This window comes from Panthera onca, chromosome C2 (genome assembly GCF_046562875.1).
Source record: "Panthera onca isolate mPanOnc1 chromosome C2, mPanOnc1 haplotype 2, whole genome shotgun sequence".
Lineage (NCBI taxonomy): Eukaryota > Metazoa > Chordata > Mammalia > Carnivora > Felidae > Panthera > Panthera onca.
In genome coordinates this window covers 44,900,206-46,053,638 of record NC_138347.1, presented here as the reverse complement: position 1 = coordinate 46,053,638, position 1,153,433 = coordinate 44,900,206, and the positions used below count along the sequence as shown (strand labels likewise).

Here is a 1,153,433-nt window from a genome sequence, read left to right as displayed (position 1 = left end):
CGCAGACAAGTCTATTTCAGGGTTTCTGTATAAGGATGGAATTCTCTGCTCTTTCCTATCATCTTGGCATCTTGTTCCCAGGCTCCACGGGAGGATCACTAGTCTATTGATTCAGATATCTGGGGGCTTCTTCAGGCCCTTCTGGGTAGGTCTGGGTCACTGAGCCATCTATGACTCAGCTATCTATGACATTGTTTTTATGAGAAAATAGATTACAGAAAGAAAATAACTGACTTTTTAATGAGTCTGGAATAGATAAGTTGGAGACTGCATAGTGGCCTGCTTCTTGTCCTCTGGAACAACTTTAAACTCAATGGACTAAAAGCAAAAGATGAAAAAACAAAGTACTCAAACAGTATGTTAGGAATGCCATAGATTCTGGAAGCTCTTCTCTCACATCCCTCCCCCCCCCCCCCCACCCCTTTTCCTCACTTCTCTCCCTCCTCCTTTTCTTTGTAGACACGCCAGCCATTGTGTTTAGGTCTGAAGACTGAATGAACATAACCTTTTTTTTTTTTTTTCTTTTCTTTTCTTTTTTTTTGCTTGCTATGCTAACAAATCTGAATTATAATGACAGTATCAGAGAGAACACATTGAAAGACTAATTTTGCATCAGGGGAACTCCTATACAAGATGTATGATTTTCCCTAGCAGAGCTGACTTCAATATGTACTTTTGTTCTGTCAGGCACCCTAGTGACGATTCTCTGTCTAGGAGATGGTTTTATTTGTGTTGACATTGAAACTTTTCTTTATACAAACACAAAGTGGTGCTTTTCCATATAATGGACATGGGTAAGAATTTACCGTTTTCTGAATCCTTGTAACATCAATACTGTTCTACATTATCTTGATAGATGTTTTGTAGTCAAAATAAAGAGCAAAGTACATTACCAATATAATGTCAAGTGGACTAGATTTTTTTTTATAGTCTCTGCCGAAAGACAGATCTGAGAAAGTCTTTCCCGAAAGACTTAGCTCTTCCAAATCTAAATGTGACTTTGTGCAAGTTAACTTCTCCAGACCCAGTCTTCTCAACTGTAAAATGGAGGTAAGCACAAGATTGTGGTGAGGATGGAGTGAGGAGTCCCCGAAACAATTAGCATGGTGCCTTACAGCAAGAACTCAATTCAGGTGTTGCTATTATTGTTAGTTTCAGACGAGTGTTAGACAAGGCTGTACTTTGTTCCCATTTGCTCACGTGTCCACATCGATATCAGAAGCTAGTCATTGGTCTCAATCATCCTGACAGAATGAAATAATTTCCTTTAAGTCCTCTTTGGCTGTCTACAGAGCAAAGAAGGACACAGGCCAAAGCAGAGCTGTGCCATTGATCCCCGTGCTCAGTTGGTCCAGCCTCCCCACCCAAACGTTTCCAATCAGTTTGTCTGTCTAAAGGACAGAGCCTTGGGCCAAAATTAAATAATTGCTTTTGTTCTTCTCTTCTATAGCTACCGTCACAAAGAATTTCCAGTATCCTTTTAAGCCAGGATTAATTCTGACTCTGGGAGCAACGGGATATAAATTACAGTTGACAGTACAAAGCAGCACAGCTTAGCATGGAGAGCCCAAAAGAAAGCGATGGGAAAATCTGGACCTCCGACTCCCTAAACTTGGAAAGCTCTCGTCTCCTCTCTGCATCTGGGTTTCTCCATTCATAAAAAGAATAGGATTGTACTATAGAACAGTTGCCCCAAATCCAGAGACTCATCCCGCCCCTAACTCAAAAAAAAAAACAACAACCAAGAACCATGCATTTCTTTTAACATCAAAGGGAAAAACGTGATGGCGCGAAGACCCAACACCTGCGGGTACTGAGCGCCAGAAGCACCTACTACCCGCGGCCTGGCGCGGGGTGGAGCCGGAGCGGGAGCGGGAGCTCAGGCAGGAGCCGGAGCGGGCCGCCCCCAGCGTGCGCACGCTGCCCTGCCCCGCCCCGCCCCGCCCCGCCCCCAGCCGCTGCCCCGCCCGCTCGCGGCCGCGCGCAACAGGCCGAGCAGGGTGAGTGGAGCGGTGTTCGCCGGCTACCCCGCGCCGCCGGGGGCGGGGTCGTGCACGTCCTGTTGGGCCTCCGAGCGCTGGTGCGGGTAGGGCCTGGCGGGTGGCCTGAGAGCCCAGTCCCCGGGACCCTCAGAGCGGCCGGGGCGGCCTGGGGGCGCTGGTGCTTTTGGGACCGGGGACGCGCGCCGACGCGGTCCATGATCCCGGGGACCGGGGCAGGGAGGACACGCCGGGTCTGCTGCTGCCCGGATGCGGGAGTAGGGTCACGAATGGCTTGAGCACCCTGAGTGGCCCACGTGGGCCGCCGGTGGTCTGGAGACTGGGACGAGCGCGCGGAAAGTTTGGAGGCTCCGCCGGGAGGGTGACGCCCGCCGGGGAGCGCGGCCTCCACGTGGGTTGTGCCTCTGGCGTCAGGTCGGGCCTAAGAGACAGGCTTTACTGCTGGGAGCCCTGCAGCCCGGGCTACGGGGCGGGGGCGTCGCGGCTGTCTGGTCCCAGCCTGACTTTAAAATTACAGACCCCTCTGCCAGTTCACTCAGCAAGTGTTACTAGTTCGGCAGCCCGACAGTGGGTTGTCCAACAGGTTCGTGAGGCCGGCTTGCTCACTGCGTGTTCAGGAAGCAGGGGCCTGGGAGTCCACTGATGAGCTGTAAATTCGGCGCCAGGCCATTGATTTCCCTCTGGACTCACGTTTAAATGGAGGAGCCTGACTTATCCAGCCTCTGCCACCATCGCTTGGATAGTTTTTGCCTCTCTGGCCTCATCCTTCGTAACATCGTGCTTACCACAAGACACGGAGGTGTTGTAATCTATTTTCTTTTTAAAATAGGACTAAAAGGGTAACTGCCAATCACAGCATTAGGTCAACAGGAGAACGAGTTTTCCCTCCGGATGAACATTTCTGTTAGGCAGAAAAGGAATATTTTAGGTCAGGGTGGGCTGGGTTGCTCAGTGGGTTAAGCATCTGACTCTTGGTTTTGGCCCAGTTTATGATCCCAGGGTTAGTGGGTTCAAGCCCCCCATTTGGCTCCATGCTGACAGTGTGGAGCCTGCTTGCGATTCTCTCTCTCCCTCTCTCCCTCTCTCCCTCAATAAACAAATAAACCTAAAAAAAATATTTTAGGTCAGCCGAGGCAACCTCCTTACAGGTAATATTTCTGTCAGGTGTGTGTGTTTAATTGAGCAGAATTTGACTAATGTTAATGGATCTAAAATTCCAATGGAATATTTCCTGTGTTAATGTAGATTTTTAGGACCCAGCACAAGAAGTGCTTAATCTAGTAGGCTTGATAGGGAGCCCAGAAATGTGCAGGTGAACAAGTATTTCTGGTGACTACACAGTAAAAAGCACTGCTCTGAAGACTGTAGAGACATACCTCCCTCTGGTTGGTAGTAACCACTGCAGGCTAATTTGCCTTTCAGCTCTGACAGTGCGGTTGAATACCCAAGCTACAGCTGCCATCAGAATTATCCCCTTTGAATAAACTTTTCCTCCCAACTCTGTTTTGTGTAAGGCTTTTGAGGATTTTTCTCTAATATATATAGACGATGAAAAAGGAGGATAATTCATTCAGCAAACATTTCTTGGGGACCTATGTGCCCCGTTCTGTGCTAGGCTCTGGGACCGTGCAGATGGCTGTTCCCCAGACGAAGCTGTGTTGACTTTTTGTCGGTGAATATTACTACAGAAAAGAAGGTTAGGACACTTAAGGATATAAAGGCTCGGTTTATATTTATTGGCTGTAGAATGGATATCAGTGGATTTTATTGTAGAGTTTTAATCCTTCAAAGTTCAGATCAGTTGGTGTTTTTTTTTTAATCTGTGGGCAGCTAGTAAAATATGAACCGTGACTCTTTTTACACTAATGCTTATAGTCAACTCAGATTGGAAACATTTGTTTTTTTAAAAATTGGAATAATAGATATATAACAGTTTCAGGTGTATACCATGATTTGATATTTGTATAAATTGTTAAATGATACCAATTGCTTTTTTTTTTTTAAAGTTAATGTTTGTTTATTTTTGAAAGAGAGAGACAGAGTGTGAGTGGGTGAGGGGCAGAGAGAGAGAGAGAGAGAGAGAGACAGAATCAGAAGCAGGCTCCAGGCTCTGAGCTGTCAGCACAGAACCCGACATAGGGCTCGAACTCACGCAAGTGAGATCATACCTGAGCTGAAGTGGAACACTGAACTACCCAGGCCAGTTGCTTTTTTTAAAAGCCACTAATTGCTTTTTTAAAGGCTGCTTTTTTTCCTGTAGCTTTATAAAAATATTTACTCTAAACTTCTGTTTGGGTGGTCTGTGAGGTTTCTGGGCTGGACGGTATTGGCTTTACTTTTCTAGACAAAGCTTTTCCTTGTCTCATTACTATATTTCTTAGATACTTTAGAAAACAATTTTTTTAATGTTTATTTATATTTGTGTGTGTGAGAGAGTGAGCAAGCGAACGGGAGAGGGTCAGAGAGAGAGGGAGACACAGGATCTGAAGCAGCCTCCAGGCTCTGAGCTATCAGCACAGAGCTCTACGTGGGGCTTGAAGTCACGAGCTGTGTGAGATCATGACCTGAGCTGAAGTCAGATACTCAACTGCTGAGCCACCCGGGTGTCCCTAAATTTCTTAGATTCTAAGATATGCTTTTTTACTTTTTCTGAAATTGTGATGCATACTAAGATTTTTACATGTTTAATGTGATAGGGTATGTCATCTGTTCTCCACTCCCCAAAGCTATTAAAAAGAATGGTTGTCTTACAATATGGGTAGTGTGAGAATCAGAGAAATAGTTTATTTGCCCAGTAATCTCTAAGCCAGGTTCCAATTAACTGAACCTTAAATCATTTCAATATGAAGGCAGACAAGAAATGATGCAACTTTTGGCAGTATAAATAGTGAAATATAGATTCTAACAAAAACATTTGTTATGCAGTGCTGGGTTTATTATGTTAGTGATCGTAGATAGGAAAAATGCTTTAAGTGATTTTTTTTGGCTTAGGTAGGCTTAAAGAAAGGCCTTTCAGCGGCATCTTCCTGCTGTCCACATCCCTTAAATAAATTTTAAACTGACCAATTGTGAGAGATAAGAGATGTGTGGCTGAATATGAAATTATGTTTTCATTATAGGGTACCTTAATGGTAACAAACCTTCTGAACCAATTTAACACTTTTTTTTTTTTTAATGTTTACTTATTTTTGAGAGAGAGAGAGTGAGTGCAAGCAGGGGAGGGGTAGAGTGGGGGGAAAGAGGATCCTAAGTGGGCTCCATGCTGACAGCACAGAGCTGGATGCTGGGTTCGAACTCATTAGCAGATCATGACCTGAGCTGAAGTCAGATGCTTAACCAACTGAGCCACCCAGGTGCCCCCAATTTAACACTTTAAAAATAGTGAGCAATGTGTTGGGGGGATCTCTAAGACCATCCCTCTGTTCAGTGATCTACTAGGACTTGCTGATTTATTATAGCAAAAGACCAGGTGCTTAATTGGCCCAGCAACTAGTTGTGACAACTCGTGTGAAATGTTGCCAGCCAGAGAAGCTCATCAGACACTCAGAACTCAGGGTTTTTATTGGGGACTGACCACATAGGCACCCTCTGCCTGGCACCTACCAAAATTCCAGACTCTGAGAAGGAAAACAGGTGTTCATTATAAACCACATTGTGCAAACAATTAAGGCAGAGTGAGTCACTCTTATCAGTTAAAGGTGGTGGAATGCTCCTGAAATCTGAGTTCTCAGACCTTAGCTATAGTTGGGCCTTTCAAAGGATGGCTGGTAACTCTTCTGCACGAGCTGTGCTTTTTACTGTGTCTTCATGTCTCCGAGCTGTGCTTTTTACTGTGTCTTCATGTCTCCTTGCATTTCTGCATCACATCTGTGTTCCAAGTATTAGCAATACTTTTGTTCATGGAAGGCTTGATTCTTTAATTGAAAAATCACACTGGCTGGGAAGCTTAAAAGGTGTGCAGAACATTTTCAGAAAATGTCTCATTGGTGACATAGCCAACACCAAAGTTTGTTTTTTTCTTAGCTTAAGCCTTCAGTCCTCCAGTGCAAGCTTTTAGGGTCAGTTTGTACTTGTTTTCCACCTCCGTCCATCAGTTTGTACTTGTTTTCCACCTCTGTCCATCCATTTGTACTTGTTTTCCACTTCTGTCCTATGTGACCTACCAAAGGCACTTGATCTGAGCTGTACAAAAGTTTAGCAGCTAAAATGAGGGCACTAGAGTTGTATATTTTGATGTTTCCACTTCCTGAATTGTTCAGTTTATATTTGGGTTGCATTCCAAAGGTTCATTTGTAAATTGTTGCAATGTGTAACACAGTGTTCCAGGTGCTTACTTGCCAGGCCAGACCACTAATTCTACTTAGTCCACAGTGTAGCTGAAATACAGCTTAGTTATAATAACAAAAGGGCAGAAAACAGTGTTCTTAAAATTTTGCTAGCAGTACAAAATAGAAAACTGTGATATCTATAAATAAGTTATTGGTCTCTGGGAAGAATCGTTCTTTGTAAGTGCAGTGGTTCTTAGCCCTTCTTTAAGAATCAGGTGAGCACAATGTGCCCGCACCCAAATATATATTTATGTAGAGAGATGTAGACACACAGTTTGAAATAGGATCTTACAGTTTCTGAAAATTCATGTAATTTGAAATACCATTCTTGAACCCCAAGTGAAGAACACCTGCATTATTATAAGTGTGACAGTAGTTGTGGTTTGGGGACAGTTCTGAGAGAGGCTTGACAGGGCTTGGGATTGTCACTCCTCAGATGTGTCCCATGGACCAGCAAAAGCATTGTTACCCGGGAGCTTGTTAGAAATGCAGAAGGCAGTTCTAGAAGGCGATGTCTAGGTGATGTTGGTATTGTGTCTTAGTTTAAAAGTTAAAGCTTTTTAAAAATGGGGCATAACTGTCTTTAGCCTTTACTTTGTAGTCTCGAACTCGTTTGGTTTTTTTAATGGGGGCGGGTTTTCTCATAAAGTAGCAGTTTTCAGGAAAAAGCTGGGAATCAAAAGTGCGGAGGTTCATGTGGTGAGGAAGACTTGGGAGCAGCAGGTTCTTGTTCCAGCCACCAGGTGACACTGGCCCAGGGCACCTGGGCTGCCTTCCTAACAGTTGGGGGTGGTGCTGTGGTAAGGAGCACCTGGCGGTGAGCCCCTGTTGGTAGTTCTCGAGGCGAGTGCCTGTAACTCAAGAGTGCGTCTAATTAGATTTGGGACCTGGTGCTGATTGAAGCCAAAGTCAAGATTTTAGACTGCTGTGTCAACGGCCACAGGCTAAAACTGTGACTAGGAACTGCTTAGGTGGCTGAACCATTTAATTTGGGATCATTATAGCTCCTAACAAACAAATGGTGACTTTAACGATTTAGTGCCTATGTCCGAGAAAAAAAAAATGCTTTCCTTTAGATGAATATGTAATCTGAGTGGTGTTTGAGGCTGAATCCTCTCTTGGATGATGTGGTGTTGGATTAAGGCTGTATCCCATCCTGGAGGAAAGGGCTTTGACTTACAAGTGCTCATGAAGGTGGCATGGTCACACGAGTTGTGTGTGTGCCATCTGCCACTGCTAGAACTTCTGGTGAACCTAACCACGTGTGCTTTGTTCTCTGGTAGGTGCACCTCGTCACTGCTTTGTCTTGAAGACAGAACGATGCCGAAGAAAGCAAAGCCCACAGGGAATGGGAAGGAAGAGGGGTCTGTTCCCTGCAAGCAGGTGAAGATAGAGGCAGCTGGTGGACCCTCCTCTATTTTAAATTTTGAAAGCCCCAGTGATCTGTTTGAAAGTTTAATCTCGCCCATCAAGACAGAGACTTTTTTCAGGGAATTCTGGGAGAAGAAGCCCCTTTTTATTCAGAGAGATGACCCTGCAGTGGCTACATATTACCGGTCCCTGTTCAGGCTGTCAGATCTGAAGAGTCTATGCAGCCGGGGTATGTACTATGGAAGAGACATAAATGTCTGCCGGTGTGTCAATGGGAAGAAGAAGGTTTTAAATAAAGATGGCAAAGTGCACTTTCTTCAACTGAGAAAAGATTTTGATCAGAAAAGGGCAACAATTCAGTTTCACCAACCTCAGAGATTTAAGGTAACAGGTTCTCCCTATTATGGAATCGTTAAATGTATTAAAGTGCTAACATTTGGCCACAGGTCAGCTCAGGGGTGAACCTGTGATGAACCTGCCAGTCTGAGAAGAGATACCTCCTGTTTGCTCTTTAAATGCATTCCAAATTAGGAGACCCTGTGTTATCTTTTGGCTAAACCATTGGAATCTCCCAACAGCTCAGGTGGACATGATTAGATGTCATCACACTGCAAAAACTCTATTGCAAGTTTATAAATTATTACCCCTTCAGGAGCGTGTTCTTTGGGCTGTTTTATGTTTTGGTATATGGTAGACCTTTCTATTTGGTCATTATAAATTAAATTATAATTAAATGTCATTATAATATAAGGCGTGATAGTGTCAAGGTGATCATTTTCTTCTTGAAGTTACTTCCCTTTACTGCTGACATTCTAGCTAAGTAGAGGCTTTACAGCTGTGACCGGATCAAGGACCGGATGCATGTTCAAGAAAGAGACTTCACCCTTATTAACAGCTGCTTAGGTGGCATTGAGGAGCTGGGTCTTAGAACTGTTCCTGGGGAGACAGTCATAGATGGAGGGTAGCTGTGATTTGCAAGTCTGGGAGACTGGCTAACTTTTTATTCTGTATCAGTGGTTAACATTTGAGAAATACTTGGCCTCCTTTCTCCTCAGTTTCTGCTTTATAAAATGCAGTCATAGCTTATCTGCTTCTGTAGAGGTTTGAAATCTTTACATGACAGGTGGCCCAGAAGGATTCAGGGTGTATTCTGAGTTCAGAAATTCCCTTTTGTGATCCATGGCTGAACCAAAATGGCAGCATGGGAGGAGAAGGAGAGTGGTTCCTAAGGCTCCATGTTGAGGATTCTGGCTGTGTGATGGCTCCTGGGACTTTGTCATCAGTTACCAGTAATGTTTCCTATGATTGAACTCAGTTGCTTTGTTAGAGCCCATTGGCCAAATCTAGTGAATGTATTTTGCTGTCTACATAAAGGATCTTGAACCTGTTTCTGCTCTGGAGAAAGGGTAAGTACTCTTAGATGTTTCAGTACAAGTCCTAATTTCAGATATTCCATCTCAGGCAGTCATAAGAAGTTGAAATGTCCCTAGGTTGCCAACCTTTTGGCCCAAACACCCAAAAAGAACTTATAAATCACTTGCCAGACCAAGTCATGATTTGTGTTCAGGAAATGTGGACACCACAGTGCTTCTCTCTTAGCTAGTCCTTGACTCTTCTCTTGGTTAGAAGCAACACTTCTTAAAATGTGTGTTTTACCACACTCAGATATCACCTCACGCCAGAGTGGCCAAAATGAACAAATCAGGAGACTATAGATGCTGGAGAGGATGTGGAGAAATGGGAACCCTCTTGCACTGTTGGTGGGAATGCAAACTGGTGCAGCCACTCTGGAGAACAGTGTGGAGGTTCCTCAAAAAATTAAAAATAGACGTACTCTATGACCCAGCAGTAGCACTGCTAGGAATTTACCCAAGGGATACAGGAGTACTGATGCATAGGGGCACTTGTATCCCAATGTTTATAGCAGCACTCTCAACAATAGCCAAATTATTTTTTTTTTTATTTTTTTTAACGTTTATTTATTTTTGACACAGAGAGAGACAGAGCATGAGTGGGGGAGGGGCAGAGAGAGAGGGAGACACAGAATCTGAAACAGGCTCCAGGCTCTGAGCTGTCAGCACAGAGCCCGACGCGGGGCTCGAACTCACGGACTGCGAGATCATGACCTGAGCCGAAGTCAGCCGCTTAACCGACTGAGCCATCCAGGCGCCCCAACAATAGCCAAATTATGGAAAGAGCCTAAATGTCCATCAACTGATGAATGGATAAAGACATTGTGGTTTATATACACAATGGAGTACTACGTGGCAATGAGAAAGAATGAAATATGGCCCTTTGTAGCAGCGTGGATGGAACTGGAGAGTGTGATGCTAAGTGAAATAAGCCATACTGAGAAAGACAGATACCATATGTTTTTACTCTTATGTGGATCCTGAGAAACTTAATAGAAACCCATGGGGGAGGGGAAGGAAAAAAAAAACAGGTTAGAGTGGGAGAGAGCCAAAGCATAAGAGACTCTTAAAACCTGAGAACAAACTGAGGGTTGATGGGGGGTGGGAGGGCGAGGAGGGTGGGTGATGGGTATTGAGGAGGGCACCTTTTTTTTTTTTTTTTTTTCAATATATGAAGTTTATTGTCAAATTGGTTTCCATAAAACACTCAGTGCTCATCCCAAAAGGTGGAGGAGGGCACCTTTTGAGATGAGCACTGGGTGTTGTATGGAAACCAATTTGACAATAAATTTCATATATTGAAAAAAAATAAAAACTTTAAAAAATGTGTTTTAGACATCTAATAACTATGAACATAAAAGGTCAGTGAAGTTGATTGTATGTGATTGGGTCACAAACCAGTACAAAGTTATTATTTGGCATATGTATGGTGTCCTTAGTGGCTGTCATATCTGTACATTAGAATTATTTTTGGCTTTTCTCTGCTCATCTCTTAAGTCCTGTACATTTCTCCTCTCTGATTCCAGGTGGGCCAAACACTTGTACTTGCTTTGCCCCATTGACTCTGTTCTTTGGCCAGGTTTATGAAAGTGGGAAGGATGAGCTTTCTCAGTCTAAACTCAGCTCCCAGGATAGACTGGGTTGCACCCTGCCTTTTCTCTTTCCACCAGTAGAGAGACCTATAGGAGCTGTGGGAGCTCATCCTCTTACAGTAGAATCTGGGTTCTAAATATTTTCTGAGAAGGACTAGTGTTGTATATTTAGGAATGTGCATGTTAATATCAGGATTGAAAAAGTCTAGAGACGGTTTGTCAGTAGCTAGGTTGGGAGACTGTTTAGTGGACAGTTAGTGCCTTGTTTTTTGGGGTCTCAGTATGTGCACAACTTATTATTCTAGTTGGTCTGGAGGTGAATAAGGAGGAATCAGAAAGCCATAAGTTGTTTCCACTCCTGCTTTGGGTAATCCATATGTCAAAGGTCTGGGTGAGTTTACCAAATACACGTGTTCACTTGAACCTTCTAACAGACATTTAAAATAGAGCAGTCATTGTGGTCTGCATCTTACATGTGAAAAAAAAAACAGGTTCAGAGATGTGACTTTTTCGTAATTGCTAAGTAAGCACTTCCGACTCCAAATTTGAGGCAGTTTCATACCATACTTTTAAAGATGTTATTTGAAATGTAGTAGGGCTTTGGTGTGTGTGTTTTTGCTTTTCTCTAGGTGTACCCGTGAGCTTCTCTGGTCTTAGCAGTTGCATTCAGTTTCGATTTTGTGAGTAGGTCAGTGGAGAGAGGAGGTTGTCCCCAGCAAGGGGAGAGGCTGCCACCTTCCCTTTTCGCTGCTCTGGGGCCCTCCTGGGCAGCTCCAGGCATAGTTGCGAGTCCTGAATTAAAGAAGACTGGTTTCAAAAGAGCCTTGTTTGTGCCTGAGTCAGTGTTGGTGAGGCAATGTAAATAAGTTTGCAGGTAAGTTGTTTTATGCTGTTCCCCCAACAACCTTGGTGGAAGGAGGTGGAGTCCTCGTTTTACAAATAAAGAAGCGAAAGTCATTTAGTTTGTAACTGCATCTTGGATTGAGGTGCTTTGTCCTGATCTCTTTCTACTAGGCTATACTTGGCAGATTCAGAAGCTAAAGGTTCAGGAGAAATAGGAAAATTGTGCAATTTCTAGGATTTTTGTAACCTTTAACAAGAAAGGAGACATATACGTATCAATTATAGACCCAGATGCTTGGGCTGGGAACCATAAAGTCACCTACATGGTCCTGAGATACCTCTCAAGCCATTAGAAAGAGAAGCTTTGGTTTTCTAATGGTTTCAGTCACCGTATAAATGTAATTACAGAACCAGGTCCTGCTGGCCCCTCCCTGGTATAAATTAGGCTTCTTGGGAGCTCTCTTAACTCTTTGGAGCTATTCAGAAGCCATTAAATTATTCTTCCTGTGTTAAGTAGAACCCTTGAGATCTATAAATAGAGTAGCCCAGTAGTCTTTATAAAGATGTCTCCCAAAGCTTTTTTTATACTGACCTAATTCTTTTCCACTTGAAACTTTTAATACTGTAGGTCCTTTTTCAGTCAAATGGTAGGATTGATTCCTAAGCTGTGGTTATTGGTTTATTCACCAAATTTTTAAAAATGCATTTTAGCGGGGCACCAGAGTGGCTCAATTGGCTAAGTGTCCAACTCTTGGTTTCAGCTTAGGTCATGATCTCATGGTTTGTGAGTTCGAGTCCCACATGGGGCTGCCGCTGCCAGAGTGGAGCCAGCTTGGGATTGTCCCTCTGCCCTTCCCCTGATTGTGGGCACACTCATGCTCATGCATTCTTTCTCTCAAAAATAGACAAATAAATAAATTTAAAAAAAAAAACATTTTAGTGTATGTTGTGTGTCAGGCACTGTACGTTCATACACTTGAGACTTGGGGTCTTGAATGTCCATTAGAGTCCTTGTAGGTGACCTGTGTTTTCCTTAAGATAATTCCAAAAGAGGCAATATGGAGCCATGGTTAAAGTGCTCAAGCCAGGCTGCCTGGATTTAAATCCTGGCCACGTCATCTAGTAGCTGTGTGTTCTCATGCTTCAGTTTCCTCATCTGTAAACCAGGAAGGATGATAGTGCTCACCTTATGAGAGAGACAGGGTTGTTGGGGACATATATAACCAGTATATGTAAAAGCCCTAAGAAACAGGGCTTGGAATAGAGAAAGTGCTAATAACCATGTGGCTTCCCTTCTCATCTGCTTGGGAAAATCAGGATTCATATTCTCTCTCTCTCTGTGTCTGTCTCTCTCTGGAACCAATGTATAACTCTGCCTGCACACATCTCCCCTTTCACCCCTGCAAAAAAACTTGTTCTCTAATAAGTCTTTACTATTTCAATAAGTGGAACCAGGCACTAATTGCCCATCCAAAGCCAGGAGGGTTTGAATAGTCTTCCCCTTCTACCAGCCCACTGTACTTGGTGCCTCCCAGGCCCTGCCAGTGCTGCTTCCAGGGTGCATCTGCCCCTCTCTGCTTCTCCCCCACCACCCTGGTCATCTCTGGCCTGGGCGACTGCCTTAGTAGCTTCCAGACCCATCTCTCTTGCTTTTCTCCAGGCCATTCTCCACATACCAGACAGAGTGAGCTTTTAAAAATGTAAAGTAGGGGGCACCTGAGTGGCTCAGTTGGTAAGCGTCCGACTTCGGCTCAGGTCATGATTTCATGGTTCGTGGGTTCAAGCCCCACGTCGGGCTCTGTGCTGACATCTCAGAGCCTGGAGCCTGCTTGAGATTCTGTGTCTCCCCTCTCTCTGTGCCCTTCCTCCACTCAGGCTCTGTCTCTCAAAAGTGAATAAAGATTAAAAAAAAATTTTTTTTAACATAAATTAGATCATGTCATTGTCCTGCTTAAAATCCTGCATGACTCTTGATTGCCTGCTTTGCCAGTTTCTCGTTTGTCTGTGCTGGTCTGCACCAGGATGGAAGATTCTCCAGGGCACAGGCGTTGGCTCTTTCACTGCTGAATTCTTGGGTATGTGGAACATAATAGCTGCAGCATAAAGACTTGCTAAGTGAGTAAGAATGTGTCTTTCCTCTTATTTCTAATATACTTTTCACCTCTTCTCCTATCCTCCTTTCTTTTTTAGGATGAGCTTTGGAGGATCCAGGAGAAGCTAGAATGCTACTTTGGCTCCTTGGTTGGCTCGAATGTATACATAACCCCTGCAGGATCCCAGGGCCTCCCACCCCATTATGATGATGTCGAGGTAAGAGGAAGAAAATTGTTCTCTTGGGGCCTGGGTTAGCTGTCAGGGTTCAGTTTAGCTCTCTGCCCTTCTTGCTGTGTGGTCTTAGAGATCCTGACCTCACCTAGATGTTGGGCCAAATTAATCCCACCAAACTGGCTTCCTGCTCATTCTCAAACAGGAGAGATGGTTTCCAGCCTTATTAATATAAAGAGCTACATATCCCTACAAAACAGGTATTTATTGAATCTGTCCACAGAAAAGCATGAGTGGCTTTTTCTGTAATTTCACAGCATAAGGGTTTTAATAAAGTGAGGTCACAAGTAATCTTTACATCTGCTTTCATTTTGTCCTTTTTCTGGAGCTGCCAAAAATGGATAATTTTTTCCATTTGTGAAAATCTTGGGGCAGCTTGAATGAAGGTCATGGTCTCACTTAAACACTGGCACCTTGACAAGTGTTGCTTCACTCTCATGTGGCTGCCAAAAAAGGTAACTCTTTGGCTTGGGCATTTTGTACTTTTATTTTTATACTAATACAGTTATTAGTAAAAAGTCTCCTTTTTCCCCCCTCTGAAGGCAATTTGATAGCAATACATTTCCCAAAAGTTTTTGATTTTGTTTTTAATATTTTAAACAGAGCTTTAAGATATCTTTGGCTGAATGAAGAATAAAAAACTTGATGTTTTCCTATCTGCCAAGGATGATATTCAGGATTTTAGGCACCATGAGTAATTTCTAAAACTTGGCTTTTCCCTCAGAGATTATGGGCTTTGTTGTCTGATAGAAGACTTGAAGGAAGGAGATAGTGGGATATAAAGAGCCCAGTGAGGCTTTATTACACTGAAAAGAATGAATATCCTTCCAGTATCAAGGTTCACGATGACCTGTTTTTTTAAAAGTGAAAAGCAGTGGTGGTAACTTTTATTCAAGTGTAGAGTGAAATGCAACACTAATCTCTCATTTTTATTTTCCATCTGGAATGTGTAATTCATCGAAGCCCTTGGTGGGGCTAATACCCTAGCACCGCTTTGCCTCATGAGTTGTCCGGAAGCTGACATTCCCAGGTCCTGTGGCTCTCTGTAGGTTTTCATCCTGCAGCTGGAGGGAGAGAAACACTGGTGCCTTTACCACCCCACTGTGCCCCTGGCACGAGAGTACAGCGTGGAGGCCGAGGACAGGATTGGGAGGCCGACACATGAGTTCACGTTGAAGGTACGGGACCTCTATCACGGGAGCTGCTCGTGAGACAAGTTCAGGTGTGGGGTTTAGTGTTTGTGTGATGGTCCTCAGAATACGCGCAAGAACGTGGGAGGGGGGAGGGTGGCTCTCACTCGAGCACGTGCAGCTTGTAAAGGAGACTTGGTGTTTGCGTGTGTAGAACTGAGCTGAGGAAATGTTACATTCATTTTCCAAACAACCTGTCTTCAAATATAATCCAAGTTCCACAGGAATGGATTTTGAGCTCAGTGACTACTGGCTTAGAAGTGGAAGGTTTGGCCTGGGGCAGCTTCACCAAATCTAAGAGAGCAGTCAGGACTGGGCTGTAGCTTGCTCAGGCAGAGCACAGCCAGGAGCTTCTTAGTTTTTTTGTTGGTAGAATGCTAGCATGACCCACTCTCCTCCTGATTGTATAGTAGACCCTCTCTGCACTCCCCCTCCCTCCCCCTGCATGTGTAGCCACCAGAAGAATAGTAATAATGAAAGGTCTTAAGGAATCTTACTCCAGGAAGCCAGGTGGCTTGATCATGGCGGCAGGCTCGCCAGCATCTTGCTACAGAAAGAGTCTGTCTTTGAGCAGTTAGCCTGGGTGGACTCATAGCCAATCCCTAGCAGGTGAGATTGCTGAGAAAAAAATCTTAGAGGGATGAGAATAGGTCCTTAATTCAACTTTACATATTGAATTAAGATACCATAGTTAGCTCAAACCATTCCAGAGATTCTACCAACTTGATGTATACAGTTACTGTTTTTGCATTTCTTGTGTCTTGAATTTATCACTAGTTATAATTACTCAATGCCTTATGGACCTTTCTTGATTTTAAAAAGTCTTCCTGCCTGCCTGTACCTAGGAGAAGCAATCTCCTTTTTTGATGTGTGCTTATATTACAGGAGATTTGAATAGACACAATAAAGGTATCATTTTCTTAAGTTCTTGGTCAGCAGACCATGGCACATGGGCCAGAAATAATGGCCTGCTGCCTGTTTTTATAAAGTTTACCGGCACACAACCATATGTATTCCTTACTTATTGTCTAGGGCTCCATTCACATTGCACCCATAGAGTTGGCTGGTTGCCACAGAGACCACATGGCCCATGAACCAATGTTTACCATGGAGCCCTTTACAAAAAGAGTTCACCAACCCTTGCTCTCCATGAAGCATGTTTAATAGGCTCTTGGTTGATTATTTTTAGGGAAAGATTAAGCTATCCATGGTCTCTGAGGCCCAGGCTGAGTTCCTTAGCTTGATGACAGCCAACTGGTCCTGCCCAAGAAAGTTAGTCTTTATAGTGGTCTTCAGGTATAGATGATGTGGGTTCTGTGAGGCAGTGCTGGGAGGCCGGGATGTCATGGAGGGATGCCCATTGGTCACACTCATGAGGATCTCCATTCATTAAGAGCAGCCCTGAGTCTCCTAGGAGGAAAAAGGCAAGCATCAGGTACCGTAGGGTTTTTTCTCAATTGCACATTTATATACATGTGAATTTTAAACCACCGAAGATCCTCAAATGAAATCTTGGCATAAATGCTTAGTATATGAAACAGAAAAGCTGAGTCATTCTGGGTGGGGTGGGCATGAAGGCCACGACGAAAGTCATCACACCTGGGGTCTTGGGATGAAGACCACCCCTGTGATGGAAGCACCACTCTGTGGTTTTGGGGCCTGACACGCCTGGTTTTGAATGTAGCTGTGGTCGCTTAAGAGCTATGTGTTCTTGGGCAAGTTGTTTATGTCAGTCTCAGTTTCTCCTTTATTGAAAATGAGAGCATAATATTTACCTTGTAAGTTGCAAGAACTGAAGTTTTTTGTTTTTTGTTTTTTTTAATATTTGTTTATTTTTGAGAGAGAGTGTGAGCGGGGAGGGGCAGAGAGAGAGGGAGACACAGAATCTGAAGCAGGCTCCAGTCTCTGAGCTGTCAGCGCAGAGCCTGATGTGGGGGTTAAACTCAAGAACTGTGAGAACATGACCTGAGCCAAAGTCGGATGCTTAACCAACTGAGCCATCCAGGTGCCCTGGAAGGATAGGTTTTGATGCCTCCTTTACAATGAAACTCCTTGGAAGAGACGGCTGTATGTCAGTACATTTATTACTGCTTATCAAATTACCACAAATTCCCACAAATTCAGTGGCTTAAAACAACACACATTTAGTTCTGCGGTTCATCAGTCCAGAAGGGATTTGGTTTTCCTTGGCTGAAATCAGGTATTGGCAAGACTGTTCCTTCCAGAGACTCTAGGGGAGAATCCATTTCCATGCTTTTTCTAGCTTTTAGAGACCTCCTGCATTCCTTGGCTCACAGCCCTTCCTCCATCTGCAAAGCCAGGAACATAGAGCCCAGTCTTTCTCATGCTGACATCTCTTTGGTTCTCTCCTCCTGTACCATCTTCTACTTTTAGGGATCCTTGTGATTACGTCGTACCTGCCTGGATAATCCAGGATAATTTCCCTCTCAGCAACTTTAATTCCATTCACAGCCTATTCATATCATCTATATTCATAGATGCCGGGGATTAGGCCACGGACATCTTAAGGGACCCTGCCCAGTCTTCTCTCCTGCTCCTGGGAACACCTCCCAGGAGGCTCCCGCCCCCGACCCCAGACTTGCTCCAGGACCAGTCTCCCCAAGGTTACCAGGGGCCACCACGTTGTCAAGTACAGTGCTTGCCTCCGAGTTCCCATCATTCCTTTTTTTAAAGTTGTATTTATTCTGAGCTAGAGATAGCATGATCAGGGGAGGGGCAGAGAGAGAGGGAGAGAATCCCAAGGAGGCTTCGCATTGTTAGTGTAGAGCCTGATGGGGCTCGAACCCACAAACCATGAGATCGTGACCTGAGCCGAAGTTGGACGCTTAACCGACTGAACCACCCAGGTGCCCCCCTCTGAGTCCCCATCTTAACAGCCTCCTGTCAGCCTCATTGGACACAGTGGTTCACTCCCACCTTCCTCACTGGGGTTCTAGGATGCCAGCCTCTTTTGCTTCTCTTTCCTGCTTACTGGCTGTTCCTCTTCATTCTCTTTGGCTGTTTTTTCTTCAGTCTTTGCACCTCTGAAAGTTAGGGTGCCAGGGTTTATTTCCTGGACCTCTTTCCTCAATCCATACCCACTCCCATGGTTTTAAATTCCCTCTAGAGGGGCTGAGACTTCAGGTCAGGTCATGACCTCACAGTTTGTGGGTTCAAACCCCGCATCTGGCTCTCTGCTGTCAGTGAGGAGCCTGCTTTGGATCCTCTGTCCCCTCCCTCTCTGCAACTCCCCACTTGCTCTCTCTCAAAAATAAAACATTTAAAAATAAATAAATTGGGGCCCCTGGGTGGCTCACTCGGTAAGCGTCCGACTTCGGCTCAGGTCATGATCTCACAGTTCGTGAGTTCGAGCCCCGCATCGGGCTCTGCGCTGACAGCTCAGAGCCTGGAGCCTACTTCAGATTCTGTGTCTCCCTGTCTCTCTGCCCCTCCCCCACTCACACTGTCTCTCTCTCTCTCTCTCTCACAAATAAACATTAAAAAAAAATTTAAAAATAAATTCCCTTTAGACTGATGTATTTGCAATGCTATGTCCTGTCTTTAGCCCACATCTCTAAACTCCTATCCAACTGCCTACTTAATGTCTCTACTGGAAAGATAAAAGGTGCCACAAACTTAGTATTCTGCAAAGCAAACTCCCATTTCCTGCTGTCCCCAGCCTTCTTTCCTGTAAATGTGACACATTTTCCTGCTTGTTCAGGATAAAACCCTTGGATGTGGATTTATACAAAAGCCTCATATCTGGTATCCCCTTTGCAGGCTTTTCTGACATGACCATAATGATCTTTTGAGATCCATTGTACCCTTTGCCCAGATCTACAGTAGCTTTCTATTAAATTCAGAATAAAAGTCAAAGTCTTTAAAACAGGCCAGAAGGTCCTGTAATCCAGCCCCTCTGCTGCCTTCTCACTTCACTTCCCATCATTTCCACCCTCACTGCTCTCCTGCCACATGGACCCAAGCACATTTTTAACCTCAGGACCTTTGCCCTTGCTCTTCCCCCTGCCTGGAATCCTTTTGGCCCAGGTAGTCACTTGGCTAGCTTGCTCATTCTCTAAAGTCTCAATTGAAATGTCAGTCTAGCAGAGTGAGGTTTTAGCGCCCATCCTGGATAACAGTGGCATCTCTTACCCCAGGCACACCCTGCCCACCACCTCCATATGCATCATTCATGTCTGTCTTCTGCTTCTTTGTCTTCATTGCACTTACCACTGCTTGACATTATTTACTGCTTTATTTTCTGCCTCGCCCCACTCGAGTGTTTTTCTTGTATTCATTGTCTCTTCTCTCTTCTTAAATGTTTGCTCTCATCTCAAATGAACTACAAAGGGACAGGTCTTTGTTTAATGCTCTAACCCCGGTGCCTCGCATCTTGCCTGGTGTGGGAGGAGGATGGAGAGGGGTTAACCAAATGTTTGTGGGATGAATAAATAAATGAATGAATGAATGAATGAATGAATGAAGGTCTCATTTGGAGGGTGGTGCAGAGACACTGAGCAAATGATAGCTGTAATTGTGAGTCAAGCATTTGCTTCAAGTGGTAATTTCCCTGTCAGTTTGGTGTCGTTCAGGGTGAATGAGCCCCTAAGAGAGCCCTTATGAATATATTTAATTGTATACTGTTTCTTTCAAAGGAAAATCTTAGCGTTAAGGAAAGGGTTTTTGGTTCATTTGTCTTTTTATCTGCTGTCTCTTGAACCACACCTCCTGGGCTCTTAACCAGAGTCAGACTGCTTCCCGTGTTGCAGATGGGAGGCAAGCGGCTATCAGGATTGCCTCTCCTCCTTAGGCAACTGCTATATGGAATGTTTCTCGTCTGGGTGGGATTGGGGAGGAAGTAGCTTCAGGAGTGATTTAGGAAGGATATTTCTATCCCCTGGCTTGGGCGAGTCCTAGGACAGGATGGAGGCGGCTCACCCGCCCAAGAGGGGGACTGATCTTCAGTTCCATCTAGTTTTTAGGTTCAAGGGAAGGGTTACATGCTTTTTCATCTAGTCATCCAAACATTCATTGAGCCTCTATTATACGACTGATGCTTTGGGAGTTCAGGTTTTGGAGGACACACGATGGACCTCGACCCTCCCTGGAAGAGCTCACAAACTTCCTGATGGTTGATGGGGAAGTGGCAGGTAAAATAGTACTTACGGTACAACCATCTGCCTATCACTGTTCCAAGAGCTCTGGATATGGCATCTCCTTTAATCCTGAAAATAAGTCTGAATTTTGGGCCATTGCCTCCATTTTACAGGTGAAGGAACTGAGACTTTGGTGGGTTAAATAATTTTCTGAGGTTCCTCGCCAGTAAATGGCAACGTCTGTATGACTCTAAAGCTTCTACTCTTGACTGCTGGACCCTTCAGAGGGTGGAGAGGAAGGGTGCAGGCTTCCCAGACACAGGAGGTCACCTGCTTGATCCCTGGATTGGGATGGGGCAGTTTCAAGTGTAACTGGTCTCGGCTGTGAATAAAGAAGGGGACTTCGGGTACTGAAAGCCTCTCGGGACTGGGGTTCACAGTGACAGACTCACAGGCACAGTGAAGCTAGACTAATGGGACCCCAGGAGCCCAGCATACAGACCACCCCATGAATCAGTAAGTAGAAGGTTTCTAGAAGGGAGAACTGAAACTCAGAGCCTATTTTTGTTTCTTCAAGACAAAGGATTGAGAAGACCTCCTCCTTATTAACTCCCTCCTCCCTTTTCTTTTTCTTCCTTTAGCCGGGTGATTTCCTGTACTTCCCCAGAGGGACTATTCATCAAGCGGACACTCCTCCAGGTCTGGCCCACTCTACTCATGTGACCATCAGCACCTACCAGAACAAGTATGACCCTCTTCTCAGCCTCGTGTCCCAGGGCAGCTCAAGTTGTGGCCCGGGGCAACACACACAGAAGGGAATGAGGGAGTTGGCCACTACTGTCCTCCTTATCCAATCTCAGGGGTTTCATTCAGGCTTCCTTGCTAACTCCATACTCCTTTAGAGTCTTCTCCCTGCCATCGCCCCGTCGGGGATTCCTTCTGGGAACGCCATGAACATTGGGATTTACCCAACGAAGACTCGAAAATTTGGGATGAAAGAACCATAGTTGTGGGTGTGGCAGTGTTAAAGATGCCAGGCTGGACTGGTAGTCTGTCTCTTTTTAAAAATCTTTTATTGCAGTAAAATATTTACAACGTAGTATATGCCACTGTAACCATTTTTAAGTGTACAATTTGGTGACAGTAATTACATTCACACTGTTGTGTAAGCATCACCACTATCTGTTTCCAAAACATTTCATCACCCCAAACAGAAACCCTCGTGTCCACTGAAACCTCTGGATCTCTTTTAAGGTTTCTGTCTTTTATAAAAGTTCATGAAGTTATGTAGGAGAGGAAGTCTGGAACAGTAAGACCTAAACTCACATGTGCTGAAAACAGTTCTAATTAAAACTGTGTTCCATTTCGGTGAGTGCCTCCTCACAGGACCCGGGCAGAAGCGCCCTCCCTGTGAGTGATTTCTGAACAGCAGCAACCTTGCTAGTAGTCCAGACCTCCTTGAAAGTCATTACTGTATCGCAGCCTGCAGGCACCAGCCGCTGTGCTAGTTGCTGGGAATGCAGGCCTGTTACTGAAGGGTCTTTGAGAGAACTTGCAGTCTGGAAGTCGGGGCAGATTCCATCATGGGTCTGCAGGGGGAACTCTTGCAGCATAGAGGAATGCATTTTGCCAAGCTGGGGCATCTAGGAAGGCTTCAGAAATGACTTGACACCCAAGCTGAGTGAGTCTCAAAGGATGAGTAAGTAGAGGTGGGTCAGAAGGTCAAAGTAGGAGAGGCATTCTAGTCCTGACGGACAGCCAAGTCCCCTCCTACCTTAAAGCCATAACTTGCAAAACAAGTTAGTAAGGTACTTCTACTTCCTCATCTGGGTTTTCTGGGTGAAATTAACCCCTGCGTTTGAGAGGCTGCTCAGAGGAATTTGCTGGAGCCTGGCCTAAAGTTAGTGCAGTCCTTGCCCACAAATAGAAGGCCAAAGCTTAGGAAAAATGCCTTTGTCACTGTGGCTAGGCAGATTCTTGGGCATGGCCGGGAACAGAAAGTCACCAAGGCCAGCTTAAGAAGAGCGGGGACAATTGAGGGAGTGAGATTGTAGGAAGTGGAAAGAGCCAGCCACAGGGAGGCCAGAACCTGAAGTTCAGTGTGGGTACAAAGTACCTCTGGGCCTTGACAGCCAGTTTGGCACCATGAATGTCCATGTAGCTTCTGGTGTCCCGCCATTAATGTTACTCAGCTCATCCCCCTTTCTGTGATTCTCTGTCTTTTGCATTTCACTTACTGGCCCCGACTGGTTTCCTAGTAATTGGTTTTTCACGTACTTTGTTGTCTTTCCTCATCTTCTGTTCACTCATAACATTGACTCACCATAAGCCATTATTAGGTTTCTTGTCTGACCTCCCTGTATCTCAGTGGACTTAATAGCTTTTACTTTTGCTAAACTGTTTCCTAGTTCCAAGAGTGAAGAGCTAGTGGGCTCTTCCCTGGGTCCCACCCATGTCTTTGGTCAGCTGGGGATGTGGATGGACACCATGACTGACGTGTGTAGGTCAGACTCTGACCTGAGCCTTTATCGGTGGTGCTGGGGCTAGAATGGGACAAATTTAACTCAAGAACCATTGCTCCCCAGAGATGTCCCTGTGCTTTGGTCCTAGTACTCTTGAAGGCACTGTGGCAGGGTGAGGATTTCGGGGCCTTTTCCTAACACCTCTTAAGGGTAGCTTTTTTGGGAAGTTTTGGGACCTCTGTGGGACAGCAGCAGGTTGGTTTGGCTATTTTACCAAAGTGAACCCCTCAAGAGTTATAAACCTCAAATTCTGGAAAGGCCCAACATCCATTCTGACTCTGAAAAGAGCACAGAGCTCTGGTTAGCTGCAGTTAATCTCTTCATGAGCTACTGCCACATGATTTCACCTATGGCCTTGCAAAAGGAGCTTATTTTTGTGCTGGTGAAAAATCTCCTGGAGGAGGTTCACGCAGTCAGATCTGTGAGGTTGGGTGTAACGTGAAGTTATAAAGTGGTGAAGATGCCAAAGGGTGGACATCTTAGGGAAAGTGTCTCTGATGTGGCTTTTGTCTTCGTTTGCCACTTTTCCGGAAGGGAAGCATAAAAGTGTTAATTTTGCTTAGTGGGTGAGAAGCAAAAGTCATACTGTGAATTTCCATTTTGCACGTAGCCAGCAATTTGAAATCTGGTGACACTGAGGAAAATTTTAAACAGCTAAGAAATGTTTAAAGAGAGCAACCCCACAGAGCATTTCTTACAGTGGCACACATTTGGGAGTGAGCCAGTGGTAGATGCCCCAGAGAAAACACAGGTAATTGAACACCGATGCTCATCCCTAAATGTTATTTTTGGCCATTGGATTCTACCCTTCTATCCCAGTAAACCACTGCTAGAGTTTCAACAAGTTGCAAGTTGACTATTTTAAAATTATTGATGTTGGATATTTTACTGGGGAAGAGTGCCCCTCTATTACAAGGGAAAAAGGAAAATGTAGCGTCTAACAGTTCAGATGATTACACAGTCTAGGGATCTTACGGTTACCCTAAATGTATTTCTTTTGTAGTTTTTGAACATAAACATTTTTTATGTCCTATAATTGTTAAAATCTCCTACAAAGCTCCTCTCATAGACACTTGTGTTATAGTTGAAGACATTATAAAATATTGGTCCCTTGAACTTCCCACTTAGACTGTATATGATTGTGTGGTATCTTTAGGAAAAATTGTGAATAAAGTCTAGCTTCCCACTTTTAACTTTCCACGTGAGTGTTTGGGAAAGGCGGGGGAGAGAAGATGTGTGATTGATGAAGGTCTTTTAAAGTTTTTTGTGCTGAGTAATGTCAAATTAATTAAACTCACGATGCCTGGAGAAGGGAAGGAAGTTGGAATGCCCTTTGTAGCTTTGGGATTTACTCTCGAAATCAGTGTTTTTTGTAAATTCTGTGTGTGGTCTGTTTTCTTTTTTGGTGCATGTTGCAGTTCATGGGGAGATTTCCTTTTGGACACCATGTCGGGGCTTGTGTTTGACACCGCAAAGGAAGATCTGGAGTTCCGGGCTGGCATACCCCGGCAGCTGCTCCTGGTGAGGAGTGAAGGCGGGTGGGGGGAGTGGCAGCCCAGGCCGGCGGAAGCCGTTGTCCCCCTCGGAGGGACCCCAGGATCCTTCCTCCCACAGGAGTCAAGCTTGTCTCCTGGGCTGACGGCAGAGCTGGGAGGTTTGCAGAGGAGGGTCGTGCCGCACGGGACGTGGGACCCAAAGAGCCTAGGGTGTTGTGCAGACAGCCCTCTTTCCATATGTCACGGTGGCAGTAGCAGGCGCTGTGAGGACGCTGGCTGAATAAGTGGTTGAATAAGTAAGACATGTGGCTAGGAGAGCCATAGATTGATTGCACATGATTAGTTAGGAGAGACCCACAGGAGATCCTTGGGGTACTTGGGTATTCCTGGCTTTCCTCTGCATCCTTGTTTTATGTTTGAAACAGCAGCACTGTTAGGCTAGTTTTCAGGTGACTGAATTAGTGCTAAGTTGAGCAAAGGTTACTTTCACTGTCTGAAGCAGTCACCTCAGGATGATGAGTTGGCTTTCCTAAAGGCAGAGCTGAGACTGCACCATATTTCTAGGGATCCCTCTTTCTAGGCAAAATCCTGACAATTGATCTTGTTTTGGCTAACAAAAGGCAGCTTATGATGAATAGTGGTTACAAGGAAATAATGGGGTATTCTTAAACACACTGGTTGTCCCCTGCCCCATACCCCCAGAAGTGTCATGGATCTTCGTCTGTACTGGGTGATTATGCTCAGTGTACTACTTTGGAGACCAGGACCTGGGCAGTAAGTCTTGTTGGAGTTTGGGCCAGCACTCACTTCTCTTTCCAGCAGGTGGAAGCCACAGCGGTTGCAACAAGATTAAGTGGCTTTCTGAGGACCCTTGCAGACCGCCTGGAGGGCACCAAAGAGCTGCTTTCAGCAGACATGAAGAAGGATTTTGTTATGAACAGACTCCCCCCTTACCATATGGGAGACGGATCAGAGTTTTCAACGCCAGGTGGAGCTTTTGCTTTTCTTCTAGGTGGTTGGGCTGATGTGGGATATTTTGAGGCTTTCCTGGGTGGGCTCCTCTTTGGGAAGATGGAAAGTAAGAAGCATCTTAAAGTTTATTTGAGAGAGAGGGAGAGAGAAAATCCCAGGCAGGCTCCATGCTGTCAGTGCAGAGCCCAATGTAGGGCTCCATCTCACAAAGCGTGAGATCATGACCTGAGCCAAAATCGAAAGTCCATCACTTAACCAATGAGCCACCCAGGTGCCCCAAGAAGCTGGTAAGGTGGATCTGGATCTGTCTTTGGCGTGTTATGTTTGGATAGGACATGCTGTACCTTTAGGCATCCTGCCTCCGAGCATGTTGGGGAGAAAGAGCCCTGTGATTGTGGGTGAAAAATAGGTGTATTTATGGGTCCTCTGGTACTCATCATCTTCAGGAAGTTTTAATAACTTGAACACTGAACTAATTCCAACAAGATGAACTCAGGGATGGGTAAAATGTTGCCACCAGCAGGTGAAATTTAAGAATGCCCAAGGTGGTCACCAACTTTCCCTAAGTCCCATGTGACTACTTTGGGACAGGTTTAGGCTGCAAATGACCTAACACTTGTGGATAGATGGTGATAGCGTATCATCAGTATGGCACTCCTGCAGGGGGACAAATGGGTTTAGGTTGCAACTGGGAAGACCACACACTGTTGAGGGTTGTGGGGCATCTCAGTAAAAGAGTGTTGGAAGGCTTTATAGGATTTGGGCTCTGGTTAGGTGATTTTTTAGGAGGGTTAAGAGAGTGGGGCTTTGCTCTGAGTTGGATGCTGTCAGAAAATAGGGAGTCTAATTGGGTCTTCTATAGGCAGGAGGAGTGAAAGGAAGCTGAAGTTGGAATTAGTAAAATGGGATCTGCTTCCCAGATTAGCAGGATGGGGACCTGTGGTCCTTTTGGAGGTTTGGACAAAGTTCTTGCTTTTGCCTGAGTTCTGACATGATTGTGGAGCGGTCCTGTTTTAGTCTGGCTCTCTCACAGAGGAGGGGCCTTGCTTACTGTTGGTGTTCAGGGGGACTGTGTTCAGCAGAGCACCGACACGTGGCTGTGAGCTCCAGGCCCAATCTCGGGCTGCTTGGTGCTTTCTCCATGGAGTAAGAGTCTCATTTTTACTAATTTTTATTAAAACCTTATTTATCATAGTTGAGAACCACTGAAATAGTCTATAAGGTTGCCTCTAACATTGATTCAATTTATATTTTTAGTACAGTCTTTAGGGGAAGTTTAGAATTAGTTTGGTCCTATTCAAAACAGATTTTTTTCAGCATGTATTTCATCTTTATAGAACCATTTTCTGAGTATCAGCTTATGGCACGGAATATCTTCTCTAAGGTTTTCCTTGTCTTAGCCATTATCGTCCATAAGGCTCTGTTCTTTCGAGACTCTTTAACCAGATGACCCTGTAAGATTAGTCTGTTTTTAGTGGCTACTTTTTCACTAAGTTAAATCTAACTTGGGAAAGGACTATTTTTTTATTTCTGTGAATTTTATTAGCTGGTTTTTATGATCTTATGCTTGACCTACATGGATAGAATAATTTGCTATGATTATACAACTAGTTGGTGAGATGGTGCGGTTTGAACGCAGTCCTTTCAGGGTCCACGTGTAGAGCAAGAGGCAGAGGACAGAAACTGGGGAAGGGAGTGTTGTGTGCAGAAGGCACGGTGGCCCTATTGTGACAGTTGTCATGCTTCCATGGTATTGTATACATCTATTTAATATGCTTAACCATCTATCGTTACTGATCTGTTAAACATCTGCACTGGAAGAATGAGCTCCATAAGGATGTAAACTATATTTCAGTATCATTATAGATATAGGGTAAGCCAATACTTGAGTTGGAGGGTACCCCACACTTAGATTTTACCCACAGACAAGATTCAGCCTGGGTTTCCTCTTGTGAAGGTTGTCTTTCTCCCTGTGGGTCTTCTAGGTGGACAGTTACCAAGGTTGGACAGCACAGTGAGACTGCAGTTTAAAGACCACACCATCCTCACAGTAGGGCTGCATCAGGATCAGTCTGTGAGTATACAGAGGGGAGGAGGTTTCCTGTTTTCTCAGAACCTTTCTGTCACGGGCCTCAGGTTATCAAATTAACAAACGGCCCCTGCCTTTACCCCTCATGCATCTGTCCTCATAACTTTGTGCCCTGGCTTTACATCAATCAGATGGTGCTTACATCTCACTGGGCCAGAGAGGCCTGCCTGTTGGACGTTTGGGGCTTGCCCTCATCCCCACAGATTCTCCTTTATTCCCCTCATGTGGGGATTATTGCCTGGTCTCAGGCCATACTGCTCTTGCTCAGATAACTGCAGACCCTTGTTCATGCACCTCCCTCAGTCCCTCTCCCCTCCTGAATGTTGTCCAAATCTATCATTACATATGGCTTTGTGAAGGTTTCTTTTCAAAAAATCTCTATCTTGTAGATCATGGAGAAGAAAGTTGACATTCCGTAACCTTGTCACCTAATCCTATGGTTGCCAAAACCGGCTAACTGATCCTTGACTCTATTGGAATTTTTTTTTTTTTTTTTGGAGAGTGAGTGCCAGTGGGGGAGGGGCAAAGAGAGAGGAGGAGAATCTTAACCAGGCTCCATGCTGGGCATGCTGATTCAGGGCTTGATCTCACTGTTGTGAGATCATGAGCTGAGCTGAAATCAAGAGTCGGAGGCACAACCAACTGGAAAAGTTTTAGAAGTTTTAAATTCCTGGGCTTCATCTGCTCTGGGTTGGAGCTTCTGTATTTATTAGTAAAGCTCCCTGGACACCATCCCCTGCCCTATGACTTCCCCCTCTTCCTTTTAATTCGCTATCTTGATAGGTACTCCATAAATGATTGGAGGGGGATGAGAGTGTGGGGCAGCTAGGTGTGTCTATAACCAGACTGTCAGCCATCATGGCCAGACCTGGAGAGGACTGATTTATAAAACACACAGGAAAAAAAACCTCAGAAGTATACACTCTTGTATTCCTATTTTAAAAAAAAAAAAAAATCCTAGTTATTCTGATAATCAGTTTGAGACATTCTGTATCAGGCCAAGGTCTTTGTCCCTGATGTAAGAGGTGACCAGGAATGAGTGAGGGTTCTGATTAGGATGATAAACCCCCGTGTAGGATGGATAGGAAGGGAAGTTGGGACTATTTGGAAGGCTACTGTATTTGGAAGTTTTTATAGCTCCTGTGGCTGGTAATATTTGCTCCATGGTGTTCATAAATTGTCAGCTTATCTATAACTGGGAATGTCAAATTCTGACATAAAACTGTGCTGTTAGGATCAAAGGAACAAACGTGTTTCATTGATAAGTTGATATGTAAACATTTGTTTTTTAATTAAACCCCATTTCTGATGATGTTCTACCAGCTACACTCTTTAAAAAGTGCCTATTTGTTATATACAAATAGTAATCTAATTATAATATATACCTTGTATATAATCATTTTGTGTCAAAAAGATTCTTTACAGTATTCTGGGTGTTGAATTTCATTATTGGAAAACACTCCTAGTAGTCACCTGCTATTTTTTTTTTTTTTTTTCAACTTTTTTTTTAATTTATTTTTGGTACAGAGAGAGACAGAGCATGAACGGGGGAGGGGCAGAGAGAGGGAGACACAGAATCGGAAACAGGCTCCAGGCTCCGAGCCGTCAGCCCAGAGCCTGACGCGGGGCTCGAACTCACAGACCGGGAGATCGTGACCTGGCTGAAGTCGGATGCTTAACCGACTGCGCCACCCAGGCGCCCCTAGTCACCTCCTATTTTATTGTTGATAACTTAACCCACCCCCTCCCCTTTTTTCTTTTAAAGGACGAAACTCAGGAAAAGATGATTTACATCTATCATTCCTTAAAGAACAGGAGAGAGACACACATGATGGGAAATGAGGAAACAGAGGTCCGTTCCAACCTAAAATGTCTTTCCTGTGATTTGGTGGTGGCTGGGAAGAACGTGTTACCTTTGATTTATGGGTGATGTGCTTTTTTATGATCACAGCATGGACTTAACGTTTCACACAATTGACAAAGCCCTTGCATGGGGATGATGAAGCCAGACAGTTCTGTGATGTACATATACCAGCTTTAAAAGATACTAGCTGGGACTTGCAGCCTTGAAGGAAATGTGTAATGTAATAAATATGAAGCAGTGCAAAAGACTATTATATAAACTAGGATGCCTTTCATAAAGTCTAAATTTTTATATGGGAATTGGCCAGTTCTGTAGGTTACCTAATTTTAAGGTTATCAAAAATGATGTACTGATAACTATAGAAGTTTTTTTTAATGAAAGTACATTTTTTACCTAAATGGTTTGTCCTTTTTCAGTCTCATGGACTTCGCTTTCCTTTATCACATATGGATGCACTGAAGCAAATTTGGGGCCATCCAGCTGTTTCTGTCAAGAACCTGAGACTTCCTACAGATGAGGAAAAGGAAAATCTGGTGTTATCCCTCTGGACAGAATGCTTGATCCAGGTAGTCTAGTGCCTTTCCAGAATTGAGAATGGACCATCTGTTACATACGTATGAGAAGAGGAGGAGCAAACATTTATGTGCTAGGCAGCTTCTGTTGCTTTCAGTCAGCAGCCTGGGAATGGTTCTACAGCAGCTGTCTTTACAACTGTCCCTACCTAACGATGTGAGACCTCCCTGTTTCAGGAAGTTGGTTGGCCATGTGTATTACAGAGGCACATGGAGGAAAGAATGGCAGATGAAGTAGATGTCTCAGAAAGTAACAAAACCGTACTTTTGACAAACTTCTTTAATCCAGTGTGGTAGAAAAGGTACAACTCCAATAAATGTATCATTGAAATTTGAATGTCATTTACCTGGCTTTGTTCTTTGGAAGAAACAACTTCTTTAAAGAGCCTCACTGGCTCTATAAAAATCTTTTCAACAATTAAATTTTAAATTGGTTTTTCACAATGAAAATATACATACCTTTGCGTATACATAACCCCACCCCCCCCCCATTAAAATAAAGTTACCCCTATAAGTTTCATTAAATACTGCCAAACTAATGAGAGGCACTCACATCTATGGGCTTAAGGGAGTTTTACAACGCTGCTTCAAAGATGACAAAAAGCCTGAGAGTGAAGGAAAAAAAACTCAATTATTTACAGGGAAAGACCAAGTCTCTATAAAAAAAAAAAAAAAAAATGCTCAAAATAGCGGGTCTTTGTGTTTAAACAATTCACTGTTATTTTATATTCTAAAGTGCTTATAGGGGGATATTTAAAAATATTGCTAGCAGATTGAATCTATATAAAAATAGGTGGTTTTTTGCTTTCTGGTAAAAGTTGGGGATGAGGGGGAACAGCTGTCTCAATTTGTTTAAAACCAACTCAGGAGGAAAGAATACTAAGAACTAATTTTTAAAGGTGGTAACCATTACTTGATATCCAACCTGATTTTGCTTATAAATGGAAAGCTGAGTTTTCAGTCATTTTATTAAATAAAATGGTAGAGTCAAGGCTCAAATACTATTTGGGTTTTCATTTGAACATCTGAAATTTACTTCAGCAAAGAAAACTGTGACTAAACACTCCTTGAGGGCAGATCAGGCAGATTCTAGGACGAGGCCTCAGCACCAGGACAGGTGACCACTGGTTACAGTCTTGCCACCCTGAAGGGTGCCTGTTATTACTACAGAGGAAAAGGATGGCCACAGGTTATTTGTGCCTTTTTTTTTTTTTTTTTAGTTTGGCCACAGAAAATATGCCAGTACTTGAGCCTTTTTCCTAACAAAGCTGAGGTCCTCCCTGGGGTCAGTTACAAGTATGAATACTTAAGGTGCTTCTGTTATAAAAGCTTCAATAGAGAAGAACCTTTAAGGCTTACCTAAATACAGCAACTTAATAGGAAGGCTTATTAAATATGTTTTCAGGTATTGCTAAAAAAGTTATCTTCTAGGAAAAGTACAACTTGACCTAAAGGAATCTGTTTTCCTCTGCTTAGCACTCACACCCATCTACTAGGAGGATCTTAGGAGAGAAAACACACACTTGATGGAGATCAAGCAGGAATAGAACCTTTCACAGAAATCAGAACATGTGTTCTTCATAGGAACACTGAATAGCTGGCAAGAACACTTTGAGCTTTTCCACGGTTAACAATGGTTTGGAACCTGGGAGAAAACCTTCTGCTCAGTGATGGAGAAGTCTGAGGACAAGGAGCTTCGTCTCTATGGGATGTGAAGTTCCTTCTTCCTTTGCTCTTTCTCGAGATGTTGCCAATTCTCTTACAATATTTCAATGTCCCATTTCTGTGTTTCTTCTCCCTCCAGGGGTTGATTTACAATTACATGAGTCTTGTCATAATAATTTCCTCCTACAATAGAAATTCCAAAAGAAAAGATTATTTGTTCACACAGGTGCTTAAGCATGTTCACAAGCTTTTGTTCAGCCCATTGAGTGGTAGACTAATATTTGATTTACAGAGCAGCCTGAGATGGAAAACTGAGTTTAAATAAGCTTAGCTGTTATTAACCTCAAACCGGACCTTATCATGGCTCAAACTGAAAAACTAAGGGGTGTAAATTGTTGTTCAGAATCGCTTTGTTGGGGCACACCGCTTTTGCAGTCAAAGCGCTGGGTCGGAGGCAGCTCTGGCTGAATGTCAGGGGTTGTGATTTTGCTTCCACACGGACAGTGGCTATGACTAAGCCAGTTAAAGGAACAGCCCGGACCTTGCTAATAAACAAGCTTGAACAATACCCACCGTCAGTTTTAACTGAGGGTTTTTAAGGAGTACAGCAGTTCACAGCAAAAAGCGGTTTTTTTCTAAGAAACAGGACATCTTATAGTTGATAAAGCTTCACATTTACAAATGTTCTCAAAGATCACGTAGCAAATGAGAATTTTACAACTGTACTAATGTACAAAAACCTTCTAAGGTTTGTCCTTAGGCTTTTCCTACTTGATCCAAGTAGCTAATTGTTTTGTTCATTAAAACAGCGGTATCTCTTTTCAAGAATAATTAGAAATAACTTAGTATTTCTTTTACCCAGGAAGAGAAGGAGGTTTGGAATTTAAATTACATCCAGGGACACACAACGTTTGTCCTGTGGGTTTGTCCAAAGGCCCACCTTTAACATCAAGGACAAGCTGATCACTGAGATAGGAGCTGATGGTTCCATTTCTGTTCAGCCTCCACTTCTGCCGGAACTGTCCGTGTTCGGTCCATAGAGCCACTTTGGCTCCAGGTGTGTCCCGGCCACCAATCACATCCAGGCATGTATCACTGGCCTAAAAGGATTAGGAAGAAAATTGGCAGCACTGTGTTATCTCGAATCAAGTGAACGGGGTCCCTTTTCTTTACACAACTCTCATCTAAAAAAGAAGACTGTATAGCATAGTTACAATTCCACTAACTTTTTAAGTCTTCTTTATGGCTGAGAGAAGGAGATGGTACAGAAATAGATCTACTGAAATAGAGGTGCTCATTTTTTAAAAGGATACCTGCATCTGACAACAGATGGTCAATGAAGGTTTGCTGCATTACAATTAAATGTTTATTAGCATAAACGTATCGGATCACTGGAGCTTGGTTTTCCTATAAAAGCATCCGTGATGTGCTAGATAGCCATATGATAATTACTCTTAAGTGCTTTTCATTTTTGTTGATGAGAAAAAGGTAGGCAATCCATTGGTGACATAATAAAACTGGTGTTCTGTTCCCCAGAGCATCAAATGTAATGGAGCATCACAAATGTAAACTTGGTTTTTCTAAGCTTTCTCCAGTAACAACTTCTTGTACTACTGCTTCCTTGTGTATTTTCAAAGTGAAAGGTTCAACATGTTTAAATCACAGACACCTGATTTTACCTGGGCCACAGTAAGGAATGTGTCACAAAAGCACAATGTCCAGTTGAATCCAGTGAGTTGTCACTGGTTTTAAAAATCATTTAGGCATATCCAGTGTGTGATAACCTTAGTTTTTCACTTCAAATAGAGAATTTTCCCATCTAGAAAATTCAGTTTCTAAATCGATTTCACTGAAAAGCCTTAGTAATATACATCACAGTATCTGAATAATCATGCAACTGTTTCTAGGAAGGTGCATTATTTTAAATATTTTTTTAAATGTTTATACACTTTTTGAGAGACCGAGTGCGAGAGCAGGGCAGGGGCAGAGAGAAAGGGAGACAAAGAATCCGAAGCAGGCTCCAGGCTCCGAGCTGTCAGCACAGAGCCCGACGCGGGGCTCGAACCCACGGACCGCGAGATCCTGACCTGAGCCACAGTCGCTCAACCGACTGAGACACCCAGGTGCCCCGACCTTTGCATTATTTTATACTCCCATCTGATCGGGCAAGATTCTGGTTTCCAAAAGAAAAAGCCAAAAGGCAGGGCGAGGTATCAGTGGGTGGTTACCTTGGACTTGAAGAGTCCTCGGCAGTAGTGCCAAACCTGAGTGGTCTTGCCGCTATAGGGAGAAACGCACACAGATGTTGCCCTTGTGTCAGCGACATTGCCGGTGACGGTCAGGTACTCGTCCTGGGCCCGGTTCCTTATTCTGATGTACACTGCAGGCTAGCACAGGGGAGAGACCGCCAATTAGGAAAAAACATTATGAACCTGGCAATCAAGCCTTCCACAGGACAGCAGCTTAGAAGGCAGGCGGTGACGGAATTCGGCTTGCTATGCACTTGCGCCCTTCCTCCCTTGAGTCAGTATGTTTAAGTTACTATTTTTCTATTGAGAGACCTCAGGTCACTGAACACTTTTCTCAACAGGGCCCTTTTGGAAAAGTGAAAGGTAATAGTTTCATTCATTAAAATGCCACATGGCAAGGGGCGGTGAAGCATGCCGGACTTGCTCAGTTTCATTCAGGAACCAGGGTGTCCCATCTGTGCTGGGAGAGCAAGGGGAAGAGGAGGAGGGCGAGATACTGGCCACCTACAAGGCTCTAACAACAACTTAGCGAACACTGCAATAATGAGACCCACTGTTTGAGCTACTGTTAAGTGCCAAACGCCTGCTGTGAAAGTCTTGAAAAACCCAGGTAGCTGAGGGCCTGAGCAGCTGTGGTAGTATGTTTAATTTATACGTTGTGGACCTTCACACTTCAAGAGAAGAGACTATGTATGTTTAATCACTATGTGGGTATTCAAGAACTTCATCCCCTGGGCCTGGAATACATATACAAAGTTTTCAAATACAATATTAAATCTAGGACTTGCCTCTAAGGATAATAGTTAACATTTATTGAGAGCTTAGTATATGTCAACCAGTGTGCTAAAATAAATGCTTTCTGGGCTATTGTATTATCTGTCCAAGTCAATAACCAGAAGAACCCTTTAAGAAAGTACAATTATGAGCCAAATTTACAAAGTTAACACAGATGTGCAGAAGCCAGGTTGGCCTTCACCAAAACTGTCCCTCTTAACCATGATGCTCTAAGGTTTGCTTATGTGTACTAATTACCCTCAGACACAGAGAACAAGAGAAGGTGGTGGTGTGAATTAAGTCAGAGAAGGAAGGGACACAGCATAGGATGGAAACTCCCCAGAAACCATTTTTTTAGCCATAGGCCTCCTGTCTTAATGAAATAAAATACAAGACACTCCACATCCCCACCTTGGGTCATATGCTGGCACCCTAATCAGAATTCTGCTAGATAATAACAAACCATCTATTTAATAAGGAAGCACTTCCACTCTGAGAAACCCAACTGCTAGGTAAATGCAATAATGTATCATGGTAAGCCCGCCATATTCTACCCTTTTGAAACTCAGATCAACTGAAAGCCAGCTGAATTTTGGTATATTGCTGCCACGTTCGGCCTTTCTAAGGAAATAAACATTCTGTGTACTTAGGCAAATAGAAGGACACATTTGTATCTGGCCATTTAAAGCCGGTAAAAAAGACCTCTACTAGCAAAATGTTTTCAATGCTTCAGAGCACCACTTCCACATTCATACTGACACAGTAATGAATGTGCTTAAATATCTGTGATTGATAATAAGTTTATAGGAGGGATATAATTCCGTAAGTCTCCCACTGCCAATTTTTAATTCTTGAGGCTTCAGTACAGCTTTATTAGTTTCTTTACTTTTTGCACACAGAAAACAGGCGTGAGGTGTGACCTTCACAGAGGACACAATTCCAATTATGTTAGGACCAAACATTACAGTTTTAATCAATTAACTCAAAGTACTAATTACCCTTATTACACACTTGTAGTCTGACTCTTCTGTAATTACACTTTAAAATAGTGATGTGCATTATAAGTGCCTTAGTGACTTCCTAATTCCCAAACTCAAAGAGGATCACATTTTAATTATTCCTGAATTTCCATACAAGAAGATGAATTACAGCAGTACCGAGAGCCTTACCAAAACGGAAATGACCCATAATAATACTGTTTTAGAAACCCAGAATTCCTTTGCTGGGTTCTAAAGCTGTGGCCTAAATAAACAAAGACAAAATAATCTATAAAAATATTCTTAAAATTGATTATTAAACCAGAATGGGAATCAGGTCCTAAAGCACAACACAATAACAACACAGTGTTAACTGTCAAAAAACTTTTATGTGAAATTAGAGGCTGTTGTTCTAGCTATCCTTGATCTCGGGACCCTGAACAATCACAGAGACCTTCTCCAGTAAGGAGCTACGTTTCACAAGTGAGAGGATAGTCTTAGCGTCTAGGTTGGCCTCTAAAGTTCCTAACAACATAGGATTAAGCATTATTATATAGTTGGGAAAAGCTAAACTGAATTCCCACTTCTGCCTTGCTTTTTCCTATGGTTTTCAGTAGGATTACCCACCATCTCATGTGACCGGAGTGAGGAATAAGCGAGATGTGAAGGTCACGAAATCCTGTACCACCAACTCTTTGCCAGGAAAAGCCTGCTCACGTTTAGTGTCACTCAGAAGAGCATCTCTGATTCTCTCAAGGGACACTGATGAAGGAACTTTCAAAATAAATGTGTTCCCACAGTAATGTAAGCCAGATGTCTTGTCAGGCTCTTCACATACATGTTCTTATTTAATCCTCACAACAATACTGAGAGGTGAGCAAGGGGATCACTGTTTCATGAGAGGAATCTGAGGTGCCAGGAAGTGAAGTGACTCACCCAAAGTCACACTGCTTACAAGTGGCAGAGCCAGGATTTGAACCAACAGAACCAGAGAGTGGTAGGAATGGGCACAGTGTGGATGTGTGTGTGGCAGGAGGCGGGGGCAGCAAGACCACTTACTGGCTGCCATATGTCCAATCTGAACATCAGAGCCTCAGCACTTCTATCCACTATGCCACCCTCAGCTCAGTGCCTGGAATGTATGGTGCCACTCTGTAATTGCTGATCTTATTTTGGACGAAGTTAAGCATATGGCTGCTCAACACAAATTTTAGAAAATAAATCTGTGTTCAAATCCTGGTTCTGACAGTTGGAGGACTTTTGCTAATTTGCTTTACCTCTCTGACCTTTATTTTCCCATCTGGAAAATGGGAATAACAACTCCTACCTTAAAGGGCTGTTGTTGGAATCAAGTGAGAAGTCTTTCAAATTAGAAGTCAAATGGCATATCCACTGACGATCACACCTGATCGCCTGGCTTGGCTTTCCCACCTTCTGTGAAACCTCCCATGGCTCCACACATGCTGATATTTCCTTTCTGTGACCCAGAAGCTTTTGAACGGAAGATCGACAAGCAGTAGGTGTGTAAGATCCATCCTGAGTTTTATTAAGTAGGGGAAAACATCCAAGTTCTTAGAAAGTAAAACTAGGGCAGTCTCTGACTTCATTGTTTCGTTTGCTTTCCACAGACCTCATGATATTTATTTTTTCCATGAAAGGTCAACAAGGTCAGTAAGATTGTGGACTCAAACCTAAAACCCAACATTGACTTTAGATACAATTTAATGAATTGGTTAACATCTACAAGATTTCTCATCCTAATGTGATCCCCTTGTAACATAAATGTCAAACTAAATGGTCAATATTTCAGATGCTGTGGTTCATGACATTTGTACTAGAAAAATCAAGCTATTTTGGATCTTATGGGTTTTTTCTCTCCTCCTTACCTGCTTCATAGGACGGAGGGAACCAATTGTTTTCCATCCACTGAATGCTGTCCAATTTGGGATCTCATTAGGCTCGAGTAGGATTTGTCTTCCTAAGAAATTGGATCCTTCATAAGCTATCCACCTATATAAAAGCAGGAAAAAGAATACTTAAAAACAAAAAGCAATCTCTTATCAAAAACACCTTCTTGTATACAAGGTTCATTCTTTAAGACTTCTGGGTTTGTAGATTTTCAAAGAAAAAATGTATAACTGTTTTTTAACAGAAAGGATAGGAGGGACCGGGAGAAAGCCCACTGCACTGGGGCTCAGAAGATTTGCATTTCAGTTAGGATTCTGGTTTCCTTACTTCTAAAACAAGGTTCCCTCCGGGTCTAAAATTCTGTGTTTCTTTGATAATGCTGTCTTTTTTTTTTTTTTTTTTGTAACAGTTTAACATTCAAAGACAGACCACAGCCTTTCCCTGTTACCAGTTACAAAATACTAGGTTTACTCTCCCATCGTAGGCTCATCGCCGGGTGTCCTTCAGAGTCTCTCTAGGTGGTTCCAGGGAACTCCCAGGCACACCTCCTTCTATAACTTCTCCAAGGTCACCAAGGACAACTGAAAATTATCTACAGAAATCCACTCTCTTGCTTTAAGGCCCAGCTCTGTTGCAAAGCCTGCTCACTGCCCTTGAGGCCTCCAACTGGGGCCAAGTTAAAGCATGTAGAAGCGTTCAGGGCCTTGAGGGGAGTCTCAAGACTTAAGTGGCCACATTCATTCTTTTACTGACTGGCATGTGAATAGTTGTGACTGAGATAGAATGGCCAACAAACTGAAATCATCATCTGGTCCTTTACGGAAAAAGTTTGCTGAGCCCTGATTTAGCTCAACAGCTAAGGTTTATAATAAACTTGGAGTGCCAAGAAGATCTGAAATTCTCAGGACTCAACGTCACCACAAACAGTGCTTTCAGAAAGTATGTGTGGAAGATGAGGTGGCTACCTTGCCTGGTTCAGACCAAAGCACTCTGCTTGCTTCCCACAATCAAGATCAGGCTTGGCCTGATTTTTCATGGAGAGATGAATAGGATATTTGGCCTTCCCTCTGCCCCTTCTTACATACACGAATCTAAACTATGGAGAGGCTCATCTACCTCTCCAGCTGTGCAGACTTTTTAAATAGGCAGGGAAGTTTCCGTTATAAGGCAAGACTTTAATAAACTACACTGCACCATACATTAATCTTAATGGATTCCACAGCTAAAAAGCGTTAAAACTTGACAAATTGGAGATATGGGATAATACGGGGATTAAACAAAACAAAATGTGTCAAAAGGGCAGCTGGCTGTGCATTAAGTCCTATTCTGAGCCATCTGCAGCCTAGGAAAACCTTCAGACAGCATTCTCTATTCCTTACTCTGATACTGATTTTCTCTTAGAGAATCCAGAACAGGCAGAGTAGGTGGATAATAAGCTAAAGAGAAGAAATAATGTCAAGGTAAAATAGTACCAGTTTTCTACAAAAGAGTGAAATAAGAAATGGTAAGAAATTACAACAGGTGAGTCAATAATTATCAGTTCCACTTAGGAAAGTAAAGTGTAAAAATGCTGTGAAAGTCGTATTATCACCAGGATGTAGAATTCAAAAGACTTAGTTAAGTGGTAAATAATATACTAGTATCTAGTATGGGAATTATTATGCTTAGAGAGAGTAAGTCAATTTATGGTTAAGAAACACCAATGTCAAATGCTCTGAAGAAGAAAAATTAAATTGCTATACAGGTGACTATTCAAACTTCATTTATTATAATAGTTGACTTAATTTTCAAATCAATTTATATTCTTGGCTTTCTCTTCTGTTATCCCCAGACACTTAAATAAGCAGAGTTGATTATCACACAATTTAAAAGTCATAAGAAATAAAAACAATCATCTTTATATTAATCATCAAGAGCTATGTGCGGTCTTTTAGTTCACTTTTGATACCAAAACAGCAACAGTGCAGGAGGCAGGGCAGGCTCTTGTGCCACTCTCCAGATAGGTCCTGAGAAACAGATCTCCCAGGAAGTCTTAGGGCCTCAACCTCTGGAACTCTCACTGCCAGGCCTCTTACCATTTTTGTTCTAAATAAATATGCAAGTTCATACCTAATTTATGTATCTGTCATTTTTCATTCCTTTTCTTAAAGCAGTCTCCCGGATTGTATAAGTGCAGGCCCCACACAACCTGGATCCACCCTGACAACCTGAATGGACAGCAACACTGGTGGGTGGGCTAGATTCACCTGAACCCTCAGCATGAAAAGAAGTACCCTGGAGCAAAAGGCTCTAGAACAAACAGGACGTCAAATCAAAATACAACAACACACTTCCAGTGTGAGAAATAGTCGGTTATCTTAGGCAGGCAGTGGTCTCAACCAGTCAAGGTCACCTGGTCCACCTACTCTAAGACACATGCTATCAACACAGGGCAGCCCATCTCTCCCAAAGGGCTCTTCTCCCAGACTGCCGCATGTTACTATATATTGGACCTAATCCACGGCCTAATCTTATGTAAACAGATACTACTCTTGTTACGTTGAGAAAGAAAAGGAATAATAGCATCTCCAGACCAGACAACAATAGCAGTGGAGAGATAAAAAGCAATGTGCTTGGGTGGCCGCATGGCTCAGCTGGTTGAGCATCTGACTCTCCTTGATTTCAGCTCAGGTCAGGATCTCACAGTCGTGAGTTCAAGCCCCACATCAGGCTCTGCACTGACAGTATGAAACCTGCTTGGAATTCTCCTTCCCCTCCCCGTTCCGCTCCCCCCCCCCCCCCCCCCCGTCTGTCCCCTGCTGGCACTTGCTCGCTCTCAAATGGAAAAAAAAAAAAAAAAAAAAAAAGCAACTGTGCAGCTCTCTCCTAAAACAGTAAATGAACCAGGCCATACCTTTGTCCCATACTTACAGTCCACTTTTTACCCATACAGACTGGGTGTAAAAGTGCAGGTCCTTGTTCAGAACAGAGTTCACAGCCTCTTCTAGATGTAACTCTCTTCCCTCACAGTGTTCCAGAGCAAAAAGGCTAATGGAGGGTTCTTCAAAAACCTAACAGCAAAAAAGAGAAAGCATCACCATACAGGGTGGCCATTCTCCAGTGACCTCCCAGTCACAACACAGGGTACCCAGGATCCACCGTATTCTCGAATGCATACAGTTTACTGCTCTACCCTCTAATGATGTTATAGTCAAAACTGCACAGGTGAGACTAAATTCTACTCATAATTTTTGTTCGGAGGTTTAGAACAGCAATCTCAGTCTCATAATGGAAATGGACACTTGGTTCCAATTAAGGTCTGGCTGTGCTATAATGCGGACATTTTGGTCTTGCCAGCACTTTCAGCTGGTAACAGGATGAACATGGAATGGAACGGCACCATTTCCCCAGAAAGCCACAGGAGCAGTCACTGAGAATCCAACACATGATGGCTCCAGGCTCTTAAACTCATTCCTAGGAGGAAGAAAAAGGCATTCTTTTTCTTTTTTTGAGAGAGAAAGAGAAGGAGGAGAGGGGCAGAGGGAGAGAGAATCTCAAGCAGGTTCCATGCTTAGCATGGAGCCCAACATGGGGCTCTCAATCCCATGACTGTAAGATCATGACCTGACCTAAAATCAAGAGTCAGATGCTCAAGCAACTGGGCCACCCAGGCACCCCAGAAAAAGGCATTTTTAATTTAACAACCAAAAGCCAAAATGCACAGGGGCAGGAGTGATACCTACATTCAAAGTAAGTATTCCCCAACTCCTTGTGTCAGAGAAGAACAGAACCAACTTTGCTCTTTTTCACTCATTGGTATATGCAAGACACCATGCTAGAAGACTTTTCAGGGATGAGAAGACAAAGCAAGGCACCATCCTTGTGTCTGGGTCATTACTAACTAGTAACTAAAATTGGAGAATTGCACAGGTATTGAAATGTAATCCAGGGTGGAAAAGGATATGCTCTGTGAAAGTTCTCAGAATACAGAAGACTTGATGCTTTTTTTTAGCAGAAAGGAGTAAGGATCAAGGAAGCTTCACAAAGGTGGATGTCGTGGTATGTGAGCTCAGTCTTCAAGGATGCCATGATTTGGACAGGCCCAGAGAGAATGGAGGGAAGGCACTCTATACGAAGGAAGGGAGACAGAAATGCATGGAACATGTTAAGGGAATAGCAAATAGATCCATATAACTAGAATAGAGTCCAAAAGGAAACAGTGTCAAGTACCCCCACTGTTTGCTAGGAGGTATTGAATTGTCTGCTTCTCCTTGTCACTAACAGGGCAGAGACAGATTTACTGCCAATGGGGAGTCCTTGAAGGCTTCTGGACAGGGGCCTAGGAAAGTATCTGTAATTGGTACATGAGAAACAGAGCACTAGCAGCAGGGAATGTGGATGTTCAAAGAACAGTAAATAAACAACTGACTTTGCGTAAGAGCAAGATGAATTATGAAAGCATTATTCTTTGCAGCAGTGTTTGGAATAACAAAGGATACAGATGACTTAAATATCCATCAAAAGGAGACTGGCTAAATAAGTTATGGTACATTCATAGAGAAATACAGCTGTAAAAAAGAATAAGGAGATCTTTATGAAAGATCTCTAAGATATATTCCTTAGAGGTAAATACAGTGAACAGTAGTGTGGAATAGCATATTTCTTCTGCTTCCACTTGTGCATTAAAGGGAAAACTTATGCACATGCCCACAAATAATGTGCACGTGTACACATGAACAATTTTCTTGAAAGAAAGAAAGAAAGAAAGAAAGAAAAGAAAAGAAAAGAAAAGAAACGAAACGAAACTACTCCATGACTATCTATCAGAATAGGATCTGAAAGATGAAAGTGGGAGCTGAGGTTTTGACTACATGCCTTTCGTACTTTTTGATTTTTGAAGCTTAGAAATGTATTATTTATTCAAAAATTTAACTTTTTAAAATGTTTATTTATTTTTGAGAGAGACAGAGTGTGAGTGGGGAAGGGGGGGAGGGAGAGAGAGAGAGAGAGAGAGAGAGAGAGAGAGAGAGACAGACAGACAGACACAGAATCTGAATCAGGCTCTAGGCTCTGAGCCGTCAGCACAGAGCCCAATGCGGGGCTTGAACTCGTGAACCATAAGATCACAACCTGAGCTGAAGTCAGACACTTAACCGAGACACCCAGGTGCCCCTCAAGAATTTAAATCGGTGATTATTATGCACATTTTGCATATATGTGTATTTTTTTTTTCTTTTTTTAAACTTATTTGAGGCAGGGCACACAAGCAGGGGAGGGGCAGAGAGAGGGGGAGAGGCAGACAGAGAGAATCCCAAGGAGGCTCTGCACTATCAGCTCAGAGCCTGATGTGGGGCTCAAAGTCACAAACCATGAGATCATGACTTGAGCCAAAACTGAGATGCTTAACTGAGACACCCAGGTAGCCCTGTGTTTTTCTTTAAATGGACTTTGGGAAATATATCAGACAACATGAGTGAAGAAAACAGAAATGGAAAGTAGATGGGAAAAATACTCCAGTCCCAAGAAAGAGCCAGACCCTAAAGTGTGTGTGTGTGTGTTGGGGGCGAAGCAGGGCGGGGGGGGGGGGGGTGATGGTGGAAGGTTAGGACTGGTCAACAAGGGATGGCCAGAAAATCTATCACAGTGCTAAAACAGACACAGGGCTAACAAATGGAATGAGTAAATACAGAAGACAACATGCAAAGATGTGGCTGGGGGCACCATGGTATAACTTATCATACAAGGAAATTTGGAGGGAAATGTAAGCTAAGAACTTCTAATAAATGAAGCTAAGAACTTCTATTTAGAACTGGGTGTTTTTAATGTTCAGACAGACAGGACAGACAGGGTAATCTTAACAGAAATGTCCACCGAAGACTGGACTTTTGGATCTGTGCTTCAGGGAAACAAATCCCATGCAGGCAAGAAGAGCGTGGGAGCTCCCAGGATCTGGGTGACAACCACAGATGGGTAGGGGTGAGGAAAGGGAAAAGAGGGCAGAACTGGGCAGACACGCAAAGGAGGCTGTGGAGGCGGTGGAGTAAATGTACTATGAAAGCACAGCTAAAAAGAGAACACCAAGGAAATAAAGGGGAAAGGAAAGGCGAAGGAAGAGTCATCGATAGTACCAAATACATTTGCAATGTGGAGGAAGAGGGTGGCTGTGGCAATGCTGCTGGGGTCTGGGCGATCAGGAGGCAGCTAGAAACCTGTAAGAGAACTCTGAGCGGTGTGCAAGACACGAGGGGTGGAATCTAGGTCATAGGGACTGAGGAATGAGTGGTGAGAAATTGTAGACAGGGTGCATGGGATTGTACATTTTAGAGAATGTTGGTGAAGAGAAGGAGGGAAATGGGCTGGTGGCCCATAAGAATGTTTGTGGGCACAGTGGCGTAGGATAGAAAAAGCTCAACAATGTAAGATGAGAGGGATGGTTCTAAGGAAGAAGCGAGATGTCCAGTCCATTGTTTCCCATCAGTACAGAACCTCTGACTAGGAATCAGTCCATGAAGGGAAATATCACTTTGAAAAGATGAACTATACTTCCTCGGAAATACAAGGAAAGATAGAAAAAGAATGCCAAAGAGATTTCCAGGTAAATGTGTGAGTTAGTTTCTCTTTACATTATGTGGCAAAGGTTACCTGACGAAGGAAGAAGGTATGAAGTACTATCCAACAGCACTTTCTGCAGTGATAGAAATGCTGCTTATCTGTACTTATCAGCCACATGTGGTCACTGATCATTTGAAATTTGGCTTGTGTAACCAAGGGACTGAATTAGTTTTATTTTAATTAAGTAAATATTAAATATAAATATGATGTTATAAATCTAATGTGAATAAATAAGAAATAATGACGTGGCTAGTGTATGGTAATGGAGAGTACAGATTTAGGGATTAGAGGATACTGTAAAAGAATGTCACAATCACTGTGTGCAGTGAGACAGTAAGGTAAGCCTTAAAGGGCTGTCCAGGAGCACTGATTTTCCTTCAGTAAACACCACAAACTGGGTCAGGAATAGGGCTTCATCTCTAGTCACTGAGTGACCACAGGTAAGATTCGGCACCTCTTCTGCTATCTGCAAAATAAAAACTGGAAGCATCCCAACAGCTTATGGAAGAAATGTCCTTACAGGAGTCCAGAGCAGCAGGTAAAAACAGCAGATTCTAAATTACCCACTAAAACTGGTGACTGAAGATGGATAATCAAAATCCACAGATAAGCCCCTGCCTTTACTGTTGGACTTTCTCCAACATCTTCACCCTTAAGCTTTTAAAAAAGCATTTCAGCTTACCTCTTCATACATCTTCTGGTTGAGTTACTAACTAGTAAGGAAGGGCAGCCAGGCAAGGAGCCCAGACAGGGCTCACAGTCAATTGTTAGCAACATTCTCCCCAGTTAAGAGCCTGCTGGGGTAGAATGGCAGATGCCTCTATTAAAGGCATTTAAGGCTGACATAATGTAACTGTTTTAAACCCAAGAGGGAAAAAAATTAAAAGCTTACTAGGAGAATGCAATTTAAATGCTAAGCATTATTCTAAGAAAAATAGGACCTGTGTACATTTTTCTTCCTCTTTTGCAAAACGCAAAGACATTTTTAAAAAGATGGCCATTATCCCTCAAACTGAATCAAATTCACTCCCGAATAGCAATTCTGAATCTAGAAATTTGTCTTTGGGAAACAATGTAAAATGCGGTGCAGGGGATCACAAAAGATGGTTTTAAAATGATGATGCAGGAAGACAGAGAACAAAATTGTAAAGAATGATAGAGACAGTATTTTTTTTTTTTAATGTTTGTTTATTTTTGAGAGAGGGAGAAACAGAGTGTGAGCAGGGGAAGGGCAGAGAGCGAGGGAGACACAGAATCTGAACCAGGCTCCAGGCTCTGAGCTGTCACACAAAGCCCGACGTGGGGCTTGAACTCATGAGCTGTGAGATCATGACCTGAGCCAAAGTCAGCCGCCCAATTGACTGAGCCACTCAGGCACCGAGACAGTATGTTTTATGAGTTTACATAAATCAGTAAAAACAACCTGCTGCTCCACTAACAGTAATGGGCTATCACCAAGTGGTCCCATTGACTAGACTTCTCATTTGAGAACATCTATTATCTCTACACTTACGGTTATCCACCCTCTAGAGGTCTGATCTATATTTAAACTTGATTTTTCTCTAAGTTGTTTAAATTTAAATGGTTTTAATTTTTAAATGTATTTAAATTTATAGATGCATTTGATTTATACATGTACTTAAAGGTTAGGAACATCAACATAAGTGCTAATGGAAAGAACAGTGGAAGCTGGTAGATAGGTAATCATTCAGAAAAAAGAATGAAGAACTACTTTAAAATCCTATTTTTCTGATACATTTTCCAGACATGAAAATAGGAATATAAACTATTAATAGTCTTCAAAACTGCAGATGACAGAATAATCTGAACTTTCCAAGGACAACAGAAAACACCAGAATTTAACTACAATTTGAGCTCTACAAATGTCTTGGCCTCAGTCCATGTTAACTTAGAAGACAGCCAACCATTTTGGGCCAAAGGCTCTTCTTAGGGGTCAATAGTAATGGGACATTCCTGCTGGGTTAAGTCTAAGGCAAAAATCAGACAGTTTCTAAAAGGAGAACATAGTTAAGAAAGAAAAAGAATACTTGAACAAATTGTATGAAAGAACTTTTAAGAAGAAAAAAACCCTCCACCTCATCCCATCAACTAAACCACATTTTAAGTGACAAGACTAGTAATAATTAATATATACAGCACTTTCATATGCACCAGACATTATATGTAAATATATCCATCCACAACTCCTTATCCATCGTTCAGCACACAAAAACCTTAGTCTAAGTCCCCCACCCCCCCTTTTTTTTTCTTAACTCAATTGGCAGCAAAATCTGACCTGAATAGAGGGCTACTTATAGTATTTCTCCAATATGTGTGTAGCCATAAATATATTTGCTACAGTAATAGGAATGTGTTTAGTTATGGGGTGCTACTTAGAACACTTTTGCAGTGTTTCCTTAAGTGCTATGTATAAACCATATCACTGTTTAAAATGGGGAAAATATCCCAAATCCCAAAATATATTCAGATTAGTGGATTGTGAATTTATTTACTTATTTAACCCACACAACTTCCCTTTGATGTGGGGGCTATTTTTAACCCCACTTTACAGATGAAGAATCAAGGCACAGGTCACACGCAGTAAGTGTAAGAGCTGGCATTTGAGTTTACAAAGTATGACCCCAGAGGCTATGTTCTTAACCCCTACACTGTGGCTCTAACATATTCTAAATGCCAGTAGTTTTAATGGCGAATACTTCTACTGGCATGTGTGCTAATGTCTGGAGCACTTGACGCCCAACTTGGTCAGTTGGGCAACGTATAAGATTCCTATTCTTACCTCTCTCTCTGGCTTCAAAAGTGTTGTCTGCCACCTGAATTTGAAGTTCTGAGATCCTAGTGAGAGTATTCTGCTAGAGGGACTACATTTATATAAACATATCTTCAATATAATGGATAAAATTTTTAAATCTAAGTAATTTTTGACTTAGAAAAAAAACTACAGACCTTTACTTTAGCAACTGTAGAGTTCTTTGAGTTTCAAATCACCATGTATATGGAAGAGGTGTTGACAATACCTCAGGGTTATATTAATTGGTTAGACTCTAAATATAACGTATACTTTTCAAAATATTCAGCAATCAGCCATGAGAACAGCCATATCCATATAGCCTGACAACATCAATTCATCTCAATCTTTGCCAAATGAACAATGCCTAGCTAAAACAGGAAATACAAGTAAGATGAATTAAAGGAAAGTAACCATAATGCATACCTCTAAAACCATTCCATTCCAGAGCAATACCAGTGTGTTGGCAAAAAGTTATGTAAAATGATACAAATTTAAATAAGGCTCATAAATGTCTAATATGACTCTAATCTGGAATCTTTTAAGTTTGGCATATTAAAAACAAAAATATACAAATACCTTCAACCTACCACGCTAATGGTAGTCTTCATGTTGCTTAGTGAATATTAATTATGGTCTATGAGCTCAATTAGTGAGTGCTTATGAGCTAAGGGCTGTACATGCAGTAGCTTGTTTAAACCTCACACTTTATTAGATGAGAAAGTTGAGGCTTAGGGTAGTCAGAAACATGTCCAGGGCCACTCAGGTCTGTCGGGCTCCCAGACTTCACCAGTGAACTATAATCCTCCTCAGAAAACTGCTTTCATTTGGTTTAGAAAATCAGTTTCATTCTAGATCTACCTTTCTAATTGGTTTCCCCTTTCCACTTTTTAAGAAAATTATCTGCCCCTATTTAAAAGAAGCTAAACATTAAAAAATAATATATAGATGGGTTATGTACCCATCATCCAAAAGTAATAAATTTTTTTATATTTGTACTGAATTTTATAAATACATTAACAGGTACAGCTGAATTTGAACCTCTTCTCTCTAAAGGTAATCACTATGCTGAAGATGTGAGTCCTTCCAGCTCATATTTTTATACTTTACTAACGGTTATGCGTCCTTTGTTTTTATTTTTTATTTTTTTAATGTTTATTTATTTTGAGAGAGAGAAAGGCAGAGTGTGTGCACACAAGTGGGGGAGGGGCAGAGAGAGAGAGGGAGAGCGAGAATCCCAATCTTGACAGTGCAGAGCCTAATGTTGGGCTTGAACTCACGGACATGGAGATCACAACTTGAGCAGAAACCAAGAGTCAGACATTCAACTTACTGAGCCACCCAGGTACCCCTGCATCTTTTGTTTTTAAATTTCACTTACAGTATCTTACCATAATACCCTTTAGTAATACATGGAACTCACTTTCATTTATTGTAGCCACTGTCTTACATTTCCTCACATGGATGTGCTGTGGCTCCTTTTCATCCATCAATAAACTGCAACAAACATCCTTATTCCACTGCCCTGCCTACAGCACCACCTCATGTAACTGACACTGTTTCCAAAAACTGTGTATGAATAATCCCACTTCTCTGCCACCAAACCATTCAAATGTTTCTATTTAAAGTAAGGCAATATTACCTAATTATTACTTTATTTTGCATTTACTTGATCACTAGTGAAGTTTAATATTTTTTGCATATCCTTTAGCCATTTTTCTCTCTTCTATGAACTATTCACATCCTCCTGCTAAGTTTTGAAATACGTTTTTCTTTTTTTCTCAATTGATTTGAGAGTTCTTTTTATATTCTGTACACTAAACCTTTGCAGGTTTTATAAGGGCTGCAAATATACCCTCCTAAGTCTGTGGCTTGTTGCGGTAGGCTGAATAATGTTCCCCCACCTCCACACCTCTCACCCCCACCCAACCCCCAAAATGTCCCCATCCTAATCCCTAAAACCTGTGAATATGTTACCTGATATGGTAAACGGGACTTTGTAGATGTGACTAACAGTTAAAAAACTTGAGGCGGGGATATTAGTCTGGATTATCCACAGAGGCCTAATATAGTCACAAGGGTCCTTATCAGAGGGAGGCAGGAGGGTCAGAGATACAGGACAGAGAGAAGTTGGGGTGATGCACTTTGAAGACAGACAACGGCCATGAGTCAAGGAATGCTGAGGAGGTTGAGAAGCTGGAAAAGGTAAGGAAACCGATTCTCCCCTTAGCATCTTCCAGAAGGAATGCAGTCTTGCCAGCACCATATTTTTATCAGGCTAAGACCATTTTAGACCTTCTGACCTCTAGAACTGTAATATGGTTTGTTGTTTTAAGTCACTAAGTTTGTGGTAATTTGTTATAGCAGCAATAGGAAATGAATACACTTGCCTTTTCCCTTTCTCTTACTGACATGTACATTTTGTTTTAAATCCATTCTACTCCAATACTATTAGGCTAGTTTCCATATTTTCTTGTAAGTTTTGAAGTTTGTTTTTCACATTTAGGTTGCCACAATCCATCTGGAACTTATTTCTGCGTTTGGAGTAAAGCAAGATTCTAACTCTTTTTCCATGTAAAGAGCCAATTGTCCCAACACCAATTTATTTAATAGTTCATAATAGCCCCATTGTAACCTATTTCAGTCACCTTCCAATTCCATTATTTATGTAGGTCAGTTTCTATGCTATCCTATTCCCCAGTTCTGTGTTCTTCCCTTGCACCAATACCCACTGTCTTTATTACTATTGCTGTATAACGCAATATATATTTGGCAGGACAAGTGACCCTGTCTGTTGTTCTTAGTAAGAAAATTATCTTGGCTATTTTGGATCCCTATCTTTTCCAAATTTAGGATAAGCTTGTCATGTTTTACCATCTCACCCTAAAAAGGCACTATCCTAGAAAGTCAAAAGATTCTGTAAGCATCTTGCCTGAAGTTGTAATAATTTGGAGAGGACCACAACTTCACAATATCGAGTCATTTCAATCTATAAAAGATTATTATCTCTTCATCTTTTATGCCCTTCGATAAAGTTTTTATTATTTTCTCCATAAATGAATTACTTGCCTTGTGGTTTGACTTATTCTTAAGTATCCTATAGTTTCATTGGCATTTACCTTGTATCCAGAAACTTCTTAAAACTTCATATTAACTCTAATAATTTGACAACTTTCTTTCTTTAAACATTTTTTGGATTTTATCTTATTCAAGTGTTTGGGGATCCAGAATCACGAATAGAAATGGTGATAGTTGATACCTTTGTCTTCTGCCTAACTTTAAGGGGAAATGCTTCAAATGTCTTACTAGGAAGTGTGATGTTTAGTCTGCAGGGTTTTGCTGGCCTTCATTTTAAAATTGTATGCAATAGTTTAAACTATTAACTAAATATGGATTCAGCTGAAAAGTTTAATAGTAACCAAACTCTCAGACACTTTATAAACTCATTGCTTCCTTTCATTCTGTGGCTGGATTTACAGTCTTCGACTATTTATGGCTGTGTTCCTTATTTAGCATGCTTGCACAGAATCAATCACTGCCTTGCCAATTCTTACTCTACCTCTTAATATCATTATGTCATCACAGTTATAATTTCATTTGAAGTTTTTCTACAGCCTCTTGTTACAATGTTTCTTTTGCTTTGCCTGTTTATAGCTGCCAGGATTGGATTATTACTTCAAAGGAGGCCAACTTCCATGCCAGGCCACCATGGAGACACTAAAGAAGTAATGAGCAGAATGCTGCTCCCATGGAAACGCAATAAAAGGTTACCTCACACACTACTGGGCCAATGCTTAAAGCATTTATATAGGTTCCCCACTCACCTTCAGCCCCTAACCAACTGTTCTGGGGACTGTTATATGGCATAACTTTATTGGAAGCTAATCTACTATGTTATTCCCTCACACCGCATGAGTCCTAATGCTGGATATATTGTTTTGCATGCCCAATTAGAAATATACCCAAGATGCTTATTTGCAACAGAACTAAAGGCTGACAAAGATTTGAAAATACCTAACAGTTTCTTTACATGTGAGTTAAGTGAGGTACAAATAAATTAAGTGATTTTCCCAATATCACCTTAGTGAAAGGAGAACTATAAAATATACTCCTAAGGTCCTTTCACTATAAAATGACTGCAAATTATCCATGGGCTTCTAGAATGTAACAAATGTCTAGACAAACAGAAATCAGCAAACTGTCATCTGCCAAACATACTCATCTTGTACGAAGAGAAAGTCTTAAAACTCCTCAACATTATTCCATTATGACACTTTAACAGTAATTCACAGCATGTCTGGGAATGCTAACTACAGGCAACACCCTCAGAATTCTGCAGTTGTAACTAATTAAAGCAAAATCAAGAAGTTAGTCCATATTCATGTCAACTCAACTGGACAGAAACATTTTCCAGAATCCCACTGGACTGTGGCTTACACAGTGACATTAATAAATCTGGAGGAAAACGTGGGGGCAGTGGGGATGCAGACTGAAGCAGAGAAGCAGGATAGGTAGAGGGTGTCTAGCATTTTCCAGGATTTGGAGAATGTAAACACCTGGGACCCTCAGGAGTCTCTTCTGTGGGGAAGGTTAGCTGAGTAAACTAATCTCAAGATACCTACTTCATTTTACCTAGGTCTTATGCTCAACAAATAACCTTCTGAGGACTATTTCAGTTTTATATGTTCTAGAGAGGGGAAAAAAATGCTCAGGACAGAATTCTCAAGCATTCTAGCCATGAGAATCCACCTTCTACAGATTACTGTATTGACCTGGTTCATTTATCAATCTCCTAGGTTGGATCAACTCAGAGTGTCAGGGCCACCAGCGTGAAGCACGGTGGAATTCACCAAAGAAATGTTACCTGTTAAAGCCTCTTCATGGTCATCTGGGGGGTCTTTCTTGGGATGCCCAACCTTACCTCACATTCCTTCCATTTCACAACCAAACCTACTGCCTAAATATATCTTCAACAAAGACTTTTCAAAGATTTAAAAACATACCGTGTAAAAGCATTAAGACAATGAATGTGATGTCCTTACATAAACTGGATATATTCTTTAATCAGTTCTTAGAGAGAAAAGGCTATAGCTCCCAGGTCCTTCCTAAGATGCACCTTCATCTATACTGCTTGGCTTTCACAGAACCAAAATAGTGACACACAAGTGCACGGTAAAACTTAAAAACATTTCTTCTATTTTCATTCCTTATTTTAATTATTCACTTTTGACTTCATGAGTGTAAACTCTTCAAAGAAAAACAGTAATACTCATTAATTTTGATTGATTCTAAAACTCCCTCCCTAAAAATTTAGTTGGTTTAGCTCACTGAAATAGAAGTCCTGCAAAATCCTTTCAAGATGATACTTTCATATTTAGAACTACATATACAAAATAAGTATCTGTCTGCTGGCTTGACCACTAAAATTGCTAAGAAAATTCCTTTCCCAGTAAATGTGGACTACTTTCCAATGTCTTTTTCAACCTTATCAATACTTGGGAGAGACTGAACAGACCACATTCTTTTTTCCCCCTTTCTGTTTTTTGTCCAACAGACAGGAAGTATCAATCAATAGCCACTTAAGTCTTTACCAGTTGGTGTCTAAGATGCAACTGAGAGAGACCGAGGACTGTTTCTATTTTTGTTCCTCAACCAAGACTCTATTCTTAGCCTGATACCAAGAATACTCTATCCAGGAAGGTCCTGAAATAAGGCTACATTGCTTAGGCTGGAATCAAAGTTTCTGAGTATGATCATCATTTCTGGAGTCAGCTCTGGTTGAAAGGTCTCAGTCATTCATACCATTATGCAGGGCTTCAAATTATCTCATCTCTGTGTAAACCTCAGCTTTGACCAAATGCTCCAAGGGAATGATCACAATCAGACATCTTGAAAATATCCCAGATCCTCATTACTTCCTCTGCCCAGACCTACAAACATGGAGCACAGAACTGATGCTGCAGAGTAGTGATCCTGTTTTGCTCACAACAAAATTCTGAGTAAATAGGACAGAAAGGAAAAACCACTTACTCTACAGATGTGGGTCTCCAAGGTGACCCAGGTAATTCTGCACACAGCAGGCAGGAAATCCCTAGTTCCCTCAAACAAAGGTGTGAAATCAGTACCAGTGGCCATATCAGGACCCAGGCCTTAAAGTAACATTGTGTGACTTATCAAGTAGGATAATAAAATTATCAGGTTATTATCTTTATTAAGCAGCTGCAACAATTACAACTAACAGTTATAGCTAATTAACAGCTAATGTTTAATGACTGTTCACCATGTGCTGGGCATTTTATAAGCATCATTTCACTCAATATCCCAGGAGACTTATAAAGTACTATTATTTTTCATAGACAAGGAAACTGCGTAACTTTACTAATGTCATCCAAAATGGTTGAAATATCAAACTGAGATTTAAGCCTAGGTCTATACATATTACTATAGGTCCTGAGTTTTGAACCCTTGCTTTAAAAAATATATATGATGCATATATATATGTATGATATATATATATTTTATATGTATCATATATATGTATATCATATGTGTAAAATATAAAATATATATATATATGATACATATATCAGTCTTACGTTTTGGATTTCATGAGTGAATCTCAATTTTACAGTCCATGAATAAATATTCATACTGTTATATTTACCCGTGTATCACTTCTTCCAACATCACATCATTTATGGCAATTAAACAGGACAAGAAAAAAGTCTTATAATTATGCACCCAAGCAAAGTACTTACATAGTCAATGGGCTTGAGGGATTTAACTCTAGATGTTGGGCAGCCACAGGAAGTAAGGTCAGCATAGAGGCCTTCTTCTAATACACACTGATTATTAGAAATGTCCTCTTGGTAATATAGGAGCCAGCTTAAAAACAAGCAATAAGACATTCGGACAAATTACATCAGTTGACATCTCAGGCTCATCATCATGCTGTGGGGAACCAGGGAAGGAGTAGGACATCAAAGTCATGGTGCTGACCAGCAGCAAAGACCCAGCTTCAGTTTAAAGAAACAACTACCACTATCATTTACTGACTGCTTACCATGTGCTAGACATGTGCTAGGTACTTTACCTATATTATCACACTGTGTCCTCAATTCTATGAAGTAGAAACACATCCTTATTTTTATAGGCAACAAAACTAAGTATTAGAAAGGTTAGGTAATTTGTGCAAGGTCTCCTCAACTGTTAAATGACAGCGTTGCAATTTGAAACAAGACATCTGCTTTACGCTAAAGACATTAGCTTCATTTGGTACCTCCAAGTACACAACCTTGGGATCAGATTATGGTGATTATTAAGTACTTGAACAGATTAGAAAAATACTGCTTGTGTTTCTTTTAGGAAAAACAATTAATTTGTATCCTTATTTAATGATGAGCCTGATGTCAGTGTAGGGGAGTAAAGAAACGAGACTCCTAACATCACATGACAGTAAATAAAATCTATCACCTGTATATCTGATAGCTAATGGAGATTTTTTTTTTTTAACATTTATTTATTTTTGAGACAGAGAGAGACAGAGCATGAACAGGGGAGGGGCAGAGAGACAGGGAGACACAGAATCAGAAGCAGGCTCCAGGCTCTGAGCCATCAGCCCAGAGCCCGACGCGGGGCTCGAACTCATGGACCGCGAGACCGTGACCTGAGCTGAAGTCGGACGCTTAACCGACTGAGCCACCCAGGCGCCCCGCTAATGGAGATTTTTAAAAAGAAGTAAGCCCATTAAGAATCTTTGGCAGTCAATTATCTTCAATACACCATTCATCAAAAACTTGGTTAAGACCTATGCCCTTTTGAAAAGAAGGAGCCCAAGGGAGAAATGAACTGGCTGTTACTACTTCACTTCTGGTGTGTTTGAGTTTTAACCTTATACTTTAAGACCAAAAGAACTGTACTCTCGCTAGACCAGGTTAACTTAGGATAACCACAGATATGCTCTGTAACATTGTAATTAGTCTCATATCTTCTATGTAATTGGGCATTTTATCAAAGGTTTTCAACGTGTTAGGCATGGAGTTAGCCCTTCCTGTGCATCATTTATTTGGCCCTTATAAGAATCCTTTGAGGTAGGTACTGTTATTATCCCTCCTTTACAGACGAGAAAAATGATTCAGGCAGATGATCCAATTTGTTGAAGGTTATATATCTAGGAAGTGGTGGAACTGGTCTTTAATCCAGGTCTCCCAGGTACTCAAGCAACCGCCAGGGTTCCTGTATTCTTTTATAAGACTGCAGTTTAATAAACTACACACAACACAATTTTAAATTACACACACACAGAGAGAGAGAGAGAGAGAGAGAGAGAGAGAGAGAGAGAGAGAGAATATTCCTTACATAAAGCAAACACAGGACTAATTTGTTCCAGATTTCAGTGTCAGGAAAAACACTTTCCTCCAGAAAACCTTCAATACTTCCCTTTATTAGATAATGAAAATATATGTCACTAAGTAATTTTTTATCTTAGTGGAGAAGAAACCCAGAGCCAAATACTAGTAACAAAATTATTTTAGACAATAAGAGTTGCAGATAATCTACTTAACTTATAGTACCCTATTTTATGTGTTTTAAGATTGTAAAACCCTCGTATCCTTTTTTGTAAGTATAAAAATAATAACATACACAGAGAAGTTCAAACTAGTTAGAGCTATAGAAAATCTGAGAGGGAAAGACTGGTGGAGTTAGGGTTAATCAAGAAGGTTGACAGAATCAGTATGGACTGGGTGGACTGATCCTTAAAGATATACTCAGTTTAATATCAAATGGAGGCTACAAACATATATACCAATAGGAGGCCAAGCAGGTAATATACATGAGTAGCATACCAGGTTAAAAAAAAAAAAAGCTGGAAATATATCCTATGGTACACTGGGACCACATATCCCATTTACTTAACACTAGCTAATAATTGCCAAAGATGAATGCTTCTTAAGGTTATCAAATCTTTTGATTTTTTAAAGAGAAGGTGAAAAACACCCTAAACCAAAATACTGATACATTTTTGTTTAACATACTGTGTAGGCCAAACAAATAACATTGCTGGCTAGTTAGCTTTACCTGAAACCTACAGCGTTTCCTATAGAGCAGGGATTAGCCAACTATAGCCTGTGGTTGTAAAATCTGTCCCACTGCCAGCTTTAATACAAACCACAAGCTAAGACTGCTTTTCACATGCTTCAGTTTTTTTTTTTATGTTTATTTATTTTTGAGAGAGAGAGAGAGAGAGAGAGAGAGAGAGAGAGAGAACGCACACACACACACAGACAAGCAGAGGAAGGGCAGAGAGAGAGGGAGACACAGAATGCAAAACATGTTCCAGGCTCTGAGCTGTCAGCGCAGAGCCTGACGTGGGGCTTGAAACCACAAACCATGAGATCATGATCTGAGCTGAAGCTGGATGCTTAACCAACTGAGCCACTCATGCTTCAGTGGTTTTAAAAAATTAAAAGAATAGCTTGTAATACGTAAATATACTGTACAATTCAAATTTCACTGACTAGCATTTTATTGAAACACAGTCATGCCCATTTATCTATCTTCTGTGGCTGATTTAGTGCTTACAATGGCAGTGCTGAGTAGCTGGGACACAGCCTGTGTGGCTCACAAAGCTAAAAATACTTACTACCTGACCCTTATAGAAAAGGTTTGCTAACTGACCCCTGGTATCAGTAAGGAAAAAAAAAAATACTCAACTGAGTAAATGTTGGAAGAGGGGAAGACAGGGAGACAGTGTAAGGATAGAATGGGAATGGATGGGAAAAATGAGACTGACTGATGGTAAGCCCTGGAAAAGGAGGCATTTAACCATATATTTGTGGGTTCAATTCTGGAGTCTCTATTCTATTCCATTGGTCTATGTGTCTGTTTTTGTGCCAATACCATGCTGTCTTCGTGATTATAGCTTTGTAGTAGAGGCTGAAGTCTGGGATTGTGATGCCTCCCGCTTTGGCCTTCTTCTTCAATATTACTTTGGCTATTCAGGGTCTTTTGTGGTTCCATACAAATTTTAGGATTGCTTATTCTAGCTTCGAGAAGAATGCTGGTGCAATTTTGATTGGGATTGCATTGAATGTGTAGATAGCTTTGGGTAGTATTGACATTTTAACAATATTGATTCTTCCAATACATGAGCACAGAATGTTTTTCCATTTCTTTATGTCTTACTCAGTTTCCTTCATAAGCTTTCTATAGTTTTCAGCATATAGATCTTTGACATCTTTGGTTAGGTTTATTCCTAAGTATTTTACGCTTCTTGGTGCAATTGTGAATGTGATCAGTTTCTTTGTCTTTTTGTTGCTTCATTATTAGTGTACAAGAATGCAACTGATTTCTGTACATTGATTTTGTATCCCGCGACTTTGCTGAATTCATTTATCAGTTCTAGTAGAATTCTAGGTGAATTCATGTATCAGTTGTAGACTCTTTGGTGGGGTCTGTCAGGTTTTCCATGTATAATATCACATCATGTGCAAAAAGAGAAAGCTTGACTTCATCTTTGCCAATTTTGATGCCTTTGATTTCTTTTTGTTGTCTGATTGCTGATGCTAGAACTTCCAACACTATGTTAAACAACAGTGGTGAGAGTGGACATCCTTATCGTGTTCCTGACCTCAGGGGGAAAGCTCTGTTTTTGCCCACTGAGGATGATATTAGCTGTGGGCTTTTCATAAATGGCTTTTATGATGTTTCCGTATGATCCTTCTATCTCGACTCTCTCCAGGGTCTTTATTAAGAAAGGATGCTGTATTTTGTCAAATGCTTTTTCTGCATCAATTGACAGGATCATATGGTTCTTATCTTTTCTTTTATTAATGTGATGCATCACATTGATTGATTTGCCAATGTTGAACCAGCCCTGCAGCCCAGGAATGAATCCCACTTGATCATGGTAAATAATTCTTTCTATATGCTGTTGAATTCGATTTGCTAGTCTCTTATTGAGCATTTTTGCATCCATATTCATCAGGGATATTGGCCTGTAGTGCTCTTTTTTTGTTGGGTCTCTGTCTGGTTTAGGAATCAAAGTAATGCTGGCTTCATAGAATGAGTCTGAAAGTTTTCCTTCCCTTTCTATTTTTTGGAAAAGCTTGAGAAGGCTAGGTATTATCTCTGCTTTAAATATCTGGTAGTATTCCCCAGGGAAGCCATCTAGTCCTGGACTCTTATTTGTTGGGAGATTTTTGATAACTGATTCAATTTCTCGCTGGTTATGGATGTGTTCAAGTTTTCTATTTCTTCCTGTTTGAGTTTTGGAAGTGTGTGGGTGTTTAGGAATTTGTCCATTTCTTTCAGGTTGTCCAGTCTGTTGGCATATAATTTTTCATAGTATTCCCTGACAAATGTTTGTATTTCTGATGGATTGGTTGTAATAATTCCATTTTCATTCATGATTTTATCTATTTGAGTCATCTCCCTTTTCTTTTTGAGAAGCCTGGCTACAGGTTTATCAATTTTACTTATTTTTTCAAAAAAACCAACTCTTGGGTCTCCAGCACTGCCGCCGCCAGAGTCAGAGCTGGAGCCCATGCAGGCTGAGCTGCTGAGGCAAGATGGTGGACTATAGTGTGTGGGACCACATCGAGGTGTCTGACGATGAGGACAAGACGCACCCCAAAATCGACACGGCCAGTCTCTTCCACTGGCGGCACCAGGCCCGGGTGGAGCGCATGGAGCAGTTCCACAAGGAGAAGGAGGAGCTGGAGAGGGGCTGCTGCCAGTGCAGGCGCAAGGTGGCCGAGTGCCAGCAGAGGCTGAAGAAGCTGGAGGCGGCGGAGGGCGAGAGCAACAAGGTGGAGCTAGAGCGGCTGCAGGCTAAGGCTCAGCAGCTGCGCAAGGAGGAGCCCAGCTGGGAGCAGAAGCTGGAGGAGATGCGCAAGAAGGAGAAGAGCATGCCCTGGAACGTGGACACACTCAGCAAGGACGGCTTCAGCAAGAGCATGGTCAATACCAAGCCAAAGCAGACAGAGGAGTCGTCGGAGGAAGTGAGGGAGCAGAAACACAAAACGTTCGTGGAGAAGTACGAGAAACTGATCAAGCACTCTGGCATGCTCCGTCGCTGGGACGACAGCCAGAAGTACCTGTCAGACAATGTCCATCTGGTGTGCGAGGAGACCGCCAACTACCTTGTCATCTGATGCATTGACCTAGAGGTGGAGGAGAAGGAGCAGGTGGCCCACCAGACCATCGTCATGCAGTTCATCCTGGAGCTGGCTAAGAGCCTGAAGGTGGATCCCCGCGCCTGCTTCCGGCAGTTCTTCACCAAGATCAAGACAGCTGACCGCCAGTACATGCAGGGCTTCAACGACGAACTGGAGGCCTTCAAGGAGCGCATGCGGGGCCGCGCCAAGCTGCGCATGGAGAAGGCCATGAAGAAATACAAGGAGGAGCAGTGCCGGAAGCGGCTAGGCCCTGGCGGTTTGAACCCCGTGGAGGTCTACGAGTCTCTCTCTGAGGAACTACAGAAATGCTTTGAGTGAAAGATGTGCAGATGCTTCAAGACGCCATCAGCAAGATGGACCACACCGATGCTAAGTACCACATGCAGCGCTGCATCGACTCTGACCTCTGAGTCCCCAACCCCAAGTCCAGCGAGGCCAAGGATGGGGAGGAGACAGGCCCCGGGGACCCCTTGCTGGAAGCCGGCCCCAAGCCAGGTGACAAGAAGGATGTCAGCGAGTGACTCGCTCCGGCTGCCGCCTGCCGCCTGCCTGCCCGCAGGCCCCCGTGTGCCCCTTTTCAGAAAACAAAAATAGATACCTCTCCCCAGCTCCTGGCTTCCTCCACTTTCGCTGCTCCCGCCCAGCCCGGGTCAGGGAGAGAACTGCCCCCATCCCACTGCCCCCACCTCAGTGCTCATCCAAGTCTCTGCTTTGAGTCAAGGGGCTTCACTGCCTGCAGGCCACCCATCAGAGCATTATGCCAAAGGCCTGAGGGTCCAGGGAGGGGTGGAGGTCGCTAGGCTGGTCCGTGGGGTGTGGGGAGGGTCGCCAGCCCAGAGGCCTGCTCCAGTCACTATGGGCTCTGTTTTCACTGTTCATCTGCTCTCGAGTCTTCTAATATGGTAAACAGCAATGATCTACCAATAAAGGATTTCAGATGCTCAAAAACAAACAAACAAACAAAAAACCAACTCTTGGTTTCATTGTTCAGCTCTACAGTTTTTTTAGATTCTATATTATTTATTTCTGCTCTGATCTTTATTATTTCTCTTCTTCTGCTGGGTTTGGGGTGTCTTTGCTGCCCTGCTTCTAGTTCCTTTAGGTGTGCTGTTAGATTTTGTATTTGGGATTTTTCTTGTTTCTTGAGATAGGCCTGGATTGCAATGTATTTTCCTCTCAGGACTGCCTTTTCTGCATCCCAAAGCATTTGGATTGTTGTATTTTCATTTTCATTTGTTTCCATATATTTTTAATTTCTTCTCTAATTGCCTGGTTGACCCATTCATTCTTTAGTAGGGTGTTTTAACCTCCATGCTTTTGGAGATTTTCCAGACTTTTTCCTGTGGTTGATTTCAAGTTGTGGTCTGAAGGTGTGCATGGTATGATCTCAATTCTTGTATACTGATGAAGGGCTGTTTTGTGACCCAGTATGTGATCTATCTTGGAGAATGATGGCCAACTAATCTTTGACAAAGCAGGAAAGAATATCCAATGGAAAAAGGACAGTCTCTTTAACAAATGGTGCTGGGAAAACTGGACAGCAACATGCAGAAGAATGAAACTAGACCACCTTCTTACACCATACACAAAAGTAAACTCAAAATGGATGAAGGACCTGAATGTGAGACAGGAAACCATCAAAACCCTAAAGGAGAAAGAAGAAAAAAACCTCTCTGACCTCAGCCACAGCGATTTCTTACTCGACACATATCCAAAGGCAAGGGAATTAAAAGCAAAAATGAACCACTGGGTTCTCGTGAAGATAAAAAGCCTCTGCACTGCAAAGGAAACAATCAACAAAACTAAAAGGCAACCTACAGAATGGGAAAAGATATTTGCAAATGACATATTGGACAAAGGGCTAGTATCCAAAATCTATAAAGAGCTCACCAAACTCCACATCCAAAAAGCAAATAATCCAGTGAAGAAATAGGCAGAAGACATGAATAGACAGGTCTCTAAGGAAGACATCCAGATGGCCAACAGGCACATGAAAAGATGCCCAATATCACTCCTCATGAGGGAAATACAAGTCAAAACCACACTCAGATACCACCTCACACCAGTCAGAGTGGCTAAGATGAACAAATCAGGAGACTATAGATGCTGGAGAGGATGTGGAGAAACAGGAACCTTCTTGCATTGTTGGTGGGAATGTAAACTGGTGCAACCACTCTGGAAAACAGTGTGGAGGTTCCTCAAAAAATTAAAAATAGAAATACCCTATGACCCAGCAATAGCACTGCTAGGAATTTGCCCAAGGGGATACAGGAGTGCTGATGCATAGGGGCACTTCCACCCCAATGTTTATAGCAGCACTTTCAACAACAGCTGAATTATGGAAAGAGACTAAATCTCCATCAACTGATGAATGGATAAAGAATATGTGGTTTATATATACAATGGAATACTACTTGGCAGTGAGAAAGAATGTAATCTGGACATTTGTAACAACATGGATGGAACTGGAGAGTGTTATGCTAAGTGAAATAAGTCATACAGAGAAAGACAGATACCATATGTTTTCACTCATATGTGGATCCTGAGAAACTTAACAGAAGACCATGGGGGAGGGGAAGGAAAAAAAAAGTTAGAGAGGGAGAGCGCCAAACCATAAGAGAGTCTTGAATACTGAGAACAAACTGAGGGTTGATGGGGAGTGAGAGGGAGGGGAGGGTGGGTGATGGTCATTGTGGAAAGCTCCTGTTGGGAGGAGCACTGGGGGTTGTATGGAAACCAATTGGACAATAAATTTCATATTAAAGAAAAAATATATATATATAAAGGAGGCATTTGAACTTGGCCTGACTAGTATTAGAGGGATGACTGTGGGATTTAAGGAAAAGTAGTAAAAATATGAAACTGGATTTGGGGACATACAATTGGGCTATAACTGGTTTCTGGTCAACAATGGAAAAGTAAGATGTTACTGGAATGGTGCTACTTAGGAGACAGAATTCCTTCAAATGGAAGAACTGGCTCAAGGGAAAAGGAGAATTGATGAATCCAAGATATCTTAAAGAATGAACAAAGAGATTCTGAGGAGTTATTAGGTAAATACTTGAAACAGATCTACCACTGAACTGCACACTTTAAAATGGCTACAGAGGTAACGTGTATTTTATGAATATTTTATAATTAAAAAATGGAGGAATTATGTTTTAGTCTTGAGAATCACATATAGTTCATTTATATCTGACAAAAATCTAGTATATTGCTGTAGCTCAAAGAACACAAGTTTTATTATTATTTTTTAAAGTTTCTTTATTTGAGAGAGTGGGAGAGGGGCAGAGAGAGAGAATCCCAAGCAGGCTCCTCACTGTCAGTGGGGAGCCTGATGTGGGGCTTGAACTCATGAACTGTGAGAATAGGACCTAAGCCAAAATCAAGAGTCAGATGCTTAACTGACTGAACCACCCAAGTGCCCCTAGATTTAATTTAAATTTATTAAAATTGAGTTAATTTAAAAAATCAAAAAGAATTGACTCTCTGCCACTCCCTGCTCACTTGCTCTCTCTCTCTCTCTCAAAATAAATTTTAAAAAAGGGAGGAGAGGGTACATGTGTAGCTCAGGTGGTTAAGCATCCAACTGTTGACTTTGGCTCAGGTCATGATCTCATGATTGGGTTTGTGAGTTTGAACCCTACATGGGGCTCTGTGCTGACTGTGCAGGGCCTGATTGGGATTCTCTCTCTTCCTCTCTTTCTGCCCCTCCCCTGCTCACTTGCGCGCGCACTCTCTCTCTCTCTCAAAAAGAAAAAAAAAGAAAGAAAGAAAGAAAAAGAAAAAACAAAAGAAAAGACTAAAGCAATCCTGGGTCTAATATTAGGTGTGGGATCTTTGGAACACTAACTCTGAAATCAGGAGTACTCATCTGTGAAACAAGGTTGATTTGATAAAGAATTTCAACAAAATATATATATTTTTTAAATTTAGGAGTACTATATCTAATCTGGACAGAAACAGAAGTTTTTTAAATAGCGTTCTATTATACTATCCAATAAACATACAAACATTCAAAATATTTAGGAAATAGTCTAAGTTATCAGTGAGAAAATAAAATGACCACAATGCTCCCAAAAATTGGCTCACTAGCATTTTGTTTCTCTGTATTACACAATGGTTCATAATATAAGCTAGTAAAAATTACTATAGGCTAATTAGCAGTTGACCAATGACTAAAAGAATGTTTTTAATTCACTGTGAATACAAAATAAACAAGTCAAATCCCTGTGAATTTAAAGCAAATTTAGTTATTGAACAACAGTAGAAAGCACTCAACAAGCATACTTACCAACCCCGAAGAACTTTAAAAGAACATGGCCTGAATGAAGTCAAATCAGAGATTTCTTCTGTAAAATCTACACATTCACCCTGGAACCCTGGTTTACTGAATGCTTTGAGCTAGGAGAACAATAACACAACAATTTAATAGGAAACAACTGTTTGACATTATCACAAAAGCAAATGAAAACCTTTTCCTATATTTATTTAAAAAATTCAGCAAAATATGAGACAGAATTTTATCTATTACCAATGAATCGAGGTTAAGGGTGATCTGCTCTTTAAACTCCCATTGTTTGTTTCCTTACCCATTTCCAGCAATGTCACCATTTATTTACTATTTTCATCCATCTTTTGCATCAGATTCTGGGCACAGGGTCCCAGAAAAAAATGCTACCTGTAAGATTAAATCAGAATCCTTCCTCCACTAAAATGTGGTCCCTATCTATTGTGTCAAACAATCATTATCCCTTGTGGTGAGATGACATGCATAAAATAAGAAGCGATGTAGTGTTAAATACGAAGGCAGTTTCAGCTAGTATGAGGGGTGGTTAGTATTAAGTCTTTTCTCTTCCCAAGTCTTGCTGATCCAGTTAATAAAAGGTTGAAGCATGAAGGCATGCCCCTACGTGGGCCTGAGAACACAGGAGCAGATGGCAGAGAAAATAATGACAACAAGATTTCTGGAAGATTTATGGTGAACAAAGAAAGACATCCATTTTAGCTAAGAGACTTCTGCTTACTGTTAAGAATATCTTAAATGTACAGTTTACTGTTTAATATATAAACACATTTCTACTTCAGTCCTTTTTGTCAAGAAAAATCCATGAAATCTCAAAGTTATTCCCTTCAGTCCAGAAATACAATAATCTGCAACTCTAGTGGCCTTGAATCTATATAATAGGAAAGAAAAAGTTAATGAGCCCTATAAATATTTCAAAATACATGGGAGCCTTGAAATAACACAGCCCACAGGTTCACCCTGCACTGACAGGCCTGCATTGTAGCTAAAAAGGCATCATAATGAGGGCTGGGCAGCATTGTCCTTTTTCCTGCTCACGCTGTATCAAGAACAAGGCTTCTTTGAGCAGTTGATGTTTGCCTCCTTCATCTTCCCAAGAGCCCTCTTAGAGGCTGATGGCCTCTGAGTTCTGTGCAACTGTGTCTTGACTGTCTTCTTCTGCTCTGACATCAAAGACTAGCGAAAACCAGGGAGGTGGGGGAACGGATTCCCCTGGACCATCCGTGGCTTGCACAACATAACTTCCTATCATGAAACCAGTCTGCATTTGGAGCATTAAAACACCAGCTACTCCCTGCCTTAAGGAAGTTTCTATCATGATCCTTCTAGTGGATACAGAGGGTAGTAAGAAAAATGAAGTCCAGAACGAGACAGACCTGTGCAACAATTTCTCATGTAAGCACAATTTTATGTGTCCGGGGAAACTGCCGGTAATTTCCTTGGTAAGAACACACATTTTGGTTAGTTTATACACTACATGTTTTAACTTAAAGGCTTATAAAAACATTAGATTGAGAAGTATACCACAATTTAACTTCCAAAAATGTATAGTAATTTTTTCTATATGCAAGTATTATCTTAATTCATGATAAGAGTTGGAAAAGCCACATGCAAACAGAGGTCACGGCTGTCTTGTTCACTGTGCAAATACCCGGTTTTTATACTGCTGAGCTTAAGATTTATACTTCAGTTTATCACCATGAAGCCATGAAATCCCAGACAAGTGACAGTGCAAGCTAAACATATTTCAGATGGTCTATGTTGTAGCCAACTCTAGTGTTTAATCTGTCTTCATAAGCAGAAGCATTAATTAAAATACACATAGACACACACACTTGCCATCAAGTACCTTTTTGATTCGATGGGTTAGAATGTTCTTTGCCCAAACAAAAAGCAGGCTTAATGCCAATCTGAGCTTATTTTATTTTTACTCTCAAAATAAGATGTCATATGGTTCACCCAAAATTTGTCCAGCCCCAGAAAAGTAATGCCTCACTCTGATGACCTTATGAATGTCTCAACAGAACATTCTCATGATAATGTTCTGAGATTGGTCCATACAGAAACCAATTCTGTGATTATTAATTATAATTAAATTGTGGTTTCTACTCTTAGTGAAATTAAATAACAGGACCTTGGTAAAATTAAGTCCTGGGAAAAGCCAGGTGGATAAATCACTATTTTGGTTTCCTTTCCAGATAAATGGAGAATGTACAAAGTAACTCAGATAGGATGCTTACAATCAAGGCAAAAATATAAACAAGAGATGAGTTTATTTCAAACTAAACCTATGCCATTTAGGTATGGCTCAATCCCTACCAGCCTCCCAAATGGAACTGTATGGATGCAAAAAAAAAAAAAAAAAAAAAAAAAAAAGACCGCATACCACAGTTTTGCAGTGCAAACTGCCTTTTCACACACATTATTATACCTCTTTAGAACTACTCTATCAGACAGAAACTATCACTACTTTATGATGAACTTTTTGCAGAAATATTTTTTATTATGTACTTTTCATTTGTGATATATGTGAATAAACGTAATAGTTCTTTAATATGACAAACTAAGAACTCAAAATTTTAATTATTGACCAAACACATAAGTTGTGCTCAATTTATTTCACACTATCAGAATAATTTTTTCATTGTAACTTCATTTATTCCAATGCTAAAACAATTTTTATGAGAAACTTTCTATCCTACCTAAATAAGACCTTGTGCAGCCTTTTGGACCTCCTTTACACAAACATGCTCATTATTAAACAAAGAACAGTCTTGTTTCTATTTGTTTCTATTCTACTATTACATCACACTGTCTCCTACTGTCCTGTTTTGTACTCCTCACATCAAATGTTTACTACACAATTTTATTTCCCTGATTACTCGTAAAGGGTTTTCTTTACTTAGATAATTAGCTCTTCCTGAGTATTTCTGGTCTTTGGATTCTGTAAAAATTATCTGGTTGTAGCACCATGAAGAAGTGTTTTCCTCTGGTACCCTTGAATCTTACTAGCCTAAAGCTGTTACTTTCCTGTCCCCCATACAGGATAACAGTAACCCCAACTGTTAAAGATGCTGTGATCACTCTAAAATTCAATGTGGCCAAACTATCCAATACAAGAAAATATCTAGAGTTGCTTTTTCTCAGATAGAATCATATATAAAATGGAACAGAGGCTCAAAATTTAAAGAAATCAAAACTTCTACTAATAATATTTGCAAATGCACTTGAAAAAGATTCTAGGAAGAAAAAAAGGTCCTCAGTTGTATCAAAGGGAATAACTGTTTATAATTTCTAGAGAATGGTGCCTGACTATACCTCTTTGAAAGCTAAACTCACTTTTATAAGATTTAATCTAGTGAGATGTCTGATGTTCTGCTAAGATAAAGAGGTGATGAAATTATGAACATAATTCATATTCTGTTTTTATTTGGGGAAAAAAATGAAAAAATTAAATGCCAGCTGGTATTAAGAAGAACTATATAATGATGCTGTATATTTTGAGTTGGCAATTAGACTTAGTGATTGATCTTCAGCCATAGGTAAAATAATAATCTTCTGCATTAAAGGAGGTGTTCTGGGTCTCAAATAAAACAGATCTCATAATAATATGGTAACACATCAGAACTAATATATTTATTAGAGGAACATTCATGATGTGTATTTATCTCTGTATACATACATATTCTGGCTTTTCTCTTCTTAGGTTGCTTGAGGTTCCCTTTAAAATCACCAGCACAAACAAAGAAAAAAAAAATTCTTCGACTTCAACTCTGAGATGTCATTTCCTTATTCCTCAGCGAAAATAACATCTGAAATAGTCAATATGACTATCACAGCTATTTGTGAAGGAGAAAATACTTTCTAGTTACTGAATGGAACCAGAGTGTCAGCCAAGATCCTTTCCCCTAAGTAAAAACAAGCAAAACATTCTGAAAATGTGGTCCAATAGAAATAATAAGAGCTTTGATACTGGGTAAACTAAGGAGGCTTTGTCTTCTTCACATTACTAAATACTCAGCTATCATATACCTGTCAGAAACACTTATTTCACAAGTCTATGGCTGAGCCATATCCAGAAATATGAAGTGGGGCTCATTTCACTGGGCGTTTTCTGCTGCTTCCTTTCTCTTCAAGTTGGACTGGAAATACTATAAAGAAAATCCTCGGAGCAATCTGCTCCAAACAAGGAAGTCCATAAAAAAGAACAGGAATGTAGGAGGGAAAAACAGCACTTAAAAGAATGTGACTTTTATCTGCACTTAAAAACTTAGAAAATGTGCAGTTTGGAATTATCTCTGTTTAACTCTTTAACTACTCAGGTTGATTCCTGTACAAGTGCTTTAAAAGTCTGCTGTTGGAGTTTTCAAAGATTCAAAATACAAATCTGGCAGGAAGTGTCTCTGAATCAACAACTCAATTATATTCAAAAAGGAAATGTTCCCAATAGGACTTGAACTAATCAGAAAATAAGAAAACCTGAAAACATACTGTTAACAGAAACATGGTTACAACGAAGTTGACTTGAAACACATAAACACTGGCAAGAACATGAAAAACATACACACTCAGAGAAAAAGATTTAGCTTCATCTAAAGCCAGCAAATGTCCAGTATTTAAGCTTAATCACTCAATTGGCTTCTTTTCCCAAATCTGTTATTTAAAGTGAGACAGAGGAAGGAAGCAATGTCTCTTATCCCCTCTCCCTTCTATGGATGTACTGATTATACCACAGGTCTTACTCTGATGTAAAATCCTGAAAATGTGGTTTAAGTGGAGTCAGATACTAAAAAATGCCTATTTTGTTATTTCTAGCTGTGTGAAATGACACTTAAATTCCAAATCTTGGCTTTCTCATCAATAACTGGGATTAATTTTGACCTTACAGAGTTATCACAAGCACAAATTAAGCATAATTTGTAGATCATAAACAAACGTTAGGCTCCAGAGTATTGTTAAATCCTTCAATCCATGAACACACTAGAAATAAACAAGCAGGGCTGCAACTTTGCTAGCACTTTTAGGAAATATGTGATTTAGGTATTAGAAATACATTTAAATAATAAGCATGCCAAGACAGCCATTTTTCCACATTAAGTTTGCTCCTCCCAACACAGGATAACATACTGTGCTGAATAAGAATGTGACACTGAATGGGGGCACCTAGGTGGTTCAGTTGGTTAAAGCATCAGACTCTAGATTTCGGGTCAGGTCATGATCTCATGGTTTGTGAGATTCAACCCTGTGTCAGGCCCTGTGCTTGCAGTGCCAGGGCCTGCTTGGGATTTCTCTCTCCCTCAATCTCTGCCCTTCCCTCATTTGACCATGTGTACATGCACACTCTCTCAAAATAAATATATAAACTTAAAGAAAAAAATATATGACATTGAAAAATGAACGGGCAATAGGAAAAGAGTGGCAGAGATTCAAAATGACCCCAAAGAGGTCAGAGTTAAAGCTCTATGAGGAGAAACCAAAAGGAAATATGGTAAGTCCAGGCCAATGCAACCAGTAACGAAGAGGGACACTCTTCTGCCTGTGGGTACCAAGTACGATATAAACTTTCCTGTCATATAGACATAAGAAATTTATCTGAGGGAAACAAAGAATTGAGATATTGAGACAAAGGGCACAAATGTTTTTAGTAAATAAAAAAATTTTCAAACATACCAAATGGGGAGGCTCATTTATTCCAAGTGGTTCCTGAAACATATATTAAAACATTTTAAAAATTATAATCGTATAATCTTACTTATCTTTTCGAAAGTTTGAAAATACCATTTGAAAAATGAAAAAAAAAGTAATTTACTAGATTTCTTGAACTAGTTATGACCTTCAAATAACTGAATTATCTTGATTTTAGTACTCATTACTAATTCCTTTTGAGTAATGTAGCTGGGAAAAAATATGTGCCTCAATGTCCATCAAACAGAGTCTGAGCTTCCTGTCATTACCTTTCCCACCACTATTTCATGGGCACCCTTCTTGTTCTGTGTTGTTACACACAGAACACTCTTTCCTAACCACACTCTTTCCTAACTTCATGATTTTGTACATGAGATTATTCCCTCTTTGAGGACTGCTTTTTCTGCCCCACGTCATCGTGTGACTAAACTGCTTTTAACCCTAAAGATATCACTCAACACAACCTCTTCTTGAGAAGAGGCCTGCTGCCCAACTCCCAGGCTCTGAGTGCTCCTTCACAGGTTCCCCTGCACTGCCTACACACCTCACCTCCTCACTCATCACACTATAATCAGTCATCTATATATCAATCTCCTCAATGAGACTGAGAGCCATCAGGGCGATCCTATTCATCTTTTATCTCCAGTGATCAGTAGTATCTGGCATATGAAGCACCAAATAAATACTGTTAAATTAATGAAGTGATCAAATTACAGGCATCTCATTGATGTGTTGATACCACCTACTATCAGCTCCCTAAAGAATCTAAAGCAATTAATATGCTATTTCGTTTTCTCTGTATATTCACATAACATAATCCAGCAGTTTCACGTTTAAAAAGCCTGTTCTACATGTTCAGCTGTACACTGTTACATGCTCTAGAATTGGTTATGGTCATAGCTGACTCACCAGTTGGATAGGTCGTATGGACATGATTATATTATTTGATCCTCCCCAGTCAAAAAAGCATTTGTATTTTCCTTTCTCTAAAATGTACTGTTCTCCACAAAAGAACTTCTGCTGGTAGGCAACCCATCTAGCAGGAAAAAAAAGAAAAAGAACAGAGATGATACAGAATCGAGCAAACAAACCAACAATTTTAAAACCAAAGAACCTCTCAAAGTTCTCAGAATGGGAGAAAACTTACACGCCACTTTTAACGTGAATGGATCTGGTTTCACTGCCAAAGCCGATTTCTTCCAAGTCAGAAATTTCCTGATTTGTAATGTCAATAAACTTCCCACTTTCTAGGTCAGATTCAAATAGCGTGATAGAGGATTCTATAAAATTCTAAAAAGAGGAAGAAGAAAGTTAAAGAGAGCATAAGGATTTTGTTCTATAAATTGTTGTACCTTTGCACAATTTTCATACCTGGGATTTCACACACATAACTCCAGGAGGAATTTTAAACGTGACTGGAAACAATTTTGATAGTTATTACTTTTAAAGCTTAAAGAAAAAAATAAATACCAATTTACTTTAATCAGGAAATCAACATTGTTATAGAAGTGGAAATTAATCAAGAGTTGGTAAATGGCTGGGACTTACAGGCTATTATATGTTACACCACTTATAAAGGAAACGAAAGTTTCACTTGTGCCTCAAAAGTGAAGCCACAACATGGAGCCAAGAGCAAATACAAAATGTACAGTGTGCATTTTGTGGGAGAGGATTTTATAAGCTTAAATGTAAAAGAAAAAATGAAATTTCCTTGACCAAAGATTAAAAAAGTTAAAATGAGAGGAAAATTTTGAAGTTTTTATAGATAATATATTTACAACAAAAATATCAGAAAAATTTTAAGATCCAAGTTGATAAATCCATGAAGGACACAGACAATTCACAAAAAAGATTGGCATTAAAAACAAATATGCAAAAGTCCAATTTCACCAGTAAAAAATAAGAAATTCAAATTAAAATCCTTAGATACAATTTTCATTTTTTAAAATAAGGAGGTTGTAAAAATCCAGTTTTATCTAGAAACATTCCTGGTAAAAAAATAAATTGGATGGGGGCACCTGGGTGGCTCACTTGGTTACACATCTGACTTTGGCCCTGGTCATAATCTTGTTGTTCTTGAGGTCAAGCCCCACGTTGGGCTCTGTGCTGACAACTCAGAGCCTGGAGCCTGCTTCTGATTCTGTGTCTCCCTCTCTCTGCCCCTTACCTGCTTGTGCTCTCTGTTTCTCAAAAAATGAATAAATGTAAAAAATATATATACATATAAATTGGATAGCAATTTTAGAAAATATTTATTTATTTATTTATTTATTTATTTGTTTGTTTATTTATTTATTTATGGAGCCTCTGGCACTTAATACTAAAAGAAACTATTTTCTGTAATATTTTTATTAATTTATATATATAATTTATTGTCAAATTGGTTTCAATACAACACCCAGTGCTCATCCCAACAGGTGCCCTACTCAATGCCCATCACCCACTTTCCCGTCTCCCCCAACCCCCCGTCAACCCTCAGTTTGCTCTCAGTATTCAAGTGTCTCTTATCATTTGCCTCCTTCCCTCTGTAACTTCTTTTTTTTCCCCTCTTCCCTTCCCCCCCCGCCCTCTATTAAGTTTCTCAGGATCTACATAAGAGTGAAACAAATGGTATTTGTCTTTCTCTGCCTGACTTATTTCACTTAGCATAATACTCTCCACTTCCATCTACATTGCTACAAAAAGCCAGATTTCATTCTTTCTCATTGCCAAGTAGTATTCCATTGTATATATAAACCACATCTTCTTTATCCATTCATCAATTGATGGACATTTAGTCTCTTTCCATAATTTGGCTATTGTTGAAAGTGCTGCTATAAACATTGGGGTGCAAGTGCCCCTATGCATCAGCACTCCTGTATCCCTTGGGTAAATTCCTAGCAGTGCTATTGCTGGGTCATAGGGTATTTCTATTTTTAATTTTTTGAGGAACCTCCACACCGTTTTCCAGAGTAGCTGCACCAGTTTACATTCCCACCAACAGTGCAAGAGGGTTCCCATTTCTCCATGTCCTCACCAGCATCTATAGTCTCCTGATTTGTTCATTTTAGCCACTCTGACTGGCGTGAGGTGGTATCTGAGTGTGGTTTTGATTTATATTTCCCTCATGAGGAGTGATGTTGGGCTTCTTTTCAATGTGCCTGTTGGCCATCTGGATGTCTTCTTTAGAGAAGTGTCTATTCATGTTTTCTGCCCATTTCTTTACTGGATTATTTGTTTTTCGGGTGTGGAGTTTGGTAAGCTCTTTATAGATTTTGGATACTAGCCCTTTGTCCGATATGTCATTTGCAAATATCTTTTCCCATTCTGTTGGTTGCCTTTTAGTTTTGTTGATTGTTTCCTTTGCTGTGCAGAAGCTTTTTATCTTGATGAGGTCCCAAGAGTTCATCTTTGCTTTTAATTCCCTTGCCTTTGGAGATGTGTCGAGTAAGAAATCGCTGCAGCTGAGGTCAGAGAGGTTTTTTCCTGCTTTCTCCTCTAGGGTTTTGATGGTTTCCTGTCTCACATTCAGGTCCTTTATCCATTTTGAGTTTATTTTTGCGAATGGTGTGAGAAAGTGGTCTAGATTCAACCTTTTGCATGTTGCTGTCCAGTTCTCCCAGCAACATTTGTTGAAGAGACTGTCTTTTTTCCATTGGATATTCTTTCCTGCTTTGTCAAAGATTAGTTGGCCATACGTTTGTGGGTCTAGTTCTGGGGTTTCTATTCTATTCCATTGGTCTATGTGTCTGTTTTTGTGCCAATACCATGCTGTCTTGATTATTACAGCTTTCTAGTAGAAGCTAAAGTGTGGGGTTGTGATGCCTCCCGCTTTGGTCTTCTTCTTCAATATTACTTTGGCTATTCGAGGTCTTTTGTGGTTCCATATAAATTTTAGGATTGCTTGTTCTAGCTTCGAGAAGAAAGCTGGTGCAATTTTGATTGGGATTGCATTAAATGTGTAGATTGCTTTGGGAAGTATTAACATTTTAACAATACTTATCCTTCCAATCCATGAGCACAGAATGTTTTTCCATTTCTTTGTATCTTCTTCAATTTCCTTCATAAGCTTTCTATAGTTTTTAGCATACAGATCTTTTACATCTTTGGTTAGGTTTATTCCGAGATCTTTTATGATCCTTGGTGCAATTGTGAATGGGATCAGTTCCTTTATTTGTCTTTCTGTTGCTTCATTATTAGTTTATAAGAATGCAACTGATTTCTGTACATTAATTTTGTATCCTGCGATTTTATTGAATTCATGTATCAGCTCTAGCAGACTTTTAGGGGAGTCTGTCGGGTTTTCCATGTATAGTATCATGTCATCTGCAAAAAGGGAAAGCTTGACTTCATCTTTGCCAATTTTGATGCCTTTGATTTCTTTTTGTTGTCTGATTGCTGAAGTTAGAACTTCCAACACTATGTTAAACAATAGCGGTGAGAGTGGACATCCCTGTCATGTTCCTGACCTCAGGGGGAAAGCTCTCAGTTTTTGCCCACTGAGGATGATATTAGCTGTGGGCTTTTCATAAATGGCTTTTATGATGTTTCAGTATATTCCTTCTATCTTGACTCTCTCGAGGGTCTTTATTAAGAAAGGATGCTGTATTTTGTCAAATGCTTTCTGCATCAATTGACAGGATCATATGGTTCTTATCTTTTATTAATGTGATGTATCACATTGATTGATTTGCCAATGTTGAACCAGCCCTGCAGCCCAGGAATGAATCCCACTTGATCATGGTAAATAATTCTTTTTATATCCTATTGAATTCAATATGCTAGTATCTTACTGAAAATTTTTGCATCCACATTCATCAGGGATATTGGCCTGTAGTGCTCTTTTATTGCTGGGTCTCTGTCTGGTTTGGGAATCAAAGTAATGGTAGCTTCATAGAATGAGTCTGGAAGTTTTCCTTCCCTTTCTATGTTTTGGAACAGCTTGAGAAGGATAGGCATTATCTCTGCTTTAAATGTCTGGTAGTATTCCCCAGGGAAGCCATCTAGTCCTGGACTCTTATTTGTTAGGAGATTTTTGATAACTGATTCAATTTCTCGCTGGTTATGGGTATGTTCAAGTTTTCTATTTCTTCCTGTTTGAGTTTTGGAAGTGTGTGGGTGTTTAGGAATTTGTCCATCTCTTTCAGGTTGTCCAGTCTGTTGGCATATAATTTTTCATAGTATTCCCTGATAATTGCTTGTATTTCTGATGGATTGGTTGTAATAATTCCATTTTCATTCATGATTTTATCTACTTGGGTCCTCTCCCTTTTGAGAAGCCTGGCTAGAGGTTTATCAATTTTATTTTTTCAAGAATCCAACCGTTGATTTCACTTATCTGCTCTGTTTTTTTAGATTCTATATTATTTCTGCTGTGATCTTTATTATTTCTCTTCTTCTGGTGGGTTTGGGGTGTCTTTGCTGTTCCGCTTCTAGTTCCTTTAGGTGTGCTGTTAGATTTTGTATTCGGGATTTTTCTTGTTTCTTGAGATAGGCCTGGATTGCAGTGTATTTTCCTCTCAGAACTGCCTTCTCTGCATCCCAAAGCATTTGGACTTTTGTATTTTCATTCAAGTCCATCTGATCCAATGTATCATTTGGGGCCCTTGTTTCTTTATTGATTCTCTGTCTAGATGATCTATCCATTGCTGTAAGTGGAGTATTAAAGTCCCCTGCAATTGCCACATTCTTATCAATAAGGTTGCTTATGTTTGTGATTGTTTTATATATTTGGTGGTACCGAATTCGGTGCATAGACATTTATAACTGTTAGCTTTTCCTGATGGATAGACCCCATAATTTTTATATAATGCCCTTCTTCATCTCTTGTTACAGCCTTTAAATTAATGTCTAGCTTGTCTGATATAAGTATGGTTACTCCAGCTTTCTTTTAACTTCTAGTAGCATGATAGATAGTTCTCCACCCCCTCACTTTCGATCTGAAGGTGTCCTCAGGTCTAAAATGAGTCTCTTGTAGACAGAAAATAGATGGGTCTTGTTTTTTATACATTCTGATACCCTATGTCTTTTGGTTGGAGCATTTAGTCCATTTACATTCAGTGTTATTATTGAAAGATATGGGTTTAGAGTCATTGTGATTAGGTTTCATGCTTGTAGTGGTGTCTCTGGTACTTTGTGGTCCTTGCAACATTTCACTCACAGAATCTCCCTTAGGATGTCTTGTAGGGCTAGTCTAGTGGTGATGAATTCCTTCAGTTTTTGTTTGTTTGGGAAAACCTTTATCTGTCCTTCTATTCTGTCCTTCTATTCTGAATGACAGACTTGCTGGGTAAAGGATTCATGACTACCGTCATGTGTCTACCTTTGTATGTTAAGGCCCTTTTATCCCTAGCTGCTTTCAGAATTCTCTCTTTATCCTTGCATTTTGCCAGTTTCACTATGATATATCGTGCAGAAGATCGATTCAAGTTACGTCTGAAGGGAGTTCTTTGTACCTCTTGGATTTCAATGCCTGTTTCCTTTCCCAGATCAGTGAAGTTCTCAGCTATGATTTGTTCAAGTATACCTTCAGCCCCCTTATCTCTTTCTACTTCTGGAATTCCTATGATACGGATATTGTTCCATTTGATTGCATCACTTAGTTCTCTCGAATTCTAATTCTCCCCTCATACTCCTGGATTTTTTAATCTTTTTCTCAGCTTCCTCTTTTTCCATATTTTTATCTTTTACTTCACCTATTCTCCCCTCTGCCTCTTCAATCCATGCTGTGGCCGCTTCCATTTTATTTTCCATCTCATTTATAACATTTTTTAATTCATCATGACTATTTTTTAGTCCCTTGATCTCTGTAGCAATAGATTCTCTGCTGTCTGTATGCTTTTTTCAACACAGCAATTAATTTTATGACTATTATTCTAAATTCTTGTTCAGTTATATTGGTTAAATAGGTTTTGATCAATTCGTTAGCTGTTGCTACTTCTTGGGATTTGTTTTGAGGAGAATTCTTGCGTTTCATCATTTTGGCTAGTTTTCTGTCCCTTATGCATTTTAAAAGCTTGTTGTGGTCTTTGCACCTGTGAGCACTGCTATATTAAAAGAGGGTCATACACTGTCCAGGGCCTGTCCCTTCAGGAGTTGTTTTTTCGGAGATTGTTACTTGCTCTCTGTTGTTGTGTTTGGTTATTTTATTACCCTATTCGTAGTGATATTTTCGATCCTCCACTAGGTGTGCTTTGATTTGTTCGTTGGAGTAGCCCTATCTTCTTTCAAGCTTCCCCATTTTCTTCCTACTAGATTCAGACTCTTTTCCTCCCAGGCTCTGGTGTTCATAGTCTTTTAGCTTCTGCACTTCTTTGTTGGCAAGTCACGGGAAGTACGGATCCTCCTACTTCTCTGCCATGTTGGCCGAGACCCTAAAAACCTTGGTGAAGTAAACCACGATGTAATGATGGCGTGACCAGAAGTTGAAAATAATTTACAAATACATTTTAAAGGGTGATATTGTTTAACTCTCTCATATTTTTGGTAAAATTCTTTTTTTTAGCTAGAAAAAGTTTCTTAAAACTAAATGATGGGGAATTTATATTCAAAGATGAAATTTTTTTTGTAATACCAAAAAGTTGTAAATAGTGCAAATACCCAAACGATGCATAAGCATAAATCTTTATACATCTACCTACCACCTGATGGAATATACTTACTACTGGCCAAGAGCTTTATGTGTTTTATTTCCAAAAGAGCTACCACATGAGATTATATTACCATCATTCTCATTTTCCAGCTAAGGAAGGGGAGTAATTTGCTTGAAGTAACACAGCTACTGAGGGGCAGACTGAATTTAAGTCAAAATCTATTTATCTACTTACCTTAATCACTGTCAGGATGAAAGAATATGACAAAACCTCTCCCTTATAAAACTGGTAAGACGATAAGCATGCAAACCCCCCCCCCCCAACTTTTCATAAAAAAACACTAGTAGGAAAAAAACTCAAGAGTGGTTGGGTCCAGAGAAACTGGATAATTTTAACCTACCTTTTTTACAAAACTTTGTAACAGATATACTTTTTAATTGGAAAATACAGAATACATTATTTTTAAATTTTTTTAATGTTTATTATTTTTGGGAAAGAGGGAGACAGTGTGCGCAGGGAAGTGCAGAGAGAGAGGAAGACACAGAATCTGAAGCAGGCTCCAGGCTCTGAGCTGTCAGTACAGAGCCTGACACAGGGCTCGAACTCACAAACCATGAGATCATGACCTGAGCCGAAGTCAGACGCTTAACTGACTGAGCCACCCAAGAACCCCAGAATACGTTATTTTTAAAAAGAACTGTGGTAGGGTCCCCTTCCAAAGAAAGAAGAAAAAAAAAAAACACCTCAAGGGAACCTTGTTATTTGTATACTTGACAACCTCCATCCCCACCCTGTAACATAAGACCACTTAATCAAAGTTTGTGTGTTACCATATATGGGAGACAAAGAAATAAAAAATATATAAGAACCTGTGCCATATGGCATTTGGGGCTCAGTTCTTTGGGTACAAACCCAACTGAGCAGTGCCAGCAGGAATAAAGTTGCTTCCTGAAAAGAAAAGCCTCGGTTTCATGACTCTCTGTGCAAGAATCCTGCTACATCACTTGGGGGCTCGTCCAGGATTCAGAGTCAGTGAGTTGCCACCTCCTTTGCCACTGGGAATGCGAACCATCGGGGCACCAGGAGAGGCTGGCGCCAGCAGAGGAAGGAGACTAGCCCTCCTGGCGTGCTGGGGAGAGGACCCTGTGTGCGCTAATGGAACCCATGAGGCTCAGGAACCAGCTAAGGGAGCACCCGTCAGACTGGTAAAAACCCGGGTTCATTTTGGTAGACTTGCAAGAGGCAGAAGGGGAGCCTGATCACCTCCCAGAGTCGCACTAGTAATTCCACAAGGGACAAGGAACAAAGCTGCAACTCTAAGGCACTGGGCGCTGGGTGGCAGGTTGGAGTCGCCATGTGACTGTGTTTGGGGACTTTTCTCTACTTCCTGGATCAATGACTATGATAATTAGAGCCAAGTGTCTCTGGTTATTCTATATCAGAACAGGGACTTTAAGGAATATTCCCAAGCAGCTGCCAAAACTCCTTTTGTTTCAGGGAAATTCCTTGCCTTCTCTGGACTGACATTTACTGCCTAAGTCCACTGGTGGAAAACAAAACAAAAGAAACTGGTGCCTGCTCCTTTGTCCAAGCTGACAAAATTTAAAACTGCGAATTCTCTTTCTCTGCCTTCCGCTGACACCTTGTCTCTTCTGCGTTTCCTCCACCCCCCCCCCCCACCCCTCCTGTTTCTACACTACTTGGGGGGTGGCCTGCATAACTGGCTCCTCAATGCCTTTGGCACCATCAGCTCCTCCTCCCACCCAAATGTCCAGGATCAAAGAATTCCACGTCAGATTTCCCCACCAATGTTCCAGGTAAAGATTAACCATGGGGAAGGGAACAAATTGCGTTTCACGAACCCAAGTAAAACGTATTCAGTGTTTAAGCTAATTTAAGTTTGTTAGTTTAAGACAGTGTTTATCAACATTAAACGCGCACACACACACACACACACAGAAGCAAACTTTTATTCAACCTAGATTTGCTGAAGGTCAAATAGGTTCATGTTATCTCTGTTCTAATTTGCTAACAAAAGGATGACTTAAAGTGATGGTTAATTTTGTCTGTCTCAAAGTTTTCATGGGTAATCCTTAAGATAGCTTTCAAAGTCTTTGGTAACCTAAAATGTTAAAGTTTTGCTCGCATGATAAATTGAGATTTAATTCATTAGATATCTAACAAGAGATTAAAGCCCTATTTATTAGATGTAGGTTTGTGCTTCTCACTTGTTGCAAAAAACTAAGGGTATTTGGAATTGTTAAAAAAAAAAACATGCTTTGTGCTTAATGTATTCATAAGTTTGCCATCTAAAAAAAATTCTGATGTAACAGAGTTCGTAATTGGTTACTACTTAGTTTTCACTGGAGACTAAGGTTTCTAAGAGTTAAAATTCTGCTACATGTAGTTAAAACTGATAAAAATTAGAAAAGCAACTCTGTATCTAGATAAGTAGGAAATATAAAAAAATATATAAGAAATGGAAATATATATTTTTTTGAAGGTAAAAGAATGTAATTTTGTCCTAAACGAGACTGGTTATTTGGAGAGAAATGGCTTGGGACAAAATCTAAATGCAAAGAAAAGTTGTAGAAGGTTTGTGAAGAAAAATCTTTAAAAAGACATTTAATGTGTGGTCAGGAAGGACCAAGGTTAAAATAATTGGATTTTAAAAGTACACGGGGTTAAGATTAAAATTCCTCCTCGTTTGATCCAAAGGCTGGGAAAATGATGGCAATACTCTGGTGCCAGCCTCCAAATCCTCCACATTTGTGTTATTCCTGTTCAGCAGAGGAATGGACGCCTTTGCCATGTGAGGGATGGATGATAAATGAAGGGCTTTTACTAAGATACATGGGAGCCATTTTACTAAACTTAGCCCGTTGTATGCCAAAAATGGATATCCACATGGCTGAGACATTTATGTGGGCATTGTTGAGAAAGGCAGGGAAATAGACCTTGACTTTGGCTCTTTAACCCCCTCCCTCAATGGCCAATGATTGATATGTAAGTTACTGCTGGGCCAAAATAAAATTAGTGCATCCTACAACAACCAAGAAAATATTGCTTGGTCACAGTCCATACCTCCAACATACCCCCAAGGTCCTACAGGCAGGAAATGGAGGGGTCAAAACAACAAAACAAAACAAAACAAAAAACAGGAAAGACCAGGCCAGCTCTCAGAGGTAGAGTCAAGCCTGGTTAAGAATGACTACTCCCAGCAACTCAGAGACTGACAGGGCTTTTGGCTGCCAATCGCATAGCCAGCCGAAACAAGGGGCCAGGAGGTGAGGTTTCTCCAGGCAGGCTATAGGAAATTGAGATAAGGGACAACTTTCTTCCTTTTTCCTATAAATGGGTAATTCCCCATCCAAGGCCATTACTCCATTGGAATGCATTATGATTCATTTCTTTGCATAAAGGCTTGGCTCCCATACAAATTGGAAGAGGGAACCTGGCCCCCAGAGGAACATATCAATAACAATACTACCCTACAAAAGGAGGTGTTTTGCAAATGTGAAGGAAATGGGGAGAATACCCCTATGTTCATTGTTTTTGGGCCTTAAAAAAATTAAGATATAATAATTTTGTTAAGTCAGACTCTTAATGAGACACATGTTTAAAAAAAAATTAAGGAAATATAAGATTTAACCCTTAAATTAAGCTAAATTAGCCACTATCTTACAAACACAAAATGAGAGCTCAACGGCCTTCCTGGAGAGGTTGAGGGAGGCTCTCATTAAATATACGGCTATCTCCCCTGACACCCCTAAGGCTGAGATAATTTTAAAGAACAAATTTGTCACTCAGTCAGCCCTAGATATTCAGAGAAAAATGCAAAAATTGGCTGTTGGCCTTGAAGGGACTCTGGAGGAGCTCTTATAAGCTGCCAATTGGGTATTACAAACAAAACAGAAAAGGAAGCTTAAAAAAAAAAAATCTGAGGCCTTAATTGTGGCCTTGCGTACTATGTCAGACCAGACTTCCTGAGGTCCTGGCACCAAGTGCCATTTATATGGCCATTCAGAGCACGAAAAGGAGAACGTCCTCAGAGGGGACAACCAAAATGAACACCCCATTAGCCATGCCCTATGTGGAGACAATCACTGGAGATCTGAACACCCCTCAGGGACCTCTATCTGTGAGGGTTCAGATAACCAACGTCCCTGGAAGGGACTAACCGGGGCCTGGGGCTCTTCACGGTGGCTCCCCTAAACCAACTGTTTATCAGAAACCCAGAACCTCAGGTAACTCTAAATATGGAAGAAAAACTGATTTTCTGCTTAACACCAGAGCTACCCTTTCTGTCCTCCTTTCCACTCCAGGCCAACTATCCAAACACAGCACGAGAGACATCTTTGAAAAACTAAATTTTTCTCTCAGACCCTGGGATGTATATGAGGAAACCTACTTTTTTCTCATTCTTTACGGCTAATGCCAGAGAGCCTTACTCCTTTGCTAGAAAGGAACATTGTAACTAAATTAGACACTATGGTGCTACTAACTCCAGGACAGATAAACAATTATGTGTTTTTGGAAATTACTAGATATTATATGTGTTTTGGAAATTATATGTGTTTTGGAAATTACTGGATATTAAAGGGTTCAGGAAAATAGTTTGCTGCTAAATCAATTATTAAAGGAGACTCAATCACACCTACTCTCTACAAAAAATAAATAAATAAACTGGGGTCTGACTCCTAAACACTGTCTCTAGCCCTTGGAATGGTTACAAACAAGCAGGGCAATTACTATTACCAAGCTCACAGAGCTAAAAGATGATTAAAACACAGCATCAGGACTTCTATTTAGGGAGGGACAAAACTTATCAAATGGCCCAAAGATGTTTACTAGAAAAAATTTGTCAAGGACAGTTCTCCAAGTAGTATCAGGCTGTGAAGTGCGTCTTAGAAACAATCCTTTCAACCACAAACTTGCTTTCCCAGACAGTCAAGGAACTGGAGACTATCCAGGAAAGATTAACAATTAGGTCTCACTCAGATGCCAAGGTCAAAAAAAAAAAAATCCACCGTCTGTTTGAATGGGTTAATACTTTTAATTGGGTAGAGGCCTTCTCCTACAAGACAAAAAAGGCACAAAAAGTAATAAAAATTCTGCTTCATAAAATAATACCCAGGTTTGGCTTATCTAAATATTTACAAATTAATAATGGTAAATGGCTGCCTTGACTCTTTCTCTAATAGAACCCCTGGCTCTTAAAAAAGTTTTACACATCAAAATAAAGCAGACTGTCTGCTTATACTCAGCAAAACTCTAACACCTCACAAGGATTACATGCCAAACTCTTAAAAATAGAGCCACCATTGATTACTTACTGCTCCTGCTTCTCCATCACTTGGGTTATGAGAGATTCCCTGACATATGTTGTTTACAAAGTCAGGGTCTCTCCTAGATTATTTGACAGGTTTGGAAACTATAGACATTATCTTAAGATGCCATCTTATTGGTCAATATAATCTTTACTTTGTGTTTTTCTCTTTATGTCTACTAACGTTTATGCCACCTCATACCTGCCAGCCTTCCTGTAAAACCATACTGTGGGCCATTCGACCAACCCTTAGGTAGACTAACTGCTGTACCCCTATGCCGTCCCTTAGCTTGAAGAAGCCAGAATGGTCATCGTCCCTGTTCCCTAACAGTAGTTACAGGCCCTATGCCAGGGGAGAAATAAATAGGGAAAGGGTTAACATTAGGCAGGGAGAGATAAGGGACCTTCAGGGAAAGACTGAAGCTGCAAGTGGGAGGCTAAAAAAGCAGATGGGGTTCTCCCCTTATAAAATCCTTTATGGGCACCCTGTCCCCATTATCAAGGGCACAAGCAGGGGATCTAAATGAGATAGACAATCTAATCCTAAAACAACAGATACGGGCCCTTGGCTTTACCCTTACCACCTTTCACCACTGGGTCAGGGAACGATTACCTGTGAATCTGCCTACAGATGCTCACCCCTTTAAACCAGGAAATGCAATATGGATAAAGTAGTAAAATGTCCAACCCCTAAAGCCCCTCTGGAGGGGACCATTCACTGTCATTTTGTCCACCCCTACTACAGTAAAGGTAGCCGAAGTGGGTACCTGGATTCATCACAGCAGAGCGAAGCTGGCATCTTGAAACTGGGAATGCGTTCCTGATCTATCAATGCTGTGCAAGCTGACCATATGGAAGAAGCAATATGCAACTCCAGAGGCTCCAAGAAACTGCAGCCCTGTTTTAGTCACTCCAGAAGCTGACTAATCCATGCATGGCAGAAGCTTGAGGAATCGATGTCCTTAAGTCCAAAAGACTGTCCTTATTTTCTATGTTTCCTTACTGTGATACACTATCACGCCTTGTTTCCCACTACCATTGTGGTTCCTGCTCTACTCTTTTCCATAGGTTGGCAGAGGCTGCCTCGGCTGGCTAAAAATGTGATGAGAGGTTTTTGTTAACACTCACCTTCCTTTTGGGAATAGAACACTTCGCTGGTACCTACATGGGGAAACAATGGCCTTAAGAGACTAAAAATTAGGTCCCCACAAACCTTATAGTAAAACAAAATACCCCAGTCCTACTATTGGGGTTTGGCTTCTTAAAAGCTCAGTTACTGGAAAAAAAACTGTCTTGCCTAGTGGAGAAAAGTTCATTGTCATCTGTTAAAAATTTAGCACGCCTATGCCAAAGATTTTATAACTCAACTGTCCGAAAAACCCAATGGTGAGGGACCTCAGGTCACCTTGAGCCAGACCCCCACCCCTTGTCTAACTTCTCCCATCTCTGAGAGGCCTGAGACAATGTCAACACAGGCATCAAAGGCGAGTCCCAGGTGGACTATGCTAGATATGTGCAAAGACAGCCTATGTACTACTTCCCTCAATCTGGTCAGGGTCATATGTGCTGGAAACTACTCATCCATCTTTCTTCCTGCTCCCACTTGCTAGAGAGAAGTATTTGGGATTCCAAGTATATGGGGACAGGGAGACTCAAAGAAAGCAGTGTGCCTTACAAATTAATACTCAAAAAGATAATAAATGGCCTCTGGAGCATATAATCCAATATCATGGCCCTGCCATCTGGGCAGAGGATGGGTATTGCGGCTACTACACTCCCATTTACATGCTAAACCGCATAATTAGACTGCAAGCAGTTGTAAAAATTGTAACAATGAAACTGCCAGAGCTCTTAACTTACTAGCCAAGCAACAAACCAAAATGTGCAATGCCATCTATCAAAATTGCTTGGCCTTAGATTACATGCTTGCTTCTGAGGGAGGTGTTTATGGAAAATTTAACTTGAGCAACTGCTGCCTACAGATAGGTAATGAGAGGAAAGTCCAAGAAGAGATCACGGATCAAATGAAAAAGGTTTCTCGTGTCCCAGTCCAGACCTAGAACGACTGAAACCCTGGGGAGTTATTTGGAGGATGATTTTCAACTCTCAGGGGATTCAAAATCCTCATGGGAATTATCCTCCTAATTTTAGGAGGCTGCTTAATCTAACCTTGCTTAGCTCCCCTGGATGTAGTCTGCCTCCAATCTCATTGAGGCCATAATTTAAAAAAAAAAAAAAAAAAAAAAAAAAAGCCACTCATGTAATGATGTTATAAAAATTTAAACCTCTAAACCAAGATGATGCTCTTTGACCCTAAATAGAGGGGTCTGAGCATCAGAGGGGGTAATGTGGTAGGGTCCCCTCCCTAAGAATAAAAAAAAAAAAAAAAAAAACCTCAAGGAAATCTTGCTATTAGTGCACTTGACAACATCCCTCGCGACCTTGTAACATGAGACCACTTAATCAGACTACATGTTTGTGTGTTACCATATATGGGAGACAAACAAGTAAAAAATACATTAAAAACTATGCCACGTGGCATTTGGGGCTCAGTTCTTTGAGGACAAGCCCAACTGAGGGGTGCCGGCAGGAATAAAGTTGCTTCCTGGAAAGAGAAGTCTCAGTATCACGACTCTCTGTGTGCGACATTACTGCTAGAGAACCAAACTCTCTTCCTCTGTCCCTACTATTTCGTTGTTTGTAGATTAGTCTTAGACCTATGGAAAATGTTAGCAACTTCTGTAAGTCTAAACAATATCCATTTTCTCCTGCTTTTAATACGTTATAAATCTAATCTAAGAATAGATTTCGAGGATAAACATTCACCTTACATGAACAAGCAAAACAGTGTCAAAAACAACCAAAGCATCTAATCAGAAGAAAATACATTAAAAAAACCTCTCATTTACTACTTACTTCTCAAATTCCAAGGAATTAAAAACTTCATATCAATGGATCAAATTTCATTTGAGACTTCAGGATAAAAGAGAAAGGCTTTTTACCTGAAATGTTTATTATAATTCATAACCCATAATTGTGTTTTTAATTCCTCCTTGACAGTAAACCTTTGGAACCTGACAATATGTGTTACTTTCATTACCTTCACAAGGTTCTTAAATAAAAATGAGAGTTGGGTGAATTTATTTCACATCACTGTCACCATCCCTTCTTTTTAAAATTTTTCTTTTTTCATGTTTATTTATTTTGAGAGAGAGAGACAGAGCGCGAGCAGGGGAGGGACAGAGAGAGAGAGGGAGACACAGAATCCAAAGCAGGCTCCAGGCTCTGAGCTGTCAGCACAGAGCCCGATGCGGGGCTCAAACCCATGAACTGTGAGATCATGACCTGAGCTGAAGTCAGAACTTAACCGACTGAGTCACCCAGGCTCCCCACCATCCCTTCTTTTATTAATATAACACTTTATCCTTAAAATACCTGTACTTGTTATCATTGAGCTCCCCTAAATCCTAATTTTATATATATACATGTAATATACATGCATATACATGCGTACACATGTCTATCTTGAGAAAGATCCACCATTTTCCAGATACAAATATAAAAGTATAAAAATATATTAAAATATATATATATATATATATATATATATATATACACACACACACACACACACACATACATAAATATATAAAATCAAGCCTTTAAATGTTCCATAAGTGATTTGCCGTAAAGTCCCCAGGACAAGCCTTTCAACTGAAATATGCACAACTGGTGGCACACCAGCAATCCTGGTTATACTGACAACACAAATTTTCATCACCCGAAGAAGCTGAACATGCCTGTTTCTTGTAACCTGTAAGTATAAAACAAGCTCCAAGTGGCTGTGAGGATACAATATGAGGATTAGCTGAAAGGAGCCCCATCTGGGTCCTGGTCAAGGAACTGGTACTAACACTAACTAACCAAGCAGGCCCAAGAGCTCCAGGAGAGTCTGTAGCAGTTCTTAATTACATGGCCCTCTCCTCCCTTACTCTGGTAACTCTGGAATGCTCCATCTCTGCTTTTACTTCTTCTGCCCCTACAACTGTTCTCTACTCCCTGTTAGGGTTGCAGGAATAGGGGAACAAGGATAAGCTGAAACGCCATGGTTCACATTATATTGGAGTAAAATGAGACAAAGACATAAAAAGACAAATACAGATATGTGTACATGTGCTGTGTTTGTGACCTTTCATTAAGAAATAACTATGTTATGATGTTATGTACTTTACTTGAGCAATGATTTGCACAAATCCTACTGTGTGGGCTGTGCAAGAGTGAACTGGGAAGCAGGCAACAACAATGCAGCCTGGAAGCTGAGCAGAGGAGGGACCCACTGTCACAGGACCCAGTGTCAAGTATAAGAGCTGACTGCTGCCATATGCTTGTGGATTCACAAACAAATTTCCTCATATGGATTGAGTTTGTGTCCTTCCTACTCTGTCTGCTATTCTCAGAGACCCGGCCAAGGGCCACAGGAGCCTCTTAAGTGGCATCACTCTCCTCTTTCCATCTTCTGCTTTTGTTTACTCAAGGCTTTTCTTGCCTTACAGCTTTTGCCTTCTATCTTTTTCTAAGTACCTTTCTGAGCCACTTTCCTTTTTTCACTCTCTGCATTCTTCACTCAAATCTACCAAATATACATTATCTGATCTAGTTGACAGTTACCATCAATATGGTGTCCCTACTAGGCAGAGCTCGAACTAGCCCAAATTCAATCACCTGGGCTAAATCTCCTGGGGATACATGTATGAAGTGTGATATAAAGCACACAAAAAACTAAAAAAACCCAAACCCACAACTTCTAACTGCCTCGTTCAAGAGGAGATTGCAATAGGCACTTAAGAGTCATGTCCAGAGTAAGCATCATGAGATTTCTATGTTACTAGCATCCCTGCTTTGCCAGGTGCAATTATATAATTTTGAAAGTCACACAGATTAAAGTGGAGCTCTGTTGCTTGAGAAGAATGAATAATGATGGAATGATCTAAAATTTGTATTCCATTTTATATTTTTAAAGCACTTATATCCAAGGGAAAATCTGGATAGCTTACTCTGGTAAGCTATCTCTGGTCCAGAGCTCCCCATTGTCAGAAAAAATGAGCAGATGCTTTGGGACCAAAGATAAGTCTTTAAGGATTAGTAAATTGGGTGTTTTTAAATTCCATACAATCCCATAGCTGATCTGCCCTGGAGCTCTTGTGCTAAAACCCCTGGTGGTCAAAGTATTATGAGACACCAGTGAAGAATTGGTATATACATTTATTTAGGAGAAATAATGGTCTCCCCATTGCATACCACCTGGTTTCAGAGACCTGAAAAGAGGCCCCAGGTCTGAAAATCCTAACAAAAGCAAATCCAAAAGTTAAGCTAGTATAAAACTGAGGGGAAAATACCGAGGAAGCCAAGGAATAAAAATTCATTGTTTAATCTCTGGAGTCTAAATACTCCTATATTCTTCTGGACCTCTCCTTTAAAAAAAAAGAAAAAAAAAAAAGAAATTAACTCAAAGTCAGTATATCTGACTGCCTCATTTGGAATTAGAAACATATTTCCTGTTGTCTTCTCCAAGCACTCCAAGACACAGATCACATTATCCCTAAGGAACATGTCCAGAATTTGACCTTAGTAGATTCACAGTGTTCTACATTCTGAAGCCAGGACATTAGAAAACTGTATTGCATTATGCAACTTTTCTATCTTCCTCTTTATTTTGTTTTATATTACTTTAATTTAGGTCTTACATGTAGTGCATCATTCTTTCCCAGGTTAGGGACACCTGAAAATCTATATGGGGAAAAAGATGTCTCATGTCAAATCTACCTGCTAACCTATATAGGTTATGACAACCATGAGAGCTTTAAATCTTACGTCTAACAATACTGTGTCTTAAATTTAAAATTTTTCAGAGAGAGTAGATCTTATGTCTTATCACAAGAAAAAAAAAAAATAATAATAAAGGAGCAGGAAGAAACTTTGGGAGAAGACGGGTATGTCTGGTCTTGATGGTGGTAATGGTTTCCCCAGTGTACACATGTCTGCAAACTCATCGAGTTGTAGATGTTAAATATGTACAGCTCTTTATATGTCAACAGTGTCTCAATAAAGTAGTAAAAAAACCCAAAACTCTTCCAACTCTCTGCTATGTCTGAAGAATGCAAAATATTTCATCTGAAAATATTTTAGTGAACATAAATTTAAATTATAAATGAACTGTCTGAAAGTCATGTAAATATTTATTATACATGTGTACTGGTCTGCAATGTTAGCATATATTTCTAGCTACAAATGAAATGCTAATAAGCTTTTGGTTGAATGAAATCCAGTTTTCCAAAGTTAAGGTACTTTTTTAGGGTAATCACTCTGTAACAAAAATTAAAAAAAAAAAAAAAGGAAAATATGACATGGGCTCTACAGTAACACAGACTTGGTCTCAAATAACAATTCTACACTTGGTATGACTCTTACCTGAGACCCTTAGTTTCCATTCCTATAAGATGAAAATGGTAACAGTGTCTATCTTGTGGTCTTTGTGAAGATTCAGTACAAGTATGCATGTAAGGCCATTAATAAGCACTTGACAAATGTCAAGATTATAATAATATCTTTATAAGCTAACAAGTAGTCTTTTAATTGTTAAAAAAAATCTTAACAGAAGATTTTATGTCAAGGGAATTTATTTACATAAAAGCTGTCGTTATTTTCGTAAACACCCCAAACTTTTGTATACAGCAGTAATCAACACGCCAATTCCTACCAGTTTTTTCCAATGTATATTATCATACTTTCTATACCAAATACCTATTATTTGGCTATATATAGTATTTTTATCTTTTCACATTTTCTATTATTGGGAGATTTCAATGAGTGATTTGGGGTTTTATTCTGTTTGCTTGTTTTAGTCAAAGTCATCATGAGAAGATGCCACATTCATTGTTGAACATTTCTAGGAACAGCAAGGCTTCCATTCAGCTATCTTTTTAAATAAGGAGGAAAAATATTAAAAATTATTCAACATTAGAGCGGAAGATTCTTGGACTCATGACCCATAGTTCCCTGAATGCATATGGTTGTGAAGAACTAAAATACAAGGATGAAGGTTCTATCTTGTCTCATCTTGCTTGCCTTTTTAGAGGTCAAGAAAGGAATGGCTAAGTAGAGAAAATGCATGGACCTTGCATAATAGAATTGTGGACTAAGTACCTCATAGTTATCTATCCACTGCTCAAGGAAACTCAGTGCCCAATTATCTTCAGTGGCCTGTCTTATAGGTCTTTTAGGTAGAACTGGTTTCCAACTCGTGGTCTTACTAACAAGGATCATTCATGGAGAAACATAAAAAAAGCTCCCTTGCTCCTGTGCAGCTTTCCCCATTCTTGGCTCCTCCTGCCTGACCAGATGAATAGCCCAGACAGACAAAAACCTAAAAGGCCAGAGCATGCAACTCTTTGTGCCCATTCAAAGTTCATGTGGACACCCTTCACTTCATTATCAATTCCTTCAAAGAGGGCTTTAGAGGTCATTGCAGACAGTTAGTATTTATATGGGTAAAGATTACTTTGGGAAGAGACTGCAGAACTCCTGAATTGCAAGAAAGCATGCTCCTCTGAACATGCTTAAAAATCTCCAGAGCTGGTCAGAAAAATAAGCAACATTTGATAAACCCTGATCCCTACAGAACTCTCTAACATGTATCTCCTCTTCTCTGTGACCTTGACTTCTACCTGGAGTTCTGTAATGTCCAGACTTATCTCCTCCATCCCAAGCCATTTCTGGATAGAGTCACCACAAACATCTTTCTAAATTTCTAATCTAATCTTGCTCACTGGGCATAAGATCCATCAGAGGCTCAAGGTCAAATAAAGAAAAAAATAATAATCTGGACTCAACATGTGTATAAGGCCCTTCATTATCTGGCTTTTGCCCTCATTTCTCCCAAAGTTCTGCCTAATATCCTGACTTAATTGTATTTCCCAAACACCCCAGTTTCACTTATAAGAGGATTTCTCAACCTCTGCACTATTAACATTTTAGACCAGATGACTCTTTGTTTTGAGAGGGCTGTCCTGTGACTTATGGAGGTTTGGCAGTATCCCCGGCATCCATGGAGTAGCTATCAGTATCAGCCCCCATCTAGGCCTCCACAAATCACAATCCAAAATGTCTCCGGACACTGTCAAATGCTCCCTAGGGGTAAAATCACCTCCAGCTGAGAACCAGTGGCTCGCATCCTTGCCTTTTAATGTTAATCTCTTGCTAAAATAGCACCTACCTTTCTGATTCACTCTGTCCTGGAACCTCTCCACTTGGCTAACTCTTGAATCAGACATTTTACTCAACTGTTATCTTTTCCTCTCTATTTCCAAGTGGGAGTAACTGACCTTTTTCTGGGTACCCTGAGTACTTTGTGCTTAATCCAATCATAGCCAAATAATATCAAACACTTATATAAATGCTATTTTCTCTAGTAGACTGCCTGCTCTGCGAAAGCAAGGACTGAGTGTCTGGCCACTGTATCTCCAGTATCTGATACAATACAGCTCACAAAACAGGTGCTCAAAAAGTACTTATGGGATTGATGGATGAAAAGTAAACATTAAGTATTCTATAATAATCATAAAGTTAAGAAAAGCAGGCAAGCCACATTAGTGATTCAGTGTAATGCTCTCAGGTATTAGAAACATTTTATAACCTCATGTTTTATCACAACTCATGACTGGTTTTCATGGATAGAAAACAGAAAATTACGAATAACAAAGCTAACTCACAGCTTGTAAGAAGCGGAAAGACAAGATGGGGCCACTTAATGCTCCACAGGCATTACTGTCTTCAAAATTTCCTTCTTCAAGCAAGAATTGCTGGCCTTTAAAATGTTCTTTTTCATAGGCAACCCACCTAGAAATACAAAGGATATCCAATTAAGCCATGAATAAAAAAAAGAAAAAAGAAAAAAAAAAAGAAAATATCCCGATAAAGCACTTAGTTGTATTATCACCATATTTTAAAAAAACAACACATGGTTTTGTTACCATTTATAAAGACAGATAAATGCTGTATGCTTCATGGATCAATAGCTTTTATAGTTTGCCGGCTTTTCCCAACAAAGGTTAACTATTGTAGAATTACAACAGGGCAAAGCTTGCTAATTGTGGCATGACATGATACTGTATCTCAATATGGTGGTGGTGGGGGGGGAACAGCCAATTAATGGAAAGTACAAATAGCCAATGACAAAAGTTACAAACCTATGCTGAGATTCAAAGAGCCATTCTTATTTTATTGACAAAGCCCTTCTGTAATCACAGAGAATGATTACTATATTAAACATTTTTCTAGGGTTTAAATCAAAAGAACCTCTCAGTAGGCTTCAGATCTAAAACACATTACCGGTGGTTTTAACAAAGAGGAAATGCAACTGGGCTGGCATTAGCGCTGATGGCCCACACATATATGAAGGCTTCTGTAAAAATTTAGGGGTGGGCAATTTTGTTCCCACCATTTAATCAGTGGTGATAATGGGAACAGGAAGGACGGTGACACAGTATGCTCCAGGGACACAGGTTTCTTGACTTCTCATCTAAAACTGTCAGTAAAGAACACTGATAAACATCATTGGTCATTAAGCTCCTCCACAAAACTTACCTTTTTATGGAATAATTCACAGTAGCTAACGAATGTAATGTGGGCATGGATGATTCATAACACACAATGGCCTGCTTAAATCTGCCTTGAGGGGCACTGTGGTGTTACAATGGGAGCCCCTCCAATGGAGAAGATTCCAGAATGACTATTTTGGGCTCGTGGGTTGGGAACTTCTGTATTCTGGGGCTTGACAAATGAAGCTGGGTACGGCTGACTACTATTGTTTTCAAAAAATTAAAAAACTACTCCAAAAAATTGTTTCCAAAGGGCATAAAATAATAGCAGTCGCTCAGCAATCATGTACACCTCCTCATTTTCTGCATGTAGGTGTGTGTATGGCAAGGGAAGAAGGGGTCCACATGAATGGGGATAAACATATTTTATATATCTTAGTGAATTTGTAATATGTACAAGAACATTATTTTATTCTTAAACTATTATGCGAAGATAAACTGCACAAGAAAGCTTTCAAAATTTTTTTTGAGTTTATTTTTGAGACACAGAGAGTGAGTGAGTGAGCTGAGGTGTGTGCACGTGGGGTTGGGGAGGGACAGAAAGAGGGAGAGAATCCCAGGGAGTCTGCACTGTCAGCACAAAGCTTGATGCAGGGGTCGATCTAATGAACCGTGAGATCATGACCTGAGGCAAAATCAAGAGTCAGACACTTAACCTACTGAGCCACCCAGGAGTCCCCAAAACTTTCAAATTCTAAATGTGGCTTTCATTTATATAAATGTGGCTACTCAAAACATGCTTTTAATAAACCTGAATGGGAAAAAGAATAAAAGATATAGAAGACCTAAATATTAAAGACAGATTAATAAATTATTACATGATGACAGTTCAAAAATCTTCTCAGCTTTTTTACAATAAAGTTTTGTCTAAGATTCAATTTATATATCCATCTGGGATATTTAAAAACAGATGTTATCTGAGAAAAATGAAAAAACATCAACCTCACTTTCTCTAGATTCCTCAAGATGGGACAGAGATGAGTTCTTACTACCTGCAGATAAACAGTTAACAAAAGTGAAAAGTGGTAGTAACACTGAAAAACAGTGAAATCAACTGTTCACTTTTAAATGGGGATATGACATTTTACTCCTACAGTTGTCATATGAAAAATGAAACTTGTGTATATTGTATCACAAGCCACAATGTTTTCTTGAGAGTTTTTATAGAACAATTACAAAAAAAACTCAGGAAACAATGAAAATCACAATCTAGTTAATGGGAAAAACACTCAGATTCCAAAGGGAAGAAAAGGCAATAATATTTAGCAGGGTTAACAAGAAGCATATGTGTTCACAGATTAGAGAAGACTGCAAATAAATATGACACAATAAAAATTTGTTTATCCAAAACATGTTTGTTTTTCAAGGGCCTAATAATTTTTTAATTGAAGGATAAAGAATTAAATGATTACCAATGTCAGACTAATTATGGATATGTCCTACATATCTAATATATGGCATAGTCTCTTATGTTTCCATTTTGGCTAGTGTGGCCATCACTTGATTTACAGCCAGAAACTGCAAAGTCTAAGTCTCTAAATGTAGACCCTTGAGAGATCTAAGACCCATCATTTAACTTCTATGAATAAATATTTTAGTAGAATCTTTTGCTAGAATAGCATGAAGAAGTTTTATGATGTTACTGCAAATAATGAGACATGGATACTTAAAATGAACCAACATTCCAAATAAACTATCATATCAACAGAGAGACCAACAATGTTCATGGAGGAATTCTAGTACTAAGTTGACAATGGCAAATAAGCTCTGATTTTATCTGCCAGGATACAAATACAAACCCATATCCCACCAGTTCAGTCATGGATTTTCTGGGGTCCCTGCCCCATAAACCGATGACTGAGATTAGGTTACACTTAGATTTATACTTAGAGGTTCTTGGGGGGGCTTCCTCAAAAACAGTATAATGTCAGAGGGTAACCAATGTAAAAAATACTTGACTTGGGAAACCTACAACACAGGCTACTTCTTTAATGAAGGACTCACTGGCAAGATCCTCAGCACAGAAAGTTAACTAAGATCCACAGAATAGAGAATCAAAATTGGGGCTTCCATTCATATTCAAAATTTGTAAAACAAAATATATCAATTTCTTTTATCTGAGAGAGAGAGAGAGCGAGCGCACAAGCAAGTGCGCAAACATGGCGAAGAGAGAGATAGAATCCCAAAATGTGGGGCTCAATCCCACAACCCTGGGTTCATGATGAGTCCAAATCAAGAATCAGACACTGGAACAGATTGAGCCCCTGAGGCATCCCCCCCAACCCAAAATAATTTCATTTTGCAATTTTTATCTTCTATATTGTGTTTAGCAATACCAAGTGTTTAAGTTTTAGAAACTATTTTCTATATTCAATCTATCTCAAAATCTCTAATACAATCAAGAGTTCACAGGAAAGCCATTAGTAACTATTTTTTTATTTTATAGTACCTTACAGAAAAGATGCATATTTTTAGATTAAGGCACATTCTTTTTGCTCTGCTTAGCACATTTTCTGTGATCTTCAAAGAACAGACTATTAATTGCAATATTGAAAACATAACACTCACACTCCACCGATGACACGAATTGATCCAATTCCATGAAAATCCCCGTTATTTTTTAAGAACTTAGGGACAGAATCTATGTGTTCACTAAACTCTCTGGCCTGTCCACAGAAGTGAGGTTTTTCATAAATAATAACCTGGAAGATATGAAAGAAAATTACTTAACATGCTCATATTTTAGAATAGGTACAAAACTCATTTACTTAAGTGACACTAAAAATCCCAACATGAACAGGGACACCATCCATTTTTGCACTAATATTTATTTACAACGTAGCACACTGACTGATATTGACAAGGATTTATGTGGGTTATTACCATGAAGATACCTTAATAATATGTTTCTGTCACGATTACGCTGTTCTGGTTACCCCAATCCTAGGACCATCTGACAGGGTAAATTGTCTTATAATTGGCTCTTAAATTACCTAATTTTAGCTCTCTGCCTGGAATTTAACACAGGCCCACCTTGTATTTATTGACTTTCCCCTATTAGACATAAATAAAAACACTCTTGAGGTTCTAGGACATAATAATAAATTATCTACTGAATTGAGAAACAACAGCTGCTTCTTATAACATGGTGGCTGCCAGTCACTAGTAAGAAAGAGATATGCAAATTCCTGAATTTAAATATAAAACCTCCTAATAAGAAGAAATGATTGAAAAAATTATGGTGTTTTCTTTTTGTTAGTTTTTTTTTTTTTTATATTTGATTCATATGGGTGGGGAGGTAAGTATAGTAGAAAACCCATTTCTAGCATTTCATTTATTTTAAATTTGGATTGGTCCAAGTAGGTCTCTTCCACCATTTTGGTGCTTTTTACTTCCCAAGTATGACCTGTCTGCCTTTAGTATGTGGAAATGATAATGGTGATAATGGCACTAATCTATCTACGTTCTATCACCAGGTCCTACTTGTGGCTAATGGCATACGTTGCATACAACTGGCAAAATAAGGCCCCATGCTAAAACATACTGACCAAGTTCTATCTAACTTGTTTTCAAAAATTTATAAGATTATACAAACTGAAAAAAAAACATGTAGTACAGCTCCTGTGTTCCACATATTTAATTTTCACAGGGTGATGTACTTGAAGAGATGAAGTTTTATTTGGTTTAATACTTTCTACATCTGAACACATTCAAACTAAGAAGCAGTAATTCTTTGATGAGCAAGTCGTCAACTAACACATAACACCTTGAAAATGTGACCATGTGTGATAGCTATTTAATTCATATGCCTCTACAACCTGTCAAACTGCAAATGTCCAGCCTGTCACACCTGAATAAACTGAGACAGGAGTCACTCAACTGTCACAGCTAATTTTGTATCTTTCAGGTCACTGGTTCGAAACCTCAGCTGCATGTTATCACAATCACCTGTAGAATTTGAAAACTTCTGACTACACCCCAGAGGAAAACGATATTCTGTGAGTGGAATACAATCATAAGTATTTTTTTTTTAAACTTGGATATGCATGACTCCAACACAGAGCTAAGGTATACTATGCTCAGATACTAACTTTTAAAAGATTCCACCTATGTGATTAAGAGAATGGTGGTCAATTCCATAAGTTAGAAAGGTGAGAAATGGGAGGGTTGGAGGAGCTGTGTCTTGTTTTGCAGGGCAGGAGATAGATAGATGAATCTTTGTTTCCATGCCTGCCTGTGGAAGTGCTATTCGCTAGTTAAGCAGAGGTCTGGCTGAATCTTTGATCACTGCACTGGTTTTTTTCCCCGCTCTCCTTTCACACACATTTTATAATTTCATTTCCTTTCCCCAAATGGGCTTAATGCTGGTGTCTCTACTGTTCCCTTCAGGTACTTATTTATTCTTACCAACTGATATCTGACAGGAGCTACCTACTGCTTCTTCTGATCACCCCTGATCTCCTTTCTGAGCATCACTCCCAAAAGACTGCTCAATATCTCTGCTTGAATGTCACGCTGCCACGTCCCTAGCCCCTCCCCACCAAATCAAAAATCAAACCTATCACCTTTCCACCCTGTAGTAGCTGCTCATTGGGTCTGACTAGGTTGTCAGCAAGACCTCCATCCTTGCATACTGACCTCACTCTCCATCACAGCATGGGTCCTCAGTGACTGTTCTGTGCAGTCATTTCCCACCACTCCCAACATCCACCAAGTATTATTAGAATATACCAGTCATCATTTTTTTACTTTAATAGTTCAAAATATGTGAAGATTAATACTGAAACTATAAAAGTCTGTTTTAAGACTCACCTTTAGGTTCATAGGCATTTCCACTTTTAGTCCACCCTTAAGATAAGAAATTTTAATATTAAAGACTTAGAATATCTGGAAGTAACTAAGTGACATATGTAGGTTATATAAACATCTGATTAGTGAAGATTACATACCAGTCAGCTTTAAGTTGTGGTAAATTTTAAAATTTAAGTACAGAACTCTATAGCAGTCAAAACAGACTCAGACTGCTCATCGATGTAGATGGGACAAGAAATCTTCAAAATATACATTCCAGATTACAACCAGTATAAGGAAGGAAACTGAGCTTTTTAGTCCTTAAGCACATGCAACTGATTAAAGATTTAATCCCACTGCAGAGAGTACCAAGAAATAGAGTGGAATTGCTAGATTTAAAAAATCTCCTTTGGCAGAATAGATTTCCAAACCACTGACACTACATTTCCTCATGACAACTGCTCGGGCTTTCTAAATTAGAGTGCTTCCCCTTCCAAGTTCTATAAACACTTTTTATCATACTTACAGTCTTTGTGACATCAAGGTTGCAGAGCATAAAAGGTTAACCCCTTCACAAAAACTAATTCTAGAATTTCCTGTTTTTAATGCTACTCCACATTGTGGTATTTCTTAAAATTTTGTAGGTTTTCTTGGTTTTTATTTTTTAAAAAGTACAGAGCAACCAAGAATGGTTTATCACTCACCTCACATTTAATTGAAGAGTCTGCCCTCAAATAAAAATGTTTGCAACAAAAATAAATACTGCATGCACTTATTATCTTTAAGAGAGCAACCACTGACAGATCTATTTATTATTAATGCTGTGCTCATCATTCATTACTGCAATGGAAAAGCATAATTTACTGTAAGTGGTTTTCTAATAAGCATCAAAAAAAATTCAGAACTTTATTCAAAATTTTTGTACAATGGTACTTATAAGGAAATGGCATGCACTGTAATAAACTTAACACAAAGTAAATTCAGACATTTGTCTTCTAGAAAGCATTAAAATGTTTTCACACAGATATTCTCTATAATATAAAGAAACAGAAAAATAACATATAGGTTGTTGATTCAGTAGTATACATACTCATTTCTCAAGATAGAGATGCATGAGCAATCACCATAGCTATTTAACTTTGGGCTCATGGGCATTTTGGAAAAATGCTTCTTTTTAATTTGCTTACCATCTGAAGTGGATGCAATGATTTAATTTCTGTTGCAGAAATCTCAAAGAGTCCATGGTCTTCCTCCAAAACTGTAGCTTGTCCCTTAAAATTAATATCTGGGTAGGCAAGCCAACTAAATAAGAAATGAATGGTTAAAGTATAATAGGGATACTATTGTCTTGTAAGAATTAAAAGTAAAAAGGCCTATCAAAAAAAAAAAAAAAAAAAAAAAAAAAAAAAGGCAAAAACCCAAAACAAAAAAACCTTTGTGGCAAAATTACAACTAGTAAAACATATTCGAAATGAGTTCACTAGAGAGCATATAACAAGAATTAATGTGTTATTAAGTACTCAACATTCAAACACTGTCTTATAAGTCTATTTATTATATGTTTTCCAAGCAGTAAGCATTACTTTTCTTAGAATTTTCCAATATTTAAAAGGTGTGACACCTTTGATTCAAGCAGAATTGGAAAAAAAAAAAAAAAAAAATTCTACTGTTTTCTTTTTTTAAAGTGGGGCAACCTGGGGCGCCTGGGTGGCGCAGTCGGTTAAGCGTCCGACTTCAGCCAGGTCACGATCTCGCGGTCCGTGAGTTCGAGCCCCGCGTCAGGCTCTGGGCTGATGGCTCGGAGCCTGGAGCCTGTTTCCGATTCTGTGTCTCCCTCTCTCTCTGCCCCTCCCCCGTTCATGCTCTGTCTCTCTCTGTCCCAAAAATAAAAATAAAAAATGTAAAAAAAAAAAAAAAATAAAATAAAGTGGGGCAACCAGAGGTGGGATTCTACAAGGCATTTTACATTTTTTTTTTTCATTTAAGGCATTTTACACCTTTGACCCACATTTTTAGAATCAATAATCAGTTCATTTGGCTGCCTCAGGAACAGCATTTGACATGAGATTCCCAAAAGACCCACTACCATCTGCCTAAACTTGATAGGTACAGACATCTCATGGACAGGCTCAATTACTGGGTCTGCCCAAGAGTTTTAATCTACGGTTGGGAGAGATGAAGAAAGATGTCCTACAGTGAGCCCCAACTTGTACATCAACCATCATCAGAGCAGATGAAAAGAGTGAAAGACAGAAAAGGAACCTGTGTTGAATTGGTATCACAGAATTGTCATTCGAACTCATCTGGAAACTAAACTCAGGGTTTGGTGTGCCTGGGTGGCTCAGCCAATTACGCATCCAACTTCGGTTCAGGTCACGGTTTGTGGGTTCAAGCCCCACATCAGGCTCTGTGCTGACAGCCTCAGAGTCTAGAGCCTGCTTCAGATTATGTGTCTCCCTCTCTCTCTGCCCCTACCCCACTCTCACTCTGTCTCTCTCTCAAAATAAATAAAAACACTAAAAAAATTTAAAAACAAATAAATAAATTCAGGCTCAAAGTAGCACCGACAGTCTGAAAGATACCTTCAGAATCAGAAAGGTTTGGCATCAGACCCATGTCCACCAGCTGGTAGCCTGAGACAAATAATATAATTTCCTCATTTATAAAATGAGTATCTCCACCTGCCTTGTAGGAATAGTAATAAACAAAAAAGCACCATGGGTCCAGCCCTGTGGAGGCACTCAATAACTACTGGCACTGAGACACTCTTGAAATAGTTCAAACTCCAGATTTTTAGGTCAGGGACATGTTTTTATTTCTCAATCTCAAAATTTGGTGGGTGAAAAGATGATGGATGAATCTATCAAGAACTATGTCTGAGAATCTCCATCTGTTCCTAGGAGTTCTACATCAAAGACTTAACTGGATCCAAAGGAAAACAAAATCTGTTCAAATCCCCACAATAGTCTTTCTTGAGTATCCAGGAGCATAAACTAAAACTTCACAGAAATGTATGTCACCTACTAAAACATGAAATAAAAAGTTAACTTTGGTGGCCATCAATCACTGTAATAAAAAGAAACTGATACATACACTCCTGACTTCACAGTGAAGGACACAGATTTAGGGATATTCAGCTCTTCCAAATTGGGGACGGCTCGCTGTATATGGATAGGACAATACTCTGGGTCAGACTGTGGGCAAAGTTCTATCTCTGGAATGCTGCAATCCTGAAAAAAAAAAAAAAAGGCTTTGAAATCATCTGGAGACACACACAATCCAGCATTCTCAATACCCTGGACATGCAATTACAATTATTCTCATTGTTCAGTTGAATTTCTTCTCAAAAACAGCACAAAGGAAATACTGTTTCATTTTACCAGTTTTAAATATGAATTATTCTAAGAAGTTACATTAATGACATGAAAATTATAAAAATTAATTGAGAAAGTATTACTTTTTTTTTTTGGCTTGGTTTTTATTTTTTTTTCATAGTTTTTAAGTTTATTTACTTATTTTGAGAGAGACAGAAAGCAAACAAGGAAGGGGCAGGGAGAAAGGGAGAGAGAGAATCCCAAGCAGACTCCATATTGTCAGCATGAAGCCCAATGTGGGGCTCGAACTCACGAACCATGGGATATTGACCAGAGCCAAAACCAAGAGTCGGACGCCCTATGTAGTTTTTAAAAGTCTTGTTCTATTAAGCAATCAATGTTTAGTTACCAAACTATGTGAGTGCCAGAAGTCTTTAAGCCTTCCTTCTCAGAAGCATAACAAAACCATGAGGAGGAAGGGAGTTAAGTAAAAGCTGATCTCATGGGGGATATAAAAAATAAATAACAGAGAGGCACAGTACTCTCTCAGTGTGTTATCTAATTTACATTGACAAAAGTAGGAATTAGAAGTGAGGGTAAAGGAAGTCTGTTTTCCTACTTGTGGGATTCTATTTATTTTCTTTAGTACAAGTTGGTTTGAAGAAGAAAGGCATTATAAAATTTGACCCTACACTCCATCACATACTCACTGCCACCATCTCCTGTCAAACCTTCCTTTAAAATTTCCCTTACGTATATCTCTTATCTATTCCCACTGTCAAGGACTTTTATCAAGGCCAAGACATCAATTATGGGCCTATTCCACCAGTCAGGTATGAACCACATTATATACAGCTAGGCTTGTTAGAACACCGCTTTCCTCATGACACTCCTTGGCTCAAGACCCAAGCACATCAAATTTACATGTATTTGCCTTCCTACAACACAGCACCAACCCAGTGACCCAAAGGAACTCCATACAACTCTTCAGTCATACTGGTATCCATGCTAATCCCACTCTCTTTTTCATATGGTCTAAGTTTTATAAATGTTTTCCCCAAGGCAACTAAACAGGAAATTTTCTGTATTCTTACTTATGAACATCATCTAATCGTCAGGTTGTAAGTCAAAAAAGACCTCATCTTTTCTTTGGGAATGAAAACTACAATTATTTTTCCCTCCTCTGAAATTAAAGATGTGCTTCTGTCTGAACACACTAACTCAGTAATCATGAGTGCTTAATTATACAATTCAAAATTTCAGTAGCAAAATTCTCACCTAGGACATTGTGAAATTCAAGTGATTATGCTTTAATGAAACAGGTAAATGAGTAACAGGGGTGATATTTATCAGGCTGAATAATTCTATTTTTTATTATAATTAGTTTTGCAATTTTTAACTCCAATTTTCTGATTTTTTAACCTTTCTGCAAACTGAGTTTTATTATTAATCGTTCTTATCAATATGCACAAGTACATTAACACATCTTATTTTCAGAAAGCTAGTTCTGAAATGCAATAAAGAAGCATAACCTAAAATATCCTTTGAAGTATAAAAGTATTATTTGAAATTTCATTTTACTTTTTTTTTTTTTTTTTTTTTGAGAGGGAGAGAGTGAGCAGGGGAAAGGGGCAGAAGGGAAGCAGGGGAGAGGGAGAGTGCCAAAAGTCTTTAAGCCTTCCTTCTCAGAAGCATAACAAAGCCATGAGGAGGCCTTCACTCAGTGTGGAGCCCAATGCAGGGCTTGATTCCATGGCCCTGGGATCATGACCTGGGGTGAAATCAAGAATTGGATACTCAACTGACTGAGCCACCCAGGCACACCTCAAATTTCATTTCAAAAAATGGCCAGAAATGTCCACAACAGTCACCTGTCAATCTTCAAAGTTTTTGTTTGCTATTAATAATAGAGTTCTATTAACATTATTTGAAATGCTGCCCTATTAATGTTCCCCTAGGGACAGAAGGTACAGTAACAGAATACATAACTAAGTGTCTCACACAAATAAGTTTCCTCTGCATTGTGTTATACAAACAATGCTTGGGTGGTGTACTTTAAAAGGGAAAAAGCTACAAGGCACTTGAGTCCACCACAACAAAGAAGGAAACAGCATAATGGAAAAAGTGTGATGATGACTAAAAAATGGAAAATAAACAAAAAGAACGCTTACGTTCTCAACTCTCTTTGCCAGAGGACCAGGTTTTTCTCTAGTTAAATGAAAAAGATTTCAATAGTTAAGTTTCACCTTCTTTATGGGGGCTATTCTCACAGAAATAATGTCTCTTGCAAGACTTGCATAATTCTTGATGGATGGAGGCAGTAACACTAACAACTGAAGGGTACTTTCTAGTAATCTAGTGACAATGAACAGTTTACTCTTAGTAAAATTTGTATGGCTTCCCCCCCGCCCCAACTTTTCTACTCATGATATACTTTTGATGAAATTTGCAAGCTTAGACTATTAAATCATTCTGTAGGAATGGAGACAAAACTATAGGAGAGAAATAGGGTAGGAATGGATTACAGTTAACAAAAACAATAAGAAAATCTAACTGACTCCACCTCACATAAAATACCATCAGTACCTGACCTAACATCCGATCTCTCTCTTCTCAGTAAATTAGTGAGGACAAAACCAAAGTAACTTCTGACCAAGAAAAATGTTATTCCTTTAAAAAAATATTAAATGCACAGTAAATAGTAATTTGCAATATTAATTTCTAATATTTGCAATGCTACCTCACTCCTAATTATTTCTGGGAGCAAAGATGACTTTGAGCAGAACCTACACCTGTTGATAACTGACGGTGTCCTTTGCATCTATTCATAGCGAAGTGAAGACATCATGAAGTATTATCCTTAAAGAACACAAGTTTTGACTACTCAGATTAGAGCAAATAAAAGAGAACGAAATAAGATAAAGTTAGTACTAGGCTTAAGCCTAGGTTAATCTGGAATGGTAACAATCACCATGACAATGAAGCTATCAATAGGCAAAATTTTGACAAGGTTGGAGAAAGGAAGCAGTTTGATGCCTGATTCTTATTTTGTAAAATATTTAGAACAATGCTAATGCCTTTTCCATTCGATGCTCAATAGTTTTATTTTCCTTCCTCATTGAAAGGTGCTAGTCTGTTCAAGACATGAGTGCACTAACACTGCAATTTAAAACATGACTCCAGGGGCTCCTGGGTGTCTTGGTCAGTTGAGCGTCTGACTTTGGCTCAGGTCATGGTCTCGAGGTTCGTGGGTTCACGTCCCTTGTCGGGCTCTGTGCTGACAGCTCGAAACCTAGAGTCTGCTTCAGATTCTGTGTCTCCCTCTCTCTCTGCCCCTCTTCTGCTTGCACTCTGTCTCTCTCTCTCAAAAATCAATAAACATTAAAAATAAAATTTAAAAAATAAATTTTTATTAATTTTATTAAATTTTATTTAAAAATAAACATTAAAAATAAAATTTAAAAAAAAGGCTCCAAGCACTCCAAGCACTGGAAGAAGGAAGAAATGCAAGCATCACTTACTCTTTCTCTTAATATAATCTAAGCAAATGGTGGATGTGCAAATACACATTTATATATCCATATTCAACAGAACTGAGTTTTTTGATTTTATTGTGGTTTTGTGGTGAGAAGGCTGCTGTTTTCAACAACTTACCTTTTTTTCTCCACTAGGCTTGGCACGATGCCTGACATTCTCTCTCTCTCTCTCTCTCTCTCTCTCTCTCACACACACACACACACCTGAAGGTATTTAAATCTTAGAAGATTATACCTACACACTATTCATTTCAATCAATTTCTAGTGAGTTAGCTAATTAAATGAGCACTCAGATGCCACTTGCTGAGCTGACCTGCTTGCAGTTAAGGTTTTCAATGCAAACAAACACCCTCGATGCTGCAGCCGTCAATCTCCTTGTGGTACCAACATTCACATCCTTATTTAACACAAGTGGCTCTGCCAAGAACTTCCTCACATCTCCACCCGCCCACTGCTTATACTCTCTCAGGATTCCAATCAGGTGCCACCTCCTCCAGGGGAGTACCTCTTCTTTGTGCATCCTGAGGGCCCTGCAGAGCGTTCTCAATTCATATGCTTACGTGACTCAGATGTCCCTCCCCTAGACTTCCAGCAATCTCAAGCATGCGATCATATTTCACTTGTATTTCCATTTCCCGTGTTCATCACAGTATCGGATCCAAAAGCAAAACACGTATTTGTGAAGATACAGGCTTGTTTGCAGTTTTCCAGGAAGTATTAATTCACAAAATTTTTGCAGATACCCCTTTCATGGAGACTTTTTCCTGGAAGCTATGTTTCCTTCCTCTGTATGCTATTTGCAGCTATCAAGAGTTTAATAACATTGACCCAAATCACTATTATAGGATCCACCTGAATTTACATTTTTAAGCATATAAACAAAATCTCCGTAACTTGAAAAAATACATATATATATATTCATGACTGTCATATGATTGTAATAAATCATGCACTATTTTAATGCTGAAGGAACTCTTAAGAATGCCCTGGAGAAATAAATCTGTCCTTATCTGAGATCTGTCCTAACCACTAATTCGCCTCTCCTCTACACCAACACAAAATGTTTTATTATACTGGGAGACCTTCCTCATGTGAGTATTAAATAGTATTTTCTAAACAGAAAATAAAAGAGGAACACACCTTACCTTCCTTTCTCCACCCTTCCTTCTCTGATTTCCTAAACACTCATATGCACACACTCACACACACACTCCTACACTCAAGGGTAGAGATCTATACTAAAAAAAAAAGATATTTGGAAATTTCGGCTCTTTTGCTAAAGATGCCTGGATGATGTATTCCTACTACTATTAAAAATATATGTATGGGGGCACCTGGGTTGCCCAGTCGGTTAAGCGTCCAACTTCAGTTCAGGTCATTATCTCATGGCTCTTGAATTTGAGCTCTGCATCGGGCTCTGTACTGACAGTTCACAGCCTAGAACCTGCTTTGGATTCTGTGTGTCTCTCTCTCTCTCTCTTCCCCTCCCTAGCTCGTGCTCTCTCGCTTGCTCTCTCTCTCTCTCTCCCTGTCTCTCAAAAATAAACATTAAAAAGAAAAAAATATATATATATGTATGCACATATACATACACACATACATATATGTATCATGCACCAATTCATTTTATGGGCCAGATTACAGGCAACATTTTCAATTATCACTCACTGTAACACTTTATATGCATAAATTCAAAAGATTATCATCAATATAATGAAGACTGGTAAAATTAGCACGGATATTAGCAACCGCTTTTAAACATCGCTAGACCAACGTACAGCTTTACTACTTGACAAAAGAAAATAAAAAAACAGGAAAAACAAAACAAAACAAAAAGTTGTGTCACCTTTAAGACACGTTTGATAGAACCCAATACAAAGTCTCTTGGTGGATGTTTTCTGTTCTGAAGGATCCAGTCACGATTTAACACCTTTTCTCCTTCTTCCAACACACATTTCTGACCCTGGAAATGTGGCTTCTCATATAAAATCCAGCTGAACAAATATAAAAGCATGATTGGTTATAATTAATTTTCTAAGAAATGAGGCATAAAACACATGATACTTATTAGTAAGTCCACAGACTATTGTACCTACTTAACTTTCAAAACCTGAGCTATTTTCCACAATTGGTATATAAACCTATTTTTGAAACAATAACATACGCTAATTTAAGTATAGACATAGGCATAAGAATAAAAGTGCACACAACTTGGAAATATTCCCAAACATAATCTACGCCTATATTTATGTATGCATAAATGCACGTATACTTTCTAGATGGTATATAAACAAAGCTATATATTTCTATCAAAAACAATAGCTTAACAATTCCAATTATTGAATAAAATGGGAGCACAGGTGTCCCATTTTATTGCATGAAGACAACACTATACCATACCACTTACTTCATGAGTACTGACCAGTGGGTAACTAAGACTGGACAAAGAAATTTTGGCTGCAGCATATGCAAGGGAAATGGTCCATAACAAACGAGGTTTCCCCTCATTTTTACACCACACAAAGAATCCTTCACTTCTTGACCATGTCAGCTAGACAAATGACTTTAAGTATGTGGCCTTCACATTCCTTAGCATCCCACAACTTGTGAACTCGCTTTCAAAGCTATGCTTCATTTAGCTGATGCCTTCAACTCAACTTGCCAAATCCATCCTGCTACTAATGTAGTTTCAGAATGGTATTAATTGCATATAATATATATATTAGGTCTTGCTACTTATGGCCCATTGGCTTTAAGCACTAAAAACAGCCAGTATTTTCTGGCACAGTACATAAAAAGAACTATTAAATTATAAGACACTAATTATGTTTCAAAATATTCTGTCAAAAACCAGAGGAAAGGGAATGTGACTTTAATAAAAAATACAAAAAGCATAAAGAGTAAGAAAACACACTTAGTTGGGGGGAAAATGCTACCAAATTTTAAGAGATTTCTTACCAGCCCCTTACAACTTTTATCAGTATCCCATTCGGAAAGGACCATGATGTAGCATCGGGAATATTACAGTAGATCTCCTGCTTGTATTTACTTCCATGGAGATCATAGATAACCATCTGCAATATACAGAAAGCAGGCACAAAAACTAATTGTTAAGAATGCATTTAAAATTCCAAAATGTCCTAGAATGTAGAAAATATCCTAAACATATAAAAGATGATTACTATAGATGCTAAATCTTTGAGTAAAATAATCCCCTTTAAAGTCAGTGAAAAGTATTTACTTTAAACTCCCCAAATCTGAAAGTAACCTTTTTTTTGTTTTTAAAGTAAGCTCTGTGCCCAATGTGAGGCTTGAACTCATGACCCTGAGTCGCATGCCCAACCGACTGAGCCAGCCAGGCATCCCTAACGTAACTTTACTTTTCATATTTTACCTTAGTTAATAAGAAACTTATGCTTACCTTCCCAGGTCTCGGGTTACACCTCAGAATTTGTTTGTCAACATTCTGAAAGAGTAAATGTGGAAGAAGTAAACCTTAAGAAACATCAACAGAAAGATCTATAACTCACTTTCTTAGCAGTCACAAATCCAATTCATCACATATTTACTTAGGGACCATTATATGCAAAGTGTACCTCTAGGTACTACAAGAGATACAAGGGCAAATATAAGGGTAAATAATGTGTTGTTTGTGCCCTCAAGGAGCTTATACCTGGAAGGAAGGAACAGATGATCACACTCATGTGACTGTTCTGTGAAGGACTAGGTTAAACTCATGGGTAAAATACAAAGAAAATGCCAACTTATGGGCATCTAGGGGAATGACACCAGCATAGAGGTGAGGTGATGGCACGGGGAGGCCCCCAAAAGGCTTGTTGGAGGAAGTGATATGGAGAAGACCTTGAAAACACAGGATTTTAATAAGGGAAAAAATGTGGCAGGTTGGGGTCAGGGAGTTGATAAAAGAATTCCATGGAGAACATATTTTCCGAGGCAAGGTGGTAGGAAACACTGGGTGTATAACCAGAGCACGTGGAGATAAGGTTGGACAAACAGGACTTGGGTGTGCTGTAATATAGTGAAGATGTTTCACTTGACTTGGTAGGTGATGGGGGATCATTAAAGAAACATTTCTTCAAATCTTATCCTTTCTTTTAAAAAGACTTTGCCTTGCAAGCTACTGGTTGGTATTCTAATATAACTATTTGCTACTGTGGCTATTCATGGTGAAGACATGGGTCTTGGGAATCGTAGAGAAAGTTCCATGATCTTGGGAATGCCAGAAAGGAAGTCCCATGTTAAATGAATATTCTACATTAAATGTTTAAATATTTCTAAGGCAAAAAAACCCATAAAACTGAATTTCAAGACCATTAACAGCTATAATGTTTTCAGCTTTTTTTCTTTCAATTAGGCTGTTTGTGGCCCTGCTTTGTATGAACAATATGAGCAAGTACTGACAGGATACTGCCAAGTGATTACTGAAAATATTTTAGAATATTATGAAATATTTTACTGAGACACATAAGCTCAATGGAATGTAACAATTTCCCCATATATAGTACCTTGAGAAATTCAGAATGCTGTCACTTAATTTCACTTGAAAACTAAATATTAGCAAAGAAGGGGGAAATAACTTGCTTCTCTTATGCCTTTTAAATTCTGCCTAAGCACTTTCATTTTCTCACTTTAACAGTCCGGCTAAAATACAGGGATTATGATACACTTCAAATAAAGAATAAAGTAACTTCTGATATATTTTTAAAACCATCTTTACACAACCTCAAATCACTGATTTTCTTCATAAGTTTTTAGGTCATTTCATGACCCAAAGCACTACTTCATTTGTTAATAATCAAAATAACTTACCTCTGTGAATGGGCTTAATCTGCCTGAGATGTCCTGAGCACGGAAATATTTTGACACTGGTTCCTGAAAAAGTCCACCAAATCTGGCTCCTTTGTCTGAGGAGTGAGTTTTGGAAGTATGCAAATACTGATGATAAGCACTCTTTAAAGAAGAATGTAGTTTAGAAGTAAGGTCAGATTTTTGTAGAAATGAAGCCTTTTCTGGCCACAGACCAACTTGCAGATCAGAGGTAGTAGGTTCATTTGACATTACGTATGAATTCTTAGAGATTCCAGTCCTTTCCTGGTCATCATCAGGATAAAACGTGATGGAAGGGTCTGGCAGCTTCAAAGTAATGGTTTCCTTCCTCCTAGGTCTCAGGCTTCCTTTATGTAATGGTTCCTCCCCCTCCTTCTCCTCCTCCTCCTCCTCCTCTGCCTCTATCCCCTGTCTGTCTTCATCAAAATTCATCTTTAAACGCTCTGATACCGACTGGAGAAGGGATAAAACAGAAGAGGGCTGGTTTGCATTCTCTCTTGATTTTGTGGAGCCATGGTGACCAGGTGAGACCTCGCTGGACAGAATGTCCTCCTGAGAGCTGTCATCCTCATAAATGGGAGACAAAGCTAAGGGATAAATTTTGTACCTTTTGGCCTCCACTGATAAGAATGATTCTGAACTATCACTATCAAATGTCTCACCTAATTTAGTGTCCTTTTCAAAATGATGGACAAGGTCAGTTCTGCTCTCAGACCTCTCGCATGTGACTACAGGCATGCTGTCAGTAGATGTATCAGGAAACAGCAGAGTGTGTGTTCTTACTTCTGGGGTAGCACACCTGTCCTCATCTTGAAGGGGTTCGTCATATAATATAGTAAAGGAAGAATTTTCTTGTTCATCCTGAGACATGAAGGCTAAATTAGATTCTTCTTTCTCATCACTATAATTATCATCTCTTATTTGGTTATCTACTGCAGTAACAGATGTTCTTTTGTCTAGCTTTCCCATAGTATCCTTGGGTCGAAAATCCGGCACTGCTAAAGCTGGGTAGCCTTCATAATCCTTGCTTAATGTAGGTGATTCATATCCCCTGAAATATGAGGCAAGTCTGTTGTCACACGCTATCAAGCCTTCCTTTCTCTCAGGGGGTCCTTTCTCTATTTCTCCAACACTCTCTCCACCAGGCTCTTGGGATGTTTTTTCGGCTTCAAATATGGGAGGCACAGCCTCTGCTTGTGTAATAGGCAATTCCAGACTTGCTCCATAGGTTTTCTTAACATTTACCACTGTAGATAATACTTTGTGTTTCCTGAGAGCCTCATCAGAATCTTCTGGAGACAGTCTTTCCATTTCTCTTGGAGAGGGCATAGACACACTCATTCCAACTGCCTCTGTATCCTCTGTCTTACATGCCCTTTCCACTTCTAAGAAGGCAGGGACTGCCTTCTTGTGTGCTTCTTTCACTTCTAACACTAAAGGTACCATTTCAGTTTTCCTAATACCCTCTCCAGCATCCTTCTGGTAAGATATTTCCAACAAAGGTCTTCCAGTCTTTTCAGTGATGCCCTCAGCATCTTTTTCGTAGACATTTACCACTTCTAACATAATGGGCATAACCTCAGTTTTGTCCAGATCAGCATCACTTAGGTAAATATTTTCCATTTCTAATGTAACAGGTATCACCTCAGTCTCTGTGATATCCTCTTCACCATTCTCTGGGTAAATATCTTCCATTTCTAACGTGGCAGGGATCACTTCAGCCTTTTTGGTAACCCCCTCAAAGTCTTTTTGGTAGGCATTTTCCATTTCTGACATAACTGAGGTCATCCCGGTCTTGCCAACATCACCTTCAGCATGCTTTTGGTAAATATTTTGTAATTCTAATGCAACAGGTATCACCTCGGTCTTTGCAATATCCCCTTCAGCATCCTTTTGGTAAATATTTTCCATTTCTAATGTGGCAGGCATCACTTCAGTCTTTCCAGTAATTACCTCAGCATCTTTTTGGTAGGTATTTTTCACTTCTGAAATAATAGGCATCATGTCAGTTTTGCCAAGATTTCCTTCGATATCCCTCATTTTATAAGCTTTTTTCATTCCTAAAATGGCAGGTAATCCCTCAGTTTTTTCAATATACCTCTCAGCATCCACTTGGTGTACTTCTCCCACTTTAAAAATGTCAGCTGTTGGCTCAGTTTTTATCACATTTAATTTGGCATCCTTTTTATGTGCTCTTCCCATTTCTAACATAGGAGGGGCTGCCTCATATTTCGTAATATTCAATTCAGCATCCTTTTTCTTTGTTTTTTCCAATTCTAACATGGGAGATCTAAGCTCCATTTTTCTTATATTTACTTCCATATCTTTCTTGTGTACTTTCCCTACTTCTGACATTGTAAAGAGTGTGTTTTTATTACTCTGTCCTGGCAAGCCTTTTTCAGATATACACACAAGACTATCAGAAAAACTGTTCTTGGATGTCCCAGGTACATGGATGTCATCATTTGCAAATGGAGGCCATTTGAAATTTAATACAAGAGTTCTTGTATCCTCTGTCCCTGTTTTGTGATTATCCATACACGCTATTTCCATTTTATCTTTAGAGTCCTCTTTGAAAAATAAATGTGTTTTTACCTTATCATCTAACCCTTTATGGGGTGTATCTTCAGCTAGTAAAACAGCATCTGATTCCCACAAATTTATCCTATCAGCCTGTCCAGCTCTACTTCCAGAAAGTGGGGATTCTTGGTAGAGAACAATTTCTCTTCCTTTAATTGACTCTGCGTCCTTAACTAAGTTACTTACAGAGAAGAACCTACCTAATATTTTATTTTCATTAATTTCACATGTGCTTTGATTTACTGCCTGTTCAGACACCAAGAAATCCCTTAATGTATCATGTGGCTTAACACTATCACTGCTGAGAATTTGTGAAGTATTAGCCTGAAGTTCAGAATCCCAGGTATCTTCAGTATCTTCAAAAGCATCATTTGCCAAATTTTCTTGGGCTGAATAAACAATCTCATTGACTAATTCCCTAGCTTGATCTTCTAACAAACAAGATAAATTCATTCTATCAGAATCAAAAAGGAGACTCTTCTCACCAGCTGTAAGTGAAACACAGACCTTTTCTTCCTCTGGGACATCCGACCTGTTTTCCATGCCCTGCTCTTCCAAATGCTCTGTTAGCTGGATCCCTGCCAGTGTCACTTCTGAGGAGTTTTTCTCAGGAACATCTTCTTTCAGAGTACCTGAATTCATTATGCCATCTATGGCTATATGCTCTTGGCAGGTATCAACTATGTGTGTGGATTTTAATTCTTCCCTGACAGAAACAAAAATTTCACCAATCAATGTATCAGCCTTTTTAACTAAACCACTTTTGAGGTCCAAAAGTTGGTCATGGACTCTTCTCCTTGCTTCCGTGTGCTCAGCAGAGGCTTCAGAACACTGCTGGCTTGAGCTGTTAACTGACGTCGGAGCCCCAGCAACTGCTCCAGTCTCTGCTTCCATGGGATTGTCAAATTGGGCAGCAGTTGGGAAATCGAGAGACACCTTCCCAGTAGGAGTCCCAAAATGTTCTTGAAAAGGGGTCACTTCTGCCCCTGTTGGGACAGATGTTTCAAATTCCAAATAAGGGCTATTAGGGAGCAGCAGGTTAGTTAAAGAGGCACCTTCATGTGTGGCATCTATGGTAACTTTTACAGAACTGGAATTATTTTGGTGACTATGTGAACTTAAAACCATGCTAACTTCTTCAGAGCTACCAGAGGAAGACACACTATCAATACTACCACTTAGGGAATGAGTATTCTCTTTTTTTCTGTGAGATAAGGCTTTCTTTTCTGATTTCAGCACAGGAATATTGTGAAAGTGTGAGTTCTCAGATACAAAAGCATTTTTCCCCAAACTTTTATCAGATTCCAGAAAAGGTGAATTTACTTGTGTGCTGTCAGCTTCTTGGAATTGTGGGGAAGCACTAGTTGAGTTGAATTTTGCCATTTCTGAGAAACCAGAAATCTTTCTAGTCCCAAAAATATGTGAAGGTTGATGAATCACATAGGTATTGGCCTCATAATTCTGTGCCATTTGCCTAGTAGCTTTTTCGTCATGAACAGGAGGTAAAATCTCAGATATATTACCTTTGGGAAAAGCAGGAGGATAAACTAAAGCTTTTGCCTCTGTTTCCGGAAAACCTTGATATTTGGAGGCAGGAAGAGATACCTCAGTCTGACAATTCTCTTTAATCTCCTCACGATCCATTGATTGAAAACTTTTGTCCTGTTCAGCCTCTAGGGAAGTTAATTCTGATAAAATAAGCTTTCCTGGCACATCTGTAACTTCAAATGGAGAAGAAATCTTATCCTGAGAAATATCTCTAGGCTCTGTTTGGGAAACAGTGATCTTGGAGATGGCTACAGTTTCTTCTCTTACAGAATGCAACTCAACAGGAACACCGTTCTGACCATCAACTTCCACCTTTGATAAAATTTTTGCAATGTCAGGTTTGGTTTCCAAGGAAAGAGAACCAGACTTCTCTGTAGTGCTCTTACTTGCTCTGGCATTTGAACACATCAATTCTGCTTTAGCAGGGCCTTGAGGTGAAATGGAACTGTTGTCCTCAGAGAGGCTTTCACACTCCAATCTCGAGTCAACTCCAACCTGGCATTTTTCACCTTTCGGAAGAACTTCCTTGGATTCAAGAGTTGCAGATCCACGCTCCAGATGAAGACAAGCAAGAGTACCCTTCCCCTTTACTGCCTCAACACGATTTGCCACATTTTCTTCTTGACATTTACCAGGCGGACTGGAAATACCAACAATGCTGACATCCCCAGTTTCAGTGAGCACAGAACACTCATCCTTTGTAACAGGAGTATCTAACTTGCTCAGCATACCAACCCTGGAAACAAACGTAGGAGATGAAATACTGAAATCTGACTTTGTACTGTCAAGGATAAGAGGTGTTCTGACATCAGGTGATACTTTGGTTTGTTGAAGACTCTCAGAGTCAAGATGAGATTCTGAAATGTGATTTCTGTTAGGTTCAAAATTCAGCTTAGGGGATACTCTGTTTTCTAAGCACGCTACAACTGCTGATTGGCTGATGTGTTCTCCGGAGTCAGGGTTGTTTTGATTTATTCTAACCACATGAGGCATTTTGCCATGTGACCTAAAACTGGACCTTTTGGATTCCGTTACAAACAGCTGGTCAATATCTTTGGGTAGTGGCTCAATTCTACCTTCTGGAGCTTTTACGTGACTTGAAGTTGGGGGTTCACTAACCAAGGTGCTTTCTGTTTCTTGTCTGATTTTTGTAGCAGCCAAATTTTTTTGTGAGTCTTGGGAAGACAGTCTATTTCCTTCATTTACAGGTTCTGTGTCTGTCACAGCATGTCTCTGAAGAGCCGTGGTGCTGATATGACTGGCAGCCTGCTTGGCTGAGTTATCAACAGCTTGCTTGTCAGAACACTTACTCTCTGGCAACTGCAGATCTTCATGCATAATTGACTTATTTGGACTCAGCAAATCTGCACTGCCCTGTTTGGTAGTGTCACTCCCATCAGGTTTACTAGAAGAGCAGTCAGAAACAGCAGGGCTCTCATGCCCAACACGTGCTTCTCTTTGCACCCATGTCCCATCACTCATCACTGAGCTGTCTTCCTTTATTGTAGTTTCCGCTGTAGTTATTCCCTGAAAATCTGGACTGCAAGGAACTCTGCTACTGTTACTTCCTGTAAACAATGCTGAGCATACCAAATTTCTGTCAGTCTGAGAAACTGGTGCACAACTTAAATGGTGTCGTGAGTCAGATTCACTGGCAGTGGAGCTGGAGTTAGTCACAGAAGAAGGGGATGACCTACTTCTCACAGGTCCCCCAGGATCATTTTTATTTAAAACATTCGTAGAAGCAGCAGTATTGGGCAATTCTAAATGGTTTGTCAGATGGCTTTCTGTGTTAACATTTATTTTGCTACAATCAGAGTCTTCTAACAGGCCTTCGAGCAAATGTCCTTTCACAGATATGTCTGTACTAGCTGATGACAACGACGACACCATCCTAGCCTCAATGTCACTTCCAGGGCCAATATGGATGCTTGTACTAGAGTCAGAACTTTCATTTTCTCTGTCCAAGGGATTCACAGTTTCCAATGCGTTCTGGTGCTTCAAATATTTCCTAATTTGTCTGGGGCCTCGATATGTTGCATATGTTACGGAAGGCCTCTCTGGATTACTATCCAGTTGTCTGTAAAAAGAAAGAGCCCAATAGTATCATGAAATATAGTTAGTAACACTTAACAGTAATCCTAGAAGTTATGATAAAGTATATCTTTGAAATACTCCTACTCCTAGTAAGTATTCAACTGGAGAAGGAAATCCTAAAATGTTTTAGGTAAACCTGTCTTTACTAAAAATAATGAAGATTTGACAAGGAACACATGAACATCAAGGCACATGAATGTTTGAGCTCCTTACAACCATTCCTTTTTAAAGATTTTTTTTCCAACATTTCTATTCATTTTTGAAAGACAGAGACAGAGTGTGAGCCGGGGAAAAGCACAGAGAGAAGGAGACACAGAATTGGAAGCAGGCTCCAGGCTCTGAGCTGTCAGCACAGAGCTCAAACTCACGAACCGTGAGGTCATGACCTGAGCCGAAGTCAGACGCTTAACGGACTGAGAAAGCCAGGTGCTCCAAAACCATTCCCTCTTACCTGATTACCTACATCTCTCTCACAGTAGGTACCAGACAGAAAGTGGGCTGACAAGTCCAAGGCTTGGGTTTTAGTTACAATCTCAAAGAGTGTTTGACTGGAAGGAACCACACTGCCTTATGTGCCTCATACTGGCACAAGTTCATGGATATGTCACTGATTTGTCCACCATATTAGAGCACCACAGTAAGCTTCTCTTCCCTTACTCTTGGATGTAAATTTGAACGGCAACTTCAAGCACATAGGGGGAGAACTTTTAAAGGAAAACAACTGGTAAGATGTCTAACTCACATCAAGCACTCAGCATGTATTTGTTAACTCAATGACAGAATTGCCTTAAAAATGCTCTTATGTTAAGTTCTTCAAATATTCAATTTCTGTAGCATAAAACTGCTTGGGTAAATGTAATCAAAAGAGACTTCTAGTAAAAGTTCTCTACTTCTTCTCAGCCCCAGCATAAAGTTCCAGAGACTCTCAGCATCCAACTTCCTTTGAAGAATCTTTCGCTGGGAGTTCTCATGCTATCTGATACTGCTTAATAGCCCTGGACACATACCATTCTCTTCCCTTAAATCCCAGCCCCAGAGAGAAACTCCAATGTCTTCTGAGACTAAGTTCACAAGTCATCTCCAGAACAAACAGATCCCAGCGCCCCTTTCCTGCTGACATGGGCAGTTAGCCTCTGATCTGTGGGTGCAAAGAACCTTGAGCGCAGCATTTGCCATATCAGATTATAAAGATCTAGGCACTTAATGCATTTTACCCACTTGCCTTGTGGCTATTTGAAGGAAGGCACTGTGTCTTAACCATTTTTACATTTTTAAATGCCCCCCACAAAATTTGGCAAATGATATATATTTACAACCTTTGGGCAATGAATGACTAAAATAAAGCAATGATAGTAAGTGCTTAGTGTGTGATTTATTCCAGACTGCCTTCACTATTATCAATTATATAAAAGTGTTTTAAATTCTGAACTCTAGGCTCATTTTAGGATCCTAACACTAAAAATGTATGGCAGAAATATTTGATGTTCTATTTTTTTTTCAGATTAAACATATAATTAACAAAACATTGTAGAACCCACATGAATAAGAAATCCAGCCACCAGTATTCCAATATCTAAATAATGCTTTTTCTCCCCTGCTTTAAAGCAGTAACATTAAGAACACTAGACTCATTTACGTGATAAAACAGATGGTAAACCTCTTCGGACAGGTCAAATTTTTATGAACTGTGCCCCTCACATATTTCTTGAATTTTAGCTGAAATAATGTATTTCAATCTATATAATTGCTGGTCTCTGAAATCCAATCCACCACTATTGTGAAAACTTGTATTGGTTACATGCATGTTTTTACTGTCCATTACAAAGCAGCTAAACAAGATGACTAGGGAAAAAGCTTTGCCTTATGAAAGTAGTTTTAGCTCCAGAATGAGTGTCAGGCCAGATCAAAGACTTATTATGAAACAAACTCAAAAACGAATAAGGTAATTGCCTGTGAAAACATACAAGAAGAGAAAAATACATGGTACTTTACCATACAGGTAAAGTAACGTTATTGGTGAAATCGGATATCAAAATACATTAATTAATCAGAAAACACAAGAGCCTTCAGAGCAACATGTGAAGATCAAGAAGCCCGAATAAATGACAAGAAATTTTTGGTCAGTTTTTCTTTTGAAGCTTTAATGTTTTATATTTAAAATCTACTCTCAACAGGTTGCAATATTTTTTCCTTCAAAAGATCAATAAAATAATTCTGAAGACATGGATACACAAATGTACATGATTCCAAAGAAATATGAAATGATACAGGAATCAGAATTCAATTTAAGTAAACTGACATTCTCTTCCTACCAACTCCCTCCTAAAAAGACCTCAAGACATTTTATCCTGCATCAATCCTAATGCACCTTTTGATCTAAAAGGTCTTCTATAAACCACATACAAAAAATCCATTAAATGTCAACTCACTGTAATAATGCCTTTTGGTAGTTTTGGAGTCCTTTCAGGGGTGAGGAGAATCATTTTCTCCATTTTTTAGGATTTTCTGGGTACTTTCAACTAAAATGATTACACTGATTTATATGAACTAGTTTAAATTTGTAACCAGATAATCTCCTGTAGCACCTGGTGGAAATGTTATATGCTTGAAACTAAAACATACATTGCTTATACTAAACAACTATATAATCATGTTTAAAGCACTGAACATCAAAGTTTCAAGCCTAACTTCGTGTACTATAATTAGTTGTGTCAGGTACTGATGAGCTACACTCCCTCTTTTTAAAAGATTAGTCATGTCACCAATGTAGTCTATTTTCTACAGCATTCTTTCTCAGGTTGCAGTTGAGTCTCCATAATTGAATAGTATAAGAATATAAAACTGTCCTTTAATTGTTAAGTTTTTGCCTGGTAAATAAAATAGAAAATGGAAATATCAAAAACACGTAACTTTAAAAATAAAATCTGAAGATGGAAAATTAAAATTTTATAAGCTGCACAGAGAAAATGGAGTATTAATTACACATATTATATAAATTGTCCATGGGATCTACAGCTTATCCTACACAACCAAAGTTAAATGATCCTAACAATAGTAAGAACCAAATAAGACAGGCTCTCTGCTCCTCTCCATTTGACAGACAGCCACATTTTCTTGTACAGTGCCAGCTGCATCCCTGAGACTTGATGGTGAAGGTTGGAGTAAATGGATTTGGCTGTACTGGTGTCTGATCACAAGGGCTGCTTTTTAAGTCTGGCAAAGTTGATACTGTTGCCACCAATTTGTTGACCTCAATTACATGGTCTACATATTCTGGTATGACTCCACCCATGTCAAACTCAATGGTACAGTCAAGGCTGAGAATGGGAAATTTGTCAGCAAAGTCCATCTCCACCTTCCAGGAGTGAGATCCTGCCAACAGCAAACTGAGTGATGCTAGTGCTGAACATGTTGTGGAGTCTACTAGTGTCTTTACCACCATGGAGAAGGCTGGGGTTCACTCAAAGGATGAAGCCAAGAGGGTCATTGTCTCTGCCCCTTCTGTTGATGCCCTCATGTTTGTGAGGAGTGTGAACCATCAGAAGCAGGACAAATCCCTCAAGATGGTCAGCAATGCCTTCTACCCCACCAGCTTCTTGGCCCCTCTGGCCCAGGTCATCCATGGCAACTTTGGCATAGTGGAGGGACTCGTGACCACAGCTGATGCCATCAGTGCCAGCTGGCAGACTGACAGCCCCTTTGTGAAGCTGTGGTGTGATGGCCAAGGGGCTGCCCAGAACATCATCCCTGCTTCTATTGGCACTGTCAAAGTGGTGCGCAAGGCCATCCCTGAGGCCAAGTGGAAAGCTCATTGGAATGTCGTTATGTGTCCTTATCCCTAATAGGTCAGTTACGGATATGACTTGACACCTGGAAAAAGCTGCCAAATACAAGGATATCAAGAAGACAGTGAAGCAGATACTGCAAGATTATCTCCTGCAAATTTAACAGTAATCCCCACCCTTCCATCTTTGATGCTGGGATTGGCATTGACCTCAATGACTACTTTATCAAGCTCATTTCCTGGTACAACAATGAATTTAGCTACAGAAACCAATGGTGGATCTTATGGTCCACATGGCCTCCAATTCAAGGAGTAAGAGCCCTCTGAACCACAAGCTCTATTAAGAGCACAAGAGGAGAAGCCCTCAGCTGCTAGGGAGTCCTTGCCCCAGCTCAGCCCCAACTTACAGAGACTGTCATGACCTTGGCGTCAATGTTTCCATCCCAGGCCCCCGAACTTTGTCATATACCACCAATAAAATACACTGTGCCCAAACCAAAAAAAAAAAAAAAAAAAAAAAAAAAAAAGGAGAGCAAGAACAAAGTAACATACCTAGACATTTCAAATATTTAAAGAAGTAGACATATGTACATATTGGAAATGTGAAAAGGTTTTATGCATTTTAGCCCAAGATATACCTACCTATCATGTAAAGATTTATTAAGCCTCCAGGTACCAAACACAGCTATATTCTTTTCTGTATATATTTGATATTCCTGATATTTCAAAGGTCAACCAAAGACATTTGTCATTCTTCAAAGGAAATCCTAAATAATAGCCTAAAAATAACAGCCTTAGAGCAAAGTATCTAACTCACTTTAAGAAAGTATGATTAAGCTATCTTCTCAGCATTAAGATAGATTTCCTTTCAAATTACAGTTAAGAATATCTTCTCTCATAATAGGAAAGGCTTTTAACTTTTCCGTATAAAGACAGGCTGTGAATCCAGCAATTTTTTTTTTAAATCACAATAAAGCTTTGACAGAAAATTTTTTCATGATGGATATGAATCTGTTGAAAACATAAAAATCATAGAACTTAAACTTTTTAAAGATTTCAACCCAACAGTGAAGTAGTTTCCTAATAAACTGCAATGAAGGCCTAAGTTAATGTATGGAAAACAATCTAAAAGTTGTCACCAAACAGGTTTAATGAAAGGCTTTATGGATATTAAAAATTAAATTGGCATAGTCAACATAAAAACAATTACAAAGCTGTTTATTATTTTTAATTAAGCAAAATGAAATAATTTATAACTTTTGAGCAGGATTTTTTTCTGAACACACTTCAAATTATAGTTAATAACTTACCTAAATTTTGAAAACTGTAATTAATAGTGACTTAAAAAGTATGCTTGATATTATAGTAATGGACAGCATTATACAGCACAGATTATTTTATAAACTTGTGTAAATTAAGCTATTAGCCCTTTTTAGTACACTCTGATTATAAAAGACCTACAGAGAAAAAAAAGTAGGGGCATTTTTACATGAGAAAGATGATGCAAAACCTTTAGTTAATTAAAAAATCGAAGTTATAAAAACTGAAATTTTGTGTGACACTGAAATCTCCTACCGATTTCAGAAGTGTAGACTCTCATGAGAGAAAACACTCTCCAAAGGCCTGAGCTAGAAGGAGAGCCATTCTAGATGTCTAAGTCAGCCTGACTGTACACTAACTTTGTTTAAACCAAAAGCCTGATTTATGGCTCACCAAACATACACTGTATACTGATTTTATAAATGAGTTGCCTAACAGAAAACCATCTGTCCTTGCAATATTGATCAATGCTCCTATTCCCTGCATTCCTTGACCTTAAAACTTGTGATTCCTGCTTATACGCTAGTCTATAATCTTTTGAGCTTTCATAACATGTAAAAACATATATAACCCTGTAAAAACTGTTTATCACCCAGAGCACTTTCTTCCCTGTGAAGAGTGTGCTTCCCAGGCAGCTGTTCTAACTTGGGTTTCAATAACACTCTCTTTCTTACCTTCAGAGATTCTTATATACAAGGTTTATTAATTATGCATCAGCAACTCTTAATTTTAAATAACATTTTATATTTGGAATATTCTCATGATCGCAATGAAAAATTAAATATATCCTTGCTTTTAGTAAATTCATTTCACAAAACTAAAACAACTTTAATACTTATAATGCAGTCTCAAAATTATTAGTAAATTTTTCCATATATATTATTTAAATATCTAAAATTAGTTATAAGTAGTCCTTAATCATATTGTCAAAATAAACTATTAACAAAAATGGTATGTCAATTCTTTTTTTTTTAATTTTTTTTAACGTTTATTTATTTTTGAGACAGAGAGAGACAGAGCATGAACGGGGGAGGGTCTGAGAGAGAGGGAGGCACAGAATCCGAAACAGGCTCCAGGCTCTGAGCTGTCAGCACAGAGCCTGACGCGGGGCTCGAACTCACGGACCGCGAGATCATGACCCGAGCCGAAGTCGGAGGCTTAACCGACTGAGACACCCAGGTGCCCCTGTCAATTCTTAAATTAACATGTGACAGTAGGAAGTCACTAAACTGCAATTCTATACCTGATAATTTGTAGGACTTCTGGAGCTGGGCCAGAGGAGGCTTGTATCTCAGCCAAGACAAAAGCTTTGCAGAGGTGGTTCTGGTAACTGCCTTAAGCAATTCTTTTTTTTTTTTTTTTTTTTTAAGGTTATTTTTGGGAGAGAGAGAATACATGTACATGTGAGCAGGGGAGGGGCAGAGAGAGAGAGAGAGAGAGAGAGAGAGAGAGAGAGAGAGGAAGAGAGAGAGATTCACCAGCAGGCTCTGCACTGTCAGCATGGAGCCTAGCCTGACATGGGGCTTGATCTCACTAACCATAACATCATGACCCGAACTAAAATCAAGAGTCGGATGCTTAACTGACTGAGCCACCCAGGTGCCCGGGCTTTAAGCAATTATTCTATTAATAAGGAGGGTTTTACTAACAAGAAATAAGAGGCAAGGTAACCTCTTCCATTTTCTACTGTCCAGTACCAAAGAAATAAACTCGATTAATCAAAACCAAAGGGGGGATTAAGAAGAAAAAAAGAAAAAACACAAACTTTCCATTCCACATAATTTCCACATAATAGCCTCAAAATCCTTACCACTTTAAGTTACTTTGGTACAAAAAGTCATCTGGAGAGGTTGTTAGAAGACTGCTGGGCACCACTCCCAGAAATTCTGATTTAGTGGGTCTGAATCAAATAATTTGCATTTCTAATGATTCCCAGGTGATGTTGATGCTGCTAGTCCAACCACATTTTAGACAGAACTCCTTTAGACAATCCTTTATTACCGAGGTACCCCAATTTAACCATTTTTCTGCTGTTGGACATTTATTTCCAATGATATGTTCCTGTAAATAATATTTCAGTAAACACCTCCTTATATAATTAGAAATAACCTATAAGCTTTCTAAGCTTGATACATATTGCTCTAAAATATGGCCTCCACTCCTATCACTGTATATGGAGCATCAGCTCTATCAACTTTGAGTAATACAGAGTATATCATTTATTATTTTAGTAAAATTTTATAAAAGTTATTCCATTTTAGTTGGCATTTCCTTGATTGCTGGTGAGAATAAACCTTTTTCCACTTATGTATTAGCAGTTTGTATTTCTTTTGTTTATATTGTTTCACTTTTTCTTTTCCCTATTGAGTTAGTGTCTAAAATGCTGATCAGCTCTGGGGCGCCTGAGTAGCTCAGTTGGTTAAGCTTCCAACTTGGGCTCAGGTCATGATCTCAAGGTTCATGGGTTTGAGCCCCCGCATCAGTGGGCTCTGTGCTGATGGCTCAGAGTCTGGAGCCTTTCTAGATTCTCTCTCCCTCTCTCTCTGCCCCTGACCTGCTCACACTGTTTCTCTCTCAAAAATAAATATATACAAAAAAAATTTTTTTAATAAAATGCTTATCAGTTAAAGGATTCTCTGACATCTTTTTGTATCGAATTTTCTCACTTGCCAATACAATGTATCACTGTTTATTTTGTTTGACATAGGGAGTTTGAAAATTAAAAGTAATCCAGGGGCACTTGGCTGGCTCAGTCAGTTAAGTGGCCGACTCTTGATTTTAGCTCAGGTCATGACCTCTCAGTTCATGAGTTTGATCTAGCCCAGAGCCTGCTTGGGATTTTTGCTTTTCTTCTCTCTCAGAGCCCCTCCTCCCCATGTTTGTGTGTGTGGAGGGGGGGCGGGGGGATGTGCACATGCTCTTCTTGCTCTCAAAATAAACGTTAAAAAAAAAAGTAATCTTGGGGTGCCTGGGTGGCTCAGTTGGTTGAACGTCCGACTTCAGCTCAGGTCATGATCTCATGGTTCATGGGTTCGAGCCCCACATCGGGCTCTGTACTCACAGCTCGGAGCCTGAAGTCTGCTTTGGATTCTGTGTCTCCCTCTCTGCCCCTCCTCTGCTTGTGGTCTCTCTCTCTCAAAAATAAATAAACATTAAAAAAATTTTTTTAAAGTAATGCAGTTTACTGGTCTTTCCTGATACTTTCCATTGCTATCATGCTTAGAAAGTGGTTTCTCATCAAAACAGAATAAGTCATATTTAGCTAGTTTAGTTTTGTACTTTTTAAAATCATTTGTTACTGAATTTTAATTATTTTATTGTAACAATGAGATAAGTATCTAGCTTTTTGTTCCCTCCAAATTGTTAACCAATTTCCCCAAGTGTTCCTTTCTATAATATGGAAAACAATAAAAAAAAAAAAAGAATATGTAAAAATGCCATCACATTCAAGGGTTAAAATCACATATATATAAGGGTCTACTTCTGGATGATCTATTTTGTTTCACTTAAATGTTTAGTAAGTATTACATTAGTATGACACTGTTTCAAATTATGTGGCTTTATCAGTACACTGACATTTGGTAGGGCAAGCCCTACCACATCAATCTTGATGGGCAAACTCAAGTCTATCAGGGTCTCAGTTCTCACAACTGTAAGTTGGGTCTATGCCTACCTTTGGAGCTTGCCTATGAGGAATTAACTCAAAGTACGTATATGAAGACTCTGAAACTATAAAGAACTAAAAAGCTCTAAGTTATCATCTATTTCTGACTATATTATTATAGATGACCTCTTAAAATGATACAAATAATTCACAAGTAGAAGCTAAAATCAATACAACAGGGGTACCTGGGTTGGCTAAGCATCTGACTCTTGATTTTGGCTCAGGTCATGATCTCATGGTTCCTGAGTTTGAGCCCTACATTGATTGGGCTCTCCACTGACAGTGTAAAGCCTGCGTGGGGTTCTCTCCCTCCCTCTCTCTCTGCCCCTCCCCAGTTCATGCTCTCTCTCACTCTCAAAATAAATAAAAACATCTTTAAATAAAAATCAATGCAACAGATACTTATTAGTTATGAATGAATACTACTAAGTTACACAAAATGACTAATGGACCAAACATTGTTATATACATTTTCTAAGTAAAAAATATTCCTTCCAAGTTCATTTGAGCAAAAGAAAAACAAGTTGGCACCTGTTAATCAAAGACAGAAAAAAAGGGATGATGAAATAATCCTTATATCTACACAAGATTTCAGTTTCTCAGAGCTGTGGAAAAGCATCACAAGGCTAGTTTTACAAGTAGAGTCAATTTAATTTCTTTTCTTAACCCCTTTATTGTCATTCCACAAAGGAAAGATATGAATAGAATGTGCATACAAACCTTAGCACCAAGCTAAGGGTACAAGCAAGGAAGGGACAGAGACAGGGAGACACAGAATCTGATGCAGGCTCCAGGCTCTGAGCTGTCAGCACAGAGACTGATGCGGGCCTTGAACTCACGAACTGTGAGACATGACCTGACCAACTGGGCCACCCAAGCACCCCTCCTTAGCACCAACTGAGCCACCCAGGCACCCCTCCTTAGCACCATTTCTGTTCCCAAAATGCAGACACTGGTCTTACTGCCTGTCCTAATACAGGAAGAATTTGGACAACAGAAAACACTCTCATTCAAGGAAGTCTTAAATTAGAAATAAATATCGTACTGACAAAGTTAGCACCTAAAAGGTATTGGTACTGCCCCCTAAAATAGCACGAAAGGTCCTAGGTTATATGTATGGTACACAAAATCACACAATTTTTTTTTTTTTTTTGTTTTGTTTACCTAGTAGCGAAGACATTACACAATACTTTTTCCAATTCCCTTAATTAATCAGGGTTAGAAGTAAGGCTTAAGAGCTAGGTCCATAAGTTTAACTTTCCGGCTAAGTAAATTGTAAACTTACTTTAGTAAATCACTGGTTTCCTGTTCACTGTCTTGTGTTGTATCCAAAGGAAAGGAATCTGAGGGCTCTGCTGAGTTGGACTCCGGTTCTTCGGCTGGAAGTGCCTGGGTTCCCAGGGAGCCACCGAAAATCTCCCTTTCTCTTTTGACCCCTTCCTCAGGACGGTCACTGGGATTTTGTAAATCTTTCTCAGTTTTGTCATGGTCATCCTTGAAAGAAGACTGCTTGGCATCACCAAGAGATGATTTTCCTGAGATATTGAATAAGTTACCAAGAAACTGAAAAAAGCTTTCCTTCGGCTGCCTATCACTTTCTCCTATTTTGGTATCTGAAGTGGAGCGGGAGAGGTCATTTGGCTTTTTGGAATCTTCCTGCATTGGAAGAGCGATTAGCTTCTCAGCATGGTTCCTTTTGTGCTCACTTTGGGGAATCTTTGAAAACAAGATAGAGAATTATAAACATCATCATTTAAAAAATAACACAGATTGACCAATAACCTATTATATGACACACTGTGTGCCAGAGGCCAGGGATACATTTGTAAGACTGATGGCTTCTGATTCCTCGGGCCCTTTACAGTCTAATGAAGGGCATGGTCAGCACACATTAAAGCTGTATAGTAAACGTCACACAGAGAGAGAAGTACAGCATGAGTGGGAAGCCAGAACAGGAGTAAGCAGTCCAGGTTTGGTAGCAGTGACAGCAGAGGAGGTTAACTCAGAGGATGATTCCTAGAAGTGCCCTTTGAAGGAGACCTAATATGTGACTCTGTGATGCTTATGCATCTCCCTCCATCCCCATCTCTCATCTCGTCCTCCTCCCCTCCCCCCAACTCTATTTAGTGATGTGTCAGTTTCTAAAGAGTTAAAGATGAACGGAGTTTGGGTACAAAATGAGAAGAGTGAAAGATGTATATGGAGAGGTAAGTAAAGGGACAGACCATGGCATATGTTATGTATATTTAAATGCGGCTTTCATTACTCTGAGCTAATGGACAGTACTTTCAAGCACTCTGGACCATCAGACAATACCTAAATAGACCTCATTTCGGCACTGTGCTAACCCACGAAGCCGTCACATTGTGTAAAACTGTTCCTCAATAAGATGAGGAAAGACAGCAACATGGTCTATCAATTCAGAGGAAAAGTCCACTATCCTTAATAGTAAAACACAAAACCCTGAGATGTGCATTAATGCAAAGCCTGGGCAGTACTGGGAAGTCCTGCAGATGTTAAACAGTTCTGCAGGTGTGTTTCACCTGCTCATAGTTAAGTTACTAGGAAAGCAAAGCATATTCATGTGCACTCTCTGTGAGGAAAGACTGAGCTGCTGTAGCGACATTCCATGTCACACTCTTTCCTGAAGCTTCAAGAGCTTTATGCCCATGTGCCAACTCAGCCTGTGCCTGCTCACCTACTTGTAAAAGGAATGTCTGTCTGACAGTATCTGTCAGATGTCGAGCTCACTAGTCCTCATGAAAGGAAAGCTCAAGTGCGAGTCAGAGAAAGGTCGGTACACCAAGGTAAAACCACCTTAGGGCACTGTACGTTCACACGATAAAGTTTTATTAAGAGGCTGATCCTCAAGCAGGCAAGAGCATCATAATTATAATGTTATTTAACTTGTCCCATATTTTAATCCAAATTCAAAACAGTTTAAAGAAGTGTTCCACTAACTGCTAATAAAATTTAGCATATTCAAGCTTGAGAAAATGTTTAGGACCTATAAGCCCTGGAAATTAATTTCAAGCAAAAAGTATTTTAAGTTTGTTCCCACCTTGGGAGTCAGAGGGTATTTTTGAGGAAATACACAGATAGCATTCTTTTTCTATGAGTCAGGAGCTTAATAAAACTTGTGAGTCTCTACATTTAGAATATCATCAACCTTCCAGAGTCACTCAAAGTCTCACCTTTTACTGGTTTCAACTGCAATTTGATCCCACACGTCGCCACCTCATCCCTCCAAGTTTCTGCTCATCATGGGAGTCTGTGTTATAAATCAGTTGTGCCCTCTCTTCCCAAAAACAGCATAAAGAGCCTCTTAGTTTGGCAAGAGAAATGCTAGCTGACATTTTGAAAATGCTTCTGTGTATGAAGATATACATTTTTTTGTTCTTTATGCCATTTAATTTGTTGTAATTATCAGCCACAACATTTCTTCCTGTCAAAAGGAACTAAGACTGTAACATGAACAGAACGGTGATTTTTTTTTTCTATAGTTAGTATGAATGACTGCTCTTCCTGGGTAGCTATTTGAAGGAAGTAAACTATAGGGCATTCATTAGAATATTGTAAATATTCTTAAAATGCTTTAAAGATTCACAAGAGTCTTATAAAATTGGGCAATGGATTTTTTTTTAAAAAAAGGAAAATTAAGAGAATATGGAGATTACATTTTTTGACATCAATAAAATCCCAAGAATAATTTCTGTCCAAAATATTATATAGGCATCTGACTCTTGATACCGGCTGAGGTCATGATCTCAGGGTCGTGGGATTGAGCCCTGTGTTGGGCTCCGCACTTACCATAGAGCCTGCCTGGGATGCTCTCGCTCTCCCCCCTGCCCCTCTCCCCTGCTTACATGTGTGCACACACTAAGGAAAAAAAGAACTATTTCACTGCCTCAACTATCATTTTTTACTTGACCTTTCAAAATACTGTAGACTGCTTTCTAAACAAAAAAAAAAAATATGTTTGCTAAGTGAAAGCATTTACACTTAACCTTTTTAGAGTTATACATAATTTTTTAAAACAATTGTTTGTTTTTCCTTCCCAATTTTCAGTATTTAAATATATATATTTTTAATTTTAATGTTTATTTATTTTTACAGAGAGAAAGAGAGAGAGCAGGCCAGGGATGGGCAAAGGGAGAGGGGGAGAGAGAGAATCCCAAGCAGGCTCTGTGCTATCAGTGCAAAGCCAGACCCGGGGCTCGAACTCATGAACTGTGAGATCATGACCTGAGCTGAAACCAAGAGTAGGACACTTAACTGAGTCACCCAGATGCCCCCCAATTTTCAACTTCTTTGCTATTCTAGAATCTCTGTATCTTCAGTTTACTGAAGAGCATTTTTTTTTGTCCTTAGATGTCTCCATTGCTTAATTTCTCCCTAAATCTCACGAGAAATTTGTTTATAACAAGAAAAAAAAGTATCTAAATCTAGAAACAAAAACTAGCAGAAAAGTGTACTGCTATTCAAAGTAACACAATAAATTCTATATTTATATAATTAAAATTTTAAGTCTGATCTGAAACAGCTGCTCTTTCCCCTCAGCCTAAACAACAATAAAATTCAGCCTGCCACAAGCTAGGGCCAGTGCTGCCTGCCAGCAGGACTGTCTGCCAATGTTCCAAGGAGTAGAATGAAAGCAGTCAGGATCCAAGCAAACAAAACATCAATTCCAGTTGTTCTCAAAGATGTTGGTATTCTGAACATAACATACAAAGGCTACTGACGAAGGCATATGTTATCTGGGGAACTGGGACATTTTTTTTCCTTCATACACAATTTGTTGCAATGCAGTGCCCTTAGGTCAATTTCATCCATCTCTCTACTCTCTTTGCTATGTCCCCAATATATGGAAGCATAGGAAAGCATTAGGGACACTGATTAGTGAAATGTAGCTTTGGCCTCAACGTGCTTATAGTTTAGGCAAGATGGTTATCACTGTGCCACTGTGTGGGGCTTAGAAGAGGTATGCACACAATGGAGGATACAATGAACTTGACTAGGGATGGGGAGAATCCACTGCAAGGAGGAGGGAACATCTGAGCTTGCTCCTAAAGGCTGAGAAGAGCATCCTAGACACACAGTATAGTATGTTCAAAAACAGAAGTATGAACTATGTTTGTCATGGCAGTGGTGAGGCTGAAGAAGACTGGGGTAAAGAGAATAGAGAATGAGGTTGATAAGATGACTCACAGAAGCAGAGGGAGAGGGACAACAAAGTCAGTTTTCTAAATTGGGCAACTATTTGAGTAAAGCCAAAAAATGGATATGGGAAATAGGAGAGGTGAGATTAGGGCCTTTGTGGGGTTGGGAGGAAATAAGGCAACAAATTACTTAGATGGCAAATACATTGAATTTTTGGTCCCCTGGTGATGTACAAGTTGAGATGTCTGGAAAATACTCAGAAGCATAGTTTAAGAATGCAATTTGGCAAAACACAGTGTGTGCAGGATAAAGGGGGGGACCAACAAAAGAGCCCTCAGGAAAAAAAGATTTTAAAAAGGTGCAAATAGAGAAGAAATGACTGAGCGATGGAAAAGGCAAAAACGAGACCAGCTCATCCCTCCAGAATACTGGTTGCAAAGGACGACGAGGATTTCTAAAAGCAAATGGGGACTAAATGACAAATGCCAATGTGAGGGCAAGAAAGGTGACTATCGTCTCCCACTGTTCTTCAAAAACATTAGGTACACTCATACCTCAGGAATTGTACATCTACTCTTTCTGCTTAGAATGTTCTTCCCCCACATAGCTGTATGACTCACTCCCGTTCAGACCTTTATTGGAAAGTCATCTCTTCATTGAAACCTTCCCCAGTCATGCTAAAATAGTAAATTCCTCCACTATGAAAGTGCCAGTATCCTCTGATTTTTCTCCTTTGTACTTGCCAATATCAAATACACACACACATACACTTATATTATTTAATATCTGTTTCTTCCTATAGAAAGTAAAAACTGCAAGTGCAGGGATTTTTGTCTATTTTATACAGTGTAGTGTCTCTAGCACTTGAAATGTTCCTGACAATGAGAGGTGCTCTCCAATAGTTGTTGAGTTAGTAAATGAGGAACTAGGACTATAGAGAAGCCCGAAGAATGCAGAAGAAATAGTTGCAACAACTCAGGAACTTGCGAGTACAGCCTCCAACTCGAGGTGTTAAGCCAGGAGTAGTAGTTAAACAAGGGAATAGGAACAGTCCATAAATAGAAGGGAGCACTCTGAGAAGTTTTTTTACTTAAAAAAAAAAAAAAAAAAAAAAAAAAGGAAAGACAGAATATGAGAGTTTAAGGTCCAAGATAGAATAGATGTATTTTTTTAAAAATTTTTCTTTAATCTTTATTTATTTTTGAGAGAGAGAGAGAGAGAGAGAGAGAGAGAGAGAGACAGAGTGCGAGTGGGGGAAGAACAGAGACAGAGGGAGACACAGAATCTGAAGCAGGCTCCAGGCAGCTGAGCTGTCAGCACAGAGCCTGATGTAGGGCTCAAAGTCACAAACCGTGAGATCATGACCTGAGCCAAAGTCAGACACCCAACGGACTGAGCCACCCAGGCACCCCTAGATGGCTTTTTGATCCTGTTCTGTGGATCGGCTCTGCACCTACTGGAAAGGGAGTAACTGCTATACAAGAGAGAAGGATGGCAGGTTCCAGAATAAAAAGCACAATGTAAGATAGAGACCAGTATAGTCTCTAATACTTCTAATAATAATAAAGGGCAAGTATTATCCTTAGAGAAGAGTAGAGACATTTCCCCCTTCCAGGTAAAGAGGTAAGGAAGTGGCTAAGACCTGAGCAATGCTGTGAGGGGAGAAGCCAAAGATCAAGGTCCAACAAGTGGCTGTGACCTCAGTAAAGTGAGAGGAGAGATAACAAGCCAAAGGAGGGACACATAGGTGGAGCTGGGATTTGGGTTCCCCAAATAGAGAACACCTGGAAGATTGTTTTGGGGGAATGTAGTAGTAATTGGCTGAAATGGGTATACCAAGTAGCAGTTAGGGTCAAGGCAAACTTGAAAGCATTCACTCATTCAGTAAATAATGAACAAAAGGATACCATTCCAGGTGTTTAGATGCAACAGTAAAAACAACAAAACAAAAAACCACCAAGAGCACTGCTTTCATGGAACCCACATTCTAGTGATGTAAGAATTTGTTTGCAGGTCTAACTGGTATTGGAGTGTATCACCTTCTATGAGCAGTCTATAGCAGGGAACAGGTGGCAGGTGCTGTCCCAACATTGTGATTAGCACAGGACATAAGGTCAAAAAGGTCAGGGGTAGAGTGTGTCACCATAGAGACTGTTGAGTGGAAAACAGTGAAGAGCCAGGTGACTCTTCCTTTACTGTGTCAAGCATCTGACTTCATCATCCTTTCTACCTCAGACTGTGCCTTTACTGCACATAGCAAGGGTAATACTTCAGACACCCTGACTCACAGATCCTGAGCGCCCTCAACTCCAGTGACTTCCACTGCCACTTTTCTTGCCTCTTTGGTTAACTCTGACCCTAGTGGTTACCCATGACTGTGTCACCTCTGAAACTCCATCTCAAGCATTCCCCAGTGTCCCCACCTTCTCATCTTTCCGGCTGTCTTACCACACTGTCCCCTGCCTCATCACAGCTTCTGTCCTCTCTTACACTGTCCCTTTCAGTTCCCACAAAATTTCCTGTATTTTCTGTCTGGCTCTCAAATGAAGAATAACCTCAAAGTCTCTTTGTTTTATTCCTTGGCCATCCCCACCCAGAAAATTTCCAGTTTTATCTTTTCTGCCTAAGCGAATGAGTCTTGCTTTAAAAAGCCCCAAGTATATGCACGCTATGCAGATACAGGCAGCCAATAATTCACAATTTACAGCCTCTGCTGGAAATCTGTCTGTACTCTTTCCTCATTTTCCACAGCAGCTACTTCCCACCTCTCCTACTCCCTTCACTATCCCACAGACTTGCTCAGCAGAGCCCCCTACCCTCTCTTTCATGCAGATGATCCCTCACAGCTCTGACTCTAGCAGGATCTGCGCGGCTTCCTTCACTGATGCTCTTCATGAAGGAAGGACTCCTCACCCAAGGCGAACTTCTCCACCACGGCACAAGTTGAGTCCTTGTTGCCTCCTTGGGAATTAAAGTTCCTCATCTGCCCCTTCTGTTAGCCCACCGTTCATAAGTAAATGTCCAAGGAAAGCCCTCTCCACTCTTTACTAACAACCTCCTCAAAAAAGGATTCCTAACTCTCACCATCTTCTTTCCCCTTTCCTCCCAAATCACTCCTTAAGTGCTTGCATAATCTAGCTTCCTCCCCAGTTGTGCTGACCACAATCTCTAAAATACACTGTCCTACTTGCTAAGATACTTTCCCCCCGCCTCGTCCGTGTCTGCAGAATGTGAGATTTAATCCCTTCCTGATAACCAATCTTCCTTTGGCTTCTATGACATTACTCTGAGATTTACCTTCTTCTCTAAACTTTTTCCATCTCCTTCCAGTTCACATCATTCTAGCCATCCCTTATGTAACATGCTGCTTCAATTTCCAGCCTAGGACTGCTTTATCTTCATGATCATCTTATCAGGTTTCATTTCCCACAGATTAATCAGAGGATTCCCAGATTTTTATTTGTAGCTCAGACAGTATATCTGATATATTAGTTATAACTATCAATTCACCATCCATATCCACCTGGATACTTCATTGGAACCTCTAGCTAAACACATCCAAAATTGACCTGACTATGCTTTGTTTCCACTCTTCCTTTTTCTGCAAACCTTAACATTCCCATTTGTTAAAAAGTCAGACAAAATCATCAGGATACCATGACCTCTCCCCTAGAATACTGCCAGCAGTGACTTAATCTGTTTCCTTGCTTGCACTGTCCCCAGTCTACTCTCCAGATAAAAACTAGAGCAGTCTTTTAGAATTCAAATCTGATCATCCTTAAAAACCTTTAAAGGCTATGCATTGCTGTCAGGATAAAATCCAAACTCTCAAGTATGGCACTCAAGGTACTGGTGGGTGGAGGCCCCTGTGTCTTTCTCCAATTTCATCTCTTGCTACTCACAATGCTTGCAATGTCTAATGTCATCATATCCATCCTCATTCAGTCCTTCTCCATCTCCTCTCTCCCCTCTCTCTTCTTACTACAGAACATCCTTGCAATAATGCTATTCCCACTGCTGAGACCACTTATTCCTTGTCCTCTTTGCCTGGGAAATTTCTAATGCAACTCAGGTTTTTCAGAATGAAAATCACCTATGCACATGTTCTTCCAATAAACATCCCTACCATCCTGTTTTCCCTGCCACCACAAGGTAAAGGCAAACAATTTTATATGCTTTCACCAAAAGGAAGACTATCACCTAAATTATTAACAGGTACTAAAATCTGACACTCATAAACTAAAAAAAACAGCTGCTTACTAGAGAATTCTAGTTGGTTTGCTAAGACATCTGGCTGTTAACACATTACCTGACAAATTTGCCAAATTTTGAAATTCTACCACCAGTAGTTACTATTTCTTCAGTTTTGAGGGAGATATTTATTATCAGATTTTTACTGATATCCTGAGTTAGCTATAGTTTAAGTAGTGCTAAAATTTTTAATCAAAATCACTATTTACTTTCATCATAATGGATTTAATTTGTGGGATGTTGTTTAATTGACTATAAACTATTGAGACATATTTACATGAATACTTTTTTCCAATAAATGGGTTCCACAACTAATGGTAAGGTGCAAAGGTGAGCTATTTTTACCCTTATTGTTAAAGGAATTTTTGTTTGAAAGGTAGTATTACATTTTTATCACAGAATTATTTTTCCACTAAAAAATTAGAACAGGCCAGCCGGTTGGACATCAACTATTTCACCCTGACTAATCTGGTTATTGTTTAACATAATAAGTTATCTGCAACTTTTAGTCATGATATATCTGTGCTGTGATGAGTTTTGAGATGTCACAAATAATTTATTACTAAAATTAGTTAAAAAGCTGAAGTTTGGGGCACTTGGGTGGCTCAGTCAGTTAAGCGTTTGATTTCGGCTCAGGTCATGATCTCATGGTCTGTGAGTTGAACCCCACATTGGGCTCTGTGCTCACAGCTCAGAGCCTGGAGCTGCTTCGGATTCTGTGTCTCCCTCTCTGCCCCTCCCCTGCTCACACTCTGTCTCTAAAAAATTACATTTTTAAAAAGCTGAAATTTCACTTACAAATAGTATTCTAGAATGGGGGGTGCCTGGGTGGTTTAGTCAGTTAAGCATCTGACTCTTGACTTAGGCTTAGGTCATGATTTCACAGTTTCATGAATTCAAGGGCCACATAAGGCTCTGCACTGACCCTGCAGAGCCTGCTTGCGATTCTCTCTCTTTCTCCCCCTCCCCTGCTTGTGCTCTCTCTCAAAATAAATAAATAAATTTAAATGCTCTAGCATGAAATCAAGTTTTATCTGTGATGATACTTTCAGTTTTTCATTTCCATGTAATTTCTGACAAAGGGATTTAGTTATATATAGTGTACCAAACAAGTGCCCATAACCACAGGTGACCCAAGACAGTCATCTATCATCTGTGTCAGAGGAAAAAAAAACATGAGAGTAAAAAACTGCCAGTCTAAAATATGAAAAGTCTCAGCTATAGAGTAGCAATGGGTATGGACAGGAAGAAAGGGCTGTTGATGGTCCCTGGCACAATGAAGAGACAAAATGACAGAGTCATTTCCAGATGTCAAGATAGGGTAATTGGCGGCACCTTGAAGCAAGATAGGGAATACAGAAGAGAAGGAAATTAGGATAAAATAGACTGAGTTCAACTTTGAGACCGTCAAATCTTATACCCAGTGACACTGACAGGAAAGGTGCAAAGAATTGGCTCTCTTACCCTAAAGCTCAGGAGAACACATTGGGCTGAAAGGACAGATGTGAGCCTTGTCAAGGGTTAAGATGTAGGTAGAAATTCAATCAACCAGGGCAGGTGTGTAACGAAAGAAGAAAGAGGAACCAAATGACATAAGATAGGAGAAAGGCCACTCCTTTCTGTTATGGTATCAAGATTTCTCTGATGAAAACACTGGGCCAGAAGAATAAATGTTTTTAATTCTATGAGAGCTTTCTGGAACCCCCTTCTAATGTTCTCAAATCAGTATGTGGCACCCATGGAGGAAAATATACTCACAGAAATCTGGAGTATGTAGATAACCTTTCATAGACAGCTTCCATTTGATAAGGTACTCCATCATACCACAAAATAGGACCACTACTGGTCTCTGACAGAATGGAGCTGCCACAAATCAAACCAGATACCTTATACTACATTCAACACCCGGATCAAGGTCAAGGATCAAGGCCCCAGACCAGCACCAGCCACACTGACAGGCTCTGGCCCTGGCAGTTCCTTTGGTCATCTGGACTACACAGTGATACACAGTGCAATCTCCACTTCGGGCACCTGACAGCCTCAGTCTTTATAGAAGGAATTAAGGGCTGAGAATTTTTTACTTCTGGCTAAATTTCAATGTGTGTACCTCCATGTGTGCCTTCTATTCAAATGTGATAGAGTTAATGTTTCTAGTAACTACTTCTATACTATTCACCCAGAAAAAGTCAGCATCATTCTCAAAGAGTTATTTCTAAGTTTCAGCTAGACTTTATATGGCAAGAAGGCAGCTCTTTTCCTGAGTACCTATTTTGTGTCCAGCATCAGGTAGTGCTGTATGTGTTATCTTGGTTAATTCCAAAGCACTTCTATGAAACGGGATTTGAACAACCTTCCACACACTCCCACTGCAGATCAGCAAACCAAAGTTCAAAGAAGTTGAGTAAATTTTCCAAGATTACAAAACTACCACATGGAAAGCTGGGATTTAAGCCCAGATCTGTCTGATTCCAAAGACTGTTCTTTCCATCACTGCACATGTAATTTTAAAACTTTTCCAAGGAGGCCCATGGTTGGCAGAGGCAGATAGGTAGTGGCTCACTATGAGACAACTCATTCCATCATCAACATTCCTATCAACTAAAGCTTTAATCTATTTATAAATGGGTTCCAAAAGTGATTACAATTGAATTTTTTTTTTTTTAAAGAGTTCTTGTATTTGAAAAAAAAATTTGGGGGCGCCTGGGCAGCTCAGTCGGTTAAGCGTCCGACTTCAGCTCAGGTCATATGTCACAATTCGTGAGTTTGAGCCCCCATCGGGCTCTGTGCTGACAGCTCAGTGCCTGGAGCCTGCTTTGGATTCTGTGTCTCCCTCTCTCTCTGCCCCTTCCCTGCTCATGCTCTGTCCCTCTCTCCTTCAAAAATAAGTAAGTACATTAAAAAAAAAAAAAAATTTGAAAAAGAAAAATTTGAAAATCTCTACATAAAACTGACGTTTTACTGCCGCTATTATCTGTATTGCTGAGAAAAAAAGATAGCAAGCATTTAAGGCCATAATTTATTTAAAAAATTAGTCCAGTAAGCAACTTCCCCCTAGCCTAACCAAGAAAACATTTAACATATTTAAATTTGGCTATCATTTCACTTTCGGCCAAGAAAAAGTTGAAAGAGACCAATAAGGAAGGAAGAGTTACGCATATCAAAATATGAACAGATGTATATATTGAGTATGTCCATCTTACTAAACAACACTGTACACTCAATAGATTAGTAGAAGGAACAGTTAGTGACTATTTCTCTTCAATAAGAACTTCTTGAGCTACAATTTTCCCATCTTTACCTGGCAATAGTTAAAAAATAAAAATAAAAAGTGTGTGGAGGGGGTCTGGGTGGCTCAGTTAAGTGGTCAACTCTTGATTTCAGCTCAGGTCATGACCTCGTGGTTCATGGGTTCTAGCCCCATGGCAGGCTTCGCACTGACAGCACAGAGCCTGCTTGGGATTCTCTCTCTCCCTCTCTCTGCCCCTCCCCAGCTTATGTTCTTTCCCTCTCTCAAAATAAATAAATAAACATTAAAAAAAAAAAAAAAAAGTATGAGTCTTTGTTAAGTGACTTATTCACAGGATTAAAAATAGATGTTATAAATCATAGTAATATGCACTAGACTGATACTCCTTGATTATTCATAGGTACATCATAGGTATCTATAAACCGCCTGTTAAAAACCACTCTAGAAACTTCACGAAAGTTTTATGATTAGTTATAAGCAGCAGTTCTAAAATGGGAAAAAAGTTAAATTTTATATAAAGCAGATTTCAAGCTATTGAGAACAAGCCTAATAACCATCAATTTATTTAGGGCTGGGTTGGAGAATCTATAACCTATGGTCCAAATTCAATTCACTTTACTTAGCTAATGACTCATTTCTGAAAATAGAATCTAATTTTTTAATAAGATTTCTTTTTGGTAAATCTAGTTTATGAATATATCTTATAAATTAAGTTCACAAATGCGGAACATTATACAGAACTGTATCTGAATTCTCGTCTCCTCGCACTAACAGTGTAGGTTTGTTAAGTGACAATCTTTGAGATTCACTTTCTTCAATTATAAAAAGATAAAAATTCTAATTAGCACTGTTGATGAAGCACACATACTGTTTCTCTTGTACAAAACATTACAAAATGATAGTAAAGGAAATGTTTAAGTTATAAATACAAAGAGAGGAAGAGAATAGATATTAGCGGATAAGAAATTTCAAAAAATGTTTAGAAGGCAAAGGCAGCTGGAGGCAGGGTAACTGACCACAGGAAGCTTCTAACCAACTGCTCCAACCCAACTTCTACCCAACTGCTCCAACCCAAGGGGGAGCTCTGATCATGAAGGAAACAATCTAGTCCATGGACAACCTGAAAAAGGTCAGGTTTTAAAGACACTAGGTACCACTTAGGACAGTGTGAGACACAGGATAAAAAGTAAAGAGTTTGGTTGAAAATATTCGGACAGAATACGTGAGCCCAGGGCTCTTCCCCTTTCCTAAGCAGTTGAAGGATCCTCCCTACCTCCCATCACCTTCACCTCCCAACCAAATACATATAGAGAACATCTCTGAAGATAGCAAGACTTTTGGCCAGACTGAATTTGAGGTATCAAAGGCCTTCCATGCAGAAATGTCTGGAACACTGATGCTCAAGTCTGGAGTTAAAAAGCAATGTCAAATAGAGATGTGAGAGCCAAAAAAATAAAATAATAAGACTGAAAGATAATTACTTCGGAAGACTGACATTGAGGAAGACCTAGGACTTTGAGAAACATCTATATGAAAAGTCATTTAGCCAGAAAATCAGAAGGAAACAGAAGGTATTCACCAGAGGCAGGAAATGAAACAAAGTATGATATTATGGAAGCAAAGATAAAAAAATAAATCTCTGTAAAGAAGACAAGACCTGGAAAATTAAGTGCCTCAATAGGTTAAATAAACTAAGAATTAAGAAAAGACTACTGACTGTGGTTAGCAAGATGTCACTGGTTTCATGGGATGACTTTTACTCATTTAACCACTTACTGAGTATTTATAACATGTGTACCAGGCACAGTACTAAGCTTCCCATGTCTGAGGAAACTAGAAAAGAGATAGGAATCAAATTGAAAGGATCAAGAATTTAACAATGATTGAAACAGACTTTCATAAGAAACTTTTGGGTAGAAACAGGGAGTGAAGTGAAATGATAGACTGAAAAGAAACCAGACCCACAAAAAGAAATAAAACAAAACAAGAAGAGAAACAGAAGCCAGCGAAGATGGAGGGATGGACAGTCAAGGCAAGGTCCAAGAGAAGGCAGGAAATAAGAGACCAAACCACTAGAAAGGGGCCCAAGGAAGTTTATTCTTGGAAGGCAACAAGGGATGAAAACTCCTCTGAAGTTGGTAGCTGGAAGCAGAGAATGAGAACATGTCTCCCACTCTTTTAAATAACAGTAGGCGTGAATGCACCAAGACCAGGTGTCTAAGGCTACAAGACCGAAGACTGTAGACCCCATAGAAAAATAAAGGTAGAATATGGACTAAGTATCTACAAGTTTTGCCAGCCATAGAAACCTAATTCATATAAAAGAAATAAATTTATCAGTGGAAAGACAAATCCAAGTGTTAGAAATAGCTACTGATGTTCGCAAAACAGCAAAACTTATATGGCATGTAAGTGACAGCTAAGAATATAATGATGTCCAGACATGGTATCAAGCTTCTATAGTCTTTAGTTGTTTGAAAAATACAATTAAATTTTGTAGCTTAAACTTACAACTAAACAATCTTCAACATCTTGATTTGGCATCTCAAAATCAAATACAAAAGGAAACAGATAACATTTATTATTCATAAATCTGTTACATTTCAGACTCAACAGGAAAAATGCTGCATATTTTTCCTCATCACAGAAGGCATTATCATAAAATTCAGATTAATAAGATGGAAGCATGGTAACAAATGTCACATTACAGTAGAGTGCTGTGTTTCAGAAAACTACTTATTAGAAAGAAAACAAATATGCATGTTTTATTCCACTTGCTCCTGAAAAGACTTAAATTGAGACTATTTACAATAACAAGATCATAAATATTGTTGCTGACCCATTTTTTCCCTGAAGGAATGGTGTTGACTATTGGTATTATCAAAATACATATTTTTTATGCATGGCAGAAATAGGTATCTAAACCACTGGATCTGTGTGGCTAGGTTGAAGAAATCTTACTAACAGTTTCCAAAGGACCAAAATGCTCAGGCCACTCCAGTGGGAGTGTCGTGATGCCCTTCCAATATGAGTTCAGTGGACTGCCCGTGTGTAAGTAATCCAATAAGCCTTAAATCATAAGAGAAACAATCTTGGGACTGTGGACCATATTTACTTGGGAACACAGATCCCAAACTGAAATTATCTTGGGTATTCAAACCAAGATATTAAGAATGGATAGAAAGACTGTAATAATAGAGGTCCAGCTGCTATATTTGTCCCACATATATATTTACCATATCTACAAAGGTGTGCCTTTGTCTGCAAGTAGAAAGAAAGACTATAGGGAAGACCAAGTTTGAAGAGTGAAGGTTTTTTTTTAGTGAGATTATAGCTGAAGTAGTACAGTATCAGTTACAGGCCATGTGGGAAAACAAGTAGAGACCAAGACAAGGGAGGCACAGCAAGGAGAGCAGGAATGTTTGGTGAAGGTTAAGGAACAGGTACAATGAGGCAATGAGGGATTAGAAGATGGAATGACAGTAGCTGGTAGCCAAAGAAACCTTGAAGTTTGCGATCTCAAAAGAAAATATTTCCTGTAAAACAACATAAGAGCAAGGCTGCATGTACACCAAGAGAAGTAAAAATCTTGAAGTAAGGAAACTCAAGACCATGCAAAAACTGAAGAAGAAGAAGAAAGCTACAAAGCCCATGCAGTGGTCAACCATCAGGCTGGCTAACAACTGGTTGAGGAGGTAGGAGAGGAGTAGGCAGAAATGTTACAAAACCTTAAAGCAGGATCTAATAGTCAAACTCACAAAGAAATGAAGAAAGATAAAGAAAGCAAAGTAATCCTGATTTTTTTCTTTCAATAAAGTTAAAAAAAAATCAGATCCTGATATTTTCTTTCAAAAAAATTTAGGGGGGCCTGGGTAGCTCAGTTGGTTGAGTGTCTGGCTCTTGATTTCAGCTCAGGTTATGATCCCAGGATCCGAGGATCAAACCCCATTTTGTCTCCGCATTGAGCATGAGACCTGCTTAAGAATATCTTCCTCCCTCCCTCTCCCTTTCCCCCTCCCTCCCTCTCTTTTCCTCCCCACCTCCAGGCACCTGGGTGGCGAAATCATGGCTCAGGTCATGACCTCATGGCTCTTGGGTTTGAGCCCCACATCAGGCTCTGTGCTGACAGCTCAGAGCCTGAAGCCTACTTAATTCTGTGTCTCCCTCTCTCTTTGCCCCTCCCGTCCCCCCACTCACACTGTTCCTCTCTCTTTCAAAAATTATATTTCAAAAAATTAAAAAAAAAAAGAATCAAGGGGCACCTGGGTGGCTCAGTCAGTTAAGCGGCCGACTTCAGCTCAGGTCATGATCTCGCGGTCCATGAGTTCGAGCCCCACGTCGGGCTCTGTGCTGACCGCTCAGAGCCTGGAGCCTGTTTCAGATTCTGTGTCTCCCTCTCTCTGACCCTCCCCCGTTCATACTGTCTCTCTCTGTCTCAAAAATAAATAAAACGTTAAAAAAAAAAAGTTTAAAAAAAAATCTCTCCCCCACTTGAGAATTCTTTCTAAAATAAAATTTTAAAAATAATTAAAAAAATAAATTTATATTGTTGACTATGATGGGGAAGAATGAAAACAACTTTATCTCAACCATATCTAATGCCTTTTGAATTATATAATGTTTAAAAGTCCCCCTGTGAGGGAGAGGAGAAAGTGGGTGATGGGCATTGAGGAGGGCACCTGTTGGGATGAGCACTGGGTGTTGTATGGAAACCAATTTGACAATAAATTATCTATATATCTAAAAAAAAAAAAAAAGTCCCCCTATCAGGCAGCGCCTGGGTGGCTCAGTCATTTAAGCGCCTGAGTCTTGATTTCAGCTCAGGTCATGATCTCAGGGTGAGTTCGAGCTCTGCATCAGGCTCTGTGCTGACAGCGCAGAGCCTGCTTGAGATCCTCTCTTCTCTCTCTGCTTCTCCCCCACTCCCATTCTCATTCTCTCTCTCTCCCTCTCTCAAATACACAAACAGCAACAAAAAGTCCCCCTATCAATAATGAAGAATTCACTGGACTTTGTGGTCCTCCCACTGACCAAGCTAACTTACTCTGGAATGCATGGGAAGTACAAGCATTCTCCTGTATAGACTGTCACAAATCATGTAAGAAGAAAGTAACTGAGAACAGACTCCATGACTGTGGTACAGCTATGAAAACTTGGTCACCTATCTGGCATCGTATCACCTGACAAAACAAATGTACAATTTCTAGTAAACCACTTATGAGTTAAAAAAAAAAAAAAAAGTCACAAGGTTTCGTGATTCTCAAGGATTTTTTTTTTTAATTTTTTTTTAACGTTTATTTATTTTTCAGACAGAGAGAGACACAGCATGAACGGGGGGAGGGGCAGAGAGAGAGGGAGACACAGAATCGGAAGCAGGCTCCAGGCTCTGAGCCATCAGCCCAGAGCCCGACGCGGGGCTCGAACCCGTGGACCGCGAGATGGTGACCTGAGCCGAAGTCGGACGCTTAACCGACTGAGCCACCCAGGCGCCCCGATTCTCAAGGATTTTTAACCGCACTTATCGGTAACTATCTAGGGAGGTGTGTAGCTTACACACTTTTCATGCTAGTCCTGTAGAAGAAAAAAAAAAAAAAAAAGCCAGTTCATATGTGAGCTGATCAAAAATATCCATCACATACTAGGAGCATGCAAGAACATGTTGTTAACTACTGCCCGCCTAAAGTACTATTAGATGTCAGCAGCATTTGGGAAAACACAACATAAATCAAAGAATGTCCTAGGGAAAAGAAACTCTGGAGATCAGGTGATCCATTTCACAGATTTAGAACTAAAACTAAGGCTCTGAGATGTTAAGTGCCTGAGCTGAAGGCCTCACAGAAGGTTAGTGGCAGAGCTGGGATGAGCACACCATTCTCTGACTCTCTCAGTGCCCACTCCCCCCACCCTGCCCCACATACTATGTCCAACAGAGGTGGGCTGGATTTACACATCAATAATACAGTGCTCTTTTTCAAATGTCAAATGAGACGCAGAATCTAAAAGGAGCAGAAACTAAGAAAAATATTTGCTTAATATAATATTAATTTGAAACTATACCTTTACTGCTTCTGATGAAAGCACATTTTCCTTTTTCTGACTTGTGCTCATGGGCTCATTTTCAACACTGAAAAATAAAAACCACAGTTTCTTTGAAATTAAAAGAGAATTACGAAAATACAGTTTCTTTATTTAAAGTAAAAACTGAAAGGTCCTTCACTTGCAATGCTCAAAGGATTCACACACAATATGTAAAAGAATATGTTCATTTGAATCTCTACACTTGAAAACACATTCAAATATACTCATCTGAGCCTCAGAAATTCTTGTGAATCTATCACGCGCTACATTCTTATGTTGATAATCATCATTACAAAGAACAGCGTACAACTATCTTGGAAATGATTAACACTCTACAATTTTATTTATATTAGGGTTTTCCACAGCCTGATATATATTTTTTAATGCCTATACTGAATGCTACATGGAATACAATATATTTCTATTCAGCAAGTCTTTATAAACATATAGGATCATCTAGTGAACTTTGGGAATACTCAAAAATAGATGCAGGCTTATCTAGCCCCAAATGTGTCCCAGATGGCACCTTAAGAACCTGATTTTCCAGACAGTCACCTCCCAATTGTCTGGTCTAGAATACCTTCACAGATGCCTTATGTCATAATGAACTATGCTTCCTATTAGGCACATATACATTTCAGATATAAACTTTTATGTTTGTTTTATACACGATCTTATTTTCATACTTTCATAATGCTAGACAAATTGAACAGCTCCCCACTAAAGATCATCATGACTGTCTGCCATGCGCCAGGGATTATGCTTGGCCTTGAGGATGTAAGAACAAGTAGGTCAAGGTCTTTATAAAACTCAGTCTTGTAGGGGAGACTGATATACAAACAAACTAAAACTACAGTTTGGCAGAAGTTACAACTGCTCAAAGAACAAAATACTATGGAGCACAGAAGAAGCAAAGAACAGCAATTCTGCCTGCTAAGTGCTCTCAGAGAAGGCACAGAGGAGGGGTAATAGAGAATATGGCATTTTCAGGAAACCATGTTTTGTTTGTTTGTTTTTAATATAAGACTGGAGCACAACAACTTGTGTCAGGCAGAGGTAACCCTGCTAGAGAGGAGAATGATACCAGAAGTAGTGGCTGCCAGACCATGCAGAACCTGTCTGACACGTTTCAGAACTTGATCTTTGTCCTACTAGCACTGGGAAGCCTTTAGCCAGGGGACAAGCATAAAGCAGGAGGGATGATGGAGAATGGGGAAAACACAGGGCATCATAGTGACTGGTGGTAGAGGGGATGAAAAGGAGGTGGTCTCAGTAACTCAGATTAGACACAACAGAAAGAGAAGACATGATTTAGGCTAGTTAGATTTTCTATCCATAATGTCCAGTGCAATTATGTAGACAGGGAACAAATGGTAACAATAAAAAGACAGAAAGGTAGAAAGATCATGAAGGTGTGGAAAATACAATGGATTTAAATTTCATTGAGTCTCAGACTCTACGCAGAATACTCTAATAAGAAATAGTCATACTCATAAGCCTTTGAAGTGCCAGCAGGAAAAGCAACTGTATAAAGGAGATAAATATGTGCTTAACACATGAAAATTCCATATGAAAAACCAAGGACAGAAAGAAAAATACTGTACAATTCAGAATTGTGATCAAAAACATTTAATATACACACAAACACACACAAAAGGTCTCAAACATTGCTGCTTTAAAAGTGATTGGTTTCTTATCTCCATTTTCTATTTATTTTCTATTTTAGCTTTATTTTTTGTCACAAGGTTGTTAACAATTCTTTTTTTTTTTTTTTTTTTGAGAGAGAGAGAAAGAGAAAGCGAGTAAGAGAGAGAGAGAGAGAAGGAGAGAGAGAGAATTCCAAGCAGGCTCCATGCTGTCAGTGCAGAGCTCAACGTAGGGCTCAATCTCATAAATGTGAGATCATGACCTGAGCTGAAATCAAGAGTCAAATGTTTAACTGACTGAACCACCTAGGCGCCCCAACAATTCTCTTTTTAAATTAAATGTCAATACTGGTTTATTTTATAGCTCAATGCAAAAAGAGAGAGTAGCAAAATACATGTAAAAAGAGCACATTATAAGGATTTGTCATATAATCACGAATAATACTGACCTTAATGGTTTTATAAGTGTATTCTCTAACTACAGTCTATTTTGAATGATTCACCTAAAAAGTAAACATACAAGTACCTTAGTCTCCTAGTTCTTCCCTTTAAGACTCCTGAAATTCTCGAGTGTTGGGGCGTCTGGGTGGCTGAGTTGGTTAAGCGTCTGACTTGGCCACAGGTCATGATCTCACAGTTTTTGAGTTGGAGCCCTGCGTCAGGCTCTGTGCTGACAGCTTAGAGCCTGGAGCCTGCTTCGGATTCTGTGTCTCCTTCTCTCTCTGCCCCTCCCCCATGCATGCTCTGTCTCTCTCAAAAATGAATAAATGTTAAAAAAAAAATGAAACTCTAGAGTGTTTACAGCAATCTCTGTAAACTTACTGCCTATGAAAATGGCAAAAGTTTCTTTTCCAATACAAAAGGTCTGTAGAAAATGTAGCTCCAGGTTCATGAGAGCAATACAGAAATCAGTATTTTCAAGTAGTTATAATTACATACATTCTACACATACACACACACACACACACACACAATGCCATAAAAATATAGTTGTAGGTCAGCATATAAGTATTTTGTATTGAGTAAACAACTGAAGAATTAAAAGCTGGGAAAAAAAAAAAAAGAAATACCTTCACAAACTTTCTAAACCTTATATGGTATGTTTAAGACTCATGAATCTTACTGCTAAACCAAAATTTAAAACTGTGTTGAGTTCTAAAGTAAACAACGTATTTTAGAATTCTGGTTTAGCTATAAAAATCACTGTTTCAGTTAAAGTTTTCCCCCTCTTTTCTAGTTTACTGACGAAGAGTCCTTCTTAATTGATCTCAGGCCTCTTCAAGACTGCTACGTTTCAATCCTTTATTCTTGTCAAAATGACTGTTAACCTGATCATCACACTTTCCAGTTTAAAAATTCCTTCAGCAAATCTCTACGAGGTGATGAATAAAATGAAGAGTCCTTAGGATACAGAAAGTTACTCACGTGGCCCCAGATACGCCCATCACATAGAACCACTTTACATTCTCAGAATATGCTGGCAAACCACTCTCTTCTCCTATATGTAATATCCTCAACACTTTGCCCTGCTCTTAATCCTTTACAATTTAGTCCGAGCTTAATCTTTATTTTTTTGGGGGTTCTCATTGAACCCAGTGATACCACACATACATTTATACTATATACTATAATGTTTAGCTATCTAATTAGAATTTTAACTCATTAAATTCAGAATTGTATCATTCATGTCTATGTCCCAGAGCCTAGCATTGTATCTGCCATTCAAATATTGTTAAAAAAAAAAAAAAAAAGATACCAAACAGGTTCTTTATTTGTGCCTGCTTAATCAAAAAAAATGGGAACAATGTAATCATATTTTTTTCTTAATGAAGTAGTATGTAAGTCTCTTGAAAGAATATACACCTTTTGTTGAAAGGTATAAAGAAGAGAGTGGGGTTGGTAGGAGAAAATACTCAACAGAAATAAGATTATTCTGAGATGATTTAAAGGCAAAACACACACAAAAATAAAACAGAGTAGATGAAATACTGAAAACATTGACTTACCAGTCGGATTAGTTAAAAAAAATGAACAGAAAAGACTCAAAAGGCTTGGAATAGTATTCTCAGACTCTTAAATATATGAAGAAAAGAGAAACATGTTCAAATTCAGATGATCTAAAACCTTATGAAAGACGACAATCCGTTTCTATTGTTCTCTCACAATTTAACCCCCTTTGGGACCCAGGAATATTTCAATAGCAGTATTTTTAGAAAGCACACATTTTGCTCATGGCAGGGGGTGAGGGGCAGGAATCATAATCACACGTAGGCACAAATAAGACCCTGCATTTCCAAATAGCCTCATCTTACTTATTAGCTATGGGAATTCTGGAAATTAATCTTTCAAAACAGCCCAGGTAAATATCAAGGTCTAAGTAACACAGAAGCTTCTCATTTTTGAAGCTACCTAATTTACACCATACTTGAAAACCAGGAATCCCACATGCAGTCATTTACCATCTACTTTCCAGACACAAATTAAAACAAAACTCTGGGCCAAGAAAAAACAAAGCATATTCTAGAGTTCAAATAATTTACACAGAGGAAAGTCTCTATCCTGGCACTTAATATGTATCTTATACTTCTATTTTTATTAAATCATAACAAGATTCCATAACCCATAGCAAATAAGCAGAAGAAGACTGGGCACATCAACTCACTCAGTCAGCAGATAAGTACTGGCCCCTTCCTTTCAAATCCCTTTTAAGTGCCAGGCACTGTTGTTGGTGCTAGGGGTTGAGCAGTGAACACACCAGACGAAATCTTTGCCCTCACTCCTTCAGAATCTCTACCTAGATGCACCACCATCACCTGGGCAATCGTATTTTTAAAGCAAATTTATGGGCCTACCTGTCAATGATTCCAGTTAGGAGTGGGGCCCAGGAGTCCACATTTTCAATAACCAACTCCCCCTACCCAGGATTGTTCTGAAGCAGGTGGCCCTCTGACCACACTCTTGATAAACAATGGTTTGAGAGCCTCTATTCTTCAGCAGAAGCCAACAAATGAGAGTTGTACAGGGAGGAGAATGATCCAGTCTGAGGGAGCTCCACTTAATATTATTTAAATGTGTTCAGTGTTGATAGTTAAAGGGTAGGTATCAACTACTTAGAAAACTCAAGTCATGTAAAACACTACTCATTTTCCAACAGCCATGCCCTGCAGAGCTCCTGGCCCCAACCAAGAGCTGTTGCCCGAATGGGTACACTGACCATCGCAAGTGCAAAGTGGGACCAACAAGAAAATATACCCTTCGTGGGGCAGCTGGGTGGCTCAGTCAGTTAAACGTCCACTCTTGATCTCGGCTCAGGTCATGATCTCACAGTTTGTGAGTTCGAGCCCCGCACTGGGCTCTGCAGGGATGTCTCAGAGCCTGCTTGGGAGTCTGTCTCTCCTCCTCTCTGCCTCTCCCCCCACCTCTGCATGCATGCTCTCAAAATAAATAAACTTAAAAAAAAAAATAAGAAAAGAAAATACACCCTTCTTTTAGGTATATACCACAGACTGAAGAATAAGGGATGCTCCTGGGCCTCTTCCAGGCTCAGTTCCTCATGTGGTAGGAATGCAATTTCCTAGATGGTCAAGGGATAGACATGCGGGGACAGCACACAGACTCGGAGGACTGGGTGGAGGCACAGTGAGGGAGAGTAAGGCTCTTCACGCCTCCCCCTCCTAGAGCACAGCTGCTGTGTATTGCCTCTTACTCTGCCTTTTCTCTCACAGATCATTCCTGTGGCTGTATCAGAAAAACCTGGAAATGTCAAAGAACTGAATACAACTTCCATAACAGTCTTTTGGAGGCTTGCCCACTTTTCTACGGATGCAGAAGTCTATGATTTCTTGCCATTTTCAGAAAGGAGGTAACATTTCTCGCTCAAGACATCACTGGCGGTAATTCTGAGCATATCCCTAAACACAAAGCCACTTAATAAAACGTAGTCCCCAATTTGGGAATGCCCTATACATCTAAACAGCCTCTCCCCAGCCCCACCCCCGCCTGGATCCACTGTCCACAGGAACTTCTCACCATCCCTAGGGAAATGAAGGATTTTTTTTTTTTTTTTTTTTTCTCCCTTCTCTTTCTCTCCATCCCACTCAGCCTGATGCCGCCTGAAATTATCTTCTGATTTTCACTTCCGCTTATGGTGTAATGGTCTGCAGTAGAGGAACCAGCAAGGTTAAGGACACAGAAAGACAGTCAAGGCAAATCTATTGTTTTCTCCTCCTCCACTAACATAAAACTCTCCTGATCCACTAAACAGCATCCCCCTCTCCACCACAGCTCCATCAGGCCTCCCTGTCTGGCATGTTATTTATTATTCCTCACCTCAGAGCCCACTTGACATAAGTACTGTGATGAAACTCCAGAAGTGGCCAGAATCTGGCCTTCCTTTGAAATGTGATCAAATCATACTCAGTCTTCCGGGCATGACTTTACCTTGGAGAAGTATATGAAAAAATAGTACAGAACAAGAAAGGGTCTTTTACCTATCCATACCCTTTTCCTGTGGTCATTGGTAGCAAAATGCTTTGCAAAAACTCAAAATGGACAGATGTCTGTTTCAGGGATAGCACTTTAGGGACAAAAGGCACTTCAGTCAAAATGTACCTTCCTGGACTGGATTTTTCAAAGACATAAAATGAAAGAGTCAGACCAGCTCTCTGCCAGATCTAAAATCCCATATGAATCTCCACTGGCAGCGAGAATGGAAAAAGAAACAGGTAGGCTAACCTTGAAGTTTCTGTGGTGAAGGAAGAGACAGACTCTAACTAAGAAACCAACTCGGTGACAAAATTAATACCAGGACATTGTAACAAAGAGGCAGAAACTTCTACAGTCCTTATTTCAAATCTACTGAAACCACCTAGCAGCCTGTCCTGTATTCCCTTGGGCTCCACCCTCTCAGCCCTCACTTGGGGTCCTTAAATACAGTATAGGCTTTTATTCCCACAAACTCTCAAAGGGTCTGCTGCTGCCCTGGGAGCATCTACACCCCTTGGAAGTTTTTTCTTACAGACACAGCTTCACACCAGAAGCGTGGAGTTCTCTTTTTTCAATATTATACCGCAGGCATATTATGGATTAAACCAACTTGTATGCCTTGGCCTGGAGCCGCATCCAACATTTCCAACCTAGCTTCTATGGGGATAAAGACAGAGCTCCACATGGACAATTTACAAACAACCATCTGGAAAACCATCCATTCATAAACAGTGTCTGCCAGCAGTAGAGTAGTACTTGTATTTTTTTAATGACCATTAACAGAATATAAAACAGGTGGTTATGGCACTATTTCTGGGCTTCAAATTAAAAGGTAACTAAAAGCTGCCATTTTAAGGCAGTCGAACAGCATGTATTTTAGTTCAAACATCTGGCATTTGAATTTCGGAACTCTTTGGAGAAAAACCGGGAAAGGGAGGAAAGGTAAGACATGATTATGAAGCTCTGTCGCTTTACCATCTTAGACTCTTATGACAGTCTTTTCCCTATCATATCAGCCTTCTCCTATTGTTTATGTAACTACCTGGAAGCTGCTTTACGTCCGGTCTCCCTGCTCATGCCCCCCGAAACAAGACCCTTTAGTTTAATCACAGGCTACAGAGAACGTTGGTATGTTTGATGTGTACCTGAGCTGTCTATATGTGACTATATTAGTAACTGTTCTACTATCCCAAAGTCCTTGACCTCATATCCTTCAGATTCTGAACATTTGTGATCTACCTCACATGAATCAACACCCTCCATCTTTTGCTGTGACATGAACTCAAAACAGGGTTCTAGCTGCCCTCTAAAACAGGCATCCGTTCATGTAGTATTCATCAAACTGTCCTAAGGAAGGGGCACTGGAGGTTCAAGGCCAGGCGAGACTGTGCCTTCCCAGAGCCTGACCTCACCTCCAACTCAAATTCTTTCTCACTGCAAATTCTTCCAGACATCAATAAACCAACAACCTTTGTGAGAATATATAAACACATGCACACATATAAACCTATACCAAAATGATACTTTCTAAAAGTAAACATCATCTCAACTCCCTACCTTGGCCTATCTCCTCTGGCCCTGACTCCTTTCCCCATGTCATTGACAGCTGCTCTCTCTTCCGTTCTGTTGTCTCTGCTCACTCTAGCATCTGCGCCAACATGATACTACCCCCAGGCCTCTGGAACTGGCTGTTCCCTCTGCTTGGAAAGTTCTTTCCTTAGATTTGTTTCCCACTCCCAAGTAGCATCAAGGTCCTTTGCTTAAGTGTTACCCAAGAGAGAGGACTTTCATGACCATCCTATCTACACCTCACTCCAGACCCACTACCTCCATCATGTTCCATACCCTCACCCTGACCATTATACATTACAGAATCTGTTAATTTTCTGTCTTCTCCCATTACAGTGCAAACCCCACATAGGCAGAGAGGCACATTTAGATATTCAAACTGAATTCTGAAAAGTGATGATAACACTCAGATTTTTGAAAGGACTAAATTTAAAATTATTTTTGTAATTTATATAAATAATATACTATTGTAGAAAATGTTAAAGCATTATGGTTGAGTGGAAAAAAATAAATTTCAAAATCCTGAAGAGAACTTCCACTTTTTGTAAAAATATGTATATATGTGTAAATGCACATTGAAAATGATCTGACAGGATAGTATGTGTATGTTTGTCGGTAGGGTTATGAGTTGTTTCTTCTTTTTGATTTTCTTGTAATTCATCATACCTGTTTTAAAAAAGTATATATTACTATTAAAAAGGAAAAAAAACGTAAAGTATTATAGTGATTGTGAAAAGCAAACAAATGGAAGTTAGTGAAAATGAATTCAGAATAGACAACAAAATGCTAATACTACAAATATTACATAATGATAACTTATTTGTATCATAATATATAGGAGATCCTTATTCGCCTTCCTAAAACAATGAAATAATCAAAATTATCACAAGACACATTTCCAGCTTTGACTAATAGAGTGCAATGCCACCCCTCCAGCGAGGGTACACTCCTTGGTGATCTGACAAGACAAGGAAGTCTGAGAATCTGTATCTCACCTAACCGGTCTCCACTTAATAGAATGGAAAATTGAGAGTATATCATTTCTTGTCATAAGAAGCATGGTAATTATAAAAAAAAAATATGATCTGCCACTAAGGTAGTATCTACATTATATATAAATCTTAATACAAAGAATTAAGCACAAACTTCTAACATATATCTTTAGAAATTATATGAAACTACTATTTGTGAGGGTACTCAAATGCCATTTTCACAATTTCTGGTACTGCCATTTGTGCTACTTGTCATAAGGAAGATATAAAAGCCAGTGTGTTGTATTATGAAACCAAAATTGTATTTCATAAAAATCTAAATATTGGCTTTTGATTTTATTCCAAAATCAACAATTATATTGGCTGAATGAGTAAAGGAAGTAGGAAGAGGTATAAAATAGCTAAGTCCTCATCTACCATAACCAGAAGTCAATATAAGTTATCTAAAGTTTAGAACTCAAGAAAGAACTGTAAGGCATTGTTCAGACACATGTCCAAAAATACCAAAAGAAACAGCTTAAACAAGATTAGAAGTTTCCTCTAAAAAGTGTGCCAAGAAAGGGCCCACACTTGTTAAATGCTCCTATAGCCCTGAGTGGCACCTTGGTGCTCATCCTTTTTTTTTTTTTTTTTTTTTTCTTTTCTTTAAAGGAACATATTTTTTTAATGTTACTTTTGAGAGACAGAGAGACAGACAGACAGGATGAGCAGGGGAGGGGCAGAAAGACAGGGGGACAGAGGATCCAAAGAGGCCTCTGCTCTGACAGCAGAGAGCCCAATGTGGGGCTAGAACTCACTAACTGTGAGATCATGACCTGAGCTGAAGTCCAACGCTTAACCCACTGAGCCACCCAGCAGCAACACCCCCTCCATACTCTGCCCTGGGTACTTAATTTAAGGGAAGAAAGATTTGTGCTATGTCTGCCTTCCCCACAAAACTGCATGTGTACTCTGAACCAAAGACCATGTTGTAGCATGTTCAGTTCTGGATTCCCAGAACCTAGCACAGTGCCTGGTATGAGGGGTAAATGAATTCTTGGTAAACACTGGTGAAAACACATTTTCATACATGACCTTTCCAGTAAAACAAAAAGTCGTCCTAATATACAGGCATCCTCATTTTGTACACTTATTATTCTGTGGAGTTTGGGCTCATATGCTAAATCTGGAGATTTAAACCTCATATGCTAAACCTTAGAGATGAGGGCCTGCCTCAATTTTTAACAAAAGACTGAAAGTGTGAATGAAATGCTAGGGTCATACTGTTACTCTAAGTATATGACAGGTGATCTCACGAAAATGAGTTGGTATTTTTGAGGCTCTGTTAATTCCACCCAGTTTCACATTATTGATTCATAATATACAAACCTCATTCATAAAAAGTGTCAGGATATCAAAGCTCTCTGTATTATAAATATTACTTCTATATATTTATAGCCTTAATTATAACTTCTCTCATTTGAATAAGTTAATGTAGTTCATGCATTTTTTGGAAAATCTCTGCCAAGTCAGGATCCTAAATTTTCTTGATTTTTTTCCCCCTCTTTTATACCCAGATATCCACCAGGTCTTAAACTAACCTTACTTCCCCTGAAATAGGTAATTTGCATAACTTTTTTATGTATAAAAAGATATAAAATGAAGATTCCTTCCTGTTCCTCATTCCCTGAGTCACTTTTCCATCTCCCCTAGTTAACACAACCCCAGTAACAGACTTATTTCACACTCCCCCATTTTTGATACAGGAATGGGAGCATACCACACACAGTGATTTCCAGCTTTTTTTTTTTTTCCTTAAAATCTTGGAGATATTCCCTTATCAGTACATAAAATGCTTTGTCATTCTTTTTGGCAGCTGTGTAATATTCTATTACGTTGTTGTACCCAATGTAACAATTTTATTTTTTTCCTTTTGCTATAAGCAACACTGCAATGGCTAACTTTGTAAAGACAACATTGGGTCTGTTTGCAAACTATACATGTCTAAGGGAATTCCTACAGGGAAGTGCTGGGTCACAGTATGTGAATCCAGAATACTGAGAGAACCTTCCAGTTTATCCTCCCACCAGTCACTACTTCCAGTTTCCCCACATCCAACTCGTTTGCTTATCAATTAGGGAGAATACGGTATCTTGCTACTACACATTCAGTTTCTATGTCTTTTGAAGAAGATGGGCCCTTTTCAAGTGTTTAAATATATATTTATAATTTGTATAAATATATACATTTGTTTTCCTTTTCTCAACTGTCAGGACCATAAACTCTTTATTGTACAGAGCACTAACCCAAGCCATCTGGGCAGACGTCCAGCTGCATGCCATTGTCTTTTATTTCCATTCAAAACCATTTTCTAAGGCCAGCTTTCTTTTATAGGTCTTCCTAAGTTAAGCAGAGGAAGCAATCACATAATGCAGCAGGCTCTGAATTCAGGAAGAGAATTTGACTCTGACTCCACCACAGATGCTGTGAGACTTCTGATTAACTGCTGGACCTCTCCAAACCTTAAATTATAGATCTGTAAGACAGAGTAAAAATACCTCCTCTCTCAAAGGTTGCTAAGGATTAAATGAATGTATGTATTTAAAGCCCCAAGCACAGGCCTTGGGTCTGATTATGGCCTTAATAAAGGGTGGTTTAGTTTTGTCATCACTAATCTGTCGAGCAAAAAAAACCCACTTGACTAAACAGTTGTTTCACTGCTTTGGGATACCTGCAATTAAATACCCCCAGGGATGACACATTGAGGGATAGTCCTGATGGAGTTGTACCACTGGCCATTCACAACTGCCACCTAAATATTATGAATGAGTTATTTCTGGGGTGCCTGGATGGCTCAGTTGGTCAAGCATCCGACTCTAGATTTCGGCTCAGGTCATGCTTTCACAGTACATGAGATCGAGTCCTGCATTGGGCTCCTCACTGACAGTGCAGAGCCTGCTTGGGATTCTCTCTCTCCAACTTTCTCTGCCCCCCCTCTGTTCTCTCTTGTGCACCCTCTCTCTCTCAAATAAACTTAAAAAAAAAACTTTATAAAAAAAAAAAAGAATGAGTTATTTCTGGCAGCAAAACTTCAACTTCTTTCTCTATCGACACTAAGTAAGGATCTCCAGTCACATGAAATGTTAATGCCCGAGAGGATGTACTTTTCTGCCTCCATTTGGAACTTAACCAAACCTGTGAAGTCTAGGAAGAGCAAGAGCAACAGGGGAAAAGCATTCATCCTGCTGGTACAGTTACTGTCACATCTCCCCAGTATTGTTTGGCAAAGGATGCTAAACAAACCATGCTCAGAAAAGTTAATTAATGTGGGAAGATATCTTGAAAGCCCAAGTAAAGCTCTCATACAATATATGACAGTCATGAAACAGCAAGTGTATTCTGAACCAAACAGGTCACATGCACATATGTCAAAAACATTTTTAGCTTATAATGAGCTCATCTTGAGAACAGAGATGTCCGTGTTTATCTCCTCTGTTAATTTATGCACTCTTTGAGGGTAGTTTTGTTCATCTTTATCCCCACTGCTTAATAGCATTATCTCACACATAGCAGCCCTTCAAATTTATGGAATGAACAGACTCCAAATAAATGATATTTTAAACTTTTATTCCATGCTGATCTTCTCTTTTCAGGAGAAAGCCCAGATTATTTTCCTGAATTTAAATTTACACCAACCTAAGTTTTCTTGCTACCATAACTGTATTAGCATTTCTGGCATATCTAGGCTGCAGTGTATTTCATTAGTACCCTAGTTGGGAAAGGAAATATTTTATCTTGAAGGGAATATTATTTTCCTCTTTGCAAAATTTGTTTTTATCTCTTTATATATTGTCCTCTGAGATGAAAATGCTATCAGTTTTCAATACAGTTAGAAGTTCTGATGACGTAAATTTATTGCTGGACAATGTGAAGTACTTGCAACTCTTAACACTGAGAGTGTACAACTAAGTTAGCTTACAAGGAATGCCCTCACCAAGAAACAGAATCCCCAAATTAGGCATCTGGCAGACACCCTATTAAACCCCAAAGAGAGAAATTTCACTTGAAAGATGATACAGTTTCAACACCCTAACAGTCTGTGTTTCTACTCTGTCAAAAGCACCTTCTATGCTTTCACTCAACTTGGGAGTTCAACATTCTTAGAAAATACCGCTGAGGACTTCTGGAATTTTCCTGCCATCTTTACTACAATGGGTATGAACTACTGATGTGGTCCTTCAAGACCACACAGGTATCTCCTTATTCAACTAAACGAGTTACCAATTATTTTCTATAGTGCTTGCAAATCAGTGAAAATATAATCACCATGAAAATTCAGAGAACAAAGCTCCCTTTTCTCACCTACTTGATGCTGTGGTCAACACTGGTTCCTTAACAGCCAAAAGCTCTCATGCGTCAGGGGCACTACTGACATGTTTGTTTTTTATGACAATATCTCCTGTACAAGTCATTAGCATCCTTGCTCCACCCATTTAACAACCTCAGCCATGGTGACGAGCAAAAATTCTCTAAACTTTAAATAGAGAGCCAAACACTGTATAGAAATCTTTCAAGATGCCCCATGTGTCTAAATGCTCACTTCAGAGCTGCGGGAACACTGTACTACCTCTAGCTGAAAACCACTAGTAAGTGCTTCAATGTTCCATCCAGAAATAGCAATTCACTCCTCACCTAAGCTGGGTAAACGGGACACCAAGATGAGTAAGACACAGCCCCTGTCCTTGGTTCTAGTGATTCTCTTACTTTCTATCAGTAACGATATACTGGAACACTGAAAGGAACAGCCAAAAAGAATCTATCTGAAATGGGCCACACTAACGCTCATTCTGGAACAAAGTATGAAAAATTCCCATTGACTTACGTATGCAAATATGTTTTGAATGAGCATAGTTTAGAAGAAGAGTGGGCAAGATGGTGTGGGGGAAAAAAAACAACAACAGCTTTTAGAGTCGGAGAAACCTAGGTTCAAATCTCAACCTTGAAACTTATTTCTTCCATGATTTGGGCTAAATCATTCTTCACCGGGAGTGGTATCACTCTACCTCCTCCCATGCACCTGGGTGGAGGTGTTTGGATTATCCCAATGACTGGAGAATGCTACTGGCAATTAGTGGGCGGGGTCACGGATGCTAAATGTCCTGCAAAGGACAGCAGAGTCCAGTTCACCAAAGAATCGTTCCACCCAAGATGCCACCAGTGTTCACTAATAAGAACTCTCCACCCTCAGTTTTCTCAACTGTCAGAATAGTGATCAGTATACTAACCTTCAAAGTTGAGGGTGAGGTTTAAATGAGATGCTGCAAGTAAAAGTACCCAACCCAGCAATATGTGTACAGTCTGCCTTGATAAATGTTGTTCTCACCTTACTGCCCCCCCTCCAGAGTTAAAATGTCACACAGCATTGCTTTTAAATAGGTCCATCATGTGTGATACAGCAAAGAAAGGGAGCAATCATTTCCCCCCAAATGAAGAATATTAATAGGCAGGTATCCTCCAAATTTGACATTCTCACAGTATCTGTTTAACAGGCTTTCACATAAGTAGTCTAACCTTTAAATCAAGAGCCAAAATCTGACCTAGCTCCAATCCTTACTGCCTCTTTCATTCTGTCCCACTAATGTATATTAAATTATATAGTCCCCAACAGATCATAACCTCCTATAGGCTCTTGCTCAACCTAGAATACCTGTTCCCTATTTCTATCTTACTGGCTAAGTTCTCTTATTAAAACACTACTAATGTCTCCAAGAACCAAGTAACAATCCCTCAACCGTTAAGCCCTCCCTGCTATCCCCTATCACTTTTTAATTATTTTCATTGTTTATTCATTTTTTGAGAGACAGAGTGCAAGTGGGAGAGGGGCAGAGAGAGGGGGAGACACAGAATCTGAAGCAAGCTACAGGCTCTGAGCTGTCAGCACAGAGCCCAAAGTGGGGCTTGAACTCATGAACTGTGAGATCATAACCTGAGCCTAAGTCGGCCACTTAACCGACGGAGACACCCAGGCATTCCCCCCCGCCCATCACTTCTAAGGAATTCTTTCCTTATGTGCTCATAAATTGGTTTAAATATTATAGCAGTGGTTTGAAATAACTGGGATACACAAAGCTCAGAGTTTTCAAGTTTCCTATGAAAACTTCAGTTACCTTTTCCTATCTATATAATCTAAAATAAATATAAGCACCTCCTGGATCTGGTCACCCAAGAAGAGTACTAACAAGCAATTCAAGTGTCCACACCTGAATTTGCATATATAACAGCGTTGATGTTTCCTGACCTTCTTTAATTGCCTAAGGTTAATGAGAACAAAACAGCAGCAAACTCAATAAATAAATGATGTGTTCACACCAAATGAAACCCAAATAATTTAGAGCACACCATAAAAGCAAAGGCTTTCCTATGGTTCAAAAAAGGAAATATTAGCAAACCTGAATCACGGCATAATCACAACAACCCCCAAGGACCCTGTGTTTGTCCCAGTTGGTACCATCTGCATTTTGTGAGGAGCCAAAAAAGTGTTTTCAGGATAATGCTTAAAATTTGACTCTTATTGGTCTTATGTTTAATTTTCATTCTGTTCTTAAGGAATTTATGTCCCATTTTATATTTGTACATGCCTACATTATGTAAATAAAATTCATATAAACATCACTGGTAGTGAAGAAAAGGAAACTATACAAGTTTCAAGTTTGACAGAATGCATTTCATTTCGAGTACACTGAAAAATCAGAATGCAGATATTAACCCTTAATGTATGTTAAGGGGACTCAGAGTCGCAGGCACAGCGTTGGACTTAATACTTGTTCATTGAACGAAAAGTAGTTATGAACTTGGGGCAAGTTTCCTTAGCTCTGTTTTCTATAATAAAATGAGGACGCTAATCGCAAAGGTGTGTCCAACCTCAAGTGTAATATTTTCTAAGTACTTTTACAAATTGTTAAATGCTAAATACATGGTAGGTGCTAATATTATTGTTTACAAGTGGTCTTTTCAGCTTCTTGCAGTTCCTTGAGAGAAGGAGCCTTTTGCCAGTCATCTTTACGTCCTTACGACGCCAAGCACTTACATGTCTGCTGTTGGGATTCCTCGCCACCCAAAATCACCCGTATAAAAGGTAAACTGGGCTCCCATTAAAACTACAATTTTTTTGCTGCTTTTAAGAGCCAAAATGCCCCTTCATTTTGAAATAAGAGCACAGTGACAAACTGCAAATCTGTTTCCAAACTTGTAAACATCAGGGTGTTGTGTTACTAGGACACTGGGTACTACTAAGAGTTTCCATTTGTTTCATTAAACTTTCAATAAAGGCTTTGTATGTGTTTATATTCTTGAAAAGAAAGATTTAAGCTCATTTAAAACATAAAACACCCACAGAAAGGATTATCTGCTATCCCCTTAACATTGGGAAAGTTCTACAAAGATGAAGACAAAATTAGTGTTCACATAAGCACTATTAAAATCCTCAGTGTCAAAAGGCCAGTGTGTGCCTATCTGGAGATAATGAGAATGGAGAAGCGCTAAGCAGACAAGAGGCCAGCTGCTAGAGTGGTTAGCTCCAGAGGGAGGAAATTAGATCTGAGAAGTGCCTAAAAAGCCAAAACAGGGCAGGAAGGCAGGCAAAGTTGCAGCACAATTCTGTTCTGAACCTGAAGTTGGCCAGCCTATTCCCTTCTAACACTGACTCAAGTTTCCAACTTTTGCTAAGACTACTTGGGATTTCTTTCAAACACTGCTTCCGTATTATCCAACATTATTAGTGTCGTTGCAGTGATGGCAGGCACCTCAGGCTGTCTGCCCCCACCAGATCTGACACTCTGGTTGAGCCCCGTCAGACTTCAAAACTTATTTTTAACTACTGTGTAACTATGAATTTTAAGTTCCCCCTTAACAGGGCAACAATAGCTGAAGCTTCCCAGGAAAATTTACCCATTACAGGAGCTGTCTTGGAAAGATGTGGCATTAACAGACATTCGTAATGGACACGTTTCAAAAGGAGGGAAACCGAGGTACACATAAGCGACTAGAACCAAATCACGAGACCTGAATACTAATGAAACCAGCTCGGTCACAGTTCTGCTTCCTATCCATTTTGCTCTGAAGTCCTCCACGAAGTCTTTAAAATCTGAAGTAAATACAGCTTTCTAGAGAGCGTCCTTCCAATCAAAAGGGATTACACTCTTCCGGTGCAGTTTGGGAGAGGAGAGACTGTAAGCTTGTCTTCTCACCAAAAGCTTAAAACAGCGAGATGTATTTGACCCCTCTTCCCTCTGAGCCGAAAAAAGAGGCTCAGGAACGGGCATTTTACGGAGACCCGTCTAAAAAAAATAATCGATTTTACAGCAGGTGGAGGAACGAGGAAAGACTGCAGAGAAGGGGCACGTTATCCTTGCTGAAACCAAGACAGAGGAGTCCTGGTTTCTGGAATCTGTTGGGGAACTTGAGGCACATGTTCCCAAAGAGACATGAGAAAGGGCGGCATCATTTAAATGTCCAGGCAAAATGGTAAATAAAACTAGCGAGGTTTTGTATTTTGACGAAGTCTTGGGAACTCGGTATCACATTTAAAAAAAAAAAAAAAATCATTCTGAGGAAATTGAAATAGGATGGCAAAACACCATCTGAGAGGGTGGCGCTCCAACGCTTTACCTTTCCCCCACGAGTGGTTTCGGATGGCGCCCTCTCCGCCCCGGCTGGTGGCTCGGCTCGCTCACAACTGTTTCCCATTACTGCCGGCAGGACGCCGGGGGACTCGCTTTTGCCACAGAACTTGGAGCGCAGACGCCAGTGTGGAACGGGAACAGAATCACGTTCCGGGAGGGGGAGTGGGAAGGAAGAGCGCCGCGCAGGCTGGGCCGGGTGGGAACGCGCTCCTCTGCGGGTCACGAACTTCATCCGGATTTACCCAAGGAAAGGGGAGTGAGGCGGCAAGGAGACCGGGCGAAGAGGAGGAAACTTTAGCAATGGAGAAAGGAGAACAGAAAGTGGCGAACGGAGCGCAGCCTGGCCCCAGAGCAGCTGGCTGCAGGCGGCCGGTCGGGCCAGGGGCCCCCGTCCGGCGAGTTCGCGCAGGACCCCCAGACGTCCCCCGCGGCTCCCACCTGGCGGCGCCCTGGCCTGGAGCGGGCGGCTGGCTCGTCCCCGACCTCTCCTCCTCGTCCTCTTCCTTGTCCCGGGAAGGGCTTCGGGGAGCGAAGAACCGGGAGAAGGTGTGCCAGGGGGCGCCGCCCCTCCTCCGGCCTCCAGACATGTCCCCTGCGCGGCTGCCGGTCCGGGGCGGTCCGCGGCGAACGGGTTTGGCGGTGTCTTACGCCGGGAGCCCGGCGTGGCAGGACCGGCGAAGGCAGGACAGACTGGGCGCGGGCAACCGGCGCGGCTCAGTCCATCTCGGGCGGGAGAGGCGCGGGCGCGATGCGCACCCCGCGCGGCTGTTGCTAGCGCTGCACGCCGGCTCCTCCTCCCGCCCCCGACTAGCCCGCCCCCTGGGAGGAGCCAGAAGCCTCGGCACCGCCCCGAGTCTGGGCCCGGCGGGAGTCTGCGGGGCCGACGGGGTCCCAGCTGGAGGCGGGAGCCTGAGATCCTGGGTGGGGTGAACGCGCAGCCTGGGACGCTGGGCTCCGGGTTTCCCGCCCAAAACAGTTAGGCTGTAGTCCTTTGGACTTTGCGCTCAGTTTTTACTCTGTATTACTGACTTCTTTTCTATCCCTCAGGCAGTGAACGAAAACTGTCCTCAGACTTTTAAAAGAACTTGAACTCAAGTTTGTGACAGCACCTTGTAAACTGCGGTATCAGAGAGCCTTGGGCTTTTAGCTAGCAAACAGCTACTTCAAAAACACTTTCCACCAGGGCTGCAATAGAGATTACCCCATGGCGGGGCCCCAGAAGTGAAGGTGGGGCATAGGTGTCTGTGTAGGTCTGTCAACTCTTTTCTTGTTCAGTTACCTTATGTGTGGAATAACTTTTCCTAACCCGGATGCGCCTTAAATTTCTCACACTCCATGTTATATACGACTCTGAGAACCGTCTTGCAAAAACGACACTGATAAAAACGTGACTTAAATTTCTAAGTGTTTGTGGGGCGCCTGGGTGGCGCAGTCGGTTAAGCGTCCGACTTCAGCCAGGTCACGATCTCGCGGTCCGTGAGTTCGAGCCCCGCGTCAGGCTCTGGGCTGATGGCTTGGAGCCTGGAGCCTGTTTCCGATTCTGTGTCTCCCTCTCTCTCTGCCCCTCCCCCGTTCATGCTCTGTCTCTCTCTGTCCCAAAAATAAATAAAAAACATTGAAAAAAAATTAAAAAAAAAAATTTCTAAGTGTTTGTTGTTGAAATATATTCTACGGTCGTTACACAGATGTCACTGAAATCTGGAAACCAGTCTTTAAGATGGCTTAAAAACAAAAACAGTCTAAATACAGTAGTATGGAATTTATTAGTTTTTTTTATGTTTTACATACAGAAAGCCCTACATAATTAATGCATACATCTTGATGAGTTTGGAGATAAACGCACTCCTGAAACCATCATCACAATCTATGCCATAAACCACCAGAAGTTTCCTCTTGCCTTCTTACTATTTGATAACTTTAACATACAACACAACACAAAAACTTCTTAGGAATTTTTTTAAGTGTACAATACAGTATTGTTAACTACAGGCACGATGCTGTACAGTAGAACTCTAGGAAGTACTCATTTTTCATAACTGAAACTTTGTACCCTTGAAGAGCTCTGTTTCCTCCTCCTTGCGGCCCCAGGGGACCACCATTCCCCTTTACTTCTATTAATTTGGCTATTTTAGATTCATCATATAAGTGTTATCCTGTAATATTCGTTCTTATGTGTCTGACTTATTAATACAGTAGATAGATATTCTTTTATTTTTATATCCTAGTGGCTAGCAGACTGGCTAACATTGAGGCTCATTCACCGCAGGTATTTTGGTTTTGTTTGCTCGTTTCTAAACTAAATTGCTCCTGAGATGGTGTAGAAATATTTACAGACATATTTACAAAGAATCAGACCTTTACTTGTATAAAAATTATATACCAGTAAATGAAATGTCCCAGGCAATTTTGGCTTGGGGAGGGGAAGGAAGGTACCTTGGGGGTTATCCCTCCTCTAGCTTTGGGGTGCTGAAGAAGAGAAGATTGTTTATGAGTAAGTTGGACATCTATAAGCCCTGGTCATTTCTGCATCAGCTGGTGGCTGTTGAGCCTCTCTGCCTTCCCCCAGCGGTCTCCTAGAAGCACTCTAACCCCTCCTAACTGCAGCAGAGCCCAAAGAACTCACCCTAATTTGTTCTAGCTTTGATTTAACCCACCAAAGTTAAATCAGCCCAGTTTCCTTCAGCTGGATTCAGACTGACCAGTGCTTTCTCATTGGAAATATTTCCTTCTTCTCTGTGAGTCTGAGAAAATAGGGAAAAGCTGGAATAATACATAGGCCAAGGAAAGTTCCCAATTCTAACTTATCATTTTAGCAGAGAATCTCCATTAAATGCCAATTTACCAGAAAGCCCAGATGACATGAGAACAAAGAGAGTATGAAGCAAACTGTGCCCTCCAGCTAGAAGGCCCAGAGAATGATTTATCTCCCCAAAGGAATGTTAAGTGAGTACCAGATGTGTCCCCAACTTGTACTGTGAAAAGCAGGCCCTATACCCTAATGTCCACGCAGTGGGTAGATTGTTTGGGAAGTCCTTCTGGGGATAGAAGTGGGTGGGATCCAGCAAGATTTAGTACTGAATTATGGTTTTAACTAACAATAGCTTTCCAAGAATAAGAATTTCTCTGAAAAATAGCTGTCAAGGAAAATACAGTGACAGTCCTATTTCTGCAGTAGCCACTATCCTCGGTAAGTGAGACGGCATCAGAATTGTAATGTGTAAACTCCTTCATAAAAATTTTCTACAGTGTTGGTGATGATAGGATAAGTAGTGGAAATAATGCTAATGTTCATCCAAATAGAATCCCTTGTATTAATGAACAGCTTGTAAATGTATAAGATAGTATAGATGTTATTAGAGGCCCCTAAAGTGAACATTTGGGCCAATATAGATCTATGATACTTTTTTTTTTTCTCAAAAGCAACTCCTTCATGAAGGAAACAATATCTAATGATACTCTAATCTACATTCTATGGAGGAACAAAGCAGCACTTTGAATGAATTGTAAATATAAATGGTGCCTGGCTCCATTAAGGCAAGCTTTGTCAATGCAAGATTAGTTTAAAGCCATAAAAAAAGACCCTAAATTTTCACTGACTTTTCTAATATTTATCAGTTCTTAGATATCCTACATCCTGATATTCTGACTCATATTAACAAATTTCTGAGTACTAAGTTCTAACATTATATTAGGAAGTATGTACAAATGAATTTTAGAGTTGCAAGGATGTTAGAGATGAAAATTTAGCACAGTTCATTCACTCATTCAGTTGTTCCATTTAGTGAAGGCCCACTGCAGAAGCATATTCGTTGTGAAGCTGATGAAGCTGAAGCCTCGAGGCTCCTCACTGGCACAGTCTCTTCCAATGTGAACTCAGGAATGGGATCACATGGTCATGTGTTTTTTTGTGAAATTTATACAAGTAAATATTTTAACTGCAATTGATTAAGACACATAATCTTTCCACTTGGGATTCCCACACCCCTACCCCCATCATCACACTTCTCCTAAAATCAGTTGATGTTGGATTTATTGGGAACATTTTGGCATCTTCTAGGGAATTTGAGTTGGATATACATTCAGTTTGGATTTAGTGATGTATATTTATCTGATTGTCAGTGTGTCCAAAATTTAACTAAATTACAGCTTAAATTCCAGTTTGTCCATTGTGCAACTCACCAAGCATTATAGCCAACATGCAGGAACAGAGGTCTTATCAAGATATAAACATCAAGTCCCTGATGTTGAAAATGTGTGGGTAGTAGAGGTGAAACAAGATTTGAAATGTACAATAGGAAAAAGGGAATGTGGAAAATTATTCCAGGCATCAGAAGACAAAATACAAGAAGAATCACTTCCAATTGATGTGATTTCTGTCATAGCAGTAATGTGTTCAATACTGCAGTGTATATAATTTTTATAACTGTTAATATATCAAACTTTTTTTTGAGGGAGAGAGCATGAGTGAGGGAAAAGGGCAGAGGGAGAGAGAGAGAGAACCTTAAGCAGGTTCCATACTCAGCACAGATTCCAATGTGGGGCTTGATCGCACGACCCTGGGATCATGACCTGAGCCAAAATCAAGAATCGGATGCTCAACCAACTGAGTCACCCAGATGCCTGCATCAAACTTTTTAAATGAAAATTATGTAACATAAAATTTATCAGAATTCTTCTTTGTAGGGCACAAACCTGTCACAGCACTACAGTGAGTGTGTGAGAGTGTTCACGTTTACATACCCCTCCAATCAATAATACACTCAACCAGATGTATAGAAAGTAATATTAGAAAAACAATGTTAGTAGAGCATGTGACTCTTGATCTGTCTTAGTTGATAGAGCATGTGACTTTTAATTTTGGGGTCATGAGTTTGAGCCCCATGGTGGGTGTAGACATTACTTTGAAAGTTTTTTAAAAAAGAAAGTCATTGTCATATGAAAGACTATCAAAGGGTATACTATTGGGGTGCCTGGGTGGCTCAGTTGGTTGAGCATCCAGCTTCGGCTCAGGTCGTGATCTCACGGTTTGGGAGTTCGAGCCCCGCCTCGGGCTCTGTGCCGACAGCTCAGAGCCTGGAGCCTGTTTCGGATTCTGTGTCTCCCTCTCTCTCTGCTCCTCCCCTGCTCATGCTCTGTCTCTCTCTCTCAAAAACAAACATTAAAAAAAAATTCAAAGGGTATACTATTAAAAATAAAAGAAAAAAAAGTATTATAGAGGTATGCCAAGCAATGGAAAAATATATTGGTTTTCTAGACTTTGTGATTTTGTATTGTTAGTTGACTTTTTAAAATTGGTAATTTGCATGATTTATTTTTTCATCCATTTCTATATCTAATTTTCATTCTTAATTTTAAATCATTTTTCTTTAAAAGGACCAATCAAGTTGTAAAAATCTTCAGATACCTCAGAACCTCTGTCCCTAAGTGCCAAACTATGTGTCAGATGCATGCTTATTCTTAGAGATACTAAGATGAGTAAGATACTTTCCTTCAAGAGGCAAGTTTGATAGGAAAAACAGATGAGCAAAGAGGGTATAATAGGGAAATCTTTCTGTGAGCATACATATAGGATGGACCTCCATTATAGTCTATAAGTTTCCAGCATGGTTCATAGAGGAAATAACTCTCAGCATGCTCTCTTACCTCCTGCGACCACCATGACTCCCACAAAAAGAATGCACTTCAGTAGCTTATTTGATACAGGAGAAAACCTCAAGCTCTTCACATGGTGATTCCCAAAGCATAAGCACTAAACTCAAAAGTATGAGAATAGACTAAAAGTGCTGATCCCTGAAGCATTTAAATAAGGATGCAAGTGTAGTTTAGAAATGCTAAGCTTTTTGTTCTGAAAAGTCCACCAGAGGGATAAGCTTCGGTATATATCTTAGAGCACAGTATTTACTATGTGGCAGGTGGCCCAGGAATATTAAGACAGCTGTCAACATCAAGGAAAGCACCAGCCCATGAAAAGCAAGCAGATGGATTGGGGCACTTCGCTAGCTGTCTCCTAGAATAATAGCTGTGCATGGCCAAATGAGGCAATGTCATGCTGCCCAGGGCAGCAAAAAGCTATTACTGGATATAAGCACTCAATTAGGAGATGGGGCGGGGGAATATCCTCCCATTTCCTTTGTTTGCATAGCTCAAGTTTTCATTAAGAACCACAACAGCAAATAAGAAAGTGTGTGGGGGGGGGGGGTGGGGGAGAGTGATGGGCGGGGAGAATAACGCTAGCATTTTGCATTCTGTTATATTCTGATTATCATGGTTTGTAACATGGGAAAATGCCTCAGTCTTACTGCTTCAATGGGAGCAGATGGTGAAATTTTTAAGTAATTGGTTATTCAGACTTCTAGGGGAGGCATGAAGTTTTATTGTATTGTTTGTCTGGTTTTTATTTCTAGAACATGTGGAGATTGAGATCTTTCAAACACATATCTTTCAAGTTTAAAGTGAGATATGTTAGTCTGACCTAAATTACATTTACTCTTTTCTTCTCTTGATAACAATTGCAAAGAGAAATGAATTCTTTATAAAAATATAACATTAACAATTCAATATTTATTTCTCAAGCAGTGCCAAATTTGGTAATACTAAACCATTATATTCTAAAAAAGTATAAAAATAGAGGAATTTCTTTAGCAAACACAGATTGAGATGTATGTCAAAATAGCTATTCATATCAACTCAGTTTAATGTGTCTTTTGAGTTAAATGCTGTCTAAAATATAAAGTCATATGTAGAATATTAACTTTTATTAATGCAGCTTCAAAAGCATGGCACACATAATGGCTCAGAATAAGAATTTACTTGTATATGAAAACCCCATTTCCGAATATTGTTTTCCCTCATTATTTCATCTGAGTATATAAGTACTATATTGTGAATATCTGATATACAATTTTAAATGAACCTATTCTTTAAAAAATAATTATTTACAAATTTCTGGACTGCACTTATTAGTGTTGATTGCAAATTTTATTAGGGCTTCATGAAACAAAGCTTTAGAGTAAAATGATAATCGGCTTGTGAAATGGATTTCACTTTTTATTTGCAACATACATGTCCTAGAGTTTTCTTACTATGGACATGTTGTTCCCAGTTTGACTTGTTGCAAATGGTTTGAAAACAAGACATAGAGGCAGCTGTTACTGTGAGCAAATGCTTTGATTAGAGAGAGAAAGCAGCTGGAAGTGATATATGCTGTCATATAAGATGAACCAGTTTTCACGTCAGGACTTTACCTAACCAAAATTGAGATTAGCATTACTTCATTTTCATGAATTTTCTTTGTATAGAATGGAATAGAAGTGTATCCACTTTGCGTATAACCTGGAGTGATGAAGTACTGAATATATCACTGAATATAAGTTGACATACTTATCTATGAAAATCTTACATGATCCATTCTGAAATAATATCATTGACAAACTTTCAAAAAATTATTTAAAAATACTGCTTAATGTAGTAACAAAAAAATCTGTATGAAGCTTATAAAACTAAGTGTTACTGTAGTGGATAAAATTTTGATTTTTTAGAAATGTAGCAAGTACGAGGGTACCTGGCTGGCTCAGCCTGTGAAGCATGTGACTCTAGATCACATTGAGTTCAAGCGCTATGTGGGGTACAGAGATTACTTAAAAATAAAATCTTAAAAAAAAATTAATGTAGCAAGTACATTTCTCAATAACTCCACTTGTATTTTAAAAGATTTGTATAAACTCATCAAACTATAACTTAACTGGTTTTGCAAATAATTAACAAAAGCATTCAACATCAAATATTTCATTCCGTCTATCCTCGCAATTGAATTCCTTCCTCACCTCTTCCAGTCAACTTTTTACTGGTAAAGAGAAAAAGGAGTAACCTATGACAAAAGGTAAAACTGAATTCAAAAAGTTACAATAGGAATATTTTGACTCAAATATGGAAGTAAAATAATTGTCATAATTTCATATTAATAACCATCTCAAAATTGACTCATGCCTGTATTCTATCTTCTACTTTTTGTTTCAGCTCTTCAAATAAGCACTTCTAGGTAGTCAGTTTCCATTATAAATCATTTGGCTTACTTCTCATACAGGTAAATGTACTGACATACTTTGAATGACCAAGTCTGGAAGACACTTAAATGAATGTTTTTTGAACCTCACAGTTGGTATTAAACTCCACTTCAAATGATCTATCATGTATATTATCAAATGAAGTAGCTGACCGCACCACAGTAAAGAATTTGCCTCTATAAAATTATCAACCACCTGCAACCTGAGGGAAGGGAAATTAACTTACTTATTTAAAATTCTGCCATATTCATTCCAGTTCTTCCTACCACTTAAGTATATTCTATAGGTATATTTGGTCTGGATAGCTTAAATAAAACACAATCTAGCTTAGAAAAAAAATATCTTTAAAGAAAATGTAACAAGTAGCTATTTGTTGGCAAAACTCCTTAGTTGGTCAGGAAGGTAATCAGAGAACTTAAAAAAAAAAAGGACATATTTACTGAAAAGTCTATTAATCAGTCTACATTTCAGAAACACAAAACAAAACCAAAAAAATAGAAAATTCTGAAATACATAAATAGAATCTAAAGATTATTGACCTAGTATTCATGACTCTAGTATTAGCTGCTTCAAATTTCCTTAGGAGAGTTGGTAGGAGAAATATACATTTAAAAAATAAAATAAAATATTTCATTTACAAAGTTATTTTATAGTCTTCTGCCCATTCACTAACCTCTTAATAAATACTTCTAGGCCCTATGTTTGGTGACTGGAATCAACCATCAACAAGCTCAGTCTCTGAGATGGAAATAGAACTAAGCAAAAGTTACAAATTACAAGACAATGTGATAATAGAAACATGTACATGGGAAAAGGGACAAGAAAGTGCCTAACTGTATCACTTGGGCAGGCTGTACTTGGGGTCAAGGATAGATTTCACAAATCTCAGCTCCAGAAGTATAGATCATAAAGTCCCACAACTACAACCAGTTTCATACACCTGTTGTTATATATTTATATTATAAATCTATGTTAGATAAAACTAGATAAATTTATAATCAATTAAATTTACAATTAGATAAAATCTATATTAGATAAAAAGCAATATTAAAGTCTGATAGGAGTGTACACAATACTAGCCCAACAATGGACACATAATTAATATTTACTGTCTGATTTAGTGAGAAAACATTGCAGTAAATGAGTGCTACTACATTGTGAATCATCAAATACTATGTGTAACACAAGGATATTCAAAAGCTTTGGTATGTTAATATGAAACTACCTTTAAGTGAACTCTTTGCTACATTCTTTAAAATAATTGCATAATTGGAGTGGCTGGTGGCTCAGTCAGTTGAGCATCCAACTCTTGATTTCAGCTCAGGTCATGATACCAGGGTCATAGCATCAAGACCTGCGTTGGGCTCCATGCTGAACATGTAGCTTAAGATTCTCTCTCTCTTTCTTTCTCTCTCTCTCTCTCTCTCCCCCTCTGCCCCTCTCTCCCCTTGCACTCTCTCTCTCTCTCTAGAATAAAAACAAAAAGAAAAATTCATAAAAAAAAATAATTACATAATTAAAAGTAAATGACAATGATAAGGTATGAGAAATATGCAGGTAGAGAAACTGCTACACAGATTCTAATACGACCTACATAATTTGAGTTTACAGCTGCCAATTACTAACAAAGGCAGGTTAGACCAGTAAATCAGGCAGGAAAGATCTTACTACTAACCAACTATCTAATTTAGGACCCAAATCAAGTATATGCAAGAATTAGTTTGACATGTGTGACATTCTTGTATCAATTATCTTTCTCATAGCTATTACCTTGGATTCACTCTAAAAGTTGTCAAATTGATGTTATTAATATTGTAAAATCCAGAAAGTCATGTGATCCATCTTTATGATTAGTGGTTATTTTTCCCCCTAAAAAATTGGCAGTAGTACTGTATTTTCTAATATATCTTTAAATTTCAAGAATTCTGTAATTCATAGAAGTATATTCACATTACCAAGCTAGTTGCAATTATCAACATATTCAGGTAGTCAATTTTTATATGAGTGATGCAACTTCAGACCTTTTTTGAAAATAAATTAATCATCTACTGTATTCTGTTCTGGTTCTTCTCATGGAGAATGCCATTTGCTCTATATTGCTATTTCATATAAAATTATTTTTATCTACAGATAATTTTTATTTTGAAATTATTTAATACCTACTGAGAAATTACATGAATAGTACAGAGATCCTTTTATTTAATGAACCATTTGAAAATATGTTGTCAAAATGATGTCCTAACACCCCTCAATAGTTTGATGATACTTAACATGGCCATTGTCCTAAAATCCTAAGTAACCAAAATATAACCCTCAAAATTGAGAAATTAATGTTAATACTACCATCCTAGCCTCAGACACAATTCATGTTTTGCCAATTGTCTCATCAATGTCTTTCATGGCAAAGTGATCCAATCCAGAATCACATATTACATTTAGTTGTCATGTCTCCATAGTCTCCTTTATTCTGGAAAAGTTCCTTGGTCTTTTTTTGACTTTCATGGTTGTGAAACTTTTGAATACTAAAGGCCAGTTTTTTGTTTGTTTTGTTTTGTTTTGTTGGTTGGGGGTAATGGGGACATCTCTTCATTTGGTATGCCTGGTGTTTCCTTATGGCTAAATTCAGCCTATGAGTTCTTGGCAAAAATACACCGAAAGTAATGTTATATTCTTCTTGTGGCTGGTAGTACATGATTTTAATTTGTCCTATCATGGATGATGTTTGCTTGGGTCAGTGGAGTTCTATTTTAATTTATTGGCATTTTAACATACGTTTTACATTTTTTAAATAGTTGCTATAAGGATTATAATATACATCCTTAATTTTCACTACTAGAATTAATATTCTATCACTTCATGTACAACATAGTTTTACAACTGTTTAGATCCTTTATGATTCACCTTATCAGTTATACTGCAGCTGCCATATCTCATTTGTATTACATCTACATATATTATAAACCCCACAATATGGTATACTTTTTGCTTCAGACATTCACATGTACTTTAACGACATTAAAGCAAAAAAAAACCCAAACATTTTATATTGACCCAAATATTTACCATTTCATTGGTTTTCATTGTTTCCTGAAAATTAGTTTCTCTTTAGTATCATTTCCTTTTAGCCTGAAGAATTTTCTTATTGGTAGTGCAAAGCTGCTGGTGAATTTTTTTTCTTAATTTTCAATCTTATTATTCTGGATCAACTTTTTTTTTCAACACTTTAAAGATATTGTACTACTGTCTCCTAGCTTAGATCATTTCTGGTAAGAAATCCACAGTAGTTTATATCACTCAGTATATAAGGTGGATTCCCTCCACTTGACCCTGGATATTTCTGAAATTTTCTTTGGTTTTCAACCATTTGCTATGATGTACCTAGGGGTTTTGTTTGTTTTGTTTTGTATTAACTCTGTTGGGCATTTGCTGAGCTTTTTGAATCTATAAATTATGTGTTTAATTCAGTTTGGGAAATTTTTAGCCCTTATTTCTTTAAAAATTTATTTTGTCCCATTCTTTCTTTCCTTTCCCTGTGGGACTCCCAACTACACATATACACACATATAACTTTTCATATGATGCCACGGAATCCTGAGGTTCTGTTTTGTTTTGTTTTTTCCATATTTCTCTGTCTTCTCCACATGGGAAAATTTCTTTTGATCTATATCTTCAAGTTTGCTGATTATTTATTCTGTCATTTTCATTCTACTGTTAGTCTATGCAGTGGTTTCTTAGTGTCCGATATATTTTTTAGTTCTAGAATTTCTTTTAGTTTTCTTTTATATTTTCTATTTTTCTGTTGTAAATTTCCATTTACTTTAAGAATTTTTTTCTTTTATCTCACTGAGATAAATTACTAAGCTGCCTTAAAGTCCTTACCTGATCATTTAAGTCATCTGTGTTGACCTCTATTAGCTTTTCCTTTGAAAATGAGTCATTATGTCGAGTAAATTTGGATTGTCTCTTAGATTTTGAATGCTATGCTGTAGACTGTGGATTCTATCATGTAATTCGAGAGAGCGTTGTCATTTTTATTTTATAGGGACATTAAATTGTTTAAATTGAAACTGCAAACTTGCCCTTGCTGATTGTGGACAGCAAATCAAATCTTATTTCATTGTTTTAGTTGTAGCTGTAAGCTGCTTTGAGTCTGCCCGCTGTTTGTTCCTGGTTTGGGACTCAGCCAGAGACTTGGGAATGTTTATACTTAGAATTTTAGGCCCCTATTCTCTGGATCTATCCTTTACTAAATGTTCCTCCGTTTACTTTGCAGTGGCTTTGGTTGTCCCATGATCTTTGTCCTCTTTTCTTCAGGGCAAAATATAGTAGATTTTCTATCATAGGTTTAGCAGCCCAGAATTTTAGCTGTGACTGTGACCTGTTCTCAGAATTGAAGCCTCAAAATGGAGTCGCCTGGATGGCTCATTTGGTAAAATATGAAACTCTTGATCTCGGGGTTGTCAGATCAAGCCCCACTGTGGGCATAGAGCTTACTTAAAAACAAAAAAACAAAAAACAAAAACAAAACAAAACAAAAAAACACCTCAAAACTCACCCCAGTGCAGTGCTGCCTTCTAAGTTTTAGCTCCCTTCCAAAATATGCCAGCTTCTGTTCATTCTCAAGAACCTTCAGGTAGTTGGATTTTTTTGTTGCTGCCCAGCATTTATAGTTTTCTGTAGGAGGGTTGGTCTATCAGCAACCTATTTCTTTATACCAGAATCAGCATTCAGTCTAAGCTTATTTTTAAAACAATGAAAAAGATCATATACTACTATCCCAGTACCTCATGGTTAGAAGCTTAAGAATATCGTTAGGAATAGAAATTAACATATAAAAAATAGTTAATCACAGAATAATTTAATATTTTGTTTAAGTTAACACAGCATTAACCTTCACTAACATTCCAATTTTATTTCCTTATTATGCTCCCAAAATCTGTGAACCAGGGCAAAAATCACATGTATTGGCTTACATATTAATTAATTCAACAAATATGGGCCTAAAATGTACGGTGCAGTATCCTACGCACTTGGAATGCAGTATGTAACAAATTTTCTGCACTCATGGGGTTTATATTCTAGTGTGAAAGACCAACAATGAATATACGTAAGTATATATAATAATACCAAGTCATGATACAGTGCAATAAGAAAAAATAAGGCAGAATGAAATAGGGGAAAGGGATGGATTTGCTCGTTTGAATATAATAGTCAGAGATGACAACTCTGAGGAAGTGACTTGAGTGAAATGAGGCAGTGAGGTATGCAAGGATCTAAGGAAAGGCATTCCAGCTAGAAGAAAGAATATAACGGTGTTGAGATTAGAAAGAGTGGCTCATTTGATAAATAGTAAGCTGGAGTGCAGTAAGTGAGGGCAACCAGTTATTAGGAAAGAGGCTAAAGATATAGCTAGAACATGTTAGATAGGAACCCTTGTAGACTCTGGCAATATTTTGGGGTTTATGTGATGAAAGCTATTGAAAGGTTAAGGATAGAGTGGTATGTTTTATTTTTAGAAACAAAAATGACACTGCTTGCTGTGTAGGAGAACAATTGTTGTTGAGGTTAGAAGGGAGCAGAGGGTCTAACTAGGGAGTGAGTTTAGGGGTCTAGACAGGAGTTTATGGTAGTTTGGACCAGAGAAATACTAATGGAGGAGGTGTGAGGTCAGATTCTAGACTTTTAAAATACAGAATTTGCTGATGGATTGCAAGAGGGACATGAGAGGAGAAATTATACCTCTTCTTCATGTTTTGTTATGGATTATTTCTTTATTTTGAGAGAGAGAGAGAGAGAGAGAGAGAGAGAGCATAAGTGGAGTAGGGGCAGAGAGAGAGAGGGAGGGAGAATTCCAAGCAGGCTGTATGCCATCAGTGCAGAGCCTGATGGGGCTTGGGCTCATGAACTGTGAGATCATGACCTGAGCTGAGACCAAGAATAAGACTCTTAACTGACTGACCCACCCATGTACCCCTGATGACTGATTTTTGGCATAATGGGTAATTTGCATTATCATTTTATTATTTTACTTTGCTATCAATGAACCCAGTTTTAGTCACTGATACCTTATTTTAGTTGGCTAAATGAACTAGTGCAAGTCAGTACATATAGGATATTCTTCCTACATTCATTCACAAATTGAATGGAATATTGATTATAATGGATAAGTTCTTGTGATTTTGGCATGCTTATATAACTTAATACTGTGATTACTCACTTCTCCCACTTTTCTTTATATACCCTACTGTAAATTTTAGAATTGTATACAACATGATGCCATTTTGCCTTTACTTAACAGCAGGAAATGAAATTATCAGTACTGTTGAAATACAGCCATCTCAGATTTACAAAACATGCAAATGTGAAATTAAAAGCACAGAATTTTAAAAATTTTGGAAACCTCATTAACAGTTTTAAATATATTATCTTGGTATTTTCAGATGATGAATGTTCTATGAAACTTTAGGATATCACTTGTATTAACTTATAATTTCTACTTTTAAATTAATTTTGTAAAAGATCACCTTTTCTTTCAGTGTCCTACATCTGTCTTGATTCAAACATATATACATGCATGTGTGTTTAGATAGGTATCTTCACACACCCACATTGTTGAAAACAGAAGGAGAAAAAAAGAAATAATACAATATTGTGGTTTACTACCTGTTTTCATTTCTTAGGTATAATTTCTAAATAGTTCATTTTACCATGGCTGGTCAAAGCCCTAGAAAAGTACCCCCAGCCTCCTGAATACTGACTGGTTGCCGCAAAAAAGCTGGTTTTACAATATAGAGTGTCTTGTATTCTAGTAGTGAGAATTACCTAATAATTCGATCAAGATCAGGAGATGATCTCTCATCTCCTGATATGTAGATCAACACAAGGTCCACCCAAGGCCTAGAACCCATTTCACAGCTATGGCAGTTATGTTTTGTTTTCAAAGAGCCAGCTTTTGGTTTTATTTATTTTCTCTATTGTGTTTTTAGTATCATTGGTTTCTACTCTAATCTGTATTATTTCTTTCAATCTGCTTGCTTTAGGTTTGCTCCTCTTTTTCTATTTCTTAACATAGAAACATAATATTGACCTCAAATCTTTCCTTGTTTTTTCTAATTTAATCCTGTATATTTAATTCTATATATTTCCTTAATATATATGCTGTTAACTACAGCTTCCAAATTTTGATGTGGTGCATTTTAATTTTTGTTTAGTTACAAATATTTTTTTTAGTTTCCCTTGAATCATCCTCTTTGACCTATGGATTGTTTAGAAGTGTGTAATTTCTAAGTAGTGATTTTTTTAATGTTTATTGATTTCTAATCTAATTCTTTCATGGTCAGAGAATGCACTTTGAATGGTTTCAACTGTTTTGAATCTATTATGGCTTGTTTTATGACTTGGTGAATATTCCATATACACTTGAAAAAAAGTGCTACTCATATGTTGGATTGGGTGTCCTATGAATGTCATTTAGACCTAGCAGGTTGATGATACTTTCAGTTCTTATATCCTTGATGATATCTGTCTACAGGGCCTATCCATTATTGAGAGAGAAGTATGGAAGTACCCAACTATAGTCATGGATAGATTTCTTATAGTTCTGTCAATTTTTCTTCATGTATTCTGAAGAAGTGTTTAGGTAAGTGCACATTTAAAATTGTTATCTTCTTGGTGACTTGACCCTTTATTACTAAGTAATGGCCATCTTTATTCCTGGTGATTTTCCTTTCTCTGAAATCTACTTGGTCTGATATTAATATTGCTACTCCAGCTTTCCTTTGAATAGTGTAGTGTTTGTACAGTAAGTCTTTTCTTATCTTTTTACTTACTTATATCACTATACTTGCAGTGAATTACTTATAGAGAGCATATAGTTCAGTAATGTTTTTATCCATTCTTTTAATTGGTGTGTTTACACCATTTACATGTGAAATGTATTTTTTATTTTAGAGAGAGAGAGTGAGTGGTGGAGAGGGACAGAGGGAGAGAGAATCTCAAGAAGGCTCCACACTCAGTGCAGAGCCTGACATGACGCTTGATTCCACAACCCTGGGATCATGACCTGAGCTGAAATCAAGAGTTGGATGCTCAACCAACTAAGCCACCCAGGTGCCTCTGCACCATTTACATTTATTATTGATAAATTATTGATATGTTATTATTGAAGTATTGATATGTTTGGATTTAGGTTAGGTCTCCCATTCTGTTTTCTGTTTGTTACCTCCACATTTTGTTTACTCTGCTTCTTCTTCTATGCCTTCTTTTGGATAATTTGAACACATATCAGTGTTCCATTTTAACTTATTTATTACACTGTTGACTATATTTCTTTGTATAGTTTTTTTTAGTGCCTTCTTTAGATACTACAACAACCAGGAGCACCTGAATTGGCTCAATCGATAGAGTGTGGCTCTTGATCTCAGGGTGAGTTTGAGCCCCATATTGGGAGATTACTTAAAAATTTCTGTAAAAGATATTACAACAACCATACTTTTCACAGTCTACTTAGAAAAAAATGCCACTTCAAGAATTATGTGGAAAGAGCCATATTTGACTCTATATTCTCCCCCTTTATTTTGTAGTTGTATTGCACATTACATCTATATAAATTAAAACCCCCATAACACATTTTTTAAAATTTATTTTTTATTTTTTTAATGCTTATTTATTTTGAGAGAGAGAGTGAGTGGGAGAGGGGCAGAGAGACAGAATCCCATGTGGGGCTCAAAAACATAAACTGTAAGACTATGACTTGGGCCAAAATTAACAGTAGTATGCTTAACTGACTGAGCTACCTGGGTACTCCATAACACACTTAAAATTTTTTTTTTTAATTTTATTTATTTTGAGAGAGAGCATGTGAGCACGCTGCCAGCATGAAGCCCAATATGGGGCTTGATCCCATGAACCATGAGATGATGACCAGAGCCTCAATCAAGAAACAGACACTGTTAAGTGACTGACTGAGCCACCCAGGCGCAACCCCCCATAACATATTTTTAACTGTCAAATATGTTTTAAAGAACACAGGATGTTAAGTTTCCTTCTGGTATCATTTCCCTTCTGTTTAGAGAATTTCCTTTAGCAATTCTTCTAGAGCAGATTTGGTGGCAATAAATGCTCTTGCTTTTTGTAATTCTTAGAGTGTCTTTATTACATCTTTATTCTTGAAGGATATTTTTGCTGGACATTATTCCATGTTTATACTTTTTTTTTTTAAAAGCACTTAAAAAATAGCGTACCATTTCCTTATGGCCTCAATGATTTCTGATGAGAAATCAGCAGTCGTTTGAATTGGTATTTCCCTATAAATTATGTCATTTTCTCTAGATGTTTTCAAGCCCTGATTCTGAAATCTGTATGCTATGCCCTTAATCAAATTTGGGAAGTTTTTCATCATTATTACTTAAAATACTTCTTATGCTCCTTACTCTCTTCTCCTTCTGGGATACTGCTTATATGAAAATGGACTTTTTGATGTTATCCTACAGTTCCATAAGGCTCTATTTTTTAAATTCAATCTTCCTTTCTATTATTCAAATTGGATGATTTCTATTAATCTACCTTCATGTTCATGGGCACACATGGAACATTCTCCCAAATAGGTCACATATTAGCCCACAAAAACAGCCTCAACAAATTCATGAAGATCAAAGTCACCTTTTCTGACCACATACTATAAAACTAGAAGTCAACCACAAGAGAAAAATCTAGAAAGACCACAAATACATGGAGGCTAAACAGCATGCTACCAAATGATAAATCGGTCAACCAGGGAAAAACAAGAGAGAGAGAGAGAGAAGAAGAAATAAAAAAAAAATACATGGAAACAAATGAAAATGAAAACACAATGGTCCAAAACCTCTGGGATGTAGCAAAAGTGGTTCTAAGAGGGAAATTTATAGCAATACAGGCCTATCTCAAGAAATAAGAAAAATCTCAAGTAAACAACCTAACCTTACACCTAAAGTTGCTCGAGAAAGAACAAACAAAACCTAAAATGATCAGAAGGAAGGAAATAATAGAGTAGAGCAGACATAAATGATATAAAAACTAAAAAACAATAGAACAGATCAATGAAATCAGGAACTGGTTCTTTGGAAAAGTCAATAAAATTGATAAACCTCTAGCCAGACTTCTCAAGAAAAAAAAGAGAAAGGACTCAAAATCACAAATGAGAGAGGAGAAATAAAAACCAACATCACAGATATACAAACAACTATAAGAGGGTATTATGAAAAACTATATGCTAACAAATTGGACAACCTAGAACAAATGGATAAATTCCTGGAAACCTATAAACCAAAACTGAAACACAAAGAAATGGAAAATTTGAACAGACTAATAAGCAGTAAAGAAATTGAATCAGCAATCAAAAACTCTCAACAAACAAAAGTCCAGGGCCAGTTGATGAATTCTACTAAACATTTAAAGAAGAATTTATACCTATTCTTTTCAAACTATTCCAAAAAACTGAAAAAGGAAAACTTCCAAATTCATTCTATGAGGCTAGCATTTTCCTGATACCAAAACTGGATAAAGAGACCACTAAAAAAGAGAACTACAGGCCCATATCCCTGATGAACATAGATGCAAAAATCCTCAGAATAGTAGCAAACTGAATTCAACAATACATTAAACAAAAATTCACCATGATCAAGTGGGACTTATTCCTGGGCTGCAAGGGTGGTTCAATGTTCATACATCAATGAACATGATATATCACATCAATAAGATGAAGGATTCAAGAAGCATATGATCATTTCAATAGACGCAGAAAAAGCATTTGACAAAAAACAACATCCATTCATGACATAAACCTTGAACAAGTGGGTTTAGAGGGAACATTCCTCAACATAATAAAGGCCATATATGAAAACCCCACAGCTAATATCATCCTCAATGGGCAAAAACTAAGAGCTTTTCCCCTAAGATCACGAACAAGACAAGATGTCCACTCTTACATTTCTCTTCAACATAGTACTGGAAACCCTAGTCACTGCTGTCAGACAACAAAAAGAAATAAATGCCATTTTCATTCTTTAATTGGACCTATTCAGTCAGTTTTTATTCCAGCTATTGCACACTTCAGTTTTAAAATGTTCATTCCTCTTTGTTGTTATATCTTCTAGTTCTATGCTGAGACTACCCATTTGTTTCAAGAATGTTCATCTCTACTTTGGGCATTTTTATAATAACTTTTAAATTTTTTTTAATGTTTATTTACTTTTGACAGAGAGAGACACAGCATGAATTGGGGAGGGGCAGAGAGAGAGGGAGACACAGAATCTGAAGCAGGCTCCAGTCTCCAAGCTGTCAGCACAGAGCCCAACGTGGGGCTCAAACTCACAGACCACGAAATCATGACCAGCACCGAAGTCAGACGCTTAACCGACTGAGCCACCCAGGAGCCCCAAAATCTGGTTTAAAGTTAGATAAATATGTTAGGTATCTCCAACATCTGTGTTCCATTGGCATTGGCATCACCTGCTTTTTCTTTTCCCCTGTGAATGTTCCCTGGCTTTTGTATAGTAATTTTGCATTGTATGCTGGGCATTTCGAATATTATGAGACACTGTTAATTAAATTCTATGGAGATTGCTGATAATTTTGTTTTAGTAGGTGTTCAACCTGGTTGAGTTCAAGGCAAAAGTTCCAACTAGCTTCATAGGAATTATAGTTTCAATGTTATTTGTTTCCAAAAACCTCTAGTCCATGTGTGTGCCACCCAGTGGCCAATCTTGAATTTGGGTCATAGTCTATCCTATAGTTTGGTTCTTAAAGTCTACACATTATTTATACTCAGACCCACACTGAGGTTAAGGCTGAGAGTCTGTAAACAACTCTATGGTGTTGTTTTGCCGATCTCCTCCCTCTCCCAATCTTCCGTATACTGTCCAGTTCCTGGGGCTCCCTTTTTTGATCCTCCAGCTAGAAAGCTGGTGCTTTATGCACCCTACTCTGCCATACTCTTGGAGTGTGCCCTTGTATGGCACCAAGCAGTGGGAAAAGAGAACAAAGGGAATGAGCATTTGCTGCAACTTCTTGGGACCATAAGGACTATAGAGGAGGGTTCATCTTCTTCAGAATTTTAGCTGTGAGTTCCCCAGTGCTGCTGTTGCTATTGTTGCTGCTGTTGAATAAATACCTGAGATTGTTTGGGGGCTGATGCACAACACAGTGTAGAAAAGAATGCAATATTTCCTTAACTTTTGCTGATCATTAAAAACTTCTTTTCTACTCTTTGTGCTAGAATTTCTGCTGGAGCTCTGCACAGAATCACAATTCTGGGTTTGATGCAGCCTTAAACCCAGGAAGTGAGGATACCACAGGAAAAATGGGCATAGTTACTGATGACTGGTGGCACATTAAATTCTGGTTTTCTTCAGTCTTCCTGCCATTATTTATTTCTCAGTCCTCAAGGTCCATGCATTCAAATAGGTGGTCTATGCAGGCTATACAGTTATATTCAGAGGGGAGACAGGGTGGAGTGTGCTTTCTCCAACTTACCCAGAATCAGAACTTCCAAGGTACTTTTTGATCAACTGATTATCACTATGATTACTTATGGGTGGCTTTTATGTTCTTCACAATCCTAGGTCTTGTGATGTAGATAGTGGGGGAGGCTATGTGGAGGTCAGAGTAGAAATATGTGAGAAATCTCTGATTTTTCTACTCAGTTTGCTGTGAACTTAAATCTTCTCTAAAAATAAAGTCTATGTTAAAAGTGAAAAAAAAAATATTAGTGGAGTGCTTCTCAGACTTCAGTGCATGTGTTTTACCAAAGGTGACTTTGATCAGAATTTGAGAACAGTATTGGATACAGCCTGGGTTCTTCAGAAAGCATTGCTGAGTCAGAGGAACACTGTGCTATCACTTTATGAGGGAATAAAGTTATGGAAAAAGGATGATGAAACAGGTCGAGAAGCAATCTGAGGTGTTACTGAGCTAGATACTAAGTGTGACTAATTGTTAGATTCAGAGGAATCATTCCAAAAGCTATATAATAGTGTCCCAAGACTGTCCATGATCAATGGGAAACATAGAAAGAGGGAAGAATTTATTCACTGGCTCCTGTCTCCCACTGGCCATTGGTTCCCCTGCTGGGTTATGTATGTTCTGCAATGATAGTGGTGAGGCCATGGGAGCAAAAATAGGGAGCTCTAAAACAGGAAATGAGGGATGTGGGGCACTGTCAAGTTGTACCTACATATTATGGCTGGAGCCTACAAGCAGTGGCAGGAACAAGAGATAGTGAGCCTGAGAGAATCTGAAATGGCTTATAAAACACGTCTGAAATAATACAAAAGGTAAGAAATTTGTTAGGTTACTTGCTGAGTTTGAGGCATGGAACTACAAAGTGTTGTGGTCATATGGTCATATTTTTCAACACGTGTCCTTTCTGGGCTAGGCCAGATTCTGGCTGCCTAATTATTCCCAGTGAATTTCTTTGGCCCTTACTGAAGAAATAAGCCATTCAGAAGTATCCAGATGATCTCAACTGAACCACATGAAAGCACTGTCATTCAGCTGCTTTGGGCCTACAAAATGACAATGTCATATGGTTCAATTTAACAGAATATGTTAAGACTTTCCATAGGGAACCCTAGGAACTGAAATACCTATAGATAAAACACTGAAGATAGAAATCAGCAGAGAACAGTATCTTGGATGGTGAGTGGATATTCAAAATAAGAGTGGCTCAGATGTGCAAAAAAGATGAAATGCATCAGCTTCCTCAATAAAGGATTATAGTGAAAGGCTCAAATATTCAAAACACATCTGTTGCCCTTCCAAACCAAGCTCATGCACACCTCCCTAAAATAAATAGAGCCAAAGTCTAGAATAATTTTGAGGAAAACAAAACCGTTTTTCTAAATATAACATAGGCTGGGAAGAGCTTTACATTACTATGCAGAGTCTATCAATCACTAATGTGTTTACTTTCTGGTTTCCAGGCTGTGCCCCAGGCTTACTGAAACAAGCAACTGTACTATTAGCCATCTACTCATTGATGGCTACACAGATTTGGAAGCAATATGAAATCATGATTTTTCTGAAAGTTGGCCTGGATTAGAGTTTTATCCAGGGCACCACTGCCCCCTCCCACTCTATAGCATTCTCTGTAAGAAGGAAGAGAAGGATTTGGGTTCTTTCTTTATAATTAGAGTTTATACTTGTAGTTATACTATTAAATTTTTCTGCTTGCAGCTGATTAGAGGATTATCTCAGTAAATGTAAGTATACTGATATTAATTTTGGCCTTTCAAAAAACAATTTGAGGTAGGTCTAAAGAAAAAGATGAAAAAATAAAAAAAATTAATTGAATAATCTCAAGGTTTCCTTAGAATAAGACATTCTAGTGTTCTGGTTTTTCATTTTGTTATAAGGTGACCTTAGGATGTAGCTACTCTTTCTCAGTTTGCTTCTGGGAGGCAAAATATATTATACTGATACTGAAATAAATCTAATAAAAATAAGGATGTAATTAAGTTAAACACAGAGTATTGTATAATCTTTAAACTTAAACAAGGTCTTCTTTGAGGTGCTAGTAATTCTGCTGAGACATTAAAAGTAAATATAATTAGGGTTCTTAAACATAGTTGTTGTTTGAGTGCTATTTTACTGTAGGGCCCTATTCATAGAAAGACTAAGAAAATGCCCACTTAGTATGGAGTGGAAGCTTCAGGCTTGTCCTAATCTCTTTTAAGAAAGAACCATAGTCTATTTCTTAAGTTTATACTCATTTCCCATATAGACAAGTTATGTGTTGAGTACTGGGTATCTTTGCTTGTTATATGTGAAGATCTAATGAGCAGAAAAATATTGCCTCTTGCCTTTATAGAGACCAACATCCCATTTTAATCAGAAAATATGTCATTAACATTTAAAAAGTAGTTCTAGGGGAGGCTTGGTGGCTCAGTCGTCAGTTAAGCGTCTGACTTTGGCTCAGGTCATGATCTTGTGGTTTGTGAGTTCAAGCCCGGCTTTGGGCTCTGTGCTGATAGCTCAGAGCCTGGAGACTACTTTGGATTCTGTCTCCCTCTCTCTATGCCCCTCCCTTGCTCACATTTTATCTTTCTGAAAAATAAACATTAAAAAATAAAAAAAAAAATAAAAACTAGTTCTGTATTAGATATAGTATTTCATAATAGAAAACTAATTTTTAACAGTAATAAGAGCCCATGTTGATATAGGGTCTTGGAAATCTTATTTGTTCTTTCCAAGGTTTTATTTAAATTCAAGTTAGTTAACATATAGTGTAGTATTTATTTGTTCTGAAAAAATGTTGTTTTGCTATGCATAAATGAAATAAAACCATAGTATAGGGGTTTTAAAACATGAAAAAGGACAATAAGTTCTATTCTGTGATTTGATAAATTAAACTCACCAAATTAGTAGACAGTATTTAAGACATTAATAACCCACATCTAAAAATGCATTAAATCTCTATCAAATAAACAATAAGGTTTCTAGAAATGGTAAGTGCTGATATATCACATTTAAGAGTTATAAAAACAACAAAATAAAAAAAAAACCTAAAACATGATAAAAATAACATGTTTGCAAGATTCATCTATAAATTTGCCTAAGAAAGCCCAAGGAGAAAAGCTAATGATCACCAGTGAGTGAAGCGTAACTTCCTATGACCTTAGGATGGTGTGTGCACACACACACACACACAGTACACTAAGCCTAAGATAGAGCTTGAATGTGAAATTAGCTTTAACTGCCAACGTTAATGATTACATTTAATTGGAAGAAGCATAAACCTATCTCAGAAATAGTTTACTACAGTAAGGTATTTCATAAAATACTTGAAAGAATTTATAACCTTTTCCAAGAGAAAATAAAAGAGAATGAGAGAGGAAGAGAAAGAGACACTAATTTCGGGGCCTTATCCTTTATGGATATATGCTGTATCACCAGTCACGTGGCAAAAATTTTGAACATGGGGGCATAACTAATTAATATTTTTCGCTTTCATTATTACTTGTGGTCACTTAAAATGCACATCCACAAATTGAATTATAAATGTTTCCACATTTTACCATATATATTTCAAGACTATCAACACTAGTTATCATTTACATCAAAATATTGATGAATGTCACTGGGAGGTCTGGAAGTCCAAGCCAAATTCTTGGGGATAATCTGTGAGTGTGGTTATCCTTTAAAATATTAACAAGTCTGATGTTTCAGAATCTGCACAACCTGTTGCCACTCATTTATTTATTTGTTTAGAGAGTGTGTGAGTGAATGGCGGAAGAGTAGAGGGAGAGGAAGAGAGAATCTTAAGCAGACTCCATGCCCAGAGAGGAGCCTGATGTAGGGCTTGGTCTCAAGACCATGAGATCATGACCTGAGCTGAAATCAAGAGTTGGACACTTAATGACTGAGCCACCCAGGTGCCGCTGTTGCCACTCATTTAAAGAAAAGGAAGGAAAAAAACTTTAGGTCAGGACATCTATCTTACTGGGGGGAGGGGGAGGCAGCAGAGATTCCAAAGAGCATTACTTTTTAGGCATCTGAATCTAATTTTTCATCTTTAATATAATTATTTAGGAAAAAATTTGTAATTGTTTTATTCCATTTTAGAATAATATTTAGCTTTTTGACAAATCTCACAGAGGTTAAGAATGTAGATTTTGAAACCAGATTGTCTAGACTCAAAATTTAGGGTCCTCTGTTTATTTGCACTACAACAGGAACTGACAGTTTTTATGTAAAGCCCCAGACAGTAAATAATTTTATGCATTGTGGGCCACATTACAGTATCTGTTGTTCCTTTTTCTTCCCTTAATTAATCCTTTAAAAATATAAAATTATTAGCTCAAGGGCCATACAAAACCAGACTGGTAGTTTGCTGACACCTGATCTATGTAACAGAGAAAATAACATTTACTTCACAGCATTGTCATGAGGATTAAATGAATTAATATATGTAAAGTGTTTAGGAAGTTCTATATATCTAAGATATATAGGAAGTACTATATATTTAACCAAATTTTGTTTGCAAAATACCCATTTTTTTTTTTTATGACTTGTATAGCATTAGTTAGTGATTTCAAATTTGGAGAAGGATTTAATTTGCCCCTCTTGGTTTATTCTAAATCACCAGAAAAAGTTTAACATTGCATGTTAATAAAATGTCCAAGAGTGGCATTAAAATTGAGTAACCAGAAGGGAGAGTAAGTAATGGTCCTGAGGCAGTTCTTTGCAAGCCCCATCAGGAACATCCTTAATGAGAAAGATTCACTATGAAAATATAATAACTAAGTTACATGAAACATTCAATTAAACATAATAAACAATTTTCTATTATTATAGTATTTCTCCACACAGAAATGGACAAACCTATTTTAAAGCCATTTAAATGAACATTTAATGTTTTATTTATGCTTTTTTAAAAAAAATTATTTATTTTGAGGGAGGGAGAGAGCACACAGGAGGGGCAGAGAGAGGGAAAGAGAGAAAATCCCAAGCAGACTCCACACTGTCAGCACAGAGCCAGATGTGGGGCTCAAACCCACAAACTGTGAGATCATGACCTGATCCAACACCAAGAATTGGCTGCTTAACCTGACTGAGCCACCCAGGTGCCCCTATGTTTTTAAATAAGAAGAGAATAATCAGAAAGCAGAAAATAAGCATAGTTAAAATGCTAGAACATTCACACAGGAAGTATTTGCCTTAAGTACTGTTAAGAGTAATTGAATATATTTATGGAAATCACAATGTACTATGCCAAAAATTCCAAAGAAAAAAATAACTTATCAAGAAATAATTCACAATTTTTAGCAGACAACCCATAAATGAAAAACAAATCTATAAAACTCAGCTCTTGTGATTTACAAGGCACAGGTTGAATAGAGCCAGATATATTTATTTCCTTTTTTTAATGTTGATTTATTTCTGGGGGAGAGAGAGACAGAGTGTGAGCAGGGGAGGGGCAGAGAGAGAGGGAGACATAGGCTCCAGGCTTTGAGCTGTCATCACAGAGCCTGATGAGGGGCTCGAACTCACGAACCATGAGATCATGACCTGAGCTGAAGTCGGACACTTAACCGACTGAGCCACCCAGGCGCCAAGAGCCACACATATTTAAATACAAAACATACAACAGGGTAAGTTTTGAACATTTTATGAAATGTTTATATTGAAATGTAGAGCTTAATGAATTAAGCTTTGTAACAAAGTGATGTTAAACATGAAAAAAAAACACTTGCTTGAGCTTTAATGCAATAAAATTTAATTGTACACTATGTTAGAACACAAATGCAATAAACTCAGCTTCCACACATTTCCATGACATCCTGTAACTACTACAGCCCAATGTGCTTCTACATAGTCTTCACATGAAAATGTAGAGTAGAATAGATGTTTATAGAGTATAAACTAGATTTGGAGATCATGGGTTAAGAAAAAGGCAGTACTTCTAAATATTTACACAGGTGTGAGTTACTGTAGTTTGTGGAATACTAATTAGTATCAACATAGTTTTAAAAATTATTTTCATCAATCATTTAGGCCCAGAGTTTAAAATCTGAAATGTTTACAGACTTAAAACTGTAAAAATTAAAAAACAAAACATAACAGTAATCGCTATTCTCTGACCTCCCCACCCCACCCTGGTCTCCCACCCCAATGAGAATCTTTTCAATCCTTTTAGCTATCATGGCAGATACCTCTATATTTCTAATATCTGTAATACTCCTTTAAAAATTTTTTAATGTTTATTTATTTTTGAGAGACAGAGAGAGAGAGAGAGCGAGCAGGGGAGGGGCAGACAGAGAGGGAGACACAGAACTCAAAGCAGACTCCGCACTGTCAGCACAGAGCCCAACGCGGGGCTCAAACTCATGAACTGTGAGATCATGATGCGAGCCGAAGTCAGATGCTTAACTGACTGAGCCACCCAGGCGCCTCATTATCTCTCAAATTCATCTGTCTTAAACAGACGGTTTGGTCCTAAATCCTAGCACCATCAGTTACCAGTGACATTTAGCAAGTAATTTTTTTAGGTCTCAGTTTCCTTGTCTATAAAACAAATGATAAAACCTACCATACGAGGTTATTGTTGAGAATTAAATACTTTAAGATCCAGTATGTGTAATAATATCTAGCTTAAAATAAAGCATTCATAGAGTGATAGCTATTATTATTGCTATTATTATGTTATGGTGAATGAGGATTTGAATTCTAACATACCCCTTCTCCATTCTCCTATTCTCCTAAACACAGCATGTAGTAAGTATTTTGTTAAACTACATTCGGTGTTTTCATCATCTTCTTTTTACATTTCAGGCAACTCTACATTACTCAGAATCTCACTTTGTATCCTCATCAAAACAATTTATGAGAGGCTGGCAAGCTAAAATGATGGAGTATTAGAATATTTTGGATAACTTTCAATTTTCCAAATCCAAACCACTAGTATTTCTGGGCTAAAAGAAACTGGATTACAGAATGTTTACTGTGGCTTTAAAATTACTTTATTCAAATTTCTATGAAACATACCACAATCATAGTTACTATAACACACCTGTATTTACTTACCTTTTGCCTCCTATTTTTATCATTTTTACACCTAAGGATGTTTAAGATGTTACACGTTATATACTGCAGTTTTTCTTTATATGCAGTATTTTTCAGGATTGATATCATTGCTCTATATACTATTTTCTAGTGGTTAATTTAAAATGAAAGCTTCTATTTAGAGTTCACAATTATAAGTGGTCTTTAAGTTTTGAGAACTAACAAAATTTGCATAGAGTAGATGCCTGGCATGTGTCTAAAATTCTAAACATTTTTAGCAGCTTATGCTCAGGAAAAACATTGTTTGGTGAGTCACAATCTACTTTAACAAAGTGCTCTGGCAACTGGAGGCATTTTAAAGAAAGAAACAAGAAGTCCACTAAAATAATTATTGAAGAATTGCACTAATTCATTTTTATACCTCTTAATATTAAAATGCAATATATTCATTTAGCCAATGAAATAAAGTTAGATACTATGTATGAAAAGGTCCTCAAATTCTCCCTCATTAAATTTTAAGTTCTCTAAAGATAAAGAATATATCTTATTTACCTTGTATCACCTTTGCCTAGGACAATGACAAACTAGAGTAGGTGCAGAGAGGTTCAATACATATTCACTGGATGGATAAATTCAGCTTCACTTGGTCTCAGATAATTTACAAATGCTTGACATTAAAACACTAAATATTAAGTTAACACAACATTAATCTTTTCAGCATAAACAAAGCACACTAGTTGGTATATTGCATATAATGTTTTATTGACAGTGACATATAGTAAAAATGTTATGTATATATATATTACCCATGGTCCCTTATAAATAAAGTTCTTCCAAGCACAATCGTACTACAAAGTCATATCGTAAACTAAATTTTTAGAAGACAATTTAAAAAATAAAATGCATTAAAGATATTATAAATCATGATGAGATATTGAGATGGCTTATAACTCTGACTTTAAACATTCTAATTACAATCAAATGTAGACCTTTACCAAGAAGTTGGTAATTCTGTGGAAAGAGCCCTTCTGGGGAAAGATTCAATTTTAATATAATTAATGGTCAGAATAGCATACCTGCAGTCCTATGTTCTTAAAAAGCTCATTCAGAGTCCATAAATGCAAGCGGAAGATTATAAAGTATTCTTAGATGCACAAACATCTTTTAAAAATTTGAAGTATTCAGTTTGCCTTAAGATACATTCCTTGAATTGAAAATTGTTGAAGTTTCCAAATACTATCTTTTCAGGTCTTCACAGCCTGGATCTGATCTGATAATAAAAACCAAATAAAAAATTATCAGTCTCCACAGGCAAGATCCATTTTCTAAAGTAATCCAAAATAAATCTATAAAAACACTGTAGAAACGTATGCACACACCAGTTTTTTTAAAAGCACAAACATACTGTAGTTTTTGTTTTTGTCATTGCACAATCACATGGTTAAGAGTCAACTAGTTCTCTAAGGCTTGTATGAAAACTAGGAGTCCCTTGCCTCATCTCTTCTTTCTCTCTTCACAAGTAACTGCTTCTAACTCCCTGTTAGGAGATTTAGCTCTGTATCTCTAAATATACTTTTATTCTTCTTCTTAAAATATCAGTTCCTTCAATGTAATATGAGGCTTCAGTTCTCACATACTTCTCTACCCTGCTCCTCTGCAACCCTCATTATACTTCCATTACTCCCATTTTTCTACCATATTAATATAGTCATCAGTATGACTAGGTAAACGCTATTAACAACTGAGACAGGTTGTACCCCCTTCCCTGTTACTCTTTCTTTCTTTTACATTTTGTTTTCTCCATTTTAATAATTGTTCCTCATTCTCCAACCCTGCCTATCTGCTTAATTTTTTAAAGTACTTAACATAAATTCAATCCCACTACTCCCACACTGTTTAAGTGTGGAGTAATGAAACACCATTACATAGCCTATGAATTTCATTCGTATTATGAAATTATTTTGAATTACATAGCCTATGAATTTCACTTTCTTGAAGAAATCTTAGAGTCTTCCAAAACTCTAATCTGGACAAGTTGTTCTCTGTGCTTGCCCAGTTATCTTGATATGAGATCTTTCATTATCATTCTAGGATTTCATTATCTTTCATTATCATCCTGAGGATCCATCCCACATACTCTTATTCCTGTTTCGTGGTCTCTTATTTTCTCATCTTGGTTTATTCCCTTGTTTTTTAAGAGTATATCTCTCAATGGCCGCCTCAGTAAGAAGTACAGAGGTACATTCTTGAGACTGTGCATGGCTGAATATGTCTTAATGCTACAATCACAATACAATGATACTGCCTGAGCATACAGTTCTCTTATTTTCCCCTTGGACTTTTCCAGGCATTGCCCAATATTTCACAGCTTCCAAATACTGATGTTTACAAGTCTGATGCTATTTCTGCTTCCTTATCCTTTACATGAAACTTCTTATTTTCTTCCCAGGAAGCTGGTAGGATCTTCCATTGTCTTCAGTGTCGAAATTAAGTAATGATGAGCCTTGGTGTGGGAATATTTTCATCCACTGCATTGGGCTCTCAAGAGGCCTTTGAACTAAAAACTCATCATTTAGTTCTAGAAAACACTGTTTGGTGATTTATTTGATGATTTTTCTCCCTCTTTCTTCTCCCTTTGTTCATTCTAAAACTCCTATTATTTGGATATGGAGCCTTTTTTTTTCTTTCCGATATTTTTTATCTTTTTGCTCCACTTTCTGAGAGAACGCTTCTATTTTATCTTCTTTTTATTGACTTTTCAATTTCTTCTAATATTTTCCAAAAACTTGTTTTTTTTTTTCCTTTGGTCCTTTTCAAGTAGTATCCTGGTCATAGTCATGAAAGTAATACCTTTCCTTATCCCTTTGAGGATACTCTAATACATTTTTTGAAATGTTTTCCCTAAATAAAAAGTAATACCTTTTCTTATCCCTTTAAGGATAGTCTAATAGTTTTTTGAAATGTTCTCCTGGGGCACCTGGGTGGCTCAGTTGGTTAGGTGTCTGACTTCGGCTCAGGTCATGATCTCTCAGTCCGTGAGTTCTAGCCTGACGTAGGGCTCTGTGCTCACAGCTCAGAGTCTGGAGACTGCTTTGGATTCTGTGTCTCCCTCTCTCTCTGCCCTTACCCTACTTGTGCTCTGCTCTCTCTCTCTCTTATTTGTTTTCTCTCAAAAACAAATAAATCTTTAAAAAAAATTAAATTCTACTTCCACCGATCTGTTTTTTGTTTGTTAATGTTCCATAACTTATAATGTTTAGGTCCTCAAATGCCTGGTGATCCTTTGTCACCTTCTCATAAGTATGAGTGAACACTATAAAGCTGACTGAAGTTTCAATATGTGTGTGAGGCTTGTCAAATGTGGTCTTTATTCTAGTGTAGCTAGCTAAGCCATTTTCTTGGAAATCTTTGATGTTAATACTTGTAGGTCTTTCTCTGGCTGGTCTTACTCCACAAAGATGACTTTTTATATCCTGCCTACTGCCGGTGTCTTCTGGGAGAAGTAGGAGAAGGAAGACGAGGATTACAATATTTATCACTCCTCATTTTCAGATCAGCTCTGCCACACAGAGTTGTGCTTGGTGTTCCCCAGTCAAGATATTGTTTGACTCTCTGCAAGAATGAACCTTCAGTCTTTTGTGGGGGCAAGAAAATATAACTGTTTTCTCTTTTCAGCCTCACCTCATCCTTAGTTCCACTTTCCATCAATAAGCCTTTGAGGGGATCTGAAATGTAAATTGGGATGCTTTCCAGCTGTCCTCAGTGCTGGTTCAGAATTCACCTTTCTCAGGTCTGTTAAGTCATTCAACATGCATCAGGCATCCAGCTTTCAAAATTTGGTTGACATCTTTGTCACTTCCAGTTTTTTGCCCTTGTGGGTTAATGTCTTTAAACAAAAGTCCCCTTTCTGTTAGTGAGATTTGAGAAGGGGAAGAAACTAAGTATGTGTTCATTCCTCCATCTTTCATGGGAATACCCATATGCATAGTTTATAAAAGTCTTATATTAAAAGTTTGGAAGCATTAACTTTTCAATACAGATAAAGTGATAAAATAAGTACATTTCATTAGTCATGCGGAAAAATTTCTTTTTATAAATATCTCATTTGAAAGTTTCAGAGCTAGAAAACAACTGATACCTCTGCAATGGTTTCTATATATTCTTTGATGGTTTTAAAAAATACTTCATAGTCTACTCAGGAGTTCTTGTCTTTGGGCTGTAATACATATATAATTATTGAGAATCCTTCCAAAAGAGAATGGAATCATGGCACAAAATATGTCATTTAATATTTTACTCAAAATTTTTCAACCTTAAAATAATAAGATTAAATTGTTCATTAAAATGAACCAGAGGCTTTCTTGTTTATCATGCTAGGAAATTTCAGAATTCTGGAAGCAAAATGAAGAGATATAAATGCAGAATATCTATCCTTCACAGTTAAATTTACATAAAAATAAGTTTGGCTAATAAATTAACAGCTATAGGCACAGACTAGTCTCCAATATTAACTGCTACCTAATTTGCAAAATAGGTTTTTACCTCTTTTTAAATCCAGAGAGATAGTAGGAGAATCAAAAGGTAATAAGCTATTTACTATCATCAGGAAAGATGAAAAAAAGGATCTCCTATTCATAACCAAGCTGATTACAATTTTTTTTTAAATTTTTTAATGTTTTTATTTAATTTTGAGACAGAGAGAGACAGGGCATGAGCAGGGGAGGGGCAGAGAGAGAGGGAGACACAGAATCTGAAGCAGGCTCCAGGCTCTGAGCTGTCAGCACAGAGCCTGACACGGGACTTGAACTCATGGATTGTGAGATCACGACCTGAGCTGAAGTCGGACGTTCAACCAACTGAGCCACCCAGGAGCCCCATACAATTTTTAATCTAGGCATTAAGTTTCTTCCTCTCATAAATAGAGAGTAGTTAGGTGAAAGGGTAAATTTAACATTCATTGGTTTTTTTCTTATGCTAGGCACTTTAACAGAGTGTTTCATTTAACCCATACAATTTTTGACTTTTACTTTTTAATTGTATAGATGACAAAATTATATTCACAAGAAAATAATATATGATTGTTAATAATTAGTTAATAAGTAGTAGAATAAATCTGCTAGACTCAAAAGCCCAAATGCTTTTCATTACTATTCATGGTCCCTACATACAATAGGGAAACTGCTCACAGAAAACTGCTATAAATGTTACATAAAATAATACGGTAACACAAAGACATAATGCTATTTCCAATAGTGTATTCTCCGTACAAAAAGGGAGGTAAGATGCGGAGATTATGAGTCAGAAAAATCAAAGACACAAAAATTAGGTAATTAGACCAGAGTTGGCAAGTGGCACTGCGATGTTGGATCGTTACTGACACCTAGTGGCATCATTATTGCAGACAATATAAACCGGAAAAAAAAAAAAAAAAAAGAGAGAGAGAGAACTATAATTTATCAACCTGTTTTCAATACTATGATTTTATGAGCAATAGTAGGGTTTCTCTCTGTGCTATAACTTCACTGTGAGCAATAAACACTTGTAAAGTAAGAAATCAAGGCTGAAAACATGCTTCTGGTGTCTTCTGTAGAATGTTGCTCTGTAATCTGTTTTACGTGGGAATCAGTCCCATTAAATCATCAGAAGTGTAAACCACTTCTTTATCGCAATCTAAGAAACTAAGTTGGTGTGTTCACAGAAAAATTCCAGTTATTCTGCGAACCATGAGAGGTTCTCAATTATGTTTTACTTAATTGTAAAATATGACTATAATATTCTTTGTAGTTTAATGGTAAATGTCATGATGTCTACACAAATACAAGACAGAAAAAAAGACAGTCTGTGCACTTTACTTAATACCATACTTTACTAATAACACATAAAAATATTTATCAGATGTACATTTAGTACTCTGAACCAGAGAAAGGTCTCTTTCTGTATGGGCAAGCAGCCTATTCTTAGATTCATGAGGACATGAATAAGAGAAAACAAAATCACACATAACTGGTATTAAAGGGTTAGTGTAGAAGAAATTAAATTTATAGCCACAAGACTACAACTAGAATTAAGAATATTTTGTCATTCACCCTTGCTCAGGGCAGGGAGATTCCTGATAGGAATGATCCTCAGCTCTACTCACAAATGGACAATTTTTGGCCTGACTCTCAGGGTCCCGTAATAAAAAAGACCTACAAAACTTGGTTTTATTCACACCCATTGCTCTGCGTGGGTCACTTCTTTAAGCCATTCCTGTGGTTAGTAAACAGTGTAATCTTAGAGGAAATGCTAGATGTTAATTTATTCCTTCATACAGTAAGCCTGTACCAACCTATGACAGCTATTTTGATGAATAACAAAATTGCAATATATAAAACATCAATACAATACCAGTATTTATAACACTAAATGAGTATTAAAAATTGTGTAAGGGTGCCTGGGCGGTTAAGTGTCTGACTCCTGATTTCAGCTCAGGTCATGATCTCACAGGTTCGTGAGTTCAAGCCCCATGTCAGGCTCTGCGCTGACACTGCAGAGCCTGCTTGGGATTCTCTTGTCTCTCTCTCTCTGCCCTCCCCACCTCAAAAAAAAAAAAAAAAAGAGTTGTATAAACATGCTATGTATAAATGGAGCTATACATAGAATTCAGCATGATTCTTAAAAGATATATGCCATGCAAACTTACTTTTTAAATATTGACAGTAAGGCCTAAAATTTGTCCCAAATTTCAAGTGTGCTTCTATTACTAGATATGATAGAAATTTGTTGCCATAAATTATAATTATTTTCTAGAGTTATCATATATATTGAATTGTAAAGATGCAAATACTTTATTTAAATAAACCCTTTAGAAAAATGTAATAGAAGTAAATGTAGCAAGGTACTGGATACTTACTGTATTGTTTTTTCTGACAGCAGAAATAAATGGAAACAAGAGGGAGAAAGGCTATGATATAACAAAAATGAAATGTAAAAGGAGGAAAAAAATGTGAATGGAATGGAAATAAAGGCTGAAAATGCACAGTGTTTTGTGATGTACCTTGAAGCCAGTCTACACCTTCTTGCAATCCTTCTCCTTTTATGGCGTCACTAGCACTGAAATAAAATCCATAAGAAACATATCCATTTCACTACATCATAGAACATAAGAATAAATAATTATAATTTTGCTATATGGCAAATTATTATATTCTAGTAACATATCTGAGCAAAGCTGATTAAGCACTGAAACTGAATATACATAGGAAATAAAAGTCTAAGTGCTCAGGAAGAAGACATGATAAAATTATTCATAATTTACATAGACATTTGAAAAAGTATATCACTAAAAAATTATTATTCTACTTTGCCCAGTCCTAGTGACTCAAGAGCATTTATTTATTAGAAATGTTTGACTTCGGTTACAATTTAGCCACATGATGGAATGGCTTTATTTGAAATGGAATTTGGTATCTGTACGGTATAAACCTATGATTATAACTTTGGTGAAGTGGCAGAATAAAAAAATCTCAGATTTCAATCATACTCTTATACCTACTGGCTTCAGGAACCTGGATTGATTACTTAACTCTCTGTCTCAGTTTTAGCATCTATAAAATGATGGTAAATTGACTAACATAATAAAAGGCAGAGGATTTTTATAGTATCAGATCACCTTTTTCAAAGACATGGACTGACAGCATTTAGTATAAACAATTAGATTTCCTGAATGATTAGGGTTCCTTTTAACTGTGCTGAAGCAAGATTTAAAAATGTACCTAACTATCTAAAATAATTAGATGCTAATAAAATCAGAAATTACTTCCAAGGCATTACTTATTAGATTACAAATATGACTTATCATAGAATTATTTTTTAAATAGAAAGAAACCAACAGCATTGATACACAATTATTCAAAGCAAATTATAAATTATCCGTATCAATAGCAAAACATCAGTAACTAAAATGCTTAAATCAAGAAAGATCAGTGTATTGATTTTTATCACACATCTATAGTCCCAAACAAGACTATAGTCCCAACCAAACAAATAATACAATGGAAAAACTTTCCCCCTTTACTGGAGATGTTAACACTGTACTAAAAACCTTGCATCTTTTCCTAATAATTCCCAAATGTATGAACTCTACCTCTCCTTTTGAACACGTCATCAGGTCTATAACTAGAAAAAAAGCCAAAGTTTTTACCATGTCTTACAAGGCCCAATGGGGTATGGTCCCTGGCTATTTCTCAATGGCCCCATCTCCTATAATTTCCCCCTAGATTTCTGTCCCAGCCAGCCTGGACTTCTTGCTATTCCTGGAACACACCAGGCACATTCTCACCTAAGAGACTTTTCACTTGGCTGGTCTCTCTGTCTGGAAAGCTATTCCTCCAAGCCTTCGCATGAATTGCACCCTGACTTCAGTTAGATCTCGCAGAGAGAGCACTTCTCATTATTCTCTCTCTTATTATCCTACTTTACTTTTCTTCATCCTTCCAGCTGACATTTTATATACTTATTTATCTGTTTCATTATCTGTTGCCCTCAAAAGAGAGTAAATAAGCAAATACATATTGTACCAGGGACTTAGTCAAAGAACACACAAGAAGAATATTAACAAAATCAAACCCTGAAAATCAGAGTTGACTACCTGTTTAGTACAACGATGAAAACCAATGATTAAACCACAGAAATTTTCCTATAATTTTCCAGGCTATGTTTCCCTATAATCTCTTGTTTATTGCCCAGTAAATTTATTTGTACCTAAGGCAAGAGAGATACCATATTTTATCTCCGTATTATTGAGTGTTACCTTTATCTGTAAAACGGGAAAAGAAAAATAACTGTATTTTCAATTTTTTTACATGCTTTAAAGAAAATAGCAAAAAATAAAAAAAAACTTAACAAATGAAACACTAATTAGAACTTAGTGAGATATTTTTCGAATTAAGAAGTCAATATTATAGATAAATTTCTTCTGTAAGTTATATAGAAAATATAGAACCAGGCAATATAATACTCCACATCATTACAATGTCAGGATGTTACTTTTTCTCTCAGTGAGAAATATTTAGGTGTCACAACTGAATGAATAAATCTATTAAAATTCAATCGCTGATTGTTTTAAGTAGAAAGATTTTTTCCATTTGCAAAGTAAATTTCTATTCCAAAATTAAAAGTAGGACTATATCTTTTACTAATTTAGACACAGATTTCTTAATGTACTTCCTATCAAAACAGTCCCAACACTTAATACAATGCAAAAATTAAAAATTATTTTACTTTAGATATTATCAATTTAGGTATGATTTAAAGAAATACAATGTTTCTAGCTTAAGATATTTCTTTACCTAAAATCCCTCCTTTCTTTACCAACCAAATACCACAGAACCTCAAATCCAACTCAAAAGACATTTAGTAAAATTGACTCTCCCTCTGATTTCAAAGTAAGGAGGGTTTTACTCAAGATATGCAGTGTTTTGCTCCTGGGTAGAGATGCTGTTGGCCCTGAGTACTGAGGCATTTTAAGGGCTTTTTCAAGCTCTCTTTTATACTACTCCTTTTTCAGAACGAAGGTTAGTTCTAAAAATTCTTTTCTGAGCTCTACTATCTCCTTGTTCATACTCTGTTTCTCCTTCTAGAGGCAGTAGATTTCTCTGCCTCTGTTAGGCCTTTCTCCATAAAAACCTTCTTTAAAAAAAGGGAAACTGGAAAGAGAAGGACATCTTGCAGCAGGAGAAGGTAGGTGGGTGGACAGAAGGAAGCTTACATTAATGTAAGGCCGGCACTAAAACACTAATATATCACTTCTGGTAATCCTTATTGGAATATTTTGGAGGAAAGACACACTGGAGTTAAATGTATCAATAAGACACCGCTTTCCAAATAAACGCTGAATAATAATGTCAGATACTAATTATTGCAGAGTTCAATTTTATTAGTATGTCCAAATGAAATTATTATTCCCATTTCTATATACTCATATAAACCAAACTTTGTTGTGTACATACTAAGTGCCTGGCACTATTATTATTCTAGGGGTTACAGAGTGAATAAAACTGATAAAATCCAAGCTCTCATGGTGCTAATGCACTAGTATGAGAAGACGGACGATAAAAGAAGCAATACCCAGATAAGACATTGCAACAGAAATATAAAGCAAAGTGTGAAAAAACAAGGTACAGAGGTAAGAGATAGTAATATTCTGGAGGGTTATCAGGAGGGGTCTCTCTCCTGAAGGAGGTATAATAGCAAGTCAGGAAAATTATTTTGGATAAAAGGAGTAACACGTGCAAATGTTCTTATGGGATTGTAGATGGCTGATACAATGTGCAGAAGGAAATCAGTGTGGTTGAAATGGGGTGAGTAAGTGGGCTAAATTATTCTTTTAAAGAGTGGTTTATATTTTTCTATCCCTAAAAAGATTTTAAAAGTTTTTTTTTTTTTTTTCCTAAGACTTACTTAAATAATCTCTACACCCAAAGTGGGACTCAAACTCACAACCCCAAGATGAAGAATCACATGCTCCACCAACTGAGCTAGCCGGGTGCCCCAAGATTTGAAAATATTTTAACAATAATATATTCATGAGCACTTGCACTGACACAATTCTATACAACAAAATCCCTAGCTTATATCCTATCATGTTACGTCACTTACACGATAAGCTTGGCAAAGAAAAATTGAAGCTCAGAGATTTTTTTCAGAATGATAAAATGAAAAGTAAATATAAAACTTTACCAAATGTGCCATGGTTTATCTTTGATGTTCTCTAAACACAGCAGTTGAGACACTTTCACAGATGTTACTGAATCTCTAAGATCCATTTTGTTTGCAAAGAATAAGATTGGTATTCGGCGGTGCTTAATATCTAAAAGAGAAAATAAGACGATCATCACACCTCCAGCTTTTTGGTCCTTCTCCCCAAATTCTTAAAACTAAAATTCACTAAAACTGTTTTCCAACCTCTTCTTTCTATATCGAACATACACAAACATTTGAAGACATGTACTGTCAGGCATGTATTTGAATGATAGGAGAATTAAAAACAAACAAACAAACAAAAAACCTTTCTTCTTAAGACTATCTGCCCTCTGGTTGGAGCTTTAAAACAAAGATGAGTTTCTCAGGATCCACATAAGAGTGAAACCATATGGTATCTGTCTTTCTCTGTATGGCTTATTTCACTTAGCATCACACTCTCCAGTTCCATCCATGTTGCTACAAAAGGCCATATTTCATTTTTTCTCATTGCCACGTAGTATTCCATTGTGTATATAAACCACAATTTCTTTATCCATTCATCAGTTGATGGACAGAAACCCATGGGGGAGGGGAAGGGAAAAAAAAAAAAAAAAAGAGGTTAGAGTGGGAGAGAGCCAAAGCATTAGAGACTGTTAAAAACTGAGAACAAACTGAGGGTTGATGGGGGGTGGGAGGGAGGGCAGGGTGGGTGATGGGTATTGAGGAGGGCACCTTTTGGGATGAGCACTGGGTGTTGTATGGAAACCAATTTGACAGTAAATTTCATATATTAAAAAATAAAAAAAATAAAAAAAAAAATAAAACAAAGATGAGTGAGGTGGGAGTTGGGGCTCGTTAAGCAGCTACTGAGCAGCACTTGCAAAGGGATTAAATATTTTGTTTTTATTGTCAGTAGAAAGGAGGCAAACTTCAATGAAGTAGAAGATAAACTACATCTTGATTTTAGATTTTAGTCACAGTTTTCAGGTAACAAGCTGGATATTTTAACAAGATATTTTTTTACCTTGTTACAATTTTGGAAATATTTTCAGTTTTGAATAGATAACACCTTTAAATAGTTCAAAATTCAGAAGACACAACATGGTATACAGCAAAAGAATCTCCCTCCCACCTGTCCCAGGCTATCCACTTGTCCTCTCTAGAAGAGTTAACCCATATTACCTATTTCTTGGCATCTTTTTAGAAATATTTGCAAAGAATTATTATACATTATTCTTTATACAGATAGTAGCAGACTATTCAGTTTTATATATTTTGATTTTCACTTAATTTCATATCTTGAAGACCATCCCATATCAGTACATAATGAGCAGTTTCTTCACTATTTTAACAGTTGCAGAATACTGTCTGTTAGTACTATGTGCCATAATTTGTATAATCTGTTCCCAGTGAGATATATGTGTTGTTGCCAATTTTTAAAACTATAAACAATGCTGAAATGAATAAAAGTGTACACAGCAAATTTTGCACATGAGCCAGCATGTTTATAGGTTAAATATGAGAAGTAGAGTTGCTGGTGAAAGGATATGTAAATTGTTATTTTGACAGTGATTACTGAAAGGCTTTCCCTTAAAAATTGTATCAATGTATACTTCAACAACAATGGATAAGAATTAATGTTTCCAGTGCCCTTGCCACAAGAGTGTTATCAAACTTGTTGATCTTTTCTATATGACAGGGGATAGGTAAAAAGTACTACCAGAATATGTTTACTTTGTTTTGAGAAAGGTCAAGAATTTTTCTATATATTCAAAGGATATTTCTATTTCGTCTTTTATGAACTATCTTACCCTATCCTTTCCCCATTTTTCTAGTAAGTTTTTATTTTCTTATTGATTTGTAGGAACACAACAAGTAGTAAGAGAAAAAGTCCTCTAGGTATGATATAAACTGCAAATATTTCCCCTTGCTTGACATTTGCCTTTGACTTCTCATGGTTTCTTCTAAGTCAAAACTTTTTAAATAGTAAAATTCATCAATCTTTTCTTTTAGGATTCTGGGTTCTGTGTTATAGTTAGAAAGGTCTCCTCTTGCCCTGTAATTTTATTTTATTTTATTTTATTTTATTTTATTTTATTTTATTTTATTTTATTTTATTTATTTATTTTTTTTGCCCTGTAATTATTTTAAACTTCTCCCATACTTCTCCCATAGTTTATTCTACTGCTGTAATGTTGTGATTTTTACATTTAAATATTTAGTCCAGCTAGAATTTACCCTGGAACAGAGAATGTCAGAATGGATAAAAAGAAGTTAGACATATCTATATGATGTTTACAAGAAACACACTTGGAACATAAGGACACAAACAAGCTGGGAGGAAAAGGATAGAAAAACATTATGCACACATGTAAATGTAAGAAAACGCACATGGCTACCCTACTATCAGAAAAAGTAGTGTTCGGGGCACCTGGGTGGCTCAGTCGGTTAAGCGGCCGACTTTGGTCATGATCTCGGGGTCTGTGAGTTCAAGCCCCACGTTGGGCTCTGTGCTGACAGCTCAGAGCCTGGAGCCTGTTTCAGATTCTGTGTCTCCCTCTCTCTGACCCTCCCCCGTTCATGCTCTGTCTCTCTCTGTCTCAAAAATAAATAAATGTTAAAAAAAAAGATTAAAAAAAAAAAAAAGAAAAAGTAGTGTTCAAGATGAAGGGTATTAAAGAAAAAGACCGCATTTTTTGGTTATTGTTGTTCTCTGTGCAGTTTGCTTTATGTCAGTGTTTTTTAAGTTTTTGTTTAAGTTTGTTAATTAATATACAGTGAAATATCAGTTTCAGGTGTACAATACAGTGATACCACACTTCATACATCACCTGGTTCTCATCACAAGTACACTCCTTAATCCTTATCACTTATTTAACCCATCCCCCCTACCTCCCTTCTGGTAACTATCAGTTCTTTATAGTTAAGAGTCTGTTTCTTAGTTTGCCCCTCTCTCTCTGAAAAATGCAGGCATTTAAAAATTATAAAAGTGTTGATCGTTTACTCAAGAGGACAAAACAATATTAAATGCATATGTATCTAATAAATAAGCTTCCAAATATGTAATGCAAACTTTGACAGTATTAAAGGGAAATATAAAGAAATCCACAATCATAGGTGGATACTTCAAGGCCCCTCTCTCAGAAATTGATAGAATAGACAAAAAAGATCACTAAGAATGTATAAGATGTGAACACTATCTATCAACTGACATTTACAGACCCTTCACCCAACAACAGCAAAATACATATTTTACTTAATTGCAGATGGAAGAGTCACCAAGCTAGACCATATACGTTGGGCCATATATTCCTAAGGATGAAATCATACAGAATATGTTATTCCATCAAATGGAATTAAGTTAGAAATCAATAACAAAAAGAAACCTCGAAAATTCTCAAATATTTGGGAAATTAAATATAATTTATATTTATATATTTATATATTTTATATTTATATTATATATTATAAATATATACCATATATTATTATATATGTAATGGTAATATATATATTATACATGTAATGTTAATATATATATTATATATTATATTATTATAATATATATTATATTATATTATTATATTTATATATTTTAATATATATTTATATATTAAATATAATTTATATTTATATTATATTAAATATAATTTATATTTATATATTTATATTATATTAAATATAATAATCTAAGGGTCAAAAAAGAATTCACAAGGTAAATTAGAAAATACTTTAAATAATAAAACAAACATATCAAAATTTGTGACATGTAGGGATGCCTGGCTGGCTCAGTCTATTGAGCATCCAACTCTTGGTTTTGGCTCAGGTCATGATCTCACAGTTTGTGGGTTCGAGCCCTGAATCAGGCTCTGGGCAGACCTGACTCAGCTTTAGATTCTCTCTCTCTCTCTCTCTGTCCCTCACCTGCTTTCTCTTTCTTTCAAAATAAATAAATAAACTTAAAAAAATTGTTTCCAACTGAAAAAGGTAATAAACACTGAAATACAATGTAAGTATAGAATTTTCATAATAAAACAAAGAACAAAAATTAACAAAAATTTTAAAAAGACAAACCATCAGAGGAAATTAACAAAGCCAGAGTTCTTAAAAAGTTAATATAATCAATACACTGTTTAAAAGATTGAGCAAGAAAAAACTGAGGAAACATAAATTATCAATATCAGAAATGAAGGAAGATACATAGATCTTATAGACATTAAAAGGATAGTGAGAGGATATTATAAACAGTTTTATGCCAGTAAACCTGACAATGGAGATAAATTTAAAAATATGGTCATAAATTACCAAAAGTGACCCAAGGAGAAATACAAAACTTTAACAGACTTATATCATTTTAGGAAATTTAACTCATAATTCATAGTCTCCCTACTCCCTGACACTCCTTGCACACACACAAAATCCCAACCCAGATGACTTCATTGGTATATTCTATCTAACACTTAGGGAAGAAATAATACCAACTCTATCCAACCCAAAAAATAAAATAAAAAGAGAAAGAGTAAATACTTTCTAACCCATTTTATGAGGCCTCTATAACCTTGATGACTAGAGCATTTTAAGAAAGGTATAAACCAAAAAACCTCATGAGCACAAAAACAAAACTCTTTAGCAAAGTGTCAGCAAATCCAATTCAATGATATATAAAGAGGTTAATAATCAATAGTCAAATGAGGTTTAATCCAGAAACGTAAGTTTGGTTTAATATATGTGAATCATACTATCATTGCAATAGATGTAGAAAAAGCATTTGGTAAACTATGACATGAGTTTACGATGGAACCTTTTGGAAAATTAGGAATAACAGAAAATTTCCTTGACCTAATAAGGAAAGATATAAGCAAACCCTACTGAGCAGCATACTTAATGATAAAATGTTGGATGCAAAGAATGGGAGTAAGACACAGAAACAACATAAGTGTCTATCAATGGATGAATGACAAAGTTAGTGAATAACATGAGCTTGAACTATGCAGGTCCACTTATACATGCCTTTTTTTTTTTCAATAAATATATTGAAAATTTTTTGGAGATTCACCAACAATTTGCAAAAATCTGTAAACAAATCATGTAGCCCAGAAACATAGAAGAAAAATTAAGAAAAGGTTAGGTATCTCATGAATGCATAAGATACATATAGATACAAGATGAATTTATCATTTAATATCATAAAAGATATACAAATCTATTATAAAAAGTTAAAATTCATCAAAATTTACATGTACATAGACCAAACATGGCAGCATTCAGTTAAGAGATATGCAAACAAATGTAAAGATGCAGTATTAATTCATAACTGCATAAAATTAACTGCAACACATACTGTACCACTGAGATAATTTCAAAGTCATCTCCTGCACCTGTTGCAGTGAGCTTAAGTGTTGAAAGTATCTGTTTAAAATGCTATTTGACCCTAATCATCTCTATGTGAATTCTTCTCTCCAGTAAATCGTGTATCACAGTAAAAGTTATCTCTTACAGTTCTCACATATTTTTTCACCTTAGTTTGTGCAATACTGTAAACCTTGAATTATATGGCACCCATACAAAGTCCCACCAGTCATCCTGGAAATGAAAGAAGCAAAGAAAAGTTATGACATTACAAGAAAAAGTTGAATTGCTTGATATGTACCATAGATTGAGGTCTGAATCTGTGGATGCCTGACATTTCAAGGTAAATGATTCCACTATAAGGACCAACATAAAAAAAAAGAAAAGGAAATTCATGAAGCCATTGCTGCAGTTATGCCAGCAGACATGAAAACCTTGCACATTTCATGAAATACCTTTTCATCTTGTATTGAAAATGTAGCTTTTATGTGAGTGTAGGATTGCTATAAGAAAGGCATCCCTATAGACTCTAACATGATTCAAGAAAAAGTGAAGTTATTATGTGAACATAAAGCAAAAGGAAAGTGGAGGATTTAGTGCTAATAAAAGATAGTCTGATGGGGCTCCTGGGTGGCTCAGTTGGTTGAGTGTCTGACTTCGGCTGAGGTCATGATCTCGCAGTCCATGAGTTCAAGCCCTGCATCAGGCTCTGTGCTGACAGCTCGGAGCCTGGAGCCTGCTTCAAATTCTGTGTCTCCCTCTCTCTCTGCCCCTCCCCCACTCATGCTTGCTCTCTCTCTCGCTCTCTCTCTTCCTATCTCTCTCTGTCAAAAATAAATAAAAACATTAAAAATTCTTTTTAAAGTAAAAGATGGCCTGATAATTTTAGAAAGAGATTTGGCTTAAAAAGTATCAAGATAACAGGAGAAGTAGCTTCTGCCAACCAAAAGGTAGCAGACAGTCTCCAGATGCCATTAAGGAAATCATTGAGGAGAAAGGATATCCACCTGACCAGGTTTTTAATGCAGGTGAAAGTGCCCTATTTGGGGGGGGGGGGGTAGTCACAAAGGGCATTTATTAGTAAGGAAGAGTGGCAAACACCAGGATTTAGGGCAGGAAGAAAGTAGGAAAAAGACTTAACCATTTTTTTTTAAATTTTTTTTTTAATGTTTTATTTATTTTTGAGACACAGAGAGACAGAACATGAGCAGGGGAGGAGCAGAGAGAGAGCAAGACACAGAATCTTGCACAGCGCTGTGCTGACAGCTCTGAGATGTCAGCACAGAGCCTGACGCGGGGCTGAACTCATGAACCACGAGATCATGACCTGAGCTGAAGTCGGATGCTCAACTAACTGAGCCACCCAGGCGCCCCAAGACTTAACCATTTCTATTCAACATTGTACTGAAGGTCCTAGCCAGTGCAATAAGACAAGAAAAAGAATAAAAGGCATAAAGACTAAAAAGGAAGAAGAATTTTTGTTGTTAACTTCATACATAGAAAATTCTAAGAAATCTAGAGAAAAATTACTAGAATAAGTATATTTAACAACCTCCCATAATATAAATCAATATTTTCACATACTAGCAATGAACCATTAGAATATGAAATAAAATAAACTATTTACAATAGCTTTGAAAAAAAAAAAAAAACTTATGGATAAGTTGAATGAATGATGTGTAAGACCTACATAGAAAACTATAAAAGATAGAGAAATTGAGAAAAGGATAAATACATGAAGTGACATACCATGTCCATGAGTTGGAACATTCAATGTTAAGTCTAATGTTAAGATCTCAACTATCTCCAAATATGATCAAAATAAAATCCCAGCACAGTTTTACAAAATTAATAAGCTGATTTTAAACATCATTTAAAAATATAGAACACCTAAAACTACTAAAATCATCTTGAAGAAGTAGACCAGGATTAGAGGATTTATCCTGACTTCAAGATTTATTATACATCTATGGTAATAAAGACAATGCAAAAGCACATAAAAGGGATCAGGGGAACAGAATACAGAGTCCAGAAACAGACACACACGTACACACAAATTATATTCAATAAGCATGAAAGTCAAATGATTTTGACAAGTAATTCAGCGAAAAAAATTTTTCCCCAACAAATGTATTTTGGGGTAATTGGATATCTGTAAAAAAAAATGCAAAAATTAATTCAAGATGGGTCTCAGGCCTAAACATAAAAACAGAAACTATGAAGCTACTAGAAGAAAGCATAGGAGAACATGTTAGTAATCTTAAGTCAGTAGGCACAGATTTCTTAGAGAGGACATAAAAAGCTTGTATTAAAAGGAAAAAATGAAGGTTGATGGAGGGAGGTGAGTGGGAGATAGGCTAGATGGGTGATGGGTATTAAGGAAGGCACTTGTGATGAGCACTGGGTGTTGAATATAAGTGATGAATCACTGAATTCTACTCCTGAAACCAATATTGTACTGTATGTTAACTAAAACTGAAATTAAAAATAAAAATTGAAAAAATTGATAAATTAGACTTCACCAAGATTAGATAAATATGTTTATTAAAAGATACTGTGAAAATGGGACACCTGGGTGGCTTAGTTGGTTGAGTGCCCAACTCTTGATTGATTTTGGCTCAGGTCCTGATCTCACAGTGTGAAACTGGCCCTGCATTGGGCTCTGTGCTGGCAGTGTAGAGCTTGCTCAGGATTCTCTCTCTCTTCCTCTCTCTCTGCCCCCCACCTCTAGATAAACTTAAAAAAAAAAATAATGTGAAAAAAATAAACAGGTGAGCCACAGACTGGTAAGAAATCTTCAAAACACATATATTTGACAAAGGTATTCTATTTAGAATTTATAAAGAAATGTTAAAATTCAATACTAAGACAAACAACCAAATTAAACACATGGGCAAAAGATTTAAAAAGATCATTTTACAAGAGAGGGGTGCCTGGGTGACTCAGTCAGTTAAGCATCAGGCTCTTGATTTCAGCTCAGGTCATGATCTCATGGTTCGTAAGATCAAGCCCCACACTGGGCTCTGTGCTGACAGTGTGGAGCCTGCTTGGGATTCTCTCTCCCTCTCTCTCTGCCCCTCCCCCACTTGCACACACTCTCTATCAAAATAAATAAATATTTTTAAAAAGAAATTTTACAAGAGAATGTACAAGAATGGTTAATAAAATATGCAAAAGTGATCAACATTTTTAATCATCAGTAAAATAGAAATTAAAAGCAAATGAGATCCTATTACACACCTTGTTGAAAGGCTAAAGTGAAAAAAATATATTATAACATCAATCATTGGAGAGGATGTAAAGAAACTGGAACTCTCATATATGTTGTTAAGAATGTAAAATAGTATGACCACTTTGAAAAATCAAAGGGCAGTTACTTTAAATATGATCCATATGTCTATCCTATGACTCAGCAGTATCATTCCTAGGAATTTTTCAAAGAGAAATGAAAGCATGTCTACAAAAAAGTCTTTTATAAGAATGTTCATATTGGATTTATTCATAATAGCCCTAACCTAGAAACAGTCTAGATGTCAATCAACAGGATACTGGATAAACAAACTGTTGGATATTTACACAACAGAATGTTACATAGCAATAAAAAGGAATAAACAAGTGATATATAAAACGATATAGATGATTTTCCACAACATTATGCCAAATAAAAAAACTTATGCACAAAAATGTATGTGTTCCCCCTCCCCCATTTACATGAAACTGTAGAATAGACAAAATTAATCTGGCGACAGAAATCAGATTAGAAGTTCTCTGGTATGAGGTGAGGAGTATTGACTGGGAAGGAGTGTGAAAGAACTTACTGGGGTGATGAAAATGTTTCTTGATAGGCAGTGTAGTTACATGAGTGTATGCATTAGTCAAAATTAGTGAACTATATAATCAAGATCTAAGCATTTGACTATACACAACTTATACATCAATTTTAAAAAGTTCATATACAGAGTGACTGAATGGATAAAAAAAAAACAAGACCCATCTATACACTGCCTACAAGAGATTACTTCAGAATCTAAAGACACATACAAACCGAAAATGAGGGTATGGAAAAAGATTTCCCATGCAAATAGAAGCAAAAGAAAGCTGGGGTAGCAGCGCTTATGTCAGACAAAATAAATATTATTTTATTTATTTTTATTTTTCATTTTTTAAATATTTTTTATCTTTAAGTAATCTCTATACCCAACGTGGGTGTACAGTCTGAACTTATAACCATTAGATCAAGAGTCGCATACTTTACTCACAGAGGCAGCCAGGTGGCCCCAGATAAAATAGACATTAAACCAAAGATTATAACAAAATACATAGAAAAGCAATAAATAAGATAAGGAAATCAATCCAATAAGAGGATATAACAAGTGTAAATATCTATGCACCCAACACAGAAGCATCTAAATATACAAAGTAAATATTAATAAATATAAAGGGGAGAAATTGACAGTAATATAATAACAGTAGGGGACTTTAAGATCCCATTTACATCAATGGAAAGATCATTTAGACAGAAAGCCAATAAGGAACTTTGTTCAGTGGCACTGAACAAATATATAGATGGGTTTAACAGATGGATTTAACAGATATATACAGAATATTCCATCCTCAAACAGCAGAATACACATTCTTTTCAAGTAGACCTGGAATATTCTCCAAAACAGAACATGTTAGGTCACAAAATAAGTCTCAATAAATTTAAGAATACTCATATTATATCTTTTATGACCACATTGGTATGAAACGAGAAATCAACTACAAAAAAAAAGGACAGAAAAAAACACAAATACATGGAGGCTAAACAACCAATGAATGGGTCAATGAAGAAATAAAAAAGGAAATAATAAAAAATACCTACAGACAAAAATGAAAACACAATGCTTCAAAATCTTAGGGAAACAGCAAAAGCAATTTTTTTTAATGTTTATCTATTTTGAGAGAGAAAGAGCAGGGAAGGGGCAGAGAGAGAGGGAAAGAGAGAATTGCAAGCAGGTTCCACACTGTCAGCACACAGCCTGATTCGAGGCTCAATCCCATTAACCGTGAAATCATGACCTAAACTGAGATCAAGAGTCAGATGCTTAACCAACTAAACCACCCAGGAGCCCAAGCCAGCAAAAGGAGTTCTGAGGTAAGTTTATAGCAATACAGGCCTACATCAAGAAACAAACAAACAAAAAATCTCAAACAATCTGAGCCTTTATCTAAAAGAAAGAGAAAAAGAACAACAAACAAAGCCCCAAGTTACTAAAAGGAGGAAATAAAGTTCTGGGTAGAAATAAATGAAATAGAGACTAAAAAACCAACACAAAAGATCATGAAATCAAGATAAACAAAACTGATAAATCTTTAGCCAAACTCATCAAGAAACAAAAAGACAGAAAGGACCCAAATAAGTACAATCAGAAATTAGAGAAGAACAGACACCACAAAAATGTCAAGGATTATGAGACTGCTATGAAAAATTATATGCCAACAAATTAGACAACCTGGAATAAATGGATTAATTTCCTATAAACATATAATCTTTCCAGACTGAATCAGGAAGAAATAGAAAATCTGAACAGACTGATTGCTTGTAACAAAACTGAATAAAAAAAAAAAATCAAAAGACTACCAATAAACAAAAGTCCGAGACCAATGGGCTTCACAGGTGAATTCTATCAACATTTAAAGAAGAGTTAATATCTATCCTTCTCAAACTATTCCAAATAGTAGAAGAGGAAGGAAACCTTCCAAGTTCATGCTATAAGGCCAGCATTATTCTAATACCCAAACCAGAGAAAGACACTCTAAAAAAAAAATTACAGGCCACTATCTTTGATGAACACAGAGGCAAAAATCCTCAAGAAAATGTAGACAATCAAACTCAACAAAGGATAATACACCATAATCCAGTTGGGTTTATTCCAAGGACATAAGGATGTTTCAATATTAGCAAATAAATCAGTGTGATATACCCCATTAACAAAATGAAGGATACAAACCATATGATCGTCTTAATAGATGGAGAAAAGCATTTGATAAAATACAACATCCATTTATGATAAAAACCCTCAACAAAGTGGGTTTAGAGGGAGAACACCTAAACATACTAAGGTCACATGAAAAACCTACAGCTAATATCATATTCAATGATGAAAAACTGAACATCTTTCCTTTAAAATTAAAAACAAGACAATGATGTCTACTCTTGCCACTTTGATTCAGCATAGTATTGTGAGTCCTAGCCACAGCAATTAGACAACAAAAAGAAATAAAAGGTATCCAAACTGGCAGGGAAAAGTTAAACTGTCACTAACTATTTGCAAATGACATACTATATATGGTAAACCCAAAAGCTCCATCAAAAACTGTTGGAAACCAATAAATGAATTCAGTAAAGTTGCAGGAGGCAAAATTAATATACAAAATTTTGCTATATATTTGTTATATATATACACAAAAATCTGTAACACATATTGCATTTTAATATACAAAATCCTTAACCAAGGAGGTGAAACTTACACTCTGAAATCTGTAAGACTCTGATGAAAGAAATTGAAGACAACACAAACAAATGGAAAGATATACTATGATCATGGATAGAATTAATATTGTTAAAATGTCCACTCTACTCAAAGCAATCTACAGATTTAATGCAATCCCCATCAAAATACCAATAGTATTATTCACTGAAATAGAACAAATAATCCTAAAATTTGTATGGAACCACAAAAGGCCCCAAATAGCCAAGGCAATCTTGAGAAAGAAGAACTAATCTGGAAGTATCACAATCCCAGATTTGAAGCTATATTACAAAGCTACAGTAATCAAAACAGTATCATACTGGTAAAAGAAAAATAGATACATAGATCAATGAAATAGAATAGAGTCCAGAAATAAATCCATGCTTATATAGTCAATTCATCTACAACAAAGGAGGCAAGAATATACAATGGAGAAAAGCAGATAACCCTGATAAAAGATTGCTAAGTTTTTAAAAGTGAAAAAGTCACATAAAAAGTACGAGCTAGATAATTATTACCCCAAATATTTGAATAAGCTTAGGTTGTCTGATAAAAATACCAGTGATTGTTGTTGAGCAGGAAGAATTATTAGAAAGCCCCACACTCTTCCCATTCTATTCCTAATAAATCTACACTTCTTTTAAACCACCACCTCTTCCTAAAAGTCATAGCACAAAGACCACTTAAAATCTTTTTGCAGGAGTAAAGCTATTAATGCAGAGTTCCACAATACTTACTGGAGAATTGTACTGTGGAGAAAAAGAAAGAATATCCATCAATTGGTAAATGATAGAATAAATGTGGTACACTCATAGTATGGCATATTAGGCACCGTTAAAAAGACTAATTACATATATGCAATTTGACTTGAAAGGATTTCCATCATTCAGTGTTATCTGAGAATAGACAGATCAGAAGAGTATAGAGAATATGATCTGATTTTAATAAATAACAATGAGAAAAAAAATACCAAATTGTTAATACTGGTATCTTAAAAGGGGATAGAGGCTGGCATTTAGAGTTTAAAAACGTAAAAGATCTATTTCAAAATATTTCTCAGAAAAAATATATATGAAATGCTGTGATTGCACATACCTATATATACATACATGTATGAAAAAATGGCAACCAAAATAATTTTTATTGTTTATTTTATTATTTTTAATGTTTATTTTTGAGAGAGAGAGAGAGAGAGAGAGAGAGAGAGAGAGAGAAAGGGCGAGCATGTGCTTGCAAGTGGGGGAACGACAAAGAGAGGGAGACAGATCCGAAGCAGGCTCCTCACTGTAAGTGCAGATCTCCACGTGGGGCTTGAACTCCCAAACCGTGAGATCATGACCTGACCCGAAATCGAGTTGGCCATTAACCGATTGAGCCACCTAGGCACCCCATAACCAAAATAATTTTAAATACATGGTGAAATACATGGAATTTTACTTCCTCCTTTCTTCTTTATCAATCTATATTTTTGGCTACTGACACCTATTCTTTTTATGCAACCAAAAAAAAGGGTATTTTTATTTTGGGGCAACCTGGAAAACACTGCAAAACCTTTGAAATTTCATTCTTCACAGAGCTAGAACAAACAATTCTAAAATTTGTATGGAACCAGAAAAGACCCTGAATAGCCATGGCAATTCTGAAAAAGAAAACCAAAGCTGGAAGCATCACAATTCTGGACTTCAAGCTGTATTACAAAGCTGTAATCAAGACAGTATGGTACTGGCACAAAAGTAGACATATAGATTCATGGAACAGAACAGAGAAACCAGAAATGGACCCATAAACATATGGCCAACTCATCTTCAACAAAGCAGGAAAGAATATCCAATGGAATAAAGGCAGCAAATGGTGTTGGGAAAACTGGACAGCGATGTGCAGAAGAATGAACCTAGACTACTTTCTTATACACAAAAATAACCTCAAAATGGGTAAAAGACCTAAATGTAAGACAAGAAACCATCAAAATACTAGAGAACAACACAGACAGCAACCTCTTTGACCTTGATCTCAGCAGCTTCTTACTAGACATGTCTCTGGAGGCAAGGGAAACAAAAGCAAACATGAACATCAAGATAAAAAGCTTCTGCACAGCAAAGGAAAAAATCAACAAAACTAGAAGGCAACCAGGGAGAAGATATTTGCAAATGACATATCAGATAAAGGGTTAGTATCCAAAATCTACAAAGAACTTATCAAACTCAACACCCAAAAAACAAATAATCCAGTGAAGAAATGAATAAAAGACATGAACAGACACTTTCCCAAAGAAGACATCCAGATAGCTAACAAACACATGAAAAGATGCTCAACATCACTCATCATAAGAGAAATACAAATCAAAACAACAATGAGATACAACTTCAAACCTATCAGAAAGGGTAAAGCTAACAACTGAGGAAACAACAGATGTTGGTGAGGATGTGGAGAAAGAGGAACCCTTTTGCACCGCTGGTAGGAATGCAAACTGGTGCAGCCACTCTGGAAAACAGTACGGAGATTCCTCAAAAAATTGAAAATAGAACTACCCTATGACCCAGCAATTGCACTTCTAGGTATTTATCCATAGGATACAAAAATGCTGATTCAAATTGGCACATGCACCCCAATGTTTATAGCAGCGCTATCAACAATAGCCCAATTATGGAAAGATCCCAAATGTCCACTGACTGACAAATGATAAAGAAGATGTGGTATGTATGTATATATATATATATATATATATATACATATATATATATATATATATGTATATATATATATATGTGTATATATATATATATGTGTATATATGTATATACACATATACACACATACACACACAATGGAGTATTACTCAGCAATCAAAAAGAATGAAATCTTGTCATTTCCAACGACATGTAAGTAGAATGTATTATGCTAAGTGAAATAAGTCAGAGAAAGGTAAATACCATATAATTTTACCCATATGTGGAATTTAAGGAACAAAACAGATGAACATAGGGGAAAAGGAAAAATACGATAAAAAACAGACAAGCAGGCAAGCCAGAAGAGACTGTTAAATAAAGAACAAGCTGAGGGTTGCTGGAGGGGCTTTGGGTGGGAGATGGGCCAAACAGTGATGGGCATTAAGAAAGGCACTTGTTGGGTGAGCATTGGGTGTTATATGTAAGTGATGAAACACGAAATTCTACTCCTGAAACCATTATCACATTATATGTTAACTGACTTGGATTTAAATAAAAATTTTAAAAAGTACATGCAAAAGCAAAACACGTGAAAATTTAAAAAAATAAAATAAAAAACATATATAATGTGCTACAGGTAAAGATATAAGTTCTGCATAATTACTATATTTTAAAATTGAAAATAAAGGGGAGTAATATACTCATTACTGTTAGAATTGTTGAATCATTGTATTGTACACCTGAAACTAATATAAAACTGTATTGATTATATTTCAAAAAAAATTCAAAAATTTTAAAATAGAGATAATTACATAACACCAGTAACACTTTCTGCCAACACTAAAGAACAAAACATCTCATGTAAACAGACCCTCAAGCACAGATGCCACAAACACACAAACATACCTGGATGATTCAGAAGAGTATCAAGTTCTTCTTTGGCCACAACCATTCTTAATCTATCACTACTATCAATGACAAAAATAATGGCTTGTCCTTCTCTGTGTAACATAAAAAATGAGAAAAATTAACGATAAACTCATACATTTTTCCATATTTAGTATTCATCTGCATTTCCTAACCTGTGTATTATCTCTTTATTTATTAGTTTATATGAGTGATTAATATATTATCATTAGTCATATTTTATGTAAAGTAATTTGTTCTCGGTTGATAATATGGTAAATTTAATGACTTGTTATTTCATAATTTTAAAAAATCACAAGTAAAATCATAATTCTATTACACAGATACAATCATTATTAATACTTTGGTGTAAATCATTTTTGACATTTTCTTTGTGTATACTCACATATGAATATCTACATTTGTATTTAAATGGAATCTTGCTGTTTTACATCCTGACTTTCTGATATATAAACATTTCCGTGATCTTTTTCTGCAGTATGGTTTGAGCTTTTTTAATTTTGAGAGAGAGAGAAAGAGCATGAACAGGGGAGGCACAGAATGAGAGGGAGAGAATCCCAAACACGCTCCACACATCAGTGCAGAGTCTGATGCGGGGCTCAAACTCACAAACCATGAGATCATGACCTGAGCCAAAATCAAGAGTTGGACACTTATCTGACTGAGCCACCCAGGCGCCTCTTGTTTGAGCTACCTTTGTATGAAACATGAAACACTATACCAGTATTTTTTACCTTAACCATAGTGATAAATACATTTTACATTAAGAGGACACATAAGTATACATAACTATATTTGAAATAAGTTTTTGGAAATAATTACAAATAGCTTTTATTTTATTCAATTTGATTTTTTTTTTTAAACTGATAACCATCTACTGATAACCAGCTACTGAACTGGCTTAAGGGTTCACCTATAGATCTCACTGGCCCTTAAAAAAAAGTCACTGATTCCCTCTGACCCATTCATTGCATGGTGTCATCAAATACTGTGCCAAACTTCTATTGTTGGACTTAGAGATTATTCTTAATTTTCATGATTATGAAAAAGTTTGGAATAAACATCCTCCTAAATACAATTTTTAAATTTTTTGATACTTTAAGATTTGTTCTTAGGACTAAAATTTCTAGGAATATATACAAAATTAAAAGTTTTAGATAAACACTGACAAATTGTATTCCAGACATGCTTTATCAACATCATACTTATACTAATATCAGTACTTTTCCCACCCCTTTCCTGTATGGCTTCTTAACAGTTTTCCATTTTTGCCATTTTAAAAGCATATTTACATTGTATTTCATTAATTGCTAGTGAAGTTCAATATCTTTTCATATATTTACTGGACATTTATACTTTTGTTGTGAATCACTTATTCTAGTAGTAAGTTATTATCTTAAAGTTCAATGTCATTAGTAATCACACGAATATAAAAATAAAACAACTTTCTAGTTCTATTTCTTCTACCATTAAAAAAAATGAATACAGATTATCACCAGTCATTTATTAGTAGTAGCCATAGAAATTGATATGACTGGAAAGATCTACCAAGAGCTTTAAAAATGTTCACTTTGAACCAGTAATTTTATTTCTGAAATTTATTCTGAGGAAACATGGACTATGACAAAGATTTATGCAGAAAGATGTGTTAACTGAAGGGCTGTTTATAATCTTCAAAAACTGAGGAAAGCCTTTATGTCCAAAAATAGAAAAATGACCAAAAAAATAGACATAGGCATATGAAAAAATAACAGGTAGCCATGCATTAGTTATATTCTTTGTATGTTTTTCCTGATTTATTCTTATCATGAATGTTAACTGAAAAAGCAGGATAAAAAACTATATATGGCAATTTATAATGTTCCTTTCTCAATTATGTAAAGTGTGTATTTTATATTTTAAAAAAGAAGAAATATACAAAAAAGATTAACAATAGCAAATTTATTAGTAGTGAGATTTATGGAAAACTTTTGTATATTCTCTTCTATATTTTTCAAATATTAAAAAAAGTGCACTCCTTATATTTTATATTTTATTACTTTTTCATATTATAAGGATAAGATGCAAAAATTATATAATAATTAATATTATAGAATCATATAAATGACAAAGTAAACTTCCCTTATAATCTTGTTGTTCCCAAAACAAATGCTATTAATGGTTAGGTGTACATTCCACCTATTTTTTTTCTTCTCTATATATACTAAGCACATATTTTTATTAAGAATACTATTTTTCTTTTTATAATTGAGATATGTCATTATAAACAGGGTTCAACACACAATTTTCAGTGTATATCTTTGCCCACCAGTGTTAGTCATAGGATACTTTTCAAGCAGCAAAATGATGGCTGGAGGGCATGAACATTTTTCATTTTAACAGATACTGGTAAATCTCCCTGAAAAAGATGTTACATTCCCACCATAAGAATGACTTGTTTTGCCAACAGTACACTTAATCTTTTTAACCTCTTTCAGTCTAACAGATTAAAATGAATTTGTTCTTTCATAATTAGAAAAATATAGAGATACAAGATATAAATTTACTATTATTATAAACTTCTCCATAGTAACCATATTCACTTTTCAACCTACAATTTATCTATAGTGTTCATAATTAACTTCTTCCAAAAAGATTTTGAAGAAAAAGGAATTAAAATAAGAAACATTTCCTTTTGGAGTGTCTGGGGGGTTCAGTAAGTTAAGCATCCGACATTTGGTTTTGGGCTCAGGTCATGATCACCCGGTTCATGAGTTCAAGCCCCACATCAAGCTCTGTGCTGACAGTGCAGAGCCTGCTTGGGATTTTCTCTCTCCCTCTCTCTGCCCCTACCCCACTCATACTGTCTCTGTCTCTCAAAATAAATTGATAAACTTAAAAAAAAAAAAAAAAAGAGAAACATTTCCTTTTTTTAAAGTACTATTTTCTATGTATTTTTTTATTGCACATTTGCAGGAAAGAATTAATCAAAAAAAATTAAAATCAGATCTGGCAGTCATGTCATAACCATTGAAAACAAGAGTTCATAATGACAAAAGGGCATTTAGTCAAACGATACTGATTATAATTTCAGACTCCAAAAGTAATTTACATTGCTTATATATGAAGGAGTCCTAGCAATAATAGAAGTTAATGAATTCATTTTAATACCACATGCAAATCTTGAGAGGATATAATACATTTGGATCCTAGTAACTTGATAATCTGCAGTGATTAGTGAGCACTTGATGTGCATATGCTGAAAAATATCTTGTTTAGAATTGGTTATAGAAAAATGGATCAACTGTTAGGACTATTATTTTAACTAAATTTATTCAATAAATATGTACTGATGTATATGTCCAGCATCATACTTGGCCTTGAAGAAAAAACCTTAATAAGAAATAATCCCTGCTCTTGAGGAATTCATACTCTCACTATGGAGGCAGGTATGGTACAGGACTTTAAGACCTAAGAATTATGATTACAGAGGTGTGAATGGGCAAAGTACTATGTGAATGCTGGGGACAGAATACCTGGGCAACATGGTGAAATTTCACAGAGGAGGTGACTTTTGAGTTAGCCTTAAAGCATGACTATATTAACTTTAAACAAAATAAAAGAGGGCATTAAAAACAGAGAGAACAGCATATGCAAAGAACCAAAGTCATGAAGGGCCTGAAGCCTTTGAAAAATAATATAAAGTATGATCATGTATCTTTTTAAATTAGAAAATGTGCTTAAATTATATGAAAAATAAACATTGCAACCTAGCCCATGTAATCTTTTGGATTTATCTGTTAATCGTTATTTGTTATTAAAATATAATCATCTAGTTAACTAACATTCATAAACATACTTACTTATAATAGTGCTCCCAGAGATTTCTGTATCTTCCTTGACCTGACATGTCAAACACTGTAAAAGACAAACTACAGAAAAAGACAATAAAAACAAAACAAAATCAAACACCAAACAAAACAATGACTACCTTATAAATTACTAACTTAAGGTGTCACTTCTATTTAAAATTTTAAATTTTTTCAAAGAAGCCACCTTTGGATATACAATATGCAATTTGAATCAATTTTCAAGTACAAGTCCCATAAGATAAATTTTTGAATATAAATATTTTTCAATGAGTAACATATAAAAAATGTTTTCCTTGCTAGAGAGATTATCAGAATTTGTCTGAACTCTAAATTCTGAAAAATAATCCACAGGTAGTGGTACAAATATTTTAATACTTATGGATTTCTGAAACAACAAATTAATTTTTCTAAAAGTAGAAGGAATGATGAGGTAGATCTAATATCACTTTTCCACCCAAAACTTCTTAGTCACAAGCATAATAAAGTGAATTACCTGGACGATTTGAATTTCTCTATGCTGAATCCTATGGTTGGAACTATATCTTGAGATTGAGCCTTTAAGAGAAAAGACAAATTTAGAAATTTGCAATTACCAAAGATGAATTATTCCTCAGGTTAAAAAAAATATCCAATATCCAATTCCAAAATTTTTCACTAAGGAGATGACAGAATTAAACAAAATTATAATTTTTACAGTGGGATCACAGTGTGTGAATGCTTTACAGAAGTTTAAGGTTTACTAATATGAATCTGTATAATGTGTATGTCTTAATTCATATTTTGTGGCTTGCTGCAAGTTACCACAGCCTTAAAGCGGTTTGATGAGTCATTCCGAGTTCACATACAGGACTTTGTAATCTTTCACCACATACTTAATGAGTTTCTATATACTATAGGGGACTGTTCTCATATCTAGATGGTGAATATACATGGCCCCTGCTCTCACTGAGCTTATTATCTAAAGAAGGTAAACAGCAATAATCAAGTAAACTACAAATGAACACGATTTCAGGCAGTGATAAGTACAATGAAAGGTGATTTGGGGATGGGAGGCAATGGGGGAGGAGGTTGGTATGGGGCATGGAAGAGCCTCTCTGAGGAGGTGACATCTGACCCAAGAGTAAATATCAAAAAGGAGAAAAGCTATGACGAGATCTTGGCAAAGAATATTCCAGTCAAAGGAATTAGCCAGTGCAATGACCCCAATGCAGGAAGGAACTTGTCACTGAGGTAAAGTATAAGACCTGTATATCTAAAATGTACTGAGTAAGGCAGAGAGCTGTATGTAATAAAGAGAGGTAGAGCCTCGAAGGTCATGGTGGGGAATTCTGTGTGAAGAGATACAAGGGGGCAAAAGTACAGCAGGAGACATGTTAGAAAGTCAATTAAGTGACTTAAACTGGCAATTAAAGTGCCTTAAACTGGGGTGCCTGGGTGGCTCAGTTGGTTGAGTATCTGACTCCTGATTTTGGTTCAAGTCATGATCTCACAATTCATGAAATTGAGCCCCATGTCAGGCTCTGTCAGGCTCACTTCTTGCTTTGCTTTATTACAAAAAACTTGTAATTACTCTTAATTGTTAATATGCTATCTTAGACAAGTTACTTAACTTCTCCAAACCTTAGTTTTCTCAAATGTGAAATCTGTTATTATCTGTAACTTGTAAAGTTATCATGAGAATTAAATTAGTTAATGAATGCAAAATACTCAATACGGTGTCAGGCCCATAGTAAATACTCAACAAATATAATTATAGTCACTGATTTCAGTCTCTTTCCAACTTTCTCCATGCAATCAATCACAGTGTAACTTAAAAAAGATCACCCTTTAGTTCATCATGTTGCTTTTGTGTGAAAACAGCAGGAGTAGAAAGAAAACTGTTGCCTCACACCATTACATTTAATTTGGTAGTCTGCTTCTGGAAATTTAAAATTCAAATGCAAAGACAGAAGCTGAAAAGTCACTGGAGCTTAGTCACCTTAGTAGCAATGTGCTAGTGAAAAGGCCTCCCTAGAGATGCCCGGTTTTGCTTTTCTGAAGTTTGTTTATTCAGCTTTTCTTTCTTATGAGCTGCCTATATTCTTCCAAAAATATCTTTCTGTTTATGTTAGAATTCATTTCCTGCGATTCAGAGTCCTGCCTCAGATCTTAGGGTTTCTTCACTGCAAAACAAACTTTGGATTAAACAGTTTCCTAATTTTTGTTGTCCCTAAATAACCCACTGTTTTGGTTTTTGATTTTGATCACAATCATAATAAAATCATCAGCTATTATTATCAGGAAAAATATAACAGTAATAAAAAAGCAAGGAAGTTAAATGTTTAAAGAAATCTCAGGGGCGCCTGAGCAGCTCAGTCAGTTAAGTGTCCGACTTCGGCTCAGGTCATGATCTCATGGTTTGTGGGTTCGAGCTCCATGTCAGGCTCTGTGCTGACAGCTGAGAGCCTGGAGCCTGCTTTGGACTCTATGTCTCCTCTCTCTCCACCCTTCCCCTGCTCGTGCTCTGTCTCTCTCCCAAAAATAAATAAGCATTAAAAAAAATTTTTTTTAAAAAGAAATCTCAGAAGATACACCTCAAAAGAATAGCCCTATCCTCACTGAACTGTAGTTAGAACATTTGCCTAGTCTCTTCACAATCACCCAGCTTCTGCACAAACTCTTTGTTTCCAGATCTTCTCTTTTAACTTGCTGTTTTAATTAACAGGGATAAAATTAATCAACTTTCTTTTCTTCCCATCATTTCTAAAGTTGCAATGTAAGATAATTAGAAAGAAGAAATTCCACAAATTAATTAGGATAAAACAAGGTATGTGAGCTGGTGCTTCCAGATTCAAGCAGGATTCATTTTCTTCTAGAGAATGATCTCCAACATTAATCGTCCTCTGCTCTATATAGGAACAAATACATTTGGTCATTCTCTAACTTGCTCAGGGAATGGTACAAAGCAAGCAAAGAGTATAGGAATTATCACCTCAGTGGAATAGTCTATCTGACACAGCCCAAGGATAGACTAATGTTAACAAGAATAGAACAGGATTTCTGAGAGAGGATTCTATTTGGTTGGTCTACTAAACATGATAACCTTGGTGCCATCAATCATCATTCCCTGCCCAAAAATGAAAATAGAAAAATAACCCATCAGTCCATTCACCCAAAATACACTTATATACCTTGCAATATTATTTGGGATTTAGTGTTGATTAATATGAGATATATGCTCTTAAGGAATTTAAATTTATGAGGAAACATTTAATAAACAAGCTACCAATCAAACATGCAAGATATTTCAGATTGTTTTAAATCATACAAATCAGGATGATGTGGTAGTATAATGGCATTTATGCTGGGAAAGGGGGGGTGGTTGGGAATTGGAAAAGAAAGATATTTATAGAGTGCATCTCTAAGAAAATACAGCTAAGACCAGATTCTCCAGTGATCAGGTTAAAATGCCTCCCCACCCCCATTCATCAGTTTAGAAAACACCAGCAACCTCAATACATTGACAATAAATAAGCATTAAGATAGCTTAAAGCCATTTTGGGGCCGGGAAGTATCTAGTTACCTAGAAACTGCTTCTATCCACAGACAAAAAAAAAGAGACGTTACTATAAAATAAGATTTGCAAATTCTTTTGCAAGAAGTTTCTTGATAGAGCATTGTAGATTTCTATAATTCACTTAATTCATTAAAAATAATCTTTCTAGAGGTACCTGGGAGGCTCAGTCGGTTAAGTGTCTGACTACTGATTTCAGCTCAGTTCATGTTCTTGTGGTTTGTGGGATTGAGCCCTGTGTCAGGTTCTGCTCTGACAGCCCAGAGCCTGCTTGGATATTCTCTATCTCCCTCTCTCTTTCTGCCCCTCCCCAACTTGTGTGGGCATGCTCTCTCTCTTTCTCTCTCAAAATAAATAAATAAACTTTTAAAAATGTTTCTAATAGTGGATGTAAGCTCACAAGAGATTTCTTCAGTACAGAGACACTGAGGAAACAAGGGTTATTATCTATACCCTTGACAGAGATTGGGGGCCTTTTTCAAGTGGTCTTTTGGCTATTAGCACCAAATTAAAAAAAAAAAAAAAAAGCAAAGCAACTTACTGTGTTCTTAGGATCTAGAGGTCAGTTATTCAAGGAGACAGGGTAGTTGCCTAAAGATTAAATCTCAGGAAGTGGTGTTAGAAAGTAGGTGATCATCCCCTTAAAATAGCTGTATAGCAAGTCTAGGCTAGTTTTGTAGTTCACCAGAGGTAACAGAGAGACAGGGATGTTGGAAAACAATGGAAGATTAATTAAAAAACCTTAGTTACTGGTTGTGAACCCAGGTTTTCCGAAGGGCTCTTCCTGACTAATGTGGTGTGTTAGGCAGGGTTAACAGGTTACAAAACCAGTCTGAAATGGGGGTATTATAAGATCACAGGGGTGTCTGGGTGTCTTAGATGGCTGAGCATCCGACTCTTGATTTCAGCTCAGGTCATGATCCCAGGATTGTGTGATTGAGCCCTGCATCAGGCTCCATGCTGAGCGTGGAGCTTGCTTGATTCTCTCTCTTGCTCTTTTTCTTTCTCTCGCTCTCCCTCTGCCCCCTGCCCTGCTCATGTGCTCTCTTTTTAAAAAAAAAAAAAAAAAAAGATTATTTTAAGATCCAGACTGAGCATGCTGTCTCCTTCCCTTTTTGACCCAAATCCCTAGAAATGACAAAAGAAACTATGAAAACAAATCCATAGCTAATTTAAAAACTAAGAGCCATTGTCTTCAAAAGAATATCCTTGTTCAGGTAAGAAAGCTGTTTGCATCCATACCAAGGAAGATTCTTCCTATGGTAATAACCATATTTTGGAACATAAGATTACTATACTGTTGGGGAGGATGGAAAAAGAAACTGTAATTTCTATTCTGTTTTTTTAATGTTATTTCTCCCAATGTGAGTACAGTAGACATTGGGGGACTGGTCCATTTTGTGGTTATTAATGGTGGCTCTGGTTTCAATAATTTTGTACTTATTTGAGACCAGTTTTACCAAAACAAAAAAATTTACCTTTGAGGCTATTCGCTGATGTGGAGAAAAGTGTAAACACCTCTGACAGAATAGGCCTTTGCTTAAAAAATTTCCTTATAATCTTGTTCGCTTATTGCTGACAGCTTTACCCACAGAAATGCAGGTCACCAGTCACTGAGTTTAAGCATTTGCCCATACGGATCTTCTGATAGCTGATCCACAGTACTGATTATGGGCCCAGGCACAGTTGGGTATGGCTCTACTTTTAACATATACTCACTGTTCTTTAAATTCAATTCTGGACCCGATCCAACTGGGTAGGTTGCTTTATCTTCCTCTGAAGGACTGATAAAGAAATTTCGTATAATCACAAAGTCAAGAGATAGACTCCAACGTATGTGGGCTTTTTGACCTGATCTTTGCCTTATTGGGGAAGAATCTCTTTTTTCCTGTCTTCATATAGAGAAAACTTCATTAAATGATACTCCTTATTTCTCAATCTCCCCTCCACCAATTTATTCCTCTCCATGGGAAAAGAATTACTCCTTTGCCCAGTTTGTGAAGTGAACTGAGCATTCTTCATTCTTCCTCTCTTTCCTCATGCTTATCACAAGCCACATGCTTATCACAAGCATGCACTCTCATCTGATCTTAGCCATTCAATAAACCTAGAAGAGTAGGATTTTTTCCTGAGGAGGAAAACTTGAAATTTTGGGAGGCCAATCTCAATACAATAGAGTGTTAGCAACTCCTCTGAACAGACCTAACCTCACCCTCCAAAATCAACCTTTTAAATAAAGCTGGTATTTTTTTTAAGTTTATTTATTTATTTTGAGAGAGAGAGAGTGCATGCAAGCAGGGGAAAGGCAGAGAAAGAGGGAGAGAGAGAATCCCAACAGGCTCTTCACTGAAAGCACAGAGACTGATGTGGGGCTCGAACTCATGAACCGTGAGATCATGACCTGAGCTGAAGTTGGACACTTAATGGACTGAGCCACCCAGGCACCCCAAAGGTGGTATTTTTGATCTCTGCCTGACTTCAGCATGTATGCCTGAGCTGACTCCCAACTCAGTGGCGAACTCCTTAAATTAACTAAATTGCCTTCCAAATCCATCTTAGACTTCTTATCCTGGCTGCCTCAAACTATCTCCAACCTGAAGATACACCAGCAGTTAGTTGTTTTTCTGTGGCAAACTCATCCGTGTAGAAGGGAATAATGACCAGAAAAAAAGAAATAATGGTGTTTTTGTAATTCCAAAGCAATCTCCAACTAAACAGAAGTAAAACTAAAGCTGTTGCAAAAGAAAATGGAGTAGTAGTAAGGCTGTCTATTCTGCCCAACCTGAAGCATTATTTGAAGACAATAAAATTCATCTTCAACTACTATATTTAGGAGCAATATTTCCCATTCTCTAGCCATTTAGTCATTAAAAGTACGAGCTTGTTTTTTGTCCCATCTGTATGCAGTCTATTTTTTCACTCTACATTTTTCACTAATGGCTTTTACCTAAATAAGTGTATTTACAACTGTAAATGTTAGTTGTCTATTCAATATCCATTCTCTCCTTCTTTCTATACTTACAGGATCCTTATTATTCCTGGAAGCAGCAGTATGCCTTGCTTTAAAAAAAAAATCCAGCTTAGGGGCACCTGGGTTGCTCAGTCGGTTAAGTGGCCGACTCTTGATTTTGGCTCAGGGCATGACCTCACTGTTTGGGGGATGGAGCCCCACAACAGGCTCTGCGCTGACAGTGAGGAGTCTAATACTCTCTCTCCCTCTCCCCCCATTCTCTCTCGCTCTCTCTATCAGAATAAATCAATAAACTTTAAAAAATCCAGCTTTATTTATAGTTAGGGGTAGCCAATGAAATTTAAGTTAGGAATCATCAGTTTGTGCTTCTGGGTAAGCTCTTTAAAGAGGGCTTATTTAGGAAGAAGGTCTATTCCTTCAGCTTATTCTTTTCTCCTCCTGGTGACTTAGAATACAGATATAATAGTTAACCAAGGTGACCATGTGGAGATCTTGAAGATGAAAACCAGGCACTTGGAATAGCATAACAGAAAGATGGAAGATGCCTGGATATCTCACAACTGACCGCAGCCCTGGAATACCTCCTCAGGACTTATTTAGGTGACAGAAAAAGAAACCTCTTACTTATTTAGTCCACTGTTATGTGGGTTTTCTTTATGTGTAGCAGAACCTAACTTCAACTTATGTACCATGTGTTGAATGTATAGCTTTATATATTTTACAGTTATTAAAATTATATTTTCATATACTTATTACTTCTATGACTTAAAGTCATTCTGCTTACTACTACTGATAGGTATACTACACTCCTGGTAAACTGTCTAATTATCCATAGAACCCATAAAAATGATTCACCTTTCCCTCTGCTTATTAAGAAAGAGCCAAAAAGAAGGCAATGCTACCTAAGAGTAAACTTTGCAAATCTGTGAGAATCTTTAGAGAAAAAAAGACATTTGGAAAATATTCCAATTTAAATAATTATCAAGACATATTTATCAAGACAAGTATTACTAATGTATACCTGCATAAAATACACTGCAAATTATGGCACCCTGACATTTATTACTTTAAGGTACTACAAGGTTAACAGGATTTCATAACATGATTATCTGAAGTAATGATGGCAAACAAAATAATTCCGCATATTAACTTTCTCTCGCAGAAAATACTTAAAGCATCTAAAAAAGATACTTACATTTGAAGGTTTAAGTTTGTTAATGATTGTTGTTTTGCCACTATTATCCAGCCCAAGGCACAAAACATGAACCTCCTTCTTCCTTAGGCCAAGCAAGCCTGAAAGTCTGTCTAGCAATCCCATAATGTGATTCAAATATTTACAAACCAGCTGCAAGTCAGAAAGTAAAAATGATATATCAATCACAGGCACTTTAGGTAAGGAAAATATGAGCATGTGCATCAAAAATTTAATAATTTAAAGACATAATGATAAAAACCATGTCAATGTAGCTCTGTATTTAGTAAACAGAATTTAAGCTGATTATCACAAAGGAGCCTTAACTGAAATGCAGATTGGCAGCTTACAACCCTAGGTAACACACAGAATAATGCCCTTGAAATAACTGTACTTTTCTCATTGTAATTTATAATATTTAAGAAGAAAATGTGGTTAAACTCAGTATTGTGTGGACTATGCCACTTATGATCTTGAAAATATATGCAGCCTTTTCTGGAAATCTGGAACAATGAATGGGCAAAGGGGTTCATGCTAAGCCTAATGCGGAAGCTTAGAAGGCAGATTAAAAAAAAAAAGAGAGAGAAAAACTTAGATTTTAGCTACATTATTTGTGCCACTGGCTAAATCTTTTTCTGAAGCCAGGCCCATTGTTGTATTATGCAATAATCTGAACTATTAAATTTACTGTTTTTGTTTGTTTGCTTCTATCCAGCTTAGGTTGCATTTTCTATCAATAGGAACAAAGAATCCTAACAGATATATTTATCTTAATATACATTGCTAGACATATTGCTTGTTCATAACCTGCTATGAACATTCCAAATGAAACTTTCCAAAGGTGCTCCCTTTGGGTCCATCCCTCCCCAAAACATTATAATGTGATGGCAGAAGAGAGATATCCCTGTTGTCAGCTCTCAACTGCTGCCCGGACTGCTATAGCAGCAACTGCAATCTGCCTGTGTCCAAAGTATTTCCTATTATTTTAACCATCATTTCTGAGTTCTCTAAATAGTCATCTCATTTAATTGATTTATTCTCATCTCCATCTAAGGTTCCAGAAGCCTGTCATTCCCCAGCTCCTTCAGTACTTTTTAACCCACACTATCCTAGGCAAGGCCATTCCTTGAAGGCTGTGAGCTTGCAGCAACTTAAATGATGAGGTTTCCAAGACAAGTGCATCCAAAAGGAGGCTGTGTCATCGATTTTGCTTAGGCCTGTTGGGGGATCATACGGAAATTTCAAAACTGAATTCCAATGATGCTCAGAAAAGAGAAGGTACAATGCCCCACATAAGCATGGGGCCTATAAAACAGAGCCACAGTTGTTTTATCCAAGGGATGGGTTTGATCTCAGGTAATCCACTTGTGCCACTTTTCTCCTTGTGCTGGAGATTCAACTCTCACTCCATCAATTCCTTTAAATCTCCACTTAAGGAGCATTTGTAGAATCTACTTTAAGTTAGCCTTCTGATATGAAGCAATTCACACAGACCATTTTAATTGAAAGTAGATTTGCTATTACTTACTTTGTTATTTATTGTACCAAACATGCTTATATAAGGGCAATATCTTGTTTTCCATTTTTCATACAATTTGAACAGATTTTTTAAAAAAATGACTACTTCTCACATCCTCCTCCTTTGAGCATCCACTATAAAGCACTGACTGTCAAAAGCTTGATACTTGAATATTCATTCAATTTTCCATAGAACCCTGGATTGTGATTTTCCAACCCTTTTTCATGGATTATCAAACCTAATGCTTGTTAATGAAATATTTGGGGGCATACAATTTAGAAGTCAGTTGTTCTAAAAGCTATAATTATAGCCTTACACATGCTTCTATTTCTTAGTAATCATTCATTTCTGTAAGTTTAATTTTTGCAGGCATGAAAGAAGAAAAGATAACAATTTAAGCCACTTAACGTTTATTTACAATGCCCTATGTGCACAGTGGGAGATAAAATTAAAGTTTTCTGTAGCTCACTATGTCTAAAGCCCTGCCAACTTTTGCTGCACAGGGGAATCAACTACTTGAAGTAATTCTGATGAAGGGATTAGAGCATCTGTATTTTGAAAAGTTACACAGTGTTTCTGATGTACAGTTACTATTGAGAACTACTGGCTTTCAGAATAAAGCCCAAACTTTCTCCCATAGCTTTTAAGGTTCACAGCGTGGCTCCAATCTACCTTTCCAGTTTATTATCTTACTGTTTTATTGTTTTCCTCTCTCTGCACACCAGCCAATCAATTCTCTTGATTGTGATCTGAGATTCCTTCTAAAGGATTACTTGTTGCCAGAAGAGTCTTGAAGAATTAGGATGTTATCCACAGACAGTAAAGGGCTTGGAAGGTAGGCCTCAGAGATAGTGGTCGGGCAGAGAAAACACCACGAATGGTACTTTGTAAACTTTAAGAAGTATTCCTAGAGTGAATTATAGCTCACTCTTAGTACTTCAGGCATTTTTATTAGGCTTTTAGTTTTTAATGATGAAATTTCAATTACGTTTTCCACAAACCAAATAAAAACAAAAAACTGGGCGGTGTTAAAACCAAACATATGCCCAACCCAGTTCAACGAGTTTTCTGGGGTCCCTTATACTAACCGCATAAACCAGCTTTTCTTTTCCACCTCTTAAACTTTAGAAACAAGGTACACAGTAAAAAACAAAAACAAAAACAAAAACAAACTAGGAAAGAGTAGAAAGCAATTCTAAAACGCAATTCTAAAACGCGGCGGGAGTGGTGGCGATGGTGGCAGGGCTGGCTACAGATAGGGGGCAGGAAGATACCTGGTCTTTGAGGTTGGTCTTGCGGGCCCAGGAGCTGAAGAGGTACAGGAATGGGCCACTCGCTCGTATCCGTCTCTGGGTTAAGAATCGGGCGTCTCTCAGCCTTCTTCTCTATGCTTCCATTGGAAGAATCCCTGCTCCTGAGCAAAGCCGCTTCTACAAGTTCGGTGAATTGGTAGCTTGTGCCACAGCCGGAGCATCAGTGGCTGGGCAGGCGCCTAGGCGCGTAGCGTTCCCTAGGCAACCGGACGTTCTTCCGGTCCCGAAGCCACGCCTCCTTGGAGTTTTAGGAAGTCTGACTTGGTGCTCTTGTTTATGGGATTGAAGAGCACCGGAAAATGCCAGAGGCACACCGAGGAGTATTAAAGAATGTGTTTAGACAGGTGGCGGGGTGAAGTGCCGCCTTCCTGCGAGGAGCAGTGCTGTCCCGGATGGAGCATGATGGGAGTTGTAGGAGCGCGCACAGCCTGCTGGGATGCTCCTGGCCTGGCGTTTGCTGTGGGCGTTTCTTTCCGTCCGGATTTCTCCCAGGCTCTCGGGAGAGTATCAGCAATTTCACCCCTTTGGGGCTGGCCCTTCTTGTGGCTGCCAGAGCGCTAAGAAACCTATGTGTGTTTACCCGGCACGCGCGGCAGCGTGATGGCAACGATTGAAAGACACAACTGTGCCCACTCTGGCAAGGCGTGCACCGGAGTTGCCCTGCTGCCCCTTGAACCGAGGCTTTCCGGGCTGTGTTAGGCCTCAGGCTCTGGAGTCCTGGAAAGTAGAAATGTTAGGGAGTGGAGAGAAACTAGTGTAAAAAGGCGAAAGCATTACTCGACAGAGAAAGTATGCCTGTACTCTGGCTTCTTAGCTCTCTGATCTCCTGAGGAAATTTCCACTAGTCATAATCTGATTAGATTACTGCCCCCAGAATCAAGGCGGTAGGTGGTTCAGAAAAGGAATAGTCTGAATGCTTAACATTAACCACCTTAAATTGCACTGGGATTTTACAGTGATAGTCCAGTTGAAAATATCTGGATATACGCATTTCTTCACATTTTTATAACCGCGCTTTCCAAAGGACAGACTACAGTTGGGAGTAATTTTGAAGATTTTTCAGTCAGCCTAACCTACCTCCGTCCCAGGGCCGATGAATGGTTTTCATGGCTTAAAACGTTCTTCAGATGAGTTTTCATCTCTGGTTTCCTTTTTGGCCTTGAGTATGGACCATCAGCCCCCTCTCCCCCCACCTCCAGCTAGTGTTATGTTTACTACCCTGCCTGATTTTTGGCCTAGGAGGGTGAAAAAAGAGACTGGAAGAGTTACATAAAATTATTGATGGAAGTGTTTATGTGAATGACTACAGGGTGGGTGGGTTGGTTTGTTTTGTTTTGTGACATTTCCAAATTTGCAAATGTGATTATTTTACAATGAAAAAGAGTGGGGTTCTGTGCAAATGACTTGAAAGGCTAAAACTGACAAAAACCAAAAACCCAACAGTTGTATATTTCAAAATACTTACAGATGTTCTTGAAAAAAATGGAGTACGGATATATTCTTTCTGTGTGGCCTTAGGCCAGTTAACTCTTCTCTATGCTACAGCTTCATCACTTGCAAAAATACACTATTATCTCATTTGGCAGTTTTGAGGATTGAATAGATTAAAAAACTATGTATGTTTCGCACATAGTAGGTGTTCAGTAAATAAGTTCCTGTCTTCCTTCACCCTGAAATTTTTATTATATAGATAGGATTTGACCCAATTCCTAAATGTTCTGGCTCGTTAACTTCTGACTGTAAATGCATTTACAGGGAGGTATTACTTTTCTTTGTGTCTCGCTGTTGTGATTCATTTTGATGAGACATGGAAGCTAATTTCTGAATAGCCTGAATGACTTTTTTTTTTTTTCCTTAGAGTTAAGCAGAAATCTTATGTTTCAGAAAACATTAGTGGACAGACTTATTTTTTCCTGTTTGGAGTTGATATTTTCCGTCCTTAGGTTGAGTTCAATTTTTGCTTAGTACAAAACAGTTGGTGAATACTGGAAATGTAACCAGGAGATTGGGTATCAAATTTTCAGTAAATTTGGGCATAAACATAAATCTTTTACAAAAAAAAAATAGCTAAGAAAATAGTTATCTTAGGTAAGTGTAGTTGATGTCTTGATTTACTATCATTAGAGATTAAATTGTGGTTATAAAACCTACAATGTACTTAATAATCTAGAAAATGCCAATTTTGAAAATACGTCAAAGTTTAAAAACGTAAATATTTCATATGGTTGAATCTGCGCTGTGGTACTTTGCCAACTGAAATTGCCTTCGAGTACATTTAGGCTCAGCATAAAAATTGTTCCACTTGATGTAATAAGTTAGTTTGGCTATCTTCATTTTATTATGAGGGAAAGAAGCTTTAAAAATGGTATGTGATTTTCTGAAGACTACTTAAGATATCTGTATAAGAGAAGAAAGTTTCTAGTACTTTATAACTAGTTTTAATTTTACACTGGCTTTTGGAACTGTAGTAGAAGAATTATAAGAGTCCAGTGTAAGATACAACTACAATACTATTCTGATTAATTCAGGATACTTTTAAAAAAATGTTTATTTATTTTGAGAGAGAGAGAGAGAAAGAGAGCAGGGGAGGGGCAGAGAGAGGGAAACAGAAAACCCCAAGCAGGCTCTGCACTGATAGTGTAAGACTTGAACTTCACAAACCGTGAGATTATGACCTGAGCCCAAATCAAGAGTTGGATGCTTAACTGGCTGTGCCACCCAGGTGACCCAAGGGTAATTTTTATGTATTTTATTACCAGCAACTTTTAAAAGAATATAGAAAATCACTGAATCATAATTTATTGCATGTTTTTGGAATGAATAGTCTAAAGCTGTTTGAATAGTTGGACATTATGTGTATCTTTTGGTTTTCGGTAATTTTATGTACCGTATCACCTCTGCAATGAACAGTTTAATTTATTGAAACTCACAAAATAGTTGGCCGATATGAAATCACTACAAAAATATATATCTATTTATAATGATTTATGTGAATTTATCCCTTGACCCTAATGACATTAATTATCTTGAAAAATTACAGCTATGATTTTGCATCCAGAATAATATATATAAAGAGCATCTAGATTTAAGAGACTAAAAATGTATTAAATCTGCATCAAAGAACAGTACAAAAAAGTCACAAATTTAACCACCAGAACTGTAACTTTTATTTGCTAATAGATATTTTAATAAACAGGCTTACTCCATCTGTAAGACCCTGGTAATGCCTCTTAGGAAATCATAGAAAAATAAAATACAATAATTAGTAATTTGTACTTTGTACAAAAATGTTACTATGTTGCTCAGCAGGTAGTTTTGCTAAACACCATATTCTTTCAGCAAATAGATGACATATGTAATGCAATTCACCACAAACAATCCCTCATTGAGAGCTGAGCATTCTATAACACTATTAACTTGTAAGCATGCCAGCACATGAAAATTTACATGGAACATCATAATATTACAGTAGATTTTTATAAGATGACAACAATACCACCTTTAGTAAGTCTGGCCTACTTCACTGCTATAGCAAAGTAGATAATAGGTAGGATTGCAGTTCAATTGTTAACACCCTTTTACTGCGTTTATCTCTCTATTATCTTGTTATACAACCAGAAAAGAGAACATAGTCTGTGTAAGGAACCTGAGTGGAAGGCATATATTGAAGTTCTATATAGATACCAAAGAGAAACAGTAATAACAAAGAGAAAAAAACTATAGTGCTGCACTTCCTTATTCTCACAGATCTTTTCCTCCTTTTGTAAGAGTAGATGGGTACACTGCTAAATCCATAATTAATGATAACTAACTTTATGATAGGTTACAGAGAGATACATTTTAAAAACCATATTCACTCTTATAGGAAGGAGAAATGACTTCAGCTGCAGTTTTTCATGAGTCAAATAATTGCTTTATGAGGAATTAAATGTCTCAACCTAGACAGATGTTATCTGGTATTTTATATAAATGTACTATTTAGTATTAAATTAATAAACTTTTTAGGATTTGTGCTAGAAAGATTTTTATAACTTTTATTTTGAATACACTGCAACTGTTGACATCTACCATTTAATATTTGACATGGCCATTTAAATATTAAGTGTTTAACCAAATACATATTTATATGTACACATATATCTTTATATTTTTGTCTATGCTAAAACAGCAAAAAAAAAGGAGAGCAATCTTATTCCATTATTCACAATCTAATTTTACATCAAACCCATATGCACCTATAAATTCAACACATTGAATTACATACAGCCTATCCAGAAATAAAGATCCAAGCACAATTAAGAGATCATATCCTTCCAATAGAATAGGGAGGTCACAATGAACAAAACAACCATATTTATTGCCCATGTGTTTCTCCTAAACGACAGATGGTACTGATGTTTTTCATATGAAAACAAGAGTATTGTTTTACTAAATGATTAGAGCCTATTTGCCTTTTTTTTCTTTTTTAATTCAATGGGGGGCTTAAAACCCTCCAAAATGGTAATTTGAGGAAACCTCCAGCTTGAGTATACATACACATCTTTCAAGATTAAACTAATTTTAATTTTCATAGGCTTTGAATTAGAATAGTAACAAAATATTTCTGCCTTTTACTCTATAATAGACAAAAATAACAAAACATGTGGAATGTCTATGTCATTGAGAAATCCTCAATCTCTACATTAGGAAAAGAGAACTCTATTACAAGAGTCCTTGAAGATCACAGAATTGTTTCAGGTCCTTCTAATAAGATGTCTCAAAAATATTCAGTAAGAATGGCTTTAAAATATTTTATATACTAGGTCTTTTTCCTATGATGTATTAACATACAAATACCCACTATGTGTTTATGTATATGTGTATGGCTAGGTCTGTATGTGTGTATATATTATAGAGTTCACTTTCCCCCTTTCCAACTACTTACTCCTCCTCCAACCTATACTCCCTTCCCACTCCATATGTTGAATTTTACGTCATCTTGGTAAATAGAACTATTCACCTAGTAACATCCTTATCTTTCTACCACAAATCTATCAGCCTATCTGCAGTTCTGCCTTCCCTGCATTGCCATTCTATGTCCCCTCCTATAAAAACTAACCTCCCTACTTATACTGTGAATCCTAACCCTTCTACCTCTCAAGACCTTTTCTATAATTATATTCTCTTGCATAATCAGTTTCCCCTTTTCTACCAGATTTTTCTCATTAGTATATAAATATACTCTAGCATCTTTTCTCTAAACACACACACACACACACACACACACACACACACACACCAAACTTCTCTTGACCCCATATTTCCCTGAAGCTACTGCCTTATTTCTTCTTTTAAAGGAAAACTTCTTGAAAGAGTTTTAGTAGATATTGACTCCACCACCTTTCCTGCAATTGCTTCTTAATCCACTTCAATCAGGCTTTGACTACACTACTTCATAGAGACTGTCCTTGTCAAGACCACAAATAACTACTATGTTGCCATGTCCAATGGCCATTTCTTCGTTCTCATCTTGGCTTCTTATAAGCATTTAATCCAGATGACCAGTTAGTTGCATTTCTTTTTCCTCTAACTTACTTTGGCTTCCTTAGTGTCTTATGTTGGCTTCCAATTCTCTGCCTAACTTCTCAACATTGGAATACCCTAGACCCTCAACTGTGGCCTATTTCTCTAAAAACCTTTCGCCAGGTGATTTCAAAATTTTAAACACTATTTATATACTGATGACTTCCAAATTTTTATGTCTAGCCTTGACTGCTGCTTGGAACTCATATGTAACTGTCTACTTGTTACCTCTGTTTGAATATCTAATGGGCATCTCAGGCATTATGTAGCTAAAACCAAACTCTTGATTTTTCCCTCCAAACCTGGTTCTCCCCCACCACCACTGACTTAGTCTCTCATTCCCCAAATATAGAATCTTTTTGATGTTTATTTTTCCGTCCTCATACCCAATTCATTAGGAAGCCCTTTGTTCAAACATACCCCAAATTCATCTACCTCTTTCCATCTCTACTACTTCCACTTCAACAAAAGCCAACATTTTTTTTCTGCTTAAACTATTGCAGTAGCCTGATAAATGTTCTTTGACTCATGTCTCCTATTGGCCTCTGTTCAGTTCTACTGTGTTCTAGGCACATTGTTGTCTCTACCCTCAAACATTCCAAACTCCCACACATTCAACTGGTCTCTGCCTAGAATGTTCTTGCCTCAGATCTTCTCGTGACTGGTTCCTTCATGCTTTTCAGATACCAGTCTACATGTCACATCATCAGAGAAAATTTCTTTTACCATTTAATATAAAAGCCACAGTCATGCTATATAACTTCATTGCTTTAATTGTCAAGATAACGCTTATCACTATTTTATTGTGTGCCTTCACTACTAGTAGATCAATTCCATGAGGCAAGGCTTTTGCTTATATCTTGGTCACTCTATATTCTCAGTGCTTAGAACAGGACACTGGTACATGACAGTGTTTAATAAACATTAGCTAATGTAACAAATGGAACGATAGATAAATATGTTTAAAGTCAGTCAGTATATATGTGTGTATACTAATTTTAAAATTTGGGAATTATATAACTTTGGACCAGCAGACATATATAACTTCCTTTATTTTTCTTTTATTTGTTATATCTGTTCCCTATAGTGTCAGAGCTTTGCCTGGAGAAATCATGCTTGTTGTTATTCTTTATATTGAACTATAGATACCGATTTCACTTAATAGTAGAGTGAAGCTGTAAGGTGGGAAAAGGGAATGTTTTGCTTCCTCAAAGGGATTTTTGGAAACTCTGAAGAAAATAAGCAGGTAATTAAAAAAATGGAAAGGCATTTCACTTTTGTTTGAAGTATTCCATCTGGTGAAATTTTAAACATTGAATAAACAGTAATCAGTGAAAAATAACTATAAAAATATATGCTATTTTGAATATACAAAGTCCAATGTAGGAGTTTCTTTTTGTATTTCCATTCATGAGAAAGTAGAGTTTGCTTTCTTTAGCAGACTTTATGAGACATCTGACCAATATTAGATTTTAAAAAAACAGTAATGTCCAAAATAACAACTTGTAGCCACAGTGTTTTGGCATTTGGCTTTAACTTCTTTGAGAAGTATAAAGTTATAAGTATTATGAGACTGAAAGAAATATAAGATGTAAAGTAGCTCTTTTTAAAAATAGTTAACTGAAAAGAGAAGGCAATTTTCTTGAACGAATATAAACACTTGGAGATCATACATATAACATAAAATTAATATGTATGTACCACATTTTTTAAACTTTTCAAAGTATGTAAAATTTATATAATTACATAAAAGCATAAATTGACTCTGAAAGTCTGTCCTTTCAACTACATTCTTTTTATCTGCATCTTATGTAAACTTTTTACATTTAATAGTAATAGAAGAAAAACTATTATTAATGATAGTGATTCATTGATATGTATAAAATCCTTCGACAGTTGATTATTGAATTTATTTTTTTGACAAATTCTTTTATTATATATGTCTTAGAAATCAAGAGATCTAGTAATATGGAAATGTTAGTAACTGTGGTCATTTGGTTTGTTAATAAATTCTTTTAAAAAATTCTTTTTTTTGATATTTTGGTAAAATTTCTTTCTTATTTTATATATCACTATATATTTTAACAAATATTAATAGACATTTAGTTAGAGATTCCCATCCTCAAAATGCATTTTAGTTTCACAATTACCAGAAGAGGAATACGACATAATTTTTAATCATTCTATTCTAATAGTTTTTTTTTTAATGTGGTAATTAATATTTTTGACAAAAAATTTTTTGTATTACTTTCTTGTCTTTTCATCAGTTTTAATGGGACTTGGTCTGTTTTCCATGCTCTGCATTCATGCTCTGCATGAATTTTTTAAAAATAAGGTTATTATAGAAGGTATAACATAACCAATATTTAAAGAAATGTTGTTAAGAAACTATTAAAATTCAAAATTCAAAATTAAGGTGTCAAAGTGTGTACTGCATACAAAATTACACCCAAGTGTAGTTCATGAAAAATATCCAAAGACATTTATATCCTGTAGTTATTCAAATTTTCAATGACACGACCTTAGATGGAAACTGATTAAGAACATGATTAATAATGTATCAGAAATAAAGCACATATAGTAATCTTTAAAAAATCAAATGTTACTCATTCATATTTTTGAGGACTGCTCAGGTATTATGCCCTACCCACCCCCCCCCCCAAAAAAAAAACCCTCCCATTTCACATTTATTTTTCTCTTGGAGGCCTAAAAAAAAAAAACCCAAAATTATTTCAAAACTCTATATTTGTAAAAAGATGATGAGATTTTTGCATAGTATAGATAAATTAATACAATTTTCTTTGAACACATATAAATGGCATGGAAGAAACATCACATTGAAGCAAATTAAGGGGCGCCTGGGTGGCTCAGTCAGTAAGCGTCCACCTTCAGCTCAGGTCATGATCTCACGGTTCGTGAGTTCGAGCCTCCCATCAGGCTCTGTGCTGACAGCTCAGAGCCTGGAGCCTGCTTCAGATCCTGTGTCTTGCTCTCGCTCTGCTCCTCCCCCACTCACACTCTGTCTCTCTCTCAAAAGTAAACATTAAAAAATATTTTTTAAGCAAATTAAAAACTTCAATGACAAACATTTATAAACATTAAACCTTATTTTCCAAGCAGTGCAGGAATTAAAAAAATCCCCAATCATTGTTTATTGTCATATTGTCTATGAAACTCATTATTGTTTTAAAGATAGTTTTAAATATATTGAAATGATAGCTCTAGAGAAAATACCAATGAATATTCAAATAAGTTAGATTTAACAATGCTCACATCAGTCACATAGAAAAATAGTTCATTCAGTTACAAGTTTGTTAGCAAATAGTAGTCATTGATTTTGTCATAGAGCTTCTAAAGACCACAATTTTAGGCAGATTTATTTTAAAGATAAAAATATGTGGCAATAAATAAAGCATGTACAGTCAATGAAAAATTTTATTACAACTTAAATAATGACATTACTGAGTAAATAATTCTAAAGAGAGCAAAAGTTACTACTTTGCACAAAAAATCAGCTAATGGGATGAATTATATTCCAGGTTCTAAGTGAGTAAAGATGTGTTTAAATGAAAATTTAACAAAAGCAATGTCTAGCTAAATGCATACATTTGATTCTACAAATTACTAAATGTAGGGAGGCAATTTATTATAAAGGTGATAGAAGAGGACATCTTAAATTAGGTAAAAATCTTGAAAGCACATTGTTTATTCATCTTTGTGATTTAGCACTATTCACTCCATCTATCATGATTTTGAAAAGTTAAATGATATTTGATCTTTCTAGAACAGAGGCCAATGAAGACTGTTCTGAAGATGATGATCTATAAATGTGGGGAAACTCGTAGAAATGTTTCCATCAATATTGCTTGCATGTAAGCTCATATTTAAGTTATCAAAGCAAGGACGTCTATCTTCAAAGTTAATAATGCCTAAATATAAAACTTGGATATATGAAAAATGAAGGTTCTCCTACCTTGGATTCTTCTTTATAATAACATATCATTTTGGAATAAAGACAGTTTTCCCCTTCAATGATGGCTAATGAGCTGGAGACTGGTGCTAACTAAATAGGAATCCAGAGGTACGTTGTTCTTTCATTATGTTGTAGAGCATAGGACGCTTTAAAGTCATCAGTTGTTCTGATTTATTATGTGAGTTGATAACTTATTATCTGAGCCAAAACTGAGTTTATTGTAACAAAATAAAGACATCCAGAGGTTAAAAATAATGGAGAAATACAAGTAAGGAAAGAGCTTTACTTGAGAGAAGATTTTTCACTGAGTTTAATACCTTTCTAATTTATAGCTCCCAGGAAATTGTGTTGTTAATCTGTACTTCATTTTATAATCTAAAGTAGAAACCACTTCTTTATGTTACATTTAAGAGCTATCTTTCATCCTCATCTGTCAGGTAATTTTTCTTTAATGTCTTTGTTATTCTTAAGGATGAATTAGGTATATGTAAGGGTAGTGGCATTCTTTAAGATTTTTCCTTTTAAATGAAACAAATCAAAAGTTCTCTTAATGATATAGAGATTTGGTACTGTAGTTAACCAACATGAAAATTCAAGTGAGAACCTTCCTTTGTTTTGTTTGGAAAGAAACTGCTTTCAATCGGAAAGTGCAAAAATACAATAAAAGGGAGGTGACTTGGTATCATTAATACATACACAAAACTGTATTTGCCAGATTTCTTTTAAAAGATACAGTTTATTCTTTTAGTAGTTTTTTGCTACTCTTAGTAATTAAAAAGCTTTCTTCTTTTTTGTTTCATTTTTAAAGTTCAGTAATTTTGGAGTGGCTCAAAAATTAGCTCAGTCCATTAGGTGTCTGACTTTGGCCCAAGTCAGGATCTCACGGTGTGTGGGTTCAAACCCCGTATCGGGCTCAACGCTGACAGTGTGATGTCTGCTTGGGATTCTCTCTCATTCTCTATCTTCTCCCCGTCCCCCCCCCCCCCCACTCATTCTCTCTCTCTCTCTCAAAATAAATAAACTTAAAAAAAATCAAGTTCAGTAATTTTGCATCAACACTGAAAAGCTAAAGGTAGACTTTCAAATCTATTCTAAAATCCTAAAAAAAAGCAAATGCCAAGCAACCAATTTTTGCTTTGACTTAAAACCAAAGAAGCCACATCTTTCAATTAATATGTAAACATCCTTTTTTACACATTTTATATAAATCCATCATTAATTTGAAATCCAAATCTAATTATTAGTAAAAAAAAAAAGAGGATTAAAGTTACATTTTGATGACCTGTATCTTCTGAATCTGTTGCCCTTTTTCCCCCAGAAATGTCACATCCCCTTATAACATAAACAATTTATTTTTATCCTGGAAATCTTTGAAATACCTGCCTAATATTTTGTTTTAGATTGAAACAGTAAGGTTAAGAGGGGTATTTATGCCTCCACAACTTAAGATTTCTCCTCTCCTTTATTTCTTCTGGTAATATGTTAGATCTAGGCATGAGTAATCATCTCTTTCTCTTGTTAAATGTATCATGTTTGAAAGGATTTTATGCAACTATTGTAGGTTCATACTTATTACACTTATTAAAACTAGTGAATTCGCTTGGGCAAGCGATTACTCCAGAGTTGTTTTGAAAAATGGTTAATCTTTTCTAACTGGAGACACCTTTGAGGTAGTGAATCTACACATAAATTGAAAAGTTTGCCATTGGACAATAACAATCTGTGACTCTTAAGGAGAGACTGCAACCATGCTCCTCTTTGCTAGAGGAAGTGTGGAGTGTTCTATGAGAATTTGAAGTCCAAAATATTTCTCTCTATAGGGACTGCAAATCCAATTAATACTGGACAAGGTTTTATTAACTTATTTAATGTATTTTTGTTCTATGGAAAGAGCTGACTCTTAATGACTTGGCAATCACAGTAAACATAGCAAATAGGCTCTAACCTCTTAGTTTTAAGCTTAAGAGTTACTTTGAAGGTAAAGACAGTTTAGCCAAACTCATCTTTGCCATAAAATCTTACGTGTGTAGGAGGCACCTCATAGATATTTGTTAGAATGAACTAAATAGTTGACACTGCCTTTACTGAACATTATACAGATTGAAAGTTGTTGAAAATATTGATCACAAGAACCGAAAGTTAGGTGACTTCAGTGCCCGGTGTCCAATGAGAGAATAACATCAATTTGACTCAGCATACTCCTTTACCTTTTGGAGTCTTCATATAAAAAGCATCAAAATATTTTTGGATTGGACATGAAATAATATGAGCCTTGGAGAAGTCAAGGTGATAATATTAAAAGAAGTGATATATCTGCTTTTAATCTCTTTGTTATATAAGCACACATACACCAACTGTGAATTGATAACAGGTTTTGATTCCTAGAATACAAATTTTTAAATTAATAATAAACTTCCTTATCTAAAGCTGTAGAAAAGAATCATCATCATCCATTTTGCGATTACTTTCCAAAGCATTTAATTTCCAGGTAATAAAAAGCCAGAGTTCATTCCCTCTCTGTGAGTGCAAATGCTCCCACTTATGTAGTGAGACCCCAAATACTTCTGTAACGTTCCCTTCTTCCCTTTACCTTCAGCCTCTTCTGAGGACAGTGGTAAGATCTTTTTAGGTTTGCTGTGCTTCTTTTGTTGATAGGGACCAGGGGTGGAGTGGTAGAAGCTGAGAAAGGAAAAGAGATGGGGTGGAGGAGTAAAGAGAGAACAGAAGGGGCTGAGCAAGGTGGTTTTAGAAAATTTAATGAAGGAATAGAAAAAAGAGACCTAATATTGGTGAAGATTTTGGGAGAAGAGATTTAACCGATTTATAAAGTAGAAATTTGGTAGGGAAATATATTAAAAAATGGATTTTTAGGGAAATGTGGTTGAGATTCATTCTTCACCATCTCTTCAGAAGACCTTCTGTAAAGACTGCTTTTCAGGGATTGGATTTGGATTTGTTTTCCCTTCATAGGCTGAGATAGGCCTTAGAACTGTAGCCAGAAGGCTGTTTTATTCAGGTGATAGCTGGATAGATTTTAAAGAGTAATGCAGAGTGAAAAAACAAATCTTTTTATTATGGCATGCATAACTTACTTATCAACAACTAAGATAACTTAGTGCAAAAGTGCTATAATTCTTGATTCTTGTTAAGCCAAGAGCTTTGTAATTTGATTGCTTTTTAAATGATTTACAAACCTAACCTCTCTTCTTGATTGTGTATTGTTTTTACATTCCGCCCCCCCCCCCCCAAATATGCCTTATACTCTGAGGTACTGAGTTGGTTATATATTGGAAACTGACCACCCAGAAAATAAAATGAAAATGTTTTTTTCAACTCTCTGATTTTTCAAAATCTCAAAAGCTTCTCAGTAGTGTGAAATAGGAAATTTAAAATAAAGCAAGTACATGAAGGTATATGCATATTGAAGTTATCAAAAATCATTACTGAAAGCTGTGATTTATGTAAGTTACTAATTTTCTTTATGTAATTAAATTCTATACTTATGCATATTAAATGGTTTTAATTACTAGACAGGTACACTAGTAAATCTCAAAATATTTCCTGTAAAGTTTCCAAATGAATTTGGCAATTTAACTGTTAATATTCCTGGATATTATAATATCCTTGGGATCATGGGATCTGTGATTGGTAGTCAATGAAGAAATAGATATCCTTATTTTTTTAATGTTTCTGTTTAATCATGCACACCTATTTCAATCATGTGTGCACGCAACATTTCTGACCATGATGAGGTTCAAAATTACACGTAAGATTATCATGCTTACAGTTCTGAAGAATATAAATGTAATTTTAAAGAAATTTTAAAGAGCATTTGAGGTAAGACACAAAGTGAAAAGGTAGTTTTATAATACTAGAGGAAGATGTTAGGGAAGAAAAAAAGAAATATAAATCAGATATAGAAAAAAGATCTCTGTATTAAGAAAAAAATTCTTAACAGTGAACTTTAATCTTTCAAGTACTGAATGCCCATCTCAAAGAAGTTTAAATACTTTATAGAATTTATTTCATCAAAGTATACAGATGTTGCTGACAGAGTCCTATGGAAGACCATAATTAATTATTCTATTCCTTATGTTTCTAAATACCTTTTTTGTTGTATTATAAAAATAAATATATATGATTAATAAATTTAATCTGTTTTACATCTGTTCTTATTTAATATATATTTGAAGACAGTAAATATGGAAATTTTATATTTCCTCTAAATGTATCCAGATTTGTGTAAATGTATCAAGCAAACTGCAGATAGTGTATGAGTGATGCATGACCATGCAAGTGATGGGTAGAAAATGTTGCTATTTCTGACACACTTACTTAAAAAGTGATGAATTTCTCACTTTTTTCTTTTTTTTTTTAATATACTTTAAGGAATACTTTAAAGACGCTTCCTTCTAGTTCTATACAATTTTTATTTGAAATGAGAAAAAATTAAGCTGCAGTAGGCAAAAATTGGGAGATAAATCAGCAAAAGAAATGTATGTGGAAGGGTCTAGTCTAATGGGACAGTCAACAAATCTTAAAAGAAGAATAAAAGAAAGAGTGAGTCTCCTTTAATAGCAAGACAGCTGCTATTAGCAAAAAATGTAATTTAGGTAGGAATTGGAGAATGTGGTTTGGGCACCTTTATCTCTTAAATCAAAGAAAAACCGACTTATTAAATCAGCATCTTTAGATAACATGCCCCTTTTCCTCTGTCTTAACACATTCTCCCTACTCTTCCACACCTAGCACAGTAGGCTTTTTCAGTTTCTCAGGCAACAGCTGATTTTACAATTGAATTTATTCATCAAGCAGTACTATTTTGATAAAATGACTCAGCTTAATTCACTGAAAAATGTATTTGACTTTTTTGCAGCCTCTGAGAAGATTATGACAATACACTATAGCTGTGTTCACATTTTTATGTTACTATGTTATGGACTCAGTTTGACACACAATTTATATACCCTCATGTTTTAGGTCTGTTCATACCTTTGGAACATGCAGTGACATACTTGTCTCTTGAAAGGTTCGGAAAACAGCTCAGCATGTTCATGTAACTAACTTATTTTTCATGAACAAAATATAAAAGTTCTTAAACTTGCAAAATGCACCAATATCAGACTGTCAGCCAAATGTATTTATTCTTGGGGCCCTCATACAGCTATCATAAAATTCTGTTTAAATTAATCTTCTTTACATTATATCTAAGGCGATAATCTTAGATCTGTTTTTCAAAGCAATTCCCCTGAAAATAATTAATTTTATCAATGCTTTGAAAATTGCTTTTGCAAACTTATGAAGGTGAACCAAGGGAACAGACATGGTTTTATTTCATGCTTCCTCTATGAAAGCCTTTAGAACACTGGACTCACTCTTGATCTTTCTGGGGTGAGCTTCATAATGTAGGAGAGAAATGTAGTTAGTAAAAATTAAAGGGGAAAAGCCTCTAAACTACCACTTATTACGAAATATGTAGGACACTACAAGGTCAATTTAAAAGAATAGACAAACTCAGCCTTAGAAGATTGAAAAGCACAGAGTGTTTCTCCCTCTTCCTCCCTGATAACCCCCTTCTTAGCGCAGTCACATATGGCAAGAATTCACCAAATGAAATCATTGGTCATTGCTGCAAATAAGTCTAACAACATCAGGCATTAACAGTTAAACTATTATAAAATAAAGTAACAATATGATCCACAGAGTTGAATATAATTATCTAAAACATATTTATGTCAGTTTGGAAGCTACCTGATCACAAAACATGAAAGAAAGGTCAACTATTTCTTTTTCATGTATCATCAAACTCTAAATACATCCATCATTAAGGAAGCCACACCTGGGAAAATTCCTTTAGGTTAAGTTTGTGAACACTTCCCAAATACTGTTGTACAAAGTTGCACATCCATGCTGAGTTATTTACCATTGTGTAGTGGTAATCTGCAGTGGGCCAGGGTTTCATTTGCAGGTAACTCAGAGAGGAGCTATGAGGCGTGATTTTAAAATCCGGGTTGGAAGCATAAACAAAAGGTGTGTGCCCATTGTCTGAACAGGAGACTGCAGTTTGTGAAGTGATGTTTGGAGAATCGGAAGAGAGGGTAGTAGAGAGGATATCTTTCACTTTAGAAATGCTGAGGCACAAAACACAAGTGCTTGTAGTACTTTCATACATGAAATCCTTTCTCTTGTATGTGCATCATGTGTAAACGTAAAGTTTGGATACTGCTGACTATTCGTCTCTGGTGTCCAATGAGTATGACTCCAATTCTTCTAATATCACTATAAGAGACAAAGATAGAGAGAGGGGAGGGAAGAGGAGAGAGAATATGAACATCTGGTTCATAGATCTGGTAAAGACAAGTTAGGAAATGAAGATTTAGAGACAGAAGATATGCACCATGTCAGATTTGCCTTATGAATTTAACAAAAATTGTGTAGCTGGTAAAATGAGAGTTTAAACAAAGATATAAATGAACATCAGGAGTTTGTTACATTTTTCTTCTTCCTGGCACCAGATAATGTATCAAGTCAACCTCAAATTTAAGGGTACAAAGAAATGTTTCAAATTCAGGTACCAATGTAAGGTTCAGACATTTCATAGAACTAAAAGGTATACAATTTAGATAATGACACAACTTTTCAACAGCATTAGAAAATAATATATAGGGTAGAATGTATAATGTGGACTGTATTGGAGCCCTATGGTCATCCAATAATATGAATAAAATGCCATTGTATTCTGTTGAACAATATGAAATTGCTATTATTACTTCAAAATAATGGCAATTTCATATAGTTCAACCAACCGGCTATCTGTTAAGCACATGCTGAACATTTTTACTGCATCCAGGCAAAGAATCATTTTTGAGACAATGGAAAAATGTCCAACATTTATAATATAGGCTGTATATGTGAGTCATAAGTAATTTGCCTAGGTTAACTATGTTGACGTAAAGTCTAGGATGTGAATGAGAGTCATATGTATTTCAGAAAGCATTTACAATTTTTGAAAATACCTATTTGAATTAAACACATTCTTCCAACAGAAAATAGTTAACAGTGTAGTGTCCAATTTCCACTGGAATGATAATCAGAAATGGTGAGGAAAGATGTGGAAATGCCATACTACCCTTAGGAAATGGTTGAATCATGGTGTTCCTGATACTGCATTTGAATTTGTAATCTCCCGAGTGCAGCATCTGAATATAATAATAAACCTAGGACCACTTACTCAATGCTCATTCTTGAAATCAGGTCAAAAGTCGTAAACCCTGCTGCCATGAAGTTATTCTTATATTGTCCCATCTTTATAGAATCCAGCCAGTCACCAACTGTGACAAACAAAGGATATTCGGGAACTTCACCAGGAGACTCTGGCATTCTAAAAAAAAAAAAAAAAAAATCCATTTAACAGTCAGATAAAGAAAAAATTAAATAAAAACAACTTTTTTTTCCTTTTACAATATTCTTATGACTAATATTCTCATACTCCATTAAAAAAATCTCTAATTTTATATCATATTTAAATCAGCCACTTTTATCTGGTCACTTTCATTTGTCAGTTTTTCTTTTTCTGCTTTTCGCCACTATTGGGTTTTATACTTGATGTGAGAAGACCTGCATCTTGCTAACTGCTATTTACTTTTTTCTCTTGCATACATTTGTGTTTTCAAACATAAGGAATAGCCCAGTATCCATCCCCAAAGGACAGTAACTAGCCACAGGCTGTTTACTCTACACTTTCTAACCTGCCACTGAATCCATGCCCGTTTGCCTTTGCATTTGCTGTGAGAGTCCCATCTCCTTTTTACAGTGAATTCACTGATCAGTCCTCCACTTATTTGTTCTCAAACATTCAACAAATATTTATTATTTATTAAAAAGTAATTTCCCCTGTTACAGAGCTCACTTGCATGAATAAAATTTACATATGCATCCATGCATAGGGTAAGATAGACCAAAACACAGATATTACTGTGGTATAAAACAAAGCAAAATCAATGCAAGGTTGGGTTCACAAGCAAAAGGAATCCAGAATTGATGGATTTTATAGTAAGTCATATAGACATCTGTATTTTTGTTCCTAATATCTAATGCAAAGAGCATTCCAATTGGGGATATTTTTGTAGTTTTAATATAAAAATAATACAGAGGTATTATTTTGGAAAGGCTAGCAGGTGTGTGTGTATTCATACATAAATACATATATACATATTTGTGTATGTGTATATATGTACATATATGTGTATGTAAATACACATAATAGTTTTATGTAAGGTAAAAATAGAATAAACATGGAAGTAACCTTACAAATTATAGTAAAATTAACTAAGAATTGTGTATTTAACTGATTCTGGCAATAGAGTATATTATTCTCCTTATAGAAATACATGAACACTGTAAAAATATTTTATATAGTTTTACAAAATACCTGGCAGTAAAATTGCTTTTATAGTAATAAGTGAGTTTTTAGCCCTCTAGGGTAATAAATATATCATTTAAAAATTATTAGGTCTAGAGTTTATATTAAATAGTAAAGCAATAACCTTTTTTTTTATGTTTGGTATTTGAGTCAAATCAGTATTTTCTAAGTAATGAAAAATATTCCCATTAGAGGCAAGCCATTGAATTATTTTTATTAGAATACTGAAGGATAATCCAACTTTCATTTACTTCACTTTTAATTTTTTATAAAATTGAAGAATGATGGAATCCATAGAGACTTAACTAGATCCATAGTTTTTAACATTCATATTTGGAATACTTCATCATAATAGTTTTTGCCATTCATATTTGAACTATTTCAGCTTTAACTAGAAACTGATAGTGTATGAACACATATGATGAAACCACATGAAATAAGAATTCCTCCACTGTAGAATGGAGTATGCATGCCATATGACCCTGGTATCATTCTGTTAAAAATATATGAGAATGGGAGTTAAGATTAGTGCATAAGTTAAAAAATAAAAATCTCTAATAATCAAAATTACCCATAAAATCCTTTAAGTTACCCTTAAATCACCAGGCCTTGGGTCTTTAGGTACACAAAAGTCAGAGACATTCTGCATGGCCATACAAATTGCATACTGAACAACTCATGAGAAGTCTGAAAGTGGCCCTTGGAATTTTTCAGGACACAGTCCCCACTAAAGGCCTAGGGTTCATTTCTTTGGTTTTCCTTTGATTGCTACACTGACTTCCCTTTTTCTAAACTGGGGTCTAGTTGAAGGTGGAGATGAAGGTGAAGAGAAATAATGAGGAAAAAGAGGGCTTTTGCTTTTAATATACAATTGGAATTTGCATAAGCTATATGCATGTATCTTGTGACTACCAAGTGGTCCATATTAAGTCTGGTTATTCTTAACAGTGACTATACCCTTTTTACCACTACTCACTTCTGTTGCTGTATTTACAACTTGGGAGGCTGTTAAAAGCTACATGTTCTTCTTTTATACAATAAATTGCAATGCTATTTTGATTGCGGGATGATTCATTCAAATTAGTATCAGAACGATTCATGATTTGACCCTAATGAAGAATAGTTATGTCCAAAGGTTGAAAACCTATCATAGCATCTACTAATAAATACTTTAATTATTGCTATATTTTTTGTTTCCTAAAGGTATTAATAAGTATTATAAAATAAGCAAAAATTCATATAAAATACAAAATAATAAAGATATCCATTGCAAACAAAGTTAAACAGAATTTTTAATTATAGCATTTCTCCAAGTCCTCACTATTTTAATGTGCAATGTGAACATATAAGAGCATTAAGAATAGCCTCTGCATTATTTTCCTAAATTATTTCACCAGTTTCTGTAAAGCGTAGTTTAAGAAATACTGCTGTAGGAAGTTCACTAAGTTTAAATGTCAAAATGACTAGGGTACCCTTATTGCTTGTTAACATAAACAAACCCACATACACTAGAAAACTGAATGTCCTATTTTAAAACAGTGTGGCTCCCATACCTTTTAATTACCTGTCAAAGGTTTGTTGAGACTGAACAAAATTAAAAGAACGGACTTCAGTGACTTTCCCTTCATGCTCCTATCCCATTCTTGATGCACAAAGTTTGATAACTTGCACTTCAGTCTCCTGAGATAACTCTGGAATAACTCGTGAAATTTCACAATTTCATGTAATTGGTGAGTGGAAATGTAATTTGCTAATTTTATATCCTTAGTATAGAAAGGTCGTGGAAGGACGTTCTGTGTCCTAAATGACTTAAATGGTCTATTTCTCTGTTGAAAAGCATTTACTATTTGCTCCCAGAATGTCTCACTACCATAATTCCCTTTCTCTCCACACATCTTTAGTAACCTAGTTACTCTTTGGCCTTTCTACGACTGCATTGGCAGTTGATTTAGTAAGGTCAGGGTCCCCTCATTGTTCATATCCACTGTGCAATAACTTTTCTTTCACCTTATCTTATAAAGAAGTTGAAAAATGCTGCTATTTTCTGCCTTTGAGGGCTGGGTACCATCACCCTCACATGAATTCTCTGGAATATTACCTAATAAACAATAAATGCCCTTTCTTATCAACCATGTACAATGATAAATTCAGTCTGCTATTTGCTGAGCACATAGAAATTTCTGCTATTTGGTGATTAGTGGGAGCTGCCCACCTGAGAAATGTCTTTACAGCAAAATCTGCAGCTCACATTGAAAAAACTACATATTGTAGAACAGAAGGTCAAGGGTCTACAACTTTCCTCAGAAAAATGAGGAAGGGGTAAAGTTAGTAAATTCTAAGTGTATAAATGATGGTCAATTTAGATTAGAGAGAGGGCTGGAATATAGGTAGAATAGGTAATGACACAGTTTAAGGTTCGATTATATATATATATATATATATATATATATATATATATATATATGTGTGTGTGTGTGTATATATATATATACACACACACACATACTTGTAATACAACTAATATGTAAAATTAAGTAGCCCTGAGAGAGCCAATAAGTTTTTACTCTAATGAGCCCTTTGAGTTCTCAATAGTACTAGTCTTTTAATTTAGAAAGTTATCATATAGCTAATCAGTAGGTATTAAAACTGCCAGTAAAAAGCAAGAAGATTTTTATCCTCAAAAGTTTTCCATGTTTTATATTTATGACTCAAATATAATAGTAATATATTGATTAAAAATGATTTAATAAAGGTTATACTTTGAGAAATACTGTTGTAAGGTAAGGTCTTGTTTTAACATGAAGCCATCACATGCTTAATGGCTTTTCTCTTGTTACTACTCTAATATAACTTTTTTTTCCCCTAGCTCCTCCATTTATATATGGTTAGCAGAACTGTACAGGTAGGGTCCATTCTATTTTATATGGCTTTTATTTCATTTCTTAATATCTTACATATTTTAATAGTATTCAAACATTAAAGGAGTGTATAATATTTTATATGTTGATGCTTAATAATTTAATTCCCTGAAGTTAGACTCCTAGATGGCTAGCAACATTATTTTATTACAGATGACTATGCAGTCTTACAACATGTATCTTTTTGTTTTAGTTGAATTACTTCTTTGGGAAAAATCCATAAGACAAAAGAATTTTTTTTATAGAGTTAAGTTAAAATTCCCTGATGGCTGGGACCATATCTCACATATCTTTCTATTTGCTGTCAACCATGGCACAATGCCGAATGTATTATAGGAATTTATTAAATAAGTGATGATTTAGACTTAAATATTCTCTATAGAAAAGTTTGGTCCATTACATAATGACTGATTCATGATGAATGATCTCTTTTCATTTAGTTCCCTTAAATTGAAGAGTAAATGCCTATTGATATAATGGTCAACCTATTAAGGAACATGTTGTTTATTTAACTTGTTCCTTGTATTGTGAAAATTTTTGCTTCTGCCTTTATAGGTTTCAGAGTGGAGGGAGAGGCAGCTAAAGGTGGAGTGAGGTAGCACAGGGTTAGGGACCTAGAACCATAGCAGCTGCATTCAACTTACTCAATATCACAGTTTTTACATGAGTTTCTGATCTCATAACTCAGGGATTACACTTCACACTATTTAGTTAATTCATAAAATAATCTTCTAATACATAAAATATCTACCTAAACTCTGAAGGAAGAATTTATTTAATCAGATGAAAAAGAGGGGTGCCTGGGTGGCTCAGTCGGTTGAGCATCAGACTTTGGCTCAGGTCATAATCTCAAGTTCATGGGTTGGAGCCCCGCGTCGGGCTCTGTGCTGATAGTTCAGAGCCTGGAGCCTGCTTCAGATTCTGTGTCTCCTTCTCTCTCTCTGCCCCTCCCCTGCTTGTGCTCTCTCTCACTCTCAAAAGTAAATAAACATTAAAAAAATAAAAAAAAGAAAGAAAAAGAAAACCTTGCTCTTTCTCCAATGAGCTCTAATAGTAATCTTGAACACAAGTTAAATTAGTAAATGAATTTTGGTATTCTTTTTAAAATTTTAAAGTATGATTTTACTCAAAATGCTATAAAATCTCAAATGCATAGAACCATGCAATATGTTTTCTGCCTATTTCATGCTTGTGGGTGATATCTCATGGTTCCAAACAATCTGACTCTCCACAGTATTCTATTGGGAGGATGAATTATTTGTCATCAAAGTTTTATTTTCAGTGTCTTCAAGTTTTTTAAAAAATTGATATGATTGTTTAATTCCCATAAGGATGATACCTGGTAGAAAGTAGGAAGGAGTGAAAATTTCAATATTGTAGATGCGTTTGAACATTAGGAGTAATATACAGAGTAGGAATAATACTGCTTAAAAATCTCCCATAATTCTAAACACCTAGCACATTGTCCCTACAGCCAGAATGATAGATCAGTGAACTTCAAGGAAAGCCTATTCTTGTAATAAAATAATATAGGGACAGAAATGGATTTCTTATCACATGCTAAGTATAGTTCATTGGCAGTGGTTGTCAAAATATGTTCTTAAAAAGGATACTATGGCAGCATTTGGGTGTAGTGGAAAAGAGTGTTGCGATGATTAGTAATGTCTACCATAACAAGGAAAAGAAGGAAAGCATATATTTGCCAACACTGGAAAAATTCAATCTACAAAATGCCTGAGGATATAATCCTAGAACTATGTTGCTGCCATATTTTCCTCATTTCTCTATTTTGTTATAGTTACTACTCTTTTTTTTTCCAAGTAATGTACTTCAAGTGGCTGAACATTGTAGGAGGATGTTGAGGGGATATATGGACCGTATGCTTGCTACTTATTACCATGAATGAAGGCATATACTCTACCTCTTTGTATTGGCTTAGTAGAACATAAAATAACAGGCTGTGCCCCACTGCAAATTATTTTTGGGCTTTTAATATACTCCATCTATGAAGTCTGATTAGTCCTATTGAAACTAGTCTGAGAAAACCTATTTGGAAATGTAAAAAAAAAATGTATCCTCTTTTCCTATATTCATATTTCTGAAACAGTGCCATATTGGGAAATATCTTGACATTTTGCATGATTGCATACTGTGTGGTGGAAAGAACAAGGGCTTTGCATTTGGTGGGCCTTGTTAAAATATCCAATCCACTAATTACTTGCTTTACTCTTTGAGTCTCCATTTCCTTATGTGAGGGATGGGGATAATTATAGTGAGGAGTAAATGACCTAATAGATAAAAGTACCTAGTACAATAACTGGCACACACTAGGCTTTCAACAAATGGTGATAATAGTTATTATTGATGATATATATTGGGATTTTTATCAGTGTTAGTATTGGTATTAATATCAGTATTATCAGTAGCTTGTTCCAACAGTTCATGTGAATTAAATTTAGATTTTCTAACAGGTAGAAGGTTCACACTTCCTGATTAACATTTAATATTTTGTCTTCCTTCCCCCAAAGATTTGCTAATCAATCAATTACAACACTGGTTTTGGCGAGCCAGTCATTTATGTCATGGAAAATACCACTAAAAATTCTAGTTATAAAAAAATTAAACAAAATAAGTTTATCCATGACTTGGTATATAGAGATAACTGATTTTAGCAAGTGCTAAAGCCTAGACAGCACTGAGGAAGATCTTTTCAAAATGAATGGAAAATTTTATATCAAATTGTTGAAAGTTATTGCCCTCAGAAGACAACATTCCAAGTGCTTTATAAATGGTACAGAAGAGGTAGTACCATTTAACCTTGTAATGTTTACTTGTGGTTCTCTAAGCAGAGGTTCTCAATTTTGATACTGGTTTGAACTTTTTCCTACCTTTATGACTCACATATCATGAAGCCAAGTAGGTAGCCAAGTGCTTGAAAGTTCACTAGGAAGGAAAGTGGTGGTTCTAGTTTCTAACAGCTAAAATATTCTAAGATCCCTAACTATGGCCCAGTGGGCAGTGAGAATATTTCTAAGTGTCTTGAACTTGGCAGAACATGATTTCTGAGGCAGGTGACTATCATGGACTGGCCCATTGGGTCAACAGCTGCCCATCCCTGAATGCCACCTTTTCACCTGATGTTGTCAAAAGAGCTCATAATGTGTAAAATTCTTTGTTAGTGCTGGGGATCTAGAGCAGGGACTGGAGGAAAGTGTTATTCTCCCATCATATGGTAGCACTGTCCAAAAAGGCACTGGCCAGCTGACTTCAGCCTAGTGCACTCAGTATGCTGAGTGAATGGAGCAATCAGCGGTGAGAGCTGAAGAGGTTGGAGAATGAATGTGTAGAATAATGTGGGTGTGGTGGGGGAAGGTTGGGCTGGTTGAAGGGGCACCCATATAGTCATCAGTTCACTTTATACTATTAAACCACTGGACCTCACATGTAACCCCGGCCTCATGAGAGTATGCTTGACCTGGGGTTGAGAGTAGCTATAGCATTTATTATGAGGGTCAGGGGAAAGGGAGCAAGAGGTGTTTCAAAGGTCATGGCCAGGAACTGCTCCTGATGCCATTCTCCATATAGCCTTGGCCTCGAAGTGAGCCTCTTCTCCCAGGGGCTGTGCACCATGTGACAGCTACAAATACTTCTTCAAAAGGAGGTTATAAGGCAACATTGTAGAATGAATAAAAGTAAAGGTAGTGTGAAATTCACATTTATAAAAGGATGAATGCCTACATTATAAGGTACTTTTTACAAATTATTTTTTTAAAATCAATTGGATTTAAAGTTATACTTATAATATTGCTATGCTCACTTATATATCCACATACTTGAGTAGGACAGAAAGTAAGAATGCTCAGAATTATAGAGCTCTGCATATACCCATGGGAGCATGCCAGGCATGAGAATATCAGCATTATTTAGAAGAGCTGCTCCAATGAAAGCTTTCTCGACCAACATTTTTTCTATTGGGTGTTCTGTCTGTTGAAAAACTGCCGATACAAGATTTATAAAATTTCTGATATGCTAGTATAAAATTATTGAGCTGTGGGTTTCACAGCTTTCCTCATCCCTTTTGTTGCCTTTAATTTCTTCTCCTCTTACTATTCTGTCAAAAGAAAGGATAAAAGCTTCTCAGGTGAATTCTTGAGAAAAAAGCAATTAGAGTAGAATAAAAACCATAGGGACCTTAGTGGATGAGAGAGTTATGTCAGTGTAGAAGTGTGGGAGAAACCTGGGAGTCTGGGAATACTTGATGTTTAATAAGAGTACAGGAGGGTTTAATCAGAGTTGCCGTGGATTATACCTTAAACTCCTTTACCTGTTTGAAAGATAAATGGGAGGAAAGACTGAAATTCTATTCTCTGTCATGTTTCTTTAAACCAACATCACTTGGAGACAGATGACTGGGCTTTGGGACTTGGGGGGTAGATGGGGCAGTTCATAAAACAAACCACACATTCTTCAGCTAACGTGCTATCCTTCATACCACATCTCTTGCCCTTAAACAGTCCCAGTTCTCTGGGATCAGGGACAGGGTGGGTAGGTGGCATTGGAGGTGAAGGGGTAGATAAGGGTAACCCTCTCAGGCTGCTGTGAAAATAAGAATGGTGATAATGGTTAGGCCTAGTACCCTTAGAACTCTGGTTCCTTTTGTTTCTCAAACAAAAAAATATATTTTTTAATTTTTTAAAAGGCTTATTTATTTTTGAGAGGGAAAGAGAGAGAGACAGAGTGCACAAACAAGGGAGGGGCAGAGAGAGAGAGAGGGACACACAGAATCTGAAGCAGGCTCCAGGTTCCCAGCCCGAGATGGGGCTCAAACCCATGAACTGTGAGATCATGACCTGAGTCGAAGTCGGACAGTTAACCAACTGAGCCACCCAGGTGCCCCTCAAACAAAAGTACATTAACAGCAGAAAACACTAGCCCATATATCTTTATCAGAAACAAGGACAGCAAATCAGTCATCAAATGAAACTGCCAACTTTATATAAAGTATGCAACTCTTGCCCATGTGTGGTGGTGCCATCAGAGACTTGCCATTTGCTGGCCTGTCCACAGGACACCGCATATAACATCAAACCATAAATTTCTGGCCTTAAGACATAAGCCCTCATGTTGACTTTACCTCAGGATCATTTTGACTTTTTGGCATATTTCTCATCTTAGAGTCTTCATCATTATTTTCCAAGTATGATAAACATTCATAATCTTGAAAAAGCAGGAAAGAAATGGTTTTATCTACTTTTCTTCAAAAAGAAGGTTCTTACCTGCCTGCTTCTACAGCCATAGAACAGTTAGAGAGCTCCGTTGATGGGCACTGGCTGTGGGGTCCATTAACCCTATACCACAATGAAAGGCTCAGATTAAATGAGTTCAGTTTATAGATAACCAAAGTTCTTTCCCATTAATGCACACTCACTGCATGATCTCTTTCTGTTAGCTCTTTCTCTTCCATGTCAATGCATACCCATCTCTTCAATAAGACATATAAAAACAAAAACCAAGAAATATTTTCTCTAACTACTTCTCTTTCTCTTCAGAGACAGGCTTCTTAGTGCTTTGTATTGCTCTTCTCTCTGACCTCATATTTACTTCTGCTCCATTGCAGTCTGTCTCACACAACTTTATTCAAATACTCTCGCTAAGGCTGCGCATAAATACCTGACTACTCTGTTGCTAAATTCAATGGGCCCACGTCACTTTTTATCTTACTGAAGCTTTGTGAAGACTTGGGGCATTACACTCCTTGAAAACTCTCCCCATTGTTTTTGTTTGTTTCTTTCTTTTTTTTTTTTTTTTTTTAGCTCCTATGACACTGCTCTTTCCCTGCTTTCATTATTACCTGTCCGGTTCTTCTTTCTCAGTCTCCTCTGGGTACTCTCCTTCAGCTTATTTCTTAAATCTTGGTGTTGTGCTCTTTCCCTGTGTTAATTTGCATACTTTATAGTCTCCATGGGTCATCTTAATATTCATGAATCTTCAGCTATAGTCTCTATGTTGATGATCTTCAAATCTTCAGCTCAGATCTTTCCACCTGAGGTTCAACCTACACATATAACTGCCTATTGGACATCTCCACCCACACACCCCACAGGCACCTTCAATTCAGCTTACTTGAAATGGTCTCATTTCTATTCTAGAACCTTATCCTTCTTTCTCTTTCTCTTAGTGGTAATATTATATCAGCCAGCTTGTCTAAGAAAGTAACTTTGACAAAATTCTTGATTCTTTTCTCTCCTCCCTCCATATTCAATCGGCGACCAAGACACATTTTTTTCCTTGCCTGATAATAAATCCATTCTCTTATCTCCTGACCCCAAACTTTTTCCCATTTCATGAGTTAGGCCCTAATCTTTTCTATCTTGAGTTTCTATAAGCATCTGTCTCTGTTTCCAGTCTTGTTCCTTGTTTTGCACTCAGTCTAAATCAGCTCTGGAGTGATCTTGCAGAAATGTAAATGTGATCATGCCATTCTCTTGCTTAAAATCCTTCAATAACTGCCCTTTCATGATAAAATCCTAAATCGTTCCCCTCCCCCTGCCGCCCTTTAAGCTTCCTCTGTTGGACTGCTTTAGGGAAGATGGGCTAGAGTAATAGTTTAATCTCTAGCTATTTCATGCTTGGCTTCACTTTACTGAGGCTGCCAATTAGTGATTTAGAGGTGAACTCTTGTGTGCTCTGCAGTGAACTGAGGCCTGCTTTAAGTAGTCCTTGAAGAGCCTTTGGCCTTATTACTAAAACCTGCACCGACTTGAACCTATGACCTAAAGTTGAACATCTGTATATCCTGTTGGCTGTCCCCTGAGTTAGGAAAGTGAGCTTAGGAAATACTTTGGGTATTTCTAAGTCCTATTTGGCTAAATAAAGACATATATTCTCAGTCTGAAAATATTTTAAATGTAATCTTTTCAGACATAGATAGTAGTGTTTCTTTTCTTCTACACTCCCCCCTTCTTATAACTGATTTTTAGAGAGAGACGAGTAGATCTTCTCAACTCTACTGACTTTTACAAAATGGTGTATGAGCGCCTTCATTTTCTTGTCTTGTCATTTGTCTTTTTCTGGTTTTAGGAATGGAAAGTAACAATAGCTGGGTGTGATCGTGTCAGCAGGAAACATCCTCACTCCTGGCTGATTCACAAATTGCCCCTGTCTTGCTTGCCATTTCAAATAGAGGGACAGAACATAGAATGGACAAGAAAATTAAAAAGGCTGCAAATATATACCAATACTACTTGCAGAGGCAAGGAAGGATAGGTAAATAAAAAAAAAAGATATACAAATACCAAAGATGCCCACAGGTTAAAAAAAAGAAAAAAATATATATATGTGTATATATATATATATATATATATATACACATACATATATATACATATATTTTTATGTGTATATATATGTACATATATATGTGTATATATATATGTATATATATGTATATATATATATACACATATATATATACATATATATATATACATATGTATATATATATATACACATATATATATACATATATATATATACATATATATATATAAAGTAATTCAGAAAGATTAGATATGGAGAGAACAAAAGGAGTACCTGTTTTCTTTAAAAAAAAATCCATTTATCAATGTTAATAAATTATTTTTTCAGCTGATAAACAAAATATGGTTTGTATAAAATATTCTAAAAGGTTGACAACTAGACAGTTATTACAGTAAACTTTCTCCTCTCTACCTGTTAGTCTTGTCTATAGCCTGAAAGAAATGATTGTTGAGGGGGAAAAATCGACACGATGCATCTTACACAAGGATGTCCTCCACCAGGGTGTGAAGGGCACTGGGATTGCGGATCAGTTTGTCAAGGAAGCTGACAATGTCAGTAAATTTTGGTCTGTGGTTTCTCTCCTTCTGCCAGCAATGGAGCATCAGCTGGTGTAGAGATGCTGGACAGCCCATGGGAGCCGGAAGTCTATAGCCTTCTTCAATGGACAGAATGACCTAAATGCAAACATACATAGGTTAGTCTCTTACTTTTTGGAACAAATAACACAATATATGCTAAATTATAATTCTGTTTTATATAGGAATTAGAGGCCAAAATTTTGGTAAACATGAAAATTACTTGTGAGTACAAGCAGCCCAAACAAAGATAAATACACAAGTTGCAAGTATCTACATTAATATCTGCTGACACCTCTTTGAGGAAAATGTTTTTAAACATGAGGTATTCAGAAGGGAGGTTAAGCTTCATCACAATTTCAAGAAATAGTTCCTGTGTGATTTAGCTGGAATGTCTGAAAACCCAATTAGGACATCAGAAAGTCAGCATTGGATTGATGCATTTTGTGCAAACCACCTGTGGCAAATGTTTTAAGTAAAATTATACCTCTGCTGAAGCACTGAACTTCTGAGTCATTTTTTATCCTTTTATAATAATGTCAGTGTGTATTCTTTTGCTGGCTATCATTCCTTCTTCTTTATTGCCTATTTAATTTCTCTTTGCTTACTTCTGGCTTTCCCTTAGTCTGACACTGATGTGATTATGAAGTCCTCTCAGAACTTCTAGGGTCATTCAATCCTTGAAATGCTATCAATGGTTACCTTAAGGCCACAGAGCATTAGGGTCATTCAGCCTGAGTATCCTTGGGGCCAGCGCTGTCCAATTGAACTTTCTGTGAAGACAGAAATGTTCTCTCTATCCAACATGACAGCAAGTAGTCACGTGTACCTGTTGAGTGCTTGAAATGTGGCTAATAAGACTGAGGAACTGAATTTTGTATTTTAGTTCATTTTAATTAGTTAAAATTTAAATTTAAATAGCCATATGTGGCTAATGGCTACTGTACAGGACAGTGTGGCTCTAGTGAAAGGAATCTTACGAGAAGTCAAAGTTAAGAGTAACAAATGATGATAGTAAGTTTTTTTGTTTGTTTTGTTTTGTTTTACTTAGGAAATCACACAGAAGATAAAGCAGGATTATCATCTACTTCATATACAGCCCACCTGAGAATTTCCTAGTAATATGATATAATTGACTCTGAATTTATACAGCTTATTTATTTATTTATTTTTTGTGTGTGAAGTGCTCAAAGGATTCATGTGACCCTTTATTCTTATATCCTCTCTGGGAGAAAGACAAATAAAAGGGTTCATTCCCCATTTTTGAGGTGGGAAACTGAGGAACAGACTGATAGTTAAAGACAGGCACAATTCAACCTCATCCCTGCCCCTCATCAACAATAGAAATACAAAAATGCAAGTGCTAATATTGCTAACAGGAGACCTCTCTTTACTGTAGCAGTATCTACATGCTTTCTTTCTTAATTTCTTTTTTAATGGCCACTATTTGACAGGACCCTGAAATATCCATAATTTATGCTAGAGGCAGTTTGTAAAAAAGGAGCAATAATATGCCTTCCAGAACCTCTTAGCTGCTAAGCTTTAGCTTTTTTGTAATAGGGGATTTCTCACAACCCCATCAGTGTCTTTGTGACCAGAACACTTTAACCCATCAGGACAATAGCATTTTTTTTATTCATTTTATCTCATTATTGAACAGGATTTTTTTTTACCTGTTTTCTGATTATTTTTGCTACTGAATAGGCTTGGATTTTAAGATATTTTACAACACTTTTTAGTATATCAAAACTACTGTAGATAGTTTTGAAAAGTAACTAAGAAAAATAGTATAGAAAAGGATACAAAAATGCTGCTTTGAAGGGGCACACACACTCCCATGTTTATAGCAGTGCTATCAACAATAGCCAAATTAAGGAGAAACCAAATGTCCATCAACTGATGAATGGATTAAGGGTTAAAAGGGTGACAGGAATTAAGGAGGGCACTTTTTGGGATGAGCACTGGGTGTCATATGTAAGAGATGCATCACTGGATTCTACTCCTGAAGCCAAGACTACACTGTACGCTAACTTGAGAATAAAAAAAATAATAATAATACTAAAAAAAAAGAATAATAGGATAGAATTCCATTATAAAAAGACTTTAAAATCCTATCCTAGGAGAGCTCTCTAGTTGATTGACCACAGTTACCTAATTATAAGTGCATAGAATAAAATAGATGACAATTGAGGCCACACTTTGAAGAAAAAAAAAATTAGCTGCTTTTACTCAGTATTCATCATGTGTTAGGTGATTTGCATGTTCATTGACTGATTAAAATAACTCAGTATGGTAGTTATTATCTCTATTCTTATTTATTTATTTATTTATTTATTTATTTTAAAAAAGTCTTATTTATTTAAGTCATTTCTACACCCAAATGTGGGCTCAAACTCAGGACCCTGAGATCAAGAGTTGCACACTCTTCTGACTAAGCCAGCCAGGTTCCCCGTATTATCCCTATTCTTAAGTGAAAAAATTTAGACTCAGAGAGGTTAGGAAAATTGCCTAAATCCACACAGCATAGATGGCAGAGTTAGCATTTAAATCTAGTTCCTTTAGCTTTCAAACTTTTCCTCTGACCATTCCTCAGAAATGTTTTTCAGTTCTCATGATAACATCTTCCGTTCCAATTTTATATCAACTAACACAATTTTAGGAGTGATTGCCATGTTACCTTTTGTCATGGCACTTGGCAATTGGACTTCGATGTTTTTATCTGGATCCTGAATTTTATATTCTGGGTAAATCAAACACATATTTACTTCATAGTTTGCAAAATGTTATCTCAGGCTGAACAGAGTCATTTCTGAATGCTTCTGAGTCTTGTACACATTTCTATTATTGCTTCTATTACATTGTATTGTAACCATTCATCTGCTTTTCCTCTAAGGCTATTCATACCTGAAAGCAGGAATTATGTCTGTAGATTTTATATTCTCATCATTTAGTATGGTGCTTGACACATAAATAAATGTTATTGAACAAAACCAACGCTATTAGAAGAAAATTTTGGATTTGTTTTGGTAGAATAGCAGATTCTTAGAAAACCCAAAGTTTCAAGCTACCCAAGATGGATTCATGGTACAAGCATGACAGCATTTCAAGTCCCCTCTGAAGGAAGTATTACTAAAAAATTGGTGCGTCACGCAGCATTCTCCAAAATGATCTCATGATCTCACTCTGGCTTGCTTGGACAAAAACTGGTGACACTGGGGCTTGCTCTCCTCCAGGAGAGAAGGACTGGACTCAAACTCAACTTTCTGTAAGACTGGTGGCTTCTTCCTCCCGTCTGGAGGCCACTCCCAGTGACCTCAAGGTCACTCTCCTAGACAACTCTCATAAACAGTTAACACCCAATGCCACAATGATTGGTGCCAAGCAGGCTTTCATATTCTCTTCTGACAGAATTGCTCTCATAATTGTTCTATAAAAGGAGAGAGTGACAAGAGAGTGTGGTCCCTCATCTAGAACTTTTACCCGTAATGAATTCAGTACTGTGTCTGGCCCTAGTATGCTTTTCTGTGGGGACAGTGGGAGGATCGGGGTACTCATGACTTTTCTTCTTGCTGACCTCTGACTTTTAAGTTTCCTCAGTCATTTAACTCGTGACCTTGTGAAATGTGTTGAGCCCTGGTTCATGTCAGGTGTCAAACATGAAGGTTCCTTATAGGATAATAGTAATAACAATAACAACAGTGACAATAACATCTAACACTTAATGAGAGCCCTTGGATACTTCCAGGTACCAGTTCTAAATGATTTACACGTATCAACTCTTTTAATCCTCACAATAACCCTATGAGGTAGGTACTATCGTTATCCCTACCTTATAGATAAGGAATGTAAACATAGAGAGATTTAACTTGCCTAAGATTGCACACCTAAAAATTCTGGCTTTGAGGGAGCCAAAGAAAGATTAAGCAATATGATCCACAAATGGTTAACAGACAGCAACATCTTTCTAATAGCTTTTTAAATGTATTCATCCAAAGATACACACACACACACACACACACACACACACACACACTATATATATATATATATGTACTATGTACACTATATATAAGAGTTAACAAATGAGTAAGAAATACCTCTGTCTTTTGGAAACACATATTCTGGTGAAGAAGACTGGGGAGTTTGAATACAGTAAATGCCAGTAGAACAGGGAGTTACGGGAGCATGTGGAAGGAGTGCCTAACCCAGTCTTGGGAAGGCTTCTCAGAGGAGGTGAGCTGGATCTTACAGGAAATGGAGAAGGTAGCAGGGTCAACTGGTCAGGCTGAAGGGAGGGAGATGTGACCTGATCAGGGAATGAAAGTAGATTCCTGCATCTAGACTAGAATCTTCAAAGAGAGGAATGGTAAGATTTGAGGCTGGAAGGTTATGTAAAATTATATTTCTTGGGATCATGAATGGTTTTGTATGCTACAAATGACTTTTTTGCAAAGGGTTTAGGGTTTTAGCAAGTAAATGACACCAGATTTGCCTTTGGAAAGCTCGCTCTGGCTGCAGTGTGGAGAGTGCACCTGGGATGGGGAGGGGTGGGAGGCCAGGAAGGAGGCTTGTAGGGATCCAGGCTAGAGATCAGGATGGCCTTAGCGGAGGCCATGGCCGTGGTGTACAAAAGTGGACTGATTTGACAAGAACACATGATCGGATTAAGATTAGATATGGCAGGACAGGTTTTTGAACTTGGTCAACTGGTAAAGACAGGACACAGGAGAAGAAAGAATTTGGGGGCTGGGTGATGCTGTGCTCAATTTCCTATGAGCTTTCTGGTTTCAGATTCAAGTAACATATATACCTCTGTGAGCTTATTACCTGCCAAGCTCTGGACTAGGTGTTTTAACATAGCTCACTTTATTTAGTCTCTATTTAGGTCTCAAATTACCTTATTATGTGAGTATGGTTATGCATATTTTATAGGTAAGAAAACCGAAGCTCAAGCTGATAAATAGATTGGGTTGTTATTGCATAGCTAATAATCCCCTGAAAAACGGACTGATAAGATCATCTTGATAGCCTCTGAATCACGGTAGTGGTTGAGAACATCTGTGCTGAGCCTTGAGCCACATCCCTGACTTATTCCGCCAGAATTAGGCCCTGAGTCTCTCTCACGCTCTTGCGCCCTCCAGGCTTCACTCTCACCTATGTGCGTGTGCCTGCCACAGTCACAGCGCATGCTTGGCTATCTCTGCTGGGTTTCAGATCTATCGCCTACATGACATAGAACTTCATGAGGCTGTCATACAGATATCTTAGATTTATTTTGTACAAAACCTATCCCATTCCTCCTCTGGAATTCCTGTCCTTTGCAAAGGGTACCGCCGTTCTTCTCATGACTCAAGGCAGAGATCAAGGAGTCATGTGGATCTCTCTCTCTGCCTTGATACTCAAAAGTAACTTAAGTTGTTCTGATTCTACTACCTTCATGTATTCCAAATCTGCTCCATTTTAAATTCTCCCAATGATTTACTCCCCATTTTGATAACAGCCTCCTAACTGGTCTCCTTGCCTTTCATTCCCTTCTCCAATCATCTCCCACAGCCCATGCAAAGCATTCTTGACTGTGGGGCTGTGATCCCATCCTCCCATATCTGAAATTCTGCAGGAGCCTGGCTCCCAGTCCCCACATTTGGCTGTGTCCAGATTTTTGCTCTGGCCACAACAAAACACTTGTGCTCTTTCAGCTGGACGAGCTGAGCCCCTCAAGAGCAGCAACTGTTTCTTTTTCCCATAGGTTTCCAGCATCCAGCACAATGCCTTGTCAAGTCAAAAAATAGTTTCAATGGTCACATATGTGATCTATGAAAACTATTTTATGGGCAGCTTGAGAAAACCTATATTAACCTTTATCTTCATAAACATGTCTTTTGTGAGTAGTTTTGTTTTATAGGTGTTTTCTGATTCCTTAGTTAAGGACTGACAAGGAAGCAGAAGCATATGGGGTACTTTGTCTAAAAGACTAATTGAGGTTTGTTGTTTTAGGATATGAAGGGGTGATGATTAACTAGAAAGAATTTTGTAACAGTTTGGTTTATGATAGTTGTAGGCTGTCATCCTGTGGAGAAGAATTATACAAGGTTAAACCCTTATTTAAAAATGCAAGAAGAAAATTAAAATAAAGTGAAAAAATATGAAAATGACTGCAGTAACAATTTCCATGCAGAGGTAGAAGGAATTAGATTCTGTCAGAATTTATTATCTAAAACCTGGCTGGTTATTCTAAACAGACTGTACTGGTTCCTTGTCATCGACACTGCAATTTTTAGCAGCCTAGAATCAACATAAGGCTCAGTTGGGGCACGTAGCAGACTGTTCTGTTCTTGCTGAATCTGATGAGTTTTCCAATTGTGTTGACAGTTTCTGAATCAAAGCAGGAAAAGGTGCACCTTTTATTAAACCAGGCAAACAAGAAGTAGACAGTCAATATGAAGATGCTGAGACATCCCTGAACAATACCATTGAACAAGGACCGCTCGGGCTATGCAGGGAATCACATTTTGTGTTATAAAACTGCTGAGTATCTCCAAAAAGAAGCACACTGAATTTAGTTATTCATACTTTCTTTTAAAAGAAACTGTCTCAAAATTTTAGTCTACTGAAATGTATACTAGTAAATGGAATGTGAAGTGATTTTATTTTTATCTTCCCTCTAAATATTCATCATCGCTTTGTGGAAAACCTATAATTTCAGGTAAAAGGGGGAAGGTGAAGCAAAGGGTCCCAGTATACACTCACTTTTTGTGATAATGATTACTTATACATATTAGGATATTTGAACTTGTAATACAATAATACTGAAAACTGGTAATCTATTTTCCTAATATGCAATATAAAGGTTGGATCTACATGGGAGAGAAAAAAAAGAAGGGAAGAAGTGGTCATAAGTAAATAACATTTATAATCTTATACTTATTTTGTTATTCAATATTTTTCAACATCTAGGATTTAAAATTCAGTGAAAGGCAGTCAAGACACAAATTAAATTCAGGGTACAGTAAGAAAAAAGGGGGATAGTGTGGGGAATGAATAAGGTACAGGCAGAAACAATTTTTTTTTTCAGAGGCTCATTTGTAATTTGTAGATCATTAGGGCGTGGAAACTGAAGATTTCCTCGTTTTAACTTCAAGATGAAAAGTTTCTTAAAAGTCTACCCTTAAGGCAGTTCTCAAATCTCACTTTTTGGAACTCACCATAGAATGTCAAGGACATATAAAATGCATAGAGTGTTTGTCCTCAGTAGGTTACCACCTTTTGGACTGTTGAATGAGTGGACAAAATGGGGAACGGTATGAACCGTACGACTTTGCAAGGTGAAAGGTTGTTGATGGTAAGACTTGTCATCTGGAAAAGCTTTTACCCCTAACAGTAGAAAGTCATGCTTGTTAAGACAGATAACTAACACTTTATATGTAACACTGCTTCAGTGAGTAAGTCATGGAAAGAGCATTAGTGAAGGTGTCACTTGTACTGCATCAAAGTCCAAAACTGTCACTAACAAACTCAGTAGTTGGGCAAGTCTCTGTCTCCTCATTAAGGAAGAGGAGAGAACTGGATTTAGTACTTGCAAGAGTACCTTTTAGCTCAAAAAGCTGTTTCTAGAGTCACTGAAATTGCAGTCTTAATCTGCAGGACCTTTGGTAACATCTCTGCATCTTGAGTTTTTGTAACCTCTATGTCTAGATTTGGCCTTCATTGAATGGTCTGTTTCCCAGAGAATTCCAAATGCAAATGCAGGGAGACAAAAATCTGGACAGGGCCAGAGTCTCTCCTGATAAACTAAGACTGAGAAGCTATGGAAAAATAGTTTATGAGTACAAAGAAAAGGGAGATTTTAAAATGTCCTCTTTGTAAATGCTCCAAAGACAGCAAAAGATGGAACAAAATTTGTAAGAGCTAAAGATTGTAAATATATTTCAATATATAAATATATCGAAGGTATAATTAATTTTTTATGAAAACATTACTGGCATGTATACATTCTTCAGCTTTGTGGTTGTTTGGTTAAAAAAGTTTCCCTTGGAAATTACACCGAGGTAGTAGTATATTAGTTATTGGTTTCCTCTACTTAGAACTTTACCTTTGAATTATTTACAATGGTGATTAATTGCCTTTCATAATATCCCCTATTACTCTTGCCTCTGTAGCAGACATGCCTTATGCTAGTGTAATTAGTATGAATTTAATTAAAATGTTGCTATTTTCTATGTACCAATAGAAGGAATTATTGAAAAATTGAGAAAAGGAAGGCCATTTTGACAATTGCCTTGGTAGAGTACATATTCAAAGAAATGCAAAAATTCCCTCGGTAATATGGAAAAGTTGAAATAATGGGAATGGGCCTTTAGCAATTTCCTGTATCTTCCACAGATCATTACACAAGAACCATTATGTAATAAAGAAGAGTTTGGAAAATCTAATCAGAGACAAAAATTGGAAATGACTGGACTCTTCGACTCATAAAACCATACTGCATTTCTAGGTAAGTGGATTCTACACATCCACCATTCTTGGCTGAAACACTGATTTATAATTGAAAAGGTTATAGAATTATGAGGACAAACAAGAAATATGGTAAAAGGTTATTTTCTTCCTTCATAAATTTTGAAAAAAAGGAATCAATTCAGACAAGGTCAAAAGGTTCTTTTCAACCATATCACCTATAAAAGGAAAACCCTGAAGATAAACTCCAATTTTGTTTCTTCAGGTAAGTTTCCGAAAGCAATCTAAAGCAAAACTCATTATTACATAAAAACGTTTGAAAACTGAAGGGAACAAAACCCCACAGAAACACTGAGACAGCATTATGTTTCCTTGTAAGCTTTCAAATGAGATGATCCCTGATACTGGTTATCTTTCTGGGAAACTGAACTAGCTTAGTAGCATATGCCTAAATGATACCATACCCAGGAGACATTAGGGTTTCAAATTGCTTCAAGGAGACTTTTTTTTTTTTTTTTTTTTTTTTTTTTTTTTTTTTACGGCATTATGTCAAGGGAAAACTAAAAACAAAACCAAACCCGACCCAAGACTCTGGTCTTGTGTTCAGATCATTAGTTTGAGCCAAGTCGCCTCTCATTTCTGTGGCGTTAGTTCTCCTCCCTACATATTAGCTCTGTGGGGATTTGGTTATTTGTTTCCTGCTGTTCATGTTTTGCTTCCATTTTCTTCTGTTAAGCACATTACACAGTGTAAGTGTTGGGAGAACTGCAGTGCCCTTGGTGTCATCTTTGGAACTTGCATAGCTCCTAGCATTACATTGTACTTCCACTGTATAATAAACAACAATTATTTTGAACTTGAATGAAAATAACATAAAAATTATCCAGCAGTATCATAAAAAAAAGCTAGAAAACAGTAAGGAGCTGTGCACCTTCAATGTACCTGTGACACGTTTCTGCTAGTAGGCTAAATTTGTCCATCATTAGAATTTGATTTTAAGCTACTGCTGTATATATTTTCAAGAAATGTTATAAAAATGGTACATTTCATAAATTTTTAATATCAAAACCCAGAACACTGCAGAAAAGATTTATAATTCCAAACAACAGTGAGTCAATCTGCATTCTTTTGCTAACAGAAAACAATGAAAACACTTCTTGTATGACAGAGTGGTATACATAATTAAAGATGCTTTGATTTCGTTATGTAGAACTTCTGTGGTATAGAGATTTCTTTGAAAATTAGACTTGCACAGTATAGCTTGGGGGCAACTTGGTGGCTCAGTCAGTTGGGTGTCCAACTTGATTTCAGCTCAGGTCACCACCTCACAGTTCATGAGATTGAGCCCTGTGTTGGGCTCTGCGCTGACAGCATGGAACATGCTTGGGATTCTCTCTCTCCCTCTCTCTGCCCCTCCCCTGCTTGCTTGTGTACATGCTCTCCCTCTCAAAATAAATAAATAAACATAAAAAAAAAAAAAAACCCATGCCCTTTGGAGTAAGCAGGGGGCTTGAACTTCAGTTCTACCAATGCTAGTAACCTTGGGTAGGTTATTTAAACTTTCTAGAAAGCTTTAGTTATCTCACCTAGAAATGGGAATAATAATAGGATTTATTTTAGATAGTTATTTTCAAGATTAAATGAGCCATAATCTAAAATACTTTCTTAGAAATGCAAGCTATGTTTATTACATTTCATTAATTAAATACCTTCTATGTACCTGGTGTTTTACAGACATTATCTCTAATTCTTTTGAATCCTGCAGTTGAGTATTCTGAATACTGTTACAGACAGTATCTCAAAAAGCTTAAAACCACTTTCCTAAGATAACACAGCCAGTGAACTGTGGAGCTGGGATTTGAACCCAGATCTTTCCAGACTAAAACAGTGATTCTTCACTGGCTGTGATTTGTGTGCCCCATCTCTGACTGGAGACATTTTTGGTTATCATGTCTGGGAAGGTGGTACTGACATCTGGTGATTAGAGGCTGAGGACACTGCAAAACATCCTACAATGCACAAGGCAGTCCCCACAACAAAGAACTACTCAGCCCAACAGTCAATATGTCAACAGTTCTGAGGTTGAAGAACCTTGCTCCAAAGCTCTCATGATCTTGCCAATATACCAGCTCCCTCACTAGAATACAATGATGCACAATGTTAATGTTTTTAGTGCCCTTTGATAATACAATAAACAAAGTTGCTTTTGAAAACTATGTATACCAAAAAGGACAAAACAGTCTATCTCTGGAGGTACAACTACTTTCCTTTGGGGACCTCCTCTCTCACTGGGTGTGATTATGTGGAAATTTCCAATCACAGTGCTCCACCCACCTCTAAAGGCACAGGCTGGTACATAAAGCTAGCTTGGCCAATCACAGCATCAATTTCCTTGGCATGGTTTTGGCTCAGGTTTGGGAAGGACCCTGACAGAGCCAACCAGGAGTTGTCTCTGGGATTGGTGTATGAATTTTCACAGAGGAAAAATGTTTCATTCTGCTGAGGAGTCCTGAGCCCCAGAGTGTAAAGAATACGAGAAAGAGGACCTTTGCAGTAGGAGAAAATGAGGTCCGTTGACCTAGGGAAGCATTAAAAATCCTACACGGTCCTTGGGATTCAGCACTATTAAACCTTCTTAGTCTCATGAATGAAAAAAAATTTTTTTTTTTTTTTTACTTAAGTTAGTTTGGGTTGAGTTTTTGTCATTTAAAATCAAAAGAATGCTGAAAAATAGAGTTTGCATACTTTTTTGGTATATTAAAAAAAAAGAAAACCGTTCCATTCACACAGTGTTGTTTCTAATAAAAAAGAAGGCAGTATGATGACTACACTTGAGGAACGCACATTCTATTTGGGGACAGGGCTGAGATTTACAAATGTCAGAACTTCACTTCCTCATCTACATAGTGGCCTCCTTGAGAGCAGGAACTGGGTTTTCTAGTTCTCCATCCCCATACCACATGCACACCTGGGCCCAGTGACTGGCACATGTTTAATAAGTAACTACTGAATAGCTAAGCAGATGGCATCTGCTGTAATGTTTGTTAGGCCTTTTATGGACTAATCTTGTATACTCTGTTTTTTCTCAGTTCCTTTCCCTAATGTACAGTACCACTGACCTTTGGGAAACTCATTATATTATTCAGTAAAACAGATTCTACAAACTCAGAATTGCTCATTGTAATAAAATTTGCCAGGGTCTACAGAATAGAGGGACTATTTTATAAAAATGATCTGAAATTTCCTAAACTCATTTAAAATCGTAAAACATGTTAACATTCCATATTTAACTAAGCCCATAGCTTAGTTAAACTAACCAAAATGTAGTAAAAACATAAAATATTCAAACAGAACATAGTTGGATTTTTATTGTCTAAAATATTACTTTCTTTATTTAAAATGCACCTTGGCAAACATAAGACTACACTTTGACCAAACAAATGAGAAATGCAGAACAAATAGAGAATAACCAACCAGTATTTGGAGAGGAGCAGGTGGGGAAGTTTTGATTAAGCTATTTCTGCTTCCAAACAGAAATCCTGGTTATAGGATCTGTCACAGATATGCTGACTTCCAATATGTTACGCTAAACAGAATTTCAAATCTTTACAGCAGCAGCAAAAAATAGTCACAAGATACATAAAGGATTTTAGCTCTTACCGCTTTCCCCTGGTCTTGTATTGATCTGAGGACCTCAAGAGTTTGAATCCTTCCCCCACCCACAACTTCTTGTTCTCCTCCTATTTTTAGATTCTTGCTTGAATACTCCTTGGTAGCCACTCAAAGACTTTGAAAATTGCCCGCTTAGTTCCTATCTGGTCCTCAAAAAGCAGCCAAGCTCTGGGTGAAGGGAACATTCAGGTTCAGCCTTGTGCTCTGGGCACTGGCAATCGTGAACAAAGGAGAATGGCCTTAATGTCAGGAGTCTATTACTGGCTGCAGCAGCTTCTCCTGGTTCCAGGTATACTCTTTGTGGCCAAATGAGGTTTAATAGACAGAATCATTCTCTAAATGGTCATCTTGGCCACAGGTAATCAATACACATGGCCAGAATGGCTGGGCAAGCTATTGGGCAAGCTCCAGGAAGGGAAGGGTTGACAACAGAGTTTGGAACTCTCTGGGCAACAATTAAGAACGGTTTACATGGTAGTCTATGTTGGAAATTACTTATTTGGACATTTTCCCCTCAGAGGCTACTCTCCTAAAAAGTCTGTTTTGTGGTATGGCATCTTAAATTTATATCTACTCTGTTCTGTGGAAGTCCTATCTCATTCTTGGCACCCTACAGAGTTTCAGGAATGTCCTAAACCTCAGAAAAGAACAATTGGAATCATTCTTTTGCTGAGACAAGTATGATAATTTCTTCAGAGATTATGAAAATCATAACTTATTATTGCTGAAAGGGATATTAAAAATCTAACCCAGTCTTTTTATTATATTTATTGGTCATGAAGCTGAGGCACTTTGAAAATTAAGTGACTTTCATGGTTAAATTATGGTCTACATAATAGATATGGTTACTAAATTGGTGGCACAGTCACTTCAGCCGTTAGATGATAACCCAGGGGGCAGGAAAAATAATGGAACTTCTCTTTATGTTTATTTATCTCATCTGATATAATAAAGATTATTTATAAATATTTAATAAGAATGGCTAATTATGACTTTTATGACCACATAGAAATGACTTCTATGAATGTATGTGGCAATATACATGTTGTATTCAAAATCAGTGCCCTAGAATTTTTTATCCTCTTTTCATGTTTTTCCCCAGAAACAGTGGTTATCATGTTAGATACTATATCTTTTACTTATGTACTTTGTTTACAGTGTATCTCCCTTCTGCTGGAATGTAAGTTCCATGAGGCAAGACATCACCAGCCCTACATGGAGAGCTCTTTGGACTGTAAACCAAACTACCAAGAAAAGAAGCAGTTATTTCTTCTTCTCTTTTCCTTGCCCATGACTTATTCTAGAAGTTTATGAGCATGTGTTCTAATATTACCATTAAGTCACTTACTATAGGATTCTAAGGAAATCATGTTGCTTCTGGATGCCTCAGTTTCATAAGCAAGTTGGACTTGGGTTGGACTAGATAATCTTTTTGGTCCCTTCCAGGTATAACATTTGTTCTCTGTTCTATTTCTAGTTCCTAGAACAAAGAAAGCACCCAATAAATGTTTTTAAAGGAATAAATGAATATATTACTGGTACATAATGTGCAAACAAATACACGTATGTCAGCTGTGAATGCTCAAGAACTTTTTACCAGTGAGAATACATTATTTGTAATGTTTGGAGCCCTATCAGTTCAGCAGTTTTTGTTTGAAGCATGCTAGGGGGACTGGTTAAGGGTTAAATGGGGTACTAATGAAAGAGGGTACTTGAAGTGAGGGCTCTTCTGTTCAGTGAAGACTGTAATTCATCAGGAAAGGATTTTTTTATTCTAGAGATTTGTTTGAATGGCCTATTTTAGTCATGAGAAAGTAGGACAAGTAGGCAAGCATTATTTTGGGCTTAGAGTAGAGTAGGAACTATGGTGACTGAATCCAGGGCTTCCATTACCTTGGATAACAGGTTAAAAAAATGATTTCCTTTGGGGATCATAGGGGGCAAATTTCTGCTTCTGAGATTCATTTTTTTTTAAGTTTATTTATTTATTTTGAAAGAGAGAGAGAGAACAAGCAGGGGAAGGGCAGAGAGAGACGGAGACAGAGGATCCAAAGCAGGCTCTATGCTGACAGCAGACAGCCTGACATAGGGCTCAAACTCATGAACTGGGAGATCATGACCTGAGCTGAAGTCAGACTCTTAACTGACTGAGACACCCAGGTGTCCTTGATATTCAATTTTAAGAAGAACTGCGGAGGAGGTCACAAGTTGCCCCAAACAAGGTCCAGCAGCAGAGAAGAGCAATGACATCCTTTGAATAAAATTCCCAGAAGAATAGTAGACTCTAGCCTGGCCTGGATCCCAAAGTCTAAGTTTTGGGAGTAGAGCAGATATTGCTTGTTATGGCACACTCTATACCTCAGGGAAGATGTTCTGCAGGGCCTAGTCACATGGGCTCTTTTCATGATGTGCTTTGGAGGACAATGACTGAACAGTGTGTATGACCTGTTCTAGACCTGCTGCCATGTAGGGTTCTAGACCTGTCATTCTTCAGAGTCGGTAGGCCCCCATAGGACTGAGCAGGACTCAGCTTCAAAAGTAACACTCTATGGCAGGGAGAAATAATAGCCATGGTGAGCTAATCAAAATGAAGTTTTCTCTATTCCTGGTATTAAAACTTTCTTTGTTGCTGGGTGAGTCCTTTAGATACTTGGACAACTTGAATTTGGGATGGAGTAATGGGGTCTGATGTACGGAGGGACTGCCCAAGCAATTGACTAGAAAAAACAAAAGAGATGTGAAAACTGTTTTACTGAGTGTGTTTAGAGATTTTCTACAGTTACATGGTCTTTTTTTCCTTTTTTTTTAAACCTGTGAACATTCAGGATCACATTAGAGGTGATTTTCCATTAGTATTGTTTCAGAAACCATTAGATACTTTGGCAAGTGAGTGGACAAAGTCCAAGTTCTGAGATGGAAACGTGTGAAATTAACATATATTTTCAGTTCTGACAGTACACTTATTTGCATTGTCAGGGTACTTACATTCTCTGATTACTGTGTTTATCTCTTAGGAGGTCACAGAGAACTCTCCTGCTGTATAATATTATTAATCACCCAGGTAATCTTTATAGGTCAAATAGAAACAAAAGAAATTGCATAAAGGGTCACATATCTCAAAAGAACAATATCAAATGTCATATTGATAATACTCTGCCTGAAAGAATTTGCTCTTTTTCTTCTAAAATATCTAGTTTAAATTAATTTCCTCTTTACAGTGGCGCATTGCACTGCCTTAAGGAAGAAAGGAAAGGTAAACATTATTCTTTGTTTTTTGTTACTTGTAGATCAAGACAGTTGCATTAGCACAGTCATACTGCATTAAAGCAATGAGTGTAGAAGTCTCAGATGTAAGATGTGGACCAGGTACTCACATGACAAAGCCCATCAGCTGGCCCCTATGACACCCAGGACAGCTCAGAGTGAAAGGTTACTTAGCTTCTCAAACTCAGCCACAGACCCTGAACAGCTCTCAGGAAGATAAAGGCTAATCTGAGGGCAAAAGCATATTTGCTCCTCAGGGCTAATGTGTTTATATTTAAAAAATAAGTTTAACTATTGGGGCACTTACATCTTGATTAGACATTTCCCAATAAGGTCTCTCTCCGTAGGACATGACCTCCCACATGACAATGCCATAGCTCCATGCGTCACTTGCCGAGGAGAACTTTCTATAGGCAATAGCTTCTGGGGCTGTCCACCTTATCGGAATTTTCCCACCCTGGAAAACAAATTGGAGATTTCTCAGCTGGCTCACAAGTATACTAAAAAACCAAGTGGCAGTCCAATTAAATAGATTTTGTTAGAAAGATCTAAATACTGCATGATAGCATTGGCATTTTAAATAAAAGTAAGAGAACCAGAATAATGTTAAATGTCAGAAATATCTTTCCTATAATAATTATTCAGTGAAAACAACTTTAATGGGAAATAAGTCACACTTCAGAAATACTTTATTTCATTCATTAGAGAAAATTTATTTTCACTTTAGATTCACACAATTAAACTCACTATCATGCCATTTGAAGAAAGTTCTGGATTATAGAACGTTAACACCAAATATCGTTCAGCATTCATTAAACACTGTATTACATGTATAAATAATAATGATAATACGTTCTAACTTAATTGAAGATAAACAGTTAAATACAGAACGGAGACATTCTCTGTAATTCAATGTTTATCAGAACTTTCTCTTTCCTTTTTATCTATGATTATGTTTACTTCAAATTAAGAAATCCTTTAACATCATACAAGAGCACCTGAGAAGGATAATCTTTCTTTATGATACTTTAGGCTAGTTTATATTCTTGTTCTTCGGTGTTCAAGTTAACATTTGAACATGTTAAAGAGATAAAATTGCATGAATTTAATCTATATTGTTCAGGTATTAAAGTCGACTAATGTGTTATACTTATTTTTTTATCAACATTTATTACATTTTATCTCTCGAAACACTCTATAAATCCCTTTTTACTGTAATGACAAGAATAAAACAATTCATCCGTTTGAGTTACAATCTGAAATCTTTGCAGCGCGGAACAGCAAGCTGAGCGGAGGAGGGCGCCCTTGACGCCACTAGATGGCGGAAGAGAACGAGCTGCGCCCAGACCGCGGAGATTGCTTCTGCTGGCAACATAAATTTTTAAGTCAGAACGCACCTCGATGGAATTGTTTCATCATTATCAGCATTTCCAGGATCACATCATCTGATCCCCCACTGCGTTCAGAGTCTAATGTTAGGGTGAGTAGGGGTGGGAGGCAATAGTGGGTGCATTCATTGGCCCTTAGGGAAGTTAGGTCGAACATTTTTAAAGGTGAAGCCATTAATCGAGTAATCTAAACACTACTTTTTTTTTTTTTTTTTTAGTAATCTAAGCACTTACTCGAAAAGAGATTCATCCGAGAGGGGGAATAATTAGGTTTACAAGGCAAATGAGAGCATTAACGGAATCCTCATTTTAAAGACCTGTAGCAAGGAAATGTTGAAGGAACCTTGGGGATAATACCTTGAATTCAATCCCCTGATTTTACAGGTGAGCAGACTGAGCCCAGGGTTTAGAGATTTAGAGATTCCTCTCAACATTATTAAATACATAATGTCTACTAATGTTATCATAGTAGTATTACGGGGTATCAATATAAAGATGTAAATACTTCAGCATGGGGAAAAAGTTGGACCAAACTAATTTTAGTATTGTAACACTGAACATCTGCAAGCATATATCATAGTAGTATAACGGAAGGAAGCCAGAGCCTGAAACCTTCGGTGTTCACACTTACTGGCCTTTCCAAATGAAGGCCAGGAAATTAAATTTACAAAGTTGGTGACAGTAGTTGAAGAGGGTGATGGGCAGAGGAAGCGAGTTTTAAGAGGAGGATTCATTTCTAAACCCAAAGTAGAGTTGCCAGATAAAATATAGGCCCCACTGTTACATCTGAATATCAGGTAAATAACAAATACTTTTTCTTTCTTCTTTTCTTAGTCTAAGCATGTCCCCACATTGTGTGTGTGTGTGTGTGTGTGTGTGTGTGTGTGTGTGTGTAACTATGTCCAAGTATTTCATGAGACATTTATACTAAAAAAAAAAAAATCATGGTTTATCTGCAATTCAAATTGGACTGGGTATCCTATATATTTATTTACTAAACCGTGCAACCCTACCACAGAACATTAAAAAAAAAATTCAGAAATGGAAGTACTGTAAATGATCCAACACATAAAATAGTATTCTGAAAAAACACCTTGTGGTCTGTACTTCATGAGGGGACCAAGGACACTCTGACTTGTATTTGTGCACCAGTACTCCAGCAGCCTTTGTTTTATGGCATGTTTGTGGCTAAAGTCCCTGGGTCTCATGGCTCTGAATTTCAAAGCCACTTAAGTCAGGCTCAGGCTTGTTTCGAATATGAAGCCACATTTCCAGAGAATAAAGACCAAATCTGTAGAGCTAACTTCAGAACAGATGCAAGAGCAGCAGTCTCATTTGAAATTTCTCATTCTGGATCTTTCTTTGTCTTTCTGGCAAAAAAATACATAGAAATCTGCTGGCCCTACTAAATCTTTGTGAGTTCTATTAAGACAGGCCAATAAAAAAAGTAGTTAATGGTTATTTTAGGTGCATTCACTTATTATTATTATTTTTAATGTTTATATTTGAAACAGAAAGAGACAGAGTATGAGCTGGGGAGGGTCAGAGAGAGAGGGAGACACAGAATCTGAAGCAGGCTCCAGGATCTGAGCCATCAGCATAGAGCCCAATGTGAAGCTCAAACCCACAAACTGTAAGATCATGACCTGAGCTGAAGTAGAATGCCCAACCAACTGAGCCACCCAGACACCCCTAGGTGCATTAACTTAAATGACATCTCATGTAAGTGAATCACATATAAATTTATATTTTGCATAAGCTGATATCACATATAAATGATAACTTTATCCCTTTCCTAAGAGTTTGTTTTTTTTCTCAAGGAGAAGATATTACAGAATGCTTGATTAATAGCATTGCTATCTGTTATGAACTGAATTGTGTTTCCTCAAAATTCACATTCTGAAGCCCTAAACCCCAATGTGGCTGTATTTGGTGATAGGGCCTGTTAAGAGGTAATCAAAGTTCAATGAGGTCGTAAGGGTGGGCCCTACTTCAGTATGATTGCTGTCCTTATAAGAAGATGAAGAGATGCCAGATGTGTGCAGGCACAGGGGAAAGGCCATCGGAGGACACAGCAAGAATTTGTCCATCTACAAGCCAAGGAGAGAGACCTCAGGAGAAGCCACACCTGCCAACACTTAGATTTTGGATGTCCAGCCTCCAGAGCTGTGAAAAATAAGTTTTTGTCGCCTGAGCCATCCAGCCCCTGGTATTTTGTTATGGCATCCCTAGCAGACCAATACACTATCCCTATTAAAAACCAAAAATGTTTATCTAAGATAAACAACATTGCAAAATGGACAGCAAATCTTTATTTCAAATTCTATTCCAAATGTCATCTTGAAATGGGAAGTGTGAGCTAGAATAAATCTGGAAGATGAAATATCATCACAGAAGTTTTAACGTAGGAGATATAATTCTAATTAATAAAAACACATGGTAACATGAACCTGACAGTATGCACAAATTTCAGTAATTCTGAGCATATATGAGATGGAGATAAGGAAGCATTCAGATCTTTTTTTTTTTTCTAGTGGCAAGATACAGACTGAATATAGTTGATCTCTAAGTGCAAGATAAAGCTGAAAGGAAGAGGTCCTTAAGAGTAGCACATGGACTCTATCCCCTTTCCTACCTTAGAGGACACACAGAAGCTTAGTTCTCCCCCTCCACCTTTTTTTTTTAAATTGAGTGGACCAACAAACATTTGTGGTTTAATCCCAGCTACTTATTTTTTTCCCATGATCTTGAATCATAGACAGAGGTAATGCACTATGTTACTTTTTTCTCAAAGCATTAACCACCAGATGTTTGTTTCAGGTTTCAGGAATGAACAAATAGTACTTTAGATTTGAAATCACAATCATTGGAACATTACATATTGCTTTACCATATGTTTATGAGGGGGAAAAAAAGTTACCAGTGATGCTAATCAAAATGATTGAATGTAACTCAAAAGACTTCTTATTTCCTAGTACCTGCCTTATCCAGCAAGCTTAATCACTTAGGGAACAAAGGAGAAACAAGAAGTAAGCAAACCGGATCTGGTTCACTATGGAAGGGGTTGTTAGCAAACCTTTTCTCTGCTTTAAAAGTCATATTCAGAGCTTAGTGTCTAAAGAGGGGTTATAGCAGGAAAAGTGCTGAAGAAGCAACCAGTAACCTTGTATACCTGTAAACCCCATACCTCCTGAGAGGAATTGCATTATAACTGTATTTAACATCTGAGGTTTAGAACCCAATCCTCTAATCTTCAGTGGAGGAGACAATCAATTGAAATATAGTGAGGTTACAAAGGCTTAATACTGAAACCAAATAGAAAACTTCTACTGAGAAACAAGAATACTTAAGACTCTCTCCATTTCTCATTCACTGGATTTGATGGTTATCTTAAAGGCAAATGGTTAGAATAGACAACGACCAGCCTGCAGATGTTTTTTTTTTTAAATTTTCTTAATCTATCTCTGTAGTACCCACACTTTAATGAGTGTCAGAATTAAAACATATATACAATGCTTACAGATTAAGAAATTTCCAACAACAATTTTAAGTATTTCTCTTTATGGGCTGCACATTCTAAGTGAGATGAAACTCTTCTACAGTCCATTGTGTGACTTCGGGCAAGTCTTAACTCTGAGTCTTATATTTCAGATCTGCAAAATGAGGGGATTTGAATTAATGATCATAAACTCGTAAATTACAGTGCGTTTTAATGATTTGCCTACAGTTTCTTGGCTACTGTTAAATTGTAAGTAGACAGGCCGTATGAGTTGGTACCTAGTCCACATAAACAGATAGCCTGATGACACACAGTACAGGAGACAAACACACTCTTGAGTCACATCCCAGGCCGATAATTAATGGTCACAGTGATCATCCTTACTCATACGGAAGAGTTTAAATAACTTAATCACTTTTAGTTTAAGAAGGTAACAGTATGAAAATACATATTAGAAAGGTATGAAAATAGGACACTGACTTTTTTCCCTTTTTGTTTTTTACTTTTAATGGGTTAAAATACTCTTAATGAGCAACCACTGGTTATTTGGAAAACTCATTATGCGAATGCTTACTGATGTCAGATGAAAGGGGCATTAATTTGTTTACTGAAAGATCATTTTACATTAAAATGTCTTGTCAGTGGGATTATCTGTGGCAAAGGTGGTCTGGTTTGGGGAATAATGGTGGAGGAATCGGCACTCTGGGGTGTTCTGCTTTAATTCAATATGGTGTCCTGGGAAGTCATAGCAAATTGCAGAAAGATCTCTCACACACTAGTTTACAGAAAATCCTCTCTTGGGGGATATTCTCCTTTCTCTTAAGAATTACTGATCTTGAGAAGTGACTCTATCTCTGAACATCTCTTTCTAGTTTGTATTCCCCAACCAACAAATGATATTGTGTACAGCTACATTATATTGTGAAATTTCTAAAAACTACATCCCACACCCTCACGGAGTGATGTATACTTCCCTCCTTCATTGAGGTTTACTGACCTGTGGCAACTCTGCTGTTGTGTGGAGCTTTATCTTTTTCTGAAATATGGGGATAATATTTGCCCTTCCTTGAAGACTGAGGGCTATAATGGAATGAATTCATCTGTAGTCACAAAGGAGAGATCTACTTACATTTTGGTTTCTAGATAACATTTGTGAAGTAGATTAAATGAGATAGTACTCATGAAGCACCCGACATATAGTAGGCACTCGGGACACGTTTGTCTCCTTAATTTAGGTACTTAAAAATCTCTTTTTTTGGACCTGCATGTTAGGCCATGTCAGCATCCCAGTTCTCTCATCTGGAGTCACCAGCCCACCGCCTGCAGTGCTAGGCTCAAGGGTGAGCTTCTCAAACAAAAGCTTTTAGGAGCCAGAGGCAACACATAAATTGTTGGTAGACAAGCTCTGACCCAGTCCTTGTGATTCAGACATGCCTTGTCCAGTTTGAGGAAATCTGTCTATCTTGGTCCAGGGAGTTCTGTCTATGCCTACCTTCCTGCCACTGCACAACCGGTGTCCTTCCAAAACTGAGACATCTCTCATTCATCTTATTCTTTCATGGGTATAATTCTGTGGTTAAATGTTGGCAGCCAGATTTCTGCCTACAGCTGGATCTTCCTGATCATACTTTCTGGATTTCTTGCCTTTTGCTGAGTATTTCTCTTCTCTTTGTGGGGTGTGACACAATGGTTAAGATACAAACCTTTTGTCTTCACAAATGCACACATGGAATCACACACACACACACATACACACGATTTTGCATCAGTATCATGTGATTTATACATGCCAGGTTGAGACACTCTTGCTGTAAGCAGAAGACCTTTTTTTGCATGGTATTTTAAAAATTAAGGCACTGACTGGTTCTTAATAACCAATTTTTATAGAATGATAAGTGCTGCGGAAATTTATAGTAAATAGCATTGTTTTAGGCCATAAACATGAAACAACTATTTTTATACTTTACATAAGACAAAGACTTCCTAACAGTTTCTTGTACCAGGCTTTCACTCCCTGTGCCAAGGGCCTTTGTGTGGGTATTCGCTGAGGTCTCAAGGTCTTGGATTTTACTGAATCTAAAGGTGACCAACTGTTTGGCCTTGAGCTGAAGTGGGCTTGCAGTTAGGTTTTCTGTGGCTAAGTTTTGTTTTTGTTTTCTTTTTCCCCCTATTGTCTCTAAATGCCTTTAGACAGGGTGTTGCCACTTCAGAGCACGACCATTCCACTCCACCATCTCACTAAGCCTTCCTCAGATGCACTTGCCTCATTTCCATTATCCTCCTGGCTTCTGTAGGCATTGCTCTCCCCATCTCTCACTTGAACTTCAACCCGACCTCCCTCTTCTGATTATGAAAAGAACGATGATCTACTTTTGAAATTTACTTAGACCATATTTTTCATAAAGAATAGGACCAGATGAGAAATTATTTCAAATAAACATGAATAGCTAACTCACCAGCTTTGTTTTCTACTCTGTAAAAAAAAAAATCCTAACTATAGAAAGACGTTCTCGTTCTCCTTTTCCCCACATTATCTACCTGGAACTACACTACATTTTTATTCATTGTCTAAATGCATAAACAGCTCAGTGAATGCTAATTTTTTTGTTCCCGTAATAAAACAGTGCTTATTGTGCTATTCAAAGCCTCAGAAATTAGAATCCTTTTCACCTGCTTCCTCCTAAATTTCTCCTGAAAATAATTCACTGGCACCTATTTCTCAGTACTCTCTTTCGATGAGAACATAGGTGCTACATCATTAAGTGAATAACACTGTTATGGGGGACATCTGTTAAATTAGATTTTCTATGCCATCCTATAAGGCAGATAAAGTAGGACACAATGTTACTGTAATGTGCTAGAATTAAACACATGCTTTATTATGAGAATTGCCATTGTGTCTGAGTGTAGATAACTTAAATACCATTGACAGTATAGGTAATTTTTTTCAACACAACCTATCGTTCATTATGGTTTTGGGAATATACCGTATGGTAAGGTCCCAAGGGGATAGTGGATACTAACAGAGTTAAAAATCCTATCCCTACTCTTGCTGGAGAGTAGTAGTCGATATCTTTTCTTTCCATCCCTCTCCTTTTATTTTTCCTTTTAATCAAGCTGTACAGAAGACTAATTCCCACTCTGCTACCTCCCCAGTGTATTTTGACAAAGTTTCTTAAGCTTCTCACATATAGTTTTATGGCAAAGATCTATGGATATTAACACAAAAGTAATAGGTCTAAAAAGTGTACTGCATAAATCATAAGGGTGAGTAAAAGATTATTTTTGACCATTACTATTGAGATATTTATACATTAAATGCTAATATAATATGTCAAATAATACAATTCTTCATGTTTATAACACAAGTGTCTACAAAGCATTTTTATCTGAATGGCCTCAAATTAATGTATACTTTGCTTTCTTATCAGGTTGCCCTGTGAGAATAATACTAATGACAAGCAGTAATTAGCGCTTATGCCATCCATGATCCAATGCTATTTATTTGGGGAAAAATTCATATCCTGTCCTTAGGAAAAGAGACTACATAAAATGAAATATGTTTATTTTTATACTAGTATTATTTGCTAACCCTATTTGAAAACCCTATTCAAAAAGGACAGAGAAAGTGTATAGGACTCTAGAGCATACACAGTGGTGACCGTCATAAGTAAGGGGTGCTTACTTTGGAAGCAGAATGTGCAACATAGGAAGAGAAAGTGACAGTGGAGCCGAATGTATGACTTCTGATCCCTCTTTTTTTTCCCCACTAATTCACTGTGTGATCTTGGACAAGTTACAGATTCTCTGTCAATTGAGGGGGTTGGACTGTGTGATCTTGCAGCTCCAGTGAAGGTTTAATATTCTATGATTTGTTAATATGCTAAAACTCTAGTTAGAGTTAATACGCTGATACTCTAGTTAGAAGGAACAACCTCCACTTCTGTCTAAGGAAACGTAGACAAAAAGGGTTAGTGCTGAGCTCCGTTGCTTCCCGCATCATTAGTATGCCCACAGGCACTTTATACATTAAATCAGAGTCTTCCTGACAGACCCACAGTGTTCTGACTGAACATATATGAGAAGCAGGTCTTCTCTTGCAGCTGTCGCATGAAGTATTGTGATACATCAGATCAGAGTGGCGCTGTGACCTCAAATTACCCATTGTCAGAAAGGCTAGCTCTGAGTGTAAGCCAAGGCGGGGAGACAAGATGACATGATGACATCTTTAGAGGCAGTCTGTTTGGAACCAAACACTGCACAAGTGAGGGCAAAATCTTCCGAAAGACTGAGGAAGCATTACTTTATGGAAAGGATGGGGCTGAGGGACTTATATTCAAAGGTGGGTAAGAACTTGAGAAAAGTCTGGAAGTACCTGGAGCTGGAAATACCAAAAAATGCTTGTACAAATAAATCTATCTAGAAAGCAGACTTTGGCTGAAATAATTATTAAAATGCTAGTATTCTGAATAAGTTTTAACTCTGCGATAGACTGATTACAATTTACCACAATTTATATAGATTTCTTACACCCTCAGAATTTTAGTTGAGGAAATCTACACAGTCAACCCTTTGTTCATTCCATTATTCCAACATGAAATGTTGCCTTGTCAACTTTTTCTTTAGCTCCTATTTTGCTCCTCTTATGCCTGCCTGTAACACCCACTGTCTGTGTTACATACCTTCTATGTACTATTATCTGGCTCTTTAAAATGTGGATGTAATGTTTTCTCAGAAAGGTTATAAAAATCTTGGAGGGTCTTTTATTCTTCTTTGTAATCTACTTTAGAGTATTTAGCATGGTGCTATGATTATAATAGAATTTAATGATTATTGGCTGAGGGGTTGACTGGATGAGATGAATTAGGCAAATGATGTAAAATGAAAAGTACAGTCTCAGAACCATACTGTATAAGTGGAATTCAAATTTTGCTTTTTTAGTTCCTTCTTAGTCATCATTATGAACTTGGTTAATGATAAGGAAAAGATGAAAGGAAAATTTCCCAATCTGAATTTTCAGTTCATAGAGAGCCTCACCCAGAAAGGCACTGAAGGTCACTGGTGGCTTTCACTTACTCATTCATTCATTCTCTTATTCTTTGGTCATTTTTTGTTTGTTTGTTTTAAACACATCTCACATGCCAGGTGCTTGAGTCACAAAGACATTCTCCTTGTCCTCAGGGAGATCATTTTACAGTAGGAGACACATCGACATAAACAAATAATGGAAGCACAGAGGGTAAGGGCTCTAACGGAAGTCTGTACTAGATTCATTTGACAGCAAAAAAGGAGGGTCAGCTGTTTGGGATGGCTATGAGGAGAAGCAGAAAGGTGACATAACAGAGGTAAGTTTTAGGTAGAGTTTAAAAGGAAAGTAGGAGTTTGACTAGTAAGACAAAGAAGCCAGGACATCTCTTCAGAGAGAACAGAGTTCACAGGCACAGCATTTTATAATTTGCTATGCATATGTCACTATTTCTTCATGCAAAATTATATACAATTGGTTTGATTGATTTTTTTTCTTTGTTTTCACTCTAATTTTGTTGTGGCTGAAAGATCTGAATCATGTGGTAAAAAGTGGTGTAAATAAGGTCTTTTAATGTTTTAAGTATAAAGGGATGACAGGGATCCTAAATCTCTTTTTTGACCTTTTCTACTAAGTGTCTAATAAAAAAATTAAATTCCTTTTATTTCTGGCAGAATCACCTGCAGTGTGTACGATCATGTATCATACCAAGCAGGTTGAAAGGTCTAATTTTACTTGCATAACATATTCACAGTTTTATAGAAGATTTTCCCAGTGAATAAATTTTGGAGAAGCAATGCTTGTAAAATAAGCTTCCAGCTTGTTTTGCTCAGGCTTAAGTATACCACTTGGGTTCTGAAGCCTTGTTCATTGTGGACAGCAGAGGGCTCTGGAGGAGATCTCTGGAATGCTGAATGACAGAATCTGGATGTATTTGGCTGCAGGTAGAATGAAGAAAGAAACTATACCATCTTCAAATATCACAAGCCAATGGCAAAGTTTTAAATGAAAGAGGGCCTATCTAATAGTGGGGTGGGGTCTTTTAAGAGATCAACCTGTATTTCTATGCTTTGAAGGTTTCCTGGCTCTTTCTTATTTCACTTTGTACCTTCTTCTCGATTTGTTCTTTTCCTTTTGTTCTCTACTGTTCTGTTTTCTTTCACTCTGTTCTTGCTAATAAATGTTTGTTGTTTGTATAGAATATAAGTTCCCTCAGGCAGGGATTTTGTTTGCTTGGTTCCTTTCTGTTTTATCAGAGCTTAGAAATGAGTCTGAGCATAATAGGTACTCAGTTAATGTCAGTTATAGGAATATTGGAAACGTAGCATAAGATCATGACAGTATTTATTGTTTAATGGATGATAATGATACATAGTAAGTGATGCTATGAAATGTGATAGATGCCATGGTAGGGGAGGTCAGAAAATGCTTCTAAGAGGAAATGATGTCTAGGCTTGGACCTTAGGGAAGATTGGAGTTAGACCAATAAAAGAGGTGTGAGAAAGGAGATCAGGGATGGAGTAGGAAAGACTGGTCTAGGTAGAAAGAACAGGTACAAAAGAGAAATCATAACAGATTTAGAGGTACTGACAGAAGTTGCAACTGGAGAATAGAGTGTGAGGTGAGGGAGTGGGGAGAGACAGAGGCTAGAGAAGCAAGCAGCAGGCAGAATCATGAAGGGCTTCCTAATGCATTTAAAGAATTTGGACCTTTTCTCATGGCAGTGGAAAACCACTGAAAAGCTTCAAGCAATAGGGTGACAAAACCAAGGGTTTTGCTGCTTTTTTAGATCACGTTGGCTGCATTGTGGATTGCTGATGGGGGCTTAGGGAACAAATAGAGGGAAGAGTAGAAGCAGGAAAATCTTGCCATGTCTAGGGAGTTAGTAACATTATTTAATAATTCTGTAATAGTCACACATGACAGCACATTTTAATACATTAAAAACACTTATTTCAATTCCTCTGATTAGATAGTTGCCTTATTCCAGAGGAGAATGCGATGACATTTACTCTGTTTAACACGTCTAAATGGAGAATTCAATCAATCATGTAAACAAAGTTAAAGGAGGAATAGTCCCAAACACTAATTTTGGAAAATTCTCTTCTCAAGGACTCTCATGTGCTGTCGAAGCATTGTTTACATACATTTTACATTTATATATTAGAACAAATCCCCTAAGGACCTGTTAGTTAGAAAGATTTCTTATAATATTTAAAATTAATAATTCCATGTTAAAAAACAATTAATCTTTTACCTTCTCCCACTTAGTCCATAACAATTTTTGTGTGATTTATTTATGAAATTTATAGTTTAAGTAGTTTACCTAACAGGGAAGAAGGACAAGTGTTCAACTTTTTTTTCTTTCTTGCTTTCTCACATATATATGTGAAGTGGGTAGAAGAAAGAAAATTCATTCAGAAAGGTTGTTTTTCACTGTTGTCATTTATGAAATTCTATAGGATCAATTTTTAGTTGTTTATCCCCCTCTGAAAACAAATTTGCTCAGGGAAAAGGACTTCGTATGGGCTCAATATTACACTGCAGAGAATTCAACCCAAGGTCAAGTTGCTGAAGCAATTCAAGGAATCAAAAACAGCAGTTATGCTTACCATAAGCTTCATCCATTATTTAAGCACAAAAGGAGATAATTTATTTAATTTTGTTTTTGACATGGTGCTTTTCATCTATACCTTGAGTCTAATATTTATATTTTGTTTTTTTTGTTTTTTTTTTTTTAGTTCACTGGTGATTTTAAAGCCAGTGTTGGCTGGAAAGCTTTATGTAATGTGCAAGTTGCTATGCATTCAGTTCTGCTTGTCATATTATTGCTCTAAGTAAAACATCTTTCACAGCATTAAACTTGTTCTCATATCTTGCTGGTAAACAAAACTGAACTTAAAGCAGAGCCCAGAGAATTCAGGAAGAAAAAAAAAATAGGTCTAGTTGTAGAAAAATACCTGAGATGTTAAACCCAATATACTTTTTAAAAAATAGCATTCTAATTTGCAGGAAACTTCCTTTCATTTGAGGAAGGCTATATTTATATTTTTCATTTGAAACATGAGTTTGGTCATCTCCAGTTAGTCTTGGGTAGACATTTGCTAGCAGTCCACAACCAGAACCATTTGGCCCAGTTTTACATTATTGACAGGCTCTTCCCAAATGGCTTTTTTCTGGAATCTAGAGGAAGTTGCATGTCAGCGTTGTAGTGCATTAGTGTTGCTGTCAGCAATGCTTCCCCAGGGCTGTCTGCTTTCTGCCTGACTTCAGCCACTGCTGTCAATCTTTCAGTTTCACGTACCCTCAAATGGTCCCACCCTCCCTTGCCTATATCTCTTAGCAAAGAAAGATGAACTTTCTTAATTTAAGGAGAATGAGACATATTTAGTACAGTGAGTCCCTGTGTTGTTGATGATACAATGGGGATAATAGCCTAAATGTATTAGACTTGGATTTACTTATTTAGGATTTTTGTTTGTTTGTTTGAAGAGGAAAACCTAGACATTTTAATAGTTCGCTCTTTTAAATGAAGTTCACTCTAAAATAATGTGATTCAGTCAACCCATGGGAGTTGAAGCCAGAATGACTTGCATGCCACCTTCTAAAAGTATAACCATTGGGATCACAATGGTTGGGACGACAACGAGAAGGAAAATAGTGACTAGCTTTCTGTATCCATAATAGGACAGAAAATGCTAAAAATTATAATTATTAGGCCATTATAATAAGAACTATATTACATTTAAAATAAATGGAAAAAAAAAACCTACTTTGAAAAGTTTCTCTCTTTTATACTTATAAGTCAGGGTTCTTATGGTTTAAATTTTTGCTGAAACATGCTGCAACTTGGAAGCATCATATCTCTAAGAAAATTCAAAACTCCACACTTTTATCTCTTTTCTAGATGCTCATCTACTTTGACCAGATGTTTACTTTCCAGAAGTATTATGGAATTCAAACATTGCACCCATCTTTTTAATAAAACTTTCTCCTTCTGTCCAATGGGAACTTCCAGTAAGGAATAAAAAAAAAATCCTCATTAGTATTTCCCTTGTACCAAATCACTTCAGCAGTAAAGGAGAAAAAGTTCTTCCTCTATTCTAATACATTGATCTTCACAAAGGTTGAAAGATAATAAAATGTCTGATAAAAATGCATAGCTTTGACCCTTAAAATCTGTGTAAGTGAAAGGGGAGTGAACATTTCTGAATGCTAAAATCTGTACTACAATCATATTTTCTTGGCAGGCTGATTTAAAGAGCTCTATGTGACAGTCAAGTTATACTAGCCTTGACAGTACAACTGGGTGAAAGAGATTCAGATCTGTTTTTATATTTAATTGGAGTGTAAGGGTCAGACTGTCAGAGCAGGATACTTTTGCCAGTTGTCAGAGGCTACTTTGGAGAACACTAAATTAGAAATGCAGATACCTGACATTATTTTCAACCTGGCACCCAATTTATAAATTTGGGGAAATGGCTACATACCTGTATACATTATTTCTATCATCTATGGTTTAAGGAATTGATTGCATTACACTTGATGGGGGGTGGAAAGGAAGAAGGAAGGGATTACAGGTGAATGTGAGTGTCAAATAAGTACAACCCATACTGCACAACAGTCCAGAAGGTAGGTAACCATTATTGGACAAATTTATAGAGTAATATTAAATTAAAATGAAAATGTGTACATCTATGTACACATACATATATATTCCATGATCATGAGAAATATGTTCAAGTGGAGATATGTTAGAGTAGACTATCAAAACCAATAAGTTATACAATGTTTGTATTTGTTGCTAGTCTGAAATACATATTGAATATCAGAGATAAGTGCTTAGTACATTTTGCTGAAAGAACACAGTATTCTAATTCAGGAAAGTTAGTAATTAAAAGACTCGTCTGGCCATTTAATCTGACTCCCTGCCCCCACAGTCCTCTAATCTCTCCAAGAAGGAATACCTAGCTATCACTGGTACATTAAGCTCTTTCTTATGCTCAGGGGCTGCTACTCCTCCTAGACAGGGAGCCCCTCACAGTGTAAGACTCAAAACTGAATAAGCCTTGTGGGTGTCCTCCTTGTTCTTTAGGTCCTGCTTGCTTATTTGAGATCAACCCCTGTCCAGTTCTCACACGTAGATATTTGCCCTGCTCCTATCTAGTGTATAGATCTCATCAGAATAAAGTGATACTAGAATTTTTGATTGTGAGATCCATAAACTTTGGCATAGAATGTTTGCCTTCTTGGACTACCATTCACTATCTGCTACCCAATGCTCTGGATACTGTGCCTCGCCCACCAACAGGAAAACCCTTTTCTTCATCTTCTGACACAACCCACCTGCTTCCTGGTCTTTGTCCTGTGATGTAGCCTAACATTCTACTCCTTTCTAGTGGCTTTTCCATTCTTCTTCCTGCTGTATCAGGACTATCCTGCTCTTGTCTACCACTGATGGAATGCTGGCTCTGAATACCCACATCTTTTCAGAATTATATATCTAAAAATCCAATGGTTGTAGTTGGCTTATAACATTCAGTACTGAATATTTTGTGATATTGAAGGAAATTTTATAAATAATGTACCTATATATGTGTACATCATAAATGTGTGTTGTGTATGTGTATATTTCTTCTTCCTCTATACCCTACACCCTAGATGTTGTCGTATCTTAAAAAGGAGATGGCTCATTCCTAGTGGGCTTGACTTTTGATTCTGTTCATATGAGTTAAAGTTGACTTCCTAAAAGTCACACAAACATTAAGGAACGTGTCAGTTTACATTAGCCTCATCTGCCTCTTGGACCAGGCTGCCATCCCTGAGCTCTGACTGGGCACTTGCCTTGGGAATGCCAAGTTCACCTGCACTCATTCAGGTTCATTAGCTATGGGCTCAGAATTTGTCACTTCCATCATTTCTGGACTTGATCTACCACACTGCTGAATGTGAAAGTTGGCATATCATGTGGTCATTAAGGTGCCAGTCCATTAAACTTGGAAACAAGGGGGAATTAACTCACAATTCCACAAACACTGGCCACTGGGAAACCAGAGATGGGAGGGAGTTGCACAGAGAAATCCCTCTTTCTCCCTTTTTCCCCATAAATGATTTCAAAGCATGTTTTCTCTATACAGCCCATTTGGAGAAGTTCTGCATGGTTATTGGACACATCTCTCAACTACTGTGTTTTTGTGGCCCATGTAAAGCAGGAGCAAGTACCACTAGGTTGTGATATTGCTTTACCTTCTTCCATTTTTCCTTAGTCTAGATGCCCTGCTTTTGTACATCCCAAAGAAAGCTTCATCATTTTGAATTCCTTTCTGAGGCTCTGTTTTCTAGGGAACCTGGGCTAACACAGTTGTCACAGAATCAATATTTCTGCCACCCTTGAAAATTCAGCGTATTTATTCTAGTCATATGCAAGTTTAGAAAAAAATATATTTAGTTAAATGCTTATCTGAACACATGTTATAGAAAATTGTTGCATAAGAGAAATAGAAGCAAAAAGAAATTACTTTCCATATGTTTTCTAGACATTTTTTGGTCTTTCTCTGAGGCACAGTTTATTCTTCTAGGCCTTGTGTTCTTGCTGAGCTCAGTTGGACTTGGAAGTGCATATCAGGATCTTTTTTGTGTGTCCTATATTCTCTATTTATTATCTTGGGGCAGTAAAACATAGAGGTTAAGAGCAAGGCTCTTAGGTCACACTGCTTAGATCCAAATCCTGCCTCTGCTATTTAGGAGCTCTGGGCCTTTTGGCAAACTTCCTTACCTCGCCATACCTCAATTTCCTCACCTGTAAAGTGGAGATAATCTTAGTATCTTATGGGACTGTGTTGTGGATTAAAGAAGAGAACGTATCTAAAATGCTTGCAACAGTGCTTAGCTCATATAAGAGTGATAATTAGTATTATTTCTTTTATATTTAGTCTCTGTGCTAAAATCGTAGAATATACTCAGGAAAAAAATGTCTGTCATTTCAAAATGGGAAACGATGTGCTACCCCTGTTCTATATTTATCTCCACCTAGAGGAATGGCATCATTGTGTTTGTTGCTAATTGTAAGAATCCACTGGGAGGAGGGGGGATAAAACGGTTCTCCCGTGGAACACCCTGAAGCCTAGGCTCTCAGAACCTACTTTCCTATATACACATGGATGTTCTCCTCCACAGTGACTAATGTTTCTTTTTTGGACACCACGTATGTCAGAATTCTGGGAATTTGATCCTGTTTGACAACCAACCATGGCATTTTCCTCATTCGCTGTGTAATGCTAGGTCACTGAAACTTTTTAACTCACTCTGCGTATCTGTAAATGGAAGATAATAATTCCTCACAGACTTATTTACTTATCATGAAGCACTTATTGTCAGCCACTAGGCTAGGACCTGTGGACACAAAGATAAATAAGGCATAGATCCTGTACTCAGCTTACTTATTACGAATAAAAACAGTTGCCACCAGTTTTAGACAAAGAAAATAGAGGTCAGAAAAGGCATGAAAACTGTCCAGGGCAACATGGCCAACGAAAGTGCCACATCTAAGAATTGGATACAGGCCTCTGCCCTCAAATCAGTGCTTTTCCTATGATATAATAATACTGCTCTACTTTTGTCAAAATTCAATAAAGTATTGTGGATAAAGTATTCTATAAATGTAAAGAGCTTTATGTATTAATTATATAGTGTTATTATCTTGAAATGTACTGTTTCACTTGTTTAAGCACTAGAATTTTCTCCCTCAGCTTTTAAGTGGAAGTACATTTCCCACAAGGAAGAGGAAGTTTTAGGTGGCAAAACAGAGTTTCACAAAAAGCCTTCATGTCAAGAATTCGACTGTGAAATAGCTTGCTTGCCACAATTGTTGTTGTTGTTGTTATTTGTTTTTTCTTAAGACAATGACTATTTCTTTAATAATAGATAGATAAATAAAACAAACATGCACTGGCTATTTTTAATAGTTTAATCTTAAAATTTCATTAATAATTTATTTCAATTAACATGCCAATAAAACTAAGACCAGGCACAGTATATAAGAGGGAGAATCCTCATTCAACCTATTTTGGGATGTTCTTGGGAAGTTTTATACTTCTATTTTTAAATTTTTTTTAAGTTTATTTATTTTGAGAGAGAGAGAGAGTGAGAGAAGGGCAGGGGCAGACAGTGAGAGAGAGAGATAGAGAGATAGAGAGAGAGAGAGAGAGAGAGAGAGAGAATCCCAAGGAGGCTCTACGCCATCAGTGCAGAGATGGACATGGGACTCAAACTCATGAACCTTGAGATCCTGAGCTGAGCTGAAACCAAGAGTTGGACACTTAAACAACTGAGCCACCCAGATGTCGCTGGTATTGGCAAATTTTAAATGGAAGCAGTTTGGGGAGGAGGGCTGGCAGCACCCTAATATGTGGGAGAGATTGGCACAATGATCACTGGATGCAGAGTGCCCCACATTCTGCCAGCTCAGTCAGGGATATTAGATACCTTGGAAATTGATAACACACCTCCAAACCAAATTGCACACTGACAGGTTGTTACCAGCTTCATCATGACCTAACCAGTGGATCCCCGGAAGCAGTCTAGAACAGGCTACCCTATTGAAATTGCACATATAAATCAGCTGAAGTAAAAACTCTTTTCATGACCCTGAAACATTTCTTGAGGTCTGGAACACATACATCTTTTAAGGTTTTTACTACTGACAGGGGGACATACCCACTCATTCCTAGAAGTCATACACTCTCGTATCCTTGTCTTTTAGGTGACAGAAAATAGCCTTTATTTTTGAAAAAGAATGTTATAATTTCTGTCCCTTTCTGTTTCAATTTTAGCTGAGGCCCAAAAAGGCCAAGGAGGAAAAAAAAAAAAAAAGTACGTGGTAAGTATTCTACATTACAAACCTCTCTTACATTATTACACACTTGAAATGGAGATTAGAAGCAAAAAAATAAAATAAAATAAAACAAAATTAAAATAAAATAAAATAAAATAAAATAAAATAAAAGCAAAGCAATGGTTTTAGGACTTGTTGCTCAGTACCTAGATCACTGAGGTGGAAAAGGCTGGTATGGAAATAATTACTTTTGGAGAATATAGTTGGTATGTTATGGCAACTCTCTTGTCAAATCTAATGAGGGGCTTTGACAGGAACACAGAGAATTTTTGTTTGCCATTGGAGTTAGGGAGAGTACAGGGTACTTGCTTTGAGTCCGTGCCCGGAAAAGCTTAAAGGTGAGACACTGGTTGGTTGGTACCTGTTTTAATGAGAGAACATTGGTATGCCATTCTAAAGCTCAATTTAGTATTTGGTGCTAATACTAAATCTGTAATTTAATGTCATTGTTAAAAGCATGCAGAGTAAAGCTGTGACCACCAAGTCTTGAGTCTTGGCTCTCATCTCTGGGCCTTGTACCATTGGGTAAATCCATCTCCCTAGGACTCAGTTTCTTCAACTGTAAACTGAGGATAACAGTACCACTCTTCTCTTTTTGGGAAAGTTTAATAAGATAGTACATGCAGCAGTGCCTGCCCATAGTATGCACTCAGTAAAAGTCAGTTATTGTAATTATTATTACATTAGAACCCAGCTGTGCTTTCACTGAACAGGCAGAGGAGTATGTTTCCTGTGCGTCAGATATGGACCTTACGGAATGGGGCCATCTTGGTCTTCATACATATATTTTTAAAGGGACTTTGTCCAAAAGTGTAATATGACAACAGAGAGGCGAATAGCTGGAAAACAGAGACTAATGAAATGACTGTAAGCTCTAAAAGGCACAAACTAATAAGAAATCTTCAGGAAAGAGATGTATAACAATTGGGGACAGGTCCCCAAGGAAGCTATGAGAGTATTCTATGAGAAAAAAAAGGTCTGTTTTAATTACCAAGCAAGCTCAGATCATCAGTGTGAGATCAAGAACATGCCAATTAAGCGGGATCTACCCTGCTGCTTACCTGTTCTCCTCACACACACTCTATGAATGGGTTAGAGACTTTAGCATGAGAGCCATGAGAAAGAAGTAGTGGCTTTTGTGATTGTGATAGAACAAGCAGGGCCAGGAAAAATGAACTTGTTTTATTTTAAATTAAATTAAATTAAATTAAATTTTATTTTATTTTAAATTTGCAATCCATGATGTCTGGCTCTTTTAATCTAACCATTTGGTGTAAGATGTTATTTTGTGTTTTTTCTATATGGAACACTATAAAAAAAATCATCAATTAAGCTTAGCAAGTATCTTTTGAGTGCCTAATGTTGCAAGGTTCTGTGCAAAAAAGATGCTGTAACAAAAGTGATCCACTTATGTCCTGAATAAACTGCCATTCAGTAAAAGTTTCATGATATGTTTGGTTGGTTCAGTGACCGGGCATCATGCATATATCATTATAAAGTGTCAATTGTAGACTGTCACTATATAGGATAATCAGTGGTCGTACAACAGACAGCTTCTTATAAGGAATTCTCAGGTTTCTTAAAGGTAATTAAGTAGAACTAAATCTCTGTCAAATGTTTGAATAAAGGACAAAGGATGACTTCTGGTTCATACTTGAGTATCCACTCTGTCTACAGTAATAGTATTTAAATTGACAGTGCTTTTACAACCTCACCTCATGGACTCATCTTTCTTTAACTTGTTTTCAGTTTCAAAGGACATTTTAATATACCACTATACATGAGTTCTGGCACTGGAATATCACCAACCCTATTAATCAACTGAATCTGCTTGTGGTTTTCCATGATGGTGTCATTTTTTGAGTAATATGGAATCAGATAATCTCTCACTGATGATGTATCTCAGTAAATCACTCTCTGAGTGCTGATAACATAATGACAATAACATATTAGCATAATTCATCATCACATGTACCTTTGCTCTGGGGATGTTTTATTGTAATGTATAATACACTGGCTGTCACCCTGATGATGTATTACAGCAAGACTTCCTCAGGAAAAAAACGCCTTTTGATGGAATACTATTCATATCAGATGGTACTGCCCAGGGATAAACAGTTGAAAAAAGTTTGACTTCATTTGCTATAGAATCCACATGAAGGTCAAAGGCACTACAAATGGTAAAAGATAGTTTGAAGACAACAGGTATCTATCTCTCTGTTATAAAACAGTTTCTAAAAGTTCAATTTTTGGTTCCGAGTAGGTTACAGCAGGTTTTTATCCCTAGTAAATATTTAATATCCACAGCACTGACACTATGCAATGGAAGTTTCTACAGCCTGGAGTACTACTCAGTGAAATGACACTCTTAAACAAGATGTGGAGCTTGCTTGGGGCAGAAGTGAAGTGACTTCCAAGGACAGATTAAAAGTGAATGCAATATATTATAATACCTTTCCTGCAATTTTGCCCCTTGAGCTACCCCATAGAATATTAGAGATGAAAAGGACTCATAGATTCATCGATTTCATGGCCTAGAGAGAGTAAGACTTACTCTAGGTCACACAAAAGTGAGGGGTAGAGGCAGGACCAGACACTAGGTTTTTTGATAACTGTTTCAGTGCTTGATATAAGATAATCAAAGTTAACTGTGGACCATTTGCAACTTAAATAGCTAAAATAGGGTACAAGTATGGGGCTAATATGCTGAGCACAAAGTTCTTTATTTCTGTTACCTTTGATGAAGACCTTCATCAAAACAATGTCTACTTGACCAAGCACAAATATAACCATCCACTAGAAGAAAATGATGATGATGATGATGATGATGATGATGATAGCTAATACTTACTGAGCGCTTACTGGACACTGTGATAGACATTTTGCAAATATTACCTTATTTTGTTCTTTCAATTTGTCGAAACACTTGTCCTGAAGCACGGATTCCAGAAAACAATGGTCTTAAATCAGCATATACAATCTTAAATCTTATCAACATCATTTTTTCCTTCTAAAACAAAATCCTTGTTCAACAGTGAAAAACACAAGGCTCATGTGTCTTTGATGCAATCACTTTTGCTGATAATTATGTCCATGAAATCCTCGTAGTTATATTTTCTAAATAGAAGAAACAATTGTTCCCCAGAAGATGAGGCATGATCTTGTTTTATGTATTCTAGAAAAAAGGCTTTATTTAAACATATACTGGTGCTGCTGATCCTGACCTCTGAATTTCCCTGCCAACAATTTATGTGCCTCCCCTTGTTTAGCTGATGTTGTTTAGCATCTTCCCAGGATGCCTAATTTAAATGATAAGGCACCCACACTGGCAGGTCCTCTGTATCTCCTTATGTTCTACCAGGGCAGAGCACTTCATATGTGCTCAATCTTCTCTGCAAATGCCTATCTCACTGAAGCAGACAGTATTTTCCTCATTTACTTTCTTTGTTATTATCAGATCATCATAGAGCCTTGAGAAGGGCCACTTAGCAACCACACATGTCATCCTCTGAATCACCATCATAGCTGCAGTGTAAACATGCCAGCTGACCCTAAGAAACATTAATAATATTACAGTTTTTAATATCTCAATAGATGCTCATAATGCTTCTCTTATTTCTAAAGGTCAGGTAACCACTGGTAATGGCGGAGTGCACAAAGGATAATAATCTATTGGGTAAAATGTGTGATTTTGTGAAGAGACTACCCACATGTATTTTTTAATTTGGAAAACAACAGGGCAGAAAATTGAGGTCACTGATAACTGAGTTACAGTAATCTGAGTATGAATGGAAAAGCATAATGTTTCAGAAAAGTTTTTCAGCAACTTTGGGCTACTATGAAAAGATGTCACTATAAATCAAAAGCAAACAAGTCACACACAGAGATGTTTCAGTGCTTTTTACAAGGCATTGTAAATCACATAAATTATTCAGAAAATGGCAGTGAGGTCCAGGAGAACGCCTGAGCTAGCTGAGGATTCAGGACTGAAGGGTCAATCGGTTTAGGACAAGAATGGCCTTTTTGAGATTTATGGTATTACTGGCAACTCTACCATAAAAAGGCTTGAGTCAGAAAACAGAAAAACAAAAAAACCACAAAAACTAAAGAAACCAAAACAGCACCAAAGCCTTGTGTTTGAAATGCCCTCCAAGCATCCTATTAAAAACTTCTGATCAAATACTGGTTATTTGCAAAAGGTTTACTACATACGCCAGAAGTACTTCTTAATAGTCTATCATTGAAAAAGGTTTACATATGGAATAAAGGAGTTAATTGTATTCAGACAGAAAACTTTGGTATAACTATTAAGAACAAGAAGAGAAAAGACAGATGAAAATAATGTGTTTTTATAAATTTGGCAGTAGGACACAATCTGAATAGAAAAGAAATTCCCATACAGTCAAAAATGTGCTGACAATGGATTCAATGTTTTATAACATAAACTCTCCAACGTTGGAATAGAGAGAGTAGGGCCATGCAGACTGTGGAAATCTCTCCATAATACCTTTGACACCAAAATAAACTCAGATCCAAGAAAACATCATAGTTTTTTGGCAGAGCATGAAACCAGCAATCATTTCCCCAGTTCTCTGAGTCATTTCTATGGTGGCTCTTCTCTGGGTTTAAAGAAATGGTCACTTTCTTCACAAAACAAGTTTGTGTAGTTAAAAGTTCAAAGTCAGTATATCAGAAAGGGCTAGAAGTGAATTTTCTCTGTTTTTTGTTTTGTTTTGTTTTGTTTTGTTTTTTGTTTTTGTTTTGTTTTTTGTTGTTTTTGCTCAGGATGTCATGTGGTTTGTGCTCTTCCAAACCTAATCATGTTCACATCAATGTTAATATAAGACTACTGCTTCAGTGGATATTTTAGTGCAAGAAGATAAATAAGTCGCTATGTGAGTTGGGTGTTAGGCTTATTAGAATATGAAATTCAAATAAAAACTTTTCCTCAAGCAAGAATTTTATGATACTATCTAAAGCTCAGAGATATTTTAGTATGTGAATATATATATATATATATATATATAAAAGTCAACAACCCTTCCCTTAATCACACCCATATCATTTGTTTTATGAGATGATTTACTAGGCTTTTTATGTATAATTCAGGTGTAAAAAAACAAACCAACAAAAAATAAAATGGGCTAAAAGAGCTTTCCATTTTGACTCTAAAAATCAAGCTAAGTTGTAAAGGACCCACAATAGCTAAAACAATCTTGAAAAAGAACAAAGTGGACTCATACTACTAGATTTTAAAATTTATTATAAAGCTACAATAATCAAGACAGTACGGTATTATCATAAAAATAAGACACATAGGTCAATGGAATAGAATTGATAGACCAAAAATAAATTATCATGAATAAATATTTTTGTTAATTGATTTTAGACAAAGGGGTCAAGACAATTCAATGGGGGAAAATAATTTTCAACAAATCATGTGGGACAACTGAATATCCACATTCCCCAAGAATGAAGTCAGATGCCTATCTTACACCACATGCAGAAATTAACTCAAAGTGGACCACAGAACTAAATGTAAGAGCCAAAACTAAAAATCTTAGAAGAAAACACAGGAGCAAATCTTTGTGACCTTGGGTTAGCCAATGATTTCTTAAACATGACACCAAAAGCACAAGTGCTCAAAGAAAAATAGATACGTTTTACTTCATAATTAAAACTTTTGTGTTTCAAATAACGCCATCAGGATAGTGATAAGACAACTAACGGAATGTAAAATAATATTTGCAAATTATCTATCTGCTAAGGGAATTGTATCTAGAATACATAAACAACTCTTACAACTCAATTATATAAAGACAACCGGATTTTAAAAATGAGCAAAGGATCTGAGCACACATTGTTCTAAATAGGATACATGAGTGGTTAATAGGCACGTGAAAAGAAGGTCAACACCATCAGTAATTAGGGAAAGTCATAATGGCAAGCCCCTTCACACCCACTAGAATGGCTATAATCAAGAAGGCATTAATGCTGTTAGTGAGGATGCATTGAAATTTGAAACCTCATTCATTGTTGGTGGAATTGTAAAATGGTACAGCCATTTGGAAAACAGTTTGACAGCTCTTCAAAAGCTAAACAGAGTTACCATGCTTAAGTCTACCATGACCCAGCAATTTGACTTCTAGGTATATATCCAAGAGAAAGACAAACATATGTCTACTCGTAAACTTGTACATAAAAGTTCATAGCATCATTATTCATAATAGCCAAAAAGTGGAAACAACTCTAATGTCCATCACTGATGGTTGGCTACAAATATGGTATATCCATATGATGGAATATAATTAGTCAGTAATAAGAAATGAAGTATTGATAATGCTACATCATGACTTTGAAAGCATTATGCTCAGTGAAGGAAGTCAGTAACAAAAGGCTACACATAATATATTCTTTCGTTAGTGTGAAATGTCCAGAACTGGCAAATATATAGAGAAAGAAAGTAGATTCATGGCTGCTTACGGCTGTGGGGGAGTGGGAACAGGATGGGGAGTGAATGCTAATGGGTACAGGGGTTTCTCTTGGGAATGATGAAAATGTTCTAAAATTAGTAGATTATGGTGATAGTTACAAAACTCTGTAAATATATGAAAAATTATTGACTTGTATATTTTAATGAGTGAGCTTTTGGGTATATAAATTATATATTATTAAAGTTGTGAAATAGAACACAGCAATACAAAGACTGGCTCACTTAGCTCCTGGAACGAGGTTCTGAGTTTCCAGCAGCTCATTTGCAGCCCAGAGTGGATGCCAGGAGGAACCATGGAGCTCCATCTTCACCTGGAGTCAGAGCTATGGAGACACCTATTCACCTTCCTCACAGGTCCCTCCTACAAAGCTGATATGCAAAAAAACAAAACCAAAACCAAAAACAAACCAAAACCAAAACCAGAACAAAAAAAAATCCTAGCTTCCAGAAGAAAATTAATTTTTGTATATCTAGCTAAAATCAAACATGCTTTTCAGCCCATCATTGATATTAATGGAAATGAACATACATCTTACTATGACACTGGAAGGACCAACTGTTTGCTGTACCATATTTCCTGGGACTTGTGAATAAGCCAGACATCACGGATGTTAGAATGCACACAAACGATTTGGCCAATCTCTAATATAAACATCAAAGTTTACTATTTTATTCTGTGAACTTTCATATGACTTCATAAGGCCACATTATCTGCAGATGGTACTATTTGGCAAATTACATTTACTTCAAATGATATTTGTTGTTATGAGTTTAATGTGTGTAAACTAAACAAAAATTGTTAGATCTTTTGATTATTTTAAGTTATGAACTGTTACAGCAAATATATGGCATGTCAAGATTCACAGAAGAAGAGAACTTTGAAGAAATAAAAGTAAAACTATATACAGTATTTAAAACTTGATATAAGCTATATATTTAGCTTACTCAATGAATAATTACAAATTTAAATATACAGAAAAAATCAACATCTTCTTTTAGGACAGAAAGTAGGGCTCTGTTGTGGATAAAAGGAGACAAATACCATATGATTTTAGTCATAGGTGGAATTTAAGATATAAAACAGATGAACATAGAGGAAAGAAAAAGAGAGGTAAAACATAAAATAGACTCTTAGCTATAAAGAACAAACTGAGCATTTTGGAAGGGATGCAGGTGGGGCATGTGTGATGGGTATTAAGGAGGCACTTGTGATTAACATCGGGTGTTGTATGTAAGTGATGAATCACTAAATTCTACACCTGAAACCAATTTACCATATATGCTAACTAGAACTTAAATGTAATCTTGGAACAAAAACAAGGAGCTTTACTCTTTTAATGACATAATTGTTTCTTTAAAAAAATTTTTTTTAACATTTATTCATTTTTGAGAGACAGAGCATGAGTGGGGGAGGGGCAGAGAGAGAGGGAGGCACAGAATCTGAAGCAGGATCTAGGCTGTGAACTATCAGCATAGAGCCCGACATGGGGCTTGAGCTCAGGAACTGTGAGATCATGACCTAAGCCGAAGTTGGACGCTTAACCGACTGAGCCACCCAGGCGCCCCAATTATTTCTTTCTTATATTTAGAAGTGGGTCAAAGTACAAGTAGATTTTTTAAAAAGTAATCTCATTCAAAAAAGAAGTAGGCGTTACTTTTTTTAAAAAAGTGATAACGTCATGTGAAAAAGAACCATATTATTAGGTGGTTTATATCAATTTAAGTAAATGATGGTAGAAATAATACTGTTCTTTGACCTAAATTGAAGTCATGAAAGACAAATAGAAGTAGAAAACCACATATCAATAACTGAAGAAACATACTCCAAAAAAATAAGGTGTTTTTTCTTAAAGAACATTGAAATACATGACTAGAAATCTGCACTGGCAATTACCATATGCCATCGGAGGAAGACAGGGAATCATACTTGATACTTACAGTAGACTGTGTTATTTGGTCACAAGTCTGCCTTTCCTTCCTGTGCTGACCATTGGTCACTGTGAGAGAAGCATAGTTCTTCGCCCCAGTGACTTTCATCTTGGCCCAAGACCTGCCTGGCCAATGTAACGTTAGGTAGACAGGTCACACCCAACCAGGGCTTTCTTTAATATGCTTGCATTGTTTGGCTCTCACTCTGGCCCTCCTGCCTACACCATGAGAAGTGATGCCCCAGAGAGCTGCTGCTCCTTCAACCTGGGTCCCAGAACGAGAAATGGTGGAGCAAAGCTAAACCTAACAAACATTTCAAGCTGAACTATCACAGCTGACCTGCAGCCTCATGAGTGAGAAATAAAGGCTTGTTGTAAGCCACTGAGATTTTTTTTGTTGGGAGTGGGAGGTGGGGGGGTGGGGGGGGTGGGGATTGCTTATTATGCAGCATTATTATGGAAATAGCTTTTTTGTTTGTTTGTTTGTTTTCCCAACCTTTCCAGAATACTAGAAATGTTAATGATGGCAACAAAATTATACAGCATCTGCTATAAAAGAAACTAAGTGGAGAGGTGTACCTCAAGCCTAGAAAGGAAAATAGAGTACAAAATAACTTAATGCAGGGTCTTTCCTCAACAGCCCTCAGAATCTCATTCTGAAACAGGGAATACGCTTATTACATTGCATTATATTATAATCTCTGACAACTTAAAACACTTGCTTCCAGTTTAAACTTCTTGAAAATGGTAGTATTTTTATTTATTTATTTATTTATTTATTTATTTATTTATTTATTTCCAATATATGAAATTTATTGTCAAATTGGTTTCCATACAACACCCAGTGCTCATCCCAAAAGATGCCCTCCTCAATACCCATCACCCACCCTCCCCTCCCTCCCACCCCCCATCAACCCTCAGTTTGTTCTCAGTTTTTAAGAGTCTCTTATGCTTTGGCTCTCTCCCACTTTTTTTTTTCTTTCCTTCCCCTCCCCCATGGGTTTCTGTTAAGTTTCTCAGGATCCACACAAGAATGAAAACATATGGTATCTGTCTTTCTCTGTATGGCTTATTTCACTTAGCATAACACTCTCCAGTTCCATCCACGTTGCTACAAAGGGCCATATTTCATTCTTTCTCATTGCCATGTAGTACTCCATTGTGTATATAAACCACAATTTCTTTATCCATTCATCAGTTGATGGACATTTAGGCTCTTTCCATACTTTGGCTATTGTTGAGAGTGCTGCTATAAACATTGGGGTACAAGTGCCCCTATGCATCAGTACTCCTGTATCCCTTGGGTAAATTCCTAGCAGTGCTACTGCTGGGTCATAGGGTAGGTCTATTTTTAATTTTTTGAGGAACCTCCACACTGGAAAATTCATTTTTTGAATTTTTTAAAACTTCAGAATTTTTGAAATTTTGAAAATTTCAATGAAGTTCATTTTCAAAAAATGAAGAATTTTTGAAAGCTTCATTATGGCCCCTGTGTCCAATAATATTTTAACAAATATAGAACCACCTGTACTTCTACACAGAAAACTGAAGACACAGAGATAAGGCAGTTGTAACATAGCACAAATGTTATCTTTGGTCTTTACAGTGAAGGATCTAATGCAGACTGAAATACATAAAGCACTTGAAAAAGATGTAATTGAAGAAGAAAATAAAATAAGACCCCTGACATTAAGAATGGAGACAGGATACCATGCCAGTAATTAAAGTTTAGAAACATAACTTTTTATGAGTGGGAGAGATACTGCAGGGGAAAGGACTTTCATTTGTCCTCTTCATGCACCATAAGAGACAAAAAGCCTGACACACAAATCATTGAAGGTGAAGTACAAGAAAGACTTTCTGCCAGATGGCTGTAAACAACTCTCAGAACCATAAGAGTCAGACACAGAATTTTCTCCACAAAATATGGGAGATGTTTTTTGCTGTGCCACAGGTAAACAATGTATACCCTAAAGCCAGGGAGGGTAGGAAGATATTTACTAACAGATGCCAAAGAATAGAGAATCCAAGATCCAGTGTTCCCTGATGGTTATAAATGCATCTCTTTACTATAATTCTGAGTGATTTCAGGGAAAACACTGGAAATCTCATTGAGGTATAAAGCTATAGGCACCATGTGTCAGTATAAACAAATGTGGGTACAAAAGCCAGGAAAGATAGTGCATGTCAGCTGTAAACATATCAGTGAATGAAACCAAAAGGTCTTGTGCATTAGAGAGATGTTAATAAATTCACAGGCTGAGAGCTGTAATAAACATATCCTGGCAAATTATAGTCTGGTCCTGCCCCTATAAAATCAGGCATATGTTTAGAGTATGAATTTCAAAAGACTTTCAGTATGTCTCATTGAATCTTATATAGCATTTGCACATCTCATTTATGGCTGTGATTGCGAGTTCCTTGGAGACAAAGGACAGATCTTATTCCTGTTTCTCTCTCCAATTCCTAATACCTGCCATATACCAGGAATGCAATATGTTTTTTTGTGAAAGAGAATATGGAAATAATATGGAAAGAGGGGCAAAGTAGGAAGAAAAGAAGGAAATAAAGGAAGTAAGGGCAGGTAGGAAAGGCAGAGTATTGATCATTAGCAATGAGTCCAAGCTATTAGATGTCCAATAGATGACCCTTAATATCCAGATAATTCCTTCCTCCAGTCAGTGTTAGAAGAGTTTCCTCCTCTTATCTTTCTCCATGAAGCTGATGTGATGACACATCATAAATGAATAACTATATTCATTTATAACTTCTGAATGTGCTTTGGAACTGTTGAATAAATGTAATGATTGAGAATGTAAGCTATATTGCTCATTAAAGTAGAGAATGTGCAGATCTTGCTTGTATTACTTGTCATAATTTTTTAGCAAGAATATAAATCTTGGGGTAATACCATTTGCTATTCTAGAGCTTAAGGATTTACCAAAGAATGTACATCAAAGGAGGTAGACGAATAGTGGTTAAAGCTTGTGGACTCTGCAACATGTATGTGAATCTTAACCTTGCATTTTATTATTTGTATAAACTTTGGCTAGTTACTTAATTTTCTTCATGCTTCAGTTTTCCTGTATGTCAACTAGTGATAATAGTACCCGCAGTAGTTATTATCAGCTGTTTACAAATACCTTTTCTTCCTCTAGGTAAATGGAGAGATTATTTTTGCCCACTTCTTTGAAGTTAGGCATGGCCATATGACTTGCTTCAGTCAACAAAACATAAGCAGAAATTATGGGTATCACCCCCTGCCCCCATCAAAGCTTTTAAAAATCAACATGTTATTTGTCATTTTCTTTCTCATTGTTAAAGTGACTGGAGATATTCCAGGTGGTGGAAGCACTGATATACTGTGTCTCCATGTGACAACCAAAGAGCACAATTTCTACCTGTAGAATATGAAAGACTGAGCAAGAAATAAACCTTCATTGCATTAAGCTGCTGATATTTGGAGGGTTATAGGTCACTGCTGTATAACGTACCCCATTCTGCTATGATACAGCAATTTCACTGAGTTATTTTATATGCATTTGAAGAAGCAAACACATGCACATCTTTAGAAAGCACTCCATAAGAATTAGATATTATTCTTATTTTAGGCTGTTGCTGCATTGAAATGGCACACACATTAGCTGCATTTTTGCCTACATAATTTTGCTCACCTCTTCATTTGGCTGCAGTTGTATAATTCCGTAAAGAGAAAACAAAGGAAATTCAGACTTTCCCCTAGCGCGACTGGTTAAAATTTGGTTTCATTAGTAGTTTAGAAAATAATTCTTTCAGTTTAATAACTTTCTATTAAAGTTTAATAACTTGATATTATGTAAATTTTTGTGATGGCTGCTAAATTTTTGTGATGGCTGCTAAAATTTACCAAGTTTCTCTATTAGCTATTATAGGAAAACTTGTTCTTTGCAGTACTGTTATAGAATTGTATCCTACAAACACGGGAATTGTGATAAATTCTGTTTCGCAAAATACCCATTAAAAGCAAAAGGAAGGTATGGTGCTTTATATATATACATATTTTATAAGCAAACACCACTCCCATTGTGGGACTCAATCTCATGGCCCTGAGATCAATAGTCCCATGCTCTACCGACTGAGACAGCCAGGTGCCCCTCTGATATACATATATATTTTTTTTTTTCCCCAAAATTTTTTTACTGGTTATTTATTTTTGAGAGAGAGAGAGAGAGAGAGAGAGAACGAGCACATGTGGGGGAAGGGCGGAGAGAGAGGGAGACAGAATCCAAAGCAGGCTCCAAGCTCTGAGCTGTTAGCAGAAAGCCCGATGTGGGGCTTGAACTCACGAACCATGAGATCATGATGTGAGCCAAAGTCACATGGTTAACCGGCTGAGCCACCCAGCTGCCCCCCAATGTATTTTTGACAAGAGAGAACTTCTGTTCCAATTGGACTTTGATAAAAACTGACTACTTAAAGTTTTCCATATCTGGTGACTGAAAAAATTTTGAACAGACTACTTTCTGGCTTCCTCCCTTTCAGTCCTTGTTTCTTTTTTGCTACTGACATTCTTTGAGGGCTGGGTATTGCAAGGCATGTTTAATCATGATAATGTTTCTGGCCCTGCACCTTTATATCATCTTGCAGTGATTCAGCATGAGGTGGGTGGAGGGGTATTTATGGAAACCATTCCTATCACAGGTGGCTAGCAATAACATTACTATATGTGGAAATGACTGAGAAACACATGAATAAATCCCACTGAATTAAAAACAAATGTATCCCCAACTCAACTTTCTGATAACTGAATTTCCCAAATGCTCACGGTCACTCTAACACTAGGAGAAATGTTATGGAAAGTAAGCCAGTCAGAGCAGAGTCAGCAATTTTAATGAACTGCAGTTAGTATATCTTCCTTTTGCAAATTTTATAATAGATGATCACAAGAACACATTTCTATAGCTCTTCTTAGGTTCTTACAAGGAACCTCTAAAACTTAATCTTTATTAACTTCTCATAAAAATTTTTCTATTCTTATGGATTATTTATTCTCATATTCATCCATCCATTCATTCATCTGTTCATTAATTAGAAAGTATTCATTGAATACCTAACATACATTGAACATACAAATATGTATGCTCACCCATTCCCAGTGAACATATACTGGAGAGGTGGACATGTATATAATGAGCAGTAAATCCAGGGAATAGCAGATACTATTTATTTTTATCCAATAAACATTAACCAAACTATTTCTTCTTTTTTGAGCTGAACTAGAATTGTGTTGGGTAATCCACCTTACTCCACAAAAACATGTCCACAAAACCATTGGTGGTAATTCTGTTCTCTGTCTGCAATAGATTTAGGCGTGGGTATTAGCCGATGTGACAGGAGGGGAAGTCTGCTGAGGGGCTTCTGGGAATGCTTAGTGAACAATTCTTCTTCCTCTTACTAGAACTGCAGTAGCCACTTGCAACCAGAAAGAGAGCTAAGCTGCACACAGAGGGGCACAGCAGTACTACGGAAAGAAGTACATAAGGCATTTTGTGGGGCTGGTGAGCAGCCGAATTAATCAACCCTCAAGCTACCATGCCCCTGGACTGACAATGCTTCAGGGAATTTAGAATTCAAAAAGAAAATTTTTAATAAGCTAGGAAACTTCAAATTAAACTGTGACAAGCTATTTTTGCCAGCTACTCTCCTCTCTGTAAAATTGTGAAGTTTCATTTTTCATTACTTTAATTCTGGTCCAAATATGAAAAGCAACTGAATGCCTCAGAGGGTGATTTGATTATCCTTTTTATAGTTACTACATCTGCACTAATGTTTGGGGGGTTATTATGCTGTTTATTTTCTATAATTTTTCCCAATTAACAGTTATTACCAGGAGCTCTTTGTTGAATGAATGTTACTGCATACATCAGAGAACGTGTAGTGACATAAGGCAGACAACTATAGAAAAGGTATCTTTTTTACACAATGGTCAGGAACTAAAATATCACCTGAATGCAACTAAAATTATATATATTCATAAGAGCATAGTGTCAATAAAGGCTGAGTTCTCTGATATGAATTTAGCTTAATTAAAAATTGTAATTTAAACATATTCTAAGACCTTTTTTTTTTTTTTCTTAAAGGGAAAACATTTTTCTAAAGGTTTCAGACTGAATAAAAAATGCAGATATATCCAGTAAAAATGGTATCTGGAAAAGTGCTATAATAAGTTTATATAAATCTTAAAAGAATGTACTCAAAATGGAAGGGAAGGTTTTGCTGTTTGTTATTAAGATGTAGTCAGGCTCTAGGCAGTTGCTGACATTTGTTACCTTTCAGCTGTAACTAGGTGGGTCATCTCTATGTTTATAAATTCTCACAGTCCAATATGAGAGAATGCGTTTTGTTTTGAACAATTGAGTAGTGACAGACAGGCTGTCCATAGAGTATACAGATGATAGATCAAGAGGAAAATGAGCTCTTAGTTTTTCAGTGTCCTTCACTGGAGAAATAGCCACGTGACGTGTGGTGTACACGGTGGGCCTCCGTGTTCGCATTCATGCTGCTGGAAAATGCATGGCTTGAGCTAAATGCGCCCTGTATTGAGCCCAAATGATTCGACCACAATTTAATAGGGAGGTCATTACTTCTGCAAAAGGATTTTCAAGATAAGCAGTGAGGAGTCAGAGTCTACAGACGAAATTGAGACGTTACTTGCTCAGCATTGTAAAATTGTATGGCAGTATAGATAGATATTGATTGTTCTTTATGCCAATAAGTAGAAGGGTCGATTAAAAAAGAAAGGCGTGCTTTAGGTGGGTTGTAAGTACTAACACTTCTAGATATCCTTATTAAACCCTGGGGATTATTTACTTTCCTTAAATCATTTTAGTTTTAGCATCCAATGGTGCTCTGAAAAATGATCTATTGAGGGATCCGAGTTGAGACATTTCACCATCATCACCACTCCTTTGACCTGTTTAAAGTTATGAGGCCTTTCATCACACCATTCACCTTCCTCTGATAGATCAGAGTTGTATATGAGAGTTGGCTACTGACTCATAGCCTGTCGGGTGATCTGAGAAGTAATCTATGTAAGAAGGAAAGAAACAATTATTTTAAATCGTTGAATTCGATGGGCTGACCATTATTAAGAAACATTTTGGCTGCTTTTACTCCTGAGAGGCAGCCTGTAAGACTGCTCACACCTGTGCCATCGGCTATTACCAACGTTCAACCACTAGGCGTAGAAGTACTAAGCTGAGGAAGCCTTATGGGATGGCTGTAGCAAATCTTACGATAAATAGAGGCCAAATATATTTTTAAATGACATATGTAACATAATTTTGTAACAAATGATTCAAATTATACAGAACTGTTTACAATAAAATGTGTTAGCTCCTCCTCATCTTTCTCCCCATCAGTTAACAACTGTTGGGCTTGGTGAGCACCACACCAACTCTGTTTCAGCATATTTTGCTTCTTCATTTGTAAGGTCATATTTCATTCAAAACAGATCAGTGCATCAGCTACCTGAGTAGCTTAAAAAGCCTTTGCAATGTGAATAGCTCAAAAAGCCTTCAAGTCACAGATTCATTCATTTGACAAACATACACAAATTTATACAAATAGAATTATGCTCAAAATTTAAATTTCAAATATGTTTTTAAATTTTTTCATTTAATATGTTCTGGAGCTCTTTCCAAGTCAATCCATTAATATCTGCCTCATTATTCTTAATGTCTGCATAGTATTTCATAATATGAATGTGTAATTATAGCCACTTACAACACATGGATGGAGCTAGAGAGTCTTGTGCTAAGTGAAATAAGTCAGTCAGAGAAGGACAAATACCATATGATTTCACTCATATGTGGAATTTAAGAAATGAACCAAATGAGCAAAGGGGAAAGAGAGAGAGAGAGAGAGAGAGAGAGGAGAGAGAGAGAAACCAAGAAACAGACTTTTAACCACAGACAACAAACTGATGGTTACCAGAGGGGAGGTGGGTGGGGGATCAGGGAAATAAGTGCTGGGGATTAAGGAGAGCATTTGTAGTGAGCACTGGGTGTTGTGTGAAGTGCTGAATGTATAATTATTAATTTAAAATTCCTGTATTGAAGATATAATATTTACTTTGTTTTTCTCTGTCATAAACAATGCTGCTATCAATACCCTGTATGTAATTCTTTGTTTTCACGTGAAAGTATTTCTGCAGAAGAGGGCCCTCGTTAGCTAAGAGTTGCAAATTGAAATTTTGAGATACTGCCAAATGCTCTTCAAGACAGATTTATCAATTGGTACTCCCACCAATAGTGTATGAAAGTGCCTATTTCCATTTATCACTGCCAGCTCTGAATATTATAAATCTTTCAAATTTCTGCCTATGGTTGAAGATACAATCTTGTTGTTTCAGTTTGCATTTTTCTGATTACTAGTGAGGTTGAACAAGTTTTCATATTTACAGTCACTTGAATTTCATCTTTGATGAAATGTTCTTTCTTTTTCCATTTTTTCTATTTGGCATTTGCTTTCTTCTCTTGATCCATGAACCAAATGTTGTATCACTTTTGTCTTACCTACTTACTTTTGCCTTTTATTAACCCAGTGCTGATTCTGTATATTTTCCTGTGTATGTGTGTGGTAGAACAGTTATAAAAAAAATGCTTAATAGATTTTCATTACAAAAGTAAAAATACAAAGATTTTTTTTTTACTTTTTCATTTTTGTGGAAGGTACTTTTATTACTTTTTAAAAGTTTTATGTATTTATTTTGAGAGAGAGAGAGAGAGAAGAGAGAGGGAAAGGGAGAGAGCAAGTGGGGGAGGGGCGAAGAGAAGGAGATACAGAATCCCAAGCAGGCTTTGCACCATCAGCACAGAGCCCAATGTGGGGCTCGAACTCAGGAACCGTGAGATCACGACCTGACCTGAGATCAAAAGTTGGACACTTAACCAACTGAGCCACCAGGAGCCCTGTAGAAAGTACTTTTAATTTTATGTCTCCTTTCATTTAAAACACTTCAATATGCAATATGAAAAAAAAACCCCGCTTCATTATGCAAATATTTGGACATTGACATGTAAACAAACCATGACAGTATAATTAAATTATGTCTTTTTTTATTTTTAGGTTCAATGCCTTTATCTGAAATTACTAAATTACTGAGAAGTTGAGGAACCCAATGGTTTTTTCACTTTCACATTTGTCATTCAGCAACACTCAAGTACTTATGTGGTAAACAGTAGACATATAAAAATAAATGTCTCCCTGAAGGAACTAGCAGTCTAACCAGAGAGAAAGTCATGTGCACACTTGTTGAGAGATCCCAGAGAACATGGGCCATGGTTGGGTGTATCTCCACGGTATATTTGTGGGCCCAGCCTGCCAGAAGTCTGTTTCTTTAAGAAAACTCTCTTGGAGAAAGCACAATATAGGATAAGGGAGTGGGCATTATGACACTGACATGTTAAATGAATTCTGAGACATCAAAAAATGGAGATGAGTCTAAACATATTGTGCCAGGGGCTATAATTTCTTTGTCCACTCCCACCCCTGGGTTTATATTTGAGTTGTTTGTAGACTTGAGCAGGGAAGGAGGAAGGGAGAACTAAAAGTCAAAATGACAAGAGATATTTCATTAAAACCCTAAAAGATAGCGAGGATACAAGAAGTACTTTGGACTCTCTGTCATCTAGTGTAACTATGAAGAAGTGAAAGCAACTCTTCTGACCATTTCACAACAGAAAGTTGTGCAGCACCATTTCCCAAAATAGGTGCCATTGAAAATAAATTGCTAGTATGAGACAAGCAAAAGATTATATGGTCAAATAACTTTGGGTCACAAAGGGTTAGAAAATAGCCCTAATGTTGAGGCTTCTGAGTGCTTTTAATAAGTTAATATGCCTTGGTGAATCAGCAACAGAGATATATAGAACTAAAATAACTTAAAAAGAGACCCTCTTTGGGGTTCCTGTGGAAGCCTTTCTCAAAGAAAGACACTTTGGCGTATTATGAGGTCTGGTACCTCTATGTACATGCTACAGATTCCCTTCTACTCATGTTCAAGATAAGATGAAGGTAAAAACCAAAATAGCTGAGGTTATTTACTCTTAGGTGTATTTAAAAGCAAATGATTGCTACAAAAGGCCATATTTCATTTTTTCTCATTGCCACGTAGTATTCCATTGTGTATATAAACCACAATTTCTTTATCCATTCATCAGTTGATGGACATTTAGGCTCTTTCCATAATTTGGCTATTGTTGAGAGTGCCGCTATAAACATTGGGGTACAGGTGCCCCTATGTTAAAAACTGAGAACAAACTGAGGGTTGATGGGGGGTGGGAGGGAGGGCAGGGTGGGTGATGGGTATTGAGGAGGGCACCTTTTGGGATGAGCACTGGGTGTTGTATGGAAACCAATTTGACAGTAAATTTCATATATTAAAAAATAAAAAAAAATAAAAAATAAAAAAAAAATAAAAGCAAATGATTGACTAGGGACTGAATTAAACATCTAATTATACTCCAGTTAATGATTCTTTCATTAAGCATGTGCCATAATATAGTACATTAATCAGGCGTGAGTTACTTAGTGTTACTTTTAAACAGTTTCTTGCAACCTTGTTTATCATGCCCACCAGTAACACAGAATGCATTCACATATATCAAGCACTTTTTCTCTCTCTGTAAGTGCTCTTCTATGCATTCTTCCCTTTTAGGGTTGCTCAGAAAGCCTTGGAATTTTCCTTTACAGCTTTCTTTATTTTTTTCTCACATTTGTGCTATAGGAATGTTGTTGGCTCTATATTAAGAATACACCTAAAATAAAAAATAGAGCTACCCTATGACCCAGCAATTGCACTCCTAGGTATTTATCCAAAGGATAAAAAATGCTGATTCGAAGGGGCACATGTACCCCAATGTTTATAGCAGCACTATCAACAATAGCCAAATTATGGAAAGAGCCCAAATGTCCATCGACTGATGAATGGATAAAGAAGTGGTATATATATACAATGGAGTATTACTTGGTTATCAAAAAATGAAATCTTGCCATTTGCAACAATATGGTTGGAACTAGAATGTGTTATGCTAAGCAAAATAAGTCCATCAGAGAAAGATAAATACCATATGATTTTACTCATATGTGGAATTTAAGGAACAAAACAGATGAACATAGGGGAAGGGAAGGAGAAATAAGATAAAAACAGAGAGGGAGGCAAAACATAAGAGACTGTTAAATAGAGAACAAACTGAGGACTCCTGGAGGGGTGTTCCATGGGGGGTATAGACTAAATGGGTGAGGGCATTAAGGAGGGCACTTGTTGGGATGAGCACTGGGTGTTATATGTAAGTGATGAATCACTAAATTCTACTCCAAACCATTATTACACTATATGTTAACTAATTTGGATTAAAAAAAAAATGACTAGAATTGATTCACTTGTAATCACCTTCCTTTTCATTTTTAACTCCTTCAAACATTTTAGAATTTGGAACAGGCATTCTTTTGCCTTTTAATTTAAAAGACTACAGGCTGATATTCATTGTAACAATAGTCGATTTTTGATGTAAGATTCAATTTATCTATGTATCTACACATTCAATAAAAAGATTTGATGTAATAATTTTTCACTTTTGTAATGTATATAAATACATACTCAGGGATTATAGAGAACAAATGTTTCAGATAAAGTTATCACCCTATGTGGCATAAAAGGAATTCCAAAGTTATGCTGATGAAGTTAGATTTTGGTCTTCTAGGGTCCAAAACAAGAGTTATGCTATGTACATTCTTTGGGATGTCACTATCGGGTTATTCTTGCTCTTTAAACTTTGCATTCAAGGCCTACAGGTTTTGTTTATGCAGGTTTTGTTTAACCATAAAACCAGAATCGAAGCAGGTTTCTGATTGCTTTCTGCTGTTCTTGTTGTGAAGTAAATGAATCACAATGTACTGCTATCTCTTAGTTTGTCTCCTGCAAACCACAGGCCCCAGAAATGTGATTTTCCTCTGGTTGGGAGCATGAATCCCCATATGGCTGTGTGTCTTGATGTATTAGAATCCTGCAAAGTTGTGATTGTTCACCCCAAATCTGATGTACACCCCTGCCTCCTGGCTGAGAACTGATGAAGTAAAAAATGGCTATGCCATAGCCCTCAAATGGACTAGGATGGGAAAAGATGGAGACCTACTGGCTTTCAAGGTTGTGGTTTCAGAGATGTGCTTTAGATGACAGCACTGAATAACAAATATAGTGGCTTGCTTCAGCAAATGGTTTTCTTGTCTCCTTTTAATTGAATCAGTCAGTTATTAGAGACTCAAATAACCATTTCTTAAAGTGGTTGCAATAAGCAGAAGCCATTGTGCTGTACTTTTCAAGGACTTGATTCAAATTCTGTAATTGAATTTTCCTGATTCCACTAAGTCACAAGGGCTACAATACTGGCAGAAATCAGTAGAAGCTGGTCCTATCTAAAGAAAATTTGTTTTCATCGTCTTTTAGTTGAAGATGCAGAATATGGGTCTACTAATTAATAAAATGATTAGGTAAATTATCTTATTGCCTAAAAATGGAAAATTACTTTGTATAGCCAGAAGTGCCCAGATATTCTTAAAAACTGCATGCGCAAATGGATAAAACTGAATTGCTGAAAATTGTAACTATTCTTGCATGAGCATGTTATGAAGCATTAGAAAGACAGCCAGTGTGGATCAATGTGGCCTTATTAAAATCCTTAGGTGGGTAGTAGAGTTGAGACAATATGTGCACTTGGTTGGAATGCATTTCCTGGTACACAGAAAAGAAGCATGGCACTGTTAATATGCTCCCATTACCATTCACATAGACAGTATTTCCTGGGCAATGAATCGCTACCTAATCATCTAGGTTTTTATTTTTCTTGGTGTAGTGTTGTGCTTAGCTTGTAGATTTCTTTCTGTTTTTCTGCATACACATCATTTCGAGTATAGCTCTTTCTTAGAAAATGCTTTTTCCATTGGAATGAATATGAATATATATATATGTAATTAAAGTGTAGTTGACATACAATACTATATTAGTTTCAGGTGTACAACATAGTAATTCAACATTTATATACATTATAAAGTGATCACCATGATGAATCCTGCTACCATCTGTCACCACACAAAGTTGCTACAATATTATCTACTATATTTTCTATGCTGTACATTACATTCCTGTGTCTTAGTTATTTTATAACTGGAAATTTGTAACTGTAAGCCTTCCCCTATTTCACTCATCTCCCTATCCCCACAACTCTGGCAACCACCAGATTATTCTCTGTATCTATGAATCTGCTTCTGTTTTGTTTTGTTTTGTTTGTTTTATTTTTTAGATTCCACATATAAGTGAGGTCATACCACATATACCTTTCTCTGTGACTTATTTCACTTAGCATACTACCCTCTAAGTCCATCCATGTTGTCACTAGTAGCAAGATTTCATTCTTTGTTATAGCTGAGTGGTATTCTGTTGTAAAAATATGCCACATCTTCTTTATATGGTTATGTATTGTTGGATGCTCAGGTTGCTTCTGTATCTTGGCAACTGTAAATAATGCTGCAATGAACACAGGGGTGCAAATATCTTTTCAAATTAGTGTTTTTTGGTTTTTTTTTTTTTTTGAATAAATACCCAGAAGTGGAATTGGTGGACTGTATGGCAGCTCTATTTTTAATTTTCAGAAGACCATCCATACTGTTTTCCATAGTGGCTTGCACAACTTTGCATTCTCATCAACAATGCACAAAGGTTCCCTTTTCTCTACATCCATGCCAACACTTGTTATTTCTTGTCTTTTTGATACTAACCATTCTGACAGGTATGAGGGAATACTTCGTTGTGGTTTTATTTGCATTTCCCTGATGATTAGTGATGTTGAGCATCTTTTCATGTGTCCGTTGGCCATCTGTATATCTACTTTGGAGAAATGTCTACTCCACTCCTCTGTCCATCTTTTAATTGGATTATTTGTCTTTTTCATGTTGAATTGTGTGAGTTCTTTATACATTTTGGATATTGATCCCTTATTGGTTATGTCATTTGCAAATATCTTCTGCCATTCAGTAGGTTGCCTTTTCATTTTGTTTCACCATGGTTTCTTTCATTGTGCAAAAGCTTTTTAGTATGATGCTGTCCTATTTGTTCATTTTCGTTTGGAATGTTTTTAAAAAAAGTATTTTCTGGAAAAACTTTTATACTCTACCACTATGTAAGTTATATCATTTAAATCAAGGGTAAAATATATTCTTGTTAATAGCAGACAAAACTATAATTAAAAATTATTACCAGGAAGCATCAGGCAGTTTTTGTTAGATCAGTCAGATATATTTTAGGCTGAAGTTGATTAAGATGGCCCTGGCTTGCTGTAATGGGGCATGAGCCCTTTGCTCCTCAGTGTACTCAGAAGTACATCAAGTCCTGAGCAAATAGATTCTGAAAAAATGGACTTGGCCAATGGGCCTAGTCTATAGACGCCCATGGAACAAGGTTCATCCTGATTTGGGGGCCTTTTCTTGGGAAAGCTGGTTTTGAGGTCCTCAAATTGTAGCAAACCTATTCTTGCATATGACCTAGAGTGGAGCTAACAGCCTCAACCTGATACCAACCTATCTTCCACTATAGCAGGTTAGGCTGCTGGCAAAACATCCTAAAATTCAGATAATCACAGATGAGGTAATGTCCCAAAACCTGTGAATTCAGTTTGTTTTCCATCAGTGAAAGTGGATGGGGGATGCTATCCCTTTAAGGAAGCAGTTTCCTCTCCTCTCTTGCCCTGTCCTATGTCTGGAATCTGCAGGGATATTCATGCCACTCCCTGGGCAACACCAGGGAGTGCTTCTTCCTTTTTCTTCTCTTTTTTCCTCTTCCTGTCTCTGTCCTTAAGCTTTTTCACATTAAAGTTATTGAAATGATAGCTCAGAAAAAATTTTTTTTGAAAACAAATACATGCAACTCTGACTTTATAGAAACAGAAAGCAGTGATGGGGAAGTGGCGTGTGCATAATTAATCTTTAAAGAGATTTCTTCATTTAAAAAGAGAATTCTCTACAGGGCCCTGTGAATAGCCAGTCTCCCTGAGGCCTTTATTTATGGCCAGGTATACAGGTATTAGATTTACAGATTCAGTCCTGCATACTTCTGTGAGGCATGAGGAGGTGTTACCTGGTGAAGTTTCAATTTCCTTCTCACTACTCAGATCATTTTCACTTCTGAATACAAATGTGTCAAAGCTGAGGTTTCAATATGAAAAATCATTTTTAGCAAAATACGTTTTAAGGAAAAATTTATATAGTTTAGTATTTTAGAGTAAGTAATAAGTTTCTGCCCTCACATGACCCTGAGAGGGGTCACTTATGCAAATGGTAACAATAAAATCAATCTTAACACAATTTAAGAAGGAGTTATTCCCACATATTCCAAGATGCATTTTTGGCCTCCCTTCTTCCTACCTTCCTTCCCCTTCTACCTTTTTCCTTCTTCTCTCTCTTTCTTTTTTTTTTTTTCTTTCCTTCTTTCTCCTTACTTCCTTTCTGTCTTTCTTTTAAAACTAAAGAACGGTAGGCGGAAGTGTGGTACTAAAGATCCGCACTCACCACCATGCATTTGGCTTTTGTGCCCCATGTGACCTTCACAGTTGTTTTTATTGATAGTTGAAATTCTTTCTTTCTACCTAAACTTCCCCTAGCTACCTCCCATCCTCCAACAATAACATGTAAAAATAATTGCAGTAAATAAAATCCTGGTCTTGAAAGCCAACCAAACTTCCAAAGTTGCAGAAATAAAAATAGTTTGGAAAAGGGACTAGTCATAGCAAAACAGTGTTCAGAGAGGAGATACAGAGAGAAAAGCATGGGGTTATCATTATAAAGCCAAGAGGCCTGCAGCAGAAAGTAGCATTCTTCAGAGGTGGAAGATGGAGTAGTATTTGGTAGACCTGTAAAGCGCTTTGGGTGATTTAACAGGTAAGAACCAGAACTTGAAATTGGAATTGAAAAAGACTTATTATATTATTTAGTCCCTTTGGTCAGGAAAGGAACAATACAATTTTGGATCTAAATTTAATTGGGATTTAACTAGATTCTTTGAAACTTTTCCATTTTTCATCTGAAAAGCACAAAGTGCTCATCCTTTCAGCAACAGTGATGGACTGTATAATCCAATAGTGCCTACTGTATCCTAAATCAAGTTCTGAGCAGTCACAGCAGTGCAGTCAAAGGTATTCCTGAAATAAGAACCTAAACAGCTTTGCAGTGTGCATAGGGAAGAAGGTTAAACATTTTAGATAGAATACAATCTGAATCATAGCTTCTATTTTTACTTTTTTTTAACATTGAAAATCTATGCTAGGATTTCATCTTTTATGCTATGATTCCTGCAGCAGTTTTTTTTAATAATTCCTGCTTATGTAGGACACTTAAAAAAAAAAAAGGAACATTTAGTCATTTTGGTCTGAGTCTATCCAAAGTAAAGGGTATTTTAAAGTACTATCTTCCATGCAAACAATACCAAGATTACAGCAAGGAGACTTGATATTAAAGAATAATAAGGCAATGTGCAAATTAAGCATATTATATTTGACTTCTATCAAAGACTATGCCACTTTCATAATCCAGTTGGATATGTGCTCATAAACTCATACTTTCCAACACATAGCTCTCATATGCTACTCTATAATCAAGCAAAAACAGACTGAAGCTGGTTTTTAAGAAAGTATTAGAGTGACTGGATAAGAATTTATCTCACCAACTTCTTCCTTATGAACATATTAGAGAAGTCCACATGTCTTGCCATGTCATTATTCCCTCTCTCTTCCCCAACCCTACCTTGCCCCAGCCTTCTGAGATAATAGAATTGAGACAGAGAAGGCAGTGACTGAATAGAGTGGCTATTTGTAAAGTTATTAAACCCCATGTCTTCTGGTCTCAGCCAGCTTTCTGTCCAGAGGAGGCATTTGTGATACATAGGGCAAGTATAGAATGAACCACATAAGTAGTATCATTTACATTTTTATAGATGGAGAAACTGAGACTCTGGGTGATATACTAAAAATGTATTTGTAATTGAGTTGACACCACATACAGGCCTCTAAGGATCCTAACGGCAAATAGACCTTCTAGAAGATCTACGATACTTTAAACTTAGGTGTTCTTAGAGGTTCTTTACCATCTCGCAGCTCCCAGATCTAATGAGTGAAACCTTCATTGTGGAAGACCTAGGAATCAAGAGAAGATGAATAGCAGTAGGCTAGTGAAAAAAATTAGAAAACTCTTCACAATATCTGTTTTGAAGAAAGAAATAGAAGTGTGCATGTGATGGTGACGGTAATTTATAAAGGACCTCTGTGGACAGTGAATACACTAGAATGGAGTGAGTGTGCCACATGCTAAAAATTCAGGAAGATATTATATACTGTTCACATCAGAGAGTTTTTTCCTCCTGTTTAAAGGCACGATGAGTCCCCATCCTGAGTTGTCCATAAATTATTAGAAGTGAGTGATCCGTGCCCTGGATCTGGGTTGCAGATAGACAAGAAACTGTCATTGAGTAAAAAAGGTTCTAAAACTTGATATGCCTGTAATTCTCAGGTCAGCCTGGGCTTGGCAATAACATCTCAGGAGACCTGAGAAAACCTATAGAAAGAAAGATGGCATAAGAGATGTAAAAAGTGAAGCAGGTAAGTCTTTTTGTACTAGGTACCAGAGATGACCAAATACCATGCTTTCTACTATATTTTTGTGGATCTGTCTAAGAAGAAAGGTTGCCTTTGTACCTTTTTTTCTAACTTCCTCTCAATTTTAGCTAAGGATACCAGTCAATGGCATTTTCAGACCCTTGTGGGAAGCATTTTTTATCCTGTATTTAATTACCCAATAATCTAGTTGTATGTATGATGTTTTATGTGTATATTTAGCAATATGCATTATAACTTGTAAAGCTAATTATGAAGTATTTTATTTCCAGGAAATGGTTAAGGTCTGTCTTTTCTGCCTTTGTGTGATTGGTGTATAATGTAGCTAGCTCCTCATTATCTGAAAAGGGATGGTACTCTTAGGCAGGATGTTTATTGCACAGAAAATCCCCCAACAACATTTCAATATGCTTAGAAAGTGGGCTTTTCATCAAACTTGTTAACAAGTTGCAACAGATGAGTGATATCTTCCCCAGAGAAATAGCCACAATGCATTAAGGAGAAGTCAGAAGAAGCGGAGAACCTAGATAATCCATCGGTTAGTTAATTCACACCTGAATAATTGAGAGTTTGCTTTTCTAGTTATTGAATATTTATGAAGGTTCTACAATGTGCTGGAAAGTAGATGTGCCAAGTAAAAATACCAAAGAAAGCCAACCTGCACGCAGTTTCTGTTTAATACAGATCTTACTACTTGACGAACACGCAAAATAGAGTGTGCTTTCAAATTTCAGTGTGTATAAGAATCATGAGGAGGAGTGTGTCTGTTAAAATGGAAGATTTTTAGATGAACCTCAGAGGTGTTCCTTAGGAATCTTCATTTTTAATAATTTACCCCAGATGATTCTGAAGCAGGTAGTCCAAAGACTTTTCTTGGAGAAATTATCAATGTAGGTAATGACAGGACAAGTTTATTTCCTAGAAGGCACAGATAAGAAATCAGAGATTTACTGACCTATGAAATGAAGAAAGAAAAATCTAAAAGAGAATGTTTATTTGCATAAAGAAGAGTATGAGGATAAAGAAAAAGAAAAAAATGAGGCTAGATAATTAAATAATGGTATTATAAGAGATCTTAGTGTCTTAGAGATTTGCTCTAATGTAAAAATGTCTCTAATTTACTATAAATTACTTACAGTTCATGTAAATTACACTTCAGATGTGAGTGGTTATTGCCATCTCACAGCTCACTCCTGGCTCACTAGCATTATAAGAGGAAGCCCAGACTCCAGAGGGGACTGATAAAACTGTTGAGCTATTTATACTGGATCAATATCACAAGCTTCAATAAATAGTATAATGAATGTCAGAAAAGAAATTTCATTGTTTAAATTGGCAGATTTTTATCCAGCATAATGGATGTTAGAAGTGGTGAAATTAGTGGCATTCAAGGTATGTAGATTGGCTAAAATTATTTAGTGATAATTTATTCTTCTTGCATATTCAGGATATAGAAATGCAGAGAGGCCTATAGCTCGCCTGTCATCTGAGGGATGGATTCTAATCTCTCAATAATCTCTAAATGGTGCACACAGTGAATCTGCTCAGCCTATAAGGCCACAGAATCTTGGCCTTGGGATGTTGTCTAGACTTCTTTAATTGATATATATTTTTTCAGGCAATATGTTTAGAGAATCCCTTATAAGAATGGAGAGCTGGAACCTCATTGATCTCATAGAATTGAGAATTGTATGAATAAATTGTATGAATGTCTTGTACATGTTTGTTAATAAATGTTTGTGTGTTGAGGGTTGACACATGAGGCAGAATTGTTCTGGCTTGCTCGAATTTTAACTTGAAGCAAGTTCATGAGGGTGGTTGCTCATTTTCAGGCACCTCAAGTATTTAGGTTGGTATAGTTATCTACTAAAAATACTTTATGAGTTAGTTGCCATGAACTCACTTGGCTTAGACCAGGTCTCACACAAATGTAAAAAATTAAAACTTCAATTGGGAGAGAAATTTGGTGAATCTTCTCTTGGGGATCTTTCTTTTGTAAGAAGAACTGAAAAAGCCACCTAGTTTTTAGGCTTTCTCTATTCATTGTCCTGCTTTTCTGGTCCCCGAAAGGTATGAAAGGATCAATAGAGGCTTGGTAGAAATGGTGTCAAAAGGCATACAACCTCTGCTGGGTCATTCACTCAATGACAAAAAACAAACATGAGAAACAAGGATAAAATTTTGCCTTTTCAAACACCTGTCCACTGTGCTGTCTACTGGGCTAGGATCTCCATGTTATTTCAGATCTTGCCCAGGCTATTCTGTAAAAGAGATACAGTAAAACCTTGGATTGCAAGCAACTGTCCTGAAAGTATTCTGCAAGATGAGCAAACATTTCTAATAAATTTTAACTTGATAAATGAACTATGTCTTGCAATACGAGTGGTATGTGACACCGAAGATCACATGATCACAGGTGAGCTAAAGATTCTCACCCCCCCCCCCCCTTGGGGATTAGGGGTGATCATCTTCCACGCTCAGATGCTCAGTCTCAGGTCACAGTGTTTCTCAGAAATTGTGATTTTTCAGAACAATAGAAGGTGCCCACAACTGGAACTAGGGTATTTTTTGTCACTTCAAAAGCACCTATGGACAGTCCATTGCTTTTCCAAACAAGAGTAAGCATAGGAATACTTTGCTTCATTCTAGTTCAGGCTGCCTTCCGATAGAGACCCTTTCCTCTGCTGCCTTATTGTCAGTTACATTAAATACAGTACATGACAAGTGTTTATTAATACTTTACTGTAGTCAAAATCTGTGCGGGTGTATATACTGGCCCCCATGGAGAAAAAGGCTGAAAAGAAAGGTGGTAAGAAGAAGGAGATGATCATAATGGAAGGAAATCATTAAGAAGTACGAACAAGGTATGCAAGTGGCTGAAATTGCAAGATTTTATAAGAAGTCAATGTCTGTATCTCATCTGCAAAGGAAGAGGAGAAAAAGAGGAATCCCTCACTTCAAATGAAATCAGGGAGATGTGTAAAATGTGGGAAACTGTGCAAAATTTTGTAGGAAAGCACCACCTGAATAAGGCTGTAGCAGTATGAGGAATGAACCTGTTTAACGACAATGCAATGTCACATTTCCACGAAATCCTCGAAAGGGGGCAAAAGCAAGTGTCATTGGATAGATTCCTTGTTAAAGTTGCACAAAAAGAAAACGACTTCATTGAGGTAACAGATAGTAGTGATTCTGTTAGTGATAGTGAAAGTCATCCTACACAATAACCCTCTTCTCTCTTGTCTCCCTCACACTGGCCATGAAGGTTTTCAAAGGTAAGTGCAGGGCAACTTATTTACTTTTCTTTATATTTTGTATTTTATTTATTATTTTGTATTATATTGCAGTATTGTAATCATTTTTATATGACTATTTTTGGGTTGTAGAACAAATCGTTTGAGTTTCCATTATTTCTTATGGGGAAATCCATTTGGGTATACAAGTGATTTGGATTACAAGCATATTTCTGGAATGAATTATGCTTGCAAACCAAGGGGTTTTACTGTACTTTTTTTTTCCTTCTTATTTTGAGTGTCTCAACCCCCAGCCCCCTGCTTCCCCAAGTAATTGCTGGTTTAAAAAAAAAAGAATTAAAGCTAATCAGAAAGTTCTAGTTGTATGTTCCTCAATTTTCTGTTTAATATTTTAAAGTAATCATATGCTTTCAGTGTATCTTCCTAGAAAAGATGTTATATCAGTTAACACTTTTCACATTTATTTATCCATAGGTACTCAGATATTAAAATGTTCAAATGTGTTACATGATAATTTAGTTTTCTACAGTATAAGTGAAACTGTAAATGGGAAATGGAAATGTTATACCTATATATTTATAGCAACATCTTTTCTGAGGTGATATTATATAAAATCAGTTCAGAACATGTAACCCAGCACTCTTTCATACTGAATGGTAACAGTATCTATGAGGTAATATCAACATATTAATATCAACATATTATGAGGTATATGAGGTAATATCAACATATTAAAGAGTCAAATTATAGAGCAGGAGATTAAGCTATAGACATTGTGAAAGTTTAAGAATGTTTCTCTAAAATGTCATACTTTCAATAAAAGTAGGAGATTTAGGCTGGGCATTCTCTTACTTTTACAGTTATATGATTTATTAGATAATGTTAACATGCAGAGACAAAGTGGGAGATATCTATAAATAACATTGTATATGTTTGCCACAACTTGCCAGCAAATTATCAGTTTGAGATATGATATGATGTTTCTGATTAATAAACCAAAAGGGAAACTCATTATGAATTCATGCAATTAAACTTCATAGCTAAGCCAAAATAAAGCCAACATTTTGTAAGTGAGAATAACCCATTAGGGAAACTAATATGGTAGTGCTCTAAGGCTACACTGGGTAGAAAAGTGTTTAATGGAAAGAGGTAGGAAATACTTAAAAGACAAACTTGCTGGAATTTTTCACATGACAACAAGACATTAAAATAAAGCTTTCACTTCAAATGAGAAATGACAGTGTCTTCAATTCTTTTCAGTTGAGTTCAGGGAACAGTTCTTGGGCAATAAACTAAAGCCTCTTCTCCAGATGGCCATTCTTAGTTCAAAGAAAGATAATCTCTCAATGCTTTGGATCTCAGAGATAGGAGATTTTATGGGTTGAATTGTATCTCCCTCAAATTCCTATGTTAAAGTTCTACCACCTAGGACCTTAGAATATACACTTACTTGGAAATAGGGTGGTTGCAGATATAATTAGTTAAGGTGAGGTGACACTGGGATTGGGTGGGGCCCTAATTTAGTACCCATATAAAAAGAGGAAATGTAGACATAGCGAGAGGCACACAAGGAGAATGCCATGTGAGCATGAAGGCAGACATAGGGATAATGTTTCTACAAGCCAAGGTATGTCAAAGATTGCCAGCAAACCACCAGAAGCTAGGAGAGAGGCATGAAATGGGATTCTTTCTCTCAACCTTCAGGAGGAACTAACCCTGTACAGTCCTTGATCTCAGATTTCTAGCCTCCAGAACTGTGAGAGAATAAATTCTTAAGCCTCTCAGTTTGTGCTACTTTATTATGCAGCCCTAGCTAATTCATACAGGGGTAGAAATAACACTGAAAACAAAATCTCTAGGGGCACCTTGGTGGCTCTTGATTTGGTTGGTTGGTTACATGTCTGACTCTTGATTTCATTTCAGGTCAGGAGTTCAAGGTGGTGAGATTTAGCGCCACATGGGGCTTTATGATGGGTGTGGAGCCTTCATGAGATTTTCTCCTTTTCCCTCTGCCCCTGCCCCACTCATTCCCTCTCTTTAAACAAAACAAAACAAAACAAAACAAATCAAAGAAAACAAAACAAAACAAAACAAAATAAAGCAAAAGAAACAGGGGTACCTGGGTGGCTCAGTTGGTTAAGGGTCCAACTCTTGATTTTGGCTCAGGTCATAATCTCTGGGATCATGGGATCAAGCCATGTGTTGGGCTCTGTACTGGTGGTGCCTAGCCTGCTTGGGATTCTCTTTCCCTCTTTCTCTGCTTCTCCCCAATCCGTGCTCACTGCACCCCCCAAAATAAATAAATAAACATTACAAAAAACAACAAAACCAAACAAAATCTCTATCCTTAAAGTGCCTACCATCAGTTGTTCTACTATTAAAGTAGATAATCCCATTGGTAGAGTTTTGTCACTTAAATTGCAACATCAGGAGCCTGGAAACAGAAGTAGGTGAAAAGGAAAATGTATGTTACAAAGGGCTGAATTTTGATGAGGTTGAAGATGAAGGGGACAGGCATTAATGTGCATTCCTGAAATAGCTAACTATGAGATCAAGGCTGGGAAAACAAGTGAGGGAAAAAAATGTTGGAAAGGTATGTATTGATGAGCTACATCAAGCATAGGTAAAGTGGGGTTAGTGGGAGAAGTGGAAGATTAGGTGGGCACAGGATTTTGTTTTAAATACTTCTATTCTTTTAACTCTGGATTTGGGTAGGTGTACCCTCTTTGAAGGACAAATGTGGGGCACTGTTTCTTTTTAAACATTTTAAAGATGCCAATATATTTCTGAATTCTAATGAAAAGCACACAGTTGCTACCTTGTCAATGTTTCCAAAAATTCTTAAAAAATATAAAGTGTTTGAGTCCCGACGGAAGATGGCGGCGTAGGAGGACGCGGGGCTCACAGCGCGTCCTGCCGATCACTTAGATTCCACCTACACCTGCCTAAAGAACCCAGAAAACCGCCAGAGGATTAGCAGAAGGGAGTCTCCGGAGTCAAGCGCAGACGAGAGGCCCACGGAAGAGGGTAGGAAGGGCGGCGAGGCGGTGCGCGCTCCACGGACTGGCGGGAGGGAGCCGGGGCGGAGGGGCGGCTCGCCGGCCAAGCAGAGCCCCCGAGTCTGGCTGGCAAAAGCGGAGGGGCCGGACAGACTGTGTTCCGACAGCAAGCGCGACTTAGCGTCTGGGAGGTCATAAGTTAACAGCTCTGCTCGGAAAGCGGGAAGGCTGGAGGACAAAGGGAGGGAGAGCTGCTGAGCCCCCGGAAGGCAGAGCTCAGCTTGGCGGGGAACAAAGGCGCCAGCGCCATCTCCCCCGCCCATCCCCCAGCCAAAATTCCCAAAGGGAACCAGTTCCTGCCAGGGAACTTGCTCGCTCCGCGCAAACACCCAACTCTGTGCTTCTGCGGAGCCAAACCTCCGGCAGCGGATCTGACTCCCTCCCGCTGCCACAGGGCTCCTCCTGAAGTGGATCACCTAAGGAGAAGCGAGCTAAGCCTGCCCCTCCTGCCCCCGTGCACCTTGCCTACCCACCCCAGCTAATACGCCAGATCCCCAGCAACACAAGCCTGGCAGTGTGCAAGTAGCCCAGACGGGCCACGCCACCCCACAGTGAATCCCGCCCCTAGGAGAGGGGAAGAGAAGGCACACACCAGTCTGACTGTGGCCCCAGCAGTGGGCTGGGGGCAGACATCGGGTTGGACTGCGGCCCCGCCCACTAACTCCAGTTATACACCAGAGCACAGGGGAAGTGCCCTGCAGGTCCTCACCACGCAAGGGACTCTCCAAAATGACCAAACGGAAGAATTCCCCTCAGAAGAATCTCCAGGAAATAACAACAGCTAATGAACTGATCAAAAAGGATTTAAATAATATAACAGAAAGTGAATTTAGAATAATAGTCATAAAATTAATCGCTGGGCTTGAAAACAGTATACAGGACAGCAGAGAATCTCTTGCCACAAAGATCGAGGGACTAAGGAACAGTCACGAGGAGCTGAAAAACGCTTTAAACGAAATGCAAAACAAAATGGAAGCCACGATAGCTCGGCTTGAAGAGGCAGAGGAGAGAATAGGTGAACTAGAAGATAAAGTTATGGAGAAAGAGGAAGCTGAAAGAAAGAGAGATAAAAAAATCCAGGAGTATGAGGGGAAAATTAGAGAACTAAGTGATACACTAAAAAAAAATAATATACGCATAATTGGTATCCCAGAGGAGGAAGAGAGAGGGAAGGGTGCTGAAGGGGTACTTGAACAAATTATAGCTGAGAACTTCCCTGAACTGGGGAAGGAAAAAGGCATTGAAATCCAAGAGGCACAGAGAACTCCCTTCAGACGTAACTTGAATCGATCTTCTGCACGACATATCATAGTGAAACTGGCAAAATACAAGGATAAAGAGAAAATTCTGAAAGCAGCAAGGGATAAACGTGCCCTCACATATAAAGGGAGACCTATAAGACTCGTGACTGATCTCTCCTTTGAAACTTGGCAGGCCAGAAAGGCTTGGCACGATATCTACAGTGTGCTAAACAGAAAAAATATGCAGCCGAGAATCCTTTATCCAGCAAGTCTGTCATTTAGAATAGAAGGAGAGATAAAGGTCTTCCCAAACAAACAAAAACTGAAGGAATTTGTCACCACGAAACCAGCCCTACAAGAGATCCTAAGGGGGATCCTGTGAGACAAAGTACCAGAGACATCACTACAAGCATAAAACATACAGACATCACAATGACTCTAAACCCATATCTTTCTATAATAACACTGAATGTAAATGGATTAAATGCGCCAACTAAAAGACATAGGGTCTCAGAATGGATAAAAAAACAAGACCCATCTATTTGCTGTCTACAAGAGACTCATTTTAGATCTGAGGACACCTTTAGATTGAGAGTGAGGGGATGGAGAACTATTTATCATGCTCCTGGAAGCCAAAAGAAAGCTGGAGTAGCCATACTTATATCAGACAAACTAGACTTTAAATTAAAGGCTGTAACAAGAGATGAAGAAGGGCATTATATAATAATCACAGGGTCTATCCACCAGGAAGAGCTAACTATTATAAATGTCTATGCGCCAAATACCCGAGCCCCCAGATATATAAAACAATTACTCATAAACATAAGCAACCTTATTGATAAGAATGTGGTCATTGCAGGGGACTTTAACACCCCACTTACAGAAATGGATAGATCATCTAGACACACAGTCAATAAAGAAACAAGGGCCCTGAATGATACATTGGATCAGATGGACTTGACAGATATATTTAGAACTCTGCATCCCAAAGCAACAGAATATACTTTCTTCTCGAGTGCACATGGAACATTCTCCAAGATAGATCATATACTGGGTCACAAAACAGCCCTTCATAAGTTTACAAGAATTGAAATTATACCATGCATACTTTCAGACCACAATGCTATGAAGCTTGAAATCAACCACAGGAAAAAGTCTGGAAAACCTCCAAAAGCATGGAGGTTAAAGAACACCCTACTAACGAATGAGTGGGTCAACCAGGCAATTAGAGAAGAAATTAAAATATATATGGAAACAAACGAAAATGAAAATACAACAATCCAAACGCTTTGGGATGCAGCGAAGGCAGTCCTGAGAGGAAAATACATTGCAATCCAGGCCTATCTCAAGAAACAAGAAAAATCCCAAATACAAAATCTAACAGCACACCTAAAGGAAATAGAAGCAGAACAGCAAAGGCAGCCTAAACCCAGCAGAAGAAGAGAAATCATAAAGATCAGAGCAGAAATAAACAATATAGAATCTAAAAAAACTGTAGAGCAGATCAACGAAACCAAGAGTTGGTTTTTTGAAAAAATAAACAAAATTGACAAACCTCTAGCCAGGCTTCTCAAAAAGAAAAGGGAGATGACCCAAATAGATAAAATCATGAATGAAAATGGAATGATTACAACCAATCCCTCAGAGATACAAACAATTATCAGGGAATACTATGAAAAATTATATGCCAGCAAATTGGACAACCTGGAAGAAATGGACAAATTTCTAAACACCCACACTCTTCCAAAACTCAATCAGGAGGAAATAGAAAGCTTGAACAGACCCATAACCAGCGAAGAAATTGAATCGGTTATCAAAAATCTCCCAACAAATAAGAGTCCAGGACCAGATGGCTTCCCAGGGGAGTTCTACCAGACATTTAAAGCAGAGATAATACCTATCCTTCTCAAGCTATTCCAAGAAATAGAAAGGGAAGGAAAACTTCCAGACTCATTCTATGAAGCCAGTATTACTTTGATTCCTAAACCAGACAGAGACCCAGTAAAAAAAGAGAACTACAGGCCAATATCCCTGATGAATATGGATGCAAAAATCCTCAATAAGATACTAGCAAATCGAATTCAACAGCATATAAAAAGAATTATTCACCATGATCAAGTGGGATTCATTCCTGGGATGCAGGGCTGGTTCAACATTCGCAAATCGATCAACGTGATACATCACATTAACAAAAAAAAAGAGAAGAACCATATGATCCTGTCAATCGATGCAGAAAAGGCCTTTGACAAAATCCAGCACCCTTTCTTAATAAAAACCCTTGAGAAAGTCGGGATAGAAGGAACATACTTAAAGATCATAAAGGCCATTTATGAAAAGCCCACAGCTAACATCATCCTCAACGGGGAAAAACTGAGAGCTTTTTCCCTGAGATCAGGAACACGACAGGGATGCCCACTGTCACCGCTGTTGTTTAATATAGTGCTGGAAGTTCTAGCATCAGCAATCAGACAACAAAAGGAAATCAAAGGCATCCAAATTGGCAAAGATGAAGTCAAGCTTTCGCTTTTTGCAGATGACATGATATTATACATGGAAAATCCGATAGACTCCACCAAAAGTCTGCTAGAACTGATACATGAATTCAGCAAAGTTGCAGGATACAAAATCAATGTGCAGAAATCAGTTGCATTCTTATACACTAACAATGAAGCAACAGAAAGACAAATAAAGAAACTGATCCCATTCACAATTGCACCAAGAAGCATAAAATACCTAGGAATAAATCTAACCAAAGATGTAAAAGATCTGTATGCTGAAAACTATAGAAAGCTTATGCAGGTAATTGAAGAAGATATAAAGAAATGGAAAGACATTCCCTGCTCATGGATTGGAAGAATAAATATTGTCAAAATGTCAATACTACCCAAAGCTATCTACACATTCAATGCAATCCCAATCAAAATTGCACCAGCATTCTTCTCGAAACTAGAACAAGCAATCCTAAAATTCATATGGAACCACAAAAGGCCCCGAATAGCCAAAGTAATTTTGAAGAAGACCAAAGCAGGAGGCATCACAATCCCAGACTTTAGCCTCTACTACAAAGCTGTCATCATCAAGACAGCATGGTATTGGCATAAAAACAGACACATAGACCAATGGAATAGAATAGAAACCCCAGAACTAGACCCACAAACGTATGGCCAACTCATCTTTGACAAAGCAGGAAAGAACATCCAATCGAAAAAAGACAGTCTCTTTAACAAATGGTGCTGGGAGAACTGGACAGCAACATGCAGAAGGTTGAAACTAGACCACTTTCTCACACCATTCACAAAAATAAACTCAAAATGGATAAAGGACCTGAATGTGAGACAGGAAACCATCAAAACCTTAGAGGAGAAAGCAGGAAAAGACCTCTCTGACCTCAGCCGTAGCAATCTCTTACTCGGCACATCCCCAAAGGCAAGGGAATTAAAAGCAAAAGTGAATTACTGGGACCTTATGAAGATAAAAAGCTTCTGCACAGCAAAGGAAACAACCAACAAAACTAAAAGGCAACCAACGGAATGGGAAAAGATATTTGCAAATGACACATCGGACAAAGGGCTAGTATCCAAAATCTATAAAGAGCTCATCAAACTCCACACCCGAAAAACAAATAACCCAGTGAAGAAATGGGCAGAAAACATGAATAGACACTTCTCTAAAGAAGACATCCGGATGGCCAACAGGCACATGAAAAGATGTTCAACGTCGCTCCTTATCAGGGAAATACAAATCAAAACCACACTCAGATACCACCTCACGCCAGTCAGAGTGGCCAAAATGAACAAATCAGGAGACTATAGATGCTGGAGAGGATGTGGAGAAACAGGAACCCTCTTGCACTGTTGGTGGGAATGCAAATTGGTGCAGCCGCTCTGGAAAGCAGTGTGGAGGTTCCTCAGAAAATTAAAAATAGACCTACCCTATGACCCAGCAATAGCACTGCTAGGAATTTATCCAAGGGATACAGGAGTACTGATGCATAGGGGCACCTGTACCCCAATGTTTATAGCGGCACTCTCAACAATAGCCAAATTATGGAAAGAGCCTAAATGTCCATCAACTGATGAATGGATAAAGAAATTGTGGTTTATATACACAATGGAATACTACGTGGCAATGAGAAAAAATGAAATATGGCCTTTTGTAGCAACATGGATGGAACTGGAGAGTGTGATGCTAAGTGAAATAAGCCATACAGAGAAAGACAGATACCATATGGTTTCACTCTTATGTGGATCCTGAGAAACATAACGGAAACCCATGGGGGAGGGGAAGGGAAAAAAAAAAAAAAAAAAGGGAGGTTAGAGTGGGAGAGAGCCAAAGCATAGGAGACTGTTAAAAACTGAGAACAAACTGAGGGTTGATGGGGGGTGGGAGGGAGGGCAGGGTGGGAGGGAGGGCAGGGTGGGTGATGGGTATTGAGGAGGGCACCTTTTGGGATGAGCACTGGGTGTTGTATGGAAACCAATTTGACAGTAAATTTCATATATTAAAAAATAAAAAAAAAAACCAAAAAAAACAAAACCTTAAAAAAAAAAAAATATAAAGTGTTTTAGACACCTTATAAAAGCCACATAAAAATTAGTACAGTGACCATCCACATATACACTGGTTGGCTTAAAAAATATAGCATTTCAGGGGTGCCTGGGTGGCTCAGTTGGTTAAGCATCTGACTCTGGATTCCGGTTTACGTCATGATCCCAGGACCATGGGATTGAGTCCCAAGATGGCCTGTTTAAGATTCTCTCTCTGTCTCTTTCTCTCTCTCCTCCTGCCCCTCCCCCGCTTGTGTGCATGCTCGCTCTCTCTTAAAAAAAAAAGAAGAAGAAAATACAGCATTTCTAATTCAGTTAGTACAGTTTAAGCCTTTTAAGCCCCAGGGGTTCCTCTTCTAGTTCTCACTTCTGCCCTGACTCCCACCCCACTGGTACCTTCTACTCTAAACTTGTTTATCATGCATTACTTTTTGTATCTCCCCCTTGAGTCATCCATATCAGAGGCAAGAGTGCTGAAGTCTTTATACCCACTGCCCCTGCCAGTTATCCATCAGAGGCTGTCCCTGAAGGGATGTGGATTCCAAGTTGCTTCCCAACTCCTTTTGCCAGCAGGCAAAGTGGGTGCTAGCAGTCTTTAGAGCAGTCTTCTGACAAAGCCCCAGATGCTGACTGGTACAGTAAATGCATACTGGGAGCCTGTGTATATAAAGATGGTAAAGGAGATGAGAAACATGAGAAGCATGCTGTCAGTGTTGGCCACCTGCCACATCACGTGGGTACACCACACTTTATTTTCTGGTGGCCATTTAATTCATGCAGATCTTTATTCCATTTTTTTTAAAGATTTTATTTTTAACTAGTCTCTACACCCAACATGGGGCTTGAACTTACAAACCCGAGATCAAGAGTCACATGCTTTACCGACTGAGCCAGCCAGAAGCCCCTGCTCAGTCTTTAACAGAAGATGCTAAGAGTATACCATAAAACATAGGCACCTTCAAGCATTCCCTAAAGATTTATTTTATTTTGCAATTTAAGAAAAAAATATAAATCACCCATAAAATTCTTCTGTATGAAAAATCACTTTAAGAGAGGGAGACTGTTTATTCTGGATTGTCAGAGACAAAGTGAACTGGGAGATGAGTTAGAACTCCTTAAAGAGAGCAGTTTGTTTTGATGTCTTAGGTCTGGATGCTGCAGGCAAGGGATCCTTGCTGTAAGTGGGGACAGGGCCTGTGTCCGGGCCTCTGAAGGTACCCTCATCAAAGAAGAATCCTCTGTTCTCCAGGGTGCTTCCAATCCCTTTTTAACTTTCCAGTTTACAGCTTGCTTAATCCTTGGCTATTTCATTTAATGCTTTAAAACATATGTTTCACCTTTACTGTCTTTTTTCTCACTTGTTTAATTCATATTTATTTTTTAAGGTTTTTTTTGTTTGTTTATTTAAATGGGGATCAGGAGATATTTGCAAAAAGGGACAGGCTAATTGCCCAATCCCAAGGCAAAGAGGCTTGATAGCTTGATATCTGTTCCCTCCTTCCTCATCTCTCCAGTCTCTATACTCCCTCACTCTTAGATTTGAAATACTAAAAAATATTTCTATCTTCTATTTGAGCTAGCTCCAGAGGGTCTCCAGGACCCAAAAGGAAGGCTTGTGGGAAAGGAAGGCATACTAAATCATACATAAACAATGCTTCTGACATGTTGACATAAATGAAGGGGAAAGGTATACTTTTCTACCCCCAAGAGCAGAGTACTTTCCACAAATGTGCTGAGGACCAGTATAAGAGCAGTGCTGATTTTGTCCATGTAGCTCATGGACATCATGAGAGTTCCAACTGTGAACCCCCTTCCCCCACCCCCAAGTTGTGTGTATTAGTTTCAGACCAAAAGAGAAATTTTGAAAGATGTGATGGGGTAGTAATGCGTAAAGAGAATCCCTGAAATGAAAGCAAATCTCATTACAACTGTGATTTCAGGATTCTTTTACTCAACTATGAGAATTTTCCTTTTAATGGCTTGACTTTTAAAAATAACCAACTAACACACAATAACCACACAGAGAACACAAACTGATCACCTTCCAAGGGAGAATTTTATACTCCTTCCAGTTTTCAGCTCTTAAGGAGCTGGTTAGTATGAGGAACTGACTGTGTCCCTCCAAAAATCCTATGTTGAAATCCTAACCTCAATGTGATGATGGTATTTAGAGGTGGAGCCTGTAGGAGATAATTAGGTTTAGATGAGGTCATAAGGATTAGTGTCCCCAAGATGGGATTAGTGTCCTGATAAGAAGAAAAGGCTAGAGCTCTCTCTTTTTTCCACCATGTGAGGACACAGTGAGAGAGCAACTGTCTGCCAGCCAAAGAAAGAGCCCTCACCAGGGAAATGAATAAGCTGGCATCTGGATATTGAACTTCCAACCTCCAGAGCTATGAGAAATAAATTCCTGCTGTTTAAGCCACCCAGTCTATGGTGTTTTGTTATGGCAGCCCAAAATGACTGGAGAGTTAGGTTGAGAAAATTTCTAATAGGTATTTTAGTCTGGATGTCTGCAAACCTGATTATACTACTTGTAGTATAATTGTAGAATTTGCCACTTGAATACCTGAGTTTTATGAACTATAAACTGTCTCAGTAATAGTGCCCCATCCATCACAAACTCCATGTTCTATAAAGTTTCTTGAGTGTTTGAAGCCAGGGGAAGAACTCTTACAGTATGTTAATATCTTTCTTTAAATGAATGTAGGGGCTTGAGTTCCCCCCCACCCCCGACGCCAAGTTAGCTGACCAACATTAGGGAGCCTGGTCTTAACTACAATTCTTTCCCCCCTAAACTTCTCTTGATAATGTTCCACAAAAGACCTCTTTATCAATATTTTCCATTTATATGAAAAATGCAGTGTCTAGTATGAGGACTAGAAAGAGACTGGTGGTGCTATGCTACCACACAAAGAAATGTTATTTTTGGATTTACAAAGACAGCAGGGAACTAGCATTTTCTACTGTATTAAGGGAAGTAACTTGCCTTAGAAATAAAATGAAAGAGAATGCACCTAACGTAAACTTTGAGCAAATGTATTGATAGAAACAACAAGAAAAGCCTCATTGAAAACTGGAAGAATTCAGATTAGATCAAAATAGAACTATTGCTTTATATATATTTTTACTGAGAAAAACTTTGGATTTAATATTAGGATGTCATTTTTTTAAATGTTTATTTATTTTTGAGACAGAGAGAGAGCATGAGCAGGGGAAGGACAAAGAGAGGGAGACATAGAATCTAAAGCAGGCTCCAGGCTGAGCTGTCAGCACAGAGCCCAACGTGGGGCTCGAACCCACAAACTGTGAGATCATGACCTGAGCCAAAGTCAGAGGCTCAACCGACTGAGCCACCCAGGCACCCCTAGGATGTCATTTTCTTATACACTGGATAGATCTACGGTAAAATGTATTTTGTTTTATTTTCAGAACCTGGTTTCAAGATATTTTAAGTCATCCTTTTGTCATCCCGATGAAATTGGAATTAAAGAATACTCTCCAGATATTGTCATCTATTGATACCTTCACCGGCAGACCGTGTCTGACCATGACGGCTAAGATTCTGGGACAGCGCAGACAAAATCAGGCATGGAATACATCTTACAGAATCCTGTTTTAATGGGGCACATTTCTGTCACATTGTGCCACATTCATATTTCATTTTTGTTTTTCTCATTCTTGTGTGTCTGCCTCTTGTAAATTGTGGCCTAGTTCATTCATCCTGTCTTCTGCCTTGGATTGTGCCAGACAAGTTAAATACAAGCCATGTGCAGTGAGGGACAAGAGACTTCCTAAATGAGTCTGAACACCCTTCACATTCCAAAGTTCAGATTCACACGTACTGCATTTCCTGCCAATGTGAATGGCAGGATGGCTACAATCTAGACAGTGGAGAGACATGAGGAGCTTCAAAAAACTTTTATTAGAGACTATCCTGGAAATGTGACCTGGATTAACATTAAAAATTCAAAGTTAGAAAACTAGTAAAAATGGATATATAGTGATAGTTTTAAAAATTCCAGAGAACAGTGCAAAATACCAAAGGGAGTATTAATAAATGGCATTATATCTTAAGATTGTTAATAATATACTCTTTCTGTCAGTGTTTTATAAGGTTTCAAGAATAGGAATTAAAAACAAAAAAAGAAATATTTAGCCAGAAGCTTAATTCAAAATATCACAAAAAATGGACTGCTTTGGTTTTCGAGACTTCCTTATATTCCCTCGTTTCAGGATAAGAAAATTAGCCATTTACAAATACACTTCCTTATGATCTTATTAGGTGCTAAAATGCTTTTGTATTTGTCTGGGCTATTTTATAATACTTGAATAAACTGTAATAGTGTTGGTAGGAGGGGGAAATTCTTACTTGAACAGATGTGGTCTAAATTCTGTGGTTTTATAATCTAATGTATAATATGAAGTAATCCAGAAAAATAGTTTAGAATTGTTTTATTGACAATTAACTTATATATTACTATCCTCATATCCAAAATAGATTGGGAAAACATATCTATAAAATAAATGACATTTATTTTTCAAAGTAGTGCCTGCAATTGCTATTATTATTTCTGGTAATTTCCCCAATACAATAGAAAATCCACTGGAGTATTGTATATTTTAATACTCTTTTCAGGTTTAACTCTTGACTGTTTCTCTCTTTATTAATAAGAGTTTAATCAGGTTTGTTGGTTTTTTATTTACATTTTTCTCTTACATGTATCAATTAGATATAAGCTACTGAGCCCAAATCTGTAGAATTTCTCACTGCTTTAAATCCCCTGCTAAAATCATGGTTGTACTGCACTCTGGCCCTTAATTAAATGGCCTCTTCATGGTCTCTTAAATATTCTCAAAACTAGGAGTTTCACTCCAATGCAAGAAAACTTAGCATTGGTATTTAAAAGTGTCAGTGAAGAGTCTGCATTTTTTTTTCCATTAAGTTTTTCTCTATTCTGGTCTTTCACCTGATTTTATCTTTTTTAACTGTTTGTTTATTTTGAGAGAGACAGAGAGAGTGAGGGGGAGGGGCAGAGAAAGAGGGGGAGAGAGAGAATCCCAAGCAGGCTCCATGCTTAGCACAGGGCCTAACATGGGGGCTCTATCCCATGACTGCATCCCAGGACTGAGAGCACAACCTGAGCCAAAATCAAGAGTTGGACGCTCAACCGAATGAGCCACCCAGGTGTCCCCTACCTGATTTATGTCAAACATACACTGCTTTCGCTTACTTTAACAATTCCTTTTTTCTGATTTTATATATATATATATATATATATATATATATATATATATATATTCCCCCCCCCCCCCGGGATTATGTTTCCACTCGTACCTTAAATTTTATAGGTGAGAACAATGGTAAATTATTTTAAAGTCTACATTTTTGTCTCAATTTAAATGTGAGAAATTTCTCAGTTAAATATTAGGATTCAATCAGTTTTCTCTGATCTTTCCTCTGTTCTTATAGGTAAATGATTCAGAGTTATTAAGCTTTAATAAACAACACACAAATAAAATCCTTGTAGATCAGAGCTCATTAAAATATACATCTTCTAGGGACACCTGGGTGGCTCAGTAATTTAAGAGTCTGAATTTGGCTCAGGTCATGATCTCACAGTTTAAGAGTTTGAGTCCTGCATTGGGCTCTGTGCTGACAGCTCAGAGCCCGGAACCTGTTTCAGATTCTGTGTCTCCCTCTTTCTCTGCCACTCCCCTGACCGTGCTCTGTCTCTCTCTTTCTCAACAATAAATAAAAACATTAAAAAAAAATAAAAAATATATACACCTTCTTTTTCAGACAATATTAAACTAAGAAAAACAAAGTTGCTTTTTCTGCATTTCAAAACTTTTCAAATGTCCTGTGTCCCATTCGTTCACCACAAGGGGGCATGTCTATACAGATGCATGGATTCCCTGTGGTAGCATCATTTGATGATTTCATGAAGGTTTTGTTTTATTTTGTTTTGTTTTATTATGCTTTTATGTCGTTTTTTCCCCTTAGTATGTGCAGTTTTTATCAACTAATCCTAAGACTACTGTGGTTTCTAAGGATGAGTGTGGAGAATGCATTTCACTTTAGAACCAGAAAAAATATTCTAGGTCAAAATCCAGAAACTAAACTTCCTACAGTTTCTTCCATTTCCCATAAGGTATACTGGAGTTCAAATAAAACCTAATCATTTCCAAGTACCCTCAAACCCCACCAGCTTTAGATATATTAAACAATCAATGGCATAATTTGAAAAATACACAACTGTTTCAAGACTGAGATAAAATTCCGCACCTGGTGCAACTAAATGACTTTGCTATCTGAAAAAAATTTGTTCATGTTTTTGGGCAAGCTATATATCATAGTTTAGAGTATGTTCACAATATGTTACAGGTCTTCAATAAGTGCCCAGAGAGGGGCATACATTTCTACATCAGTCAGTACTGGAGAGAAATGAAGTACATATTCAGATTAATGTCAGATAAACTATTAATTTTTGTTTTGTGGTATGTTCTCTTATTGGAATGCCAACAATTCCAACTTCCCATCGCCCTCACCACTTTCCTCCCTTCCTCTCGCATCCCCTTTCCCTCTGTACTGACAAATATTTTACCTGCCTGGGACTTCAGTCAGGCTGGTGGAGGAAATGACTGGATATGTGTCCAGATTGTATTAGAGCAGCTAATCAGGATGGAACCTTTAAATAACTTGTGTCACAATTAGCTGGGTGTTTATTAGGGATCCAGATTTGCAGATCATACCTTGCTACTCCTCCCCCAGACCTACTGAATGAAAATGAATCTCTGAGGCTGGAAACTGGGAATCTGCATTTTAAGAAGTGCCTTAGGTGATTTTTATGCTATTAATCCCAAAAGAAGCTATGATCCACACTTCAGCTTATTTATTATCTTGGTTGTTGTAACACTTCTGTAAAGTGGAGAGTGGACAGCTTTGTTAATTCTACTCAAGAGTGGAAATCGAGGAGCTCAGGCTCCCCAAGGCACAAGGGTTTTAAATTAATGATCCATGTTTATTCACTGAATTATTGCCAAACTGAGATTAAAATTCAAGCTCCAAATTTATAATCCACTGTTTTTTAACCATATTATGTCTGTAATGTTTGTTTTCTCCATTACTTAATGATTCCATATACACGTTGGGGTATTGAAATGTCTTGCTTATGAAACTCCATGGAGGTTGGCATGAAGATGAGGGGACACAGCGTACCCCTTGATTTTGTTAGTTACTATTTTATATTAGAGCACAATTTAGTTCTATTGAATTTGTGTCCTCCTTTGAGTAGCAATTATTTCTAAAAGCAAATGTATTTGTAACTTTAGTACAAGAGTCAGAAAATTTTTCTAAAGACAAAAAAAAAAAAGAAATCTCAGCTTTTGCAAAAATAAATGGTACAAACACTTAAATTAAAGATGTTACCTTCCCTTAAAGAGATTTTACTTGTACAGCATATATGAAAAATAAACCTTTGAACCACTAAAAAGAAAAAGGTAATGATTCGGTTTCTATAAAAAGAAGAGAATTAAGGACCAGAATCTGTTGAGACCTAAATTATGCAACATATACAGGCAAGAGTAATCTAGAAAACATTATCTTTATGTATAATTCATCTAGCAGCTGCCTATTTGTGACACATATTATACACTGATTAAGAGCATGGTTAAACAACTGAATAATGTGCATGCTTCATATAATAACACCCTGTTCTTATTGCAAGTTTAAAGAGGCAAAACTAGGTACAGTGAAACTTTCTGTGTTTATGTTAATTCGAACAAGTCATGATCTGAATATATGAAAATACTGATGGATCATGGATGCATTCAGAGCTATTCTTTGCAGAGAGAGGCCCAAGGGAGAGTTTGGGGAAAACTCTTTGCAGCCTCCTTTTCGGCAGCCTTCTTTTACTTTCCTGTAATGAGCCATGACTGCAAATGTTTGTCCTTTGAAACCCTGATTGGTAAGTAAGCTAGCATAAACCAAGCAGGGGTAGCCAGGTGACAAAATGAATAAATGCGAGAAAAAGTATTTATTTCTTAACAAGGATGCCAATAAATTTTTGTAATGTTTGAAATTCAATTTCATGTCTTTTAAAAGCAGACTCCAAGAGTCTGTAGTGCTTTGTCTAGCACTCCTAATGATTGTTTATGGGCTTGGAAAAGTTGATGACTGTGGGTCTTAATGGTAGGCCATGGAGTGACAATGAGGGATAGGTATTGAATTGAAATTCTGAGGAAGAATCTGAGGTTTCTTGGACTATTGCCCAGAATTCCATTTTAAAAATCAGTAATGGTAATGTTCATTTCCTTAATCTTATCCTTCATTTAAAAATAAATGTAGTACAGTGAAATGACCTTGAGCCATCTTTTTGATTGGAGAAGTTGCATTAAAACAATTACATAAACGTGTTCTTTAGTCACTGATTAATACCAAGGTGAAACGTCATATATACTGGTCAGAAGGATATCTTGGAGCTCTGCTAGGAGCTATTTCTCTATTTGTATTATATATATATATATATGTGTATATATATATATATATATATATATATATATACATATATATGTATATATATATGTATATATATATATACACACATATATATACATACATATATATATATCTTTTATCATAAAAGTAAATTATCATCACAGCATAATTTTAAAAGTTCAGTAAGCAAAATATACATCACCAAAGACTAAGAGATCAATCTCTTTATTTCTCAATCTTCAAGACTTTCAACTACTACTATCTATTCCTTTTGCATGGGACTCAGAGGTGAGAGATGGAAGGGAATTTGCAAATGATAGAAGAGAATTTTCAAAGGGAAGTATTGGAAGAGGAGGAGGAGGAAGATTCATTTGTGGGACACTCCCTTAACATTGTCATTACTGCAATAGTTAAATGACACCATTTCCAATGGAAGAACCATGTGAGCTGTGCATACCACTTAATTTCTTTGGGCCTCAACTTCCTCATTTGTTTAAAACACACACACACATACACACACACACACACACACACACACACATCTAGGCAAAGCTATTGACACAAGATGTCCCAAATCTCCCCACCACTCTTTATTTTCTCTATTGCCAGTTTCCACCAAGCTGCCATTGTTTCCTGTCTAGGGTGGGGTGAATGAGTCTCCTTGCTATCTCTCTCATTGACCCTCTACAATTAATTCATTCTCAACATATCAGCCAGAGTGAGCTCTTAAAAACACAAATTCTGTTATGTCATCACCTGCTTAAAATCTTCCAATGAGTTCCCTTTGCAATTAGAATAAAATATCTACTTTCCATGACCTTTGAGTTTCTGCAGGATTTGGCCCCTCTGTCCTCATTTCCTACTAATCCCTCAATGTGTCAGCTATCCTGGACTTATTCCTACTCTTAAGATATGCCAAGCTTGTCCTTACCTTAGGATCTATATTTGTTTTATATTAGAACATTTGACTTCAGATCTTTTCTTGGCGTGTACCTTTATAACTTTCAGGTCTCATTTCAAATACCATCTCATTAAAGAGGTACTTCCTGAACATACCTTCCAAGGTAGCTACTCCTTTTTATTTAAAAAATAATTATAAAAAAATAAAAAAATATTATATATCCAGTATTTATCATTATCTGAGATTGAGATTCAGTTAAAAAATAACTTTATTATTTTTATATAACAATTATTTTTATTCCCACCATGCTCAATACTGTAAACTCCACGAGAAAAGCTTGTTTATTGGAATATCTCCAGTGCCCAGAACAGTATCTGGCACATAGTTGGCACTCAGTACACATGTGCTGTATAAATCTCAGATTTTAACAATACATTCACTAGCATGAATATTTAATGTCTGTTCTCTCCTCAGATTCTAAGCACTTTTAGTTCCATTATCCAACTTGTTGCTTAATAATATTAAGAAATATATGTTAAATGAATAAATTATGATAACTGCATCTTCAGACTAACTGTACATTTACAGTCTTCTTAGTCTTGTTAGTTTGTATGACTAAGGTGATATTTTACTCAAACTTTCATTTTGAATTTTTCCATTTATATCCTCTATGAATATGGAGGTTTTCTATTTATTTATTTTTTACTTTTTCATAACATAATTTTTTTTTTTATTTTTAGTATTTATTGATTTTGAAGGGGAGAGACAGAATGCAAGCAGACAAGGGACAAAGACAGAGGGAGACACAGAATCGGAAGTGGGCTCCAGGCTTTGACCTGTCAGCACAGAGCCCGATGTGGGGCTTGAACTCACAAACAGTGAGATCATGCCCTGAGCCGAAGTTGGTCACTTAACCAACTGAGCTAGTCAGGCACCCCATCTATTTATTGATTACTATATAAGAATGTCTTTGGATTCCAAGTCATAGAGTTATAGATGTGAAATTCTCAGGAACTCAAGCAAATATGGCATTTAATTAAATTATAAGCAAATATGGAGTAAGTGGTTTCCACTTGTACACTATAAATCGTTGTATTGACACAGAAGTGCAATGATTTCATCAGAGAACCAGGATCTCTGTCGTCAAATACTCTAGTACTGTACTATATCCCTGCATCATGAACTAGGTTTTTTTGAATTTTCCTCCCTGGCCATCCTCAGCTTTGGGTTTGTCTCCTTCAGCTTGTTGCTTCATGTATGAAAGATGGCTGTCACAGCTCTAAGTGCTGTCTTTCCAAAATATATTCAAGGCAATAAAGGAAAGTAAGGGCCAGTATTAGACATCTCTTTAGTCAATATTATTTCAGATAGACCTCAACCAGAAAATTTTCTAGAAGTTGTGCTTCTCACTTTCCTTTACTTCTAAGTGACAAAAGTGTAAAATGTAAGTGTCAGAGGACAATGGTATAAATATAACTGGCTTATATAAATCATGATTTTATTAGATCTGAGCTCATTACAAACATCCAAACTTAAAGATTTTGTTAGCAAGAAAGAGATGACAAGAGATGTTTAATAGGTAGCTAGCAGGGTTGACTACTGACAGTATAAATAACTGATAACCTTTTTCAATTTCTTTGCTATTGACATGAAGCTTTTTATACTGGGAATAAGTAAGCTTTTCCACAGAGCTTTGATGTGATTTATCCCACATTTATTTATAATGTTCTTCTTTCCAATTTTTATTGTCAACAACAAAAAGCATTATTTCAACATCAGAAGTGGAACTCGCAATTAAGCATTAATAATGACTGTTTCTTCAGGTGATATCTTTGAAGCTCTAGGTTTGAAGTCAGCAGCTTTGTGTTCATTGTCTTACTTCATCTTCTTTTGCACAAGCAAGATGGGCCAGTGAGCACTGTACTTTCTGCTTGCTGAACATCTGCTGATTGATCTTTCTCAGTAAATCAATTTGGTTTGGGTTTGTTCTAAAATCACTGGGAGCAGGGAGACTAACTCTGAATTAGACAGTGTTGGATGTTGCCAACACAAAAACAAACAACACTTGGTATTTGCGGTGGTTCTTGGTTAATCATCAGGTGTACGCTGAATACTTTTCAGCATTTGATTATTCCTCATTGATTACCAGTTAGGTTAGAAGGACTGGATGTATGTCAGATGATGCAGGGATTAAAATTTTATGTATTATGTGATTTTATGAACCATTTGTCTTGTATCTTATCTATGCTGTAGGCATACTTTTGTGCTCAAAGCTTTTGACAGTATGTGTTCACAGACTTTAAAACAGAATTTTTCCCTCTGTGACTCATTGTTGTAAATGCTTCAATATGTGCTACATTTGTTGCTTTGTAATGCAATTTTTTCATTTCTTTCTGATGCATTAAGGATTATTTTAGGCTTATTTATTTGATGGGTTGTGATTAACAGTGATGTTAGAGAAGAAATAAATGTAATTTTATGGAAAAATGTTACAGTTATTTTCTACCCTTTTCTTATTGGTTTAGTTATCAGCAATTAATAAAGCAGCTATTAAATAGCATATTGTCTTAAGTTCTGGAAATCCTTTCAAAAATGTAAATGATAAATCTGTTCTCCAGGGTTTTACACAAATCTAAAGGAATTCATTACTTTAACAAATAAAACAAATTACCTGAAAGTCACACACCAAACTTTGAGTACTAAGCAGAAAGTTTCTTAGTGGTCTCATCTTCAATAATGCCCTTCCAGGTCTAAGGCCTTAGCTTCTTTTCTTTAAAATGCATTTTAGACCGGGGCGCCTGGGTGGCTTAATTGGTTAAGCCTCCGACTTCTGCTCAGGTCATGATCTCGCAGTCCATGAGTTCAAGCCCCGTGTTGGGCTCTGTACTGACAGCTCAGAGCCTGGAACCTGCCTCAGATTCTGTCTCCCTCTCTCTCTGCCCCTCCTCTGCCCCTCCTCTGCCCCTCCTCTGCCCCTCCTCTGCTCGTGCTCTCTCTCTCTGTCTCTCAAAAATAAATAAACAAAACAACAACAAAAAAATTAAATGCATTCTAGAAAGACAAAGGGCTTGTTTTTGTAGATGATTTGCACAAATGGCAAATGGAGATTTTCCCAAAGCATGGCTTGGCTTCTTAATGGGATGTATGACTTAGCTAGATGGTCCTCTCTATCTTCCAGATTTCTGATAGAGCTGTTTGTTCAGTACTTTTCTCTTCTGTGTATGATGGTAATCTTCAAATCTTTTTCATTTGTTTTTCTACAAAGAACTCTGTAATGATCACACACTGTTGTTTCCTATGCTTCAGAAATGAAGCTTTTTCAGGAAATGGCTCTTTAGATACTAATTTTCTCTGGTATTTTATTGATTGATTGATTTTTAATTTACATTCAAGTTAGTTAGCATATGTGCAATAATGATTTCAGGAATAGATTCCAGTGATTCATCCCCTATGTGTAAAATCAAGTGCTCTTCCCAACAACTGTCTTCCTTAATGCCCCTTACCCATTTAGCCCATCCCCCACCCACAGCCCCTCCAGCAACCCTCAGTTTGTTCTCTGTATTTAAGAGTCTCCTATGTTTTGTCTTCCATCCCTGTTTTTATGTTATTTTGCTTCCCTTCTCTTATGTTCATCTGCTTTTGATTCCCATGTCCATATTATGCTCAACATCTGCTGTTATCAGTTCACTCAAGTAGCACAGTTCAAAGAAGTTCTGTGCTGACAACTACCATTAAGAGTTTGGGTCTCTGAGTCTGTGATCCAAGCTGGTGTGTGTAATGTTCACCTCTTGAACAGTTATTGAAGAGGACTCTTGCTTTGCATTGAACACATGCTCTCTTTGGTTTAGTATAAAGCTTTGTTGCCCTTTCGTCCCCACTGTTGTGGATTTGCTTTCTGGCATTTGGCCTCAGAGTGCAGAGATGTTCATTTCTGAGAATACAGCTTCCACACATTAGATCATTAGAATTCCCTTTACAGAAAGTTTATATTGACAAAGATGAATAAAAACTATTAGATTTTCTTCTCACGAATTAGTCCATGAGATACTTGCTGGTTCAAGGGCACATTTTTCCTTTGAAATTAGGAAACCTAATATGACACATTGATTTCTTTCTCTTCAGCTCATTATAATGGTCTATATATCAGACTGATTTTGACTGAGTGCTATCATAGTGTGTGAGGAGTCATTCTTTTGTTTTCCCCAAACTGTATAATTCCTTTCTTAGTGACGAATTTGTTTCCTCTCACCAGGATTTCATTGTTTTTCATTCTTCCAAGATTTATTTGTTCACCACCATTTTATTGAAAAATAAGTTATTTAAATCTTCATATACAGCATTCTGATAACATTGCTATTTTTCTTACTTTTTCCCTTTATGAAAAGTATTTACATTCACCTGGGCTGCTGAATTTACATTTGCCTAGAAGAAACTATCATTTCCCTTACTTTAATTTTTCAGTGAATTTTGTGCAGGTGCCTGTCCTCATATTCTATTTATGCTATTAGATGTAGCTTTTGGGGACTACTAGGCTTCATCGTCATCCACCTAAGATAAGAGTCTGCCTTTGTTTTTTTTTAATTTTTTTAATGTTTATTTAGTTTTGACAGAGAGAGAGACAGGGCATGAGTGGGGGAGGAGCAGAGAGAGAGGGAGACACAGAATCCAAAGCAGGCTCCAGGCTCTGAGCTGTCAGCACAGAGCCCAACCCGGGGCTCGAACCCACGAACTGTGAGATCATGACCTGAGCCGAAGTCGGACGCCCAACCAACTGAGCCACCCAGGCACTCCAAGAATCTGCCTTTGTGCTTTAAACAGTCATACCCCCTCCATTTTTAGCTTGGCTAAATCTGAAGGAGCAATTGAAAAAAAAATTATTCTTCTGGTTCATTTAAGGTGGACTTAGTGTAACATGCATCTTACCAAATGCTATATCTTAGTACAATGTCACCTCTACCATCAGTGACTTCAAACACTAGTACGATACCTAAAAATAAAGTTTTATTTTTCAAAATCTAAGAAATTAGAAACATTTCTCAGTGAGAGTTCTTTTATTCAGTGCATCAGATATAAGATTTAAAAATTTTTAATGTTTATTTATTTTTGAGAGAGAGAGAGAGAGAGCAGTGGAGGCGCAGAGAGTGTGGGAAACACAGAATCTGAAGCAGGCTCCAGGCTCTGAGCTGTCAGCACAGAGCCTGACGCGGGGCTTGAACTCTCAAACAGTCTCAAATCATGACCTGAGCTGAAGTTGAAGGCTTAACCGACTGGTGCCCCAGATATTATAAGATTTTAAATAAAAATATTAAAAAATTTTTTTACTGCAAAACTTTTTACTGTAACTTTTTTATTTAAAGTATACAGAAAATGAATGAAAATTCTGAGTATGTTTTATTAGCAGGTTCAGCATAATCTCCAGGTGAATCTTAATTACTCATGTTAAAGTACTTAAAGACAGAATAGTGAATGATCTAAAATAATTTTTATCTCACCTTTACTAAAAATATTTATTCTTAAAGGTGGACATATCTCAACATTCAAAAATTCCCTTCAGAAAGTCAAGCCAATTTATATGCAGTTGAATTAGGTAAAGGAGGAAGCTTGTGTAGATTTCCCCTTAACTTTGGCATAGGCATGTAAATAAGTCCCCCTCCTGCTGCTCCATTATTTGCTATAATTAGCTCCATGTTGGGTATAGACCATGACTTTTTAGATTGATAGAGTTGACTTCTCCTATACCTTATGTAGAAGAGGGGAAGTTAAAAGGTGGAGCTTGGAAGAGGTCTTATGAAAGCAAAGTAAATAGAATTAAGATGTTAACAGAATTGTGATTATGCAGATTATGTGCTGTCAGTTGTGAGTGTCCATATTTCCACTAAGAAAATAATACTCATATGGAATTGCTGCTCTCAAAGGAAAAAGCAAAGTTTGCCGTGGATAACATAAAATGAACACAATTTAAAGTTAGAATCAAAGAGTTTTAGAATTTTTAGCAGATATGGTGATAAAATAATTCTTCCATTTTGTTTTGATCTTTAAAGTATAAAAAAAGTAATCATTATAGTTGAAAAAATCTGTACAGTGACTGCCATTGTATTTTAAATAAAATTTATCTCTTGAAACAGGTAAGTGTGAGCCATAATATATCTTTGAATGTTCTTTTCAGGTAAATAGGACATCATTTCCATAAATGAGAACAATGAGTCTTAACATTTTCAAGGTAAGTTTAAGACTGGTTGCTTAGCAATATTCCAATGAGAGAGAGTCCCTCCCATGGAATTGGATATAAAACATTGTCCATGTGAATGTGTGTCAAGATTCAGAAAAGAGATTTCTTAGCATCTAAATTATAAACAGACAGAAAACCATGTAATCAAATGAGAACAATTCAAACTCAGTAAATATTGTATGATTAAGTCAGCCATGTATCAATAATTGTACATGTATTGTCAGGTGGGGTTCATAATCATTCGCCAATCTCTCCTTACTAAGTGCCTTGTAAGGTTGGCATGTAAACAAAAGGCCTCAGTCCTTGTCTAGATCCCATTTTTGGGCATTTTTGTCCTAGCTTTAGCCCCCATGCACATTTCTTGGTTTTCATTAAATTATCAGTTCTCAAGGTCCCTTTGCAAAGGCTTGATGTATTTTAGCACAGGGCTTACCAGGAAATTCTCCTACTGCTACTGGCACCTTTAGTTCTGCATTGCCCCTTCTTGGTGTCTACACACTTATTGGTTTTATTATGTTTTACTCTATTTGGTTACTCTTGTTCCCCTCTCTGTGTTATCATTTATCCATGCTCAAGAATCCCTTGATTTTTGGTTATTGGCTCTCCAAAGGAATAGGACCTTGAATGTGGTAACTCTATAATAAATTCCGTGGAGTACATGCTGAATGAATAGGTCTTAGATCTGAAGCAGAACATCAAAACATTCTTAAGTTATAGGAAGACATACTAAAATTTCTACTTGTATTTGTCATAACTCTCATTCCTTTATTTACTTTAGTGTTTTATAATGTAGATAATATGGTCTTATATACTACATGTATATATCTTCTTCTTTTTTTTTACACGTATATATCTTCTAAATAAGGCACTAGAATAATTGTTACTAGTTGTTGGCAAAGTAATCTCTCTTGTCACATCTCTTTCTGGTCTGGTCACACTGACTCCAATGGCTATTCTGCTCATCTGCTACATACTGATCAGTAAGTTCAGTGCTATGGTCAGTACTGGAATCACACGGGTCACTCTATCTTTCCAGCCTGTCTGTTTACCAGTTCTTACTGCTCTTTGCTGTGGTATGTGGCTCTCTAAATTGGTAAAGTCATCTTAATGGAAAATGTCTATTTATTCTGCTCTTATTTTGATTAGGAAGGGATAGTTTCCATGTAGCATACTTATATTCCAAGAATTGTTTTCCTGAAGATTACAAAAAAAAATACTCATCTATGATGTCTTCCTGTTTTTTTTAAATTTTAATTTATTTTAATGTTTTTTTTCAGAGAGAAAGAGAAAGAGAGAGAGAGAGCGCGCGCGTGTGTGCTCACGCACAAATGGGGGAAGGGCAGAGAGAGAGGGAGACACAGAATCTGAAACAAGCTCCAGGCTCTGAGCTGTCAGCACAGAGCCCAATGGATGCAGGGCTCAAACTCACAAACAGAGATCATGACCTGAGCTGAAGTTGCACAGCCTAACCGACTGAACCACCCAGGTGCCCCTGTTTTTAAAACACTTCACAAGCCTTCCTTTCTGAATACTTCTGATGCTGATTATAAAAACATTTATAAATAATAAGGAAGTAACAATTATAGTTACACATAAGAGAAAAAAATAAAAATCATTTAAGGTAAAAGATATATTCTATGAAAGTTATATACAGGTAACACTTAAAAAAATAAAATCATATTTTAAAAAATGTATCAATGGAGCATGCTCTTTAAAGTTATTTTCATGTAAATGTTTTTATAAAACAAAGAATAACTTCATATAAATAACCATCCTTCTCCTGTATTTTATTATACAGGATGTGCTTGAGTTTAGGTATATCTTCACTAGGCAGTAAAGTTTTCTAAGAATCTCATTCCTTTTAATAGGAAATACAGAAAGAATTTGGGGACTAAGTAATTTATATAAAGTCCTAAAAATTTGACATGCAATTGCAACAGAATGCCAATGCTCAATCTCACATTACCCTGACGACTTTGAAACAGTGCCTGTGACCCTTTACTATAATTTTGCTTTGTAATCTAATGCCGTTAACAGCCATCTCTAATATTCTCTGTCTTGATTAATGTTGTCGCCATTCAACTAGTTGTTCAATCTAGAATTATTGGTGTCATTTTTAAATCCTTCTTCCTCCTTATAATTCATATCTAATTAGTTACTGAGTCTTGTAAATTGTATCATCATCATAATAATTTTCAATTCTCTACTCTGCTCTTTATTCCAATTGCTACTGCCCTAATTAAAGCCATATGGCCTTTCTGGTCTACAGCAATAATGCCTTAACTTGTTTCCTATAACCAGTCTTCCTGTCCTTCAATCCTTCCCTCCTTCACACTGTTGTCAATAATCTCATAAGACATACATGTATTTTGTTATTCCCCTATTTAAATAAATCAGTGTCTCTCTTAATTTTAATAGAAAACCTTCAAATTTTTGAAGTGCCACCCACCTACCTTCACAATTATTCCTAAGAAACCTGAGTTGTCCACTGCTCCTCTCCATTCTAAACTGTCCACATTTCCATCAACACATCCATTCACTTCCACAAATTTCCATATCTTTTTCCTCTTTTTGTTTCCTCTATCTCAATTCCCCAACAATCTGCCTAGTGAAATTTTTTAACATTTGGTTCAAATTTAAATTTTTGTAAAGTCTTCTCCAGAATTCTGCTTTTTGGTACTTCCATATTTCTTTTTAGACCTATATGTCAATAATTAATGCTCTGAATAACAAGAAAGCATGAGTCTACCCTGTAAAAGGGTAAATTCTTTGAAGGCAAGAATGCTAGTGTTTTACTTGAAAATGGTCATATTCATTATAAAGTGAGGTAATCAGTATGGTATTTCATACTCCAGGAGCCTTTGAAGAGTTAGGTATTTCTGAGATTAAAAAAAAAAAGTCCTTAATCACAATCCCTTCAACAATGATGTTGGGAAACCTGAACAGCTACATGCAAAAGAGTGAAACTGGACCATTTTCTTACACCATACACAAAATAAACTTAAAATGGCTTAAAGACTTAAATGTGAGATCTGAAACCATAAAAATACTAGAAGAGAGCACAGATATAATTCTTTGGCATTGGCCACAGCAACATTTTTCTAGATATGTCTCCCAAGGCAAAGGAAACAAAAGCAAAATTAAACTATTGGGACTATATCAAAATAAAAAGCTACTGCACAGTAAAGGGAATAATCAACAAAACAAAAATACAACCTACTGAGTGGGAGAAGATATTTTCAAATGATATGTCTGATAAGGGGTTAGTTTCCAAAATATATAAAAAACTTAAAGGACTCAACATCTAAAAAAACCCCCAAATAATCCAATTAAAAATGGGTAGAAGACATGAACAGACATTTCTCCAAAGAAGATATACAGATGGCCAACAGACACGTTAAAACATACTCTACATCATTCATCATCAGGGAAATGCAAATCAAAACCATAATAAGATCACCTCACAACTATCAAAGCGACTAAAATCAAATACACAAGAAACAAATACACAACAATAGGTGTTGGCGAGGATGTGAAGAGAAAGGAACCGTTGTGTACTGTTGGTGGGAATGCAAGTGGTGCAGCCATGGTGGGAAACAGTATGGAGTTTCCTCAAAAAATTAAAAATAGAAATACCATATGATCCAGTAATTTCACTAATGGGTATTTACCCAAAGAATATTAAAACACTAATTTGAAAAGGTATATGAACCCCTGTGTTTACTGCAGCATTAATTAAAATAGCCAAGAAGCAACCCAAGTGTCCAATGGTAGATGAATGGATAAAGAAGGTGTGGTATATACAGACAATGGAATATTACTCAGCCATAAAAAGAAGGAAATCTTGCCATTTGCAACAACATGATGAATCTAGAAGGTATAATGCTAAGTGAAATAAATCAGTCAGAGAAAGACAAATGCCATATGATTTCACTCATATGTGGAATTTAAGAAACAAAGCAAACAAACAAAGGAAAAGAGAAAAAAAAAACAGAGTCTTAACTATAGAGAACAAACTGGTGGTTGTCAAAGGGGAGGTGGCTGGGGGAATGGGTGAAATAGATGAAGGCGATTAAGGGTACACTTATGTGATGAGCCCTGAGTAATGTACAGAATTGTTGAATCACTGTATTGTATACATGAAACTAATATAACACTGTACATTAAACTGGTATTAAAAACAATAAAAAGTACTGAATCACATTATTTATCATTCAACTGATACCTCTTAAATTCAGCAACTTATTTCTTAATTGAGACATAATCTATAGCTTCTAAGAGGCACTTTTGGAGAATTAATATTCTGGTTACCTAACTTGATGTTTAATTCTGTAGTCAGATTAAATTATAATAGCATTGTTCCAGTCTCTAAAATCATGTAAGACAGAAGAACATGCTTGGAATCTGGATTTCAAATCTGACACAATAAAACCTATATATGCTTCAAAATTTGGGGGACCCTGCCAATTTTATTAGCACCTTAAATTTAGTTATGAGCTTCCCATTTTAAAAAGTAGTTAAAATATTATTTAATAAGGATTTCAAATATATCATATAGGCATACAAAGAGTCTAGTAGTTATTTCCTATTTTATTCTTTATTTCCTGTATCATTTTGTTCTTTTAGTAGATCACATTTGTTGGAATTTTTATAAATATTATATTGCATAATATTTTTAAAAATGTTTTTAATGTTTATTATTTTTGAGAGAGAGACACAGAGCATGAGGGGGGAGGGGCAGAAAGAGAGGGAGACATAGAATCCAAAGCAAGCTCCAGGCTCCAAGCTGTCAGTATACAGCCTGACATGGGGCTCGAACTCATGGACCAAGAGATCATGACTTGAGCCGAAGTCGGATGCTTAACCGACTGAGCCACCCAGGCACCTCATATATTGCATAGTATTTATATAATAATTTTAAGCACCATTCTCCAAGGTTGAAAATAATACGCATAATAGAAAAATCTTATCTACACTGTTCTGTAACTTGAAAAGTTGCTTCAAGTTATACATCAATAAAAAGAAGAGAAAAGCCTTGAAAAAAAAGAAAAATGTATGACATCTTCCAATTAGAAAATAGAGTTGGAAAATACTGCTTTTAGGGCACCTGGTTGGCTCAGTCAGTTAAGTATCCGACTTCAGTTCAGGTAATGATCTCACAGTTTGTGGTTCTATCCTGACAGCTCAGAGCCTGGAGCCTGCTTTGGCTTCAGTGTCTCCCTCTCTCTCTGCCCCTCCCCCAGTCACACTCTGTCTCCCTCAATCATAAAATAAACATTAAAATTTTTTTGAAAAAAAAAAGAAAATACTTCATTTTTGAAATGAACAATTTATTTTGAGACATGATAGATTTTTATTTTTATGAAGGCTTTTGGTCAAATTAAAAGATAAATAGATATTGCTACCTTATATGTCAGGCTCTAAGAGATTAATTCATTTTGCTTAGAAAATAATGAAAATATCATCAATAAGGTGATATAGAGCATTTTACACCATAAATATGGTAAGGGCATAATATGTTTCATTCATAATATTAAACTTGCATCCCTTCTGGAGTAATTGAATACACTGATGTTTCAAAAAAACTCATAGAAAATGAGATAAAAGGGAACTAAATAATGGATTTGTCTCTTTTAAAATAATGTGTAAGGTTAGAGAAAAGAGGAGAGGATAAAAACAACTTGAATAATTTTACTGACTTACTTTTCATTGAAGGTGACTGCCAAGTCAATGGTGAAGGTTTTGTTTAAAAAAGAACAACATATAGTATAATTTTACAAAGTATTAGGTTTAAGATAGCTGAAGAAAGACTTTGAGCCTGAAATCATTGCAAAAAGGTTGGTGGAATTAACTGGTTTTGGGGCATTCAGAAATGCTTAAACTATTAATGAATTAAGTTGAGATCATATAATCTACAGTGATAGTTTGGTTCTAAAGTTTTAGCCTATTGTTCTTGCTCGCACAATTCCCAAGCATCAGTCAGAAAAAAGTTTAGAGGGTACTTATGTATCTCTAGAGAAACCTATCTTGTTCATCTTTAAGTATGATCAGATCAATCCATAACATTTGTTGTGAGGGCAAAAAAAAAGTAATTTCATAACCATTGTTTCTTCACTATCACTGACTTAATTGATTCACTATTGTCCTGTATAGAACTGCATTTAGGAAATAATTATTAAATATCAAAAATGCCTTGGGAAAAGGAAGATTTGTTGTAAAGGCAGTCATGACATGGAACTCAAGCATGATATTAAAGTCCAGTACAATGAAAGAAAAAAACAGTTAAATATAAGAAGGTGTTTTTGTTTTTGTTTTTAAACCAGGCACTCAGATAAAGCAATTATTTCTCAATTAAATAATGATGTTAAATTGTGAAAATGAGAGGTGTGAGTAGAAAATCAGGAAAGCCAAAAAGGATTATTCTTATAACATTAAAAATAATAAAGGTGAACAACTTATATATTGGAAAAGGACATGCAAACTTACAGTTGTTGTATAAGCAGCCTCTGGATCATCTTCCAGTACCCGGGAGAGACCAAAATCGGAAACTTTGCATACTAAGTTGCTGTTGACCAATATATTCCTAGCTGCTAGATCACGATGAACATAGCCCATATCAGAAAGATACTTCATTCCTGATGCAATGCCTCGGAGCATACCGACCAACTGGATGACTGTGAAATGGCCATCATGTTTCTGAAAGATAATTACAATTGTTTACATTGATTTATTTTAATGTAGTATGTGTGCGTGCATGCATGTGTGTGTACATGTGTGTGTAGCATTAAGTAAAACCCTTGAATTTATTTTACTGGATCCAATAATATAAGCATCAAATTTGCTGATCAAGAAATGTAAGAATTTGTTTGACATTTAAAAGAAAGGAAAAAGTCTAGCTGGAAGTGACAAAGGAGAACAAAGGATAAAAGAGAACCAACCAAATTAACTTCTAGAAAGAAAGATTTCAAAAACTTTAAGAAGAGAGACTGAAGTCAAATTAGGTAGCAGCAATGACTCCCAGAGAATAGAATTTGCTTCCCATAGTTGTGAGTTCGGGTGGGCAGAAGGATTGCAAAACCCCTTGGTTTGCATAAAAGCTGTGTGATAAACTCAAAATATGAGTAAGAAACGATTACTAGGGAAAAGAAAACTTGTTTGCCTAAACAAGAAACAAGTTTAGGGAAGCTATGGGAAAGAGAGAAAAAAAATACATGCAAACAGAAAATAACGAGATTTTCCAATTCTTTCATTATATAGAGCAAATAGAAAGGAAGTTGTTGGCAACTGACTGAAATCAGGACTATTTTAGTGCCCAGGTGGGAAGATTAAATAAAATCATATGAATAACAAGCCAGGCACAGCACCGGTATGTAGCAGACAATCCCTTGATTGTGCTATTTCTTCTCATTTGATTTAAAAATAACATATGCTTTTTTAAAAAAATTTACATCCAAATTAGTTAGCATATAGTGCAACAATGATTTCAGGAATGTAAGGGGCACTGAGGGATCTACTTCTGAAACATGCTTTTTTAAAAAGGAAAAGAATCTAATTGTCATCCATGTAAGATGTGTGCCTCAGTAAGGCCAGACACAAACAATACTCTAGAAATTAGAGAAAAATAAAATAAAAATATTTTAAGTTTGGAAAATAACGCATATTGCTCTACAAAGTTATTTGGAGATAGTTGTCTTAAAAGGAGTTATAGAGAAACATGAAAAATTCCCAAGTCGGTTTTATATATTAGGTGACACTTATTTATGAATGTTATTAAAATGAATATCTAGTAAGAGACAGATGCATAAATAAGAGTTATCTTAAAATTTGCCAAGTTAAACAAGTTTTAATGGATATCTGATTTAGAACTATAATGTGGATTTAAATACAGGGATGATCTGACCATATCACAGTGACACGGTATCCTATACGATGAGGATTCATTCGTCACTTAAATGAATAAGCTTATACTACAAATGAAATAAACTTTGTCTTTATATCAACTCATCTTCCTGATAGCTCTCTGATAATATCTCCCAACTCAAGTGCAGAGTAAGGAAAAGAACTCTCAAAAGAAACAGTCTATGTAGGAAGAGTATCCATTTAAGCAGGTCCTTCTTTATAATTAATGTATAAAAGATAACCTAGCAAAGAAAATCTTTGGTGTTATTAGCTCTTTATGTTTCCAATCCATCTTCCTAGACAGTGCACTATTAGATGAAATCTGCCTCTTCTATAATGTACACTACCTACCTCTCCTCTATTTGGACGCTCAAAGCCACTGAATAGAATTCAAAGCATAAATTCTTTCAGCCTAGAAAGGATTACACTACATTTAAAGAGGTGGCTCTTTTACCTATTAGAAATGAAGTTGCCTGGTACAGTTCTCATCAATGTAGAATTTCTGCATGGTAGGAAATGTGAATGGACCATCTGAAAACTAAGGAATGCCTCAGTTTTCTTATCTCTACAATGAGAATAGAATAATCTAACTCAGAGGTGCAGTGAGAATCACATATAAAACATATAGCACAGCCCCTGACTTAATTTAATAGTTATTATTTCATAAAACCTTACAGTACTACAATTACATGTATTTCTTATAATTTTAATATAAATTAATATTTAATATAAATATTTAATTTAATATCAGAAATTCTCCTCTTACTTTCCTGAAAAATCAATGGGCAACATACACCCTTACATCATAAAAAGAAATAACTTATTTAATACCAGGTTGAAATTTAATTTCCTATCTTTTCTGAGAGTGACACAAAGCACCAAGTTATTTCTTTAAAAAAAAAAGACTACTGGGCGCCTGGGTGGCGCAGTCGGTTAAGCGTCCGACTTCAGCCAGGTCACGATCTCGCGGTCCGTGAGTTCGAGCCCCGCGTCGGGCTCTGTGCTGACAGCTCAGAGCCTGGAGCCTGTTTCCGATTCTGTGTCTCCCTCTCTCTCTGCCCCTCCCCCGTTCATGCTCTGTCTCTCTCTGTCCCAAAAATAAAAAAATAAAAAATGTTGAAAAAAAAAAAAAAGACTACTTTTTTAGAGCACTTTTAGGTTCACAGCAAAATTAAGAGGAAGAGACAGAGATTTCCTACATATCTTCTGCCCTTTGCACATGCATATGCATAACTTCCCCCCAAATCATTCCCCACCAGAATGGTACATTTGATACAATTGATGAACCCACATTGATACATCATGATCATCCAAAATGCATGGTTTGCCTTAGGGTCCATTCTTTGTGTTCTACATTCTATAGGTTTGGACAAATTTATAAAGACATAAACACATTATAGTTTCATACAGAGTATTTCCACTGTCTTAAAAATCCTCTGTGCTTCATCTATTCACCAACACCACCACTCCTCCCTCCCCCATCTCCAAACCTTGGCTACCACTGATATTTTACTTTCTTCATAGTTTTACTTTTTCTAGAATGTCATATAGTGGAATCACACAGTAGGCAGTCTTTGCAGATAGGTTTCTTTCACTTCATAATATGCATTTAAGATTCTTCCATGTTTTTCATGGCTTGATGGCTCTATTATTTTTAGTGCTGAATAAAATTCCTTTGTCTGGATGCGTAACAGTTTCATTTATCCATTCACTTACGAAGGACATCTTCATTGCTTCCAAGTTTTGGCGATTATAAATAAAGCTGCTATAAACATCTGTGTTCATAGCATGTTTATAGTTGCAGGCTTTTATGTGGATGTAAGCTTTAAACTCCTTTGGTTAAGTGCCAGGGAGGGTGACAGCTGGATCATACAGTAAGAATATGTTTAGTTTTGTTAGGAGACCCCAAAGCTATCTTCCAAAATGGCTGTACCATTTTGCATTCCTACCAGCAATGCTTCACATTGCTTCACATCCTTACCAACATTTAGTGTCAGTGTTACCAGTTTGGGCCATTCTAATAGGTGCATAGTGGTACCTCATTATTTCAGTTTGCATTTTCCTGATGACATACAGTGTGAAGCATCCTTTCATAAGCTTATATGCCATCTGTATATCTTTGGTGCCGTTACTGTTAAGGCATTTGGTCCATTTTTAAAATGGCTTGTTTTCTTGTTGTTGAATTTTAAGAGTTCTTTGTATATTTTAGTCAAGTTCTTTATCAGATGTGTCTTTTGCAAATATTTTCTCCCAGACTGTGGCTTGTCTTCTCATTCTCTTAACATCATCTATTGCAGAGCATAAGTTTTAAATTTTAATGAAGTCCAGCTCATCAATTATTTTTTTCTTGGATTGTGTCATTGTAGTTGTATCTAAAAAGTGTTTGCCATATCCAATATCATCTAGGTTTTTCTATGTTCTCTTCTAGCATTATTATAATTTTGTGTTTTACATTTAGGTCTGTGATACATTTTGCCTTAATTTTTGTGAAGGGTGTAAGATTCTGTGTTTAGTTCTTTTGTTGTTGATTTTGCTTTTTGTTTGTTTTTATTTTTTGCATGTGGATATCCATTTGTTCCAGCACCACTTATTGAAAAGACAAGTTTTGCTCCATGGTATTGCTTTTTCTCTTTTGTCAAAGACTAGTTGACTATGTTTATTACAGACTTTCTATTCTGTTCCATTGGCCTGTTTGTCTATTCTTTCATCCATATCACAATGTCTGGATTATTGTTTATAAGTCTTGAAGTCAGGTAGTACCAGTCCTTTGAGTTTGTTCTTTTTTGATATTGTGTTATCCATTCTAGGCCTTCTACCTCTACATATAAACTTCAGAATCACTTTGTTGATGTCCACAAAATAACTTACTGGGATTTTTATTGGGTTGCATTAAAAATATATATCAAGTTGGAAAGAAGTGACATTTAAATAATACTGAGTTTCCTTAATCATTAACATGGAATATCTCTCCATATGTTTAGTTCTTCTTTGATTTTGTTAATCAGAGTTAAGGTTTTCCTCATACAGATATTGCACATATTTTGTTAGATTTATACGTAAGTTTTTCATTTTGAGAGTGCTAATGTAAATGGTATATGTTTTTAATTTCAAATTCCACTTGTTCATTGCTGATATGTAGGAAAACAATTGACTTTTATATATTGTATATTAACTTCGTATTCTTCAACCTTGCAGATTGCAAGGTTTTTTCAGATTTTCTACATAAACAATATGTTATTTGTAATAAGGACGGTTTTATTTTTTCCTTCCTAAGCTGTGTACTTTCCTCACTTTTTCTTGTCTTCTTACATTAGCTACTACTTCCAGTATGATAGTCAAAAGGAGTAGTAGTGAAAGTGACATACTTGCCTTGTTCCTGATCCTGGTGGGACAACTTTAAGTTTCTCACCAGTAAGTATGATAACTATAGGTTTTTTTTGTAGACAGTTCTTATTAAATTTAAGAACTTTCCTTCTATTTCCAGTTTACTGAAAGTTTTTTTTTAAATCATAAACTGGTGTTCGATTTTATCAAGTACCTTTTTCTATTTATGTGATCATGTGATTTTTCTTTTTTAGTCATTTGATATGATAGATGACATTAGTTGATTTTTGAAAGTTGAACTATTCTTGCACATCAGGGTAAATCCCATTTGGTTGTGGCTGTAATTCTTTTATACAGTGCTGGATTTGATTTGCTAATATTTTTGTTCCAAGTTATTTTTTTTTTTAATTTTTTTTAACGTTTATTTATTTTTGAGACAGAGAGAGACAGAGCATGAATGGGGGAGGGGCAGAGAGAGAGGGAGACACAGAATCAGAAGCAGGCTCCAGGCTCTGAGCCATCAGCCCAGAGCCCAACGCGGGGCTCGAACTCACGGACCACGAGATCGTGACCTGAGTTGAAGTCAGAGGCTTAACCGACTGAGCCACCCAGGCGCCCCTGTTCCAAGTTATTTTTTAACAGTTTTATTGAAATACGATTCACATACCATATATTTTATATTTTTAAACTATGCAGATTTATCATTTTTAGTGTATTCACAGAGTTAGGGTAACTATCACCATAATCAGCTTTAAAACTTTATAATAATTCCCCAAAGACATTTTATACTCATTGGCAGCCATCCCCCATCTCCTCCAATTTCCCCCACCAGCCCTAGACAACTACTAACCAACTTTCTATCTCTATAGTTTTGCCTATTCTGGGTATTTCATTTAAATGTAACCATAAAGCATGTGGTCTTTTGTGACTGTATTCTTTCACGTAATATAATCTTTCAAGGTTCACTCAATATTTTATTATTTTTACTGATGTATAATATTCTATTCATTTTTTAGTACCTCTATCGGTTGATTGGTTGATAAACAGTAGAGTTATTTCCACTTTTTGGCTATCATACAAGATTATATATATATATATATATGTATATATATATATGTATATATATATATATATATACATATGGTTACATATATATCCCTCCTTTTTTTGAAGATGAAGGCACTTAAGTTCTATTCTTTTTAGCAAATATCAATTATACAATGCAGTGTTATCAATGATAGTCACTATGTTTGTTATATGTTAGATCCTCAGGACTTACTCTAACATAATGTGTGCATCCTTTTACAAACCACCCTATTTCCCCTACTTCCCCCACCCTTGGCAACCACTTTTCCACTCTCTGTTTCTATAAGTTTTATTTATTACTATTGTTATTATTATTATTATTATTTTCCACATATAAGTGATGCCAGCAATATTTGTCTTTCTCTGTCTGACTTATTTCACTTAGCACAGTATCTTTCAGGTTTACCCATGTTGTGGTAAATGGCAGGATTTCCTTTTATTTAAAGGCTGATTAATATTCCATTATATCTTTTCCAGGTTTTCTTAATTCACTCATCCATCAACAGACACTTAGGTCTTAGATTATTTCCATATCTTGGCTGTTGTGAATAATGTTGCAATGAACATGGGAGTGCAGATATCTCTTAGAGATAATGGTTTAATTTCCTTTGGATATATTCCCAAAAGTGGAATGCTGGATCATATGATAGTTCTATTTCTAATTTCTTGAGGACCCTCTATACTGTTTTCCAGATTTTCTGCACACATTTACATTCCAACCAACAATGTACAATGGTTCCCCATCTTCATATCCTTGTCAGCATTTTTATTTTTATCTTCTTGATAATAGCCATCCTTAGAGATGTGAAGTAATATCTCATTGTGGTTTTGATTTGCATTTCCCTGATGATTAGTGATGTTAACCATCTTTTCATCTACCTGTTGGCTATTTGTATATCTTCTTTGGAAAAATGTCTATTTGGGTCCTTTGCCCATTTTAAAAATTGGGTTATTTGTTTGTTTGTTTACTGTTGAGTTGTATGAGTTCCTTGTATACTTGGGTATTAACCCCTTGTTGAATATACGATTGACAAATGCTTTCTCCCATTCCAGAGGTTACCTTTTCATTTTGTTGATAGTTTCTTTTGATGTGCAGAAACTTTTTAGTTTGGTGTAGTCCCATTTGTCTATTTTACTTTTGTTGTCTTTGCTTTCGGGGTCAATCCAAAAAATCACTGCCAAGACCAAAGTCAAGGGACTTATCCTCTATGTTTTCTTCTAGGAGTTTTATGGTTTCAGGTCTTATGTTCAAGTTTTTAGTCCATTTTGAGTTAATCTTTGTGCATGGCATAATATAGGGGTTCAGTTTCATTCTTTTGAACGTGGCTGTCCAGTTTTCCTAGCACCATTTGTTGAAGAGACTTGTAATTTCCCATTGTTTTTTCTTAGCTCTTTTTCATAAATTAATTGACCATATTTGCATTGGTTTATTTCTGGGCTCTCAATTCTGTTCCATTGATCTATGTGTCTGTTTTTATGCCAGCATCATACTGTTTTTATTACTAGACCTTTGTAATATAGCTTGAAATTAGGAAATGTGATGCCTCCAGCTTTGTTCTTTTTCTCAAGATTGCTTTGCCTTTTGGGGCTCTTTTATGGCTCCATACAAATTTTAGGATTATTTGTTGTAATTTTGTGAAAAATGCCGTTGGAATTTTGATCGGATTGTATGAGTCTGTAGATTGTTTTGGGTAGTATGGACATTTTAAAGATATTACTTCTTCCACTCCATGAGTATTCTGTACAGAATAATTTTCCATTTTTTGGTGTTATCTTCAATTTCTTTTTTCAGTATTTTATAGTTATCAGTGTACAGATCTTTCACTTCTGTGGGTAAACTTATTCCTAATTGTTTTATTCCTTTTCGATAAAATTGTAAATGGGATGTTTTTCTTCATTTCTCTGACAGTGTTTTGTTAGTGTATAGAAATGCAACTAATTTTTGTATATTGATTTTGTATCCTGCAACTTTACTGTATTTATTACTAACAGGTTTTTGGTGGTGTCTTTAGGGTTTTCTGTATATAATATCATGTTACCTGCAAATGGAGACAGTTTGACTTTTTCTTTAATGATTTAGATGCCTTTTATTTCTTTTTCTCGACTAATTGCTTCAGCTAGGACTTCCAATGCTATGTTGAATAAGAGTGGCAAGAATGGACATCTTTGTCATGTTCCTAATCTTAGAGGAAAAGGTTTCACTTTTTACCATTATGTATGATGTTCACTATGGGTTTCTCATATATGGCCTTCATGACATTGATACTGAATTTTGTCAAATACTTTTTCTGCATATATTGAGATGATCATAGGATTTTTATCCTTCATTTTGTTGATGTGGCATATCACATTGATTGATTTGTGAATGTTGAACCATCCTCGCATCCCTGTAATAACTCCCACTTGATCACATTGTATGATCCTTTTAATGCACTGTTGAATTTAGCTGGCTAATATTTTGTTGAAGATTTTGCATTTATGTTCATCAGGGATATTGGCATGTAGTTTTCTTTTCTTAAAAAAATTTTAATGTTTATTTATTTTTGAGAGAAAGAGAGAGAGAGAGAGAGAGAGAGAGAGATACAGAGAGCATGCGGGGAAGGGGCAGAGAGAGAGAGACACACACAAACACACACAGAATCCAAAGCAGGCTCCAGGCTACAAGCGATCAGCACAGAGCCTGACACGGGGCCTGAACTTATGAACTGTGAGCTCATGACCTGAGCTGACATCAGACGCTCAACTGAGTGACCCAGGCGCCCTGTAGCTTTCATTTTTAATTAACATTTAAAAGTAATACTTTTTGCTTATGACCACCAGGAGGCTGAGTTTCCACTCATCTGAGTAGGTATTTTGAGTGTAGTGCTGCTGATGAAATTTAGAGGCTTTTTTTTAAGGAAGAAAAAGATGAATTTTATCCCAGATATTTCACAAGTCTGAGTAATGCGGTGACTTTTCAACTTCTAGACTATGTGTTTCTATTGTATTGTGGAGTCAAATTAGAATTCTAGAAAGCACAAAGGGAAAAGGCAGGCCAAGGAAACAATGCTTCCATTTGGCAAGAATTGTGCTTCTTCCTTGTGAGAAGATAAAATGCTGTGAGAGGGCCATCTGTGTTTTGAAATAGCATTTTCACTTTGTCAGCAAAAATTCACAAAATTGATTAAATATAGCAAAAGTTACTTTCCACAATATATTTGCTTGAAATATTTATACAATTAATAATTGTTAATGAAAGAAAATGTGTAGAAAATGTTTGTTAAACTGTTTTTATGATTCCTCTTATTTAGACCCAATATAGGCTATTGAGTTGTCACAAAGAATTTAATTTTTTGCCAGCAGAGGAAGCTTTTGTTTGCCAAAAGAAGAACCATTTTCACATAATCATCCATATCCAAGTTCAGGGAAGTCCAAAATTTGTCAAAACCCAAAAGGGCCTAAAGCAATAGACATCTTTTACTTGAAAGATTTTGAGGTTAAGTCTTATTTGGCACAATATAATTAAGCCAACATTTATTAAGCATTCCAGTTAGCTCTTGATGCATAACAAACTATCCCCAAAACTTAGTAACTTAAAATAATGACAGTCATCTGTTTGGGTCACAAATGTGTAGCGTGGGGGCACCTGGGTGGCTCAGTCAGTTAAGGGTCTGACTCTTGATGGTGGCTCAGGTCATGATCTCATGGTTCATAGGTTCAAGCTCCACATTGTGCTCTGAGCACTGACACTGCAGAGCTTGCTTCCGAGTCTCTCTTTCTCTCCCTCTCTCTTTCCCTCCTCTGCTTGATCTCTCTCAAAATAAATAAATAAATAAATAAATAATTTTTAAAAATCCACTAATGTGCAGCTTGGCTAGGGGTTGGCTCTGACGGTTCATGTCTGTTCAGGAGTCATTAAGTAGGGCAGCTCATCTGGGCCTGGAAACAGTTTCCAAGATGACTCATTCATAAGTCTATCAAGTTTGGGCTGGCCATTGACCAGGAGTTCAAATGAGACTGTAGCTGGGACCCCTTGGCTCTTCTTTACATGGACCTCTCCGTGGGATAGACTGTGCTTCCTCACAGCATGGTGAATGGGTTCTAAGAATAAATGTTCTAAGACATAGGAAGTGGGAGCTGCCAATTTCTTAATCCTGATACTGGCCCAGAGACTGGTCAAACTATATTTTGTACTTTTCAGTATATAAATCTTGCACTTTTTTTACTAAATGTAATTATTTTATTCTTTTTGATGCTGATGCACATTTATATGCCATAGATCCATAGTTTTCACCAAATTCTCAAATAGATCTCTGACTTAAAAAAGCCAAAGACCCATTAATCTAGTCAATGCCCCCCTTTTCCAGTTTAACAGAGGGGAGACTGAGTCCTAGGAAAGTTATACAATTCATCCAAGATAAGTAAATGAGAGAGTTGGGCTTCAAATGCAGGTAGATGACTTCTGAATGGTTAACAAATATTTGTCAAATTATAACCTAAGATTCAGCTTCATAGGGGAAGAAGCATCCATTATCTGCATATTTTATTCTAATTATTAACTTGAGCTTACCAATGGAGTCTCACAAAATTGGCTATTGCTCCAAACTGAGCTCTAAAGCCAACCAAAACCAAAGCAAAACAAAATTAAAGCAAATAAAATAACAAATAATGAAACATATTTTTCTGATTATGGAAATAATATGAACCCATTGTGAAACATTTGGAATACAACAGAGAGGGAGGCAAACCATAAGAGATTCTTAAATATGGAGAACAAACTGTGGGCTTATGGGAGAGGCAGGGGAGAGGAGAAAATGAGTGATGGGCATTGAGAAGAGCACTTGTTGGGATGAGCACTGGGTGTTGTATGTAAGTGATGAATCATGGGAATCTACTCCCAAAGCCAAGAGCACACTGTATACACTGTAAGTTTAACTTTACAATAAATTATATTTAAAAAAACCATATAACATAAAAAAATTTTGGAATACATTAGGAAACTATAAAAAGAGATAAAATTCATTCATATTTAAGAGCCACCATTTGGTAGTCTAATTTTTTATGTTATTAAAATTAATCTCATATTGTTAATAGTATATTATGAAAATAGCAATGATATTACCCTATAAAATATTGTCTACAAAGATGATATAGTTTATGTTGTATAAATGTACCATATTCCTATAAGTTTTGCTTATTTTCAGTTTTTTATTATTAATTAAAACTTCAGTGAATAACATATACCCATCTTTGCATGAGGATAAATTCTAGAAGACTTTATACATTAAAGACATAAACATTATGAAAACCCTTGATGTAGGCTGACCAATTGCTTTTCAGAAAAAATGTTATTATGCTAATCTCTATAAGCCTATATGACAGGGTAGATCTCAGCTCACCTTTGCCACTATTCACTAAAGCAAGAAAAGTTTTGTAGCAAGTACTGAAAAAATGCCATTCCCTGTATTTTATTTATTTTTATTATTTATTTTTATTTCTTATTAGAATGTAAGATCTGCAAGGGCTGGGATTTCTGTTAATTTTGTCTACTACTCATCTCTAATGCCTTGAGGAATGCCTGGTGCATAGCAGGTGTTCAACAAGTATCTACAGAATAAATGAATAAATGAATGAACGAATGCATGTATCCTTTGAGCTGCCTTGCTCCTGTGGTTCGCTCCTGATGGTTTTCTTAAAGCTTTTATTCAAATTCCAGTTAGTTAATATGAGTGTAATATTAGTTTCAAGTATTCAATATAGTAATTTAATACTTCCATATAACACCTGATGCTCATCACAACAAGTGCCCTTCTTAATCTCCATTACTTATTTTACCCATCCCCCTACGCACCTTCCCTCTGGTAACCATCAGTTTGTTCTCTATAGTTAAGAGTCTGTTTCTTGGTTTGCCTCCCTCTTCCCCGCCCCCCCCCCCCTTTGCTTATTTGTTTTGTGTCTTAAATTCCACATACAAGTGAAATCGCATGGTATTGGTCTTTCTCTGACTGACTTATTTCACTTATTTCACCTCCAAGTCCATCCATGTTGCCGCAAATGATACGATTTCATTCTTTTTTATGGTTGGGTAATATTCCATTATATCTATATACCACATCTTCTTTATCCATTCACCCAGTCAATGGACATGTGGGTTCTTCCCATAGTTTGGCTGTTGATGACAATGCTGCTATAAACATCGGGGTGAATGTATCCCTTTGATTTCGTATTTTTGTATTCTATGGGTAAATACCTAGAAGTATGATTGCTGGATTGTAAGATAGTTCTATTTTTAACTTTTTGAGGAAACTCCATACTGTTTTCCAGAATGGCTGCACCAGTTTGCATTCCTACCAACAGTGTGAGAGGGTTCCCTTTTCTCCACATCCTTGTCAACACCTGTTTTTTCTTGTATTATTGATTTTAGCCATTCTGTCAGGTGTGAAGTGATATTGCATGTAGTTTTTTTGTGGTGTCTTTGTCTGGCTTTGTTATTAGGGTAATACTGGTCTTGTTAGAGGTTTTTTTTTTTACTGTTTTTAAATTTTTTTTGAGAGAGAGAGAGAGAGTTTGTGTGAGCGGGGAGGGGCATAAAGAGAGGGAGAGAGAGAATCCAGGCAAGCTTGGCACCGTCAGTGCAGAGCCTGATGCAGGGCTTGATCCCACCAACTGTGAGATCATGACCTGAACCGAAATCAAGAGTCAGATGCTCAAAGACTGAGCAACCCAGTGCTCCAGTAGCACTGGTCTTGCAAATAAGTTTGGGAGTGTTCCCTCCTCTTCTATTTCATGCAAGTTATTTAAAAATTATTTTAACTACTCTTTACCACCAACCTTTGGAGAGAATTACATTAACTGCTTTCATTCAGTATTACAGCAATCACAATTCCAACAGCAATACATGGCCTCCTTAAAAATGAGATTTTGGTGTTTGTAAAGAAGATAAACCACTTACTCCATGTTCTGTCATGGGACCATACAACGTAGAATATGTACTTCTAATTCCCATGGCCAAGACATTTTCAGGGGTCCATGAGGTCGAAGCTATTTTTACAACAGCACTAAGACATATATCTGTTTTTTTTCACTATGGTGATATTTGTACTAATGGAACAAAACTCTTCTGGGTAAAACTGCAGAACCCGTAACACAAATCAAGGGTCAAGGTTGTGGCACCAAACCAAACTGTACTAGTATCCTCCATCCTCACGTTGTTCTCTGCCACATGAACTAAACAAACACACAAAAAGGAGACAGTTTTATATATGAGTGAGATATATTTGATGAAGCAGTAATATTTATTTATTTTATTAAATGTCAGCCCCTGATTACACACTCTCAGGATCAATCCCTGTGGGGGGGTAGAAGAGAGCAGGACTGGGCAGTAGAAGAACTTAAAGTGCAGTGCATTCACGATGAATGCCTTGATATATCCTATGGAATATCCTGGATCTGGGAGAACTCTTTGGAGTTGGTTCAAATTGAGGAAAAGTGTCTGGGTCCTTATTACCCTCACATCACTCAACCATTGGCTGAAAGCTGCTCCTGTAAAGTGTCATGATCTTTGATATGATAGCTTTCTCTACCTAGGCCATTTCCCAGAGAGGGGCTCAGGTAAGGAGTATCAGCTACCAAAACTCTAGAACTTAGAGCAATAAGGGAGATGATCTTGATTTTTCCCCCAGTGAAGTGTCTTCATGTGTATCTCCTTTTAGAATCTGCTTCCCAGCGTGCCCAACCTGTGACAATCTCTCTCTCTTTCTCTCTCTCTCTCTCTCCTATTTATAGAATGTGGGCTTGATGAAAGAGAAGGTCCAAACATAGTTTTATATTCTTTTAGGAACTCATACTACTATTATTGATGCATTATTCTAGGGGGAAAATGCTAACATTCCTTAAACACTACAAACCAGTCGCAGTTATAAACTTCTTATTCTGATCTTACTCAATGTTTGTTAACAATTCTGTGATATAAGTGTATTTATTATCTCCAATTACAGATGGTCAAACTGAAGGACAAAGATATTTAATAACCTAATAAATAGTAGAGTCAGGGCTTGAATCTAGGCAGACTAATTCCAGAGCCTGTATTCTTTTTAATTGGAGTTGTCTAAAAAGGAGTTGACCCAAACTTTACCATAATGACCCAGTCTGGGCTAGTTTGGGCAGCATAATTTGCTTAATAAAGCAAGGTATAAAAGAGCTCTGAGAACTCTAAGCCAAAAACAAACAAACAAGAACATTCTAGGTAAACCAACAAATGAGGACCTACTTATGTATGTCGCTGAGTGGAATAGTCCCATTTATTCACACATGAGGTATGGCATAAATCTATTTCTCTATAAATGATACAACTCTCTCCTTTATGCAAAATCTATATTCCCTTTTCTAGTCCTTGTCAACATAGGCTCCTCAGGTGTGGTTTAGGACATACTGGTTTTCTTGAACATGGTAAATGGTTAATAAATGGTGACCAAGTTAAATAACTTTTGGTACCATCTTGTAGTGCACTGGTTGCTATATTATTCCTATTGTCTTATATTTTTAAAAAAAGCTGCTTTCTTTCCTTAAGCTAGGACACAGGTTTTCTCCCTTTTATGTAGCAGCTCCATCACAGCATCCGCTATACTGCCATGCCTTGTGTCAGCACTCGATAAATATTAATTCAAACTGAATTGAATTGTTTATGAGGGGAGGAGAAAAATGTGAGAGTACTGAGATTTAATATCTTTGGGCTTCCTACTAGAGATTAATCAAAAAGAAACTATGAATTTTTTTTTATGACACATGGTTTTTCCCCAGGAAGGCAGATTCAAATGAAAGAGAGTGAATGTGGCATATTTACACACTGCATCTCAGAGCTTAGTAGCTAGGATTCAGTTTGTCTTCATTCTTCTTTTTCTCTGCTGTCTCAGCCTGATTGCAGAGAAACATGGAGCTTAACCTCTATGTGCCAGAGAGGGTGAGCCTGACGGGGAGGTGATTTCTGAAAGCTATACATAATAATGCCTGCTACTTCTGAACACTGCAGAGCTCCACCGGACTGTCTCTCAGACCCCGAAGCAAAACATCCACCAGACTTGAGCAGTCATTGGCAAGTCACACTGTCTTCACAATGCAAGTAATGCAAACTCCGGATGATGCTTCTCAAGGCCCTGCTTGAAGCATTCTGCTGCATAAACACTTTAAGCCTCTCAGGAGTCCATTCATCTTAGGTTGAGCTCAAGTACCTAGCCTGTGCTGAGGACAAATGTAGGAATCGAGTGCTATGCTGTCTTGAAATCATCACATCGTTGTCTATTTTTTGGAAAAAAAATTCAAATTCTATGAAAACACAAATATCAGCACATTGCTCCTTTCCTTTAAAACCTTCCGATGACCTTCAGTGAAGAATAAAGTGCAGTATTTAATACAGACATGACCCTTGCTTCCATCTCTACTGTCATGTAACTTATTCTCATTCAATTTCTGTGTGTGTGTTTAATTCACCCATACAACTTGTTATTTCATGTCTGGTGTGCTGTGCTTATACAGTTCCCTCTTCCAGGAATGTCCATGTAGTCTTTGGTCACGTGAATTTTTCAGGAGAGGTATCATGTCTTCTAGGAGGTCTTGGATGAATCCCCAAGTTCATTCTTTCAAATAATTCTCACTGAGAATCTACTACAGGTCGGTTATTGCTCTAACTGCTAGAGTCAGAGTGGGAATCAAAAGAGAAAGGTGCCTGTTCCAGTAGCACCAACATTTAATTAGAGGCAGAAAGACAGAAAATAAATAGGTAAGAAATACATGAGATACATTTAAATAATGAAGAACTGTAAAATAAATAAAATGGAGTAATGTGAAAAGAAGATGATGTGATGGAGGGTGTGAGTAGTTCCCAGCAGGAACAAATGGCTTAAGTTGAGAATGAGTTTGGCATGCTTGATGAATAAAAGCCAATGAGGCCAGAACTTGTTGAGTGACAGGGAGACTAGAGAGGTAGGCACAGGCAATATCAGGTAGGGTCATGTAAGCTATGGTGAATGGTCTGAAATATATTCTAAAATAATGACAAGTTAGAGAAAAATTTTGATTGATTGATTGAGAATGTGAACAAGTGGGGGAGGGGCAGAGAGAGGGAGCAAAAGAGAATCTGCACTATCGGTGTAGAGCCTGATGTGGGGCTCGAACTCATCGTGGGGCTCGAACTCATCGTGGGGCTCGAACTCATGAAACCTGACCTGAGCCAAAGTTGGTTCGAGAAGTTAGAGAAGAATTTTAATTGGGGAGTGATAAACTCTGACTTGCAAATGAAAACGTTAGCAGAGAGATCAAGCTGGAGGCTTTTAGAGTAACACAGGAGAGAGAAACCGGTGACTTGAATCACAGTTGAGATCTACTTTCAAGGCATAGCCAGCAGGACCTACAATACATTGGACCAGTCAGGAAAGTGGACGAATAAACTGGGACCAAGTTTCTTTCTTTATTGCTCTCAAAGCATCCTGTCTACACAAACACTGGTTAAAACCATATGCATATATGTCTGTCTCTCTCACTGGCTTGAACATAATCTCATCTAGGGCAACTGTCTCAGTCATCTTTGAAATCTCAGGACCTAGAACCATATCTGGCATGTGGCAGATATTCAACAGATATTCACTGGATTGAACTGAACTGAATTTATTTATTTTTCTCTTAATGGAGTGAAGTACTTCAGGCTATTAGTCAGTGGGAGGATACTTTAATGAAATATTTTTCATGGACTTACTATAAGAGATTCTTTGAAAGAATCGTGAGTGAAGAAGAAGTATTCACTACACTTGCAACCCCATCTTTACTTCTGAGGTTAAGACGGGTTTGACTCTGACTGTGACCATCAGATTCTTACATTTTCACTAAAGAGTGATGAAAAGGGGGCTAAATAAGTTAGATATATTTCTACTATATTTCTTTGTAGTTCCTCACTGGAGAAGAGTGATGTTGAACCCATCAAAAGAATTGCCTTACCAACTATCAAAAGTCTGTGAACCACAACATAAATCATTGTCCTAAAACTTTGTTGTTGAAAATGTGCAATACTCCTTTATATATAGTAAATGACTATAGTGATTCAGTGTCCTGAAAATGTTAAATATGAATGAGAAGCAGTGTTACATACGGTAGGTGATAAGCTGCTGTTATAGAGTAGAATTAATAAAAATCGCACGTCATCATTTAGCAAACATTTACAGAGAATCCAATTCATTGTGCAGTGTCTTGGTTACTTACAATAAATAAATCAACTTCAAAGATTCCTCACAAATCTGGTGTAATGACACTATTGGATAATGACAATTGATGCTCTAAAATGAAATAATGAAGTTTGATTCATATGCATGTCAAAAGACATTTTTGATTCACTAACCACAAGTGATAAGGAAAGGCACCAGCCTTTCAAAACAGAATGACACAACCAGAAGTGTTAGTTGAAGCCTTGTAAAATGATTACTTCCAAAATGCTAACTTGAGCTATAAAAGGGCTGTGAAAAACATGTACCTCACTAAGTGGTTTACAAAAGACTGAGGTATATAAATAGCGGACTCTGTAAACCTCTTGTCCCCCAACTTCTGTGTTGCCAGAGCTTGGGGGATATGGGAGGATGCTAATCAACAGACATAAAGTTTCAGTTAAGCAAGATGAGTAAGCTCTAGAGATCTGCTGTGCAATGCACCTATAGTCAACAATACTGTTTTGTACACTTAAAAATTTGTTAAGAGAGTAGATCTCCTGTTAAGTGTTATTTCCAGAAGAAAAAAAAATCTATTTGTGTTTACAAGTCCATGTAAAAGAAGCAAACTCTGGAGGAATTAAAATAGTATTTGTGAATCACAAGCAATAGTATGAGTTAGTTTAACCATATATCTTGTTAAAATCTATGGTGATGAGAGAATGAGAGCTTAGAATAGGGTATGTGTGTGGGGTCCAGGTTATAGGTGATTCAACGAGGTGGAAAAAGACCTAACCTGTGGATAAGAGGAGATGGGGAGTGTGTGCCACGGCATGGGATTTAAAACAGTAAAAGTTGGATATTTGAGGAGCTAGGAAGAGGACATGAATAAAGGGATGGATGCCACAGAAAAATAGACTCAAAAAAATTTTTGCCCAAGGCAAATCATGTAGAAGGGAGAAAAACACTCTTTTTTGGTTTTGAAGGAAACTCCTGGCCCATTTCGGTATTGGAAGTTACATCCTTTAGCTGTGGTCTGTGTTAAAGAGGCTTTTATGGATCTGCCTAGGGACTTAAGCAATATCTTTGAAAGAAATATTTATGGGAAAGTGCATTTGAGTTTTCAAAAATTGATTTATAAGTGACTTTGCAGAAAACAGACCTTGGAGGGTTACTTCTATAACTTAAGTTTAAAGTTAAATTTCAGTTTTTATATGTTCCTAAATCAGAAAGTTGACCATGCTGTGACTTTAAAAAATACTCCTGAATTTGAAAAAGAAATGGCTAAGGTTATTTATAGATTTGAAAAGACCAAGTCATTTTTTGTTTTAAAATAATCACTGAACAAATAAGAGTTAGTAACTCCTTTTTACCGAAGTCTTGGTTCTTGTGGCCTCCCCAGTTGAAAATCTTATTATAATTTCCTGTGGAATATTTACTAAATCCTCCAAGGCTTTTTCTTTTGTAGTCATTATGGATTTGCACTTAAGCTAGGCAGAGCTGGAAAGGCTACCAATAACAGAATCAGAAATTTCAATCACAAGGAAACTAAAAATGTCATTTCTAAAATACCGAAAAAAATCTAGGAAGAGAGTAGATATGGATTTGTGAAACATGGTAGTTGGGTTTCAGAATTACATGTTAAAGGCTTAAAGTGAATCTGAATATAATATAGCTTTAGTTTACAAAGCTTACTACTGAATTTAATTTTTTTTTAATTTTTAAAAAGATTTTTGCTTAGGTTTATGCGACGGCCATCTACACTAGCTTCACTTAAGTAAAGCCAAGACAATTTAAACTTCTTTTGTCTGACATCTGGGGAAAGGTGTCAGAGTGCCAAAGCCTTGATGAAGCATCATTAGAGTGCATCAAAATTACCCAGGGAATATTTTGCAAGATACATCTGCTTGAGTCTGTATATATATATATATTTTATAAAATCTCTCTAGGATGGTGATTCTGATTTGCAAGCATGGCTGGGAACTACCAAGACTCAGGTCTAATATTTAGTTCCATAAATCTAAAATCTCCTGTATGGTCCAAATAAGGATGTAGGAATGACTATAGAAGAGCTCAGGAAAATGCATGGAATAGCTCTTTATATTACTATAATTATGAACACTACACCAATTTAAAAAATCAGCACAAAGACCTGTATGCAAAAGAATTAGTGAGGAAAATTGTAAACTACAACTTCATGGTACCAGGTACTACAAATGACACAACACATTTACAGTACTATAATGCTAAAAGAGATAAATTTAGGCTTTTGGAAGTTGATGATTGAATTTCTAAATTTAAAATAAAAAGCTCAGCCACCCATATGCTTGGTTCCAAGTACACCCTGCTTTCATATATTTGGATGCTTACTGTCATATTATTTTTAGAATAGCATTTGGTATTAAGCTGGCACAGGCATGAAAAATAATAACATTCATCTACATGAAGGTTTACATATATTTTTTGGAAAAAAAGGAATTAAGAGGATTAATTCAACTCTATTATGGTTTCAAAAAAACTACTGGTAGGTGAGTGTGACTTAATTTTTTTCACTGTTGAATATCAAATGAATGTGATGTAGATTAATTTTGCTCTCATACCCCAGCACAAATATAATTCCACACAACACAATTTACAAGAAAAGTGTGCTAATAAAATACAGCTCTCATTATTAATATATAACTAGCATAAGGTAAAATGCCATCTTTACTAGATTTATAATTTGACTACATAAATATTTAAAAGATCCCTTTAATTTTTTAAATTAATATTTGCTTTGCATTTGTTCAAGGGAACTCTTCAAATGACTCACATTGCTTTTGAAATGCTGATATGCACTTATATGTATTATTTAAATACTCATATTCTTGACATATATCTAGGTTTTTTTAAATGGTGAAAATAAAACTATTTTTAGCCACTAGAAAAAACAGACCAGGAAGTAACAGAAAAACAATTTTAAAACTGTTAGTGACATCTTCTGAAATGTGTGTATGTATATGTGTGTATGTGTGTATGTATATGTGTGTATGTGTGTACATATGTATGTATACATATATGTATATGTGTATATATATTATATATTTAAAATGTTTAAATTAATTTTTATTTGTTTTCTTTAAAGTTTATTTTGAGAGAGAGAGAGAGAGAGAGAGTGCAAGAGCACACACAAGTAGGGGAGGGGCAGAGAGAAGGAGAGACAGAATCCAAGGCAGACTGCACTATCAGTGCAGAGCCTGATGCAGGGTTTGAACTCACAAACTTGCGAGATTGTGACCTGAGCTTAACCGACTGCACACCCAGGTGCCCACATTGTTTATTTATTTTTGAGAGGGAGAGTGAGAGCATGAGCATGTGTGAGGGGCAGAGAAGGGAGTGGAGGACACCAAATCCCCGCAGAGCCCCACATGGGGCTCAATCCCACAAACCATGAGATCATGATTTATGCCAAAATCATGGATGCTTAACTGACTGAGCCACCCAGGCACCCCTGAAATATATTATAATAATAGATACATTATGGAAACTTTAATAAGTACCTAGACACATATTCTAGGGGTTTTAGGTCTATTAACTATTTAATACGATATAATACAATAACTGTAAGAAGTAGTTATTGCCTATTATTGACGTTATTTTATGGATGTTAGTTTGTCCTTCAATCTTCCCTTTTGCTTCTACACTTTATCCAATCTAACAGCAAATCCTATTGGCTCTACTTTCAAAATACAACACAAAATCTAGTATTTTCCATCAACTCAAATACAACAATCCTCATCTAAAGTCACTTTCATCCCTTTACCTGGATATTTATTGCAAAAGCCTCCTAATTTCCTTCCATCCATTTGTACTTCACTACAGTCTCTGAATATAGCAACAGGAGTGATATTTTTAAGACACAGATTATATTGTATCTGTACCCTAAAGCCTACAACAGCTTCATGTCTTACTCAGAGAAAACACAAAGTCATTACAATGGCCAACAATGTCCCAATTCATTGTTTTTACAACTTGGTTGCATATTAAACTCAACTGGGAGAACTTTGAACAAATATTGATGCATGTGTTGCACCAAGAGATTCTGATTTAATTCACCTGTGATGCAGGCTGCAACTTGGGATTGTTAAAAGTTCTCTAAGTCAAATGAATATAACATACAGCCAAGGTTGAGAATCATTTCCCTTCAACATTTGAGTCTGTTTCTGCCTCCATCAACTCTCTGATTATCTTCTACCACCTATTCTAGCCATCACGACAGGGTGACTACATATTTTATTAACCCAACTGCAGCGTAAAAGGGTCAATATTAGCAATTTTGAAGGGACCATAGACATGAGTTAGCACTGTCTTAGGCAAAAGAGGCATATAGTCATAAAGCATAAAGACAATTTGTAGCTCCTTGGGTATAAAATGCTCCAACCTGAGGGCATTGGAACCTATTCTCTTTGCAACACTTCTCCCCAGGTATCCATTTGGCTTGCTCCCTCACCTTCTTCCACCTTTCCTCATATGACACTTTTCAGTAAGACCTGATGTGTTCACTCAATGTAATACTGAAACCTAATCTCACTCCCACCTTCACTGCTCCTGCTTTTTCTCTCCATCTGATGTACCATATATTTTGCTGAATTCTTTATTTCCCTTCCACTAGATTTTTTATCTCTGTTTTGTTCACTTCTGTATTCAAGGCTCCAGAATAGTACCTAGGGTTCTACAGTCTGTGAACACATATTTGTGCAAAAAAATGAATGAATGCTTTATCAGCTGTTTCATAATGGGCAAGTTACCTATTGTGATTTGCCTCAGTTTCCTCATTAGTAAAATGGGGATAATAGTAACACTTACCTCATAATGTTGTCGTAAGCACCTGGGGAGTTAATGAATTCATGGAATTGAGAAATACCCAAGTCATAGAAAGCACACATAAATGTTATCTACATTAGTTAATTAAAGATATTCATCTTCATTTTTGCTTTAGCCACAGATTCTTAGGTCCACACCTGGAAATTGTCACCCCTAAAACTGCCTTGCTTCAGAAATCTTAAGTAAGTATCAGTCTAGTGTGTTTGTAAACCAGACCTCAGGAGAAAAACAAAACAAACAAGCCCCAATTTGTGGTGTTTGCCCATTTGTGTGGTGTAAATACTTCCCTCATACCCAATTTCAAGCTACTAATAGTTTAACAACCAGTTTTCTAAATTCCTGACCATTTAATAATCATCTTTTGCAAGCTGGTATAATCTGTGGTATAACAAACCACTGCTAGTACCCTAGTTTCTGGTACACTTTTCTTTTCCTTCAGCTCTCTCATCCTCACCATACAACTATCCTTCCTCTTTTACATAATGATGACATTTCTACTCGTGTCTAGTCTATCAGTCTCTTTATTTCCTTCTTTCTCTATCCTGGATTCACCAGTTGCTTACCTGAAAGATTCTTCTTCCACCACTCCAATTCTCCTTTAATACCGGTGTTTCTGTTGTACTTGCGCTACACACGACACTACCCCCCACCCCCCAACTTTGGTCTGATCAGCCACTTTTCCTTTTAACTTCAGCAATTATTTTAAACATTGACTTTAAATTAAGGTTTGTTCTCAAACTCCCAAATAAACTCTCCTACTTCATATAGAAATGCAACAATATCAGGTATCATTTCCTTCAATTTAATGCTTCTCATAAATCTCTCTAGGTCCACAACACACAACCCCATGAGTCTTGGAAGATGTGGAGGCTTCTACTATTCAAAGCCAATCCTCTACCAAGGTTCTTGATTTTGTACGTTCTCATCTCCTGAGATATTTTGCCTTGCCAATGTATGTTCTTTAATTCCCTATCCCCCAGTGTACAAATTCTCTAAATTTCTTTCTACTAAAAAATACCCTTTGCTTTTCTTTTTGTCTACTAGCATTTGATTTACCTCTTGCCTTGCTACCTCAGCTACTGTTTACCTAAAAAATGGTCTCCATTACCAACTCCTATTTATCTTTCAATCTCATTTTGCCCTATACATTCTGACTTCTGTCTGGGATCAACCCATTAAACATGCGCTTGTTGAGATGACTGAGGACTTAAGTAGTAAATCCCATAGATGCTTTCCAGTTTTTGTTTTCCTGACTTTCTCTGCTGCACTGGCGACAACTGCTTATTTGCTCTTGCCTGATGTGTAGGACTCCATGTCCTCATCTTCCTCCTTGTTCTTTTTTGACCACTTATTCTTAGTTACCTTTGGAGACTCCACCCAGCAACTTCCTCTGAGTGGCACATCACGGAGTTCCAACCTTGTTCAACTCCTTGCCTTTCTCTAAACTTCTTCCTAAAAAATATCATGGTTTGGGTTTTATAACCACTTTTATGCTAATGACTGCCAGATCTTTAACTTTGGTCAAGATTTTTCTCCCGAGCTTCAGATTTATATTTCTTATTGCTGTCTGGACATTTTCACTGCATGCTCCATAGACCTCTCAAATGGAATATGACCCAAATGAAATTCATCATCTCCCAACTACCAGCCCATCCTGTTCCTATGTTGTATCTTCCTATCAGTTGGTAGCACTACCTTCCACACGCTCTTTTTGTTCCTATGCATCCTTTCCTGACCACGTTTTGAAATATGGTTTCCCTATTCAATCTGATCCTGTCAGCTTCTGTTTTTAGTAATTCTCCCCCAACCTTTTGGTTTTTTTCTGTTGTTATATGGATGACACTCCCTCTTGCTTGCTCATGTGACTGTGCTTTGCAAATAATGTATCTGTAACATCAAACGAGTTGAGGTGGCAGCAAGAGGCTGTAGCAAGAACACATTAACATATTAAACTGAAACCAGTGGTATTATTTTTTTGAACAACTGAATTTTGTGATTTGATCAACATTTTTGTGGTTGGCATGTGGTATCTCAAGGTTTTAAAGTATTTTATAACTATTATTATTTGGATTGCTAATTAATATTGTTATAAAAATGTAAGTCCAGAAATTTAGGGGGAAAGCAGTTGCCAGGTTAAGTGTCACAAAAAGCGTTTATGAAATCCATATACATAGTTCAAGAGAGATTGTATAGGGATGATGGTCAAGATTACATTTAATTCACACTAGTGTATTTCCTTGGAAAAGTTAGGAAAATTTGCACATCAGTAAGATCATACATTCTGAGCAACAGGGCTGATGCTCTCCTTACTAAGTCAGAATGCATTTTTTTTTAATTGAAAACACACACACAGTCACATACCTACGTATATCCCATCTGCGTGTGCACAAGCACACACACGCACATACACAAACACAGGCACTTAACCACACCACCTCTTGCCAATATGTATCTGGAGGAATGTCCATAAGGATCCTGAACAATAGAAGATTTATGAATCCAGTGCAATATCACAGCCAGCCAGCTACCACCGTCACTAGATTGTAATTTTGTACTTAGTTTTGCTACCACTGTTTCATATAAAAGTAAATTGAAGTGATTTTCAAATATGTGGGAGACCAAAGGGAAATCTTTTCTGCTTCTAGCAAGCACAGAATGCTATTAATGAGCCATGGATGACTTCCCTACAATGCAATGCACTTAGCCACTTCCTCTTTCTGTGCTCACAGAAGCTGCGATTATCAAATTCTAAAGCAGTAGTTTGAAAAATGACTTCGTTTTTGAGAATTTGTGGGAGATGTGTATATATATATATATATATATATATATATATATATATATATATATTGCCATGGGGAGTTGAGCATCTGCTATTGACATAAAGTTTATATACCACTTTGAGCTTCTGGGATAAAAGAGATATGATTACAAAGAAGGGTAAGAATATTAAAGAAGAGTAAGAAGGGAGTATTTGGCCATGTTTTTTTTTTTTTTTCTTTCTCATGCATGTGATTTTTATCTTAATAGAAATTCTATGTGCAGACAGGAGACAAGTTCACATGGGGATATGGCAGTGAACTTATAAAAAGAAGTAAAAGTAATTTTATTTAAAAAAGTGTATGAGAACATGGCTTTTTGAGTCAGAGACTTGAGTTTGAATGATCACTCTACCACTTAGTGTGTTATGTGTTATTTTATAAGCTTTAAAATAATCAACTCAATGACACTTGTATGAGGTAGATGCTGTTAATATTCCCATTTTATAGATAAGTAAGCAGAGGCACAGAGAAGTTAGTAACTTTCCCAAGTCACAAGGTCACATAGCTGGAAGGGACAGAACCAAGATGATCTGGCATATATTGACATTCAGATTCTTACAGCAGTGGTAATGATAGCCACCATTAACCGAACATCTATTCTTTCCCAGACTGTGTGGTCTCTTACCTATATAATGTACAAAAGCCAAAAAATATTAGTTTTTAAATTTTAAATCATGAAATATACCACTTATAAACAGGTATCAAGATGCTTCTACATAAATATTTTATTGATGAGCTATTATCTTTTCTTTATAATATATTGTAATTAATTCATGATTCAGCAGGATAAAAAGGATATCTGAAGCTAAGAATTCTTTCCTAATTTGCTGTGGCAGTCATTTGATCCCATTTTCAAGAGCAATTTAGATTGAGTATGTGCTGCATTTATTTGCCATTATATTCAGCTCTAGGATATAGTTGATGCAAAAAAAAATCCATAACTTATCCCAAGCGTCATTAGAGAATAAGTCATGTTGGTATATGTCTGATAAGAATGAGTTTTTGAATAAACATAATGGAAGGTCCTAACTATATATGCATTTCAAAGTACCATAGGTGGTCCTGATAATTTATTCTAAAATAATTTAGCACATTTACAGGAGAAATGAATACAAGTTATAAAATAACATCCTGAGAATGGCTACAGAAAAAATAAAAACAAATAGTTCATGTCCCCAAACACCTATGAATTTCATTTTGCTTTAAAAAGCATACTTGGTTGAGAGACTGCATTGTGTGAAGAGTATTGCTCTGTAATAACTTGACGATTTTGCTGAATTCAGCTTCTGGCATTGAATCTGGGCATCAAGTCCAGTCACAGGGTAAATATATCATTACTGCTAATATTGAGAGAAGTCAGAAAAAGAGGGCATGAACTCAAGAAAAATAAATGAAAATGAGATTTAAAAAAAGAAAGGTAAGATGCAGAACTTAACCAAATAACATAGAACAAAAAAATTAAATGAAGAAAGAATGCTTGAGACTGTTTTTATCCTATGAAAATGAAGATAACAAATAATATAATATATTCCAAATAGCAAAAGTCCAGTCATGTTATAAGTAAAAAAATGACCATATCTCTGCAGATAGATGAATATTTGAGAATACAATGACATTCAAATATGTGACCTCTGCTGGGGATGAAAAATATTTACTGTAGTAATTATTTTTTGTATTGTTTTTTTTTACTATCAATGAGTATTTTTGTAGCATATGATGGCTTTTTAAATATTAAAGACATTATAAATACATTTGAAATATAACTTCAAGATTGCTCTGTTATTCTCTACTACTATGTGAGACAAATGATTTTTGTATACACCATACTTTCAAGGATAAGTCACTTTAAAAAGAATGCTTTAAAATTTTTGTTCTGAAAACAATCTCTGCTAGGGTTTTTTCTTTTTTCTTTTGTTTTCTGAAAGTCAGGGAAACAAACTTAAGAGTGATAAAACCAGTTTTCTGATATGAACTTGAGTCATTATTCGTAAATATACATCAATTTAAGGGGCTCAGCATTATAGATCATGCATAAAACATCATGCTGAATAGTTAAATGTGATAAAACAAAATGAATGTTTATGTGAGACAACTGAGTTTCATTTAATCTTTTATAACATCATTTGGAAATATATATATTAATAAGGCATGTGAATTTATAGGAGAAATCAATTATATTATTATATGTATATATACTCCTCCCATTGGTAACACACTAATGTATCACAGTATCGGAGAAATGCACCCTAGAGAAAATGTTGCTATTCTTCATGGAAAAATCCATGAATAACATTATGTAAAAATTAATTTATGATAAATGATTTAAATCTAGAACTCAGAATATCTTATTTAAATGCCATCAGAAAAGAACACCTCACCCGCAAAAAGGAGTCTAGGGATCCATTCTCCATATATTCCACCACAATCATTACTGGTCTGCCTGCAAAAAGAGCAAAAGAACACACAAGGATTAGAGCAATTACGGAAATCTGTGCTGCAGTAAGAGATTTCCAGCTGTGGCAGCTAAATTACTTGTATTTTATTAATAGAAACTTCATTTGCCAACGTGCTTCTACAAAAGTCTCCCTATTACACATAGGCATCTCCCCTTTTTTTATGGCATCATTTCTGTTGAGTTCATATAAAGAATACAAATTAAAAAGGAATTAAGCATTTCCTTTTCTGAAGCCCTGCAATCACTTGTTTATATTATGTTCTTTTTGTCCTGAGCTTTTCCTAAAAGATCATGAACAAGCTGAAGGCAGGGTTTAAGCAGTCCCTGTAGCTGCCTTGGCACTTGCAGAACACCTTGTCCTACAGTGGTGCAGTCACTGTGGCTGAATTACATTAGACTGGGCATTTCTGAAATATTCCTAAGGCAAAGAGGAAAGGAGAAATTCATAAATTCTCTTTAAGAAATTATAAACCATTAGTCATAGTCTGCTTTTAAGGGCTTTTAAGTAGAAAAATGTCAGTAGATTGATGAATGCTACCAAGTTGGTGGGCTTTGCAATAGTTCTTGATCATGTCTTTATTGGACATAGATTAGATCAACAAAACATTGATGACAGTGCATGAAAATAAGTAGCTCTGATTTTGTAGTCTAGTAACAGAAGCTAAAATCAGAAACTGAACATCATTTATTTCTTCTTTATCATATCTATTTGCAATTGCTACAGTTCCCAATACCTCTATTAGGTAGAATATTTGACATAAATAACTTAGATTTGTTTCAAAGAAAAGAATCTATTTGTTCTGCCAAATTGCTCAAGTTTAAAAGATAAACTAATTTCAGATGAAGAGAAAATATTTACCTGAAATAAACATATATGACATACTTATTTTTTACTTCTATATTCCTTGCTTCTCATTGAAATTTTTAGCAATTGAATCTGCACTGTGCACATTTTTTCCTCGTAAGTACAAAGAAGATCTGGAAAGAAATTATGTGTACCAATGATGGAAATATTAGACCTCATATTGTAATTCATGTCTCTGTTATGAACTCAAAGCCTTGTGGGTTAAAAAGGGTGACTGTAACAAATTAGTACAATGTCTGCAAATGCTAGATTTTACATTTGAATCTATATTTTAAAGAAAGATGTGCTAAAGGTTAAATGTAGTAATAAAGCTCCCAATTTATCATGCATAGTATTAGAATCCAAAGAAATTTTCCATTTTGGTGGATTTCCATAATGCTCCTCAAAGTCATTACTTTCACCCAAACACAGATATAGAACTTTATCAGAAAATCCTGAGGTCAAATGAACTGTCAGCACTATTGTAGCAAGGAACTAGAAGATCCAGATTTTAAATATTACACTTTGTCATGAAATCTTTTATTTGGCCATTGGTTTCAGAGAGCTTGGAAACAGGAGCTGGATGCAAACACTTGGTTAGCAAGGTAGGGAAAATAAAAGATCATTTTTTATACTTATATATGGAAATTCTGAGACCGTTATTCTAGTTTCAATTGTAATGGATCATGGATGTTAAGGGGAAATGCTGGGTTACTACAGTGACTGCCTGAGTTCACCTACCCAGAGTTAACCCTTTCAATCTACCTTGACCATGCTGCCAGAGAAACATATATATACCCCTCCCTAAGAATGTCAGTTTTGATACAAAAGAGCTTGCAAGCACTTCGCTTGTATTAATACAAATTATTATTAGCCCTATTACACAGATAAGGAAATTGAGATAGAAAATTAAAGCACTTGCCCATCAAAGAGCTAAGTGGCAGTGTCGAGTAGTCTGTCTCAGAGTTTAAGCTCTTAACTTTTATGCCATAGGTGCCTCTCAGACATAATTTATAGATAGAAGCCGTAAGGCTTATCCTCCTTTGCTGGACCTCATCTCTCCTAACTAGCCCTGTCCTCTCCTGCTCCATTTGTTGTTATTATCATCTATACTGGTTCAATCCTGCCTCCTCTCCTTTCCCTTTTGGTATTCCCCTGCCAGGATTATTTCCCAATTTGCTTCTCCCTGATCTCACCTCACACCTCTTCCGTGAAAGTCCCCATGGTGATATTTCCTCTAGTGGCATTCCCATCACATCTATTGTCTGCACTATGAAATGTGCCTGGTTCTATATTAGGTTGTTTTTCTCTCTTATTTTCCCATAGATGCTATGTCTCCCCCCATTCATTAGGTTTCTCAAAACTACCTCCCGTAAGGCTGAGCAGAGTAGGTGCTTTATAGTAACGAGTTGATTTTTCTCAATGACTTCGTAATTCCTCAGAGAGTAACACTGAAGTATTTCGGCAAGATTCTAATCTATGTGAATACCAAGTACTTTGAAATTAGTTCTATCTATAACTCCTTGGGAGACACTTTATACAATCTTAAAATTCATCAGTGACAAGTTTCATCTTCTCATTAAAGATAATAAAGAGTCAAATGAAGACTCCCCTGGTTTCTTGTGAATTATAAGCTTCCCATCTGAGCCCTGCATCTTTTGTATTTTGTGCAGTAATGCCAATTTAGAGCTGCTATTATTAAACTAAGGAGTTGTTTTATTAGAATACTGCTGGCATCTAACCTGTTATTTGTTTCCTAGTGATTTTCTATAGGAGGGTTAGTTACACTGTGAAGATTACAAGCAACTTTATAGTCTATGATTACATTTTATAATCAACAAAATAGATAAGTATAGGGAAATTATGAAAGGATGGTATTCAAATATGTGGATAGGTGAGAGAATCCTATTGGCAACAGTGCTTTGTCTGTTATATTTTTAAATATGTAAAAATTATACAATACATTATTGCTCTTGGAAAATATATTTGGAGGTGATTCTATTTTTATATTTTCAAAACATTTCAGCTTTTCTCACCTGTTTTCCAATTTTTGCCACTTCCCCAAGTGCCTCATGTTACAGAATTAACTTAGTATTTGCTTTGTACTGAAGTCAATGGAAAAACTCCAGGATTCTTGAATGTTAGTCAAGTCTCAACATCCCTAGACTTTTTTTTAGAAGTCTCAATGGCTTGCTTTAAGAAATTTTCAAAAACACTTCTTGAAGTCACACAAAAAAGTGAATTTCTTTCATTTTCCTTCAAAAAGTAGCCCAGAAATGTTTATTGGTATTTTAAATTACATTGGAATCAAAACCCTGTAAGAAATCACTTATTCATATCCTGAACACAATGAATCACAAAATCCCAGATCATCTTTTTCTGTTTTAGACAAAAATTACCTCCTTTAACTGGGACTTTAATGTACTATTGACTAATGATTTTTTTTTTCAAATTTACAGTTTCCTAATACTTAAGATGATTTTGATATGGGTGGTGTTGAGAAACCATATGGTGATAAGAGTATATTTTTCTTGTGCTGTTGTTAAAGAAAACAAAAGAAAGGAATTCTTTGAATGTTCTAGGGAAAACATTTTGCAAGTGAAATAGTGTTGTTTGTTTGTTTATTTGTTTGCCTCAAGAAGATATGTGAAAGAAGGGGATTACAGGGATTTAACATTTTCATATAAGCAATGAGTTTGTACTGGATGTAGAATTTTGTATCAGCTTGGCCATTTCTAATATGATGTCAGTAATATCAAGAATCTAAAGAAATCACAATGACCCCCAAACTCTATTGTAGATTTAAAACAATTTTAGTTTATTTAACATTATATCATGTCTATATTTTATCTACCACATAATAAAGTTTGTGGTGATAATTTGGATTGACAGTTACATTGCCTGTATTTATCCCCTCCCCAGTTGCAATTCAGGACTTTGGAGCCAGTTACTTAACCTATTTCTACCTCCCCTGTTTCTGCTGTAGAGATAGTGAATTATAATGATCTCAAATGGATTTGATAATAAATACTTTTCTTATCCCTCTAAGGCATTCAAAAGATATGGATGACATAAATTTGAACAAAGTTATATTAAATAATTATTTTTATTCACCAGATAAGTACTAAAATTGGGGAATTATTTTTCCTTTATACTGTTGACTTGTGATTATCAGATCATGTCCCATGTGAATCTTAACTTTAAGGGATTCAAATAAAATCTTAACATTTCCCCTGAACCTGCTTTCCCTCCTATATTCCTGTTGGGGTTAAAACATCACCATCTACTTAGTTACCCAGGTTTGAAATCCCATTTTAATATTGGACTTTTCACTTTATCAAACCCCTGTCCATGAGTTATTAAGTTGTGCTGATTCTATATAAAATCTATTATCACTGCCCATATTCTGCCTTTATTTTCTCTTGCTTCACTTATTACAATAATCATTTGCTGGTTGTACTTGTTAATACTTATATAATCACTGTTTCAAAGAATGATCCAACTTTTTTTTTTTTTAGTGCCTACTATATATAAGTACTCTTCTAGTTTCTGAAAAAACACAATCAATGCAAGGTCCTTGCTCTCATGGAGTGTATAGTGAAAAGGAGAACGGAAATAGGTAAACAGTCAATTACTATAAAGGGCTAATGTTTCATACCCTCCTTTAAGAACTTGCTTTACTTATTGTCTTGTTTGCTGCAGAATTAAAATCTACACTGCTTGGCAATAAATTCCTTCACAATCTCTTCTCTGCCTTTGTTCTAGTGTCATCTTTTACCTCCCACTAGTTCCCTAACTCCTGTTTTTCAAATTATCTAGGGGACTCATAATTCATGAAGTGTGGCTTTACTTGTACCTCCCTGTCTTCCTTGGAAGACTGCCTTCTCACTGTTTCCACTTGGTAAAATCATATACTTAAAAAAGAAAAAGTAGAACTTAAATACTGTCTCCACTGTCAATTCTATGAATCACTTTCCCTTTTAGGAAGAACTGATTGTTTACTTTCTCCTCCTTTTATATCTTAATCAAGTGTATGTGATACACTTATGGTATGGAATTGGTATTTGCTGTGTAGGTGTCTGCCTCCCTCCATAAAATGCCCTGGAGGTCAGGAAGTGTGCTTAGTTCTTCTCAGTAAATTCACTATTGAGCACAGAATTAGGCACCTAATAGGTACTCAATTTCATTTTTTTAAAATGCAATGCCAGAAGGAACACATATAAAGACGTTCTTTATGACTGATTCTAGACCAAGAAAAGAGTTATTGAAATTACAGGATGGCAAATCAATACATTTTAAATTATTTTCATTGTAAAATATATGGTTTTGAAGAAAGAAAACTTCAAAATTTAGCTCTGCTACCTATTCACTTCATGATCTTGGACAAGTTATTTTTGTTCTTTCAGTTTTTGCATTTGAAAAATGAGCATAATATTATATACTACATATGGTTTTCAAAGAATTAGATGAGACAACATAATTAGCACAGTGTCTGGCAATAGTTGGCACTTAAAAATGTTGGTGTACATTTACTTTCCTTCCTTTCTGTGCACAATTATCTGCTTTCCCCTTATTATAGTTGCCCACTATGTAACAAAAAGTTTTACAAAAGTGGATTATTTCCATATTTTATTGTACTTTGATATGGACATGAAAATTCTTTTATATCCTATGGCAAAGTAAAAATCACCACTAGTTACATGTTTTATATAATACAGTAAATTATCAGTTTTAGCACTGAAATTCTTATGTCTCAGGCAAATTGGGATAGTTGGTTATCATACACCTTGTGTGCTCTGCACAGTGCAATTAGAAGTTGTGGGATTAGGATTAGATAATATGATATTAAAGACTTTTCCACTTCGGGCAAGTGACTTTTCATAACTCATGCTACTGCCTGTCTCTTCATTCATGTATATTTGTATATTACATAGTATTACATAATAACACTTCCTCTATTGTGTGAGAAGTGAGATTAAATGAGAAAATGTGTTTAAAACACAGGGAATAGTACATTATACTAAATACTGAATCACCCAATAACAGCTTAAAGAATGAATGGATAAATGCAAATATCATATCCTACCTTACTGTCTTGATGTTAAGTCCTAAACTAAGAAGTGGTTTTCGGAGTTAAAAAGGTTCATAACCAAAAATGGCTATGTCAGTATATTTAGGAGCTTTCTTGATGGTCTCAGAAGTCTGCTTAAATCCTACACACCTGAAATTGACAGGTTTGAAGTTGTTTTAAAGAACAAGATGGTTTCTCCTAGAGTAAAATAATCAAAATGAGTATTTTATTACTTTAAATGACACACTATAATACATAGTTTCTTTGGAATAGTTTCTGTAGGAAATAGATTCTTATCCCCATTAACAAGCTATGCTGTCTTTTGTACTCTACACATTTGTACCTGTAGCAATGTGTCTTTTTGCTTAATTTGGAATTGGTTTTAACCTTAAATCTATTTGAAATTCCTGAATCTACATGATGACTTTGTTGATTTGGCTCCATGTTTTCTCTTAATTTCTTTATTTTATTTTTTAAATTTAGAAGCCATCCAAATGCTCTGAAAAATGATGAAGAATAAATTATTTTACCCAATGATAAAATCGCTGAGCAGAAATTAGGAGGAAGGACTACATTTGTGAAAACTGTAGCATTTCTTAATCTAGATTTGTTTCAGAGTAAATAAAAGGTGTGAGGTTTGAGAAATGAGACGTAATTTTCCTGCCAGTTCCAGAGAACAGTGGCATACCATCTGCATCAATTAACTTCAGTAATATTCAGTACTATCCTGCCTACTGAAAATTACCATATGGGAAAAAAGACTTCTCTGTAATTAGACATGTCTTGTTGACAATGAAAGTTACTGCCAATGATGCCTAATGTTAGATTTTGTTTTCACTCTAAGACACTAACCATATTGCAAAATTTTAATAACATATGAATTTTTAAGAGTGGCTCTCTTGTTTTTTTTATTACATCCATATTTACAAAAGTGTTATGACAATGATAAAATTAAAGGTGCGTGTTTTAAAATGATCTGGTTTATGACTTTTTGCTTTCAACTATAGTGAAATGATTGATTATACACCAATCAATTATTTAATTAGTACTAGGTAGGAAGGAACAAAACGTATCAGAGCATTCTCATGACTTGAAATACTATGTAATACCTAAGTTCAAAACTGAATTAAACCATGTGACAAATAAATAATTTTATGCTGCCTTTGTTCTTGTTTTATTTTCTGTGAAACACTTTTGTGTAGGTAATTTAAAAATAGATACTACATCTAAGTCAGCACATATGTAATGAATGGCTAACTTTAAAAAATAAGTTTTTCAATATGTCATGCACTATTCTAAGGGTTTTACAGGTGTGACCTCATTTAACCCTCATACCAACCCCTGTGGCGAGGATAAATACTAGTTCAGTTTAACAGCTCAGATTACGGATGCACTGAGAGTTTAAGCAACTTGCCCAAGGATGCACAGTGAGCAACTGGCAGAGCCAAGACTTGAATGCAGGAGATCTAGCTCCAGGGTCTGAGTTCTTGACCATCTTCTGATACCCCCAAATGATACTTGGGTCTCCACTAGTAATTTGAAGACATAAAGCATTACCCTAAATATCTGTGCCTCATCTTAGAAACACATTCTGGAAACGCATTATGGACTGGGCACTGTGTTGCTCCCAAAGATGTTTTGTCCTTGAGAAGTTGCAGGATTTTAAGGTTTTATTTATTTATTTATTTATTTATTTATTTATTTAGAGATAGAGACAATGCAGGGGGCAGAGGGGCAGAGAGAGGGATACAGAGAATTCCCAGCAGGCTCTGCACTGTCAGCATGGAGCCTGATGAGGGGCTTGAACTCAGGAAAACCACAAGATCATGACATATGCCAATACCAAGAGTCAGACGCTTATCCAACTGAGCCACCCAGGCACCCTGAGAAGTTCTTGGATTTTAAAGCCTCATAAAGCTCTATAATATTCTATATAAACAGGCAATACAGGCTAAGGAAACTTGCTGGAAAAAAACCTTTAGATTTTGCTTTCCCCATTCTTAAGCATCAATTGATGATAATAATGCTGAGGATCCTTCAAGGAAATATTTTAAGAGAGTCTTGAAGCTTTTGAGAGAAGGTAGCATATTTTCCAGTAGTGTTTCAAATGGTATCCTTTATTTCTGGTTTCATAAGTGTCTTATGGTTATACAACTAATCAAATATTCAGCGTTTTGGTCTTTTGTACCATTTGCTAATCAAAAGAAAATCAACACAAAATCTAAAAATAAAGCAAATGTCCAGAGAGGACAGATTTAATTCAAGCTACATAGGTTATTTATGGTGAGATTTTTAACAACGGAGAAAGTATTTCTTAAATGAAACACATATATAAGTTAAACTACCAACTACTTTCCTTTTTCCCTTCCAGGAAAGTTACTACTTATTTTTGAGCCTTTTCTGTAATTCTTATAAGGAGTTTAATTTAAAAAAAAAAAAAAAAGAAAGTTCAGTTTTGCTAATTAAACTTTCTTTTAAGACCTCTGTGAACACAACTAAGAAAACCCTACGTTGTGCCACGGGCACCTTCCACTGTGCTTTGTCCTACAAGACAAAGAATGCTGCAATGTGACAAGTTTTATAACAGGGTTGGTCTATCCCCACTTATTTATGTTCACAAGTGGCCCAGCAGCCCATGAGAGCATGCATACAACCCTCTGGGAGAGGAAAAGACATTTGAGCAGCTCAGTTACTTATCGTGTTTCCAATTAAGGTGTAAACACAAAGACACAGCAATTCCAACCAACACAGAAATTAAACACTAATTCACATGGAGACCCAGTTAATTTAGCAAGCTGTATAAAGTTTTTTTTTAGAATTTCTCTTTGCGAAAAGAAAATGATTCCGGGATGAATCTTTTGAAAGTGTTGATAGTTTCTTTGAATAGCATCAAAAAAGAGGACACAATTTGTAATAATAAAACATGAAGATCTCTAGGGAGTAGACGTATATTCTCAACTGAGAATTTAAACAGCCATATAAATAAGGTCCAGATTTTTAAGATTCAAACTTCTTAAATTATATTAAGATAAAAGTAGCATTTATGCCAATAAGAATGTATAATAACTAAGGTCAAAAGCTAATAGTATTTAAAGAATCTGAAAATAGTAAAAAAAAACACTAGTAAAGTAGAAGTAAAAAGAACTAGTAAAAAATGTGGAGATTACTTAAAGACTTCATACCTTTCATGTTTTTCTGGGAAAAAAATAGAAATTCTCTTTTTTTCCATATGAGTGTGTATATATATACACACTCATATAGAAAATGGAAAAAAAGAGAATTTTATATATATATAAAATTTTATATATATATAAAATTTATTGTCAAATTGGTTTCCATACAACACCCGATGCTCATCCCAACAGGTGCCCTCCTCAATGCACATCACTCACTCTCCCCTCTCTCCCACCCCCCGTAAACCCTCAGTTTGTTTTCAGTATTTAAGAGTCTCTTATGGTTTGCCTCCTTCCCTCACTGTAACTTTTTTTCCCCCTTCCCCTCCCCTATGGTCTTCTGCTAAGTTTCTCAGGATCCATATATGAGTGAAAACATATGGTATCTGTCTTTCTCTGACTGACTTATTACACTTAGCATAATACTCTCCATTTCATCCATGTTGCTACAAATGGCCAGATTTCATTCTTTCTAATTGCCAAGTAGTATTCCATTGTACGTATAAACCACATCTTCTTTATCCATTCGTCAGTTGATGGACATTTAGGTTCTTTCCGTAATTTGGCTATTGCTGAAAGTGCTGCTATAAATATTAGGGTGCAAGTGCCCCTATGCATCAGCACTCCTGTATCCCTTGGGTAAATTCCTAGCAGTGCTATTGCTGGGTCATAGGGTATTTCTATTTTTAATTTTTTGAAGAACCTCCACACTGTTTTCCAGAGTGGCTGCACCAGTTTGCATTCCCACCAACAGTGAAAGAGGGTTCCCATTTCTCCACATCTTCGCCAGCATCTATAGTCTCTTAATTTCTTCATTTTAGCCACTTAGACTGGTGCGAGGTGGAATCTCAGTGTGGTTTTGATTTGTATTTCCCTGATGAGGAGTAATGTTGAACATCTTTTCATGTGCCTGTTGGCCATCTGGATGTCTTCTTTAGAGAAGTGTCTATTCATGTCCTCTGCCCATTTCTTCACTGGATTATTTGTTTTTCGGGTGTGGAATTTGGTGAGTTCTTTATAGATTTTGGAGACTAGCCCTTTGTCTGATATGTCATTTGCAAATATCTTTTCCCATTCCGTTGGTTGCCTTTTAGTTTTGTTGATTGTTTCCTTTGCAGTGCAGAAGCTTTTTGTCTTCATGAGGTCCCAATAGTTCATTTTTGCTTTTAATTCCCTTGCCTTTGGAGATGTGTCAAGTAAGAAATTGCTGCAGCTGAGGTCAAAGAGGTTTTTTCCTGCTTTCTCCTCTAGGGTTTTGATGGTTTCCTGTCTCACATTCAGGTTCTTCATCCACATTGAGTTTCTTTTTGTGAACGGTGTGAGAAAGTGGTCTAGTTTCATTCTTCTGCATGTTGCTATCCAGTTCTCCCAGCACCATTTGTTAAAGAGACGGTCTTTTTTCCATTGGATAGTCTTTCCTGCTTCGTCAAAGATTAGTTGGCCATACATTTGTGGGTCCAGTTCTGGAGTCTCTATTCTTTTCCATTGGTGTATGTGTCTGTTTTTGTGCCAATACCATTCTGTGTTGATGATTCATCTCGGTAGTAGAGGCTAAAGTCTGGGATTGTGATGTCTCCTGCTTTGGTCTTCTTCCTCAAAATTACTTTGGCTATTCGGGGCCTTTTGTGGTTCCACACAAATTTTAGGATTGCTTGTTCTAGCTTCAAGAAGAATGCTGGTGCAATTTTGATCGGGATTGCATTTAATGTGTAGATTGCTTTGGGTAGTATTCACATTTTAACAATATTTATTCTTCCAATCCATGAGCATGGAATATTTTTCCATTTCTTTGTATCTTCTTCAATTTCCTTCATAATCTTTCTGTAGTTTTCAGCATACAGATCTTTTACATCTTTGGTTAGGTGTATTCCTAGGTATTTTATGATTTTTGTTGCAATTATGAATGGGATCAGTTTGTCTTTCTGTTGCTTCATTATTGGTGTATAAAAATGCAACTGATCTGTACATTAATTTTGTATCCTGTGACTTTGATGAATTTGTGTATCAGTTCTAGCAGACTTTTGGTGAAGTCTATCAGGTTTTCCATGTATAGCATCATGTCATCTGCAAAAAGTGAAAGTTTGACTTCATCTTTGTGAATTTTGATGCCTTTGATTTCCTTTTGTTGTCTGATTGCTGATTCTAGAACTTCCAACACTATGTTAAACAACAGCAGTGAGAGTGGACATCCCTGTCGTGTTCCTTTCTCAGGAGGAAAGCTCTCAGTTTTTCCCCACTGAGGATGGTATTAGCTGTGGGCTTTTCATAAATGGCTTTTATGATGTTTAAGTATGTTCCTTCTATCCTGACTTTCTCGAGGGTCTTTATTAAGAAAGGATGCTGAATTTTGTCAGATGCTTTTTCTGCATCGATTGACAGGATCATATGGTTCTTATCTTTTCTTTTATTAATGTGATGTATCACGTTGATTGACTTGTGAATATTGAACTAGCCCTGCAGCCCAGGAATGAATCCCACTTGATCATGATAAATAATTCTTTTATATGCTGTTGAATTCGATTTGCTAGTATCTTGTTGAGAATTTTTGCATTCATCTTCATCAGGGATATTGGCCTGTAGCTCTCTCTTTTTGCTGGGTCTCTGTCTGGTTTGGGAATCAAAGCAATGCTGGCTTCATAGAATGAGTCTGGAAGTTTTCCTTACCTTTCTAATTTTTGGAACAGCTTGAGAAGGATAGATATTATCCTGCTTTAAATGTCTGGTAGAATTCCCCAGAGATTTTTGATAACTAACTCAATTTCTTCACTAGTTATGGGTCTGTTCAAATTTTCTATTTTTTCCCGTTTGAGTTTTGGAAGTGCATGGGTGTTTAGAAATTTGTTCATTTCTGCCAGGTTGTGCACTTTATTGGCATATAATTTTTCATACTATTCCCTGATAATTGCTTGTATTCCTGAGGGATTTGTTGTAATAATTCCATTTTCATTCATGATTTTATCTATTTGGGTCCTTTCTCTTTTCTTTTTGAGAAGTCTGGCTAGAGGTTTATCAATTTTGTTTATTTTTTCAAAAAACCAACTCTTGGTTTCATTGATCTGCTCTACTTTTTTTTAGATTCTATATTGTTTATTTATTATTTCTCTTCTTCTTCTGGGTTTGGGGTGTCTTTGCTATTCTGCTTCTAGTTCCTTTAGGTGTGCTGTTAGATTTTGTATTTGGGATTTTTCTTGTTTCTTGAGATAGCCCTGGATTGCAATGTATTTTCCTCTCAGGACTGCCTTACTGCATCCTAAAGCGTTTGGATTGTATTATCATTTTCATTTGTTTCCATATATTTAAATTTCTTCTCTAATTGCATGGTTGACTCATTCATCTTTAGTAGGATGTTCTTTAACCTCCATGCTTTTGGAGGTTTTCCAGACTTTTCTCCGTGGTTGATTTCAAGTTTCATAGCATTGTGATATGAAAGTGTGCATGGTATGATCTCAGTTATTTTACACTTATTAATGGCTGTTTTGTGACCCAGTATGTGATCTACCTTGGAGACTGTTCCATGTGCACTTGAGAAGAGTGAACATGAGCAATTTTCCGTTGCTTTGGGGTGTAGAGTTCTAAATATATCTGTCAAGTTCATCTGATCCAATATATCATTCAGGGCCCTTGTTTCTTTATTAATCTCTGTCTATATGATCTACCCATTGTTGTAAGTGGAGTATTAAAGTCCCCTGCATTTACCACATTCTTATCAATGAGGTTGCTTATGTTTGTGATTAATTGTTTTATATATTTGGGTGTGCCGCATTTGGTGCATAGACATTTATAATTGTTAGTTCTTCCTGATGGATAGACCCTGTAATTATTATATAATGCCCTTCTTCATCTCTTGTTGCACCTCTAAATTAAAGTCTAGTTTGTCTGATAAAAGTATGGCTACTCCACCTTTTTTTTTTTTACTTCTAGTAACATGATAGATAGTTCTCCATCCCCTCACTTTCAATCTGAACGTGTCCTCAGGTCTAAAATGAGTCTCTTGTAGACAGCACATAGATGGGTCTTGTTTTTTTATCCATTCTGATACCCTATGTCTTTTGGTTGGAGCATTTAGTCCATTTACATTCAGTGTTATTACTGAAAGATATGGGTTTAGAGTCATTGTGATATCTGTAGAGGTTTCATGCTTGTACTGGTGTCTCTGGTACTTTGTGGTTCTTGCAACATTTCACTCACAGAGTTCCCCTTAGGATCTCTTGTAGGGCTGGCTAGTGGTGATGAATTCCTTCTGTTTTTGTTTGTTGGGGGAAACCTTTGTCTCTCCTTCTATTCTGAATGACAGACTTGCTGGGTAAAGGATTCTTGGTTGCATATTTTTTTTTCCATTCATCACATTGAAGATTTCCTGCCTTTCCTTTCTGGCCTGCCAAGTTTCAGTAGATAAGTCTGCTACTACCCTCATGTGTCTACCTTTGTATGTTAAGGTCCGTTTATCCCTAGCTGCTTTCAGAATTCTCTCTTTATCCTTGTATTTTGTCAGTTTCACTATGATATGTCATGCAGAAGATCTGTTCCAGATCTATTCCAGTTATGTCTGAAGGGAGTTCTCTGTGCCTCTTGGATTTCAATGCCTGTTTCCTTCCCCAGATCAGGGAAGTTCTCAGCTATGATTTGTTCAAGTACACCTTTAGCCCTTTTTTCTCTCTCTTCTGGATTTCCTATGATATGGATATTGTTCCATTTGATTGCATCACTTAGTTCTCTAATTCTCCCCTAGTACTCCTGGATTTTTTTTCCTCTCTCTTTTTTTTAGCTTCCTCTTTTTTCCATAATTTTACCTTCTAATTCACCTATTCTCTCTTCTGCCTCTTCAATCCATGCTGTGACCGCCTCCATTTTATTTTGCACCTCATTTATAGCATTTTTAATTCATCATGACTATTTTTTAGTCCCTTGATCTCTGTAGCAATAGATTCTCTGCTGTCCTCTATGCTTTTTTCAAGCCCAGCAATTAATTTTATGACTATTATTCTAAATTCTTGTTCAATTATATTGGTTAAATTGATTTTGATAAATTAATTAGCTGTTGCTATTTCCTGGAATTTCTTTTGAGGAGAATTCTTCTGTTTTGTCATTTTGGCGAGTTTTCTGTCCCTTCTGTGTTCTAAAGCTTGTTGTGTGCTCTGCACCTGCAAGCACTGCTATATTAAATGATGGTCATACACTGTCCAGGACCTGGCTGTTCAGGAGGTATTTTTCTGGGAGATTGTTACTTGTTCTTTGTTGTTGTGACTTTGGCTATTTTATTACCCTACTTGTAGTGACATTTTGGACCCTCCACCAGGTGTGCTTTGATTTGTTCCTTGGAGTAGCCCTGCCAAGTTCTGTGGTTCAGGTCGTGCAGATTGTTGTGTTAATCCTCAAATCAGTTTCCTAGGTGTGCAAGATGGTTTCCTAGGTGTGCAGATGTATAGTGTTGATCTGACTGCATTTCAGAGAGGATAGATGCAAAAAAACTTCCATGCTTTTCTGCCATCTTGGCCCCTCCCCTTGAAATTCTCTTTATAAATGTTCAAGAATTTGATATCAAATGCATCTTGTGGCTCTATTTTTAAAATTTTTCTTTTAAATGCACTGTCAATCTTACACGAGGATAATGATGTTCATTTATGTCAACTACACATGACTCTCTAAAACATTGAGTTTATAAGAACCTAGGATTCTTCATTTATGGATTTCAAGGTGTCCAGAGACCTCCTGAAATTGTATGCAAATATTTACATATATGATCATATGTCTATTTTCTTGGTGAAGAGTCTGTTATTTTTGACCAAGAAACAGTATAATCCATTAGAAATCTGAGTCCATGACCTGTATTACAACATCAGGACTCTATAGGAGTCCTTATTCATAAATTCTGCAATTGATTAAAGGTTTCATAAACTGGATATTATTTGAAAGTTTGAATTATACCTTCAATTTTGTATATGCTCCCATCCTGAGTTTTCTTATCCCATGTGGGATAAGAAACATCTTCACATTGTCTTCTGTAAGTTTTTAATTATTTTTTAACCTGTTGTGTATTTTTCCTCAGTAAGTCAAAGAACCGTGCTCTTTGGAACCAACTGACTTGAAGCAATAGAGGAAGCAGACTAAACACACATTGACATTATCCGGCCAGCCCCTCTTGCACAGGTTTTGAAACTATCAGTATATCCCAAAAAGTGTTTTTAAATAACCATCTAACATAGCAGTAACAGTGTGCAGATATTTTAAAGGGGTAGTTTATTGGGGACATGACTAGAAATACAATTACTCATATCACTTTCCTTGTGCTTCTCTTGGCTGGGAGTGGTCTCTGTCATTTTATCAGTGACTCTCTTTTCTCTATGCCACTCCTCAGTCCTGAGATAGAATAATCTTGTTCTCCTGCCCATTCCTGCCCCAGATTTCCCATGCCAGTTTTTTAAGAGTTGCAGTTCTGCAGCGTTTCCTTCTGAAGCTTGCAGATGTATAAACTTTCGAGGAGGAGGGTTCTCTGGGGAGAACCATATAAAATAAGTACTGAGTAGGGGCTATTGGGTCCTAGGTGGAATCACACAAATGTCAAGGAACAAAGAATCTAGGAGTTAGGAATCCAGATGAAAGTTTTTCTTTTTTGTTTTTTAACCATAGTTCATGTTTTGAATAATTTATTCAGGATTTTAGTTTGTATGTTTAATCCAGTTTTTCCTATACCCTTTATAATTAGCTTTTGGTTTGAGTGGGCACATGCAAATACTGATTCACACACACCTCACTCAAGGTAATTGGCAACATTCTCAGCTGCAGAAATGTATAAAATATACATCCTTTAATTAAAGAGCTTTTCTCCTCTTAAAAGTCTCTTACTTAAAAAGTAAACCACTGTCTCTTATCTTTTATGCATATTTATTACAACAATATTTTGTTAAAGATAAAATAAGGTCAATTGTCATCTATACTACATAAAAATATGAAAAGAATAATCATCCTCAGAACTATAGCCAATATAAATTATTTTGTCAGAAATGATTAATTTTGAAATATCAAATTATGGATCTCAAGCAAAGTTACTGACCTTTTTTAGAATGCCTGAACATATAAAAAATGAGATGGTTTACTTTGATTTTTCTGAACTGCAGTTCAGTTGTATTTAAAAGTTATATACTTTCCTACTGTTGATTTCCCTTGGCATACTGAGTTCATGCCAATTTTCCTTAACTTACATATATTCTTTCAAAGTCTGCCACTTAATCTTATATATTTGTGTTACTGCTTTTCTTCAGTCCTCTGTATGCATCAAAACTGATATTATATGCACTAGCTCTGAGAATCTCTGCAGCTTCAACTTTATTTATCATTCCTAACTTATTTCTACCATCTAAACTATATGCCTTCTGAATAAAATTTTTTGCCTGAATAATAGTGCATGTAATATTTGCCCTGACTCCATATCAGATAGGATTTCACATGAAATATGGAAAGGAAAATATTGATAATCATGGTTAATGGATTTTGAAGACATTTTAATATTGGCTTAGCTCTGTAAGTCCTTTGCTATAGAAATGGTCTACTTAGATCTGTTGTTAGTGTATAGAAAATTGGACTGTGAATTCATTTCCTAACATTGTTAGTCAGGGGACATTCATGAGGATATGAAAAAGTCTGGCTAACTGAGTAGAAGGCTCATTCAAATCTTTTTTCAAAGGGTAAAAAAATAATAGTAAACATTATTTTAGTTATATATTTAGTGACTGCAAATCTGGTGTTTGGGTCCCATATGTTCGTATTTCTCCTGCTATCTGTTTCAGTGTAGGCAGAGGAGTCTCATGGGATTGATTCACTCCATCTTTGCCATTTACTTTGAACCTAACACATGGAAGGCAATGAAGAGAAGCTCAGGTAAAAATGTCAAAAGAGGTGTTTTATATATAGCATTGTATTTAAAGCACTAGCAGACAAACTGAGATGGTGTTTCAGAAGAACAGTCCCTCAACAACTGAAGAGCTTCCAAGATTAACCACAAAGGAAGTATTAGGAAGATCTTGAACGATGATTTCTTTCAGAATTTATCTATTTCTAAATCCCTCATGCTGCCTGTTTCCTTTGTTTTCTCTTTCATAGACTTTGGTTATATTTGATAAATCTTGTTAGTTTAAAGCATATGTTTGAGTTTGGTCTTGAATCATGTGTGTGTGTGTGTGTGTGTGTATAATTAAGTAAATATTATATATATATATATATGTGTGTGTGTATAATGTGTGTATATGCATATAAATATTATATATAGTAAATTATATATATTTACATATAAATATATATGTAAATTTACCTAATTAAAGAAAAATGCAGTCTCCCACAACTGACTAAAAACTGCTAAAATATGTAACCTAGAATTTCGATGATCTAAACATACTAACCTAGGTTATTATTTTCTGAGTAAATATTAGATAATGAGTATGCTTTTATATTTTATAAGTAGGTCTAGTTTTTAAGACACATTGTAATGTCTGGATCTTAGTGTAAATTTAAGATACTACCCAATGTCAGATAGTTATTGCTGTGCAGTGACAGAAAAGAATAAATCAGGAAACGTCCATATATTATCCTATCATTGTAACTGTGTAATTTTATTTCTCAATAACTTTATTATGCTGGTTTTATTTGTATATGCTATATGTATGAAATCGCCAAAAACATAAAGGGTTTGGGTAGAGGCAGAGTCTGTCATACGATAAGCCACAAATCTAAGACCCTATTTGTAATCAGTGCTCTGTGACAGATAAAAATGTTCCATCCTACTTTCAGATACTGTATGCCTACAGAATTAAATCAAAGAAATAACTTGATGGAGGCACCTGGCTTGCTCAATTATTTAAGCATCCAACTTCAGCTCAGGTCATGATTTCGCAGTCTGTGAGTTCTAGCTCCATGTCGGGCTCTGTGCTGACAGCTCAGAGCCTGGAGCCTGCTTCGGATTCTATGTGTTTTTCTCTCTCTCTCTGCCCCTCCTCTGTTCATGAAAATAAATAAACATTAAAAAATTAAAAAAAAGAAATAACTACATGTATTAAAGAGGACAATTTATTTCCATTTTAGAGTACGTGCCTGATTATACATTTAGAAAAGGGGCATTACTTCTTTTCAGAGAGGTAGAATTTGATTCTAATTTTTTATAGTTTATGTATTTTTCAGAGAGAGAGCAAGAGAGCGAGAGAGAGAAAGAATTAGTGGGAGAGGGGCAGAGAGAGAGAGGAGGACAGAGGATCTGAAGCAGGCTCTGTGTTCACAGCAGAGAGCCAGATGCAGGGCTTGAATTCATGAACTCTGAGATCACGACCTGAGCTGAAGTCAGCCCCTTAACTAACTGAGTCACCCAGGTGCCCCAAATTTGACTTTAATAAGGAGGTATACAGCAGGGGAAGACTTTGCATTAAAAAATATAATATCAGTTCTGCCATTCTACCTTCTCCTCTCTCAGCTTCCTTCTCTCTTCTATTTCCTTCTCTCCTCTTGTCTCTTCTTCTCTCCTGTGACTTTCTTACTTTATTGAGTAACTACTGCTTGAAAGGCACTGCATCAAAGAATATTACTGGGTGATCAAAAAGAATGAAATCTTGCCATTTGCAACAATGTATCTAGATGGAACTAGAGTGTAAGTGAAATAAGTGTGTCAGTCAAAGGCAAATATCATATGATTTCATTCATATGTGGAATTTAAGAAACAAAAGAGATGAACATAGGGGAAGGGAAAGAAAAATAAGATAAAAACAGGGAGGGAGGCAAACCATAAGAGACTCTTAACTATAGAGAACAAACTGAGGGTTGCTGGAGGAGAGGTTGGGGGGGGATTGGGCTAAACGGGTGATGGGCATTAAGGAGGGCACTTGTTGGGATAAGCAGTGGGTGTTATACGTAAGCGATGAATCACTAAATTCTACCCCTGAAACCAGTACTACACTATATGTTAATTAACTTGAATTTAAATAAATTTAAAAAAAGAAAGAAAATAAATATATGAATATACTTGCTATTTAATTTTCAGTCAATTAGTTTCTGGCATTTTTCTCTATTTGAAACTAAGAAAGATAACTCTTTACTACGACCTTTCTAGAAATAAAAAAGGTCATATAGACAGTATAAACAATTGACAATAGTTAAATAAATACTGATTTTAGGCTTGTCTGCTTTCTGGGTCTCATAATTAAATGATTCATTGCAGTTAGTGCAAAAATAAGTACTATAGGGGCACCTGGGTGGCTCAGTGGGTTGAGTCCCACTCCTGGTTTTGGCTCAGGTCATGATCTCACAGTTCATTAGTGCAACTCCCCCATTGGGCTCTGCGCTGACAGAGCAGAGCCTGCTTGGTATTCCCTCTCTCACTCGTTACCCCTCCCATGTGTGTGTGTGTGCTCTCTGTCTCTCTCTCAAATTAAATAAATAGACTTAAAAAAATAAGTACTATATAAACACTGTTCCTTGATAGCATAGTGTGACATGAATACAAATAAATGATTTTATAAGAAACATCATCGTGTATCTCATTTAAATTCGATTAAGATAAGTAACTGGGAACTAAATTAGCACCATCATTAGGACAGGCTTTGTGATTTCCTTGAATCACATAGCTAATGTCTTTTGAGACCCTCAAAGTACTGTGACAAATAATCAATTGGGATAAAGCAAATTGATTGCTGCCCAGTCGCCGTCAAACATTGGCCACCTGTTCAAAGTGCCACGGTACAGGTCAAGGGAGGAACTATTTTCTTGATGATGTCCTAAACCTAACGGGTGATGAGTTCATTTATTAGATAGCAAAGAAATACTTTTAAAAAATATGAAAGAATAAAAACTCATGATTACTACTTCATTCTCCTTTACACAAAATTATAAAGGAAATTCTCGGGAAATAACCTATAGATGAATGTAAGAGGATAAAAATTACCTTTGAAACTGTAGCAGTCATTACTGAATAGTGCCAGAGGAAATGCACAGGGATCACTTATCAAAGTGATATAAGCCAGGAAAAGTGAGTTGAGTTAATTTCAGTTTGAGGGAACAGGAACAAGTTTAGATCTATAAATTTTTTATGAAGCAATTTTGTTACACCTGATTTGTATGTAAGTCATGGAAACTGAACTGAGTTTTCTTTCCTATGAAAGCTGGAGGCAAATTTGGCTTAAAGCCTAGAAGAACAGAGTGCTAGAGTGTTTTTTCAGATCTCTCTCTAGAAAGTTGCTTCTGTGTATGTGCTATAGAAACATCATCTTTCTTCTATTATTCTCAGTGGCTAAATGACAAGGGTTATTTATTTATTTATTTTTAGCAGTAATGCTGAATAATTCAAGTTACTTCTGAACTGTGTAATGTCATTTCTGCCAAACATACCTAAATCCACTGAGATTTGTCATTAAGAGTTAAGGATTAAGCTATTAAACTACAAATCATCCATTCCTCAATTCTAATCACTGAGATATTAATAATATATGTGAAAACTGCCTTTTTATATTTGCAGCTCTGAGAGCTTAGCTTACATAGATTTTTATTTTGTGTCTTTTGCAACACCACCATCACCACCAACAGTAAGAATAATAACATTTCTGAGCAACTGATACCATTTTTGTTTCTAAAGAGGAAAAAAAAGTGGCACTCATTAGAATTAAAACTGCTAGTTTTAAATTCATGTAGTTTTGGTTCCTACTGTATCAGTGGCATTGCTGGCCACAAAGCCTCCAACCATATCGGTAATTGTCCAATGATAAAACCAAACGACATCAAAGCATATTTACGATTTGCTATTTTGTATGTTTTAATTAAGAAGGCAAGGGTAATTTAAGAGCAACAGAAAAATAGAAATGTAATAATGTTAGGCCTTGTTGGTATAATATTGTTAAGAAAAGCAAGAAATGTGCGTGTTGGAATTTTGTTTTTATTGGATTTCCTAGTGTCTTCAAACATTCCCAGGATTGGTTGGCTGGGCCAGCCCTCCTGAATACATTGATATCATCACCATAATTTGTGGCACAATCATGACTAAAAAACAGCAGAATTACACTAATTAAAAAAATTTTTTTGACACAGCAGGGAGAGGGGCAGAAGGCGAGGGAGAATCTTAAGCAGGCTCCACCCCCAGTGGGGGGGCTGACGGGGGCTGGATCTCATGAACTTTGAGATCATGACTTGAGTCTGAATCAAGTCAGACACTTAAGGAACTGAGCCACCAAGGTACCCCTAGAATTACAATAAGTAAAGCTCCAAGGGGTGCTTGGGTAGCTCAGTTGGTTAAGGGTCCGACTCTTGATTTCAGCTCAGGTCATGATCTCATGGTTGTGAGATTGAGGCCCATGACGTGCCCACTGGGCATGGAGCCTGCTTAAGATTCTCTCTCTCCCTCACCCTCTGCTTCTCTCTCTCTCAAAAAACAAAACAAAACAAAACAAAACAAAACAAAACAAAACTCCAAGAATCAATACCCTAATTCTATTTTGCTAAGACACATACAAAATATAAAGTGGGTTTATATCTTTTATACAACAGAAGAAGGCAGCTTGATATTTTATAAATTGGCAGGGAAAAAAGCAATTTGTTTCGGAAATAATATCATGGATAATCCAGAAAGTGATTTACTAAACTTTGAAATTGCATTTCATTTCATTTCATTTCATTTTTTAAAAGTATTTTTTACCAATTTTTTTCATGTTTATTCATTTTGTGAGAGAGACACAGAGAGTGAGTGGGGAAGGGACAGAGAGAGGAAGAGGCACAGAATCCGAAGCAGGCTCCAGGCTCTGAGCTGTCAGCACAGAGCCTGACAAGGGGCTCAAACTCATGAGCCATGAGATCATGCCCTGAGCTGAAGTCAGATGCTTCACCAAACTGAGCCACCCAGGTGCCCCTGAAATTGCATTTTAAAATTTTCGATTTTCGGGGTGCCTGCCTGGCTCAGTCGGTTAGACATCCAGCTCTTGATTTTGGTTCAGGCCATGATCTCATGGTTGGTAGGATCAAGCCCTGGAGTGCTGTCAGCATAGAGCCTGTGCTCCTCTCTCACTTGCTCTCTGTTTCTCTGTGTCTCAAAATAAATAAATAAACATGAAGAAAAATGCTCAATTCCCTATATTTTCTTTCTTTCATTGATAAAATACAGCTTTGGTCAGACTGACATGTTTAAGGGGAAACTGTGCATTAATATTCTTTTTCAAAAAAGTTCTTCAAGTTTCAAATTTGCTACTTTCTGGCTTTTCTTCCTATCATTTCTCTTTAGTAAAATTAAACTTTAATTAAATCTCTATAAACTTGCTCAAACACGGAATTGCCTGTCAATAATGCTGTTTTTAATTCTCTTTTCTAGTGAATTCCAAGTGGCAAAGTAGCTCCACTTTATCTTATTTTTATTCTTGAGTTATAAAATTTGAGATCTGAAGCTCTAGTCCTTATTTATGTAAAAATTATTCTAGAGGAGGCAGCAGCAGTATGCTAACTGGGTGTTCAGGTTACAGATCTGTCTTCCACTTCCTTTTACCACTTTCACGGCATTAGATATTATAAATGTGGTCCCTGCATTAAAGAAAGGTCACTTGTATTTTTTTTCAACAATATATCTTAGAAATATTTATTTCTGTATTGTGTATCTTTCAGTTGTGAGCACAGTCCTGTGCTGTATATGGTGGCAGAAAACTTCACCTGAAATACCTACCAGCAGGAATCCTGGGGGGCAGAGATCCTCCCCCTGGCACTGGATGCGGGGCCTGGATGCTATTTAAAAACCCTGCCCTCAGGAAGCTGGGGCAAAACGCCTCCACCCCAATGGCCGGGAAGGATCCTTTTAAGAGATAAAAATGGACATTAATCAAAATCTATTTGTGGAAAAGCTGTTGATCATTTAACTGGGGAAAAAATCCTATCATTAATAAAAACATCAAACCTTACAAGGAAGCTATAAAATTAAAAGGAATGAATGCATTTTTATTCATAATTTAAAAAAAAAAAAAACTTAGGTTTTGAAAAGAAAGTACTCTTAACTAGTTATAATCCCAAACGATGTACAAGTAGTAGAATGTGAAGATAAAATTTCCAAACCTACATTTGACAAAGCAGATATAAATAAAAGTCACTGAGGTTGTCTATTTGCAGAGTTGTCCACATGAGTGACAGACATGCAGGAGACAGCCACAGCGGGATCTGAGATCAAAGCTGCACTGGAAGAAGCAGTGTTTTGCTTTAGGTCTATCAGCAGTGGTGCTTAAAATGAGGAAAGCTTTTACACCATCCAGCAATTATATATGTTTTTGAAATAGCGGTAAGGAAATCCATATCCACAATTCTTAATTTGTTACACCTTTCTATTAGGGAGAAGACAGAGCTTGCAAAGGTAGAACCACACGCTTTTTCACTTTTAAGAAGGCTACTGTGAAGCAAAAAAACCCAACAGGAAACCACTTGGAAGTTTATTCATAAGATTATATCATGAATTGTGAATAAAAGAATGTCAGAGCTGGAAAAGACATCATAGGTCATCCAGTCAAAAAATTCTCATTTATAGACTAGCAAACTAAGGCATGAAAAAGGGAAGTGATGTCACTTAGGTGGCACACTCCTAGGACAAAATCTTCCCAGTGTAGATTAAAAATGAATAATGAGCCATTTCCTATTTGGGAGATTGCTATTCTCTGAATATGAATCAGAAACCCTTCAGTTTGGAATAACAGCATTATAATTTGGTATCTCAATGACCTGAAAGACACTAAAATCATTCAGAAGAAAATTTAATATACATGCACTCTCAGTGCATGGGCAGTACTGGTAATTGATATGGTATATCTAAGTTTAATCACGGTAACACTCTAAAAGCAAGTTACACTGATGGTTATAAGGAATGCACATCATTTGGGGCCCCTGAAGCTCCAATCAGGCCCAGCAGTTTTCAATTAAAGAGACCTTGAATCAATCCTCTCAGGCTCAGTTTTAGCAAGTCTTACATTTTTGAAGAGACTTCATTCTGTTCCTTGACACAAATTTCGCACCTAAAATATGTTAAAATTCATAGCCTCTTTGAAATCTGACCAGGATTAAAGGGACCTGGCATAACACATTGTATACATCTTGCTTCTACAGAGAGAGTTGTTGCTAAAGAAAAGCCAGGATTTCTTAGATTTTTAGAAATGCTTAGAAAGCGAAGTTACAATGTATATTTTAATGGGTGAGGCCTATTTATTGTGTGTTGGAATAAAGAAAGCATGGAAAGAAAATCAAATGCTGTAATTAAGCTGGTTTTGCTATTGATTTTATGAGGCTTTAGTGGAAAGGTCCAGCAGAGTTTGAGTCCCTTAAACATGAAGGGATGTGGCTAAAGTGCCAAGCAGTAGGTCAGAAAGTGTTCTGAGGGAACTTTTGATGAACAATGAATCTAACTTCTCCTTTGCTATTACATGGGGTATATATATCATTGAGCACAAATATTTCCTCATGTACAATGTTTCCCATGCAAGGCATTTTCCACGTTGCAATGTTTCAACACTGTCTGAGAAAGTACCCATCACCATGGAGCATTACTGAATACCAGGTAGAGACAATTATATATTTATACTGTATTCTTAAAGTTACAAAAGAAGTGGTGATTTTACAACAGAGAAAATAATTATAAGAAATTCAGATTTTATTATAGGCGGTAAAAACAGAAATATTCCAATTCTAGCTGATTATGGACTTATTGAAGCCAAGTGATAAGAAGTTTGGTTCAAGAATATGAGATTGTAGGGGCACCTGGGTGGCTCAATTGGTTACGTTGGTTAATTTCAGCTCAGGTCATGATCTCATGGTTCGTTCAGTTTGAGTCCAGGGCAGAGCCTGCTTGCCATTCTCTCTTTCTCCCTCTCTCTGCCCCTCCCCTGCTTGTGTGCACACTCTTGCTCAAAAGCAAACAAACAAACAAACAAACTTAGAAAAAAGAATATTAGATTGTAAAAAAAAACAAAAGAACATAATCATGCACAGGAAAGAAAAAAGAATATAAATGCAATTATCTCAAAAGAAATTTTGAGAAAAACAAAAGTGTGTAGAGCAGACTTTAAATAATTTTAATATGCTTCAGATTTAGAGATTTTTATCTTTCTTTTTATTATTTTGCCATATTATGTGAAATTGTTAACTTAGAAAAGATGTCCATTATTTTAACTCCTTGAAAGAAACAAAATACAAATATTATTTTATTGCTATGATTACATTGATTACTATTTCTATTGTTGTGACAGCCTGTCATATTTAATAGCAGCTTTCATTTTCCTAAACCTGCTGCATCATTCATAATGGCTTTGTGATGTTTCTTTACTGTGGGTTAAAAGGTCTTTCATTTATTGTGGCATTTCTTCCTTAAGGGACTGTCATTTTTTAATATATGAAACAAACAGAAAAGCTGGTGTACATGAATACGTATTCAATTGAAATATGATATTATGTGATAATAATGCCTTATCAGTTTCCTCCTTAGGGTCAGTCATGTCAATAGAGATTGCATGAAACATTATAGCTCTGTTTTCACAATTGAATAATGAAGCTGAATTTATTTGTTATAATTCCCTTATCTCTTAATCTACAAGAAATTAAGTTCAGGAACCTCTGGGATTTGATATGAAGTAATTTTAGTCTGGTTTGCTCTACTGCTTAAGTTGCTGGCCCTCGCTGTCTTTATTATTTTTTTTTAATACGTAATTGTAGCAAAGAAAAAAGAGAGACACCAACCAAGAAACACACTCTTAACTATACTGAAAAAAACTGATGGCTATCAGAGGGGAGGTGGGTGGGGCGACGGGTGAAATAGGTGATGGGGATTAAGGAGTGCACTTGTGATGACCACTGGGTGTTGTATGGAAGTGTTGAATCACTGTATTGTACACCTGAAACTAATATTACACTATGTAAACTATAGTGGATTTAAAATAAAACAAACAAAACAACAACAACAAAATAAATAAGCAATTGTGGAACTTACTAATTATATTGTAGTTAAAGAATGAACAACATCAAACACCTGTAGCAGGATAAATATAAATGTCCATCAGTATTTTGTTTTTACGTGCATTCAACAGACTCTTTGTCAATATAAATTAGATTTTTATTTGATGAAAGTATTCCTTTAGCCACTACAAATTTGAAATATAAGATGTGCCACTTCACACATGCTTTTCTAAATCTCAAACAAGTGAGTTTCCAATTTGTTAGTGATCTGGAGTCGGTGAGTTAAAGAGACACCAGGATAGGACACTAGCATTATATTATCTCTAATATAGAGTTACCAGATAATCAGGTGTCCTGTATTTTTATTTGCTAACTCTGGCAACACTACTCAAATATAATTCCAAACACTTTTGGGTATCACACTAACAAAAGACACTATTAACTACTGGTATAAGGTAAATTAACATAAGTTACTGGCTGCAGGAGTTAATTTATCTGTCCTTCAGTAGTTCAGTGGTTGTCAAGGTTGCTTAGGGAGTACTGCAAATTATGACTGGGGAAAGACATTATTTAGTGAGTGAGGGTCCGCATGTGAACTAAAGGCATCGCAATAACTGGTATACCCCATGCACAAAGGAGCATTTCCCTCAAAATGCTAGTAACACCACTGAGAAACATTGTCTGAGAGAAAAGCATCCTTAAAATAATGGTTGCTAGTAACCACAGCGTAAAAAATGCAGAAGTTGACATGGCCCGAATTTTGACATCTGGTCTGATCAATTAATGGAGGATTCTGATTGCCCAGATTATCTGAAAGTAATGTGGTCTATAGAGTAACCAGTTTTCAACGAGTTATAGTAAAATATATTTAACACTTAAACCAAATGAAACAAAATTTCATTTTGATATTGCAGTGATCTCTTTGAGATAACTTTACATTGGACATTCAATATCGTTAAGAATTTGTGTAAAAAGTTGACTATGACTTTAAACTCTACGCCTTAATTTCCTTATACGTAAAGTGAAAATAACAATTGACCCTACCTCATGGGGCTGCTTGTAAGGGTTAAAGTAAATAATCATAAATATAAGACAATATCCTTAAATGGTCCTAATTTCTTTTTCAAAAAGGAAATCTCTTTGGGTGAGAAACCGAGGTAGGCTGATTAAATTTTCTAATGCAGAACTACCGCCCTCCACCACTCACATAAACAAAAACCGAACAGATAAAAATCCCTTCTTTGAAGATCATGCATCAGTAATTTAATATTGTCTGAAAAATTTAAAAAAGGAAATATCCCTATAATAATGAATTTTTTTCAGATGTGGCTACTTCAAATTGTCTCCATCTTGTTTTGTTTTTGCAGATACACATTTTGACCTATGTGTAGAAAAAGAACACCTAGATGCAGTTAAATACAGTTTAGAATTGTAAACTGGAAATATATGCACCCATGTGTATTAAATAAATTGTAAATAAAATATATTCATAATACTCTCCATGTATAATGCTCAACATTTTTATTGTTAGAGGTGTATACTCAGAGAATTTTGGAAAATGCTTGTTTAAACAATAAAACAGTGAGAAAAATGCTGAAGTATTTATGAAGGAAAACATTTACTTCAAGAGCTTGAACAATTAGGGCAAGGCCTTGATTTCACCTGGCCTCAGGCAGTCATCCCAGAAGCCATGTTGTTCCTTATACAGTGGTTCTCAACCTTGTGTATACATTAGAAAATAGGTAGTAAAGGTCCAAGCAAACATACAGAACACACAGAAAACGGAAAAACCACGTCTCCAACTGCTAAAAAGAGCTCTTTGTCAACTATAATGTGATACAAGGATGATCTACACTGATGCAAAAAGAAATCACAAAAAGTCCTAAATATGTAGCATCTTGTGTATATTGTGCATGTGTGGTATGAGTATTATTTGAAATCAAGTGTCAAAATAAGCTGAACTTAATCATCAGATCCTATAGTGATACATTTTATGCTGTTAGTATATAAAATGAATATTATGTCAAAATAATTTTATTCCTTTTGTATTTTATAATAATATAAAAGGTAACAAAGTATAACTGAATAAATACATAACATAAACAAATCAGTATTCACATAGTAAAGAGTTTTGGCTCAAATATGTTTACTGAAAAGGGAATGACTAAAATTTTGGAGAGTTGAGAATTGAGTATGTATGCATCAGAGTAGAGATCCTTTCTTCAGCCTTAAGTATCCAGTATTCAGTTCTTTAACAGGCATATGGTAGCTACTACATGACTGCGTAGTTTAGGTTAATGATGGTACCTCTGAGCTACAGTGTGAATGAGCAAAGTTCAATGATAACATAGTCTGTTAAACCAAAGGCTATCTCAAGGGCTATTTTTCTTGAGGAATTCTCACTTCAGAACGTTCAAAGATTCTCTACTCGTTCTCTATACATATGCCTGCCTATCCATCCGTATGTCTATCTACCTGCTGTTTGTCTACCTGTCCATTCCACTCATCCTGCGTCAGAAAGTGTGTTTCCTTCCAGTCCTAGTGTATCTCATGTTTTCTCTCCTGTGTGCCTCTCTTCTATTTCTGTTCCAAAAATTTATAGAGCACACATTCTCTCTTCTACCAAGAGAAGTACAAACAAAACAAAACAAAATCATAAGCTCATTGTTTGTTTGAACATATGCTTCCTAATTTTTTGTGATGGTGGTTGAAGCCTCAGACTCTAAGAGTTATATGACCATTGAAGGAAGACCAGAAACAGTAAGAAGACATTTTTTAAAAAAGCATTTAAAGAATACATTTTTTTTTTTTACTCCAAAGAAATCTTTAATTCTCTTTACTTAATAACATGCAGGAAAAACTAAGCTGCTGTGCCTAGTTTGGTGGAGAAAAGATACCTGCCTCATCGTGGTGTAGTAGGTGTGCCAGCTGGGACCCCAACATTGTCTGCTTTAACTTGATCAGAAGTTGCACAGAGTAGGGTTTCAATAAAGGCAAATGGAATAAGTGGATTGAAAAAATGGTTAGATGAAAAGTAATAAATTGCTCCTTTGGCAAATATCTTGCGAGGATCTAAAGGAGTACTGAGCCTGTTCAACTGCTTCCTAGGCCAACAGCCTAGATGAGACCTAATTATCAATTAGGCCTAACATGTGAAAGGGAACTATTACATTCATAAATAACTCATTCATACACTTATTCATTTGTTCAGTAAATATTTTGAAGCACCTATTTTTTTTTGTTTGATTTTTGCACTACAACATACATTTCTAGTACAAAAAGAGGAAATCAATTTTTGATAGGACACTGTTATTTTCAGGAAATGATTCTAACTAAGCTAAGCCAAAGTTACAATTACAAAATCTTTTCATTTCCTAAATTATTATAAATGGAAATATGCCTACAACTAAATTCATGTTTTCCTTTTTAGCTAGCTACACAGCTAATCTCCTTGAAGATTCTGCAGCACCAAATACAATTAAAGATCATGCAACCATTACTGTTTGTTTTTGGCTTTTTTTTAATCCTTCAGGTCACTGCAATATGAATTTTATAGATTTATCATCCTGTTGTTGTTCAATAGGTCACAATAAAAGTATTGAAGCAAAAAGGGTAGTTTCATGGCTGGATTTTTATGAGTTATTTCTGCAATGCTTTTAAAAAGAAATTTGTAGCTTTCCTTGAGTTATTTTTGAACTTTTAGGATATGCATGACAAAATTATGGTGGTTGTATTTTTTTAAAGCTAGCATTAACAAAGAGAATTAAGATATTCTGAAGCTGATCAAAAAAGACATTTATTAAAGTATTTTTAAATTTATATTTAAAGTAGACATTCTCTGACTCTTTAAAAACAAATGTTTTAAATGTCTGAGTTTCCTTATCTGTAGAATGATGAACTTGGGCTAGCACTTAGCCGAATTTCCTTTAAGTTCTAAAAATCTGTTTACATAATTTTTATCCCATTTGTTACATTGAATTATATTTTCCCCAAATACGGATTATGTCCAGTGGTCTTACCTATGTTTGTATGTGGTGGGACTTGGAATCTTAATTATTAAAAAACTGTCCTGACTAAATTTGCAATATGCCAACACATTCATCAGTTTTTTGAAAATGCCTAGGCTTGAGACCAGAATTTTGATTCTACCATTCACCAGCTGATTAATCTAGGGTAAATTATTTAGCTTCTCTGATACTCAATTTCTTCATCTGAAAAATGGAGCTAATAATAAACATATCACTTATAATGGTTTACTGCACATCATGGGAAGTGCCTGTTAGTGGCTAAAAGTAAGCGTTCAATAGTGAGAGAGAAATATTATCTTCTTTAATTCCCTAAACTTGACCTACCATGGCATATCTCTATGCCTCCGTGACATTTCCTCTTGAAAAGCCCTTCTGGCCTCTGGTTTCTGTCAAAACATGCCCGACATACCCAGGGAGAACTCATATTCTTTCCTCTGTGCCTCCATTTAGTCTTAGCTACTAGAACAGAGGTAGAACACTATCATAGATACATTATTTATTTGTTTACAATTTTGTAATACCAAATGCAAATGCCTTTATGGCCCTTCGGGTATAATAAATAGGTATATCAAATTGATGACCAAAAATAACTGATGACAAAGGCACTGGGTCAAATGAAAGTTCTGGCTAAGGGCAACAAATTCAGATGTTTTAAACAACACTGTAGAAATCAAATCAAAAACATACCTCTTAGCTGAGTTCAGCCTGTGGGCTGCCATCAGGTGACTTCTGGCTTACATATCTGTCTTTTCTACTAGGATGTGATCCCTGAAGAACAGGGACAAGTCATGCATGTTTTATTCTCCTCTATATGTCCAGTCCCAGAGCTTGCACATAGTGGGGGCTCGATGTAATGTTTATTGAGTTGAATTAAAACCACCTTTATATGAATAGTTCAAAGGCAGTTTGACTTTATTTGGACAAATAACAGACTGAGTTTTCTTGATATCAGAGATTTTAAAACCATGTATACTCTAATAATATAAATATCCTCAAAACTGTGTATAATTATTAAAGTTCAATGAGATTTGTGACTTTCCACGAAGTGCTTATGAAGAAGCACTTAGGAATGAGGGACAAGTAAAATTCTAATTAAAAAATTTAAATTCTAGAGTTCTTTTATCTAAGAAGTGGTGAAGGGGTGACCTGTACTTGAAAAGCATGTCTTCCTGATGGAGTCACCACACAGGGCCTTGGTCAGCGGACTGCTACCCAGCTTTTCTTTCTGGGGTCAGACTTCATATGTTCTTTAAACAACACCCAACAGCAACAACAACAAAACCCTATATGTTCTTTTATAAAAATGCTTTTTACCTCGGGTGCCAAGGTGTCAGTTAAGGAGCTGCTAAGCAGCATTAATCCATGCATATGAGAGCTAGATCTATTTAGTTTTGCAGCCAGAGTGTGCTATGTATTTAGTATTTATAAACTGTGGGTATATCTGTCACATTATTAAAGGGAAGTTTGTACACTTGATAAAGAGGTCATGAGGCAGGCTGCCTCTGCCTCTTTGTAATTTTCTAAGGCCGCCTTCAGTCGGGATTAGTCATTGGTTGCTAGCATGTACCTTGCTGTCAGGTGTATCACACTGTTGTCTCTCATGTACAAAGCATGAAAGAGAATGTTATGGATTTAGTTTCACTTCCAGATATGGGTGATAACATCATTGGCCGTCTTATCTACCAAAAAATGTGCTAAAACATAATACCAAACATGTCTCATTAAAGGCTAAGTGATTGAAATTCCTTTCAAAGACCTGTTAGCTTTTTAAGGTCAGAACGGTACTGATTTGGAGAGAAGGCAAACCAAGAAACAGACTCTTCACCATAGAGAACAAACTAATGGCTACCAGAGTGAGGTGTAGGTGTGAGTGTGGGTGGGGGGGTGATATAGGTGATGGTGATTAAGGAGTGCACTTGTTGTGATGAGCACTGGGTATTGTATGGAAGCACCGAGTCACTGTATTGTATATCTGAAACTAATATTACACTGTATGTTAACTAAGCGGAATTTAAATAAAACCCTAAAAAAAAGAATGGTATTCATCTGACATGTATGTGGTACGGACTAGATAACAAGATAATTTGGTTTAATAGTTATCATTTCGAGAATTTGGTCTTGAAAATAATCAAGGAACACAGTAAGTCTTGAAAATAATTGAGAATAGCCAATAGAGAACAAAACTAATCAAGACCCCAATGACTTTACATCAATTCTGATACCGTAAGTGTATGACTGAAGTAGTACCATAAAGGTGTGGTGTTGGCAAAGACATGTCCACTTTTCCAGCCAATTTGCACTCAAGGTAAACATGTGGGATTTCCTTCCATGTCCCTACCTGCGTGGTGTAGACACTTAGGTGGACACCTCCTTGAGTCCTTTCAATTCAGATCATGTTATTCCTCATTAAAAAATTTCACATTCTCCTTACTGATGAATTCAAACCCAAAGAATAAGTATGGTTTCAGAGGTAGGTGGGCCAGGTTGCACTGCTTCCAGTCCAGGCCTTGCCTCCTTTCCTATTCCTTCATGGGCTCAAGATGCTGCAGTACCAGACTCGGAAGGAATTTAGTCTCTTGGCCCTGACCTTGTCAGTCCTATCAAGACACGTGTGGTTCTCAAATATAGACATTCTGATGGGAGTTTGTGAATTAAATAACAAATGATTTAGTTTGTTTGGTGTATAGAACAGACCAAGATCAAGACGCAAATTGAGAAATTCCATAGTCAACTAATGCAACTTACAGTAGCCAAGGAATCCCGCAGTGTTGCCATGGAAACGGACCAAATGATTTGAAATGAAGGCTGTTTTGTCATATTCTTAGGAAGTAAATATCTTTTGAATTTGAGAAAGTGTTGGTACAGAAAATACTTTATGTAACTAAGTGGGCTATTCAGAAGCTGAGAGATCATTTTTTTTTTTTTTGTACTTTGTTTTCTAATGTTTACTTTAGAGAGTGAAAAATGTAAATGCTTTCAGTCAGGAAGCTTTTATTTAGTTTTGGAAATTGAACAGGAAATGCATCTATCTTGCAATTTTTTTGCACATTATTGGGTGTTGGTCAAAATATATAACTATATTCTCTGGTAATTTTGTATCAGTAATTTGGAAATGAGATATCAATTCTTCCTTAAATTTGGTCAATCTCTCTTTAAAAGAAAATTAATTGTCACCATTTTGCTAGATTGATCTATTTCTTCTGAAGCATAAAATTTATGCTAATGATGACCAACAAATATAAAATATGGTAATGGAATTAATTGCACAGCAGTGTACCTATTTATTAGCATAGTGTCAATATCTTAAAGTTACTACAAAGACAAAAATGCTTTACTTTAAACTTGTCAAATTTAAACTATACTTTTAAATATAAGGGATTCATACTATCATTAGCTTGTTGAGCAAAGACTTACTTTGAATCTAGTTTTCCATGTTCAAAAACAGCTACAGTTACTTTAAATGCATACTGATCACTAATGGACTGAAACTACCATATTACAGAAATATTTGCCACATATTTCCCATTCATATTTTCTGAGAAGTGCTAAGGGTTTTTGAACTGTTAAATCTTTGCATACCTCTATGACATCCCTGCCCATTTCTGTACTAACCTAGGTGTTAAGCATGACTGTCATAAATGTTATACTTTCTTTTTTTAAAAAAATTTACATTTATTTATTTTTGAGAGACAGAGTGAGACAAAGTGAGAGTGGGGGAGAGGGCAGAGAGGGAGACACAGGCTCGGAAGCAGACTCCAGGCTCCAAGCTGTCAGCACAGAGCCTGACATGGGGCTCGAACCCATAAACCTCAAGATCATGACCTGACCTGAAGTCAGACGCTCAACTGACCTAGCCACCCAGGTGCCCCATAAATGTTATATTTTCTGTTAAACTGAAAATATGGTGTTGTTTGATGTTTACCTTATATTTGCAACCTAAATTTTATCACCTAAGTGTAATGTTCACATGTTGATTACCACATTATTTTTTTTTGAGAGAGAGAGAGATAGAGAGAGCAAGCAAGCAGGGGAGAGGGTCAGGGAGAGAGAATCTCAAGCAGGCTCTATGCTCAGTGTGGAGCCCGATGTGGGGCTTGATCCCATTACCCTGGGATGACGACCTGAGCCGAAATCAAGAGTCAGCCACTCAACCGCTGAGCAACCCAGGCACTCCAAGATATTTTTTGTTAAAAAAATGGTTTCAAAAAATCTTGACTTTTTACTCCAAACACATAAGAATTTTCATTGTTACTTAAATGTGTGGCTCACTCCTTCCAACACAAAGTAAGAATGCCCTATCTTGGCCTGACCCATTCTAAATGCCCTGATTAAGTGCCATCTCTTTTAAGAGGCTTTCTGTTTTCTCACGGCTGGAATAATCTGCCCTCTTCTGTGCTCCCTCAGGAGGCAGTAAAGCTGCCATGGAAAGCACACAGGTGCTGAAGTCAGAGGGGCTCTGTTTCAAGACATTGCTGTGCCCTAGCCTGCTGGATGACTGTATTCAAGTCACTTCAACTCCCTGAGCCTCAATTCCCATTTCAGTAACATGTAGAAAACAGTCTGTTATGAGGACAATTATACAAGACAGTGTTTTAAAAAATATCTGATACAAAGCAGTCACTCACATAAGGCCTCTACCGACCTTTCTTGGCTCTTTTCCCTCTCTCACTTACATTTTTCCTTGCTGTATAATTGTTTCTGTTCATGACACAGCTTACAATAAGTTCTTTGAAGAGTTTCTCATTTTTGTATTTTTATTTCTGACAGAACTGGGCATGGTATGCTGCATACAGGGTCAGTTGTGAAGGTAAACACAGGAAGTATAAAGCACATCCACATCTCCCTGACTCATGACAATGTTACTGATGGTTTTGAGAGCAGCTTCTGAGGGTGGAATGACAAAATCCATGTAATTGGTTTAGTGGGTTAGTCAAAAATAGAGTCATTAAAAGTGTTATGGCATGCAAAGCCATACTCTCTAGCTCATATGCTCTTTATTCTCAGACAGACAGATGGGGACACTTAATGACACAAACAGCCAGACAAGGGGCCTTCATACATACCCTCCACTTCATTTCTTTCAGTATTCTATATGTGTCCTCTCATTTATGCATTTAAGGGACAAAGAGAGAGAAAATTTCAAGGGCAGAGTAATCTTGACTGCTTGAGCCCAAGAGAAATGTGCAGCACAGAACTAAGGATGATGTTCTCTGAGGGAGAGACTGACTCACCATTCATTTTCTGTGGGCCTAATTCTCCTAGATCTGAGCCAGCAAATTCAACTGTGGCCTGAAGCAAACTAATAACAGTGTTGGGATCTATGTCTAAATATGATCATAAGTGTGAAATGGGCTTGAAGAGAGTCAGGCCTTATTCAGTTTTATGTATCTTTTAATTTTTATTGAGGCCATTCCCATTTTTAAGCTTGGTGCCTTTAGGAACCATATTAACTTCCAGGTCTGATCTGAGGTAACACTCATTGCTGGTAATAAGGGAGAAAAATAGAAACAGGCTCAAAGAAGTCTGATTTTATTACTCTTAAGCAACATGAACTGGGCCTGTCCAGATTGCCTAAAATAATACCTCCACCGACAATCTCCCAGCCCCTTGCTGTGCCACCATTTTCACTACTGCTGACCATTAGGTCATCCATGGCAGCCATTAGACTGAGTTCAAAATGAGGGTCGAGGTACATCCTATTCTGTGAGAATTGCTGAAGGAGATTCATGGATTTTATAAAGAGAGAAAGTGAGAAAAAGGGAGCTAGCAGGTGTTGTTCACTGTTGAAAATGCCCCGATCAATGTATTTTTCAGAGCTAATTCCAAAGCAGTTTCAGCCTCTTGTATTATTAGATTACTGGTTCACTTAGCATACACGTTTTTTTTATTATGTTTTCAATATTAGCTTGGATGTAAATTTGGGTAGTTTGCTGAGGTATTCTCGTGGTGGTGCATGATTATAGCTTCTTGGATATAGCGACAGTGTGAGAGGAATGGCAGCTTCTGACATGATATATCTGGAAAGGAAAACATTTGGAAGCAGTTTGAGTGCATTTTATTTCTGCATGGACTCTTTGGGCACCCAGCCACTTTCAAAAGCATTATTTAACAAATTATGGCACCACAAAAACTATTTTATGCTCTGGATGTTAGTTTTCAAAAGAGGAACCAATAAATGTCTGGAGTAGAGAGAAGTACTATCTAAGAGACGTACTGGAGTGAGTTAAAATTAAAAGGACATTTATATTTGTAAGTGAAAAATAAAAACTTACTGCTTTCAAAGTATTACATTCAATTTTATTGCTACTTAAATAGACTCATTTTGTGTACATGTTGTGTTAATAGAGAAAAAAGATGTTTGTTTATTGATACTTTTAAGGAGCTGAATTATTATATAGTGATGAGTTTATCACCACATTTTATAGTTTCAGAGTTTAGGGAACAATGATGCACTTTTGTTTATATCTGATTTCTAAAAAAAATCCAAACAAAATGGCTCTCTCATTTACCCTTTAAATACTGGCACATGTGCTCTTAAATGGAGCAGGCCATTGTTATTGTCTGAGCCATAGGTAAATATTGTGTCATATGAATCACCCTTTAGCGTCAATAAGGTTGGGCCAGTGGAGAAGTGGGGTGATGAAACTACTCCCTGGAAGAATGCTGCTCACCCATGTGAGGTAATTTTAGTGTGCTGGCAGAGGTAATTTCCTAAATGGCACCCTGGTGCCCTAGAAGACTTAATTCACTTCAGCTGAATGAGCAGTTGGATCAAGCTCAATCATGGAGAGTTACCCCATTCATACTCAAAGGCATATAGATCTCAAATTGAATATTCTTTAATTGGGTGCATATAACTTTAGGGTAACCTGGGTGCAGGTTTGGGAAAATATAAATGAATGCAGCCTAATTAGAAAGCTCTATTTAAACTTGCTTTTCAAATCACATTTTCGCAGTACTAGATGGCAGTGACCTAAGAAGATGGAGTACTTCCAAGAAAGGAAAAAGCAAGTGACAATTTCACTGCTTAACTGTAATCACAAACTCTTAGTTTGGAAAGAGTCCCAGAAAGTTCGTATTTAAGTACAGATGTAGGTATAATCTAGCAAACTGTATTTATAGAAAAGAAGTGCTGGCAAAGATAAATAATAGATAGTGGAATAGGCTTGTCAAGAAATAAACAATGAAAAGGAGATAGATTTTTGGGTAAATGACATATATAGATCAAAGAAAATTGTTGCATAAAGATAAAGTTGCATGTTTGTGTGTGTATGTGTGAGTGTGTTTATAAAGTACTGATTCACCAGACTTTAAGCACAATCTCATACAATGAACAAATGTGAGACTTTCAAATATTCAGTCTTTAATGAGACAAAAAAGTATAGTTTCCTCAGATTTTTTTAATTTATAAAATGTATATCATGAAAAAACCATAAGAATAATCACTAGGTGAAGATACCCCATCTGAAAGAACTTTTACAACCTAATCAGCCTCTTATATGCTGGACGTTCACAAATGGAACAACGTTGGTTTATTCTTAATGTTGGAGTAAAGTTCTACATCCCTAGTCATGCTCTGACCTCATGGTGGCCAAGATTGACAGTGGCCCGTAAATATCTTTCCTCCTTTTTCGTACTTTCAGATTCCTTGATTTTTAGCTGGGACATAGCTGGCCAGAATAAAGACCATATTTTTTCCAGCTTTCTTATGCATCCAGATGAGGTTATTTGATTAAGTTGTATGTGATCAAGTAAGTGTATGTGTCCCTAAAAGGAGGAAATAGACCATGTTTACCGTTTCCTCTTTCTGAAATCATGGGACGTAAGCATCCATCCTAGGCAGTGTGCTAAAGACAGCCCACTCAAGGATGACGCCTGCGTCTTTGAAAATCATGAAGCCCTCCTATTAGCCATAGATTGCTCTGAATGTTGCTTACGTATGAAAGAAATAATTTTTATTCTTTTAACCCACTGTTATTTGGAATTTTCTGTTACTCCCAACAGAATCTAATCTTAAACTGATTTTTGATTTGCCTCCTTTAACATGCCTGGTTCCTGAATTAACTGTACCAATATCCTATGATTGCTTTATCTCTTTGAATTTGAAACAGCCTTAATAATTATCATTTTGGCTATTCTAGACTATTCTTCATTTTGGCTATTCTAGACTATTCTTGTACATCTCCACCATTAGCTAATTTCTATGAGGCCAATATCCTATGATCTTGTTCACTGTATCCTTAACACTTAAAAACTGATAAATGACCAGATGAATCTTATCATATATTTTCTACCATTTTTAGATATAAACCTTTTACTTTTGACAAGAATTAATTCTGATTAATAAATGCAAGCACCCCACAAGTCATTTCTAATCTAGTTTTAATGCCATAGTTTTGTACATGGATGAGTTTTTATTTTTACCTTTCAACCATAAAATAAAGTGCATACATAAAATAAAGATGGTATGCTTTGAATTTAGAAAAACAAGTAGTCTGCCTCAATTGAATTCTTCTTCCACTTCTGTAACTTTGGGATCAACCTGAGGACAGAAAATATTGCTGACCCAAAAAGAACCCAAGCTTGTCAAGATTTATATGTCAGGGTATACTTAAGCCATTCTGACAGAAGACTTCCCCAAACTTTGTGCCTCCACCTGAATGTCAGCTGGTCAGGCTGGTTGGTGAGTGGAATGGAGGGAATGTTTGAAGGGTACAACTCTCTAGGGGGTGAGATCAATACACTGTTTGTCTCCCACTGATACTACGAACATCATAGGTAGATGTAGCTGTTCCGTGATTACTCAAGGGAAACATTTACTGAATAACTTTTGTGGAATGTGTAAACTTCTTGAAGCTTTATAGAAATCTGATACATTTTTTTGGACAATTTTATGATGTGTATTTATAATTTATCTAGAGGATACAGAACAATTTTTTTTACAGAAGTATAATTAACATACATTATTAGTTTCAGGTATGCAACATAGAAACCTAATACATTTTGATGGAACTCATTTGTCATTGATACATTCTATATAGGATGGGTATTTTCTCTAGGAAAAAAAAGATTTCACAGAAAATCTCTTTTGAGATAGCCTTCCTATTCAAACTCCCCCATTCCTCAGGATAGCAAGGATCTAAGGATCATAACTCCTATAATTCTTTCTCCAACATACATACACACACACACACACACACACACACACACCCTGTATCCTTTCACTTAGTGAATGGACTTGACCATTCAGCTAATTGCTAAGTTGGAAACTTGAGGATCATTTAGACCTCTCTCACATTTGTCATCCTAAGGTGCAGTGTTCTATGGATTCCATGTAGAAAATATTGTTGTCAGTCATCTCCTTCTTGCATCTTTCCCACAACTGTAAAACTTCTTTAAGTCCACCATTACTTTTACTCGGGACCACTGGAGCCATTTGTTAATTGACTTCCCTATCTTCAGGTTAGCGTCCCTCCAATTGCCCTTACATCAGCTGGCAGGAAGGCATTACCAAGATGCAAATGTGTTTATGTGATTTCCCTGCTTAAACCTTTTAAAAGCTCCCCACAGATTTAAGAATAATGCGGGCGCCTGGGTGGCGCAGTCGGTTAAGCGTCCGATTTCAGCCAGGTCACGATCTCGCGGTCTGTGAGTTCGAGCCCCGCGTCAGGCTCTGGGCTGATGGCTCGGAGCCTGGAGCCTGTTTCCGATTCTGTGTCTCCCTCTCTCTCTGCCCCTCCCCCGTTCATGCTCTGTCTCTCTCTGTCCCAAAAATAAATAAAAAACGCTGAAAAAAAATTTAAAAAAAAAAAAAAAAGAATAATGCTTATAATTTAAATTACACTGTAATGCACAAAGATATTCTTATTAAAATTTAAACACTTCAGAACAGTGAAAATTCCCTTTTATCATTCATTTAATCCCTGCCTTTTACTGCTATCATTTTGATGTGTGCACTCTCAGATGTTTTTGTATGCTACGTATGTTTATAAAAATAGATATGTAAATATGCTTCTTTATGTTTAAACTTGATTACATGTCTTGGAGACCCTCCTTGATATTGGTCTACCTCCTTTTTAATTGCATCATAATATTCACTAGGACAAATAAGCAATAATTTATCTAACCATCTCCTTCTTGGTATTTGGGTTATTGTGTGTATATCCAGAATAGTTACATCATTGTAGGGTTTATGAGTTGAACAATATGTTAATTTTAAAATATGATAGGGGCGCCTGGGTGGCGCAGTCGGTTAAGCGTCCGACTTCAGCCAGGTCACGATCTCGCGGTCCGTGAGTTCGAGCCCCGCGTCAGGCTCTGGGCTGATGGCTCGGAGCCTGGAGCCTGTTTCCGATTCTGTGTCTCCCTCTCTCTCTGACCCTCCCCCGTTCATGCTCTGTCTCTCTCTGTCCCAAAAATAAATAAAAAATGTTGAAAAAAAAAAAAAATTAAAAAAAAAAATATGATAAATACTTTCAAATAGTCCACAAGAAGTCTGTCAATTGTGTCAATTTATACTCCTACCAATAGTGAGTGACAAGTATGTTCTTATTTTCTCATCCCCTCCCTAGCAGTGGTATTATCAATCTTTTGCTAATTAGGTAAAAACTATTTAAATTTTTGGTATTAATTTGCATATCTTGGGTAATAGTGAGATTAAATACGTTTTCTTATTTTTACTAATCATATTTGTTTTTATGCAAATTGGCTACTCATATTTTTGCTCCATTTTATATAATGGAGTCTTTTAAAAGTGATTTGTAGGAACTCATCATCTAATTTCCATACTAATCATTTGCTTAATAAATATTGCAGTTTTTCTCTTTATCCATTGTTTTTCAACTTGTCAATCTCTCTGGCCACATGTCCCAAAATTGCTTTAATCTAATAACCCTTTGCTCCCAGAGTAAGGAAATGCTTATAGGCTTATAAACCTATTAACCTGTTTCACATTTCTGTAGCTTCTTCCTACATGTTCTTTCTGCTAATAATATATCCTTTCCTCACCCTTCTAACCAAATTAATTCTTACTCGTTCTTCAAGACTCTGCTTAAGTGTTAATTCCTCTAAGAAAGTTTCTTTTATTCTCATTCTTCTTTAGATGGATCTAATGTGCTTAGCCTGAACCTCATGCACTCGTCCATTACCTATTATTGCACTCAAGTATCAATCCTCCACATCTCTCGTCACTTCTACTAGACTTATATACTCTTTGGGAGTACAGATGGAACATTATTTGTATTAGAATCCTATTAACTGCTCAATATATGTTTGTTGATTGAATGTCTCTATAAATTCAGCCTTTAGGATAAATTATTAAAACCATTTCTCTACTTGATAATGCAATTTGGATTTCTCTGAGAGAAACCTACAGTTCTTCTCAAAGCAATTAAATACTTTCTTCTAAGTTGTTTAAATAAAAGAGGGTGAAAAGTTATTTGGTGCACATTATATGATAGGTTGATAAATAATGTAATATTAAAATATCATGGCTATCATTTAGGCAAAGTATCTTAGAATTGGGAAGAGCCTGAACATTGTGGACATTCTTTTACTGTTCTATTTGCATCTCTGTAACTATGCTCTGTGTCAGTCTGTTTCATCGTTGGGCTTTCCGAACTCATATAAAATCAATACAAAATTTGCCTTCGTGCAACTTCCATCTGTTGGTTTTCACAGTTGTATGTAACAACACTTACCATATCTGGAGAATCCTATTATTGCCACTTACATTTTCTTACTACATTTTGACTGTAGGATAAACATATCTTGATCTATTAGACACTTATTTTAAGTCACACCACCTTAGTTACCCTACTGTTGGAAAAAATATACTTGGTCAATATTGCCTTTAAAATACGTTATCTGGAACTGATCACAGTACACCAGATATAGACTATTAAAGGAATCCTTCAGTCATTCAAAATGGTCCTTTTCCCAATGATATCAATGGAACCAAAAATGTAGTTAGCTTTTTGGAAATAGCCATGTCACACTGTAATCTATTATTGAACTTGTGGCCAACAAAAATTCACTGGCATTTTTCAGTTGACCAGCATTAAAGCCTTACTCTACTTAATATAATATGAAAGCACACTGTTTTATATTTATTCTTTTAAGCTCTTGCTTGTTTTGGCCCTTGTCAGGCATCATGAATTCCTTGTATGCGAGTAAGAAGAATATTATTACCCTTTCTACCCTTTACATATTTTCAAAATTTCTTTATTTCTTTTTTACTGTTTATTTAATTTTGAGAGAGAGAAAGAGAGAGAGAAAAGATGGCAGAGAGAGAAGCAAAGATGGCAACCAGGCTCCACACCGTCAGCACAGAGCCCAATGTGGGGCTCAAACACACAAATCTTGAGATCATGACCTGAGACGAAATCAAGAGTTGGATGCTCAACTGACTGAGCTACTTAGGTGCCCTAGTCCAACAATTTCTTTTTTTTTAATGTTTATGTATTTTTGAGAGAGAGAGAGGGAGAGGGAGAGAGAGAGAGAGAGAGAACAAGCAGAGGATAGGCAGAGAGAGAAGGTGACACAGAATCCAAAGTTGACTTCAGGCTCTGAGCTGTCAGCACAGAGTCGGACGCAGGGCCCAAACCCATGAACTGCAATACCATGACCTGAGCTAAAGTCAGATGCTTAACTGATTGAACCGCCCAGGTGTCCCCAACAATTTCTAAACTACGTCACTGGGAGGCAGAGTTATTCAAAATAGACAAAGTTGTTATTAAAAGGCCGTGAGTTTGGAATTATTCTTTACTAAGAAATTTGGCTGTTATTTTGTCTTTTACTTAATTCATCAGTGTCCTACATCTAGAGGTGCAATATAATCTATATGCATTTTGTTATGAAGGTGTGGGCAGAAAGCAGAAGATTTCATCTAACATAATGAAGGGGCATAAGCTTTAGAGTCAGACAGACATGGATCACAGCTTGACTTTGACACCTACAAGCTGTATGATACTGCACAAGTTACTTACCATCCTTGAATTAAGCTCTTTATTTGAGAAATGGAGAAAACAAAAATTAGCTTTGTAGTGTTTGTGAGGATTTGTTAAACTATGTATGAGAAATGTGCAACATGGTATCTGGCACATAGCAGGCAATCAACAGGCAAGTGAGAAATTGTATCAGATTAAGTTGGTCACTCATGAGCCAGCTATGTAACAACACAAAGGAATCCTAAATTAATTTTTAAAAAAAGTCTTATACATTCATTCTGCTCTTGGATTTAAAATCTGGGAACCAGAAGGCCAAGAACCATGTGGTGTATAATTTACTATGATTCTGTTACCTAGCTAAGGTCTTATATTACCGTGAGTGCCTTATAACTCAACAAGTATGTTAAAATATCACATAAAACACAAATCAGGAAAAAAGGAGCAACTAAGGGATTAGTGTTTAAGATCACATAAGCATTAGTCAGAACCATATAGATTTTTTGGTCCAAGAAAGCTTCTACTTTAGATAAACTGCCAAGATTAAAAGGATAGTTTGCATATATGGATAAAATGCTGACTAAAGGAAAAAAGTAAAACTGGATTAAAATAACTTTATGGTTATATGAACAGAAAGTGGCAGCAGAGGTATACTGAAATGCTGCTAATGTGCTACACATTGCAGTGTTGGTCTTGAGTCCAGAGCTCTTTTATAAGCAAGTTTCATTGACCTTCTACATTTCACATTGACCTTGATGCTTATAAACACTGCAGGACTTGGCAATTAGTCTTTGGTGAACTGAGAATTCACTTCTTTGTAGGTTCTTATTGTTCGATCTCAATTAAAAGCTATTTAATGGCAAGTTCATGGGGAGTCAAAGTAACAGAAAAATTAGGGTCTAATGTATGTTGTGTAGTGTGAAATAGAGAAAAGAGTTTCAAGTTGCAAGGCAGACTTTCTTTTGTCTTAGGGAAATAAGATTTATGACTTACATGTAATTTTTGTCCTTTGAAGGTTACATCATAATGAAATAATAAGAAAAAATGGCATTTGAGATGATAATGCAGTAGCCAGGTCACTGAGAGAGTGACTTCTCTAAAAGTACAAGAATTTAACTCACAACTCAGCTTTAGAATCTATCAATTAGCACTTACGTTTTGGAGAAATTACCTGACATAAGCGATTGTTTCAAAAGACGATATTTTAACTCTAGAACTTTTTAAAAAAGGAGTGTTTTCCTCTTGAATCTTCTTTGTGTCAACCCCTATAATCCCATTTCTACCATTTTACCTCTGGCCCTTACTACCCTTAATTGTGACTATTGCAATAGGCTGCTAATTGGTCCCTCTGCTTCTACTCTTTCCCTATTTGGGTTTATTAAGTTCCTGGGCTACCCTGGGAGCAGTATTTTGTAACTACTGAGACTGCTGCCCCAGATGACAACTCCCTACTGTGATACATGTGACGTGTTTCTATGTGACAACAGAATCTGACCTGGGCTCTGCCCACCATGTGCAATTCCATTCATCTGGGACTCTACCCCTGAATTTGGGCTTTGAGTTTCAAACTGTTTTTCCCTGACTCTCTATGTGAACTATTTCAGTCTGACCTTTCTCGGTTCTTAACAGAATCTGAAGATGACTTCTTTGTTGCCACATTCTGGCTTCTGGACTCTACAGTTGCTTGTAGAAGGATATTATTTCCTTGCACTCTGGCTGGAATTTAACCTCTAGCTTATTCTAGCCATTTTGTACACCACCCCTTCAGGAAGACTTGTCATCTTTCTATTCTTCAAGACTTTCTAACATTCAAAAAAACCTTTCTAGTATTAAAAACTTTCTATTTCATTTTCAGTAGGGTTAAAATAGTATGGTTTAGTATTTAAGGCTTTCCATAATATGATTTAACATATCTTTTGGATTTATACCCTAATACCTCATCGTGTAAACCTAATGCTTAAGGCAGACTGAGATGCTCCCTATCTCCGAAATACAGAAATGCTCTTCTTGTCTTTGTGCCTTTGCTCATACTGCTCCCCTGACCTAGCATCCCTGGCATATGATCTTTTTGCTTGTTTGAATCCCAGGCACCTTTACCCTCCCAATTCATGGCCTTTTTCCTCCATAATATTCTCCTGACCACTCACTTCTATGACTCCTTCACATTTGTATTTGTGTCACAATTTTATTTCATTTTCATGTATTTTTTTTACTCTACTTACGTGGACTTCAACCATAAAATTGCTGTTGGCAGCTGGGTAACATGTTAGTAGTGCAACCCAGTAATCGTGCCAGTGGATACTTCACAGTAAAAGAGTTTCTTTCATATAGAATTCAACAGGGTTTGATTCAACAAAAGCCATGGTGACTTACATAATGCCCCTCTGGTTCTGCATCCTTGTACAGAGAAAAGCCATCAGAGGGTGATGGTTGATCACAGCAAGCATTTGCTCAACATGCAACAGGAAAGAAGGAACTCTGTTATTTTATATAAGTGGGTATATTTTTACATGCATATTGGAAAGTACCAGTAGCTACAGAAATAATGTTTATAATAAGTTCAGTGTTTTAAATATATGCTGATGCAAGAATAAGAATTCTTTCCAATTAAAACAGAAGTCTTGCTCTAATCTTTTGTCATGAGAAGTATTTTTATTAATGTATATAACATTTACTATGTTCTTAATATTCACAAATACATTCTTAATAATATAAATATATATTCAGTTAATCTTCCTAACAATCCAATGAAAAAAGAACGACTACATCCTTTTTTTTTTCTTTTGGCAGAGAAATAAACTTGTTCAAAGTCACCTAAATAAGTGACAGAACAGGAAATATAAGCAACCTGATGAGAGAGATAAGTGTATGTAAAATAATAAGGGTAACACAGCATTTTAGATGCCAAGTTAGATATTTGAGGAGGGCACAGTAGGGGAAAAAGGAAATCATGATTCTATAGGAAGTAGGGACGCCTTGATTTGAACCTTAAAAGGAAAAGTGATACTAAGAAAGAAGAGAGGAACATTCCAGGCAGAAGGAGCTGCTCTAGGGAGTATGGTGCTCTCTGAGCACTTTAAGTGATTGAATGGAGCTGGAACATGTACAGCAATTATCAAAATGATCTGAGAGAGGAAGCAAGTGCCAGATCAATAGAGGACTTGAATACTCTGCTAAAAAACTTGAACTTTCTATATTAAACTGTGAGTAAACTTGAAAACTTTTAAGCAGGGGAGAATTTTATCTGTTTTGCATTTTATAAAGATCACTCCTGCAGCTCTGGGTAGAATGAGTTGGAGAATGGCAAAAATGGAGGCAAGAGATAAAAGTTATGTGATTCTCTCTTTTTTTAAAAAAAATTAATGTTTATTTATTTTTGAGAGAGAGAGAGACAGAGCATGAGCAGGGGAGGGGCAGAGAGAGAGAGAGAGAGGGAGACACAGAATCTGAAGCATGCTCTAGGCTCCGAGCTGTCAGCACAGAGCCCGATGTGGGGCTCGAAGCCACAGACCGGACTGTGAGATCATGACCTGAGCTGAAGTTGGATGCTTAACTGACTGAGCCACCCAGGCGTCCCATGTTAATTTAGAAAAGAAATGATGAGAGAACTTAATAAAGTTAGTAATGAAGATGAGCTGAGGGAGACAGATTTAAGAAGCAAGAGAATGTGGATCTGGATTAGATGTGAAGAGTAAGAGAAAGGGGCAATCTGTGATGCATCCTGGATTTATGATGAAGGAGAAGCAAGAAAGATCATGACTTCTGTTTTGGACATATTCTGAGTGGTGTATTTGATATCCAGATGGAGAAGAGCACCCAGCCATTGCATATTTGGAGCTCGGGGGAGTGGTGCTGGCTATGACTGAATTTGGTAATGCATGAATGGTCAGGATGAGCACAGTAAAAAGAAGGTTGGGGGTCAAATATTGGTCTCCACAAACCTTAAGGGCAGAGGAAGAGGAGGACATGATAAAGCCAGAGAATAGCTAGTCAGAGGAGTAGGAGGAGAGCTGGGAGAGAAAGGGAATTGAGTAGGACAAGACAGGCTTTCTAGGAAGGAATAGGCAAAATGGCTAGTGTTATAAAGATATAATGAGATGCCCAACACTAATAAAATGGTTGTTAAATATTATTTTCAAAATATCAAAAGACTTAAAATAGGTAAGTAATACTATATTTCAAAAACATTAAAATAAAATAAGTTCAAGTTTAATCCTGACTGACTCCAATGTGGCTGTTTCTTACAGATGATACAAAGAATAGCATGAGCTGGATGGTTTACACCAAGGGAAGTTTATTCTCACATAGTTCTGGAGGCTAGAAGCCTGAAATCAGGGTGCTGGTCCCATTGATTCCTACTAAGAGCTCTAAGGGAGAATTTGTTCCATGCTTCTATCTGCTGGAGACCATTGTCAATCTTTACTGTTCCTTGGCTGGTAAAATACATCACTTCCACTCTCTATTTCTGTTTTCACATGACTGTCTTCTCCCTATGTGTCTCTGTGTCTTCACATGGCATACTCCTCCCTGTATGTCTTCTCTCCTCTTCTTATAAGGACACCAGTCATATTAGATTAAGGGCCTACCTTACTCCATTATGATCTCATCTTAACTAATTACATCTATCACCATTCTACTTCCAAATAAGGTCACATACTGAAGTACAGTCAGAGAGGACATGAACATATCTTTTTGGGGGACACAATTCAATCCATAACAGTGGCTATCACTATACTGGACACTGCCACACATTATCAAATGAAATCTTCATACCGCTCTGTAAAGAATGTATTATTAGCCCCATTTAATGGACAACATTGCTAGATTTCTTCTATCGTATGCTGCATGAACAATGTCCTTGGAAGTTGTGTAATAGAGCAGGACTGAATTTATTTTTAGCACATATGCCGTTTTTACCAAGTTTTTTTTTCTTTATGAAATAATTTATAGAATTGCAATGATGAATGTATTTTTTAAATTTAAATTCCAGTTTATTAACATATAGTGTAGTATTGGTTTCGGGAGTAGAATTTAGTGGTGATGAATGTATTTTTAATAACTTACATATGAAGAAAGTAAACTCAGAAAGGCTTGTCAACCTACTCAAGGTCATACAATTAGACCTTTCTGCCTTTATTCCCAATGCTCTTTCCATAACACTATAATATTAAGTGTGCCAGATGTGATGTCATCTTCAGAATAAAAAATGAACCCAATTGAATATAGTAGACATCTGCTTTTGCTTGCCTGCAATCCATTTTCTTTGGGTCTTAGAAGAACACACTGACTTTCCTTAAAAACAACCTTTGCTTTCTCTAATTTCATCTAGTTTCTATTCTGCAGTGGTGAAGTTTCAAGCGACCCCTCCATTCCAGTTGAGCTCCAGAGATAAGCCTATAGCATGTCAGATCAATGACACTCATTCCAGGATGTTGTTACAGAGAACAGGGAATAAAGGCAACTATTCATTGGAATTGAAGTAGGTAGGGGATTAACATCAAAATACAGTGGGCTGTCACATGGCGACAGTTCACCCGGAGAGTGAAGCCATTATAGAATAAAGCATAGCCAATAGATTGAAAGCAACTTTTGTTTTTAATTCTAGATCCAGCCATACCTGCAGCTAAAAGATCCTAGATTTCTAGTTACAAGAGTCAACATAACCTCTTTGGATTAAGACAATATGACTTGTCTTTTATTCTGTTTATCATGTCTACTAATGAACAGAAGTTCTTAATTTTAAGGTAACCAAATATATGAATAAATCTTTTCCTCTATGGGTTTAAAAAAAAGACAATATGACTTGGATTTCTGTGACTTCTTACAAAAGCTGCCTTGATTTTACAAATAAATTTGAATAATCAACATATAAAACTGACTTCAAGTCATCATTGTCCAATATAATCCTAACTTTAGTAATAACTAAGTATGTGACTTTTAGCAGATTCATTCTTTATAGTTTCAGGTTTCTCATTGAAATCGAGGAGGTTTGGCTACATAGAGTAAGCACTGAAACTGTCTTCTGGTAGGATTGATAAATTCTATAAAGGCTCTTCCTATCTTTATGATGTCTTCCAGGGGCAAGACCTTGAAAATTTTAAAATCTTAATAAACATGTGTGAATGTATATTTGTATTCATAATGTGTAAATTCTGGTATTTTACTATATTAATATCTAATACATTCAAGTTACATTCTGATACTTAGTTAACATCAGAGCTTACTTAGTATGATTTTAAGAAGTTAGAATTATTTAGAAAGCAGAATTTAAAAACTTTCTCTCAGAATTTATAAATCATACACATAGTTATTCCATTACACATATTCCTCTCTCTTTAAAAGATGTAATTAGAGATAATAATCACCTGTAAGAATAAGATTGTTAATATTGCTACAAATGCACAATTACTTGATTTTTTTTTCCGTAAGCTAATTTTCCTTGGATATTTATAATGGACTTTATAAATCATGGCATCTGATTAATGTAGGGGACTTCAAGGAGCTGTTCCTGACTGCTCAGATTCCTTTTGATATTTATTCAATTGATTTCTTCAGGCCCTTGTGAAACAAAATTTTCTTTTTTAAAAAAATGAATTTTAGCAGGAGACTCCTTAGGCTCTCTTCTGGTCTTTATTACTCTCTGTAAACCACTTCTGTCTTGGTATATGGATTGGATATCACTGATATCACCTCTATGCTGATGGGAGTCCTCTATCTTCCTTTTTCTACTCTCTTTTCTGACATTGGGAATGATATTTTTTCTGCCTTGAAGGTCTGTATATGCCAGACATTTACCTGGACCATGCCTAAGCTTTCATTCTTGTATGACCTCTGATTATGCAGCAATTGGTCTTAAAGGGTGTAACAGCTGCTGACAGATTTTTCAGGTTTGACATTAGCTTCAGAGATCTTTGCACATTTAATAGTAATTCTATGTATTGATCAAATTCAACAAAATGTTACTATTTTCTTCTTCCTTTTTTTTCTTTTACATGATCCATTATGTATGAATTATTTTCTTTTTGGGAAAAGAAAAAGTTGGATAGCAATTTTTGTCATGACTTATGTATCATGGGTTCTAACACTTAACAGGACTTGCAGTTTTTATCTATTGAATCTTTCTTTAAATGCCAACCATGCACCATGCAGCAATGTACTGGGCCCGGACGTACTGAGAACAATCTGAAAAATTTGCCTTTTAGTTAAATTGGCTTTATGGCCCATTTTTGTGAATATGCTATTTTTAGTGTTCGTTTTATTTCCTTACAGTAAACAAAGTATTCATAAGAAAAAAAATACTGGATCATATACTCAGCATTCAGAATGTATAATTTTAGCAATCAATTTAAATTTTACTGTGAAAAAATTAACTGTAATATTTTATATACAATATAATATTTTGTAATTAATATAATATCTAAATGTTTAATATGATATTTAAGTAAGTAATATAATATTTTATAATTATAAAACCTATATAATAGAATTGTCATTATTATTATGAAGCATGACAAGCATAAAGTTAAAACTACAAGTACTTCAAAATGGTATGAAACAGTAACAAAAGAGTCTACCAGCACCTGTAACCCTCTTTTTTATATGGTTCTGATTAAAGGCTTAGATATATTTTTATCAAAGCCTTTTAAAGTATTATTTTACTTCCATTTGTCTTTTCTAGGATACATTAATGTTGCCTGTACCTGTATATGCTGGCAATATATACTATGTACGAAGCAGACAGAAGAATAACGGAAGGCAATGGAAAACAGGAAAGAGGACGAAAGACAAACAGCCATGACACTGGGAGAGACAGGAAAAAAAACACATGTGAGGGGGAAACAGTAATGTCTACAATTTACTCATTGATTGAATGAAAAGTAGCCAGTGGCCTAGTAAAAGGCTCAGCTCTCTAAAGAACCTGAGGTGAAGGCTACCAATCTTGAAACTGTCTGTGGGAGACACTAGCTGAGTGGATCCCCTTATCCAACGACAGGCAGTTAGCTGCCTATGGCTGTGAGAACAGCCTGCCATTCAGGCTGGAGATGCCTTCAGCCAGCTGGAAAAGCCTCTCATCTCAGCTGTATCACCCTCCGACAATTCAAGTGGTCTCTCTTCTTCTGTCCTCTCCTAAGCTTCAGTAGATAAACTCTACACTGGGAGAGAAAATCGATTAATATCTTATTAATTGCCAAATCTACTACGTCTCTCCCTGTACTTGTGCTGAGGGAACCACTTCTCTGCCATGAATCGGTAAAGAATAGGTAGGTGGAGTTGAACAAAGGAGACCAAGATGAACAACCAGAGCAGGTGGCTCATCTACAGCAGCTACAGTTGATGAAATAGAAGAGTCATTGTACATGTGCACTGAGAATTCTTGAGATAATAAGTAAGATTTTAAAAAGCGAAAGGAAAATGCACCAGAGAAATTGGAAAAAAGGAGGACACTACTATTGAAAATTCAATACTCATTTTTAAAAGATCTTAAGATCACAGGAGAATGGAAGATCTTGACTTAAGATATGAAATATGAAGGAGGACAGACTCAGGATATTAAGTGTGCATGTTCTGTGAGTTCCAGCAGGAGTGAAAAAATTGAGGAGAAGCAATTTTCAAAGAAACAACTGAAGAGAACTACCCTGAAGTGGAGAAAAAGTGAATTTACAGTTCTTGAAGCACATGAGAGCCAATCAAGATGTATGTAAAGAAGACATATTCCTGGATATATCTTGGAGTCATGTAAGATGAAGAGACTATCTTATACCTTTCCAGATAGAGACAGGAAGTTAACATCAATGTCTCTCATTAATAATGAGTTACATACTCCAGGTTAATAAAGAGTTAGTGATATGAATAGGCAATTGTCAGAGAAAGAGATGAAAATGGTCACTAAACATAAAAAATAATGCATATATAGTTTTTAAATAATGCATAAGAAATTATGCATTATAAAAACATAATATACAATATAAATATATAATTATATATTCTATAAAATATACAATATACGAAATAATATAAAGGTAAAAATAATGCATATATAGTTTTTTATAATGCATAAAATTAACATATATAGTTGAAGATGCAAATTAAAACAATAATGAGGTGTTTTATGATCAATTAGATTGGTAAAAATTTTATTAAAGATGAATAATTGGTAGAATTAAGTAAAAACCAATGAGCATTCATTCTTTTAAAAGGATTCTAAATTTGCACAATATTTTGGAAAGTAATTTGCAGTATCTATTTAAAATTTTTTTTAATGTTTATTTATTTTTGAGAGAGATAGAGAGAGCACAAGCAGGGGAGGGGCAGAGAGAGAGGGAGACACAGAATCTGAAGCAGGTTCCAGGCTCTGAGCTATCAGCACAGAACCCAATGCAGGGCTCAAACTCACGAACCGTCAAATCATGACCTGATCTGAAGTCGGACACTTAACCGACTGAGCCACCCAAGCGCCCTTGCAGTATCTATTTTAAAATAGTATCACCCACACTTGACTTAAGAATTACAACTCTAGGAATCTATCCTATGATAATAAAAGCATAATGCGGATCCAAATTATAGCACAGTTTATAAAAAAAAAACGGAAGCAATCTAAATGTTTACTGTTAAGTGAAATGTTAAATAAAATATAATATAACCATATAACTTAAGGCAGACATGAAAAAGAGGGATATTTATATGTGCTAATCTGGAACATAATATTGTAGCATGGCTATCATGCCCCAACACCTATTATTTCATTTTTCTACTGTGGAAAAGCCCATTTTTTAAAATTAATTTATTTTTTATTGAAAGCTAATTCACATACCATAAAATTTATCCCTCTAAAGGGTTTTAATTCTGTGATTTTAGTGGTGTGCAGCATTCAACACTATCTGGTAATGCTTTAAAATGTATCCAGGATTTGTTTTGATCAGGTATGGTAAGACAGACTGACAATGATAGTCATACAGGAATGAGTTTTTATATTCAAACATCCCTACTAGAAACAGGAAACATCACACACCACACAGGGCCACACGAGAAGCACCGTGGTTGGTCAGGAGGTAACAAGAGTGAGGGGAAAATGTGGATGAGAGCCTTACCTGGGATTTTAGCAGGAAGGAATGAGCAAGGCAATGTAAGCTGATCAAGCGAGTTTACAGTTGACTAGTTGAAATACTTTCTGGGGCTTCAGGGTATAGGCGCTGAGCCTAGTTGTCTGATACTTGGCTCTAGGATAGTTAGGACCAGGGAATAATAGTTTGGGATGGGAGAGTTCAATAAAGAAGGTGGCGGTGTGGGGGTGTGTGTGTACAGGTTTTGGATTGATTTGTTTGCATATGAAAGGGCCACTTGTGAATGAGTCCTCTACCCTCTCTAGGAATTGATTGCCTTGGAGGGGCAGTTTCTTTAGGATCAGCAAGTCCCATATGTCAAAATATCAGAAAATACAGAAAATAAGAAGGCATTATTAATACAGATAACAATATCACTAAGATAGGGACTGCATTTCCCAGCCTCCCTTGCAGCTGTTCTCAACACAACTTTTGCAGAATGTTCTTAATGTGACTAGCAAGCAGCATCCTCCTTCCTGCTGGCTAGAGATGGCCAGGACAGGTAGAACTAGGGCAGAACCATAACAGGAAGATTGAAGTCCTATGCAGTGGGGAGTGGAAAATGAGATAGAAAGAAACTGATCTCAAATGATCATGGACCCTCTAAAAAGCTCTGTACTGTCTATCTAGACTCATGTGAGGAAGAAATTTATATATTACTTAAACTACCATGATTATAGCTGTTAAGTTACTCATAGCCAAACCAAATGTTCAACAATAGAATGCCTAATTTAAAAAAAAATATTGAAACTAATTTGTATAGCATGATTCCAGTGAATAAAACTGTATATAGAGAGGTACAGACACAGATGCTTCTATATACATGTATAGAAAATTTAGGAAGATGATCTCTGGATTATTAACAGGGATTAACTCTAGGAGATGGAACTGGATGGCAGAAGAAAAATCACATTATGTTTAACAAAGTTTTTTTTAAATGGCAAGTTATGATTTGTTTTTACTCTTTATATTTTTGATTTTGTTTAAGTACAAATTTAAATAGCAAAAAGGTCCACTTATTAGCTCCGTTTACAAGCAGCTATTAAAAAAATAAAAATTATAGTTAATAAACAGCATAATCATAGGTATACTAGTTTGTTGCTGTTAGCAATGTATTTGGTTTCCTAAAATATTTTTCTTCTCAGTCTGTTGTGAATCACCCTGCAAATCTGATAGTGTCTCCTATTGTTATATATAGATTATACACACAAGCATAGAGTTATGCTCATAACTATCAAGACCAAACAAATTAATTTTCTAGAGATTTTTTTAAAAATCCATGAAGTGAACACTAATTACTTCTTTGTTGTTTTCCTTTTGGGAAATGTCCCTTGTTTGTTCCAAGCTATTCTTGTAAGTTTTTCTCCTTCCAGAGGGGGAGGTATGTGACACAGTCTGGCCAGAGCGTCCCACCCACCTGGACACAATTATACCAAAGATGGGCATGTGGCCCAGCTAGGGACAATTTAGTCAATAGATCTGCAGGGAGTCATCTTTCCAACAAGGAGAAAGAATCTGCCTAAAAAGGAAGCCAAAGGGAGCATGCAGAGAAAAGTAGAGGCTATCTATCTAATCTATCATCTATCTATCTATCTATCTATCTATCTATCTATCTATCTATCTATCTAACCATCCATCTATCTAACCATCCATCCATCCATCCGTCCATCCATCAGTGATTTCACTGTTTTTTTGAACCCCTGCATATAGCTGTTCTTGGATTACTACACTTCTCAGGTATGTGGCTCAGTAAATTATTTTTGTTTTTTCTTAATTTAGGATGAGTTGGTTTTATGTTGCTGATTAATTTACTATTTTATTTGGGGAGATGTTTCCCTCCATTGTTTCAAGGGTTTGGTTATAGAAAAATTATGTATACAGATAACATTCTATTTACAAACTGGCCAACTCTTTTGCAAATTGACTCTATTAGAAATGAAACCTAACTCGTAGGTAGAGGCATATGGAATTTCCTACATTCAATAATTTTTCATCTATAAAAGTGGCAATTTCGTCAGGTTGTTCAATTTAATATAAAGATATTTTTCATCATAGCTTAGAAACAAAATACCAACACAATATTTGTTTATTTTAGGAAGTACAGACAATATGAAAAATAACAAATGAAAACAAAACAAAATTATTCTAAAGCTGTAATCCAAAAATAAACACTAACTTGGTTTACAAAATAATTTTATTGGAACAAAAAACTATTAAGTTAATAATAAGTTTGCTATTTTGGGAATCTATTTAGCTAAAAAAAAACACATGTTGCTTTCCAATAAATATGCTTCATAAGTTAATTTACTTTCTAAAAATATTCTGCTTCAAGCTTTTCTTTGAGTTCATTTTTATTAACTAATTTGCTAACAGGCTAATCCATCTAAACTGGAATGACTTCTCTATACAATTCTCAACATATGCAGTGTTTGATAACTTCATTATTTACTACATAATCCCAATTCCAGAGTCTTTATATTAATGATATGCCTGGTTTATAAATAATTATAAAAAGGTAAGAATCCTATTATATACAATTTGATATATTATAAAAATATTTCATAGTGCTTTAGTCTACATTTTAAGTTTTAGACTGAATAATCTATTTGGTCTAAACAATCTGTATTTGGTAATGTGCCAAAATAATGGCATGAGTAAAACTGGGAATTCTAGAAATGCTAGTAGGGTATTGTTTTAATGATATTGTTAAAATGGTTCATTTATTTATAAAGCAAATCTCCACTGAGTGTTTACTTCTGTATATTCCAGAACATTCGTTGGTGCAGAGTATTCTAAGCACATCAGAATGAAGACTACACCATTTATAAAATTATATGTACAAGAGAAGAAAATAAGGCAAGATAGAGGATAAAGAGTGTCTGGGGAGAGGAGGTAGGGTATTCGTATTTTCAGACACCAGTCTGGTAAGGATATTTGGTAAAATCATGGCAGTGAACAAGAACATGGGGAACCCTGAAGCAGCAGTGAGCTTGGTGTGTTCCAGGAACACAGATGGTCTGGAGCACAGGGTGGTAGGAGGGCATAGAAGTAGAAGACAACATCTGAGAGGAAAGCAGGGTCCAGATCATTAAAGGCATTGCAGACCAAAGTAAAGACCTGGCAATTTTTTTTCCTAAGTGCAGTTTGCACATTTTTCTTTAAATCACTCTGAATATGAAAGTGGGTTGTGGTAAGGACAACAGTGAAAGCAAGAAGAGGAGTTACAAGGCAATTGCATTAGTTTCAGAAAGATACCTTTAATTTAAGGTATGAGAGAGTCACAACGTAGACATTAACAGGCTCCACAATACGTTCATTTAACTATAACTGTCCTGACCAATAAGGACAATATTTTGTAGGACAAATTTCCATTTGGGCAAATAAAAAGGACATGAAACATTTAAAAATAATAACAAAGAAGAAGTTACAGCTTTTGAAAATCAGAATATAGGTTTCCCTCACTATGGGAAAGTAGAGGTTTCCTGCGAAAATTTTTGAAAGCTGAAATGATATAAAGGAAAGAATATTCCCTGCTTTCTGGAAGTTTGCCTGAGACCACATTTTTAGGGAAGATCTACACTATTATGGTACTAGCATATGGTATTTATAACTAGATAATAATTGTTTTCTGCATCAATAAGGAGGTAGTTTCTGAACAAAATGTAGAAACTACAAAACTAGTATTTACTGCAATACCCACCTTTAGTGTTACGCAGAGAAGTTAATGTTTGATACAGGTGTACTTTGTCTTTCCATGATTGACATCAAGATTCTAAATGATAGTATAGCTTTTGTCATCATGTCTTTGAATAACACATTATTTCTTAAAAGAAGGTTTTTTTTTTTTTCCTATTGTATAGGAGACATCTTTAACACAAGCAGAAATATACCCCTCAACCATGAAATTTTTATGGATTCTTCATAAGCTTTTGAAGGGACTCAAATTTGATTTAGAGAGGGATTTGCTCCATTCATACTAGCTTTCCTACAATCTTTTTCTTATCGGCTTTCCTGGACAGTTCTCAATTTCTTAATTAGTAAGAAGTGTAGACATCTATACTTAGACTGAAGGGTGGGCCACTTGAACAACTGAGAATTTCCCTGTAGCTAAAACTTGGGGAAGATACCAAATGATTAGTAGCAATATTTTACATATAGGAATGGCTTCATTTGTTTCACCTTATAAAACAATAGTAGTTTTAAGCTTTACATGTTGTATAATTGAAACTTTAATCATGTGGCAAATGTAGTCTTCCAAATGTTTTACTTGGAGGTAGTGTGAAATATTTTCTGAATCTATTATCAATCAATGCTATGACCCAGGACTATTGTTTGATTCAGGCAGAAAAAACTTGGAATACTGACAGTGACATAAGGGAAACTTTTTTTTTTTAATATATAAAGTTATTTACCTAAAATGTAAGATAATGATATGAATTACAAATCCTTTTTTAGGGAAATAACTAGTTTCTACATTTTTTGAAACAAACTAAGAAATCCCAGTAGACTGACCCTTGATTCTTCCTTTCTTTGGAGTGGCCCCTTTCTTTGCTTGATTTTCTCCAGCAGCCTTATGCTTCCTATCCAGACCTGTTTTCCCCAGGGAATATCCTGGGATTTCTTGCAATGATATGTAATCTATATTAAAGAAATCATTAAATCACAGAAACTGTAGCTAATGGAAGGCATTTCTGTATACTTTCATTCCAGTGTAATGGAATACTTCAGTGATTAGGTACATGAAATAGTGATCAAGTCGCAGAGGTGCTATAGCTTTCTATATTTATGGATAGCTGTACCAAATACAATAGCATGTCTCATATAATATATAGCTATGCCAAAATGAAAACTGAACTTATTTCAAGGAAATCATGCCATTAATGTTTAGGGGAAAGGTCGATGCATTATTTTCAGGGCTAAGAAACCCGAAATAGTCATTGCATCTGAATGAAAAGGAGAAAAAAATTCACTGATGTCTCTGGTTGGCATTTGTGATGAGTGGAAAATGAATAAATTCACTTGCAGTGATTGATGTAACCTAATAAAAATGTCAATAAATTCACATCACTGTGTTGCTATATCTCAATCACGAGCGGACTAAGTTGTGCCTACTTTCTTTTCTCAGGCATAGGAAACACACTACCATATTTCTTCATCCATTCTGAAGTTGGGATTGAATGCTAAATGATATGACTTAGACTACATAACGTAGAAGAACGTAAAGATGAATTAGTTGTGTTCCTACTTCCAAGTTGATTCTCATCTACAGTAGAAAGAGACACGTACCTAAATAATTATAATGCAATGTAGTAGGCAGCGAAAATTTCAGAGGACAAAAACAGCTAAAAATATGATTGTTGTTCAGAGGAATGAAAAACTACAAAAGTACAGAGAATCACAATTATGACAAAAGCTGCCAATTTCATATAAATGTGATTGATGTTACACAGCGTTCAGATTTAGAACTGGCCTTGAAGTCTGAAAAATTAAGTTCCTTCTTTCCTTCTTTCTTCTTTCTCCTCTTTTTATTCTACCCCTACCTTCTCCTTCCTTTCTCCCTTTCATACCATTTTCTTTCATCCATATGCACTTAGTGCTTACTCCATGCTCAGCACCATGCCAGGTGCCACAATAAATAAAATAAAAACTGTCTTCAACAGACCTTGACCTCCCCCCAAATGTCCATTCCGGTACAAAGGATTTCCCATTCTATTCAAAAGGAAATAAGTTTAAAATACATAGTAGGGGATATATATTAGAAATTTGGGAGGAGGGAGATGGAGGGGAGAATGAAGTAGAGCTGGGATAGAATATTGAGATTAAGTGGAGAAAATGAGGTAGCCATACATAGCCATACACGTTCTTTATTATCGAGAAACTAAGGGTCATCCGAAACCAAATAAACCTGTTTCAGAGAGATTCTAGCTGCTCAGAGTACATGAGTACAGCTTTGGTATCTAAGCAAAACACTGAGGAACCAAGTAGATAGAGAAAGACTATTTCCTTGCTCCACTCAGCAGAGGACCCCGCAAAATTCTGGGGTTTTGAAAACCCAGATAAATGCATTAATGGCAGGATTGTTTTATTCTACTGATAGGCAGTGACTGGGCTGGGGAAACCTCCATAATAGCTGTTAGCAGGTAGTGTGTACATAAGAGGGAGCCCCAACAGGTAACAACTAACAGATTGGTTGGACTGTTTCAGAACAAAACCTCAGGGGCATCAGAAAAGGGTGCTAAGGCCCTAATCCTATGGTATAAGGGCTAAGAATACAACAGACTTCTGGGCCACACATATAAATGGTGGTTATAGTACAACATGTTAAGTGCAATGCAGATGGCTAACCCATTGCAGAGATCTAGAAAGGAAGTTTCATATAAGCTGTGTCATCCGCTTATAAGTAGAGTTTCCTGGCTGAGTTAAGGGTGATGGGGGCAGAGGAGAGGGAGAATTTCTCCAAAATATGTGAAATAAGAAACAGCATAGTGTGTTCAGGGTAATTACCAAGGATTCACTGTTAATAGAATATACACTTAAAGGTATAAAAGGCAGAAGATAAAGCTAAAGGTATGTTGTGAGTGGGGCCAATCAAATAGAGCCTTGAATTTCTAGCTTTGGCAGCATGAGGTTTGTCTGGTGGGTGAAGGAGGTAAAGGAAAGCCATTGAAGCAAAGAAGGAACCTTAAAAATGAGTAAAACAGTTTTATTTAAAAAACAACTAATTTGACAAATGGTGATAAAATGATAAATATGCAAAAAAAAAAAAAAAAAACCCAAAAACAAAAACAAAAAAACCTTGGCCCATACCTCACATTTCATACAAAACTAAACTCAAAATGGATCATAGACTTACATGCAAAGTGCAAAGCTATAAAACTTCTAGAGGAAAGAAGAACAAATCTTTGTAACTTTGGGTTAGGTAAAGTTTTTAGATATCACACCAAGAAGTATAATCCATAAAAGAAAAAAATATATAAATTAGATATAACCAAATCTTACAAAACTTACTCTGTTAAAGACACACTTCATAGAACAACAACACAAAAATAAAAAAACAAAAATGAAAACAAACAGATAAAAAAACAAGCTAAAAACCAGAAAAAATCTACAAATCACATTTCTGACAAAGAACTGTATCTAGAAAATATTTTTTCAAACTTTAAAAACTCAACATTAAGAAAAAACTAACCCAGTGCAAGAAAATTGGTAAAAATCTGAAACCACATTTCACCAAGAAGATATATATGGATAGCAAATAAACATATAAAAAGATGATAAAATTAATAGTCATTAGGGAATGCAAATTAAAATGACAATAAGATACTGATATAGGTTCACTAGAATGGCTAATTTTTTTAAAAAAGTTACAAAACCAACTATCGTCCATAGAACAGAACCACTGAAACCCATCATTACTGGTGGAAATGTGAAATGGTACATCAGGTTTGGAAAACATTTTGGCAGTTTCTCACAAAATTAAACACATATTTATCTTTTAATCTAGTCATTCCATACCCAAACATTTACCCAAGTTAAATGTAAATATGCGTTCCCACAAACACCTGTGCATTAACGTTCACAGAATTTTACTAACAATCATCTAAACTGAAAGCAGACCATATGCCCTTCAACTACTGAATGTATCACCAAACTATGGTACATCTGTACAAAGAGATATTACTCCATAATAACAACAACAAAGGTGAATGACTCTCAAGCGCATTCTAAGAGAAAGCAGCCAGACTCAAAAGGCTTCATTTTGTATAATTCTATCTATAGAACATTCTGAAATACAACTGTTCCTTAAAGAAGTATTCTGATTAATAAACATAGAAGAGCTAAAGAAACAGAATACTCACCATTAGAAAATAGCAGTAATAACTGCTGTAGGCAAGATCTACTATGGATGATGAAATTAGTAGGGAAAAGTTTGAAAAGAAACAGGATATTTGTATAATTTAAATTATCTCCCCCCAAACATATATTAATTACAAAAGGGGAAAAGTAACTTTATACTGGGTAATCTAGAAGGCAAAACCTTAACCAAGTGATTGATGTTAGCATCCCAGGAATAAGGCATATGGACATGATGTTCACAAAGGTATATAACGTCTGTGATACTCCAGCCAAAAATTCATAACCAGAAATCAAATTATGGAAAAACAACAGACACACCTAGACTGAGGGATAGTCTACAAAATAACTGACTAGTACTCTTGAAAAGTGTCAAGGTCATGAGACAAGGAAACATTGCAGAATTGCCACAGATTAGAAGATCCTAAGGGGATGTGGGAACTCTCACAGGACCCTGGGACAGATGAGGACAGTAGTGAAAAGCCTGATAGAATTTGGACAAAATTCTGTAGTTTGGTAAATAGTTCCGTACTGATATTTATTTCTTGGCTTTGATAATAATCCTATGGTTAATGTAAAATATTAACATCAATGGAAACCGAGTGAAATTTATGTGGGAACTATACTATTTTCACAAATTTTTCTTTAAGTTTGAAATTATGTCAAAATGAAAATTGGAGAAAAGTCAGAGTAACATATTCCAACAACAACAAAATAAGCATTAAAGTATGCATCATCATGAAATTAAATAAGGAGCTTGCTACATTTTTATTAAGTTTATGGGTAGTTTTTTTTTTTTAATTTTTATTTTGCGGGGGAGAGGGGCAGAGAGAGAGGGAGAGAGAGAATCCCAAATAGCCTCTGCACTGTCAGTGCTGAGCCCAACATGGGGCTCGAACCTATGAACTGTGTGAGATCACGACCTAAGCTGAACCAAGGGTTGGACACTTAACAGACTAAGGTGCCCAGGAGTTCCTGGATAGTTTTTTATTAGAAGCCACATATGCAAGGAGCCCATAATTATTTGCAGTGATAAAGACTTCTACTGTTCTTTATCCAGTCCTACATAAGACCATCAGGAACCTGGTGAAATTTCCTCAGTAATGACTGATTGCCTGAACTTCCAGTCTGGTAGAATGGTTCTCATGCTCCTGATGTCATGATGCAAATTTATGTCTATTATATAGAGTTATCTATAGCTCTTCTCAAATTCAGCACCATCAAACTTTTCACCAGAAGAAAAAAAAAAAAAACTTCATCATGAATGATTTAGAAGGAATTTTTATTTTTGAAAATGAGTAAGATTTCACCCTCTAGATAATTCTATTCATTTTGATTTTGAGATATTAAAGGGCAGCATTAGGTATACATAAGATTGTATTTATATTCCTTTTTCTCTCCTAGTTCTATACTTTACAGTGCTATCTTCATATTGAGCAACTTGTTACTAGAATTTTTAAACTGTTACATCTTATTACAGTCTACCTGATAATTAGCGGGCTGGTTAGGGAAAGGGGAGAACCACAGGAAGGACACATTAAGTTAGAGGCAGATCTAGAAAGGTGATTAAACTGAATGACCTTGAGAAAACCCAGATACTTAAACACAGAAGGAACAAGAATAAATTCCTCCTGAACACTGAAGAAGTACCTTCTCTCTTGTAAATAGGGAAGCACACTCTGGCAGAGTATAAGCTGCTGCTCCCAATTAGCCTCAGTGCTGCTTGAATGGAGTGAGGTACGCAGGGCTACCAGAATATGTCATCTTGTTACTATTTCTTATAGTCACGGTTAGTTCATTTTATTTTTATTTTATTTTTAATTTTTTAAATGTTTATTTATTTTTTGAGACAGAGAGAGACAGAGCATGAGCAGGGGAGGGATAGAGAGAGAGGGAGACACAGAATCTGAAGCAGGCTCCAGACTCTGAGCTGTCAGCACAGAGCTGATGCGATGCGGGGCTTGAATTCATGAGCCATGAGATTATGACTTGAGCCAAAGTCGGATGCTCAACCGACTGAGCCATCCAGGCACCCCTAGTTCATTTTCTATTTATCAATATGTATACATTATAATTCCAAGTGGCAAATGCTTTGCAGCAAATATCCCAAGAATCCACTGAGACTCCAAAAATTGCACAATTATAACTCATCACTATTTTCAGTAGCAGCAAATAGTAGATATTAGGAGAAGAGAGAAAAGATTAAAACAAATTAGGATTTCTTCTCTTATTGCTGCCTCTCATCGTTCCTTTTGTTAACCACATTTGTTAACCACAATCTTTGGGGTAGCAGTTCTGTCATGATCTCCAAATTCTCTTGTGTCCTCAGTGATACTCACAACCTTTCTAAGTTTTCCTGGTCTGTTTTCTTTCTCACTCTTCTCAGGGCTATTTCAAACATTCAGGAATACCCCAAGCCCTTTACCTATCACTTGAGCAAATGACCTTGCCCCTTACATGACTGAAAAAAAAAAAAAAAAAAAAAGGAGGCTGGTAACTCCAGAGGTGTCTGGGACTTCTAGGTACCAATATCCTTTTCATATCATAGTTATCTATGTACCCATTAGGGTCAGCTTGGTACATTTGCATTCAACTCCTCAGGGATTTTGAAGAGGAGGAGATACATGGAATAAATGAGGGTAAGTTTTAAGCTGCTTTTGTCATTCAGCAGGAATGTAATCTACAATTCAAGAGACTGGAGAAGAATGAAACCAGAGGACGTAAATGTATGGACCTGACCCAGGAGGACAGGTATTCTGGCTTTCTTTTTCACTGCCAAATGCCTAATGCTTATGAAAGTGCCTGGCACACAGTAGTTAGGTACATAATAAATATTACTTGAATGAATGAATAACATAGCATGGTAAGCATCTGGAATGTAAGTAAGAAATCAACACAATCTAATTTGCATTTTAACCTATCAGTCTGACTGCAGTGTGCACATACCTTATAGTCCACTGCAATCTGACCATCTTCATATAAGCTGTAATGGGCTGTGCCCTCCTGATTGCCTCACCCAACAGATGATTCTCAATCCTTGTCTTACTTGGCTTCCCAGCTCCCTTTACTCTATTGGCCTCTCCCTCATTCTTAGGAACCTTTCTTCTAGGTTGTTTCTTCTGTATCTTTTGTAAGCTTTTCATCTTCAGTTTGCCTGTTAAGGATAGTTCTCCTCAACCTTCTGGGTAAGCTTGTCCTCCCAATAGCTTCAACTACCAATCACCATCCATCTTTTTGTTTGTTTGTTTGTTTGTTTGTTTATTTTTGAGACAGAGAGAGACAGAGCATGAACGGGGGAGGGTCAGAGAGAGAGAGAGAGACGCAGAATCCGAAGCAGGCTCCAGGCTCTGAGCTGTCAGCACAGAGCCCGACACGGGGCTCGAACTCACGGACCATGAGATCATGACCTGAGCTGAAGTCGGACGCTTAACCGACTGAGCCACCCAGGTGCCCCTCACCATCCATCTGATGAGTACTCTTAAATTTTCACCTGCAGCCTAGACGTCCACCCAGGTTCCAGAGGATTCCTGGAGTTCTTTAAGTGTCCCAGGCACCTCAAATACAACATCAAGTTAGAATTCATCATTTTCTCTCCAACTCTGCATTTCTCCAGAATTTCTTCTCTTGTGTTAAACCAGAAACTTGTAAGACATCTGAAATCAGTCACTGAAGTCTCCCAATTTAACTCTGGAAATATCTCTTGACTCTATTCCCTTCTTATCTTATCTAATTTAGTTTCCCATTATTTTTTACTTGGATTACTACACTAGTCCCCTCACTGTTTTGCCTACCTATGGTTTTTTTCTTTGAATATGTAATCTGTATTACATATTACTTTGCCCCTGATGTTTTGGATGCCCGAATCTGTATTACTGCTATTACTTTGCCCCTGATGACCCGAAACATGCCAACTTCTTTCTTAGCCACAAGAGTTTCTGTTTTCTCTGCCTGAATATTCTTCTACCAAATCTTGGCAGGGCTTGATCTTTCACTTCATTCAGGTTTTTTTCTCTTTACCTAAAATTATATTCATGCATTTAATTTCTTTTGGTTTCCTCCAGTAGATAGAAGCTCTTTTTCAATACCATATTACCACTGACTAGAAGAGTGGGCACCCAGTAAGTAAATATTCACTGAATAAATGGATGAATAAATTAACAATAACTGTATCCAGAACAACACATGCCACACATCACACTGGGAAATAGTGGCCTGCTTGTCTGTTGCTCCCAGTGGACAGACACCAACAAGTGGGCTTCTCACGAACACTGAGTGCTTCTTTTCTATAGCTCTAGGTTTTAATCAGAAATAATTTCTAACACCTGGTGGTGCTCAATAACTGTCTCAGAAAACAAAGCAAAACAAACCTCTCAAACTATCTTAGCTAGCAGAATGGCTGAACTCCAGAGGCCGGTGGGTTGGGGGGGAAAACTATCTAATTTATTTTATTAGAATCAGTTTTGCAGAATATTTACCCCTACAATGTATATTCCTCATATCCAAACCTTGATTTTGCCTTACAGGAAAATTTTACCTATACATTCTCTCACAGATTGTTAAAATAAAACTTTATTTTATTTTATTTTAAAATAAAACTTTATTTTATTTTATTTTAAAATAAAACTTTTTGTTTCTTCTGGAACCTCTCTCTATTCTCTTTGGGTTACTGATACAAACCTGAAGTTATTTAAAAAATTACAAGTGAGGTGATAAGTTACCAATGGCACAAATTTTCCTCACCAACATCTGTGACCCTCTTCCTTTGGTAAAGGAATGGAACACAAAATATTAGGGCTAAATGTGACTTTTACTGTTTTCTAGTCCAATCTGCACTTTTCAATCTTTTGTGTAGATTAAAACAAAAACCAAACAGCTGATGCCTAAAGACATGGAGGACTTGGTCAAGACCCTGTAACTGGTAGCTGGACGCACACCAGGTGGAGAGGCAAGGATCACATTGGTGGCAACAGTAATAGTCAGAAATCTTGGGCAATGTATTACTTGACAAGAAGAATGCAATTCTGGAACCAGAGGGGCAGTTCTCATGCAGTTACTGTACAATGTATTTGACTGACTTGAATCTACTCCCTTAGAGCCTGTGTAGACCCACTGAAACTGTCTGAAAGGAGCCCACAGTACTCTGCCATATTTAAAGAGGTTTGGGCATGCTGGCACTTTCTTGTTATAGCTCCTGTTCTGTCCCCACAGAATGTCTTTAGGAAAGTCCTACAATGAAATGAAGTTATTTTTGGGAATTCATTTGCTATCCTCATTGGTTTCTATTACTCCTTACTAGATCTATGATTTACCTGAGATATAGTTGGTATATCTAAATTTAATTATCAGCCTCTAAGCTGGGAGATAGGCACTTCATCAGTTCTCTCTGGTTCCTTCCATCATCATGATTCAAACTGCTGGGCCAGGCTTCAGGAGTGTGGTTACTGCACTGTATGTCTTCATCATTTAACCACTATTCTTATCTTTTTATAGGAGGGTAGTACTTTCTCTTTTGGTTAAGAAACTAATGACACTGGTGTATACCTTACCAGTTACAAATTGCTACTATGCATGCTACTAATGGCTATAAGTCTGTTCTCTAACTAATGGCTTCTATTTGCTTGTTGGACAAAAAGTATGTGCTAAGCATATGGTTTAGCTCGAGTAATCTCTGTTTATATCAGTTTTATCTTAACAGGTTAATGAAATTGTGATGTGTATCAAATAAATAGGCTCAACTTTTATCACACACACTTTTTATATAATGCAGCTTTTAATCATTTAACTTTCAAGTTTAAAATAAAAGTAGTTATATGCTTTGAATATGAAAGAGCAAAGTGTTCCCAAGAACTTTGTAATATGTATCTCTTGGAGATAAAACGTATACATAAGATAAAAAGTATCCCTATTAAGAATTTATAAAAGGATCTGATGAAGATTTTGATCTATAATTTTGCATTACTTTCAACTGAGAGTCTGAGTTTATTTCTGAGAACCCCAGGATACTCTACTAACATGACTGCATAAACTTATGCTTCATCTTTATCTTTGTCAGTATTATCTTTTATGCAATATGGTAGTCCTTAGGGAGCATTAATTGCTAGCTATCTTTTAGCTACTTAAGGGCAATCTTGGAACAATTACCATGTGTTTATGGGAATGAGGCATTCATTTATTTATTGCCTTTCTCCTAAAAATCTCATAGCACTTGAGTCAAGAAGATAAGAGTATAAATATGCCCACTTATCTTTGTGGGAATTACCCCTTTCTCTATCTCTACCATCCACCTCAGCAACAGCCCAGCACCCTTATATGGGCTCACTTTTACAAGTTCAAACTGTAATGATGATTGCCATTCAAAAGCATATTAAATCTGTCCTTTCTCAACTATCTTTTCCTCCCTTTCCTTCCCCCCACTTCTTTCTTTTTTCTTGAAATGGAACAAGGACCCTGACTTAGGAAGCATACAAATCTGGCTTTGTAGAGGTCACTGGTCCCATTTTTAGACAAGATTATTAGACATATGAAACAATCACTGCATTGGGGAGTATTTCAAATGGGCAGACACGTGCCACAGACTATCTCACTAAACCTATTCAGTTGATTTAGGATAAATAAATCTTACTACTTCATAGAGCTATATAAATCTTTTTCCTTTTCATTACTTTTATCCATATCTATATCTATATCTATATCTATATCTATATCTAGCATATAAAATATATGGCAATATGTGACATAACAAAGTCATATAATGTGATTTACCAGAGGGAGAAAACAAAGATCTGATACTGGTTTTGCTCAGTGTTGGAGGCTGGGTTACAGGAAGCAGTGTTGTAAGAGGACAAGCTCCAAAATGCAAATGTGTAAGATGCTTCCACACAGACACATGGACAAGTCCAGAACCAATGGAGAGAGCAACACAAGGATGTAAATACTGGAAGGCCCCGTTAAGGTCAGTAAAGTAACAGACCAGTGCAACAGCTATCTTCAAAAGTACACTTTTGGGTCTTCCAGACTGTCAAGGCTAACTGTTATCTTCTGTTCCCCTTGGGCAGCATGTTGGTCAATGCCTTATGAGAGGGACTTAGGAGTTTCATACACATACTCAGTTGTATGCTTTTAGTAAGCTTTTATACTTGCCTGTTTTCAAATATGATGTGAAATTTTAATTTTATATAAGTGGTTTAAGAGAAATATCAGTTTTATGAAAAAATGCTTCTCAAAGATTTAAATTACTTTTTTTTGTTTTTTTTTAATGCCATTTGCTATTGGGTTTTATAAGTTATAATTTTTAGTGAATAAGGAGAAATGAGTTAAGGTTTATGTCCTGTCATTATTCAAATAAAAGTGTTTATATAGCAATCTATTTTTTAGAGTATAAGATTAATTTTATATTAAGAAATATTAAGAAAGTTCAAAGGGATGGCTTTGAGCTCACTATTTCTGTAAAAACAGGATTTTTCCCCTCGAATTTTTAATTCTTTTTTCCATTTTATATAAATTAAAGTAATTTAGTTCTAATGGCATTTATGTAGATGGGTTCCATATAAAAATGTTTGTTTAGAAGTTCTACTTCAGATAAAGCGTCCATATTTGTATATGAAATTTATTTACAAGCAGAAGTATTTTACCTTAATGACCTAAAATATTTTAACTGTTTCTTCTATTAATATTGAAATTTTAACAGCTTTAGAAGAAGTAAACAGCTTATAGAGATTAGAAAAGTATGTAGCCCTTTACTTTTGATTCATTACTTCAAGTTAAATTAGCAAATGATTTACAGGTAATAAATACCATTTCAAAGCTGTTTGGTGACCAGTGCAAACTCTGATAATATCATAGCCTAATATCAAGATTCTGAGGGGTTCAGAAGATGATATCTGAACTACATTACCTTCTTTTTTTAAATTTTTAATATTTTTATTTATTTTTGACAGAGAGAGAGAGAGAGAGAGAGAGAGAGAGAAAGAGAGCGGACAGTGAAAGGGCAGAGAGAGGGAGAAACAGAATCTGAAGCAGGCTCCACGCTCTTAGCCATCAGGGGGCCCAAACTCATGAATGGTGAGATCATGGTCTGAGCTGAAGTCAGATACTTAACCGACTGAGCCACCCAGGCGCCCTCTGAAGTAGATTATCCTCTTAATGGCTGTGGTATTGCTAGTGAGGTTTTCGTTTGTTTGTTAATTTTAAGGAACTAAGATAGAGATATACAAAAGAAGTAATGAAGAGAATCAGTACTTACTTTTTGTGACAACACCTTCCAGTCGAATGATATTTGGGTGGTCAAACTGACCCATGATACTAGCTTCTCTTAGAAAATCTCTTCTTTGTCGATCCATGTGGCCACCTTTCAAAGTTTTGATGGCAACGGGGATCTCTCTTTTCCCTGGTGTCTTCAATCGCCCACTACAGACTTCTCCAAATTCTCCTTAAAATATGAACAAAAGTAGTTGTTTAAGCAGAATACTTACATTCCAGAAGAACTGAGTTGTCATACGGTACTGTTTTTTTTTTTTTTTTTTTTTTTTTTTTAACATAATGACTGTCAACTGTGTCATTTCCACATGGAGATTTCTTTCTTAAAAATTAAACTTATAATGATGATGTGCTTGATCAGCATCATTTATAATGAATAATGGAATGCACTTTCATATGGTAAGGCACAGGAACTGCCATTGATAGATCTCCCTGATCTGCAGAGAAATTATGACTAGCAGAATGGGTGATGCTAATGTAATTCTATAGAAAAGCAATCACTGTATAACATTTCCTGTTCCTGTTCTCAATACTGAAATATGGGCCAAATGTCTGCTCTATTCAGGGAATCCATCAGGCATGTGTAGCTGACCTGATCCTGCAGACCATATATCTGAGTTTCACTACCACCAGAAATCAATGCTAGGGTCAACTGGTACATGAACATATTGAAATGACTACACTGAACTCAACTATAATAGGTGATTATACAGGCTAAATTACAAGTCACATGGTTGGAATACAAATATAGTAAGATAATTTATGGCTCAGCAACGGCTTCATTGGGAAGTAATGAATAGTAGGCAAATATTTATCACAAATTTAATATATATATTTAATATATATATTAAATACACTATTTAATATGCATACATATACATATACATATATGTATACATATATATGTATACATATACACATATCCAGTGCTACAGTGCTGTGAGTTCAAAGAAGTGTTAAGACTTGGTCTCTGTTCTTAGGAGCTTATAGTCTAGCAGAAGAGTTTAGCTGAACAAATATAACACTCAAGAACATAAGAACCAATCTCTGCAAATGGTGTATTAGTTAACTAAGAACAGTGGCAGCTAGAAGGCTTCCTGGAGCAGGTGAAACTTTTGCTGATGTTGAGCGATAGGTACGATTTGGATATTCAAGAAAAGCAGTAACGTTCCAGGCAGTGGTGCACAGAGGGAGCGAGAAAAATGAAGACAATGTTTCAAAGGTCAGAAGCCAAGGGTGGCAAGTGAGGTTATCGTGGGAAAGAAGTTTGGAAGTTTTCTTAGTGCAATGCAATAAATTCAATAAAACTTGAAATTCCAGACTTAACTTTTCTGAGGCCAATTACCTACATTTGCTTAAGAGCATGATGCTTGATCACCAATTTATTAATCTATCAAGTAAAGATAATAATAAAATCTTCCATAATTCTATAATGTCCCTTCCTCATCGGGATACTGGGAAGATCAAAAGTGATGATATATATAAAAGTGCTTATCAACTGTAAAGTGCTGTTCATGTACTTTAACTTATATGAATCTTTGGAATGGTGAAAGAAATGAAAATTAAAGTATCTTCAGTTAGTTTATTAGCTAGCAGTTCTGGCTAATAGTTCAATGGAATGTAAATTTAAGTGTAGAGAACTAAATTAAATTTTTGAAGTACCATAGATTTCAATTATCCTTATTTGGTCCAAAGAAGAACCAATTCATTACAATCAACTAAATATTGACTATACATGAATATTAACCACCTTTTGCTATAAATGCTAAGATATTTTTTAAGTGAAAAAAAAAACACTAGGAAGGAAATAAGCCAAAATATTGCTTCTAAATTATGTGTAAACATGTCTATTAGAAATAGAAAGCAGTCTAACAAGAGAGTTTACTCTACGTTAAACCAACAAATAAGCAAATAGAAAACTCAGACTAGAGTGGGGTCCCCAAGTTCAGTGCATATGATATTAGAGTTTTATAAATCTTGTTTAATTTGACATCAAAACAAGAAAAGTCTGTTTTTACTTAATGATACTCTCAACCTGTTGGAGGTTAAATGTTTCATGTTGACAGGAAAAAGAGGCTGTAGTTTTTCAGTTTTGTAATTACAAAAAAAATTTTTAAAGATTTTCTCTCAGACATTAAAAAAATGGCCATTGGTAGAGATGTTTGACATTTTACTATTGAAGCTCTGAACCTTGAGAGAAAAGGTATGTACCTATGTCTAAATTAATGTCTTATACATCCAGGCCTACTAAGGTACTTCAAATTCCTTCTTGGACCACTGTGGTTTGTTATAATAAATATCCACAATAAAACAGATATTTCTTTTTTTTTCTTTTGCCTTAATAAGTTTTCTAGTGAAAATAAAAGCTCACCAATATTTTAAAACTCCTCACCTGTCTTGAGCCCATAATGCAAGTGATTTTCTGTTAGCATTTCATAGTAATCCAAATAAACTTTTGAATGTAGTGAAATAAATAGAAAACACTGGTGTTATTTGATCAAGACAGGCAGAGTGGTAATTTTCTTTTTTTTTTTTTTTTTTTGTTCTCTGAAATTTATGTATCCTATTATCACCAGGTAGGTGTTTTCTTCATGTCAAACTTTGTACCATCAAGCTGTTATCACACTTATTTCAGTGACACTAAATATGGCTGCCTCAATTAAAGATCTGAGACTCCTAGTGTATTCTTCAGGCAAAGCCCAAAAACTGCAGTCAGGAAATGTATTAAAACCCTTATCTGTGGAAGGCCTGAATGTATAAGACATATCAGAGAGTAAAAATATAATCTAAATCAAATGCATAGTTTAAGATATTGCCAAAGGCTGTTCCATTATATTATTATCCTTGTAGCAAGAGTTGAGGCCCTGTACATAACCATCAGTAAGATAAATTATTCTTCACTATGATGTGTGAACATTTTTATATACTGGTTAGTGCATCATTAACTCACTGACTACAGGAATATGGTGCTAACTATAGTTTTTTTTTTCTTTTCCAATCATTGTCGCCATCGTTATTACACAGGTAGCACTTATACATTGCTTAACATGAACCAGATCTAAAAACTAAATATATATTTTGATCTTGACAACAAACATTTGTGGTGGGTACCATTATTATCCCCACTTTGCAGATGAAGAAGCTGAGATACATGGGCTAAATAACCTGCCTATCGTGACACAACTAGAAAGTGGTAAAACTGTAATTTGAACTCAGGAAGTCTGGCTCCAGGGTCTGTGCTTATAACTACCATTTAGTGCTGTCTGGGATGTTTATTATTATTAATATTTTGTTATTATATTATAATAACAATTAGTATTGGATTTTCCATATAAAGTCTACATAACCAAATTAAAACCGTGAGAGAATGGTGGAGGTGGTGAGGGACCATCCATTCGGGGGACTGCCACCTCACAATCTCCTGGAAGATTTCCAAAATTTTCTCTTCCACGTCCTGAGACTCTGGTTTCCCCTGCCTCCAACCCCTTGAGAGTCAATGAAGCCAAGATCCACACTCCTGATGGCTTTTTAGAACATATCTCTCAGGTATAATGAGGTATTTCTTTCCTTACACTTGCTATTTCCCTCTGATAGGAATGTTCTCCACAAAGTGTCCTCTTTCCTCCCTTGTCCATCTTCCTCAGTCCTCTATGGGGATGGTTTCTCATAAGCAGTAAAGGCCAAGTCTGAGGTCCCTCCTTCAGAAAACTTGCTCTGATAAATCCATCTAATTTAATCTCCACTACTATCAGTCCCTTTTAAATGAAAAAGAAAAAATTAGCAGCTCAACAATCAGAAGCTGTCCTCGGTCTCACAGCTGGGCTGTGTAACTCTCCTATCACACACTATACCAGCCTTGACAAGGTTACTCTGAGACCATGACAAAATGAGACAGAGCAAGGTCACTGTGTACTTTGCCTAAGCACAGACAAAGGCAAGGTCACATGCCAAAATACTAAATATGCCCTCCTCTCTTGGCTAGAATGAATAATGGCTCTTTCTTCACCAATTGTGTCCTTATCCTTGTTCTTGTCTCCCCTCTGTGGAGATAAGATTCATTAAGATATTGTGGTGTAAGTCCTAAAATTAAAGCCCAATATTATGTGCTGTTTTAATATCTGGGGGAAACTGGGAAGGCCTCAAACAGCCTTCCCACAGGCTCTCCCTCCCACTCGGCTCCCATATATATGGTTCTCTAGCCAAATATCCCTCTTTACCTAATGGCTCATATATAGTTCTTCCTTATCCCCATGTAGCAGGTTTCACTTTCCTGTCAGTCTGTGGAATGATTCAAACAAGCCAATCACATCCTCCTAAGGGAAACAGAGGGTGCCTTATCCTGTTGGTACTACAAAGCCTGTCTCTTACAGCCTCCCTGTTTGTTTGGTAGGTTCCCAAGTGCAACCTCCAGGTGGGCCTGTGTAGTGTGTGGTGTCCTCTTCCTCCCTGGGCTGTGAGTACATGTAATTGATAAATATCTACCAACCTCACCTGCCTAACATAGGGTGTTGTGTTTTTGGCATCCCATGACCCTAGGGTAAGAATCCCTACGTCATCAACAGGGTGAAGCACTGTTCCTCAAAAAATTTAAAAAAAAAATAGAAATACCATGTGACCCAGTAATTCCACTACTGGGTATTTACCCAGAGAAAATGAAAACAGGATATTGAAGATATATCTACACTCCCATGTTCATTGCAGCATTATTTATGATAGCCAAGATAAGGAAGCAACCTAAGTGTCCATCAATTGGCAAATGGATAAAGAAGATGTATATATACAACAGAGTATTACTCAGCCAATAAAAAGAATGAGACTTTGCCATTTGCAACAACATGGTTGGACCTAGAGGGCATTATGCTAAGTGAAGTAAGTCAAACACCATATTATTTCACTTACGTGTGGAATCTAAAAAACAAAATGAACAAATAAAGAAAAAAGCAGAAACAGACCTATAAATATGGAGAACAAACTGGAGATCACCAAAGGGGAGAGGGTAGGGGTATAGGCAAAGAGGGGCAAAGGGGAGTGGGAAGTTCAGGCTTCCAGTTATGGGATGAATAAGTCACAGGGATGAAAGGTGCAGCATAGGGAATATAGTCCATGGTATTATAATAGTGTTTTATGGTGACAGGTGGTAGTTACACTTGTGATGAATATAGCATAACACATAGAATTGCTGAGTCACTATGTTGTACACTTGAAACTAATGTAACATTGTGTGCCAACTACATGTGTATTAATAAAAATAAATAGAATAAAAAATACTTAATACAACACACACACACACACACACACACACACACACTCAATTATAGAATCGTTGCTGCTTTCTGGCAGCATCTAATCTAATCTGCTTCCTTAGAATGCCTAAATCACCCAATGAAAGCCCAAATCCTTTAGTAGGTTTCATTTAAATTTCCCTTACTGACACACGCTACAGTTCCACATGTTGTGTGTTTTTCCCTTGCTAAAACGAACAATAAACCCAACTTTTTAAACTACAGTGTGTTCCTGGGATCTTTGGCTTTGAAAGTATTAGCATAATATATTTACTGTATACCATTTCTGACTATCTGAAATTTCTGTGAAATTCATGTTTAACTATTTTACACATTTGGTAGGTATTTCTCCATTTAAAAATCTCTCCTTGATCATGTCCACTATAATGTAAGCCATGAAGGCATGGACCTTAACATCTCTATTTTCTATTGTATCCACAGTGCCTAGTACATAATAAACAACTCTTTAATATTTGTTGAATGAAGGAAATGAATAAATCAAGGGGAAAAAGCCTCAAGACCCAGAGTTGAGATATCTTAGAGGACAGGGATTTTCCAATATGATAACATTTTTTTAATTGCATAGTATCCTTTGTTTTCTTCTCATTGTGTACAGTTAAGAGAGGCCTCAGTATCTCCTGCATTCAGCTTTTTTTAACCTAATCATGCACAATCCACTTTCCTTCCTGTATGTGGAGGTAACAGGAAGAATATTTTTAAGTGTCATAGAGAGAAAGTGTTAAAAAAGAAGCGGCATAAAGGAAAAACATATAACCAATTTTTAATTTAGTTCTAGAGGGATATCTTAGTCTCTTGAGGTCTTAAGATAAATTCCATTATTATTAATGTTATCAGAAGGGTCACCTACCCAATTGTATTCAAGGACTTACGACTATTCTGTTGGATTTCTCCACAATACATAGCACACCTTCTACACATGAAAGAGAATAACATTTTTAAAGAAAATTTATAATTTCACACCAGTTGAAATGATATTTGATATTGAATGCTTCTGATTCCCTGTCACAGAAAGATTCAACATGATGTAAGATTTCTCATGTTTAACCAGACTTGTCAATAGGAAGAGTTAAGACATGAGAAAGGACAGGTTCTTAGAAAATGGGTCCTCTGTTTCCACCTTCACCACTCATTTGTTTTGTGGTATTAGAGGAAGTCACATTACTTTTTTCTGTTTTAGTATTATTGACGTGGGAGGTGGGGTTGAGGGGGGGTTAAATACCTACCACCTAGCTACTTTTTGAGAGATAAAGATTAATGTGTAAATACTTGCCAAGCTTTTTTGGTCTTAAAAAGTTTCCATGTAACCAGTAAATCTTTTAAAATTATCCTGATACCACAGAAGACATGTTAAATATGCTATTCTAAGTATCCTTCGTGACCAGGCTTTTAAAGTCTAGGTCAGGAAACATTTTGTATAAGACCTGTGAAGGAGTTTTTTAACTTCATCAAACATGGGTAGGGACTTTTTCAGTGAATGAATTAAGTAACACATTATCCCATATTGTCCATTTTTTCCCCCACACCACATTCCAAATATTAGCCTCTTTTTTCTTTCTGGGCAAGTTTTTTTTGTTTTATTTTTGTTTTGGTTTTTTATAGACATAATTCCTCTCAATTTTTGTGATTGGAATGTAGCAAGAGGACACAAGGCAGTAATTCAGAACATTAAGAAATGGCAGTTAAGTCTGATAGCAATGTGCATGTTAATCATTCCAGTTGCCTGGAAAGTTGACTTATGATTTCAGTGGATTTACCTCCCTTTCTTCCTTCCCCCAGTATTTGGAGGGCTACATTGTATTTTAATGCTTGGTGCACTACAGTGTTTCTTTACACGAACTTCCTAGTTGACGTGCCCTTTTGTTCATAATCAGCCTCCAATTTCGCGTCCCAGTCAGTTGCCAGGAGTGGCCAGACTCTATGATCATAGGCATGCCTGCAGCAACGCTTCTTAACGCACTTTTAAGACAGTATTTGATGTTTATGCATGCACACAGCAAATACATCTATTGCTGTCAAAGCTCTGTATTTGATAAAAATTTGTCTTTGTTTATATACTTGAGGCAAAAGCGGCCTTTGCTTTTCAATAAAATTCTGCCTTTCCTATTAGGCCACATGGGAGGGAGTTAAGAGGCAGGCAACAACCTGACAAGAAAATATTATGTGATTGATTCATTAATAATAACTTGAAGCTGTTTTTTCTATAAACATACCTTCAAAAGGCTGAGCTCACTGCTCCTTGATTTATCCTTCTCCATACCCTGGACCGACAATTATTCTAATGCTAGTACCTCTTGGTTTCAACTATTAACTCAGATTTCTCCTTACTAACTTTAAACATCCTAAAGGCAGAGACTATAATCTTATTGACCTTTCTATCTTAGTACCTTGCAAGACTCCTGACATCAAATAGGCACTCAGTAAGTTGCTGAATGAATGAATCTGCCATAAGCTTGAGATTTCTGTGTGTACCTCCAAGGAGGGGTTGAGAATTTAACTGTATGATTCAGGCACATGATTACTTACTATTAACTTAATTAAATTAATTAATTGAGATATAGCTGACACACAATGTGACATCAGTCTCAGGTGTACAACAGTGATTTGACAAGTCTACCCATTGTGCTGTGATCACCACAAGTGTAGCTCCTACCATCTGTCACCACACAATACTATTACAATACCATTCGCCGACTATACACTCCATGCTGTGCCCTTCATCCTTGTGACTTACTCCTTCCATAACTGGAAGCCTGTACCTCCCACTCTTTGTTCTTTTCTGCTAATACATGCTCCCAAATGCAACTCTGTCCTCAAGGAGATTAAAATTGTCTCTATTTCTGACATCACAAGTCCAGGATATAACTTACATATTGAATACTCTTATTCACAACATTTTGACTTTTCAAACTCACTGATCCCTTTACTCCCAGGACACCTTTTAAATCTAATGTATTAGCCTCTACCAAAGGGTCTCTCACACCACTTCCTTCCTTGCCTGAAGGGATATGGAAAGAGTTTCTCTTTAGACTAAATGATTTGCATTTCAAAAATCTGCGTGATGATCAAAATCGATTCTCCATTTTGCCATTCCAAGAATGATGTTAGAAATAAAATCTAATTAAGAAGTCTCTGTGACCCACAGAAAGTTACTCAATGTCTTCAAGTTTCGGTGTCCTTATAAAACATTGACTATCTGCCTTGCAGAGTTATGGGAAGTAAAGATACCTAGTACTGCCTCTAGCAGCTCCTACTACTATCATCAAATACTTCCACTTGCCCTTCAGCCACCCGCCTCCCCTCTGCGAATGAAACCCAGGACCAACCCAACCATTTGCCAGTCCCTACTCCCACAATCAGGTTGCTGAGCACTCTGCACTGGATAACAGTGTTACTAGAAACAAATGGTTCTTTACTCAACTGTATTCTCCTTTCAGTATACATACTATCTATCACAGGGTGATACCTTTCACCATCACCAACTACTGCCTCTTGGCTGTGAAGTTCCAAATCTAAACTTGTAACACAGACTCCCTCTTGAACTTCAGACTTGTGTAACCCAGGGGCCATCTTATCATCTCCTATATTAGATTGCTTGGGCTGCTATAAAAAAGTACCATACCCAGAGTGGCTTAAACAACAGCAGTTTATTGTCTCATAATTCTGAGAACTGGGAAGTCCAAGATCATGGTGCCAGCTGGTTTAATTCCAGGTTGCAGCTCTCTTTCTGGCTTGCAGAAAGCCATCTTTGCTTTGTGTCTTCACATGGCCATTCCTTGAGAAGGCCAAACAGAGAGCTATCTCTCTTCTCTTCCTTTAAAGCCACCAGTCCTATCAATTAGGACTCCATCCTGAGGACCTCATTTATCCTTAATTGAAACTAGAAGACCTATTTTCAAATACAGACACATCAGGGGTTAGGGTTTCAACATACGACTTTTGGGAGGACACAATCCAATCAACAGCTTGGCTTAAAACCCATTTTCCTATCTTCATCTCTTATTTCATTTAGTAGCCATAGTTGGTTGAATAACCAACTCTGGCTCCCCAGAGATATCTACTTACTAATTCATGAACGTATGAATCTGTGAACATATTACCTTATATAGAAAAAGGGGCTCTGAAGATGTGTTAAATTAAAGATCTTGGGATGTGATTATTCTGAGTGATCCAGGTGGGGCCAAGGTAATCACAGGGGTATTTAGAAGAGGGAGGAATGAGGGACAGTCAGAGAAGGAGATGGGATGAAGGAAACAGAGGTAAGAGTGTCAGAGAGATATTTGAAGATGCTATGGTGCTGGCTTTGAAGATGGAAAAGGGGACACAAGCAAGGGAATATAGGTGACCTTTATAAGCTGGAAGTCAAGGAAACAGATAAGTTCCCAGAATGAGTCAGTACTGACAATACCCTGACTTTAACTCAGTGATACTGATTTTGGATTTCTGACTGAAAAATAAGGTGTGTGTTTTTTCAGCCCCTATTTGTGATAACATATGGATGGCTCTTAGCACAAGGCTTGGCACAGAATGAGTTCTTAAATATTAGCTTGTATTTAAGCTGGACAATATCCTCCTTTTAAGTATAATTTCTTATTCCTCTCCAATGCATCCTTTTACACTCTTCTATTACTGTCACTTCTCTCAAACTCTCACAGGGGTTTTGTCTTCATTTCAATCTCCAGTATGTATCATAGCAAACACCGTGGGTAACAACCATTCACCGAATGCATGTGTGATTCAACAGACATCCTTCCAATAGACTCCTTCATCAGTACTTTACTCTCTATGTTAAAACAGAGTCTTATTTGAGAGAGCAGCCATGAGAGAATATAATTTACCCCAGTTTGTGTGAATTCTTGCACTAGCACAAATAAGACATTTTGGAATTCAGTCAGTAAATTAAACCATGATTCAGAACTCTAGACATTTTAACATGATTTTATTTACTCTCAAGGGATAATAACAGGCAGATGTTCTAATAAAACAATAAACATTTAGAAAGTTTGCTTTGTGTTAAATTACTATCTTAACTAATGTAAACCCAATTTGAGGTACATTTTAGTCAATCACTTTTGTTTTTCAGAAGACATTCATCAAACTTGATCTTTTCCAAAAGTTTATACTTCATTATTTTACTTATTCAAAAGATAGAGTTTACCAAGTCCTAGACTACAATACGTACCATTATTATATGTACAACCTAGAAAGTAAATGTTGCTGCTAATTAAGCTATGGATGCTATCAATTATAAGAAGCAACAAAATTCAATGATACTAAAATGAGAAAATTTACTTGATCAAAAACGTGAAAGAAGAGAAGAAATCCAGAGGCCAAATAACTGGAATATAATCTCATTTTGGTGCATATCCTCCTGACCTATTTCCTACACGTAAAGTTTAAATTATTCTTTTCATAAAGTTGCAGGCATAATATATAGTATTTTTCTGTATACACTTGAGACTCTTATATTTGCTTACTACTATAGTACAGGTGATGCTTGATTAATGTGGGGCTTAGGGGTGCTGACCTCAGGCAGTCAAAATATGCATATTACTTCTGACTCCCCACAACTTAACTACTGATAGCCTACTATTGACGGAAAGCCTTACCAACAACATAAATCATTGATTAGCACATATTTTTTATGCTGTATGTATTATATACTGTGTGTTTACAATGAAGCATGCTAGAGAATATACAATGTTATTAAGAAACTATGTCAAACTGAGTACTGTACTGAGTACTGTACTATAAAAAAAAATGGTTTTTAAGTAGACTTGTGCAGTTCAAACTATGCTGTCCAAGGCCCAACTATACATGTAGCTTCCATGCTATTAAATGTAACTTATATTAACAAATCTCTTTTTAAAGAGCTTATATTCATCATCAAATTTGTTAATTGTATTGTTTATATCCTCTAGCCTCACTGATTTTTTTTCTTGTTGATTTAACAATTATTAAGGGAAGTGTATTAAAAACTCCTACTCCTTTGGCAGATATTTTTTTCTCAATTTCTGATTGTATTACTACTGTAAATTTTTGCTTTCTTTGTTTGGAATATGCTTGTATACATCTCATTCTTGACAGATATTAAAAAGTTAAAATTCAAAACTGTTATCTCTATTACTGAATGTCACCTTAGAAAATATGAAAATATCGCGTATATAGTATTAGAATAGGTAAAACTTTATCTTCAATCTAGCCATTTTAAAACTAGGAAAAACGACTATTTTAAAATATAAAATAGTAAAATGAGTAAAAGTACTCATTGCTTCCTACTAGGTGAAAATAATAATAGCTAAGTAGGTACAAGGCACAATTTTAAGTATTTTATATAAAATAACTTACATATTACAAAACTAATTATGAAATTAAAGAAAAATTTAAAAGTACTAGGACCTTCAAACTTGCTTAAATGAGCCACTGATAATAATAGAATTAGATATCCATACATTCTGGAATCCTAGTGAGAGACAAACACACTCTTCTCCATGACGTCCACAAGGCCCACTCTCATTGCTGGGGTAGTTACTGCTCTCATCCAGTATGATAACCCTGTTGTCCTTAAGAATATAAATAGTACATAGAATGTAGACCTAAAAAGTTTTTACCATCTGGCATTCTTCAAACATGTTTCTTAAGCAGATCCTTAATTTTTTTTAAAAAATGTTTATTTTTGAGATAGAGAGAGACAGAGTACAAGATGGGGAGGGGAAGAGAGAGAGGAAGACACAGAATCCAAAGCAGGCTCCAGGCTCTGAGCTGTCAGCACAGAGCTTGACGCGGGGCTGGACTTGTGCAATAGCGAGATCAGGACCTGAGCCGAAGGCAGACACTTAAATGACTGAGCTACCCAGGTGCCCCAGATTCTTAGATTTTTAATCTATTTAAAATCAATACTTTTGGTATGGTATCCGCAAGTCCAAATTCCAGACTATTTTATTTTCAATATATCCAAATTAGTCATGAATGTCAGTAACCACCCAAGATTAGATGGCACCTGTCACGTCTGAGAAGAAATATAATTGGTTTAACTCTACTAATTGAACCCTGAAAGAGCATCTGCTAAAGAAACATAAACAACATCTAGTCTTATTTATTAGATTAAAAGCTCAAGAAATGGCTGACAACTGTAATATTACCATGTTTCAAGTATTTTCTAAGTTTAACCACATAGTATTGGAAGAATTATTATTTAAAGCATTACATTTAGGGAAATGGAAGATAGAAGTAAAGAGAAATACATTTGTAATACTGTGAATGTATATCCTAAACTCTTTGAAGTTGATTCATACAGTAGAATTTTCAGAAACTTTTAAAAAGCATTTTGTGAAGGCATATAAGACTGCAAGCAGAACAAAGAAATATGCCAAATATTTCTGTTGTTGTTTATTTTTCTTTGCTCTTTTTTTAAATAATGGGAGGTCAAACGATTGCTTTGGATTTCGTTGCAGAGAAAATTGTGAATGTGACAGTATTCACGTTCATGTTAGTGAAAAAAAATGTCACAGATGCTATGTTTCCTTCTGATTATAAAAGAACAACAATCAGGAAAAAAAAACAACAAAAGAGAAAAATATATTGCATTTAGTCTGAATACATAAAGAAATTTTTATTTGACATATTATAAAACTTGTATTTCCATACAGTAGCTGCTATCTTGAAATAAAAACAGGTCAGCCTATTTCTTAATCGATCACTTGCTTTTTATTAATCATAAGGAAGCACAGCATGTTCTTCCAGTAAAATATTTTGAATGGTATAAATTGATTGATTTTTAATGTTAAATGTTTAAATTTGGGAAGCTACATAGGAAGCAATTCTAGTAGTCTCACTTCATGTGGAAAATGACACTGTTTAAGAGTTAAAAAGAAGGTAGAAAGTCAGAAATCAATATATTAGAAATAAATACATTTATTTTTAAGGTATTTCAGTGCTTATCTCATTTTGTAGACCATTGAAAATATAGTAGACTTGGTCTCTGGTTAAAGATAGTAGTGTACTATATGCTTAACCCCTTTCCCTCTATGAGGCCTCTCTAATAACAGAAGAGAAAAACCCTAAGTATAAACCCTTGTGGACAAAGGATAAAACATGAGACTCCAGTGGATAAGAGTTGCAGCAAATTTTTAAAAATAGAAAGTGATTGAAGAGTAGGAGTATTAATGGGTATAGTATGTCATAGAAAGGGAGAGGGAGACAAGAGTTTGCTTTGTTGAGAGGAGAAAATTTCATGTTGGAAACACAGATGGACTGCTGGCTTAGATGCACTCATTATGGGAAAGGGCAGGAGTGAGATGTAGGGACCCAAAAAACAGTAAGGGTATAGCTTTAAAGTTTAGTACAGAAGAGTTAACCACTAACTACCATAAAATATCAAAAGGTTCTTTTCTAGAAAAAAAAAAAGAATATTCCCAAGCAAAATAAAAACCACATACTGGCATTTGAGTATCTCCAATAAAACAACCCCCTAACCACCCAAAATGACACCTACTGTAGACATATTTACATGCTTACACAGAACCACCAATCAGTAACTATTTGTGAATATGAATGGAAAGCCAAGGATTACTGGTCATGTGAGAAGAGTATATAGTATGAAAGAGAGGCAAAAAATAATAAAACAGAAACAAGAAAACTAAAAGAAGCAATGATGATGTGTTATAATATGTTTAATCTATCAAGAAAGATCTAGACGTGAAAAGAAATAATAAAAAAACTAGAGAAGTATCTGGAAATTCAATGCTAAAAAAATACCCAATAGAAATCTTGGGAGATAGAATTATGCAGATATAGTTAAAGACGTCTGCTAGAACCCAGAACAAATCTACCTACAAAGGACAAAGCAAACACCAAATATATGAATGTAATGCTTAAAATGGTAAAAACTCAATCCACGGGTTCTACAAATGACTAACAGACTAATAGAGCTCAGATGAGAAAAACCGCATGAAGGGTGGTAAGAGATACAGAGTTCAGCTATGGAATGAATAAGTCATGGGGATAAAAGGTAAAGCATAGGGAATATAGTTAATGGTATTATAATAGCACTGTATACTGACAGATGGTAGTTACTTGTGATGAATATATAGAGAGTTGTTGAATCACTATGTTTACACCTGAAATTAATGTAACATTGTGTGTTGCCTATAATAATAAAAAAGAAATTTTGATGGAAATCTTTCTAAATGTAATTCACACTTTCCTGCCCTCTCAAAGGAGAAATGGAACATAATTTATCCGAGAAAAAAAAAGGGGGGGGGGAAAGAAAGAATACTAAAAGTTTTCCAAAAGCTAGCCTCTCTGGACTGAAAGCCTGCATGTGTATGGCACATTAATATGTCATTCCAAGGTAGAAGCCTCTAGGCATGGAACTGGTCAGCAGCTGTGTTGTCAGCTAAAAGGCGGTAGAGCGGTACCTTTAAAATTCAGAGGGAAAGATAATTTTTAACTTACAATTCTGTCCAGACTAATTATTCACTGTGTTTAATTGAAAAGGCATTTTCAGATATAAAAGAACCTAGAAAATGTAATTCCTCTGCAAACTCCACTGTTAATTAGGAAGCCAATGGCAAAGTGAAGATAGTAAATCAAGAAAGAGATAAGAGATACATCATGGGATACAGGAAATAATGGATCCAACTTAGTTAAGTGACCAGAAGAAAGAATGAGACCCATGCATCAGTCCAAATGGAAGCAGGAGAGCAGGCTTTACAGGAATGTAGTTAGTTATGTGTCAGAATCTGGACATACTGAACGACGCTCAAGTCTCTAGCAATCTAGAGCAGGGGTTGGCAAACTTTTTCTGCCAAAGGCCAGATAATAAATATCTTAGGCTTGTGGATAATTCTGACTCTTTTGCAACTACTTAATTCTGCAGGTTGTAGCACCAGAGCAGCTATAGTGTGTCCCAGTAAAACAGGCAACCTGGCCTGTGACCCATAGTTTGCTGAGTTCTGCTCTAGGGAAGCTCACCCATGGATTTCCTGCAGCATTACCAACAGGATATAGAAGAACAAACCGACTTTGGAGAAAGTGGTATCATTTAAAAGGACCTACACAATCCAGCAGTCAGGTTAAGAAAGGCTAAACCTTTTTCTCTTCCCAGCTTAGCAAAAAATAATATCTGATGACCAGGAGCTCTCACATGAGGAATCTTAGCAGAAAGGCCCAAAACAATTATAACATTAGTATAGCAGTTTGAAATTAAGTTGTTTTCATATTTTCACTTTGATTATAGGAAAAAAACTATAAGCATAAAAGTTAAGTACCTACATTGGTTGGAACAATATATAAAGACTTAAAGACAATATTTAAAGGTGAAAAGGTAACATCAGTGACAAAGGTAACAACCAAACTGAGAGGAGAGGTAGGTGTTATAAGGAAGCTAAATCTTTATCTGTGATAATAAGAAGTCAATAGATAACATCTAATGTCAAAATAAATATGGACATAACCATCAGAATTAACAACAATCCATTAATAAGTATTGCCATGGTGCATACAACGTGGAGCTAGAGGAGAGTGAAGGGAAGGGGTGGTGTGCTTGTGCTTTCATTACAAGCCCTTCTATTTTCTTTAATTTTTCAGATATGTGAGAGTCACTTGGTTTTAAAAATTAAAATTGATGACTAGAGTGCTGTTAAACTTCATGGAATAAAGTAAAAGTTGTCACTGTTCCCTGGTACTATGGACATTTGTTCCACCAATTGGCAAGTGAATCGTAATAGACCAATACATCAAATGTAAAAACAACAACCATACTTCCTCTTTTTCATATTTAATATTTAAAAAATAAAAGTTAATTCTCCTCCCTCACCTCTTCATTTTTCTATCCTTAGCCAGGTATTAGCTTCTGCAATAACGGGGCCCACGACACAACAGGGAGCTGAGCAACGCTTTCTGGACTTTGCTTACAACTTTGTCAAGCAAGACATTCTGCCTACTCTTGGGAAGAACTCACTTTTCACTTCTCTCTCAGTGACATGGTCATGAGTATTTAAAAAATGGGCATTGTATGTTGAGGATTTGCTTCCCACAGGACAGAGTTCTACACTGCAATTAATCTATTTATAACTTCCCAGTTATTTCCTATCTTCATAAGAGGTATAGATCATGGGGGTAAAAAAATGTTATTTACTATAGCAAGAGCATAGTGACTTTCACCTTTTTGTAGAAGTCACCATCACAACATCTGAACACAGTGTACATACTTAAAACTGAAAACTCTAAAATAGAGGATTCTGATCATATTCACAAACAAAAGACAAAACAACATCAAAAGAGCCCAGAGTGACATTCTTGGCTTGAAGATTACTAGATTCTTCTACATATATTTCAACATGTCAAATCTTCTGAATATCCTTGTGTTCTTTATCTTAGTCATTCTGGTCAGACTTGTTCTGTGTGCCTTGCTCTCATGAATCCCTGCATCCTTACTGGTTTCTCTGCTGCCAATCACTGCTAGTTGAATTCATCCTCCTCAAGACATCTGAGTGATCATTTTAATTGTAAATCTGATTGCATAAGTCTAACATTCTCCACTTGCTTTCCAGTCTCTACAGGATGAAGTCATCTCTTAGGTCAGCCTATCTTGATCCATCAATTTAGCTTCTATGCCTTTTCTCTGAGAGGCTGATACATCCTTATCATAGCTCCATCACAATACTTAACCCTGGGAATGCACAAGGTGAATTACTGTCTCATCCCCTCATTCCAATCCTACACTAGGCTATAACCCTTTTAAGGATAAAAGTCATTTAATGGATGAATAAATACTTTCATCATTTTTGTATATTATAAATTCTGTATCCATTCATTAAGGTAATGTAGCACCTACAACATGCCAAATATTGTTTAAAGGGCTAAAGGGTATAGCAGTGATTAAGAGAGACAGAGGAAGACAGATGATAAGAAAAGACAAAACAAAAATAGGGCACTTGGTGATAATTGCTGTAGAGAAAAAGCAGGGTGATGGGGAAAGAGTGTGGGAGGAAAGGTGCTACTTTATAATCATCCCTACAGGCCTATTTGAGAAAGTAACATTGTCCCAGAAGTTGGAGGAACTGAGGAAAGAGCCATGGTGTCACTGGAGCTTGTGCTCTTGAGTTAAATGGAGCATCAAGTACAAAGGTCTTGAGAAGGGAGTGCATGAGCCACATTTGAAGATGAGCAAGGAATTCACTGATTCCAAAGGGCAGTGAGTGACGGGGATGTTGTGGGAGATGAAGTTAAAGAGGTAGCTAGTAGGTGAACAGGCTTCTACTCTGAGTGAGTCAAGAAATGATTGGAGAGTTGTGAACAGAAAGTGACACAATCTGATTTAATTTGAATGCATGTATGTATTCTGTGCTATATGTGCAGAACAGAGCACAGAGAGACACAGGTGGGAGGAAGGAGGCCAGGAGAGATGATCGTGGGTTGGGGCAAGGTTGTAGCTGTAAAATGATTGGCTCTGGGACATATTCTGAAGGCAGAGCTGACAGGGTTAGCTTAAGGACTGATATAGCATATAAAAACATGTGAACTGTTCTTCAAATAAAGGAAATTTGTGATGTCACCCCAAGAATAACCTCATGATAATAGTTAATATCCACATTAATACTGGTCCTGGTATGGCAGTGGTTTTCGGTGGATCAATGCACTTAGAGTTAGCTAGTGGTGGCAGAGACAATTTATGCTATCACTACAAATAACTGAAACAGATAGTAAGTGTTACTATACACAGTCCTCGTATCATGGAGTTGAGAAGTGACTATTGATAGACAGATTGACAGATGGCTGGGACGAAAGCAAAGAACACAGCCGAATTCACCTAAGAGAGGTGGAGATTGTGTTACTGAATGGTGGTTTAAGGAATGGCAATTTCATAAGCGACAGAAGATGCTATCCTTATGGAAAAAGTGTAGATTCAAATATAAAAGGTTATTTGTAATCCAGTTATGGTTGATAAGAGCATGGGCTCTGAACTGAGACTACTCTGGAGTTGAATTTGGCATTATTAAGTAGCTGGTTCACTGTGACCAAGTAATTTAATTTCCCTAATGTCTTAGTCTCCCTGTCTGTAAAATGGACATATGTGACTCTTGTGGTTCTCAGCACTGTGAGGACTCAAAGAGATGATAATACATGTAAAGCTTGCTTCAATCATGTAAACATTTAGTAACTCTTGCCTACTGTTAATATTGAAGACAGACTACCTTTCCTGATAGGATGAAGTAAGGGAGAGAACCATAGGAAAGATTCTGGCAGGAACAGAATACCAAAGGTTTCCCTTTAAAGAAACAATTACATTAGAAAACATGGAAAGCCCATGTGCTTCAAATGATAAACAATCCTAATATACATTATATACCATCTCATCCTGTGAGTTCATTTACTCCACCATGAAAGTAATAAATAAGAAGCTATAAAATATCATATATATCTGCCTTGTTGCTGTGTCTTTCCATCTTTCAAAAAGTCAACAAATTGTTATTTGGACCTAGTTGTGAAAAGAGACATTTGAAATGTAAGTAAAGGCTGGAAACTTGGGAAAACTGACCATTTTTTTTAAGTTTATTTACTTATTTTAGGAGATATATATATATATATATATATATATATATATATATATAGAGAGAGAGAGAGAGAGAGAGAGAGAGAGAGAGAGAGAGAGAGAGAAAACAAGCAGGTGAGAGGCAGAGAGAAGGAGAGACAGAATCCCAAACAGGGTCCACACCATCAGTGCAGAGCCCGCTGTAGGGCTCAAACTCATGAGATCATGACCTGAGCTGACATCAAAAGTCATATGCTTAACCGACTGAGCCACCGAGGTGCTCAGCACAGATTCTGTGTCTTCCTCTTTCTCTGCCCCTACTCCACTTGTGCTCTGTCTCTCAAAAATAAATAAATGCTAAAAAAAAGATGAAAAAGAAAAGTGTGGACAACTCAGACTGGAAAAGAAAGATTTATGAGGGTCACATGTTGTCTTCATTTGAAGGGTCATGGAGTAGTGTAGGATTGGGGTTACTTTGTGTAAGTTCAATTTTGCAGAATAAGGCCCAGTATGCAGTATTCTAAGATTATATACAGTGTTATAAGGAAGCACACTTTTACTTGCATAGATTGTCAATATATTAGAACTGTTCCCCAGGGAGTGGGTTGCCTGGTGAGGCACTGAACATTTTCATTGGCCATGTTTTAATAAAGGTTGGATGGTCAGTTAGAATCAACTTAATCTCATTTGCTTCTCACAACAGTCATGATGTACATAGCAAAGGCATTTTATTTTTACTGTTTGCCCAATAAAAGCAAAAATTCCTCTTTTCTTTAAACATTTTAAACTTTATATGTAATTAAGGATAGAATGTCACCAAACCAAAAAGTCCATTACAATTAACATCCAAGAAACAGGGCTAGAGTTATATTTGTGTCAAGAAAAAGGAGAGGCCTAGGCTTTGAAGAGAAATTAGATATTGTAAAGAGCCCATGACATCAAACTAAAATCTCTCGAAATTGTCCCAAATTCCTCTTTACAATCTCCATATCTCTTCTTCAACCACTTATCTCCTTCCCCATATACATTGCCTTTTCCTCACCTTGATATTTCTTATCTTTCAAAAGCCATCTTCCTAATACAATCTAATCGTTGAGTCTGGAATGATCTCTAGACTCATGGAATTTCAATAATGACTTACATGTATATTTTGTTAACTTATGATGCTCCTTTCTACCTTGTCCTTTCTACCTCCTTTCTACTTCTCCATTCTGCCTTTCTTTAAAAAAATTTTAATTTTTTTTTATTTTTGAGAGAGAGAGAGAGAGAGAGAGGGAGTGTGAGCACTCAAGGAAGGGACAGAGAGGGGGACACAGAATACGAAGCAGGCTCCAGGCTTTGAGCTAGCCGTCAGCACAGAGCCTGACGTGGGGCTCGAACCCACGAACTGTGAGATCATGACTTGAGGTGAAGTCAGACACTTAACTGACTGAGCCACCCGGGCGCCCCTCCATTCTACCTTTCATATTATACTTTCCTTCATGTCCTTCTTGCGCCTGAGTTCCTTTGTTATTCATTTTTGTAAACTGCATAGTACTTTAACCAAGGCAGATTACCTAGTCACTAAATAAAGGAAACCATGAATATCATTCATTAGGAATGCAAAGCAAAAATGATCATAGAGTTAAAGTAGCAAATAAATTCATAACCTGTTATCCATGCTAGGCTTAACAAATAATGATTCATTTTTCTAAAGTAATCATCTATGTGGTAGATTGTAAAACAGGACTATAAATTCTTTTCAACCTTGTATGCATGCCCTTTGTAATGTGACTTCACTGTTCCTCTCATCAACAGGGATAATCTATTTTTCTGCCTTGTTACCTGGACTAGCACTGTGACTGCTTTGACCAATATAGTGTCAGAATTATGTTGTAGAAGTTCAGAGCCAGAGCCTAAAGATGCTTTACAACTTTTTCTTATCTGCTTAGAACACTGCCTTGAGACTTTCACACCTAGCCTGTTGCTGAGGGAGAAGCTACACACAACTAAATCCCCCTAGATCAACCACCTAATTGCAACATTGTCCAGTTGAGCAATCTTTCATAGGAGTGACCCTGGGTGAGACCACAAGACAAAATCCTCACTTCTAGTGGAGCCCAAAGAAAACTGCTGACCCAGAGAATTAGGACTAAATTAAATGATTAATATTTGAACCATTTAGTTTTGGGATGGTTTGTTACATAGCAAAAGATAACGGACAGGCTACAATGATAAGTCATTAGTTAAATACATAGACTGAGAACAAAAGTATCACTATGGGAACAATGAACTAATTACCTCATGCTAAATGAACTACAGTGTGACATAAGCAAATCATATAATAAGACTTATGATCTTAATTCACATCTCATTATTCACCAGTGTGGAATGATATCTTGCTAGCAGACTTTCTTGCCAGCTTTAGTGAAATAAGTTACCAAGTTGAAGAGGCCCACACAGCAGGAATCTGAGGGTGTTCTCCATCCAATAGGCAGTGAGGAATTAAAGCTTTCAGTGCAACAACCCTCAAGGAACTTTATCCTGATAGCCGTCATAGAGGTTGGAAGTATATCCTGGCCCACCTGAACTTCAGATGAGACCTTCAGATGAGACCACATCCCTAGCTGACACCTTGACACAACTTTGTGAGCCACCCTGTAGGAACTAAGCTGTGCCTGAATTCCTGACCTATAGGAACTATAAGATAATAAATGTTCCTTTTTTAAGTTGTAACGTTTTTGTTAGGTAGCAAGAGATAAGGGACAGAAATTGTTGCTGATGATGTGTGTAGGTTTTCTCATGGCTTAAGAAAATGTATCATTTTTTTCTTTCTATACAAGGTATACTCAGAGGTCCCCTATCCCCTTGGAGTACCTTTTTTTTTTTTTTTTTTTGAAAACAGATGCCAACTTTTATTCATTTGGGCAAATATGTTATCAATATTTACCAAAATATTCATCAAAGTTTGGAAAATTGCTAGGTTCTTTGTAAATTAAAAAAAAAAAACTCTTCAAAATTACCTCATCTATTACACAAACTCAATAGAAAGTAAAGTTACAATGTAATCGTTTCTGTAAGATTCTGTATTTCATTATGCTAATGCAAAGGCATATAATAATTTCTATGCTTTTGGTCTGATTTATCAAATAAATTACTAACATAAGGTACTGCAACTACTATAACTCACAACTGTCCTCTATAAATATGTTCTCTACTTATACTTTATATATATTATGCATTTGATTTTATATTATATTAATTGTTTGTGCTTTAACTTACCTCCATATTAGGGTTTTTCCTGATTACCAGATGGACATAGTCATTTAAAATAATTATTTAGAAATAATCCTATATTCCTCTAGTCATTCATTTATTTACTAGTTTATTTATTTACAAGTATTTCTCAAACAACTACTACGATGAGGCAACTTGCAAGACTGGGAAATGTGTACATGACATAGCATATATACACTGAATGACCCCCAAATAAAGTGTAGAATGTTGAAATAGAAGTAAATAAAATGAACTTAAAGTCTATAAACTTGATACGTAGCCCTATCTTTGAAAAATCAACTTATAAATTTCTTAGCTGTGCCAGGAATAAATTGATAAGACTAGTTTATAACAGTTTTACATTAAAACACTGAAGTGAAAATTTTTTTTTTGGTTAAAGTCATTTTATCATATGACTTCTTAAGCTTAAAGTAAACATAAACACATATATAATAAATATAACCTCACAAGATACAGAGGAAACTAAGTTTTGAGTTTCTTTAGTTAAAAAGAAACACAGAGAGAGGGGCCAAGATGGCAGAATAACATGGAAGTTTTTTTTGCATCTCTTGTCCCTGAAATGCAGTCAGATCAATACAAAACTATCTTGCACACCTACAAAACTGATTTGAGGATTAACACAACAATCTGCACAATCTGAATCACAGAACTTGGCAGGTACACAGCACGGAGAGGTGAACTAGGGGAGAGAGAAGCTGTGGAGGGCAGGAAGCTGTTTTTGCTTGCAGAGAGAGGACAGACATGGGAGGAGAGTATGGGAAAGCACTGCCCCACCCCCAATAAAAAGCAGCTGGAGAGAAAAGAAAGAGTATGCAAGGAACTGAAAAAGGGAGAAAGGAGAGGGTTTAAATTCCATTAAGACTGTATAAACAGGGGGAGTGCGGAGTCTGAAACTCCATAGTAGTTTGGTACTTGATGGTGCTCTGGTGGGAAGGATGAATCCCTAGGATCAGAGAGCAAGGTCTGAGGGGTCCTCAGGCCACATGGGAAGAGACGGCTCCCCTGCTGGGAGGACATTTGGTAGAGGCTGTGTAGCCACCCTACAGGCAGAGGTCCCAGCAGACCCCAGGGAACAACCACATTTGCTGGTGCTGGAACAAGGACGTTAAGAGTGACACCTGGAGCCAGATGTGTGTTGTGACTTACCATAATATCCAAAATCTGCCGCTACATGATTGTGTGAACTTTCTCTGGGCGGGCTGGCACCTGGGCTCAGTCTATGGGCATCGGCAGCAGCATGGTCCCGCCAATATTCTTGGGTGCAGGCAGGCACCCAGCCGTTGCTTGGTGAGACCCTCCTCCAAAGGGTCAAAACAGGTCAAAGCCACAGTCCCTCAGAAGTGAGGGGTTAGGAAACACAGCCACATCTGAGATAAAACTAAGGAGAGAGGTGCCATCTGTCAACCTGACGGCTTGGTCATGGACTGTAAATGCGGGGAGCAGATGAAGTTGGAGACAAAGGACGGGTGCGTGATTGCTGATTGGGAAGAAGAGATTTCCGGTACTGGAGACTGGATGGCTGGGTGATGCCATTTTCACCCCCCTGTGCACATGTGCATACACACATACAGGCCCCACAACAATCCACCCCAAAAGCTAAGCAGCACCATCTAGTGGAGAACAGAGCCATCACACTAAGCCCCACCCAACTGGGCCAACCTTGCTCTTCAAGAACACAAGTCTCTCTGCCTGCTTAGTTTACAGACTATAAAGTGCTTCATAGTTTGACTTCTAGGGGAAACTATGTAATTTCAATCGTCTTTCAGTCTGTTCCCTGGTCCATCTATTCAATTTTTTTTTTTATTTCATTTCTTTTCTTGAATAGAGAAAGAAAAAATGTATTTTTATTTTCCATTTTTATTAAAATATTTTTCTTTGATTTTTTTCTACTATAATTTTTACTTTTTTGTAATTTTTTAAATTATATTTTACTTCCATCATTTCATTTTATTCTATTTTATTGTATTCATTTTTTCAAATTTTCAAATGTTTTCCTTTTCTTTTTTCCTTTTTTTTTCCTTTTCTTATCTTTCTCTTTTTTCTCTAATCTATCAAGCTCCTTTCAACAACCAGAACACCTAGGATCTAGCTTTGTTTATTTGATTATTTTGTGTTGTTTTTAATTTTTTAATTTTAAAATTTTTACCTTATTAATTCCTTTTCTCCCTTCAAAATGACAAAATGAAGGAATTTACCCCCAAAAAACAGGAAGAAATGACAGCCAGGGACTTAATCAATACAGATACAAGCAAGATGTCTGAACCAGAATTTAGAATCATGACAATAAGAATGCTACCTAGCATTGAAAATAGATTAGAATCTTTTTATGCAGAGACAAAAGAAGTAAAAGCTAGTCAGGTTGAAATAAAAAATGTTATAACTAAACTGCAATCTCAAATGGTTGCCACAGCAGCAAGGATACATGAGGGAGAACAGTGAATCAACAAAACAGAGGACAAACTTATGGAAAATAATGAAGCAGAAAAAAAGAGGGAGACTAAGGAAAAAGAGCATGATTATAAGAATTAGAGAAATCAGTGACTCATTAAAAAGGAACAACATCAGAATCATAGGGGTCCCAGAAGAGGAAGAGAGAGAAAAATGGGTAGAGGGGTTATGTGAGCAAATCATAGCTGAAAACCTTCCTAACCTGGGGAAAGACACAGACATCAAAATTGAGAAGCACAGGGAACTCTCATTAGATTCAATAAAAACTGGCCATCAACAAGGCATATCATAGTCAAACTCACAAAATACTCAGGCAAGGAGAGAATCATGAAAGCAGCAAGGGAAAAAAAGTCCTTAACCTATAAGGGAAGACAGATCAGGTTTGCAGCAGACCTATCCACAGAAACTTGACAGGCCAGAAAGGAGTGGCAGGATATTTTCAATGTGCTGAATCAGAAAAATATGTAGGCAAGAATTCTTTATCCAGCAAGGCTGTCATTCAAAATAGGAGAGATAAAAATTTTCCCAGACAGACAAAAATTAAAGGAGTTCATGACCACTAAGCCAGCCCTGCAAGAAATTTTAAGGGGGACTCTGAGGGGAGGAAAGACAGAAAAACAAAACAAAACAAAACAAACAAACAAAGAAAAACAAAAGCAACAAAGACTAGAAAGGACCAGAGAACACCACCAGAAACTCCAACTCTATAGGCAACACAATGGTAATAAATTCATATCTTTCAGTACTCACTCTAAATGTCAATGGACTAAATGCTCCAATCAAAAGACATAGGGTAACAGAATGGATAAGAAAACAAGATCCATCTATATGCTGCTTACAAGAGACCCACTTTAGACCAAAGACGCCTTCAGATTGAAAGTAAGGGGATGAAGAACCATCTATCATGTGAATTGTCAACAAAAGAAAGCAGGAGTAGCCACACTTATATCAGACAATCTAGACTTTAAAATAAAGACTGTAACAAGAGATGAAGAAGGGCATTATATCATAATTAAGGGGCCTATCCACTAAGAAGATCTAACAATTGTAAACATTTATGCTCCAAATGTGAAAGGATCCAAATATATAAATCAATTAATCACAAACAAAGAAACTCATTGATAATAATACCATAATAGTAGGGGACTTCAACACCCCACTCACAGCAATGGACAGATCATCTAGACAGAATATCAAAAAGGAAACAATGGCTTTGAATGACACACTGGACTGGATGTACTTAACAGATACATTTAGAACATTTCATCCTAAAGCAGCAGAATACACATTCCCCAGTGCACATGGAACATTCTCAAGATTAGATCACATACTGGGACGCAAATCAGCCCTGAACAAGTACAAAAAGATAGAGATCATACTGTGCATATTTTCAGACCACAACACCATGAAACTCAAAATCTACACAAGAAAAAAATGTGGAAAAAAACAAATACTTGGAGATTAAAAACCATCCTTCTAAAGGATGAATGAGCTAACCAAGAAGAGGAAATTAAAAAGTATATTAAAGCCAATGAAAATGATAACACCACAGCTCAAAACCTCTGGGATGCATCAAAGGTGGTCATAAGAGGGAAGTATATAGCAATTTGGACCTTCCTAAAGAAGGAAGAAAGGTCTCAGATACACAACCTAACTTACAGCTTAAAGAGGTAGAAAAAGAAGAGCAAATAAAACTCCAAACAAGCAGAAGACAGGAAATAATAAAGATTAGAGCAGAAATTAATGCTACTGAAACCAACCAACCAACCAAACAAACAAAAGAAACAAAACAGTAGACAGATCAATGAAACCAGAAGCTGGTTCTTTGAAAGAATTAACAAAATTGATAAACCACTAGCTAGTTTGATCAAAAGAAAAAGGAAAGGACCCCAAAAAATAAAATCAAGAATGAAAGAGGAGAGATCACAACCAAGACAGCAGAAATAAAAACAATAGTATGAGAATATTATGAGCAATTATATGCCAATAAAATGGGCAATTGGGAAGAAATGGACAAATTCCTAGAAACATATACACTACCAAAACTGAAACAGGAAGAAATAGAAAATTTGAACAGACTCAAAACCAGTAAAGAAATTGAATCAGTAATTAAAAATATCCCAAAAAACAAGAGTCCAGGGCCAGATTGTTTCCCAGGGGAATTCTACCAAACATTTAAGGAAGAGTTAACACCTATTCTCTTGAAGCTCTTCCAAAAAATATAAATGGAAGGAAAACTTCCAAACTCTTTCTATGAAGCCAGCATTACCTCGATTCCAAAACCAGACAGAGACCCCACTAAAAAGGAGAACTATAGACCAATTTCCCTGATGAACATGGATGCAAAAATCCTCAACAGGATATTAGCCAATGTTGGATGGATCCAACAATACATTAAAAAAATTATTCACCATGACCAAGTGGGATTTATACCTGAGATGCAGGGCTGGTTTGATATCCACAAAACAATCAATATAATACATCACATGAGTGAAAGAAAGGACAAGAACCACATGATCCTCTCAATAGTTGCAGAGAGAGCATTTGACAAAATACAGTATGATTTCTTGATAAAATCCCTCAGGAAAGTAGGGACAGAAGGATCATACCTCAAGATCTTAAAAGCCATATATGAAAGACCTACCACTAATACCATCCTCAATGGGGAAAAACTGAAAGCTTTTCCCCTAAGGTCAGAAATGTGACAGAGTGTCCACTCTCACCACTGTTAGCCAACATAGTATTGGAAGTCTTAGCCTCAGCAATCAGACAAAACAAAGGAATAAAAGGCATCCAAATTGGCCAGGAGGAGGTCAAACTTTCACTCTTCGCAGATGACATGATACTCTATGTGGAAAACCCAAAAGATAATATCAAAAAAACTGCTAGAACTGATCCATGAATACAGCAAAGTCACAGGATATAAAATCAATGTACAGAAATTGGTTGCATTCCTATACACCAATAATGAACCAACAGAAAGAGAAATCAGGGAATCTATCCCATTTACAATTGCACCAAAAACCATAAAATACCTAGGAATAAATCTAACCAAAGAGGTGAAAAATCCATATACTGAAAACTATAGAAAGCTTATGAAAGAAATTGAAGAAGACACAAAAAAATGGAAAAATATTCCATGCTCCTGGATTGGAAGAACAAATATCGTTAAAATGTCAATACAACTCAAAGCAATCTACATATTCAATGCAATCCTTATCAAAATAACACCAGTATTCTTCACAGAGCTAGAACAAACAATCCTAAAATCTGTATGGAACCAGAAAAGACCCTGAATAGCCAAAGCAATCTTGAAAAAGAAAACCAAAGTTGGAGGCATCATAATCCCAGACTTCAAGCTATATTACAAAGCTGTAATCATCAAGACAGTATGGTACTGGCACAAAAACAGACACTCAGATCAATGGAACAGAATAGAGAACCCAGAAATGGACCCATAAACATATGGCCAACCAATCTTTGACAAAGCAGGAAAGAATATCCAATGGAATAAAGACAGTCTCTTCAGCAAATGGTGCTGGGAAAGCTGGACAGCGACATAAAAGAATGAACCTGGATCATTTTCTTACACCATACACAAAAATAAACTAAAAATGGATGAAAGACCTAAACATAAGACAGGAAGCCATCAAAATCCTAGAGGACAAAGCAGACAAAAACCTGTTTGACCTCAGCTGTAGCAACTTCCTACTCAACACATCCCCAGAGGCAAGGGAAACAAAAGCAAAAATGAACTATTGGGACCTCATCAAAATAAAAAGCTTCTGCACAGCGAAGGAAATAATCAGCAAAACTAAAAGGCAACCGACAGAATGGGAGAAGATATTTGTAAATGACATATCAGATAAAGAAGACACCCAGATGGCCAACTGACGCATGAAAAAAATGCTCAACATCACTCATCACCAGGGAAATACAAATCAAAACCACAATGAGATACTATTCTCACACCTGTCAGAATAGCTAACATTAACAAATCAGGCAACAATAGATGTTGGCGAGGATGTGGAGAAAGGAACCCTTTTGCATTGCCATTGGGAATGCAAGCTGGTGCAACCACTCTGGAAAACAGTATGGAGTTTCCTCAAAAAATTAAAAATAGGACTACCCTACGACTCAGCAATTGCACTACTAGGTATCTACCCAAGGGATACAGGTGTACTGTTTTCAAGGGGCACAAGCACCCCAATGTTTATAGCAGCACTATCGGCAATGGCCAAAGTATGGAAAGAGCCCAAATGTCCATTGATGGGGAATGGTTAAAGATGTTGGGTGTGTGGGGCGCCTGGGTGGCGCAGTCGGTTAAGCGTCCGACTTCAGCCAGGTCACGATCTCGCGGTCCGTGAGTTCGAGCCCCGCGTCAGGCTCTGGGCTGATGGCTCGGAGCCTGGAGCCTGTTTCCGATTCTGTGTCTCCCTCTCTCTCTGCCCCTCCCCCGTTCATGCTCTGTCTCTCTCTGTCCCAAAAATAAAAAAAAAATAAAAAAAAAAATAAAAAAAATTAAAAAAAAAAAAAAAAGATGTTGGGTGTGTGTGTATATATATATATATATATATATATACACACACACACACACAATGGAGTAGTACTTGGCAATGAAAAAGAATGAAATCTTGCCATTTGCAATTACATGGATGGAACTAGAGGGTATTAGGCTAAGTGAAATTAGTCGGAGAAAGACAAATATCATATGACTTCATTCAAATGAAGAATTTAAGATACAAAACAGATGAACATAAGGGAAGGAAAGCAAAAATAATATAAAAACAGGGAAGGGGAAAAAACATAAGAGACTCATATATAGAGAACAAACTGAGGGTTGCTGTAGGGGATGTGGAAGGGGAGATGGGGTAAATGGGTAAGGGGTATTAAGAAATCTACCCTGAAATCATTTCTGCACTGTATGCTAACTAATTTGAATGTAAATTAAAAAAATAATTAAAAAAAAAGAAAGAAAAACAGGGGCACCTGGGTGGCTCAGTTTGAGCATTTGAGTTTTGATTTCAGCTCAGGTCATGCGTGGGATCAAGCCCCACGTTGGGCTCCATCCTGAGCATGGACCTTGATTAAGATACTCGCTCTCTCTCCCCTGTTCATGCTCTCCCTCTAAAATAAAAAAAAAATGTTTCAAAAAATAAAAAGAGGAAATAATTTGTTCATATACACATAGCTCTTAATGTACTGATAAAAATGAAACTTCATTTTTAACTACTAATTTTCAACTAACTCTGAAAATCATACATATCATTCTAGTTACTATGGCATTGATCATCAAATTCTGTATGGGAAGGTATTTATATCAAATGTATTTTGAGAATTACGTGTAGAGTGCCATTCTTCTTAGCCATTTCAACTAAATATAAAAACTATTTTGAATCTGATAGTCATGTTTCTGCCCTTTTACTGAGTGTTTACTGTATGACAGAGCCTCAGTATGTGTCATCTCTAAATTTTACACTAATCCTACATAATAGCTATTATTATTATTATTATTATTATTATGAAGAATCCATTTTATAGGTAAGCAAACCAAATTTCTGAGAAATCACTAACTTGCTGAAGGTCATAGAGTAAATTAATAATAATACTGTGATTCAAGCCTGGGTCTGTCTGGTTCCAGTCTGTCCTTTTTATTCATACTATAATGTCCAGGGAAAATGGATATAGCCCATCTTTCATTACATCATTTGATTTAGAATGCTATGAAATTCTTGAGTAAAAGGCACAAAAGTCTTGCCAGAATCTGCTGTTGATCTTATTTTCAGTCTAATTGGTTGGGCAAAGGGGTTTCAAGAATAGAAAAGAAAATTAATCTGACCTCTACCATAAATCCTTTACATTGATGGACAAGAACAAAATTTACATTTGAGAAGATCATCTAATCAATCATGGAGGAACTAAGCCATAAACACAAGTTTCTTCTTGTAAAAAATGAATTGTGAGACTGCATCTGGAATACTGCCCACATTCCTCTTGTCATGTTGCAAACAAAATACAATATAGCTGTGGAAGAGGAACAAAAATAATATAGGGGATAAGAGAGTTCCTTTAAGATAACTAAAAAAATAATAGATTCTAGAAGGGTTAGTTGGAGGTTTGCAGGAGAATTAGCAGTGGCACCGGAAGTGAGCATTTTGCCCTGCATATTAGCAAGTACAGCTATGACCTCAAAGGAGATGGCAATAACAGAACCAAATATTAGACTGAATAAATCACTGGTTTGTCATTCACTTTTTATGTCCTCTTTGTTGTCCTTTTGACTTTCTTTTACCTGCAGATGCTTGCTGAGAAACCAACAGTTAAAACTTCCTGGACTATTCTAGGAAGAGAAAAAAAAATGGTGACTAAGCCAAGAGAAAAGAAGGCTGATAGTGGAGGCAATAATGAGTTTTGTATAGATAAAGGAATAGAATATGAATGGCTGAGAGATATTATGCATTTCCACTGAGACTAGGGAAAGAGGGAAGGTCAAATATGAGAGGGTACCCTATGGGCTTACAGACACAAGGATGAATTTTTCAATGGAATAATGTTTCAAAATTATAGATATTCTGCAAGCCAAGTGTTTCTTCTAATGGTTTAGGTTCAGGACTGTCCTGAAAAAGGAAAAGCCTTTCAATGACCTTTTTCAGCCCATGATTAAAATTCAGTTTACCAGTCTTCTCATTATCTCTCAAGATATGTGTAAAATAATGATTCTATCCTAATCTGACCTGGTTCTTTTAGCCTGGGAATTTCTGTTTTACAGTCCTCTGGCCACAGTATTTCATTTTATGATGCAAAAAGTCAAAGAAGATAGATGCTCTTGATAGTCTCCTATGCAACAGAGCTGCTCACTTCATTTAAATGGAAATGCACATTTTCATGGAAATTCAGGCCTGTATTGATGAACAAAGATAAGCTGCCACTATTAAATAGAATAGTGATATATCAAAAAAAAAGTGTCCTAGAAAACTCATTAAAAAAAAGTAAAATTTACAGTGAAAGATAAGGAATTTTAAGTATGTATGTATATATACTGTATATATGTATATATATGTATATGCATGTGTGTGTGTATTAAGCCTAGATATTGCATAAGTTTTCTAAGGATTTGTCACATAATATTTGGATAATTACAAAGTTGAAAATCCCAGGACAAAAGTTATAGAAGACAGGCTGACTGCATATGTTTTTGATAAGCATAGTGACTTACTATGAAAAAAAAAAAAAAAAAGCACAGTGCCTCATATAAGTAGATATTAGCCATCTAACAAACATTTCTGAGGGAACATATAAAGAAATGTTTTGGGTTGTGTGTAATATCATTTCTCATTTTCTTTCTTAAAATTTTAATGCAGCTATTTTGGGGTTCATTTTTTAACAACCAATTTTAGAAGTATTTAATGACTCTGTAACGTGTCTCCCAATTAGAAACCTGGAAAGCATTCTTTTTTTTTTTTAAACAGTAAAGATGCTATTTACTGCACCTTTAGATTTGCTAATTTTTCTCTGAGATAGCTCATTTGAATTACATTGATAAGCCAATTGCTCAGTGATGCATTACTTATTCTGAATAATCTTATCATTAGTTAAATTAGGGCTTTTAATATTCTGGAAAGACATACTTTTATTTAAGGAGGAGGAGGCAAATTTTAGAAAAGTAAATCCAAGCAATAAATGGCATTTGATTATGCTGGCATTAGAATAACATTTGTTATTAAAAAAAAAAATAATAACATTTATTTATTTTTGAGAGAGAGAGAGAGAGAGAGATAGAGAGTGCATGAGTGGGGAAGGAGCAGAAAGAAAGGGAGACACAGGATCCAAAGCAAACTCCACACTCCAAGGTGTCAGCATGGAGCCGGACATGGGACTCAAACCCACAGACCATGAGATCATGACCTGAGCTGAAGTCTGACACTTCAAGGCACCCAAGCGTCCCCAAATAACATTTGTTCTTTAGAGCAAAACACAAGGAAAAGAATTCTAATAGGACTCACTGGCCAGCAGCAAATAACAGCCTTGCACATAAAAGTCCCTTCCCAACCCTATGAAAAATGCTTAATGGTCTACACCTTTATTTATTTGAAGTATTAACTTCTTTGGCCTCAGAAATACATTTATCTAATTTCTGGATTTTTTTCAGTTTTTATATTCTCAAATTTCTCATATTTATCCATTATCCTCATATTTTGTTATATGAGAACAGGTGGGTATAGTTTTTGAGCTCTTATACAAAAATAATGTAGTATTTGGAATCATAAAAGAACACAAATAAGCTTTCATATCTATAAATTCTCAAACATTTTCATGAATGATAAAATAATAATAATAAATCTTAAGGATTACAATTATTTCTAGATTGTATATATCTCTAATTGGTTCTTTCAGACTTTGGTTTATATGTAATTTATTTTCTTCACAAAATACATTTATTCTCTAAATATCCATACAGCATAAGAAATTCAATATTCTTTCATGAAAATGATTTCCTGATTGTCTTTCAGTTAAAATTTTTGTTTCAATGAGATATTAAATATCTTTAAACTACTTAAGATTTTTTAAAATTGGGATGGTTCCTTTTTAAAGCACATTTTGATACCTTTTATGGACACAGTGTTTTGAGTTGAAGAGTAAACTAATAGCATAGATACAATATAACACAGTGGTTAAGAATAGCAGCTTGGGTAGGGATGGATAAATGGATAAAGAAAATGTGGTATATATATATACAATGGAGTATTACTCAGCAATCAAAAAGAATGAAACCTTGCCATTTGCAACTATGTGGAAGGAACTGGAGGGTATTATGCTAAGTGAAATTAGTCAGAGAAAGACAAAAATCATGTGACTTCACTCATATGAGGACTTTAAGAGACAAAACAGATGAACATAAGGGAAGGGAAACAAAAATAATATAAAAACAGGGAGGGGACAAAACAAAAGAGACTCATAAATATGGAGAACAAACTGAGGGTTGCTGGAGGGGTTGTGGGAGGGGGGATGGTCTAAATGGGTAAGGGGCACTAAGGAATCTACTCCTGAAATCATTGCTTTACTATATACTAATTTGGATGTAAATTTTAAAAAATAAAAAAATAAAAAATAAAGTTAAATTGTAAAAAAAAATGTAGCTTGGGAGTCAGTCATAGCTGGGTGTGAACCCCAGGTCTTCTACGACCTAATCTTACAATCTTGAGCAGGCCACTTAATGTTTCTTAACCTCATTCTTCACCTATAAATGAGAATAATAATATCTTCCTCATGGGGTTATTATGACAACTTTATAAGAAAATATATGAAAAGCACTTAACACAGGGTCTGAACTTGAGTAGGTGCTCAATAAAAACTATGTGTTAATCATCATCATTATCAGAATTGAAGAATCTCCAAAGGGAAGTAGCAAAAAAAAAAAAAAAAAAAAAAAAAAAAAAAAGCTAGGGTAAGCATTATTATTACCAAAGGTTAACATTCAATTTCACAAGGGAGTTAGCTATTATGTTAAGACTTCAACAATAAAATACACTAAAGGAGACAGGTTAAGATGGCTTGCTGCATTCCTTGTGCTGAAGGCCAGGTGTTTATACATATATATCTCAAACCTGACGACAACCTCAGAAAGCAGGTAGGTATGCCCATTTTATAGATGAGGGAATTGAAGCTCAGAATTTGGCCCAAATCATGCAACTGTTAAACTGCAGAATCACTACTTGACTAATTTGTTTGACTCCACAGCCCTGTTTCAACTTAACTTCCAAATTCGAGTCAACTTTGGGAACTTTTCAAACTGGACCACGCAACCTTATTCAGACCAGATCTGAATCTGAAGCATGAGTTTATAGGCAGCTTACACTTTATCAACCCTCAGCTTTTATTTTCTCTTTCATCTACAATCTAACTCATCTAAAGGAACCCAAGAATTCCCAGGCCTAGTAAATATACCTGCTGCCTGCATATAGCTTCACTCTGCAGGCTCTTCTCTGCCTAGACTTGGAACATTTCACTACCCTGGAAAGTGCCCAGGACAACATTTTAAACTATTTCTTTATAAACAAACAAAAAAACAAACAAAAACAAAACAAAACACATGTAGGTCTTGTTGATTTCTCCTCAGCAATGAATGGTGAATCTCAGTATCCCCTCTATGGCTTTCTCAGTGCTTCAGTCAGAACTAAATACCTTTCCCCTGACAATTATTAAGACCTGATGTCTTGCTTCTCTCCCATCACCACTACTCCAACACACCTCTCCCCTCAAGTCATTTAATTTACATCTCCAAGGGAAATACCTAATGCACACAGATGATGAGAAAATAGGAGTCTGAGAAGAAACAATCAAATAGGTGGGAAAAAATAAAGGATATGAGACAACCTAAGGAAAGGCTTTATAGTAAAGTGTTGGGCAAGTAACCAATTGTGTAATTATGTCAGAGATGTTACATAATTCTATCAATTCTTCCATAGTTTGACCAAACAATGCTTTTTTCACACTACTTCTGTGACAAATGTCCACAGAATTACTACTTTTTTCCACATCCAAATAGAGTTTTAGGAACGTGACATAATGAGGTTAATTACAAAGTAGCACTGGCCAGGAATGCAAAGTGCAAAGTTATGTTACAATATAACATATGTTACAACTTTGTAACATAAAGCATTTTTATTTTTATGATTTTTTTTGAAGACAAACAATAAAAAGACAGCATATTGTATGAAACTTGAAGTAATGAAAGGTGAATAAATATAAAAAGGAATACTGGTGTATAGGATTGACTACCTGGTTTAGATATTCTTTCTTTGCCAAATGAGAAGAATCCCAATACAACTTATTAGATGTTAGATAGAATAGGGGGAATGATATTCAAGTAGTCTCTTTAACAGTCACTGCTTTGGCAATGTGTCATACTTTTTTTTTTTTTAGGACAAAATTTATATTCTGGTTGAATAAAATCTAAAAAACTAAAAAAAATACTTATTTGTTATCATTTAAGATATTTGATATTATTTCTCAACATTATGATTTCAGACACTGCCATTTAATTTATGCACAAAGGACTACAATGGAAAATGCTTCCACTGTATCTACATGAGGACTGAACACTGCAGTATAAAAGGCTATACCACTTTTTCTTGGGGACTTGAGGAAGAAAGCCAACAGTAGCATGCAATGGAATTATTTAACCTTCTCTCTTCTCTATTTCTCTGCTGTGTTAAGTAAATGAATCCCCAAACTAAATGACTATAATGCAATCACTCTTTCAATTATACCTTCAATGCCCATTGATGTGTTTTATGTTCAGCAGAAGAGAATAGAGAATCTGGTTTCATTCCAGGTTCTTAATCTTTCTGATAAGACAGATTCTTCAGCTGTGAGCACTAGGATTAAGTGTATAGGCCCCTTGTGTCAGCTTTCAAAGGGAGCTCTAGCCTTGTAGGAGATGAGATGACCCATTGTGCATAGCGAATGAAGTGATATAATGAAGGACTCTCTCCAAATGTTTCTGGAATTCCTGTATAGTGCTAGATTACTGTGTATCTGGGAAACAGAGTCCATTCAATGTGACTAGTCATACAGAGTCCTGAGTTTAGAAGGGCTCTGTCACTTGTTTAATGCTCTGATGTCACTATCTTGAAATTCTTAGTAACTTTTTAACAAGAGACTCTACATTTTCATTCTGCATTGGTCTCTGCAGATTATGCAGCTGGTCCTCTTGTGGAGAAGGGCTTTGGAAAGAAACAAGGGATGGTCAGCTTCTTTCTTTGGCCTCTGCAAAGACATGATACCTGGCTGGAATGGTCATGCTTTGTATGTACTGCTCAAAACAGTACATAACAGGTATCCAGCATCGAGAGGAGACCAATACCCCTGTTCAGGATCCAGTCTCCCTTCTCTACTTACACTTTCTCCTTCCCCTTCTTAGCTGTTTGCATGGCTGTCCAGTCAGAGAATATGTTTCCAAACTCTCTTTGTGCCCAGGTAATTGAACTGGACCATTGAGATGTGAATAGACATGTTTACAAGTTCCGTGTTATTGTCTTACAGACAAAGCCAAAAAAAAAAAAAAAAAGACTGAACTCTTTCCTTTTCTTTCTCACAGGTTGGAAGGCAGATGCATTGGTGTCCCAGCTTTGACCATTCAGAGGAAGATGACACACTAAGGAAAGGCAGAGCAAACAGTACAAGGAACTTGGGTCCTTTCAAGACCTCCTGAATGATCATTCCTCTGCTAACATGGACTGTTCCTTAGGTCAAGGACTTGAAAGAAGAATAAATATGCTGAGGCCTCTTTGTTATACCAACTTAGCCTCTGTCATAAGTATGAACAGAATAAGGTCTTGGGAACTAATTCACAATAGTTTTGTATTTATATAGGAGAGCTGAATAAAATAGTGTTCTGTTTGAACATTCTACATAGGGAAAATCACTAATTAGCATTGAAATGATATAAAACTATACTGAAGCTAATTTTACACTCAATGATTTTTAGAACACTTCTGGATCCTGCAGAGCCAGTCATCAATATGAACACTAATTATACTATATATCTATAGATGTTGGGGCCTGAGTAAATCATTTATTTTATTTTATTTTTAATTTATTTTTTTTAAAGAGAGAATGCACAAGCTGGGGAGAGGGGCAGAGAGAGAAAGAGAGAGAAAGTATCTTAAGCAGACTCCACGTTCAGCAAGGAGCCCAACCAGGGCTCAATCCCATGACCCTGGGATCACGACCTGAGATGAAATCAAGAGTCGAATGTTCAACCAACTGAGCCACCCAGGTACCTTGAGGGCCTCAGTAAATCTTTAACAACTTATGAAAAACTCCTGAAGTTACATCTTCAAAATGAATTCCTGTATGACCCTAGTTTCATTGTAAGTTACCTCCATACTGAAAGAAGACTACAGGAGTTAAAAATGACGTTTGCTTAGAAAATGAATTTAGGTGCTTACATACTTAAAAAAGTAACAGCATATAGAAGATAATTTTACTTCTCCTTTCTTGAAATTTTTCAAGACTAAAACTGCTAAGATTTATGTTGATAGTTATGTTGATAACCTAGCTACAAAACCATCAAGGAATCATATCTTCAAAAGTACAGATTTTATGTTTACCTGCCCCAATGACTCTCTCAATGCGAATTCTTGAGGGATCAATCTCCTTTGCAAATTCATGAACTGCTAGGGATGGGTCTTCATATGTATCTGGATCTATGTAAGTTTTAATTCCTGGGAAGCGTACTGCAAACCAACAACAACAAAAAAGATTGATTTAGTTTAAAAGTATTTTAGTGATTATACATCTTGTGTATGTTTAAAACAAGGATTGACATATTAAAGTCGTCATTCTTGTTAGTTACTTCAATTCTCTTTTCTTTCTGTCCCACTCCTCCTCACCCCCCAATAAAGAGTTGAGTACTTGGAATCAAAAATTTATTTACCTGTTAATGTAAAATGACCTGGTGGTTTAATAGAGAGTGAGCTGACAGGTTCCAGAAAACATATTTATTATATTTCTGTAAAATGTCTAATCAGCTCACTAATTCACAAACAACCCATACATTTTGTACTTGATCTAGCTCAGGACATGGGGGGAAAAGGCATAAGCCTTTCTCCCAAAACCCTTTCTGCCAAAATGAGCAAGCCTGTTGGTGTCCCTCCTGGACACTTTGCACTCAGATGACAAACAGGGATGGCTGGAAAACTTGAATGTGTGGTTATTTTTTCATTTGCCACTTCTTTCAGTATCTGAAGAAATCACAGACTGTGTGTAGATATTCCTCTGTTTTGCTGGTAGGTTTCTGGTTTCCAATGGATTTCTGGCTCCCAGAGGACAGGAGATCATTTCTTATACATCTTTGTATCTTTCCAAATACCTTAGGTATGGTTTTACAGGTAATAATCACACAGCAAACCTTTATTAAATATGAATTAGTAGGGATTAAAAGATCAATGCAAATTCGTGGCATAGTGAATAGGTGATACTTGGTTTTGTTGCTTTAGATTTTGAAAGCTGCATAATACCCCGAGTTATTTGTTGGCTAGGATTCCTTAGAAACATGCTCTTGCAAGAAAATTTCAAAAGCAAACAAATAAAAGCTAATGGAGTGAGTTTAGAGGAGGTGCTGAAATGTCCATTGTCAGCAGAATTTGCTTCATGAGTTCCTCTACACTTGTTGCCCCCTTTCATTACTTTTTGCCTACTGTCTTCTGCTACCAGATGAACAACAATGAAAATATTAGTACTTCCCCAAATATCATCAGCAAAGCATTCTAGGTATACTTAGGCCTGACAATGATTCTGAAATACTATGCTTTATGTGACTTCCAAAGTTTAGATTGGAGGAAAAGAGAACAGATAATCTTTACCTCTGGTTCATATTGCAGATACTTTTTTACTTAATGGGAGTTGTGGTTTCAGAATGAATACTGTATAAACTCAAATCCAGTGGCTACTATTAGATGATTAGTTGTATCTAATTGGATATGTGGTGTTAACATCACCTTCTTTTTTCTTGTAAACACAATATATGTCGACTATCTGGTTACTTATTTAACTTACCCATGGTTTCTTAAAACTCGGTTTGTTATCTTTCTTTTACTTTCTTGGCTGTCTTAGGTTATTTTCATTGCTTCTTGCTGGGCCCATCTGGTTTAGTTTATGCAAAAACTGCTAGTTGGAAAGCAGATAATAAAATACCTCAGGAACATCTTTTTCCTTTGCATTTCAGTACTAAATGCCCTGCAGTGAGTCTTAAGGTTGCTCAGCATATGTCATCTATCCAGGTGTTTGGGTCCAGGTTTCTGCATCTGTTCACAGCATTTCCAGCTCATCCCATGGCTGGCAGTGGCTGTCTTAGCTTTCCCTTCTCTGCCAGTGCAGTGAGGCTCAAACGTATTGTAAGAAAAGAGCAGCCAGGGACACCTTGCTAAAAATGCGTATGTCTTGGCCCTACCATGCACCTTCTGAGTCAGAACTCTGGCGAGTGAACATGGAACATCCTAATACAGATAGTCCTCAGACCACTGACAAATCCTGTGAGCCTTAGAAATAGCCCTAAACCGTCCCTCTAGTTTGTAATTTCCTCACTTAAATCCTTTCTGTCTCCTTCAGAAAGTGATATAGATTGAAAAGTCTCTTACTCCTTTTGCTCAATCTGAAGTAAAAAAATGAGTTGAAAGAGTTAAACAGCTTGCCTCACACATTATTTCTACACTGTGGTTAATTAGAGAACATCCCTTTCTGAGATGTTAATTCAGCATCTCATGACAGAGAAACCATCTTGACAAAGTAGTTTGCCATTTGGAGGTGGAGGTGGAGGTGGGTGTTGGGGAGGAGAGGGTGGCAATTATCAAACCAACTATAGTGGTAATTATAACTTGCTTGGGAAGAGATTCTACAAATGAATATAACCTTGTAGTCAGCTCAAGGATTTCATACATATTCTAAAAGTTAAAGAGCTGATTTTCTTTTTTAGTGTTAATGAATTGTAAATTGATTTGTTATATGTTTAAATGACAGTCCCTACAAGAAGGAATAAAAGTTCCCTAATATTTCTATGGCTAATGCTCCACTAAATTAAACCAACTTGCATTCAGGAGTCATTGTGAATGGTAAATAACTAGATATAAGCAGTCATCTTGTATTTTTAGCATATTCAGCCTTCGTGTTTTCCAGCAAGCAGAATTAGGAAAAAAGTACTATCATTTAATGAGAAGCAGGTGCAATTTCCACCAACAAACCTGGAATCCAGATGAAAAGTCTTAATGCTGAAAGGTTGGAAGTACATTTTTTCAGGTTTTCTCAACTCAGTGGATACAAGTTTAAAATGAACTCTTGAGGGCTAGAGCAATGTAAAATAATGGAAGGGTCACTGTACTACTTACAATGCCCATTCTGCTGTAAGTGGTTTCTCCTCTTCTCTTCTGACTTCATTTTAGCTTTGATGTACCATTGGCACCTTTGAAAAGGGTAAGCAGAATCTTAGTTTTAGAATTATGCTGGATGAGAACCAAAACCAACTAAATTACCTATCACCAGTAGACCAAGTTCTTATCACAAAGGCCATGTTTAAGAATATCTTTATATCACAAGTTTCTTTTTTTTTTTTTTTGTATAGATCAGAATTAATCCCAGATAAGAATAAAATACTCTCATGTGGATTGATTGGATTGAATGATAGGAATCTTAGAGAATATTCTATAATCAGCAATAACCATCACATGCTTCCTTATAGAACTTCTAATAGCTGGAGCTGGTAGAAAGCATTAAAAGTCAAAATGAGAAAATGTTTTTGAGTCAGAATCTCAGAAATTTAGACAACTGTTTTCTAGTTTCATTGCTAAAGAACATGCTTTCTTTTTATGTCAGAATTTTGTAAAGGTATGTTCTGTTCTCTCTTGGGATAATTGTGCTCTGAGAAAGAGAAGATGCTTATCTCGCATGACTTCTGCAACATGAATAAATTCTCCAGCATCCATGTGATTTGACAATGCATCACACTTCTAATTCCAAATGGTTAAACAGACTACATCTGTAGTATATCATCCAATCTTTCAATGTGATTTTATCTTCAAACCCTAAGGCAAGTTGAGTATTTATTCAGAAATGTCTTACAGTTTTTATAGAATAATTTCCAATGAATACTCCTCTATTATGTGCTTAAAGTATACTATGTGCTTTAAAAAATGAATTTTTTTAATCTTATGTAACTGAAGTAGTCTTCCCCAGTTTGTAGAATATTACTTTCTAATGTCATATAAATTGGAAAACATGGAAGTAAAAGCTGAAAATAATTTAGTACAAATTTTTCTTTACCATTAAATTATCTTTTAAAGATAATTCTGCTTCAGAAATCAAAAATAAAGATAACTTTTGAGCCCATCTCTCAAGTTTATTAGGCCAAATTGATTTAGCCTACAATGCCTGTAATATCTTCGTTAAAGCTTCCCATATTTATGTGTTGAGGCAATAATTTCTGATATTTTAATGAAATGCTTTTCCACGTGTGTATGTGTGCCATTTAAATCACTGCTGAAATACTCAAAGAGGAAATAAAGCCTTAACTCATATTCTACAAATACACATAACTGTAACTTAAAAGTTACATCTGATTGTGCCATATATCGACTCACTATTAAATGAAACATCATTTAAATCAATTTCCATTATAAAGTTAGAGGCTTTTTTTTTTTCAAAAAATTGAGGATAAAAGAGGCCCTGCTGTTTAAATAAAATCATACATGAGAAAGTACCCCACAGTTCTTCAAGAGTACTTTCAAATAAGAAAAAAATAATATTTTTGAATGAAATTAACCATCATATATAAATTATCACAGTCTAGTTGACATAATTTGTGACTTTGGAGTTAGAATCACCTTCTAGGTCCCCATCATACTTTAACAACTGAATAATCTTTCTGGGCCCCAAACTGAGTGCCTTTAAATTATGTGCAACTCCATGATAAATAGAATATTATCAAGGTATCAATGCCCCCAAACTCACAATGCATGAGCAGCACTTAGGTTATAAATGGCAATGAAAACACAGTAGAGTTATTTCTTCCACTTAACATTTTTCTAATAAGGTTTGTTAAACACATAGCAACACATAAAGTGTTGGCATGTTTTCTTTTTTTTACCTAATTAAATTGTCACTGTGACTTTATATGTACCAAAATTGTATTCTAATCCTTCTTCTTGCAAGAGAGTCGTAGGTACGATCATAAGAACTCTAACATTTTTTTGTTTGTTTTTCAAACAAGCTTAGACCTCCACTAGGATACATAGGGTTTTGCTTGTTTGTTGGTTTTTATAACCAGTTCTCCCCTGCTAGTGATTAAGGATTTTGTAGATCACGTTTGGTATTTGAAGGATATCATACTGCATATTTTGTTTTCAACCTGATGGTTAGTTGGTTTAGAGACTCCAACATTTATTTTCTGCCCACTGTAAAAGATGGTTGTACCAAAGCTGTAATGATGGCAAGGACCTGCCAGAGGTTAGCATGAGGTATAAAGAGAGACAGAAACAGGAGAGTGCTGGGCAATAGTATATGATGGTGACACCATGGCATGCCCAAACTAGCACTTTTTATTAGGATTAATTTATCAGTGTTCCTGCACTCTTTCAAATTTTTTTTTTCTTATTACTATAGCTATCACTCTTCTATCAGTTAATCAGCTTCCCCAAACAGGGGACTCTGAGACACTCTCTATTTATTACAAGAGCAATACTACGTCTATTTATACATAAAAATTTTTAAGTAAACGTGGGGTACATGTGTCCATTTTACAATTAATTTCATAAAGAAGTCACCATTTCAACTCAACCATATTAAAATATTCATGTGTTTCTTTATTCCTTGGTAAGTTCTATAAAAGTGGGTTTGTTATACCTAGATCTGACACCTTCAATAGCTAGCAGTTACAGTCAGGCAGGGACCCAAACTTCTAAACATTTGTGAACTTAATGATCTATACCTTTACCCTGCTCTAAAACTGTAGATAATAATTTTCCATGCATGCATATCCTCTATAATTTAAAAGTGAATTTTAATAAAATATTGGTATGTAAGTAGAGTTTTTAAATAAATAAAAAAAGGTGTTTTATTGTTTATTCATTAAACTATTGCCCCTGAAAGTAGCTATTTGTTATTTCTGCTCATTATCAAATATCAACACTTTCCAGTTGAGACGGTGTACTTTAGCTGGTGTCATCATAGATGCATACTTTTTGGCTGGTATTCTTATTGCACTTTTAAATCATGACATTGTTTTCTTTGCAGTATGTGTGTTTTTCATATTATCAGGAAAATTCATGAGATATTCTTTTGTGCCCCTATTGATAATCAAGAAAGAATTATTTTTTCCTTAGTAGGAATAAAAATATGATCTGAATATATTCACAGTTTCTCACAAAAGTCTGGGCCTAATAACAAGGCTTATATAACAAGGGTTACAGAAAAAATCTTTTATATGATTTCATACATACTACCTTTACTCACATCTCTGTATAGTCAGTCAGTACCTGGCTCATGGTAACAATCTAATATATCTAAAAATCAATAAATGGTTTTAATTCATTGTTATATCAAATGTGTGCAAAAATGCAAATATAAGATTTAGATACCCGAAGCACTTTGACCAGCTAGTCAGGATTCAGATCTAGGTCTTTTGCTCTGTTCGTTATTGTGGCTTTAAATTTCCACCCCTATTACCTTAAAGTGGAGAAATACCGGATTTATAAAACCAATTAATGTAATTCTAATATACATCCATTCAACATTTAATGAATAAATAGAACACATTCTATAACACTAAATTTATAGAAAACTTTTATATAAATTCTCTGTTGAATGATTTTTTTTTTCTCCAGGAAAGATCTCTTTCATGGTGTAATTTGAACGTGGTAAAGGAAAAACTTATCGAGTAAGAATTTATCTTTCATAGCTTTCAAAGTGTTTCTATCACGTCTTTAGTTGCTTACATATTTCGAAGCCTATTGATACAGAGAATTGGACATGGTGGTTCTGTTATCATATAAACTTCAGTCAGAGCAGCCTGCCCTGATCCCTTTTTCTCTCATAGTTTGCTACATTTGAAAGCATATGAATACACAGTATTATAAGAGAATGGTTATTCACAAATCTTGGAAATAATCTGGTATGCTTCCGTTACCTCCCAGTGATTAAGAAGAACAAAGTAAGAATGACGAGGAGAGTAAATCCCCCAACAGCTGCGGTGGCTATCACGAGAATCTGTCCCTGTTCAGCCGCCATGTCAGAAGCTGAAACACAAATACAATATTAAAATTTCCCTGGGTGACATTTCACTAAGAAAATTATTTCACAAGTTGGTATATGCTTGAAAATATGGTGATGGATGCCAAAAATGTCCACCATATTTGCCTTTATTTAGCACACAAACCAAAATAAGGGCTGAAGATGGAGGTCATAACCCACAACATAGCCCTTTTCTCTTTTCTTTTCTTTTCTTTTCTTTTCTTTTCTTTCCTTTCCTTTTCTGTTTTTGTTTTTACAAAAGTACCAATAAAATAGATGGATTCTTAGTATCCCACATTTTAAGATTAAGTATTTGTTGCAAATTTAAATCAGCAAATTTAAAGGATTTTGTTTATATTATTGCTAATTTATTTCCTTAAACACTTGAATCAAGAGACCAGGCTTTATGCACTGTTTTGATGTCTCTTTCAACAAAGTGGAAAGACTATTGCATAATTCGTTTTAAGAATGACCTTTTTTATATTTCATAGAGATTAATTCAAACATTAAAGTTAGGAACTTACACTTTATAGGACAAGGATATACATAGGAAGTTCTTAGATGTTTAGCAGTAATTTTAAAAATGACATTTGAAAGCTTCCTTTTTTGAAGAAAAAACTAGATAACATATGGTAACAACATATTTCTTTCATTGACAAACCTATAAAAATTACATGGGATGCATGTTTTACTACTGCTTAGGCAACCTTCTAAAATACATTACTTCAATTAATTCATTAGCACTTCTCATTCTATGTATTACTGAAGTTTTTTAATTTTTTAATTTTTTAAAAAATTTTAGTATATGTGCTGCCGAAGCAAGCACAATTTTTTTTTTATTTTAGAGAGAGAAGGGCATGAGCAGGAGAAGGGCATGGGAAAGAGAGAGAGAATCCCAAGCAGGACTCAATCCCATGACCCTAGGATCATGACCTGAGCTGAAATCAAGAGTTGGACGCTCAACCAACTGAGCCACCCAGGCACCCCTGTATTATTGAAGTTTTAATAAGAAATACTTTTTATTGAATGGGATATGAACAATTGCTTCATAATAGAAGTAAAAAACTGAAGCCCACAGAAGGTAAAGAACTTGCCTGACTTCACACATGACCATCTCCAGAATTCAAGGTTAAGTTTTATGTTTCATTTCCCCTTCCTATGCTATAACTTTAAGTAATAATTCAGTTATTTGGCAATACTCTAAAATATTGAATCAAACAGTCCCTTTAATATCCTTTCACTTGAATAAAGCTTTATTTTTATTACTATAAAAATCTATTAATCAAATAATTTATATGTAGAAAATTGTATCAAATAATATAACTGAAAAACATGGGGCATCTGGGTGGCTCAGCTGTTAAGCCTCCAACGCTTTCTTTTTTGTAATTTTTTTTAACATTTATTTTTGAGAGACAGAGCGAGACAGGGCTTGAGTGGGGGAGGGCTGGAGAGAGGTGGGGACACAGAATCTGAAGCAGCCTCCAGGCTCTGAGGTGTCAGCACAGAGAGCCCTGCATGGGTCTTGAACTCATGGACCGTGAGATCATGACTTTAGCCGAAGTCAGATGCTTGACCAACTTAGCCACCAAGGCGCCCCAAACTCTGACTCTTGGTTTTGGCTCAGGTCATGATCTCACGGTTCGTGAGTTTTACTGCCCTGTCAGCGCAGAGCCTGCTTGGGATTCTCTCTTTCTCCTTCTCTCTGCTTCTCCCCTGCACATGTTTTCATTCTCTCTCAAAACACATAAATAAACTTGAAAAAAGGAATATAACTGAAAAAAAACCCATTTAATTCTCTACCATAATAATTCATTAAACTTGAGTACTTTAAGACTTTCACAGAAATAGTTCTTCTTCTGGGAATCAAGTAGGCAATATACACTATGTGCAAATTTATATCCAGAGTAATAGCTTCCTCATAAAAATGACATATCTACTAGGGAATTTTTGAGCATTAAAAGCTATTGTTAAGTAAGAAACCAGTCACAACATTTAAGAGGCTTTTTAAGAAACCTAAACGTAAATAAAAACAATTGTCATTTATGTTCAGTTTTCAGTAAGAAATTTATTAAACCTTGGAATTAGATTTTATTCACTATGATTTAATAAAGATATTTTCAGGCATCTATTTCTTTCAGCTGATAATCTGTGCAGAAACAAGGTAAAGGGTTGCATCTTATCCAATAAATAATGTGCTGAAGATTTTTTATTAGGTCCTCACTGAATTTCCTAATCTTCAAAATAACACTGATACTGCAGGAATTAATGAGTGCTCTAAAATGTCACATTTCACATGAAAATTATTGAATAACAAATTATAAGGGATAGATGTTACAGAAAACATAAAATAACATTAATTTTTGAGGATACAGAAGATGGCATTTAAAAAGAAAACATTTACTTAGCAACTGCTGTATTTGTAAAATATATAATATAGTTCAAGAGTTTTAAATCTGGAGACTGTACTTTCACAGTAGCCAGGTAGCAAGTAATTTACTGAGACCATATATTCAAAGTTCAGACAGGGAAGATTATGTAATTGGACCTTCTGACACTCAGATTACTTTGTTATAGAACACTGTGTTGTTTACCTTAAACAATCGCTTAGCAAACTGCTATTTTTACTAATATACCTTCATTTTCACACTTATGATTATATATTTATGAACTTTGCTTCAATTGAAATTTTAATAGAATATCAGAATAGGCAGTTGTGTCACTTTGAAAAATGCATATGCCTGTATAATTGTTTCTTAAACTTCTGTGCTAGAAATCCTAAACACTCTTCTTTGGAGATTGGCATACAGTTGACCCTTGAACACTCAAGTTTTAACTGCATGGCTCCACTTACACGTAAATATTTTTGATAAATACAGTATAATACTGTGAGTGTATCTTCTATTATGATTTTCTTAACATTTTCTTTTCTCTAGCTTACTTTACTGTAACAATATAGTATATAATACATATAACATACAAATATGTGTTAATTGTTTTTGTTATTGGTAAGGCTTCTAGTCTACAGTAGGCTATTAGAAGTTGAGTTTTGGGGAGTCGAAAGTTATGTGTAGACTTTGGACTGGATGGGGCAAGGGGGTTATTGGTATCCCTAACCCTTGCATTGTTTAAGGTTCAATTGTATATAAATATATAAGTTATTTGAAATAAGAGTGTATGATGTCATGCACCGTTATATACTGGGAGTAAAGTGCCATGGATTACAGGGCTGGGATGATTATGAAAACATTAGAAATACCATCATCAACAACAGTCACTATCTATTTCATACTAAATTATCTTCTAGCACTATGTTTAGTGCTTCAAATTCATTATCAAATTTATCTGCACAATAGTCTTAATAGGTAGGTACTACTATTATTCCTAGTATAGGTGGTTATATTACTTGCTGAGGTCACACTTCTTGTACACAGGAAAGCTAGCAATCCAATCCCGATTTGTCAGGCTCCAGGCCCATGCTATTGCCAGTATTTTACACTACCATTTTCGATAATAGAACAAATGGCTAGATCCAGCTCTTTTGTGGGTCCTAGAAAAATCATTAGCCTCGCCTGACCTTGGCTTCATGTCTGTAAAATGAGAATTTTGAATTAAATGTTTTTCTTCCACAATCTTTCAAAGCTATTTTACTATGGTACTATGTTATCCATAAAAGCTACAAATATTGGGAAGAGCAAGATTTGCCATATGGGAGTAAGAGGAACACTCAGGACCTGTGTTGCTCCTCTTGGTCCTGACAGGGATAATTTCTGCCTTATTATATCAGTGTTGGCCAATCACAGAGCTGACTCTATCTCAGGATGAAGTCTATAGTCTTTAACTTTGCTCACATGGCTCTCTACAAATGACTCTAAATGTATATCTCCAGATTAATCTCTTATCATTCTCTATGTTGAATTCATTCCAGTTCCTTAAAATGTGCCAAACTTTCTTTCATGGCCAATTCCTATTTAATCCTCCTATGTGAACATCACATCATTTGGGAAGCTTTTTATGCTTGTTTAGATTTAATTAGGACCCCAGACTTCTGTTCCCATAGCTCTTGGACTACTTCTACCAATACATTTCTATCATGCTTTACTGAAATCACTTTTTTTGTAACCTGTCTTTTCAATTAGACTATGAATTCTATGAGGGGAGGGGCTTTACTCACTATAGTATCTGTAGTAATTTGAATGATGACATCCCCTCCACCCTCTCCCTGCCCCTACAAAAAAAAAAGTATTTGCAAGTACAAGTAAGTTCCTTAACTTACTACTCATCCTGTATTAGCTGGGTGGGCCCAAATCCAATGACAAGTGTCCTTATAAGAGACAAAATAGAACACAAAGTAGAGAAGTCCATGTGAAGACAGAGGCAGAGATTAGAGTTATACAGCCACATGCCAAGGAATACCTGGAGCCACCAGACCTAGAACAGGCAAGGAAGGATTCTCTCCTAGAGCCTTAGGGGAGAGTATGCTTTTGGCCTCCATAACTATGAGAGAATAAATTTCTGTTGTGTGTGTCATCTGCCATAGTAGCTCTCTGAAACTCATACATTATTCAACCTATAGGACCTGATACAGGTCCTATTTATTGAGTAGTAGCTCAATAAATATTTGTTTGAGTAAATGGATTGAATTGTCATTTGCATTAGGTGATTCTGGTTAAAAAAAAGCCAGATTGACCTAGGGTTATCCATATCCTTACCTTCCACTTGATATGTAAAGATTTACCCTGAAGGTAGTTATACATATGTGAAGTAAGTCTACCCAACATAATTTTAATCAGAAGATGCAATTATTCTGTATGCTTGAAGATAATGCTTTCCAGAAGGCAGGAGGTGCTAGAAAGTACAGGCTTCTACATTTAATCAAGTTAAGTTGATTAAACTTAGAAATGTGAATATAAGTTTAAGAATGCAGGCGGAGGTTGGAAGATGGTGGCTTAGGAGGACACTGGGCTCACCGCGCAACGCATCCTGCTGATCACTTAGATTCCACCTACACCTGCCTAAATAACCCAGAAAACTGCCAGAAGACTAGCAGAACGGAGTCTCCAGAGCCAAGAGCAGATAAGAGGCCCACGGAAGAGGGTAGAAAGGGCGGCGAGGCGGTGCGCGCTCCACAGACTGGCGGGAGGGAGCCGGGGCGGAGGGGCAGCATGTAGGCCAAGCAGAGCCCCCGAGTCTGGCTGGCAAAAGCGGAGGGGCAGGACAGAGTGTGTTTGGACAGCAAGCGCGACTTAGTGTCTGGGAGGTCATAAGTTAACAGCTCTGCTCGGAAAGCGGGAAGGCTGGAGGACAAAGGGAGGGAGAGTTGCTGAGCCCCCGGACTACAGAGCTCAGCTCGGCGGGGAACAAAGGCGCTCGCCAGCGCCATCTCCCTCGCCCATCCCCCAGCCAAAATCCCAAAGGGAACCAGTTCCTGCCAGGGAACTTGCTCGCTCCATGCCAACACCCAACTCTGTGCTTCTGCGAAGCCAAACCTCCGGCAGCAGATCTGACTCTCTCCCGCTGCCACAGGGCCCCTCCTGGAGTGGATCACCTAAGGAGAAGCGAGCTAAGCCTGCCCCTCCTGCCCCCGTGCACCTTGCCTACCCACCCCAGCTAATTCACCAGATCCCCAGCTCCACAAGCCTGGCAGTGTGCAAGTAGCCCAGACTGCCACGCCACCCACAGTGAATCCCGCCCCTAGGAGAGGGGAAGAAAAGGCACACACCAGTCTGACTGTGGACCCAGCGGTGGGCTGGGGGCAGACATCAGGTCTGACTGCGGCCCTGCCCACCAACTCCAGTTATACACCACAGCACAGGGGAAGTGCCCTGCAGGTCCTCACCACTCCAGGGACTATCCAAAATGACCAAACGGAAGAATTCCCCTCAGAAGAATCTCCAGGAAATAACAACAGCCAATGAACTGATCAAAAAGGATTTAAATAATAAAACAGAAAGTGAATTTAGAATAATAGTCATAAAATTAATCGCTGGGCTTGAAAACAGTATAGAGGACAGCAGAGAATCTCTTGCTACAGAGATCAAGGGACTAAGGAACAGTCACGAGGACCTGAAAAACGCTTTAAACGAAATGCAAAACAAAATGGAAATGACGACGGCTCGGCTTGAAGAGGCAGAGGAGAGAATAGGTGAACTAGAAGATAAAGTTATGGAAAAAGAGGAAGCTGAGAGAAAGAGAGATAAAAAAATCCAGGAGTATGAGGGGAAAATTAGAGAACTAAGTGATACACTAAAAAGAAATAATATACGCATAATTGGTATCCCAGAGGAGGAAGAGAGAGGGAAAGGTGCTGAAGGGGTACTTGAAGAAATTATAGCTGAGAACTTCCCTGAACTGCGGAAGGAAAAAGGCATTGAAATCCAAGAGGCACAGAGAACTCCCTTCAGACGTAACTTGGATCGATCTTCTGCACGACATATCATAGTGAAACTGGCAAAATACAAGGATAAAGAGAAAATTCTGAAAGCAGCAAGGGATAAACGTGCCCTCACATATAAAGGGAGACCTATAAGACTCGTGACTGATCTCTCTTTTGAAACTTGGCAGGCCAGAAAGGATTGGCACGATATCTTCAGTGTGCTAAACAGAAAAAATATGCAGCCGAGAATCCTTTATCCAGCAAGTCTGTCATTTAGAATAGAAGGAGAGATAAAGGTCTTCCCAAACAAACAAAAACTGAAGGAATTTGTCACCACTAAACCAGCCCTATAAGAGATCCTAAGGGGGATCCTGGGAGACAAAGTACCAGAGACATCACTACAAGCATAAAACATACAGACATCACAATGACTCTAAACCCGTATCTTTCTATAATAACACTGAATGTAAATGGATTAAATGCGCCAACCAAAAGACATACGGTATCAGAGTGGATAAAAAAACAAGACCCATCTATTTGCTGTCTACAAGAGACTCATTTTAGACCTGAGGACACCTTTAGATTGAGAGTGAGGGGATGGAGAACTATTTATCATGCTACTGGAAGCCAAAAGAAAGCTGGAGTAGCCATACTTATATCAGACAAACTAGGCTTTAAATTAAAGGCTGTAACAAGAGATAAAGAAGGGCATTATATAATAATTACAGGGTCTATCCATCAGGAAGAGCTAACAATTATAAATGTCTATGTGCCGAATACCAGAGCCCCCAAATATATAAAACAATTACTCATAAACATAAGCAACCTTATTGATAAGAATGTGGTAATTGCAGCGGACTTTAACACCCCACTTACAGAAATGGATAGATCATCTAGACACACGGTCAATAAAGAAACAAGGGCCCTGAATGATACATTAGATCAGATGGACTTGACAGATACATTTAGAACTCTGCATCCCAAAGCAACAGAATATACTTTCTTCTCGAGTGCACATGGAACATTCTCCAAGATAGATCATATACTGGGTCACAAAATAGCCCTTCATAAGTTCACAAGAATTGAAATTATACCACGCATACTTTCAGACCACAATGCTATGAAGCTTGAAATCAACCACAGGAAAAAGTCTGGAAAACCTCCAAAAGCATGGAGGTTAAAGAACACCTTACTAAAGAATGAGTGGGTCAACCAGGCAATTAGAGAAGAAATTAAAAAATATATGGAAACAAACGAAAATGAAAATACAACAATCCAAACGCTTTGGGACGCAGCGAAGGCAGTCCTGAGAGGAAAATACATTGCAATCCAGGCCTATCTCAAGAAACAGGAAAAATCCCAAATACAAAATCTAACAGCACACCTAAAAGAACTAGAAGCAGAACAGCAAAGGCAGCCTAAACCCAGCAGAAGAGAAATAATAAAGATCAGAGTAGAAATAAACAATATAGAATCTAAAAAAACTGTAGAGCAGATCAACGAAACCAAGAGTTGGTTTTTTGAAAAAATAAACAAAATTGACAAACCTCTAGCCAGGCTTCTCAAAAAGAAAAGGGAGATGACCCAAATAGATAAAATCATGAATGAAAATGGGATTATTACAACCAATCCCTCAGAGATACAAACAATTATCAGGGAATACTATGAAAAATTATATGCCAACAAATTGGACAACCTGGAAGAAATGGACAAATTCCTAAACACCCACACTCTTCCAAAACTCAATCAGGAGGAAATAGAAAGCTTGAACAGACTCATAACCAGCGAAGAAATTGAATTGGTTATCAAAAATCTCCCAACAAATAAGAGTCCAGGACCAGATGGCTTCCCAGGGGAGTTCTACCAGACATTTAAAACAGAGATAATGCCTATCCTTCTCAAGCTATTCCAAGAAATAGAAAGGGAAGGAAAACTTCCAGACTCATTCTATGAAGCCAGCATTACTTTGATTCCTAAACCAGACAGAGACCCAGTAAAAAAGAGAACTACAGGCCAATATCCCTGATGAATATGGATGCAAAAATTCTCAACAAGATACTAGCAAATCGAATTCAACAGCATATAAAAAGAATTATTCACCATGATCAAATGGGATTCATTCCTGGGATGCAGGGCTGGTTCAACATTTGCAAATCAATCAATGTGATACATCACATTAATAAAAAAAAAGAGAAGAACCATATGATCCTGTCAGTCGATGCAGAAAAGGCCTTTGACAAAATCCAGCACCCTTGAGAAAGTCGGGATAGAAGGAACATACTTAAAGATCATAAAAGCCATTTATGAAAAGCCCACAGCTAACATCATCCTCAATGGGGAAAAACTGAGAGCTTTTCCCTGAGATCAGGAACACGACAGGGATGCCCACTCTCACCGCTGTTGTTTAATATAGTGTTGGAAGTTCTAGCATCAGCAATCAGACAACAAAAGGAAATCAAAGGCATCAAAATTGGCAAAGATGAAGCCAAGCTTTTGCTTTTTGCAGATGACATGATATTATACATGGAAAATCTGATAGACTCCACCAAAAGTCTGCTAGAACTGATACATGAGTTCAGCAAAGTTGCAGGATACAAAATTAATGTACAGAAATCAGTTGCATTCTTATACACTAACAATGAAGCAACAGAAAGACAAATAAAGGAACTGATCCCATTCACAATTGCACCAAGAATCATAAAATACCTAGGAATACACCTAACCAAAGATGTAAAAGATCTGTATGCTGAAAACTATAGAAAGCTTATGAAGGTAATTGAAGAAGATATAAAGAAATGGAAAGACATTCCCTGCTCATGGATTGGAAGAATAAATATTGTCAAAATGTCAATACTACCCAAAGCAATCTACACATTCAATGCAATCCCAATCAAAATTGCACCAGCATTCTTCTTGAAACTAGAACAAGCCATCCTAAAATTCATATGGAACCACAAAAGTCCCCAAATAGCCAAAGTAATTTTGAAGAAGAAGACCAAAGCAGGAGGCATCACAATCCCAGACTTTAGCCTCTACTACAAAGCTGTCATCATCAAGACAGCATGGTATTGGCACAAAAACAGACACATAGACCAATGGACTAGAATAGAAACCCCAGAACTAGACCCACAAACGTATGGCCAACTCATCTTTGACAAAGCAGGAAAGAACATCCAATGGAAAAAAGACAGTCTCTTTAACAAATGGTGCTGGGAGAACTGGACAGCAACATGCAGAAGGTTGAAACTAGACCACTTTCTCACACCATTCACAAAAATAAACTCAAAATGGATAAAGGACCTGAATGTGAGACAGGAAACCATCAAAACCTTAGAGGAGAAAGCAGGAAAAGACCTCTCTGACCTCAGCCGTAGCAATCTCTTACTCGACACATCCCCACAGGCAAGGGAATTAAAAGCAAAAGTGAATTACTGGGACCTTATGAAGATAAAAAGCTTCTGCACAGCAAAGGAAACAACCAACAAAACTAAAAGGCAACCAACGGAATGGGAAAAGATATTTGCAAATGACATATCAGACCAAGGGCTAGTATCCAAAATCTATAAAGAGCTCACCAAACTCCCCACCCGAAAAACAAATAACCCAGTGAAGAAATGGGCAGAAAACATGAATAGACACTTCTCTAAAGAAGACATCCGGATGGCCAACAGGCACATGAAAAGATGTTCAATGTCGCTCCTTATCAGGGAAATACAAATCAAAACCACACTCAGATATCACCTCACGCCAGTCAGAGTGGCCAAAATGAAGAAATCAGGAGACTATAGATGCTGGAGAGGATGTGGAGAAACGGGAACCCTCTTGCACTGTTGGTGGGAATGCAAACTGGTTCAGCCACTCTGGAAAGCAGTGTGGAGGTCCCTCAGAAAATTAAAAATAGACCTACCCTATGACCCAGCAATAGCACTGCTAGGAATTTATCCAAGGGATACAGGAGTGCTGATGCATAGGGGCACTTGTACCCCAATGTTTGTAGCAGCACTCTCAACAATAGCCAAATTATGGAAAGAGCCTAAATGTCCATCAACTGATGAATGGATAAAGAAATTGTGGTTTATATACACAATAGAATACTACGTGGCAATGAGAAAGAATGAAATATGGCCTTTTGTAGCAACGTGGATGGAACTGGAGAGTGTGATGCTAAGTGAAATAAGCCATACAGAGAAAGACAGATACCATATGGTTTCACTCTTATGTGGATCCTGTGAAACTTAACAGAAACCCATGGGGGAAGGGAAGGAAAAAAAAAAAAAAAGAGGTTAGAGTGGGAGAGAGCCAAAGCATAGGAGACTGTTAAAAACTGAGAACAAACTGAGGGTTGAAGGGGGGTGGGAGGGAGAGGAGGGTGGGTGATGGGTATTGAGGAGGGCACCTTTGGGATCAGCACTGGGTGTTGTATGGAAACCAATTTGACAATAAATTTCATATATTGAAAAAAAAAAGAATGCATTAGCTCATTCAACAAATGTTTATTGAGAACCTACTACATGGCAGACACTGAGATAAACACCGGAGATTCAGTTACTGACCTCATGGATTTACAGTTCATGGGAAAGACGGACGATGAAAAAATAACTACAAGTGAAAGAACTGTTAGAAAAGGGATATGCGGGGAGCTCTGGAAAGGAATAAGCAGCCTCTCGCAATAAATCGGTAGAGTGGCAGTTAGGAAATACAGCTGATCCTTGGAAAATGTGGGAATTACAGTGCCAATCCCTGCAGTTGAAAATCACCCTATAACTTTTGATTCCCTAAAACTCAACTACTGTTAAGTAGTTATAGCCTACTGTTGACTGGAAGCCTTGCCAATAACATAAACAGTGGTTAACACATATTTTGTATGTTATATGTATTATATACTGTACTCTTATGATAAGTTAAGCTAGAGAAAAGAAAGCGTTATTAAGAAAATCATAAGGAGGAGAAAATACATTTACAGTACTGTAAAAAATCTGCCAATAGGTAATGCTCTGAGTGGTCTTGTGGATCTGTCCTATTTCAACAATGTTTGGACAGAACAGATCCAGGATACCCCTTCTTCCTCCAGCCTCCAGTCACCCTCCAAATCCTTTCCAGTCACAACCTTTGAAACCATAATCTCAGCCACCATCTGCCTCTGGGACCACCAACACCATCTTTTGAGCTTAGCTCTTTATTGCTGATCATACATGAACTCCCAGATTCATCAGAATTATTCCACCGAGGTGGACAACATGCGTCTGCAGGCCTCCTACACCTACCTCTCTCCGGGCTTCTATTTCCAACTTGACAATGTGGCTCTAGAGGGCATAGGCCCCTTCAGCAAGCTGGCTTAGGAGAAGCAGGAGGACGCTGAGGGGCTCTGGAAGATGCAAAACCAGTGGGGATGGTCAGGTCCTCTTCCAGGACCTGCAGAAACCGTCCCAAGATGAGTGGGATAAAACCTTGGAAGCCGCTATGGAAGCTTCCATGGTCCCAGAGAAGAACCTGAACCATGCCCTGTGGGATCTGCATGCCCCGGGTTCTGCCTTGCATACCCTTGTCTTTGTGACTTCCTGTAGAACCACTTCCTGGAAGAGGAGGTGAAACTCATCAAGAAGATGGCAACCACCTGACTAACCTCCACAGGCTGGCTGGCTCCCAGGCTGGGCAGGGCGAGTATCTCTTCGGAAGGCTCACCCTCAAGCATAACTATTAGCCTCCAGAGCCTAGTGGCCTTTGAAGGGCATCCTCCTGGTGTCAGGACTTCTTCCTGAGCCTCTCCCTGCAGCTCCTATGCAGCTTTTTAACCACTCTGGAACCTTCTCCCAAGCCTTGGACCAAGTGAAAACAATAACACTTTTTGCAGAAAAAAAAATTTAAAAAACATTGAAATAAAATCTGTTGTGTAAGTGGATCTGCACAGTTCAAAGTTGTGTTGTTAATGTGTTAAGAGAAGGAGGAGGAAGAGGAGAAGAAAGAGGAGTCGCTCCTTGGTTAGAGGCCTCAAAGACCTGATTAATTTAAATGGACACTTAGAAAAACAAACCATAACAGCATCTACCAAATGGATTCCAGAATAGTACAGTATAGCTAACAAATCCCCCTGCCATGATTGAAAACTTGTCTGCTTGTACCATCTGTTCATTTTTCAATCCTAAAAAAAAAAAAAAAAAACAAAACCACATTTCTAATTAGTTTGGTAGGATAGGATGTGTATTATTTACTCCTGTAAGTAACTCCCTAGAGAGCAAACCTGTCTTTAAAAAGATACAATGAAATCCAGGTAAGGAATGAAATTTATTTGTGACTAGCTGATTGGAAATGTCTTTTTGCTTAATGGAATAAGGTCTTAATGGAATAAGGTCTTGGAAAAATATAAGTATATTGAAATTATTATTTCATCGTACAGTTTGGAAAGAGGCATACTTCCTTAAGGGGCAAAAAGAGATGCAAAATTGTTACTGAACTAGAGCTTAGCACCTAGCCAATGCTTGGCATAAGTAAGGATGCCACTATAAGGGAGGTTTGCTTTAGTTGTTTCTATTTTAAGAGGAGAAAAAAGCGAAGTTCTTTACTTGGAATCCAAATACTTTAAAAAAATAGGTTGGAAAAAATAAATTTCATGTCTTTAGGGAAGTATTGGAGAAAAGCAATTTTTCTATTTTTAACCAAAGATTTTTCTTCTACAGAGACATGATTTTGTCTCTCTGTAATCAAGATTATTCTAGTTTATATTTACATTTCAAAGTAAAATCTGTTATTTGTATGCTGTGTCATTTTCTGTGGAATAGCTTTTTAAAGTTAACTCTTTTCTGTTATGAACATCTTTTTAAAGTTATTGAAGACAGCAGTTACATATTTTTTTGAATAAAGTTTTTCTCAAAATGCTGCCCAGGGAAATAAATGGTGGTATATATTTGTTTCATATTCACATGTTTTATTTATGACTCCCAATTCTTGATGAAATGTCAAAATTTCAAATGATATTATCTCATCATTTCAACAAAATGATTTTTTTAAAGCACAGCACAAATCTCAACAATGTAATGGATTGATAGTACCCAGGAAATTAATCTTAAGGTTTATTGACAACCAATACAGGAAATCCTCTTAGGTCATATACTATAATCAGGATTAGTTTAATCCTATGAAATGAGGTACATATATAAAGATTTAGCAATATATAATGAAGACTAACAATCTGTAAAATCTCAACACTATATGGTTATACAGACATATGAGCATGACATATGAATGAAAGCTGAGGATATATTTCTCTTAGATAAACATAATCTTGTGATTTTGTAGATGATGCTGTTATTCTCTGGGCTACCCAGACTTGAAATGTACAGTCATCTTGATTCTACCTTCACCTACAACTCCATGCCCAGAGTCAAATCTTTATCATGTCTTATATTATCTTGTGTTTATTACCACTGGAACAACCTCATTTCAGGTTCAGCTTCACGGGATTAGGCTGGTCTATTAAATTGTCTTTCTATAGTATCTCTTCCCAATCCATCTCACATTATGTGGCCACATAATTATTCTTCAAAATAATATTTAAAACTATTCAGAATCTCTCCTAGTGCCTAGAGGGTAAAGTCATCCCACTGCAGAGGTTCACCATTCCTGGAGATATCCAGGCCTGAAACTTTGCACTCAGACTTCCCACAGTTTTCACCTTTGCCTTCACATTAATCATCAATCCTGTCATTATTACATTTTTTAATTATTTAAATGTTTATTTATGAGAGAGAGAGAGAGAGAGAGCAAATGGGGGAGGGGAAGAGGGAGAGGAGACACAGAATCCAAAGTAGGCTCCCGGCTCTGGGCTGTCAGCACACAGACGGACACAGGGCTCAAACTCACAAACTGTGAGATCATGACCTGAGCCAAAGTCAGATGCTGACCCACCCAGGCGCTCCATCATTACTACATTTTAAGTATTTCTTAGATTCATCCCCATTCTCTTCTGTCCCCCCAACTATTCCTATACTCATCTTATCACATGTATTTGAATTCAGCTAGATGGCAACTTCATTTATGTGGAATGCAGTGGAATAATAGCAAGATGAACAAAAAGAGCTTCTGAGGAGATATCTGACAGATGTTCACATACTAAAGAACACACAGTTTACTCCATGAAACAGCTTTGATGCCTCACGCTCTTACTTCAGACATGTTTATTGATTTCCAAATTCATAAAACAGTATTGCAGAAGTAAATTAAGTAAATGAGGCCAGGGGTGAGATATCTGAAGGGAGGGAATTGTATGGACGTGCACACTGGTAGGCTGACCGACAGAAGAACTGGGAAAACGGAAAGCTGACATAACATTCCCAAATATACAGTATTCAGGAGCAAAGAATTTAGGATCAAACATCCTTGTAAAATTCAGGGAACACAGAAGGACTTGCTATGTTATAACTCAAAACAATAATATCATACAAGGTGAATAAAAAAATGCTGAGTTATGTCCAAGATATTTTATTTAAAAGGGCAAGAGTCTGTGGGTGCATGATTAGAAAAGTATGTCTCTGCAAAATATTTAACAATAAATAGTAAAAATAATACTTTTAAGACCAAACTTATGTCTGAAAGTTTCAACTATCAAAAATGATTTGATTTCTGATGATTTCAGGGGTTGGGGCTCATTTCAACTACACGATAAGCTTCTTGAGGGCATAAATAATATCTTTAAACTTACTATATCACATGGGATTAGTAGAGCACCTTACACAGACTAGAAATTAATAAATATATATTTTTCCTGAAGAAGAGATAAATAATGCATTCTAGACATAAGGATTAAATGCCCTGGCTAAAGAAGAATTTTCATATAAGATGCATTTGGTAATGCTCATGCTTAAAAGTGTTCTAGTTACATAAATGACCCTTCCACACTTGTATTTTGATATATAACATGTTCAGAGATAAGTGAATAGAAAATAGTGTGCTATAAACTTAACAGAAACCCATGAGGGAGGGGAAGGAAAAAAAAAAGAGGCTAGAGTGGAAGAGAGCCAAAGCATAAGAGACTCTTAAAAACTGAGAACAAACTGAGGGTTGATGGCGGGTGGGAGGGAGGGAAGGGTGGGTGATGGGTATTGAGAAGGGCATCTTTTGGGATGAGCACTGGGTGTTGTATGGAAACCAATTTGACAATAAACTTCATATATTGAATAAATAAATAAATAAATAAATAAATAATAAAAAAAAAGAAAATAGTGTGAATTAAATTTTTTTAGTGTTTATTTATTTTTGAGATAGAGAGCACCAGCGGGGGAAGGGCAGAGAGAGAGGTGGTCAGAAGATCCGAGTGGGCTTCCTGCTGAAAGCGGTGAGCCTGTTGCCAGCTCAAACTCATTAACTGTGGGATCATCATCTTAGGCAAAGTCTGACGCTCAACCAACTGAGACACCCAGGTGCCCCCGTGAATTAACTTTTTTATTCAAATACCCCTGCGTAGGCTTTGAATGAAATAAATATTTCATTTATTATTTATAATAAGGAAGGTATTGGCATGGTATTGTATTAGCATGTTTCTTTTACATTTATTCAATATTTGACACCATTTACCAACAGGAAAAATAACCTCTAAGATGAGGGGCGGGGGGAGAGAAGAGAGGGAGAGAGGGAGAATGACAAGAGAGTCTCTGTTCCACTCAAGTAAGCCAGTTACTAAATTCTCAGTTGGAATTGAAAAAAAGCCTCATGGATCATATCTATTGAAGTAGGAAACTTTAGCAGGGATTATATTTTTTTAGAAAGTGATTGCACCACTGTGCTTTCTTTCTCTGGTCTGCCAATTCTCCAGAAACAATGCAGTTCAGTACGTCAAACTGTGGCTACATTGGGACACAGAAGATTTCAAGATTCATTCTTCTTGATGACCTTAATTTACTTGTCAGATAAAAATGCCAAATGACACAGGGATAATTGGAAAATGTGAGTTTGGTAAAACTTGATGGAGAGGCAGAAGCAGAAGCATAGTGCAGCATGATGAAACACTTTCTCTCTCTCTCTCTCTTTTTTAAGATTCTTGTGTGCATTAATAAATGGTCAAGATGCCTTGACAGGTAGGCTTCATGTGACAAATATCAAAGAACAGAGAAAAGTGACTGAGGCATTTAAACACCTGGAACTATTGTTAACATTCTAAATGTCGGGATTTAATTTGTAATTGTCTGTATTTCGTATTGTTACATGCAGTTGAGATAGGTCTTTGATAACATATTTTGTAAGTGAAATACGCCTTTATACATACATATTTCAGTTTTTAAAGATCCAGTGTACCATAGAATTTCCTTAAAAATTTCAAAAATTCCCTGGAACCAATGATGTTCAATTTCAAAAGACTATTCAACATGTACCATATGTTATTAATAGCATTTGCATATTGATAATCATACTTATGCACTTGAGGTTATAACTTCTCTGTATAACAGTGTGGCTTGAGGTAAGTAGCTTTGCCAGTAAATGTATAGCCATTAGAGATCACATATTTCATAAGGCTAAACTCAAAGGTTTATTTAGGATCTAGTTTTCATAGGGGCACCTGGGTGGCTCAGTCGATTAAGCATCCAACTCTTGATCTCAGCTCGGGTTATGATCTCATGGTTCAGGGGATTGAGCCCCGTGTTGGGCTCCATGCTGATGATGCAGAACCTGCTTGATTTTTTTTCTCTTTCCCTCTCTCCCCCTTCCCTGCTCTCTCTCTCTTTCAAAATAAAGAAATAAACTTATAAAAAAAGAATATTTTTCATAGAAAATATATAAAAAAAATCCTGATAAAAAGCATACATTTATTATTTAGCAAAAGTTCTAGAAAATTTCTTGAGTGAATTCTCATTTATCAACTCATTATTCATTCAAAAACAACAAAAAATACTAATCATTTAGAATGTGCCATGGGCCGCCTGGGTGGCTTAGTCGGTTCAGGTCATGATCTCACTTCGGTTCAGGTCATGATCTCACAGTTTCGTGAGTTTGAGCCCCGCATCCGGCTCTGTGCTGAGAGCTCAGAGCTTGGAGCCTGCTTCAGATTCTGTGTCTTTCTCTCTCTGCCTCTCCCCCATTTGTGCTCTATCTCTCTCTCTTAAAAATAAACAAACATTAAAAAAATATTTAGAATGTGCCAAACATGGTGATGTAGGGATTGGGGAGACAAAGAAGACTTAAGCCTGGTTTCCAATCCTCAGAGTAGTTTCTCTTTAGTGAGGGTGATAGATAACTGTAATATAGTGAAACTGTTGCTAAAATGGAAGTACGAGTGAGGGTCATGAGGGAAGAGTAGGAGAGTGATAATCTCGACAGGAAGAAGTGAAGGAAGGTTTATAAAGGAGGTGATTCTTAAGCTAAATCTGAAAGGGTTAGAAGAAATTGGCAAGTAACCAAAGTGACAAGTAGATACTGGGACATTCTAGTGTGAAGAAATGACATTACATGTATGGAGACATGAAACCACAGCATCTTCCAGAGATTTTACATGTACTTTGAAGCAGAATAGAACCAAGAGGATATAGAATAGGAAGGTAGAGAGAATGGATCGTGAAAATATAGTGACCTCATTCAGTGTGCTTAGTTCTTTCTCATGAGTAGAATAGAAGGAGATGTGAGTTTACTCAAAATTGCAATTTTTACTGGAGATATAAACTCTTGCAAATATATGGGAAGAAACTATCAGACAATAAAATGAGGACATGTTTGGAGCCTGGATTTGGCCTGAATCTCACACTATACCTTGACTTTCTTTACTTAAAGTAATAAAGTCTCACTTTTCACTAAACCAGTTGGGATTTCATCACTTAAAGTTGAGAGTCCTACTTACTAAAATGAAACAAAGAGGAGAGAGTTTGTCTGTTTGTCTATATGCATATCCTATAACGAGGGAAAGAGAGGATAAGTGGATCTTTATATTTCCAAATTAACTACTAAAAACCTCTCAATGCTTATTATGTTGCTTAAGTTAGATGCTTTTAATCTCCATTTACTATTTACATTTTTTTTTCTATGTTGAACAGACTTCTGAGTCTGTTTGCCCCCATAACTGGATGAATGAAATTGAAAAGATAAAGCAAAATGAGGCGGGGGGGGGGAGGGTTCTGTTTATAAAACAGCCATTTTTATAAAAAGAAAACCAAATGCTCTGCTTGAAGAGAGTCCATTTTCTTTTTCTTTAATTGATTGATTGGTTCAGGGTGAAATCAGTCCTGTCTATCTCACACTTAATGGATCTCATGTATTGATTTAATAAAAACTGCATAGATGTAAAAACAAACAGACCAAAAATGAAAACAAATGAACAGACATTTCTTGCAACTTTAGTGAGACAGCATGTTAAAATCAGATTATGGAGGAATCTGCCCATTTTAAGCCATCTAATTATGAACCCATTGCCACCAAATCTGGAGCTAAACAAATTCCTGTGAAGATCTTTACTTAACCTTCACAGTTAATGTTAAAGCACATTTAGGGTACAGTTGTCTCTTACATGGCTTCAGTAGAAATCTTTACAGAAGTATAGAAACCAACAATGTTGGGGGTGGAGGGCAATTTGTCTTAGCTTTATGGACTCAAACACAGTGCCCCAAATAATTTAGATCACAGGCAACCAACAGGGACCTGCTATTCCTATGCCAAAACTCATTTGATTATCCTCTGAAAGCAAGTTCTCAAGGAAGCTTTTGCATCATTGCTTGAAACCTTTTGAAGCCTCTGCTCTAACAACCAAACTACCTCAGCTTCTAACTGATCACTGCAATCATTCTGGAGAGATTCAAAGAGAGCCTACTCTACTTTATTATTATTATTTTTTTAATTTTTTAAATGTTTATTTACTGTTCAGATACAGAGAGAGAAAGAGAGAGAGAGAGAGAGAGAGAGAGAACACAAGCAGGGGAGGAGCAGAGAGGGAGGGAGACACAGAATCCGAAGCAAGCTCCAGGCTCTGAGCTGTCAGCACAGAACCTGATGTGGGGCTCGAACCCACAAACCACAAGATCATGACCTGACCCAAAGTCAGATGCTTAACCGACTGACCCACCCAGGTGTCCCAAGCTTACTCTATTTTAAAAAGAGCCAAACTTGTTGTTCCACAAAACGATAGATCAATCAATTTTCTTAGTGTCCCCTTTATTATTTATGTTATGATTTCCCTTAAATTATGTGTTAGATCTCCCAGTTAAATTTTGCATAATATTTTGTTTTATGCACAGAATTACACCATAACTTATTAATATTATATTTTCAAGAAAATAAGATTGTTTGCTTTGCCTGTAGATTTTTCACTAAATTTTGGCTTTATTGCTCAGGGAATCAACTTAACTCAAAACTGAAACTTAGTATTATTATTCTGAAAATGTGGAGTAAATACCTCTTTAAAAATGAACTAAAGGGGAAAAAATTCCTGACATACTCTTTCACAAGTTCATGTAATATAAAAAAAGTGTCATGTTTTATTTATTCATCTTTTACACTAATATCTGCATATGATATTGATTATAGACAAATTGGCATGTGCTATCTTGTTAGACAGAAATATGTGCCTCTTTCTATATGCTGATAATATGGATTTAATTTTCAATTACTAGAATTGATTTCTGGATACAAATAATTCTACTATCCTACCGCTGCTAGAAGGGATTGAACATCATCAACTTTATCAAAATTAAAATCATTTTCTTTGGCACACAAAAGGCAATTGATAAAAACTTTACAAAAGAAGACAACCTAGTCCATTTTTTACAAGTATACTTTTTCCATAACTTATCCTAGAAAGCTTGCTGCAAAAATATGTGGTTCAATATAACTTTTTCCATGGGAGCATTGCTCCTCGGGTTTCTTTTTGATGACTTTGAACACCTGCTTTGAAAATTTTCCAGGCCAGAATCATCTTTTTTCACAGTATCCAGTGGTGTGGAACTGTGGGCTTTCAATCTAGAGTATGCCTAATTGTTGGAGCAGATTCAACTCTGCTTCCTAAGGACAATCTTTGCTTCGCCTCCAGCTCATTTCAGTGCAAATGTAAGGATGGGAAAAAATATTGGTTGGTTGTCTCAGCTTTAATAGTGGAATTATTTCTGTACTTCTTCACCTTATTTTTTTTATGTTTATTTATTTATTTTGAAAGAAGAAAGCAGGAGAGGGGCAGAGAGACAGGGAGACAGAGAATACCAAGCAGGCTCTGCATGCTGTCAGCGCAGAGCCCTGTGTGGGGCTTGAACCCACAAACCATGAGATCATGACCTGAGCTGAAATCAAGAGTCAATCACTTAACCAACTGAGCCACTCTTCACCTTATTTTTGAAGCATTTGTACCATATATCAGTGTGAAAATAGAGAAAACACATTCTAAGCTCTCATTAAATACTTAGCTCAAAATTTTTAGTAAGTAATCTTAGTAAGAATACTAAGATACTAAGTATCTTAGTGGGATACTGAACGGGTATCTATTAAGCTATATCTCTGAAAACTGCCTCTCTCTCTGGTCCCTACCTGCATGAATTGGATTAGGAATGGAGACCTGACTCATATTGGGCCAAACCATGATATTTCTTCCAGGAATTTGGAATTAGGATTCATAGTCATTCTGGTGGTCTTGGTGCATGGTTGAAATGATGGGGAAATATGAATCTACAAGCCGTGAGGCAGATAGATTTATTTTCCTAAATGAACATATGCATAGGTAAATCTGATCCTAGGCGAGAGAAACAGAAGCGAGTGGCTGTGTAGACCAAGAAAGAGATCGGTTATCTTTCATTTCAAGACCTTTCTGGTTTCTTGTTTCAGTTCTTTTTGAAGCTTAGCCTCATTTACGCCCCATATTTCCACTGTGGCCCTGTCTGGGACATTCTTAGATCTCTTTTCACTTAACCTAGCTCATGGTATATTTGATATCTCCAGTCAAAGGGCTTTGGGGTATTCTAATTTTTAGTATCTGACCAAAGAACACATATTTAGAAAATAAATTTAAAGGGTGATTCTTTTTCATTCACTTCCCAGCTATACTAGCTCTTTTGAAGTCTGTATGCATGGAATTGTACTAAGTAACCTTTCTTCCTCATCTCATTCCCAGCATGGAAATCATCTTCAATCAGTGAAACTTTACCTTGGGTCTGCTTCTATCAAAGGTTGTAGTCATAAAACACCACATTAAAAAAGCACACTTTTGCATTTGTTGAAAAAACTCTGCTTGAGGCCATTATCCTCAGATTCTTCATCTATCTTTCTTAGAGCATTTGTGCTTCATATCATAAGAGCTTGAGGACTTCTCTGTTCTCTGGCTGCATCCAGAAATGTCAGAGGCAGAGATGGTGTGCATGTGGTTCACCACTAGTGATGATCACCTCTTGTTTTTATGGATCAAATTTTCTACTTTTAGCTCTAATTCTGGTGCTTTAAATATTTTTAAATGCTTTAATATTTTGTATATGTGTTTTAGACTGCCTCAACTGTTTTTAGGGAGAAGGGAAATGCAAATATAAGTCAATATTCCTCTATTAGGTTAGTCAGACTTTCTGAGAAGGCAACCCTATAAAAATTAAGTGCAATTTAGATAAGTTAGCATATATATGGGAAAAGTCATCCTACTTACTGCTTAGAGCATTCAGCTTTCTTCCTAGAACAGGAAATTTGACTATACTTATAATTCTGTCTCATCTCTAGTAAGAGGTATTAATGACTTAGATTAGTTATATGTATGTTTGAACATGTTCTGTTAAACAAAATTCTTGATTAAATAATTTTAGACGATTAACAGAAAGTGTAATAGAGGTCATTTCTATCTCCTTTTAAAACACATGAGAAGAATTTCTGAATTCCACATACTTATTAGCTTGACTAATTCATGTATTGCATTCCTTTTTTGGTATGCATGAGTATGGGGGGTAATGAAGGTGCATATACCTAGCTTTAAGTTTTCTATGCTGCTTCTCTTCTGAATGTTAACAGAAAGTATTTTTCTAATTGTTTTTATTTTCTAAACTGAGCTTTTCTCAATTCTTCACCTGTTCTGATGCCCCAGTTTCCACAGTTTAAGCTATTGGAAGTCTAAGCTAAGGGTGCTTATAAGACTGCTTCAACTATCTTCCCAGTCATGGACCAGGTTGGGGTGCCCCATCTCTCCTTTGGTATGTAAGTCCTTGTGCCTTAGAGGCTTCTATGGGTCACTGATCAATGAAAAGTAGAATTACCCCATCAATCTCTTATTTACTCATTTTTCACCTTCCTTTCCAGTAAGGTATTTCTCCCTCCATCTTAAGCAGTAAGAGCACTGAGAAAAACAATGACAGAGATATAGCCTCATGTGCAGAAGTTTGGTTTCTTTTTTTTTTTTTAATGAAAACTCATTAAATTTATCTTTCCTGCTTCTATTAATAATCTCAAGGATAATGGTAGAGAATTATCATGAATGGTATACTTTTCAAACCTTAAAAATATTGCTGACATCAAGCAGACAGCAACTGTAAAAGCACATAACTTAAAAAAGAATCTCCATGGGTATTAACTGGGTATCTTTTGTTTAACTCAATTTGAAATCTATCATCCCAGTGGGCATTTAAATAGGATGAGAGGGAGAAAATGACATAAAGCTAGCTAATTTTAAAATGGTGCAGCTCCCACGATGGATAAATACAAACACTGAGAAATGATTTAGCAAGATCCAAACGCATTTTGAGCTGCAGTACAGAACATCACTGAAAAAATAATGGGCTAAAGGCAATTAGATAAGCCCAAATCTCCTTGTTCTCCCTTGTTTGTCTGCTGAGCAACTTGGATTAATTTGGGAAACAATGAGGGGTGCCTGGGTGGCTCAGTCGGTTAAGCGTCCAACTCTTGATTTCAGGTGAGGTCATGATCTCACAGTTTGTGGGATCAAGCCCCGCATTGGGCTCTGCACTGATAGTGTGGAGCCAGCTTGGGATCCTCTGTCTCCTTCTCTCTGCCCCTCCCCTGCTCAGTGTCTCTGTCTTTCTCTTTCCCTCTCTCTCTCTCTCTCTCTCAAAAATAAATAAATAATTTTTTTAAAAAACTGGGAAGGAATGGAACAGTCTTATTTCTAGTCATCATGCAAGGTAAAAATTTGTCTTTATAAAAGCTCAAATATTCTTAAACCTGTACCTGTTCCATAATTTGAAAAAGTAAAATCCTTCCTCAAACAAGATATTCTGAGTTTATTTTTATAGAAGATACAGTATAACTAATACATATTCTAAGCCAAAATATAATTTTCAATATATAGCTAAATTTTACTTTGGATTGCTTATTCTTATGCAAGGAAATAAGTCAGATAGTTACTTATTTAATTAAAAATATATTGTGGGGGGCGCCTGGGTGGCGCAGTCGGTTAAGCGTCCGACTTCAGCCAGGTCACGATCTCACGGTCCGTGAGTTCGAGCCCCGCGTCGGGCTCTGGGCTGATGGCTCAGAGCCTGGAGCCTGTTTCCGATTCTGTGTCTCCCTCTCTCTCTGTCCCTCCCCCGTTCATGCTCTGTCTCTCTCTGTCCCAAAAATAAATAAACGTTGAAAAAAATTAAAAAAAATATATATATATTGTGGGATAGGTGGCTATCAGTCATTTTTACTTGAAAAGTGATGAAGATTCCACAGAGAGTACCCTAAGAAAGTTTTCTTTCCAGACTTATAGTTTTTTCCTTCTTCCTTACGGAAATGAGTAGTAGCTGATTCACAGCACAGGCTCATTCAAAAAATCATATTGTACTAAATACACGATTGGGTCTCCCTCAGAAGGAGTCATTATTATAACAAACACTTCCAGAGTGTTTACATTTGCTATCTGCAGTTCTAAATACATCACATGTATTTCACCTATTTAATCTTCACAAAATCATTTAAGATAGTTCTATTATTATCACTACCTTATAGATGGAGAAACTGAGGCACATAAGGTTTATTAACTGGCCATTGTTACACAGACAGAAGTGGCAAAACCAAAATATAAGTACAGATAGCCTCGTTCCAGAGTTGCAGTTTCTAACCATTATGCTATATTGTCTATTAGTGCTGAAATCTTTTATGATTTAAGTATTTAAAAGAAAAGTGGCCCATCCTATAAATAATCTGATTACTTGATTACTGCAGAAGCAGAGGCACCACAGTTCTGGGTCCACAAGGTGATGTTGCTGGAATAGGACTGATGGGGATTCCCTGACTTGCCTACTGTGTGGGTCAAAATCTGATTATCTCAGAAGTTCACATGTGGAGCTTCCTTGTCCAACCCTCCAATGCTTAGGCCCTGGGAGGTCAAGTCACTGGGGGAATTCCAGACTTCCTTATATGTCACCTATAAAAATTAAACAAAAACTAACACCAAGACTAGCCAGCTGTCTCCAGGGTAAGCTAATGGGCATGAAAAACAAAGGTCAAAGGAAAGAATCAGAAAATGACTTGATTCCTAGAGTGTCCAGATGCAAGAAGGTAAGCAAGAATATTGTTTAATTTTTAAAATACAATTTTGAAACTGCTAGAATGGAATTTTAGGGCTGAAAATCATTACCAATAATGTCAGTATTAATAGTCAACATTTCCTGAGCCCTAACCACATGGGTATCAGATATTCTGCTAAGTACTTTACATGCACTGAACCACTGCATACTCACAAGAACACTAGAAAGTAGATGGTATTCTTATCCTTATTTTTCCTTATGTGGAAATTGAGGCATAGAGTGGTTAGCTGACTTATACAAATTATGATATATAGCAAGTGGTAGAGTCAAAATTTAAATCCAGGGTTCAGTCCAAAGCTTGAACTTTTAACTAAAATTCACTAGTTTTCTGTAGCTGTCTATTTATCTGTGAAGCATCTGCCAAATGAATTGCATGAATCAGTTGCTGTCATGAAAAATTTCCTTGTTCTTGCTGCTTATTTATATCCTTCCTTTTCTTCAAGGCCCAGGTTAAGGCCCTCCTCCACGAAGTGTTTGCCAGCTGCCTAGCTCACAGCAGTAATTCAAATTACAGTGATAGTTAACATTTAATGATCACATTAGGAGAAAGGCACACCCCATCCTCCTTCTCAGCTTTGCTCTTCTCCAGAGCATCTCGCATCACCTGTCTTAGGGTTTCCTGGGGCACAGATTCTTCAGGCAGCTTTGCATGTAGCAGGTTTATTGAGGAGTGACTTCAGCAGGGACAGGTTGAGAGGATAGGAGAGCAGAAATGGGGAAATGGAGCAGTCGAACTATGATATGAGCTACAAACACCTCTGCAGATCTCAGGAAGCTCTCAGCCGAGATGACCCTTCACAGTTGTCCTGAATTAAGCAATAGGATAAATCTTTGACTGGCACAATGACACAGTCTTGGATTCTGTCCAGGCCTGGGGAGAGGGCAGGACTCTGGGGAATGCAGCTTCTTTTGGACAGAGGCAATGTCTGGAAAAGAATTCAGCTATGAGCCTGGTTAAGAGAATGAGTAAGTGCCAAAGTCCTAAAGGGGAGGTATAGGCAACATACCATAGCTCTGAATCACTTAGCACTCTAACTATTTTACTAATTGTTTGCTTATTGTCTCTCTCCTTTCTGGGACATAACCTCTAGGACGGGATGCTAAGGATCTTTGTCTACGTCTGCTATATCCACAGCATGTAGACCAGCAGTTTGTACAGCGTACAGAGTGTGTTTTCACAAATATTTGTTGAATAAATCTGTGTACAAACAAATAAATAAATTTCTAGTTTTTTGATGAGGAAACCGAAGCTTAAATAGGGAGTGGCAGAGGTTGGTCTGGCCCAAATCCTTAACCACTTCACTCAGAAGGTCCTTATTTTTAAAGCAAGGGTAGATAATTTAACACATCCCCTTTATTTTATTGATGGTAAATTCATGTCTAGGGTGGAGAATCATCATGAGCCAAGATACCAACTCCTACCTTGCCTAACTGAATGTATCATTTGGCCTTTATTAGAACATACACCCAAGTAATCTAGCCTGAGACAGGTCCGTGACAACCTTGTGTGGCATATTAGTCTTGGTTTCCAACTTTGCTTTGCTAACATATCACTTTTACCTCTCTGATATCTAGATCCATGAAGTTATCCATGCAGATAATTCCTGGAACATCTGCAACTGACCAACTTTCACTGAAAGTTTGGCATGGGATGGCTCAGCTCCAGTTTTCTCAGGAGGCTCTGATGAGCAGGTCATAATTCACTGTGTCGTGAAAGTCCAGAGACCAAATATGAACTGTCAAGGAGAAATATGCAGGCTTACATGCTGGCAGAGAGCAAGCATGTGTTAGAATTTAAATTGATAATTCCCGAGGTTCTAGTACCTTCGGTAGGTGAATTCTAAGGCTAAAAGAGTCTCTAGGGAATTTGGAAGTTATGACAGCTATAGGAGTGACAATGAAAAAGATATTTGGAAGGTTTTATTTTTAGTGTGGATAAAATGAAGGTGAGAAAATTAGACGTGTTAGCAATGGCACCAGAGGATTCAGTTATGAGAAGCTCATTCTGATTGGCTTGCCTGTCTCCAAACTACAGATAACTATAAGAAAAATAAAAACTCAGGAAGGTTTTAGCCTCTGTAGCAAGACAGGAGACAGCATTGTACAGTCCTACCTATGACTCCAACCACATGTCTTGTATTTCCTACACCAACATCGTCACCCCCCAACATTCCTCACCTCTACCTTTGTACTCTCTGTTTAAGCTGCTGGTTGTCTAACTACAGTGTGCATCAGAATCACTTGGAGGGCTTTTTAAAACAGAATTCTGGGTTCACTGCCAGAGTTTCTGATTCAGCAGGTATATGGTGGAGTCTGAAAATTTGCATTTCCAACATTTTCTCAGGTGTTGCTGCTGATTCCAGTGCAGGGCCTACATTTTGAAAACCATGGTTCTAGCCACACTAAAATTCTTTCAGTTACTAGAAGGCTGCACGCTCACTTTCATCTGTACACCTGCACACATGAGAGAACAGAAGCTCCCCGATCCTTTTATCCCACCTCCTGCCTCACCCTCCACCCCCCTCATTATCATAGCCAAGTTTTATTTAACTTTAAAGTTTCCTTTAACACATCACTTCTTTGTGGAAGTTTTCCTTGACGAACGTTTGCTTGGGTTCTTCTCTTTGTGCTCCCCCAAACGTCACACACAACCTTGTATTGTAATCTTGTTTAATTTTCTGAACCTCTCACAAGCTTCTGTGAAAGGAGAGAACAAGTCTATTCTTTTCATCTTTGAATCTGCAGCGCCGACTTCTATATCTGGCTGGTGCATTAATACTTTTGGACCAAATGGAGGAGTGAACGAATAAATCGAACAATTAAACATTCTGCTTGCTTTTGCTTTTGCTGCTGCCTTTCAAATGCCCTTCACTTTCTCTCTCATTATGTCAAATTTAGAAACAAACTTTGTATCAAATTTAGAAATAAACTCTTTTGTTTCCAAGTGTAACAACTTAAGCAAGTATATTGAAGTCACTGTCAATTTCATTCCTTCATCTCAGAATGAGAATAGGTAGAGTGCATGAATGCAGAATATATGTATTACACATATGTAAGGATGGATATATAGGTATAAATATGTATGCTAAATTTAGTAAGTAGTATTTCAGTGTTTACAGAAATGCTGAAAATGATTGTTAAAAAAACACATTTGGTCTGCTTTCGGGTTTTGTATCTAGCAAATACAAGATAACTATTTATTTTAAAAATAGCTATAGTGCAAGAGCATTTTTTAAAGGGTGCTCAGTTTTCAAAAAGCATAAAAGAATATGAAATTCAGTTTGCTGTGAATCAGCTATTTTATATCTGGTGGTAAAGTTGCCATATTCTGCTACTTTGCCTATCTTTACAGTGCGATAATATGCTCACACATGTCATGCTTGCGTTTGTGCACACACAGCTAAATCTTTTAAAGGGATCCTGCTGTTTTGCCAAGAATTCTTGTTATTTGACTTAAATTCACTGAACTACTGTTTCCCTTGAAAACATAAAGTGTAATGCAAATACTCTAGCTGTTTCTTAATTTTTCAAATAACGTTTGGTAGAGCTGGCTGGGTTTATTTTATAAACATCTGTCCACTCAGTATTGTGACTTCAGAGTGAGGTACAGTGAAAACAGATGTCTTGCACTGAGTGAATACAAATTTAAAAGATGTTACATTAGATAATTTAAACTTATTTTTCTTGCATACTGGTACTGTACAAATAGAAAAATTCAAGCTCTGTCTTTATGATTTGACGTAGGCAGATAATATTTAGTATTTACGTATTTTACATACAATACTTTTCATTCACCTTGGACATTTTGACAATCCTTTTGTTCAACTCTCACGTGTTTTCAGCTCTAAAAATGATGGATTACATATGGATAGAATTCCACTGGGAAATAGGAAAGAAAACCATAAAAGGAACCAAGCCCTGTGCTGTGTCATCCTTATGGTCTGGGATTTCCTAAAGGACAATTTCATCGCAGCATCAGGCATTTCTGCCCTCTCCCTGTAAGAACCACAGCTATGTATCACCACTAGACATCATTCCACGGCTAGCTAGATCCCACCTCTTGCTTTAGAATACCATTCCAGAAGAAGCTACTGAATAACACAATATTCCTTAGTCGTCTTGACAGAGTACATGATCAAGCAATAGAGGGGACAAGAGGTCAACCATAATTAAGAACCACACCACCAGTTCCAGATAGGCAATCTACGGTTTTCTTACTGTGCCCTTAATGCTTTCCTAACCACTAGAATATGATATTTTAAAAAGCCACTTTAAGATACAAATCAATAAGCTGATTTGTGTAGTCTGAAGAATGGCTGTAAATCTCCATGTATTATATAGGGAATATATTTTTCACTGAATTTGAAGCAATTTGAAATGTCTAAGGAACATTTTTTCTCTCTAGAAGAATTCAAGGTTGTAAAGTCAAATAACTTGGCAGAAAAATTCAAGCGATTTATATGATAGCTGATAGAAAAAAATCCATCTCTTCTCAAATCAAGTCAAATTAAAATTAGACTTTGAGAATGACATAAATAGGAAACTCTGTTAGAAGAGTCTTTAGTGCAGCTTAGTGGTGAGCTTCCTGAAGACAGAGAACATGCATATTTATGTTTCTTCCTCAGCCTTATTGAGGTATAACTGACAAATAAAAATTATATATATTTATGGTGTACAATGTGATGTTTGGATATAAGTACATATTATGAAATGACCATCACAATCAAGCTAATTAATATATCCAACACCACACAGTTGGTGTATATGTGTGTGTGTGTGTGTGTGTGTGTGTGTGTGTGTGTGTGTGTGGTGAGAACATTTAAGATCTACTGTCTTGGCAAATTTCAAATACACAATACACTACTATTATCTATAGTCACCTTGCTATATATTAGATCTCCAGAACTTATTCATCCTGCATAACTAAACCCCAACATAGTTATTTTTTTAAGTTTTTTTATTTATTTTGAGAGGGAGAGAGGGAAAGCACAAGTGGGGGAGGAACAGAGAGAGAGGGAGAGGAAGAGAATCCCAAGCAGGCTCTGCACCATCAGCGCAAAGCCCAACATGGGGCTCAAACTCATGAACCAAGAGATCATGACCTGAGTTGAAATCAAGAGTCGGTCGGTTAACCTATTGAGCCACCCACGCACTCCAGCACACTGTTATTAATATATATGCACAAAAACACAAATAAGATACTGAAAGTATATAGATGAAATAATAAAATACATGCAATTTGTTTGAAGTAACAGATGCATATTAATTGAATATTTGCCAGATAACATCAACTTACTTGATATTCACTAAAAGCCTTCAACGTGTCAGCAAGGCAATTATAAGAGGCACAAAAATGAGTAAGAGATGGTTCTTGATCTCAAACAAAACAAAAGAACCCAAAAAACTTCCAAAGGATAATGGCTTATGTCTCAAAGAAATCATTTTTGTATATGTTGCTTTAGGTCATTGGCTTAAAGTAAATCTATATTCTGTTTTAAGAAATAGAACCACTGCTATTTGCTAGTGCCCTTTTCAATATCAGACAATTTGTAACCCTGCATGTTACTATACACATTTTATAAATTCTAAGTAGCTGTTAATAGTTAATGATTTTTTCCAGCCCACTTAGCAAAGCTATGATCTTTAATATTTTTCATATTGGAACGGCTCAACCTGTCTTACGGTACATAAGCCTGGTTCCCATCACTTAAGGTCATTATTTGGTCCAGGAGAAACTGAAGCAAAATACCTTTTTAATCAGTGGAGTCCTGTGAAAAAGAGACTTCCATTTTCTATGCAAGTAGTTCCCCTTCATCCAGTCCCTGCTCATGTAAGGTAATCAGACTAAGTGCGTTATGTTTCCCTTAGAGTGTTATACTTGGTTTACCATGTGTGCATTCGTCTAGAAATCTGTATTAACACATGCATAACTCTCTGAATTTGATGTATGGTGTTTTATATAGACTTCTGAAAGTCTATGTTTATATTCAAATACTCTATTTTAGGAAAGAATATATAATTGGTTAAGGGAAGGTGAAGAATTGGAGGCAAAAATAAAAAATAATCATGTAGAAAGTCAGAAGAAATGACCAAGCTGAATAAGAAAAGTAAGAACACTGAATGGGTAGAAATGGAACTCAGTTCCAGTTCTCAGAATTAGTATAAAAAATACTATACCCATAATATGCTATAGCCATAATATGTGCCCATTCTAACACTTAGTAGCTGTAGGAATGAGGTAAGTTACTGAGCTTGTGTGTGCTTCAGTTTCCTGATCCATAAAATGGACATGATAATAGTATCCATTTCAAAGGTTAGAAGACACAAAGAACAGAATAGTGCTTGGAACATTGGAACTCAATAAATATTATCTGATAGAATCTCAGTGTTAGAAGTTATGTTAAACTTAATATCACAACCTCCCAAACAAAGGAAGGATTCCCTTTATAATATGTTGAATAAGTACCCAGCTAGTTGCAGCACAAATTCTTATCATGAAGAGCATTTATTAATTCAAAAGGTAAGCCAATTTATATTTGGACAACCTAACTTCTAGAAAATTCTTTCCTACTGGTGTTTGCATTTAGATAGCTATGGTTGCCAACATTGAAAGTGTGCTATTGACTAAAGATTATTTCAAATTAAAATCTTACATACTAGAATTTGTCCTCCTCTGGGTAGACTCATAAATATGAGATCTGGCTCCTGCTTGATTAATTAACTTTTTTATTACTCCACCAGGGTCAGCTGGTCCTCTTTCTGCTTCATGCTTCACCATTAATAACCATCCCCAAATTTCTGGCTGCTGTTAATAATGATGTAGCTAATTTCATCCTAAGTAATTGAAGCAGTGCAGATTGTGATTCAATCAACAGACTGGATCCCACACAATAGAGATTTTTTAAAAAGGAAGATTAAAGAAGAAAATACATTATACAAAAATAAAAATATCATTTAACTATACCTACAATGCTTTCAATTTTAGAATTAACAATTAATTGGTAATTAAAGGTCCACATATCATATTTCTACACAACTCAAGCCAGGTATATAGCCTGAAGCCCCAAATAAAGCAAGCAATAATGTTTATCTGTGGCCAATAAAAATATTTGATTCTTTCTATTTAGACTAGTAGGCAACATGCTATTCTCCCAATTTTAGCCTTTTAAAATTGCATGTTATTCATTTTTAAATTAAATATGTATTGGAAACTGTAAGCAAGACACTTTATGAGACACAAGGATATGCTGGCTATAGTTCTTGACTCAAAGAGCTAGCAGCTTAGCAAATAATTAGCACTTGCACAATAAAATATTATAGAAAGTCTGAGGAAAGGTGGTTTTTCACTGGACTGATACAGAATATTTCATAAGAGGTACAAGTTGAGCTGGCAATCATTTGTAATGTGACAGGTTTCTGAATTGTCTAGTTGGAAGTCACAGAAGAAGCTTAGAAATTATGAAGATTCGGAAAATTTCATGTATGAAGTATCCACACATTTTCTCAGAGTTTGTTAACTAGAGGGAGACAGGACAGGAATGATGTCAGTCTGCACTAGGACTGGAGGGAAACTTGAATATTTATTGAGAAATTCACCTTTTACATGGTAGAAAATACTCAGTGTTTTGGAATTTTTAAGTGTATAGAACGGAGTATAGAAAAATTAGTCCACTGGAGACATAAAGAACAAAGTAGGGAAGAAAGAATTAGAGACACGATATTGAACCTCAATTTCTAGGATCATTTCCCATTTATAAATTATTAAAATTAACCAAACTGCTTAAACATGAAACCATACTAAAAATAGCTAACTCTTATGGATGTTAAAAATAATTGATTAAATTCATTCATTTGTATCTACATAACACTTTTTGTATACATGTGTAAGATATGACATAAGATTCTATTTTGAAATACCCACTATGGTTCAGTAATAATTTATTTATTGTTTGGTTAGTTAATGTTGATCATGAAGACTTTTGCATGATCATTTTATGTGCTATAAATCTAGTCTGTTGTTACTACTTTTAGTAAATAATACATTTAAATGTTGACAGATGTGGCTTTTGTGTTACAAAAGTGCTTTCTGTAGCTTACAGGTAAAAACCTAAGTTTATATGTTGTTAAAATTTAAGGTATAACTTATCCTTTCAAGGGAAAAGAATGCTTTGCTTACATGTTGGCAATGTATTAATTCTCCAGGATCTTACTCATTAGGGCAATGGGAGAGGCAAACTGCTAATTATTATGTGTACATTTCCAGCTTTCTTTCAAAAGTTGGCTTTAAGCTATGGATTCTGCACTCTTTTGATAGCTTCACAAGTGTATTTCCTATATTTAAGTAAAATTTTCAAGTTGGCTGCAAGATAGCAGTATATATTTTATTTGAGTTTTAAAAGTGTACACAGGAAATTATTCCAAAATACAAAATACATTTTGAATTAAAATTGAATAAATTTGAATAAAAATTGAATTAATACCTTTTTTGACAGAAGTTTGTAAGGATATGGATATGATTGGTATGTGGATAAATTTTCAATTTTAATTGTTATTTTTTTCTCCATTGAAAAGAAGTACATTTTCTCCAGGAAATAAGGACATAAATTATAATAAATATGAAGTGGTTAAGATTTCTTGTTGTTTTATTCATATATGCCAAAAAGGTCTGTACTTAATATGTTTATATATGTGGTGTGTTTGATACGTGGAGACCTAATATAAATTTCATTTTAATATTAAAAAATGTATTAATTTTTTTAATGTTTATTCATTTTTGAGAGAGAGAGAGAGAGAGAGAGAGAGAAAGAGACAGAGCACGAGCAGAGGAGGGACAGAGAGAGAGGGAGACTCAGGATCCAAAGCAGGCTCCAGGCTCCTCCTAGCTATCAGCACAGAGCCTGACGTTGGGCTCAAACTCACAAACTGTGAGATAACGACCTGAGACAAAGTTGGATGCTCAAGTGAGGGAGCCATCCAGGCGCTCAGAAAAAAATTCTTGTATTAGCTTCTGACACCTATCTTTCACATAGCTCTCAGAGAAAGATAAATACCACATGATTTCACTCATATATGAAATTTAAGAAACAAAACAGATGAACAAGGGGAAGGGAAGGAAAAATAAGATAAAAACAGAGAGGGAGGCAAACCATAAGAGACTCTTAAATACAGAGAACAAGCTGAGGGCTGCTTGAGGGGTGTTGGGTGGGGAGATGAGCTAAGTGGGTGAGGGGATTAAGGAGGGCACTTGTTGAGATGAGCACTGGGTGTTATATGTAACTGATGAATCACTAAATTCTACTCCTGAAGCCATTATTACACTGTATGTTAACTAACTTGGATTAAATAAATAAATAAATAGAAGATCCACATGGAATGTTTATATATTCTTACTTTCTCACTACTGATTCTATTGTATTGTAATTTATTGGCCTAATAAAAAGGCCACTACACAATAGGCACTCAATAAATGCTGTTGATGGACACAATATGTAGTTGTACACTCTTTTTTTTTTTAAGTTTCTTTATTTATTTTGAGAGATGGGCGGGTGGCACAGAGAGAGAGGGAAAGAAAGAATCCCAAAGAGAGATTAGCAGACATATGAAATGCCAGCACTAAAACAGAAAAGTATTTTGTGACTGTATAGGAATGATTATCTATCTACCTATTTATTTATATATCTATCAATCATCTATATCTATCCATCTGTCATCTATTTATCTTTCCATATACATGCACATACATGTAATGAAGTTATTCTACAGACCTGGGGCAAAAGGAAACCAAGAGGTCTAAGTCAAGTAAGCTCTTTTTATACTGTTAGAAGTCATAATTAGTAATCTTTACATTTATTTGGTTAGCCAGTTTCCACCACATAATGTAACTCTGGAAAAACATACAACTTTTTGTCTGTAAGAGCAAGAGGGGTCACCGTGATTATTGTTCAGATGCCACTATAATCATAGAACACTGGTGAGTTAAGAATATTATGATTTTGGGGTGCTTGACTGGCTTGGTCGGTTAAGTGGCTGACTCTTGATTTTGGCTCAGGTCATGAATTTAGGTATGTGAGATCAAGCTCCACATTAAGACCCGTGTCAGGCTCTGCACTCTCAGCGGGGAGGCTGCTTGAGATTCTCTCTGTGCCCTTCCCCTTCTCTCTCTCTTTCAAAAAGATAAATAAAACAGTAAAAAAAAAAAGAAATATTATGATTTTGAAAAAAAATTCTTTCATATTTTATATTATTTTCTTATTGGCAAACTTGAACCAAGTAAAACAGATATGGCTAGAGAGAATTAAATTGTAAACTACTTCCCTTTGCTTACTTAAAAAATTTGAACCAGACCATCAAATGAGAGAATCTAATCTCTCTTCCCCAACATACCCCCATCTCTAGGCATGTATTACCAAGTTAGTTGATTAAATAGAATGCACAAGAGAGAACTTAGTTCAGGCACTACTCAGGAAACTAAGGCTATAAAAATTAAAAACTATGAGCTAAGAGAGTATGAAGAGAGAAAGACTGATGCTGTAGATTGGTATTCATATCCTTATACACCTGAATTTCTGGTAAACCCGCTCATATCCTACTATGACATTATTCACTGAAGTTCTCTTCTGGATATAGACAGCATGCTTTGAAAATGTAATTTAAAACTAACCAGATAAAAAATGACCCTTTAAATGATTTTCCCCTAGGCTGTAAATTGACTTGAGAGCTACACTACATACCCAAAATCCAGGTTTAGACAAACACATTTTTCAGATTCTTCTCAGACATTTTGTCTCTTCAAGGATCTAATAAAAGTACCTTTCATGTCATTTATGAAATCAGTGATTCATAACAGGTGTTTTGCCTTCTGCAGCCGCCATTGTCAGGTGGCTCTAGGGTTCTAATTCTGCACCTTTGCTCATTTGATTATCAGATTTTGGTAAAGCTACTTATGTCTTTAGAAGGAGAAATAATCTTGTCAGGATTACAAAGATAATTTGTGTGAACTGCTCAGTAGAGAGTCTTGCACATATGACTGGTCATGTTACTCCCTAATTAAAACCCTTGCATGGATTCTCAGTATCACCAGGAAGCTTAATATCGTTCACATGGCCAAAAGAGTACCTTCATACTGGCCCTTGTCTCTGCCCTTACTCCCCTCTCTGTCTTTACTCCCCTTCATTTACCTGGAGGTCTCCTCACTGCAGCCATGCCAAATTATTTACTCTTCTTTAAATTGTCCGTGCTATTTCAGGTCTCAGTGTTTTTGCTATTTCTTTACTACTCCTCTTTTGAGAATGAGCCCCAGCTTCTCACCTTCCACCAGATCCATTCATGACTGATTTATGCTAAATTAGGGCTTCTTCCCTCTGTTCTCAACACCCTTTGCATTGCATATCTTTATGATAGTACATGTCAGTAACCTGGTATTTTTAAATTAAATTTAAATTTTCTTCCCATAAATCTAGAGTATAAATTATGTGAAGGCAAAGGCTGTTGGTCTTATTAATACTATATATTTTTTTTATCCCCAGTGCCTCACACAGAGTATGGCACATATTAATTGTGCTATATGTCTTTGTTGGGTGAAAAAATATTACATTGAGTCATTGGTGAGTATGGGACCTTTTCTGATAAGGAATTTCAAAGTACTTCTCTTCTATATAACATATGAAAGATTTCTAGTCCTGAAGGTACAAGGAGTTGAAATTTAGAGTTAAAGCAAATTAAAATTTTCATATTTAGATCTGAACTTTTAAAAAAATTAGACTAGATTATTTTCTCTAGAAGTACCAGATATACACAAATGACCTATCTAGATTTAGCCCTACAATTTTGTCTGAGAGTATGTTTTTGACGTAATGATATAATACTCAAAGACGTCGTACATTTTGAAAAGTTAGGTAAATTTCCTCATCTGTGAAATAAAGAAATAGAATGGAGATGCAGGGATGTAATACACAAAGTCTGAACAACACAATGACAGGACTCTTCTTGGGACCAAACTTTCCTTGAATTGCATTCTTTGGCTCGCACCTAGGCTAAGTCTTGACGTGTGAACAAGGGAAAAACAGTCAACAGGACATAGCAGGTATTACACTTTGAATATTTTTATATTGTTTTTAATTATGGAGTTATGTTTTGTGATAATTACAGTCTACTCCCAATAATTTCATCTCTAGCTTGAGAAGTCAATAGTGTCTGAAAGATTATAAATGATTATCACTGATATTAACCATCTAGGTTATAAGTGTTCTTTTTATTCATTAGTTTACTTTCTCTCCCTAAGCTGTGTTTCTTCTTAATTATGTTGGTGCCTTGCTACTTTTTAGTGAGGTATAGTTGTAAAAAAGAAGTTCTTATGAACTGATACTATTCATCAATGTAAAAACAACATTCCTTCCATCACAGAATTTGAAAGTCAAATAGTTTCATTTTAAAAGAGTGATGATAAATTGAGAAATTGTGGCCTGTTTAGTGGTCTTACTATTAGCACTTTTTAATAATCCATTTTTTGTACTTTATTTATTTATTTATTATTTTTAAAAATATAATTTATTGTCAAATTAGCTAACATACAATGTGAAAAGTGTGCTCTTGGTTTTTGGGGTAGATTCCCATGGTTCATCACTTACATACAACACCAGTGCTCATCCCAACAAGTGAAATGAAAGAACTTTACAGGATGGTAGACTTGCTCAGAGCACAGGCCTTGGAAGAAAATAGCCCTCATTTTCAAATTTTAACTTAGCTTCTCATTATCTCTCATTAGCTGGACAAATTGCTCTATTTCTCCAGGCTTCTGTTTGTCATAAGTAAAATCAGGAAAATAATACCTGTCTCATTGGATGTTGAAAAGTTTAAATGAAATAATACATATAAAATACTTTATATAATATCTGGCATTTTTTAGAGGCTCAATAAATGGTAGCTATTATTACTGTTATTTATAAAGAATTTTTATAATAAATTTGCTATTCTTGAATTCTTAAGTAAATATGGGTATTTTAGCAATGATGAGAAAATATTTTTATTATGATTAGATATTTGAACATTTTCCATAGAGGAACATGGCAAAAGCCACCCATATTATCTTTACACAGATAGCAGTAAGATAGGTTTCTAAAAGCAAAAAATGAATTCAATAACAGGGCAGGATTTAGACTGAATAAGACATTCCAAAGCCTATGTTACATGACATTGGAACACCTCACCTTCATCTCTCATTTTGATTTTCAACACTTCAAGGCTATGGAACTAATTTGAGTTTCTAATTAAGCCCATGTGTCTATATTTAAACTTATAATGTACACTTCAGTAGAGTTTTTCTCCTGACCACTGTTTTTATTGATCTAAGATAATAAGCCAAAGCTGCACAATTTTGAACTAACTGCTCAAATCATTTGCTCATGGCTTTATTCTCTTCCAAGTTTTCATTAGTATCATATTATGATGCCAAGACTGGCAAACAATTAGGCTAACACCACCCATTGAGACTCTATGTTACAGCATGAGTGATGAATTCTGCATAAAGAAATGTATCTGGGCTACGTTACAATTGTGGTAGAACAGGGCATTTCATGGAGGAATTTAATGATAGCAACAAAACATTAACTGAAATGACTATATGAGTATTTACAGGAACAGAATCCCATTTGATGAGACTATTCACAATTGGGAACATTAGGTTTTTAACTCAGGTCAGATTGGAATGGTACTAACTTAACATCTTATTTTATATGTTTGTGCAAAACTTACTCTCATCTCCTGTTTCAAATTCAAACTTCTGGCTATAGCCACTGTATCCTGTTGCAGTCCTCACTCGGATATGAAATATGTACTTGGTGGCTGGCTTGAGGCCTGTGATGATGACACTGGGCGCCTTGGACCTCGTGGAGGAATAGGTGAGCTGCTCATGCTCCTGGGGATAGAAAAGAGGAGAAAGGAAATGAAGCAGAGTTTTTCTGCCTTTTCCCAGGGATATTCCCAAATTAAGCTGAGGAAGTATGCTCTGAATATCAAAAATATTGATTAAAAAGAGGTGTAAGCATGGTTTCCCATAAGTTAGCACTTATTTATCACTATGATGCACATGATATGGTCTTGATTTGGAAATTTATTAAGAAGGATGACTATCTTATATAAGCTTGCACTTGGAGGTTTGGTGATTTGGATTTCTGCTCCAACTCTAAGGAATGGTGGTGGCGTGAGAGCACGTTTACACAGAATGGCAGCTGCACCTTGAGCAAAATGGGCACATTCAGATCAGACCACACCAGCAGAGTGCAAGGAGCAAGGGTGGGAGGGTTCAAGTCCCCGCTACTCACTTCTACCCGCAGGTAGTGCCAAAATGCCGGCGCTATCCGTGGGTAGACCTGTGGGTGAAAGGAAAAATAAATTAATTTTTTTTTAATTTGAAGTATTTTATCCCGAATCAATTACTTTGTTCCAAAACTCAGCGATGTCCCTGTAGTTAACAACTGAAGTGGAGTCCAGCTTGAAACATAAAACTATAAAAATTTTCCCTTAAAGGAGAACTGACTCCTTCCCCACCTAGATATTGCAGTTTATTTTTTAAAGATGTAAAAACTTGTGACGTAGTTTTAACATAGTCTGTCCAAAAAGGAGCATCAAAAACAGAGAAGGTATGAAAGACTTACCACACCTGTGGAATCAGAGGCAGGGCTGGAGTCTTGGTTCCCAGTCACCTGCAGTTAATTGCCAAACTACCTCCCTTCACTAATGGGAAGGGTTTACCACAGCTGATCGAATGATCTGGTCAGTCAGGGTCTTTTAAGGGGGCTCTCTTGCCCACCAGCTCAGAACAGGATAGTTCATTTTATCCATGCATGTAAGAGACTGTCCACAATATGCTGGCAATGGAGACAAATTAAACTTAATACTATTTTTGTACAGTGTTATTGTTCAGTAATTTTATACTGATATTTTAATAGGTGAAAACACTGTATTTGTGTGAATAACTCTTCTAAATTCATAAGTCAAATTAGGCCCACCAGGTCCTTACGTTAATTCTCCACTCTTCTCATAAATCTGAAGATATTCTCAGGGATGGAAGTGACTTTCAAGATCATTAACTGAATCACTCATTTGACGCCTTAATTCTATCTATATTATTCCCATCAAGATTTCATTTAGCCTTTGCCTGATACTCTCTGTTGTTCAGATCTTCCAGACTAACAAATGAAGTTATAAAAATCTACACATGTGTAGATTGTGTCAAACTCCATTTATTTGCTGGTGATGCTTTAAGATTTAGAACTATGGAAATCATTTCACTTCAGCTACTTTTCAGAAAAACATCCTAATCTTAAAGATCATTTTAAAATTTTATGGCCCTATTTGTCAGAACATTACATGCTACATGTTATTCTGAGTCTAGCTGAGGAATTTAATTTGCCATGTATACCCTAAATAGAACCGTTTATTAAACACAAAATAGAAAGAAAAAAATGAGTTAACAATAGCAACATTTTAACTATAAAAGACAAAAAGATAAATTGCAGTTTATATTTACCGCTAAGTAATTTCGAGATTAGGAAGTAAATAAATATCTATCTAGCATAAAATGCAAAGAAATATAGTCTCTAAAATAATTAATGGGAGGAATCATTTAAGGGCTAAAAGAAGGAGCTAAGATCAAGGCCTTTATAATTAGGGAGCTTAGCACTCATATTTTAGAGAAAAAAAACCTGCTCATGTGCCATTCGAAGAAGTGATAATGTTTCTGGTAGAAATCTGCAAAACTTTCTGGATTTTCAATCTCACAGTAGGAGAATATTCCACCTTTCACAGAATTTCCTGCAATGTAAGTGTTATGGTACATTTTGAGTAGTAGTTCACAATATGAAATGATGACTGAGAAAAAAATTGTAAAGCCGTGAAAAAATAAATTTTGTCTCATCCTTGAAGAGAGAAGATACAGATTTCAAAAATCTACTTTTAGACTGGCAGCACACCAATTACACATTATGTCTTTGTTGCTTCATCAAAATGTAGCTAAATAGTAATTTCTTAGTAAAGTTACAGGCAGTAAAGGACACCTTTTGCAAACAGCTTTTAGCATTTCTGCTGTTATATACAAAAGTGTGTCTGTAGTTACATCTCTGGAATAAAAATCCCCAGGTAGGAAATGTGTGTACATGGTTCCTCAGCCTAAATGACAGCAGTGTGTTGATGGGCTGCCTTGTCTTAACATCTTGCCATGTCTCAGCCTGCCAAAGAGGAGGCCTCAGAAAGCAGCAGTCATGAGAGTTCCTCTTTCCAGGGTACAGCAGCCCTCTCTCCTGGCATTTCCAAGCTCTTGGGAAATCAGGGTAGCACTTATCCATTACAAGCATAGAGCACTAGTGTCCCAGAACTTTGGCTAATTGCCTTTCTGCCAACGTGTCAATTCCAGTTCTAAGCAGCTGTCACCGGGTAGAGACCATCCTTTGCCACAGAACCATCTAGTCCTCTTTATTCATCCTCACAGGCTGAACTGTGGACAGGTTTGAGTAGGATACGTGTGCAAGTTTTTCTGGAGTTTGTGCCATGATGGAATTGCTGGTTTTACGACATAGATATTTTCAATTTGCTAGGTAACACATCCCACTGTTCATAAAACTCTTAAATGTGTTTTTTGTATTTGCTAAATCCATAATTAAATAGCTTTTGCATTCTTAATGCTATTTATTTTTGTAGTTTCTTTTCTTGATCAAGCTTTCCAGAGGTTTGAACCAACTTTTGGCTTTGTTAATCGAATTGCATCTTTGTTTTCTATTACATTTAATATCTGCTTTGACCATAAATGATTTTCTTTCTTCTTTCTTCTTTCTTTGTGTTATGTAGCCTTTTAACTTATTGCATTTCATGCTTAACTCATTAATTGTCAGTATATCTTTTCAAATAGACTATGTAAAACTACAAGTTTTGCTTTAAGTACTGCACTATCTATACTCCGTAAGTTTTCATATCGTGTATTATCAACAAGTGCTAAATATTTATTAATTTCCAAAGCTAGATGATTTTTAAATTCTTTGTAGTAGATTCAGGATTATCACTTGTACACTTTTATGGTTCATGACAAGTTGTCAGGCAATAAATAAGTGGCATAAAGTGAAGCTCCAAAGGCATAACCCCACTGGTTGCAAAGCACACTGAGCTGTGGATAGGACAGTGGATGCTCATTGCTGAGTGCACTGGCAGTCTTCTGCAGTAGTGTTTGCTGCTGAAAGTAAAACAGCTTGTTGTACTCTTTCTCCTTGGATGAGCATGGATAAGAGCACCAACTGTGAGAAAAAACATTTAGTAATGATGTACTTTAATATATTGCTATGTATGTCATTAAAATAATTAATATAGGGGCGCCTGCTGGCTCAGTCGGTTAAGCCCCATGACGTGGGTCATGATCTCTCGGTTCATGGGTTCAGGCCTCGCGACGGGCTCTGTGGTGACAGCTCAGAGCCTGGAGCCTGCTTCAGGTTCTGTGTCTCCCTCTCTCTGCCCCTTCCCAGCTTGCCTGTCTCTCTCTCTGTCTCTTTGTCTCTCTCTCTGTCTCAAAAAATAAACACTAAATATATATATATACAATTTCTTTTTTATATATTTGTATCTACATATGTATTTTAAAATAGTTCAGAACCAAATAGTGTGAACATTGGACATTGTCAAAAAGAATGTATTTGCACTGATCTCTAGAGATATTCACCTTCACTTACGGTTCTCTTCCCATGGGTAGACCCTACAGCTTTGACTCAGACACTGCTCCTTCCCAGCTGCTGAGAATCAATGTTTTTTGGGGAAATCACTTTAGACTTTTCATTTACCTAAAATACTGAATCTAGCTTTACCTCTATAGACGTCAGCTCTTCAGGGTAACTAAAAGACATGTATTTACCAGATTCTGGATCCTGTTAGCATTTAATCTAAAAACTGTAACTTAGTGAAAAGGAATAGGTTAAGGTGCCCAGTTCCTGGGGCTGCATCTTTCTAAAATCAGTGTGCAGGGCGCCTGGATGGCTCAGTTAGTTAAGCATCTGACTTTGCCTAGGTGATGATATCACGGTCTGTGAGTTTGAGCCCCGTGTTAGGCTCTGTGCTGACAGCTCAGAGCCTGGAGCCTGCTTCACATTCTGTGTCTCCCTCTCTCTCTCTGCCCCTTTCCCGCTCACACTCTGTCTCTGTCTCTCTCAAAAATAAATAAACATTAAATTTTTTTTTTAAAAAAATCAGTTTTTGAATGGCCTGTATCGACAAAAGACAACATGTAGAGAATTTTGGGTTGAACTTTTCTTGCCTTGATCTTGGTCTTTGTTCTACTTGGGTTATGTATCTTGGTAAATCACATTGAAGACCTGGATTTACTCATACATTAAATTCATTCATTCCAGAGACACTGAATGCTCACTATACTTAAGGAAGGCTCTGGGGCACTCTAACAGATATAGATTAAATAATCACCAAAGTTCCAAGTAAGCAATTAAGTCCCCTCTCTTCTCCTGTAACTCCTTCTCACCACTCCTTACCTCACTCTTGGTTTACCACTCTCACTAATGGAAGTAGATTCAATGGGCCCACAAAGGGGTCATCATTTAGCTAGTTTTCGTTCTCTTAAAATTTCTGGGTCTAGTGAGACTTCTGTAAGATGTTACTTCTTTGACTTTTTTTTTTTAATTTTAAATTAATTGGATTATATATTGATTAAAAATTGTTTTAGACTTTTTTCTACATTTAGATCTAAAGATATAGCAGCAATCATAAGAGAACCACATTTATGCAATCCTTTATAATACACAGTCTTTATGTGATATTCTTAATAATCTTGTGAAGCAAGAACTGATAAAATCTTTATTCTCACTTAACATATGTTGAAATTGGTCAAGATAGAATAAGTAACTTACCAAAGCAAGTCACCTAACTAGTTAGTAGTTTTCATTCAAGTTGTGTTTTTCTACTATATCCAACTAATGCAGATATGTCCAGGGCAAATATGCTTATAGATTAGACTTTGAGTCAAGGTCGCATCTTTACATTTTACATTATTGATTATCGAATCACTAGAAATAACTTTAAATATAACACAGGCTATGAGCCAGATAGTGATTATTTGATGGCATTAGAATATCTTTATACTTTTCCTATATATTATACTTTTCCTATATATTAGCAATGACCACTTAACATTATACTTTAAAATATTCCAGTTACTATAGTAACAGAAACCTTGCAATACTTGAGCATATGACAAAAAATTGTGCAAAAAGTATGAATAAATCTATAACATTTTACTGTAGAAACCAAAAGGAAAATCTCTTACTTTTCTTCTCTTATTGCAATGCTAAGATTTTTAGTAGAATATTGCACAGTGGAAGTAAAAGGAGGAACTTTATTTTCCTCTGTTATTTAATGGAATGGCTATTAATGTGCAGCTGTTAAACATAATCACATCTGACTTAGGTTTTTGGTAGATATGCAGTTGAGAGTTTTTCTTTTTTCTTATACTGTGATTATATTTTTATTCTGTTTTTAAAATGTGAAAAGGATACTGAATGTTCTAAAACAATATGTCTGTATTTGCCTAGTTCATTATTTTTTCACCTTAATGTATATACTTATGAAGAACTACCTTTGCATTCTTAGATAAACTCTACTAATTCTTGTTCACAATATAGTATTATAATTTTTATTGAGATTTTTGGATTCAATTTGATATTTCAACTAGAATTTTTATACCTATGTTTATAGGTGATCTTGGCTTAGAGTTTTCTTATTTTTTCCCATTTTTATTATCAATCTCTGGTTGTGATAATTTGGATTAGATTATTAGAGAATATACGATGAAATGTTCCATTTACTAATATTCTGAAATAATTTATTTAATATGGAATAATCTATTCCTTGAAAACGTAATTGAAATGGACCTTCTGGGAGTAAATATTGACCATCTTTTAAAATTATTTTATCCTATATTTGGATTGGATTGTCTTCTAATTCAATTTTGGTAAGTTAGAGGATATTACCCATTAACATTATATTTTATACATACTGTTATAAATTATATCAATCATGTCCCATCATTAAAAATCTCTTCCATAAGTAACATCTTCCAACTTTGTTTATCAGTCTTTTAAGAACCTGGTTTTGATTTTTTTTAAATCAAAGATATTTTTATTGACTGAATTTCATTAATTGTTTTTTATTTTATACAGTAAAACCTTGGTTTGTGAGGATACGTCATTCCGGAACCATGCTTCTAATCCAAAGCACTTGTATATCAAAGCAAATTTCAAGAACCATTGGCTCAGTTGTGATCATGTGATATTTGGCATTACGTACTACTTGTATTGAAAGACATCGCTCATTTATCAATTTAAAATCTATTAGAAATGTTTGCTCATCTTGCAGAACACTCACAGAACAAGTTACTCACAATCCAAGGTTTAAAGTACTTGTTAGTTCCTTCTTTCTACCTTTTCCCCCCTGCGCTGGTCATCTTACATTGGTTTGGATGTATGCGTATCTCAATGTCTTTCATTTTAAAATAATTTATAACTTAATTTTATTACCTTTAAATAGGTGATAGTATAATATTTTAAATTTTAAAGAGGGGCGCCTGGGTGGCTCAGTCAGTTAAGCATCCGACCTCGGCCCAGGTCAGGATCTCATGGCTTGTGAGTTCAAGCCCCGTGTTGGGCTCTGTCCTGACAGTTAGGAGCCTGGAGCCTGCTTTGGATTCTGTGTCTCCTTTTCTCTCTGCCCCTCCCCAACTTGTGCTCTGTCTCTCTATGTCTCTCAAAAGATAAATAAATGTAAAAAAAATTTTTTTAAGAAAATCTTTATAGACATAGTTCCTCAATGACTGAGACAATTTTCAATGTTAAAGATTTTAACTAGTTATTTCAAAGATAAAATTTTTTTTCTTTTCAGATCTAAGTTAACCCCACCTGCTAGGGGAGATGGGCCTGGTGCCCAAAAAGCTGATTGACCCAGAGACATAAGCAGGCTGGAAAGATTATTCTTCTCTCACATTTACTGAAGTACATATGACAGAGTATATAGTTTGGGAAAAGAAGTGGTTAACAAGCTAGTTGGTAGGGTATTCTCAGCTAGTGGGTAGGGTGTTCTAAATTGTTTTGCTTAGGTAAAAACTGTCCACTGCTAAAACAAAATGACAAATTACGCATACGTAAGAAAAATGTAGAAGTATATATTCTAAGTACACAAATACTTTCTGACTGCACTTTTGGAGAAGTATCATTTAGTATACCATGGCTATAATTTACGACAATCAACACTTGATTATCCCCAGTAATCCAAAATAGGAGGTAACCCCAAATCACTTTGAAATGCATTCATTATTTTTTTCTTATATTCCAATATATATCGTGTTTCACCTAAAATGAAAATTAAATGCATTCCTTGAACATTAAATGTTAAGCAATAGTAGGAGCTGGCACAAATGGACGCCCAATGATAGAAGAATAGTGATCTGGAATTAAACATTCATAATTGATTTTCAGAAAACAGATCACTTCTATGTAGATAATTAACTGGTGGAAAGAGTGGGTAGATAATACTGTTAGGAGAAATGGCTAAATGATTATAGTGAGATCTTTAGAAAATACTGGTCCTAGGATGATACCAATGGAATCCTACTTGTAGTCTGTCCATCTATGAAAACCAGAAAGTTTATACCATCTCAAAGGGTCAAGCTTGTTGTAAGGATAAAGCAAAATAATGTGTAAAACCCTTTTACAGGCTCCAGCAGATGTGTAATATAGCATAATTTCTTTATTTTAGGAGCCATTATTGGTAGGTGGTACATTTAATTTAGGGCAATGATAGGCTTGTGCCTTAAGGTAATTCTGCAGATGCTGTGAGAAGTTTTTTTTATAAAAATTTGTATGTGTTTTGTTTGCCTTTTAACTTCTATATTCCCACTACTTAATGCATTGTACCTAGAATATTATAGGCTCTCATAATATATTAGCCAAATGATTGAATAAATTAATGAATTAATTGCTCTATAAGTTTAGCTTTTAAGTTCTATATATTGTTATAACAATTTAAAATCAGTTGGCACAAATTAATGACAATTCAAATGAGAGATGAGAAAAATTGTTTTGCTGGCTTATAGTCCTTCCACAATCAAAATGCAATAATATTATGTCAGTATGTCTGGCTTGTTTTTTTATTTGTTTGTTTGCTTGTTTTAGGAACATCGTTGAGAACATCCAAGAATTTCCTTGCCAAAAAAATATTTACAAACCTATATGCTTATAAAAACCAAGATTTGTGTTGAAACATCTGTAAATAAATATCTCTTAATATGTATTCAGTTTTAACTTTCCCATCTGTTTTTGCGTAACCTACCTTCATACAGATGGGATATAGACTGTTCTTCTGTGCTCTATTACTCTATAAATATTTATGATGGTGTTCAAGTAAAATTAAATGTTTAAAGTTTGACAGATGTTCCTAAAGAAAGTGCCTCCCACACAAAATTCCTTAAAGATTTTCTTAAAAGTATATCATAGACAACTTAAATTTGTAATTAATTCTTAATATTTTTTGATAATTTTATAAGAGCTTTTAAATCAAATGTAAATTTGGTCATAGTAATACACATACAGATAGAAAAAGGAGGAAATATGTGTAATAGAGAATAAAACATTAAAAATTTATTAGGGTATTGAAGGTTGATAAAATTATTTTATCTAAGGGGAGGAACTGAGGAGGAAAAAATCATAATCATAAGAATATTTAAGGATTATACTTAGTTTAAACTAAACATTTTCAGAAAAATTTACAAATTCCTACTGGAGTCAGTAGCTTACTAAATCAGCTACATAAAAGCTAGAAAAATAAAACTTTGAGAATAAAATTAGGGTAAGTTAGTAATAAATGCCACCAAGAGGGAAAAAAAGACACTAAATATCTTTGGAAAAATTAATACACATATGTTGACTGCTTCAAATATAAATGGTATTCCAAATGTCAAACTGAATGTTTTCAAAGTTAAATTATTAGAACAATATGGCTGAATGGAGTGGCATGAAACTAGAAAGGCAACTCATGCATGGTGTTTTGATTAATTCTACCTCACCGGGAAATGTGGATTCTAAAAATAATGAAGCTAGAAATGATCATCTATTTTTTTAAAAAAGCAAAAATATAAAGCAGCTTTTTCACAATAGTGCTAACTGAAATATATACTAGGTAAGAAAAATGAAGGCTAGCAGGAAACAAATCTTTGAAAATGAGATAACTAGACAGTAAATGTAGGTGATTGGCCTCCAAAACTATCTCATGGTCACTAGATTTTTCAACAGAATGAAGTAAATATTAAGGAAGTTAAGATGGGTAGGATTTCACTAGAGTGAGAATATGGAAAAAAAAAAAACTTGTACAAAAGACTCCACTGAAAAACAGTATCATTTGTGAATGTCAGGTAAAGTGTTACATTTGTCCAAATGGGCCACAAAACATGTGTTAGATGATCTATTTGTGGGGAAAAGAAAGCAGAAAGCCATTTAAATATACAAGCATAGGAATGCCTTAACCTCATTTGAAATAGGAGAGACACTTTCTGCAGACTTATTTTGCATTTTTATCTTTTCCATTTGTCACTAAGATGGAACTTTAACTTTTTTTTTTTATATTTGTTCATGGATCTTAATTGTGATCTGATGACAGGTATATTTGTTATGCTCAAAATTAAAACAAAGATGTCTGTTAAGATTGATCTACAAAGCTACAAAGCATAATTTAAATCTCAAGGTACATAGTCCCACCTCCCCAAAAGATTTTAAAGTTTCTTTATAAGTGATATCATCTTGACTTGAAAAGTATCACATTATGCTCTAAATAACTCAGTATTCTCAGTTAATCATCTAACACAGTCATTGATTTTGAATTTTCTCAGAGGACTGGCAATATTAAAATGTGCATCAAATGAATGCCTCAGATTTATAATAAAACGTAGGTTTACCTAGATACCGTGACTGGAAACTAAGTAATATTTCATCACTGGGAGAAAATAAGTTAGTGTAATAGTAATAAACAGATTGTTGTAATTGACAGATTCCTGCAGAACATAGGAACATTCACACACACTGTTCTAGTTTCACTGTGGTTGTTTGAAACCAAAGGAACTTGTAAATATGTCAGTGACTACAGACAGTGTTAAATAAATGTAGAGGAATTCAAGGCAAAGCAAACTCATTTCCCGGTAATATTATTTTAATCTATATCATTATCAAACAGAGGATATATATTATTTATTTATTCATACACATAAACTAGTTTTGAAATCAAGTTAGAATGAGAGAAACTAACGATGATAAAGAAGTAAATTAAGTTTAGGGTTAAAGGAAAAATAATCCCACCACAGTAAAGCAGTCACTGTTCTTTGGCCACAGATGTTGCCCATTTCAAACCTTCATGCAATTTGTACTTGGGAGGGCTGCTAGCGACAGATGCTTTTTCCCTGGACAAGCAGAAATCTCCTTATTTCCAAGTTAGGATACGTTGATCTGTATAGCTATTTCATGATAATGAATACACTGGCACAAACAATGCATAGTCCATATTCTAAGATCTGGGGAAACTTCTTTGTGGAAGTTTGCTTTCTCTTCTCCTTAACTTTTATGAATGAACTATTTTTTTGTTTGTTTTTGCTCTGCAACATTTTCACATAATTATTTAAATAGACTTCGAATTTTCATAATTTCATACATATTCAAAATTAATAAATTTGCTCTGGCCCAGTACTGAAAAAAATTTATTTTTAAATTAGTACAAATTAGGGTGGCTCAGTCAGTTAAGCGTCCAACTTTGGCTCAGATCATGATCTAACCGTCTGTGAGTTTGAGCCCTGCGTTGAGCTCTGTGCCGACAGATCGGAGCCTGGAGCCTGCTTCAGATTCTGTGTGTGCCCCTCTCTCTGCCCCTCCTCTGCTTGCACTCTGTCTCCCTCTCTCTCAAAAATAAACTTTAAAAGAAAATGAGTACAGATTAGAAGCAAAGCACATGATGTAATAGGATGCAGGTCTCAAATCAAGCAGTATGACAAATTAAGGATGGTTGCAAACTCTTTCACACTCCTCCCACTGGAAAGTCAGGACTCTGCCCCCTCCCCTTGAATCTCATCTAGGCTGTGACTTATTTGACCAATAAAGTAGAAGTGACAAACTGCCAGTTACACCTCTAAGAAAACTGGCAATTTTCAACTTTGTCTTGGACCTCTGCGTTGTGGTATGCGAAGTATGACTAGCTGGAGACTGCTGGGAACTTCATGGACCCCAAGAAAGCCATGTGGCAGACCTATGGAGAGAAAGGTCATGAGGCGAGAGGAGGGAGAGAACGAGGGAGTGAAAAGGAAGAGAGAGGATGAGGCAGAGGAGAAAAGGAGAAGATAATGCAAGGCTAGCCACCCAGGTGTTCCAGTCTTAGCCTATTCTCTATCCTCCCAGATAAGGTTCTAGAAATTGTGCAGCAGAGATCGGCTGCCCCCGCTGTGTTTGGTTAAAATTCCAGATCCATAAATTCGTGAGATATAATACTTATAAATTGTTATGTTTAAAGCCACTACATTTTGGGAGCAGTTTGTTATGCAGTAATAGGTAACTGGAACAAGTAGATTGAACATTAATCTGTATTTCATAGCCCCAAAGTTATATTTGATGGATCCCATTTTTTGTCACTAGATTGGCTGATGGCATTTTGAAGATTTTATCTTAACACATAAAATTTACCCAACATAAACATTCCAAATATCTGATTCTTTGGAAGGATTTATGAATTTTTAGCCTGAAATGACAGGTTAAATTAGTCAAAACAAATCAATTGAAAGTATAAACAGAACATAATGTAGTTAATTTTTTTTCTTAATGTTAACACTTTGGTAGTACTTCTATGTGTCAGGCTCTGTAAGTGCTCCCAATACCCAGAAAATCCTCAAAGCTACTCTATGAAGTAGGTTTTACAAATGAGAGAGAGGTTGTACAGAGAGGTTGTAAGTTGCTCAACGTCACTCAGTTAAGTTAGTGGTAGGGCTGGGATCTGAACCCAGGGTATCTAGCTCTGGATTCTGTGTTATTGCATTATGTAGCTTCCAATACCAAGTACTGCAATACAGCCATATCTCCCTAAGAATTTTATATACTATGATAGATATTATATTCAATTTTTATTAATATATTGACAAACATAAATGTAAAGATAAGAGTGAATCTAGTGGTGCTTGGTGGCTCAGTCTGTTACACATCCAACTTTTGCTTTTGGCTTAGGTTATGATCTCATGGTTTGTGAGATCAAGCCCTGTGTCGGGCTCCATGTTGACAGTGCAGAGCCTCCTTGGGGTTCTCTCTCTCTTTTCTCTCTGTCCCTCCCCCTGCTTTCTCTCTTTCTCAAAATAAATAAATAAGTAAGTAAGTAAGTAAGTAAATAAATAAACAAACATTAAAAAAAGAAAACAGTTAATCTAGATCAGTATATCATAAATAACCTACAACTCTAACCATAGTATATGAACCTCTGAAATTCAAAGTACTTAGTCTAACAAAGGTTGAGATAGATTACATTTTGTTATTATTTTATGGCATTTATTACCACTAGTTGGTTCAAGACACATACTCTCTCTTTTTATATAAGTCAAGAGGATCATTTAGAAGAATGAAAGTGTTATTTCTTCTATCACAACAATTAAATTGTGGATCTAAGCTTTTCTATGAAGGCAATGTAGAAAGAATTAGCCAAACTAATTTCTTTTATTTGCACTTTCATATCAATTTCTTCATCATAGCGAATTTAGGAGGATACCTAGACTGCAAGTCAGAACATAAGAGCTTTTCTAGGTTTTAAATGGGGATTTCCAATTCTGTTAACAGTTTCAACAGAATCTTCTCTACTGATAAACGGAGTGATCTTACTAATTTAAAGCATTGGATCGGATTTCAAAGAAACAAGGCCCCCTTTCTGTGACTCATAAGACAGATGACCTTAAGCATATCATAATATTACCATGCTATAGTATAATAAAATGAAAAAGTGAACATAACAATCTCAGATCCATCCAGTGCACAAATTCTTTGGATCAAATAAGAATGCATATTAAAATGATTTCTAAACTGGAACATCCTTTCCAAATATAACATAGAATGATTATTATTGCTGCTGCTGTTATTAAATAGATGTCCATGTACTTTCTGGAAACATCTGTCACTTACAGTAAGACATAATTTTAATAATAAACTATATTCTGAGTTAGTGAATGGGAATTGCATTGGTTATTTAGTAAATTAATCACTCAGAACCACAGAAACTTTCATCTTTTAACAAGAAATTTAGTAGGATAAATCAACCAAATGCCTATGAGTCTGATGACTTAGGTGATTAGGTGTGCAGTTGAGATCTACATGTGAGAAGAACACTAATGTCTATAGATTTCTTTAAATGACAGATATTCTTTTAGAGTCAGTTACTTGGGCCTCAAGTCAGTTAGCCTGTGGACATGACCAGTTGACTAGTTAATGTTGCCTTCACTGGTACAATGGTGCCAATCTGAGATTTAAAATAGTGATTTATAACAATCTTTGATTGTGACATGTTTCAGGAGCTGAGGGGGACTATATGCCTCCCAGCTACCTCCATTTATTTGCTATGTTGTTGATGGACAGCAATAAAATACCTTCATTAATTAGCTAATCAGAAATTAAACTAAGTCTTTAGAAGGACTATATTTGGTCTTTTTAAAATATAAAGTTATTAAACATGCTAAGATGAAAACTTCTATGATGCATAATTCACTAAATAGGAGGAAAATTACCAAGAAGTTGTTTATTACAGCAGTTGTAATAGGTATACACATTCGGGCATAACTAAATTAGGACAAAAAGATTTCATCCCTCCGCCTGCTGTGATTTACCATGAAATCACATGAATCAAGGGACATATGGAAATAATGATTGCACTGATTGTCTTCTTTAAATGTCCTTGTGTGAAATAGAAGGATCAAACACACGTTCTGGGAGCAATTTGCCTTTGCCAACTGAAACTTAGCCAAAAACAATTAATTTATATTGCATTCAACCATGAAGAACTTCAGAATACCTACTCAGCTAAAACTTTACATTTTCTCATTACAGACTTATGATTTTCTATTACTAAGGTTTAAGGAGGATCTAAATTAATTATAATACATACTTTTTCAATATGTGGAAATGTTGATATTTCTAATACTATTTAAGTCAACAGTTTCTAATTAAAATATACAGCTATATATAGGGATATAAACCTGTCTTTATCAACATATACAAATTGAGACAACAAAATCTCAAGAATAAAAATCTAAAAAAACTTAAATAGTACATAAAATTACCAAGAAAGTTAAAACCATTAAAGAAAAATATTTCAAATATTAAAATCCTTACAATAATCAAATTATTTTCTAATTTTTCATTGAGATACTCAAGCAAATGGACTGATGTCTATTTTTATTTGTTCCTCTAAAAAATCAAATCAGATCAGTATGGATTCTACAAGGTCACTGCGAATACATGATATTAAAACACAGCCAAATTCTGTAGCAACATAAATGTTTTTATGAGCAGCAGGTGTATTCTTTGAAAGACTGTAAAGCTATTAACAGCTCAGTAAGGAGTACATAATAATAGGCTGTTAACTCAGCCTCCCTTACAAGAGTACCAAGGAAGGACATTTGAAACCATTAAGACAAATGCATTTTAAAAAGTATCCAGTATGAATGCTTTATAAAGAGAGGTTCATTTAAACTTTATATCATTAAAGTAATGAACTTAGCCTTCTTGATTTGAATATGCCTAACCAAAAGAATTATTTAGTTACTCTGAATAAAAATAAAATCATAATTTTGAAACCAAATATGTTCCAGTCAGATAAGTACTTGAAAAATGAATTCTAAGTTAGATTATGTTATTGTAATTTCCAGGATTTGAGGTTTAGTCCAACAAAAATTTACAATACCTAATACAGGTGTCTACCACCTGAGAGTTTAATAAGTCTATTTTAATAAATGAATGAGTGATTTCCTAAGATAATTTATACATTGTTGACACTTTAGTTGCTCATTCTGTAAAAATTATTTGTGATTTAATTCCCATAAGGTCATCTCTAGGTATATGATTCATTTGTCATATTTCATGCAGCTGTAAACTCTTTTACTTCTAAACTATTTCTGGAAGTTTCCTTACTATTCTACATACATTTTTTTAAATGATGTGATAGTTTTCCACATTTGAATTCTAGAATTTCACCATATAGGATTCATAGCTTGATGAGCTAACATAATATTCGTATTAGGTCTTTGAATTATTTCCATTTTTTAAAAAACAATTGGAATTGTTGTGGTGGTATAAGCTTTGTACAAACTGACCTTTCCAAAAATTGGTATGTTTATTTTAAGGTGTTTTCTCTAAGTGGAACTTCTTAGTCAAAATGTATGAGAAGTTTTACAGTTCTTTACGTATTTCTAGATAGTGCCTTGGAAAAATTAAACCATATTATAGAGCTTTAAAAAAAAGTAGAACGACTTTGGTTTTACTACTTTACTGAAACTATTTTCATCCATAGTTGCCACAATCATTAAATCATTTAAAATTTTCTTTAAATTTAAAAAATTGGGCTGTCGAAATGTTTCTGTTTATAGTGAGGCATAGAATATTTTGTGATGCTCAATGAGCTTTGTTTTTTTTCATCAGTTTGAATAGAGTTTTATAAAAAATATTTAACTTGATTTAGATATAAAACCATATAATATTTGAAATTTAATAAAAATAAGACAAAAACATAGTTTTAATTTTTCTTTCTTAGAGCTTTTGCTTCAAATTCATGCTTCAGTGAAATAAAAAAAGCTACACATCAGAATACTAGTTATTTAATAAAGATACTGGAAGTGATATACTTTAGCAATGAGTATTACTTTTCCATAGCCCTCATTCTGAAAATAAAGACAAAAATTCAGAAGAGAAAATATAAATATATCATTTTAAAATAATATTTTCCTACCAGAAAAGTATGAATGAGCTAAAACAAACATTTGTTTTTATAATTTCTATACTTGGAAGTGGTAAAATTTGGCTTGAAACAAAATTTCCCAAAGGGTTTTCCATGGAACATTATTTTCAAGCAATGTGTGTCATCAAGGTAATTTTTTTTTTAAAAAGTTCTATGATTGCATAAGTTTGGATCTTCTAGTGAGCAGATTACAAAATCATTCCATCATCATTTCAAAATGAAATTGTGGAGTGTCTGGGTGGCTCAGTGCATTAAGCGACAGACTTAATTTTTGCCTGGGTCATGATCTCAAGGTTTGTGAGATCGAGTTCCACATCAGGCTCAAACAAAAGTAAAGAACAAAATGAACCTGAAAGTGAAGATATTTATGGAGAGAAATACAAGTGTAGGTAAAATGGGAAAGGGATTAAGTAGACAAGAAGAGCTTTCAGATCATAATGCATAATGCGAATATGACTCCTCTAAAAAGAGAGGCAAAGAAACAGGATTGGATAGAAAATGTCTCAGATGGCAGTGCAAATCTGAAAGTCTTGGCCAAGCATTCAAGGGCTCCCAAGAGAATAGTGTCTGTCAGAAGAATTTTGCATTTGTCAAGAAAGCCTTGGCTTTAAGACCAGAGGCCAGGAGGAATGGGGCTTTGATAAGAAAGCTGCAGTAGAAGCTAAAGGCGCAGCATTTTCTCTCTCTCTTTCTCTTTTTAATGTATGTTTATTTATTTATTTGTTTATTTTTTGAGAGAAAGAGAGAGCACTAGCCGGGGAGGAGCAGTTAGAGGGGGACAGAGAATCTGGAGCAGGCCCTGAGCTGACAGCAGAGAGTCCGATGTTGTTGGGCTTGAACTCACAAACTGTGAGATCAGGAGCTGAGCCAGAGTCAGATGCTCAACCGACTGAGCCACTCAGAAGCCTGGCAGCTTCTCTTTGAAAGTGAGAGAATCCTGCTTTTGAACCTCCCTGCAGCAACTGGAATGAGATCTCCTGAAAGGAGATCTAAGTAATATACTTTGTATGACTTCCACCAAGGTCGAATAAATTTGGAAAACATTAGGTTAAGTAAAGTTAAGTAGGCTACTTTACTGCTGGCTTTCCCTGAGCATTTAATATGTCCATGTAATTTGTTAAATTCCAGAGATGAAAACTATATGGTACATATTTCAAATTGATTTGACCATGCAACCCTGGTGATAAAAACATCCACTGAGACTAGCTGTAGAGTACATACTTTGGGAAACATCAGTATAAGATGTACTAAATTAATATAAATTCTGAGATACCATGAGTCATATTGTATGGACTATTTTCTGTCTCAAAGGCACCTAAATTAGGTCTATCTCTGCATTCCTTCCCTATCCAACCCCTTACCTTTTTTCACAGAGGTATTTGCTATTGGTAATTTTGTGTTGAGCCTACACTTGTTTAAAAAGTTAGTATTATCACATCTGTATGAGTTCATAAATACTACACTGTTAAGTTTTATATGTCTTTGAGCTTTCTCCAAATATTGTTATACTGTAAGTAGTCTTCTAGGACTATGTTATGTTTTAAAGTTTATCATACTGTGACAGTACATTGTTCATAATGTTGACTAGTACATTATGTTCAAGTACAATTATACATAATATTCATTCATTTTCACTAATAATATGTTACTCATGTTCCACCAAACTATAGTGGACTAAACTTTAGTCATTTTCTTGATGAAATTAGGTTAAAAAATGTTTTATTATACAAGAAAGGGGAACCTTCTTGCGCTGTTGATGGGAATGAGAACTGGTGAAACCACTGTGGAAAACAGTATGGAGGTTCCTCAAAAAGTTAAAAATAGAACTATCCTATGATCCAGCCATTGCACTAGTAGGTATTTACCCAAAGAATACAAAAATACGATTGAAAGGGATACATACACCCCAATGTTTATAGCAGCATTATCTACAATAGTCAAATTATGGAAACAGCTCAATGTCCATCAACTGATGAATGGATAAAGAGGATATGATAGATTTATACAACGAAATATTACTCAACCATAAAAAATAATGAAATCTTGTCATTTGCAATGACATGTATGGGGCTATAGAATATTATACTAAGTGAAAAGTCAGAGAAAGACAAATACCATATGATTTTACTCATATGTTGAATTTAAGAAACAAAACAAATGAGCAAAGGGAAACAGAAAAGGAGAGAGAGACAAACCAAGAAACAGATTCTTCACTATAGAGAGTTAATTGGTGGTTACCAGAAGAGAGGCTGGTGGAGAGATGGTTGAAATAAGTGATGGAGATTAGGATGTGCACTTGTGATCAGCACTGGGTGTTGTATGGAAGTGTCGAATCATTATAATGTCCACCAGAAACTAATATTACACTGTATATTAACTAATTGGAATTTTTTGCTTATTTTTCATTTTTGAGAGAGAAAGAGTGTGAGTAGGGAAGGTTCAGAGAAAGAGGGAGACAGAGGATCTGAAGCAGGGCCCAATGCAGGGCTCAAACTCATGAGCTGTGAGATCATGACCTGAGCCAAAATTGGATATTCAACCAACTGAGCCACCCAGGTGACCTTTAACTAACTGGAATTTAAGTAAAAACCTAAAAAAACCTCAACCAAACAAAAACAAAAACAAAAACAAAAACCACAATCCTTCCTTAAACAGTGTAGGATGTTGTCTTCATCCATGTAAGATTTTTACAGTATATACATAGTGAAAATGCTAAGTCATTGGATAATGAAAATGTAGGACTTTAAAAAATTATTTCCCCAAATGATTTATAAATTTACATCCATTCTAACAATATCAGAGTTCCTATTGCTCTACATCATCTTCAATTCTTAGAAATCTCTTGTGTTGAGCACTGGGTGTTACATGTAAGTGATGAATCACTAAATTCTACCCCTGAAATCAATATCACATTATATGTTAACTAACTGGAATTTAAGTAAAAATTTGAAAAAAAAAAGTAACAAATGTTTAAGTACAAAAACAAAAAAAGAAACATCACATTTCTTAATTATTGCCAATCTAGTGTGTATAAAATGTTATCTCAATGTGGTTTCAATTCACATTTTCCTTATTACTAATGAAATGAGCATATTTTCTTACATAGGTTCATTTTTTTTTTACTCAAAATACCCATTTTATTTATTTACTTATTTATTTAAGTTTCATGTTTTATGGGTTGATATTTTTTATTAGGTTGTTCTTTTTCTTATTATTTTAAATTTTTTTTTCAACGTTTTTTATTTATTTTTGGGACAGAGAGAGACAGAGCATGAACGGGGGAGGGACAGAGAGAGAGGGAGACACAGAATCGGAAACAGGCTCCAGGCTCCGAGCCATCAGCCCAGAGCCTGACGTGGGGCTCAAACTCACGGACCGCAAGATCGTGACCTGGCTGAAGTCGGACGCTTAACCGACTGCGCCACCCAGGCGCCCCATTTTTCTTATTATTTTATAGAGTTTCTTTGTGTATTTTGGTTAATAATCCCCTTACTAGTTATATACATGACATGGATCTTCTGCTTTATGGCTTATCTTTTTATAATCTTAATAGAGTCTTTTGAAAGAAAGAGTTCTTAAAATAAATTAAAATTGTCAATTTGTATTTTATGATAAAGACTTGCATATCATTTATGAAACCTTTTCCTTATTCAAGGTGAGAAAAATAATATTTCATATTTTTCTTCTAAAATATTCAAAAAAACCCTATTTAAAAATTTTTCTTATCACATTTACGTCCTTAGAATATTTGGACTTAATTTTTATAAATAATTTAAATGGAATAAATGGAATCCAGTTTCTTTCTTTCTGTTTTCTTACAATAGAGATTGCCTAGCACCATATAATGAATAAGCCATGATTTTCCTAATGATCTGCGGTGACACCTCTGTGTCAGATGCTTAAGGTCCATACATATTAGGTCTGTTTCTGGGTTCTCTGTCAGGTTACATTCCGCAGGTTGTCTCACTCTGCAGCAACATCACTTAGCATTAATGACTATAGAGTAACTCTTTATATCTGTCAAGACATGTAATACTGACTGATTTTAATCAGAAATGCCTTGCTCATTCATTATCCCTCTTTTATTCTCATTGCCATATTAATTTTAGAGTCAGTGTGTCAATTTTTACAAAAAGACATGTGAGAATTTTTGTTAGAATTGCATTGAGTCTATATCATTTGAGGAAAAATGACCTCTCTATGATAGTTTCCCTTATCCATGAATGCAGACTCTCCATTTATTTGTTTTTAAATGTTTTGCTATAAAATGTTACACTTGTTTTGCATATATTGAGATATATTTTAGATTTATTCCCAAATACGTCACAAATTATATTGCTATTACAAATGTAATTTCCTTGAAAATTATGTTTGCTGTTTGTTTTGGTATGTAGATAGGCAATTTAATTTCTATAGCCATCCACCCTGATACAGTCTAATTATTTAAACAACCTGTATATAAATTTGGTGAAAATTTCTATGTGGAGAGTCATATAATCTGAGATAATGTAAGTTTTCCTTTTACAACTCATATGATTATATTATATTATTTATTTTTATCTAATTGAAATGGCTAGAACTTATCATATTTAGTAGAAACAATGGTAACAGGCATTTTCCTATAGTTGCTGTTTTTAGGAGATTTACTATTTGATTATTTTCTTGATTTTAATTGCCTTAAACAACTTATCTTATGTTCCTAGTTTCCTAATAATTATACTCAAGAATGCGTATTGGAGGGGCACCTGGGAGGCTTAGTTGGTTAAGCATCTGACTCCTGATATCAGCTCAGGTCATGATCTTGTGGTCGTGAGATCAAGCCCCATGTGGGGCTCCACGCTGCGTGTGGAGCCTGCTTGAGATTCTTTGTCTCCCCCTCTACCCTCCCCCAAATAAATAAATAAATAATAAAAAAGGAATAGGTATTAGATATCAAATGCCTTTTCTGCATCTATTGAGAGCATCCTCCTTTAATCTCCTATCATAAATTATATTTATAAATTGTTTACTGTTAAAACCTTTATGTATTCCTGAAATTAACTTAGTTATTTTTTTTTGTTTTCTTTTTTTGTTTGATTAGTTCGCTAATATTTAGTTTAGGATTTTGTAGCTATGTTTCTGAGATTTGCCTGTAATTATTTCTCCTACATTTGGTTCTATTTCAGTTAGAGTTATTCTGGTCATATAGAATGCATTTCATAGAATTCCTTATTTTTTTCTGTTCTTAGGAAGTGTTTGCATGTTTGGAATGATGTGTTCCTTGAAAGTTTGGTAAACTGACTTCTAAAACTATTTAAACCAGAATCTCTGAATTTTAAAACCATTGTATCCATTGATTCAAATCATTCGTTAAATAACTATTATACCTATCAAAAAAACTAGTTAAATAACTATTCAAGTTATCAACTTCTTCAGTTATATTTGGTAAGTATTTTTTTTAATTTTTTTTAACATTTATTTATTTTTGAGACAGAGAGAGACAGAGCATGAACGGGGGAGGGGCAGAGAGAGAGGGAGACACAGACTTGGAAGCAGGCTCCAGGCTCTGAGCCATCAGCCCAGAGCCCCACGCAGGGCTCGAACTCACGGACCGTGAGATTGTGACCTGAGCTGAAGTCGGACGCTCAACCGACTGAGCCACCCAGGCGCCCCTTGGTAAATATTTTTATGCAACTTTTGTTTAGTCTATGCAATTTTTCATACTTATTTGTACAAAGTTGATCTTGGTAAATTCATTATCTTTTCAACCCTACAATATTTGTTATTCTATCTTCATTATTATTATCATTAATTTTTAGTTTCTTATTTCTTTTACTTTGATCAATCTATCTCAGGTTTTATATAACTTATTGATCTTTTTCAACCTTTGGTTTTGTTGATCTTCTCTTTGTATATTTTTTTTGTGTGTGTATATTTTCTTGATTCTATTCTTGTGATCATTTCCTTCCTTCTACTTTCCCTGGGTTTATGTCTTTTTTTTTTTTTTTCTCTTCTGCTAAATGCATAAATAGAATACTTCATTACTTTTGGGAATTTATTATTTTATAATATGGAAATTTGTTATGCATTTCCATTTATGAACTACTTACATTGCATTGCATACTTTTTGCTATGTAATATTTTCATTATCGTTCAATTAGAAGTACCTTAATTTCCTTTATGATATCTTCTTTTACCCATAAATGCTATTTTTAGCCAGCATTTGAGTTTTCTTCTTGAAATACAATTTTTTACATATAATGTTTGTTCAGATTTATGTGTACACTTACTATTTATTCATTTTTGGCTTCTTATACTTTCCTTTTGGAATAATTTTCCTTCTTAATGAAGCCATCTTTTAGGAGTTCCTTTATGGTAGGTCTTTTGGTGACAAACTCTTTCTGTTTATATCTAAATGCCTATATTTTACTCTTGTTCATAGATGATTCTGGGTTGACAAATGCTCTCTATCAAAAATTTGAAGGTAATATTCTTCAATCTTCTGCTTTCTGTTGTGCTAAGAGGTCTACTTTAATTCTAATTGTCATTCCTTTGTCAAAAGAATGACAAATAAGTCTAACTAATTTAAAAATTGTCCCCTTTGTCTATTCCTTTACATTCGCAGTTCTACTAAAAATTTTCTAGACACTAGTTCTTATTTTTCTTATTTCAAACATGTTGTACTTTGTGGATTCATGGGTTCTAGAAAATTCATAGTCATTACTCATGTAAGTATTGGATGCTTTCCATTCCTTCTGTTTTTATCTTGCTTAGAATCCAGCTTAGTGTATATTAGATTTTGTTATTCTATTTTTCACATTTCTGTATTCTTCTTTTATAAAATTTCCTTCAACTTGTCTCTCTTGGGTGAGTTCTGAGCAACATTTTCAGATACATCTTCAAATTTAGTAAAGGTCTCCTGTTATTGTTTATCATATATTAATGAATGCAAGTTTAATCCATTAGCTGCATTTTTCTTATAATGATCATGTTTTTAATTTTATAAGTCCCCTTTTCCCCTAATCTGCCTATTCTTTCTCATTTTCATGATTGTATTTGTTATTTTTTAAACATTTTATATATAGCTGTTCTATGTGTGATTCTTTGACATATTTAGTCCTTGAGATTTTAAATCTGTTGCTGATTGTTTCTGATGACTCATTCATGTTTTTATTCATGTTTTTCTTTCTCTTGTACTTGGTGTTCTTTGATTATGATATTATTGCTTAATCATAATCTGTGGTGGAGTCCTACATTTTCTCCAGAAAGAATTTACATGTATGTGTGTGAGTAGCTAGGGGCTGCTGATGAATTGGTACCACCTCAGTTTTCCTTGAGCATCTTGGCTCACTCAACACAGGAAACCCAGGAGCCATTTCCGCTCCTCACTGGTGGTCTAATACTCTAATTTTTATAATAGTGCTTTTAGAATACTGAGAAATCTACTGTCTGAGAAAGCCCATCATACCAAACTGATGGTGTGTTTCTCCTCCCCATTCAGATGATGATGATGATGATGATGATGATGATGATGATGATGATTTTGGACAAGCAAAAACAAGTACTTGAAATTTTCCTTTAGCTTTTGTGAGGAGAAAATAAAAAATATGCTTTATACATACCTATTTATTTTGCCAAGGAAGAGCCTTTAGATATACTTAGTCTGGCATCATTCTAGAAAACAATAAACCACTTTCTACCAAGACTAAGTGACATGGCACCTTTTTCAATGAAAACACTCCATAAACATAGGACAAAAAAGTGGAAGTTTAGGGGTAACAGATCATTCATTCATACAATCACATATTTCTCAATTTTTTATTGCATTATTACATTATGTCTGGCAAAGTACTAGTTGCTGGAAATGCAAAGATGCATCAGACATGATTCCAATATGACTCAAAATCTAGCACAGAGAGACGAGCATGGTCAGAAAGGCCTGCAGTAACATGCAATTAGCTTTTGTCCTTACAAAATCTTCTTTACTTAGTAACTGATATATATGTTTAAAATAGAATAAAATTGTAAGGAAAAATATATTGGAACTATAATTGTCTTAAAATATACATCTGATCATAGGTCTACATTTCCTGAAATGCTTTCCATTTTGAAACAATGCAATATTTTGATTGGATTCATCCCAAATTAAACATGTTGGGAAATAAAATTTGTGACTCAAATGTACTATCATGATTGCAAACATTTTAAAGAAAGACATTTATAAATACCTATCTTGATTTGGGCATTTAAAAAGGAAAATAAGTGGATAAGAGGTATAAATTAACTAGCTTCCTGAGTAATAGATTGAGTAAAAATAATTGAAAGTTTAAATGGTATTAATGAAAGATATAAAAATAGTCTACAGTCATGAAAGGCATGAAATTTTTAACGACAGTTAATTATATCGTAAGCATATTTAACCAAATACAATAAAGTACTACTTAAAATATTTAATATCATCCTTATCCTGAATCTGCAGTGACAAGCAGCGCCACATGTCAATGTTTGAGGGGTATTTGTTGAGTGCAGGAAGGAAGGAAGAAAGGAAGGAAAAGAGGTTGGGGAGACTCGGCTTGCTTCTGCACTGTTGCAGCCTCAGCTCTTCTTCGTCCCTTGCTGTATTTAAGCTTAGGGAACTGTCTTTTTCTTGAACTTGACAACTTCCTTGAGTTTCTTTTTGTCTTGGGTTCTCACAAAAGTGTTCTCTTTGCCTTAAATGCTTTTGTCTACCCATTTTGCCACAACTATTAATATTAAGTGTCTCCTCATTGTGGGCTAGCACCTAGGCCAAAAATGAACATGTTTTATCTCTTTAATTATTTAAAGTTGTATCCACAAAGGATTTTTATTACAGAAACTCACTTAACTCTAAATTCTAACGTAAGTGTAGATTGCAAAGAGTCTTCGATTTAACGTTCAGGGTACAGAGTGTGTGAAAGAAGAAATTCTGGATTTGCTGTCAGGCAGATAGCAAAAACGTGTAGCTCAGGGGCATTAAATAGTTTCTTCTTTTCATTCCTATCTTTGTTCTTTGTTTTGTCCTCTATTAAAACAAAATATTAATAGAAGGTAAAGTGTTCATTGTTAAGAATAAAAAAGGAGTATATATTTTAGATTTTTCTATCCTGTAGATTACAGTTCTTGAGCCAAAATTGGGTTCTAAAGTTCTGGCAATTAAGTGACATTAAGAAATATATGTTATTTTTTGACAATAAACCATATAACACTAGAGTTAGAAAATTAGATTTTTTCCTCAAATATTACTCAACTAGGAAAATACAAGTGTTTCCATTCATGCCTTTCTGCCTCCCCCCACCCCCACCACACACAAAGGTTACTGAATAAATCAGTAGACAGTAATTTCAACCATTGTTTTTTGAAGGCAGAATCTGGGTTTATATAATACATCACAGACAGTTTCTGATCATGTGATTTCTTTTCTTTTTCCTTTACTTTTTTATTTATTTAAATTCAAGTTAGTCAACATATAGTGTAATAATGGTTTCAGGAGTAGAATTAAGTGACTCATCACTTACATGTACTACCCAGTCCTCATCCCAACAAGTGCCCTCCTTATTACCTATCATCCGGTTAGCCGAACCTCCAGTGACCTCCCTCTAGTAACCCTCAGTTTGTTCTCTATATTTAAGAGTCTCTTATGGCTTGTCTCCCTCTCTGCTTTTATTGTATTTTTGCTTCCCTTCTCTTATGCTCATCTGTTTTGTTTCTTAAATTCCACATATGAGTGAAATCATATATTTTTGTTTCTCTGACTGACTTACTTCGCTTAGCATAATACACTCTTGTTCCATCCATGCTGTTGCAAATGGGAAAATTTCATTCTTTTTGATCACCAAGTAATATTCCACTGTATTTATATACCACATCTTCTTTATTCATTCATCAGTCAATGGACATTTGTGCTCTCTCCATTGTTTGGCTATTGTTGATAGCGCTGCTATAATCATTGGGGTGCATGTGCTCTTTTGAATCAGTAGTTTTGTATCCTTTGGGTAAATACTTAGTAGTGGAATTGCTGGGTCAAAGAATAGTTCTATTTTTAATTTTTTGAGGAACCTCCATACTGTTTTCCAGAGTGGCTGCACCAGTCTGCATTCCCACCAACTGTGCAAAGGCACATCACTTTCTTCACATCCTCACCAACATCTGTTGTTTCCTGAGTTATTAATTTTAGCCATTCTGACAGGTGTGAGAATGGCAGGAATTCTCATTCTGACAGGAATGAGACAGAATTACAAAATACTGGTCACATCAGGAGACTAGTATTGGATGATAGGATAGTCTCTTCAGCAGATAGTATTGAGAAAACTGAACAATGACATGCAAAAGAATGAAACTGGACCACTTTCTTATACCATACACACAAAAAAATTTTAAAGGATGAAAGACCTTAAATGAGAGACAGGAAACCACCAAAATCATAGAGGAGAAAACAGGCAGCAACCACTTTGACTTCAGCTGTAGCAACTATTTACTAGCCATGTCTCCAGATGTAAGGGAAACAAAAGCAAAAATGAACTATTGGGACCTCATGAAGATAAAAACCTGCATAGGAAAGGAAATAATCAACAAATGTAAAAGGCAACCAAAAGAATTGGAGAAGATATTTGCAAATGACATATTGGACAAAGGGTTAGTATCCAAAATCTATAAAGAATTTATCAAACTCAACACCTAGAAAACAAATAATCCATTGAGAAAACGGGCAGAAGACATGAATAGACCCTTTTCCAAAGAAGACATCCAGATGGCTATTAGGCATATGAAAAGATGCTCGACATCACTCATCAGGAAAATGCAAATCTGATCATCTAATTGAACAAAGGGATAGAGATCAGAGACTGTGTGAATGTGTTTTGAAATGTCTTTTTGTGGTCTGCTACAAATAAGCACCTTAAATAAATTTCCTATAAGCCCCAGATCTCAATCTAAAGACCACTTCCTTCGTAAGTTCATCTAAAACAAACAAAACAAAACAAATCTACTTCCTGTCTACAGACTTTGTCAAAAAACATGGTAAGATTTTGTAATCAAAAGATGTATATGATCAACTAGGTGACCATTACAGAGGAACAAGTTCAAGTTTCTTTGGCTCTTTCACAAAGTCATATCCTAACTTCAACATGAATCATGCTTGGTATAAATTATATCGTTTTATACAGTTTGTCTTTATTTCAAATTGTGCTTTCAGCTTTATCTTGTAGAAAATTTTATGAGCTTCAATGTGTCAAAAGAATAGACAAGACAGAATTACAAAACACTGGTCACATTGGGAAACTAATTAATATTGGATGATGGGACATTCTAAACTGATGCTCAGAGAAGTAGAATGTGACAAGTTAAAAACAAAGGAGTTGATAAATGCTGACACTCAAAAACCAGGTTTTCTTTAGATTACAGATAACTACTCCTAATGACTATTTTAACTGTTTTCCTCTGTAATTTTTCAGTGACAGTAACAGCATCATACACTGTTTGCTTCATCTTGTGACAACCAATGTTCGCATGACAAACAGCGCTAATTGGAGAGGATTCTGAGTTACCTTTTTAGAGCAAAGCCACCTGGATTACTGTTTTCCCCAGAGTGGCTGTTCTGTTCTGCAAGAAAGACAATCACGGAATGCTTTCCAGGCCATTTTAATATGAAATACAAAAGCTTAGAAATCCCCTGTAAATAATTGAAGGCAACCATTAGGAGTATAGCCAACCATTCTCTTAATGGAGAGGTCATGAGGGACAATAGGCATAGAACCTCTCTGAAAAGTCCAAGGAACATTTGGTGGTTTATAATTGATTTTTCTGGGCAGATTTCCTTTTTTCAAATAGTAATTATATCAGTGTCATTAATAATGGCTGTTTCAAGGGGCCTTGCTTTATTCTCCAAGGAAAAAATTATATCTGGTCAGAGAAGCCTCATAATTATTTCTACTTATTTGAAGCAGATAACAGATTTAGGTTTTTTTCCCCCTCATTTGAGAATCTAAGACACTTAAGTCTTCCCCTGAGGAATCAGGATAATAATAGCAGAGCCGGGAAATGAAGCAGCTTCCTACACATCGCTTACTATGCGGGAATAAAGCTAAAAGAGTTTTGCTGTAATAGTTTAACTCCCAGAGCACTTTTGTAGTAATTATTTTTTTTTCTAAATTTTAAAGGTCCAACGAATATCTTGAGGATGTTAAGTATCTTTCTAAATTAAGAAAGTAAGACATTTTCTCAAACAAAATTTCTTTTTAAAGAGATGTACTGATTAACAATTAGAAAAGATGAGCCAAATATCAGAGTTTAGAGGATGGGTTGGAGCAGAGAAATGCCTCAGTTTTTAGCCTGGCCTTTATTAAGACATTTATTTGAATATATCAGGCAATACAAATCCAGATACAAATTTCTTGGGAAATGGACTTTTGTGATTTAATTTTATATTACATACATATATTTACATATATTTTATATTTACATCACATACACACACACATACACACATACACACACACAAATGCACAGATTCATGCAACTCTTTTGCCTAGTTTTTCCATACTCTGAATTGATCTAGTAATCTTCTCATGGCTCCTTATAGAACTATGTAGCACAGTGCTTGATATATTTTTTTGATATTTTAATTAATATTGATTTGGGGAAAAGTTCAAATATTTTATTTTTTTAATAGCCTAAGAAGACACTGTGTTGGTTCATAAAATCAAGTTTAGAAATCTCTTTCATAAATTAAATGTTATTTATTCACAAAATATTAACTACTTTCCTGTATATCTTTACTATCAGGAGTAATTATACAGTGAGAGAAGACTTCTGTTGTTTCTAAGGGTACCTTTATCCTTTTGTAAGGCAAAGGAATTTTCCTTTCATGGGATCGGATCTACCCAAACTATCAGAAACTGTTAAGGTCTTGCAAGAGTCAAAGCAGTATAAGTCATGAAAGCTGAATATAAGGCCAAAGGTATAAGTTTTTCTGCTTAAGCTTCATAATGAGGACTATCCCTGGGGTTGTTTACTTGGAGATGTAGTTAGGTTGTTTATTTTACTTTTATTTTTGAGATAGAAAAATAACGACATGGGCTATTTAAATTATCTGACTTAGCTATTTGGAAAAAAAAAGATCTGTTAGTGTATGAAGTGGAGCTTTATATATTGAATTTTGGACAACATAGTGCCATCTTCTAAAAATTTTGAAAAAATGAAATGGCCATATTATTGAATATGTAGAGTCTGTTTTAAAAGTATAGGTATTTCAGGGGCACCTGGGTGGCTCAGTCGGTTGAGCATCCGACTTTGGTTCAGGTCATGATCTCACAGGTTGTGAGTTCGAGTCCCACGTCCAGCTCTGTGCTGACAGCTGGGAGCCTGGAGCCTGCTTCTGATTCTGTGTCTCCCTCTTTCTCTGCCCTTCTCCTGCTCATGCTCTGACTCTCTTTCTCTCTCTCTCAAAAATAAGTAAACATTAAAAAAATTTTTTAAAAAAGCTATAGGTATTTCAGAATAGTTACATAGCATTTCCTCACAGATAATTTTCTGTTGAAGCCAAATTAAAACACCACAGATTCTTCCAAGAGTCCTGATATAGCGGCCAGCTGCTAAGAACGTCTCTAATGATCCCCCTCTGTTAAACAATACCTCCCATATTATACAAGGGTTGGTATGTATGACTAACAGAACATGACAGAAGTAATAGTAATTGCTAAGATTAGATTATAAAAGATATTGCCTCTTTGGCCTTACAAGTGCATTCTCTTTTATATGTGATCAGGCCCACTGGATGAGTAGCTGAATCTTCCTCTCACATGAGTGAGCTAAGAAATAGTTTCCCTCGTCTCAATTTCAGTGGACTGCAGCCCAAAATAGCTCGACTACAACCCCATGCCAGAACCATGCAGCTGAGCCACTCCTGGATTTCTGATTCTTGGATACTTTGTGAGATAATACATATTCATTATTTTAAATTGGTAAGTGTTTGGGCAATTTGTTATACTGTAACAGAAAACTAATACAGTTGATCTTTAGATGAGGTTAATGTTCAGTATCTTTTCCTGTAAGGGTAGGCTATTAAATAATTACTTCCAAGTGGTGGTGCTTTCTAAGAAGAGACAATATGGAATATTCAAAGAGAGCTGGCCTTACATTAAGGATACCTGCGCTGTGGTCTTGGTCAATGTCACAGAAGCCACAATTATTCTTGGTCTAGCATCCTAATATACGTCAGGATTAGATTAAATTTGCCCTAATGGCCATTCATATTTTTAAATTCCATAATTCTAAAAGGATTTGTATGCTCTCACTTTGGAAATCTCTTTGCAAATGAAATCTTTATTTACCACAAAATTGCCTACTTTTTGACATATTCTTATTTTTATAAATTAAAAAAAATTTTTGAATGTTTATTTATTTTTGAGAGAGAGAGAACGTGAGTGGGGGAGAGGCAGAGAAAGGGAAGGAGACACAGAATATGAAACAGGCTTTAGGCTCTGAGCTGTCAGCACATAGCCCGACATGCAGCTTGAACTCCAGAATGGCAAGATCATGACCTAGGCCGATGTCCGATGCTCAATCAACTGAGCGACACAGGTGCCCCTATAAATTTCTAATAATTAAAGAGAGAAGATTGCTATTGCAAAGGTGGGAAATGAGGGAAAGAGAATGTTTCACTGTGGTGTATCATTTGCATAATCTACTTGGTCTTTATGGAGCAGAAGAAAGACAAAGAAGAAACGAACACCATGAGGGAAGACATGAAAGAGTGGACATGGGTAATTTACCCCAACTAGATAGGGATGAAATAATGAAATATGCCAAAATAAGTATAACTTCATACTTAAAGAATTATTCTCATATATAAAAAACTTGTCTTAAATAGAAGGGCAGGAATTCCATAGGAAAGCTAAATACAGCCTAAGTTGGAAAGCACAATCAGAATACAACTATTTTTCTATGTTAATGGCTATACTACTGTACATTTATATCTAATTTGTAAGGAAAACTTTCTGTTTCTTAGTGTCAAATGTTTTGCAGTTCAAGAACTATGTAAATTCATGTTAAGAAATTGATTTTGTACTTTCCAAATTAAAATGTTATCATATGCTTATATTAAAGATTCTTCAGTGACAATACAATAATATTATGGGATAATATCAAATGGTTAATATTGATTTGGATGGCATTTTTTATGTTTTTTTAAGTTTATTTATGTTGAGAGAGACAGAGACAATGCAAGCAGGGTACAGGCAGAGAGAGAGGGAGACATACAAGCAGGCTCTATGTTGCCAGCTGCGGAGCCCTACATGGGGCTGGAACTCATGAACCCTGAGATCATGACCTGAGCAGAAACCGAGAGTTGCTCACTTAACCAACGGAGCCACCCAGGCCCACTAATGCAGATGGCATTTTTTTAAATGTAGGAACTAGTTCTGCTCTGTAGTTTACTACATAGGGTACTAGTTACTATCTTTATACCTGTTGGGCTTATTACCATATCATCTATAGAAAGAATAATCATTTTGGTGCACTTTGGATAAGATGTTATTATGTTTGGGTAACAAGAATTTAAAAGGACCTTAATGCAGGGACTGAAACCTTTTAAAACACAAACTGGTACCAATATTTTAACTAATACCAATTTTAGGAGGTTATACGTATTGAATGCCTATTTTTTCCAAGGAGTAAGTAAGATGGTTTATATTCAAATCTATTCCTCATAACAGCTGATTTTGTTATCATTTCTTTCCTAACAGATGAGGAAATTCAAGTTCAGGGAAATAATAATTGCTATAGGCACCCAGTTAATTACTGTCAAAGTCTGAATTCTAATTCAAGTCTGTTAAAATCCATTATGACTGGATAAAGTATTACTTCCTTCGATTGTCAAGGAGTTGAAAGGGAGTTTAAAAATAATATAATAAGGCCATTTTCACTTGGCTGACGGAAATTGAGAAATTTAAGGGCTTGCACAAGGTCTACAACTACATAGAGGCACAGATGATAGTAGAACTCCCCAGTTCAGTTTCATTTCAATTGCTTTATGATTTTAAATTATAGCACCTTTGGAGAGAGAGGGAAGATGGCAGCGTAGGAGGATGCTGGGCTCACCGTGCGTCCTGCTGATCCCTTAGATTCCACCTACACCTGCCTAAATAACCCAGAAAACTGCCAGAGGATTAGCAGAACGGAGTCTCCGGAGCCAAGCGCAGACAAGAGGCCCACTGAAGAGGGGCCCCTCCTGAAGTGGATCACCTAAGGAGAAGTGAGCTAAGCCTGCCCCTCCTGCCCCCGTGCACCTTGCCTACCCACCCCAGCTAATACGCCAGATCCCCAGCACCACAAGCCTGGCAGTGTGCAAGTAGCCCAGACGGACCACACCACCCCACAGTGAATCCCGCCCCTAGGAGAGGGGAAGAAAAGGCACACACCAGTCTGACTGTGGCCCCAGTGGTGGGCTGGGGGCTGACATCAGGTCAGACTGCGGCCCCGCCCACCAACTCCAGTTATACACCACAGCACAGGGGAAGTGCCCTGCAGGTCCTCACCACTCCAGGGACTATCCAAAATGACCAAACGGAAGAATTCCCCTCAGAAGAATCTCCAGGAAATAACAACAGCTAATGAACTGATCAAAAAGGATTTAAATAACATAACAGAAAGTGAATTTAGAATAATAGTCATAAAATTAATCACTGGGCTTGAAAACAGTATAGAGGACAGCAGAGAATCTCTTGCCACAGAGATCAAGGGACTAAGGAACAGTCACGAGGAGCTGAAAAGCGCTTTAAACAAAATGAAAAACAAAATGGAAATGACGACAGCTCGGATTGAAGAGGCAGAGGAGAGAATAGGTGAACTAGAAGATAAAGTTATGGAAAAAGAGGAAGCTGAGAGAAAGAGAGATAAAAAAATCCAGGAGTATGAGGGGAAAATTAGAGAACTAAGTGATACTAAAAAGTGATACTAAAAAGAAATAATATACGCATAATTGGTATCCCAGAGGAGGAAGAGAGAGGGAAAGGTGCTGAAGGGGTACTTGAAGAAATTATAGCTGAGAACTTCCCTGAACTGGGGAAGGAAAAAGGCATTGAAATCCAAGAGGCACAGAGAACTCCCTTCAGACGTAACTTGAATCGATCTTCTGCATGACATATCATAGTGAAACTGGCAAAATACAAGGATAAAGAGAAAATTCTGAAAGCAGCAAGGGATAAACGTGCCCTCACATATAAAGGGAGACCTATAAGACTCGTGACTGATCTCTCTTTTGAAACTTGGCAGGCCAGAAAGGATTGGCACGATATCTTCAGTGTGCTAAACAGAAAAAATATGCAGCCGAGAATCCTTTATCCAGCAAGTCTGTCATTTAGAATAGAAGGAGAGATAAAGGTCTTCCCAAACAAACAAAAACTGAAGGAATTTGTCACCACTAAACCAGCCCTACAAGAGATCCTAAGGGGGATCCTGGGAGACAAAGTACCAGAGACATCACTACAAGCATAAAACATACAGACATCTCAATGACTCTAAACCCGTATCTTTCTATAATAACACTGAATGTAAATGGATTAAATGCACCAACCAAAAGACATAGGGTATCAGAATGGATAAAAAAACAAGACCCATCTATTTGCTGTCTACAAGAGACTCATTTTAGACCTGAGGACACCTTTAGTTTGAGAGTGAGGGGATGGAGAACTATTTATCATGCTACTGGAAGCCAAAAGAAACCTGGAGTAGCCATACTTATATCAGACAAACTAGACTTTAAATTAAAGGCTGTAACAAGAAATGAAGAAGGGCATTATATAATAATTACAGGGTCTATCCATCAGGAAGAGCTAACAATTATAAATGTCTATGCGCCGAATACTGGAGCCCCCAAATATATAAAACAATTACTCATAAACATAAGCAACCTTATTGATAAAAATGTGGTAATTGCGGGGGACTTTAACACCCCACTTACCGAAATGGATAGATCAACTAGACACACGGTCAATAAAGAAACAAGGGCCCTGAATGATACATTAGATCAGATGGACTTGACAGATATATTAAGAACTCTGCATCCCAAAGCAACAGAATATACTTTCTTCTCGAGTGCACATGGAACATTCTCCAAGATAGATCATATACTGGGTCACAAAACAGCCCTTCATAAGTTCACAAGAATTGAAATTATACCACGCATACTTTCAGACCACAATGCTATGAAGCTTGAAATCAACCACAGGAAAAAGTCTGGAAAACCTCCAAAAGCATGGAGGTTAAAGAACACCCTACTAACGAATGAGTGGGTCAACCAGGCAATTAGAGAAGAAATTAAAAAATATATGGAAACAAACGAAAATGAAAATACAACAATCCAAACGCTTTGGGACACAGCGAAGGCAGTCCTGAGAGGAAAATACATTGCAATCCAGGCCTATCTCAAGAAACAAGAAAAATCCCAAGTACAAAATCTAACAGCACACCTAAAGGAAATCGAAGCAGAACAGCAAAGGCAGCCTAAACCCAGCAGAAGAAGAGAAATAATAAAGATCAGAGCAGAAATAAACAATATAGAATCTAAAAAAACTGTAGAGCAGATCAACGAAACCAAGAGTTGGTTTTTTGAAAAAATAAACAAAATTGACAAACCTCTAGCCAGGCTTCTCAAAAAGAAAAGGGAGATGACCCAAATAGATAAAATCATGAATGAAAATGGAATGATTATAATCAATCCCTCAGAGATACAAACAATTATCAGGGAATACTATGAAAAATTATATGCCAACAAATTGGACAACCTGGAAGAAATGGACAAATTCCTAAACACCCACATTCTTCCAAAACTCAATCAGGAGGAAATAGAAAGCTTGAACAGACTCATAACCAGTGAAGAAATTGAATTGGTTATCAAAAATCTCCCAACAAATAAGAGTCCAGGACCAGATGGCTTCCCAGGGGAGTTCTACCAGACGTTGAAAGCAGAGATAATGCCTATCCTTTTCAAGCTATTCCAAGAAATAGAAAGGGAAGGAAAACTTCCAGACTCATTCTATGAAGCCAGTATTACTTTGATTCCTAAACCAGACAGAGACCCAGTAAAAAAAGAGAACTACAGGCCAATATCCCTGATGAATATGGATGCAAAAATTCTCAATAAGATACTAGCAAATCGAATTCAACGGCATATAAAAAGAATTATTCACCATGATCAAGTGGGATTCATTCCTGGGATGCAGGGCTGGTTCAACATTCGCAAATCAATCAACGTGATACATCACATTAACAAAAAAAAAAGAGAAGAACCATATGATCCTGTCAATCGATGCAGAAAAGGCCTTTGACAAAATCCAGCACCCTTTCTTAATAAAAACCCTTGAGAAAGTCGGGATAGAAGGAACATACTTAAAGATCATAAAAGCCATTTATGAAAAGCCCACAGCTAACATCATCCTCAACGGGGAAAAACTGAGAGCTTTTTCCCTGAGATCAGGAACACGACAGGGATGCCCACTCTCACCACTGCTGTTTAACATAGTGCTGGAAGTTCTAGCATCAGCAATCAGACAACAAAAGGAAATCAAGGGCATCAAAATTGGCAAAGATGAAGTTAAGCTTTCACTTTTTGCACATGACATGATATATTATACATGGAAAATCCGATAGACTCCACCAAAAGTCTGCTAGAACTGATACATGAATTCAGCAAAGTTGCAGGATACAAAATCAATGTACAGAAATCAGTTGCATTCTTATACACTAACAATGAAGCAACAGAAAGACAAATAAAGAAACTGATCCCATTCACAATTGCACCAAGAAGCATAAAATACCTAGGAATAAATCTAACCAAAGATGTAAAAGATCTGTATGCTGAAAACTATAGAAAGCTTATAAGGGTAATTGAAGAAGATATAAACAATGGAAAGACATTCCCTGCTCATGGATTGGAAGAATAAATATTGTCAAAATGTCAATACTACCCAAAGCAATCTACACATTCAATGCAATCCCAATCAAAATTGCACCAGCATTCTTCTCGAAACTAGAACAAGCCATCCTAAAATTCATATGGAACCACAAAAGGCCCCGAATAGCCAAAGTAATTTTGAAGAAGAAGACCAAAGCAGGAGGCATCACAATCCCAGACTTTAGCCTCTACTACAAAGCTGTCATCATCAAGACAGCATGGTATTGGCACAAAAACAGACACATAGACCAATGGACTAGAATAGAAACCCCAGAACTAGACCCACAAACGTATGGCCAACTCATCTTTGACAAAGCAGGAAAGAACATCCAATGGAAAAAAGACAGTCTCTTTAACAAATGGTGCTGGGAGAACTGGACAGCAACATGCAGAAAGTTGAAACTAGACCACTTTCTCACACCATTCACAAAAATAAACTCAAAATGGATAAAGGACCTGAATGTGAGACAGGAAACCATCAAAACCTTAGAGGAGAAAGCAGGAAAAGACCTCTCTGACCTCAGCCATAGCAATCTCTTACTCGACACATCCCCAAAGGCAAGGGAATTAAAAGCAAAAGTGAATTACTGGGACCTTATGAAAATAAAAAGCTTCTGCACAGCAAAGGAAACAACCAACAAAACTAAAAGGCAACCAACGGAATGGGAAAAGATATTTGCAAATGACATATCGGACAAAGGGCTAGTATCCAAAATCTATAAAGAGCTCACAAAACTCCACACCCAAAAAACAAATAATCCAGTGAAGAAATGGGCAGAGGACATGAATAGACACTTCTCTAAAGAAGACATCCGGATGGCCAACAGGCACATGAAAAGATGTTCAATGTCGCTCCTTATCAGGGAAATACAAATCAAAACCACACTCAGATATCACCTCACGCCAGTCAGAGTGGCCAAAATGAACATATCAGGAGACTATAGATGCTGGAGAGGATGTGGAGAAACGGGAACCCTCTTGCACTGTTGGTGGGAATGCAAATTGGTGCAGCCGCTCTGGAAAGCAGTGTGGAGGTTCCTCAGAAATTAAAAATAGACCTACCCTATGACCCAGCAATAGCACTGCTAGGAATTTACCCAAGGGATACAGGAGTACTGATGCATAGGGGCACTTGTACCCCAATGTTTATAGCAGCTCTCTCAACAATAGCCAAATTATGGAAAGAGCCTAAATGTCCATCAACTGATGAATGGATAAAGAAATTGTGGTTTATATACACAATGGAATACTACCAATGAGAAAGAATGAAATATGGCCTTTTGTAGCAACGTGGATGGAACTGGAGAGTGTGATGCTAAGTGAAATAAGCCATACAGAGAAAGACAGATACCATATGGTTTCACTCTTATGTGGATCCTGAGAAACTTAACAGAAACGCATGGGGGAGGGGAAGAAAAAAAAAAAAAGAGGTTAGAGTGGGAGAGAGCCAAAGCATAGGAGACTGTTAAAAACTGAGAACAAACTGAGGGTTGATGCGGGGTGGGAGGGAGGGGAGGGTGGGTGATGGGTATTGAGGAGGGCACCTTTTGGGATGAGCACTGGGTGTTGATTGGAAACCAATTTGACAATAAATTTCATATATTAAAAAAAATAAAGTATAAAATAATAAAAAAAAATAAAAAAAATTAGAGCACATTTGTTCTTATGTGTCAAATATTTTATTTCAAAAATATCAGGATGAATTGACCACAGAGACACAAAAAATTAAATAAATAACAGAAGAAAAATGAAATAAACAGTAGCCTAGTCACTTTTAATGTTTCCCCAATATCTAAATATATTTTCATTAAAGTTTCTTATTAAGTTGTCAGTTGGAGGCTAAAATCTAAGTTGTAGTCAAGAAGTAGGTAGGTGTCTCTCATGAGCTAGCTGCTAATTAGCTCATCTTACAGTGAGTTAAAACAGTTAACATGCACTCAGTAAATGTTATTAGTATTACTTTTTTTCATAATCCAACTTAGTTATTAACAAGACTTTGTTCTCTACCTCCATCCGCTATTGGAAAAGTAGTTTCAAGGATCAGAAATGTGCAAACATTTTAGCTCCCAACTCATTTTTGTTTTTCTAATTTATCCAACAAAACTCAAATGATGGTCTTACAGTAAATAAGGGCTGGTTTCCTAACTCTATTCTGGATACACTACAAATCCTGGATGTTAGACTTCCCTCTGGCAGTGAAAAACAAACAAACAAACAAACAAACAAACAAACAAACAAACATCCCTGCAAATCAAGTCATTCAGTAGAGGCACAGAGCAGCCCACATATTTCTTATGGAAAATTTTTATTAAAAAGGTGAATTTTCTTTATAATATTACAATATTTTGAAATCTACAGAGCCTAATAAAAGCTGTACTTAAAAAAAAGGCACAATTTCAAAACACATACACACTTTTCCCAAAAGTATTTATGGAAGTGAACTATTTCTAGGGAGGAAACCCCACCAAATTCCTGATTTGCTACCAAGAATAGCTCATTTCTGCCTTACCCTTTTCATGGTCCATATTTCCTCTAGTAGCATTTCCTAAATAAATCCCTCAAGGAAAACTGAGGCAAACAATGCACCCTGCCACCCTGTCTTTTATAGGAGATGTCTCAAGACAACTTCACATGATTTTTCATATAATTACAGGTCTCAAAATCCTCTGAAGAAATAAATGTATCTTTGTTCAATGTGTGGGTTTTCTTATTAAGTGTGGGGTGAAAGACAGTAGCAGTAGAGTATGAGAAGAGAAAGGATAATATTATGAATTGGTAATTATGTTTGTACTGCCAGCCCCACATGGTAATTGTCTAAAGAATAGGCAAAAATATGGTTGTATTTTTAACTACATTTAAAGTAAGCAAAGCTTACATTTCTCCCCAGGGAATATGATTCAGTCAACATTTTAATAAGGCCAGTGATGAAAAAACTTGCTAAGGGTAATATAACAGAATACAGTTGCAGCTCTTAGCTTGAAATTTATATTAGAAAATCTGGCAAGATTTACCTACAGGCATTATATAATTGTATTTATTCTTCCATCATTTTAGGATGGAAAGTTAGATGTCTGACTTGTGTATTTAACTTTCAAAAGCAGCAACATTAGACTTACATTTTCCGCTAATGGAAGAGTAGTTCTTTGAAGGCTGAATGCAGTATCAGTTCAAGGAAATATACATTAGAAAAATTGGTGTCTGTCAGTGAGTTTTTTGGTCTGATTTTCACCAAAATAGATCAGAAATTTAGAGAAAGTTTGAATTTGTGTCCTTGTTATTGCCCAGAAGGAATTTTCTGGAGGAATGAAAATATAACAGTAAAACACTAATTTTGCATACTCTTTTACACTTACCTAGTATTACACAGAACATCAGGGCTAGAATGGCACTTCGGGTGACTGTATATGGCCCAAAGCATCCCAGGCCCTTTGAGCACGATGGAGGGAGTATAGTTTTATTGTTCTTGGAAACAGGAACATAAATTTTTGACATTCATTATGTTTATAACTTCATTTCAGTCTATAAATTTAGGTATAAACTTTTGAATGAAATATATTTAGAGTACTTACTTCTCCCAACTAATTATTTTCCCTTTTTTTGGATGTACCAAGCCTTTGATATACTAAGCTCAGCTTCTATAATTTTAAGTGAATCCATTTTTAAAATCAAATGAAAGATAAAGATAGTATAACTTGTATGAAAATGGAGAGAACTTAAAACTGGAATAGTTAATAGACACTTGTAATTTTCATATGTGTGTAGACTTTATGCTTGATGAAACAGTATAAATATCTTTTAAATTTCTTTCTATTTTGGTATGTGAAACCCATACAGATGCCGCTTTTGATTCAGTACTGGCACCTGTCCCAGGCTTGCTATCCTGAGAATCTCTGCCCCAGGCACCGTGGGACTCCCTGGGCTCACTAAACCAGGCAGGCTTCTGCACAGTGTGGTGTTTGCTGCACAACATGGAAATTGGCTATGAAATCTCCTTAATGAGTGTTTGTATCAGTAAATTCCCTTGTTGTCCATTTTCCATCAGGTAATGTTGTTTTAATTAGTACCAAATGCTCATATCCAATTTCTCCGTGGTGGACATCATAACAAGTAAGGATTATGAAAAAGAAAGAAAGAAAGAAAGAAAGAAAGAAAGAAAGAAAGAAAGAAAAACAACACAAAACTTTAACAGCTCAGGAATTTGCTCATTTCCATAGAAGCAAGCATTCAATTGTATCTGAAACTGACTTGGTCCTCACTGCATTTTACTTCAAACTAACATATTAGGTTTGAATATTGTATGAATCTTATAATACCTATAAAGTTCTTAGCCATTTATAAAGACGGTTCAATGTTTAAGTTCCTGAGTATGTTTAAAAGCTCATGATTATTTCCCCCCATCCACACTTGGCAATGTGAGGTAATGGAGAATCAGGGCCTCTAGAGACTTACAATTCGAAGCACAGTCCTTGGCGTGACACTGCTAGCATCCCTCAGGAGCTGGTTCCCGATGTAAATCCTCAACCCACTCGCCATGCCCCCAACCCACTTCCAATCAACTGAATCATAGTATGCCTTTCAACAAGATCCTCATGTGATTCAGGTGATCCTTACGCCCTTTTCTCAATCCCACTTTTCTTAGTTACTACATAATAACCACATGTAGGTTTACACACAAGTTTATATTTAGGTTGCAAAATGTACAAGTTAGAGATGGCCACCGGGAAAGGAGGCTGCAAAGAACGAAGGAGATATGCTTCCGTACTAAAGAGTGGATGAAGGTTAAGGGTAGCATTCTGAAGTGAAGAGAAAATTTACTTCTTCAAACACCAAAGTGAAGGAAATATAACAAAAGAAAATTAGGAAGGTACACTGACCATTTTCTAAAAAGGGAAGTTTTTAAAAAAATGTCTGTAGTTGATTATTTTATTTTTAATCAAATTAAGTGTAGATTTACTGATTATGTTATCGTTAGGAAAAAAAAGCTATTCACTATTTATCGAATTGTTATCTGGGGTAAAACTATCTTGAGAAAGTAGAATAAGAGAGGAGGGGAGAAACAAAGAGACTTGTATAAAGTTTGGTATTGAGAAACATGTGACTTCATAAAGGACACCATGAATACAAACTTCTCTCAAAAGAGCCTGCCTTAAATCACGCCTGACAGATAAAAATATTTCCCATAATCGAAAGCTTCCTACAAATCTCCTCACCTTTTTTTAAAATAATACGTTTTTCTCATGACATGAAATTATGTAATTCTATACAAAACTAATAGATACTTTATTAGCAAACTAGGTGAAACAATGGCAGATATATTAATTCAGTATTTTATGTAGATAATTATTGACCATCTGGATATAAGAAATGTTTCCTTTCTCTGATGAGTTTTCTTGAACAAAATCTAAAAACTGCTGACCGTGGTAAAAATTAACAAGAGAACTTTAGGAAAAGACTTTACCAGTCACAGTGTCTTTAAATACTGGATGTAAGAATAATGAACCTTTATGGGGGATTCATGTTTGCAAAATGAGCTACCAGTTGGCAATTAGTGGAACTGTATAGCACCCTGGTGAAATAGGTATGTTTAATCACTGCCATTTTACAGATGCAAAATGGGCGTTGGAGAATAATGAAGTGTTTGGCCTCAGGGAACCCAGAAAATCAATATCAGCAGAAAGCACTGACTTTTTGAGACATCCAATTGTGATGCAAGTACCAAGGCCAGCATTAACAACCACTTACTGGCTCTGTGATTTTTGATTTCTTGTGCCTTAATTTCCTCATCTGTAAAATGGGAAGAGTAATAGTATTTATCTCAAAAGGTTGTTATTAAGATTGAATTATTCGATCCATGAAAAACACTTTTACAAGTACCTGACATGTAACTGGACAACCATTGTCCATGAATTATTAGTGGTGTACCCTTCTGAGTGCTGGGGGTGTGAAAGTAGACAAAGGAAATCCCTGCCCTGATGGGCTTACACTCTACGTAGTAACAGAACGTCCTCTTAGTTGATAGACATTTGTGTATCGGTTTTCGTTATGAACAGGTAGAAATAGGGAGTTCTGGAGGCTTTCTTTCTCTGTTTTTTAAATTGCTGGGTTAATTTCACAGTGGCTGAGTGACTTTTCTCAGTTTTCTGGGAATGAGTGCTGAACAAAGAGGATATTTAGTAATTTCTTTAGAATATGACTGAAAGTAGACCATTGTTTCAGCATCAGACACTGATTGAGCATTGAGTGACAAAGACAAGAAATGATCTGCTTTCTTCAGGGGCTCATAAACTAGTGAGAGAGTCAGATACACACATGAATGACTCTAATCAAGACTAACTTTAATAGATATAATAAAAGAACAAAGAAGCAGGAGAAAGAAAAGTGCCTTGGGCAGAGAACAAAAAGGAGAGGAAAAATCAAGAATGTGAACACAAAGGGTAAAGAGAGAAGGGAAGAGATAAGGAAGGGGCATGTGTGATGTTCAACTGAATTTTTGGTATTTTGTAGCTGCCAAGTAGGTTTGCAAATTTGAGAGGTGGAGACTGGGAGATTGGGAGTGATAATGTCTTAGTTTTGCTGAAACGACTTTCTAGGCTGAAGACAGAGCTGCCTTCACCTGAGGTACCACATCAGCAAACCAAATACAACTTTTGTACCCCTGTAAATTCTCTGACCAAAAATGCACATATCCAGTCGGCCCGCCCCAAGCACCAAGTCAACTCTGTACTTCTTTCCTTCTTCCTTTTCACCCCAAACAAGGTTAAATATGTGGCCTCAGCCAGATATTTTCTATTTTTCTCCTCTTTGTTCTTTATCCTACAAAAGTTTCCCACCTTCTACCCCATTTCATGGTTCTCTGAGGAGACTGCCCACTTCACAAAGTGTTAAATAAAGCGTGTTTGTATCACTTAAATTGTCTTTTATTTTTAACAGTTCCCTCATTATGAGTAGGCTCTGCTTTTGGAGAAAAGCATTGTTAGTAAGTAAATGAAATATAACTTTTTGGTAACATATTTGACTTTCTTCCTTATTTTAAGTGTCTTTTCATATTCAAATTATATTTACTTGAGTTTAAAAAACTAAACATTTTTTGAGTATGAAAAAAGTAACTAAGAATTGGGGAGGAATAATTAACTGATGAGACAATATCTAATTAGTTATAATCAACAAGCAATATGTTTTCTTCTCCATACCCCTCTCATCACACACAGAAGACAATGGTAGTTTTTATATGTAATTATAATGTGAAAACTACTGTTCCCTGTGGTAAGATATTTTTTACAATGTGTATGTGTGCATTTAATTTTAGTAGACATAAATGAAAAACTACAGTTATTTGAGTTATGGGATAATGTATCTATAAGCTATATGGATAAAAACATAGTAGCATCTGGAAACAGCTAGAACTATGAAATTATTTTTCTACCCTTATTTTATAGATGAGAAAACCAGACTAAGAAAATTAAGATCTGAGCCAAACTCAAATTTTTGACCACCTAGGCCAGTGCCTTTTTCTAATGTTACACATTCTGTGAGAAAAAGTCACTGGTAACAAGGGTATGTTGCTTGATCTCAGATATTTGTGGACACTGCACATTCTAAGCACCAAACTTCTTTCCTGATTTATAGAATAATGCTCTTAAGAAGAACTTAATAAAACAGCATGAATTCCTCAGAGAATAGTGTAAATATTGATTGTGTATTAATTATGAGTTAGCAATACAGACTGACTTTGATTAAAAGGAAATGGAAGGTTTAACAAGCCACAAATTAAAGACTGAGGCACCCCTATTAAAAGACTGAGGAGAATATGAATATTACAATAAGCCCAGGATTAAAATTATTTCACAGCTCTTTGAGCACTGAATTACCTTACTTAATAGCTGGTGTACCATCAGATCCTTTTGGGCCACCTTTATGTGTTCCCACTTCCAATCCCCCCAACCAAGTGCCTATGTTTTTTTTTTTACTGTGAAGGCTTGTATGTGGCACCTTCTTTAAAGACCTAAACTTGGGCTACTAAAGCCACTACAGAGAACCAGAAGTGCCAATGACTTTTTTTCTGTACATCTCATTAAGACTTGTAGCCAATGACTGACTGGAGCCAGAGCATGGGAGCTCAGCTTCTGTTATCTCCATAGGATGAACTCTGAGATGTAATTTACTCCAGAACTCCCTTATAGTCCTGCCTCCCCATTCTTCAGTCGGTTTTCCTGGGAACTTTCTTAATTAATCATTTGCTAACAAAATCCTGTCTCAGGGCTTGCTTATGGGCAATGAGATTTAGGATCAATCCATCCATCCATATTTATCTAAGCTTGCTACTTTCCTCTCTCTTCCTTGCCTCCATTCATATACTTCTGTCCACCATTGCACTCCAACTCAACACGCAACACTTGAAACAGCAGGGTGTACACTCTATTCCATTCTATATTTCTCTATATTTATGTAACCATGCATACATATACACATATGAGGGGATATTTGTGTTCCAAAATTAGCATCATTTGTACATATATTTCTTTGTATTTTGCTCTTCTTTGTATTTTTCAATATTTAGCTTCCTAATAAAGAAGGAAATTAGCACTTCCAACTAGGAATTCTATTATAAGTTGTCCTTGTTATAAGTTTTAAAAAAATATTTGCTTGGAAGGAGAAATCACTTTATAGAAGCAAATAGGTAAAATGTACAGTTACAATATGAAGGCATGGTTGGGAAAGGTTTTAATCCTATTAATCATTTCAAACCTCTTTGAAAGGTTTTATATTCTAACACCTTTGATTGGTTGCCTCTACATATGAAAAGATGATGATCTTTATTTAGTTTGTATACAATTCCCATGCTATTGTATAATGATTCTATGTTATATTACATGTCAATTATTTCCCTAATTCTTTCTTTTTTTTTTAATTTTTAAAAAAATTTTATTTACTTTTGAAGAGAGAGAGACGGTGTGAGCAGGTGAGGGGCAGAGAGAGAGAGAGTGAGAGAGAGAGAGAGAGAGAGAGAGAGAGAATATGAAGCAGGATCCAGGCTCTGAGCTGTCAGCAGAGGCCCCTACACAGGGCTCGAACTTGCAGACTGTGAGATCATGACCTGAGCTAAAGTCAGACGCTTAACCAACGGAGCCACCCAGGCGCCTGCTAATTCTTAAATTAAATTAAATGATTTCTAATACTGATTTTCATCTTTGGGTCTGTTTATAAAATTAATCCTTACAACCCACTAGAAGACTTGATATCTTTCTTCATTTTCATTTTGTAAAAGTGAAGTGTGAGACATAGGAAGATTAATTGACTTTTCTTGGCCATAGGCATAATGAGCATCACAATCAGAATATGAACTAGGAATCCATGGCTTCCACCTCCATGTTTACTACAAGTTTAGTAACTCCACTAGCACTGCATCATTGCCATTTTCTTAAAAAATAGACTCCCTCATCACATTATTTATTCCACCATTAAAACGGGAAAATTATGCCAGCATCTTTCAGAATTTTATTGATTTCTAAAATTTTGATTGGATGATTATGGTTCCCTTTTTACAGAATCTGTATGATTTGTCCTTAATTGGAAATATTATAAGTTATCTTCATCTTACAACATTCGAAACATAAATGACTATAAAATGAGAATTGTTTTCTGTGTACAAAATATAGCCTTTATAAAGCATAGACGGATATTTTCATTCTGAAAAGTTGCTGATATATTTGTGCCCATTGCTTTTTAAATAATGAGAATTTTTGCATATCTAAAGATCTACTTAATCTAGTAGACAGAAAATATGTTTACTTTGTGACAGCATGCTAGAGGTTGTAACGTTTGAAAGGAGAGCTCAGCAGGATTTCTGAGCACATGCTGGTTTGGCCAATGTGCACAATCTGTAATCCAATTAAAACTCAGTAAATTTCTCTTTTCTTAGACTATGGAGTTACTCATGTGAATTCATGATAACGACAGTTTTCATTGACTACATAATGCTGAAATTACTAGATGGTCAAAAATGGGTACAGGCAGGCTACTGAGTTACCTCTCCCTTTTTCAAACATACATTTGCTCAGAATCAATAGAATAGGAAAAGATAGACTTCTATTTCTGTTCTTGACCTATATTTTTTCAAAGGAAATCAAAATTTGTTCCTTTGCTTCTAGTAATTTACAGAAATGCAAGAAGTTCCTTCTTACTTTAGTATACAACTAGAAATTATATATAATTTTTACATTATTTTTTTAAAATTTAATGTTCCCTTTATCAATATTCCAGAGCAGTATTAGCACAATGAGACATATTAGAATTGTTATGTCCTCTCCTATAATATCTATAGCAACAATATCATAATAGTGAGGAATAAAGGGAAAAACACCTAAAGAATGTGAATGCAAGAAAGGTAAGGAAGTATATAATTTGGGAAAATATAGTAATTGAGAACAATTTTAAATGACAAAAATGAAAATTAAGATTAAGTTGATTTATAAACCAGATTTATCTGGGTGGCTTCTTAAAAAAGTAAAACAGCTGACCTAAATGTAAAACTCCATTTATCCCTTAAATCATCCTTTCCAAATTATAGAGAATTGTAACTGTAAACTCATTGGCAAACAATATGGGCAATACAAACTCCTTCTTTAGGTTCCAGCAATTCCATTTTACTATGTCTTCCAAGTGAATTTTAGAAACAATGTTATGTCAGCTAAACTGTAAGTTGAAGGAGTTATTACCTCTTACTATGTTGGAAAAATCCCTATAGTAAATCATGACAGAGATGAACATCTTATGTCTTTTAACTTTATCATCTGACATAAAACAAGACAAATTAAGAAAAGTATAAGCACAGTAGTAAACTAGAGTTTTGAAAGACATAGTAGGTATGAAGTTATGTCACAGAACAGGTTTTAAAGTAAAATAATATAACAACATGCTCAATATATACATATATACATATATATGTATATATAGTTTCTTTAGGCAGCTCCAAATAAGACCTACTTTCTCATAGTACTTGATCTCGTAGTCCAGAATGGCTCCATTGGAAAAAGCAGGTGCTTGCCATGATAGGGCAATGCTATTTTGGGATGCCCAGTCCTTCCTTACCACACCTATCAGGGAAGGTGCTGAAAGGAAAGAAAATAACTAAGAATTAATTGGCAGGAATCATTCTCCATCATCTTTTCTTTAATATTTTGTCTTCCAAGGAAAATATAATTCTTGTTGAAGCGGATAGCAATTGTTGATGTCAGATTAATAAGAAAGGCTCAGGATCTACTCTATTTAATCCAAATAAAGTATTAAAATATATTTAGAAGCACTACTAGGGAACATAGGAAAAACTCAAATAGTCCAAGAATAAGAGCCAGAACTCATCATCTTCATCTTTGTTAGAGGAGATTTTTCTTTAAGATGGCTTTGGTTTTAGTCTATGACATGAGGTACAATACATTTGGATCCTGTATTTTATCAAATCTAAATCTACTATAGAAAAATACTCTGAAATTACAAGATCATTTATAGGCTTTTCTTTCTCTTCAAGACTTAATACTTTGTAAACTGTTAGTACTTTATAAAACTTTATATTACAAACATCTTATCTTTAGTAACTTATTGCATATCAAAGTGAAAATTATTTCTTTTGCATGGTTTCTGTGACATTTGAATAAAATTGACACATTTAACTTCTGAAGTTTATTTTCAGAAGTATGTCTTTATTCCCCTATATAACATTGTATTAGCAACCCAATCCTAATCTAAGGTAATCTTGCATTTGACTTCCAAGATTTCCCTGGATTTATATATCATAATTTTCTCTAACAAAATACTCATTTTTAAGTATTCTAATTTTTAAAACAACAGGTTTTTGCATAGAAGTTAAATTTCACTCATAAAAAGAAAAATAAAAATTGAATATACTGAGGTATCATTTTTACTAATCAGATTGGCAAAAATCCAAAAATTTGACATCAGGCTCTATTGGCTAGACTTTAGGGAAAAGCACTTTAGTACATTGTCGGTAGTAATGCAAAATAGTACAACTTTTATGAAGGGAAATTTAACAATTTGAGGCAAATTATATGTTCATTTACACTTGGGCTTTTTGGAATCTATCCCAAAAACACACTGAATAAACACAGAGAGACATATTTATAAGATTACTCACTGAGATTTATTTGTAAAGACTGGAAATAATTTAACTGTCCATCAAAAAGGGACGGGTTGAAAACCTATGCTACATCCACCAGAGAATTATGACTATAAATACTCCATATAAAAATGGAGTTTTTTCAGGATATATTTTTAAATAAAAAAAGTAAGGAGGGAAAATGTACAAAAAACAATGTAAGGATAAGCCTAAGAATAAAAAAATAATAACAATAGTCACCCTTAGGGGTGGGAAGCAACAGGATGGACATGATAAGGTTAGAAGATAGAAGTCTCCATATGCCTTCCCTTGAAGATTTACTTTGGAACTCTGTGAATAGTTAAATGGTTAGAAAGCAAATTATTTAAAAAAGTAATATCAAAAAATTAAAAGAAAAATGAAACCTGTGTATTGAGGCACAGTTTCCAAGAGTAACTACTTAAAGTGACTTAAAACATAGTAACTTAGTGTATATCCCAAAGAGGTAGTTTTAAGGATTAAAAAAAAATCTGCAAAAATTACTAAATTGTTTTTAGTAATGATATTGCTGTTGGTAGTATTCGTATTGTAAATCTGAATCCTTATGCGTATGTTGAGGGTTAAAGCAAATGAGTAATTATTATGGTGTTACTGAGGACTAGGTCTGTTTATTTGTTTTCTTCAACAGGAAACGGAGATACAGATATCAGATCAATGAAGGTACGTAAAAACTCTGTAATAGTAAACTCATATCGGAATTATCATTATGAACTCACAATGTCTTTCCAACTCATTTCCAGAAATCTATTCAAATGAGCCAATTGCAGGTGAGGATAGAATTTGAAAAAATTGATTCTCTATGATTAAAATAAATATACTTTAAATTTGTAAGGAAGGCTCAAGTATTAGGTTTGGTATTTTATTTCTGAATGTTGCCTTTGCATTGTAAAGATAAAGTATTTCTTAAATTTGTGAGAATGAAAAGTTTGGTTCTCCCAAGGAATTAAGTACTTTAAAATTATATTAAAGGTCTTTCCAGCTTTTCAATGAAAGCATTATTGCACTAAAATACATTTTTAAAAATGAGTGATGATAATAACAGACGTCGCTAAAAAGTAGAAGTGTGCTATAAGCTAAAACAGAAGTGGATAGCATGGTAAATAAGAAAAAGTGCTCAGATAATTCATTATTTAAACTGAGTCATATTCAGTACTAATAAACTACCATTAATAAATTTCACTAATGCTCTTGAACTGTAGTATAATAGTGTATTAATGGAGTTTTATGGAAAAATTATAACTTTAAGATGAATCATACAAATTAGAAGTTGACTTCTATATAACAATTCATTATAATTTTTAAAAATGTCCTTTTCATGTATACAATCTTATGGGTAATTTTCAGTTTAATGTGCAATGTCATAAGGCAATAATATTACCAGTGTACTACATTTTGCCACATAATTATTTAGCACTCAAGGTCAAATGATATAATTCTTGCAAAACTGATAATAAATTCAATTATGGCAGCATATTAGAATAACTATTGATTAACATACAGGTATTATTTTTTCTATTTCCAATTCCCCACTGGTTAATTAACAGTACATGTACATCACCTAAATTTTATGAGTCCTCTCCTATACCTCTATAAAATAAAGAAAATCTATTCTTTAACTACTCTGGGAAGTACTAATGAATATACTATTTTCTAAGAAATCTAGTTATAAATTCTTCACTTATACATGGACTTCAGTGTCCAAGAACCACCATATAAACTCTAAAGTCTCTTCACTTCTGCGTATCCTCTTTATATGTAAATGTCTATATTTTACATAGTTGCATAACCATGAATTTGAAATCCTATTCCATATTTCCATATTTTCATATAGTCTCCATAATTATTACTTTCATGGAAAAATATTCAATTATGTTTCTACTTTATCAGACAATTCCTCTAGTGTTGAAATTTCCTATATGGTTCTGTTAGAGTTCTCATACTTTATGCACACATTTTTTATTTTGTTATTTTACAGAGAATGGTGCTTTACATGATTTGGATGTTCTGAACCACACTATGTATTAACCTATTGTTTTTGAAAAGAGCTGCGCAATATACACTAGGCACACATTTTAAACAGTTAATGAATTAAAGCAGAGGATGTGGGAAATAATTTACAGGTCAATATACATCCCAAATGCTGCATCTTCTATTTTGTGAGAAGGCTAGCACCATATGGAATTTTATTTTAAAATATGGCATCAATACATGAAACCTCAAGAATTTGTTTTGAATATATTTGACAAATTTGTTTTCTTAATAACCTGAATTTATATAACATCTGAATTTGGCATATTGTGACAATACTGTAGTACCAACAAACATAAAGGGGAAAATACACTTATTCCTCCACATGAGAAAAACTAATTTTAGAACACAGAGGGCAACTATTGATTCTTACTTCTGATTCTAAAAAGTCAGAGAAAGAAATAAATAGGGAAATAATATCTTCTGGAGTTTGTCAGATCAGAGACTAACTGAAAGACTTGAAGGCTCAAGCAATGTTTCCTGAGTAAAGAATTGTGCATTCAGTATAGTTTTCAGTAGAATTGTATTTCTGATATACATCCTTTCTTAAGCCTTCAAAATCTTAGCTTTGACCTTCAAAATAAATGATTGTTGAATAGATTACCACATTTTTGAAAATGGCTTTAATACAACCCTTTTTGATTACTACATTTTCTGAATCTCAAATAGTTTACCAAGAACTACATGGCAAAACAAGAAAAGTACATCGTGGAGTTAGTGAACAAAGGAGATTTCATTCACATTAGGATGAGTGTTATTTTCTGATGCTTACATGGAAATACCTGAAAGAAGTGTAAATTATTCTAGGCAATTATTTTGGTCCTAATGAAGATTTAATTGTGTGTGTGTGTGTGTGTGTGTGTGTGTGCGTGTGTGCACGTGTGTGTGTGTGTTTAGGTGAAGAAGAGAGAGATGGGGGAGAGCAAGAACACACCTCTACACTCATGTATTTGTGACAATGGAAATCTTCACAATAAATGTTAAATAGTAGAATCTTAGCACTAGGATAGACCTTGTAAGTCATTTAGTATATTATTTCAGCAATGCAGAAAATTCCTCAACATATTCTTGTTAGCTGATTATCCACTTCTTGCTTCAACAGTTGCTCTAAAGAGTACACTACTTCATAAGGCTGTCCATTTCTTTTTGAAAATCTCTGTTAACAAATTCTCATATGGAGTCATTGTTTTCTTCCTGTAACTTTAACCTAGGTCCTGGTTCTTACCTTTAGCATTAATGGAATTAACTCTTCACTTTTGCTCATCTATCATACTTCTTTTTTTTTTTATTTCTCTTTTTCATATCCTTTTCCTTCCTTCCTCTCTTCTTTCTTCATTTCCCTTTTTAGTGCTTTTCACTCTCTTTTCTTTATTCTTTTCCTTTCTCTTCTTCCCTGTGCTTCTTTCCAGAGAGATGTATGCGTGTCTGTGTGTGTGTGGTGGAGGGGGGTATAATCAATGGCATAATGAAATGTAAACAACATAATAAGTAAATAACAATGGCATAATAAATAAATAATATACACCAGAAATTGCAAATCAAGAACCAACTTTTAAGACTATGATTTTCCCTTTTTCTTTGCCAATGAACCAATGGGTAGAGTTGCCAAGCAAGAATATGGAGTAGTGTTTCAGTAGATGCTCAGGAAAGAGACATGCTATAATCGATACAATTCTACTTGTGAAGTTTTGTGAATGTGATATTTATCATGTTAATTGACATTTTGAAACTACTTTTGATCGATATCTTGTTTTGGAAATAGTTATTAAATATATTATGCTTTATACAACATAATATATCTTAACAGTATCTGCCTCATATGCTTTTATTTTGATGTCTTTCTTATAATCAGAGTTTAATAGCAATCTATATTGTTACCTACTTTCCCCATGTGGTTGAAATCTGGTTCTGAGTTTGAAATATACATGAAATATACAGCAGAATTGATGCTTTATTTTCTTTCTAGTGTCTAGCTTTGTCCTGTACCTGGGAATAACATGGTATGCTGAGCCGTATGACAGCTGTGATAGGATGCATAATGGCTCACAAATAGATTCACATCTAATCCCCAGAACCTGTGAATGTTCCTCCCTGGCAAAAGAGACTTTGCAGTTTTGATTAAGCTAAGGATTTTGAGATGGAAAGATTATCCTGAATTACCCAGGTGGGCCTGATGTAATCACAAGTGCCATAAGAGGGAGGCAGGAGGCGACTTGTCTACAGAAGGAAGGCTCTGAGCCAAAGAATGTAGGCAACCTGTAGAAAGTAGAAGAGGGAAGGAATGAATTCTCCTTGGAGCCTCCAGAATGAACCAGCCCTCCTGACACCCCTGTTTTTATACCTATAAGACTCATGTTGGACTTCTGATGTCCAGAACTATAAGATAATAAATATGTGTTGTTCTTGAAACAGTAAATTTGTGGTAATTTGTTACAGTAGTAACAGGAAAATTACAACACTTTAACTGGTTTATCTTTAAAGACCTTAATTTGGGATAGATACATTTATGGTTCTGTAGGGAAAGTGGGTAGGTTTAAAAAAAAAAAAAAACGAGTTTCTAAAAAAATTAAAACAAAAGAAAAAGTTCTAAAGCAGTGATAAAAAGCATCTATTTGTTTAATTACCTAATTCATTTGATAATTTACAACCTTAAAAAAGTATTCAATCTGTTTCTTTTAAACATATTTTGAAAAATGTTGGATACTCTCATCCTAAAGACTTTCCTTATTTAACCTATAGTCTGTCAGGTTTCTCACTTCTCTGCCTTTCTTATTAAAAAAGGGAGAGGTTTTCTTCTTCCTGATTATAGCACCTTAAGCTATTGGTGATATTGGACTACTTTTTTTTTCCAGTTTTTCCTCCAGGTTAATGTTGTTCTGTATTTTAAAAAAGCCCTTAGCTCTGAATTTCAAGTCTTTCCCAAAGAAACACTAACATCATGTAACACAAAGCTTGGTCACTCTATTTCTTCCTACCATATCAATGTGATGCTGGTAGGTAGCTTGACAAGACAAGTGAAAAATTGTGGAAATATTTGCGCTGAAAACTCTCACCACCTGTGGAGGCCGCAGTGAAAAATCACTTTTTAAATAATAAGTTAAAATGATACAGCACTGTCAGCACTTAATTACAGAGAGTAAAACCTGAAGCATTATCTTTAAAGTTCTTTTCAGCATAATCTGTGCCTTTTTAATTTCTATTTTATTAGTCTATGACTGGCTGATTTAATGCGTTCACTGTTAAGCTTGTCTTTAGGCTGCTGTTTATAGTAATTTATACCACATACCTCTCCTATTATATCATTCCAGAGGCATTTAAGAAATTGTTTATATGACAGATGCTATAAAATGCAGTTTCTTTGAAATATAAAGACAAAAAAAAGTATTCCCAAATTAGAGCAGCCTGAGATTCTGCTGACCTTATTATTACCTGTCAATTTTTAGCAAAAAGATCTATGCTGTGCCAGTATTTTCTAAGCATTTAACATATGATATTCACCAGTATCTCAGAAAGTTGGCCTTTCTAGAAGGCCAAAATCAAGAATGTGTCCTTTCTCGGCTTAACTTCAAACAATTTCCTTATTCATGGCATCCCATTTTATTAAAATCAAGAATATTGGTTTCTAGTAATTTTTCTAGGTAAAAATACAATTATTTGAACTGTACAATTATAAAAATTATATATGAAAATTATATAAATAGATTAAAAATATTATATTTAAATATGGGTTGTAACTCCTGGGCCTCAGCTGATTCATGAAAAATTTGTTCCACATACAGGGAAAAAGATGAGCCTATTTAAATAACATCAAAAAAAGGAAAAAGTGAGCAGGAAAGTCATTTATACATAAACAACTAAAATAATTTTAACTAGTACTGTGGAAAGGAGGCACCTAAGTGATAAAATTTGCAAAAACATAAATCTTTAAAATAATATAATGAATTGGGGCTTCTGCGTGGCTCAGTCGGTTGAGCTTCCAACTCTTGATTTTGGCTCAGGTCATGATCTCGCAGTTTGTGGGTTCAAGCCCCACATCCAGCACTGTACTGATAGCGTGGAGTCTGTTTGGGATCTTCTCTCTCCCTCTGTCTCTGCCCATCCCTCATTCTCTATCTCTCTCTCAAAATAAATAAATAAACTTAAAAACATAAAATAATATAGTGAATGGAAAAAGTTTTACAAATTTTATTGCTACATTAAAACAAAGTTTGGACACTTGAAAGAACTCCTACAATAGATTTTAATGAAGCTGTTTTAAAACTGATGTATATACACAGGCATGGGAAAATAAGTGTCATACTTAACGTGAAAAAAACAAGTCGTAAATCAACATTCATATTATGATTTAAAAAAAATCTAGGGGCCCCTGGTGGCTCAGTTTGTTAAGTGTCCGACTTTGGCTCAGGTCATGATCTTGTGGTTCAGGAGTTCGAGCCCCGTGTCAGGCTCTGTGCGGACAGCTCAGAGCCTGGAGCCTGTTTCAGATTCTGTGTCTCCAGAGACTCTCTCTGCCCTTCCTCTGCTCACACTCTGTCTCTCTCTCCTTCAAAAATAAATAAACATAAAAAAAGTATGCAAAAAATTGTAAATACTAGATACCCCCAAATTGTTAATTATATAACTATTATATAACCAAATTGTGTAACTATCAAGACCATATTGGAAGATTTGGGAATGGATGATGAGGTAAATGATGACCTAGTTTCCCTACTAAATATTAGTTCAGCAATATTTATAAAAAGGTCATTCAGTACTGAGAGATGACCCTCCTTTTGAGGATGATGAGAACAAAGAAAAGCAAATAGATGATATACCTGTTTGAGACTAAGAATCCCTGAAAGTTAACCAAGGAACACTTTTTGAACTTACTCTGGCTGCAAAATACTTAGACATCAAAGGTTTCTTGATGTTACATCCAATACTGTTGCCAATACGATCAAGAGGAAAACGAGGAGATCTGCAAGAACTTCAATACCAAAACAGACTTTATTAAAGAAGAGGAAGCCCATGTATGCAAACAGAGCCAGCAGTATGAAGAGAAGTGAAATGTTGTGCCTGATGCTAACACTGTAAGGACTGCTCTAAACACTAGTTGAACTATTCTATTTAAAACTGTTAACATTGGGGTGCCTGAGTGGCTCAGTTAGTTGAGTGTTGGACTTCAACTCAGGTTATGATCTCATGGTCCTTGAGTCCAAGCCCCACGTGGGGCTCTGTGCTGACAGCTCAGAGCCTGGAGCCTGCTTCAGATTCTGTCTCTCTCTCTCTCTCTCTCTCTCTCTCTCTCTGCCCATCCCCTCATCACACTCTAGAGTCTCTCAAAAATGAATAAATGCTAAAAAATTTAAACTATTATCATTAGACTAATAGTAGACAAATGCAGCAGCAAATCAATTATATTAGCAGAATACTATTGCCATTGCATGCATAGTTTGAGTACAGATTCTAAACCTATGGCTGAGTTTCTTCTAGACCAAAAGTTTTTATTCTTTGCTCTGAATAAAACTGAACCCTGGGATATCTATTAACAATATAATGAATATATATGCATATATATGCATAATATATGTACATATGCATATATACATTTTAAAATGGAATCACATCAAGCTATTAATAGTGGTTTCTCATGCTAGCCTAGGAAAACTAGATGTAACAAGAGAATAACGGAAGTGAATCTAACAATTGACCAGTTACTGATTTTTAAATTATATTAACAAATTATATTATCTGTACCTTTTGAAACTACTTTAAAAGGAATACGATTTTATTTAAAATTTTTTTTTTTTTAACATTTATTTATTTTTGAGACAGAGAGAGACAGAGCATGAACGGGGGAGGGGCAGAGAGAGAGGGAGACACAGAATCGGAAGCAGGCTCCAGGCTCTGGGCCATCAGCCCAGAGCCTGACGCGGGGCTCGAACTCACGGACCGCGAGATCGTGACCTGAGCCGAAGTCGGACGCTCAACCGACTGAGCCACCCAGGCGCCCCCGATTTTATTTTTAAAAACCTAACTAATCTTTGTCATCTCATAGCTAACGTGACATTATGAAATTGTTTTCAAAAATACAATTGAAGAGTTAATAAATTTCAAAACCTTAAACCTAAATATTAACAGACTTACAAGCTATGACCATAAAGTAATACATGTGGCTTATGGAGGAGTCATTTAATTATAATCTTTCCCTGTATTTTTGTCATCCTTGAATTTATATGATGATACAAAATTGCAGAGGAAGCTAGATGGTAGAACACTGGATTCAAAAGTATTTTAACCCAAGAAGCTTTATGAAAATCAGTTTTATAAATGTTATGGATTTGCTTATTGCATGTCTTAAGAAGGAAAAAAAATCTTTTTCTGTACTGTTGTCACCTAAAGTGCATAAACAGACAAGACAGTTTTAGTTCCATTTTGGGGCTGTGAAATGACCCATGGATGACCTGGGGAATTTTAGAAGAAAGATTCACATTTAAGGAATGGTTCATAATATAAGATAAAATCACAGCAATTACCATTCTTCCCCTTCAGATAGAACTATGAACTAGCTTAAGACTTCTTTAATCACTTTGGATGCAATTGATTTTGATGTCTGAACTCCTAAAGGTTTACTATCTATTCCTCATGACATCTAGCAATTGACTGCCTTTATCATAAGCTCTTGATATTCCTCTTTATAGAGTATATAATAATATATTAAAAATTTTAAGTGTTTATTTATGAGAGAGAAACAGAGTGCAAGCAGGGGAGGGGCAGAGAGAGAGGGAGACCCAGAATCCAAACAGGCTCCAGGCTCTGAGATGTCATCACAGAGCCCAATGCAGGGCTGGAACTCATGGACTGTTGAGATCCTGACCTGAGCCAAAGTCGGAAGCTTAACTGACTGAGACACCGAGGCATCCCTATAATGATATATTATACTTCACTTTTTAACTTCCTGTGCGCTTCAGATATATCATCTAATATACATTTTAACTTTGTAGGTACAGTTATTTTCATTTTAAAGATGAGGACATAGGATCAAACAGAAGCAACTTGCAGTTACATAAGAGGTACGAAGCGGACTCTAGGCTAAGTCTGGTACTTATGGACTGTACCCCAGTGATTGCGGCATTTCAGGATCTGAACCTTCCATAGGACCTAGTACAGTGCCACACAAACACATCAGGTAACTTTTATGTGAATCTCTTTTATTCAAAACTTGTTTAAATCTTGTTTCAAACCTTATCAGATAATTGTCCTGTCCATGGAGTTTTTGTTCTATAAATCCTCTATGGTACCATAGGAGCAATGGTCAATTGAGTCGTATACTCCATGTATATGACATCATTTTATGAGAGTAGATTAATATAAGAAAAAAATAATCTATAATATAGCGTAATAACATATAATATTAATACCAGAAAATAAGTAAAGAGGCAAAGTGATAGGAATTTGAACATGCTGTATCAATCAAAATGGATATGCTATAATTTAATATGTATAATATTAAAATCCACCTTGGATTAGTTTATTGACTTTTCAATATTTTCCATTATTTAACTGTCTCATTTGAAAAAAAAAGTATTTGGATTGAGGAATAATAGGAAAACCAAAAATACTCTGAGTTATTTGATTATTGATTGAGAGTGTTCCTTTTCACTAATTCTAAAGGCATTTTTCCCCATCCCTGTACCTGCTCCACCCCATGAGCTGTGCTCTCACTTTCCCTAGCCACAGTTTAACACATCTCAGTCAGTAAAATTCTGCTGGATTCTATAGATTTTGTAGGCCATAGCCCTTAGATTCTCTGTTTTCTATAAAACCTAGATGTAAAATATTTAAAAAGCTGTGTTTGGGGATTTTTTTCTTTATTACTTTTTGGAAGTGAGAGCTATTCACAACTGTGTGTGTGTGCGCGCATATGTGTGTGTGTTTCCAGAAGATATATAAAGGGAGAAAGTACTCATACCGCTGGCCACTTGAGGGAATGTTGAATGATCCTGTCACAACTGATTCAGGAGGACGCAAGTGTATTCCTGCCAAGTCATCCGAAATGGGACTGTAAAACTGCTTTTGTTCTCTCATTAAAGAAATAATGCGATGCAACAGCAGATTCACTGGCATTGTTTCTGGTTGAAGCCGAGAGGAATAAATCTTGATTCTTCCTTGATGGAGGTAGTCTTTGTGTAGGACAAGTAGCCAGGTGCTCCCACAGCTGCTCTGAAACATTCATGGCTTCCTGAGGATATGGGTGATTTTGTTCTCATCATTGATCAAATAGCAGAGTAAATCACTGACGTAAAATAACACCTGGCTGAGCTCTGTGTTTTCCTCTCATTTTCTCTAGTTAGTAATTGTTGTTTACAAATCACTGACTGCATGAGGATGAAAAGCCTGTGTATTCTCATACTGGCTGCTAAGCTCATAATTTCCACTTCATGTTCTTTCTCCCAGTACCTTCAAAGGCACTCAGTGCATATTATACTTTATCCCCTTGATTTTTGTGATTACTTTGTTAACAAACCAAATGCCATTGTTCCATATGTATTACAGAAGTTAACAGTATTACAAAGATTTTATTTATTTATTTATTTATTTATTTATTTATTTAGATTTTTTGAGAGGACAGGGAGAGAAAGAGACAGAGAGAGAGAGACAGAGAGAGACAGAGAGAGAGAGAGAGAGAGAGAGAGAGAGAGAATCTCAAGCTGGCTCCACAGCCAGTGTGGAGCTCAATGTGGGGCTTGATCCCATGATGGTGAGATCCTGACCTGAGTCAGATGTTTAACCAACTGAGCCACTTAGGTGCCCCGCAAAGATTTTTAAAACTAAAAAGAATTGATTATTATTCATAACAAATGCTGTAAATCTTTGCACATTTTTATACTTCATTTGAAATGTAATATGGTATGCTAAATAATCTTGCTTTTTTTCCCCCTAAATTCTATTTGTAGGGAAAAAAAGTATGCCAATGAAAATAAGTTTTATTTTAGTCTATACATTTCCAAGGTGGGTTTATGAAACCAACTAGTATTTGTTTTCTTAGCATTAACTTATAATTAATGGTACAGTATACATGAAATATACATAAAATGTAACATTAATTTCAAAAATTAAATACTGAAATTCAGCAACATATAATTTCTGAATATTTAAATTATATTAGGTGTCAGCAAAATGTTAGGAAACAAAATAGGAAGATCAACGCTGAAATGCTGACATTCAGCAGGAACTCACTATCATGGCTGTTATCAATGGTTTACAGTGAATGGTCTCCTATCTGGTTAATTCCTATACCATATTTTAAAGTATTTTGAGTGTTACCCTGAAAGTGTATACTATTATATAAAAATTTTAGAATATGTCACTTACTATAATTCTTATGATCTTCTGCTTTGACTTCAATTTCAACTGATAGGTTTTTTTTTTTTAATTTATGTATATTAATTTGTGTATATTTCTCTTTGATTTGTATTTGTAGACTTCAGCTACATAATTTTGAGTGCTTCTTAGGGAAACCAAATCTTTGCTCAAAGAGAAGTAACCTATCAGGCAAAAATTGTCCTATATCATAAATCCCCAAAGAAACAACCCTTGCTTGCTAGACAATTTTTCCTTAGATATTCACAATGATGTTTCCTTGCCTGAAGCTGTGTTTCAGAAAAACCTAAGAATAATTTGCTCAGATTACTTTCCTTACTTCAGTCAACATCTCCTCACATATTAGGCTGTTCTATTTCCCTCAACACTTCATAGAGTAGTCCTCCCTTATCCATGGTTTCACTTTCCATGGTTTCAGTTAACTGTGGTCAACTGTGGTCCAGAAACAGATGATCCTCCTGATGTGTCATCAAAAGGTCAATAGTAACTTAACACTACATCACAATGCCTATGTCATTCTCCTCATTTCATCTCATCGCATGGCCATTTTATCATCTCACATCATCACACAAAGAAGGATAAATATAGTACAATAAGATATTTTGAGAGAGAGCACACATTCACAAAACTTTTGTTACAGTATATTGTTATAACTCTTCTATTTTATTATAGTCATTAATATCTTATTATGCATAACTTACAAATTAAATTTTATCACAAGTACGTATGTATAGGAAAAAAGACAGAGAACGTAGGGTTTGGTACTACCTGTGATTGCAGGCAGTGCATCAACAGCGCATAAGGTTTCCTTTTTCTCCACATGCTTGCCAACATTTGTTATTTTGTGGGTTTTGATTTTAGCCATTCTGATAAGTGTGAGGTTATATCTCATTGTGGCTTTGATTTTCATTTTTCTGATTAGTGATGTTGAGCATCTTTTCATGTGTCTATTGGTCATCTGTATGTCTTCTTTGGAAAAATGTCTATTCAGATCTTTTGCCCATTTTTATTGTGATTTTTTTTTTTTTGGTGTTGAGTTGTATAAGTTATACATTTTTATATATTTTATATATTTTGCAAATTATCCTTATCAGATATATCATTTGTAAATATCTTCTCCCATTCCATAGGTTGCCTTTTTGTTTTGTTGATGGTTTCCTTTGCTATGTAAAACCTTTTATTTTGGTGTGTCTGGTTTAATTTTGCTTTTGTTTCTCTTGCCTTGAGGAGTCATGTCTAGAAAAATGTTGCTATAGCTGATGTCAAAAAAATTACTGCCCATGTTTTCTTCTAGGAGTTTTATGGTTTCAGGTGTCACATTTAGGAGACCACCAGAATCACCAGAGAGAAATTAGCACCAGAATAAGAAATTACCTAAACAGATAATGTTACCAAACTATCCTATCTCTCATCTATTCTAAGAGCCCATTTATCTTTTTAAAAAATAATTTGTTTTCCCATAAATTCACTTATCTCCCTCCCCTTCCTGTTAAGATGTGTTATAAGTCCCAAATTCTGACCATCTCCTTGAGACATATTTTTCTTTGAACTCCTATGTATGTGCATAACTAAAATTTGTCTTTTCTCTTTGTAATCTGCCTTTTGTCAATTTTATGTGTAGGCTCCAAACAATAAACAAAAGAGCGTAGAGAAAAAGATTTTCCTGCCCGAGAGTTTCAACATAATGGGCATGGTTCAAAGCTAGTGGTATAACTGTGGATGGTATTGTTGGCTTAAAAGTTTCACATGAGAGCCTGACTGAAATGATTACACATATCAATGTGCCATTTTTATGGTAATGTATAAGGGAAGTTTAGATAAGGGGATATTTGCAAGGAATTAGAGGGAACAACTCCACAGGGCACACAGCTTAGGAAGCAAAGATCTATAGACGGTAGTTCTTTGAAATAAACCTGGGTCCAAATTTCTCACCTCTTTTTTTACGATTAGTCCCTTTTGGTTTTTCCCACCTAGGTACATACATGTCTCTTAGTATAGACTCTTTTATAGTACCTTTTTGTTATGGGAGGGGTGCCTGGGTGGTTCAGTCAGTTGAGTGTCCGACTTCAGCTCAGGTCATGATCTTGTGGTTCCTGAGTTCGAGCCCCGCGTCGGGCTCTGTGCTGACAGTTCAGAGCCTGGAGCCTGCTTTGGATTCTGTGTCTCCCCCTCTCTCTCACCCTCCCCTGCTTGTGCTCTGTCTCTCAAGAATAAATAAAAACTTAAAAAAAAATTTTATAATACCTTTTTGTTATGGGAGTATATTTAAATAGTTATAGTAGAATTATTAGGATATAGGCAATCTTGATATGCATCTAATGTTGGAATTTTGGAAGAAAGCCTATGGCTTCACAACCAAATCAGTAGTGACTTAGTCCACAGGTGACTTTTTCAAGTGCCTGTGTTGAGTCCACATACAGTCATTCAGATAAGACCCTTAATGATAATCCTTAAAAATCCCTCTTGGTTCTTATGTGTAATTACCTCCACATCAAGAGAAGCCAATTTTTATGATGATGTAAGAGATAATGCTACATTTTGATAAGATTGAGAAATATATGGTGGCTGAAACCAGCTCTCATCAGCTTGCCAGAATCTATTTGCCTTTCTTTTTGTTATTCATCATTCAAACTACAAATCAGCCCCAATCAATTCTTTCTTTCTTTCTTTCTTTCTTTCTTTCTTTCTTTCTTTCTTTCTTTCTCTCCTTCTCCTTCCTTCCTTCCTTCCTTCCTTCCTTCCTTCCTTCCTTCCTTCCCACCCCCTACCCCCCACTCTCTCTCTCCCTTCCTTCCTTCCCTTTCTTTCCTACCTTTCCTTCCTTCTTGCTCTGGAGAGCCAGTTTTAAACACCACATATTACTGGTCATAACTCAGCTTTACCAAACTTAGGGTGGTTGTTTAACATTGTTCTTCAAAATGTTAACAGATGTGCTGTGAAGAAAGTATCTTACCTTCAAAAAATTTGGAATATGCTAGATTAAATAAATTAAATAAATTACTGTAAATATCCAAAAAAAAAAAAAAAAAGAGAGAGAGAGAGAAAATAGTGTGATACTTCTCTCTTTTGTGTTATCTAAAATGAAAAACTTTTAGTGGCACCATGTCCATAAAATATCAGAATGCTGGAATACTATTTTTGTAAATAATATTAGCCTAACCTTTGAATAGGTTATTCTGTTGTCTCTGGCTCAAGAATTTGTATTCATTACTGGCCTGTTGCTGGCACATGTCACAAAGATTTACAAAGATTGTAAAATGTCTTAAGGTTCTGACGCAAAACTAAGTTTCCTCTTAAATGATATATCCTAGTAGCCACTGGAAAGCCACAGCTACAAATGAATAGGGATGGAGAGAGAATCAGGAGAGTCTTAGCACAGGCTCTCATGATAAGTGAGGTAATTATATAGTGCTGTGATTAAAAAACATGGGCTTTGGAGCCAGCCTGCTTGGCTTTGAATCCCAGCTCTGCTACTCACTGGTCATATGACTGATCAATTTACTTTATGTCTCTGTTTCCTCATTTTTTTTTCTTTTAAAAATTGGAAATAATATCCACCATGGAGGGTTGTTGTTAGGATTACATATATTATTTCCCTTAAAGCACTTAAAATAATTCCTGACACATTGCAAGAACTGAAAACTGTGTATTATTGTTGTAGACAAAAGAAAAGAAAATTGATTAATTTTATTAATAAAGCCTATAAATGATTTTGCAATAGTTAATATCATAGATTTAGGAAAACTTTACATATCCCACATGTTAAAACACTATGTAGGAAACAACTTGTTTCTTCATGTATGAGAGAGTTTTAGCAAACATCTTCCAAAGGATACTTATTAAATGTGAATGTGTTGGGGCACCTGTGTGGCTCAGGCGGTTACATGTCTGACTTCGGCTCAGGTCATGATCTCATGGTTTGTGAGTTTGAGCCCCGTGTTGAACTCTGTGCTGATAGCTCAGAGCCTGAAGCCTGCTTTAGATTCTCTGTCTCCCTCTCTCTCTGTCCCTCCCCTGCTCTCTCTCTCTCTCTCTCAAAAATAAATAAACATTAAAAATATAATGTATCAATGGTGTCCTATGACCACAAAATTAATGTGGCAACTTCCTTTGGATCAGATGATACCTTATTTGCTATGGGTGTGGTGGAGTAGATGGTTGTTTTAGCAAACGTTTAAATCTTCAGGACATGCGGATGTGACTTTTTACTTAATTGCTACTAATTTCTGAATATATTAGTACAAAATAAAACTGTCACTTCAAAGAATACAAAAATTAAAGACAAAAGCACAAATACTACAATTGAAACTAGATTGAATCTATAGGACGTGGTTGAAAACGATCCAATTCATGTTTCCTTGTTTATTTTGTTCTCATGTTAATAAAAACTATAGTATATTTGACAGATTTTATCCCCATAATTTTTTTTTTTTGGTACATAACTCAGTTGTTGATCCAACTTTGTATGAACCATCAGGTGGTTGACTGTATGACTAGCACAGATCACTAAAGTTAAAAAATGCTTTAGTTATTTGAAAGAGCACATCAATTGAGCACTACTGTGTTTCCCCAAGTCAGGGTGGATCCTAATTGCTTTGACAAATTTCCTGCTGGAAAATTGATCTTCAAAGATTTCTTAATGCCTTTTTTAACCCATTTACTTCATTTTAAAACTTCAAAGTGTCCCTTTCTATTAATTATCACATATACTAGAAAACACAAAGAACAAATGCTATGTTTTATTCATCTAAGCAGGGCATCTAAACACTAAGTTACAGCAAAGATTGGAACTTATTGAAGCAAAGGTCATCTTCTGTCAAACAAAACCATAACAGGCTTTTCTTTTAGTAGAGAATTCATGAATATTTTATCTGAACATTTCCATGAACTTGCTGTAAAAGCTATGTTTCTTGGCATTTACTGAGGATGTCAAAATCAGTTACTGTAACTTAAATATTTTGCTAAGATGCTTATCAGACCCTCATTTAAAACATGCTTATTATCCATACAGTTGTTCATCTAAAATAAATATTTCTAGTTAATATTATAGACTTTTATATTATATAAAATCAAATTCTTCTTTCTTGTATTTGTACATAGATATCATTTTTGTTTTAATATAAATCCGAGAGTCTACTAGAGAAATAAAATAAAACAATGAGTGAATTAATTCTCTTTATCTAAATGAAAACAAAATTTCTCTATAAATGCTTCCAATGGTTAAGCTAGTGTTGAGCAGTTTCTTGGACCCCATATGGTGAAGGGATCTTAAACTGGTCAACCAAGAATATAATCGTAGCTCATAACCTACTAAAATTTATTTAGTAGGCATTTATTTATTTATTTATTTGGCATTTATTTATTCCATTTATTTATTAGGCATGATTATTTGATGTGCTAGAATACTTCTAACATTTCTAAGTCTTAACAAAATGTTGCATTTGCATATAATATACACATCAGCAAAACCTTTAACCCTGATAGCATTCTCACTTTCTGAAAAATGGAAAACATTTTTGAGTATTCACAATTGTTCTCGTGAAGAAGACACAGAGACTGAGTGAATGCAGGATGTTTGTCTCTTGAACTTGACTAATACATAAGTGTGATATGGCCTACTTAATAGGGGTGGATAAGGTATAATTTTTAAAAATCACATCTTGAGATAGAGTTCCTTAACTTTGAATTCTGACTCAGCAGTTTAACTCTAGGCAATTCACTTATTTTCTCTGTACCTCATTTTCTCATCTATGAGCTAAGAACACTACTAGCATCTATCTAATAGGGTTGTTGTAGGGAATTTAAGAAGATAATTTGTACAAAGTGACTAGCTCAGTACTTGGGATATAATAGGCATCAATAGTAAATACATGGGTATTATTTTTATTATGCTAACAAATCTTTTCAGAAAACTTTATATTAAATAGCTATATTTTGAGACAAATCTTTACCTTATGTATTTTGTTTACCTCTTTCAGGTATATTTTTATTAGAAAATTTTTTTGTTGGGGTGCCTGGGTGGCTCAGTCAGTTAAGCATCTGACTCTTGATTTCAGCTCAGGTCAGGATCTCATGGTCATGAAATCAAGCCCAGTGATGAGCCTGCTTAATATTATCAATCTCTCTCTTTCTCTCTCTCTGTCTCTCTCAATCCCATGGGTGTGCTTCAGGCACTGTGAATCTCCTTAATTTGTGAGCACATTTTTGTGTATTTCTCAAAGCAGTCAGTGATTGAAGAAAATAAAGATGTCCATACGTAGTCAGCACCTTCTAGGATTCATTCTGAGTATAGGTCTGATTATGTCAATAAATTTTATATCTATCACAAACCTGCAAGGTATATATATATATATATTTAAATGCTTGTGTTGAAAAAAATGTGTATATATGTGTGTATATGTGTATATATGTGTATAAATGTGTGTATATGTATATATACATATGTATAATACATACTACATAATGTATAATATAATATATAATATATATAAACAAAACATGTTTCCAGATCATGTCTGGGCAATATAAATAAAGAAGGTCTTTGCATTGTGCACATCAGGTATTAAATTTTGGAATGACTCTTTCAGGTTGTCTTCAATTACAGCTTCTTCTCTAATCTTCTGGATACTTTCTAAGGGGCATCTACGCGCTGAAGTTCCATTCTATCCTCCCATGGATTTCTGTCTTCCTGCTTCAATCACTTTTCTATTCCCCTAAAATGCTGAATGAGCTTTGTACATATGTCTGCCATGCTATTAATTTAGTTTGTCACTTCTCCATTTTATTTCCTCTCACATCAATTTTTATTATTCTTTACCATATATTTTTTTTTCGACTTCTCTAATTAGTACCTCTACCTTCATTTCATATCCAACTTTTTTTTCACCTTATGCTTTTTTCCACATGAGGTCAAAGTACACCCATTTGAAAACCATAAACATTTTTCTATGTTAATAGCTTCTACAGTAAAAAAATATTTTCAGAGGTCCAAATATCCCCTGAATTATCTATATTATGTTCTCTTCCTTGTTTCTGAAACATTTTTAATTGGTCCGATGATGACTTTTGCTGTTATGGTTAATTGCCTTTCAAATGAAAGAAATCTCTCTAGTCTGAGCTTTGGCAACACAGTACCAGAGAATCATCTTTATTCCACTTTTGTTCTTGGGGGGCTTGGTGTCATCTACCTAGTCCCAGGGCTGGACAACAGGTGCAGTGCTTGGATTTTCAGATTATAGATGATTTTTATCAAATGTAATTCTACTAAATATTTTCCTATCCTCATTACCTGAATCTTTGGCAGCCTAATAATATGAAATCTGCATTATATACTGTTATTTTATATTCTTCTGGTCTCCTCCAACCCACCTCCAGCATGGTTAAGCATTTCTGGCATTTTTCTCCTTACTTCCTGACTTTCTGATAAGTACAGATCTCTCAATGAACGTCCCAAAAAGTGCACCTAGCAGTGTAGAAATGACTCTCCAATGTTCTGGTTCAGGTTTTGGATTTCTGAACCAAAATAAAGACAGAGGGCCTGGTTCTGCATGTAAGGAGCTTGGAAGTCACCATTCCATCCCAATAACAAGTAAAAATCTGAACATATTGAAAAATCAACAGCTCTTCTTAGATCAGCAAAAGAGGTGAGATCATAGGACAAACCTCTGCCTCAAAACTGGAGAGACAGACAGGCAAATGCAGGCTTCTCAGAACAGAGACTCATAAATAGAAATGGCCAAGGGAACCAGTGCTGGGGAAGGAAAACATGAACTGTAATTGACAAACTGCCAGGAGATCAGTATGGACAAGTCTGGAAGTTAAAAGCCCCATGGGACCCCAGTCATAAGAGGGCACCCATACTTTGTTAGTTTTACCTGCAGGAGCTGGATCAGATTCTTAAAGTAAATACTTGTGAAAAACTTCCTCACACTTGAGGCAAGAGTAAGAGAAAAGGAACTACTTAGAAGTGTGTCAGAGTATTCTGTCCTCCTTAACAAAACCTGCCCTCAGGGGAAACTAGTTAATTACAGCCTAACCAGCTGGTGTATACCAAAATCTAATTGACCTGGGGAAGGAAAATACCCAACTCCAGCTCACTGTAGGCATCCTGTTACACGTAAGGGGGGAGAAAAAAAAATCTGAGAAACACATGTGAAGTTCACAGCCCAGAAGTATATATAGCCTCACTGAAAGACTAACACTTAATTGTGGAAATATGGACTGCTTCCTCTCACTCTGAACCTCACCACTACTTTACTAAGGGCTTATTTACAGTAGTTCCTTTTACCTAGTACTTCATGTCCCTTTAATAAGAGAAAAATTACAAGCATGTCAAAAGGCAAAAAAAAAAAAAAAAAAAAAAAATTGAAAAAACAGAGCAAGCATCAAAATCAGACATTCCAGGGATGTTGGAATTATCAGACCAGGGATTTAAGGCAACTATGACTAATATGCTAAGAACTTTAATGGATAAAGAAGACAGTATGTATGAGCAGACGGGCAGTGAAAGCACAGAGATGGAAATCCTAAGAATGAATTAAAAAGAAATACTAGAGATTAAAAACACTGTCACAAAAATAAAGAATGCTTTTGATGGGCTTAGTAGAACATGGGAAATTGCTGAAGAAAGTATCTCTAAGCTAGAGGATGTGTCAATAGAAAACTTGAGGATCAAAATGCAAATAGAAAAAAAACTGAAAAAAAAAGAATATCCAAGGACTATGGGAAAACTAGAAAGAGTAACTTCTGTGTAATGGGAATGAAAAAGGGAACAGAAAAAGGAAAAAGGAATAGAAGCAATATTTGAAACAATAATGACTAAGAACATCCCCAAATTAATGTCATACACCAAACCACAGATCCAGGAATCTCAGAGAACAACAAGAAGGATAAATGCAAAAAAAAAAAAAAAGAAAAAAATTACACCTAAGCATGTCATTTTCAAATTATAAAAAATCAGGGATAAAGAAAAAAATACTGAAAGACGTCAGAATGAAAACAAAAACAAAAGCAAAAAACAAACCAAAATACACCTTACCTATAGAGAAGCAAATAATAAGAATGACATCTGATTTCTCCTCAGAGAAACCATGAAAACAGGAAAGGAGTAGAGTGAAATATTAAGTGTTTAGAAAAAAGAACAATCACAAACCTAGAAATCTACATCCTGCAAAATTCTCTCTTCAAAGTGAAGGAGAAATAATGACTTAGTCACACAAACAAAAATTGAGGAAATTTGTTGCCAGTACAATTGTCTTGCAGGAAATGTTAAAAGAAGTAGTTTAGGGAGAAATTCTTTATAGGTCAGAAGCTCAGATCTACATAAAGAAATGAAGAGCACTGAAGAAGGAATACATAAAATTAAAATAATAAAATAAAATAAAATAAAATAAAAACTTTTATTTTTCTTATTCTTAGTTGATCCAACAGATAACAATTTGTCCAAAATAACACATACTAACAGTTTATTCAATTATGTATGCCTGTGTGTGTGTGTGTGTGTGTGTGTGTGTGTGTGAAATATATATACAAGTAAAATGAATAACAATGAGGATACAAAGGATAGGAGAGAGGAACTAGGATTTTTTTTATTATAAGGTACTCACACTACCTTTGAAGGGGTATAGTGATATTTGAAAGTAGATTGGATCAGCTATATAAATACATATTGCAAACTGTAGAGCAACCACTAAAAAAAAAAAAAGTAAAGAAAGCAATATAATCAATATGCTAAAAATGTAGAGAAAATGTAATCATATATAAAGCTTAATAAAAAAAATAAAGACAAAAAAGAGTTGAAGACAAAGATAGGAACATATAACAAGAGCAACACATAGAAAACAGTAACAAATATGGTAAATATTAATTCAACTATACCAGTATTCCTTTTGAATTACAAGGGTCTAAATGCAACAATTAAAAGACAGAAGTCATCAGAATGGATCAAAGACAGTAGGAAAGGCTGAAAACGCTTTACTTTCAGAAAAGTAAACCAATGATAAACTTACTCAATCCAGTTCTTTCTGCCTTAGGGATTTAAAGAATCCTTTCAGATTCTGCCAACATGCTGTTAGTCCTAATAGATTGCATACCTGTGAATATTCTTTTTTTATTTGTTTTTATATGTGCTTTATAGACATTTTAAAGAGAAATTGGAACACATGATCAATCAGTTCTACTAGCCAGATGATATTTCAAACAGAAGCCTGCTTAGTTCATTTTGAATACTTCCAAAGGTAGGCCAATTTACCTTTTTAAAGTAATTCTATATCTTTGTTTTACTGAAATTAGTACCTTTAGGGAAAAAATCTGGATCATATTTATCTTGGCATCTTTCTCCAATATTCAATTTTTTCTCTTTATTAAAGTATACCTTATATATAATTAGCTGTATATATTTAAATTGTACAACTTGATGAGTTTTGACATATGTAGACACCTGGGAAACCATCACTACAAATGAGATATCAGATGTTTTTTATTACCAGCAAAACAGATATATTCCACCATTTGTAATCCATTTCTCCTCTACCACTGTCCCCAGACAACTACCAATCTGCTTTCTCTCACTATAGAATGAGTTTGCATTTTCTATAATTTTATATAAATGAATCACACTGTATGTAATATTTTTTTCTACGGAGTCTTTATTTCAGGATGATATATTGGGATTCAGCTATGTTGGTACATGTATTAGTAGTTTCTTCCTTTTAGCTGCTGAGTAGTATTCCATAATTAACTTTTCAAGCATTAATTTTATATTTGTAGTAAGGGTTCACATATTTAAAAACAATTTTATTTATTAACATGATACTTAAATTTTCTCAGGAAATGAAGCAGTGAAATAGTCTCTACAGTATGCACTGATTATAATTTTTTTCATAAATTATGTCCTTAATTCTTTATAATTAAAGTTAGAAAAAACTGATTAATTTACTTTATGGCTTAAATAAATAAAAGAGAAGAAAATGTACATCCAATACATGTTATTCAATAACTTTTGCCACTTCAGTCCTTCTCTCCACTCACACTGACCCAGGAGTTGATGGGAATAGAATGTAGTAAAATTAGCATTTAGATACATAGTTTAAAATATTAATAATGATGAAATTCCCTGATATTTTTTAGGTGATGTGAAAGAAACTAATCTTAAATCAGAAACAACAGAAGTCGGTGGGGTAGTTTAATGATTAGGACAGTTTTTTTTGTTTGTTTGTTTGTTTTTTAACACCCTCCGTTTTAGTATGCAAAGAGAAAAATAAAGACCTATGTAACACCATGACCAGTGTATGGAGAAATCACAGTATCTATTTTCCAAACTTCATGAATTGTCAGGCTTTGTTCACTGGGGAATGAGAGATGCTTTTACTTTGTGGAGAAACAACAATAGAGACTAAAGAGGGTGGTACATTAAGAATCATTTTTGCCTCCTTCATTGTTGTGTATCCAGTGCTTGCACATAACATGGGTTACACAAAGTAGCTGCTCAATAAATATCTGTCCTCTCATTAGGTCTAAAAAGTACTGACCAAGACCATGCAAAGTCTCAAAAGCCAGAAAACAAGAAGTTGTAAATATCCTTAGCGAACAGACTGTGTATTTAAATCAGTAGTGAAAAGTGTGGGAAAAACGTAGTGATGGGAGTGGATTGTCAAGATGAAGAATGAATAGCATCAAGGAGAACCTTTGCAAGACCATCGCAGTCATCTAGGCTTGAGGCAATGGGGGCCTGGGAAAGACTGGTAATAAGCGGTACCAAAAGCAGATGGTTAATTTGGTAACCGATTCTTTGTTGGTAGGTAAGAGAGTGAGAATGTTAAAGATGAAAGAGAGGAAAACGTAGGAGGGTAAGGGTTTTGAGTCTGGATGACCTGGAGCATCACGATAGCCCCTGTGAATGTAGGAAACCAAAACAGAAATGGATTTGTAAGTAGGGATGGGGAGGTGTATGAGGTTTGGAACTTGGCCATAAAACTTTTACTTTAGCCCTTTAAAAAATAAGGGGAAGGCGCTTGGGTGGCTCAGTTCATTAACCATCCCACTCTTGATCTCAGCTCAGGTCTTAATCTCAGGGCTATGAATTCAAGCCAAGCATTGGGCTCCACACTGGGTGTGAAGCCTATTTAAAAAACAAAACAGAACAAAACAAAACAAAACAAAACAAAACACAAAAAATGTAAAAAAAAAATTTTTTTAACATTTATTCATTTTTGAGAGTGAGAGGGACAGAGCATGAGCAGGGGAGGTGCAGAGCGCGAAGGAGACACAGAATCCTAAGCAGGCTCCAGGCTCTGAGCTATCAGCACAGGGCCTGACACAGGGCTCGAACTCACGTACTGCGAGATCATGACCTGAGCTGAAGTTGGACCCTTATCCGACTGAGACACCCAGGCGCCCCCTCCCCCCGACCCCCAATTTTTTTTAAATAAAATAAAATGAGCCTAGAATACAGAAGTGTAGAGAGAAGCAGGAGCTGAAATAGTTATTAATTCCCTACTAGGAAAAGAAAATCAGACTATATATATTTTGGTCTCTGAAAAAGCTTTGAAAAGTTTTACCTCTAGTTAAAAGTAAAAGCTATGGATCTAATAGTAAAACAACTTAAAATGTTTTCTTTTGTTTTAAGAATTATACATCCAACAAATGCTTCATATAAACTATTTTTCAATTATTTTACACAGCAAACACAACTGATTAAAAAAAAAAAACCAGGCAAAAGAATTTTTTGTAAAGAAGAAACAGTTTGTGTTGCCTAAGGGTATAGAATGAGACAGCTGTATGGCGTTTTTAATTGACGATATTTTATGAAGTTTTACTGATATAAAGGAGATAGTAAAAAAAAAAAAGGTAAGTTCAAAATCAAATGGCATGTTCTTTTAAAAATCATCATCTCTATTTTTCAAATCATGTTATAATATCTAAAAGCAATATTTCTTATTACTGGTACTACTTCCTAAAAGGCTGAAGAGTTACTGACTTTGTGTCTGATGAATTCAAATAACAAGACATTCATGGATCAATTTTCTGACTTCAAAAGTAAATGACTTGTGAAATAATATTCTAATTTTACCTTATCTTTAATAATGATTTACTTTCTGGGGTGCCTGGTTGGCTCAGTTGGCTAAGCAGCTGACTCTGGGTCAGGTCATGATCTCATGGTTCATAGGTTTGAGCCCCATGTAGGGCTCTGTGCTGACAGCTCAGAGCCTGGAGCCTGCTTCAGATTCTGTCTCCCTCTCTCTCTGCCCCTCCCCCGCTCTCACTCTCTCTCTCAAAAATAAACATAAAAAAATTAAAAATGACTTACTTTCCCTATTAACAAGAAATGGATTGATCAGAGTAGTTGGGAACTTCCAAATTTTTCAAGTACTTAACTCATCAGAAAAGAGGAGAATCACTAGCTTGTTTTCATAGGCTATCGTTTTGATTGATATTTTGTGACTAAGCTGCCATGATAAAGCTGAATTTCAGGGATATGAGATCATAGTCAGGATACATTTTTAAAACTGCAAAAAGGTTGAGTAACTATATGTCAGCCAAAATATTTGTCCTTAACATTGTGATAGCCATTTAATATAAAAATATGCATTTCAAAGAGGTATTAGAAATACACTTTTCACTCCAAAATCATATTTCATAAACAAGAATTACCAACAAAAAAATTACTAAAGACAAAACTCTTGATTAAAAATTTTTTAAGTTAATTTATTTATTTTGAGAGAAACAGGAAGAGCGAATGGGGAGGGACAGAGTAAGAGGGAGAGAGAATCCCAAGCAGACTCCCTACTGTGAGCATGGAGCCCAATGTGGGTCTCGACCTCACAAACCACGAGATCATGACTTGAGCTGAAACCAAGAGTCAAGGACTGAGCCACCCAGGCACCCCAGACAAATCTCTTTATAATGTAAATAAGGTAAATATTATAATGTAAATTATAATGTAAATATAATGTTCTTAAGAAGAACATTTCAAGTGCAAGCCTTCTGTTTATCATCAAGTTTCATACACACAAAATGAAAAGTATAATACTGTAATGGGTATCCATATATCACTAACTAGTTTTAACAAATGGGAACATTTGAAGGATGTGGTTTCCATGTGTTTTTGTGTAATTAAGACAAAAAGACCAGAAAATCCTTTAGAGATAAATAAGAGTTCCCTTTGTGACCTCTTTAATCAAATTCTATCCCCAAAGTTACCACCAACCGGAAGTTGGTACATAGCTTTCCCATCAAGGTTTTCATGTGTTTACTATAGACATATATATATTAAAAATGAATAATATTTTATATGTGATGTAATAATACCTATTACACATTATATAGTGTATGAACTGTAGTATAAGGCAATATAATATTTTTGTAGTGTTTTTAAACTTTACTTAAAATGAATTATTTTATGTGTAGTATGTCCTTAATTCAATGTTTAATTTTCTAAATTTCTAAATTTATCTATGTTAATGCATGTATATCTGGTTCATTCACTTTTACTACTATATAATATTTCATGGCATGGCTATACCAAAAGTTATTTACTTATTCTTTTATTGATAAAAATATTGCTATTGAAACCAGTGCTGCATTGAACATCTCTGCCCACATGTCCTTGGGCACATAGGGGAATTAGTTTCAAGTTTGAATCTGAAAGTAAAGCCACTAGATAGTAAGAAGTATATACACATCTTCACATCATCTTGCTCTCCAAAGTGATTATATCAATTGATATGCTCCCTCAAAATGCATGAAAGTTTCCTTTTCCCTGCATCTTTGTCTATAGGCTTACTCCCAAGAAGCAAGTTTAGAGGTGACTTGGTGGCTCAGTCAGTTAAGCGTCCGACTGTTGATCTCAGCTCAGGTCATTATCTCACAGTTCCCATGGGATTGAGCCCCCACATCTGCCTCTGCACTGACAGTACAAAGCCTGCTTGGGATTCTCTGTCTCCCTTTCTCTCTGTCCCTCCCCCATTCATGCACACTTTCTCTCAAAAGAAATAAACATTTTAAAAAAGCAAGTTTAAAAACTGACATAAAGTTTGAACTTATTGTTCCTTTAACATAAAAAATATTAACTAAAATGCTGTGCTGAATTTGATATTTATAATGAAACGACTTTAGGACCCATGGCTCCTAATTATGGGTCTTCTTGAGTGGATTAATAAGCATATTTAGCTACATAAAATTCAGTTGATTAACAGGAGCAGGCTGATCTTCTCTCACCCTTACTTATGATACCAGAAATAGAAGGAATTAGAATTCTCTAGTACCTGAGACAGGAAATAAGTCAGGTGACGGCATTGTATCCCTGTCCCAGACATGCTTTGGATCCCACTTTCATCTCTCATGAGCTACATGATCTTGCACAACTTATTCGAACTCTCTGAACTTCAGCTTCTCCTCCAAAAAATGCTTATAATTGCAGCTTTACGATACTGCTTCAAAGATGTAAATCAGATCATGTTTTTATAATTTTGATTTTTTTATCGTTTTTATTTTATTTTTTGAGAGACAGAGACAGACAGAGTGCTAGTTGGGGAGGGGCAGAGAGAGAGGGACACACAGAATCTGAAGCAGGCTCCAGGCTCTGAGCTGTCAGCACAGAGCCCGATGTGGGGCTCAAACTCGTGATCCGTGAGATCATGACCTGAGCCTAAGTCGGACACTTAACTGACTGAGCCCCCCAGGCGCCACTAATCATGTTTTTAACACACAAAGCACAATGCTTAGCATAGTTTAATTACTAGAAAATGTTCATTCATCATCCTGTATGGAGTTAGGCAAACTGTCATGTTAAAGCCAAAAAAATAAAGTAAAATAAAATAAAATAAAATACTCTTTAATATATAATAGGCACTATGTATTTCCTCCTCTCCTCTGGATTCCATAGCATTTAAACTGATACTATACATTTAACAGATACTGCCTAACAAGAACCCTGAGGTCCGCTTTTGTGTATACTTTGGCTTTACATGCTATACAAGTTACAAAGTACAACTAACTTGTTGGATACATACATAATACAGAACTGCTACTTACAAGAGTGGCAGAGAAAAAAGTAGTAGGCAAATCTGTCAGTTCTATACTTTCCCCCTTTCATACAATAAACTGTTAGGGGTCAAAAACTTTCTCTTATTCATATTTATATTCCCCAAATTGTCACATAGTCAGCATTCTTATATCCTAGATGAATGAATGAATGAAGAAATAATTATCAATATTTCTTCTTGTGCTAATTTTCAAGAAAATTGAAAGTTGTGAGATGGAAAGCATCCTTTGGCTGAATCAAATCACCTTTTTCATAAATGAAAGCACTAAAGTCTCTATTTGTGTACCATGTGGTTATCACGAGTAGCAAATTATAAGCTCCAAACATCAATCTGGTTTGATTTTGCTACCATACCAGCTGCAAATGCCACATGGCTGAAAATGGGCATGGAGTAAGGTGGTGGTCGGGTGAAGAGGAGTAAGGGGTAGGGAAGGTGAAAAGATCACTTTAATATTTTGCTTTCAGTTCCAAAGCAACAAAGAGTTATTTGTTTCTTATTGTTAGGTAGTGTAGGGCCCAAATTGTTTATATTAAGCTCCTGCTTTATGGAGAGAATAGAAGATTGAAAAAAATTATTTTTTTACTTGGTCAATTGTCAGATATTAGTAGCCTGAAAAAAAAAGTTACCTATTCCAAATATGACAAATAAGAGAAGCTATAACTCTAGAAATTATTTACAACTTACAAAATATAGGAAGGACACATTATTTATTATTAGCATATAAATGTTACAAAGAGGACAGATAAATTAAATACAGCCATGAAATGTATCATTGAATCAATCAGTACGACTTGTGCATCACATAAAACAAGGAAGTCCAAGTGCATCACATAAAGCAAGGAACACAAGTCAAGATAAGAATCATATCAGACTTAAGGCAAGAAGCTGATGCTAGCCACCTATGCCAGACTGGTAGTTTCCTGACAGTCCCCTAGTCTTGTCCATATCAACTGGGTATATGAACCACCATATACCCAACTCTTAAAGCCAGAAACTTGAGAGTCAACCACAAGTGAATCCTCCATTTGGCTTGATCCACATTTCCAAACCATTCTTAGCAAGTCTTAGCAGCTCTACTTTCAAGATACATCTTGACTCCATTCACTTCTCTCCATTTCCATTACCACCACACCTTTATCTCTTGACTAAACGAATGAAACAGGCTTTCCACCGACTGCTTTCTTTTCATACTTGACTCCATTCAATCCCTTCCTTACTCTGTAGCTAGATTCATCTTTTAAAGAGGTAATTCAGTTCCTGTTGCCTACTGTTCAAACACTTTCAATATCTTCCAAAAAGAGCATAACATATGATCCAAACTTCTCACCTGCATGCTCTGGCTCCAAAGAGCCCCAGATTCCATCATTACATCATGACACTTTGTTCCATTCACTGTAGTCCACCTACAATTGTCCTCTGTCAAGATACAGAAAACTTTTTACTCAGCTCAGGGTCATATGCTTTTTCTTATATCTGGAATGCTGTTCAAATGGCTGAGTTATTCTTATCCTTCAGACATCAGTTTAGATGTCAACTCCTTAAAGAGATAAAGAGACTTTCTTTGACTTCTGTATCTAAAATAGGTCAACCTATCTTTCATAGCAACCAGGTTATTTCCCTTACAGGAGTGATTACAATGAGTAAAAACTTTTTCATTTTTTTTACTTGTTTATCATGTGCTGAATAAAATTAATAAAAATGTAGCAAATAGAAATCCAATAAATATATTTTTGCTTTGACTAGCATATATGGTTTACAAGGTAAAAAAGGAAACCACTAGTTATACAATATGGTTCATGAAAATAAAAATGCTACTTATCTTTGCATAGGCATTCATATTTTCAAATTTAGTATGTTTGTACATGATGAAGTATTTTGACTTTTTTTGCCATATCGATGTATATACAGTTATAAAGAAGTAAATACATTTCAAAATTATCCATACACAATATTTTAGTAGATATATAAATAATATAGTTTCTCATTTTAATCTATCAATGTCTAATGGTCTGTTTTTCTTTTTCAAAAAATAAAATATAATGAAGACAACAGGCAGAAATTGAAATGTCTTCAAGTTGAGATTAACTGACATTTGTCTCAGAAAAGTAAGTAGTTTCTGACATTTGAATCCTTACAATATTATTACAGAAAGGCTTAAAATATTCCAGATGGGTTCAGTGTTTGCCAACATATGGTAATGTTGCCAAACAAAGAATATGTAAATTTTGAGTTTTGAAGTCAGTGCATTGAACTTGTGAAGTATGTATAAATTATTTAAGAAGTGTGAAAATAATGCTATGTTACATAAGAGAGTAAGTTACAAAAAAATCACCATCAGGCTCTGGTTTTGCATGGGCATGCTATACTGCCTTTTGGTTTTGGTCTTGTGTATTTTAAATGTGCTAATTATTTGAAGAGACTGTATCTAAAGTGGAGATAGACTTTTCACTGGATATTTTTATAGGTGTTATTCTTTAACACAGATGTTTTAGTTAGTAGTTGTATCAACTTACCAGTAGTACCTGAATGGCCTCCCCACCCCCCCCCCCCCCCGACCCAATGTCTTCTAAGAGCAAATATACCATATCAATTAGGTTATCAACAGGAAGCAGATGGCACATTCAAATTGGGGGTAATTTAGGAAGGGCTTATAAAAAGGTTGTTTACAAAGATGTGTGCAGGGTGTAGGGAAAGCACAGGGATAATTCAGAGCTACAAACAGAAAACAAAACATCCTGAAACCAAAACAAAACTGTTACTGTCTTTGGGTCTAATAGAAGGGAGACAGCAGTTAACCAGAAAACCAAGGGAACGAGTCAGAGAGAGAAGCTGAAAACCAAGGGAATGAGTCAGAGAGAGAAGCTGCCAGGAAAGGAGCAGTGACCCACCATCCAGGGACATATCCAGCCAGATATAACCCTGAAGGAAAAGAGCTGGAAAAATAAATACTGGGATCTCATTGTCCTCACTGTGCTCTACCGTGCAGTTTCTTAGTGGGCCAAGTCTGAGCACATGACCTGGCTGTAGCTGATTTAGGCAGTTAACTTACTTTCTATTTACTTGAAAACTGAGTTCACACACAAAAAATGGGGAAATCATTCACATTTTAATAATAATATACTTTATGTGACAAAATAGATAACAAAGCTCTTTCTTTTTTATTATTTCATGTGTAACCTCATAAAAACATTCACAGGTGTGAACTGAGTTCTGGAATAAGAACTCCTGGATTCAAGTCTCATTCCCTGCCCATAAACCGGGTGATTTTGGACAATTTTCTAATTTATGTACCATTGCTTCATCATCTATAAAAAGGGAATAAGTAATATCTCCTCCAGGGGTGTTGTGAGGATTCATTGAATCAATACATTTAAAGAGCTGAAAATAGTTCCTAGCATGTGGTAAGTGCATATAAATGCCAGCTTTTATTTTCATTTCACAGGGATAGAACTGAAGTTCAATGAACTCAAGTGATGTAAGGTGATAGTTTTCAAACAGTGACATGTAGCATGTGATTCACATTCTGACTTATGATACAATTCTTTTTGTATTCCACATAATTACACGATCATGGTCTATTTGTTTTTTTGTTTAGTTTTTCCAAACATACACTTTCTGTTGACTTTACTCGCCATCATGTGAAGGTATTGCTTACCCCCACACTTCTGTTTTCATAGGGCAGTGAGAAAGTAATGGTACATTCCATGGTGGCATGTTATTAATTCCAGTCTGAGACTACTCCATTAACAATCAATCGACTCCGAAGTAGAATTTCCACGCATGTACATATGATCATACTGCCATCTCTTTTAGTTATCTAAATGATTCAATCTAATTATTAATTTTAAAAGTGGGTCTAATACTGGAAAGTGCTTAACGGTTGCTTACTGGATTCCTTTAGTGCAGTGATGTTAGCACTGTGAATACTGCTTGGCACATAGTAGCTGCTGAATAAAGATTTGCTGAATTAACTAATTAATAAAATTACTCCTCCAAACATATTGCTGATAATAACTTTCAAAAATTAAACTGCCTACAGTACCAAAAAGACCGGGAAAATAAGAATATCTAGATTTAGATGGAAATGCAGAGGATCGATAAATCACAATGTGGAATTTCTATAGTTAGCCTTAAATCAGTGTGGCCTTTCAATGTAAGCCAAAACAACAATACCATAGTGAATTTTCTCAGGCTTATTCAGAGATGGTCGGCTGAATTTTCAGTATCTTTCCATAACTATTGTGAGAGAGAAATATTGACGGTGCAATGGTAGGTTTTAAATCTGGATTGTAGCAAATAAGAGTTTTATTCCATTGAGTGAATGAATTTTACTCACCACAAAGAGTGAGATTCTTTTTATCTTACAAAATGTAGTTGGTAAAAAACAAAACAAAATAAAATCCCTCATCTACACATAATTGACACAGTAACAGGTATAACTGGAGAAAACCAAACCAAATCAAACCAAATAAAAACATATTAGAAACAAATTCAAGCAAACCTAAAACAATCTTTCATTTAAATTCAGCCATGGCCTCTTTATATGAAAACCACAGGATATAAATGGAAACTTGTGTCTACTCCTAGAACTTGAAGAATGAAAAATATTATCTGTTTAAATACCTCAGTAATTTTTTTCTATCATAGTATTTAAAATGTTTTGGGGAAACCTGGGTGGCTTGGTCAGTTAAACATCTGGCTCTTGACTTCAGCTCAGGTCACGATCTCATGATTCATGAGTTCAAGCCCCACATAGGGATCCACACTGACAGAGTGGAGCCTGCTTGGGATTCTAGCTCTCCCTCTCTCTGTGTCTGCCCCTCCCTGCTTATGCTCTCTTTCTGTCTCAAAATAAATAAACTTAAAAAAAGTTTTAAAAAATAAATAAAATGTTTTGCTAATGAGGTGAGGGTAGTGTTTAGAAGAAATAAAATAGATTACAGGTTTTGGGGAAGATGGCAGAGCAGCATGAAAATCCTCAGCTTGTCTCATCCCTGAAACTCAGCCAGATCAGCACCAAACCATTTTGCACACCTAGGAAATTGATCTGAGGATTAACACAACAATCTGCATGACTTGAGCCATAGCACTCAGCAGGTACAAAGTGTGGGGAGGTGAACTGGGGGAGAGAAAAGCCACGGAGGGTAGGGAGCTGCTTCTGCGGAGAGAAGACAGTGAAAGGGGGAGAGAGCGGCACATCAGGAGAGTGCAGGAAAAGCACTCCCCTGAAAGTAGCTAGAAAGAAAGAGAAAGAGTGGAAACACTCACAAGGGACTGAACAAGAAATCTGTTCCCCAAAGCCACTGAGGGGGAGAAGGGAGAGAGTTTCGATACCATCAGGATTCTATAAACAGTGAAGCACAGAGTCCAAAGTTCTAGAGCTCAGTGCCTGGTGGTGCTCCAGTGAGGAAAGAGGGTGAATCCCCACGAGCAGGCAGCAGTCCGAGGAGTCCATATGTCACACTGGAGAAGTGGTTCCCCTATATGGAGAGCATTTGGTAGAGGCCACGCGGCCTCCCTTTGGGCAAAGGTCTCAGTGGACCCCGGAGGGCAGCTACATTTGCTGGTATTGGGACAAGGACACCAGAGTGTGGTGAAACCTGGCACCGGCTGTGTGTTGTGGTTTGTCACAATCTCTGCACGTCTGCCTCTGCACGATCTCATGAACGTTTTCTGGGGCAAGCCGGCACCAGGCCATTGCTCAGCGAGAACCTCCCCCAGAGAGTTGGTGTGTGTCTGAGCTGCAGGGGTCTCTGAAGTGTAGGGTTTTGAAACACAGCCCTATTTGAGATAAAAATGTGAAGGAAGGTAACACCAAGGTAGATGGCTTGGACAGGAACAGGGTAGAGGCAGGGAGTGGACAGAGGCCTGAGACAAAAGAGAGGTGCTTGATGGCAGGCCAGTGAGCACGAAGTTCCTGTACAAGAGACCAGGGAGCTGGGTAAAGCCATTTGGACCTCTCCCACACACTCGCCTGTGCATATGCACCAGACGGATCCACCCCAGTAAGCTAAGCAGCGCTGCCTAGTGGAGAACAGAGCCATCACACCAAGCCATGCTCAACTGTGCCCTCAAAGCACATCCCCCAGAAGCCCAGCACAAACCCCACCTCCTGCTTAGTGTACAGACTATAGATGGCTTCATAATTTGAGTTCTAGGAGAATCTTGATGTAACTTCATTTGGGTTTCATTCTGTTTGTTGGTGGTTCATTTATTAGTTGTGGGTTTTTTTTTTTTTGTTTGTTTGTTTTGGTTTTGTTTTTGTTTTTGCTTCTGTCCTTGTTTAATTTCTTTTTCTTTTCTTTTTCTTGGATACAGAAAGACAAACTTTTATTTTTATTTTTTTAATTTAAAAATTATCATTTTTTCCTATACTTCATATTTTTTAATTATTTGATTTAATTTTCTTTATTTCATTTTATTCTATTATAATTTTTTTAATTTTTAAATTTTTTATTACCTTTTATTTTTCTTTTCTTTCTTTTCTTTCCCTTTCTTCTCTATTCTATCAAGCTTCTTTCTATAAGCAGACCAAAACACACCTATGATCTACTTTCCTTTATTTGATCTTTTTGTTTTAAAATTTAAATTTTTATTTTTTGTTTTATTATTTTTTTCTTTCTCCAAAATGATAAAATGAAGGAATTCACCCCCAAAAATAGGACAGGAAGAAAAGACAGGCAGGGGCTTATGCAACAAAGATATAAGCAAGATATCTGAACTAGAATTTAAAACCACGATAATAAGAATACTACCTGGGATTTAAAAAAGCATAGAATCCTTTTCTATGGAGATAAAAGAAGTAAAATCTAGTCAGGACTAAATTACAAATGGTATAACCAAGATGAAATCTTGAATAGATGCCATGACAGCAAGGATGGATGGAGGACAACAGTGAATCAATGATATAAAAGACAAAGTTACGGAGAATAATGAAACAGAAAAAAGAAGGGAAACTAAGGCAAAAGAGCATAAGAATTAGAGAACTCAGTGACTCATTTAAAGAAAAAACATCTGAATCATAGGACTCCCAGAAGATGAGGAGAGAGAAAAAGGGGCAGAAGGTTTATGTGAGAAAATTAGAGCAGAAAGCTTTCCTAATCTGGAGGAGGACACAGACATCAAAATCCATGAAGCACAGAGAACTCCCATTAGATTCAACAAAAACCAACCCATCACCAACACATAACATAGTCAAATTCAAAAATACACAAACAAGGAAAGAATTATGAAAGCAGTAAGGGAAAAAAATCTTTAACCTACAAGGGAAGACAGATCAGGTTCACAACATATCTAGCCACAGAAACCTGGCAGGCCAGAAAGGAGTGGCAGGATATATTCAACATGCTGAATTGAGAAAATATGCAGTAAAGAATTCTTTATCCAGCAAGGCTGCCACTCAAAATTGGAGCGATAAAGAGTTTCCCAGACAAACAAAACCTAAAGGAGTTTGTGGACCACTAAACCAGCCTTGCAAGAAATTTTAAGGGGTACTCATTGAGTGGAGAAGAGATAAAAAGACCAAAAGCAACAAAGACTAAACAGGACCAAGGAACATCACCAGAAACTCCAACTCCCAAAGCAACACAATGGTAATAAATTCATATCTTTTGGTACTCACTCTAAATGTCAATGGACTAAATGCTCCCATCAAAAGACATAGGGCATCAGAATGGGTAAGAAAATAAGACCCATCTATATGCTGCTTACAAAAGACCCATTTAAGATCTAAAGACATACAGATTGAAAGTAAGGGGATAGAGAATCATCTACCATGGTTGTCGAAAGAAAGATGGAATAGTTATATCAGGCAAACTAGATTTTAAAATCAAGACTGTAACAAGAGATGAGGAAGGGCATTATATCATAATTAAGGGGTCAACCCACCAAGAAGATCTAACAATTGTAAATACTTATGCCTCCAACGTGAAGCACTCAAATATATAAATCAATTAATCACAAACATAAAGAAACTCATTGATAATAATAACATAATAGCAGGGGACTTCAACACCCCTAACTTACAACAATGGACGGATCATCTAAGCAGAAAATCAACAAGGAAACAATGGCTTTGAATGACACATTGGACCAGATGGACTTAGCAGATAAGTCCATTTCAACCGAAAGCAGCAGAATACACATTCTTCTCAAGTGCATGGAACATTCTCCAGAGTAGATCACATACTGGGACACAAATCAGCCCTCAACATGTTCAAAAAGAGCAAGATAATACCTTGTATATTTTCAGAACACAATGCTATGAAACTTGAAATCACAAGAAAAAATTTGGAAAGACCATGAATACTTGGAGATTAAAGAACATCCTACTAAAGTAAGAATGGGTAAACTAATTAAAGAGGAAATTAAAAAGTACATGGAAGACAATGAAAATGAAAACACGACAGCCCAAAACCTGTGGGATGCAGCAAAGGCAGTCATAAGAGGGAAGATTTTAGCAATCTAGGACTTCCTAAAGAAGGAATAAAGGCCTCAAATACACCAAGTAACCTTATACCTAAAAGACCTAAAAAAAAAAAAAGAATAGCAAATAAAGCCCAAAACTAGCAGAAGAAGGGAAATAAAGATTAGAACACATATCAATGATACCTAAATAAAGTAAAAACAAAAACAAAACAAAAACAACAAAAAAGCAAAACAAAAACAGTAGAACAGGTCAATGAAACCAGGAGCTGGTTCTTTGAAAGAATTAATAAAATTGATGAACCCTTAGCCCAACTGATCAAAAAGAAAAAGGAAGGGACCTAAATAAATAAAATCATGAATGAAAGAGGAGAAATCACAACCAACACCATGGAATTACAAACAATAATAAGAGAATATTATGAGTAATTATATGTAAACAAATTCGGCAATCTGGAAGAAACAAATTCCTAGAAACATATAAACTACCAAAACTGAAACAGGAAGACATAGAAAATTTGAACAGGCCCATAACCAGTAAAGAAATCGAATTAGTAATAAAAAATCTCCCCAAAAACAAGAGTCCAGGGCCAGATGACTTTCCAGGAGAATTCTATCAAACAGTTAAAGAAGGCTTAACACCTATTCTTTTGAAGCTGTTCCAAAAAATAGAAATGGAAGGAAAACTTCCAAACTCATACTACAAGGCCAGCATTACCTTGATTCCAAAACCAAAGACTCCACTAAAAAGGAGAACTACAGACCAATTTCCCTGATGAACATGGATGCAAAAATTCTCAGCAAGATACCAGCAAACCAGATCAACAATACATTAAAAGAATTTTTCATGGGGCGCCTGGGTGGCTCAGTTGGTTGGGCGTCCAACTTCAGCTCAGGTCATGATCTTGCAGTCTGTGAGTTCAAGCCCCAAATCGGGCTCTGGGCTGACAGCTCAGAGCCTGGAGCCTGTTTTCGGATTCTGTGTCTCCCTCTCTCTCTGACCCTCCCCTGCTCATGCTCTGTCTCTATCTGTCTCAAAAATAAATAAATGTTAAAAAAAATTAAAAAAAAAAAAGAATTTTTCATGATGACCAAGTGGGATTTATACCTGGGATTCAGGGCTGGTTCAATACCCACAAATCAATCAATGGGATACAACACATTAACAAAAGAAAGAATAAGAATGTGATCCTTTCAATAGATGGAAGGAAATCTTTTGAAAAAATACAGCATCCTTTATTGATAACCCTCAAGAAAGTAGCGATAGAAGGATCATACCTCAAATTCATAAAAGCCATATACGGAAGACCCACCACTAATATCATTCTCAATGGGGAAAAACTGAGAGCTTTTCCCCTAAGGTCAGGAACATGACAAGGATGTCCACTCTTACCACTGTTATCCAACATAGTGTTGGAAGTCCTAGCCTCAGTAATCAGACAACACAAGCAAATAAAAGGCATCCAAATTGGTAAGGAGGAAGTCAAACTTTCACTATTCGCAGACCATATGATACTCTATGTGGAAACCCAAAAGATTCCATCAAAAAACTGCTAGAACTGATTCATGAATTCAGCAAAGTTGCAGGATATAAAATCAATGTACAGAAATCAGTTGCATTTCTATACATCAACAATGAAGCATCAGGAAGAGAAATCAAAGAATTGATCCCATTTACCAATTACACCCAAAACCATAAGATACCTAGGAATAAACATAACCAAAGAGGTGAAAAAATTACACACTGAAAACTGTAGACAGCTTATGAAAGAAACTGAGGAAGACACAAAAAAAATGGAAAAACATTCCATGCTAATGGACTGGAAGAACAAATATTGTTAAAATGTCGACACTATCCAAAGCAATCTACGGACTTCAAGCTACATTATAATGTTGTATCACCAAAACAGTATGGTACTGGCACAAAAACAGATACATAGACCAATGGAACAGAACAGAGAACACAGAAATGGACCAATAAATGTGTGGCCAACTAACCTTTGACAAAGCAGAAAAGAATACCCAATGGAAAAAGTCTCTTCAGCAAATGTTTTTGGGAAAATTGTAGAGCAACGCGTGGAAGAATGAACCTGGACCACTTTCTTACACCATACACAAAAATAAACTCAAAATGGATGAAAGACTTAAATGTAAGACAGGAAACCATCAAATTCCTAGAAGAGAAAACAGGCAACAATCTCTTTGACCTTGACTGCAGCAACTTACTTGACATGTCTCTGGAGGCAAGGGAAACAAAAGCAAAAATGAACTATTGGGACCTCATCAAGATAAAAAGCTTCTGCACAGTGAAGGAAACAATCAGCAAAACTAAAAGGCAAACTTTGGAATGGTAGAAGATATTTGCAAATGACATATCAGATAAAGGGTTAGTATCCAAAATATATAAAGATCTTATCAAACTCAACACCCAAAAAAACAAATAATCCAGTGAAGTAATGGTCAAAAGATATGAATAGACACTTTTCCAAGGAAGACATCCAGATGGATAACAGACGTATGAAGATATGCTCAATGTCACTCATCATCAGGGAAATACAAATCAAAACTACTATGACATTCCACCTCACACCTGTCAGAATGGTTAAAATTAACAACTCAGGCAACAACAGATGTTGGTGAGGATGCGGAGAAAGAGGATCTCTTTTGCACTGCTGGTGGGAATGCAAACTGGTGCAGTCACTCTGGAAAACAACAAGGAAGTTCCTCAAAAAATTAAAAATAGAACTACCCTAAAACCCAGCAATTGCACCTCTAGATATTTATCCAAAGGATATACGAGTGCTGTTTTGAAGGGGCACATGCACCCCAATGTTTATAGCAGCACTATCAACAATGGCCAAAGTATGGAAAGTGTCCAAATGTGCACTGACTGATGAGTGGATAAAGAAGATGTGGTATATATATACAATGAATATTATCTGGTGATCAAAAAGAATGAAATATTGCCATTTGCAATGACGTGGATGGAACTATATATAGTAATATTATGCTAAGCAAAATAAGTCAGTTAGAAAAAACAGATATCTTAAGACTTCACTGATATGTGCAATTTAAGATACAAAACAGATGGGAAGCAAAAATAATATAAAGAACAGACAGGGAGACAAACCATAAGAGACTCTTAAATACAGAAAATAAACAGGATTGCTGGAGAGGTGTTGGGTGGAGGATGGGCTAAATGAGCAAGGGGCATTAAGGAGGACACTTGTTGGGATGAGCATTGGGTGTTATATGTAAGTGATGAATCACTAAATTCTACTCCTGAAACCATCAATACAGTCTGTTGACTAACTTTGATTTAAATAGAAAGAATGAAAGAGAAAGAAAGAAAGAAAGAAAGAAAGAAAGAAAGAAAGAAAGAAAGAAAGGGAAAGGAAATAGAACATTACAGAACTTGCGGTTCATCTACTGTTAAATAATCGCTTGTGAGTATCTTTATTTCAAGTAAAGGAATGTCTTTAAAATGTCTCTCAGTAAACTCAGTATCATGAATACATTTGATATGTCAAGGTTTTAGTAAGGTAGATCTAGTTTTCAAGATATCGCTAATGTCTTGTTTTGTTAACACATAATTTTCCTTTTTTCTCTGTATTGAGTGGATTCCTTTGAAACCTAAATGTTTATTTTGCCTTCTGTTTAAAGCCTACATCAACCCGAGAAAGGGGATTTTCTTGAAATGGAAAAGCTCATGATAGTTTAGTTTAAGATGGACATACCAAAATCAAGTCTTCCATTTGTGCTTCATTGATCTTTTGAAGTGATTTCCAAGAAAATCAGGCCCATTTACTTTCAAAATTAAACACCAAACAAAAGAAATTATACATTATTCAAAAGGGATTTTTGTTGTTGCTTTTTAGGAATCAGTGCCTTTTGATTTTGCTAAGGGCAAATAATGACAGTTTTTGGTGTAAATTCAGAAGCACCAGAGTAGCATAGAAATAAATTATGTCTTTATGCATAACTGTTTGGTATATTCTTTTAAAATATAATCCTAACCATGAAGACTGGTTTCTTTCTTTGAAATTTTGCTAGTTGTGGCATAATTCTAAGGAACTCTTATCACAGGAAAAATAGTCATCCATCCTATTCTTTCCCATATCTCAAATTCACCCTCTTTTCTCGATGCTTGCTAAAATATTCATAACAGAGTAGACAGAAAACTACTCTTTAGGTCAATTGTGAAAGAAAAGAGATTAAAATTTCAAAAATTGATTCAGGCAATACTAACAGTATCTACCAAATTAAAATACACCCCCCCCCCCAAAGAATAATATGGGATATTAGATCCTTTTGTAGTTGTCCTAACAATTTTTCTCAAAAATTTCCCATAGATTCAGGACTTTTCTACTGTGGTAAAATATATACATAACATAAAATTTACTGTTTTAACTATTTTTAAACATACAGTTCAGTGACATTAAGTACATTCACATCGCTATGCAGCTATTACCATTATCCGTCTCCTGAACCTTTTAGTCTTAGCCTGAAAGTACGCAATTACTAGACAATAACTTCCCTTCCTCGGTCCCTGACAATCACCATTCTACTTCTGGCTCTATGAATTTGACTCATCTAGGTACCTCAGAGAAGTGAAACCATGCAGGGTTTGTCTCTTTATGACTGGTTTATTTTAGGTAGCGTCATGTTCTCAATGTCCATTTTGTAGCACGGGTTGGAATGCCCTTCCTTTTTAAGGCTGAATATTCTATTGCATGTACATACCACATTTTGTTTTTCCCATTCATCTGTTGATGGACACTTCAGTTATTTCCACCCTTTGGCTATTGTGAATAATGCTGCTATGAAGACGGGCGTGTGAGTATCTGTTTGAGTCCTTGCTTTCAATTCTTTTGGGTATATATCTAGAAGCGAAATTGCTGGATCATATGGTAATTCTATTTTCAGGTTTTTGAAAACTGCCTTCCTTTTTTCTATAGCTAATTCAGAGCTTAAAAAAAGTTACAATGTATAAAAATCAAAAGAAGTAAAAAAGACAAGTTTGTATGCCCACTGTAGATTGAAAATTTTATGCTAAAAGAGCCTTAAAATTAATTATTTACCTACTCTATTATTTTATAATGACATACACACGTTGGTGTCCTGATTCCCAGGCCAATGGTCCACAAACCCACACTTTAATTTTGTGTTTAAAACTTGGTTACAATTTTAGAACAAAAAAAACACTTAAGCTTGGATGACCTATAGAGATAATTTATTTTTGCTTTGTAGCACCTGAGACTTTTCTTATATATATTGCAGGGGCAATGTGGCTTGTTTTGGCTTTTGATATCTTCTACTAAAATACCTGGCACCAGTTTAAGGACTGCTGTTGTCTGGAGAATTCTTAACCTCAGGATCAACACCTCCAAATTAATTTCTATACTAAGGAAATTACACTCACACAAAAAGCAGTCTACAATGTATAACCACAGTGAATTCCCCTTGAATCCTATAAATATGTAATTAAATTACTTCCATTTCAAACATAGTTTTTGTTCTTTTTCAGAAGCATTATAGCAATATTAATGAACTTCTACACATCCTTTACTAACTAGGACCATAAGCACCTTCACAGATTGGACGATCTGATTAAAATAAAAAATGAAATTGACATCCTGACTTGGTGGTTTGCATACTTCAATAGACTTTCCTCCAAGTTAATTAATGTGTGAATACTTGACTGTGGTTTCAATTAACCTATAGGGTTCTTGTTGCTGTATTTTTCATAAAACAGCATGAAACACTCATATTTTTAAAATTCTCAGATACATCTCCTTTAAATATAAGTAAATAAATAATAAATGTGAAATGATAATCAGATATTCTGAAAAACTTAACTTTCTCATTTTCTGAATTTTAATTATAAATACTGCATGTGATGGTTTTTATTCATAATAAAGACTCTGGAGTTATAATGTATCATGGTTTTATCATAGATACATGGTTTAAAGGAATTCTTTTAAAAATATAAGTGGGCATGCTCAAAAATAGATGTGTTTGACTGGAAATACTGAATAACAAAATTATGTACATCAGTCTTTATCAAACTCAAATATAAATTATTCAGAATCATTAGTTTCTGTGAAAATGAGATACATCTAAATCTTCAACTTATTTTCTCTCATCACCTACTGAAATATCCTATTGTATCACAGGAGAGTCCTATCAAATTTTAATTAAATTATTATTTTTGCATGTATTTATATCTCTCCTTTACCAAAATGTGCAGTCTATGCCAGCAGTGACCACATCAACTTCATTTATTGCATTATCGTCAGTGCCTAGCACAGCCTACACATCTTAGATGTTTAAGAAATATTTTCTGATTGAATAAAAACATATTTTTAGATCAACTGCCTGATTTCCTTTAGGCTCCCTTGCCTTACTTTTTTCAGACATGGTGTAATAACTTAAAAAAAATCATGTAGCAGGAACCCATGCTAAATTGCATGACTCACATTAAATTTCTGCTGTTATTCAAGGCAACTGTTCTTGCACCTGGCATTCTGCACAGCACTGGTTTACCTCTCAGTGTTAAAAAGAATTGATCACTTGATCGTTTTTGCGAAAGACTCAAGCTGTTAGACCAAGATTACTTTGGGGATGCTATTAGAGCCTAGCAGGTGAAAAAAACAAAGCCATTTATTTAACACAGTTTCTTACTGATAGTTACAGCAACTCTAGATGTGCACATTAATGAGGGAGGCTGCCTAGTTTGTGCCAAAAATGATGCATACCTATGAAATTTTTGTGCTGTTTGCACACAAAAAATGAGATTCCTACTAGATGTATAACAACAAAGCAATCCATTCTCCCCATTGGATGGAATACTCAGTATGGTGCATCACAATTACAGTATTGGGAAAACAAATCAAAAGGGCATATTTTATTGATGGAAGGGAATTGAGTAATGTCTCCTACAGAGATACCTCACTCAGTGTGCTTCATTGAGCTAATTGGGTCAACATAAGCATACATAGATGCATTTTAGTGTAGATACCAGCTAAGTAGTTGGAGAATGTATAAGGGGAGGTAGTAAAGATTGACAAGCAAATAAAATGTTATTGCTTACTTAATTACATTTCTCCTTACACTATAAATTATACTATCTGAGATTATGTCCTACATAGCTGATTCCTCTGATCTCATTTAGAATTTCATATATTGTCGTTTAAATATATTTTATTTCCTCAAGGTACATTTACCAAATGCAGTTTGAGTTAATGCAGAGCAAATTTCACGTGGTCATAATCTTGGATCAGACAATATGAGAGGTTAGAATCTTAGATTCACCACTTGAAACAAAGACATCTGACCTCACCCTTTCTTTTAACCAATGTTCAAAGTCTGTTTTCATCAAATCTGTAAAAATATTGAAACATTTATTAATATTTTCCATGGGTATTATTTAATATGTGAGTAAATAAAGTTGCTAAAGAATTCATACAAATTTGTAGAGTCCTTATATTTTAGAAAAATTTTTCTCACTTAAAAAACTTCCCACTTAAAATCTCCAAAATTGAAAGACAAGTTTAATATAAGACAACTAGTCAATATGAGAAATTTTACAAAACTAGCTTTAGTACTTTGAAAATGACCTATTGTGATCTGAAAAATCACCTACAATTATCTCACACAAATATAACTGTATATTTCACCCTTAAAAGTATTAACCTTTACTATTTAAACATTGTAATCCCTTATTTTTGAGAACTGGTAGAGAGAACCTATAATGACCCCATTGATTCATAGCCTCCTATAATCCCCCTACCTTTATGTGTGGGAAGAACCTGTGACATGCCTCTCATCAATAGAATATGGCAAACATGACAAAATGTCACTCCTGTGATCACAGTGAGTTGTATAAGACTCCTTCTTGGCTGACTGAAAAACAAGAGAGACTTCCGTTGGTTTCAAAGAAATTGCCACGATATAAGGCAGCTATGAAAGGGCTGAATGCCAAGGAACTTCAGAGGAACTGAGAGCAGCCCCTCACCCAAGTGAGCACTTTAGTCCTACAACCACAAGGGACTGAATTCGGCCAACAGCCATTAGAGTTTGGAAGAAGATCCTAAGCTCAAAAAGGAGCACAGCCCAGACAACACCTTGACATCAACCCTGTGAGACACCAAGCAGAAGATCCAATTAAACTGTCCTTAGACTCCTGACCTGCAATAACACTGAGAAAATAAATAGGTATTGTTTTAAGCTTCTAAGTCTGTGGTAATTTGTTATTAGCCTAAAAAACCAATAAAATAATTATAGAAAGTAACATATATACAGAAATCATTGCAGAATTTTGTAGAATTGGTCGTTTTATGTAATAAAGTACTTATATAGCTTCTTTAATAGTAAAAAAAATTATTCTTAGGAAGTTTTATTTATGATAGTTTAAAATTTTTAACTCAATGAAGTTCAGTCAAATCATATCAGAGTCACATAACCAAGGTTCTTATTTAACTAAAAGACAGTCACATACTAGAGGGTGACAGGAACTCTACTTTCCACGAGAATGCATTTCAAGACAGCTCTGTCTTTTCTGTTTACACCTGTAGTCTATCAGCAAGAATTAAACATTAATTTTCCTGCATATAAAAAATAGCTAATAACATTTTAGTTTTTCTCATGTTCTCACTTAGGCTTAAAAGATTTTTCCCCCCTCTTTTTAAAATTTTCTGTTCATGGTCATTGACCACCTGTTTTGCTCCCATTCTTTAATATTTGCATTTTCATTCCCTTGTTAATTCCCTAATTTTTTAATATATTGCTCAATATCTAAATTGTTGAATGTTGTTGACATAACATTGTTTAGAATAGTGTTTGTTATTAAGTCTTTAGTACTTATAAGATCAGTAAGTGACAATATCTCTTCTATTTATGATGTTGATAATTGTGTGTCTTCTCTCTCTCTCACTCTTGCTCTCTCACTCCCTGCCTAGTTAGTGGTATATCAATTTTGTTAACCTTTCCAAAGAACCAGCTTTGACTTTATTAGTTTTCTGTATTGTGTGTCTGTTTTCTATTCCACTGACTTCTGGTCTTATTGTTCCTTCTTCATACTTACACTGGTTTTACTTTGGTCATCTTTTTACAGCTTTGTAACTTTAAGTTATTTATTTAGATATTTCTTTTATATTATAAGCATTTAAAACTCCACATGTCCCTGTAAGAGCTGATTCACTTCTATTTCACAAATTTGGGGGTGATGTTTTAATTACTCACTTCGACGTATTTTGTAATTCCCTTGATATTTTTCCTTTGGATTAAAGTGTGTTGTATAATTTTCCCTGAGTATCTTATTGCTATTGATTTCTAATTAGTCCCATTTTAGTCAGAGAATATCTGCTACATTATGTCAATCTACTTAAATGTGTTCACACTTGTTTTACAGCCCAGCATATAAATTAGTTTCTCCAATGGCTCTAACATTTTCCTTTTTTGTTAAAACATAGTTTGACTATTATGTACCAAGATTTAGCTTTCTTTGTATTTATTCTGTTTGGTATTTGCGGATCATCTTGAATCTGTAAATTGGTTTTTTTAAATCAAATATGGGGAATTTTTGCCTTTATTTTTCTCACTTATTTGCTGTCCCATTTTCTTTCTCCTATCTTCTGGAGACTCAAATATACTTTCGATATTGACCCATGGGACCTTAAGCACCAGTCTTTTATTTTCTTTGTTCTTTAGATTGGAATACAATCTATTGATCTATTTTCAAATTCAGTAATTCTCCTATCATTTCCAATCTACTGTTAAGCCCAACCAGTGAATTTTTAAATTCATATATTTTATTTTTCTCTCTTATAATTTCTGTTGGGATCTTTTTACACCCTTTAGCAAAGTTAGAATAATAGCTTTAAAATGCTTATATGTTAATTTCAAAATCTAGGTCATTCTGGGACAAATCTCCATTATATACATCCTCTTGAGTTTAAGCTGTATCAAGCTATTCTCTCTCTCTCTCTCTTTTAAATTTATTTATTTATTTTTAGAGACACAGAGAGATAACCACCAGGGGAGGAACAGAGAGAGAGAAAGAGAAAATCCTAAGCAGGCTCCACACAGTCAGCATGGAGCCTGACACAGGGCTCGAACCCATGAACCATGAGATCATGACGTGAGCCGAGATCAAGAGCCGGACACACCTGACTCAGCCACCCAAGTGCCCCTCCAACTATTCTTATGTCAAGTAATTTTGAATTATATTCTAGACAGTATGATTGATACATTGTAAGGCTGTGTATTATGTTATACTCGTCTGAACATACTTTTTAAAATTTTTTTTGGAGGTCAGTGACTTGGCTGACTGGCTGAATTCAAACTACAAACTTTCTCCTCTGGGGTGTGCATCATGTGAAATCTCAGAACAGTTCTGTCAGTCTTAGTATGGCTGTTGGAATCTGTGCCCCCACACATGCAATTCGGAGATTAGCCAGAGATTAGGATGGAATTTATACACAGAATTTAGGGTTTCCCTTTGTGGCTCTCTCTTTTCTACTATTTCTTATCCCTCACTTTCCAATTGTAGTTGTTCTGCTTATGTCTGCTAGTAGGACTGAGTGTTCTCTTTCCCAGTTTAGGTGCTTAGCATGGCACAGCCTACGAACTGATCTGAAGCAAAACTCTAAAAATGGGAATTTGTCCAGTGCAGTTCTCCTCCTCCAGGTGTCAACCCTCCCCAGGATAAGTCTCATTTTAGTAGATCTCCAGAGCCTTTAGGTAGTTGTTAATTTTTTGTTGTTGTTGTTTTAAATTTTTACAAAATATTTTATCCATGGTTTATAGGTGCTATTTGCAGAACTGGTCAATTAGAAGTTACTCAGCAATTATAAAAAGGAGAAGTTCTTACTGCTAACTTAAAATCCACATTACTAATGTACATTTTTTCTCATTCATTCATTGATTCACTCATTCATTCATTTGTTTCTTCATCCAATAAATACAGAATGTTTTCAGGGGAAATAACCATTCTGGTAAATGTGTAAAATACTGAATAAGACAAACACTATATGTACAAACTTATAGCGTGTTAGGAAATTTAAAGCACTTAAATTGACCTTCTCAGTCTCTGAACAGTAGACTCCACCTGAGTATTGTCTTAAGTCTAGCATAGAATGCCAGACCCTTATATTAGTTTATGTGATTTTTTTTTCTTGTCAGTCTTATTTCCATGATCTATGCTCTACATAGTTGCAGTAATACTGGAAATCATGTATATTACTAAATATTTCTTTCAAATGTAATAATCTATTTTTAATTAGAATTATAAACCAATATAAGATATAATATTAATACCATATTGCTAATGGTTAATACTTACTCCCACTTTCTGTCCTTCCACCCCCTATAACCTCAAGTCACACATCATGAACAACAACAATAAAAGAGTTTCCTTCTACTACTTACAGGTTAACATTCTCTTCAGGAAAAACTAAGCCAACTTGTATCATATATAATCATCTTCTAATGACTTTGAGTTACTTTCTAATCCCAAAATAGCTACTTTAATTACTTCAAGTTAGAGATCCACCTCTGTTTTTAATTTTAAATTCATCAGAGTAAGTTGCCTCTATTTGTCATTGAAAACTATGCAGGGATGGAACAAACGGTTTTAACAGATTTGTTTTTATTAACAATTTCCTTCAATGCACATTTTTCCAAAAATTTGAACATGATAAAACGTAAGACCTCAATTTCTTTTTTCTCAAATTGACAAGAGTTACAATATATCTCTCTGGGGTTGCTAATAATTTTCTAATGTAAGAAATAAAAGGAAAACAAAAATAATAGAATCCCTTTTAGCTGAAGACCACATGAACATTAGTCAGGATTTAGGATTTGTTTGATGATATGTTTAGTCACCATTTTATAAGCAAGCATTAAATAACCTGATCCAGGTCACCTCTGAGTTGAAGGTTGGCCAGTCTATTTTTAAAATTTAAAATCATTGTATAAAAGCTATGTTGGCATGCCAAATGAGTTTTTCCAGCCTATTCTCGCTGTTATCAACTAACATCTTTCAATCGACAAATTGCACTTTGGCATGAACAGAAGGATGGACTTCTGCCACTTTTTTCGGTCCCTACTAAAATAGCTATGAACATATGCAGTATGTTGTTCATTTTTAGAGCTTGAGGATGGCAGGTTTAATGGTACTAAAAGGCAATGAATGGATGGTGAGCTGAAGACCAAAAATGCTTAGCGGGAGATGTACAAGGTCATTTAGGAAGGCCTGTGTATGCCAGGCTGGGATTCTCGGACATGTCATATTTCAGTTTCATCCCACAGGTTATCATTGCCTTCCTTGTTAACCTTGCCTAATTAAAACGTGTTAGCAAGAAAGGAGAGATTAGATTTTTTTTTCTATAGGGCTTCAAACATGGAACCAATGTAGGGGAAACAATAGGTACCCTGATTTGGAATGGACTGAGGCTCACTTTCTAATGATGACAGCTGTCCAAAAATGAGATACATTGGAGGTTAAGTTCTATACTCATGGATGTGTACTGACTGGGGCTGTATCATTTTAAGGAGCTTTTATAATAAAAAATTAAGCAAGTGATGGGAGCTATTTGTTAGATGGGGATTAGTATATTATTTGATGTATGCTAATGTGTCCTCCAAGGTGTCCTCTAAGGTATACTTGCTGCACACAAAAATATCATTTTCATAATGCATTAAAATAGTTTTAATTTACTTAGTTTTCCATTGTGGCCTTCCTAAAATACTATTCTTGTGGTCCCTATATTTATAAACTAATCTAAAAATGAAATATGTAAGACAAGATTCAATATGACAAATGTGTTGGATAAGTCTTTTAAGTGGTTCTGCAGTAACTAATTACTTAGCTAATTAAGCCCTTAAACAATAACAACCTTTAAATATCCCTTTAGTGTGATTCAGCAGTTTGATGATGTCTTTAAAGTCTAGGGATTTTTATCTTTCTGCTCCACCATTTTCAGTGTAAGACTTGTTATTGTCAAGGTTTTTTTTTTTTTTTTTTTTTCTTGCTTTTTGCTTTAGAGTAACAAGATTGCTGCTAATTTCCAGATAGCCGATCCTCTCTCATCAGTATCCAAACCTGGGAGGGTGGAAGGGGCAAGGCAAACTCTTTCCCCAATGCTTATGTCTTTTGTCATGATGTAAAACATTTCCCAGAAGCAACCATAAGAATTACCTTGAACTACCATCAGTGAGAACTAGGTCATATGGCTGTTCTTAGAACAAAAACTGCAAAGAACAGAATTACCATGATTAATCAGGTTACAGTTTCTCAACCAGGAGCAGTACTACTCTTTAAAGGGTATTTGGAAGTTTTTGACAGCATTAAAAAAAAAAAGTTTATTTATTTATTTTTAGAGGGAAAGAGCAAGAGAGCAAGGGTTGGGGGCAGAGAAAGAAGAAAAGAGGGAGGGTCCTAAGCAGGCTCTGTACTGACAGTGCAGATCCTGACACGGGCCTGATGTGGGCCTGAACTCATGAACTGTGAGGTTATGACCTGAGCTGAAACTAAGAGTCAGATGCTTAACCAACTGAGCCACCCAGAAGGTCCTGACAGCACTTTTTTTTTAATTGTTACTGTGCCTGGGACATAAAGGTGAATTTGAATTGAAGAGGCCAAGAATGGTAAACGAGATGCTGGTGGCAGAACGTTGTGCTTCAAAAATCTCACTGAAAGCACTAGTTTAGACAAAAATACCTTCCCTTAGAGCTAGGCACACTACTGCCTGAACAAAATTACATTTATGGTGGTAAGAAAAAAAAAAAAAAAGATTTCTTTGTGATGGACGAGAAATTGTGTCTGCCATGAAAGGGAGCAGAATTTGTCACCCCAAAATATGCCCCTTTGGCATAAGGATTATGTTAGGCTGAAATAGCAGACGTAGGAAAAGCTCTGAAAACAGAGTAAAAGTTACCTTCTGGTAAGAGATTATTTATACTTTTACGGGGAATCTCCACATGTAAGGGTGTCTCCCTTCTATACCAGGAAGAGGAAGAGGATCAACTAAACTCATCAATGGAGAAAGCTTGTACTTAAATCTGCATGACAACCGTACCCCTGCTTCCTGTGCTTTGCCTGATAACTTCCCATAACTGGCTCCCCAACCCCAGTATCTTTTTTTCTTTATCTAGAGATGGTATTTAAGGTGATGGCTTGGCCCATTTTAGGGAGTTACTCAGTTTTCCTGGGTACCTCCCATGTATACAGGATATATACACGTTATTAAACTTGTGTTTGTTTTAAGTCTTGTTAATCTGTCTTCTGTTATAAGGAGGATCTCACCCAGGAAGCTAGAAGGGTAGAGGGAAATTTATTTTTCAGTTTCCTACAGCCACAGTTTTTATGCTTTTTTTCCACGATTATTCCTTTGTTTTTATAAAACTCTGAAACTACAAACTGTAAATATCTTGTGGAAGATACTATATAACACTTTGTCTTGCTATTGTTTTGCATAGTGCTCTACATTTCTGCAACAAATATTGGTTGATGATGTTGGCAATGTCATGTGTGAGGGGTTGTAGATTAGCCTGAAGAGAAAAGTAAGTATATCTGGTGATTATAAATGCCAAAACATTACTCATATATTTGAAGTTAGCTTTATCCAAAAGGTTTATCATGAGCCTGAACTTTGATTTGTTTCATTTCATATAATAAATGTTTGATGCTTTTCAAAACTAAATCCTGATCAAAGATAAGTCTAAAAGTAATATTTCTCACTTTTATTAAAACCTTTTATGAGAGTAAAATGGAATTTTGATATAAAATAAATTGAAGGGGGATTTTAATAACACATGGAAACTTTTACCAAGATCAATTTTAAAGCTACCTGAAGCAGTGACGGGAAATATGCTCCGATATTCAGATAAGTACTAAGTAAATGTTAGGATATGTAAACTATTATTATAGGCAGTATAAAAACAGGATTGCTACGAAAGTACCCCCAAAAGCTATTAAAATGTTGAACTCATTTGTTAAAGTGTTTTAACTATTTCTGATAATTGTCCACTTGGTGAAATTACATTACATTGTAACTAGACCTTAAAAGGACTTGAGGTTCACTCCAACACTTCTATAAGTACTACTCCTTTATCCACCAAAGAAAAACACCTCTGACTACTCAACTATGCATCTCAATTGTGTAGGCTTCTAGATTCTTGCTCTATAACCCATTTTATGATAAACTTAATAAATATATCTTTGATCAGCACATGGTGAAAAACGTTCCTGATATTAATATATTTAATATTTTATCTAACTCTTATTTTCCTATATTAAATTACAATTATAAAACTATCTTTGTTCTCACCTAGCCCAGTTATGTACAATTAGTTGCTTAATAAATGCTTTTTGAGTACGATACTGATAAATTAACTTTTCAAATATAGTAATGATTCTCAAGTCACCTGAAAATACTACATAAACAAAAAATAAGATACTCTACTCACATGTGCAATCAAGCCTGTGTTTAAATAACTTTGAAGAAAATAAGATTAAATCTAGAAGGATCTGATATTTATTTTTGCCAAGTTTTAATATTCATTCACATTCACTTGATGTTAAACTGTGAAGGTAGACATAAAAAAATAATTTGTAAAATCAAATAATTAGACCAGAGTCATTACATGGATATCATAGTGTTAAAAAAGAAGCAAAAAACCCAAATTGGAGTCACTTGCTCCCATGACCCTGGGACTCTGTGACCTTTCAACAATCTGAAATTTTCTGGTCAGCAATAGTGACGTAACCTGCATGATAAAAATTTTTCTGATCCCATGAAACCAAAAGAACATGTTCTGGTCTGAAACAATCCTTTCCCTTCTTTTGCTAGTAATTCTTGCCTCACCCTCCTTCCTATAAAAACTTTCTATTTTGCACAACTCCTCAGTGCTTACTAGGTGGGATGCTGCCCCATTCATGAATCATTGAATAGAGCCAATTAGATCTTCAAATTCACTCAACTGAATTTTTATTTTGGGGCAATAATCAACTAAATATGTAATATAATAGCAAGGTAATTTTTATTATCAGATTTATATTTTTCATAAATAAATGTAGTATTTTAGAAACAATATTTGGCCTATGGCATTCCATACTTTATAAGGAGTCATATACTATCCTAAGCTACATTGTCATTTTTTACTATTTTATTTATAATATTAGTATGAAAACAATATATATAAAATAATTCTCTTATACACAAATAAAAATATAAATTCTCAAAAATTAATTTTAAAATGTTTATCAGTTCCTTAAACACAAGATAGCAGTTTTGTTGCTACTGTATAATTTTAGAAAATCAGATATGACAATAGGGTGATTAACTATACATTTGTAACTTGATGCTTCTTTAAAAATACCTTGTCTTTCCATAATTTGGCTATTATGGAAAGAGCCCAAAAGTCCATCAACTGATGAATGGATAAAGAAATTGTGGTTTATATACATAATGGAGTACTATGTGGCAATGAGAAAGAATGAAATATGGCCCTTTGTAGCAACATGGACGGAACTGGAGAGTGTCATGCTAAGTGAAATAAGCCATACAGAGAAATACAGATACCATATGGTTTCACTCTTATGTGGATCCTGAGAAACTTAACAGAAGACCATGGGGGGAGGGGAAGGAAAAAAAATGGTTAGAGAGGGAGGGAGCCAAAATATAAGAGACTCTTAAAAACTGAGAACAAACTGAGGGTTGATGGGGGCTGGGAGGGTGGGGAGGGTGGGTGACGGGTATTGAGGAGGGCACCTTTTGGGATGAGCACTGGGTGTTGTATGGAAACCAGTTTGACAATAAACTTCATATATTGGAAAAAAAATACCTTGTCTTGATATATGGTTATCAAAAAGATTCAATTTTTAATTCAGTTCTTATATGTGAAAAATATATTTGCAATAGGAGTTCATTTCTGAGATGCTGAAGTTTATAGGAAGAGGTTTCAATTGATAAAATACTTCACAAAACCATGCAAAGTTTTAGCCAAGAAGTTGCCACACCACTGACGCTTGTCAAAGGCACTGTGTGGCAACTGTGTTTTCTCTAAGAATTACGACTCTAGTCTATAAACTTGACCTGACCCTCTTCCCCTCTAAATATTTGCTTCTGGAATGAGAACTTAGTAATGGCAGCCTTAAATTCATTTCCACTTACACCTTTGAGTCACTTTTACATACTGTATTACCCTTCCCAGAATTATTGTGTGAATGCATTATTCTTTCTTCACCCAAAAGAAAAAATCAAAATATTCATTCAATGATTTTTTAATCAAATTCATGTAATATTTTTTGTAATTTTATTCCATAATAGTCACTGAAGATGTAATACTGAGCAAAACAAACACCTATCCTAGCCTACCTGAGGGGAGCCTTATCTTATCTAAGAAGAATTAGTATCAATGGATAATGAACATATCCAAATTTGAAAAGATAATCTCCCCTTGAAACTAAAGAACCGCTGATAGAGAGACCAAAGTGAATATAGGGAAATAAATCATGAGGATATGTTCTGGATCTAGGCAGGAGTTACTGGTAGATTACACCAGAGTGGGTGCTAAAAGGAAGAGATAAGAAAAGAGGTAAAGTTTAGGTGGTAAAATCCACAGGATTTTGGGATGCCATCAATCTCCAAGGAAGGAAGTTGAAGTGTTAAAGATAACTCTTAAGAATTTTGTTTGTGCAGCCCGATGGTACAGTGCAAGGATCACCCTTTTTCCTTCCAATCACCATTCCTCTTTTCAAAAGTAATAAAAATACAAGATAGACATTTAGTATCCCAGGGAAAAATTATATTTTCCAGTCTCCCTTGAAGCTATATATAGCTATGTGACTAGGTTTTAGCCAAAGAAATGCAAAAGAATCTGATATATGTAAGTTGAGTCATGTTTGTAAAACAAAATAGTATGTCTTATGGATTTCCCTTCCTTTTTCCTCTTACTAACTAATGGAATGGGGATGTGATGGTAGGAACTAAAGCACTCATTTTGGACCCAGAGATTGAAGATATGAGGATGAGAGAGTGACCAGTAAAGGAGTCTGGGTCCTAGACACTCTGAAACCATCATATCATACCTGGACTGCCCAGAGTTATGAACTATCTCAAAGGTACTATATTATATCTGGGTTTCTTTTTTTTAAACATTTTTGTGTAATAAACTTCCTTTTTCTTTTGGTTCCGTACCTCAGTGTTTTAGAATATGCCTTTCTGTATTTAATTGTCTTCTTCAATGCTAATGACTTTCTTGAAAGGGACTTTATTTTTCTCCGCCTGCTATATTATGTGGATCTCAGAATTTTAAATATATGGTTGCAGACTTTGAAGGACACAGGGGCATTAAGAAGATTACAACTGATTGGTTGATGAAGTGGATTATACAAGGTAAAAGAATGGAATCGGAGACCCTCATCCTCCTTGGAGGAAAAAAAAAATATATCAGAAGCCTCACTAGTTATCCATATGCGATATGGATTTATATAATTAGAGGAGGAAGCAGAATTGGGAGAATGTATTAATGCAGTAAGGGGGAGGATTTAATTAATAAAATCTATGTAAGAGTTTCTCAAGACAGTCTTGAGAAAGATTATGACCTTTTGTCCCAATGCCGGTGGGTATTGGGCCATCAATAAAATCCACCAATACTTTGAAGGGCAAAATACTCTCATTTTCCACCTGACTGATTACTCAAGATTCCAAGCAGCTATAGCTACTATGGAAGGATCCATCAAGATTAACAAGGATTACATTTTTAAAAATTTCAATTAAATTATAAATATTTTATGGGTAAAGACTATGCCAGGTATTGAATATTTTTGTGGAACTCAGGATTTATTGCTAAACACAAAATAGGTATCTAATATCTACTTTTAAAAATTATTAATGTGATATATTTATATACTTTTTGATATATTCAAATCCCATAATCTTTGGATATTGAAATGCCATCTAGGCAGTATTTTACCAAGTTAGCAATAGTGTAGCTCATTAGAAATCACTACACTATCCATGGACTCCTTGGAGTCAATCCCCTCATATTTCCAGATCCACTTCAACCGAACTAGAAGACTTGCCTTGTCTTCAATTTCTCATTCATTTATTTATAGAATCCTTATATGTGTCAGGCCTTATATCAAAACACAAGAGAGAAAAAAAAAAGCAAGAACAAGATTTCTTAGAAAAGTATTTCACATCAGCATGGTGTCACTCTTGCCGCTTTCCTACTCCAGCTTACATTTTAATTTCTTCTTGACTGTGTCCTGACTATACTCATGATGCCAATTTCCAAGCAGTTTTCTTTGACCCTGTTTCTAAGTGCCAGGATATGAAAATTTATGCTAGTTACATTTAATGCATACCTCTATTTGCTTCATTATTTTGACATATTTTTGATATAATGTATAAGTGAAATATTTTACTAACAATATTTATATTCCAACTTTTTCCCCCTTCATTGAGCTTTCTTTCTTACTTTCCCTCCCTTTTCGATTTGACTTCTCTGAAGTAAACAATGCAGACTTAATTTGTATTATTGGTTAGGCTTCAAGCATTTACTCCAAACTTACAATTTGCTCCAACATAGAAATCCAATCCTTTTCTTTCCCCTCCCTCCCTTCTTTCCTCCTCCCTCCCTTTCTTCCTCCCTCCCTTCCTTCTCCTTCCCCACCCCCTCAGTCTCTCTCTCTTCTGTAGAATCCATGATAGCCTTTCCAAGGTAAAATAACATGGTCCATGTAACATCATTAGTCAATAGGTACTACAAGTTAAAACCATAAGTAGATTCCACTACATACCTAAAATAGTTAAAACTTAAAAGACAGTATCAGGTGCTGACAATGACATGAAGAAACAAATTCTCAAAGAGCACTGATGAGAGTACAAAATGATGAAGCCACTCTGTAAAACATTTTGACAGTATCTTATAAACTTGAATACACACTTAACCATATATGATCTAGCAATTCCACTTCTGGTATTTACCCAAGTGGATTGAGAACTTATGTACAAACACTGTATTTGAGTGATTTATTATTCATGTTATTTTTCATATTATTAAAAATATTGTTCAAAAAAACCCACACATATGGGGGGGAGGGAACCATATACCTATTAACAATTGAACTGAATGAATAAACAAATTGTAGGAAATACTTTAAGTAGATCCTGCTCAGCAATGAAGAGAAACAAACTACAGATACATTGCAACAATGTAGATGAATCTCAAAGGCACTATAGCCAGACTTAAGAGACTATACACTATATGACTCCATCTGTATAACATCTGGAAAAGGCAAAACCATAGACACAGAAATCAGAACACTGGTGGCCAAACTGGTGTTAGGGGATGGAGGCTTATGACAAAGCGGCATGAGAGAACTTGTCAAAGTTGACTGCAGTGTTCTGTGTCTTGACTGTGGTAATGGCTGCACAACCACACGCGTTTGTCAAGCTCACAAAACTGTAAAATAAAAAGTGACGAATTTACTGTGTGTAAATTATGCCTCAATTTTAAAACAGAGGGTCAGAGATAAGATTTATTTGAAAAAAAAAACACATATAAATTACATTTGCTCTGGGGCGCCTGGGTGGCGCAGTCGGTTAAGCGTCCGACTTCAGCCAGGTCACGATCTCGCCGTCTGTGAGTTCGAGCCCCGCGTCAGGCTCTGGGCTGATGGCTCAGAGCCTGGAGCCTGTTTCCGATTCTGTGTCTCCCTCTCTCTCTGCCCCTCCCCCGTTCATGCTCTGTCTCTCTCTGTCCCAAAAATAAATAAAAAACGTTGAAAAAAAAAAATTAAAAAAAAAAAAAAATTACATTTGCTCTGAGTTCTGATTTTGCAAACACTGGACTAACTGGATTAGGAAGCAGAAGGAATTAAAAAAAGACTTCTCTGCTCTTTGCCTAAGATTAATTACAGGCAATGTTTTTGAAAGAGCTACATTTATCTTTGAAGTGCTTTTTTTTCTTTATTTCTGTTTATTTCTTCTGTTCCTCTCTCTAGCTTCCAAAGTTCTTGGAACATCTTGATGTCTTCAGCATCATGTGTCCTCTATGAATGTCTACATTCTTTGTCCTATAGTGCTACATTCTTCACAATCACCTACCATCTCAAGTTCTTCTCAAATGGAAACCTCTGTCATTGAATATTTTCCTCAGTAATGGGGAAATTGATTTTTCTCAATTAATACAAATATATAAAAGCGTGGAACACAGGAAGGTACTCTGGGAAAGAGAATGCATGTCTTTTATAAATTACTCTTTAATTGTCACATCATCAAGGAAAGTCAAAGCAATTGAAATATATTTTATAATTATTTATGTCTATAAACTTTGGTGTTCAGTAAATATATATTAAATTTAGTATATATCAAAATCAGGCGGTGAGAGAGAAAACACTGATATTTTTCTCTGACCACACAGCACTATAACATGACAAGAATCTCCAGCTCTTGAGCCAGCTCTTCTAAGTGGTTTTCTTTTCTCTCAGTCTCTTCTTTCCCTTTAAATTTAAATGTACAAAATCCTTTAAAATTCCAGCCACTATGTCCAATGTCGTTGGTTACCTTCACACTGGCATTTTCTCCTTCTGCCTTACTAACAAAGTCAGATTTCAGTCACTCCTTGAATGTTCAGGTGCCTAAGAGGAGGCTGGCTAACTCTGGCTCTGTCAGGTAAACAGCCACGGTAATTTTATTCTCCTTACCCGTGAATGACTTAATTGAGAAGTCAGTTTTGCTTCTGGGGAAGATTTTACTCACACTTTACAAGGAACAGTAGTAAGATGTTATAGACTGAATTGTGTCCCCCCCAAATCATATATTGAAGCCCTGACCCAAATGTGCTTGTATTTGGAGAATAGGGCCTATAAAGATGTTATAAAGGTCAAATGAGCTCCTAAGGGTAGGGCCTTGATCCAGTAGGGCCAGTGTCCGCATCAGAGTAAGAGACACCAGAGCTCGCTCTCTCCACAGAAGTACAAGGAAAATGCCACATGAGAAGGCAGTGAGAAGATGACTATCTATAAGCTAGGAAGAGAGCTCTCACTAGAAATCAAATTTTCTGGCATTTTGATCTCCAAAACTGTGAGAAAATAAATGTTTAAGCTACCCAGTCCATGATACTTTGTTAAGGCAGCTCAAGCAGACTAATACTTAAGGGAAACATCCACTTTATCCTTCCAGGTTTTGGACACGGCTGTGCAAAAATGTTGTGATTGGAGTGTCTGCAGATATCTTGAGTTCATGAAGCAAAAAGCCTGGGGGCAAAAGCTGACAGGATGAGGATATCAGTTGAAGAGAAAGAATTTGGGTCCTTGATGACTGCATTGAACTTTTACATAAACCAAACCCGCCTCTCCCCACCCACCCAGCTTGTTACTTAGTTAGATTCCTACCTGCTCATAGCCCAACTGACCGAGCTCCCATGATAGTGACAGTGATGACTCTCAGCCATGGGTGGATGTGGGAGTATAGGAGTCACAGGGACTCTCTATATATACCTAAAGGCTTTTGGTCAGGAATTGCCTGAAAAACAGTTTTTACCATTGGAAAACTTCTTAGTGTGTAACTTAAATCCTTCATGCTACATTGTTTGGAATAAGAGTCTTACCTTTTGTAGTACTTTTCCTTAATATACTACAAATATCCATCCCATAAATTCTTTATCTATTTTAAATTTCATTTGGAAAAAACCAAAAAAACATTTAGGCTATCACTGTTCTCACACAAACCCCAAGCTTTGTGATAAGCCAGCTGGCTCTGGCCCAAACTGTGACTTTTCTTGACACAAAGTTTTTGGTTCTTAAATAGCTCAGTGGAAGCTAGGTATCAGAATCCATCCTGTTGTATGTCCTTCTGTGGCATCAGTGAAAGCCACCTGCACACCTCACAGCCTTTGTCACTCAGTTCAGGACGTGGGCTGCTTCTCTTGGGGTAGGTCATTAGCTATGGCATGCCCAGGAGCTAGCTGTGAGCCGCTATTTGCCTCTGCTGTATGTGTTGTTTTCTTCTGTTTAGTAGCTTGTTCCATAGCAACACAAGGGTTTGTCCTAGGCTCTGTGAAAAGCTCTTCCTATATCTTTTAGTTCTAACAGTTTCTTAAGGTATGAAATGGTATCCCTGTTTTACAGAGATATGAGGTAATTTGCCTGAGGTCATCAAGAGAGTAATTGGCACAGTCAGGATATAAACTCAGATCAGCCTGATCCCAAAGCCTATATTGTTAAACACTTCAATCTATCGCCATTGTGAAATACTACATGATAGAGGAGATGCTCACATACAACTAATTCTTTTCTCTGCAGAATAAGATAAAGGACTTTAAAGAAGACAAGAAAGAGTGAAAAGAGATGGTGGCTTAAGGGGTCAAAGTGAACATTAGGCTAATGAAATCTTTGATGATCTAAGTATCGGACCTTGTAGGGATCCAGCCATGAAGCATGCCAGGATGTTAAAGAGGTCTCTGCTGTTTGTATCTTCCCAGTATACCTGTTTCTATTCCTCCTACAATAGCACCCTCTAGCTTCCTCCATACTCTGGTGATTCTGATAGGATTGTTTTTCACAATTTTCTATTCCCTTAACTAAGTAATTGCTATAGGAGTAGATATGTTAACCAAGACAGGCGAACCACCAATTGTTTATTCACTGAAGACAGTGAGAAGTCAGCCCTCTCCTTTCACTGAAATTATTAAGCAGAGATTATTTAAGCCTGGATCCATAGATAATCATGTTTCCAGCTTCTTGGAAAGAGCTTTATACAGTAGTAAGAATAGATGGAGAAAGATGAGAGAGCCAGAGACAGGGAGACAATCAGAGAGGCAATTGAGTCCCTGGTTCCAATTCCTGAGATCCCTAGAAAAGTCTTGTTTCTTATAGCAAGACTTTTTGATTATGTGAAATTCCCCAGCACCCTTCCATTAAGTCTTACCTACTCTTTTTTGAATCTCTCTCACTTACAACCAAGTGCTACTAACTACAGTGGATTCCAGGAGCTGAGTAATACAACTAACACCCTGACCTCAAACCACAGCTTCCAAAGTCATATGACAAAGTTGTAAACTGAGCAAGTGATAATCTCAGGCATTTGATATGATGTGTGCTACAAGGCTTCCAGAGTTTCTGGGTTGTGGCAATACTTGGAGGCAGCTATTATGTAGCTGGCAGCATTAGTTTCTGAGAATGATTCACTTGAGTTGAAACAGAAGTCTAGTGTCCTCAGGGCAAGGCCACAGTACACCGTGTTTAGTGTTCAAACAAGGGCTGTAGGGATACACAGTACAAAATAAATAAAAATGCAGTCATGTGATCTGGGTAGATACTCAAAGAGAGGTTAGGGTAAGGATGGACTTCAGAGATGTCACTGTGCCAAGCAGTTTATCTTATGCACAATAGATATCAAATTTGCAACAGAATGGACACAATTCATGTCTTCATCCATCAAGCTTTAATTGCAAGCCTACTGTAATCAGACATCATGACTATGACACAGATTTGGTTCTGACTGGCATAAAATCCAGTCTGAGATGAAGAAGTAGAATTGTATAATGTGGGAGGACTATGTGAGTGGAGGATCTTAGGGGATAGGCTTTCAAAAGCTAATAGGTTTTACTTGTTTGTGAGGGAAAAAAACAACAACTATTATCTGAGCTTTCCTCATACTTCCCCAGTTTTGGTCTCTCCAGTCAGCTCCAAATTCATATAATCATATTCACTTGGAAACAGGAGAGTTATCTCAAGTTTAGCATGGCCAAAATAAATCTATTCCCTTGTCAGTCTTCCTTATCTCAGGAAATGACTCTACTATCCTTTCACTGAGTTGTTCAAGTCAAATGTCCGGGAGTCATCTGTTATTCCTTTTTTAATCTGCTCCCATTCCTCTTATCGAATTCATCAAGCTCTCTTAGTTAAGTTACCACAAGCAGAGTATATTCGTGCCTTCCTCTAAAAGTGAGTTGATAAATTCTCATGATATAAATGTGATTATTGGCATAAACATAGTATAAACATGATTACTAGTTTATCAACTAAAACTTTCAACTTTATTTTATTTTAATAAAGCATCTTTTGAACATTGTGTTTCTCATGTTTACTAGAGTGAAACTGGTACAGCTTCCTGGGCTGAAAGACTCATTTCCCAGTTATAACACAAAGTAGTAAATATGTGGCATTCCTCAAAGTAAGCTTCACCACTTTCTAGCATAGGTGGGAAAAAGTTTATAGCACAAATGTTGTACAAATACCAACCACTAAAGTGGTTGTGGCAATAAATGTTGCTTTGTCATATATTCTCTGGGCTGTATTTCTTGAAAATATCTCCTGGACAAACCCTAGCATGGCAAAAGTAGAATTAACTTTATTTTTATTCTTTCAGTCTACTGAAATGGGGAGAAAGGGGAAAAGAATGATTAAGAGAGAAATAGAGTGACTTAGTAAAACGGGTCAGACCAATTAAAATTTAGTACTCCTCAATATAATGTCTGGAACTAATGAAAAGAATTTTAAGGTCACTTAGGTCTTTAAACATGTAATATGTTATTTGAAAAAATTCCTTTGAAATGAACAGTGATTTCAAAAAAGTTGCAAATTGGTTTTGTAATAAGTCAGAGGTCAGGTTTATCACCTGCAGGTAAAAGCAGAGCATTACAATTTGCCTATTTCATCCTTTGCAATGCCAATAAAATCCATTAATCTGTGATTCAAAATTCATACCATGGTTTTAATATGGGTGTCTTGTGTTTTATAAATGTTTTTAAAATGTTGGGATATTCTGGAATTTTTAAAGTATTATATGAGATGAGAAGAGAACACTGTAAGGTGAAAACTCTTGTTATATGTCTATTTTACCACTTCCATTCATCCTATAGTCCTAGTGACCTATTACGATAACTGTTGAATTTAGCTGCTTCCTAGATAATTGGGGCACAAAAGCACCAACCTATTTCTTAGACCTGAGTTAAATATGTGGATTTTTGCCTCTTGAATATGTGACAATGAGGAATATGATTACCTTTTGTGTATTAATTCTGTCTATGAATAGCTATTATTCCATGTAAGTCATGTATAAAGAGATCTCTAAGACACTGATGTCTCTCTGACAAGAGTTGTAAAACATGCAGTTGAATTATAATTCCTGGATCTTTTTCTTTCTCTCTAAAAATTAAAAACAAAAATTTTGTAAGCACTTCAGGAAGAATAGACAGGAGAAATAAAAACAAACCCTCTAAAGGAGGAAATACACTGGCTTGTCTGACATCTGTTAGAATGAAACAATTTATACAGGCACACATTAGACCTATGTCTAACATAGGACTAACGTCCAACAAGGACAAAATGTAAGACAGACTTGTCGGTTGGCTCTGCTATTTTCCTTTATAGAAACCAATGATTAAAGACAAACTTAGAAATATAGAGAGAGCTTTTCACCTAACAGCAGCAGAATGCTCTTTATTCAAGTATCCTGCTATAGACTGAATTGTGTTTACAGCAAAGGATACAGTGAAGAGGCAGCCATCTGCAAGCCAGAAAGAGGGCTTTTACCATTACCCTTTCACCATTAAAGACTTGAATTTATAATTTAAAATCTTGCTAAAATAACTGTTCTGGCTGAGATGGTTTCACTGGGGAATTCTACCAACAATTAAATAACTAACAACAATTTTATACAATCTCTTTCAGAAGAGGTGAGAAGACTTCTCAACTCATTTTATAAAGCCCATATTACCCTAAGACCAAATGAGACAAACATAACACCAAACAAACACTCAATGTCTCTTATGAACTTAAATGAAAAAATCTTCAATATAGTATTAGCAAAATGAATTCAGCAATGCATAGAAAGAATTATACATCATGACCAAGTGGTATTTATTCTCTGTATGTAAGACTGATTCACCATTTGAAAATCAATATAATCTACTACATCAACAAGCTAAAGAATTAAAATTGTATGATCAATCAACACAGAAAAAGTATTTGACAAAATCCAACACCCACACATGATAAAAGTACTCAGCACAATGGAAATTACCTCAACTGAATAAAAAAATCTATAAAAACATATAGATAACATTATACTTAATGGTGAGAAACTGAATGCTTTCCCCCCACTATCAGGAACAAGGCAAGATGTCTACTCTCACCACTCTTATTCAACATGGTACTGGAAGTTCTAGTCATTTCAACAACATAACAAAAAGAGACAAAAAGCATACAGAATGGAAAGAAAGAAAAATACAACTATCTGGAAGATAGCATGATTTATCTATGTAAAAAAATCTTAAGGAATATACAAAAAAAAAAAAAAAAAAAAAAAAAAACCTAACCAAGCCCTCCTATAACTAATAGGTAAGTTCATCAAGATTGCAGTATACAAATCAAAGACATAAAAATCAATAGATATATACTAACAATGAAAATGTGGAAACTGAAATTAAAAACTCAATGGCATTTCTAATTGCTCTAGATAGCAAAAATATACAAACACTTAACAATACATGTTCGGGATATGTTGAAAATTACAGAATGTTGGAAAAAGAAATCATAGAAAGCCTAAATAAATGGAGATATATACTCTTTTAATGAACAGAAAGACTCAGGATGGTAATGATGTCAATTCTCCCCAAACTGGTCTATAGGATTAATGCAATTCCAATCAAAATCTCAACAAACCTTTTTGAAGACATAGACAAGCTTAATGGAAATAAGGAAAAAGTACAGACCCTAGACTGCCTAAAACAGTCTTGATAAAGAACAATAAAGAGGGAGGAAATATTCTACCTGATAAAGGTTTACTCTGTAACTATAGGAATTAAAACAGTGTGGTATTAGAGGAAATATAGACATGTAAATCAATGAAGCAGAATAGAGAATCAAGAAATAGACTCACACAAAATGCTAAATCAAGGATTTAAAAGCAATTCAATAGAAGAAGTACATAGTCTTATCAGCAAATGACGCTGCAACACGTGGAGATTCACAGGCAAAAAAAAAAAAAAAAAAAGAATCTCAGCATAAACCTAATACTAACTTAAAGTGAATTATATCCAATGTACATGTAAGCTTACTTAAATGTAAAGCATAATTTTTAGGAAAGAAACATAGGGAAAAATATTTAAGATCTAGAGCTTAACCATGAATTCTCAGACTTGATACCAAAACACGATCCAGAGAAAGAAAAATGATACAATGATAAAAAAAAAATGTTTTCCAACATTAAAAACTTTTGCTCTGTGAAGACTCATGTTCTGAGGATGAAAAGACAAGCTACAGACCTGGAGAAAACATTTGCAAACTACATACCTGACAAAGGAATAGCATTTAGAATATATAAAGAACTCTCAAAATTCAACAGGAAAAAAAACAATCAAATCAGAAAACGGGAAAAGCACATAAAAAGAAATTTCACCAAAGAGGACATACAGATGACAAGTAGGCACAAGAGAGGATATTCAACATCATTAGCTTTTTGGAGAATGCAAATTAAAACCACAATGGGATGCAGTTACACCTAATATACTGGCTAAAGCCAAAAAAAAAAAAAAAAATAGTGTAACATCTAATGCAAGGATGCAGAGAAACTGGGTCACTCATATTTTGCTTGTGGGAATGGATAATGGCATAAACACTCTGGAAATCAGTTTGGCAGTTTCTTATATCCCTAAACATGCAATTACCATAGGGCTCAGTAATTCCACTCTGGGCAAGTACCCCAGAGAAGTGAAAACTTATGTTCACAAAAAAACCTGTACATAAATTTATATTGCCTATTTATGTCTATATCTAAAAACTGAATCAGCCAAGGTGTTCTTCAACAGATAAATGATTAACCAAACTGAGACATATATACCATGGAATACTACTCAATGATAACAAAGAATATTATAATATGGATACAACTTAGATGAATTTCCGGCTTCCTGCTGTGTGAAAAAAGCTAGTCGCAAAAGGTTACATACTGTATGACTCCATTTATATAATATTTTTTAAATGACAAAATTTTTGAAATGGAAGAGATTAATGCTTGCCAGAGAAAGGGGGATAAAGAGGTATGATTATAAAAGGGCAACACAAGGGATGCTTGTGGTGTTAGTATTATTTGGTATCATGATATATAAGCCTACAGAGGTGGTAACATTTTATAGAACTACACACACACACACACACACACACACACACACACACCTACATGCACACACACTCCCAAATTAGGACAAGTAAAAGTGAGGAGAGATAAATAAAATTGGGTTATATTAAGGCCAAAATCTTAGTTGTGATAATATACTACAGTTTTGCAAAATGTTTCCATTGAGCAGGAAATTGAACAAAGTATATAAGGAGTATAAAGATCTCTTCTGTATTATTTCTTTTTTAAAAAAATGTTTATTTAATTTAAGAGAGAGAAAGAGAGTGTGTGTGTATGCATGTGTGCAAGTAGGGGAGAGGCAGAGAGTGGGAGAGAGAGAATCAAGCAGGCTCCATGCCATCAGTGTAGAGTCTGCCATGGGCCAATCCCACTAAACACGAGACCATGACCCAAGCTGAAATCAAGAGTTGGAAACCCAACCAATGGAGACACCCAGGCGCCCCTCTGTATCATTTCTTATAACTACATGTGAATACACAATTATTTCAATAAAAATATGAATTAAAAATATAAGATTACTCTTGTCAGTAAATGCTTTTGGTTGTTGTTTTGGAAAATAGAATTATGTTTTTTTAAAAAATTTTTTTTAAGTTTATTTATTTTTGAGACAGAGAGAGACAGAGCATGAATGGGGGAGGGTCAGACAGAGAGGGAGACACAGAATCGGAAGCAGGCTCCAGGCTCTGAGCCATCAGCCCAGAGCCCGACGCGGGGCTCGAACTCACAGACCGCGAGATCGTGACCTGAGCCGAAGTCGGACGCTCAACCGACTGAGCCACCCAGGCGCCCCTATAATTATGTTTTTAAAAATATTTTGTTTATTATAGCATATAGTGAGTTGCTGTTATTATTAAAAGAACTAATAATGAATGTTTAAAAAAATAAACTTGAAAATCCTCTTAATCATTATTCATTCCTTCTCGGTTTATACTAAGGAATACTGCATGTCAACTGTAAAGAGATTCACATGCATTTTCATTTTCACTTCATGTTCACAAAACAAGAAGAAAATATATTTTATTATGAATAATCTTTACTTATGTTACTATGTACAAAGTGACCTGGAAATGCATTTCAAAGCTGACTATTGCTGAACTATTTTTCTAGGAAGATATAGAGGAATTGCACTTAAGAAAGCAATTTACAGGGGCGCCTGCGTGGCTCAGTTGGTTAAGCATCTGACTTCAGCTCAGGTCATGATCTCCTGGTTTGTGAGTTCATGTCCCAAATCTGGCTCTGTGCTGACAGCTCAGAGCCTGGGGCCTGCTTCAGATTCTGTGTCTCCCTCTCTCTTTCGGTCCCTCCCCCACTTATGTTCTCTCTCTCTCTCAGAAGTACATAAATAAACATTTAAAAAATTAAAAAAAAAGAAAGCAATATACAAACTTAGTTACTAAATATGTAAAATAGAGAAGGCTTGGTGCATGAAGAAATATTTTTATATTTTATAAAGCAATTTATTTCTTATCACTTCTAACAGTAAACTTTCTTCATTCATTCAAAATGTAGCTGAATTTAAAAGTGACAGTAAGGGGAATTATAGGTTCACACTTCCTCCTAAAACAAAGTCTGATAGCCTCCAAGAGTGTTATTCACACTATTTGGAACATTGAACTCTCCACTTGCCACTGAGAAGCTACTCCATAACATGGAAATTATTGATATAAGTTCTTGTTTGAATTCATAAAAGTTTGATACACAACATTGTGCTAAGGAGTATCAGTGGCTTAGTTAGGCAATTTTAATGCAAATTAAGACATTTCTCACATTTAATTTCAGAGGCTCTGCAATGAGGCAAATCATATTTCTTAGAAATCTCATCAGATTTCCAGTGCTTTCTTCTACAATTACAACAGTTCAACAGTTTGCTTAAAATTATTTTGTCCTCTGCTGTAGGAAAGGTTTTAGCTGTTTCATGATGTGTGCTTTCAATTTCTACCAATACCATTTGCTTGACTGAAGCCTAAAAAACTGAAACCCCTGTAAAGAGCACATATTTCTGCCTCAAGTTATAAAAGTTTAAGCTTCTTAAGTTCTAAGTGGTTTCTAAGGGAGTATCCTCAATTCACTTTTGCTCAGAAACTGGCTGTGGGCAGTTAAATCTCTTCAGAGGGGGTAATTTTTACATCTTGGTCAGATTATTTTCCTGAGTAATTCTTTTATCTTCATTTTTGATCACTACTAAACTAACCAGAACCATTTATTAAAAAATGTAAAATTTATATTCCTTAATGTGATACGCCAAAAATAGGAAAAAAGGGTGGCTGATTTATAGTGCCAAAGCCAGAGTACTGTAAATATTGTATAAAATATACAAAGAGCTATCAGCAGCAGCTGCCTTTCCTGTCTATACATTATATAAATCTCAGTCATGGGACACAGTTACAACTGAAGGAATTTCCACGTAAGTATTTCTAGATTACAATATATCTATGAATTAACTCTGTTCAATTTTTGTGCCATATGGAATTCTCCAGAGAGATAAATTATTCTGAATGTAGTGATTCTTCAGTAAACTAACTTCAGTATTTCACTATCAGCTCAGATCACAGCTTTTCTCATACGGTATAATATGCATGCAAAATATATGATATTTTATACATATTTTTGTCAAACTGCTTGAATCTCTTATATTTCAATTATTTGTATCTCTTCAATTATTCTATGGTAATGTAAAACCCTTTGCAACTTAAAACAACATAAAGTTTTTAAGAAGGAGAGTTGAGAAAACAGGAGACTCTTGGAAAAAGGAAGAGGTCTGTGAGGAGACAGAGTGGAAAACAAGGGTGAGGTCGACAGTGGAACTGGATAAAAAAATTCTGCTGCTTTCTGCTTTGTATGGGGGATCACTCAACCAACAGAAACTGCATTTCCTTTTTTAATCTAAGGAGAAAACTGCTTCAGTTCATAGACTAAGTAAATGAGAAGCAACTCCAGATTTACATTTCCATCAGAATCTTCCTCAATCTAATAATTTTGAGAAGTAATTTTAAGTTGCTATACTGTTTCTTAGTTCTATTTGGGCTTTTTATAGTCCCACTAAAATATTGCTATCTGTAATTTCTCTTGTGCTTTGAAACTATGTTTCTTTCTCTCTGTGGTACTTCTGGGGAAACACTTTATCTTCTGTCTTTTATTCTGCTTAAAGTCAATAGATCCCATTTGCATTTTGCAATTTTATCAGATTTCTTAAAGTATTTTTTTAGGTAGGGATCTGAATATAGAATTAAATGCATGCTTTAGAGGACAGATTTCTAGAGGTTTCTTTTCCATAGATATAAAAGATTTTAAATATCTCACAAGTTTCATGGCCATAGTGTTTTTTGTTTGTTTAAGTCCCATGATTTAGAAATAGATCTGAGCACTGATTGATATAAATATCACCATTTCTCAATAAAAATTATGAGCTTATTAAAATGTTTTCATTATAATTTCATAGTCAAAATTACCTTTCAGAATGTATGTAGAATTTCTTTTCATAAATCCATTCTTATTATTTAATGTCGTTTTGTGAGACCATATCTTGCCAGAGACATTCTCAGTTGTATGATCAAATGCTTAGAAAATCTATAGTGGCATGTGGAGTAGAGTATTTTGTTCAAATTTATATACGCAGCTCTTGAAAGCTTCTCTTTAATCTGCAAGGGAATATGACACCCTGAGGGGTCTAATTTTCTTTGTCATCTACCTGAATAACTTCAATTAACATTAATACACAGGCTAGCATATCTGCTCTGAATATGTAAAAGAAAGTAGTAAATGCTGGGATTGAGGAAAAATCTGATTAGTTAAATAATACACTGAGCAATGTCATTAAGTAGGCCAGCTCTCATTAGGAGAATTGTTCTTCACTGAATCAAATACCATAATTAAAACATTAACGACTCAAAAAAATCTTAGTTTTTCCATTCAATTAAAGGAAAAAAAAAAACATGTGCCATTAAAAATGTAATTGCATTTTAGTACAGTGACTTGGTTTTAAATTATTGTAAAACCTTAGAATTCAAGAATCATAAGGAATAAATTTCCCAATGTTATCTTATGCATAATATTTCTCCTGGTAACAATTTTTTTCTAGTCAATAGAATAATATTTCATTAATAGATGAGATATAGTCATATTGTAATGCTTTCTTTCCTTTTAAATCAATTATTACTGCTTTCATAACAAGTGGTTGACAACACGAAACCCAGATAATAGTTTCTTATTTGCCGTGGAAAGCAGTGTCATTTTGAGAATAGTGGGTAACTTTTAAAGGTCACCTTGTGTATACTGCCATTTTCATTAACAGTACTTTTCTCTGCAAATCTGCTGACAGATGGAGAGATACTTGAAGCTTTTGGAATTACCTTCCATGAAAAGGAAATGCTAGCATGAGATTAAGTGGAATTTACTTTTATTTAATTTTTATTTTGATTTTACTTTAGCTAGTCACACAAAACTAAAAACATATCTCTAATTCGGAGACTTAAAAAAACACAGTCAAGCAAGATACTATTTTGCATAGTTTGGCATTATTATTTATTTTTGAAAAAAAAATCAGTTAATGGTATTTTAGCAAATCTGTATATGGATTATCTTAGTTTGAGGTTACTTTCTTTAGGAAGGAAAACTGTAGTGTAAGGAGGTCAAGTTCTTCTTCATTAGAAAATGGAATCAGAAAGTTAAATATTCATGGATAGGAACTGGAAACAGGGCTGGCTTCATAGGCATAAAACCTGTGCAGTCTCACAGGGTCTTATGTTTAGAAGGGTCTTGCACTTAGTTTAATGTACGCTGTTGAAATTCTTAGTAATTTTGAACAAAGTGCTCTACATTTTCATTTTGCACTGAGCCTTGTAAATTATGTAGCTGGTCCTGCCTGGAAATATGATTTTACATGCTGTTGCCTGGTTTAAAACTAGTCTATAGTAACACAAATAATTTGTTGACTCTTCTTCCAATTTTTATACTAATAAAAGTCAGTCTATTTACACATAAATTATTCACTGTTGATTTGAAGTCTTCAGTTTATTTTGTAATGTGCTGCAAACATCAGTTTGAAAAAGCTAGCCAAGCAAAAGGGAGACACATATTTTCAGAAGATATTTTGGTCACAGACTCCATTCAGGGTCTTTGAAACTTCATTTATCTCCCACTGGTGTGGGAGAAAGTAACATGAAGAATCTAGTTTGAAAATCTGGACATGACAAAACATTGATATGACAAAATTGCATTAAAATACTGATTTCTGACTACGTCCTGAGTAATTGGTGTTTGGAAATGTATTAAAGCCTCGATCACCTTCCCAACACAAACAGAAACTGTATTAACAAGTGTACCACTCATAAACCAGAAGTCCTTAAATTAAGGAGTATTCATGGGTTTAGTGTTGCAAAGCCCAGTTAGGAATTATTGACATCTAATACCCAAAGTGACAACCCAATTCACTTCTCAGGAGGGAAGAATACGAGCAATCTTGAAGCCTCTGGAAAAAATAAGTGTGATAACTTGATGCTGAATCATTTCAACATTGATGAATCCAGCCTACTGCCTCTAATAGATAAGTAAGTAGTAAACCATTTCTAAGATTGCTCTTCCTAAACAATAAAAGCATACCCTTAAACCTGACATTTCCACAGTGATGAATCTTAGATGAAATCATATGAAATGTCAAAATAAAGACAGAAAAAAATCAATAGTTGTGCAGATGAAGCTATGTAAGGTCAATAGTTTCATAATGTTTGTGACAGGCCACCCATGTTTTTTGTGTGACAATATTTTTTAATGTGCAATAACTCCAAAGCACTGAAAATTAATTTTTGAGATGGAATTACCTCTTGACAAGGATATAATTAAATTCATACTTTTTTCCCCCTGAGAACACAAAATGATGTGGTAAATAAGCTGCCCCTTCAAGGTCAGAATTACGTTAGGTTTGTAAGCCCAGGAAAAGAGAGGCATCTCTCGGGTCAAAAGGAGTGTCGTATCTCTCTCTCTTTCCCAATTGTCAGCTATAGGTCAGCAGAATCACAGACTGTGCTGGATCCTCTTCCAAAACTCCCACAAACATATATACTTGAAGGGGGTGGGTGCTATGCAGTTGAAAAGGAATACCAGTTTTGGACAACTTTTGGGTGAGTTTCCCTCTCTGAATTTTTGAAAGAGGAAGGAGGATAACATGTTTCTCTCCATCATAATTTTTCTCATTGTCTCTCTAAAGGGAAAGATTCAAACCTCTACTCCTCCCTAGAGAATACTAAATAGATTGGTCAGCAGAAGATTAGCAATTTAGCATATTTCAGAGGCCACATTATACTTCTTCATGATTTGTCTTCTAGTTTGTAACTTCCATTAAGTTAAGTTTGACAGAGAAAGTAAAGAAAACTACAAGTGTAACTCTTCTTTACTATTTAAAATGCATCCATTGAAATGGAAAATAGTAATCATTAAAAATGTCCCATTCTTAGTTAATCTGAGATTTAGTTTCCTAATGAAATGTATTGTCCTTCACTAAATATGTCTGTATCCTCCATTCTGAAAGTAGATAATATTTTATTTCCTGAGAGTGTGTAGTTAAGATTAATATAAACCTAGGCCAATTATGAAACAAAATGATAATGGTAGAGAAAAAGAAATAGAAAAGGAAATGATGTGAATGTGTGTGGAGGGGGGCACTAAGCAGAAAACTTCCTCTTCATTTGAAAGTTTTTAAAATGAGATTTTTGTGAACATGGATTGATGTCCCATAGTTATCAAAAGTTTTAATTAATTAACTGCTTGTTCAAATATTGAAACAACCCCTAAAATCATGACATAATTAGTGGTGTCACATTTTGTATTTCCTGTTTAAAAGTTTCAATTATCTCATTAATTTTATCTAATAAAATGTAGTTTGTTTAGAGGCCAGCTTATGATCTAGAAATACTTTAAGTAATATTAGGAAAAAATTATATTCTTTATATATAAAATATTTTACTGTTTTGAAAAAGTAAAGCAATTTGAGGGGGCTTGGAAGATGGCAGCAGAGTGGGAGGACCCTAGGCTCACTTTGTCCCATGAATACACCTAGACAACTATCAAATAATCCTAAATACCCCAGAAATAGACCTGAGGACTGACAGAAAAAAACTACAACTAAAGGGAGAGAAGAGAAGAGGCCACATTGAACAAAGAAGGTAGGAAGTGCAAAAACATAGTTTGGGAGAGAAACAGATTGGGTCCACTGTGGTGGGGAGGGAGCCATGGTCATAGAGAAGGGCAAGAGACAGACTAGCATATGGGAGAGCACATGCAGAAATTGAATCCCAATAGCAATTGGCTTGGAAAGGGAGACGGGCCAAATTTTGTGAGTTCTTGCAACAAGCAGGGCTTAAAGCCTAGAGTTTTGAAGGTTAGTATGCGTGGCTGAGATAGAACCTGGAAGGCAATGGAGCTGCTCTGAGAGAGAAAGCAGGGTAAATGGCCTGCAAACACACAGTGTGAAAACAGCCATCTGAAGAATGCCTGGGGCACACAGTCGAGAGGTTATTTGCTCATCTTGGAGTGTGTCCCAGAGAGGAAGCATTCATGGAGAAATCCCTCTGGGAACAAAGGAACTGACAGGTGTTATTTCCTTCCCTGTTCCCTCAGCATAAGCACAGGACCACCTGCAGGAATCAGTGCAGTGCTGACACTCCCTACCTAAATTGCTTACACAAAACCCCACCCCCCAATTCTTTGGCAGAATTGCCCCTTCTAGTCATGCTTGCCTGAGTCTCAATGTGGTGGGCCCCCTACCCCATAAGACAGGCTCAAGCCCTTGTCAACAAACAGTACGTCTCCTGCCCTGGGAATTTTGCAGGACCTTGGTTTCAGCAGTGGTGGCAACAGGTCTCATTTCACAAGCATAACAGAGCACACCTAGTTATAACTCTTGTCACATTCAGGCCAGGGACCAAACACTTCTACAATAGGCAAAAAAGGCCTCTGCAGATGACTGGCCTGAAGGATGAAGTGGCCATAACAAAACAGCAGAACACACACAACACATACTGGAGCAATGCCTAAAGTGCTAGGCCCTGGGGAACAGGGGAAACTACACAGTGCGGGCACTTTAGGACCTCTTCTTCATACGGCCATTACCTGTTCTTCAGGAACAGGAGATGTAGCTGATTTTCCTAACACATAGGAGAAGGCACAGACACAAAATGAGGAGACAGAGGAATCAGTCCCAAACCAAAGACTGGGAGGAGGCCACATCCACAGTTCTAAGCAAAACCAATATAATTAACATGCCTGATAGAGAATTTAAAGTAATGCCCACAAAGATACTCACTGGACTTGAGAAAAGCATGGGAGGTATCAGTGAGACCCTTAATATAGAGCTAAGGAATACATAGCAGAGATTAAAGGCTCAATAATTGAAATAAGAAACATACTTGATGCAATGAACAGTAAGCTGGGAGAAGCAGAGAAATGAATTAATGACCTAGAATACAGAGTAATGTAATCAAGCTGAACAAATGAGAGAAGAAAGAATTATGCAAAACAAGAATAAACTTAAGGAACTAAGTGATCCATTAGATGTAATAACATTCATATTACAGAAGTCCCAGAAGAAGAAGAGAGAACAGGGGGCAGAAAATTTATTTGAAGAAATAATAACTGAAAACTTCCTTAGTCTGAGGAAGGAAACAGATATTCAGATCTCAGAGGCAAAGGGAACCCCCCCCCCCCCAACAAAGTCAACAAGAGCATATCCACACTAAGATATATTGTCATTAAATTGGCAAAATATTGTGATAAAGAAAAAAAAATAAAGCAGCAAGACAAAAGAAGGCTATAACATACAAAGGAAATCCCATAAGGCTATCAGTGAATTTTTTGGCAGAAACTTTCCAAACCAGAAGGGAGTGGCCTCTATACAAAGTGCTGAATGAGAAAAAGTCTGAACCCAAGAATACTCTATCCAGCAAGTCTATCATACAGAATAGAAAAAGAGGTGAAAATATACCAGACAAACAAAACTAAAGGAGTTCATGACCACTAAGCTAGCCCTACAAGAAATATTAAAGGGGACTTTGAGTGGAAAAGAAAGACCAAAAGTGACAGTATGAAGGTAGGACACATAAAAGCAGTAAAAATTAATATTCTTGTAAAAAATCAGTCAATGAACTCACAAAATAAAAGGATGTAAAATATGATACCATATACCTAAAACATGGGGAGAAGAGGAGTAAAGAATAGGTTCAAATTTAAATGCCCATCAACTTAATATAGACTGCTACATGCAAAGATGTTATACACAAACCTAAAGGTAACTATAAATCAAAAAGCATTAATAAATATGCAAATAATGAGAAAGAAATCCAAATATATCACCAAAGAATACCAGTAAACCATGAAAGAGAGAAACACAAGGAAAGATCACAGCAAATCTTCAGAAACAATCACAAAACAATGAATATATATAACTATAAATAATTATTTTGAATGTAAACAATGGAATGTTATTCATCCACAAAAAGAGTGATATTTTGCCATTTGCAATGACATGGATAGAGCTACAGAGTATCATTTTGTGTGAAATAAGTCAGCCAGAGAAAGACAAATACATATGATTTAACTCATATGTGGAACTTAAAAAAAAATGAGCAAAGGGGAAAAAGAGAGAGACAAATCAAGAAACAGACTCTTAATTATAGAGAACAAATTGATGGTTACCAGAGGGGAGGGGAGTGGGAAGATGGGTTAAATAGGTGATAGGGATTAAAAAGTACACTTATTGTGATGAGCACCAGTGATGTATGGAATTGTTGAATCACTATATTGTAAATCTGAAACTAATAAAACACTGTTTGGTAACTAACTGGAATTAAAATAAAAACTTAAAAAAATAAAGTAGTATGTGCCTTTTTTGATTCCACATTTGAAAGTAATAAGTGTCATGGAAATGCTGAAAGGGTCTGGAATACTGAAATGACTAAATAATGAAAATTAGAAGTTAATTATAGGTACTGAAGTAAAAAACTTGAGATCATAATATAGTTAATGACTTGGAAAACAAGAAGGAGCAGTCATATAAAATACAAAACATTTTGAAAATAAAAAGAAACAATGTCACTTTGAGCCATATCAAATCATGTTTTTGAAAGTACATTACACATATTGTACTACAAATTAGATATAAAAAGTCATACAAGACCATCATTCTTACTTTAAAAATGAGAAAATACAAGTTAAATAAAACAAGTCATATTTTTAATATATGCATTTAAAATAATTGAAATTTGGTAGGGCACGAAACACCCAAATAAATTAAATCCCAAAAGGAAACAAGCCTTCCCAAGGTGAATAGAAACCAGTGGCCATTTCCATCCCTAGGGGAACTTAGCTAGTTTGCATGGTTGGCCGAGAAACAAGCCTGCCACAGAGAGAGAAAGTTTTTGTGATGATGGAAAACCTTTTTGCATTCCAAGGGAGAAAACAGGTAAAATTTAAATAGCAGTATATGAGCTGGCGTAGACCATACTGGAATTTGGAAGTACCTCATAAACCAAGCTAGACCTTCTTGCTTGTCACTTGTCTCATGGAACTTTTTGCTGAGTAAGTGGCAATGTAAGAAGCTGAAAACAGATAGAAAACACAAAAGGATTTCCTAGTCTTGCAGTGTTCAGAGGCCAAAATCCTATTGAGAGAGTACTAGATCTCACTTCAATATTTATGAAACCATAGATGGACTAAAATTAACTGAAAATGCAACCCAGCTTAATCCAGTTTAATTATTTAAAGATCAATGAAAAAGGCCCTCACATTAGCTGCCAGACGGAGAAAAGAAACAGTTAATTCAAGAATAAGAAATCTTGCCATATGCAACAACATAGATGGAACTAGAGTGGATTATGCTAAGTGAAATAAGTCAATCAGAGAAAGACAAATATCACATGATTTCACTCATGTGTGGAATTTAAGAAACAAAACAGATGAACACAGGGCAAGAAAAGAGACAGGCAAACCATGACAGACTCTCAATGACAGAGAACAAACTGAGGGTTGTTGGGGCAGGGGAGGTGAGGGGGATGGGCTAAATGGCAAGGGGTATTAAGGAGGGCACTTTCTGGGACGAATGCTGGGTATTATATGTAAGTGATGAATCACTAAATTCTACTCCTGAAACCCATACTACACCATATATTAACTAACTTGAATTTAAGTTAAAAAAATAAATTAAAAAATAAATTTGAAATACAGTATGTTGCATATAATTAAAAAATGAGAACATATGGAAAAGAGGAAAACATGACCCATAATCAAGGTAAAAAAAAATCAATATAAGCAAACCACATATGCTCCAGACACTCAAATATTCAGACAAATGTTTAAAAAGAGCTATTAGAAATATGTAAAAAAATAGAAAGTAAACGGATAACACAGTTAAAAATATTTAGATGGAATGAGAGAGAGAGAGAGAGAGTGTGTGAGCACCAAATGGAGATTTTAGAACTAAAAATACAATGTATGAAAAAAGACTTATTGGTTCTGAAGTAGATTAGACACAGAAAAAATTGTAAAATTAAAGATAGGCCATGGAAATTATCAAAACTGCAACATATAATGAAGATGAAGACAATGATGACAATATTCGGAACATATCTGAAACCTGTGGAACAATATCATCTACTTTAATATCATTATAACTGAAGCCAAGTATGAGTAAAGAGAGATAGAATAAGGCAGAATAAATATCAGGAATTATAGTAAAAAGTTTCTCAGTTTATGAAAGTTTTAACCCATAGATCCAAGAAATTCATAATCCTTAAAGAGGATAAATACAATGGAAACCCATACCTGAACATAATCTTAATCTGTGGGAAATCAAAGATGCAATCCTGAAAACAGCCAAAGGGAAAAGGACAAATCACCTTCAGGGGAAACAATGAGTTGTTGTTTAAATTCATATTAGAAAAATACTGAATGTAGAAAACAATGGAATGCTATTTTCAAAGTATTTAAAGCAAAACAAAAAAACAAAAAAAACACATAGAATACATAGTAGGAGGTTATCTTTTTCAAATGAAGATGAAACAAATATTCTCAGATTAAAAAAGAAAAAAAGCTGAGAGGAGAGTTTGTCAGCAACTGATGCACTATAAGGAATGTTAAAAGAAAATAATCCCAGAATAATCCGAGATGGAAACCTAGATCTTTAGGAAGAAATCAAGGGTTCTGGAAAATGTAAATATATGGATAAATATAAAATTATGAAATATTTTTCGTTAAAATACTATTTAAAATGGGGCACCTGGGTGGCTCAATTGGTTAAGCATCTGACTTTGGCTCAGGTCATGATCTCATGGTCCACAAGTTTGAGCCCAGTGTTGGGCTCTGTGTTGACAGCTCAGAGCCTGGAGCCTGCTTCAGATTCTGTGTCTCCCTCTCGCGGTCCCTCCCCTGCTCACACTGTCTCTCTCTCAAAAACAAATAAAAACATGAAAAATAAATAAAATAAAATAAAATAAAATAAAATAAAATAAAATAAAATAAAATACTATTTAAAATATAAAAAATTTGGGGTGCCTGCATGACTCAGTGGGTTAAGCATCCAACTTCAGCTCACGTCATGATCTCATGGTTCATGAGTTTAAGCCCAGCATTGGTCTGTCTGCTGTCAGCACAGAGCTTGCTTCCAGTCCTCTGTTGCCTCCCTTCCAGACCCTACCCCATGTACATTTGCGTACAGGCATTCTCTCTCAAAAATAAACATAAAAAGAAAAAAAATACAAAAATTCATTGCAGGGCTAATAAAACATGTATAAGTAAAATATATATGGTAGCACTAGTACAACGGATAGGCAGAACTTATAGTGTTGAATGATTATGACATTGCTTGTGTAATGACAAAATATTATTTCAACTAGTGCAGTAATAAGTTAAGGAGTATATGATTATCTCTGCAACCATTTAAAAAAGGAGGAAAAAAATTAAAATGGCAGTAAAGGAGATAAAAATTAAATACAAGAAATCTGATTAACCCAAAAGTAAGCAGGAACTAAGGAACAAAGAATAGATTAAAAAAATAGAAAACAGTATGAAAGCAGGCTTAAACCCAATGATATCTAGTTATATTAAATAAATGACCTAAATACACCATTTAAAAACCAGAGATTATCATATTGGATACAAATCTATTACTCAACTATATGATGCTTATGGGAGACATGCTTTAAAAGTAAAAGAATTAAAAATAAATGACATACAAACACTAATTTAAAGGAGTTAGTGTGGCTATATTTACATAAGGCAAAATAGACTGAACATAAGATTATTAACAGATAAAGCAAGGAATTTCTAAGTTATAAAAGGCTTGATTCATCAGGAAGACAGTTATAATAAATATGTACATAGCTAATGATATTAATTCAAAATTTGTGAAGCAAAAATTGACAGAACTAAAAAGGTAAACACACCAACCATAATATTTAGATTTGAACTCAGTGACTGAAGAATAAGCAGAGAAAAAAAGTAGTAAGATATGGAAGAGATAAAGAATCTTTCCAACAAACTTGACTTCATCAATATTTATAAGACACTGTAGCAAACAAGTGCAGAATACACATAGTTTTCCAGGATACATGGAACATTTAGTGGACCACAAAGCAAATATAAATACATCTGAAAGGACTGAAATCATATAGAATTTTTTTTATCTGACCATAATGGAATTAAACTAAGAATCAATAGTACAATAACTAAAAATTCCCAGAGAGCCTGGGTGGCTCAGTGAGTTAAGTATTTAACATCAGCTCAGGTCATGGTCTCACAGTTTGTGGATTCGAGCTCTGCATCCAGCTCTGTGCTAAACAGCTCAGAGCTTGGAGCCTGCTTCAGATTCTGTGTCTGCCTCTCTCTCTCTCTCTCTCTGCCCCTCCCCTGCTCAAGCTCTGTCTCCCTCTGTCTCTCAGAAACAAATAAATGTTAAAAAAATAATAAAAAAATATTAAAAAAAATTCCCTAATACTTTTAAAGTAAGCATCCCATTTCTAAATAATACATTTGTCAAGAACAAATCACAATATTAATTAGAAAGTATTTAAAACTGAGTAGTAATTGGAATTTGTCAAGCACAGTGAAAGCAGTGCTTGGTTTTGGCTCAGGTCATGATGTCGCATTTTTGGGGATTGAGCCCCACATTGGGCTCTTTGCTAACAGTGCAGAGCCTGTTCTTGGGATTCTTTCTTCTCTCTCTCTGTCCCTCTCCGGCACTCATGTGCATGTGTGTGTGCACACGCACATGCACTTTCTCTCTCAAAATAAATAAACATTAAAAATAAGTATCTATAGTAAAAAAGACAGTATTAAAATAAATGCTTTAAGCTTCAATGAAAGAACCAACAACAAAAATAAAAGCACATTATGCTCAAGGAAGGAGAAAAGAATACAGATATAAACAAATATAAATGACATTAAAAACAAATAATTGATTTTTACTAAGTCCAAAGTACTGTAGTACTTAAGAAAAAAACAACAACAACCTAATCCCTGGGCAATATTAGGATAATCCAACCCCACATAAATTACTAATTGCTGAATTACTGATCCTTTAGTCAATAAAACCACAATAGATAGTTTGAACAACTTTCTGTAAATAATTTGACATTTTAGGAGAAAGGAAATAAACGTCTGGAACATAACTTTTGAAGTAATCACAAGAAGATATAGAATGGTTGACTAATTATGTATATTTTTATTTAAATAGTCACTTAAATATTTCCATAAAGAAATCTCTAGGACCATATTGCACCACTAGAGAGTTCTACCATATATAAATAACAACAACAAAAAGAAAACTCTTTCAGATAAAGATGAAACACTCCTTAAATGGCTCTATGTAGCAAGTATCAAAATCTGACAAGGACGTTACATGAAAAGAAACTGAGAGACCAAAATTCTGCCTGAGTATAAATGTAAAAAATCTTCAACAAAATTTTAGCAAATATTATCCAGAGGCAAATACAAACAATAATACATCACAACTGGGGTTTATCCCTGAAATGAAAGGTTGGTTTAGCAGCCAGAAATCAGGAATGCAAGGTAAAGCTTCCAAATCAGTTAATATCGGTCACAGAATAAAGGAGAAAAAAAACTCACATATAGATGCAGGAAAATAAAGTGATAACATTCCATCCCATTTTTTAAAAAAACAAATTTTCAGAAAACCTATACATCAGAAGAAACTTCTTCAATCTAACAAGAGTAAGTGCAAAAATTATAGAGCTAATATCATACCCAACAGTGATGTTTTACCCCCCAAACGAGGACCATAACCTGAATGTCACTATTACTGTCTGTTCTGTATTTTATTGAGATCCTAGTCCATGTAATATGGCTTGAAAAAGAAATAAAAGACATGAGAAAAGAAGATGTAAGTCTATCTTTATTTGCAGATAATATAATTGTATACATGGGGGGAAAGTAGGTTATTATAATTTTTAGAATTATAAGTGAATCTAGCAAAGTTGTGGGATACAAGGCCCATGTACAAAAAATCAATTGTATTTGTATATAATAGCAATAAATAATTGGAAAATGAGATTAAAAACATATTAGGAATAAATTAAATGAAAGATGTATAAGATCTCCACATTGAATCTGCTAAGATAAATTCAAGTCTAAATACATGGAGAGAGACCACAGTCACTGCAATTCTCAGGTAATGGTTAATTCTATATGTCAACTTGACTGGACTAAAGGATGTGCACATAGTGGGTAAAACATAAATTCTGGGTGTGTCAGTGAGGATGCTTCTGGAAGAGATTAGCATTTGATTTAGTAGACCAAGTAGAGATCAGTCCTCAGCATTGTGGTTGGCCATCATCTAATCCATTGGGAGCTTTAACAGAACAAAAAGGAGAAGGAAGAAAAAATGCTCTCACTCTTCTTGAGCTGGGATGTCATCTTTTCCTGCCCTCAGACTTGGATCTTCTGGTTCTCAGGCCTTCTGACTCTGGGACTTACACTAGTTTCTCCCTATGCTCAGGTCTTTGGTCTGGGACTGAATTATACCACTGGCTTTCCTGGTTATCTGCTTGTAGAGAGCAGATTGTGGGAATTCTTGTTGTTCCAGATCAGGTGAGCCAACTCCTATAATAAGTCTCCTCTTAATCTCTCCCTATATGTATCCCATTCTTTTCAGTTTCTCTAAAGAATCTTGAATAATACAACTCAATATTATTAAGGTGTTAATTCCCCTCAAATTGACTTATAGAACCAATTCATCCCCATACAAACTCTTAGTGACCATTTTTTATTTTTTTGTAGAAGTTAATAACCTTATTTTATAACTGATATAAAAACACAAAGGACCTAGACTAGTCAAGCAAATCTTGAAAAATAACAAAGATTATAGAAACATTCCATCAGACTTCAAAACTTATAATAAAGCTACAGCAATAAAATCAGTGCAGTATTGGTATAAGGAAAGACAAACCAATGAAACAGAGTCCAAATACAATTTAGTCATTTGTATTTTTAAATTTCTTGGAAGTTGTCAATGCAATCAAAGAGGGGAAGGAAGCTCAGCTCTTTGCTGGAGCAACTTGATACCTGTATGAAAAACCCAAAACGCACAAAAACAATCAATTCAGAACATATATAAATTTTATTTGGTGAAAGCATCATCCAAATGATAATTAAGTACAAGGGGCTGTGTCTAATTAAATCTTCAGAGAAATAAGGGCAGTCAGAGACAATTACCAGAGCTTGAGGAAGACACACATGGTTAGAGACAGAACTTGTGATAGAAAGCATTTCAAAAAATAAATTTGAAAGATTGCTTAGACTCATTCATTTTTAACCACTTTATCCCAGGAAAAAAGTGATTTTGGTTGCTAACTTTCCCATCTTTATGAAATGGAGGTAACATGTTGTCATTATTTCCATGTTTCAGCATGGAGAAGAAGAATAGAAGAAATATTTTTTCTACTCTTGGTACCTGAGCATACAAGCTTTCAAAGGCATCCAGTTCACCAGAGTTGGGAGCACAGCTGGTATCATGGCACTGGATACCACTGCTCTTTTCTTCTAGATTGCTTAGCAAATTGATCATACTGTCTCTGAGGGAAAACAGAGGAAGCAGACATTTTACATGAAAAATATCCAGTTTAGCTATGCATAGAACATAGACTTTTGTGTAATGTTTATTGGACTGTACCGATGGATCTCAGTCACTACTTTGGCTATATCAAATAGAAACAATCAAATAATTATGGAAGTTTTCTATGTTTAAAATACTTCACGGATACTTTGGAGTACCAGAAAGAGTACAATAAATTAAGTTGTAATCTATCCTGGAGAGAACATATAGAAAATAATCTGTTGAGGAATAGTATTTGTTGAGGGCTTACTATGTTTAAGCTTGAAGACATGTCAATGCTCTGCCTTTCCTTTGAGATACTGACTTCAGATACTGCTACCAACAGAAGAAACAACAAAGATAGTGTGATCAAAGTCATATTTTTAATAGAGTATTGGTTTTTTTGGCAACAATGATTATCAAAATATATATGATATTCTCAAATTCCTACAAGAAGAAATAATATGGAGCCACCAAGTTATCCGAGATTTGATTATATTTCATGAAGCTCATTTTCATCTCAGCTTCCTCTTTGTCAACTTTTCAATGGTTCTCTTATAAATTCTACTACATTGAGATGAAGTGGTCAAGTGTGGCTTTCTTTTTCCAGACTGAGAGAGTGGAACCTTTCTCAGTTGATATATGTTGACTAAAAGCTTTCATGGCACCAACTGCCTCTTAGCAAACCCACTGTGAGAAAGTACTCCTTTACTGAGTAAACTTGGAGTTGAGTTTTCTGATATTTGTAATATAAACACTTCTGATACAGTAGTGAAAATGTAGGGAGGGACAGATAGAGTTCTCAGAGGAAAGTGGAGTGGGGTTAAGAACTTTGGCTTATCCTAAAACAGAGTCACCAAAGTCTTCTGACCAGAAAAATTACATGATTAATCTGTTTTCTAAAGATTTATTAATAGCCTCTGAAATAAATAATGTTTTTTTTTAATGTTTATTTATGTCTGAGAGACAGAGAGAGAGACAGAGTATGAGCAGGAGAGGGGCAGAGAGAGAGAGTGAGACACAGAATCTGAAGCAGGCTCCAGGCTTCCAGCTGTCAGCAGAAAGCCTGATCTGGGGCTCGAGCCCATGATCCATGAGCTCATGATCTGAGTCGAAGTTGGATGTTTAACCAATTGAGCCACCCAGGTGCCCCAATAATGGTTTCAAAATTATAATGTGAAGTAATTTCATAGTTCAGCGATTTATGGTGGTTACTGTAAACAGTTAAACCAATGACTTTTTAAAAATGCCAATCTTTTTATTTTGTTGTATTGTTTTTAAATTTCAAAGGTGATTACTAGAAGCATTTTGTTTGTTCATCATAAATTTTATAAGACATTTCCCCAAGGATTTCTTTCTGTCAAAATATGTTTGCTTATTCTACCTTTTTCTACAAACTTATAATAAGTATTATTGAAATTATACTAAAATGCATCATCTAATTAGTGGAGTAGTTCTGGGAATAAAGAAATAAAAAGAGATCATTAAATACACAAGTACTTGAATATGTTTCCAATAAAATAGCAATTCTAAATTAATTCAGTACCTATTTTTGGTGTATAGATAATAGATTTTTGATTTCTGTTATGAAAAGTAGTTTCTAAGTAAAATAAGCAATTTTTATATTAGAGTTTTTCACTTATATTTAGATATAAACACTTGATACTTATTACTAAATATGTTTTATTTAGTTTTAAAGTTATTAAGCTATTTTAATGACAATTAATACATTCAAATCATTAAAAAGTGTCTTTTATAATATTATACCTATCAGACAGATTGGGAAACCAATAGTGTTTTGCCCAAATTTTTATGAACAAGTAAACAAGAATATTACTATATTGTCCAGTACTCTTTCCAATAAATTATGATAGTGTTGATTGAAAATAAATCTTTAAATATTATTTTTATGTGTCTATATGACATAAAGTAGTCAATATTGTGGTTTTGTTAGAAATATTAGCAGTGTGTTTGTTATAAATTTTATATGTTCAATCAAAATATCCTCTAGGTTACTTTATAATTTCTGAACTGAATGTCCAAAGAGCATATGCAAAATAAAATAAAAATCACCTACAAATCAACTACTCAATGACTATATGTTATTACAAACTGTTTTGTTTTTAATTTTGCTGTACAAAATAGCAAAAGCAAAATGTCTAAAAAATAACCAGAAATGCAATTTTGCATACTGATTAAAGCTCATGTATTTTGAAATAAATCACAAAGCTAATTTCTTTTTCATTGTAAGTTCTCTCTGAACTCGGTGGTGTTCAGTAGTCAAACTATTGTGCTTCACAGTTCAGAATCATTCAATGAGTGCACATGATGAGCCAGGCAGTAGAGTTCAAATAATGAATAATTGCTATTTATAAATTATTAATATTGCAATAAGTGAATTATACACTCATAATAATAATAACAATATAGTGAAATAAGTTCTGAAGCAGAGGTTTGTGTAAAATATAACAAAGTTCATAGAGGAAATGTTCATTTTATTTGCCATGTGGATAAATGAACCACAAAAAGTCAAGGTTGAGCTGGGCTTTAAAAGATACAGAGAAGTTAACAGAGGGATACAATGGTGAAAGAGAGTCTGTGGAAAAAGAACAGATATGTGAAAGAGCAATGGAATTGTGTTTGAAGTAATGTCAAGTTTACTCTGTTACTATTTTGTAAAATGCAGAGGATGGATGATCAAGCAGAAGGATTTGACAGTAGTAGATGTAGTGGAAAGGTAATAGATTTGGGAGTATCTGCTTTCTTTTACAGGTGATAGGTTTCTACCAAAAGGTTTTTAAAACATTGTTTGAAGGCTAGAATTTAACATTGGCAGTTTTGGGAGGGATAGGTTTGAGGGGAACAAGAATAGAAAAAGGGATTATAGTTTATTATTATAATCATAGAGATGAGAATGGAATTAAGGTAATGAGTAGCTTTAGCAAGGGAGAAGGCAGGGAGAGATTTGAGGAACACAATTTATAAAATTACGAAGAGGTAGAGATTGACAGGTTGCTGGTAGCAAGAATAAATATAAGGAATTAAAGGTGAATCCCAAGTTTCTGATTTTGATATATAGTGGTAAAAGCAACACAAAAAAGGGTATTTATTTAGAGATTATCTTTTTTAAAAAATGTTTATTTTTGAGAGAGAGAGAAAGAGAGAGAGAGGAGAGTGCTAGTGGGGGAGGGGCAGAGAGATTGGGAGACACAGAATCCGCAGCAGGCTACAGGCCTCGAGGTGTCAGCACAGAGCCTGACATGGGGTTCGAACCCACAAGCCTTGAGATCATGACCTGAGATGACACTTAATAGACCGAGGCCCAGGTGCCCCTATTTAGAAATTATCTTAATTTGTATTTGAGCTTGTATGATAAAACTACCAGAATATATATAGTACTCAAATAATCATACTTTTACTCGAATATTTTACATAAAGAAGTCTTCAATTTTCATTTAATCACCTCTATTTCTGTTTTTTTTTTTTGAATCATAGAAATTTCATTTACCTCAAGAAATTTTGACAAGTGTTTAACTCTATTTTCAATAATTTAATATATATATAAATGCAATAATTTTAGTCAGTGTTCTCCAGAAAAGAGAACCAGTAGGATACATATTCATTCTCTAATAGGAGAATGGAATTTATTTTAAGGAGCTGTCTCACATGATTTTGGGTCTAGCAAGTCTAAACTTAGTAGGTCAGCTGGGTAGGCTGGACACCCAGGAAAGAGTTGATGTTGTTGATTGGAGAAGTCTTTCCTTGGGACACTTCAGTCTCTGCTCTTAAGTCATTCAAATGATTGGATGAGACTCATCCACTTTATGGAGGGTAATGTGTTGTGTTCAAAGACTACTTATTTAAAATGTTTATTATCTCTAAAATATACCTTCACAGCAATACATAGATAGATATCTGACCAAACAACTCAACACCACAGCCTAGCCAAGTTGACAAAATTAACCATCCCAATAATATAGCTGTACTTTGCTTAAGCACAAATTGTGAGGTGAGAATCTGACATGATTATTTCCAGAATTGCTAATTCTTACAAAAAATTGTGACTATTTTTAAAATTTCTGGTGATTTTTGCTACTTTTGTTTTGTTATGAATTACCTTATAATAATGGAGCCTACAGATTTGGTTCTCATTGATCAATATATTTTTTAATCATTTAACATCGTGCTTGAATTTCTCTATTTTGTGATATCTTAATATCTGAAATAGTAATTTATTTTTTTTCAAAACTCTGTTTTGTTTTTTTGCACCTGTAATATTCCAGAGAAACTTCTTAATGAATTTTCTATATTTTAAACCATGTTCCTATTGGATTTGCATTGGGATGGTATTGAAACTCTAAATTAATTTGGAACTATTTATCTTTGTAATATTTAACTTTCCAACATTAAAATCTTTTTTTCTTTTAAATGTTATTTATTTTTGAGAGAGAGAGTGCATGCAGGAGTGGGGGAGGGGCAGAGAGAGGAGGATAGAGGATCCCAAGCGGGCTCTGTGCTGACAGCAGAGAGACCAATGCTGGGCTCGAACTCACAAACCATGACATAATGACCTGAGCCAAAGTCGGATGCTTAACTGACTGAGACACTCAGGTGTCCCTAAAATATTTTATTTTTTAACGTTTTTATTTAAATTCCAGTTAGTTAACATACAATGTAATACTAGTTTCAGGTATACAATATAGTGATTCAACACTTCCATTCAACACCTGGTGCTCATCATGACAAATGTACTCCTTAATCCCCATCATGTATTTTACTCATTGCCTCCACTCCCCACCTCCCATCTGGTAAACTATCAGTTGTTCTCTACAATTAAGAGTGTGTTTCTCATGAAAAGATGTTCAACGTCGCTCCTTATCAGGGAAATACAAATCAAAACCACACTCAGATATCACCTCACGCCAGTCAGAGTGGCCAAAATGAACAAATCAGGAGACTATAGATGCTGGAGAGGATGTGGAGAAACGGGAACCCTCTTGCACTGTTGGTGGGAATGCAAATTGGTGCAGCCTCTCTGGAAAGCAGTGTGGAGGTTCCTCAGAAAATTAAAAATAGACCTACCCTATGACCCAGCAATAGCACTGCTAGGAATTTACCCAAGGGATACAGGAGTGCTGATGCATAGGGGCACCTGTACCCCAATGTTTATAGCAGCACGCTCAACAATAGCCAAATTATGGAAAGAGCCTAAATGTCCATCAACTGATGAATGGATAAAGAAATTGTGGTTTATATACACAATGGAATACTACGTGGCAATGAGAAAGAATGAAATATGGCCTTTTGTAGCAACGTGGATGGAACTGGAGAGTGTGATGCTAAGTGAAATAAGCCATACAGAGAAAGGCAGATACCATATGGTTTCACTCTTATGTGGATCCTGAGGAACTTAACAGAAACCCATGGGGGAGGGAAAAAAAAAAGAGGTTAGAGTGGGAGAGAGCCAAAGCATAAGAGACTGTTAAAAACTGAGAACAAACTGAGGGTTGATGGGGGCTGGGAGGGTGGGGAGGGTGGGTTATGGGTATTGAGGAGGACACCTTTTGGGATGAGCACTGGGTGTTGTATGGAAACCAATTTGACAATAAATTTCATATATTGAAAAAAAAAAAGAGTGTGTTTCTTGGTTTGCCTCCCTCTCTTTTTCCCTGTGCTTGTTTGTTTTGTTTCTTAAATTCCACATATGAGTGAAATCATATAGCAGTTATCTTTCTCTGACTATTTTGCTTAGCATAATACTCTCTAGCTACACCCATGTCATTGCAAATTGCAAGATTTCATTCTTTTTTATGGCTGAATAATATTCCATTGTGTGTATATATATGACACTTTATTTATCCATTCATCTTTTAAATTGTTTAATTATTTTGATAAGTGTTTCAGTGTGAAATGATTCTACTTCTTTAAAAATGTGTATCTTTTAACATTAGAAAGGAACTTTCTTGAATGTTATATAGATCATTTCAATAACAAATATACATCTTTTTCTCTCTTTGTTTTTCTGTCTTCTTTATCTCTTGCTTTTATTATTTTAGTGAAGATTCCATTCACTTCAACATTAAGTTATATGGAAATCTTTATTTTTATCACATAAAAATTATAACTTTTTTGCCTTATGTAACTGTTTCCTGGAAAAGCAGATTAATATAATATTGGGCATATAGCTAATAAAAAGATTCAGGCATATACACTGCATGAATGCTTGCTTTTTCTGAGTCTACATTATGGCTTAGGCTAAAGTCAACAATATTTTCATTGCATATAGAAAGTTCTAAGATATTATAAGAAAATACTTTCATTTCTTAAATGAGAAAGATAACATATGCCCTGAAAAAAAAAATAAGGTAATAGAACTTGCTGACTGAGTCTTTAATTTTCCAGGCAAAGATCAAACTGCCTGCCAACCAGAAATATTGTGGAGGTAAGCAATGTAATGCCATTTATGACATTTTATTTTTAAAATGTTGGTACCTATAATTAATGTCAAAAGTCATTAGATATGATGCTTTCCTATGCTAAGACAATATACACCACTTAAAGGTAGTTGTCATTTTGACAGCGACTAAAAAGAATTGCCTGTAGCTAAAAATATCATTACTTAAGAAAATCTCTATGTAAAAATATGAATGCTTAGAAAAATCTCTGTAGACAAAATAATACACAGCAGTTTAGATTAAAAAAATGTTTAATATTGTATTATGACAAGAGGTGCTCATTGTTTTCTACTTCCTGACAGGTTTTGCAGAATAATACAAAATTCAAAAATAAAAGTGTCATGCTAAATTCTCTTTTTTTGCAAAGATAATCATTAAATTACACATGTCACTAACAAAATGGCCCCAAATTATCCATAGCTCTTATTCAAAACTACTGTAAAAAAAGAAAATAGGCTCATTAACTGGCAGATGTTGAGATGACCAAACACATCAAATTCAACATGAACTGAAAGCAAGAAAACTAGTCAACAATTCTTCTTTTAAAATAACTTAATTGGCAAATGGAAGTAAAATTTGGTAGTAAAAGTATACTGTGCATATGCAAGTTATTATTTATTTCTACAATAAGCATTTATTATAATTTCTATACTCATTCTCTACTAGGTGACATGATTCAAATATAAGTCAAATAAGCAGCCATGCTGCTCAATATATATGTGAATGATCTATAAGTGTTACCAGACAAATATCAGGTTCATAGTATAATTATAAATTTACACTTTAATCAATTTGTTGGGACACTTTTTTTGTCAGTGTTTTAAAGCATACAAACAAAGACCATGCATACCAGAGCTTTCATTTATTTAATAAAGATTGAATGGTCATGTCAATATTTATAGGGAGAAAAATGTGAACAAATTGTCAGAACACAGTGCGATAAGAGCTACAGGTCAAAATGGCTAACAGAAGAGACTCTGGAACCAGATTGCCTGAGTTTGAAACCTGGTTCCAACCCTTATGAGCTGTTTGACCATGATGGACAAGGTATTTATTCTTTCTCTGCCTCAGTTCCCTTATTTACTTTATGGGGAAAAAATAAGTATTTCATATTGCTGTGAAAAATAAATGAATTTATATTTGTAAAGCAATTTTCACATTGTCTGACACATAGTGAGGGCTATGTGTCTGTTAAATTAAATAAATTGATTAATTTTAGACAATCAATAAGTGAGTAATCATTGAGTCTAGTTGGTTAGCATGTTGAATTCATTAAGCTAATTGTAGAAGACAAGCAGCAGGGAAATAGCGGGGAAGAACTTTCTAGATTACAGAATAGAGAGAATAGAAAACATTTAAAATTAAAACATGCTTCCTACCTAGAATGTGCCATTCTCTCTTTTTTAAATGCTCTGCCAAGATCGGATTATCTAAAAGTGGTGGGATAAGATAGATATGAGGTCATTGCTAAGACTGGAGGCTGTTTTTAGGACTCCTATTTGCACGAACCAAACCTGGAAACTAGAATCTCAAAGGCTGGGCAGAATGGCTTACTTTACAGACACTGAGTGTGGACGGCTAGTGGTCACATGCTGCAAGAAGCATTGTGTTTTCAGTGGGGCTTGATAAAAGGAAACATCATTTCAGGGCTCTCATAGGATATAATCTCGGTGAGAATCTCACAGAGGCAAATCCTAAATGCCATGGTAAACTTGCAGAGATAGCATTACTCTTTTTTTTTTTTTCATGTTGGCATGTTGTGAATGTGCAAGATCATGCTTCAAACCTACTGTCATGTAGCTCTCAATTCAAAACCATTTCCAATTGTATAATGGTCTTCTTGCCCTGAACTTTGTTCCATCTATAGGCCAAGCTCATCCAAATTCACTCTAGAGTGCACCTCATAGAACAGTTCTGACTCTGGGAAGTCTGCTGGTATGCAGAACTGCCAAATAAGGTATCAAATGATCTAGTCATATCCCTATTCCTTGCTTCACATATCTACTCAAACATGTTCATGATTTATCAAGTTTGATATGCTGCCCACCACATTCATGTGTGGAAGTATGTTCACGTTTTATGGGGAGAAATGAAAGTGATCATCTGGATTGGGGAGGGGCCAACATGGCAGAGAAGTAGGGGGAATCCATACTTCCCGTGTCTCTCAAACAAAGAAGTGCAGAAGCGAACAGACTCTGAACACCAGAGCCTGGGAGGAAAAGAGACTGAATCTACTAGGAAGAAAATGGGAAATCTGGAAAAAACATAGGTGGGTAACTGAGAACTGTCCTGTAACGTGTGGGCACAGAGGGGAGGGACCCCCTTCTGCGGAGAGAAAAAGGGAAGAGAAAGAGCGACCAGGGAAGTGTAGGACCATATCTGGATAGGAGAAAGACGTTGGAATGAGACTGAGAGGGATCCAATCTCTTACTGCAGGGATTTCTTTGGACTGGAGCCAGCTTCCTGTTCATGCACCTGGGGAGGAGGGGAGCCAGGGGCCTGGGTGTGGTGGTAGGTCAGGTGGTAGGTAGGTCAGTCTGCAGTTGGAAAAAGTGGTTACCTCACTGGAGGGCTGCACAATAATATAGAACCTGCCTGCACCCACCACCCCGGGGCGCAGTGGTTGGGCTGAGGGCGCAGTACGCAGGAGGAAAAGGCCGCCGTTTCCCTGGAGTGCAGTGGGAAAAGACAAAGCCTGCCTGCATCCGCCACCCCTGGGGCTCACAGCCAGGGCAGCAGGGCAGTGGCTCAGTCTGCAGTGGGAGAAGGTAGTCCTCCCTGAAGTGCGGCAGCACAGACAAAGCCAACTGGGACCACATATCCGCTGCACTGAGAGTCACTTCTCCAGTGCCAGAGCACACGGAGTGGGACTCTGTATCCTAGCCAAATGCAGGGTCAGGCGTTTGCGGGGCAAGAAGGACTGCCTCGTCTGCGCCTGGGGCACAGTGAGGATGACTCAAACAGAGTCCACCAGGTCTGGCTCTGTGGAGAAGAGACTGGGGGAATCACCATTCCTCCCCCTCCCACCCCACCACCACCACCAAGGCGGGGCCTCAGGGATCACTCCTGGGGCCCATAGTGGAGGTGGGTCCAAATTACACCAAACCATGCCCCTTTGCCCTGGGTAACTTCATATCCACCTGAGTGGCACAGACCCTGTGGAAAGCCCCTCCCGATAAGTGATGCAGCATTGCCTGGCTTAACTCTAGGTCAATTCTGGATACATATTTTCTCTCCCCCACCCCCATTTCTCCTCTTTATCTCTTCCCTCCCCTAGGCTAGTTACTCTGGTTTTTGGTCTGTCTAAACAGACATATTTAATCCATTTTCTAAATACATGTTCTAAACTTCCTTCTTTACACTCCTTTCTCTCTCTCTGGAATAATCAAGCCAAATAGTTTCTCTGTCTGGGTAACTTTATCTTCATTTCGTTTTCCCCACCTCCTTTATTTTCCTTTCTCTCTCTCTCTGGATTAAGGCTTTTAGTCTCTCTGCCTAGTCAATGTTTATTTTTTTCTCCCCCCACCCCACTCCTGTCATTTCTCTCTTTGTATATGTTCTTCCATCAGCATCGTCTCCACCCTCTTCTTTACTTGTTGTTGGTGTTTGTGAGTTTTTTGTTTTTAGTCTTTAGTTTTTTTTTTTTGTTTTTGTTTATTTGTATTATTTGTGTCTTTGCATGTTTTCGTCTCCTGTTTGTCTACCTGTTTTCCTTTACAGGGCTACTCTAAGGAACAAATCAAAGCACATCTGGTGGAGGGTCCACAATATCACTATGAGCAGGGTAATAAAATAACCAAAGTCACAACAACAGGAGAGCAAGTAACAATCTCCGAAAAAACACCTCCCGAAGGGCCAGTCCCTGGACAGTGTATGACCCTCCTTTAATATAGGTGTGGAGTACACAACAAACTTTTAAGATGCATAAGGGACAGATAATGAGCTGGAAGATGGCGGCGTAGGAGGACGCTGGACTCACTGCGTCCTGCTGACCACTTAGATTCCACCCACATCTGCCTAAATAACCCAGAAAACTGCCAGAAGACTAGCAGAATAGACTCTCCGGAGCCAAGCGTAGATGAGAAGCCCATGGAAGAGGGGCCTCTCCTGAAGTGGACCGCTGAAGGCAAAGCAAGCTGAGTCTGCCCCTTCTGCCCCTGTGCACCTTGTGGATCCACTCCGGCTAATACACCAGATCCCACTGAAGCAGAACCACAAGACTGGCAGTGTGCAAGTAGCCCACACAGGGGCCACACCACTCCACAGTGAGTCCTGCCGCTGGGAGAGGGGAAGATAAGGTACCACACGAGTCAGACTGTGGCCCCAGTGGTAGGCTGGGGGCAGATATGAGCTCTGACTGTGGCCCCACCCACCAATGCAAGTTATTCCCAACAGCACAGGGGAAGAGCCCTGCAGTTCGGCGCCACTCCACGGACTATCCAAAATGACAAAACTGAAGAATTCTCCTCAAAAGAAACTCCAGGAAGTAGCGACAGCTAACAAACTGATCAAAAACGATTTAAGCGATGTAACAGAAAATAAATTTAAAATAATAGTCATAAAATTAATCAATGGGCTTCAAAAAAGTATAGAGGACAGCAGAGAATCTATTGCTACAGAGATCAAGGGACTAGGAAACAGTCAGGAGGAGCTAAAAAATGCTATAAATGAGCTGCAAAATAAAATGGAGGCGACCTTACCTGGATTGAAGAGGCAGAGGAGAGAATAGGTGAATTAGAAGATAAAATTATGGAAAAAGAGGAAGCTGAGAAAAAGAGAGATAAAAAAATCCAGGAGTGTGAGGGGAGAATTAGAGAACTAAGTGACACAATTAAACGTAATAATATACGCATAATTGGGATTCCAGAGGAGGAAGACAGAGGGAAAGGTGCTGGAGGTGTACTTGAAGAAGTCATAGCTGAGAACTTCCCTGATCTGGGGAAGGAAAAACACATGAAATCTAAGAGGCACAGAGAACTCCCTTCAGACGTAACTTGAATCAATCTTCTGCATGACATATCACACTGAAACTGGCAGAATACAAGGATAAAGAGAAAATTCTGAAAGCAGCTAGGGATAAACATGCTCTAACATATAAAGGGAGACCAATAAGACTAGTGATGGATTTATTTACTGAAACTTGGCAGACCAGAAAGGAATGGCAGGGTATCTTCAATGTGATGAACAGAAAAAATATGCAGCCGAGAATCCATTATTTAGCAAGTCTGTCATTTAAAATAGAAGGAGAGATAAAGGACTTCCCAAACAAAAACTGAAGGAATTCATCACCACTAAACCAGCCCTACAAGAGATCCTAAGGGGGATCCTGGCAGACAAAGTACCAGAGACATCACTACAAGCATGAAACCTACAGACATCACAATGAATCTAAACCCATATCTTTCAATAATAACACTGAATGTAAATGGACTAAGTGCTCCAACCAAAGACACAGTGTATCAGAATGGATAAAAAAACAAGACCCATCTATTTGCTGTCTAAAAGAGACTCATTTTAGACCTGAGGACCCCTTCAGATTGAAAGTGAGGGGATGGAGAACTATTTATCATGCTACTGGAAGTCAAAAGAAAGCTGGAATAGCCATACTTACATCAGAAAAAACTAGACTTTAAATTAAAGGCTGTAAAAAGAGATGAAGAAGAGCATTATATAATATATACAGGGTCAATCCATCAGGAGGAGCTAACAATTATAAATGTCTATGTGCCGAATACGGGAGCCCCCAAATACATAAAAAAAAAATCACAACCATAAGCAACCTTATTGATAAGAATGTGGTAATTGCAGGGGACTTTAATACTTCACTTACAACAATGGATAGATCATCTAGACACATGGTCAATAAAGAAACAAGGGCCCTGAATGATACATTGGATCAGATGGACTTGACAGATATATTTAGAACTCTGCATCCCAAGGCAACAGAATATACTTTCTTCTCGAGTGCACATGGAACATTCTCCAAGATAGATCATATACTGGGTCACAAAACAGCCCTTCATAAGTATTCAAGAATTGAGATCATACCAGGCACACTTTCAGACCACAATGCTATGAAGCTTGAAATCAACCACAGGAAAAAGTCTGGAAAACCTCCAAAAGCATGGAGGTTAAAGAACACCCTACTAAAGAATAAATGGGTCAACCAGGCAATTAGAGAAGAAATTAAGAAATATATGGAAACAAATGTAAATGAAAATACAACAATCCAAACACTTTGGGACACAGCAAAGGCAATCCTGAGAGGAAAATACATTGCAATCCAGGCCTATCTCAAGTAACAAGAAAAATCCCAAATACAAAATCTAACAGCACACCTAAAGGAACTAGAAGCAGAACAGCAAAGACACCCCAAGCCCAGCAGAAGAAGAGAAATAATAAAGATCAGAGCAGAAATAAACAATATAGAATCTAAAAAAAATGTGGAGCAGATCAATGAAACCAAGAGTTGTTTTTTTTTTTTTTTTTTTGTAAAAATAAACAAAATTGATCAACCTCTAGCCAGGCTTCTCAAAAAGAAAAGGGAGATGACCCAAATAGATACAATCATGAATGAAAATGGAATTATTACAACCAATCACTCAGAAATACAAGCAATTATCAGGGAATACTATGAAAAATTATATGCCAACAAATTGGACAACCTGGAAGAAATGGACAAATTCCTAAACACCCACACACTTCCAAAACTCAAACAGGAAGAAATAAAAAGCTTGAATAGACCCATAACTAATGAAGAAATTGAATCAATTATCAAAAATCTCCCAACAAGTAAGAGTCCAGGACCAGATGGCTTCCCAGGGGAATTCTACCAGACGTTTAAAGCAGAGATAATACCTATCCTTCTCAAGCTATTCCAAAAAATAGAAAGGGAAGGAAAACTTCCAGACTCATTTTACAAAGCCAGCATTACTTTGATTCCTAAACCAGACAGAGACCCAGTAAAAAAAAGAGAACTACAGGCCAATATCCCTGATGAATATGGATGCAAAAATTCCCAACAAGATACTAGCAAATCAAATTCAACAGCATATAAAAAGAATTATTCACCATGATCAAGTGGGATTCATTCCTGGGATGCAGGGCTGGTTCAACATTCGCAAATCAATCAATGTGATACATCACATTAATAAAAGAAAAGATAAGAACCATATGATCCTGTCAATTGATGCAGAAAAAGCATTTGACAAAATACACCATCCTTTCTTAATAAAGACCCTCGAGAAAGTCGGGATAGAAGGAACATACTTAAACATCATAAAAGCCATTTATGAAAAGCCCACAGCTAATATCATCCTCAATGGGGAAAAACTGAGAGCTTTCTCCCTGAGATCAGGAACATGACAGGGATGTCCACTCTCACTGTTGTTGTTTAACATAGTGTTGGAAGTTCTAGCATCAGCAATCAGACAACAAAGGGAAATCAAAGGCATCAAAATTCGCAAAGATGAAGTCAAGCTTTCCCTTTTTGCACATGGCATGATACTCTACATGGAAAACCCAACAGACTCCACCAAAAGTCTGCTAGAACTGATACATGAATTCAGCAAAGTTGCAGGATACAAAATCAATGTACAGAAATTGGTTTCATTTTTATACACCAATAGTGAAGCAACAGAAAGAGAAATAAAGGAACTGATCCCATTCACAATTGCACCAAGAATCATAAAATACCTAGGAATACACCTAACCAAAGATGTAAAAGATCTGTATGCTGAGAACTATAGAAAGCTTATGAAGGAAATTAAAGAAGATACAAAGAAATGGAAAAACATTCATTGCTCATGGATTGGAAGAATAAATATTGTTAAAATGTGAATACTACCCAAAGCAATCTACACATTCAATGCAACCTCAATCAAAATTGCACCAGCATTCTTCTCGAAGCTAGAACAAACAATCCCAAAATTTGTATGGAACCACAAAGGACCCTGAATAGCCAAAGTAGTATTGAAGAAAACCAAAATGGGAGGCATCACAATCCCAGACTTTAACTTCTACTACAAAGCTGTAATCATCAAGACAGTATGGTATTGGCACAAAAACAGACATATAGACCAATGGAATAGCATCGAGACTCCAGAATTGGACCCACAAAAGTATGGCTAACTAATCTTTGACAAAGCAGGAAAGAATATTCAATGGAAAAAAGACAGTCTCTTTCACAAATGGTGTTGGGAGAACTGGACAGCAACATGCAGAAGGTTGAAACTAGACCACTTTCTCACACCATTCACAAAAATAAACTCAAAATGGATAAAGGACCTGAATGTGAGACAGGAAACCATCAAAACCCTAGAGGAGAAAGCAGGAAAAAATCTCTCTGACCTTCGCCGCAGCAATTTCTTACTCGACACATCTCCAAAGGCAAGGGAATTAAAACAAAAATGAACTACTGGAACCTCATGAAGATAAAAAGCTTCTGCACAGCAAAGGAAACAAGCAACAAAACTAAAAGGCAACCGATGGAATGGGAAAAGATATTTGCAAATGACATATCAGACAAAGGGCTAGTATCCAAAATCTATAAAGAGCTCACCAAACTCCACACCCAAAAAACAAATAATCCAGTGAAGAAATGGGCAGAAGATATGAATAGACATTTTTCTAAAGAAGACATCCAGATTGCCAACAGGCACATGAAAAGATGCTCAACGTCACTCCTCATCAGGGAAATGCAAATCAAAACTACACTCAGATACTACCTCACACCAGTCAGATTGGCTAAAATGAACAAATCAGAAGACTGTAGATGCTGGAGAGGATGGTGAGAAACGGGAACCCTCTTGCACTGTTGGTGGGAATGCAAACTGGTGCAGCCGCTCTGGAAAACAGTGTGGAGGTTCCTCAAAAAATTAAAAATAGACCTACCCTATGACCCAGCAACAGCACTGCTAGGAATTTACCCAAGGGGTACAGGAGTGCTGATGCATAGGGGCACTTGTACCCCAATGTTTGTAGCAGCACTTTCAACAATAGCCAAATTATGGAAAGAGCCTAAATGTCCATCAACTGACAAATGGATAAAGAAGATGTGGTTTATATATATAATGGAATACTACTTGGCAATGAGAAAGAATAAAACCTGGCCATTTGTAGCAACATGGATGGAACTGGAGAGCATTATGCTAAGTGAAATAAGTCAGGCAGAGAAAGACAGATACTATATGTTTTCACTCTTATGTGGATCCTGAGAAACTTAACAGAAGACCATGGGTGAGGGGAAAAGGGAGGAGTTACAGAGAGGGAAGGAGGCAAAGCATAAGAGACTCTTAAAAACTGACAACAAACTGAGGGTTGATGGGGGTAGGGGGAGAGGGTAAAGTGGGTGTTGGGCATTGAGGAGGGCACCTGTTGGGATGAGCACTGGGTATTGTATGGAAACTAGTTTGACAATAAATTATATATATATATATATATATATATATATATATATATATATATATATGAAGTGATCATCTGTATGATGGGTACACTTTGAGTGATTGGAGGAGGGTGTGAGCATTGTCTTCTGTGATAGTTAAGAGTAATGTCCGACAATGTTACTGTCCTTTATCCAGGGTATCCATAAACTTTGTCTTCATTCAAGTTATAATTATTATTGAATTTCATAATCAAGATAGATATAATAAAATCTCAGGTCCTGCAGTAACTGTTTTTGTACTGGTGTTAACTCAGTCCATGATCTGAGGAATTCTTGGTGTAATTTTTCTGCATTTACTTTAGATTTTTTATTTAAGTTTTATTTTATATTTGAGAGAGAGACAGAGAGAGAGAGGGAGACAGAGCATGAGAAGGTGAGGGGCAGAGAGACAGAGACAGAATCTGAAGCAGGTTCAAGGCTCCAAGCTGTCAGCACAGAGCCTGATGTGGGGCTCCAACTCACAAATAGTGAGATCATGACCTGACCTGAAGTCGGATGCTTAACCGACTGAGCCACCCAGGTGCCCCTATTTTGTATTTTTTCAATAATAGGCTCTTATGATTAAGAGAATAAGAAAGAAAAATGCTAAGGATTGAATTTATGTGATAGAATACTAATTTTTCTATTATACTATAAGAATGAAACAGGTGGCTAATAAATTAACCAAGGTTATGGAATCTATTATTTACTAGGTTCAGTTCAACCGTCTTGTTCCCTAAGTCCATGTGTTCCTTGTGAAATATGTTGAATAAAAGAGTGATTGTCTAAAATCTAGGCACAACTTAAAAGTCAGTGATAATTGCTATTCTGGGTTTCAAAGAACCTATGTGTGATTTGGCAATTTATTAAGAGAAAAAATTTCCCCATATAAATTTCCCTTTTAAATAGAAAAAATAAAAACCACACACAACTGACCCTTGAACAACATGGGTTTTAACTGCACAGTTCACTTACAAACTTTTTTTTTTAATAAACACAGCACTGTAAAAGTTTTTTCTATTCATTATGGTTTTATTAATAACATTTTATTCTCTTTAGCTTATTTTATAATAAAAATACATAAAATATCAAAAACTACAATATGTATAGTGTACAAAATATGTGTTAATTGACTATAAGTAAAGCTTCCAGTTGACAGTAGGTTGTTAGTAAATTGAGGGATGTCAAAGTTATATGTGGATTTTAAACTGTGTGGGGGTTCAGTGCTCAAACCCCTGTGTTGCTTAGGGTCAACTGTACATAGTTTTGTAGTCATACAATTATTCTACATCATTGGCTTGGTCTCCTTTGATCTTTCTATGATGTCTTTAATGCCAATAGGCATTCAGGGCTCTTAAAACTTCCTTTCCGGTAAAAACAAACAACAAGAAAATACTCATCTACTTTTCTCAGAGTGCTGTTTCAGGTCACTTACAAAGCTCTGTGATATGAAAAGATCCTTTCACCTTAAAAATAAAATTTCTCTCATTTATTTCTCTTTTGTGCTGGTTCTAGGCAAAGCAGTGGTTTTCAATCCTTGAGCCATCAGGCTGAAACCTAAATAAGTTTTGTTGTTTTTCCTTCATGAGTTTTCAAAGAGACAGCTTACCTAAATACTAAAAGGATATATATGTTTTCATATGGCCAGATATTCCTTGAATAGGAAAACTATGGGATCCAAAATGCCCACATGTACCCACATGTGCATACACACGGGTGCGTGTGCGTGTGCGCACACACACACACACACACACACACACACACACACAGATCAGCAGTAGAAAACTATGCTGTCATAGGTCAAAGGGTAGTTACAAAGGTTTTAAGAGAAACTAAAGTTTGGTAGACTATACAGTAAGTTTCTGTGTTAATAATAATAATAAACCCCAAATCTGTAAATTTTTGTTTCAAGAAATATTCTTTTTTGTTTCCTCTCAATGTGTTTATTGGTTCCCATGTTTCAATAAATATTATATTCTGCAAGTATTGAAAAAAATTTTATAATATCAGCTGGCTGTGTTTTAAAATGTATATTAAATAAATGAATATAACCACTTCAAAATCAGAAAACTGAGTAGAAAAAAATGCAGTAAGTGTTTTCCCAAGTTAATCAGGAAGCCTGAGATAAAGTCAGAATTTAAATTTCAAATTCCTAATCAGATTCTATTTATTAGGAGAACATGCATGATTTTTTTTCTCTTTCTGAACATTCACAAAAAAATGTTTAATGGTTACACTTGTCTTTATTGAGATTTGGTGGAAAGTATGTTTTAGAAGCAAAGCAATCCAAAAATATTTTAATATTTGAGCAGATTACTGTAAATGATGGCTATATGTTTGTTACAAAATAATAAATACTAAGAAAATAGTCTTTATTTTATCTATTATTAACAGAAAATTTGTTTCTGTTTTATATATTTAGTAACTGGGATTAAATCACGCCTCTCTAGCACATCATAGACAATTTAGATGTGTGCCGAGTATAAGAAAACTATTTAAAGAAGGACCCAAGAGTATAGTTTATTTTTGAAAGAATTGTCAAGTGAGGTAGTAGCTTTCACACTGTAGTTAATTATTTACTAAGTTCTTCCTATATCCTAGAAACAAGCAACTAAGAGTGTAACAAAATGCCATGATTTCTTCAGCATAGTGATAATTGTTATCTAACACTTGCTTGTGCTTATGAAAAACTGCAGTCCTAGCCATACTCAGATTGATTTGTGGAAGTCTAACCTTGTCATCCCTTATAGAAATCAGCCATAAAACTTGATCACAACCCATCTCTAGGTTTGAAATTCTCATTACTAAAGCAAATTCAGGAGACAATGACAGGAATGGATATAAAATGCTTTGGTAAAACTCTGAACTATCAGATAAGGCAGACCTGGTATTATCATGTTGGATACAAAATCTGTCAAGGGAGTTGGGAAAGGAAAAAAAAATAGAATATAGTTGTCTTTGAAACTGCTTTAAAGTAATCATTGAAGTTATTTATTAAGATGTGAAAAAGGATACAAAAATGCTGAAGTATATATACATCAAGATGCTATTTTCACGGCAAGATACAGTATACTAATGAGAGAGCTACCTTAGAGTATTCCAACTCAGCACATGGACACAGAAAGCAAACTACTGCTATTTGCTGTATTTTCTTGCTGGCTTCACATTAGTATTACGTGATCTGCAACTTTTAAATTCCATTTACTTTATACAATTACAATAAGAAAAACAGTATTTTCATTTTCAAATCTAGAGCTAGACAAAATACTCACTTGCAAATTGATATCAAAAGTAAAAATCAACTTAAGTAGAAAATAAGTAGCTGTTAATACTGGTGTTGATTTGAGAATGATCACAAATATTAGGTAGAAGAATGAATTTTTCAAGCATTTTAATCAAAATTTTAATATGTATATGTCTTTGGAATATATTTTATTCTACATATATGTATATGAATATTTTGGAATACTTTTAGAATGCATAACAATTGGAATATATTGTTTAACGGTAATATTTCAGCAGATTAATGAAACAGGGCCACTTAGGTGAGTAATTTGTTGACCTAGGAGAAAGAATTTGGTATTTTTATTTGGACAAGCTTATCGCATACTCTTGCAGATTTTTCCCAATAAATTCATTAGTTTTATAATTTATTAATTAGATTTATAATTTTAAAATAATGTTACAACTTGTCACTCAATGCTATATTAATTTATTGAGCATATTAGATCCTTCTTAAAAGGTATCCCTAAGTATTTGATTTAATATTTTAGAACTATTATATGGAAGTATGCTGATTGTAGATATCTAGCTATATTTAATTTTCTACTCTACCTAATCTTGTAAATGTGTTAGATATTTTATAAATATATAATGAGAATTTAAAAGTTACATTTCTTTTTGTTGTTATTAGTAATAACAAAAACAAGAAAAAAGCCTAAACATCCTAAACAAAATATTCCATATACCCAATGTCTTATACTCACTTAATTACAGTCATACTTTTGTGTAATTAAATGATATTTGACAATATTGAGATATTTAACCATCACTGATAACTCTGAAGTTTATCTTTAAAAGAAGATGAATATTGTCTGTGCTTTACATTTCAACTGTGTGGCCAAATCAATGACTACTAGCAGTGGTTTACAGGATGGCAATATCTCATAAGTCAGACAAGTTTCTGACAGACACCTAGTCAAAAATTCCGGAAAAGACAGTCTCTTCAACAAATGGTGCTAGGAAAACTGGACAGCTATATGCAAAAGAGTGAAACAGGACCACATTCTTACACCATATACAAAAATAAACTCAAAATGTCTTAAAGACCTAAATGTGAGACCTGAATCTGTAAAAATCCTAGAAGATAACATAGGTAGTAATTTCCTTGAAACTGACCATAGAAATATTTTTTTCTAGATATGTCTCTTCAGGCCAGGGAAACAAAAACAAAATTAAACTATTGGGATTGTGTCAAAATAAAAAGATTTTGCACAGTGAAGGAAACCATCAACAAAACGAAAAGGCAATCTACTGATATTTGAAAATGATATATTCAATAACAGGTTAATATCCAAAATATATAAAGAACTTCGACAACTCAACACCAAATCCCCCTCCCAAAAACCCAATTTAAAAGTGGGCAGAGGTCACAAACAGAAAGAAGACATACAGATGGTCAAAAGGCACATGAAAATATGCTCAACATAACTAATCATCAGGGAAATGCAAATCAAAACCACGAGATATCAATTACCTCACACCTGTCAGAATGGCTAAAATAAAAAACACAAGAAATCATAAGTGTTGATGAGGATGTGGAGATAAAGGTATACTCATAAACTCGTAGTGGGAATGCAAACTGGTGCAGCCACTGTGGAAAACAATATGGAAGTTCCTCAAAAAATTAAAAACAGAATTACCATATTATCTAGTAATTCCAACTTGGTATATTTACCCAAATAATAAGAAAACACTAATTCAAAAAGATATATGCACCTCTATGTTTTCTGCAGCATTATTTATGATAGCCAAGATATGAAAGCAACCCAAGTGTCATCCGTAGATGAATGGATAAAGAAGTGATATACATGTGTGTATGTATACACACACACACACACACACACACATATATATCATTACATATATATAAATTTAGTGTGTATATATACATGTATATTTAAATATATATATGCATATATATATATTTAGTGTGTGTGTATATACATATATATGTACATATACATATATATACATATACATATATATATATATATATATATATATATATATATATATATAAAATAGAATATTACTCAGCCATAAAAAAGAATGAAATTTTGCCATTTGCAACAATAATGGATGGGACCAGAGGGTAAAATGTTAAAATGTTAAGTGAAATAAGTCACTTAGAGAAAGACCAATGCCATAATGATTCTACTCATATGTGGAATTTAAGAAACATAGCAAACTAACAAAGAAATAAAAAGACAAACAAAAAACCATACTCTTAAACACAGAAAATAAATGGGTGGTTGCCAGAGGAGAGTTGGGTTGGGGGGAGGGAGGAATGAATTAGATAAAGGTGATGAAGAGTATACTTATCTTGATGAGCACTGAGTAATGTATAGAATTGGTTAATAATACTGCACACCTGAAACTAACATAACATTATATGTTAATTATACTTCAATTAAAAAAATTTAAAAGGGAAAAAATTCCTCTAAACTATTACACTTAATATCATTTAAATGATAAGCACATAAAGTATAAAAATGTTAAAATAAAAGACACCAATTATATAATTAATGTATACCTATCACTAATCATTGCACTAGTATACAAATTAAGGATTTGAAAGATCTATATTTATTGGGGAAAGAATGCCCTTGGGGATTTGTTTTTCCTAACTTAATAGCAACTATAATGAATCACTATTATAACAATACGGTGCATACTGGGATAGTCCACTATTTTTCATGTCACGCTATTCAGTACTTCTACTCCAGAATGCTGAACTGGCACTTCAGATATGAGTGCCTTCGTAGTGTATGGAATCAGCAGTCACATATTTGGAAGATGTTATTTTTAGAAAAGCCAATTCAGCAGAGGAGTAGAGGTACTAACTGGAGCATACAATTAAAATGTATAAACAAAAGAAATGAAAGAGGAAATGCAAAATAGGACTGACTCATGGTAAAGAACAAAAAGTAAATGTAAAGATTTAAGTGGAGATGTTCTCAGAATAAGATTACAAGAACAATGATGGTTCTAAAATTGTTCTTAAACTACCAGCCTGCTTCCCCCTGAAAAATGGAGGAAATCAATTTTAAAGTGAAACTTGCAGAGACTTTTTATTCAAAAGTAACAAAAGGGCACCGATTTTAAAAGTTAGTAAAACAATAAGGATTAACTATGTATTTGGGAAGAAGTATTGACTCACTCTACTTTTTGCAAAGTAGGTGTACAATGTCATAAAGAGTAAATATTAAATAGATTTATTTAAAAAATTATAGGACTATGCATTTCTTATTTAGGGGTTTATTATTCTAATTTAATTGCATATTAAATGCTATGCATTGAGTTAAGCAATGGGTAATGGACATGTATAAAGCAGAATTCTTGAAATAACTTTTTTTTTTAAGATTAGAAGAATAGGATAATGAGATCAAGAATTTATTACATTTTTAAGTAAAGATTATGGTTTGTAATTAAAAAAATTAAAAAAAAATTTTAAAAAGGGGCACCTGGGTGGTTCAGTCGGTTGAGTGTCTGACTTCAGCTCAGGTCATGATCTCACAGTTCGTGAGTTCGGGCCCCCCTGTCGGGCTCTGTGCTGACAGCATAGAGCCTGGAGCCTGCTTCGAATTCTGTGCCTCCCTCTCTCTCTACTCCTCCCCACTCATGCTCTGTCTCTCTTTCTCTCCTTCAAAAATAAACAAAAAAACATTAAAATTTTTTTTAAAAGATTATTGTTTGTAATACAACCTTAAATTAGATACAACTAAATTTGCTTTAGTTTTTGTCTCTACTTGAATATTTGGATCAAAACCTGATGCTCTGCCATTTTCAGAACTTGTATTCTGATTACATAAAATTGTATTTATTACAAGTAATGTGCCCAGGTGTTATTGCTTACTAGTAATTTTAATTATTATTTTTTTAATATTTTAAGTTTAGATTGCTTAACCATACTGAACATATAATAGGCTATTTAAGACAACTATATCTTATTGTTTTCTTTGCCACTTTGACTACAAATCAAAGTTAAAAAAAGTAAATGTAAGATAAAGATTTGGTGTCATTATTCAATGAATATTTTCACTTGTCACAATTTGTGAGATATTTGTTCCTATTTGTCTTAATGTCCACAAAATAATATCCTACCTTTCAAATATTAATCTATAAAGTATGATTAAAATATTTTCAAAATTAATTGGACTTCTCATTGTTTTACATAATGTAGATCCATCCACTGATATGTTTCTTCTCTTGTTAATACTGTTATTTTTTATCTTGAAAATTCATATTCCAAGTTACTAATAGGGAATAATGCATAAAATGCTCAACAAATAATTTTGAGTGTGGTAGTATGTCTTAATTTATTTTTCCTAAAAAATTAATTTTTCAGGAGCGTCAGGGTGGCTCAGGCAGTTAAGCATCTGACTTCGGCTCAGGTCATGATCTCATGGTTCATGGGCTCCAGCCCCATGTCGGGCTCTGTGCTGACAGCTCAGTCTGGAACCTGCCTCGTATTCTGTGTCTCCACCTCTCTCTGCCCCTCCCCTGCTCACACTCTTTCTCTCCCTCTCTCTCAAAAATAACTATCTAAAAAAAATTTAAAAATAAACCTTTCAGTAGCGTCCTTTGTTTATATAATGGCTGACATTAAATGTCTGAGATTTTACTGAAATTGTCAGTCTTTCAATGTAACTGTTGCAAAGGCTTGATAAGGAAACAAGCCTATAAAGATATTACAAATATAAGAAATAAAATTTCAATGGGAAATGTGTTCAATTTTTGAACTGCAACATGTAAAAACATTCCTTGGTTTTCACAGTAGAGAATCATATACTGTCTTAAAATTCCTCTTCAGCCATATACTGAGCTCTTATTATGTGTCCACATTCTAAAAATACCTGGTGATATTTTCTAAGTTTTTCTGCTGTATTTGTAATATGTTCTAAGTTATATTTTAAAGGTAATTAATCTAAAACGTTAAAAATTTCAAACCTAAGTCAAAGGTATAAAGTTAAAAATCAGTTCTATTCCTTTTAACTGGCTTCTTGATTTATTATTATAGTACATTATACTGTTTTGGGGGGGGAGGGTTGGCATATTAAACGTCAATAATTTACCAAAAAGTTTCTAATTATGCTTTTTAAAGTCTGGGATGATACTAAGTTTTGTCTGGAGATTTGGAAGCATCTTTTAAGATGGTTATTTTTTTTTCCTCCTTTGAGTTATTAATAGATTATCTAACATTGTATAATTTTGCATTTTTGGGATGAAGCAAACATATTTATGATATTAGGAATTATGTCCATAAGCATAATTCATATACATATTTTATTTTTAAATGACATTTATTTACATAATGTCATTTTTGTAAGTACTTGGGTAATTCTGGTTTGGCTTAAGTAGTTTGGAAGATTTTCTTTCTTCCTTTTGCTCTATAAATAATATGCATTATCTTTTTCTAAAATATGTGAAAAAATCTGAATCTGACACAGTTTTATCCAAGTTTATTTGTCTATTTTTAACTTCTCTCCTCTGTAAAGGATATTTGGTATTTCTAGAAAATCATAATTTTCATCTAGGTTTTCAAATATAACACACATATGATGATTCACTCTGTTAGTGATAAGTTACAATACCTCTTTTTCCGTGCTAATATCCTCAATTTTATTTTTAAGTTTTAATTTAATCACCTCTGTTATTGAGAAGACTCACTTGCCAGTTATGGTTTATATTTTTTTCTTTAAAATCAGTCATGGAATTGATTCATACATTTCAGGGTTTCTTCTGTTTTCAAAGGTATTATTTGTCCTTTGTCCTTATTAATTCCTTCCTTATGTATTTTTCTTCCCCCCCTCCCCAGTTGCTTTAGTTTAATGTTCTCAATTTAAAAAAATTTTTTCTTAATGTCTATTTTTGACAGAGACAGAGTGCAAGTGGGCGAGGGGCAGGGAGTGAGGGAGACAGAATCTGAAGCAGGATCCAGGCTCCAAGCCCTCAGCACAGAGCCTGAGAATTTGAGGGAATTACTGAGAATTTGAGGGAATATTCTTTGAAAACATATAAATATTTTGTTACTCATCAAATCACTCGTAGGCTCCAGATTTATTCATTGGTAATTCATGCCTGAATATACTTTTGCCATGATGATTGAAATGTGATTTTTAAATCCTTTATATCTTCTATTAGAAGAAGTTTCCTTTTCACCTTATTTTTTTTACTCACTTATTTTCCTATTTGTTTATTTTTATTGCCAGTATAGTTTTACCAACTATTTTAATCAATAGGTGATCATCTATTACTGATATTATTTATTTTGATTTTCAAATTTATCCCAATATGGCCAGTGCATTATATACCTATACCTTATTCTGTTCTTTGCTCTAATTATTTGTTCTGTAGCAGCAGTATTCTTGAGAAGTAGTATGATATTATAGTTAAGAATTGTCAAAGGCAAAACCAAGTTGAATATACAACTAACAAAGGCTGTTTATTCATTAACATTCGGTAAGTGAACTTATTTGCTTTATTTTAGCAAGGCTTCAAAGGTGTTAGAAGAGAACAGCACTAGACAAAGAGGGGAAATCCTGAGACAGTCTGTGACTGGCAAGCATTCTATTAAGGTGAGATTTTGTAAATGTTCTTTTATCTTTAGGAAATGTGGTAGTCTTTGGCTGCAAGGGTATAAAAAAGCAAGTTTGAGCATATCTCCAAAGAGGAAGGATTGTTCTATGCTAGAAGTGAGGGTTTTCTGTGGCTGGCCACATCCTGGAACAAGTGGAAGTTGATGGGATGCTTTTTTGAGCGAACTGTCATTAACAGTCCTGATGTGAGTGGCTGCCTTGACAGACAATTTATCAGAACACTAACTTAATCCCTCCATCCACACCACCAGCTACGTGATTCAGGTCAAGTAATTAAGAAGCACTGGTTAGATTGATTTCGGGATATTTGTTCCCATTTGCTCCATTCTTACCCCTCTAGTGACTTTAAGTGGTTGCACTTCGGTGGTGTTACATAAAGCTCCTGCAGGAGCAGAGTTCCTTCCGCTTTCTCCTTCAGGCTTCCAAGGCAATCATTCCCTGCTATGCTAGTGCCCCAGACTTCACCATCCCCATCTATTCTCTTAAATTTGCCTACCCCTCAACCCCACTGTAAACTGTTCCTTCATTAAATTCTCTTTAGTTGACTCCCTTTGAGTGTGCCACCAGTTCTTGTCAGACCCTAAGAACTCCCTTGTGCCTCAGTTTGTTCAGCTATAAAATTAGGATACTATTACTACACTAAGGCAGGTTGTAAGGATTCCACGTGTTCATACATGTAAAGCCTTTAGAATAGTACTTGGCCCATAGAAAGCACTGGGTAAATCTAATTCACAGTAATAATGATGTTGATTATGTTATTATTACAACCTCAATTTATTTAATTTGCTTTATAATTTGAGTCTCTTCAGGCTTCTTTTTGGGTATTCTATGCAATTTTCTCTAGTGTGGGGTGAAAGTGATTGAAATCAGAGTGAGAGATTGATTGGATCAATAGGCACGCACACTTGATTAAGGAGAATGAAAATTTGTTCTCCCTTAACAGAATGAAAAATGCCTAATTTTACTTAAAGAGAAATGCAAATAAAATATAATTAATGTAAAGTAAAATACAAATTAAAATGTGATCCATCCTTCTCTTCCTTGTCCCAAGAGAAGATGTAAATTAATTGTATTTAAATGGATAATGCTAATAAAGCAGTGACCTTAAAACATACACCCATAGCCACGCACATACACTTTTAGAATTCATGACTGCAGTTTAGATTTTATCTTTATCAACTTAAAACAAAACTCTTCTTCCTTTTTTATAACACCTCCCTGATATCATCTGATGACATCTAACTTCTTTGGTCCAGCTCTCATGTTCCCTCAGGAGACTTTTTTCCACCACTGTGTGTGGCACTGTTGGGACAGTCTGCCAAATGCCTCTGCATTCACATTCTAGGAATATCTGTGTATTTATTTTGTTTATTCAAACCTGATAAGACTGACGAAGAACAAAGGTGTTTGGAGTTTGTTGTCTCATCAATAATGCTCTGAGGAACACCTACTTTCCTAGATCCTAGACTGATTTACTTCCTATCCTTTCCTAGACTGGCAGTTTATTTTTTTTTCTTAATTTCCATGAGATCTCTATGTAGCTTAAGTCAATCAAGTCAATTTTGTCTCTTTACAAACAACTCTGATGAAAAGGTTTGCTTAATTTTAAAATAGTGAAGAAATTGCCAAGCAACTGAATTATGTAGATAAAAAATACTGATAGCTTACAAAATGTCTCTAGTATTTAGAGAAGTAACTGGACTATAAATCTGGACTATATCATCTGTTAGATTTATTGTCTGAAAGGAGGAAATGGAGTCAAATTGCTTGTCCTGTGAGACATGTTTAGTATGCCCATAATTACATATTCAAAGGGTGACGGAGACTGAATGAGACTCTGGATTTGAGAGTGACACCCAGAAATTTTTTGGTATTGGAACTTGACCTCATGTTTGTGCAATGTAGGAAACTCACAATCCTATGACAAGATACATAAGGAAAATATAAATACTAAATATAACTCTATAAAAAATGTTAAGATTATTGATGTATAGGGTCCTAAAAATTATAAACTGGAAGGGAACGTAGGATATTCTCGTTCAATCCCTTCATTTAAAAACAAACAGTACAAGTCCAGAAAAATAAAGTGCGTTGAGAAAGTTCATGCAGATGGCAGAGAAAAGGTTGTGATCCAGATATTAGTGAGTCTTTTAATTTTTTTAATGTTTATTTATTTTTGAGAGAGAGAGAGAACAATCAGGGGAGGAGCAGAGAGAGAGGGAGACACAGAATCTGAAGCAGGCTGCAGGCTACGAGCTGTGAACACAGAGCCTGATGTGGGGCTCGAACTCATTAACCGAGATCATGACCTGAGCCAAAGTTGAGTGCTTAACTGACAAAGCCACCCCAGGCACCCCTGGATATTGGCGAGTCTTACATTTATTGTGTTTCACCTCTTGTTTTCTTGATAATCCTATATATATTTAATATTCTTTTGGTTTGCTAAATAACAAAAATAATAAAGTTACTTGAGCACTTACAACATGCCAGGAACTGTTCTGAGAATTTTATGTTGTGGCATTAATTTTCACAACAATCCTTCAAGGGGACACTATTATCAACCCTTAACTTACAGATAAGGACATCCAGCAGTTAAGCTACTTTCCTAATATTTAGACCAACACTTTCACAATTTCATCTTTAAATTTACTTCAAAATGCTTGGGAGCATATAATTTATTCATTACTCTTTAATAGGATTAACAACACCTATGAATTGGATAGTGTTTGATCTAGTATCTCTGACCTTTCTTCTAAAGAAAATTTGGGAGTGAAAATGTCACTCATGTCCTCGGTAAAAAATCAACGTCAAACATTTACTCTTTGCTATCTTCTTCCATCCTTGAATCCACCTTGATCATAACCAGTTTTCATTGATTCTCTCTGCTTGGCTTCCTGCCTATGATGTATTGTGTAACTAGATTTGGACTTTCTTGTAAAGTGCTCTTTCATTTTGCTTAAGCCTTACCTGATTTTAATTTGTACTTTCCCTGCTCTGACCTGCTTTGCTTTATAGGTTTCCTATTCTCCTCACTTGAGCAATCTGACAGCACTCAAAAGATGCTTATGATGGCTCATTTTTCCCCCTTAGTCGCACTTGTTAGAGTGACATTTTCTTTTTATAAAATAGCACACCTTTGGAAAGACAGTTCTAATAAGATGAGGTTTAAAAATACATTTTTTTCTAACATTCACAGTAAGAAATTTGTTAACAAATCACAAATAATATCAACAGATTAAAAATAATATATGTCTCTTTCCAAACATATATTTTTAGAATACATTGAAGATAAGAGCAAAACTAGGGTGGATGGTCTGTCTTTTTTCTTACTCTGTGATTTGTGTGTTCTCATTTTGTGACTTGAATATTTAAGAGACAATCTAAAAGTCTAAAAAAGATCCACTGAGAAGTTACGTAAGTATAATATAGATTATTATAGTGTATAACTCAACTATTTTAGAATCAAATTTCCCTATCAAGAAACAAAAATGGCTTATGAAAATATGTGCATGGTGAATGAAGAACAAACTAGCAACTTGTGCTTAATTTAATATTTCTGAACCCAAACTGTTTAATTAGTGATTGTAATCTTTTCTAGGATTAGAATGAAATAACATTAACCTGGAAGTGACTCATATTTTCCATTTGTTAGGATATCTAATTAGTATTGGGAACAAAGCATTGTTGAACCAAATTTGCCTTTCTCAGATTACCTGATATCTAATTCCTAATTCCTATGCTTTGCTGCTGGGACCAAAAACTGGGTGGTCACCACAGTAGAGAAGAGGAGTACTTTTTAGATCTGGCTGTACAAATTAGTGGTTATCTGATAATGCCTGGTAAAACACCATACTCTTTACTTCAAACAAGCTAAGGATTCTCTGTTGCTTTTCCTAGTTTTATGACTTAAGCCACATTTTCCCCTATCAGGAGTCTCTGGCAGCTAGGCTTTGGGAAATCCATGATTGTATGACTTCTCATGGGTGCCCATTCTAACAGTTATTTTTCTTCCTTCCTCAACTGCCCATCTTCATTCAGCAGTTTTAGACAATGGCCAAGTACCCTTAGTTGCTGATAGGCTGGTAAGCAGGAATACTCTGAAAATCCTGTAGAGGACCTTCTCATGGTAAAAAGAATATAGACCTCTACCCATACCCTAAGGAGCTCAATGAGTACTAAGGCCTTCCATTTCAAGAGTAGGATCTGGCTGCCTGACCATCCATTTGGCCACAGTGATAGGCCACTGTAAAGTACAGGTGCCTGAATTAATAGCCATTAGAGAAGTTCTTTGGACTCACTGGTGGTTATCTCCTGTCACTTTCTGGTAACCTGTAAAGATTTTTCATCCACCTGTTTGGATTTGACTGAGCTCATAGGAAACTATGTCTTTAGAAAACCAGTTCAGTATTCCAATATATATGTAGCTCTCAGAAAATCCAATTTATTAACTTATAAGGCACTGTTCAATTTATAAACTTTAAAACATATTTTCAGGGGTTCTTTCTGTAAAAATTAAAAAACTGCTTATATACACTAAATTACCAATTAAGGGTCACCTTTTATCTTGGATACATCTTTATGTTTAAAGTTGCAGAATAAAATTATTAGTCACAAATTCAAAGCAATGTTCTTTCCTACAAGTAGATTTGTAATATTTAATAGGATAAAGGAAAGTAGCAGGCATTGGGTCTAAACTCTGATTTTAATTTTCACTATATTAGCTTTAAAGAAATATGATAAAATCAAAATAAGAAAGGGAATGAAAAATGCTTAATGAACATCCTTTAAGAAGTGGCTATTGATTTTGTTTATGAAAACCTATGAATATATATGTGACATTAATTAATTGGTTTAATTTAAGTTGTATAAACACAAATACTGTAAAACTTTTAAGAGAAACTCTGGAGAACTTTTGTATCTTTAAAAACCATTAAAATAATTTAAAGACAGAAGGTACACAAAAAAGGCAGTAAAATATTTAGTAAATTATAATATTTATTTATTTGAATAAATTCAGGAGTTAACTTAGATTTGATGAGGCTACACATTCAGAAATGTGTCAGTCCAGGAGCTCATTCATTTCATCAGTATGTTAAACTGTTTATATCTAGATTTTCCTGGGACAGTTCAGGATAATGCCCAGCATACATGTATGATTATAAGTAGCTTTCTCCTTCATTTCAGAAATGTCTCAGTTTGGACATAAATTATATTAGTCAATTTAGTCCTTTATCTCCCATTATCTGGCCACTATTATCTAATTGTTACAGTTGAGAGGATAAATGAGTGTCTAAATTCCCAAATATGAGATATGATGTGGAAGAGCTATATACATCTTTTGAATCTTGAATGGCCCCTTGCTCTTAGACACTTGTAGGATTTGGGCAAATTAAAACATAAGCCAAAGACTACTTTTTGACTCTGAGAACTTAAGGAATGACCTACAGGCAGTCTGTTGTGCAATGATATTTACTGTATATGTTTGTACTATTGTGTGTTGTCTATGAGTGAAGAAGTTAAAAAAAAGAAGAAGAAAAAATATTCTGAGTCTGCACTGAAGACATTCTTCATAGGTACCACACTGGAGAGTGTAATGAAGGTTCTCCACTATAAACTTGGCCACCCCGCTACTGAGTTTAATGGTTAGAAGACTGAACAAAACAGTCTTGAAGCATTTCTTCCTTGTTTGGGATGTAGTAAGATGACGAATTCAGTTATGCCATGAAGCTTTGAAAGTATATCTGTAGGGTGCCTGAGTGGCTCAGTGAACCGAGCATATGACTCTTGATTTACACTCAGGTCATGATGCCAGAGTTGTGGGATCGAGCTCCACAATCAGGCTCCACACTGAGCATAGAACTTGCTTAAGATTCTCTCTCTCTCCTTCTGCCCCTCTTTCATGATCTCTCTCTCTAAAATTAAAATTATCTATCTATATCTATATATCTATATATCTGTCATAAAGGCAAATGGAGTTGCTCAGAATTGTGTTGTCTAAGGCAAATCTGACTTGCTTTATAAGAGGAAGCATATTCTCTTCTAGCATGAAAAATTACAAATGCAACAATATACCCTATAGCAAGCCAAGATTACATGTATCATTAATTTTTTGGCAAGACTGTTAATATGCTTTAAGCAAAGAAAGAGGACTCAGGAGGATAAAATGATTTCTTAACCTGCAGGGGAGAAATGATAAAAGTAATCCCCTGGAGGAGTCTTTACCAACATATTCTTGGGCCCCTCTTTAACATTCTAGAACTAGAGAAGTAGAAATAATGCTGGTAGTTTTTGTAGGAGAAATAATAGGAATAAAGAGTTTTGCTAAATATTTCCCTATTTTTCTAATTTATTTGTTATAGTTTTTTTTTTCTAATTGTGAAGTCAATGTAAATATTGACGCTTTTTAATTCAATCATTATTTTTAGTCTTTTCTGAAAATTACATTCCTATGACAATGCCCAGGCAACCAAAATTTAAACTATGGATTCATGAAGTATATTTTATGTCCATGTAATACTGGATTGTGAAATTAATAGCGAACAGTGATCTACAAACTTTAATAGCCAAGTATTTTAATTAATAAAAGATGATCACAAAAATAACAGAAGTTCAAAATTACATTATAAAAACAAATTGATAGCTAAATTTATGTATTTACACTATTTAGTTTTCTGCTATTTGAATTACATGAATAAATGCCATTTCTTTCTTACATACTTTGTTTTATACATCCAACATGATGTGTGAAGGATACAATGATACAAATTACATTGTTTCTACCCCTTGGTAAACTTGAGATTTTGGTATGAAAGGGAGAATACTCCCAGGCCAAAATATGCCATCTTGGTATATTGATTATTTTGAATTAAAGGTACCTGAGGCATTATAACCAGAGATAGGGAGTTTAGGACCTAGAAGGATATACGAACAAAGTTCATTTACCAATTTACTACCTAAAGTCCAAACCCCTTTGTCTTGCCACTTCTTCACAAATTCATTGTTTCTTGATCTAAAAGTAAAAGGTACAAAAACTTCCTGCTTCTATCACTTGAGTTTCATATTTTTTTTATTAAAAAAATTTTTTTTAACGTTTATTTATTGTTGAGACAGAGAGAGACAGAGCATGAACAGGGGAAGGTGAGAGAGAGAGAGACACAGAATCTGAAACAGGATCCAGGCTCTGAGCTGTCAGCACAGAGCCTGACGTGGGGCTCGAACTCACGGACTGCGAAATCATGACCTGAGCCAAAGTCGGCCGCTTAACCAACTGAGCCACCCAGGCACCCCTTGAGTTTCAAACACATTTTTAAGGGGCTCCCATATATACAAAATAATTAATTTTTTTCCTATTGATCAGTGTTATGTCGATTTAATTATTACACCAGCCAAATAATTTATAGGGGAAGAAAGAAAAAATTTTCTTCTTCTACAGCACATAACAAATTATCTCATAAGTGTTCATAATTTATTAATTCATTCTTCTTTTGTTAAATTTTTGCTTTTAATTTATTGTTTCTACTTTCTCATGATTTTTAATATACTTTTTAAGTAGTTTAAACATATTTAAACTCCTACCAACAGTATGTGAGACTTTTATCTTGCAACACCCCCACGAGTATTAAATATTATTAATTTTTTAATCACTACTGACTTTATAGGTAAACATTCCCATTTATAATTTTGAGTTTCTTTTCTTACTGAGAACAATTATTTAATACTTATAAGTAACTTTTATTTCTTTTTGTAAAATTATTTAATTATGGACTACTAAAATAATGATTTTAGTCCTCATATTGATTGGTTTATATTTATAGATTAGAGAAAAATCACCCATTTTCATGCTCATTACCAAAAATGTGCCTTTTATTTATTTTAGGTATATTAAGAATTTAAATACGTATATGTGTGTTAACATTTGATCCTAGCTTTTGAAATTTTTTTATTGATTTTTGGATTACTAAAACTTTGCTACCTTTGAATCAGATAAAACTTGCCTACATGTTCTTCAAAACTACTTAATGGTTTCACGTGAATGTTCAAGTGTGATGGATGTATATATCTATATATAGAGGGACTGATTTTAATCTTTTAATCCCATAAAGTTTAGAATATGATTTTAAAACATGATTATGAAGTTAAAATCATGATTTAGAAGAGGGAATAATTAGCCACAGCTAAAGTACAATAAAAATAAGTAAGGTTGGCTAATGTGATAGAGAAATAAATTCCTGAGTATCTGTCTAAAAACAAAGCAAATTAAAATAGTTATTCCTTGTCTTTTGTGAATTTGAAAAAGTTTTCTTATCACCAGGACCAACAATATATGGATTTAATTCAACTGGGTATTGCATACTAAGTAAATGAAAAGACTTCATCTATTAGAGTAATAATATCTTTGAGGTAGGCTACCATGCCTTATTCTCTTCTTACCTATACTAACTAGTTGATGGTAGGTAGCACTAATAACTGAGTGGTTTAGTAAATCTCCAATATTTTATAAAGTAGAGCTTAATATTAACTATGAAGTATAATAAACAAGGTATAAAGAACTTCTAACCTCTCTATAATCATTTTCTAGAAAATCTATTCATTATTTTTGAACAAAATATCTTATTGTAAAGGATTTTTAAAATGCAAAAGTAAAAAGAAAAAAGGTATCATTCCATTTCTCAAAATGCCCACTTCTAGTGGTTTTAGAATCTAGCCTCCCAGTTATTTTTTTGAAACCTAGAAATTTTTTCAGAATCTGTAGCTCAATTAAGGAACTTGCTAAACATTATTTGACAGACACTATACATTAGCTTACTTGATGCTGATTTTCAGGTGTGTTCTTTGGTGCCTTTTTTTTCTTTGTAGGGCTTGAAATGCACCAAACTTGATTTTCCAGGCTGCCATGTACTTAGGGATGGCTATGGGGCCACATTCTGACTATCAGAATCTAAACAGAAGTTTGCTGGTTATGGTTTGTTAAAAATACTTTTTCTTTCTCGGGGCACCAGGATGGCTCAGTCAGTTAAGGGTATGGCTCTTGATTTTGGCTCAGGTCATGATCTCATAGGTCATAAGACTGAGCCCCATTTCAAGCTCTGTGCTGACAGCATGGAGTCTGCCTGGGATTCTCTCTCTCTCTCTCTCTCTCTCTCTCTCTCTCTCTCGCTCTCCCTCTCCTGTGCTTGTGTCTTCCTCTCTCTCTGCCCCTCCCCTGCTTGTGCTCTCTCTCTCTCTCTCTCTCTCAAAATAAATAAAAATTTAAAAAAAAATGCTTTTTTTTCCCAATGAAAAGGGACAGAAAACACTATTATTGTCATTTTGTTGTACATCCTTTTTTCTTTTTTTCTGCCTTGAAAAGAGATATGCTGCCTGGATATGAAGCCAGCATCTTTATTGGAAGAAAGAAAGCAACACATTTTGTATGATAGAAGAGAAATAAAGAAAGATCCTAAAACCATGAATTATCACTGAATAGTTCCACTACCTCCAGCAAGATTCTATCTCTGTTCTTGTTACATGAGAAAACACACACACACACACACACACACACACACACACACACACAACTCTCTCTCTCTCTCTCTCTCTCTCTTGTTTAAGAAAGTCATTTTTGCGGTTACTTTTAATGAATGCATTCCTAACTGGTAGAATTACTTACTCATCTTTGTTTTCTCCAATTTCAGTGATATGATTCCCGGGGAACCTCTCTATGGCTCAAAAAACAAAAACAACTGTTGAATATTTGTCCTAATAAAAAGAGGGAAGAGGAACACATACAACTCTTTCTTGGGCCTAGCATACCCTCATTTAACCTTACTTCACTATGAAGTGATTTTTAGATTTAAATACCTTGATCTTCTGTTTGGGTCAACTGAGGGAAATAAAAATGAAATTTCATAAGCCAAAGTAAGTAACCTTCACATTTGAAATATGTAATGAAAAAGTAAATATAAACCCAAGTTATTTTCTCATGTGCTCATTCACTCATTTAGTCAGTCAACCAACATTTATTTGAAGGTTTATTATCTGACACATACTGTATGTGTCTCAGGAAAGATGTGGTGAATAATATTTTTGTGTTGTTTCCTTCCTTCCTTTCAATTGATCTTAAGCTTTTATTCTAATAGAGGCTGGACTCTGACAGGCATTATGAAAGTGGATCTAAATTGGATTATATTTCTCTATTTTAGTGGGCTCAAAAAAGTGTTTCAGACCACAGTGGACCAATCATCTGTATTCAGAGAAAAAAAAAACATTACGTTATTTCCTACCAATATACAGCCTATAGGAAAAAAAAATAATAAGAGAAAAAGAGGGCAAATGTATTACATTTGTTAAAATGACTTGTGGGATCATTTGTTATTTAATTACTTTTAAAAATCAATGGAATATTTACAGGTATAGGAGCCCATACTCAAAATCTGAATTAGTAAACAAACACAACAAAAATGTAGTCAGCTAATTTTCTCTTAACAAGCAGATTAAACTCATATTTCTACATTAAAATAACAAATTACTGTGGTTACAAAACATTAGCTACAGATTTCGATAGTTCTGCCTCTGTCTCTATTTCATGATAACACCTCCTTATTCCTGTTTATTTCTAATGGAGAGTGGAGTGTAAACTGACCTTATACATAAATTACTTTATCTATATGCAAATATCTCATGAAAATACCTGGTGAAACAGTTATTTACAGGCCTATCTTAAAAAAGAAAATCCAAATGTCAAATTTTTAATTTGTACTCATTCTTTGTATTATATTTACAACACACTTTTATCTTATCATTACTAGTTTTCCAGGGGTTTTGTGCTGTTTGCCAAGGTTAAGAAAAATGTTATATGGGTAAAGGTCAGTCCTTTTTTCTTGTTGGCACAAATCAGTTCAAGTTACAACACCCTCATAATACACTAACCTACCTAGGCTTTTGCCAATAGCACTTGAATTAGATTTATTAAGTTTTTAAGCAATAATCAAATAAAGTGAAAGCTAAACAGCTGGGATAAGTTGTTTTCGTTACTAGTAGTGAAATCTCCAAGAAGTTTTTCATTTTTAATATAAAACCTCTGTAAATAATATTCATGTGATAATAATTCCTGTTAACTCAAAAATTAGCATTTTACTTCTCACCATTAAATTTAATTTAGTTTCATATTGCTCATTCTTAAATTGTATCTGGAATTTGAGGACCTGAAGAATTATAAAGTTTTATTATTCCCTATGCTAACTGAAAGGATTATGTTTAGGTAATATTAAAATTTCTTTAAATTGCATTACTTTAACTATAAGCACACATTTATTATATAAATATTGATAATTTCATTTTGTCATTAGTTAAGATTAACAATGCCTCACATTATTTTCTGAAGACTAAAATCCATAAAAATACCCTTTTAATTTCCCTTTAATTTTTTAAAAATAAAATTACCAGCTATTTACTTCAAAATATCTATTTCTAAATGAGAGAACCATACTAGGTCTTTGGAGAATCGTTCCTTTTCCTCTCTACAGATTTTAAGTAATGAACAGAGTTTTTTTTTCTAGCTGTCCTTTTAAACTTCATTTTCAAAAAAGTTATGAGCATATTAATCAAAGCATCATTACTAAGAATATAAAGCTTTATCATCTTGGGCATGGGCTTACAGACTATGTATACCTCTTTTTATAAATAAAGTTTTATTAGCACATAGCCATGTTCTTTCATTTATGTATTGTCGATGGCTGCTTTCCTGTTACAAAGGCAGAGTTGGCTAGTCTGACAGAGAATATATGACCTGCACAACTGAAAATGTTTACTATCCGGCCCTTTACAGAAAAAAAAAAAAGTTAGATGGAAGGGGGATACATGCACAGATCTAGAATCTACCTATACAGAATCCTCATATTTTTTATTTGGAATAATTATTATAAACTGTCCAGGAGCTATGAGTTCTCAGTTTCATATCTACTGCATTATAGTCTCTCCTTCAGCAACACATATCATCTTATATTTTTTCTTCTGTTAATTTTGTGTGTCACAATTATAGCAAAAGAAGGTATAACTTAGAAAACAGTTTTGATATAATCTTGAAAAATTCTGTAACTTGATTTTTGTATTCTACATCCTTTCTACATATTAATAATTCTACATATTAATTCTACATAATTCTACATATTAATAAATACATTAAATTGTTAACTTACTTATTGAAACTATTTCTTAAGCACAACAAATTTTATATCTTTACATATTTTAGTTATTATAAGTAAAGAAAAGTAGCTGTACTATTGCTTTGAAACCTATTTAGCTAGGTACACATAACCACTTTAAATAGAAGGCTTTTAGGTAAGGCATCATAAAAATTTACCTTAAAAGTGCATTCCTTTATTTAATCATGTATTCCTTTATTCACCAAGTATTTATGAATACCTTCTAGGTGCTAGGCAGTCTACAAGGTTCTGAAAATACAGTAATGAACCCAATTTATTTCTAATTACAAAGCAGAAATCATTTAGATTGGCTGTGACAACACCTGTAAACATTTCTTTAAAATAATTTTGACATGTTTTATAGTTTGCCAGAAACACACCTATAAGCCGTGGTCATTAATAAACATATATTGATTCTACTTAGCAGTTAACACTGCCTTTAAAAAATAAAAGGCTAATTATATAGAGTAGTTAAATAACTGACTAGAGTTACGATGTCAAAATAAAGGAGATATTTGAACTGTAAATATTAGCTAGTTTTGCTATATAATTTTCTATTAATTCTAAATTACAGATATATTTAGACTAACTAGAAAGTGGTTAGTAAGTCATCATAAAACTTTTAAAAAATATTCACTTATTTAATTATTCATCCACTCAAAAAATATGTCTTGGGTGTCTAGTATGAGTCAGATTCACTGGGAATATAGCAAATAAACGTGACAGGAGTCCGGGCCTACATGGAATTGGAATTGACAAAATACATGTGTAAGTACAGGTGTACCAGAGAATATATACATTTTAAATTTGAACTCTTTCTTATTAAATGTATCTTTTAATATTGTTTTTTCCCTCTAAAATTTATTGAATGTTATATTATGAGCATATGGATATTAATAAACAGCAAAAATACTTATATCTGAATCAAGATAAAATATTCTGAAAGACCTAAGAACACTTTCTTTTTAAGTAGAGAAGGATCATTTTTAGTTTCAGTAGCCTCCTTTGATTATGGTGTCCTTCAATTTAGGCGAGATGTTATAGTGAGAGACTAACAGAGTTTGTGTACTCCAAGGACAGCTCAAAGACACCTGGAGTCTATACGTTTACTGTGCTAGCCTCGCCACATTTTCTATAAAGTCTGATAAAAAGCTATCTTTATTCATCTTTATTTTCTGATAAGCATGTTTCTCATTTGCAATAGGCAGAGAAGCAAAAAGACTGGTGTGAATCAGGTGTGATTAAATAGAGTTTTATAACTACCACCACTCTCTTCAGGCCCAGGTTTCAACAGGCAGTGTGTCCTAATGGTTAGGAGTGCAGAATTCTGGGGGCACCTGTGTGGCTCAGTCGGTTAAACATCCAACTTTTGGTTTCTGCCCAGGTCATGATCTCACTGTTTGTGGGATTGAGCCCCGCATTCGGCTACGTGCTGACAGCATGGAACCCGCTTGGGATTCTCTCCCTGTCTCTCTGCCCCTCCCACTCTCTCTCTCTCTTTCCCAAAATAAATAAATACATTAAAAAAAAAAAAAAAAAGAGTTCAGAATTCTGGACCAAGACTCTTTGGTTACCAATTCTGGTTTGTCCATGGCCTAACTGGGTGATACTGACATTTTACTTAGTCTCTGTGTGTGTCAGTTTCCTTATCTGGAAAACACCCAAAATAATACCTTATTCGATTGGTTTATTTTATAAATGAATATAAGGGCTAGAAAGTGTCTGACATAGTAAGTGATCTCTAACTTAATCACATTAAATGAAGGTTAAGCTTCATTTTTCTTAAAATTCATTTGAACTCCAAAGAATAGATTATTTCTTAAGACATTTCCTGAAACATTAAAAATAATTGTCAAGTAGGAAGTCACTTACAGAAGAAACAACTGTCCAATAAATGCTAAAGACAGTAAGAGCCATGGAGAACAGGCCCAGAAAAATAAATGAGGGACTAGTTAAGAAGTTTGTGATTCATAACACCTCTAGGCATTTAGGGTCACATTCACTTTAAGTGTCCTTGTTCACTTTAGCATGAGAAGAGTTGACAGACTTTCTAATGACCTGGTCAGCAGTAGTACAGATATACATACCTAAGCCTTCTCTTCCCTCATCTTCCATGTAGGTACCAAGATTCTGACACATCTGTGAACTCACTTCCTGTTTTAGACTAGTAAGGCTATTCTCATAGGAAGTATCCTTTTCATATACCTGGACTCATCTAACCAGATGTATAATAATCACTGCCCCCCCCTTTCTTACCTGAACTAATTGTTATTTGTACATCTCTATTTTCTAATATTTCCTCTGGGTATTCTGTTAAGGTAAAACACAGCTTTATGATGCCCTTTCCAATCAACACCAGACTATTTGTTTCAAGATAGCAATTAACTTCCTGCTTAATTTGTCACACTTAATTTGAAATTAGGCATGCAAAGCTATTAAAAACTGTGGTTGTGGTGTTTGCATCTGGCTGAGGCAGTAGCCACTGGCAGCCTTGATTTATCACTCTTCATTTAAATTCCTGTGCCACAGCAAAGGAAACAACCAACAAAACTAAAAGGCAACCAACGGAATGGGAAAAGATATTTGCAAATGACACATCGGACAAAGGGCTAGTATCCAAAATCTATAAAGAGCTCATCAAACTCCACACCCGAAAAACAAATAACCCAGTGAAGAAATGGGCAGAAAACATGAATAGACACTTCTCTAAAGAAGACATCCGGATGGCCAACAGGCACATGAAAAGATGTTCAACGTCGCTCCTTATCAGGGAAATACAAATCAAAACCACACTCAGATACCACCTCACGCCAGTCAGAGTGGCCAAAATGAAGAAATCAGGAGACTATAGATGCTGGAGAGGATGTGGAGAAACAGGAACCCTCTTGCACTGTTGGTGGGAATGCAAATTGGTGCAGCCGCTCTGGAAAGCAGTGTGGAGGTTCCTCAGAAAATTAAAAATAGACCTACCCTATGACCCAGCAATAGCACTGCTAGGAATTTATCCAAGGGATACAGGAGTACTGATGCATAGGGGCACCTGTACCCCAATGTTTATAGCGGCACTCTCAACAATAGCCAAATTATGGAAAGAGCCTAAATGTCCATCAACTGATGAATGGATAAAGAAATTGTGGTTTATATACACAATGGAATACTACGTGGCAATGAGAAAAAATGAAATATGGCCTTTTGTAGCAACATGGATGGAACTGGAGAGTGTGATGCTAAGTGAAATAAGCCATACAGAGAAAGACAGATACCATATGGTTTCACTCTTATGTGGATCCTGAGAAACATAACAGAAACCCATGGGGGAGGGGAAGGAAAAAAAAAAAAAAAAAAAAAAAAAAAAGAGGTTAGAGTGGGAGAGAGCCAAAGCATTAGAGACTGTTAAAAACTGAGAACAAACTGAGGGTTGATGGGGGGTGGGAGGGAGGGCAGGGTGGGTGATGGGTATTGAGGAGGGCACCTTTTGGGATGTGCACTGGGTGTTGTATGGAAACCAATTTGACAGTAAATTTCATATATTAAAAAATAAAAAAAAAAAAATAATAAAAGTAAAAAAAAAAAAAAAAAAAAAATTCCTGTGCCAATGATTTTAGTTCCTAAATGCTGTGACTGGCATTTATGGATTTCAAAATCAAAGTGAAAATAAGCTACAGTTAAGAACTCAACAGCTCAGATCGATGAAAAATGGTTTTATAACTGAATGCCCCGCAGTTAAATCCTAGGGGCTTGACCAAAAAAGTGCTTAGTGCTCAGAGATGTTGCTGTGGGAAGATGAGTATCCCACTCTCATGGCTGTTTATAAATCACTATCAAAACTCTGCATCTTGTAAGAGTGCCATGGAAATTTGTTCCCAGATGGAAACTATTATTTTGCTAGGCCTGCTTCTTAAAAGAAAAAGCCCCACCCCCAAAGTAAGCTTCCTGTCTGATAAATCTCATCTTTGATATTCAAATATTTTTATCCAGCATTGCTCATATTTGAGGAAGCAGAATATAACATTGCTACTAAAACCTAATCCCTAATACCATGCACAAAATTGTTTCCTAAATTGAATGAGTATGATTCTATAATTTTCTTATCAAAGACTGACTGTGGCATAAATCTTGATTCAGTGAAGTCTTCAGATTGCACAGGAAGAATTAGGCTTTTCAACAACCCTGACAGAAGCAAATTGTAAAAACCTGTTCCTCCTGCATGGCTTCATAATCTCAAGGCTCAACACTTCTTGTGTGGCCAATCTAATTGTTCCTTTAAGGCAAAGCTCTTCCAGGAAGTATTCCAGCTCAATTAATCTTTTCTCCTCTGAACTAAAGCATTCACAATCTGTATCTTACCACATAAGCGCTTAAAAATCTTTTTATCTCTTTTCTTGTTAGCCTTTTTTAGTCTGCTAACATTGTCTCCCCAATTAAAGTAAGGATTTGAGGAAGCCACAATAGCTTCTTCCTTTCCTATACTGCATGATGGACTATAGTACTGATTACATATTATGGCTTAATAAATGTTTGTTCATGGCTCAGTACACTATAAATGTACTGTTCAAAGCTCCAGGGATAAAGTGAACCAACCAATAAAATACAGTGAAAAAGTCCAGTACTCATGGAGCATAAATTCCATTGCTGAAAGACCAAATTATATTTGGAATGTATTACATCATGGAATTAAGTAGTGGAATAAAGAACACACACAAGCCACTCTGAAAAAAAGTGACTTAGGTACTATCATAGGAAATAAACATATGATCAAACCAAGTGGAAACCAAAAACCAAAAAGTAAGGTTGAAAGTGAAAGAAAACAAAGTGTGAAATAAAACAAAAGGAAAGAGGAGAAAGAGATATTCTTCCTGTTATGCTTAAACCATGAAAATTGTTTCTATTTACATTCTCAGGTTTCTAATGTGATATATATTTTTTACTTTCCAGTAACCATAAAAAACTTTTATTTCTTATCATGGAGTGTAAAGTGATATGGGCTTGAACATGGAGGAAATGCTAGTGAGATGCCTATTTTTACCTTCTAAAAATAACTGTATAACTTGAAATCACCAAGTCAAACTTTCAAGAATACTGCAAAATAATTACAGTGTAAGGCCTATAGCAGGAGTTGTATGCATGGAAAGTTACAATTAGATTTTTAGGAGAAGGTATCCTCTTAGAGGAGGTGTCAAAAAAGTTTTGCATCTTTATCAACTATTTTTTTAATTTTATTATATCAAGTCTTTGGGATTATATAGAAAACTGGTTTTAAATACGGAAAGACCATGCAAAGAATGTTCACCATGTTATTTGATACAATATTCTCATTTTGCAGATGAAAAATGTGAAGTGTAGAAAGATTAAATAACTTGCTTGAATTTACACAGCTGGATAGTAGCAGTTTAGGGACTAGAACTCAGAGTTGATCAGATTCTAACCAGCTGTTTTCTGTCTCTCTGTAGGACTAAACTACTGGACATTTTCAAGAGAAAAGAAGGAATGACATTATGAGCTATACATTCATGACTATGCAGATGGTAAATAGCAGACTAAACTATGTAACACAGGATATGAAATTTTGGACCCTAGAGATCCATAAAACCAAATGGACAATAATCTCTCCTGCATATTTTCAGGGCATTCCTGCTTAGGTTTACACAACTGAATGCCTTCAGAATGCCTTCTGAAGATCTGTTCCAGGACAATGAACCTATGAATAGAATACTTACTGTTGATGTCCCTAGTAAACACTTTAAGACTAAGGGACAAAATTATGATGGTATTAAAGCTTTAAAAGGTTCACTTTGAGTATTGTAAAATTTTGTGTTTGTGTGAGCATGCGTGTGTATATGTATACATATGTATACATACCCACACACTTAATTCACTAATTTATTTAGTAGATATTTAATACATAGATTTTAGGTGAAAGGAACTATGTTAAGCCTTGGGGATACAAATATTTATCAACAATCCAGTAGAAAAAACTGACATGCAATTGAAATGCAGAGAATGGTGATAAGTACTGTAACAGGATAAATATAAGGACCTATAAAAAGACAATCAGGTCAGCATCATGAAGGACCTTACAAATTACTCTAGAGAAATCATCAACCATAATCCCACCACACCAAGTGAAACAGTGCCAACATTTGAAAATGTTGAAAATGCTATTCATTTTGCTATGAATAATGTGTATCTTAATTGTGTACATAATTAATTGATAATATATAGAAAGCTTCCATTGTGGCACTTACTGATATTGTTAGCATTATTCTCTTTCATAAAACTTAACATTCCACCTTACAGAGATAATGCATTTTACTTATTATGTTTTGTTGGTCATTTAGAATATACATTTCCTTATACATTATGCATGTTTACACACACAAATAGTTTTTCTATATGTCTTATCTTCCCTAGATATTAATGCAGAATAGCAAATGTAAAAAGATAACAATTTTAAGGTGCTAGAAACACACTGCCATATATTTTTGTGGTTACTTCTGTAGTCCTGTAGTGGTATGAGAGTTTTGATCAAATCACACCCTAAGAAGACATAAGCATTACCATTTACCAAGGAAAACTCCACAAAACACAAAAAACATACCCAATCTACTTAGAAGAAAATTACCTACCATTGTTTTAACTTTCATTTCTTTGATTTTTAGCAAGAGTGAAATGTTTTTTAATGCATATTAGGCAAATACATTTTATCTGAGAATTGACAACTCTTGTCCTTTGTCTATTTTTATCATGTTCTACTTATCACAGGTATTTACCCAGCTTGTCATTTATTTTCATTTTATTTATAATGACTTTGATGTATAAAATTTCAATTAAGCTCATCTGTCTTCTGCTTTGTAATTTTTTTTTCTCCATTCACTAGTCAACATTTACCTATATTTGCTTTTTCTTAAAATTTTTTATTTAACTTATCTGCTAAATCCTTTGGAATTTTTTAAAGGGTATTTTCTTCGTTGAGGATTAACTGGAAATGTGTTACTTACTTACTTTTTAAATATTTAGTTAGTTAGTAATTGAAAGAAAGACTGTCAGCAGAAGAGCAGAGAAAGAGGGAGACAGAGAATCCCACGCAGACTTTGCACAGTCAGTGCAGAGCCTGATGCAGGGCTCGAACTTATAAACCGTGATATCATGACCTGAGCTGAAATCAAGAGTTGGACGTTTAACTGAATGAGCCACCCCAGGCGTCCCTTGGATGTTTTAAATAATAATTTTTCTTTGACAAATTTTATTCGATGATGTATATTTATTTTCCCATTAATTTCAGATGCATTCTTTATCCTATGTTAAATATTTTTTGCAAATTAAGAACTTTTTTCCAAGGCTATCTCTTCTTTCCCTTTGATCACAAACTTTTTTTATCTTCTCCTTGGGAAAACAAATTAATTCCTGAAATGCAGGCTAATTATTCATTAGGTTATTTTCATTAAATATACTTTTCATGTTTTAAGGGGATATTCTTGGATGAGATTCCATTTAAGAAATGCCATACCCAAATGGAGCAGCATAACATTTTGCATTTATGTAACACCTTCATTATCTTAGCAACAGATGACTTTGTCAATATCCAAACAGAATGCACCAAATTTTTGTAAAATATTATGGAATTGTTATGCATACTTCCAAAGAAAACTTTTACACAGAAAGTTAAGCAAAATTTTAGTAAAGATATTTTGAGAAAAATACCTAGTTTTTGAAAAGTAAGAATTTGAAAATAAAGGTTGTTTATTTGTTTTGCAAATTCTTGTACAGCAATACCATCTGTTTGCCATGTTTATACATTAAGTTTAGACAGTGTGGAATCAGAGTTTTTGTCTGGTTGTTATAAACCTCAAAAATTTACTCTTTTTAGCTGTCTAATAAATTAATACAGTAAATAAGTGGGCAACAATAACTTAGGCATCTTTTGGCTCTAAAATTATAGTTTTCCCTTTAAAATCTAGTCCTTATTGGCCAAATTTATGTCAAATAATTAGTAGCTTTTCCCATATTCTACTTATTATAATTCTCATAACTTGACAAAGTATAATGGTTTTAAAAGTCAAATAAAGGCAGGTATATGACCTCATTCTCTCGTCTGATACTGGGAGACATCACAGGGAGGAAAATAAGAATTGATGGAAGTAGATTATGAAATTAAAGTCAAAATTGAAATAAATTAGATTAATATTAATATGAGAAATGAAAAAATTGGAACACTTGTAGAAAACGGTTTAGAGAAAGATATGTAGTTCTGGACCATAGTTTAAGAATGAGAATGTCTGCCTTGAAAGTTCATGAAAACTTTATCTAATTCTTCATTAGTACCATAGGAAAAGTTCTATTAGAAGGTTAATGCGGGGCACCTGGGTGGTTCAGAGTCTGACTCTGGATTTAGGCTCAGGTTATGATCTTACAGTTTGTGAGTTTGAGCCCCGTGTCTGGCTTTGTGCTGACAGTGTGGAGCCTGCTTGGTATTCTCTCTCTCTCTCTCTCTCTGTCTCTCTCGCTCGCTCTTTCTCTCTCTTTCTGCCCAACCTCTGCTCCTGCTCTTTCTCTCTTTTTTCCAAAGACATTTAAAAAGTTAAAAAAAAGGTGAATGCAATTTGGTTACTTTTTTCATTTATCATTTTGGATTTTTTTACTGAGAAAACTAGAATAAAAATCATATATGAACAATTTACTTTCAAAATTTTATTTCTAATACAGAAATAATTATTTTTCATGTTACCTGTATCTAATATTTATTCTTCAAATAGCAATAAATTATATACAATATTAACAGGAAACTATTCTTATAGTTTAGCAATAAATTATATGGAATGATATTAATAGGAAACTATTCTTATAGCTTTATTAAATCAATAACCAAAGGCCATACTGTTGAACATAAAACTCTAAGACCTTTTTCCCACATTTCGCCTAAATTTGACATAGAGAAATAACTAATCTCTTTATTTTAATTTATACTACATTTAAAGTTCTAATTACTTGACTATGTCAAAATGTGTTATATATTTTTAGCATGGTCTGACCATTTTAATTTCAGCTTAGTCATATAAAAGAAGATTCAAACATTCTGCAATATTTTAACATGAAATTTCATATTGTGGATTCTACAAAAATAAACTTTTAAAACACGTATAATTTTTATAGAACACTTTCCTGTTTCATGGTTCAGAGTTGAAAAACTTAAGATTTTAAGAGTAAACTAAACCCACTGTTAGCTCATTATCAGTAACTACACACTATTTAGAGTAGCTTTTTTTTTTTTCTTATACAAATGTTACTTGGAGGCACCATTACTATGGCAGAATGACATGGTGGAGGTATTCAGATTTTAAAAAGTTTTTGTGATGATTCCATGACTCTTAATTCTCCTTTTGGAGAGGATTCTCTTCTCTGGAGCCTAACACTGCCATAATGGTAATTTAAGAGAATGACTGTGAGGCTCTCAGATTACCTTGAATATGCATCCAAGAGGACCTCTTGAAGAGTCCTTAATCTGTTATACTATCTCTTCTCCTGTGGCTCCTGTTAAGATTTGTGACCATAAATTCATAATACTTCTCCAGTCCACCAGAATTAGAGAAGAGTAGAAGCAATTGAATTGGGGATGATAAACTTGCAAATAAAATAAGTAGGGATGATCCAATTGGAATGTTCCATGGATAGTCTGTCTACAGAGAGTGCTGATGGAGGGAATGGTGACCCTCCACCTCCTGGAATACAATTCATTTTTTTCATTTTCTTATTATATAGATTAATAGGCAAAAGAGAGATTTTAGGTGATACATGGAAAATCATGCTAAAAGAGTCAGCTAAATGATATTAGAGGATTGGAAATATTTCTTCTAGATCTCTGAAATTAGATAAAATAACATTTATTATATTTATTTTACATGATATTCATATGTGCATCCTGCCTGATGACTTGTTGAAGTCTGTAGTCTTTTGAGTTTTTTTTAAGGCATGTGAAAATTGTCACCTTGTAAAATAAGTGTAAAACTGATATGAGATGGCAGCAGTTAGGTTAATAAAATTCAGATAGTGGAAAATAGTTTATTTTAGGAAATAATTTCGCATGTCAGTTATAGCTTAAATTTAAATATATAATTAAGTAGCATTTGAAATAGAGTTTAATTGTTCTGCTCTTAATACAAGTATCTCACATTTTGTAAAACCGCTACATAAAAACAGCAGTTGAATCTTTTAAATATTCAGCACATTAAATGTTTCTTCTCATAAAAATAGAATGAGGAGCCTATTCCCAACTTTTAGGAATCTTAATGTGGAATTCATATCTACAACTGGCCAACATCCTTATCTTCATGAAAAGTAATTTAAAAACTTAAAAATATAAAATTAGGAGATAGGACATAAGTATCAAATAAACTTATCGAAATATAATCTAAACTCATAGATAGAAAATAGTCAATCATTCACTATTTATATAAAGAAGCCTTGAAGTAGGAAGTAAAAAAGATAAGTCATCAATTCACATATCTTAAAGCTGAAGAGTTATATATATTTTTATATAAAGTAAAAGGTAATAAATATCATAGAGCAGAAGACTTATATAGTTTTTTAAAGGCAAAATGAAATGGAATAAAAAGTACATTTCTATCTTCATATACTTGCTTTAATGAAAGAGTACTTAAATATGTAAGCTGGGTTACAATTTATTTTTTTATTTTTTTTTACCTTATTTATGTTAAGTTTTTTTTAAATTTAATTTTATTTTTAAATTTACATTCAAATTAGTTAGCATATAGTGCAACAATGATTTCAGGAGTAGATTCCTTAGTGCTCCTTACCTATTTAGCTCATCCCCCTCCCTACACCCCCTCCAGTAACCCTCTGTTTGTTCTCCATATTTATGAGCCTCTTATGTTTTGTCCCCCTCCCCGTTTTTATATTATTTTTGTGGATTACAATTTAAAAGGATGAATACACATAATTCAAGCCACATCATAATTATTTTGAGGAAAAAAAACCCTCTTCTCTATCTAAGGGTATACCTTGGAAATGATTCAGTATAACAATACATAGCAGAGCATAAAGGGATCATAGTTATGAAGACTCACCTTTGGTCTATTAGAATGTCAAAATAATTAGAATAGCATTAGGCGCATTTTGGAACTAACTTTCAATTATCTTGTTTTTAATCTTTCATAACTGAAAGCTTTGCTTGGTGCCTAACAGAATAAATGTGTGGTCAAACAACTAGGTTCTCTTTCATAAAAATAGATAAGTGAAATGTCAACATTCACTCCCTGTCATATCACTATTTAATCATTCATTACTTTATACATATTTTAAGGACTTGTGTACTAAGTAATACTTCAGGCACTCAGTTCCTGAAAATGTATACAGAATCAGGTATCATATAGTCTTTTTTACTTAGGTAAGCTCTCCCTTTTAAATCTAGGGAATGAAAGACTGACTGTTAGCTGCTCCACAGTAGGCAGCCCATCGCAAACACTCAAACATGCAACTTGTTTTCACTACATGGCATACACCACAGTACTTGGCACATCACAGTCACTGAGTACATTTGTTTGCTGACTAACACATACAGGTAAATGGGAAAAATAATACATTACAGTTTTGTAAATTGTTTTCAGGGCTTGTTTCATGAATGTGTAACTTACCCACCTACACAGTTCCCTCCCTCCATGTAAGGTGTTAATGCTCAGCTACTGCCATCTTGCAATTGGTAACAATTTTATCTTTGAATACATGTTTTGTAAGTGAAGTTTGATGGGACAATGAGCATGCACTTGGAGCTTGGAGCCCTGGCTCTAAGTAAGGTCCAGCCTCTAGCCACCTTCCCACATTTCCAAGATGTATTTTCCAAGGCAGACTCCCCTGCTCTCTGCCATGCAATCTTCCAATTCCTGTCTCACCCCATCATTGCTGCCACCCTCCACCTGAGTTAGGTGATTATGTTGACCACTGAGGGGTCAGGATCACATTTCTAGGTTGTCTCCTGTCTCCAGAGGGGGTCTGGACATGTGTGTAGGCAGGATCTAGGTTGGGTCTGTTAGCCCTGAGTAGTGTAAAGTTGTGTGTGTGTGTGTGTGTGTGTGTGTGTGTGTGTGTGTTGGCTGTCTATGTTCGGAAGAGGCCATGTCTTACTAGGGGCAAGCTTCTCACCCACCCGCCTCATGCAGGTAGCAAACAGTTTCTAGAAAGGCAGTTTAAATATTTTTTAACGTTTATTTATTTTTGAGAGAGATAGAGACAGAATGAGAGTGGTTAGGGGCAGAGACAGAGGGAAACACAGACTCTGAAGCAGGCTCCAGGCTCTAAGCTGTCAGCACAGAGCCCAACGCAAGGCTTGAACTCAAGAGCTGTAAGATCATGACCTGAGCCAAAGTTGAACACTCAAACAACTGAGCCACTTAGGCACCCCTAGAAAGGCAGTTTAAAGACTGTAGGGGTCCTTCCTTCTACTGTGGGTTGTGTACTGTGGGTACTGTGGGTTGATTACCTAGGGGTGTCTTCTCCCTAAGGGTATCCTTGTGCAGAGGGAGTGACCACTGAACTGGCTCCGTGTCTGGCAAGACCTCTCTTCCTCCTTCCAACCTTTCTGAGTATGGCCTACATTTGTCTGTTCTGGTCTGCTTGAGAAACCTTTAGGGACTCTGATGAGGGAGGAGGGACTATAGAAAAATAATTCTGTGACTTTGATGATTCCACAGATGAGTTAAACATTTTAATATTTGAATTTAAAGGTGTCACTGAGCTATATAAAAATGAATGGTAAAGTTTATGTTAATAATTTGCAATTGTATTTCTCATTACTTAGAAGAACATTAAATGGCAATTAAAAATCACCATGACAAGTTGAGAGAAAAATTGCAGAAAGAAAAGGCTTTATATTTTAGTATCTTTAATGACTCTTTTTTCCTGCTTTTTGAACAAAGGGTCTTGTAGTTTAATTTTTCAGTGGGCATCACAAATTATATAGCTGAAACTGACTGTTTTAGAGACCAAACCAAATAGAAAAGTGCTGAGAAATACATGGAAGAAAAAAAAGCTATTTGATCTAAAAATTCTATATAGAATTTCAGTCTGATTAAAAGGTCAACAGTTTGTTTTCAATCTTTACAAATTATTTAAATATGAAGACATTTCACATTTTCAATAATGATCAGAATAATCTATCAACCTTGAAAATCTTTTAGTTTAGTTATTACACATTAATGCTTTTTCAATCTTTTATTATATATGTATGTATGTATGTAGGAGAGAGTGTAAGCAAGGGAGGAACAAAGAGAGAGAGAGGGACAGAGGATTGGAAGTGGGCTCTGTGCTGACAGGCTGACAACAGCAAGCCGATGTGGGGCTCAAACTCATGAACCACGACATCATGACGTGAGCCAAATTTGGATGCTCAACTGACTGAGCCACCCAAGCACCCCTGGTCCTTTATAATATTTAAAAAAAGGAGGCTTTTGGAAAATATATATTTTAAAAACCTAGTGTTTAATAGTAATCTCCAACAAATCAGTTATCCAAATCAGTCAATTTGTTTTGTAGTCAGAGTTTTACTGATGAAATTAAAATGGCTTCCTTCTCCAAAGAACTGCATTGGAAATGAGCAAATGATTGGCTAGCATATTCCTAATCATAAAGCCTTATGACCTATGGCAGATATAGATTCTGCACAATGTGATCATATGCATTTATCTTCACTACTAACCACATCTATTTTTGCAGGATTTAAAATATTTTCCTAAACAATCTCTACCAACACTTTTCAGTTTGTGTGAACAAATGCTGTTAACGTTGTTAATGTAGTAATAAGGCATTATAATAGCAATAAGATCTTATTACTTTCTACTAAAGAAAACAGTCATCTTTCCTGCAAAATGTGCAAATGAGAATTCCTCAGAGAAACAGCTGATAACTCTAAGAGCCAACTGCTTAAAATCAAATTTAGGATTAAACACATTTTTCTAGCAATGTATGATCACCAAGAAAAAAAAAACATGATTGCTATTAAAGGATGGTTTAGTGTTGATTAAAACCTTTTGTTGAAAATTCTGTAAGCATAGCATCAGAGGATTTAGTGAGCATGAAATTTAGTATGTGGTAAAGAAAATATATGCAATAACTTTCTAGACAAATTCCTACTTAAATTTAAGATTTTTCCCTTTTTTATTACCACTGCCTGCAAGTCTTTTATATATTCACAGATTTTCTCTTCAACTCATGATCTGCTCAAGTGTTATGCTATCAAGAAAGGTATTTTTGCTTTCCCCATGTAAAATGCCCCCTTCTCTTTCTTCCAAATCTCCTATTGGAACATATCACTATTTGCCACTAAAACATGGTATCTATGAAGTCAGGGACACTTACCTGGTTTTTGTTGTTGTTGTTTATTTGTTTTTCTCCTTTATTTGCTATATACCACTAGTTCATATAAGAGTTCCTGGCACACAGTAAATATTCAATAAATATTTTTGAATGAATTAATGGATAAGTTAATGAATGCAAGACAACTCAAATCATCTCCTATTTCTGTTAATGCAAGTCAACAGAGATTTATGAATCAATACAGACAATGTAGGTTGAGAATATTCTTAGTCAAAAACACATCATCTTTGCTCTCAAGAGGCTCACATGTTGGCTGGAAAAGCAAAATATTAAAAAATACATATTTATGGTTCAGTGAGGTATAAAAATGTGTGCTATTGAACATAGCTGACTGGGAGCGGTTCAATTTCTTCATTTGTTGACTGAGAACTGAGGCACCAACTAACCTCAGCAAATTAACTTCTAAAGTCTAAGAGCCTTTTCTAGATTACTCAAAAGATGCATGCTACAAAAAGGCACTAGACTTGGATGTAATTTGATAGTTCTCAGGAGTAAGAAAAGTTTATAATCATCCACACTCTATTATAAGTTAATATTTGGCTGAACCATAAAGTTATTTAGTTTTGATTAATTAGACAGACATTTCAATTATCTTCCATAAATAAAATATCTGGCATACTTTTCAGAAAAGAAACACTTCTTGGACATGAAAGTTTTATCCTTCAATATAAGGTGTTTGTAGGTTTTGTAATACGTAATTTTCTTGTGTTTAAGAAATATGCAAAATACAAATAATAGAGCATCTCTCTTAAATTATCATTATTGCCTTTTTGAAGAAACTTATACCATTAGCTTGTGTTCAGTGTATATTTAGTAAGCATTTAAAACATACTGATTTTTTTTTACTTTGAGTAGACTTGCACAGATTCTAGAAAAATAAGTATTTGTTGTCAATAATTTTGACAGGATTGTGAGAGATATCCTGAGATAAAATAATTTAAAATACAGACATAAAGATGAATGAATGTTTACAGTGTCCTTAATTACCTACTCGAACAATGTATAAAAGGTTGGCATTTGAGATAGACTGTATTTCCAAAATGAAGCAAACCATAAATCAAATAGACATTTCAAGTTTATAAATATGAGAATTTGTTTTATTTAAGTCTATTTTCAATGCTAGTTCAATTAATTATTGCTGCCTGAGTAAATATACGAAATCTCCAACCAAAATATGAGCCTAAGGCAAGACCTATGCAGAATACTCATCCAATGGCAGAGAGAAGAGTGTTAAATGTACATTTTAAGAAACCAAGGAATTAGACAACCTGGTTCTGACAAGAATTGCTTTAAAGACCCGTTAGCAAATATCAGCAGAATTGGTTTGTAATTTAGCATTTCTTTCACTTTGAACATGGTCCCTAAAGGTTTTTGCAGATGTCAGGATATCTACAAACACAATTTGTTTCAGGTTGACTATCCATGATTAACATTCTCTTTTACTGTCTATGAGCTGAATAATTCCTTTTACTGCACTACACACCTTAGTTTTCCTATCATGCACTAAAGATTAAAATAAAATGTTTTCTAGGTGTTACTTTCTAAATGAAACACTTTTAAAGACCATTTAAATACACTATGAAAATAGAAGATTGCAAAAATAGCTCTGAGGGATTGTAGAAGTCAGTTAATTAAGGTTTATTGCAAAGATTCCTAATTATGGGAGTCATAGTTTTAAATCTATAATCTTATTTAACCGACTGGAATCAGAATAATCAAGGAATGTTTCTCCTAACTACAGCTAAGTGGCTCTAAGTGATTTGGATTTTTTTATATTTGTTTAATTATAAACAGAGAACAAACAATTAAGTCAGGGTTATTTAATATGGTTTCCTTAATATTTCTTAAAAATAAGAAAAGATATATACATATTAGTCAACTACATTAAAGAAAAGGCAATTCAATGAATATATTCTCTTTATCTCCATGTTTCACACTGCACACACAAAAAGTAGTGAAAAGATAATACAGTTGTCTCTAATATTTTATTTCATTACTCCTACACGTGTCACCTCATAAACAATATTATTATTTTGCTGATTTTCTTTTTCCCTGTTTATAGCCCTGATAATATAACAGCATCTTCTGCTAAATGGTTGATTCCCTAACTTGTCTTGGCTATTTTACAGACACTCACCACTCATTTCTTCAAATTTTAAGTTATATCTTCAGTCCCTTCCTCAAATCCTGCTGTACCTCTGCAATATATCAACTTTTTAGATAACTTGGGTACATTAGTTATCACTACCTAATCCCTCAGTTGCTTACCCTTTCTTTGCTTGGTTCCTTCTGCTCTGAATCCTTTTCTTTGCCCATCCCAATCTCATTTTGCCTACTCATCTCTCAAAACAAAACTTAATATAAATGTCAGCTCCTCAGGGAAACTTCATTCCCCAGACTTGGAGAAGACGCTCTCAGAGCACCTTGCTCTTCTCTGTAGTGGGACTTACCACATACTAATTATATAGTTGTCAAACTATTTTTTTATTATCTGCCTCCCCACCAGAGTGTAAAGTTCATAAGGGCTCATTCATCAATGTCTATATGTCAAATAAATTAAAGGTTTTATGAACAGCATGTATCACTGTTCCATTTTAGTATAAAAACAATGATATGTAACCTACAGTTAATAAGAAAAATCTTTGACTCTGGTCCCCTTAGTCCAACAAAATTGTAATGTATTATCTACCAGATAACTTTGGAAAGTGTTTCAAGTTGCTTTAAGGAGATGTTCCAAAGAGACCCAAGTGGGATGATGGAACATACCTTCTTCAATTTGCAACAGTAAAACTATTATCTTATTATAAAAAAGGCTGGCACACATTATGACGTCTGAAGTCTGGTTCTAGGAAACTCTAGTTACTATTAGCTCCTTTTTATACCCAACACTCAGATATGATATGATAAGAGTAACTTATACATGCACAGACACAGACTGGGTTATTTTATACTGTTCCCCTTGCTTAAAGCATTTTTTTTTAATTTTTTTATTATTATTTTTTTTTTGTTGTTTTTCTTTCTTTTAAAAGCATTTTCATTTTTAAAGATGTGATTCTCTACTGTCTGAAGTTCAGGTACAATGAGACAAGGCCTTCTTGGTATGTCTCAAAATTGACCTGGAGACAGTCACTCATACTTACTTGTAGAGCTGGTCATAATATATTTTTTGTTAGTGCAAGATAAATGTATTTTAATATTCAGTAGCTCACTGCCATCCTGCATATGTCTACTTTTGTTATTTTTTTGAAGATTCTATTTGAATTCCAGTTAACGTACAGTGTTATATGAGTTTCAGGTGTACAATACACTAATTCGACGATTCCATACATCACCTGGTGCTCATCACAAAAAGTGCACACCTTAATCTCTTTCACCTATTTAACTCATCCCACAACTATCCTCCCTCTGGTAACTATCAGTTCATTCTCTATAGTTAAGAGTCTGTTTCTTGGTTTCACTCTCTCTTTTTTTTCTCTTTGCTCATTTGTTTTTTGTTTCTTAATATACACATATGAATCAAATCATATAGTATTCATCTTTCTCTGGCTTATTTTTCTTAGCATTATTCTCTCTAGCTCCATTCATATCATTGCAAATGGCGCAATTTCATTCATTTCTATGGCTGAATAATATTCCATCATATATATATTCACCACATCTTCTTTATCTATTCATCAACTGATGGATATTTAAACTGCTTCCATAGTTTGGCTATTGTAAATAATGCTGCTATAAACATAGGGGTGCATGTATCTCTTTGAATTAGTGTTTTTGTATATTCTGAGTAAACAGCCAGTAGTGCCATTGCTGGATCATAGGGTAGACCTATTTTTAGCTTTCTGAGGAACTTCCATACTGTTTTCCACAGTGGTTGCACTAGTTTGCATTCCTACCAACAGTGCAAGAGGGTTCCTTCTTCTCCACATCCCGTCAACACCAATTGCTTCTTGTGTTGTTGATTTTAGCCGTTCTAACAGGTGTGAGGTAATATCACATTGTTGTTTTGATATACATTTCCCTGATGGTAAGTGATAATGAGCATCTTTTCGTGTGTCTGTTGGCCATCAGTATGTCTTCATTGGAGAAAGGGCTATTCATGTCTTCTGCCCATTTTTAATTGGATTATTTATTTTAGGGTATTGACTTTTATAAGTTCTTTATATATTTTGGATACTAGCCCTATCAGCTATATCATTTGTAAATACCTTCTTGCATTCCTTAGGTTGCCTTTAGTTTTGTTGATTGTTTCTTTTACTGTGCAGAAGCTTCTTATTTTGATGCAGTTCCAATAGTTTATTTTTTCTTTTGTTTCCCTTACCTCAGGAGACAAATCTAGAAAAAAGTTGCTATGGCCAAAGTCAAAGAGGTTACTGCCTGTGTTCTCTTCTAGGATTTTTGTGGTTTCAGTTCTTACATTGTATCCATTTTGAGTTTATTTTTTTATATGGTGTAAGAAAGTGGTCCAGTTTCATTCTTTTGAATGTTGTCCAGTTTTCTCAATACCATTTGTTGAAGAGAGTGTCTTTTTCCCATTGGATATTCTTTTCTGCTTTGTTGAAGATTAGTTGGCCATATGTTTGTGGGTCCATTTCTGGGTTTTCTATTCTGTTCCATTGATCTATGTGTCTGTTTTCATGCCAGTGCCAAACTGTTTTGATCACTACGGTTTTGTTATGATGCCTCCATCTTTGCTTTTCTTTTTCAAGGTTGGTTTGGCTATTTGGGGTCTTCTGTGGTTGCATATGAATTACAGGATTGGTTGTTCTAGATCTGTGAAAAATGCTGTTGATATTTTGATAGGGATTGCATTAAATGTGTAGACTGCTTTGGGTAGTGTAGACATTTTAACAACATTTGTTCTTCCAATCCATGACCCCATGACCATGGAATATCTTTCCTTTTTTTTTTTTTTTTTTTTTTTTGTTGTTGTTGTTGTTGTTGCCTTTAATTTCTTTCATCTGTGTTTTACAGTTTTCAGAGTACAGGTCTTTCCACTCTTTGGTTAGGTTTATTCCTAGGTATAAAATGATTTTTGGTGCAATTGTAAATAGGATTGATTCCTTGATTTCTCCTTCTGCTGCCTCAGTATTAGTGTATAAATGTAACAGATTTCTGTACATTGCTTTGTATCCTGTGACTTTACTGCATTCATTTATCAATTCTAATAGTTTCTTGGTGGAGTCTTTTGGGTTTTCTATATATATATGTAGTGTCATGTCATGTGCAAATAGTGAAAATCTTAACTTCTTTACTGATTTAGATGCCTTTTATTTCTTTTTTTAATATTTAGGTCTTTATTTTTTGTACTTTTTTACTGAGGCATAACTGACATACATTTTATTAGTTTCAGCAGTACAACATAATGATTATATAACTGTATATGTTATGAAATGATCACCACAATATCTAGGTAACATCATCATCACATATAGTTACAGAATTTCTTTTCTTGTGATGAGAACTTTTAAGACATACTCTCAGCAACTTTCCAATATGCAACACAATATTATTAACTATAGTCACCATGTTGTACATTACATCTCCATGACATTTATTTTATAAATGGAAGTTTTGACTCCCTTTACCTATTCTTCCTACTCTTCACCCTCTGCCTCTGGCAACCATCAATCTATTTTCTGTATCTATGATCTCATGTTTTGTTGTTTTGTTGTTTTTTATATTCCACATTTGAGATCATGTAGTATTTGTCTTTCTCTGACTTACTTCACCTAGCATAATGCCCTCAAGGTCCATCCATGTTGTTGCAAAAGGCAAGATTTTATCCCTTTTTATGCCTGAAATATTATATAAATATATATATATAATAACAATTTTTGTTCTTTTTTAAATGAAATAATTAATTAATTTTCTTCATGTAAGCTGTTTTCTTTCTTTAACTTAAATTTTTAAATAGTTAACATACAGTGCAATAATGGCTTTAGGAGTAGAATTCAGTGATTTGTTATTTACCTGCAACACCCAGTGCTCATCACAACAAGTGCCCTCCTAAATACCCCTCACCCATCTAGCCCGTCCCCCACCCACCTCCCTCCATCAACCCTCAGTTTGTTCTCTATCATTAAGAATCTCTTGAGGTTTTTTTCCTTTTATTTCTTTTTATTGTCTGATTGCTCTGTCTAGGACTTCTAGTACTATGTTGAATAAATGTGGTGAGAATTACCTTGTTCCTGCTGGTCATAATATTTTATTAAATATTTTGTGTATTTTAGCTCAGTTTAGGTCCTTTATGTACTTTTCAAATAAAATTTAAATATATTTTTATTTTTCTTACTATTTATATCTAAAATACAATTAACTTAAATTATCAATAATTATTTCTTAATACTCTTCAACAAAGAAAAATTAATTGAGGAGGACTATTTAATAATATTATCCTTCCAGAATGTATCATCTCAACATATGGATACTATATTTTGTTTTGTGCCTAATTAACCTTCTGTCCTCACAGCAATATAGTTTTAATGAATTCTATCATTTTAAAAGTGAGAAACAATTATATTCTGTCTTTCTGCTAAGTGGAAGAGTAGACTAAGTAACTCTTCTAACCCTAGAATGAAAGACTGCTGAATGTAATATGTATGAAAATATGTAAACACAGTTACATATATATTTTATTTAAAGTGATACACTGTCTTTATCCCTCAACTTAATTATATATACCCTATAGTTAATAATGATTGTTCTGAGTTGTATTTTTTTGACCCAGCTACAGCCAAAAGGCCTTAGAAGTAATCTGCTAATGCTGAGAGGAACAGAAGACCCTAATCTGTTTTATCCTGAAGATACTTTGACAAGATTTTGTTGATACTATGGGAAAGAAGGAAAAAAAAAAAGAGGAAATAGGAATTCCATTTTAATAGCCATAAAGCAAATTCTATGGTGTGTAACTATTTGCTAAATGAAGGAGAAAGTTGCATGGTAAATACAAAGATGATGATTGTATGGCACTATTTGGCTTTGCTTTATTTATTAGATGCATTTCTGAAGATTATTGACAATGGGAATTTATGTTTAATACTTTAAATAAAAGTCACATTCATCTACAATGTTCTTAGTAAAATGTTAAAGCTTTCTTTCTGTGCATTTTACAGGTTTAGCAATGTTTTTTTAACTTTTTGTTTTACAATAATTATAGTTTCATAAAAATATGTATAGTGAAGTCTCATACACCCTTTACTCAGCCTCCTCAGTATTAACTATTTGCATAACTATGGTACAAATTCAAACGCAGAAAAATGACATTGGTAAAATCCACTGGGCATGTTGTGTGTGTGTAGCTCTATGAATTTATCATATATGTAGCTTAATGTAACTACCACCACAAAAGATATGTAACTGTATTATCATCAAAGCTCTCTCCTGCTCTTGATAGCCATATCCCTCTCTCCCAAATCCCAGTTCTGGCTACCACTTATCTATTCCTCATGTCTATAATTATGTTATTTGAAGAATGTTAAATAAGTGAATCACACAGTATGCATCCTTTTGAGATTGGCTTAAAGTTCATCTAAGCTATGTGTATCAATAATTTGTTCCTTTTTGTTGCTGAGTAGTATTTCAACACTTTCAATATACTTCTATTTTAAATATCACCATCTGCTGCCTTTAATGTACCCCCATGTCCAAAATTCATATGTTGAAATTCTAACCTCAGTACCTCAGAACGTAACTGTATTTGGAGATAGGGCCTTCAAAGTAGTAATGAAGGTAAAATGAAGACAGGCTTCAGAATGAAATCAACCTTGCTGACACCTTATTCTTGGACTTCTAAACTCTAGAACTATAAGAAAATAAATTTCTGTTGTTTAAGCCACATAGTCTATGGCATTTGTTAAAGCAGAGCTAGCCAACAAATACAATGTGTAAGAATAGTTTTATCTTTCTTTATAAATTGTCTCATATATATATGCCCATATATAACAATACTTTCTGCTATGAGACAATTCTTTGTGTGTCCACATAATTTATGAATGCTTTTCAAAGGGAGTTTTTAAAATCTCTGATGCTTTTACTGTATCATGTACTGCAATAAATCATGTTTATGAGGGAGTTAAAGAAAATACACACTTATAAAAATCATAGGGGTATTCCTGCCTATCTATGTTGCAGTAAAAATCTATAGTGTTATGATGGGGGCATTTAACTGAAAACAATTGGATTTTTAAAAAAAGACAATGTAACTACTTTTTACAAATGGTACCTAACAACAGCATTCGGATTCATTTCTGGATATTTTTTTTGCTCTTTTCAGAGTGGATAATAGTTAAACATGTTAGCTGTGATGTTTTTACAACATAGATATGCATTATAATTAATATTAATTCTTACTATTTGCTTTATTTGATATGGAAAAGAAATGGCACCATAAGTGGAATAACTAAATTTCAATTCACTTAGCAACATTTTTTTTATCTGATGTTTGTTGGTAAGTTAATATGGACTTGCTCATTAAGATGTATTTGTATAGGATTATATCAAAAGCAATGCATAAACATTAGAGAGAAGCCTTATATCTAATTAACCTTACTAATAAGTTACTAAATAACCTTACTAATAAAAAAAATATCTTTCTGGACCTTAGGAAGCAGTAAGAACAACAACCAGAAAATCACTTCTTTGGCATATAGAGTATACAACCGCACCTCAGTGAATATAATTCCACCAGGGATATTATGCATCGAAAAGGAATTATGGGTTTGTTTAGAGAGAACAGCAGTGGAACTTACCATCTTGATCCGTGGTCACTGTAATAGCTGTGAATGGCTTGGGAGAAAAACTCAACTCAGAAACTCCATTCATGGCTTCTATTTCAAAGGTGTAATTCACGTGAGACACAAAGTCAAGTACTATCACGGAATTGTTGATGAGGCCAGAATGTCTTGGGATGAAGCGGAGTCCTCCACCACAGTCCTCACACTGGCTGGTATCTAAGCCACATTTCTTACAGATTACACTGTATGTGAGATCTTTTCTCCCTCCTGTGTCACTTGGTGGGCTCCATTCCAAAATAAGGGCTGTTTCATTGATGTTAAAAGCCACATTCCTAGGAGCTGAAGGTGGCCCTAGAGAAAAGCAATTAAAAAACAAATGTACATGTGTAGGACAATGAATGAGAGGGTGCTACCTTGAAAACTTAATCAATAAACATTTGTCTTTTATATTAGTTTGAGCTCTTTCTTCTAATGGGAACCACAAAGAAATATGGTGAAAAACATCTGATTAAGTCTAGTAAGAAAGGAATCTTAGGGGTGAAGATGGTCTATATCTTAACTTTTTGATATATGAATATGAGTATTTAATATCAAAGCCAAAGATCTCCAAAATATATGGTAATTATACTTTGAAAATTTGTTTACTGAAATATATAATAAGCAAACATTATTTAAATTATGTGACGATTTTAATTACGTTTTAATAATTATATCACCATTTTCAAAGTTTGAAAAATAATAACATACATATACAAAACATACTGTCTTCAGTCTTTCAGTCTTCATACTATATTCGGTATATAGATAAAACTCCCACTTATCACCTTTGACAATCCCTAAGGATCTATTTCTTGTAGGTTGAGAAAAAGTTATAGGTTTTAGGTAGACAGAGAGTTTGGAAGAAGAGGAAGAGAAAGGGAAGTTGGAAGCAGCAGAAAGGCTTTTACTAAGGCCTTGCCAATTTCATGGAATAAAAGTATTATATGGATGGGATAAAGGAGGGTATACATAAGATATGGTGATTAGACTTTTACTTAGATTAACTGTACTAAACACAAATAAGTGTGTTTTAAAAGCTAACAGGAGATCCACAGAATCTTCTTTATCATCAAAACTCTGCATAAACCAAGTCAGTCCTAACAAGTGCATGAGCATCTTTCCTCAGTCTCTTTTCTCTCTATTTTTCCATATGGATCTCACTGCATAGAGTACTTCATATCCTTTAACTACTCCAGTCTTGTCTTAAAATTGTGTCAATAAACTTTTACACTTATGTGAGTACTTCAAACCTCAGTTTGGTATTATTCATAGTACAAACATTAACCAATTCTCTGTTCAGTGTCAGGCACCACACTATATGTGAAATAATACAGAATCCTTTATCTAAGAGACTATGCTTTTTATAAATACTTTAAAAATAATTCATTGAATAAGTAACTAATGAAATACATCCCTGCCATTCTTTAGAAAAAAATTAGCTTAAAGGAAATCTAAAACAATTCCTCAAATTTATGCTATCTAGAAAATTTGCTTAGATGATGGGAGGGAATTATCTACAACTTTCTTTCCACAGGAAGAGATTAAAGTTTTGAGATAGGCTCCTTTTGGATTTCAAGATACAGTCATTACTCATGAAATAAATATTTTTAAGTGACTACTATGTGTCCCAGACACTCTGCTAGATCTTGGACTTACAGTGTGAATGTAATAGACATAATTCCGATTTTGTTATTTACATTTTAGTTGAATGGCAGATAAACACACAAACAATAATAAAATTCAAATTATAATAAGTGCAATTGCAAAATCAAAAGGAAAGGAGCTGAAATACACATTATCACAAGAACTAATCTGGAGAAACATTCTGAGAAAGCCTCATGGACTTAGTAAGGAAGATGTCAGAGGAGTGAGAATACTAAGGGTAGAAGGTTCTTTAGTCAAGAAAGATCTTAAAATAGTCATGGAACTGGCAGATAATCACTGTGGCTAGAATGCAAAAGGAAAAAGCAAGAAGTGAGGGTTTTTCTTTTTTAAGTTTACTTTTGGTTTTGCTTTTTGTTTGTTTTTTTTGTGTGTGTATGTTTTTAAGAGGGAGAGAGAACCAGTGGGGGAGGGGCAGAGGGAGAAGGGATAGAGGATCCAAAGCAGGCTCTGTGCTGACAGCAGACAGCCTGACATGGGGCTTGAACTCATGAACCATAAGATCATGATCTGAGCCAAAATCAGATGCTTAACTGACTGAGACACCCAGGAGACCCAAGAAGTGAGTTTAAAGGCAGAAGAAAGGGTTGGATAACACAAAACTTCTAGGGTCATTAGAATGAGTCTGGACATTTTTCTATGTACAACAGAAACAGACTTACAGATTTAACATATGGAGGTAATGTGTTTTAAAAAAAAACATTCTGGTTGCAGTGTAGGGAATAGTTTTAATAAGCATAGGGAACTTATTAGTAAGATCTGTCATACAGTGTTACAGTAGCATAACATTACTCATAAATGTGCATGACTATGTATTGGGTTTGAGATATTAAGAATTGTTATTTTATATTTTCCTTTTTCTTTTTGTTGGATCCTGATAAAAGCAACCTGATGGGTAGGGGCCTCAGCCATCTGTTTGTATATCACCTAAAGTCTGACCTAGAAATGGGGTGGTTAGGTTTTCTAAAAGGTTTCTGCATACTTTGCTTTATGCCATTTCATGTTCCAGAAAGTTGCAGAAACGTCTGCCTTCAGAAAGTAAAATATGGAAGGCATTACAAACTACAGCAAAGGGACACATGTTGCTTTTTGCCTCCAACCTAGACGTAGGCCTGGGAGACAAAGATTCATTATCATTATCATAAAAAGGTCTTCCTACAGAATGACATATTCATATTGTTGCTCTTTTCTCTTATTTATAATGGAAAACATGAATTATTATTCACTTATATTTTCATGAATAGGAAGAATGTTATCAATTATGTTATGGGTGTCTGCAAGTATATAACTGTCCGCCTGGAGATACTTTCAAAAAAAGGCAGACACCCTTCTTACTCAAGGGCCCTCATACCAATTTGCATGACGATTAAATAGCTTTTTAATTGCTGTTAAATTATGCCAGCTAAACTGTGATTTCATGCAAATATTAAGCTGTAATGACATGCAGTGAATCATTTACTAAGATTTAAAACTTGGAACAAAGAGAGACAATTAATTCTAATCCTCAGATTCAAGCAAATTATCTGTCACTGGGCTTTTATGAATGTGGCCTGATTGCTTTGTTATCATTTATAAATTATACAAAGATTATGTGACATTGGGAAAAAAAAACCTGGTGCAATAACCCTTTTGGAGACATCTGTATAGAAAACTCTCAGGGATTTCCTTATGTTGATTTTTTTTCTTTAAAGGAAACAAGTAATTCACATAGAAGAGACTTCACCCTCCAGATTGACTTCATAAGAGAAGGACAATTATTCTGATTTGCAACTAGCTGTTTTTCAAGTCCATCGTATATTAAACCTTACAATAAAACTACAATTTTACTTCTACTAGTGTATCTAGCAAGTATACTTTTAATCTTTTGCTTCAGTTTGCGTTCCCCTGTGACATGTTTAAAGAATAAAGGAATGTTATTTTAATAGCAACTTATGAAACAGCCTGGTGGCAGTACAGTCTATTCCCAGAAAAGCATCTGAGTCTACAGCCCCCATATTCCTCTCAGTAGCAAAGGCCAGGTGGGCTATGATTTTTGTTTTATTTCATTTTATGTAAAAAAAATAAAAATAGAACTGTATTTCCCAAAATATATCCTTTCAATATTTCTAGCCCCATGAGATGTCACACAAAAAATGAGCTTAGTTCTCAAATTAAGACTCCTCTGGTAGACTGATACTGAAATGAAAAATAATACAATTTGCTTTGCTTTGTTGAATCCAACATTTCTAAACATTTATTCATAGAACCTTATTTTCTAAGAAGCATCTACAGGAATACTAGCATTCTGCAGAACACTCTTAAAGGCTGACACTGAACGACAGCAAACTTAAGGATCGTATTTAAGTTACTACATCAATTGCTATAGATTTAGACACCATGATTATAATTGTAGAAATACAGTAACTCACAGATAAACATGGATCTTTTTCAAATTGACTCAAGACTAATTATTCATCTACGATATAGCTAGTTGTGTTCGCAGATGCATTTTCTAACCTTAAGAACAATGAAAATTTGATCCAAATAACTGAGAGTATCAAGTTATGGAAGGCTATTTTACTAAACTATATTTTATGAGTTAAGTTACTCCTTGGCAATAATTTAAATGTGTTTGTTAATTTTATGACTATCATGAATATAGTAGTATATGTCTCCAGAAGCAAGGGAAACAAAAGCAAAGGGGACTATTGGGACTCCATCAAGATAAAAAGCTCCTACACAGTGAAGGAAACAATCAACAAAACTAAGAAGCAACCTATGGAATGGGGGAAGATATTTCCAAATGACATATATGATAAAGGGTTACTATCCAAAATCTATAAAGAATTCATCAAACTCAACACCCAAAAAACAAATAATCCAGTGAAGAAATGGGAAGAAGACATGAATAGACACTTTTCCAAAGAAGACGTTCAATGGCTAACAGATACATGAGAAGATGCTCAATATCACTCATCATCAGGGAAATACGAATCAAAACTACAATGAAATGTCACCTCACACCTGTTAGAATGGCTAAAATTAACACAGGAAGTAAGTGTTGGCAAGGATGTGGAAAAAGGGAACCAACCCTCTTACATTATATTGGTGGGAATGCAAACTGGTGCAGCCACTCTATAATTTAATATGGAGGTTCCTCAAAAAGTTAAAAATAGAACTACCCTACAAACCAGAAACTGCACTACTAGGTATTTATCCAAAGGATACAAAAATACTGATTCAAAGGGACACATGCACCCCAATGTTTATTGCAGGAGTATCAACACTAGCCAAATTCTGGAAAGAGCCCAAATGTCCACTGACTGTTGTTATATATATGTGTGTGTGTGTATATATATATATATATGTGTGTGTGTGTATATGTATATATATATATATATATATATATATATATATATATATATACACGTATATATATGTACATAGATATATACATATATATACATATATACATAGATATAGATAGATATAGATATAATAAATATATATATCACATATATATACACTCACACATACACAATGAAATATTACTCAGCCATCAAAAAGCATAAAATCTTGCAATTTGCAATGATTAGGATGGAGCTAGAGCATATTATGCTAAGTGAAATAAGTCAGTCAGAGAAAGACAAATATATGATTTCACTCATGTGGAATTTAGGAAACAAAACATATGACTGGGGGAAAAAAGAGACAGAAAAATCATAAAACAGACTCTTAACTAGAGAGAACAAGCTGAGGGTTTCTGGGGGATGGGGTGGGAGGATGGGTTAAATGGATATTAAGGAGGGCACTTGCTGTGATGAGCACCGGGTATTGCACATGTACAAAATTCTACTATTGAAACTAATATTACACTGTATGTTAAGTAACTAGAATTTGAATAAGAAGTAAAATAGGGGCACCTAGGTGGCTCAGTCGGTTGAGCGTCTGACTTCAGCTCAGGTCATGATCTTGTGGTCCATGAGTTCGAGCCCCTCATTAAGCTCTGTGCTGACAGCTCAGATTTTGGAGCCTGCTTGGGATTCTATGTCTCCTTCTCTCTCTGCCCCTCACCTGCTCACACTCTGTCTCTCTCTCTCTCTCTCTCTCTCTCTCTCTCTCTCTCTCTGTAACATAAATAAACATCAAAAAAATGCATATAATAGTACAGTCACCTAATAAATGGGAATTTCTTTATATCTATGAGTTTACAAAGGAGATAAAAATTGTTCTATGTTAATCTATCCCAAAAAGAACATTTAAAAAATATATTGAACCATCTAGAGATGTCTAGGTAAATAATTTTGCAAATGAGTAAACTGTAAAATATACTAAAGAAAGATAAACACATAGGAATAGTTCATATGAAAAAATACATTTCTGTATTTTAATAATGTACTACAATATAGGTTGCCAGATTTGCATATGGACATAATTTAAAACTCTAAAAGCCATCTTACTCTTTGAATTATTGCTCTTAACTTTAACTTTTATCTATAGCCATATTATTAATCTAATGTCCTTCCTATATGATCTTTGAAAAATGTATTTAATAAGTGTATCTGTAAACAGAATTCTGTATTTTCCTACTCTAAGCCACTTTGTGCTCTAAGTTTTGTTCACAAAATGTTTGTATATTTGGAAATAAATGGTAAGTAATCACAAACATGGAGCTTCAACCTCATTGGAGGGAAGATAAATCAATTTAGCCAGATAAAGCAATGAGGCCCAGGAAAGTACTATAATTATGTCAAGGTCATACAGTGTACTAATGGTAGGATGATCCCTAGGTCTTTTTATATTTATATTTTTTTAACTCTACTACATGTATTCATCCTATAGGTAAAAAACACATGTGATATTAAAAGTATCTTATAGTGCTTTGCTTAGAGAGTATTGCCAAATACAAATTTTCAAAACATACAAATTAGAAATATATTGCATTCTGATGGCAGGTTCTTGAATAATGTTATCTTATAGCATTTTTAAAATGTTTTTATTTATTTTTGAAGGAGAGAGAGAGGGCATGAGCAGGGGAGGAGAAGAGAGAGGGAGACACAGAATTGGAAGCAGGCTCCAGGCTCTAAGCTGCCAGCACAGAGCCTGATGCAGGGCTCGAACCCACAAACTGTGAGATCATGACCTGAGCTGAAGCCACATGCTCAACTGACTGAGCCACCCAGGTGCCCCGATCTTAAAGCATTTTAAAACAATTTTATATACAGAAGAGCAATTGAAAATTAAAATTTTAAGATAAATATTGCTCAAAATACAGCAGCGAGTACACTTCAAATTCTTTGTATTTCATGTATTTTCATTTTCTTCAATATGTTTGCACCTACTTCAGTAATGAAATCGACGTTCAAAATTAACACTTGCTATCCATTGAGGCACCTGGGTAGGTCAGTTGGCTGAACAGCTGACTCTTGATTTCGGTTCAGGTCATGATCTCACAGTCAGTCATGGGATCAAGCCCTGCATCAGGCTCTGTGCTGAGTGTGGAGTCTGCTTAGGATTCTCTCTCTCTCCTTCTCTCTCTGCCCCTCTCCCATTCACATTCTCTCTCCCTCTCTCTCTCTCTCTCTCTCTCTCTCTCAAAATAAATAAACTTACCAAAAAGAGAGAAAAAAAAGACTTGCTATCCATTTACATTTTCATAGTACTGTGAATGGTGACTTAGATAATTCTTTTTAGATTCTCCATTACTTCTAAAACTCACAATTAAAGGAAACAAATGACAAAAATCTTATCGGCCAAATACCACTCACTTCCAGAATAAAAGCTAAACCTCTCAACCTTGTCACCACGTGTCTTCATAACCAGGTCTCTTGCTCCCTTTTGCTGCATGTCAATGCTTTTGTACATGCTGTTCCTTTATGTCCTTTGTTCTGTGGAAGATTCCTACTCATCCTTCAGTTTCCAATTTAGGTGTTACCCACTTGTGGCATTTTCCTATTGGTCCTGAGGCAGAAATGAGCAGTTTTATACTTTTATAGGTATGAATTTTTAAAATATAGCCAGCATCTTGAGCACTCATTTTGTTCTAAGATGTGTACTTCTTACTTCACATGATTTCATTCATCTCATAATAAACCCAAAAGTTTGTTCATCTTTTGGTGATGAAAAAAAACCCAAAATGGTTATTCATCACCATTCATAGAAGATGTGACTAACACTTAACAAGGGTACATATTGCACTGAAATATTTGTATTACTGTACACAAGTTTATCCTGGTCCAGCCTGATCCAAAGGCAACATGTGCTTTTACTAAGGGGACAAATAGAATGCATGGCATTATGCAATCCTCCAATAATTATTTTTCAAATAGTGCAAATTTTGACAAATATTGGAGAATAGGAAGTTTGAGGTTATGATCTTTCCAAGATCCTGGTGTTATTGGTGAAGGATAGACTCACATAACTTGAAAATAAAGAAGTGGAAGGAAAGGATATGTTACAGTAACTGAGATTAACTAACAAAGACCCATAAACAAAAAGGGCAGTCACCCATGTCTCTATCCATTGGGAAGGAACTTACAACTTCTCAAATTTTAAATTTGTTAAGAACTTTTAAATTCCTTAAAACACTTAAGAATTTGAAAAGTAAACACTTGTGGCCCCAAATTTCTATGCTATAGAGCACAGATATAATTTTACCTGGGAAAAATTCCAAGAAATGGTTATCGGCCACCCTTATCAATTCAGAAAAACAAAAAAGGAAACCCATAGAATAACTAATTGTATGAATCACAGAAATGTATTATTGCTGTACAGGTCAAGAGTTAAATGCAAAAACACATGTATGATAAAAGCACACTAAAATACAAATGAAATAATGAGAAGGCTGGCTTTGTGTCTTCTGAGTAAAATAGCATCCAGTTCCCTAATACCATAAAAAAAATTATGCACACCTACATGTAGCCTTTTCTGTGTTTGAGTCAATTATTTTTAATTAAACACTCATTAGAAATAGAAAAGAGAAATATGAAAAGACTAAGTACAGTCATAACTTGGGAGGGAAGATAAAACAATACATGAATAGATTAAAGCAAATTAATAACCTTTCTCAAAATGCATAACACTGTGAAGATAATAATGAATGCTCCTTTTCCAATTATGGATGCTTCTTGGTAACTGGTTTGTTGTGTACGAGTAGATGATACTGAATGGTACAATATTTTCTGGATTCCAACTGTTAGAGGCCTGAGAGCAAGTGGTAACTCAATTCTCCAGCATCAGCAGAATGACCACTTAATATTTCTTTCTATAGAGGAACCTCTCCCAGGTGATTTGGTAAAAGAACCTCCACAGAAATAAAGATTAAAGTATCTGCATTTAGGAAACTCTATGAAGCTCAAAAGATATCCTACATCAGTGATCAGTACTGGGGAAACTGGGATTCATTGCATACAGGTATTTATTCCATAATGTAAGGATCATTTTAATTTTAAAAATATACCATTGCAATACATTGAGTTAGAGCTATTTTCTATAGTAAGACAAGAATATAACATAGCCTTCTAGAAGTAAGAAAATCCATCTTTGCAACTTCTCCCATTCTAGTGTCTGCAGATTGTGGTTCCTACATTGTGCTTACAATGAGCCACCTGAACAATTAGTTGCACTTTTGTATTTCACTTGTGAGGTGGAAAAGCAAGGAACCAGAATCGTTTTCTCCATGCAAAACATGCTTAGGAAAGAGAGAAGAAGAAAACTGAAAGATATGGGAAAAATAAAGAGAAAGCAAGCACAGTGGGGGTCCCTGGGTGCGAAATCCTGTACCCACCCAGAAGTAGGGGACATGAGTCGGGCAGCACAAATGAATAACACCTGTTGCATCTCAACACACTACTTGTTCCACTCAAAATAAGAATGAGAGATACTTACTTTAAAAAATTTTTTTAATGTTTATTTATTTTCGAGAGAGAGGGAGCGTGAGCGGGGAGGGGCAGAGAGAGAGACACACACACATAGAATCTAAAGCAGGCTCCAGGACCTGAGCTGTCAGCACAGAGCCTGATGCGGGGCTGGAACTCACAAACTGCGAGATCATGACCTGAGCCGAAGTCAGATGCTTAACCCACTGAGCCACCCTGGCACACCGAGAGATAATTACTTTTTAAAGTTGCAGATTATTCCAGCAATAAAGAAGCGATTTTACAATATTAGCCTTATAGCAAAAGTAAATTCAACTTTTGTAAGTTCATGTCAATCCTCATCACTGTATGTCAAATATAAAGACACAAAACCATGGAGTTTGCCTTTATATTAAGAATGAAGTTTGAAAAAACTGTGTTTACTCCTAAGATACTTGATTCATATTTAGAAGACGAAAAAAACAGAGAAATCCTTAATGATGTCCATTAGAATTACCCATATATATATATATATATATATATATATATATATATATATAATTTACATTTTACGTTTTGAACCTTTCTAAGTGGGTAACACGAATGTTTGCTGAATGTGTTAATCTTCCAGCATCTGTTTGGAAGCTTTTAAAAAATCCTATTGATTTAAACACAAGAGAAACAGCAAAGTAAAAATGCTATGACATTGTAATTATATTTTGTCTAACTTTTCATGCAACCATGTATTAGACCCTCACTTCATTTCTCTTGACCCCTTCATGCTCTCTGCCTTTCCTGCTGGACAAGTACTTTCTTGGTAATTCTTATTTTCCTTATTTTCCTTTGTGTCTTTAACCTCAGTGAGTACTTTTCCCTTCTGGCCTGGAAAAGCCTTAGATAGTTATTTTGATAACAGATTTCTTGGCAGGCAGCTGCGTCTCCTGTGCTCTCAACTGCTCTCAAAGGCAGCCCTAATTGACCAAGATCTGACATGAAGAAGTGTCCTCCACAGTTCATCCTTCAAAGTACAGAATATACATTAATTAGTCACCTGGGAAATAAAGTTAAGGGTTTATGAAGTAGATTAAAAATTCAGAGAAAACATTTTGGTATTTCATTTTAAATTTCTTATTCACAATTTCTTTTATGTAATTTGTAGTTCAAGCAAAAACGACATAAGGAGTTTTTAAAAATCAAGAAGGCTTAAGCTTGCAAGTATGTTGCTGATATAACTGGTTAGTAGGGCTGTTTGAGAGATCCTAATATAGTTAAAATTAGAGAGGGAGAGGAGCACCTGGGTGGCTCAGTCTGTTAAGCGTCTGACTTCAGCTCAGGTCATGATCTCGTGGCTCGGCTAGTGAGTTTGAACCCTGCATTGGGCTCTGTGCTGACAAGTCAGAGCCTGGAGGCTGCTTCAGATTCTGTGTCTGCCTCTCTCTCTGCCCCTCCCCCGCTTGTGCTCACGTGCTCTCTCTCTCTCTCTCTCTTGCAAGAATAAATAAACATTAAAAAAAAAAAATAGAGATGGAGAAAAACAGGCCAGGATTTTGAATGTCCTTGGATTGACTTACAATTTGGGAAATGGAGGTTGGGCTTTGAAAGACCATAGGAGGAAGTGGTAATACAATCAAGGTTTATTTTTGTTTCTAATAGTTTGGAATATTTGAAGGTATAGAAGACTAAAGGAAGGGGACTAGCCAGGATATTATTAAATTAGCCCAAGGGTGAGTTGAAGCCCTCAACTAAAAGGATAGGGCCAGGAACTAACAGGAAGGAATGGACTGAAGAAATGCTAAGACGCAGAACTGATAGTACTTGTGTCAACAACATTGATAGGACATGTTAAAGTCTGGGCAAGAATTATGATTCCAAGCTTTCTGGTTTAGATGCATGGGCAGATGAGGATTCACCAGGACAAGGACATAAAGCTGGGGTGGATGAGAAGGCTGAGAGACAAAGCAGTCAACTGACTTTTGCAGGTTGAGCTTGAAATTATTAGTCTACTCCTTCAACAAACAAATGAATTCTAAATAAATTTTAGAACCTAGTGCCTAGTGCCTACATACTATTATTAGTGCTGGAGAATAGGAGAGAAAGAACATCCATGATCTCATGGGTCTTATAGTCTAGTGGGGCTAGAATAACAATAAACAAAGAAGGAAATGCACAAATAAATCAGAAATTTCAAAGACTGTTATAATCCATAAAAAATAAAAAGTCACAGGGGAGCCTGGGTAGCTCAGTTGGTTAAGCATCCGACTCTTGATTTTGGCTCAGGTCATGATCTCGTGGTTCATAAGTTCAAGCCCCACATCGAGCTCTGGGCTGATGGTACAGAATCTGCTTGGGATTCTCCTTCTCCCTCTCTTTCTGTCCCTCCCACATGCTTTCTATCTCTCTCTCTCTCTCCCAAAAATAAATAAAACTTTTTTTTAATCTTTAAAAAAAAGTGACATTAAAAAGAGTACTGGGAGGAATTCTATTTTTGAACGGTTGGTCAGGAAGTGTTTGTCCCAAGAGCTGGTATTTGAGCCTGAATGGCAAAAAGAAAACAGCCATAAGAAGACTTTGAGGAAGAGTATTTCAAGTAAAAGAAACTGCTGGCACCAAGGATGAGAACAAGCTCAGAATCTTGGACCATGGGATCAATAACCAAAGGGAATATGGTATTATGTAAGATCAGACATTTGGGCAGGTTTCTATAGGACATATAGGTTGTCAAATCCCACAATTAGTTCGCTAGACAACTTTGGACTTAGGAGAAAAGACTAGGATATGAATAAAAATATAGGCACCATCCATTTAAAGGTAGTATTTGAAGTCATGAGAATGAGCACATTGAAAAGATAAGAAAGCAAATAAAGGAACATGAGGAAAATTAATATTTAACAGGTAAGGAAAAGAAGAGAAACTATCAATGGTGACAAATACAATGGTGAGAAAATTAGAAGGATGAACAGGTCCTAGAATAAAAGGAAACAGAGAGTTTCAAACAACAGAGTTAAATATCATGAATAGCAGGACAAAAGCATTACTAAAACAAAATGGCAAAGATAATTGGTGAATTTTTCTTACATATTTTACATGAAGTGGTAGGGAAAAAATCTGATTGCTCTCCTAGAGTGAAGAGCAAAAATCTTAATACAGTAGAGTAAAAAGCAAATAAAAAATGGAGAAGTAACCATAGCCAATAAAGTCTGCTTTAACAAGATTATATTTTTTGTGGAGAAAAAATTTTAGACTTGGAGTATTCTTTTAATGACAGAAATTCAAATATACTTATAGGTTGTGAGGAAGGAGTTAGTGGAAACTAAATGGCAAAGAAGGAAACTACAATAGCCATGTCCAATAGGTTGAAGATCAGGTCACTCTCCTGCCCACCACCATTGGAAGAATTAACTTTGAATGTAAGGCATCATTTGTTTTCATTGTAACCACTTGTTTATGGGGACACCACTTCAAAGAAGATAGATGGATGACGAAAAGCATATGAAAAGTCGCTCCACATTACATGTCAACAGGGAAAAATTACAAATTAAAACAACAATGAGATTCTACTATACACCTATTAGAAATGGTCAAAGTCCAGAATACTGACATCACCAAATGATGGCAAGGATGTGGAGCAACAGGAACTCTCATTCTTTATTGGTAGGAATACAAAATGGTAGTTTGGTAGTTTCTTAACAAAATTAAACATACTCCTACCATATAACCCAGCAATCACACTCCTTAGTATCTACCCTAAAGTGAAAACTTATGTCCACACAAAAACCTCCACATGCACATTTACAGCAGCTTATTCATAACTGTCAAAACTGGGAAGCAACCAAGTTGTCCTGCAGGAAGTAAATAAGTAAACTATGTCACATCCAGACAATGGAATATTATTCAGCACTAAAAAGAAATGAGCTATCTGGCCATGGAAGACATGGAGGAATCTTAAATGCATATTACTAAGTGAAAGAAGCCATACTGTATGATTCCAACTATATGACATTCTGGAAAAGGCAAAAGGTATGGAGACAGTAAAAAGATAAGTGGTATCCAGAAGTTAGGGGGTAGAGGATATGGATAGGTGGGGCACAGAGGTGTTTTAGGGCATTGAAAATAGTCTGTAAGATACTTCAATGATGGATACATGCCCTTACACATTTTCAAAACCCATGGAATGTATGACACCAAGAGTGAACTCTAATGTAAACTGTAGACTTTACGTGATTAGGATATGTCAATGTAGGTTCATCAATTGTAGAAATGTACCATTTTGGTAGAAGATGCAGATAATAGGGGATGCTATGCATATCTGGGAGCAGGGAGGTTTATGGGAAATTTCTACATTTTCTCTTAGTTTTGTTGTGAATCTCAAACTGCTCTAAAAGAATAAAATCTTAATACAACTTTTTATGTGAATAAATCTTACATATGATGTGTCTCAAGATTATGAAATAAAAAGATACCTATCTCTACATTGAAAATGCAAAGAAATCATAAAAACTCTTAATGGTGAAATTACATTTTTAAGGGTTGCTGTTACAGTTTTGATGATGGCACTAAGGAGCAGTGGAAGACTTCTTACGGTCCTTAAAATCATATCAATTATGATCAGATACTATACCTATATATAAAATCTTTCCCTAGCAGGCCATTTACTAGCCAAATGTCCTGGTTTATCATTTCCAACATTTCAGTCCTTCACTTTCTTTTAAACTCATACATTTAAAATCTCTATGCCTCTGATACTAAGGGAAAATATGCCTCCTTTTAAATCCCTAAAAAATTCCCTGAATGCAGTTTCAAATGCTAAGACTGACAAAAATCCCAGAAAGTGATGGCACTGACTGTTTATTTATTTTTTTTTTTTATTTTTTTTTTTTATTTCAATTCATTTCAATTGAACAAACACATTTGGAAAACCTATTTGGTGCATGGAAGTCTACATAAGGGAGAGCAGTGATTTTTCCCTTCATGGAGTTTTTGGTCGAGCAAGGAACGACCCAGCTTGAAAAAAGATGCCTTACATTATTTCTTGTAGTATGTCAACTTTAACAGGATTGTTTTTGAGGGTTAAACTTCTTTCAAGACCCAAAGGAGTGATTATTTAGGGTTGAAACATTTTAAGACCCATGACAAGCAGCAAAGAAGGTATTTTTAAGCAGGGGTCCAAGTTCACTGTCTCTTAGACCATACCATGCAATGTGCAGCCTATTCCATATACCCATAAATGCAATTTGCAGCGGGATAAAAATGGCATTGAACTTCGAATCAGGAGATGTAAATTTGAAACCTAGCTCTGTCACACATTCTTTTTTGTCCTGGAGCAAAACAATGGCATGATTATATATTTAGTATACTAAAAACCACTAGAAACCTAAAAGAATTCAGCATGGTTAATGGTTACAAAATTTATGTGTAAAAATCAATAGCTTTTCTATATATATATGTTGATAATAACTGGTTAGAAAATTTAATAGGAAAAAAAGCTCTTCTTTATAACAGCAACAAAAATCATAAAATAGTTATGGCTAAATGTAACAGTAAGTGTTAATATTTAACAGGTATAACTGTTAACTAACTGTTTAACTGTTAGACTGTTAGTCTAACAGGTATAACTGTTAGACTGTTAGTCTAACAGGTATAACTGTTAACTAACTGTTTAACTGTTAGACTGTTTAACTAACCCAGATAATACACTATTGGAACAAAGGTGATAAAGAATGTCTAATTCATAGATACATGATTAGCAGTTAAGAAAGCAAGTATCTATTAAAATGTGGCTATTGTTTGTGATTAATGAAAGATAGGAAAGGCTGATTGCTTGATTCTTGGCCTCAAATGTTCTAGATCTCAGTGAACTTATCCTGGTCCTCTTAAGTCTGATTGTTCAATGATCTCCTGCCTTGTCATTTTCTGATTTTTCTTCCCTAACAATCTAAGTTTATGATATTTAGGAGTAATGATACTTTGGAGTTTATGCTCCTTACCTTTTCTGTATATATTGTAATAACTGTTAGGGTCTCTCACCCTAGTCAGACTGTGTTTCAGAAAACCTGCCTATTAGATAGGCAATGGAGGTACAGGACTTAATGTATTTTGTGAAAAGGTCAAGAATTCAGTATATACATATTTTCAATTTGTAGGAATGCAGATGATGGAATCCATGAGCCTAGTATAGTAGTATCAACCATAAACTGTGTAATAGTTTGAATACTAGCTGATCAAAACCTATTTCAAAATGAACTGTAAAAGAACAGCTTTCTGTGCTAAACAAACATGTACGTAGCACCTACTATGTGCTAGGTATTGTTCTTAGCACTTTTCAGCTATTAACTTATTTAATCATTGTAACTACAGAATGAGTTACATACTGTTATTAATAACAGTACTGTTATTATCACTATGCATGAGATAACTGAGGCGAAGAGAATTTGCCCAAGGTTACACAGTCACGAAGTACCAACACCGAGAATCATGCACAGATAATTTGACTCAAAGATGGTGAGCTTAAATACACTATGCTAAGTCTTTGTTATAACATCACACAGAAGTCCTTAAGGAAGTAACACAGAGAAGCCTTGAGAGGGGAGCCTCCTAGGGCTTGACTAGGGAGATCGGACTAAAGCTTTCACCTCTTTTAGGAGGGTCTTCTCTTTCAATTTTTGATGCCAACCTCTATGTCGTTCTCTAAAACTCTGCCCAACAATAACCAGTATCAAACCTTCCTCTGCTTCCGCTTGGAGAGCTGTGACTAGCATTGCCACAATGAGCGCCGGGTGATGTATGGCATTGTGGAATCACTATATTGCACCCCTAAAACTAATGTAACACTGTATGTTAACTATACTGGAATTAAAATAAAATGAAATGAAATGAAATGAAATAAAATAAAATAAATCCATCATGAACAAGACATTAATAAAGATGGCAAAAGATCAGACAATTACAGTTCCCTGGCAAAGGATATCTACTGATTAAAATGAAATTAAAACATACAAAAGATAAAAAAATAAAAACATATAAACATAATTTATATACCAAGGATAAAAAAGGAAATATTTTTAAAAGAAATAACCCTTAAAAACATAAACACAAAGCTGATAAGTACACATCTCTGATTCAATGACTGACTTGTTTATCAGCTTCATAGACCATGTTGCATCCGATATTTATTTCTTTAACCAGACTCTGACTCCAAAGAACTGCAAGTCTACCCTGCTACCTTACTGAAGGGTATTCCTTCAATTTGTCAATTGTCTATTTATGGCCTCCTAAGAATAAAAAGAAAAAAATTATCCTCTATCACTCACCTACAAAGTTCCACCCAGTTTCCAATACAGGTTTTGAGAAATACTTGCCTAGCAGTACTGTACCCATATGAAATACCACCATTTACCTAAGTTGAAGTATGCTGTCCACAATATAATAATATACAGTAACCATGCAAGGAGGTTTCATGTGTATAGTAACAGCAAGATTTTCCTACTAAAAATTATTTCCATAATTAGATAAGAAAAATATATTTTGAATTTTCCTCTTCCTATTTATTAAGTTAAAATATATTCCAATGAAAAAATGCCAAGTAGTAATCTCCCAGGCTACAATTTTCTGAAGAAAATGGTCACTCAGTATTCACAATCAGAAGGCAAAATTTACATCTGCTAATGAATGTGTTACATTTTTATTAAATGGGTTCTATACAAATATTTTATATTAAAGTCTGTAGTAATGAAGATAAATCTACAAACTGCATCAGTTAAAAGAAATGGGACATCACCATCGTCTCTAAGGGATATTTAACATTATATAATTCTCAATCTATTTTTGCCTTTATGGAATTGCATAAGATAAGCAATAGTTTGGCACCAATTCATCAAACAGAAGGGCAAATTTTCACTATAATATCTTATTTATGTATTTAACAAGACTTTTATAGCTATCTAAGAGGTGACATTTTACTTTTGCATAGCTTAGCAATGCATTAATAGGCTTCATTTTACTTTTTAAATGTAAACTATATTTCACAATACTTTATAATAAAAGAGTACAAATAATTTAAAACTCTCAGTGCATGCATTAAAATAACCTTCACATTTAAATTTAATATTCTATTGGTTTCAACCCCAAAACTAGAGAGAATGTGAGAGGTGAAATGTGGACAAACCAAAAAAATACCTTCCCTTAAAGACAAATGTCAAGGAAAACTAGAACTTTTCTGCAAAACAATAGCATAATAACTTTAAAAGTTCTGTCTGAAAGCCCCACCGCTCCCCAACACACATAGTAAACTTGATGGTCCTAAATTGATGTGCCTTAAAATGGATAAGGGTGAAGCAAAGAACAAGTTTTGCTTATAAATTCTTGGGTAGCCTTAAACTGCTTTAACCTCCTAAGGACAGACTAAGGTTCGGGAAAATTTTCAGGGTCTCAGACCAGCACTGGGATTTGCATGTCATGGGTCAACGTGAATTCTGAGGAATAAACACTTTCTTTGCAGGCAGATGAAAAGCAGTTATGCTGAGAAGAAAGAGAAACTTTCTTCTTCATTGCTATCAAAGACAAAAAACACTGTTGCTACAGGATTTTGTGTATCTTTTTAAAAAACAATTTAGAATGAAGGGGCCAAAAGGGTTGAAAACAGGATTTCCAAATGCAAAATGTGTAGACTTACTGGTACATGCCATGGAAGGTGGGTCTTTTTCAGCTCGGAAGTAACCTTTTTCACACTGACAGACAGAAGTTGCTTCCATGTAAGTTAAACTGTGTGGAGGGCACTTAGAACATTTTGTGTTCCCAGCAAATGCTTTATAGAATCCTGGTCTGCAAGCTGTAAAAACAGGAAAAATAATTTTTGTTATTATTTCTAGAGTTCATTTGCACATGTACAACATACTTTAATTTATACACACTTTAATCTCAGAGTTCTGGGTCACACATATACAGAAGAGTCAATATATGGTAACATTTAATGAAATTAGTTATTCAAAATTAGTAATATAACGATAACTTCACATTTCAGCTCAGGAAGCTAATTTTAGAAAGCATACCTGAAACAAACATATACAAAATAAATTGTCTACCAGAGCATAGGGATGCCCTTAAACTAGCAGTAAGGGAAATGATTTTGTGTAGTTCTCGGAGATAGCATTAAATAACATTGAATCACACTGTTTAAAATGTATTTGCATTCTGTTTCTTCTTCAGTCCTTCTGAGTACTAAAGGAAAAAGTCCTAGTGTGGTGCTGGTATATCTTAACACGTGTCCTATTGGTGCTTTTTATTTTTTTAACAAAAGGAAAGCTGGCCTTATGTTCAGAGTTTAGCAAGATCTACCTATAGTTTGAAAACATTGTTTTATTTTTATCATGTTTGTTTTTATTTTTTTTTAATTTTTTTTAAATGTTTATTTATTTTTGAGACAGAGAGACACAGCATGAGCAGGGAAGGGGCAGAAAGAGAGGGAGACACAGAATGTGAAGCAGGCTCCAGGCTCTGAGCTGTCAGCACAGAGCCCGATGCGGGGCTCGAACCCACGAACTGTGAGATCATGACCTGAGCCGAAGTCGGACGCTTAACCGACTGAGCCACCCAGGCACCCCATGTTTGTTTTTATTTTTTTATGGCAAAATATTTTTCTGTTTACTATACTGAAATACATTCATTTAAAATTTTTGAACTAATTTCAAAAGTAGGCAGACAAAATATTAAGTAAATAAAGTATATGTACTATACACATATGGCAAGAACCATGAAAATGTAAGCAAATAAGTAAATTAAAAATTTTTTTATACATTTATTTATTATTGAGAGACAGAGAGAGACAGAGCACAAGCAGGGGAGGGGCCGAGAGACGGGGAGACACAGAATGTGAGGCAGGCTCGAGGCTCCAAGCTGTCAGCACAGAGCCCAATGTGGGGCTCGAACTCACGGACTGGACTGTGAGATCATGACCTGAGCTAAAGTCAGATGCTCAACCGACTGAGCCACCCAGGTGCCCCCAAATAAGTAAATTAAAAAAAATCACTATGTGATGAAATGTTTTATTGGACCTCATTTGCTCTTTGCTTATTAAATCCATGTTGTCGTTTACAGTGTACATGTTCACAGGAATGGAGGCTCTAAAAAAAGGATCCTATGCTAGGTATGCAGCCAAGGTCCTGAAGGAGGAGCGGGTAGTCTTAGTTGTTTCTGGTCTCAAACAAACCACGGCTGATTAGTTTCTAAATTAACACTGTTAGGGGCACCTGGGTGGTTCAGTCGGTTGAGCCCCCAGCTTAGGCTCAGGTCATGATATTGCGGTTTATGAGTTCAAGCCCCACATCGGGCTCTCTGCTGTCAGCACAGAGTCCTTCGGATCTTCTGTACCCCTCTCTCTGCCCCTTCCCTGCTTGTGATCTTTCAAAATTAAACATTAAAATATTTATATATAAACACTGCTAAACAAAATAAAGAATAATGTATTATGTTTTTTAAAAATGTTTTAAAAACTTTTTTTAATCCAATTCATTTTCACAAAATCCTCTTTTTAGAAATACACAAGAATCTTAACAATAATCTCTTAATAAGGTTTCCGCTTATATATTCAGGAGAGAAAGAAAAAAATGCCACTTATTTTTTTTAGGTAAATTTAATGAATCCCCCCAAAATAACTATGTGTCTTTCTCTAGGTACATTTTGATGAATATTCCTACAGATCTAAATGACTGCAATTCAACTTATACCAGTAGTATACTATGCACCAGTGACTCATCCTCTAGGAGGGCATAAACCACAAGATGTGCATGTACATGCACACACACACACATTTGCTGTAAATGGATTATTTTGGATAGTTAATGTTTCCTTTTATAGTAACATTTATCATAAATCACCTAGCAATTCAATAGAAGTAAAATGATCAATTCTGTACAGTAAAATTACTATTAAAAATTTAGTTATTCACTATCAATGAAGCTCTAAGTGGTGATACATAATAAATATCAACCACAGTCTATTCTCTAACTAGCTGATAAATTAATACTATGTCACTAATCAATACAAACACCATATCATTAAAATATTTCTCTAAGCCTGTCAAAATTTAGACTATGTAAATAATATATAATTAACCCCTAACATAATATATAATATAATATATGTAAATAATATATAATTAACCCTGGATCCAGCTTGAGGGTTAACCATCCTGTTACCTCTTTCGTTTTTTATTTCTTTTGAGAGAGAGAGAGAGGAGAGAGAATGAGGAAGGGCACATATGAGCGGGGGAGGAATAGAGAGAAGGAAAGAGAGAGATTCCCAAGCAGGTTCAATGCTATCAGGGCAGAGCTCCATGCTGGGCTCGAACTCACAAACTGTGAAATCATGACCTGAGCCAAAACCAGAGCCAGGTGCCTAACCAACTGAGCCATCCAGGGGCACCTCTGTTACTCTTTTCAACAGCACCATGACATGCACTTGTGTAATGGCGGAAGGCTCTAAAGGACAGACTGGTAACACTGATTATCATAAAGTAGGTGTTCAATACATTTTCTTTTTTTTTTTGCACTGAATTGAACAGAGTGTGAATACTCTGTTAACTTAATTCCTGCAGACGATTATACATTTCTACTTAGTGCATGTTCTGATCATAGTATAATTCATCTTACCAAAAATTTAGGGTTTTGTTTTTTGTTTTTTTGCTTTACTATAAGAGATGGAAGAAGTGAGTAAAGATATAGAAAGTGATTCAACTGCAGCTCAAAACTAATTATTCTAATACCTCCAGATGAGCTAGCTATAAAACAAAACAAATCTTTTCCATTTGAAATTATTATCCACATGAATTTGAAAATTTTATCACCACAAAAAATACAAATACAAGTTGGATATTGGTACTGCCACTCTCAAACTTATCTCTCATTTGAATACACATAAAAATTTCCTTTAAAAATTTTAAAACGTTGAAGTTATAAAAATACATTTGAATTATTAAAATATTACTCACCTTAATATTAAGGTTTCATATAATATTTCATTTAAAAACAATGGATAATGCTGTTAATAATGTTAGAAAGCCATTGTTCTAGGTAGTCACATTCTCTTTATGTAGTACGCAGTAATGGCACACAACATATACTTCTCTTTTAGCTTGAATCATATTAGATTATAACTACTTTGTGACGTTTATCACCTCAATTTCTTGTAACTGCCACAAGCCAGACATGGGCATATATCCATAATGCTTAGCATATTTCAAGTATATATTTAGTTTTTACAGAGGTTTGAAAAATTTAATGAGTAAATGAATAAATAATTCACTAATGTCTAGTATGAAATTACTAGAACTCTAAATGTAATAAACATTCTATATATTCATTCGTTAGTGATTCTAGATTTTGTTTGTATTTCTGTTACAGATGAGATATCAGTACCTAAGCCTTAAGAACTTTTAAATTGTTTTCTTCTTCTCTATCACTTTTTAATTTATCTAATTATAGGGAATGTAAAATTCATTTCCAAAAACAAACCACTGTAGATAAGAGTATTTTCCAATGTATGTCAGTACTGCATGTGTTTGATATTTCTATTAATTTGTAAGAGCTGTTTATTAGCAATATTACAGTTATATTTATTGTTTTTATGTACATTTTTCTATCCATTTTATGACTTTGTGCATAAAAAGAAAGATAATAATCCCATTCATTATAGCATCAAGAACAATGAAATACGTTGGAATAAATTCAACCAAGACGTGAAATATGTATATGGTGAAAATTACAAAACTTTGATGAAAGAAACTGAAGAAGACACAAATGAAAAGATATTCCATGTTCATGGATCAGAAGAATTAATTGTTAAAATTTCCATACTACCCAAAGTCATTTATGTATTCAATGCAAGTCCTATCAAAATTCTAATGACATTTTCCACAGATACAGAAAAAAAATTCCTAAAAATCTGTATGGAACGACAACAACCACAACAACAAACCCTCCAACAGCCAAAGCAATTTGGAAACCAACCAACAAACAAACAAAACTGGAGGCATCACACTCCCTGATTCCAAACTATAATGAAAGCTATAGTCATCAAAGCAGTAAGTTACTGGCATAAGAATACAAACAGACCAATGGAACAGAACAGAGAGACCTGAAATAAATTCTTTCATATATGGTCAACTAATCTTTGACAAGGGAACCAAGAATATGCAATAGGGAAAGGATAGTATTTTCAATAAATTGTATTGGGAAAACTAGAAACCACAAAGAGAAGAATGAAATTGGATCCCTATCTCGCACCACTCACAAAAATTAACTTGAAATAGCTTAAGGATATATTAAATAAAGACCTGGAACTATAAAACTCCTAGAAGAAACAATAGGGAAAAGCTCCCTGATGTTGGTTTTAGCAAAAATTTTTTGGATAGGACAACAAAAGCAGAAGCAACAAAAGTAAAAATCAACAAATAGGACTACATTAAACTTAAATGCTTCTGCACACCAAAAGAAACAAGCAACAAAATGAAAAGGCAAACCATCTATTTGATAAGATGTTAATATTCAAAATTTATAAAGAATACATGCAACTCAACAACAAAAAAGTAATTGGATTAAAAAATGACTATAGGAACTGAATAGACATTTCCCCCCAAAAGACATCCAAATGGCCAACGGACACATGAAAAGATGCTCAACATCATTAACCACCAGAAAAACGCAAATCAAAACCATAATGAGATATTACTTCATATTTGCTAGAATGGCTATTATCAAAGAGACAAAAAATAACAAGTGTTAGTGAGGCTGTGGAGAAAAAGGAACTCTTCTGCATTGTTGATGGGAACATAAATTATTTAAGCCACTATGGGAAACAGTATAGTTTCTCAAAAAATTAATAGAATTACCATATAATCCAGTAATCCCACTTCTGAGTATTTATCCAAAGGAAATGAAAACAGGGTATCAAAAAGATAACTGCACTCTCGTATTTATTGCAGCATTATTCACAACAGCCAAGATACAGAAACAACCTAAGTGCTTTTCAACAGATGAATGGATAAAGAAGTTCTATCGTGATTCTATTTTTTAGTTTCCTTCCATAATATTATAACCTTATTATGTAAATCTGTATTTCTTGTACTACTGTATTCATCTCATCTGCTTGCCTCTGCTTTCTCCTTGCTCAAATCTGTGCCATAGTTACTACCAGTTACATTACTAAATCGTAGAGATGACCATGCTGCTGTCTATTGTCAAAAAAGTAGGAGCTGGCAAACATTGCCCTTTGGCCAAATCTGTCCTAGCCCTTGGTTTGGTAAAGCTTGTGAGCTAAGAATAGCTTGTGGATTTTTAAATGATTACATAGGTACATGGTAACATTGATTTTGACTCTTGGCCTGCAAAGCCTAAAATGTATACCACCTGGCCCTTTACGGAACATGTTTGTTAACACCTGGTCTCTAGCATAAAGTCCAAACTCAGTTTAGCATTTAAATTGCTTCAGAGTTGAGCTCACACCTGTTTTTCCAAACTCAACTTCCACTGTTACATAAATTTTAGACTTCTTCTCCCCACACACACCATATTATTTTTAACAGTTTTATTATGGTGTACTTGACATGAAAAAACCTGCAGGTACATGTAAAGGGAACAAATGGAAGAATTTTGACTTATGTATACAACTATGAATATTTAACTGCAACCAAGATAGTGAACATATACATTCAACTCCAAAAGTTTCCTTGCATCCCTTTATTTTCACCTATTTGCATTTTTATATTTATTTTATTTATTTTAAAGATTTTATTATTAAGTAATCTCTATACCCAACATGGGTCCCAAACTTAAAACCCCAAGGATCAAGAGTCACATGTTCTACTGACTGAGCCAGCCAGGTGCCCTGGATTTTGATATTTAAAGTATATGTCCTGCAGGTAGCACTTTTCTGGGTCATGCATTTTTTTTTTAATTCTAATCTGACAACTTCTCTCTTTTAATTGAGATGTTTAGTGTATTTACATTTAATGTAGTTACTGACATTACTAGATTTAAGTCTATCTTGCTACTTTTTCCCCATTTGTCCCATCTGTTCTTTGTTCCGTTTTCTTCTTCTTCTTTTTTTTTTTTTTTAAAATAACTGCATGCTTATTACAATCTCATTTAACCTCCTTTGTTGGTTTATTCGCTCATGAGCAAACTCAGGTGAACACTCATGGGAATGTCTGCAGCTCTCTGGAGCTCTCTTTTAGGGACGCACTCTCCTTTTTCATACTTTGTTTTGTGAAATCTAGCTGTCTGGGTCTACATGGACTCTCAGATCTGTCTTCTTAAGCCACAGAAGGAGTCTACTGGCTTCTATCAGGGTCCCTCCTCCCTGTACCACGGCCTGGAAACTCTCTCAAGACACTAAATGGGATAGTTGTACGGCTCTCCTCTTTTATCTTTTTTATTTCCCATCTCTCAGGGATCACAATCTTTCATAATCTGATATATTGTCTTAAAATGATTTTTTCATATATCTTATGTGTCTTCTAGGTTTCTTTCAGGCAACAGATGTTACTAAATCTTGGCTGCAAGTAAAAATCAAACTGTTTTAATCATTTTGAATTATTTTTCTAACTGTCTTCATATTTCTCTGTTTTATAATGTTTTTATCCTAAATTCACCTAGTTAGTTTCTCAAAGACATACTTGAAAAACTTACCTTAAAGTACAATGCAATACAACTACCATCTACCAGATTGCCTAAGGTGAAAAAGACACACAATACTAAGTGTTGGTGAGGATATGGAGCAACATGAGCTCTCTCATACGTTGTTGAAGGATTTTTAATTGGTACTACCACTTTGGGAAACTGTTTGGCAGTATTTACAATAGATGAACATAGATATATCTTTTGACATAACAATCCTACTCCTAGGTATATACCCAACAGAATAGCACAAAGTGAAAGTAGCTTCTATACCATTAGACAGGCATACCATATCTATTGCCAGGTGAGTCATCACTCTTCCGTTCGATTTTAATTTCTGTAATTTTGTTAACTTGTTGACCTTTTTCACCTGAGGTATTTTCTACTCCTTTCATCCCCTACTTTGTCCTTGTTGCTGTACTTCTATGTTCCCTTACTCATTTTAATGAAGTATCCTGAGGGAATGGAAGTAAACTGATATGTTCAATCAACTATGCTTAACAAATAAGTTTACACTTTAGTAAATTTCTAATCATGTAATTAGAGTATATTTAGTTTAAAATAAACAAATTACAATCAGGCCATTATTTATGAGATATTTGTTTAAATGTTTCCATGTGCCTACTTATAAAGATAGCAACAGTGCTGGAAGAATAAATGCAATGTAATTTGATAATGGTAGATCTATAAAATGAAAAATATATAAGTATTCTCATAAAATTATATAATAAATAATCTAAGTTAAAACATAAGTCTTCTGCTTCAAAAATATGTTGATAATCTGAGGAATTTTAAATGCTCAAAATAATAAGAGATTTCATACATATTATAAGGTAAAAATAATTTTTACAAAAAGCATGTATTAAAGGCACATTCTATATGAGTATAGTTACTGAAATACTACTAATATTAATGAAGTATGTACCCTGCAATGCAATTTCCCTTATAAATTTTTGAAATTTCATTGTCTTTTATTCCTAAAATACAGTTTGAAAGTACTTTCTCTCTCTCTCTCTCACACACACACACATTCATGTCTCTGCTAAAACAAAATCAAGAAATGTACGAACTGTTTTATACATACATTATGTTAAAAAAGGAATGGCGAGGCTATACATAGCTAGCAATGTTTTGGGGATTTATCTTCATTATCAGAGAACTCTAAGACAAAGGACCAAAAGAAATCCTAGTTGGCATATCATGCAGTTCCCACCATTTGATGAAATATGAATTGCATCTTGTGTGACAGAAACTGCTATTAATATAATTGACTCCCTTTCTCTCATCAGTGTTCAATAGTCTGTAAGTTTAGATAATCCTGAATGACTTATCAGTAAAATATGTGATCTTCATCATTTCTCAAAACATTAGAATTCATGAATTTAAGAAACTGGGATAGGGAATATCATCACTTCTTTCTTAGATGCTGTTCTGCAGTTATGAAAATTAAATTTTGCTATCATGTAAGCAGAGAAGGCAGGAAAGATTGGGGAATTAAAAACTAAAAAGAAAAGAAAACAAAAACCTAAAATCTAAGGGTAAATAACCATGGATATTTTGCTTCTTTAATCTATTAATAACAATCCAAGGAAAATCTCAAGACCAAATGCAAATCTATTAGTAGTAAACTTGTAGGTTGTGCTTCAAAATGTTCAGTCTAACCTTCCTTATAGGGAACTACCATAAAGTCCTCATAAGATGAGGTATATAAAATTGCCCTGTTACTAATTCCAATTTCTAACTTCCATCAAAGAAATTTCTAAAGTGGACTTTCTCTTGAATAAACAAATAGAAAAAACAAAATACCTACAAAACTATATTGTAGGTTACATAACTTTTATCCTAAAGAATCAGAGGAAGGGGCTTTGGGTTCTGAAAAGGATGGAATAAGCAAACTATGTCCTCTTTCTCTTGCTTATCTACAAAATCGGAGCACGCTATAACCCAGCAGATATTTGAGGACTCTGAAAAGTAAGTTGAAGCAGGTATATTGGAGAAGATCAAAATATGCAGTACTTCTGAGTTGGTGATGAGTTCACCATCTTTCTCTCCTTCTCTCCCTTCCCTCCCCCCTGCCTCCCCCAACACTTGGAGCCTAAACTTAATGGACTGAACACCAAAAGTTGGCACCAGGTCACAGACAGAGGTCCAGGACAAGCCTGCTCATCACGGTTTTGGGAGTGGGAAACACAAATCCTAATGTTCAGGAGAGAATGTGAAAATCTGTTCCTTCTTTGCTTCTCTTTCTTTTTTCCCTTCTCTCCTGCCTATCCCTCACATAATCATGTGGTGGTGCTGGTGGTGGTGATGGTGGCCAGTAATGACAGTCCACAGGAGCCAAAATTCCTAAGAAGGGAAAACCTCCTCTTCATTCACTGAAACTGTAGTTCAGAGAGGGTAGTGTCAACTCCCATTGATTGCATTCCTTTTTCTCTCTGCCATCATCTCACTTGGCCCTGGATGCATATCCAGCTGATGAATTGCACACCAGAGTGGAGTACATAAAGATTCAGCCAGCCTTGTAGCCAAGAGACCTTGATGAGGAGCCATAGTGAACCAGAGAGTACTGGGAAGAGTGTGGAGAGACTGGAGCTTGAGACATCAGTCCCATAGGCTTGTTTATGAACTCCTGGGCTTGCTTCCAAACTGCACATATGGGGATGGCATTCTATTTAACATACCAAAGACTGAGAACTGAACCAAAAGACCACTAGTGACTTTGGTCTCAGACTAGCAATAAGATTTTGAACTTCTGGTTAGGTAAAAAACCTAGAAACTAAATAGTATTTTTTTAACTATATGACATAGTAACTTATAAAATAAAAAGATACACACAGGCAAATCCACACAAGTTGCCATTAACAAGCATAAAGTGGCTATATCAGATCTTTGTTTTATCTTCCACCATTTTTCTCATTCTTAGATTTATAATTTATATGTTAAAGATGATTTGAAAAAGCATATTCCTTCAAGAGATGCATAATTGTCAACAACAGGGCACTACTTGGAAAGTCAAGTCAGAAATACATTAGTAGTCTGAGGCTTGTGACATGCACAGTTAAAATTCTAAAGATGTAAGGTACTTACATCTAAAGAGTAAGGTAGTGGGGGTATGGAGACCAAAAGGTTTATATTAGCTGTTTTTTTGTGATTGGATACCATTTTAATTTTTATTACCATTTATCACCAGTTTGAAAGCAATCTGGCAATAACACTGGCACAATATTAAAAGCTAACCATATTTTTTTTAAATACAGATCACCATTTCAGTGTTCTAATATTCATCTTCTAATATAATTTTTAATTAATTTGTTACTCTCAGGTATATTTTAGTCTTAAAATTAAGCCTTATTAATTAAACATTATTAATACAACTTCCTCCATATTTAGCATGACTTTTAAAAATGTGTTTGTTGCATCAGTCATATTTCCAGATATTCTGAAATGAGATGCCATTTAACTTTTTCTTCCCTCATCAGAGATTCTTATTCTTATTTCACTATTTTTTCTAGACATCTAACTGTAATGACAGTTTCTAACTTTTTCTTCAACATTCCTTTCTTTTATACTCCTTAAGCCAACCTAAATTTACTTTTATGAATAAGAAAAGCCATCCCCACAGAGAACATACCCAATGATTCACTGTAATATACAGTAGTAATAATAGCTACAGCAAAACTATTTATAGTTACTGAGCATTAAGAATGAGCCAGATAACTGTGAAAAACATTTTGTACACAATTTTTTAGGTATGCTTATAAAAATTAGTTACAAAGGATAATAAAGAATGTGGCCTTTGGAGCTAGATTATTTGGCTTTGAGTTATGTTCTTGTATTTTACCAATTCTGTCACTTCAGGCAACTTATTTTTCTGTGCATCATTTTCCTTGTCTGGAAAATGGGGATAAATGATAGCACTGAACTCAGAGGTTGTTGTGAGAATTTGAATTAATATGTATAAAGTGATCAGAAGGGTGCCCAGCACATTACTACTTTGATGAGAAAACTGAAGTTAAGTGATATTAAGTAACTTTCTAAGGCAGATAGTATTTTCCAGAAACAGCCTCAACAATTCCTCCCACTCTCCCATTCTTCTGACAATGTCTCATGGGCGCCCTTCCCACAAAAAGTTCTTTCAGGTCCATGTTCCCCATCTCCTGAATCTGGATGTGTTTGTGACTAGTGGGAGTCTATGTGACTTCCTAGGCTAGGTCATAAAAAGTGAGAGCTGTTTCTTCCTTTTGGGATACTTACATTTAGAAACTGGCCACCATGACAAGAGGAAGGCCAAGCAGCCATGGAGAGGACCATGTGGAGAACTGAGGCCCTTGGCCAACGGCTCTGGCTCAGCACCCAGCTGACAACCAGTACTATCTTGCCAGCAAGGTGAGTTAGCTCCCTGTAATGTAGATTCTCCAGGTCCTTGTATAACCACCTCAGCAAATGCTGTATAAAGCAGAGATGAGCTGTCTTTGCTAAACTTTGTCAAATTTCATACTTAATGATAGTTGCTGTTTTAAGGCAGTAACTTTTGGGGATGTTTTCTTATGAAACACTAACTGGAAGACTTGCTTAAGGTCATATGGTAGGAGAATCAAAGTTAAAACCCAAGTCCTTTCTAATCTGTAATCTGAGTTCTCATCATAGGGTATATTGGTTACTCATTATATCTAGAACATATCTATTCTGTAATCTAGAGCAGTGAGGGAGTGAACTACAACTTTTAAAGGACAACTAGTGATGGTGTTTGAATTATAAATAACTGCTGTAATAAAAATCACTCTTTTGTAGGATTTAATTGACAGATAACAGTTTTAACTAATGGTTTTATGTCTTCGTACACACTATCTTTTTTCGTAAGAAGCAAAACAAGTATAGCTTTTTTCTCAGACTATTAGAAATAAACATGTATTTCACAACTTTTATCATAAAATTCTTTTGTGACAACCTCATTTTACGGAAAAAATAAGCAAGGCATTTTATCTTTCAAGCTAGAATTAAAGAACACACGCATAATAAAATGGCTTGTATGCATACATGATTTGAACATTCTGAGCAAACTCACTCATCACCGCTCTGTCTCAAGTACTCTGACACTTTAAAGTTTGTGAAGTTTGACAACCATATCTGCTTCTGGCTTAGCAACAAACTTAACAATCCATTCTTCAATCTGACAATCATGAATGTCCCGTTGTCATGTATTTGTGGCATTTCTGTAGCTGAATAGCATAGAAAAGTAATGTAAACATTATTGAATTATACACTAAAAATTTTGCTAATAAGAAAAGCATACATTCTTTTTATAGAGTTACTAATCATATTGATAATTGATATAATAATCACAATTTATCATCCACTGTGTTTTACAAACATCATTCTACTTAAGTCTTATAAAAACCCAAAGATGTAGGTATTAACATTTTCATCTTATAAATGAGGAGATAAAGGCTTTAACGGTTGCTCAAGCTTATATGAGCAAGCCAGTATTTGAAACTGGGCCTCTCTGACTCTTTAGCCCAAACTTTGTTAGGGACAATACCTTGTCATTATGTGAATATTCATATATGTACACAAATATGCACATACACCTATATATGTATATAGGCAAATATATGAACATACATGAAGATATTCCTGGCAATACTTATACATATTTATCTCCTCCTAAATAACCTACAATTATGATCATCATTTGCATTCCACATTTTGACACCTGTTATTTCTTATTTCGTGACAGAACTATGTTGTAAATAACATAACAACTTATGTTATATATGCTATTGCGTTGGGACAATACTGCAGATATAGCAAAAGCTCAAATATAAGCCTTACAGATTACCTTTATACATACTTAATATACTTACTAGTCAAAATTATGTGAGAATATTATAGAATAAAGCTTGGCAGAGTAGACACTCAAAATATTCACTACCTTCTCTTCTTAAAAACTGTAAAGATAAAGTACTACAGTAGGATTTAAAATTGATAAGCTTTTTCATTGAGTTCACCTTCTTCATTAGTAAATATTCAGATAATATCTGTTTTTCCATAGAAGCTTGAAATGGTTATTTATACCACTAGTTGAAATGTGAATGGGTGTTTTCAATGTAGTTCCACCATAAGTACCCTCTACAGTAAAACTCTGTCTAGTGCTTGAATTTCATAATTATACTTTCACAGTTTTACTTTGTATTCAGTATCACAATGTTTGCATGTTGAATAACAACTAATGGGGTAACTGAACAATAGTTACTTTATCACTTTCTATTACCACTTTAAAATAAGCTATCAAAACCTTGGTTTACATTTCATTGGAGTTCTCTGAAATACTGAATTGAAGGAAACTGGAAAAGCATCCAGTTTCAAGTACAAGTAGAGTACTTACACTGATCCAGCATGGTTTAGATATAACAGATTCTCACGGATCATGAGGGCACATTCAAGGGTGAAATACTGCATGTAGCAACAGCAGAAACTTAAGATTCAGAACCTCCAATACATTGCTTGCAAAAGCTCTACATGGCTATATAATCAACAGAAACTATGATATGCAGATTTTACAGATGTGATGTTTCTGACAAGAATATGGTCTCTTAATTTGGTTCATATCTAGTTCCAGCATGAAGAGCCATTCTATATATTAATGCCATTGACCTGAACCTGAATTTCCAAGTGACGATTTTACACCCAGGCAGATCATCTGTAACCTGGTGCTTGGATAAATCCAATTTTCATAACAAGCAGGAGCTTTCCTGAAACACCAGTTATAGCATTTCATGAACCCATATAAAGTGTTTCTATTGGACAATTTGGAACTAAAAGAGGCAGTTTTCAATTTTAGCTATAAATCCCATTAATCAGAAGTTGTGTACTTATAAAATCTTGTGTAAATCTTTTATATCTGGGCATGTGTAAATATTTTAAACACAGTGGAGTAATTCTTAGCAAATCTTTCTTTATGCAACTCCAAACTCTCTAATTAATCTATTTTATACATATGTAGATCAGATTTCCTCAAATTGGATCATACTCTAAAATACCTAGGCAAAATAGGTGTTAGGCCAAAAACATTTCATTATCAACTTAAGCCAATTTGTGTCTCATGTCTGTTCCAAGTGCATATTACACAGGCCTCCATTAAAACAGGTATTTGTTTTGCAGTGCTTTGATTATCTAGGGCCACCTCAACACCAGTATATGAGCACTTGTGAGAAGAAACTAACTCTGTGTTGAAATTCTCATTCTCTAATAGTGTTTATTATATATTAGGTGCTCAATAAATATTTGCTAAATGAATAAAAAAATCTGTGGTCTTTGATATTCCTTGGCTTACAAAATCAATGTTTAAATATACAGTAAATATTACTAAATTATAAGTATTCTGATACAACTTGTCTAAGTAGGCAGGAACACTTGCAAAAGATACCTGGAATTAACATAAAATTTTACTATACCTGTTATCAAAGAAATATATTCAAGCACTATTTAAAAAACTAATCCTAAATTGTTATCCAGGCTTTTATTTTGAAGCCTACAATTTTATAACTTTTGTCTCAAATTGCTGTATTGACAAATATATTCAGCTTCCATGTTTGACTGCATATTTTAATTTGAATGCATGTGTAATTTTCCCTTTTTGCACCTTTGCAAACACAAAAATTAATACAAAAATAACAGTGCTATTGCAAAAACCATTTAGCTGATACTGCATTTTCAAGTACAATCACCTTTGATTATTCTCAAGTGGAACAACTTTGGTAAATGCATAATTGACTACAGTTACTATTCACTCAGCATATAATAGAGAAGTCGTGGGTAGAGATTGTGTAAGATGCAGTGAAGAGGTAATGAATATACACCTCAAGTTATATGAGAATATTAGACACTACATGATTAAATACCTCATAAATGGTAGGGATAATACATGCCTGGAGTTTCAAGAAGAAACATGTTAATATGGAGTGCCGTAGCTAAAATCAGCCTAGAGATGTGGCATTTTAACTGGTCCTTTTCCGTGAAAGGTAAAATGGGAAAAAAGAATGAGAAAAAAAGACATAAAGGTGAAAGTAAGTATCACAAGTTCCTAAATCACAGAGGAAACCAGCTTGGATACAATAAAGAGCTGACAGTGGAAAAGGAGATAGAAAGTAGTTAATGGAGGATGATGATCAGGAGTCTTATAAAATAGCTTAAAAAATTCATATTGGGGTGCATGGAAGGCTCAACTGGTTGAACATCCAACTATTGATTTATACTCAGGTCATGATCCCAGGGTACTGGGACTAAGCCCCACATGGGGCTCCATGCTGAGCATAGAGCCTGCTTAAGATTCTCTCTCTCTCTCTCTCTCTCTCTCTCTCTCTCTCCCTCTGCCCCCTCCCCTGCTCATGCTCTCTCTAATTAAAAAAAAAAAAATTACATATTTACCTTGAAGAACACAAGTTTAAACTGGAATCTACTTAAAATAAACAAACAAATACACAAACAAACAAACAAACTTGAATCTGCTGACAGCATACCAAATCTACTAAAGAAGTCTGGGATAAGAGACCAAGTAGGAGACAAAGGGATTGATCCTGAGAAGAAATATTCAACAACATAGCAGGTGGTGGTAAAAGAGGAAAAAGTGACACTATGAAAAAGGTAACTTTTAAAATGATATGGAAACAAACAAGGTAGAGATTAAGTACAGTTTAAAAATACCTATTAAATATATTTAATATACTTACTGATGTTAAACTCTATATGATTGTGAATAGGGTTTGCAGCTTTTGACACAGAAATATTATATTCAAATCCCACTGGTTAAAATACATTGCCTTAGGTTTATTTTGGTTAATTATTTAACCCCTGCAAGTCTGAATTTACTCATCTGTAAAATGGAGATGAAAACAGATCTACCTGTTGGTATGATGCACAATATAATGTGTATAATGGATTTAGTTGATACCTAGCTATTATAAGCAATGGATGAAGGCTAGATCCATGTTTTAACATCAATCAGTCCATATACATTCACACTGCCAAGAAAGAAACTCTCTTGTATTCTAAATAGTCAGGAAGACAGATGTAATGGCCAAAGATGCCAGTCATGTATTTCATAGATGAATTTCCATTTTCCAATAAATGGAATTTTAAATGCATAGTATGCAACTGTAACTATACTTAATGAATATATTCTATCTTATATAATCAAAAAAAGCACTTTAGGATTTAACAAACTTATGTTTAAGCTTTGCAATGTCTGATTTTATCCAAATATTCATACTCAATATTTTTAACTTTTATATTCCTTCAAAGTAAATCAGATAAAAAGAAACTAAATTTTAAACATGGATTAGGTTTGTTTTGTGGAAGAAAGGTAATTCAGGAGAAAGAAGTCTTTCTACATTTTCCAACTCAGAAAAATAAAAGTTTTTGTTTGAGACAAGTGAATTTAATTTTGTGGTAACCTAATTCATTGTTTGAAGTAAGTCTAAGATTTACAACAGAGTTATACACATATATATTGCTCAATTTTACATGTACTTTTAAGAAAAATATAAGCCTGGTAGATAGCTCTACCAAATATCCAACAAAAATTTCTTCTCTTTTCCTCTTATTTTTTAGGAAGATGATCTCTTCTAAACCACTCTAATCAAGTTGTCTTAAAGATTAGTAGGGGAAACCTACCTACTGTAAGTGAATCCACTTGAAACCTATTCTAATGTGAATCCACTCAATAAACATATACTGTGTGCTAGTTTATTCAATCATTTCTGCTAAGTGCATAAAAAGGCTTTGGGTGATAAAATCTCCTTTTAATTTCTTCAAAATTCCTTTTATGGAATTTAAGGGTCTTCTTCTTTTTCTCATAATGATGGATAATAATTTATCATAGGAATTCAGGAACTGCTTCTCTATATTAAATTCTCAAGAATACAGGCCTTCCTGGGGCACCTGGGTGGCTCAGTTTGTTAAGCGTCCAACTTAAGCGTCCCACTCTTGATTTCAGCTCAGGTTACAATCTCATGGCCCTGAAATCAAAACCTATGTCAGGATCCTCGAAGGGCATGGAGCCTGCTTAAGATTCTCTCTCTCTCTCTCTCTCTCTCTCTCTCTCTCTCCGCCCCCCCCCCCCCCACCTTCTTCCCTTCTCCCCTGGTTTCAGGTGAACTCTTTCTCTAAAAAGAAAAAAGAAAAAAGAAAGAAAGAAAGAAAGGAGGGAAGGGAAGGGAGGGCAGAGGAGGGAGGGGAGGGGAGGGGAGGGGAGGGGAGGGGAGGGGAGGGGAGGGAAGGGAAGGGAAGGGAAGGGAAGGGAAGGGAAAGGAAAGGAAAGGAAAGGAAAGGAAAGGAAAGGAAAGGAAAGGAAAGGAAAGGAGAAAAAAAAGAATACAGGCCTTCCTTTATCAATTTCAGATATAATGTAACATTTAGGGGCAGAAACCCTAGTGCCAGATAAGTTGGATTAAAAGCTTGACCCATCCACTTATTAACTATGTGACCTAAGGAAAGTTAACTTCTCTGTGTCTCATTTTCTCATCTATGAAATAGCTGTAAAAACAGCTCTTATAAGGGTATCTTGATAATTTAATTGAGTCAACATTTTTAAAGCAGTATCCCACACACAGTAAGTGCTAGGTAATGGTTCTCTTATATATGATTTTATCTAACCATGTAAAGTATCTTTATATTTTGGGAACTTAACACATACGAAACGAATTATGATTTAGAAAATGGTTAGCTATTAATACATAAGGCAAATATTTTATAATTTCACTATTTCTTAAATAAAACAGCATCAGCTTTCATATGAATAATAGTTACTTTTTTCAAAGTTCTAGACTGTTTCCAAGGTTTAAAATGGTCTATAATTTGATGAGAAAATTATTTAAAACACACAATTATATACACTTTTACCATGCATCTCTCACCCATAATGTTTCAAAGCAAAAGACTAAGTGGGACTATAAAATGTTTAAGCTATTAGTGACTATAGAGATAATCTTCTTCCACAGCACTCTTGTTCTACAAAGCAGACAGAATGTTAGAAAGATACAGCTCATTCCTCAGAATTTCGCCTTGGGACAGTAACAGAGCTGGACTTAGAACATAAGCCTTCTGACTCCCTGGATTTCCTGGAGGAAAGATTTCCTCAATACCACAATCATGCATCAGGTCTCTACACCTTAGATATTTCATTAGCTTTCTATTATCTCTTTCCTTCTCCTTGGAGTATCATAATCAGAGTCACCTGTAGTATTTTTGAAGTAGAGACACTATGATTTTGTTCAGAATTGGGTATGATGACTAGTTTTGTGGCAACTTTCCCACTCTTACGAACAATCTGTATAAACATCCAATGTCTTATGTGGTTTCCTATCTTTGCCTTCAGCTGGTAAATCACTACCTCATTCCTGTGGCTCTAACTCCAAAAGATGCTGCATCTGTCTCTTTATCTCCAAGTCCACATCATCACCATCTTTTGCCTAAATGGTTACAATGATTCTTCTACTTTTGCACCCACGACCTTAAAATATAGTTTTGACACTATAGTCAGAGTGATCTTTTAAAAATGTACATCAGCGGGGCGCCTGGGTGGCTCAGTCGGTTGAGCGTCTGACTTCGGCTCAGGTCATGATCTCTCAGTTCGTGAGTTCGAGCCCTGCATTGGGCTCTGTGCTGACAGCTCAGAGCCTGCAGCCTGCTTCAGATTCTGTGTTTCCCTCTCTCTGCCCCTTCCCCGCTCATGCTCTTCTGTGTCTCTCAAAAATGAATAAGCATTAAAAATTTTTAAAAATGTACATCAGAGTTTACAGGCATAGACTTTAGAGTAAAATATTTCACCTTACTCCTTGAATCCTCTAATTGCTAGAATTACAGTTTGAATAAAATCTAAATTACTTATACTGCTTAAAGGGCAGTTCTGTAAGATCTGGCCCCTGCCTACCTCTCCAATCCCTCTCCTCTACCCTCATTTTGTTCCAGTCATACTGGCCCTCTTACTCCTTCTGAAATACACCAAAGATATTTGTGCTTTAGATTTGATCCTCTAACTAGTCTGTATCATATCATGTGTTCTTATGCTCTGCATAGTATTAACTACAAGTTGAATTTATTTTGTTCATTTATTAGTTTTTATTGCTATTCTTGAGAGCAGGAAACATTATTCTTATTGATGACCTATCCCTTGTCCCTAGAACAGAAGTTGCCAAAAGGAGTTTATTCAATAAGTATTTGTTGAATGAGTGACTGTGACTCTTATGGTCAATATAGGTTCAACTATCTTCCAGGTCAATTATCAGCAAATTGCTACCACTATTTACTGGAGAAGATATATTCCTTAATATTGTTTCTCCAATATATACCCTCAGGATGCCCCTAGCAGAACTTGGACCTCGGATTTCTTCAAAGTGCTCTTGATCAATTTCAACAGTTTCTCTCTTAGGTCTACAATAAACATGATCTTTGCTCACAGAAAGAGAGCCTATTTTGAGCATCATAAAGGAGTTTCTTGCATGAAGAGTATATATAAGAGTTCTGTCTAAGGGGTAATATTCATTTATGTCTCTAGCCTTTCAGTAATTTTCCTTACTTCATAAAACGCAATTTTCCCCATTACTCTGTCAACTCCTTGAGGCTTCTTCTTTTGCTTGCATGGAACCCTCAGATGTAAAATCAACATAGTCAGCATGTTTGGTTATGTGTGTACCCATTAGAGTGCCTAGTTACAGTAACTTGCCAACGATGAGCAATCAAAAATTATGAGCTAGTGATGAAGATTCTGGTCCTTATGTGCCTGTGTGCCAGTATTAATTCAGGCAGTGAGGAATTTATGTCTTCACTGGGTATTGGGTATTGGGAAATATAAGGGCTATGTGTTGCTGCATATAACAGCACTTTCTTAATTAAGATTGGAAGCCAGAATTAGCTTTACTCAATATGTATTATTGCCTTACAGATGAGAACACTGAGGCAGTGCAGCATGATGAAAGATGCCAGCAGTTTAATTACAATATCTTAGTGTTATATGAAAAAGATCATTCTGTTCCTTATACCTGAAAAAAAAAAGGTTATTAAATTATTGAAAAGAACTTAATAGTCGCTTTTGGCAGGTTTTCAAGTATATTTCCTAATTAAATAATATTTTTGGACATGTTTACTTTTCTTTAATAGTAAATAATGCCACAATGGTTGTACATTTTTTACTTTTACTAAGAGGTAAGCTAGTGTGAATCAGGAAACCTGCACAGTGTATAGACAATAAAAATACCTGAATTAACAATTCAAGTTTTTGTAAATATTATTAATAGATTTAAGGCTTCAAGTAAATTTTCATTTTCCTATATTGACTGTGACTATGAAAAATAATTTAAATAATTTATAAAATACTTAAGATTAAAGAAACATACAAAACCAATGCTGATCAAATATTCCCCAGGACAATTTTTCAGTGTTGTCATTTTTATAGATGTGGTTCATGAGTAAACTACTTCAGTGATTTGCATTAAGAGACTTTAGAGAAAGTGACAAGGGTTACTGCTTGATAATTTATTAGAGGAAATGAAATTCTCATTTACTGAATTCTATAAAATATATCTTGATATCTTGTACACATTCATGTTGAAATGCAGTACAAATGCCTAAGTGATAAATTAGCTTTTGTTTGTTTGGTTATTGAAAAATAGATAACATTCACAAACTGAGCAATTAGACATGTTTTCTTCTATTTCCTAAGATGCAATTTGATTATAATTCATGTGTAATTTCTGAACCACAGTACCTTAGGCTTTTTGCCAAATGATTCCAACTTAAACCAGCCATTATACTTTGGCCTAATTAAAAAATAAACTGCATGGAACTCTCAGATTTTCACATCTGCCCTATCTCTGCCTCCAGCAGGCAATCAAAACTGTGTCCACACTAGCCTTGTATTAGATGTTTATGAATATACTATCTCAACCATTAAACTGCAGACTCCTGGAATGCAAAGAATATGCCATATTCATCTTTGTATCCTCTTACACCCAACAGAGGGTCTGCTAAATGGTCTGCTGAGCACTAGTAAACTTTCAGTAAATATCTATTGAATTAAATTGGATGAGAGGACTGAGAAATTACACTAAGAATCTGGGTAATGGGACTGTCAGTCACTGTGTAATTAAGCAGTACAAGGGAAAATGCTGAGTGTGCATGCTTGCATTGCTGCAGGGAAAGCAGGCACAAAGGCCACCAGATTGAAAGCATTACAGGACAGAGACATGTAATTCACTGAGCACTTAATATGTATCAAGTATGCGGTGAAACACCATACATTCACCATCTCATTCAATCAATCACAGCCAATTTATAAGATAGGAAGGATTTATCTCACTGCAATATACATGAGAACCTTGAGGCAATATGGTGTGATGGTTAAGACTTAAATGCATTCTGCTTTCAGAACTTGAGTTTGATTCCTGGTTTTGCCAATTAAAACCACTCTGTAGCACTGACACAGATAGAAGCCTAGATGGCAATTGGGAAATATTTCTCAAAATGTAAAACAACATTTTTTGACATCACTATCAGATTTCTATTATTCCTCTTATATTTGAATGATAGCCTGGTATTTAAGACCCTTCACATTTTTTTTAATGTTTATTTATTTTTGAGAGAGAGGGAGAGCACAAGCAGGGGAGGGGCAGAGAGAGGGAGACACAGAATCTGTAGTAGGCTCCAGGCTCCAAGCTGTCAGCACAGAGCCTGATGCAGGGCTTGAACGCACAAACTGTAAGATCGTGACCTGAGCCAAAGTCAGGCACTTAACCTACTGAGCCACCCAGGCGCCCTGGAATCCTTCACAATTTGATCCTGGCAAGCTTTCATAACTTCTTACCTATTGTATAAATCAATGTAGCCACCCTAAATACTTTTTGTTCCCCCAATATACTCTGCATTCTCCAGAGCCTCTGCAAATACTGTCCTTTAAACTAGAATACCATGTTTGAAGTTGACCTAAAATCAGTTTCATCATGAGATTCAGATTTTTCTATTTAAAAGGCATTTTTTGCTGCCATTGTTGTCCATGATTTATCTGTATCAATTAAACTCTATTATTAAAGTTAAATTGGGGCCCCTGGGTGGTTCAGTCAGTTAAGTGTCTGACTTCAGCTCAGGTCATGGTCTTAGAGCTGGTGGGATCAAGCCCCCATGTGGCTCAAAGCCTGGAACCTGCTTCAGATTCTACCTCCATCTCTCTCTGCCCCTCCCCCGCTCATGCTCGGTCTCTTTCTCTCTTTCTCTCTGTCTCTCAAAAATAAACAAACATTAAAAACAATTAAGTTAACTTGTAGTCATCCCCAGCCCCCTATGCTAGCTAATGAATTCTTTGAGATCAGAGACAATGAAGCTTTCTCTTTGTCTCATATATGCCTGTACTAACAACCCCAATGCTTCAAGGCTCTGGTGTTCTGTTTGGCCAGTGAACCCTGTTCAACTGCAATTAAGCTAACTCTTTTAGGAAGCAAGAACACTAGTCTTGCTTGGTCAACTGGGGAGAGAACAAGCAGCAAGAGCAGGCTGAATAAATGCCAGACCTTTCTGTGTCACATTCAAGTTGGAGCAAGTGACATACACATAAATATGAACTTTCAAACCAGTGAAAACTATTTTGTTTCCCTAATTTTGGGTTCACACTTACACAAACTGTTTTCAGGCACTGACAATTTTTATTTTTGAAAATTATCTTTTTATTCTTTTTATTTTAAATTTTTTAAAATTTAAATCCAAGTTAGTTTACCTATAGTGTAATAACGGTTTCATGAGTACAACCCAGTGATTCATCATTTATATATAACACCCAGTGCTCATCCCAACAAGTGCCCTCCTTAATGCCCATCACCCATTTAGCCTGTCCCCCCAACCCAACATCTCTCCAGCAACCCTCAGTTTGTTTTCTGTATTCAAGAGTCTCTTATGGGTTTGCCTCCCTCTCTGTTTTTATCTTATTTTTCCTTCCATTTTCCTATGCTCATCTGTTGTGTTTCTTAAATTCCACGTATGAGTGAAATCATATATTTGTATTTCTCTAACTGACTTATTCCAGTTAGCATAATACATTCTAGCTCCACCCATATTGTTGCCAATGATGAGATTTCATTCTTTTTGATCACTGAGTAATATTCCATTGTGTGTGTGTGTGTGTGTGTGTGTGTGTGTGTGTGTGAAATCTTCTTTATTCATCAATCGATGGACATGTGGGCTCTTGCCATAATTTGGCTATTATTGATAGTGCTGCTATAAACACTGGGGTGCTTTCAATGTTAAATCTTTGACGACTTTTCATTATAAGTGACTTTGTTATTTCAAGAATATCATCAGACAAAGGAAAGAAATCACAGTAAAATCTCCATTCTATTAAGTTTGGTTTTTATCCCTATGTAAACTTGGTTTGGTTCCTTCAGCCAAATGAAAATCTAAGGAATTAAAAGGACCAAAGCAAAGTGCTCACTAGTTCCACCTTATACCCTCATGTCTTCTTATGATGCAGCTGAGAAATCCAGTGCTATTTAGTCATATCCCATGCAGACATGGCAAAAGTGGAGCCAGGGATAGGGAGTTCTGTAGTTATTGGGCTAGAATTTACGAGCTGGAAGTTGGAACAGCAAGTAGATGACAGCTAGCAGCTACCCTGAATCTAGAATCAAAACATAAGCCAGATATAGATAATATCACCAAGGGAATGTAACAGTCACAGACATATTTTTTTTTCCTGTATAGGTCCTTACAGCTCGAGCAATGTTTTCAGACACTAGGATACCTTAAAGATGCTTTTTAACTAGAAAGTCCCCTTATTTCTCTTTGAAATATAATACAATCTTTTAAAATGGTTTTAAGAAGTTGAGTTAGAATATAGAAGGCAACTAGGTTCCTTGAGATATTGACTTTGAAATAAAAATCCAGTATGAGTCGTTTATCTGGAAAGTGAAGGGGGATGAGTGGGAGGCAGCACATTAAAAAGATGTTTTTAAGCTAGCTACCAGTGTGGATGATTGTGGAGTTTAATCTAGTTGGGAAACTAAGAGAGCCAAGAGTAGAACAGGTAGCTGAGAATTATCCCACCAAAAAGCTGAAGAAGTTGGGATATTTATATACCAATTCTCATCCGTCATTCACTGAGGGCTGCTCCTGGGACACATTAATTCTCCACAAAGTAAAATCCAACCTCAAGGGGCTAGTGAATTCTGAAGCAGTAAGAGTAAAAGGGTGAGACAAGACAGCACCTGCTACAAGTGTACATTTGGTTGTTGTGTGCTGTTCCTTTCAGAATTGCAATGTCTTCACGTAAGCCCTAGGACATTCGAATCACCCAAACTCTCCTAGGCAGTCTCTACTGATCCTGCCCATTGCTAGTTCCTGCGTCAATTTATGAGGGATTGCAGTATTTCCATTCAGGTTTAATCAGACCTTCATTCATCACATATATATTATACGCTGCCACCCACAGGGAAGGAAGCTCTGCCAAACTAAAAAACTCTGAATTCTTAGAATGACACATGAGTTTTTTTCACAAAATCTGTGTGCATCTTTAAAATATTGGTCATTTTTGTATTGTAAAAGTAGAAATGGTTTATTCAGTAGAAGTTAAAATTTCTGAACTAAGTAGAGATCACAAAATGAACTAAAATTTGAAATGGAAAAAGTGGGCCCATAGTTATAAGCTTCTCTTGAAGCAAACACTAATAATTTCCCATCTCCAAAGTCAAAATGATATAAAGGTTAAAAGTAAAAGAACTGGGGTGCCCAGGTGGTTCAGTCGGTTAAGCGTCCGACCTCTGCTCAAGTCAAGATCTCACAGTGAGTTGGAGACCTGCGTTGGGCTCTGTGTTGACAGCTCAGAGCCTGGAGCCTGCTTCGGATTCTGTGTTTCCCTCTCTCTCTGCCCCTCCCCCATGCTCTCTCAAAAATTAATAAATTCGAAAAATTTTTAAAAAGTAAAAGGACTTTGTGGTGAAAACTGGGGGGATAGGTAGAGATAGAGGACATTTCTAAAGCTATGTTCATCTTTCTAAGGAAACACAATTAGAGTTCTATCCTACTTTACCCATAGTGACATGTAAATGCCTACGCATTTAAAAAGCATTATGAAGATAAAAAGCTTCTGCACAGCAAAGGAAACAACCAACAAAACTAAAAGGCAACCAACGGAATGGGAAAAGATATTTGCAAATGACATATCGGACAAAGGGTAAGTATCCAAAATCTATACCCGAAAAACAAATAACCCCGTAAAGAAATGGGCAGAAAACATGAATAGACACTTCTCTAAAGAAGACATCCGGATGGCCAACAGGCACATGAAAAGATGTTCAATGTCACTCCTTATCAGGGAAATACAAATCAAAACCACACTCAGATATCACCTCACGCCAGTCAGAGTGGCCAAAATGAAGAAATCAGGAGACTATAGATGCTGGAGAGGATGTGGAGAAACGGGAACCCTCTTGCACTGTTGGTGGGAATCCAAACTGGTTCGGCCACTCTGGAAAGCAGTGTGGAGGTCCCTCAGGAAATTAAAAATAGACCTACCCTATGACCCAGCAATAGCACTGCTAGGAATTTACCCAAGGGATACAGGAGTGCTGATGCATAGGGGCACTTGTACCCCAATGTTTATAGCAGCACTCTCAACAATAGCCAAACTATGGAAAGAGCCTAAATGTCCATCAACTGATGAATGGATAAAGAAATTGTGGTTTATATACACAATGGAATACTACGTGGCAATGAGAAAGAATGAAATATGGCCTTTTGTAGCAACGTGGATGGAACTGGAGAGTGTGATGCTAAGTGAAATAAGCCATACAGAGAAAGACAGATACCATATGGTTTCACTCTTATGTGGATCCTGAGAAACTTAACAGAAACGCATGGGGGAGGGGAAGAAAAAAAAAAAAAGAGGTTAGAGTGGGAGAGAGCCAAAGCATAAGAGACTGTTAAAAACAGAGAACAAACTGAGGGTTGATGGGGGGTGGGAGGGAGGGGAGGGTGGGTGATGGGTATTGAGGAGGGCACCTTTTGGGATGAGCACTGGGTGTTGTATGGAAACCAATTTGACAATAAATTTCATATATTAAAAAAATAAAAAATAAAAAAAAATAAACTCCAAAAAAATAAAACAAAATAAAATAAAATAAAATAAAATAAAATAAAATAAAATAAAATAAAATAAAATACAGGCTTAAAAAAAAAAAGCATTATAATTTTGTTTGGAGACCACAACAAAGAATTACAGTAGGATTGTTTTTAATTTCATTGCTCTCTGTCCCTACATAAGTAACAATATTATTTTAGGCAACAAACCTCACCTGACCTGCATGATTCTACATTCTGAAAGCAAGCTTGTGTTTTACAAGGTATATTTCGTAAACAATTTAAAAGAAGTATTTAAAGAGCATTTTGTGATACTGATAATCTTCACTTGTACTTGTTGACACATCTCATACTATAGTGTCCACAAAGTCTGAAAACATAAATAATATTATTTATTTTTTACAGATAGAAGTTGTCCTTGATGGTGCTATATTTTCACATGTCCAGATTTTATAGATATCCTATAGGCCAGTTTCCAATATCCTTAGCAAAACAGAATGTAATAATATCATGGTGGCAGGTAACTTTCACAATTGAAAAATTTTTTCCCCACAATAATGTTCATAAGAGTTACTCATGTTAAAATATGTAACTGTAGTTTATTCACTGCAAATGATGTTCAGCATCCCATTTTATGAAAATACCATAATTCATCCATTTTCATATTGCTGAGAGTTTACATTATTTAAGACTATCTGCTTTTAAAAATAATGCTGTGATAAACCAACTTACACATGCTATTATGTTATGCATGTATGAAAATTTACTGGAAAAGTATGGAATTTCTGGATCATAGTTTATGTACTCTTCAGCTTTATGAGACGCTACCAAATTTTTCTCTAAAGTGATTAAACCAGTTTATAGTTTTAACACCAGTAAATAAGAGTTCCTATTTCCCTACATCTCCAAACATAGTTGGTATAATCAATATTTTGGATTTTTTTCCAAGTCAGAAATGTATGAAATGGTATTTTATTCTTGTTTTAACTTGCATTCTCTTGATTTCTAAGGAGTGTATGGATGATAACACAATTATTTCTTACCACTTACGGCCCTAACTGTAAGAGTACTGCACCTACCTACCCTATCCCCTCACTGACATTAGGTTGATCCTGTGTCTTCCCAATTAGGTTAATTTGTGATAGGGACACAAATGTCATTTCTAAGGAGAAACTTCAAGAGCCATCACATCATTCTGCCATTTCTCCTTTCCCTCTGCCTCATAACAGAAATCTCAGAAAAGGGCTGATCCTCAGCCTGTATTAGAGAATGAAGAAGAGCCATAGGGCTAAGCCCCACAGTGAACATAAAATGTTAACGACAGATAAAACCTCGTTGTTTTACTGAGGGTTGATGGGGGGTGGGAGGGAGGGGAGGGTGGGTGATGGGTATTGAGGAGGCCACCTTTTGGGATGAGCACTGGGTGTTGTATGGAAACCAATTTGACAATAAATTTCATATATTGAAAAAAAAACCTTGTTGTTTTAATCCTCCATTGAGATTTTGGGTCATTTGCTATCACAACATAATCTAGTTAATGTAGAAGACATTACATGAATTAGCCCTGAAAATATGGTGTTTCTATTAAAAACAAACAAACTAAAACATGTGGTATCATCTGGTTCAGGCTAGATAATAGTTATTGAACTAGAAAGATGGCAACCCATATTATATGATGGTGAAACTCTTGGCAACTTGATAACACACCAAAATAGCTCATAGTTTTAGATGAAAAGTCTGATAAATGTATTGGCTGTGTTTGACAATGTCACAAGAAGAGATGAGCTCACACACAAAATTGGCTGTCTTGCAGAGAGCAATGGAAATCCTCAAGATTCATGTCTTGTAGGATTGAAAGAATCGATTGTTTCTCATCTCTAACAATTGAGAAATGTTTTCAGTGGCAGAGGCAAGGGCTAGGCTATCACACACTTAAACTTTTTCACTGATTAATTTGGCACCCAATAAATCCTTTAGGACAAAATGGCTAAGAAAAGACAATAAAGGCATGGTTCTACCAAGGTCTAGGTACTGGCAGTTAAGTTGAGAGAAAGGGGCATTATCTCTATAAGATTTATGAGTTTAGCACATGGAACAGGTTAGAGTTAATGGATGAAAAGATAACAAAGTTTTAACAGTTGTGAGCTGTATAGCCACTGAAAGCTACCACTCTGGATTAGAAAAGCTAAAAACTTAAAAACAGTCATTGGGTCCCAAATTCTATCAATAGGAAGCAGACTGAGAGGAAAGCATATTTTGAAACATCTGCTTTCATATATGGCTAAGGAACATCTTGGGAAAGGAAGGACAACCCAGACAATGAAACCATGGGCCATGGGAACAGTACATTGGGAAATTATTTCTAGAGTGTAGAACCTAAAAAGTAGAAACAATCGCTACTTTTGAAAACATGTCACATTTTATTAATTTCCATTGCTTTTTAAAAAAAAATATTTATTCATTTTTGAGAAACAGAGAGAGAGCATGAGTGGGGTTGGGACAGAGAGGGAGGGAGACACAGATTCTGAAGCAGGCTCCAGGCTCTGAGCTGTTAGCACAGAGTCTGATGCAGGGCTCGAACTCATAGACTACAAGACCAGGACCTGAGCTGAAGTCAGACGCTTAACCGACTGAGCCACCCAGGTACCCCTCTGTTGCTTTAAAATAAACGTTGACAGCTTTTTTTTTTCTATAATAATGATAGTCATTTCAAGATGTTAAAAAAAACAAAACTGTGAGCGGTGGTCTATAAAATAAAATACCATGGCAAAGGTATATCTCTACTATTCCATATATAATTCTATCTATATAATTCATATAATTCTATCTATAAAACTATATATAACATATCATTTTTAATGGTACTTTTAATTTTTTTTGAAATAATCAGTTAATTTTATTATCTCAAGAAAAACGGCTGACTCACTTTAAACTATAACATAGAACTGAACTCACCCTGCTACTTGAGCCACTGCTGAATGCATGTCAGCTGCTGCAGAATCCATTGATTGCCTCAGATATTGATTGGTTAATTTAATGAAAAAGGATGGTTGGAGTCTAAAGAAATTTATAATGCTGACTGACAGGATCTTACCTGAAGTTATGTTCAGCAAAACATTCACATCCATGTGTATGCACACATGTACAGCACACACTCTCAGTCAACACTGCCAATAGTGACTAATATTTTTAATATTATAAAGTGAGGTCCTCACTTATAATTTAACTAAAGAAGATAAAAGATATTCACAAAGGAAAATCCTAACTAGAATAACATGTTTTTACATGAATTTGTAAAGAATATGAATAGCTCACGAAGTATTCCTTCACTTTCCCTCAAAATGAACATCTGAGAGACTCTTAATTGTACTATCTAAAATGAGTCTCTTGTAGGCAGCATATAGATGGATCTCATTTTTTACTCATTCTGATACCCTATGTCTTTTGATTGGAGCATTTAGTCCATTACATTCAGAGTGACTACTGAAAAGATAAGAATTTAGTGCCATTGCATTACCTGTAGAGTTGGTGTTTCTGGTGATGCTCTCTGGTCCTTTCTAGTCTTTGTTGCTTTTTTTTTTTCTTCCCTCCACTCAAAAAGTCCCCCTTAAGATTTCTTGTAGGGCTGTTTTAGTCTACTGGTCATAAACTCCTTTAGTTTTTGTTTGTCTGAGAAAGCCTTTTTGTCTTCTTCTATTCTGAATGACAGCCTTTCTGGATAGAGTATTCTTGGCTGCATATTTTTCCCATTCAGCACATCAAATATATCTTGCCACTCCTTTCTGGCCTGCCAAGTTTCTGTGGATAGATCTGCTGAGAGCCCGATCTGTTCTCCCTTGTAGGTTAAGGACTTTTTTTCCCTTGCTGCTTTCAGGATTCTTTTCTTGTTTGTGTATTTTGTGAATTTGACAATGATATGTCTTGGTGATAGCCATTTTTTTGTTAACTTTAGTGGGGGTTCTCTATGCTTCTTGAATTTTGATGTCTGCCCTCTCCCAGATTAAGGAAGTTTTCAGCTATAAATTACTCACCTAAACCCTTCTTCTCCCTCTTCTCTCTTCATCTTCTGAGACTTCTATGATACAAATGTTATTACATTTTAATTACTGAGTTCCCTAATGCCTTCATGATTCCTGACCTTTGTTTCCCTCTTCTTTTCAGCTTCATTATTTTCCATAATTTTATCTTCTCTACTACTAATTCGCTCCTCTGCCTCATCCATCCTCATTTTTATGGCCTCCATTTGGGTTTACATCTAGGTTATAGCATTTTTAATTTCAGCCTGACTGGATTTTAGTTCTTTTATCTCTGTAGAAAGGGACTGTCTGGTGTCTTCTATGCTTTTTTTCAAGCCCAGCTATTATCCTTATAATTGTTGTTTTCAATTCTGGTTCAGACATCTTACTTATTTTTGCACTGATTAAATCCCTGGCCATTGTTTCTTCCTGTTCTTTCTTTTGAGGTGAATTCTTCCATATTGTCATTTTGGAGGAAGAAAAAACAGTAAGAATAATAATAGAAAAAAATAAAATTGTTTTAATTTAAAAAATCAAATAAAGGTAGCTAGATCCTAGGTGTGTTTTGGTCTGCTTTTTAAGAGAAACTTAATAGGAAAAAGAGAAAGGAGAAAAGAAGAGAGGAAATAATTAAAAAATTAAAAATTAAAAAAAGTAATAAAAATAAAATAACATAATTTGTTCTTTCTGTAACCAAGAAACAAAAGAAAAGAAAAACAACAGAAACAGAAGCAACAATAAACAAACAAATAAACAAACAAAAAGACCAAATGAAGCTAGATCAAGTTTCCCCTAGAGCTGAAACTTTGCAGCAGTCTATGGTCAGTAGACTAAGCTCCTGGAAGGGATTTGCTTGTCTTCTAGGGTGCAGTGGGGGGCTGCTGCTCTGATTCTCAGGTTAACTGGCCCTAGTGGAGATATGCTTGGAGGGCACAGGGGGCTGGGGCATAATATAACCACTCTGTTCTCCACTTGGTGGCGCTGTTTAGCTCACTGGGGTGATCAGTGTTGGTGAACTAATGGTGAAAATGGCTTCACCTCACTCTCTGGTCTACAGAACAGGAAGTTTGCACCCTCACAGACACGAAATCAGTTACCTCTCCTGTGTCCCGCTTCCGTCAGCTCCCCACCTTCTCCTTGTGTCCAAGCTGTCCATCTATCTACCAGGCTGTTTTATCACAAGTCGGCTGTGTTTCAAAACTTCACAATTCAGAGAACACTGCAGTTCAGACCACAGCAATCTTCATGGGGAGGGTCTCATCACTCTGTGGCTGGTGCTGGCTTGTCCCAGGAAATAGTCTTCCACTGGGCAGCACAGAGGCTGCATAGCCCTCTGAGCCAGGGTCTGCTGCCCTCAGCACACCTCTTTGTTCCTATATGGGTGAACATAATAGCTTCATGGCGCCTTCAGGGTCTTTTGCCCGTGGAGAGGCTATATTACCTCTCCCAAATGCACTCCAAGCCGGGGAACTGCTTCCCCCCATCAACCCAGGGGATCCTTAGACTGCACTGCCCACTCCTGGGGTTCCACCCTGCTTCCTCACTGGAGTACCACCAGGCGCTGACCTCTAAAACTTCATACTCTGTGCAACGCTATTTATAAAAATAGCGGTATTGAAACCTCTCCTTTTCCCTCTGTCAATGATTCGGGGAAAGTTTTCTTGTGCAGACCCCTGTGCTTATCTTCACTCTTTCTCTCTAGCTGCTTTCAGGGGGAGTGCTTTCTTGGGCAAACCGGATGGCTGCTCTCTCTCCCCTCCATCTTTCTCCTCTCCGTAAAAATGGCTCCCTCCCTTCTGTGGCACGATGGATCTTATCTCCCCTAATTCACCTCTCCACACCACATACGTGCCGTGTTGTCTCCCTCAAATTATGCAGATTATTCTGTTAATCATCAGATTGATTTCCTAGGTGTTCAAAATGGTTCCATGTTCATCTAGCTGTGTTCCAGGGATGAGACAAGCCCAGGGTCCCCTTACTACTCTGCCATCTTAACTCCTCCTCTTTCTGTGTTCTTGATTTCTACAAAATCATTTTGACAATTGAATAATATTTTAAATATATGATGTATAGTAATTTAATTAGCCAGTTTTCTTTTATTACACTTTAAGTGGTTTCTATTTTCTTACAGCTTTAACAAAAATATAAAAAATTTTGTTAGAAAACAGCTAATGCTCATTCAGGATTATTTTCTTAGGATAAGTTCCTAATGAGATTGTTGAGTAATGGTAAGCAATTACATTGTTTTTCAATGTATTGCTAAATTGCCAGCAGAAAGTTATTGCTGATTCTAATAGTATTATATGAAAGGAATAATTTTCCTGCCATATATTATCCCTATTTTCCTATTGCTTAATAATTTATAATTTAAAGTTGCATATCATTGTTTTAATTTGAATTTTTTTGATTTCTTGAGATAATCAACATTCTTCCAAGGTTAGGTTAGGTTCCAAGTATTTAATTCTTACTTAAACTTAAGTAAAATAGTGGGATAATATTTGGAAAATTACATTGACTCTACTTGATCACACCTCAATTGAAAATGGGGATAATATAAATATTACTCAGGTAACACGTGGAATCCTTTATGAATTTCAACTGCAAAGCATTAATAAGTGAAATTAAGCTAAACAATTAACGCAGGATGAACTCTACCACTTTTGGTTGAGCTTTAAAAATAAGGTAAATAATGTCAAAAACAATGTAAACCCCAAGAGAAGAGAAGATAAAGTAGATTTAAAATATATATATGCTTCCTCCATAAGAAACAAAGAGGCAAACTGCCGTATTTAAAGATTTCTATTATATATATTTTTTTAAAAAAGAATACAACTAGTAATTGGGATACTAAAGAAAACTTAAAAAAATAAACATTTCTATTATAAATTTTTGTCTTTCTTTCCTCTGGCTATTGGGTCCCAGGCACTTTGGGTCCCACTATAAAGCAAAACAAAGGTTGTGGTCTTAAGTTTATCACTCACATAATTCAAACTTCCTTATTTAAGACACTGAATTAGATCTATAGATCTTTTATGATATGAAGCCATGTGGGAAGTCACACTGTTTGCAAATATAAATGAAGAAAATTGCCAATATTCTTAATGGTACTTTCTCCCAGAATAGACTTCCTGGAGCTAATTTCTTCTGCACAAAATCATCAGGGCTAGTGGAAACTAGACTAATTTCTTGATGTTTCTGACAAGATTAAGATCTACTTATCTTGACTTCATTAATTTTCCATAATTGCAAATGCTGCTTATGTCCCAGAAGAGAAATCACAATATACTAACAATAAAAAAAAAGTATAGCTTCTGAACAGCCAATTGATAACAACTAATTATAAAAAAATGTCAATGCAAAATTGATAATTCTATGTATTTCTTAAATCTATTTTCAGTATTGTTCTACTTTAGATAAGCAAGTCTTTAACATGGAATTATAATGATAAATTTAGAGGAAAAAGTCAGCATTCTGAAGGATTTTTAGTGGGAACCAATTATTTGTCTCAGGAAACTCTTAAATTGTTGTCATTTGAGAATACATTAGAAAGACATATGAATATCATTTGAGTTATAGGCAACATAAGCCAAACTAGCAAAATGAAAGAAAGAAACACAAGGTTCAATTTTTTGAAAACCAACTGAGACATCCTATCTGACCTCTAGAAGGGCAGAGGCCAGCGTACCCCCTGGGGACCTTTGTAGCAGAGGTCAGTGGGCCTTTTCTCTGAGGTATGGCCACCGGCATGACTCATCTTCCTCAATTCTTGGCTGTTACATTTCTCCTATTCCAAGTTTTAATTCAAAGAAGAGGGGTTCTAATTGGTCCAGCTGTGACTGCTCATAGTTAAATCACTATGTTTAGAGGTCAGATTCAAAAGCAAAGCCCCGGTGTCTGGGGTAGCCACTGTGTACCAGAACCATCCAGATAGAGGTGATACTCAAGAGAGAAAACTTCAGGTTGCTTAAATAGACTTGGTGTCCCTGCCCTAAGTCTAGCCTTCCTATTTGCCTTCTTAAAAAAAGTCATCAACCATTGTGTGTCTACTACTGATACTTCAAAATCAGTGTACTGACATTCTAATGATTATGCATAGACTATTTTAGGTAACTTCAAATTTATTAAATGGAATTTTGAAACAGTAATTATTGTGCATAGTACTTACATGACTTATTTTGCATACTAGAAAGTGTCCATAAACACAGAAAAGTAAAAGGCTTAGTACATGTTTACATTTAAATGCATTATATGTGGCTTTGGCAGGGATTGATAATTACAAATTTACACATTTAGACTAATGACTTTTATCTTCATCTCCTATTTGAATTGTAGAATATATTTACCTGAATAAGTAGTAGACTAATAATTTTATAATGATAAGAAGAGACTTGCTGGGAATACTTGTAGAATTGAGACTCTAGCCAACATTTGTTTCGATGGGTTTACTAGATGTGTATTTCATAATACTTTTCTATATTTGCATGAACCTTGGGAAATTTTTTGGATGAACAGAAATTTCTACCAATAGCTCATTGTTATGGACTGAACTGTGTTCCCCTAAAATTCATATGTTGAAGCCCTAACTCCCAGAACCTCAGAATGTAACTATATTTGGGATTGGGCTTTTAAAGAGATGATTAGGTTCTCCATCCCTCCCTCCCTCTCTCTCTCTCTCTCTCTCTCTCTCTCTCTCTCAAAATGAAATAAATAAACCCCCAAAAAGTGGGGGGCACCTAGGTGGCTCAGTCAGTTAAGCGTCCAACTGTTGATTTCAGCTTGGGTCATGATGTCATAGCTTGTGAGATGGGGCCCTGCGTGGGCTCTGAGGGAACTGCTTGGGATTCTCTCTCTACCTCTCTCTCTCTGCCCCTCACCTGCACACACACTCTTTTTCTCTCTCAATATAAATAAACTTAAAAAAAAAAAAAGAGATGATTAGGTTAAATGAAGACGTAAGGCAGGCCCTAATCCAGTCTGATTAATGTCTTTATAAGAACAGGAGATAAGGACATACAGAGCGACATCAAGGATCCACAGAGAGAAAAAGCCAAATGAGGTCACAGGAAGAAGAGGGTCATCTTCAAGCCAAGTAGAGAGGTCTCAGAGGAAACTCAACTTGCAGACACCTTGATCTTAGCCTTCCAGAATCCAGAACCGTGATTAAATAAATTTCTATTATTTAAACCACCCAGTATGTGGCAGCCTGACCAAACAAATATGCTCACATTTATTTAAATATCTTGTAAATAATGTTTTGAAACATTTAATATAAAATTATTTCTAGACTATGCTACCATGTTCGTTACCTTTGACATTTATGTTTTAATACATTTTAAAAGTAGTTTATGACATTTTACATGGACATTTATTACTACTAGTAGTTTATTTAACCTCTCAAAATTTAAGTCTAGGTCTAATCAAAACCTCTGAGACATTTCAAAACATACACAATATATTTATATAGCATATGGCATGAGAAGTAATAGAAAATGACAAAATCTTTCATGTTAGACTAAAATATCAACTCATCTTCTATGGAAATCTGTATGTGAAATAATTATGTTGTTGCTGACTACAAATCACTTTCCAGATCTTCAGTTACTCAAGGTCAAAACCATGAATAGCATGCTGTTTGCTCAATAAAAATGTAAATAATCTTGATTCCTTGAAAATACAACAATTTGGTTGTGCTATGTACCTAGTCATTTGAGCAATAGGACAGTGGACTGATGATGCTATTATTCAAAGGAAGCCAGGTGAAATATTGATCTATAGTATAACAGTAAGTACATTTCTACATTTTAGAGCAATTTCTTTATTTCAGGACATGACACTTTTGTAATGTTATGATAAAAGCAAATGTATACAAATCAGTGATAAATATTTATGAGTCAGAAACAACACTTAAAAATAAAGCTAATTCAGTCCCCCTGCCCTGAAAAAAAAATATTTGGTACTGTGTTTAATTATATACTGATTTTTATATGCTTAAAGTTGTGTCTAAGCATGAATTCATGTTTCCTCTATGTATATGTACTAGTCAGGTATTTTAGAATGAGTAACAATCACAGTGCAATTAGATAGTTCTGCTTAAACTATCTATTCCTGAAATAGTTGCAAGGACAAAGTTTCAGGATTCTAGATAGGAAAGTAAGTAGCTTTCCAGCTGGCCTTCTTGCTCACTTATTCATTAATTCAACACTTATTTTTTGAGAGACTTCTCTGTGCAAGAAGTGCAAAGCTCCACAGGAGATATACAATAGCTAAAATATAATTCCTATTTCTGCATATTTCACACGTCTGGATACACTGTTGTATATCCTATTTAGCTCACTACACACTCTGTCAAACCATTCACAGCAAACGTTCAAAAGACCAGTCTGTATATACCGCACATTCATGCCAACACCCACCACCTCCTCAGCTCATTACAACCTGGACTTGACTCCTACCATTTCACAAAACCCACAGTCTTAAAAGTTGCCATAAACAAGTTATGGATTGCCTTTCTCAATTCTCCACACAAATATTGCATTGGGCAATGTTGAAATGCTTCCTTCTTGATTTTCTGCTTTGACTTGTATGATGGTAAAGATTTCTTGCTCTTCTGTAACCACTCTTTAATTTTAATCTATAGGGACTCTTCCAAAATTGATTCTTGGTGATTTTCATGGTTCTGACCTCTCAGGTCACACAGCTTTATTACAAATTATCTTCTGGCCATCTTATTAGGTGGATATTTAAACTCATTCTGTCCTGAGCTGAACTGACCATTTCCCTCTCTTCACTAACTGTAGTTAAATCTGTTCCTCCTCTACATTGCTATGATTCTGGTAATAGAACTACCATTCTAATAATCACTAACTCTCCAATAGTGGAGTTAGCTCTGCCTCCAAATTCACCTAGACATCATATCAAACCAATTCAAACATCCACTGGCTCTGTGGTTGCAATATCTTTTGCATGTCTGCCTTCCTCTCCATGCCTGTTTTTATCTTCATTATCTCTTACTTCTCATAAGCATAGATGACTGCATTCTTGGCCACCTTTTTCTCTCCCAGATTCTACCCACTGATAATTACTCTCCTACACATTAATCGTACTACTTATTTCTTCCATTATTGAAACAAAATTCAAGCTTTATCTACCTCTCTCATCTTCAATTCATTAGATGGTAGGCAATTTGTTTCTATACCTTTGGAATAAATGTTTGTACTTATTTTTTTACATCATTCATTCATTTATTCAACAAACACTGATGAAACTTTTTGTCTCCATACCATGTAAAATCAGTGCTTTCTATCTCTTATAAATCTGTAGCTCATGCTAAACTCTTGTGTTCTAAAATCTTTTTCTCTAGCTAAGACAGAATTCTTTCCTGGTTAGTTTCTAAACATAATAATGAGCTTATCACTCATTTTTGCATGATTCTCAAGAAAATAAAAGGACTCTCAAGACCCCACAATCAGCAATATGCAGAGCGCCTACGTGTCACTCCTTGGAATTTATTTCCCCCACCTGCTTTCAGACCTGGTCCTATTTCTCCTACTCTCTTCTAAGCACAAACTTTATATTAGCAACTGTATCCATGATTAGAGCTTCATTAAGGGCTCATTCATGCAGGTTATACCTAAGGTGTTAAAAGAAGTTTCATAAGAGTGGTCTGTGGGGTGCCTGGGTGGCTCAGTCCATTAGGCATCCACTTCAGCTCAGGTCATGATCTCACAGTTTGTGAGTTCGAGCCCCACGTCGGGCTCTGTGCTGACAGTTTGGAGCCTGGAGCCTACTTTGGATTCTGTGTCTCCCTCTCTCTCTGCTCATCCCCCACTCATGCTGTCTCTCTCTGTCTCTCAAAAATAAAACAAAAAACATTAAACAACAACAACAAAAAGAGTGGCCTTTCTTGGATTTCTTGATTCAGCTGTGAGTGCCAAAGAAGTTGGCATTAATGGTAACAATTTTCACTTGCTAATTGCCTTCGGCTATAAAACTGCCCCTCTTTCCAACTCCATTCCATATAGGGCTCTCTTGTCTAATTCTTGAAGTTGCTTAGGGTATTTAGCAGGTGCTTATAAATAACACGTGTATTTTTCTTCGACTTCAGCTCCCTTCCAGCCTCCTTGTTCAGGTGTACATTCTGAATTGCATATGAAATCTACCGGAGATAAATACACAGAGGGTTAAAATCTCTATAAACTTTATTTTTAGTGGGGGAAAATCAATTAATTTATTTAATTGAAAGGTATAGGATGAGGCTGAATGAGGGAAAGAGGGGAAATAAGCAGATAATTAATACATAAATAATTGCATTTTATGAAGTACTAGTGTCTAAATATGTATCTGTATACTTACATTAATTTGACAGTGATTCTATACACTTGCAAATGAAATGGGAAGATGTGTCAAAGAATGTCAAAGAGAGGCCATAATAAGCATCTAAAAAAAGTGTACAAGGAAATCACATGATACATACGAGATACTAATGATATTTAAACCAGATGGGGAGAAAAAGAAGGGTAGGGGGAGAGAGGGTAGGGGAAGAGAAAAAGGCAGATTTAAACACTGAAGGGAATTCTACCAGCCATTGCCCTGAAGAAATGTATATTCTAGATTGAACATAAAATAGAAGAGAACCTGTGTCAGAATCTTTGATGAAATGAAATAGTAAAAAGAATATGATAATTATTTTTAATGACTTTATGCTAAATGCCATTTCTAATTCTGTAGCAACACTACAAACAGAATTATTTTAAGGGTATATGCCATGATGTAAAAAGATGGAATTATTAGATGTTATTTACCTTAAAAATGAAACCTAGAGTGTATTTGCATGATTAAATTCATCCAAATGGAATTCTATTATAACTTACAACTACTACTTAAATACTGTTATTTCTGAAACCATGGAGAGAGATAGTCTAAAACCTTAACTTATGTAGTAATGAAATAAGTAAATAAAGCTTCATAGGATTAAAATTGATGCTGTGGAACTAGTAATGAGAGTTGTGAGAGATCTCTTTTTTAAAGAGCTTCTGGCCTCAATATGTGATATATTTCAAAACTTATTATCCAATAGAATCAATTATTAATAAACAATAATGTTGGTTTTAAACAGATTATATACTAATATGACTTGGATAAATTAGGCTGTTCTTCAGGAAAAGTATCTCAAGGAACACTATATTTTAAAGTCTGATAACATAAAAAAGAACAAAAGTAATCATTGATGACACCTTATAACTTAAAACACAATTATCAGCTGGCTAGCTTCAGTATTAATAGTCAGGGTTTTGAATTTCAAAATTAATGATGTGTCTAAGTCAATTCTCTATTTCATTTGGATAGAGATTGTTTCTAAATAAAAATTTAAATCTGAATATCCATACCTCAACATATAGTAAAGTTTTTAAAGAAATTCAACTAAAATGGATGTATAGAGAGAATTCAAACATAAAAAATTCAGAATCTAAGTGAAACAGAAAACAGAAAGATCTCATTATTCATTCATATAAAAAAGCCTCTGGTAGATTTTATTATTGTTCTCCAATATTCTCTGCCTTATCTTGCAAGAAGATTATACCTCTCTATGCCTTGGTGAATTGTTGTCACTCAAATTACTCCAAAAAAATGTAAGCAGAAGTTTTTCTATTATTTCTCAGTATAAGCTTTAGGAGCCTAAGTATGCTTTACTATGCTTTCTCAACCCTTTCACCACCACCATCACTTTCATCATGACCAGAAATTCATAATAAAAGACATACCTTCAGCCTAGAACATGCATGAAAGTGACATACATCAGAGGAACAGCCTATAAGCAATGGTCATACAGAAAGAGCAACAAAGAAGACTTCGTTATGATAATCCACTCTGATTTAGAGGCCATTTGTTATTGCAAAATTACATTGCCTCTTCTAAGGTATATGGAACCACTGGAGTTAGGCAGTCTGTAGCCTGAACAACTGTGCATAGCAGCCCTTATACTGCATTCTTAATACAATATTGCCCCCAAAGATTCTTTAAAACCAGTGATTCTAAAAAATCTGCCATATCTGAACAAATGTGATTTTTTTAACGTTTATTTATTTTTGAGAGAGAGAGAGAGAGAGAGAGAGAGAGAACATGAGTGGGGGAGGGGCAGAGAGAGAGGGAGACAGAATCTGAAGCAGGTTTCATGCTTTGAGCTGTCAGTACAGAGCCCAATGCAGACCTCGAACTCATGGACTGTGAGATCATGACCTGAGCCAAAAGTTGGATGCTCAACCGACTGAGCCACCCAGGCACCCCACGGATGTGATTTTTTAATCATGAGAAAACACTTTTAATTTCTATTCAAATTTAACGTTCCAACCTAATGTGATAAACAATATACTCAGGATATATACGATCCCAGGCAGGGTTTCCTCTATGCACAGAAACCATTATCCACAAGTTTGTTGCTTTGATTAAAAAAACAAAACAAAAAAAAAAAACAAAACAAAACAAAACATACTTTCAGCTTTTCTACCTTAACTAAAAAGGGTAAAAACACAAATATTGTGTTAATTATTATCAGACTTTTTTAATTATAAAGGTTTAAGGTAAAACTAATTGTTTACAGTAAGTATTCAGAACTAAGAGCCACGTTTCGTGTCCTTCACAGCAGCACTTACATATTTGCACATAACAACAACAGATGGTATTACCAAATGCTTGTTCCATTAAATTTAAAACTTCCTTTGGGAGGCTAACTGCTTTCTGCAATATCGCAATCACCCAAATTCAATATTAAAGAAACATAGAGGTCCCTTGGAAGGAAAGACTAATCTTAGAAGGAAAAGATAGATATTTCTTCATATTTTCATACGTGTAAAGAAATCTAATCATGTCTTTTAAATGAAAACTAAAAGTGTCTGTATTTGTCTGACTGCACTACAAACTTGCTTTGTATAGACAAAAGACACATTGCAATTTCTACTGAATACTTAAAAATACACTTTCAAAGAAATTATTAATCATCAAAAGATAATACCATTTCAACTTCCAATATGAAGCTCTTTACCTACTACTTTCTAGATTATTTGTTCCACCCAATGGTGCTCATCAATGCTAGTGAAAGCTTCATTCCCTTCTGCAGAAAACTTAACTGGCAGAGTCATAATGATCCAGGCAATAACTAACAATCACTTCTAGCCTTTTTCACTTCAGTCCACACGCCCTGGCTTCTCTGTTCATTACCAGCCTCAGACATTTTCTGTTCCTCCTTAGAGCTAAACATTATAAATTTATTTGCTCTGATTTCCATTTCCCATGATTATTATGTAACCTGCAACTCACCAAACACTTATATCAATGAATAAAATTTAAGAAATGCTTATTAAGTACCTTGTAAGTTTAATGGTATGTATACCCTGCCAAAGATACACTAATGGATATTTTATTGAAAATATGTGTAATCTGATGCTGGAATTATAATCCATTATAAATCCCTGAAACAGATTTTAGGCAAACTCTTGTAAGATTTCAGAGAACAAGAAGGTTATATTTTGTTGAGGAGTCAGGAGACATTTGAGGAGATCTTGGTGTACAGATGGTTATCTCCAAGGAAGAAATAAGAGATGATAGGTCAGGAATAAGGAAGTGACAGCCAGTGATAACAGCACACGCAAAAAGATGCAAAAACCAAAAAAACCCACAAAAACCACAATTTAATAAACAGTAAAGTGGCTGGTTTTGCTCTAGCTTTGTATATGTAGGAGAGCAGTAACAAATATGTTTGAGAAGGTGTTTTATCTGCTAAGCTGCGGGTTTCATATTTAAGTTAGCTGGCAGTGGTGAGAAGTAAAGAATATTGCTAAGAGTCCTGCTCTTGCAAGATTAAATCAGCCTCAGAGTGGATTGAAGGCAGAAGTGATTGAAGGAATAGAATCATTACATAAAAGTTCCAGAAAGAGTTAATAGGGCCCTCAAATAGGATGGTGGTAATAGGAATAAAGATATATGAATGGCATCATGAAAGCAAAGCCAGTATCTGACAACTAATTGTCCGTGAGAGGAGAGAAAGAGTAGAATTACTTACTCCCTCGTGAAGAGAACACTGTTTCCCAAAATAGCAACATATGCCACTTGAATACAGTGTATCCTCAACATCAAATACTCAGGATTTCCAATTCACAATTTTAAATAATATTTAACCAAACTGGTTATTTGTCTTACAACTTTAAGGGAAATAAGAATACCAAAAAAGTAACACAGGAGAAAAAAAGTAAGCAACCCAAGAAAAGTAGTTAAACTTACAGAAATCTAACAGTTTGAATAAAATACTTAACAAATAAAATCATCCAAAATAATGGTCAGCGATCATATTTATGTGGGTCATTTTAAACAATTTCTATTAATGCATATAAAGTGAGCTTAGTCAGTGCTGTGGAAGAATGTGGGTGATACAGGCAGAACAGCAATTTAATAAAAAGGTATTGGGCAGACCACAGAATACGTGGCAGACAGAATTGGATTCAGAGGCTACATCCAACGTTCTAACTAGATCCAGGCATGAGATGTCACAGAGTGAACTACCAGCACCCCCAACACGGGTCACTAGATATCGCCAGTAGAATTGCTGTTTCTCCTTTCTCTGGAAATCAGATGTAGCTGCCATCATGGCCGCGACTTATCAGCAGAAAGAAGACTGGTAGTTCCTACAAATCTCATCTGCAGAACCTACAGCATGCAGTGCCCCAATTGAGAGGGAATCTAGAGAAGCCAAACCCTGGCATTTCAAATTCTATATGGAAGGAGGTTCTGCCATTTAAGAGGCCACAGACACTGGCAGACCTGAAGGATGCTAGATAAAACATTGCTGATAGACACATATTCAACATTTAAAAAGAAGTATATGAAGTTATGTTATTCTCATTGATGTTCTAAGTGGCAAAATTCACATCAAATGGTAAGTATTTAGTACAAGCATATTTATTAGTCTATTTAATATAAAAAATAATGGGATTTCAGTGATGTTTGGTCAAAAAAACCATTTTACTTGATATGTATGTATGTGTCAAGTCAAAGCTGCCACGAAAACAAGGCATACATGGGGTAATGCATTTTAACAGAAATATGTTAAATTCAGAAATAGGATAGGTATCTACTATAATGTAACTTATGATATTTGGACTAAATCATGGGACTTATTATTTATAAAGAAAAAAATAATAAGATTATAAGTTTAGATTACCACAAAATGTATAGTTCCTGGAATGAGATCCACAAGAGGTACTAGTTATCTGAACCACTCACTAATGACTGAATTTATGTCCAAAGTGGCCTTCTGTGGGAACATATAGACACAGAAAACGATCTGATTAGATTTAAAGATGCTAATGACTCTACTTCTAGTAGTAAAGAGAGCAGTGATTGTCTATGGCAAGATCTGGCAATGGAGATATGTATAACATCTCCTTAGGATACTCCTAAGCAATAAGAAACAAGGATATGATTGTTGTGTATATGATACTTTGAACATTTTTGGCAAACAAATATAATGGCTAGTTGCTCCTAATGTCACTATACAAAATGGGGAGAGAAAAAGCTGAGCTCAGGAATTTGAATTCCCTGCATAGATGACCTGCTTCCATGTGAGCCCTCAGAGACTTTTCTCCTCTACCTGCAATGCTGAGAGTACTGAAAACTAAATTCAGAATTGTATTCTGTGACTGGCTAAATTACAATGTAAGTTGAACTCCTAGCCTTAATGAGTACCTACTGTTCAAGTTAGGACACTGACTGGGGGAAAAATGGGATACTGTAAGTTGGAACAGAGATGTGTAGAAAGATTCCAATGAAGTTGGGGACATTGAATTCTGATGTCTTCTTTGCCAGTGAAAGAGGCCTCCCCACCCCCATTGGGAGTATCATCCCCATCTGCATCTGAAGAAATTAACCCTGCACTGCCTGAGGAAACTATAATGGCTCCCCTGAGACAGTTGCCTTACAAGAAAATGCAGGGTCCTCAGGACTCACCCTCACCACCCTTCTTTGCTTCTGGACCTGTGATTATATTCAAATCTCAGTAGGAGCCTAAAGGTGAGGTAAAAAGTGTGACCCATGAGAAGGTGTGCTATATACTTCAAAAGAACCCCTTGAGATTTCTAATTTATACAAACAGAAATCTGGGGAACCCTGTAAAAATGAATGTTAAAAATGTGGGATAATTGTGGAACATAAAGTTGTATCAGGCTAACTTTACTGACAACAGGCTTGCTAAAAATATTCTGAATTTAATGTTACAGCTCAGGAAGTTACAAAGGTTCTCTCTGTTTGTTTGGTTGGCTGAAACATGGACCAACACGTGGCCCATGTGAGCAACCTGGACAAGTCAGAACTTGGTTTAATGCAGAAGAAAGAATTCAAAGCCATAGGGAGACTAGAATGGGTAGAGTGAATGTGTCATTTAAGATCTATTTACCCATAGTGGGAAGGTTTAGAAAACATACCTTTCACCATGACTATGAGAAATAAATTTGTGAAAGGAGCCCCTACCATCCTTTGGAATGATCTCTGATGATTCTGTTCTGTAGGCCAAACCTTACAGTGGGAACTACAATAACTGAGATGGGACACACAAATGCAATGCAGGAAATTGGATCCTGTGGTAGCAGGGGCCAACTGGAAGCACACAACTGCCAGGGCAAGGCAGGAGTAGTTACTATTAATGGACATCAGAGTCAAAGCAGCGATTAGAAAAGTTTGACTCACACAGACTTTTTGACTAGTTGATCATAGTGTTCCTAGAGGAGAAACAGGAAGCCTACTAAATTCTTATTGATCTGTATAAGCAGAAAAGTACTAGGTCAAATGAACAAAAGTCTAGCCTGAACCATAAAAAAGAGTCACAGGCCCTCTATCAATTCTCACCCTTGAGCCAGTTTATGGACACAAACCCCTTAGAATGACGCGGGGGCCAAGTCAGAAAAGCCTTTGGTGCACTGCCAAAAATTTATATTATTAATCTTTTCTCTCAGACTTTCCTAAAGGGATCTGTGGCCTTTTACCAGGATAACTGTGCATTGGGGAATGGAAATTATCAGACATCTGGGGGATTATTGACACTGTCTATGAACTGGCATTAATACCGGGAGAATCAAAACATCACTGTGGTCCATCCATCAGAGTAGGGGCTTATGTAGGTCAGGAGAACAATGGGATTTTAGCTCAGAGCTATCTCACAATGGGCCCAGGGGCCTCCCAAACCCATCCTGTGGTTATTTCCTCAATTTCAAAAAGCATAATTGTAATAAATATACTTAGAAACTGGCAGAATTCCCACATTAGCTCTCTGACCTGTGAAGCTAGGGCTATTATGGTGGCAAAGGCCAAGTGGAAGCCACTAGAACTGCCTCTACCCAGGAAAATAGTAAACCCAAAGCAATACTGCATTCTTGGAGGGATTGCAGCGATTACTGCCATAATCAAGGACTTGAAAGGAAAAAAAAAAAAAAAGCACTTGAAAGATAACAGGAGTGGTGATTCCCATGATATCCCCATTCAAATTCTCCCAGTTAGCCTGTGCAGAAGATGGATGGATCCTACAGAATGACAATGGATTAGATTAAGCTTAACCGGGTGAGGACTCCAATTGCAGCTGCTGTACCCGATATGGTTTTAATGCTTGAACAAAATTATACATCCCTAATAACCTGATATGCAGCTATCGATCAGCCTTTTTCTCCATTCCTGTCAGTAATCTCCAATAGAAGCAGTTAGCTTACATCTGGTAAGGCCAACAACACAGTCACAATTTAATCTGAAGGAATTTTGATAGCTTTTCTCTTCCACAAGATATCACATTGGCCATTACATTGATGCTATTATGCTGACAGGACCTCAGGAGCCAGAAGTTGCAACTAATCTAGACTTACTGCTAAGGCATTTGCATGTTAAAGGGTAAAAAATAAATCTGACAAGTTCAGGGGCCTTATACCTCAGTGAAACTTCTAGGGATCTAGTGGTCCTGTGGGGAATGTTAAGATATTCCTTATAAGATGAAGAGTAAGTTCTTACATCTGGTCCCACATTTTCCTCATTTGCATGTGTCACTCCACCCCATTTACTTAGTGACTCAAAAGCAGCTTGTTTTGAGTGGGGCCCAGACAAGAAAAGGCTCTGCAACAGATCCAGACTACTCTGAGTTGTTCTGTCACTTGAGCTGTATGATCTAGCAGATCCAATAGTACATCAAGTGTCAATGGCAGTTAGGGATGCTGTCTGTAGTCTTTGGCAGGTCCCTTCAGGGGAAAAAAAAAAGAGTGCAGGCCCTTAGGGTTTTGGAACAATGTCCAGCCATCCTCTGAATAATGAATAACTACTCCTCTTTTAAGAAACAGCTCTGGGTCTGATGCTAGGCCTTATTAGAGACTGAATGCTTAAACATGAACTACCATGTGACCATAAAATCTGAGCTGACCATCAAGAAATGGGTGTTATCTGACTTACCAAGCCATAAAGTCAAATGTGCACAGCAACGCTTTATTATCAAATAGAAGTGATAACATATGCTATCAAGTCTGAAGGTGCTGAAGGCACACGTTGTATGAAAAGAGGCCCAAATGCCCATGGTTCCTACTCTTGATACACTACCTTCTCTGTCCTAAATTGCATGTATGGCCCAATGGAGAGTTTCCTACAATCAGTTGACAGAGGAAGAGAAGAATACAGCCTGGTTTTCAGATGGTTCTGCATGATATGCAAGCAGTCCCCAAGAGTGGACAGCTACAGCACTACAGACCCCCTTCTGGGACATCACTGAAGGGCAACAGTAAAGGACACAACTCTGAAGGACAGTGTACCTGGCTTTCACTTTGCTTGGAAGGAGAAAGGGCCAGCTGTGTGATTCATGGGTGGTGGCCAATGTTTTGACTGGATGGTCAGGGACTTGGAAGGTACATAATTGGAAAATTAGTGACAAGGAAATTTAGGGAAGAGATATGTGCACAGATCTCTCTGAATGGCTTAACAGAACAGTGGAATGGCCTTTTGGAAACTCAGTTACAGTGCCAGCTAGATGGTAATACCTTGCAGACTGGGGTAATGCTCTCCAGAAGGGTGCAAATGCTCTGAGTCAGCATCCATAATATGGTGCTGTTTCTCCCACAGCTAGAATAAATGAGTTTAAAAATCAAGGAGTTGAAATGGGAGTGGTAAACTCATTATTACCCTTAGTGACCTACCAGCAAAAGCATTTGTTTTCTGTTCCCACAACCTGGTACTCTACTAGCCTAGAAGTCTTAGTGCCAAAAGGAGAAATGCTCATACTAGGAGATACAGAAATGATTTCACTGAACTAGAAGTTAAGGCAACAGCCTAGACAGGGGCTCAATCCCATGACCCTGGGATCATGACTTGAGCCAAAATCAAGGGTCAGATGCTCAACCAACTGAGCCACTGAGGCATCCTAGTCAAGGTTGTTTTAAATTAGATCAGTAGCTCTGTTAATCAAAGTGAATCACCATAGGCAATAAGTGATATCTTTATATTCATCTGCTTAGTTAATATTTGCTTTAATAAGTTACATTTTGGGGGAAATTTTTGTTAAGTATATTTATTTTTATCAAAAATGTTAAGAATTAGTCTCTATATGGAATCTGCTTCAGCTGTGACCACTTATTCCACAAGTCCCTTTTCCTTCTTGCATTCTGATAAGATTTTTTACTAAACTCATTATTGGATTAAAAGTTTAGTCACTCTAGTCTTAAAATTAATACTTCCTTGACTCTGATCAACAGTGTTTAAATCCTCCAGGTTCATTCTCCTGTTTCCATTCTCAGAGCTAATAAAATAACTTCACTTTTGTTTTACAGTATGTGGCAGGCAGAAAGTGGCATTCCCAAATGCTGATGTCCTAATCTCTGGAACCTATGAGTATGTTATAAGGTAACATGGTATAAGGGACTTTGCAGATATCATTAAGTCCATACTCCTTAAAATAGAAATTGCTCTGGATTATCCACTCATCTGAGTGGGATTAATGTAATCACACAAGCCCTTAAAAATAGAGGACCTTCTCTAGGTGGAAAAGAGATATGGAGTAGAAAAGGCATAAAAGAATGGTGGCACAAGGGGCAATCAGAGAGCTTCCAAGCATGAGAAGAATTTGACATGCTATTGCTGGCTCTGAGATGTAGGCTCCTAAATGCAAGCACTCTAGTCAGACAGGAAATAAGGGCAGTCTCACCTCTGTAGGCAGGTTAATGAAACCTCAGACCTACAACCATAAGGAACTGGATTTCTTAGAGTCTCTCTATAAGACCCAGGCCAGCTAACACTTTGGTTTCTATTTTATGCAACACAGAGCCAAGAAACCAGTCCCATCAACCTGGACTTCTGATGTAAAAGGACTATGGGATTAAAAATTTGCATTTAAGCCTCCAAATTTGTGAATATTTTTTATGGAAGTAATACAAATACACAGAAAACAAATACACAGCATTACAGCATTTTTGTATTGAGCAATTTTCATATTTATTATGAAGTTTATTTCTAATCATCCAGGTATTTGGGAAGGGCATTATTAGGCCGCTTATTCAATGCGTAAGATGGGTCTCAGAGTAAGTGAATGACTTCTGAAAGATTCTGTTCAACATACTGCCAAGGGACAAAGCCCACCCAGGTCTTTTAGGTTTGGGTTCAAAGTCTTCACTCTAACAAAAAAAGAGGACCTAACAGGATTGTAAATGCAGAGCAACATTAGAAGTTGGAATTTTACTTCTTAATACTACCTTTCTTGACAATTTAAAGGAATCTTTATTTAGTGTTTACTTATTCTTATTTTTAAGATAAGGAAAAAAATAATCTTCTAATTTCCCCTCAGCTATTTAAAAAAGTTAACCATAAATTAAAATCTCAAAGTGTTAAAACTCCTGAGAAAACAGAATAGTACAATGCAGTATAACCTCTATTTCAAATACATCTTATATAGAACTAGGTTGTTTCCTTGTATGGTCATCTATTTTACATATTCAAATGTGGTCTAATAATATGAATGAATTATGTATATTTTAATCCAATTGCCTAACCTTCTAATTCAGATGGCTATGGCATCATTCATCCCATGTGATGTCAGGATTAGGTCTCCTGAACTGCTAATCTAGACAGTACCCAAGAAAGACTGTTTGGGTGCCTCAGTTGGTTAAGCATCTAACTCCTGGTTTAGGCTCAGGTCATGATCTCATGGCTTTGTGGGTTTGAGCCCCACATCGGGCTGTGTGCTGACAGCGTGATGGCTGCTTGGGATTCTCTCTCTCTCTCTCTCTCTCTCTCTCTCTCTTTCTCTCGCCCTCTCTCTGCTCCTCCCCCACTCTTGCTGACTCTGTCTCTCTCAAAAGTAAAAATCAATAAACCTTAAAGATTGTTTGTGAAGGTGTGCTTTTATTTATTGGGGTCCTTTCTTTTTTCTTTTTCGTTAAGTCTAGCTACAGTTTATCAATTTTATTAATTTTTTCAAAGAACCAGCTCCTGTTTTCATTGATCTGTTCTATTGTTTTGTTTTGGTTTTTGGTTTCTGTTTAATTTATTTCTGCTCTTACAAATGAGGAGAAGAATAGCAACCAACACCACACCATGAGACAGGAAACCAACAAAATCCTAGAGAAGAACACGGGCAGCAACCTCTTTGACACTAGCCATAGCAACTTCTTACTAGACATGTCTCTGGAAGCAAGGGAAACAAAAGTAAAAATAAACTATTGGGACTTCACCAAGATAAAAATATTTTGCACAGTGAAGTAAAAAATCAACAAAACTAAATGGCAACTTTTGGAATGAGAGAAGATATTTGCAAAGGACGTTATCTGATAAAAGGTTAGTATTCAAAAATCTACAATGAACTTATCAAACTCAATACCCAAAAAACAAATAATCCAGTTAAGAAATCGGCAGAAAACATGAATAGACATTTTTTCCAAGGAAGATATACAGATGGCTAACAGACACATGAAAAGATGCTCAACATTACTTATCATCAGGGAAATGCAAATCAAAACTACAATGAGGTATCACCTCACATCTGTCAAGATGGCTAAAATCAAAAAGACAGGAAAAGAAAAGATGTTGGCAAAGATGGAGAGAAAAGAGAACCAAACCTCTTACCCTGTTGCTGGGAATGCAAACTGGTGCAGTCACTCCAGAAAACAGTATAGAGGTTCCTCAAAAAGTTAAAAATAGAACTACCCTACGATCTGGCAATTGTACTACCAGGTATTTATCCAAAGGATGCAAAAATACTGATCTGAAGGGGCACATGCACCCCATTGCTTACAGCAGCATTATCAACAATAGCCAAATTATGGAAACAGTCCAAGTGTCCACTGATTGATGAATAGAAAAGGAAGAGGTGGTATATATATGTATGTATGTGTATACACACACACACACACACACACACACACACACACACACACACACACAATGGAATATTACCCAACCATAAAAAGAATGAAATCTTGCCATCTGCAACGACATGGATAGAGCTAAAGAGTATTATGCTAAATAAGTCAATCAGAGAAAGACAAAAATACCATATGATTTCACTGACAATGTAGAATTTAAGAAACAAATAAGCCAAGAGAAAAAGAGAGAGAGAGAAAGAGAAAGAGGCAGACCAAGAAGCAGACTGTTAACTATGAAGAACAAACTAATGCTTACCAAAAAGGAGGTGGGTGGGGGAATGTGTTAAATAGGTGATGGGGATTAACGAGAACACTTGTGATAAGCACCAGGTGATGTGTGGAAGTGCTAGATCACTATATTGAACACCTGAAACTAATATTACATTATATGTTAACTGAATTTCAGTCAAAGCTTTAAAAAATGCCAAAGAGGAGCTCCTGGGTGGCTCATTCGGTTAAGTGTCCAACTTCAGCTTAGGTCATGATCTCTCAGTTCATGAGTTTGAGCCCCACATCAGGTTCTCTGCAGTCAACACAGAACCCACTTCGGAGCTTCTGCCCCCTCTCTTCCTCCCCGACTGTTTCTCTCTCTCTCTCTCTCTCTCTTTCTCAAAATAAATAAATAAACTTTTAAAAAATGCTAAAGAGATAGAGCTGTTGCAGTAGTGAATTTTATCAATATAAACTCTGCTAACAGCAACTATTATTTTCCTTTTCTGATTCAAAAAACCTTGGGAGAAACAACCCTAAACAGTGTGTTAGCATAACTCTTCTCTGCTTCTTTTGTCAAGGATTATACTTAGTGAAACACAGACTTTGTAAAGGAGTATAATCTCCAAATCAAGCTTAATTCTTGACACCTTGTTACTCAATCTTTATGGCCATTAATCTTCAAAGGCTACTTATGTCTCCAGGCAAGCTACTTAATGTCTCTAGATTTAATTTTTCTTCCCACATTACATATGGAAATAATAACAGAATGTACCTGTTGGAGTTATGGTGAACATATAAATGTTTAACACAGTAAATAGGTAATAAATTTTATTTATTATTAATACATACTAAATATAATCATATGAGAGTGTTATATATTATATTATAAAAATGTTAGTTGATCACAATATAAATTAATCATAGAATATTATCAATATGAATTATAGTAATTTTAATAATGATGCCACAGAGTTATATTTATTATACTGATTAAAATGGAAATAAATTATTTCACTTTTTGTCATGGAACTTTGTCATGCAATGATTGTCTAAATTTATGTTTCAGGTTATATTATTACTTGTTAGGAGCTCTGAATCTTCTCAGTAAGGAACAAAGTCTAATTATAATCTTTATTTAGTTTTTAAAAATGATGCAAATAAGGCCCAAGCCATGCTAAACTCAGACTAGCAGACCTATGCTTTGTGTTGCTGGTGCTCAAATGGCCAAGTCTGAAGGAAGAAAGTATATGTTTAAATTGCATTTGGTTGGCAGAACATGGTAGTTAAAGAAAGTTTTGGGTTTGGCTTGTGAAGCTTTGGGCATTTCTCATATCTGTATTTAGTTTCTTCTTCATTCCAATTTCATTGAGCACCTAAGTAGGAAGCAATGTAAGAAATAAAAGATATATAGGATATTTTATATTTCCTCAAGCAGGTATCATTTGGTATAAGATAAAGGAATGGATTTAACAATTACAATATAAATGAGTGTCATATAAAAGGAGACAAAGACAAAGATCACTTCTAAGTTAAAAGGGAAACATTTGTAAAGAAATTGTTATTTAAAATGGGCTTAGAGCACAGACTAGTTTTTAGTAAGTGCAGATCCAGAATCACAGTATTTTAGGTACAGGAATGAACACAGGCATAGGGTTGGAAGTCATAGGATCTATTTTGTGATTCAATCCAGGATGTTGGAACACATGTTCTTTAAAGAGTATAAAGTAATACAAGAAAGCCAATACTGGAATGTTCTATCTTAAAACACTGCAGTTGTCCTCAAGCTTATGGGGGCCAGTTGCATAGCTAACTTATCATAACATCCTAAGTTTAGGCTATCCATCATAGCCTAAAAAGTGAGTCATAAATGCTTTAAGATGTTTGATAAATGCATGAGTTAGTGTTGTACTTTAATCAGTAAGCAATGGGTAGCCAAGAGATTTGAGTCAAAGGTGCACATTAGAAACAATGATCAGTGGATTAAAGAGGTCAGAAATTACAAGACGAGAAACTAAAAGGAACACTTTTTGTGGATTTGAGTGTCAGGAACTGCGAAGGGGCCGAAATTTCTCCTACTTGAAAGCTTACCTATTTGCCACAGTTTCATGAACACTGGCAAAAGACAACAGATTCCTAGGTCAGAGACAAAGGACTTTATTGCTAACAGGTAGAGAGGTAATCAAATATCAGCAATTGTGTTGTTTCATCAAGTGGCAATTCCCATAGAGATAGGTGGCATATGCATACCCAGTGGGCTGCATTACAGTAGAGGAAACTAAATCTTTTACATCAAGTAGTAGGCTGACAAAACTTTGTTCCAGAGGTAGATGAACTTTATTACACTGGAAAGTAAACAAAGCTACTCTTTGCTCCAGAGAGACCCTCTCTTTTTTGTCCAAGGCTGTTAACTATACAAACGTCCTTGAAAAGGTAATCCAAAACAAAGACAGCTTAAAAGATGTGCAGAAACATGAGAGACCCATAGAGAATTGTTTCCCAATAGTGAAGGCCTGAATTTAGGATGTGGTAGTGAAAATTGCATTCAAATAATCACCATACTCATGAAGGTTTCTGTGCTTTTATTTAGTCTGCAGGTCAAAATTTTTAACTAGAGAAAGAGACGTTTCTTGTTATATTGCTTTTTTTTTTCAAGACTAGTAGAAAGGATAATACTTTATTGCTTCTATATCAAAGTTCATCAAAACTCAGGAGGGAAATGTTGACTTCTCATAAGAATAAATTATAAGTCAGATTTGAGCACTTCTAAGCTTTGAAGAAGGGAGTTAAATTCACAGAATTCAGTGTTTATTCAAAACCCCTCTAAGGAGAGTTTCTGTCATCTTTGACAAACTCATATGTGTGTGTGTGTGTGTGTGTGTGTGTGTGTGTGTATACACATATACATATATATATCAGTATATATACTGATACATATATATTTATATGTATATATATATGAATTAAAAAAACAACATAGCAAAAAAAGATGAATAAATTTTATTATCATATAAACTAAAAAATCAGAGTCAATATGCTTTGTTTTGAGCTGTGAATATAACAATGGCTGTAAAAAAAATAACTAGAAGCAACATGAACACACACTTATTAAGTCCTGTGGCAAGGAATTTGGCCTTACCTAAAATGAGATCTGGCCTGTTTCACCTGACCTCTGAGAGGTTATCTCTTAGTCTTTATGATGTCATGCTTGACAGGTGTATCTTTTCAGGGGAGCCCTGGGCCAGCCAAGTAGTTGCAATGTGATTTAGGATGGATTTTGGGTCACCTGGTATTAGCTGATATCCGAGGAGGTGGAGACTGAGATCAGCCCCATTGAAAATCAATCATGCCTATGTGATGGAGCCCCAGTTAAAATTCTAGACATAAAAATTCAAGTTAGCATCTTGTATTGGCAATACCTGTGTGTACTGTAACATACTGATACTGGGAGGGTAATGATACCTTGACTCCTTAGGTACAGGACAAGTGGAATCCCCATGTTTGGAACTCTCCTGGACTCTATTATGCCCTTCTTCTCTTGTCTGATTTTAATCTGTATCCTTTTAGGTGTAATGACCATTAGTATAGCAGCTTTCAGTGAATTCTATGAATCTCTTTACTGATTTTTTTAATGTAATGGTGGTTTGGGGAACCTCTGAACATACAGATGATGTCAGAAGTCAGGGTGGTCTTGTGTGGAGTGTGTTATCTCTAACTTTGCACAATTCCCAACTCTAGAAATTTTATATTCAGGAGATAATATTTCATCTTTTTGTAGAACATATTTTACATTTTTGCAATTTCAAAATTTTGATTTGCATATTTTAATATGTAAAGGAAACATATTTTACTTTTTACAATATACATTTAAATATATATATGAATGTATATATATATGTATAATTTCATGAAATTCTAGAATCCGTTTTACAAATACATTTTTAAACTTTCCTAAAAAATTAACAAGATTGACTACATCTCAGTTGAAATAAAGCATATTCATCTTTCTAATTAAAGATAAATATATATCAATCTTATGGACAAAATATTTTACAAATTAATCACATTTTACCTAAAAATATATATTCAAAATGATAAATTTGATTCCTTCATATCATTTTATTGAAAATGATAAATTTGATCACTTTATATCCATCAGAGGTTAATTTTATTTCTCAAGATTTATTGTAAACTTAAAGAATTTCACATTTTGAAATCTTTTTACAGGAAATTCTTGAATTTCCTAATTAGAAATATTATTAGCTATTGCATAGCCCTGAGGATTCTCATTAATGGAAATGGAATCCCTTGCTGGTTAACAAGGAGTTGGAAATGCCTTTCTACAGAAATATGATTTAACTGGTTTTTTTTTTAAGAGTGTCTTAGCTACAGTAGGGATAGACAAACTGACCAATTATAGATTCTTGCTGGTGCAGTGGTGTGAAAGGTAAATTTACATGCCTTATCATTAATAAGTGCTTATTTTATGCCTACTGCATGGAAGCTGTACACAGAGAATTGTTAAGCCTCTTCCCTAGTAATGTGGTTTTGTACCCAGCCTCTGCAGTTTTTAGCCTCAGGGTTTCATATTGACTTGGGCGGGCCATGAGCATCAAAGTTCTGTAGGTAGCCTGCATGAGAAAATATGTTCTCATTACTTCCCTTAGCACTGTAACCTGGTGACAGTTCTTCTTTTAGTCATGGGCCAGAGGAAGCAAGCCAAAAAACCCTTGTCATCTTCTAAATACACAGCATGAGGCTATAACATTTCTTTAAGGCTTCTTCTTTTATTTCTGTCTCCTACTGCCAGTCTGACTGTCAAAGTCACAGCAGGAGATAAAAATGAAAAGAACCATCAAAGAAACCCATGTGCAGAATTTCCCTACAGGAGCTTTCAGCAAGAGGGGTAAAAAAAAAAATGAAAGTGGCTACACTGACATTTGCCCTCCAGCAAAACATTAATAAAAAGGGAAAAACAAATGTGTGCTTGCCCACCCCTCAAATGTGTCCCCTGATATCAGAAAATGGATGTTTTATGTTTGTAATAGATGAAAAGACCAATTGCTCAAGCATATTTTGCTGTGAGGAATTTTAAAAATATAAAAATTGAAAATGGTCCGTAATATTCAGGTAGTCAAAGTCAGTATGAATTTCCATTGATTTCAAGGTCAGAGATTTACAAAAAAAATTGACAAAATCAGGTGAAAAATAATGTCTTCAAATTTTGATATAGAACAGATCATTAACATGTAGTGTGCGATCATAAAAGCATTTATATCTCCTCAATTTAAAATCAACCTTATAGCAAGTAGCTTATAATAAAAGAAAAATTGCATTTTTAAACAATTACAACTTCCACTAAAATTTTGAAAAAGATACACATTTGTAAAAATTGAAATGTTTTTATTGCAAGTGTTCTTTGAGTGCACATACTGTTTAGAAAATCTGTATATTGTATTATGTTAACAACTAAGCCATTTGTTGTTACGATTGCATTTTTGAAAATAAACTTTTACTTTGGAATAATTTTAGATTTATAGCAAAGTTGCAAATACATTATGAAGAGTTAGTTTTCATATACCTTCACCTAGTTTCCTGCATCAATACCTTCTAGTACATTTGTCAAAACTAAGAAACTGATGTTTGCACATTACTATTAACTATCACACTTTATTTAGATTCTCCTAGCTTTTCAGTTTCTTTCTAGGATCCAATCTTGGTTGCCCCGTTGCATTAGGTTGTCATCTCACTCCTGGTCTGTGACAGTTTCTCAGACTTTCCTTGACTTTCATGACTTTGACAATCTCAAGAATTACTGGTCAGATAGTCTGTAGAATTCCCCAAATATGGACTTTCACAGTTGCTCTTTAATCCTATCAATCTGATGCATGTTTGTATAGTTTTGCTATGTATAATTGTTGCACAACTAATCACTTAAATGAATAGACAAACTAATGGATGAATATTGTATTTCGTTACTAAAAAGGAGGAAGTTGTCCTTCCAGAAAGACTTATTACAATTTTTTCTACTAGTCAAATAGCTTTGTAATAAGATTTTTCATCAAGATGAGATCAATTCATTAAATCAGTAAGCATTTATTGAATGACTACTTTGTGTCAGGCACTGTGCCCTGCAAAGAAAACACAAAAATAAAACATGCAGTTTCTTTCTTCAGGGAGGACATAGTCAAGAAAAGGGAAAAATCAAATAAGCAAAAAATTACCACAGCAAGTATGGAGGATTGGGTGGGAATTAATGTCAGAGACATACCCAGACCGTAACACCCATAAAGGCAGGTATCTATAACTATAAAATTATCAGATGTGTTCAAATATATATCATCACCTCTATAAATGTTATCTGCATTTCACTCTATTGTAAAAAGATGTAAAAAAAAATATCTGTTCAGTCATGAGGTAACATCCAAGGTAAGTTTTGTAGATGAGCTGGGTTTCACCAGGGGAAGAAGTGAGCAAAAAAGTTTTAGGTAAGGAAGTAAATGTTTTAGTGTGGCCAGAGCCTATGATGCTACTAGCATGCTTTGATACTGTCTTTTGAATTTCATCGAAATGAAGATGAAAAGTTAAGAGAGGATTATTTTCCCTACTTATTTTAAGTAAAAGCCTGACAAACAAGATTTGCATTTTTAAATTTATTGAATTATTTTTCTTAAAAGAGCAACTTACATCACTTCACATACTGCAACTTTTTTTTTTCCTTTTAAACTTCTTTGCATTTTAGAAAGACTATATGGTCAGCAACATGGAGAGCAAACTGGAGGTAGAAAGAATTAGAAACAGGAAATTATCAGAAAAATGTTAATATGATCAGGACAAAATAATGAGATTATGAACTAGGGATGAAGAAGAGTCTTTAAAAAGAGGTAGAATCTGCTGGATATGTACAAAATGAATATGGAAAATAAGAGGAGAGAAAATATGGCTTTTGAATTTCTACATAGCTGATAAGGTGACCTGCTGGTGTGAGTTTGTCTCTTATACAGGCAGAGTGAGGGGGCTGAGAGATGTGAAAATATTTCAGCTTTGAACAGACTAGGTGTAAGATGCCTGAGTTGGAAGACATAATGTAGAGGTGCCCAATAGGCTCGTGATTATTGGAAATGAAGCTAAGGAGACAGACTGGGATACAGTTTGGGAGGCATTACCATATAGATGGTATTGAAAATAACAAAACTAGATGATACCCTCCAGCAGCATATAGAATGAGAAATGAAGGCTGTTGTTGGAGCTCTCAGAAAACACCCACATTTAACGCATGGGCTGAAGTAGACTAACCAACAAAGGATACTAAGAAAGAATGGCAAGGAAGAATAGGGTAAAACTAAGAAAACTTTTTCACAGAAACCAGGAAGGAGGTTCAACATTCAAGGAAAGGAAATCTAAAAGCAGAAAAGGGTCAACAGTATCAAAGCTACAAATATATCAGTCTATATAGGTATATTATTCTAAAATAACTTTTCACAGGATGTTTCTACTGGTTAATTTTAAATAAGCAAGCAAAGAATATACTAAACATTATATTTTAAACTGTACATTTTAGGACAAATTTGCTAATCTATGAGAATAAACTGATTCAAACATCTGCAAAAGGAATAAAATTATGGAAAAACTAATACTCTGTAACGTTTGCACACGTGGAGATTTTAACACTGTTTTATTATGTACTCCACAACAATGCTTCAAATAACCAAAGAGAGTTTCCATAAAAAACAGAGCACAATGCTAGAAAATTCACCAAAGTATACTAGAGATCTTCCGACTTGCTAAAAAGTAGGTAACAAGAATTTTACAACCAATACATTCATGGAATTGTTGGAAAGTACTCAACTCTCTATATGATGCATTTTGCTGTTCTCTTTTAAGCTATAGTCTGCACTCAAAATACTGCTTTTTAAAGACAAAAAAATCACTTTGCTGGTTTTATTTCAGCTAACAAAAAATCTTCACATTAAAAAAATAAATTCTTCAATAAATGTGGTTTGATACAAAATAAAGGATCTATGTAGTAGAGTTCCGTGACTGTTTAAGAATTGCCAAATTCTTCCTATTACAACTTATTTAAAAAATAAATGCCATTTGTTAAAATGAGAACAAGTGGTAATATAACTGTAAAATAGGACATTAGCATAGTGCATTAAAATGTTTTATTTATTGTTATCATTTCCTAAAGCTATCAATGCCGTCTTAAAATTAAAATTAGGAAAGTCAAGAGAAATAAAAACACATAAGAAAAAGCTATATGCAAGGATAACAGGCAACGGTATAAATAAACATATTGAATACTAAAAATATTCCTGTTTAAAAAATGAAAATAAAACCAATTAGAACAGGAGAAAATCAAATCTAAAAGCTCAGAATATCTAGGAAGTACTGACCAACTTAACTTTCAGTGAGAATTTCTGGACAATACCCCAAGACACCATCTACATGGTATAGATGGTATTGTACATTCTCATTCATATGAGAATGAGGGCTGTATCTTACGCACAATGAGGGTTGTAAAGACCTGTAAGATATGATTAACTTTGGAAAACAAATGCAGAAAAATTAGAGTAAGCTCCCTCATGTATTAAAAATTCAGAGGGTGGGGGGTGCCTGAGTGGCACAGTCGGTTAAGTGTCCGACTTCGGCTCAGGTCATGATCTCACAGTTTGTGAGTTCCAGCCCGGTGTTGGGTTCTGGGCTAACAGCTCAGAGCCTGGAGCCCACTTCAGATTCTGTGTCTCTCTCTGTCTACCCCTCTGCTGCTTGCACTCTGTCTCTTGCATTGTCTCAAAAATAAATTAACATTAAAAGAAAAAAATTAAAAATTCAGAGGGGAGAGTTACATTTCATTGCATATCTGTCTGTATTGCTTGATTTTATTTACTATGTACAATGAACACATTTTCAAGGTAAAATAAAAATTAAGAAAAAAGTAAACTTAACATTAAGTTAAAATGATGTTTTTTATTCCCTATTCAGATACAGATATACAAAAACGAAATATTTGTGTTTTTTTTCTTCTTCCAAAATTTTATTTAAATTCAAAATAGTTAACATATAGTGCATATTGGTTTCAGGAGTAGAATTTAGTGATTCATCCATCACTTACATATAACACCCAGTGCTCTTCCCAACAAGTGCCCTCCTTAATGCCCATCACCCATTTGGCCCATCCCCCACCCAAAGCCCCTCCAGCAACCCTCAGTTTGTCTCTACAGTTAAGAGTCTCTTTATGGTTTGCCTCCATCTCTGTTTTTATCTTATTTTTTCCCTCCTTTCCTTATGTTCATCTCTTTTGTTCCTTAAATTCCACATATGAGTGAAATCATATGGTATTTGTCTTACTCTGACTTATTTCACTTAGCTTAACACACTCTAGTTCCATCCACATCATTGCAAATGACAAGATTTCATTCTTTTGGTGGAGTAGTATTCCATTGTATATATACACCACATCTTCTTTATCCATTCATCAAGCAATGGACATTTGGGTTCCTTCCATAATTTGGCTATTGTTGATAGCGCTGCTATGAACATTGGCATGCATGTATCCCTTCAAATCAGTATTTTTGTGTCCTTTGGATAAATACCTAGCAGTGCAATTGCTGGGTGGCAGGGCAGTTTTACTTTTAACTTTTTGAGGGACCTCCACACTGTTTTCCAGAGTGGCTGCACCAGTTTGCATTCCCACCAAGAGTAAACATTTATGTTTCATAATTTTTTTTCTCAAGTGCTCAAGAAGCTTTGATAAAATTCAGACTATAAAAATATGAGAGCATTAACACAGGAAAATGCTCTACATATGGTTTCAAAACCGGAATTCAGCAGAGAAACAAGGCAAAGGAAATCCAAGAATCAGCAAAAGGTAGTCTTAGGACAACAACTGTGCCTCAGACATTAAAACAAAAGCAAAAACAAAATGAGATCCACCGAAGAAAAATGTACAGGGGGAAAGGAAGAAATGTATGAGCTATTTAAGTGTATGAAAGTTTTATTAAAATACGGCACATAGGATATGTAGGTAAATTACTTTCATGTTTTAAGACAATTAACTACACTAAGAAAGATATGAAGAGATCAGTAATTCCAGTTAAAAAAAAACTGTAGAGGAAAAATTTTCATTTCCTTGTGCATTATATGGTCCAGCAGTGAACAATAGTTGTAGCATTATAACAACAGAAATCTTGAATATGGATTTAGCAACATTTGAGAAGGGGAAAGTTAACTTAAAGTGCTGTAAATCTACTACAATAGATATAAATAATGTCTAAAATTGAGATTATGGCATATGCATTTTATTTAGATATATGCAGATAAAAAACTAGAAAAAAATGCCAAAGAAGATAAAAATGATTTCCTCTGGGTAATGGGATAGGAAATGAGGTGGGGGTACATAGGGACTGGTTTATTTTTGTTATAAACCTAAGTACCTATATGATTTTAAAGTTTTTGCATATAAATAATTTTAAATGTATAAAGTATATTAAATGAAAACATAGAAAACTCCAAAAAAACAGAAGATACTTAAACTCACTGTTGATCAGAGAAATTTAAATTAAAGCAGTATGAGACCACCTATACCCACTCTATTAACAAAAATGGATAGTTTTCTAACACTTATTTTTGGTGGGGATACTAGAAATTCACCCAAACACACAAAGTAAACTACTGACTAAACCACGGAGAATAACAACATTATGCTTATAAGATTATAATATATCTTGATCGTACTACTTTTTGGCAAACTAGTACTGTTCAAAAAATAACTTTGCTACCTAATATTTAGCAGGCTTTTGAGGTAGCTGTATGAGCAGTCATTCTCAGTACTCTTTCCAACGGGCATAACAGAATTGAATCAGACACAGTGAAAACCTTTTCCATGTAGTATAGCATCATAAAAGAATATGGTCATGGTGCAATCTGTAACCTACAGTATTTTTAAATTGATTTTCTAACTATTCCATATTTTAAGGAAGTTAATCTTTGATTATTCATAAGTGCTGAAACATAAGAATGCAGACAGTTTTTTCTTACTCATAAAGATGTAGATGAAGAAAGAAAAATAGCAAAACAAGTTTCTAGACCTAGTCTACTAGTGGCACTTGGCAAACGATTTAATTCTTTTTTAGCAATAAATACCAATATAGTTTTATAAAAAATTCTTGCTAAATTAATTTCTATGTTAAAGGCATTGGAATATTTGATAATTTAAAAAAAAACAGTATTGAGCATTTGTCATATTTCAGGCACTGCTCTGAGTGCTAGCATTATTACACCTCACTTAACCCTCAAAACAACTTCAATTTTGTAGGTTCAATCACTATCTCCATTTTACAGATATATAAACTGAAAAAGAGGGAGAGTAAGTTGTCCAAGTTCAAATGTTAGATCCAGATTTGAATCCAAGCAATCTGACACTAGCCTACATTTTTGGCAAGTAAAAGCCAACTCTACAGAATGTAGAATAAGCAACCATAGGGCAGAGAGACTGTACAAAATGGAGAATCAAAGACCCAGAAGAGAAAGGATACAGGAATTGTCTGAACTCATACAAAATAAAGAAACACACTTTAAATTGCAGCCCTCCAAATAATTTGAAAAGTGACAAGTCTTTTCCACCTGTCTGTACAGTGAATTCATAAATGTGACTTACATAATGTAAAATTTTAAATTACCTTTATGTATTGATATTTTTATACTTATTTTTTTAGTTGTAAAGAATATTTACATTCCAGATATAATTCTTTTCATGTGAAATAGAAATTCTTTTGATAGTATTTTATTACATATAATTATGACTAAGATTGAGATTTGGATATTTTTATGTTATTGTTTAGGGTATCCTTTTGAATATGATTTATTACCTTCTTAAGGAATACTATCAAAAATTCCACTAATGAAGAAATATTGTATCATAATTTATGTATTTTTAAATGAAAGTATCGTCACTTAATCCTCCTACCTTAAAGATCATTTTGTTGGATAATTAATACTGGACTGATGGTTATTTTCTCTTAGTACTTTAAATATACCACCCTATGCATGTCTGTCTTACATTAAAGCTTTCAGAAGTCTCCTATCTGTCAATAGTCATCCTTTTGTAAGTGATATTAAGTGATATGCCCTTTTCCTCTCTGGATCCTTTTTTTTTTAATGTTTTTTTTTGTGAGAGAGACAGAGACAGAGTGTGAGCAGGGGAGGAGCAGAGAGAGAGGGAGACACAGAATCCAAAGCAGGTTCCAGGCTTTGAGCTGCCAGCACAGAGCCCGATGGGGGGCTCAAACTCATGAACTGTGAGATCATAACCTGAGGTGAATTCAAATGCCCAACCAACTGAGCCATCCAGGTGCCTCTTTCTGGATACTTTTAAGATCTCTTTTTGCTGTGAAATTTCTTCCCAGCGTGTCTATGTGTATACTTATTTTGCTTATTATATATGGAGCTTCCTGAACTGTTGATTTGTATCTTTAATCAATTATGGAAAATACTTAGTCATTATGCCTTTAAGTACTTTTAATTACCATATTCTCTACTTCTGGGATACCATGTAGTTAGATAGCATAATTTCTCATTCTGCTCTGTAGGTCTCTATATTTTCTACCTACTTATCTGTGTTGCATTCTGAGTAATTTATTCAAATCTATCCCCCATTCACTTCTCTTATTCTGTCATTTAATCTATCTATTGAGTTTTTATTTTCATCTTGTTTTTTTTATTTTTAGAAGTTTTCATATGGTCTCATTTTGATGGTTTCTTTACCTCTTTAAGTTTAAGTTTAAGTTTCTTTACCTCTTTACATCTTTAAGTTCTTTAGATATTTTATATACTATCTAGGTCATTGTCCATTTAGGTTTGCTTGAGTTTTGTTTCTGCTGAATCATAATAGCTTGGTTCTATGAATGTTGAGTACTTTTAGTTTAGGAGCCCACATTTCATTGAATGTCATCTGTGGGAATCATAAAGGCATAATTGGGAATGCTTTCCTAAACAGAAAATGCAGAAATGATTCTTTGGGGAGTCTCTAAGTATTAAAAAAACTGAGATCACTTTAATCCCTTTTGAGGGTTCCTGTTTCAATATAAAAATTTCAGGTCCAGATCTGCTACCTTGCTAGGAATCCAAGACTTTTATCTATGTGATGCAGCACTGATACCTGCTTTGGCCTCAGTACAACCCCATTTTATGCTTACCACTCATAGCTTTCTGCTAGAATTTCAGCTTGCTGGTTGTGTGTGTGTGTGTGTGTGTGTGTGTGTGTGTGTGTGTGTACATCCCCATTTAGTATTTACTACTCACAGTTTTCTACTATAGTTTCAGCTTGCTGGGATGGGTAGGAGTGTGTGTGTGTATGTGTAGGTTTCTTTTACTTTCCAGCAAACTCAGAAATGCAGTAATACTTAAATGTTTTTTGCATTTGATCTTGGATCTAGTTGAATTTTATACAAAAGTTCTCTCAGAGTGTTTACCTATCTATATAGCCAAAGTGTGAGTTCTTTTATATCCTGCTACTCAAGATAGATTAAAAACATCAAGAGCATTAGCATTATCTGGGGATTTGTTAGCAATGTGGAATCTCAGGTCACACCTAAGACATTCTGAATCAGAATCTGCATTTTAAGAAGTTTCCCGAGTAACTTGAATGCACTTTAAAGTTTAAGAAACACGGCTCTAACAGACCCTCCCTTATACTTATTAAATATCTTAAGAATGAATGAACAGAAATCGAAGTTTAGGTAAATTTTTTCCAACTTTCACTTAGTAATTAGTATTTATTTTCAATACCTTCTATTTGTGTGTCAGCAAAATTTTTTTAAATGATTTTTCAAATTTTCAAATGGAGATGGTTCCAAAGAGAAATGTCAGGGGTGGATGTTGAGATACAATCAATGAAGTTTTGGGCTCAAAGATTAGAAAGTTCAACTGGATCAGAAATTTATAGCTTGCATAGATTAAGTGATTTTTCTCAACTTCATGCAGCTTGTTACTGAAAAAGCCAAGCTTTGAATGCAGGTTTTCTTTCTTTTGTGTGTGTGTGTATGTTTGTTTAACCTTTTTTAAATGTTTTTTTTTATTTCTGAGAGAGAAAGAGAGAGAGAGAGAGAGAGAGAGGGAGAAAGAGACAGAGAGATAGCATGATCAGGGTAGGGGCAAAGAGAGAGGGAGACATAGAATCCAAAGCAGGATCCAGGCTCTGAGATGTCAGCACAGAGCCCAATGCAGGGCTCGAGCTCATGAACTGCGAGATCATGACCTAAGCTGAAGTTTGACAATCAACTGAGCCACCCAGGCTCCCTGAATCCAGGTGTTTTTTTACAGTCAGCATGTCATATCCTCCTGAGTGTTGGCCACAGGCTAAATAAATGCAAATATGTGTCTTTGTCAAGGTTTTGAGTGTCATACAGGTTTTACCTTTCTGATTGCACTCCCTCCTAACTTTAGGGAAATAAGAGAAGTACTTATTTTATACTCAAATTCTTATGAAATATAGAAAACAAAACCAACATTCATTTTTTTCCCATTTCTTTTTATGTTTTACACAGTACAAAAATGTATTTCTGGACAAACTAAACTTAGTCCATAAGAGATTAAAATGAATTAGTCATTTGTATTTTAGTAACATAAGTTAAAAGCTATAAAGACTGATGTGTTTTCATCTCAAATGCGATACTAAGAAAACTGTGAAGTCAATAAACATGTTATTCAATTTTTTCTTAAATATCTGTTAAACATTTAAAATTAGAAATTTATAAAAAATAAATGTAAATATTTAAAATTGTGATTCATGTGCTCAGTTATGTTGAAAACTCTTCAAGATACACATTTCTAAATTCAAATAAATGGGTCATTATTTATTCAGTACTATTATTTCAAATTTTTTTTTCCTTCATTCTAGTTATAGTCTAGTTCTTGATTTCTTTTTATTCAGTTAAATATGTTAAAAATCAGTAAATACGAAATTTTATTTTCCTTTTTTCTTTATATTAATATTTTCTATAATGTAATGATTTTCCCCTAACTTAGAATGTATTTGTTGATTTTTCAGTTTTTAATGTTAAAAATATGCATTAAAGTATTATTATGGGAAATCATTTTAATAGAAGATAATTTTACTTGGTTAGTTTCTTTGAAATCAAATCCAATATTAAGATCCTGCAAATATTTGCCCATATTTCAGAACAGATGATACTTGATTTCTCTTCATTGTTTGCAGTCCGGTCAGCACTACTCAACCATATGAGTAGATTTGCAAATATACCAATGTCCAAGATGCTCACATCCTCAATTACCTCAGATTCTCCTGAGTGTGGGACACAGATATCAGTATTTTCTAAAATTTCCCTGTATGATTCTAACATTTATCTAGAGTTAGAAGCCACTGATCTATCTTACTCATTGAAGTTTCAAAAAACAATTCTGGGGGCGCCTGGGTGGCTCAGTCGGTTAAGCCTCCGACTTCAGCTCAGGTCACGATCTCATGGTCCGTGAGTTCGAGCCCCGCGTCGGGCTCTGGGCTGATGGCTCAGAGCCTGGAGCCTGCTTCCGATTCTGTGTCTCCCTCTCTCTCTGACCCTCCCCCGTTCATGCTCTGTCTCTCTCTGTCTCAAAAATAAATAAACGTTAAAAAAAAAATTAAAAAAAAACAAAAAACAAAAAAAAAACAATTCTGCCTGAAAAAAATATCAAAGAAACAATCTAAATATATAGCTTCTGAAATACTATACTATTAAAAGAGATGTTATTTTCTTATGTTGATAAAATACCTATCCAGTGGGAGAACCTCATGTGGATAACTAAATATAATGCATATGAAGTTTAAACTAAATGTATATCAAATCATTCTTCATTTGTTTTTAACTGATATTTGACTCTAGTAATTTTCTGCAGTGTGTTATATTTATGTGTGTGTGTGTGTGTGTTTAATTTCATGAAAACAAACCAGGGCAAAAGCAATTTTCTTTAGTTCAAATATGAGGTTACTTTTCTAAAATCACACTCTGAGCTGCTAATAGGATTTTATATATCATATTCAGTATCAGTAATCTGCTATAGAATTAAGAGCTTCAGTTACGTTGATACACTTAAAAGGATAAAATTTAGAATTCCCTCTTGGAAACAAATTAAACTTATTATTAGAGAAGATACTTTTGACCTCTTTGATCTCCTACATGGTATAGGCATTCCTATGGCATTCTCATCACTTTCATACTGCTAAAGTCTCAATTACTAATACTAAAAATTTTACTACAAATTCCAATAAGTGAACACCATTATGCCATTCAAATACCTAGTCTGTATATTCAAAGACATTTTACAAAATACATTATGATTTTATGTTTGCAAATTAGCATTAGATATAGGAATATTTCCTGATAACTGTAACTCTATCTTCTAATTGTTGAATGTAAATACTTACGGTCTTCAGAGTCATTCTGACCATTTTTGTCAATTGTGCTTTGTTCTAATAAATATTTAATAAGTATTATGATAATTATTTTTTTCTAAGAAAACAGAAGACAAAGCAAATATGAACATTTGAAAAATTTAGTCATAATTACCTTGTGCCAATTTACAAGTTCAATTTGAAAATGCTTTAAAATCTGAGAGAAATTTGTCACTGAAAATTTGAGCAATTTTGTCAAAAGCTGACTTTGCCAAATATGCATGACTTAATCCAATATTCTAGGCCCAACATAAAGTACTTCCCTACTTTATCCACATCTCTATTTCAGTCACTGTAAGCTTCCTGCTCACTACTACTGGGTGTCATGCCTCTACAATATACGTCTATTATCTTTTAATACAAGTCTCAACCTTTACCAATCACTGGAAGGCTTTAAGAACACCAGTTATCTTTTCTCCATGCTATCAACATTTATGGGCTAATTATATAATGTTCTATTTTAAAACTGTGTGTGTGTATATGTATATGTATATGTATATGTATATGTATATGTATATGTATGTATACGTATGTGTGTATATGTCATTTTATAATATTATTGTGCTACAACAAGAGGGAAAATTTGCCTTGAGTGGCTATGGTGCAATATTCTCAAGGGAAAACAATATTTTCTTTATTTTATTATTTTATATCTATTGAATTTTGTAGCAATTTTAGGCCTGGGAGAAAGTATACATTGATTACTTCCTGTAAATTTACTTTGAGTATTCATTTATCTACTTCTCTACATGACAATGTTCCACTTAGACCCACTCTCCAGGTGATGCCCCATATTGTGCAATTGTGCCTTCGCTCAGCTTTGGATTCTCAATTGGCTAAGAGTAAAGCAATCTGATAAACTAACATCTTAGAGATTGTAGAATAAAGTTGATAACAGATTGATGTGTCAAGCCCTGCAAGGTGTACTGTGATTTTAGAGGATATTTATTCACTGTGCCATTTAAGCAGGGAAATAAGGAGGTGAAAGATCATTTTGAGCAAGTAAACATGTCAGTATATCCTTAAATATAATCATGAAAGGAACTATCTACCTTGACAGATACAGTTTTTTTTAAATTTTTATTTATTTATTTTGAGAGAGAGAGAGAGAGACAGAGAGAGAGAGAGAGAGAGAGAGAGAGAGCATGAGCTGGGGAGGGGCAGAGAGAGAGGGAGAGAGGGAGAGAGAGAGAGAGAGAGAGAGAGAGAGAGAGAGAGAGCATGAGCTGGGGAGGGGCAGAGAGAGAGGGAGAGAGAGAATCCCCAGGAGAGAGAGAAGGAAAGTGAATTGCGGGGCTTGAACCTGAGCCACAACCAAGAGTCGGATGTTCAACCTATCGAACTATTGAGCCACTGAGATGCCCCAATACAGGAGTGTATTAATAGGGGTATAGTAAGAAATTAAGAAAGACAACAGGTAGAGTGAATGACTTAACAGTTTTCCACCTCCTATACTTTGTAAAGTACCTCTCTTGGAATGTACTGTATGTATATTTCAAGTCCCTGAAACAGTCCCTGACACATGGATAGTTCTTATCAATTATTTATTTTGTGAATTGATAAATATATACATTGATTAGAAAATGGATGACAGCTCTGTAAAGCAAAGCCTTTGATTAGTTTTTAATTCTATAACTAATTAAATATGTATTTATATATAATTTTTGCTTTCATTATTATTAAATTGAGGGCTAGCTTCTTTGAATAGTATAATGGCATTCACAGATATTTGACAAATGGGTAGTATTACATTGTTCCAGTACCATGTAATATACAATTTTTATACACTTTAAATGTGTTTAATTTTATTTTAATCTTCGGTGGAAAACATACCAGTTTAAACATGGCATATCATTTATATTATAATTGAAACCACCACAGGCTGCTTACCTCCAGAGGCTGATTTGCTGACAAAACAGCCTGTATACAAATGTATAAGCAGACAGCCACACACTTTGATCAAGATAGCATCTCTCTTGCTTACTATTTTTAGAAATAAGAGTACAATAACAAGAGAATATTCATTACTTCACACACCTTGACTGAAATGAGAACTTTTCTGGTCTGTTAGCTGTTTGCTGCCAATATCCTGACAGGTGCCCTAGATAATACACCAGGCATCGAGTTGGGTCATTTTTAGCTTTCCATTTGCAAATAAGGTCATATGGACGTGACTGTCCTCTCTTGGAGGAAGAAAGGAACTATATTTCTGTGATAATATTGTACAAAAAAATAAATATTATAAAAACTCACAGATTTTTCCTATTTCATCTTTATTATTTTATTATGGAATCTGGCACCAAAAATTTATTATTATAATTATTTTATTGCTGTAGTTAAATGTTTTTTAATGTTTATTTATCTTTTGAGAGAGAGAAAGAGTACAAGTAGGGGAGGGGCAGAGAGAGGAAAAAAGAGAATCCCAAGCAGGCCCTGCCCTGTCAGCACAGAACCCGACATGGGGCTTGATCCCACAAACCATGAGATCATGACCTGAGCTGAAATCAAGAGTCAGACACTTAACCAACTGAGCCACCCAGGCACCCCTGCTGAAGTTCAGTTTAATCACTGTTATGACTAATAAATATTCTAAGTAGGCTTGATCTATTTCTATTTTTATATAGTTCTTTGGGGACATTAACAAGTGTGTATTACCTATTTATCTATCTTCTCTCACTCTCTATTTATCCATATTTATATAAACTTACATATATATTACTTCTTTCATTTGTGTTTTTTAAATTCCCACATCCACAACTATTACATTCATATAATAAAGGCTTCTGTATATTTTACTTCATATATGTCTAAAAGTGAAGTAAAGCACACACTTGGGTACCAATTTACATAATAATACTTCTCCAAATACTAGTTCTTTTTCTTTCCTGCTATGGTAATTTTAATCTGCCATTGCAGTATCAGGGTATCACAGATGTATATAAACTGCACTATTGATTCTTTTTCCCATGGAATCATGGAAGAATTAACTACTGAATTAAAGATCACTTTGTGTAAATTAAGTGCATATGAATGGTTGTAATAAAATAATCATAGTAAAAACAAACCTCTGCAGTAACATATCCTCTCAGAAACAAATTTAGCCCTTCTTAGTAGAAAAAAAAAAAAGACAGTTTGGTTATAATCAGGGCGAATTGCAGGGAGGATAACTGAAATACTTCCACTTTTAACTGCATATCTAGGGATATACACACTGCCTAGGATAGACATAGTTTTATTAGAAGCCTTATGTAGTCTTAGCATTGTTCATGTGTATATTCCTTAATGTTTCCCTAATGTCAGACGAATTAATGTGCATATTGTCATGAGAATAGCTAAGGAATTTGTCATTCTGGAATGACACATGAATATGCAAGGAAAATGATAAATTAGGATAAATATGAATGGAAATTCTTAAATTAATGTTGTAAACTCTATCTAAGGTAATGGGTATATTTTAACTAGTATGGAAAGATGACAAAAATAACGTTCAAGAGAGAGTCAGAAAATTTGAGTAAATCAGAAATACCTATATAATCAAATAGACCATAGATGTTAACAAAACAGTTAATAGGATGCTATAAAAATTATATTATATCTGAATTATGGCCAAATCAATTTACAATAAAAGCAAATTAGACATAACCATCCATATGTAGAAGAATTGTAAATTCAGTTTGACAGATGGCAACTAGAGAGCAAATGAAGAAAAAAAAAACTTGAGATGTTAATAAAATGTAGGAAGGGCAAACAGAATACTGAAGACATACACACAACCTGGCAGGGAAAATAACAAAGGTTGGTTGAGGAAATTAGTGATAGTCTCCAGTACCACTACTAAAGGAAAATAAATAATTTCACTAACAAAACCCACTATGACAGACACCAAATAATATTCATTTTGATCAAATGATAGACCTTGAAGTTCCATGATAGTTTTATTGCACATTGTTAACACATAATTTACCACTGCACCTTTGTGTACAACAGACACTCAGGAAATTATCTCTGAATGATTATAGCTCATTGATTCCAATGGGAACATAACAATTCAGGTAGTAGAAGAAAGGAAAATATAAAAATATCTAAATAAAAGTAGACATTTTTCAGTTTATAGAGTTCAGACACTTTCTGTATCCAACAAAGCTAGTTATGAAGTAATCTAACCTAATAGAGTGGCATAGAGGTGAGGTAAATTATAATGTCACATCCTTTCATCAAGATTATTATAAAATGATATTTTCTCTTTAATATTTTATGTTTGTTATTGTTTCAGTTTTATTTTTTGTTTTGCAAGTACATCTAAGCTTTTTGTTGCTTTTTCTTATGCCTCCTCCTTTGGCTCATCCTCTTCTTTATGCTCTTAAAGAACTGATTTTCAATAAACCAATATTGATCATTTAAGCATCAGAACTGAGTGTATAGAGGCACCTGGGTGGCTCAGTCAGTTGAGCGTTTGACTCTTCGTTTCAGCTCAGGTCATGATCTCACGGTTCCTAGGTTTGAGCCCCATGCCATCAGTGCAGAGCCTGCTTGGGATTCTTCCTCTCTTTCTCTCTCCCTACCCCTCCTGCACTCTGTCTCTCTCTCTCTCAAAAATAAAGAAATAAACTTAAAAAAAAACTGAATATATATACTAGCTTCAGTTCTGATGTATTTAGTTTGGTTATCTTGTTTGACACAGGTAAGGACTCTGAATTTTCACTGTCCCTTAGTACAAAGCAAAAACAGATGTAACATTTATAAAAACCTAGTAGCAATTATCTGAGTGTCATGGGAAGTAATCTGTCATTTTTTGGTGTGGCATATCAATAAAGTTTCTCTATGTCACCAAACTCTACTCAGGCTTCTCTGAATTCTCTTCTCAAGTAGTCCCCGACTTTTGGGCTTCCATGGTCGTCTGTGCATTACCTAATTTTAGCAAGAATCTTTCAAAGTCAATTCAACCAGAGCCCCTCACCCTCAATATCTGGTCATCTTCAATGTCTGTTAATGTTCCTCATCCTCCACCATCCCTATGTAACATATAATCATCTTGACTCTGCCTTCACAAGAATCCTGTTAGGTCACCTTAGCCAGATCCCAAGAATTTCCCATCTACTAAATTTCCGACCCTCTCCTGGGCTATGAATTACCACTTTTCTTTGTTCTATTTGGAGTTGAACCCAATTTTGTCTCTCCTATTACAAAACCCCATTGTAGTAACCCCCAGCATTCCCATCACAATAGTGCTCCTTGGAGTTTGTCTTACCATCTTTAACAAGATGTCGTAATTTTTTCTTTATTAAGAAATGTTTCTTAACAATATATCTTTCTTAACAATATCTAAATTCCCAGGACAAAGTTGTTTAGTAGCGAGGTGTTAATAAATTATTTCTAATTATTTCTTATTATGTTTCTTTATGTAATTATTTGCAGTTTCGTGAAATTGCATTATTTGTGCTAAATGCCAAAAATAAAGCGATCTTGGAGATATATATATATATATATATATATATATATATATATATATTTTTTTTTTTTTTTTTTTTTTTTTTTTTTTTTTGCTTGCTCTCAGACTGACACAGCTATTCAGGAAAGCAAGAAAATTACTGTTTTCTTCAGCACTCAGGGGATGCCAGCTGAAGCCTCACACCTGGAGTTAGCATTCCTGAACTGTGCTCCATGCTGCCAGTGCTATGTGTGGATTCAGAGACAACAGAACTGCAATCCCCTGGCTATTGGAATCAGGTGGTGGTAATAACTTGTTGACATGGCCACCAGGTCTAAATCCATAAATCTCAAACGTGGGTCAAGACAAGAAACCTCGGTGCCTGTTCAAAAGTTTAAGAGACCAGCAATACTGTGAAGGTTAAAAAAAGTTGTCTTCTAAAGTAGTAGGAAATCCCAGACCTGCACTAAGATTGGCTTTTGTCATATAATCACAGCCTTGGGATTCAAGCCTGCTTGCCATTTGATCTTGAATAAGTCTCATTTTGTAACCCATTCACTAAACCAAAGCACAGTAGGAAGTGTGACTGTGATTGAAGCCGTGTCTGTGTTCTACAAAGATGAACTACATCAATAGCCTTTGCTTATATCCTTATTAGAACTGGAGTGAATACTGTAAAACAATCTTAAAGCATTTATAACTGGGTCTGAAATTCAATAAAAGAGATATATGCGTGTGCATATGTGCGTGTGTGCATGTGTGTGTGTGTGTGTGTGTGGTTATTTTCTGGGCTAACTGATCAGCCCAGAATTACTGTGATTCTGCTAATAATTAAAACTTAACCACTTATGTATGTAAGTAATATTATCTGAAAGTTTTCAGTTTGATCATTTATTTATCAACATAACTATAAGGGCTTTATAGTCATTTTTCTATTTCTCTTGAAAGAAGGAAAGAATAACCTGATACCTATTTTAAACTTATAATAATTACAATACCAAAAAGTAATCTGCCTTAAATTGTTACAATACCAAAGACAAATTATACTGCTCTGTGTTGCCTTCCAATGAATACCTGTCCATATTGCATTAGTGGAAAAAAAGTAACCCAATAACAGATGTGACCTTAAATTTTCTAGAAGCATTTCTACTTATTTATACATTAGTAAAACATCACAATTCCATACTAGTATAACTGAAAAGAAAACAGCCTTATTGAATTAGGTCACCTTCTTCTATAGGTATCCTTCCATGTTCTGTACTTTATGTATTTTGCCAGAGACAGTCAATAGAAGCATGTTTCAATAAATATCCAAACTAAATATTTTCTCAGCTAAAGGTTAACACCTAAACATCATTTGACTTTAAGGTCAAAGAGAAAAGTGGGGTGCCTGGGTGGTTCAGTCGGTTAAGCGACCAACTTCAGCTCAGGTCATGACCTCTCAGTTTGTGATTTTAAGCCCCGGATCGGGCTCTGTGCTGACAGCTCAGAGCCTGAAACCTGCTTCAGATTCTGTGTCCTCTCTCTGCCCTTCCCCTACTCACGCTCTGTCTCTCCTTCCTTCAAAAATAAATAAACATGTTAAAAAATTCAAAAAAGAAGAAAGTATTAGTCTCTTCTGATGACATTAAACACGCACGAACATGAGTGTGCACGCACACACACAGACACACACACTGAAACACACAAAACAAGGCATATCATTGGTTTCTTCTGTCTTTAAATCTGATAGCTCAAAGGCATGTCCTTTTCCAAGAGTCTGTTATGACACCCTGCATTTTTCTAAGCAATACAACTGGACTTCTTCTAATGAGGTAAAATTCTTTGGCACTTGGAGGGGTCAACCTGCTCCCAATTAAGATTTGTAAAGCTTTTAAAAAGTGGGTCAATTACTTTTTTAGTAAAGATGTTTCCAGCAAGTCAAAAGATAGATCTGGAACTGCTAATGTCCCTTACTGACATTTGATACCTTAACTATAAAATTTCTGAGGTCAATAAAGACAGGACCTGCAGTAGATATTGGGCTTTAGTAACTCCTAGGATCATGCGCATAAGGTTGGATATGTCTTGCCAAAATCAATAATAGTGTCTCAGTATCACTGAATTTTACATTTTATCTGTACCCAGAAGTTTAGCTAGAATAATAGAACTGGGAGAAGGGGGGAGTGGTGGCCTCTCTTCAAAATAATGTCCAAGAATGAGTCTTTTTAAGGTAATTTGTGACAAAATATTGATTAACTTTAATCTAAAAGGCATTAGAGGAAGTAGTGTGAAAGCAAGACTTGGAAAAATCCAGAAAGGCAATCCAAGTTAGCATAATTCTTTTTTCCATTTTTTTTTTTAAATCAGGCTGACTCTCCAAACTACCAAATCCAACATAGATGTTAGGTACAGCACTCTATTAAAAAAAAACAGAGTCCTTAATAAAATACTCAAATATCTTTTAAGATACTACACTTATCCTCTTTATTCATCCCTCCTTAAATTTTCTCTTTATGATGATCAGATTAACAATAAAATGGACATGAAGAAATGTCTCACCCTAATGCCAGAAGAATTGCCATTCAATGTTAGTGGGGTTAATTCTAAATTGTATAGGATCAATAAAGAAGCACAGAGATTTAAACATGTGTATATATAAGACATTTCAGCTGAACATGATAAATTACCATTCTCAGGTTTCTTATCTTCCACTTGTATAGAATAGAATTGTGGCATTTAGTTCATTATTTGGGATGCTCCTTTTCTAAGGCATCTTGCTCAAAGTGTATGTGTATGTGAGTGTGTGTGTGAGTGTGTGTGTACATACTATGTAAAATGAGCATGACATAAATGTGGGTCTATTAGAAGGCTGTGAAATCATTCCCAGAAATAAAGCAAGGAGTTACAGCTGGGAACCTGTGACCTGTCAGTTATCTAAGGAACTACTCTCCTCTTTGCTCTCTTTCCATCAGTGTTTGTGGCTAAACGTATAAATAACTACTAGCTCTCAGGGACAGGGAAGCTCTGATTTGGAGTGCTTGCCTGGTTCCATAGTATAAATGTACCACCACGGTAGATTTCAAACTACCTGCAAAAATACCCTAAAGTTTGGCAACTGGTTCTTGTGAAATGGAATAAGGTGAGTTCGGTACACTATTGCTCTAGGACACAATGATCTATTCTTTTTTTTTTTTTATATGTCTGGTCTTTCTGATTCTCCTTGAAGACTGTTTTCTATACTGATTTACCATTATGCACATGCCTGAAAATGGCTGTCTCAGTCCCATCTCTGCATCAGTTAAAATTTCAATGACTATGCTCCTAATTTCAATATTTCAAGGAGTTATTTCATTGGATTAGCCTATTCCTCATGTGTTGCTAAATTTAAGGAAACGCGAGGTGCTGATAGCAATAAAGTTGGGCAATACATAGCCACAACCTGAGTGCTATTTAAGGCAGACTGAACTCCTTTCTTGGAATATTATTATATAAGAAGAAAAAAGAAGATGAGAAGCTAGGGCATTGTACATATTAATAATTAGCTATGGAAGTTTATTATGGCAGCACATGTGCGTTTTTAAATACATTACTGAATTTTGAAGACAAGAATCTTACACTGCAATTCAAGTATTAGGATAACTAATGGTATTAGCTACATGTGCTATTATTTACCTATTTAAACTATCAAGAATATTGGGAATTTGTGTCTAATTTGTGATTTCATTTGCCCCTGGATAAGTGATAAAGTGATAACCACACACATTAGCATTCTTTTTTTATATCAAACTTAAAAGCAGCATACCTTATAGTTATTTCTAAATCAGATAAAAATATTCTGGAAAAAAAAACTACATATACATAAGAACAATAGTTTGTATTCATAGAAATATAAATAAGATAGCTATAAATATTTTTTCAAATTCAACATCAAATAACATTGTCATGACTTTTATTTTTAGAAATGGTAGGATTTCCTTTATCAATGTATCACATATATATTCTTTATACATATATTTTTAACTATATGATTTTATTATGTGTTTTCCATTTTTACAAGCTTTTATATAAATAATTTCATACTGTTCATAATAATTAACACTGTTCATAAATTGCTTTTAAGGCTATTGGTGACAGAAACACATTATCTTCTATATGGATGAAACAGTCTCTTACCAAGTATCTTTCAGCTTCTAATCACTGCTAGATGTCCAGCAATGAAATGCTGTATACAATCTAATAATGAATCACTCAATTTCTTTGATTCTGTAAGAATTTTGTCAGCCTAAAGATATCTGTACTGTTTTCTTTCTTCCCACCGAAATACATTTTGTTTTTAAAAAGGATTAGCCATTCAGTAGAAAATTGGAACACATAAAATCAATAGATTTCCATGCTTGCCAAATCAACATGATGTATAACAGCAAGTAATTCTGAAATCCATTAAAACAGTCTGATTTTTTTTTAAATATGTGTAAATTCAATTGAAAGCCATAGGCATTTCATTTTATGATTATGTGTCAGACAGATGATATTGTTAAGTATAGAAACAAAAAATTCAAGCTGATTCTTCCTACACAGAGCTTGGTAATATCAGAGAAGCAATTGAGAATAGCTCAAAATGAAAGAGGACTAATGTAAGTTTCTACTCATTGTTTCTGTTTTTTCTTTTCTTTTCAGTGGGACATCATGACTTCATGTGAATTTTATAATAATTTCTGGATTATAACTTATGTCAAATATTATCAAATATGCTAGTTATTTCACTTGTTATTAAAGACACATCCGGAAACAGGTTTAGTTCCTGGCACCTATGTTCTCACTGAATAAATAATTAGTGAAGAAAGACATAGCAACATCTATAGGCATCAAGGGGTTATAAACTCCCTGAAAATTTACAAAAAATATTTAATAAATGTGCAGGTCAGACAAATACACCTAAACATCCCAGAGAGTTTGAAAACTAGAGAGGGCTTATGATTTGGTGTCCTTCAGTATATTCTCAATATATCTGCCCAGCATTATTGTAGAGCTGGAACAGATTACTCTGCTTCAGGGAAAGTAATGAAGCACAGGCAGCAACAATCATCCTTTGTCTTCTGTCCTGGATTGCAGCCCTACCCTAGTATAATCCTTTCAGTAAATATTGAATGTTGCTGTTAACTGAATCCAACCTCTTGAGAAGGCAGTTATAAAGCCTTCTGTTGTATGAACTTCTGCCCTTGGGCAAGGTCTCTATGGTATGGTCACAATGGCACCCAGCCAATAGGACAAATACATGTGGAAAACTAGTTTGTCATTAGATTCCTGAAGCTGACCAACATGTCTAACTGGATCTACTTAAAGGCAGGGAGTATGCACCAAAATGCCACATAGGCTAGAGGTGGCCCAAATCTTGGAGATCGTCTCTCCTTCTTCAAGAGAATTATGAAAGTAATTCTTCTGGCTATGTACAGGATTACATAGAAGAACTAAGAAGAACTCTCTTAAAGCAACTCTTCTCTATCTCAACATATTCTTAGTGTCATGTTAGGGCTACTTTTAGATTAGGATCTTGAGTAACTGTTCAGCAGGCCACTACTAAATCTAGATCATGAATGTGCATTTGTGAATTTTTCTAGAGCAAGGATACGTAGCTCTTTGTCAGTTTTGCTAAGATGCTCATATCTCAAAATAATTGGAAACTACTTTCTTAGGGTATTGTGAAACTGGGTGATATCATCAGGACTCACTCTTTAAATTGGTAACAAGGGAAATGGGAACATCTTCTATTTGTAGCAGCTTATTATACTGAAACGAATATGGACTTTGGCTTAACTGCCTTTTCTTTCAATAGTTACATGATCTTTTGCAGAACATAACATTTCTGAATCTCTTTTGTCATTTGTAAAATTCCAAACTAATAAGCATTTGAGAAGAGGTATTTATCATCTTAATTTAGAGTAATTTTATCTTTCTCATATTAAACATTATTTAGAAGCCAGTGTTTTTAAATTTATACTATAAAATCATTTGGGGCCAATATACTATGGTATGTTTACACTTATAAATTAATATACCAGGAATGCTGAAAACTCTATTTGGTTAGTGATAATAAACACTAATAATTATATACACTTATCCTGTGAAACCACAGAATCATGGTTTTATCATAGAGAAAATAGCATTCTTTTAAACACATCTGTTTTTAGGTCAGCTTAAGGATAAGTTATGAGACAAAACTCATGACCTATGAATTGTTTGTTAACATAAACATGACAACCCTTTTAGATAATACCCTTTTAGAAAACAACCATGGTTTTCAACCAAGATATTTCTCTTTTTAAACCCATTCCACATATTAGCAGTTTGCCTAGAAGATTTGAGTCAGTTCATTATCTGTTTCTCTAAATTGCCTGGGCAATTACTAATTTTCATGCTTCTGCACTTTCCTAATCATGCAAAGCTGAGTGACTAAACAGTATAAGCAATATCCACACAATGTTTTATAAACACATTTTTATAAAAATATGTAACATTTGCACACCAAGTTTAATAAATCTCACCTGTATCCAGTTTCTAAGAATTACTATTTCTAAGAAAACAAGGACTGTTATGGTTTATTTTAAAATTATACAAATTATAAACTAAAAAAAAATAGCATGTCTACTTCTTCAAAGCACTAATTTTTATGAGATGCAAAAGAAGCATCTAAATTCATATTTTGCTTTATATAGAGAAAGGGTAATTTTTGAACCCCAAAACAATATATGATAAACTGACAAGGAATTTGAACTCCAAATGAATAAGGGATTTTAAGAAGATATCTTGCTACTCTAATATAGTTCAAGTTTTCTTACACAGACTAACTATATCCCAATGTTACAAGGAGACATCCATGTGAGTGTACGATTTTATCAGCGGCCCTTGGGAAATAGTGAGACTGGACTAAGACTGCAACACTGGCAGTGAGCAAATGAGTCTCAGCCTTCAACTGGGTTTATGTTGATCCTAAATGAAATTATATACTATAAATGGGATGGTTAAGAGTTTCTGCAGAGGAAGAATGGCAAAGAACCAGCATGGTTTTACCAAAATCCATTTGACATTTGCTGATTTTTCTTCATGGTAACTTTGTAGGCAACATGCAGCTAAAAAATATGTTAGATGCTAAGGTAAGATGAATCATAAGCAGGTGCAGAGTAATGGATCAGTACATAGTTTGCTGTCATCCTGGCTTACATGTGCTCCCCTCCTAGGTTCAGTGGTTTATCACTGATTCAGGGGGAACTATTACCAAATTCTCAGAAATCAAATTTGGGAACCTAGCCAATAGATACCTGGGCTAACTGGACAAGGATCCAAAAGACTGCTTAACAAGTTGGAGCCACAAGCAGACTCTAACATGAAGCATTATACCAATTATAGTGTAAAAAAGAGGGAAAAAAATGTATACACGAGGGTGATATGAAAGCTAGCAGCTCCTGTACAAAAAGGATTTAAAATTTTCCTTGACAGCTCCTTGTGAGTAAATAGCATAATTGGACTGCCAAAAAGCAAATGTAATCTTTGTATTACTTAGCCATATCTAGAGTACTTGAAGTGATAGTATTGATCTACCAGTAACCATAAAAAGTCAGAAAAGGAAATTAAAATGTATTAAACTACTAGGGTATTGTATGGAAATATTTTAGACACTTTCACATTTAATTCTCACAACGACCTCTGGGAGATAATGTTGCTAGTGCCATTTTACAGATGAGAAAACAGAATGCTAGAGAATTTAATCAATTTTGCCAAGATCACAGGTACTAAAGTCTGGAAATAGTACTTTAAGCCATGTCTATATGATTCTAAAACATATCGGTTTGACACCATACATATGGATCTGGGTAGTCAAACTGAAATGGATGTGGTGAGCAAACTGGAAGCCACTTCCTCATCAAAATAGAAAAGGAACTAACGTGTTAAGACTGGGGAAGAGAAGATTTATATTAGACAAGATCTTTGTATCGAGATAATTTCAGAAGTAGAGAATTACTGGTCTCTGGGAGAGTTAGCGCAGGCCGAATGAACATTTGTGAAACGTACTGTTCATGTCAGACAGGCATTTGGACTAGGTAGTTTTTAAGGTAGTTTTCAACTAAAAGAATCTCTGATTCTAGCATATTTATAACTGAAAGAGTTACAAAACTGAAGCAGAAAGCTTAAGTATGAGAAAAGAAGATAAATGATATTCCAGTGTACGTGTCAGTAATATGCATACTGAGCCTATACAGCATCTGAATCAGAAGTTGACAGGGACCCTGAAATGGTTTAGAAAGAACCAGAAGATTTTGCAATAATCCTTTGTATATAAAATTGCTCTGTACCAGTAACTTAAAATCAAATCTTAATCCAGTATAATCTTTTAATGATTTTATTCAAATTAATGAATTTGAACTCTTAGCATCCTACTTATTTGATACAGTATTTGGAGACCAAAATGAAGTTTGTAATACATAATACTTCTTTCATGGATGTTTTTCAACAGACATTCATTGTGTTCCAACATTGTGCCAAACACTAAAGGAGGTGAACATAATATTAAGTAATACATGGTTCTTTGTATACGAAGTGATACCAAATGTAGGAAATATATTTTAATATCCTTTTAAGACTAAAATAATTAAGCTGTACTATTCGTCTAACTTTTGGTTTCTCCTTGTAACCAAATTAATTTCTAGCATAGGAAATCTTGTGAGATATAGATGCATAGTTGATTGCAAATGAACACAGTCAAGCTTGCAACCTTAATTTAAAGAGGATAATCCTCTAATCTAAAATATTTAAAATCAGCTAGGATTTTTAAATTGGATGCATGCAAATAATAAGATGTTTAGTTTTTTCCCTTTTACTCTATATGCTTTCACTACAGAAGAAAATATTACATGTAAAAGGAAATTAAGAAGAAAAGTTCCAGTGCTGACTCACCTTCTGTTTGCCTTTGGGCCAAAATTCAAAAACTTTTTATATAATTGATCATTTTTTAAAACTAGACCATTAGATTCTGTGATTCTTTTTCAGGGAGTTAATTAATAAGGGGACTCTTTCTAAAAGTGTCCTTTATATATAGTTATTTGATATGTTTAGATAAAATATAGTGATAGTGCCCCTATAATACAGTTAACTCCAGCATCCTAAAGGCCTTTCATTCCATAACAAAATAAGAATAAACTTAGGGCATAATGTTAAATGAGTGCATACAATGACTGCAATTACATAAAGGGACATACGGCCACAAAGAATGTAATATATGAGTCCTCACTCTTTTTTAATCTCTATTCTCAGGGCACCTGGGTGGCTCCGTCGATTGAGCATCCAATTTACGCTCAAATCATGTTCTCATGATTCGTGAGTTTGAGCCCTGCATTGGGTTCTGTGCTGACAGCTCAGAGCCTGGAGCCTGTTTCAGATTCTGTGTCTCCCTCTACCTCTTTGCCCCTCCCCCACTTATGCTCTGTCTCTTTCTCTCTCAAATATAAAATTAAAAAAAAAAATTAAATCTCTATTCTCATTCTCCCTTCTTTCCTCCTCCTCCAAACCCTCAGAATTCCCGTTCATTTCAATGATTTCAGCGGCTGCATACATACTCCTGATGCTGAGTTACAGATGCAAATTTGAAGCTTTCTGTAGAATAAAAAGATCTGGTTGTGCCATAGACACATGGATGAAGACAACATTTCAAAGGTGAATTAATATTTCCTGCCACTTTGAGTTCCTTCTCCTGCAAACTTTAATTACTCTATCACCATTCACTCAGTCATTCAAGCTAGAAACTCCAGTAAATTCCCCACTTCTCTCACATTTTCTTCATCTGCCTGGCAATAAATATCTGATAGTTTTCCCTGCCTTCATTCATAATGCAAGAATTTCATAGCTAGATTATTTAAATTGCCTCTCATTTAGGGTTCCACTGATAATATATCCTACACATAAAATTAAAACTTCCTTTCTGAAATAAAGATATGATCAAGTTATTCCCTTTCTCAAAACCAACACAAAACAAAACAAAAAAATCCTTAAATAGCTATCTATTAAATACAGGTAAAATTATTTTAAGGCCCTTTAATATTAGACCTTAATTTTGGTCTCTGTCATGTTCTACTACTCATGATACAGCCCATTTCCCAGCTATTCTGGAAGTACTGTTCATGCATACTCTATGCAGATCAGAAATCAGGCTTATCTGACAAGGATCTGCTCAAAGACAACCTCCTTCATTCACTTTATTTTCTAGTAAATCTGTCAAGAATTAGTTCTATTATAAGTGTTCCAAGTAGCATTTTTCACAGTACCAAAGAGCATTTATCCAATTGCATTAGATCCACTTGTATATCAGATTCTTCAACCACATTTGTGAAAATTTTGAGGAAAAAAGCATCCCATTCATCCTTCAACCCCTTTGTACACAAAACAACTCCAAAATGGTTCTTTTTTTTTTTTAATATAATTTATTGTCAAGTTGGCTAACATACAGGGTATACAGTGTGCTTTTGGCTTTGTAAGTAGATTCCCATGATTCATCACTTACATACAACCACACTGAGTGCTCACCCCAACAAGTACCCTTCTCAATGCCCATCACCCATTTCCCGTCTCCCCTGCTCCCCTTCCATCAACCTTGATTTGTTCTTTGTATTTAAGAGTCTCTTATGGTTTGCCTCTCTCTCAATTTGAAATTATTTTTCCCCTTCCCTTATCCCTCTTCTGTTAAGTTTCTCAAGTTCCACATGTGAGTGAAAACATATGACATCTGTCTTTCTCTGACTGACTTATTTCACTTAGCATAATACCCTCTTGGGAGCATTGCTATTTACCCCAATGTTTATAGCACCACTTCCAAGATGGTTTTTAAATAAGTGGATTCACAATTTAAAAAGTTTTTTTCTCTTCTTATGATCTTAATCAAATAAGACAAAAATGGTAAGCTATAGAGTTGTAAAAAAATATATCTTAAATGAGAACATATAGGATCCTAGTTATCATCATTTGTTTATATTTACTGAGAAGAGACAATGTGAAAATAAAATTATACTAAACCTAGAATCATCAAAGAACACTTCTGAAATTATAAAATAATAAAAGAGCACTGAAAATAATCTACACAGATCTCTTACCATGTGATAACATTTTGTTGTGATGTAACAATGAGAAGAGACATTTTGAAATTAATCCAACAGTTCTAAGTATATTAAATTCAATTGTATTTGCTGGTGAAATTAGAATCTTTAAATGTAAGGAATTGTCTGTACCATCAAATGGCCTTTTGTTATTTGCTTGAAGATCCTTAGCAAAAATTTTAGGTTCCTTTTGATGTAAACTAAGCTAATCATTATAAAAAAAATGGTTGATGTGACAAAATTTCCTAAATGTGGTTCAAGTTTATAAAATGTAATTGAAGGTATGGAAGGTAAGAGGGCTTGTTCATCAAGGAGCTCCTGTAACAAAACTGCTTTTGTTACATCCAATTTTCACTTATATATTCTGAATGAATAGCATAATAGCAGCAGATGTTATGTTAGAAGTAGTAATCACCTCCTCATGGTGATCAGGAACTGGCCATCTGTCCCAAGATACCCCACGCAAAGCCAGTGATATTTCTGCAGAATTCTAGTGTAGAGAATGCCTAAAGTTAGTCTTTAGGCATTTATTTCTATAAATGAAATAAAAAGTGATTAAATTTCTCATCATATGTCTCATGACTAGATATACATAAAATATTGTCTTTGTTTTATTTTATTTATAGGTAAAATTATAACAAACAAGTCTACAGAACATTTTTTCCACTAGATATATTTTAAAAGATTTTACTCTATGCAAACTGCAGTAAGAAATACGATTAGAGGCTAGAGGAGCTGACATGGTGGAGAAGTAGAGGGATCTGTACTTCCTGTGTTTCTCAAACAAAGAAGGGTGGAAGCCAAAGTACTTTGAATCCCAAGAGTCTGGGAGGAAAAGAGACTGAGTCTACCAGGGAGAAACTGGGACAACCTGAGAGGCCATAGGTGGGTGACTGCAAACCGGAGGGACATAAAACAGGCCACTTAGGCACGCAGGGAGGGATCCCCTTTTGTGGAGAGATAAAGAGAAGAGAAAGAGCAGCTGGGGAAGCATAGGACTGTATTTGGACAAGGGATAAAAAGTTGGACGAGGATGGAGAGGGATTCCCATCTCAAGCTGCAGGTTAGAGGATCTCTAACTACAGATCCCATCTTCAGACTGGGGCCAGCTGCCCTGTTTGTGCACGTGGGGAGGAGGGAAGCCACCTCTGGGTTCAGTGGTAGATCAAGGGCACAGTCTGCAGCTGGAGAAACCAGTCCCCTCCCTGAAGTGCTGCGACCAGGACAAAACCAGCCAGGACCACATATTGGGAGGTGCTTCCCCAGTACTGGGGAGATTAATTTCCAGCCAAGCACCTGGGCAAAGGAGTCGGTGGAGTGAGACAGACAGCTTCATCTGTGCCCTGGCACAGTGAGGATGGCTCCAAAGGAGTGATTTGGGACACCAGTTGGTGGAGAAGAGACTGGAGGCAGTGGAGGGGGGGTGCCATTTTTCTCCCCATCACCACCAAGGCAGGGACTGGGATCCACAGTGGAAGCGGGACCAGCCTACACCAAACCCCACCCCTCTACAGCCTGGTAACTACGTATCTACTAGAGCAGGATAGAAGCTGTGGAATCAGATGGCTCCATCCTCCAGACCAGCTCTGCTGCATTGCATGGATTAATTCTAGGACAATTCTTGTTATATAGATATATTCTCCCTTCCATTTCTCCTTCTTATCTCTTCCCTCCTCTAGGCTGGTTACTCTGGTTATTTGGTTTGTTTAAATAGACATATTTAATCCATTCTCTTGATACATGTTCTACACCTTCCTTTCTCTCTCTCTGGAATAATCAAGCCATATAGTTTCTCTGTCTGGGTAACTTTATCTTTGCTTCTTTTTCTCCACCTCCTTCTTTATTTTCCTTTCTCTCTCTATGTTAGATTAAGACTTTTAGTCTCTCTGCCTGGCCAATGTTTATTTTTTCTTTTTCCCCGCCCCTGTCATTTCTCTCTTTGTACGTGCTCTTCCGTCAGCACCACCTTCAACCTGTTCTTTACCTGTAGCTGGTGTTTCTGGATGTTTGCTTTTAGATTGTTTTTAGTTTTTGTTTTTGTTTGTTTTATTTGTTTGTGGGTTTACATATTTTTGTTTCCTGTTTGTCTGTTTTCCTTTCCAGAGCTACTTCAAGGAACAAATCAAAGCATACCTGGTGGAGGGTCCAAAACATCACTTCAAGTAGGGAAATAAAATAACCAAGGTTACTAACAACAGAGACCAAGTAACAATCTCCAAAAAACACCTCCTGAAGGGCCAGGCCCTGGACAGTGTAGGACCCATTTTTAATATAGCAGTGCTTGCAAGAAAAGGAGGAAGCTGAGAAAAAGAGAGATAAAAAAACTCCAGGATCATGAGAGGAGAATTAGAGAACTAAGTGATTCAATTAAATGGAACAATATCTGTATCACAGGAATTCCAGAAGAAAAGAGAGAAAGGGGCTGAAGGTGTACTTGAACAAATCATAGCTGAGACCTTCCCCAATCTGGGGATGGAAACAGAGATTGAACTCCAAGAGACACAGAGGACTCCCTTCAGACATAACTTGAATCAATCTTCTGCATGACATATCATAGTGAAACTGGGAAAATACAAGGATAAAGAGAGAATTTTGAAAGCAGCTAGGCATAAACAGGCCTTAACATACAAAGGTAGACACATAAGGGTAGTAGTAGACCTATCTACAGAAACTTGGCAGGCCAGAAAGGAATGGCAAGAAATCTTCAATGTGATGAACAGGAAAAATATGCAGCCAAGAATCCTTTATCCAGCAAGCATGTCTTTTGGAATAGAAAAAGAAAGATTTTCCCAAACAAAAACTGAAGGAATTCATCACCACTAAACCAGCCCTACAAGAATCCTAAGGGGGACTCTGTGAGTGAAATGTTGCAAGGACCACAGAGTACCAGAGACATCACTACAAGCATGAAACCTACAGATATCACAATGACTCTAAAACCATATCCTTAAATAATTACACTGAATGTAAATGGAGTAAATGTTCCAACCAAAAGACATAGGGTATCAGAATTTATATACAAAAAAAAGACCCATCTATTTGCTGTCTACAAGAGACTCATTTTAGACCTGAGGACACCTTCAGATTGAGAGTGAGGGGATGGAGAGCTATTTATCATGCCACTGGAAGTCAAAAGAAAGCTGGAGTAGCCATACTTATATCAGACAAACTAGACTTTAAAGGCTGTACCAAGAGATGAAGAAGGGCATTATATAATAATTACAGGGTCTATCCATCAGGAAGAGCTAACAATTATAAATGTCTATGCACCGAATTAGGAAGCCCCCAAATATATAACAATTAATCACAAACATAAACAATCTTATTGATAAGAATGTGGTAATTGCAGGGGACTTTAATACTACACTTACAACAATGGAAAGATCATCTAGACAGAAAGTCAGTAAACAAACAAGGGCCCTGAATGATACATTGGACCAGATGTGCTTGACAGATATATTTAGAACTCTATATCCCAAGACAGGAGAATATACTTTCTTCTTGAGTGCACATGGAATATTCTCCAAGATAGATCACATACTGGGTCACAAAACAGCCCTTAATAAATATAAAAGAATTGAGATCATACCATTTACACTTTCAGACCACAATGCTATGAAACTTGAAATCAACCACGGGAAAAGTCTGGAAAACCTTCAAAAACATGGAGGTTAAAGAACATCCTACTAAAAAATAAATGGGTCAACCAGGCAATTACATAAGAAATTTAAAAATATATGGAAACAAATGAAAATGAAAATACAACAATCCAAATGCTTTGGGATGCAGCAAAGGAATTCCTAAGAGGAAAATACATTGCAATCCAGGCCTATCTCATGAAAAAAGAAAAATCCCAAATACAAAATCTAACAGAACACCTAAAGGAACCAGAAGCAGAACAGCAAAGACACCCCAAACCCAGCAGAAGAAGAGAAGTAATAAAGATCAGAGCAGAAATAAACAGTATAGAATCCAAAAAAACCCCAAAAAACCAAAAACCAAAAAACAAAAAACAACAGTAAAGCAGATCAATGAATCCAACAGTTGGTTCTTTGAAAAAATAAACAAAATTGATAAACCTCTAGCCAGGCTTCTCAAAAAGAAAAGAGAGAGGACCCAAATAGATAAAATCATGAATGAAAATGGAATTATTACAACCAATTCCCTGAAGCAATTATCAGGGAATACTATGAAAAATTATATGCCAATAAACTGCATAACTTGGAAGAAATGGACAAATTCCTAAATACCCATACACTTCCAAAACTCAAATGGGAAGAAATAGAAAATTTGAAGAAATCCATAACTAGTGAAGAAATTGAATCAGTTATCAAAAATCTCCCAACAAATAAGAGTCCAGGACAAGATGGCTTTCCTGGGGAATTCTATCAGATTTTAAAGCAGAGATAACACCTATCCTTCTCAAGCTGTTCCAAAAAATAGAAAGGGAAGGAAAAATTCCAGACTCCATCTATTAAGCCAGCATTACTTTGATTCCCAAACCAGACAGAGACCCAGCAAAAAAAGAGAGTTATAGGCCAATATCCCTGATGAATATGGATTCACAAATTCTCAACAAGATACTAGCAAATCAAATTCAACAGCATATAAAAAGAATTATTCACCATGATCAAATGGGATTCATTCTTGGGTTGCAGGGCTGGTTAAATATTTGCTGATGTGATATATCACTTTAATAAAAGAAAAGATAAGAATCATATGATCCTGTCAATAGATGCAGAAAAAACATTTGACAAAATACACCATCCTTTCTTAATAAAGACCCTTGACAAAATAGAGATAGAAGGAACATACTGAAACATCATAAAAGCCATTTATGAAAATCCCACAACTAATATCATCCTCAAGGGGAAAAACTGAGAGCTTTCCCCCTGAGATCAGGAACACGACAGGGATGTCCACTCTCAGCACTGTTTTTTAACATAGTGTTGGGAAACCTAGCATCAGGAATCACACAACGAAATAAAATAAAAGGCATCAAAATTGGCAAAGATGAAGTCAAACTTTCACTTTTCACAGATGACATGATGCTCTACATGGAAAACCTGACAGACTCCACCAAAACTCTGCTAGAACTTATATATGAATGCAGCAAAGTCGCAGGGTACAAAATCAATGTACAGAAATTGGTTTCATTTTTATACACCAATAATGAAGCAACAGAAAGAGAAATAAAGAAACTGATCCCATTCACAATTGCACCACGAACCATAAAATATCTAGGAATAAACCTAAACAAAGATGTAAAAGATTTGTATGTTGAAAACTATAAAAATCTTATGAAGGAAATTGAAGAAGACACAAAGAAATGGAAAAACATTCCATGCTCATGGATTGGAAGAATAAATATTGTTAAAATGTCAATACTACCCAAAGCAATCTACACATTCAATGCAACCCCAATCAAAATTGCACCAGCATTCTTCTTGAAGCTAGAAAAAGCAATCCTAAAATTTGTATGGAACCACAAAAGACTTTGAATAGCCAAATAATATTGAAGAAGAAAACCAAAGTGGGAGGCATCACAATCCCAGACTTTAGCCTCTACTACAAAGCTGTAATCATCAAGACAGTATGGTATTGGCACAAAAACAGACACATACACCAATGGAATAGAATTGAGAACCCAGAATTGGACCCACAAATGTATGGCTAACTAATCTTTGACAAAGCAGGAGAGAGTATGCAATGGAAAAAAGTCTCTTTAACAAATGGTGCTGGGAGAACAGGACAGCAACATGCAGAATAATGAAAGTAGACCACTTTCTTACACCATATACACAAATAAACTCAAAATGGATGAAGGACCTGAATATGAGACAGGAAACTATCAAAACCCTTGAAGGGAAAGCAGGAAAAAACCTCTCTGACCTCAGCCGCAGCAATTTCTTACTTGACAGATCTCCAAAGGCAAGGGAATTAAAAGCAAAAATGAACTATTGGGACCTCATGAAGATAAAAAGCTTCTGCACAGCAAAGGAAACAATCAACAAAACTAAAAGGCAACCAATGGAATGGGAAAAGACATTTGCAAATGACATATCAGACAAAGGGCTAGTATCCAAATTCTATAAAGAACTCACCAAACTCCACACCTGAAAAACAAACAATGTTTATAGCAGCACTTTCAACAATAGCCAAGTTATGGAAAGAGCCCAAATGTCCATCAACTGACGAATGGATAAAGAAGATGTGGTTTATATATACAATGGAATACTACTTTGCAATGAGAAAGAATGAAATCTGGCCATTTGCAGCAATGTGGATGGAACTGGAGGGTATTATGCTAAGTGAAATAAGTTAGTCAGGGAAAGACAGATACCATATGTTTTCACTCATATGTGGATCTTGAGAAACTTAACAGAAGACCATGGGGGAAGGGAGGGGAGAAAAAGTTACAGAGAGGGAGGGAGGCAAACCATAAGAGACTCTTGGATACTGAGAACAAACTAAGCGTTGATGGGGGGTGGGGAGAGGGGAAACTAGGTGATGGGCATTGAGGAGGGCACTTGTTGGGATGAGAAATGGGTGTTGTATCGAAACCAATTTGCCAATAAATTATATTAAAAGGAAGGAAGGAAGGAAGGAAGGAAGGAAGGAAGAAAAAGAAAGAGAAAGAAAGAAAGAAAGAAAGAAAGAAAGAAAGAAAGAAAGAAAGAAAGAAAGGGAGAATTACTATAACAGCCTCTACCTTTAAAGTGCCCATGCTGTGGTTATGAATTTAACTCGTACACACTAGAAAAAGTATAATAAAGTAGAAAATGCAATAAATGTTACAATATAAAAATAGATGAAATGCTATGAAGGTTAAGGGGAGGGGGATACAGAGAGAGATAGAGAGGGGGAAGAGAAGGGAAGGGAAGGGAAGGGAAGGGAAGGGAAGGGAAGGGAAGAGAAAGGTTTGACTTTGATTAGTATTACTTCCAGATGGAAAAAAAGAGAAAAGCCAGGGAAGACAGTTTTTTTGTAGGTACTATGGTATGCCACCCAGATCTCCTTTTGTGGACTGAGGCCTCATCAGCTGCAAAGCGTGTTGGCTGCTGATGGAATGCAGCTGACTACCTCCTTGGGAACTGCCCTTGAGAAAAGGAGGAGCTTCTCATACAAGGTGTGGTGTGCAGTATATATCAATGGCTTGTTGATGAGTAGAAACAAGGGGATCCTCTTGCCTCAGTTAGGGGCAATTCTGAATGGCTGTTTTAGCTCCAGAGCAATCTGTTGGATTGGGTGAAGCCACTTTTGCAAATGCATCTCAGTTCAACATCTGCATCCACCCAGTCACACTTCCCTCACTCCCTCATAGGTGTTGTTCCTTGGAGCACTTCTAGTAAATGTCCTGAACTCAAATGTTGTTTCTAAGTCTGTTTCCAGTAAATCCGACCTCAGACAGGATCACTAAAATCAAAGCAAGGGTTATACAAGTAATTTTTATAGTACAATAATGTAGAAAGACTACAATTCTGGATAATTATTATCTATAGGATACTGTTAAGCCAGAGGGAAGCAAAAGTAGGCAAGACAAGAGCTTGACACACAGTGGAGACTCCAACTGATAGTTGCTTTGGAATGAGTAACTAAAAACAAGCCAAGTAGGTTAGAAGTATAAGGACAGTAAGCTAGGATGTTGAACTTGAGGCTCACAAATATGACTGAATAGATAGAAAAACAATTATTTTTATGTGAATCATTAAAGAAATATGGAGGCTGTCCTGTCAGTTATTGGTAATGATGGTGAAGGACAGACAGTGGGATTAACTTTATGGTGCAAACTTCAAGAGAAGGAAAACAAAACAAAACACAATAAAACTGAAAGCGTGCATTAAGAATCCTGTATAAAAGGGACACAGATCCATACCTGAATCCTCTGAATAAAGACCTATAAAATATTGTTTAGGCAAAAAAACTTCCCAAATGTTTAGTAAAGCATCAGGCTAGGCTAGAAGAAACTCTCCCATGGTGTACTGTTCCAGACAGAAAGTTAGACTATGTTGACTAAGCTTCATATATAAAGTTAACTTCTTCATGCACGTAGGGGACAATGAAAACTATTATCAACTTTGAACCAATATAATTCTTGAATCCTAAAAAAGCACTTAGCTTTTCTCTTCCTTTCTAACATCCCCAAATCTGACTAGTGTCCCCAAATGTGATTACTCTGACAGGTCTAAATATTGTAGAAATGATCATCAAAGGTATCAGACTTATTTCTCTAATACTCTTTTCATTGCAAATGACATCATTCAAGTCCAAAGTGGAATTAAATGCACTTAGGATACCAAAGAACTCATGAATAGTGTGCTGTTTTTGTAAGCAATAGTTTTCACATAAGCTATTAACCCAAGCTAAACTTTTAGAAGTTTCACAATAAAGACATGCCAACACATAAAATAATGAAAACAACAACAACAAAAATCACTTATAAACAAGCAAATGGAGAGTAGGAAAAGACAGATTAAAATTTTCTCATTGTTTCCTATTCATGGAAGTCATCAAATAAACATCGTATCTTTACAAATCACATATTGTAAAGTGAAATACTGGTGAGAAAATTTAAAACCACATGATGTGGAAATATAGGTAAGGTACTCTATGCCTTCTTGGATACAGGCAAGGACATTATAATACAAAATGGAAACAAGTAATAAATAAATGATATTTCTTATTTTACTTGAAAATGAAGTTAAAATATAGCATATTTAAAATATTGAGTCTAGGGCTGTAATCTTTCCTCCGTCCGGGTGAGCAGGAGAACCTTCCTTAAGTGGCAGTCACAGCTTAAATTCCCTTGCTTGCCAACCAGATGAATGTGGAAGAACAAGGTCTCAGTTACAATGCTATGTACTGAGTAATTCTGTCCTTCAGGGATAAATTTAAGCAAATATCATGGAGCTTTACTGAGAAATAAGTGCATATTGCTTGAATGAAAGAGAGTAACACAAATGAAAAAAATCCAAAGGATCTTGGGAAAGTTGTAAATTGCAAGAAAATATGTTACAATAATATAAATAAGGTCTTTCAGTGTGCATCTAACCAGAAAAGCAATTACATTTTTGTTTCTGGGGAAAAATATAATTTTAACGATTCATTTAAATGATGGTGACCTGCCCACCCAGAAGCTGTTTTTCCTTCCTTCCAATTTATCTGTAGATGAAAATATGCATTACATATTGCCACACAGCTGTCACTCTCTACTTGGCAGGAAAATTGAAGCTATGATAGCACATATTGCTTATTATGCTAAAAGCCGAAAACAAGTACTTAACTAGGTACATGTCAAATACAAGTTTTAAAAATTCACTCACAACAAATGAACACCACAATAATAGATACTAAAAACTTAATTCAAAGGATATATTTTATAACATGCAAAGAAGAAATTCATGAATAAAAATTAAATTTTCTCACATGAAAATTCCACATTTATAAATGGATTATCATTGCTGCTGTACATAATCTCTAAGTCTGTACATGATGAAAATCTCTAGGTGTATAACTCAGAGCCTTTAATCCCTGGCTGAGTTTGGGGGAGTTTTAACTAACAGTCACAGAAGCACACTAGATGGTATCATTTTTATATGCAAAGCTCTCTCTAAATCTTTTTCTAAAGATCTCCAATAATAAAATTTTCAGGAAAAATGTTGCCTTCTTACTATCATACAAACTACATAAATATAAATATATTCAGTAATTATATATTTTTCAGTGCTTCCTACAAATTATGACAACTCTGGTCTAATCTTTGTAAGATTTGAAGCATGTCACATTATCTCACTGAATTCCAATTTCCTCTTCTGTAAAATGAAGGATCTACATTGGTGATCTAGTATTTCTGGGTTTCTAAATTAAATCGACAACAACAGTAACAAATGAAATCTGAAACAATGTGGTTTAACATGGAAAAAAATTAAAAGAAAGTGAAACAGACACAACAATCAAATAGAATCAAATAGTATGATTTCCAGCTGCCCTTTAGCTGTGTAACTGTGGGCGGTTATCTGACATTTCTGCTGAGAGAGTTGTGTAAGTGGCAAATTATATCATGGAGGTAGTACCATTACCATGTCTAAGTAATTTGCACCCATTATCCACCCCCACCAGCAAATATCTTAGTCACTCTAATCACTACATATGAAGGTAAATCTACCTGTTTCACTGAAGAGTGTTAATTTAAAATATAATAAATATGTTAAGTATCTATCTCATATAAAGATTAAAATATGGTTAGTTTTCATTTCCTCAAGAAGTAAGAAATATAATGAATAAAATTTCAATGCTCCTTAATATCTCCTAAAATTTAATTTTTTATTGATCTAAAATATGTTTTTCAACATGATGTGTCTCATATACACCAGCACTTCCAGTGACAATGATTATTTTGGTTGAATAATGATCAGGTTAGCATATGATCACATCTATACTTATTATGACTATCACTAATGACTTAAAATAATTATAATTTTTGTCTTTCTTCCACTAGACCATCTGCTTCATAAGGCCAGGAGCATTTGTCCATCCAGTTTACTACTGTTGGTATCTGTCACAGTACCTTGCCTTTTCTCAATAAATATTCTGCAATTAATGAATAAATGAATGCTACACATCTTCTTGACATCCTCATCTCCAAGGTCTCTGTTTCTCATATGACTTTGTTTCTAGCGTCCTTCTCTGTGAGCACAAAAAAAATCTCTGTACTGTATAAAAGCTGAAAAAGTGGAAGCTCCTAGCATCTTCACTTTTTTTTTTTTTTTTACTACAAGTAATGGCATTATTGACAGCTATTTTTCCAAGTCTTCTTAAAATTTCACTTGAAAGTGTTCATGAAGCTTTTCATTTAAGACCTTAAAGCACTCTCCTTCCCCTGCAAGAGTTAAAGTTTCATCCTATTTAGCTCTACTGGAGTGAACTAGGCCCATGGGAGATGGTTTTATTTTATACCAAAACTAACTTCATAAATCTACTTTTTACCTTAAGCCTAAACAGCCTTCACCCTAAATTTGAGCCATGGATGTCCACAAAAGCTAGACTGAAAGATATCCATTTATATGTTTGATTAGGCAGCTTTCAATGGAAAAAAGAACTCACCCAAAGAAAAGTGAATATTGCCTAATTTTGGCTGAGTACAGAAGCTTAGAATTGTTCATTCATTCAACAAATATTTTTGAACTAAAAAAAATCACAGTGCTTGCTCTCACTCATCTCATACTCTGATAGGAAAATCCTGACAATAAATCAATAGTTACATTTCCTTATAACTGTTGTGCCAAATGAAATAGGACAAAGAGGTGGTTATAAATATTGGCCTTTCATCTGTTGCTGTGGTTGCCCTATGCCCTAGGAATGTTACAATTGCCACTGGAATGGCTCCTACATTTGGTGTTCATCAGAGCCTTGAACATCAACATTGGAAGTAAGAGCAACAAAGGAAAATGCTGACTGCAGTATTGCTAACATGAAAAAGAGTCCTCAGAGCACATTCATGTGAACCCTTAGAAATTTCAAGAAATAACAAGGAGTATTTGGAGAAGTCAAATATCCCAAACAGGGTAAGAGTAGCACCAGAAATTCAATAGTTTGTTAATGTTTCCCTTGTCCACCTATTCTTGGGATAGCTTGGGGAATACAGATTGTAGATGAAAACTATTTAAAAATGGGATATGCTATCTTATAAGATAGTAAATTCTGTGCTCAGATCCTCTCAGGCAGTGATTTTTGTTATACAGAGTGTGGGGGGGGGTGACTTATTGGAAAAGATTCCCTTTAATTCCTAGAACTGTGATGTCATATAATATAGCATTACACCTGTCTGTAATGTCATATAATGTAGTATTACACATGTATTTTGGTCCAACCATTGTGTTCTTTTCCTGTGTACTGCCTTTCTTTCTTGGCACTGCAGCCATATTTTGAAGAAATGGGCATTTAGGATCTATAAATATAACAATAGGTGTGCCATTTCCTGAAGCTCCTTCATCGCTGTTTCCTGTCCAATCCTAAAATAGAGTTAGAAGGAACAAAATCTGCAAATATCAATGTTTCATGCTGACTAAGCTATTTTGGCGTCCATTGATTGATTTTAAATGGGAACCTTTGCCATCTAGTTTAACTACTGATAACAACAAGCATACTGTTTTCATGTGTTCTATCTCCTACTGAGCTCACCAGTGACTTTCTACTAACACTCCTTTCCTACTACTTCCTACTGTGGGTGACACTACGGCAGCTTTTACCTAGCATGCAATTTACCTAGGTTTGCACCACATGATATGGGAAGTACTAGCTAGAATTATAAAGGTTTCAGAGATAAGAAAAGGTACGCTATGTTTTGAATGAGGCCAAACTTAGCGAGGGAAACTTAGGTCTCCTATGTACAATAACAGTGCCGTCACTTGAAAAGTATCATGTAGTTTTATTTGAAAACCTGAGAATATAAGCTTTAAAATAAAATAAAAAAAAAAAAAACCTTAAAATATACAATACATAACTGACTTTAAAAGGAATGACCTGCTTACAAGTAAAATGAGATGCCTAGTCTGAAAGAACTCACAATCTACTTGAGGAAATACATAGAGAAAAACAATGAAGAACACCAAAAGATAACATCCATTAAATGATAAATAATGTAGGATGGGCCCTATTTACTGTCTAGAAATTCAGTCTTTGTAATCTGTCAGAATCAAAGAAATCCTTGTGGAATACATGAGCATGAAATAAGACTGAATAAGATTGTACATGAGCACTCCAGAACAGAAACAGCATAATCAAAAGTATGCAAACAGGGTTAGGATAATTTGTGTAGGAAACAAACATGAGGTTCAGCCAATTACAAAGAACTAACCTTATGGGAGCTGGAGAGAAAACAGGCTTAGTTTATGAAAGGTCTTGCAGTAAAAGTTGAGGAATATAGACTTAATTCAGTGGACAATAGGTAAGCAACATATTGTCTTGAACAAAGTTGTCAAATGAGGAAAGTGGTATAAAACAAACATAGACAGTGTCATCTAAGATGACTTGTGTAAGGAAGAAAATAGGAATGGGTGCAGGGACCCCAGCTAGAAAACCAGTTTAAGAAATCCAGATGAAATGTGGAAGCAGGTCTTCTAATTATTATCAACTTCTTGGATCTTCAGGAAGATTCCATGACTGCCCCCCACCATATAAGATACATCTCAATGTAATTATCATGTAATTTTCAATATTCACTTAATAAAATATAGTATTAATATATACAGAATTCTGAAAAGTAGTATGGTATGTGACGGGTGCTTTAATTCATTCATTCATCCATTCAAACCTTTGAATACCTAAAATGAACAAGGCAGGTGGTAGATTTGAAGATGTAAGACTAGTGAATTTTCTATACTCATTTCTTATACCACTTTCTTTGGTAGTCCCAAAGATTTATTTCTCAGTCACTTTACAGTTCAGTGTAGTCAGTAAAGGGACTCTGTTCCATATGAACATTCAAGGATCTAGGCTAATTTCATCTTGTGTTTCTCCGTATCTCTGTGGCCGTGGAGTTCTCCACTGGATTTCTGTCGTTAGGATGTGAGAAGAAAGATGGGAGACAGACTGGCAGATAATATGGGAAGCCATTTAATGGACCAGGCCTACAAGTGTTATATATTGTTTTAATCTTCTCAGTTGCCAGAAAAATTACATGAGTCTACCCAGCACAAAGAATGCTGGAAAATTTCATCCAGGTGGGTGACAAAGAGGAAAAAAATGAGAATTAGATAAACATATAGTATTGTTTCTGACATAATACACTATCTGATTAGTAAGAGATACTTATTAAGAAATATCTAATGCTTTAATAAATATGCCTACAGGAAAAAAATGTGAAGATATTTGTGAATACCAAAACACAAATTCTATGCAATATTAAACAGATTTCTGACTAAAATAATTTCTTAATTTTAAAGACAAGTTTTTAACATTTTAAATGATCAAAAATTTCCTAGTTAGAAATTATAAAGTTGACAGGAAAGAATGTTTAAATTTTATGGTTGGCAAAGCATGATGGGAAAGTTGTGGATCAGTTTTCTGAAAATAGATTCCCCAACTGTGATTAACAATAAGGAAGCTTAAACTAAATTAATGAATATACATGTTGACTTTAAGCTTCAATTCACTGGAATAATTACTTCACATTAACATATCAACAAGCCAGCAATAAACAGTCTAAAGTCTCAGGTCACTGACTACTACAAATATATATTTTTTAAATTTTTATTATTATACATCCTTCTGCAAATTCTCTGTCCATATTGTTACATGCTTAATTGCACAGAATCTCATAAATTCTTACTGAAACTGTTTTCTTAATGTTAATTTTATCATTATGTTAATGAGAATATAATAGAACTGCATTCTGATAGTAATGCTGACAGCAGAAGCCACCAATTTGTTAGCAATCATCAAACAGCAGCAAACACATTCATCAATGGTGGACAGAACAGCATAACAATGGTATCTCTATTTTCTTGATAAATATAGTAGATTATAAATTATGATGTAGCCTTCAAGGTATTCCAGATAACACCTTTCTTTTGTAGATCTATAACAGAAGTATTATCTTTTCCCACCTTACTGACTTCTTTATCTTAAGGGGCCTAGAAACAGTCTTAAGAGGCTCAACTACTTTTTAATCATAAGTTAGGCAAAGATATTTCACGTAATATGCCATAATCACATGACATCAAAACTTAGATGATTCATGTTTAAACCGATTCATATTTAAAATCTACTCAGACCTGTTTTAATTTATCTTGCCCTACTTTTCCTGGAACTGTTTTGTTTCTCCCATAAACTGTGTTGTCTACACAGATGTAATACCTAAGAAAGGTAACATAAAAAGCAGGAAGATTTAAGTAATCCTGCAAATCAAAAATTAAGTCAGCAATTCAAGTTTGTAATTTCCAACAGTCCCAGAAATTTAATAACATCCAAATAATTTGAAATAAAAATAAAAAATAATGTGAATTATTTAGATGTTTTAGAGGTCTAGAACAAAGGCCTAATTAAAGCATATACCCTGGAGTCAGACTTGATTTAATCCTTGGTTCTACCACGTGCTAGCTGTGTAAACTTTTCTGCACTTGAGTAGCCATATCCTCAAAATGAGGATATTAACAATGCCATCTTAAAAGGTTTTTGTGAGGGGCACCTGCATGGCTCATTTGTTTGAGTGTCTCACTCTTGATTTCAGCTCAGGTCATGATCTCACAGTTCGTGAGACTGAGCGTGATGTTGGGCTCCACTGACAGCACAGAGCCTGCCTGGGATTCTCTGTCTCTCTCTCTGACTCTCTACCCATCCCCCACTCATGCTTTCTCTGTCTCCCTCAAAATAAATAAATAAACTTAAAAAAAAAGAAAGGTTTTTGTGAGACATATGCTAGTTTCTATATATGAAACACTTGGAAAAGTCCTAAATAGCATTGTTAACTTGAGTTATATAACTTAAGTTATCCAAATTCAAATTCCTAAACAAGATTTATTTTACACTGGTATTAAAAAACTTTAATTTGACAGGAAGGGAGATGTGACATCTCTAATGATATAATTCCTATCCACAAATGTAATTTAATAACCACTGCATACATTGAATTTTCATTTTAGATATGTTAGCTGCATGCATTCTTCTCATTTATCTACTATGTGATTAAAATATTGGTATTTCTTAGCATAAACTTTGACAATTCATCAGTTACTAAAAAAGATTTACCTATTGTAAACACAGGTTTGATATCTCACATATGTGTCACAAAATATGGGACATACTTTAGTACTCAGGATCTTCTATTCTGGCAGTTAACATGTTAGGTTTTAATCAAATAACTATAAAATAATACATTAAAAGTGTCACGTGGTAATTTCATTATAAAAAAAACAATGTGATTTTATCTAAATTGACATGGTCACTCGAGTACAAGTAACATTTTAGCATCCACAATTTTTTTTCTGGTTTTCAAATTCAAAGCTTTTAATCCAAAGTTTTTTAAATTTAATTTTATTATTATTATTTTTAATGCTGGTATATCTCCTTCCTCCATAAAAAAAGGAATGACAATTATGTAGCTGGTTATGACTTGTTTGCTTTGACTACCAGCAAACAAGATATAGCAATGATGTCCAGGCATTTAAATTATTCTTTACATCATTTTTTAAAAGCTTGTACTTTTCATTGTATTTTTCCTTTTATACATTTTATTTCCCTTTTATTATTGATTTACTTATGTGTAAGTCACCTAATTCTTCATAAAACATATATAACCATAAATACTCAATACTTACATTTTAAAGAATTCTTGTAGCTTCTTAAACTATATTTTATCTTTTTTTCTTTGTTCTCATAATATCAAAATATAATTGCTTTAATGAGAAGCATTAGTGAAATATCTGAAAGTTGGATTTTTTCTGTTGGAATTTGAATTTTCATTTAAGTGTTTATGACTGTACATATTCTCAGGGAACTACAATGAAGAAAAACATTAGATGTGGGAATTTAACCTTGAGTTACTTATAATTTTAAAAAGTTGGTTAACAGAGATGATAAAGGCTTTATTTGACTTATTTCTTTTTCTTAATATAGGTCTAAGTTTGAACATAAAAGCAAAAGCTTGCTCTATAGCCCTTATGTTGAAGTAAATACTAGCTTCTGATTTTCACTTTTCAATTAAAATGGACATTTCTATCATTAAAACCACTCCTGATTATTCAAACATTAAGAAATTTAAGGTTGTGTAAATAAAGACCAGAATTTACCAATGATTTTAGCATTAAAAAATACCTGAATATACTATTCTTACATGTCTCACTAAGAATTTAAATGCCTTGGTCAGCATAACCCATGACAGGTTATAGTCTCCTTTTGAGTTATATTCAGTAGTTCAGAAAATCGAAAGTCATGAGGTTAAAGGCCAAGCATTCTCAAAACTTATAAAGTCAGTAAATCTCATTATTAATCATTATCCTTGAACATGTTTATGTACTACTATAAAATACTCATAGATTTAAAATATATGTATACAATAACATAATTTTAAACTACTCTAAACATAGCTTTGCTACAAAAATTTAATACGCAAGGGTAAGATGTATTTGTATATCCTTAGGTTAAATATACAAACACATACTTTACAAGTATTTTCCTCCATATAGTCAGATACATATAAAATCATTTTATTAGACCAACGTTGGAAATAACAGGAATTAAAGCAAAACCCATTACATCGGCTCAAAGATGTCTTAATTGCTAAATAATGAATTTCATATTAGTTCCTCAGTCCTCAGTTTTGGAACAAATATTAGTTTTAAAATTCCCTGGTGTGCACAAGTGTTTGGGTGAAAGACCGCCATCAACCACTGTAAGAAACTTAAGTGTAGGAAGGGTGGGGAGAGTGGTGATCCAATTTTATTTAATACATTTCATTGGTATTAATTAGGTTTGGTTGAATTTGACAGAAAATATAAGTTAACAAACAACTGAGACATTTATTTCTCTCTCACAGAAAAATATACATGTAGGCAGTTCATAGTTGATATAGTAGCTCTGCAGTTTTCTGAAATCAGGCTTCCAGCTTTCTTATCTGCATTCCCAGGACTCTCAAGTTTACGGATCCAGATGCAGCACTAGCCATCACATTCACATTCCAAGCGTTACAGTGGACGAAAGGACAAGGCAGAGGTTCCCAAAGTGTAGCTCTTAGACTAGCAGCACCAGCATGTTCTAGGAACTTATTAGAAATGCAAATTCTCAGTGGGGATGCTAACAGGACCCTAGGCTCCTCTTCTCCCTCAAATACAACTAGAGAACTATAGGATCATTCTGAATACCCAAGAAATCGACCTGAAGACTGACAGAACAAACACTACATCCAGTAAGGTACGAAGTGCAGACACACGGTTTGGTAGAGATATGGATCACAGGTGCTGTAAAGGGGAGAGACCCCTGGTCTAGAAATACAAATTCTCAAGCTCCTCTCCAGGCTTGAGAATTTATTTATTTATTTAACAAGCTTTTCAAGTGATGATGATACACATAAAGTTTGAAGCAAGTTCAAAGGATGTAACCAAGGAGTTACACACATCAGTTTCTCTCACATTTGGTTAGCTAGATTTTAGTTGCATGGCCACATGTAGCTATGAAGGCAAGGAAATGTAGCTGTTGTTTTAAGGAGCAATAGCCCAGCTAAACATCAGGGACTTCATTAGTCTAAGGACAGTTGGAATAAGGGGAAACACTATCAGCCTGTGTCACATAATTTTATAAGGAAAGGGGGAGGGGGAAACCACAACTACAGAAAGTAGGAAGTTATGTATTGTTTTCCTTTTCTTTCCAGTGAAAAATTCTACTTTTCTTAGGAAAAGAAAATGTTTTTGATTAAAAAGAGAGTGCTATTTTTCTTGATATTTATTCATTTTAATGACAGCCTTTTTCTCTTTATTCAATTTTTAAATCAAATACTAATCATAAAGAATGGGTATCAATTTTGTCCCTCTTTGGAAGATAAGGAAACTGAAAGCTTCAAATTATAAATTTCTTACTCGGGAACTCACAAACTCACTGGTAGAAAGAGTCACACCTAGAAATCAGATTTTCTTTACCCAAAGTTCTTTACCCTTTACATTATATCACATTTATTTAATGAGGGCCACCCTCTTTATCTTCAATGTTTCAATACCTCAGCTTTCAACTTTCCTTTTTTTGTCCCTCCAAATACTTTCTTCCCATGAATCTTGCCCATTAAAATGTTGAAGTCTTTTAAAATGTAAAGGCTAAAATAATAGTTTATGCAGCCATACTAAAAGAACTTTACAATTATACTACTAATCAGAGTGAGATACACTTGACATTTCCCTCTATTTCTTGTTTATATTTCAATCATTGAAACATAAAAGAAGTAACTGGATTTTAATAACTGAGAAATGTTAATAACTCAAGATAAATAGCTGCCTAGCACTAATATTTCTAAACTTTGATTTGAAGTTAAACTAATGTGACAATGCAATCTTTAAGAGACCGGGACAATTGACATTAAATTGTTGCTTGCTTGTTCTTCCGTTAAAAAACCGAGAAAATAGTTGTTATGACAGGAACTATAATGAGAGTAGAAAGTGATTAAAAGTTACTCTTTATTTTTGATATTCTGATCAGAATATTCAGCTCAATTCAAGTCACTGACTCTTTTCTCTAATGTTTTAGAAACATTTATTGCCAGAGTTTAATAAACTATCTGATGATTTGCTCCAGCATGTTAAAACTTCCATATGAAAACAAGGTACATAGCTTACAGATATGAAGATACATACAACATAATCAATGTAGCACAGTGTTAACAGCAGCATAGATTCTAGAACACAGAATAAAAGAAACTTTACTGATGCTGAAGAGCAGTACTTATGTTCTAACTGGCATAAGTTTTGAAATGCAACGAGAGTAATCAACATGGAGGGTGCTCTGGCCATGACCTAGACAAACCCAGAGGACACCCATTTGGTTATTACATGACTTGTCTGAAGCTGCATAGTTATTGACCAAAAAGGGCCATTTTTCAGTCCCAGAAAAGTAGCTGAATTTCCCTGACAGAGCCCCTAGCCATGAAAGAAAAGCATTTGCTATTCCTATGCCTATAGGAAAGAATGCTCATAAAATAAGGACACAAATAGTTGTAACTTTATAAAATTATGAGATTTAATCACTTTAATAAACGGGACAGAAGTATTACATCACTAAAGTAAAGAGACGGAGGAGTAAGTAATCATCTTACGTATACAAAGCACAGAGCACATGATGACGAAAATAATAATAGCATGAACCATATATTGAGAATTAATTTTACACCTGACCATACATCAAATACTTAAGGTACATTATCTCATTTACTCTTTTTACTGATCTTTCAGGGGTATTATTCTCTTTTTTTCTGTGAGGAAACAGAATGATGGAAATACATTTTTTTTTAAGTCATACAGTTAGCTTGGTAAGATGGCTGGATATGCACCAATATTTTGTATTCCCTTTCCAAATGTATCATTGCAGCTAGGAAGTAGCTGTCCAACTAGGGATTTTATTTATCAGCTCCTCTTTTTATGAGGGTAGGTATGTTGACTGATTCTTGCCAATGAATGAAGGTGACTATGTCACTTCTAGGTCAAGATATTTAATAAGCTGGGCTGGTTGGAAAATGGTGGCAGAGCAGGAGAACCCTAGACTTACCTCATCCCATGAGTACAACTACATAACTTTCAAATCATCCTAAATACCCCAGAAATTGACTTGAAGAGTGGCAGAACAACTCCACAACTAAAGGCAGAGAAGAGGCCACATCCATGAAGGTAGGAAGGGCAGAGATGAGGTTTGAGAGGGTAAAGGGTTGAGACTGCTGTGGTGGGGAGGGAGCCACGGTTGTGGAGAAGAGCAAGAGACAGATAAGCACACAGGGGAGTGCACAGGGAAAACAAAAGCCCATAGCAACTGACATGAAAAGTGAGAGTGGCCAAATTTCGTGGCTTCTGGCAACTAGCAAGGCATATAATCTGGAGTTTTAAAGGTCAACAGGCTTGGCAGGGATAAGTCCTGGAGGACATTATACTACCTTTGGATAGAGGGTAGGCAAACATCCTGCAGACATACATCACAGAAACAGCATTCTGAAGAGCTCCTGGGCTACACAGTGGAGAGGTTACTTGCTTATTTCATAGTGTGTCCCAGAGACATAGAATTCACAGGGAGACCTCTCCAGCAACAAAGAAACTGGCAGGTACCATTTCCCTTCCCAACCCCTCAGCATAAGCACAAGGCCACTGGCAGGAACCAGAACAACACCTACACTCACTACCTAAATTCCTTACAGCAAGCCTTGCCGCCCCATACTCTGAGACCCTTTTCAGTCTCCCTTTCCTTAGTGCCAGCACAGTTTGTCCCATCCTTCAAAATACCTGCCTAAACCCCTACTCCCACTGCATCTCCTCACGGGGAGTTTTGCAGAGCCTCAGTTCTTGCAATGGCGATAATAGGTCTCATTTCACAAGAATACCAGACTGCAACTTGTTAAAATGTGCCACATTCAGTCCAGGGACCTAACCATGTCCACAACAGGCAAAAGAGCCTCTGCTTAATGGATAAAGCAGCCAGGACAAAACAGCAGAGCGTACATAACACAACACTGGAGACACTCCCATAAGCACCAGTCCACTGGGGAACAGGGGATACTACACAGCAGAATACTACAGGACCTCTTCTTCATAAGGTCATTACTGTTAAGAACAGGAGATATAGCTGACTTTCTGAAAACAGAGAAACAAACAGACTTAGACAAAATGAGAAGATAATTTATCCCAAATGAATGAACAGGACAAGGACATGGCCAGAGATCTAAGCAAAACAAAAGAAATGTGCTTGATGGGATATTTAAAGCAATGATCATAAGGATCCTCACTGCACTTGAGAAAAGAGTAGAAGGTATCAGTGAGACTCTTAACAGAGGTAAAGAATAACATAGCAGAGGTAAAGGGCTCAATAAGCAAAATGAGAAACACTTGATAGAATGAACATCAGACTGGAAGAAGCAGAGGAATGAATTAATGACCTAGAAGGTAGAGTAATGGAAAGTATTCAAGCTGCACAAAATAGAGAAAAAAATGATGTGAAACAAGAATAAATACAGGGACTCAGTGACTCCATCAAATGTAATAGCATTCTTAATATAGGAATCCCAAAAATATAAGAGAGAAAAGGGAGCATTATTTGAAGAAATAATGGTTGGAAACTTCTCTAATGTGGAGAAGGAAACAGACATCCAAATCCAGCAGGCACATAGTACATGCAACAAAATCAGCAAAAGCAGATCCACACCAAGACATACTATAATTAAATTGGTAAAATATAGTGATAAAGAAAAAATTTTAAAGGGAGCAAGACAAAAGAAGACAGTAACACATAAGAGAAAAGCTACCAGCAGATTTTTCAGCAGAAACTTTCTAAGCCAGAAGGGAGTGGCATGACATATTCAAGGTACTAAATGGGAAATATCTACAACCAAGAATATTATATACAGCAAGACTATCATCAGAATACAGTGAGAAATAAACATTTTCCCAGAAAAAGACTAAAGGACTTCATGACCACTAAACCTGCTTTGCAAGAAATATTACATAGAACGCTAAGAGTGGAAAGGAGTGACCAAAAGTGACAGTATAAAAGTAGGAAACAAAAAGCAGCAAAAATGAGTATTTCTGTAAAAAAAAAAAAAACAAAAACAAAAACAAAAAAACAGTCAAGGAATTCACAAAATAAAAGGATGTAAAATAAAATATGTAACAAAATATCTCTAAAACATGGGGAGAAATAAAGGATTATTTAAAGTTAAACGTCCATCAACTGAATACAGACTGCCATATGCAGAATAGGTTATGATCAAACCTGATGACAACCATATATGAAAACCACTAATAAACATACAAAGAATAAGAGAAAGAATTCCAAATATATTCCTAAAGAAAATCAGCAAACATTGAAAAAGACAAGAAAGGATGAGAAAATCTTTAGTGACAACCACAAAACATGTAATAAAATGGCAATATATACATATCTATGAATAATTACTTTGAACATAAATGGACTAAATGCTCCAATCAAAAGACACAGGGTGTCACACTGGGAAAACAACAACAACAACAACAACAAACACAAAAAAACCCTAGACCCTATATATGCTGCCTACAAGAAAATCATTTTAGACCTAAAGGCATCTACAGATTGAAAGTGAGGGGATGGAAAAAGATGCATCATGCAAATGGCTGTCAAAAGAAAGTCAGAGTAGCAATACTTATATTGGAAAATGTGGACTTTAAAGCAAAGACTGTAACAGGAGACAAAGAAGGACACTAGAGAATAATAAAGGGGAATATCCAACAACAAAATGTAACAGTTGTAAATATTTATGCAACCAAAATGGAAGCACCCAAATACATAAAACAGTTAACTACAAACATAAAGGAAAAAATCCGTAATAATAAAAATAATAGTAGGGTATTTTAACACTCCACTTACCTCAACAGAGAGATCATCTAAACAGAAAATCGACAAAGAAACAGTAGCTTTGAATGTCACACTGGAAAAGATGGATTTAAAATATATGTTAAGAACATTCCATCCTAAAAGCATAGAATACACATTCTTTTTGAGTGCACATGGAACATTCTCCAGAACAGATCACATATTAGCCCACAAAACAAGCCTCAATAAATTGAAAAAAGAGTGAAAAAGAGTCATACCATGCAACTTTTCTGACCACAATGCTATGAAACTAGGAGCCAACCACAAGAAAAAATCTCAAAATACCAGAAACATATGGAAGTTAAATAACATACTACTAAACAATGAATGGGTCAGCTAGGAAATAAAAGAAGAAATAAAAAAGTACATGGAAACAAATGAAAATGAAAACACAATGGTTCAAAACCTTTGGGATGTACCAAAAGTGGTTTTAAGAAGGAAGTTTATAGCAATACAGTCTACCTCAAGAAGCAAGAAAAATCTCAAATAAACAACCTAACCTTACACCTAAAGGAGCTAAAAGAGAACAACAAACAGAACCTAAGCCAACAAAAGGAAGGAAGTAATAACAATTATAAAATAAATAAATGATATAGAAACTAAAAAAAAAAAAAAACAAAAAAAAAAAAAAAAAAACAAAAACAAAAAAAAACTAAAACAGTCAATGAAACCAGGAACTGGTTCTTTGAAAAGATCAATATAATTGATCAACCTTTCACCAGACTTGTCATGAAAAAAAGAGAAAGGACTCAAATAAATAAAAGCACAAACAAGAGAGGAGAAATAACAAACAACACCACAGAAATACAAACAGGGATGCCTGGGTGGCTCAGTCGGTTAAGCATCTGCCTTAGGCTCAGGTCATTATCTCGTAGCTCATGAGTTCAAGCCCCATGTTGGGCTCTGTGCTGATAGCTCAGAGCCTGCAGACTGCTTCTAATTCTGCATCTCCCTCTCCAGCCCCTATTCATGCGTGCGCTCTCAAAAATAAATAAACTTTAAAAAAAGTGAACATGTTTTAAACAAAAAAAGAAATAACAAACAAATGTAAGAGAATAATATGAAAAACTATACGCCAACAAATTGGACAACCTAAAGGAAATGGATAAAACCTTAGAAAGATACAAACTGCCAAACCAAAGCAGGAAGAAACAGTAAGTTTGAATAGACCAATAATGAGCAAAGAGATTGAATCAATAATCAAAACACTCCCAACAAACAAAACTCCAGGACTAGATGGCTTCATGGGAGAATTCTACCAAACATTTAAAGAAGAATTAATACCTAGTCTTCTCAAACTATTCTAAAAAATAGAACAGGAAGGAAAACTTCCAAATTCATTTTATGAGACCAGAATTATGCTGATACCAAAAATCAGATAAAGACACCACTAAAAAAGAGAACTGCAGACCAAACTCCGATGACAAAGATGCAAAAATCCTCAACAAAATACAAGGAAAGCAAATAAAAAATACAGTAAAAAATTATTCACCATGATCAAGGGGAATTTATTCCTGGGTTGCAAGTGTGGTTGAGCATTTGCAAATCAATCAATGTAATACATCAAATCAATAAGAGAAAAGATAAGAATCATATGATCCTTTTTATAGACACAGAAAAAGCATTTGATAAAGTACAACATCCATTATGATAAAAACCCTCAACTAGTAGGTATTAGAGGGAACATACTTCAATATCATAAATATCATACATGAAAAACCCATAGCTAACAACATCCTTAATGAAAACTGAGAGCTTTTCCTCTTCAGTAAGGAACAAGACAGAGATGTCCACTCTCACCAATTTATTCAACATAGTCCTGGAAGTCCTAGCCACAGCAATCAAACAACAGAAAGAAATAAAAGGCATCTAAATCGATGAGGAAGAAGTAAAACTTTAATTATTTGCACATGACATGATATGATATATAGAAAACCCAAAAGACTCCACCAAAAAAACTGTTAGAACTGATAAATTCAATAAACTCACAGAATACAAAATTGGCATATAGAAATCCATTGCATTTCCATATACCCAGAAAGAGAAAGAGAAATTAACATAACGATCCCATTTATAATTGCACCAAAAATAAGACACCTTGGAATAAACCTAACCAAAGAGGTGAAAGACCTGTACTCTGAAAATTATAAAACACTGATGAAAAAACTGAACACAACAAAAAGAAAGGGAAAGACATTCCATGCTTATGGACTGCAAGAACAAATACTGTTAAAATGTCTATACTACCCAAAGCAATCTACACATTTAATTCAATCCCTATCAAAATACTAACAGCATTTTTTCACAGAACTAAAACATACAATTCTAAACTCTGCATGGAACCACAAAAAGATCCCAAACAGCCAAAGCAATCTTGATAAAGAAAAACAAAGCTGGAGGAATCACAATTCTGGGCTTCAAGTTATATTACAAAACTACAGTAATAAAAACAGTATGCTACAGTCACAGAAGTAGATAGATCAATAGAAAAGAATAGAAAATCCAGAAATAAACTCACACCTATATATGGTCAGTTAATCTTTGACAAAGCAAGAAAGAATATTAATGTGAAAAAGACAGTCTCTTCAACAAATGCTGCTGGGAAAACTGGCAGCTAAAGGCAGGGGAATGAAACTTCACTATTTTCTCACACCATGTCCTCCTGATGTTCCTAGACAGATTTGAATAGAACTGTTCAATATTATAACATGTTTTCTTTCATGAAGGAGTCACACTGCAAACAGAACAAAGTACCAGTAACATTAGTAACCAGCTTTTTTATATCTTGAGAAGAGAATATTAGTAACTCATCAAAGCAATAATGATGATGATGACAATAGTAACAATAACAGATATGTTGAAAAGATTGATTCAGACTACTTTGTAGAAACACTTTTGTCTACGAATTCATTGAGTAGGGGCTCCTGGGTGGCTCAGTCAGTTAAGCGTCCAACTTCGGCTCAGGTCATGATCTCATGGCTGGTGAGTTTGAGCCTCACATAGGGCTCTGTGTGGACAGTTCAGAGACTGGAGCCTGCTTTGGATTCTGGGTTTCCGTCTCTCTCTGCCCTTCCCCCATTCATGCTTTGTCTCTCTCTCAAAAATAAATAAACCTTAAAAATTTTTTTTAAAAATCTGAGTAAAACAGACCCCAAAATATATATTCAAGGAGAAGTATCAGGTCTCTTTTTGCTTAGGTGTAAGCCTTTTCCTCGAAGACAATTTATAGGAGCTATGCACTAGAAGGTTAGGGAATGATATGTATGTGTATATGGAGTTGAAACTGATCTCCATTTGAATATTAATATTTTGTCTATAACCTTAATTGCTATCATCACTCCCATTCCAGTAATGACATTCCCATTGCTTGACATAAGAATAAGATGTGGGTTTATATAACACATTGTTAAATTAAAGAAAGGAGTAATGTAGTAAGGATTTGTAATGTCCAAGCTCTGCCTTTCCAGGTAAGAAGCTTTATTTATTATTCATTTAGTTAAATGTGGTGGTGATAATATGTTAAATTTAAAAAACAAACACACAAAACCTTGCTAACGAAATAATACATTAAAAAGAAAAAAAAAACTTTTAATTGAGTCTATTCTGAAACACCAAATTTCCTATCATAGTGGTTCTCCCATCATAATGAACTGGACCTTTCCCTTGCCCTCCACCCCTGCCCCGACCTCACCCCCCCACCCCCCCGCCCCAGCACAGCATAGCACTAACTCAGAAGCTACAGAGAAGACACCTGGGCAGTTATTTTTTAAAGGTTTACATTTCTTTTTTTCTTAAAAGTACCACAAGTGATGCTAAGACAACCAAACTCTATTTTGCATAAGAGCCATCTTGAAAGAAACAATATATAGTTCCTATCATTAAAATGTTAAAATAAGAAGTAGCTAACATTCAATGAGTGTATAATGCATCCATACTAAGCAGAGTGTGGCCATTCTTTTCCTTTAATCTTCACAATAATTAAACATAGATATTAGCTAATCTTACAGAATGAAAAACTGAAGATTAGAGAAATTGAGCACATTTCCCAAGGCCACAAAGTCATTATGCAATAGGACACAAATAGCTGTCCTCTTGCTTTGCATAGTGTATTTTGCTTAGATTCTGAGGGCAACACTGGTCTGACTGGGCCCATCTGAAAAACATGATCCAGTGTACATAGTTTTCCACAAATTTTTGTCTGTTTTTAGGACTACTGTTATTCTGATCCATAGCAGAAAATATTTTTTTAATTTTTTAATGTTTATTTATTTTTGAGAGAGAGACAGACAGACAGAGCATGAGTGGGGGAGGGGCAGAGAGAGAGGGAGATACAGAATCTGAAGCAGGTTGCAGACGCTGAGCTGTCAGCACAGAGCCCGATGCCAGGCTTGAACCCATGAACCATGAGATCATGACCTGAGCCAAAGTTGGACACTTAACCAACTAAGCCACTCAGGTGCCCCTATAGTAAAAAAATCTCTTAATGTTGTTGTTTTCCATTAGTTTGGGTAGCTTCCTTTGGAAACAATGTATAGAATAGAAAATGACAAAGACTTCCAAGACTATTTTCATATTTTGAGAGGAACATCAAGGGACAATTTATTTCGCAAATAACTCCACTGTCAGAAAATTGGTCTGAACAGGAAATCATATAGCTCAATTTTCTTAGGACACTGTTATTTGTGCCTATTGTCCCAGTCAAATGAAAAAAAGAGTAATGTTTTAATCACAGGGCTGTGGAGAGGACTGAATATAATAATACACATGAAGCTTCTGGCAAATGGCTATACCTGCTAAGTATGGTATTAGCATTAGAGATTATTATAATTATTAGTGGCTATTTCCAGGTGTTATAAACATCTAGCTCTTTTATTCTCTATAGCAGATAATTTTATATTTTTCTTAGTTCTAAAAGTATAATATTTATCATTTCCCTAAGTTCTATTCCCCATAGTAACTAAGAAAGCAATTTTAAAAGTAAATCTCAAGTCTTTAAAGTTTCTAGAAATTGTTTTTACTTGTGGTAATTTTGTTTAGCCAATGAGTCCATCATGAATCCCAATTTCAGGTACAGAATGTTTACAATTGAGATAATGACTCCATTATCCAAGCTGAAACACAATATTTCAGCTTTATATGTACTATATCAAAGAGAACATGGTAAATAGGTGTTTCCCTTGTGAAATGTAAACAAATTAAACTCAGATCATATGAGGCAATAAATTAGAATTTGTTCTTTAGTTACTATAGATTGCCTTTTCCCTTCCATTTCTTGAATTTTCAAATCTTGTTCATGCTGTAATTTACACACTTACTGAGCTGAATATATTGCTACACATTATAAATTGAGAGTAAAAAAAGAAATTTGCAATGTGTAACCACCCCTTTCTTTATACTGTAATGCCTAACAGGAAAAAAAAAAGATGTGAATTTATAGTGTGATCTATAAGTAAATGTATACAATGTTCAAAGTCATGATTCATAAACAAAGAATCCACACTATTTCTTTTTTTTTTTTAATTTTAAAGGGTTTCACAGAATCTGTTACAAAATGTCCTCATCAAATAATCTAACCAAAAAGGCAAAAGAATAAGTAACTTATTTCATTTTGAAATAAATGAAGTAGCAAATAGCTTGTTTCAACTAAACTAAGATAAATTCCCTATTCTGCTTTCTAGCGTGAGGAGAACATAATTTTGTGAAAAAGGCCCTTGATGTCTCTCTATTAGGACATAAGATATGAATAGCAATTACAATAATTAAATATAATTACATTAAAATAATTAGTACTTAAACTATCAATTGCAGTGCTCTACTCAGCAATTAAACACACAGACAAAATTTCAATATAATTTATATTGCTCTGTTCCTTACTCAGGAAGTGATGAAAATAATCTCCCTGTGTGTTTTCAATTAAACCAGCATTGCATCAGTTTTACATCAGTTTTCGAAGCTAGAGAGGTCATAAAACTTATGAATCAATGAACTTTCTTAGTGGCCGTAGTTTGATGGCTTTACCAAATGCTCTGGAAAAGTCACTTTTCTACTTCTAGAAATTCCTAAGATGGAAGCTGGCCCTGCCTTGGAACCTATGAATAGTGACAGATTTTATTGCCATTTCCACATCACAGGCTTCAAAGTGGACACTCAGATACTACTGATATTCATTTACAAAATAGGTCTGAATAATTCTGATTTCCATTTGTTTGGGTAGCTCCCTTTGGAAAACAATGTACAGAAGTAGAAAATGATAGATTTCTGAGACTCCAAAATTCTCACTTAGTAGGGGAGTCAAGGGAAATCTATTTTGCATGAGTTTCAGATTGTTGACATTCCAGCATTAGAAACATCACTCAATAGGGGCGCCTGGGTGGCTCAGTCAGTTGAACATCCGACTTTGGCTCAGGTCATGATCTTGTGGTTGACCAGTTCAAGCCCCGCGTTGGGATTCTGTGCTGACAGCTCAGAGCCTGAAGCCTGCTTTGGATTCTATGTCTCCCTCTCTCTGCACCTCCCCTGCCCCCACTTATGCTCTCTCTCTGTCTCAAAAATAAAATAAATATTTAAAAAATTTAAAACAAAGAAAGAAACACCACTCAATAAAAATTATTACAGAAAAATAAGTCCACAGACCAATGACTCAGGAACTAAATTACATTGTAAAAATTACAGTATGACACCAATACCTAGAAAAGTGGACCGTGAAAAGATTATATAATACTCAGCATCTCATTAACAGGTTTGATATTTGTTGTTTTTAATAGTTTTTAAGCCAGTACTCCCTAGTAAAACACTGTAAGTTGTTAAAATGTGAAGTACTTCTCTACCAATTGGTAAATACCTGGTATCCAAACTTTCTGAGTTACCATTTTGCTGTACTGATGTTTATCCTGTTTTCTCTTCTTCTAATAACCTCTCTAAGATCCAGCAAATAACCCTGATATAGAAGGTGTCAAGGACACTACTACTGTCATAAAGCCAGCATCTATTTAGTGCCTTATTGGCTATAAAACATAGTGAATACACCCTTGGAAAGATGCTGCGCTAAACCATCAGCAATCCTTTCCTCAAACTTTCTTAGTGTCTGGAATGTCACGGATAGATGTTGCTTTTAGCTAAGACCATTTCCATATGTAATGTCGAAGAAACCAATGTTGATGGAATGAGCTGGCATTTAGCATTTAGCAGAATCTAAGGACATAGACACTGCTAAGAGATGTCAGGGATGGACAATCAAAGCAAAAAGGGATAGAGGAAACCCAGTGCTCTCCCAAGCAGACACTGAGATCTATGGTGGGGAATAACCCAGAAGAGCAGGGGGAAAGAGAAGTTAAAAGTACAGTAAAGGCAGAGACAACAAAAATCAACACAAAATGTGTTCCAATAAATCTGTATCCATCACATGGGGAAATATGAGAAAAAAGATGGACAGAAATGAGGCCATACAACTAGGGTTCAGGTATGCTTCTCCGGATACCTGACAGACCGGGCCAACTGAACAGCTCTAGGTATCTTAGAGTTAGAGTGAGTTCCAGGGATGATCCTTGCTCAGTATTTGCCCAAAAAAGCCGATTAAGATCAATTTCCCAGCAAGTTACAGTGACTGAAAATCTAGTATGGACTTACAAGTCACATAAACTTCAACTCAAATCTTAGGGTTTCCACTTACTAATTCTGCGACTTCAGAAGTGACTTAACATCTCTGAATATGTTTCCTAACTGAAAAATGTTTTAATGGGATATAAGGAAACAGATATTTTTAAATTACTTTGGACTTGTCAGTATTGAGCCAATAAAAGCTATGCCAATAATGATTGCATTGAATAGTAAGAAAACTTCATCAGCAGTCTCTGCTATCTTGCCAGTTAAAACTCCGTTTCTATCCAGAGGATATGAACGTAGGTGATTGACTACTCATTACTATTATCTGAGATGACACTCTGGTGAAACAATCAACACATGCTACTTTAATACACAGACTCCTGCAATGAGTATAAATATACACCACAGTACTCAGATGAAAAGTAACTTTAACCTTTTAGTTTTCCACTTTCTGAATCAATCAAATCTGGTTCTGAATACCCCACCTGCCTAGCTGACAGGATCCTTCCCCTTTGTTAAGGTCATAAATGTTTCTGGCTTCTTACACAGTCCAGAAATCTTGGGAAAAGAGATGACTTTTCAGTTCAATTGAGATTTTCATTATCCATGTCTCTTTGGTATGACCATCTTGCCCACTTTCCAATGATAATTTTAGTCAGTAGAGCCTTTGTTGTTATTTCCAATCTCCTAAATTTGAGACTTAGTCTTCAGAAATTTACCTCCAACAGAAATAATTCCATCAAGCTCCTACCATGATTGTTGCAGTATAGATGGAGACAGGAGGAGACACCATCCATGCACTGTCCCCAGTTTCCAAAAATCCACCTCATCTGGGGCCAGCACAATTCTTGCTCTTTTAAGTAATCTAGGTCTTTTTCTTCCCATAGTTTAGACATTCCAAAAAAGAGCCATTAAACTTTTGCCCTCTGGCAAGGGCAGTGCCTGGATAGAAGGCAGGGCTCCTTTGTGACATGCCCACAGGAAAACAATATAAGTCTTTCTTCTACTGAACTATATTCAGCATGGTTTGTGGTGATCTCAAAAGCCATGAGTTCTATTTCTCCACTAATAATTCCACAGTATTTAACTGCTCCTAAAATTACAAATATACAATCTGATGATAGACTAAAATTGAAACTTTTAAGATAGCTATAAATTATAGATTAGTAACTCTTTAAATATGAAAATTAATAAGTCATTAAAATTTCTTCATCAGAATAAAAAATTACTCATGTAGAAAACCTTGATTTTCCTTTGTGATATAAATACATTGAATGATTGTTATTTAGGTAGATATTTAAATCTTTAGGATGTTCAAAATATTAAAAAATATAACCAATGAATGTTAAAGAATACTGCCAATGTAGGTATGTTTATATGTATGTATATGTGTTTATATTCTTTTTGTTGTTAAGGTTTATTTATTTTTGAGAGAGAGAGAGAGAGAGAGACAGAGCAAGCAGGGGAGGGGCAGAGAGAGAGGGAGACACAGAATCCAAAGCAGGCACCAGGCTCTGAGCTGTCAGCACAGAGCCTGACATGGAGCTTGAACTCACGAACCGCAAGATCATGACCTGAGCTGAAGTTGGACGCTTAACCAACTGAGCCACCCAGGCACCCCTGTCTGTGTGTATTCTTATATTTCCTGGTAAGCCCATGTAAATTAATACCTTTTCCATTTCTTAAGTGTATCACTGAAGAGAGTAGGACAATAAATTTAGTATTGTACAACTAAATTAAAAATTTGATAAACTCTACATAAAGTTTAATATTTGTATTGCTATAAAATTCAATATTATTTAAAACCAATGAATTTCAAAATCGTTTTATGGTAATTACAATAAAGATAAACTATAATTTGGGGAATGCTTATTTGACACATAAGTAAATTAGAGTTGAATATAAATACTAAAAAAGGTGAGATCTTTGTTACACATGGAACTGTGAAGCTTCAGCATGAAGAAGACAATATTATAGCTCAATATATTTAAGATATTTATTACATATTAATTTTACCTTAATCCAATAATTTCCAGAGAATTTTAAAAATAATTGTAATTTATAATGTAATCATACCGATAAATAGCTATCAAATGGGAATTTTATCTCATTGATTTCAAAGAGAGGACTTGATTTATTTTATTGATATGAAAGAAATATACTCAGTCTGGCTAACTAAAAAAGAGATGGAAAGTATTTTAAGAAATAAAAATAGAAATCAAATCAAAGCTCAATTGTGTTTCCGAGGCCTACAATAAACAGTCAAGCATAAATGTAACAGAAACAACAAATCCAATCGTAATATTTAACTCATACTATCATTCTGTTTTATCTGAATTTGTATAGCAAATTTGTTTTGGTAACATCCAGATGGTCTGTAAATGAAATGTAAATCTGTGAAATTTACTTTATTAGGCTATCAACAAGCAACTATGATATTGGACTCATATAAAGCATGTATCACAGAACACTGGATACTCTTCAGTAAACTCAAAGTAACTTGCTTAAGGTCACATGCAGCCATTTTCTCAAAGAATCACTGTGCATGAACACGTTGGCCATGTGCTGTGTCACTTTATGTTTATAGTATTATTTCTTCAAGTTTGTACAGATTTTATGACTCAGTTTGTCAAAGTTTTTTAACTCCATTACTCAAACTAGACTTTCTGAGAATAAAAGAGAGCTGGTGAGTAGAGGACATGTATTTCCTAAGACTGAGTTTGTGAAATTATGTTTAAAAGTAGAATTAAACTTTCACATTCTGACCATACACACAACTTGTGCAAATTGTTGTCTGATGAAAGAAACATTTCTTTATAAAATTTTGATTTATTTTGTCATATCATGTTAAGTACCAGAGTGGGTTATAAATTGTTATTGGAAGTCATTTCAAAGTAGAATATTTTGAAGCAATCATGTGTCTTATGATCTTAAAATATTTTTAAGTTAAACTGGTACCATTCATAAAACTTTGAAGTACTAAAAGGATTTCTATGTAATTACTTAAATCATGAAATGTATTATTTTGTTAATGATTCTAAGAGCTTTCTTAACTATCTTTAGATTTACAAGTGGTTTTGTAATATTTAGATAAATAAGTTTTTTTAAAATAATGACAGCCAAGGGGCACCTGGATGGCTCAGTCCATTAAGCTTTCAACTCTTGATTTCAGCTCAGGTCATGATCTCAAGGTTTGTGAGATCGAGCCCAGTTATGGGCTGTGTGCTGACAGCACAGAGCCTGCTTGGGATTCTCTCTCACCCTCTCTCTCTGCCCCCTCCTCCATTAGTGTGTAAGCTCTCTAAATAAATAAATAAATAAATAAATAAATAAATAAACATTAAAAAAATAATGACAGCCAAAAATGTGGCATATACATTACTTTCACACTTATTGTATCATTACCACATATTTATCCTGTGGTCATAAGCACATAAAATGATGTCAGACATTATGAAGTTACAGTCATATATTTCAGAAAGTCCATGCTCTAGAGCATCTTATGAACTAATGAAATATTTTTTTTTAAATCCTATTATCAACATTGTCTGTAAAATAGCAACATGAATAGATTAAGAAAGAGGGCATTAGGGGCTGTCTGGTTGGCACAGGTGGTTAAACATCTGACTTCAGCTCAGGTCATGATCTCACTGTTTGTGGGTTCAAGCCCCACGCTGGGCTCTGTGCTGACAGCTTGGGGCCTGCTTGGGATTCTCTGTCTCCCTCTCTCTCTGCCCCTCCCCCACTCATTCATGTGCATGCGCTCGCATGCTCTCGCTCTCTCATAAATGAATTAATAAACATTAAAACCTTTTTTTTAGAAATGGGGCTTTAAATTAAAGAATTTATAATAAAAAAAGAAGACAGGACAAGATCATCTGGAAAACTGATTAAATATAAAATAGAACAATCTCAAAATACACATAAATAAGGATAAAGAAAGCACAAATCATGTAATTGGAACCAACTGGGAGTAGTTGGTTAAGTTTTTTGATTGGATGAGTATTGTTTGGAAAAGCAAATGACTGGCAAACAAAAACTGAGAGCAATTTCAGACAGTTTAAGAATGGTAACTGCACAGAATAAATGAGGTCAGGACAAATTTAAAGTAAAACCTGTGGTTACATTAGACTCAGTGATGAAAGAACCTTGCACAGAACGCAAAAAGCAGAGAACTCTGCACAAAAAAGTATTTCTAGTATAACAATGAAAAGCTGTAAGAGTCTGAGTTATTCCAGGGAAGCAGAAGTATGTGAGTGAGAGTGAGAGAAAGAGAGAGAGAGAGAGAGAGAGAGAGAGAGAGTGTGTGTATACACTGTGATCACCTCAAAAAAGTCAGATATTTGGCTCTGCCATTTTTGTTGTGAATGATGCAAATAAATTTAGCAATTGATGTTTTGCAATGGGTGAAAAGCAGGATAAAATTTCTTCCACAGAGACATTCTGGATAAAAAAGAGAGCTTACTATAAGGGTTTAATTTTTCTCTCCATACTATAATAGGGGCCCTGCATCTATATTAATATATATATATATATATATATATATATAAAATTTTTAACATATATGTAGATAGATACACAAATATCTCTCTATATTTTTAAGAACTTTAATAAAAAGCACCATTCCTATCTATGCATTCATACCCACCTACAAACACATAACACATACATATAATACCTATTTTAAACAAAAATGAATTCATATTAGTTATACTATTATGCTGATTTCTTCACTTTGCACCGTATCATGGATAGTTTCAACCTCAGATTTACCTTGTTTTTGTTGTTGTTGTTGTTGTTGCTGTTGTTGCTTTTTAATGGCTTTATAGAATTCAATGTATATATGTACAGTAGTCTAACTTACTTATTTTTCTTTTGAGAAAATCTTAGATTTTTTCATTTAACTGTCACAAAAAATGATTCTGTGATTATCTTTGTGTATACATATCTGAAAATTTGTGTGAATATGATTATTGAATGAATTTCTGAAAGTGGAAAGGCTGGAAATTTATATTTGAAAGAAAGATTTAAAGTGGTGGTAAACATTTGTGCATAGTTCTAAGCGTAAGTATAGATTTTTGTTGAGGGAACAAGTTTAGGAATAGAAAGAAGACCTAGCATTATGAACATAAATATAGCTGAATGAAAGCACTGTACAGAAATGTGGCAGATAGAAACACAAAGGAAAGAAGTTAAGGGTAAGTCCTGTTATCCTGTTCTTAAATTTTATAGAAGTAACATAAATGATAAACATAATCAGTTGTGATTTGAAAAAGATAAACGGCCAGGAAGCAAATTCTAAAGAATCAAAACTAACAAGTGGTTAACGATCTTTAATTATTAAAAATTAACAGTCTTCATTTTTTTTTTAATTTTTTTAAAATGTTTATTTATTTTTGAGAGAGACAGGGACAGAGAATGGGCAGGGGAGGGACAGAGAGAGAGGGAGACACAGAATCCAAAGCAGGCTCCAGGCTCTGAGCTGTCAGCACAGAGCCCGACGCGGGGCTCGAACTCACGGACCGTGAGATCATGACCTGAGCATGAAGTCGGACACCCAACTGACTGAGCCACTCAGGCACCCCTATAGTCTTCATTCTTAAAAAGGAGTGGTGAGGATGGTGATACTGAGATTAGCCATGAGATCACAGTCACACTAAGGAATAGTTTTGTAAAAGACTCATGATGAAGATATAAATTAGGAATGACCAGGCAGAGATAGGGAAGTGAAAGTAGAAACATGTTTCAAAAAAGGGTGGTAATTGTAGGGAAAGTAGATTTGAGACAGCATCTGTCTTCATAAAAGACATTTGTTGAAATACATTAAAGGAGGTTGAGCACAAAATAATTCTTATAACATGAATTAGGTGGTCTTAAAATGATGTGCTCTCACGTGATAGATCTGAGTTATAGAATGGAATATTAAATATTTAATTGATATAATCCAAAAAGGAATTTGGAGATATTTTGTTATAAATCATAAAGCCAAAGCATTTTCTAATTCAAATATTTGTAACATGAGAAAAAAAGTGAGGAATTCAGAGCTGTTAAATTTTACCAGACTGCTCTCAACAAACAGTTATAGAAGACTATAAACTTAAACACTTACTACACTTTTAAAAATGTGAAAAAAGTTGTCAGTCAATACTGAATAAATTTAATGGTATGTAGTGGCAGTTATGACAAAACGTAAAAGAAAAAATAAACATGCTTACTGATTATGCCACACACCAAAGATTAGAGTAAGTTTTCATGAGTATTTTTATTTTACAGGTGTTGCATGCATGGTCACCCATTCTTACAAACAACTGACAGATCATGAACAAAATCAATAAACATATATAGAATTTTATACTAACGTGACAAGCAGTAAATTCTTTGTGCTGAAACTAAATATGGGTTTTCTAATTTAAAGTTATAAAAGGACTGTATACATGGCCAACACCCTAACAATATATGATACTAATAAATGAAAACAGGGGAAAAATTGAATATAGCTGAAAAACTGATGCTGGAAACAGTTTAAAAATAGTAAAAAATACCAGAAAACATATTCTTAATTACAGAGAATAAACTGAGGGTTGCTGGAGGACAAGTGGGTGGGAGGATGTGTTAAATGGGTGATGGGAATTAAGTAGGGCATTTGTGATGAGCACTAGGTGCTCTATATAAGTGATGAATCACTAAATTCTACACCTGAAATATTAAACTGTAAACTAACCTGACTTTAAATAAAACTTGAAAAAATATATAAAAAACAAAATAAAATAATAGCTAAATATAAAAAATTATAAAAAATAATGTACAGTAAGTGAATATTTCCTTTTAATACTACATATTTATTTAAAAGTATATGATTATATACATTATGATTATAATTATTATATACACTGTAATTACATATATGTCATTATACATAAATGATATCAAAAATCAAGTGAAATAATGTAGGCTATTTTCTGATTTCTACTTGTATGAATCCCATATCTAATTCATGAAGTTTTTATAAGCTTTTCTTGTATTTTTCAAATATTAAAAGCAGTATGTGCTCATTTTGAAAACTGGAAATAATGTATAAAATATGTAATAAGTTACACAACAGCCAAACACATAAAGGCAAACAGCTAATATTTTGTATTTTTTCAGAATTTTTGATGCAAATTTTAAAATATTATTTTAGGTTGATATATAAATTTTCTTGTCTAAAAGTTTTTTTGAATGTTTATTTATTTTGAGAAAGAGAGTGTGCACAAGTGCGTGGGAGGCAGAGAGTGGCAGAGAGAGAGAGAGGGAGAGAAAGAGAGAATCCCAAGCAGGAACCAAACTGTCAGCATAGTGCCTGATGCAGGATTCTATCCCACAGAACGTGAGATCATGACCTGAGCCAAAATCAAGAGTCTGATGCTGAACTGAACCACCCAGGTACCCCCCCTAAAATTTTCTTTTATCAACATGTAGGCAGCATGGCCTCATACTACTTAAAAATATGATTTTAATAGATGCATAAAAATGTCATTGTTATTATGGTATATCATAATTTTGATAAGCAATCTTATTTTGGACACCTAGATAATTTCTTTTCTTCTTTTAAATAATATCAGAGGCACCTAGGTGGCTCAGTCTGTTGAGCATCCAACTTGATCTCACAGTTCTTCGGTTTGAGTTCCACATAACTTGGGATTCTCTCTCTCTCTCTCTCTCTCTCTCTGTCTCTGCCCCTCCCCCACTTTTGCTTGCTATCTCTAAATAAATAAATAAATAAATAAGCAAACAAACAAACAAACAATAAATAAATAAATAAATAATAAATAAACTTAAAATAATATTATAGTATGGGATGCCTAGGTGGCTCAGCTGGTTAAGCATTTTATTAAAAATAATAAAAACAAAATAATATTATAGTAAACATACATTCTAATCTCTATGTGTGAATATATCCTTAGAGTAGAAGTGGAATCACGTGGTCAAAATATATGAACTATTGAAGATCTCTTGCTATACTGGCACAGCACTATATTGTTCTGAAATCACTGTTTTAATGCCTACTCACATTAGAAGTGTTTAAGTGTGTGAGTTTCAATATACTCTGTCCAGAAAAAAGAAAGTATAATCATTTACAACATATACATTATATTGATAAGGAAAAATACTTATCTCAATAGATATTAAATTATATTTGATTATAGTGAGTTTGAGCACTCTTATTATAGATATTAGCTTTTTTTTAAAATTTTCTTATGCTTGTTTGCACTACCTGTTTTTGTCCTTTGTCAGATTTTTGAATGGGAAAGTAGCATTTTAACATAGCTTATAAAAGAAAGCCCTTTACATATTAAAAATTTTAACTCTTCCTCTGTAATGTTATACTTTATTTTTAAATTTTCTTATAATTTTTGCAAGATATTTTAAAATTCTTTATGTTTGTGCCTAATTTCAATAGACCCAATAATTAAATCAGAGATAATAATGTAGACTATATTAATTCTACATTAATACCTGTTGAATTTCTGATTAGGCCAAGAATGTTCTGAATTCTGCTTCCTGGGCCTTCTTTTTAATGCCAGTTTGACAGAAATGTTTGCTTTCTATATATGATAGTAGCATTTTATTGAAGAAAACAAAACAAAACTACACCAAAGAAACCCTCTATTTTTTTAATAAAAATAGTATGCACAAAAGTACAGTAAAACGCCTCTAGTTTTTTTTAAAAAGGTCATTATTTTTTAAAGCCTGTTTCTCACCTTATACTATAAATATAACTATGAAAATATATAATGCATATGTCTATGTATTTTGTCACAGATGTTCAAATTAAGCCAATAAATGTACATGTATATACTTTATATATAAGCACTACATATTCTAGATTTTACAATTTTTTCATGTTTGAGAGAGACAGAGAACAAGTGGGGGAGGGGTACAGAGAGAGAGAGAGAGGGAGAAACAGAGAAACTTAAACAGGCTCCGGGCTCTGAGCTGTCAGCACAGAACCCGACACAAGGCTCAAACCCATGAACCATGAGATCTGACCCAAGCTGAAGTCAGACACTTAACTGACTGAGCCACCCAGGTGCCCCTAAGCACTATATATTCTTAAACTGAGTTTGGGAGAGTATTCATTTCTCAGTGTGAGCTGATTTTTTGATGTTCAATTTATTAAATGTCAAGTCATCAACTGTATTTCTATAGACCTAGTAATTGCTATTCCTACTATTATTACACATTTTGATATAATCTTGAGTTTAGGTTCATTGTATACCTTACTGGAACATTCTCTTCTAGATACTGCTTGCAAAAAATAGTAAGAGAGGCAATTTTAGAGAGATTTTTGGCTTTAGATGAAAAAAATACTTTCTGAGGTAAGCTTACTTTGGAAACATGACTCATTATAAAGAAAACACCAAATATGAAATATCTTCCCTATCCTGCCATTGATCTTCCCCCTGACCTCCCGACCTGTGGCACAAGAATACAGATTAAGCTGTGGCAATTTCAGTAACAAAGTGATCACTTCCAGTACCAGAGTTTTGCAATCCATTTTATGATCATGTCTCTGAAGGTAACATTATCTCATTAATTCTAATGTTATTGTAGATCTATATAGAAGACTGTACTATATTATTTATTTATTTAAATACAAGTTAGTTGACATACAGTGTAGCATTGGTTTCTGGGGTAGAACCCAGTGATTCATCACTTACATAATAACTCCCAGCACTCATCCCAACTAGTTCCCTCCTTAATGCCCATCACCCTTTTTGCCCATCCCACCACCCACCCCCCCTCTAGCAAACCCTCAGTTTGTTCTCTGTGTATAAGAGGCTCTTACGGTTTGCCACCCTCTCTGTTTTTATCTTATTTTTCCTTTCCCTTATGTTCATCTGTTTTGTTTCTTAAATATGAGTGAAATCATATATTTGTCTTCCTCTGACTTATTTCGTTTAGCATAATACACTCTCGTCCCATCCATGTTGTTGCAAATAGCAAGACTTCATTGTTTTTGATCACCAAGTAGTATTCCATTGTGTGTATATATATACACACACATACATACACACCACATCTTCTTTATCTCTTCATCAGTGGATGGACATTTGGGCTTTTTCCATAATTTGGTTATTGTTGATAGTACTGCTATAAACATTGGTGTGCATGTGCCCCTTCGAATTAGCATTTTTGTATCCTTTGGATAAATACCTAGTAATGTAACTGCTGGGTTGTAGGGTAGTTCTACTTTTAATTTTTTGAGGAACCTCCATACTGTTTTCCAGAATGGCTATACAAGTTTGCATTCTCACCAAAAGTACAAAACTGTTCTCCCTTCTTTGCATCCTTGTCAACATCTGCTGTTTCCTGAGTTGTTCATTTTAGCTATTCTGACAGGTGTTAGGTGGTATCTCATTGTGATTTGGATTTGTATTGCCCTGATGATGAGTGATGTTGAAAATCTTTTTATCTGTCTGTTGTTATCTGGATGTCTTCTTTGCAAGTGTCTATTTGTGTGTTTGCCTTTCTTCACTGGATTATTTGTTTTTTGGGTGTTGAGTTTGGCTAAAAAGTTCTTTATAGTTTTTGGATACTAACCCTTTATCTGCCATGTCATTTGCAAATATCTTCTCCCATCCCAAAGGTTGCCTCTTTGTTCTGTTGATTGTTTCCTTCACTGGTCAGAAGCTTTTTATCTTGATGAAGTCCCAATAGTTCATTTTTGCTTTTATTTCCCTAGCCTCTAGTAGAAGCTGCTACAGCGGAAGTCAAAGAGGATGTTGGCGTTTTCTCCTCTAGGATTTTGATGGTTTCCTGTCTCACAATTAGGTCATTAATCTATTTTGAATTTATTCTTGTGCATGGTATAAGAAAGTAGTACAGTTTTCATTATTCTGCATGTTGCTTTCCAGTTTTCCCAGCACCATTTGCTGAAGAGACTGTCTTTTTTCCATTGGATCCTCTTTCCCGCTTTGTCAAAGATTAGTTGGCCATATATTTGTGGGTCCATTTCTGTTCCATTGATCTATGTATCTGTTTTTGTGCCAGTACCATATCGTCTTGATTACAGCTTTGTAAGATAGCTTCAAGTCTGGAATTGTGATGCCTCCAACTTTGGTTTTCTTTTTCAACAATACTTTGACTATTTGGGGTCATTTCGAGGTCATTCAGGGGTCACTTTAGGAGTTTTTTTTCTAGCTCTGTGAAGAATGCTGGTGTTATTTTGATAGGGATTGCATTGAACATGTAGATTGTTTTGGGTAGTAGAGACATTTAACAATATTCTTCCAATTCATGAGCATGGAATGTTTTTCCATTTCTTTGTTTCTTCAATTTCTTTCATAAACTTTCTATAGTTTTCAGCATACAGATTTTTTACCTCTTTGGTTAGGTTTATTCCTATGTATCTTATGGTTTTAGGTGCCAATGTAAGTGGCATCAATTCCTTGATTTATCTTTCTGCTGCTTCACTATTGGTGTATAGAAATGCAACACATTTCTGTACGTTGATTTTATATACTGCGACTTTGCTGAATTCACGTATCAGTTCTAGTAGTTTTTTGGTGGAGTCTTTAGGGTTTCCCATGTAGAGCATCATGTCATCTGTGAAAAGTGACAGTTTGACTTCTTCTTTGTCAATTTGTATACCTTTTATTTCATTTGTTGTCTTACTGCTGAGGCTAGGACTTCCAATACTATGTTGAACAACAGTGGTGAGACTGGACATCCCTGTCACATTCCTGACCTTAGGGGGAAAGCTCTCGGTTTTTCCCCATTAAGGATGATGTTAGCTTTGGGTCTTTCATGTATGCCCTTTATGATGTTGAGGAATGTTCCTTCTATCCCTACTTTCTTGAGAGTATTTATCAGGAAAGCATGCTGTATTTTGTCAAATGATTTTTCTGCATCTATTTATCTTGAGAGAGAGAGAGAGAGAGAGAGAGAGCATGAGAGGGGGTGAGGCAGAGAGAGGAGGACACAGATTACCAACCAGGCTCCGTGCTGTCAGCACAGAGCCCAATACAGGGCTTGAATTCATAAACCACATGATCTTGACCTGAGCCAAAATCAAAAGTCGGACACTGAACTGACTGAGGCACCCAGGTGCCCCAAGACTATATTATCTTTAAAATGTGGCAGATAATACACACTGGTACATTAATTTATCCATTGTGACCAAAGTAAAAGGGGAGAAATATAGTTTGCTATTCACTACATAAGTTGTTTTTTTATGATAAATATTAAACTGAAAATCTTCAGTATTCATTCAGGAATAGAAAATTATAAATTAAAGTGCTACAGATTTTCTAAAAGCCAAACTTATATTATAGTTTTAAAGTGTGGCATAAAATCTAGAGACCCCATAAAAGTTCAAATTATTGCAGTAGTAAAAATATGACCCACAAAAGTCAAAGTTCAAATAAAAAATTGGAAAAAATATTTGGAACATACAACATGTAATTAACCCAGTTTTCCTAACATACATATCAATATTATCTTTATTTTTAAATAAGCAAAAAACTCAAACAGCCAAGAGCAAAATAGATGTAAAACATCATGTTTCATAATCCATATGTTAAAACTCTCTTTACCCTTCTTGAATATGTGTAATTTAAGCCTCTCATAATTGATTTCATTTCACCCTCTCTATACTAATATAATTCTCGTATTTTGCCTTGAAGCCGCAGGCTGTCCTAATTGTTGAAGAAATAAATAACGGAAAATTGAGGAAAAAAGCTTCCCTTTTCCCCCAAAGCTATAGAAAAGACACCATTCTACATGATATGATATGTCCTAAAAACATGGTATATTGAGAACATCCCAGAATTGTCCATTGTGCTCTCCAGTCCGTTATGGAGATGTGTATGGAAATGCATAATCCTGTTCTGTTACCAATCATTGAACAGAACTTGGAACTGAGGATCATTTTTAGATAGAATTCAGAGAATGATGCTGTGAGTTGTGTAAAGAATGATTTCTAAAAAGTCTGCAACACTGCTTTATTGTTTCCATTATTTTTTGATCCCAGAAATCATATTTATCTCTGTTTCCTTGAAGTTATAAGAAAGAAATAAGTTTTTGGATTTTGCTTCTTTTTGCATAAAATCAAAATAAATCCTGTGACTCTACAGAGTCATTATTCAAATGAGGAGTTTGAGAATCTTTGTTTCATTTAAATTAACAAAAGAAAAAAAATCTCAAGATCAATCATACTCCCACTTTTTTTTAACGTTTATTCATTCTTGAGAGACAGACAGAGATAGAGTGCAAGTGAGGGAGGGGCAGAGAAACAGACAGGGAGACACAGAATCTGAAGCAGGCTCCAGGCTCCAAGCCGTCAGCACAGAACCTGATGCGGGGCTTGAACTCATAAACCATGAGATCATGACCTGAGCCAAAGTTGGACACTTAACCAACTGAGCCACCCAGGCTCCCCAATCATACTCCTACTATTAAAAATGAAAACCTTACTAATTAAACTACCAATTTAAATTAGCAAGTTCTTCAAGAATAAAATATTTCATAGGTCTAAGGGCTCCTTAAGGTATGGGAAAACAAGAACTCTCCAATACTGCTGTTAGGAGTATAAGTTGCTATCAATTTCTGAAAGAAAAAACTGGAATATCTATCAAAATCTGAAATGCAAGTACTCACAATTTTACTAATTTTACACACAATTTTACTAATAATCTACACATATCATCAAATAAGTACACAGATGCAAGTGTGTTGACTTTTTATATCTGCAATTGTCAGGGGAAAAAAGAAAACCTAAATGCCCATCAGAGATAGACTGGCAAAATAAAGGTGGCACCTTGTAAAACTCAACATGGTATATATGGTAGATATTTATATATTTATAGAAATAGATCTAAGTTTAAAATGTATTTATAATATGCTTCAAATGACATAAAATAGTATATATTTTTCTCATATTGATAAAAACTTTATCAACAATAGACAAATGAATAAAGTACATGAACAGGTCACTCATAAAAGAAGAAAAGAAAAATATAAATGTCAATAAACATGTTGAAAATCTACAATTTTGCTAGGGTTCAAATAAATGTAAATTAATCCAATAGTGAGACACTGATTTTCCCTTTTCTGAATCTGGCATACATTTTTCTTTAAAGTAACAATAATTTATACTTTTACCAAAGGGGAGGCAAATATACTTACTCATAAATGGATTATAAATAGCAGTAATCATTCATATATACACTTACATGTGCACAGACTATTTTCCAAAGGATATTCCAGAAAATCTCAGCATTTTTTTTCTCTATGAGAGAGATATAGGGTCATATTCAAGATCAAAGAGAAATACTGTATCTTACAATATACCCTTCTGAATTATTTGGATTTTGTTTTTATACAGAGGAGATATTATATTAAAAATTTATTTCTAAAAAGTTTAATTGCCATGATATTGACAAAAATTATTAGATATAGCTCCCCCATGTGCAGTCAGAGTAAAATAGCATCTTTCTAACACAACAATATCAGTTGTGTAAATGTTCTTAAAGCAAAATCCTTTGTGTGGCAAAAATCACCGAAGTTTCTTTTCAGGAATAAGAAGAGGACGCTGTCTTTCTTGGTTTACTTGTTATCTTAGTTCAGGTTGCTATAACAACATACCACAGACTTTTTATTTCTTACAGTTCTGGAGGCTCAAAGTATAAGATCAAGGTGCCAGCATGATCAGGCTGTTGGTGACAGCAATCTTCCTGGTTTACAGACAGTGACCTTCTTGTTCAATCTGCACATAGTAGAAAGAGACCATCTCTCCCCTTTTTTATTCGAGCACCAATCCTATTCATAAGGGATCCACCTTCATGACCTAATTACCTACCTCCTAAGGCCCCACCTCCAAATGCCATCACATTAGAGTTTCAACATGTGAATTTTGAAGAGTCACAAACATTCAGTCCATAGCATTGACATTATATTTATTCCTAGTTTTGATGTAAATATGTGGTGATCCTAGGACAGTGAATAATAGGACTGAATAAGTTAATTTTTCTCCTTCCTGATACTACCTGTTCTTGGGTCTCTTTCAAGTAGTATTTGCTTTTAAGTGAAGGAATCACTCTAAAGGTCAGAAATTCCAATTTAAGGTGTGCTTGGGTGGCTCAGTTGGTTAAGTGTCCAACTTGGTTTTGGCTCAGGTCATGATCTTGCAGTTCCTGAGATTAAGGCCCACATTGGGGTCTGTGCTGGCAGCATGGGGCCTGCTTGGGATTCTCTCTGCCCTTCCCCTGCTCTCTCTCTCTCTCTCTAAATAAATAAATAAACATTAAAAACAAAGAAATTCCAATTTAAGTGTAAGAGACATTTGGGTTAGCCTCGATTTCAGGAAATAATTTTGTATTCTTTATATCTCCTGTTTAACAGTCTTCTTATTTTTTTTAACGTTTATTTATTTTGGGGGGAGGGAGGGAGGGAGGGGGAGAGAGAGAGAGAGAGAGAGAGAGAGAGAGGGAGAACATGAGTGGGGGAGGGGCAGAGAGAGAGGAAGACACAAAATCCAAAGCAGGCTCCAGGCTCTGAGCTGTCAGCACAGAGCCAAATGCGGGGCTCGAACTCACAAGCTATGAGATCATGACCTGAGCTGAAGTAGGATGCTCAACCGACTGAGCCACCCACCCAGGTGCCCCCACAGTCTTTTTAAATGTTCAGAAATAAAAATAGGCAATAGTCAAAACAAATCAGATTACAGAGAAATTAAGGAAGGTGTTACAGCATTTTAGAAATTCTTTTCAGTTCATATAGCATTTACCAAAAAGAAACATGGAGTTGAGTGAATGAATGAGTTTGATGAAAGGTCCACAATTCAGCTGCCAAGGATTCCTGTACTGATTGAAGGAAAAAAAGGTAATCTCATACAGCAGATGTATTATCATACATCTATATCTTCTTATTTTGGCTGTAAATCTACATCACATGTGGCATCGAACGCCCTATGTAAAAAAGATAGCAGTCCCTCCTCATAAAAAGATAATGGAAGATAGGATAATAGAAGAGGGTACATTGCGTTACTATGTTGCAAGAAGTTATAAGGTTTTTGATGTCAAAGGTAACCTGAAGCCTGGAGTGGAAGACCCATACGCTATGAGCAAAATACACATCACAGTGGGTTCCTGAACCCGAGAAAAAATTCATGGTTAATTCAAGTGCAGATTAGTACCTGCCCAATGGGAAAATCTAAGGTTAGATTACTTAGTGTTTCATAATAGTTGACATTGAGACAACAATCTGCCACTTGTTGGCAAATTATAGTTCCTGAAATTATTTTCTCCTTGTCTACAGTAATTTTTATAAAAAGATATTTTCAAGTTATTTAATCATTGATAAAGATATACTTTTCTAACTATAGCCCTAATAACTAAATATTTTTAAAATTATTCCAATCAGTTATTCTATTACCATGATTCTCAATTAATTTCTGTCCCTTCATTAGTTTCCTAGGGCTGCTGTAGCAAAGTACCAAATATTGAGTTGCTTAAACAACAGAAATATATTGTCTTACAGTTCTAGAGACTAGAAATAAAAAAATAAAGATGTCTGAAGTGTTGATTCCTTCTAAGAGCTGTAAGGGACGATCTGTTCCATGTCTCCCTCTTAGATACTTGGCTTATCGATGGTGTTCTCCTTGTGTCTTCACACTGTCTTCCCTCTCTGTACTTTTTTTATAAGAACATGGGTCATATGGAATTAAGGTCCATCCTAATGATCTCATTTTTTAAAAGACTTATCTCTTTTAAAAATATTTGTAATGTTTATTTATTTTGTAAGACAGAGACCATGTGTGTGAGCAGGGAAGGGACAGAAAAAGAGGGAGAGAGGGAATCCCAAGCAGGCTCTGCACTGGCAGTCCTGATGCAGGGCTTGATCTCATGAACTGTGATATCACGACCTCAGCTGAGATCAAGAGTCTGAGCCACCCAGACTCCCCAACTAATGATCTCATTTTAACTTGATCACTTGCAAAGATCTTACTTTCAAATTAGATCGTATTCACACATAACAGGGATTAGGACTTCACCATCTTTATGTGGGACACAATTCAACCCATAACAGTCCCTAAAGGCTGGAGGGGAAAGAAACTCCTATAAATAACATAGTTTACTTCAATTGTTTTTATTGTAGGAGTACAGAAAATGGTAGTAAGTCAAAAAAGGAATAGTGCTGTATATGGGGAAGTTTGAAAAGAATGGTTTAGGTTATTATAAACCACAATATCTACTAAGGAAAGTCTTCCCCACCTTGTTGGAATTATTAACAAAGACTAGATCTAATCCCATTTTTCTAGTGGGAGATGCCTAAATTAATGCTGGGGTACTGCAGGAAAAATAATCACTATAATCACTTTTAAAAAGTCTAGACTACCAAATTTAATTCTATCAACTGATGGCAAACATCATTTAGGATTTTGTTATGCCAGTTAAATCACATCAGTTATCTATTTTATTAATTCTATTATTTGACAGATAATTTTGAGATCATATTCAGTGTATCAGACATTGATAAGACACTGTGGATACAAAGACACACTGATCATCTCTCCTCTCAGCAAAATTATAGCTTAAGTTATTGAGCCTACCCAGAACACCTGTTTTCCTACAAAGGTAACTCTGAGTAGTAGTTCTCAAACTATTTTTTATTTTGACATACATGCAAGATATTCCTACCATGCACAAAACATTCCCAGAAACACATATAAGTTGTTTTTAAAACATCAAAAAAATTTAGAGTAAAAATACAACAGTAATTCAACATTATCATCATATTAACATCTTGAGAAATAGTCACTGATGCTACACTGATTTCTCCTAATGCCTCCTCTTCTCCCACACAGGAATATGTGAGGGATATTACAGAGATAGTATTGTCAGCTCTATAATATTTTATAAGAAAATCATTCATAAACCTCAATCATTTATTATTGACACTACATTGCTTTTAATATTGCCTCACAACTGATGAGGCAACCAGAGATGCCACAGATGCCATGAGATTAAGGTTTAGTTCCTCTGGTTCAGCACCCATGACTTCCCATTCCCAACTCCCCCAACTCCACATCCTCTTCTGACACAGTAGCCTATGTTTTAGGAAAATGCAGCATGTTACAGATACATTTAGCTAAGCACATTGCCAATTATAAAATACTGAATACATGTTATTTAATTTTTTCTCATTCATTAATTGTGGTATTTATTTACTGTAATATTCCAGGCCCTCCTAGAATTATAGGGTAGTTGAGAGATACACACAATAAACAAGCACATATGACCAAGGCAGTCTTGGTTAATGATAAAAGCTCCGAAGAAAACCAAGAGATACAATGGAGTGAGTAGTGAGGTAGGAGGAAAGCTCTTTTAGATCAGTCAAGGAAGGTTTTCCTGATATTTCATGCCATATCAATAGCAGAGCATTCCAGGCAGAGCAAAGAGCAAGAACAAGGCCACACAGCCTGAAAGAGTTAGGGATGCTGGAGAAACAGAAGGAGGCTGTACTTCTCAGAAACACTGTTACTAGAATTATATATAAAAAATACATTATTACCATGCACTTTCCTTTGTCTCATTTTGCAATTAAAATGTATAAGATGGAAGACATTAGCTTCCCCTCCTGAATTTGAAGTTCCATAGATCATGAATTACATCTTGTTCATATTTGTATTTCTGATACAACACGATATTACCTACTGCATGGCAAACATTGAATAAATATTTGAACAAATTTAACATTCAAGAGATTATATGATATAAATTTATGATGTAGAGTTTGCTATTTAGGTTTTCTGCTAAATCAGATGGGCAACAGCAGTCAGCATAAATTAAATACACACTTTTGAAATTTATCATTATTTACTGAAAGTGAGAAAAAAAAGGAAAGAATTCCAAAATGGAAGATGTACTATAAAGAAGAAATAGTCTTCAGTCTAGAGAACTCTATAGTGTTAAATATCATTCTGAGATATCCTGATACAAAAAACAAAGACATCCCTCCTGGCCTATTAAATTGCTAAAGTAGGTCTCTGCTCCATATTCTGTCTTTTCAGATTAATTTGCTTTATCTGGTGATGATTTTTTTCTGTTTAATCCCTGAATGAGTATGCCTACTGCACTGACTTGGGTATACTTCAGAAAACATTTAGAGCTCAAGACATGTAAAAACTTGAGTTTTGAATTAGCTTTATTAAAACAAAAAATGAAAACACATACTTGTAAGTATTCTATACTCTAAAAATCTCTATAGTCCCTACACAGCTGACTGGATATTTGATGTGCTGGGAAGGCCCCAGTGAGGCAGCTTATTTATAGCAAAATGTATGAAAAGGCAGTAGCCACAGACATTTGTTCTGATAAGGTAAACCTATCTCCTCTTGTGTCTCATCGACAGAAACTCATCCCAAATGGAACACTAGCATAATTCACTTGGAAATATTTTATAAAATCCTTCTGTCTCCTAAGATTCCTAAAACCTAGAATATACAGTCTGTTTTATAACTGAAGTCAACAGTATAAGTGACTTTTTCATATTCATATATATTTAAAAGTACATTTAATTCACATATTGAGCAATCCCTACATCTATTTTTCACTAAACAAGTTTTCACTTTTGAAATTACTTTGTAAATGTTATGTTTTCTTAATTCTTTCTTCTGTGTAAGTTCTATAAGACAGATCCTACGGCAAAACAAACTGTGTAGACATTCCTGGAAAATGAGGCATTTTGACAATGGTAAGTGGAAAACATTCCTGATTAGGAATAAATTATAAAGAATTAACTAGAAAATAAATGCACTAGATATATTTCCGCCTTGATTTCATTTATTAGAAATGTAAAGGTCTAATACGGATACACTACTCATTTATTCATATATTCAACAAATATTTATTGAACACCTACCATGTTTATGGCTGTGAACATCTGTGTTCTCTATATATTATTATTTATATGTGATTTTTTAAAAGCTGCTTTCACAAACCCACATTTATATAAAAAGTAAACTTTATATAGTTACTACAACATAAACTAGTATCGTATTTTCTGAATAGAGTAGAAACCAGGCATACAAAATTAAAAATAGAATGAAATTATAAAATGTTCATCCAGGTACCACATAAACTCATTTAATGAGACAATAAAGATACAAATACCACTCTTTGAGAAATCTGGTTATGGGAAATATTGCTGATATGTAAAAAAAACCTTAAAATAGTATATTTTCCCAGTATTAACCATCAGAGTCTAATTATCTTGACATCAGAAACTGACTTTCCTAACTTTTTAAATTTACTTCCTCACAAACAGTGGAAACACAAGAAGTTAACTACAGAATAAACACTGCATAAACCCCTTGAGTTTCACACAGAATTTTTTTTTGGAACAGTAAACATATCTTACTCTTCAGAGATTATTTTATTTGTAAATAAAAAGCATCTAGCATTTTATCTAAATAAAAATCATGTATTCAGAAGAAAGTCCCTTTGCCTTGATTTGGTAACATGCATATTTCATGGGCTCTACTTTGAACATTTAACCAAGAGATTCGATGTGATTATTTCAGTAACAATTCAATTTGAAATGTCAACTATGTTCAGCATTTAAAAATTAATAGCTAAATCCCTTTAAAGATCAGGGAAATTTTGTTCTGGCTTAGAATAATTTTATAGCTTTATGAATCTCCTTGTGCATTGTTTGCATATTTTAAACTATTCTGAATAATGCACTCCCTGTAAAGGCCCATTAGTTCAAAGAATCTGACAGTCACAGCTCAAGGTATTAATTTTCATACCAGATATATATTTTCGATTGGCAGTAAATTTTTCAACTCAAATATACTTTACCTAAATTGTGACTGTATGTATTTTGAATAGGTTATAGCAGTAAACAACCATGAAAAAAAAAAAAAAAAAAACCTGAGAATTTAATCAAGTCTTTTCTCCTTCCCATTTATTTTGCTTTCCGGGAAGAGAACAGCCATTAAAGGAGGAATCCTGAAGCAGCAATCATGGCGTAACAAATGTGGCTGGAGGAAGGGGAGCTGTGCAGTGCTGGAGCAGAGATTTCGGCAACTCTGAGAGTAACAGGGGGAAATAAAAATGCTTGATAATGTAATTTTAAAAACCTAAATTGGAAAACCCTTGACCAGTGTCACTTTTTGGTATATCAGAAGCACTCCAGACTTAAATGAGATTAATGAAGATATCATTATCTGAAAGGCACTGAGAAGAATAGACAGAAAATGTTCTGGGTTATCAAGACCATCTTAGCAAAATCTAAAATGATTCATTCAACTACCCATTCAAGAAGCATTTATTATGGATGTCCTACTATGTCAAGCACTGTGCGAACTACTCAGAGAGCAAAACACATCTCTGTCCTCTTGAAGCTTACAGTTTAGTGAGGATTATACAGGTTTAATCAAGTACTGTGTATTAATACATAACTACAAATTAAGATACATGCCAAGAAGGAAGGGGAGTTGACTTTTGGGGAGTATTTTGCTAGAAAGGGATCTCTTTAGGATTGTTGAATGGGGTAAGCTTCTCTAAAAACTTGATAAGGGCACACCCTTAATCCTGGCTCATTTTATTTACACTATTTGGCCCAAGTTATAGTAAAATCTAATATTTATATTATGCCACCCCTGGTTATAAGCAATTGAGGATTCTATATGAATTGACAAAAAAAAAAAATAGAATTAACTCCATGACAAATTTAACTCCATGACAAATTTAGTCTATGAGTCTTCTTTGGATTTCTCTCTACAGTCTCAAGATTTATGCAGAAATGTAGCATTTGGATACCTATTTTTCATAAGGTGCTGTATCCAGAGCCAATATTATATCACACATTATAGAATATGGACTACAGTATTCCCTAATCCCTTGCTCCTTCCATGTATCCATAACCATCTGACCTTGGCTTCCTTCTCCAACACCATTCACCACACCCCCGAGTATTCTGCAATCCATTGTTAGCCCATTGTGCTGTTATGATTTATTGCCCTTTAGCTCCAAATTCATTCTTCATTGTTTGCTTTGTGAAGACTAAGCTGAGCCATTTAGATCAGTTTTCCTTATCAGCTGTGATGAAGGTTAATAATCTTTATCAGTACAGGGTGATACAGAGGCACTGGAGGAGGAAGGAATTTTCATTCCTGGTCTGGTATATGTTCTGGACAGCTCCTACTAGGTATACAACTTGTCCAGCACCTGCTCCAGCATTAGGCTCTTACAGTGCCAGAAGTCTCCTTGTCCAGCATCAGCTTCCTACAGTATAGAGAGCTTTTCCAGCACTTGACCCCACAGTACACAGTGGCCAGCAGCAGCCATCATCTTCCCCCATGTTTCCACCCCCGCCCCCCTCCACACACAGAGTTTGGCAGCCTCTAGTGAGACATCTCTCTGTGAACAACTTTCTCTGACACCTTAGAGGACCAATTTGTGGTAAGTTTCGGAAAGCAAATTTTCAGCAAATTCCACCAACTAGCATTCCAGCAACTTCTCTGCCATGCAGTGATTGATCCACAGTGATGCCCTCTCTTGCAAGGTCTGGGTCTCAGCCCTGGGGGTACAGGGTTCAGGAAGCTGGAGGGGTTTTATTAGGAGCTTTTCCTCAGCTCTAGGAGTGGAAGATACTCCTTACATCAGCTATTCTTTTATCTTTACAGTTCTCTTAGTTCTTACTAGAGAATCCCTTCTTAATCAAATCCTATTATAGTTAATAATTCTTCATATTAAACTTTTCCTGTCCAACTTACTGTGTGGCTTCTGTCTCCTAATCGGACCTTGACTAATACCTCCATCAATGCCATATTTTTAATTACTAAACATACGAGGCTACATCACAACTAAAGGATGATTCATTTGTCACCATCTTCCTGGAATAACTATTCTCCATTATACACCTGTGTGATTCCTATCCAACTTTCAAGATACAACCAAGAATATATGCTCTGGGAGTCCTCACTTCCATTCTTCTCTCCAGTCCCCAAGGACTAAGTCTGAATTAGTGTCTTTCTTTTCTTTAGCCATTCATCCTGTGACTACTGGTACATGGTTATTAAAGGGTCTCCATATGATTTCTGCTATACTTCTCTATCTCCTCAACTATATCAGGAACCTTATAAAGGTAGACAGTGTGTCTTTTTATGTCTGTATTTCCAGCACAGAGCAGAGTATATAGTACATAATATGAGCATTTATAAGGTTGCTAAGTGAATCACTTCTTTCCTTCCTATTTCCTGTCTGAGTCTGACATTGGCTCCCTCCCAGGTAGTAGTGACTTCTAGGGATGGAGTATCCGAAGCTCAGTGTTCTTACTTTTTACCTTCTCATCTCCTTGTACTTTCCCCACGATAAACAGAGTAGTGGATTTATTCCATTTTTAACTGATTATATATTGTTCTTTGAGAATGCTTTCCAATCCTATCAGCTTCCAGAAACACAAGACTGACCTTTCCTTGCAACTTGTTGAACTTCTCATGATTTCTTTCAGGTAAACACCAAGAGGACGAGGACTCTGGGCTCAAAGTACAGGCTCTGTTTATTGCATACTTGGATAAAATCATTTACAATGGCAGTGTCTCCTTCATTTGGCTCTCCAGTTCACTTTTGTTCCTTTTCCCCACTCTAATCTCTTTCACAACTCCATTCTGATCTTAGTCCTGTTGCCAAGAAGGGAACTTACATAGCTCCCCTTCTTGACCAATACTTGCTCCACATCCAATTCCTGTCTATGTCTACCTATTCTGAAATCCACATTACACATTGAATTCCTGTTATCTCATTTCTTGGCGTTTGGGTCCTAGAAGAAAACTGTTAGCTACTTCTTCATATAATTTTCTAATGTAGGTTACCAAGTTTCTATAATTCTTTATTCTATTGAAATCTCGAATTCAACCAAGCCATCATTATCTGTTTCTCCACTCCAGGGTGTCTATCCCAGGGTTTATTTCTATAAGGCAAGTTCAACTGTTATTAATTACATAAAAGTTCTTATTATAATATGTATGCTTATTTGGTAAAATTATGAAAGTACTTTATGTTCTGTATATATACTCTGTGATACATTAGTTTTCCTAAATTATAAGTCACAGAGTATAATATGATGCTTAATATCATTTTTTTTAACATTTATTTATTTTTGAGACAGAGAGAGACAGAGCATAAACGGGGCAGGGGCAGAGAGAGAGGGAGACACAGAACCAGAAGCAGGCTCCAGGCTCTGAGCCATCAGCCCAGAGCCCAACGCGGGGCTCGAACTCATGGTCCGTGAGATCGTGACCTGAGCTGAAGTCGGACGCTTAACCGACTAAGCCATCCGGGCACCCCCCGATGCTTAATATCATTAATTTAGGTATTCCTATTATTTAACCCCTCCAGTTTTCTCATCTATAATAGGAGGATAACATCTAATAAAAGACTCATTAATATAATAAAAGTATCCTATATAATGTTCTGAATACAGGAAGTGTCCAATAAATATAAGCTCTTATTTTACTACGGATATGTTCAACATATTTGTCTATTTTATGGTACTTGAGAAATGAATTTCAATAATAATGAGTATTTATTACAATCTAAATATTCTATCAATTATTTTTTATCTGCTGCTAAATTCTGGATCAGGAATAAAACTTCCAACATCAAATAGTTAAGGTGAAAATATGAGCCAATTTGTGATGACCTAATTTGTTATAGTTTTCAGAAATGCATATAGGTAAAAATGATATCTTTCAGCACCCACACATAATAACACTCTTGATGAGAATATATCTGGAATAATTTATTCATCTTAATGACTGAAAAAAATAAAGCGCTCTACTAGTGAAACATCTTACAAAACCTTCAATGGGTGTTACACTTGTATCAAATCCTAAAATGATTATCTTCCCCAAGAGACAGGATTGCCCTAAGGTGTCTGAGGTTTGCTTTTAAATGAAAGTATTTGGAATGCAAGAGAAAGAAGTGTGTTTTCCTCTGAGACAGCTAGTTTTATTTTTCACAGGCTATTATTATAAAGAAAAGCCATTTGAGAGAAAAAATTTGATTCTCAGATATCAGGTTCAACAACTCTGAAAATCAGACACTTACAGATATTTATTTTCTTGCCTCTCTTCTGGGCTTCCTTCTCTTTGCTACTACAGTCATAAAAACAATAGTTTTCTTATTCTCCCACTTGCTTCACTTTTGTTTATCTTACTTAAGGCTTATCTTTTTATCTATTCTTAGTATTTGATCTAAAGACTCCACTGTTCAGACAGAGATAATTCCTCCTCCCCACCAAGCCCCCCCCCACCCCACTATAGAATGAAAATCCCAAGCTCTTGAGGTTAGACTTCAGTTAAGAGCAGATATTTTCTCTCCAGCATTATTCTTAGCCTTTTGTATTTTTGAGAAATCATTTCAAATATGAAAAAATAAACACAATCTTACTGATACATCACTAAGAAGACTTGCTCAAGCTACCTCTATTAGTTCATTCTTTAAACCAGTAGACTTGATTCACAGATCTTTAATGATTTTTTAAAGTCCAGTTTTAAGCTAAAAATGATTAAGGAGAAGGTCAGTGGTTTGTGTGGTCCTTTATATAAGGAAAAAGTCAAGCTATTGATTTAATTATGGATTTCAAAAACTATTCCTTGATCATTTGAATACCTATATTGAAAACAATGACATACATTGAACATGTAGATGTGCGTGGCTATGTTTTGGAAAAAAATGTAGAGTATCAAATTTTAGAATGACAGGTAAAATAATTACCAATATTTCTGCTGCAATGCATTTTAATACTACAAATTATTCTAATTTTCTTGCAACTAAAAAATGTGATTCACATACTGTTTAAATTAAAATAGGAAATCCATAGAAAAGTCAATACCATTATTTAGGAAAAAATGAGAGTACAACATATAATAAGCACAAGAACACAATAAAACTAGATAATTCATCTTGCTTTATGTACAGAGCTAGAAACATTAGTGCCTACCAATGATAAAGGATCAGGGTCTAAATCAAGGCTGCATTACAAGAATGCTCAATTCTCCCTTCCATTCTAAGAAATAAGACAAGAAGTTCTTTCATGCCTGAAGTAGATGAGAGAATTAATATCTTGCTCAGCTATAATAGTAGCTGAAAGTACCCTACTCATACACATATTGGAGTATTTTCATTCTGTCAAAAAACTACTGTGTGATAGTCGAGGTAGGGTCTTATATTAATGACTCTCAATGTATTAGCCCTCCTGATACTTCTACGTTTTGTATTTTTCTCACACAATGACTCTGGGCTTGATCATCTGATTTGCTTTGAACAATGCGACATCATCAAACATGACCTAAACAGAAGCTTAAAATGTCCTTTCACATTGAGGATTGCCCTCCTATAACACTGCTGTTTCCATAAAATTCCTTCATGAGGAGGAAAGACCACATGAAGAGAAAGAGCAAGCTATCCCAGCCACCTCAGCTGAGCCCAGCTCCCAGGTGAGTGGCCTGCTATATGCAGTTGCAAGAATGAGCCCAAGGGAGGCCAGCAACACAGAACTGATAAAAGGACTGTTGCCAATACTGCTTCCATTAGGCAGGATGAGATGAGGTAGAGTTATCAAAAATTTCTATTTTCTTTAAGTTTTCTATTTTAAATATTAATGTATATGGGGAAAGAAAAAAGGTGGGAGGGTAGTTGAAAATAACTGTGATGCAGTATCCTGGACATCCAGTTGAAAAGAAAGGTGTTTAAAGTAAAATAATACTTAGACCACTATTCTTTTCATTTTTACTACTTCTAGCTCAGCAGTATGTATTGGTTGATCGAATGTATGAATGGGTTAGGTAACGCCCTACAATTTTTTAACCTTTGAGCAAGGCAACAAATAGAAATAGTGATCACACATATCCATTCTATCTTTAGACTTTTTCCTCATATTTTCCTATTAGAAGTGTATATTTTATCTAGAAGAAGCAATAGTATTGGCAGCAATAGTTGTGCTGGTGATAGTATCAGTCAAAATAATAGGTACTATGTGTAATACACTGTGATAAATATCTTAACTCCATCATACCTCACAACAGATCTATGAGAAAAGGAAGAAAAGACCTTTAATATCCCCATTTACAGAAAAACTAAAGCTTGGGAATGTTAAAAGAATGGTCCAAGTTCACATAGCAAGTAAATGAGGATGCTGGATTGCAAATTCAGATCTATTTAACTCCAGAGGCTGTTTTCAACCACTGGGCTAAAACACTTTCACTCTTTTTATATTTATCTGTAGTATTGGTACATGGATCTGTGAACACTAGGTCCAGGTACAAGAAATTCTCCTTTTACCAAAGCAGCAATAGCACACTTCTGTCTAAATAAACTTTTCCACTTCTGAGAAAATGCTATACAACACGAGGTCAGGAACCAACGAGTAATGAGACTTGTGAGCACAAACATCTCCAAATTGAGGGAGAAGGTCAAGCCAGAAGAGCTATTCCTCTCATCTCTTGGGGCAGTGCTTCTGCTACCTATCATGGGGGTAGTGATGAAAGAATTTGTGAAAATGTTTAAATGGGAGAGGGGCTTTTACCTACCAGCACATAACAATCTCAAATTTAGAATCAGCATATAATCTGTTATCTAAATCACGTTAACTGAGAGTGAAGGGGGAACTACCACGTAGGCTGAGATAATAGGTGCAAATTTTGACTATTTCAAGCATACTGAAATACATAAAAGCTACAATGGATTTAAGGTAGTTTGGGGATGCCACCCATAGTTTTGGGATCATCTACTCTGGTGATGATATTAGTCATCATGAGATGAGTAACATTTCCAAATATTTATATAAAGTACTGATCTCAATTTTCTCTAAATGATTGAGGTACTGGAAGAGTGGCATTCTGGTTATAGTAATATCACATGTCTTTAGTAAAAGAACATATTAATAATACAAGGAAAATCATATGGTAAGTGCAGAATATATTTTATGTTGCATGGGAAATTAAATTTGAAATTAAAATATCATATTTTATGTCATAGTCAAATTTGCCAAGTTAAAAATGCAAAATTTATTTTTCTGGAGTGCTCTATTCTTAACCTTTACTATATTTTTAAGTACTACAACTTTTCATTATTGTCATCCCTTAGGAAATAGATTATTTTTATTTAAAAAATAGAGAAATCAAAGGAACACTAAAGGAAAAATATGAGAATTCTATTTAATATAATTATAGTCTTGGAAAAAACTGCATATATGATTTGTTATTAGAAAAGATCATTTTCAAGTGTTTTATAAGGAAATAGATGCCTGGAGGACAGTTTTTCCCCAACATTACATTTTATCTAACAACTCATTCTGTTTCCTTTATGTCTTTTACCACACTCAAGCACTCAGCTGTTCATTTTAGTGTCAGTTTGCAAACCCGTGTGTATTTCCAGATGAATCTAATTCTTGAAAGATTATAAGCCTTTCTAAAAATTAATGACCCAAGCAAAAGTCTTTCTATAAACAAACCATTTCTACTCATGAATCTTAATTAGCTAGAGGTTTTAAAAGTAAGATTTCCCAAGTTCCCTCTATGGATGAAGAATATCCTTTTATTCTTAGCAACTATATCATAATCCATTTGCAACACTCCTAGGACTTAAATAAGGTAGGCTATATATAAGCCTGTATTTTCAAACTTTAATGTAAGAATCACTTGAGAAGTCTGTTAAAAATATTTATCCCTACTCTAGAACCTCAGATGTTCAGGTTTAGAAGGTTTTGGCTAAGACAAAGGAACTTGCATTTTTAACAAGCAATCCAAATCATTCTGATGAAGGTCGCCCTCAAGTGTATCTCTGATATAGTGCTTTTTGAGAGTTAGTCTGCAACATTTTGTAAAAGGAAAGTAAATATGTCAGCCTAGTTCCCATTCAACTACTTAGAATCAAGTAAGTATATATGCAATTTAGATTCCATTTTTCAGAAACACAGCTAAGCAGAATCATCCTCATTATTTCTCAAAGAGGGAGGGCAAAGGGTAACAGAAATGGAAAATGGTGGACAGGGCAATAGCAGAAGGAGGTATAGGCTGTATTATCCTTAAAAGGTTTATAAAGAAGGAGAAGGAGGAGGAGGAGGAGGAAGAGGAGAAGCCATAATAGCTACTCAGTTACAGTGAAAGCTGGAAACTTTTAATACACACACAAACACACATGGGCAAAAGACACACACACACAGACACATGTGAATAGATTCTCATGGAAAATGAAATACCCTTCTTTTAAAAAATTTTTTAATGTTTATTTATTTTTGAGAGAGAAAGAGAGAGGCAGAGTGCCAGCAGGGGAGGGGCAGAGAGAGAGAGGGAGACACAGAATTAGAAGCAGGGTCCAGGCTCTGAGCTGTCGGCACAGAGCCTGACATGGGGCTCGAACTCATGAACCATGAGATCATGACCTGAGCTAGTCGGACACTCAACTGACAGCCATCTGAAATATCCTTCTTGAACAAATCACAAGGAAAGTAGAATTAAATGTGTCATATAAATAAAATGTTATCTATCTGGTAAAAATCAAAAGAGGGTTTAATTTTCTGAGAATAATACATTTTTGAAGCACTAATTAGAAGATTTATTTCATATCATTGATAGCTGTTACATTCAAGAATTTTTTTCAAAACGAAAAGCAAACATTTTACTCTCTTTTGGTGCATAAAGAAAAACTACTTTTAAAGTGAACATTTATGCCTTCCCTTATATAAGTAGTTGCTTAAATCAATTCAGTGACTATTCTGTCATATTTTATACCATTCTGTAATGATGCACTTATTAAATTGTTTTAAAGGAAAAATAAATGGAAGTGGAATAGAAATGCTGCTTTTTTGTAAGCTAACCTAAACAGTCTTTTCTCTACACTAATATTTATGTTCAATAGCTTCAAAATAACTATGTGTTTGTGAATAACGGAGAGCATCTGGAAACCTAGTGTTAGCCATTCATGTAACAAATCATTCTAAAGGAATATTCAATTTGCAGGCCTTGGTGCAATGTTTATTTTTAGGGATTCAGGCAGTTTTCTTCATCTGTTTTTGGTTGTCAAATATTATGTCAGAAACTGCTGCTTACCCTGTCTACATGCTTTTTTCCATCTGCTGGTTGCTTAGAATTTTGTCATTTCATCTGTAGTGTGAGCCCCACAGGAATTGGTTACCTCCTAGCCATGAAAGATACAAAAGACAGCCAGTGGGCAACAAGGTATAACAGAAAACAAAAAAACAAAAAAACAAAACAAAAAAACAAAAAAACAAAACAACAAAACAAAAAACCAAAACCCTGGATTTGAAGTTTCAGCCCCAACCAATTCCATCTAGGTTAGGTAAAACACAAGGTAAGATCAAGGTTTTATTAATCTTGAAATCAGATAATTTGAGATTCCCTTTAAGATCAAGACAGGGAAAGGGACCCATAAAAATTGGGAGCTCTAAAGCTTAAGCTTTGTTAGTGACATAAAAAATCTGCATCTGGAGAGATACTCCAGATTTTCCATTATGATAAATGTAAAATGGAAGTCCAAATGTCTACCTAATCTACATTACCAGATTAGTTGTAAGAGGTTTAAATAAAATAACATGTGGAAGTTCACTGTCTTGCAAATCCAAGTTGTATGGGAAATAATAGATCAGTATTAAGACTGACTGCTGCTAGACCCTGAAACTAAGTTCCTTGGAATGTGCTCTCTTTTGCATTGCCTTTCTTGGTTCTTAGTGCTTTACTTTCCAATGCTTGGCTGTTCTATCAGTTCTAGTTAGTCAATTTAGTAATTAAATGCCTACTGTGGTCAAGAAACTAGCTCTTATCCTTTCCTTTACATCCAATTCTGGTTCACTCATTGGTTCTATCTTAGCACTTATAACATGTTCCCATTCCAAAGCATTCTGCACTTCCTGGTCCTGCAGCTCTGCTCAAACTCAGCGTCTTAGTCCTTCTCCAGACCAGACTTACCCACGTGTCTACTCTATACAGAACCCCTGCCCTTATCATAACACTCTAACTCTTAACTCTTCTCCTAGGACCCACACCCTTCCAATTTATTCCCTGAGATAACATTACTTTCAACAGATTCAACTTTAAAAGCTTTAAAGGCACCTGGGTGGCTCAGTCTGTTAAGCATCTGATTCTGGACTTCAGCTCAGGTCATGATCTCATGGTTCCTGAGTTTGAGCCCTGAGTCCAGCCCCGCATTGGAGGCGCCTGCTTGGGATTCTGATTCTCTCTTTCTGTCCCTAACCCCCCTCATGGGCATACTCTCTCTCTCTCTCTCTCTCTCTCTCTCTCTCTCTCACTCTCTCTCTCTCTCAAGATAATAAACTTAAAAAATACATAGGCTACATGATAAAATATCTTTATTTCATTCACAGGCTACTATAATACCTTACAATATGTAAGACTATTGTAATAGTCTTAAGGTAAGACTCCTAATCAATCTCTGCTTTGATCTTCTCCAGTCTCATCAAACTTTCTGCAAAGGGCCAGATAATACATGATGCTTTCTGGGCCACATGTGTCTCTGCTGCAACTCTCATCTGTGCCACCATAGTGTAATAAAAGAATGATAGGCAATACTTAAGTAAATGACCATGGTTGTATCCCAATACATCTGTATTTATTTATGTTCAGCCAAATTTGAATTTTGTTTAATTTTTACATGTCATGAACACTATTTTTTTAATGTGTATTTATTTTTGAGAAAGAGACAGCATGAGTGGGAGACGGGCAGAGAGGGGGGGACAGAGAATCTGAAGGGGGCCATGCGCTGACGGCAGCAAACCCAATGCAGGGCTCAAATTCATGAACTATGAGATCATGACCTGAGCAGAAATTGGAGGCTCAACTGACTGAGCTACTCAGGCGTCCATGAATATTCTTTTTAAAATTGTTTTTCAACCATTTAAAACTTAAAAAAATCATTCTTAGCTCTCCAGATGCCAATCCTTGCTCTAGACTATCTTGCACACTACTGCTGGGTTTACCATCAGAAAACACTTCTTTCATTGTTACTAGTAATTCTGGGTTCCTTAAACCTCCATGTTCTCCCCCTCACCACTCACCCAGCATCAGCTAAAAGCAGACTTTTTTCCTGGATGGTGTTCCTGGCTTCTGCTCTGAATTACTCTTGTTTCTCCTGAAACATGTACTCTACCTCCCTGACTACTGCACTTGCAACACTTTATACACAGTATGGCCTTATCCTACCTCTTGAATATAGGCTTAGCATCATTCCTTCATTCCTCACATTTCCCTCACTTCCATTCTCACCACAATTCATCATGTGTCTGACTTTGGTTAGATGGAGGTAGATCTCCCTGGATAGAGATAAAATTGTATCCAGGATGATTTGGAATGGTTAGACTTGCTTACAACATTTCCCTGTTGTTCCCCCTGAGTTTCCTTAAGTCCTTGTGGTGGAAATAAGATGTATCACATGACTTCCTTACTTAAAATCTTCTAAAATCCCCCACTATCTTCAAATGAAACCAAACACCTCATTCAGGAATTCAGGAAGCTCTATAACAGCTTCTGACACATTTTTGGCTTTGGCTCTTAATCAATTCAATTAACTTAATTTACTTATAAGACTAAAATACACTTTTGCTTTCCCATATACTCAGTGATGCATTCCTCCATGTAATCATTTACTTATTCAATATACATTGAATAGTTATTATATTCCAGACATTATTAGGAGAACCACAAAAACATAGCACACTCCCTTCTCTCAAGGAGCTCACACTCATATGACAGACAAAATAAATAAATGAATAAACAGATAAATAAATAACAGACCCTGACAAAAGCTACAATGGGAATATCAGTTCTCCAGGTAGGGAAGTAGGGAAGACATCCTGTAGGAGGTGACATTTGAACTGTGAACTAAAAATGGTGAAAACTCACCATATAAGAGGTTGGGGGGAGGCATTTCAAGGCAGTGTAAACACATATGATGTAGTTCAGTGACATGAGAGTGGCATGAAAGGTAGCATATAAAACATGTGCAGGTGCTGTAGTATTAATAGTGAGAACTCGAGATCCGGCCTCCTTGGGTTCAAACCCCAATTCTGTCATTTACTAACTCTGTGGCTTTAGGCAAGTCACTTTAGCTCTGTTTCTCATATGTAAAATGGGAATAATAACAACATTTTATACTGACTGTCACTATTATATTGATCATCGTCCTCTTCATCATCATGTAGAAGTCTGCAGGTAGTCACTATGGCTAGCAGATGAGTGTAAGATGTATGTCATGAATGGCCTTACAAACAGGCTCTAACATCTGAAACACAACTATGCTATGTTTGGCTGGATATCATCCCAATGCCTAGGCTGCAAACCGGAGTATCACCAGAATCCCTGTGGGTGAGACCCAAGCATCAGTAAAGCTTTCCAACTAACTCCATTGTAAAGCCAAGATCGAGAACCATAACAGGATTAGGGAACTTGACTGAACTGAGGAAAACTGGAAGTGGATCTTCTTGCAGGGAGCTACTATAGCACTTGTCAAATAACGTTTGGGTGCCAAATCTAATATCCACTGAGTTTAAAAATATACACTCCTAAGTCTTACCCCAGAGATTTTGGTTTTATGGCTTTATATGAGACAGGACCAAGGGATCTTTATTTTTAAAAAGTATTATAGGTTATTCTGATGTAGGTTACATCCACATCAGACTTCCTGTAACATTATATGTCACCCATATGACACACAGTTTATAGTATACCTTGTGCTATAGTAATAACATACATTTTTACCTCTTTTACAAAATAGCATTTTCTGGAGAGCAGGGGCCAGGCCTTAAGCACCAGAAACCCTGGGCCACACATACACATGCATACTCTATTTCTTTTAAGAGGAGATTTAATAAGTACTTCTTTGTTTCAATTTATTAGAGAAAAAAAAGGCAGCTCTCTAGAGATACTTTCCAAACTCTACATCCCCAGGGGTCATTTTTAAGATATTTTGTCAGCAGAAATAAAATTATTCAGGCTATTTAATGATAAACGAATGAGTGATACATAGCTTATTAATTGTCTCTCAGATTGCCTCCAGTAGGCTATTGCCATTCTCAATTTCCACAATTCTCTGAGGGTACTGACAAGCCCGTCTGAAATAGTATCACAGGACATGTTTCCTGGATAAACTTATTCTTTCTGACAAGATCCATATTTTCAATCAATAGAAGTCGCGTTCAAAAGGATTCTTTATACCAGGGCTAAGTAAATTCAAGTTCTATATTAGTACATAAATTTATTGAGTGAATTCCAAGGTTATGCTGAGGATCACATTTTTAAGTCTACTATATCCCTAAAAAGTCAGGCTAAAATATAGAATGCTGATGCCTTCATGGTAAAGTTCTCTGCATGGGTAGTACCCAACAAATGAGCAGCAATCTTTCAGTTATTCCTTTCTAAGGCTGTGAGAAGTTATAAACAGACAAATAAAGGAAGAATCATAAAAAGCAGCAGCTATCACAGGCAAGCTTTGTGTTCCAATTAAGTATCAGTATCATAATCATATATTTTTAAAATTAGAGAATAATACAGAGATCATTAAAACACTATTACCTCACCCTGGCTTGAAAAAAGAAAACCTTCTCTGATGTGGGGCTCCCCATTTCAGCTTAATGGTCATTTTCTAATGCTTCTCAAAGCAATGTACTCCATTTTCGGAAACATGTCTTTCCTGGTATGCGCATGAAATTTTCTAATAACCCACATATTTCAGTTTTTACATTTTCCTCTAGGCTTACTACTGATTGTGCCTTTCAACATTCTGACACACTTCCCAGCCCAAGTCCCATGTAGCCCAAGAGCACATAAAAAGTCACTGAGTCCAGGGTCACCTGGGTGGCTTAGTTGGTTAAGTGTCTGACTTCAGCTCAGGTCATGAACTCCTGGTTTGTGGGTGTGAATCCTGCATCTGGCTCTGTGCTGACAGCTCAGAGCCTGGAGCCTGCTTCAGATTCTGTGGCTCCCTCTCTCTGCCCCTCCCCCATTTGCTCTCTGTCTCTCTCTCCAAATGAATAAATATTAAAAAAATATTTTTAAAGTCACTGGATCTATCTACTAATTGATAAATGAATTACTGTTTCTCATTTTTTGCTTTAAATCTTCTCACTAACTAAGATCTTTTAGACATGAGAAGCACCTGGGTGGCTCAGTCGGTTAAGCGTCTGACTTCAGTTCAGGTCATGATTCGGTTCTTGGGTTCGAGCCCCACATCGGGCTCTGTGCTGACAGATCAGAGCCTGCTTCCAATTCTGTGTCTCCCTCTCTCTATGCCCCTCCCTTGCTTGCACTCTATCTCTCTCAAAAATAAATAATAAACATTTAAAAAAATTTTAAAAACAAAAGATCTCTTGGACATGACATTTGATTTTGCACCCAGAGTCTCTCTCTTCCTTGTGTCATTCGTATTTAATATTTATTTGAAGGGTTCTCATCCAAACCTCTCAGTAATGCTGACTCTCATACCTGACCTAGGCTGAGTCCAGTGCCCTAGATTACTTGTCAAGGAGAGGGAGACTCCAGAAGAAAATACCTGATTTGACCTGACAGTTTTCAAATGATTCAAAGATAGTCTTACCCCTAATGCTCCTCTTTTAACTCCTTTGAAATTTCAATGGTTTTTTACTAAAGCACATTTTCCAAATAATTTCTGTCCTAATAATCCCTGGGCACAGATGACTTCTAAATCTAGATTAATCAATTCACTTGTGAGCATTACAAGCATTATCTCGACTTAAAATTTAACCTGACCCAACAACAGCATTATCATCTTCATCAAAAATCTGGCATTCTTGCTAATTGCTCTGTTGGATTTACTAACTGACAACCATACCTTCTCCAACTTAAATTGCCAGGATAGTGTTTCACTGCTCCTGGGTGCTTATTCAAGTAACCTCATAACTGGTCTTCCTACTTCCAATTTGTTCCCTTCAATCTATTTTCAACACAGTAACCAGAATAATCATAAGATAATAGTGTCAACAGGATTCTGTTAACATATAATAAGTCAGATCATGACACTTCCTTGAGCAAAGCTCTCTAATGGTTCCTATCTCCCACTGAGTGAAAACCAAAGCCCCCTCTCTGGCTTTACCCAGGAGACACCTCTCCAGTATTTTCTGGATCTTATATCCCATTCATTCAATCCTCCTAGTTCCACTGGCCCCCACGTACTTCCAACATACTTCTGTCTCAGGGCATCTGTTTTTGACATTCCTTCTATGGAAAAAATTGTCCTCAAGGCATCCCTATGGCTTCTTCCTTTACCCTCTTTATGTCTTCACTCAAATATCTCCTATACAGCAAGGCCTTTTCTGTTCACCTTATTATAAAATTTCTCACTCCCCTGCCTTCACCATACTTCCTATTCCCTCTTCATTGCTTTGTGTCTCTCTATAGAATTTATTTTCTAACTTATTATACATTACCTTTGTGGTTTTTATTTATCACCTGTGTCTCTCCCCACTAGAAATAAGTTCTTTGAGAGTAGAGATTTTTGCCTGATTTTGTTCACTGTTTTATTTTTAGTACCTGCCAATCAATAAGCATTTATCAAATGAATGATTTCCCCATGTTTACATATTAGAGTTCTGATGAATTGACCCTTACTGTGTTTCTTCCATCAATCCCATCTACCACTGATGTTACAGCTCAGAATGAAATTACATTTTACTGGAATTATTGTTTTCTTTACTACAAGATCTCTCACTGATCCAACACATCCTACATCCTGCTGTAAGAATAATCTTTATGTTCAACTACCTTCACTGACATTGTGACATTGTTTAACAAATAAAGCAGCAACTCCATAATTTGGCATTCAAGATTCTTCTAACTGGAACCCTAGATGTCATATTCAAGCCATTTGTGACTATGTCTCATAATTTCTCACCTCTATGCCTTTACTCACATACAGTTTCCTCCACCTGCAACAGCTCTTACTCCAGTCCCTGCTTATAAAACCCTACCTTTCCAGTAAGGCTTTACATTCAGTTATTACATTCCTAATATTTTATTCTTCCAGCCAAATTAATTTTCTCCTTTCAACAGATCCAGTCGTAGCACAACTAAAGCTGCTTGTCTCTTCTTTCCTATTAATTTTTAAACTCTTTACCAAGAGTGTCAAAGTAAATCCTCATCTTAGTAGTTTGTTTTATTGAATTATTTATATGTTCCATGTTTTTATTCTTTTTGATTTTAACAAAAACATGTTTATATCTTTATCAACTGTATTGATCAAGCTAAAAATGATATTTCTATGAGTAGAGCTTAGTAACATCCATTAGAGAATTCCATTAAAGTAGACATTGACCCATAATTTAACAGTCCTGAAACTTGATAATTTCTTCATTTGTCTATAAGGATAATGTGAATGACTGTCAAGCATCCTGAAATTGACATCAACTACAGCATTTCTCCAGTAACTCCTTTAGAAGGAAAATTAAGTTACCTTAATAATCCTCGCTTTTAGGGAATTTATATTTCCACTGACTACTGCTTCTTTCCTTCCAACTGAAGTGATACAAACCAATTATTTAATGGCCCATCCTATAATATAACAAATATTAGATTTGAGCACATTGCACTGAAGATTGTATTTTTTTTTTTTTTTTTTTTTTTTTTTTGGTAATCTGTACAAAGTTTTCCTATCTCTAGATTTCGGGCCTGTGATATGAGCTACAAATCTCTTCATTTAGAATGTGGATAATATTTTTATGTTTATAATTTTTTTTATATTCTTAGAGAACTTCAGATATTGATAAAATTATTATGTTCAATAGTTTTTCTATAGTTTGTCTTGAGGGGTCTTGTTAGGAAATTTTTATGTATCCTATCATCATACCATACATAAATTCAAATCCAGGTTCACAGAAACTTAGTATGAAAATCAAATATGTCAAAATATTTAATATAATATATAAAGTTATCTATGATGATAAGGTATATATGGATTTTTTAAAACAACACTGAGAAAGACAAATTTTAAATAAAAAATTTGAACTAAATTCTCATTCAGACAAATTATATATCAGTTTGTCAACATTCATGATATATATTTACATATTTTGAGTATTGAGAGTTCTCATCACTGAATATAGTAATCTACTGACATTTTATTTTTTGATCTTCAATAAAGTTTTATTTTTTCTTCATAAAGTTTTTAATTATTTTCTAAAAATTTTTGCAGAACTTTTTCTTGGTAATCTTTTCCCAGGATTCCTATAGTTTTTGATTATATAAATGGAAACTTCCTTTCATTTATAATTTCTAATTGTTTCTTGTTGGAAGGTAGAAACATTATCAGTTTTTATAAAATGATTGTGTTCAGTGATAATGCTGAGTTTTCTCATTGATTTGTATAGATTATTGCCCTATTATCTTGGATTTTCTATACAGATAATAATATCACTGAAAAAAGGCAAGTTTTATTTCTTCCTTCTCAATTTTAAATGTTTTCTATCCTTAGAATGAGTGGATCTAGAAAAATGCAAGACAAAATAAAGACAGTGGGTATCTTGTCAGGTCTTTCAACTCATCTAGAATTTCATAATAAAGCATGTTTTTGATTCAAAAATCCTTTTTCACGTTAACATTACATTTTATTCCTCCTACGCCAACAGTCTTTGTCATGAATAGGCATTGAATCTTACCAAACGATTTTCCTGCATCTACTGAGATGATCATATTTCTCCTTTAACCTGCTAAGGCAATGAATTACATTAAAAGATTTTATGTTAAAATATCCTTGAATACCTGAGATAAAACCAACTAGGTCACACTGTATTACTTTTTACACATTGTTGTACTCAGTCTTCAGTTTTCTTTAGGACTGTAATGTCTTTGTTCAAATATGAAAATGGCTTGATTTATCTTTTTTTACACTACCCTTGTGTAGATTTAGTATTAAGGTTGTATTTGCTTTATGAGTTAGGAAAAATCACCCCTTTTTTTTTAATCAATGGAGGAATTTACATAAAATAGGATTTTCCTTTCTAGATGACTTTAACGCTTCCCAGAAATCACATTGTGCTCCCTGGTCCATTCATTTACAGATTCCTGGATGTCTATTTCATACTGTTTATGTTTTCAAATCTCCCATGACTCTCAGATAGTTACCTTGCTTCTTGTTTTATTGTAGAAATGAAGTCAATCAAAAGAAATCGTCTATAAACTTAAATCATCACAAGTACTCACATATAAATACATCTATACCCACCTTCTTTTAAGAAAAAGAGTAGTCAAAAACTGCTGACAAACAATTTTACATTACAACTATTCTAAAAAAGATATGGAAAAACATATTGTCTTTGTGTAATGGGGCTATGAGTAATTTGGTTTTTTTCCTATTCTTCATAAAATTTCTAAAGAAATATACATATTCCTTTTTAATCAGAAAACAGTGAAATCAGGCACCTTATAATGTCAGACTAGATTTATCTCTTTTTTCTGGTTACTTATGATACTATTATTTTGAATATTTGACTACCCATATTTTTAATGAAAAGAAGACAAACCAAGGAAGTCAAAGAAAAATGAAATAAACTAGTGCTTCATACCCTTTACAAAAAGACTATCAGAAAAATGCTGACTATGTGATTTTTTTCCTCTATCCTATTTATGGTAATTTATCATTTTGTGACATTCCAACCCTTCTTAATCATATTGTAATTAGTTTTGCATGTTGCCATCTGCCAGGAAAATAATCTTGACTGAACTCTACAAGGGTATGAAATATCAGTATTAGGTATTTTCTTTAATATGGTACATTTAAAACAGAGAATCTGCATTTTTTAACTATGTATTACTGAATGTATCACATTACATCTTAAGAATAGCATAATTTACTAAAATGTTAACATCCAATTTAGCCACAGAATAAACTAAGTGTATAATATTAGATATTGAAATATATCCATAACTACATATTAAATGTCAACATGTTCAAATTAGATAAATTTGATAATATCCAATTTTAGTTTATATTCTTCTGTAAGTTTATCCATGTGAGAAAGCTTCTTTTAAAGAATTTCTAATGACTAACTTTTTCTTGAATTAGATGAAGTTCTTGGTGTTTACCTTAATACATACACTTTAATTTTTTAAAAAAGGTGGAGCCACCAAACTTTTAATAGTTTACTCCACTTTTTCATTATATTTACTATATCCCTAAAGTCTAAAATATCGTGCAACAATTATCTGAAATTGAAAATCTGGTTAAGTCTGCATATTACATACAAGCCCTGGGGTTTTTGTTTGGTAGTCTATAATTGGCATATTGATCCTTTGCTTCTTTTTTCCTTCATTCTTTGCTCCTTTCCTCTCTTTGTTCTTTCCTTCCTTCCTTTATTCATTAAGCATTTTAATTGGCATCTTCATATTAGGTTGGGTTGTAAAGAAATGTGCCGGTAAGAAGGGCATTGCCAATAAAGTATCAGAACATCCAAAGAAATCCTTTCTTCATCACTTACCAGACACTTCACCTTAGGAAAACTGTAGAATGATTCGAAACACTGTTTTCTCATGCAAAAACAGTTTTGAAACAAAAAAACTTACACAGTTTAGAGGATTAAACTCAATCATGTATATATAAAAGCACTAAGCACCATACTTGACATACAGAAGTTGATTAATTGAAAGTTAATTTCATTTTCTTGCTCAGAATGACTGAGTAACAAAGAAATAATTACATTCAATATGAATCATTTTAGGATGCGGGTATGAGCAAAATGCTAAAGAAACACAGAAGAAGAAATGACTAAATCTTTCAGCAAAAGATAGGTTATGAATATTTGACTGAATCCTAAAGGCTAAGTAGGCCTTTGCCAGATGAAGAAAGATAGGGTAGGTATTCCATGTACAGAAAGCAGCATCTACAAATGTGTGGAAGTTAAAACTATTACAAATGTACGGACACTATATGTGGCTAGAGAACAGGGTATCTTGGAGAAGTAGTGAGAGGTGAGGTAAGTTAGTAGTCTGCGAAAAAGCATGACTGCAATGCTAAGGAAGTGAGTATTGTTAATAAACCAGGGATTCCCAGCCAGGGCGGATACTGATTCTTTCAGCCATCAAGGCTTTTGGCAGGGCCGGGCGCATCCTTTGGGTTCAATCACCTCTAGCAACAGAGGCATGTTGACCCCAGTATGCTGAACAGATACATTTTCATGCTCCAGTATATTAAAAAGGCTTGGAAATACCTATATAGACCTTATCATAAAGATTTGGATTTTTATACTTGCTAAATTTTAGATGATTCTTATCTTGATGGGACATTGGAAAAAGCAATGGACATCAGGAATCAGATAAATGAAAAGAGTCATAACCAGAGTAACCAACTCACCCTGGGTATGAGGGTGGAAATAAAGTGATCCCACTGAAGAGACTGCTCTGAAAAGGGGCATTTCATTGTAGCTCCTGTAGTTTGGTATAAACTAAGTACCCTAGTGTCTGCTGAAGAGTACCAGCATGGAAAATACCTCTATTCTTAGAAAGGTATTCCAGGGTTCTTGATACAGAATGACTCACTTCTATTGTACAAATGTCCATTATATTGCTGCCCAGAGGATTAGAGTATCCCTCTAGGACACATGGCTAAACAAAGTTCTAAAAGGGGAGAGCAGGCAGCTCTGATCTGCGTATACGTAGCTGACTGGCTGCCCCTGCCAAGGGAGACTTGGCCTGTCTATGGAACTACTGCTGAGATAGTACGTCCTCCTTCTGGTTCTAACATAGGACTGGGCATGAGCTATCTTGCCTTTGGCTCATGATTTTCTAGAACGTAAGACTCTTGGGTTAATTCCACACACTAAGGAATTTCAAAAACAAAGAAAAGTCTAGCCTGCGTTACCAAAAACAAAAACAAAAACAAAAAACAAAAAAACAAAAAGGTTACAGTATTAGACAAAAAAGGATGAAATACAAGATCAAAGCAGTATTCATGTGAGTCAGTGGCTGCAGCAGGGAGTTGCTTTACTTTGCCAGTCTGCTATTACAGCTACCTTTCTGTTACCTACTATCTGCTCTGAGGGCTTGCCTGCTGAGATCAAGCTTGCAGAAAGCTACACTGCTAGGCCAAGTCATCACACCAGGCCCTAGATTGCCTGCTATTGAGAATGTGAGCAGTATAGGGGTTGTCAAGATTTTAGTTTGATCTGATTGTACACAGGGCAGTACATCTGATCTTACTGCTTGTATTTGGACGTAGACAAGTGTACACTTTTCTACTCAGAGCCTAGTCTGAGGTTCAAAAAGTTCACAGTCCCTCCTGCTGAGTAACCTTGCCTGCTTGAAAGCAGAGGAGTTCTCTAATGGCTGGACCCACGATTGGATCTACAGGAAGACAAACATATAGCACTGATTTTCTAGTCCTACAGACAGTTCTGGGGCATGGAGATGCGTAACAAACGTTAGCAACGGGCATACTCCTCTTCAGTAGTGGGAGTGAGGTGATGTGAAATATCAGGACTTCAGGTAAGGTGAGATAAGAGACAGGCCAACTCAGGAGAGGGACCCAGATCTTTGATATTATACCCTGGATGAATCTGACCTATCTATATATCCAGGGCCATTAAAGTTTGTGCTCCCTGAGGTGTAACATACCAACTCAATCGGTAAATGAAAAGGCAAACATCAGGACTGAAACAGAGTCCGATAAATATGTGAAGGTTTGGGAAGAGGCACCCTTTCCCAGAAGGTTTGTATCTAGGTTATAAGCAGGGCATAGTTCTCCCAAATGATATAATTCACAGTACACCATTACACATATGTCATTACAAGGGCACATCCAAGGCTTCCAGGAGTAATGTCCAACAGACTCAAAAATATCAGTTCCATTTACACCCGTCATGCATTAAATCAGAGGGACATGGATAGGCACAAACAGGAAGGGTATCTGATTTCAAGGATTAATGATCAGGTAACGATTATAACACAGGAACATGGAACAAATGCCCTAAATGAGGTGTGAATGTAATACTGTAGGAATGCAGACGAGCACTGAGAGAGTCAGTCCAGTAGTGACGGGTTCATCTGTTTGGATGCTGTTGCCTAAGAATTCTTGCTACAGAGAAAATAAACTGAAGATAGTATGTTAATTCATCTCCACTTTTTATGAATAAGCAAAAGTAGAAACAAGAAGTAATTGGAGGAGGAGGAAAAGAAAATGAGACAGTTATCTGAATAAAGGTTATTAGAATTCTTAAGTAAACCGTCCTTTGGCATTATAGTCCTAAACTGTCAGCATTAAATTCTAAATACCATAAGTATGATATATTTAACAATGATATATAAGGTTTTGAATCCATAGTCATACATAAGATACAAGTAAGACTTAGAAAACAAATGGTTAATTTAATTTCTCCACTCCATGGTAAACAACCGCATCTCTTGTCTGGTGTTCCTGATTATAAAATAAATTATCTCCAAAGGATATGACATAGCCCACGAATTAAATTATTTTATTTCAGGAATCATCTCCAGGGAGAACAAGAATCCTTGGATCTTTACAACTATGTTAAAATCAATTAGGATTGATCAGAGAAAGAGAGTAGAAATAATAATATAGAAGACACTCCAAGGAATTCAAGTTCCCAAAGTTCCCATAACATTAAGAATTCATAGTAAGCTGTTCTATCCTTAAAAGCAAAGGCCATTATAAATTGAAGATGGCTTGCACACTTTCATCATTTTGGTTGTTTCTTACTTTAATAACCTATTTTGATATAAACTATCAGACAAAACAAAGTTGTTCTGTTATGAAATATGATCAATACTTAGAATATTATTTTAAAGTCCTTATCAGAGTTCCCATTGTATAATATTAGCTCATTTATATGATGAATATTTTAATTAGTATCTCCACATACTTATTTGAGACTTGAGACCCAATTGGATAGTATCTGAAAATTATTAATAATAAAGGCAATAAGGGTTCAGAATGCCTAGATGCATTATTTCAAAGTGGACATCAAGAATTAAGTGCTGATAAATGTATATATTTGTAATAAATATTCTATTATCATTAGAATTAACAGATTTGCTTCCCTTTTTAACTACTATTGCTTCCCACTGGAGTCTATAGTATCAAACAGGCTCATAGATCAAATTGGGTTGTTCTGTTCTCTTTCTCTTTTCTGAGCCATGTTTCCTCTTCATTGTCTTCTGCAGTTTTATTGAACTTAGTAGTATAAAGGTTACAAGGGCACACTCTGAGGCTGCAATTTGCTCAGTATTCAATTATATTACAAGGACTTACTGCCTAACAGCTTACTTCAAAATGTCCCCTGGCTACAACAAAACAGCCAGGATCAAAAGCTGTAAACTTGTAGCAAACAGCTGCCACTTTTTCTCTTAACTCTTTACTATCTGCTACCTGTGAGTTTTATATAAACATGCATTTAAAAATCATCCTACTTCTTCAGGATATGAAACTAAAAATAAAGTGTTCAAGACTGAGAAATATTTGAAATCAAATAAAACTATCTACGCCTATATTCTACTCTTATTCTCTATTCCCTGTTTTTATATTTCGTAGAAAATGTCAAGAGCTATTGTAATTTTCGTGTGTGTGTGTGTGTGTGTGTGTGTGTGTGTGTGTGTGAGAGAGAGAGAGAGACAGACAGAGAGAGAGAGAGAGAGAGAGAGAGAGAGAGACAGAGAGAGACAGAGAGAGTTAGTTTGTGGATAACTGCCCACAGAAATAAAAGGTCCTTGAAGGCAGACACCCTGTCTTATTTATCTTTTTTTCCCCTTAGTAATTAGCACAGATCTGGCACATTGTAGGTACTTTAATAAATTTGGTTAAGAAATCTACCATTTACTTTGTTTAAATACAATTTTAAATTCTACTGTACTTTTAATTTTTTTAACAAATGTAAATAATTTGCCTACTTAAGAATTCTCAGTATTGGAGGTATTCTTAAGAACCTCCTGATGGTCTATTGTGTTACCTTTAAAAAGTATTTACCAGGAAAGTATGGCAAAGCATTTCACATATATTTGGTTAAACCTACTCTCCAGAAACAAAGACTTAGACACATGTGATATATTGTGAATGTGTTTTCAAATAAAGTGGAGGAATCAGAGTAGGACAGGGGAAGGTTTGCAACGATGTGGTCTCACAGTCTTGCTTTGGTTGAATCCTACAAGGAACTATACAATGTGAATCATATTACAGAGTTTTTCTTGCTTTAAGGGAAGGGGTATGGACTTTGGAAACCCCTTTTAAATCCATTAATGGCTACGGGTTTCTCCAGGGGTTTGCAGTGGATATACCTTCCCTGGCCAGGCAGCTCTCAGCCAAGGGCAACTCTTGGAGGAGGGGCAGCTGTGAGCCATTAGCAGCCAATACTCAGCAGTTAAGGGATGGTTGCAATTGCTCAGTAAATGGGATTTGGATAAGGTATCTAGAGTGCCATTACATATACTTTTTCATTTTAACATCCATCTAAGAAGATTATCATCCCTATTTTATGATGACAAAATTAAACCTAAAAGATTAAATGATTACTTCAAGAGAAAACTCCAGCACAGGATACTGCCCAAAACCATATCTAGGACTTTCACTCTAAAACCAAACCTTTACCCATTTAATCTGCTTTACATTGCAAAAGAAATCCTTAGAGAAGTGAAGAACCTCTAAACTGGAGGACAGAAACAATGATTTACTTGCCACACACACACACACACACACACACACAGATTAAAATATAAAAACACTAATGACTCGGGTTTTAATAATGATTTTGTTCTGCTCAGCATTAGGAAAATCACCATAATAATAATGGGGATAATACCAGCTAGCATCTATTTGGTGTTTGCTACCTACTTATAATCATGCTGATTGATACCTTTGAAGGTATTTTCAAATTTAATACTTTCTAACCTGATGGGACAGATACTGTTGTTATTCCTACTAAATAGATGAAAAAGCAAGCTACAGAATTTTTGTTTTGCTCAAAGTCATAAACCAGGAAGTTACATACTTGGACTTGAACCTAGGACACCCTGATACTAGATTCTGTGTAGTGACTAGATTCTGTGATTAATCGATGTCAATGGCAAAATGAATTGATGTATCTAATTCTGTACATAACAAAATTATTCTATATCTAGGACAAAAGTCTTATGAGAGAAATAGAACAAAATAACTCAGTGATAAAAACTTAATGACATAGTTCACACTTTATTTTTAAAATTACTCTAATTACTGAAATATGGTAAGGATTAAATCAAAGCACTATCATGTTTTGTCATAACAAGTGAAGAAAAATTCAGACACTCATCAAGTAACTGAAAAAGAGAAAAATAGATATAATTCTAAAAGGAGAAATCTCTGACAACAAATGAAGAAACATCCCTCTTATACATAAGAAGTTGAAAATATAAATAAAATTATTTTGGAATACGGATTATGCTACAAAAATCATGTAATTTTGAAAGCTAAATTGGCAACAATAGAACTAAAAATAGAGAAGACTTTTATTAAGGTACAATCCATTGCTTTAAATAAATCCATTCCTTTTTCAAAAGGGAAACTTAAGGGCTGTTATACAGATTTCTAGATACATGAATCAAGTATTAAATATCAAAGAACAAGTACTACTTGCAATACAAGAAGAGGCATATCACTGTTTCAAAATACACTTGGGGAGATATTAAGAAGGGAAGGATGATAAAAGGGCATCATGTAAAAAGTTCTAGTGGCTATAAAAGTTATGTACCACTAGAGCTTACCTCTTCACTGAGTATTCTATACAAAAGAGAAATTTTATCTGCAAAGCATCCCGCTGAGGGACTTGAATTGCTGAAAAGGTAAAGTGCTTGCTCTAGCATCAGAAAAAGAGAGTAGAAACCTGAGAGGGATAAGCCAAAATAACAGTGATTCCAACAATGGTTAGAATGCTTGTGCTCTTCTTTGGGGGCAAACTGGGGTGCTTGTGACCTATAGTAATTAACTACATAAATAATTATTTCACTCATTTCTAGAGGGATTTTGTAGATACTCTAAATCTTAATCGAAAGCAAAACAAGAAACAGGACTGTTAAAAAGAAAGAATGGAGTTTACATTTACTCTTACATTTTGCCTAGAAGTCTGGCATTATACTCTGAAAATGTAATTACATGTGGAAATATGCCTGTAATTCTATTTCTTTCAAGAGGATTTTTTTATTTTTTTAAGTGTATTTATTTATTTTTGAGAGAGAGAGAGAGAGAGAGAGAGAGAAAGCATGAGCACGGGAGGAACAGAGAGAGAGAGGGAGACAGAGAGAATCCCAAGCAGGCTCCATGATGTCAGGGCGGAGAGGGACACTGGCTACATCTCACAAACCATGAGATGACGACCTGAACTGAAATCAAGGGTGGATGCTTAACTGACGGAGCCCCTCTTTCAAAAGGATTTTTAACATGCAGTACAACAATTGTCAAAGAAGTTTCCAAACTATAATTTGAGGAATCTTAGCTGCTGAGTTCCAGAAAAGTTCAAAGTGAGGAAGAGGATCTCTGCATGTGATTGTTTATATTATAGTTCCATGAACAAATTGTTTTGAAACCAAAAATCAGTACTCTGTGTGTGTGCATATTATTTTTAGTAGACTGCTTATGCTACTTTGCAAACAACAGGTGTAAAATAATCTACTAAAATGAATCTAAGTCTGTTTTCAGCTAAATCTGAAAGATTTAAAGCAATTAGGTAAAGGAAAAGTAAAAAGAAAAAAAATCTGCTCAGACACAGCTGACTTCTAAATGTTACTGAGGGTGACTTCAAACCAGGGATAATGCCTTTAAAATAACACATTTGCTGACACAAAGATTAAAAGAGATTCTAATAAGAATGGAAACTTCTATTTAGAAAATTAGATGAACCATTCACATCATACTAAATGGTGTTTTCATGGACAACAAATAACTTTATATATTAAGTCTATAAAAAAGAAAATACTGAGGTTGTGATAATCTACAGATATGGCACTGATCATTACAAAGATTGTAAAACTCTCCCCAAGGAGCAGAAGCAGAGTTCAGTTTGCTCTGTTCACATTAACATCTCATTGGAGGTCAAGAAGTACAAAACTCAGCACTATAATAAGATGATTTGTTTTCATACAAATTGTGAAATTATAATTCAGAAATGAATTACATTTTCATTTAAACAGCTGGAGCAACTGGATTATGTTATTTGGGAAAAGAATGTTCAAATTAAAAGTTGTCAAGAAAGTGTTTTTTTGTTTTTAAAGTGCCAGTGTAGGTGGATTAGACTGTCACCTTAGGATACAATTTTATCCTATGATATAAAGGGACAGAATGGTGGTCAATAGGTAGTTTACAAATGAATTAGACAACAACTAAGGTAAACTCCCTGAAATATAAAGGCAGAGCTTAAAAAAATTGTTTTACTTCATAATAATTCTTAGAAAATGTTATGTGATTTATAAAACTACAATAAACACTTGTATATTTTTTGTAGCAAGATCTCATTACTTCAAAAATATGTATTATAATTTTGGGGGAGAATTAGGCATAATAGCAGTTTTTGTGTGTTCTCAGAAACTATGCTGCTTTGACTGGGGCTTTTTTCTAATGTAGTCTTCACTGAACCTCAATACTCCTTCATAACAATGAACTTGGGGTTTTCACTAGTCTTCCATCTTAGAAATTAAGGGTTTTGCTTTATTTTGGTCTGACCTGACAGTCTTCACCATCTTATATTTTAGTTATTAATAAGAATATGATCAATTTTTTATAGAATATGTTGAGCATTATCATACTATATTCAGCCAAGCACCATCATATAGCTACTATACTTTAACTTTTTATAGTTAAAATCAGAATGTTTTTAGTTTGTTCACTAGTGATTTTTAAATATTTGTTTTGAATATAACTTCTAGAATTTTCTGAAAAATCCATGATATATGTCATGATGAATTCAAGATGTTACCTCATTGTTTATTTATGGTGACAGGCAGACCACCTTTTCACATATAACATTAAAATTAACTGTCGCAATTTTTCCTAGGTTAAATTTTGTACATATATTGACAAGTTTTCTTCAACTTAGAAAAATTTGAATAACATGAGTGCACACTTAGAACATTTTAACAACAATCATTGTGATTAAATATGCAACTTGAATAAAACAGTATACATAGTAAAAATTAAATTGTTATCTCCTAAAGCCAGTTCATAGCACCCTTCATGAAAATATGCACTGAGTCTCTGACAGCCTCCTCACACAACTCCTTGTTTAGGATTTTCCATGTTCCTTCGTAGAGGAACTGGTGCATTCCTAAGAACCCCTTAACTTTTCTTCAAGGCTTCTCAGTCCCTCCTTCTATTGTGCACAACTTTCACAATATGGACAACTATAGTTATTCAGGATTTTCTAGCTCTTTGTATTTAAATTGGCCACATCATACTTTTTTATGTTGAATAATGCACATGTACTTTTCTTAATAAATCACACACACACACACATACACACTTTCATAACTTTAAAACATGGAAAAACTCCCATAATGCTCTCATCATAAGTATACCTGATTCTTATGAAATCACATTTATGGTTTATACAAGTTTGTATTCTGCTTCTATTCCTAAAATTTTAACATAACCATAATATTTCATCTAATGGATACTTTTCTAACTCATTCCTTGACTATTTAACTCCCTTATAGTTTTTCAGTAAAATGAATTTGTCATGGTAATTTAAGAGGCAGTAATTAGACACAACACATAACTCTATACCAAAGTTCTAAGAAGTAGCCAAACTCATTGAAAAGATTATACTACAATCTCTGGAAGGGGAAGGGAGCTTAGGAGAACTTTCAGGACTAAGAAGGGGGATGAAAAGGTGCTAAAAGACTGGAAGGGGTTGCAGAACTAGTGGGGATATAAGCCCTGTTGCATGGCTCTAACTCTGGATGATGGCAAGACATCAAAGGGGTGGCTCTTTAGGGCGCCAAAGAGACTGGCTTTTTAGACACAGGGTGTCTCATTCTGTCCAAAGACAGCCTTGCACAGAAAGTGGCAAGAAAGTAGCAGACCCCTGAATGGTACAGCCTGGGATGTAGTCCAGTGCAGAACAATGGCAGTTTGAGGGTCATCCCTAATTCATAGGTATTGAGTTAGGTTTCAACAACTTGGCACAACTGGGTGAAGACAATAATAACAACTCAGGTTCAATTCCTGCCTTTTCAGTAGAAAAGTGGCTCAAGAATAGAATTAGATTGACTTGAGAAAAATAAAAGAAGAGATATTTATTACATAGCTAAATATTTGGACTAAGATTCAAAACCACTAAATAACCTACTCTGAAAAGAAAATCTTTTTGTACATCACTTTATCTTTCTGGATTATCTCATTGACAATTTAATGGTAGTAGAATTGATATGTCCATGGGTAGGAACATTTTTTATGACCCTGGAAAGGTATTACCAGATTGCTTATTCAAAAGTTTGACCAATAAAATTGCCATGATCATCACATCCTCACTAGATTTAAATGACACCATTATTGCTGTTGTTTGGTTTATTTTTTAGTTTTTATAGCCCATTGGTAAAAAAATAGTGCCTTATAGTTTTTTATATTTATTTACTTCAAAACTAGCAAAGTGAAACTACTGTCCTTGTTCTTTTTAAAAAATAACTTTAATAAGATACGATTTCTGTAAAACGAACTATAGCCAGTTAAAGTGTGCAATCTGATGAATTCTGAGGAAACCACCACAAAAGAGTTACAAAATTTTACCATCACCCCTACCAATTTCTGTGCTTCCTTGCAATTCATCCTTCCCAGCCCCAAGTTAACTGCTGATTTGCTTCTATCAGAATAGAAGAGTTTACAATCTAAAAATTCACGTATCATTCATATGTATTCTTTGTGCTTCAGCATGTACTCTTTCCCAACTTCTTTCACTCAGCATTATAATTTTTGAGAATTTAGTATCAGGATTTCTCTTATATAAATTACTTGGAGTCTTTTTCTCATTTACTTTCAAATCTTTTTCAGTATATGCCATTATATTTCATTAAAGATATCAATTTAGTATTTTTAAAACAGCAAATAAGATGTTACTACCTTCCCTTCTTATACTAACTAAATCCTGTTAGAAGCCATAAAAATAAAATTTGGAAAAATTTTTATAAAACTATATTATCACATTTATATTTAGATAATTCAGTGTTTTAAGGGAAGTAATTATTTAATCATTCTGTATACATCCAGTCAAAAAGTAAAGTACGATGCTCCATGCATACTGGAGGGTTTTTTTTGTTGTTATTTTGCAATAAGTGGAATATAGCTGCATTTGAGACATATGGGCAATGAAATCAATTTTCTAATCTTTGTTTGTTTTTACTTTGTAAATCTGCAATATTTCATTTATTTATTTTTAAATGTTTGACCCTATAACACTCAACTAAAGGCAACAAAAAGATATCAGCTGATCTGAGGTAAATGCTCAGACAAGGAAAAAGCTTTTATCAGTTCAAGAATTAAAATTATTAAGTGACATAAGTTTATATTTAATTATGATCGATAAGAATACAAATATTTTATTATTAGTTATGTTCATGTAAATGAGAAATTATATTAACTTCTATTGTTTTCAGTTCAGCACCTTTCTAGGGAATATACTATCAATAACATTTATAAACAACACAGTCTTAATAAAATGGAAAATCATCATAGTCACTTTTAAGCTCTTTGGAAGTAACTGAATTGCAAACAGCGTTGTAATTATTCCAGAAAAAGAAATCAATTTTTCATTTTTTTTCTTTAGAGAATAAGAGAGAGAAAGAGAGAGAGAGAACTCCACAGCTAACCATTATGGCACAGATAATACTGAAAGTTTAGGTAATCACAACTGTGATTTCCTATTCTGATATTCATGGTGATCACATCATCTATTAGAAAGACCAAAGAAAAAAGGACATTTTCACTGATCTCCTTTTATTACCAGGTACTACATTCAACATTTTATCTGTATTATCTCATTTAAGCCTTCCAACAGTCATGAGAGAGAAGTATTATCTTCATCTTGCAAACTAGGAAGCTGTTGTTTAAAGTGGTTAAAGAAGTTCCACAAATTCATCCAGGCAATGAAAGTTGCAATTTAGCTCTGCCCCTTTTATAGTCACTAAATCTAGTCCTTGACTTTTTCTTCTCTATGTAAAATAAACCAGTTCCTTCAATCAAGCATCATTAATCCTACCCTCTGTATCCTTTCTAAATTTTTTACTTCCCATTTTTAGAATACCGAAATAAAATTTAACTCTGAAATGATGCTAAACATGTTTAAAATGATAGATAGTAAGAAAGAAAATTTGGCCACTTACAGCTTTAACAGGAATTCTAGAGACCCAATTCCATTTGGGGATCAGGATATGGGATTTAAGAGTAAGTATGAGGAAAGAGATTTGTGTCTGTATTGCATATCATTTTTGATTAAGAACTATTAGAAACAGAAATGGGTCATCAGCAAAATATTTTACTCTAACCACATAACAGTAGTTATGGCCACAAAGGGATGTTAATAAAAATAGACTTTCCTTTAAAGGCAGTATACCTCTGGGACAGAAGCTATTTCCTCACAGTTTTAACAGGAACTGAGACCATTATAAAGCATTAGAAGGTTGGGTTTTGGTACATTAAACAAGCAACTGGATTCACTTATTTTCAGACAGAGGTTTCATTAACCTGTTAATGTTTATTCATCCCAATTCTTAACAGACCAAAAATAGCTAAAATTCTACTGAGACCAATATTATTCAAGCAGCATCAACACCTTCACTTGTACAAAGTTTCTCTGCCCAGTTTCAAACCACTAATGTCATGTTTTCCCAAATCATCTCTCTCTTTAGTCCCAATTCATTCACTCATTTAATCTCTCTCTCTCTTTCCCTCCTCCCTGGTAGGATTTTAAATTATTTTTTATTAAAATTTTTTGAAAACTTGCATAACCATAACAGCTAACATAGCAAATACTTATAATGTCAGAGGGGCAATGCTAAATCTTCTGGGTACATTATCTCTTTTAATACTCACAGAACCACATGACACACACTGCTTTCTCCCCTGGCTTTAATGGTTGAACAGCTTACTTTACTCTGTGAGTAGCAGAAATGAGCTTTGACCTTGCTCAGACTCCAGAGCCTGCAAACCTCATCACCAGACTATACTGCCTTGTCTTAAAATTTTACCTATGGAAGCAACATTTTCAATTAAGTCATAACCAATTTTGTACAAAGGCTAATGGTCTTTAAAAATGTTTCCATTTTGCAGTGATTTCAGAAACCAGAAAACTTGTCATTAAATAGTGGTTGGTTTTTAGATTTTTTTAGGTAATTTTTCAAATAAAACAAATCAGAATCAAGAGTCACTGAGAAAATAATCTAACAGTAAAATTGGAAGAAAAGATAGGAAGCAATTAGTGAGCAGCTTTGCAAATGTTAACTTTGCTGGCAGACACTGTGTCTTATTTGGTGTGGTATCTCTCAGTGTAACACTCGGTTCACAGAAGATGGGAGTTAAACGAATCCAGCAAACAATGACTTGAATTTTCAAAATTTGGACTAGATTTTCTTATGTTTTAGATTCCTAGTTTTACATCTTCAAAGAGAAAAACACAAAAAAAAATCCTGGCTTCGTGTCATGCTTTGTTCAAGCTCTTCATGTTTGAGAATTTAAGGTGTTGAATTTTAGAATTTCTTTCAGATCAATTAGAAATAAAATGTCAGAATATATGTGCTAATTCTAAAGCTTAAAAATTGATTTACTCATAATGCTTATAGTTTATAGGAGTAAAAACGATAATGTTCTTTATATGAAATCATAGCTGATTACACCTTACTACCCCTACCCATGACTGAGATCAATATTTTGTCTCTAATAGTTTCAAAGAAGCAAAACTTCAAACATATGGAAAACATTTGTGTATTTTGCCATTTGAAACAGACTGGCATATAGGTGATGTATTAGCTGTCTTCTCCCATCTACTACCTTATTTCTACACTAGGTCTCAGTAGAATGAGAGAAACAGATGGGACCATGATAGAATATGTTTATTTGTATCATGACTTTGATATGCAAATTTCTGTTCTAAAAGAATCAGAAATGAACTGACCACCAAATATTCTCATAAGAGAATTATTCTAACTATGAGATAGAGAGAGAGAGAGAGGAGACTGTGAACTCTGAGAGGGATAAGCTTTGACATTTTACTTTCCTATATAATGTACTCAAATGCAGAATACTGCTTACATTAAAATGCATAAAAAAATCAATTCCAGGGTATAAAGTGTAAATGTTGCAATAGATTCATTCTGCTAGTCTTACAGATGATTCTTTACTCAGGCTGATATTTGTCTTTATGAATAATTGAATTTTAAAACTCTTTAGCACAGAAAATGAGATATTTCTCTATTTGAGATTCTTTATCTAAATGAACATAAGTAGAAAATAACTTTAAAAGAAGCACCATAAAAAAGTTTTTAAAAACCCTAAGAATTTATTTCTAAAGGTTATATAATGCAAAATTGAAAAATGTATTTCCTCTGACAATAGTTTTTAGTTCTGCTTGCTTATATGTAACATTTCACCAAATTAATATATATTAATAATATCAGAACATGAAAAATAGATTTTAAAAGGCAACTTATAACAACAAAAGTGAATAATATAAGAATAAAGTCCTTGAAATCTAAATAGGGTTCTGGTTATGAGGAATCCCTTATGGGAAAGAAATTCAAATTTGAAAAAATATATATAAAGGAAAAATAAAATTATACTGTAACTTAAAACACATAATATATTTAATATATAATACACAGATTAAAAAGGAAAAGTATAAAAATATTTTATACAACTTAATCTTACAAAACCTGACAGTATGAATGACACAAGTAAACTAAAAATAGAAAATGAGAAAAAGAAGAAAACTTTTTCATATAAAATACTTAATTTAGGCAAGATATATACTGTAAAGCCTGTTATTCTGTAAAATGCTACTGTAATATAATGTTAAATGGGAATTATCCCATAGCCAGAAATTCCAACAAAGGGCCAACTGGAATTTAATCATTGTTAGGAATCTATGCTCTTATCTCACAAACGTCAACATGTGGGGCCAGCTATCTCAAAAAATGGAGTGTCAGGATTCACCAGTTTCAATGCCCCTAGTCATTACAGCAATAATGAGTGATAAGAGAGAATGGTCTTTCGAGGTGATGTGAAGTAAGACAGTCAAAAGAATTTTTCATAAATGTTAGGTTAAATATCCTTAAAACATACATTAAATAGCATAAAGTATCCCCCTCAAATTTATTAAATGAGATCTATTCCCTCTTCTAAAAAGTTGGTGGGTCCATGGATAGCTTAATGCTGTCCATGCATGAAAATAATGACCAAAATAGAGAGAGGGAGGTGCTGAAACAAGAAGCTCTAGTGAGTAACTTGTCCTCTTATTCTTTGTGGACTTTCCTTGCATGGTACGCATATGAATAAGGCTCCTGAACCTAAGCTAACCTGCTAATGTCCACTCAAGTAAGTTACCAAAAGGAAAAGTCACCCTAACAAGAAGTCTTTTTTTTTTAATTATTATTTAAATTCCAGTTAGTTAGCATACAGTGTAATATTTGTTTCAGGTGTACAATATAGTGATTCAACCTAACGAGTAGTCTTTGGGGGGTTTAGTGAAGAATAAAGAAAAAAATGAAGCTGAATCTTTATCTGCCTCTTCAGTGATCCAAGAAATGGGACATCAATAGCATAATTTTTGGAGGAAAGCATACAGGGGAAGCACTAGCACTGGGAGGTCAGCTACACAGAGGATATCTACGGTGACTTTCAGTCTAAGAAGTAGCAACAACCAACAAAAAGAAGACTGCAATCTCATTGAGTCCTATAAAAACACATTTGTCTGTTCCTGTCACATCACAGATGGAGCTGGTATCTAGAAGTGGGAGAGAAAAGGGGTGTCTGGAAGCCAACCCACACCCCAGTACTCTCAAAACGTAAGAGCTGTCAGCACAGATGGTATGTGTAGAAAAGCTTTGATTGGAATTGGAGATTGACATTTTAAAATGAATACATAATAGAATAAACTAATAACCCAGGTGTCTGAGAAGTTATGGTATCTGTACAAAAAAGAGTCAAGGAAGAGCTCCCACGTAAGGAAAAAAACGGGGAGAATTTCCATTATAACATAGCTAAGGACAATTACTGGAAAAAATTAAAACAATATCTTACTTAAGAAATAACAGATTGTAACTCCCTAATAAACCAGTCACTCTATTAAATGGTATACTTAGGATAACATTATTGAGTTCTATCTTGCTGGATCATGCAGCTCACGTGTATTTATCTCTGAGAAAAGGCACAATAAATGTATTCTTAAAGTGTGTAGCACACCCAGAAATAATTATGCTGCCCCATAAACCAGAGCATTGGAAAAATGCATTCATTCAACAAATGTTTTTTTTCCAACGCCTCATATGTGCCAAGCAAAATTCTTGTTATAGTGAGCTTAGTGATGAGTGAACAGAGCCAGATATGTCCCAGTTCCCATTCTGTTAGATTACACTGGGGATAAACCATAGTCTAAGAGGAACACTCTGAAGAAGTGATATTGGAAATAAGACCTGAATAAAAAGTCATCAGCCATGTTATGATTTAAACGGTAGGGACAGGAGGGAAGTTGTTTTAGACTGAACTGTGTCCTCCAAAATTCATAACCCTAGCCCCCAGGGTTACTGTATTTGGAAAAAGAGCCTTCAAGGAGGTTACTAAGGTAAAGTGAAATCATAAGGGCAGGTCCCTCATACAAGAATACAAATGTCCTTTTAAGAAGAGGAAGAGGCATTAGGAGTATATATGCACTGAGAAAAGGCTATGTGAGGACACAGCAAGAAAACAGCCATCTGCAAGCCAGGAAGAGATGCCTTACCAGAAACCAATTCTTTTGGCAACTCATTTTGGACTTCCAGCCTCTAAAATTATGAGAAAATAAATTCCTGTTTTGTAGGCCACCTAGTCTGTGGTATTTTATCATGGCACCTCTAGAAGAATAATACAGAAAGGGAGATACTTCAGACAGAGGAAACAACTAATGTAAAATCCTTAAAGAAAAAGGCAGCTTGGGGAGTTCTACAAATCAAGTGATATCAGTAGGAATGTAGTCACATCAAGTGTGGCAAATGTAGGAGTTGAAGTTATAGAGGCAGTCAAGGGAGGAGTTAGATCATGGGAACAGGGAAGGGTTAAGATATGCTTGTGAAACCTCTCCAATAGACTAGATAGAGCTTTTACTCCAGAAGCTTAGATAATAGAATACCTATTTCTCTCATCATAGTCTAGAAATAATATAATTCTTTAGTTTCTATCCTTGTTAGCATTGATTGTTATAGCTTTGTATTCCCATCTTGAATTTTCTTGACCCTTTATCCATGGTCCAACAGACTGAGATAATGTGCAGGCCATTTCAGGTTACTGTAAACTGGATTGCCCTAAAAATGATATATTTTTCTAGCTTGGCCAGGGTTATATGATGTGTTATCCTGTCATTTTCATGTAATGACCAGATCTATTAGCTTTTTGTATGCATTATTCATATATTATCATTCTCAGTAGATATGGCTTTATCTATATTATTCATCTCCTAATATTTATTCTGGAGATTTGCTGAGGTCATCTGATCTAGCCTGGACTTTATGGGGTGACCCTGCTTCAATCTGTAGATTTGGCTGGATTTGGCTCCTCATTATAGCTTGGGTTTTCTACTCCAGCAAATACTAACTTTTCATGGTGTTGATAGAGGTGCAAGGAAACAAACAAAACCCAAGCTAGGCCTCTTGAGATGTAGGCTCAGAACTGGCAACTTTACCTTAGGCTCTTATTCTGTTACAAGGGAATGAGCTTGAATACAAGGAATTAAGAATTGAGGGCAGGGGCACCCGGGTGGCTCAGTCAGTTGAGTGTCCAACTTCGGCTCAGGTCATGATCTCACAGTTTGTGGGTTCGAGCCCCACATAGGACCCTGTGCTGACAGTTCAGGGCCTGGAGGCTGCTTCGGATTCTGTGTCTCCCTCTTTCTCTCTGCTCCTCCCCTGCTCACACTCGTCTGTCTCTCAAAAATAAATAAAGATTAAAAAAATAAAAAATAAAAAAAAGGAACTGAGGGCAATAATTCAATTTGCCACACCAATATTCATATATCACACTGGTATTCACCCTTCTCTAATTACACAGATTTTTAAAAAGTGTATAACTAATCATGATAGACACAGACTTATTTCAAAAAATGCAAATGTAATAAATATGTATATATCGATATACACATACATAATATATACATGCATATAACTGGAGAGGAGATTGATGAAATGAGACAAAACTCTAAGATTTACAGAGGGACCCCTTGGGTACTCAGTTGAGTGATGATCAGCATATATGTATAAGAAAATAAGCCAACATCCATACACAATGGATTCAGAACTGAACTCTACCAAGTATTTAAAAAATAAATAATATAAATTCTGAAAATTTCTAAAATATTGAAAAGTAGGAAATACTAACCAATGCATTCTATAAATTCAATATTATTATGATACCAAAACTAGACAGAACAACTATAAGTCAACAGCCCTAATGTACACAGATGCAAAAACTCTTTTAAAAATTTTAGGAAATGAAATGCAACAATATTTATAAAGGATATTAAATCATGACAAAGAGAAATTTTATCATGGGAATGCAATTCACATCATTTTTTTAGAATGGTAAATCTTTTTATTTTTGATTGAAGTTTAACTAACATACAACATTAGCTTCAGGCGTACAACATAATGATTCAATACTTGTATACAATGGGAAATGACCACTACAGTAAGTCTCATTACCATCTATCACATACAATTTTTTCTTATGATGGTAATATTTATGACTTACTTAGTATCTTTCAAGTTTGCAATACAATATTATTGACTATAGTTACCATGCTGTACATCATATCCCTGTGACTTATTTATCCTGAAGATTATGCCTCTTAATCCTCTTCAACCATTTCATCCCCCTCAATAGCCTCTCTCCCATCTAGCAACCATGGGTCTGTACTCTGAATCTGGGTTGGGCTTGTTAATTTGTTTTCTTTTTTAAATTCCACATAAAAGTGAAATCTATGGTACCTTTCTCTGCCTTATTTCACTTAGCATAATACCCTTATGGTCTATTCATATTGTCGCAGTCTGATTTCATTTTTTTTTATGGCTGGGTAGTAACCCATTGTATACATGTACCACATCCCTTTATTCATCTTTCAATGGACATTTAGGTTTCTTCCATATCTTGGTTACTGTAAGTAATGCTGCAATGAACACAGGGGTAAATATTTCAAATTAGTGTTTTCATTTTCTTCAGACAAACACCTGCAAGTAAAATTGCTGAATCATAAGTAGTTGTACTTTCATGTTTTTGAGAAACTTTCATAATATTGTCCATAGCGGCTGTAGCAATTAACATTCCCATAAACAGTGCAGAAGAGTTTCCCTTTGTCCACATTCTCAGCAAAACTTGTTATTTCTTATCCTTTCGATAAAACCCATTCTGACAGACATGAGGTAATATCTCATTGAAATTTTGATTTGCATTTCCCTAATGATTAGTGTTGAGCATCTTTTCATATGCATGTTGGCCATGTGTATGTCTTTGAAAAAAATTCTATTCAGATCCTCTGCCCATTTTTTTAAATAGGATTTTTAAAAATTATTGAGTGTATGAGTTCCTTAAATATTTTGGAATTAATCTCTTACTTGATGTGTGATTTGCAAATATCTTTACCATTCAGTAGGTTGCCTTTTCATTTTTTTGATGGTTTCCTTCACTGTGCAGAAGATTTTTAGTTTAATGTAGTTTTAATTGTTTATTTTTGCTGTTGTTGTTTTAGAGAAAGATCCAAATAAATATCACTAAGACCAACGTCAACAAGCTTACTGCATAGGTTTGCTTCTGGTTTTATGGTTTCAGGTCTTACATTCAAGTCTTTAATTCATTTTAAGCTAACTTTTGTGTATGGTGTAGGATAGCAATACAGTTTCATTCTTTTCCATGGGGTTGTCCAGTTTTCCCACGATTTATTGAAGGGACTGTCCTTTCCCTATCATATATTTTCACCACCTTTGTCAAAAATTAGTTGACCATATATGGATGGGTTTATTTCTGGGCTCTCTACTCTGTCCCATTGATCTACATGTTTGTTTTTATGCCAATACCACACTGTTTTGACCATTATAGATTATTAATATAGTTTGAAATCAGGGAATATAATGCCTCCAGATTTTTTCTCTTTTCTCAAGTTGCTTTGGCTCTCTGAAGTATTTTGTGGGTCCATACACATTTTAATTTTGCTTTAGTTTCATTTAAAAATGACTTTGGAATTTTTATATTGCATTATCAAAGAGTTTGCATTAAATCTGTAGATTGCTTTGGGTAATATGGACATTTAAACAATATTACTTCTTCTCCATGAGCATAGAGTATTTTTCCATTTATTTGTGTCTTTCTCAATTTCTTCCAACCATGTCTTATACTTGTCAGTATAAAGATCTTTCACCTCTTTGGAGAAATGTATTCCTAGGTATTTGCTTGGTGTAATTGTATACTGAATTCTTTTATTAATTTCTCTGACAGTTCATTGTTAGGGTATGAAAACACAACAGATTTTTGTATATTTATTTTACTTAATTAATTTATTAGTTTAACAGGTTTTGGTGGTCTTTTGAGTTTTCTAAATATAAAAGCATTTTCTCCACAAAAGTGACTGTTTTACTTCTTCCTTTCCAATTTAGATGCCTTTTATTTCTTTTTTATGCATAATTTCTCTAGCTAGAACTTCCAACACTATGTTGAATAAATGTACTAAGAGTGGGCATCCTTTTCTTCTTCTTTAAAAGAAAAGATTTCAGCTTCTCACTGTTGAGTAGATATTAGCTGTGAGCTTGCCATACATGGCCTTATTACACTGAAGTTCATTCTGTCTATACCTATTGTGTTGAGTGTTTTTATCATAAATCACTGTTGAATTTTGTCAAATGTTTTTTCTGACTCCACTGAGATAATCTTACAATATTTATCCCTCATTTTGTTGATGTGGTGTATCATGTTGACTGATTTGCAGAACCATTCTTACATCCCCAGAATAAATCCCACTTGATCATGGTATATGATGTATTTCTGAATTCAGATCACTAATATTTTATTGAGAAAGTTTGTATCTGTGCTCACCAGGGATATTAGCCTATAATTTTCTTCTTTTGTGATACCATTACCTGGTTTTAGTATCAAGGAAAGGCTGGCCTCATAAAATAAGTTTGGGAGTGTTCCTGTATCTTTAATTTTTTGGAATAGTTTGAGAATGAATAAGTGAGTTTAGGATGTTTGCAAGATACAAAATCAATGTGCAAAAATTATTTGCATTTCTGTATGTGAACAACAATTGGAAGTCAAAATCAACAAAATATCTACAAGAGCATCAAAATATGAAATACTTAGAAATAAATCTTTCAAAAGATATGGAAGATATATACACTAAAAATGTTTTTTTTAATATTGTTATTGGAAATTAAGAAGATATATGAAGAGATATAATGTACTTATAAATCAGAAGAATTACTATTACTAGAATGTCATTTTTCCCCAAATTGATTCATAGAATTAACTCAATCCCAATTAAAATCCAAGTAGTTTCTCTTTTTTGTAGTAATTTACAAATTGATTCTAAAAATTCATATGGAAACGCAAAACCTAACCAAAACAATGTTTCAAAGAAGAACAAAGTTGGAAAACTTACTCTTCCTGATTTCAAGACTTACTATACAGCTACATTAGTCAAGAACATTGTTCTATTGTATAAAAATAGACAAATGGATCATAGCAATAGTCTAAAATTATACCTACACATATGTTAAATTTATATCAGACAAGCATGCAAAGACAATTCAGTAGTGAAAGGAAGGCCTTTCCAATCAATGGTGTTGGAACAACTGGATATCCATAATGAACAAAAAATAAACTTTTATTCATACCTCTCACCCTATAAAAAATGTTGACTTATAGTAAATGTGAGACCTAAATAAAATCCTAAAGTTATAAAACTTCTAGAATAAAATACAGGAAAACTAGTCTTGTGATTTTGGAGTTAGGAGACATAAAATAAATAAATTGAACTTAATCAAAATTTTAAAAACTTCTGTTCTTTGAAATCCTGTTAAGAGAATAAAAAGGCCAGACACAGAATAAGGGAGATGGTGTTCAAATCACATATTTGACAAAGGACTTGTTTTGGGAATGTATAAAGGACTCTCAAATTTCAATAATATGTAAACAACATAATTAAAAATAGGCAAAACATTTAAACAGACACTCCACCAGAAAGAACAAATGAGCACATGAAAAGATTTCCAACATCACTAACCACTGGGAAAATGGAAATAAAAACCACAATGAGATACCAGTATACAACTTCAGAATGTGTAAAATTAAAGAGAATGACTACCCCTAATGTTGTCAAGGATGTGGACCCACTGAAACTCTCATACTCTGCCAATGGGGTATAAAATGGAACCCCTCTACAAAAATGTATCATTTTCTTTAAAATTTAAGTATACATTCATCATATGACCTAGATATTCCACTCATAGTATCTACCTAAGAGAAATAAAAGCATATGTCCACATAAAGAACTGTACATAAATGTTCTCAGCAACTTTATTCATAATAGCCCAAAACAGAAATCAAAATGTCTATGAACAAATGAATGCATTAACAGCTTGTGGTTAATCCAAAAACTGTACTACTCAACAAAAAAAGTAATGAAGTATTACATGCAAGTATATAAATAATTTTTAAAATAATTATGTGGAATTAAAAACCCAGGAAAAAGACTGCATACTATATAATCCCTGTGATATAAAATTCTAGAAAATATGGACCAAAGCATAGAGCCTATAGTGACTGGCTATAGGCAAGACAGATGAGACAGAAATTATAGAAGTTGATGAGGAAATATCTGGGTATGATGGACATGTTCATTATCTTAATTGTGCTAAAGGTTTCTTGGCCATATACATATGTCCAAACTTAGCAAACTGCACACTTTAAAGTATTATTTATTGTATGTCATTATACTGCATGAAGTTGTTACGTAGAAGTTTTATATTTATCCCATGATTTTTTTTTAAGAGACAGAGTATGAGGAGGGGACAGGGTCAGAGGAAGACAGAGAGAGAGAGAGAGAGAGAGAGAGAGATTGAGAATCTTAGAGAGAGAGAGAGAGAGAGAGAAAGAGAGAGAGAGAGATTGAGAATCTTAAGTAGGCTACACACTCAGTGTGGATACCAATGTAGGGCTCAATCCCACAACCCTGGGATCATGACCTGAGCCAAAATTAAGAGTCAGACACTTGTGGCACCCGGGGAAGGTCAGTCACTTGAGCCTCTGACTTTGGCTCAGGTTTGCATCAGGCTCTGTGCAGACAGCTCAGAGCCTGGAGCTACCTTCGGAATCTCTGTCTCCCTTTCTCTCAGCCCCTCCCCTGCTTTCACTCTGTCTCTCTCTCTCTCAAAAATAAATAAACATTAAAAAAAAAAAAAAAGTCAGACACTCAACCAACTGAGCCACGCAGGTACCTTATCTCTTGATTTTTAACTGAATTCTACACATTTTATTTTAAAGTACACAAATCTTTTAGAAAGCAAATAACTCTTTGCTGTTAGATATTTTTATATCTAGCTTACTTCTTTTTCGAAATCAAGATATTTCTATTAAATAGTTGATCATCTCTTTAAAATAAAGAGTTTATCTCTGTGAAAACTCAAGCATAGTTGACCCTTGAACAACAATGGTCTGGTTCAGTCAAAATCTGTATATAACTTTAGACTTTCCAAAAACTTAACTACTAATTGTCTTCTTTGACTGGAAGCCTTACCAAAAACATAAACAGTTGAATAACACATTTTGTATGTTATATGAATTATCTACTGTATTCTTATAATAAGAAAATATTAAGGAAATCATAAGAAAAAGAAAATACATTTACAGTACTGTATTTATTAAAAAAAATTGCTTCTAAGTGCACCCACACAATTCAAACTCATGTTGTTGAAGGGCCAACTATAATTCTTGACAGCGGTATATTTTTATACATCTAAAATGAATGGAAGGTCAAAAGGGAATAATCACTTCAACTGATCAAAACAAAAAAAAAAATCTGGAAAATAATATATTTAAAGTTTAGGGAAAAGATTAAAGTACAGATTCTGTTCAAATTACTGATATTCAGAGAAATGGCTTTGGACCAAAATTACTAAAATTTTAGATTTTCTCACTTACTTGATCAGAAGTGTTCATTTTATTACTGAAGATGCATTGTTTAAAATCATAAGGTGCCTGCATAATTTAATTTCTATATGAATTACTATTTTAATATAAAAAGTATACAAAAAGTATATAAACAGTAATGTATCTAAAAATAAAATGGCAGAAATATTCAACCAGTAGCCATAATTAAGACCACCAGTTAGATTTTCTGTACATAAGAAATGAGATAATACTATTATAAAATTTACAGCACACATTGAATCTAATCCCAGTTTATTATAATTATACTTTTTTCTTCAGTTTTAGTGGATCTACATGATTTCTTCTCAATTCATTGTTTCTTATGTGGACCATCACAGGCAGGGAACTTCTAAGAAAAACCAACCCCTACAGAAAGCCACTGCAGTAAGACACAATCTCCAATGTTTATTCACCAATTTGGGATTTGCCTTTTATATTTTAAGATTAATCAAGCTGTTGTTTTTTCATTAGGAAAAACAAAGTACAAGATACTCAAGTAGTACAAATAAACTTAAAAAAAGAAAAAGGCCGTAACTGAAGCCATTCTGAAATTTAATGTAAAAGGGTTGAATTAAAAAAAGAAAAAAAATCCTCTTAATTCCAAAACATCACTTCTGACAAATCTTCTAAAGCAGTGAAATTTTTCAGTTTCTAATTAAAAAAAAAAACCCACCTGCTTTGGTGAACCAAATAAGCCCAGTAATGTTCTCAGTGACCCAGAGCCACTTAAGGTACTTGGGAAGTTGTACCTTTGGGATGTGGGACCAGGTTCTCCAGTACCATCCTTGCTAATACTGTCCACACTTCTCTCTAGCCCCTTCCATTGTACATGTGGTTATTTTAACTTATCCCTTTTGATTATCATCATGAGCTCATAGCTTTTCACAAACACACACACACACACATATATATGTACAATTTATATTTATGCTTATTATATTATTATAGAAAGATATATATATGTTTCTTTTTAACATTTTAATTGTTACAACTAGAGGTGGGAACAGCTAGAATGACTTTTTGTCCTTACAACACTTAGACTCTTACTCTAAAAGCATATTTATTTTGGCATTTAAGATGGTCCAGGTGTGCCTGGATGGCTCAGTTGGTTAAGAGCCTGACTTTGGCTCACGTCATGATCTCCTGGTCCACAAATTTGAGCCCCACGTGGGGCTCTCTACTGAGAGATCCGAGCCTGGAGCCTGCTTGGGATTCTGTGCCTCCCACTCTCTCTGCCCTTCCCCTGCTCACACTCTGTCTCTTTCCCTCTCAAAAATAAATAAAAACATTTTTTTAAAAAAATTAAGATGGTCCAGACAGAGCCTGATGGTCTTTCTGTATGAAGAGATTAAATTAGCTATATTTTTTTTTAATATTTATTAATTTTTGACAGAGAGAGAGAGAGCGTGATCAGGGAAGGGACAGAGATAGAGGAAAACACAGAATCCAAAGCAGGCTCTAGGATTTGACCTGTCAGCACAGAGCCTGACACTCATAATCCGAGAGATTGTGACCTGAGCCAAAGACAGACGCTTAAACGACTGAGCCACCCAAGCACCCCAAGAAATGAAATTAGCTATAATCCAAGCCCTCCCAGATATTTTGGGAAAGAATATAGACGTATGTGAGGTTTCTGGGGAAATAGTTCCACTGATATTTTTAGAATGATGTTTTATGTTACTCCCTTTTTAATTCCTAACTTTAATAATTTTCTATGAAAAGGAGTGAAGATAACCAACAAAGTCAATGATTTGATAATTATTTTTTTCTCCAATAATAAAACTTCTGTCAATAATCTTCAATTTTGATTTACTTATCCTTGGAGGCCTCATTAGACCTACTAATGAACTAGGCATAATTTTAATTAGAATTAACATTTTTTATCACGTTTCTGAATATATATAGAAGACAAACTTTGAAATGCTGGCCATGTGGGAATTCCGTCAAATTGTCATGGCAAAATTGAGATATTTCTCATGAAATACTACTACTCCATGGCTATCAGACAGTAAATAAACGTTCATTGTTATCACATGGAGAGGAAAATTCTCTCAAAAAAACACTGCTATCTCCTTGAGGAATTATTTTATACTTTGATCTTGCCTTTGAAGTAATACTCATTTAAAGATACATTTCAGATGCAGTGCTAGACTTTCTTTAGTGTTTCATTAGTAGGCATAAGAATTGTATGATATGTTTTCCATTTAGCAGTCAGGCCATTAAATTGTATAAGTATCACTAATATCTATAGTTCAAAGATCATAGTCTCCTTAAGAATGCCAGTTATAACACAATAAAGAGTCTTAACAGAAAATGATGTATTAAGCAATTATTTCTCCATTTCTTCCAATCAAGTTTTTCTGTATTTATTCCAAGACATTATTAAAACAAAGGAGGTAGGGAGAGAAAGACAGGTGGGAGGAAAGAAGGAGGAGGGAGAGAAGGAGGGAAGGGAGAAAGAAAGGAAAGAACTCTTCTATTTGAAGAGCAAGACTATTCAAATAGTAAATAACATAAGGCAGACCGACACTCCTTAAAAAGGAGATGATAATGCTCACTGTGAAATACTGAAAATATATTTTAAGATTAAATGCCAAATGGTTTTTCTAAATTCTTAATTGTGATGAATTATAATGAATAACTAGAATATCTATCTATCTATATCTAGCTATATTAAAAGATAAGATAAGAAGAGCATAAATATAATCACAATTCTACAGTAAAATATTCAAATAAAATATTCAGTAAGTTAATTTCTTTAAAGGCATAAATAAGAGAGAGGGTAGGGGGTAGACAGCAAGAAAGAGAAACAAAAATAAGTGAATGACAAAATAAAGTAATAATAAATTTGCAAGGGGGAACAACTGAAGATACAGATCACAAAAAAACTCATATACATACATAAAGCATCATACATAACACCCTTTATAATTTGAAACTATTATTTTAGCTGAAAACAAAGGTTTTATTATTCTTTAACAGGTATAATTTATTGCTTACTTTAGAAATATGTGTGTAAAAAGATACTTGTTCAGGATTATCAAAAATTGGGGAGAATCTTTTTAAAAATACTCATTCTAAATATATTTTATAACATAACAAGCAAAATATATCAAATTGTGGGCGCTATGCGAGTGTATGTGCCTTCATAAAAGTAACAGCTCAATTGTTTGAACAGCATTGTATGGCAAGGTCTGTGTGTATTGTGCAGCGGAGATCACGGTAATTCATAGCAATTCATAGATCCTAGGATATAAGAGGCATGCAATAAATGTTAAGGTTATAGCCTACATTAATAAACATACATCTACCATTGCTGAAAATTCAATAAAATCTGAAATCAGGAGCAAAAAGGGGAACCACTGGAAATTGTACCTTATAGTTCACATAAAGTCTGTTTTCTTGTAATTTCTAAGTAAAACTGTAATTTCTAAGACAAACCGATTTTTACTTATCATTTGCTCCTGCGTATTATTTTACACAAAGAATATAAACAATCAACTTGCCAATTTTTAACAAATACACTTTCAGTGTCTAGTATGGGAACCGGTCAAGATATTGCTGAATAAGAATTAACAAGCTAGTATCAAAGAGAGTCCTTGAGAAAGGTCTTATAAGCAAACAGCTCTGAACTAATTCTCCTCTAATGAAAGCACACACAATCCCTACATTTTTTACTAACTGATCTTTTCTCTCAGATATTTAATAAAAATCTCGTTTCCCCAAAATAAATCAATATGAAATCCTCCACTGAATGCTTTTGAAATTATATTCCTTAGCACAGACACTTTAATAAATGAATGAATAAAAAAATGGCTAACTTTGGAGGAAAACCGTTCCACTAGAGGTTTTATTCTAATGTTTAATTGCAAAAACGTTACACCCTAATAATTGGCTCAAAATGAAACGGCCTAAGCCCCTCTGGCCAACCTAGTATTCTTTAAGCTTTAGCAACACCCTTAGCCCAGGTGATTGATTAACTAACCGTTCTTTGTGTATCTATAGATCATGCATTCTTTTCTAGAAAGAACAGAGCACCTCTGCACAACCCACAGGCACTCAGGAACCAGACCCTGCTGCACAACCTCCAAGCACTGAGATAACATCTGTAGCTGGCACTGATGGGAGTCTGCACATAATCAAGAAATATCACAGACCACTGTACTCCCTTTATTGATTAACTACCCTAAACTCATTTAAAAACCACTGGGCCAGGCAGAAACCTCACAGTTGGCCTTTGGCCTTCCCCCTGAGGTGGCCAGCCTCCTGAATAAAACTGTTTCCTTTCCAATCAAAACTTATCTCTTGAGTACTGGCCTTACAAATGACGGGCAGCTGAACTTGGGTTTCAGTAACAGAAAGAAAAAGTTTGATAATTTTTTTCATATTTCTCAGATATGCTTTAATCTGCCTATAGGAAAGAGTTTTGCAAACATTATCTATAAAAAAATGTTTTAACAAGAATCGTGCTAAGTCTTAAGTTTAGAGAGAATCCCTCAACCCAATATTTGGCCACTTCCTTATCTCCTGATATTTGATCACCTTAATCTGCCATTAGCAAGAATCCCGTTAGATCAGTCCAGCCAGAATCATCCCTTACCTCTGATGTTTCCTCTTAATAATTTTCCAACCACTGACCCCTACCCTGTTCTTTGTCCATAAATTCCCACTTTTCCTTGTTGAATTCAGAGTTCAATTCCTCTCCTCTACTCCAAAACTCCTTTGTAGTAGTCCCCTTAAATAATGTCTGCCTTACAGTTCTTTAACAATGTCTGATCATTTTTCCTTTCACAATATCAAAAATAATCTAAGATTTTCCTTTGATTGACCAAACTCCATATTTAATACCTAGATGATGCCTTCTTTAAAACACAAATGAAAAACAAAAACAATTTTTGCTGTAAAGTCTCATCCTTTAGTACTTTAGTAATGTTTCTCTTTTGCCTTTTTAATTCTTAAAAAAAATTACTGTTTCATTATAGTCGTGAATTTCCATGAAAAATCTAATATGTATCTTAAAAATCAGCATCTTTTCATTGTAACTTTGCCTTAGGCTTCATTTTATGGCAACAAGAAATTCTCTGTGGCATTCCTGTTGTTCCCATAGTTCCCTAAACTAAGGTAGGTGGAGGTTAATTACACACATTCTAAAGAAAGATTACCTCAACAGTTAAGGTAATTCCTCTAGGCTTAGTAAGAGGTGATAGTGATAACCCTACACCCAAATCATTATTGCTCTTCCCTCGCCAATCTGAACCCTTATTAACTAAGAACGACTGTATTAAATAATCCATCAATTTTCCCCATTAGTAATCTCTATTTACCACAAATTAAACTACTTTATGCAGTTTCGTCTATTTCTTTCTCTTTCTACTTGGTACCACTGACAAAATATTTTTCTTTGGGACTTAATAACTATGAATTTTAAATAATTTCCCATAAATATATTTTAATATCTGTCAGGGTTCTTGCTCACCTTTACTGTTCTTTTCAAATAATCCACATGTCATTCCATTTATTATTTCACATAAAATTTATAATCATTTTTACTGACTTCAAAGTAGCTAAAACAATGATAAATCAGAATTTTGAATGTGATTTATGATTCTAAATTAATATTTATATCTTCTGAATGTTTCAGTTTCTCATCCACAAACACACTTTCTCATCTAAGAATTATTCTATTCTTCTTTACATCACTCAAAACACATTTTTACTTCATTGCATTAGGATACCCTCTGACCAATTTTTTAAAAATGTAAGAAAAACGTATAATTCAACATTAAATAAATGCATTGACACCAAATTAATTTAATGAATCAAAGATGGGTCATCTAAGGAAATATATTGTTATAACATACCTCATCAATAGGTTTATAGAGGAATTTTATAGTCCCCTTAAATAGATGCCTGTGAAATTTTTAAATATTCAGCAACTATCATGAACAAAAATATCATCTAATTAATGTATGCTATTTACAGAATAATTTTGAAAAGTATACAATTAAATATAACATTTCATCTGCCTGGCAAATTCATTCACATTAAGCAATCTGAATTACTTGTGAATATAGTCACATATAATTAGACTTTAAGAAGAGTATGCTCTTGGTCATAATGTAATTAGTAAATTAATTTTAAAAAGTCTTTTAAAAAGCTCTCACATAATCCATATTTATTGCCATTTCGAAGTTTTACCAATTAAAATTTTTACAATTAATTTTATTAAAAATATTTAATTGGTCAACATAGAGATAAAGAATATAAGATTTTTCACTGTGATAGGGTAAAAAACAACCCACTCTGGATAATAGTTAACTTTAAAACAAGAATAGAAATAAAACAAAGAAATACAGATATTAGTCATTTTAATAAAAAGACAAAAGAAAATGGAGTGATTCTACTTAAAGAATTCTATCCAAAACAATGGTTGTTTATTTCTGTCCAAAGAAACAGGGTTTGCATCTTTTAAGAGGTTTTCATGACTTTTTTAACAGTCACTTTTGATGCTGTCAAATAATAGGAATAAATCATGCCTTTTCCCTGTCCATTGTTGAAGATAAAGCAGCACTTGTTTTTACGCTCCCAGAGTTCCCATCAATTTTGGTATTGCATGCTTCTTTATATGGTGATAGTCCTTGTATATAGCAACTGGCAATTGGAAATCTCCATCCCTTTAAATTTATCACCATTCTACAGTTCCCTGTAAAACTGAGACTAAATACCACATTCCTTATTTATTGGAACTCATTCCGAAAACAGATAGTTTGTCCTAAGCTCAGATTGAAAATAGTAACTGGTTATCAAAGTTTATTGCTCATACAGAATCATGATAGAAAGCTATTTCTAACACTAAATTCTTTTACTGTATACTATTATATGTAAAAAAGAAAAAAACTCAAGTACAAAAGAAGACTTACTTCTTAAAAAGGCCATGTGCATAACTGAGAACACCAGTGATCTCTTTAATACTGTTATTTCCAAAGACTCAAAAATATTAATGTCCCCCAATGTCATCACAATGTGTATTTATCACTAACTCCTAGGTAATTATAGTAACTTATTATTAATGAAATCAAGAATGCTTTTCTCACAAAGGATCACAAGATTTCTTAAACCAAATAAACATATTAAATGTACTTGTATCTCTACATTGTTTCACCCACTCCTTTTTCTGCATCAAGTTTTTCCTTTGATGCTTGTTTTTCTTACAATTTTGCTGTCCTTTGAAATATACTTCCCTAGAGTTTAAATATGTAAATATCTGAAAATGCAAATTACTACACTTTTGTTCATATAGAGAATAGTCAATCATACCTCTGTACTTCCAAAGCTAGCTATGAATATATAATGAAAAATTTTTAACATGAAATTATTCCCAAATTTTAATATGCATATTATAATTGTATTATTTATAGCTGTTTTGATGCTTAGAATATGATTTAATCTGAATTATATACAGATTTAATAAATGCAATACTTTATTATTTTATTATATTTCTATAAAATGAAAAATAAGATCTTTTTCTTCTCTGGTAAAATGTTGCCATTATGTCTTCAATGTACTACATAATATTCCAATGTAAGGTTTATGCTGAATGTTTACTTGTGGATGCTATGTAGAAATAATCACCCCCTTCTTCAAAATAGTTGAATCCTATTTTTTTTCTATGAAAACAGAATAAGGTATGGATACATACAAATAACTTTTCTTTTACTGTTTAATTTAGCATAATTAGTTCAGTTTGTATCTGCTTTGATGTAACATTGTTACACAGCTTCTGCTTGTCTGTTGATAGACAAAAATCCTGATTATACTTACTGGACATACATAGCTTAATATTAAGGTTCACACTGAAAAGTTTTTACTCTATGGATTATGTAATTTTTACAAATGTGGCTACTGTAGGTAAAATTTATAAGTCACTCTTATGCCAAAACTTTTAAGAAAAAGGTATGTACTGTATATGCTCTCCTTCTTCTTCCACTTATTGGATACAAATGACTATAAGGCATATGTGATAATGAAGCTACAAGTGGAAATGGTGTAATTCTCTATTCTTTGTATGAGGGAAAACTGTCAACAACCAGGAACACTTTGGGGTCTAATGTATGTGAAAAATAAACTGTATGTTAGACTCTAGAATTTGGAATTTTGTTTTCTCAGCTTTTAAATATCTATCTACAAATATATCCTCATATATATGTGTGTGTGTGTGTGTGTGTGTGTGTGTGTGTGTGTGTGTGTGTATATATATATATATATATATATATATCCTCTTCAATTGGGATATACCCAAAACCAAAACCTAAAACATATTGCATTAGCTTAGCAGTCAGAAGACAAGTGATATGTAAAATTTTAATAGGAGACTACACTGATGGGAGACCACATTACATAATAGTAACTTTCTTTGTAAAATTTTATCTGCAATAATTTGGAAACAGGTAAACTACTGATTTATTTGTTTTGACTGAAACTTGACGCATCTAACAAGTTATTTCCAGGAACAGGTGACCTCAATCAATATTGGCTGGATTGAAAGTTTCAAAGAAAAGGAAAGAAGAGTATAGAACTTTAGTGCTTTCAGGATTATAAAAGATCACTTCTGCTCCATCACATGGAGAGGAAATTAAGAAAAAGCAGCTTGAGCACCAAAAACAGATTAAGACATCTTAAACAAAAAGACTCAGACCTATGTCCAAGATCTACCCACCCCTATTTTATAATGACCTCAACTTACTTGCCATTAGGTTAACAAAGCATATGAATAATGAAGCAAGTAGATACATTAGTTAAGTATTCATACTTGAAAACTATGTCCAAGAAAGAACTTTGGGTGTAGACTTCTGTGTAGTTTCTGGCACATGGATTGACAGATAGATTAAAAGTCTAATTTGACTTTTAGGAAATTTTATTGCCAACAAATTTGGTCTGGTCTCCTATAGCTATGAAATGATCATCAAGCTCTCAAAACATTATCATAAAACAGGTATGAAAGCTGTTCAGCCACCAATAACTACTTCAGAAGTTGTCAGGATGATAAAAGAGGCTCACAGGGGAGTCAATGGCCTTTGAGAACAATGGGTAATAATGTCCCAGTGAACTCACATGCCCAGATCTGTTCTTTACAATGCCTATCCATCATGGCTATGGCTGGGTTTATTCTTTCTTAAGAAAGAAAGGTTTTCTATTTATTTCAACTATTGTATATTTTATGTTAGGAGTAGGTAGGTTTTCACTCAATCTGTGGGTCACCAGTTGACAAAACATATGTGAACCTAGTGGAGAAAACTTTGTATTACCAGATATATGAGAATGAGCATACACATTTTGTGGGTAAAGTGGTAGACTATAGCAGAGATGACCAAGTAGCTACAGAAACTAGGGCCTCCTCTTCTATAATAGAGAAGCATTGTTGGAAAGTAACTACTGAGTCAGGGACATCACTTAACAACATCTTACCTCTATTTCCAGCTAGGTGTGACTATATAATCAGTTCTTACTGTTGGTACGTAAAATGATGTATCTCTTCATATCTGAGTTGGTTAAAAATCACCTGTACCTTCTCCAATCTCCTGTTGCAATTTCTGGACACAGATAACTACAAAACTCTTAAAAGATGGTGGGTCCCCTAAATGCAAGAAGCCTAGATCCTTGAATCACTGCATTGGGTGTAACTCCTATCAACCAAGAATTCCAATATGAATTATTTGGTAAATTTATTAATGCTCTTAAGTTTGCTTTATAGCTTTATATAAAGCCTCAGGGAGCAGAATTAGACCAACTACAACATCTCCAAATTTAAAAAAAAAAAAAAAAGAGAGAGAGAGAAATAGAAAACAGCCCTACAAGTAATAATTCCAAAAAAAGAAAAAAAGAAAAAAAGACACTAATGCTTAAATATATAACCAATACATTAAGATTGGGAGATTAATTTAGAACAAATTTCTTTCAAAATTAATTTTAATGTGACTAAGATCCATAAAGAATCTATAGAAGAGAAAAACTATGGAACCTATAATCTCCCAAGTAATAAGAATTAGTCAGAAGAACATTAGCAACTACAATTTCAGTAGATTCTCATGGACAGGGAAATAATGTTTTCAGAATGTTAAGGAAATATAATAGTTACCTAGTATTCTGTATCCAAGTAAATAATCTTTGAAAAAGGAGGTTAAAATAAAGCTATTTTTAAATATACACTAAATGAAGAGTTTAAACACTTATAGTACCTTGCCAAAAGATCAGAAATATACTTCAGCAAATAGCATAATGAACCCAGGTAACAGGAGATAATAAAGAAAAAATTAGCAAGTATAAAAACTTAATATATCTTGATGTATCTAAGGGGTGACTTTATAAACCTATTAATTTTATTTCTTTAAAAGGTAGAACTAAATTTCAAGATTGGTAGCAATTTCAGTAGATGGCATAGTATACTGTTTGAAAAGTGAATAGAGATGCTAAATAATTCTATCTTTTTTTTTTAATTTTTTAAAATGTTTACTTATTTTTCAGAGAGAGAGTGAGACAGAGCATGAGTTGGGGAGGGCCAGAGAGAGGGAGACACAGAATCAGAAGCAGGTTCCTGGCTCTGAGATGTCAGCACAGAGCCCGACACAGGGCTCGAACCAGGAACCATGAGAACATGTCCTGAGCCAAAGTAGGACGCCCAACTGACTGAACCACCCAGGTTCCCCAATATCTTTTTTTAAATATATGTATTAAGAAAGGATTTTTTTAAATTAAGGATAGCCCCTATAGAAATAGTAGTTTTAGCATTCAAGTCAGCAGAGAGTAAAATAGTTACTAAATTTGAAGTTAAAATTTAGTTAAAATCACATACTAAAAATGATCATTTCAAGCCAGCTTATGTTTTAACCTATTTTTAAAATTGTGACAAAGAACAAAATATAATTATTTAACTTTACTCTATCTTTCTTGGAAAGAATACCTTCTATTTTTAGACTCCTTGGAGCCTCTTGATTTCATATTCTTCTCAAGCTGGGTGAAAGTCAGGAATTGCTTCATGAAAAAGCAGCTTTATTTGGAATTGAAGGTTATATTGTAAGAGTTTATATTTAGTTTTGAAAACCTTTAGAAAGTGAAGATACTATTTGGGCCAATAAGTATGCCCTTTTTTTCTGATCCCAATCTCAACTTTCAGCTTTCCATCATATCCTCAAACCCCCTTATTTAATGTCAGCAAATCCTGGTGTCTCAAAATTTCTTTATGCTCTCTGCTTCCACAATCATCTCTGATAACATGATTAGACAGAAGATCATAACACAGAGCATAAATGTTTCTGAACTGCAGCAGAGGACAGAGCCATGAAGCCTTAATAACAACACTCTTCAGGAGATCAAATCAATAGCTATGTCACCAAAGGCCCTGTATATCCCATTCATTCAGTGAACAGTAACGCAATGGTCTGAGAACTGCCAGAATCCTTTCCTCCTGAATTTTAAAGCAGCACTAGAGAAAAATACATAAGTAAAAGCATATATGTAGAAAGAGGAAGAGTGTTTAAAAAAATTCTCAATGTTTCAGAACTTTTATTTCCATAGTCAAGTGTTATTTGTTAAATTACATCATGTGATACTTAAAGGCTGGAAGAATATATCCTTGCTGTGTGTTTGTACATACATAAGCGTAAAAGCCCGAACTCTATTATCTCTAAGTACAAGTGCCACTGTCTTAATGAGATTTGTTTTAAATTAATATCCAAGAGGAATTTATTAGAAATTCATATCACTTCAAAATTCACTACTGAACAAAAATTGCATTCAATTTTTCATGTTAATTGTTTCCAATTATTTCTTCCATAGTGTTAAGATATTCTTAGATATATGCAGTGAAAGACTATTTGATGTAAATTAATGGTTCATGAATCAACATTATTTTTTATTCAAATTCTTTGTGGAATAAATTAAGACAATTAAAAAAATAAAACATGTAACACCACTATGCCTAAGTATGATAGTTTTAATTATAAACCTATGAGATAAAATTAAAATAGTTATGAAAAATAAGTTGAGATTTGTGCCGAGAATAAAATACTGCTTACTATATATAACAGAATAACCTAAATGACTGTTTGGTTTTAAATTTTAGCATATCTGCATAATATAATATTTATGTCTATTTAAACCTGATTGATAGCAAGAATAAAAGAACCTCTCCCCTTTATGCACCTAGCATTTGGATCTAGATATGCCTTAACAATATTACAGAGAAATGAATCACATGTTCAAATATTGAGTAGTATAACTTTTAGGATAAAATATAATGAGGAGTTATTTAAATGCAAATAAATACACATCATTCATAAATAATTGATAGTATGAGTAAACACAGATTAATTCTGTTTTAAACCAGCTTACCGTGTTTTTGTTATATAGCAGACCAAGAGTTCTCAAATCTATTCAAGTAAATTATCAGAATCCCTAAAACCTCATTATAATTTTTCCTGTTTATCGTATGTAACAGCAAAGTTCAGGTAAGCCTATAAATTTTTCCATCATTATCAGTATCCTGAATTTCAGAATAGATATGTAGATACTGTTCTGTGTTCATATCAGATTCCAAAATATAAACACAGGAAAAAAAGCCCTAATGAATGATCAATAATAACTTAGGGCTCCTCTGCACTGGTGGACAGGCAGGAAAAGTTAAATCAAGATTAAGGGTATAGATGCCTGGAATGAGGAAATCAAAGAGAAACAGAAAGAAAGAGAAAACTGAGGAATGGGAGAAGGAACAAAGTAGGGAGGAAAAACACAAAGACCAGACTTAAAAATATTTAGGCTTTAGTTCTTAGTTTGGTATTAGTTACTGAGTGGCCCTGGGGAATAAAACTCTGTTCTCAGTAATTTAACATTTTGATTTATAAATGAGGGATACAGATATTTTTAGGGCTTTCCAGATCTAAAGCAACCAGATCTACTGTAACCCTCCTTGAATAAAACTTTCCTATTTCACAGAAATGAGAAGACACAGAGCACTCCATAGGTACACCACTAGTGTCCACATTTATCAGCAGAGCTTGGTTCTCAATGCTATGGTCATTCATAGCAATAAATTTCTTACCCTTAATTACACACATGCTTTTAAAATACTCCTTTATCTGACAGCCCTGTGAAACAGACACATAAATAATTCTTATAAATAAGGAAGATGAAAATAAACAGAGACAGGGGAGGGAAGGAAGGAAGGAAGGAAGGAAGGAAGGAGGGAGGGAGGGAAGGATGGGATGACTCAGAAGGCAAAGCCAGAAACCACAGAACGAAACTAAGTACCACAGAGAACCAATCCCAGGGAGCAGAACTGGGCTCCAATCAAAGAACATTCATTACCCTCCCTTATTATAAGAGATCTTGACAACATCCAGCTGTATCTCAGAATCACAATGGACCAGTAACTGCTGTGTTCCCAGCCTTTAGGAATGGGAAAATCTTTTACAATTATCCTGTCCCTATCCCAATGTGTTCTGTGTAAGGAACGATAATTTATCTTTTTAGTTCTTATTTCTCCAGATCAAGAGGAACTTGAGCTATGAAGCTTCATTTACGTCTGGAGCTGGTTTTAACAGTGCTCTTCTGGACTTCAACATGATGCCATAATGGAATAAATGTTTGGGAGAATGTGGGGTTGTGTACATGAAGGAGAGACACTAATCTTGAGAATCCAGAGAGTGGACTGTGATATACTGTCACATTGCCAGCTCCCTATAAACATATTTCCAGGTATTCACCCCCTTGTGTTATTACCCCCTCATATACCCACTCTTTATCTGCCCATGTGAAAAATTCCCTCTTAAGGTAGCCACCATACTGTAAAATATCTTAAACTAGATTCTTAAATGATGGGACAACATATGGAAAGGAACTCTGGAAGGTAAGAGGTTGTCTTAGACGTTCCAGCTCTGGTCAACCTCAACAGCTGAATTTAGCTGCACTGCTGACCTCTGCTTAACCTACAGCAAAAGAATTATCCTGTTGAGGCCTGAGAAAACATAAATCAGTGTGGTTTTGAGCTAATACATTCTGGGTTGTTTTATCACTCAGTAACAATAGATAAGTAAAACATAAGGCTTATCAGTATTTATCTCTACCAACCTACCAAAAGTGATTAACAGATAAATACTCAAAAATGTTAATAGCTCAAATCAATTGTGTGTGTATATATGTATGTATGTACACACACACATATACATTATATATGTGACCATATACTTCCTTGAGCTATGGTTTTATTCATATAAGTTCCAATTAATTTACCATTTAGTTTACATGTAATTCAAAGATTAGGTTGTGAAATAAGTTGTTGACAGATGGCAATAGAATCTGATAAAAATTATTATCACAGAAAATAAAAGGGCAATGCAATGCATCAAAACAGACACTTATATAAATACTCTAAAATGGAGACTGGTGGTAGTACAAGATACCTCTCTCTAAAAATGAGGTCTCTGCATCCACTCTGACTTCCCCTGTGTTTTTAAATAGCAATTTATTGTATTTAATTGGAACAAGCATATGTGCATTTTTTAATATTTCTCTATATACTTTGTCATGAGTTGATGACAACCAGTACTTTATTTATGGATAAGGCAACTGTGATTTCAAAGTTAATAAGCCATGGATTTATAATTCAAGCTTAATTCTTCCAATTCCTGCCATCCACTACAAGATGATGAACATTGTACTATACCCACTCTCCTGCATTTCTACAATCAAATAAATTAAAATAAAGATAACAAGCTATAAAAACAGATGAGTCTAGAAGTAGCTCTACATAAGCTGATAATGATTATCATTTGTCCAAAATCATCCTTATCTAACAACTGGAAGAGTTTAAGGTATATAAATAAGAATGAAATTCACAGAGCAAACATATTAACCAAAAAAGAATCTAGTCATCAATAATTGACACTACCTTTTATTCTGTGATTAATGCCACAAAAATACAAATATTTAATAAAAGCTAATCGCATAAATCCTGGGAATTATTCTTCACGTATTTTAAAATCTTTATTATTTTTACCAATGAATGACTAGTTTCTACCTAATTTAAAATGTGGTAAAACTACATGATTAGTATCAGTATCCTCAGCACTTATTATCCCCTTAATCCCACTAATTATTCATCTATATTAATCTTTCTTTAGTTTATTTTCCAACATATAGAAATGTTTATAAAATTCCTTCAAAGAATCATTTCTGACTATTCCATTGTAAATCCTTGTTATGGGTAAATAAAAATTTGGAATTAAATCTATATTGATAAACTTCAATGAAACATCTTTTAATAATTAAATAGTGGAAGAAACCTGGTTCATGCTTTACAAAAAATATACCACAGATTCTATACAAATATTTTTAAACAACCAAATAAAATCATTAGAACTGACCAGAGTTAGTGAACTTTTGAACATTCAAGAACCCAAGTGTTTTATAAATAGATAAAACCTTTAAAAATACACACATGGGGCACCTGGGTGGCTCAGTCAGTTAAGCGTCTGACTTAGGCTCAGGTCATGATCTCTAGGTTTGTGAGTTTGAGCCCGGTGTCGGGCTCTGTGCTGACAGCTCATAGCCTGGAGCCTGCTTCAGATTCTGTGTCTCCTTCTCTCTCTGCCCCTCCCCTGCTAACAATTTGTCTCTCAATAATAAAGAAATGTTAAAAAAATAAAAAAAAAAAAAACACATATATTTCCCATGACCCTTACATGCATACAAGTATGTTTTTTCTTATTATCATCCTTTTTAAAGAACATGAATATACCACAAAAAAAGAAATCACTAAATTTAATATGGTACTACAGAAAAGAAACTTATAAATCACCTACCATCAAGAGGGAAATATCTGCACTATGTTAATACTTATCTACAATAATTTTATTTCTATATTTATATTTTGATTATAAAATCTTAATCCAAACACAATTGATATATATTATCTTTATGTAAAAATTGTTAATGTATAAATTTATTAGATTAATAAGCCCTTACAAAATGATTCATATATAAAGAAAAAAAATGTTCTACCTTGAAAATTACAGGTATTTTATTATCATAACAATGTGAAAGGTATGGCTTTAACTTAATTACCCTTGTGTGTGTTAATATTTCCTGACAGATCTTACAGAAATATTATTATTACAACTAAAAGGTAATTTGTTATATGGTGGAAAACTGTATTTAATAGTTTCAAAAGATAAATTAAGCTCTAGTATAGTCACTACTCAATCACCAAACACAACACCTGCATAAACTATCCTATATGTTTTTGTAACATATATGTGAATTTATCACTTATTTAAATATAAGTTCATTTTCTCTATGTACTATACAATTACTATCAGTAAACGTGAGAGAATTATTTTTAAACTATCTTTAAATGCCACATTCTCTATAGGTCATCATTGAGCAAATGTTGAAAGTTGAGCAAATGTTCATTTTGAATCCCTTTTGGTTTTTGTTGCTGCTATTAATGTTGCTTTCCTTTATAAAAATTTGGTGAATACAGCCATTCATATAGTTTAACTGGTTTACTGAATTCAATATGGAGCAACACTTGTCATGGTATACAATTTATTTTATATTTTCATATATCCTCTCCAGGAGGAAAAGTAATAAGAAACTATCTTATAGTTAATAATTTCTTGCACAATTAATTCTACCAGTAATAGCATTTAAAAATTTATCACTTGAAAATAAATGTATAATAAATTTACCTTTTAAAAACATTATTTAAATGCATGATAAATTATTTGAATGCATCTTTCTTACCGTGACAAGAACCTTCAATTTCTTCATATCCTGTACTGCAGATACACCTTCCAAGAGGAACCAGCCAATCTCCATCAGCTCCACAATATAGTTTAGGAGTGTCACGCTCTTCTGCACTCTTCACACAAGAGCCCCTTACTTCAACCAAAGAAGAAGAATCAACCCTTGGGATGGTGTCAGGAAACATAGCCAAGTTACGAACAGTGAAGGGGCATTTTTTGTAGAAAACACGGACAGAGACCAAGGCGATGCATGCCCCAATATCTTGAAAAGCCAAATAAAATCCTTTCCTTTCTATAGGACCCACCTCACGAATTTCCGTGTTTAGCTTCAGGATACGATCACCCAAATCCATCTGGGTAAAACTTTCATCAGCAGCAATTGTGTCAATCTTTGTATACTGGCTTGGCTTGAATTTAATTCCATGGGACTCATCTGATTCCACATAATACAGATTAAATGTTTCTTTGCAAGTCCCCAAAACCCATGGGATGCTGTTACAATCCCTTAATGTAAACTTCATTTCCACATAAATTTTCTGAGCTGCGTCGCGGGAGATCCAGTTTGTACGAAGCCAGTTGTTTTGGTTTGGTTCCATTACATTGCATACCTGGTACGTGTGAATGGGCCTATTGTGTTCATCCATTTCAGTGATGGCATCCCACTGCAAGAAGGAAAAAAAAAATTAAGTGATTATAAAACCACAGTGGTTAAGCAGATATGATTACTTCTGATATTTTCAGTTTTAGCAAAGAAACATGAATAAAAAGGATACAAATGAAGCTATTCAAACCAATAATGCAGCAGGATTTTAACCATGAACCTCTGGTTAAGAATGTAGGTTCTGAAGGGTGCCTGGTTGGCTCAGTCAGTTGAGCGTCCAACTTCAGCTCAGGTCATGATCCCATGGCTGGTGAATTCAAGCCCCACTGGTGGCTGGTGAATTCAGAGCCTGGAGTCTGCTTTGGATTCTGTGTCTCCCTCTCTCTCTGCCCCTCCCCCACTCATGCTCTGTTTCAGTCTCAAAAATAAATAAACTTTGTTGATCCTTTTTTAAAAAATTAATAAAAATCTCTAAGTATCTTGAAGTAAATTGGCATCGTCCACATTTACACATATAATATTGATAATTGTACATTATAAAGTTAGGATGTAATTGTATTTTATTTGTATAGAAACAGTGATAACTTTCAATAGATTAAAAACAAACCATTCTGTTAATTTTATAGCCTTTTTGGAAAAACATGCTAGTTATCATAATTTCTCATTTCTATTAATATATACTGGAAATAATAAACTATTTTCTATCGTGAATAAGTATTTTATTTCTTAATACCAGACTTCAGTGATTTATAATATGATTATTTAACACATTCTGTTTGCAGTTTCTTACTCTAATTGGCAGTAGAGAGTCACTTAATCAAGATTCGTTGAATTTCAATTAGTAGTTTCTAACAGATTGACTACTTTCTTCAGTCTACAGGACAGTTATGACACTTAAATGTCTTCAATATCTACTGTACATTTCCATGAAAAAAGAATTATATTCTCAAGCAAACTTAAAAATAATCTGTATCTAAAATTTCATTTACAAGTTGCTAGCTTTAAATTGAGAGGATACTATCCAGAAAAAACAATAAGTTCCTTTGGAACTGTGGATATAATTTTGCAAAACACCCCTGATAAACATAGGAGTGATCCAATAATCTCATAAAGATACATGCAATTACTCATCTAAATGATTTTCATCCTAGCAATCATGGGTCTTATGTAATTCTTACATTTGAATTTAAGGCAAACAAGCATTATCATAGCTCATATTTAAAAAATATTTATTTATTTTTGGAGTCTGCAAGTGGGGGAGGGTAGAAAGAAGGGGACAGAGGATCTGAAGTGGGCTCTGCGGTGACTGGCTGACAGCAGCAAGCCTGATGTGGTACTTGAACTCATGAACCATGAGATCATGACCTGAGCCAAAGTCAGATACTCAACCGACTGAGACATCCAGGTGCCCCTCTTATAGCTTATTTAATAAGCAAAGTAACCATTTTGAATATAAGCAGTGAAGCAAGATGCAAATAATAAAATTTGTGAAATATCAAAAGCAGTATCTAAAACTCCAAGCATTTCACCCATTGGAGAGCCTCTGAGGGTACTCAACAAATGATTATTCTTATTTTAGATAATTTCTAATAAGAACTGATTTTGTTTCTCAGGAAATACATGTCTATACTGCATCCTGAACTTTTCCATATAGAATGACAGGGCTATATTCTCAATGAATTCTGTTTAAATATTACATCTTAAAACCTTCACACTGTATCTCTTCGTATTAATAAAAAGTATTAATCATGGTCATCACAACTACTCCTAAAATATGAAATTTAACTAAAATGTCAAAAATGGCCTCTTGTGACAAAAATAAATTCTGAAATCATTTTATATCTTTATTTAAAATGTGTTGGGTGTGGGGGAAATACTTAGATGGAAAGAAAGGTCAGGAATGAGAAGAATGTAACATACATTCACTGAATTAAAACTGAGCTGAAGCAAGGGATAAGGAAATGACAAAATATACATGGATAATGAAAAACGTGGTTCTTCTCAAAGACACTGCATAAACATTCTTAACAAAATGGTACCTCATTTTCTCGGCTAAATTTGTGATATTTGATGGTCATTAGTGCTTTTTCTTTCTTTTATTAAAAAAAAAGTCAGAATTAGGTTTGAGTACCGAAATAATTAGAACAGATCAATTGCTAAATTCTATCTTATCTAAAACATTCAAAGTAATTGAAATTAGATATTTAAATCTGAATCTAACTAAAACTAGAATATAAATTCAATATTGGTATACCTAAAAGATTATGAAGTTTACTAAAAAATATAAACATTAGCAGATATAGAAATGGTATGACAATTTAATCATAATATAGCCTTCAGAAATACTGCATTTACACATAATTATATTTGCATTTATGTAGTTACGTAATCTTTTTGTTATAATTTTCAAGTGTTAAGTAAGACCTCTAAAATTGTGGGGCCCATAGTAAGAATGGTAGTATGAGGGCTCATATAGCATGCGTCTAAATATGTTAAAATGATAAATCATTCTTTAAATCATATCAAATTCTAAGTATGTTCTCTTTGCCTATATTGCAAAGATACCTTCATAAAAAGATGGAAGGCCAAGTTCAAATTTAAAATACTTGGCTTTTGAAAAAACTTTTGGGATTACATCAAAATAAAAAGCTTCTGGACAGCAAAGGAAACAACCAACAAAACTAAAAGACAACCTACTGAATAGGAGAAGACATTTACAAATGACACATCCAGTAAAGGGTTAGTATCCAAAATACATAAAAAAAAAGTATACATCTCAACATCAGAAAGCAAACAAACAAACAATCCAGTTAAAAATGGGCAGAAGACATGAACAGACATTTCTCCAAAGAAGACATACACATGGCCAACAGACACGTCCTCAAGATCACTTATCATGAGGGGAATGCAAATCAAAACTACAATAAGCTATAACCTCACACGTGTCAGAATGGCTAAAGTCAAAAACACAAGAAACAAGTGTTGGTGAGGAGGTGGAGAAAAGGGAAACCCTTGTGCACTACTGGTGGGAATGCAAACTGGTGCAGTCGCTGTGGAAAACAGTAAGAAAGTTCCTCAAAAAGTTAAAAATAGGGACAACTGGGTGGCTCAGTCGGTCAAGCATTCGACTCTTAACTTCGGCTCAGGTCATGATCTCACAGTTCATGAGTCGAGTCCCGTGCTGCCAGCATGGAACCTGCTTGGGATTCTCTCTCTCTCTCTCTCTCTCTCTCTCTCTCTCTCTCTCTCTCTCTCTCTTTCTGCCCCTCACCTGAGTGTATTCATGCATGCACAAGTGCTCTCCCTCTCTCTCTCAAAATAAATAAATAAATTTAAAAAATAATAATAATAAATAAAAATAAAACTACTCTGTGACCCAGTAATTGCACTACTGGGTATTTACCCTAAGAATTTGAAAACACTAATTCGAAGGAATATATGCATCCCTATTCATTATTTTTTTTAAATGTTTATTTTTGAGAGAGAGAGAGAGACACACACAGACAGAGTATGAGCGGGGGAGGGGCAGACAGAGAGGGAGACACAGAATCCGAAGAACGTTCCAGGCTCTGAGCTGTCAGCACAGAGCCCAGTGAGGGGGCTCTAACCCACTAGCTGTGAGATCATGACCTGAGCTAAAGTCAGACACTTAACAGAGCCATCCAGATGCCCCCTGCATCCCTATGCATTATTTACAAAAGCCAAACTAAGGAAACAGACCAAATGCCCATCTATAGCTAAATGGATAAAGAAGATATGGTATATACAATGAAATATTCAGCCATAAAAAATAATGAAATCTTGGCATTGGCAACACAGGGATGGATGTATAAGGTATAATGCTAAATGAAATAGGCACGTCAGAGAAAGAAAAATACCATATTCCACTCATATGTGGAATTTAACAAAACAAATGAACAAAAGGGGGGAGGGGAAAAAAGACAAATCAAAAAGCGAACTCTTAACTGATGGTTACCAGAGGGGAGATTGGTAGGGTGATGGATGAAATAGTTGATGGAAATCAAAAGTAAACTTAATCTTGATGAGCACTGAGAAATATACGGAACTATGGAATCATTACTGTACACTTGAAAGTAATATAACATTGTATGTTATCTACACTGGTATCTCTCCATAGAGAGACTGCCCTTAACTTTAACCAATCCCACTTCTAATTCCTTCCCTGACTCTAGCTCTTTCCCATGAAAGTCTTCACATATGCACATATATACAGCATCCCAGCCCTCAAGTCCAAGCTGTGCCCCTCTCCTGTTACAAAAAGCTGCCAATTTTGGCCTTCCAATCAACTCAGGTTGAACATACCAGTGGCACAATATACCCACCGGAGGATGGACCCCAACAAGAAGTCATTAAGTTCTTTAAAAGAACTTAGATCCTGATGAGGGAGCATAAGGCCAGCTGACAGGCTGCAAACATGCCCCTCCCCCCAGATAGGATATGTGTGATATTCCTCAAGCACTCCTGGCTGCCCAAGAACAAAGGAAAGAGGCAAAATAAATGGTTATCTGACTCTCTCTCTCTGTCCCTCTAATAGATGTGGGGGCTTCTTGCTCATTCATTTCCGGGTTAATGGCTCTAATGGGAGCCACCTGTGGTTAGTCTACCCCAGGACAGGGACTTTAAGGAATATGACCAAGCAGAACAGCTGCTGAAACTCCCTTTGTTTTGGGAAAATTCCGTCTTCTCTGGTCTGACATGGACTGCACATTTCCCACTTGTTGGTGGAAAGGAATACAAATATGGTGTCTGCTCCTCTGTCTGAACTGAGGAGATGTAAGACTGGGAACCCTCTTTCTCACCTCCTGGTGGCATCTCACCTCTTCTGCCTCCTACTGTTTCTGCATCACCTAGGATGTGGCCTACATAACTGATTCTATACCATCCTCCACCTCCTCATTCATTCCTCCTCCCACCCTCTGTGTCAAGGAGGAAAGAGCACCCACTTGGACCGCCCATTTCAGATTTTCCCACTGGGATTCCAGGTAAGGACTGACCATAGGGAACAGACTGTTTTTTAAATGGATGCAGGTGGAACATTTTGGTGTTTAAGCTAATTTAAGTTTGTTAGTCTAAGATAGACCTATCAGCATTAAACATGAAACTCTTATTATTCTTATCCAGGTTTGCTGAAAAGTCAAATAAACTTGTGTTGTCTCTTGCAATTTGTTAGCAAAAAGGCAACTTAAATGATGGTTAATTCTGTTGCAAAGTTTTCATGGGTAATTGTTAAGATAGCTTTCAGTCTTTGGTAATCTGAAACTTTAAAGTTTTGCCTGCATGATAATTGGGATTGAACTCGTTGAATTCAATGAATTTTTGAAGAATTCTTCAAGAATTCTTGAAGACATCTTTGGTGCAAAAAGGTGATTTAATTAAAGCACGGGGACAGGACCTGTGGGCAGAAAACAGCTGCCCTGGGACCATGATTATATACTGTGGAGTTGGGGGAGGTAAAGTCCAGGGGAAGTTTCCAATGAGATTTTCATATGCTAAAGAAGACTCCTAGGATACTGGAGGTCTAGCTATTGTCAAGCTAAGGTTTTCCCTCTAGCAAAGCATTAGCATTAAGTAAGAAGGGAGTTCCTGCAGAAAAGTTTTACTCTTCCAGCCTCAAGTATTTGTCAATGGGCTGCAGGTTATAAGAAAATTTACTTCTATCTGCCATTTCTTTCTGCCTTTGTTTCCCACATCACTATGAAGGGTCATGATCTTGGGGCTCCAGGAAAAGGAGTCTATAGGTTTCTGGAGATTAGGCTATTTGATAGGATTGCCTTTTTCTTGTGATTTACTGATTTACTAAGATATTTGTAAATAGATGGAGACTCACGACCTGCAGGACTATGATCTCTATCAGTTAACCATTTGTTTTTCCCCTTCCCTTTGTTCCTGGGCAGCCAGGAATGCCCTAGGAATATCACACATATCCCAACTTGTGGGGGGGGGGGGTAGTGTTTGCAGCCTGTCAGTTGGTCTTATGCTCCCTCATCAGATCCTACACTTTCCTTCTGTACCACACTGTAGGGAAGACCCCAGAATTCCTTGCTCAGATGGCTTCAAGTCTTCTTGCAAGAAGAAGAATGAATAGCAATTAATATATAAGATTAATCTACATACATACACTTATTAGCAACTGTAACTGTACCACATATGTTCAACAGGTAGAAGTTTTTGCCCCTATTTAAAACAAACACACAATTTATTCTACAGCTGTGAAATATTTAGATGTACACATACCTGGAAATTGTAGAAATTACAAGATGAAAATATGTATCAAACCTGTTACTAATTCTGTTATTTAGTTGGTTAATTCTGTCAGCTGTTTGCTTTTACATAATAGATAACCCAAAATATTATGACTCCTTAATCTCATGATGTTTGTAAAAATATTTTCATATAGGACTTGAAATACCAATATATAAAACAGTTTACTAATATATAATATAGAAAAGAGCTCAGTACCACAAAAAATAAGCCATAAATGCTTCTGCAAAGTAAAGTATTTTGCAAATTGTATCTGTTCTTATGGCCTGGACGAGTAGAACAGAAAGTTTCTTTTTCATGTTAGTTTTAAAAGCCCTTTCTTTGGATCAAGGAGTAGATAGATAACTTACGAAATGATGAGTGGAAAAGTTTTTTAACTTGGGAGTATTCATTCTGCTCAGTGAATTTTGGTTAAGCAAGAATCAGTTGTAAACCAAAGGGTTCTCTCTTTTAAAATCTTCAAGGGCTGGGGCGCCTGGGTGGCTCAGTCGGTTAAGCGTCCGACTTCAGCTCAGGTCACGATCTCGTGGTCCGCGAGTTCAAGCCCCGCGTCAGGCTCTGGGCTGATGGCTCAGAACCTGGAGCCTGCTTCCGATTCTGTGTCTCCTTCTCTCTCTGCCCCTCCCCCGTTCATGCTGTGTCTCTCTCTGTCTCAAAAATAAATAAACGTTAAAAGAAAAAATAAAATCTTCAAGGGTATCTTGGATTCACTAATTCCTAGGGGAAACTATTTGTATATTGAATTTATATTTATCAAAGCTTTTTTACAATTTTATTTTTTACAAATGTTTACATTCGTTTCACATCAATCCAGTAAAGCAAAACAAATATTTTCATTTTCATATTACAGATAAGGAACCCAATACCTAGGAATTAGTCCTTGCCCAGTGCCGCATGGACCAAGGACTGAAACTGAAAGGGCGGGCCTAAGCCAGCCGACTCCATCTTGTTCTGTGTCCTTCACCTTGACCTTGCATCCTCTCCTTGAGTAATCCCCCATCACCTGCCTAACAGGATTCGGACCCTTCCCCAGCCAATCGGCTGAGGCCACAGCCATTACCTCACCAACTGTCCCTAGGCCCCAATAAAACCTTTGTCCTTTTGAAACTCGCTCTCTCTCCCTGGTATCTCACCGCTGCATCCGTGCAGGTAGGGGATTGAGCTCGAGCTAGCTCGAATAAAGGCTCTTTTGCTTTTACACGGACTCGGCTCCCTGGTGGTCTTTGGGGATCACGAATTCTGGGCATAACAGAAACCAAGCTTTCTAATTTTATTTTCCGTATTTTTGTTTTGATGGCATACTTACTGGCCTGGGAGAGACTACCCCTCCCAGGGCTAGCCAATTCTTAGAGACAGCAAAGGGGCCTGGGCCTTTGCATTTGAAATTATGTTCATTTGCATATGAAAGCAACCAAACTAGAGTTTATAGCCCCAGCTACTTTCTTATTTAACTCTGGTACCAAACTAATATTTCCCCTGCCCTAAATTATCCCAGAGCTTGATAGATGCCAGGCAACTAGAGAGCACTTCTATAGTCTAAAGCCCACAGAATTATACTAACCAGCTGATCCTAAACTGTTTACCCTGCCCTACCTTGCCTTTCCCATAGAAAACCCAATAAAGGCTCTGGCTCAGGCTTTTCCCTCACCCCATCTTCTGCCACTTGACCAAAACTTGTCACTTCCCCTGTGGCCCTGTGTGGCATGTGGTTACTCCTTTACTGAGTCCGATGAATATAATAAACTTTGTTTTTCCAAGTCTAGTTCTTGTTTCCCCCAGTGGCCACATGGACTTCACCATACCATATCCAACATTAACATCCTTAGAACAAATAGTCATGGATCCTGAGACATACTTCCTGACAACCCTTCAGAGGACAACTGATTCTTAACCAAAAGCTTTCACTGAGCAAGATGAAACTTCAAGTTGCAAAGCTTTCACTATTCATTACATATAATTCATATATCCACTCCTTGATCTAAAAAAAAAAAGGACTCATAAAACGACCATATGACAAGCTCTCTCTTTTCTATTAATCCAGGCAGTAGGAGCAAATACAATTTGGAAGATACTCTACTCTGCAGGAGCATGTATCAAGGTAATTAAGCAAGTATACCATTAGACCAAGGTGGCTCTAATGCTTTTGCAGACTACTTAATCAAACTGAAACCTAAACTATAGTAAATTCCTATAAATGCTCCAAGGTTAGAAAATCAAAACCTATGAACAACAAATCATAAGGAGTCAACCAAGGCTTTCCCAAATAAGGCACCCACTTAAGCTACAGGCAATAAAATAATTTCCTCGCTTTCCTTTGACTTCTGCTCTGCTCTATAACAGCCTTTTCCCTAGCTCCTATTAGCAGAATGACCCTTAATCACTTTTGGTTTGACACTGCTTGATTTCAAATTAATGCTTATTCAAATACACATTTAGAAATGTTAATATACCTCAGTTTATCTTTTAATACATAACTTGAGTTTTGATCTACTATAAATAATATTATCAGTGAATTGTGTTTTTTTAGTGTTTATTTTTGAGAGAGAGAGAGAGAGCGAGCAGGGGAGGGGCAGAGAGATGTAGGGAGACAGAGGATGTGAAGCAGGCTCTGCCCTGACAGCAGAGAGCCTGATGTGAGCCTCGAACTCTGGAACTGTGAGATCATGACCTGAAGCCACTGATAATTCAACTGAGTCACCCAGGTGGCCTACCAGTGAATTTTTTTATACCGTAGTATTTTAAGTCTTACATGAAAATATAGAAAACTAAACAACATAAGATGGAGGAGTTAAAATATTTTCAGTTAAGTTCCTATTATGTAAAAGCATATAGTTGACAGAATTAATCAACTTAATTTCAACTGCAGAACTAATGACAGGTTTGATTATTTCATAGTGCAATTTCTACAGGTATAAAGATTATGTACATCTAAATATTTTACACTAGAGAATGTTATGCATGTGCTTGTTTTAAATAGGAGCAGGAACTTTTACACACTGGAAAAACTTAGTAGAGGGTTACATTTACCAAAAGTTTGTGCATACAGCTTAGTGCTTTACAGCACCTAAGAATATTTCTTCACTGATGGATCTCTTGGGCAGCCTCATTTAAAGTGAATGTTTCTTAGAAGTGACAGGAAGTACAAACAGCTATGAACAGTACTTAATCCTTTTATGCCTGAGGTTCTCTAAAAACCCATCCCCACCCACACACAGAGAATTTTTGTTTCCATAGCAAGCTAAATAAACTAGGCCAAAAAGCTGGATTCCTTTTGGGCATAGAAAATTAGAACAAGAAAATTAATTCTTAAAGCAACTAGCAGTCATTGTGGAATCAGATTTTTCTTTTTTCAGAGAACAAAACAAAGCAATCAAATAGCCTTTCTAGGCAAGAATATTCAGACAATTTGCTGGCAAATTGACCCAAACATCTAAACTGCTAATGTAAATCTTTCAAATTTATACCTTCTTCTCTCTGAAAAATCTTTGGAATTCATCAGGAATATAAACATTTATTTCAAAAATAACTGTTAAATTTTTAAAATAAAAGCAGATAGTCTGTTACTCAGCATAGAAAGGGCTGTAACCTAATTGTAATTTCAAATAGCAGTATTAAGTCCTGATTACTTACTCAAAAACCACAGTTCAAGAAAACTTGTAGCAAAAGAAGAGAATTACCCTCATACTACCATGCTCACTACTGTATCTCCAGACAGAAAAGGGAGGGGGAAAATCATATCCTAGATACCTTAGGACACTAACCAGCTTCAGGGCTGGTCTGCTTTTTGGCAAAAAGAAAAACAAATTAGTAAGAAACAAAGTTAAATATGCTGATAGTTGTGACTAGGGAAAGTAGCACTCTAATAACATTGAAGAATGAAATAGCTATAAAAAAATAAATTTGGGGGGCACCTGGGTGGCTCAGTCGGTTAAGCGTCCGACTTCGGCTCGGGTCATGATCTCACGGTTCGTGGATTCGAGCCTCGCATTGGGCTCTGTGCTGACAGCTCAGAGCCTGGAGCCTGCTTCAGATTCTGTGTCTCCCTCTCTCTCTGCCCCTCCCCCCCCCCCCTCTCTCTCTCTCAGAACAAAATATTAAAAAATAATAATAATTTGGGGGGACACTTGTGTGGCTCAGTCAATTTAGCATCCGACTCTTGATTTCTGCACAGGTCCTGATCTCACGCATCTCTCCTGAGATTAAATCCTGCACTGGGCTCCAGGCTAACAGCCTCTCTGCCACTCCCCACTGGTGGTTATGTTTTCTCCCTCCCTCTCTCTCTCTCTCTCTGTGTCAAAATAAATAAGTAAACATTAAAAAATAATAATAATTTGGGTTTCACCTTTACCTGTGCTTCCTCAATGAATAAGTACTTTTTTGTATATATGTGAAATTGTTCTTCTCTTTCTTTTTCTCTCTGCCTTTTAAAAAATCATTTACTGTAATAATACTACTAAACACTCTAGTATCAAATTGATAAGTCTTAAACTTATATCTGCCCCCATTTGTAACACATCCCAGCCATAAGCTAAAAGGGAGATAAATATGTGGTGAAAAATATTTTTCTTGATTTATTTCTTTAAAATGCAGTTTTGATAAATATATAGACAGAATATATACAAAGAAGTTAGAATATAACAGAAGATTATTTCAAAGATATACAATCCAAAAGAGCAAATGCCTTTTTAGATTAGCTACCATTACATTGCCATTTGATTAATTCATAAATAAATGAGATAGCCTATTACTCAGATTTTTTCTAAAAGTAAAAAATAATCTAAAGATAGGACAAAGTAAAACAAAGAAACAACAATAAAACCATGATAAATCTAATATTCTCAGTTTCCATGTATAACTTCTTACCAAGTGTTTTGTAGTATGTGGCTATAACTAATTATTCCTCAAAATTGAACCAAATTTAAATGAGAAAGGGAAACAAGGGGAGAAAACCTTCAACATCATTCTAAGATTGATAAAAATAGAAGAGCTGAGAATGAAGACAAGCCTTCATTTGGTGAATCTCTGATTTGTTCCAAACATTCTACCTCTTACCATGCATAATCCAAATAAACTAAAGTTGAACGTACATAGGCATCTCATTATGTAACGTTGTAATGGCTTAATTTTTAAGTCATAAGTATCTAATATTCTCAATCAACGAAAAGCTTGTTAAAGGGGCCTTCTTATTCTAATGTGATATTTTCCTCAGAACCACTTAAATATTCACTTTGAGTCAATATACTGACATAAACTTAGAAAATTAGTGCCCTGAATTCTGCTGCTAGGCATGTAGTTAATAACATAAATCTGTTTTTGCAGCAGAAAAGTGAAGGCTCTGCATTTAAATGATAACTACTTTCAGAGAATAAAACAAGAAGCAAAATGTATCATGTGCAGATACATTTCTATTTCACTTTGGGCAAACATAAAACTTTTTTATTAGCACTACAAAGATATTTAATAAAAAAAAAGTACGAACTCAATGGCATGTCTGGAAGACAACTGCTGAGACTAAGTAAGTTTTATAAATAAATTTATTACTTTTGGTGCATTTGTCCTATTAACAGGATCAAAATATTATAGGAAAAAGGATAATTTCCATTAAGAAGGAATAATTCTTCCCATAAAACATTGTCATATGAAGATTAAAACTTCTTAGAGTCTATCTTCTGAATGTCTGAAAGTCTTAATTGTTATAAAAAGTTGAGATTTTCCCTTAAAAATGAATAACATAGTGTAAATATCATCTTTGAATAGGATTTCTACAAAAAAGATGTAAGTATTCATCTTAATTATTCTCTTATGTTCAACAATACATGAATACCTTGCAAATATAGAATACTTTAAATAAAATACCTTGCAAAATATAGAAAACTTAAAAATAATCTCACAAACTATATTTACAAACTATATTTAATTTCATTTCATTTCTGTATGGTAGAATAAATCATATCATCCTGGTTTTATGGACGAGGGGATTGACTTCTTAAATTTAGAGAGAAAACAGAAAAGTCAACACCACAAGTATCTGAAAAGTCCTATTGGCCCATATGAAGTCTCTGAACTAAATTTAAGTAGCTTGTATTCTCTGTGAGGGAAGGCTCTTTGTTTTGTCCATCACTGCATCCCTAGTACGAGGGGATACAACACCAGGATCAGAGTGGGTTCTCTATATTTGCTGAATGTACAAATGAATAATAGAAGGCTTGAATTCTAAACCAATCCTGAATGCTTCTGCTAATGCTTCTGAGACTTACTACTTCTTAAATCAGTATTCTAAATATCACACATTATTGAGAGATATATACACTTTGAGCAATCTCCTAAACTAATCTTATTTTAGAACTTTCATAATGACTTAGCTGAACATAAAAATATCAGATGACTTAATTGCAAACATCAGATGACTCAGCCAGCATTATGCTAGTGCACAAGACTTTAAGTTAGGATGAAGACTTAGGTTTAGAACTGGGAGATGCTCTGTCTGTATGTGTGTGTGTTTCAAGACAGAGGGAGGAGGAGAGGAAAATGTTATCAAGAAAATGTGTCTATACCAGAAGAGAGAGTGAAATGACCAGGTGAAATAGTGCCGAGGCTGCTTAGAAGCTATCCTTTAATAGAAAAGGACTTTGAGATAAAAAGGACTACTTACTGATCCAGTCAAATTACCTTTGCTCTAATTACTGATAAAGTCTATAGCCCCGATTCTGATTAACTTTCTACTTTAGGTAAAAGGTATAATATTTAAGTATATTAAAATTAGGAATTGGTAATTCTTGCAAACATGAAGTATGAAATAAATGAATATTCAAACTCTACGTGTTAATACAAAGTGGCAGAAGAAACCTCCCAGATATTCTGTACACGTTAAAGAAGAAAATGATTAACAAAGGAGAAAGTGTTTGGGCACATCAAATGCTGCTGAAGGTCCAGTAAAATAAAGACAGCCCAATATCTACTGGATTTGTTAATGGAGAAGTTCTGGCAGCTATGACAAGAAAAGGCCTGGTGCAGTGCCAGTGTGGGCAGAAGCATAATCTTCAAGCAGAAATCTGGAGACAAGTGCTTTCTTATTATAGACATGTAATGTGTAAAATAAATTTGTAGAGATTATTCCAAAGTAAGAAGATGATTCTGTACATATCTTCTTAGTTTATGTTCTGGTCCATATGTTGTTTGACACTTCACAAAAATATCTATTTTGACTTGTTTTTTCAAAATACGTAGACCTTCACAATTCAATTAAAACTATCTCTAGAGGCACCTGGGTGGCTCAGTTGATTAAGTATCTGACTTCAGCTCGGTCATGATCTCACAGTTCCTGGGTTCAAGCCCTGCATCAGGCTCTCTGCTATCAGTGCAGAACCCGTTTTAGCTCCTCTGTCTCCTTCTCTTTCTGCCTCTCCCCCATGTACGCTCTCTTTCTTTCTCTCTCCCTGCCCCCCCCCCAAAAAAAAAAACAAAACACAAAAACAAGCTACAACTCTACCCAGGACTACATTTCAATGGGAATTGTTCCTGGTAGGTCAAAACTTGATATCAAAATCTTACAGGTAAAACTAATGATCATCAGCAAGTTCAAAGGCTTCAAACTGAGATTTTTCTGCATTAACTCACATGTGCCATATGTGTATTTCTGACTTGAATAAAACTACAATAGATTATACTTACTTATTTTGCATATTTGTATTCAATGACTCTTGAACACAGAATATAAGTGCATATATAATGGGAAAAGTATAAAAGCATAGGCACTATTTTTTGAATAACTCTGTGGGACTGATTTCTATTTATTAAAAATTATTTTAAAACAACAAATTATTAGTAATTAGAAGGGAAGTTTTACACTATTGAGCCAAGTTGAGAATTTTCCCCTATACCCTCTTTTTAATCTCACAAATTATTAATGAACTACAGTATAGTTTAGATGTATCATATTCTTTGTGTTAAACTATTTAAAAGAACTGCATGGCTTTATATAGGATCTGACACAATCATTACTGTGCAATAAGCCAGGGAGTATAATAAACTTGCCCTTTATGTTAAACAACCTTTTAAAAAGTTCCATTAATCTTTTCTTAGGAAAAAAACAAAACAAAACAAAACAATATTTGAAGCTAACCAAATAACAATGCTTAACAAACATTCACCTTCCAAACTTCAAGGAAAAAACTATCCCTGAATATTACATATATTCTACAGAATAATAAACTAAAATTGCTGTTAGCATAGTAATAAAACTTATGATGCATAACAAAATTTTAAGGTCATGTTGGGAACATAAATCTTTCAGCTCTGAAATATATTATATGGACCCAATGAACTTAGGTACTTCTGTATAGAGGTGCTTTTTACAAGACAAAAATGATTGGATGTTAATTATCACATATACTTCTGATTAATCTGATATTTTTAAGAAACAGAAGAACATGAGTGTATTGTCAGTAAATATTTATGAATTATTTTACATGGATATTCTCTGAAAATACATGAAAATATTATGTGCCTCTTTGTGTTTGCTTATATTACCTTTTTTCTATGAAAGTTTATAATTCATAACCCAATTAGCAAAATATTGCATTTCCTAAGTAGCTAAAAATCAAAAGGTCATAGAATTAAGCAAAGTACTACATATACTTAAATAGATATGGTTCCCATAGTTAAGAAGTACATTCAAAATTAGTATCATCACTAACATTTACTTAAAAGGATTTAACATACACTAAAAATAGTCAATATTTAGAGTAATAATTTAAACTAAACTCAATGGTTTACAAACTACTAGAAAACAATCAACAAACATATACATCTGAGAAAGTAGAAATATAGTAAAGTAGGAGATAGAATAATTCCAGAAAAGAGTGTCATAAGGAGAATGAAAAGAAAAAATTGTAAACCAGCATACACATAGAAGGTATATAATAGCTCATGACAGAAGACAAAATATACATGTCCGTTACCAAACAATAATTGTTAAATATCTACTTTCAAAAAATATCTACTTTTAAAGACTCCTGGATTTTACAATAAACAAAATCCAACTACAACTCAAATATTGGCTGTGGATCCATGGTCCCTATTTCAAATTTTCTTAAAGCACATTAGATTAATTTCTTTTACTAATTAGATTGGTTAGCCCTACACTGTTACCTCTGTTTCAAAACTTAAATATAAAAATCCATAAAAATGCTTGGCAAAATAAAGAATTTTCCAGTAACTAAAACACACACCCCCACCCACCAGAAAGAGTAACTAATTGTTCACACAACTGCATGTTAATGAGAGTAACAACTAATCAACATAACACCAAAAAGTTAAGAGTAAAAGGACTTCCTAGAAAAAATATTGGCATAATGGCCAATCATGAAAAACTTGGCAATATATTGAAGAATTCTGAGAATGTATTTAAGCCACGGGTCTAGTAATTCCACTTCTAGAATTTTATCATAATAAGGTTTAAAAAATAATTGTGGAATAGTGAGATGAAAGAATGTCATTTAGTCATTAAAACTCATTTTGAAAAGAACACTTAATGGCTTAGAAAAATATCCATGATTTATTAAGTGGAAAAATAGAATTATAAAATGAGTTAACTAAGCTGAAAGACAGCAACAGAGTAGGAGGACCATAGACTCACCTTTCCCATGAATGCAACTAGATAAATATCAAATGATACTAAAAAACCCAGAAATTGACTTCAAGATTGACAAGGCAAATTCCACAAATTAAAGGCAGAGTAGAAGGCATATCAAAGAAGGTAGATAGTGTGGAGACACAGTTTGGGAGAGAAAGCTGCTGTTCTGGGGAGGAAGCTGCAGTCACAGAGAAGGATACTAACACACAGGCAAGCACAAGGGAAAATGAATCCCCATAACAACTGACTTGGAAAGTGAGAAGGACCAAAGTTTGTAACTTATGGCAACCAGTGGGGCTTAAAGCCTGGAGTTTTAAAGGTCAGTGAGCTTAGCTGAGATGTAGCCTGGAGGACAATGTGTTGATCTTAAAGAGAAGGCAAACAACCCATGAACATAGAGCATGGAAAGAGTGATCTGAAGAGCATCTGGGGCAGAGTGGAGAGGATATTCACCCTTTTCAGACCGCATCCCAGAGAGACAGTGTTCACTGGGAGACTTCTCTAGCAACAAAGAAAGGGGCTATACCATTTGCCTTCCCTCCTTCCCCCCCACTAACATAAATGCAGAGACACCTAAGGGAACTAGCACAGCAGTGACACTTCCTACCTACCTTTGTTTATACCAAGCACCGACACCCACCGCCCCCACTCTGGTGGCACTGCCCCTCCCAGTCATACTTGCTTCAGTCCCTCATAGCCAGCCCTCCTCCCCCAGAAGACCCAAACTCATGCTCACACTGTGCCTCCCTACTTGAAAGTATTGTGGATCATCCCTTCCAGCAGTGGTGGTGATAGATCTTAGTTCACAAACATACCAGAGCACATCTAGTAAAACATGTCACATTCAGGCCAGGAACCAAACACTTCCACAACAGGCAAAGACAGCTTCTGTAGATGACTGGCCTAATGGATAAAGTGGTAAAAACAATACAGCAGAGAACACACAGCACACAATGGCAACACCCCTAGAAGCACCAGGCCCTGGGGAACAGGGAACACTAGATAGCAGAGCACTACAGGACCGGTTCTTCAGAAGGTCATTACCTTCAAGAACAGGAGACATAGCTGAGTTTCCTAACACACAGTACATGCACAGAGACTTAGACAAAATGAGTAGACAGAGAAATTATCCCAAATGAATGAACAGGAAACGGCCATAGCCAAATATCAAGTGAAACAGATATAACATGTCTGATGGAGTATTTAAAGCAATGATCATAAGGATACTCACTCAACTTGAGAAAAGAATAGAAGACATCAGTGAGACCCTTAATACAGAAATAAGGAATAAAATAGTATAGATAGTATAAAATAGTATAGATAAAGGGCTCAATAAATGGAATGAGAAACACACTTAATGTGATGAACAGCAGTCTAAAAGAAGCAGAGGAATGAATTAATGACCTAGAAGACAGAATGGAAAGTAATCAAGTCGGTCACAGGAGAGTAAAAAGAAATATACAAAACGAGAATAGATTTAGGAAATGTAACAACATTCATATTACAGGGGTCCTACAAGAAGAAAGGAGAAAAGGAGGCAGAACATTTGTTTGAAGAAATAATAGCTGAAAACTTACCTAATCTGGAGATGGAAACAGACATCCAAATCAAGGGGGCACAGAGAACTCCCATCAAAATCAACAGAAGCAGATCCTCACCAAGACATATTGTAATTAAACTGACAAAATACAGTGATAAAGAAAAAAATCTTAACAGCAGCAAGACAAAAGAAGACAGTAACCTACAGTAGAAAACCATGAGGCTAGCAAGAGATTTTTTAGCAGAAACTTTCCAAGCCAGAAGGGAGTGGCATGATATATTCAAAGAGTGGAATGAGAAGAAGCAGTATCCAAGAAACTTTATCCTGAAAGACTATCATTCAGAATAAAAGGGGAAATAAAGAGTTCCCCAAACAAAAACTAAAGGAGTTCATGACTAAACCAGCCTTACAAGAAATAAAGGGGGAAATGAGAGATCAAAAGTGACAGTATAAAAGTAGGAAACAAAAAAATGAATATTTCTTTAAAAAATAAAAATCAGTCAAGGAATTCACAAAATAAAAGGATGTAAAATAACATATATCTAAAACATGGGAAGAAGAGGAATAAATGGGTTCAAAAAGAAGAGGAATGAGTTCAAAGTTAAATGACTATCAACTTAATATAGACTGCTATATGAAGAGGTTATATACACACCTGATGGCAACCATATATCAAAAACCACTAATAAATATACAAAAAATAACAAAGAAATCCAAATATGTCACTAAAGAAAATTAGAATACCATGAGAGAGAAAAAGACAAGAAAGGATCAGAGAAAATCTGCAGTAACAACCACAAAACACACGGATAAAAAAAAATGGAGAGGGGCGCCTGGGTGGCTCAGTCGGTTAAGCAGCCAACTTCAGCTCAGGTCACTATCTCGCGGTCCGTGAGTTCGAGCCCCGCGTCGGGCTCTGTGCTGATGGCTCAGAGCCTGGAGCCTGCTTCCGATTCTGTGTCTCCCTCTCTCTCTGCCCCTTCCCCGTTCATGCTCTGTCTCTCTCTGTCTCAAAAATAAATAAACATTAAAAAAAAACCTGATATTAAAAAAATGGATAAAAAAAAAGACCCATCTACATGCTGCCTACAAGAGTCTCATTTTAGACCTAAAGACACCTATAAATTGAAAGTGAAGAGATGGAGAAAGATATAACATACAATGGCTGTCAAAAGAAAGCCAGAGTAGCAATACTTATATTAGACAAACTGGAGTCTAAAATAAAGACTATAATAAAAGACAAAGAAGGACACTATAAAATAATAAAGGGGACAATCCAATAAGAAAATTTATCAGTTTTAAATATTTATGTACCCAACATGAAACCACCCACATACACAAAATGGTTAATAACAAACAAAAAGGAAATAATTGATAATAATAAAATAATAGTAGGGGATTTTAACACCCTACTTACATCAAGAGAGAGATCATCTAAACAGAAAATCAACAAGGAAACAATGGCCTTGAATGTCACACTGGAACAAATGGATTTAACAGATATATTCAGAACATTCCATCCTAAAAGAGCATAATACACATTCTTTTTAAGTGTACGTGAATATTCTCCAGAACAGATCATATATTAGCCCATAAAACAAGCCTCAACAAATTCAAGATTGATGTCATATGATGCATTTTTTTGACCATGTTATGAAACGAGAAGTCAACCACAAGAAAAAAACCTGGAAAGACCACAAATACATGGAGGTTAAATAACATGTTTCAAAACAATGAAAGGGGTCCACCAATAAAAAGTACATAGAAACAAACAAAAATGACAATACAGTCGTCCAAAACCTTTGGGATCAAGAAAAGCAGTGCTAAGAGGGAAGTTTACAGCAATACAGGTCTAACTCAACAAGCAAGAAAAATCTCAAATAAACAACCTAAGCTTACATTTAAAGAAATGAGAAAAAGAACAATAATCAAAACCTAAAATCAGCAGAAGGAAGGAAATAATAAAAATTAGAACAGAAATAAAGGATAAAGAAACTAAGAAATGAAAAGAAACAAAAAGAAAAAAACAACAGAACAGACCATTGAAACCAGGAGCTGGTTCTTTGGAAAAAAAATCAATTAAAATTGATAAATCTGGGGCGCCTGGGTGGCTCAGTTGGTTGGGCATCTGATTTCAGCTCAGGTCATGATCTCGTGGTGAGTGATTTCAAGCCTCGCATCTGGCTCTGTGCTGATGGCTCAGAGCCTGGATCCTACTTCACATTCTGTGTCTCCCTCTCTGTTTGCTCCTTCCCCCACTCTCTCTCTCTCTCAAAAATGAATAAACGTTAAAAAAATAGAAAAAAAATAGTTTCCAAGCACAGAAAACTAAATTCTCCATATTAATTCTAGTTAATTCACATACTTCTGATAATAAAAATATAACAATCTTAATCACTACAAAAAATCAACAAATTACTTCCTTAAAAAAAGTAATAGCAATAGCAACAACAGAAATATGGTTCAAACTTGAGGGCAGAAATAAATGCCTCAAATCCCTAGTCTAATAGACTTAAATAAATTCAACCAAACTTTAAGAGCAATTAATTCTTATCTGAGACATTATTAAGTACTGTCTCTCAGCTTCAGAGGTAACCTTCTGTACTGTGATCTGTGGTATGAGAACTTGACCCTTGTAATCACATTTTTGCTTTGCCAGCTCAGCTGGCTTCCTGCGAGGGTCTCAAAAGAAGTTCTTAATAAATGGAGGCACATCTAATGCTCTTAGATGGGACACTATAATCTGTGATAATAATGGGATACTTTAATAGGCTAAAGGTGTCCATTTTCTCCACATTTATCTTTAAGTTAAATTGAATTATAGAATAAATACTAGCTAATTATCTTTAAGAAACTCAGTAAACTTATTCTAAAATACACAGGAAAGAATTTCAAAAATACTTATTTCTTAAAAAAAATGTCCTACAGTGGTGAGTTTTCCTATTACTATTACAATATATTGTAATTCCACAGTTATAAATTTTTTTTATATTAACATAGTAATAGGCAGATGGGTCATGAAACAGAATATAGAGTTCAAAGACCATGTTTATATGGGAAGTAAATATCAAAGAGTGTATACACAATCACTTCAATGGATGGCTGTTCAGTAGAAAAACTCAATGTATAAAGAAAAATAAAACTAGATTTCTATATTATCCTTCATAAAAATGTTGATCCCCAAAGACAACTGATCTAAATATAAAAGATAAAACTTCAAAGTTAATACACTATATAAACAAATATCTTTGTGACCTAGGGCTCGAGAAAGACTTATTTAACAGTAATCTAAAGTACAAAATATAAAGTGAAAAGCTGGTGAACCTGATTATATAAAAATAAGAATTTCTACTCAACAAAGGACACCATGGTCAAAACTGGTAGGTGACAGATTTGGATATGTTTTTTCCAGTGGTAATACTTAGAAAGGAAAAATATGCAGACTATATAAAGGATTCTTGCAAATCAATAATAAAAATCCAGCAACCTCAATAAAAATAATCCCTGAGGATATAGGATAAAGACAAGTACATCAAAATATTCACAAACTCACTAAAATGTAAAGAAACTGGAACAGTACTGGAATAACATCTTAGATTCATGAAGATTGACAAAAATAAAAAAAGCTCTATCTTTTCAAGTGTTTTCAGAAGGTAGACAAGGAAGAAACTTCATACATCGTTGATAAAGAAGTAGATTCTTGAAGCTACTATAGACAATTTTCTGAAACTTAAGTATGCATATATCATAAGACATGTACATGCACATACATATTCACAAATACATAAACTGCACTGAAATATTCAGGTCCATAACTGGAAATGTATAAGTATGTTCATCATAGCATGATTTATGGTAATTGGAAGTTAGAGGTAATCACTAGAGATAAGTAAAATGTAGTGGAACCAAACACTGACAGAATACATTCACAGAAGTTAGTAGTGAAAGACTAAATGTATTTTGAGTAACAAAGACACAGGGCTGTTAAAACACAGGGCTGATGAAAAAATAGGATCAAGTTGAGATCTACAATAAAATATAATTTACGAAAACCAAAATGTATTAATAAGACAATTTACATGTCTAAGAACATATACAAATTAAAGGTGTTCACCTTAAATACAACAGAATAGATGTCTATGTAAAAGGAGTTTGAGTAGGAAACAGGATTAAACAAATAAAGCAAGAGGGGACTTACATAGAATTATGATGATATTGTATCATTGAACTAAGCAGTCAGAATTAAGAGGCAACCATAATTGGTTCTTCTAGCCTCAAGAGGCTTCTTACTTCCAGAAAGTGAAAAAATTTAACTAGATCTCACTTCTTATACATGAATAAGCCATCCTAAAAATTTGGAAATCTGGGAGAGAAACATGGGTGAGAGCCGCATGAAAAGAATGATTCTTTTAAACCTTGGCAAATTGGGCAAGGGTTATAATACCTTGGTAACATGATATATTATTTTACCCAAAGCTAAAGGTTTACATTTTCACAGATGCTGTTTTTTACTTTATATAAACATATGTAGGCGAGATTAGTGCTTAAATTGTAGTATTTTTTGTAGTACTTGATGTTTTTGCACATCACTTCTGTTAAACAAGGAGGAGACATCAGAACTCAGTTGTGTGACACATGATAAGTTTTCTGGAAATGAACTTAAACTGTCTCCATTGTAGACACATAAATACTGAAACATGTCTGGCAATCTGCTGCATCCTACAGAAGTCTTTTTACTAGATTTATTGAAATAACCTGTGAAAACCAGTAGAGAATTCCTCCAAAAGAAAGAGAAAGCCAGGGGGCGCCTGGGTGGCTCAGCCTGCTGAGCGTCCGACTTCTGCTCAGGTCATGATCTCGACTTCTGCTCAGGTCATGATCTCGCGGTCTGTGAGTTCGAGCCCCGCATCGGGCTGTGTGCTGACAGCTCAGAGCCTGAAGCCTGTTTCCAATTCTGTGTCTCCCTCTCTCTCTGACCCTCCCCTGCTCATGCTCTGTCTCTCTCTCTGTCAAAAATAAATAAACATTAAAAAAAAATTTAAAAAGAAAGAAACAGAAAGCCAGCCTACATTTGACCCAGTAAGAAAATCTTCAACCTTAGTCGTAGAGGGAAGTTTCTGACTAGAAGTCCCAGAAACAGCAAAATCTGTAGGGGTTTTTATGAGTGGGTAGAGACCTGGGTTTGCTTAATTTGAATCTGCCTATTGGTGTTCTATGTAGAGATAACAAATTAATGCAACCATTACTAGATTAGTGATTAAGATACAAAAACATTTTCTTAGTTTTTATGCTTTTTTCTTTGTATTTTTTAGTGTTTATTTATTTTGAGAAAGAGATAGAGAACGAGCAGGGGAGGGTCAGGGAGAGAGGGAGACACAGAATCGGAAACAGGCTCCAGGCTCTGAGTCCAGGCTCCAAGCTGTCAGCACAGAGCCCAACATGGGGCTCAAATCCAGGAACCCTGGGATCATTACCTGTACCAAAGTTGGACGCTTAACTGACTGAGTCACCCAGACACCCCTTTACACTTTTGTTTCTAAGTGGGTTTCGGATTATTCCAAAAATGCTCCTCAATGCTTCCTTCTTTTTTTGTTTCTTCTTATGCATCTAATTTCTGTCCCTTGTCTTTGGCAAACCACTACTGGGACTGACATATTACTAAATGGAATTCAAAGGGCACATACAGGTGACTGAAAAAAATACAGTAGACTAGAAAATGCAGGTATGGACCGTGTTGTGTCTCTCTATGTGAAATTGATTATGCTGGAATGAGGCTAATTTGCTTTAGCTAAAATAATATATTTAAATTTAAAGGTGAGGATAACATTTTCTGTGAATCTTCATAATGGAATACAGGAAAGAACCTTAGGAATATTTGTCTACATTGTAAGTTGCCAATTTTTTAGAATGGAATCTTGTTTTATGTAGAAATAGTATTGTTGAAATACACTCAGAATGCTATTCTCTCAAGTGAATGCTTCTAATGTGACTTTAGTATTAGAACTGAGTGTAAGTCTTGATCAGAACTGAAATAGAAGGAATATTATCATGTCGCATCCCCCTTGCATTGCACTACCCAATTAAGTCTCTGTTCCCCAATCTATGTATGTGCAACATTTTCACCCAAGAAAAAATCAAGCCTAAATATTTTCTTAAATGGCATTCAATGACCTTCAGATCTGACATCAGTTAACTTTCTTTCTATTGAGATAAAACTGGCATACATTATTAGTTTCAGATGTATAACATAGTAATTCAACATTTATATACATTACAAAATGATCACCATAAGTCTAATTATCATCTGTCACCATACTAAGTTAACAGTGTTATTGTCCATATTACCCATGCTATACATTTCATCCCCATGACTTATTTATCTTATAACTAGAAATTTGTACCTCTTGATTCCCTTCACTTATTCTGCCTACAACCTACCCCTGATCTCCTCTAGCAACTAGAAGTCTGTTCTCTGTATCTGTGAGTCTGATTTTGTTTTGTTTTGCTTATTCATTTGTTTTATTAGAGGCTCCATGTACATGAAATCAAACAGTATTTGTCTTCCTCTGTATTATTCATTTCACTTAATAGAATGGCTTCAAGGTCCAGCCATATTGCTGCAAAGGGCAATGTTTTGTTCTTTTTTATGACTAATATTCCATCATAAACAAAGAGAGACAGCATGTGCATGTCTGCTCATCTTTATTCATCTATATAGCACCTAGGTTGCCTCCATACCTTAGCTATTGTAAATAATGCTACAATAAACATAGGAGTGCATATATCTTTGCAAATTTGTGTTTTCATTTTCTTCAAATGAATACTTGGAAGTGAAACTGCTGGATTATATGGTAGCTTTATTTTTAACTTTTTGAGCAACTTCCATACTGTTTTCCATAGTGGCTACATCAATTTACATTCCCACCAGCAATGCATGAGGGGTCCCACATGTTTACCAGCTTCAGATTTCTTGTTTCTTCTTCTTCTTTTTTTTAATACTAGCCATTCTGACAGGTGTGGAGGGATATCTCACCATGGTTTTGATTTGCATTTCCTTATTAGTGATGTTGAGCCTCTGATGTGCCTGTTGCTCATCTGTCTTCTCTTGAAAAATGTCTATTTAATATTGTGCCCATTTTTAAAATCAGGTGTTTTTTTGTTATTGAGTCATATGAGTTCTTTATATATTTTGTATATTAGCCTCGTATCAGGTATATGATTTAAAAATATTTTCTCCCATTCAGTTGGCTACCTTTCAGTTTTGTTGATAGTTCCCTTCACTGTGCAAAGATTGTTCAATATAATGTAGTCCCAGTTGTTTACTTTGCTTTTCATGCACTTTTCTGTAAAGTCTGGTCCAGAAAATATACTAAGACTAATGTCAAGGAGCTTACTGCCTTTGTTTTCTTTTATAAATTTTATAAATTTACAGGTCCTACTTTCAAATCTTTAATCTGTTTTGAGGGAATTTATGTATATGGTATAACCTAGTAGCTTAGTGTCATTTTCATGAAGCTGTCCCACTTACCCATGCCCTTTATTGAAGAGATGGTCTTTTCTTATATATTCTCTCATACACACACACACACACACACACACACACACACACATATTCACCTCTTTCATTAAATTTATTCCAAGGTATTTTTTGTTATTGTAAATAGGATTGTTTTATTAATTTCCTTCCCAATAGTTATTACTAGTTTACAGAAACATGATAGATTTGTGCATATTAATTGTGTATCCTGCAACTTTACTGAATCCATTTATTAGTTCTAAGTATTTTGGAAGTCTTCAGGGTTTTCTATATATACTATCAAATCACCTGCAAATAGTGAGTTTTATTTCTTCCTTCCTAATTTGGGGCTTTTATTTCTTTCTCTTTCTTAATTGTTGTGGCTGGACTTTCCAACATGCTGAATAAAAGTGGTAAGAGTGGGCATCTTTCTCTGGTTCCTGATCTTACAGAAAAACTTTCAGCTTTTTATCTTTGAGCTTGACATTATTAGCTCTGGGTTTTTCATATTACAGCCTTTATTATGTTGTGGTACATTCTGTCCATAACCACTTTGTTGAGAGTTTTTATCATAAATGGCTTTTGAATTTTGTCAAGTGGTTTCTCTGCATCTATTTAGATAATTTACCCTTCATTTGTTCATGTGGTGTATCACGTTGATTGATCTGCAGATGTTGAACCATTCTTACATCCCTGGAATAAATATCACTTGATCATGGTGTATGATCCTTTTAATGTAGTGTTGAACTTGGTTTGCAAATATATTGGGGATTTCTGCATTTATGTTGATTTGAGATATTAGCTGTAATTTTTTTGTGGTATCTTCGGTTTTGTTATCAGCATAATGCTAGCATTGAAAATGAGCTTGGAAATATTCCCTCATTTTTAATTCTTTTGGACTAGTTTAAGAAGGATAAGTATTAGATCTCTGAAGTTTTGGTAGAATTCATCTGTGAAGACATCTGGTCCTGGACTTTCATTTGTTGGAAGATTTTTTATTACTGATTAAATCACATTACTAGTATTTGGTCTATTAAGATTTTCTATTTGTTTATGATTCAGTTTTAGAAGACTGTGTGTTTCTAGGATATTTATCCATTTTTTTTTAGGTTTTCTAATTTGTTGGCATATAACTGTTCATAGTAGGCTCTTATGACCCTTTGTATTTCTTTAGTATTAGTTTTAAGTTCTTATTCATCTCTGATCTTATTTATTTGGGCCCTTTCTTTTTCTTTTTCTTGATGAGTCTGGCTAAAGTTTTGTCAATTTTGTTTATCTTTTCAAAGAATCAGCTTTTAGTTTCATTGATATTGTCCATTGTTTTTTAAGCCTGTATTACATTTATTTCCATTCTGATATTTATTATGTCCTTCCTTCTAATAACTTTGGGCTTCATTTCCTTTTCTAGTTCCTTTAGTTATAAAGCTAGATTGTAAATTTGAGATTTTTCTTATTTCTTAAAGTAGTCCTGTATTGCTAAGAATGTTCCTCTTAGAACTGCCTTTGCTGCATCCCATAGAATTTGGAACGTTGTATTTCCACTTACATTTCCAAGGTATTTGTTGATTTCCTTTTTGATATTTTCATTGGCCCACTGGTCATTTAGCAGCATACTGTTTAGTTTCCAAATGTTTGTGGGTTTTTTTTCCAATTTTTTTCTTTGTAATTGATTTCTAGTTTCATAACACTGTGTCAGAAAACATGCTTAATTTCAATCTTAAATTTACTGAGACTTATTTTGTGGCCTAACATGTGATCTATCCTAGAAAATGTTCTTTGTGCATTTGAAAGGAATCTGCTGCTTTTGGACAGAATGTTCTGTATACATCTCTTAAGTCCATCTGGTCTAATGTGTTGTTTAAGGCTCATGTTTCCTTAGTGATTTTCTTTCTAGATGATTCACCCATTGATGTCAGTGGGGGTATTAAAGCCACCTAATTCTATTGTATTGCTGTCAATTTCTCCCTCAAGGTCTGTTAATATCTTTTTTATATTTAGGTGCTTCTATGTTGAGTGCATAAATATTTACAAATGTTATATTCTCTTGTTGAATTGGTGCCTTTATCATTATGTATTGTTCTTTTTTGTCTGTTATAGTCTTTGTTCTAAAATCTATTTTGTCCGATATAATTATTGCTACCCCATTCTTTTTGCTCCATTTGCGTAGAATATCATTTTCCACGCCTCCACTTTCAGTATGTGTGTGTCTTTAAGATCTAAAGTAAGTCTCCTCTAGGCAGCATATGGATTGGTCTTGTTGTCTCATCCATTCGGCCACACTATGTCTTTTGATTAGAGCATTTACCCCATTTATATTTAACATTATTATTAATAGGCATGTACTTACTGCCTTTTTGTTAATTTTTTTCTGGCTATATTTATAGTTTTTCTCTGCTCCTTTCTTCTGTCTCTTCCTTTGTAGTTTAATGACTTTCTTTAGTATTAAGCTTAGATTCCTTTCTCATTTTTTGTGTGTATCAATTAGAGTTTGGTTTGTGGTTACCATGAGATTCCTATATAATAACCTATATATAGCAGTCTATTTTAATAGTCATTAAAGTTTAACCACATTTTGAAAGCACTACATTTTTATTCCATCCCATTCCATATTTTATGTTTTTATGTCATATTTTATCTCTTTTTATTTTGTGTATCCCTTACCATATTATTGTAGTTATAGTTGATTTTACTAGTTTTGTCTTTTAACATTCATACTAGGTTTATAAGTGGTTAGTCCACTATCTTTACTGTATATTTACCTTTTCCAGTCAGATTTTTTTCCTCTCATAAATTTTTTATTTCTATTTAGGGCCTTTTATTTTTAGCTTAAAGAAGTCCCTTTAATAATTCTTGTAAGGTCAGTTCAGTGGTGATAAACTCCCTTAGTTTTTACTTGTCTAAGAAACTCTTTATCCTTCCTTCATTTCTGAATGATAATCTTGCCAGGTAGAGTACTCTGGTTGGATTATTTTTTCTTTCAGCACTTTCAGTATACCATACCACTTTCTTCTGGCCTTCAAAGTTTCTGCTGAAAACTAAGGTGATAACCTTCTGGGGTTTTCCTTGTATATAATCAGTTGTTTTCCTTTGTTGCTTTCAAGATCCTCTCTATAACTTTTGACATTTTAATTATAATGTGACTTGGTTGGATCTCTTTGGATTCATCTTGTTTAGGGCTCACTTTAGGTTCATCTTGTTTGGGACTCTCTTTGGTTCCTGGACCTAGATGTCTGTTTCCTTTCCTAGGTTAGGGAAGTTTCCAGCCATTAGTTCTTCTAGCAAGTTTTCTGCCCCTTTATCTCTCTCTTCTTCGGGGACTCCTATATGCAAATGTTAGTATACTTGTAGCTTCACTGATCCCTGAGCTATCCTCATTTTTTTTTCTTTCCTATTTGAGTGATTTTCACTATCCTGTTTCCAAGTCACGGGTCTGTTGTCTGTATCATCTAGTCTCCTGCTGAAATTCTTTAGTGCATTTTTCAGTTCAGTTATTACATTTTTTAACTGTATGAGTTACTTGGTACTTTCTTCTTATTTTATATCTCTCTGTTGAAGTGTTCAGTGTGTTCATCCATTCTTCTCCCAACTTCAGTGAGCATCTTTATGACTATTACTTTGATGATTTATCAGATTTATCAGATAAATTACTTAGCTCTGCTTAATTAAGGTTGTGTGTGTGTAGTTTTATCTTGTTCCTTCATATGGAACATGTTCCTTTATTTCCTCATTTTGCTTGATTTTCTCTGTTTCTGTGTATTATGTGAAATAGTGATCTCTCTCCCTGTCTTTAAGGAGTGGTTCTATGTAAGACATGTTATTTAACCTTGCTTTAGTTCTTGATTGTCTACTGAGCTGTCTCCCCAATTATTTCAGACCTATGGAGTCCAAAATCACAATCCTTCCTGACAACCCGAGCCTGGTGCTCAAGGGGCATTCTCTGTGTCTGAACATGGCCACTGGCTCTAGCAGGGTTACAAGAGTGATGGGGGCAGGGGAGACAGGATGGCTCACCTGCTGTATCTGACAGGCATGTGCAAGTGGTATAGAGGGGTTTGGGGTAGGTTTGTGTGTCAGTTGGAGCAGGACAAGTGAGGTGTGATAGGGGTGGGGCTGTTCACCAAGTGCTGTTAGGCAGTTAGGAGGGTAAAAAAATGATGCATGCCAGTACTGGTGCCAGCAAGGTAGAGGGAGGCTATAAAGATAGCATCTACCAGTGTTGAATACTCAGAGACTTCCAGCAGACTTTGGCCCATCTGGCAGGTGCTTTAAGTTTAGCAAGTAAATCTCCTCACCTATGGCCTAGGCTTTTTCCAAACTGCTGGTTTTTTTGCACTGTGTACCAGGGTGAATAGGTTTGCATGTGGGCACTTTGAAAGCAAAATCTTTTCCCCTACAGCCCTGTGTTTGCCTTGAACATAATCCTCATTGGTTTTCAAAATGAGACATTTCAGGGGCTCATCTCTCTGGTCCAGGACTCAAAAGCTAGGGTCCCTGGTATGGGGCATAAACCTTTTTTCTCCTTAGGGAGAAACTCCATTTATATCTGTTTGTTTTTGTTTTTTGAGATCCCTCCTCATTGTGGGCAGGTATGGGGTTTCTCCTGAGAGTATGTTTCTGACTCTATTCATCTTGGTATGGTGGTCCCTTTTATCTTTTGTTATGGAGGTGTTAAGCTAGTTCTCAGGTTCTTTACAGAGGGAATTAGTCCATATGTAGCTATATATTTGTTGTGTCTGTAGGAGGAAGTAAATGCTTCTCCTATTTCCTCTGTAAAATGCTCTGCCCATTTCCTCTGACCTTTTGGGATGTTCTAACATCAATTCTGTGCATGACAGTTGTTTTTTTTTTTACCCCCTCAAACTACAGAAGCTCTATGTACACACCACATCAGAAGTGCTGACAAATTAACATCCCTATGGGAAAAGCCCTCAGCAAATAACTCATCAAATTTAGGGTTTGAGACATGTGTTTTATACTGTTTCCCTGAATGTCCTGGTGGTATTAAGCTCCAGTTATCCATGGTATTCACTAGCTTAATAAAATATCTTTTATTGCTGTCATCCTTTTTCTGCATCACTTTTCCTTCCCAACCCTGCTCCCAAATAAACTACCTGAATTATCCTCTCACCATTACCTTACAGGGGAACTGCAACTAAGTTAGTTTGTACAAAAAATGATTCGGTAAATGGATTACTCACTGGCCAAATGGTTGCAAGGATTCTACTACTGGCAATGATTGGGGTAATGACAACCCCTGGATTCTAGAGTATCTAAATTACTAACATCCTTACCTATGGTAAACTAAGATGTCATAAGGTGGAGCTATTACGTTAGTTTATGTAGTAACTCCAGGATTTGAATGACACTGCAGTAGCAAAGGTAATTATAAGAAGAATGGTTACTGTTAAATGCTATCAATGCACTGAAAGAAAAAAAAAAAAAGGATATACTCAACTCAGTAGCATGCAACTCAGGAGAATAGAGTGAAATAAAGGGTTTTTTTTTTTTAAATGGTATTTATAAAGATACTAATCTGTAGTGTAAAGGCAGTCAGGAATGCAAAGCAAGCTTAGGACCTGGTTGTGCAAGAAACAAAACTGCAGAGAAGAATGATTTCACAGCCTAGTTGTGTCTCTTAAATAAAGTCAGGCATATATATGGAAGGATCTAAGACTCAGAGAAGGAGATGAATGGAAATCTTTGAGAACCTGAATCCCCAGATTTTCCTAAAATGGGTGGGCCTGCAGAAATAGCTCATTCACCTTTGCTAAAGGAGAACAGCCTCCTTTTGCCTGGGGAATATTCCGTGGCTTTTTCTCAGGTAGATATCTGGTAAGATGAGGCCAGCCTTCTTCAAGATCTCTTTTTCCACCTTCTTCAAGGCTTCTAGGCCAACAAGTACAGTCAATTCTCAGTGTAACCCAACTATAAAAGTACTCCCCCTTCACTGGGAGGGAAGGGATTATTGATCAAAAGAACTATAAGCCCTGGCTAATATGTATAGGCGGAATTGTGAAATGATGCCTGGGAATAGATCTTAAGACAATTAGACAAGGAAGGGCATAATATAAGGCCAGATAAAAGAGAGTTGTTTAATATGGGACCCTTCATCTGTAACCCGGAATTTAATGACACCTAGAGTGGTCATTACATGCTGTTAGGATGTTTAGGATACTTATTCGAAGCAGGGATTAGGGGAGAGGGTGATAATAATCTAGGGTAAAAAAGGTAAAACTACCTATGACAAGTTTTGATGAAGGGATCAAAACTTCAGAGAGATAAACATACAACACTAGCTGCATTAAATAACAGTAAAGAATCCACCAGTTGACTATATTCCTGGGACAGCCCTAAAGGCACATTTCCCTATAGCCAAAAGGAATGTGCTAATGAGAATAGCCTCATCTTGAGAAACTCAGTTGGGATTTATAGACCAGATCTGAAAGTAGAGTTGGAGGTCTGCTTATGAAACTGGTTCCCTAGCTAGAATAGTAATGATGGGAGTTTGGAATAGCAGCAGCCAGATGGTAACACTTAAATGTAAGATGAAAGGTGGATGTAATTGTTCTAAGTGCCAAAATGGGCAGCCAAGCTTGAATGGCAATCAGAGGAAATGCACATGCAGGGATCTGTGGCATTGGCTAAAAGATCATGATGTTCTAAGAAATGAGATAGCTGAGACACCATGCCAGCATTGTTCGATATCAAAACCAAGGAATTTCAAGACCAGAACACATCAAAGCTAATATCAGTGCTGACAGTGAAGTTATTATACCAGACCCACATTCTGCACTACAGTATTTCTCATACCCCAAGCCTATCAACTAAATAGCAGGCCAAGTCCCTTTGAGAAAAATATCTATAACACCAGAGAGGATATCACAGGTTCTAGGGAATCAACACATACTTCAAGAAGTCCTCAACCAAAGGATTCTAGAAAATTAGTTTACAAATATGGCAGGTCACTTGTGTCCGGTGGCAGATAACCCCAAGGTAACTCCCAAAGACATTTCGTGTACTTGAACCATTTTCTCAGAGTCTGTTTATGTTTGGGTTTTAAGATCTCTGCAAACCTTGCCAAAATGAAATCATTATTTTAACTTTTTTGCTCCTTTGTCTTTTCCACCTTGCTTATCATCTTCTTCCATACTATATCTCTATCCATCCAAATTCTACTCATACTTCAAGAAACTTACAAAGGCTACATATTAAAGCTTCTTTAATCACCCCAAGTAGAGTTTTGCTCCTGGTTTCATGAGCAATGTAATCATTCCTGGAAAAAACAAAACTCAAAAAACATAATATTCAGGCCAAGGATTCCATATTTTCACAATGCCATTTAGTGCTATGTTGACAGGAACTTAACAAGTGATTAAAATTTAATAACTTCTATTATTCTTTGTAGTTACAAGGTACTCAAGGCAATAATGCATTCCCCATTACAGATTCTTTACATTGAGAAATAGGAGAATTTCATTAAAATTAAGTAAAGCACGCTTCTGCATATATGAAAAGATCCAGAAACTAGAGGTCCCATTTTGTATGTTCATTTGGTTCAAATTTTCAAAATTAAATTGAGAACCTCTGTGTGTAACATGGCAATGTCCTTAGCCATCCAACACTGCCAACACTTACTTTTTCTTCTCTTAATGTCTCCAAATACTCTTCAGCTTCATAGACTCTCTCCCTTTGGGTCTTATGTTTTGATCCACCAAAAACATTGCATTGCTGTTATCCAAATTCCTTTTAATGACTCTTTGTTATTTTCCAAATCACTCTGCACATTATTCCTCCTCTGTTCAATACACTTACAGTTAGGTCCAGAAGTATTTTATTTCATTCAATTTCTATTTTTCTCATCACTGATTCAAATTTTCTACACTCGTATTTCCTCTCTTGAACTGGGTTTGTGGAATTACCTGAACAATTTTCTCTTCTTTTTTATAAAATTTTATTTTCATGCCCTCCTGATCACAAGGACAATTCTCCTGCCAAATTAATTCATTCAGGTCTTTGCAAAACGTGTCTTCTAGCTTTCCAGGAACGCTTCTGTATGGAATTCTAAGTTCTGTCACCTGCTGTTTACTTAACATATCTTCTTTTCATTCCAAAGTCATAACATTCAACTAGAAGGAATTAAAAAAAAAAGCTAACAGAGTCCATCAGATTTCCTCCCAGAATCTCAAAAACCTGAGAGCTGTTTCCCAGCTTTGGGTTAAGTGCATTATTTGTATTCATTTGAATTATGTTGGGTTAGAAGCAGTCTAGTCAGTTCAATGGGTTATAGCTATCAGAATATGCTTAAACTTTGTGATTCACTCATCAGGATTACTTACTATCACCTATGTAACCTCTTATTAGCAGTTTCTCAATAACCTTCAAGGAAAGAAATTTTGCTTCTAATTACCAATCTCTAAGCCATTTCTCTGTATATAAATTGTTATTTCTTCAGAAGGTTTAGGAAGGCACTTGTAAAGAAGTGCATATGTATTGAGTAATGTTCTAAAATTTATTTTCATGTTCTTTTTACAGCATGGAACATTTTTCCATTTAGCAACCTTTGACACTAACCTGCTGAAACATTTGCTCAGAAATGTAGAGGGCATGTTTACCCCATTTCCTACTGAATACTAATTCATATAACTATGAAAAAAGCATGTGTTTTAAACATTTTTATCCCTTAGCGCTACCAGCAAATGATTCTTCAGCTGATTTCTTCAAAACATTTTTCATATCACACAAACACAGTCTGTATTTGCTCTTACTTATAACACTTTTCAAGTGACTCCTATATTTTAATTAAAGTGCACTCATCTGAAAAAGTCATTAGCATAATGTGTAAGAAGGTGGGAAATACGAGATTTACTAACATGGATAATAAAATGAGTGTTGTTCATTATATACCTTTTTAAATCATTGAACTCTGTCTGTGATGGTTAAAATAAAGATTATTCAATAAAAAGTACCACTCAACGCTTATTTCTTAAAATTTCTGACTGCTTCTATAAATTCACACCATAGTATCTTTTTCTTAGGTCATGTATTCCTTTTGCCATTAATCTTGAAATTTACCAAAAAGGAGTTAAGGGACTGGGAATACTGATACAAGTATTAAAAAAAACCAATCCAGGGCGCCTGGGTGGCTCAGTCAGATTAAACATCTGACTCTTGATTTTAGCTCAGGTCACGATCTCACGGTTTGTGAGATCGAGCCCCAGGTCAGGCTCCACACTGACATCATGGAGTCTGCTTGAGAATCTCCTCTCCCTCTCTCTTTGCCCTTCCCCCACTTGCATGTGTGGTCCCCTGTTCTCTCTCAAAATAAATAAATAAACTTAAAAAAAAATAAAATTGAACTAATCCTAACTTCCACAAGTTAAGTGGAAATTCTTCACATACCAAAATTGCTTCCCTTCTGCCTCCATGGAAAACATACAGTACTAAATAAATATTTTTTGCATAGACATTGAAAAACCATAAACAGTATGAATATCAAGTCTATTCACATGTATGAATAAAACTCATTAAAATACAAGGAGCCTGAATATATGTAACAGATATAACATGTCCATGGATAAAAACACTCATTATTATAAAGATACATATAATCCATCTTTGAAAGATACCTTGTCAGCATATATCAAATTTAAATTTTTATACCCTTTGATATGTCTACTTTTAGAAATATGCTATAGAAATACATCATAAGAATGTTCACTGGGAAGTACTTCTATTAGGGAAAAATTAGAAACAAATGAAAGATCTATAATAGGTCAATGGATAAATTATGGTTGATTTATACTTTAGAATACATAGAAATGTTAATATAGCTCATTAATCATTCATATAATTCAATAATTCATTCAATAAATATTTTTTAAGAACCTGTTATGTGTCAGATAGTGTTCTATTTAGGGCACACAACAGTGAAAATATAAGATAAACTCTGCTTTCACAGAATGTTTATTAGGTGATAACTTATTTTGAAGGAAATTAAGAAGAAACATTATGAAATATCACTGGTGAAAACTGCTATAGAGAAAAATAAAGTGAAGTAAGGTAAGGGGGCAGTGAGTGAAAGAGAAAGGTTTTCTTTTATAGAAGATAACCAAGTGATATCTGAAACTTAACTGAGGGGGCAAGACAAGAAGAAATATGGGGGAAGATCATGAAAGGAGTAGGAAATAGATCAAATTGCATGAGTTGGGAGGAAGCACAACTTATTTGAGAAACAGCAAGGGGCCAGTGTGACTGGAGTTCAGTGTGCAAGGCAGGGAGTGGTAAAGAAATGAATTCAAAGAGAAAGCTGAGAAGAAAGACCACTAAGACTCAAGCAGGTATTAGAGGATTTTGACTTTCCCTCTTAATAAGATTTCAAATGACTGGAAGGTTTTGTCATGAGCAATGATGAGATCTGGCTTACCTTTTAAGTGGGTCATTCTGGTTATATGGATAATAGGCTGCAGAAGGCAAGTGAAGGAGGGTATCAGTGAATATGCTATTGAAATAGTTCAAGTGAGAGGAGATTAAAATAGCATCTAGATTAAAATAGCAGCAGTAAATGGATACTAGATATCTTTTTAAGGCTGACCTGATAGGACTTGCTAATCATTTGGATATGAAGGGAGGTATAAGAGAGCAGGAATGACAAGTATGAGATGTATCAGCACATGCTGATACAGAAGGTTGCCCATGATGTTATCAAGGGAGAGTGAAGAAATCTGCCTAAAACTGTGCAGAACCAGACCATTAAAAAAAGGGGACGGGGCCTGGAAAGATAGATACATATAAAGGGAATTTTCAACTTTTACTGTTTGTGGGCCCTGTTCCTGGGCTCCCTGGGAAGCTATACTTTAACATTTAGCAAAGCCAAAATGACTCCATGAAACCTCAAAGCATGGGCTCTATTTCTGCCCCAGGCACTAACTGTACATGTGCTTAAAGAAAATAACCAAAAGGAGCATTCTAAATACAAAAGATAAAAAGTAAGAGACTTCCCTGGTTCCCATAAGATTAGAGTCATACATCCCTGAACACAGTAGAAACAAGGTCTGCAAATTTCTGAAAAAGGTCTTTATGTAATAATTTGTAAATTTTAATTTAAAAAAACGTATATGGCCCTACACCAAATGTTCCCTTCCCAGAGCAGTCACTTGGGCTCAAACAAAATTTTCTTCCATTTTTTTTTTTTAGAAATTCTTTTTTTTTTTTAATGTTTTATTTATTTTTGAGAGAGGGGTGGGTAGGGGCAGAGAGAGAGGGAGACACAGAATCCCAAGCAGGCTCCAGGCTCTGAGCTGTTAGCACAGAGCCCGAGGTGGGGCTCAAACCCATGAACCGTGAGATCATGACCTGAGCCAAAGTTGGACACTTAACCGACTGAGCAACCCAGGCACCCCATAGAAATTTTAAAATGTTTGTTTATTTTGCATCAACAATACTATGTTTTAATAGTAGTTAACTCTAATAGAGGAAGTGGGAGCTAAAAACTCCACATTTTTTTACTTCATGGACTTTGATATCATTTGAGTATTTTATTATTAACATATAATTTGTATAATATTTAAAGCAATTTTAAAATTGTTTCTGTAGTGAAAGGAGAGATGGTAAAATGAGCCTTAAAATTAGAAGTGACTATAGTTCTGTTAATTCATTTATAATTTTCAATAATGTAAATATTATATTTACAAATACAACTTCTCAATAGTGATTTAATGATTTGAAATGTAAATCCTATACTTTATTTTTCAATGATATAAATGAATTTCCAAATGCAATTTCTTGTTAAAAAATTAAATATTTGATTGGCATACAACAAAGCATGGCAAACCTAGGTTACATGGTATGGTGGAAAACATAGGCTATGGAAAATCCAGAAAATCCTGAATTCAAATACTGACCCTGATACTAAATAGAAAGTAAGCTTAGAAAACATATCTATTATGTACTAGTCACTGTGGTCAGTGGTGCTTACCAGGCTATTCAACTAAGGTTCCAACAATAACTAGCTCACCTTCTTGTCTGGAGGGGGTAGGAGAGGATGCTAAATGATGACAGTCTATGCCTGGTATAGTGTGGAAGAATGGGGACAAGTACTCAGCTTGGGTAATAAAAAAGGATTAAGTGTTCCGAGAATCTTGGCTTCTAGGATTAGGGCTACTCCCTTTTCTGCCTTTAGCTCAAACCATGTGAATCAGTTTCCTAGGTTGCTAAGAAATAGTAAGTGAACTCTACTCTTTAATTCCTATCTTCACCAGAGACCATGCTGTTTCATGACTACCTCAGGTCACAGAGATCTCTTTTTTCTAAAATGCTATAAATGTATGGACTATGATACCAAGTTTGCATTTATAATGTACTCAGTGCACAGTTTTTCTGTCTTTGTAAATAAAGGAATGAGTTTTGGCTTAGGTCATGATCTTGTGGTTGCTGAGTTCAAACCCTGCGTCAGGTTCTATGCTGACAGTGCTGAGCTTGGAGCCTGCTTTGGATTCTGTGTCTCCCTCTCTGTCTGCCCCTCCCCGGCTCAGGGCTAAGGCTCTGTCTCTGTCTCTTTCAAAAATAAATAATAAATAAATAAAATAAAACTGAGGTCAGCCTAGATAGAACTTCATTAGTTAAAAGACACTGAATGAAAAGGACATTATTTTAGAAAGTGAAGGACACAAATATTTTAACGTTAAGACCATTAAATTTGTGAATATAAAGCATCTAATGTTAAGACTGAATTTCCAGTAGTCAATGTGGATCATGGGTGAGGCTCAGATAAAATTTCAGGGCAACAGAAAATATTTTGATTAATATCTAGCCTTCTATGATTATGGCAGCCACAGACAAGACGTTCTAGAGGGAGTAAGTTTAAGCAGTAGAGGAAAAATGGAGGAGAAAGCACTAAACACACTGATATTTAAATAGTAGGGACAGAAAAGAAAAAAATACAATTTAAAATTGTATGTGCATAGAGTCAAACATTTCAGAGTTAATTCTCCTCATGTCTCTTTCTTTCTTTCCTTTTTAATGTTTTTTAGTCATTAAAATTGTTACCTATTTTAATCCTATATCATTCTCTTATAATCCCAATAATTATAGAGGTTTAATGTCATGTGCTATACTAATAGATAGTACTATTTAGCATTTAGTTTAATTTAATCATTTAATTCTCAAAATAATCCCATGAAGTCATTAATTATTATGAACCAAACCTTACTATATAGAAACTGAGGCATAGAGTGGTTAGGTAATATCCCCAAAGTGACACAATAAATAATGGAGCAGAGTTTTCAATCGATAGCCCACCTTCTCATTAACTACATTACTTCTATATATTTTATATCACTTATTACAAGTAGTTACTTTTGTTTCATGTTATCATTTTCACTTTAATCACTTTAGTTAAATTCTATAATTATATTTAAAAGAAGTGAAAAACCACCTACAACTCCTCTCTGTTAATCTGTAACTTTGCCAGATTCTCATTTATATTGGACCTGGTGTATACCTATGAATAAACAGCAGTGTTCTTGGTTTTGAATTAATAATTAAGTGCAACAGGCATAATAATCCGACACCAAAGTTTCATGTAACACCATCTTTGTTTGGTGTTATGACAGTATGTAGGGCACACAACAAAATTCCATACATAGCAAGAGGCAAGAGCACAGCATGGCCTCCAAATGTCCCACTCACTCATAATTCAGCACACGCAGTCAAAAGAGGCAATGCAGGGTGTGTGAAGACAACCTCATTTCAGAAAACCAATCAGCGCTGGGGCCCCTGAAGCTTTTACACCTTGCTCTAATCCTCTGAGTATCAATATTGGTAATTATTATCCAGTAAGCCATCTCAACAATCGGTACAGGCATTTGGTTTAAAAAGTAACTTGGCAAGGTTCTCATTTATCTTGGATCTGGTATATACTACAAATTCCTTGAATTTGTGGTATAAGGAGGCTTTCCGGAGATAGAGAAAAGATGACTAACCACGTATTCATACTTTCTTCCATGTTATAATTTGTAATATGAAATTATTTCATTTAATTAATATGTATTAAAATGTAATTACATGTTAAATGCTTATTGACTTTTTCTTAAAATTTAATTGATTTTTAAGATATTTAACCTCTTTTAACTTTCAGGGAAGCAAAGTAACATCAAAGTAAAATCTTACTGATTTGCTACATTTTCCTATAGGTTAAAGAGTGTACTGATCCCTAATATTTGAAATATATTTTAAAATATCCAAAATACCTAAACTTACACCAAAGTCAAATATGAACTATAACAGAATACAGACTGAGTAGTCACAAAAAATTTTAGTTTCATGGTGCCTGGGTAGCTCAGTCAGTTAAGAGTCTGACTAATTTGTGGATTAAGCCCTGTGTTGGGCTCAGCACTGACAGACAGCCTGAAGCCTACTTGGGGTTCTCTCTGCCCCTCCCCTGCCTTCTCTCTCTCTCTCTCTCTCTCAAAATAAATAAATAAACATTAAAAAAATGTCTTCAGTTTCTTTTGTGTGGTAGTTGACAAGCAATAACAGAAAATGTCCTTGATGTCTTATAGGACATACCAAGCATATAAAGTACATATGAAAGCAATTGATCTTTAAACAACCTAATTTTTAAATGAGTATGTCTATTTTAAGAAACATACAAGTTATATTTTACCAAAGTACAAATGAAAATCCCAATTTTTGCCCTCATACTTATTTTAAAATGGTTGGGAAAAATTATCTAAAACATGTACAGATTTTCATTTTTTTTTAAATCACATGAACTTTATTGAGAAAATGTTGACTTATTACAGTTTTGCTCTATATTTTCTTTTCTCCACGTACATTTTGGAGGCTGATATTATTTCCTGGGCATCAGAATCATAATGGTTTTAATAATTGCAAATTTGCTCTCCTTCACTTTTCTGCAGCCTTTAAGATATGCTTAAAGTTCTCAATTTAAATCTATTGATTTTATTAGTAATTATAGATTCATATATTTTTCATCATTTATAGATATAAATCTGTAAGTACAGCTTTGTGCTGCATTGATTTTTACATTTTTTTTTTACTTAACCCTCAAAAAATCTACAAAGTTTAGGTAACATTATTTTTGTTATTTTAGATAAGAAAACTAAATATGGAATTGTTAAGTGCTCTGATAGTCATACAGATCTATATTCTAATTTTTTCAGTCTGGGAGTATATGCTACTTACTAGAATAAGTTGAGAACCCATCCTAATTCCAATATCTGGCTTACACAACCTTCATTAGCCTTGGTCATATACAAGTTAGCTGCTCATTCAATTTGTCCACATGTATAATTCAGACAACATAGGGCAAGTGAAAATTATTTCATTTCAGGGAACCCGTCAGCTCTGGGGCTCCATACTGGACAACACAGGTCTATAAGTAGAATAGACTCTTAGGGGGGATGGTAAATAAGGAATCACAAAATCTACTTAGCGCTTGCTATTTCTACTAATCCAAGGGAAAGGTGATGCTATCATGAACCAGAGTGGTTACAATAATGGTTTTAAAAGGCAACCAAGAAACAGACTCTTAACTATGGAAAACAAATTGATCATTACCAGAGGGGAGGTGAGGTGGGAGGATGGGTTAAATAGGTGATGGGGATTAAGGAGTGTACTTGTTGTGATGAGCACTAGGTATTGTATGGAAGCTTTGAATCACTATATTGTACACATGAAAATAATATTACATTGTATGTTAACTAACTGGAATTTAAATAAAACTTCAAAATAAATAAATAAAATTAAAATTTTATTTTAAAAGAAAAACTTCTGTACATATTTATAAGGAAAGCCACAGAAATTTGCCGTTGAACCCACTGTAAAGTTTGAGGTAAATGTTAAGTCAAATATAACTCCAAGTTTTTGTTTAGAGTTACTCGAATGCTGGATCTCCCTTTTATGAAACAGCGATTACTGTGGAAGGAACAGGAAGAGGTGATAATAAGGAGTTCAGATTTGCATAAGTTATATAAGATGCCTGACACACATCCAAGCTGAGCAGGTACAATTCTGGATGCACAAGTCTGAGTTCAGAGGAGAAATCTAGGCTGGAATATAAATTCAGGATTTAGTTAATATAAAATCTTAAGGCTCAATAAAACCACATGAAGACTAAATGGCAATATAAGAGTCAAGTTACTGATCCTTGGAGGAGAAATCAACCAAGGAAATAGAAAACATAAGAAAAGAAACAAAATAGAGTGATGTTATGAAAACCAACTGATACAATTGTTTCAAAAAGAGGTAACTATTATATATGATTAATGCTGTTGATAGCTCATGTAAGACAAAGGCTGCCAAATTTGACAATGTGAGCATTATAGGTGATCTTAAGATGAGATTTTTTGGCAGAACAGTTGGACAAAAATCAGACTGGAATGGTTTTGTGAGAAAAGATGGGGAATACAGATAGCTCTTTCATGGAGAAGTAATGAGATAATATATAGATAATTGTTCAAGGATTTTTTAGAGAAGTGTATAGTAGCTGAAGGGGATGAACATATGGCAGTATATTTATATGGACACATATATAATACAATTACAATTGATGATGCATTAGATTAATACTACTAATATTAAAGAATACATATCATGAATTGCATAATTCACCTTGCTTATATTTCAATGATAATTTCCCAAATCTTAAATTCACTTTCTTTGTTATCTCCTTTATGTTAATAGTTAATTTTTATAGTTTATTCCCCAGGAAAATAAAGATTTCTAGCTCACCTATCATCTACAATTTTTAATATGATTATGTGCATACATATATATGTATGTGTACATATATAAATATATACACACACCTGTATGTATACTCACATACAGATATAAATATGGTCTGTACTGTGAGACAAAATGACAGGTTTAAACTAAATTATCTCTTAGTCCCCAGACTATTTCTAAAGGACTATAATCCTTTCTTACAGCCTCTCCAGAGACTTGCTTCATTCATTGAGAGCAGTTATGCAGAGAGCTATTGCTAAACTTCACCTGTCACTATAAACTCCTAAATATGATCTACTTATGACCGTTTCTTCTTGACTGGAAAAAATATGTTTGGCACTTCAATTAAAATTATTTATTGATTAATAAGATTAGTTAAGTTATTTTTTTCTCTATCTCAACCTGTTAGAAAATTTTGTTCCTTGGTCCATTTTTCTCTTAACAATTGCTGCCTCTTTTCAGTTTTGCTAATCCATACTATAAAGAAGTTAGAGCAGCTAAATTTGTCAATGATGCTCTCATTATAAAAAATAACCCAGGGCACCTGAGAGGCTCAGTCGGTTAAGCATCCGACTTTGGCTCAGGTCATGATCTCATGGTTTGGGGGTTTGAGCCCCGCATCCAGCTCTGTGCTGACAGCTCATAGCCTGGAGCCTCCTACAGATTCTGTCTTCCTCTCCCTCTCTGCCCCTCCGTCACTAGTGCTCTGTTTCTCTTTCTCTCTCAAAACTAAATAAAAATATTTAAATAAAATAAAATAAATAAAATAAAATAACCCTACGTTATTCCTTACTTTAGGGTTTATGTTTTTCCTTCCTTTAGGGTTATTTTTATTAATTACTTATTTTATGTAGGCTGATACTAAACAGTTCACTTTCACTGAATGTTTATTCAACGCAACATGAAAAAGTTAGAATTTTTAAAAATATGATTTGGACCACCATTCTAGTCTATCCAAAATAGCAGTCTGTTAGACCATTAAGAAAAGACAGTAGCCACATATGCCAAAGTTGCTTTACAGTTTCCAGGCAGGTGAACCCATAAATGATTCTGAAATTAATAAACACAACGTATTAGGAATCAATAGCCTATTTTATATATAAAGCATGTTTTTAGGCCAAGTATTTTTTTTAACGTTTGAATTTGTACATTTAGTTCTATCAACAAACTTGCTATGTAATTAATATTTTATAATCAATTTATCTCACTTCACAGGAGACAGAAACATAATGATACATTGACATATGATCACTTCTATCAAGGAGTTTATAACTGAATACTAGGGAAAGAAGAACAAGAGTAACAAAACAAAATCCCCTGAAATAATAATCGTAATACAAGGCAAATGAGAGGAAGGCTTTAAACCAAGTATAGGTTATTGTATATTTTTCTGTGAAAAAGTTGGCAAGACAATTATAAACAATTAGAAAGATATCTCAAACTTTAGAAGTAACACGCTGGGATTTAGTTGACATGTAGACATATACCACTGTAATATTACCTTACACACATGCAAAGATAATTCCTACTTTTGTGCACTTATTTCAGAATTAAACTGCCAGTGGTATAACCTATTGCTTTTCTTAGATCTTTTATTTAAAAATTAACCTCATTTATTATGTTCCCATAGTTAAATTATGTTTTTTATTCTTTATTAATATATTTTTTGATTATTGCTAGGTGATTATATCTTTAAAAAGGCTTGAATGTGGTGTGTGTGTGTGTGTGTATGTGTAGAGGTGCACCATTCCTGGAAGTACTGCAATAACAGATCAACGCACAGGAATGGATGGAGCAAGCTACTATGCCCCCTCCCTCCTCCAAAAATCTATTTAATATATTATCTTTAAATAGAGGACATATCAGATACTAAGCTAATAAGAACAAATACTACACATGATTTAGCCAAAAGGCCAAGAAGCAATTGACTGTTTTTAAAAAAATACGTCAGTTACAATTACAATATGCAACTTCTATTCATGGAATTACTATCACACATACACACACACACACACACACACACACCCCACATTCAAGCCTTTTTAAAGATATAATCACCTAGCAATAATCAAAAAATATATTAATAAAGAATGAAAAACATAATTTAACTATGGGAACATAATAAATGAGGTTAATTTTTTAATAAAAGATCTAAGAAAAGCTATAGGTTATACCACTGACAGTTTAATTCTGAAATAAGTGCACAAAAGTAGGAATTATCTTTACAGGTGTGAAATGTATCATTTCTCTTTATTGCAATTGCATTTCAATAACCTGAGTAGAGGTTCATTATATTTCAAAATATACAAAATCTGAAATTTAGGTTCTGAGATTAGTCTTATAAAAAAAATGCCCTTTTATGTTCATTTTGCTAACTCACTGACCTGTATCTCCAGAGTCCACCCAGATATAGAGAATTAACAACATTATATGAATATTTAGTTACGTTTAAAGTTTCACTTAGAATTAAGAGCGATAATATATACTGAGCTCGAGGTATTAGAAAAAAGAGCATTATAGAAATTATCTACTGCCATTTATGTAGTATATACAGAAGTGCTTGAAAAAGTTGATATCATTTTTATAATAATTTAACATTAAACTCTAGTATAATGGATTAGAAACAGCTTTATATTTTTATAGTATGTATAAAACAGAACCATGATTTTTTTAATTAGCTAATTTTGCATACTTTAAAACCATTACATTTCAAAAATATTTTTGAGAAGCCAGATGTTTTCCACTTCATTTTTAAAAAATGAAGAAACAAATGTTAAGTTCAAACTAAAAGTATAGACTTTTTCATGTACTCAACTCTGGGGCCTAAAAAGACAAACTGCCAAATAGGAAAAAAAAAATCTTTCTACTTAAAAATATATGTTATTAAGGAATATGTTGTTTTCCTAGAAACTTTTCCAACCTGGCTCCTATGGAGCTGCAGCATGTACATCCAGAGGAGAAGTAACATCAGGGTCTGGTGAGGTGGTCTCTTCAGTGCCTTCTCGAATTTTCCCCCCTTTTAGCAGTGTTGGAAATAGGTCTGGAAAAGCATAGGAAAGCTATATCAAATTTTCCTTATGAGGTTTTTTCCATACTGTTTTAGCAACTTTGCATGGTGAAGGTGTTATATGGTATGACACACGTATTCATTTTCACTAATGAGTCCTCTCATGTAAAATTAACAATATCCTCAAGAAAAATATAATTACATTGTATTAATTCAAATCAGGCTATATTTGAAATTATGCTTGTGTGAGTCAGATCAGAAACATCCTTAGAACTACACACACATAAAAATGATTTCTAAGAAAAACTGAAGTATTTAGGGTGGTATCCTTTATAAAAAATGAAATATGATGCTTTAGGACAATATAAAACTTTTGATATGCTTAGATAAGCTTATCTTTATAAGCTACATTTTCAAAAATATTTAAATAGTATATGGCCCTATACAGTCCAGAAAAAATGAAATGCATTGTTTAATGATGATAAATAAGAATTATTTCCATGTGTAATAATAATTTTACATACATATGTCACATATATATGAAATAGTTATAGATTTGTGTTTACCGAAAATGAAAGTATCACTAATTACATTTCTAATGAATTGAATGAAAAAGATAAGATTATATGTTGGCAAATATATATATCATCTTTAGTTTGTTGAAATGATCAGCATAATTAGTTACAACATGAAAAATATATTTTGATTTGATTCTTCCCCAGTATTAACTACCTGGCATGTAGTAAAACTATTGGATGATTTAGTTATAGTTGTTTTCTAAAATCCATAAAAACGTTGGTAATGTGGGTATTATCTTCTGGTTTAGTGAAAACGAACATAGTAATAAATTTTTAAAAAAGAGAGGTTGCTAAAACAGTAACTATTAATCTAAATACTCAATGTTACTGGATTAAACTTTACAAGGCTTGGATGGACACTAGAGAGCCAATAAATTTGAATTTCTGTAGTATAATTGAAAGTGGATATAAATTGTAAACAGTATCACCATTTTTTATAGTGCTAGTATACAGAAAAAAGAAGTAATGGAGAATACTTTTGTAATGCTAGAAACCAATACAATATCTAAAATGATCATATTTAAAGGATTTTTTGGGAGGCACCTGGGTGGCTTAGTCGGTTAAGCCTCTGACTTTGGCTCAGGTCATGATCTCGAGGTTCATGGGTTTGAGCCCCACACTGGGCTCAGTACTGACAGTACAGAGCCTGCTTAGGATTCTCTCTCTCTCTTCCCCTCCCCCACTTGTACACAGTCTCTCTCTCTCTCTCTCTCTCCCCCTTTCTCTCACTCTCTTTCTCAAAATATATAAAAAAACTTTATAATAATGAATAAATAAAAATAAAGGATTTTTGTGGGGAGCACCTGGGTGGCATAGTCAGTTACACATCGGACTCTTGATTTTGGCTCAGAGCACGATCTCATGGTTTATGAGACTGAGCCCTATGTCAGGCTCTGTGCTGACAGTGCAGAGCCTGCTTGGAATTTTCTCTCTCCCTCTCTCTCTCTCTCTCTCTCTCAAAACAAACATTTTCTAGCTGATGTTTTCATATTTAGGATTGATGGTCCTTTAGGAAAAAGACATTTGAATTATTTGTTTTATGGTACTTAAATTTGTTAATACTTATTTCAATGTCATTTGCCTTCCCACTTGTGTACTCTAAATTTATAACTTTATCTAAAATTCACTAATACTTGAAAACAATGTAAATTAATATGAATACTATAAATTAATTTCTACAAATATTCTTATATCCACTTACCATATGACTGTGACATAGTTATACATATAGTGAAATTACAGTTATACAATATGTAGTTTGCTTAATGAAACACAAAATCAGTAGAAATGTCTATTTCTGCTTGATATTGATATATTTTGTTGGATTATTCTAGGATTCTGTATTTGGTTATTTCAAAACACATTTCAAAAATAATAAGGTATGCTGAAAAAATTGACTCTAAAAAACAAATGATAGTTTACAATTAAGATAATAAAACTCAAATGTGTTAATATAATTTCTTTAATAATAATGACAGAATAAAATTAGAATTAACCTTTAAGAATAAACTCTAAAAACAAAAATGAAGACCAAAGCTTGATTCAAGGAAGGAAAATCTGGGAGAAATTAATACTGTCCTGTGACTTAAATTTAAGTTAAAAATCACAAGAGTCGATTTATAAACATCCGTCTTTGTGGCTTAAATGTTTGCAAATTTATTTCTCCCTGTGGGAAAAGAACTCATTAAAACAGGGAAATATATTTCACATTTTGATAGAGAAGCTCTATTTAACTTACTCAGAATGAACAGAAAATACCGGATGGGGAACCGATGATTTAACAACAGAAACTTCTAAGGTGAAGGTGTTCAGCAATACAATATTGCAAAGACTTAAGGAAAATCATATGTAATCAGAACACCTGATTATGAACAATAAGAAAACCTGCAGAATTGAAGGTATGTTCAGAGGCAACTTGCTGTGACAAAAACCTACAAAATAGAAGCTGTGTTGTCTTTAAGATCAGCTATAACATAAGCAAATAAAATCTTTCCAAGATATCTACAAAAATAAGAGTTCGCAGAGTTCCCAAGTGTTCATTAAGTATTCAATTTAAATATGTCTTTTAAATTTGAAGGTGCCAAAGTTAAAACATACAACAATAATAAAATTAGTTTGATTTTCACAAATTCCTGGCTAATAGGTTGGCACTTTGCATAAGCAAGAAGAATTCAAAACTGAAAAGAGCGAACTATGAAAGAAAAAGAAAAAAAAAACTGAACCAGGGAAAAGTTTGGTCTGAACAAAAGCACAGTCTAAGAGAAACATGTTCAAAGTTATGACAGATAAACCAGGCATATTATAGAGGTGAAACTAGTAAAAACTTCATTTTCCATGATTTAGTAATGAAATACAGGGTTCATAAATGGCAAATTCTTTTTTCTTCCTGGAAGATTATTACACCACATAATTAAATAGACATGCCACACATATGTACTAGTTGATATTAGCAAAATTTTAAATATCAAATTGTTTTAGGCAATTTAAGGCAATGTCTTATAAAAGATTGAGTATGTACTTCAGTTTAAAGGAAAGAAAGTGAAATTTTCTAAGTATATAGATCCTCAAGTATTAAGATGAGTAAGCAGAAGAATGGTAGCAGCTCATGAACATCCTTAATTATAAACTTCATTATAGCATAAATAAAGATTAATACAATTATTCAGTTATTAAATAAAGGGTTTTAAAGTTCCCAGTGAGTATCTAATTAGCTTAGAGAGCAATAAAGAATGAATAGAAAACAACTGGTAAGGTTACATGGAGGGACTAACACCAATCTGAATTTATTGAAGACATGCAAAATAATTTTGCACAGCATCAGGAAGAAATGAGAGAACTATAATAACAAAAAAGAATTCCTCAGTGAAACAAATTTTGGGAAACCTGAGAATCAGATTTAAGTGTTGTCTGCATGTTTGTGTTGGATTATTTATTTTTATAATTAAAAATATTTCAGTCTTTAAAATGCTATTTTAACTTAGGAAGGGTATGCTATTCCTTTTTTTTTCGAAATTTTTAACACTTATTCATTTTTGAGAGACAGAGTGCAAGCAGGGGTGGGGCAGAAAGAGAGGGAGACACAGAATCCGAAGCAGGCTTCAGGCTCTGAGCTGTAATCACAGAGCCCAACACAGGGCTTGAACTCATGAACCCTGAGATCATGACCTTAGCTGAAGTTGCATGCTTAATCGACTGAGCCACCCAGGTGCCCCGATATGCCTCTATTTTTGATGAAATACATCATGGGACATTTCTCCCCAGTGTACACTTTAGATAACAGTGGCCTACACTGAAAAATATAATATGTGGCAATGGGAGAGACTTATGGTAAAAAAATGGCAAAGTTTTCTGTTGAGCTGCCATTGAAAATACTGGGATTCCCTCAGCACATTTCCAAATCTAACTCAATGGACATATTGAGTTTAGTAATGGGTAGGGATAAGAGATTATAAAAGTGCTTGCTGGTTTTGACATGCTTTCAGGTAAAAATAGTCCTTAAGTCCAGGGTATGAAAGGTCATTAACCTATCCCACCTTTTGTTCCCCTTATGATACTGCTGATAGGGTGCAGCAATATCCTTGGAACCCTGGAATTTTCTACTCTAAATATAACCATCCTAGAATGGTAACTCCAGTGCACTCCTGGTGAACTGCTTTTCTAGCCTAAAATAAAGGGAAAAAAATGTTCTAAGATTGAGTTTTGTTTGCTTGTACAGAATGGTATTAAAGATACCCATAACTTCCCAGAAAAGAAGAAATTAAAGAGAGATATATAAGAATATCTATGTATAGGGATGTCTGGGTGGCTCAGTTGGTTAAGCATGCTCGCTCGCTCTCTCTCTCTCTCTCTCTCTCTCAAATAAACTTTAAAAATAAAGAATATTGGGTGCCTGGGTGGCTCAGTTGGTTAAGCGTCTGACTTCAGCTCAAGTCATGATTTCACAGCTAGTGGATTTGAGCCCCATGTAGGGCTCTGTGCTGACACCTCAGAGCCTGGAGCCTGCTTAGAATTCTGTGTCTCCCTTTCTCTGCCCCTCCCCCGCTTGCGCTCGTGCTCTGTCTCTCTCTCTCTCTCAAAAATAAACATTAAAAAAATTAAAAAAAAAGAATATCTACATATACTTTTGGCAGAAGGTAAAAGTAACATGAAGTTATGACAGGATGGCCAAGTGGGGGGGAGGGGAACACCTCAAAAATATAGCCTCATAAGAGTCACAAATCTTAAAGGATAAATAAAATTTCACAAGTCCACGGTTTTAAATGTTACTATATTAGTTATTTAGAAAGACTATTAAAAAAATTACAAGGGCATGTCTTCAGCCTTTGATATAGGTAGGCTAGCTTCTGATAAATTGTCTTCTACTAATAGTAAGAATAAACTCTGGGGAAAAACTGGAAGAGACTTAAGGGAGGCAGAATCTAAAGGAGATGAATGAGATTTTTGAAAGAAAAGTGCTGGTGACACTGGTGCTGTGTCAGATTTCAGACACCCTCATAGTGAGGGCCCACAGTCTCTTAATACAGGGGGGCGACTGGAAGGGAATAGAAAGAGCTCAATTAGAAAGCTGTTTTACTGAATCTCTATGGAGGAATCAGAAGTTGGACTTTTGACTTTCAGAGCAGCTGGAAATGAGGGCTGGGGGTGTGACTGTGGACAGCCAAAAAAGGTGGGGTCCAAAAGCTGCACATACACATCACTCAAACTGCTCTTTTTCTAAGCAAGGCTAAAAGCAGCCCAGAGGAAAAAAACTGAAAGCCTTGAAAGAGCTTAGCAGAGATTTTAGCAGTTGAGTACCCCAAGGGAGGTGAATTCACAGTTAAGTCTCAACAAATTCAGACTTTGTAAATACTCCAGCTGTCCTTGTCTGCAGACTAAGGGATTGTTTCTACAACTAAGTGCAAAACAATTAATAGACTGAATAGCCCTAACAAAGCCTAAAACCAAGCCTCCAAAAAAAATCAAGGTAATCTACAAGTAATTTAAATTGCCTGCTAGAAGACTAGTCAAAGGTTTTCAGAAGAAAATTTCAATATCCAGTCTTTAAAATACATCATTCACAATGTTCAGTATATAATAAAACTTACTAAACATGGAAAAACAAGAAAATGTGAATCAGTATCAAGAAAAAATCTGTCAATTGAAACAAATAGACAAGACAGCAGCTAAGCAGAAATTCTGGAATTGAACAATGCGGTATCAGAAATTTAAAAAAAATCCATTAGTTTAAATTAAAAACATATTGGACAAAATAGAAAAAGAATCAGTGAAACATGGGTTAATAGAAATAATCCACACTAAAGCATACAGAGGGAAAAGACTGAAAAACAGAAAAGGGAATACAACCTCAATAACCTGAGAGCCAATATGAAGATACCCTGCATCCACCTTTTAGGATCTCAGAGAGGAGAGAGAGATTGGGGCAGAAACATTCAAAAACATTACGACAAAATTTTTTCCAAGTTCCATCATAAAGAAACCCACAGGTTCAGGAAGCTCAGCAAATTCCAAGCAGGATAAATAAAAACTATTGGTTCTTTTTTAATTAGGATCTTGGGAGATTTTAATTATAGACATCAGTTGTTTGCTAGGAAAACAAACTAAAAACTAATACATAAATCATTTTGTAAATGGTTACAAAAGTACTAAAGTTGTTGGAATAGTAGTTTGTTGCTGAATTAACAAGAACATTAAATTGTGGAAAATATACAAAACGGATTAAGGACTTGAACGTAAGATAATAAAACCATAAAAGTCTTTGAAGAAAACGTAGGCAGTAAGTTCTTTGACATCAGCCCTAGCAATATTTTTTTGGAACAGTCTCCTCAGGCAAGGATAACAAAAGCTAAAATAAACAAATGGGATTATATCAAACTAAAAAGCTTTTGCACACCAAAAGAAACCATCAACAAAATGAAAAGGCAAGCTAAAGAATGCGAGAGGATATCTGCAAATCTTACATCCAATTAGAAGTTAAAATCCAAATATAAAGAACTTAAAAAACTCAATACCAAAAATAAATAAATAAATAAATAGACAAATAAATAAATAAATAAATAAGCAAGCAAGCTGACTAAAAAATGGGGGCAAAGGACTTAAATATTTTTCCAAAGAAGACATGCAGATGGTCAATAGGCACATGAAAAGATGCTCAACATCACTAATTATCTGAGAAATGCAAATCAAAACCACAGTGAGATATCACCTCATACCTGTCAAATTGACTATCATCAAAAAGACAAGAAATAACAACTGATGGCAATAATGTGGAGAAAAGGGAACTCTTATATACCACACATAGTGCAGTCACTATGGAAAACAGTATGGAGGTTCCTCCAAAAATTAAAAATAGAACTACCATATGATCTAGCAATTCCACTTCCGGGTATTTATCCAAAAAAAAGCGAAAGTACTAATTTGAAGAGATACATGCACCCCTATGTTCATTGCAGCATTCTTCACTAAGTGTCCATTAATGGTAAATGAACAAAGAAGATGTGATATATATGTACAATGGAATATTACTCAGCCATAAAAGGAATGAAATCTTGCCATTTGCAAAAACATGGATGGATCTAGAGAGCATAATGCTAAGTGATATAAATCAGATACAGAAAGACAACTATCATATGAGCTCACTTATATGTGGAATCTAAAAAACAAAACAAAAACAACAACAACAAAAACCAGAAACAGACTCATAGATATAGGAAACAAACTACTGGTACCAGAGTGGGAATGTGTTGAGAAGTGGGCAGAATAGGTAAATAGAATGAAGAAGTACAAACTTCCAGTTATAAAATAAATCATGAGGATATAATATACAGCATAGGGAATATAGTTAATAATATTGTAGTAACTTTGTATGGTTATGGATGGTAACTAGACTTACATTTGGTAATGTATAAAAATATATCATGATGTTGTATACCTGAAACTAAAATAAAACTGCATGTCAGTTATACTTCAATTAAAACTTCTAGAAAATATTACAGAATTAAGTTATTTAAAAGTTAGGGCACTCAATTAGAAATTACAACCTGAAAGTACTTCTTAAAAAGTTAAATATTATAATTGACCAAGTGATGTTAATGAGGTGGCTTCTGTTTTTTTTTTTGTGCATTTTATAAATAAACTTTTAAAATATCATCGTTCGCATTATGCTACTCTTCTTTCAGAATTGGGTAGAGATAATTTTTTTCTTGATATGGCAGAGTTGGATGAAGATATGGAATCTGTCATAGAATGAAATATTTAGCTAATGTTCATTAAAATTGTATGAAAGTTCTGAAGTTCAAAGACACACATGGAGAACATCTAAAAAAGTAAGGACCATGGAGAAGTTCTGAAAGCTAAGAAAAGTCATATTCAGATGATTTACAAAAATGAAATACCAATGATTAATTCCAATGACCAATTAGCAAGAATTATTATAGATCAAAATCTTTAGTCTATTAAATTGGTTTATAAAATAAAGCCCAACATTATATATGTTGAGTTCCAAAACACTGACCAAGTAAAATGTTGGCTGCATCACTGACAAGTTTATAAAATGATGAGGGTGAGCATAGTGAATATATGGGAACCATTTTCAAATGTGGAAATCCATATTAGCATTATTTCAAGAAATCTTACTTCAAGGTTTCACACCAAAAAAAGAAAAAATTACTAGCTTTGGTAAAGTAGACTCATATGGTGCTAATGGAAGTATAATGATTAATTTCATGCTCATTATACACCAAGTAATTTTTGGGCATTTGGTATAGTTATGAGCAAAACACATAAAAATCTCTGCCTTTGTACAACTTAATTCTAGCACTTATTGGTATCAAAAGCCTTACAATTTGCAGATCATTTGGACGTACCTAAAATGTATTTTTAAGGCTTACTGAGGAAAGCATTTTAAATTATTGTTGATCCTTATGAAGTTCAAGTATTGGCTCTAAACCCTTATTTTGCAAAAGTTGTTTCCTTGAAAAAAATCACTTGCATAAATTCTGCTGCTTCAAGGAAACCAAACTACAAGATAAAATTTGTTTTATACGTGTGTGTGTGTGTGTGTGTGTGTGTGTGTGTGTGTGTTGAAGTGGGATGTATGGGAAAGGAAAACACCTTAATATTTAGATATTTGTAAAAATATTAGCAAGTAATATCATTTTTTAGATGTTTATTTATTTTGGGGGAAGGAGGGGCAGGGAGAGGGAAAGAGAGAATCCCAAGCAGGCTCTACACTGCCAGCACAAAGCCCAATGTGGGACTCGATCCCACAAACCATGAGAGCATGACATGAGCTGAAATAAAGAGTTGGACGCTTAATGGAGTGAGCCACCCAGACACACCAACTAATATGATTTTTGGTGTAAGAAATCTTAAACTTGTTGGTTCTCCACATTAAATTACTACTTCAGAGCCTACTTCATAATTGTTATAAAAAATTTGCCACAAAACACTACAGTAATAAAGCCATTTCCTATAAATAATAACAACTGGTATCTGGTCATTTCGTGTTGTATGACAAGATGATCATCACAGTATTGTTTATAATACCCCCAAATAGAAACAAGTATGTATACACTCTCCCTTGTCTGACTCATCAATCCACAATTAGTTGTTTTACATATTTAACTTTCCTCCAATTTCAATTTATAGTCAAACTCTGGGGGTAACTGGGTGTCTCAGTCAGTTAAGCGTCTGACTCTTGGTTTCAGTTCAGAACATGATCTCGCAGTTCATGAAATCAAGCCCCATGTTGGGCTCTGTGGTGACAGCATGGAGCCTGCTTAGGATTCTCTGTCTCTCTCTGTTTCTCTGTCTCTCTGTCTCTGTCTCTCCTTTCTGTGCCCCTCCCCCACTCAAACTCTTTTTCTCAAAATAAATAAACTTAAAAAAAATTAAAAAATAGTCATAAAATCTGTATCCCTATAATTTCATACTAAATTCTTCTCTTCCAAAAAAACTACCATGTCCTAAACGTACTTGTGCTCCCAAAATGTCTGTCTTCTTGATCCCTAATCTTTCTTGTTTTCCCTCTTAATGCAAGGTGCTAATGAAACTGTAGAATTGCAAGTGAATTACGTTATAACATACTAATTTTAATTAGGGAAATTTAAAAACCAAAGTAGAGCTAGTGGAATCCTAAGAAACTATACTATTTACTATTTACTAGATCTGTCTATGGCAAAGTGTGAATTTTGAAAGTATGCAAATATTTAAACTAACATTTTTGTAAATAACTTTAAAGAAATTTAGTAATATATAAATAACAAAGGAAGGTCTGCAACTTTTGAAACTTGGAAATCCATTAATTAAATATATCATTAGTAGAGGGAGATATACTAAGGCAATTTAATTTCCTTTTAAATTCAGCAGATTAATCCTATTAGACATTCATCATTTTCTTCATTATATCAAATTCATTATGAATTTCTAATTCATGTGGTTTAAGTAATGTGAAATATGTTAAATACTAGGATAAAGGTTTTCTTTTTATAGGCTTTTGATGAAGTAATAAAATGAAAAAGATGGGTAGATAATTAACCTACACTCTATAATGGTTTTTAAAATATTAAAAAAAACATTGCCCAAAATATATTCAGGAGGATAAAAAGTTGGAGGAGGTACATCACTTAGATTTATTTCCAAATATCATTTTTTATCATTTTTAATTTATACATAACATTGTAAATACTTTAGCTAGACTCTTCTAAAAATATTTTCCTTCATAACCATCATACTATTATCATATTCAATAAAATTAACACCAATTCTTTAATGTTATCTACATACACAGTCTATTCTCAAATTTACTGACATTTTCAATAGAGGTGTACATCTTGCATTTGATTATGATTCTACTTTTTAAATCCAATCAATTTGCTACCGCAAATATTTTACCTATGAGTTTAATATCCTTTGACAGTATGTGCTGAATTAATTATTCCACTAAGTTTTGTTAAATGGTGATTTTTCTAATACTACCATTCCTTCTTTATTTAGTAGAAGGCATTTTTCTGTAATGAAAACCTGTACCTCATGAACTGAGACTATTTGGTTACCCAGAAATAGAGTTGTTACAAAAATAAGCATAAATGTTTAATACCTTTCTTTAATTACAAATTTTCAGAGTAAGGATTTGGTATATTTTTTTAAATTTTTTACATTTATTTATCTTTTGAGAGACAGAGAGACAGAGCACAAGTGGGGAGGGGCAGAGAGAAGGAGACAGAATCCGAAGCAGGCTTCAGGCTCCGAGCTGTCAGCACAGAGCCCGACACAGGGCTCAAACTCACAAACCGTGAGACCATGACCTGAGCTGAAGCCGGATGCTCAACTAACTGAGCCACACAGGCACCCCAGGATTTGGTATAATATTTATCAAATAATAGTTTTTTTTTCTGTTTTCTCTCTCTTTCACATCAAAGTAGACCAATGGATTTTAATATACTTAATATGTTTCAATCAACTTCAGTCATTATTCTTTTTCATGCTTAAATTTTCATAATCTTGACCAACAGAAGCTCCATTAACTTGATTTCAATGTTATCACAAATATACACAGTACATTAGCGTCATGACTTTTCAATAAATTTCAAAATCATCTCTAGAAATTAATTTATTTAGTATTTGTTAGCTATTCTAATTGAGGAGACTGATGAAAGCATTGAGAGATTCACCATTGCCAATATTAGCCAAAAATATTTATAATCCTAAATATTTTACATTAGGAGAAAAACAATCATAAAAATATATGATTTTAGAAATGATACATTTGATTTTTCTGGATATTTTTGAAGTTTAAAAAATTTAACCAAACATATATGTACTTGGAAAAAATCATAATAATACAAAAAGCAAACATGTAAGATGATTTATATAGTTAATATTTTCCTCTATATATGTTTGATCTGGAAAAGAAAAATAAGTGCTTACCAATTTTCAATTATCAGATGATTTTAATAACTTTTACAAAGTAATGTTCTCATTGTATGCTAATCATGAAGAAACTTGCAATCACCTGTAACATTATCACCAGTGAGTTTTTACAATGCATATTTTCCTATTTTTATAGATAAAGTTATATGTATAATTCTCAGTCTTAAAGTAAAACATAATCTGGATATATGTATTAGAATTAACTTTTTTTTCTTATATAGATAATAGCCTTAAAGAATTCCAGACAAAAGATGGCTAAATTTAATGCTCTTTTATAATCCATAAAATCTTGCATTATATAAAATTTTCTTTTTCTTGAAGCTTACATAAATTAGTATTTCAAATTCTACTCAAAACTGAAACAAATTATTTTTATTCCACAACATAAGTTTTAATTATTTAGGTTTCCACTATAGAGAACAAGAAATTCTATTTAAGTTGAAGTCATTTTACGGGTCTATTGAAAAAAAAATTTTATGTTTATTTATTTTGAGGGAGAGAGAGACAGAGTGCAAGCAGGGGAGGGTCAGAGAGAGAGGGAGACAGAATCCGAAGCAGGCTCCAGGCTCTGAGCTGTCAGCACAGAGCCCGATGCAGGGCTCAAACTCACAAGTTGTGAGATCATGACCTGAGCTGAAGTTGGACGCTCAACCAACTGAGCCACCCAGGCGCACTTATTATTATTTTTAAAAATGGAGGTCTTGTGGTACCTGAGTGGTTCAGTTGGTTAAGCATCCAACTTGTGATTTCAGCTTACGATCTCATGATTGTGAGATTGAGCCCCACATCAGGCTCCGCACTGGTGACGCCTGCTTAAGATTTTCTCTCTCCCTTTTCCTCTGCCCTCCCCTGCTTGCACTCTCTCTCTCAATAAAAAATAAAATAAAATAAAGGGATGTCTTCCCAGAAAGACACAAATATACACATACATATATGTACATCCTAAAAAATATAATATAGTATAGACATACATATACCCACACAATTATAAAGAAAATCCTATAAGAAGTCTTCTTCAAAGGCTTCTGAAATAATCAAATTGCAAAAGAAACATCTATATATTAATACAAAGATAGCTTATCTAAGTGGAAATGTTAGCTGGTTTGTTTGTCATTGTAAATACAACTTAATTGGCCAAGAGAAATTTGACACTAGCTCTTAAAAACTCCTGAAGAGCAAGTCTTTGGCACTACATAAACGTTCACTAAATATACTGTGAATTGAATAAATGAATAAATGAAGGCATGTTTTCATTTTGTTTAATATGTCCTGTACTTTACACTGTAATGAAAGGGGATCTTTCTAATTTATGATAGGTAGATGAAAATTACACCCTTAAATCCTGTGTGCTTTTCCATCACTTAATCCCTTTTTCCACCAATTAATTTGGCATTAATTTAAAGTTTAAGTTTAAACATCTTTTGTTACAGGAAAGTATGTCACTGATAAGAAAACTTACATAACACAAAACTATTTTGGCAATTTTATTTTTATTATTTTCTTCCACCAACCATTTGTTATAATGAGAAGCAAAAGATAAAATCAACTTCTGTTGCCTTTCCCTTGTCTCCTTAACTTAATTTGTAATGTAAGGATTTTGAGTAGTCTTTAAGAAATCTTTGCCTACTTTTAGGTCATGTATTCTCCTGTTGTTTTTGTTTCCAGGAAGCTTTATGTTTTTAGCTTTTACATATGCAACTGGTTAAAAATTTATTCTTTTAATGAGTATTTATATCAAATAAGTGGGTAATTACCAAAGGAGAGCTTTACAAATTACAGATTTACACTCAGAGACATACTATGATTTGTATGCACTCCTTTTCTTCTTCTATAAAGTAGTGTAACACTTACACAACACAGAATGGAAAAAAAGAAAAAAAAAATCCACAGTGTACTTATTATTAACACAAAGAGCTTGCAGCAAAGTGATTTGTCAAGTAAAGAAATATTAAGAAAAGTATTATTAGAGATGGACACACATTTCTACTTTGGCCAAAGGCATAGGCTTTTACATCTGTGAGACTTTAAATAGTATCCAATACCTAAAAGTTATTAAAGTCAATTAAAATCCCTGCCTCAGTAGCCTGAAAAAAGATAGTTTCTCTTACTGAAATAGACATAAACATAAAAAATTCCCTAAAGCCAAATTAAATGAAGTGCCTAAATGAGTCATTTTTAAGCAAGAGACAACATAACATTCCTTTGTAGATAATATTAATGTACTTTTATGAATTTCTATGGAATCTATTATCCTGCCACAAACTTTAATTGAATTCTTCCTAAAACTTCTTTTTTTAATGTATTTTATATATAGACATGTAAATTTAATCCTTAATCTCAAACCTGAATTTATGAGCTTTTGTCATTCCCAAAAAGATTCTCTAACTTTGATATTCATGATACTTCGTATTTCCTCTGGTTTGCAGAGTAGTAGTAATGGATTATCTAATTATTTACTCTTGATATTAATGCAAAATATATATAACATATCCTTAAACCCTGTAAAGAATAGACATTTTTTCAAATACATAGTTATAAAAAATGGCCATATTCAATTGTTGCCCATATTTTATTTATGAATAAAGTAGTAGAATGAAAAGGAATAACCTAGATTTCATTTTATGTTCACTATAAAATTTCCCAGTTTATATTAAGAAACTGTGACATATTTTATTAAAGTAATATTTCCTTGTTTATGTATTTGATTTATTTAAAAAATTAGTTCAAAAACACATTAAATTCATTATGTAGTATTATAACTAAAGAAACTCCTTTCCCCACTAGAAATTTATTTATTAGTCAGACACTTAAGTATATAAGAATGTGAAATAAAATAATGAATCAAAAGTAATATACTATGCTTTCAGATCACTCAATTTTTTTTGGTCATCCCTCATATATAAGCGAGAATCTAAACATTTAAAAAAAACAAGAAGTATTACTAAATTGCTATGTATTTCAAATAAAGACTGCATAATATATTGAATTAAACTACTTTTAAAAATGCTAAATAATTCTGAATGCACCATTTCATAAAATCAAGACAACTTATGGTTAACTCTATAAAATATTCAATTTTTTTAAGGTTTCAAAGTAGTTAACTAGCTTTCTACCTTCCCCATTACAGACTGCATAAAGTGTCATAATCTTAGTCATAGAAATAATAAATAATTTAGGAGTTTTACAGTCATAAATATTGCTTCCTAGTAGGGTAGAACTGGCAACTCATAGTAGGATTCTGGTCATCTGCTTTATAAACTCAAACATTAACCTTTTTTTTTAAAATCTTTTTTAATGTTTATTTATTTTTGAGACCGAGAGAGCAGAACATGAGAACATGAGAGAGCAGGGGAGGGTCAGAGAGAGAGGAAGACACAGAATCCGAAGAAGGCTCCAGGCTCTTAGCTGTCAGCACAGAGCCCAACACGGGGCTCAAACTCACACACCGTGAGATCATGACCTGAGCCAAAGTCGGAGGTTCAACCGACTGAGCCACCCAGGCTCCCCAAATATTAACCTTCTTAATCGGAACTTGTACAAAACACTGTTTCAAAATTCGTTTAAAAGCCTAAAACATGTTTTGACTATCCTATTTCTAGAGTCTATAAATAGACACCAAGCATCTAACATCTATTTTTTTTAAATTAGGGTAATATCTTCCTTTATGTTTTTATACACACTTCAATCCATGTTTACAATGTGAAATGTCTATTTATTTTTACTAAAAAACATGAAAGCCAACCATGAATTATTTAAAATACTGGTAAAACACAATTTCAAAAAGCCTTAAAAAGTAAGGTCCCAATGTTTTATAAACCCTTACCATACATAATTTTTAATGTATTTCCTACTCATATCTCTTTGCTGTCTTGTATTTTGCCTTCCATCACTGAATGGGCAAAGAAATTTTAGCCATCAGGCAATGCCTTTATATACTGACTATCCATTATTATGCAACTTAGCTTATCACAGCACAACTTTTGAAATCTTAAAGGTAAGGGTTTAAAAGGATACTTTTTCATATTTTTTTTTACTTTTTCATATTTTAATAACATAAGGCTATAAATATTTAATATGTAAATTTAAAACATAATTTTGCCCAGTTGGAACAGTATACCATTAGTTGTTTTTCCCTTCAAACCTGTTTTAACCTCTAGCATATATGCAAATTTAATAATAATTATCTACAACTCATAATCTTTTTTGTGCTCCAATCTCAATGCACTGCAAATCTCGATCATGACTGGGTCATCAAAATAATAGTGGGTCATGAGGTGCCTGGGTGGCTCAGCCGGTTAAGTGTCCGACTTTGGCTCAGGTCATGATCTCAGAGTTTGTGAGTTCAAGCCCCATGTCGGTCTCTGTGCTGACAGCTAGAAGCCTAGAGCCTGCTTTGGATTCTGTCTCTCTCTCTCTCCCTGCCCCTCCCTGGCTTGTGCGTGCTCGCTCTCTCTCTCTCTCTCTCTCTCTCTCAAAAAATAAACATTTAAAAAGTATGTAATGATAGTGGGTCACGACTACCAAGATGAGAGAAAAACAGGAAGGGGAAATGGAGATGAGGGGAGAAGGAGGAGGAGGAGGAGGAGGAAAAGGAGGAAAAGCAGGAGGAGGAGGGGGAAACACTAGAAAAAGCAAAATAGAAAATAGTAACAATAAGTATTATTTTCATAACTTTCTAAAATATGGGGTTGCAATATAAAAATTATACTGTCAATGGCAAAAAAATTTGAAAGATACCATATAGAAGAATCAAAGAAATTCCACTGGAAAATTTTTTTTATCTGTAATTATAAAATTGAAAACATTAATGGCACTGTAGATATTCGCAAATACTAAATCTTCCATACTTTTGAAGATTACTAAGTACGAAGTTACACAAGTTAATCAATAAAAATGTACTGATTTCTCATTTTGCAAATTTTATGAAGTTACTGAGTCTTTGCGATTGGGGGAGCTTCTTATATTTTCTGATTGCCCAGTATTTTGAACTCACTGACCCCCTGATCCTGGAGACTCATATTAATAATAATAATAATAATAATAATAATAATAGTCTCCTCATGTAGTAATAAGTCTTTTAATCAAAAGGACCATCTTCTAAGCATTCTGCCATGTTAGACCAAACTTACTTTCTACCATTCCACAGTGGAGTTCATTGTTTTTTCTTTGGTCCCTTCAAGACATACATTTTTTCCCCCTCAGAACTTCAGTAAATACAGAAGGATATTTATTAACCTACCAAGTAATGTCAAAAATACTACTATGCTACTACTACCAAATGGTAAAGATGACATAAGGAAAAGCCTACAAAAGGATTTCAACTACTCCCGGAACTTACCATTATGAGAATTACCAAGTATGCTTTTATTTCTTTCTCCTCTACAGAAATCAAAATCACCACTTCTTTCTCTCCAGTTAGACATCTGTTTACAGGCAACTGTAACTGTTTTACCAGTTCATATGAATGAACTGGTTCCCTACAGTTCTGTTCTCAAACTCCTAAACCAAAAATCAAATTTAATTATGCCTTTTAGGCTACCCTGGGACCAAGAAGTTCAAATACGCCCACATCAGTCTTTTACCCACCCACAAATATGGATAGGTCTATTCTCTTTCTTTAGGACTTGAATACTTTATAACCTTTTCAAGGACTCAATTATCAGCATTTTTAAATCATAAACTATTAAAAGGATGAAATTTATTTAAAACCACATTGAAATACAAAGTACTATACCATTTTAATTTATTAAAAGCCTGCATTTCTACCTGCATCTGTAGAATCACACAAACCTACATACACCCATACAATCGTGGTTTCTCCTATTTCCTGGTTTCTTCTTCTCACCAATAAAAATATGACAAAACAGCATATATTTCACAGAGTTCTTTTTTGAATTAAATGGAATTAATGTATTAAATTAATACTGTCCCCACTGTGCTGGGGACAGTGTCTGGCACACAGTAAGCCCAATAAGTATATGCTATCACTATATTATTACTAATGCTGCTGCAATTGCTACTGTTATCAACATCATGTGAGAGGGCTATTGCAGTATAAAGAGAAGAACATGGATTAGAATAAGACACATTTTTATTTAAATCTTGACTCCCTGAAAAATAAGTGCTTGTATTATGTAAGAAATTTTCTTACACTTTATAAGCTTTAGGTTCCTTAGCTACAAAATGAGAATATCAATTAATGAAAGAGTTTTTGTGAGAATGAATTTCAAAATATATGTGAAGCATTAGGTACATAGTAGGTAGAATTTATTACCTTAATCACTTCTCATTCTAGCCAACCATTAACAATTTAACCATGCTTATGCATTAAGTCAGTAATTCTATGGCTTCCATTAAGGAACAATCGTTTTCTCCAGTATAGATATGTTGGATTAGCCTAAATTACTTTATGTAACACTAACAGAAAACAGCTTATTAACATTAAAATGTAAATAATTAATAATACACATGAATAAAGGAATGCTCAATTTTAAAGCAATATAAAGAAATACATATTTTAATACATGTGACATTTTCCTTACATTAAAGTTTAACTGGTAGCTACTATGGCTTATTTTAACTTCCTTTTCCCTTACTTTCCTTTCAAGGAGACATATCTTATTTCTTCACAGTGCAAATATTGATGCCTCAATGTTCCCATAACTTTATAAACTTTTATATTCAATCCACAGTACCCATATTTAATAGTAGAGACAAAAAATATTTAATTGACTTACCTATCTAAAGGTTTTGCTTCTTAACACTGTTTTTCACCAATCTGTATATGCAATTTTAGTCAACTAAAATTTGATTTTTTTTTAACCTCACAATTCTCTCAAAATCTCACAAAAGAATTTAGATAATCTTCTTCAACATTCTTTTAAGTTTTATTTCAATATCGAAAAGAGTGTGGGTGGGGGGAATCAAAATAGAGAATTTTATTCTAGAATATCCATACATCTTATTTCCCTGGCAAACAAGATTCTCTCAACTTGCTTTTCTTTCTGGTTAATACCTATATCCTTTACTAGGAATTTCTCTACTTAATGGCCATATTGCCATTTAACTCTGCCAAAAATTATGAAGTAGTTTCTTCACACACTGCATAAATTTCACTGAGTTGGGGTCTCTGGAATTCCTATTCTTTTTAAATCACAAATGATAACTTAAAGAGCTGAAATTAATTTTACCAGAAAATATTCAATTTAATATTTGCTTTGGAAGCCAAAATTCTACATGGATCCTTTTGAATTAGGTACTTTTATGAGTATACTTGTGGCTGTTTTTTTGTAATTACAATGGCTTTTTGAAATATGTAATTACAAACAGTATTTAAAATAATATTGATTTTTCTGGCTTAAAAGCAGAAAGATTTTATTTATTTATACATAATTTAAAATTTTCCTGAATAGATACTCACTCACTTATCATTGATCAAAAAACTTAAGTAGATTTTTAAGAATAGCAACAAGGTAGCTATTTCCAATTCATCAATATCTCCTAATCTTTTAGACTAGTGTTTTATCTTTGTTGATAAATCACTAACAGCAAGTCTCTAATTATACTTTAAAAGAAGCTCTACTCAGGCAATTCTTTCTATTTTGGTATAAAAGACATTTTAAAGTTAATATGCAGCTTCAGGGATATGAAAGATCCATAAAAGATAAAGCTTTTTCTTAAGATGTAATAAGGAGAAGAAATCTATACTTTTAGCTGTTTATTTAATATTGCTGATTGTACCTCTACAATACACCTTTCTTGAATTGTAGCCATTATTTTTTTTAAATATTTATTATTCACACACCTTATCATTTATTTCCCTTAGTTTCTTTTTTTGAAGTGTTTGTTTATTTATTTTGAGAGAGAGTATGTGTGCATAGTGGGGAAGAAGCAGAGAGAGGGAGAGACAGAATTCCAAGCAGGCTCTGCACTGTGAGCACAGAGCCCAACATGGGGTTAAAACTCATGAACAGGGAGATCATGACCTGAGCAGAAATCAAGAGACAAATGTTCAACCGACTGAGCCATGCAGGCACCCCATCTTCCTTATTTTCTATCACAATACTTGGCACAGAAAGGTCCTCAACGACTGTTTGTCTTACAGAGATAAGAATGAGAAAAAAAAGAGATTAAAATCATCATTGAGTTTTAGTTCTCTTTAGCTAAGTTATTAGTTAATCTTAAAGGCTTTCTTATTCATGGTACTTAGATTCCTATAGATCGCTCATTCAAAACATACTTATTGCATACCTACTACATAAAACGTACTGAGACAGGTGCTGGTGATACAGCAATATACCAGACAGTTTGGCCTCTATTATCTTAGAGATTATGATTCAGGAGGAGAATGTAACATTGAACATCTAACCTCATAAATTATTATTCTATTATAATTATAACATGCACTCTGCAGGTGATGTGCAAAGTGTTAAAGAGCATATGCAAGGGGAATATGATCAGGTTTAGAAAGTTGGGAAATTCTCCCCTACTAAAAGTTTTTTTTTAATTTTTTTTTTTTAACGTTTATGTATTTTTGAGACAGAGAGAGACAGAGCATGAACAGGGGAAGAGCAGAGGGAGAGGGAGACACAGAATCTGAAACAGGCTCCAGGCTCTGAGCTGTCAGCACAGAGCCCGACGCGGGGCTCGAACTCACAGACCGTGAGATCATGACCTGAGCAGAAGTCGGCCGCTTAACCGACCAAGCCACCCAGGCGCCCACCCCTACTAAAAGTTTTAAAGTGAATAGTACATAGTAAGATACAGCCAGGTCTGCAGCCAACAGTGATCTTCCATAAATATAAAGTGGATTAAGCCGCTCCCTTACAATTAAGTCCATGTTCTTTAATGTGACATACACAAGGCCTTTCTAAACACAATCCCAGGTTTCAAGATGTACTACAAAGCTGTAATAATCAAAACACTATGTACTGGCAAAAAAAAAATAGACATATAGATCAGCGGAACAAGAGCGAGCCCAGAAATAAACCCATACTTATATAGTTAATTACTCTACAACAAAAGAGGCAAGAATACACACTGGGGAAAAGACAGTCTCTTCAATAAATGTTGCTAGAAAATCTGGATAGCTACATTCAAAGGAATGAAACATGACCACATTCTCACACCATATACAAAAATAAACTCAGAACAGATTAAAGAACTAAATGTGAAATGTGAAACCATAAAATTCCTAGAAGAAAACAGGCAGTAATTTCTTTGACATCAGCCATAGCAACATTTTTCTAGATAATGTCTCTTTAGGTAAGGGAAAGCAAAAGCAAAATAAACTACTGGGACCACACCAGAAAAGCTTTTGCACAGTGAAGGAAACCATCAATGAAACAAAAAGGCAACCTACTGAATAGGAGAAGATATCTGCAAATGATACTTCCCATAACAGTTAATATCAAATTAAATAAAAACCTTATATAACTCAACACCAAAAGAAAAAAAAAAAAAACAAAGAAACAAAACAAAACAAAAAAACCCAACAAATAATCTGATTAAAAATGGGCATAGACATTTTTCCAAAGAAGACATACAGATGGCCAACAGACACATGATATGATGCTCAACATCACTCATCATCAGAAAAATGCAAATCGAAACCACAATGAGATATCACCTTATACTTGTCAGAATGGCTAGAATCAAAAAGACAAGAAATAGTAAGTGTTGGTGAGGATGCAAAAGACAAGGAGCCTTTGTGTACCAATGCTCGAAATATAAGTTAGTACAGCCACTGGGGGAAAAAGTATGGAGGTTCCTCAGAAAATTAAAAATATATTAAATACATTAAAATATATATCATAATATATATTATACTGTATACCTGAAACAAATATAATACTGTATGTGGGGATACCTGGATGGCTTAGTCAGTTAAATATCTGACTGTTGAATTCAGCTCAGGTCATGACCCCAGGGTCTCAGGCTAAATGTAGGGCCTGATTAAGATACTCTCTCTCTCTCTCTCTCTCTCTCTCTCTTTCATAAAAATAAAACAAAAACAAAAATTAAACAAAAAACACAACACTTTATGTAAATTATACTTGAATAAAAAAATTGCAGAATGAAATAACCATACTTCCAGTAATTCCTTCACTAGGTATTTACCAAAGAAAATGAAAACACTAGTTCAAAAAAGATACATGCACACCTGTGTTTACTGCAGCATTATTTACAACAGCCAAGATACAGAATCAGCAGAAGTGTCCATGATAGATGGACTAATAGACAGATGAATGGATAAAAAAGACACACACATATATGGAATATTACTCAGCCATAAAAAAGAATAAGATCTTGCCATTTGTGACAGCATGGGTGGACTTAGAGGATATTATGCTAAGCAAATAAATCAGACAGAAAAAGAGAAATACTTTTCACTTATATGCAGAATCTGAAAAACAAAACAAATAAAAGGAGAAACAAACAAAAACCTAGACTCTTTTTTTTTTTTATAATTTTTTTTTTTTAACGTTTATTCATTTTTGAGACAAAGACAGAGCATGAACGGGGGAGGGGCAGAGACAGAGGGAGACACAGAATCGGAAGCAGGCTCCAGGCTCTGAGCCATCAGCCCAGAGCCCGACGCGGGGCTCGAACTCACGGACCGGACCGTGAGATTGTGACCTGAGCTGAAGTCGGACGCTCAACCGACTGAGCCACCCAGGTGCCCCAAACCTAGACTCTTAATTACAGAAGAGTCTTAAATACAGAATACATACTCTTTAATACAACCTCCTGGTTGTCAGAGGAGAAGTGGGTGGGATGATGGGTGGGAGACATAAAGGGGATTAAGGGGCAAAATCTTCCAGCTATAAAATAAATAAGTCACACAGATAAAAAGTAAAGCATATGAGAATATAATAAATAATACTGTAATGTTGTATGGTGATAGATAGTGACTACACTTATCCTGATGAGCATTGAGTAATATATATAATTGCTGAATCAATATGTTGTACACCTGTAACTAATATAATGTATGTTAATTATACTTCAATTAAAAAAAATTTTTACAACTCCTCCTAGATATTCTTTAGTTCCATCTTACACTGCTTTTCCCTCTCTCAAAAAACATGCTGCTAGAATATTCAACCATGTTTCCTTTCTTTAAGTCACTACTGTGCTCTCTCTCTGAAGGACTTCTGATTATTTCTAAAAAACTTTTGCCTTGGGGCGCCTGGGTGGCGCAGTCGGTTAAGCGTCCGACTTCAGCCAGGTCACGATCTCGCGGTCCGTGAGTTCGAGCCCCGCGTCAGGCTCTGGGCTGATGGCTCGGAGCCTGGAGCCTGTTTCCGATTCTGTGTCTCCCTCTCTCTCTGCCCCTCCCCCATTCATGCTCTGTCTCTCTCTGTCCCAAAAATAAATTAAAAAAAAAAAAAAAAAAAAAAAAAAACTTTTGCCTTTCCACTTTTTGCCTAAATAAATCCTACTCAACCTTCAGGTCTTCAATAGATGCTACTTCTCCCAAGAATAAATGTATAACTGGGGTTGGCACTTCCTCTATTATTTCATAGTACTCTGTATTTTATCACATCAACACATTTATCTCACAATATTGGAATTTCCTGTTCACTTTTCTCTATCTCTTGCTAGGCTATAAATTTCATGAGGATATATCTGTTGTTTTCACTCTTTATTGGCAATTGGTTCATGACACACATGGAGAAACTGAACATGTAAAGGGAATTATATATGCAAAGCAAAATTCCTGCATATAAAGAATCCTATGGATTCTCTAATAGCAAATCTTACATATGTAAATGAATTCCTTCCTTCTTTCCTTCCTCTCTTCTGCTTTTCCTTCTCTCCCTCCCACCTTTCATACTTCCTTCCTTTTTAGAAAATGCAGCCATCAAAATCGATCAGTTTGCAAGGCATCTGTCAAGTTTCTGCAATGTCCTACTGTGCACGATGGAAAAATGTTGGTGAAACTAAAAGGACAATTATTTGATTACTACTAACTGAATAGCCAAGTTCAAAAGGTACTGATTAAAAAGGACTTAAAAATGTCTGTTGTTGTGGTTAAAAACTGTGACCATAACAAAATGCCCTGTCCAGTCCTGCATAATATTTTCATCAATAATTTTTATGAATATACTGAGGGCACACTTAGCACTACGAACAACACAAAACTTACGAAGACAGATTTCATCTCAGTATAAGAAAAACTTTACTGGCATTTGGAATTACACAGATATGAGTTGGGCATACTGAGGAATTAACAAGCTAACTATTTATGGGAGGGTATAAGCACCAATGGGCTATTCACGGACACCAGATGTAAGGATGGAAGCTTAGATTATGTTTAGACCAATTCCCACATTGTGGGACTGAAGAAATATATGCCCAGATCAGGCATAAACTCTGCAACAAAATCAACATTCATAACTCCCATCCACAGTTTCCTGTTAAAGAAAGTTGGATTTTAGGCCATGATATTCTAGTCATATAACTGTTGGGTTATGCAATTCACTGAAGATTTATCACTTTTTTTTTACTTCATTCCATTAATTTATATAAAAAACATATATTGAGTCCCTTGAACATAAAAGACTCAAGTCTTCTTAAGATGTAATATTTAGAATATATTAAAAAGTTATTCCATATTTAATTCTAAAGTTATAAATTAATTTCCATAGTGCTATGATAAGTTGCCTCATACCTTTTTTATGGAAAGAGGTAAAATATAAATAAACTTAGTAAGTGAAACCACAGATACATTGTTATTTTTATTACAAACATACACACATTATACAGTTCTTCTAAGATCTCACATGTAGATATTAGCCATTCTGAAATGTCAATGGGAGAAAGGCAGCAGAAAAGAATAAATATCAAACAAATATTTAAAGATATTTGTGAAAATTCCTATTATGTTTATCTTTACACCAAAATGTTTCACTGGAACTTACTTTTAAAAATTAATTCAAAGATTTTGAATCTAGTGGACCAGCCTAAAAAGTTTAAAAATAATTATTTTTTTCTTAATAATCTGAGTGAGTGCCCAAATAATTCTCATCTACACTAAGTATATTAGTTTAAAAACCAATTATTGTGGTGTCTGGGTGGCTCAGTCTGTTAAGTATCCAACTCTTGGTTTCAGCTCAGGTCATGATCTCACAGTCTGTGAGTCTGAGCCCTGCATCAGGCTCTGCGCTGACAGTGCAGAGCCTACTTGGGATTCTTTCTCCCTCTCTGACCTTCCTGCTCTCTCTCTCTCCCCCAAAATAAATAAACTTAAAAAAAAAAATAGAAAAAATAAAAACTAATTCCTTAGGAAGTTAACATACCACATTAGCTCTGTCCTAAAAAAAACTCTCCAAACTATTTTTAGAACAAAAACAACCAGTTAAAGGAACATGAAAAAATATCTTATCTACCATCAAAGCCTGCACCTCTCTATCACTGTTGCTGAAACCTTGAAAACTGTGTCTCACTAATTGAATCAATATAAAGCAAAAGAAACCTCTGGCTCCTGTTTTTCATCTTTCCCAGTGTTTCAATTACTTTACAAATCTCTGAAAGCTTTATTTCTGGCTCATAGTAGATTAACATCAACAAAGCCATCCCCTTAAAACTGGATTAAGATGATCCTTTCATCTCAATGCCTCCAAATAAACTCAAATAGCTTTTGCTTTCAAAGTCATCAACAGTTTACAACAATAAAAATACAGAAAAAAAAGTTTTCTTTATTGTAAAATTTTAAAAAGACTCAAATACTTCCTTCTCTCAGTATAAAACTATCTTCTCATATCCAACCAACTCTCCCACCCAGCTGCCCCTAGATTCCATTGTACTTCACTGACTCACTCAGTTAATAATAGTTATTGTTATCTCAGAATATGAAATGAAATTGCTAAATCTGAATAAAAAGGAATGAAGAAATATAATTTTTACCCTACTTATTGATCTTAGTTGAGAACTAAAAATAAGCTATCCAAGTACACAAAAAAGCTATCCAGTTCAATATTTCATTTTGCCACACTCTATCACTGGTGATCAGATATGGCAAAATATCTGAAAAAATTTTGCAAAAATTCTGTGGTTATTCAATTGTATTCCTGTGTTTGTAGAATAAAATAGAAATTGTTATGTAAATAAGGCTAAATTGGCCTTTGGAATGAAAATATACATAAACATGTAACACACTAATAGAAAAGAAAACTAAACAAAGTTAACTCATTTGTTTGAATGGTACCGAACTTTGACATTTTCTCACAGTTGATTATCTCAGGATATACTGTAAATTATTTCATTACGCTGTACCAGACATATGACCTTAGGGAGGGACTACTGATATCTTAAAATAAATTATAAAATAATCATTAATTACAGAAAGTCAAAAACATAAAATATCCCTGTAGACTCTCTTGAAACTGACATCTTTTACTGAATATAAAAGATACAAAAATTGAAACTATTAATGCCAATAAAAGATTATATATCAATGCAAACAAAAAATGAAAAAAATAAGTAATAATTATAAAACAATAGCAGGAGAAAAATATCAAAATATTTTCCCCTTGTTATCAAAAATAGGTAAAGGTCTAGAAATAGCTGCAAGATACTAGAAGCTAATTAATCTTATTTGCAACTATTCCATATTCATAATGAACAGATAACTTGAATAAAAAGAAGTAAATAAACATCTTTTCTGGAGAGTATGTAATAAAGAACACCTGTAACAGTTCCTTGAACACAAGAGGTGCACAATGTTAATAAGGAAATAAGGTAAAATATTTAAGTGGTCAATCCTAAAATCTTGGCATTCAAGGTATTTATAGTAAAAGTCTCAAGGAAATGCTAAACATATTTTAATAAATGATACATAATAGAAATCACAGGAATGCAAGTCATTTGTCATTTTATTACTATTTTTACTTTACTTCTACAGATCTTTTAATTATCACCTTCCTTGATATTTCATCAAGAGTACGATAAGTAGCAATAAGTCTTATTTGTAAACCCAACCAAGGTATCTTAATTTCCTCAGTGCTCAATTCTTTCTTCCTTTGTTGCCTACCGCCCCTACCAGGAATCCAGGAATCATTTATCTGGAATCTCAGTGTCCTACAAATCTAGACCTAATAATCTTATCCTTTCTCTTATCAGTATTCTTCCCATGTCCTGGTCTCTATTTATTTCCAGTCTCTATTTCCAGTGATCCAAATTCTGCATGACCTTTCTGTACTCTAAACTTTCTAGAGAAAAATATATCTTGAAAACTCCTTACTTCCTAACTCAATGGTTGTCCTAAGCCAGCTACTGTAAAAAGTTTGCTGCTGCTTTGTAGTCTGAGAGACCACAAGAAGTAGCATAGAAAATTACGACAAAGAACAAACTAGAAATTGTAAACAAAGGTGCAAAGACACAAAGATATTTAAAAAAAAAAAGAAAGAAAGAAAGGAAGAAAGATATAACAGGGCACAAAGGCACATGTCATGACAGGATGTGTGAATGGAAATAGCTTTGATATGAGTTCCCTTGTGATCAGAGTGTTCAAGGTACTCAGTGGGTAAACAAGTGAGACAAGAGGATCTTGATGCATTGTGAAGCAGATGTTAGAGCATGAGGAATAGGATCCAGGAATAAAGAAACTGAGAACCAAGGAAGACAAAAGCCTGGGATTCAGTGAAACTTACCAAAGATGGCTGACACGTGACCCACTTCACATACAGTGTTGGTCAGAACAGAGTAGAAATCTGAGACTGCAGGATCTGCAGAAATAAAAGTAAAAACAAAAAGAGAGAGAGAGAGAAAGTAGGGGGAATGGAAGTTATATTGCCTGCCACTCCTCTCTCTTGCAGCTTTGCTTAGCAATTTCTTGGTAAGTGAATCTGGACAATTTAGCTTTTATTAAAAAAAGGGGGGGAGGGGGAGAAAAATAACATTGGGGGGCAATTCTCTGAGATTTCTCAGTATGATTTGTACTCAGCAGACCTATCATACTCAGATTTTATAAGATGTAGTTTTAAGTTTTGAACTACTAATCTGTGTGTGTGTGTGTGTGTGTGTGTGTGTGAGAGAGAGAGAGAGAGAGAGAGAGAGAGAGAGAGAGAATGCACACACACATTCCTACATAGGTTAGGTATATATTTACAATATTATTCCAATTAAAACATCTTAAATATGAGATTCTATAAACCGTAAGTAATCTATGATAAAAGTAACTCTTGTAGACTACAATTTACTATATTTAAAACATCCATATATGGTAACTTAAAACCAGTTTCGCTTCTCTAGCATTTGTAGAGACTGTCACTCTTGGTGATTCCTATAATAGTAAGTAAAACCTGATAAAAATAATTAATAGTCTTATTTCCTACACGTTACAAGTTTTTCTAAGCTATAAGTCTTTCTACAAGTGACAAAGCATGTCAGGTATTTCGGTTCAAGTATATTTACCATTCTTGAACCCAGTGTTCACAGAACTATAAAATACTTAATTTGGTTTAGATAACATTAATAACTTTTAATTTAATTTATTTTCTTTGTAGAAAGATATGATAATATTCCATATGATTTTTTTAAATCTGTATTTTCATCCTTAATTAGATGCATTCAGGCCTCTATGCTCAGACTAATAATTGTGAACATTAAAATTGTAATTAAAAATTTAAACACAGGAAGAACTTTCTATATCCTATTTAAAATAGTTTTCAAATAATTTTACAACTAAATATTCCTATAAAATTATTCACAAAACAGGAAAGATCTTAAGACCTTGGAGTTCTTAATAGACCCAAGTCACCATAAAACATCTGTGATTTAGTGAAACTATTTGTACTATCATAAATATTAATGTACTTTGAATTCTAAAGCCATTTTTCTTCGTTCTCTTAGAAATGTTAAATAACTAGGCAATTAACATCTTAAAGCACATGTCACATGTACTTTTTGCGTTCCCTAGTCAAGATTCTCATAAATGGTAATACTAGGTAAGAATGTTACTGATTTTATGGTTTGTGGTATGTACCTATTTTCCAATATATACAGTGATATTAGCCTGAACAAGAACACTAGTTTTAATGCTTTTTTGTCAGTGTTATTGTCTGTTTACAACTTTAATTTGACAAGTAAAATATTATCGTTTTCATGTATTGTGTGAGCTAATTGTATTTGGCAGAAATTTCATGAATAACATCATCCTGTACATCAAATTTAGAAGTATTGCCAATGCTGGAATCCTGGCAAATATCTACAAATTTCTACCATGCGTTCTAAGCAGAGTCTCTCAAAGAGAGTTCCATAGAATATCTGAGTCAAATGAGCTGTCATAAATGCAGGGGGGGAGGGGAATGATATCTTTGTCCTCAACTCCTATAATTCATGCCCTTGCTCCATTCACACTAGTTATACCAGCTCCCATGTTTTTCCTTACATTTGTCAATCATCCAAACTTGAAAGGGTTTGCACTAGATGATACCTCTCCCAAGAACAGTCTTCCTTCTGATGTCCACATGGCTCACCATTCTTTTTTTTTTTTTAAAGAGTTTTGCTCAAATATTATCAGGGAGATCTTCCCCAACTTCAGCACCATTTCACTAACAGTCTTCACTCTTCTGTCATTACTTTATTTCTTCTTAGCACAAATCACCACTTTACATCATAGTAACTTACACATGCAATTATTTCCTTTCTCTCTTGGCTTAAATATAAGCACCAAGGAGGCACAGGTTTTGTCTGTTTTGCTAATTTTTGAGTCTTAAGTGTTTAAAATATATCTGACACACAGAAAATGTTCAATATCTATTTGTTAAATTAATATAATTAGCACATGAAGTGGCAGTTTCCCAGAATCAATTGCTGCCTAACTTCCAGTTGGATCTTGTCAGTGAGAGACACTGATGGTAGACTGAAAGCAGGAAAAAAGGCATTGTTACTCCCCTAGTCTACTTCTGGCTCTGGCAGCAGAGGAGGGGTAGTCCTGCAGTCCTTAGCAGGACAGCCTCACTGGCTCTGGCAACAGGCAATGCAGCAGCATCAACTGAGATGTGGACACCAGCCACTTCATAGATGAATGCCAAGAGCTTTGGCCGGAATGTGCTTGCCAAAATTCTGCCAGTGTGGGTAGATGTGTGACTCCTGGCTTGCTGAAAAATGGAGAGTCAGTACTTTGAACAACAGAAGCAGCCACAGGAGCTCTCTGTCATGGGACTCTGGATAATCACTTATTTTTGCCCCTTCAGTACTAGGGTTTTTCCATCTTTTACTCCTCTAGTCCTTCAAATATGTTTGTAAACCATTTCCTGTTTTAATTTCTGTGTTGGAATTAATTAGAGAGGTTTTTGTGTTCCTACAAGACAAGATTAGCCCATTGCTTTAAAAATAACTTTCTGCCAAATACCTGCTCAATTTAACAGCAAGTGTGCCCATATTTCCAATACAGCAATCCCAGAAGGTGCTAAACAATGCCAAGAGGTTTCCACTGCCCTAGCTCTTTCCATGGTCTTTTCCCATCTTTTGTCTTTCTTATTGGTAATATAATACTCTGGCATATTAAATTAGCAATAAGTTTTGTGATGTTGGCATAATCATCCCACTCTCCATAGGAAACAGTGATGTCTTTTAAGTTTTCATACATATTTACTTGTAACTACAACAAATAAAAAATACTTTCTAGGATACCTACTTTACACTTAAAGGAACTAGAAAAAGAACAACAAGGAAGACCTAAAATCAGCAGAAGGAAACAATAAAGATTACAGCATATATAAATGATACGGAAACTAAAACAAAAACCAAAACCAATAGAATAGATCAATGAAACCAGGAGCTGAATATTTGAAAAAAATCAATAACATTAATACACCTCTAGCCAGGTTTATCAACAAAAAAGAGAAATGACTCATAAATAAAATCACAAATGAGAGAGGAGAAATTAACAACCAACATCACAGAAATACAGTAACAGAATATTATGAAAACCTATATGCCAACAAATTGACCTAGATGAAATGGATAAATTTTTAGAAACATGTAACCTACCAAAACTGAAAAAGGAAGAAATAGAAAATTTGAACAGATCAATCACCAACTAAGAAATTACATCCAGTAATCAAATAACTCCCAAGAAACACCCAGGACCAGATGGTTTCACAGGTGAATTCTACAAAACATTTAAAGAAAAGTTAATACCTATTCTTCTCAAACTAGTCCAATAGAAAAGGAAGTAAAACTTTCAAATTCATTCTATGAGAGCAGCATTATCCTGACACCAAAACCAGATAAAGATACCGCTAAAAAAGAGAAGCATAAGGGGCGCCTGGGTGGCTCAGTCGGTTAAGCGTCTGACTTCGGCTCAGGTCACGATCTCGCGGTATGTGAGTTCGAGCCCCGCGTCGGGCTCTGTGCTGACTGCTCAGAGCCTGAAGCCTGTTTCGGATTCTGTGTCTCCCTCTCTCTCTGACTCTCCCCCATTCATGCTCTGTCTCTCTCTGTCTCAAAAATAAATAAACGTTAAAAAAAATTAAAAAAAAAAAAGAGAGAAGCATAGGACAATATATCTGATGAACACACATGTAAAAATCCTCAACAAGATGCTAGCAAACCAGATCCAATAATACATTAAAAAAAAATCACCCACCAAGATGAAGTGAGATTTATTCCTGGGTTTCAAGTGTGGTTCAGTATGTGCAAATCAATCAACATGATACATCACATTAATAACAGAAAGGATAATAACCATATGATCATTTCAACAGATGCAGAAAAAGCATTTGACAAAGCACAAAATCCATTCATTATAAAAACATTCAGCAAAATAGCTTTAGAAGGAACATAGTTCAACATAATAAAGGCCATATATGAAAATCCTACAGCTAAAATCAATGACCTTAATGGGAAAACACAGGGCTTTTCCCTATGATCAGGAACAAGACAAGGATGTCCATTCTCAACATATCTTTTCAACATAGTACTAGAAGTCCTAGCCACAGCAACCAGACAACAAAAAGAAATAAAAGGCATCCAAATTGGTAAGGAAGAAGTAAAACTTTCACTATTTGCAGATGACATGATACTGTATACAGAAAACCCAAAAGATTCCATCAAAAAGTGCTGGAACTGACAAATGAACCCAGTAAAGTCACAGGATACAAAATCAATGTACAGAAATCTGTTGCATTTCTATACACCAATAATGAAGTAGCAGAAGAGAAATTAACAAAACAATCCTATTTACAATTGCACCAAAAATAATAAGATACTAGGAATAAACCCAACCAAAGAGGTGAAAGATTTGTACTCTGAAAACTATAAAACAATGATGAAAGAAATTAAAGATTACACAAAGAAATAGACATTCTATGCTCATGTACTGGAAGAACAAATATTATTAAAATGTCTACACTACCCGAAGAAATCTACACATTTAATGTGATTCCTATCAAAATACCAATAGCAGTTTTCGCAGGACTAGAACAAACAATCTTAAAATTTGTATGGGACCACAAAAGACACCAAATAACTAAAGCAATATTTTTTCTTTTAAACTTTTTAAGTTCCATTTTCTTTTTTTTTTAATGTTTATTTATTTCTGAGACAGAGAGAGACAGAACATGAATAGGGGAGGGTCAGAGAGAGAGGGAGACACAGAATCCAAAGCAGGCTCCAGGCTCTGAGCTGTCAGCACAGAGCCTGACGCATAACGCAGGGCTCAAACTCACAAACCACGAGATCATGACCTGAGCCGAAGTCGGTCGCTCAACCGATTGAGCCACCCAGGCACCCCATAACTAAAGCAATCTTAAAACAGAAAAGTAAAGCTGGAGGCATCACAATTCTGGACTTCAAGTTATATTACAAAACTGCAGTAATCAGGGGTGCCTGGGTGGCTTAGTCAGTTAAGCGTCCAACTTCAGCTCAGGTCATGCTCTCGTGGTTCATGGGTTTGGGCTCTGCATTGAGCTCTGTGATGACAGCTCAGATCCTGAAGCCTGCTTTGGTTCTGTGTCTCCCTCTCTCTCTGCCCCTCCCCAGCTTGTGTTCTGTCTCTCCAAAATAAACAAGCATTAAAAAAAAATTTTTTTTAACTGTAATAATCAAACCACTTTGGTACTGTTACAAAAACAGACACATAGCCAATAGAACAAAATAAAAAACCCAGAAATACACCTACAACTATATGGTCAATTAATCTTTGACAAAGCAGAAAGGAATATCCAATGGGAAAAAGTCAGTCTCTTCAACAAATGGTATTGGGAAAACTGAACAGGAAAATGTAAAATAAAACTGGACCACTTTCTTACACCATACACAAACAAGCTCAAAATGGATCAAAGACCTGAATGTGAGACCTGAGGTTTCTGAGGGAAACAAAAGCAAAAATAGACTATTGGGACTACATCAAAATAAAAAGCTTCTGTAAGAAAACAACAAAACTAAAAGGCAACCTTCAGAATGGAAGTTGAGCTTTGCAAATGACATATCTGATAAAAGGTCAGACAACTCAACACCCAAAAATGCAAGTAATTCAATTTAAAATGGGCAGAAGAGACGAACAGAGATTTCTCTAAAGACGACACACAAATGGCCAACAGACACATGAAAAGGTAGATGTTCAACATTACTCAACATCAGAGGAATACAAATCAAAACTACAAATTGATATCACCTCACACATGTCAGAACAACTACAATCAACAACACAAGAAACAACAGGTTTTGGTGAGGATGTGGAAAAAGGAGAACCTTCGTTCACTGTTGGTGGGAATGCAAACTGGTGTAGCCACTGTAGGAAACTGTATGGAGGGGCCTCAAAAATTTAAAAATAGAACTACTCTATGATCCAGCAATCATTCTACTGGGTATTTACCTACATAATTCAAAAACACGAATTCAAAGGCTACATGCACCCCTATGTTTACAGCAGCATTATTTTCTTTTTTTTTTTTTTTTTTTTTTTATTTTGACAGCAGCATTATTTTCAATAGCTAAGATATAGAAGAAGACCAAGTGTCATTTGATTGATAAACTGATAAAGAAGATGTGGTATATTATGTACACAATGGAGTATTATTCAGCCATAAAAAATAATGAAAGCTTTCCATTTGCAATAACACAGATGGAACTAAACAGTATTATGTTAAGCAAAATAAGTCAGTCAGAGAAAGACAAATACCATATAATTTCATTCATATATGGAAATTAGGGAACAAAATAAATGGGCAAAGGGGAAAAAAGAGAGAAAGAGACAAACCAAGAAACAGACTCTTAACTCTAGAGAACAAACTGATGGTTACCACAAGGAATGTGGTTGGGAGGACTGGTTAAATAGGTGATGGGGATTAAGGGGTGCACTTATTGTGATAAACACTGGGTGATGTATGGAATTGTTGAGTCGGTATATCACACACACGGAACTAATATTACACTGCATGTTAACTAACTGGAATTAAAATTAAAATTAACAATATGCCCTCCAGGACAATGTTCAAACTTTTTTTTGGCACTTTTTAATCTTCATATTTAATAGATGTTTGGCAGAATAGACACATTAATGAGTGATTAGTGGAAATGATTGTATATAAAAATAATTTATAATACCACCATTTCTATAACTCGTTGGAAGTTGAGTAATGATTACTTGAAACTCTTCAAAATCATAATTATACTTGTAGACTCTGAGCCAAAAAATGAAGCATGATCTAGCCTCCCTGTTCTCCTTGGCAATATGAATTTTGTAACATACTCCCCTCTACTTTTTTTCCTTTAGGAACAGGACACCATTCTCATCCATTTGGCAACAAACGAAGGCTGTTTTTGTTCCCTCAATGTGAGTTTAAGTTACAAATCATGTGACTTTATTTTTATTCTGTTATGACCACTAAAATTTTAATAACTGTCCCTTTTTAGAAACTCATTTTCCTTGTTTCATATAAAAGCATAAAAATGAATGTGATATAAAAAATAAAAATTAATGTGAATATCATGTATAATTCTACTTTTTTACAAAAGGGTATAGAGTAAATAAATGTCATCTTCTACCAGAGTCCTCTTAATCCGATTCTGAATCTGGGAGGTAACTGGGACTGCCGCAATATAACCAACTGGAAATCACTCACCAAGTATTTATGATTGTATGTATACTGTGCATACATATATAGTGCCAATAATTTTTGTAGGTACTTTTTCAAGATTAAAAATAAGGTAGTGTTATAGACATAGTCCTGTAATAGCTTTTTTCATTTAATCATATATATATATACATGTGATGTGTGTGTGTGTGTATACGTGTGTGTGTGTGTGTGTGTGTGTGTGTGTGTGTGTGTGTGTCATGGCTATCCTCAGAAGCCTGCAGATATGTATCTATTTTCTTCTTTGACTGCCAATATATGTACTATTTCCTCATTAGCATACTCAAATATTTAGGCCTGCTGCAAGCCTCATGAAAATAATTGGGTTAACGGTGTCCATGACAGAGAACTTCAGAATCTCTTAGCTGATGGGAGTCTCATGAATTAATAAAAACTGTCCTGTCTTACTGAACGCCTCATTTTCCATGAGTTTTAGCCTCTCCTAATATGCTGCCTCTAAGCAACAAATGCCATAATTCATGCAAAAGAAATAACATTAGTTCTTTTTTACTCCCAGGAAAATGTGTAGTTAGAATCAACACTGATCACCACTTCCTATTTAGCCAGGCACTTGAGTTTATCTTCAACCTGTGACCTGTTATATTAATGCATTTTGGGTCAAAGATTCAGAATGTGGAAATCCAAGGATATTCCAGTTTTTTCCATTTTGCTCACACAAACACTGTAGGTTTTGCATAATGGCTACAGGACTCAGTAATGATGCCATTAATCACTTGTTCTTTCAAATGTTTCCTCATGTCCTCCCTCTCATAACAGGCAATTCTCTGAAATCAGTCTTTGAAGGGCCACGACTGACAGAGATGAATAGGATGCTTAATCGCAGTGGCACATGCCAGAGCCTATTCCTGTGGCAAAAACATGCCATGTAAAGCTTCTTAGTAACATTCTATATATAATAAACAATCTCTAAAAACTAAACATCTCTTTCCATGATTGTTATTACAGCTGTATTCCGTATTCCTCAAAAGCCTCATCTCTTTCCTTCTCCAATTCCTGTTTTCTTATGTTTACTGTATTCACTATCTTCTTCCTTCTTCCTCTGTTTTGATTTTTTTTTTGCTTTTTCTTATACCTAAACACTGAAAAACATATCCCTGAAACATCTATCTTTTCACATATCTGTATTATAAGTAAGACTCAACAAATTAATCTACATAACTCAATTTGAAGTTATTTAAAATCGAGGATCCTAAAAAGAAAATTCTGATCCTTCTCTGCAAAAAAGGTATCACCAAGATTAAGGTGCTTTAAAAAAATTAAGTCTTCTTCAGAATATTTACAATGACAATCTAATGATATTCAATACCATTTAATTTCATTTGTAGTAATCCAAGTACCTGGGATAAAAAAGACATGTACACAAGAATAATATGTAATATGTTACATGTGAAATTTTAAATTAAACAGACAGTAGCTTTTATGTTTTCCTCCAATTACATATGTCATTTTACCTGTCTAGGGAGTTATGCAAAACAGGGAGCACCAATTTGCACAGTCTTCTTACTGAATTAATACCTTTCTCCTCCTTAGTTCAATGACTATGAAACATTAGCCATGACTGAGAGAAACTATGTTTGATCATTATTTTTTTTCCATGTTGAGGCATGTGAGAGACACAATTATTCCAATTACCAATAAAGAGATCAGTAAGTTGGTAAATAGCTAACAGGACTGTATGCACTGTTTATAACTACTGTTCTAGAGTAATTATTGATAGTGCTCACTTCATTTTCAAAAAAAAAACAAAAAACAGTTTGCATATTAATTTACTTCAACTGTCACTGATTCATAGTATAGAGCAGACCAAAGTCTGACAATGGGAAGCACCTGAAAAACCATTACAAGTAAACAGAAAATGATTATATATTCCCATAATTTCATAAACTTTTTCAAGATCTATATAAGGGCTGTTGGGACCATATTTAAATTGAAAATTAAGATTATTTCCTGAAATTACAAAAAAACATTTGCAAATTTCTCAAATCCCTTTGTTTCTTCTATTGTCCATATTGTATTTAACAGTGCTTCTTCAGATTTCACTAAAGACAGGCTCCTCCATGGCAACAGGACTCTGCTTATAAAGAAATATTAAAAGACAGAAGACACAGGGCAATTATTCTACCAGCACATAACTATCAAACATTTTTAGCATCTCAACTACTTCTCAGTGAGAATGAGTTTATTCAAAATGTCAGATGTTAACCTCAAAGAAACAGGTACTGAACAACTGTACTGACTTCATATTGAATTAATCTATGTATCTGTCACATTGTTTTACTTTAAATCATGAGTATACCTTTTATACCACTGTGAAAATTAATATGCTGACACAGACTGGGTTGAATAGTGCCCCCCCCACCTTACAATTCCATCTAGAACTTGTAAATATGACCTTATTTTGAAACAGAGATATAATTTTTGAAGATGTAATCAAGTTAACATCAAAATGTATAACAACAGACCAAAATCCAATGACTGGTGTCCTTGTAAGAAGATATACACAGAGGGAAGAGAGCCATGTGAATACAGAGGCAGAAAGTGGAGAAATGCAGCTACAAGCCAAGGGATGCCAAGGATTGCTGGAAAACACCAGAAGCTTGGAAGACACAAGCAAGGATGTTTTCCTAGAGTCTTCAGAGGAAATGTGATATTGCCAACACCTTGATTTTAGACTTCTGGTCTCTAGAACCATGAGAAAATAAAATAAGTTCCTGCTGTTTTAAGCCAACCAGTTGGTGGAAATTTGTCACAAAAATCCTAGGAAATGAACACATGATATGACATATGCTATGATATATAGTAATAATTCCTATTTAGGTTGTACTTTTAACTAGTCATAACTGGGTAATAAAATTGGCTAATAATTTACATGTCTTACATGTAAAAATAAAGATTCATTGGTCATACATATTATTTAAGTAACTTAAATTCTGGCAATAGAAGAATACTTTGAAGCTTTGAGTGATTACTCTGAATCCCTAGATGAGATAGTTGGTAAGTGAGGGTTAGGAGATGGAAGGCAGGAAAGTATTGCTGCGGTTGGGAAAACTATCCTTCTCTACCGTTCATGCAATGACAGATTTCTTCTATCAGCTATCTTTTCCCAGTTTCAATATAAATCTAAGTCTTATCCTTACTATGGCTCCCAATAACAATATTTAAGTCACATTACAAATATTAAATACATAGACACATTTAATTACTTTAATATTAAAAATAGTTTGTATAGTGAATATAAAACAGTAACATATGGAAAGTCAGCATTTCATTTCTAGGCACTGTCCTAGTTAAAGGTTAAATTTCAATTATGTACCATTAGTTTCAACAGATGTTTTCTTTCTTTAGCAAAATTTCATTCCAAACAGGTAAATAAACCAACACTGATTTCTCAAAACCCAAGTAATGTGTAAAACTTTATAAAACTAACAATTTCTATTTTCATTTGCTTTAGGTTTTGAAGTCTTATGGTTTTAGGGTTAAACATTATGCATTGAGAGGAAAACATTTTGCCTTGAGAACTGCCTAACACTAAGTGGAAGCACTGGCTAATTCACCAAGGAAGACTAGTTCATTGCCCCATGCTATTCTTTCCATTGGCAAAGGGAGAAATTGTCAAATCACATGTACTGAAATGCCAAAATTTGTTGTGAAGATGTATTTTTTTTAAAGTGGGCTTCACCTCCAACATGGAACTCAACACTGGGCATGAACTCATGACCCTGAGATCAAGACCTGAGCTGAAATCAAGAGTCCAACACTTAACCAACTGAGCCATCCAGGCACCCCTGTCATGAAGATTTCTATTACATTATTCACATTGTCAGGTCACTAACAAAAAAACTTGCGAATTTTGGAACCCATTTGGAAAAATTCTTACATAAAGGAAGTCACTGAACTACATTTTAATTTTAATTAGCATTCCTCTCTCTTTACTTTGCTGTTCTTTCCAAATATGTAGCTACATTAGAATTTATGATTATGTTTGTTAACATCTACTCAGAGATAAATGACACATTTAGTTACATATAGAAGGAAAAGGCTACAAAAGAGCATATTTTGAAGACACTGACTGAAGGCTGCTTTTCTAGACAGACAGTGAGTCTGTGAAAAGAAGAGCCAGTCCAGGACTAAGACTACAGAAAGATGTACTTCTAGTTGAATAACATCCTCTCTGCTTCCTAGGTATAAACCTGAAGAACCAGAAGCAAAGAGTAGCTTGTCTTCTTTCTTTATCCAGTGTGATCTTGTTCTAGCACCCACCAAGATCTACTTGAAAGCAAATTAGATAATGAGTAAATAGATGCCATAAGAAATTTAGTCTGCTAATAAACACATAGCAAAATCACTACTCAGCATCAAAGAATGCTAATAAACAGAGAGAGAAAATTCACCTGAAGCTAAATATAAAACACATAAAATAGGTAATTGGCATTGGATGGAACCGGTGTTTGTAAAAAACTTTGTTTTTGGTATCTGTAGAGACCCTATTGGAGAATGACAAAATATATTTCTAAAAATCATACTATTTTGTTATTACAATAAAACTGTAACAGTTATTTGATTATGACTTTTTTCCCTGAAATACTATGAGAGCTATTGAGAGAAATAGCTATTATAATTTTGTAGTGTTTTTTTTTTAATGAGTAACAAGATAAAGGACAGAAATATTGTTCACACTTAAAAAATAAATAATCTTGAATGCCTTTCAGACAAAGGGCTGGTTCTAAAATTTTATATAGATAACTTAAAACCTATTCAACCTTAATAAATAAATGAAAAGTTTACAAAACACTAACAGGTATATATAAGGTCCTCCATTCAACAGGTGAGTGAAAGTTAACTTTTGTTATGTTGAATTTCTGGTCAAGTGATGTCATAACCCCTTGCTTTGATAATCCATTTCTATTCAACATAGAGAAGTCATAAATAAAATATAAAACTAGATAATCAAAATTACCATAGCCAAGGTGAAAACCAGGTAAGAAGTCCTTGGAAGAAAAAGTGAACAAAGATGCAAAGTATTAGGGAGACCTGATGCCACAGGGCTGCTGACATCTTGATGTGAAAACAAGTACTTGTGCCTGGTAGTTTTAACTCTTTGTCCTCAGAGGGCAAAGAACTAAAAATCATTTACATGAGGCTGAAGACAGAAGAGGCTTATTGGTTCAAGATTGACTTTTTACACTATTTCACTGCCCACTTCAACTCAGGATAGGAAGCTAAAACCAAACAAACATGGTTGCTGAGCAATATGCAGGCCCAGCTTGGCAACAAAGGAGTGAACCAAACTGTAGAAATCTAATGCTAGGGATTAGTGAATAGAATCATAATGAGACAAAGTAAATAAACATGGATAAAAATAGATTCAGGGGCATCTGGGTGGCTCAGTCAGTTAAGTGTCCAACTGCTGATTTAGGCTCAGGTCATGATCTCACAATTCCCGTGTGTCAGGCTCTACGCTGACAGTATGGAGCCTGCTTGGGATTCTCTCTCTCCCTCTCTGCCCCTCCCTGACTCTAGAAAGAAAGAAAGAGAGAGAGAAAGTGAAAGAGAAGAAAGAAAGAAAGAAAGAAAGAAAGAAAGAAAGAAAGAGAGAGAGAGAGAGAAAGAAAGAAAGAGAGAGAGAGAAAGAAAGAAAGAGAGAAAGAAAGAAAGGAAGAAAATAGGTTAATAATATAGTCTGAAAAAAATTATAAATATATTTAAGATGTCAATGATATAAATGTTGGAATAATTTCCATTATAAGAAGATAAAAATAAACGTAGGGGTAGACAAAAAGAGTGAAAAGAAATAAAAAGAGAGGATTACAAAAAGAATCATAAATATGCACAGATTCACACATATATTTATTGCTATGAAATCAGGGGACAGGCTACCCACTTGACTTGACAAAATGATTAAAATAGTGGAACATATATAGAAACATATCCTGGTTTACCTACAAGAAGAGAAAAGCATTCAAAATTGTGAAAGACCTGCTAAGAAATAGAGAGAAGGGATTGAAAGGTTCTAGTATTTGTCCTATGACAATAAAATAGAATACCTGAGATCATAGTTGTGAATTTTCTTCAAGAGGATTAAAAATAACTTTAAAAAAAACCCACGAGTCTTCAAATTAAAAGTAAATTCTGAGAATGAGAGGATGTTATAGAGAAATAATGTTCAACAATTACTCCATGCACTTCCTTACATAGCTTACTCCCACTGAAATTAGCTGAGGGCATGCAGCTAGTTCTGGTGAATGCACTCTAAGAAGGAATAGGTCAAATTTGGGCCAAAGCTATGATGCAGGCAGAATAGGGGTACCCTTCTATGATGTACCATCTATTTGAGATCATTTGCTATAGTTACTCAAATGTGAAACTGACTTAAGCCTAAATGTTTAGAAGAAAATGTTGTTTTCAAATAAATGATATACCTGGCAATGAGCAAGCCTTCACAGCTCTAAAGCCATTTGTGAGTCTTTAAAACTACACCAGTAGACTATGAAACCTGTGCATCCCCCAAGACATCTCAGTTGTGGTTGTGGATGAGAAAAAACTTTATCAAGGGTAGAACCAGAGTCACAGAATGAAACAAACCAGGGAGTTTCTCCTAGGGAACAGAACCAAGTGTATGGGTAAATGTACAGACCCATGTCATCATCTCCATATCAAAAACAGGATATTAGCAGCATCTCAGAAGACATTCTTTTTCCTTCTTTCAGTCACTACTATCCTGAATTTTAATATAATAGTTTGCCTATTTTGAATCTATATATGCATGGAATCACACAGTATATACTCCTTGGTTTCCAGTTTCTTTCACTCAACATTATATTTATGAGCTTCATCCATCCTGTTGGATGAAGACATAGTTTGTTCATTTTCAGTGCTTTGTAATATTGCCTTTGGGGTGTGGACCACTATTTATTTATTTTATTCTTGAATGACATTCATTCATTCATGTCTCTTGGTGAACATGTTACGCAATTCTACTGCATTTATATCCAGAGGTAAGGTGGTAGGAAATGGGAGTGTTAACAATTACCAGAAATTGCCAAACAGTTCTCCAGAGTATTGACAATGATTTTCACACTCCCCAGTAGTGTATGAGTCCAAATCCTTTCTAAAACTTGACTTTTAAAAAACTTTAGCCATTCTGTTATGTATATATTAAAAACTCATTATGTTATTATTCCAACATTTCTATTATAACAGCAAAAATATAAAAAAGTTCAAAGAACTTTACAATGAACATCCATATATCCACCACTTTGATACTTTAACCTTCTACTATATCTTTTTATTTTTTATTTTCTTAAGTTTATTTTTATTTGTTTTGAAAGAGAGATAGACAGCAAGCAGGGGAGGGGCAAAGAGAGAGGGAGACAGAATCCCAAGCAGGCTCCACACTGTTAGTGCAGAGCCCGATGTAGGACTCAAACTCACAAATCCAGAGATCATGACCTGAGCCAAAGTCAAGAATCAGATGCTTAATCAATTGAGCCACCCAGGTGTCCCAGCATTCTACTACACCTTTTTAAAATCACCTATCAATCCCTCTATCATCTCAAGTTTTATATTCTGATGCATTTTGAAGAAATTGAGCTCATTTTCATAGGTCTATTGATTATTTGGCTATCTTCTTTCTCTAATACTCATTCAAGTCTTTTGCATAGTTTTCTTTCCTGTCAACTGTCTTCTCATTGGTTTGTAAGAAGTTTTTTTTAATATATATTCTGCAGATGAATCCTTTGTCTGGTGGCTGTACTGCAGATACCTTCTTCCAATCTAAGTTGTCCTTTCCTATTTTTGATGGTTTCTTTCAATAACAAAAGGTCTTAATATAGATCAATTTACATTTTTGTGTTTGTTCATTAAATTTGGGGTCATGTTTAATAAATATTTTCCCATTTGAAACTTATAAGTATTTTCTTTGGAAAGCTTTATAATTTTATCTTTCACATCTAGAACTCCAATCCATTTTTTATGTATTATGTGAAGGGTCAAGATACATTTTTCCCATATAGTTATTCAATTGACCCCAGAACATTTTTTGAAAACATATTACTGCAATGTCACCTGATTACAAATCAGGTAACCTAATATATGGTGTCTATTTTTAAATTTTCTAGTCTGTTCTATTAGTCAATTTGTCTATACTTGCACCAATATCATACTGCATTAATTACTACACATTATAATCAGTTTAGATGTTTTATGCTATAAATGTCTCAATATTTTGTTTTATTATCCAGATTTCCTTGGTTATTCTTTGATTTTGTAAAAAAATTTAGAATTGGCTTATCAATTTTCACATAAACACACACACAAAACTAAATGGAAAATAACAAGAGCTGATGAGGAGACGGAGGAACTAGAACCCTTCTAATATCACATATGAGAATGCAAAATGGTTCATCCAGTGTGGAAAACAGTTTGGGAGTTCCACAAAAAGTTAAACATAAAATTCCATTGCTAAGTATACACCCTACATAATTGAAAACAGGTATTCATATACATGTATATGCATAGCAGAACTAATAATAACTAAAAGGGAGAAACAGCTTAAATGTCCATCAGTGGACCAATGAATAAACAAACTGTAGCATACACATACAAGAAATATTATTCAGCCATAACAAGAAATGAAGTACTGGTACATGCTGCATAGATGAAGCTCATGAATGAAACTCAGAAACATTACACTAAATTAAAGCAGCTAGACACAAAGGGTCACACATGGTATGATTCCATTTATATGAAGTATCCAAAATAGGTAAATCCATAGAGATAGAAAGCAGATTGCTTATTGCCAGATGCTGAGGGAAAGGAAGCACAGGGAGGAACTGCTTAATGAATATGGGGCTTCCTTTTAGGAGGATGAAAATGTTTTGGAGCTAGGTAGAAGTGATAGTTCCACAATACTGTGGTGGTTACACTGAATAATTCACTTTAAGATGGTTAATTTTATGTCAATTTCACCTCAGTTTTTTTAAAGGAAAAAAACAAAAACTAGATGAAGTATCTATTTTGATAGAATTCATTAAGTCTATAAGGCATTTTGAGAGAATTCACTAATATATAATAGTGTTTTGTCCACTCCATGAACATATATACTTTCCATTTCTGTACGTCTTTATTTTCTTTAAAGACTATTTGTGGTTTCAAGTGCAAAGTGTCCCTGCATATAATTTTTCGGATTTATTTCTGAATATCTGTAGTTTTTGATGTTATTAAAAATGATACTTTAAAATATTTATTTTTTAATGATAGTATACAGAAATAAAAGTAATTTTTTATTGTTTATTTATTTTTGAGAGAGAGACAGAGACAGAGAGGCATGAGAGGTGGAGGGGCAGAGAGAGAAGGAGACAGAGAATCCAAAACAGGCTCCAGGCTCTGAGCTGTCAGCACACAGCCCGACAACGTGGGGCTCAAACTCACAGAGTGCAAGATGATGACCTGAGCCGGAATCAGAGGCCCAACTGACTGAGCCACCCAGGAGCCCCAAAAGTAATTTTTATATATTGACCTTGTATCCATTATTATACTCATTGATTTTTACCCCCATTTCTTTTACAAAAGCTAACACTAGAAATGGATCATTAATGAAATAAGGAATTATGAATAGGACACTTTAAGCACAATATTTATAGTTTTCATCCAAGGAAAGTTTTATCTGCGTTTTAGATTTTCACTGAAACGATAAAAACATAGTCTTACAAAGCCTTAAACCCAAGGGTAGATAATACCTCATAATAAAATAAAGCACAACATTAATAACATATTAAGTGCCCTGTAAGTGAAGTTTTATGAAGTATGTTTTTCTGTAATAATATTAATACACACTCAAAAATAATAAATCAATTTATTTAGTTCCCTTAAACTAATCTGTGTACTAGAAATTAATGATACTAATGATCAATTAATAACAAGGTAGACAATATTTGTGAAGGTTAACTTTATGTTTTTTATCATTCATATTTTATTCCTACTCTCTAGTAAACGATTATAATTGATTCGGTGCTTAGAGATATCAAATCTTAAAAAGCTACTGGAAAGCATCATTGAATATCATGTAAGGGATAAACCATTACTGGACTGATACAAACCTTTATATATCTAGACAGACAAATCATAGCCAGAATACATATGATAATATTTAATGGCATTAGATCACAATAGCTTTAGCAGCCATATGCACAATATTACGACCCTAAAACTAGCCTGTTAAGTCCCTGTCCCTGATTTGAAGCTTTCTAACTACTCTGCCCACATTCAACAAAGTGATCTTTTCAAAATATAAGTCTGCTTCCGACACTCCAATAAATTTACATTGAGATAAGATAATTAGATTACATACCTTGCTATGGCCGACAAGGCCTTGTTTGTTAATAATGCTCCTAGCCTCTTTTACCTTCTTTCTCTTCTTGCTTGACTTACTCTTTGCTTCTTTTTGCTTAACCTGTATCCTTCCTTTCCTCCCTCCTTCTCTCACTCTTTCTCTCTACCCACAAGGGTAGATCTCTACCCACAAGGACCTTCATTAATTTAGTCTCATATGCCTTGCAAATTCTGTTTCCACTTTCTGAGAAGTGCTTTCTTTCCTTCTTTTCTCCTGCCAGCATATGCTTACCCTCTGTCTCCTCTCCACTGTCCCTTAGGAAAGTGTTTTCTGATTTTTCTGATCAGATTAAGTTCCTTATTATAAAGTCCAGTGGCATCTCTCCTTCATAAAACTTATACTTATCACATTTTGAGTTTTACACTTACCATATTATATGATTATTTCATTAATGTCTATCTGCTTCCATAACAAGGACCAAATTTTCATTATTATTTTAGTCTTATAGCCAACAATATAGCTTATAATAAATAGTTGCTAAATGGGTGGATAGATGGATAAAAAAAGATAAATTAATGACTGTTGAATAAACACTGACAATTCTTTTTTCTCTCTGAATCACAATGTCAATCATTTGCATCAAGGCAGTCTTTCTTATTTTTTATATAAATTAATAGGTAACATCTCTTAGAGATGTAATAAAACCAGATTCTTAGTCTTCCTCTTTCTAAGCTCAGGAAGCATATAACAAAATTAAGGTATTTTCCTACATACATATAACATATATTGATTTTATATATCAACTCTGGATTACAGAGGTAACGAAGTCATTTTATGATTGTTGGGAAAATATCAATATTAAATCACACTATTGATAAAATTACACATTAATTAAGTTGAAGCATAAATAAATATATATTTATTACATGTTTTCTTTTTTAATAATAAAAGAAAGGTACACCTATTATAGAGAATTTTCAAAAAAAATATAATAAGAACAAAAAAACCAAATCACCCATATTCTCATGACCTAGAGAAACATATTCTTAGTGTTTTTATTTCCTTTCATGTTTTTTTTTGTTCTAGCACTAACAGTTTAAAATAAAGACCAATTTTTTTTTCTTTATTTCACTCAGTATTATATAAGACAACATTCCAATGTTATTTAAGTCTACAATGTAAATACAAGTTTAATGGTTGTATAATAGGCAACATCCTGGCATGTGATCTCATCCTCAAGTTCAGCTTGAGTGAGGTTCAAGATGGCTGTAAAACTCTACATATCATATCTGCATTCTAGATAGCAAAAGGGGATGTATCTATTAAAAAGATTTGACCTCTAGTTGATAGAGCTCATTTTAAGCAGCCATCCTACACAAAACATCTCCATTTACATCTCATTGGCTAAAACATAATGTTTTGGCCACAACTGGCTGCAAAATACACTAGACACTTCAGAGTTTCCTTACTCACACTGCTGCCTTAAAAGGTTCTATTAATGAGAGAGAAAAAGGAGAATGGATATTACATGACAACTAGTAGTTTACTCCATTCAACTAAAATCCATTTTCTCTTCTTCCCAGATTAACTTATACTTTCTCTTCCTCTGTAGTTGGGTATAATAATGTGAACGGGTTGTAGCCAATGAAACATGAGGGAATATACTATGTGCCACTTCTGAACTTTTAAAAAGGACTATCCTCTCCATGGAGAAGAGAAGGAGGAACTCATGACAACAACTAAAGAATACTCACTTTAGACTCTTACATAGGGAGAATAATATTCTTTTGTGCTTGAATTATATATTTGGGGTTTATCTGTAATATAATTAACATTACCTGAACACTAGCAATACAATTTACCAACCAAACAAGGATCCAACCAAACAAAACAAACAAACAACCAAACAAAAATGAATAGGACACAATTAATAATTATTCTAGGACAACAAAAATAAACCAGGACTATTCCAGGCAAACCATTAATCCAAACAACTAGTCCAGTGTTCATAAATAGAAAGAATAAAAAATAACTATTGTATGTTTTCTGTACCTACTTCTTTACTGTAAGACCTAAAATGTGGGTATTTCTGAGAGCAATTCTCATTAGGAACCATGAAGAAATCCCTTTTAATGTGCATCAGAAAGTACTGCATTTAAGGAAAGCATATAATTTGATTAAATGAATAAAATTATTAAATTGAGCAATCTAAATCAACAATTTTACCTCTCCAAATGTGGTCTATAGAATGAACTAACATCAAAGGATAAAATGTGTGTGTGTGTGTATGTGTGTGTATATTTTTAAATCCTAGTTTCATGCTTTCATTTGAAAGACTTTTTAAATTATGTTGAAATATTTTGATATTTATTGCTTCCTAATTATGGGAGAGATGAAGACTAAGTCAAGTATTACATTTATGGGCACAACAGGTTTTGCTTTCCTAAGATAAAACAAAGTTAAACCACATTAAACACCTATTTTGCTTACTATGATACATTAGTTCAAAATACTAATTGCATGGAATACAGATTACAAAAACCTATTTAACATTTAATGCTGACCTATGCTTTTTGAAGCTTGACTGGTTAACATAAATTTTCTAAAATTTGCAGTCCATCTATCAACCATTAAAAATCCATATGTTGTATTTTTTATCTTCCTCTTTAATAACGCAGTGCAGGATTAATATCCATCTGGGGTTAATACTTCCCAGACGTGATTCAGATCATCAACTGTTCTAAACCAGTCATTAATTCTTTGAAAGTGTATTATGCCTTGACTGGGGTTGCTTAAATACCTTTTAAGCTCTTTTATAGTCTTTATTTCATAGGTAAGTATCTTTCCCACCCACCTTTCAACTTACTTTTAATGTAAAAAAAAATTCATGATGAGAAAATGGATTGGATTGCCTAAAATACAAAAATGAGAATAAATATATAAACCATTCTGCCTATACTCAAGACCAATGCTAAATAAGAACTCAGTTCAATTATCACAAGCATTTAGTCTTTTCTTCATAGCTGATTCAGCCCAAAGGTAATATCAAACTGTTCCAGCTCCAGTGAGAGTTGTAATACCAATATCTTATCTAAGATATCTTAACCAATAACTTATATAAAATAATTTGCTACTTGTATATCTATGTAGCTATTCAACCAACTTTTACTGAACATGTCAAAGGTCAGTCACTATACTGCCTAATTGATACAGGTGACACATGCAATCCATTTCTTTGAGAGTTCACAATCTGGTAGGAGGCAGACATTTAAATTTTGTGAAATAAATGCTATGATATGTATTGAGTTTTGGGTATCCCAAAAAAAAGGAGTTTCCTAAAATTCAACTTTCTGCAGTAATAAGTCTACACAGAAAAGATGGAAAATCTTCTTTGCTTTAAAATACCAACAGGAAAAAAGCCAGAGAAGATAAGGGTTGACAAGAGAACGTTCCATATAAACTCAATAGCATAGTCTTACACGAAAGTAACAGAAAGTTACATAGAAGAAACTACAAAAGTCTCTTTTAAAAAAAAGCTGGAAAATGGGCATGGCTAAAGGGCAGAGAACATCAGAAGGTGAAAAGTGAGAAGCAGCTGTGGGTCATGGGGCAAATGGTAGATAAGGGGAATAGGGATTAAACAGGAACAAGATTTGATCTTCAGTTTTCAGATTAGTCTGGCCACAGGATAAAGGATGGGTTTGAAAGGTTGGTGGAAGGGGCTGGAGAAAAACCCAAAGCAAGAGGATAATTTAAAACATAACCATGCTGATGTGGAGGAGGTGATGAGGAACCAAATTGATGCGGTAATGATAGAGAATGATCTGAAAGAGCTTCAAGGAGGTAGAACAACAGGATTTGGAGATTGGAGGTGGGGCTTAAGAATGAGTCAATCACTTAAAATGCAAACAAGATTATAAGAATATCTGGCTGACTATATTTCATCTAGTTGTTAAGTATTTTACTAATAATCCCTTAGAGTTCATAAGAGAATTTAGCATTTGTATGTGCTTGCTTTGGATTTAGATGTAGACTCTTTTGTTTATAAATGAAATGGGTTTTTTAAAGTTTATTTATTTATTTTGAGAGAGAGAGAGAGAGAGAGAGAGAGAGAGAGAGAGAGATAACTTGTATGTGTGTGCATGCAGGTAGGAAGACAGACAGAAAGGGAAAGAATCCCAAGCAGGCTCTGTGCTCAGAACAGAGTCCAACATGAGCACAAATCGAACCATAAGACCATGACCTTAGCTGAAATCAAGAGTCGGATGCTTAACTGACTGAGCCACCAGGGGCTCCTAAATGAAACAGTTTATAAATAGCTTGAATTATTCTGGTTAAAACAATTAGAACTTTTTGATAAAACCAGAAACTGAGTTTAAATTATATAATATGGGAGTTATTTTAAAAGAACAACTGTAAACTTCTGTTGGAACTAGGAGACTAGAAGTTAAAGCTTTCTAAGTAATAGTGTAAAAAATAAAGAGAATAAAGGAAAGATTATGTTATATAAATCAAAGGTAACTGGCTTAAAGTGACCCATACCATTATATATACATATATATATGCATATATATATGCATGCATATATATATATATATATATATATATATATGCATGCTTATGGGAAGACACCGACAAGAATATACAATAAAAAACCGCAGAGATACTGGAAAAATGAATTGCATACATACTTATTTTCAGCTGCCCAGAGAATATGAAGCTAATTATATATTCACAGATCAGTAAATACTTCACATCTGATTTCCCAAATCATTACTATCTGCTTTACTCTTACTTTTCTTCCTCACCATAGAATTAGTTTCATCACTACTCAATACATGTTCTTTCAACTGGTAAAAACTAAGGAAGTAATCCACATATTTACTTATTTTGGAGAGGATGCTACTATATAGGAAGGAATAGTCTGATATAGTTCACAGAAAAGTGCCACAAATCACAGTTGCTCAGCATTATGAACGGTAGTCCAATTATGGAAGGAGCCCAAATGTCCAACAACTGATGAATGGATAAAGAAGTTGTGGTATGTATACACACACACACACACACACACACACACACACACACACAGAGTAGAGTATTACTCAGACATAAAAAAAGGATGAAATCTTGTCATTTTTGTAGTAATGTGGATGGAGCCAGAGACTATTATGCTAAGCAACATAACTCAGTCAGGGACAGACAAACGCCATATGTTTTCACTTATATGTGGAATTTAAGCAACAAAACAGATGAACATAGCGGGGAAAAAAGAAAGGCAAACAAGAAAAAAGACTTAACTACAGAGAACAAACTGAGGGTTGCTGGAGGGGAAGTGGGCAGGGGCATGGGTTAAATGGGTGATGACTATTAATGAGGGTACTTGGTATGATGAGCATTGGGTGTGTATGTAAGTAATGAATCGCTAAATTCTACACTTGAAACTAATATTACACTGTATGTAAATGAACTGTAATTTAAATAAAAACTTAGAAAAAAAACAAAAAATATCACAGTGGCTCAGATATTAAATATTTGGAAATTTATGGACTCTAATAGGCTATGCATATTTATTCACCTGTTTCCTCGCATTGCCCACATGCAGGGGAGGTCATTTACCCAAGCACAAGTTGCTAAAAGAGGGCCTGTAGCTGGGGTAATTCATATTCCTGTGTTCTCTTCAAGGAAATTCTACCTTCCATGGATTTTATGTTTCCTGGTTGGCCTTAAAACAGGCTCTGATATATGGAATACAGTGCCTTTCCAAACAGTTTAATTGTAATAGAAGACTCTTTTATTACAAAAATCATTTTGCCATTATAAAAATTATTATAGTAATGGAATTACTATGTTCACTTATAGCTTTTATTTAGACATGAATGACCTGAATCACTATTTTCCTAATTGCTTCAGAATAAATTTCCTAATAGTAATTCACTATATTTAACAGATAAGATCACATATCTTGTATCATCTTGGATTATTCAAACCCTAAAGATCATCTAAGTCACAACGTGCAAAAAATACATATATGGTATTTGAAATTAATATTTGACATCTCAGAAACAAAGTTTTCTAACCTCTAATTGTCATAACTAATATAAAATACAACTTAATATCCAATAGCAATTTTTTTCTACTAGCATTCAGTCTTCTTTTTGTTACAGTGTACTTCACTGTTGAAAAGAAGTTTGATTTTGAGTATTGGTGTGCCTATATCTATGTCCACTACAACTCTGTAACAAAGATCTGATCTACTATGTTTTACAAGTAGCCAAATCAGAAGAGTGGGAGAAAAAAACTGGGAAAATCAAAACTTTCATTTTCTTGCTAAAATTATTACTATGAATAAAAATAAATAGTTAAAATCTTCTGGGTGAGTTGATGGGGTGATTAAAAATCAAGTTGTTTCAGGGCATCTGGGTGGCTCAGTCAGTTAAGCGCCTGACTTCAGCTCTTCAGCTCAGGTCATGATCTCGTGGTTTGTGAGTTCCAGCCCTGCATCAGGCTCTGTGCAGACAGCTCAGAGCCTAGAGCCTGCACCCAATTTTGTCTCTCCCTCTGTCTCTGCCCATCCCCAATTCACTCTCTCTCTCTCTCTAAAAAGTAAATAAACATTAAAAAACTTAAAAATCAAGTTCTTTCCATCAACAATAAGTACTTTTTAAATGTTTACGTATTTTGAGGGAGGGAGCGAGGGAGGGAGAGAGAGAGAGAGAGAGAGAGAGAGAGAGAGAGAGAGAGAGAGAGAGAACGAGCACAGACAAGATGCAGAGAGACAGGGAGAGAGAGAATCCCAAGCCCACTCCAGGCTGTACACGCAGAGCCCGATGCAGGGCTCAATCTCACAGATCATGACCTGGGCCGAAATCAAGAGTCAGACACTTAACCAACTGAGCCATGCAGGCACCCCAACATTAAGTATGTGTAATATTGAATATAAATCAAATAATACCTTATGGAATTATTATTATGAAATGTTACCTTTCAACTATCAGGATTTATTCAGGTATAAGTACTGTTAATAATCAGTATGTGGCTACCCAAACAAGTCATTTATCTTTGCAATTACAGTATCAAAATTAAAAACCACATAGCTATTACATTTTAAGTAGTATCAAATATAATTAATAAAGCTCACAGGAAACGGTATGTCTTTAATCATGAAATTTCTTTTCTATATTATGAAAAGTCTTTTACTTTTCTGGTGAGTACCAGTTACTTTTTATTAGTCAGAATTAATATTGAGCCAGGATGCCCCACTGTGATATACCCACTGCTGGGAAGTATTGAATGGAACCTGATCTGTAATGAGTATTACGGATTTTGAATGTCACAGTCAACTACAGGTCTTACTGTATTTTTCTATTTCATCTACAATGTTCTATATTGGCCAAAACCAAACTGTAATAAATAAACTATCAATAAATAAAACTATCAGTTGAAAGGAGTAAACCACGAGTATTTCAAGAAAATTTATGTGATTTTTCTTTAACTCTTTTTCAGATTATGAGAACTCAAGAGATATATATTTTTTAATTTCTTCTTTTGTACAAAGTTATTGCATGAACAGTATCCTTCATGTTTCCTTTTTTCTCATTAGCATTACAATAACATGACTTCTTAAAGACTATCTCCTTCCCAGAAGATTTTCAAAATTAAAATGGGTCTTTCATTTTTGCACTGGGTAAGATTTAGTATTAACTAGTTAGTTATTAGTGATTTACAGCAAAAGGAAAATCAAGGGCATATGCCCTGTACTTAATATTTATGAAAAAAAAATCTCCACTATTCACTAATAACTTCCATATGTTATGTAAAAATTTATATTCAGCATTCTTTCATTGATTACCATAGCACTATTAACTACTTTGTTATATCATCATCATTTCACTATGTTAGTGTAATACACTGACAGATTAAGGATGGAAGGGACACTTACAGGATAAAGTTCTTAAGATTTTTAAATTATGTAGACATAAAATTTTGACATTAGGCACTGAGAGCATAGTGTTAAGAATTACAACCACTGGTTACCAAAATCTTTGATGTATTCATTCTTTTCTAAAACCAAGCTCCAGCATATATACAAGTGTAACTATTCAATTGTACTCTGTTCTCAATATATCAATAATGTCATATTGTCTATATTTTGAACATCCTTTCCTAACGATTTTCTAAGGTGCTTACCTTTCATTTCCAAGGGTCTATGTTATTATCTAAAACAAAAGAAAGCTTTATGAATTTTTGTTTGTTTGCTTAACTGAATCCAGAACATTTTTACTTTTACTTCTATTTACTGGGGGTGAGACATACGCTATCTAAATGAGTTAAGAAGCTGAAATTCTAAGTTTTCCACAATATGGTTAGCCTATCATCACAGTCTCCTTTCCCACAAAACCCTTCACCCAACCACGCAAATTATTCTCAACATTCCTATAACATAATGCACACACATTTGAGAATTCTGTGCCTTTCCTCAAGTTATTCTTTTTGCCTAACAGATGCTTTCCACCCTCTCATCCAGCCCATATGTGATTCCTTCACAGTTTATAAGAAAGAGCTGATGTCACATCCTACTACCATTTTTTCTGACCAGAATTAATCCCTCCTTTTATTATTTTTTCAGAAACCATTACTCAAAACTACCTGAAGACACTCTTTGGCCTTATAATTGTGCAGAATTAGCTCTATACTCCAAGACTCCGCAAGTTATGTAAGCATACTTTTAAGCACCCTAATAGGGTACTTGGCACAAAGAGCATAAAATGAAAAGTTTGTTAAATTGAATTCTGGGGGCGCCTGGGTGGCTCAGCTTGTTAAGTATCCGACTTCAGTTCAGGTCATGATCTCACGGCTTGGGGGTTCGAGCCCCAAGTTGGGCTCTGGGCTGACAGCTCAGAACGAGGAGTCTGCTGCGGATTCTGTGTCTCCATCTCTCTCTGTCCCTCCCCTGCTCATGCTCTGTCTCTCTCTCTCTCAAAAATAAATAAACATTTAAAAAAATTTAAATTGAATCCTGGACACCACATATTTTAAATGTTAGTACAAGTGAGTTGACAAGCAAGCATTTCAGCAAATATATACATTTTTTTTTTCATTTTTGCAAGCCTAAAGGTCATTTGCTCAAGACTATTCAGTCACCTATCTTCCACATTCTGTAACCAGAGGTGCTTACTTACTACTCAAATAACCAGTAATGGTTGTGTTTACAACATTGCAAATGTCTATTCCTGTAACCACATTAGCATGATACTACTGGTGGGATGGCTATTCTAAGTAAAAAGAAAAAAAAAACTATTAAATAACTTATTAAATCACATTATTTTATATAAATAGTATATAATTTCAAAAATGTCTCTTAGTTCAAGTCTTTATAGAAAAAAAATTTATCTGGGATCCTGGGTGGCTCAGTTGGTTAAACATCCAACTCAGATCATCATCTCACAATTCATGGGTTCGAGGCCCATGTTGGGCTCTATACTGACAGCTCAGAGCCCGGAGCCTGCTTTGGATTCTGTGTCTCGCTCTCTCTGCCCCTTTCCCCGCTCACACTTTGTCTCTCTCTCTCTCTCTCTCTCTCAAATATAAACATTTAAAAAAAAGAAAAAAATGATCAATTAAAATGTTATTCCTAGAAAATACTTCATTTAGAGAAATACCAATTATACTTGATATCATAAAATTACCCAATTTAACATCTAGCTGTCTTTTCTACCTGTGGCACATTTGTAAAATCAACTTAAGTAGTCAAGTTTAGTGAAAAAAGTCAATTTTAGTTAAAATGACCATTCATATTAGCATGGCTCAATAAATGTGACAACCTGAAAAAAAGTCATACAATTTCAAATAGATATAATTTTAATATACAGATATAAATCGTAGTTTAAATGTTATAAATTGATTAACGGTTTCTATAGGCTTTTAATTATTTGACTATTACTGATGTCTAAATGATTTTCACTCTTGCCATCTTTAGTAGCCTTTTTCAAAGTTCTTCATCCTTCTTGATTATTTCCTTACTTGTTTTTACCTATCAAGAGCATTAAGTAAACTCCATTCTTGTCAGTAATATACACCCTTCATTAAAAGAGAAATTGAAGCTATATATTTTCTTTAAAACTTACTTAAGTCATCTATCCATTTTATTGTATCCCCTGATTAACCTGTTTCCTCTAATTCATGCACCTATTATAAACTATGTCCATATACTCTCATTTTCAATTATTCCTACTGCTTTCACTTTCCATATATGCATTATTATTTGAGGGATAATCTAAAAGTAATATAGATCATCCCAACAGTGACATTCCAAGGCAATTGAGTATTCAATTTATGTGTTAATGCCTGAATCCTTGTGTTACTTTTCCCTCTGTAGTTTATACATATTGGTCACTGGTCTTTATATTTACAAGGTAGAATCTTAAAGGAAATAAGAAGCACATATATGTGTTAAAAATTAGGATCTGTTTGGCTTAGAATTTTCACTGCACTAATTCCTAGCTCTGTGACCTTGTAAAGGTTATTTAATGTACCTGAGTCTCAATTTCCGTATGTTTCAATAGGGTAAAATGATTCTTGATTTCTAGGACTCATGTGAATAAACTTCTTTGAACAAAGCCTAGCATATGGTAAATGCCTGATAAATGTTAACCATTTCTCCCTTTTCCACCTTATTCTATCATACATATTTTCTACTGTTGTGTCTCCTTCCTCTCCTTTCTCTCTTTCCTCCTGCAAATCCATGGCTGGTGTCCAAAATGTTCATCTCAGTCAACTACTATGTTTGGCAAGGGGAGAAAAGAAATCTGAATCAATTATGCAAATATCAACATAATTAATCGGCCTTTCATGAAGTTTCCAATGCTCCTCTCTGTTACCAGTGCCATGATAAAGATATAGGCTTTAGTAGAAATAATTTATTTTGAAATAAATCCCATCAGTCACGATTTAGCCTATAACTTGTTGGTATTTTTTGTTCCTTACTCTCTTTAAGAAGAGGTTTCTCCAACTGGGAACCAGAACTCAGATATACCTCATAAGGCTACTATGGAAATAAAATGTAAAATTCTTAGTGCAGTGTCTGCAAATAGAAAACTATGGAGTAAGCATTACTTTTCAGACAATTCTGCCCTTTCTCTTCGAAACTAATAAACTAGATATAGTAGAAAAAAAATCTCACTTTCATAACACCTATGACAAGATCATTGTAAGAACAATAGTTCTTTACAGTAAGTTTACTTGTAACTCACTAAGTCCCTGTGTCTCCTCATTACCAGTTTGTTTTGAAACAGCCTGATCAAGACAAATACAATCAGGACAGCAGGGGTGTAACTGCTGTTCCTCACAGGATTCTTTGGCTATGACTCCATGAGGTGAGTGATAATATAATCACTAAACTTTTTGTCATTTTTTTTCAACAATGGAAAAATAATTCTTATAAACTTTTTAAGGATTTATACGTTCTTATAAATTACTTTGTACACTGAGAACACAGATATGTATATATCTTGGAGGGGTATTTTAGAAAAAAAAATCATTCATTCCTTGAAAGTAACTAATAAATTTAACATGTTTAATACAATCAATAAATATTGATGTTTACTAAAAATAAGATGATGAATGTACAAATATAGTTTCAAAGATATATTTTCAGGAATGGTTTGATGAGAGCTCTATGAAAATAAAAGGAAAATTTCAAAAAAATAAAATCAGTCTGTAAAGCAAACAAGTCTAAGGAAACAAAAAGCCTGCTGAACAGACAGAAAAGTTAACTCTTTACAGAAATGTATACTTGAAAATACACATTTAATGACTATTTATATAAAAAGTCAAATTCAAACAGCAATATTTGAATGATTCTAAAAAGAAAACGTTTTTCAGTCAACTCCTTTCAAATTTAAATTTGCAGATGTAATGGAAAAAAAAAACAATATAAAAGTATCAACTAAGAATCTGATGAATGAGAAAAATACAATTTATAAAAAAAGGAAGAAAAGCTAACCCAAGTACACCTGAATAACTGTTGACTACCTCCGTTACTATAAATTTTCCTTAATTCGGCAAAATCTATACAAAAAGCTTCACAAACCATCCTTTTATTTTTACTTGAAACAATTTTTTAATATGGAATTTATTGTCAAATTGGTTTTCATACAACACTCAGTGCTCAACCCAACGGGTGCCCTCCTCAATGCCCATCACCCACTTTCCCCTTCCTCCCACGCCCCCATCAACCCTCAGTTTATTCTCAGTTTTTAAGAGTCTCCTATGGTTTGGCTCCCTCCCTCTCTTTTTTTTTTCCTTCCCCTACCCCATGGTCTTCTATTAAGTTTGTCAGGATCCACGTAAGAGTGAAAATTAAAAAAGAAGTAGAAACACATTGCAATGTGAAAATGTGCAAAATATATTAAACCACATAAAAAGTCCATTATAACCACAGCTAAAGTGATATCAGGACTTGAAAAATTAGTTTGTAAATTACACATCTTTAAATTACACATGCCTTTCAAAAGCAACTACTCTCAGGTAACAAAACCTAATCATAATGTTTCTTTTGGTCAAGTTCAAAAACATACACTGGTTTGTTACACTCATATGTTTTAATAAAAAATAAATTGTTAATATCTGTAAAATCCACTTCTTTTATAACAATCTAAAGTTTGTTTATGGACAAATACTCACTGAGGTTACCAAATTTAATAAACCTATATACAAAAACCTCTTATACATAGAATTTTTTTCTATGAAAAAAATATTTATAGGGGAGACAGTCTAATATTATATAAACACTGTATTAAAGAATAATGATAATTTAAAGAAAAGCAAATATTTTTATACATCATTCTCATTGGTTACCAATTCTAATTGTATTTTAATCTTTTCTAAGAGATTTTAGTTATGTGCTAAAATTCATGGTAACTAGAGCCAAAATTCACTGTTCCTTTAACTATTATAACAAATTCTAAAACCTAGTAAGGATGAAAGTTTTAAAAACATAATTAAACTTACCCCATTTAATGGATATGTTTTCCATCCTAGCTCTCCCAGCACAGTTGTTGTATCAAGCAACACAACTGGAATTAAATAAAAAAAAAAAAAAAACTTACATGAATATCTCAATTGATGAAAAAAATATGTTATTTAAATCATTAATGTCAACTACCTTTACTATTATTCATTGCATTAGCTTTAATAAGTTGCATTACTTACTTTAAAATTAACTATGTATACTAAATTCTAATATATAATAATATTAATAATAAAATAACATAAAGTAGTCCTAACTTATTTCCAAAACATGTAATTTGTGTTTAACAATGCTAAATAAGGCAGATAACTGAATAACAGAATTAAGTTATTTTTAATAGCTGACTTTTAAAACTGACAAGTGTTGAAGGAGGTAATCAAGAGGATGTGACTGTCATTTGACCCTCGAGCTGGACTCAGGCAACTGTAGGCTCCTCATCCCCCCACCCCCCTCCCCTATTCTCAGAATATGAGCTCTGCCTACTGTTCCCATAGTGGGAGCTATTTCAGGGACACAACCTTGACAGAGTAACATTAGTCATTGCAGAATATTCTTTCAGTACTGTTTAAATCAATTCATTAAACATACGTTTGTAGAACTAAGCTTCAATTATTTAAATTTTATTGTGGAAAATTCTCAAACATATTTTAGAATGTAGAGAAAACAGTAAAATGAACCCTCATGTACTCATCATCCAGATTCAATAATTACCAATTTATAGCCAATCTTACTTCATCCACATGTTTTTATCTACTCTCTCCCACTGCAGGATTTCTTTGAAGCAAATTCCAGTAATATCCATAAAAATTTAAGCATATATTTCTAAGATAAAGACTCCTCTTTATATAGCTACAGTAACTTAATTCATTACTATAAGTAGTAATTCCTTAATGCCATCAAATATCCAGTGTTTAATATCCCTATTGTCTCTACTTACTTGAATAGAAAAATCAAGCTCTAAATAAGTCCTATTCATTACACTGAATTGACAATCTACTTTTGTTTTTTAATCTACACTTTATCCCATTAACTTTTTTTGTTAGATTTATTGAGGTATGATTTACTTACAATAAATTTACCCTTTCTAAATGTACATTTCTATGAATTGTGACAAACACCCACATCCATGTAACCACTGCTACAGTCAAGCTATGGAATATTTCCATCACCCCCAAAACTTCCTTTGTTATCCAATATGGCTAATCCCTTCCACAGCCCAGTCCCTGGCAACTACTAATCTAACTTCTGTCCCTATGATTTTGCCTTTCCCAAAATGTCAAATGAATGAAATAGTATAGCATGGGGTCTTTCAAGACTGGTTCTTTCTTGTAGCATAACGCATTTGAGATTCATCTATGTTGCTGCATGTATCAATAGTTCCTTTTTATTGTTGAAAAGTATCCTATTGTATGGAATTCCCTACTTGATGGAAATGTGAGCTATTTCCCGTTGGGGACATTATAAATAAAGCCACTATAAACTTTTATGTACAGGTTTTTATATGACCCTATGCCTTCATTTCTTCATGGTAAATAGGGATTCCTGGGTTTATGGAGAATCCTCATTTTGAAGACACTGTCCAACTGTACTACAAAATGGCTATGATGTTTCAAATTCCCATTAGCAGAATACCAGTTTTCCAGTTGCTTCACATCCTCAGCAGGACTTGGTATTGTCCAGGTCTTTTTTAAGGCATTCCAACAGGTGTATAATGGTATCTCATTGTTGTTTTAATATATTTCCTTAATGCCTGGCCAGTTATCTTTTTCATTACTTGAAATCAAATTTACTGGAAAAAAAAAGGTTATTTTGTCCTACGTTCTAGATTTTTCTAATTGTAAGATATCATTGAACATGCCCCCCATTCCCTTTATATTCTTTAAATTGGTAGATATATTTAGTAACTTGATCAGACTGAAGTTCAATTTATTTTTATTTTTTTTGTAAAATTACTTCATTAGTGATGTTTTGTAATGCTTATACAGAAATCAAGGAAGATATCAATGTTTTACTAGAGTTGTGTCAAAAAGACTTGGGAACCAACCTGGATAGGCTTCTACTGGCCAAAAATGGATAATCTGATCATATACAAGGTTAATGACTATAGGGACTTCACAAATATGCTCAAATCCATGCATTCATAATGATAAAATATACCTACTGACAACTTTTATAGAATACTAGGACACCATTATTTTAAAAACTGGTAACTAATATGAAAACAATAAAACATTTTATTTTGTTTTTTCTTTGTTTCTTTATTTTTTATTTGAGAGAGAGTGCATACACACACGTGAGTGGGGGAGAGTGAAAGAGCAGGAGAGAGAATCTTAAGCAGGCTCCATGCTCAGCACACAGCCCCACACAGGGCTTGATCCCATGATCCTGGGACCATGACCTGAGCTGATACCAAGAATTGGACACTCAACCAATTGAGCCACCCAGGCACCCTTATTTTGATTTTGCTATATAAACTACTTATGAATAAAAAAACAGTTAAAGAAGGAACATTGCTCTTATTGAAGTAGTTCAGTTAATAAATGAAGAAGGAATGGCTGAACTAGGCTATACCGTTTTCTAACCCCTAATGAATTAATAGACTTAGCTAATGGTTTTCAATGGCTGCAAACATCACCTAAAGAGAAAAAAAAGACACACAAAGGGCTAAAGCTTTTTAAAAGGATTTCTTTATAGTTTCATCTACTCCATATTAACATATATTTCTAAGAAGCCTGGAAGTAAAAGAAAGTACACTAAGGATGATACAAGGATGATACATACATATTCACACAAACACACACATATACATACATTCATTCTCATACACACACACAAATACATAAAATGATATTTGATGTCATTTGGGTTCATTCAGTATAACAAAAATAATCTCATTTATTAGAGAAAGAAGCTAAAGATATCATTATAATAATATTCAAAGCTGTAAGTTTATCTCATTATCAAATGGAAGTTACTTTCATTTTTGATATACACTATTATAAAGAATTCAGAAGTATTTACTACCAGTATGCACTTTGGGATACACAAAAGTTTAATGTTACTCATCTAGAACATTTTTTTTAATTTTTTTAAACGTTTTATTTATTTTTGAGACAGGGAGAGACAGAGCATGAACAGGGGAGGGTCAGAGAGAGGGAGACACAGAATCCAAAACAGGCTCCAGGCTCTGAGCTGTCAGCACAGAGCCCGACGCGGGGCTCGGACCCACGGACTGCGAGATCATGACCTGAGCCGAAGTCGGCCACTCAACCAACTGAGCCACCCAGGTACCCCTCATCTAGAACATTTATATTTTTTAAATACATCATTATTTCCCTGAAGGCTAGAAAAATAATGATACTAATTCACCGTCACTGTTGGAAGAAGTTTCTATGTATTTTCTTCCTCAAGTAATCTCCACATCATCCTAGAAGGTGTGTCTTTTTCTAAATGCTCAATTTACAAATGAGAATACTGAGCCTCAAAAAGGTTAAGTAATTTTCCTTTATATCACAAACTGACAGATTTGGATTCAAATCAAGGACAGTGATGTTAGAATGTCCTTTGTAAAACACTTAAAGTCTTTCAATTTTAAGTGTTTTTCTTACCTTTTTTTTACAGTTTTTATTTAAATTTCAGTTAGTTAACATATAGCATAATATTAGTTTCAGGTATACAATACAGTGATTCAACACTTCCAGTGCTCATTACAAGTACACCTTCATCCCCATCACCTATTTAACCCATCCCCATCCCCAGTTCTCCTGGTAACCATCAATTTGTTCCCTATAGTTAAGAGTCTGTTTCTTTGTCTGCCTCCCTCTCTTTTATTTCTGTAGATGCAGAAAAACATCACTATTTCTTTTGCTGATCCAAAAACTTTGTAAGTTTTTTTTTTTTTTTAATTTATTGATTACTTTTTAGAGAGTGAGAAAGAGAGAGCAGGGGAGGAGCAGAGAGAGAGAGAGGGAGAGAGAGAGAATCCCAAGCAGGCTCCATATTCAGTGCAGAGCCCAATATAGCTCAACACAGAGCTCAGGCTCAGGAACAGTGAGATCATAACCTGAGCTGAGATCAAGAGTCAGATGCTTAACCAACTGAACCACCCAGTCACCCAAATCTTTGTAAGTTTTTATCCTAGTTTTTCATGAATAGTTTCTACAGAAAATTCACTAGTACTACCTACAAATCATGCCATTTAAGTCAAGAGGTTTACTGGAGCAGAGTGTTCAAAAATCCTTAATATTGAAGTCTACCAATAGAGATTTATTTTTCACAGACTGGAAAATTAATTAATTGATTAGTTGATATAAATATACTTTCTAAAATGTTAGGCTGCTTGGTTTTCGATAATTAGCATTTGTAAACTGTGAAGTATACTAATTTCAAAACAAACAAAAAAGGAAAATATGTATACCTACAAAAGTGTAAATCCTTAGAATTTTTTTATTTCAGATTAGCTTTAAGAAACAAGATTTATATTATTGCTCTGTTTTCCTCTTTAAACTGCAATAATACCTTTTAAAAATTCATAAGAACAGTAAAATTCCAAATTTGCATTCCTGACAAGTGAATGATAAACTGATACTAAAATAAAACTAAGGAGTTTTGAGATTTTTAATACCATGAAACGTGATAAATGTTTAAATTTTACTATTTGTTTTATATGTAAAAACCCCACAAATTCAGGTTTTTCAGGCTCACTAATTGCATTGAACCCAGCAAGGTGAGAGCTCCTCCTGCTGGTTTTAAACAAGAGTTATCCAGTTCCTACCAGAGTGTAAAAATACTGTAAACTTAAACAGGGAAAAAACCACGATGTCGACATAAACTCAGTAAAAAGTCAATACTTTTTTTATTTTTAATTTAACTGCAAGCTTTTAAATATAGCACAATACTTATTATTTATGTAAGGAGTACATATGAAAATATAATTATTTATTCACATCATAATGAGAAGTTGGATAAGTCAAAAATAAATGGAAGTAGGACTAGGTTGGTGGTACCAAAGTTTTGAAAATATGTGTATTTTGTTTAATAAGCAACATAATGCATAGAATATATTTGCTATACCACATGCAATTTTCCTATTAACCTTCAGAAATAAATTTCCAGCATATTGTATTTCTGTCTGAAAATATCTCTTAATTTTTAGTACTCCCTTTACTCATTATTTTGGAAGTTTTAAGAAAATTTCATTATGTTCTAAAAGAAGATATGAAATGATAAAGGCAAGGTTGATAATACTGAATTAAATGAGACTGATGAGTATCCAAGATAAAAAAGCTCAATGCTAAGTTTTGCCTTAAATAATTTATCAAGTCTTTATCTACATCCCTTTTAATGAATTTAAGATATTAGTTTTAAAGCAATTAGCATACAGGTTTATCATATATGCTAGATCATCTTTACTCCAACTGTACAATAAAAAAGGAGGAGATTTTATTTGTATGCCATTTTGACAAATTAGGCAAAGAAGAGATCAATCAACCCACTAAGCTATTCTTTTAGGATAATTTTTTTGTAAAAATTCAAGTTAATGGCATGTGAATTGAGTCCAAATATTTATCAGTATTTTTTAAAGTTCAGATACCAGTAAACACAAGTTTGGGATTTTCTCCAATAGACTTTATGAGAAAAAGAAAAAGGAATTTCTTCTTATAATCTTCAATTTAGAGTCTTATTTTACAAATAGAGCCCAGAAAGGTAACATAAGTTACTAAGTTTTTTAGTAACATAGTAGTAGAGGCTTTTCATAGTAAATTCCAGTCATGTTCCACTGACTGTAACATACCCTACAACCCCCCATAGCTCCAAACAAACTAGTAAATAAACAAAAGGAATACTTCTGACATCATGACCAAATATAATACAGTCAGAGAATACTTTGAATTATAGATAAACATGCATATATGTGTGTATATTAGCACTAGTCTATTTGAACGTCATCCTGTTTACATCCTGCTTTAAACTGACATTCAGATTACTACATTAACTACCAGTTTTGGCATAATCGTATATTTCTGATTGACAAAAATCACAGCTGTAACTTCCAGATCTGTATACAATGGGTATCTACCCTCACATAGAGTCAAAATCAATATTTAATTTCTAAAAATCAACCACAGATTGATTTAAATAAATGTAGGATTATTAAGTTTACTCCTATGTCCCTTTGTGTATTGGTATTATTTTAAGCCAACATTTTCCAAAGAGAATCATTCCTTCTTAAAACTAACAAAACTACTTTTGTCTGGAAACTGAGAACAATTATTTGTTCATTAGGTGTACTTACAGCATTTTGTTTTGTCATGCCTTTCTTAATTCTGTGGTTACCTGCCTGTTTGGTTTTGTTTGTTTGTTTGTTTGTTTGTTTTTACATTTATTTAGTGTTGAGAAACAGTGAGACAAAGCATGATCGGGGGAGGGGCAGAGAGAGAAGGAGACACTGAATCTGAAGCAGGCTCCAGGCTCTGAGCAAGACATCGGCACAGAGCCTGATGCGGGGCTCGAACCCACTAACTGTGAGATGATGACCTGAGCCAAAGTTGGACACTCAACCAACTGAGCCACCCAGGCGCCCCTATAACTGTTTTTAATATAGGTATTATTATTCATGATTGTTTTTTCTACCCGATGTGAGAGTTTGAAAATCCTATCTGAAAGATAACATGAACATAGTGATATTAAGCACCTTTCTCAAATTTATAGGATGAAGTCAAGCCTAGAACTTTTGAATTCATACCCTTCAACTTCCTACTCTTCCAGAAAATGTTATCTTTTTTAGAAAGCATGTTCAAATCTCTCTGCCTCTGTCCCTTCTGGAAAACAGATCACTTTTTTGTTTGTTTTTTTTAGTTATGATGGAAAAATAAGCTCTAATAATCAGAGAAATTACTCCTTCATTATTACCTTAAATAGAGAAAAGAGCAAAAAAAAATTCAAGCCAGTTTGCTGTATAGAAGGCAAGTTATACCTCAGAGTCAAGTACTGCCAGTGAAAACTTTATCAATAGTATTTGATTAAAAATATAACTAGTAGTGTTCATCCTTATCACTTCCACACCTATTTTGCTCAAAAGAACTATACTGTTATCCTGCTTGACACAGCTTTATTTGCTTTAGTCTTAAATAATTTTTAATGCCTGCCATTCAGATGGGCTAGTTTACCCCAAAGACCCAAGGAGAACCCAAGTATAGATCTGATCCATGACAAGGTCACCAAATGACAGGTTTACTCCTAGGCTCCTGAGCAAGGTCATTAAGACTTATCAATGAGTCACCTCACAAGTCCTGCTTTCCCCATCAAGTTGTTTAGTTATTTCTATGAATTAAAAAAAAGGAAAAGAAATTTGACAGATTCCTAATCAACAGCAAATATAATTCTTCCATTTTGACATCTTCATCACTTTGATCTATAAATCAACTAAGTAGCTTTGTTTAGGACCTGTATTATTTCCATTTTTTTTTCAATTACATAGGGATTAAATAGTAGAAAAGACTATTTGGCTTTGGTTTTAGATTTGCTAGTCATACATTTAATAAATGTTGTTGATCTTCTCATCTGTCACAGAAACTCACAACATTTACTATATATACTCCAGTTAGCCCAAACCACTAAATATTCTCCCCATCACTTACACAGCATCAGAGATGCTTCTTTCTAGTGCTTTCTAGTGCTTTCCTTTCTTATATTTTTCACTTGTCTTCCATGGGCTTTGGACACTTTCTATTTTTTTTGGAAGAATATTATGAAACTCAAGGTTTGAAATGCACTTAAATATTATTTTATTAGCTCTGGTCAAAATAGATTATGAATACTTTTTGAAAGTCTTATCTACAATAAAATAATGTAAAGCCACTTCTACATAATGGAAGAACAGTCTAAATAAAGTATTGAAACCCTTACTTTAAAAAGAAACAAGAGTAGCTTTGCACTGAGAAGGAAAAAATGACCTTTACTAGAATCTAAGAAAAAATTATATGAGTAAAACAGAGTTTTATTTTTCCCCTGGAAAATGGAAAGGAATTTTTGTTTTTGTTTTTGTTTTTTTCCCCTTTGCAATATTGGTTTTTTTCTCCATTTCATTTACACAGACATAATGTAAAACATTTTTAACCTCCTTCATTAGGACATACAGTCATAAAAATGTTACTTGATTTTACTTTAAGACATTTTGATATTATTTCAACAAACATTTATTGAGGCTGTTATATTCCAGAGGCTGTATTAGCTATTACAGACTACAGAAAGTTTATAGGATACTATGTATAGCCGCAAGGAGTATACCTGATGTCATGTTTTTCACTCCCATTGTTAGGATTTTTGTGTCAACTCACATGCCATAGTTTATTCAAACATGTAAATAGCAAAAAGGCTTAAAATGCCCTTATTCAGAAGGTGCAGAAAAGGTGGCAGCTATTTAGTAGAATGTGTAGAATTAAATTGTTGTTCCAAAAGGGCAAACATCCAATAGCAAATCAACATCTCCATAAACTATAATTGGACAACTTATCTCACTTTCTACAGAAGTGCCAAACAATGAATAGATTGTAGAAATATATCCCAGTAGTCAACAGTAAGGGAAATAGTAATTTTCTACCTGAAGAATACTCTTCAAAACAATCCTGAACAAGAAATATCTGCTAAATTTCTCAGAAGAGATAGTGTTTTACTTAGAGTACGAATTTAAAAAATTAAACTACACACTACTATAAGTAAACATTTACTAACCCAAGCTTAAGTCATCAGCTTTAAAAAATTATCCAGTAAAAATCTTAATTGTATTGTTAAAATTTTGAAAAATATACATATTAGACAACGGTGAAAGGACAATATTCTCATTTTTTCCATTAAAATTATGGCCAAATCAAGACATAATTATCAGTATCAATTTAAAAATTAGTTCTCCCAATATAGTATGAGCTCCTCAAGGGCAGGGTCTGTGTGTGTGTGCGCGCACGCATGTATTTGTTGAATAAAATGAATGAATGAATGAATGAATGAACAAAGGAACAGATGAGTAGAAGGAGCATGCACAAAAAACTCATGCCTTCGAGGAAACATTTTTAACCAACTACTGAAAAAATAGTGCAGGATTAGTGGGAAGGCAGGCACTGGACAAAATTTATATAGTCATTGTGCTTACTTTGTAAGGGAGAAGGCTCACATATGATCTCTCTAAGAAGTGGTTAAGGGACAAAGTGGTCTTTGGAAAAATATAGTTAAAGTAGGCATTTGTTCTGAGCACAGAATGGATTGTCAGAAGACAAACATTTTCATACCTTTTGGAGTCCTTTTCCCTGCTCCATCCCTACCCCTACCCTTTCATCAAAGAGTACCCTTAGGCTGCTTGCTCTCAGTCCAAACTCTGTGCATCTAATCTCATCTCTCACAGTGCACAATGTTCAAATTATCCCTTCTAATCTGTTGCCCCACTGAACACACTCATCATATCAAGAAAACATCTTAAGTAAAATAGCACACAAATGTGCTTATGAATACTCATTTCCCCTTATCCCTTCCTACATTATTTATTTATCCGACTTAAATTTGAATTGATTACAGCACCTTTTGGGTGACAATGAACTTGGGACTCTTCCATGGCATAGCTAAAATCACACGGCATAAGCAATTTCTCATAGAACTATATTGCAAAAGAATTCCTAAAACTCCAATTTCTAATTGCTTGTTGGCCTTTTGGCTAAGATCAAGTGTAAAACTCCAACTTCTACCATATTCAAATAAATTACCCTCTGTTTAGAATATATGATGTGCTTGTGTAAACTTAGCCAAGTCATAATTCTTATTCTACCAACTGTTGGGAATTGCTCTGCCATAAACCAAGTAATTCCCTAAGCTTTAGTATCCACTCTAACCTGGCTCTTGACAGACTCTGGTCTTAGCCACTCTTCCAGGGTAGCATGTATGACTTAGCATGTAAAAACAAGAGTAACAAACAAAAGTTTGCTTTTCGTGTCATGGGTCATGATTGTCTCTTCTTTGCCCTTTGAGTTTCTCTTATTAATTGATTACTTGAAGAGTCTTCTTCAAGAGAAAGCTAAGAGAAATGTTTTTATTTTCTTCCTTAGATTTCCCCATCTACTCCCTCCAGCTGCTTACAGAAATATTATCCATACTCGCTTTAGTTTCTAAAAAAGGTACAGCCAAATTGCCAATTGAAGACTCCTCTAAAGCAGCTAACTAAACCATCCATGAACACTTAAACAGTCAACTGCTTATAAAACATGATTGTCATGTCATAAAACTTGATAATCTGTTCATATAATAATATATATTTTGGGAGAGATGCTGTAAAAGAATAATTTAAATAAAATGTAATTTTTAACCCTTTTCCCATAATTTCACCATCCTTGACTGCCTAAGGAATGTGTGTTGTCTCGTGAATCACTAAATTGAATTGTACTGAGAATTTTAGTAAGTAGTATTGCTTGTGGAAGAGAAAAGTCTGTAATGAGAGAAATGGGCAGGAAAAATGTGAAGAAAAATAAAATATTAAAACAACCAGTTGTTGTATCATTTATACATAAAACAGCTTTTTAGGAAAATCTGATAAATAATGTCATGAGAATTATGTAGGACAATTTCCTACTGAAACTACTGAGGAAATGAGAGAGCAAATGTGATGCCAGATTTAGAGGCACATGAACTGTAAAGACAGCTGATCTTCTGTTGCATATTTCTGTACTGCAGACGAGTCAGGAGGAGGAATGGTTCATAAATGAAACATTTACAAATGTGACCCATGCCAAGAGCAGCATGGCTTCAGTATATAGGAAAGAATGACAGATGGACACTTTAGTGTTGGCAGAAAAAATAAAAGAAAAAAGCAAAACAACAACAAAAAATGGCATTATCATCATTATCCTGTAGAGAAGGCAAGTCATTAAGTGCTATTGTGAAAGTGTTTATCACCAGGATCTTATGCAATAAAGAGGATAATGGCATTTTAGCATTTAGGCAAATGGAGAATATTTTATCCAACACAGGTTTCCCAACCATAATTAAGCATAAGAAAGCAGATATAAGCTTTCATAAGGCAGTGATCAGTTTTAATTTATTGATTACCCAAGACATGGATTATGGTAAGAAATATAAAATGTTGAGAAATTCTTTTGGTGAAGTCATCAGGATCCAAACTCCATCTTCAACTGCCATGGCTGAGAAGCTCGATTTTTATCATTCCAAGGAGGAGTGATTATATTTTAGGAGACTTATTCCTGGTAATCAGACATACAGGAGACTAATTTATAAATGAGAAGGACGATTTATTCACTGATGATTTATCTCCCCAGGGAATCTCCTTCCTTGCAGGTAAACACATTCAAGAGACTAAATTACAGATCAAAGATTTCTAGGAAAGTACTAAATTACTGAAAAGGAGTAACCCCTGTTTCACTTTTACAGTCCTCTACGTCTATTTCCATGTAAGGAACAAACAATTTTATCTACTCATTTTAAAGCGCTTAACTTTAACAGTGTGGAAGAAACAATAGGAAGTTCATTACTTCCAAAAAATTATTTTTCAAACATACATATTGCCAACTATAACTTTGGCATTTCAAACACTATTTACAAGGCATATTACAGTCTCCATGGTTATAGCCTAGTATTGGCTAAATTTTGGAAGTACTAATTTTTATTTTGTGGGGAAAAAATGGTTCTATCTATAGACTCTCGTTAATAACAAAGTACTATGTATTTTTCCCAAGAAAGATTCTCACATGTGAGTAAAATAAATTCCAATTACTGACTCTTACATGGTTTCAAATAAGGACAGGGAATAACATTTGCAACCTTGCTGCACAATTTGGTAAGAATCTAAACTTTTAGGCATAGAGTCCATAGTTGGTTGGACAGATTGTTTTGGTCTTAGACTGCTCTTTACTACAATCCTTATTTTTATCAGCCAAAAATGAGAGAAGTTTTAAAAACTTAAAACCATTGATTTGTCAATACATAGAAACTTAATATTATTTCTGAGAAACTTAATAGTTTTCTCCTACCTAGATGACGTTATTTGATCATATAATCTAAAACTGCCATATTCTGAATAATGAACAATTGTATGTTCTTCAGAAATCTGTTACTTCTTGTTTTCTCTGTCTTCATGTTTTTCAGAAAAAAAAAAAAAACTTACCAGTTAGAGGGTTTCAACTATTATTTCAATTCTACCCACCTCCAAAACAGTATCTCCTGAACAAATCTCTCTTACCCATCAGACACAATTCACAAGCCCTTTACCTGTTCACAAACTGGCCTCTGTATAGGGAAGGCAGGGAAAGACCAAAGAAAGAGAGGCAAAAAGCCTTCAGGTTAGTAGGTGGCAGGTTTTAATAAACAAGGCTTGTCTTAGGCAGCCACAAGATGAGTGGACCTCCATATCTCCCTGCCAGATCTTAAGTTTACAGAAGCCCCAAATGGGTTCTCACAAGTGTACCATCCAGATGGTCTCAACAACACCTTACTCTCTCAAGGCTATGTCTTTGGAACAGCTGCCACTGCAGGAATAATGGGCAGAACTGTACATTCCAAGGACAGTGGAGGGGGCGAGAAGCCTCTGATCACCCAGGTCCATCTCACAGGTCAACTGTTAGCCATATCTTCTGGATTACCTCCTTCAATATCCCTCAAACTTAACAAGTCCACATGTGACTCGATTATTTTCCTATGAACAGATATTACCTCCTGATTTCCCTATTTGAGGTACGGGCACACAGCATCTGCCCAAGTACACAAATTAGGAATCTGTATCCAACCCTAACTCACCCTTAACTGCTCATCTATAATTTTGCAAAGTATATGTTGTAGGCAGAATAATGACCCCCCCCTCCAAAGTTGTTCATTTCCTAATCCAAGGAAACTGTGAAAATGCTATGTTACATGACAAAGGTAAATTAAGGTTGCAGACTGAATTAAATAATCATCTAACCCTGAAGATAGGGAGACTATCCTAGATTATCCAGTGAGCCCACTGTAATAATAAAGGTCTTTAAAAGTAGAAGAGGGCGTCATTAGAAGATGCGACTACAGAAGAAGGTGCAGCGAAATACAACCTTGCTGGGCTGAATGTGGAGGAAGGCAGCCATGAGCCAAGGATGGTGGGCAGCCTCCAGAAGCCAGAAAGGGTAAGGAGATGGACTTTACCCTACAGCCTCCAGAAAGGAACACAGTGCCACTGACACCTTGATTTTAGCCTAAAGAGATCCATGTCCCATTTTTAACTTACAAACTGGTAAGAATAAATTTTTGGTTTTTTAAAGCCACTCAATTGAAGGTAATTTGTTACAACACCAACCAGGAACCAGTACACTAAACATCCTAAATCATCTTCAAATCTATCAGTTTTTCTCTCCACTACCCATTTCACCTCTCAACTGGACTAGGGTCCCTTGGTCCTTTTCCTCTCATTTAACTTCCACAAGGCAGCTTCAGTGATCTGCTTAAAATATAAATCCAAATTTTCCCTTCTTTTTTTTCAAAATTCCTCAGTGGTTCACCTTATCACTTAGAGAATTCTCCCAAAGTATTTGCCAGAAATGTGCAAAAGAAATGTTCATAATGTATACACTGAACATTCTAGCAGGTTCTGAGTAAAAAGATGAATCAAAATAAACATAGCACATGCTTTCAGGGTTATTATAATCTAATATGAGAAACAGAAATTAAACAAAAAATAAAATAAATATAGACCTATATTATAAGAAGTGCTATGAATCTAATTTATATTTTAGGCTCATGGAAAGCCTCTAAAAAGAGTCATGATTATAGAGTGGAACTATTGTCTATATTTCTTTTAGATTAATGATGCAAAGTATATAATAATGAATTGGAGAAGACATGAAATAAGATATTCCTTATTATTTTTAACCCAGTATTTCTCTCACCTTTTTGGTACTAGAACCTCTTTGACACTGAATATACATTAACATTCTATGGTAAAATGTTCAAGAAAACACAGTAAGGTAACTGCTGCCTTACAAGGGATCCTTTCCACTGCATGCAAGATACTTCCTGGCTTGATCCCATCTATCTGTCCTACTTCATTTTCTATAGTACCCCATCCCTGCCCTACATTACTCTGATATACTGGTAATGCTCAAACTCATTTCATCCTCTCCCCTCTCTCTATTTCATGCTATTCCTTTCTTACTGGAATTCTCTCACTGTTTTGGTCCTGCAAAAAGACTCCTAGTCATCACTTACGGCTTAGCCTAAATGTGATGTCTTACAGAACCTTCCTAAACTTATTCCCAAAATATATACATGCTTTTACTCTTATGCCCCATTGAAATTTGTACATACTTCACAGACAGTACTCATCTCACTTAATTTTACTACAACGTATATATTTCTTGGTGTAACTATTCTTCCATATAACCTAAAATCCTTAAAGGCTAAAACTGTCTATTTCAACCCCCCACACTTTTCCTGAATTCATTATTTTAAAAATGAGTAATTGTTGTGAAGAGAACTGGGTGTTATATGTAAGTGATAAATCACTAAATTCTACTCCTGAAACCATTATTACACTATATGTTACCTAACTAGGATTTAAAGAGAATAAAAAATACACTCTGTATATGAAAAAAAAAAGGAAGCTATTTCAATAATCTAGGCAAGAGTCGATGAAGCTTGGACAAGACTTGGGGCAGTGGGAGTGATGAAAAGGGGTTAAAAACAAACAAATATGGGTGTTTGGGTGGCTCAGTTGGTTAAGTATCTGACTTCGGCTCAGGTCATGATCTTGCAGTCCATGAGTTTGAACCCTGAGTTGGGCTCTGTGCTGACAGCTCAGAGCCTGGAGCCTGCTTTAGAGTCTGTGTCTCCCTCTCTCTCTGCCCCTCCCCAACTCACACTCTGTTTCTCTCTCTCTCTCTCTCTCTCTCTCTCTCTCTCTCTCTCTCTTTCTCAATAAATAAATATTTAAAAAAAAAGAAAACATATAAACAAAAATGAATAACTGAATGGATTAGCAAAATGAATGTAAATAAATGAGAAATTCAGAATAACAAAATACATACTATGCCACAATTAGTAAATGGTTCAAAAGGTCAATAAATATGGACAACTCAGAGCACACACACAAAAAAGTAGTACACTTTCAGTAGCTACAAAGTACACTGGAGTACACTGAAGAGGTAGCAGTTAAGGTCCTGTGATTATAAATCCACTGCTCCAAAAGCAATAAATAATAAAATAACTTTCTGCTTTTCTATCAGATTGTTAAAAAGAAATTACTAGAGCAGAGTTAAAGGACTGGCAAAGTCACAAAATCCAAAATCCTGATCATATTGGAAAGAAAAAAATTACAACTTAAATGAAATCATAACGATTCAGGAGCTTCAACTACTTACGCAAAAGAAATTTCCATGGAAACCACGTAGAGAGATTTTATATATATAAAATATATTTGAAGTACTCTTGAACACATTTTAAGATTACAAAAATATATATGTAATATATATGTATTCTAATTAATATGTATGTAACTAATCTAAAACAATACACTCAAATAGAAGGGGAAAAAATACCCATGAAAAAGGAGAATCATCCACTCAGAATAAAATAAATCAGTTGGTGCTCTTGATTAAGAAAAGTTGATGTATTATGGCCACTAGAATTGGAGAATAGCTAGGAAAGGAACATCAGATGGTATTAAAAACATTTTAAAAGAGGAACTCCCAGGTGGCTCAGTTGGTTAAGTTATCCGACTTTGGCTCAGGTCATGATCTCACAGTCTGTGAGTTCAAGCCCCACTTCAGGCTCTGTGCTGACAGCTCAGAGCCTAAAGCCTGCTTCAGATTCTGTGTCTCCCTCTCTCTCTGCCCCTTCTCTGCTTTCACTCTGACTCTCTCTCTCTCAAAAATAAATAAACATTAAAAACATTTTAAAAGAGCTATGGAAGCCGCTACAACATCTTTGCAGTGAAATATAAGAATACTACTGATTTGACACTTTCACTTTGAAGTAACCAGAATGATACCACAATTTTATAGAGCCCTTATTTGGTTGGGTTTTCAGGTAAATTTCCAGGAAATTTATTTTTATTAGATACTATACTAAAACCTCAGAAAATAAAACGGGATATTAATAAATCCCCATACCTAATATTGCTCTAAGACATAGTTATAAATTTTGATGACATGTCTTTGTGTCTTAGAAGAGCAAATTGTAGATATTAGGAAATATGGAAGTCCCAACAGAGTCAAGATTTCACATTATTACTAAGGAAAGACTCCTTTCTTTTCTAAACAAGGGGGCCAAGTTGACTATAATCAGGAAGAGGTAGGCTACTCTGACCCTGGAGTCAGTGACAATTATCTCATATGCCCTCTATTATAAGAGCAGTAATATCATAGTCATCTTGTTTACAGAGAAATGGATGATATACTGAAACAATTTTATCTCAAAGAAATTCCATAAAAACAACTGTAAGAGAAACCTCTTGAATGAATAGTTTTGCCTGAGGCCCTAATCCCAGATATATAAGCTACTGATGTGAGAAACACCATAAACAGTCATTTGTCTCCTTATCACCACCTTTGTCAATCATCTATCAAGTACTTAGTAAACCCAAGAACTTTTGAGGGACTCAAGTACATATGGAATGGAGGGGAATAGGTCAAGGTAAAGTAAACCATTTTCCATTAGAAAATGGTTTGTGAGATGAATACTTCAAAAACTAAGAAATATATAGTACCACATAGAATTCTTTTTTTTTTTAAGTAGTCTTCACACCCTGCATGGAGCCCAACATGGGGCTTGAGCTCATGATCCTGAGATCAAGACCTGAACTGAGATCACAAGTCACATGCTTAACTGATTGTGCCACTGAGATGCCACTGCAGCACATAAAATTCTTCAAAATAGGGTGGCTGAGAACATTTACTAAACTGACCCAAACTCATGAAACTGAGTGATAAGGAAACAATTTTGAATTCATCCTGTCCAAAAGATTAAACTTTGATGAATACCCTCTTGACATAGTATTGGACCCATGTGGATAAGAACTGGAATTTCTAGTTTTCTAGAAGATTAATACTCCAGTTGCTCCAGGCCAACTCCAAAATGTCACACATTATAAAGAAATGTTCCTACCATACCATCATAAATGTGACTAAGCTAAAACATTTAGTCAATTTAAAAAACAAAATACAATTTGCAAATCTGTATTTATTCACTAAGTGTTTCTTATATTCTTCTTTAAGATGATATTTTCTTGAGTATTACCTAAATTCAACAAAAATTCTGAGCAACTCTCAAGTGACCAACATGTCATATGTCCCTAACAGGCTCTTGACAGTCATCTCAAGCCTTTTTTCTTAGCACTCTATCCCTCAAACCCAGTGCTCCAGGCCTTACTAAATTTATTTAATGTTCTCAAAAACCTCAAATTCTTTGGGCCTTCTCACAAACTAATATCTCATCTTGGTAACTACCCACTCACCCTTGGTCACAGTTTCCATGAAATTCTTGTTAGAATGTCTCCTGATCTCTCTTACCTAATGATGAGGAAGTGTCATGTTTAATGGGCCTCCTTAGACTAATGCATATTTTATAGCTGAAAAACATGTAACTATTTACTGTAAGTGTTCAATCATATATTTCCAAGAAGAGAGTACGTTTTGTAAGTTTAGGGACCTTAGTCACCTTGTTCAGCAAACTTTTTCTAGGACCTAGAAGAATGACCTATCAGAAAGCTATCAGTAAAAGTCCAAATGAGAAATAATAGTAGCCTTGGCATAAAAAATTTCCCCAACTGATCAAGACCACAATAAACTCTACTTCCTCTAAATATACTTAGCATGCCTGGCTAATTTTTGCTTCTCACTCGAAACTTACCATATGACAGTTTATATTATTTATATATTATATCATATCACAGATGAGGAATATAGGATCCAGAAATATGAGAAGACTTACTGAAGGTCACTCAGAGAGTTAGTGTTTCCTACCAGATTAAATCCATTTCTGAGCTGAAGAAACAGAATCACAGAAAAGGAGACACTGGAAAAATGTGTTCCAAAGCAAAGAACAAGACAAAACCTCAGAAAAATAAACAAGTGAAATGGAAATAAACAATCTACCTGATAAACATTTCAAAACAATTGTCATAAAGATGCTCACCAAACTTGGGAGAAGAACATATGAACACAGTATGTCAACAAAGAGATAAAAAATATAAAAGAGAAACAATCAGAGTCAAAGAATACAGTAACTGAAACAATAAATACACTAGAGAAAATCAATAGCATATTAGAGGATGAAGAAGAATGAATCACTGATCTGAAAGACAGGGTAATGAAAATCACCCAAGCTGACCAGCAAAAAGGAAAAAGAATTTTAAAAATAAAAAAGTATGTAAGGGAAATCTAGAATAACAGCAAACGTAAGAACATTCACATGATAGGGATTCCAGAAGAAGGAGAGAAATGAGGCAGAAAACTTATTTGAAAAAATAACAGTTGAAAACAACCTAACCTAAGGAAAAAAACAGGTATCCAGGTTCAGGAAACAGAATCCTAAACAAATTGAACCCAAAGAGGTTGATGCCAAGACACATAACAATTAAAGTGCTGAAAATTAAAGAGAATATTAAAAGCAGCAAGAAAAAAAAGCAACTAGTTATTTACAAAGGAACTCCCATTAGACTATCCAGCTGACTTTTTTAGCAGCAATTTTACAGGCCAGAAGGGAGAGGGACAATTCATTCAAAGTGCCAAAAGAAAAAACAAAAAGAAACAAAAAAACCCACTAAAATGAGGAATACTCCATGTGGCAAGATAAACAAAAGTTAAAGGAGTTCTTCACCACTAAACCAAGCTTGTAAGAAATGTTAAAGGGTCTTCTATAAACCAAAAATAAAAGGCCAAAAATAAAATACCTAGAAATAAATTTAACCAAGGAGATAAAAGACCCATACTCTGAAAACCATAAACACTGATGAAAAAACCTGAAGATAACGCAAAAATAAAGATACTCCATGCTTATGGATTTGAAGAACCAATACTGATAAAATCCATACCATCCAAGGCAATCCACCAACTTAATGCAATCCCTATCAAAATAACATTTTTCACAGAACCAGAAAAAATAATACTAAAATTTGGGTGGAACCACAAAAGACCCAAATAGCCAAGCAATCTTTAGAAAGAATACCAAAGCTAGAGGTATCACAATCCCATATTTCAAGATATACTACAAAGCTGTAGTAGTCAAAACAGTATGGTACTTGCCCAAAAACAGATACATAGATCAATGGAACAGAATAGAGAGCCCAGAAATAAACTCATGTTTATCTGGTCAATTAATCTATGATGAAGGAGGCAAGAATACACAATTGGGGAAAAGATAGTCTCTTCAACAAATGGTGCTGGGAAAACTGGATAGCTACAGGGAAAAGACTGAAACAGAACCACTTTCTTGTATTATACACAAAAATAAACTCAAAATGGATCAAAGACCTCAATGTGAGACCTGAAACCATAAAATTCATAGAAGAAAACACAGGCAATAATCTCTTTGACATCAGTCATAGAAAAATTTTTCTAGGTATGTCTCCTCAGGCAAGAAAATAAAAGCAAAAATAAACTACTGAGAATAAACCCAAACCAAAAGGTTTTGGAGAGTGAATGAAACCATCAACAAAATGAAAAGGCAACCTACTGAATAGAGAAGATATTTGTAAATGATATATCCAATAAGGGATTAATATGCAAGACATATAAAAACACGTATACAACTCAACAACAAAAAGACAAAGAACATGATTAAAAATGTGCAGAGAACCCAAATATATATTTTTCCAAAAAAGGCATACAAATGGCCAACAGACACATGAAAATATGCTCAACATCACTCATCAGGGGAATGCAAATCAAAACCACAATAATATATCACCTTATGCCTGTAAGAATGGTGAAAATAAAAATCACAAGAAATAAAAAGTATTGATGAGGATGTGGAGAAAAAGGAACGCTCATGCACTGTTGATGGGAATGCAAATTGGTGCATCCACTGTGGAAAATAGTTTAGAGGTTCCTCAAAAAATTAAAAATAGAATTACCATATGATCCAGTAATTCCACTACTTGGCATTATTCCCCACCAAAAATGAAAACAATCATTTGAAAAGACAAATGCACCCTTATGTTTATTGCAGCATTATTTATAATAGCCAAAATATCAAAGCAACCCAAGTGTCCATTGATAAGCGAATGGATAAAGAAGGTGTGATATGTGTGTATATGTATGTACATGTATACATATGAAATAAAAGGGATTCAGAGTACACTTATCTTGATGAGTACTCAGTGATTAATGTATAGAATCGTTGAATCATTATAATGTACAACTGAAAATAATATAACACTATGTTAATTATATTTCAAATAAATAAATGGCCATAACTGTAAGTAAAAAAAAAAAAAAAAAAAAACTATGAAAGAAAATAAATCTTATCAGTAAAAGCAAACATGTAGTAAAAAATAATGGATCAACCACTTAAAAAGATAGTATGAAGGTTAAAGTACAAAACTAAAGATATCTACAATAACTACATAAGGGATACACAAAAAAAAATGATGTAAAAAATAAAATATGGTGGTAAGGGTAAAAATGTTGTGCCTTTAGAGTTTAAGTGACCATCAACTTAAAATAGATGGCTGCATACATAGGGTGTGATATATGAACTCATATGACCACACATGATATATGACCACAAAGCAAAGATCTATAGCATATACACAAAAAATAATAAGAAAGGAAGCCAAAAATAACACTAAAGAAGTCATCAAATCACAAGAGAGAAAAGGAAAGGAACAGAGAAGAGCTACAACAGCCAGAAAACAATTAAGAAAATGCCAATGTCTACCTATGAATAATTATTTAAATGTAAATAGACTAAGTAATACAATCAAAAGACATAGGTTGGCTGGATGGATGAAAAACAAAAACAAAAAAACAAGACCCATCCATATGCTGCCTACAAGAGTCTCACTTCAAACCTAAAGACACAAAGAGACTGAAAGTGGAGGCAGAAAAAGATGTTTCATGCAAATAGAAATAAAAAGAAAGCTGGGGTAGCAATATAGCAATATTATATCAGAAGAAATAATCTTTAAAACAAAGACTGTAACAGGAGATGAAGAGAGTATTACATAATTTAAGGGGGTCAATCCAACAAGAAAATAGTATTATCTTTGTAAATACCTATGTACCCAACGTAGGGGCACCTACATATATCAAGCAAATATTAGTAGACATAAAAGGAGAAACTTCCAATAATGCAATAACAGAAGACTTTAACACTACTTACTCACTAGATAGATCATCCAGACAGAAAAATCAATATGGACCCAGTGTCCTGACACATTAGTCCATGTGGACTTAATAGATATATACAGAACATGCCAGCCCCAAACAGCAGAATAAACATTCTTTTCAAGTGTACATGGAACATTCTCTAGGATAGATCACATGTTAGGCCACAAAACAACTCACAATAAATTTAAGAAGACTGGAATCACAAGAATCTTTTCTGACCACAACAATATGCAACTAGAAATCAATTTTTAGAGAAAGGAAAAACACAAAGATATGGAGGCTAAACAGCATGCTGCTATACAGCCAATGGGTCAAAAAAGAAATAAAAGAGGAAATAAAAAATACCCTGAAGCAGATGAAAACAGAAACACAATGTTCTAAAATTGTCAGGACACAGGCCATATAGATGGCCAACAAACAGATGGAAAGATGTTCAATACCACGAATCATCAGGGAAATGAAAATCAAAACCACAAGGAGATATCACTTCACACCTGTCATGATGATTAGTATCAAAAAGACAAGCAATAATAAGTGTTGGTGAGAATGTAGAGAAAAGGAAACCCTCATACAGTTATGTTGGGAATGTAAACTGATGTAGCCACTGTGGAAAACAGTATGGAGGTTCCTCAAAAAATAAAAAATAAAAAAATCTACCATAATATCCAGCAATTCCATGTCTAACTATTTACCCACTCTAATTTAAAAAGATACACACACCCGCTGTTCACTGCAGCATTATTTACAATAGCCAATACATGGAAGTAACTTAAGTGTCCATCAATAGATGAATGGACAAACAAGATGTGGTAATATAAACAACATACCCAACCCTAAGAATGAAATCTTGACATTTGTGTAAACAGGGATGGACCTAGAGAGGATAGTAAGCTTAGTGAAATAAGTCACGCAGAGAAAGACATTGTATGATTTCACTTATGTGGAATCTTAAATCAATCAATCAATCAATCAATCAATCAATAAAATAGAAACTGAGTCATAAATACAGAAAACTCGTGGTTGCCAGAGGGGAGGAATGTGGGAAAAATGGGTGAAATAAGTGAGTGGGATTAGGAAGTACAAACTTCCAGTTATAAAATAAATAATTCACAGGAAGGTAAAGTACAGCATAGGGAATACAGTCAATAATATTTTAATAAATTTGTATGGTGACAGATGGTAACTACACTTACTGGTGGGATCATCTTGCAATGTATAATAAATGTTGACCATTATGTTGTACAACTGAAACTAATATAATCTTATATGCCAACTCTTCTTCTCTAAAAAAAATCTTTATCTTTCCTGAGGTATACTGCTTTTCCTACTACACCATAAAATTACATTCCCATAACTAGCATTCATGCTTCCAGAGGGCAGCAAGATATGTATCCTGTGTCATATAGCTAAGAGTAAACTTACAGTAAGTGATGATTTTATTGAAAAAACTGAATTGTATTTATATTTACATTTTAGTTTAGGTAATTATGCATTATATTTATTTTATGTGTATTTTTATTTGATTTTAATTTTCTGCCAGCTATCCTTAAACATAGTGTTACCCTATCCTCCACTGAAATCTTGGGCAGATAACATTACTTTGCCATGCCTTTTTATTTAGCCTTTTAACATGTTGTATTTCAAAAATTTTAAATATTCAGTTCAAGAAAATAATTAAACTTAAAATTCACACTACTTTGCACTTCTCCATCAGTTTGGTTTTGCTTAAGGCCTGGAAGCTTGCAGTACAAGAAAGAGAATGTGTTTAGATTCCCTTCATAATCTGCCACTCACAGGCTGCTATTCTGGACTCACCAGGATCAAGCCAAGCGATTAAGGAGACAGTAGTACAGTTTTTCATGACTGCTTCAGTTCAGTCTTTATCTGGCTTTGGTGGTCTCTGGGACTGGAATATGGTCAAAACTGACTTTACCTTAGATGACCATTTTATGGAAATTCTCTTGCTAGGAAACCCCAATTCTGAAGAAAACGTTTTCTCTTCTAGTTAATTATTTTCAACTTCCTCCTCAGCTCCTACCTTATAGCATCCTGTCCAGAAACTACTAGGCCTAATCCTAACCCTAACCCTCTCCAAAAGGTTTCAGAACTGTTCTTTTCCTAATGGTCCACAATTAGACATGGAAATCCTCACATTTTACCTCTACATACCAGTTATGTAGCTCCCTCCTGGTGCAGCCCTGTCTTTGCCTCTGCTTTCCTGTCTTAGGCCACTTAGTCGCTGTCTCCTGTACCATCCTCTACCCCCTCCCCAGAACATATATTAACCTTTAGGTTGTCCCTTTAATGTCCCCTGCACTAGAGCATCCACTCTGTAACCCCAAAATGCAAGTCCTTCCAATCTCCCCAAACTCAACCACTTACAATACTTGAAACTAGTCGACTATAAGTGCTGGAAAAATAGGTTCTTAAAAACTTCTAGCCATGAGGTGCAAAGGGAATCGTCTAGTGCTTCATTTTCATACATGTAGGTATTGGTACCTATACATTGCTCTTGTCTTTGGAATTTCACCTGAGTTTATGAGTCTCATTTTAAAATCCTATACTGTAATATAGTAATTTTAGCTAACATTTGTTAAATCCTATAAGTCAAACACTTAGCTAAATAAACATGTTCTACATGCATTACCTTATTTGCTATTTATTTCAAACCTTTTTTTTTTTTTAAGTTCCTATTACTACCTCCACTTTACCAGTTAAGAAAGCAAAGTCTTGAAGAGGTAAAGAAACAAACCTACTCCAGGAAGCAAAGCTAATACAATGCACAAGCATTTGAATTTAATGCCTGCTGGGTTTTTTTAAAGCTCAAGGACCTAACCACTACGCTAAGGCCTCTCTGATCTTATCAAGAACAAGTGAATAGGAAAGTTTAAGAGAAAAGGAAATAGATCAGCCTGTAGGGCTAGCAGAGTGAAAGGGAGAACATATCTAAGAGATTTTACAGGGATCCTGAACTCCTGGTTTTCTGATTTAAGGATTCGAATAAGCAGCTACAGAAAATTAACACAGCAAGATGCAAAAGTTTACATTATTTTCTGTGGGTCTTTCCTAACATACAACCAACAAAATAATTACATTTATATTTATCTAAAATTTTAGAAGTAAATATCATGAAACTTTATATTAAATTTAACTGATTTTATAAGGAGTCCCATTTACTGCCCAATCTCCCATAGTGTGAAATGAATGACTATTAAGCCAGAGTCATTCACATTTCTATTGAAGTAGAGCCTGCTTGGATTTCTCTCTCTCTCCTCTCTCTCTACTCCTACCCCACCTGCACTCTCGCTGTCGCTCTCTTAAAATAAATTTTAAAACATTAAACAAATAAAATATATTAACACCAGGATTTTGTATGTATCTAAATGGGATTATGAATCTTGAAGATTTTTATAAGATACATAGACATAAAGTTATTCATTCAGATTATCTAAGAATAATAACAAAAAATGCAGTCTAGTCTAGCTTAAAATACATCTTATTTTTAAAGGATGAATTGTCCAATTTATCCCATCACAAGAAATTCTTGAACATTTTTTTAAAACCATTAACTATTATATAGCATAATAAAGTGTGTTAATTTAATTTTCAGATAAAACTTGATGTGGTCACCTGATAGTTTTCACAAATCTTTATTTTAAGATATTTTCTTGGGTATTCTTAGAAAAAATTAGATTTGAACAAATTTTTACAAAAGTAAAAATATTAAAAATAATTTAAAATAATCTATGATCCTCATCACCTGTTTAGAATTTTAATACACATTAGTAAAATTTCAATAGGGGAAAAAAGCTAAAAACCAATATTAAAAACTAATATTAAAATCTGACTTGTAAGACTAATTTAATGAACTGTATACATATACATAAGAATGTTTGCCCATACACAGGTAAACATAAAACCATCTTGAAAGACGATTTTTTAATACATCTCCAAGTTGTAGTACTGCTGATAGTACTCCAAGTTATTTTTGTTTGCTACATCCAAGAAAACTGTGAGCATTATAAAACATATCTCAACAAAACTTCCCATCTTCTTAACACTGATATTTGATATAGTGACTAATAAGCAATCAATAATATGTACTAAATGAATAAACACGACTCTTTCTATTATACTTGCCCCTATATTAATTACCCAATCAAATCAAATTTTAAGTGGCTTATAATAACTTCATTGTATATCTTTTGGGGTAAATTATATTTTAGCTTTTGATAGCACACAGGTCCAAAATATCCAAAAATATATAAATATTTCATTTTTTGATATAATTTACCCCCAATCTACTTAGCAAAAATAAGTTCTTATATAATAATTTTCTTAAAGACTATAATCCTAGAGTTGAAGAATATCATCTATTAAATGTTTCATCATCTCATGGATTATAATCCATATTCCTGTATCTATTTACATGTAAGGTCAATTCTAAAAGACTATGTTTCTTCTCAAGAGAAGCAATACTCTATTTTGCATAACAGTACAAATTTAACTAATCTTGTAATTAGCTAGTAAGTTTAGCTAAATTCACAATATATGTCTTGGAATTGGGACTGAAAAGTAAAGCCAGCTCTGAATCAGGAGAACGAAGAGATACTACAAAATACGGTGTGGCCAGTAGGACCTTACCCTTTACACCAACAAACTCCTTAACCTATGATCTATGAAGGATATATAGAAATGTGCTAGGTTTCCCTTTCCTGGTTAACTCAAATTAAGTCAGACCTTATAAAATGATAAGATAATTAATCAGTTTTCACTGTGGGTAAAGATTAGAAGTTCACTATGAGAATTCACTAATGATGGTCAGAAAGTTAGAGCAGACAAAACAAAGAGGGAAGTAAGACAAAAAGATCTTTAGTAATCTACTGAGAGCAATCACCAAGACATTTGGATGAACATCAGCAGAGAGGTATCATCAACATTACAGATGTGAGGAGTTTATTTTCATTTTGAGCCAGATACTAAGTCTTTGTATTACAGCACATGAACTACATTGCTGAATGAAAGTTAACTGGGCACAGCATGAGACTAATCCTAACACAACTCCTCACCAAATTAATAAATCTCCTTTATGCCCCCACCTTGAATTCTAACAGATTGATTATATTTGGATAAGTATAACATATTTTTTTTTTACATTCTTCCATTTAATCATGCTATCTAAAGGGGGAAAATCTATTAAGATGTGGAAATTAATTTTCTTCTTTGATCATATAAGCTACTTTCTTAAAGTCAGGCTTTCCTCATTTAAAAAATTTTACTAATTAATTCAAAAATATCTGTCTCACCTTTACATTAGTTTTTGTGCTAATTGCTAGGGACACAGTAGAGAATATAACAAATAAATGCACCTTCACTGAAAGTAGAATATATTTCTTTTATCTTAATTTGCCCATGCTTTATATCTCACTTAATTATTTAGTCTCACACAGACTGGATGCACTGAAGATCAGCTAGGATCATCTTGGTTGATTTTATTTTAGCTGGTGTTCCCCATTCTTACTACCTATCTTGATCTCTCTCTCACACTCAGTACCTCATCCCTCCCTGTAGTATTTTATATTTGCCTCTCACTTTTTCACATTTGCCTCTCACTTTTTCACAGGCCAAGTTCCACTGGAATCAAAATCAAATGTATCCCATACTTGCTTATAGAAATTATCCACTTTTATTCCTCACAGGATGATTTGACACACATTTCATCACAATTTTATTATTCTGAGAAAAAATTGTGCCACAATTCTCAACTGGCTAATCACAACCCAGATATTCAATTACCTTACTCTTAACAAAGTAAACAAACCAGTAATAGCAAAATGACTTTTAGTATACTAATAACTCACGTCTCATATATAAAGATACTTTAAGGTCACTCAGAAACAGATTTTTTAAATTTAATCATTTAAGTTTAAATTATTTTCCAAATATCCCAATCCTCTTTGAGATATATTTTTCATTATACCTACATAAACTCAATTTGTAATTTATCATAAATGCTTCATCATATTTGATGTCTCTGTATGATAAGCCAGATAACGCAGACCTATATCTTTAGTAGGTAAAAACATTGAATGTCAGAGCATAATTAGAGAGAGTAACATATATCCAGAGGCTAGTCTCAATTTAAATATGAATAACTGAGGAGGTCAAAAGAATAATGTGTGACATACATTTTTGTGTCTAGTCACAGGGTCACTCGTGGGAAGTTTAACTATAGATATACAGGGAATACCACAAACACTAGTTGGGAATAAAGCTTATAGACAAAAGTAAGGAGTCAAGCACAGAGTTTCCATCACTAGACCAAAATTTGACCCTAGGAAAAACAGAGAAGCCTAGATATTAGAACAAATATAAAATATTAACCTAATATAGCAATCTATGCTGCAGTGTTAAAGATTCTTGAAATTTTTCTATTAAGTCAAAGCTACTCCTACCTTTCAGCCTGAATGGGAAGTATACCCTACCTGTAGGGCTCAAATGGGTCCATGTTTAAGCAAAGAAGAATTCAGTGGAAAAGAATATGACTCCAATATGCTTTGTGCATTTTATATAAATATAAATATGCTCACTTTATAAAGCACATCTATTGATCAATATTGATTTCTTTAAAAAATAATAAGAATTACAAGTTAAAGAAGTGGACAATGAAAAATTTCTTAAAGTACTGTTTTCACTAAAGTACACACTTTTATCAAGGTGTCATATAAACAGTAGACACTCCAGGGTATGCTGAAAGTGATAATTCATATGCTCTCAAGATAGCCTATTTTGGCTGGCTGTCATTCCAAGTGATAATTGTACTTGTACATATCCCTTGTTCCTCATGTAAGTAATCCCTTTATTCTGAACACTCATAGCCAAATTTCCCTTGCTAGAGAAAGGAGTTCATGATTTCTAAAGAATAAAACCCAACTTCATTACTACCCTTTCTGCTTGCTCACTGCCACCTGACAGATAGAAATGCCTCATAAAACTGACAAACATCCTTCTCTTCCTAACTAACCTAAACTAAATTTGACTTTAGTAAAGAGTTCTATAAATATCTCTAATCTATAAGTTAGGAATATTATTAAATGAACATGTTTCAAACAACATACATCACACAAACATTCACAGGTCTTCACATACACTCTCAGCTATCCAGTCCCCAAATATTTTCATTAATGTTCATTTCTAGCTGAAAACTAAACATTGAATCCTTATTCTTGCAAGATTAAAAAAATAATAAAAACAAAAACCTCAGATTAAAGGCAAAATATTTTGTTCAATTCAACCTCTCGACATTATATTCTCATTAACCAAAATATGAGATCAGTGACAATCCTTAGATGTTGACAGATCTTCTCTGACAACATACTGCAGATGATGGGCAATGCATATTGGCTTGCACAAAGGAGATCCCTACATGGAGATGCTTAGCAGAAGCTAACTAAGTAGGAATTCTGCTATAATGAAAGCATTTTTATCCTTTACTTAATTTTTTAAAATTAGTGTTTTAATAGAGAACACCACTTTAAGTTTTATGATTGCACCAAATTTTAAAGATACTGAGTTAAGGGGTGCCTGGGTGGCTCAGTCGGTTAAGTGTCTGACTCTTGATTACAGCTCAAGTCACGATCCTGCGGGACATGAGATTGGGTCCCACATTGGGCTTTGTGCTGACAGTGTGGAGCCTGGTTGGGATTCTCTTTCTTCTGTCTCTCTCCCTGCCCCTCCTCTGCTCACACTCTCTCTTAAGGTAATTAACTTAAAAAAAAAAAAAAAAAACATACTGAGTTAAAAATTGGCTGATAGAAATATTTAAAAAATAGATATTAAGAGTAAACAGCTATCACACGCAAACCAAACCACCCTCAACTCAAGATGCTAAGTAAATAAAGATATTTAGACATAACACTCCAATCGGAACAAAGTGATGCTTCTGGTTTTGTTTTCTGGGGAATTCTCTCCAATTATATTGAAAAAGAGTAAGATATTAATGAAGTATATCTTGAATAAAATTAAAGATTTTCTAAGAGGGAAAGTAAAACCAATTAAGGTGCAATAAACCTTTAAAGGTCTTAATACCATCACCATATGTAATGGATTAATTACTTAGAGAATGTTACCATGAAGTTGAAACTTACAATGTGTTTTAAAGGAATTAAGATAATAATCTAAACCTGTTTGTAAGGTTAGAGTTAGAATGTAGTGCTAAAGAAACAATTAGACTTGAGGTAGGGGAGCAACACTGTGCAGAAAGTGTAACCTTCCAGATATAGTCATCTGGAGAGCAGCTACATCACCTTTTTTTCCCCCTGTATTTCTTATGTTTCCTCATGGATTATGGGAATATAACACATCAAGGAAAGGTCAATTAACACCTATTATTGGCTTAGTAGACATAATCTTACTTCTTACTGGTGTAAACATTAACTCATGCTGAGCCCTGGGATAAGGTTCCCCATTTTCCTGTATGACACTGGTAGCACTACTGGTTCTTTTATGCTTTAAGATTTTCTGAGATCACATTTTCATGCCTTTGATCTCAGATCTGGAGAATAATGCCTTCACATGAATCTTATCTTTCTTTAGGGAGAAATCTGCAGCTAGAGATGGGAGTTTGCCCCTCAAGAGAGAATCTGAAGGAAGGCAGATATTTGGCTTGTTGGCAGCTGTATCACAGGCACCATGACCTAGGAGCACTTAATGAAATGTTTAACCTGGAGTGAGGGACAGCAGGAAGCATAAACTGAATTAATTTCAGTGCTGGTGGCAAAACCAGAACGTTCGGTGTTCTCGTGGCACTGCTGCCAGCAACTGATATTAAATATTCCTCATAAATACAAATAAAACTGAGATGCTAACTTTTACCTATTATAAAGATCAAAAAGTATATCAATATATACTATTGTTAGGTATATTAAAATAGGCTAAAATAAGCTATGCTGTAGGTTAAAAAAACTCCAGAAGTTCAATGAGCTCCACTGTGCTCTTGGATGGAGGCCCTTCTCATGGTAGCTAGAATCCAAGGATGAACAAGAAGGCATAAACATGATCGCTGCCATGGAAGAGGGAAAATAAGCCTCTAGAGAGTGTTACACTGGCACTTAATGTAACATACACATCATTTCTGATCTAAACTCATTAGACAGTACTAGCCACGTGGTCTCACCCACCCCAAAAGTGGCTAGGAAATCCAATGCTACTGTGTGCCTGGAAAATGGAGAGCCAGGAATGTTGACATTAGCTACTACAACTTGGAAATAAATGTTCATTCTTTCTCAAAATCCAGTATTATTGACTTACTTGATTGCCACAATGAAGCCAAAAGAAGTATATTTCCTTTTTTCTCCTCTAAACATTCTAATGACTCAACTTTAACAAATTCTGATTTGTCCAACCCCAAAACACTATCCAGTAATCAGGGTTCAGTTCTCTTTTGTTTTCAATTGTTACTTTTCCTACCCTCCCCAATATTCCACCTTCACCCACAAGAATGGGTCAAGTCTGAGTTAGGGAGATAAATTATTACTACCATCCCAGTATAGTTCAAGAAAAAGGAATAATTCTGAATAGATTAAGAGTAGAGAAATAACAGTTTTCCTGAACACCACAAGGTAAGTGTGTATTTTGTTGACAAGAGGCAGAATGAGTCAAGTATTCAGTTACCAGAGGACAAACTAAGAAAGTCATTATTGCTGTTCACAAAGTATATATAGATCTCCAACTTCCAGGCACAAAGTACAATTGTGTTTCTTATCCCTTTATGGTTGGGCCCTAAAGGTGTTATTAGCTCTAGCCAATCAGTTTTGGCTAAGTCATATAGCACTTCTGACCTGGACGACTCACTGGCTGGTTTAAGATCCTCTAAAATCTATCCACTCTCCACACTCACTGCCACTGCTCTAGTCCACATCACCATCATTTACCCCTGAATAACAGCAATAGTGTCCTAACTTGTGTCCCATTAACAACTCTTGCCCTCTCCAAACATCCAAACACTGTTCATCCAGGGACCAGAATAATCTTTTTTTTTTTTTTTTTAAAGAAACTGGATTATTTAATCGCTTTCCTTTTTAACACCTGCCAATCATTTCATTGCTGTGCCAACCACTGCCTAGTAAGTGCCTACAAAATCAACAACCCAACCAAAACCCAACAATCAGGACCAAGATACCAAATCTTAAGCTCACAAGGTTCTTAGAAATCACTGTTTCCTCTTTCCTATTCTATTGTAAAATTACTTTTTTAATTGATACCACTGGCTCTAGTCTCCAAAACATTTAATCACTTCCAGAAAGAGTATTCTAAAATATTAATTACATTATAGACTCCTTATTTCTAAAAATCTATTAATGGCTTCTAATCAATTACAACATATTCTAACTAAAACCCTTGGGTCTCTGATGCTAGTATTAAATGTACAAATTAAAACATATAATTTTGGCTTTCCAGTTGCTTTTTTAAAAAGTCAATGGATAAAATTATTCAAAATTTTCCCCTTAAAATGAAAGTCAAAGGGATGCAAGCAAGTGACAGTTTATAGAGATAAAGCTAGCACTCAATCAGCCTTTCTCTTAGGCTCCACTAGCTATAGCTCATTCTCAGTCACATATATTAAATATCTACCCATAAATGACCACCAATTAAAGTAGGAACAATAAGAATACTAATGTAGAGTTACATTAAAGAGATAATTGTGGTAAAAACTGTGTTTAATTATTTACTTGGGGGAGGCTTTCAACACGCAAAATGTGTTCTCTGCAGATAAGTATGTAAAACTGCAATTTGACCACTTGTTTATTTTATCATGTAGAGCTAGAATATGACCATTATAAAAATTACCACTGAGAATTTAGTGAAAATTTGATAAATTCCAAATATCAAAATATTAATAGATTTTTATAGCATATCAAGTAAATGCATTATAACTGATATATTAAAATATACTTTTGAGTTATGTAAAAATCGTAATTGTATCTTACATAACAATTTTAAATAGTATTAATTATTAAGCAAAAAGGTAAAATCTAGTTAATAATATTGCAATTACATTATATGTGACAGATGCTAACTATACTTACTGTGGTAAATATAGCATAATATACAGAATTGTCAAATCATTGTGTTGTACACTTGAAACTAATATAACATTATATATAAATTATTTTGTATAATTTCAATTTAATTATTAATGTTACTATAATTTTATAGCAATCAAAATAAGATGTCTGTATCCAAAGTTGTCATATTACACCAAAAATTATTAAATAAGCTATTATTTAAAGGTATTAAAGATATCACAACATAATGAAAAGGGTACAAAAGTAGAATATAATTGAAGCATGCTGACTAAAAAAATAGTTCAGGACCACCTCATTTTTCCAATTTGTCCAGTACTTCCAATCCCTTTTTGCACCCCGCCAAAGTCAACTATACCAAATTAGTTGCATTTTCTGCAGAAATGCCAGGTTCTTAGCTCTCTCTGCATCTTGGAATGGCCTCTTCAACCTTTGGAAAAGCCATTTTATGTTGATTCTCCCTCATCATAAACAATGTCATTCAAGACTCTGCACATAAAAACGAACACATAGATCAACGGAACAGAATAGAAAGCCTTCAAATAAACCCACACATGTACAGTCAACTGATTTTCAACAAAGGTGCTAAGAATACATAATAGGGAAAAGAGAGTCTCTTCAGTAAATGGTGTTGGGAAACTGGATCCCCACATACAAAAGAATAAAATTGGACCCCTATCTTAACCATACACAAAAATCAACTCAAAGATTAAAGTCTTAAACATAAGATCTAAAACTGTAAAACTAGAAGAAAACATGTAAGAAAAGCCCTTGAAATTGGTTATGTTAATGCTATTTTGGATATGACATCTAAAACACAAGTAACAGAAGCAAAAATAAAAAAGTGGGACTACATCAAACAGAAGTTTCTACACAGCAAAGGAAACCATCAACAAAATGAAAGTCAACCTACAGAATGGGAGAAAACATCTAAAAATCATTATGAAGGGTTAATATTCAAAATATATAAGGAACTCTTAGAACTCGATCACAACAACAACAAAAAAAATCAAGTTATTCAGATCCTTTTCAGCAAAGGACCTGAAATGCATTTTTCTAAATCATATCTGTTAAGATGGTTATAATCAAAAAGTCAAAAGATAAGTGTTGGAAAAGGTGTGGAGAAAAGGGAACCTCTGTACATTGTTGATGGGAATATAAATTGGTACAGCCATTATGGAAAATGGTGTGGAGTTTCCTCAAAAAATTAAAAAACAGAACTACCACATGATTCAACAATCACACTTCCAGGTGTATACTCCAAGGAAATAAAGTCACTATCTTGAGGAAATATTAGCACTTCCTTGTTCATTGCAGCATCATTCACAATGCCCAAGATATGGTAACAGCCTAAATGTCCATCAATGGATGGACTATACTGCACATATATGTAGGTATATATACAATTGAATATTAATCAACTTTAAAATAAATCAAATTTGCAATGACATGGATGGACTTGGAGGACATTATGCTAAGTGAAATAAGCCAGACAGAGAAAGGCAAATACTGCATAATTCCACTTATATGTGGAGGGTAAAAAAAGTGAACACAGCAACAATATAGTAAAACAGTAGTTAACAAAGACTGAGTTATGAGGGAAAAGGAGAGATTAGAAAAAAGAAAAAAAAGAGTAGAATGATGATTTTCAGGGGCTGCTGGGAAGAGGGTAATGGGGAGTTACCGTTTCATGGGTTACAAAGATTCAACTTTGCAAGGTGAAAATAAATGGTGGTGATGCTTGACAATAGTATGAATACACTTAATACCACTGAACTGTGGTATACAGTTTTACCACGCGCACACACACACACACACACACACACACACACACACACAAATACTACACAAGCAATATGTCCTGTGAAAAGCCTTTGTTGATTTCTGCATGGAGAGTAAGTCGCACCACCCTTCCTCAACCTGCAGAAAATCCTATGAATTTTCCTACCAGAAAATATTTACCGTATTTAATTATAATTACCATTGTAATATTTCTCCACTCTGAATTTCTTAATGAGAAGCTATTTCCATCTATTTCTAGAATATGATTTGAGGATGCAGGCCACACTTCTACTTGCTATACAACAGCAGATATGAAAAGTCACCATTCCCTGCCTCCTCATCTTATATTGCCCAATGTAGATACTTTCAGACATTGCTGTTTTCCTTTTATTTTCTCATCCTATATGAGTAATCTTTGATAAATTACTTATCTTCTCTGTACCTCAGATTCCTCATTTACAAAAAAGGGCACAGTGTCACTACCTATCTCCCAACGTTGAAAGGAAATTAAGTGTATATAATCTACTCAGGCTTCCTTTCCCCTTTTGGCAATATGTCAATTTGATAATCTAGGACCAGCCAATTACTGATAGAATAGACCAATGTACACTGTTATGTGCTGCAGCAAGGCTGAAGTGTGCACAGGTACAATCACAGTGACAACACCTGAACACAACTGGCTCACCTGCCCTTACCTCTCCCACCGTTCTTGACTTAAAAGGAAGGCAGGATGGTTCATCTTTTTAATGCCAACATGAATCACAGTTTCTGGAATTCAATTAGTGTTTCTTCAATAAATGTGGAATGGATGATTAAATGACTTGATCAACACTACTTAAAAGTGTTCGAACATTGCTGATGAAAGTAATGAAATAATACAATTGTGCAGCACTTCACAATTTTAAAAAGATTTTGACAAACTACATTCTATTGCAATAACATGGTAAAATGAAATTTTAAGGATTATCAGTACCTTCCCAAGGAGAAAACTGTGGCTCAAAGAGATGGAAATATTTTCCCATAGCCACAAAAAAAGCAATATCAGCCAGCCAATTAGTCTGTGTGGTGTTTCCTTAAGGGAGTTAAGCAAGAGGGTTATTTCCTTAAGCTACTCATATGTTTTCTCATGATTTCAATAAATTAGCAAAATATGAATTAAATATTAATGGCCTAAATGGTTTTCCCTGATAGTTGTTCATGCACCAGACCCATAAGTGGGAAAAGGGATTTAATAATTTTAAAGAATGAGAGAGGGAATATATGACTATCCTGTTTATGGAAAAAGAGATCAAAGCTGCACACTTAAGGACAGTGTCAAGTGTTGCACAGTTTACATAGCACAAAGTTAGTTCACTTTTTAACTATATAGTCTCTCAATGGTTTGAGTTTCTTCCTACTGAATTTATCTCCATCATATAGAACATGAGACAAATTTTATACAAGCAGTATGAGAAATAATTACTGACACTTATTTCCCCTTGATACTGTGAAATTCTTAGCTATATTTTTTGTATAACTTTCATCTCCAAATTTGTGTATCTCCATTTAGAAATGGCAAGGTTTATCCCATCATCACACTTGTTTGGAAAATCAATGAAAATCACTTATGTCGTATATGGAAGTTTCAGTGTGTTGTAGAGGTTCTTGTATTCGTTTTGCCAATAACTGCTAAATGACCATGGACAAATCAGTTAATATTTTTCAGTCTCATTTCACTCAGATCAAAATTACAGAGTCTTGCTAGTGATTTCTGGCTTTCCACATACCTCTAAATTCCTATTTTATACACCCAATTGCCCAAATAAATCAATACAAATATAATAATAAAAAGAAAGCACAACATTACATTAAGAAATCAAAACATCAGTTACAGCCATATTTCCATGATTAAAGTATCAAAAAACTCCACTTTTTAAAAACATCACTTGAAAGTAAATAAAAATTTTATTGTATTAATATTAAAAATGTTTAATTGAATAAAAATACTTTAACTCAGAAGACGTCTGTAATAAAAATATAAACTTTTCCCTACTTAGCACTTCTATGGCATAGAAATGATATAGATAAGAAATGACATATAGACATACCATATATTTGAGAATACAGAGGAAAACATTAATACTTGAATGAAAGCAAGATCTATATTTAAGGTCAACACGTAATTTTTACTATTGGTCAATTACTATGTTTTCAGTTTATCATCTTCCTCTGTTTTCTTTTTTTCTCCTCAGCTTTATTGAGGTATAATTGACAAATAAAATTGTGAGATAGGTAAAAATGCATAAGGTGATACACATTGTGATAATTTGATATCTATATGCATTGTGAAAGGATTCCTCCCATCTACTTAATTAATATATCCATCGCCTCATATATTTTTATGGGATTATCTAAGTTCTACTCTCTTAGCAAATTTCAATTATAAAATTCACTGTTATCCACTACAATCACCATGTTACACATTAGATCCTCAAACCTAATTCATCTTATAGCTAACAGTTTACATACTTTTACCAACCTCTCTTCCCAATTTCCCCACTTTCCCACCTTTGGCAACCAGGTGCCAAAGGTTTTTTTTGTTTTTTGTTTTTTGTTTTTTTTTTTTATTAAGGTTCCATATATGGATGGAGTTAAGATGGCAGAGAAATAGAAGGACCTTATGCTTGCCTCGTCCCTGAATACAGCTAGATAAGTATCAAATCATTCACAACACCCAGGCAATTCATCTGAGGACTGAGAAAACAAACTGCACAACCAGAGAGAGAAAAGAAGCCACATATGGAAGGTAGGAGGTACAGAGATGTAAGATGTAATTAGAGGGAGAAAAGAATCACTGGTACTGTTGAAAGGAGGGAACCCTGACCAGGGAGAGAGGGGAGAGGGAAAAAGGGAGAGTAAGGGGAAGAGAGGAGAGAGAGAGAGAAAGACACAGAGAGAGGAAGCAGGGTGCCAGACATTGCAAAGAAAACACTTCCCCAAAAAGCACTGACAGGGAAGACAAGGAAGACTAATAATCTTAAGTTTGTACAAGTAGCAGAGCTCAAGGTCTGAAGTTTAGAAGTCTGTGGCATCACCGGGGTGGAGCCTGGTGGCAGTAGAGGTGTTCTTGTGGAGAAGAAGGGCAGAGGCATGGAGCAGAGAGCGTGCTCTGAAGATCCCCCTGGTAACACTGGGAGAGACAGTTCCCCTTCTTGGAGTGCATTTGGGAGAGGTAGCCCTGCATCTCAGGGGACAATAGAGCCCGCAGGCACCATTGAGCTGCCCCGTTCATTAGCACAGGAATAGAGACTACTGAGGACACCAGTTTTTTTTTTTTTTTTTTGCTGTTCTTTACTATAAAATCCAAGCCCCTGCGAGTCTGCATGACTGCCCTTCTGGGACAAATTGGCACCAACCACAGAGTTGGCAAAACCCTCCACCAGAAGATCAGCATGATCTATACTGTGCCAGGTCCCTAAAATTTGGAGTTTTGAACTCAGCTGGAGTGCCTGATGTAAAACACAGAAGCACCACACTGCTGGATGGGCAACTACTTGGACACAGACAAGGTGATGGCAAGGATCTGACAGAAGCCTGGGACAAATGAGGGGAGATTGTGTGCTCTTCTGTGAGGATTTCCTGAACCCCAGCAGGTGAGAACTCCCTTCTCATGGGAAAGGAGAAGCGGATGATACCATTTTTCACCCCAGCCATGAGCACAGACTTCAATGACCAGCACAGTGTCCATAAGGAAGCATGAGCCACATACACCAAGCCCCAAACCCCTGTGATAGGCGGGTACTTCTGAATTAGAGTGTGCCTGACAATTAGAGAGGCATTGGGCCCCTCCCTCAGACAACCAGAAAAAAGCCAAGTCTACTGACCAGAGAGTGCTACAAAGCTTCAGCTCTAGGGGAAATAGGATCTAGATTCTTTTAACAAGCAGACCAAAACACACCTAGTTAAAACTCACCACACAGTGGACAAGGTCCAAACACTCCCCATAGCAGACAAGGAGAAACTCTGCAGAGGACTGTTCTGAGGGAAAGAGCAGCCAAAACACAACAGCAGAGTGGACACAACATATACTATAAGCATTTCCTGAAGCATCAGGCCCCAGACAGTATATGACTTCTTCTTAATAAAGCCATTACTCTCAGGAACAGGTCTTCCTAACACACAAAAGACAGAGAACTAGATAAAATGCCAAGATGGAAAAACCCATCACAAAAGAAAGAACAAGAAGTCACTGCCAGGGATCTAATAAAAAAACAGATATAAGTAATATCCCTGAACCAGAATTTAAAATAACAATCATAAGGATATTAGCTGGGCTTGAGAAAAGCATAGAAGACAGTTGGCAGTCCTGCAGAGATAAAAGACCTAAAAACTAGTCAGGCCAAAGTAAAACATGCTATAACTGAGATACAAACCAAACTGGCATAATGACACAAGGATGGAAGAACCTGAGGAATAAATAAGTAATATATAAGATAAAATAATGGGAAATAATGAATCTGAAAAGAAGACAGAAAGAAAGGTATGTGATCTATATTCGGATCATGAATGCAGACTTAGAGAACTCAGGAACTCCATAAAGCGTAATAACATTTGTATCATAGGAATCCCAGAAGAAGAGAGGGAAAAAAGGGCAGATGGATTATTTGAGCAAATTATAACTAAAATTTTCCTAATCTGGGGAAAGAAACAAACATTCAAATCCAGGACGCACTGAGAACTCCCATCAAAATCCACAAAAGCAGTCCAACACCACGACATATTGTATTAAATTTGCAAAATAGAGAGATAAGGAAAGAATCCTGAAAGCAGCAAGGGAAAAAGAAAAGTCCTTAACCTACAAGGTAAGACAGATCAGGTTTGCAGCAGCTCTCCACGGTAACATGGCAGGCCAGAAGGGAGTGGCATAATATATTCAACATGCTGAGTGGGAAAAATAAGAAGCCAAGAAAACTTTATCCAGCAAGGCTGTCCTTCAGAATAGAAGGAGAGATAAAGAGTTCCCAGACAGAAACTAAAGGAGATCATGACCAATAAACCAGCCCTGCAAGACTCTCCACTCTTTGAGTGGAGAAAACAGACCAAAAGCAGCAAAGACTAGAAAGGAACAGAGAATATCACCAGAAACACCAACTTTACAGATAACAAACGGCACTAAATTTGTATCTTTCAATAATTACTCTAAATGCAAATGGACTAAATGCTCCAATCAACAGACACAGGGTATCAGAATAGATTAAAAAAAACAAGATCCATCTATATGCTGCCTACTCATTTTATACCTAAAGACGCCTGCGTATGGAAAGTGAGGGGATAAAGAACCATCTATCATGCTAATGGACATCAAAAGAAAGCAAGAGTAGCCATACTTCTAACAGAGATGCTAGATTTTAAAAGAAAGCCTGTAATAAGAGATGAAGAAGGGCACTATATCATAATAAAGTCTGTTATGTCCAAAATTGGTATAGCTACTAATGTATTAGTGTATTAGCTACTAATGTATAGCAATCCAGTGAAGAAATGGGCAGAAGTCATGAATAGACACTTTTCCAAAGAAGACATAGAGATGGCCAACAGACAAATGAAAAGATGCTCAACATCACTCATCATCAGAGCAGCACAAATAAAACCACAATGAGATACCACCTAACACTTGTCAGAATGGCTAAAATTAACAAGTCAGGAAGCAACAGATATTGGCAAGGATGCAGAGGGGAAACGGTCTTCCACTGTTGGTGGGAATGCAAACTGTTATAGCCACTTGAGAGAAATGCATGGAGGTTTCTCAAAAAACTAAAAAATAGAACTACCTATGATCCAGCAAATACCATTAGGTATTTACCCAAAGGATACAAAAATACAGTTTCAAAGGGGTACATGCACTCCATTGTTTATAGACCCATTATCAATAGTCAAACTATGGAGAGAGCCCAAATGTCCATCAACTGATGAATGGATAAAGAAGATGTGATTTATATATACAACAGAATATTACTCAGCCATAAAAAATGATATATTGCCATTTACAATGACATGGATGGAGCTAGAATGTATTCTGCTAAGTGAAACAAGTCAATCAGAGAAAGAAAAATACCATATTATTTCATTCATGTGGAGTTTAAAAAACAAAAAAAGATTAACATATGGGAAGGGGGTGGAAAAGAGGAGAGAGGGAAACAAAACAAAGGAGACTCTTAACAACAGAGAACAAACTGAGGGTTGATGGTGGAGTTAGGAGGGAGATGGGCTACATGGTTGATGGGTATTTAGGAGGCACTTGCTGTGATGAGCACTGGGTGTTTGTTGTAAGTGATGAATCACTAAATTCTACTCCTGAAACCAATATTTACACTACATGTTATGTAACTAGAATTTAAATAAAAACATGAAAAAAATAAATAAAAATAAAATAAAATAATGCCATTTATAAGCAATACCATGCAGTATTATTTATCTTTGTCTACCTGGCTTTCTTCACTTAGCATAATGCCCTCAAGTTTCATCCCTGTTGTCTCAAATGGCTAGATTTACCTCTTTCTCATGGCTGAATAATATTACATTGTATATATACACCAAATCTTCATATCTATTCATCTGTTGACAGACACTTAGTTGTTTTCATATCTTGACTGTTGTGAATAATGCCGCAATGGATAAGGAGTGCAGATATCTCTTTGATATCCTGTTTTCATTTCTTTTGGGCATATTCCCAGAAATGGGAATGCTGGATCATATGGTAGTCCTACTTCCAATTTTTTGAGGAAGCTCCATACTACTTCTGTAATTGATACACCTATGTTCATACCCACAAACAGTGAACAAGGAATCCCTTTCTCTGTATCCTTGTGAACACGTGTTATTTCATCTTTTTGATGATAGGCATTATCACAGGTGTGAGATGATAGTTCACTGTGGTTTTGATTTGCATTACCATGATGATTAGTAATTTAGAGCATCTTTTCATATACTTGTTGGCCATTTATACTTCTTTGGACAAATGTTTATCAGTTCCTCTGCCCATTTTTTAATTGGATTGTGTTTTTGTTATTGAGCTATGCCAGTTCCTTATACATTTTGGATATTAACCCTTTATCAAATATATGATTTGCATATATTTTCTCCCATTCCATAGGTGGTCTTTTCATTTTGATGGCTCCCATTGCTGTGCAGAAGGTTTTTTTGTTTTATGTAGTCCCACTTGTTTATTTGCTTTGGTTGCCTTTTCTTTGTGTGTCAAACGCAAACAATCATTGCCAAGATTGATGTCAAGGAGGTTATCCCCTATCTTTCCTTCTGGAGCTTTACCTTATAGGTTTTATAACTAAGTCTCAAATCTGTCTTGAGTAAGATAGGGGTCCACTTAAATTCTCTTGCATGTGGTTGTCAAATTTTCCCAGCATTCATTGAAATGACTGTTCTTTCCCCCACTGTATATTCTTGACTGCTACATTGTAAATTGACCACATACATGTGGGTTAATTTCTGGGCTTGTGATTCTGTGCCACTGATGTGTGTATATTTTATGTCAATACCATACTGTTTGGATTACTAAGGCTTTGTAATATAGCTTGAAATCAGGACAGATGATGCTTCCAGATTTGTTCTTCTTTCTCAAGATTGCTTTGGCTATTTGGGGTCTTTTGTTTTTTTGTGATTTTCTATTTCTATGAAAATGACATTGACATTTTGATAGGGATTACATTGAACCTGCAGATTATTTCGGGTAGCACACATATTTTAAGAATATAAATTCTTCCAATCCATAAGCACAGAATATCATTCCATTTGTGTCTTCTTAAATTATATTCATCAATGTCTTATAGTGTTCAGTGTATAGATTTACCTCCTTGATTAAATTTTTCCTAGGTATCTTATTCTTTCTGATGCAATTGTAAAAGGGATTGAATTCTTAGTTTCTCTGACAGTTTGTTATCACTGTATAAAAATGCAACTGATTTTTGTATATTGATTTTTGAATCCTGCTGTTTTACTGAATTTGTTTATTAGTTCTAATACTTTTTGGTGGAGTCTTAAGAGTTTTCTATATATAATACCATGTCATCTGCAAATAAAGATAATTTTACTCTTCCTTTCCATTTGTTTTTTATTTATTTTTCTTGACTAATTGTTCTGACTAGGATTTCCACTATTATGTTGAATACAATGGTGAGAATGGGCATCCTTGTCTTGCTTCCAATCTTATAGGAAATAATTTCAACTTTTTACCATTAAGTATAATGTTGGCTATGGGCTAATAATATATGGTGTTTACTATGCTGAAGTATGTTCCCTCTGTACCCAATTTGCTGAGAGTTTTTATCATGGATGGATGTTGACTTTTTGTCAAGTGCTTTTTCTGCATCTAATGAGATGATCACATAATTTTTAACCTTCATTTTGTTAATGTGGTGCATCACATTCATTGATTTCTAAATGATGAACCACCTGTATATCCCTGGAATAAATCCCACTTGATCATGGTGTATGATCCTTTTAATACAGTGCTGAATTTGTTTTGTTAATATTTTGTTAAGGATTTTCACACCTATATTCACCAGAGATATTGGTTTGTAATTTTCTTTGCTTGTAATGCCCTTGTCTGGTTTTGGCATCAGGGTAATGCTGGCCTCATAAAATGAGTTTGGAATTGTTTCCTCCTCTTCTATTTTTCAGAAGAGTGTGAGAAAGATTTGTATTATTATTTTTTAAATATTTGGTAGAACTCACCAGTGAAGTCATTTGGTCCTGGACTTTTCTTTGTTGGGAGGTTTTTTTTATTACTGATTCAATTTCCTTAGTAGTAACTACTCTGTTCAGATTTTCTATTCCCTCATGATTCAGACTTGGTTAGTGTGTTATTTATATCAGGTATTTTGGGATTTCCAGTTACTTCTCTGTTATTAATTTCTAGTTTGATCCTGTTACCTAAACAGAAATTGTGTGAATTATCTTCTTTTAAATTTGTTAAAGTATGTTTTATGATCCATAATCGGGTCTATTTTGGTGAACGTTCTATGTGAACCTGAGAAGAATATGTATTCTGCTGCTGTTGGATGTAGTAGTCTACTGATGTCAATTATATCTAGTTGACTGATGGTTTTCTCAAGTTCAACCATGTCCTTACTGATTTTCTGCCTGCTGGACCTGTCCATTTCTGATAGAGGGATACTGAAGACTCCAACTATGGTTGTGTACTCATTCATTTTTCCCAGCAGTTTCATCAATTTTTGTCTTACAAAATTTGATGCTCTGTTGTTAGGCACATACATGTTAAGGATTTCTTGGAGAGGGTTTCTTGAAGAACTGGTCCCTTTATCATTATGTAATGCACTTCCTTATCCCTAACTTCCCTTGCTGCAAAGTCTGTTATGTCCAAAATTGGTGTAGCTACTAATGTATTTTTTTTAGTTAGTGTTAGAATGGTATATTTTTCTCCATCTATTTACTTTTAATGCATTGTTTATTTACATTTAAACTGGTTTTCTTGTAGAGGAAAGATAATTGTGTCTTGATTTTTGATCCATTCCAGCAAGCGCTTTTAGTTGGTCCATTTAGATCACTGATGTTCAACATGATTATTAATATAATCAGATTAATATCTAAATTACTCATTGTTTTCTGTTTATTGTTTTTGTACTTTGTTCTTATTTTAGTCTTCACTCTCTTTCTGCCTTTTGTGACTTTAATTAAGCTTTTTTTATCATTCCACTTTCTCTCCTTTATTAGCATATCAGATATACTTTTTTTACTTTTCTTCAGTGGTTGCCCTTGAGTTTGAAATATACATTTACAACTAATGTAAATCTACTTTCAAATTAAACTATATCTCTTTGTAGGTAGAGTACCTTATGACAGCAAAATAATCCTACTTCCTCCCCTGTCCCATGTACTGTTGCTGTCATTTATTTCACTTAGATATACACATACATGAATATACAATTACATATTAACAGTATATAATACAAATAACTGTGTAGGTGTATATATATTACATTGTTGCTATAATTGTTTTGAAAAAATGTTTTCTGTTTTTATTTTACCTTTATTTATTCCTTCTTTGATACTCTACCTTACTTTATGAAGATCCAAGTTTCTGACGTATAATATTTTCCTTCTCTTTAAAGAACTTCTTTTAAAACTTCTTGCAAGACAGGCTTACTGCCAAGAAATTCTCTCAACTTTTGTCTGAGAATATCTTTTTCTTTCACTTTTAAAGGATAATCTCATAAGATACAGGATTACAGGTTAGTGGTGTTTTAACACTTTATTTCATTCTACTCTCTTCTTGCTTATTCTATGAAGATGACAGATACAACTCTTATCTTTGTTCTTTTATAGGTGAGTGGTTTTTTTGCCTCTGGCTTCTTTCAGATTTTTTCTCTTTGATTTTCTGTAGTTTGAAAACAATATGCCTCAGTGTTTATTGTTATTATTATTCTTTTGGCATTTATTCTACATGGTATTCTTTGAACTTCCTGGATCTATGGTTCTTAAACACTATTACTTCAAATATTCCATCCATTCCTTTCTTTCTTCTCCTTCTGGCATGCCCATTATGTGTATGTTGTACCTTTGGTAGTTATTCTATAGTACTTGGATAGTCTGTGCTGTTTTTGTTTTGTTTTTCTTTGTTTTTTTTCACGATTCTATTGACATATCCTCTAGTTCAGAGATTTGTTCTTCTGTGTCCAGTCTAACAACAAGCCCATTAAAGGCATTCTTTATTCCTGTTTGAGGTGTTTTGTTCTGTTTTGAATCTCTAGCATTTCTTTTTGTCTCATTCTTGGGATTTCCATCTCTCTACTTACATTGTCCATCTGCTCTTACATGGTGTATAATTAATCCATTAGAGACTTTAGCAGATTAATCATAGTTGTTTTAAATTCCTGACTTGAGGGGCCCCTGGGTGGTACCGTCGGTTAAGCAACTGACTCATCTTAGGTCATAATCTCATGGTTCATGGGTTCAAGCCCCACATAAGAGTCCACTTGGGACTCTCTCTCTCTCTCTCTCTTTCTCTCTCTCTGCCCCTCCTCCACTCATGTACATGTACTCCCTCTCTCAAAATAAACTTTTTTTTTTTAATTCCTGATTTGAAGTTAAGAAAAAAAACAGATGAACATAGGGAGGAAAAAGAGAGAGGCAAACCATAAAACAGATTCAACTACAGAGAACAAACTGAGGGTTGCTGGAAGGGAGGAGGGCAAGAGGATGGGTTACATGGGTGATGGGTATCAAGGAGGGCACTTACAATGAGTACTGGGTGTTGTATGTTAAGTGATGAATTACTAAATTCTACTCAAGAAACTAATATTACACTATATGTGAACTAATTGAAATTTAAGTAAAAACTTAAAAGAAAAAAAAATCCTGATTTGATCATTCCAACCATGTCTGCTTCTGATGTTTGCTATGTCTCTTCAAATTGTGTTTTTTGCCTTTTGATATACTTTGTAATTTTTTTTTTTCTTGAAAGCCAGACATGATGTACCAGCAATAGTTCCTGTGGTTGTTTCCATTTGTGAGTCTCCTCTCTGAGAAAGTGACTTCCCTATATTTGCCTCTCTTTCCAATCTTGGGGGCAACAACTTGCCCAGTATCCACCCCTCTCCCACAGGTCCAAGAGGAGTTGGTTTTTCAGTCTGTTAAGCTTTTCACTTATTGTTAGGACTCAGTGACTTATTACAATCTCATTATATATGAAACTGAATAGCTTTTCTTTTTATTCCTAGATAAGTTTTTTTTAGATTAGTTTAATTCATTTCTGTCTTTGAAGCACTAATGACAAACTAAATCTGTGTGTAACAAAAAGAAAACAAAACAAAACACCCATAGGTAAAATATTCATTCTATATTAGAAGTTGAAATAGAGAAATAACTAGATTGTCAGCTTCAGTATCATGGAAAAGTTCAGTGTGCCTCATATCATGCTAACGTGGTATAACTAGGGTAAGAATACATGAATGTGCTGCTCACAAAATGTACCCTTTGGCTATTTATTAGTAAATCACCAATAAATATATCAACATATCACACTGATGGCTATTGGTCATAATTAACTTAATATCTTTTTTTAATTCTTTTTCTTTATTTTTTTAACATTTATTCATTTTTGAGAGAGAGAAAGATAGCGTGTGAGTGGAAAAAGGAAACAGAAAGAGGGAGACACAGAATCTGAAGCAGGCTCCAGACTCTGAGTTGTCAGCATAGAGCCCGATATGGGGCTCAAACCCATGAACCATGAGATCATGACCTGAGCCAAGGCTGGATACTTAACCAACTAAGCCACCCAGACACTTCTCTTTTTTTTTTTTTTAATTCTTGAACACCCCTGTAAAAATGAAACTTTTTAATAATGAAAAAAATTCCTTTCATGTAACTCAGTAACATAATTAAAAATATTTCTGAAGGGTTGTAATAGCTAATAAAAGCTAACTACTAAGATCAATCAACCAATATTTATTAAGATCCTACTATATGCTTAATGAGTGTTAACAAGAGCAGGAAGAAAGATGTTCAAACTTCATTAAATTTGGGGCACTTATTCAAAATTTCCCAGTGTGATTTTGATATATAGCCAGCGTTAAGAACCTCTGGGTTCTCATGATTAAGAACAAACCACTAATAGCACAGCATTCAAGGCTCTTCCTGTCCTGACTCCTATTTTTCTTCCTTCATCTCCTACCTCACTCCTCTTCATAGTCTTTACCCATTCCTAACTATTTACTGGTCCCCCACAAAATGCTATCATATGTGTTCTCCATGACCTTGTACTTATTACTTCCATTGTCTGGAATGATTTGTAGTCACCAATCATTTAATGAATAGCAACTAATATTTCAACACTCGGCTCAAGCTTCACTGCCTATATAAAGTCCTTTTTAGTGCCTGAAAGTAGATGTGACCATCTTTTCCTTTGAAGCTACTGGTAACCTGCTCATATTTCCATCACAACATCTATAGCAAGTTGTCTCCACCCATTTAACTCTCTCTTCCCATTAGTAAATTCTCAAAGAACTAAGTTTACTCATATTTGTATTCTTGATATAAGGCCACTAGCAATATAATTAATAAACACTATGTGTGCTATTTCAAAGGTAGTGATCTAGGTTTGGTTCCAAAATCTTTAGATAATTTACTAGATTGTGACCTTCAGTAAATTCCCCAAAGTCTGACTTTGTTTTTTCAGATGTTGAGTGTGAATAAACAACATGACCTACTTCCTAATTCAGATGAGAGGATGTAATGAAATGGTGCACCTAAGTCCTTAAAACATACTAATAACTCAATTAATAATAGCTATTATTGTGATTGTGTGGTCAGGTGCATCTATAAATTCTCAAAGCTGATTAAGTGTTCTTTTTGTTATTTTTTAGAGATTTAAAGCAAGGCTAAAGTATTAAGCCAGTTTCTAAGAAACTCATTCTTAATAAACATAGGACTGGAATTCAGTCTCAAGCTTATTTGATTACGCAGCTCTGAACAAAGTAAAACTTTAAGAAACATAAGGAGATAGAAAATCAAGCATCATATTGACCAAACTTTAATAGTAAGCTATTTCCTCTACTGGATACATGCAGAAAACTCTCCTTAACTCATCTTTAATCTCTTGAAGTTGGAAGAAAAAAAAATACCAAATTTTCTAGGCCTTCTTTTACTTTTCTATCCTTGACAATTCACATCATTCTGACATCTTGAGATTTTCATTATTGCTTCTACTATTTCAGAATTGAGGTATCAATGTACCTTCTAAGGACTTCCTACTTCTAACTCTTTCTCATTTTACCTTTCATTGCATTTATTTCTGAACAGAAGAGACCTAGGTTATGCATGATTTTTCCTTTATTCTACAGCTGTCGGTTTTAGTTAGAAAAAGCTATGGGCAGAAGGCTATGCACATTCTCCATTACAGTTTGTAGAATAAGAATCATATTTTTCTTCTACATTTTTTCCTATTAAATTCACTAGTTATCAGGCCTGGGTTTATGGAAAAGTCGTACTCTATATGAGCTGAGATATATGTAAACAGTTACCAGCCAAACAGCAACCACAGAAATCTTCCTGAAGATTTTCTATCTTTCCCTAGACATTTAGTAAGGGGGATACTTTTTAATATATTTAAATAGACTTAATTCATATAAATTTATAATTTATAATTAAATTCTCAGATATTTTCCAACAATATTTAGTCAGTTTTTGTTTCTTTTTTGTTGTCAGTTTAAAGGAAAGTAGTACTTTAGGCTCCTCTTTAGTGCTTGCAAAGAGGCACTTTAAGCTCCAAAAAAATGCTACCAGCTTCTTAGTCTAGATTAGCTTTCCTAGTTGAGATCTCTTTCACATGCCAAGAGATGATGTGTTTATTCATTCTCTTAACCTCAGAAAGACAACAATATAGTGTGTTGCTTAAGAACATAAACTTCTTGGGGTGCCTGGGTGGCTCAGTCGGTTAAGCCTCTGACTTCGGCTTAGGTCATGATCTCCTGGTCTGTGCGTTCGAGCCCTGAGTCATGCTCTGTGCTAACAGCTCAGAGCCTGGGGCTTGCTTCAGATTCTGGGTCTCCTCTCTCTCTGCCCCTCCCTTACTTGTGCTCTTTCAAAAGTAAGTAAATAAACTTAAGAGGAAAAAAAAACCTTACTGACTATATACTTAGGATGGATACATTTAGGGGGGAAAAAAAAGAATGTAAACTCCAGAAATCCAAATCCTTTACTCTGTTAGTTTCCTAGGGATGTCATAATAAAGTATCACAAAAGGGGACTCTAGAATAACAGAAATGTATTGTCTTAGTTCTGGGGGCTAGATGTCTGAGACACAGATGTTAGCTCTTTCAGAGAGCTGCCAGAGAGTATCTATTTCATGGTCCTTTCCCAGTTTATGGCAATTTGCTGGCAATCTGTGGTGTTGCTTGCCTTGCAGATGCATAACTCTAATATCTGCCTTCGTCTTTACGTAGCTTCTCCCTACATACATGTCTATGTCCAAATTTCCTCTTTTTATTAGGACACAAATTATATTGGATTAAGGGCCCACCCACCCTACACCAGTATAACCTCATTTTAACTGATTATGTCTGCAACAATCTTATTTCCCAAAGAAGGTAATATACAATATACTGAGGCAATAGGGGTTAAAAACAACTGATTTTGGTGCGGGGGATGGGAGTGGGGGGGGGGGGGGAGACACAAATGAACCCTTAACACTCTGTAACTAATACACTTCAACACTATGCCAAGTTACCTACTTAGTTTGTGTCCTAATTTCCTCACCTATAAAATGGGGATGATAATGATACTGGTTACTTTATGGATTGTTGTGAGGATTATACAATTAAATACATTAAAGTACTTAGTACAGTCCCCAGCAAGGAGTGAACACTCAAAAACTCAAAGTTTATACCACTGCATTTAAGCAGCTATTTCTGGGGAAATGGGCTACAGAAAAGTAATTATTTTAAAATGAAAATCCAAGCCCCTTAAATGTCAGTAATTGGATATTTTAAAAACATAAGGCTTAGATGCATATCAATTTTGTTCTATAGTTTAGGAATATGTTTATTTTCAAAAGTGCAATAGTTGTAGGAGTGCCTGGGTGGCTCAGCCAGTTAAACATTCAACTCTTGATCTCGGCTCAGGTCATGATCTCACAGTTCATGAGACTGAGTCCCACATCAAGCTCTATGCTAACATTGTGGAGCCTACTTGGGATTCTCTCTCTCCCTCTGTCTCTCCCCCTCTCCCACTCTCGTATAACCACAGGCTTGCTCACTCGCTCTCTCTCTCAAGATATATAAACTTTTAAAAAAAAAGTACAATAGTTGTATATAGAAGTTGGATCAATATTGGGCACAATACTTTGTGTTACAAATTTCCTCATGTTAATCAAGCAAATGGTAATGACCAAAAATATTGTACACTATATTAATACACTGAAAGTCTGAACATAATAGCACTAAGTCATTCATTAAAAGATCAAATTTCTTGTAAAGCAAAGTTTAGTTCAGGTCACCTATGTTTCCTATACTGTAAAATAAGAATTTTATCAAGGGACATTTTTTTTAATGTTTAATTTTGAGACAGAGGGAGACAGAGCATGAGTGGGGGAGGGGCAGAGAGAGGGAGACACAGAATCTGAAGCAGGCTCCAGGCTCCAAGCTGTCAGCACAGAGCCCGATGCGGGGCCTGAACCCACGAATCGTGAGATCATGACCTGGGCCGAAGTCAGACGCTTAACCGACTGAGCCACCCAGGCGCCCCTCAAGGGACATTTTAAAGTATACTTGAGTAAAAGCAAATATATACTATCCGTTTTGGGAGACTGGCTTAATGGTTCTATTAAAATATGCCCCCTAAATCAATAATACTCTACTGAGGATAGTAGCAAAATTGATGCTACTTAACCAGGAAACTCTACAGACTCTAATTATATAAACTTATATTCACTTCATAATTAAGCTTTTAGTGTAAGGGCTAAAATTCTTTTAAAAAGTTATTTGGATAATAATATTACATGATCAGTCATTGGACATGTGCTGGGTTTGGGCCACCCATTACCCATTCCACTTGTTTTACTGACAGCATTTTTAAAAAATTACTTGTGCCATATAGTGTCCAGTCATGGTAAGGTTGTCAATCAAGGAGTTCTACTCTTTCAATGATGCTGGTGTTCATGACACAATCTAGCCAATCAGACTCACTTTTGCAGGAATAAGATTTTTAGCTGAATGATAAAATTATAGGAAGAAAAAGGGCTGAAATCAATTCAGCCCAATGAGGCTAATAATTAATTCCTGATGCCTAGATCCCAGGTGCTGCCTTGGTTTCCATCTTTTTCTAAAGTTGATTCTCTAGGATTCTCTTTGCTTCTGTGGATTATTCAACATTTTTAAAGCTCCTTTTCTGCTTATTTTAATTCCTACAGCTTGCAAACAAAGAACTAGAATGGATACAGATGGGGATCTGTAAGTTGGAGTGTCTCAAGCCATCTGCATCTAAATTTTGGAGAGTGCTTATTAAAAATAATAGTCCTAAACACTATCTCAAACATTAAATCCAATTCATTGGTAGAGGGCCCAGAAATGTGCCACTTAATAGTGGCAGCAAGCTCTGCAGCAATTCTTATAGACACTAAGACTTGGTAGTTGCTATGCTAGATCTGATTTGAAGGAAAATGAAAAGTAGCCCATGCAGAGGAACATCAGGAACTGGAGATTCAAACTATACAGCCTCTCATTAGGTACTAAAGTCTTAGTCTTTATTATTGTTTGTTAATCAAGGCTAGTTACACAAATGGCTAAAACATATCAAGACAAATTAGTAAACAAGAGCCACAGAAAGAGTAATAATAAAGAAAAAGCAAGAAAAAACAATATATACAGAAAATGAGAGTAAAAATAACAGTATCATTTGAAGCCATACTATTAATTGCTAATAACAAAAAATTGTATATTCCAAGGATTTTTTTTTTGTAGGCTCCACATCCAATGTAGGGCTTGAACTCACAACTCTGAGATTAAGAGACAGGCTCCAATGACTGAGCCAGCCAGGCATGCTATCTAGAGATTCTTTATAAAGACTCTTTGCAAATAATTTTCTATTCTTTTAAAACAGATTTTAATTATTTTATAAGAGATATAGGCTCAGTGTTTTTAAGTGCTTTCAAGACATTAATATTGAGAAACAATATTTAAATTTAATATCTTTGCATTTTTAATACTCCAGACATTGCTTGAAATTCTCCTTCTCACTTAGAAAGTACACTGATCTCACAGGCTTAAGATCGGCTTTCTTTTTTCCTTTGCGGTTACTAATTTGGTCTATCAGCTTTGCCAAGTAACTTAATGTCCATATAAATTCCATTAGTAAAATAAGGGCAGTAATTTATGCTGCTTACTTACCTTAGAGAGGTGGAATAAAAACGATAAAGTGGTAGAATTAAATTAATATACATAGTTGAGAAGCATTTGGTCTTTTTCTTTATTTTTCCTAGTATGCCAAATCCTCCATCAACTGGAGATACATTTTTATACGTGCATTAATGGGAGAGACTACTGAAAGTAAAACATGTTTGAGTTTTTCAGAAAAATATCCTCGTTTAGCACAAAGATGCTATCCATTTATTTTGAACTTAAATTAGAACTGATTTTCCTAATAACTACAGGCTCACACAGGTTATATTTCAAATACTTAATGTAATATGACTTGAAATACAGTCAAAAAGATAAAAATGTACACACACTTTAAATTTATAGTTCTTTTCATTATAGCACTAAAATGGGATACTTGGAATTATGTGAACCATTGCGCACCAGTGAAAAAAAGTTTATAGAGCAAGTAGTATAGTGTTTTAGGCTGTGTGTGTGTGTGTGTGTGTGTGTGTGTGTGTGTGTGTGTGGACAGATAGTAAGTCAGAGTGGAAATAATTGCTAACAGGTTATAAGAGCTACCGTAATAGCTAAGTAAGCTATTTTTAAGCTTTTGAACAAAATACAGTAACTCAAGCTAAACATATATTTATTTCAAATATATTCCATTCCCTACATATGACAGTCATAAGCATTTAATACAAGATATCAATCATCAAGTCAGAATGCTGGAAGGAAGAAGGGGAGAGGAAGCAGATGCTCTCTCTGTTTCCCCATGAGATTGGAAGATAGCTCTCATCCTTCTATGGATTGCCATATACTTAGTTTAAGAAGAAATACACATTAATTGCCAAAATACTAAAGTAGTGTCCAAGAACAGGACAGCAAGCAAATAACCACACCTCTCTTCCTTTGAGTACTTCTGAGGAACACAGACTCCTCCTAAGCCAGCTATTTCTAGTAGGCTTTTATTGGAAAGGGAGCATCCCAAGGTGCTTGAGAGCACAGATAACTGACAGAAATAAAACTGCCTGGAGTAAAAGGAAATGACTGTATTTAATTGTATTCCTTTCTTATTGTACCACGTGGGCTCATTTTTTCCCTTTCATAAAATTTCCAAAAGTGAAAGCAATGATGCCACCTCTTCATCAAATGTGTTTTTTTTAAAGGAACATTTGTTACTCTAAGCAACAGTATTCCTGATAAACAAATGACACTTATACGCCTAAGAGTGGTCCGCATGCTGCAGTGTGCCCTATTTTACAACCATTATAAAGGTGGACTGGGATAGCTTGCAACCTCCAAAATACAGCCAAAAATATAATCTGAGTCTGAAGCTTTCCTTATGAGATGATGCAGGATCTATTTCCTGACCCTGGTAATCCCAACCAGTTTGTACGAATCATTGTTCTTTTCTACAATTTCTCCAAACCTGGAAATGTTGCCATTCAAAATATACCCTTCCTAGAGATTAATTTGTCAGTGATAGCATGTGACCAAATTAATCCTGTTTGCAAAAAATCAGAGGGAATGTAAAGTCAGCTCTTGGCTGGATATCAGGCAGCAAAGAGAGAATAGGATTGGTGGCTGCTACCACAAAATGTGTTTGAAAGCTCAGAATGATGGAGCTATAGAGGTGCTGGGAAATGATATAGTGTTTATCACCCAGGAAAAAGGGGATGAAGGCAAACAGAGCCCCAACCCATTCCTTCATTTTTGCTAAAACATTCCCCCATTTTCACTTCAGCTGGAAACTATAGCCAAATCCCTGACTTCAGGGCTCATTTCCATGAGCAAAGTACAGGTGGCCAAGCTATTCTGTTCATTCATAAAAATGAAAGTGAAGCTAGTGTGTTTAAAGCATCTGAAACAAGATTACATACTGTTAAAGTTACCACTTTCCCTTTTACTTCTCTAAAATCCATTTCTTACACATTTGACCTGTATTTCCTGATGAGAGAAATAGCACACATAGCAAACACAGAGGAAGCTTTGTTTCTTTTCTTTTTTAAATTCTTTGCCCTCTATAAATTTTCTGTGGGAATGCTGTCATGTTAGATGGATCCATGCTGCCTCCTCTGAAGGGATTAGAGACTCGTTTTAGGACTAGATGAGAATAAAATTCCTGACCCAGCTGCTGTTCTTAACCACCTACAAGAATAGGGCAAAGTTTCTGCAGAACCAAACCCCATTTCGCTGAATAGCTAAATCTTGTATCTCCAGGAATTTATTTTGAAGGGTGGTTGATTATCTAACTGTTCTTATTTTCTCAGAGAATTTTTACTCCTATTTTCTATTATCATTTTTCTGGAGTGTAACAGATTTTGATAAAATTGTGCAGGTGAAGTTGGGGTGATCAGTTAACATCTCAGTCATGCAAACAATATCAAATAGAATGGCAGTCACCATCATTTTTAAACTCTCCTCTTGTCTAAGCTAAACTGACCCCAGAATCTACACTACACTGTTTCTTTTCTTTTTTTTTTTTTTAAATATGGAACGCTTCACGAATTTGCTTGTCATCCTTGCGCAGGGGCCATGCTAATCTTCTCTGTATCGTTCCAATTTTAGTATATGTGCTGCCGAAGCGAGCACTACACTACACTGTTTCTTACAAGGCTTCTTTCCTGGTTCTCCTACCATCTCTCCAATGTTCTCTTTTTAGTAGCAAAACAGACTTTTCCACTGTCTCACACAGAGGAATTTGGGGCTCCTATTGATTCACATGCCCTCATTTAAGAATTTTTTTCCAGGGATACCTGGGTGGCTCAGTCGGTTAAGAGTCTGACTTCAGCTCAGGTCATGATCTCACACTCCGTGAGTTCAAGCCCCATGTCAGGCTCTGTGCTGACAGTTCAGAGCCTGGAGCCTGCTTCGGATTCTGTGTCTCCCCTTCTCTCTGTCGCCCCCCTGCTCACACTGTGTATCTCTCTGTGTCTCAAAAATAAAATAAATGAAAAAAAAAAAATAAAAAGAAAAAAGAAGAAAGAAATTTTTCCAAATAAAGCAAGTTATGTCTCTATAAGGACTCTTCTATTTGGGAGCATGTATTCTGATTCCAATTTTTCAATTTTATAAATAAGACAGAAAAAATCCTTGTATATAAATGTTAGCCTCTTTTTCTATGCATTTCCCTAGAATTTAAATTCATGAAAACAGAATTAATGGATCCAAGCATACGACTATATTTCAATATTCTGCTTAATTGCTTTCTGGAACATTTTATATCTTCAAAAGAAATGTTTGTTGTCACAGCATCATTAGAGGCAGGATATACTAACCTGAAGACATAACATACTAGAAAATACAGTTAAATAGGATGTGCAAAGATTCTCTACACATTTAAAAAAAAACTCAGAAAATTAACCAAGAAAAAGATCAATAGACATAATTCCATAAAATTGTAAACTTCTCCAAAAATATTAATTGTTAAGAAATGAGAGCTAGGGGTGCACCTGGGTGGCTCCATCGGTTAAGCTTCTGATTTCAGCTCAAGTCATGATCTCGTGGTTTGTGAGTTCAAGTCCCACATTGGGCCCTGCATTGATAGCTGGAGGCTGCTTCAGATTCTGTGTCTCCCACTTCCTCTGCCCCTCACCTGCTCACACCCTCTCTCTCAAAAATAAATAAAACATTAAAAAAAAATTTTTAAGAAAAAAGAAATGAGAAGTAGGGAAGAAAACTTTGTTGCTTTTAGCTAAAGATTTAGCTTTAGCTCTTAGTCAAATTCTTAACCCCCATTCAACTGTTTTCTAGGTTTTTTCATCCAAGGAGTTTTTTAGAGCTAAACATTACAAGATTGTGTATGTATGTGTGGATTCAAGATAAAGTTACACTTGCAGTAAAGCCTCATGAATCTGCTTTTGTGTCAGCCTCATTCCATGTAGTAAACATCTCTACACTTGAGCATACCTTTTGCTCCCCCTCTTTTCCATCTACAACTAGGTAAGTATCAGCCATTCTTGTTCATGTGGATATTCATAAATGGGCTTAGAATGATTTAGATTTAAATTGGAAGGTAAGAAACGCCACTTCAGAATAACTTCTATTAGTTGTAATTCTATAACTGACTTTTTGCCAGGAAGCTTATCATTGGTATATAAAATACTATTGTAGTCATTGGCAAATGGACATCTTATTTCCCAACTGCTTATTTATCAATGTGTACATCAGCCTTCAGAAGCAATCTTAAAGGGAAAGGAATAGTGAGTGGGAAAATTTGAAGGTTGAAACCAATCTTGATATCCAAATATTAATACATTTATTTAAAGACAAACTTGGAGGAAACACCTGGAGTTAAAATGACATATATAAGTAGTATATTAAGAATTTATACGTAACAAAAGCAAAAATCATAATCATTCCAATTTAATAGCTAAAAGAAATAAATTAAAAATAGCCACTTCACATGGAATAGTTGCTACTTTTACACTGAAAGAATTAAGTGCATGTTTTTAAATTGGAAGTTGAGAGCAACTGCACTTAACAGAATAATCTTGGACTTGGAGAATTAATATATATCAGTGACAAACATATTAAAAAGGAAATTTCTCTGATTTTTCATTATCTTTACAGGTACCATATAAGCTTTGTAAATTCTAGTGCCACATCAGGGATAGAACTTTCCACTAAGCTACTGGTGTATTTGGAGAATGGGATCCATGTATAAGCAATGTGTGTGTGTGTGTGTGTGTGTGTGTGTGTGTGTGTGTGTGGTATAGTGTTTATAAAATCATAATCTTATATAATTAAAATATTAAACCTCAAAAAAATCATCAGTCTAGTAAAGTCCGGCAACAAGTTACATTCTGACAGCCTAGGTCAGCCTAGCCTAGGTTCATCTCCTGTGGGCGAAAATACTTTGAAGACTTATGATATATGATATATACTCTGGCATAGAATCAAAATAATTTTTATGATATAGCATGAAGACTTATGATATATGATATATACTCTGGCATAGAATCAAAATAATTTTTATGACATAGCAATAACCATATTCCAGGTATTGTATAATGGTTAAAGGAGAATATATTAATCCAATTATAATGTGCCTTATAAATACATTTATTTTCACAAGATAGAAATAATGCCTATACTAGCATATTGTAATAATAATAACAACAAACGTAGATGCATGCAAAGATATGAGTAATCCATTAGGCTTATTGGCAGATCTCTAATTTTTTAATTAATTAAAGTCCAGTTTGTCAAAAGATCTATAATTATTTCAATTAATTGTTTTTTTATAAGTACACCTTTATGTTGGAGGGAAGATGTGAACCACAAGACGTTAGATTTGAAGGGTGCTTTGGTGGTTCAGTCGGTTAAGCAGACAACTCTTGATTTTGGCTCAGGTCATGATCTCACAGTTAATGGGATCAAGCCCCACATTGGGCTCTGTGCTGACACCGTGGAGCCCGCTTAGGATTCTCTCTCTCCCTTTCTCTCTGTCCCTCCCCCACTCTCTCTCTCTCTCAAAATAAATAAATAAACTTAAAAAGATAAAAAAATAAAATGTTATATTTGAGAATACTGTTGTAATTTAGAAACTAAATTGACAGTTTTCAGAGATTTTGACATTCTAAATATACAAATCTAAATGTCAACAGCTAATCATGGATAATCTGCTATTGATTTTTCTCTGTTTAAAAATACCATGTTCTGGCAGCAATTTCTATTTCTATGTGTTTCTACAGGCACATTGTTCAAATATGAAATCAATAAAACAGCAATTTACCTAATTTCTTTAGATATTAAAGCAATTTCAAAGTTATGAAACACTGCTAAAAACAAATATTTAATAGAGTTAGGGAAAAGAATTATATAATAAAACAAGTAATTAACATACTAGGAGATGGAAAGAACCTACAAAAAGATTTTTAATCTTTAAATTAAATATAATATAAACCATACAGGTATTTCCAATTTTGCCTTCATCTAAAGATAAAATATTCAGTAGACAAAATCATAGTAATCCATTAAAATTTAGATTTTGTCGGTTTTATAAAAGCAGCCACCATCACTAAATATATTTCTTAAAGAACCTGATAAAACTCTATTGAAAAAGCCAAGTTGTACCACTTAACTTAAAAGTTTTATGCTCAATGTAAGATATTACTTGGATATTTACTTTGCATTTGTATGTAGAATAAATCTTAATCTTTAAGTGCATAATAACTATTCAAAGTAACTTAAAAATTGAAGTCTCTGGGGCACTTTGGCTATGTCAGTTGGGCGTCCGACTTCGGCTCAGGTCATGATCTCATGCTCCTGGATTCAAGCCCTGCATCGGGCTCTGTGCTGACAGCTCAGAGCCTGAAGCCTGCTTCGGATTCTGTGTCTCCCTCTCTCTCTGCCCCTTGCCCTGCTCATGCTCACTTGCTTGCTCTCTCTCTCTCTCTCAAAAATAAACATTAAATTTTTTTTAAAGAATTGAGATCTCTGGAGCAGCTACTCATTTTAATTCTCTTAATAACTTCATATATTCATGATGATGAAAACTGATAAATGTGAAGCTCATTTTTATTTTCCATGTGTGACTCATTTATTCGTAAAACTTGATGTTATTTCCCTTCATTTTATATTTGCAATAATAGATCACTAATGTTTAACTGTCTGGTATTTCTCTTCAATTTCATAACATTGTCCTTAAGGTCAGGAGGCAGATCTTAACTTATCTCATTTCTAGCAGTCACATAAAGTCATGGCCAATATAGGGAATGAATATTTATTTTCAATGTTTCCATATATCAATCCATAGACCCTTAAGGCAGTACTTTTATCTTTTCATCTCTGTATACAATAGTTCATAGATGTGAACTTATCTATGCAACAGCTAATCCATATAACCTTGATATATAAATTAATGCTTCACTTATTCAATAACATATAAATGGCCTAACTAGATCTTAGGCTCTCAGAAGTTCCTGGCAATAACCTGCCTTTGTATTTCATGTGCCCAGCACAGTGAAAAAAAAAAAAAAATAAGAGTTATCAATATATTTCATTTAAAAATTGGATGAATGTACCCTTATTGTTGAACTAGTTTGAGAATTCTAGAAAAAAATAAACCATATATATCTAAGTAATAAAAATATAAATGAACAAATAAAAAATCCAAAGGTAACAACAGCTATATTCCAATCAAAAAGTATTTGAGGACTTTATTATAGAAACAGGCTAACAATTTCATCTGATTTTAAGGCTTCACTACATTTTTAGGGGGAAAAAAGCTTCATTTAGCCTTAATAAGCATATTAAAACTTTGGAATACTAACCTTTAAAATAAATTCTTATATTTTAATTCTGCTTTACTAGGTAATAGGGCTCTGGAAAATCTAAAAAACAACGCATACATATATAGATTTCTGATCCTAAACTAGTGAGTATTATAAAGATTCTTACACATTTAATTTTTATTAAACAAAGAACCAAACTGATGCTTTTAATAACCTTGGTGAACTACAGTTTTTTTAACCTATAAAATGAAATTATTATACTATAACACTGTAAGATAGTAAGTTATTGCATCTACTACAGATACCTTTTTGCTCTAATATAGTATCATAAATATAACAATAAAATTGGAGCATGTTAATTTTTACTTACTTTGAACTATACTAAGCAATATGTTTTAACAATAATATATACTTCTGAAATTTTGGGTTTCTTTTCAAGATAAAAATTGAGATCTCTTCCTTACTGCTTCCTCACTAAATTATGTGTGAAAAATAGCTAAGTTAAGGGTGAAGTTTCCTCATTAAATTTTCTAGTATCCTAAAATTGTCCTATTATCCACTTGTCTTTTTGTTGCTGTTGAGACATACTAATTATTAACAAGTGGACCAATATAGAAATTTTACTTAATTTTGAAAATTGACAAAACTCTCATGATTTTTGCAATGCTAGCTACTAGTTTGCTCAGCTCTTTCCTGTCACACTTAATGACAGCTACTACTTATTTTCACTTGCATTCACAAGATAAACATTATCTAAGCATACTTTAAATTCAGAGGTAGTGTGGAGGGAAATTTGTAGTTTTGGGTTTAAGTTTTAGCTAAGACTGTTTGTCATCAATGGGCACTTCTATACTTGCTGAGATTAAGGAATCTAAGTCGGAACTTTATGAGAGATGTATAATGAAAGATTCCTTAACCAACAGGTTTATTTTTTAAATAGAGCCATAATTCATCTCTCTCTTCTATCCCTATTTTTCTTTCATTTTGGTGTCTGTATAAACTATGTAACTACTGAATCATATTTAAAAATAAATGTCATTGTCTAAGCTATCAATTTTTAGAATAGCACACATTGTTCATTTTAATTCTCTATACATTTAATTTATATTATATTCAACAATATTAAAGTATCATCTCTCAGCAACATAACAAAAAAATTCCTGCCTTTTAAAGTAAAAACTAAGGTGATATTAAAATATAATTCAACTCAAATTTCAGGGCAATTTCAATTAGTTTTGATAATTCTTACTTGGAATACATACTAATGTAATACTTTTCATTTCTAAGTACACAAAATATTTCTATTGATTAACTTAGTTAAAATATACCTATTAATAATTATCATAGGTAGGAAAATTTCCATTTGATCATTTTTTTAATTGTGGACAAGTGTTTTATCTTTATTCTACATATTACACTTTATGTACTAGAACGTGTTTCTCATTGCGATGCTCATGTACCACAAAATATAAGTATCATAGTACAGTACAACCTGAAAGAATATATAATTATCCTAGTCTTATGTTACTTGTAAATTAGCATAATAAATAAGTTACATCTATATTTACACATATGCTTACTTTTTATCAGCTCCAGAGATCCACAAAGATATCTAACATTACAAGATAAAAATAACATTATTTCCACCCCCTGAATATCAAATTTTTAAGGAGATATTATCTTGTATCTCCTATGATCAAAAAGTAAGTATGACTTTTACACCTGAAGTTATGAAAGGAAATATGAGGAAGAGTGATGACTTTTCAATTTTATGCAAGTACAGGTCATCAAACAGGCCAACAGTTAGAGGACTCAGCAGTATCCTAGGAAAGTAGCTGAAGTATTTTTCAGGACATGGACTGAAAATACACACTTTAACCTTAATTCTCACTCAAAGTTCAATTAAAAGGTATGCTTGCTCCTATTTGAAACTGGAAACTGGCATCTTCAACATAAATTACAGTTTTCAATAATTAGTCCACCTTAAAAAAACAAAATATGCCAGCTTGAACAAAAGCTCACTCCACATGTCAGTCTGTGGAAAGCCATTAGGTATATGAAATATGTTTTTATACCATGAATATATTTTTAAGATGTATATTTATGCTTTTTCTTATATAATTAAATATATACCCATCATAAAACATTAGAAGATTCTTGTGAAGCAATTTTATAAGTAAAATGTGTAAAAAGGTTGATAGTATTTTATTCCCTTCCCTCTCTCCCTCATAATCTCATTTACTATAAAATTCTTCATCTTATAAAAATCACCAAGTAATTAAAGATGATTCAAAGATATACAACATCAACAGTGCAGACTGAGCTTCTAAAGAACAGAGACTGTACTATAATCATCAATGTAGCCTCAGAACCTAGCATAATTCCTGACACAAGCGAGATGCTTAATGATTATCGAGTGACTCATTTTGAGATAAAATGTAATCTTAGATATCACTTTCAAATAAATGATATATACATGTTCTATGAGGGTTTATTGTCAGTACTGCTATACCTTATCACATAACAAACGTGTTTTCAAAGTTTTTCTAATCGCTTTTGTACCTCATTTTAAGGAAACAAAATGTTCCTGCCAGATCTGGAAAGAGACTGGAAACTCCTCATTGGGTCATATTCTTTGGAAGGGAAACTTCTCCTTTATCCATTATAGATGGCAAGTAAACACCCTATCAAACAGAAGGCCTTCAATAAATATCTTTTAAAGAGTGGATGTTTCCTTTCAGTTATAATATTTATCATTGAAAACTGAGGCTGTATATTACATAAGTCAAAATGTTTACTGAAAGGAAATAACTGTAACAGTAGCCTTTTTTTCAGAAAATTTTAAGCAGTAAAGTAAAATTTAAGATTTACTATGTTTGAATATATATTTAAGAATATTTGGAAATGTTTAAATGAAGCTTCTCCAGAGTATGAATTTTCTAAATACAGACTAAATATATACGACTGTTAAGACTTTTTATGATTCTATATATTTAATAACAGCACCTATATAATATTATTAAAAGGGAATTCAAACAATTGATAATTAACTGGTCAAAGAAATTTGTTAAATGACATGCAATTTACTATTGCTTAGTGGAAAGTATGTTCCTTCCCTCATTCCTGCCCCCAAGAATATCATATAATCACCCCTCCTGTCCCTGTCAAGTATCAGTAATTATATGGCAAGGTAATTTTTATGGGGAGTAATGAAAAATTTGTTTGGGCCCCTTGGTAATAAAAAAAAAGATATAAATGCTGAATATCTACACTTATTTCTTTGTAAAGATAAGATGGTCCCACAAATTCTACTTCCAAAATGTATCTCAAATCCGTCTTCTTTTCCCCATTTCTGCTACCACCACTCTAGGCCAGGCCACCATAACCCCTCTCCTGAACAACTGCAACAGACCCCTAATTCTATTCTTGCCATCTTCCAATCATTTCTTTGTTCATCAGCCATAATGTTCTTATAATGAAAATTGGTTAAAATCTCTCAAAAGCTTCCCATTTTACCTAGAATATTATTAAAACACAACTCATTACCATGACTCCTTTTCTTCTCTGTGGGATCTGGTTCCTAGCCATCTTTCAGACCGCCCACTGTGCTACTCTCTTGTTTTTCAGTGAACTCCAGTCACACAGGACTCCGTTCTTCAAATGTGTCAAGCTCATTTCCTTTCCAGATCACTGCCAAGGCAGTTCTCTATACCTAGAATGCAATTCTTCCCCTTCCATACTTCTACATTTTTTCTCCCTAGAATTTGGCTCAAATGTCACTTCCCCAGTCTAATGAAATTATTAAGTTGATCAAAATGCTGTAGACGTAGTATATCAAATTATATTGCACACTTCAAATACATATTTTTTTATTTTAGAAAAGAACATGGTAGATGCATAAACAACTTAATCCTTCTTTATAAATTTAGTTGGATTATATTGTACTTTAGGCAAAGTCAACCCATTTTGATTACTTAACTATATGTACTGATCTCTATCAATTTACGCTCCCAAAAAATGTTGAGTCAAACACAAAGAAGAAACTTCTATTACTGCTAACTTCTATTACTGCTGGAGTCTGGTTGATGTACAGTATAAAGTACAATCCATTCTCTTGCCATCTGGGACAAATGCAGTATGTACCCTGAAGTACTCGGGTGTGTGAATAAAGGTAGAGACTGACTGAGATATGGTGCCTCTGATGGGGAAAGATCTTAGGAGAAGGAAATACAAGAAATACATAATGCCTTTTGTACTAGTTTATGCTGGCAATAATGAGTGAAGAAACAGAAGGATTCTACTCTAATATTTTTCTTAATATTTAATTTTGTAACATGAAAGTAATACAAATTCCATACAGAAAAGCTTGAAAATGTAAAAAAAAAAAAAAATAAAAGATGTAATGGAAACATTAATTTTGTCTTGTCTCCTAGATATGTATTTTTTCCTCTTAGGAAAATCGAAATAAAACCATTTTATTCATGTTACTTCTACTTTAAAGAGACCCTTAAAGAACACTGTATAACTTTCGTGCATGAAAAAGTTTTTAGATACACTTTTATCCCAAACCCAGAGCAAACAATACTTAGATGATCAATACATATCAATGACATTTTATCTTTCTACTTTGAGTACTAATCATAATGACTAATTACACATGATTTTTTCTGATTTGTAAATGTATTATAAAATGACACTTTAGGTTGTTTTTATACTTATAGGTAATAAGAAGGCATGTGATTACAAACTCCTGCCCCTTTACAACCATGAACAGCTTACCCCTGCAAATGAATTTTATCTAGGTGAAAGGTATTTTAGAAACATACTTTGTAAATCATCCAGTTTCTCTTATTTAACAAAGTTTTTAATATTTTCGATAAAGTTCACTCAAACTTTCTAAAAAACTTTCAATTCATCCCTTTCTATAAGAACAATATTTACTTTTACAGTTTGTGAACAATACTGATGGAAGTTCAACTAATTTTAGGCTATGACTTTTCTTAAGCCGATATTTTTCTGCTCAGGTATGTTAACCTGTATTCACATACAACTCAGGGGATTTTACAGTCAATGCATTCAAATTAAGAAATTCAGTGATAGTAATGAGTCAGACTACTGTTTTGCTTGTTTATTTAATTTTTCCTAAGTATCCTGGAAAAAAAAAAGATCAATTCACACAATCTTTGTAGTAAAATGAGTTCACTAGACTCTTGTATGCGAACCATATTTTGCTTTAATCAATTACTTTAGTCTCTGATTAGTTTTGGAAACATGATCTGAGAAATAAATCAACACTTTTAGGCTATACAGTACTATTAGCTAAAACAGAGTAATCTTCGAATAAATGGACCCCTGGTGGCTACTAACCACTGTAATTGACAGACATGGTTACTTACATATGAAATAAGATTATGCTTTATATTCACCTAAATGCCCAGTACAGAAATAAAGCTTATAAAGAAGATAAAATGTTATTTTTAAATTAAAATTGGTATTACTTAATAAATATTGTGGTTTTAAATACAGAGAAAATTAATGGAATATGAGAAATTTGAACACAAATCATGTTTTCACTTACTTAATCAGATGAAGTGATCTAGGAAGCAACTCTACTTTCTGATCGATTCAAGGAGGTTTAGGTAATAGGAAGAGAGCGTCAAATTGATTTATTTTGTCTTTATAGTGCAGAGCTTCACATCCAGTTAAAGGACAAGAGATGCTTCTTATAGTCAAGTTACTCTCAGTACCTTGTTAAGCATCATATTAAAAATGAAGTAGTTCACTTTTTTGTCATTATCATCATTTTACCCTGGCTAAGTAATAGAAAAAAGGAGAGGGAAAGGTGAATCTACTCACCACGGAAGATTTTATATAATTTGGTAAAAATATATAAATAACATTTAAAAAATTACTTTGTAAATATCCTTAATCAGAAGACAAATTATATAAAAATGAAATTTTACCCTAACAAATTTTTAAAATAAAATATAAATTCCATTATAAGACAAATTACTAGGAAAATAAATACTACCTCCTTAAAATTAAACATTAATCATATTACTAATATTTACTATCATGTGTATAACAAATCTAATTTATGTTTTACATTATTCTTTTTATATTGTACACATACTGTAATGCCCCATATTTTCAATGTTAAAAAATTGTTAAGGAATGTTTTGATTCATGTTATCTAATTCATGAAACTACAAATTAAAAAAAATCTCCAAAATGTTAATAACATTTTGAAGTCTGACATTTTATTAACCATTAGTGTGATGATTTCAGTATTCAAATATTATCCTAAAGTAACATAAGGCTTAACTTCTAATCACTATGAATTTAGGCTGTATAAACCATTTTATAAGCAATCACTTGTGTCTGATAAAAAAAATCGGAGCATATTTCTCTATAATCTTCTGTTGAAGAACTCTAAATTTTATCCAACTTAGCCTTTAGGTACAGTATTGTTCAAGTGTAATCTTATGCATAGCCTGCGTTTCTATTATAATAATAAAAATTCAAATTAAGATCCTCCTTAACTGATGGGTAAACTAAGTAATGTTCACAAACGTTAAGCGAATTGACACAAACACACATATAATACATATATTGGTAAATATTTTAGGTAAAATGTATTTAAAAAGCATGGGAAACTCATAAAAAATAAAAATTACTGCAAGAGGTTAACAAATAACTCTTCAATGCCCTTAAATTTAACATGAATATCTGAAAGGTGGTATTTTAACACTTGACACATTTTGGTAGAATGGCACTTTAGTCACTTGGAGATTCTGATATGTGTTTTATTTATGTTAGTTTCCCCAGGGCCCAGTATGGTAACTGGTATATCATAGATACTTAATGAAAAACTAAATGTTGATTTAGGGATATGATTGCATGGAAATAACTGTTAAATATTTCTAGTAAATGAGTCTACTGTGGCTACTAAAGACATGTATACTAACATACTAAATATTAACACATACTACGATATAAACGTCTGAGTTTCTGATCATTAAAAATCGTTGTCTCCCCACAAAAAAAGTCCAAGTAAATAATTTTATGCTATTTTTTAAAACCTTCTATTCTTACAGAGGTATATTAAGTAACTACTCCTTCAATATTTAATGCCAATTGCCCTTGAAAACAAATGAGGAATGTGTGTGAAGGTATACACCAACACAGGCAAGTATTGTACTATAGGTGGCACTTTTGTGACAGATCTTCAAAGACATGACAGTTATGTATGATTTCCAAATTTACATATGCATGTATGATTTCAATCTGGCAGGTAAAAAAAAACAAAACAAATAATTAGGAAAACCTGTCAAAAGTAGCAGCTGTATAAATAAGAACAGAATTCTTATTCTGAATAATTATATTTCCAAATAAAATAAAATGGTCATATGTTTATGACACAAAAGAGGGCTGTGTTGTTTTACTTGCCTTCTCTCTACCTTCTCATCCTCACAAAGCAAGTGCACACTCATATCATCTGACCTCCATTTTTATATCTGCAAATTATTTCAAAGCCTTAGATGTTAAATTGTAACTATAATTGAAGTTTTACATTTGAGGTCTTTAGAAACGTGTGACATAACAGGTGACATATTGATGGTCATCACGGCGCCAATGAGAACATCCAGCCAGGTACATGCTGGAAAACTTTTATGGTTGTTCGCCACTTAGTTCAAGGAATTTAGATTATGCAGGTGATATTTTTACAGAACCTTAAATATTCACAGCAGATATCCAGTGAGGTATGTCTCATAAAGACTACTGAATAGAAGGAAAGAAAACGTTCAATAATTCTCAGTGCTTTCCATTGTGTAAACCTGACTTTCACTTTTCACACACTATACAGTTTCACTTTACCACTTTATCTACCAAAGTCTTCCTCCTAAAAAATCTGTCAGTGACTCCACTTTACGAGTAGGATATTCACAACTTGGAAATTCACACTTAACGTTTTTTCTCCCCGCGACCCCCCCCCCCCCACCTCGTCACGGCAATAAAGAAACCACAAAAATCTGGGCATCTGGTCCAGGAATAATTTCCAGCAAGTCTACATTCGGTCTGGATGGGCTAAAGGGGTTGCGGCTGGGCGAGGGCAACATAGCTACCACAGGCACAAGGCTGGTATTTAGTCACAGGGTACAGCGGGAGCTATCCGCTTTCAGGAAAGCAAGTGAGAACCTACGAGTAACCGCGCCGTTAGCCACAGCGAAGAGCCAGAAGTCCATTAAGCGTATGCCACGGAGCCTGACCTTCTGGGGAGACAGCGCTGCGGGGAGCGGTCCCGCGGCCGCCAGCGGTGGGACCCAACTGCTGCTGATGCCCACACATCCGTTTAAAGACATTTGGGAGCAAAAGGGACCGCAACTCGGGAAGGTTGCCGCTCCTGGCGCTCTGGTAAAGGGGACAACAACCTCGACCTCCTCATGTGGCGAACCCGAAGAAGCCTACCCCGGGACAAAGTTACCTGCAGGAGGCGACCAATGCACCGGTCGTCAGAGTACCCGCCTCCTCCCGCCCCCCCTCCCCCTTCTCCGCCCCGTCCCTTACCTTGGTTGTTGGAGACGTGACTGCAGTCGCCTGGCCAAGCTGTCAGCAAAGGCAAGAAGAAACCAAATTGCAAAAGAAATTCCCGGACTTCGCAGCCCCCCATGGCTCTCCCCGGCTCTCTTCTCCCACTTAAAGAGAAATGACAGCAGCGGGACCAGGTGTCCTGCGTAGGGTAGGGGTCCCGGTCCACGTCTTCTTCCTCCTCCTCTTCCTCCTCCACCCGGCCCTCAGGAGGTGTCCCGGGGCGCCCCCCGCGCGAGGCCCCGGGGGCAGGGCACGAAGGTCCAGGCTGCCCAGGTGCAGACGCAGCTGCTTCGGAGGAGGACGCTGCCTGCGGCGCCAGGGAGCTCCTGGCGGCAGTAAGGGAGCGGAATTGCATCCACCACCGTGTCCCGCTCGCGCGAGGACTATTCACTTGGGCCCGGGAGAGCGCGCGCGCAGGAGCGAGCTCGGGCTGTGGTTTGGAGGAGGGGAGCGAGGGGGCGGGGGAGGGCGCCTCACGGGGGGGGAAGTGGGGTGAGGGACGACCAGGTGCGGCGGGCAGTTCGGCGGCCCGAGCGCCTCTCCGGACTGAAGTGGGCACTTGCAGAGCCAAAAGCAGGAGGCGCAGCAGTTGTGAAGGGGCGCGGGGACCGCGCGGGCACTCCTTCGGCCGATGTGGCGAGAGCTAAGGAAACGAAGTGGCTCGGCGGGGCCGCGAGTGGTCCGAGCGAGCGAGCTACGTGCGCGCTGCGCCCTCAGCCCCTTGCCCAGGTGGCAACGGCAGCGGCTAGCACAGAGGACACCTCCGACTCCGCCGCGTCCGCGCTGAGCCTCGGCCTTGGCAGCCTCTTTCCGGGCATTTCTAAGGCCGAACTTAGTCCCCCAAACACTTTGCTTCCCATTTCGCGGCAGCAGCGCCGAGCGTGTTAGGGCTAATCAGCCCCTGACACCGTTTCTCCCTGATTTCTCCACATTTCCGCCGCTGGAGGGGGTGAGTGCTGTGGGCAGGCGCTCCCGGTGTGGGGCGAGCCTGGCGGCGGCCGACCACTCCAACCGCTCGGGTCGCCCAAACTTGCCCACTAGGGCGAGCGCCTCAACTTTGTGGCCTCCTTCGCTGTTTCGGGTCCTAGTAAGGCAAAAAAGAGCGAGCCAGCAGCTGAGGAGAGTCACATCAGGCTGGATACGGGCGGGTGCCCGGCGCCGGGGCTCACTGAGGTCTTCGCGTCGCCGTGCGGCGGTGACTTCGCGGTGGAGGTCACAAGCATTGTCGCAGTCGTGGGCGCTGGGATTCTGGGGGCTCGGAGCGCTCCTGGCGTGCCCCCGGCGTGGCGGCGTCGGACCGTGCGCTCCAAGCGGCCCGAGGGCTGAGCGGCGCGCGGCAACATCCACGGCGGCGCGGGGTGCGCGGCGAGCGGACTGCTCTCCCCACGCAAGCCGCCCCCTCGCGGCACCCACTCCCCGCCGGCGCTCGAGTCGGTGGGAAGCCGCAGACTCACTGGCGACTCGGTAGGATCACGCGGCTCTCAGCGCAGGGCCGGGCCAACACGCAGTGCTAACAGGGAGAGGTCTCGCGTCCTTGGCCCTCGTGCCCTCGCCCCGCGGCCGCGGCGGGCGCAGAGGGCAGGGCCGGAGCCGCGAGCTCTCCTGAGCTCCGCCAAGCCCTGCGCTCGGCCCGCCTGGCAGCCGCGGCTCGGATGCTGCCAGTTCGGCGCTAGAGGGGGTTAGTCGACAACAAAAATGCCTCCACTGCTCGCCGGTGGAGGCGACTGCTCACACGAGGAAGAAAAAAGCAAGGAGGAAAGGCTCTCAGACTAAACTTAATGCGTTTTTATAGGGTGGCGCAGAGCAACCCATATTGCTAGCATGGGGGTTCTGTAATACTTTATTTGCTGTTATTCTTTAGCATCATCATCTTCTTTCTTGAAGGGACTTAGCCTGTCACAGTCGAGTGAGCTTGAAAAGCCCTCCTTAAAACTCAGAACGTATTTATGGCAATGGAGAATGCTGAGCGGAGAAAACAGTGTTCTTATAAAGGGTAGACGATGTTTTCAAAGTGGGCAGAGGGAAATGGCACAGTGGCAAGTGTTGAGGAAATAGCTGATGAAGGAGCAAAGGATCGGCGTTTGACGCTTACGGAATTCTGGGAGAGAAAGGATCCTCATTCGATGTGTTTCCACCCTGCGATGTTTGTTATCACATATGGTAGTTGAAGTTCAGTTATTGGCTAAAGTCTACTGGAAGCAGAGGGAAGTGTGGCTGAAGAGGCCCCACGTCTAATTCAGCTGCGTGGAGAGAAATGTAAAATGCAAGTGATTTTGAGAATGTAAGGAAGGTTTCTGATTGGTGACTGTACTTTCACTCTCCTTACGAATTCAAACACTGCCTCTCTTTAAAGGTGTCCATGCCAGTTTAAACGTATGCAAATCACTGCTGAAAAGATAGCCAAGTATGGAGTTTATGTATTGGTACTTAAAGGAGTAAAATTTGATTTTACCACTCTTACTGATACTGACTGACCACATGGGCATTTGCAAATTCAGTTTATAATTTGCCAACTGTAAAAGTAAAAGGCTGCATTATAATATAAATCGTTATGTCTAAATAGTCTTAGAAGTGTTAATGATTCATTATGCTGATATTTTGTTTAAACAATCTCTTTATTGCCAAAGAATAGACTTCCATGACCTTTTTAAAGTTAGATTTGAATTTTTAAACTGGATCTTTACCCCTACCTACAATTCATCTGCAATTCACAATTTTTGTTTGTGTAAATAAGTCATAGTGAAGCATATTACTTTCTGGTCAGATAATCGATAGTTATATTCTGGTTTTGATTTTTAAGAAAAACATTACAAGACTTTTATCAATATTAAAATAAAAACTGCTTCATATATTTAGATATTGTCAATTGCATGTCTAGAAAATAACGACCTCTTAAAAAAAAAAAAACATCTCAAAGAACATGAATTGAAGTGCAGTTATCATGACCTTTGACTAGTGAGATTCCAAAAGAATTACCATAACTATTTGACCATTGTGCTACATTATATGTACATACAAATACATAGATATTTATATACACACATATATATACACACACAATGTGTATATTGATATTCCTTCTGAAACATTTGTTGATTTCTTTTATGTGGTCAGTTCTCTTCACTCAGAAAAGAGTTAATGATAATATAAGTAAAAATAATTTGTTTTTAAAAGCTAACTTTTTATTTAAAATATAGTCATGGTTATCTTATGTGAGGGGGAAGCAATTTCACTTAACAGAAATGTAGTTCCTTTTTGATTTTCCAGCAGTGTTGATGTATTTGCTGACATGTGACAGTTTCAAAATTATAAGCCACTCAGTGAACCAGATGCAATATTCATGTAGATTTATCTGCACTTGTCTGTTTGAATCATACCCATATTCAGAAAAGCATTCATGTCTCATTTTTCAGCACTATATTCAGAATTCTTTTGTATTCTTTCAGACTGCTGTTCTTCATGATATATGGTACATATACCTGGTCTGGATTCAGGTAAGAATGATTAAATTTTTATTAAATAAAGACTATGTGAGGTAAAGGGGATTAAGAGGTATAAACTTCCAGTTGTAAAATAAATAAATCACAGGGATGAAAAGTACAGCATAGGGAATATAGTCAATAATATGGTAATAACTTTGTACGGTGATAGATGGTAACTACACTTACCATGGTGAGTATTTCGTAATGTATATAAATGTCAAATCACTATGTTATACACCTAAAATTAATATAATATTGTATGTTAACCACAGTTCAATTAAAAATATATGTAAATAACACTAAAAACTAGTATAAGCTATCTTTTATAGTAGAAATAATAGTATTCAAAAATACTATTTGCTTTTTAAAATGATGAAAGGAGAAGAGACTTAACCTGCAATTAATTTCTTTGAGGAAAAAAAGGATTATAATGTTTAATACTCAGCATGTTTCAAGGCTTGAGAAAATCTTAGGTATTTTATCCTGGTAGAAGAGTAAATTAATCCATTTATATCTGTAATTTACATTTTCTAAGGTCAAGGTAGAAGCTACATAAATAAAGAGTGTTGATTCTCAAGTATGTCAAAACATCAAGTCTTAGAAGATTAGTACTTTGAATAGGTACAATTGTCTAAGTCTTTTTTGTTAATATAAAATTTAGAGACATGCTGTGAAAAGTATTGTTGCTGTCATGTCATTAGCTTTAAAGTATAAATTAATTAAAAGCTTAGGTTTTATGTTCTACAATGCAGACCACTAAAATTAAAAAAAAAATCCACAAAGTCAAATATAGTTAATCTGAGGCCCTTTACTTTAAGAAAATATGTAATCAGAAGGAAAACACACTTCAGAAATATTTCTTTGATATTAGGAGATAGTTAATATTTTTCTGAAAGAAGACATTCAAAAGCAGTGCTGGCTATTTCACTTTTTTTGTTAAGCATATCAAATCTTAAAAACTTCACAGAAAATAAATCAACTTGAGGCTACATAAAACACATTAGCTTATTTTGCTCTGATATTACCTTTTGTTTTTATGTTGTATGGCATTTTGTAATAAGAGAAAATATATGTGCAAATATATATACATCATATATATAATATATACATATATTAAATATATACATTTTATTAAATATATATATGATGTGTATATATATATATATATATATATATATATATATTAATGTGTTTGCAAGTCATTAAAAATCTTCTCTCTAGTACTACTCTAATTCAGTAACATTTACCAGGTGAGATTTCCATGTGCATCTGTGCTAAGCATTATGGGGAAGGTACAAGGATTATTTGGATTTAGTTCCTAACTATTAGAAGCTTATGTTATATTGCAGTCACAGACATATGAATTATTCCATTACAAGGCATCTATTACCCCATAATAGAGTTTCGCATTATTTTAGTGAAGAGGAAAAGAATCATACCCTCACCTTTTAAGGCATGGATCTCTACCATTACTACTTTTGCTTGAGTTAAACTTTTGGTAAAGATTGTTTCATCCTTTGAAAGCTAGTACATGAACTTTTACTACTATCAATTACAATACTGAAGGCTATACAGAATGGCCAAATAAGTCAACTAGATTCAATTTACTTGCCTTTTTAATGAGGTTTACATAATAGGCTCTGTGGCATCAGATATTCACAAAAATTAATTTTACCTAAATTATGTAGAGAATTTTTTAAAGTTTGTTTTAAATTATTTCAGTTTTGTTAGTAACATATTAATTCAGTTTTTCTTTCATGCCCATTTGAATGAAAAACTTCATTTTTATTGAATTATAATAAATACCATTAAAGAGCATGTTCTAAATACCAACCAGAGACCAATTATAGAAGTAAAACTAAAAGTAAAACTTTAAAAAAACCTTTATATATTGAAATACACCTATTTCCATCTTAACAAATAAGATAAAATATTACAGGAATACTGCTATTAATATCTATTTATGTATTCAAATTAGTCTATCAAAATAGGCTTAGAAATTTTCTATCATATCATATGTGTATTAAGATACTTCATGACCTGCTTCAGGAAAAGACAAAGCTAGGTTTTGTAATACAAATATTTGGGTATATCAAATAGTTAAATGTTAAATTTATTAATAATATTATCCATATTAATAACCATTATCAGCTAAACATTTTAACTATTTTGATACAATTAATGCAAAACATGTTCTCTTACTACAAATTAGAGATAGAGTAAATGTGTCAGATGAACGGAAATAATTAACCCGGCATCTCAAGCTGGATTTTGTAAGTACTTTTTATCAAAATGTTTCTCATAATATTTCAGTTTAGTTTGAAGTCAGGTACCATGTTTGCATTTATGAAGTTCTATATATTTTGGTGTATATTAAAATTTGATTATAAAAAGAACAGTTTTTGAATGACATCTCATTATATTTCCAAATGACCTATAACAACCCAATGAAAACTTAATATGCCTTTTATGTCAGGAGTTCCCCATCATTTTAATCATAGTATGTTTCTTTACTATGGCTGTTCAAATGTTTATAGGGAATATAAATATTTCTCAATATTATCTTATAATTATTAGATGGTTAAAAATTCCATGTAACTCACTTATACCAATCACTTGACAATTAACTTATGGTTCTTCACATTTTTGTCTAACTTTGATACACATATACAGCCTTCTCAAGAACCTCAAAAAGTTTTTAAAGCAGAGAATGTTTCTTTTACATGTCTACAAAAAATATGTGCTAAATAACTGTGTGTTTAGGGGCACCTGGGTGGCTCAGTCGGTTGGGCGGCCGACTTCGGCTCAGGTCATGATCTCGCGGTCTGTGAGTTCGAGCCCCGCGTCGGGCTCTGTGCTGACAGCTCAGAGCCTGGAGCCTGTTTCAGGTTCTGTGTCTCCCTCTCTCTGACCCTCCCCTGTTCATGCTCTGTCTCTCTCTGTCTCAAAAATAAATAAACGTTAAAAAAAAAATTTTTTTTAAATAAATAAATAAAAAAAAATAACTGTGTGTTTAAACACTAACTATATTTATTTTTGAGTCAAATTTATCATCTTAATTTTTCATAAAAGATAATTGAATATTACATATTTCAACTATTAAAAAGTATCTAGTTTTCCTTTTTCTGTTTGTTAAAGATCATTAAATATTTGAGTCATTATAACATTATAACTTACTATATGTGAAATACATATATTGCGTGTAAGATGTGCCCATTCTGAGTTGTTATGAAAATGGGCTTTTGCTACTCAGGAACTAAATTCCAATATAGAGCCAATGTGAGACTCCTCTGGTATTTCACTGTTAAATTCTATTAATGGCCCATAGGATTTGAATATACGGATGTTCATAGTATTTGGAATTCAATTGTAGTATCTTTGCTATTTTTAGAGGTAAAAATAAAATTTTACATACTAATGAAAAAACATAAAAACTAAGTTGACTTTGATTATTATTAATGTATAGTCAAAGACTATTGATTTATTTCTTCCTGATTTATTTTGTATAATTTTTGTAAATATATAAAAAATCGTAAGTATATTCATGCTTGTTTTTGAGTATTTTTATCCAATGGGACAAAAATAAGTTTCTTGTTTATTGAGAATATGTACAAGTTAAAATATTAAGGTCATATGTGATTTATCTAAAACAAATGATATATTAATAACTGATTAATAGAACTTACTGCAGTGTTAGAGATTTTGTATATCTGTGTTGTTCAATACAGTAGCCAGTAACCACATTCACATATAGCTTTTCAGTATGTGAATGTGGTCTAGAATGACTGAGTAAATGCATTTTTAGTTTTTCTTAAATTTAATAAGTTTAAAATTAAATAGCCATATATGGCAGTGGCTACCACATTGGATAGCACATATTTTATATATGTCTATATCTATATGAAGATATAGATATAATTTTATTCTCTCTATATATAGGTTTATTTTCACTGTTTGCTTATTTACTATTGGGGAAAATAAGAAAGGAATCTGAAAACCACGTAAACATTGCATAGGCACAGTACAACTTTTTACAAGAAAAGCCTATTCTTACCACAACAATTCTGTGACACACAGTCATGTTTATCATGAACGAAAATGAAGCACACTTTGAACAATAACTCTGCTGCTACATGGGTTTACATTGTCTTCAAAGCTAGCCTGACATGATGTGCTTTTTGTATATTACATTGAGTTGGTCAAAGACATTAAAAATAGTCACCCTAATGGAAAACCATAATATTATTTAAAAATATTTCAATTCTGAATAGAATTACTTGCCAATGTGCTTAGTCTACATTGCTAGATGCTACATTTTAAAAATGGTTCAGAAGCTGCCATCAACCCTGCTATGCCTATTCTGGCTGTTAAACTGCCAGGGTTTCATAAGATCACAGTAACCTGAGGGACTCAGTAACAGTAGTGGAGGTTCCAAAACTAATATCCTTACCCAGAAATTCGTTAAAGAAGCAGCAAGACTTTTGCATTTAGATGATAATGTGTTTGTCTTTGTGTTACGGGGCTTTTTTTTTCTTCTTCTTCTTTAGTTTTAAATTTGCATGTAGAAATGTCAGGATCCCGTTTTCATGTTAGTAGTTTTTTTTTTGTTTTTTTTTTTAAATATGAGGGTTCATAGGAAAGCCTGAGAATCTGCTCACCACTGTTTCATTTTTAGCATATCAAGGTTGTTACTTGATGCTATCTTTCTATAACTTTAATTTGTTATAAGCACCAAAGTAAAAATTAAAAAAAAGAAAAAAGAAAATCCAATAAAAATGTCATCTTGCAATATAATAAATTAAAAGTATTAATTTTTCTATTACTTAGAAAGCAGTTACATAGTATTTATTGTGTGCCAGGTACTATCCAAGTACTATTTGCTTTTTGTGTGTTGAGTTTGATAAATTCTTTATAAACTTTGGATGCTATTTATTGGATATGTCGTTTGCAAATATCTTCTCCCATTCTGTAGGTTGCCTTTTAGTTTTGTTGAATGTTTCCTTCAGCAATGCTTTTGCTAAAGAAAATCTTAATATTCTACAATGACAAAAATAAAGCAATGACTCTCTGTTATAAAATCTAGGCCAAAATGCAAAATAATTTAAGCAAATACATTTATTTTACCTTGTCTTTAAATACTTCCTTTGTGTACCATCCCTCCTTTCAGATACTAACCTGACACAACTAACCTAATAACTCAATTTTGATCTTTATTTGTTCCCTCACAAAACAAAATGTAAAGGAGAAATGGAAGCAATTGGAGCCATGCTGTTCTATTTTATCAACAGCCAACAACTCAACGATAACAGTACCAATGATATGCATTTAAGAAAGTGAAGCTTGAAAGATAAACTATCCAGAGTTACACAGGTAATAAGTAGCTGAGTATTTGCTCATGTTCTTTGCATTCAACCTGTTTTTTGGCTGATACCAAGTATTTCCTAAAAAATTATATCTATTATTACTTATTCATGTGGCTTTAAGTACAATTTAATTTATTAAAAATTAATAACAAGTATTTTGGGAGAGTTATAAATTGTGTTGATTATTCATTTTTTATTATACTTTTTGTTATTTTAAAAGTAATATAACCATATATAAATACAAATCTAAACTCCCCAGTTGTGTATAAAATTAAAAATCTCTAACGATTTTCAACTCTTAGACCCAATCCTTGTGATTAACCCATCTACGTATTTCGGATTTTGTTTTCTGGTATTTATTTTCATTATTCTAAATCAGTGTTTTCCAAAAGAACTTTCCAATATGAGAGAAATGTTCTATTCTACATTCCCCAAAAAGCGCAGCCATTAGCCATATGTGACTACTGAGCATTTGAAATATGGCTAATGTAACCTGGAAATACGTTGTAAATTATTTAATTTTAACCAATATAAATTTATTTGATACATGTGGCTTAGTAACTATTGTATTGGATAGTGAAGCTCTAGGTAAAATGTTAGTGTTTTTTTAATTTATCAAATTTAAAAAGCATCTTTTAACTCTCTGATATGAAAATGTGGAATTAAGCTTACCTACACTAACTTCTTTACTATTTTTCTCTGTCTCCATATACTGTTAAATTATTTCTCCACTGATCTTTAATTCTTCTTTATTTACAGTACCTCTTAGCTGCCCAAATATTAAGTTTTGAAATGAGCAGTCTATATATCCTTTTACATTTCTGTCTCTTTACCATAACCTTGTCAAATATAGCATTATTATTCTTAATTATGATCATAACCATTACCATTATTGTTTTACAGCCCAAAGGTTTAATTAAAACATATACATTCTGTTTAGTAACTATGACTAACTTTTCCATATTTTCAGTATCAGTTATGCTAATACACTGTGTTGATTATAGTATTATGCAAGTATTATTCGCTGAAACATTGGTGATTACATCTAGGGGGAATGAAATGAAACTTAAGGACTAATCCTGTGCCAGCATGTTGGTCTAGTGGCTCAGATTAAAAACTTCTCTAGGACTTCATTAATTTTACAGTATCATTCTATGTATTAATTTGTCAAATGTGTTTAGTTTAAACATTTTTGTTTTCCTGTTTGTTTTTCAAATTACTAGGTTATTTTTTCTTTGTTGATAAAAATTGTCTTCTTTAAATCATCAGTAAGATTTATCTAGTACTGACCTATTTCAAAGCTAGAAAACCATTTGTTAAATTGGACTTCTAAAAATATTTCAATCCTTTAGTTTAATATTTAAATTTAATGATAATATTTCCATGTGGCCTAAAATATGTTTTCCTATAGTCTGTCACCAATTTAACTTATTTCTTTTAAAAGAGCATATGGGAAATAAACTCAGACCTGTATGTTTTTTTAAAAAAAATATTCTACTCTAATATATCAGAAAATTTTTATTATTTTCTTACAGGTTGGCTGAGTGTATAATTATTTCTTAGCAAAATTTTGAAATCATGCTCCATTGTCACCTATGATTGCTAATATTTGATGTTAGTGATTTTCATTTCAATGAATCTAACCCCCATTTTTCTCTCTTTTTGAAAATGGTAAGGATCTTCCAGTTATATTTGGTGTTCCTAAATTCAAGATAGTCTATTTAGAATTGAACTTTTCTTCTTATTCTTTCTGCTCATTTTCAAAATTTAAGTAATAACAATAATGGCACCTTTATGCGTTTATCAAAACCATAGAACTGTACAACCAAAAAGTGAACTTAATATAAACTATAAATTTTATTTAATAGTAATGTATCAATATTGGCTCATTAATTATAATATGTGTATCATACCAACGCAAGATGTTAATAATAGAAAAACTGTGTGCCGGGGGAAGGGGATAAGTGGGAATTCTCTGTACCTTCTGCTCTATAAAATAAAGTCTATTTTTAGATGTTTATGTATTTATTTTTAGAGAGAGGGAGAGAGAGCACACAGAAGCAGGGGAGGGGTAGAGAGAGAAGGAGAGAGAGAATCCCAAGGAGGCTCCACATTATGAGCTCGGAGCCCAAGGCGGGGCTTGATCCCACAAACAATGAAAGCCTATCATGACCTGAGCCAAAGTCAAGAGTTGGACACTTAACCAACTGAGCTACCCATGTGCTCCAAAAATTAAATCTATTTTTAAAAACAACATCTGTATTTGTCTCTGGGAAATGTTATTTTATTAGTTATATTCTATTCACACATTCTTTTATTTGTTTTCTCTCTTTGGTATACTGTTATATAGATTTTGGACTTTGTGGTTTCCTTTTTTATGTCTGTTAATTTTTCAATCATATTTTACAATTCTTTTTCTATTTGATCAAATTTTAGAGAACTTATTGGCTCTCCTTCCTATTAATTTAAAAGTTTAATAATATTTTTTTAATATTTAATATTTAATTTAATAAAAGTTTAATAATATTTTTTTCTCAGATTTGTATACAAATGCTAGTTACTTAATATATAGTGTAATAATGGTTTCAAGGGTAGAATTTATTGATTCATCACTTACATATAACACCTAGTGCTCATCACCCATTTAGCCTATCCTCCCACCTACCTCCTTCCACCAACCCTCAGTTTGTTCTCTGTCATTAAGAGTCTCTTGTGGTTTATTTGCTTCCTTCTCTCTCTTTTTTTTCCTTCCCATATGTTCATCTGCTTTGGCTCTCTTAAATTCCATATAGGAGTGAAATCACATGGTATTTGTGTTCCTCTGACTGACTTATTTCTCTAGCTCCACACATTGTTGCAAATGGTAAGATTTTATTCTTTTTGATGGCTGAGTACTATTCCATTGTGTGTGTGTGTGTGTGTGTGTGTGTGTGTGTGTGTGTGTCACCTATTCTATATCCATTCATCAGCTGATGGACATTTGGGCTTTTTCCATAGCTTAGCTATTGTTGATAATGCTGTTATAAATATTGGAGTGTATGTACCCCTTCAAATCTGTATTGTTGTATCCTTTGGGTAAATACCTTGTAGTGCAATTCCTGGGTCTAGGGTAGTTCTATTTTTAACTATTTGAGTAAAGTCCATACTGTTTTCCATAATCGCTGCACCAGTTTGCATTCCCACCAACAGTGTAAGAATGTTCTTCTTTCTGTGCATCATCACCAACATGTTGTTTTCTATGTTGTTAATCTTAGCCATTCTGACAGTTATGAGGTTGTGTCCCATCATAGTTTACTTTAAATTTTTGAGGAATCTCCATATTGTTTTCCACAGTGGCTAAAAAATTTACATTCCCACCAGTAGTGCATAGGCTTCTTGTTTCTCTACATTTCCACTGTCACTTATTTCTTATTGTTTTGATTCTAGCCATTCTGACAGTGTAGGACAATATCTCATGGTAGTTTTAATTTGCATTTCCCTGATGATGAGTGATATCGAGCACCTTTTCATGTGGCTATTAGCCATCTAGAAATCTTTGGAAAAATGTCCATTTATTCTTCAGTCCATTTCTTAACTGGATTATTTGTTTTTTGGGTGTTGAGTTTGGTAAATTCTTTATAGATTTTGGATGCTAATCCTTTATCGGATGTGTCATTTGCAAATATCTTCTCCCATTCCATTGGCTGCCTTTTAGTTTTGTTGATTGTTTCCTTCACTTTGCAGAAGATTTTTATCTTGATGAAGTCCCAATAGTTCATTTTTCTTTTGCTTCCCTTGCCTCTAGAGACATGTCTAGTAAGAAGTTTCTATGGCCAAGGTCAAAGGGGGTGCTACTTATGTTCTCCTCTAGGATTTTGATAGCTTCCTGTCTCACATTTAGGTAAGTTATCCATTTGCAGTTTATTTTTGTGTATGGTGTAAGAAAGTGGTCCAGTTTAATGCTTTTGCATGTTGATACACAGTTTCCCCAACACCATTATTTGAAGAGACTGTCTTTTTACCATTTGGTATTCTTTCTGGCTTTGTTGTAGATTAGTTGACCTTACAGTTGTGGGTCCAATTCTGGGTTTCCTATTCTGTTCCATTGATCAATGTGTCTGGTTTTTTGCCTGTCTTGACCACTGCAGCTTTGTAATAAAGCTTTAAGTCTGAAATCATGATGCATTCAGCTTTGCTTTTCTTTTTCAGGATTGCTTTGTCTATTCAGAGTCTTTAGTGGTTCAATACAAATTTTAGAATTATTTGTTCTAGCTCTGTAAAAAATGCTCTTAGTATTTGGATAGCAATGGCATTAAATGGATAGTTTGCTTTCAGTACTATAGACATTGTAACAATATTTGTTTTTTTCCAATCCATGAACATGGAATATTTTTCCATTTCTTTGTGTCCTCTTCAATTTCTTTCATAAGTGTTTGATAGTTTTGAGAGTACAGATATTTTACCTTTTTGGTTAGGTTTTCCAAGACATCTTATTGAACTTGGTGTATTTGTAAATGTGATTGATTCCTTGATTTCATTTTCTGCTTCTTCATTATTGGTGCATAGAAATGCAACTAATTTCTGTACAATTGGTTTTGCATCCTGCAATTTTGCTGAATTCATGTATTAGCTCTAACAAATTTTGGTGGAGTCTTTTAGGCTTTCTACATAGATTATAATGTGGTCTGCAAACAGTGAAAGTTTACTTCTTGCTTGCTGATTTGGAAGGTTTTTTTGGTTTTTGGTTTTTGGTTTTTGGTTTTTTCTGATTGCTAAGGCTAAGAGTTCCAGTACTGTGTTAAATAGTAATGGGGAAAGTGGACATCCCTGTCTTCTTCATGACCATAGTGGAAAAGCTCTCAGTTTTTCCCCGTTAAGGATGACATTAGCTGTGGTTCTTTTGTATATGACATTTATGATGTTGAGGTATGTTCCCTCTATCCCTAGTATGTTGAGGATTTTTATCAAGAATGGATGTTGTATTTTGTCAAATGATTTTTCTGCATCTATTGACAGGATCATATGGTTCTTACCCTTTCTTTTGTTAATGTGGTGTATCACGTTGATTGATTTGCAAAAACACCTGCACCAGGGAATAAACCCCACTTGATCATGGTGAATAATTATTTTAATGTACTGTTGGAATCAACTTGCTAATATCTTGTTGTGAATTTTTGCATCCATGTTTATCAAAGATATTGGCCTGTAATTCTTTTTTATTGGGGTTTTTGTCTGGTTTTGGAATCAAGATAATTCTGGACTCATAGATTAGTTTGGAGGGTTTCCTTCCTTTTCTAGTTTTTGGAACAATTTGGGAAGAATAGGTATTAACTGTTCTTTAAATGTCTGGTAGAATTCCCTTGGAAAGCCACCTGGCCCTAGAGTTTTGTTTGTTGGGAGATTTTTGATTACTGATTCAATTTCTTTGCTGATTATCAATTTTCTATTTCTTCACATTTCAATTTTGATAGTTTGTATATTTGTAGGAATGTGTCCGTTTTTTCCAAATTGTTAAGTTTGTTGGCATATAATTTTTCATAAAATCTCTTACAATTGTTTGTATTTCTGTGGTATTGTTTGTGATCTCGCCTCTTTCATTCATGATTTTATTTATTTGGGCCCTTTCTCTGTGCTTTTTGATAAGTCTGGCTAGGGGTTTATCAATTTTATTAATTCTTTCAAAAAAACAGCTCTCAATTTCATTGATCTGTTCTACTGTTTTTTTTTTTTATTTTCTATATCATTTATTTCTGTCCTGATCTTTGTTATTTCTCTTCTTCTTCTGCCTTTAGTCTTTATTTGCTGTTCCTTTTGTAGCTCCTTTAAGTGTAAGGTTAGGTTGTGTATTTGAGGGGTTTTTTTAAATTTCTTCTTTAATTTCCTGGTTAACGCATTCATTCTTTAGTGGGATGTTTAGTGGGATGTTCTTTAACCCTCCATGTATTTGAGGGTTTTCCAAATTTTTTATTGTGGTTGATTTCAAGTTTCATAGCATTGTGGTCTGAAAATATGCATGGTATGATCTCAGCCTTTTTGTGCTTGTTAAGGCCTGATTTGTGACCCAGTATGTAATCTATTCTGGAGAATGTTCATGGGCACTCAAAAAGAGTGTGTATTCTGCTGTTTTAGAATGAAATGTCTGAATATGTTGTTAAGTCCATCCAGCCCAGTATATTATTCAAAGCCACCGTGTCCTTGTTGATTTCTGCTTAGATGACCTGTCCACTGCTGTAAGCTGGGTATTAAAGTCCCCTGCTATTATTATCAATGAGTTTCTTTATGTTTGTGATTAACTGGTTTACATATTTGTGTGCTTTCAAGTTGAGAGCATAAATATTATCAAAATAATATCAATTGTTAGATCTTCTTGATGGATAGACCCCTCAAGTATGATATAATGCCCTTCTTCATATCTTGTTACAGTCTTTGGTTTAAAATCTAGCTTGTCTGATATAATTATGGTTACTCCAGCTTTCTTTTGACATCCATTAGCTTTATAGATGGTTCTGCATCCCTTAATTTTCAATCTTCAGGTGTCTTTAGGTCTAAAATTAGTCTGTTGTAGGCAGCATATAAATGGATCTTGTTTTTATCCATTCTGATACGCTATGTGTCTGATTGGAGTATTTAGTCCATTTACATTCAAACTGATTATTATTCAAAAGATATGAATTTAGTACCATTTTGTTACCTGTAAAGTTGGTGTTTCTGGGTGATGTTCTCTGTTCCTTTGTAGTCTTTGTTGCTCTTAATCTTTTTTTTTCACCAACCAAAGAGACCCATTTAATATATGATGCAGGGCTGGTTTAGTGATCATGATCTCCTTTAGTTTTCATTTGTCTGGAAAACTCTTTATGTCTCCTTCTATTCTGAATGACGGCCTTGTTGTATAAAGTATTCTGGGTTGCATATTTTTCCCACTTAGCAAACTGAATATATCATGCCACTCCTTTCAGGTCTTCCAAGTTTCTGTGGATAGAGCTGCTGCAAACCTGATCTGTCCTCCCTTGTTCATTAAGGACTTTTTCCCTTGCTGCTTTCAGGATTCTTTCCTTGTCTGTGTATTTTGTGAATTTGTCTATGTTTCTATATCTTGTTGAATTTTTTACATTTTTTAAAATTTATTTTTGAGAAAGAGATAGAGACCAAGTGGAAGTGAGAGCAGAGAGAATGGGAGACAGAATCCCAAGCAGGCTCTACACGTTCAGTGTGGAGCCCCATGTGGCCCTCAAACTCACGAACCATGAGATCATGACCGGAGCCAAAGTCAAGAGTCAGACACTTGACTAATGAGCCACCCAGGCGCCCTGTATGTCTTGTTGAATTTAATGGGAGTTTTCTGTGCTTTTTAGATTTTGATGTCTGTTTCCTTCCCCAGATTATGGAAATTTTCAACTATAATTTGCTCAAATAAACCTTCTGCCCCTTTTTCTCTCTCTTATTCTTATGGGTCTCCTATGATACAAATGTTATTGCTCTTTAAGGAGTCATAGAGTTCACTAAGTCTACTTTCATGATCCAATACCTATCTTTACCTCTTCTTTTCAGCTCATTATTTTCCATAATTTTATCTTCTATATCACTGATTCATTCCTTTACTTCATCGATCCTTGTTGCCATTCCACCAATCAGTTTGCCTCTCAGTTACAGCATTTTTTATTTTGGCCTGAGTAGTTTTTAGTTCTTCTATCACTGTAGTAAGGTGTTCTTTAGTGTCCTTTATGCTTTTCTCAAGCCCAGCTAGTATCTGTGTGACTGCTGTTTTAAATCTGGTTCAGGAATCTTACTTATATCTGTATTGATTAAATCTGGCTGTTACTTTTTCCTGCTCTTTCTTTTGGAGTGAATTCCTTAGACATGACATTTTGTCTAGGTCAATGTTTGTGTGTGTGTGTAATTGTTAGGAAAATCTGTTATATTCCTGCTCCTGAGAATAATGGCCATACTAAGAAGAGGTCCTCTACTGTCTTGGGCCTGGGGCTTCAGGAGGTGTTTCATGGTGTCCACTCTGCTATTATGCTTTGGATGCTCCTTACCTCAGATTAATCCTCTGCAGAGTTTCTCCTTGCCTGCAGTGGGGGGTATTTGGACCTTGTCTGCTCTGTTGAAAATTTTAACTATGTTTGTTTTGCCTGCTTGTTAAAAATAGCTAGCTCCTTCCACAATGTGGCCATTTTTGCACCTGTATATGTGCAGTTTGTTCTCGCAGTCTTCAGATCAATTTCTTGGGTGTTTAGAATCATTTGATATTTATCTCTCTGTATTCAAGGGATGAGGCAAGCTTAGGGTTCCCCTACTCCACCACCATCTTAACTCCTCCTCCAAAACTCTTTCTTCCTGAACTCTCTGCCTCTCACTTTTGTACTTCCTTAATAACATTATTTTTAATACCCACAACTTTCTGAATGTCTGATTAGTCTCTTTTAATAAAAGTTCAGGTTTTTTTGTTTTTATATAGTAATATTTTCTTTGATAATGATGAGTAATCTATGAATCAGACCTCTTTGGTTTCAAATAACAGAAATCTGTTTCCAACTGCCTTAACCAGAAAAGGAGAATGACATTCATTGGCTATTACTAGCTCAACTTTGGTCATACAGACAAATTTTAAATTACCATTGCCAAAGGGATTCAGAATTCTCACAGTTTGGATAGTTCATATGTCTACTCCTAATAGCAGGGGGTAGGTTAATCACCTTGAGGACCATGCAAATTGAAAGTAGTCGAGGGGTGGTTCTCAAAGAAGAAAAAAAAATGGATGCTGGTGTTGTCAGAACAGTTCTTTAAAAGAATAACAATTATATAATCTTAAAATATCTCCATTTTCCAAGATCACCAGTTTTGTTTAATTAACTTACCTTTTTGGAGGGAAAGTATGGAAGTGGAGATTCATTTTCCATAAAAGACTAGTTGGCAGTAACTTCTTTCTAGATATGTGTCCTGAGGCAAGGGAAACAAGAGCAAAAATAAACTACTGGGACTACATCAAGATAACAAGCTTCTGCACAGTGAAAGGAAACAATCAACAAAACTAAAAAGCAACCTATAGAATGGAAGACGATATTTGCAAATGACGTATCTGATAAATGATTAGTATCCAAAATATGTAAAGAGCTTATAAAACTCAACACCCAAGAGCCAAATTATCCAATTAAAAAATTGGGTAGACCACATAAATAGACATTTTTCCAAGGAAGACATATATATGGTCAACAGACAAGTGAAACAATAGTCAATTTCACTCATCACAGGGTAATACAAATCAAAACTACAATGGGATATCATCTCCACCTGTCAGAATGGCTAAAATCAACAACACAAGAAACAGTGTGCATTGGCAAGGATATGAAGAAAGGGAAACACTCTTACACTATTAGTGAGAATGCATATTGGTGCAGCCATTCTGGAAAACAGTGAAGATTCTTCAAAAAGTCAAAAATAGAACTACCCTACAATCCAGCAATGGCACTACTTGGTATTTACCCAAAGAATACAAAAATACTAATTCAAAGGAATACATGCACCCCAATATTTATAGCAGCATTATCAACAGTAACCAAATTATGGAAACAGCCCAAGTGTCCGTTGACCGATGAATGGACAAAGAAGAGGTTATATATATAACCTCAGTCATAAAAAGTAATGAAATCTTGCCATTTGCTATGACACAGATGGAACTAGAGAGTATTATGCTAAGCAAATTAAGTGAGTCAGAGACAGACAAATACCATATTATTTCAGTCATGTACGGGATTTAAGAAACAAAACAAACAAGCAAAGAGAAAGATAGAAGCAAACCAAGAAGTGGATTCTTAACTATAGAGAACAACCTGATGGTTACCAGAAGGGAGATGGGTGGGGGGAATGGGTTAAATCGGTGCTGGGATTAAGGACTGCACTTGTGATGAGCACCAGGTATTGTATGGAAGTGCTGAATCACTTTATTGTACACTTGAAACTAATAGTACACTGTAAGTTAAGTAACTGAAATTTAAATAAAAACTTTAAAAAACAATTTTTAATGTTTTTATTTATTTTTGACAGAGAGAGAGAGAGAGAGTGTGTGTAAGCGGGGGAGGGGCAGAAAGAGAGTGAGAGACACAGAATCTCAAACAGGCTGCAAGCTCTGAGTTGTCAGCACACAGCCCGACATGGGGCTTGAACTCCTGAACCGTGAGATCATGACCTGAGTTGGAGTCGGACGCTTACCTGACTGAGCCACCCAGGCACCCCTAAATAAAAACTTTTAAAAGACTAGTTATTTTGCTTTCATTCATATTTCTAAAGGAAGGACTAATTAATAAAATTAGCTACTGTGGATCTCTCTTATATTAATTCTTTTTGCAAATCAGGTCTCTCTTCAGCATTGAGGGTTGACTGAAAGTTTACTTTGGGCAGAAAGCAGTCAGGCTACTTAGACTTTACTCCATCCTTATGCTAGAATAATAAACCCTTTACTCTTAGGGAAACAAAACCCATTTCAGGACCCTTATCCTCTTTAGAAATTCAATTTTATTTCTTTAGAGGTGGGCCCCTGAGTTTCCTGGTTCTATATTGCTATTGTTGATCTCTGTGGGCATGGTGTAAAACCTGTCTTTGGAGCCTCACAGGAAGACATCTCTCATCTTTGCTCCAAACTTCCATGGATGGTTTATACTGTGTGTAACAAATGTTAAAACTGACATTTTGACAGTGAACAGATACCAAGATTAGGAAAGACAGATTATTATGTGCATTTACAAAGGAACTTTACATGAATCCACTCTTGTCCCTTGGACCCATCTGTTAGAAAAAAGATTAAGGTTTAGAGAAGGAAGCTTATGATGAAACCTTTGTGAAGACATCTGTCGTCTTACTGCAAAGATAAAATGGTTGGTACGAGTTGAGAAAGATCCATCAGACCACTTGAAGCTTAAGATATATTTGCTGCACGTGGGAGACATAGAATGCTGGTGTATAATTCACTCCTAATATTCCACTTTTTCATTGTTTGTACCTTCGTGGCATAAAGCAATCATTCCATTATACTCATGGACTCAGTGGGATAGGAATTCAAACAGGGCACATCAGGGAGCAGATCCAGTCTCTGTTTCATGCTGTCTGAGGCCTAAGCTCAGGAGACTCATTGGCTATGAGTGACTCAAGCATCTTCCCTTGCATATCTGCCAGTTGATGCTGGCTGATGCCTCATTTGGGACTGTCAATCAGAATTTCTACACTTGACATCTCCGTGTGGTCCAGTCTTCTTCAGAAAATGTAGGCCCCATATCTCAATGGAAAGAATATTATAAGAAGAGCATGTGCGCTGGAAGATCTTGTGGTAATTTTGGATAATATATTATGCCTGAGAAAGCCTACATAATTTGTGAAAAATAAGATAGGGGTGGCTGCAATGGAAGCAGTCTGAACCTCAATTTGTAGAGCAAGGAATGAATGGGACATATGAGAATGACTATTTAATCAGGTCATTTTGAATTCAGTCTCAGAGGGACAGTAAAAAGGTGAAGAACTCCAGCAATAAAAAACAGGATGTATGTTATCAAGGAAATCCATAGTAAAACAACAATGATACACCATTACACGGCTATAAGAAATGCTCAAGTCCAGAACACTGACAACAGCAAATGCTGGTGTGGGTGAGAAGCAAGAGGAACAGGTGGTGGCAATGCAAAATGTTACATTTGGAAGAAAGAGTTTGGCAGTTTCTTTAAAAACTAAACATATTGTTACAATATAATCTGGCAGCTATACTACTTGATATTCACCCAAAGGAGTTGAAAATTTATGTCCACACAAAATCCTTCCCACTGTAATAGCAGCTTTATTCATAGTTGCCAAAACTGAGAAGCAACCAAGATTTCCTTAAGTAGATGAATGAATAAATAAACAGTGGTATATCCAGACAATGGAATATTACTCAGCACTAAAATGAAATAAGCTATCAAGCCATGAAAAGACATGAACATGGAAACCAATCTGAAAAGGCTAGATACTGTATGATTCCAACCATATGACACTCTTGAAAAGGCAAAATATGGAGTCAGTAAAAGATCAATGGCTACCAAGGATTACTGGGTAGGGAGGGGAAGTAGATGGGGCACAGAGAATTTTAGGTCTGTGAAAATACTCTTTATAATACTATAGTGATGGATACAAGCATTATACATTTGTCCAAACCCACAGAATATGCAACACTAAGGATGAACCACAATGTAAAATAAGGACTTTGGGTGGTGTTAACGATATGTCAGTGTAGGTTCATTAATTATAACAAAGGTACGCTGGTGGAGGATGTTGATAATGGGGGAGTGTATACACACGTATGGGAAAAGGTATATGGAAAATCTCTGTACCTTCCCTTCAATTTTATTGTGAACCTAAAACTGCATTAAAAAATAAAGTATTTAAAATACAGGAGATGAACACTAGGTTTATAGAGAATGTTGAATGAGTCATAAGGGTCCAATTGGAATAGAGATGCCTCTTCTCAGTTCAAAGGAACTGCATGAGAAAGATGGCCGCAGATGTGAAAATCTAAAAAATTTACAATAGCAGCTCATGAGAAAGGAAAAAAAAAAAAAAGAGTTAAATCCCTGCCAGAACCAGAAACAGAGAAGCCACCAATGCAAGTAAAAAATGTCCCATCCTCTTAAATCTCTTCTCTTTCCTGGTAGATTAAACCAGAACTAATGTGGAAACCCTTGAATATGAAGAGAAAGTAGAAGTCAACTATATCACTCAACCTAAAAACAGGTAGCCTCTCAGGGTTTAGAAGAGTAGAGTTAGAAAAGGAGAAAAATGTTTTAAGAAATCATACTCTTGAATTAATTAGTGTTTAATTAGTATTTTGATGGATATTCTAAGTACTAAATTGGGTCTACAATTATGAGGTTACATGACTATCCCTTGTCTAAAATAGAATACTCATGGGATATGTCCAAATTTATAGTGCTAAGAAAGATTTCCTTCCCCACTGGAAAAAAGTTAAGGAGACAGGAGGAAATCAAAGTATATTTTTATTTAGATGGCATCACATGTGTCATATGTTTAACATACCACCTAAATGTGGCTTACTTTTTCTGGCCTATTAGTCTTCCAGAATCTATCCATATTTCTATCCAGTTAATGGTGTGCTAATATTTCGTGAAATGACACACTTTTATTCTTTACTGTTAGCAAGAACAGAAAACATGCATCTTCAGATAACTTCAATCCCAACCAAAAATACCAAGAGTCAGATTAATACAGAATATTGAACACCAGACTTCCCAACCAATTTGCTAAAATGTTGTAATTTCTTTTCCAGAAATGGAATTTCTGTTCTAATCTTGCTGATTTTCTGTTGAAATCCTTGCCTCAACATCTTCCAGACTGGGTTATGCCTACTAGGACAATAGTATCTTCTTTTAGGTGGTAACTGGTTAACATATATTCAAGACTTCACCAAATAATAGAGTTGATCTATGAAATATGGAAGAGACTTTGATAAGTCTATAATGCTACAACCGAGGTTATATTACCTATGCATTGTTGTTAGAGTTATAGGTCCACAGATTGACATTATCCTCTTGAAGAAATGGAACAATACTCCCCAGGTGGTTACTTGACAACAACAGAAGCATTAGAAGACTCTCCAAAGCAATTTAAAAGTTATCCTTTTCTGGGGATTCACTCAAATGGTCTGCAAAATAAAAATTCCTGACTGCAAAGGTGAGTTGTTTGGCACTTGTGAGAATGCTATGAATTTAATGGAAAATAACAATAACTGTTACTATTATACCAATAAAACAATAAGGTACAATTTAACTAGTTTCATAAATTAATAGTAATAGCCATGCTAATATTCATCTTAAGGGTACATACATTTGCTAATAATTAATAAAATGGGAGATATTAATGTGACCAAGTGAAATACTTGTAGGTGTGTGAGACAGTAAGCACGTTGAAAATACTCCAAAAGAGAATTCTAATAGAATTGCTCACCAAAAAATATTTTCGTGTAGAGAGACTTATGCTGTTCTTAACAATAACTGATAAGACCTTTGGATCCAAATAATGTGAAGCATATGTGATTTTTCCATCAATGTTTGGAAGATAAAAATATTAATATGGACAGCAGATCTTCAAGATAACTAGGCAAAGGAAATGTTATTATGACTGAAGGTATTACTGTTTGCTGGGCAGCTGTGTAGAATATGGCAGGTTATTCTTAAAATACTAATGTAACAAAAGCTCTCTGGGACAGACAATACAATTATACATCATGTTATTTCTAGCTTTATACCTGAGGAAGCATTCTGATACATTTAGCAGAATATGGTAAATAAAACCCATATGTACAAAAAGGGATGTTCATCAATCTGTTTTTAATATCCACTTGTATAGAGTATATGCTTAATATATCTTTTTTCAATGAAAGTTTTATGCCTACTAATAGTTATCTTGACAATATTCTTATAATTAAAAATAAGTGGCCAGTAATGAAAATGAAAAGGTAGTTAAGAAAAAATATAATGACAAAGGAAATAAGTTAATGATTAATTGATGTCTGTTTCATTTCCATTATATTAAAAAAGCAATATGGAGATTCTTTAAAGTGAAAGTAAACAGCATGTAATAATTCATTTTTAAAATATAAAGGGTAAGTTAATATTTACTGGGTTCTGTAGAGCAAAATTTGTGGCAGATGTGCATTTATTCCATATTTTCTTTAAACACTTGAACAGATCCAAAATTATTAATTGAAGGATGTTTTGGTGTGATGTGTCCTATAACCCATCCCAAGCAGTTGTTGGATGAGTTTTCATCTGTGTGAGACCTCTTTGGGAACGTAATATCCAAAGATAGCTGCTATCAATTCCTTCCTCCTGGAATATACAAGTTCTTCCTCACGTCAAAAGGTAGAATTTAATTCCCCATTCCTTTGAATCTAGACTGTCTATAGTAACTTCTTTGAAATAATAAGATGCAGTGGAAATGATAGCTGTAACATCTGAGACTAGGTCATAAGAAACTGTGGGCTTCTTGGAATGCTTAGGATTTTGCCTCTTGGAACATGACCTTCCATGCTATAAGAAGCCCAGAGGCTTCTTACATGCAGAGGTCATTGTAGTGTGCTGGTTGACAGCTCCAGTATATCTCCCAGCTAACAGAATCAACTGCCAGTCATGTGTGTGAGCCATCTTGGTTGTTTGGTCACTTGATCTGTTGGAAGATTCCAGCCCCAGCTGCATGAGAGAACCTGAGAAAAAATTGCTAGCTGAGCCCAGTCAACCAATAGAACCATAGATAATAACAGAAAATAACCACACATAAAATTATTTCAGTAAATTGAAGGATAGTCATAAATGGTTGTTTCATATCACTAATTTTTTGGCAGTTTGCTATGTAGCAATAGAAAACTGAAACAATTCTCAATAATCATATTGTTTGATATCCAAGGTATGTGATTTTTTCCTCCAAACACTAACAAACTGATATAAAACTGAGGTAGTGCTTTGGTCAAACAACCATGACATACATGCCAGGTTTTACCCCTATTTAATTGTAAGCAGATTATGCTGCTTTCCTAATTTTACAAATCAGAGTGGCAAACACACAAAAACATGTGTTTTTCAGTTTATAAATATTTTAGGGATAAATTAAATTATATTAATTAATAAATTGTTTCTCCTCATGAATCAAGAACCCATAGCGAGCTAGATGTTAGGTTGCTAGTGTGGAGACCTGAGCTGTTAGCATTTGGGTCTTAAAAAAACCATCTGTTTTAGGAAATGTAGCAAAGGAGGTAAGAGTGATTCTCATTTTTTTCCCAATGTCTGGATAAATAGACTTACGCTTACAACTTAAAATATACCATATAGAGGCACCTGGGTGGCTCAGTCAGTTAAGTGTCAGACTCTTGATCTTGGCTCAGGTCATGATCTTGTAGTTCTTTGTTTCAAGCCCCACATCAGGCTCAGTGCTGACAGCACAGAATGTGTTTGGAATTGTCTCTCTCTCCCTCTGTCTCTGCCCCTCTACCACTCATGCATTCTCTCTCTCTCTGAAATAAACTTTAAAATAAAATACACCCTATATCAATGATCCTGGAGAAAGATATATTTTGTTTCATTTTTTATATATATATATATTTATATATACATATATATATACATATATGTATATACATATATACATATACATATATGTATATACATATACATATACATATATACATATACATATATATACATATATATATATTTATATATACATATATATATATACATATATATGTATATATATATATACATACAAATATAATACTTACAAATATGTGTGTGTATATATATATATGTGTGTATATATATGTGTGTGTATATATATATATATATATATATATATATATATATATATGTTGTTTTCTGTTATTGTTGTTTTGTTTCTTTTTGTTTTTTGAGAGAGAGAGAAAGAGAGAGAGAGACCATGAGCTGGGAGGGGCAGAGAAGGGGTCAGAGGATCCAAAGCGGGCTTTGTGCAGACAAGGGGCTGGAACTCAGAGGCCATGAGATCGTGATCTGAGCTGAAGTTGGGCTTAACTGACTGAGCCACACCTCATTTTATAGACATTATTTGAATTTGGGGTCATGTTTAATTATACCAGAAAAGTTGCCAAGAGAATATTATGTTTAATTATTCTAGAAAAGTGGCCAAGAGACTAGTATTTTCCTCTAATGGTGAGATTTTTGACTGTTTCATTTTTAAACATTTTATATCTAAATCCTTTCTCTTTTTTATATCTAAATTTATTTATTTATTTTATATCTAAGTCCTTTCTTTTTTTTTTAACTTTCTATTTTCCTCCTTCCTTTGTTTCTTTTCCTCTATTCATCCATTTCTTATTTTCTGATTTGTCACCTATTTATATTTGTCATCTATTTATATTTCATCTTCCAGAAAGATGGCATAACTAAAGCACGTTACTAGGATTCAGGTGACCATATTTCTAATCTAAATTCCATAAGTAACCAGATATGCAATCTTGGTTCACAACCCAGAGGCCTAAATTAATCCCTTTGAAACTTTAGGAGATTAAAATAGATTACCTTTTAACCCTTACTACTTTAAAATTACACAATCAGAAACGTGTAATACAAAGTAATTACAAGGTAAACATCAAAAGCTAATTTGGACAAGATATTTAAAAAATGTATCAGGCAGTATGAGTTACTTACTGAAATGAATTTAAGTCAGAATGAAAAGACAAATTAGTCTGCCTAGTTCTCAAAATACAATAAAATAGAGTACAAAATTTCTCTATGGAAATAAATTCACTTTTCTTCATTGACTTCTAGAAGAAATAACCATGATTCCCGTGTATATTAGGTAATATAATTGAACCTGTATTCTATTACAGCATTAAGTGAACCATCTCTGTACTCCCATAGTACCACAGACATATCACAATCGCTGCATATACCAACTTGTATATTCATATACTTTAACAATTTATGTGTCTATTTGTCTAATTAAACTGAAATTTCTTAGGGGCATCTGACTTTGAGTTGTTTGACTTTTTGTTCCCAGCCCCTATACAATATATGGGGCATTCAATAGGCCCTCAATAAACTTTTATATAGAGTAAAGGGGTACTGAATAAATATTCAAATGGATATTTCTTGTCTCATCACATAGAAGACACCAAAGCCATATAATTAAATTATAATTTAGGAAAGGTATCTGGATATAAAGGTATTATTTAGCAGTTATCTGGATAACTCCAATAATACAGTTAGGTAAGTAGCTTTGTGTTGGCTTAACAATATCATAAAGATTCTAGCACAAAACAAGGAAGGAAAATTTGCCCCTAAAGAGCCCCATTATGAATATTCCATATGAGTTTATGACAAAGACCAGCTTTCAATCAGTCTAATATTACAATTAGCACTAGTAATTGGAGTTCCATATTTTACATGATTGACTATAAATCTGATTAAAAATAAGATTTCGGTGGTAGAGTTAACATCTTACCATAACAGTTTAGGAATCTGACGTATATTATTTCTCAAGTGGAGGCCTGTCCTATTTATCGGGTTGGATCATAACAGTTCTTAAAGCAGAAGTTTTCCTAGAAAATAGTTTAAAACATTCCCAAGTACTTAAAGAAATAGTGGATTAAGAGAAGTGTGGATCAGGAGCAGAAAATTGAGAGTAGATGTCATCAACTGGCCACAGCTTGCTCTACACTGTGACTTCCATAGAAAACCTAATTATGATAAGGCCTATGAAGATATAAGCTACAACCCTTCCTCTCTGTCACTCCCACCTCAAGTCACTGAAAGAGCTGATACACAGGTGAAATTATTCAATATTTTAAGTTTAAGAATGTTGGCAAAATTTAAAGATATTAACTATGATATTGATGATGCCATGTGAATATTTCAGATGGTTCTTAATCTTTTCAGCTGTTTTTTAGGGAGAAATATTTTATAACAATGTAATCTTCCAATTCTAGATTTCCTATGGATGTAGCATTGGCAGGATTCTGAAATTTAAGTTTCTAAATATTATTTTCAGCTAATAGATTCTTGGAATATGCATATAAAGTTTAGAAGCTGCCAAATGGTTCTAGACACCTGCTGGCTCTCTGTGCTCATTAGTGGAGTAAACAACCTTCTTGTAGATAATGGGTATAGAATATATAACCAGGCAGACTTGTCATCAAGTTTCTTCAGGCTTGAGAAGAATATGTTCTTGTTATTTAAACCAAATATTTCAGAATTGACTTTTAATAACAACTGAAATTAGTATATTTGTCTTTATCCTTGTTCCCAGTGTCTTCCAGTTTGGATGTAAATACAATATTAGATTTTACACATACAAAACTTTATATTATAAAGCCTTGGTTATTGTAGATAGTATGATAAAGAATGAATGGAAGTTTAGAAGGTTAGATTTTTGTACTCTGTGCTGCATCTCAGACAAGGAGCTTAATCACTGGTAAGGAGAATAAAAAATAAACACATTAGGATCATAAAATGCAAAATTTTTCCTTTTAAATCTTTAGGTTGTTTGATCCCATAGTGATTTTTATTAATATTACCAAGTTAGAACAATCTTCACTTATAAAGATAATGACTTAGAGTTTTTGTCCCTAGAATAGAGGAAAATATGGAATCTTCATGGTACATTTGAAAAAGGAGTAATTTAATGTCATAAAGATGAAAATGATAATTCATGCATGATGAGATGGGATCAGGTGAGGTAAGCATCAACAACAGACTGGGATGCCTTAGGGAGAAGGTCTTCAGGTGAACACCAATGAGTTAGGAAAGTGAATACTGGCAATAATGTTAGTTCTTTAACCTTCATAGAGAGGAATAAGCATTTGCCATTGTCTGAGTAATCAAGTAAAAGTTGAACAAAATGATCCTATATATTGTGAAGTCCAGATGGTTAAAATGTTGTCAGTAATGTTCAAAATGTTCAAATTAAAGTTAAGATCTGTCAAGTTATTCAGTTTTTCCCCCAAAAGTTTTCCCAATTAAGTACCACTGCTATCTTGTGAATTTGTACAGAGCTACATAAAATAGTTTCAGATATTATATTCAACTATGTGTCAGTATTTAAGATATCCCTTTGTTGGGTGGCAGAAATGTAAGTTAAGCAACGTAATTTCAAGAGCCTCTAGAATTCTTGTCAGGGCCTGGCTATGAAAGGCATTTATGACATCTGTTAAGCTAAGTTAGCAAATATGCATCTAATTCGACAAACTCAGCTTCAAGATATACAACAATTTCTTATAACTCAAATTAATTTTAATTTCAGGTTTCCATTTTGTCAGAAGGGATCTCCACATGCCTTTCTCCAGGATTATGATTCTTATCTGTAAAGAGAATTAGTTATAGGTGGTGGAGTTAGGGACATCAAATCTCAGTGTTGGAGTTAAGGATTCTAGTTTCAGCGTTTTCAGTTCACACCAGCTTCTGATGAGGCATCCTTTATCTTGTGTTTCCTCATCTGTCTGTCCATTATGTTTCCGATAATACATACTTACTGTTTTTCTAAAGGTCCTATAAGTAATGGTGGCTCTCTGAGCTATGTCCATGTTACTTGTGGGTGCATGGAACTCATTCTGCTACTCCAGGTTTTTTCTGGGACATGGAAAATTCTCTAAGGATCTTAATTCAGTCAATGCCTTAGGCATTCCATAACATGGAATGTATACCATGCAAAACATACCTCTGTTGCTTCAGTTGAGTCCTTCCAACATGTTTATGCCTCACCCAGACTACAGGCATGATAGCTTTGTAGCTTTTTATAGCTTTTGCACTGACCAAAGGTGCACAACCAAGGGTGGAGGCTGAAATCCTGGACAGTCTACATCCTAGGCTGAAATCCTAAGTTTTCTCCCTGACTCAAATGGAAGGGGTACCTTTTACTGTGCAGAATGTTTTTATCAAACTATGATGTTGCATCTTGTCAAATGATTTTCTGTGTCTGTTATAATGACATGTGGTTTATGTCTGTCTATCTTCTATTAAAAGATAGTGGATTAAATTAATTGATTTTCAGATTTTAAACCAACCTGGTATTCCTCGGATAAATCCCACTAGTCATGATGTATAATTATTTTGCTGGATTTGGTTTATAAATATTTTATTGAGGAGTTTTGCATCTACATTCATAAGAGGTATTGGTTTGTAGTTTTATTTCCTTGTGTTGTCTTTGTTTGCTTTAGGGTTCAGGGAAATCCTGGCCTCATAGTATGAGTTGGGAAGTGTTCCTTCTTTTATTTACTGGAAGAGTTTGTGAAATACTATTATTAATTCTTCTTTGAAACTTTGGCAGAATTCTTCAGTGAAGCCATCTGTGCCTGGGCTTGTCTTGTGGAAAGTGTTTGAGTTACTTATTCAATATCTTTACTTATTTTTAGGTTTATTCAGATAGTTTATTTCTGAGTCAGTTTCTGTAATTTGAGTCTTTCTAGGAATTTGCTTATTTAATCTATGTTATGTAAATTGTTTTCGTATAGTAGATCATATTATCCTTCATATTTTTTTTTGCTTTTGTAAAATTGGTACTAATGTGCTCTATTTTTATTCATGTTTTAGTAATTTGAACCTTCTCTCCTTATTTCTTGGTAAGTCCACCTAAATATTTGTCAGTTTTATTGATCTTTTCAAAGAAACAACTTTTGGGTTTATCGCTTTTTTTTCTTATTGTTTTTACTTGAGAAGATGTGTATTTTGCTAGGTCTAAGAGCCTAGATGTCTATTAGGTCTAATTTAGACTTGTTATTATTGATCTTCTTTATAATTTTTCTGGCCTTTATTCAATGTGGTGTATTAAAGTCTCCAACTATTGTTGTTGAAATGTCTATTTCTTCCTACAAATCTGTCAGTTTTGCTTTTTGCTTCATGTATTTGGGGGCTATTATTAGTCCATATATATTTCTCATTGCTGTCTTCCTGATGGATTAACACTTTTATAATTACAAAATATCCCTTCTATACTATTAACACTTTTTCATTTAAAGTTTATTTTTTCTGATATTAGTATAGCCACTTTACCTTTGTTATAGTTGTTTGCATGATATATCTTTTTATAACTTTTTTACTTTCAACTATTTGTACCTCTGAATCTAAAGATTCTCTGGTAAACAGCATAGCTGGATCTTTCTTTGTTATCCAGTTTGACATTCTCTGTGTCAAATAGAGAATTATTTATTCTATCCACATTTAATGTTATAACTGATATAGTTGGATTTATTTTATATTTTGTTTTCTGTATGTTTCATGTCTTGTTTTTCCCTTTGTTGTGAATTTTTTCTAGTATATTTTTATTCTTTTAGTGTTTTACTCTTTCAATGATTTTTAAAAATATTTTTGAGCTATTTTCCTAGTGGTTGCTCTAGGGCCACTGCACATTTTATTAGAAGCTACTTCAGATTTGTAATAATTTAATTACAGTGACATACAGAATCATTATTCCCATATACTCCATTTTCCTCTTTTTTGTGTTTTTATTTCTACACATATATCTACTTATGTAATAAATCCAATAATACATGGTTATAATTATTACATCATTTTATCTTTTTAAATAAACTAAGAGAAGAGAAGAGTTTTAAATAAACTCTATACATATATATAGAGTTTATTAATTTCATTTTCTCATTTACCTTTTCTGGATCTCTTCATTTGTTCCTGTGGGTCCAAATTATAATCTGGTGTCATTGTCTTATTCTGATACAGTTTTGCTCACACTTGCCTCCTTTGTGTTGTTGTGGTCAAATTTATTACATTTTTATGTGTTATAGGCTTAAGAATACATATTATTTAATATAATTACTTTTTTAAACAGTTTAGAGAAAAAAAGAAATATGCATTAATGTTGTCTTTTATAATTATTTAATTACCTTTCAAGGTACTTTTACATTTTGTATGTGAATTCAAATTCTGTCTGGTAAAACTTTATTTCACCCTAAAAAATTTCTTTTAGTATTTCTTGCAAGGAGGGTTTACTAGTAGTGGATAGTCTATGTTACATTTACCTGGAAATGTCTGTATTTTGTCTTCATTTTTTGAAAGATAGTTTTGCTGAATATAAGACTTTTAGTGGACAGTTTTTTGGGTTTTGTTTTCTTTTTTTTTTTTGGCACTTTAAATATGTCATCCCATTTTCTCTGACCTCCTTGGTTTGTGATAAGAAACCAGCTGTTAATCTTATCAGGATTCTTTTGTATGTAATGAGTCCTTTTTCTCTTGCTGCTTTCAAGATTTTCTGTCTTTTAAAACTGTTTACTATGATGTATCTAAATGTAGATCTCTTTGTTCTTCTCCTACTTTCCTACTCCTACTCCTACTTTCAATGTTGAGATTCTTGAACATGTAGATTGTTTTTCATCAGATTTGAGTTGTGTCAGTCATTATTTCTTTGGCTATTTTTTCTGGTCTCTACTCTTCTCTGGTATTCCTATTAGGATTTTGGTGGTACACTTAATAGGGTTCCATGTTTTCTTATGGATGTGTTCATTTCTCTTCATTCTTTTTTTTCTTTGTTCTTAATCTTTATCAATCTGCATGTTTGGTGATTCTTCTTCAAACAGTTAAAATCTGTTGTTGATCTTCCTATTGAATATTTTTTAAGTATTCTGTATACCCAACATGGGACTCAAATTCACAACCCCAAAATCAAGAGTCACATGCTACAGCAGCTGAGCCAAACAGGCACCTCCCACCCCCACCCCACTAAATGTTGTATTTTAATTATTTTACTCTTCAACTCCAGAATTTTCATTGGATTCCTCTTTTAAAAGATAATTTCTATGTTTTTATTGTTATTCTGTAGATAGTGTCGTCATATCCTCCTTTGCTTCTTTGAGCACAGTTTCTTTGAACAGCTGCTTTGAAGTCTTCATCTTCTAACTCCAATATCATGTCCCTCTCCTAGATGATTTCTGTTGCCCACTTTGTTCCCCCTGTATAGGGACCATATTTTTCTGTGTCTTTGCTTGTCCCACATTTTTGGTTGCTGTCCATTTTAGGTAATATAGCAACTCTGGTTACTGATTATCCTACTTTGGGGCTTTGTTTTTAGTAACTTAGCTGGACTATTATAGTGAAGTTTATTTTCTTTTCAGTATGAAGCTTCTGATGTCACTCTTTAGAGGGCACAGCCTTGAGCATGTACCTAGTCACCCTGTGATGACAATAGCTTTAGCTGAGCAATTTGTCCCTTTCCCTGATGCCTCTGTTAACCTGTGTGCCTCAGTTGGTATCATACCCAGTTGTTGTTGTTTTTTTTATAACTAATTGTTGCTGATTGACTTATTATTTTCAAAAGTGTCCTGGTACAAACATTAACCATGTGTTCTAATTAAATATAGGCTGCTTTGCCAGAGTATTTCTAGAAGTAAATCTTAGGTTTGTTCTGACACCAGGAAGGATTCTTTTAGATGTCTCTTTCTCTGATTCTTTCTGATAAACTAGCTGGCCTACCAACAGTTTACCTTATTGCTCTATGGAACTACTATGACACTTCTTAATTACTTATCTTCAAAATGTGCATTGACTTTTGAGAGCAACTTTAGACTTGAAATTCCCACACTATGTTCCAAATAAAGTCAGTTCCTTTGGGGAGAGATTGAAACTCTTTTTATATGGCCTGCCTTTCTCATTGGTCAAAATCTCTGTGCCACTTCTCCGGAGTTGTGGGCAGGGACAGTGCCCATTTCTAAATGAGTAACTTTAAGACATACTATAAGCCAAGAGAGTATGATGTTGACATAAATATAAATAGAGATTAGTGGAATAAGATAGATGGTCCAGAAATAGACCCATGCATATATGAGCAATTGAATTTTGACAAAGTTAACAAGGTAACTCAATGGGGAAAGATAGTTTTTTTGTTTTTTTTTTTTTTTTCAAAAATTAGTGCTAAAACAACTGAATGCTCATACACAAATAAATCTTGTCTTTGACTTTATATACAAAATTTATTCTTAATAGGTCATAGGCATGAAAATAAAAATTAAACTTATAAAGCTTCTACATGACATCCCAAAGATTTGATGTCTAGGGACAAAATTTGAAGACATAAAGAATTTTATAGCAGATACAGCAAACACTTAACATTAAAGAGAAAAAATCTGGACATCATAAAAAAAAAAACAAAAAAAAAAAAACAAAACTTTTGTTCTTTGAAAACCATCCTTAAGGAATGAAAAGGTAAACCGTAACCGAAAGAAAATATTTACAGCCATATTATGACAAAGGAATTGAATCCAGAATAAATGAAAAACTCAGATATAAGAAAATCCAATAATAAAATGTGAATAATTCATCAAGTTAAAGTACTTCTCATCCAGGGTGGGCTTGTTTAAATTTTTTTTTTTTAACATTTATTTATTTTTGAGACAGAGAGAGACAGAGCATGAACAGGGGAGGGGCAGAGAGAGAGGGAGACACAGAATCTGAAACAGGCTCCAGGCTCTGAGCAGTCAGCACAGAGCCCGACGCGGGGCTAGAACTCACAGACCGCGAGATCATGACCTGAGCCGAAGTCGGAAGCTTAACCGACCGAGCCACCCAGGCGCCCCCAGGGTGGGCTTGTTTAAACTGGAGACTGATAGTCTTTATTTTTCCAGCTTACACAGTTTCTGGTCAATACAAGTGGTGGTTTTTAACACATGCAGTTTGGGGAATATAAGGCAGAAGAAAGTAAAGGACAGGATGTTGTCATCACTTTATTCTGTTAAGAGTATGCTTTCAGTCCCTTTCAAGGAAATGGGTGTGGGCTTCGCAAATAGAGACTGATGATCTTGTTGAAAACAATAGCCTAGTATCGAAAGGTTGAGAAGCCTGCTGAAACAATCTGAATACGAGCTGAGGTTCGAAAATCTCTGTACTTCCAAGGACAACAGGCTACATGTGAGCATTTCCCACAGAAACAAAATGTCCACCTAGATGGTCTGGTCAATGACTGCTGAGAGATTGGATTTGTAATGCTGAAAGTCCAGAGGACAAACTGTGAATTATCTGCTAATAGCCAGAGAAGATGCACATCACGTCAAAGACACTTTATTTTTTTTTATTTTTATTTTTTAAATGTTTATTTATTTTTGAGACAGAGAGAGACAGAGCATGAACGGGGGAGGGTCAGAGAGAGGGAGACACAGAATCTGAAACAGGCTCCAGGCTCTGAGCTGTCAGCACAGAGCCCGATGCGGGGCTCGAACTCACGGACCGCAAGATCATGACCTGAGCCGAAGTTGGACACTTAACCAACTGAGCCACCCAGGTGCCCCCAAAGACACTTTAGAGAAAGATCACCAGAGATATAGGATCTCTATGCCCTACATTCTTTATGCCCATGAAAATGCCTTTAAGGGGAAAGTTAGCTTTAAGCATCTGTCACATCCAGGGACAATCTCCATCCTACTTCTTCCAGTCAAATGAGAATATTTTTGTGAAGAGCAGCCAGCTCTGGGTCTTGTCTGAAATTTCATCCCCAGCATAGAGAAAGAGCTAGCATCTCAAGAGTAGATTTAATTAGGTAACAATATGGAAATACAAGAATTATTTTTTCCTGCCTAAAAGAAGTGCCAGTTTGGGGTCATACTGGTAATGATTGGCAGTGGGCAAATATTAAATTTGTTTTTATAAACACATGATATTAAAAATATTAACCAGATCCAGAAATATGAATACTAAAATAATACTATGATTATATTTCAGAGATTACACCTTAATTAAACTAGAAACAAAGAATTGTCAAAATTTTGATATTTTATAGTTTTCTTAGGGAAAACTGGGGGAAAAAATTCCAAAATAGGTTTTTCCTATCTCCTATGCAACTATGCTTCTTTCTGTTGGCTTCTTAGACTAAAAATCAAGATTATGTTAAGAAATATCCTATTATATAAGTTTTGTATATTTTATTTTCAATCTTGACATGGACCAATATTGTTTACTATAGTATCTCTTACATAATTTCAACAGAAATCAGAGAGTGAGTATCATGATAAATATAATAAACTAAATGGTCAAATTTAAAATGAAGCAAGATACTTATCAATTTACTTTTCAGTAAGATATTGTCTGGTTAAAAAGAAAAAATATGGGAGAGAGTGAGAGTCAATTTAATTACATCTGAATTCAGACATTTAAAAATCTCTTTTGATTCATTCACCTTCTTACAGTTTAGTATTGCCCTTCTACTTGTCAGTTTAGAATTAGCTGTCAAAATTTTCTGGTTTCATGTCAGTCTTTCTCTTCATTTTTAAACCATTTTATCTTAAGGGGAATGTATAGTAAAAAATCCTTAGATAAACCTGTGTTTGAACCCCATGTTCTGTCACTAATTAGACATGTAACATTAGTTTCTGAATTTTATTTTTTAAAATTTTAATGTTTATTTACTTTTGAGAGAGACAGAGAGACAGAGACACAGAGTGCGAGTGGGAGAGGGGCAGAGAGAGAAGGAGACAAAGAATCTGAAGCAGGCTCCACAAGCCCAACGTGGGGCTCTAACTCAAGAACCTCGAAATCACCAACCGCAAGATCGCGACCTGAGCCCAAGTCAGACGCTTAACCGACTGAACCACCCAGACGCCCCTGTTTAATTTTAAAGTAGAAATGATAAAATCTGTTGGCTGATCAAATTAGATGAATTAATGGATAAAACACCTAGCACAGATTAGTTCCTTAAGAAATATAATCCCTTTTGCTGCATACCAAACTGTCCCTTTCAAGTTGGAAAATGTTACCTTCTTATTAATCAATTTAAAAGTTTATACAAAGAATACTTATATATCATATGTCAGAATGAAAAAAAGTTGCAATAAATAAATGATTGCATCATAACTTCCAAATGTCAGTTTTATCAAGAAATTTTTAAGTTTCTTAATGTATTTTCCAAGCACTAACAAAAAATGATAACTTTTTACTTATGTTACAAATTTCACTTCAGATGCCACTAGAGGGACTTGTATTATCAGAAGTGTCTTTCAGAAGCATCAGTAGAAAATGTAAGAGGAAAATGCATTAAAGTGAAAATGCCAGGTAGTGATTTCTAGATTTAGAATTTCAACATTTTGTGAAAAATAAAAGCTATTTTCCCACATTGATTCATCTTACTTCTATAGACTTTATTTCATGATAATTGGTATTTAGTGAACTACTAAAAATTATTATATCTCACATTCAATTTTAAGTAATTAAAAATAATGTTTTAAGAAAAAATCCTTGAATATTTTGTATTGTGTATGATCTACTGTTAAAAGGGGGACTCTTTTAAGTGTTTTAGGCAGCTTTGCCTTTTTTTTTCAGTTTGGAGTCACTGTAGTGTCAAAATAAACTCTTAACATATTTCCACTGCTGGTTAAATGAAGACTGAATCGGTGGTTCTGTTAAGATTATATATAATGCATAGAATTCTCTGTAATATGTTCATCTCAAGATGATATCTGTAACAATTGGTTTCGTATTCATTAAGTATCTACTACACTGAAGGAACTTTGCCCTGGATAGATACAAAGATGAAAAGAGGCACAAGGCATCATCCATATCATCAAAAGAAATTACAACTTCTGACATAAATTTATCTCTCAGGATATCAAGAAGAGATGACATACTCAAATTAAGATAAATATTTAATTCACAAAGCTACTTTAAAGAAAGTAGTGAACCCAATATAGGAGAACCTCAGGGTGAATAACCCAGAACTGCAGTGAGGATGAGCAGAAGCAATTAAGGAAGATCCAGGAAAGCATGAAGGAAGGGGACGGCATGGCATGTGAGATAGCTCAATGGTAAAGTGTAATTTGTTAAAAATAAACAGAAATGAAAACTGTAGTTTGGTTAGCTAGAAAAATATTTTGAAGTCTAAAAACAGTTCCTGGCCTTACTACATGTTTTGCAAAACAGAAAAGTTTTATGTGTATGTTAGTTTTTCAGTGTAGTTAAAAAGGGAAAAATTAAAATATTCTTACTATTGTGAGCCTCATTTTTTCCGTAATTTCTTTCTTGGTTTATGTTTTTGAGCAGCCAATTAAATAGAGGAAAGCCATTAAAATAAGGCAAAGGATCCACATGAAGAACATTTGATTTTCCCTTTAAACTTTATTTTGTATTAATTTTACCAATAGATGTATCTTCTTTAAATTGTGAAGTGACACTAAAGGCTAACAACAAAAACAACAATAAAAACAAACAGTAATGCTAATAGAGTAGATTTTACAAGTTCTCATCATAAGAAAAAATTGTAACTGTTTATGGTAATTGATGTTCACTAGACTTATTTAGTAATCATTTCACGATATATTCAAATATCCAATCATAATGTTGTATACCTGAAACTAATATATTGTTATATGCCAATTATATCTCAATTAAAAATATTTTGAAAGATCAAGACATTTCATAAGTTTACACTTGTTTTGCCTGTGAATTTGAGGAATTTGACATTTGATAGTTAGGTCCAAAGTGAAACTCTTAAAAATAAATAAATAAATAAAAATTTTTCTCTCCATTCCCCAGTTTCATAGATAGCCTTTGGGGTGGTGATCTCCACCTGTACCACTATTCAAGGTACTCTGATAAGAGAATTACTCTCTGTAAATTTGTGTGAAGTTGAAACATAAACAGCTGTTTTATTCCTGGCCCAGGTAAAAGCTCTCCTAAGGCTTTTTTGATTCCCAAAGAATCTAGTTGCCTTATGACTTCCCCAAGTTCTTCTCTGTTCATATCAAACTACATTCTTAGAACATAGTAGAACACACCTTTTAGCTTCTCTGGGAGAATACAAGTGTCTCATTATCACACAAAACAAATGAACAACAACAAAAAACCAGCGATGAACAGTAATTCTGTGGTCACCCTCCCCTATTATGGTCCATTCCTTTGAGGCACATACCCTCCACTTTAGAGTTTTTCATGATATTTGCCTCCATATGTTTATGCTATAAAGAAACAGTGTCTTTCATTTTCAAGCTAATATCATCATGCATGCAAATTACATAACATGAGTCATAGCACACATGCTGCTTTATGTTTGGGTATTACATTTTTTTTTTGTTTTTGTTTCTGTGTTATCTGAATCTCTCTACTTTTTTCCTTTTTCCAAGCTTTATCTTTCTTGACATCTATCAACTCCAAGCATAACACCCCAGCCATTAATCTCACCATGTTCCCTGACCAAGTTCTAACCCATGCTAAGAACCAAGTGTTTATTCTTTCATTCTCTTCTCTTGATTCATGTAACCTTATACATAATATACACATATATACACATATATATATTATATATATACAAGGAATATGTTTTTGTCATGTTTTGAGTTTAAAACTAAGATTGTATTATATACTGCAATCTGTATCTTTCTATTTTCACTCAATAATTGATGGAATCATTTAGAAAAATGAAAATTGTCAAATAGACAAATAGAATTGTCATTTTTTGTAATACCTTCATAATAGTACATGTCTGAGATACAAATCATTTACTTAACCATTTTATTATTAAGGGACATTCACTTTGTAATTTTTTACCACTATGAATATGCTACAGGATATATCTTTATATATATTGCTAGTTTTATATCTATAAGATACAGGCCCTGGGCTGCATTGTCATTAAATTTTGGTAAAAGTCTGCTTACATGCTATTTAGGTTTTTCTGTTTGTTTGTTTTTTAAAGTTTATTTTTTTTTTGTGAGAGAGAAAGAGAGTGTGTGTGCAAGCCTGGGGAGGGGCAGAGAAAGGGAGAGAGAGAATCCCAAGCAGGCTCCACACTGCCAGCGGGGAGTCCAACACAGAGCTGGAACTCTAGAACTGTGAGATCATGACTTGAGAGTCTGTTGCTTAACTGACTGAGCCCCCCAGGTGCCCCCATGCTGTTTAGGTTTAATTTGCGTATATCTTCAGTGTCATTTATCATACAATCCAGTGTTAATTTGGCCCAGTTTTTGTAATCATATGTTTGTCTCTTAATTTGTTAATGAATTGAATCTACTGAGAGATTGATGCAATTTTAAAATACTTGAAATACTGTTATAAGCTGTGTGCCAGTCACAATTCTTTCTTACAAATAGCACTTCTAAATAGCTTAGGCAAAAAAGGAATTTACTGTAGTATATCAGCCATTCAGTATATCTCCAATAGAGTTCAGAGCTTTTCAGACTGAAAAATGCACAGACCTCCTCAACATATTGCTGACAAGCTCAAGTCCAATGTAGCTGGGTACAGACACAGGAGAAAAAAAAATGTTCTGATGACACAGAAAAAGGAACTTAATGTTGGACATTAGCCACCTTAGACTCTAGGACTTGCAATTTCTTCCTCTTCTCCCCTGAGGCAAATGGCCTCTGTATGCTTTTGCATTTGAATCAGGTGGAAAGAAAGGAGCCTGGTAGCTAAATTCTGCCTTCTAAATGGAGACTTGGAATATGTAATGTGAGAAACCAAAATAGAAGACACACATGTTCCTGAGGTGCTGGCTGCCTTTAGTATGACAACTGTGTGTGAGGGTCTTAGAATAGAATAGAATAAATACTTAGAATAGTATTTATTTTTAAATAAATTACTCTTTTAATTTCCTAATGTTTCATTTAATATTTTTAATGTATGTTCACTGGTGAGATTAATAGTTTTATTTTTTGTATTTAACTTTTAAATTTAAATTAAATTTAATTTAATTTTTTATTGAAATTAAAATTATGATCGCTTCTGGAAATGGTATTTAAAATAACATTGTGATTATTTGTTATGAGTTAGATAGCAGCTATAGAAACCATATTTAAAAAGAAGTGGAAATTTGTGTGTATATGTGAAATACTTGAAATTCTTTAAGAATTATTATATTTTTATTCAAATTATTCTCTCTCACCAATAGTTTGATTTTATGGTGGATGTATTCTGATTGTTCATGTTGCTTTTTTCTTTACATGTTGGACTCTCTTGGGTATGGTGCTGCTTCCCAGGAGTTTTTAATTATATTTTTCTATCAAAGTTTTAGGCTGAAATTTTCAGACCAATGTCTAATTAAGAAAATAATTTAGACAGTTTTGTGTGCTTCTTCAACTCTTTCAGCCATTAGAGAATTTTTTATTAGAATCTGCCACATTTTATTAGAAAGTTATATACAAAACTATTTCAATAGATTCATTTTTTCATCAATGTATATATTTGCAAAGATATTTATAGTGATTTTTTATGCCAATCATCCAAATTTAAGCCCTCCTTCCTGATATGTGCCCTAAATTCTACAAAGAGGCAAATTCTTGAATGACCTTTAACAAAAATAAGAGTTTGCACTCAGTTTTCCATACTAAGAACTAAAACAGATTCAATAGGATGCTATTATGTATTTATTCATGGTAGGATTCCAATACAAGTACCAATGTATTATAAAAAGATGTTGTATCTATACCCATGGATCATTTAGAAATAATTTCTATATTATTTCTTCAGAAAAGACAGTAAACATTTCAAGAGAAATTATTTGCCTACACAGTACCAGAACTAGCCTGATTTAAAAGGTAAGAATATTAATTAACTTTCAGTGGTACAGGTGTTTGTGTGAAGAATGCTGTAGTACAAAATAAATTTGAGATTTAATTGGTAGGAAGACAGTATTAATACAGAGTAGAGTCCACCAAATACTCCTGAGAATATTAGAGTATTTCTACTACTGTAAATTTTAATATTCTAAAAGGAAAGAGTAATTTACAGTAAAATTTTTAAAAATCAGATGTTTAGAATATCAGTTGAAAATATTAATTATGAGCTGTCACAGCCAAGAGACAAGACAATTAAATGAAGTGTGGTATCCTGGATGGATTCTGGGATTAAAAAAAAAAGATAAAAACCAAGTTGACCAGCTATAAAACTACAATAAAATAATTTTATAATTCTTCCCAATACTCACTGGGACCTTTATTTAAGAACTTTTGAGAACTGAATTTATTCTTTTAGGTTTTCAAATCCTTCAAGGCAAAGTGATGTTACAATTTCAGTGTACTGAATTGCCCCAAATCTGAGAACTCTAGAAAGCAATTTTAACTTGGCTTTCTAAAAGGAAATCAATGCCAATGATTAAAATTATTGAAACATTATTGCTTTGAGAGGTATTATGAGAGGACGAACACAACAGATTTATAGAAATATACTTGAATTTAAAGGGATTAGTAAATAAATTTGAATGTAAGAGTCTTTTTATTACATTTGAGCTCTCAATGAGTTAAATGTCAAGGAATTTTCTATATACATATTCACGTTTCATTTTCAGTCCATTATAAATAAGTTACAGGAAAATGAAAAGTTGTTCATGTAAAAAGTTACAATTGGACAATAAAACAAGACAAATATTTTACTATCAATTTTAAGAAGAGTTATATTACATTAATGAATCCTGAATTGCTAATGCTATTTCTATGTTTGGTAGAGCATCTCTAAGATTCACGAGAAACAGCATAGCCCATTTGGACAAAGCCCAACTATTTGTCCATCAATCACCTATCGATGGGCTTACATATGTATATTCATTGTTTTAACTGGGTATCTTTTTCTCATCATTACACTGGCTAATGAAATTTCAAATATCTAGTAACCTCAGAAAATATACAAATAGCTGAATTTATTCTTTGGTATTAAATAAAAAATAAATTTTTAAATATATCATATCTATAATATATGATGCTTAAGGGCTTCATACACATGACTTATTTAATCTTTAAAACCTCCCCTGAAATTATGATTATTATTAAATTCATTTTAGATATATATAGACATTTGTAGCTTTGGGGGGTCACAATAATGAGGAGTCCTTGAGTAAATGGAGGAGGCCATAAAGCAGGGCAGGATAGATTCACTTCTCAGGTCATGAATGTTCATAAGAAGTATAATACATTTGAATTTATCACAGGAACAGGCTTTGACCAATACATCCCAATGCATATGTTTTGTCATTGACAGCTATATGTTGCTTTATCAATTGTTAGTTCATTCAATTTATTATGCATTATATCTGAATGAGATTTTTCAATATTTTGTGCTGAGTTACAAATGAATAAATTAATAAAGTTTAAATTATATAAGTAATTATAAGATCTGCTACAAAGCAAGATTTGTAGATAGAAATTGATTTTGTATTTCTTGACACAATGCTAATAGCATTAGTTGAAAAGTAAAAATATCAGTTAATCAATTCATCCAACCTATAATCTATCAGTGAATTTCATCACAACCTTCTTCCTCTTCTTCCTCTTTAATCCCCCCACTTCCTCCTTTTCTTTGTTCTTCCTCTTCTTCTTCCTCACAAACTGGTTCCATTGTTTGTTGTATCTAACTCCAACTTTAATTTTCAATAGTGAGCTGTTAATATAATTGTTTAACGTATTCATCTAGGCTTAACAGAATAGTCTCAAGAATAATGATTCAAATTTCAGCAGGAAAAGTAATGCAACAATATATTTTTCAGAACTCTTCTGAATCATATGACCAAGAAAAAAATTGCTTTTCTTCCTAATAATGTTTCATGATAACATAGACCAAGCTAGTGATTTAACCTACAAATTTAATCAGAATGATTTCCTTTGTATGAAATTTATTTCTACTTAAGGATCTCTTTAATGTCTTAGACATTTTGGATTATACCAAATATTATAGTCAATAAATTTACATAAGTGGACAATCAATTCAAATATTGGTAGATAACATATTCATTAAAAACATTTTTAAATAGATCAGATGCTTTTGTTTGTACACAAGTATCACAACCAACTTTATATAGTTTAATTTAAAATTAACCACTGAGTCTGCCTCTCAGTTTATGTACTGAACATATATATTTTGATATTCCCCAAAGGATTACCTAAAAGTCACTTATCAAGAGAATATCTTACAGTGATTATCTTCTAGTTGGTTTTTCATTACTTCAAAAGCATTTATTTCATTGCAAAAGTTTACATTTTTATTCTGCCATATTGAACATTTAGAACAAATCAATGAAGCAACTTTCTCAATCTACAAAATTTTATTTCATTAAGTGTAAAGAAGGAATAAATAAAACAATTATATGTTACATATACATTGCTCATGGTTAGTAGTTTTCTAAATACATGGCAATTAACAAGGCAAATGTAGTATTTAACATCGACATCTGATGCATCGGACCATTTGGGGTTATAGGTGTTGTTTAAATGTTTTGTCATGTATGACTAATTTTCTATGGAATTATAAATAGCCATTGTAAAATCTAATGCTACTTAGCATATAAATAATCAGACTTTTTTGAAGAGATGATGCTTGCCACTTTGACATTTTTCATGACATAAATCACCTATTATATAAGAGCAAAATCTCTTGAGGAAACAACCTAGAATAAAATAATTCTTTAAACTAATTTCCCCAGACACATTTGCAACACTAATGTTTACAATGGGATTTTATGATATGTTCAAAAATAAAATGTCTGCATTATATGAGTTCTTTGTTATAGTTGTAGATTTTTTTCTCTCATACTAATTAGTGGTATGTCTTGAATAAATAAGTGAATTCTTCTATGCTTTATTCTGCTGATTTGTAAAGACATTTACTTGAATAACTGCCAGTCTGTATCCAATAGTAAAATTGTCAGATTCTATGTACTATATTTCCTGATGGAAGATATCAACAGAAGAACTATAAACAAGATGCTTGATGAAAGGACCTCCCTCTTATTTTATTAAAACATCGTATAATTTACCTCAGATTTTATCAGTTTGATTATGGTTTTGGATTTTGTGATGAAAATATTTATTTGTTTAACTATTAATGTAAATCTAACAAATAACAATTACAAATTTCACTTGATGTGTTAAGTAAAGATTGTCTTTTCCTTAAAATTAAAGTCTTAGATGCATTTAAAGTTATATGTTCTCTGTATATTCAATCAAAATATACTTAGGCATGTAATTAACATGATTAAGGTGGCTTTCAGTGTTATAGCATAATTTCAGTGAAGGGTTTAGATTTTATACCTAATTTGCATTTTCCAGTTTACTAGTTATTTTCCCTTTATTATGGTGCAATTAATCAGAAACTATGCTGAAAAGTTTCTTTCCTTCTTCATTTTTTGAATTATTTATGTGACTATATTTATTTTTTTTAATGTTTCTATTAGAAGAATCCATTTTTAGTTTTAACTTTTTAGAACTGAAAGCATTGCCTCAACTCTACATCCTGACTTCATTTGTAGCTTGGATACATAACATTCAGATTGTATAGATTTTCTCAGTTTAGTAGGAAAAAAGTTAGTAAATATACTAATAATTTTAGGTTAGTGGCTATTATTGTATTAATGCATTGAAGTCATTGATGGATGTAGTAGGCTAAAGAATGGCCCTCCAAAGATATCCACATCCTAATACAAAGATCCTTTAAATATGTAACTTCTATAGTAAAAGGAACTTTGCAAATGTGATTAAGTTAAAGATCTTGAGAGGCGGAGATTATTCTGGATTATTTGGGTGGACTTGATGTAATAACAAGGGTAGTTATAAAAGGGAGACAGGAGGATCAAAGACAGAAAAAGGAGATATGATGTCTAAACCAGAAGGTGGTGTGATGTGGTTTCAAAATGAAGAAAGGAGGCATGGGCCAAGAAATGTAGATTGCCTTTAGATTCTGGAAAAAGCAAGGAAATAGATTTTTTCCCCCCAAAGGCTCTAAAATGGATATATCTCTGATAATACCTTGCTTTTAAACTTCTGATCTCCAGAACTATAAAAGAAAAAAATTGTATTAAGTCATTAACTTTGAGGTAATTTGTCATTGCAGAATAGAAAACAAGTACAATCGCCTCTTAAGTATGTTTTCTTTGTGCCTCTATTTATTCCCTAAATCTTTTGTGAATCTTTTGAATTCAGTGTCTCATGAAAACCAATATTGCTATTATTACTGCACAGTTTTGCTATTTGATATTATTAAACAAAATAAATTAAAATTAATTAATATTTCCCTAATACAATACTACAAACTGTTTTGTTCACACAATAATACATCATTTAAATCTGATCTCATTAATAGAAATTGAAATATTTCTGTTTAATAGTTGCATAATATTTCATAGTGTGAATGTGCTAACAGTTTATCTAACTACTCTTCTATAAATGAATATTTAATGTTTCTTTTATTTTTTAACTACTAAAAATAGTGCAATAAAATCTAGTTGATCTTATCTTTCAACATTTAATCACTTTTATAATTTCTTCTACAGTATGTTTACAATTTCTATTTCTTGGCTAATTTTGATCTTTTGTACTTTGCATGTAAATAATCCATATCACCTAGATTTTATTTTACTTTTCTTGATAATAATATGTAGTAGTCTTTCAAAATCTGTATAAGCTCCTCTTTCATATTGCATATTTCACAGTATTTTCTTCCTCCTTCTACATACATATGTACATGTGTGCTCATGTTTGTGTATTTTTTTTAAATGTTTATTTATTTTTGAGAGAGACAGGGCACGAGCAGGGGAGGGGCAGAGAGGGGGGCACACAGAATCTGAAGGAGGCTCCAGGCTCTGAGCTGTCAGCACAGAGCCCGACGTGGGGTTGGGACTCACAAACGAGGAGATCATGACCTCATCTGAAATTGGACACTCAACCGACTGAGCTACCCAGGCGCCCCATGTTTGTGTATTTTTAATTTGACTCTATCTATTGTTTTGTTTCAAGGACTTGTAGCTATTAAATTCATGTTCCAGGCATCAATGAAGAGAATGACAGAAGGCAAAATAGGCCTTCCTACATCTCAGTTCAGTCAGCAGCTATTTAGTAGCCTTCCAGCCATCAAATCAAAACCTCCACGTGCATCTGTTGCCTAGTACTTGGTCATGAAGCTCTTCCAACTATAAGACATAGCAGAAAATGTCATGTTTTATTTGGATACATCATGCCATGAGTAACTGAATTTCTATTGTAAGGAAGAGAAACAAAATGGGTATTGGGTAGTTTTGAACAGTTTCTGTTGCATATCATTTTTCTAGATGTGACAGTTAAAATGCTTTTATTCTTTTTTCATTCTCTATAGCTTCAAGGTCCTAGATTTTGTTGATTTAGTTTTAGGGTTTTCCTCACAATTTGTCTCATTTCTTTTAGGAAACCTTACTTTACGGCACAATTAGAATTTCCCAATCATAATAACATTATCCATTTAGAGTCAATTATGTAAATTGCAAGTCATTACTTACCACTCTTTCCTCAATATGATCCTCATCTTTTATAATATCTTAGTTCTGATTTAATTGTCATTTTGTTGTTGTTTTTTCATAATTATTTTCCTCAGAACACATGGGTGATAGATATTCTGAATCTATTTAGACCTGAAAATATCATTCCATTTCTTTGACAGGTGAATAGTAAGTTGACTATAACTGCTTTGGTCTCGGCAGATTATATTTCATTGACTGCTAAGTTTTAATGTTATAAGTAAGTCAGATTTAGTCATATTCTCTTTCCTTTAAAAGTTACTTGCTCTTCTAGAAGCTTATAAGATTTTATATTTACTGTTGGAATTCAAAATATTCCTTAGGATATATCTAAGTAAATGACCTTTTTAATAAATCCTCCTTGGGACCTAGGGAGTCTTGTCAATCTTCAGGCACAAATCCTCCTTCAAATAAAATAAAATTTCTTGATTTGTTTAAATATTATCTCTCTTCTATCACTTTTTTTTTTTAATTTGAGGACTCCTTTTATACAGGTGAAAATTCTCTTATCTATGCCCTCAACTCATTTTTCATTACTGATTTTCATCATTTATACTCTTTATATGTTT

At 35.5% G+C, this 1,153,433-nt stretch overlaps 4 protein-coding genes, 2 non-coding genes and 2 pseudogenes across 17 annotated transcripts; 3 read left to right on the top strand and 5 right to left on the bottom strand.

The window, feature by feature from the left end:
* Positions 1 to 1,955: 1,955 nt before the first annotated feature.
* RIOX2 (ribosomal oxygenase 2) lies at positions 1,956 to 30,009 on the top strand. Of its 6 annotated transcripts, none has more exons than XM_078452922.1 (10): positions 1,956 to 2,000; positions 7,612 to 8,083; positions 13,737 to 13,856; positions 14,921 to 15,049; positions 20,799 to 20,902; positions 24,098 to 24,200; positions 24,995 to 25,163; positions 27,133 to 27,221; positions 29,002 to 29,088; positions 29,517 to 30,009. In XM_078452922.1, exons 2-10 carry the CDS (start codon positions 7,649 to 7,651, stop codon positions 29,673 to 29,675), a joined length of 1,395 nt encoding a protein of 464 aa, XP_078309048.1. In that variant the 5' UTR covers positions 1,956 to 2,000; positions 7,612 to 7,648; the 3' UTR covers positions 29,676 to 30,009. The 6 variants fall into 6 exon arrangements, with proteins under 6 accessions (XP_078309048.1, XP_078309046.1, XP_078309047.1 ...); XM_078452920.1 differs by lacking the exon at positions 1,956 to 2,000 and adding an exon at positions 2,007 to 2,080; XM_078452921.1 differs by lacking the exon at positions 1,956 to 2,000 and adding an exon at positions 2,007 to 2,086.
* Positions 29,935 to 159,942, bottom strand: CRYBG3 (crystallin beta-gamma domain containing 3). Of its 2 annotated transcripts, XM_078452918.2 has the most exons (23): positions 159,381 to 159,925; positions 141,570 to 141,636; positions 124,140 to 124,570; positions 111,965 to 114,069; positions 107,844 to 109,846; positions 106,435 to 106,479; positions 105,972 to 106,087; positions 104,860 to 105,007; positions 99,256 to 99,392; positions 97,350 to 97,464; positions 96,184 to 96,219; positions 93,940 to 94,073; positions 90,484 to 90,610; positions 69,963 to 70,105; positions 69,725 to 69,851; positions 68,801 to 68,833; positions 63,119 to 63,228; positions 53,404 to 53,530; positions 40,156 to 40,295; positions 37,224 to 37,347; positions 33,566 to 33,724; positions 32,278 to 32,437; positions 29,935 to 31,520 (listed from the first exon to the last, which is right to left on the bottom strand). In XM_078452918.2, the coding sequence occupies exons 1-23, from the start codon at positions 159,527 to 159,529 to the stop codon at positions 31,432 to 31,434; spliced, it is 6,825 nt and encodes a 2,274-aa protein (XP_078309044.2). In that variant the 5' UTR covers positions 159,530 to 159,925; the 3' UTR covers positions 29,935 to 31,431. The 2 variants fall into 2 exon arrangements, with proteins under 2 accessions (XP_078309044.2, XP_078309043.2); XM_078452917.2 differs by having other exon boundaries at positions 107,844 to 114,069; positions 159,381 to 159,942.
* Positions 58,188 to 59,584, top strand: LOC132683805 (hsp90 co-chaperone Cdc37 pseudogene; annotated as a pseudogene).
* A 27,343-nt stretch (positions 159,943 to 187,285) lies between the features above and the next one.
* Positions 187,286 to 227,513, bottom strand: ARL6 (ARF like GTPase 6). The gene is made up of 8 exons (XM_060640199.2): positions 227,084 to 227,513; positions 224,294 to 224,443; positions 217,068 to 217,129; positions 216,566 to 216,634; positions 212,703 to 212,797; positions 197,264 to 197,393; positions 193,581 to 193,636; positions 187,286 to 187,814 (listed from the first exon to the last, which is right to left on the bottom strand). Exons 2-8 carry the CDS (start codon positions 224,414 to 224,416, stop codon positions 187,789 to 187,791), a joined length of 561 nt encoding a protein of 186 aa, XP_060496182.1. The 5' UTR covers positions 224,417 to 224,443; positions 227,084 to 227,513; the 3' UTR covers positions 187,286 to 187,788.
* Positions 227,514 to 241,416: 13,903 nt separating this feature from the next.
* On the bottom strand, positions 241,417 to 1,107,093 carry EPHA6 (EPH receptor A6). Of its 6 annotated transcripts, XM_060640204.3 has the most exons (21): positions 1,106,280 to 1,106,328; positions 1,038,381 to 1,038,445; positions 980,338 to 980,457; positions 935,704 to 935,757; positions 935,094 to 935,231; positions 739,437 to 739,592; positions 721,248 to 721,583; positions 576,885 to 577,009; positions 529,661 to 529,823; positions 490,980 to 491,088; positions 487,189 to 487,262; positions 484,417 to 484,542; positions 446,727 to 446,912; positions 400,302 to 400,427; positions 377,468 to 377,529; positions 350,420 to 350,629; positions 271,587 to 271,736; positions 255,798 to 255,991; positions 253,274 to 253,345; positions 243,889 to 244,038; positions 241,417 to 242,936 (listed from the first exon to the last, which is right to left on the bottom strand). In XM_060640204.3, exons 6-21 carry the CDS (start codon positions 739,513 to 739,515, stop codon positions 242,822 to 242,824), a joined length of 2,277 nt encoding a protein of 758 aa, XP_060496187.3. In that variant the 5' UTR covers positions 739,516 to 739,592; positions 935,094 to 935,231; positions 935,704 to 935,757; positions 980,338 to 980,457; positions 1,038,381 to 1,038,445; positions 1,106,280 to 1,106,328; the 3' UTR covers positions 241,417 to 242,821. The 6 variants fall into 6 exon arrangements, with proteins under 6 accessions (XP_060496187.3, XP_060496189.3, XP_060496186.3 ...); XM_060640206.3 differs by lacking the exon at positions 980,338 to 980,457 and adding an exon at positions 530,230 to 530,277 and having other exon boundaries at positions 935,094 to 935,757; positions 1,106,280 to 1,107,093; XM_060640203.3 differs by having other exon boundaries at positions 935,094 to 935,757.
* On the top strand, positions 410,127 to 410,383 carry LOC132684118 (signal recognition particle 9 kDa protein pseudogene; annotated as a pseudogene).
* Positions 979,152 to 979,342, bottom strand: LOC132684504 (U2 spliceosomal RNA). The gene has a single exon (XR_009612713.1). It is a non-coding gene; the product is annotated as a U2 spliceosomal RNA (small nuclear RNA).
* On the bottom strand, positions 1,092,959 to 1,093,065 carry LOC132684532 (U6 spliceosomal RNA). The gene has a single exon (XR_009612717.1). It is a non-coding gene; the product is annotated as a U6 spliceosomal RNA (small nuclear RNA).
* Positions 1,107,094 to 1,153,433: the final 46,340 nt, after the last annotated feature.

What these genes read in the sequence shown, in the direction of transcription:
- EPHA6 (XM_060640206.3), bottom strand. Translation starts at nt 1,106,658, where the DNA reads ATGCAATTCCGCTCCCTTACTGCCGCCAGGAGCTCCCTGGCGCCGCAG. An exon ending in AAACATATCCATTAAATGGG is followed by an intron (nt 935,758 to 1,038,380) that starts GTAAGTTTAATT and finishes TCCTTCTTGCAG; the next exon opens with TGGGATGCCATCACTGAAAT. An exon ending in GCCCCCCAGGATTCCTGCTG is followed by an intron (nt 377,530 to 400,301) that starts GTAGGTATTTCA and finishes CTCTTTTTGCAG; the next exon opens with GCAGACCAGTAATGATTGTG.
- RIOX2 (XM_078452922.1), top strand. Translation starts at nt 7,649, where the DNA reads ATGCCGAAGAAAGCAAAGCCCACAGGGAATGGGAAGGAAGAGGGGTCT. An exon ending in CACATGAGTTCACGTTGAAG is followed by an intron (nt 15,050 to 20,798) that starts GTACGGGACCTC and finishes TTCTTCCTTTAG; the next exon opens with CCGGGTGATTTCCTGTACTT. An exon ending in TACCCCGGCAGCTGCTCCTG is followed by an intron (nt 24,201 to 24,994) that starts GTGAGGAGTGAA and finishes TTCTCTTTCCAG; the next exon opens with CAGGTGGAAGCCACAGCGGT.
- ARL6 (XM_060640199.2), bottom strand. Translation starts at nt 224,416, where the DNA reads ATGGGATTGCTAGACAGACTTTCAGGCTTGCTTGGCCTAAGGAAGAAG. An exon ending in GAGAAATTCAAATCGTCCAG is followed by an intron (nt 216,635 to 217,067) that starts GTAATTCACTTT and finishes CTTTTTCTGTAG; the next exon opens with TTTGTCTTTTACAGTGTTTG. An exon ending in CTCTGGGAGCACTATTATAA is followed by an intron (nt 212,798 to 216,565) that starts GTAAGTATGTTT and finishes TATGTTACACAG; the next exon opens with AGAAGGACAAGCCATTATTT.
- CRYBG3 (XM_078452917.2), bottom strand. Translation starts at nt 159,529, where the DNA reads ATGTCTGGAGGCCGGAGGAGGGGCGGCGCCCCCTGGCACACCTTCTCC. An exon ending in ATAAAAGTTGTAAGGGGCTG is followed by an intron (nt 105,008 to 105,971) that starts GTAAGAAATCTC and finishes ATATTTGTTCAG; the next exon opens with CTGGATTTTATATGAGAAGC. An exon ending in TAAATGAGCCTCCCCATTTG is followed by an intron (nt 63,229 to 68,800) that starts GTATGTTTGAAA and finishes TTGTTCTCCTAG; the next exon opens with CTCAAAGCATTCAGTAAACC.